The sequence below is a fragment of the Antechinus flavipes genome, chromosome 3, assembly GCF_016432865.1.
Source record: "Antechinus flavipes isolate AdamAnt ecotype Samford, QLD, Australia chromosome 3, AdamAnt_v2, whole genome shotgun sequence".
In the NCBI taxonomy this organism is placed as follows: domain Eukaryota; kingdom Metazoa; phylum Chordata; class Mammalia; order Dasyuromorphia; family Dasyuridae; genus Antechinus; species Antechinus flavipes.
This window is the reverse complement of record NC_067400.1, coordinates 163,266,294-164,419,726: the sequence shown is the minus strand read 5'-3', so window position 1 is coordinate 164,419,726 and position 1,153,433 is coordinate 163,266,294. Positions and strand designations below refer to the sequence as shown.

Here is a 1,153,433-nt window from a genome sequence, read left to right as displayed (position 1 = left end):
AAGTGACATGATTAATCTTTACATGACACAATGATAAGGTGAATGAATACCTGTTTTTATAATATTCTTCAACTTAAGAAGTATGCTTATAGTAACTTAAAGATAACACTGGCTACTATTTGTAATGCACTTTGCACTTTACAAAGTTTTTCCTCTCACATTTTATTCACTTCTCCACTTTAATGATCAATGGTGCATTGGTGGCAAAGGGATTAGAAAACATTTAGTATGGGAGGTAGTGTGGTATCATGGAAAATATCTTGGTGCTGAAATAAGAGAACATGGATTCAGTTTTTGCCTTTGACACGTTCTGTGTCTGAAAATATGAACAAGTCACTTACAATCCTCAGTTTCCTCATTTAGAAAATGACCAGGTTACACAGGTTTGAGAGATTCCTTCCAGCTTTAGATCTATGGTTCTATTTTCTTCTAAGAATTCCATAAGTAAATTCTATATATATTATTTTCACTCTTGTTTTTGTGATTACATATTGTGAATATTCACTCTATCCAAGAAGAAAGTCTAATGAATATGAAACTAGGAAATACTAAATATAGAAAAAAAGAACTCAGACATATCTATTTATTTACATATATATATATAATATACATAAATTCTTAAGAGAGAAGCAATCTAGTGAGTACAGAGTTAGACTTGAAGATAGAAAGACCTAAATTTAAGTTCTGTTTTATACATATTTGGGGAACAGTAACTATAGAATGAATGCTAAAGATTGCATATGGCCCAATTATCATTGGCACATGGGCTGGTTGCCACCATCATCCTTTGCTCCCAACTGTTAAATGATGTTAAAACAAGGTTTCATCTTTATAGCAGATGGTTTCTATGGGAAGCCAGTTTAAGTTTTCAGTTCACATGAATGTGAAGATGTGACTTTCCATCTGCCACTACTCATAAGAACATACAAATAATCGCCCCTCTGAAACTGGTTTCCCTTCATCTCATTCTTTTCACCCATATAAAAGTTGGTTGGCTTGATAAAGTTTAGCATACCTCCTTTAAGTTCCTTTACCTTCAATTCCCTCATATGTAAAAAACTAAAACAGAAGTGTCAACTAGCTGAAATAAAGTCTGAACCAGATTAAAATATAAATAGGAAATATTTAACAAAATAAATAAAACCTTAACAGAACTCAGATAATGTTAATATATGGTTTTATAAGTCAATATATGGCCTGCAGTGTAATTTATTTTTTGGTGCCATATCATGCAAACTACCAAACTTTTCAGAGCTAGAAAAAGTAACAACATGGTTCATCTGGAAGAACAAAATACTAAGAATTTTAAGGGAATTTTAAAAATGCAAATAAAGATGGCTTAAAACTATATTATAAAGCAGCCATCATCAATATCATTTGATACTAAGAAATAGAGTAGTTGATCAGTGGAGTAGATTAGTCTGAAAAGGCATAATGGTTAATGACATAGTAATCTAAATTTTGATAAACCCAAAGACTCTAGCTTCTGGGATAAGAATCCACTGATAAAAGTTGCTGAGAAAAATGGAAAATAGTATGGCAGAAATTAGGCATTAACCAACACTTAACAGCCTATACCAAGTTAAGGACAAAATGGGTTCATGATTTAGACAGAAAGGGTGATACATAAGCAAATTAGAAGAACAAAGGATAATCTACCTCTCAGATCTGTAAAGAAGAGAGGAATTTGTGGTCAAAGAAGAACTAGAGGAGATTATGAAATGCAAAATGGATAATTTTAATTACATTAATTTTAAATTGGGGTACAAACCCAATGTAGTGACAAGGAACTAGAAATTGAATGAATGTCCATCAGTTGGGGAATGACTGAATAAATTATAGTATATGAATATAATGGGTCTATAAGAATGATCAGTAGAATGATTTCAGAAAGGAAGCGGAAAACTGGGCGGGGGGGGAATTACATCCAAGAATTCTGGTAAAGGCCTCATTTCTGACTCAAATTTATAAGAATAAAAGCCATTTCTTCAACTGATAAATTGTCAAAGGATATGAACAATTTTAAGGTGAAGAAATCAAAACCATTTCTCGTTATATGAAAAGAAGCTATAAATCACAAATGATCAGAAAAATGCAAATTAAGATAGTTTTGAGATACTACTACATACCTCTCATAAGGGGTACCAAGGTGACAGGAAAAGGTAATGGTTGGAGGGAGTGCAGGAAAATTGGAACACTGATATACCAACAGGTGGGGCTGTAAACTGATACAACTATTTTGGAGAGTATTTTGGAACTATGCCCAAAGGGCTATCAAACTGTTGCATACTTTTTTATCCAACAGTATCTCTACTGGGTCTACATCCCAAAGAGATCATAAAAAGGGAAAAAGGATGCACATAGATAAAATGTTTGTGGCAGCCCTTTTTGTAGTGGCAAGGAACTGGAAAATGAGTGGATGCCCATCAGTTGGGGCATAATTGAATTAGTTATAGTATATGAATATAATGGGATATTAATTTTCTATAAGAAATGATTAGCAGAATGATTTTAGAAGACCTGGGACATGAATTAAAGTTAAGTGAAGTGAGTAGAACTAAGAGGATGTACACACTAATAACAAGATTATGTTGGACATAATCTGATGGACATGGCTCTTTTCAGCAATGAAGGCATTCAGGCCAGTTCTAATAGATTTGTGATGGAGAGAGCCATCTGCATCCAGAAAGAGGATTATGGGGACTGAATGTGGATCACAACATAGTATTTTCACCTTTTTTTGTTGTTTGCTTGCTTTTTTAATCATATTTTTCCTTATACATATGACTTTTCTTGTTCAGCATGACAAGTATAGAAATATATATGGAAGAATTGCACATTTTATTATATATTGGATTACTTGCTGGGTAAGGGAGGTGGTGCAGGGAAGGGAGGGAGAAAAATTTTTATCATAAGGTTTTGCAAAGATGAATATTGAAAACTATCTTTGCATATATTTTGAAAATATAATAAAAGAAAAGAAAAATAAAAAAAAAAATAAAAAGAATTCCTAGAGAATAAGGACCACATTTCTTTTATATTTTATTCACACTAAAAATAGTATTTTGTATATATTAAATACTAAATAACCTACATATATTTGTTCATTTATCTCTTCACAATATTAACACAATTTAGAGCTCATCTCTTGCTAATGAAACTTTAGTTCCACTTACAAAGGATCATCATTATTGTTTTGTCTATAAGATAATCTGAGTATTCAAAGATGACTCCAGGACTTCCAGCCAAGATGGCAGAGAGGAGGCACACAGCTGTGTAAGCTCCATGTCTTCTCTCAGAATCCATTTCATTACAAGCCTCTGAATTAATGCTTGACTGAAAAAAACTCCACAAATAATTACCAAGAGAAGACATCCTTGAAATTCACCAGGAAAGGTCTGTTTTTGCTCGAGGGCGGGGAAGGTTTTAGATCGGGTGCAGGCTGAGGGCAGGCAGTGGCAGTGAGAGCCCGGCAGGCAGCTCACAGCAGAGCAGACCGGAGGAGGGTGGGGTGTGATCTCACCCGTCTCTGCGGGGAGAGCTTTGCTACAGGATTGGATACTTTGAACTGGCAGCGATTCAGCAGACAAGCAGAGAAGCTAAAAACACAAGGGGTGAAGAATACAACCCGGAACAGTTAGAGTTTCTTGGGATCTGGCCACCTCTCCCCCACAGTGTCTCAGCACACTCTCAGAGTCTCAGAGTGCAGGTGCAGCACAGCCATCGCTGCCCTGCTAGTGTCTCACTGCTGCCCCCTCCCCCTTCCCCGCAGTCTGTAGAGGAAGCTCGATAACACCACCCAACCCTCAAAAGAAAGCAGATTCTTTTTTTTTTTTCTTTTTTTCTTTGCTAATTTGTCTTCAGTTCTTCTCTGACAAAATGAGCAAAAAAATGAAGCAGATCTTAACCATTAACAGTTTCTATACAGATAGAGAACAGACTTTAAACCAGGGTTCCTCAAACTACAGCCCACAGGTCTGATGCAGCAGCTGAGGATTATTATCCCCCTCACCCAGGGCTATGAAGTTTCTTTATTTAAGGCCCACAAAACAAAGTTTTTGTTTTTATTATAGTCCAGCCCTCCAACAGTCTGAGGGACAGTGAACTCGCCCCCTATTTAAAAAGTTTGAGAACCCTTGCGTCTAAACCCTGAGGAGACTAAAAACAGACTGTCTCCAGGTGAATCCCCAAAGGAGAAGATCGTCTGTTCCTCAGCACAGATGAATCTTATAGAAGAAATTAAAAAGGCTCTCACAAGAGAGCTGGAAGAAAAATGGGGAAAGGAGAGGGAAGGTTGGCAAGAGAGTCTAGAGAAGTCATCTCATACATTTAAAGACAGAATGGATGAAGAAATCAAATCGAAGAAAACTAGAATTAGTGAACTGGAAACAGAAAATAGCTCTCTAAAAAATAAAATTGGCGAAATGGAAAAAAAATTCCATAGAACAAAACAACTCACTTAAAAACTCAATTGGACAATTAGAAAAAGATATAAAAAAACTGAGTAAAGAAAATACTTCATTGAAAATCAGAATTGAACAAATGGAATTGAATGACACAAGGAGACAACAAGAATCAGTCAAACAAAACCAAAAATATCAAACGATGGAAAAAAATGTGAAATACCTTCTTGGGAAAACAACAGACTTGGAAAATAGATCTAGATAATCTGAGAATTATTGGACTCCCAGAAAAATATAATGAAAAAAAAAAGAGCCTGGGCACTATTTTCCAGGAAATTATCAAAGAGAACTGCCCAGAAATCATAAAAATAGAGGGCAAAATAGACATTGAAAGAATTCATCGATCACCTACTGAAAGGGATCCTAAAATCAAAACACCAAGAAATATAGTGGCCAAATGCCAGAACCCTCAGATGAAGGAGCAGCTAGAAAGAGGAGCCACAATAAGAATTACTCAGGATCTAGCAATGTCCACATTAAAAGATCAAAGGGCCTGGAATATGATATTCCAAAAGGCTAAGGAACTCAGTATGCAACCAAAAATAACTTACCCAGCCAGAATGAGCATCTTTTTTCCAGGGAAGAAAATGGACATTCAACAAAATAAGCGAATTTCAGCTATTTTTGATGTAAAAAACAGAACTTAACAAAAAGTTTGATCTACAAATATAGAACTCAAGAGAACCTAAAAAAGTAAAAATAAATCTTGGGAACTATATTTCTTCTATAAAGATGTATAAAGAATACATGTATACCTTGTTCTAGAAACTAGAGGTGGAAAAGACATTGTACCAGAAAAAGAGTAAAGTGGGGGTACTAAATGTCACGAAGAGGCAAAGGAAACCTATTATATCTGAGAGAAAGAATGGAGGGGGGTGAATATAGTGGGTATCTTACTGCCATCAGAATTGGCTTTAAGAGAAAAATTTTAGATATATTCAATTTATGGTGAAACTTCTCCCACCTCATTGAAAAGTGAGAAGGGAAAAGTGAAAAGGGAAGAAATAAGCTAAGCGGAAGGAAATACAGAAACTGTGAGGAAAAGGAGTAAGATAGGGGGAGGAACTCTAAGGCAGGGGAGGGATATTAAAAAGGGAGGGCTATGAGAAGCAAGTGATGTTCACAAGTTAATACTGGGGAGGGGGGTAAGAGGGAAAGAAGGGCGAAAAGCATAAACAGGGGTTAACAAGAAGGCAAGTAATATAGAATTGGTAATTTTGAGCATAAATGTGAATGGGGTAAACTCCCCCATAAAGAGGAAGCGGTGAGCAGAATAGATTAAAAGCCAGAATCCTATAATATGTTGTTTACAGGAAACACCTGAAGCAGGGAGATACATACAGAGTAAAGATAAAAGGTTAGAGAAGAATCTACTATGCTTCAGGTGAAGTCAAAAAAGCAGGGGATAGCCATCCTGATCTCAAATCAAGCAAAAAAAATTGATCTAATTAAAAGAGATAAGGAAGGGCACTATATCTTCCTAAAAGGTAGCATAGATAATGAAACAATATCAATATTAAACATATATGCACAAAGTGGTGTAGCATCTAAATTCTTAAAAGAGAAATTAAGAGAGCTACAAGAAGAAATAGACAGTAAAACTATAATTGTGGGAGATCTCAACCGTGCACTCTCAGAATTAGATAAATCAAACCACAAAATAAATAAGAAAGAAGTCAAAGAGGTAAATGGAATACTGGAAAAGTTAGATATGATAGATCTCTGGAGAAAATGAAATGAAGGCACAAAGGAGTACACTTTCTTTTCAGCAGTTCATGGAACCTATACAAAAATTGACCATATATTAGCACATAAAAACCTCCAACTCAAATGCAGTAAGGCAGAAATAGTAAATGCATCTTTCTCATACCAAAAAGCTAGGGGAAAATAGACCAAAAATTGGAAACTAAACAATCTCATGCTAAAGAATGAAACAGCAAATCATAGACATAATTAATAACCACCCAAGAAAATGACAATAATGAAATATCATACCAAAATGTGTGGGATGCAGCCAAAGCAGTAATAAGGGGAAATTTCATATCTCTAGAGGCCTACTTGCATAAAATAGAGAAAGAGAAGGTCAATGAATTGGGCTTGCAACTAAAAATGCTAGAAAGGGAACAAATTAAAACCCCCCAGTCAAACACTAAATATGAAATTCTAAAAATAAAAGGTGAGATCAATAAAATTGAAAGTAAAAAAAAAAAAAACTATTGAATTGATTAATAAAACTAAGAGTTGGTTCTATGAAAAAACCAACAAAATAGACAAACCCTTAGTAAATTTGATTAAAAAAAGGAAAGAGGAAAATCAAATTGTTAGTCTTAAAAATGAAAAGGGAGAACTCACCACTAATGAAGAGGAAATTAGAGCAATAATTAGGAGTTACTTTGCCCAACTTTATGCCAATAAATTCGACAACTTAAATGAAATGGAAGAATACCTCCAAAAATATAGCTGGCCCAAACTAACAAAGGAAGAAGTAAATATCCTAAACAGTTCCATCTCAGAAAAAGAAATAGAACAAACTATCAACCAACTCCCTAAGAAAAAATCCCCAGGACCAGATGGATTTACATGTGAATTCTACCAAACATTTAAAGAACAATTAACTCCAATGCTAAACAAACTATTTGAAAAAATAGGGATTGAAGGAGTCCTACCAAACTCCTTTTATGACACAGATGTGATACTGATACCTAAACCAGTTAGGCTGAAAATGGAGAAAGAAAATTATAGCCCAATCTCCCTAATGAATATTGATGCTAAAATCTTAAATAAAATATTAGCGAAAAGATTACAGAAAATCATCCTCACAATAATACACCAGGATCAAGTAGGATTTATACCAGGAATGCAGGGCTGGTTCTATATTAGGAAAACTATTAGCATAATTGACTATATCAATAGCCAAACTAACAAAAACCATATGATCATCTCAATAGATGCAGAAAAAGCATTTGATAAAATTCAACATCCCTTGCTAATAAAAACACTTGAGAGTATAGGAATAAATGGACTTTTTCTTAAAATAGTCAGGAGCATATATTTAAAACCATCAGTAAGCATCATATGCAATGGGGAAAAACTGGAACCTTTCCCAGTAAGATCTGGAGAGTGAAGCAAGGTTGCCCACTATCACCATTATTATTCAATATTGTATTAGAAACTCTACCCTCGGCTATAAGAGTCAAGAAAGAAATTAAAGGAATTAGAGTAGGCAGTGAGGAAACCAAATTATCACTCTTTGCAGATGATATGATAGTAGACTTAGAGAACCCCAGAGATTCTACTAAAAAGCTATTAGAAATAATTCATAACTTTAGCAAAGTTGCAGGATACAAAATAAATCCCCATAAATTCTCAGCATTTTTATACATCATCAACATAGTCCAACAGCAAGAGATACAAAGAGAAATTCCATTCAAAATAACTGTCGACTGCATAAAATATTTGGGAATCTATCTACCAAAGGAAAGTCAGGAATTATATGAGCAAAATTACAAAAAAAACTTTCCACACAAATAAAGTCAGACTTAAATAATTTGAAAATATTAAGTGGTCTTGGATAGGCCAAGTGAATATAATAAAGATGACAATATTCCCTAAACTTATCTATTTATTTAGTGCTATACCAATCAAACTTTCAAGAAAGTATTTTAATGATCTAGAAAAAATAACAACAAAATTCATGTGGAAGAACAAAAGATTGAGAAAAAATTAAATGAAGGTGGCCTAGCTGTACCTGATCTAAAACTATATTATAAAGCAGCAGTCACAAAACCATTTGGTATTGGCTACGAAATAAATTAGTTGATTAGTGGAATAGGTTAGGTTCACAAGACAAAATAGTCAAGTATAACAATCTAGTGCTTGACAAACCCAAAGATCCTAAGATTTTATTATTTGACAAAAACTGCTGGGATAACTGGAAATTAGTATGGCAGAAATTAGGCATAGACCCACACTTAAACCATACACCAAGATAAGATCAAAATGGGTCCATGATTTAGTCATAAAGAATGGGATTATAAATAATTTAGAGGAACATAGGATAGTTTATCTCGCAGACTTTTGGAGGAGGAAGAAATTTGTGACCAAAGATGCACTAGAGACCATTATTGATCACAAAATAGAAAATTTTGATTACACCAAATTAAAAAGCCTTTGTACAAACAAAACGAATGCAAACAAGATTAGAAGGGAAGTAATAAACTTGGCAAACATTGTTACAGTTAAAAGTTCTGATAAAGGCTTCATTTCCAAAATATATAGAGAATTGACTCTAATTTATAAGAAATCAAGCCATTCTTCAATTGATAAATGGTCAAAGGTTATGAACAGACAATTTTCAGATGATGAAATTGAAATTATTTCCACTCATGTGAAAGAGTGTTCCAAATCAGTACTGATCAGAGAAATGCAAATTAAGACAACTCTGAGATACCACTATACACCTGTCAGATTGGCTAAGATGACAGGAAAAAATAATGATGAATATTGGTGGGGATGCAGGAAAACTGGGACACAGATGCATTGTTGATGGAGTTGTGAATGAATCCAGCCATTCTGGAGAGCAATCTGAAATTATGCCCAAAAAGTTATCAAACTGTGCATACCCTTTGATCCAGCAGTGCTACTACTAGGCTTATATCCCAAAGAGATACTAAAGAAGGGAAAGGGACCTGTATGTGCCAAAATGTTTGTGGCAGCCCTGTTTGTAGTGGCTAGAAACTGGAAAATGAATGGATGTCCATCATTTGGAGAATGATTGGGTAAATTGTGGTATATGAATGTTATGGAATATTATCGTTCTGTAAGAAATGACCAGGAGGATGAATACAGAGAGGCTTGGAAAGACTTACATGAACTGATGCTAAGTGAAATGAGCAGAACCAAGAGATCATTATATATTTCAACAACGATACTGTATGAGGATGTATTCTGATGGAAGTGGATTTCTTTAAGAAAGAGATCTAACTCAGTTTCAATTGATCAATGATAGACAGAAGCAGCTACACCCAAAGAAAGAACACTGGGAAGTGAATGTAAACTGTTTGCATTTTTGTTTTTCTTCCCAAGTTATTTCTATCTTCTGTATCTAGGATATATTATGAAATATTTAACATGTAGAGGACTGCTTGCCATCTGGGGGAGAGGATGGAGGGAGGGGAAAATTCGGAACAAAGTGAGTGCAAGGGATAATGTTGTAAAAAGTTACCCTGGCATGGGTTCTGTCAATAAAAAGTTATTAAAAAAAATAAACAATCACAGAGAAAAAAAAAAAAAAAACAAAGATGACTCCACAGATAATTTACTCTAGATACTTGACTTGAAAGATTTTTATCAGTGACTTGTCTTGACTTCATAGGACTAATAGTGAAGTATCCCTACCACATCTCAGGAGAAAGGTAGTGTATCATAGATGTGAATGAAGCATATATTTTCAGACATATTCAATATGTTTATGGTTCAGTGCATTTCCTTAAATCTTTTCCCCGCTTCTCTTTTCTTCTTTTCTAAATCATTACCTAGTTTCAAGTTAAGTATGTAAAGGAAATTAAAGTAATTTGAGAGGGAGAGGAGAGAGAGAGAGAAACAAATAGACAAATATATGGAGATAGAGAAATTAATATTCTATGATCAAATTTTCTCCTTCTTGGAATAAGGTTCTTAGTGAAATTTTATTCTATAGATAAGAAATTGATTATTAAAGTATAGTTCTGGGATGCCATTTTTGTAACAATTGTGATGTATTCCAATAAGGTTACCATCAACAGATATTGGGAAATCTTAAATTTTTTTAAGAGTATAAAGGGGTCTTAAACCAATGTGTTTGAGAACTATTCCTTTACATAATTATTCTTTTCTAGAACTCCACAATAAGTAGCCACCCTACTCTTGACATTGATGTGCAAGCTTAGTGTATTTGTTATTAAAATCAACATATATGTAAAACAGAAACTGTGTTAGGAACATATAAAAATATTATTTTACTTTCAAAGATTACAAGACACTAGGTCCTCTTTTTATCAACAAAACATCAAAATTTGAATCCTGGATCATTTTAGTCTTTGTATGGTAACTTCATTGACATCCTTTTCAGAAATGCAATAACAATTTTATAAGTTTGTTTTGTTTTGAATATCTGGCCTTTTTATTAGTCACTGTTTGCAGTTTGGGGTGATAAATGAAGAGTAGCTTTCTCAGTACTTGGCAGAACCTGCTCAGCACATCTTGATTTTGGCATTTGGAGAAGCTCATACTTAGAAAATGGTTGGATGTAATTAATTGTGCACAGATTTTGGTTCCCTGTGTCTCAGGAGCATAGTGGTTTCTTTGGCTTTGAAATAGGATCAAAAAAACTTGGAGATAAACACAATCCTGATCATTTTTAAAGAAATAACATCATATGTTCAAATAATTTTCTCTGCTCTGACACAATAAATTCAGGTATAAAAATGTCATTTCTTTATTATGAAGATTTGCAGGGAACTTTTTATCCCAAACTTCTAAATCTCAACCTCTTCACACTTTTCCAAATCAAGTCCTTTTGATTAATGATTTAATTTCAGACTATGGTATTATCATTGCTCTTTTTCCAAGTTGGTTTGAGATCAAGAAGTTCTAAGTGTCCATCACATAATTCATTAGATTGAACTAAACATCTCTAAGAAAATAATGCAGCAAACTTTCTAATCTTAATACACACACACACACACACACACACACAGTCTGTGAATTATATTTTATTTCCAAATGACTATTTCTTCTGCCCAATAAATTCTCTAAGTTTATTAATTAGGCTTTTGATAAAGTATTTGTATAGTTTGGGAATTTGATTTTCATGAAATATAGGTGAGACAGATATATTTACCTGCTCATAAATATATCCTTAATTTCCTTTTGAGCTTTTAGTTCAGATAAAGTAAGCATATTTTTCTCAAATCTCAAAGCTCATTGAAATGGTACTCAAACTAGGAGTGTGCTTAGTCCCATTCTTTCCAATTTTCTCCACTCTTGCTTCAGCAGTCATTCCCTCTTCATATAATGCATCTTCCATATTATTTCCTATAGGCTCTTTTTCTTTGCCTATAGACATGCTCAAGTGTTCCCAGTTTCTCCTCCCTCCCAAATAAGCTTTTCCTTGACTTTTCTACTCCATTCGTGGTTCCCTTTCTCTTTTTCCCTTCACTGAAAATTGAAAAAAAAAAACTACCTTTACCTATTTTTTACTTGAAGTCCTTGAAATTTTACTTCTACCCAGGTCATTCCACTGAAACTACTCTCTGAAAAGTTACTGATAATCTCATAATTGCTCAATTCAATGATCTTTTTAAAAAAATCTTTATTCTCCTTGATCTTTTATTGCCTTTGCTCTTTATTCTCCATCTTTCTTTAATTATTATCAGTGTCTGACATTTCTATAGAGTTTTAATGTTGGCATAAGGCTGTACATACAAAATAAAATCCTTACAATAGCCCCATGAGGTGAGTTCTACATATTATTTCTTCTATACTATAAATAAATAAATAAATAAGACCAGAGGTTTGCATAGGATGCTGATAAATATTTGAAGCAGAATTCCAATGGAGTTATTTTATGGTGGTTTTAAAAGTTCAAATCCAAGAATTATTTTTTTGTGATCCCAAATTACTCCCTTTGCTTCGGCTATGCTTTATTTTATTTCATTCTCTACCTATCTATTCCATCTTATGTTGGATCCCTGTCCACTTCTTGCTATCTTAATTTGGGGGTCCCAAAAGCATTTCTCCTATCCTTTTTTTCTCTTTACAATTGCTCTTTTGGTAACCTCATTAAATTCTACTCATCAGTCACTCAATTCCATGTGGATGACATACCCTAACTTCTATTTTGAGCTCTACATAAGGAAAATTGATTTCATACATTCATAGTACCTACTATGCCCAAAGCATCAAGCTAGGACCAGAGATATAAAAAGCAAAAAGAAAATAGGTCTTGCTCTCAAATATTTGAAATCTTTATTGGGGTGGGATTGAAGAGGAAGTAGGGGGATAGAATACGTACATAAATGACCATAAAATAAAGTAAAATGTTGGCGAGAGAGTGGAGTGAGAATTGGGAATGTGGAGGTGGGGAAGAGAATCAGTATCTTTCACAAGGAAAGTGGTACCTGAATTGAGTTTTATTTATTTATTTTTTTAAATTTTTATTTAATAATTATTTTATATTGACAGAATCCATGCCAGGGTAATTTTTTTTTAACAACATTATCCTTTGCACTCGTTTCTGTTCCAATTTTTTCCCCCTCCCTCCCTCCACTTCCTCCCCTAGATGGCAAGCAGTCCTTTATATGTTGGATATGTTGCAGTATATCCTAGATACAATATATGTTTGCAGAACCGAACAGTTCTCTTGTTGCATAGGGAGAATTGGATTCAGAAGGTATAAATAACCCAGGAAGAAAAACAAAAATGCAGATAGTTCACATTCGTTTCCCAGTGTTCTTTCTTTGGGTGTAGCTGCTTTTCTCCGTCATTTATCAATTGAAACTCAGTTAGGTCTCTTTGTCAAAGAAATCCACTTCCATCAAAATATGTCCTCATACAATATCGTTGTCGAAGTGTATAATGATCTCCTGGTTCTGCTCATTTCACTTAGCATCAGTTCATGTAAGTCTCGCCAGTCCTCTCTGTATTCATCCTGCTGGTCATTTCTTACAGAACAATAATATTCCATAACATTCATATACCACAATTCACCCAGCCATTCTCCAATTGTTGGGCATCCACTGAATTGAGTTTTAAAGGAAAATTTGAATTCTCTGAGTTTGAACTGAAGACTGATTTCATTCTAGGCATGTGGGACAGCTTGAATGAATGCAGAGAAGTAAAAGACACAGAAATAAGGTCATGAAATAGCTAATAATCCAGTTTGACTGAGATCATGGAATTCATGAAAGAGTAAGATGAAGGCTAGAAAAATTGGTAGAAGCCCACTGCGGATCACTTTAAATGCAAGACTAAGTACTTTGTATATTACCTTGTAGGCCTAGGGCATTTAAACTTTCTTTTTTAACTCAAGCTCAAAAAAATAAATTAATGAAAAAATAACAACAATAATACACTTTAAAATTTGCAAAATGTATATATGTATGTATATATATATGTATATATACATATATATTTCTCATTTGATCATCTAAAAATTTGTGACACAGGTACTGTTATTATTATGATCTGTTTTCACAGATGAAAAAATTGAGACTGAAAAATGTTAATGAGTTGACCAAGATCATCCATCAATTAAACAACTCATGTAGAATTTGAACTTATCTGCCTGACACAAAATCTACCATCTTGTTTACTACCCTATCTTCACATATACACATGTATGAGTTTACACATATATGTATATCCGTTTGCCCATGTACATATGCCTATATTCCTCTATATATTGATGAATCTATTTTATGCATATATATGCATGTCATTATTATGTTTATCTGTATCTTACTAACCAACCTCTTGAGGGATTCAGAGATGGGGAAGTTAATGATATGAAAAAGATAGGGATTACTTTTTGTTAAAGACTTCATTACAATGCTCAATTCATTTTTTTTAAGAAGAGTCTTTTTTGTTCTCAATTTGTTACCGGTTTAGTCAACTTTGAATCAGGAAACTTTAAATTCAAATTGTGCCACTGATACTTCATAGCTGACTCAGCTTAAGCCAGTTGTTTATTCTTTCTGAGCTGCAGTTTTCTCTGTAATATTATATTATATTACTATTATTATATGTAATTATATAATACATATAATTTTAATGCTATTATAAAACATAGCACCCACCTCCCAGATTTGTCATAAGCATTGTAAAATTCTATGTAAATGCTAGTTATTGTTATCGCTGTTCATTTTAATAATACATATAATTTTAATGCTATTATAAAACATAGCACCCACCTCCCAGATTTGTCATAAGCATTGTAAAATTCTATGTAAATGCTAGTTATTGTTATCGCTGTTCATTTTAATATCCAAAAGGCTTTCCTCAAGTGACTGAAAAGGACTTTAGAAAAAAAAATATATTTTTTTTACTATACTATATAAGATATTTGCTATAAACTTTAGCAGAAAAGGGAAGGGAAGAGATAAGACTGAAGACTGAGTTATAGTGTCAAGGGAAAGGTCATTCTTTTTTCTTTCACTTTTTTCCTTTTCTTTTTTCATTCCTTCTTTATTTTTAGGATATGGACACAAGTGAATTTGTAATCAAAGGAGAATTAACCAGTATGGTGGAAGAGTTTAGAGATAGAGAAAGTGATTGATAAAAGTGGATTTTCAAGGAAAAGTAAGGACATGGGATCAAGGGGTGTTAATTTTGGCATGAAAGAAAGTCATAGCATCTTCTAAAATTCAAGGCAGGGGAAAATTGTATAAAAGTGTTCTAAGGTATGAAGTAGAGGACAGGAGGGAATTTATTGTTGATGACATAAATCTCAGCTACAGAGAAATTGTTGTCTGAGAGAGAAGTTAGAGATAAAGCTGGAGCTTGAGAGAGGAAAAATTTGGAACAATCACTGTGGGGAACATGATAGGGAGTACAGAGAGATGATTGATTTACTTCTTTTTTGAAAGGATAATTTGACTATACAATTGGAGAAAAACTATAGCTATATTATTTGTTATTTCAGCAAGGCATTTGACAAAGTTTCTCATGATATCCTTGTAAACAAGATGAAAAAGTGCAGGCTGGCTATTTATCTGGATATGTTGCAAGCCTAACAATTGGGCTCAAATCATGTTGATTAATCAATCAATGCCAATCTAGACAGATACATCTTTTGAAATTTTGTATTGCTCTGTCCTTGGTTCTTTCTGTTTTAAATGTTTTTCAATGACCTGAATGAAGAAAAACATAATTAAGTTTTAAATTAATAATAAAAATGGGAGGAGTAACTCATGGGATGATGAAACCAATATGAAAATGATGTTTGTATTTACTTTGTATCTTTTTAATATTTAATATTTACATTATACCCTTCTCCATTGTCCCTTCAAACATCCATACTCTATAGATTATAAATTTCTGAAGACTAAAGAATTTTTCAATTTGTTGTGCTATATCAAACTAGCACAATTCCTTCTACATAGCAAACAAATACCTACCTAATAAATACATATTTGATGGAATTGAATCTTGGTAGGTGGGAAAGATACACCCAAGATAATAACATTAGAATCAGTAGGAATAAGCATAAAATACAGGTTCAAAATACAAGTATACAGAGAATGGAATAGTCCTGTCTAGATAGTTCATAAGTGGAAAAAAAATCCTAGTGTTTTTAGTTAAAAACAAGTTCCATATTAGTTAGTTGTATAATATAAATTCACTCCCTCTCCTCCTACCACAAAAAATGCAGACTTTGACTGACTCAATAGAACCAATATGTCCAGATCAAGAGAGGGAATACTCCTATGTTCTGTTCTGTTGAGAACATATTTGGATTAATTTGTAAATTCAGAGGATTACAAAGACATTTGCAGAAAAGAAATACAGACTAGGTAGACCAAGAATCAAAGGGACTAAAATTCTTGTTCTAGGGAATGGTTGAAGGAATTAGAGATGTTTGGTTGGAAAAATGAAAACACATAGAGCATGAGGAATGAGAGTTACTTTAAAGTATTTAAGGGCATATCATACACAAGGAATTCTTTTTCTAGACTTCCAGTTAAGATGGCGGAGAGGAGGCACATAGCTGTGTAGCTCTGCACTTTCTCTCACTATCCATTTCATTACAAGTCTCTGAATTAATGCTTGACTGAAAAAAAAACCACAAATAGTTACCAAGAGAAGCCATCCTTGAGATTCGCCAAGAGAGGTCTGTCTTTACTGGAGGGCTGGGACGGTTGTAGATCGGGCACAGGCTGAGGGTAGCGGCAGTGAGAGCACGGGAGCAGACTGGAGAGGGGGTGGGGAGTGATTGCAGCCGTCTCTGCGGGGAGAGCTTCGCTACAGGTTTGGATACTTTGCTCTGGCAGCAAGTCAGCAGCCCAGCAGAGAAGCTAAAAACACCGGGGGTGAAGAATACACCCCCAAACAGCTGGAGTCTCTCAGGATCAGGCCACCCCTCCTCCACAGTGACTCAGCATGCTCTGGGATCTCAGAGCGCAGGTGCAGCACAGTCAGGCTAGTGCCTCACTGCTGCCCCCTGCAGTTTGTAGAGGAAGCTCGGTAACACCACCCAGACACTCCCCCAAAGAGAGACTCCAGTTTTTTCTTCTTTTCTTTGCTAGTTTGTCTTTGATTATTAGACAGAATGAGCAAGAAACTGAAGAGGACTTTAACCCTTGACAGCTTCTATACAAATAGAGAGCAGACTCTAAATCCTGAAGAGACTAAAAACAGACAGTCTCCAGGTGAATCCCCAAAGGAGGAGATCATCTGTTCCTCAGCACAGATGAATCTCATGGAGGAAATTAAAAAGGCTCTCACAAGAGAGCTAGAAGAAAAATGGGAAAAGGAGAGGGAGGCTTGGCAAAAGGAGAGGGAAGCTTGGCAAAAGGAGAGGGAGGCTTGGCAAAAGAGCCTGGAGAAGTCATCCCACTCAGTTAAAGAGAGAGTGGATAAAGAAATAAAATCCTTGAAAAATAGGATTGGTGAACTGGAAACAGAAAACAGCTCTCTAAAAAACAAAATTGGTGAAATGGAAAAAAATTCCACAGAACAAAAGAACTAAATGGGACAATTAGAAAAAGATTTTAAAAGTGAGTGAAGAAAATACTTCACTGAAAATCAGAATCGAACAATTTGAATTGAATGACTCGAGGAGACAAGAAGAATCAGTCAAGCAAATCCAAAAAAATCAAACAATAGAAAAAAGAATGTGAAATACCTTCTGGGGAAGACAACAGACCTGGAAAACAGATCCAGGAGAGATAATCTGAGAATCATTGGACTCCCAGAAAAGCATGATGAAAAAAAGAGCCTGGGCACTATTTTCCAGGAAATTATCAAAGAGAACTGCCCAGAAGTCATAGGAACAGAGGAAAAAATAAACATTGAAAGAATTCATCGATCACCCACTGAAAGGGATCCTAAAATCAAAACACCAAGGAATATAGTGGCCAAATGCCAGAACCCTCAGACGAAGGAAAAAATATTGCAAGCAGCTAGAAAAACCCAATTCAAGTATCAAGGAGCCACAATAAGGATCACCCAGGATCTGGCAGCATCCATACTAAAAGATTGAAGGGCCTGGAATATGATATTCCAAAAGGCTAAGGAACTTGGTATGCAACCAAAAATAACTTACCCAGCTAGAATGAGCATCTTTTTCCAGGGAAGAAGATGGACATTCAACAAAGTAAGCAAATTTCACCTATTTTTGATGAAAAAGCCAGAACTCAACAAAAAATTTGATCTACAAATATAGAACTCAAGAGAAATCTAAAAAGGTAAAGATTAATCTTGGGAACTATATTTCGGCTATAAAGATGTATAAAAATACATGTATACCTTGTTCTAGAAACTGACGTGGAAAAGACATTGTACCAGAAAAAGGGTAAAGTGGGGGTAGTACATCTCATGAAGAGGCATAGGAAACCTATTATATCTGAGAGAAAGAATGGAGGGGGATGAATATAGTGGGTATCTTACTGCCTTCAGAATTGGCTTTAAGAGAAAAATTTTAGACATATTCAATTTATGGTGAAACTTCTCCCACCTCATTGAAAAGTGAGAAGGGAAAAGTGAAAAGGGAAGGAATAAGCTAAGTGGAAGGGAATACGGAAACTGGGAGGGAAAGGGGTAAGATGGGGGAAGGAACTCTAAGGCGGGGGGAGGGATACTAAAAAAGGAGGGTTGTGAGAAGCAAGTGGTGCTCACAAGCTTAATACTGGGAAGGGGGGTAAAGGGGAAAGAAGGGAGAAAAGCATAAACCGGGGTTAACAAGATGGCAAGTAATACAGAATTGGTCATTCTAACCATAAATGTGAACGGGGTAAACTCCCCCATAAAGAGGAAGCGGTTAGCAGAATGGATTAAAAGCCAGAATCCTACAATATGTTGTTTACAGGAAACACACCTGAAGCGGGGAGATACATGCAGGTTAAAGGTAAAAGGTTGGAGCAAAATCTATTATGCTTCAGGTGAAGTCAAAAAAGCAGGGGTAGCCATCCTGATCTCAGATCAAGCTAAAGCAAAAATTGATCTAATTAAAAGAGATAAGGAAGGGCACTATATCTTGCTAAAGGGTAGCATGGATAATGAAGCACTATCTATATTAAACATATATGCACCAAGTGGGGTAGCATCTAAATTCTTAAAAGAGAAATTAAGAGAGCTGCAAGAAGAAATAGACAGTAAAACTATAATAGTGGGAGATCTCAACCTTGCACTCTCAGAATTAGATAAATCAAACCACAAAATAAATAAGAAAGAAGTCAAAGAGGTAAATAGAATACTAGAAAAGTTAGATATGATAGATCTCTGGAGAAAATGTAATGGAGACAGAAAGGAATACACTTTCTTTTCAGCAGTTCATGGAACCTATACAAAAATTGACCATATATTAGGACATAAAAACCTCAAACTCAAATGCAGTAAGTCAGAAATAGTAAATGCATCCTTTTCAGACCACGATGCAATGAAAATTACATTCAACAAAAAACCAGGGGGAAGTAGACCAAAAAATAATTGGAAACTAAATAATCTCATACTAAAGAATGATTGGGTGAAACATAATTAATAACTTCACCCAAGAAAATGATAATAATGAGACATCATACCAAAATGTATGGGATGCTGCCAAAGCGGTAATAAGGGGAAATTTCATATCTCTAGAGGCCTATTTGTATAAAATAGAGAAAGAGAAGGTCAATGAATTGGGCTTGCAACTAAAAATGCTAGAAAAGGAACAAATTAAAAACCCCCAGTCAAACACTAAACTTGAAATTCTAAAAGTAAAAGGAGAGATCAATAAAATTGAAAGTAAAAAAAAAAAAAAAAACTATTGAATTAATTAATAAAACTAAGAGTTGGTTCTATGAAAAAACCAACAAAATAGACAAACCGTTAGTAAATCTGATTAAAAAAAGGAAAGAGGAAAATCAAATTGTTAGTCTTAAAAATGAAAAGGGAGAACTCACCACTAACGAAGAGGAAATTAGAGCAATAATTAGGAGTTACTTTGCCCAACTTTATGCCAATAAATTCGACAACTTAAATGAAATAGAAAAATACCTCCAAAAATATAGCTTGCCCAAACTAACAGAGGAAGAAGTAAATATCCTAAACAGTCCCATCTCAGAAAAAGAAATAGAACAAACTATCAATCAACTCCCTAAGAAAAATCCCCAGGACCAGATGGATTTACATGTGAATTCTACCAAACATTTAAAGAACAATTAACTCCAATGCTAAATAAACTATTTGAAAAAATAGGGATTGAAGGAGTCCTACCAAACTCCTTTTATGACACAGACATGGTACTGATACCTAAACCAGGTAGGCTGAAAACAGAGAAAGAAATTTATAGACCAATCTCCCTAATGAATATTGATGCTAAAATCTTAAATAAAATATTAGCAAAAAGATTACAGAAAATCATCCCCAGGATAATACACTATGACCAAGTAGGATTTATACCAGATATGCAGGGCTGGTTCAATATTAGGAAAACTATTAGCATAATTGACTATATCAATAACCAACCAAACAAAAACCATATGATCATCTCAATAGATGCAGAAAAAGCATTTGATAAAATCCAACATCCATTCCTAATAAAAACACTTGAGAGCATAGGAATAAATGGACTTTTTCTTAAAATAGTCAGGAGTATATATTTAAAACCATCAGTAAGCATCATATGCAATGGGGAAAAACTGGAACCTTTCCCAGTAAGATCTGGAGAGTGAAGCAAGGTTGCCCACTATCACCATTATTATTCAATATTGTATTAGAAACACTAGCCTCTGCAATAAGAGTCGAGAAAGATATTAAAGGAATTAGAGTGGGCAATGAGGAAACCAAACTATCACTCTTTGCAGATGATATGATGGTATACCTAGAGAACCCCAGAGATTCTACTAAAAAGCTATTGGAAATAATTCATAATTTTAGCAAAGTAGCTGGCTACAAAATAAATCCCCATAAATCCTCAGCATTTTTATACATCACCAACAAAACCCAACAGCAAGAGATACAAAGAGAAATTCCATTCAGAATAACTGTTGATACCATAAAATATTTGGGAATCTATCTACCAAAGGAAAGTCAAGAATTATATGAGCAAAACTATAAAAAAGTCTCCACACAAATAAAGTCAGATTTAAATAATTGGAAAAATATTAAGTGCTCTTGGATTGGCCGAGTGAACATAATAAAGATGACAATACTCCCTAAACTAATCTATTTATTTAGCGCTATACCAATCAGACTTCCAAGAAAATATTTTAATGATCTAGAAAAAATAACAACAAAATTCATATGGAACAATAAAAAGTCAAGAATCTCAAGGGAATTAATGAAAAAAAAATCAAATGAAGGTGGCCTAGCTGTACCTGATCTAAAATTATATTATAAAGCAGCAGTCATCAAAACCATTTGGTATTGGCTAAGAAATAGATTAGTGGATCAGTGGAAAAGTTCACAAGACAGAATAGTGAACTATAGCAATCTAGTGTTTGACAAACCCAAAGCCCCTAACTTCTGGGATAAGAATTCATTATTTGATAAAAACTGCTGGGATAATTGGAAATTAGTATGGCAGAAATTAGGTGTGGACCCACACTTAACACCAAGATAAGATCAAAATGGGTCCATGACCTAGGCATAAAGAACGAGATTATAAATAAATTAGAGGAACATAGAATAGTTTATCTCTCAGACTTGTGGAGGAGAAAGAAATTTGTGACCAAAGATGAACTAGAGACCATTACTGATCACAAAATAGAAAATTTTGATTACATCAAATTAAAAAGCCTTTGTACAAATAAAACTAATGCAAACAAGATTAGAAGGGAAGCAACAAACTGGGAAAACATCTTCACAGTTAAAGGTTCTGATAAAGACCTCATTTCCAAAATATATAGAGAACTGACTCAAATTTATAAGAAATCAAGCCATTCTCCAATTGATAAATGGTCAAAGGATATGAACAGACAATTTTCAGAGGATGAAATTGAAACTATTACCACTCATATGAAAGAGTGTTCCAAATCATTATTGATCAGAGAAATGCAAATTAAGACAACTCTGAGATACCACTACACACCTGTCAGATTGGCTAAGATGACAGGAAAAAATAATGATGAATGTTGGAGGGGATGCGGGAAAACTGGGACACTAATGCATTGTTGGTGGAGTTGTGAACAAATCCAACCATTCTGGAGAGCAATCTGGAATTATGCCCCAAAAGTTATCAAACTGTGCATACCCTTTGATCCAGCAGTGTTTCTACTGGGCTTATATCCCAAAGAAATACTAAAGAAGGGAAAGGGACCTGTATGTACTAAAATGTTTGTAGCAGCCCTGTTTGTAGTGGCTAGAAACTGGAAAATGAATGGATGCCCATCAACTGGAGAATGGCTGGGTAAATTGTGGTATATGAATGTTATGGAATATTATTGTTCTGTAAGAAATGACCAGCAGGATGAATACAGAGAGGACTGGTGAGACTTACATGAACTGATGCTAAGTGAAATGAGCAGAACCTGGAGATCATTATACACTTCGACAACGATATTGTATGAGGACATATTTTGATGGAAGTGGATTTCTTTGACAAAGAGACCTGAGTTTCAATTGATAAATGACGGACAGAAGCAGCTACACCCAAAGAAAGAACACTGGGAAACGAATGTGAACTATCTGCATTTTTGTTTTTCTTCCCGGGTTATTTATACCTTCTGAATCCAATTCTCCCTATGCAACAAGAGAACTGTTCGGTTCTGCAAACATATATTGTATCTAGGATATACTGCAACATATCCAACATATATAGGACTGCTTGCCATCTAGGAGTGAGGGTGGAGGGAGGGAGGGGAAAAATTGGAACAGAAATGAGTGCAAAAATTAAAATTTTTAATGTTGTAAAAAAATTACCCTGGCATGGATTCTGTCAATATAATTATTATTAAATAAAAATTTAAAAAATAAATTAAAAAATTAAAAAATAAATAAATGAAAAGGAATTCTTTTTCTTACTGTTTAACTATAGAGGAAAGAATAAGACTAATGAGCAGAAGTTAAGACTCTTACTAAATAAATTTCTCACCACAGGAGATTAGAAGAAATCATTCAGGGATCTGGATAAAATAAATTCTAAGGTCTCTACTATATATAATGATACGTGATTTAAATTTATGGAGGAACAAAATATTTTTTAAAATGTTTCTTTGCATCTGTGATCTTATTTACATGGGTATTTCCTTCAACAATGTAAATCTCAACCTATCCTTATTTACTCATTCTTGAACAATTCTTTTTCATTTCTTCTCATAAATTTACCCTAGGGGCTTAATGAGAATTCTGGGCACTTTCCATATCTCTTCTTTAAATTGTTTGGGTAGTAATAGTACATGTATATTGATTATTGGCTGTCCCTATCTCTATTTATGCTGTCAACCCATGGTTGTTTTTGTTGCATTTTTCCCCCAGTCCTATATTATAGACTTGGCACCATTAAAAAAAATTATTATTTTTAAAATATTCTTACCTGCTCACATCTACCATGCTTTTCTGTCACTCTTTGGTAATGCTCAACTTTAATTTTTAGGAAGATGTTATTTCATAATTTGTAATTTTCAATGTAGTGTTATAATCTTTGAGGGAGAAATTGAATAATTATAAGATGTTTGGAATTTCCCTAAGGCAATTGTAATCTTCTCTAGTCTTACTGCTCAATTTAGGTCAAACTCAATGGTCTGAAGTCAAGAGAAATATTTAAATATGAAAAACCAAAATATACATATATAGTTTTTCCCAAACAATATGGTGTATGAATTAATATATTAACACTACAGTATAACGTGTCAATCCAAGTACATGATATGTACTTGGTCTATCTACTCTATTGGTTCTTGGACTAGCTCAGCTCTCTCCATCTTTGTTTTCTTTGTCACCATTTCTATTTTTGGAAGCACATATTAAATTTTATGTCTAAATATAATACTTCCATGATAAAACAATTGCTATGAAAAATTTAAAGATATATTTCATCTCTTTGGATTTATCTTTAGCATTATTGATTTCAAACTGCAAAGGACCTTAATGATTATCTAGTACAATCTCTTCATTATACTAAAGAGGAAATTAAGGTACATAGAGACATGCTTATACTCAGACAGGTAATAAGTGACAGAGTTGGGTTTTAAACTCAGATCTTCTGATTCCAAATTTATAGCTATTTCAATTATACCATCTTTATTTTTCAATTTATTCTTCAACAATTCTTCAACTTATGTTAGTTACAACATTTTCAATCTTTCTTTAAATTTACTTTTTAAAGTTTTTTGTATTTATGCTAATCATAATATTCAACCATCCTTCTATGTAATATTTTACAAATTTATATTATAAAACAGTGTTTTAAATATGACTACTATATCTATCTATCAAAAGTTTTCTGACTGAGGTTTCTAAGCTTTTTTTGTTTGTTTGTTTCTTCATTATGGAAATGGATTTATATTACTTATACTCTTTAGGTTGTTGTAGTTGGTGTCTATCTGCTTCTAGCTCCACCTATCATTTTTTTTTTTTTTTTGGTGGAAACAACTTACATAAATAGGTCAGGTTGGAGTGAATTTAATTGAATATGTGACTATAATAGTTTCTTTCTTATTTTTCTACTAGCTTTGTACTGAAATTTATCTCAGTTTGTAGTCTGAATACAGCAGCTAATTCATTGATGCCTAGTATATTGGTAACATCTTTCTTGTCTGTTAGAATATAACTACTTTCATCTTTTCTTGTTTTATTATTTAAAGCTTGTCATATGTAAGGCCTCCCAATTTTTTGATTGATGAAAATGTTCTTGTTTAAGTGTGCTGATTAAGTGTGAAGTTTTTGGGGTAGTATACAATATTTGAATTCTCTTATTCTTTACCCTGGAATTATATTTTCCAACCCATTTTTTTAAACCTATCTTTCCCTGTAAAATCACTTTTTTGTATCTTGTGAGACAGAATAAACCCAACCTTATCAGCTCTTTTATTTACCTCTCCAAGAAGAGCCTATGAATCATCCTTCAACTTCATAATATATATTTTTTAATTTTCTCTAATGACAATGTCAGGATTTATATGATTTAGTTCCTCTCATAGGATGTCTACTTATTGGTCAGTAAATAAAGATTTCAGTTTCAATATTAATAGCTAAGTAACTGTTTATTGACAATATAGTTACTGAAATTCTAAGCAAACTTATGTCCTTTTCCTACTACTCTGCTTTTGTCACTGAAGATTCACAAAGGGACTCCATAGTAATGATGGACATTTTATATTTTTCATTGTTTTATTGTTTCTTAGAATTCCATGGCCAAAGAATTACCTCCAACTATTCAACTTTCTGGTGATTTGCCTTTTTGTCCTTATAGAGACTAATCTTTAGAAAATAGACATAACCTGTGGCAGGGATCCAAGCCCTTGAAGCATGGTAGAACTTAACAGAATTAGCATCCCACAAGCATAACCTTCAAGATTCAGAGTTATTTGCATTCCATAATGACTTTATAATGAAAAAAATTTGTGAAGGAAGATTGTCACAATGTTAATATTGGGAAGTTGATATTTGATAGTTGAGATTTCAAAATTCTATGCTTTTGAGAAAGGTGAAGTTATATCCTGGTCTTTAAAGAGATAATTATGGGAAGAATAAATATTAGGAATTCAGAAGTAGAGAAGAGAAAAAAGCACAAATATCTGTATTCATCTATCAAGTCAACTTCTGAGAGCTCTCATTGATTAGACACAATTAGACACAAAAGATAAATATAAACAAGGTGAGGAAAAAACACTAGAACAGCAACGTGTGTGTGTGTGTGTGTGTGTGTGTATGAGAGAGAGAGAGAGACAGACAGACAGACAGACAGAAACAGTGAGATAGAGATTAAAAAGAGATTACAAGTCTATAATATGCAATGTTATAATCTTTTGTAAGGTTGTTCCAAAGGAGAAGATGTCACTACCTCAGCAATCTAGATTAACAAAGGATCTGAGGAAGAAGAAATAATCAAGAGTATCAGTGACTAATATGGATATATGTTTTGTATGATTATTCATGTATAATTTCAAGAGAAAGAAGGGAAGGGAGGAGATTAGAGCTCAAACAATCTAAAAATGTTAAAAATTTTTTTACATGTAATTGAGAAAAATACAATAAAACATTCTTTTAAAAGGTGTATCATGATTAAAATGGACAAAATAAGAAAAACATACATAATCCCCATGTTTATAGTGATGTGGTCATTAGTGATTTTTCAGGGCATGAAAAGTAACTGGATGAAGAACAACAAAGGCTGACAACTAAATATATATAAGTGCATGAACTGACTTGTCAGAATTATTAAAAGTCAGAATTATAAAGACTTTTTCTTCCTAAATTAATAATTAGAACTTTCCTTTTGGAAATGTGGACTCTATTGATGAGCTACTTTTAACTCATCAGTCAAAAGAGATGGTACTCAGAATATCTTTCATTTATATTGTTTTTACCTTCAAAACACTTCTGAATATATTATTTTTCTTGAATTTTTATATATCACTTCTTCAGTATAGTTCAATTTCATTTATCATCAATGTATGAATAGTGTAGCAGTCATGTAAGTTTTATATAAAATTTTATTTTATTATCTAATAAAAATCAAGAGACTTTCATAATATTTTTATTATTGATTTCAGTAAAGTTTTTATTGTACTTAAAGAGAGTATTCAGAGAATAATCTTTCCTCTCTGAGATTCATTTGACAGCTATGACTAGCAAACCTTTTGGTTCTGTTTGAAATTTCAGTATGCATTGCTTTGGCAATCATTTTTGTAAATCATGGTCCAATACTTTTTATATTCAGACTATATGTTATAAATCCAATAACAAATATAAGTAAAACATGAGGATAGTGTAACAAAAAAGTAGATCAAATAATGAAATTGTTTTCTGCTCTTCCATACTAGTGAGTACTACCCTTTTATAGACTCTAACAAATTCCCAGGAATCCCTCAAGCTTAGTTAAAGGGGAAATTCAATTGCTTCAAAAATCATTGTTGTTGTTGTTCATCCTTCATTCTCAAAGTGGACTAAAGACATCAGAAAGGTAATGTCTTCATTTGCAAGTAAATTATATTTAGGTGAGGCAGGATTATGCAAAGTCATCAGCCTTAGTCTCTCCTCCAAAGTCATCAGAGTCAAGTGGAAAGACATAGGTCAGGACACTTTGTCTTGGGCAACACTTGTAAGTGTTTATTTATTTAGTGATTAAGGGCTAGGTAAGAGTTGAGGCAAAAGATGACCTAATTTGACTTCCCAAAAGAATCAATCAGGGTAGACAACACTCTCAGACTTTCTGACCAGGACAGAAACAATTGCTATTTTCACTCACTCTGAGCCATCAAAACCTAAAGAATGAGCTTTGAGAGGCTTAAGAAGGACCCTAGTTAACAATCAGTGAGAGCCAGAGTGATTTGGGTTTAAAATCATGGACAAATAATAAAAGAAACTTAGCTTTTATTGCCCAATAGTGATCTATAGAAGCCTCTTGGGGACAGCATGGAATGTATTGAATTTCATCAGTTGAGTTCTTGTGCCATCAAAATTCTCATGGATTAAGGACATGTATTTATTTCCCTATGTAATCCACTTCCACTTGCCCTATAACTGCTACTCATAGCTACCTCTGGAAACTCATCTTTTGAAAATTTCTGCTCACTTACTATTTCTTACCACTTGATTACTCTACTACTCTCCCGACAGATATGCAGCCTTCATTTCTTCATTCAACTTCCATCCAAAAATATTTATTAAATCCCCTCAGGTAATACACTTGTGCTCATGCCAGGGAGAGATGAAGCACATAGATGAAACATGGTCCTTGCTTTTATGAAGCAAGAATTTGACAACAGTTAACACTATTAGTAATGATAACAATGACAATAATAACTGGCCCTTCCATCTATTATTTATATGAGCATAAGCAAGTCACTTTACTTCCATGAATTTCTATTTTCCAAATGTAATATGATTATCAATATTTATAGTAGCTATCCCTTGGGATTATTGTGAGGCAAGGACGTTCTGAATTGTAGGGTTCTAAGATTAATAAGTAAAAATAATTTTCTACCTACAATCATATAACAGATGAAGTAACTGAGACCCACACAGTTTAAATAACTAGTATTGATTACTAATTAGTAGTCAATCAATTGATTACTAATGCTATCATACATAGTAAGTAGTGACATTGGTATTTGAATCATGTCCACAGACTCCAAATACAATGTCCCTTTTTCTATTTTATACTGTCTTAAAAGTCCACAGAAATATGAGCTATTATTATAGCACACAAAAAATTTAGAATACAGAATTATAGATTGCCTAAATTCATTGTGATAAAACAATTAGTTTAGTAAAATTAGTAATAATAATCATAATAATGTCTTGGATGAAGAACACATAATTTGTCTTTTCTTTCTGTTCTGCCATCAGTTATCTGTGGGACTTGGATAAGCCATTTAATCTCTCATTCTCCTCATACGTAAAATGAGAATTTAAAAAAATAGTTTCAAAAAGCTAATTCTTTAGTCTGATGATTAGGGCTCTGCAAAATATTTCTGGTTCTAGCTTATATTTTTTGCTCCATCTCATGTTCTAGTTTTAGCTAGAATATAGCCATCTTCTAAACTTAATATTGCAGCTGCTATGAAGGACTGAATTTCAGACCTGGGATGAGGAAAATATATTCAAATACTGTCCCTGATTTTGAATGTTTGTCTGACAGCTAGGCAAATCACTTAACCTCATTGAGTCTCAGTTTCTTCATTTGCTAAATGAGTATGTTCAACTTGATGACTCCTAAGATTGTTTTCAATTCCAAATCTTTGATGCACTGATCTTCCATTTATACATTTACACAGGCTGTAACAATTCATGTCTGAAATGTATTAATCCTAAACTTCAGAATGCTCAACTCAGGTGCTACTTCATGAAGCCTTCTTCCTCCTCAAATCTCATTTAATTTACTTATCTGCATACAAGCTTTATTCCCCTAGTGAAATTTAAGTTTCACACGGACAAAGATTAATTAATTTTTTGTCATTGAATCCAGGACATAGCATAGTACTTTTTTTTTCTGTATACTCCTAATAAATGAATTGTTTTGTATTTTGCAAGAAAAGTCACTAAAATATTCATGCCCCTTGATTCAGGAATCACATTATTGAGCATATATCTGAAAGAGATGAAAATTAAAAAAGAAAGATCACATATACCAAAATATTCATAGTAGCACATTTTGTGCTAGAAATCTAAAGAAAGTGAGTATGTATTGATTATGAAATGACAGTACAACTTGTATTATATGGATTTAATAAAAATGGTGAAAATTAATTTAGAGGAAGACAGGAAAACTAATGAAAACCTGCGAAAGCAGTCAGTACTATGAGATAGTTGAACTTGGATTAATTTCAATGATCTTCTTCTTATAGAACAGATAATAAAATATTCTTCCTTCTTTTTGGTAAAGAGAGGAGATTGAAGGTACGGAATGTGGGATGTGTTATTGAATAGTGTTGCCTTTATAATCAGTTTTGCTTAAATTTATCTTTTTTACAAACAAGTTTCAGTGTATATGAGATATCTAGAATGAATTTTTTTTAAGGAAGGCACCAATAAAATTTTAAAAAAGCTTATTCATATTTCTCCTACCTTTCAAATACCATGACCATAGTTCTTTCTTAGTGGAGTACAGGAGGAGGAGAATGTTTCACACACATTCAGATCTTCTGAATTTATATTCTACTGGTTTATAAAGAACCAGAAAGAAGAAAGTCTTTTTTGTAAGTGCATTTGAGAGTTGCTTTTGCCCCTGGGTAAATCAAGTGTCTCCAAGTCTCAGTAAACTCATTTGTAAAATGCAGATAATAATATGCATATTGACTACCTCACATAAGGTTGAGCTTTATAAATTTTAAATTTAAATTTAAATTTAATATAAATTTATAAAATTTAAATTTTAAATATTGTGTAAATGTGAATTTGTATTATTCCCTTCAAAATGGTTCAACAATATTTAATGACAGTCAAGAGATTTGATATCTTCCTCCACTAAAGTCCTTTTTTGATGGCTCACTGCTGTGAATAGGTGAACCCTGGGGAACTCAAAAGCAGTGCTGGGAAATGTAGTCATACTGGAAGGACTTCTGGAAAGATAAGTTATGGTAACAGATTTTGAAAAGATTTGTTATCAAAAAAGTTGACTGACAAGGCAATGGTTTTTATAGCTGTTGAAAACTATCAAACTATCTACAAAATTTCAGAGGTATTATAATCTATATTGATGGACATATAACAAAGCTGATGAAATCACCTATCTTTAGAAGCATACAAATATTTAAAATTTAGGCATTTGTCAACCAATTCTTTGTAGGGATTAGTTGAAGGCTACAGAAGAATAAAACCATTTGGTAAGCAGATGGAACCAGTGGGTAGGGTTGGAGGTCACAAGCACCAAGGAAAGTGGAAAAGGGGAAGACAGATCTCTACTCTACATTTTTTCCCTTGGCTTGATTTTCACAGTCTTATCATTTAAGTCACATCCCACTTTGGAAGGGTTGTTATAAAGTACTTGATTAATTTTTTGTAATTTCTTTTCAATTTAATTTGGATACTATTTCAAAATGGAATTTCTTAAAAATTCAAATGTTTGGTTAGTTTGGAAATGTCTTTGGGTACAGATATTTTCTTGAAAAAAATCTATCATTTTCAGATTTTCAAAACAAATACATATATATATTTTTCCAAAATAGTCACTATAACTTTATAACTTTAATTAATTCAAATAATCATTCAAAAATGGATTGTTTCTGCAGAAACAGGAACAGATGATGAATAAGCTAATGATTCCACCCCAAATAAGGATGGAATTGCTACCTGGAGAAACAGGAAGGAACAAAGTTGCCTTTTTTGTTATAATAACCTTTTTCTTAAGTTCGCTTAATTGGTTAAGACAAAGAAAGAAAGAAAGAAAGAAAGAAAGAAAGAAAGAAAGAAAGAAAGAAAGAAAGAAAGAAAGAAAGAAAGAAAGAAGAATAGAAAGTATATCATTTCACAAATGGTGGCCTAGCTGTGCCAGACTTAAAACTACATTATAATGCAGCAGTCATCAAAACTAAGAAATAGAGGAGTTGATCAGTGGAATAGATTAGATTCACAGGACAAAATAGTCAATGATTATACTAATCTAGTGTTTGACAAAATCAAAGACCCCAACTTTTGGGATAAGAACTCACTATTTGATAAAAACTGCTGAGAAAATTGGAAACTAGCATGACAGAAATTAGGCATTGACCCACATCTAACACCATATGCCAAGATAAGGCATTCAGAATTTAGACATAGTGATATTATAAGCAAATTAGAAGACTACAGGATAGTTTACCTCTCAGATCTGAGAAGGAAGGAATTTATGACCAAAGAAGAACTGGATTGATAATTGTGATTATATTGAGTTTAAAAGTTTTTGTACAAACAGAGCTAATGCAAACAAGATTAGAAGAGAAGCAATAAACTGGAAAAACTTTTTTTACATTCAAAGGTTCTAATAAAGGCCTCATTGCTAAAATATATAGAGAATTGACCCAAATTTATAAGAATTCAAGACATTCTTCAATTGATAAACAGTCAAATGATATGAACAGACAATTTTCAGATGAAGAAATTGAAACTATCTCTATTCATATGAAAAGGTTTTAAATCATTATTGATCACAGAAGTGCAAATTCAGATGATGATAATGAGTTTCTGGATAACTAGAAGAGAATGTACATTTTGGAAATTATCTCAGCCTGCCTAAATATACACCTTATAGATAAATTTCAGGAGGATAAGTGAATATCAATGAAAAGCATGTTATCTTTATTTTAATAAAATTAGCCTACCTTGTTCTTTAAAATTTTTAATGATATATTTTAAAATATTATTATGAAAAGGGATCAATAGATTTCATCAACTGTGAAAGGAGTCTATGACACAAAAGTGTTAAGAATCCTTAGTCCAAATGACTCCTAAGTACCTTATCTAATACTGTATGATCCTACCCATTTATTGATTTTGCATCTTTCCTATCTGTATTATCTTATTTAAATTACGTAACAAATATACATTAAAATTTTAACCAAGATTGTCTTTTAATGAGAGGGGGTGTTAATGAATAAGCAATATGTGATTACTAACAAATATTAAATAGGATGCAAATATGTGAGAAAGCCTAAATCAAGTGAGAGTAGTAGGATATGGGAGAAATCTTATTTGGTAAGTGATAGATATGTAGAAACAAGACACAGACACTAAAGACACATATCATATAAACCCAAAAGAAACATCTTTATCTACAATTATGTAATTCTTTTATCTCTCAATCTGATAGCACTTTGGACACTTCCTAGTGTTTAGAGATGATCTTTACTTAGGCAGGCTGAGATAATTTCCAAAATGTACATTCTCTTCTAGTTATCCAGAAACTCTTTATCATCATCTGAAATCCTGCAGCTATTTACAGTGCTGCTCTTCTGACTTTGTTTTCTATGTAGGATCTGTCTCCATAGTTGTCTTTAAGCATCCTTGAAAGGCATAGATAGGAATCCTGACTCCTCAGAAAACCATGCTCAGTGAGCTGCAAATGCTCTGTTTTCCATAGGGATGGATCAAAATTAAATTGGAAAAATTATGTTTGAATCATAAGTCAGATTTAAATCCAAAATTCCTCTCTTGCATTAGTACTATTAGAATGATGCAAAATAATTTATCCTTCATTTGGGAGGGCAAAAAGCAGGAAGAAGGAGGGTTGTGGAGGGAGAAAGGATGGGGCTTGTCACTGAAGGGATCCAGCTACTGTCAACTCCCTAATCTATTCACCCCAACCCCCAAAACCTATTCTTTGATACATGGCAGTGAGTTTGTCTTTGGGTGTTACTGCTCAGAAAGTAAAATACTGAATGTTTTACTTGTCTGAGATGTTCCAATTGCTTGCTGAGATAATTTTTAATATAGGTGACAGGCTTTCCTTTAGTGAGAGTACACTATGTTGTGGGAGTTGGAATTTGAATTTTCTTTTCAATGCATAACTCTGCTGTCAACACTGAGCAGGAAACGCAGCAAGATGAGCTCTCAGGGGCCTCTGGTAGTCTAGAGGGCTGTTAGAAAAGCTTCTGGGCAGTGAAGGGGAGAAAATTATAGGCTTCATTCTGGGCTGCAGCAAAATACTCAAAATACTGCATGGTGGATCTGAGAGAGAAATAGTCTGGCGCTAATTTTTAAATGTCTAAATGTAAGTTGTTGTTTTTTAAAATCTCAGATGTAATTCTTTGTAAAATGGGCCATAGGAATTTAGGAGGGACCTGAAAAAATATGCATAGATTCAGAAGTAAAAAAAAAATATTTTCTATTGGCATTTTTAATTTCAACAATGAAAATTCTATTCTCGTTCAGTGAAAAGAAGTGGAATAAGTTTGCTTAAAATTACAGTAAAGTACCTTCTAGATGAGTTAGGGAGACAACACAAATTATTCATGTTCTGTCTAGACCAGTAGTTCTTTAATGTATGAGCTCCTTTTCAGAATTTACAAAACTAATAAATTATATTGAAATATAATTATGTATTTATGTATGTATGTATCTATCCATCTCTCATCTATCAACACACTGCTAAAGGCAGCCAGAAAGGTAAAGTAGCCAGCCTAGAATCAGGAAAATCTGAGTCCAAATCTAGCCTCAGATGTTTACTAGTTATGAGACACTACACAAGTCACTCAACTTTCTGTTGGCTATTTTCTCATCTGTAAAATGGGGACAACAATAACATCTTCCTTCCAGGGTTATTGTGCAGATCAAATGAAAATTATACAGGCCTGAGCATAGCAACTTTTTGTTAAAGCTTTTTATTTACAAAGCATATGGACCCTTGCAAAATCCTTTGTTCCAAATTTTCCCCTCATTCCCCCTACCCCCTCATCTACCTGGCAGGTAGTCCAATACATGTTAAATATGTTGAAATACATGTTAAATGCAATATATGTATACATATTTATACAATTATCTTGCTGTGCAAGAAAAATCAAATCAAGAAGAAAGAAAAAGAAAAACTGAGAAAGAAAACAAAATGCAAGCAAATAACAACATCTTCAGTGAGAATGCTATGTTGTGTTTCACACTCTGTTCCCATGATTTTCTCTCTGGGTGTATATAACTTTCTTCATCACTGAACAAGTGGAACTGGTTTGAATCATCTCAATGTTGAAGAGAGCCATGTCCATCAGAACTGATCATCTTATAGTTTTGTTGTTGCCTTGTATAATGATCTCCTGGTTCTGCTCATTTCACTTAGGATCAGTTCATGTAGGTCTCTTCAGGCCTCTCTAAAATCATTCTGCTAATTGTTTCTTACACAACAATAATATTCCATAGCATTCATATACCATAATTTATTCAGCCATTTTCTATTTGATGGGCATCCACTGAGCTTCCATTTCCTTGCCACTATGAAGAAAGTTGCAACAAACACTTTTTTGCACATTTGTCCCTTTCCCTCCTTTAAGATTTTTTTAGGATATAATTCCAGTAGAAACACTGTTGGATCAAAGGATATGCACAGTTTGATAACTTTTTAAGCAGTTCCAAACTGCTCTCCAGAATGGTTGGATTTGTTCACAATTCTACCAACAATGTATCAGTATCCCAGTTTTCCCCACATCCCCTTCACCATTGGTCATTATCATTTCCTGTCATCTTAGTCAATCTGAATGGTGTGTAATGGTATCTCAGATTTGTCTTAATTTGAATTTCTCTGATGAATAGTGATTTGGAGCATCTTTTCATATGACCAAAAATAGTTTCAATTTCTTCATCTGAAAATTGTCTGTTCATATCCTTTGACTATTTATCAATTGGAAAATGGCTTGAATTCTTATAAATTTGAGTTAATTCTCTATATGTTTTAGAAATGAGGCTTTTATCAGAACCTTTGAATGTAAAAATGTTTTCCCAGTTTATTGTTTCCTTCTAATCTTATCTGCATTAGTTTTGTTTATACAAAACAATTTTTACTATGCTACGTGTTGAATATATAAAGATAAAAAACTAGGAATCTCTGTTTTCAAAAAATAAATAAAAATATGAATTATCACATATGCAGAATTGAGATTAAACTGTGAGTTTCTATAGGGCAGAGATAGTTTTTGCCTTCCTTTGTGTTCCCCCACACCTAGCACCCTAGACTGGCCAGTTGCCACCTCTTCTTCTCTTTCAATCATTGATCATCCCACTGCAATCTGATATCAGCTCAACTGAATGTGCTCATTCCAAGATTATCAATTATAATCTCACTTGCTAAATCCAATAGTCTTTAGTTGTTGTTCATATTTCTTAATCTCTTTATGATTTTTGACATCACTGATAACCTGCTCTGGTAGTAGAGTAACTGCTTAATGAATATTTACTGATTGATTGACCTAACAGGAGGATCCTTGAGTGTAATCTATTCTAGTTCATTTCAGATGAGGAAATTGAAGTCTCAGTAAGCATCAGAATATTCAGTACTCTTCCCACTGTGCCACAATGTTTACATCATCCTTTATGGCTATGACATTTTATTGATTTTATTGACAGTTTATTAATTAGTTTTTCTTTTCATATTGGGGTGACAATTTTAAAAGCTTTCACCAAATGGATTGGTGCTGTTAGATCTCTTAGACAGCCTTCTTTTCCACATGTGTGACATAGAATCACAGATCTGATGTAAAAGCTGTATCTTCATCTTCCACCTCAAGCACATGTCTCTACATCGTCTCTAAAAACAGGAGGGTTTGTCTTAGTATTAAGAAACCTAGTCTTCCCTCTCCATTTTGCCAGTGCCCCTAAAGGACTTCATAACCATGGACAGGTTATGAATGCCTAAAAACATTTCTAAAAGAGAAAATTCTATAATCACCCCCTCCAAAAAATTCTTCCAAAGAATAACAATTATTATTGACACCATTTCTTTCCCTAAAATTTATAATACAAATACTTACCTTTCTTTAAAGTGGTAGCTAAACTACTCTTCATATACTTGAATAACATCCGATCATCTCTCATTCATTCTTTATCACAGAATAAGATTCGATCATATGAATCCTATTTTTCTAATTATTCACTTTGGACATATTAGACAATTAATGAATGTAAATGAAACTGAACTCTAATAACTCTACTAATTATCCTTTTAATTTTCTCTAAGTTTTCTACTTCTTATTATGCATCCCAAATCTCCAAATCATAAATCTAGAGCATTCCTATAAAACCATTCTAAGAATTTATGTCTTAGGATACCCTCAGAATAAGTTTCCTTTTTGTCTTCCAATAAATGTCTCCTGCATGGACTCAAAGATGGATTGGTCTCAAAATACCAAATGTTCTATAGCCAAGAGAGTTATTTTGAATTCTAATGTCCTTAAGAATTTATTTAGTGCACTCCACATGACCTTATTCTTCATGATCTCCAGGAATCTCCAAAGAGTCTTTTTTCCATATATTTCCATCTAATTTTCCCTAATAATCAGCTAACTTAAAAAATAAAAACAAATAAACAAACCTTCCACTGATATAATCTGTAGTATTTCATAGATCCAAAGTCTGAGACTCATATAGACGTGATTAAGACTTGGGGGCTTCTCAGATTTTCTCCGACTCATACCCTTTTCCAGTTTTTTCTTGGAAATAAAATTATATGACTTATATATAGGCCTCAAAGTTTTCCCTGGGAACACTGAAATATATAACTTCTTTCTGGGTCCCTAGAGTTGTGGATTACTGTCCTCAGCTCCCATGCAAACATTTTTTAACACTCTTTAAACAAAGTACCATTTTCCTTTTCATTACATATGCTGTTAAACATCAACTAAGCTCTGTTCTAAGTACAAGAGAAGATGCAAGTTTTAGCTAAACACAAAAGGGGACATTTATAACAGAAATGATTTTTGATCTGATTCTACTTGAGATGATCGCTTTATTTGTAAAAGGACTCAAAAGCCTTTCTACACCAAAAATAAATAGATTTTTTTGGGTTGGTGACTATAGTCATTATTTGCAATGAATTAAGAATATACTTTGGCCTTGTAGTAGACCAAACATGTTTTCCCCAAAGAACTCTCTATCTTTGTATTGCTGCATAAAAACAATTGCTAGTACAAGATCCAAATCATCCACAGATCTGTCAATTTAACATATCTTCAAAATTTTTCTTACTTTTTTCTTGCTCACCATCCCTTCATTTCAGCTCATTATACCAGAATGCTCATCATTCAAGCTATTCACCTTTCTAAACTGTCATATAACCTAATGAACATCATTTCAGTGCTTGCAGATTACATAAAATGTCTTAGGCACACATTGTTGAAGATCTTGTCTTGCTTTTGTTTAATAGACTTATGACATTCTTATTTAGCTGTAGAGATGAAGAAGACTCTTGGGAATGATAGGTTTTTCCATAAATACCTAATATAATAAGCAGGTAGTGATTTGAACAAATGTTTCTGATAGTATGTTTATTATATGCACAATTTAAATGTGAATAACATTTTATAAATCACCTGGAACTTTAGTTGATTTTGCCAGAACAAACTCAAAATCAAGTATTTCAAATCAAAAAGAATAAATAAAATAGAATTCTCAGAACTCTGCAAATTTAAATTTGAGACAAAAATTAGAAAGTAAATAGCTATGTCAACTAAGAGAAAATCATGTCATATTTGTTAAGAACAAATAAACATTTCCTATTTATCAAGTTCTGTTACAAAATCTGTTTTCACTCAGGGTGGCAAATTATCCCTGAATCATTTTAGTATATTTTAAAGAAGTGAAATGTCAGGTTCTTAGAAGGGATGGGCACAAACATTTGATAAGATAAAACTGTAACTTCAACACTAATCTTCACTCAATCCCCTTCAAAAAGACTATTGAGACCAGAAAAAGTTCATCTCCTATCACCTCAAACACATATACTATGTTGTAATTTCTTCCTTTTCTTTTTATTCTTAATCATGATGCTAATTATAATCAATATTTAAATACTTCTTTGAGGTTAATAAAGAGCTTGCAAAATATCCTCTCATTTGATGCATCCAAAAATCCTGTGAGATGGAAATTACAGATAATGAAACTGAGGCAAAGAAGTTGTTACATTCTCATGTTTATACACACAGCTAGTATATCTGAACAGAGAATTGAAGCTATACCTTCCTGGTTTCTAATTCCATTACTACCTCTAGGTTATTTTCTGTCACTAAAATATATGTGTCATATACATAAGTCATTCAATTTATCAATACTACCACCAATCAGAGATTCATTTCTCTTTTGCTCTCCTAGTTTCTTCTCTAATAAATCCTAAGCTCCTCTTTGAGACACACTGATCTAGCATTGACAGAATAGGCAAATAATCATTTCTTTTAACAAGAAAACTCATTATATTATAATTATCAATATTATACTGCAAGTGACAAGATTGTAAGCTCATTGTGTTCTCAGTTTGATGTTCATTAAACAATTTTATTGGGCATCCCACAATCATGTCGGGAGCAAATCTAGCACATTTGTTTTAAATTTTCTGCACTTCATTTTAGAAAGAAAATTGACAGAGGTAATGTAGTTTAGTGGTTAGAAAGTATTACTTAAGAGAGAAAGGTAAGAGTTCAAATTCCGAATGACACAGATATGACTGGCAGTCATTTATCTTCTTAGTTCTTTAGTGATATGGTATTGATTTTCACTGGTAGATTGAATTTGCTTCTCCATTATTTCCCCATATTAATTAAATCTAGATGCAGATCTTGTCTCTACCTCTACTAATACAATAGAACATATCCAAAGAAAGGAAAATAGAATGAGAAAGGGTTTAAGAAACCATTGATCTTTACCCAAGAAAATATACACATATAATGATGTTGGGAATGTTGATACAAGCTAATTGAAGTATTAAGAGGAAGGATACTAGGGGCACTTGAAGATAGCTTTTTTTTTTTTTTTAAGATTTGAAAGATTCTTATGCATCCAAGAGATTAGGTTTATTTTGTGTAGCTCTAAAAGAAAACAATGGGCAGAGGTTGCAAGGAAATAAATTTCACTTGAATAGAAAGAGAATTTCCTTATGATTGAAACATTGCTCTAACAGCTAATGGCAAGAATTTAGATTATATGTATCTTTGTAGCCCTGGCATCTAGTACCATTTCTTATAGAACCTTAATAAATATTATTGCTATAGATCTCTAATTTCACTGGTGTGGAAAATTCCTCTACCTAATGGGCTCTTTTTTTCCATAGTTGTCTGAGATTCAGTAAGTTAAATGATTTAGCCTAGATATTGATCTAGGAAGTATCAGAGGCAGGATTTTAAGCTAGGTTTTCCTGAGTCTAAAATAAGGATACTGATGAATAAAGAGCTGGATTTAGAATAATTAAGACCTAAACTCTACTCCCACTTTAGAAAATTATTAGATGTTGAACCATGGACAAAGCATGTAACTTCTTTCATGCTCAGTTTCCTTACCTATAAAAATTTTTTGGGGGATATTTATAGTACCTACTTATTAGGATCAAATTACATATATAAAGACCATTGCTAATTTTATAGTACTATATAAATGCTAACTATCAATCATCATCATTGTTATTGATATTATTTGTATAATGCTGCCTTTTGATTTGTATTCACAAAGTCCTTACCTAATGAACTACTTTATTATGGAATGAGTTCCCTCTCATTGAAAGTATGAAGCAAAATGATCATTCTTTAGAATGCATAGTATGAAAGGAAAACATGCATTAAATAGAGATAATAAAATCCCTTTAAATTTCAAGAGTGTGAAATTTAATAACTTTATAATAGGTGTATTTTAATTATAAGCATATTAGAACTCCATTAGTATTTTTAAAAATATTTGGTACCATATATGGAATTTGACTGTTTCAAGTAACAAAAGTGATTGACTGAGGTCTTTTCCAACTAAAAAAATTAATGAGAGGAGTGGATCCAAGATAATGGATCCAAGATAGTGGAGAGAACACACACTTCTTTCTGAACTTCTCCCACAATCCTCAGCTATCTACCAAATTCAGCCTCTGAATTAGTTCTGCATTGGTAGAATCCATGAATATTGGGAATGCAACAAATTACCAGCAGAAGATAGTTTCAAAGATCACCAAAAAAGGTCTATTTTGATTGGGTATGGAGGGAGGTGGCCAGACACAAACAGGCCAAGCACAGATGCCAGCACACACTGTGCAGAATCAGAATGGGGTGTAGACTCCGTGGGGTAGTGCATACTCCACATGGTAAAGAATATAAGGGGAGGATTTCTACAGTAGTGCTGGCTACAAGCCAGTAGATCAGCAGAGAAGTTATAAAACATCCAAAACAAACACAAAAGGTAAATAGTGAACCACCAAAGGCTGGAGTCTTCTGGAATCTGGCCATGCCCATCAAGCATCAGAAATGAGTCAGCACAGGCTTAACACAGTCACTACTGTTTTGCTGCTGCTTATAGAGAAAGCTTGGAAAACCTCCTTTGCCCTAAAAGCAGATCCCAACTTTTTTTTTTTTTAATGAGTAAAATGGCAAAGAGAACTCTAACTATAGATAGCATTTATGGTGAAAGGGAAAAACAGATTTCAAACCCAGAGGAGACTAAAAGCAAATTGTCTCCAGATGAAGCCCCAAAGGATGATATAAATTGGTGTCCACACAAATCTCTCCTAGAAGAAATTAAAAAGAGAGCTAGAAGAAAAATGGGGAAAGGAAATGAAAATTTTGCAAGAGGGTGGGGAAAGTCATATAACTAATTAAAAGATAGATTTGGAAAACTGGAAAAAGAAAACAACTCCCTGCAAAACAGAATTTGTGAAATGGAAAAGGTAAATACCTCCCAGAAAACCAGAATTTGTGAAGTGGAAAAACATTCCATTGAACAAAACAACTCATTTAAAAACTCAATTGGACAAATACAAAAAGAAGTTTAAAAAGTAAATGAATAAAATCATTCACTAAAAATCAGAACTTAACAAATGGAAATGAATGACTCAATGAAACATCAAGAATCAGTCAAGCAAAACCAAAAAGAAAAAAGAAAAAAATAGAAAAAAATGTAAAGTACCTACATGGGAAAAAACTGACATGGAAAATAGATTGAGGAGAGAAAATCTAAGGATGATTGGACTGCCTGAAAACCATGACAAAAAAAAAAAAAAGAGCCTAGACACTACTTTCAGGAAATCATCAAAGAGAAGTGCCCTGATGTCATAGAATCAGAAGGTAAAATAATCATTGACAGAATTTACTGAACACCTTCAGAAAGAGATCCAAAAATTAAAACTCCAATTTCAAAACTATCAGACTAAGGAAAAAATATTACAAATTAAAACAATTCAAATACTGAGGAGACGCAATAATGATCACCCAGGATGTAGCAGCTTCTACCTTAAAGGGTCAAAGGATCTGGAATCTGCTATTCCAAAAAGCAAAGGAACTTGAAATGCAGCCAAGAATAAATTACTCTACTAATCTGAGCATGTTCTCCCAGGGAAGAAGATGGGAATTCAATGAAACAGGTGAATTCCATTTATTTCTGATGAAAAGTCCAGAGCTAAACAAAAAATTTGACCTCCAAATATAGGAGAAAAGCATAAAAGGTAAAAAGAACTCTTGAGAACTGTATTTCTCTTATAGGTATACATAGAGAGTACATGTATAATTCAATTTTATTGTTATAATATAAAAAAAGCAACTAGAGATGGAAAGGTGATTATAACAGAAAAAGGGAAAAGTGGAGGTAAAATGAGGGAAATTACATCTCAGGAAGAGGAAAGAAAGGAGGGGAATGAATGCTGTGTGAATCTTATTTTCATCAGATTTGACTCAAAGAGAAAATATTAGACACATTTGGTTTAGAGAAAAACTTCTCTCACCTTATTGAAAAGTGGGAGGAGAAAGGCCAAAAGGAAAGGTGTAGGCTAGATAGAAGGGAATACAGAAATAGTAGGGGAAAGTTATAAGAAAGGGAGAGGGACTTTAAAGGGGGAGGAATTCTAAAGAAGGAGGGCTGCTGGAGGCAAATATAAAAAATATAAAAGATAAAAGTATAATCTGGGGATAAGATAGCAAGAAATACAGAATTAGTAATTTTAACCATAAATGTGAATGGTTTGAACTCTCCCATAAAGTGGAAACAGATATCAGACTGGATGAAAAGCCAGAATGCAACAATATGTTGTTTACAAGAAACACATTTAAAGCAGAGTGATAAATACCAAGTAAAAATAAAAGGCTAGAGAAGAATCTATTATGCTTTAGGTGAAGTAAAAAAAGCAGGGATTGCCATCCTATCTCAGATCAAGCAAAAGCAAAAATTGATCTAATTAAAAAAGATAAGGAAGGACACTATATCTTGCTAAAGGGTGCCATAGATAATGAAGCAACATCAATGCTAAATATAAAAATACTAAATATAAATAAATATACTATCTAAATAGTATAACATAGAAATTCCTAAAAGAGGAGTTAAGAGAGTTACAAGAAGAAATAGATAGCAAAACTATGATAGTGGAAGATCCTAATCTTGCTCTCTCAGAACTAGATAAATCAAACCACAAAATAATAAGATGGCAGGAAATATAGAATTAGTAGTTCTAACCATAAGTGTGAATGGGGGAATGGGGTAAACTCTCCCATAAGGTGGAAGTGGATAGCAGAATGGATTTAAAGCCAGAATCCTATAATATGTTGTTTACAAGAAACACATTTAAAGCAAAGTGATACATACAAAGTAAAGGTAAAAGGCCATTCTCCAATTGATAAATGTTCAAAGGATATGGACAGACAATTTTCAGATGAAGAAATTGAAACTATTTGTAGCCATATGAAAAGGTGCTCCAAATCACTATTGATCAGAGAAATGCAAATTAAGACAATTCTGAGATACCACGACACCCCTATCAGATTGGCTAAGATGACAGGAAAAGATAATGATGAATGTTGCAGGGGAAGAGGGAAAACTGAGACACTAATACATTGTTGGTGGAACTGTGAATGGATCCAGCCATTCTGGAGAGCAATTTGGAACTATGTCAAAAAAAAAGTTATCAAACTGTTCATACCCATTAATCCAGTAGTTTTTCTATTGAGCCTATATCTCAAAGATATCTTAAAGAAGGGAAAATGTGCAAAAATTTTTGTAGCAACCCTTTTTATAGTAGCTAGAAAATGGAAGCTGAATGGATGCCCATCAATTGGAGAATGGCTGAATAAATTATGGTATATGAATGTTATCATTCTGTAATAAATGACCAGCAGGATGATTTCAGAGAAGTTTGGAGAGACTTACATGAATTGATGGTATATGAAATGAGCAGAACCAGGAGATCACCATACATGGCAACAAGAAGACTATACAATGATCAATTTTGAAGGATTGTCTCTCTTCAACAATGAGATGATTCAAACCAATTTCAACTGTTCAGTAATGAGAGAGCCATCTATATCCAGAGAGAGGACTATAGGAACTGAGTGTGGACCACAACACAGCATTTTCACTCTTTGTTATTGTATTCAATTTTTCTTGTGCAGCAAGATAACTGTATAAATATGTATACATATATTGGATTTATCATATATTTTAACATATTTTTTAAATTTTTATTTAATAATTACTTTATATTGACACTCGTTTCTGTTCCGATTTTTTTTTCCCTCCCTCCCTCCACCCCCTCCCCTAGATGGCAAGCAGTCCTTTATATGTTGGATATGTTGCAGTATATCCTAGATACAATATATGTTTGCAGAACCGAACAGTTCTCTTGTTGCATAGGGAGAATTGGATTCAGAAGGTATAAATAACCTGGGAAGAAAAACAAAAATGCAGATAGTTCTCATTCGTTTCCCAGTGTTCTTTCTTTGGGTGTAGCTGCTTCTGTCCGTCATTTATCAATTGAAACTCAGGTCTCTTTGTCAAAGAAATCCACTTCCATCAAAATATGTCCTCATACAATATCGTTGTTGAAGTGTATAATGATCTCCTGGTTCTGCTCATTTCACTTAGCATCAGTTCATGTAAGTCTCACCAGTCCTCTCTGTATTCATCCTGCTGGTCATTTCTTACAGAACAATAATATTCCATAACATTCATATACCACAATTTACCCAACCATTCTCCAATTGGTGGGCATCCATTCATTTTCCAGTTTCTAGCCACTACAAACAGGGCTGCTACAAACATTTTGGCACATACAGGTCCCTTTCCCTTCTTTAGTATTTCTTTGGGATATAAGCCCAGTAGAAACACTGCTGGATCAAAGTATTTTAACATATTTAAAATATATTGGACTACATGCCATCTAGGGGAGTGGGGGAGGAGGAAGGGAAAATTTGGAATAAAAGGTTTTGCAAAGGTTAATGTTGAAAGATTACTCATGCATATGCTGTGTAAATTTTAAAAAAGCTTTAATAAAATATTTTTTAAAAAGAACCTACATGTATAAAAACAAAAATAATGAGAAAATTTTCCAATTTTTTAGATTTGATAACCTCTACATAGATACTGTCATTTTTCACTTACACACATACACATACACACAATTAACATATAAGTATACATACACACATATGTGCATGTAAAATTATTCTATATATACTTCTATTAATCAGTTCTTTCTCTAGATGCAAATAGTTTTTCCTTCAAGTTTTCCTTGTAGTTAATTTTGGTATTTATCATAGTCAAGATGACTTATTCGTTCAAAATTGTTCTTAAAGCTACATTGTTAGTGTATACAAAGCTCTCTTGGTTCTGCTTACTTCACTCTTCAGCATTTTGTGCAAATCTTCCCATGTCTTTCTACAATCATTGAATTCATGATTTTCCCTAGCATAGTAGAATTCCAGCACAACCATACACCACAATTTTTTCAATCATTCCCTAATTGATGGGCATGCTTGGAATTTTCAGGATTTTTGTCAACAAAAAGAAAGTTACTGCAAACATTCCATTCTCATTCAAAGGTAAAATGACTACTTTTGAATTTCCCTCCTTATTTTTACTCACTATTTTCTTTCTCAGTCTTTTATTTTATCCTTCCTTTCCTTACTTTTTCCCTCCACTATCCAACTCCTCATCTCACTTACCCCTTCAAGAGTCTCCCTCACCTCTCCCACTCTACCAAATCTCAATCCATATATGGTCCTCTATCAGTGTAATTCTGTTGTATGCATCTTTACATCTCACAGTCTCTAGCTCAAAAATCATTAAATGTTTATGAAACATTTTTTTATTTTTATTTTTATATTTCATATATTTCTCACCTCAAAACAATACAATTTTCACTATTTCTTCATATTAATTTTGTATGAACAAAATATACTTGTTTTCATTGCTTTCTCTTTTCCTATTTCATTTTTCTCTTTGCATTTTGTTCCTATGTATCTTTCTGCCTTCATTTATCACAATATGCTACATAGCTACTTCAACTCAACTAAATATATATATATACATACACAGTCTTTCCTATACCCTTGTCCTCATATAGTCATATCTAAAGTTGTTTTTTTCCCTGAGAATATATTATACACTGATGACTTATTGAACGGAATTTATAGCATGACTTTGGCTGTTACACACAAATCAATTATAAACTAACTTAAGTATGAATAGATGGATATCTTAAATTACATAGAAACTCTATTAAAGACAATGAAGGCTACTGAATGTTTTTAAGTAGCAGAGTGGCAAGATCAGATAGTTGTATTAGAATGATTCTTTTGGCAGCTTAGTGGAAGATTTTTTTAAATTAAATTTTTCTTGATGATAAAAGAGAATTGCTAGAGGGAGAGACAGTTTGGAGACTATTACAATAATGTACACAAGCAATGATAAAAGCATAAAATTGGATGGTGGCCATTGGGAGAAAAAGTGAAGAAAGATGGAAATAAGAAGTTATATATGTGTATGTGTGTGTGTGTGTGTGTTTTATGAGCCATTGCATTGTTTTTATTCCATATTATTTACAGCAGAATGTGCAAACAGATTATAACTGCCAAATGCTGTTTAAAATAATGTTATTAATGAATACCTACAAATGAGAATGTGATTTTAAAGGCAACTACTTAAATATAAATTCGTTTCGAATTAAACTTGACGGTCTAAGTTGATATGTCTGCTTGGATTCACATTAATTTTATCATAATCAGTCAAATCAACATAATAATTCATTATTTCCATTTTTCTGAATGATGAATACAATAAGTGAGACTCTTTTTCAAAGCACTTTTTCTGGTCTTTTACAACATTATTTTTCCTGGATTAAAAACATCAAGAACACCAGCAGAAATTCTTGAAGATCAGTGATTCAAGATACAAATGTGGTAAAATATTCTACCTGGTCTATATCTAATGTTTGCATTTTTAATTAGATATACTTTTATTATTTTCTTACATTTTTGATAAAATGCAAACATGAAAATTCTACTCATGCCTCTTAGAACATTGATCCTGGAACTTTTTTAAAAATCATTTTAAATATTTTTATTTCCCCCCAGTCACATTTAAGACATTTTTTACATTTGTTTTTTAAAATTTTGAGTTTCCGATTCTCTTCCTTATACCTACCAATTGGGGGTGGATTTGACAGAACTTGACAATTCATTGCATATGAGTTTTAGAGAAGAGGAAATAAAGATGATGCCAAGATTTGAGTCCTGAAAAGAATAAGATTTGTTTGCCTTAGGAACTGTCACACTTCCCTCTTCCCCCCTCCAATTTCCACATCTGTTCCCCACCCCCACAATTGTTCTTCATTGTTTTTCATCTTACTAAGATAAATAAGTTACTTTGCTGCTCTGAAGTTCAGCAAGTCTCTTTCATGGATTTACATTACTATAAAGAGATTGTTTGGGTTAACCTAAATGAATTGCTTACCAAGGGTGAAGTTATTCTAACATGCAGTTTCTAGCTAGACAAAAATCTTTACTCTTCATGAAGCAAATTATTTCATTAAAGATTCCCTTTAAAAGTTCCTTCCACTGAAGATCTTAGATCTCAGAAGATGCATATATCCTTTTCTCTTGTTTTCTTTCCCCCTTCTCATTTTTCACTAAGGGAAACAAGGAAATAAGCATTAATTAAGTCTCTATTGTGTGCCAGACATTATGTTTATCATTTTACCAATTTATCAGTTGATCTTCACAACATCAATTGAAGGTAAGTGCTAATATGATCCCCATTATACAGCTGAGAAAACTGAGAGAAACAAGTTAATTGACTCATCCAGCTGTTAAGTATCTGGGATAGAATTTGAACTCAGGTCTTCCTGACTAAAGATTCTATATTCTCCACTGGGCCATCTATCAAATTCTAGAAGAAAAATAAACAGTGCTGCAGTATTTACTTTTATTTTTTTTCCTTTCTTCTTATTCTTTTCTACCAACTTCTTTTCTCCACATTCTCCAACTCAATAGTTGAATTTATATTTGTAGTTGGTGATAATTAATATGCTCTTAATCAGAGTCATAATTAAATAAATCAGTGCTTTATAAATCTCCATTTGTTTGGGGTCGTGAGATCATAGATATCTGGAAAAATGATAAAAACCTATTAGTGTAACTCTGTCTTTTAATAATAGATAAGGAAGTAGAGTCCCAAACAGGAGAATGACTTGCCCGATTGTGGAGGTCATAATTATCATATATCAGATAGGAACTGAGGCCATGAGATTCTGGATTCTTACTTATGTATATGACCTCCCATTCTTCCATATCATTCTAATATGCATTCTGGATAACTACAAATTATTCTATAAGTTCTCCATACCCCCCAAACCCCATGTAAATAACAATTAAAAAATAATTAAAATAAGCAATTAAATAACAAATTTGAAATACTGAAAATAAAAGGAAAGATTAATGAAATTAAAGGTAAGAAAATTATTAAACTAATAAATATAACTAAGAGTTTCTTTTATGAAAAATCTAACCAAATAGATAAACCTTTAAGTAATTTGATTAGAAAATGGAAAGAAGAAAATCAAATTGCTAGTATCTAAAATGAAAAAGGTGAACTTTCCATGAATAAAGAAGAATTTGAAGCAATAATGAGCAGCAATTTTGTTCAACTGTAAGCCAATAAATCTGATAATCTAAGTGAAATGGATGAACACTTAAAGAAATATTGATTACTCTGATTAATAGAAGAGGAAATAAATTACTTGAATAGTCCCATTTCAGAAAATAAATTGAACAAGCTATTAATGAGCTCCCTAAGAAAATATCTCTAAAGCCACATGGATTTACAAGTGAATTCTACCAAACATTTGAAAAGCAATGAATTCCAATACTATACAAAATATTTGGAAAAGTAGGGATAGGCATCCCACCAAATTCCTTTTATGACAGAGATATGGTCCTGATACCTAAATTAGGGAGGGCCAGCATAAAGAAAACATTGAGACCAATTTCCTAATGAATATTGATGCAAAAATCTTAAATAAAATATTAACAAAGCAACTACACAAGTTATCACCAAGATAATATACTATGACCAAGTAGGATTTATACCAGGAATGTTTAATGTTTATACCAGGCTAGTTTAATATTAGAAAAACTACTAGCATAATTGACAATATCAATAATCAAACTAGCAGAAATCATTATTATCTCAATAGATGCAGAAAAAAACATTTGACAAAATCCAACACCCAACACTAGAGATTATAGGAATAAATGGAGTTTTCCATAAAATGATCAGTAACATCTATTAAACCATCAACAAGCATCAGATGTAATGGGGATAAACTAAAATCATTCCCAATAAGATCAGGGGTGAAAAAAGGTTTCCCACTATCGTTATTACTATTCAATATTGTATTAGTAATGTTAGCTTTGACAATAAGAGAAGAAAAAGAGATGAAATGAATTAAAATAGATAATTATGAAACCAAATTATCATTCTTTGCAGATGATATGATGGTATACTTAGATAACTCTAGAGAATCAGCTAAAAGACTTCTAGAAACAATTCACATCTTTAGCAAAGTTGCAGGATACAAAATAAATCCACAGAAACCATCAGTATTTTCACATATCACCCATGAAGTCCAATGGTAAGAGATACAAAGAGAAATCCCATTTAAAATAACTGTTGATTATATATATATATATATATATATATATATATATATATATATATAATATATATATATATATATATATATTTGGGTGTCTATCTGCCAAGGCAAAGTCAGGAACTATATGAACATAACTACAAACCACTTTTTACACAAATAATCAAATCTAATCAATTGGAAAAATATCAAGTGCTCATAGGTAAACTGAATGAATATAATAAAAATGACAATACTATCTAAATTAATCTATTTATTCAGTGCCATACCAATCAAACTCACAAGAAATTATTTGACAGATCTAGAGAAAATAAAAACAAAGTTCATCTGCAAAAATAAAACGTCAAGAATTTCAAGCCAATCAATGAAAAAATGCTAATGAAGGTGGCATAGCTGTGCCAGACCTAAAATTATTATAAAGCAGTGGTCATCAAAACCATTTGCTACTGGCTAAGAAATAGAATAATTGATCAGTGGAATAGATAATGATCACAGGACAAAATAGTCAATAATTATAGCAATCTAGTGTTTGACAAAGCCAAAGTCCCCAGCTTTTGGGATAAGAACTCACAATTTGACAAAAACTGCTGGGAAAAATGAAAATTAGTAAGGCAGAAACTAGGCATTGACTCACATCTAACATCACATACCACGATAAGATCTAAATGGGTTTATGATTTAGACATAAAGAGTGAAATTAGCAAATTAGAAGAGCACCGAATAGTTTATCTCTCAGATCTGTGGAGAAGGAAGGGATTTGTTTCCAGAGAAGAACTGGAACTCATAATTGAACATCAGATAGATAATTTTGATAATATTAAGTTAAAAAGGTTTTGTACAAACAATACTAATGCAGACAAGATCAGAAGGGAAGAGATAAACTGGAAAATATTTTTACATTCAAAGGTTCTGATAAAGGCCTCATATCTAAAATATATATAGAAATTTATAAGCATTCAAGCCATCCTCCAATTGATAAATGGTCAAATGATGTGAATAGATAATTTTTAGATGAAGAAATTAAAACCATTTGTAATCATATGAGAAGGTGCTCTAAATCACTATTGATCAGAGAAATGCAGATTAAGATAACTCTGAGATACTATTACACACCACTCAGATTGGCTAAGATGACAGGAAAAGATAATGATGAAAGCTGGAGGGGATGTGGGAAAACTGAAACACAGTTGGTAGAACTGAACGGATCCAGCCATTCTGGAGAGTAATTTGGAACTATATTCAAAAAGTTATCAAACTGTGCATTTCCTTTGATCCAGCAGTGTTTCTATTGAGTCTATATCTCAAAGAGATCTTAAAGAAGGGAAAGAGACCCACATGTACAAAAATGTTTGTAGCAGCATTTTTTGTATTGGCAAGAAACTGGAAACTGAGTGAATGCCCATCCATTGAATGGGCTGAATAAGTTATGGTATGTGAATGTTATGAAATATTATTGTTCTATAAGAAATGATCAGAGGATGATTTTAGAGAGACCTGGAGAGACTTATATGAACTGATGCTAATTGAAATGAGCAGAAGAGGAGATCACTGTACATATAAACAACAATATTTTATGATGATCAATTCTGATGAACATGACTCTTTCCAACAATGAGATGACTTATGCCAATTCCAATGATCTTGTGATGAAAAGAACTATCTACCCCCAGAGAGAGGACTATGGGAATTGAATGTGGAGTACAACCTATCATTCTCACTCTTTTTTGTTGTTCTTCACTTGCATTGTTTTCTTACTCATTTAGTTTCTTTTTTTGATTTGATTTTTCTTGTGCAGCAAGAGAATTGTATAAATATGTTTATACATATTGGATTTAACATATATTTTAACATGTTTAACATATATTGGATTGCTTGCCATATAGAGAAGAGGGTGGGGGGAAAGAAGAGAAAAGCTGAAACATAAGACTATGAAAGGGTCAATGTTGTCAATTATCTGTGCATATGTTTTGAAAATAAAAAGCTTTAAAAATAAAAAAAAACAGAAATATTAGCTTTAGCAATAAGAGAAGGAAAAAAAACTAAAGGAATTAAAGTAGGCAATTGTCACGCTTTGCAGATGATATGATGGTATACTTAGGGAATCCTAGAGAATCAACTGAAAACCTATTAGAAATAAGTAGCAACTTTAGCAAAGTTGCAGGGTACAAAATAAATTCACATAAATCATCAACATTTCTATTTATTACCAACAAAATTCAGCAGCAAGAGATACAAAAAGAAATCCCATTTTGAATAACAATAGATAATATTAAATATTTGACAATCTACCTGCCACAAAAAGTCAGTTACTATATGAACACACTTACAAAACACTTTCCTCACAAATAAAATCAAATCTAAACAATTGGAAGAATATCAAGTGCTCATGGGTAGGCTGAGCTAATACAACAATTCTATCTAAATTAATCAATTTATTCAGTGCCAAACCAATGAAACTGCCAAGAAATTACTAGAAAAAAATAATAACAAAGATCATGTGAAAGAAGAAATGTTTAAGAATTTCAAGGGAATTAATGAAAAAATTTCAAATGAAGCTGGCTTAGCTGAACAAGACCTAAAACTATATCATAAAGCAGTAGTCATCAAAACCATTTGGTATTGGATAAGAAATAGAGTAGTTGATCAGTGGAATAGGTTAGATTCACAAGATACAATAATCAATGACTATAGTAATCTAATATTTGATAAACTCAAAGACCTCAGTTTCTGGGATAAGAACTCGCCATTTGACAAAAATTGCTAGGAAAATTAAAAAAAATATTATGTCAGAAACTAGGCCTTGACTCACACCTAACACCCTATATGAAGCTAAGGTCAGAATGGGTTCGTGATTTATACATAATTAGAGGAACAAAGGATTGTCTCCCTGTCAGATCTATGGAGAAGGAAGGCATTTGTGGCAAAAGAAGAACTAGAGTACATTATGAAGTGAAAAATGCATAATTGTAATTATGTTAAAAAGTTTTTCTACAAACAAAACCAATGTAGACAAGATTAGAAGGAAAGCAGAAAACTGGGGGAAATTTTTTTACATTCAAGGGTACTGACAACAGCTTCATTTCTAGAATATATAGAGAAATAGCTAAAATTTATAAGAGTATAACCCATTCTCCAATTGATAAGTGGTCAAAGGATATGAACAGACAATTTTCACATGAAGAAATTAAAACCATTTTTAATAATATTGAAAAAATGTTCTAAATCATTATTGATCAGAGAAATGCAAATTAAGACAACTCTGAGGTACCATTACACACCTCTCAGATTGGCTAAGATGACAAAAAAAAAAAAAAAGATAATGATAAATGTTGAAGAGGATATGGGAAAATTGTAACACTAAAACATTGTTAGTGGAGTTGTGAACTGATTCAACCTGCAAAGCATTTTAGAACTATTCCTGGAGTAGCTAGATGGCTCAATGGATAGAGCACTGGTCCTGAAGTCAGGAGAAACTGAGTTCAAATCTGGTCTCAGACAATTAATATTTCCTAGCTGTGTGATCCTGGGCAAGTCACTTAACCCCAATTGCCTCAGCTCCCCTCCCCCCCCCCCAAAAAAAAAAAAACAGTTTCCAAAGGGCTATCAAACTATGCATACTCTTTCAGCCAGCAGTGTCTCTACATGGTCTGTAACATCATATAACCAAAAAAAGGAAAAGTACTCCCATTGGAAAAATATTTATAGCAGCTTTTTTTTTTTTTTATAGTGGCAAGGAGATGGAAACTGAGTGGACACGCATTTATTGCAAAATGACTGAATAAGTTATGATCTACAAATATAGAACTCAAGAGAAATCTAAAAAGGTAAAGATTAATCTTGGGAACTATATTTTGACTATATAGATGTATAAAGAATACATGTATACCTTGTTCTAGAAATTGATGTGGAAAGGACATTGTACCAGAAAAAGGGTAAAGTGGGGGTAGTACATCTCATGAAGAGGCATAGGAAACCTATTATATCTGAGAGAAAGAATGGAGGGGGATGAATATAGTGGGTATCTTACTGCCTTCAGAATTGGCTTTAAGTGAAAAATCTTAAGACATATTCAATCTATGGTGAAACTTCTCCCATCTCATTGAAAAGTGAGAAGGGAAAAGTGGAAAGGGAAGGAATAAGCTAAGCGGAAGGGAATACGGGAACTGGGAGGGAAAGGGGTAAGATAGGGGGAGGAACTCTAAGGCGGGGGGAGGGACACTAAAAAGGGAGGGCTGTGAGAAGCAAGGGGTGCTCACAAGCTTAATACTTGGAAGGGGGGAAAGGGGAAAGAAGGGAGGAAAGCATAAACCGGGGTTAACAAGATGGCAAGTAATACAGAATTGGTCATTCTAACCATAAACGTGAACGGGGTAAACTCCCCCATAAAGAGGAAGCGGTTAGCAGAATGGATTAAAAGCCAGAATCCTACAATATGTTGTTTACAGGAAACACACCTGAAGCGGGGAGATACATGCAGGTTAAAGGTAAAAGGTTGGAGCAAAATCTACTATGCTTCAGGTGAAGTCAAAAAAGCAGGGGTAGCCATCCTGATCTCAGATCAAGCTAAAGCAAAAATTGACCTAATTAAAAGAGATAAGGAAGGACACTATATCTTGCTAAAGGGTAGCATGGATAATGAAGCACTATCTATATTAAACATATATGCACCAAGTGGGGTAGCATCTAAATTCTTAAAAGAGAAACTAAGAGAGCTGCAAGAAGAAATAGACAGTAAAACTATAATAGTGGGAGATCTTAACCTTGCACTCTCAGAATTAGATAAATCAAACCACAAAATAAATAAGAAAGAAGTCAAAGAGGTAAATAGAATACTAGAAAAGTTAGATATGATAGATCTCTGGAGAAAATGTAATGGAGACAGAAAGGAATACACTTTCTTTTCAGCAGTTCATGGAACCTATACAAAAATTGACCATATATTAGGACATAAAAACCTCAAACTCAAATGTAGTAAGGCAGAAATAGTAAATGCATCCTTTTCAGACCACGATGCAATGAAAATTACATTCAACAAAAAAGCAGGGGGAAGTAGACCAAAAAATAATTGGAAACTAAATAATCTCATACTAAAGAATGATTGGGTGAAACAGCAAATCATAGACATAATTAATAACTTCACCCAAGAAAACGATAATAATGAGACATCATACCAAAATGTATGGGATGCAGCCAAAGCGGTAATAAGGGGAAATTTCATATCTCTAGAGGCCTATTTGTATAAAATAGAGAAAGAGAAGGTCAATGAATTGGGTTTGCAATTAAAAATGCTAGAAAAGGAACAAATTAAAAACCCCCAGTCAAACACTAAACTTGAAATTCTAAAAGTAAAAGGTGAGATCAATAAAATTGAAAGTAAAAAAACTATTGAATTGATTAATAAAACTAAGAGTTGGTTCTATGAAAAAACCAACAAAATAGACAAACCCTTAGTAAATCTGATTAAAAAAAGGAAAGAGGAAAATCAAATTGTTAGTCTTAAAAATGAAAAGGGAGAACTCACCACTAACGAAGAGGAAATTAGAGCAATAATTAGGAGTTACTTTGCCCAACTTTATGCCAATAAATTCGACAACTTAAATGAAATAGAAAAATACCTCCAAAAATACAGCTTGCCCAAACTAACAGAGGAAGAAGTAAATATCCTAAACAGTCCCATCTCAGAAAAAGAAATAGAACAAACTATCAATCAACTCCCTAAGAAAAAATCCCCAGGACCAGATGGATTTACATGTGAATTCTACCAAACATTTAAAGAACAATTAACTCCAATGTTATATAAACTATTTGAAAAAATAGGGATTGAAGGAGTCCTACCAAACTCCTTTTATGACACAGATATGGTACTGATACCTAAACCAGGTAGGCTGAAAACAGAGAAAGAAAATTATAGACCAATCTCCCTAATGAATATTGATGCTAAAATCTTAAATAAAATATTAGCAAAAAGATTACAGAAAATTGTCACCAGGATAATACACTATGACCAAGTAGGATTTATACCAGGAATGCAGGGCTGGTTCAATATTAGGAAAACTATTAGCATAATTGACTATATCAATAACCAAACAAACAAAAACCACATGATCATCTCAATAGATGCAGAAAAAGCATTTGATAAAATCCAACATCCATTCCTAATAAAAACACTTGAGAGCATAGGAATAAATGGACTTTTCCTTAAAATAGTCAGGAGCATATATTTAAAACCATCAGTAAGCATCATATGCAATGGGGAAAAACTGGAACCTTTCCCAGTAAGATCTGGAGTGAAGCAAGGTTGCCCACTATCACCATTATTATTTAATATCGTATTAGAAACACTAGCCTCGGCAATAAGAGTCGAGAAAGATATAAAAGGAATTAGAGTAGGCAATGAGGAAACCAAACTATCACTCTTTGCAGATGATATGATGGTATACCTAGAGAACCCCAGAGATTCTACCAAAAAGCTATTGGAAATAATTCATAATTTTAGCAAAGTAGCTGGCTACAAAATAAATCCCCATAAATCCTCAGCATTTTTATACATCACCAACAAAACCCAACAGCAAGAGATACAAAGAGAAATTCCATTCAGAATAACTGTTGATACCATAAAATATTTGGGAATCTATCTACCAAAGGAAAGTCAGGAATTATATGAGCAAAATTATAAAAAAGTCTCCACACAAATAAAGTCAGACTTAAATAATTGGAAAAATATTAAGTGCTCTTGGATCGGCCGAGCGAACATAATAAAGATGACAATACTCCCTAAACTAATCTATTTATTTAGTGCTATACCAATCAGACTTCCAAGAAAATATTTTATTGATCTAGAAAAAATAACAACAAAATTCATATGGAACAATAAAAAGTCGAGAATCTCAAGGGAATTAATGAAAAAAAAAATCAAATGAAGGTGGCCTAGCTGTACCTGATCTAAAATTATATTATAAAGCAGTGGTCATCAAAACCATTTGCTACTGGCTAAGAAATAGAATAATTGATCAGTGGAATAGATAATGATCACAGGACAAAATAGTCAATAATTATAGCAATCTAGTGTTTGACAAACCCAAAGCCCCTAACTTCTGGGAAAAGAATTCATTATTTGATAAAATCTGCTGGGATAATTGGAAATTAGTATGGCAGAAATTAGGCATCGACCCACACTTAACACCATATACCAAGATAAGATCAAAATGGGTCTATGACCTAGGCATAAAGAACGAGACTATAAATAAATTAGAGGAACATAGAATAGTTTATCTCTCAGATCTGTGGAGAAGGAAGGGATTTGTTTCCAGAGAAGAACTGGAACTCATAATTGAACATCAGATAGATAATTTTGATAATATTAAGTTAAAAAGGTTTTGTACAAACAATACTAATGCAGACAAGATCAGAAGGGAAGAGATAAACTGGAAAATATTTTTACATTCAAAGGTTCTGATAAAGGCCTCATTTCCAAAATATATAGAGAACTGACTCAAATTTATAAGAAATCAAGCCATTCTCCAATTGATAAATGGTCAAAGGATATGAACAGACAATTTTCAGAGGATGAGATTGAAACTATTACCACTCACATGAAAGAGTGTTCCAAATCATTATTGATCAGAGAAATGCAAATTAAGACAACTCTGAGATACCACTACACACCTGTCAGATTGGCTAAGATGACAGGAAAAAATAATGATGAATGTTGGAGGGGATGCGGGAAAACTGGGACACTAATGCATTGTTGGTGGAGTTGTGAACGAATCCAACCATTCTGGAGAGTAATTTGGAACTATATTCAAAAAGTTATCAAACTGTGCATTTCCTTTGATCCAGCAGTGTTTCTATTGGGCTTATATCCCAAAGAAATACTAAAGAAGGGAAAGGGACCTGTATGTGCCAAAATGTTTGTAGCAGCCCTGTTTGTAGTGGCTAGAAACTGGAAAATGAATGGATGCCCATCAATTGGAGAATGGCTGGGTAAATTGTGGTATATGAATGTTATGAAATATTATTGTTCTGTAAGAAATGACCAGCAGGATGAATACAGAGAGGACTGGCGAGACTTACATGAACTGATGCTAAGTGAAATGAGCAGAACCAGGAGATCATTATACACTTCGACAACGATATTGTATGAGGACATATTTTGATGGAAGTGGATTTCTTTGACAAAGAGACCTGAGTTTCAATTGATAAATGACGGACAAAAGCAGCTACACCCAAAGAAAGAACACTGGGAAACGAATGTAAACTATCTGCATTTTTGTTTTTCTTCCCGGATTATTTATACCTTCTGAATCCAATTTTCCCTACGCAACAAGAGAACTGTTCGGTTCTGCAAACATATATTGTATCTAGGATATACTGCAACATATCTAACATATAAAGGACTGCTTGCCATCTAGGGGAGGGGGTGGAGGGAGGGAGGGGGAAAAAAATCGGAACAGAAACGAGTGTCAATATAATGTAATTATTAAATAAAAAAAATTAAAAAAAAAAGAAAATAAAAAGCTTTAAAAATAAAAAAAAAACAGAAATATTAGCTTTAGCAATAAGAGAAGGAAAAAAACTAAAGGAATTAAAGTAGGCAATTGTCACGCTTTGCAGATGATATGATGGTATACTTAGGGAATCCTAGAGAATCAACTGAAAACCTATTAGAAATAAGTAGCAACTTTAGCAAAGTTGCAGGGTACAAAATAAATTCACATAAATCATCAACATTTCTATTTATTACCAACAAAATTCAGCAGCAAGAGATACAAAAAGAAATCCCATTTTGAATAACAATAGATAATATTAAATATTTGACAATCTACCTGCCACAAAAAGTCAGTTACTATATGAACACACTTACAAAACACTTTCCTCACAAATAAAATCAAATCTAAACAATTGGAAGAATATCAAGTGCTCATGGGTAGGCTGAGCTAATACAACAATTCTATCTAAATTAATCAATTTATTCAGTGCCAAACCAATGAAACTGCCAAGAAATTACTAGAAAAAAATAATAACAAAGATCATGTGAAAGAAGAAATGTTTAAGAATTTCAAGGGAATTAATGAAAAAATTTCAAATGAAGCTGGCTTAGCTGAACAAGACCTAAAACTATATCATAAAGCAGTAGTCATCAAAACCATTTGGTATTGGATAAGAAATAGAGTAGTTGATCAGTGGAATAGGTTAGATTCACAAGATACAATAATCAATGACTATAGTAATCTAATATTTGATAAACTCAAAGACCTCAGTTTCTGGGATAAGAACTCGCCATTTGACAAAAATTGCTAGGAAAATTAAAAAAATATTATGTCAGAAACTAGGCCTTGACTCACACCTAACACCCTATATGAAGCTAAGGTCAGAATGGGTTCGTGATTTATACATAATTAGAGGAACAAAGGATTGTCTCCCTGTCAGATCTATGGAGAAGGAAGGAATTTGTGGCAAAAGAAGAACTAGAGTACATTATGAAGTGAAAAATGCATAATTGTAATTATGTTAAAAAGTTTTTCTACAAACAAAACCAATGTAGAAAGATTAGAAGGAAAGCAGAAAACTGGGGGAAATTTTTTACATTCAAGGGTACTGACAACAGCTTCATTTCTAGAATATATAGAGAAATAGCTAAAATTTATAAGAGTATAACCCATTCTCCAATTGATAAGTGGTCAAAGGATATGAACAGACAATTTTCACATGAAGAAATTAAAACCATTTTTAATAATATTGAAAAAATGTTCTAAATCATTATTGATCAGAGAAATGCAAATTAAGACAACTCTGAGGTACCATTACACACCTCTCAGATTGGCTAAGATGACAAAAAAAAAAAAAAGATAATGATAAATGTTGAAGAGGATATGGGAAAATTGTAACACTAAAACATTGTTAGTGGAGTTGTGAACTGATTCAACCTGCAAAGCATTTTAGAACTATTCCTGGAGTAGCTAGATGGCTCAATGGATAGAGCACTGGTCCTGAAGTCAGGAGAAACTGAGTTCAAATCTGGTCTCAGACAATTAATATTTCCTAGCTGTGTGATCCTGGGCAAGTCACTTAACCCCAATTGCCTCAGCTCCCCCCCCCCCAAAAAAAAAAAAAAAAACAGTTTCCAAAGGGCTATCAAACTATGCATACTCTTTCAGCCAGCAGTGTCTCTACATGGTCTGTAACATCATATAACCAAAAAAAGGAAAAGTACTCCCATTGGAAAAATATTTATAGCAGCTTTTTTTTTTTTTTTTTTATAGTGGCAAGGAGATGGAAACTGAGTGGACACGCATTTATTGCAAAATGACTGAATAAGTTATGATATATGAATATTATGGAATATTATTAAGCAGGAGAATCTCAAATAATTTTGCTTTCTCATCAGGTTACTAGATTTGTATATCTAGGGAATGCTATAGACTTAATGTAATTCCTGGAATTCAGTGAGACACTTAACAAAGCTGTCACAATGTGAAAGTAAATTGAACAATGCTTCAGTCTTATCAGCTAAAGTGTAGTCATTCAAAGAGAAGGGAGAGATTAAAACTCTCTTAAACATCTTGTTTTTATATCAAGAACAAAAGATATTTACTTAGAAATTTCAGCAGTTAAGACCTGCACAAAGTCCTTTAGTTGTTTGTGTTCCATAAATATCCCTAAAGTCTTTGAAAAAAAATTTGTTTTATTTTATTTTCTCATTCTATATACATGTTAACTCAAATCAATAGTTAAAGGAATTTTAGTGTTTAATATGATTGATTCTGCCCATTTCTCAGAGTTTTTGAGATGTCATGGCTCAAGAAATTTTCTTTGTAGATTGTAAATAAATAAAAAATGTGATTCTAACACTGGATACTATTTTTTTTTAAAAAGTGTGAATCTTCAATAACTAATTCAGCAATGTTGATTTTCTACTATGTTCCCAGCAGTATGCTAAATGCTAGGGAAATAATAAGTGACAAAATATAATCCCTGCCTTCAAGTCTCTTAAGGTCTTTTTGGTAGAGATGTAATGCCGGAGAAATTGAGGCAGGAGAGAGATTAAAGAGTTTTTAATATTTTATTAATTGGAGAGCATCATTGACTGGACAGGACTCTCACCTCAAAATTATCCAGTCAGACAGAGATAGAGATATACTGGGACCAAGGAATCCATATTGGTCCCAGGGCTGGAGGAGACTATTATCTCAAAGAATCCAGCATCCAGCATCCAGTATCCAAACTCCAGCTATGAATGGGAGAACCCCAACTTGTTAAATACCTTTTCTCTAAACAAAGGAAGGGGTAAGAAGCACTGGAAAGCTTCTGTCAGGATAGGGGAGGCCATAAATCCTAAAAACCCAGAGACAGGATGTCTGAATACACAGAAATAAAGATACCAGTGAGATATCTTGGAATATTTTAGAGGGATATTGTAAATTCTTGAGGACAGAAAAGAATAAAGAGGTCTACTCTCTTGTTTATCTTGCTAACAATTTATAACCTTAGAGCAAATAGTCCTCAGTCTTAATGGACCAGAGGGGGAGTTTTACAGTTTAGGTGATTGAAACAGAACAGTTAAGGAAACTGAGACAAGGGAAACTCGTACAGGGAAACTGAGTCAAGACAGTTAAAGATAACTGTGGCATAACAGAGACAAGCATACAAATATTTACAAACAAGCTATTTACACAATAAATAGGAAATTATTAAGAAAGGAATTATTTAGCTTGTTTAATCTCTTACTTCCTGTAGTCTTTTTTAAGGAAATACTTTTTAAAATTTATTATTAATATTTTTTATATTAGTCTCTGCTTGAAATTTTTATAAAGTTACTCTCTCCTTTTGGTTGATCTTTAGGTTTGCAGTAATTTTGAGTGGACTTCCTTTCATTTTGGCCTTTGGTTTTTGACTGAATTCTTGGGCAGTTTTTGAATGAAGAAATGATGTATGCCCTGACATGCAAATAAATTGGATTTAAGTGTGGGAAGGGCCATGACAATCACAGAGGAATAAAAATTAAGCATATTATCTGCTTCCAGAGGTGGGGGGAACTGATATTTATTGAATACAGACTGAAACATGATATTTTTCACTTTCTTAATTTTTTTCTCTTTTTTTCCTTCCTTCCTTTCTTTCTTCTTTCCTTTGTTCATTTGTTCCTTCCTTCCTTTTTATTCTTTCTTTCTTTTTGTCTGTCTGTCTTTTCTTGTTTCTTCCTCTTTCTCTCATCTTCTTGTACAAAATAACAAATATAGAAATGTTTTATATAATTGCATATGCAAAACCTATATCCAATAGCCAACAGTATCAAGGAAGGATGGGGAAAGGTAGAAAAAGGGATATAATTTGGAATTCATAATATTAAATTAAATTGTTAAATTTAATTCTGCTGGTCGCAGAGGAGAGTTCAGCTGGACTGGAGAGGAGCAACTCTGGTGCAGATAGAGAGCACTTTAACAGATTTCTGCGGAATTACGCCAGAAGCCCTCTCTCCGAGGCAAGGCAGAATATTTTCCACTTGGCTGGCTGGTGGCAGAAGAAGAGTTTTCAGAGGAAGAAGCTACGAGTCGAGAGTTCAGTGGACAACCAGATTCATCTTCATCTCACACCACTGTGGTAGGTGGCTGGGCTCCTGAACACCCTCCACTGAGACCAAGCTGGTCTGAAAGACTCACCAGAAAGCTAGCCGAGCCCCAAGTGAAGGAAACAAGAGATTTTTATCTCTTGATTAGAGATTATTCCCAAAGTTTGTGAAGCTGGCATACTTGTGAACTCCAATGAGTACACAAGCATTGTACTAATTAGTTCTACTTAGTACCTTGTTTCAGGTTCTGCCCAAAACATCTTCTTGTAAGATTAGATCAATTCTAATTAGTTAGCAGTTTGTAAGGATTCCAACATCTCCCCCTTTCTTTTGTTTTGGAACATAGGATGGTCATGACCTCCCTGATTTCTCAAGGAGGTGAGAACCCCACCTAAAAGGTGATCACGCCTTCCCTGACATCTCAGGAAGGGAGATGAAAACACCAAAGGAAATAGGAAATCAAATCAGATTAGTGGGTTTCTGAAGGGGTACACATAAATCCATCAATATGGGCCAGAATTTTAATAAAATTTTAATTTTAATAAAAATTAAGTATATTATCTGCTTCCAGAGGTGGGGGGAACTGATATTTATTGAATACAGACTGAAACATGCTATTTTTCACTTTCTTAATTTTTTTCTCTTTTTTTTCCTTCCTTCCTTTCTTCCTTCTTTCTTTGTTCATTTGTTCCTTCCTTCCTTTTTATTCTTTCTTTCTTTTTGCCTGTCTGTCTTTTCTTGTTTCTTCCTCTTTCTCTCATCTTCTTGTACAAAATAACAAATATAGAAATGTTTTATATAATTGCATATGCAAAACCTATATCCAATAGCCAACAGTATCAAGGAAGGATGGGGAAAGGTAGAAAAAGGGATATAATTTGGAATTCAAAATATTAAATTAAATTGTTAAATTTGGGGGGGGGTAAATGATATGTAAATATTTAAAACATCAAATAAACCATGGTTTCCTCACATGGTTTCCTATTACTGATGATCTTTTCAGGGAAAATCATTTGCTGAGGTTACCATAGTGCAATCTATCTATCAGTGTGCAGATTGTTCTTGATTAAATTGCCTTTTCTCTAAAGTTTTTTTTTTCCTATCTTTGATTCTATGATTATGAAGAAATTACAAGGGCAAATAATCTGTAGGCAATGGAAGTCAATGAATATTTTTGAGCAATCAGGACATTCTTTTTCTGTTATTATTGAAAAAATAGGTTTTGAATTTTTAACTAATTTAAAGATTTTGCAAGTAATTTAATTTAATAATTACATTTTTCAAAAGGCTTTAAATTCTAAATTTATTTACATCTAGTAAGAAATAAATGACTACATAATATACTATAATTGAACCAGTATTAATTAGTTTCACATGGTTTCTAGAGTCTAATATACTTTAGAATTTTTGAAACATTACTTATAATATCTATATGATATATATGATGCCTGATTCTCCATATTTTGCCTTTGTGATGACATTTTTCATAGTTTTGTCACTGTTAAAATTAGTGGTTGTCATCAGTGATAAATTAGCTATCTCTAATCCTTATTCCTATTCATTAGTTTTTCCAAGATTTTGAATGACATTACTGGGGGAAAAAACCCAACAACAACCATATTAAATAGTTTTATCTAATACTATTTTATTCTATTCTTCACATTGCAGAAGTGAAAAAGCATAAGAAAGCAAATTCACAATAGGAAAGAAGTATATTCTGCTATCTGATCTCAGTAGTGAGAATTTTGGGGGCTCTTATTTCATCACACTAGCTATCTAAGTATCATGATAGAAATAGTTACTATGGTAACCACTGTAAGCCATCAGATAAAGACACAGGAGGATGCAAAACAAGCAGAGCACTCTTTTTGTTTCTGATTCTTACCGTGTTCATTCTGCTACTGCACACAGACCATTTGGTATTGCTTTACATTTTTTAGAAATGTTTAGCATTTCATTGTATTGATAATTATTTCAAGAAACATATTTCATTTAATTAGAAATATTCAATGTGTTAGTAATGTATATACCACTGTAGTAGGCATGGTGATAACTTACAAAATAGGAAAATTTGGTCCCCTTTCTTATGACATTTCTAAGCTAATGGAATAGACTGGTAAAAATCAGATGGAAAAATAATATTCTATATTATGTAATAAAAATGAAATTCTATGAGAAAAGAATTATACATCTATTAACTATTTTAGCCATAAGGCTAAGAAAAGTTTTGGAAATGGATTGGAATCATGAAATCTTTGGCAATAATTTGGCAATAATTTCAGATTATGATATATGTTCATATTTTATGACATTTATCTCTTTTAATGTTCCTTTATTAGTACCTCTTAGAGTTGTCTTAAATTAATTTTAATAGTATTATCTTCTAACCTATTACCTATAAATCAAAAATATAGCAACATATACTTTTGTGAAGACTTTTTTTATATGTTATAATATTAATTTTCAACAAGGAAGACCCTCCACTAATTGGCTAATAAGGGTCAGAGACTGAATTTTAACTCAGGGAACTTGTCTGCAAGTACCCAGATTTTTTTTTTTTTCATTATCACTTTTCCACATAATTTTTCTTGAAATTTAATAGCCCCAAAGGACCTAAGAAAAAGTAAATAGTGTGGTGTCCTTTAAAAGTCCAGTGAAATCTATATATTCTCAGAATAATTTTTAAAAAATAATAGTTTTAAATGCATAAGGTAAAATACATAGGATTACAAAAAGGGAATTAATAACATTGAAATATTTTTTAGAAAGTTCCCAGTTCCCAGATTAAGAACTCTTATATAACGACTGTAAGCTTCAGTGAAACTACCAATCTATATCAATAGAGAATATTCTTTGTTAGGACTTTCTCAAATATAAAAACCAAGATGTGATCAATGTATAAAATACATTCATATTTAAATTCATATATATACATAATTATTACATGAAAAAATTTTATCACAAGTTATTGAAAGACCAGAAACATCCTTATGCATTATTACATTATTTTGATTTTATTTTAATTCTTTCAGCTACTTTGAAATATGACATTTTTAGACAGTGTGGAGCAAACAGTTTCAAGTGAAACAATATCGGTCTTTGCCCATCGTCTGTTAAGAACACTTCACTGTTTTCTTTAGAAATCTCTGGCTGCCTAGTTTTCTCTGCCAATTCTGGTAAAGGCCAATTTTTTCTTTACAGAAGGATCTTTTCAGTAATGTACAATAGGATGCTTGGCAGGGTAAAATGCTTTGAATAAACAAACACACACACATATGCATATATACATATGCACATGATATATGTATACACATGTTATGTATGCATATATACCATGTACATATATACATGCACACATTTGATTTAATGAGAATTAGCAAGTACATGCATTTTGTGGGAAATTTCTGGTTCCTCAAAAAAACACAAAAAATGACCAAAAAACAACATGAATTTCTCCCTAAAATAAACCAAAGATACAAGAAATATAGATCTTTCTATAAATTGAATGGAATTATATTATGTATACTGGACCTGATATGAATGCACATAGTGTCTAGCAGAGAGACCGAAAGACAGACAGATATATGTCAGAGAAAGAAACATACACACAGAATAATACTTGCTACTTTGTCAGAAGTGACACATATGATGTATAGGAAATGAAATAAAAAAATTGAAGTACTGTCCCATCTTTGAATCATCAGAGAAGGTGATTCAAAGAGAAGATGTAGAGATGTATCTCTATCTCTGTATAATTCAGGAGGTGAAGAGAAAAAAGGAAGGAGACCTGTAAGAAGAAAAGAATAATTTTCTACTGATCATGATCCCTTCCTAATCAAGTTTCTTAATGTTAGCATGTATACCTTGAAAAAAAAAGGATACATTTATATCTTCTACTGTCTGAGTTCTAGGTAAGACAGCTAGTAAAGTCACCTCATCTCTCCTAAATACCTTTTTTAATCCAAAGCAATGTTACTCCTTCAGTTTCTTCTTTCCTCCTTTCCACCCTTCCTCCCTCTCCATTTCTTTTTTTCCTTTTTTCCCTCTGATTCAGGCCTCCCCCTGGAAAACTCAGGATAAGAAGAGGAAAAGGATTTTGTTTCATACGCTAAGACAGCAAGCAGTTGTGGCTCCAAATACCAATGTAGTGTTGTTTTTTTATAGATAGGAATACACAACTTCCATACAAAGGCAAGACAATCCTGATTGGTATAGTTTTCAATGAAGAGATGTAGTTAGTGACACCTCATATCTTTTTACTATAGTATCATGGGGGGATGGTGGTATTTCCAGATCATCATCTCCTGCAGGCTGGTTTTGCAGTCCCTCATGTATAAGTAGGATTTTAAACATGAAGTCACTCTAACTCTATATAAGTGGTTGACTTTGCCAAAAGTAGGGCTTATTAGTTAATGAGAAATGGCTGCTCTCTCAACCTAGATGGGTGACTCAAGACTTATCACATAATTCTAAAGATGAATGGGGGAAATGAATTATTATACTCTCTATTTTAAATGGCTAGACAGCAGCAAAATCTGAGGATAAACATTCAGCCTTTTAGCAAGAGGTTAAGTCTAAATGCATGATATTTAAAATAATATATAGCTTTTGATTATACTCTTAAAAAAGTTTAGAATAATATCTCTCAATGTATTATTAAGTAGTCACTTTTGATTTTGGGGAATAGGGTAAGGTGAGAATGTGAACTTAAAAGAGACAATTCAGTAAATCCTTGGGAAATGTATGAACTTTTGACCTAATTATATGATTTTGTCCTTTTATAGGACATTTAACCTGGAGAAAATGTAAAAAAGATCAAAAAGGGTTTAGGTTATAGAATTTAATAGCAGTTTAATCTACACTATTAAATTATCCATATACCTCTAGCACTATCTTTAAATTCTATGTTACCTTTCCCCCACTTTGCCAACCTCCACTATCACTGCCACCACCATACTTTCTTTAATAAAAAAAAAATAACACTATTCTTTATAGAAATATAAAATTGGACTTTGTGATTTATTTTCATTCATACTTTGGACTGTATGACTTCAGAGAAATTTTCTCAATTGGATTCTGAAATCTATTTATTTTTCTTTTCCCTTCTCTTCCTCTACCTCCTCTTCGTCTTCCTTTACCTCCTCTCCCTCCTTCTCTTCCTCTTCTTCTTCCTCCTTTTCCTCTTTTTCTTCTCCTTCTCCTTCTCCTTTTCCTTCTCCTTCTTCTTCCTCTTCTTTTCCTTCTTCTTCCTCTCCTCCTGCTCCACCTCCTCCTCTTCCTCCTCCTCCTCCTCCTCCTCCTCCTCTTCCTCCTCTTCCTTCTTCTTCTTCTTTTTCTCCTCGTTCTCCTTTTGTTCTCCTCATTTTTCTTCTTCTCCTTGTTCTTCTTGTTCTTGTTCTTGTTCTTTCTTTCTTTTTTATAGGCAGAGGGACAACATATTTGACTATCTCTCCAAGCATCACTTTGTTTTGAATATGCTTATAGAAATGATAAAGAGCAAAGTTAATTTTTCTATGTTACATAATTCTTCCATGTATGAGTTGAACAATAAAGTTTTTCATATGCTTCATATGTTTTTTAATGAAGCAATGTTATGGCATTACAGACTCTATTCTCTATTTCTGACCAGCCATGCCTCTTTTCTTGTCTAATAAATTACTACAACTATTACCTTGAATATTTTTCATATTAAGTATTAGTTTGGATTTCTATTTACATTTTTAGGTTTTATAAATTCTTATCAATTAATATTAAGAAATATAATTTTCAGCCTGAAATTTTAAAATGATTTTCGAAGATCAGAGATACAAAAAGGCTGTGTAGTATAGGGTGGTGGTATCAAAATCAAATAGAAAGAGGGCCACTAGATCATATATAAGGATTCCAGTGGGCCACATGTTAGCCTGTTTATTTCTACTTGTTTCCTTTTGTTTAGTACAAAGAGGCATTCCTCTTGCAATTTTTGGCTTAATGTTAACCTCACTTGACCAAAAACTGTGTCTTGAGCTGTGAAAATTTACTCGAGAGCTTTAACCATTCCTTAGATTAAAAAAAAAAAAAAAAAAAAAAAACAGAAAGAATCTCAGCTGTACCTGTTCTGTTGCTGACATGGAAATTCTCTTTCAATCTATTTGTGAATCCTTTAAATATAATTTAATCTGTAGCTTGACTTAATTTATCTATAGAGTTTGTTTCATAAGGTTTGTTTCCTTAGGGAATGTATGAAATTATGAATCTCAGTAAATTTGTTTAACTTCAATGACATTGATGGAAGTATGGGAAGTATGTTTCTGTCTTGTCTTTATGTATAATAGTAATGTACATGATTGTAATATGTAAAATAATTATTTCTCTGTCAGTCTGATATAACTTTGCCTTAAATAAGTTTTATTGGAATCTTCATAATTGTTTGTTTTCTCTGAGGCCTCAACCTCTTCTTAAGCAAAATAATACAATCTAGCATTTTATCTTCAAAATTTCTGGGTTCTGGTAAATAAATTTCTGGCAGTAGTTATCTACCACTATTAAGCAGGAAGTAAAATTTTCTCCCATAACAAAAATCACACATTAACATAGCCTGTGTTCTGTTGGACTTTTTGTTAACTATTTCAGAATTATCTTAATCTGGTTCCAATTGTACTGGGTAGTGTTTGCAGCTGCATTCAGCCTGGGGTATATTTTTGATACTACTTATGTAGAGAACAGAAAGATGGAATCAAGAAACAGGCAAATGGGGATTCAAGTTCTGACTCAGAAATACTGAGTTTGTGACCTGTGGGCAAGTCATTTAATCTCTCAGGACCCTTGGCAACTACTTAAGAATTTGCATTGCTAAAATAAATTTCCTACTAGGGACATCTTATGCCAATGAAATAAAAAATTTGGTTAAAAATAGTTTTTAATATTTTTATAGAAATGCATATTTTACATAGTAAGAAAAACCAAATATCTATAATATTCTTACTATGGGTGTGTTATAGTCCATTCTTTCAATGGATCTTCACAGACCCTATGAAGGGAAAAGCAATATTAAAAGATTTTGGTGAATATGATCTTTTTTATCTCTGAATTTATTTAGCACATTTACAAAAATAAGATCACATGGAAACATTAGGAGTAAATTTCACAAGTTTGCAAAGAATGGGGGGAAAAGGTAGGTTTTTTTTTGTTGTTTGTTTTGTTTTATTAAAAAAAAGGTTTGGTGGGAAGAGAAGCCCCTCACTTCCCATTTTTCTATTTCCAGGGCTAAACATTTTCAGATAAATCTTTGTGAGTAGTTTGAGATAGTATGAAATAGTAATTATAATAGCACAGTGTCTGGTACATAGTAGGTGCTAAATAAATGCTTATTCCTTTTCTCTCTCCTCAGAATATGGCTTTGATGTGCTTGTTTAGCAACCTCATTCATAAACTTACTGAAATAGAACCTTAACTTCTAGGAAATTTAAACATTTGTGGCTTTAATTCTTAGAAAGGCGAGTAAATTCCCATTATTATTTACAAATATGTTTTCTTTATCTATCTATATCTATATCTATTTATCTATATCTATCTATCTATATCTATATCTATATCTATATATTAGTCATATGAAGCAATGAAAAGGATCCTATCTGGCTTTTACTTTCTGACCCTTTTGGCCAGTGTGGCACAATATCTCAGTAGTACTAAATAGTTGAATGAAAAAATATACAGATAATTCAAGCAAATTATTCCTACTTGTCATGAAATTACTTGAGTGTTAAGTAGAAAATATTTTTGTGTGTGAAGTGGCTTTAACTCTTTGTTTTCTAGATGATTGGCATTCTTCTTGTGAGGCAAATATTCTTCTTATACAACTTATTTGGGTCACAATATGTGTTTCTTCTTTTGAATTTTTATTTCAGGTAGAGTTAGAAATGAAAAAAGGGGGTTCATGTAGAAGAATTTTCATCTCATCCAGGAAAAAGAGAAATGAAATGTGACTAATAGTCTTCCTCAAGTGAATGCAAATTATGAAGATATTATGGAAAAATACTTCCTTTCTGAGTTCACATTGTTGGTAAGTGCTGCTGAACTAAATAACTACAATGCAAAAATTTTAGAGGCTAAGAAAAACCAGTTTTCTTACACTTAAGCAAAAGTTCAAATCTCAGACAGCAACAAAAATCAAAGAAATCTGAATTTCAATTAGGATTCCAATAAGCCCTCATATAAAAAATTACATCAAAGTAATAGAGAAATAATTCTTTTACATATTATAATCTTGTACATTCATCTTAGGCAATAAAAAATTTGAAAAAGATAAGTTCTTCATCCCATCATTTCCCCAATGTCATAAAAGTTGAACAAACTTAGTCATAATCTAACAAAGCTCCTTTTAAAAACACATTAAATAGACTCTTGAGGTAAACTAAGTTAGTTAGAGTTAGAGGATTTACAAGTAAGCTAAAAGAGGAAGAAAGGATTGGTATGTCACCAAAGATCTGGGAAAAAAGCTAAGAATCTTCCTCTAGCTTCCTCTAGCTTCTTGGAATGCTTAAGATCCAAGTACATTTTCACAATATATAGGACAACTTTCAGTCAGCTCAACAACTTCTTGATAGGAAGAAATAGCCCATATTTTCTCATAATGTTATTACATGAGTCAGGTTTTGGTCAGATGAGATTATTTCTAACAGAAAACAGACTTAGGCAAAAGTTATAGGAAAAGTGGCTGTAATAATAAAAATTAATGAAAGTTAATTTTTTAAGTTATTAAATTTTAGAAAATAACAAAGGGATTTGCTGGGCAATTGTCAATTTCCACAGAGAATAGCATATGAAGTAATAGTACTAAATTAAAATAATTGATCGAATATGTTTTAAAATTTTAAAATAAAAAAGGATTAAATACTAAAAGCACATCTTAGACAACAGCATCTCTGGGTTTAGTAATGTTTTACATAGGTAACAAAACAGGACAATTATCTTAATAAAGTAATAAAAAATGTGGCATGAAAGAAAAAAAAACGTTTTAAATGAACAAAAATCACTTATGACAATTTTTAAACTCAAATCAAGAAAGAAAATATTACTGGAAAAAAGATTTATAACAATGAATATTTTTGTATACTTTCTGGGAGTTTTTTTTTCCCCCATGGGACATTTTTCAATTTAGATTGGATATGGAAATTTTTGTTTATTTGTTTCTCATAACATCATTAAACTGAAAAACAAGCAAAATATGGAATTGTTACTGTGGTTGAATTCTAATAGATTCTAGAATTTTTTTTTTGATCTTTTAGGTTTTTTTTGTATTAAACCTAAATTTTAAGATGTTTGGACTTTTTAAAATGTCTCTTACTTCTTTTAATCATTAGGGTGCTTTTTAGTCTCTTCTTTTTTTTGAATCTTTTATTTTTGAATTTAAAACAACTTATATTTCTTCTCATCTGAAATTTAGAGGGTGTGATTTGAGTCCTTAAAATGGGATTGATTTTTTTTCTGTAGTAATTCTTTTGAAAGTGTGATATTTAAAATGTTTTACATGTAGGATAGTAGATTGATTCATTTGGAAAATGATCTGTTGTATGCCAGTCTCTGATATAAAATATTCATTGATATGAATATATTTAATATCATAAATTGACCTATATATCTGTATATATACATACATATATAGTTTTAAGTACAATTTCATTTTTTAAGTAATCATTTCTTTTGTGGCTATTCATCACAATGACAGAAAAGTAAACTAAATGTTTAATCTTTAAATGCTATATAATATCATTTCAACTAATTTTGCTTGCTTTGCAAATAAGATGTGTAGACACTCTAGAAACTTAGATCTAGATAACATTGATGCAGCTAGGCATATAAAGAATGCTACAGACAATTTGAATGAATATTATAAGGGACAGTACAATTGTCAAGGGTAAATAATTCATTAAAAAATCCTTCCAGATCTTTAAATGCTCAATTCAAAAAGTTTTTATTTAAAGTAAAATCTGGAGTTGTACACAAATAATTGGAGTTAGAAGATATTTATGACTGGAAGAGGAAGTTCATTCCTGACATAGGATATCAGATATGGCTCTGAGGTAGGTCAAGAGGGATTTTGAGCATAGATGCCTGAAATTATTGGAAAGGAATTAAGGTATGGGCCCACCACAAATAAAGTTACTCCAAAAAATAGCATTCTGTCATCATATTGCTAATATATTATAACCAAGCTTCACCCTAAAGTTGCTATTACTCTACTAAGGTACTCTTTGGCCAATCCTTAAATATTAGCTGAAATTTATGTTGTTTAGGTTATAGTATTGACACACCCTTAATCACATTCAACTCATAATCCTTGACACATTTTCTAAGTATTTCTACTTTATTGCTTTTTTAATTTTGGAAAGTAATGATTTGAAAAATATAACAATTCAATAAAAAATTTTCATAATTTTGAAATAAACATTGAATTTAATTTCATTATGGAGTATTGATAGCCAATTTGAGCCCTCTTTCTTCACTTAGGTTGCCATTTATCACACAAAAGTATTTAATACAAATAGCAACTGACAGAAAATGAGGGTACTTTTATTAGGAGGAATCCCATTCAAATAAGAATTTAAACTAGCTGCTCCTAGGACATTTTTTTTTTCTTTTAAAGTCTTTGAGACCCATTTCTTCAAGTTCAAAGTCTTCTGTATCATTTGTTTCTCTGCTTCTTTAGTCTCTTGGGTACTACACACTAGACAGATTTGGCACTGATATGACTCTAAATTCCAGATCTAATTGAATTGACCACTTTCACATCTCGCATTGGGGCTCAATACTTTTTTATTGCTGTCACCCTATTGAAGAGAAGGAGTAAATTTCTCCTAGTCTTGGACACTAGATTTTTTAAATTTTTTTCTTAATCTAATCTAATTAAATATAACATCTATGCAATATTTTGAATTATGCTGAGCACTGGGGGAAATGTAAAGTTCACCTTGAAATAGTACTTATACTGAAAGAGTTTACTATTGAATATAGTACTTGCTTTGTTTGACATTTTAGAGTGAGAAATAGACACTTTGGGTATATACTGAAGATTATGGACCCCTTCTCAGCATGATGTTTTAAAAATATTCATGATTGAAAGAAATTCTAAATTTCAGTTAGAGGTTAGTAAAATTAAAAAGTGAGTTTTTCCCCCTCAGATAAGTGCATACTTAAAATTGTTCATATGTACAAAATTAAAAATTATGCAGTTTATTAAAAGTATATAAATTTCAAAAAAAGTATGTTGCCTATTGGGAGGGTCAGATAAAGAAACATTTGCAGTAGAAATTCAGTGAATGAAAGAAAAAAGAGAAAATTGGGACAAGCATTCTGTGCATAGAGTATTCCACATAAATAAAAGTGAGAAGTTTGGAAACTGAAGAGAATGTGCAGCTTGGTCCAGTTTGTCTAGAACATATGTCATTTGAAAAGAAGTAATATAAATTTATGGGAAAAGTAATATGTTGCCAGATTCTAAATGAGACTGAACAATTAGCAAAGGAATTTGAGCTTCAATCTATAGGCAATGAGGTGCACTTAATGGATTTTGAATAGAGAAATGATATATTCAAAACAAAACATTAAAAAAGACCACCACAAGTCTATCATCATTGTGAAAGTTATTTTGTAATGGGAACAGTATAAGAGTGAACACTAGAAGATCTCTTAAGAAGCTTAATGGAAATAAAATAGGTCAGGGGTAGAAATGATTTTGTATTAAACTAGTGGTTCTATGAATGGGGGGTGGGGGCAAGAAACTAGAGATTTTTCTGAAGGAGAGTCAATAAGATTTGATAAATTATTATATATCAGATGAAAATGCAACAGTTAATGATGATTTATTTCCAATACAAAAGACTAGCGGAAAATGATACTGCACAAACATAAGCAACTACAAGATAAAATACTATCTAATGATAGAAGTACTTAATTCATAAAGATGAAATAGTCTTTGAGAGAAGGATAATAAGATCACTTTTTAAAATGTTGAGTTTGGTAGGATATTCAAGAATAAATAAATTTATTTAAGAATAAATAAAGCTCTGTGAATTCTTGGTCAGAAAATTAAGAAAGATTTTGACTTTGGTCATTTTTCACTATAAGTTGTAGTTAAAATTGTCAAGGTGAATTGACAAGAAAGAAAATTCAGAGTTTACTTGCTATTTATGTATTTACGGGCCTACAGGGACAAATCATTTTTAACTCTCTGAATCAAGTTTTCTCAACATAGAACCTCATTTTGTATTTAGTACCTAGTACAATGCCTAATGTAGATTAGATACTTAATAAGAGCTTGTTCAATTGAATTGAAATGAAGCTACAATTAAGGGTTTGGGCAAAATGATGACTAAAATCTCCTTTAAAAAGTCATAATATAATTAGTAAAACAAAACAAAACAAAAAACTTAACTTCCATTTAACCAGTACTTTCTGGGATGAGATCCATGTAAAAGGAATTCTTAATTAAGAAGTTCCTTTTACAAATGGAGATAATGATTTGTTCTTAAATTTATAGTTTGAATAATGGAGAGTTACTTGGGCACTGAAAGCTTAAGTGACTTGCCAATTAATACAATTACTACATTACATGTCAGAAGACTTGAACCAGGGCCTTCCTGACAAAGAAGCCAGAAGTATATTTATTATACCATATTTTAACTCCTAAACAATGCTTATCATTTTAAATTATTGTTCTTGTCTTATTACAATTAGGTAGGGTTTTGTTTTGTTTTGTTTCTTGTTTCTTGGGTTATTTTTTTTTTTTGACTATGATGACTATTTAATGATAACAATGAAATTAAACAGATTTGTTTTTTCACTGTTCTTAGTTAAAAGGTAAACACATAATACTGGCTCTTGAATTCAAGTATATTTATTTTCCATTAAGCTTCCAAGTACTATAAATTTACTAGTTTTAATATAAATTAATACTCTGTTATATCAAAGGCTTTTCTATTTTTCTGAATATAATATTATATTTTAATTATTTTATTAGTATTGATATATATTCTTACTACAAATTCAATTTAATAATATAAAATATTTTAAAATATAAAATGAAATACAATTCTGAAATATATTTGTTGGTATTTAATTATTTTGTTTCAATATTTTATTTTATTTGCTGAGGCAATTGTGATTAAGTGACTTGTCCAGGGTCACACAGCCAGAAAGTGTTAAGTGTCTGAGGCCAGATTTGAAATGAAGGGCTGTTCTATCCACTACATAACTACTTGCCCCATTTTAAAAGCATTGTCTATAAAGATTATATATTGACATAAAAACACCAAAGTTTGCAAATTACTTTGTATACATTATTTCATTTGGGCATCATAATTCGATAAAGTAGGTACTACATATATTATTATTGTCATTTCAGAGAAAAGGAAGCTAAAGTTTGATAGCTTGCCTATACTAATAGAACTAGCAAAAAAGACTTGGCAAATGTCTGAATCAAACTCAGTTCTTCCACATTTCAAATTCTGGACTCTTTTCCATCTAGCCTCAATATATTTCACTTCTTTGAGATCTTTCATATATCAGTGTGTGTGGGGAAACTTGTTGTTATTTAAGTAATTTATCAATTGGATTAAGTTAAGAAAATTCTCTTAACCATTTTGATTTTTAATTTCCTCACTTGTATAAAACAGAATTTCCAGGTCAAGATTGAAGAGATCGCATTCTATATTGTACATAAAGTGCTTTGTAAACATAAACAGCATAAAAAGCCAAGATGGAGGAGAATAGAGAGGACATTCTCTGAGCTTTCCCCGGCTTCCCTTGGAATCAACACCAGATCAAGCTTCTAAACTGATTTTTGGAGTGGCAAAACCCATAAATATTTGGAGTGTAACAAATTTCAAGCAAAAATATCTTTGAAGGACTTAAGGAAAGTCTTTCTCAATAAGGCAAGGGGGGAGGGGGAGCCACAGCCCAGAGCAGGTGCAGTGTGGTACAGAAGAGAAACAGAGCATAGGACCCATAAAGGAGAATCTAGTGAGTGACTCAGCCAAAATATAGCAGCATTGATGACTCTGTCCTAATTCAGAAGTCAGTGGATTAATATTCTACCTGTGAGTCCTCCAAATGTAACTAGAGAAGACAAACAGTGAGCCCCTGAACACTTACATAATAGGTTGTTGAGCACACTTACCCATCTTGGGAAGGAAGCCAGGAGTACTGGCCCCAGAGCACCACAAAACCTTGTTGCCTTGTAAAGAAAGCTTGAGACAATCTCCCCATTGCCCTAGGAGCAGATCTCAATTAAAAAAAAAAAAAAAAAAAGCAAAAAGAGATCTGACCATGGATAGCTATTATGGAGACAGGGAAGAATAGACCTCAAACCCTGAGGACACTAAAGGCAAAACACTTCTAGATGAAGCCTGAAAGCGGGATATGATTTGGTCTCCAACTCAAAAGACTCTATTGGAAGAATTCAATAGGGATCTTAAAAGAGAGTCAGAAGAAAAATGGGGAAAGGAAATGAGAGCTTTGCAAAAGGAAACACAGAAATTGTCTAAAGAAAATGACTTCTTAAAAAGTTGATTTGATAAAATAGAAAAAGAATAACTCCCTAAAAATAGAATTGGTGAAATGGGGGAAAAATCCAATGAATAAAACAATTCATTTAAAAGTCCAATTGGTCAAATGCAAAGGTTAAAAAAGCTAACTGAAGAAAATAATTCACTAAAAATTAGAATTAAACAAATGGAAGTGAATGACTCAATGAGACATCAAGAATCAGTTCAAACAAAATCAAAATATGAAAAAATAGAAGAAAATCTAAAATACCTTTTTGGAAAAACTATAAAGGAAGAACCAGAGCACCAAGAAGAAAGGACCAATACATGCATATGGATTGACTTCTTTCCTAGACCAGGAGAGGGACTGGGGCTATAAAATTGTTAAACAAAAGAAAGCTAGAAATGGGAGCACTAGAAGAGCTAATAGCTTTGTTTTGTTTACCCAGAACAATGTACAAGAAGAAGCAGGCAGCCTGTTGGGGACAAGAAAAATAGATTTTATGAAACTATTGGATATCTATCTGCTTGCACATCTCCCTTCTAGCCAACTAATCATAACCTACCTTCCTCCAGAGGGCTATCTCGGGTTATCCTGATCTATATTTGGCCACTGGACCCAGATAGCTGTGGAGGGGAAAATGAGACAGGTGATATAGCAAGCCCTCTTTCACTTAAATTTAACTCACTTGTATGTTATGGCATCACTTCCTGTTGTCATGAACCTCTTTGAGAATGAAGGACAAACCACCACAACAAATAACAATTAATTTAATAATAATGAAAAAAATAGTTGAAACTGAACTTAAATTATTCCTTTTTTAATCCTTACTTTAAATAATACATTTAAGAAGTCTCCTAAGAAATTCTTTGCTGAAGTATCTCTTCAATTCCTCGCTCTGGTGTAGAGGTGATAACAGCAAAGGGAGAGAAACTTTTGGCAGATCCTATAAATCTGATTTTAAAAAAGCTTTTGCATGGGCCCAATGATGAACAATATGTATGTGATTCAGGGATTAACCAAAATATATTGGGAAAACCTTTTCATCAGAGGCAATTAAATGATGAATTTTTTGCCTACATCTATTTATGAAGAGAGATAGTATGGCCTGGTGTCTAAAGAGTCAGAAAGTATGGCTTTGAGAAGGCAAAACCTGGCTTCAAGTCAACATTCCTTTTTCATATGTGTCTGGTGTGATCCTAAACAAGTCACTTCACCAACAAAATCCAAGAGCAAGAGATACAAAGAGAAATTCTATTCAAAATAACTGTTGATAGCATAAAATATTTGGGAATCTACCTACCAAAGGAAAGTCAGGAATTATATAAGCAAAATTACAAAAAAGTTTCCACACAAATAAAGTCAGACTTAAATAATTGGAAAAATATTAAGTGCTCTTGGATAGGCTGAGCAAATATAATAAAGATGACAATACTCCTTAAACTAATCTATTTATTTAGTGCTATACCAATCAGACTTCCAAGAAAATATTTTAATGATCTAGAAAAAATAACAACAAAATTCATATGGAATAATAAAAAGTCGAGAATCTCAAGGTAATTAATGAAAAAAAAATCAAATGAAGGTGGTCTAGCTGTACCTGAACTAAAATTATAAAGCAGCAGACACCAAAACCATTTGGTATTGGCTAAGAAATAGATTAGTTGATCAGTGGAAAAGGTTAGGTTCACAAGACAGAATAGTCAACTATAGCAATCTAGTGTTTGACAAACCCCAAAATCCTAACTTTTGGGATAAGAATTCATTATTTGATAAAAACTGCTGGGATAACTGGAAATTAGTATGGCAGAAATTAGGCAAGGACCCACACTTAATACCATATACCAAGATAAGATCAAAATAGGTCCATGACCTAGGCATAAAGAACGATATTATAAATAAATTAGAGGAACATAGGATAGTTTATCTCTCAGACTTGTGGAGGAGAAAGAAATTTGTGACCAAAGATGAACTAGAGACCATTACTGATCACAAAATAGAAAATTTTGATTATATCAAATTAAAAAGCCTTTGTACAAACAGAACTAATGCAAACAAGATTAGAAGGGAAGCAACAAACTGGGAAAACATCTTCACAGTTAAAGGTTCTGATAAAGGCCTCATTTCCATATAGAGAACTGACCCTAATTTATAAGAAATCAAGCCATTCTAAAATTGATAAATGGTCAAAGGATATGCACAGACAATTTTCAGATGATGAAATTGAAACTACTACCACTCATATGAAAGAGTGTTCCAAATCACTATTGATCAGAGAAATGCAAATTAAGACAACTCTGAGATACCACTACACACCTGTCAGATTGGCTAAGATGACAGGAAAAAATAATGATGAATGTTGGAGGGGATGCGGGAAAACTGGGACACTAATGCATTGTTGGTGGAGTTGTGAACAAATACAACCATTCTGGAGAGCAATCTGGAATTATGCCCAAAAAGTTATCAAAAAAGGCATACCCTTTGATCCAGCAGTGCTACTACTGGGCTTATCCCCCAAAGAGATACTAAAGAAGGGAAAGGGACCTGTATGTGCCAAAATGTTTGTGGCAGCCCTGTTTGTAGTGGCTACAAACTGGAAAATGAATGGATGCCCATCAATTGGAGAATGGCTGGGTAAATTGTGGTATATGAATGTTATGGAATATTATTGTTCTGTAAGAAATGACCAGCAGGATGAATACAGAGAGGCTTGGAGAGACCTACATGAACTGATGCTAAGTGAAATGAGCAGAACCAGGAGATCATTATACACTTCGACAATGATATTGTATGAGGATGTATTCTGATGGAAGTGGATTTCTTTGACAAAGAGACCTAACTGAGTTTCAATGGATAAATGATAGACAGAAGCAGCTACACCCAAAGAAAGAACACTGGGAAACAAATATGAACTATTTGCATTTTTGATTTTCTTCCCAAGTTATTTTTACTTTCTGAATCCAATTCTCCCTGTGCAATAAGAGAACTGTTCGGTTCTGCAAACATATATTGTATCTAGGATATACTGCAACATATCTAACATATATAGGACTGCTTGCCATCTAGGGGAGGGGGTGGAGGGAGGGAGGGGAAAAATCGAAACAGAGGCGAGTGCAAGGGATAATGTTGTAAAAAATTACCCTGGCATGGATTCTGTCAATATAAAGTTATTATTAAATAAAATAAAATTAAAAACAAACAAACAAACAAACAACAACAAAAAAAAAAAACAAACAAACAAAAAAAACAAGTCACTTAAGTTTTCAGTGCTACAGGCCGTATTATTATCCTAACATCCATTCAGTTTCCAATTTCTTGCCACTACAAAAAGGTCTGCCACAAACATCTTTGCACATCCCCCCAAGAAACTTTCATAATTTTTTTTTGTTTAGTTTCCATTTCTTCTCCCCATTCTTTCTTCTATCTCTCTTTTAAAATTCTTTTTTGAGCTCTTTGAAGAGAGCCTTTGAGCTTCAGATCAGTTCATATCCCCCTTTGAGGTTGTAGGGACTTTGCCATTGCAATCCTCTTCTGAGTTTGTGTTCTGATTTTTTTTTTTTTTGTGGTCACCATAGTAGCTATCTTTAATTACGGTTCTTTTTGCTTTTTTTCCCTCATTTTTAAAAGCTCACCTGCTCCTAAGACACAGAGAAAAGCATCCCACCCCTTTTTTTTTTTTCTATCAGGAGAACAGGGGTCTTTCCCTGACTTTCCACCCCATTGATTCTTTCGCAATGCTGGGTTTTATTGAACCTACCAGGTAAGGCAGGATTCAGGGCCTCATAATTTGTCTTCTGTGGTTGTGTTAGAGGTCTCACAGCAGACCTCCTGATCCACTAAACTTCTGAACCAGTACTAGATTCCACATGTTGCGTCTCCTCACTCTGAACTACCACATGCACTGGGCCACGTTTCTCCCCCTGCCCAGGTAAAACAGATCTCTCCTCAAGTTCTTCCAAGATGTCTTAAGCTGGAAAATTATTATGTTACAAATGTTTGCAGATTCAGCAATTTCAAAATTCATTAAGAGGTTTGATTTAGCATTGATTCTGAAGGAATTCTGGGAAAGAGCTCAGGCAATGTCCTGGCTTCTCTCCACTATTCTGGCTCCAGCCCAAACTTCTTTTTAATCTTTCTTTTTATGTGTCATCTTTCCCAATTAGAATGTAAGCTTCTTGAGGGCAAGGATCCTTTTTCTTATTGTTTGTCTTTGTATTTCCATTTCTTAGTACAATGCCTGGAAATTAATGAGTGCTAATAAAATGTTTGTTGACTGAATGAGGTCTCATTGAATTTGTAATTTTGACCATAAATCTTTGACTTGTGAAACCCTTATAAAGTGTTGCATTATTGAGAATGTGTCAAAAACAAATTAGTATCAATGCCTACTCAAAGTACTTATCACAATGTAATCTTGGACTTTCAAAAATTTTGCCAGTGATCAGTATTTATTAAGTTTAGCATAGGCTGAATGTTAGGTTGTAGCATCATCATAATTACAGTTGCATAGCAGTACTAAACAATTCCTAGAATGTAGCTTAATTTGTCATACTTTTAAGGCCACACATTCATCTTTTGGTAAGTCAAACTTTACTAGTCAACTTGATTTTGTTGTGGTCAAGTCAAATGACAAAAATCTCAAATCTCTTATTTATCAAATATAATTCTACATTGGAAAAATTGGACTGACTGGCCAGATTTTTTACTCCTGTTTTTTTATACCACAAGTCACATAGATGACCAAGAATCATAACTTTAGAAATTTAGTTTGTCCTACTGAATCATTGTTTTGGTGTCCCCACTTATGATCATATTTTCATAGGTTTAATTTACTAAAACTAAGTTGTTTTCATCAATCTCCCTTTTTAAGTTTTATTAATGGTTAGGAATAACATTGATGTGAGATAGATACATTAGATTTTTTGATAATAGAGCATTGGAAATAACATTGGATTGAAAGACAAATGACCTGAATGCTTGTTCTACTATTTGCAATCTGGTGATCCTTAAACAGATCACCTTATTTCTCTGGGTGTCAATTTCTTCATGTGTACAAAAATTCCTTCTAGCTTTTTCTAGGGCCTCCTTAAGTTCAAAGAGTAACATGATTAGAAATTTGAATAACATAAACTGGTCTAGGACCAAAAAAAACCTCACAAAAGTAATTCCTATTTAAGAAGACATAAACTGAATGTGTGGAAGGGATACTTATTTTTTTGAAGTAAGAGATCTTTACAAATATTAAAATATTGAATCATTCTACTTTTATAGCCATTTACAATTTACAAGTGATTTAAAATCCTATTGTTTTTATTCCTTATAATAGTCATGTAGTGTAAATAACATTAGAATTAGTTTTCTCATTTTCTAAACAGGGAAATAAAAAATCAGAGATATTAAGTATTTTGCTCAAAATATACAAGGGATAATTTTCAGTCAGAGTCTTCTGTATGTATGGTCTTCTGATTCCAGTTCACTTTCTTTTCAATTCTCCATGCTGATATAAAACAACAAATGCAAAAATTAATATCTAAGTTCCAAGAACATTAAGTTTAGATCCTTCAGATGTTCTCCCTTTAGAAATTAACAAGGCAAAGAATTGTTTTCAATAAATAGATTTATAGGAAGACTAGTTGGTTACTAACAAACATTTGAAATTGTTTCCTAATTGCACTTTTCCTAAAACCCATAAAATTGCATGTATCTCTTCAGACTGAGAACTGTTCATTCTTTTTTTTTTTAATGGAATATTGCCAGCATGTGGTCTTCAAGCATTTCTAATATATTTAAGAAAACCATGTAGAGACATGTAAGAGAAACTACTGAGTTACATGTTTCTTATGCTGATTACTATGGGGAAAAATATAAAGCAAGTTAATTATGTTGGACACTAGATAGGGAAAACCTAAAAGCAATTAAAAATTTGGGATTCTTAAGTAAAATCAATTTTAACTAGACTTTTTTTTCTTTGCATGAAGGACAATGTATTATAGGAGACTTGAAATGTTATTTGACACCATCTATTATTAAAATTCCATGAGAAGAAAAATGACAATTTTCATGTTGTAGCACTGAAGAAGGTAAATAGGCTTATCCAGCAAGCATATATTCAATACCTACTATATGCCAGATTTGATTGTTCAGCACCAAGAAGAGCTTGAAATTTTTGGACCTACTCTACCATTTCTTACTAATTTTCCCCGGAGGCAATTGTGGTTGACTTGCTCAGGGTCACACAGCTAGGAAGTGTTAAGTGTCTGAGACCAGGTTTGAACTTAGGTCTTCCTGATTTCAAGGCTGGTGCAGTATCCACTGTGCCACCTAGCTGCCTTACTCTCCTTATTTTCTTTGTTATATAGATGAAGAGCCTCCATTTCATACAGGTAAAGTGATTTGCTCATTGTCATATGTCTAGTAAATGGTAGATTCAGGATGTAAAGCCAAATTCTGTAATTCAAAATACAATACTTTTTCAATCATGACATGACACTTCAGTTTTCTTAATTAAAAAAGAAGAAAAAAGTATTTCATCTATCTTACATGTATGTCAAGAAAACAAATAATATCAGAGTTGAAAACACTTTGAAATTTTTAAAGTATTATAGATTGAGTCAGTGTTATTGTTCTATTCTATATTAAAAATAACAAAAAACAGGACCAGAAAAATAAACATAATTCTGTATCTTTCATTTCCATTTCTTCTGAGGCAGTATTAGCTATGTCTTTCTATCTTAAATTTATTATGTTGAATGGTATCCATTTATGCATTTATTCCCCTTAAATGAAACTCCTACAGACAATGCACTGTGCTAAATACAATTATTATCTCCATTCAATAGTTTAGTAAATGTAGGCAAATAGTCACTTAGTCTCCCAACTATATTGGAATCATAATGAGAGAAGGTCTGAAACAACTTCTGTGAGAAATTATATAGGGAATCAATAGAAGATGGGGGATGGTAGTGGAAGAAAAGTATTCCTGAGGTAAGGATCTAGTTAGAATTAGATAACATGAATGTAAGCCCTTTCCCAAATCCCACTTGTGTGAGGCTCTCTTTGCTGGAAAAGATAAAGGCCATGTTCTATAAAAGAAGTCAGGAAGAGTTAGTAAGAGATCAGAGCTGCAGTTCTCATCCACTCCTACTTTAGGATTCTCTCAAGGGTAGCATTGAGCTGGCTTCCAGTTTTAAGAATAAGATGGAAGAGGGCAACACCATTTTATGTTGTTGAAGGAAAATATTCTGGGAAATCATAAGAGCATTTGGAAGCCTCCATCATATCGTTATAGCCATCTGGTTATTCCAAGGACCTTCTTTCCTGATTGGCTTATCTTGATATAAATGGTAGTTTCTTCACTCTATTGTATGATATATATATATATATATACATATATATATATATATACTTCTATGCATACCTTCTATGATTTTCTGTTATGTTATTAATTTAAACTTTATTTTTCTATATTATATGTATTTTTATGGAATTAATAATAATATAGTTCCTTTACCCCAAATGACAAAGCAATCCAAGTTAGATGGGACCTAATCATAAACCTAATCATACCCCTTAGCTGTATGTATGTATGTATGTATGTATGTAGCTTAGTTACATAGAACAATATGTAAGCAGATAGATATACTTCTAGTCTAACATTCCCTCTCTCTCTGAAGAGAACAGAATAATAGCTTCCAATCTCTTAGCAGAAATCAATGTCTCATTTGGAGAAGACTGGAGAAAGAGGCTAAATATGTTTATTATGCTTCCCTTAAAGCACATATTAGGATTGCTGTTCTCATCACAAATAAGCCTTACAAATATAGTCTCTATACAAATAGGTTCTAATTCTACATAAAATTATAGTTAATCTAGTCATGTTAGTTATGTTTTTCTCTAACTTCATTCATTAGTATGTGATTAGGAGAAGAGTAGGCCCCTGGTGGTAATAAATTTAGATTGGTGTGAGTCTTAAGCCATGATGAGAAAGGCGAGTTAGGAATTCTAAAAGAGAAGGAAGAGCAGAGTTGAATTTGTCAAGTGTAGGATTGAAATTCAGAAGCAAGTTTTGGTTATCAGTTCTGATAACCTGAGAGAGTACTGAGGGATGGAAAGATTTATTCTGAGGACAAGGACTTTTAGGAAGGGTAAGGCATTGAGACATATAGAATGATAGGAAGTTTTGATCTGATGAAAAGTGTTTGCACAGGTACTAGTACTGGTGCAGGAAACTGATATAGAATTTCTTGAGAAAGGAGAGAGTGCCATAATGAGGGGCAAAGGAGAAATGCTACTGGGATCTTGAGTGGATAGTAAGTTTGAATGAAATAAACCTCAAAGGAGTAGAGTTGCAGAAAAAAAAAAAGAGAGAGATTTTCAAGGAAGCTGTGAGAAGAAAGATGTATTCTGATATCCACCCTGGGATAAATATGTTGGGAAATGGAGTTGGAGAGAATTGTATAAAGAACATAAGAAAAAATATAGCAATGATGAAATATAGAGCTCTTAACTTGGGTGTCTGTTAACTTTATGTGTGTATTTACCTATTTTGATAAATGAATTTCAACATAAATTGTTTTCTTTATAATTCTATCTACTTTTAAAAATGAATTTAAAAACAATATTCTGAGAAGGGGTCTTTGGGCTTCAACAGACTGCCACAGGATTCCATGAGACAAAAACATTAGGACTTCTGCCTTACAAGGTATCAAAATAGTAAATTCTATCACCTCTTTGCCAGGACTATGAGTGTCAAATGCAATATTTCTTCCCAAATTTTCCTCCTTTTGTGAAAGTGCACAACTTTAAGATTTTAATAAAAATATCCTATATATCTTTTGATTATATTTTTAATATTTCTATACTTCAGAAGAAGTTGGTTTGTTGGTTTACCACTCCATTCATCAACAAAAGTCACAACATCTTCATGGTTGGTAGTCTTCATGAGATAGTAGAACAAAAAACAAACACATAGATAGATAGATAAATAATTATACCTCACTTGATTATCAACCTTCTTGTTTTAGGTTTCTTTGAATACACATTGGCCAGAAGATGATGATGATAAGTGTAAGACCACTGCTTCTTCCCTGATATCCCATTAGCTCTTGACAGAGGTTTGTCTGGCTCTCTCTCTCTCTCTCTCTCTCTCTCTCTCTTGTCTCTCTTTCTCTCTCTCTCTCTCTCTTGTCTCTGTCATTGAGTATATGCATTTTAGCTTCAGAGAGCTAACTTGACATTTAACTTTTTTAAAATGACATGATTGCAGTAAAGTTTTGTTTTTTCTTTCTGCTTACACAATTTTGAAAAATCATCCTCTATACCTTGATTTCCTCATTTGTAAAACAGGATGTTAGATTATATGTTTCCTAGGGTTCTTTCCACCAGTTGATATTATGATACTAAAAAATACTACATACATACATATATACATATATATACATACATATATATATATATATATATATATATATATGTTTCAAAACTAAAAAAAAAATTACCATAGGGAAGAGACATTCAGTTAGAATAAACAACAATTAAATTGTTCATTTTTGAAGATTAAAATTGATGTAACATTTACAAAAATAGACATATTTAAAAGACTGGAATTTGATGTATTCTTCTGTAGCTATATAATGAGAGATATAGCTACATTGAATGAATTGCTAAAAAATGATTTTAAAATGTTCTTTTTCAAATACAGCCTCTTTGTGAGATCATGCCCACTCTCTGTGACTTTCCATGGAGCATGTTTTCTATTTCTTGTGCATGTCTCTACAATAACTAATGTAGTATTATGTAGATTAAATATTACAGGATGAAATATCATTCAATAAATTTACATGTTGGAACATAATAGACAGAAAATCTTTTTTCCTTAGTTTGCTTCTGTAATTTGGAGTAGGAGCTAGAGCCACACGTAGAATTTTGACTGTGATAAATATCGCTTGGGACAAATGAAAGGAAGCATACACTCAGTTGTGGAAGAACAGAGCAAGAAAAGGGAGATATTCAACCTAGGGTGATATCTGTACCCTTACTATTTTAAATAATTATTCCTGCCTAAGTGGGGTTAAGTTGAGTTACTTTGATGCTAGCAAATAACTGGAAGCACTGTTATACTTCTTTAAATTTGAGTGCTTGTGTCACAGCTTAAATAGCCCTACTCTAGTTATATTTCTGACAGGAGGGGAAGGGTTTGATTTAGTTAATGAAATTCCAACTGTGAGCAAAAGGATTTAGTAAAGTCTCTGATTAAAATTTTCCATAATGGTATTATAAATGATTGCAAGTAAATAATGGAAATTAGATTTGGATAAACTTTGGTTTCAATTATAATTTCCAAAATAGTTGCTGACATAAATTTCTACCAAAAATTAGTTTTAAAAAAGGGAGGTAGTACACTTTATCCATAGACATTTTAACCCAATAATATATTGGGTTGCAAATGAAAGATTTATGGTAGACATAGTATACCTTTTGTTGGACATCTCTATACACTGTTTTGGTGTAAACAAAAAGTATAATTTGCAATAGAAAAAAAAAGTTGTATATCATGTTTCTTATAAATTTTCAAATGAAACCACATACCCCATACATAGGGTGACCTTTCCAGTCATGACTAGATACACATCATTTAACCTTTCTCAGAATCACCTGCAAAATAAACAAGTTTATACCTGTATCTCACAGGACTATTGTGGGTTGTTGTTGGTCAGGCATTTGGGATTGTCTTGGCAAAGATACTGTAGTATTTTGCCATTTTCTTCTCCAGCTCATTTTATAGGTGAGACAAATAGGGTTAAGTGATTTGGTACATCTAAATAAATGAATATAAGTCAAAGAACTGAAAGGTTCTGTGATTTTCTGGTGATATATTCACTTTCATTTGGGGTGGGAGTACAATGTTCCTCCAAGGTTTTTGAATTTTGAAAATGGAAAATTTGCTTACATTCAAAATATGAGCTCTAGTTTTCAAAGGGCAAGAGAGCAGAGCATACATTATCTCACATCCCTTACATTATTTTGAAATCAGTAACAAATGAACCCAAAGTCAGAGAACAACCAACTAACGCACTAAGTTGCTGGTGTTGTTCAATCATTTTCAGTCATGTCTGACTCTTCATGATCCATTTGAGGTTTTCTGGGCAAAGATACTGGATTTACCATTTCCTTCTCCAGCTCATTTTACAGATGAAGAAACTGAGGTAAACAAGGTTAAGTGATTTTCCCAGGGTTGTCATCATTGTTGTTCATCCATCATTCTCAAAGAGGAACAATGACATCATGAAGATATTGTGAATGGATTGGATGCAAGTGGGACAGAGCTTTGCAGAGTTGTTAGCTTCACGCTTTCCTTCAGTCATCCAAGTTTAGTGGTTAGATAAAGATTGAAGTGACTGGTGATATCCCAGAAGTCTTAAAGTCTTTCTAAGATCTCATTTTATAAGCCATAGTCATCCAATGACTGAGAGAGGAGAGAGAGTTGAGACAAAAGATAGTTCAACTACAATCAAAAAAATATCAATCTGTGTTGGAATCTTTACAAAGCTTACAGGAATTATTGGACTCCTGGCACATGAATTAATGGACCAAGGATACCTTTTGGACTATTTCTAGGACTTATGGACATGTATAAATTCTCATGTTGATTCATGTTATTTGTTACATTACTCCTAGCCTGTATTATATTGCTATGTGCTTATGTATTTTATGTAATTATGTGTAATGCCTCCCATATTGATGGATTTATGTACACCTTGTTTCATACCTGTTTCAAGTGAGCTTCTTTAGAAACCTACTAATCTGATTTGATTTTCTATTTCCTTTGGTGTTTTCATCTCCCTTCCTGAGATGTCAGGGAGGACGTGACCACCTTCTTTTTATGGTGTTTTCATTCCTTTTTTGAGCAGTCAGCGAAGGCGTGATCACCTTTTTTGGGAGGGTTGTCACCTCCTTGAGAAGTCAGGGAGGTCATGACCACCTTATGTTCTAAAACAAAAGAAAGTGGGAGATGTTGGAATCTTTACAAAGTGTAAAGTCAATAGAGTTGATAAAGACAATAATTATCTAACTTAGCATGATTGATCTGATCCTACAAGGAGATGTTATGGGCCAGAAGAAACAAGGTACTAAGTAGAACTGATAGACAATAATGGTTGTGTTCACACCTTTAAAGAGCTCATATAAGCAAGAAGTATTTAAGTACTCATTGGAATTCACAAGTGTGAGAGCCTCACAAAGTTAACTATGTAACTTTGTGAATTCATACCTCCCTTGAAGCTCTTAGGGCCATAGAGCACTCTGGAAGGAAACCCATAATCCCACTCTCTCGTATCCCACAATCCCTCTCTTGGAGAAGGAGCATAAATAGAGCTTCAGTGAGCCAGTCAAGAGAGTTCAGCTGAAAAGATTCAGAGTGGAGGAGCGTCAGTTCAGAAGAAGCCATGAGTCGCAGTTGAGCTAGAGCCAGGAGTTACTTCAGAACATTGACTGGGGTCAGAGAGGAGCACTCTGAGAGGAAGTCCACAAGCCCTCTCTCCGAGGCAAGACAGATTCATTGCATCTTCCACCTTGGTGCTAGCTTGAGGCTGAAGGACAAATCTTTGGATTTGGAGACATTCAGAGGGAGCTCTTGGAACCAAGCAGAGAGATAGGCCTCTAAGCTAACTGGGCTATTTTGGAGGCAATAAAAGATCTGAACTTTTATCAGCTGGCTTTATTTGGATGATTATTACTTTTAACTGAAACTAAGGCTGCCTCCAGAAAACCTCCCCAAGAAACCTGCTCCCAGAGAGAACTATTATTTTAAAGAAGAAAAACACCACAAATCTGGAAAGGGAAGACCCTCAGTTTCTGGTCAGAACAAAATCATCTAGCTACTAAGTGTTCAAGACCAATTTGAACTCAAAATGAGTTCTTCCAATACTGTATACACTGCACCTTCTAGATGCCCAAAGGAATAAATAATACAATAACATTTTTTAAAATCTCCAACAGTGTGCAGATATTATTAAGTAAAAAACAAAACTAAGAGAATAGATGAAAAACAATAGAATAGCTAGCATTAATAAAGCTTTGTAAGGTTTGCAAAGTGCTTTAGAAATAGAGGTCCAACATTCTTTCCATCATTGCTTAGTTACTACCTCTTGAGAGAGTCATGCACACAATCTATTGCTTAATTTTTGCTCTGTCAAACAATACTACTAACATTTCCTGCCATATAATAAAATTTTAATAGCCTATCTTATTGCAGATTTACAGTTGTTGTCAGCAAGAAAATAGAAAAGATGTTTACATATTAATGGACATATGATAATACATATTTAGAGTTCCTGGGGGGGAAAAAAAAAAACCCTCTGTCATTGAATTCTGATAACACTTCTGGCGCCCTATCCCGGGGAAAACCAGCAGCTTTTCTGGGAGTAATAACCTTGCCCTGTTTGTTTTACATGGTGTCAAAACAGGTCTGTTAAATCACTGAGAAAGAGCACACTGGCTGATGAAGTGGCAGCAGGGTGCTTGTGGTTTCATAACAACATTGAAATTCTATCTTTTCTCTAAATTTCCATGACAGACCCTGGCAGGGTTGATGTGGGAAGGTACATTTGCCTACAGCTGGTGGCAAAGAGATGGACTTAGAGGGAGAGCAAGAAGAGGGAGTGGAGGAGGACCAAACAAACAGCTGATCAGAAGCCTGGGAGGAGACAGAGAGCCAGACTACAGCACAACATCTGCTCAGACCTGGAGGCAATCAGGGACAAACCTGCCTTCCAAGGGAGACTCATGTCAGCCTAAAAAACAACAGCAGTAGGGAACAAGATAGAACACAAGGATGTTGGGGGAATAAGCTGTCCTCCTTGCCACTCACAGACACTGATTTAAGCCATATATTGGCTTAAGACAGCCCGATGCTTTCCCAATGACATTTAATTTGTTTAAGTTGCAGCAGAAGTGGAAAGCTATCAGATTACCTCTGAAAGATGGCAAATAGTCAGTATGGATTTATAAAATACCTACTCTTCTGGTGAATCCTTAAAACTCTGGAGAGTGAAGTGAGTGATGAGAAAAATAGGGTTGTAGTCTGAAAAATATCTTCTTTCCAATTAAAAAAAATCATGATAATATACTATTTTACATTTGACAAAGCATATCTCACAGCAGGCAAATAAGTAGCACAGGTGATAGAATACCAGGGTCTGGTATTAGGAAGACTCATCTTCATGAGTTCAAATATGATATCAGGCACTTACAAGCTGTGCAAGCCTGGGAAGACACTTAATACTATTTGCCTTAGTTTCCACATCTGTGAAATTAGTTGGAAAAAGAAATGGCAAACCATTCCAAAGTCTTTGACAAGAAAATCCCAAGTGGGGTCACAAAGAGTTGGATGTAACTGAACAACAATATCTAATATCCCTGTGAGGCACAGGTGTCAACACACTCATTTTGCAGATGATACTCAGAAAGATTAAATGATGTGTACATAGTTACACCTGGGAAGGTCTTCTGCCTTCAAATTCTGTGTTTCTTGGAACCATATCTTGGAGCCTCTTACTCTTTTCCCTTTTAAATAGTCCCTATTAAAACTAAATATAATTCCAAGATCCTGATATATAATGAAGTAAGATATAATGACAGAGAAGTAAACATGATGTAGTATTGTGTCAGCAAATAGAAGCAGATCCCTGCTAGCTACATATTGATTTAGAAAACCACAAATTAACATTCTCTATCTTTTGCTATGTTTTTCTTTTTTTCTCTCAAATATTATCTAATTACATTTTAATGAGGTTCAAGAATTATGTGAGATCTCTGTAGGATAATGGTCATTGACTCTGGAGAAAGAAAGTTGGAGTTTAAAACTCAGCTGACCTACCTTCTGCCAATATCACTAAGGTTTAGTGGACTTCACTTTTCCTGGGTCTCAATTTTTTTAATTCTAAAATTAGAGCATTGGATTATAAAATGATATGCATTTTTCTAGTTCTAAAGTTCTATGAGATGATATTAATATGTAGAAAACTCTAATAATAATGGTAATCTTATGGTAGTGACACATTTTATGGAGACAACATTTACCATAGTCTCTTCTAATATTGAACCTAGTAGGCTACAATGAAAGAGGCCATTGTATATCTTAAGGGTTTGTAAGAGAACATGGGTCTATATGGGGTCTTCAGAGAAGACTAGCACCTCTGGCTTAAGGGTTTGTTGATCCCTTTTCTGGGACTGCTCATTCACCTTTGGGATCTCCCTGATTCATCTAACTCCTACCTGTGACCACAAGAGGCTGTAACATGAGCAGTGAACACATTCCTGTAAAATGTGTTGGCAGATGAGCTAAACCAGCTTAAGGGTAAGCCATCAATAAATCAGGAATTGTCTATTCCAATCATGTGATGACTTTCCTCAGTGTAATGAATGAATAAAAACAATTTGTTCCAAAGGTTTTGAAGGTAACTGAAGCAAACACTATGGAGTGCTTAGAGTTTAGTCAGATATCAAAAATGCTAAGGTCATAGACTGCATTCTAGACTAGGGCTTAACTTTTTCCATTTGTAATCCTTTTTGGCTGAGAAATTTTTACATAATCCTAGGTATATAGATGTATACATCAAATATTTACTGATAAAATCATAATTTCTTTAACCCCATATTTAGTTATACAAACCCCATATGGGGTCATGACCCACAGTTTAAGAAGCTTTATTCTAAATTATTGCCACTTATCCTGACTTGTGTCCTGCCACTGAACTTCAGTGACTCTTGAAGAGAGAATGAGGCTGATAACTTTGTGCAGCTCTGCATCACTTAAAACCAGTTCATACTCAAAGCAAGACATCACCTTCATCCACTTTTTCAGCTTACATCTTAATAATTTTTTTTCTTCCATTTCATCTTTGTCCATATAGGTAATCAAAAGAGGTGCACCATAAGAGCTATTTTAAACTTTTCAATGTTAAAAGAAAGTAAATATATTCATACATATATATATAATATATATATATATATATATATATATATATATATATATATATATATATAATGTATATATTCATGTGCTGATCGGATAGACTAAGTGGGTGATTTTGTGTTCTATATTTGTATTCTCTGCATAAGAGAACTACATTTAGTTCTTGGGAAATCAGAAGCCTGTGTTTTGTCATTGTGGATTATTATGTGTTCATTTCCACTCTATAAAACCAATGGTGCTTTCTTTGGTCAGTATTTGCAGATGAGAAATAGTAAATTAAAAGAAATACATTATATCACAAATATTAGTTTCTTGGGTTTTCAGAAATTTCAAAACAATATTAAGGAATGTTGTCCATATTCACAAATTTTAGGTTAATAATAGAATGAGGTCATATTTAATGCTGTATGGAATAAGAAATTTATGCATCACTGTGAAAAAAAAATAATTAAATAAGTTTCAGTCACTCAAAGGCCAAAACCAATTACCAATCTTTCCTATTTTGATTTTAACTCAAATATGAGAAAAAAACATTAAAATAGATAAAATTAACTATTGTAATCAAGTAGGGCACTATTTTCAGATATGGAGTTAGGGTGTTAATTGTAGCTCAACCTTGTATATCTGGGAATTTTCCTGGTGTTTCTTCTGAACAGCACATTCCCTTAGGCTGTAGAGTAATTTGGTCTTTAATTCATTATTCTCTCCTTTATTTTGTTGTGGCTGGAAGCATAGGAAATGTTGTGTTAAAAAAATGGGAGTGGAAAAGTAGGATAAGAACTGAGGTTTAGGAATGAATGTATCTTCTCATTCAAACCCACTTGCCCTTTTTTATCAAAAACAAACAAACAAAAAAACACCCCACAAAACACACACAGATAATACAATTTCTCTCTTCCTTAAAAGATATCTTAATAATGTTTTGTTATTTTAAAAAATCATCTGGTATACAACTTTCTAGTGATTATTCCCTGGACCATACATATTAACAGTCCATTACCAAACTTTCTTTCCTCTATTATAGCCTTTGAGAAATCAGGGTTACCTATATGGAACAATGATAAGTCAGAGTAGGATGTAAATTAATTAAAACATTCCAAAAAAAGAGAAAAAAGCTATGTATTTCACACTTAAACCAGCAACTTATTCACCATGTTGTCAATAAAAAGCAATAATAATGATAATAATCCCCCACTATATTTTTCCATAATGCCTTTGTCTCACTACTGTAGCGATGACCTCATTGCTAGTACAATTGTGAGCAATTATCTTTATTTTGTCTACATTTTATGTAAACTTATATAAATACAAGTTGTTGTGACATAGACTTACTGAAGCACCCAGACTGTTTTGCTCTGCATCTGAATAAATCTAACACCTTCACTTTTCCTAATTATAGGCACTATTTCTTTAATCTACTCAGTAATCTGATATAGAATGCTTTGATGTTTATAAAGCATATTCCTCACAACATCCGTGTGAATTTTACTATCTCTGCCTTTGCAAATGAAGAAACTGAGTGGGGTTAAGTGAGTATTTTATGGAGTAAAACAACTTATAAACATAGAACCAAGGTTGAAAATCTCATTTGCTCTGTCTCTAAAGCAGTGCTTTCCCCACCTTCCCATAATTCTACAGCATTTTTGGTGAGAATATATCAAAAAATGAGGCAGCATTTAGTATTGGTCTTGCAGTCAAGAACTAGATTCAAATGCCAAATCTGAAATTTACCAGCTATATAATCATGGGAAGATCAGTTAATTTCTCTAATGTTCAGGTAATTCTCTATTTATATTAGACAGGTGGGATCTGAGTAAATGAAAGGTATTCACTTATAAGATATTTCCAATTATCACAGATCCTGGATATATATGACTGCATCTGATGACAAAAATAAATAAATGTAGAAGACTGACATAATCTTTATCCATTTTGGGGAAAGGAAGATAATTTTCAATGTATCTTTTTATTCCAGAGAATAACTGGTTTAGAGATTCTACTTCGATTTCTCAAAATGATCAAAAAATCCATAAAGAAGGGGAATAACATGACTCATGTTTGATCTCATGTCTGTTGTCACTCTCAGTAATGCAATAATGCAGATTCAAAAGGATATTTTTATTTGTATGGTTTTAAAATAAAGCTTCGAGGAGCAAGTTTGCTAATTCACAAAATTGTGTTTGACTAAGCTTCTTTTCTGTCGACATTGTAAAAAGCCTTGTAAGATCTCTTACTAGGTATCCCTTATTTCATTGATATTATTAGTACTCCCTCCACTTAGACATGCCACAATCTCTCTATTTTTTTTTTCAGTAGGAACTGTCATGAAAGACTGTTGTCATAAAAATTAATCACCTGGTAGCCCATTTTCTAGTGATAAGCCAGTCTAAACTTAGACTGCTTCCTGATTGTCACAAACATTCATCACAGAAATGCCATAATCAAAATCTTGGCAGATTTTTCTCTCCACTATAGAGTCTTCAAGAAAGCAGGGCTACTTTCATACCATATAAGGAGATATAAGAATAGAAATTAAATGGAATAAGACATTCTAGATAGTGGCACCTTATCTGGTTATTCCCCTCCCCCTAGAACCTGGATTCTGATATGGCATTTTAGGCTTCCATGTGTAAGGTTTTTCTTTATCTTGCCCAGGACCAGTTCCCTTCTTCACATTTATAAGCCATACTGCAGAGATTATTTTTCCCTCATAACTTTTATGTTAACTTAGTTCTTCAGAATATAAGCTTCTTGAAGGCAGGGACTGTCCTGTTTGCTTAGTACTGACCAAGCTTATCATAATTCTTGATACATAGTGAGTGTTTGATAAGTGCTTCTAGTATTTAAACTCTTGAGCTTTCCAAGTCAATGAACCAGACACATATCTTAAAATAATATATAGACAAATTGTTTCATTATGTTTTGTGGCTATCCAAAACCAGGTAACTATTCTTATACTTTCGAATAGACTATATAGAGAAATTAAAAAGGGGGGAGTATATATCATTGAAACTGACATAAAAGATTGCATATGCCATCACTGAAATAGAATCACTTATCAATTACATTACTATTATATTAATAAAATCAGCAATAATGCTAATCTCCCAACAGAGTTGTATTATAATGCCTCACTGTGTTGTTACTAGTTCCTTCCTTCAAATTTGCTTTTCAGATTTTGTGCATATTTTGTATACTCTGTTATAGATGTATACTGTCATTTCTAACATGATGTAAGTTCCTCGAGGCAAGATTGGTTCCTTTTTAACTTTTTATTTCCAACAACTAGCACAATGTCTGGCATTAAGTGTGTATTTAATAAATGTTTGTAATTGATTATTTTGAATAATTGTTACATCATCATTAATTATCACTTAATAATAATAATAATTATATCAACAAACATTTCTTTAGATTTATAAAATGTTTTGCATATATTATATAATTTAATTCTTACAACAATCATATGAGATAGGTACTAATATTATTCCCCTTTACAAACAATTAAAACCAGGTACAAAGAGATTAAGTCACTTACTAATTGTGTGACCTTAGGAAAGTCAAATAGCTAGTAAGCATCTGTATCAGGATTCAAACTTAGATTTTACTGATATCAAATCCAACACATTATACACTGTACCAAGCCAACAATTGTAGGCTATGTCAGAGGAAGAGCAAGCAAGTCAGAGAGCCTTCTGAGTCATACAGGCTTTTAGTATAGACTGAACAGTAGACAGTCTGAGAATCACCCTACTTATTATAAGTGTATATAGGCTTATCACTAGAAGCTTTGCTACAATTAAAAAAAAAAAACGATTATGGACATAGTAACTCACTTAGACAACTACGAGGCTTAGGGAATAAAATAATGAATTTATAGTCAGAAAAATCTATCAAATTCTCTTCAGGGACTTACTTGCTGTGTGTCCCTAAACAAATTAGCTTTCAAACATTTCAACTTCAGTTTCTTTATCTATAAAATGGGGATAATATCATCTACCTCACAGAATTGTAAGGATCAAATGAGAAAACATACATAAAGTGCTTTCTCAACCCAAAAGTGTCATATAAATGTTAAATCCATTATTATGATGATGAACACAAGTTAGTGAAAAATAAGAGATTTATGACCAACATATATACTGAGTACCCACAGCACAGAAAAGGTAGATATTTGGAAATAAGAAACTATTATAATAATATTAACAATAACTCAAATTTAAGCAACTATTTGGTCTTACAAGTCTCTATATACACATGATCTCATTTGTTCTTCATGCTGACCCTTGAAGTAGATACCTAAATGCCTTCTACATATATCAAATTTAAAAAAAAAAAAAAACTATTTTCTTTAACCTAAAGCTAAGATTTATTCAAAGTGACACAGAATCAGTCCAGGATACAAAATTCAGTTGCCCAACTTCAAGTCCAGTGCCCCACTATTATGTCTAACTAAACTTTTCATTTTCTAAGTGATTATTTTAAAGCTTCTCATAACACAGCATTATTAAATTATTTTCAATATTTCTAACTTCATCATTACTGTATATATTCCCTGTATATAGCTTAACTCCTTCATACCTTATTAGGTGCTTTTTATGATTTGTTGTGACCAAAGAAATTCGTTTTTTTACACACAAGGTTTCTTGAAAATTAACTGGTCTGGTTCTTGAAAAAGAGAAATAGAGTATGTCATCTAGCATAAGATTGATGCCAAGATATTCTTTGTAAGCACTTCTAAAATTATTTATGCTATGAATTTGGGTATTTTCAACTGAAGTTAATTACCTTCACTCCATTTTGTTATCATAAAATATATTAATTTTGTATTTTCTTAAGTTGGTCATTAAAATAGGCCAGAAAATAATGAATTCTTTGACTGGCAATTCATGATCCAAAGAAAAAAAGAAAATTTTACTCAGCAATATGTGGTACCTATTCCCTTGTTCCCTTGGATATGAAACAAGCTTGTCGACTACACAAAATTCTCAAGTCTATATATCATCAATTAATTCTTTAAGAATAGTCAAGAGACTCTGATCATGTGCATCATTAAATGCAATCAGAAAAAATATTATATCATAACAAATATTTAAAAAACAATTTTCCAGTGTAGACATTCTTGCCAAAACAACTGTTTGTGGATTGTCAGATTTTTGACTTAGAGCAAAGGTAGGAATCAATGCCAAATTAGGAGAAAGCATAAAAATGAAAAGAATATTATGCACAATTAATGACAACCTATCCTAGTTAAACAAGATATTGAAGTTGGAAAAAAAATGAATTTAGGAACAGGCATCAATATGGACTATTTTCATTTTTAAACATGAATGAGGAGAGAGCTAGGAAAATAATAAATGCTATCACTGGGGAGTTACAAAAGAGATCTATGATTTCACCAGTATATTTCAACCAATATAAATCAATTGGCATAATGAATATAGCAAATGAGCCTAGAAACTTCCTTGCCTCACAAACAATTTATCTCTTTAACAAGTCAAGAAATATGGCAGTCAAGAGCAATGCAAATTCAGAATATGACTCATTTATAAAATCTTACATAGAAAATGGCAGAAAATAATGAAAGTATCACATAATAAAATAATGAAGTAGAAGGTAAGACAAGTTAAAAAAATAAAGCTTGTAGAGTGACCCAATTAAAATAAACCATCTAGATAACACAACAGTTGAATTCAAAGGAGAACAATGAGTGGGTGAAAAATGGAAATGATCTGTCAATATTATTATAACAAAACCTCTCCAATCAATGATAATGGAACTATCATATTCAAACCAGTCTCTGCTGTCATCAGGAGGTAAAAATGACATTTAAGAAAACAAAGATAGGAAGAACAGTTGAATGAAATAAAGTATTCATAGAAAAAGTCTATATTAGAGGAAGCAATATTTTTAAAGCATAAATGGATCAATTTTCAAGCTTTGTGAAAAAAAGAGCATGGACATTTTTAGTAGGAAAAAACAGTGACCAATAAAGTCTAAATGTTTATACATTTTTTGAATCTAATCTACACATCTATTAAGAACATTGATACTGAAAGTGTATGAAGAGACAGGCAGAGCTTCCTCAAAAATATTCTCTACAAGACACTTAACTCGAACTGCCTCTCAACCCCCCAAAAAACAAAACAAAATACTATTTTGAAACTCTCTTGCAAAAATTACAACCTTTGCTTTAAAAAAAATGCAGAATTCCTTTGAAATATATCCATAGCCATATCTCAATTCAAAAATTCTCTTAGGATTTCTGGCCAAGATGGCAGAGAGGACACACACAGCTATTTAAGCTCCTTCTTATCTTCAGAATACTTTTTTTTTTTCATGACAAGTCCTTGGAAGTAGTGCTTGACTGAAAAAAACCCACAAATACATTACCAACAGAAGATATCCTTGAAATTTGCCAAAAAAGGTCTGGTTTTGCTTGCAGGTGGGGATGGTTAGCTTAGGCACAGACTGCAGGCAGGCAGGGAGAGCATGGCAGGTGGCAAGAGCAGGGAAGGCAACTCACACTGAGCAGACCATAGTGGGGTAGGATGTGGTCTCAGTTGTTTCTGCGAGGAGAAGTTTACCACAGTGTGGCTACTTTGCCCTGGCAGTAAGCCAATAGAACAGCAGAGAAGCTGTAAACACAGGGGGTAAAGACTATAACCCCAAAACAAAACAAAACAAAAAAAAAAAAAAAACAGGGTCTCTTGGGACTTGGCCACATACACCCAGTACCCAGAGTGTCTCAGCATGCTCTCAGAGTCTCAGAGTACAGATGCAGCACATTCATTGCTCCCCTGCTAGTGCCTCACTGCTGCTCCCTGCAGTCTGTAGAAAAAGCTTGGTAATACCACCCAGCACCTCCCTCCCCACCAAAAAAAAAAAAAAAAAAAAAAAAAAAAAAAAAAAAAGCAGACCACATTTTTTTGTTAGTTTGTTTTCTTTGATTCTTTTTTGACAAAATGAGCAAAAAATTAAAGCTCTAAACATAGATAGCTTCTATACAGATAGAGAGCAGACTTCAAACCCCAAGGAGACTAAAAACAGAGTGTCTCCAAATGAATTCCCAAAGGGGATATGATCTAGTTCCCAACACACAAGACTATCATAGAATAAATTGAAAAGGCTCTTACAAGAGAGCTAGAAGAAAAATGGGGAAAGGAAAGGGAAGCTTGGCAAGAGGGTCTAGATAATCATCCCATTCATTTAAAAATAGAGTAGATAAAGAAATCAAATCTTTGAAAAACAGAATTAGTAAATTGGAAAAGGTAAACAATTCCAAGGAAAAGAAAATTACTGAATTGGAAAAAGAAAATAGCTCTCTAAAAATAAAATTGGCAAAATGGAAAAAAAATCATAGAACTAAACAACTCACTTAAAAACTCAATTGGACAATTACAAAAAGAAATTTAAAAAGTAAATGAAGAAAATAATTCATTAAAAATCAGAATTGAACAAATGGAAATGAATAACTCAAGCAGATACCAAGAATCAGTCAAACAAAACCAGAAAAAATGAAACAATGGGAAAAAAAAGTCAACTACCTTCTTGGGAAAGCAACAGACCTGGAAAATAGAGCTAGGAGAGATAATCTGAGAATTATTGGACTCCCTGAAAAATATGATGAAAAAGAGAGCCTAGATACTATCTTCCGGAAAATTGTCAAAGAGAACTGCCCAGATCTTATAGAAACAGAAGGTAAAATAGACATTGACAGAATTAATTGATCATCTACTAAAAGGGACCCTAAAATCAAAACTCCAATAAATATTGTGGCTAAATTCTGGACCTATCAGACCAAAGAAAAAAGACTAAAAGCAGCTAGGAAAAAAAAAATTCAAATATAGAAGAGCCACAATAAGGATTATTCAGGATCTAGCAGCCTCCACTTTAAAGGATTGAAGGGCCTGGAATCTGATATTCCCAAAGGCTAAGGAACTTGGTATGCAGCCAAGAACAACTTACCCAGACAAAATTAGCATTTTTTTTTCCCCAGGGAAGAAGATGGTCAATCAATGAAATAGGTGAATTTCATCTATTTCTGATGAACAAACCAGAAATAAATGAAAAGTTTGATCTCCAAATATAGGACTCAAGAGAAACATTAAAAGGTAAAAAGAAATCGTAGGAAATATATTTCTGTTATAAATATACATAAAGAACACATGTATAATTTGTTCTAGAAACTAGAAGTTGAAGGTCAATGAATTGGGCTTGCAACTAAAAATGCTAGAAAAGGAACAAATTAAAAACCCCCAATTAAACACTAAACTTGAAATTCTAGAAATAAAAGGAGAGATCAATAAAATTGAAAATAAAAAAAAAAACTATTGAATTAATTAATAAAATTAAGAGTTGGTTCTATGAAAAAACCAACAAAATAGACAAATGCTTAGTAAATCTGATTAAAAAAAGGAAAGAAGAAAATCAAATTGTTAGTCTTAAAAATGAAAAGGGAGAACTCGCCACTAATGAAGAGGAAATTAGAGCAATAATTAGGAGTTACTTTGCCCAACTTTATGTCAATAAATTCGACAACTTAAATGGAATAGAATAATACCTCCAAAAATATAGCTTGCCCAAACTAACAGAGGAAGAAGTAAATATCCTAAACAGTCCCATCTCAGAAAAAGAAATACAACAAGCTATTAACCAACTCCCTAAGAAAAAATCCACCGGACCAGATGGTTTTACATGTGAATTCTACCAAACATTTAAAGAACAATTAACTCCAATGCTAAACAAACTATTTGAAAAAATAGGGATTGAAGGAGTCCTACCAAACTCCTTTTATGACACAGACATGGTACTGATACCTAAACCAGGTAGGTTGAAAACAGAGAAAGAAAATTATAGACCAATCTCCCTAATGAATATTGATGCTAAAATTTTAATAAAATATTAGCAAAAAGATTACAGAAAATCATCCCCAGGATAATATACTATGACCAAGTAGGATTTATACCAGGAATGCAGGGCTGATTCAATATTAGGAAAATTATTAGCATAATTGACTATATCAATAACCAACCAAACAAAAACCATTTGATCATCTCAATTGATGCAGAAAAAGCATTTGATAAAATTCAGCATCCATTCCTAATAAAAACACTTGAGAGCATAGGAATAAATGTACTTTTCCTTAAAATAGTCAGGAGCATATATTTAAAACCATCAGTAAGCATCATATGCAATGGAGAAAAACTGGAACCTTTCCCAGTGAGACCTGGAGTGAAGCAAGGTTGCCCACTATCACCATTATTATTCAATATTGGATTAGAAACACCAACCTCAGCAAAAAGAGTCAAGAAAGAGATGGAAGGAATTAGAGTAGGCAATGAGGAAACTAAACTATCACTCTTTGCAGATGATATGATGGTATACCTAGAGAACCCCAGAGATTCTACTAAAAAGCTATTAGAAATAATTCATAACTTTAGCAAAGTAGCAGGATACAAAATAAATCCCCATAAATGCTCAGCATTATTATACATCACCAACAAAATCCAAGAGCAAGAGATACAAAGAGAAATTCCATTCAGAATAACTGTTGATACCATAAAATATTTGGGAATCTATCTACCAAAGGAAAGTCAGGAATTATATGAGCAAAATTACAAAAAAGTTTCCACACAAATAAAGTCAGATTTAAATAATTGGAAAAATATTAAGTGTTCTTGGATAGGCCGAGCGAATATAATACAGATGACAATACTCTATTATTACCACTAATAACTAATCTATCTATTTAGTGCTATACCAATCAGACTTCCAAGAAAATAATTTAATGATCTAGAAAAAATAACAACAAAATTCATATGGAACAATAAAAAATCGAGAATCTCAAGGGAATTAATGAAAAAAAATCAAATGAAGGTGGCCTAGCTGTACCTGATCTAAAATTATATTATAAAGAAGCAGTCACCAAAACCATTTGGTATTGGCTAAGAAATAGATTAGTTGATCAGTGGAAAAGATTAGGTTCACAAGACAGAATAGTCAACTATAGCAATCTAGTGTTTGACAAACCTTTCGAGTGTTTGATCCTAACTTTTGGGATAAGAATTCATTATTTGATATAAACTGCTGGGATAATTGGAAATTAGTATGGCAGAAATTAGGCATGGACCCACACTTAACACCATATACCAAGATAAGATCAAAATGGGTCCATGATCTAGGCATAAAGAACGAGGTTATAAATAAATTAGAGGAACATAGGATAGTTTAGCTCTCAGACTTGTGGAGGAGAAAGAAATTTGTGACCAAAGATGAACTAGAGACCATTACTGATCACAAAATAGAAAATTTTGATTATATCAAATTTAAAAGTCTTTGTACAAACAAAACTAATGCAAACAAGATTAGAAGGGAAGCAACAAACTGGGAAAACATCTTCACAGTTAAAAGGCCTCATTTCCAAAATATATAGAGAATTGACTCAAATTTATAAGAAATCAAGCCATTCTCCAATTGATAAATGGTCAAAGGATATGAACAGACAATTTTCAGATGATGAAATTGAAATTATTACCACTCATATGAAAGAGTGTTCCAAATCACTTTTGATCAGAGAAATGCAAATTAAGACAACTCTGAGATACCACTACATACCTGTCAGATTGGCTAAGATGACAGGAAAAAATAATGATGAATGTTGGAAGGGATGCGGGAAAACTGGGACACTGATGCATTGTTGGTGGAGTTGTGAACGAATTCAACCATTCTGGAGAGCAATCTGGAATTATGCCCAAAAAGTTATCAAACTGTGTATATCCTTTGATCCAGCAGTGTTTCTATTGGGCTTATATTCCAAAGAAATACTAAAGAAGGGAAAGTGACCTGTATGTGCCAAAATGTTTGTGGCAGCCCTGTTTGTAGTGGCTAGAAACTGGAAATTGAATGGATGCCCATCAATTGGAGAATGGGTAAATTGTGGTATATGAACATTATGGAATATTATTGTTCTGTAAGAAATGACCAGCAGGATGAATACAGAGAGGCTTGGAGAGACTTACATGAATTGATACTAAGTGAAATGAGCAGAATCAGGAGATCATTATACACTTCAACAACGATACTGTATGAGGATGTATTCTGATGGAAGTGGATTTCTTTGACAAAGAGACCTAACTCCGTTTCAATTGATAAATGATGGACAGAAGCAACTACACCCAAAGAAAGAACACTGGGAAATGAATGTAAACTATTTGCATTTTTGTTTTTCTTCCCGGGTTATTTTTACCTTCTGAATCCAATTCTCCCTGTGCAACAAGAGAACTGTTTGGTTCTGCAAACATATATTTTATCTAGTATATACTGTAACATATTTAACATATATAGGATTGCTTGCCATCTGGGGGAGGGGGTGGAGGGAGGGAGAGGAAAAATCGGAACAAAAGCAAGTGCAAGGGATAATGTTGTTAAAAATTACCCTGGCATGGATTCTGCCAATAAAAAGTTATATATATATATATATATATAACTTCCTTACTTTTAATTAGATCAATTTTTGCTTTTGCTTGATCTGAGATAAGGATTGCTACCCCTGCTTTTTTGACTTTACCTGAAGCATAATATATATATATATATATATAATAGGAATGGATGTTGGATTTTATCAAATGCTTTTTCTGCATCTATTGAGATGATCATATTGTTTTTGTTAATTTGGTTATTAATATGGCCAATTATATTGATAGTTTTCCTAATATTGAACCAGCCCTGCATTCCTGATATAAATCTGACATGATCGTGGTGTATTATCCTGGGGGTGAATTTCTGTAGTCTTTTTGCTAATTTCTTATTTAAGATTTTAGTATCAAAATTCATTAGGGAGATTGGTCTATAATTTTCTTTCTCTGTTTTCAACCTACCATGTCTGTGTCATAAAAGGAATTTGATAAGACTCCTTCATTACCTATTTTTAAAAATAATTTTTTAAGCATTGGGGCTAATTGTTCCTTGAATGTTTGATAGAATTCACATGTAAATCCATCTGGTCCTGGGGATTTTTTTTTTAGAGAGTTGATTAATAGCTTGTTCTATTTCTTTTTCTGAAATGGGATTATTTAAGCAATTTACTTCCTCCTCTGATAATCTAGGAAGCCTATATTTTTGGAGGTAGTCATCCATTTTGCTTAGGTTATCAAATTTATTGGCATAAAGTTGTGCAAAGGAACCTGTTATTATTTCTTTAATTTCCTCTTCATTAATAGAAAGTTCTCCCTTTTCATTTTTAAGACTACTAATTTGATTTTCCTCTCTCCTTTTTCTAATCAGATTTACCAAAGGTTTATCAATTTTATTGTTTTTTTTTATAAAACCAACTCTTAGTTTTATTTATTAGTTCAATAGTTGTTTTTTTTTTTTTACTTTCTATATTATTAATTTTTCATTTTAATTTTAGAATTTCAAGTTAAGTAATTGATTGGGGATTTTTAATTTGGTCTTTTTCTAGCTTTTTAAGTTGCAGGCCCAATCCATTGATCTTCTCTTTCTCTATTTTATTCAAGTAAGCCTCTAAGGATATAAAATTTCCCCTTATTACCGCTTTGGCTACATCTCACAAATTTTGGTATGATGTCTCATCGTTGTCATTATCTTGAGTGAAATTATTAATTGTGTCTATAATTTGCTGTTTCACCCAATCATTCTTTAAGATGAGATTATTTAGTTTCCAATTACTTTTTGGTCTATTTACACTTAACTTTTTGTTGAATGTAGTTTTTATTGCATTGTGATCTGAAAAGAAAGCATTTACTATTTCTACCTTTCTGCATTTAATTTTGAGGTCTTTATATCTTAATATATGGCCAATTTTTGTGTAGGTTCCATGAACTGCTAAGAAGAAAGTATACTCCTTTCTGTCACCATTCAGTTTTCTCCAAAGATCTATTATACCTAATTTTTCTAATATTCTATTTACCTCTTTAATTTCTTTCTTATTTGTTTTGTGATTTGATTTATCTAATTCTGAGAGTGCAAGATTGCAGCCTCTCATTATTATAGTTTTGCAGTCTATTTCTTCTCGCAACTCTCTTCAACTTTAACAACAACTCGCAGCTTCAATTTAACTTCTCCTTTAGGATGTTAGATGTTATACCACTTGGTGAATATATGTTTAATACTGATATTGCTTCATTTTGTATAGTACCCTTTAGCAAGATATAGTTTCCTTCCTTATCTCTTTTAATTAGATCAATTTTTGCTTTTGCTTGATCTGAGATAAGGATGGCTACTCCTGCTTTTTTGACTTTACCTGAAGCATAATAGATTCTGCTCCAGCCTTTTACCTTTACTCTGTATGTATCTCCCTGTTTTAATTGTGTTTCCTGTAAACAACAGATTGTAGGGTTCTGACTTTTGATCCAGTCTGCTATCTGCCTCCTCTTTATGGAAGAGTTCATCCCATTCACATTTACGGTTAAAATGACTAATTCTGTATTTCCTGCCATCCTAACATCTCCACATTATGCTTTTCTTTTTCTTGCCCTCCTTCCCTCCTTCCCTAGTATTAAACTTATTGGTCCCACTTGCGTCACGCAGCTCTCCCTCTTTAGGATCCCTCCCTCTTCCCTTTGAATTCCTTCCCCTTTCTTATACCCTTCCCTTATTACTCTTTTTCCTTATCCCTTTTCCTCTCCCACTTTTTAATGAAGTAAGAGAAGAATCTCTGTAAAACAAATATGTCAATTATTTCCTCTTTGAGCCAACTCTGATGAGAGTAGGATTCACACAATGTTCCTCCACCTCTCTAAGTTCCCTCAGATATGATAGGTTTCCTTTGCCTCATCGTTGCATGTAGTTTCCCTCTTTTTATCTCCACTTTTCCCTTTTTCTAACACTACCCCCTTTCCATTTCTACTTCCCTTTTTTATGTTATATCAGTAAAATCAAATTATACATATTTTTTTTTTTTTTTTTTTTGTATATCCACAACAGAAATACAGTTCTCAAGAGTTCCTTTTACCTTTTTCTACTTCTCTTGAGTCCTGTTGTTGGAGATCAAATTTTTTGTTTAAGTCTGTTTTTTTTTTCCTTAGAAACAAATAGAATTCCTCTGTTTCATTAAATGTCCATCTTCTTCCATGGAAAAAAAAATACTCAGCTTAGCTGGGTAGTTTATTCTTGGCTGCATTCCCAAGTTCTTTTGCCTTTTGTAATATCTGATTTCAGGCCCTTTGATCCTTTAATGTTGAGGCATCCAGATCTTGTGTGACCCTTATTGTGGCACCTCGGTATTTGAACTGTTTTTTCCTAGCTGATTGTAAAATTTTTTCTTTAGTCTGAAAATTCTGAAGTTTGGCCACAATATTCCTCGGAGTCTTTATTTTAGGGTCTTTTTCAGAAGGTGTTCGATGAATTCTTTCAACACCTATTTTACCTTCTGGTTCTTTTACTTTTGGGCAGTTCTCTTTGATGATTTCCTGTAAAATAGTATGTAGGCTCTTTTTTTCATCATAATTTTCGGGTAGTCCAATGATCCTCAGCTTATCTCTCCTAGATTTATTTTCCATGTCTGTTGTTTTTCCAAGTAAATATTTGATATTTTTTCCAATTTTTCATTTTTTTGGTTTTGCTTGCCTGGTTCTTGATGTCTTAGTGAATCAGTCATTTCTATTTGTTCAGTTCTGATTTTTAGTGAGTTATTTTCTTCGTTAGCTTTTTTTACTTCTTTTTGTATATGTCCAATTCAGTTGTTTTGCTCTGTGGAATTTTTTTTTTTTCCATTTCACTAATTTTTTTTTTTTTTTTTTAGTGAGTTATTTTCTTTTTCCAATTCACAAATTCTGTTTCCCTGAACTTCTTGGGAGTTTTTTACCTTTTCCAATTCAAATTTTAGGAAGTTGTTTTCTTTTTCCACTTTATCAAATTTTTCTTTTAGTGAGTTATATGCCTTTTCTGTACTCTCTTGCATAGCTTCTCTTTCCTTTCCCCATTTTTCTTCTAATTCTCTTTTAAGGTTTTTTAATAATCTCTTCTTTTTAATAATCATTGGGGACCAATGATTGTCTGGAGACTGTATGCTATTAGTTTCTTCAGGGTTGAAAAGCCGTTCTCTTTCTGTATAGAAACTATCAATTGTTCTTTTGATTTTTTTACTCATTTTGTTAAAGCCTGTAGGGTCTGCCTTCAGAGCCAGGAAGTTACCACCTTCCTCTGCAGAGCAGTGAAAGGTGTATGGAAGGATAGCTGTGCTCCCAGCGGGCTACAAAAAGCAGAAAGGTACTGGAGTGCTCTGGGAAAGAGTTCCCCACCTGGGAATAACTCAGGCCTGCAGGGCCAAGCTGGGAAAGTGCCGTTGTGTGACATAACAACTGCCCTGGGGCTTGACTCTGAGCAGTGAGAGTTTCACTACCCCAAGCCAAAGCCTGCCCTGGGGCTGTGGGTATTAACAGTTGATCAGTGAATGGATTTGAAGGGACTGGAAGTATCTGCCCAAAAAGCACAGTATGCTGGGGAAGTTCTATTGCCCCAGGCCAAGCCCCCCACGATGCCGGTGCCCATTAGAGGCTGCCCAGGCTATGCTCCCCTGCCATGCAGATTTATAACTGCCCCCTGCAAAAGCCCCAAACTGCAGGATGTGGCTGCAGGGCTCCCTTACAGTCTGCCTGAGTTACTTCTGGATTTGAGTGGTTACAGGCAGATCTCATTAGGTTCTGGTGTTTTTTAGAGTACCCTCTGTTTTAGGCTTTAATTTCTCTGCCAGTTTACTGCTTTGTAGTCAAGGCAGAGCAATTAGCCTATAGCAGAGTTGTCTCTATAATTTCTCTAGTCACCCCTGCTGCTGGTCTGCTCAGGATGCTAGTCTCTAGCTGCCTGTGCTAGTCTGTTCCTGGTCCCTCAGCACAAACCTTTCCTGGCAATCTTCCATATTGACTTCGGCTGGTAAATTGTAGTGCTTCTAATCTTCATGAATTTAAGCAGTGAAGAGCTATTTTTGAGGCTGAATTAAATAGTTGGTTATGAGGGGAATGAGAGGAGCTTAGAAAGTCGAGTGTGCACCATCTTAGCTCCACCCCAAAAAACCTCCTTAAATGAGAGCCACAACCTCTCAATAATCAAAAGTGTTTAACTTAACTTTATACAGGAAATACCATATAAATATAAGACTGTAGTCCAGAATAAAAGTTTCAGTAGATGGACAGAGAACACATGTATAAATCTATTAGAGCATACATCTTGGAATGATACCACTGAAAGACATTGGATTGAGCCAAAATTGAAAAATGAAGCACACAGAATTTTTTTGTGACATTTTCCAGTGCTTGTGAGGACCTTACGTCAAAACAAAGGCTCAACTTTCTAAAATATTTTTTTTTCCTATGAAGTAGTCATGTGGGACAATGTACAGGGTGCCAAATTTTGAGTGAAAACTTGAGTTCAAAACCAGTTTCAAACACATATTAGCTGTGAGATCCTAGGCAAGTCATTTAACTTTTGCCTGCCTCAATTTCCTCAACTGTTCAGCTGGAATAATAATAATAATATAACAGTACCTATTTCCTAACATGGTTGTGAAGATTAAATGAGATATTTGTAAAACATACAGCACAGTACTTGCCACATAGTAGGCATAGTAAGCACTTAATAAATGCTTGCTTCCTTCTGTATCCACAGTGCTATTATTTACCAGGAGGACTGTATTATCTTAAAAAGTAAATCTCTCTGTTAACCAATAAATATTTTTAAGCATTTACTATGATGAACCAGATACAAAATTAAAGTTGCAGACCCAAAAGGCAAGAGAGAGGTCCATGATGAAGCAAGTCTCCACTAAAAATTCTGGAGTTGAGATATATAATATATCAATCATCAAAGAAGTGTATAATTGGAAGAGATGGATGTGTCATAGAGTGATAGCAAGAGATAATGAATAGACAGTTGAAGAATGCCCCATGGTATATACAGTACTAAGAATCTTAAAGGGATACATATTGGAGCTTTGCATCCTTTTGAAAGATTAATGAGAAACATTAAGAGGAATATATGGGGTTAGGCTGAAGTATGAATATTTGGAGAGTATCCACAATGATAGTAAGATATATCTTACAAGACATTGAGAATAGACTCAGCTGCTAAATCTGCAGTTTTCCAACTCAAATATTGTATAATTTTCCTTTACCCTGCTACCAATAGTCCTTTGGAATACTGAGCTCTACTATTAATCTGTAGTCTAGGCATTGACCAAAAACTTTCTTTAAATCTATTATTTTTTCACTTGAAGAGGAGAATTCACCCCCTTATACAGCTGTGAAAGACAAAGACAAATAGTCTGACATGTACCCTAAATTTTAGAAGACAGATTTTTAAAAATCCTTTTAGAGGAAAGATAGATAAAAATCCCATGGATTAAAACTGTATAGAGAGAGTTAAACCAGGAGATATAGGAAATTCATAAAAATGGAACTCTAAATACAAAAAAATAAACAATCCATATAAGAGAGAAAAACAAGAATTGTCGTGAGAAACTTAGAGTTAAAGAAAAATCAGCAACCAACTTACTTTAAAAAAAAAAAAAAAGATATGCAGGAAAGAAGACACAAAGGCAGGATAAATTCAGCATGACATAATAGTCTAGAAATCAACGAAGAATGCTAACGCCAGTAATTAGGTTAGGCTGCTAAGGAATGCTAAAAAGAATAAAGAAGCATTTTGTGTGTGTGTGTGTGTGTGTGTGTGTGTGTGTGTGTGTGTGTGTATTAGTTACTGTAGGGAAAAGAGGAAAATTAAAAAAGGATAGGACGAGTTTCCTGTTTTGCATTGAGATCAGAATAACTGACAATAGGTTTTTTGTTTGTTTGTTTTGTTTTGTTTTTGGTTCCCTTCTATTTTCTTTACTAAGGGGAATAATCAATTAGAAATAATAGAACAAAAAGACTAATGGAGTTTTAATATATGCAACATAAAAGCACTTTGTTTTCCATACTGAATTCAAGTCACCTAAACTAGGTGAACTAAACCCTTGATTTTTCAGTAAAAAAAAAAAAAAAAAAAAAAAAAAAAAAAAAAAAAAAAAGATTGGAATTTGCAAACTTTAGACCAAAGAGCTTGATATGATTCCTAGAGGGAGAGGGGGGGGAGAGGAGGGAGGGGGAGATCTAGAATATATTATTAAAGAGATGATTGGTCATTATGCAGAAAAGGAATCAGAGATCACAAAAATAATGTGGAATAATCAAAAATGAGTCATGACAAAATAACCATATTTTTTGACAAGGTAACTAAGCTTGTAGATCAGAGAAATGCTATAGGAATTGTTTGCCTATATTTAGAGCATATATTGAATAAAAAACCACATAATTTTTTTGAAAATATGATACATAGTTATGAGTTAAATGACTATACAATTCCAAAGATAAGCATCCATGCTGTATTCTCTAAAAAATTAATCTCTCACTCAACTAGTTAATATATTAAAGTATTTATCATGCTGTATCAGACATATAATTAAAATTGTAAGGCACCCCAAAACAAGAGAGAAGTAGTTTTGGGGAGAAAAAGAATTCTGGCGATTTTAGTGGATTATAAACTCAAATAATCTACAGAAGCTTGCATTTGACGATTTTACCAAGGAATCCATATCTTGATTTGGTATTGAAAGTTCTTGTTTCATGCCAATTATTTCTATTTCTATTTCTGGGTAGTAGATTAAAATACTTTACAGATATAAAATTAACTCTTCTTTTGACTGAGGCTCAATTACTGAATATCTAGTTATCTTAGTTATCTAGACTAAGTCCCACAGAGTTTCAATCCATATATTTCCTAATGGACAAATAATTTAAAGCCATGGATATCTCATGGATGATTCTCATTTGAACTCTTTAAACTAACTGCCTTGTTTCCTAGTTTTAAATATTGTGCACCATATCACACTACCCACAAAATTTTGGCTCCCAGTCTGAAAAACATTCTAGGGAACATGGGAACTCTCAGAATACTTGCAGAGCTAAAATGACTGACACCCACTGGGTCCAATTTACATTTCACACTTTTTCTGGCCTGGCTGATGGCTCTACTTCCCTCCATGTTCACAGATTGATGACTCATTCCCAGTTGGTTCTCATTCCCAAGGAATTAATTTTTTTTACTCTTAAATTCCTTCTAACAATATTAGAATATTGTTATATTATAGAATAAAATAGAATCTTTAATAGTTTTTTTAAAATCTATTCTAATACTTTATAAAAATATAATAAATTTTCATCCAAATTGTTGAAATAACTTCTTACTAAACATATCTACCAGCAAAAAATCTTACAAACTTGAGATATTTTTTGATCTTCTCAGAGTGAGACCAATAAAACATATTCATGAGAATACAAACATGTTCACACACCCTTTCTTAAAAGCAAGGTTGTATGTCAATTGAATAGAATTGAAATATATTTCAACATATAATAAATATATTATATATGATTATAATTAGTATGTTATTGTTTAATAACATGATTATTATAAATATTTATTATAATAAATAAATATATAATATGTAATAAAATAGGATATTTCAGACACATTTTACCTCAACCATTAATACAAACTATATATGATATTTTACTAGAAAAATCTTAACAACCATTCACACAAAGAAATCATACATATGTAAAAGGTATAGGAAATGATTTTATTGTACTAGGAGTTCCACTGATACAGTCAATAGGTACACAACAAATATTGCATCAACTCTTCAGCATCATGAAAACTTTCAACCTCAAGATCTTAGTTCTACAAATGATAAAATTCCACCAGTTCTATTTACCATTTCTTGATCCTCTCATTCCTTCCACAAAATTCTCATTTGGGAGTCTTTAAAATCAAATATATGTCTAACATAAAACAGTAAAAATGGGAGAGGAAGTCACATTACTTTACTTTTTTTATGATCATTTTGTCTTTATGATAGTTTTGAGGTTCTATCTGTATAATGTCTCTTTTTTTCTTATTTAATTTCTTGGAGCTCCCCAATATTTTTTCAGATATCCATGGAAAATGAATCAGTGACCTTAGTTCGTATAACTTATACTTTTCCACATTTTTTTCAATAAATATTAGTTATGCTACCATATTCCTTGATCAAGTCAATAAACCCCACATTCATGGCATAAACTTCTCTGATATAATCAAATTCTGATATAATTAAATTCAACAACATTTATTTAGTACATAGGTGAATAAGCGATTTTGCAAAATAGTAGCTGGGATGTAAAGATGTTTTTTAATGTGAAAATTGTCCTCAAAGAGCCTGCAATGTAATAGCCAATATAAATATAAATAAGCTTCATAGAAAACAGAACACATTTAGAATATGAGAAATAAAAACAAAGAGAAGCTTAATATGACTGGACAGTATAAACAGTAACCACCAATCTGGTGAATAAATGATTAGTGAGAAAAGCAATAATCAGTGAGGCTTGAAAGATAGGTTAGAGACAAATTATGAAGGACTTTAAAAACTACAGAACAGAATTAATATTTTATCTTAGAGGCAAGAAGGACCTACTGCAGATCTTTGTCTAGAGAAGAATTCCTTTATCAATAGAGTGTAGGGATGTGTCAGAATAAGGAGAGACTTTAGTTAAGAGAATAATTAGGTAGCATTGCAATAATCTAGTGATGAGATGATGAAGGCTTCAATTAAGGTAGTAGATGTGTGAGAAAAAAAGAAGGGCTGGTATATGACATGTTGTGAATATAAAACAAGATCTGACAATAAATGGAAGTTTAACGGAACATCAATGAATATGTTTTATTCACTAAATAAAAAGTTAGGAGTTAGGAGAAAGGAACAAGGTGACCTGAAAAGAAGAAAAGGATAGGGATTTTGGCAAAAAGATAGCTCCTATCTTTGGGATTAGTCAAACAATTCTGAATGACTGAAATCTGAAGAATGATGGATTGTTGATTTATGGTAGGGAATCTAAAAGTGACAGAGGAGAGCAAGAAATATTCCAACATCCATTTCACAAGTGTGTGTGTGTATGTGTGTGTGTGTGTGTGTGTGTGTGTGTGTGTGTGTGTGTAGTGATATGTTGCTAAGGAGGAGAGAGAAGCTAAGTCATGTACAGTTCCTAGTATCTGTGAAATTATGTTTGAAAATTATCATGTTCCCCTCCAGTTTTTTAATATATAATTGGGGGAAAATTTTACTCAAGGGAGATGTTAGAATCCTAGTGTTAACTGAATGGAATTAATACAATGCTTATTGGTTCACACCTTAGAGCAAATCCTTACAAAGTGATAAGTCAGTTGCCTGATTTAGCATGGTACTTACCAAATCCTCTAGCTCACTAATGTATTTAAATACTCATTGGAGTTCACACTTTTGGGAGCTTCACAAGTCAGTATTCAGTATGAGATTCACAAGCCAGAAACCCATAATCCCACTCTCAGATCCCATAATCCCACTCTCTCTCAGAGGAGTCAACCTTTTACACCGAACATAAAAAGAGCTTCAGTGAGCCAGTCAGTCAGTTCAGAAGAAGCCCACTCTTGGAGACGCAACCAGATTCATTCATCCCATCTCACACCACCATGGTAGCAGGCTCTCCTTTGCTTCTCCACTGAAGATTCATAATGGAGGAGAGTCAGTTAGGAACATTGCCAGGAATCAGAGAGGAGCACTCTGGGAGGAAGCCCACAAGCTCACTCTTGGAGGTGGAGTCAAATTCATTCCATTTTCCACCTTTGTGCTGAATTGCCTCTTCAGAAATTATTTCTCTCTTTTGACAATTTTCAACAAGTACAATTGTCTTGTATTTCTTTCTTTTTACTGATCTAATGATCTTTCACTTTCAGTATCAGAGATTCTCTCCAAAATCCCTGTGTTTTTTTCATTTTACATGATAGGCATTTGAGTTAAACATTAAGTCTTTAGCAATGGTGGGGATTGCTTTCTTTTAGAACTGAAATGTTCATGCCTCTACATTGGTGACATTCCAATTGGATTTCTCCTGGTGTCATACACTTCTCATAGTAAATATGAGGAATAAATATACAGATTCTGGTGACAGATGACTTAAATTCACATTTACATTTTTTCTCTGACATTTGCTACCTATTTAATTTTGGTTGATCCACCTAAAATCTATGGGCCTCAATTTCCTCAACTATTACATGAAGGAGTTGGGCTACATGATCTCTCCTGAAGTGTCTCTTGTTTCAAGATTCAGGATTTTAATATCTTTCATTTACACCCAAATGTAAAAACTTGAATATATTTTACCATTTCTGCAGCTGTTCCTTCCTCTTATAAGTTCTATTTGAAGACACTTGACTCCTGTAGCTGCTACAAGGAGAATCTCTCATAAAGTAATAGTTGTGATAATAACATCAATACATTGTCCAACTCCGTTTTCTATTCAAAGCTTCTGGGAGCATTGTGTTAATAATGATGTTACTATTCATAATTCTGTTTCAATCCCCAATCAAGATCAATATTTTAGGGAAGGATTCTGGAAAGATAGCAGATTAAGTTAGTAAGTTTCAGGCTCTTCAAATAGAACATATATAACACAAATAGAAAAACTTTGAACCTCAAGGCGAACATAGATTAATGAAAAATCTAGAAGACTGGGGTCCTCTAGGTACAATCCAAGATTTGAAGACCCTGGACTGGGGATTAATTTGTGTGAAGTGCAACCACCTTCAGGCTAGCTCTTCAGAAATATCAACTGAGGAGCCCTAGGGCTAGTTGAGTATGGCAGGAACGACAGAAATTTTCATCTCTCCACCAGTGTGAGTAGTCTGGGGTATGAATTCAGGAAGACTGAGTAAACCTTGGCTTATTAGGAATGCCAGATACAACTCTGCTGCAAAGATTTGGCTCTGAGCAAAAAGAAACCATCACACCTGTGAGGACAAAGGCTGTGGGACAGGAATGCTGCTGGCTGTTGGGACTTGGATGAGAGTGGAGCTTTGATTTGGGGTTCCAAGTCAAAGGGGAGAGCTGAAGTGAAGCTTGAAGTACTACCCCCCATCTCATAATTAAAGTTGTTTATACTAATATCTTTTTTTTAAAGAATGAATCGACAAAGAAGAAAGAACCCCACTATAGAAATTTAATATGGGAACAGGGAAGGTTGGAGTTCATTTTCAGAGGACACTGAAGTAAAAAAAGCTTGAACTCCAAAGAGTAATGGTTCTCTGTCTTGAGTGAATTTATAGAAGAACTCAAAAAAGAATTTAGAAATCAAATGAAAGACATTAAGGAAAAACAAAAAGTTGAAAATAAAAACAATTCAAGAAAAACTAGAAGGTTATGAAAAAAGTTAACCAACTAGAAAAGGAGATACAGAATCTCAAAAATGAAAATAACTCTGAAAATTAGCACCATACAAGGGGAAGCTAGTGACCAAAAATAGAAAAATAGATACTAAAGAATGAAAAAAAAAAGAATGTGAAACATAAGAAAACCAACACATCTGTAGAACAGATCAAGAAGAGAAAATATAAGAATAATTGGGCTGCCTGAAAGTTGTCACCAAAAAAGAGTATTTTGGCACAATAATGCAAGAAACAAACCAAGAAAATTGTCCTGGAGTTATAAGGTGAAAGTAGAAATAGAAAAAAATGCATTGATCACCACCTCAATGAGATCCTTTTTGGAAAGCACATTAAGAATATTATTGCCAAATTTTGAAATCCCCAGATCAAAGAGAAAATTTTGTAAGAAACAAACAAACAAAAAACAATTCAAATATGCTAGAGCTAAAATTAGCATTGTACAGAACTTAATCAGCAACTACAATGAAATGCAAGTTTTAGAATCATATTTGCTGACAATCAAAAGCTCTAGGCCTGCATCCAAATATCATACCTAGAAAAATTATTTATAATATTGAATGAATGAGAAAATGGACATTCAATGAACTTGAAGATTTTCTGTACTTTTCAATCAAACCCAAACTTAATAGCATATTTGACTTATAAGAGCCAATATCAAAGATCAATTTCAAGAACCTCAATGTGAACAAATTGTTTATGTTTTTTAACATGAAAAACCTATACCTATAGTTCAGATTGACATCAACAATAGCATAGTTCAAAAGAGAGATTGGGACAGAGTTAAGATAAAAACAATAATCATAATATAAATGAGGTGCAGAGAAAGAACAGGCACAGAGGCATTAGAAAGGGGAAGAGGACTTGTAGTTCTGAAAATCTATTTACATTGGGAATGGGTTAAATAGATAATATCACATATATATAGCATGGAAGGTGTTAAGTCTGGGCTAGCTCTCTGGAGGCCTTAGAATCAGCCAGAGTCTGGACAAATAAAAATCCTTGGTCTTTAGGGGAAGGAGTGAAAGAAGCAGGCAAACTGCCAGGAGTTTAGCCAAAGGTCTTTTCTCATTTCTGGAGTCCAGAATCTCCACCCTTCTCCTCCTTATCCTGATGCCAAGTGAGCTCTGGCTTGTCTCACTCCATCCTCTAATCTTTGCCAATGATTATCTGTATAAACCAAACATTGAACCAGCACCCAACAGTGAGATGGCCCATTTTCCCAAACATATGCTAATAGTCATTGTCCAATATATAATTAGCCTTAAGTTCTCGGTTGTCTGATTCAACTGCATCTTTTCATAGTTTCAGCTCTTTGCAAAAGGTACTCTGCAAAATTTATTTTTAAAAAAATGTGGGGAAGAATGGGTAGATGGGGAAGCAAAGGGTGAGGGAAAAAGATAAGAGAGGGACCCATGGATGTGTGGAGGTTAATTAATGGTTATTAAATAATAAAATAAAATAGTTATTAAAAAGTTATCATTTTGGCTTATGCATCAGAAATTTTTTTTCACCTATAGCAAAACATAGTTTCAAGCAATTGTTTCACCACACTATCATAAAACAAGCATATTCACTGTTTTCATTTAAATAAAAAAAAAAAACTAAATATATTATATTTGGCCATGGAAAATATTTTCCTGAAGCATTCACATTTAGTAACATCTAGATTTTTAAAATGTGGGAATGATTTCTGGTCAATTAATCAGCTGACTATGTAGTAAGTCTTTATTTTCTTTTATTTTATTTGCAGGATAAATCTTTTTAAAATTAAAAAATGAAAATAGTTTACAAATTATACATAGTTCTTTATTTTATTGAATATAATATCAGAACTTTGCAATGATTTATTTAAAATAGTCAGGTTTTCAGAAATGTTCACTAAAGTGTAAATTTCATATTTTTTTTAAAATATAAATTTAATTTGCTTCACTTTTCCTATTGTCATACACACACTGACCATTTCATGTTTTGGTTAAAATATACTTCAAGACACTTTATTGTAAGAAAGTTTGAATTTTTTTTCATGATAATAAAAAATTATCCTATATGTTCCTTTCACAGAGTAGCTCATAATTATAGTTTGCTGAATTGAATCAAATCAATAATATGGACTATTTAAGTCAAACACAAAGATTGTTTTTTTGTTTGTTTGTTTTGTTTTTGCTGAAGCATTTAGGGTTAAGTGACTTGTCCAGGGTCACACAGCTAAAAAGTGTTAAGTGTCTGAAGCCAGATTTGAACTCAGGTCCTTCTGACTTCAGGGCTGGTGCTCTATCTACCACACCATCTAGCTATCCCACAAAGATTGTTTTGCCTCAAATTTACATAGTTTATGTTTTAATGGAGCATGCAGTGTGACTTAGTTTGAAATGGTAAATGATGCTGGTGTTAAGTTCTGGCATACATAAATCAAACTATTAAATAGTGATTGTTCTGTATTAATATTTAAGGTACTACTATTTGCAATTTTAATTTCAATGTTGTTGACTTTGATTTGAATTTAGTTTTCATTTTGTAAAAATAATTTTATGTTAAACAAGTTAACTTCTAAAATAGAAAAAAAAATGTGTTCTATGAGGTAAACATGATCCTCATTCCCAAATCAAGAAGAAATAAAGCAGATATCACTAATATGAATATTAGATAAAATACAACAGTTTCAAAATTTTATCCCTAAAATTATTCATTGTAATGGTGCAAGGAATTGAAAAATGGAATATTGAAAAAATCAATATTCAGAAAGTAGCATGTAAAATAATAGTCAACCCACAAAAAACTAAGTGATTATATGACTAGATATAACAACATATTCAGTAAAAATATAGTTTAGATTTATATTAAAAACTAAATATCATAGGAATAAAAAACATCTTTAACACTTAAAAGACTGAAGTTTTAAATACCTCAAACAACCAAATTGAGTCACATGATACATTTGATTCATATAGATATAATAACATATTTATTTCTTTTGTTAATTGAAAAGTCTTGGGTGACTAATGAATATTAATAACAAATAACAAAGTAATAACAAATATTAATAAAAATAACAAATAAAAATAATGAGGCATGAAGTAGAAATACCTATACTTTTTCTAGTTTCAAGTAATGAAAATACATATTTTTGAGATAATTGATATCCCTGGGACCTAAAATTAATCATAATGCAAATCTCTGAAAGCTAAGATTAAAGTATTAAAAGTGACATAAAGATTTAGAGCTGGTATCTAGATGGTACCATCACTAATGTCATTTGTACTGTATGGTAAAGTACTATATACAGAATATGTATTCTGTAATATACTATATATAGTATTATAAATACTCAGGATAAGAAAAAAGTAAATTAAATGAATATTATATCAAAAAGGGGACACAAGTATCTCTATTGGTATGATAATTCATCTAGAAAATGCTATAAAATCAATAAAAATTAAGTGGGAAAAATTATGACTTTAGCAAAATGACATGTTACAGAATAAATTCACTAAATCTTTAACAGTTCTATATATTATTGTAAAAACCAGGAACAAGAAATAGAGGAATGCTTCTTATTTTAACAAGAAAGATGAATTAAATATTATGAAGTAACATACTAAGACATGCATAAGGCTTACATAAATACACATTCAGAATATTTTTCACAAAAATAAAATAAACAGGTTGATGGAAGAATATTTGATTTAATTTTTGATTTAGTATTTTATTTAGTATGCCCTATGGATATCCAAAGAAAGTTTTTCAAAGCAAAATGTCATTAAATATTTAACTTGTAGTCAAAGTAGATACTTAGTAAGTAGGCAGCTGATACTTTCATCAAAGATTTGTGTCTTGGGTTAATCAAGATTAAAATGTTTCTATATGTCCTCACGTCAATCTTCTGGCTTTAGCTAATCTTGCTCTCTCTCTTTTTTCCCCCCACTGTTGTATACTTTTGATATACATTAGAAATATCATTGGCTTTGGAATCAAGATACTCAACCCAGAGCTAAATCTTACCTATATCATTTAGTCTCTTTTAGAATTTGGGTGATCCCCTTTGCTTCTCAGAGTCTTTATCTCTTCCTTGCCCATTACTAGATAGTCAATAGTACCTGGTTTTTAGAAAAAGCAGGAAATCCATCAATCTTCCCCTGTTCAGACAAACCCATACTATTTGTTAGATGAAAGTTTGTGAGGTGAAAGTTATTGAGAACTAGTTTGTTTCTCACAAGGGCTGCTGTTTATTGATTCAGCAGCATTAGCCCAGAGATGTTTTATTCCACTGAAGACCAACCTCCACCTCTAGAAGTCTTCATTTTGAGACAATATTCTGTTTGTGGAAGAAATTTGGAGAGCCTGCAAATTTCTGACCCACTCTGCCATCTTCCCAGAATCCTATAGCGCCTCTGATTCTTCATCTGTAAATCCAAAGGGATAGAAAAGGCTCCCCTAATATTCATTCCAACTCTAAACCTGATCTTATAACCCTATGATTTATGACTGAATCACTTAAAATTAGTGGCTTAATTGATCATTATTAGGGAACAAATGAAGTATATACCTATATGAAACCTACTATTTATGACTCTTAACTCCTCCAGTTTGGATATAGCTTGAAGAGATATATCAGCAGTTAACTATGCTTGTAAAAGTACAATAGCTAGAGACAACTAGCTGATGCTGTGGACAGAGCACTGACTCTGGGGTCAGGAAGATCTGAATTCAAATATGACTTCATACATCTGATACTGGCTATGTGACCCTAGGCAAGGCATTTAACCTTGACTGACTCTCCTTCAATATTTTTAAAATAATAATCATTTTCAAAGTACAGTGACTAACATAACAGCAAGAGTATTACAAAGTTTTAATCCTCACCCATAATTATAGAGATACACAAATGCAAATTTACTATATTTCTGTATACTTTGGCAGCAAAATTGCCTAATATCTGTCTCTTTTTTGGTTGTGCTTCCCAGGAGTAACTGTGGTTCTCTGCTTTAGAAAACATTTGGCATGTATTATCAGTAAAGCAGCAAAATACTCTCAGCTATGTCTTAATGTTGTGTACAAGTATTTGGGTTGATTCTTCTATTTTATCCTTCCCCAGAATTTAAGCATTAAGAAATGGTGATGATTTGACTGTTAATGAGAAAGCATGAAGTTTCATTTTGTAATGATGTTAAAAAAAAATAACAACTAAATTTTCAATATGACTTAAGAATTGAGATTATTGGTTTTATAGAAAAAAATTAATGAGTTGCAGATACCTTAAGAAAAAATCTCTTCAATAGTTATCATTGACAATGTTATGAATCATCTATAAAATATTATAAACATTTTGAATATTAATTATAATAATAAAGGTAACAAAAATAATAAAGGTAACAAAAAGATAAAGGGATGGCCTTGGAATCAGGAAGACAAGTTCAAATATTGCTTCAGACACATAATAACTCTATTATCCTATGCAAGCCATTGAATTTTTTTTTTCCTGAGGCAATTGGGGTTAAATGACTTGCCTAGTGTCATACAGCTAGGAAGTGTTTAGTTCCTGAGACCAGATTTGAATTCATTCCTCCTGACTTCAGGGCTATGCTCTAGCTACTGAACCACCTAGTTGCCCCTAGCCATTGAATCTTACATTGCTTTTCTGGGGAGAAAGTTTCTACATCAGAGTTTTTAGGTCAATTGACCTGGAAAAAAATACTTATATCTATGTGAATAATTAAAATCTAGTTAATGTGTGTTTTTTTTTTTTCAAAAAGATGAGGAATCTATACATTCTTTTGAAACCCAATGGAATGAATTAACAAATTGTTGTTTGTAATTCATTTTCAAAAACAACCAGTAAAATCATGGGGTGATATCTTGACTTGGACCTAAATTGGATTTAAGTGAGGCAAAGTTACTCAAAATTGTCAGCCTCACTCTTTTTCCAAAAGTCCAATGGCAAGACTAAAGTTAGGATGGATGACAATGGCCCTTGATATAGTGAATGATCCTAGTGTTTTCAATGTCTGACCAAGTTCTAAGTATTTTCTATTTAAGCCCCTGTTTCAACTGCCTTCATGATCACTGAAATACAACGTTCTGATCTGCTCATATTGCAAGGAAGGTTTTCACATACTTGGAATAGATGTGCCTCTAATTCACCCAGGGACTGAGGCCAATCAGCTACCCTTACTCTGATTTAGCTTGTCTCCTGTAGAGGGCTGAAACTCCAAAAAAGGTATGCTTGAATTAGACAACCAAGCACTTAAGGCTAATTACTTATTCGATGTGAGATAATGACTCTATTAGCATATATTTGGATAAATAGCTCTTGTCACCTTTGGTGCTTGCTGAATGTCTGATGTTAAAATAATCATAGACAAGGATTGGAGGGCAAAAGAAGAGAGGTCAGAGTGACTTGGTGGCAGGACAAGGAGGAAAGAAGTTGGTAACTCAACTCCAGAATTCAGGATTTTGCTTGTTTGACTCCTTCACTTCTCCCCCTAAAGACCAAGGACTTTAATTCATCCTGACTCTGGCTGACCCTGAGGCCCCCCAGGAAACTAAGCTGTACTTTCAATTTACCAAGAGGGTTTTCTGGTGATATGGCTGCTGTATATGTTTCTTGGAGTCATGAGTGAGGACACCAAAGGTAAATGAGAAGTCCTGAAAAGGCCTCTCAATAGAAGTGCTAACCTTCCCTGTATGCACTGAGAGACTATGCCTAGCATTAGATATAGTCTAATACAATAAACTTAAGTTTATATATGGTGATTTTTGTAAAAAAAAAAAAAAATTCCATTATCTATTATGTGCATGCTTAAATTCATTCAAATGCATCCCTATTACATACTATTTTTAAAAAATCATTATTCAATTTTATTTTAAATTTATGGAATAAAGCAAGCATTTCTATAATAGTAAAGTTAAAAATAAAGGTAATTGTACATGAAAATGCAAATATACTATGAAAGACTTGTTATTCCTTTCAAATATACAACTAAATTATGATATAATTTTCTTTTTTCTCTACTCCCATCCCAAGATGACTGCCATTAGACACAAATAGATATATATGCATAAAATTTTTCAATATGTATTTATATTTATCGATTCTTCTGGATGCAGATAGCTTCTTTCTTCAAATATCTTTTATAGTTAATTTGGGAATTTGTAGTACTCAAATAATATATTCATTCAAAGCCATTCTTAAAACAATATTCTGTATTGTTGTATATAATGTTCTCTTGCTTCTGCTCATTATACTCGTCATTATTTCATGGAAGTCTATCCATGCTTTTCTAAAACCATTGAGCTCATCATTTTTTTTTAAATAGCACAGTAGTATTCCATCATAAACACATACCACAACTTGTTTAGCCATTGCCCAATAATCCTCTTTTAGTAATGTCTCTATTATACTATTATGCTGGAGTCTTTAAATATCTTTCACAGAAGGTTTGTAAAGTTTTCAGAACTGTCTTGGATCATTGCAATACTCAGAAGAATTGACATTCACAGTTGATATTTCTACAGATTTGCTGTTACTATGAAGGTTTTACTGATTTTGCTACTTTACTCTGCATCAGTTCATGTAAGTCTTCCTAGGTTTTCCTGAAACCATTCTGTTTGTCATTTCTAAGTGCAAAAAAGTATGCCATCACAATCATATGCTACAACTTATTCAAGCATTATTCAATTAATAGGCACCCCTGTAATTTTTAGTTCTTTGCTACCACAAAGATAGCTGTTATAAACATTTTAGAACATGTAGATTCTTTTCCTTTTCCCCTAATTACTTTCAAAAATATACCACATTTTTCATAATTTCATTTCCTACTTCTATAGCAGATGACCATTAATGCAATTAAGGTTTAAAACGTTTTGAGGGTCAACTATTTCTAGGTCCATTGTCTATTTTTTCATGCTTTTAAAAAAAATTAACTTTGAAAATACTCATTGACTTGCTATTTTCTACTAAAGCAGCAAAGTGATGAATGACAAGTATCATTAACTTGAGCAGATACTAAATGAATGGAACTGCTGAAGAATAAAAACAAATAATTATTTAGAATACATAATTATTGATATAGGAGCAACTAGATGGCATAGTGGATAAAATGTTGAGTCTGAAGTCAAGAAGATATCTTCCCAAGTTCAAATCAGTCCTAATTTTCTAATGAAAGAGCAGAATTGTTATACCAAGTTATGCCAGGAAATTAAACTGGGTTGATTTTTATTGTTGTGATTGAAAAGAGGTTTTCAGGATAACTAAGGCCAAAATAAAAGAGTCACTTTGAGTTAATTGGTAGAGCTGAAATAGAACAGTAATGTAATATTTTCAATATAACAAAGCAAACTGTAAGTTCTATATGCATTAAAGCTTCTCTATTGTTTTTGGAATTAATTTTAAATTGCAGGAAGCACCATTATTGAGACTGAAAATAATTTTAAAATTAAATTAAAATAAGATGTATGTTTCAAAATCATCTTTTATAAGAAAAAAATAAAGAGGGATGATGAAGATCTCCTGGGTGAAAATAGATCTAATTTTACAAAACAGCAAAGGTATAGATGTATTTTAACATTTCAACAATTTCATTATCTTCATCAATTTGACTATGTGCTCATTCTCAGTTATGACTAGGTCATCATAGCATAGGCAATTATCCTATTTTCTTCTCTATATTTTTCCCAGAGAACCACTCAATGTGAAACTGCCTTTCTCTGGGGCTTTTTACATTTTTGTAGTTATTAATGGAATAATTGGGTTATCACTCTGTGTCCTTGTTATTTTCTCCAAGCCAACATATATTTCCAGTATTACATGTGATATGATAATATCTCTTATATTACATATTGAGCATGTAGGTCATCATTGGAAATGCACTCTAACATCCTTCATGGGCCTCTCCACTGATGTTCTGTTTATCCACAACTTTGATTTATCATGGATCATATAACATTCTGCAAATAACCACAATATATTGAAAATCTATGTTTTTTAAATGGCATCACTGAATTTTTTTTCAAAAGATTTCTATTCTCCTTTATAACTCCTATTCAATTCTGTGCCCAACTCATTTTTACAATCCACAGTACTTGAATTATAAACTAATATACCAGTTCAATGATTGGTCATGTAATTGCACGTTTGGTTTTTTTCTGTGTTTTCAGTATGGATTTTTTAGGTTAATAAATCTCACAGAGATAGTAAATCTCACTTATGAAAACCTATAAATCTGGAGCTTGATGAAATCTTTCATTTATTGAAAGAAAAATCTATAAGGAATTTTTTTTTTTATTTGTCTCATACATAAGATATCCCTCGGGATGATAATCAAAACCTTTGATTATGAGATGATTCAAATCAGTTCCAATTGTTCAGTGATGATGAGAGCTATCTATACTCAGAGAGAGGACTGTGGGAACTGAGTGTGGACCACAACATAGCATTTTCACTCTTTCTGTTATTGTTACATTACATTTTGTTTTCTTTGTCAAGTTTTTTTTTTTTTTTTCTTCTTGATTCAATTTTTCTGGTGCAGCAAGATAATTGTATAAATATGTATACATATATTGGATTTAACATATATTTTAACATATTTAACCTGTATTGGACTACTTGTAATCTAGAGTGGAGGTTGGGGGAAGGGGAAAATCTGGAACAGAAGGTTTTGCAAGGGTCAGTGTTGAAAAATTACGCATGCATATATTTTGTAAATAAAAAGCTTCAATAAAATAAAAGACCTTTGATTAATATATATCACTCAATTATATATCTTATTTGCCATTACTAATCAAGTAGTCATTGAACAGAATCATCTTTTTGTTGTAATTTATAGAAATTCTTGCATATTCCTTATGCATACATTGTTGGAGATGAATTTTTTGGTTTGCATTCTGTTCTAAAAGGCCAAATGATTTTTATTTGTATCTAGCAAACAAGAAGCATAGTGAAATTTTATATTCTCTAATTTTGCAAAAATTTTTGACACTGAAGAATTGGCCTGTTTGAAAGGATCTTTTTTTTTTTTTTATTTTCATCTAGCATACCCTGGAAATACATATAACTCATTTAATCATTCAATTTTTTCATAATGATGAAAAAGAATATGAATGAAAAATTATTGATGTAGTCTCAATCGTTTTAATATCCTCTCTTTGTTTTTTTTTTTTTTTTTTTCTATTCTTCTTGGCAACTCTTTTTCTGAGACATCTTGTGAAGTGATATTTCAATACTTTCAAGAGGGAATCTCATTAAGCAAGGATTTCTATGGTGGATACTTGGTCTATTGCATGTACATTTTTTTAATCCATATTCTTAAGAAGTATTTTTATTCAGATATTAGGGTATTGATATCTTGATTCCTTTTCATTGATAATGAAAAATAAGTCATTATTAAAATACTGACATGTTATTTCATTGTTAAATCTTTTTGTTTTGCTCTTGCCAATTTCATCTCTGAGAGTTCATGATATTTAATGAAACAAAAAATATTGGGAATTACTATTAGAAAAGGTAAAGGAATAAAGCTTCATTATATAGTGCTTACTACATTCTGGTAAAGTATTAAATGTCTTATAAATATCTCATTTCATCCTCACAATAGCTGTACCAGGTAGATGCTAATTATCACCATTTGACAGGTAAGGAAATGGAGGTCTGCAGAGGTTGTGACTTGCCCAGAATTACATAGCTTAGTAATTATTGCAAACTAGATTCAAATTTAAGTCTTCCTGACTCCAGACCTAGCATTCTATCAACTGTGTTATCTAGCTTCCTCAAAAAATATAGTAGTAGATAAGAGGCAGATTTTGAAGTCAGTCTTGCCTATGACACATATTGACAGTGTTCTGGAATAAGTGACCTAGCCGAGATAACTCCTTCAGATTACATTGTAGAAAATATGCTTTATGTAAATGTAGAGGGAGCTTTCACATTGGGTGTTCCCATTGCTAATTAAATTACCAGCATATACTAACAATAGTAACAAGCCTTGTGATTGAACTGATATAGTGAACTTCTAAATAGCTTCCAATGCAGTTCAACTTCTTCTGTATAAGTTCCAGTCTTAGAGAGTTGCTTAGAGTTCTTTCTTAAACTGTGCCCTGTGACCCCATATGGGGTCTCATAACTGAATATGTGGGGTCACTAAATTATGATTTATTATCAATAAACCTTTGATTTATATGCCTGTTTTGTATACATATATACCTGGTATCATAAAAATTTCTCAGGCAAAAAGGGATTGTTAGTGGAAAAACATTAAGAAGCCTTCATCTAATCCAATCTTTCTCAGTTTAAAGATGTGGAAATTAGTAAAGTTAAATGACTTGTTCAAGGTCACTCAAATAGTAGTAAGTAATAAATTTATTGACCATGGCAATACATGAAACAAAGAAATCATTGTGGGTGACCTTTAGTCCTAGATAGCCCTATTTCAATGAAAGTGAGTAAGGTGGAAAAGACAAAAGAATATGCTAAGAATCACATAATTGTGGGGGGAGGAGTTTAATCCTATAACTATTAACTTAACTTTTGATACTTTAAATGAGATTCTTATCCTATAACAAGCTGCCATTCTTCTAGAGAAGCTGAATTATATTAATATTAACACTCACTTTAAATCCCAAATTCTTGAATTGTAGTTTGTGACTCCAAATGGGTCTCATAACTGAATGTGGGGGTTATGAAATCATAATTTATTATCAGTAAATGTTTAGTTTATATACCTACTTTTTATATCTACCTAGGGTTACATAAAATTTCTAGAGAGAAAAGGGGTTGTGAGTAGAAAATAGTTTAAGAAGCCCTGGCTGAAATACTGAAATGGTTTGCCATTTTTTCTCACTTCATTTTACACACGAGGAACCTGAGTCAAATATAGTTAAGTGAATTTCCAAGCATAACATAGCTACTTGTAACTGCTTGAGGCCAGATTTGAATCTGGAAGATGAGTCTTCCTGACTCCAGATCCTATCCTCATTCACCTAATTTTCCATAAATATTATTTATAAGATTACATAAAAGTTCATTTACTCTTTACACAAAAGTATTATTTATATTATATATATGTAAAATGTATTACTTAAGTATTATATTTTATATTACATATAAATATATAATTATATATATATGTAATATACATTATGTAAGTATTTTTATTTCTTTCCTTCCTTCACATTTTCTACTACTTCCCCCAGCTTTTTTTCTTAGTCTTCATCATGCCAGAATAACCAATTTGGTCACAAATAAAAACAATTCATATTACAAAGAAAGTCAATCAGATTGTTTTAGAATTCTAGAACTGACTAACTTAACTAAAACACTTAGATAGCTATCCCATGAAACCATGCAGAGATTCAGAAAAAATGATAGAAAAAATAATAGCTGAAGATGAAATTTTACCTGAGTGCAGTCTTCACAAATTCTCTTGTAGTTCTATAAAATAGATAAATAATGCACTCTTAGAGATTGCTTTCTGTGTTTCCATAAATATGATTATCTTAGACAATCATTTTTAGTGGGGCTTAGACAGAATTCAGATTAATTAAAACTCTAAGTAACATTTATTTTAGCCTTCTTCATCTAGTTAAAACAATGTACATTTTCAGCAGCTGTAAAAAGAGAGTGTCAAAACAGAAGGAAATTTCAAAGATCTTAACACCATATTTTTGGAATAAACATTAAAAAATAGAATGGCAACAGAAATGAAAATAGATACAAAGGCAAATAAAAGAATATCTTTCCCTGTGGCTGAAGTATGATATTCATAGGAATTAGATTTTGAGGACCACAATTTTCAAGGAATTTTTTTTGCTTTTATAACTGACATTTTATTTTTACTATATTCCATTTACTTTTTACTATATTTCAAAATGTGTTCTCCCTCTTGCCCAGCAAAAAATCTTGGAGGTATATCCCTTTCACCTCAATCATAATTCTCTACATATGTGATCTATGTTTTCTACCAACAATTTCTACTATTCATCTTCAAAAACTAGAGTCTAAGTTCTATGTGTTCCCCCCTCCCCCATTTTATTCTTCCAATACTTTTATATCACAATCAGCCATACCTGTAGGACAAAAAAGTGGAGCCATCTGTATAGATGCAATTTTGATTTATTACTTAGTTGAAAAAAAGACTAAGTCATGACATGATAACAGTTTTCAACATTATTAAAGTTTCAAGCAATAGGAAATGGATTTAGATTGCATTGGCAGAGACAGGCATGATGGAAGGAAGAATTTCCTGACAATGATGGCAACTGTATATTAGAATGGGTGACTGAGGACAGCTATGGAGTCTACTTTTACTGGTGTTTAAATAAGGATGGATTCTCATCTGTGTCAGTCTAGGTGATAACCTGAAGGTAGATGGATTAAACAATCTGTGAAAGGCTTTTCTATGTGAGTTTATGTTTTGCTTGTTATATTAATTTCCTCCAAGTAAGATATTTTCTTAACATGGATTTTTCAGTGGGAAGCACAGGATGATAAGAATTCAGAGTTTTTGATTAATCCTGTTCATTAGTTTTGGTCTTTTATACAAGTTAGTTTTCTTTGTACAAGTAATTCATTTTGAATGATTGATTTTTAAATTCAAAATCCTAACAACATATTACTGTGCAGTATTTTTGTTTAAGCTATTGATCTCATAAGATCAATAGCTTATAATTAATCAGCATATAACAGTTTACAAGACAATTCTGCATCATGATTTAAAAAAATAATTCTCACATTAACCACATGGTGTAAGAAGAATAGATAGGTTTTATTATACTTATTTTACAAATGAGAAGGTTGAAGTTTAAGTGCTAAGTGATTTGTGATAGGAAATAAGTTGCAAAAGTAGGAGTTCATGAAAGGAGAGGATTCAAAGTTTGGGTCTTCTGACTGCAAATCCAGGACTATTAGTATTACAGTAGGTAAACAGCACAGTGTATTGGTATGAGCATTAGACTAGCAATAAAGTCTTTTGATTTGATTTGAATTTATCTCTTGAGTATTAGTTGTATAATCATGGATATGCCATTTAATCTCTCTGAATCCCTATTTCTTCATCTGTAAAATGCATCTAATACCTGTGGTATTCACAAAGTTGTTCTCAGACTCAAATGAAATAATGTAAATAATAATAACAATTAGGATAAAATTTATAATAAATAAATAATGATGGAAATAAAATAATGTAAAACATTTAAATGTTGATGTAAAGTCTACTATGTGCCAGATACTGACAGGAAAGGAAAAAAAAGAGCCTATGCTCTAATGGAGAAATAATTGATTATCTTCAGTCATCACAATTTGTTTACTATTGGGTACCTATTTTATTTCTAGATCTTTTCTACAATAGCATGTGCTTCTCTAAATATTTTATACCTGTTCTTTCTCTCTGACTTTGTCCTCTGTGTATACCTTTATTAGTAATATTGCTGGGTCAATAAATCAAGACTGTTCAGTAGGCCTGACTAAAGTTTTCAAATATCTCTGCTGTTGCCTTCTGAATATAAAGGAAATTATATGCATTCCCAGCTACCTTTATTTGTTTTTTTTTTTTTTCCTGGCAAACAGCTGCATAGCTCCCAGACCTCCCTCTATCATCACTTCACATTTTCATTTCATTTAGATTGGTAATTCTGTTTGTTCTTACTAATTCCAAACAACCCTTGGTTCTGTCATCAAACTGTACACAACAAAAACATTCTATCACTTCTCCACAACAGTCTCTATCAGGAAACTAAAACCAAAACAAGCATTTATAACATTAATCTGCTTTGCTGCATCAATAAGAAAATGGTAGAAGTATATTTTTGAAGGAAGGTAGATTTGTATAGTTTTACAATCCCTTAGAAAATTGAAAAGGAAAGTAATTTCATTAATTAGTTATTTTATTAGCAAGATAAATTATAAAATCTTCAGCTCAATGATTTTTAAGATCCAACTGTATACCCACTTGCTTGGAATATGTTAGATATATTGAAATATAATAATAAGGATAGTTACCAAAAAAGTATGGTTTTATTGATACAAAGAAGTCCCTGATGAGCAACCTCTCTCTAACAATGCCATTTGGCAACTTCTTTTGCAATGTATAGTCTTAGAGAGGTGCCTAGAGCAAAGTTTCTTAAACTATGGGTTGTGACTCCATAGGGGTCCTGTAACTGAATGGAGATGTTGCAAAAAATAGCAGTAAAAGGTTTCTGAACACAATGACCAAAAATCAATCCAAAATTAAATACATAATGAATCCAAGGTGTTTCTGGCAGTGCTTGCTGTGTTGTATAATGAGACTTCATTGCAGCCTTGGTTTTGAATATACAACTTGCCTACTTTGCACTGTACATGCATAAACATGCCAGAAATACCTTAGTTCAGATTCTGGAAGAGGTCAAATAAAAATTTCTCAGGCAAAAAGGTGTGGTCAATAGAAAAAATTTAAGGAGCCTTGGCCTTACAGCAGAAGTGTCAAACACATCTAAGGACCACAAAGTCTTCATGTGGCCCAGAGCACTACCAAATGAAGCCCTGGTAAAATTAAAATATAATTCGGAAATATTTTATAATATAAAGTGTTATGCCACAGTTCTCTTTTATTGTCTTGGCTCAGTTTCCCTAATTATCCTGGCTCAGTTTCCCTAATTGTTCTGTCTCAGTTTATAATTGTTCTGCTCAATCCTGTAAAACCACTCCTCCCTCTTAGTCAGAATATTTGATAAAGATAAAAGATCTTATATTTTAAAATATCAGAATGCCTCTCCCCTTCCAAGCTATCAGAATATCAGATATTTTTATCAAGATGTCTCTCCCCATCTCTGGGTGCCTCCCCTTATTATTTCATCCTATCTCCAGTGGCTCATCCCAGTCTACCCCCTGAGTTTGAGGCATGTGTATATATGTCATTGAGAACTCACATTGTTTGCTGGATTCTTGGAGACAATAGTCTCATTCAGCCTTGGAAACAAACCATGGATCCATTTGGTCCCAGTAAATCTCCCCCTTTTAAATAAATTTTTAAATACTCTCTAATCTCTATCTTGCCTCAGTTTCTCCAGCATTATATTTTGGAGGTTCCACTGAGTTATTAGAAAGTAAGAGCAGAATTAGAGAATAGAGTCATTCAGGTCTCTGCCTTGGGCCTCAGGGCAGCTGGGGTTCTGGGTTCTTTGCTTGAAGAGGCCGGTCCTCTGGATTTTTTTTCCAGAGCTTCCAGGAAAGAGAAGTTTCCAGCCACAACTGTGCCTGATGCCTGATGTTGGACATCTCCATTTGGCCAAGGGAGAATCTGGTCTGAAATCCCTGCAGGATAAGTTTTTTGTCTGGTCTGATTGCTAGTAAATCTGGTCCCCAGAAAAAGTTGGGCTGACGAGCCATACAACTCTGGGAAATGCCAGTAGGATGCTATGTGGCATTATCTAGTTCTGAAGTACCCTTTGGGTACCTGAGTGCTTTTTGGTAGTATCTGCTTCTGAGTACCCTTTGGTCCTACCTGGTTTTAATCTTTTAATCTGGGCATTTTCTGTTAAGGCAGAGAAATGCACCAAACTGATTCTTAAAAAAAAAAAAAAAAAAAAAAAAAGCTCTGTTTGGATCTTGGATTCTGGAAGGGAAGACTCTTTATCTGACAACTTCCCTCAGGGCTATTCTAAGGTTTCCAGATAGCCCCTGGTCTGTGTGTTACATGTTTTGACTGTGCAATCTGTGTGGTCTGTGTGACTTGTTTGTCTGTTCTGTTGGTTAAGAGCTTTTGTTTTTCTTTCTTTTTTTTTTTATTATAGCTTTTTATTTACAAGATATATGCATAGGTAATTTTACAGCATTGACAATTGCAAAACCTTTTGTTCCAACTTTTCCCCTCCTTACCCCCACTCCCTCCCCCATATGGCATGTTGACAATACATATTAAATATGTTAAAGTATAAATTAAATACAATATAAATATAGATGTCCATACAGTTATTTTGCTGTACAAAAAGAATTGGACTTTGAAATAGTTCAATTAGCCTGTGAAGGAAATCAAAAATGCAGGTGGACAAAAATAGAGGGATTGGGAATTCTATGTAGTTGTTCTTGGTCATCTTCAAGCATTCTTTCACTGGGTATAGCTGATTCAATTCATTACAGCTCTATTGGAACTGATTTGGTTTATCTCATTGTTGAAGATGGCCACAGCCATCAGAATTGATCATTATATATTATTGTTGTTGAAGTATATAATGATCTCCTGGTCCTGCTCATTTCATTCAACATTAGTTCATGTAAGTCTCTAAGAGCTTTTCTAAAGGTTTAAGAACAATGATCAAGAAATTTGGAAATTGGTTATTTCAAAGTTGCTAACCGTATTTAGTATAAAATTTGCTTGTGATTTTAAACTTTTAAATCTGTTGTACTAATTTGTGAGTAAAAAGAACAAAAAGACAGATGGGTTTTCCTTGAAGCAGGTTTTCAGAGCCTGCTAGAGTAAAGGGCAATAAAACCTTATGTGATTGAAATTCAGGCTGGAGAAAAAATTTGATTAGGAATTTTAGGATGATTCTGGAGTTGGGAGAAATAATTTTACTGTTTTGGTTTTTTTTTGTTTTGTTTTGTTTTGTTTTGTTTTGTTTTGTTTTTGGCATGCCAGCTTTGTTCTGAGTATTCTTTGGGCAGTTTTAAAATTGTGGAAAATAATTTTACTGTTGCCTAGGCAGGCTAGATTTGGTTATCTTTGAATATAAGATCTTAAGAACTTGTTGGAGTTAAGTTCTGTTAACTTACCTGAAAGGGATCACGTGCCTCTAATTAAGTAAAGAAGGGTTTGACTTTTTAAAGGCTCCAACTCTGGCCAAAGCTGGAGCTTAGGAAAAGTCCATTGGGAATAATGGCCATATGCAATCTTTCCCCTTCCGCCTCCACCCTCTCTTCACCTCCCCCCTTCCCCGCCACTGCCTTCTGCTACTTTAAAGGTTGGGTGGGGTAGGGAGCTTTTGTCTTTAAAGGTCAATATTAAACTCACCCCCACTGCTCTGTGCTAGTTAGCCTGGGGTGCAGTTTAGCTCACCTTCCCTCCCCCCGTGCCTCTTTGGAGGTGATGTGGTGGGTAAGAGCAGCCACATGGAATATCACTTTTCACTAAGTGTGTTCCAGCCTCTTTCTGCAGAGACGTGGCTTTGGCAAAAGATTTCAAGAGATAGACCTGATTTTAAGTTAATTAACTGATCTATAATTTGGTAAGGCTATTTCTAAAAGTTTAAAGGATATTTTTAAGAATTTCTTTATAAGTTTAATTGATTTTATCCTGAGGTTATGCCCATCATTTAAAGGGCTTCTAAAAATAATAGTTTTTCCTTGTCTTTTTGAAAATCTTTCTGTTAATATGAAAGATAACTTGTGAATTTACTGAAACAAATTTATTATTGTTATCAATATGAGGTTATGGTATTTCTAAAAGTTTAATAGTTTTAAGAACCTCTTGGATTCTTTTATGTGCTATTAGGATATTCAGTATAGGATATTCTAAGTTTTAATTGATTGTATTGGATCATCCTGAAGTCATTTAAAGATCCTCTGAAAATAACATTTTTTGTCCTTTTGAAAATGTTTCTGTTATGGACAATATGTAATTTGGAATATTTGTCTATGTATTGGGTATTTTAAAAGCAAACTGATTTGTGTATATAATGTTCACTTATGAAAAGATCTATGTAGATATGAAAGAAGTTAATTTATTGAGACAAATTCTTATTGTTATAAATATAAGGTTATGGTAAATGTCTGATTAGGATTTATCTGAAATTTTGGTTAATGGAATTTGTTGTTGGAGTTAAAATTCTTGGGCTTGTAGTTAATATTATTTGGGAGTTTTAAACTGGGTTAGTTTTTAGACTGGGTTAAAGTGGCTTATCAGTTTTAATTGCTTATGTTATGTTATAGTTATTTACCTGCATTTTTCCTCCTGTAACTAATTTCAATAATCAGAACAATGGCCAATAAGAAACAGTTAATGCAATTCAATTATGTCATACCTTGCTATTTCCAATCTGGTTATATGTCATACCTTGCTGTTTCCAACCTGGTGATATGTAATCATTATATCCTAAATACTTGGGCAAATAAGTATTTAGTCTGATCATCTATCTGTTACTAGATATTGTGTCTAGATATTCAAGTCTTTTTTTTTTTTTTTTAAGGTTTTAAGATTTCTAACTAATGAAAGGACAAAAGCCTAACTGCTTTTTTATCTATTGGGACTATAGCTGACAGCTCTTTGCCTGCCTGTGAAGAAAACCTATTAAACTGCTGGCCCATTCATACTGGCCTCTTCACATTTTGCATCAGTATGTTCTAATCTTTATTTGTTAGATTTTTTTTTTTTATTGTTCTAGATTTTGGTCAAATTACAGGTATTGACTTGCTTTTGGGACCTAGATAAACTTTGATTGTCAGCATACTAGGCCACACCACATGTATCCTCTGTATGGACTGAGAGTTTCCTGCCAGTGCCCAGCCAGAAGCAGTTTTGGATAAATCTTCATCCCTTATCTCTGACTGATATAGGGAATTTAGGAACCCTGATTGAGTCATCTATTACTGTGTGTTTAAAATTTGGGGTGGATTTGTTAAAACTGTGTAGCTATTACTGTATGTTTGAGGGATTTTTAGGAAACTTACTGTACTAGTCTGTTATATATAGGAATTTTGATTCACTCTTGGGATTTATATGTGGAATGGTTATTTGATAATTCCTTTCCATGAGAAAAAAGGGAGGAAGAAGTTGGTTAGGAAATTGGGAAAACTGATGTATTTTTCTTAAACACTTCTGCCCCACCCTCTATCTCAGTAGTTCAGATTGAGTTGGAAATTATTTAAACACTCCTTGCTTAAAATATACTGGACTATGATTTGCTGGTTATGTTTTAACTTTGAAATCCCTTATTCTGCTGGAATTGCCCTGGCAGACTCAGTTTTGGGGATTATTTTTTAGAAACAACCAGAAATCAGACACCTGTCTGGGGACTGGCAGTCTCTCTGATCTGTTTCTTCACTCCTGTTACTCCTGAAATATTTAACTAGTATTTCAACATTTTAGTATCAGGCCTCTAATAGTTTGGGGTTGCCTGCCTTGGTCTAACTGCATAATCTGCTCAGAAATCTGTTTCCTAGTATCAGCTCCTGTTCTATCTAGAGGGGACAGATGGAGCTACTCCAGGCCCCACTTTTTTCCCCTTTGGAGTCCCTGACAGAGTTGGGATACTCCTGTTAGGATGGGCAACAGGACTGTCTTGAGCACAGCTACTCAGCAGAGGCTGAGTTAAATGCACAAATGATCACAAACCTAACTCACAGTGAATTGTCCATCTCAAATTGGATTCTCTAACTGAGATGTTCCCCAACTGCAGAGGACCTGCTATTTCTGCAACAGGGAAGCCTATGTGCCACCCTAAAAAACAGGAATGCTGTTTTTATGCTAATAACTCTGGGGTTATCAGGGAGAGATTTGCCCTTGCCATAAGTCCTTGCATTTTTCTAGTTTTATTCTGGTTTATTTGCTTTACATAGAGTTGGTGATTCAATGATTTGAATATTCAGAAGAGAGAAAATGTGGAATGTTATGCCACAGTTCTCTTTTAATGTCCTGACTCAGTTTCCCTAATTGTTTTGTCCAATCCTGCAAAACCTCCCCTCCCTCTTAATCAGAATATTTGATAAGGATAAAAGATCTTATGTTTTAGAATATCAAAATACCTCTCCCCATCCCAAGCTAGAATATCAGATACTGTCTTATCAAGATGCCTTTCCTTGTTGGAATCCTTACAAAGTGTTAAGTCATTAGAATTGATAGAGACAATAATTATCTAATTTAGCATAGTTCAGTATGATTGATCGGATCTTACAAGGAGATGTTATGGGCCAGAACTTGAAACAAAGTACTAAGTAGAACTGATAGAAACAATGCTTGGGATCACACCTTTAGAGAGCTCATATAAGCAAGAAGCTCTCAGGGCTAGAGAGCACTCTGGGACAGACACAGAGCACTCTGGGAGAGCTAGAAGCCCTCTCTTGGAGGCAAGACAGATTCATTCCAACTTTCATCTTGATGCTGGCTGGAGACATTTGGAGTTGAGCTAGAGGAGTCAGATCCATTCCATTTTCCACGTTTGTGCTGGCTGGAGGCTGAAGGACAAACCTTTGGATTTGGAGACATTTGGAGGGAGCTCTTGGAACCAAGCAGAGAGATAAGCCAGCAAGAAAACTAACCGGGCTATTTTGGAGGAAGCAATACAAGATCTGAACTTTTAACACCTAGCTGAAGTGATTATTACTTTTAACTGAAACTAAGGCTGTCTCCAGAAAACCTCCCCAAGAAACCTGCTCCCAGAGAGAACTATTATATTTTAAAGAAGAAAAACACCATATCTCCCCATCTCTGGGTGCCTCCCCCCATTATGTCATCCCATCTCTGGTGGCTCACCCCATCCTATCAGAGTCCCATTCCTGCTCTCAGCACCCTGACTCTGCTCCTGCCTTAGTCTACCCCCTGAGTTTGAGCCACATGTAAATATGTAATTGAGAACTTACATTGTTTGCTGGATTCTTGGAGACTATAGTCTCATTCAGCCCTGGGGCCAAACCATGGATCCATTTGGTCCCAGTAAATCTCTCCCTGTCAAATAAATTATTAAATATTCTCTAATCTCTATCTTGCCTCACTTCTCTGGCATTACACGACAACATTCCACAACTTCTTCCTATTACAATCTCTTATATAACATACATTTCTATTTTAAAATGTGAAAGCTTTAGTCTGAAACTTTATCACAAACTACATATAAATGGATATATGTAATTTAAAGCTATTATACTGTTAAGACAACTTGGTGAACACGAATAACAGTTGAATATTTTGGGATGAAAAGGAAATCTTTTATATTCAAAGTGCCCTATTTCAAGTTGTTCCCTCACATGTTTTTTGTAGGGGTGAATTTTTCCAATTTTTTTTTACTTTCCTTTCTATTTTTTAAAAATTCTGACCTTAAGAAATAGATCATTTTCCAACTACAAAAGATGATTGCACATGAAACTGCAAATCTATTATGTACAATTTGCTATTCCTTTTAAAAGTAGAATAAATGCTTTTTTTCCTTCTCCTCTTCCACTTGGAGATGGCTACCATTATGCAGATAGATTTAGATAGATAGATAGATAGATAAAGCCATTCTCTATATATTTATATTTATTAATTATTTTTTTTCTGAATGTGGATAGCATTTTCCTACATAAGTTCCTTTATACTTTAATTTGTTATTAATAATGGGCAAAGTGACAATTATGCAAAGTTTTCTTAAAACAATATTGTTGTTACTATAAAATACTCTTTTCTTTCTGTTCATTCCACTCTTAATTACTTCATTCAAATCTATCCATATTTTTTAAGACCACTGAGCTCATTATTTCAGTAGTTGTATAGTAGTATCCTATGCCAGTTATATACTACAAGTTATTTAGCCATCCCATTTGATATTTTTAATAGATAAAAATATTTAGATGATATACATGTGTATATGCATATATATACATGTATTCATGTACATATGCATATATACATATATATCTATATCTAATTTCATCCTATTAAAATAAGCAAATATTTAATAAGTGCTCAATATGTACTTCACTTCATTCTGATAGGCTTCAGTTACTGATCCTGAAAGTAGAAATCTTTAAAATGTAGTAGTGAGGGAGGGGAAGTTATACCATATGATTTTTTTTTATTTTATTAAAGCTTTTTATTTATAAAACATATGCATGAGTAAATTTTTCAACACTGATCCTTGCAAAACTTTCTGTTCCAAATTTTTCCCTCCTTCCCTCCACCTCCTCCCCTAAATGGGAGGTAATCTAATACATGTTAAATATGTTAAAATATATGTTAAATGCAATATATGTATACATATTTATACAGTTATCTTGCTGCACAAGAAAAATCAGATCAAGAAGGAAAAAAAAAACCGAGAAAGAAAACAAAATGCAAGCAAACATCAACAGAAAATGTGAAAATGCTAAATTGTGATCCACACTCAGTTTTCATTGCCCTCTCTCTGGATATATATGACTCTCTTCATCACTGAATAAATGGAAGTGATTTGAATCATCTCATTATTGAAGAGACCTATGTCTATCAGAATTGATCATCTTCTTGTTGCCGTGTACAATGATCTCCTTCCTGGTTCTGCTCATTTCACTTAGCATCAGTTCATGCAAGTCTCTCCAGGCCTCTCTGAAATCATCCTGTTAGTCATTTCTTACAGAACATTCAATTACATTCTTACATAACATTCAAATACCATAATATTCAGCCATTCATCAGTTGATGGGCAAGCATTCAGTTTCCAGTTTTTAGCCACTACAAAAAGGGCTGCCACAAACATTGTTGCACATGTGGGTCCCTTTCCCTCTTTTAAGATCTCTTTTGGATATAAGCCCAGTAGAAACACCACAGGGTCAAAGGATAATGCCATATGATTTAGTTGAAGGAACTATGAATATTTAGCCAGGAAAAAAAAAGATCACAGGAAGCCATTTTAACTATATTCACGTATTTGAGGGAATATCATGTGAAAAATGAATTAAACTTGTTTTGATTGGTCCCACAGGCCAGAATTAAGAGAAAAGAATAGAAATATAGACAAGCTGTCTCAATATATGGAGAAAAATAATTTTTCCACTTAATAGAATTTTATGTTTTCCAATTAGAGGCAAAGATATATTTCAATATACATTTTTACACCTGGAGTTTCAACTTTTTCTCTCCCCTACCTCCCCTCAAACCTTCCTAAGTCAGTAAGCAATATAATATAGGTTACACATGTATAAGTGTATTTCCACATTAGTTATGTTATGAAAGGGAAATCTGAAGTAGTTGTATTGCTGGAACAATGTTTTATAGCTGTTTAGACATTGTTCTGTTAGCTGGCTTCCTGTCACAGCTGCCCATATTGCTATTGCAATCTTTCTTGCCCATATTGCTATCCCAATCCTTATTCACCTCTTCACTTCAATAAAGATTGAAGATTTTTCCCTTAACCTGAATTCCTGACTCTGGCTGATTTTAAATACGCGGTCATTACATTTGGCACCCAAGCGTGGGAACCAAGGACCCTACTTTCACGGAAGAAGTCTCCAGTGATCAGGAACTTAGGTGAGTATAAGACAAACAGGGAACTTATTTTCTTAAAGACTAAACTAGTAACTTTTTGGCTGAAATGGGAAATTCTCCATCCACCACCCAACTCCCCACCCCCAGCCCCACCCAGGAGTGGCGCTATAGAAAGCCTGCTTAAGCTGATAGAAGATCAAGGGCTACTTATAACTTGGGAACAGGCAGCTAGACTTCTGGGTACATTAAAACGCACCTCCTCTTGGTTCTTAGAGGAAGAGCAAATCTCTCTAGATAACTGGGCATTGGTTGGTCAACAGCTCTGAAAAAGGTCCTCATTCAATTTCCATCGAGGCATTCTATTTATACAATATGATACAGTTGGCCTTAAAATACCGTATAAGTTCTAGGAGAAAAGGAAAAAAACTCTAGGAATAGCCAAATGGGGAAGCCTGAGATAAAGGAGGAAGACAAAGAACAGATTAATGGCCATATCCCCACAGGGCATGGAGACTCAAGTGAGGCTCAAGGGTGGGGTGAATCTGAGGCAGCTTCAGCCCCACCTAAGGAGCAGGTAATTGACTCTCCTCCATCAACTCCACTCTCTTGAATGGAGGGAGGAAGGGTAGTGAGGGGGGCAGTGACAGCACCAGCACCTCCCCCCAGCATCCAGCACCTCCCCCCCTGCATCCAGCTGCTCCTTTGAGTAGATTTCAAAAGGGACTAATTAAGGCCAAAGAGGAAGGGAGAAATGTATTGGAATTTCAACACTACATTTTTCCCATTATTCAACACTTTAATTCTTCAGGTCAAGAAAGTAGAAGATACTCTCCTTTTGATATAGATATCCTCAAAGACCTGAAAAAAGCTTGCACTCTTTATGGGGCTACATCAGCTTATGTTAAGATGTTATTACAGAATTTGGCTTTTGAAATCTTGACCCCTAATGACTGGAAATCTATAGCAAAGATATGCCTAGAACCTGGACAAAACTACTTGTGGCTTTCTGAATATAGTGAGCTCTGTAGGATACAAGCCCAACAAAATAGTCAAAGTGGAGTTCATGCTGCAATCACCTGTGACCTACTAGCAGGTGTAGGTCCTTATGCAGATGTTGCAGTACAGATTAATTATTCTATAGCAGCATATGAGCAAATTTCTGCTAATGCTATCAAAGCGTGGGCTTCTCTCCACAATAAAGACCACAAGGGTGGGGCCTTCACAAAAATAACACAAGGGCCAAATGAATCCTTTGCTGACTTTGTGGGACGTTTGCAGACAGCTATCACAAGAACAAATGGAGAAAATCCAATAACAGACATTTTGATAAGGCAACTTGCTAAGGAAAATGCTAATGAGGTTTGCAGAAGAATTATACTAGGACTGTGCAAAGATGCTCCTTTAGAGGAGATCATAAGATGCTGTGCCACAGTGAGCACAGATGCCTTTTATAGCCAGGCTATGATGCAGACTTCCCAAAATCCAAACATGGGAAGACAGAGTCCCTCTTGGCAAGGGACTTCCAGAGAGACTCGTAGATGCTTTCAGTGTGGAAAAGTAGGGCATCTGAAAGCTCAATGTTGGTATAGCGATAGAATGGGAAAACAAGATGGGAGAACAAGACCCAATACCCCATGTCCAAAATGCAACAGAGGCTTCCATTGGGCCTCAGAATGTAGACAGATTCAGGGAAATGGGATGAGGGGCCCAGCCCCAGGGCCCAAAGCAAAAACACGTGGGACATGATGGCAGCCAATGGTGCACCCAGAGAGTGCCTAGAAGTCCAATACCCAGATATGACCAATCAGCCAGAAAGCCATATGATGGGAGAAGGGGATTACACAGTCAACCAGCCAGGAAGCAACCTGATGGCAGAAAGGAATTACAATTGGGGAGAATAGAGCTGTATGCAGCTGGGACAACTGAGATATCCCCTGGAGAGGTGAAATCTGTTCCTCTCCAGCCTATGGATCCCTTACCTCCAGGCACAGTAGACTTGACCATTTCACCTCCTTTTTGTACGTACAAAACAGTGTCCATCCACACACTGATGTGGGAAACTGGGGAATGTGTAGATAATGTCCCAGTCACTAATACAGGTAGACAATGTGTGACTTATCATCCAGGAGAAGTAGTAGCATCAGGTTTACTCATACAGAATCCTAATAAGCAGCCTGGTGATAGTCACCCAGGTTCTGACTCCAGACCACAAAATCCAGGAATATACTGGATAGCAGCTGTAACAGCTGACTGACCTATGCTCACGATCTATATAAATGGCCTACCGTTGGAAGGATTGGTAGACACAGGTGCAGATCGTACAGTTATTAGAGGTGCCAATTGGCCCAGTCACTGGCCAAAGATTAAAGCAGATACCTATATGTCTGGAGTAGGAGGATCAATAGCAGCTGAAGTTAGTGCTGCCCCTATGAGATGGACTTTTGAAGGCAAAACAGGAGTTTTTACTCCTTTTATAGTTGAAAAAATCCCCATCAATCTGTGGGGAAGAGACATTTTACAACAATTAGGGTTAAAAATGAGTACTTCGGTTTTTTAAGCAGGGCTGCTGTTAAAGGCCTGCCAACACTTTCACCTGTTCCTATCCAATGGAAAACTGACATACCAGTGTGGATAGAACAGTGGCCCTTAGGTAGCGATAAAATTCAGGCCTTATTAGATATAGAACAGGAGCAGCTTGAACAAGGGCATTTACAACCTTCTCTAAGTCCTTGGAATTCCCCAGTGTTCGTTGTAAAAAAGAAATCGGGAAAATGGAGGATGCTCACTGATTTAAGAAAAGTGAATGAACAGATGAAAACTATGGGAACTCTTCAGCCTGGACTTCCATCTCCTACTTAATTGCCTAGAGAGTGGCCTCTTTGGGTCATCAATATTAAGGATTGTTTCTATTCTATCCCTTTGGATAAGGAGGATATGAAAAGATATGCCTTTTCAGTGCCCAGCATTAACTTAGCTGAGCCTTATAAAAGATATGAATGGACAGTTTTGCCACAGGGAATGAAAAACAGTCCCACTATGTGTCAAATGTATGTTGCTGCTGCTCTTGCTCCAATAAGAAAAGCATTTCCAAAAGTTATGCTATTACATTATATGGATGATATATTGGGATGTGCACCTGAGGAACAAATGCTAGAAGCATGTCTACTAAAGACCACAGAAACACTAAGATACTACAAATTATACATAGCTGAAGAGAAAATTCAAAGACATGCTCCTTTTCAGTATTTAGGATATGAAATATACCCTAAGGTGCTTACAGTACAAAAACTGTCTTTAAGAACAGAGAAGCTAAACACCTTAAATGATTTTCAGAAATTGATAGGAGATATCCAGTGGCTGCGACTAGTGTTAGGCTTGACTACCTATCAGTTACAACCATTATATGATATTTTAAGGGGAGATAGTGCTTTAAATTCACCATGCCAGTTTACAAAAGAAGCTCAAGAGGTTTTGAGAAAAGTTGAACTGGCTTTATCCAATGTGGTTGAGTCACTCAAAAACCCTTGGAAATATCAGTTTTTGCCACACAAGAGGCACCCACAGTAGTCCTTCATCAAGGAGACAGTGCGATAGAGTGGGTGAACCTCCCAGCACAACCAGAACAAAGCCTTACTCCTTACCCAGTGCTTGTGGCTAGAATTTTGTTAAAGGCCATTAAGCGAGCAGTACAATTATCTGGGGCAAGACCTGATAAGATATATATCTTTTACACCAATACACAATTAATGTGTGTTATGAGACCATCCCAGAGTGGCAAATTTTATTAGCCATGGCTCCAAATTTTACACATGGGTCTCCATTAAAGATACCCAGATTTTTACATAATTGGCGATGGATTCTTGAAGAAAAAGCTTCTAAAATTCCTCTTAAAGGACCAACTATCTTTACAGATGCATCCAAACACAATATTTGTGCTGTATACTCTCATGACTTAACTATAAAGAGAGTAGTCAGAACTCCTTTTCAGTCCACTCAGCAGAACGAATTATATGCAATCATGTTGGCTCTCACTTATTACCCAGGAGACATAAATATAATATCTGATTCAGCCTATTCAGTAGGTGTAGTACAAAGAATTGCCACAGCCCAAATAAAATTTGCAGCTTCTAATATATATCAACTCTTTAAGGAACTTCAGGAGCAAGTGAGAAAACATCCAGGTAAGATTTATATTTTGCATGTCCACTCACATAGTGGACTTACAGGTCCTATTTTTGATGGGAATGTAAAGGCAGATAGCCTTTTAACTATTTTGCCAGTACGCCTTTATTTCAGGAGGCCCAGAATCCCATTCTAAATATCATCAGGCTGCTCGAGCTTTACGTTTACGATTTGGAATAACAAAAGAGGAAGCTAGGAGCATAGTAAAAAGCTGTATAGCTTGCCTTCCTTTCCACGCTCCTACACTGCCTCCAGGGAAGAACCCTCGTGGTTTGAGACCCAATGAAATCTGGCAAATGGATGTGACCCATTATAAATCTTTTGGTCGTCTGTCTTTTATCCATGTTGTGGTAGACACCTTTTCAGGATTCACTTTTGCCATACCAGCAACAAGAGACAGCCCGAGTGGTCACTGAATTCCTCACGCAAACATTTGCCATTATAGATGTGCCACAAGCAATAAAAATAGACAATGGTCCTGCATACACCTCCAAACACTTAGCACACTTTTGTGCACAGTAAAAGATTTTACACACCACTGGCATACCCTTTAATCCTCAAGGACAGGCAATAGTAGAGAGGAGAAACAGAGACATTAAGATGCTGCTCCAAAAACAAAAGGGGGAGCCACAGGTAACCCTAGAGAACTACTAATTCTAGAACTTTATACTATTAACTTCTTGATTTTTGACAAAGATGCACTGGCTCTGGCAGACAGGTTTTATAACCCACTGGAAGGGCAGTGTCCAGTGCGAGCAGCTCCACTATCTTTAGATAATCGCCAGGTTATGTGGAGAGACCCAGAAACTGGTGAATGGAAGGGACCAGATAGGCTAACTGCTTGGGGGAGAGGGTTTGCTTGTATCTCTACAGGTGGAGAAGGAATCAGATGGGTGCCAACAAGCCGTATTCGCCTTGTCCATCACAGAGAGATGGAGCAGACCCTTGAAACGAAGGAGAAGACCCAAGAAACATCGGGTGGTTCTGTTGCTGATTGAGCTCACCATTGAAAAAGTGTGGCAATTATGGCATTTGACTCATGGACATAGAAAATCATTGGACTTCAAAACCCTCAGAAATCATTGGATTCTCTGAGACATTAGATTGTTGTAGGACTTTAAATCCCTCAGGAATCATCGGATTCTTTGAGACATAAGACTTGAAAGCCCTCAGGAATCATTGGATTTTCTGAGAAATGATAAGACTGTTACAGGACTTCAAAATCTGCTGGAATCATTGGATTCCCTAAGACATAAAAAGACTTTTGCTGGACTTCAAAAACTTGGGAAGATCATTGGATTCCCTGATATGTGAAGCAATGGACAATAGATTGGTTTTGGACTATCTCTTGGCTGCTGAAGAAGGTATAGGTGTGACTGCTATTTACATACTCATACTTCTAGGACTTCTGGCAATCTTTTACAGCACCATGTTGATTTATATTGTTTGTTATACCATTACTTGTGTGTACAATTCATGTTTGTTATACCACATCAAGCCTGCACTGACTGTGGGGAGAGTCATCACTAATAGCCTCTGCATTGTTGCTATGTGCTTGTGTAATACTTCCCATGCTGATAGGTTTGTGCATAATAAGACCCTTCAGCCCAGAAACCTGCTAGCAACCCCCACTTCCCTTTGGTGCTTTTCATCTCCCTTCCTGAGATGTTAGGGAGGGCGTGGTTATCTCCTTTTTAGTTCTTTTACTTCCCTTCCTGAGAAGTCAGGAGGGTTGTGATCACCTCCTTTTTGGTGCTTTCACCTCCTTTCCTGAGAAGTCAGGGAGGGTGTGATCACCTCCCCTTGGGGGCTCTGACCTCCCTTAGGAGTCAGGGATGGCATGATCACCTGTGTTCTAAAACAAAAGAAAGTAAGAGATATAATGGGCCGAGGCTTGAGTTGATGCACTGAGGTCCCAAGCACATGAGGCTAAATAGTAATTGGACCATACTCTATTAATATATAAGCTTGGAGAAAGAATGGCCCCTGCCCACTCTTTGTGCAAGTCCTGATGTGTTGTACAGGAAATGACGATTTTGGTGGGTGGAGGCAGGGGAGTGAAAAAGGAAGGGGAAGGAGATACTGCTTGCATTTGCCATTGTGACGACCTTTTCAGCTCAGATCCCCCTCTGTTAGCTGGCTTCCTGTCGCAGCTGCCCATATTGCTATCGCAATCTTTCTTGCCCATATTGCTATCGCAATCCTTATTCACCTCTTCACTTCAATAAAGATTGAAGATTTTTTCCCTTAACCTGAATTCCTGACTCCGGCTGATTTTAAATACGCGGTCATTACATTGTTCTAAATTATTTTTCAGCATCATTGGATCAGTCCACAATTCTACCAACAATGCATTAATTCCAATTTTTCCACATCTTCTCCAATATTTTTCATTTTTCTTTTCTGTTTTGTTTGTGCAAACCCCTTTTAATAAAAGGTAATCAAAATTATCCATTTTGCATTTCATAATATTCTCTTTTACTTGGTCATAAACTCTTTCCATCACCCTCGATCTGACAGGTAAAGTGGAGCCAAAATGGCAGAGTAAAAGGCAAGAACTCACCCAACCTCTCCCCAAACCATTTCAAAATCCTTTATAAAATTACTATAAACAAATTTCAGTGTGAGAACATCCAAAAAGATAAAGTAGAATATTGTCTAACTGAAATTTGGCTTTAGCAGAAAAGGTCTGTGACACCAGGGTGGGAGTCCAGCATGTAGTCTTGATGGAAGCAATGCCAGTGCAACCACCCCATCCCAAGCCTGGTCCCAGAGTCAGCAAAACAAGATTCTGTTGCTTTAGCATACTAGATCTTAAAGCTACAATACTTAAAGCTGAAAAGCTTCCAATGAGGTAGAGGGAGTGCTTGTAGTCAGATCCCTGGGAGGATCTCAGGGGAAAAAAAGCTACATAAAATCCCTAAAGCTTGGGATAGTTCACTCTCCATTCTAGAAACAGAGCCCTACATTAACAGAGTTAAAAGTCAAGTAACAAGCTAAGAAAATGAGCAGACAACAACAACAACAAAATGTTTCTGACCATATAAAGTTACTATGGTGATGAGAAAGATCAAAACACATACTCCGAAGAAGATAACAAAGTCAAAGTTCCTACATTCAAAGCCTCTAAGAAAAGTAAAAATTGGGCTCATCCCCAATTAGAATAGAATTTAATAGAAGCCCAATAGAAGTAGTCAAAAGGTATTTTGAAAATCAAGTAACAGAGAGAAAAAAAATTAGGAAAAGAATTGAGAATGATGCAAAAGGGAATACAGAAAGCTAATGAGGAAAAGAATCTTAAAAAACAAAATTGGCCAATTAGGAAAGGAGATATATAAGCTCCCTGAGGAAAACAATTCCTTAAAAATATAATTGAGCAAATGGAAGGTAATGAATTTATAAGAAATCAAGATACAATAAAGCAAAGACAAAAAAGAAAAGAAAAAGTGGGGGTAATGTGAAATATCTCATTGAAAAAAAAACTGACCTGCAAAATAGATCCAGAAGAGATAATTTGAAAATTGATTGATTTTTCTGAAAGCCATGACTAAAGAAGAGTCTGGACATAGATTTTACAGGGAAACTATTCCTCATTCTCCTAATTTGCTTATGGTATCAACCTTTATGTCTAAATCAAGTACTCTTTTTACCTTATCTTGCAAGGTAAATGGTATAAGATGTTGAGTTGTGCCTAGTTTCTGTGATACTGTTTTCCAATTCTCTCAGCAGTGCTTATCATGACTTCTTATCACAGAAGCTAAAGTCTTTGGGCTTATCAAACAGTAGATTACTATGGTCAATTACTATGGTTTCTTGTGTACCTAACACATTCCACTGGTCTACCACTATATTTCTTAGCCAAATCCATACTTGTGATTATTTCTTCATTATAATAAATTTTCAGGTCTGACATGTTTAGACCACATTCCTTTTAAAAAAAAAAATAATTCATTTAATATTCTTGACTTTTTGTTCTTCCAAATGGATTTTATTGTTATTTTCTCTAGTTCAATAAAACAATTTTTGGTAGTTTGATTAATATGGCACTGAATAACTTCATTAATTTAGTTAGAATTTTTTAAATTTTTATTAATTCAGTCTATCCATGAGAAATTGATATGTTTCCAATTGTTTCTATACTATTTTGTTTTGTGAAATGTTTTGTAAATGTGTTCATATAGGTCCTAAGTGTGCCTTGACAGGTAGCCTCCCAATGTATGTATTTCATCTAGATTGTCAGATTTATTGGTATGCAAGTCTGCAAAACAGTTCCTATTGTTTTATTTTTTTTTTCATTGATGGTGAATTAACCCTCTTCTTTTTAATAATAGTAATTTGACTTTTTTCTTTTTATTACTCAAATTAACCAAGGCTTTGTTTATTTTATTGCCTTTTTTTTTTTTTGTAAAACCAACTCTTCGTTTTATTTATTAGTCCATTAAAAAAAATTATTTGATTGATGAATTCTTTAATTTTCAGAATTTCTAATTTGGTATTTAGTTGGGGATTTTTACGATGTACTATTTTACGATGTACTATTTCTAGCTTTTTAAAATTGCATACCCAAATTCATTTATCTCTTCTTTCTCTATTTTATTCATATAAGCATTTAGAGATATAAAATTTCTCCTAATAATAAATAATAATAATACTAATGCTTTGGCTGCATCCCATAAATTTTGACATCTTTCATTATTGGGTTTCTCTTTGATGAATTCATGATTTGTTGTTGGACCCATTCATTATTTTGTCTATAGTTAATGTTTAATCTATCTTTCCAACATCCATTCCTATTAAAAACTCTTGAGAGTATAGGAATAAATGAACTTTTCCTTAAAATAATCAGTAGCATCTATTTAAAACCAGCAGTAAGCTTCATATGTAACAGGGACAAACTACAACCATTCCCAATAAGATCAGGAGTGAAACAAGGATGCCCACTATCACCGTTACTATTTAATATTGTATTAGAAATACTAGCTTTGGCAATAAGAGTTGAGAAAGAGATTAAAGGAATAAGAATAGGCAATGAGGAAACCAAATTATCACACTTTGCTGATGATGTGATGGTATACTTAGAGAACCCCAGAGACTCTACTAAAAAGTTACTAGAAACAATCCACACCTTCAGCAAAGTTGCAGGATACAAAATAAATCCTATAAATCATCAGTATTTTTATATATTGCCAACAAAGTCTAGCAGCAAGAGATATAAAAAGAAATTCCATTTAACATAACTGTAGATAATATAAAATATTTGGGAGTCTACCTGCCTAGGCAAAGTCAAGAACTATATGAACAAATTATAAAACACTTTCCACACAAATAAAGTCAGATCTAATCTCTTGAGAAAATAACTGCTCACAGGTAGGCCAAACACTATAATACAAATGACAACACTATTTAAATTAGTCTACTTATTTAGTACCATATCAATCAAACTCCCAATAAATTATTTCACAGAGCTAAAAAAATTAATAACAAAATTCATCTGAAAGAAAAACAGGTCAAGAATTTTAAGGGAATTAATGAAACAAAATGAGAATGAAGGTAGCCTTGCTGTACCAGAACTAAAGCTATATTATAAAGCTGCAGTCATCAAAACCATTTGATATTCACTGGGATATAGAGTAGTTGATCAGTGGAATAGGTTAGCTTCACAGGACAAAATAATCAATGACTATAATAATCTAGTGTTTGACAAACCTAAAGTCCCCAGCTTTTAGGATAAGAACTCACTATTTGAAAAAAACCTGCTGGGAAAATTGGAAATTAGTATAGCAAAAACTAAGCATTAAACCACACCTAACACCAATACCAAGACAAAGAGTCATATTATAAGCAAATTAGAAGAACAGGATAGTTTACCTCTCGGATCTGTGGAGAAGGAAGTAATTTGTGGCCAAAGAAGAATGTGAGTACTCTATTGAATGCAAAATGGATAATTCTGATTATATTAAGTTAAAAAGTTTTTGTACAAACAAAACTAATGCAGACAAAATTAGAAGGGAAGCAATAAAGTGGGGAAAAAATTATAGCCAATGTTCTGATAAAAACCTCATTTCTAAAATATAGAGAGAATTGATTCAAATTTATAAGAATTTAAGCCATTCTCCAATTAATAAATGGTCAAAGGATCTTGACAATTTTCAGATGAAGAAATTAAAACCATTCCTAGTCATTTGAAAAAGTGCTTTAGGTCATTATTGATCAGAAAATGCAAATTAAGACAATTCTGAGGTACCCTTATAAATTGGCTAAAGTGACAGAAAAAGATAATGATGAATGTTGGAGGGTATGTGGGAAAACTAGGACACTAATACATTGTTGATGAAGTTGTGAACTGATCCAACCATTCTGGAGACCAATTTGGAATTATGCCTAAAGGGCTATCAAAATGTTCATACCCTTTGATCCAACAGTGTTTCTACTGGGCTTATACCTTAAAGAGATCATAAAGGAAGGAAAGGGACCCACATGTGCAAAAATGTTTGTGCCAACCCTTTTTGTGGTGGCAAAGAAACTGAAAACTGAGTGGATGCTCATCAAGTGGAGTATGGCTAAACAACTGGTGGCATATGAATGTTATGGAAATTATTGTTCTATAAGAAATGATCAGCAGAATGATTTCAGGGAGGCTTGGAGAGACCTTACATAAACTGATGCTGAGTGAAATGATCAGAACCAGAAGATCATTATACACACCAATAGCAAGATTTTATAATGATCAATTCTGATGGATATGGCTTTCATCAACAGTGAAGTGATTCAGACCAGGTCATGTGATGAAGAAAGCCATCTGCACCCAGAGGGAGGACAGTGGGAACTAGGTGGACTACAACATAGTATTTTCACTCTTTTTATTGTTGTTTGATTGCATTTTGTTTTCTTTCTCTTTTTTTTTTTTCTTTTTGATCTGATTTTTCTTGTGCAGCATGATATTTGTGGAAATATATATAGAGAAATTGCAACTATTTAACATATATTAGATTACTTACTGAATGAGGGAGGAGTGAGAGGAAGAGAAGAAAAAATAGAATATAGGGTTTTTAGGGATAAATGTCAAAAATTATTCATGAATATATTTTTAAAATAAAAAGCTATAATTAAAAAAAAAAAGCTTATTCCCCTACTAGATGTGTGACTATGAGTAAGTTTCCTTGCTTCTGAGAATATGTTTTCTCTAAAATTGAGGTAATAATCCTTTTATCACCTACCAGGAGGAAAGCTCTTGGTAAAACTGTATAAGAAGTATATAAATGTGAGTTTTTATTGTTAGTCACTGACATTATAGAGTAGCATCAAACTAAAAAGTGGAGATATAATCTCATTTGGTTCAGTCATATTCTATAATATTAAGAAATAATTTCTTCAAATAGCCTTAAATATCTATCTTGAGAGAGAAAATAAAAAGACTATTCTTTTAGTCATTATGAAGTAGTTAAAAGTATTTAAGCACTTTATGCATAGATATTTGCAGTGTAAAGTAGGCTTAGTTCTAGCCTTGAAGTTGAGCTTGAGCCAAATTTAGACTATTAGATCATGTCATTTAACCTGTCTTAGGCATGCCTCTCTAAGATAACCTGTAGAAACCTTGTTGAACTGCAATGATAGTGAGTTTCTTCATTGTGAGTTTCCAATATCCATAAAACCATAGTTTATTAACAACCAAAGGAAGAAAAAAATAAAGAAAGAAAAGAAAGAATGAGAGAAAATAAAATAAAATAAAGTCTACATGCATTGGTATCTAGTTATAGTATGAAGGTAACAAAGTCTCTGCCAAAAGAAAAGACACTAATAGGTTCTACTCAGCTGGAAAGTTTTTGAGTACAAGTCGAAAGCCTTTGTTATCCAAGGAATAGCCTAATTAGGATGAGGGCCATCACAGTTTGGCACAGTGTTGAATTTATTGATAGTTGTATATATCAAGTTCTATAGGGATTTAATTGCATTATAACAATTAATTAATTAATTAATGCATTCTTACAATGAGAAGATGCTAGCCTTATTTAAAGGATGTTGATATGGAGGATCATTTTAGGATGATTCAGTCTTTCTTGTAGGTAATTGTTGAATAGTAATTTCATCTATTCTGTCCACTCCATTCTTTCCCAACCAAGTTATGCTTCAAACACAAAGTGATTCAATAGGATCTTTATTAGTGGCAAGTTTTTGCTTCCCAATGTGATCTATACAGATCACATTTTGTTTATCTTATTTATTTGTTTTATGATACCTTTCATTGTGATGCATAGCCACAGGAGTATTTAAGGAGCATTTAATTTTATCTTGCAACCACTTTTAGAAATTAACATGTTCTGATTGCTAATGCAATCATTTGTTCTGTTTAAACAACAGCTGTGCTCCAGTGTTCCATACTCCCTTCTGTCCTTTCAGTGGCTTGGACTAGATTCCAGGAAAGTAGCAGTGCCTTTCATTGTTAATGCATATTTATGAAAAGCATGAAAATGCAGTGTGAAGGCTTCAAATAAAGTCAAAATAGTCCTAAAGTTTTTTTTTTTTTTTTTTTTTTAATATTTATACACTGGAGATACATATTAAGAGATGGACCTACAGTTGAGAACCAGTCTTCAATTAATTTGAGAGAGGAAAAAAAAGAAGCTCTCTGAAGGTTTACCGAGTCAGAGAATATTTGCATCACACTCCCCTATAATTGATCTGCCTGTGGTACTATCAAAGGCAGACAAAAAGCATAACTTGGAGATTGTCTAGATGACCTCAAAAGTATGGATGCATTTTTCCTCTCATGCACCTGCATGGTGGGTTTAGGGGCTTTATTATTACTTTTCTTTCAGAGTAATGCAATAAAGCTACCAACTAGAGATCAGTCAAAGATTTGTCATTTAACAAGAAAAATTCTCCCCTGGAGTAAAACACAAGAGCAGTGAGAAAAAAGAAATAGAAGCATATGTGAACCATTAACAGAGGAGAAAAAAACAAATACAGAATATACATAAAATTTATCATTCTCCTGGAATTTCAACTTGGGAAAGTAGACTTTGTTATTAGAGTTTTGTATTTTAAGGGCTGTTAGATGGTACAGTGGCTAAAACTCCAGCCCTAGAATCAGAAGGACTTGAGTTCAAATACAGCTTTAGTTACTTAATATCTTCCTAGCTATATGACCCTGGGTAAATCACTTAACCCCAGTTGTCTCACAAAGAACCTTTATTTTTTTTTCCACCTCATGTAATGGTTAGTTTGATGAACTTGGAGTCAGGAAGACATGGCTTCAAAGCTCTGCCTCCCTCTCTATATTCAATATCTTTGCGTCCCTAGGCAAGTCACCAACTCTGTAAATTTATTTTCTAAGGCAAAAAGGGTCTGCTAGCTTTGTTACTGGAAATATTTCTCTCATTGATGAAATTTCTCTTGATTATAATATATAAAAATAGGCTATTCTTTCTGAGAATCTATGAGATTCTCATTTTGTTAATGTGAGTAGACATGCCAATATTTTCCTAGGACCACACTTGAAAGTCAAACTTCGCATGGTATTTAGTTCCCAAGAAAGAAACTTTTTATTTCTATTTTTATGCATATTAGGTGAAATTTAATTCATTATTAATTAACAGAAAAAACAAATTGTGCTGACATTTGATTTGGAGGCCTTTAAGTGAAATTATAATTATAATTCTTATGATTAATTCCTCTTTACACGGCAGCCTAATGCAGTGAAGGAGAGAGAGAAGATTATCCAGCTATGGGGATTCCCTGATCCATTCCTGCTATAAAGCAAGGTTCATTTCTACCCTGTGTGTTTTAGAAACCATTAAAGTATACCTCATTCACAGCCCTGGTCAAAGATCTTTGATTTGGTTGGAAAACGTCATTAGAATATCCCTTTTTCCTTTGCTGTGACACAGTAGATAAAGCATAAGACCTAGAGTCAAGATGACTCATGTCCCAAGTTTAAATCTCATCTTAGACATTTAATAGCTGTGTGATCCCAAGCAAGTCACTTAACCCTATTTGCCTCAGTTTCCTTATCTGTAAAATGAGATGGAGAAATGGATGACAAACTACTATAGTACCTTTGCCATGACCTTGTCATTACTGATCTAGAACCAGACATTCTGGAGAATGAATTTAAGTAGGCTTTAAGAAGGATTGCTAATAATAAGAGATGTGAAGATGTGGAATTCTGGCTGAACTATTTAAAAATCTAAAAAGATGATGCTGTTAAACTGCCTACTCAGGCTGGCAAATTTGAAAATTTTAATAGAGGCCAGTGGATTGGTTTAAAAAAAAAAATTAGTTTATGTCCCAGTCCTCAAGAAAGGCAGTGTCAAGAAATGTTCAAATTATCAAACAATTGTGCTTGTTTCCCATGCTAGCAAAGTTGTGTTTAAAATTATGCAAAGTAGGCTTCAGCAATATGTGACTTCCTAAGAATTACCAGAAGAGCAGGCTGCTTTTAGAAGTGGCAGAGGTTGTGAAAGGTAAATTGGCAACATTCACTGAATTATAGAGAAAGCAAGGGAGTTCCAGAACTTGTTTCACTGACTACATTAAAGCCTTTGACTGTGTAGATCACAACAAATTGTGATAAGTTTTCAAAGAGAAGGGAATACCAGAACATTTTGTTTGTCTCCTGAGGAAACTGTATGCAGGTCAAGAAACAAGTTAGATATAAGCATGGAAGAACTGATTGGTTTAAGATTGGACAAGGAGCAGGAAAAGGTGTATGTTGTCACCATATTTATTTAACTTATATAGAGAGTATATAATATACAAAATGAATCATGGACAAATCAAAAGTGAGAATTAAGATTGCCAAAAGATGTGCACACTAATCGCAAAAATGTGAAAAGGAATTAGGAAGCTCTTGATGAAGTAAAAGAAAAGGTTGTGAAAGGTAATTTGAAGCATAACATCAAAACTAAACCAAAATATAAAAACAAAAACTAAGATCTTGGCAACTGGTCCTATCTCTTCCTATCAAACAGAAGGAGAAGAAATGGAAGCATTATTAGATTTATATTCTTGGACTCAAAGATTACTTCATTCTATGACTGCAGTCATGGAATTAAAAGCTGATTCTTTAGAAGGAAAGCTATGGCAAATCTGGACAGCATTCTAACAAGCAGAGACATCTTACTGACAAAAGTAGGTATAGTAAAGATTATCTTTTTTCCTCCAATAACAATGTATGCCTATGAGAGATAGATTATAAGAAAATCTGAGCACCACAGAATCAATACTAGAAAAAGCTTCCAAGGCTTCTGAGAATCTCTTAGATATAGTGAAGATCAAATCCATCAATACTAAAGAAATTAACTCAAACTATTCACTGAACTAAAATACTGAAGCTGAAACTTAAATAACATGAGACTTATTGGAAAATATCTTAATGTTGGGAAAAATTAAAGACAAAAAGAAAAGGGCTCTGCAGAAGATTAGATGGTTAGATAGTGTCATGGAAATGATGTACAGGTGCTTAGGCAGATTTTGGCAGATAGTGGAAAATAGAAGGGTCTGACCTGCTATAGTCTAAGGGGCTATAAAGACTGAACGACGAACATCAATAAAATTTCTTCCAAGAACTAAATGTTCTTTTAAAGAGTAAGCTATCACTGAAACAACTGAATGACAACAAAATCACTGACTCTGAGAGTCAGACCTTAGATTACCACCATAGTTAGGCTATCAGAGAATTGAAGAGAATTTTTGAAGGATCTATAAAATAAAAAGGTTTCCTTACCTTCCAGTCAAGCATGAAGCAAAGTTGGGTATAGGCATATATTCATTAGTATGGTGTTGGCTCTAGGACCAGCCCAATACCTAGCAATATCATAGTGATTATAGGGGGGCAAGTCACCTTCTGGCTAACAATAATACTCTAAAGATTAACCAGCTTGTAATCAGATCTGAAGGTGTAGCTATTACTACCATTTTCTTTGCATTATGCCCAGATTTCAAAATGAAGAAAAATATTGGTTTCAGGTAATAAATCTCCTTGATGCCCATGTTAAGACTGAAATGGAAAATCTTTGGAGCCTCTGTTCTATATAAAAAAAGGCCAAGATTCACAATAAAATCTGCCTTCATGTATACATATACATATGTATGTGTATTCAAAAATACATATGTTCATTTGTACTTATACAAGTATGTTCATATGCTATGTGATCTTTAGCACTTTTCACTGAACTGCAAAAAATTGTCATTAAAGGATTGGAATTCATTTTTTAATTGTTTCATGGGTTGTTATAGCCAAGGAATGTATCACTTTGTGATGAGATTCCTGATGTGAGAATTGCTATACTTACCTAGACTGGCACTCAAAACACATCTGTCACTGGAGCTATTCTCAAACACTCTCCAACTTGGGAAAATTAGGCAGAGATTTTCGCTATACTGCCCTAACTTTGGAAAAACCCAAACTGTTTCCACATCATAAAGACATATTCTGCTTTGATTGTAATTCAGATTTAGATAGCACTTTAAAATTTCTAAAGTACTTTCCTTGAAGTAATCCTATAAGATAGGTAGTACAAATATTACTATTCCAGTTTTACAGATATTACTCAGAAAACCTCAGTGATATAATTTTTCCAAGATCTATTAACTTCTTCCTTTCAGCCTATGAGTTATCCTTTAATCAGGTTACTCCAACCTAAGTAAAAAGAAATCATTCTTTTGACAAGAAAGCTTTCTTCCTTCTAAATAATATACTATATCTTCTCTCTCCTTTATGTCTTTATCTTTGAAAAAATAACATATATCAGTAATCGCCAAAAATGGATAATGACTTAACCCCAAAGAGTTGTGATCAAATATGGTGGTAAGATGAGTCACGTTCCCTTCTTCCTATAATAGTCCGTCATGAGGTTGATCTTCAACGTAAAGCAGTGAATTAACAAGCATTGATTATTACATATAATCTTTATCCATTATAATCCAATTCTTCTCCAACTTCATCCTTCCTACTGCTGTACAGCTACTAACTTTCCCTCTCTTTTAAGGTGGACACAAGCAGATAAATTAGCAAGAAAGATCTTAATAACAGAGAAGATTCTCTAGAAAAAAAAAACTTTCCAAATATGACTGAATATATATTGTTAGACAAATGAAACTAAACTAATCTTTGATGAGACAGAGACCCTAGTGGATTCCCCAAAGGACATAAAATCCCAGTAGGGTGTTTCCAAATGGCTTCAGAAAGGGAGGAAAAAAAATGAAAACAGAATTTATGGCCTAGGCAGCAGAAATAATTAACAAAGAAACAAAAAAGATGATAAATAATTAGAAAGATAAAAATACAGAAACAAAAAAAATTTAGAAGAAAAAAATGCATTTTGAAATGTGATTTTAAAACAAGCAAAGTATACTGATCTTCAAAGCAGATAGATAAAAGATTCATAGATCTTCCAGACAAATAAGTCATGTCAAAAAATCCAAGTCTTGTAATGCAAGAAACAAGAAAGTAAAATTGTCCAAAATTTCTAAAAACAAAAAGAAATTAAAGTAACAATTTATAAAAATACAAAAGATAAAATATAGCTGATTATGTGAAACAGAAAAAAAGTTGTAAGAAAAAATTAATGGATTGAGGATAATAAGAGAAGCAGTCAAAAATAAATATTTATAAATTAATAAATATTAAATTTCAGCAGATGTATTTGATATACAACACACTAATTTGTACATGTGCAAATTTGGAACCAAATACTATTCCACTCTAGATAAGGGTTCAATGAATGTGCAGTAAAGTTTCTCAAACTATTAACAACCATATGAAAGAAGTGCAAATTAAAACAATCATTGCCAATTAATTGACAAAGATGAAAAAAAAAAAACATAAGATTCAATATTAGCAGGTTTGGAGAAAGATAAACACAATAGCATATTATTGGCAGAACTTTGAATCAGTCCAGCTATTTCAGAAAGTTATTTGTTATTATTCAAATAAATAAACTGCTTTTCTTTTAAGTAACATCTTTCTTGACTAGAGAGGAACCTTGGAGATAATCTAATAAAATCTCTTTCTTTTTACAAATGAAGAAACTTATTTCCAGAAAGATTTAACTTGCCCAAAGTCACCTAAGTATTAAGTGGTAGAACTGGGATTCAAATTCAGTCTTTGAAGATCAGTGCTTTTTCATTGCATCATTCCTGATTAGGGAATGACTTAAACTAAATGATCTTTTGGGTCCCATCTAACTATAATTCTCATGAGTCTATGACAGTATTTATATTGTGAGTGAAAACATTTTTATATATGCATAATATGTATTTCAATTAGCAAGCATTTTTTCTCTCCTTTCCACTTCTGCTACCCATCCCCCCAGCATGTTATTTAAAAACTCATGTCCCTCACATTGAGATGCACTTTGTGTTCCAAAATATACTCAACAGAGTTGCAAGTTGAGTAAAAATCTTTATTGCAAGATGCTGTGGCTTCTGCTAGGATAAACACAGAAACAAGAATGTGTAGATAACAAAATACAGAAAGAGATATAATTACAGGAAGACAAGTGTGAGGGTGTCTTGTCCCTCTGTTACTCAGCAAAATGTGCAGAGGGAGCAGCAGTAATTTTACAAGAGATTTTTACAGACAGACTTTATATTGTTTGCTATTTAGCAACAATCCCTTTAGCCTAAAATTTCAAAGCTTCTTCTTATAGCTAGATAGGATATAATATCCTCTACAGAATATTCAAATAATTCACTATTAACTCTTTGTTACTTGTCTGCTATAACTCCACTCCCAAACATATTCTTCCCAAAAGAAGTTAAAGAAAGGTATGCTACTTATGGGGATAAAAATGGCTTCGCCTTCAAATAGCTGCTTTCTTAGTGACAATATCTCTAACAGTTCTTCCACAAGGAAAGAAGTTTAAATACAAAATACCTCCATTACCCTTCAACTTTCTTTGTAGAAATAGAAGTCTATGGCTGCCTGATGTCAGACTTCTTTTGAAATGTTGGTTGCTTTGCTGCACTTTTCCTCCCCTTTATTTTCACGTTTTGTTATATATTGCATGAAATAATTCATTGGAATGAGAAAACAGAAATGTATTTATAAATGAAAGTAATGTAAAAACAAAAAAAAATCAGTAAAATATAAAAAAGACAAAAGAAAATATCACAAAACCTTGTCTTTCAGAATAATATACCTTTAATAATAAAATTAATTTCCATTCTCCAACTTAATTCTTGTATATATTTTTAAACTTAAATTGTTGCTACATTTTAAATTTTAAACTGTTTCCCTCCCCACTCCAATTAGAAGTCACCATTTAACGGTGTGTGTGTGTGTGTGTGTGTGTGTGTGTGTGTGTATGTGTGTGTGTGTATAAATATACTTATATACTGTTAAACTTTTCTGGGCTTTACAAGATTATTTACAAAATCATTCACTATTAACACAAGTCTTGGTAACAAAAAACAAAAACAGACACAAATAAACTAAGAGTATTAAACGTAAAAATCCATAATAAATTGTGTTTTTGTTCTTATCTGAAGTGACTTTTAGGGACTGCCTACTCCATCATTATCATTTATAGATGAGGGCCAACCAAGTTACTTAATGTATCAATGTAACATAGTTAAATTGCTGACTATGTTGGGATGAAAATCTAGGTATGCTGCATTCAAAATGAATATGAACAAAATCTCATTGTTTGAAATCATTGCTTTCATCTGGAATGACAAATGTTCTGATTTTATTTTTTCATCATAAGGGTTAAATCTTCACTAGATCAGCAGAATTATACAAACAGAATAGAACAGATGAATCGGGGGTGGGGCCCTGCACATCAGATATTGGCTCCAGACACTATTACAAAAATAGTTCTCCCGAAGACTTTGCAACCATACTATTGTTTCCTTTTGCTTTAATTTAAGCCTTTCTGTTATGAAAGGAATTTAATTTAGAGAAAAAGAAATTCAGCTTTTGAGCTATTTGCCTCCCACCAGCCTCTAAAATAAGGCCCTCAGGAGGAGTCTTAAATTTCTAATGACCTTACTGATGAACACTTCTGCCACAGAACTATAACAACCTCCCTCTAATGAACTGAATAAATAAATGAGTTTATTACACACCCTTTGAAGAAATATAATATTAGAAATTAGAGTTGCCTTCACTAATTCTGGAGTTACTAATTATTTCTCATTATGGTCAATATATAGTGAAAACAATGCTATGCACACAATTGAGATGGAAAATGCAGGTTATTGTAGATGCATGGTGGGGAAAGATAATGTTTTTATAAGGAAAGGGAGCATTTGATATATATATTCAAAAATATTGATGGTAATATTATTTATGATAGGAAAAGGCTAGAAACAAAATGTTTGCTCACCAAGTGGGGAACAGCCAAACAAATTATAGTATATAATTATAATGGATGATTACTGTAGTGTAAAGAATAGTTATAAAAAAAATTAAAGGCTCATAAAGGGATGGAAATAAAGGACACTGAAGGGATTCTTGAAGGAGGAAAATAGAGTCAAAAGAATGGCATACACAAGAACAACAATAATGGGAATAACCTTAACTTAAGTGGAAAGAAAGCTTAGATTTTAAAAAAAAGACAGTGGAAAATATTAATATCATGTCATCAAAATTAAAATGCATATCTTTTTGTTGGAATAGTGGAGAAAGAGATAGACCCAAAGCCTGGAAGACCTGAGTTCTACTTCAGAATATTATTGGAAATATGACACTGGACAAGTCATTTTAGTAGTAGTTGCAATAGCAATAGCAGCAGCAGCAGCAGCAGCAATAGTGGTAGTGGTGGCAGTAATAGTAGACTATAAAAGGGCACACGCATACACATACATATACATACATACTATACAAACAGAGCAGAACAGATGAATCGAGGATGGGGCCCTGTGCATATTTGTATAATATGTGTTTGTGTGCCCTTTTACATTGCAGACAATGAACTTTCTTACAACTCTATTTTCTGTTGAACAGCAAGAGACATCTTTTCATTTAAAGCAATAGCACTCACAGCACATTGTTAAGATGGTATTTTTCTACTCAAATACAGAACACTGACTATGACAGACATTAAATATGGACTATGATCTGAGCCCAGATTGGGAAAAAAAGGAGGAGACTAGGAAATGGTAGAGTGCTTTCAATGACCCCACACTGCTCCCAATCTCCAAAACATCCCCCATCCCAATACTCATATTCTCCTGCAGTGTAATGAATTATGGAACAATATGATATGAGGAAATTAAAATTTTAAAATTTTAGCTGATATTATAATGGAGAAGCATATGGTGGATCTAAGTAGCTAGCAATGTATCATCATTGACTTGAAAAGTGATATAAAGAAGCTATCAAGGGAATGAATGACTGGAAAAGGGAGTGGGCTGGTCAAAGCAAAACAAACGGATATCAAAACATAGCTCAAATGTTGCAAATATATTCACATAAAAACACTTTAAAAGTATGTTGAGTAAATGTTCTATGGGGGATCAGAAGGAAGGATGTGGGAAAGAGATGAATAATTTAAGAAGGAATGTAAAGATTGAGATTTGCCCCTATAGAGGGAGATCAGAGATTCATTTAAATATTCCAATAGGACCAGCATAAAAAATTGAAGTGTCACCATTTTTAGCCAACAGTGTGTTCTGATTTCATTATTAGATGTTTGCATTCCCAGATCATTATTCTTCACATGAAAAAGGTAAAGAGAAAAATAGACTATAGACAAAGAGAAATGATAGGAAAAATTAACAAATATACAAATGACATAATAGAAGTGTTTTTTCACACTTTAAAATATTTCATAAATATGTTAAAATTAACATTATTGCTATGTCATTCTCATCTTTATTTTATTTGAGTTTAATTGGACAAGTCCTTATTATGCTTTTTCTTTTTTATATTTAGTGATTTACAGTTTATTTGCAGGAGAAGAAAATAACAGATTTTTGTAGTTGAAGGAAAATATTAGGATGTAGAATCTATAAGATTTTTGAAAATATTATCTTTAAATTCCAGAAGCACAAGGGAAATCCTTTCATCATAATGTTTTTGTTTTTTTTTTCCTCTTTATCTAGGTTTTATTTTACTTAAATTGCTGCTTCTGCTGCTACTAATGTTCTCACAATTCAGAAACAAAAGAATTTGTAAATATCACGAAAGGGGTTGTTAGCAATGATATTTTTTTAAATGATGATGATATCATTTACTATATTTTCAATTGATTATGGCCAAGAATCAGATTCAGTCATGACTGACTCTTTGTGACCCAAATGGGATTTTCTTGTCAAAGACAAAGAATGGGTTTGCCAAATCCTTCTTTACTGGGTTAAGCAAACATTGGTCATTGGGACTTATTCAAATGCAACACTACCAACTTAGAGATAAGTTGTCTCAATTCCAGCTATTTGACTATATCTTTTATAGAATATGCAACTATCTTTTTATTATATGATTTCTAATTGTTAATTGTAATATTCTCTTTAAAATGAAATATTCTCTGCTGAGGGTTCTTTGGGGGTCTCTGGAGGCAGCCTTCCTTTCAGTTCAGTAATCACCACAAGTGCCGCCAGGGATTAAGGTCCAAAACCTTTATTGTCTCTTTCAAAGTCTTGTCTCCTTTCCTGGGACCTGGTTAGCTTTCTTAGCGGCTTATAACTCTCCTTGGTTTTGAGAGCTTAAGCTCCTGCCTCCAATCTTTTGTCTTCTCTGCTTCTGCCAACTTCCTGAGGTCCTCCTGAATGTGTCTTGGTTTCTGTGGGGGAGGCAGGAGGATTGCCACCATGGTCTCTGTCTTCCAGTTTTGATCCTAGCTGAGTTTGTCCAAGCTTATATGGTCTCTTTTCAAAGGTGTGAATCTTGTAGAACTATAGTAAATACTAAGTACGTGTATTGAACTAGAGAACTGTTAAGCACCATGCTAAATAACCATTGTCTCTATCAATTCCACTGACTTAGCACCTTGTTTCAAGTTCTGGCCTATAATAGTTAATGAATTATTTGATATGTCCTCTATTGTAATTTCTGAGTGGATCAAATATATATATTAGGCAATTTTAGACTGTTGTTCTCTATATTTTTCAAATACTTTTTTTCTGTACAAATGTTTGTGATCAATAATTTTAGCATACCCAAAATATAAATATAATCCAAAGCTTTTTCCTGGATCCTCTTCTCATTGTTTATTCCCTTTATTGATAACAATATTAATTTCCATGGGTGCAATAATAATCTCAATACAGAATTTTTCCTCACTGTTCTCCCCTTTGTCTGAATACTCATTTTCCTGTCTTAGACCATCATCTCTCTATCAGTTTCTCTCAAAGTTCTGCCCTGACTCTGGTCTTGACCTTGGCTCTTGCTATTATCCTTGCCCTTATTATCCTTATTCATAAGATCCTCAAATCTATATATGTAGCCCTAACCTGCCTCCTAAGCTTCAGTCCCACATCTCCAATTACTTGTTGTATATTTCTATCTCAATATTCCTCAAGATTCTCATACTCAACTTGTTCAAAAGTTATCTTTCCCATTATCTCAATCCAAACAAGTATTTCTCTTAAGGAAATCAATATCCTGCCATTCAATCAGGTTTGTTAACCTCAGTGTTATCCTTCTGCAAAGGTCATTCCCCTTTCTATTTCCTCATTCTTTGCTAAGTCAAATCAAACTCTTAAGGATAGAATTGATAATGAAACTGGATTTAACATTCCCTTCAGTCTTGTTCAGACACTTCTGAGCTTATTCTTCAATCTTGTTCCCAACTAAGGAAAGCTAAGATCTAATCAAAAGGTAAAGAGATTCTAATCTAGGTGAATTCCAACCCAGTGTGTTGTAGTCATTTAGATCTTAGTGGAGTTGGACCCTCTTTTGTCTAGATTGCTTTGAGTAGTAGTAGTCTGGGAAAATATAAATCTTTTTGTCCAAGACTGAGTGATCAGAATCCTGTCTTGCAAACCCTTCTTAGAATAAACCAGTCTCTTATTATAATATTCATGATCCTTTCTAGAACTCAGTTGCCAAGCATTCCAACTCTACTGCAGAAAGCACAATTCTGTTGGGCTGTCCACATTGTTCAAATACCAAATGTATGCATTCATATATATACATATATATGTGTGTGTGTGTGTGTATGAGAATTCACATAGGACAAATGTCCACAAGGTGGTCAGAAAAAGCTATACAAAGATACTATCAAAATATCTCTTAAGAACTTTAGAATCGATTATATGACATGACAATGACCCGGGACTGCCTAACATGGTGTGCTCCCATCAGTAAAGGACCTGTGCTCTATGAGCAAAGTATAATTGAATTAAACCAGAAGAAACTAGAAATATGCAAATTAGAGAAACTACCCCCAATTGTTCATCTGGACTATTTGTGTCCATCCTATGGCAGAACACTCTGTGCTCATATTGGTCTGATCAGCCACAATAAGATACCCTGTAACTCAACTCTAATATAGTGATATCATTTTGCTCCTCTTTGAGAATGAAGGATAATAAATGAGATGATTAACCAAGCAGAGTAGATTACCACCTGTGTCATCCTGGACAAGTTACTTAACTCTAAGTTTCCTCATAAAATGAGGTGGAGAAAGAAATGGCAAATCACAAGTACTTTTTCACTCCTAAGAAAACTGCAAATGGGGTCACAAAGAGTCTAACATAACTGAAAAATGACTCAGTAAAAATAACTAAATAATAAAAGTAATATATATTTATATATATGCATGCATATATGTACATATATCAAGAATTTTATGAATACTAATGACTACATAACTGTGAGATTATGTAACCTTGACACCTAAAGCATTCATCCTTTCTGTCCTGCTTTCCTAACATTGATGAATTGGATTTTTTTTATCATCATGATTTTGATACAACCAGCTCTCTCAAATTTACTAAGTCTTGCCTTCTAACTTCTTTGATTCATTTTTAATCATTAAAATATGGGAAAATGAATCAATAGCTATAAATCCAATGCATGACAAAGACAGATTACTGCATACATTTGTGTGTACACATTTATGCTTTACATCACAAGCAGCTAAGTGATACAATGAATAGAATGATTAGCCCAAATCAAAAATTCAAATCTAGCCTCAGACACTAGTGTGACCTCAGGCAAGTCATTTAATCTTATTTGTTTGGTTTTCTTAACTGTAAAATAAGTAATAATTGTGATAAGTTATATATAATACAGACATACATATAATGAATATATAATATGTATATCATATGTATTATAGAAAGAAAAGAAAAGAAAAGAAAGAAGAAAAGAAAAGAAAAGAAAAGAAAAGAAAAGAAAGAAGAAAAGAAAGAAAAGAAAGAAAAGAAAAGAAAGAAAAGAAAGAAGGAAGGAAGGAAGGAAGGAAGAAGGAAGGAAGAAAAGAAAGAGAGAGAGAAAGAGAGAAAGAAAAAGAAAGGAAGGAAGGAAGGAAGGAAAGAAGGAAGGGAGGGAAGTAGTGAGGAAGGGATGGAGGAAGGAAGGAAGAAAGAAAGAAAAATAGAAAGATAGAAAGATAAATAGAAAGCTAGGTGGTAATCATCATCATCATCATCATCATCATCATTATATAATTATTCATTAATAATAATAATGTCATATATCTCAGGAGCTAAAGAATTAAGTTCACTGAAAAAACTGCAAGAATTTTGTAGTTAGCTTTGAAGACAAGTCTGACTAATAAATTTTTTTGTTTTGTTTGTTATGTTTGCAAATCATCAGGTGTTTTTTTATAATTTCCTTAAGTATGCCTTTCTAACTAATACTTGTTTTATGACTAGATAAATTATACAATACATTTATAAGTGTGCTCCATCTACAATACTTGAAAGACAAAATGAAAGACTGATGTAACTAAAAACTATGTTACATTTGGAATCTTTCATCCAACAATTATAAAGCATCAGAACCAAATAAATACTCTTTTATTTATGTATTTTTATGATAGAAGTGAGGACTCTTTGTCCTTGTGAAGCAATTTTCACTTAAGTTTTAAAAGTACTTTAAATCAGGAAACATAATTAAACTGTTCAAGAGAAATCACTAGAAACTTACCTTGTTTTTCAACCAATGGAGAATGTATAGGATGCACTGGTTCAATCCTTTCTGTACATTTACTTAGAAAGGGATGATGCCCATCATTTTTTTTTTTTCATGCTAAAGTAGACATAAAGTAGAAATGAAATATTTATTTTGTTTAATATTTCCCAATTACATTTAAAATAATTTTAATAGTCATTTTTAAATTTTGTGTTTCCTAGTTCTCTTCCTCCCTTCTCCTTCTCCTCTAACCATTGAAAAGGTAAACAACATGATGTTGACTATATATGTAAAGTCATGCAAAACATATTTTCATCTTTCCTGTGTTGCAAAAGAAACACATATATACACACACACACAGAAAGAAAATATAAGAGAGTGAAGAAAGTATGATTCAAAATGTTGTCAGTTTACCAATTGATTTTGTTGACATAGATGGCATTTTACATCATGGATCCTTTGGAATGCCCTTGATCAGAATAACTAGGTCTCTCAGTTTTTAATTCATTTCATCATTACAACATTACTGTTACTAAGGACATTGTTCTCTTTTATTGTGGACAGAGTGTTCACTCTGCATCAGTATGTATAAAACTTGCTAAGTTTTTTTTTTTTTTTCATCTGAAGTCATTCTGCTTGTCATTTCTTATAGTGCAATAGTATTATATTGCAATCATATTCCATAACTTGTCCAGCAATTCCCCAACTGATGAACATTTCAGTTTCCAATTCTTTGTCACCAGAAAAATATCTGCTGTAATTATTTTTTATAAATTATTTTTTAATTTTGGGGGGGATATAGACCTAGTAGTGCTATGGTTGGGTCAAAAGTATATAGTTTTATAGATTTTTTATTATGTTTCTAAATTGTTCTATACAATGTTTGGATTAGTTCACAATTCCAACTGCAATCAATTAATGTTTCTATTTTTCTATATCCTTCCTCTCAAGTATTTGACATTTTTCTTAAAAGCTATTTTTTTTTTTTAGTATTTATTCCCAAATGATGCTGGGGAACCATAAATTATGCAACATTATGACCTCTCATAAGTTAATATTGGGGAACCTAGCCAATGTACCAGATGATGCACTTGCATTCTCCTGACAATACAAGGATCCTAATTGCAAATACTTTATCTCACCTTTCACAAATTATGCCAAAAGCTAAATATTGACTGAATATATGGGGGAAATTATGTTTTAGTTTAATCTATTTAATTTAACATTAAAATGTGTTGAAATCTATTTAATCAGAATTAGAGGAGGTTAAAATTAACTACCTGATTCAAGCTGATTCAACTAAGGATAGCAACACTTTTGTAGTGGAAATCTGGAAACAAAATGAATACTCATTGATTGGGAAAGAGCCAAATTGGTATAACAATTCCATGGAATATCATTCTATTGTAAAAAATGGAGAATATGTGAAATTCAAAGAAAACAGAACTATTTGTAAGATTTAATAAAGTGTAAAATAAATTAAATAATAATAACATTAACTGCATAATGTGAATAAAAGCAAAAGGAAGATTAGCCCCCAACAATAAAGAAATCTGCTTCTCTTTTCTTGGTAGAGAGATAGGGAACTACAAAATCAGAATGCTTTATACATTTGTATGTGTATCTTGTCTATTGTTTGTAATTGATTTTCTTTGTTGCAAGGGAAGATTCAGTTCAGATATTAGCAAGATGAAACAAAAGCTTTGGATGTGGAGTTAGGAATATGGGAGATTATATCTTCCTTCAGACACTTACTAGCTGTATGACTCTGGAAATAGTGCTCAACCTTCTCTCAGTTTTAGTTTCCTCATCTATAAAATGGGTTAAAGATCATTTACTCAACAGGGTTATTGTAAATATCAATAGATGTTAAGTGGTGTGCAGATCTTAAAGTTTTGTGTATTTCTTAATAGTTATAATATAATTGTGATGTAAAAACAAGCAAAAAGAATTAAAGCTGCTGATTATTTACTCCCATTGTCTGGCACAGAAATGAGCATAAGGCTCACTGCTACTAGGCCATTCGTGGATTTTTTTTTTTTAAAGGTCTGTGTCTTAGAATGGACTTATCAGAGTATTAGTATGATTGGCTTATAATAGCAAGCACTTTTGTAGTACTTTAAGATTTGCAAAGTACCTCACATTTTTTATCTTCTCTGGTCCTCATGGCAACCCTGTAAAGTACATACTATTATTATCCTAGTTTTATAGATAAGAAACTGTGATAATTTAGCTTCCCTTGTATTTTCACCCTTTTATTTGTTTTCTTTTCTTTCTCATGCTTTTCCTTTTTGGTCTTATTTTTCTTGCACAAAATCACAAATATGGAAATATTTTTAAAAGAATTGTACATATTTAATAATAAAAAAAAGAATTTAGCTGCATGAACATATGAAAGTTATCTAATCTCTCATTGTCCTCAGATGATTGTTGAAAACTGTCAGTAATAGAAGAGATGATAATGGGCATCTATTGAAGGAATTTCTACACTGTGAACTTAAGAGGATCTAGTTGGTAGCATTGTCAATATCATAGGAGTCAACTAAGAGACTCAGCTAATGCTCTTGCTACCCATTCTTTTTTTTTAACACTTTTATAGTTTAGGTACTAAATGAGGGCTTTTCCTTCACTTACCAGTGACATTATGTATTTTGTGCAGATATAGGGGATCATTAAACTATACCCTAAATGAAGAGGGAATATAAAGAGAGTATCCTACATGAAAAATGACTGAAAAACAAATGGACTTATCTCCAACTTCATTATTTAATACACAAGCTCCTTATATGCTTTCTTTTACTATATAGTAGTTGTTATTATAAGGGAGTACTAAAATAAAATTAATGATGATGATCTATCAAAAACACACATGCTATTAAAAGATCAGTTCAGTAGAGAAAATGCCTCAATTGCAATACAGCAATTAATCTCTTTGGTATGAAAGACCAGTTACTGATAGCAATGAAAGCTTTTACCCCAGAAACTTCTATTTAGAATATAACCATGTTATTTGCTGACAGTTTTAGATCAAACTATAGACTATCTCCTAACATAAATACCTGAAATATGTACTACTTATACATATACACTGCCAGAGGAAATATTTTCTCCCAAAGCCCCAAACCAGTCTCAACATAAAATATGCCATATTAGTCATAATTTTCTCAAGGATGTTCTCTAAAACCATTATAGAAGAGGTGCTGATGGTTGGTTATCTGTAGATTTTTCTACAACTTTTATTTGCTTGGGATCAAACAGCAAGTATGGGTCAGAGACAAAATTTAAATCTAGTCTTTCTGATTCCAGAATCAGTTTAATATCCATTATCTGACCTTGTCTCCTTTATATTTAGTTTAGGATCCAGTTACTTTAGATTAATTTTGTATTTAATTGAGATTTCTATTCTGAACATATTCATATATTTACATGTTATTCTCTCCATTGAATTTAAGCTACAGGAGAGTAAGGACTATTGTGTTGTGTAGTATGCAGCACAATGTCTAGCATTTAGTAGGTGCTCAATAAGTGTTTATGATTGATTAAACAATACAAATCAAGCAACTGCCACTTTCTTCAAGCTTTAAGCATTGCATAAATGTTTCTCATTTAAAATGATATTTCTCATTGAAAAAGTTAACAACATTGCAATGTGGCACCCAGAACTATATCTGTACAGTCAGAAATGGTGCAGTAGTGACACATTTCCAGTTCTTTCTCAGCTACAAGAGCTAGAACAGCTGTCCCAAAGTTCCATGGCTGGAGGCTATTCTACTCACAAATTGCTAAGAAGAATTAAAAAAAGAAAAAGAAAAAGAGGAAGAGAAAAAAGTGCCAGACAAGATAAATGATATTTATTTTGAAACCAAATTCCATAAATTAGTCTATATTAAATATACTTGTGAAAGCAAGCTAGTGTCATCTGTTAATGATGGTTTAGTGACTATATAACTCAAGTAAATTAGCAAATCCTATTGGAAATTGCTGCCAGCATCATTTTAAGAACTGCTTATATTTTTTAAAAAGACAATTATTTCCCCCCTGGATATCATTTAGAGAAATAATTATCAACTTTTTGTATATATACTTTAAAGACTTCTTCTCAAATACTCTTGAAATCCCTATTGTCTGTCACACATTTCTAATAAACTTTAAAAAACAAACAGACATACATACATGCCTATATATGTATATTATATGTACCAACTTCTAGGGCTATCTCTCTCTTCAGAAGGAATAACAAAATCTTAAAAGGATGTCAGATTAATATCCTGAAAAGTCAAGGATACTGAAAAGATAATCTTATCTAAATGATATAGCCTGTAGTTTAGCAGAGAAGTTATAAAACATCCAACACAAACACAAAAGGTCAATAGTGAACCCCCAAATGACAGAATCTTACAGGACCCTGCCCACACCCACTCAGGACCAGGATATGAATCAGCACTGACCCAGGGCAGTCACAGCCACTTATAAAAAAAGTCATTGCTTGTAGAGAAAACTTGGAAAACCTCCCTTGCCCTAAAAGCAAACCTTATTTTTAAAAAATGAGTAAAAAAGTAGAGGATTCTGATGATAGACAACTTTTATGGAGAAAGAGAACAGATTCAAACCCTGAGGAGACTAAAGGCAGATTGTCTCCAGATGAAGCCCCAAAAGGTCATATAACCTGATCCCCTTTACACAAGGCTGTCCTAGAAGAAATTAAAAAGGATTTTAAAAGAGAGCTAAAAGAAAAATGGGGAAAGGAAATGAAAACTTTGCAAGAGAGTTTGGAAAAAGGCATATAACTCATTAAAAGATAGATTTGATAAAATGGAAAAGGAAAGCAACTCACAGAAAAACAGAATTTGCGAAACACAGAGAGAAAATAACTCCTTAAAAACCAGAATTTATGAAATGGAAAAAATTCCATAAAACAAAACCACTCATTTAAAAATTCAATTGGACAAATACAAAAAGAAGTAAAAAAAAAAAAAAGTAAATGAAGACAATAATTCACTAAAATTCAGAACTGAACAAATGAAAATGAATAACTCAATGAGACAACAAGAATCAGTCAAGCAAAACCAAAAAAAATGAAAAAAATAGAAAAAAATGTAAAATACCTACTTGGGAAAACAACCAATCTGGAAAATAGATCTAGGAAAGACAGTATAAGGATTATTGAACTCCCTGAAAAATATGATAGGAAAAAGAGCCTAGACACTATCTTTTAGGAAATAATCAAAGAGAACTGCCAAGATTTTTTTTTTTTTTTTTACAGAATCAGAAAGTAAAATGACCATTGAAAGAATTCATCAAACATCTGAACGAGACCCCAAAATTAAAACCCCAAAGAATATCATGGTTAAATTTCAAAACTATCAGACCAAGGAAAATATGTTACAAGCAGCCAGAAAGAAACAATTTAAATACCAAGAAGCCACAATAAAGATTACTCAGGACCTAGCAGCTTTCACATTAAAGGATCAAAGGGCCTGGAATCTGATATTCTGAAAGATGAAGGAAATTGGAATGCAGCCAAAAATAAATTAACCTGCTAACCTGAGCATTTCCTTTAAGGGAAAAAGATGTACATTCATTGAAACTGGTGAATTCCATTTATTTACTTATTTATTTATTATTTTGCTGAGGCAATTGGGGTTAAGTGACTTGTCCAGGGTCACAAAGCCAGGAAATGTTAAGTGTCTGAGACCAGATTTGAACTCAGATGGTCCTGACTTCAGAGCTGATGCTCTAACCACTGTGCAACCTAGCTGCCCCAAATTCTATTTATTTTTGATGAAAAGACCAGAACTAAACAAAAAATTTGACCTCCAAATATAGAACTCAAGAGAAGCATAAAAAGTTAAAAAGGAAAAAAAAAACTCTTGAGAACTGCATTTCTGTTATTGGTATAGATAGAGAGGGCATGTTTAATCTGATTGTACTGTTATAATATAATAAAAATATAATATAATATAAAATACAAAATTAGAGATGGAAAGGGGATTGTAACAAAAAAAAAAGGGATAAAGTGGAGATAAAATGAGGGAAATTACATCTCAGGAAGAGGCAAAAAAATCCTATTATATTGAGAGAAGGAAGGGATGGTGAGGAATATTGTGTGAATCTTACTCTCATCAGATTAGCTTCAAAGAAAGAATATTAGGTATTTTTGGTTTCACCAAGAAACATCTCTCACCTTATAGAAAAGGGAGAGGGCAAAGGGGAAAAAGGAAGGGGTAGGCTTAATAGAAGGGAAGACAGAAATTGTAGGGAAAAGGTATAAGAAAAGGGGAGGGACTCTAAAAGGCAAGGACTGCTTTTGGCAAGTAGTGCTCATAAGTAAAATAATGGTGAGGAGAGAAAGGGGGAAAGAAAAGAGAAAAGTATAATTTGGGGTTAATAACATGACAGGAAATATAGAATTAGTAGTTTTAAGTATAAATATGAATAGGGTGAACTCTTCCATAAAACATAAGCAGATAGATTAAAAGCTAGATGCCTACAATATGTTGTTTACAAGAAATACATTTAACATAGAGCAATACATAGAGAGTAAAGATAAAAGATTGGAGCAGAATCTATTATGCTTCAGGTGAAGTAAAAAAAAAAAAAAAAAAACAGGGGTAGCCATCCTGATCTCAGAGCAAACAAAAGCAAAAATTGATCTAATTAAAAGAAATGAGGAAGGAATCTAAATCTTGTTAAAGAATCCCTTAGATAATGAAGCAATATCAATATTAAAATATATATGCACCAAATGGTGAAGCATTTAAATTCCTAAAGGATAAGTTAAGAGAGCTACAAAAAGAAATAGGCAGCAAAACTATAATAGTGGGAGATCTCAACCTTTGTTCTCTGAGAATTAGATAAACCAAAATACAAAATAAATGAGAAAGAAGTTAAAGATGTAAATGGAATACTAGAAGAACTAGAAGTGAAAGATCTTTGGAGAAAATTGAATGGAGACAGAAAGAAGTACACTTTCTTCTCAGCAGTTCATGCAACCTACACAAATATTGACCATATAAAGACCTCAAAATCAAATGCAGAAAAGCAGAAATAGTAAATGCATTTTTTTAGATCATGAGGCAATGAAAATTACAATCATTTAAAGGTCAGGAGAAAATAGACTAAAAAGAAATTGGAAATAAAATAATCTCATCCTAAAGAATGAAAGGGTGAAACAGCAAATCATAGACACAATTAATAATTTCACCCAAGAGAATGACAATAATGAGACAACATAACAAAATTTGTGGGATGCAGCCAAAGTGGTAATAAGGGGAAATTTTATATCTCTAGACAGTTGCTTGCATAAAATAGAGAAAGAGAAGATCAATAAATTGGGCTTATAACTAAAAAAGCTAAAAAAGGAGCAAATTAAAAACCACCAATCAAATGCCAGACTTGAAATTATAAAAAATAAAAGGAGAGATCAATAAAATTGAAACTAAAAAAAATACTTTTGAATTAATAAATAAAACTAAGAGTTGGTTTGATGAAAAAAAAACTCAACAAAATGGATAAACTATTAGTAATTTGATTAAGGAAAGAGGAAAATCAAATTGTTAGTCTTAAAAATGAAAAAGGAACTATCCACCAATGAAGAGGAAATTAGAGCAATTATTAGGAGTTACATTGCCCAACTTTATGCCAATAAATCTGATGACTTAAGTGAAATGGAGGAATACCTATAAAAATATAAATTGGCCAGATTAACAGAAGAGGAAATGTTACTTAGTCTCATTTTACAAAAAAAGAAATAGAAAAAGCTATTAATCAACTCCCTAAAAAAAATCCCCAGGACCAGATGGACTTACATGTGAATTCTACCAAACATTTAAAAAACAATTAACTCCAATAGTATATAAATTATTTGAAAAAATAAGGAATTAAGGACTCCTACCAAATTCCTTTTATCACACAGACATGAATTGTTACCAAATCAGGTAAGGATAAAAACAGAGAAATAAAATTATATGCCAATCTTCCTAATGAATATTGATGCAAAAATCTTAAGTAAAATATTAGCAAAGAGGTTATAGAAAATCATCCCCAGAATAATAAATCACAATTAAGAAAGGTTTATACCAAAAATGCAGGGCTGGTTCAATATTAGGCAAACTATTAGCATAATTGACTGTATCAACAACCAAATTAACAAAAACCATAAATCATCTCAATAGATGCAGAAAAACATTTGATAAAATCCAACACCCATTCCTAATAAAAAAAAAACACTAGAGACTATAGGAATAAATAGTCTTTTCTTTAAAACAGTGAGTAGTATCTATTTAAACCATCAGCAAGCATCATATGTAATGGAGAAAAACTAGAACCATTCCCAATAAGATCAGGGGTGAAACAAGGTTGCCTACTATCACCATTACTATTCAATATTGTAATTAGAAATGCTAGCTCTGCCAATAAAAGAAGAAAAAGAGATTAAAAGAATTAGTGTTAGTAATGAAAAAACCAAATTATCACTCTTTGCTGATAATATGATGGTATACTTAGAGAACCCCAGATAATCAACTAAAAAGCTATTAGAAATAATCCAGAACTTAAAATCCAACAGCAAGAGATACAAGGAGAAATTCCATTTAAATGAACTGTTTGATAGTATAAAGTATTTGGGAATTTATCTGCCAAGAGAAAGTCAGGAACTATATGAGCATATGAAGATGAACCATATATAAACTATATTTTGCTCATATAGTAAAACTACAAAACACTTTCCACACAAATAAAGTCAGATCTAAGCCACTGGAAAAATATTAAGGGCTCTTGGATAGGTTGAGCAAATATAATAAAGATGACGTTATTAGCTAAACTAATCTATTTATTTAGTGCTATACCATTCAAATTCCCAAGAAACTATTTTACTGACCTTGAAAAAATAATAACAAAATGCATCTGGAAGAACAAAATGTCAAGAATTTCAAAGGAATTAATGAAGAGAAAAGCAAATGAAGGTGGTCTAGCTGTAGCAGATCTAAAGCTATATTATAAAGCAGCCGTCATCAAATCAATTTGGTACTGGCTAAGAAATAGAGATGTTAATCAGTGGAATATGTTAGGTTCACAGAACAAAATAGTCAATGACTGTAACAATCTAATGGTTGTCAAACCCAAAGGCCCCAGCTTTTGGACTAAGAATTCATTATTTGACAAAAACTTCTTGGAAAATTGGAGACTCATATGGCAGAAAGTAGGCATTGACCCACACCTAACACTGTATACTAAGGAAAGGTCAAAATGGGTTCATGATGTAGACATAAAGAATAATATTATAAACAAATTAAAAGAACATAGCTTAGTTTACCTCTCAGATTTGTGGAGGAGGAAGGAATTTGTGACCAAAGAATAACTAGAGATCATTATTGATCACAAAATAGATAATTTTGATTCTATTAATTTAAAAAGTTTTTTGTACAAATAAAACTAATGCAGACAAGATTAGAAGGGAAGCAATAAACTGGGAAAACATGTTTACATCCAAAGGATCTGAGAAAGGCCTCATTTCTAAAATATATAGAAAATTGACTCAAATTTGTAAGAGTTCAAGCCATTATTCAATTGGTAAATGGTCAAAGGATATGAAAAGACAACTTTCAGATGAAGAAATTGAAACTATTTTTAGCCACATAAAAAGGTGCTCAAAATCACTATTGATCAGAGAAATGCAATTTGAGACAACTGAGATACCACTGCACACCTGTCAGATTGGCTAAGATGACAGAAAAGGATAATGATGAATGTTGGAGGGGATGTGGGAAAATTGGGACACTGATGAACTGTTGGTGGAGTTGAGAATGGATGCAGCCATTTGTGAGAGCAATTTGGAAATATACTCAAAAGGTTATCAAATTGTGCATACCCTTTAATCCAGCAGTGTTTCCACTGGGTTTATATCCCAAAGAGATCTTAAAGAAGGGCAAGGGATCCACATGTGCAAAAATGTTTGTGGCAGCCCTCTTTGTAGTGGCAAGAAACTGGAAATTTAGTGGATGCTCATCAATTGGAGAATGGCTGAGTACATTATAGTATATGAATACTATGGAATACTATTGTTCTGTAAGAAATGACCAGCAGAATGATTTCAGAGAGGCTTGGAGAGACCTACATGAACTGATGCTAAGTGAAATGAGCAGAATCAGGAGATCATTATACATGGCAGCAATAAGACTATAAGACAATCTATTCTGATGGACATGTCTCTTTTCAATATTGAAATGATTCAAACCAATTCCACTTGTGCAGTGATGAAGAGAGCCATATACATCCAGAGAGAGAACCATGGGAACAGAGTGTGGAACACAACATAGCATTCTCACTGACTCTGTTATTATTTGCTTGCATTTTGTTTTATTTCTCAGTTTTTCTCTTTCTTACTTCTTGATCTGATTTTTCTTGTGCAACAACTTAACTGTCTAAATATATATACATATATTGGATTTACCATGTATTTCAACATATTTAACATGTATTGGACTACCTGCCAGCTAAAGGAGAGGATAGAGGGAAGGAGGGGAAAATTTGGAACAAAAGGTTTTGCAAGGGTCAATGTTGGAAAAATTACTTTGTAAATATGATTATAAATAAAAAGCTTTAATTAAAAATAAATATAAATAAAACAAATAAATAAAACTCTTACCAAAAATGGCTTTAATTATGTTAACAAATTAATTATTGCTTTAAATTTGCAGTCTAATTGTCCACAACACTCCACTCTTTCATGATTATTTGTATTAATGATTTCACTGTGTTGACATAACCCATCTAGATTTTGCCATCCTTTACTCTTGTCTATATTCTCCCACAAGAATACCCAATATACCTGTGACCTGCTTTGCTGCTTCTTGATATCACTGTATAACAGTGAAGTATTCAGCTTGATTGTGTCATCCACTGTTCTTAACATGTGGTGAATTAATTTTCTTTTCCAATAATTCATTTCCCTGATGATTCTTTATTCCTGTTCTACTCAAAGCTCATCATTGCTTGTATTTTACAGCCTGTTTACACTCATTATATGCTCCTCCATTAGCCTTAAGAAATTAGCCAGAGAGAAATAAGAGGGGAGAAGGGATAGAAGTTATAAAATACCTTAAAGAATACTCACAATTAGGAACTGTAATATCAATAACGTCCCAGAGAAGGGCACTGGGAAAGGAAAAATCAAATAAGAAAAAAAACTGATTGATTGATAATTATGTTATAAGATATACAAGAGGTAAGTATGGTCAAATAGTATCAAATGCAGCAGATATATTAATAGCAACGACTGAGAAAAAAGCTTCAGATGGAACAATTAAGAAATCATTGACTTGGGAGGGATTTGATTGAATGATAAAGTTATAAGGTGGCTTGCCAAGGATTAATGACTGAATTTTGCTTGATTCAATAAGCATGATACCATTGTCAGAAAGGAACTTCTAAACAGCCTTACCATGTACAAGGAAATTTTATTTTACCTGGCGTCTGCAATGGATTTCCTACAATACTGTGGTCAATGTTTATGATGAGCATGTGTGCCTGTTTTATGTGTGGCCTAATACACACTATTATTGGGAAATTAAACAAGGTTATCTTTATTGTTGCATCTTTTATAGAGTGTCAAATGATTGTGACATAAGAGTGGGAATCACTTTGTTGGAAGATAACCATTAAGCATAATAAATGAATAAATGCTTTTGTTAAAAAAAATCAACAAAAATAAGCACAGTGTGAACTTATATTGTCTAAACATTTCAATTAATTATAAAATAATAAAAATAATATTCTTTGTAAAGTATTATCTTTAAAGACCCATCTGTTTCTTACTAAGATATCCTGATTACATGTATAAATTCATATCTTAATAATTTTGTATAGAGAAGAGAATAGGCATATAAGTCAGACATGATGTTTTCTTTGTCACTTTTTCATTATTAATAAGGTCCAAGGTATTTTCTATCCTCTTGTTATCTTCTCTATCTATACAAGCTTTAGAAATCAATTCTTTTTTATTATATCTTTCTATTTACAAAACATATGCCTGGGTAATTTTTTCAACATTGACCGTTGCCAAACCTTCTGTTTAAAATTTCCTCCTTCTTCCTGCCACCCTCTCCCCTAGATTGCAGGTAGTCCAATACATATTAAATATGTTAAATCCAATATAAATATGTATATATTTATACAGTTATCTTACTGTCCAAGAAAAATCAAATCTAGAAGGAAAAAAAAAACCTGAGAAAGAAAAAAAATGCAAGTAAACAATAACAGAAAGAGTGAAAATGCTATGTTGTGGTTCACACTCAATTTCCATAGTCCTCTCTATGTATTTGGCTCTCTTCATTACTGGACAATTAGAACTGCTTTGACTTAACTCATTGTTGAAGAGAGCCATGTCCATCAGAATTGATCATTGTATAGTCTTCTTGTTGCAGTGTATAATAATCTCCCGGTTCTGCTCATTTCACTTAACATCAGTTACTTAAGTCTTTCTAGGCCTCTCTGAAATCATCCTGTTGGTCATTTCTTACAGAACAATAGTATTCTATAACATTTGTATACCATCATTTATTCAGCATTCTCCAACTGATGGGCATCCATTCAGTTTTTCACTTTCTAGCTATTAGGGGCAATGAAGCGCTGCTCTCTCTTTGAGATGTGCAGTGGACCCTGTATGCCATACTAGCTAGTAGGGAAGGCCCAGAAGGTAAAAAGGGGCTTGGTCTTGGAGGCAGGAGGTTGTGTCTGGCAGGAGTTAAAGAAACTGCTAATAGGTTTTTTGAGATGGTGAGGGGTGTGTCCTTTTGCTAGGTCTCCTCCTGGGTCACAGCATTAACTACAGAAGCTTTCCTTCTGAGGGCTCTGCCTACACAGTTCTAAGTGGGCTGGACATGGGCATCCATTATTTGCCAGGTTTTGAAAATACAAAAGTACAACTGTCCTTACTCTGAAGGAGTATAGAATCTAATTGGAGGAGATCATGCAGAATATGTACAAACTGGATATAAACAGATATCTGAAGATATCTGAAGGTAAGCACTAATGTTAATGACAACCATGGAGGGTTTCCTGCAGAAGCAGAATTTTAGTTGAAACTTGAAGGAACCCAAGATGTGAAGAAGAATCTTCTAATAGAGGGATTAGCCAAAGAAAGAAAAGAAAGAAAGAAAAAGAAACAGAGAGAGAGAGAGAGAGAGAGAGAGAGAGAGAGAGAGAGAGAGAGAGAAGGAGAGAAGGAGGGAAGGAAGGAAGGAAGGAAGGAAGGAAGGAAGGAAGGAAGGAAGGAAGAAAGGAAGAAAGGAAGGAAAGAAGGAAGGAAGGAAGGAAAGAAGGAAAAAAAGAAGGAAGGAAAAAAGGAAAGAAGGAAGGAAGGAAAGAAGGAAAGAAAGAAGGAAGGAAAAAAGGAAAGAAGGAAGGAAGGAAAGGAAGGAAGGGAAACAAGGAGAGAGGGAAGAAGAGAAAATTTTGCCATCAAGGAGATTAAATTCAGGTAATTCATAAACTGGAGTTTTTGTACACATTTGTCACAAAATTATCCTCTCCTTTTTTAGGAGAATCTTTGGATTAAGATTATTTTTTTTTTCATAAAAACTTCTGTGTTCTTACACTGAACTATACTTTCTGGGTTGATCCCAATGGCTCTTTGAGGTTGAGTGATGGATCTTCAGAGTCTTCTTTGTTGTCTTAGGACTGAATGTATAGGACAATGAAGCCTCTGGACTTCATCTGTCCAGGTCCAAACATTGTGACATTTCACTGGTCTCTGGTCACTACCACATCTCCTGACTTCCAAAGTCCCTATCATAAATCTGTAAGAAGTCTATGGAAATGTATAACTATTTTATGACTTTCTTAGAAGGGCCATCTAGACTCTTATTGTCACTTGATAGAGATTCCTGCAGAGGAGATGCCTATTCCTATCTCTTGTTCTACAGGAAGACTACTATGTGTGATCACATGTTTTACTGCAGAGATCCCCTTTCTTATTAAAAATGGGATTCTTGGTGATATTTTGTGCATTTTTGAAATGAAAGAAATCACTACTCTAGATTCTTATTGGATTTCATGATAATTATTTTTTTTATGCGAACTTCATTTTTTTTTTTCTGGAACAGATTTTTGGGAACTAAGCAGTCTACTTCCATTCAGATAGGCATATTTGTTGGAGTCCATTTTTGATTCTGCCATTTATTCCAGCAAGCATAAATTCTAGTGAGTTATTATATTTCAAAAAAGCTTTTAGTATGATCTAAATAAACACACTAAATTTGCTTTCAAAAGACTAACTTAATTAAGTATAGAAAATTTTATTGTCAGTAGGCTAGATACTCCACAATGAATTCGTTTAGCCATAGTAATTTGTGAAACACTGTAAAACACAAAATGTCCTTTAGTCATTTTGCCCTGCTCCTTCTTATTGTTCCAAATTGGAGGGGAGGGGAAAGAGATCATGGTAGAGAATGCTAAAAATGACATAGTTTTTGGACTTCCTATGAACTTTAACTTGGCAATTAATATACTAAATGTGAGGTCCTTGAACATTGAGATCAATGAAAGGATATACAACTGAAGGAACTGAGTTATATCATCTTGTCTTTTGCGTTATAAAGAAAAACAGAAGTGTGGAGGAAGTAGCATCAAAGTGGAAGGATGTCTCAAAGTCCTACATGGGAAGGCAAATAACAAATTTGTCAGACTTTATCTTACATCCAAAGTCAATAAGAAATATTATTTAAAAGAACACTTCGAAAGTTGTTCAGTCAACAAGCATTTACTAAGTTCTTTCTAAGTGACAAATACCATACTAAGTGCATGGGTATAAATGTAGACAAAATTACTGCCTACAAACAAAGAATTCATATTTTGATTGTTAAGAGGATAGATAGATAGATGCATACCATTCACATAAGATATATAAAGTAAAATTGTATCTCAGGAAAAGCACTAGCAGTGGAAAGGGGATGAAAAAAAAAGAGGCTGTGGCCCCCCAAAGTTGTGTTATTTCACTTTATATGAATATGTATTTTAAAAAAGACTATTAAAATCATAGTTTATTTTTACAAATTTCAGAGGATGAAAAGAAGAAAAAATTAGTTGCAGATATCAAGAACTCTGCAAATTCAGTCAACAAACCCTTTAATACTTAGTGATTACAGAGTAAATGAGCAAATAAGCAAGGATGAAGAGAAATATATTGCAAAGAATAATTCAAGAATAAGTAATGAGAAAGGCCAGACTCAACAACTATTGAGAGGCTTATTCCTTGATAATTATAAATCTTTTCTTTGAGAAATCAAACACTATGAATAAACTGTGGTATATGAATGTTATGGAATATTATTGTTCTGTAAGGAATGACCAGCAGGATGAATACAGAGAGGACTGGTGAGACTTACATGAACTGATGCTAAGTGAAACGAGCAGAACCAGGAGATCATTATATACCTCAACAATGATACTGTTTGAGGATGTATTCTGATGAAAGTGGATCTCTTCGATAAAGAGAGCTTTAATTGATCAAAGATGGACAGAAGCAGCTACACCCAAAGAAAAAACACTGGGAAATGCATATAAACTGCTTGCATTTTTGTTTTTCTTCCTAGGTTATTTATGCCATTTGAATTCAATTCTCCCTGTGCAACAAGAAAACTGTTCGGTTCTGCACACATATGTTGTATCTAGGATATACTGTAACCTATTCAACATGTAAAGGACTGCTTGCCACCTGGGGGAGGGGGTGGAGGGAGGGAGGGGAAAAATCGGAACAGAAGTGAATGCAAGGGATAATGCTGTAAAAAATTACCCTGTCATGGCTTCTATCAATAAAAAGTTATTAAAAAAAAAAAAAGAGAGAGAGAAATCAAACACTAAACACGATGAGGATCAAATAACATTTCTAAAATGAAATAAATTTAAACAGAAATGATGTTGATATGAAAACCATCCTTTAATCAACTATGTAGAGTTAGACTGATTGTTATGGCAAAGATTAAAATTAATGAAAAAGATAGAAGAAAGAAAAAGTTAATTAGAAAAGAACACTGTGTGCAACTAAAAAACATTGAGATCAATGAAAGGATCTACAACTGAAGGAACTGAGTCATATCATCTTGTCTTTTTCATTTTCTTTTCATTGTCTTTTGAACTAAGTCCTGAATTCATTATCAAAATGAAAGTGTTAGTAATGGATAATAGAAATGACATAAACATTGATTGTAGTAATCTTAGATGGAAAGCTAATTGTTTAAATAGAAGGCATCCCAAGAAAGAAAACAAAATGTCATATTTAGCAAACATTTGAATTATTTGCCAAATGAAGAAAGAAGAGAAAAGAAATAAAAGTTATAATTTAAATTCTTGCAAAAATCCTGTGAAGAATCATGTTGAAAGATTATAGGCATGATCACTTCATAAATTAGAGAGTGAAAGGTCAAAAACAGTCTAAAGAAAGATTTATGAATAAAAATGAAACATGATGAACAAATACGAGAAAAAAGAGGAAATCTCTACATAGCTATTCTTTTGTATTTTCCTCATTCTTCTTGATCTCTTTGCAGCTTTTGATACTATTGATAACTCCTTGATTGTTCTCTTCTCTAATTATAATCTAGTTATCTGACCATTCCTTCTTAGCCTCGTTTATGATTCCTTCTCCAGATCATTCCCTTTAACAATTGGTATCTTTTCTCTTTTCCTTCTAGACTATTTCACTTGATCTTTTAAGTTCCCATGAATTTCATTATTTTGTCTATGCTGATGATTCTCAAATATACTATCCTGCCCCAACCTTTCTGCTGATCTCTAATCTCACATCTACAATTGTCTTTCAGATATCTCAAATTAGATATTTCATAGGCATAAACTAAACATGTTCAAAACAGAACTCGTTTTTGATCCTTCTAAATACTCTCTCTCCTACTTTCGATATTACTGTGGAGGGAAACAGCATCTTCCCAGTCACTTAGGCCTCCAACACAGAAGTCATCCTTGACTCCTCTGTCTCTCTATCTTTATCTTTGTCTCTGTCTCTTTCTATCTCTCTGTCTCTTTGTTTCTGTCTCTGTTTGTCTCTCTCTCTCATAAACACACACACACACACACACACACACACACACCAGAATTTAATCTATTGTCAATGTCTATAGATTTCTCCTTTTTACATTTCCCATAAATGTCTAATTTTTTTATCTAACATTTCCAATACTATATGCAGATGCTCATGCCTTCATGTCTGGAGTACTACTATAGCCTATTCGACAGTCTGCTTATCTCAAGTCTCTCTTTATCCTAATCCCTTCTCTTCATCAAAGTGATTTTCCTAAAACATTTCTTCAATAATATCAAGGTTGCTCACTATTACTTACCAAATCAAATGCAAAATGTTCTTTATAATATTCAAACCCCTTTATAACCTAATCTCCTCTTAGTTTTCTCATCTTTTTATACCTTATTTATTGCCACATACTTTTCAATCTATATATTCCATATATATATATATTTATTTATTTCTGGGAATTTTCACTAACCTGTAATGCTTTACTCCTTGCTTCAACTAATTACCTCTCCAATATCCTTTAAGTCCAAATAAAATCTCATCCTTAACAGAAAGCCTTTCCTAAAGCTGGTTAAATTTAGTACTTTTTTCTTGTATCATTTCTTTTTATCTGTATATAGTTTGTTTATATTTATTTGCAAGTTTTTTTCTCCCATTAGATTGTGAGCTTCCTAAGAGTAGGCAATATTTTTTATTTTTTTGTTTTGCCCGCAATACTTACCACTGTGTCTGGTATATACAAAGTGCTTTATAAATTATTATTGGTTAATATAGGACCATTATAGTGGATTACACTAATATTAAAGTTGCAGATGCGTTTATAAAGGGGATTACAAAAATGACAATAAAGTAAATTAAAATGGAATAAGCAGGCAAATGGGACCAGAAAGATCTACATTGGAAGGGGTACTATTATCAAGAAATTCAGAAGCTGATTTATAAGTTATCTAAAATATAAAATTCCACAAAAGATGGTCTGAAAACAGATAACTAAGAAAATCTTAGCACCTACAAAGTTATATATCTAATTTTGTCTTACTATACTTTTTATGAGAAACATATTCAATGAATATCTAATACATCTTAAAGTAAGATATTAATATGAAACAAGAAGGTAGACTTCCACAAATAATTTATAGCATACACTTGCCACTTCATAATTGACCAAAAGATGTAGAAAATATAAGATTTCACTTGCTGTTCATTTTTGAAACATATTTCATTCAGTAAAATAAAGTATTGCCTTAAAGGTTCACTTCAAATAATCAATTTTGCATTCATGTATTAAAATTATTCACAAATCTTTGAAATCTATTACAGAGTAATTTTTAAATGGCCTTCTTAATATATATATTGTGTGAGAAATAAAATAAAAAGATCAAAGCACACAAAATAAGTATGCCATTGTGGTAGAGAGTCTTCACAGAGTTCAAGTTGAAAAGGATTTCCATGTGGATGATAAAGTCCTACCCAAATAAATATTCACAGATGGCCTCATAATGCCTCCATCAAGTTTCTAGGATTTTGCAGAATCCTCAGAAGAGTTCCATGATAACTCAAAAGACAGTCAATCATTAAACATTTACAAAGTGAAGCCATACTCTGCTTTCAATAAGTTCATAACTTGAACTGCTCAAATAAGAAAAAAAGTGAATAAATAATATCATTGCCTAAATCATGATATGCATTTGAATGCACAACCTATAGAGTAATCAGTACATATATCTGGACTTTTATTGTCATTCAGTTGTTTTTCAGTCATGACCAACTCTATGTGATCACATTTGGGTTTTTCTTGACAGAAATATTGGAGTGGTTTCCCATTTTCTTTTTCAGCTTATTTTCCAAATGAAGAAACTAAGGAAAACATTATTAAATGAATGAAAACAGATTTGAACTAAGAAAGATGAGTCTTCCTTACTCCAGGCTCTGTCTCTAACCATTGCACCATCTAATTGGCCACTATCTGGAATAGTCAATACAAATGGACAATTAAACTGTTCGTCTAGATTGCCTTCAGGAAGATGCATAGATTCTTTAGTGTCTACAAACTCCTCCCAGAAATGAAGACATATTTAAATACCTATTTTATTGGTGTTAAACAACAAAGAAAAGTTAAGCAGAAGTATTTAAAGCACTGAAAAAGATTGTCATATAATAGAAAGGTGCATATGTGGCTATGGACATGTTGTCATAAAAAATCAATAGGGTACTTCAAAGAACAAGAGTAGAATGATACAGAAAATGTATGGCTAAAATTAATATGACAAGGCATGAAATGTACATGGCTTAAGTGTTCTACTAGAATTTTCACTATCTAGAAAAGGAGGGTAGAGATGCTGATTTGGGGTTTCAGGTCAGAGGGGAAAGCTGAAGTGAAGCTAGAGGCACCATCACTCATTCCACAATTAGAAGTGCTTACACAATTACTTCTCATGGGAAAAAAAAAATGAATTGGCAAAGAAGAAAGAACCCAACCACAGAAACTTACTATAGGAATAGGGAAACTGGGATTAATCTTCAGATGAAAATGCTGAAGTAATAAAAAAAAAAAAAAAAGCTTATTTTACTGTCCCAAAGAATAGTGTTAAATGTTTCCTTGGTTCCTTGCTCAGAGAGAATTTATAGAAGAACACAAAAAATAATTTAAAAATCAAATGAGTGACATTGAAGAAAAACTAAAAACTAGAAATAGATAAATAAAAACCATTCAAGAAAAACAAGATGATTAGAGGGCAGGAAGAATTATCCAACTAGAAAAGGAGATACAGAGTCTTAAAGATGAAAACAACATTTTGAAAATTAGAACTGGATAAGTGGAAGTCAGTGAAGATATGAGACCAAGAAATAACAAAACAGAATATAAAAAATGAAAAAAATAGAACAGAATATGAAACATCTTATAAGAAAAACAACAGATTTAGAGAAAAGATCAATAGGAGAAAACATAAAAATGATTGAATTACCTGAAAGCTGTGACTAAAAAAAGGACTTTGACACAATAATGCAAGAAATAATCCAAGAAAATAATGTTGGAGTGATAGAACAATGAGCAGTAAAGTAGAAATAGAAAGAAATTTACTAATCACCACCTTAAAGAGATCCTTTGCAAAAACCACATAAGAACATTATTGCCAAATTTCGATATTCTCAGATCAAAGAGAAAATTTTGCAAGAAATAAGGAAAAAATTAAAATATGCTGAAGCTACAATAATACACACACACACACACACACACACACACACACACACCTGCAATCAAAAGAATTGGGCTGATGGCCAAAAATATCATATCCAGCAAAATAATTCATAAAGTTGAATGAAGAAAAAGGACATTCAATGAACTTTTCAGGACTTGCATTCCACCAAATCCAAAGACAATAGAAAATTTAGCATATAAAGCCAACATCCATGATTAATTTCAAAGAACTTAGCATTGACAAATTGTTTATGTTTCTTTACAATGAAATATATACTATATGTTTAAGATTGACATCACTAATTATATAGCCTAAAAAAAAAGATTTATACAAATGAGGAGTGGAGGAAGAATAAACTTTAAATATTTATTTTTCTTCTGAAATTATACTCAGTTTTGCTGCATAGATTATTCTTGGTTTCAATTCTAGCTCCTTTGCCTTCTGGAATAGAATATTTCAAGTCCTCCAGTCTAAGGAAAGTTGTTCATGTATTTCAGGAATTTCCTCTATATTACCTGTACTACCTTTGACTATTTTCAATGGTGAGGTACTCTATAAAGTAGTCTATTACATGGTTGAAAATTTTCGATTGTAAACAAAAGAAGAAAAAGTTTACATTGAGTTGAGATCTACTTTTATTTAAATCTTGCCCTTTTGTTCCTTGAGCAGTCTTCTGAAATTTTAAAGAAAAATCCAATCTTCCTTATATAACCTTTTAAGTATGTAAAACTGTTTATCATATCTCTCTTTAGTATTCTCTTCATGAAACAAACCATTCTAATTTCCTTCAGATATTCCTCATATAATATGGTTTGAAGACCCTCATCATCCTTGTCTCAATTTGGGGAGGCATATTTCTATTTGTTAACGTTGCTATTAAAAATAATCAATCTAGAGCTACTTAAAATGCTCTCGATATGTTCTGCATGGCATGAAGGTAGTGGAACTTTTGCTTTTTTATTCTGGGTAGAATGTTTCTATTAACACAACCTAATAATAGAAGAGTTCATAAGATCATAGATCTATATCTGGAAGAGAAATTACATGTCAGTTTCAAACAAAAACTAGAATTCAAACTCAGGTCCTATGGCTACATGCATTTTTTGTTTGTTTATCTTCATGTTGTTTTGGGTTGTTTTTGCTCTGTATGTGGTACATAAAGCATTTGACTTGGAATTAGGCATAATTAAAATATAATCCTTTTTAAGACACTTATCAGTTTATGAATTTATGTAAATCATTTAATCTCTTATAGATTCAGTTTATTCATCTTCAAAATAGAGTTAATATTACAGCACTTCTCCAATAGAACTGGCAAAAGGATTAAATGAAATAAAACTTGGAAATTAGTCTTCCCAATTCACATTCTATAAAATGATTATTACTATTACTGTTATTATTACCATATCCAATGTGTATAAATAATTATTTACATCTAAATGTTAGACTCTCTCTGTCTCTCTGTCTCTCTCTCTCTCTCCCTTTTCCCTTTTCCTCTTCTTCTTCTTCCTTCTCATTTTCATCTTCTTCCTTCATAAATAGCACATACCACAGGTGTTAACAGCGTCTTGCACAGTGTTGGAGCATTCAATAAATATTTGTTTGTGGATGGCTCACATTGTAGTAATTATCCATCTGTAATTCCTTTATTCAACACAGGCCTGTGCACGACAGGATTAAAATACAAACTAATTGCAACTTAGAGCATGGTTTAATGCCAAAAATGGAGTTTCCCCCCTTTAATTAGAGCCTCTAAAATGAATTATATAATTCAGTTATGAAAGGAATTGCCTTGCTTGATTTTAGCCAGTTTTATAACAATTGCTAGAGTGTACTAAGAATCAAGTCATTTACTGAATACATGAATGTAGTCATCATTTTATATACTTTTTTAATTGATTAACTGTTCTTAAGTGCATATTCTCCTATAAAACAAGCATCTTTCACTGAAACCATATCACAAAGTCTCAATAGTAATGACATGATGATACTCAGTTCCCAAAGTTGTTTTGTGACTGGCCTGCAAGTATAGGAATCCTCATTCCAGAAAGTTCATAGGATTATTGATTTAGAGATGAAAAAGAACTTATAGGGAATCTAGAACCAACACCTTTACTTTAGGAAATTGAGACTCTATGATAAAATAAATCAGTTGAGGTCATATATTTGGTTAGTCAACAAGTGGTGATAGTTTTACTATCTAATTTTACAATCAGAAGATGTGGTACCAATATAATTTACATAGGCAAAAATTCATGAAATTATCTGTTAAGTCAAGTGTGAAAAACAAGGGTTGGATGTAATACCAGAGATTGTGAGAAATGTGTTAAAAAGGTTTGAGGAATACTTAAATAATTGTATGCTTTTATTTATGAATTTTCTTATTTTTTTTCCTTACCCATATACATACATATATATAGAAAGAGAGAAAAAGAAAATGACAGAGATAGAGAAAGAGGGAGAAAGAGACAAAAACAGAGAGAGTAAATGCTAGAATTTATTGTCTATTAAATTGAATAAGAGATATGGAAATAGTTACTAAAGTTTAAGGGATTACCAAGATACCCAGTAATTTTTAATATGAAGATGAACACAAAATACAGCAACAAAAACTGTTGAAAAATTATTCAGGATAAAGAAAGTGACTAAAGATTTAAAGATGATTCAAAAATATATCTATATATCATGAACACTTTATGTAATGTTATACATGCTATTGGATAATATTGTTGTATTGGTTTTACTTTGCTTTTTCTTTGTTTTAAGGGAAGATTATATAGAGTATAATGTCATAAAATGACAATTATATTTTTAAAAGTATCAGTATCATAAAATTTCTTTTGAGAAATGCCTCAGAAAATACTGAATATTATGAGTAACAAACATCAAAATAGTACAAATGACTATATATTACTGGAGTTAATAACAGATGTGACCATTGGGAATCCTTCGTTCAATAATTTATAAGCGATACACACATGGGTGGAGTCAAGATGGCAGAGAAGGCACATGCAACTTTCTAAGCCCCTCTCATCCCCTCAACCAACTATTTAATTCAGCGTCAAAAATAGCTCTTCACTGCTTAAATTCATGAAGGTTAGAAGCACACAATTTACCAGCAGAAGATAATCTGGAAGATCGCCAGGAAAGGTTTGTTCTGAGGGGCCAGAAACAGACTAGCTCAGGCAGTGAAAGGCTAGTGTCCTAAGCAGACCAGGGGCAGGGGTGATCTCTGTGGCTAGAGAAGTTATAGACACGACTCTGCTTTAAGCTAACTACTCTGCCTTGATTACAAAGCAGTAAACTGGCAGAGAAATTAAAGCCTAAAACAGAGAGTACTCTAAAAAATGCCAGAACCTAACGAGCTCTGGCTGTAACCACTAAAACCCGGAAGGGACTCAGGCAGACCATAACACAGCCCTGCAGCCACATCCCGCAGTTCAGAGCTTTTGCCAGGGCAGGTACAAATCTGCATGGCAGGGGGGCACAGCCTGGGCAGCCTCTAATCTGCTCAGTGTAGGGCTTGGCCTAGGGCAATAGAACTTCCCCAGCAGACTCTGCTTCCCAGGGCAGAGACCCTTCCAGTCCCTGCAGGATCATTCACTGCTCAGCTGCTAATACCTATAGCCCCAGGGCAGGATTTGAATTGGGGTAGTGAAACTTTCACTCCTCAGCGTCTAGCCCTAGCCCCAGGGCAGTCGTTATCCCACACAGCAGGGGGGAGGGGGTTCTTTGCAGGCACTTTCCAATCTCTGTCCTGTAGTCCTGAGTTACTTCTGAGTGGGGAACTCTTTCCCAGAGCACTCCAGTATTTCGCTGCTTTTTGTAGCCCTGGCAGGACAACTACCCATCCATATACTTTTCACTGCTCTGCAGAGGAAGCTGGTAACCTCCTGGCCCTAAAGGTAGACCCTACAGGCTTTTAAAAAAAATGAGTAAAAAAATCAAAAGGACAATTGATAGTTTCTATATAGAAACAGAACAGCTTTTCAACCCTGAAGAGACTAATAACAGTCTCTAGACAATTGTTGGTCCCCAATACAAAAGGCTCTCCTAGAAGAGACTATTAAAAACCTTAAAAGAGAACTAGAAGAAAAATGGGGAAAGGAAAGAGAAGCTATGCCAGAGAGCAACAACTTCCTGAAATGTGAATTGGAAAAGGTAAAAAACTTCCAAGAAGTATAGACACATAGAATTTGTGAAGTGGGAAAAGAAAATAATTCACTAAAAAAAAAAAAAAAAATATAGTGAAATGGAAAAAAAACTCCATAGAGCAAAACAACTCACTTAAAAACTCAATTGAACATATACAAAAAGAAGTTAAAAAAGCTAATGAAGAAAATAACTCACTAAAAATCAGAACTGAACAAATAGAAATGACTGATTCATTGAAACATCAAGAATCAGTCAAGCAAAATCAAAAAAAAAAAATGAAAGATTGTAAAAAAATGTAAAATACTTACTTGGAAAAACAACAGACCTGGAAAATAGATCTAGGAGAGATAACCTGAGGATCATTGGACTACCCGAAAATTATGATGAAAAAAAGAGCCTAGATACTATTTTACAGGAAATCATCAAAGAGAACTGTCCAGAAGTAAGAGAAACAGAAGGTAAAATAGGCATTGAAAGAATTCATCAAACAACTTCTGAAAAAGACACTAAAATAAAGACTCCAAGGAATATTGTGGCCAAACTTCAGAATTTTCAGACTAAAGAAAAAATATGACAAGCAGTCAGGAAAAAAAAAATTCAATATCGAGGTGCCACAATAAGTGTCACTCAAGATCTGGCTGCTTCAACATTAAAGGATCGAAGGGCCTAGAATCTGATATTCTAAAAGGCAAAAGAACTTGGAATGTAGCCAAGAATAAACTACCCAGCTAAGCTCAGCATTTTTTCCCATGGAAGAAGATGGACATTTAATGAAACAGAGGAATTCCATTTGTTTCTAAGGAAAAAAAAAACAGACTTAAACAAAAAATTTCATCTACAACCACAGGACTCAAGAGAAGTAGAAAAAGATAAAAGGAACTCTTGAAAACTGTATTTCTGTTGTGGATATACATAAAAACCACGTGTATAATTTGATTTTACTGATATAACATAAAAAAGGAAGTAAAAATGGAAAGGGGATAGTGTTAGAAAAAGGGAAAAGTGGAGATAAAAAGAGGGAAACTACATGCGATGATGAGGCAAAGGAAACCTATCATATCTGAGGGAACTTAGAGGGGGGAGGAACATTGTGTGAATACTACTCTCATCAGAGTTGGCTCAAAGAGGAAATAATTAACATATCTGTTTTACAGAGAATCTTCTCTCACCTCATTAAAAAATGGGAGAGGAAAAGGGAAAAGGAAAAAGAGTAATAAGGGAAGGGTACAAGAAAGGGGAAGGGATTCAAAGGGAGGAGGAAGGGATCCTAAAGAGGAAGAACTGCATGACACAAGGGGGACCAATAAGTTTAATACTAGGGAAGAGGGAAAAGAGGGCAAGGGGAAAAAAGCATAATCTGGGGATATTAAGATGGCAGAAAATACAGAATTAGTAATTTTAACTATAAATGTGAACAGGATGAACTCTCCCAAAAAGCAAAGGTGAATAGCAGGCTGGATCAAAAGTCAGAGCCCTACAATATGTTGTTTACAGGAAACACATTTAAAACAGGGAGATACATACAGAACAAAATCTATTATGCTTCAGGTGAAGTCAAAAAAGCAAGGGTAGCCATTCTTATCTTAGATCAGCAAATGCAAAAATTGATCTAATCAAAAGAGATAAAGAAGGAAACTATATCTTGCTAAAGGATAGCTAAAGGGTAAAGCAATATCAGTATTAAACATGTATGCACCAAGTGGTATAGCATCTAACTTCCTAAAGGAGAAGTTAAGAGAGTTGCAAGAAGAAATAGACAGCAAAACTATAATAGTGGGAGATCTCAATCTTGCACTCTCAGAATTAGATAAATCAAACTACAAAACAAAGAAGAAAGAAATTTAAGAGGTAAATAGAATATTAGAAAAATTAGGTATGATAGATCTTTGGAGAAAACTGAATGGTGACAGAAAGGAGTATACTTTCTTCTCAGCAGTTCATGGAACCCACACAAAAATTGGCCATATATTAAGATATAAAGACCTCAAAATTAAATGCAGGAAGGTAGAAATAGTAAATGCTTTCTTTTCAGATCACAATGCAATAAAAACTACATTCAACAAAAAGTTAGGTGTAAATAGACCAAAAAGTAATTGGAAACTAAATAATCTCATCTTAAAGAATGATTGGGTGAAACAGCAAATTATAGACACAATTAATAATTTCACTCAAGATAATGACAACGATGAGACATCATACCAAAATTTGTGAGATGTAGCCAAAGCAGTAATAAGAGTAAATTTTATATCCTTAGAGGCTTACTTGAATAAAATAGAGAAAGAGAAGATTAATGAATTGGGCTTGCAACTTAAAAAGCTAGAAAAAGACCAAATTAAAAAAACCCAATCAATTACTAAATTTGAAATTTTAAAATTAAAAGGAGAAATTAATAATATTGAAAGTAAAAAACTATTGAACTAATAAATAAAACTGAGTTGGTTTTATAAAAAAAACCAATAAAATTGATAAATCTTTGATAAATTTGATTAGAAAAAGGAGAGAGGAAAATCAAATTAGTAGTCTTACAAATGAAAAGGGAGAACTTTCCATCAATGAAGAGGAAATTAAAGAAATAATAAGGGGTTACTTTGCCCAACTTTATGCCAATAAATTTGATAACCGAAGCAAAATGGATGACTACCTCCAAAAAATAGGCTTGCCAGATTAACAGAGGAGGAAGTAAATTGCTTAAATAGTCCCATTTCCGAAAAAAGAAATAGAACAAGCTACTAATCAACTCCCTAAAAAAAAAAAAAATCCCCAGGACCAGATGGATTTACATGTGAATTCTACCAAACATTCAAAGAGCAATTAGCCCCAATGTTTTATAAACTATTTGAAAAAAAATATGGAATGAAGGAGTCCTACCAAATTCCTTTTATGACACAGACATGGTACTGATACCTAAACCAGATAGGTTGAAAACAGAGAAAGAAAATTATAGACCAATCTCCCTAATGAATATTGATGCTAAAATCTTCAATAAGATATTAGCAAAAAGACTACAGAAAATCATACCCAGGATAATACACCATGATCAAGTAGGATTTATATTAGGAATGCAGGGCTGGTTCAATATTAGGAAAACTATCAGTATAATTGGCCATATTAATAACCAAATTAACAAAAACCATATGATCATCTCAATAGATGCAGAAAAAGCATTTGATAAAATCCAATATCCATTCCTATTAAAAATACCCGAGAGTATAGGAATAAATGGACTTTTCCTTAAAATAATCAGTAGCATCTATGTAAAACCATCAGTAAACATCATATGTAATGGGGACAAATTGCAACCATTCCCAATAAGATCAGGAGTGAAACAAGGTTGCCCACTATCACCGTTACTATTTAATATTGTATTAGAAATGCTAGCTTTGGCAATAAGATTGAGAAAGAGATTAAAGGAATAAGAATAGGTAAGGAGGAAACCAAATTATCACTCTTTGCTGATGATATGATGGTATACTATAGTGGATTTGTGAACACATCCAGCCATTCTGGAGAGCAATATGGAACTATGCTCAAAAAGTTATCACATTGTCCATACCCTTTGATCCAGCAGTGTTTCTATTGGGCTTATATCCCAAAGAAATACTAATGAAGGGAAAGGGACCTGTATGTGCCAAAATGTTTGTGGCAGCCCTGTTTGTAGTGGCTAGAAGCTGGAAAATGAATGGATGCCCATAAATTGGAGAATGGTTAAGTAAATTGTGGTACATGAATATTATGAATATTATTGTTCTGTAAGAAATGACCAACAAGATGAATACAGACAAGATTGGTGAGACATACATGAACTGATGCTAAGTGAATGAGCAGAACCAGGAGATCATTATATACCTCAACAACGATACTGTATGAGGATGTATTCTGATGGAAGTAGATTTCTTTGACAAAGAGATCTAACTCAGTTTCAATTGATCAAGGATGGATAGAAGCAGCTATACCCTAAGAAAGAACACTGGGAAATGAATGTAAACTGCTTTCATTTTTGTTTTTCTTTCTGGGTTATTTATACCTCTGAATCCAATTTTCCCTGTGCAATAAGAGAACTGTTCAGTTCTGCACACATATATTGTATCTAGGATATACTGTAACCTATTTAACATGTATAGGACTGCTTGCCATGTGGGGGAAAGGGTGAAGGAAGGGAGGGAGGGGGAAATCGCAATAGAAGTGAGTGCAAGGGATAATGTTGTAAAAAATTACCTGGCATGGGTTCTCTCAATAAAAAGTTATTTAAAAATAATAATTTACAAGCACCCCAAAAATTGGGTAATAAAGGAGATATATATTGACTAAAAGTCACCAATGTCAAGGAGGATTTTCTGAATGGAATTCAAAGGAAAGAGGGATTCCATATTTATGATAAGACTCTATAGATGTCTCAGGTGATAATATTGTGTTTATTGCAATTATTCCCATAAATTATTTGCTGAAAGCCATGACATTCAAAATGAAATGTTTTTTTTTTTTTTTTTTTTTTTTCAGCTACACTGAACAAAGTGGGAGAACTATACTGCCTGGTTTATAACATACATTTTTTTGTTTTTGTTTTTGTTGATGTTTTGGATATTTTTGTTGTTTTTATTTTTTGTCATCCTATTGAGTTTGTTCATTATATATATATATATGTCTTGAACTAGCATTCGAGTTTGGCAATGAACTGGGCTCCAAATTTAATGGAAGAAATAGATCAAGTTGAAATATTGTGAAGTACACACTAACTGCACTTCCTGTGTTGAGAACAAAAATACCACATGCTGTAGGACTTGAAAACCCTCAGGAATCATTGGATTTTCTGCGACATAAGATTGTTATAGGACTTGAAAGCCCTTGGGAATCATTGAATTTTCTGAGAAGTGATAAGACTATTATAGGACTTCAAAACCTGCTGGAATCATTGGATTCCCTAACACATAAAAAGACTTTTGCAGGACTTCAAAAACTTGGGGGGGGGGGAATCATTGGATTCCCTGATATGTGAAGCAATTGACCATAGATTGGTTTTGGATGATCTCTTGGCTACTGAAGAGGTGTATGTGTGACTGCTGTTTACATACTCTCCTTCTAGGACTTCTGGCAATCTTTTACAATACCATGTTGATTTATATTGTTTGTTATACCATTACTTGTGTGTACAATTCATGTTTGTTACACCACATCAAGCCTGCACTGACTGTGGGGAGAGTCATCACTAATTGCCTCTGTGTTATTGCTATGTGCTTGTGTAATACCTCCCATGCTGATAGCTTTGTGCATAATAAGACCCTTCAGCTCAGAAACCCACTAGCAACCCCCACTTCCCTTTGGTGCTTTTTATCTCCCTTCCTGAGATGTCAGGGAGGGCGTGATTATCTCCTTTTTAGTGCTTTCACCTCCCTTCCTGAGAAATCAGGGAGGGTGTGATCACCTCCCCTTGGGGGCTCTGACCTCCCTGAGGAATCAGTTATGGCATGACCACCTGTGTTCTAAAACAAAAGAAAGCGGGAGATGTAATGGGCTGAGGCTTGAGTTGATGCACTGAGGTCCCAAGCACGTGAAGCTAAATAGTAATTGGACCATACTCTATTAATATATATGCTTGGAGAAAGAATGGCCCCTGCCCACTCTTTGTGTAAGTCCTGATGTGTTGTATAGGAAATGACATTTTTAGTGGGTGGAGGCAGGGGAATGGAAAGGGAAGCAGAAGGAGAGACTGCTGGCTGGCGTCTTGACACAGCTGCTCACATTGCCATTATGACGGCTCTTCATCTCTGATCTCCCTCTGCTAGCTGGCTTCCTGTCGCAGCTGCCCATATTGCTATCGCAATCCCCCCTCACCTCTACTGAGAATAAAGATTGAAGATTTTCCCCTTAACCTGAATTCCTGACTCCAGCTGATTTTAAATACGCGGTAATCACAGAATATGTTCATGAAACTGCCCAGTATCTTCAAGTAACATAAGTTTCACTAATTCAAAGTGAATTATTAAATTCAATTCAATAAAAGGCTTAAATCAAAAGCCTTTTAATTATAAAAATTCTTCCAGGTATTCTATATGGCTATGAATCACAGAAAATTATGGTAACAAAGGAATGAGAATTTCAGGTGACCCACAGTGCAATGGAAATATATTTAATAGGTACAAGTAGATTGCAGAATATTTCTAATATTGACTTGAATTCAAGAAGTGACATAAAATGTATCATCAACAACATATATAATTGTAAAGATGTATGAGCCATATAGTAAAAAGTGAGAAGTAATAGATGGGCAATCTGAAGATTGCATTAAAAGAAGAATTTTCAATTGATGTGTCTTCCTCCATTAGGAATTTATAAAAGACATAGGCAAGAATAAACCGATATGGCATGGGGTGGCTTGCAAACTGAACTAAAGAAAGGAAAAGACCTTCTTCCAATTTATTCTCTAAGTTATTTTTCAATGATAAATGGCTTGGCTTAGATGGGTTTCTTCGCAAGTATTTTACACTCATTTCCTCTTCCAATATTATGGATTGTGAGCTCACAATCTTCTCACAAACTCACAAACTTCTACTGTACTCTTCTGTAATATTTTGAAAAATGAGTTATTCTTATGCTAAGTGAAATGAGCAGTAGCAAGAAAACATTGTATGCAAAAACAAGTTTATGTGATGATCAGCTGTGATGAAGTGGCTCTTTTCAACAATACACAATTCTACTTGACTTGTGTTAGAAAGTGAATCCAGATAGAGAACTAAGAAGATTGCAAGTAAATCAAAGCATAGTATTTTCATCTTTTTGTTGCTCTTATTGTTTGTTTGCTTGTATTTTTTTCTTTCTCATGTTTTTTCCTCTTTTAATCTGATTTTTCTTGCACAGCATGATGTATATGGAAATATGTTTCAAAGAATTGCACAAGTTTAAACTTTATCAGATTGCTTGTTGTGTAGGGAAGGAGGGAAAGAAAGAAAAATTTGGAACCAAGGCTTTACTAAGGTGACTGTTAAAAATTTTCTTTTTATGTATTTAGAAAAATAAAACACTATTTTTAAAAAAGATGAGTTATTATTTTAAACTGGTGATATTCTTGTTTATCCCATGATCCCCTCCTCCTTTTTTTCTCTTTTAATAAGCAGAATTAAGATGGTTTCTGGACAAGTTTTTTCTTGCTTTGATTAAACTACTGTGGGAAGTGTTGGTACTCAAAATGGATACCATTTTCTTTGACAATTTACTTGTTGAAAACAATTTTGATGTCAAAGTTTATTATTTGTACATTTGGTCTTACTGTACTTTCATGCTGTGTTTTTGTTTCTTGCTTTCTTTTGTTTGGTTTTAATTTGGATCTTGGCTGTAACTAGTCAATGGTTTGATTACACAGAAATGGCTGATTCTTTTATGATTTCTGTGATAGTAATGTTTTATTCTCTCTGTTAATATATAATTGATTTCATGTTTTTATGATGCTGCTTAATTTCATATCCTTCTGACTCTTTTCTTGAAGAAATCATCAGTGACTGTTAGCTATAATATTTTTGAGTAATCAAAAAGATTTTGATTCTTTCAAATTTTTCATTCTGAAATATATTATTCAAAAAATTTTAAACTATTCTTACCTGTGCCTACTTTCAGAGCAAAGTTACTGCATCTATCTATAGATACATACATATATATGTGTGTATGTGGATATACACATGTACACATATTACATATAACATATATTTTTTACTTGATAAAGTCAATTTCTTCAAATAATTTATCTATCTATGTATCTCTTGCAGAAGATGTTGTTATATAATGTACATTATCCTCTGAATAATCTTTTTTTTTTTTGTTCTCATCATAGGCATTAAGAGGAAAATTGACCAAATGTCCCATGAAATGATTGTTATTGTCTTTAGCTGAAAAAAGAAATAAATCCCCCTAATTCATTTTTTATATCAAAGAGACCCTATAAAATATCTCAAGGTTTATGTCTGCATTAGCCTCAACTTCCTTATGTCTTTTGACCTTATTTATGTAGGGGGAGAAATTTATTAGTCTACTTTTGTTCCTCCTATATTTTGAGACCTAAATATTATAATGAAGAATTTATGTTGATAGCACCTAGCCTGAAATTAATCACAGAATCATTAAATCAAAGGATCTCAGAGTTGGAAAGGATGTCAGATGTAATCTAGTCAATTGAATCATGCTAGATCAAGAAACCATATAAGTGGAAGATGTGGAAATTGAGCCATTAATTCCAGATTTCTACTGAGGAAAAAAAAAAAAACTACTGCCTCTAAGCAATGGGACATTCCACATTTGTAATGTTTTTTTTTGTTTGTTTGTTTTTGTTTTTGTTTTTTTTTTTTTTTTTTTTTTTTTTTTTTTGTTGTTGTTGTTGTTTTGTTGCACTGAGCCTGAATCTTCCTTTCTACAACTTGGCCCTGTAAACCATAATTCTGGTCTCTGTTGCCAAGCAGAAGAAGTTGTATTCCTTCTTCTATATGAAAATATTTCCCCAAACTGAACAGCTGTCATGTCTTCCTTAAGTCTACTCTTATGCATTTCCTTTAACTAATCCTGATATAGAATGATCTTGAGATGCCATCATCCTGATTACCTATTGCTGAATGTTCTTCACACTGTTTATAGATGGTCTAAAACTTTTGGTTCTTGCCATTCTCTAACCCTCTCCCAATATTCATAAAAAAAGAGTAAGGGGATTGCAACATGTTCAATATTAAAGGAAAAACAATTGGTCTAAATAACCCAGTTTGATATCTCCATTATCCACTAATCTTGTATGTATTCAGCATATATGCTCCTTTAAAATTCTGTTATTTCTCTCAATGGTCCTGTATGTTACATATACAAATAATATTTAACATCATATGTTACCATTTTTCAAGGTTGAAGAAAACTAGAAAATAGCAAAAATTTTTAAAATCAGGAAAAATAACTTTGACTTAGAACTATGGATGATTTCATGATGAGCACCGGTGTAAACAATTACTAATACTTAACTACTTAGCTAAATGGTTGGTGGAATCATCATACTCATTCTCTGGTGATGGCAGAAATTACTACAATTATAACTGAATCACCATTTGTATTATGACATCTATAAAATTGTAGAATTTCATACAAGAAATGTGTGAGTTGTAATTTAAGCCTAACAAATTTGACTACTGCAATGTAAATAGCTATGTCTATCTTGTGGTGCCTTTAGTATGAGATATAGTTTTATCTTTTTTTATTCCCCATTATGTTCATTAGTAAATAAATAAAATGAAGAATGTAATTCTGCCTAATTGTAATGATAACTCAAATAAGCACAACTGTTTATCCTCAGGTTGCACTATAATCAAAATATGAAGTTTACTTAAAGAGTCATTATGATTTCACTTTCCTTATAGAATTTTATCCTTTAAAGGCAGGAAGGTGATAAATTGAATAGAGCTCTGGGCCTATAGTCAGGAAAAATCTGACTTCAAAGCTAGATTCAGATACTGGATAAATCACTTTTGTGTCCCTCAGCTTCCTCAACTACAAAATGGACATAATCTTGCAACTCTCAGGGTTGTTATAAGGATCAAATAATTTACTATTTTTAAACTGCTTACCTTAAAAGGGTCCTCAAACTTTTTAAATAGGGGGCCATTCACTGTGCCTCAGACTGTTGGAGGGATGGTCTATAATAAAAATCAAAACTTTGTTTTGTGGGCCTTTAAATAAAGACACTTCATAGCCCTGGGGGAGGGGGATAAACATCCTCAGCTTCTGCACTGGCCTGTGGGCCATAGTTTGAGGAAATGCCTAATTTATAGGTGCTTAATAAATGTTTGTTTATTTCTTCCTTCAGTTAGATAACTCTATACTTTCTTTTTAAGTCTTTAGGAATATTGGTAGGAAATTTAATTTCAACTTTTGTCTGTTTTCTTATCAACGTCTTTATAAGTCTAGATAACAATGAACAAATTAGAAAAAAATAAACCCAGTAATATTAGCTAACATTTATATAGCACATTAAGATTGATGAATGCTTTAGATATATTATCTTATTTCATTTGATTTTCATAACAATCCTGGAAGTTAGGAGGATATCATTATGCCAGATTTACAGATGGATGAATTAATGAAAAAATTGTTATTAAGTTCATTTTCTGTGTCAAGTATTGTTCTAATTCTGGAGATACAAATAGAATAAACAAAGTAACACTCAAGGAGCTCAAGTTCTAATTGGAGGAGATGATATATAAATGAAAATGCAGTTGTAAGGCAGATGAAGATAATAATAATAGGAAATCATTGCTTAAATTTATATTGCATAAAATGTGGTAGCCCTTTTTGCAGTGGCTAGAAACTGGAAATTGAATGGATGCCCATCAATTGGAGAATGGTTGGGTAAACTGTGCTATATGAATGTTATGGAATATTATTGTTCTGTAAGAAATGACCAACAGGATGAATACAAAGAGGGTTGTAGAGAGTTACATGAACTGATGCTAAGTGAAATGAGCTGAAGCAGGAGATCATTACATACTTCAACACAATATTATATGAGGATATATTCTGATGGAAGTGGATATCTTCAACAATGAGAAGATCCAATTCAGTTTCAATTGATCAATGATGGACAGAACCAGTTAAACCCAGAGAAAGAACACTGGGAAATGAATGTGGACTACTCTTGCATTTTTTGTTTTTCTTTCAAGGTTATTTTTACCTTTCTGAATCTGATTTTTCTTGTGCAACAAAAGAACTGTATGGATATGTACACATATATTGTATCTAAGATATACTTTAACATGTTTAATATGTATGAGACTGCCTGCCATCTAGGAGGGGGGTGGGGTGAAGGGAGGAAAAGCATAAGTTTGAACAGAAGTAAGTACAAGGGACAATGTCGAAAAATTACCCTTGCATATATTCAATCAATAAAAAAAGAAAGAAAAAAGAAAAAAAAATACATGGCACTTACTATGTACCAGACACTATGCTAAACACTAAATACTTGTTGTCTCATTTGATCCTCATAACAATTCTGGGAAGGAAGTGCAATTATCCCCATTTTACAGATGAAGAAACCTGAGGCAAACAAAGATTAAATGAGCTCAAAATCATCCTGTCAATATGTTTCAGAAGCCATATTTGAACTCAATCCAGACTCAGTTTTCTATCCATTATGTCACCTAGTAGCAGTGGGTGAAGATGACAAAAATCAGACATCCTTAGGTTATAGAAGTGATTAAGATGACTGTTTCTGGATTTTGTAGGACATGAGACAAGAAATATAATATAACTTAAAGGATTTAGGAAATGATAGCAAGGCAGGTGGTAAGAGCCATTATTCCAAAATAAATATAACTGTTGATAAGTATTTCATCTAAAGACTTTGGAACAGTTAAGGATCTGGGGCAAGTTGGGATGGGAAAGGGCTCAGGGGAGGGGTAGTTGTGGTAGTTTTTCCCATAGCTAAGTCCTCATGAATTAAGAAATTTAGGTTCATAGAGATAAAATGACCTGCCCATGGACATACAATAATAACAGTCAGTCATAGATGGGATTCATACTCTCCCAAAACTGAATCTAACTATGTAATTTGACAGCTAACTCTTATAAAAGTTAAATTTTGTAAAGAGGAAAAAAATCAAATTATTATCTACTAAAGAATATCTTAAGAGGAGGAAAAAACCTATATTATTTGTAAACAAACTTCTACCAAACTGTGATGTTTATTTGGTCCCAGCTATAGGTAAAGTCAAGAGTAAGTCTAGTCAGAGCCAGAGGTTAATGGTTCTATGATAACTTGATGAAGAAGTCCCAAAATTCATAACATAACTTAAGTTAGTGAAGAATCAAATGCAAGACGTGGTTCATCTTACTAATAAGTTCACTTATTAAAGGGTAATATACTTAGGTGCCAGAAGTAAATTGTTTTTCCTAAATCAAAAAGTATAGGTTTCAGTGTGGAAGCACCAAATGGAATAGTACATGCATTGGTTGTCAGTTGACTGCTGTCTATTTTTGAAAAGCACCAAAATGACATCATTATATTAGAGTCAATTTACAATGTGTGTGACTGTGATTGATTAGACCAGTATGAGCTCAGAATCCATTACCCTAACTTAGACACAAATAGTCCATATGAATTTTTGGAGTAAATTCTCTCACTTTATGCATTTTGATTTAAGTTTTTATACATTTTGTGTATGTATATATGTGTGTGGCATTTTCTAAATAGGAAATAGCTATGCTGTCATGATAGCAGATACAAAAACCCTCCATTAAAGTAAAAATCATAGTTCTCTGAGGTTAACATATCTCTGGAAAGCTAGATCTTAGTGAAATATATTGCCATTTAAAAATTCCAATTGGATGTGAGTTCATTTGTTACAATAAATACTGAGCAAGATATTGGCTCCAAAAATTGCCCTATTTTTGACAAAATATTTTTCTCCCTATACTGTTCTCAGATATAATGACAATAGAAGTTTAATTTCCAAGTTTACTTTACAATTTTAAATTTTAGTTATTGCTTCACAAATTTTGTATTTTCAACCAGCCAAAACAAATTTAATAAACGTACCATGTCAAACACATATTTAGCAGACTTTTGGATTTATCTCAAAATATCACAAACGTTTGTCATTTTCCTGATTTTCTCCAAAGATATATAACACAAGATAATCAGTGCACACTTTTGTGCCACTTCCAATTTCTTTCTTATTAATTTGACTGCCAGTACTTTCCTACTCATTGTCTTGGTCTCTATATTCAGTAGTGACTGACTTCCAAAGAAAGATTATGGTGCACATATGAACAGAATGATTGGCATTTTAACCATACTTTCAGTTTAAAGAAAACCAGCTTTAAGGAATCATCTTCAAGAAATACGTTTCATCTAAAATCAAGACACTTCAATAATCTGCTCTAAACTTAGTTGCTAACCAGAATTGATTCATCTTGAGTCTGGCTATCCTCAAGCAGTGAACCAACTGTTTAAATAATTGATAGAAAGAACCTGGAATGGGTAGCATGAGATTTAGACCTGAACCATCTATTTGTTGCAAAATAGTAAGGAATGTGCTTGTTTATTCTTCTCAAAGACAATCATGACATCAGGGAAGTGAAGCCATGATATGCAAGTGAATCAGATTTGAGTTAGTGAGGGCTGTGCAAAATTATCAGCCTCATTTTCTCCTCCAGAACTAATGGGTCCAATGACCATATATAGATCAGGATGACAAGAAAGCTCTGAATGGAATGGGACACCTCTGCTTTTTTTCAGCTAAGTTTCTTTTGGTCAGAATCATTAGACCAATGGGTATTATTAATCAAATACCAATATTAGATTTTCTATTGTTTTGTTATTATTAGTATATTAATACTAATGATGATAATTTTACTGTTCAGTCATTGCTATCATATCCAACTTTTTGTGACCCTCTCTGAGGTTTTTCTTGGCAAAGATGCTGGAATACTTTGTCATTTCCTTCTCCAGTGGATCAAAGTAACGGAAGTGAAATGGCTTTCCCAGGGTCATATAGCTAATAAGTATCTAAGACCAGTTTTGAACTCAGGTCTTTCTGATTCCAGACCAAGTGCCCTATCCATTCAGTCATCTAGATGGTTCCTCAACAATAATGACAACTAGTATTGATATGTGGCTTTAAGGTTTAGAAATGTTTAAGGTTTACTAATATTATTTCATTTAACTTAATAGCAACCTTGTAAAAGAAGGTTCTATTATTATTATCCCCATTTTATAGATGAAGAAATTAAGGCATACAGAGTTTAAATGACTGACCCAGAGTCATATCACAACTTTAATATGTTAAGGAAAATTTGGATTTAGGTCTTCTTGATTACATGTCTATCTCTACCCACTATACTATCTTGATGCCAAGTAACAAAAATTAATTTATTGATAATAAAGTAGTCCTTCTGAAAAGCACTTTGTTCCTGAAAGATTTTGTATTAGGATTGTGTGGGACAAGACTATTGGCTCAAATAAATTAAGGAGATTTCTCAAGGCAAAGGCAGAAAGAAATTTTTTATTACAACCTTGCAAGAAGGGCATCTCCCATCCCTCAAGCAGTTAGGCAAGGAGAGGCAAGCCCAGTTAACAGACAAGAATTATATTATATAGGGACCCAGACTAACACTCCCTATAGGCTAGATCTTTGCCTTGATTAGCCATTAGTCAAAATGAGGAAAAAACTTTCAACCCAACCACATCTTTAGGATTACTAAATTACCTCATATGGGAGTTTCAGTGTCAATGTGGCCCTAACTTAGTCTTACAAAGAAAAGGTCCTTGTAAACACTCCTTGTAAACCACATGATTTCTGACAGAAGAAACATGACTCTGGGACACAGGTGACCTTCACTCAGTCTTTAGAATACTGTCTCCATCTTGTGAGACAGCTTTCACAGTTCACTTCATTAAGGACCAAGGTCCCTCAAAAGCCCCTTTCCATGACCATGATTCTTCACATGACTAGACCCCAACATTTGGTCACTACATTACAGTGACACTGGATTCCTTACTGTTCTTCAAACAAGAAATTCCATCTATCAATTCTGGATATTTTTATTGGTTATACCCAGAGCCTGGAATGTTCTCCCTTCTCATCACTGCCTTTGGCCTTCCCTAGTTTGTTCCAAGCACCCACTAAGATTCTACTGTCTTCAGAAAGCCTTTTCCAATTTTTCATAATTTTACTGCTGTCCCTTTATTGATCATATTCAAATTATGGTGTATATATTGGGTTTTTATAATTGTTACAGTTGTATGCATATTTTCTCCTCAATTTGACTCTGAATTCCTTGAAGAGAGAGACTGTCTTTTATCTTTCTTCACATTCTTAGTGTTTAGCAGTGTCTAAAACAGAGTAGGCATTTAATACATACTTATTGACTGACAAAATAGAGTTTCTGCTTCTTCAAGTCCTCATTCAAACTCTTCCTAGTACTTAAAGGCAAATTGCATAGCTTTCCCCAAATTAGCCTACAGTATCAGTGAAAGCCATTGACTTTTCTCACACTGAATTTTCTCAAAGTTATTCTCTGTAACATGAAAGTAGATATTTTTTAGTTAGAGTTTTGCCACATCTATTAAATATTTTCCCAATGTACTATAATGAAATTCAAAGAGAAGTATACACCTCAGAGGTGTTAATTAAAAGGATATTCTAGAATAAATAAACACATATGTTGTTGATTAGCCACCCTTTAGGGGTCAACAGTTGGGATATCCTGCTGCTTGTCTGTTAATTGTTGTCCAGAATTTTAACAGGAACTGTTTAATGATCTCTTGTGGTTTGGTCCATATGGTGGCTCTCTCATTTCATTTACCCATAAGTATGTTTTTTTTTTTTTTTTGGGGGGGGGATGTGCTGCTATATGATATGAACACATGCATGCACATCTATTATCTATCTATATCTGAATCAGTGGACCTTACTAATTCAATTCAACTAATTATGTTAAATAAAATTGAATCATAGAGTTAGTAAAGATAAAGAATTTAGAATTTAGAGACCCAAAACTTGTGAGATAGAATCATTTCCTCAGTCTACACTTATGATCCATTGTCATCAATATTCTCTTGATACTACCAAGCAAATATTTGTGTCTTTCTTGTATGATAACTAATTGGTACTTGTTTGGAATGCTTAGATGCATAGTAATAAGCACTTAGAAATGTTATAATAATTAATATTTATGAAACTCACCTAATTGTAGTAACATATTACACATCTGGTTCTTCTAGTGATGATTAGTTTGCATATAACAATAAGAGCTGATGCTTAAAGATTTATAAAGCATTTTCAATTCAATTCAATTCAATAACAAGCTGGTATTAAGCATCCATTATTTGCAAGAAGAAAGGCAAGTTAGTCCAGTGTAGTGAAAGTAAACTAAAATAGAAATGGGCCATTAAATTGTACCTAACAATTTACATAGCTGAATGTTGACTTAGTTTTAAAATGTAATTGTGACTATGTTTAATTGTTTTCATTTTGTTCAATAGTTCTCAATTACATTTACATCTAGTTCAGGATACCCTCAGATATGTTGACCTCTATGCCTTCTAAAGGCAACATGCTTAATATCCTTCATCTAACAGATAGAAAATCTACTTCAGAGCCAGGAAAACTTCAAATTTCCCACCAACTCATTCTTGCTATATGAGCCTGGGTAAGTTGCTCAACCTCTCAGGGCCCCCAGCAACTCTCAGACTATAAATTTCAGAGATGATGGAGATGTATTTTATAGAAGAAGTTTCTCATGAAGAGAAACCTATATGGATTAAAGTAGAAGTTCAGGTTTATTTGGTTTTGTTTTAAAACTTAAGAAACTAAGGATATGAAGACATAATCTTCATGTTATATATGAGGAAACCTAGGATAAAATTCATTGATTTATACATGGTCACACAAGAAAGGATACAAAGGCTTTAAGTCTTTTGGCTTTAAGTCTAGTACTATGATAACTAAGCAATACTGTCACTCATTCTACAATTTAGGCTATATTTTTAGTTCTGAAAAATGTTAGAGAACTTAACCACCTGATGCCAATGAAGCCTTAAAATATTTTTATTACAGCCAAACCAGCTTTCCCCATTCCTTCATTCATGTCACTCCATAATTTATAATTTTTTCACTCCTCCTTTTCTGCCTGTTGAAATTTAATACATTCTTCAGAAATAAGTCTGTAAAGGGTTGAAACTCAAAAAAAGGTATACTTGAATCAGACAACAGAGCACTTAAGGCTAATTACCTATTTGATATGAAACGACTCTATTAGCATATGTTTTGGATAAATGGCTCTTCTCACTGTTTGGTGCTTACTCAATGTTTGGTCTTAAGATAAGCATAGGCAAGGATTAGAGGGTGGGGTGAAAGAAGCCAGATTCGGTTTGCCTCAGAACCAGAGGAGAAAAGTTGGTGACTTTGGACAGGAGAATGCGGGAGCCTTATGGCAGTTTGTCTGTCTCCTTCACTTCTCCCCTTAAAGACCAAGTTCTTTAATTCATCCTGACTCTGGCTGACCCCAAGGCCCTCCAAGGAACTAGCCCGGATTCCATATAAGTCTTCATCTTCTCCCAAAATGTAATGATTCCCTCAGCTAGGAATACTTCTTTTCTAGAATTCTTATGGTCTTTGATATTTTTCTACTCTACTTTTCAAGTATCTAATTAGTAATGTAATACTGACATATGGAGAGTCATTTTCTGCCAACTTTCCAAAACTCAATTTGTCTGAGGCAATGCCCATTCAATGATTAAGGCTAGGAAAAAAAAGGCAGAGAATAATCTTTTTTACCTCAGCCAAAAAAAAAAAAAAAAATCTAGGAGAGCATTTCTCTGGGTTTCTAGCCAAAACAGAAACAATTGCTATTACACTTACTCTGAGCTATCAGGGACCAAACAGTGACCAAATGAAGCTTGTACTGGGATCTGTGGTTGGACAATCAATGAGAGCTAGAGTGATTTGGGTTTATGTCAAAAGAATTCTAGTTCAATCCCAAGCCTACCTTTAAAAGTTGTTGAAGAAATATGATGTGGTTTTGATTACATCATTTTAATCTTCATTTTGAAAAGTAATATATACATATATATTCCAGAGGCATAATTGTTGCTAGCAATTAAAATAACAGCAACAAAATATTTCACATAAGGAAATATTTCACTTCAATCATTTCTCATTTTCTTTGATTTCTATTCTTGCCAACTCCTGCCAACCAGAGCTATTAGTAAATTGGAAAATGGAGAATTCCTATAAATCTGACACCAAATTTTATTATCACTTCTGCACTCAATGTATTTATTTTTCAAAGCATCTTTAAAGGCCAAAATTAAATCCATGATACTATGTCAGAATATACCTTGACCTGGAACCTCTGAACCTCTTATCCACAGGCAAAGCATAACAAGTTCTGTAAGTTCTCCACCTCCCCAATTCCCCAAAGTGGTATCATATCTGGTTCAATTGCTCTGACCTTATTGATTGCCTTTTTACCACTCAGCCCTTTCCCTTATTCCAACAATCCTCTTACAAGTTATAAAAACCTCAGTTGAGGAATTCATGAGGACAATTTGTAATAACGAGAACTATTAATGGCAGACACATAATGACCAGAGTACAAATGTGATAAGAAAATGTGGTCAAGTTACATATGATCTAGCCAACTAGTTGCCAGAGGATTGCCAGTATCCTTAGGTGATATTCTCATGCTTTTCCCGCTGGGTAATGTTTCCTTTCTCTACTGGTAGTGTTGTCTCTGACATCTCTTCCTAGGCCAAACATTAATAGAAACATTATTTGTTGTGGGGAACAAACAAACAAACAAAATATCTGCTGGCCAATTGGGAAATGGCTGAACAAACTATGTTATAAGAATGTTTAATTAAATCATACCATATCACAAGGAATATCTAATTTAAAGATATCAGATTCACATGGGAAGACTTATATAAAGAAGGAAAGTATACTCCAAAGGACAATATACACAATGACTTCAACAATAAAAAGTCAATATTGAAAGCAAATCAAACTTTATATAAATATAACTGTCAATAGTTGTTAGTATAGAATGAACATTAAAGTTTACATCCTCTATGAACAGACAATTTTCAGATGAAGAAATTGAAACTATTACCACTCACATGAAAGAGTGTTCCAAATCACTATTGATCAGAGAAATGCAAATTAAGACAACTCTGAGATATCACTACACACCTGTCAGATTGGCTAAGATGACAGGAAAAAATAATGATGAATGTTGGAGGGGATGTGGGAAAACGGGGACACTGATGCATTGTTGGTGGAGTTGTGAACGAATCCAGCCATTCTGGAGAGCAATCTGGAATTATGCCCAAAAAGTTATCAAACTGTGCATACCCTTTGATCCAGCAGTGTTTCTATTGGGCTTATACCCCAAAGAGATACTAAAAAAGGGAAGGGGACCTGTATGTGCCAAAATGTTTGTAGCAGCCCTGTTTGTAGTGGCTAGAAACTGGAAAATGAATGGATGCCCATCAATTGGAGAATGGCTGGGTAAATTGTGGTATATGAATGTTATGGAATATTATTGCTCTGTAAGGAACGACCAGCAGGATGAATACAGAGAGGCTTGGAGAGACCTACATGGACTGATGCTAAGTGAGATGAGCAGAACCAGGAGATCATTATACACTTCGACAACGATATTGTATGAGGATGTATTCTGATGGAAGTGGATTTCTCTGACAAAGAGACTTAACTGAGTTTCATTGGAGAAATGATGGACAGAAACAGCTACATCCAAAGAAGGAATACTGGGAAATGAATGTGAACTATTTGCATTTTTGATTTTCTTCCCGAGTTATTTTTACCTTCTGAATCCAATTCTCCCTGTGCAACAAGAGAACTGTTCGGTTCTGCAAATATGTATTGTATCTAGGATATACTGCAACATATTTAACATATATAGGACTGCTTGCCATCCTGGGGGGGGGGGGGAGAAGGGAGGGAGGGGAAAAAACGAAACATAAGTGATTGCAAGGGATAATGTCGTGTAAAAATTATCCTGGCATGGATTCTGTCAATACAAAGTTATTATTAAATAAAATAAAATTAAAAAAAAAAGTTTACATCCTCTATTTCTATTCATAATCTATAAACCAATTTTGCAGAAAATGTATTGTATGATTTGAAGGGCAGTGATGTTTATTTGGGGGTTTGTTGGGAAGTGTCGGTTTAAACCAATTATATCATGAATTCTTAAAAACAGACTAAAACAAATAAATTAAATAAGGTCTGCTATTTCCCACCACCTATACTTTTTTGATTGGATTCTAGTATGCTCATGCTCTCAGGAAAAACTAATCATAAGGAAATACATCACCCCAGAGATTGTATCTATTTGTAGACTCAAGTCTTTTTACTTAGTACCTTTAGTAGTTCCCCCTAATCTGCTTTATTTGGAGGGATAGAGAATAGAGCAATTTTTTTTCTCCTAAATCTTCCATTTAAAGAAGACATAAACGGCTCACAAATGAAGCATTTCTTATCAGTTGTTCTCCTTTGATTAGACTCCCCATCACAATATCCCTAAACTGAGTACTGCCTTCCCTTTCTAAACTATTAAACTTCCTTTTGTGCATTTTCTTCCACATTATATTTTAAATTTCTTAAAGTCAGAAACTGACTTTCTTTTTCTATTTGGTATCCCCAATGCATAATTCAGTAGCTGGCACATAAAAGATGCTTAATAAATGCTTATTGGATTGAATTAAGTTCTATTATCTTTCCTTGATATTAACTTATAGCATGTATTTAGATCATTTGATAGATGAATGATATATTGAAATATTCTGCTTTTCATATATATATTTTTCCTAAAAGATGTGATTTTTCTTCTACTCGAGTTCCTTATCAAAATCTTCCATTAGAAATTTCAAATCTGAGTCAATATAATAAAGACTTAATTTGCTTATTTACTTCCACACAAAACTACCAAAAATAATTTTGTAGAGCTACAAAATCATAACAAATTCATCTGGAAAAACAAAAAAACAAAAAAGGCTCAAAGAAATGAATGAAAACAAATGTGAAGAAAAGTGGCCTGGTCATATCAAATCTCAAACTGTATTATAAAATGGTAAGCACCAAAACTATCTTATATTGCATTTTAAAAGGCTGGAACCATTTATGTGCCAACCACTGGATTATGCATTGGGAATACCAAACAGAAAATGAAAGTTAGTCTCTGACTTTAAGGAATTAACAATATAATAGTGGAAATAGAGTGGTATATCAGTAAAATAAATTAAGTACACTAGACTCAGTAGGAAATAAGCATAGTGATACAGTGTTTGAGACACCCAAAGACCCTAGCTTTTAGGACAAGAACTCACTATTGACAAAATCTGCTGGGGAAATTGGAAAATAATATAGTAAAAACTAGTTATGTTGTGCCCAGTTCTCTTTTATTATCCTGACGCAGTTTCCCTCAATTGTCCTGCCTTGGTTTCTAATTGTTCTGCTCAATCCTGCAAAACCACTCCTCCCTCTTAATTCTCAGAATATTTGATAAGTATAAAAGATCTTATATTTTAGAATATCAGGTGCTGCTCCCCATTCTAATCTATTAGAATATCAGATACTTTACCCCATTAGAATATCAGATAACTTTCCCATCTCTAGTGCCTCCTCATCATGTCATCCACATCTCCAGCGCTGCTCCCCATTATGTCATTGTTTCTGTCACCCTATAAAGAATATCTACACCCTACATTGTTTGCTGGATTCTTGGAGACGATAGTCTCATTCAGCCCTGGAACCAAACCATGGATCCATTTGGTCCCAGTAAATCTCTCCCTTTCAAATAAAATATTAAATGCTCTCTAATCTCTATCTTGCCTCAGTTTCTCCAGCATTACAGTTATGGACCAAGATCTCACATCATAAACCTAATGGGTACATGATTTAAACATAAAGGCAATATCATAAACAATATAGGAAAGAAAAAAAATTGTTTAACTGTCAGATTTATTGTGAAAGGAAGAATTTATGATCAAACAAGACAGAGCATTATTAGATATAAAGTGAATAATTTTGATTATATGAAATGTTTTTTAAAATTGCACAAACAAAATGAATGCAACCAAGATTAGAATGAAAGCCGAAAGCTGGGAAACAACGTTTTTACAGCAAGTATTTCTGATAATGGGCTAATTTCTTAAATATAGAGAGAACAGATTCAACTATATAAGAATACAAATCATTCCTTTACTGATATATGGTCAAAGGAGCAGGCAGTTATATTATGAAGAATAAGACTATCTATAGTGATATGAATAAAATGCTCTAAATCATTATTGATTGGAGAAATGTAAATTAAAACAACTAGAGATGCTTATCATTTGGAAAATAGCTAAAAAAAATAGTTGTGGCATATCATTGTAATGAAATATTGCTGAGGTATAAGAAATGATGAGCAGATGATTTCAGAAAATTCTGGAAAGCCATGCAAATTGAAATGAACAGAACCAAGAGAGCAATATACATAGTAGCCTTTATACTGTGTGATGATTCTTTGTTAATGACTTAGCTATTCTCAGCAAATACAATGATTCAAGACAATTCCAAAGGACTCATGATGAAAAACGCTATCCATTTCCAAAGAAAGAACTGAAGAAGTCTGAATACAAATCAAAGCATATTATTTTTCGTTTTTGTATTTTTTCTTTTTTTTTTTTCCGATTTTTCTTCTTTCACAACATGACTAATATGGTAAATATGCTTTTCATGATTGAGCTAGTGTAACCCATATCAAATTATTTACCATTTTAGCAGGATGGTAGTAGTCATGATGAAGGTAAGAGAAAATTTGGAATCCATTTTTTAAGTAAATGTTAAAAATTGTCTTTGCATGTAACTGGGGGAAATAAAATATTATTTTAAAATGTGGGGAAAAAAATTGGCACACTGAAGAACCTTTCATTTTACAAATAGAGAAAAATAAAGCTAGAAAGGTAAAATGATATGCCCTATGGGCATTGAATGTCAGTGCCTAGATAACACTCTAGGTTTCCTATTCAGTTTTATTTGAACTGATTCTTGTTACCTCCCATAGCTGACAATTGACAATTCCCCATACATTATAAGACAGATTAAAATGGAAGCCAAAAAACAAAAACAAAAACAAAAACAAAAACAAGCAAACAAAATAAAAAACAAACAAAATGAAGCCCGAGTAGACTTAGGCATCAACCATTAAGGGGTAGTGTCTAACCCCATTTTTCCTACTCATAAAACTAAGTTTTGACCATTTTAAATTAGTATGTCTTGGCTACATAAATTACAGACATTTATAGAGAGAGAAAAGAGAAGATTTTAGAAATCATATAGTTCTACAACTTTATTTTACAGAAGAAAAAACTGAGTTCTTTCCAAGGTCAAAAGGCAATTAAGAATGGACCCAAGACTAAAATACAGCCATCTGTATTCCAAGAATAATGCTCTTTTCAGTAACATGCTGTTTACAACTTCTTTATAAAATATCTGTGGTATGTCAAGGCCTCCTTAATGTGCTATAAATTATTCCAGACTCTGAAACTATTTTGTTTAGTCAGACAATCTCACAATCTAATTTTGAACAAAAATATAAATAAATTTATCCTGTTCAAATGTAACAAAATTGGCTCTCTAAATATTTCATAAATTTTATAATCTCACTGATGTAGGTATTCACATCCATTTTTGCCTATTCAGGGCAATTTTTATCCACAAATCTACAATATTCAATCACCAGGATCTACCAAAAGTTCTTGGTATCTTTGTCAAATTTTATCAATGTCATATGAATACAAATAGAGCATACAGGCAATGATTCAAATACTCCTTGCTCTAACCATTGTTCTGTCCATTGTCTGTCTATTTTGATCAAACATTCATGAGAAATTTATTAACTTTTTTTCTTTAATCAAAGCTTCATAACCTTTTTATATCATGGTCTTCTTAGGCAGTCTGATATAGCCTATGGACCTCTTAGGGGGAAAAAAAGTGTTTTTTTTGTTTGTTTGTTTAAGTCAGAATTAAAAGTTAAATTTCAGTTAAAAATTACTGAAAATGTGTTGGAGTCCATCTCCTGTAGAGAGATGAAGGATGTAACATACCAAGGCCAGGAGGAGAAGTCCTATTTATGAACTCTTCGAAGTTTATTGACCAGGGACACACACACACACACACACACACACACACACACACACACACACACACATATATATATATATATGCATGTATACTTCAAATGCTCATAGGTTTGATACAAAGTACACTTTTTAAAAATTCCCATAGGCTAATAAAATTCTGCTATGATGTAAATGATTAAACCTCTTAAGCCCTGGATCTTGGTTACTTAGACAGAGATGTAAGTAATTGAGATTCAGCATCAGAGTAAAGTTTATTATACCATTATTTCAGGTACCTTTCTCCTGAATACCATTAGTCTCCTTGTGGATATTCTTTCCTGTGCTAAATTCCAAGGTTTAGCTTTTATTCCAAAGAGTAGTGTTTGCAGTTTACTTCAGTTGCTAGATTATTAATTTATTATATTGAGAAGCAGTCTCTGCTATTTCAATAAGGGAGTTTTGGTGAGCCAAGTTATTGTAAGACTCAAAACCTGGAATGCAGTCTTATCTCCTGGCTCTCTACAAAAATGAAAATGTAGTGTGTGTGAGAGGGTTTCCATCTAAATTTATGGACCCCTCTGAAATCTATTCACAGTTGTGAACTCCAAATTAAGAACTCTGATTAAAAAAAAAAGATTTTTTTGATATGTTTTCTTTCTAGGTTACAAATACATATTATTTCCACTACAAAAGAAGTCCCTTATAACAAAGTTAATAATACAGAGATACAGAGACCTTATCTAAAAGTTCATGCAACATTTCACAATTTAGGATCCCACTAACACTTATATGTTTTAAAAAGGTTTAAATATTTATTCCCTCCTCTCTCACTCAAATGGAAAGGGAAAACAAATTTCTTATAGCAAATATATATAATTGAGTAAAAAAATGCTCTCAATGGATGCATACAATATATATACGTGTGTATGTGTGTATGTGTAGATATGTATGTATATGTATGTATTCATACAATAAAATCAATATTACAAAATGAATAATTTTTAAGAATTTTATAAATGGATGGATAATGAAATGACTAGGACCAGTAGATTTTTTTTTAAATATAAAAACACTATAAAAACAAAACAACATTGAAGTTGTAAGAATTATGATCAATACAATGACCATCCAAGCTTCTGATGAATCTATGGCAAAACTAGCTATTGATTACAAAGAGGTGATAGAATTCATTCATACATACATACATGTGGGTATATACACATTCCTATATACATATATACATACTTGCATGCATAATTTGTTTATTTTTCTTGTTTTCTTAGTAAGAGAAATCAGTGGAGGAAGAGAATGCAGAGAATCGCAAAGTAAAATAATATTTGATTTAAAAAGTACAGAATCATTTTCCATAAATACTATACTCTATAATAATACTTTATTCTTTTCCATAAAATTTTATAGAATAGCTTATATTTTAAGTTGATGTTTCTCTTAGCTATTACATTCCCTCATTTTTCAAGGAGATCAAGTGATGGCTAAAATTGTTTCTCAATTCTTTTCATAGCATCATAAATTTAGATCATGAAGACATTTTAGAGGACATCTAGTTTTCATTTTACAACTGAAGAAACTGAGAACTAGAGAGATTACATAACTTGCAATAACTGTAACATTAAGTATCCAATATTAAATTTAATCTAGATCTGTGTAAATCAGAGTTCAGTCAATTACACCATTCCACATCATTTTTTGTTGTGAATGATTTATTTTGTCTAAATTTCTATAAGATTTTGTTATTATCATTACAATGTTCCTTTTTCTATCTATTTCCCATTTTGTTAGCTCAAAAACTTACTCAAACGTGTGAGAAATGGATTTATTAAGTTTCCATAATATAAAAATTAAATCAGAGAAATGGAAACTTAAATTAAATTGAAACCCAAAGGATGGTTGAGAGTGGAGGTTGGTTGAGGGTGGAGGCTATTCCAAAAGAATGTAAGCTCCTTAGGGGCAGGGACTGGGTTTTATAATCAGTTGTGGTGGCTTGAGATTTGAAAATAGTTTTTTGTTCTTTGTCCCTAGCTTTCCAGGGTATATTATTATGTACCAACTTTGATGAACTTAAGGACTCTGATCCATAACATGATCAATATCTATAATGGGACTAGTTTTCTACCTTCTAACAGAGGAGGTGAACTTAGAATGCAGATTGAAAAATATATTTTTGGCCACTACTAACATAAGAAGTTTTTTTATTATTTGTATTTGTTATAAAGTGATGCTTTCCTTCCTTTTTTTTTTTTAACAAGAGAAGAGATAGAAGAAGAAAATACTTTTTTTTCCCTTCATCAAAAATAGATATATTTGTTATTTCTCCATTTAAGATGTAAATTTCCTAAGGATGGAGACTTTCACTTTTATAAGTGCTAATTTATAATTGAAATTATTTAACTGGTTTGAATCATCTCACTGTTGAAGAGAACCATGCCATCAGAATTGATCATTGTATAATCTTGTTGCCATATATAATGATCTCTTGGTTCTGTTGATTTCATTCAGAATCAGTTTATGTAGGTCTCTCCAAATCTCTCTGAAATCATCCTATTGGCCATTTTTTACAGAATAATAGTATTATATAACATTCATATACCATAATTTATTCAACCATTCTCCTAATTTCCATTTTAGAAGATGAAGATAACAGTGGAAAGCTGCCGGGCAAAGAATAAAAGATTCTTTTCATATCTCAGGCCACCAGCTCTGACTACAAAACCTAGTCACTGCTCCTAAAGAGCTTACATTGTTACATTCTTTTGGAGATAATCTCCACTATCATCACCCCACCACCACCCTGATCATTCTTTGATGTTACTGTGGGTTTCAATAGTTTAATTTAAGTTTAATTTCTCCAATTTAATTAGCATACTGTAGTAACTAAATAAACCCATTTCTCCCATTGCCCAATTTGGAAGTGCAGAAGCCACTTCTGGATCTGATCCTAATGCTGATCAGCACAGAACTTTTATATTGCTCAGTATTTCTGACCTGGGTTATTTTTCTCCTTCTTACCCAGCCTAGTAGCTTTCTGCTCCTAAGAACTCACTATATTAGTGCCAGGGAGGATAAACATCTTATTGGGTTTAGCCATCTTCCACCACCAGTAAGGACTAAAGCCAAATGATACTAAATGGGTTAAATGAAGTGATGATCTTTCATGGGAATGTGACCTTGAATTATGACTTGAGATTTTACAATAACAAGTTGAGCTATAGTTAAAAAACTACAAATGTTCAATAGTCTTGGATGAACATTTCTCCTCCTGTTTCTCCTCCACCACCAGTACCTATTAATTAGCATTTAAGAACTTTCAAAAATGATGGTGGCTTTCAGAATTCAGGTTACAGAATTCTCTTATCCAAGAATATTTGCTTCTAAAGCAGCTCTCTAGGGAAATTTAAATTGAGTTTGTTATTCACTGATATTATTTTGTTTCTGGGATAGATTTCCATGTTTAAAATGTAAGTCTGGACTACCCCAAACAATGAGAGAAAAGGTCAGGTGGGTGGGGATTTCTTCATTTAGGGTCTATTTAATCTTATGTTTTGTAGGTTTTGTTTTGCACTCCTTTTCTAGTGCCACCATGTCTGTTAGGAGTTGCCCTTTTTTGTGAAATCATAATAAATCTTTTTTCTTTTTTTTACCTTGAGAGTTTCTGATTATAATTTGGGTAAGGGTCACTATCCCACACAGTCTTATTGGGGTTCAGAAAGGTGACCCCAAATGGTTGGGGTTGCAGACCAGTATTGCAAGGTATCTCAAAAGAACTTGCAAGCTTGAACCCAACTCCAAATCAGGGGGCAAAGTATATTGTTACTGTAACTCTAATTTAAGCAGGCTAAGTTTCAAAAGGATTTAGCAAAGAAGCAGGAGTAAAAAGACAAATATATCTGTTCTTCATGTTATCATAAACTAATTTTATGGTCCAGAGGTAGAACTGAGGAGTGGTCTCAGATATTTGGTTATCACTGACCAGCAGATTATGTATCTGACAGTCAGCAATATTTGTAGGACTATAATAATGCCAGAAGACTTTTGAGCCATTGACAGACAATTATTAGAACAATAGCACTATAAAATTAGGAGACCTTAGAATTATTGATATATTTTCCCTAGAAGCTGTATTCTATCATTTCCCTCTGAATAGTTTGAATCCCAAATTCATTTAGGACAAAAGGATGAAGTTCACATATTCTGGAACTGCTTCAGACTGGTAAGGGATGTAGAGCTGACCTTGCCTAGTGAAGTTCAAACTGAGGAAGGGAGACAGGTGACTTGAAGGTAGTGGCAGCAGCATTCAGGGAGTATCAGAATCAGGTTTAAGGTGACATTCAGTTTGTTCAAGTAGTTGGAATTTCATGGCTTAAAGTCTGGAAGAAACAATTCTAACAAGTAGATTAGAAATGCAGGGGCCAAATATGAGCCAAAAAAAAAAAAGAATAATTAAAAGTAGAGTTAGTATAAGGGTTACTAGGGACAGTTACCAGGAACCCCACTCAGAGGAAGATTGGGGGAGAGGGGAGGTAGATGAGGCTATCATGAATGTCTCACATCTAAACAGCTTTTCTTAGAATAAATACCAAAGAACATTTCCCCAAAATCCCTTCTTTTGTCTTCTCAAAGGAATAGGGGCAGTGGGTGAAACAGTAGCATTATATCCAGTGAAAAGAGTGCTCAGGTGGCCTAGGGTGCAAGCATCATAATATTTAAAAGGCATTAAGCATTGGGTAGAGAGGATAACATGCAGAGTGTAGATAATAATTAATCTTAATTAGGTTTGATCTCCTTTAGCAAAAACCTCTGAGCCTTTTCTGAAGACTTTTACCTAACTAATAAAAATGTCAACAAAAACCAAAAGCAGTTTGAAGCCCCTGCAAGAGGGCATACGTGTAAAATACATCGGCCAGTCCTTTCTTGACTATGTACCCCTCCTCTGGATGGATCAGGATGGAAAGTTTAACAACTCTATCAGAATTTACTTGGGTTCAAACTGGGCAGGCCTGGCAGACATAGATAATTGCTTCCCCTACCTTGTGAACAGTGAAAATAGGTTTCACAAGGGATTGGAGAGCTTTTTTTTTTTTTTTTTTTTTTAAGTGAGCAGTTTGGTGTATACCAAAGCGAAGCTTCCACTGACTGGCCTCTGGGATTGGAAATTGGATTGAAGATGTTTGAGATTAGTCAGAAAAAGAAAGGGTATTCCCCCTTTCTTTAATAAGGGCTTTTTCCTGGGAACTATGAAGGAGTGCAGGAATTAGGAAACTGGGGAATTAAAGATGTCATGGTCAGAGGCAAACGGGGAGCATCACAGGCAGCTGAATCTGCAAGGCTATTTCCCTTGGCCTGAAGTGAATTTCCCTTCTGGCATCTTTTATAAACATAATAGAAACCTCTCTAGGTCCTTGGACAGCTTACAGTAATTGTAGAATTTCCTCTGCATATTTAGTGGATGTTTTATTAATTTATTGTTGCTATTTGAAATCCCCTTTCTTTCCATATAGCCCTATGACATGCAAAACATGAAAGACATATTTGGAGTCAATATAGATGTTCACTCTAATTCCTTTCACTAACTCTAAAGTTCTGGTAAGGGCAAAAATACTCTGAACTGGTGGGGAGTTAGACGTTCCAATGGCTGGCCTAGGGTGAGTTTAGAGGCCTCCCCAATTAGAAGGGCTGTGATAGCCACTGTTCTAAGGAAAGAGGGTCATCCCCAAAACATCAAGCTTCTTTGAGAAGTAGGCAAGGGGTCTGGGATAGGGTCCCAGAGACTGAGTGTCCTCTGGGATACTTGTATTAGGCTCATGGCTTTTATTGACCATTTGCTCTGATTATAGAAACTTGTTATAAGAGGAAAAAGCAGGTACATGAGTATAAACAGATCCTTCAGGCTTTAGCCTGAGAGCACCTACATGATAGGAAAAGTTATAGTTCTGACAACCAATCATGCAGTAACAATTGCACCTCATAGCCATACAGGAATAGTCAGGTGGAAACCAAAGAAACAGAACTGGGAAACTGAGTTGGAAGAATCCCATCTTGAGCAGAGGCTGTTTGTCCTCCCAGCTCTTGCTCAGATTAAACGTCCACCTATATCGGTTCATGAAGGCATCCCTCTGAGTAACTTTTGGCATTTCTCTTAAATGGTGGGTTACTGACTTAATGATCAGGCAATAAGATTCAAAACTCAAAAAAAAAAAAAAAACAGTTATAGTCCCAAGAGATTTTATCTCTAATAGCAAATTCCACTAATCACAGCTTAGGAATAGAAAACATTATTTTTAAAAGTTTACCAAGATCTACACATATAGGAGATTTTGGAGATTTTGTTTAATATGTAGATTCTTAGTAAATACACTCCTTGTTTAGAAACTATATAGTCTAAACAGGCTCATTTCTCTGAGCTGATGGCCTTTCTTACTCTGATGTTTTCAAGAAAACTGGTAAGTATATTTTTTAAGGGAAGTTGACAGAGACCCCAGAGAAGAGACTGAACTTGCTGTTGCCTACCTCAACTATTCTTAGTCTTTTCATGGGCTGTTCTGTCTGATACCTCTCTCCACTTTGAAGGGGGAAAGAGGTGCTGCACACTCTCATATTTGGAGGTAAACTGATAAGGTTTTTATACCATTACTCTTGTTGCACACACAGTAATTACCAATTTTAGGTTTAACATGATGACAATAACTCCAAATAACTTCTAGCAAAGGTGAAAAAACCTAATTCCCTAGTTATTTTTACAGAACATTATAAAATGATTATAAATATATAATATAATAATAAATGAATAATTATTTATGATTTATAATAATTATTAATAATAAATATGTAAAATGATTATAAATTATAAAAGCAAGGTAAATAAACTTTCTCCCTTCTTTTAGTTATTCAGTTTAATCTGTCCCCAAGCTGTTGCAGCTTTGGAAGTTTTCTGGGAGGATTTCTATTTCCTTAAATAAATTTCCCTTTTTGTTTTAGGGAGAAAACAAGAACAATTCTTAAAATTAATACAAAATAGGTTTTTAAATTGACAACTTTAGTTCATGAGATTCCCTAAATCTATTTAAATGTTCTAGATAAACAGAATTGCCATTTGGTTATTTTTTCAATTTATACAAACCATTTCCCTTTTGTGAGCCAGGTTAAGATGCCAGTTTTTATTGACAGTGAAATTTTCCTTGGACTCTGCCTCAGTGAGGGACCCGGCCCAAAGGAAACAAGATAAACACCTTCATTCTGTTATCTAGATGGGGATGGCTCAGTCCTGAGCAAAAGAATTCCAATCCTATTCAATGAAATAAATTCATTTAATTTTATTTGAATTCAGCTCAAGCTGAAACCCAGCTTGTAGCCAAAACTCCTATTATAAAAGAGCCAATCTAAAATCCTCTCTTTGCAGAGGGTTCTAAACATGCCATGCTATGCCATGCTTGCTATGGCAAGGAGGTCTCTGACCACTCGATAATATTCTTTTTCAGTGCTACCCTCTCTTTATCTCACATATTTCTTTAATGAGACTTTATACCTCTCTGTCAGGATTTCTAACCTTACTTCCCAATCCCTATAATAACTTCTTTTATCAATCTAGGTTTTCAGGTTTTAAATTTCTTTATAGGGAATACCTGTGGTGCCAGGAAGGGGTTTCCCAAAACTCCCTACCCTTGCATTGAATTCCAAGGGGTGCAGGGGAGCCAGACCTCTCCATTTGGTTCCCTGAACCCCAAACCTGCCACTAGACCTTATCATTTAACTCCCTGACTACCAGAAAACCTAATCTCATTTTGGTTCCCTAAATCTAGACCTTATCATTTGATTCCCTATGAAAGGGAACCCCAAAACCTAAACCTCATCATAATTTTGGTTCTCTGACCAGGAACCCCCAAAATTAGACTTCACCTCATCAACAGAACCCTCAGAAGTCTGATTTTTGATAACCTCAAAGTAGGTTGTTTGTAGTGGGCTTTGATTAGAGCTCCTTTAAAATTGCTTTTATTATGTCTCAAATAACAAATTTCACTGAACTAAATGCATTTTCTTTCTTTCCTTCTTACCTCTTTATCCATATATCCTTGCTGCAGTCAGGAAAGAAGGTAAGGGGGAAGAAAGAGAAAGGGATTTTTTTCCCCCTCTATACACTATCCTTCTAAAACCTCTAAAAATCACATAAAGTTATCAAATATGAAGCAGTTATATACAATAAAGGTTACATATGGCATTTATTTTACGCTAAGCACTTTTGCAATCATATGATCTTCACAACAATTGTTATTATTTCTTTTTACAAATCAGAAAATTGGGCAGAGATAAGATAACTTGCCATAAATTATACAGCTAATATATATCCACAACTAAAACAGAGAATGGTGGGCTTACCAAATATAGAGACTGACTGGCTTTCTTACCTCACATTGCCATGCTGGGTGGTACTAGGAGCACCCAGATTCTTACCAGGAAGTTGCTGGATAGAACCTTCTGAATGATGGGGTGACTGGTGCCAGAGTCTCCCTTTGGTAGTTTCAGGTGCCAGGAATTAGGAAATGCTGACCATGGGACCTGACCCCCACTCCAATCCCAATCACCCAAATTAGCCTGTGGAGATGTTTGGGCAAGGTTGTATAGGGTCCCCAAAACTGTTGCTGCTTTCCCTATTTCCATAAGTGAGGCAAAATTTGAATTTCCCTACAATTCTTTAGCATTCTCTTTTCTTAATCTGATCTGGGATGAGAGGAGTTAGCAAATAAAGGCATTTGGGCTACATTGATGTTGTTAGTAATTCCCACAACTAAGATATGCTCAGGGCTCCGGGGAGTATAACATGCTGAGTGGAGAGGGTCCCTTAATACCTTCTGCTGTGCTTTCCCAAAAAAGACAAGGATAAGAAAGGGTTAGCAGAAAGTTGCTATTTACCTAGTTTATTTTTTCTTTTACTTTTTTTTCTTTCAGAATGGGGTAAATTCTTGGAATTATCCCCAATCTTTCAGGGATTTGTCTTCCAATCTTAAAATGACTAATTGCCAAACTTCTTAATCATTAGTCTCAAAACTTTGAGAATTTGTTAAGATGTTAATTTAGCAGTTCTATAATTTGAATTAATTTATTTTATTTCTGTAATTCCCAACTTATCCAGAGCTGAGGTCCACAGAAAAAAGTTAGGCTTTTTCTCCTTTTTAAGGTGGAAGTCAAAAATGCTAAGAAATCTTTCTCAGCATTCTAATTACAGATAGAAGTTTTTTCTTGCTGTTTGCATTTTAAATCTTTCCAGGTAACAAAAATCTAGCTCACAGAACAAACGTGACAGAGATTCTACACAGAGATGCAGACACAAATAAAAATGATATGAAAGATTGTCCTATCTTTTCCAAAAGCCATAAAATTTCTTTGCTAAAACCATCCTATAGTCCATCTCCTCTGGTGTAGATGTTCTTTTCTCAAATATAATCATTCTCCGAGAGCAGATTTCTTGGGGAGAGGGGGGTTCTGGAGGCAGCCTTCATTTCAGTTCAAATCAGTAATTACCTTAAATGCAGCCAGCTGTTAAAGTACAATCCTTTATTGTCTCTTCCAAAATAGCCAGTTAGTTTTCTTAGAGGCCTATCTCCCTCCTTGGTTCCAAGAGTTCTTGTAGCTTGTCCTTTAGCTCTTCCAGCTTCTGTCTCTAGCTCAATTCCGACTTCTGGCTTCTCAATCTCCTCTCTTGAATTCTGGCTCTCAATCCCTCCACTGACTCCTGTTTTCTCAGTCTCCTCCAAGTCTCTAGTGCTTGGCCCTTTATATCTTCTTTTAGAGGTGTGAACTCAAAGGTTGAGTTCTCCAAGAGTGGGATTGTGAGTTCCTGACTTGTGAATCTCCTGGAATTGTGAACTCTAATGTGTGGGCTAATATGTGAACTCTCCCAAAAGTATTCCAATAAGTACTTAAATGCATTAGTGAGCTAGAGAACTTGCTAAGTACCATGCTAAATTACACAACCAATTTATCACTTTGTAAGAATCCTAACACTCTGGAATCCCAGATGTGGAAAGATGGTAAATGTTCTCCAGGAACTTTGCTGAAAATTGCAAGAATTTCCAAGTTGGGGTGTCCCCAGTAAAATAAAATTTTCTGAGCATGGAGTCCAGCTCCAAACCATTCATAGTTTGGCAAACCTTTTCATAGATATCCTCTCCTGTAGTTGTTCCTTTGTTGCTTTGATGCAGCAAGCTCTTCTATGATTTCAAAATAATCATTTGTCCCACGAATAAAAATTAGAAGTTATGCAAAATCACGAACATCATTGCTTTCTTTGAGTGCTAAGGAAAAATATGAAAATTTTTTTTGTGGAGTTTTGCAAATGCTGATGCAGATTATCTCCCATTTCTTCAGTCTTCCGTGTAATTTTAGGTCCTGAAAGACTCACTGTACTAAATAAATCAGCCTTCTCTGGACACATCTCTTTGGCAACAGAAAGAAGGCATTCTTTAACAAATTCTCCCTCCATGAATGGTCTGCCAGCACGTGCTATTAGCTTAGCAACTTGAAAACTTGCTCCCAGTGATGAAATATTTAGCTGCTTCTGCTTCACAAAAATATTTTGCTAAGTTGTCAATGTATTTTTCAGTTTTAATATTTTATTTTTTCTCACTTCTCCAACCAAACAATCATATTTATCTTTATATTGAGTTTCATACTGTCGATGTAAATTATATTCTTTGAACACAGAATATAGTGTCTGGCATATCAGACATACAGCTCTTTCCTTGTACTGCATGAAAAAGTAATCATAAGTCCACTGTTCTTTGAATATCCTACACCCCAAGTCAATTTTTCTTTTTCTTGACATCATTATTTCCTAGGGATTCCAAATTGCTATTAGTAAAATACCTATATCTATATATAGCGCTACAAAAACAATATATCAGCAATAACTTTGCCCACACAGAGACATTACAGACTGCAATGCCCAACTTCCTCCAAGCTGCGTCTGAGCTGTGATGCCTCTGTTTCCCACACTCTCTTTCCCACTCTTCGCACTCCCGCTTCTGACCTTCACTGCTGCAGTGAATTCCCCCTGTAGCGGCCGTGACATGTGCAGCATGCATTGTATATTCCCCACGCCTGTCTGTTGTGATGGCTGCCATTACTGTACAAGGCCGCAGGCCATCAATTCTCCATCTTCTGCATCTGTCTCCCTTCTCCCCACCACACACCCCAGCCTGGAAACTCACCTCACCTCGGTATTGCCTCACACTCTGTCTCCACTGCCTCAGCCCAGTGCCGGAAGTGTGCATTGCTAATGTGAGTTTATATCGAATGTCACTTCCAGTCTGATTTTGCCATAACCCGGTGGGCTGCATAAACATCCTCAGTGGACGGCATTTGACCCACGGGCTACAGTTTGAGGACCCCTACTCTAGGGCATGGCAAAAATAATTATTAATCAGATGGCAAAGCCACTGGATTTGTTAGCAAACCAGACCACTCAGATTAGAGAAGTAGTACTCCATCATAGAATATTAGACTACATGTTGATTGAAGAAGATAGTTTATAGGAATTTTTTTTTTCTGTGTAAAATGATGATAATGGATAGGAAGTGAAAGAAATTGCCAAATATCAGAAAATTGACCTTGTCCTTAGTGATGTTGTCTGGTGTGGGGTTTGTCACCAAATGATGGAAAGCACAAAAAGTTGGGGATTGGTCATGTGAAAAATTCACAATAGCTATTCTTTTTTGTAAAAGGTATATTTATTTTGGGGAATAGGTTATGGACAAAATAAAAGTATATAGTAGACACTGGGAATTGTAAATATGAAATGGAATTGGGAGAGCATATGAAAGACAAGTTCTTCAGTAGAACTCACAATTTCCTAATAGAAAGAGAGTAACCCATGAGAATGGGGCATGCCCTTAGCTGACAGGCTAAATCCTGAAAGGAATTTTGCACCCTAAAAGAATTAGCTAATTGTAAAGAGGAGAAATAGAGTTGGGAAGCATAGTGGAGTTGGGGGAATGGCCACCACAAGGCAGAATGCTGGGCAGGCTGATCCAAAGGAAAGTAGCAGCCATACTTCCAGCCAAGATGGCGAAGAGGAGGCACACAGCTATGTAAGCTCTGCATTTTCTCTCAGAATCCATTTCATTGCAAGCCTCTAAATTAATGCTTGACTGAAAAAACCCCTACAAATAGTTACCAAGAGAAGACTTCCTTGAAATTCGCCAGGAAAGGTCTGTTTTTGCTAGAGGGCGGGGATGGTTTTAGATCAGGCGCAGGCTGAGGGCAGGCAGCGGCAGCGAGAGCACAGGAGGCAGCTCACAGCCTAGAAGACCGAGGGGGGTGGAGTGTGATCTCAACCATCTCTGTGGGGAGAGCTTTGCTACAGGATTGGATACTTTGCTCTGGCAGCAAGTCAGTAGTGCAGCAGAGAAGCTAAAAACACCGGGGGTGAAGAATACAACCCCAAACAGCTGGAGTCTCTCGGGACCTGGCCACCCCTCCTCCACAGTGTCTCAGCACGCTCTCAGAGTCTCAGAGCGCAGGTGCAGTACAGTCCTGCTAGTGCCTTGCTGCTACCCCCGCAGTCTGTAGAGGAATCTCGGTAACACACCCAGCCCTCCCCCCAAAAAAGCAGATTCCATTTAGGGTTTTTTCTTTTTTCTTTGCTTGTTTGTCTTTGATTCTTCTCTGACAAAATGAGCACAAAATTGAAAAGGACCTTAACCCCTGACAACTTCTATATGGATAGAGAGCAGACTCTAAACCCTGAGGAGACTAAAAACAGACTGTCTCCAGATGAATCCCCAAAGGAGGAGATCATCTGTTCCTCAGCACTGATGAATCTCATAGAAGAAGTTCACAAGAGAGCTAGAAGAAAAGTGGGAAAAGGAGAGGGAGGCTTGGCAAGAGAATCTGGAGAAGTTATCCCACTCATTTAAAGACAGAGTGGATAAAGAAATAAAATCCTTGAAAAATAGGATTAGTGAACTGGAAACAGAAAATAGCTCACTAAAAAATAAAACTGGTGAAATGGAAAAAAATTCCATAGAACAAAAGAACTCATTTGGACAATTAGAAAAAGATCTTTAAAAAGTGAGTGAAGAAAATACTTCATTGGAAATCAGAATCGAACAAATAGAATTGAATGACTTGAGGAGAAAAGATGAATCAGTCAAGCAAAACCAAAAAAATCAAACAATGGAAAAGAATGTGAAATATGTGATTGGGAAAACAACAGACCTGGAAAACAGATCCAGGAGAGACAATCTGAGAATCATTGGACTCCCAGAAAAGTATGATGAAAAAAAGAGCCTGGACACTATTTTCCAGGAAATTATCAAAGAGAACTGCCCAGGGTAAAATAGATATTGAAAGAATTCATTGATCCCTACTGAAAGGGATCCTAAAATCAAAACACCAAGAAATATAGTGGCAAAATGCCAGAACCCTCAGATGAAGGAAAAAATACTGCAGCAGCTAGAAAAACCAATTCAAATATAGAGGAGCCACAATAAGGATCACCCAGGATCTAGCAGCATGCATATTAAAAGATTGAAGGGCCTGGAATATGGTATTCTGAAAGGCTAAGGAACTTGGTATTGAAAAAAAAATAACTTACCCAGCCAGAATGAGCATCTTTTTCCAGGGAAGAAGATGGACATTCAATGAAATAAGCGAATTTCACCTATTTTTGATGAAAAAACCAGAACTTAACAAAAAGTTTGATCTACAAATATAGAACTCAAGAGAAACCTAAAAAGGTAAAGATTAATCTTGGGAACTATATTTCTGCTATAAAGATATATAAAGAATACATGTATACCTTGTTCTAGAAACTAGATGTGGAAAGGACATTGTACCAGAAAAGGGGAAAAGTAGGGGTACTACATCTCATGAAGAGGCAAAGGAAACTTATTATATCTGAGAGAAAGAATGGAGGGGGATAAATATAGTGGGTATCTTACTGCCTTCAGAATTGGCTTTAAGAGAAAAAATTTAGACATATTCAATTTATGGTGAAACTTTTCCCATCTCATTGAAAAGTGAGAAGGGAAAAGTGAAAAGGGAAGGAATAAGCTAAGTGGAAGGGAATATGGAAACTGTGAGGGAATGGGGTAAGATAGGGGGAGAAACTCTAAGGTCGGGGAGGGATACTAAAAAGGGAGGGCTGTGAGAAGCAAGTGGTGCTCACAAGCTTAATACTGGGAAGGGGGGAAGGGGAAAAGAAGGGAGAAAAGCATAAACCGGGGTTAACAAGATGGCAAGTAATATAGAATTGGTCATTTTAACCATAAATGTGAACGGGGTAAACTCCCCCATAAAGAGGAAGCAATTAGCAGAATGGATTAAAAGCCAGAATCCTACAATATGTTGTTTACAGGAAACACACCTGAAGCAGGGAGATACATGCAGGTTAAAGGTAAAAGGTTGGAGCAAAATCTACTATGCTTCAGGTGAAGTAAAAAAAGCAGGGGTAGCCATCCTGATCTCAGATAAAGCTAAAGCAAAAATTGATCTAATTAAAAGAGATAAAGAAGGGCACTATATCTTGCTAAAGGGTAGCATAGATAATGAAGCAATATCAATATTAAACATATATGCACCAAGTGGTGTAGCATCTAAATTCTTAAAAGAGAAATTAAGAGAGCTGCAAGAAGAAATAGACAGTAAAACTATAATACTGGGAGATCTCAACCGTGCACTCTCAGAATTAGATAAATCAAACCACAAAATAAATAAGAAAGAAGTCAAAGAGGTAAATAGAATATTAGAAAAATTACATATGATAGATCTTTGGAGAAAATGTAATGGAGACAGAAACGAGTATACTTTCTTTTCAGCAGTTCATGGAACCTATACAAAAATTGACCATACAAAAAAAATTCCTCAAACTCAAATGCAGTAAGGCAGAAATATTAAATGCATCCTTTTCAGACCACGATGCAATGAAAATTACATTCAACAAAAAACCAGGGGAAAGTAGACCAAAAAATAATTCGAAACTAAATAATCTCATACTAAAGAATGATTGGGTGAAACAGCAAATCATAGACATAATTAATAACTTCACCCAAGAAAATGATAATGATGAGACATCATATGAAAATGTATGGGAGGCACCAAAGTGGTAATAAGGTGAAATTTCATATCTCTAGAGGCCTATTTGCATAAAATAGAGAAAGAGAAGGTCAATGAATTGGGCTTGCAACTAAAAATGCTAGAAAAGGAAAAAATTAACCCTCCCCAGTCAAACACTAAACTTGAAATTCTATTTTTTTTTAATAATTTTTTATTGATAGAACGCATGCCAGGGTAATTTTTTACAGCATTATCCCTTGCATTCATTTCTGTTCCGATTTTTCCCCTCCCTCCCTCCACCCCTTCCCCCAAATGGCAAGAGTCCTTTACATGTTGAATGGGTTGCAGTATATCCTAGATACAATATATGTGTGCAGAACCAAACAGTTTTCTTGTTGCACAGGAAGAATTGAATTCAGAAGGTATAAATAACCCGGGAGGAAAAACATAAATGCAAGCAGTTTATATTCATTTCCAGTGTTCTTTCTCTGGGTGTAGCTGCTTCTGTCCATCTTTGATCAATTAAGGCTCTCTTTATCAAAGAGGTCCACTTCCATCAGAATACATCCTCAAACAGTATCGTTGTTGAGGTATATAATGATCTCCTGGTTCTGCTCATTTCACTCAGCATCAGTTCATGTAAGTCTCGCCAGTCCCTTCTGTATTCATCCTGCTGGTCGTTCCTTACAGAACAATAATATTCCATAACGTTCATATACCATAATTTACTCAACCATTCTCCAATTGATGGACATCCTTTCATTTTCCAGCTTCTAGCCACTACAAACAGGGCTGCCACAAACATATGTGCACATACAGGTCCCTTTCCCTTCTTTAGTGTCTCTTTGGGGTATAAGCCCAGTAGAAACACTGCTGGATCAAAGGGTATGCACAGCTTGATAACTTTTTGAGCATAGTTCCAAACTGCTCTCCAGAATGGCTGGATGTGTTCACAATTCCACCAACAATGTATCAGTGTCCCTGTTTTCCCACATTCCCTCCAACATTTTCCATTATCTTTCCCTGTCATTCTAGCCAATCTGACAGGTGTGTAGTGATATCTCAGAGTTGTCTTAATTTGCATTTCTCTGATTAATAATGATTTGGAGCATATTTTCATATGTCTATAAATAGTTTCAATTTCTTCATCTGAGAATTGTCTGTTCATATCCTTTGACCATTTATCAATTGGAGAATGGTTTGATTTCTTATAGATTAGGGTCAGTTCTCTATATATTTTGGAAATGAGGCCTTTATCAGAACCTTTGATTGTAAAAATGTTTTCCCAGTTTATTGTTTCCCTTCTAATCTTGTTTTGCATTTGTTTTGTTTGTACAAAAACTTTTCAATTTGATATAATCAAAATTTTCTATGTTGTGGTCAATAGTGATCTCTAGTTCTTCTTTGGTCATAAATTCCTCCCGCTTCCACAGGTCTGACAGGTAAACTATCCTATGCTCTTCCAATTTATTTATAATCTCATTCTTTATGCCTAGGTCATGAACCCATTTTGACCTTATCTTGGTGTACGGTGTTAAGTGTGGGTCAATGCCTAGTTTCTGCCATACTGATTTCCAATTTTCCCAGCAATTTTTGTCAAATAATGCATTCTTATCCCAGAAACTGGTGTCTTTGGGTTTGTCAAACACTATATTATTAAAGTTATTGGCTGTTTTGTCCTTTGAACCTAACTTATTCCATTGATCAACTAGTCTATTTCTTAGCCAATACCAAATGGTTTAGTAACTGCTGCTTTATAATATAATTTTAGATCTGGTACAGCTAGGCCACCTTCATTTGATTTTTTTTTCATTAATTCCCTTGAAATTCTTGACCTTTTGTTTTTCCATATGAACTTTGTTGTTATTTTTTCTAATTCATCAAAGTAGTTTTTTGGGAGTCTGATTGGTACAGCACTAAATAAATAGATTAATTTAGGTAGTATTGTCATCTTTATTATATTTGCTCGCCCAATCCAAGAACATTTAATATTTTTCCAGTTGGTTAGATCAGACTTAATTTGTGTGGAAAGTGTTTTGTGTTTTGCTCATAAAGTTTCTGATTTTCCCTTGGCAGATAGATTCCTAAATATTTTATACAATCAGTAGTTACTTTAAATGGAATTTCTTTTTGTATCTCTAACTGTTGGGTTTTGTTAGTGATATATAAGAATGCTGATGACTTATGTGGGTTTATTTTATATCCTGCAACTTTGCTGAAGGTGTAGATTGTTTCTAATAACTTTTTGGTAGAATCTCTGGGTTTTCTAAGTATACCATCATATCATCAGCAAAGAGTGATAATTTGGTTTCCTCATTGCCTATTCTTATTCCTTTAATCTCTTTCTCAACTCTTATTGCCAAAGCTAGCATTTCTAATACAATATTAAATAGTAACGGTGATGGTGGGCAACCTTGTTTTACTCCAGATCTTATTGGGAATGGTTGCAGTTTGTCCCCGTTACATATAATGCTTACTGCTGGTTTTAAATAGATGCTACTGATTATTTTAAGGAAAAGTCCATTTATTCCTATATTCTCAAGAGTTTTTAATAAGAATGGATGTTGGATTTTATCAAATGCTTTTTCTGCATCTATTGAGATGATCATATGGTTTTTGTTAATTTCATTATTAATATGGCCAATTATATTGACAGTTTTCCTAATATTGAACCAGCCCTGCATTCCTGGTATAAATCCTACTTGATCATGATGTATTATCCTGGGGATGATTTTCTGTAGTCTTTTTGCTAATATCTTATTTAAGATTTTAGCATCAATATTCATTAGGGAGATTGGTCTATAATTTTCTTTCTCTGTTTTCAACCTACTGGTTTAGGTATCAGTACCATGTCTGTGTCATAAAAGGAGTTTGGTAGGACTCCTTCATTCCCTATTTTTTCAAATAGTTTATAAAGCATTGGGGCTAATTGTTCTTTGAATGTTTGGTAGAATTCACATGTAAATCCATCTGGTCCCGGGGATTTTTTTTTTTTAGGGAGTTGATTAATAGCTTGTTCTATTTCTTTTTCTGAAATGGGACTATTTAAGCAATTTACTTCCTTCTCTGATAATCTGGGAAGCCTATACTTTTGGAAGTAGTCATCCATTTCACTTAGGTTATCAAATTTATTGGCATAAAGTTGGGCAAAGTTACCCCTTATTATTTCTTTAATTTCCTCTTCATCAGTGGTAAGTTCTCCTTTTTCATTTTTAAGACTGCCAATTTGATTTCCCTCTCTCCTTTTTCTAATCAGCTTTACCAAAGGTTTATCAATTTTATTGGTTTTTTCATAAAACCAACTCTTAGTTTTATTTATTAGGTTCAATAGTTTTTTTACTTTCTATATTATTAATTTCTCCTTTTAATTTTAGAATTTCAAGTTTAGTAATTGATTGGGGGTTTTTAATTTGGTCTTTTTCTAACTTTTTAAGTTCCAGGACCAATTCATTGATCTTCTCTTTTTCTATTTTATTCAAGTAAGCCTCTAAGGATATAAAATCTCCCCTTATTACTGCTTTGGCTGCATCCCATAAATTTTGATATGATGTCTCATTGTTGTCATTATCTTGAGTGAAATTATTAATTGTGTCTATAATTTGCTGTTTCACCCAATCATTCTTTAAGATGAGATTATTTAGTTTCCAATTACTTTTTGGTCTATTTACACCTAACTTTTTGTTAAATGTAGTTTTTATTGCGTTGTGATCTGAAAAAAAAGCATTTACTATTTCTGCCTTCCTGCATTTAATTTTGAGGTCTTTATGACCTAATATATGGTCAATTTTTGTGTAGGTTCCATGAACTGCTGAGAAGAAAGTATACTCCTTTCTGTCACCATTCAGTTTTCTCCAGAGATCTATCATACCTAATTTTTCTAATATTCTATTTACCTCTTTAATTTCTTTCTTATTTGTTTTGTGATTTGATTTATCTAAATCTGAGAGTGCAAGATTAAGATCTCCCACTATTATAGTTTTGCTGTCTATTTCTTCTCGCAACTCTCTTAGCTTCTCTTTAAGGAAGTTAGATGCAATAACACTTGGTGCATATATGTTTAATACTGATATTGCTTCATTCTCTATAGTACCCTTAAGCAAGATATAGTTTCCTTCCTTATCTCTTTTAATTAGATCAATCTTTGCTTTTGCTTGATCTGAGATAAGGATGGCTACCCCTGCTTTTTTTACTTCACCTGAAGCATAATAGATTCTGCTCCAGCCTTTTACCTTTAGTCTATATGTATCTCCCTGTTTTAAATGTGTTTCCTGTAAACAACAGATTGTAGGGTTCTGACTTTTGATCCAGTCTGCTATCCGCCTCCTCTTTATGGGAGAGTTCATCCCATTCACATTTGCGGTTAAAATAACCAATTCTACATTTCCTGCCATCCTAATATCCCCAGATTATACTTTTCTTTTTCTTGCCCTCCTTCCCTTCTTCCCTATTGATCCCACTAACGTCGCACAGCTCTCCCTCTTTAGTATCCCTCCCTCCTTTCCCCTTTCTTGTACCCTTCCCTTATTACTCTTTTTCCTTCTCCCTTTTCCTCTCCCACTTTTTAACGAAGTGAGAGAAGAATCCGTGTAAAACAAATATGTCAATTGTTTCCTCTTTGAGCCAACTCTAATGACAGTAGGATTCACACAATGTTCCTCCCCCTCTCTAAGTTCCCTCATATATGATAGGTTTCCTCTGCCTCATTTTCGCATGTAGTTTCCCTCTTTTTATCTCCCTTCTTCCCTTTTTCTGGCACTATCCCCTTTCCATTTCTACTTCCCTTTTTTATGTTATATCGGTAAAATCAAATTATACATATGATTTTTATGTATATTCACAACAGAAATACAGTTCTCCAGAGTTCCTTTTACCTTTTTCTACTTTTCTTGATTTCTGTTGTTGAAGATCAAATTTTTTGTTTAAGTCTGGTTTTTTCCTTAGAAACAGATGGAATTCCTCTATTTCATTAAATATCAATCTCCTTCCGTGGAAAAAAATACTCAGCTTAGCTGGATAGTTTATTCTTGGCTGCATTCCAAGTTCTTTTGCCTTTTGGAATATCTGATTCCAGGCCCTTTGATCCTTTAATGTTGAGGCAGCCAGATCTTGCGTGACCCTTATTGTGGCATCTCGGTATTTGAACTGTTTTTTCCTGGCTGCTTGTAAAATTTTTTCTTTAGTCTGGAAATTCTGAAGTTTGGCCACACTATTCCTTGGTGTCTTTATTTTAGGATCTTTTTCAGAAGGTGTTCGATGAATTCTTTCAACGCCTATTTTCCCTTCTGGTTCTATTACTTCTGGGCAGTTCTCTTTGATGATTTCCTGTAAAATAGTATCTAGGCTCTTTTTTTCATCATAATTTTCGGGTAGTCCGATGATCCTCAGGTTATCTCTCCTAGATCTATTTTCCAGATCTGTTTGTTTTTCCCAGTAAATATTTGACATTTTTTTCCAATCTTTCATTTTTTTGGTTTTGCTTGACTGATTCTTGATGTCTCAATGAATCAGTCATTTCTATTTGTTCAATTCTAATTTTTAGTGAGTTATTTTCTTCATTAGCTTTTTTTTACTTCTTTTTGTATATGTCCAATTGAGTTGTTTTGCTCTATGGAATTTTTTTCCATTTCACTAATTTTTTTTTTTTTTTTAGTGAGTCATTTTCTTTTTCCAATTCGCAAACTCTGTTTTTTACCTTTTCCAATTCACATTTCAGGAAGTTGTTTTCTTTTTCCACTTTATCAAATTTTTCTTTTAATGAGTTATGTGCATTTTCTGTACTCTTTTGCATAGCTTCTCTTTCCTTTCCCCATTTTTCTTCTAGCTCTCTTTTAAGGTTTTGAATAGTCTCTTCTAGGAGAGCCTTTTGTATTGGAGACCAACAATCATCTGGAGACTGTCTGCTATTAGTCTCTTCAGGGTTGAAAAGCTGTTCTCTTTCTGGGTAGAAACTATCAATCGTTCTTTTGATTTTTTTACTCATTTTGTTAAAGTCTGTAAGGTCTGCCTTCAGAGCCAGGAGGTTACCAGCTTCCTCTGCAGAGCAGTGAAAGGTATATGGACCGGGTAGCTGTCCTGTCCACCGGCTACAAAAAGCAGCGAGGTACTGGAGTGCTCTGGGAAAGTAACTCAGGCCTGCAGGGCTGGGCTGGGAAAGTGCCTTTCAAAGAACCTCAGCTGTGTGAGATAATGACTGCCCTGGGGCTAGACACTTAGCAGTGAGAGTTTCACTTCCCAAGCCAAACCCTGCCCTGGGGCTGTGGGTATTAGCAGCTGAGCAGTGAATGGATTTGCAGGGACAGGAAGTGTTTGCCGGGGGAAGCACAGTCTGCTGGGGAAGTTCTATTGCCCCAGGCTGAGCCCCCCACACTGCTGATTAGAGGCTGCCCAGGCTGTGCCCCACTGTCGTGCAGATTAGTAACTGCCCCCGCAAAAGCCCCGAACTGCCCCATGTGGCCACAGGCCTAGGGTAAAGTCTGCCTGAGTTACTTTCGGGTTTGAGGGGTTACAGCCAGATCTCCTTAGGTTCTGGCGTTTTTTAAGAGGACCCTCTGTTTTAGGCTTTGATTTCTCTGCCAGTTTACTGCTTTGTAATCAAGGCAGAGCAGTTAGCCTATAGCAGAGTGGTCCCTATAACTTCTCTAGCCTCAGAGATCACTCTTGCCCCTGGTCTGCTCAGGATGCTAGCCTCTCGCTACCTGTGCTAGTCTGTTCCTGGCCCCTCAGGACAAACCTTTCCTGGCGAGCTTCCGGATCGGCTGGTAAGTTGTAGTGCTTCTTATCTTCATGAATTTAAGCAGTGAAGAGTTATTTTTGAGGCTGGATTAAATTTGGTTATGAGGGTAATGAGAGGAGCTTAGAGAGTCGTGTGTGCCTGCTCCGCCATCTTGGCTCCGCCCCCACTAAACTTGAAATTCTAAAAACAAAAAGAGAGATCAATAAAATTGAAAGTAAAAAAACTATTGAATTAATTAATAAAACTAAGAGTTGGTTCTATGAAAAAAACAACAAAATAGACAAACCCTTAGTAAATCTGATTAAAAAAAGGAAAGAGGAAAATCAAATTGTTAGTCTTAAAAATGAAAAGGGAGAACTCGCCATTAACAAAGAGGAAATAATTAGGAGTTACTTTGCCCAACTTTATGTCAATAAATTCGATAACTTAAATGAAATAGAAGAATACCTCCAAAAATATAGCTTACCCATACTAACAGAGGAGGAAGTAAATATCCTAAACAGTCCCATCTCAGAAAAAGAAATAGAACAAGCTATTAACCAACTCCCTAAGAAAAAATCCCCAGGACCAGATGGGATTTACATGTGAATTCTACCAAACATTTAAAGAACAATTAACTCCAATGCTAAACAAACTATTTGAAAAAATAGGGATTGAAGGAGTCCTACCAAACTCCTTTTATGACACAGACATGTACTGATACCTAAACCAGGTAGGTTGAAAACAGAGAAAGAAAATTATAGACCAATCTCCCTAATGAATATTGATTCTAAAATCTTAAATAAAATATTAGCAAAAAGATTACAGAAAATCATCTCCAGGATAATACACTATGACCAAGTAGGATTTATACCAGGAATGCAGGGCTGGTTCAATATAAGGAAAACTATTAGCATAATCGACTATATCAATAACCAACCAAACAAAAACCATATGATCATCTCAATAGATGCAGAAAAAGCATTTGATAAAATCCAACATCCATTCCTAATAAAAACACTTGAGAGCATAGGAAAAATGGACTTTTCCTTAAAATAGTTAGGAGCATATATTTAATACTGTCAGTAAGCATCATATGCAATGGGAAAAAATTGGAACCTTTCCCAGTAAGATCTGGAATGAAGCAAGATTGCCCACTATCACCATTATTATTCAATATTGTATTAGAAACACCAACCTCAGCAATAAGAGTCAAGAAAGAGATGGAAGGAATTAGAGTAGGCAATGAGGAAACCAAACTATCACTCTTTGCAGATGATATGATGGTATACCTAGAGAACCCCAGAGATTCTACTAAAAAGCTATTAGAAATAATTCATAACTTTAGCAGAGTTGCAGGATACAAAATAAGTCCCCATAAATCCTCAGTATTTTTATACATCACCAACAAAATCCAAAAGCAAGAGATACAAAGAGAAATTCCATTCAAAATAACTGTTGACAGCATAAAATATTTGGGAATCTATCTACCAAAGGAAAGTCAAGAATTATATGAGCAAAATTACAAAAAACTTTCCACACAAATAAAGTCAGATTTAAATAATTGGAAAAATATTAAGTGCTCTTGGATAGGCTGAGCGAATATAATAAAGATGACAATACTCCCTAAACTAATCTATTTATTTAGTTCTATACCAATCAAACTTCCAAGAAAATATTTTAATGATCTAGAAAAAATAACAACAAAATTCTTATGGAACAATAAAAAGTCGAAAATTTCAAGGGAATTAATGAAAAAAAATCAAATGAAGGTGGCCTAGCTGTACCTGATCTAAAATTATATTATAAAGCAGCAGTCACCAAAACCATTTGGTATTGGCTAAGAAATAGATTAGTTATCAGTGGAATAGGTTAGGTTCACAAGACAGAATAGTCAACTATAGCAATCTAGTGTTTGACAAACCCAAAGATCCTAACTTCTGGGATAAGAATTCATTATTTGATAAAAACTGCTGGGATAATTGGAAATTAGTGTGGCAGAAATTAGGCATGGACCCACACTTAACACTGTACACCGAGATAAGATCAAAATGGGTCCATGATCTAGGCATAAAGAACGAGATAAATTAATTAGAGGAACATAGGATAGTTTATCTCTCAGACTTGTGGAGGAGAAAGAAATTTGTGACCAGAGATGAACTAAAGTCCATTACTGATCACAAAATAGAAAATTTTGATTATATCAAATTAAAAAGCCTTTGTACAAACAAAACTAATGCAAACAAGATTAGAAGGGAAGCAACAAACTGGGAAAACATCTTCACAGTTAATGGTTCTGATAAAGGCCTCATCTCCAAAATATATAGAGAATTGACTCAAATTTATAAGAAATCAAGCCATTCTCCAATTGATAAATGGTCAAAGGATATGAACAGACAATTTTCAGATGATGAAATTGAAACTGTTACCACTCCTATGAAAGAGTATTCCAAATCACTATTGATCAGAGAAAAAAAGAAGAAGAAAGTAGCAGCATGAGATGGCCCACAAATAGGTTTTTTTAGGAATTCAAAAAAAATTTTTTTCTGAGGCAATTGGGGTTGTGACTTGCCCAAGATCACACAGCTAGAAAATGTTAAGTGTCTGAGACCAGATTTGAACTCAGGTTCTCCTGACTTCAGGACTGGTGCTCTATCCACCGGGTCCCCTACTTGCCCCTTTATAGGAAAAGTTAACCTCAGTGATATGACAGGGATTTCCACAGAGGAAAAATTGAACAACCTGGAGAGTAGACTTGAAGTATTAAAAGGACAAGGATAGACCCCTGTAGAGAAAAAAAAAAAAGGACAAAGCAGATCCAGCAGAAGTGGAGCCTGAGAACAAGATGGTTGAGGAAATATATCAAGAATGATGTGAGAGGGGGACTTCCGGTTAAGATGGCGGAGAGGAGGCTCACAGTTGCATAAGCTCCGCGCTTTCTCTCACTATCCACTTCATTACAAGCCTCTGAATCAATGCTTGACTGAAAAAAACCCACAAATAGTTACCAAGAGAAGCCATCCTTGAGATCCGCCAAGAAAGGTCTGTCTTTACTGGAGGGCTGGGGCGGTTTTAGATCGGGCGCAGGCGGCGGGCAGCGGCAGTGAGAGCACGGGAGCAGACTGGAGAGGGGGTGGGGAGTGATCGCAGCTGTCTCTGCGGGGAGAGCTTCGCTACAGGTTTGGAACCTGCAGCAAGTCAACAGCCCAGCAGAGAAGCTAAAAACACCGGGGCTGAAGAACACAACCGCAAACAGCTGGAGTCTCTCAGGACCTGGCCGCCCCCCCCTTCCCCCCCTCAGTGACTCAGCACGCTCTGGGATCTCAGAGCGCAGGCGCAGCACAGTCCTGCTAGTGCCTCACTGCTGCCACCTGCAGTCTGTAGAGGAAGCTCGATAACACACCCAGCCCCCCCCAAAGAAAGACTCCAGTTTTTTCTGTTTTTCTTTGGTAGTTTGTCTCTGATTAATAGACAGAATGAGCAAGAAGCTGAAGAGGACTTTAACCCTAGACAGCTTCTACACAGATAGAGAGCAGACTCTAAATCCTGAGGAGACTAAAAACAGGCAGTCCCCAGGTGAATCCCCAAAAGAGGAGATCATCTGTTCCTCAGCACAGATGAACCTCATAGAAGTGATTAAAAAGGCTCTCACAAGGGAGCTAGAAGAAAAATGGGGAAAGCAGAGTGAGGCTTGGCAAAAGGAGAGAGAAGCTTGGGAAAAGGAGAGGGAGGCTTGGCAAAAGAGCCTGGAGAAGTCAGTTAAAGAGAGAGTGGATAAAGAAGTAAAATCCTTGAAAAATACGATTAGTGAACTGGAAAACAAAATTGGCGAAATGGAAAAAAATTCCACAGAACAAAAGAACTCAATTGGACAATTAGAAAAAGATTTTAAAAAAGTGAGTGAAGAGAATACTTCACTGAAAATCAGAATTGAACAAGTGGAATTGAATGACTCGAGGAGACAAGAAGAATCAGTCAAGCAAATCCAAAAAAATCAAACAATGGAGAAAAATGTGAAATACCTTCTGGGGAAGACAACAGACCTGGAAAACAGATCCAGGAGAGACAATCTGAGAATCATTGGACTCCCAGAAAAACATGATGAAAAAAAGAGCCTGGACACTGTCTTCCAGGAAATTATCAAAGAGAACTGCCCAGAAGTCATAGGAACAGAGGAAAAAATAAACATTGAAAGGATTCATCGATCACCCACTGAAAGGGATCCTAAAATCAAAACACCAAGGAATATAGTGGCCAAATGCCAGAACCCTCAGATGAAAGAAAAAAATATTGCAAGCGGCTAGAAAAACCCAATTCAAGTATCAAGGAGCCACAATAAGGATCACCCAGGATCTGGCAGCATCCACATTAAAAGATCGAAGGGCTGGAATATGATATTCCGAAAGGCTAAGGAACTTGGTATGCAACCAAAAATAACTTACCCAGCGAGAATGAGCATCTTTTTCCAGGGAAGAAGATGGACATTCAACGAAGTAAGCGAATTTCATCTATTTCTGATGAAAAAACCAGAACTTAACAAAAAGTTTGATCTACAAATATAGAACTCAAGAGAAATCTAAAAAGGTAAAGATTAATCTTGGGAACTATATTTTGACTATATAGATGCATAAAGAATACATGTATACCTTGTTCTAGAAATTGATGTGGAAAGGACATTGTACCAGAAAAAGGGTAAAGTGGGGGTAGTACATCTCATGAAGAGGCATAGGAAACCTATTATATCTGAGAGAAAGAATGGAGGGGGATGAATATAGTGGGTATCTTACTGCCTTCAGATTGGCTTTAAGTGAAAAATCTTAAGACATATTCAATCTATGGTGAAACTTCTCCCATCTCATTGAAAAGTGAGAAGGGAAAAGTGAAAGGGAAGGAATAAGCTAAGCGGAAGGGAATACGGGAACTGGGAGGGAAAGGGGTAAGATAGGGGGAGGAACTCTAAGGCGGGGGGAGGGACACTAAAAAGGGAGGGCTGTGAGAAACAAGGGGTGCTCACAAGCTTAATACTTGGAAGGGGGGGAAAGGGGAAAGAAAGAAGGAGGAAAGCATAAACCGGGGTTAACAAGATGGCAAGTAATACAGAATTGGTCATTCTAACCATAAATGTGAACGGGGTAAACTCCCCCATAAAGAGGAAGCGGTTAGCAGAATGGATTAAAAGCCAGAATCCTACAATATGTTGTTTACAGGAAACACACCTGAAGCGGGGAGATACATGCAGGTTAAAGGTAAAAGGTTGGAGCAAAATCTACTATGCTTCAGGTGAAGTCAAAAAAGCAGGGGTAGCCATCCTGATCTCAGATCAAGCTAAAGCAAAAATTGACCTAATTAAAAGAGATAAGGAAGGACACTATATCTTGCTAAAGGGTAGCATGGATAATGAAGCACTATCTATATTAAACATATATGCACCAAGTGGGGTAGCATCTAAATTCTTAAAAGAGAAACTAAGAGAGCTGCAAGAAGAAATAGACAGTAAAACTATAATAGTGGGAGATCTTAACCTTGCACTCTCAGAATTAGATAAATCAAACCAGAAAATAAATAAGAAAGAAGTTAAAGAGGTAAACAGAATACTAGAAAAGCTAGATATGATAGATCTCTGGAGAAAATGTAATGGAGACAGAAAGGAATACACTTTCTTTTCAGCAGTTCATGGAACCTATACAAAAATTGACCATATATTAGGACATAAAAACCTCAAACTCAAATGTAGTAAGGCAGAAATAGTAAATGCATCCTTTTCAGACCACGATGCAATGAAAATTACATTCAACAAAAAAGCAGGGGGAAGTAGACCAAAAAATAATTGGAAACTAAATAATCTCATACTAAAGAATGATTGGGTAAAACAGCAAATCATAGACATAATTAATAACTTCACCCAAGAAAACGATAATAATGAGACATCATACCAAAATGTATGGGATGCAGCCAAAGCGGTAATAAGGGGAAATTTCATATCTCTAGAGGCCTATTTGTATAAAATAGAGAAAGAGAAGGTCAATGAATTGGGTTTGCAATTAAAAATGCTAGAAAAGGAACAAATTAAAAACCCCCAGTCAAACACTAAACTTGAAATTCTAAAAGTAAAAGGTGAGATCAATAAAATTGAAAGTAAAAAAACTATTGAATTGATTAATAAAACTAAGAGTTGGTTCTATGAAAAAACCAACAAAATAGACAAACCCTTAGTAAATCTGATTAAAAAAAGGAAAGAGGAAAATCAAATTGTTAGTCTTAAAAATGAAAAGGGAGAACTCACCACTAACGAAGAGGAAATTAGAGCAATAATTAGGAGTTACTTTGCCCAACTTTATGCCAATAAATTCGACAACTTAAATGAAATAGAAAAATACCTCAAAAATACAGCTTGCCCAAACTAACAGAGGAAGAAGTAAATATCCTAAACAGTCCCATCTCAGAAAAAGAAATAGAACAAACTATCAATCAACTCCCTAAGAAAAAATCCCCAGGACCAGATGGATTTACATGTGAATTCTACCAAACATTTAAAGAACAATTAACTCCAATGTTATATAAACTATTTGAAAAAATAGGGATTGAAGGAGTCCTACCAAACTCCTTTTATGACACAGATATGGTACTGATACCTAAACCAGGTAGGCTGAAAACAGAGAAAGAAAATTATAGACCAATCTCCCTAATGAATATTGATGCTAAAATCTTAAATAAAATATTAGCAAAAAGATTACAGAAAATTGTCACCAGGATAATACACTATGACCAAGTAGGATTTATACCAGGAATGCAGGGCTGGTTCAATATTAGGAAAACTATTAGCATAATTGACTATATCAATAACCAAACAAACAAAAACCACATGATCATCTCAATAGATGCAGAAAAAGCATTTGATAAAATCCAACATCCATTCCTAATAAAAACACTTGAGAGCATAGGAATAAATGGACTTTTCCTTAAAATAGTCAGGAGCATATATTTAAAACCATCAGTAAGCATCATATGCAATGGGAAAAACTGGAACCTTTCCCAGTAAGATCTGGAGTGAAGCAAGGTTGCCCACTATCACCATTATTATTTAATATCGTATTAGAAACACTAGCCTCGGCAATAAGAGTCGAGAAAGATATAAAAGGAATTAGAGTAGGCAATGAGGAAACCAAACTATCACTCTTTGCAGATGATATGATGGTATACCTAGAGAACCCCAGAAATTCTACCAAAAAGCTATTGGAAATAATTCATAATTTTAGCAAAGTAGCTGGCTACAAAATAAATCCCCATAAATCCTCAGCATTTTTATACATCACCAACAAAACCCAACAGCAAGAGATACAAAGAGAAATTCCATTCAGAATAACTGTTGATACCATAAAATATTTGGGAATCTATCTACCAAAGGAAAGTCAGGAATTATATGAGCAAAATTATAAAAAAGTCTCCACACAAATAAAGTCAGACTTAAATAATTGGAAAAATATTAAGTGCTCTTGGATTGGCCGAGCGAACATAATAAAGATGACAATACTCCCTAAACTAATCTATTTATTTAGTGCTATACCAATCAGACTTCCAAAAAAATATTTTATTGATCTAGAAAAAATAACAACAAAATTCATATGGAACAATAAAAAGTCGAGAATCTCAAGGGAACTAATGAAAAAAAATCAAATGAAGGTGGCCTAGCTGTACCTGATCTAAAATTATATTATAAAGCAGCAGTCACCAAAACCATTTGGTATTGGCTAAGAAATAGATTAGTGGATCAGTGGAAAAGGCTAGGCTCACAAGACAGAATAGTCAATTATAGCAATCTAGTGTTTGACAAACCCAAAGCCCCTAACTTCTGGGAAAAGAATTCAATATTTGATAAAAACTGCTGGGATAATTGGAAATTAGTATGGCAGAAATTAGGCATGGACCCACACTTAACACCATATACCAAGATAAGATCAAAATGGGTCTATGACCTAGGCATAAAGAACGAGACTATAAATAAATTAGAGGAACATAGAATAGTTTATCTCTCAGACTTGTGGAGGAGAAAGAAATTTGTGACCAAAGATGAACTAGAGACCATTACTGATCACAGAATAGAAAATTTCGATTACATCAAATTAAAAAGCCTTTGTACAAATAAAACTAATGCAAACAAGATTAGAAGGGAAGCAACAAACTGGGAAAACATTTTCACAGTTAAAGGTTCTGATAAAGGCCTCATTTCCAAAATATATAGAGAACTGACTCAAATTTATAAGAAATCAAGCCATTCTCCAATTGATAAATGGTCAAAGGATATGAACAGACAATTTTCAGAGGATGAGATTGAAACTATTACCACTCATATGAAAGAGTGTTCCAAATCATTATTGATCAGAGAAATGCAAATTAAGACAACTCTGAGATACCACTACACACCTGTCAGATTGGCTAAGATGACAGGAAAAAATAATGATGAATGTTGGAGGGGATGCGGGAAAACTGGGACACTAATGCATTGTTGGTGGAGTTGTGAACGAATCCAACCATTCTGGAGAGCAATCTGGAATTATGCCCAAAAAATTATCAAAATGTGCATATCCTTTGATCCAGCAGTGTTTCTATTGGGCTTATATCCCAAAGAAATACTAAAGAAGGGAAAGGGACCTGTATGTGCCAAAATGTTTGTAGCAGCCCTGTTTGTAGTGGCTAGAAACTGGAAAATGAATGGATGCCCATCAATTGGAGAATGGCTGGGTAAATTGTGGTATATGATTGTTATGGAATATTATTGTTCTGTAAGAAATGACCAGCAGGATGAATACAGAGAGGCTTGGAGAGACCTTCATGAACTGATGCTAAGTGAAATGAGCAGAACCAGGAGATCATTATACACTTCGACAACGATATTATATGAGGACATATTTTGATGGAAGTGGATTTCTTTGACAAAGAGACCTGAGTTTCAATTGATAAATGACGGACAAAAGCAGCTACACCCAAAGAAAGAACACTGGGAAACGAATGTGAACTATCTGCATTTTTGTTTTTCTTCCCGGATTATTTATACCTTCTGAATCCAATTCTCCCTACGCAACAAGAGAACTGTTCGGTTCTGCAAACATATATTGTATCTAGGATATACTGCAACATATCCAACATATAAAGGACTGCTTGCCATCTAGGGGAGGGGGTGGAGGGAGGGAGGGGAAAAAAATCGGAACAGAAATGAGTGTCAATATAATGTAATTATTAAATAAAAAAACTTAAAAAAAAAAAAAAAAAAAGAATGATGTGAGAGGTCTTTAAAGGTAAATAAAGGACTGAATGGAATAAACTGAGTGAAAACCTTTCATGGGAATGTGGCTTTAAACTATGATTTGAGACTTTGCAATAATAAGTTGACCTATACCTAAAAATCTACAGATGTTCAATTGTCTTGGATGAACATTTATCCTTCTGTTTCCTCCCAATTCTTAATTAGCATTTAAGTACTTCTTTTAAAGGCAATGATGACTTTGTGAATTCAGAACAGAATTCTCTCATCCAAGAATATCTGCTTATATAGCAGTTCTCTAGGGAAATTTAAATTGAGTTTGTTATTTACTAATATTCTTTTGTTTCTGGCATAGAATTCCATGTTTAGAATGTAGGTCTGGATTCCCCCAGACAATAGGAGAAAAGGTCAGAGGTGAGTGAGATCTCCAAGGTTTCTGGCCAAAGTACTAAATAAATTCTAGAGATATCAAGAAATGGGAGAAAGGGAAAGCACAACTATTGGAGACACTATGGAAAATAGCCTGATGAATATCCTATTGGTAGAGCTTTATATCTTTCTCTGATCTTTTTGGGGTACAAGCCTCATACTGAGTTTAACTGTTCAACGTATCTATAGATATATACATGCATAATATATATATACACACACCTACATAAATATAAACATGAATGTATGCATAAGAGTATATGCATATATATGTCTGTCTATCTATCTATCTATCCATCTATTCCCCCCACCCCACCTTGAGCATGGTTCCTTAGTGCTTTCCAGAATGTTAAAGCCAATTTATAACTCTACCAATAGAATATTCACCAGGCTATTTTCCATAGTGTCTCCAATAGTTGTCATTTATTTATTTATTTATTTATTTGTTACCAACTTCATTAATCTGATTGATAGAAGGTAAAACCTGAAATTTCCTTTAATTTATATTTTTTCCTAACTATTAATCTGTTTTTTAATTTAACTATTAATAATCTAGAATATTTTTCATATTACTATTGATAGTTTGGACTTCTTTCCTTAAAGTTTCCTGATTCTTTATGCTTTGATCATTTATCAATTGTAGAATGCTTCTTTTTCTTCTGAATTTCAATCAGGTCATTATATATTTTAGAAATGATGCCAGGATCAGAGAAATCTGCTGCCAAGATTTTCCCAATTAGCTATTTTCCTTTTAATCTTAGTTGCATTTGTTTTGTTTGTGCCAAAACATTTTAATTTTATGCAATCAAAATTGTTTATTTTATCATTTGTGATCCTCTATACCCCTTATTTGGCCATGATCTCTTTCATTATTCAAAGATCCATTTATCTCCTTTACTTTCTTCTTCCCTCCTTTTTCTCTCTTCCCCTCTTTTCTCTTTTTTGTTTTATTTTTAAATTTTTAATAACATCTTTGTGTTCAAAATACATGCAAAAATAGCTTTCATCATTCACCCTTGAAAAACCTTGTGTTACAAATGTTTATTTCTCCCTTCCCCCATCTCCTTGCTGTAGACAGCAAGTAATCTAATATAGGTTAGACATGTTCAATGCATCTAAACATATTTCCACATTTATCATGCTGCACAAAAAGTTCAAAAAAAGAAAAAAAAAGAGAAATAAAAAAAGCAAACAACCACAAAAAAGGTGAAAATACTATGTTGTGATCTACATGAAGTCTCATAGTCTTCTTTCTGGATGTAGATGGCTCTTCTCCATCACAAATCCATTGGAATTTCCTTGAATTACCTCATTGTTGAATAGAGCCAAATCCATTACAGTTGATCATCACATAATCTTGTGGTTGCTGCGTACAATATTCTCTTGAGTCTACTTACTTCACTTAACATTACTTTATGTGTATCTCTCCAGGTCTTTCTGAAATTATTCTGCTATTTCTTATAAAGCAATAGCATTTTATTACATTCACATACCATAACTTATTCAGTCATTCCCCAACTGATGATGGGCATCCACTCAGTTTCCAGTTCCCTGTCACCACACAAAAGGGCTGCTACAAAAATTTCTTCCTTTACAATTTCCTTGGGATATAGATCCAGTAATGGCATGACTAGATCAACGATTATGAATAGATTATGCCTTTGGGCATAGTTCCAAATTGTTCTCCAGAATGGTTGGATCATTTCATTAACTCTACCAATAATGCCTTAATGTATCAGTTTTCTCCTACCCCTTCCAACATTTATCATCATCTTTTCTTGTCATCTTAGTTTTGAGGTGGTAACCTCAGAATTGTTTTAATTTGTATTTTTCTAATCAATAGTGATTTAAAACATTTAATTATATATCTAGAAGTGATTTTAATTTCTTCATTTGAAAATTGTTCATATCCTTTGATCATTTATCAAATGAAGAATTACTTGTTCTTATAAATTTGAGTCAATTCTCTATGTATTTTAGAAATGGACACCCTTATCAGAACCCTTGGATATAAAAACTTTTTCCTCAGTTTTCTGCTTCTGTTCTAATCTTGGCTGCATTGGTTTTGTACAGACTTGTACAAAATGTTTTTGATTTAATATGATCAAAATTATCCACTTTGCATTTCATAATGTTCTTTAATTCTTCTTTGGCCATAAATTATTTCCTTCTCCATAGATCTGAGAGATAGACTATCCCTAATTCTCTTAAATTGCTTATAGAATCACCCTTTATATCTAAATCATGAACCCATTTCAATCTTATCTTGGTACAGGATGTTAGATGTTGATCAATGTTCCTCTTTTTACATTTTTTCATTAATTCCCTTGAAATTCTTGACTTTTTGTTCTTCCAAATTTCTCCTCCTCTCTTATTCCCCCTTTTCTCTCTTCTCTCTTTCTCTCCTCACTTATTCTCTTCTCTTTGTATGTCCCTCTCTTTCTCTGTGTGTGTGTGTCTGTATATTATATATGTGTTTGTGTCTGTTTACATATAGATATTTGCATATATGTGTACATTTCTCTGCCTCTCTGTGTGTGCATAGTATATATATACATACATATATATATATAATATATATATTTGTGTCTGTATACATATTTCTGCATTAAGTTCAAATTGTTACTTAATTTACACATTCATTTTCTATGTAGATATTATTTCCATACTTCCACTCTAAAAGTCCTACTCCAATGCATTATCACAATGCAGAGATGGCCCTTATTCATTTCTTAAAAGCTATGCCAGTAGATCTATCATAGACAAGATCTGTCAGGTCCTATCAAGCTACAAAGGACTTGGTTAAAGCCCAGTGAAAACACACACTATCCACTTGTTGCCCAAGGATAAGACTCTTTATGCTCAGAAAGGACCATCACTAGGTAGATTAACCCTTTAGATATACCTAGCCTTTAAGATCATATGTAAGTTCTCAAAAGACTAAAATCTGCCTCAGTGGAGGCATTGCCCATAGCCAGGAAATTAGAAAGCATTAAATGCATTTTCAGAAATGTTTTCCAAAAGTGCAAAATAATATGCCCTTTTAAACTGGAGCAAAAACAAAAGTAAAACTATCCCTGATAGTTATGAATATTCATAAGAATTGAACATGTGTTAATATGGAAAAGTATTTATTAAAATTTAATTTCTTCATAATTCATTTTACTTCAGCATCTATTAAATGCTAGCCCAAAGTATTGTGTACTGCTGCTTTACATAATGAAAGGTTACCCACACTCATCCAGACCCTCACAAATATTTGTGTTTATTTTAGTTCAGTAATCTCATGTGGCTTTTGTTCAAACAAAATAAAATCACACCAACTCAGACATCTTTCAGCAGTCTGTAAATATGAAGACCAGCCATTGCTCTGTAAACAGAAAGACTGGCATAGCTGTACTATTAATTTATGTCAAGGGACCTTGGTTGAGTATTTACTTTCCTGCCACATGTTGTATTGGGTCACTTCTCCAGTTGGTATTTGCATAGAGTTAAGCAGGCAGATAAGAGAGTGTTTCTATTTACATTTTTTATATTGGGCATCTCAGTCTTCAGGATATCAAGAAAGCTCCTCAAATATTCTGCCTTCCTTTCCCACAACGCACATTGCTTGTCATGAAAAAAAAATTCTCTCCTTAGGGAATATAAAAAGCAGTTCACAAAGGGTCTCTGCTTAGTATGATAATATGGAAAGGTTTATTATTGAGATGACAGAGTCTGAAATGTAATTGAAATCAAAGGTGAAAGAAATGGACAATATTTCTTCACCCTCTCTTCCCTTCACCCCCAAAATCTCCTCTCCATTTAGTAATCATATAAATGACTAATAACCTTGGGGAATACAGCACTTGAATACTAAAAACAAATTAGATATGGGTAGATTCATTTTGAGTAAACATGTCTGGTAGTCTACAAAGCAACAAGTTAAAAGAGACAATGATGAGCTATGAAAATACCAACCACAACTAGGAACCAAAATATAATCAAGATATATGTTTACTATAGGAAGGACTACTGTCATATATTATTCTCTGTTGTTACACTGATATTCATTTTTGATTTAAAGAGGCTATGACATACATCTATATTAAATATCACTATGTTCATAACAGCTTTTAACATTTAAAAAGTTTAAATTTCATTAAATTTATATTTCATATATAAAGAAACTATTAAGATGAAATGAGGTATAAGTGAAAAGGTATAAACTCTCCTAGTCTTCTTATAGAATCTGATACATAGTTTAAAAAAAATTACTCCTTCATTCATCCTTTTTTTCTTGTCCCCATCCTCCATACATCAAAACATTTTTGATTTCATTATTTTTCTCTTTTCTGCAGGGAATGAGGAGTCTTGTTGCCAAAGCTAATCATTCTACATTTGTCCTTGATTATATTTTATCTGATCTTCCCTGGGATCTTGCTGCATTGATTGACCTAGTCTTTGTTTCTTTATCAATTTCTCCTTCATTTCCTTTTAGAAGTTTAAAAGATCAGAAGGTAAAAATAACTCGGGAAGAAAATCAAAAATGCAAATAGTTCACATTCATTTCCCAGTATTCCTTCTTTGGGTGTAGCTGTTTCTGTCCATCATTTCTCCAGTGAAACTCAGTTAAGTCTCTTTGTCAGAGAAATCCACTTCCATCAGAATACATCCTCATACAATATCGTTGTCGAAGTGTATAATGATCTCCTGGTTCTGTTCATGTCACTTAGCATCAGTCCATGTAGGTCTCTCCAAGCCTCTCTGTATTCATCCTGCTGGTCATTCTTTACAGAGCAATAATATTCCATAACATTCATATACCACAATTTATCCAGCCATTCTCCAATTGATGGGCATCCATTCATTTTCCAGTTTCTAGCCACTACAAACAGGGCTACTACAAACATTTTGGCACATACAGGTCCCCTTCCCTTTTTTAGTATCTCTTTGGGGTATAAGCCCAATAGAAACACTGCTGGATCAAAGGGTATGCACAGTTTGATAACTTTTTGGGCATAATTCCAGATCGCTCTCCAGAATGGCTGGATTCGTTCACAACTCCACCAACAATGCATCAGTGTCCCCGTTTTCCCGCATCCCCTCCAACATTCATCATTATTTTTTCCTGTCATCTTAGCCAATCTGACAGGTGTGTAGTGATATCTCAGAGTTGTCTTAATTTGCATTTCTCTGATCAATAGTGATTTGGAACACTCTTTCATGTGAGTGGTAATAGTTTCAATTTCTTCATCTGAAAATTGTCTGTTCATATCCTTTGACCATTTATCAATTGGAGAATGGCTTGATTTTTTATAAATTTGAGTCAGTTCTCTATATATTTTGGAAATGAGGCCTTTATCAGAACCTTTAATTGTAAAGATGTTTTACCTTCTGAATCCAATTCTCCCTGTGCAGCGGGAGAACTGTTCGGTTCTGCAAATATGTATTGTATCTAGGATATACTGCAACATATTTAACATATATAGGACTGCTTGCCATCTTGGGGGGGGGAGGAGGGAGGGAGGGGAAAAAACGAAACATAAGTGATTGCAAGGGATAATGTCGTGTAAAAATTATCCTGGCATGGATTCTGTCAATACAAAGTTATTATTAAATAAAATAAAATTAAAAAAAAAAAGAAGTTTAAAAGATCTACAAACTTCCTTAAGATAACCCTGCCCTGAAAATATTTCCCTTAATTAGGCTCGCTTTCAGAACATCATCCTATCTTTTTCCTCACATTCATTGCCAAAATACTAAGAAGGGTCATGTATATATGCTTCTCTGACTCTCTTACTAACCAATGATATTTTACTTGACTTCCATTCTCATTCTTCTCAGTCAATCAATAGGTATATATTAAGTCTCTGCTGAATAGTAAGCACTGTGCTAACTACTAGAAATACAAAAAGAGTCAGAAGACAATTCTTTCCTTTAAACAATTTATACTTCTCCCTTCAAGATCACCAGTGAGTTCCATTCAGTGGCCTTTTTAATATCTGTATTCCCTTTGAATTCAGTTTTCACTGGGTTCTTTCAAATTTCTCCTTACTTTTAACATACACTTCTTACTTGGATTCTGTCACAATGAAGTCTCCTGATTCTTTTTGTATCTTTATGAAACCTTCTCTCTCATCTTTACAAGTGTTTTTCTTTTCTTTTGCTCAGTAAATATGGGTATCCTTGAAGGCTTTGTCTTGGATGCTCTTCTCTTTTTCTTCTACACTTTTCCCTTTGTGAATCTGATTCACAATCATGACATTTTGTAGTGTGGAACAGTTGTAGGAATATTTGGGTCTGTGGAAATCTATGTTTGACTCCCACTTTTAACATTTGCTTTCTGTGTTGCAAATCATTTATCTGAACCTCAATGTACTCATCTCATTGATAATGTTAATACATACAGAGGTAGCATTAACTACTTCCCCAGCTTGCTATGAAATCAATTTGATGGTTACATAGCTTTTTATGTCTTAATGTGATATATGTATTAGTGTATACACACACACACACGGCATATTATAATGTGGATATATGTAGAATGTATGTATAAGCTCTGTGTGTGTGTGTATGTGTGTGCACACACGCACATTTGTGTGATGGATAGATAGATAACTAACCTTTAAATAATGCTTACTATATGATACCAGGCACTGTATTAAGCACTTTTAATCAAAAAATTAATATTATCTTATTTGATCATCACAACAATCTTGGATGGTAATTGCTATTATTATCCCTATCTTATAGCTGAGAAAACTGAAGCAAACAGAGCACAGGTGACATACTAGTGTGTGTCTGAGGCTAGATTTGAACATAGATTTTCTGATTTCAATTCTGGTGTTCTATCCACTGTAACACCTCACTGCCTCTATATAAATAGCAATTATATTCTTGTTGCTTTAACAATTCTATCTATTGAAAGAGCTACCAAATTTGTATCAGTAGCCTTACCTTAGTTTCAGTCCTATCTTTCTAATCTCAATCTGGAGCTTCATTCCCATATTTATAATATGCCTCTAAATGTTGAACAATTTAAAATCAACATATTGACAAGTGGAAAAGTTGATGATCTTTTTTCTTTCTAATTTCTTTATTGATCTGGAATAGGCCTCTACTCTCTCAGATGCCATGCCAGACTTAAAAACTTTCTTCCTCCCCCCCCCCCAATTTCTCTCCTTCAGTTACTTAGACTGTACACTCTATACCTATAACATCTCTGACATCCAGTCCTTCCTTTCCATTATCACTATCTTCATTTCCAATCTATTGTATAACTTTTTGTTGTTGTTATTATTGTTTGCCTTATATCTAACCTTATCTAATTCTTTCTACATAAGGATATCCATGTAAACTTATTAATGTGTACATTTGATCCCATTATTTTCATATTCAAATACTTTTAGTAGCCCTCCATTATCTAAAAAAAAAAAAAAAAACTCCTTTCCTTGTCAGTGAAACCTTGCACAATTTGATTGCAACTTATCTTTTTAGTCTTATTTTCACCTTCCTCTTCTCTAGAATTGCAATAATGGCATAATCTAATGAGGAAAGCATTTGGTACAAGAAGAATGTGGGTAAAATTCCAAATCTTTTGAGACAGATTATAATCATGCAGAGAAAGCTGGCCTCAGAATCAGAGAAACTCAGGTTCAAGTCTTGCTTTTGACAAACTGATGTTCTAATCCTTGGCAAGTCACTTCAATTTTCACTGTTCCAGATCACTCTAGAGCTATGGAGACAAGGAGGTACCCTTTGGATTTGATGCTGGCTTTGGATTTAACTCACTCTTCTGACATTACCAATGTGACCCCAGATAAATTACTTTAATTCTTTGGGTTTCAATTTCCTTGTTTGTAAAATGAGGATCTTGTATTAAATGTTATCTTAGCTTTCATTCATCTCTAGACTTATAATCCTAAACTTCAGAGAAAGTATAGTTCTGCTTTGGCATATGCAGTAGTTTGTCAAATTCCACTAATGTATTGGTTTGATTTGCTGACCTGTCCTTCCCCAACTCTTTCACCCTCCTCACTTATTTTTTTTTCTCTTTTCTTTTCTTTTTTCCCCTATCTTTTATTTCTTTTTTCCCTCTTCATTCAATGTGTGAACTTCATTCAGTAATTCATGTGTACATGAGGAGGAGCCTCCTCATACATTTGGGAATATGAAAGTTAAGCAAAAAATGTATTAATAAAGGGTTTTTTTTTCATAATTTAATGAAAAAATGTAATTTTCCCATTTTTAAATACATCTCAACTACCAGCTTTTTCTTGAAATCTTCACCTAATTTTCCAAAGTGGATACTTTTTTTCCCCCTTAATAACAACTATCTTTTTCCTTTCCTAAATATTAATTACATTTTAACTTGCCTTTTCATATGTGTCTTATTGACCTACTAAAGTGTTAGATCCCAGAAGAGAAAGATTCTATCATATTCCTTATCATAACACAAATACATAGTACATATTTTGTATATAGTATGTGCTTTTAACAAATTTTTTTGAATTAATTTGTGTCACTCTGTACTATCCTGACATTAAAAAAAGTATACATTCCAATTTGTATGGCTGGCTTCAGTGTTATCATAATAGAAACTGAAGCCATTCCTAATGATTTCTATAGATCCAGGTTGTACCTATCATTCTTTGATCTTATTCTTAGGAACCAGTTTAAAAGGGGGGGGGAGATTTCTGGTAAAACTCTTTTTTTTTTTTTGTTTATTTCTGTTTTGTGCATCACTGCAAGTCAAAGCACAGATGATAGCATTATGAATTTTAAAATACATGTCTTTCTGTGACCTTTTGGAAGAGCTATGGGAGTATACCACCTGTTTATCATATTATTGCACTAAGGACAATTCTTAGTAGCTATTGTTGATTTCCCATGAAATTATTCTTGAAAATCTCATGTTTTTCTTTCCACTAGATGTTGGCATTTTAAGAACTAAAACAGAGCAGAAACAACACATGCATTTTTTTAAGGACATGGAGAAAAATCTGGAGCAATGCTTAATTTCCTTTATTTATCTATCTTTCAAATCTCTATTTCAATTTTTAAAAATGGAAAAGTGTCTTGAGTGTAGGTTTCTAAGGAGAATTAGGGCCAGAGATTTAATGGCATATGTTTGATAAAAGTCCCCTATTCTCAACCACATTAGGCTTATTAACATGAGTCCTTTTTCCCTTAATATCTGTTCTTAGAAAAAAAATGCAAGCACCAATGTGTGATTCTGTGAGGTCTTGCATGATTTAGCCCTTGATGAGCATAAGAATATAAATTCCCATGTGGCCAGCTTCTTAGTTTTCCTGTGAGCTCTGAAACTAGCCTGCTATGGATTTTGCTGAATTTGTTTATTTATTTATTTTTTGCTAGTGATGAATTGTTGGAATACATGGAAGAGCTGTTGGAATACATGGGAGCCACCTGACAATGCCTGCTACAGATCCAATCCAGAATGAATCTCCTCTTGTGAGAGGATGATACAAGGAGACTGAGAGGCCGTTGTGTTGTCTGACCTCTCTCCTCTCCCCTTTGCCTCCAATTTATTTCATTCTCAGTCCATGATACCTGTGTCAGCAAAGACTGCTTTGCAATTCCTTCAGATGTTATGATTCACAGCTGTGGAATCTCTCGGAGAATTGACCTGTCCTTTAACAATGAATACAACAACCCATGAGTTTAAGAAAGCAGATTATCTTTCTAGTGTGAATATGAGTTTACAATAAACTCCAAGAGAGAACTGAGCTCCACACTAAATTTGCCACAAACAAATAGAAACATGCCAATAAGTAGTATGTGGTCAGTTCTTTTGTCCATTATTTAACAAAACTCTCATTGATTTGTTTTAGTAACCATTATCACAACCATAAAGGTTTATCTGATTTCCTTGTAGTTTGGATAACACTTTATATCATCTAGGATATTTTCAGGTAGTGAAAGAATATTAGGGACAATTCTTCTAAGCATTTTAAGTTATGGATCAAATTGAGTATGAGAACTGATTTAGGCATATGGTTTATAACTATGTTTAAAAAAACTAATAAATTAATTCTACATATATTTAATAAAGGGCAGCTGGGTGGCACAGTGTTTAAGAGTGCTAGGACTGAAGTTGGAAAAATTCATATTCCTGAGTTCAAATCTGGCCATAGACACTTAGTGGCTATATGACCCTAAAGAAGCCACTTAGCCTGTTTGTTTAATTTTCTCTTCTACAAAATGAGCTAGTGAAGGAAATGGCAAATTGCTTCCATATCTTAGCCAAGAAAACTCACAGTGGAGTCACAGAGTCAGATGTGACTGAAACAACTGAGCAGCAACAAAATATTTAATGATATCCATAATCATTATTATGATACTTGGTAATTAGGCATAAATAATGAACAGATCATAAATGCACAGAGCAAGATAAACACATACCACACAAATTAGTTAGACATATTATTAATCAAATAAATATTTTTAAAAAATTCTCTCTCCTCATTTAGCCAGGCCTGTGGTATCATAGGTCTTATTATCACATAGTATAATAGGAACATTCATTTTAGATTTCAAGTTAGAAAGGACCCCACATGTTATTTATTACTACCTTTCCATTTTGCAAATGGGAGGCCCAAAAAAGTGTATTCAGCTAATATCAAAAGTAAATGGGAAAGATACAATTCAATATCAGGACTCCAAATTTCTATTTCATCAACATTATAGTTTCTATCATTTTTAAATTTTAAAAAATACCGTGAACTTTAGGAATCATTAACACACTTAAACATTTTAAATACAAAGAAGAAAAAGAGAATTATAGAAAATAACTTTATTACATTTTAAAAAATATATAAATTAAAAAATAGCAAGAAAATATACTATTTGTTTATATCTAATCAGTCATCAAAATCACTATCATGATTGTCTCTATCATTACCATCACCATTATATAATATACACATTTATTAAAGGATAAAGATTCTGCTCCATAGCTGGAGATCCATGATCCCAAATATTCTGTAACCCACAGATTGTGCCTTTGTCTAGCCCACCTGTTACCCTTTAGCCTGTCTATTCCCACCCATTATACTTCAATGTGGAAAAGTAATTAGGCAAAGCCAAGGCACCCAACAGACTGATACCCACACTACCTTAGATTTTTTCCCCCTATTGTAACATCACTGCCCTGTTCCCAGGCTGGGGAAGCAGATAAGAAGTAAAAGACTACTGCTCCAGAACTCAATCTTTCCCAGAATACCACTGCCCTGACTTGTAGACAAAGCCTCTGAAACTCTTCAGGTCCATAAGCATTTCAATTCAGCTGCCATATCCATTCAATGCCTAGCAAAGTCCTATCACCCAGTCTTCTTCCTATCCTTGAGTTACTCAATCATAAAGTCCTCATAGTAAACTACTATCTAACCTTGTCTCTCATTCTCTCCTCCTTATCCTCCTCATGCTACCTTCCCTATGTTCAACCCCTCTTCCAACCCCTTCCAATGTTCACCAAGGAATTCCATTTCAATAATAAATACATTTCTCTTCATTCTGGATCTATTTCTTTAATGTTTCTTCCTTCTACTTGTGCTATTGAGGACTCTCTTCTCAGATGACACTATATCTCAGGTCATCCAACCAAAAACTGATTGTACTCTCTCTCATATTCTAGGTTCACTAGAGAAAATATTCTTTATTCCACACTGATACTTCCCCACTCTTTCTTTGCTACCATTATAAGCAACCTTTCCTCTTTGAAACCCAGGCTATTAAAAATTTCCTACTTTAGATGCTATTTAGCAGATTTCTGATAATTTTTTCTCATTGCTCAGGGGTTCAGTATCTGACCCACTGTATTCTTCTCTTCTCTGGTTCCTGCCCTTAAAGATTTCAATATTCACATTAAAGTTCCTTAATCTCCACATAATTCAGCCTCCTCAAATTCTACAACCTATTCCTCTACTACAACTCAGCTACTGACAGGAAAGATTACATTCTTCATCTTATCATTATACACATTTGTTGATATTCTATGACTTAAAACTCTGACATTCCTCATCTGATTATAGCTTCATGTCATTCCACTTCTCCCTATGGCTTACTCTTCCTAAATTTCTTTTTCAACCTCATTGAACCATCAAAATTTCCATATTTAACTGCTTCTTGACCTATTATATTACTTTCTGGCCTTCTTAATCTGCACCATAAAGTTAAAAAAATCTGCTTTGCACAGTCCATTATTCTGGAATCACTTACCCACTTATCCCTTATTTATCTTTTGTAACATTCTAATTTTGAATTATTCTTACTACCTGTTTTCTCTATTTCTACTTGGATGCTGGTGAAGAAATCTAGATAAATTTATTGGGTATTCTGCAAGTTTAATGTATTTCATCTCAAGGGCCTTAATTATCCCATAGCAATCTTTTTTAATCTTTACTAATTGACTACATATTCCATTCATTCCTCATTGAAGTTATTCAAAACTTTTTGAGTCTCTCCTCAAGCTCAGGACCTTTTTACATTAATAAGAAGATTGTAGACATTCATCTCCCATTATTTTCATCTTAAAATCCCTTGTTATCATCCCTGCTATCCTCCAACCCAACTCCCCCCCCCACACACAAAAGCAACAGACAAAATCATACACATCCTGTGACTGTATTTTCTCCAACAATTTAATTGGTTTATTGTCCATCTCCTCACCAAGCATGAATAACTTCAAAGCTCTGTCCTATGGCCTCTTCTCTACTTTCTCTCTATTCTTTCCTTTAGTGATGTTACTTTTCTAAAAATAGCTTCAGTTGTTATTTCTATTTTTTTTGACTTCCAGATCTATTTATACAAGGCCACATTTTCAACTGTCTGCTGTATTTGTCCACTGGATGCCTCATTAGTATCACCAAATCAAACTGTCCAAAATGTAACTCATTGTCTTTCCATCCTTCCTCTAATCCTACCTATTTCTATTAAATATCACACCATCTTTCTTGTCATCTACATTAAAAAATTCAGTCACCATATTTTCTCCAGTTCATAGGTACTACCAATTGTTGGTGGTACACCAATTGTAAGACATGAGAATCATTAGAGAAGTGGAGAATTTCTTAGGATATGATAGGTTCCTTTAAGTATCTGAAGAGTTGACATGTGGAAAAGGGATTAAATTTGTTCTGTTTGGTCATAATCAGAACAATGAATAGAAGTTGCAAAAAGAGAGAGATTTGAAGAAAAAAACCTTTTCAAATAAATAGTGCTATACAAAAGTAGAATAGGCTTCTCAGGAAGCAGTGGGGTATCCTTACTATAGATGTTGTTGTTTATCCCTTATTGCACAAACTCATGAGCCTCACTTTTCCAGAATCATCAAACTCCAGCAGAAAGACAAAAGTCCAGAGTACTGCCAATAGCTCATAATGTAGTGTATATCCCTTGGTGTCACCTTTGTTTGACCAAGTTCTAAGGACTCCACTACTCTTGTTTCAGTCACCTTCATGGCCATTGAAGCATATCGTTCTTATTTATGCATTCCACAGGAGAAAGTCTTCACATCCTTGGGGTAGACACTTCCCCTAATTCACTGACAGTTGTTTACCCTCAAACCGTGTCTCCAGAAACTGCTACACCCCAGGAAAACATTTTGGCAGATGAGCCACTGCAGGTAGAACTTTAAGCAAAGGTAAAATGAAGGGTCAAATACGAATATTGTTAGCATATCACTCTTTCGCCATTCAGTAAGTTCCACTGACTCCCTATTGCTTCCAGTATAAAATGTAAAATTATCTGATATTTAAAAGTCTTCATAATCCTGCCAGTTCCTTTCTTTCAAGTCTTTTCCTTACCCTTATTATCAATGACACTGCCCTCCTTATTGTTCTTCCCACAATACATTCCATCTCCTTACTCCACGCTTTTTCACTACCTCTTTTCTAGGCCTTCTGGTCCCTGGAGTCTCAGGTCTCTTTTTAACTCTCAGCTAAAATCCTAACTTCAGCAAGGAGAATCTACTAATCCCCTTTAATGCTAGAGTCCTCCCTCTGCTGATTATCTCCAATTTGTCCCATATCTAGCATCTTTGTGCATAGTTATTTGCATGTTTTCTGCCCCTGGACATAGTTGTTTGTATTATCTGCCCCATTAGGATATGAGCTCCTCCAGGGAATGTATTGCTTTTTCCTTCCTTTATAATCAGAACGAAGCACAGTGCTTGCTACATAGTAAGCATTTAATAATTCTTCCTGACTCATTGAAGAGGTTCTTCTTGTAGGAGGAGATTCTTCTTCAGGTAGGAGTTACACTAGATGACTTTTAACATTTCTTCCACCTCTTAGATTCTGTAGGAGCAATTTTTTATTGAATACATATTCTGTGTCAAAGCATTTTCTCTGATACAGTTGAGGAAATAGAAAAGCATAAGATATAAGACTTACTCTCAGGAAACATATTTACCTGGTTACTTTGAGTATTATTCAATAGAAAAGAGTAAATATTTATTCCCAAAATCTAGATGTGGTAACCTGGCAATATACAATAAATAGTTGGATAATAAATTGATTTTGCAAAGAAAACTTGCCTAGGATTTAAGAAAGTCAGATCAGAGAGATCCAGTCCTTTGGTTTGTTTTTTGAGTCAGGCAATTTCATACCAAGCCAAAACATTCACGAGAAAGGAAATTATTTCTAACTGTTTGACTCCACTGATAAGATTTTTTTCATTCAATAGAAGAAAATTTCTAACATGTCTTCCTTGAAATCCTCTCAAAAGCCAGAGAATGGAAAAGGAAGAGCACACAGAGGAAAAACAAAATAATTCAAGGAGGACATGATAGGATTATATAAGAAAATGAACTAATCTATTTCTACAATTGAGATTTCAGCATAAAAAAATTTATATCAACTAAAACTCACAAAACCAAAGATGTAATGGGCTGAGTCTCTAGTTGATGCACTGAAGTCCCAAGCACGGAAGGCTAAATAATAATTGGACCATACTCTATTAATATATATGCTTGGAGAAAGAATGACCCCTGCCCACTCTTTGTGCAAGTCCTGATGTGTTGTATAGGAAATGACGATTTTGGTGGGTGGAGGCAGGGGGATCAAGAAGGAAGCGGAAAGAGAGATTGCTGGCTGGTCTCTTGTCACAGCTGCAGCACATTGCTATTGTGACCCCCCTTCACCTCTGATCCCCATTTACTTCCGATTCCCCTTCACCTTTGGTCCTTCTTTACCTCCACTAAGAATAAAAATTGACAATTTTCCCCTAACCTGAATTCCTGACTCCAGCTGATTTTAAATACGCGGTCATTACATAAAGAGATTTAATTTGTTTAAAAATGTTTAAAAAAAAATGTAAAAAAAATGTTTAAAAAAAAACATCCTAATCAGTTAGGATACTACTTCAAGTTTCCATGGCACAGCTTTGAATTTTTATACATTTATAGTAGGAATGGATTAATCAAAGAATTTTTTAAAAGTAGGAAAATATCAAGGATTTTATAACATTTTGCAGTTTCTACATTTACTTTTTCAAATTGTGATATCTATATTTTATACCTTAAAACATTTTGCTTCACATTTGTCTTTTTCATTTTGTAAGAATACGCTTGTTGTATTAGTTCTAATTGTCAAAGTTGTTCCAAGATGGAATTGGATTTTACTCTTTTACTTCACATATTAATAAAAACATTTTAATTCATTCAAAAACCTTTATTAAAGAACCTGCAATGAACCAAGACTCTGTGGAGGCTAAGGTAGGTAAAAGTAACATTTCCTACCCTCAAGAAGCTTACATTCAATGGGAGAGAAAGATGAAAACATCTGATGACATGACTTTCCAATCTATCATGCCATAGATTTTGAGCTAGAAAGGACCTTAGAGATCATCTAGCCGAAAACTCATTTTACAAATAAAAAGATAGAGTTCCAAGGATGTTCAGGGAACAAAATTAAACCTAGCCTTCTGACTTTCCATTATATCAACTACAAAGTCAGATATATCACATTATTGGGAATTATGCTTATATACAGCACAGATCACTAGTTTTCAAAGAGTTTTTATGGAGGGAATAGATGGGACATGCAAGACCTGAAGGATATACTCAAAGTTGTGAAATAAGGAATGCTGAGTTTTGTGAGATGATAGTCAACTTCCAAGTGGTAGAATGTGTTTGCCAATTATTCTTGCACTTACTTTTGAGTAGGAATTCATGACAATAGTCATTGGCTCATATGTCAAGCATTAATTAATTAAGGTACTACATTTTGTAGTCATACATACCAAGAGTTGACAATTTCTGGTTTATACTATAAGAAAGGAGTGACATTTACTTTGAAAGACTGAGGTGACTATCTACTAAATTCTTTTAAATTCAAGCACAGTGTGATCACTGGATAGAGAATTGGCTTTAGAAAGTCAATGATGTAGAATTGGCTATATGACCTGTTTTATTTATCTTTGTATCCCCCACAATATCTAACATTATGCTTAATACGTAGTAGATGCTCAATAAATAATATTTGATAAATTCCACAATGTTACAACACACCAGCTATATTCAGAGGAAATCAGTTAAGTGTTAGAGAGGATAAGATATTTAAATAAGGCTCTGAATGGAGTTTCCAATCTAGGAAAGTAGGAAGGGGAGGAAGAGAGGGACAAAAAGGAGGAAGGAAAAGAGGAAGAAAGGAAAGAATGAAGGAGGAAAGGAAAAAAATTAATTATGAGCCTCTCTCAATCTACTTAGCTGGGCTAGGTCCATGCTTGAGGTTTCCTTTGTGCTGGGATATGCCAGAGCTTGCCCTCCATAAGCAGCCTTTGAGAATTAGTAATTGGAGGAAGAGTAACTATAATTTCTAATGTCAGATAGTTATTCAATTTAGATTTACAATGACAATCCAAAGTTCCCAAAATTCAAAAAAATTCTTTGGGTTTTGATTGCGTGCTTCTCCTTCTTTGCATCTTTATATGGGAGGGAATACTTTCTAACATTCTGCAAGAAATAAGAGTCTCAGCATTTTCCAATGATTATTTGCATTGTTTTCAGATTTGAAATTTTAATGGAAAATTCATATGCTATTAGTTCCATCTCTGTTGTTAGTATTTTCACCATTGCTTTGATTTTTAATTACTGGGAAAATATTTCTACAGATTGCTTTTTAAGTATTCTAATAGCATCATGGCAATATGGTATGGGGAACACATGAGAGAATAAGAAAAGAAGGAAAAAGGGACCCTAGATTTTCAAATATGACTTTCTAATACATATCAGATCAATATTATAAAGACTGTTGGGGAAGAAAAGGGAAAAATCTAGGAGAGAGAATCAGAAATTGGAAAAGGAGATCCCTGAGGTAGTAAAGAAAAGGGCTATAGGTAAAGTAGCATGTTAATCCCATTGTAAATTAATTTAATTCAGACCTACTGAGCTGAATGCTAGTAAAGTTCAATGAAACACTCAGTGGCTGCCAACATTTTCAATGCAATTCATCTTGTCAGCTTGAGAGTTGGCAACAAAAAGACAAACTATAATCCCAAGGTCCAAAACAGGCCTTTAATGAATTGGCTAGGTCTGCCAATAAATTGTATAAAATATCAAGATAAATAATTAGGTAAAGCATTTATTAAATGCTTACTATGTTTCAGGAATTTCCTAAATTGTGAAGATAGAAATGCAAACAAACAAGATAGTCCCTATTCTCAGAGAATATACATTCTAATGGGACACACAACATAAAGAATACAAAAGAAAAATGGCAGGTGAGAAGGAGTAGACATTTAGATAGAATGTTCATGCATGAAACTGAGTAGATGCCCATCAATTGGAGAATGGCTGAATCAATTATGGTATATGAATATTATGGAATATTATTATTCGGTAAGAAATGACCAACAGGATGATTTCAGAAAGGCCTGGAGAGACTTATATGAACTAATGCTGAGTGAAATGAACAGGATCAGGAAATCATTATATACTTCAACAATACTAAATGATGATCAATTCTGATGGACCTGGCCATCTTCAGCAATGAGATGAACCAAATCAGTTCCAATGGAGCAGTAATGAACTGAACCAGCTACACACAGCAAAGAACTCTGGGAGATGTCTAAGAACTATTACATAGAATTCCCAATCCCTATATTTTTGTCCTCCTGCATTTTTTATTTCTTTCACAGGCTAATTGTACAATATTTCAGAGTCTGATTCTTTTTGTACAGCAAAATAACTGTTTGGACATGTATACTTATTTTGTATTTAATTTATACTTTAACATATATAACATATATTGGTCATCCTGTCATCTAGAGGAAGGGGTGGGAGGAAGGTGGGGAAATTTTTGAACAAAAGATTCGGCAATTGTCAGTGCTATAAAATTACCCATGCATATAACTTGTAAATAAAGAGCTATTTAAAAAATAAATAAATAAATAAAAAGATGTGGCAGTGAGAGAGGAAAAAGAAATACCTCTTCAAAGTCATGGGAAAAAAAAAGAAAGTTCATGCATAAATGAAGTAAAGTAGGACTATAATCCTTTCTAAAATGGTGGGACCAAGGAGGGATTCACCATTCAGAAGAAGAGAGCTTTAGGGTTTCCAGCATGACATGAGTTCAAAGTATAGCCCTAAAAGATTCAGTATATAGGTAGAATTATTTCATTTACCTAAATTGTTGCCTCCATTCTCTATACCACTTCAGTTCCTTACATAAACTCTAGTATATAATAGGTTCTTGATAAATATTTGTTGATTGATTGATTAAAATACCTATTTTAAAAATTATACTTAATCTCTAATTCTTTGTCATTGATATAGCTTTATATAACACATTCATTAATTTAATTGAATTCAACAACTATTTCTTGAGCACTTTCTATGGGCTAAACATTGGAGAAATAAAAATGAAAAAAAGTACCTTTTAGCTAGGAGTCTAAAGTCTAGCAGAGATGAGATGTATACACAGATCATTTCAGTATAACTATATGTAAGTAAGTCAATATAGGAAAGATCAAAATAAGTCAGCTAATTCTTATCAGGTTAAAGAGTGGTGAGTTATAGCCAACAGGGAGTATCAGAAGAGAAATGACACCTACATTGAACTTTAAAGGAATATAAGATATGAGGTAATCTGTTGAAGGAAAAAGGAGGTAGGGATCATGGAGAGTAACTTCTTATACAAATGCTTGGAGGAAGTAAAGGAAAGAATTACAACAAATCATGAAAGGGATATTTTTGGTAGTATATTTTTCTAAACCTATGTGCCAGACAAGCTTTGGTTCAATATGTATTTAGCACCAAAAATCAAAGCTCATAGCTACCTTTAGAGCAAATAAGATGATAAATGCATTTAAAAGGGAAAATTATTCAATTAAATATAAGGAATATGTCCCTTCCCCACTCACCCACCCACCCAAATACTTGCATGAACACATTCTCCTACAGGTTCACTTAAACAATTAAGAAAGGAAAGATTTGTAGATATGATAGGAGTGATTTTTTTTTTTTTTTGTGGGTTGGCCTGATTTCTCTTTAAAGGGAAAAGAGACCATTCTCAGAACTTGATTTGTCCAGGGAAATTTTGGGTTAGCTTTTTGATCATTAGAGGTATAAAAAGCCTCAACTGAGAATAGTCAAGGTTCCTCATTGCTTGATGGGATTGTCACTGCTGAGCATCAATATAATGTTCTGATATGGATATATGCATACTTATATGTAGCTATTATAATAGGTAAATCCTTTTTTAGGATCTTTGTTTTTTGGAAGTTCTTCACCCCTTCCCTGTGGAATTCTAGTTAGCATTTGACATGTAGAATTACAAGGAGAGGGAGCTCATAGGGAAACAGTAGTCTCTCTAGAAAATTTTTATTTTCTCACTTGAGGTAATAAAGTAAGATATCTCTTCTAGTACTTGCCAGATAATTTGTAAGACAGAACACATTTGGAACATTCATGTGCATATCAGTGGGCATGTATTGAATGAATTGAATTCATTGTCATCAGCCACAATATTTTTTTTGTTTTTACTTCTAAAAACAGCCAATAAGTTTTTTTTTTCCTAGTAACATTATGGATATTTCCATTTGTATTTAAACAGTGCCATAGCACTTTACATCATTAATAAGGTCCTGTAAAAACTTCCTGATAACTCACCTTAAACAAAGCAGAAAAAAAAAAAAACAGCTTCATTCCTCCTCAGTATTTTTCTCAAATATCCCAACGTAGAACTAAAAACAAAAGTAGCAGATAATACATTGCTTCCCATCATTCATGATCTTTAAATTTCTGAAAAGGAAGAAAAATTTCTCTGATAGATGTTAGAGATCAGTCTTTGCCAATAGAAACAGATGGACAATTGTCAGCTATCTTTGGAACCACCATAACACCATCTCAATTTACCTGATTTGGAGAGTCACAACTACCTCCAGCCCTCCTGAGATCATGGCAGGCTATACAGAATAATGTATTACAAATTCTCTTGAACACATAAGTATTAATAGTTTGTAGGATTTTAAATTTTCTTTCATCATTTGGACATCAAGTTATAATCACTCATGTGCCAAATGTAAAAACTCAATTCAGAGAATTTCTGGCTATAGTGAAGCTAAAATTTAAATGTCAACTTCAGGGAACAGCTAATAATCTAGACTGATTTAGTCTCAGTGAATAATGATAAATAATGTAAGATAAAGCTGTAAAGGTAGGTAGGAGCAAGATGATGAAAAGTATTTAACTCTTTGTACTTTCTCTCACTCTAGTTCACCAATTTCTAAACTGAATCCAGCCTTACATCTCTATGTCAGGAAGTTTTAATGCTTCTTCCTCACTGTAACCTACCATTTTCAAGCAGCAAGATAGAGTACTGGCATCTATTATTGCCACTAGGGGGAGCCATAGATTTATCCCTCATCCAAACAACATTATTCTACTACCCATTAGGAACAGAATAGCCAATGTCAGGGATATGTTGACTCCAAAATTCTTACATCTACTGAAAATACCCAAAAACCCTGTTTCATTTTATCCCTTAAATCTATTATGCTGGTAGAGGTCCATCTATCCTGCCATTATTCCCCAAGATTCTCTTGGCCTTGTCCCCAACATGTCTAGTTTCTTTGACTAAGGTCTAAGGTATTTCCATTTGCCATGAATTGAAAATAATTATGGATCCTCCTTTATGTGTTTTTCCCTCAATTAAAATATGAACTCTTTGAGAACAGGGAAAGTTTTTGCTTGTTATTCATGCTTAGCACAGTCCCTGGCATATAGTAGATGCTTAAATTTTTTTCCAGTATATTTCATTCCCATTTCACAGTGAGAATTTCCATTAGCTTATGAGATATTGTCTTTTTAAAAATTCTTCAAGGAAAATTATATATCTCTTTGTAAATTATTCTTATCTTTCATAGACTTGTCTGAAATACCAATTGTGCTTACTCTGATGTTATTTCACATTTAGCCCATTTCATCTGCTATACAAAGAATATACTAAGTGAGACAATGATCTCATTAAATTTGTGGTATATCACTTTCCCTATCAATAAAGTCCAATTACTTTGCCAAAGAGAGAAATTATATTCATTGAGCATGACAAAAAACAAAAATAAAAGCTTTCCATTGTGAAAACTAAAATTCTATATGATAAAAAATGTTTCTCTTATTTTCATTATCCTGTAAAAGAAAGGAAATAAAAATGTCTTTATATAAGTTTCTACCATTCCTTTTATTGTGGCATTACAAGTAATTCCATAACATTGGATGAATAATGTTTTCTATACAAATGTGGGAAGGAATACTTTGTCTCATTTATGGTTTTCTGTAGCTTACGGATCTCTGCAGAGAAGCAAAATAACCCTCTATTTCCCATTCCCTTGGCTGACCTTATCTACCCCTCCTCCAAAGTTTCAGATTCTCATGCTGCAGAATGTTTGACTGCATCTAACTTGGGAACTGAATTTACTTAAGACAAGGATCAATGAAATTGTTGGCATATACTGCCTTTCCCATAAATCTACTCTCTATACTGTTTTAAGTGAATTTTTTGAAATTCCAAAATTTCTAGTTATAGCTCTGAAGACTCATCAAGTTTTGCCAAAGTGAAATTCTGGACGACCAGCATGTTGGCTGTTCTTTGTACTAGAGGCATGATGAAATTTAAAAGTAATTTTCTTATCCCAACCTACATAGCATACAGGTTGGAGGTTAGGGATGGAAGATGAGGAGAAAAGGTGATTATTCAAAAAAAAAAAACAGAATTTCATAAAAGACTTTATCTATAAGCTATATACTGACTGGGAGCAATTATGAGCAAAATTCACAAAAGAGCTAAAAATTGCCTTGGGTTATGGATTATCTACTGAAGTATAGTGGTATTGTATATATAGTAGCATTGTATAAAGAGTAGTATAGAATGGAGTGTTAACTAGTATAGTAATATAGAAATTATGGCTCTCCTATAGAAAAAAAGCAAAATTTAAATCAACTTGGTCCCTAAACATGGAAACACATCATAGAGGGAAGTAGATGACATCAACATTGGGACATTTAATAGAGTAAGCAGCAGGTTGCTGTCCAAAACACATCAATACCTCTGTATGGAAACATCAAATTTTGGCTTCAGAGATAGAGAAATGTGCAGAAATGAACTTAGCTTGAGTACTTGAATGCTAAAATTCTATATAATATGATATATAACATAATGTAATTTAAAACTGTCCTTTTAGGCACTGTTCTACTGTTTGAAACAAAAAAGTAGCCTTGTTCTCTTCATATTTTTTCCACAAATTATAAACTCCCATGTCCTGAAAAATATAATTCAGTTGCTAAAGCTGCACTAAACTAAGTCATCCTTAGGAAATCCTTAACTTCATGCTCCTGCAGTTACAGCCTATGCTTAGGAACCCAACTTCAGATGATGTGAACAAGTCTAGATATAGAAGACAGATGCCTTACCCCTTCTAATATGCATTTTCTTTCATTTCCAAAGGTAGTTTAAGAGTTGGGATCTTTTTAAAAACAATGTTCCCTCCAAATTGACCATCTTTATGATTAAGTAAACTTCTCTTTGATAAATATTCTATGTTTCTTTTCCCATAATTAATCTTTGTAATTGATATACACCAACCCTAACTCAGACTAATCCACTGCTTAAGCTTTGGGACTGCAATATGATGACATACTAATGGATCATAAAATGTTTAACAAAGGGAAATTTACTTAATCATAAAAATGATCAATAAAATGTAAGGCTACAGTATTGATTCAGGTAGATGAAGCTCCCTTGTGCCTTCATAATTATCATAATGATAACTCTAATAAAATCACAAATCTTTAAGGATAATGAAAATGATGAAATATGAATATACCTCTTCTCTTATCTATATACTTAAATGGTCCCCTATTACTTTCAAAATAAAATAATTTTTTTTTTCCAAAAGTCTTTCTAACTTGGCCCAACCTATCTCTCTAGTCCTATTGAACATTATTCCTTATCTCCTGCTCTGTGGCCCAATCAAATTGACTTTTCTTGTGTGCACATATAGCATACAATCTTCTGTAAAGAGCTAAAACTCTTAAAAGGTATCCTTGAATCAGAGAGCATTTAGAAGTTCAGTACTCAGACATGACCAATCAGCCAAGAAGCAATATGATGGGAGAAAGGGATTATACAAGCAATCAGCCAGGAAACAACCTAGGAAAAAGGGAACAATTGGGGAGAAAAGAGTTGAATGCAGTGGGGACTACTAAGATATCTCTTGGACAGATGAAATTTGTTCCTCTCCAGCCTAAGGATCCCTTGCCTCCAGGCACAGTAAGCTTGACTATTTCACGACCTGAGAGTACTTACAAAACAGTGTTCATCAATACACTGATGTGAGAAACTGGGGAATGTGTAGATAATATCCCAGTCACTAATACAGCTAGACAATGTGTGACATCAACCAGGAGAAGTAGTAGCATCAGATTTACTGATATAGACTCCTAATAAGCAATCTGGTGATAGTTGCCCATATTCTGACTCCAATCAATAGAATCCAGGAATATTCTGGACTGCAGCAGTTACAGCTGACCTTCCTATGCTCATATATAAATGGCATACCATTAGAAAGATTGGTAGACACAGGTACAGATCATACAGTCATTAGAGATACCAACTGGCCCAGTCACTGGCCAAAGATTAAGGCACACACCTACCTGTCTGGTGTAGGAGGATCAATAGCAGCTGAAGTTAGTCCTACCCCTTTGAGATGTACATTTAAAACCAAAACAGGAGTTTTTACTCCTTTTATAGTTAAAAAGTCCCCATCAATCTGTGGGGAAGAGATATTTTACAACAATTAGGATTACAAATGAGTACTTCAGTTTTTTAGGCTGTTGAAGGCCTGCCAACACTCTCACCTGTTCCTATTCAATGGAAAAGTGATACATCAATGTGGATAGAACAGTGGCCCTTAACCAAAGATGAAATTCAGACCTTATTAGTTATAGTACAGGAGGAACTTGACCAAGGACATACAACCTTCTCTAAGTCCTTGGAATTCCCCTGTATTTGTTGTAAGAAAGAAATCTGGAAAATTGAAGATGTTGACTGATTTAAGAAAAATAAATGAACAGATGTAAACTATTGGAATTCTTCAGCTTGGACTTCCATCTCCTACTCAACTGCCTAGAAGCAGGGGTCCTCAAACTACAATCCGCAGGCCAATGCAGCAGCTGAGGACGATTATCCCTCTCACCCAGGGCTATGAAGTTTCTTTATTTAAAGGTCCACAAAACAAAGTTTTTGTTTTTACTATAGTCCGGCCTTCCAACAGTCTGAGGGACAGTAAACTGGCCTCCATTTAAAAAGTTTGAGGACCCCTGGTAGAGAATGGCCTCTTTGGGTTATAGACATTAAGGATTGTTTCTATTCTATCCCTCTAAGTAAGGAGGATATTAAAAGATTTGCCTTTTCAGTGCCCAGCGTTAACTTATCTGAGCCTTATAAAACATATGAATGGACAGTTTTGCCACAGGGAATGAAAAACCACCCTACGATGTGTCAAATGTATGTTGCTGCTGCTCTTACTCCAGTAAGAAAAGCATTTCCAAAAGTAATGTTATCATATTACATGGATGATATATTGGGATGTGCACCTGAGGAACAAATGTTAGAAGCATGTCTACAAAAGACTATAGAAACACTAAGATACTACAAATGGCACATAGCTCCAGGAAAAATTCAAAGACATGCTCCTTTTCAATATTTAGGATATGAAGTATATCCTAAGGTACTTACAGTACAAAAACTGTCCTTAAGAACAGAGAGGTTGAACACCTTAAATGATTTTCAGAAATTGATAGGAGATATCCAATGGATGCGTCCAGTATTAGGCTTGACTACTTATCAATTGCCATCATTATATGACATTTTAAGGGGAGACAGTACTTTAAACTCACCATGCCAGCTTACAAAAGAAGCTCAACAGAACCAGGAGATCATTATATACCTCAACAATGATACTGTTTGAGGATATATTCTGATGGAAGTGGATTTCTTCGATAAAGAGAGCTAATTCAGTTTCAATTGATCAAAGATGGACAGAAGCAGCTACACCCAAAGAAAGAAGACTGGGAGATGAATATAAACTGCTTGCATTTTTGTTTTTCTTCCCGGGTTATTTATACCTTCTGAATTCAATTCTCCCTGTGCAACAAGAAAACTGTTCAGTTCTGCACACATATATTGTATCTAGGATATACTGTAACCTATTCAACATGTAAAGGACTGCTTGCCATCTGGGGGAGGGGGTGGAGGGAGGAAGGGAAAAAATCGGAACAGAAGTGAATGCAAGGGATAATGCTGTAAAAAATTACCCTGGCATGGGTTCTATCAATAAAAAGTTATTTAAAAAAATAAAAAAAAGAAGAAGCTCAAGAGTCTTTGAGAGAAATTGAACTGGCTTTATCCAATTTAATTGAAAGAGTCACTCAAATGGACCCATACTTAACACCATATACCAAGATAAGATCAAAATGGGTCCATGATTTAGGCATAAAGAATGAGGTTATAAATTAATTAGAGGAACATAGGATAGCTTATCTCTCATTCTTGTGGAGGAGGAAGAAATTTATGACCAAAGATGAACTAGAGATCATTATTGATCACAAAATAGAAAATTTTGATTACATCAAATTAAAAAGCCTTTGTACAAACAAAACTAATGCAAACAAGATTAGAAGGGAAGCAACAAACTGGGAAAACATTTTCACAGTTAAATGTTCTGATAAAGGCCTCATTTCCAAAATATATAAAGAATTGGCTCTAATTTATAAGCAATCAAGCCATTCTCCAATTGAAAAATGGTCAAAGGATATGAACAGACAATTTTCAGATGATGAAATTGAAACTATTTCCACTCATATGAAAGCTTATCCAATGCTTTTTAATGACAGCATGGTAAAGGAACTGGTAACATGTTATATAACTTATTTGACTACAGATTTATTTTTCTAATTGCTATTTTTCCATCTTATATTAAAATAAATTTGAATTCTTTGACTCTATAATGTTTGACAGTAGGAAGAGATATTACTTGAATGCATGCTAGAGCACAGTAATTATGTATTTCCATGGATAATCTACCATTTGTGTAACAATTTGTAATTTGTGTAACTTTGAATTTTCTTTTTTAATAGGTCCTGAGTGTTTGGAAAGGTCTTTGGGGGGGGCATGCTTATGTGTATATGGATATGAGAGAAAACCCCAGAGTTCAAGTTAGAACTAGACTAACAGAGTGTTTCTTTACAACCTATCATTATAATGCAAACTTATTCCTTGCACTCCCATATGAATATGGAATTCAAACAATACAAGAAAAGTATATTTAGACTAATACATGGAGTTTTTATAACAAATACTTGTTTTAACACTTAGCATTTCTTTGCTTTGGTCTTTGGCAAGTCACTTCTCTGTAGACTTCAGTTTCCGCATTTATAAAATGCAGAAAGATTAGATGAACTCTAAATTCCTATTCTCTAAAATTTTGCAGTGCTATGATGCTAGTGAAAATTTTTTCAAAGCTGAAAGGGCATGTTCTGGAGACAGTGAGTTCTGCAACCCCAGTGGTTTTTAGGTTGTGTGATTCCTTGGTAGGTAACTTCAGAGGGGAGTATGGTTCAGCTATGGGTTGGAATAGATTATTATTACAGAAGTTGCTTCTGTGAAATAAAGATTTTCTGTCCCCTCCTCTTTCTCCTCCCCAGAAGAGGATGTGCGAATAAGAATGACTCTTTTCCCCACTAGATCACCTGTGGAACATTCCCTATTTCTTCACCTCATCAAGTATTTGGTAACATAAATCAGTTGAATGAACTAGTAAGGGCACCACTAGTAAAGGCACATAAGCATTATAGGAAAATGCATGCAACATTTAACTCTGCTTCCCAAATCACAGTCTCTCCTCTCTTTCCCTCTCACCCCACCTCAATTCCCTGGCTGGTGATTCCATCTAAAATATATGGTGATATCCCTCCTCCCTCAATTGCTCAGTGTGCTGCTGTGAAAACAAAACCAATTTTAGCATCAAGGGATATTTTCAAGTATTTTTCCATCCTGGGTCTGCTGCTAGAATCTTCAGTTGTTCTGTTGCCATGGTGAATAGGGTGGAGGCAATACTTGGGGGAAAATCATGAAATGAGCGCTAATGTACAGTAAACTGATAGCAGTTTGTTTTTAACCCCACACAGCATAAAAAAAGCAACTTTTCTGCATGGCATACATACAACAAGAGTGACATGTGACAGTTCACGAGGCCCTTAAATTAAAATTGCCTATTTTTCCTTTGATTTAAAAAAAATCATTGCTGAATATATCCACAGCTCCAAGGCTGTTCCTTATTTCCAGATTATATTTAAAAGTTATTGTGGAACTATGCAGTGACATCTTGCAAAGGAAAATCTATATTACTCTGAGTTGTTCCATTAAAATGATTAATGGTATGTATTTTGATGAAACTCTGTTGCTATAAAATATTTGAGCAATCAAAGCAATACACACTGTCAACAGTCTCAGGAGCAGAGTCGGTGCCTTTGCTCACAGGGTTTGTGGATTAGGGTGATGATTCCTTAGAAAGCACAGCCACAGTTGTCTGTTTCTGCCACAGCTTAGGACTTTGTACAGTTACTTCAAAAATCATTCTGCCACAACTCTAATGCAACACTGAGAAATGAAAATATTTAGCAATTTGAAGAAATGACGACTGAAAAAATGTTGCAACCATAGTTGAACTTACACAGAAGCCGAGTAGGCGAAAGTGTGATCTGAGGGGTGCAAGGAAGGTCATTATATCCAAAAATATCTCTAGTACCCATCTGCCATAGTACTTGAAACCCCACTCTGGGATATTGGTGTATTAGGTAAAAAGCTCTAGGGTCTCTGGGCATCTTTTCTCTAAAGGGAAAAGGTAACTAATCTGAGTGCTCCTAGCTCTTTAAATGGTGATAAGAATTGGTGTTAGAATTGTAAACTCATTCAGTGGGAATATACTTCTTTTCACTGAGCCTATTAGACGTGTTTCTTTTGGAGCACAGTTCTTGCCTTCTGGCTAGACTTTGACCTCTAATACTTATGGGGTCCACAATGTAGACCGCCATTTGAAGCTACTCCATTCATTTAGCCTAATCACTTGGAAAAGGCAAAGTACAAAGCCAAGATGAGGCCTTTGTATGCCATAGGCAAGGTTTGAAAGATGAGCCCCCTGAATTTGAAAATGTCAACTTCTGTGTTAATTGCTATCCCCAAAGGCACTGGAGTCTCTCTAAAACACATTAGGTCTAACTTACTCCAAAACAAATTTCTAACTCCCAAGAAGAGTAGAATTCTCTGCGATTTTTTTAAAAAATTTGTTTCCTTGAACTTTTTTAGGGGGAGGTGTAAGAAAGATTCTGATCTATTCTTTCATGGGAATGAAGAACTTCCAGCATATAAACTCCCTCCATCCATCAACTTCTCTTCTGTATTAATCTTAAAAAGTAGACTGGACCACTGAGAGGGCTAAATGATTTGCTGAGGGTCATAAAACCCAATGTGTGTTAAAGGCAGAATTTGAATCCAGATCTTCCTGACTCCAAAGTCAGCCCTTTATCTACTATTCTGCACCTACGTGTGTGTGTGTGTGTGTGTGTGTGTGTATAAATTTCACGGAAAAATAGTCTTTAATCCTTTGTGCTGCATCTTAGAAAGCTGTCTAGTTTGCCTACTCCGAGTCCCAGCTCCGATCTCACGTTTGGTTTTTGAACTCCAAACTCCTACTGTCAATATAATCACTGTGCTTTTCTCATTCCAGACAAACATGACAACACTTATTTTCACCTTCCAATTCAATGCAGCACAAGTAATCACAAACCCTTTGCAAAGTCCTTTTCCAATGGAATGGTTAGGATTAAGGAAGCAATCTCATCATATTTTTAAACTTGTTTTGCAGCAATATATGACATTCCTACAACAATTCCACTCAGGGCATAGCACAGCAATTCAGGGAAACCGAGGCACAACATAAGTACTGTTTTCCCCTAAATGAATGCAAGTTCCTCAAGGGCCTTGCTTTTTGTATTTGGTTCTTTATGTTTAGTATAGTATCTGTTACATGGGAAGCTTTTAACATTTTTTTTTCTTTCCTTCATTCACACCTTGTCTTATCATATAGCCTGTCTTTTCTACCATGTCTCTTCCTCAGTCTGTGCCCCACAAAACAGCTCAATACAAAACAAATTGGAGTTTGATTAGGAGTGGGATGATGGTAAAGAGATAAGGGGGATAGGAAAGTCAAGAACTTTTTTTTTTTTTTAAGGAGATGCTATCTCAAGAAAGCTGGCTCCAGTGGGTGCCATGGTAGAGTCTTTGGCAGCTGAGAAGTAAATGAGCTCTTTGGGTCATAACATCAGAAAGACAGGGAGGAGTTCAGGAAAAAAAAAAAGTAAAGAAAGTAGGAAAGAGAAATAGTAAAATTATAGAACTCAAACTGGAAGTGACCTTTAAGGACATCTAGTCCAACCCCTTTATTTTAGATTTAAACAATAGATAGTAGCATTATTGGCAACTAAACTGATCTTAAGCAATAGAATAGATCAAGAGCAAAACCTTTCTATGTTCAGGTTAATGAACTGATGGAGAGGTGCCAAGATCTCTATGGTTCTTAGAGTAGAAGATCTATTTCTCTTTGGATGGCCAAGATAACTTGTAACTCTGAGTAATGTGGCTAAGTGCCAATTTACATAGTCAATCAACTTTAAGTCTCACATTTTAGCAAAATTGTGATACTATCCTGAATTTGTTATATATCCAGATCCCTAATCAAGTGGCTTGAATAACTATGAAAATACTGACAAGAACAGTCATAATAACATGATATTCTTGTATATTGTAGACCCTGTAGACAATATATAAGTATTGAATTTTAACATCTCTGGTCAGTACACCTAAAAGCTAGCTCATCATCTGGCAGATTAACAAGGTAGAAATCCTCTATTTCATGGTTCCAGTTGGGCTTCTTGGAGTAACACTGATTTTCAAAGAATCCCAAGTTTTGAGCTGAAAGGGACCTAGATATTTAGTCCAATCTTTTCAGTTCATAAATGAGGAAATAAAGGCCTAGAGAGAATAGTTTTCCTAAGATCAGGCAGGTAATACTAATAATCATTATAATAGTTAATATTTATATAGTTATTACTATATGTGAGGCACTGTAATAAATGCTTTACAATTGTTCTCTCATTTGATGCTCATAACAACCATGGGATGTAAGTGCTATCATTATCTTTATTTTATAAATAAGAAAACTAAGGAAAATAGTGGTTAAGTGACTTGGCAGGGTCACACAGCTAGTAAGGTCAAATTTGAACTCAGATCTTCTTGATTCTAGGTCTGGTGCCCTATACACTCTGCCATCTAAATGGCAACTACATATTTAGGTGCCCCTAAAGCCAAATGAGACTTTTATAAGCTTTTATGCCATAGTTTTTCTAAGATCAAAAACTAAGATAAATTTTAAAATCTAGTTAAAGTAAGTTTTTGAATCTACAAAGCATAGAAAACATAAATAACTTTGCACACTTGGAGAAAGATTGGCTAATAAAATAACAATAACAATAATGAATAGGCATTTATTAATAAAATAAACCATCCTAGTAACCTTATTGTATTTTGTGTTAAAACCAGATACTACTACCAAGCACAAGTGGCTCTGAATTCAAACATTCTAAGAAAGAAATTGTTTTTTTTTATCTATCATGGCTGCTCCTCTTGAGGATACTCAAAAAGGTTATTAAGTTATTTCACATTAATAGTTCAACTAAACCATACAATAAGTTGATGAAATCTCAAGAATTTGGGAAATTGGACTCAAAGAATGAACCAATGGATCCAATGAATATTAGACCTCCTAGAGAAGAGTACTTTTTGTTGTTGTTGTTGTTGTTATTGTTGTAGTTGTCTTTCATTTAGAAACTATATTTTGTCACAACTAAATTCTTTTCATCACAGAGTAAGAGGAATGAGTTCGTAAACTTGCTCCATTAGGAAACAACTTGTTGTCACCATGGTGCATTGAATTCCTGACCTTAAGATCTGCAGTTGCCATTTCTGGTAACAGAAAGTTAGGTTCTCTCTTCTGTCCCTCTAGGTCCAATAATCTTGTTCATATATAGTATCTTTGCCATGCTGCCATGTCTCATCATTTCTACTTGTCATTTCTCTCTCCCTTAGAAATTACTCAGTGCTTTTAAACTCATATTCTCATCTATTAAAGAACAGGATTGGTTTGGATAGTCTTTAAGGTATTTTTTTACCTTTAAATCCAATTTCTAGACTTTCTTTTAATACTTCTAATGATTTTTTAGTATAGATCATTCTTGAATATTTCCTCTTCCCTTTTTCCCCATTTCTATTAATAGATAATGAGGCTTTGAAGAAGTCCCATTACTTCTCCAAAGTTCATTTCTAAAAGCATAGCATATAATACATATTACTATCTATCTACTTTATATTTACCATCATACTTGAATGTTTCCTCTTCCCTTTCTCCCATTTTTATTAATAGATACATGTGGCTTTGAGGAAGTTACTTGACTTCTCTGAAATTCATCTGTAAAGTCATAATATGTAATATATATTATTAACTATCTACTTTATATTTAATTATCTATGATCCTGATATTTACTTTTGAGAAGAAGTAAGCTGCTTATGGGCAGGGACTGTTTTGACCTAGTGTCAAGCACAATGTCTAGTCTACATAGGTATATAACAGATGCTTATTGAATGATTCATGTTCCTAGTCTTTTCCCTTCTATTGACTGTGCCTTGTATTAGATCCTAAAGGCCTTTTTTAAGATGTTGAAAAGTTTGGTCAGTTTGTTCAGGACATTTTCCACCATTTAATAGCATATGTCCTATACATAGATATCTGTATGAGACAGCTATGCCAGCTCAATTGAGAAATAAAAGACAGCTATCAGAGGCTTTAATTTCTTATTAAGGATCAAAGGCCTAAAAGAGGCACTGTTAATATTTTTTGAGTCTCTCAATAATCATCTCTGAATGGCAGCATTCCCAAATCAGTTCATAACACAAAGCAATACAAAAATTGTCTTCCTAAAACTTACCTTTACATGTGTAAATTATACTTCTGATGTCTATCAATGATACTTATTAGTTTTCTCACTTCCCATGGATTTAGGATGATAATTCTTAAGGAAATATTTTTATCTTTTGCCTCCACTCCTAAAATCTAAGATTTACTATTATTAAGTATTTAATTAGTTGAGAGTAAGATAAAGTAAAGAAGAAAGGAAGAAAACAAAGTAAGCATGACTATTACTTAAAGATGGTAGGTTTGTCCTGTATTTTCTGAAGGCTATGTCTGAAAGTCAACAAGCATTATTAAGCACTTCTTGTGTGCCATATACTGTACTAAGATATTGGGGATTCTTGAAATTCCAGATTACCAAACATAGAGGAGATATCTTTCATCCTCCTACCACATGGGTAAAAAGCAGCTTCCTGTGTCACCAGAACAGTCTGCATCTTTAAAACTCAGATTAGGATAGTCTTGCTCTTTTTCCTAAGATTCTTTCCTATTGAGTCCAGAGGGTGAAGATCATACACAAGTTGTCTCATAGGGTGGGCACCATAACCTGAACCAATAAATAGGGATAACGTCTCCCCTTCTTACCTTCTAGGACTGTGGTATGGAGTGTTTTTGTTTCTTATTTTGTTTATTTTCTGTTTTATTTGTAATTCTCAGTTTTAGGTAGAGACAGAAATAATATACTCCCATCAGATCAAGAAATTAGACTCATGATGATCTTAAAGCCAGAATTGTAGGCATCCAGTCCAGCAAGGAAACCCTAAGAAGCCAGGGAGTCTGAGACTTGATTCCAAGGATTGGAATCAGACTATGTTTATGCCTCCCATGTGTTGCAGAGTATGTTTGAATATGTTTTATTATAACTTCAAAGTAAATATTCCTTTATGAAAACTAATCTGACTGTGAGTGTTAAATGGAATTAAAATGTGGATGAACCCATCTCTACATTTCAAAGAACACCATTGTTGGGGACTAGAGTGATTTGCAGAGAGACTAGACATCTCCCAGTGCTCTTAATATTACGAGAGAACCCTGGAGGAAGGGTGGAATGTAACATATCTGGCTTTCAGGCATATGGAGCCAGGATAGTGTTTTCCTAAGAGCTAGGGAACACAAAAAGAAACAAAACAAACATACAACTTGCTTTCAAAGAGCTCATAGTCTAGAGGGAAACAATATACAAAAAATTATGAACAAGCTCCACAAAGAATAAATAGATAGATATAGTGCTATCTTTCATCAGCAAAGAGATAGCACTAGTAGTAAGGTGTATCAGGAAAGCCTTCTTGTAGAAAGAGGAATTTTAGTTAGGAATTAGAGAAAGCAAAGGAAGCTAGGAGGTAGGTGAAGTGTCTAGAGTGAGGAGATGGAATTTCATGTGTGAAGAATAGCAAGGAGGCAAGTATTACTAGATCATATATACAGGTGTTAATCCATTCATTAAGACTGGAAAGGTAGGAAGGGGCCAGGTTTTGAAGGATTTTGAGTGCCATTTCTAATCTGTATATTTTAGGATCTGAGGACAACATTTAGCAACAAGGAAAAGCACAAAAAAGCTGTTATTACCAGTGACCCAAATTTCTAATGAAGTTTTAATTCAACACAGACAGTATCTCCACAGTGTGACAGAGGTTCAGCAAAAGAGTAATATTGCATCAAAGTTTTTGTTCATTATTTCATATATTTGCAATGTTTTGCATCCATGAGATGAATCCATAGGCAAATACAAGGATGCTACAAAACACGATTCTAGTGGTCTCTGTTCCATCCTTTCAAGGACACACACTCTGGGCTTTCAAGATATCAACTAGATCAAGGATTCTTAAATTGTTCTGCTTGTGATCTCTTTTTGCTTAAGAAATTTTTACCCAGCCTCATCTTGAATCTGAGTTGAGGTGTTTCTGGCAGCATTCGTTTATGTACAGTGCAAAGCGTACATGTTATATGTTCAGAACCAAAGCTGCATTGAAGTTGTGCATGAAGTAACATGGGTAAGCACTGCCAGAAATACCTTGGATTCATTATGTGTTTGATTTTGAATTAATTTGTGTTCAGAAATCTTTTACTGTTGCCAATTTTTTTGTGATCCCCACATTCAATTATGCATCCCCACCAGTTTTAGAAGTTTTGAGCTAGATAATATGACAGATTGATTCATGTTAAAGTTTCAAGTTGAAATGTTTAACCTCGATCTTAAAAACATGTATAATATATGTATATATGTATGTTACATATATGTGCAATATGTGTACACACACACACACACACACACACACACACATATATATATATGTTATGTACTTTTAACATCTAGGAGAATCCCTGAGGTAATAAAAGAATTTTAACACTCAACAATTTTGCAATATGAGTGGTCCTATGAATAATAGGAGAATTGGAAGGAAATTAGGAAGGAAGAGAAAGGAAGGAAAAGAGGAAACAAGCATTTATTAAGCATATGCTATGTGCCAGGAGCACATACTTTTAATGTATGTGCATCTGCTGCTTACTTGGGACTATAGAACTTGTTATCTACTAGACAGAGTTTTCCCCTGACATAAGTATCAAAGTCTTCATGGAAAGATTCAATAGACATGTTGGACTTCAAGTATCACTAGTTCTTTTCCTCTAACTAGTGTGAAAGCTATCACATTTCAATATACTTTTGGCTAATCTCTGCCACACCCTTGGCAATAGAATGCCAGTAGGAAGTTAAGTTTGAATATCTAAAAGTCATGATTCTTTCATTTGGCCTCTGTTACTCCTCAGAGATAATTTCATCTACATTGGGCTTGCCACTAGCTGTACATTCTCAATTGATGAATTCTGTAACCCTCATATTTATAAAAAAGCAAAGTAAATTCCAAATAGATTGAGTCACATAAGTAGCGAGTTGCAGAACTGAAATGAATGACGAGATTTATGAGTTCTCCTCCCTAAATCTACAGTCTTAGGGATTCATATTTGGCCAGCACTGTTCTCCATATTCCCTTCCCCCACACAGATGACAAAATTATTTTCTTTAAGCACATCTGACAGTGTTATTCCCATAATCAATAAACTCTTCTGGCTCCCTACTGCCCCTGGAATAAAGCATCATCAGTTCTGTCTAACTTTCATAATCTGTTCCCACTCTATCTTTCCAGATTCACTGCACATCATTCACACTCCCATACTTTATGATTAAGCTAAACTAGCTTCTTCTTTGTTTCTCACATTGGCCATTAACTCCTGTCTCCATGAATAGAAATAGTCCCCATTTCATATTAGGATAACATACTTCTAGTATGTAATAGGATTACAACTTCTAGTACCCTTCCTATCTAATTTCAAATTATTTAACAATTTTTATTATCTTTATTTTTATTTTGTGTGTGCATATATGCATATATGTGAGTATTATACATGTACATAATATAGAGGTTAGACCTCACATTATGTAGGTAAACAAAGTGAGATCCAAATAGGTTGAAACTTATCCAGGATCACAAAGTTAATAAATATAATTATTTATACTGGTCATCCTGGTTAGAATAAAACTCCTAGAAAAGATCTTTTTATTCTTTATATTTACCTCCCGGTGCCTGGTAACTACTAAGTGCTTAATGAATGCTTATAGAGTGAATGAATAAATTATCATCCATTAGTAACTGAAACTAAGCTCCCTATGAAAACATGTAGTTTTCAAATGCATTAGTGATTCTCCACTGCAAAATCCAAAACTCCAAATTATGCTTCAAATGATAAATAATGCTATCAGTGGGCATTCTTCTAGCAGATGCAATAAATCTCTCTGATGGGCATCACTCTTTGGATACAAAACTACCCCTGAGCCATCCAGTTTTATATCAATGTATAATACAAAGCGTTGGCTTATATCAAGAAAATTCAATGTTGTGTGTGAAAATCTTTTAACTAAAATTTTAAAGATTCAAATTGGATTTTCACACTCAATGATATCCAACTAGTATTGTCACTTTTATTGCCTTTACATTAGCAATTCTTCTGAACCATCTGATAATGATTGAAATTGTTAAGAGATTTTGTGCTGGTAGCCTGTTACTTCATGAATTTCCCATTGTAGCTTTGGAACCTCATTGAGGCATTCAATGACAGCCATGGAGGAAACATTTCTATATTCTCAAGGCTACTATGACAAGCACTTGCCACATAATAGTTTTAGATCATACCTAAGGACTTCAGTGATCTCTTCTCCTGGATGTTATTGTCTTTCCAAATACCTTAAAGTTTATAGGGGCCAGCAGGGATACAGAGCTTGAAAGGTAGCAGCCTGAGTAGACCTGGGCTGTGATTATTGCTTTAATTTTAGAGGGAACACTGAGGAGGAAGCTATTTTAGTCTTGAAAGGTAAACAAAGAACTGTCATAGAGATAACAATACCCTGTGTCAGAAACAAGAAAAAAATTAATGGTGGTACTGAATCCTGGAAAGCTGTGGGATTAAGAGATAAGAAACAAGGTTACTATAGGAGGAAACCAACAAAAAGGTGGAAGGGGAGGGAGTACACCAATGGGTTTCAATGGGTAGAAATTGTTTGTGGAAGGAATTCCTGTGTTAGAGACACTGTTCCCTTTGGGACCCAAAATGGCCAATACCCACAATGTGTTCAGAACCTGGCAGATATAACCAAGAAAGTTTATTATTATCGTTATTTGCCATTCATTTTATTTTTTTTAATTAAAGCTTTATTTTCAAAACATATGTTTGGATAATTTTTCAACATTGACCCTTGAAAAACCCTGTGTTCCAAATATCCCCCTCCTTCTCTTCATCCCCTCCCCTAGATGACAAGTAATCCAATATATGTTAAATACATGCAATTCTTCTGTACATATTTCTACAATTATCATACTGTACAATAAAAATCAGACCAAAAAGGGAAAAAATGAAAAAAAAACAAAACAAAATGCAAGCAAACCACAACAAAAAGAGTGAAAATGCTATACTACGATTCATACTCAATTCCTACAGTCTTCTCTCTGACTGTCTTCATCACAAGACCATTGGAGCTTCATTATTGAAAAGAGCTGTGTCCATCAAAATTGATCCATCAAGAATAAATCTTGTTGCCATGTACCATCATCTTCTGGTTCTGCTCACTTCACTTAGCATCAGTTCATGTAAATTGCTCCAGGCCTTTCTGAAATCATCCTGCTGATCATTTCTTATAGAACAATAATATTCCATAGCATTCATATGCCATAATTTATTCAACCATTCTCTAACTGATGGACATCCACTCAGTTTCCAGTTTCTTACTATTACAAAAAGGGCTGCCTGTTTGTCACTCATTTTCAAAACAAATGACATCATGGGGTGATGTCACATGAATTGGGTTTAAGTGCAGCAGAGCTGCACAAAGTCATCAGCTTCAGTTTCTCTTCCAGAATAACCAAGGTCTAGTGAGAAGACAAAAGTCAAGAGAACTGATGATAGCCCAGGATGCAAACAATGAACTCTCATACAGATAACAATACTTGTGCCAGAAACACAGTGGATGACCTTGTTGTCTTTGATGTCTGACCAAATGCTTAGTGCTCCACAGTTCCTGCATCAGTTGCCTTCATAACCATTAGAGCAAATTTATCTCATCTGACTATTTTGTCAGGGGACGTCTTTACATGCTTGGGGTAGACATCTTCCTAACCCACCAAAAGGTTTGAAGCTTGTGAGTTACATTTAACCTGATGTAGTCCATCTACTGAGATGGTTTACTCTGGTGTAACCACTGTGCATGCCATAGCTTTTGGAGCCACGGATGAGAGTTGAGTACCAGGTAGACATTAAAGGTAGATGAGTACCCCTGAAAAGGGATAGTAAAGCCCTCACACTTGAGCTGCCAATCCTCTTTGAGCACTTTATATACCTCAAGTATGTACTGTAATATGTATGGAGTTCAAAATAAGTATTTGGAGTTAGAGGACCCGAGCCACGTCCAGGTTTGGCAACTAATTTGCTGTGTGCATGACATTGGCTGAATCACTGTTACTCTGAAAGGAAAGGTTGAAAAGATCGCTAAGATTCCTTCTGACTCAAAATACTATAAATAAAAAATTCAATAAGGCAACGAGTTTTGGAGTATTTTTTGTTTTTTTGTTTTTTTGTAGTTGTCTCCTTTTGCCAGCCTCATTGCTTACCAACCAACCAATCAACATTTAAGTGCCTACTGTGTGATACTAGTGACTATTTTACAGTTATTCAATCCTGTGAAATGAAAATTCTGAATTTTTTCCTGAAATGAAAACAGGGAATTCCCTCAGCAGAGGCTCTTAGGATTAAATTGTTTTGAGTGATAATTCAGATTCAGTCATCAAAATTTCATTTAGTACTAGTAACATGTAGGCATACAGATCTACATGTTTTTCTGAAATCATTCCAAATTACAAAGAGCTTGGCGCAACACTAATTTACATAACTCCTTCCATAAGGAATTGGACAGATTGCATGTGATGGTACATTTCATATTTCAAAGTGTTTTTTAAGTCTTAATGTGCTGAGAAGTATAAATTATAGTCGTTGTTCACAAGATTATGGAGACCTGTAAGGGTCCTCAGAGATCATGAAGTCCAATCTTCCCTTGTTCTCTACATTTTATGCATTAAGAGGCTGAGGCCCAATGAACTCAATGAATTTGCTCATATAGGAAATAATTATCAGAAATAGAATTATTATTACATTATTATTATCATTTTAAGCATATTATTATTATCAACAGTGGTAGCCTTTTAAAGGAACAAAGGAGATCAATTAATTCACTTAGAAAAGTCGCTAATGATGAAAGTGAATATCAGTCAGTAAGAAATAGAAAATAGGTCAAAATCCCATTGATGCAGATTTATTTCATTTTCACTTTTATACAAAGCCCTTCTTCTTCAGTTACTTCAGTTACTGCTTTCCGATTCATCCATCTTCACCATGGTATTTCAGTGCAGAAACCCAAAGACTCAGGTGTCAAAATAGTGAAGCCTTTGAAGGTAGGAAAGAAGTGTTGACCTCCCTCCTCAACATACACTTGGTACATAGCTACAGAGCTAAGGGTCATTTGCAAAATGACCCCTACTACAAAAGTTTTCATATTATGCATTTTTAGAAGCAGACTGTTTTTCCCTCATTGACTTTCACTGTTCATGAAAGGGAGGAAAAACCCTGCTTCTGCCTTGTATCAGTCTCTCTCAAACTGAAATTTATTCCTAGTTAAGCAGGCAATTTCTAAACTATAGCTAACAGACAAGTTCATGCTGCAGGCTATGACACTTCTTATGTTCTTCTAAGACATCCATGAAGAAATGTCAGAGTAAATTTTTAGGGAGTCTTTGACAAAATATAGAAAATATCAGAAATAATTCACCTGAGTTGAGAATCCAATTAACATTATAATAAAGGTATTTGATATTTTCATGATATACATATAATATATAATTATATAATGTAAACACCTATCATTTAGTTAACTTTTATAAAGTCTGTTAAGAGCTTTACAATTATCATCTCATTTGTTTTTCACAACAATCCTGAGACATAGGTGCAATTATTATCCCCATTTTATAGGTGAGGAAATCAAAACAGATAGACACAAAGTGACTTGACCAGGATCACAAAGCTAGTAAGTGTCTCAGTCTGGATTTGTATTCAGATCCTCCTGCCTTCAGGTTCAGTACTCTTTCTACTTTGTGATCCTGAAGTCTAAAACCAGATTATTGATTAGTATTGGAGGCATTCTTTTTTTCCTAAGAAAATTTATTTTATATTCCTTTTTTTTAAAATTCCTTAGGAACTAAGAAAGGATATATGTCATTAAAATAAAGAAACTGATAACTTATTATTTACAGGATTCATGATATTTTTGGAGGTAAGGTTGTATACTATAAAGCCCACTGGACATAGAATCAGGAGACTTGGATTTGAGTCCTAAAAAGTCATGTGATCAAGAACAAGTCATTTGATCTCCTTAATTATTCTCACCTGTGAAATAGGAATGATTAAAAACCCAGGTACTGTCTAAGATGTAGGACAGTATTCTGGAAAGAGTATGAAAAATAGAGTGAGAGATCACCAGTAACAATCTAAACTTTGTTCCTTACTCCCATTTAACCTTGAGAAAATTATATTTCACTGGCTTTCCTTAATTTTATTACATATAAAATAAGAGGCTTAGATAAAAAAACTCAGAGGTTCTTGCCATCTCTGTATCTGATGCCATTTTGTAGGACTATTTCAAGCAAAATAATTTTGTAAATCTTAAGTATCAATAGAAATAAAGATCTTTGCATAATCAGATTTTAGATTTGGAAATGATCATGGATAGCTATTTGTTCTAAAACTCTGATTAGCCCAAGACCATGATGCTGGTGTCAAGGATATACATCAGATCTAAGTTTTTTGACTTCTAATACAATATTATGTTTGCTCTTGGATGTTATTTCTTCTATAAATGAGAAGCATATCTCACATGAATATGGAATATTACAAATATGAATTGTTGTTTACCACCACTCTTTCCCTTTTGTCCCTTGATCTCTTACCCCCAAGGTCTCATCAGTAAGGTCTTGATGACTCAAGGCCGAGCACTCAAGAAATGGATGCTTACTTAATTTACTTATTTGTTAGATTGGTGCATAGGTTTCCTTTTGCTTCCTTTTACTTTTTACATATAAAACTTGCTTTTATTTTTTACATATAAAATATCTGGTTTGTAAATCCATATTCTTCAGAAGACCTAATATCTAATAGTATTGCAGCAATTACTAATTATGTAACACTGGGCGTGTTCCTTAACTTCTATAGACCATAGTTGCCTTGACTATAAAATGAAGAGGTTGAATCAGGGCCCTTCAGCTTTAGGGTCCTAAGAGGAAAAGGAGAGCTCATGGGTATCCTATGCCTCATAGCATTATTATAAGGAAGGAAGTGCTTAGTAAAATTGCAAGCACTATAATCATGCACATCCTTATTATTATTATGAAAGGGATATATCATTGAGATAATGTTTGAAGAAACTGGGAATCTATAGTTGAAAAGGGAAAATCTCAGGAAAAATCTTTGGGCAAGTGAAAGTGCATTTTAACTTTCATAACAAAGAGGGATTAAAATTATTCTACACAAAACTCCAGTGTACAGAGTTTGGAATGAGTAGCCATTTCAATTCAAAGTAAGGAAGAATTTTCTAGCAATTAGAGCTGTTCAAAAACTGATTTGGCTGTCTCATGAAATAACCAATTCCCTATTATACTAAAATGTTCAAGCAAGGAATGGATGACTATTTATCAGGAATGACATGGTAAGATTTCTCTGTTTGAGAAGTTAGATAACTAAGTTATCTTTCAATTCTACTTAACACATTAGAATTATATATAAATGTCAAGTATTATTATGATGATTCTATATCTTGAAAATGTTCTCTGTTCTTTTGTTTCCAAAATTGATATTCAAAATAAAACAAAATAACACAAAACTTTGGAATGCAATAGGTTAAATTGTCTTTCTGTCTTTCCTTGTTTTCACTGAATAAGCAACATATAACAGACTATACATCTGTCTTTGCCCTCTACTTTCTCCCATTTACAGGTTATCTTCAATCACAGCCAAATAGAAACCTCCAGAGAGGACTCTACTTGTCACTGCCTTGCTCAAAAATCTTCAATGTCTCCTCTGGGTAAAAATAAAAACAAAAACTTCTTAGCCTGGTATTTATAGTATAATACAGTTTGGCTTCAACACGACTTTCCAATATTATTTCACCCAACACCTCTTTATGCCTTCCAGGTATCAGACAAACTGGATATCTTAAGTGTTCCTGAAATCGGCTTCTTGCCTTCTGCCTCTGTGCATTCAGATAGCTCAACCTAGTTTCTCAAAATCTATTCTCTCTTCATGTATGCCATTTAAAATTATCTTTCTTCAAAGCTCGTCTCAGCATTACCTCCTTCATGAAAACTTTTTTGATAGCTACTAGTATCATCCACATCTTGTACCTTCTGCTGAGAATATCTGTTCAATCACCATCAAATTTCATGTGAGAGCAGCAGCTTGATAATTATTCCTTTAGCCCCAACTATAACTTGGAGTGGAGTCTCTTGCTTTACATTATCTAACTAGTTTGCACAGTGGGGAAAGGAATGCCTGGGTTCCAATTGGACCTCAGATACTTAATAGCCATGTGAGCCTGGGCAAGTCACTACCCATATCTTAGCCTGATTTTTATTATATCTAAAATGAGATTATATCTCACTCACAGTGTTGTTGTAAGGATCAAATAAGATAACTTGCAAAGTGTAATAGCATTACATAAAACCTAGATATTATTTAATTATCTACCTTTAAAACTCTCTTCTTCTCTCTTTAATTGCCTTGCCACCAGTTTTTACTTTGTAACATATAATGTGTTTTTATTCGATTTGAGGAAACTTTGAAGCATATCCTGCCTATAGTTTATCTACTATCTGTATTTGCATTTGCAGCTTCCTGATTCTTTCTGTTACCCACACCCCAGATGACTGATGTGAATAGTGGTGGCATTTTGAGGGCTTTTCCATGGGATTTCAAAATATAAAATCTTTCTCCCTCCAATCTCTCAATCCTCAGCTAGTTGGGATATATGAATTCAGGGAAAACCCAGAGTTTTCCAACAAAACAATCTTTTCTTGACTATGAAGTCATGGCCTGTGATTTATTAATGAATTAGAGTATCTTAGTAATAAGCTACTTGGTGTGACTCAGTCTGGCAATCAATCTTAGTCATAATATCGACATAGGACTGAAACTCTTTCCAAACTGAATTCAATCAAGCCTACTATTCAAAGTCACAAAGATCCAAGTTCTTTTTTTTTTTTTTTTTAATGGATCTAGTCAGACCAGGTTTTGTATGTGCATATACAGATAAAGGATTAATTATTCACATATAGATCATTTACATCTAATCATGAATTGTTTTGATTAGAAATTTTCCAACATCATAGCAAAGTATACAGGTTATTAAGTAAATATTTGTTTGAAATGCTGTGCAAAATATTTTGGGTCTCAGGTATTATCAGGCTCCCCTAACTCCTATTCCTTTCTTTCTAATAAGCAATAGTCTACCAGGAAAAGGAAAAGGCCATTTTTCTGAACCTGTTTGAAAGAAGAATGGATTGCTTAAATAGAAATCAAGGGAATCTTGGGGATATGATCATTTTATCTAAGAATTCATAAAAGAGAAAAAGGGAGAGATTATCCATATTATAAAATAAGCCCTAGATTTTGAGAATGCTGATTTCAAATAATTCTAAGAAAGAAGTCGTAGGGAATTGGTAAAGTCTGTGATTCTCACCTCCCACCAATTCTTTCTCACTTTTTACAAAAGGAAAAGACTTTCATCTCTATTAATAAGGAGAGAGTCCCATACCAACAGGTTTGGGGCAAGTGATAAATGATAGATAAAGGAGTGATAAATAGATAAAGGAGTTTTTTTTAAAGAGGTATGTGGCCAACTTAGATTTTTTAAGTCACATACAAAAATATGTGAAGATAGGAAATAGGGAGAAAAATCATATCCCTTCCCATTTGTCAAACTCCTGTCTCTACGTCCCTCAAACCTTCCTATTGCCTTCCTACCAAGTTACACAATTGATTCTGAAGCTACAACAGAGTAATGATCTATGCAAGTGGGGGAAACATTTACACCAACAAAATTACTGACCTTGAAATATGTTTAAACCTATAGTCAGAATTATTTATATACTGCATTAAAGTAGCTGTTTCTCAAGACTTATGGCTCATTTCCTCCTAGAACAGTTTATATTCTTGACTTCTATCATAAGAATATTTTAATAAAAATTAATCCCCAAGGTTCACTGGTAGGGTGGCAGCTAATCTTCATCCTAGCATGAACTAAGGAGCAATACCTAGTTTCCCTAGTTTGAAGAACAGGGAAAGGAAAATATTATGGAAGCATTGGCCAAATATGTTTCTATCAGAAAAGAATGATCAGGCTCTCTTGGCTGCTTAGCTCAGGTAGTTAGAACATATTGATAATGATATCAAGATTTTGGTTTCCTTCCATATATACTTACTAACAATACATATGCTTGTTTTTCTTTGTGCAGTTACAATATTAATCACTTTAAATACTGATTCTTTTTTTTCAAAATTTACTTAGCATTTTATTGGTTTCTTTTTTAGTCACAATGGAAAAATAGCCACCATAATAAAAGCAAATAACTAAAATTAAATTCTTTAAAATTAAATTTAAAAGATACAAGTTCACTAGAATCAGAGGTATAGCTTGCCAATAAGCATAAGTAGATTGCTTTTTTTTTAATTGGAGATGTGTTCATGAGATAAGGTGGAGCTTATTACTTCTCTCTACAGAGTTCTGATTTTCTGAAGGGGGAAAAAAAAAACTGTTCCTATTTCTGTTCAGCAAACTGTAAGGAAAATAGTAAAATGACTAGGAATGAGAACACAATAAATCACCAAAAGCAGATGGTATTTAATGTATTTTGATTTGGGAAGAGCTAAAGACAGAAGTATATGAGTTACTAACAAATATGAAATTCATCATTAAAAAGAGCTATTACTTCAGAGTTTTGGAAGATGTCCAGAATAGTATTAATCTTTGCAAAAGAGATAAAGAAGACCTTGCAGAATAAGATTCAACCTTACTTCAGTATCCAGAAAACAATTTTTATATAAAGCCTGGAGTTTGAGAGGATATGAGAGGGGAAGAATAAAATCCATAAAGCTCAGATCTAAAGCACAAATCTTCCAGACATGTCTAATGGTTTCTCTAAGGGTACATTATGAGCCTCTCAATTTTTTTTGTAATTCTTTAACAGCCTAAAATGGCAAGGGGAAAAAGGACTTCTTTAGACCCTGAAATGGATTTTGAAAGTCCCTCAGGAGAGGAGAGGTTACTTATGAAGCCTACACCAGCACAGGAGAATTGGATATGAACAAATGATCTGGTCAGACCAATTCATCATAGCTTATCTACACAGTCTCACTAATAGTAAGGACTCAAAATCACTGTGCCTACACTTTGGTATTTTCTTTAAAAGCTGAGGCTTAACAGAGCCACCAAACTTTCTGATCATCTCTGATTGTTTATAAATCACATCTTTCCCACTCTGCCCCACCACAAAAAGAAAAGCTTATCTAAAATTGCTATTTATTTTTGTCGACATTATTGTCTTACCTTCCCCATTAGAATGTAAATTTCTTTAAATCAGGGACCATTTTCTTTTTTACCTTTGTAACTCCAGAATTTTGTGAATGGTGCAGAAGACAATAGGATCTTAATAAATGTATGTTGAATTTGAAGTCAACATGTCATATACAAGTGACCTAATTTTTCAGGAGACCTAAATATTTGTTAATCCTAGAAGGTTAAAAGACACCAATAAAGGTGAATTTCTCCTTTAACTATCCCAACTCAGCAATATTTATTTTTTCCTATGTGAAGAACTATTATCACTAACAATTGTTCTTTTACCACAACAATAAATGAATCAACATTTATTAAGGGCCTAAAATGTAAAATGGAGTAAACTAGCGGTGAAGATGTAAATACCAAAAGGGAAATAAGCCTCTCATAAGCCTCTCACCTACAAAAACCTTACAAAGAGTTATATCAGTGATTGAAATTCACATCATTAGGGTGGTGCAATGGGTAGAGTACTAGTCCTAGATTCAAGATGGACCTGATTTCAAATCTGACTTCAAACACTTATTAACTGTATGATCTTGGTCATTTGCTACCCCTCCCCCTAAAAAAGAAATTTTCATTATTACTTAAATAGCATTAGGAAGTCTCCAGGTGTTCCTATCCTTTGGAACTTGTAAAAAGGTTGTAGAATAGATCCAGGACAAAAATACCAACTTTACTAGAAGGCTGGATATATCTGACCAGCTGGACCCATTCTTCCCAATATAAAGGTCTGTGCTGCAACAGAAATTCTTTTCACAACCTACTCCTCTGTTTTCAGAAAACATGAATGAGTGATTTCTAAGGTCTCTTTCAGACTGAAAATTATCTGATTTAAAGGGAAGAAAAAGATAACATTATTATTCCTACCATACTGATTCAGAAGTCCCTATGCCCATTCCTGTTTGCTGGCATTGGGGCCAAGTCTGAGGTCTGGCATGACCTGTACTAGAACCGTCAAAGCCACATGAAATTGCTGTCTTACTGATAAGAAATTTTAATTTCAAGTAGTTTAAAGGATTTGTCTAGGATCGTGTTGTTAAGTAAATGTTTCTCATCACTAAAGGGATCTAGAATACTTTCTACTATATCCTCATATCTTTTCCATTATTGTCAAAGCCATATGAAATAAAATTTGTAATGTGGTTCACAGAATGACAATCTGTATTTTTTTTTTTTTTTTTTAGGATGAGACAATAATTGAATTGAACTGAGGCATATCTCTTTATAAGCGGCTAAATAGTAAAGTAGATAGAGGGTTGGAATTGATGTTAAAACAAAACAAAATAAAAACAAAAACCTGAGTTTAGATGTGACTTCAGATACTTCTAGAAGCAAAATGTTGAGCAAGTCACTTTACCTTTGATAATCTCAGTTTCCTGATTTGTAAAGTAGGCATAATAATAGCATTTATTAGACAAGTTTGTTGTGAGGATCATGTGAGATATTTGTCAAAGGGCTCAGAATAGTTCCAAGTACATACTAAGTTTAGTAAATGGGCATTTATTTTCCTCTCCCATTCCCTATATATGAGAAATTCATGAAGAGAAGACTAGAATGCATGCTGAGATTGCATATTGTGCAATTTGCATTTTTGTTTGAGGCTTTGCATATAGCTGTGCTCATGTTGTTTTCTAAGTTTGTGTACTGATTTTTCCTGCCCTCCTAGTAGATTCTTACAGTCAAGTTGTTTTTGTTCCTATTGTTTTCATATTTTCCCATTCTATATCTTGACTTTTAACTATATGTTGAAGTTGCTTATGTTCCTAGGCTGTGGGTGTGATCCACTGTCCCAGCTTTTAGGCATTTTTACTCTGATGTTTTAAGGGATAGTTATGGAGTATGTAAGTTTTTGGTATTTTCAAGGTGGTATGTTCTGGAGAGAGGTGTCATCATTACTGTACTAATTTGTGTTGTAGTCTTTATTCAGGAAGAACTCTTGTTCCTTTCATAGTTGCAAGTGTTAATACTTCCATGTGCTTTGCAACAGTAACCTGGAACTGTGCATAAGCATTACAACTGGATCCTATTCCCAGTGCCAGCTTACAGTTCTCTGTAATTTCTTTCTAACAAGTTATCTGACCTCTTTACCTTCTCTAGACTGAGAATTCCTGAATCTACTGATACTGCTTTTGCAGCTATCTCCAAGACCCATTGTTAATGCTGCTGCCACTGTGTTTTGGGCTGGCCCTCATTTGAGTGTCACAGAATTTTCTCCTTCTGAGCTTTTAAATTGTCTTGTGTTGAAAAAAAAAAAAAAAAACTTACCATGAGGTTTTGTTGTGCCTGACACTCCAGAATTAGAGATTTGACTTGTTATTTTAAAATTATTTGGAGGATGGTGTTGGGAGAGTTTGAATAGATTACTGCCTATACTCTATCATCTTTGTTCCCAGATGTTAATACAATTCATCTATTTCCCCAACAACTATTATTCTATACTTTTTCTGCCTGCAATAGCTTAACTTCTAGAAACATCCAATAGATGCCTCCATATTCTCTTCTGTCACTCTCTTCTTATCTACCTAATTGGAATATATACTTATACTTTCATTGGAATAGAAATGGGAAGATTGAATTCTATTACAGACACTGTTGTTAATTATCCATATAAACTTGGATAAATCATTTTACTTCTGAGCTGTTGTTTCCTTATCTGGGAAATGAGAGGTCTAGCCTAGATGATCTCTAAATTCCTTCCAGCTGTAACAGTCTATGATTTTAAAACCATATTTTTGTGAGTCATTTCTGTTCATGTTTTGGAGGCATATGACTCTAGAAAGTCAATTTTTTATATGCATTTCAGTGATATCACAATGGGTTTTCTGTTTAATTTGAGTCAGCCAAATTTTATTTTACAATTTTATTTCCTTCAGATAAGAAAAGACTTCTAACATGAAAATTCTAGGTTTGAAATAATAGTTAAGTTGTATATACTATCTATTGATGGCATAAAATAAAATAAAATATTAAGAACTCAGAAATTATCTTAATATTTTAAATTTATTCAATGAATTAAAATGTGTCAGTAATGAATTCAGCAGTAATTTTGTGCTGTTCTTTATGTTTTGGAAAAGGAAATGACAAACTACTCTAGTAACTTAGTCAAAAAAATCCTAAAAAGGGATCATGAGGAATAAACTAAAATGACTAAACAACAACAATGCACACATATCTGTACGCGTATGTGTGTATTTGGTCTATATTACTAGGTACATTCCTACATTTATCTATATGCATGTATGTATAAATGATATAGTGTTATGTATTGCATATCTATACACATATACATATGTATGGATAGACATATTGAAATGTAATTAGGCAGAGGAGATATATATGAGTGTTTGTGTGTATGTGTGATTAGTCTCCATACCAAAGCCTTTGGTTAGTAGTTTACCATAACTGCTCATTTGAGAGGCATAAAGTTTACACTAGAGTTTATGATAACATGAAAAAACAGAACCCTAGGATCCCAATATAGAGAGGGGTACAAGGGACCTTAAATGGATAGAGGAAATGAATTATGACCTCTTTGGATTATACCATGGGAGAGAGAATTACTGAGATATGCCATTTGGATATGCTTCCTATATGATCTGTGAATATATCCTTAATTCAGCATAGCACTCCTGTCTCCTTCCCAACTGTTGTTTTTTTTTTTTTTTATAGTGATTTCCTTCTACAGCTTTCTTTTTTTGTTTTATTTTAATTTTTGTTGTCCCCTTTACATGTAAAAACATTTTAATTATACATGTTTAATATATTTCCATATGAATCACGTTGAAAGGGAAAAAAAAACACTACAAAAGGGAAAACCATAAGAGCAAAAAATGAAAACAGTACATTTTGATCTACATTCAGTCTTCATAGTTCTCTCTTTGAATGCGGATGTTGTTTTCCATCCAAAATTTATTGGGATTTCCTTGTATCATTGAATCTCTGAAAAGAAATAACTCTGTCATATCTTTGCACAATTTTGCTGTTGCTGTGTACAATGTTTTCATTTAAAAAAATTTATTATAGCTTTTTATTTATAAGATATATGCATTGGTAATTTTTCAGCATTGCAAAACCTTCTGTTTCAACTTTTCCCCTCCTTTCCCCCCTCCCCTAGATGGCAGGTCAATATATGTTAAATATGTTAAATTATATGTTAAATATCATATATGTATACATATTCATAGTTGTTTTGCTGCACAAGAAAAAATTGGACCTAGAAATAAAGTAAAAATAACCTGAGAAGGAAATAAAAAATGAACAAAAACAGAGGGAGTGGAAATGTTATATTGTGGTTCACACTCATTTTCCATAGTTCTTTCACTGGGTGTAGCTGATTCTTTTCATTATTGAACAAATGGAACTGATTTGGTTTATCTCCTTGTTGAAGAGAGTCATGTCCATCAGAATTGATCATCTTATAGTATTGTTGTTGAAGTATATAATGATCTCCTGGTCCTGTTCATTTTACTCTGTACAATGTTTTCTTAGTTCTGCTTGCTTCACTTACCATCAGTTCATGTAAATTTCCCCATGCCTTTCTAAAATCAGCCTGTTCATCATTTTAAAAAAGAATTATAATATTCTATTACTCTATGTATCATAACTTCTTCAGCCACCTTTGAATTGATGGACATCTACTTATTTTCTAATTCCTTGCCATCACAAAAGAGGTGATACAAACATTTTTGCACATGTGGATCCTTTTCCATCTTTTATGATTTCTTTGGGATACAGATTCAGTAGTGGCACTACTTTGCATATAATTTTAAATTTCTCTCCATATTGATTCACAACTCTACCAACAAGGCACTAGTGTGGGGGATTTTCCCAAATCCCTTCCAACATTTATTATTATTTTTTCCTGTCATCTTAGCCAATTTGAGAGGAGTGAGATGATTGTGTTAATTTGTATTTCTCTAAACAATAGTGATTTGGAGCATTTTTCATATGACTAAAAATAATTTTAATTTCTTTATTTGAAAATTGTCTGTTAATATCCTTTGATGATTTATCAATCAGGGAATGGCTTGCATTCTTATAAATTTAAGTCAGTTCTCTATATGTTTTAGAAATAAGCCTTTTATTAGAAATTCTGGCCATAAAATTTCTTCCTAGCTTTCTGCTTCCCTTCTAATCTTGACTGCATTGGATTTGTTTGTGTGAAACCTTTTTTTTTTTTTAATTTGATGTAATCAAAATTGTCCATTTTACATTTCATAATGTTCTCTAGTTCCTCTTTGGTCTAAATTCCCCAAAGATCTGATAGGCAAACTATCCTTTACTTTCTTAACTTGCTTATAATATCCTCCTTTATGCCTAAATCATGTGCTTATTTGGATTTTATTTTGGTATGGGTTGTGAGATGTAGGTTTATGCCAAGTTTTTGCTATATTATTTTCCAGTGTTCCCAGCAATTTTTTGTCAAATAGTAAGTTCTTATCCCAGAAGCTGGAGTCTTTGAGTTTATCAAACAATACATTATTATAGTCATTGATTATTGTGTCTTGTGTATCTAAGCTATTCCAATGATCTAGCACTCCATTTCTTAGCCAGTATCAGATACTTTTGGTGATTTTTGCTTTGTAATAGGATTTTAGGTCTGATCATGCTAAAATATTATCTTTTACAGTTTTTCATTAATCCCCTTGGTATTCTTGACCCCTTCTGTAGCTTTCAATCTCATTCCTATACATAGCCCTTCCTTCTCGGCTCTAGTGGCTTATTTCATCTTCTGCAATTTTGGGGTCTCCATTCCCCAGGTTTTTGGGCGGAGTTTGGTTGTTTTCTTTTGCTGAGGCAATTGGGGTTAAGTGACTTGCCCAAGGTCACACAGCTAGGAAATGTTAAGTGTCTGAAGCCATATTTGAACTCAGATCTTCCTGACTTCAGGGCTGGTACTCTATCCACTTTACCACCTAGCTGCCTCCTCACAGTTCTTTAATATGATAAAACAACTTGTCAGTCACATTCAGCTATTGACTTAGAATATAAACTTCATTTTTAGATTATAAACTCATTTGAAAATTAATCAGTGGAAAGCGAGGAAGATGCTAAATGATGTATCCTATGCAATGAACAAGAAGACTAATATCACTCTGTCAAGTGTAAGGAAAATAAAGTGGAATAATGTTGAAATAATAGAAAGATGTCATGTTGTGATGAAATTTAATTGCCAAAAAGAGAATTTTATATTTGTTTGAAGAAATAGAAAAGAATTGGAATTTATTGAATTTACACATTAGGAAAATCATTTTGGCAACTGAGTAAAGGGTGAATAAGACTGGGGATAGATGAGGCAACCAAAAGATTACTGCAATGGTCCTACTATGATGGGATGAAAACCTAACCTTAATTAATGGCTGTACAACAAAAGAGCAGGGAACATAAATGAGAGAAATTGTAAAGTTAGAAACAATTTGACAGAGGATTGAATATATGAGATGAGTGCAAGTGAGAATCCAAGCATGACACCATGGTTGTGATCTCAATAAGAAGAAGAATACCAGTGACTTCTATAATAATAAGAAAGTTGAGAATAGGAAAAGATTTTAGGGGAAGGGGAAACAAGTTCTGTTTTGGATATGTCGACTTAGAGATGATTATGCAACATTCAGTTCAAAATATCTAAAAGATAATTGATGATGAAGGTCAAAAGAGATATATAGATTATATAGTGTTGGATATATACATCTGTAATCATTTGAGTAACATCGCTAGTTAAATCTGTGTAGCTGATAAGGCAAACAAATAAGATCATATAGACCCAAGAGAGAGAAGAGAAGAATCCAAATGGAGGCAATCATATTCAAGTGTGTCTTATATGTCACAATTACTAGCATGTTCACAATCCACAAAGTATCTTAAGGATACAAAAATGGCAAAACTGTGGAAAAACCTTAATATCCTTATTATTTTTTAAATTACAGACAGGTCATCTTCTACTGATCTATATGCCCACTCTGATCAATATAAAATTTAAAAATCATAATCATTTATATACTCGTTAAAATATAGTCACTGAGATCCTTAGGGAACAGAAAGGCTTTCATAAGCAATATTCCATAGTAAACAACCTTACTGCCATTATACAATTGATTAAAAATATGGAAAATACAATACCATACTGAACTTATTAAGTGCTGATTATCAAAAAGCATTTAATTCAATAGAGTAATGCATCATCTCAGAGGCTCTCTTCCAACACTATCTCTTATTCATATATAGAAATCATCTAAGTTTCTTGAAATATAAAATAACAAAGATAACATAGTTCAACAATCCTTTGTTAACAAACCATAGATGAAGCATAGGATAGGCAGGTACATGCTAACTAAAAATATTTGTTTCTATGAAGGACAAAATTAAGCACAATGGTCAAATTCAAGAGGAATTTCCTATAAATGGAGTGTTTTTTTTTTTCCTTATGGTCCATTAAATGAATTAATCCTTGCTGCTAAAGCTGGGAAACCTATAAAGTCCTAAAAGGAATATCCTGTGGATATCCTACAACCATTTAAAAGACTCTGGCCTTATTCTTCATATGAGGAAAATCAAACAGATGAAGAATGTGTATTTCCCAAATTATGGCATGGACATTGGATTGACATTTGATGGACAATCTATTGTCAGTGAACATGCCTATGAGAGATTGTAAGAGTGAACAATGAATTGGTTTAAGGAAAAAACTTCCAGTCATTATCACCTTGTACATAAGGCTTCCTGCCTTGGCTTACTGAAGAATACACCAATGGAAGCAGGGGATTTACATTGATTAAAACCCAAGATTTCCCTTGGGCAATTTAGCAAATAGATTTTCCTGTGAAAATAACTGTGGAGACTTCATATTCTTCAGAAACAGAAGCATCAGAAAACTATCTTACAATTTCTTCATAAAGAAAACTTGTTTAACACTATGCAAAATAAGTGAAATACAGAAGTTGGAAGAGGGCACAGAACAATTAAAAGCAAAAAGAATTATGAGAATCAAGGCTGACAAATGACACTAAGCTGGAACTTGAAAATTGCCAGTTGTGAAATACAAATTTCTCTATTTTAGGCTCTTCATGCACAGTCACTGGCAAGCATAATTTTGGAAGATGCTGGTGCTTTGGGCAGTATTGAGACATCTTCCAAAAGTTCCATACTTTTTTGGATCTCCTTAAAGATGTTTGACTTAGGGAACATTCATAGTAGCTGGTATAAATCAGGCAAATTTTGATTTCTTAGATCATTGCAGATATATTCTACAATATACTATAGAAGAAAAGAAGAGATCAAAGAAATCAAAGATCTAATTGGAACCTAATTGGAATAACCTAGGATAAATGCTGAGTATCCAAAAAGTTAGCAGCAATGTTAGAACTTTGGCTCTTGACACCTTACAGTTTTTACTCAGGAAATTTTGTCTTCTTCCAAAGAAATTCAGAAAACTGAGGCCACTGATAATCAATAGGTTTTTTCCTAAAAAAAATTGTCCCCAAACTATCATTATCATTTTTAGCAAATGTGATTGTTGAAATTCAAGATCAAAGAAATCTTCCAGAAATAGAAGTTCCTCAGAGAAAAGCTCCAGAATGAGTGAACATACCTCAAAACACTCTTCAAAGAAACAGCATGAAAGTTTTTCTCATTCATTTTTCAAGAGCCTGATGAGTGAAAGAGGCAAGGATATGGAGAGCATATTCTTTTGACTCATGAAAAATCAAAACATCTAAGTTGGAAAAAACACAATCTTGGTAGGAAAGGGACAAAAGATAATGACAATAATATCTAAGACATTAAAATAAACATAAAATATCAGAATATTCTAATAGAGAAATAGTCCTTTTCTGTTCATGACATGACTCAAGTCTAGATAAAAAATTCAATACTTAAAAGCATGGACCTGGAGAAACTTTACTATACTTTATAATGATGAAATGTTTGGCATTTGTATAAATATTTGAACAGAGTTTGTTTGTTTGTTTGTTTGTTGGTTTGTTTTTTAATTTAAACTGTATTTGTTTTCCAGAGCAGGGTTCCATGAAACTTGCTGGGGACAACTGCATCTTTTCCCAGTAATCTCTGACTATATATTTTTTAATTTTTAAAATTCATTTTATTTATTTATTTTAATTAAAGCTTCTTATTTACAAAACAGATGCATGTGTAATTTTTAATACAGACTTTTGTAAAACCTTTTGTTCCAAGTTTTCCCTTCTTTCTCCCCACCCCCTCGCCTAGTTAGCAAGTAGTTTAATACATGTTAGATATGTTAAAATATATGTTAAATACAATATATGTATACATACTTATACAGTTATCTTGCTGCACAAGAACAACCAGATCAAGAAAAAAGAAAAAAAAAACTGAGAAAGAAAAAAATGCAAAGAAGCAAGAGCAAAGAGAGTGAGAATGCTATGTTGTGGTCTATACTCAGCTCCCATAGTCCTCTCTCTGGATGTAGATGGCTCTCTTCATCACTGAACAAGTGGCACTGGTTTGAATAATCTCATTATTGAAGAGAGCCACATCCATCAGAATTGATCATCATAAAGTCTAGTTGTTGCTGTGTATAATGATCTCCTGGTTCTGCTTATTTCATATAGCATCAGTTCATCTAAGTCTCCCCAGGCTTCTCTGAAATAGTCCTGGTGGTCATTTCTTACAGAACAATAATATTCCATAACATTCATTTATCATAATTTATTCATCCATCTGCCAATTGATGGGCATCCACACAATTTCCAGTTTCTTGCCACTACAAATGCCACAAACATTTTTGCACATGTGGGTCCCTTTCCCTCCTTTAAGATCTCTTTGGGATATAAGCCGAATAGAAACACTGCTGAATCAAATGTATGCACAGTTTGAAAACTTTTTGAGCATAGTTCCAAAATGTTCTCTAAAATGGTTGGATCCATTCAGTTTCACCAACAATGTATCAGTGTCCCAGTTTTCCCATACCCCCTCCAACATTAGTCATTATCATTTCCTATCATCTTAACCAATCTGACAGGTGTGTAATGGTATCTTGGAGTTGTCTTCATTTGCATTTCTCTGATCAATTGTGATTTGGGTCATCTTTTCTTATGACTCCAAATAGTTTCAATTTTGTCATCTGAAAATTGTCTGCTCATATCCTTTGATCATTTATCAACTGTTTTGTAGTTTTGCTCATATACTTCCTGACTTTCCCTTGGCAGAGAGATTCCAAGATATTTTATGTGTTTGACAGTTATGTAAATGGAATTTCTCTTTGTATCTCCTCCTGTTGGATTTTGTTAGTGATATATAAAAATGCTTATGATTTATGTGGATTTATTTTGTATCCTGCAACTTTGCTAAAGTAGTGGATTATTTTTAATAGCTTTTTAGTAGAATCTATGGAGTTCTCTAGGTATACCATCATATCATCTGCTAAGAGTGATAATTTTGTTTCCTCATCACCTACTCTAATTCCTTTAATCTCTTTTTCATTTCTTATTGCCAAAGCTAGCATTTCTAATGCAACATTGAATAGTAATGGTGATAGTGGGCAACCTTGTTTCACTTCTAATCTTATTGGGAATTGTTCTAGTTTATCACCATTACATATGATGCTTATTGATGGTTTTAAATAGATGCTACTGACTATTTTAAGGAAAAGTCCATTTATTTCTATACTCTCTAATGTTTTTAATAGGAATGGATGTTGGACTTTATGAAATGCTTTTTCTGCATCTATTGACATGATCTTTTGGTTTTTGTTAATTTGGTTATTGCTATAGTCCATTATTTTAATAGTTTTCCTAATATTGAACCAGCCCTGCATTTCTGGTATAAATCTTACTTGGTCATGGTGCATTATCCTGGGGATGATTTTCTGTAATCTTTTTGCTAATATTTTATTTAAGATTTTTGCATCAATATTCTTTAGGGAGCTTGGTCTATAATTTTCTTTCTTTGTTTTCAACCTGCCTAATTTAGGTATCAGTACCATGTCTGTGTCATAAAAGGAATTTGGTAGGAGTCCTTCATTCCCTATTTTTTTCAAATAGTTTGTATAACATTGGAGTTAATTGTTCTTTAAATTTTTGGTAGAATTCATATGTACATCCATGTGGTCCTAGGGATTTTTCTTAGGGAGTTGATTAATAGCTTGTTCTATTTCTTTTTCTAAGATGGGCCTATTTAACCAATTTACTTCTTCCTCTGTTATTTTGGGCAAGCAATATTTTTGAAGGTATTCATCCATTTCATTTAAATTATCAAATTTATTGGCATAAAATTGGGCAAAGTAACTCCTAATTATTGCTCTAATTCTTCTTCATTAGTAGCAAATTCTCCCTTTTCATTTTAAGACTAACAATTTGATTTTCCTCTTTTCTTTTTCTAATCAAATTTACTAAGGGTTTATCTATTTAGTTGGGTTTTTCATAGAACCAACTCTTAGTTTTATTAAGTAATTCAATAGTTTTTTAACATTCAATTTTATTTATCTCTCTTTTTATTTTTAGAATTGCAAGTTTAGTGTTTTATTGGGACTTTTTAATTTCCTCTTTTTGTAGGTTGTTTCATTGCAAGCCTAATTCATTGATTCTGTCCTTCTCTATTTTATACAACTAGGGCTCTAGAGGTATAAAATTTCCCCTTAGTACTGCTTTGGCTGCATCCCACACATTTTGGTAGTTCTTCTTGCAGCTCTCTTAACTTCTTTAGGAATTTAGATGCTATATCACTTGGTGCATTTTTGTTTAGTATTGATATTGCTTCATTATCTATGCTACCCTTTAGCAATATATAGTATTCTTTCTTATCTCTTTTAATTAGATCAATTTTTGCTTTTGCTTGATCTGTGATTAGGTTGACTACCCCTGCTTTTTTAACCTCATTTGATGCATAGTAGATTCTGCTCCAGCCTTTTACCTTTACTCTATATGTATCTCCCTGCTTGAAGTGTGTTTCCTGTAAACAACATATTGTAGGATTCTGGTTTTTAATTCAGTCTGCTAACCACTTCTTCTTTATGGGGGAGTTTATCCCATTCACATTTCTGGTTAAAATTACTAATTCTGTATTTCCTGCCATATTATTAATCCCAGATTGTGTTTTTCTCTTTCCTTTTCCCCTTCTCTCCCTTCCCAGTATTAAACTTATGAGCACCATTTGCCTCATGCAGCCCTCCGTCTTTAGGCTCCCTCCCTCCCCATTAGATTCCCTCCCCTTATCTTAAGCCTTTCCCTTACAATTTCTGTATTCCCTTCTATTTATCCTACCTCTTCCTTTTTCACTTTTCCCCTTCCACTTTTCAATGTAAGCCAAATATGTCTAATATTTTCTCTTTGAACCAATTCTGATAAGAGTAAGATTCACACTATGTTCATCCCTCTCCCTTCTTTTCTCAGATATAATAGGTTTCCTTTGCCTCTTTGTGAGATGTAGTACTTCTACTTTTCCCTTTTTCTAGTACAATTTCCTTTCTACCTCTAGATCCATTTTTATGTTATAACAGTAAAACGAAATCATGCATGTACTCTTTATGTAAACCCATAACAGAAATACAGTTCTCGAGTTCTTTTTACCTTTTTATGCTTCTCTTGATTCCTATATTTGGAGGTCAAACTTTTTGTTTAGCTCTGCTTTTTTTTTTTTTTTTTTTTGGTCAGAAATAAATGGAATTCACCTATTTCATTGAATGTCCATCTTCTTTCCTTGAAGAAAATGCTCAGTTTGGCTAGGTAAGTTATTCTTGGCTGCATACCAAGTTCCTTTGCCTTTTGGAATATCAGATTCCAAGCTCTTTGATTCTTTAATGTGGATGCTGCTAGATCCTAAGTAATCCTCATTGTGACTCCTTGGTATTTGAATTGTTTTTTTTTTTGTTTGTTTGTTTGTTTGTGTTTTTTTTTTTTTTTCTGGTTGCTTGTAGTACTTTTTCCTTGGTCTGATAGTTCTGGAATTTAGCCACAATATTTCTTGGAGTTGTAATTTTGAGATCTCTTTCAGTAAATGATTAATGAATTCTTTCAATGTCTATTTTTACCTTCTGATTTTATGACATCTGGACAATTCTCTTTGATGAGTTCCTGAAAATTAGTATCTAGGCCCTTTTTTCCATCATGGTTCAAGGAGTCCAATTAGCCTTAGGTTTTCTGTCCTGGATCTATTTTCCAGGTCTGTTGTTTTCCCAAGTAGATATTTAAATTTTTTTTCTTTCTTTCTTTTTTTTTTTTTTGGGGTTTTGCTTGACTGATTCTTGGTGTCTCCTTGAGTCCTTCATTTCCATTTATGCAATTCTGATTTTTAATGAATTATTTTCTTCATTTACTTTTTTACTTCTTTTTGTACTTGTCCAATTGAGTTTTTAAATGAGTTGTTTTGTTCTACAGAATTTTTTTCATTTTGCCAATTTTATTTTTTAAGGAGTTGTTTTCTTTTTCCAGTTCACAAATTCTGTTTTTCAGAGAGTTGTGTTCTTTTTCCACGCTATCTTATGTTACGCCTTATGACGACCATCTTGAAAAGCTTCTCTTTCCTTTCCCCATTTTTCTTCTACCTTTATTTTAATAGCCTTTTAAATTTCTTCTTTGAGAGCCTTATGTAGTGGGGACCAGATCATATCCACCTTTGGATCCAGAGACAAACTGTTTTTAGTCTCCTCAGGGTTTGAAATCTGCTCTCTTTCAGTATAGAAGCTATCTATATTTAGAGCCCATTTTGCCTTTTTATTTATTTTAACAAACAAACAAAAAAGCTGCAGTCTGTTTGTGGGGCAATGAATGGTTATTGAGCTTCCTCAACAGACAACAGGAAGTGGCAGTGAAATAGCAGCAGAAAGCCGCAACTGGGCTGGGATCAGTGTCTCCCCTGGAATTAGCAGTTTCATGCTGAGATTGTGCTGAGTTCCTCCTGGTCCTGGGTGGATGTAGCCTGGTCCTGAGAGACTTTAGCATTTTGGAGTTATACTCATTACTCTCTGAGTTTTTAGCTTCTCTGCTGATCTACTGACTTGCTGCCAGGGCAAAACAGCCAACATTGTGGTGGAGTTCTCTTCTCAGATTTTCATGTGGTGAAGACCACACCAGTCCCCATTCTGGTCTGCTCAGCATGAGCTGTTTTCCATGCTCTCACTGCCTATCTGTCTGAGTGTGTGTCTGACTTAGCCCCATTCCATTTCTGTGCACAAGCAAAAACAGACCTTTTCTAGCAAATTTCAAGATTATCTTCTGTATGTGTCGTACTTCCAATATTCATGGGTTCTGACAGCCAAGCACTAATTCAGAGGCTGAGTTTTGTAAAAATAGTTTGATGGTAGAGGAGACCTCAGAAAAATGTGTGTGTCCTCTCTACCAACAGTTATTTTAAATGGAATTTCTCTTTGTATCTCTTGCTGTTGGGTTTTGTTAGTGGTGTATAAGAATGCTGAGGATTTATGGGGATTTATTTTGTATCCTGCTACTTTGCTAAAATTATGAATTATTTCTAATAGCTTTTTAGTAGAATCTCTGGGGTTTTCTAGGTATACCATCATATCATCTGCAAAGAGTGATAGTTTGGTTTCCTCATTGCCTACTCTAATTCCTTTAATATCTTTCTCGACTCTTATTGCAAGGCTAGTGTTTCTAATACGATATTAAATAATAATGGTGATAGTGGGCAACCTTGCTTCACTCCAGATCTTACTGGGAAAGGTTCCAGTTTTTTCCCCATTGCATATGATGCTTACTGATGGTTTTAAATATATGCTCCTGACTATTTTAAGGAAAAGTCCATTTATTCCTATGCTCTCAAGTGTTTTTATTAGGAATGGCTGTTGGATTTTATCAAATGCTTTTTCTGCATCTATTGAGATGATCATATGGTTTTTGTTTGGTTGGTTGTTGATATAGTCAATTATGTTAATAGTTTTCCTAATATTGAACCAGCCCTACATTCCTGGTATAAATCCTACTTGGTCATAGTGTATTATCCTGGGGATGATTTTATGTAATCTTTTTGCTAATATTTTATTTAAGATTTTAGCATCAATATTCATTAGGGAGATTGGTCTATAATTTTCTTTCTCTGTTTTCAGCCTACCTGGTTTAGGTATCAGTACCATATCTGTGTCATAAAAGGAGTTTGGTAGGACTCCTTCAATCCCTACTTCTTCAAATAGTTTATTTAGCATTGGAGTTAATTGATCTTTAAATGTTTGATAGAATTCAGATGTAAATCCATCTGGTCCTGGGGTTTTTTTTCTTAGGGAGTTGATTGATAGTTTGTTCTATTTCTTTTTCTGAGATAGGAGTGTTTAGGATATTTACTTCTTCCTCTGTTAGTTTAGGCAAGTTATATTTTTGGAGGTATTCTTCTATTTCATTTAAGTTGTCGAATTTATTGGCATAAAGTTGGGCAAAGTAACTCCTAATTATTGCTCTAATTTCCTCTTCGTTAGTGGTGAGTTCTCCCTTTTCATTTTTAAGACTAACAATTTGATTTTCCTCTTTCCTTTTTTTAATCAGATTTACTAAGGGTTTGTCTATTTTGTTGGTTTTTTCATAGAACCAACTCTTAGTTTTATTAATTAATTCAATAGTTTTTTTACTTTCAATTTTATTGATCTCTCCTTTTATTTTTTGAATTTCAAGTTTAGTGTTTGATTGGGGGTTTTTAATTTGTTCCTTTTCTAGCATTTTTAGTTGCAAGCTCAATTCATTGACCTTCTCTTTCTCTATTTTATACAAATAGGCCTCTAGGGATATGAGATTTCCCCTTATTACCGCTTTGGCTGCATCCCATACATTTTGGTATGATGTCTCATTATTATCGTTTTCTTGGATGAAGTTATTAATTATGTCTATAATTTGCTGTTTCACCCAATCATTCTTTAGTATGAGATTATTTAGTTTCCAATTATTTTTTGGTTTACTTTCCTGTGGCTTTTTATTGAATGTAATTTTCAATGCATCATAGTCTGAAAAGGATGCATTCACTATTTCTGCCTTACTGCATTTGAGTTTGAGGTTTTTATGTCCTAATATATGGTCAATTTTTGTATAAGTTCCATGAACTGCTGAAAAGAAGGTGTACTCCTTTCTGTCCCCATTGCATTTTCTCCAGAGATCTATCATATCTAATTTTTCTAGTATTCTATTTATCTCTTTGACTTCTTTCTTATTTATTTTGTGGTTTGATTTATCTAATTCTGAGAGTGCAGGTTGAGATCTCCCACTATTATAGTTTTACTGTCTATTTCTTTTTGCAGCTCTCTTAATTTCTCTTTTAAGAATTTAGTTGCTACACTATTTAGAGCCCATTTTGCCTTTTTATTTATTTTAACAAACAAACAAAAAAGCTGCAGTCTGTTTGTGGGGCAATGAATGGTTATTGAGCTTCCTCAACAGACAACAGGAAGTGGCAGTGAAATAGCAGCAGAAAGCCGCAACTGGGCTGGGATCAGTGTCTCCCCTGGAATTAGCAGTTTCATGCTGAGATTGTGCTGAGTTCCTCCTGGTCCTGGGTGGATGTAGCCTGGTCCTGAGAGACTTTAGCATTTTGGAGTTATACTCATTACTCTCTGAGTTTTTAGCTTCTCTGCTGATCTACTGACTTGCTGCCAGGGCAAAACAGCCAACATTGTGGTGGAGTTCTCTTCTCAGATTTTCATGTGGTGAAGACCACACCAGTCCCCATTCTGGTCTGCTCAGCATGAGCTGTTTTCCATGCTCTCACTGCCTATCTGTCTGAGTGTGTGTCTGACTTAGCCCCATTCCATTTCTGTGCACAAGCAAAAACAGACCTTTTCTAGCAAATTTCAAGATTATCTTCTGTATGTGTCGTACTTCCAATATTCATGGGTTCTGACAGCCAAGCACTAATTCAGAGGCTGAGTTTTGTAAAAATAGTTTGATGGTAGAGGAGACCTCAGAAAAATGTGTGTGTCCTCTCTACCAACAGTTATTTTAAATGGAATTTCTCTTTGTATCTCTTGATGTTGGATTTTGTTAGTGATGTATAAAAATGCTGATGATTTATGTGGATTTATTTTGTATCCTACAACTTTGCTAAAGTTGTGGATTACTTCTTATAGTTATTTTTAGCTGATTCTCTAGGGTTCTCTAAGTATACCATCATATCACCTCCAAAGAATGATCATTTGGTTTCCTCATTACCTACTCTAATTCCTTTAATCTCTTTTTCTTCTCTTATTGCTAAAGCTAGCATTTGTAATACAATATCGAATAGTAATGGTGATAGTGGACAACTTTGTTTCATCCCTGATCTTTGAACAGAGATTTGATACAGATTTTCTCAGCTTTTGCTAATCTTTTTTTAAAAAATTATTTTCCACTTCTATGTAAAAAATAAACATTAACTTTTTAAATTTTGAGTTCCATATTTTCTCTCCTGACCTCTCCCTGAGGAGGCAGTAAATTGTACATGTGCAGTGATATAAAACATATTTCCATTATCAGTCATGCTGTGAAACAAACCCATAGATAACCACCCCCCAGTCAAAGTTAAAAAAAAAAAAAAGAAAGAAAGAAACTGGCAAAGCTAATGTTCTACTTGGGAAAGGATAGTAGGAGATTAGGAAGGCAATAAAAGTTTAGAATGGGAAATGGGAGAATGAACTGAACTGTTTTCAGGAAATTGCAAAGCTCCTTAGTGAACCAAAACTTCTCCCAGAAAAGACTCATTTTTCTATTAACAATACTGTTAAATGACATGAAATTTTAAAGATAATATCCAAAGAACTGAATTTTTTCAGGAAAAAATACAAGAAAAGCAAAAGGTGAGTGTGAGGAGGATGCAGCATAAGACCAAGAAGGAACTTTGATGAACAGAAGTAAAAAGTGTCAGCAAGGAAGCATTTGATTCACTAGTCATGTGGGGAGAATAGAAGCATCCATCACGAATGCCCCCTTCCAATTATCAAACAAAACCTCCCCTTTTCATTGCCTTATTTTCGTTGCCACTTCTTCACCTACTACCTTGAAAACTGTTCTCTTTATGGAAGACCATAGAAGTCACTTCTCTCTTATTTACTCACCACCCCACTTCATTCCCACACATTCTCATTCTGTGTCCTTGACTTCATCAGGACATGTCATGGATGTTCCCCTGTGCCCTTTACCTTCCCTTTTGTTGCACCTTCTGAATTTTGTAATTTAGTTCCTCAGAAAATATTTATTGACCTGTAGGAGAAGTATTGTTTCTAACTCGTCTTTATTGTTGAACTTTTTATTTGTATTTTTTTTATTCCTATTTGACTTCAGATTTGCAAGGTAGGTTACTCTGGGCTGCAACCTGAGCTCCACTGTTCTTTGGAATACATTATGCCATTTACTTTTGAATTCCCTGGTGGTTTCAGAATAGTCTTGTGTTACTTGGATTTCTTTGTTTGGCATTTACATCTCTTCAGTGCTTGCCAAAATTGTTGTTTCTGAAATTAATTGTTAAATTTAACCATTACATAGTTTAGAGTTTGCAATATTTTTCCCCTGAAGATTTATAGATTCTTTGTATTTATGTTTCCTTTTCTGTGTTCAGAAGTTCTGGACAAGTTTCTTGCATTATTTCTTTCATTATGGCATTCAGGTTTTTCAACTCTTTCTGTTCTGGATATGTATAATCATTAGATTGTCTCTATGAATTCTGTCTTTGAGATCAATATGTTTTGAATAAAATTTAATTTTTTCCCAATTACATTTTCACCCAATTACATTGGCATTCATTTTTATAAGATTTTAAGTCCCAATTTTTTTTTCCTTTTCTTCCTTTCCTTCCCTCTGCCAAAAATGAGAGGCAATTTTATATATAGGTTATTCATATGTTAACAAATAAATATATTTCCACATTAGTCACAATTGTGAAAAAAGAAACAAATCAAAAGAAAAAAGAAAAAAGTAAGTGAAAAAAGTATACCCTTAGTTTTCTTGTTGTTGTTGTTATTGATTGTTTTGTTTTGTTTTTTATATGAATGGAGGCAGCATCTTCCTTTGTGAGTCCTTTGTATTTCGATCATTATGTTGCTGGGAAGAGCTGACTATCAATAATCCTCGCACAATGCTGTTGCTTCTGTATACAATGTTTTTCTGGTTCTCATTTCACTTTGCCTCAGCTTGTATATCTTTCTAAGTTTTTTTGAAATCTGCCTATTCATCATTTCTTATTGTACAATAGTATTACATTACATTCATACACCACAGTTTCTCAATCATTCCTTAATTAATGGGCATCCCTTCAATTTCCAATATTTCGCTACCACAAAATTTATTAATTAAAGAATGACTTATATTCTTACAAATTTGACTCAGTTCAATTTGAGAAATGAGACCTTTGCATTAATTTTGTTTATGCAAAAGCTGTTTTAATTTAATATAATCAAACATCTTTTCTTCTATTTTTTAACTTTTTCTACTTCTTGTTTAGGAATGAATTCTTCCTTTCCCTATAGATCTGAAAAATAGACTATTCCTTGCTGTTATAGTTTGTACTTTCACACTCATTATAACTAACTACATTAACCACCATCTTATTTTTCCATCTGTTTTTCTTCTCCCTTCTTTCATCCTTTCCCTCCTCACCAGTATTTTGTTTCTGTCTATTACTTCCCCTGATTTTCCTTCCCTTCTATAAGTCCCCCTTTACTTAATCTCCATCTCTCCTGCTTCCTGGTCAGATAGGATAGATTCCTATATTCAATCAATTGTATGTATTAGTTTGAGTCAATAATGTTAAGAAATTTTTTTCAGTGACACAATGATTCAAAAACATAAAAAGGACTCAAGAAGGAAAATGCTATCCACATCCAAATAAAGAACCAATAGACTCTGAATGGAGAAAAATATGAGACTCAAAATCTTGTAAAAATTTTATCGATATGCAACTGGGGAGAAATAAAATTAAAACAATTCATCTGGGAAACAATTATTTATTAGGGAAATTGGTCTATAGCTTTCTTTGTTTTTGCTTTTCCTGGTTTATGTATCATCACATCAAAGTCAACCTGTATTCACATCATCTGTACTCCTTCTAATCTCTCTAATAGTGATACAATTCTTAAGAATCACAAGTACAAGTCATGCAGAGCCAAGATGGAGGGGAACAGACATGTCTTTATCTGAGCCCTTTTTGGTATCCCTCAGATCAATGACAGATCAAGCTTCTGAACTGGTTTTGGAGTGATAGAACTCACAAATATTTAGAGTGTAACAAATTTCCAGGAGAAGATATTTTAGAAGAACTTCAGAAAAGATGTGCAAGTACAGGGCAAGGATCTAGGGTAGTGTGGCATCCACACGTCAATTTACTGGGAGGCTCTTAGCTGTACCAGATCTAAAATTATATTATAAAGCAGCAGTTACTAAAACCATCTGGTAATGGCTAAGAAATAGACTAGTTGATCAATGGAATAGGTTAGGTTCAAAGGACAAAACAGCCAATAACTTTAATAACCTAGTGTTTGACAAACCCACAAGAATGCATTATTTGACAAAAATTGCTGGGAAAATTAGAAATTAGTATGGCAGAAACTAGGCATTGACCCACACTTAACACCATACACCAAGATAAGGTCAAAATGGGTTTGTTACCTAGGCATAAAGAATGAGATTATAAATAAATTGGAAGAGCTTAGGATAGTTTACCTCTCAGTCCTGTGGAAGAGGATGGAATTTATGACTAAAGAAGAACTAGAGGTCACAATTGACTACAAAATAGAAAATTTTGATTTTATCAAATTGAAAAGTTTTTGTTCAAACAAAACTAATGCAGACAAGATTAGAAGGGAAACAATAAACTGGAAAAAACATTTTTACAGTCAAAGGTTCTGATAAAGGCCTCATTTCCAAAATATATAGAGAATTGACTCTAATTTATAAGAAATCAAGCCATTCTCCAATTGATAAATGGTCAAAGGATATGAACAGACAATTTTCAGATGATGAAATTGAAACTATTACCACTCATATGAAAGAGTGTTCCAAATCATTATTGATCAGAGAAATGCAAATTAAGACAACTCTGAGATACCACTACACACCTGTCAGATTGGCTAGAATGCCAGGGAAAGATAATGTGAAATGTTGGAGGGGATGTGGGAAAACAGGGACACTGATACATTGTTGGTGGGATTATGAACACATCCAGCATTCTGGAGAGCAATTTGGAACTATGCTCAAAAAGTTATCAAACTGTGCATACCCTTTGATCCAGAAGTGTTTCTAATGGGCTTATATCTCAAAGAGATAGTAAAGAAAGGAAAGGGACCTGTATGTGCCAAAATGTTTGTGACAGCCCTGTTTGTAGTGGCTAGAAGCTGGAAAATGTATGGATGCCCATCAATTGGAGAATGGTTGAGTAAATTGTGGTATATGAATGTTACGGAATATTATTGTTCTGTAAGAAATGATCAGCTAGATGAATACAGAGAAGACTGGTGAGACTTAAATGAACTGATACTAAGTGAAATGAGCAGAACCAGGAGATCATTATATACCTCAACAACGATACTCTATGAGGATGTATTCTGATGGAAGTGGATCTCTTCGATAAAGAGATATAGTTCAGTTTCAATTGATCAAGGAAAAGCAGAAGCAGCTACACCCAAAGAAAGAACACTGAGAAATGGATATAAACTGCGTGCATTTTTGTTTTTCTTCCAGGGTTATTTATACCTTCTGAATCCAATTCGCCCTATGCAACAAGAGAACTGTTTGGTTCTGCATACATATTGTATCTAGGATATACTGTAACCTATTTAACATGTAAAAGACTGCTTGCCATCTGCGGGAGGGGATGGAGGGAGCTAGGGGAAAATCAGAACAGAAGTGAGTGCAAGGGATAATGTTGTAAAAAATTACACTGGCATGGGTTCTGTCAATAAAAAGTTATTTAAAAATTAAAAAAAAATTGCTGGGAAGCTCTGAGCCAAAATACAGAAGTGTTGGCTGCTCTGTTTTAGCTGTAAGCCAGTGGATCAGCAGATAAGCTATGAGACATCCAACACAAATATGAAAGGCAAATAGTGAGCCTTTGAAACCTAGAACAACATAGGACTTAGCCACACTCACCTAGCAACAAAAGAAAGTCAGCAGCCCTGGCCCAGGGCAGCATAAAGCTGTTGTCACCTGCAGAGGAAGCATGGGATAATCTCCCCTTTGCCCTAAGAGCAGACCTAAAAGTAAAAAAATATTTTTAAAAAATGAGCAAAAAAGTAAAAAGAACTCCAACAATAGATAGCTTTTATAAAGACAGCAGACCTCAAACCCTGAGGATCCTAAAAGCAAATTGTCTCCAGATGAAGCCCCAATGGGTGATATGAATTGTTCTTCATTTCATAAGGTTCTTTTGGAAGAATTCGTAAAGGATCTTAAAAGAGAGTTAGAAGAAAAATGGGGAAAGGAAATCTTTGCAGGAGAGTTTGGGAAAAGATACAGAAGTTATCTGAAGAAAACTCCTCAAATAAATTTAGTGAAATGAAAAAAAATCATATAACTCCTTATAATAAAGATTTGAGGACATGGAAAAAGCATATAACTCCTTGCAAGGCTTTCATTTACTTTCCCCATTTTTCTTCTAACTCTCTTTTAAGATTCTTTTAAAGTTTTTTCTAGGAGAAACTTGTGTAATGGGGACCAAGTTATTTCACCTTTTGGAGCTTCATCTGGAGACAATCTGCCTTTAGTCTCCTCAAGGTTTGAAATCTATTCTTCTCTTTTACCATAAAAGCTGTCAATTGTTAGAGTCCTCTTTATTTTTTTTATTCATTTTTTTAAGTTAAGGTCTGCCATTAGGGTGGGAGAGGTTTTCCAAGTTACTGCAGCTGTACTGGATCAGTGCTGATTCACTCCTGGTGCTAGGTCTGCCATATGGAGTTGTCAGCAATGTTCTGGGACTCTATGCTGTCTGTCCTGGTGTTTGTGGTCAGTTGCCTGGGCCTTGTTGTTTCTCTTCTGCTTCTCATTGAAACAGACCTTCTCTGTTTCACTTCTTTCACAGCAAACTCTCTGCCCCATGGAGGTCGCACTGCCATGCTGAAACTGTTCTACCCAGGGATTCTGCTCTGTCTGCACTAGTATTTGTGGTCAGCTGTTTGTGCCTCACTGCTTCTCTCCTGTTTCTGATTGAAACAAATCTTTTCTGGTCTGTTTCCTCGTGAAAATTTTCTGCCCCATGACTGTGAGCTATCTGCACTGGTGTTTGTACTGGTTGCCCTGGATGCCTCCCTCCCATTTCCAATTGAAACAGACCTTTTTTGGAGATCTTTGAAATTATCTTCTGCTCATAATTTGTTGCACTCCCAATATTTGTGGGTTCTGCTCATCCAGAGCTTATTCAGAGGCTGGATTTCATAATTATTGTGAGGGTTGTAAAGAAGGTCAGAGAGAAAAGTGTCTTAGCTCCACCATCTTGGCTCTACCAAAAAGCATATAACTCCTTACAAAATAGGTTTGAAAAAGAAACTAATTCATTGAAAAACAGAATTTGTGAAAACCACAGATGAACAAAACACCTGACTTAAAAGTTCAATTGGCCAAATGCAAAAGGAAATAAAAAAGCTAACTGAAGAAAATAATTCACAAAAAATTATAATAGAACAAATGGAATTGAATGACTCAATGAGACTTTAAGAATCAAACAAAACCAAAAAAAATGAAAAAGAAATAGAAGAAAATGTAAAATGCCTCATTGGAAAAACAACTAACTTGGAAAATAGATCCAGGCAAGAAAATATAAGAATTATTGGACTCTCATGATGAAAAAAAGAGTCTAGGAATCATTTTTTAGGAACTCATAAAGAAAAACTGCCCTGATGTTCTAAACCAGAGGGTAAAATAGCCATTGAAAGAATTCACTAATCACCTCCTGAAAGAGACCCCAAAATGAAAACTTGAAGGAATATCATAGCCAAATTTCAGAATTATCAGAACAAGGGGAAAATATTGCAAGTAGCCAGAAAGAAACAATTCAAATATTCAGGAGCCACAATCAGGATTACTCAGGATTTAGCAGCTTTTACTTTAAAGGATTAAAGGACCTGAAATTTGATATCCTGGAAATCAAAGAAACTTAAATTGCAGTCAAGAATCAACAATCAGCAAAATTAAGCATTATCTTTCAAGGGAAAAGATGGATATAAAATGAAAAAAAGGTGAATTTCATTTATTTATGATCAAAAGACCAGATCAGAATAGAAAATATGATCTTCAAATACAGAACCCAAGAGAAGGATAAAAAAGTAAAAAGAAAAAAAAGTTTTCTTTTAAAGTTAAAAAGCTTACATCCCTACATAGGAAGATGATATGTTTAACTCTGTTATGGGTATACTTAAAGGGTATAAGTATAATTTGATCTTGTTGTGATAATATAAAAATAAACTAGAGGCAGAAAGGAGATTCTACTGGAAGAAGAGTGAAATGGAATTCAAATGGGGTAAATTACATCCCACGAAGAGGCAAAAACTGAGGGAAAGAAGGGAGTGGGATAAGGATTGTGTGAATTTTACTTTCATTATATTTGGCTCAAAGAGTGAATATCAGACATATTTAGTTTCACGGATAAACTTGTCTCACCCTATAGGGAAATAGGAGGAAAAAGAGGAAAAGAAAATAGAGAACAGAAGTAGAAGGGGAAAGGTATAAGAAATGGGGAAGGATTATAAAAGAGATAACTGTTTGGGGATGGTGGTAGTCAGAAGCAAAATGGTGGGAGAAAAGGGAAAAAGAAAAGAGAAAAGTATAACTTGGGGAAAACAAGACAGCAGGAACAGAGTTAGCCATTTTAATCATGAATGTGAATGGGATGAAGTCACCCATAAAACAGAAGTGGATAGCAGACTGGATTAAAAGTCAGAATCCTATAATATGGTGTTTACAAGAAACACATTTAAACCAGAATGATACATTCAGAATAAAGGTAAAAGGCTGAAGCAGAATCTATTATGCTTCAGCTAAATCAATTAATTTAATTTCTGAAGTAGCACTTTGTGGAAGAGCAAGAATCTGTTTCACAGTTTTTGTTGTTGGTTTTTTATTTTTGTTTTTGCTTTGTTTTACTGTTTCTTACTTAGTTCTTTCTATTTTATATATCAATTGAAACTAATAATTAGAGAATCATCAAATAAAATTAGGTCTGTTATTGGATTTATCAAGGAATCTTTTGTGACACTGACATTTGTTAGTGAGACTCTCTGGACATCTGCTTCTTTAACACACATTTCCTGAGTTTAATGAGTTGGCCTCTTTTAGTTTTGTCAATGGTGTATGTTACCACATTTTAATACTGAGACAATTTATTTTTCCCTTGGGAAAAAAAGTAGGGCAAATTTATTAAGCTTGAAGAATTAAGATATACATTGATAATAGTGGTGCAGTTTTAGCTCACAAATATTTAAATCATTTATCAAAAAGAATTAGTTCAATCAAGTAACTATTGCACAAAGAATATTGCTTTAATGACTTTTACTAATAAATCATACACACACACACACACACACACACACACACACCTACATACACCCTACTCATGAAGAAAAGATATATGCAGAAAAGGAAGATAAACAGGTCTAAGGATAAAGAGAGGGAAAACCTCATAGATAAAGCAATAAAATATTATAATATTATAGCCTAATGTGGAGTTCCTACTTTCAAGAAATACTGTCCATCTCCTACTCTTACCCAACCCTTAATAATTTGGTTATCTTTTCTTATTTGATTTGTTTTCAGTGGGGCCTTTAGCACATGAATGATTGAGATGATATAGCCAAATGGGTTTGTTTCCCTGTCACTAATGAAAAAAATAGTTTGTTGTAATAATTTGGATGCCTATTCCAAAAAAGTGTTATGATATCTCTCAGACACTTCTACTCTTTTGCGATACTGGAGAGAGAGGCCTATAGTGTAGGACATTGCATGTAATGTAAGATTTTTTAAAATATATTAATTGACTTAGAAAATCAGTTGAATAGAAAGGCTACATAAGGAAATTTAGTTTGTAAAAAACCAAAGTATATCGCTGAAAATATTTTTTATTAATTTTTGTCACATTTTAAGTTCTAACTATCTCCCTTCCCATTCCACACTAGAGAAGGCATCATTCATTTGACACAGACACATAATATGTAAAAGTGTAAAATGCATACTTCTATATATTATTTCTCTGGAGGTGCATAGTATCTCCCTTCAAATGGGCTTTGTAATTGATTAGAATATTTATAAAACTCAGAATATTGTAGTCATTCATAATTAATTCTTCAAAGTATTGCTGTTACTGATATCTAGTGTTTTTTTTATTTTTTTAATATTTTATTTTATTTTATTTAATAATAACTTTATATTGACAGAATCCATGCCAGGGTAATTTTTTTTTTTTTTACAACATTATCCCTTGCACGCGTTTCTGTTCTGATTTTTCCCCTCCCTCCCTCCACCCCCTCCCCTAGATGGCAAGCAGTCCTATATATGTTAGATATGTTGCAGTATATCCTAGATACAATATATGTTTGCAGAACCGAACAGTTCTCTTGTTGCACAGGGAGAATTGGATTCAGAAGATAAAAATAACCAGGGAAGAAAAACAAAAATGCAAATAGTTTACATTCACTTCCCAGTGTTCTTTCTTTGGGTGTAGCTGCTTCTGTCCATCATTTATCAACTGAAACTGAGTTAGGTCTCTTTGTCAAAGAAATCCACTCCCATCAGAATACATCCTCATACAATATCATTGTCGAAGTGTATAATGATCTCCTGGTTCTGCTCATTTCCCTTAGCATCAGTTCATGTAAGTCTCTGCAAGCCTCTCTGCATCCTCCTGGTCATTTCTTACAGAACAATAATATTCCATAACATTCATATACCACAATTTACCCAGCCATTCTCCAATTGATGGGCATCCATTCAATTTCCAGTTTCTAGCCACAAACATTTTGGCACATACAGGTCCCTTTCCCTTCTTTAATATTTCTTTGGGGTATAAGCCCAGTAGTAGCACTGCTGGATCAAAGGGTATGCACAGTTTGATAATTTTGGGGGCATAATTCCAGATTGCTCTCCAGAATGGTTGGATTCATTCATAATTCCAACAATGCATCAGTGTCCCAGTTTTCCCGCATCCCCTCCAACATTCATCATTATTTTTTCCTGTCATCTTAGCCAATCTGACAGGTGTGTAGTGGTATCTCAGAGTTGTCTTAATTTGCATTTCTCTGATCAATAATGATTTGGAACACTCTTTCATATGAGTGGTAATAGTTTCAATTTCATCATCTGAAAATTGTCTGGTCATATCCTTTGACCATTGATCAATTGGAGAATGGCTTGATTTCTTATAAATTAGAGTCAGTTCTCTATATATTTTGGAAATGAGGCCTTTATCAGAACCTTTAACTGTGAAGATGTTTTCCCAGTTTGTTGCTTCCCTTCTAATCTTATTTACATTAGTTTTGTTTGTACAAAGGCTTTTTAATTTGATATAATCAAAATTTTCTATTTTGTGATCAGTAATGGTCTCTAGTTCATCTTTGGTCACAAATTTCTTTCTCCTCCACAAGTCTGAGAGATAAACTATTCTATGTTCCTCTAATTTATTTATAATCTCGTTCTTTATGCCTAGGGTCATGGACTCATTTTGATCTTATCCTGGTATATGGTGGTAAGTGTGGGTCCATGCCTAATTGATATATAGTGTTCTCTTGGTTCTGCTCATTTCACTCTTCATTATTTCATTCAAGTCTTTCCATGTTTTTCAGTTTTCTTAAAAATTTATTTTTTACCAAATAGGAATTCTTATCCCCAAAACTCAAATCTTCACTTTTGTCAAATACATGGTTACTATAATCCTTTACTACCACACATTGTATGTCTCCTCTATTCCACTGACCCACCTTTCTATTTCTTAGCTAGCACCCAATAATTTTGATAATTATAACTTCTTAATACACTTGAGACCTGGTATTGTTACATTTTATTCTTTTATTTAAAAAAAATTCTTTTGATATACTTGATATTTGTTCTTCTAAATAAATTTTGTTTTTTTTCTAGCTCAATAAAATAATTTTTTATAATTTAATTGGGATGGTATTGAAAGAGTAGATTAGTTTAAGAATTGTCATTTTTATTACATTGGTCCTGTCCATGCATGAACAATTGCTACTTCTCCAGCTACTTAAATCTGACTTTATTTCTATAAAAGATATCTTATAATTACATTTAATTAATTCCTGGATATGTTTTGGCAGATAGATTTTCCAGCAATATATATTGATTTGCATTCAGACTCCATAGTTCTTTCTCTGGATGTGATAATATTTTTCATCATGGGCCTTTTGGAATTTTCAGAACAGCAAAGTCTATCAGAGTTAATCACCACACAGTATTGCTGTTTCTATGTACAATTATCTCTTGCTTTTAGTCACTTCACTCAGCATCAACTCATGTAAGCCCAGGTTTTTCTGAAATCTGTTAAGCAATCTATTTCTTGCTGTTAATTTTATGTTAGAGTCAAACTTTCATTTTAAGGTATGAAGAATAATGTCAGGCTTCAGGCTTTCTGCACTACTGTTGTCTGAGCTCTCTTTGGGGCTCTTTGACTTCTCAGTTCTTCTAATGTTCTATAATTTAAGGCCCAGGTATGGCCACTGCTTCTCAGGCTTAAGCCACTATCATGGTCACCAGCAATGCTGTCACCACAATTTCTTTCACTCCTTGCTGTACCTCTAGTAACTATAAGATTTGCCTTACTCTCTGCCCTGGAACTGAAACCAGGGATTGTAATTCTTCTGTAAGTAACCCCAACCAGCAAGGACCCTGCCTCTCTCTCATTGAACTCAACAATGTGTACTCATTTTTCCTTATCTATATCTATAACCTGGGACTGTATCTAGTCAGTCCACCTGGGTCTTTATGTTTACTCATGAGTCATTGGTCAAGGGTTTTATATTTAGCATATGAAAAGCTGAGTAAATATTATACATACTCTTAAAACTTTTTATTCTTAGCATTCTTTTCTCTCACTTCATCATTATCATTATAGAAATGGAAGAAGGATGAAAAGAGTGTCTTTTAAAATCTTTGTTCCATTGATGAATTAATCACCTGGTACAGTATACCTAGCAACTTGTCATTACTTGATTGTAGAAATCATGAGAAGTGGTGAAAATAAGGAGTACTAACCAAATTTTTCCCATAAAGAATAGAACTTCAGTCTTCTGCCTAACCATCTCTCTCCCACCCTATTCCACAAAGGGCCAAGTAAGACTGAGCTGTGGAGAAACAAGGAAGCCCAGCCCAACTGACTCCTTCTTTCTTGAATCAACCCACTTTAAAAAAAAAGAAGAAGAAGAAGAATCAAGACCTTTATACTCACTCCACTCTGAATTGTCCAAACTTCCTTTGGGGGGGTGTCTCTATGTGAAGGCAGAAGGTATAATCCTGAACCCTCTGTTATCAAGGACTCTGGATGCTGTCTGGGTCTTGGGGTTGTCAGAAATCCTGCATCCTCCAATGATGCTGCTGATGGAGCCATCATCATTGCTCCTACTCCTACTGAACATGATGGTTAATCTATGCCCCTTCTAGTACTGCCAAATGATGAATCATACAGCCTCATCATTTCTGGCTCCAACCTGACAGTCTTGCACACAATTGCCTTTGCTGGGGAGAAGATGCTCATGAAAGCAATAGCAGCAATGGTGGGACCTGGGTGGTAAGCCTAGCCAACTTCATATCCCTACTGCTCAACCAATACAACACCTAAGTGCTATGAGTACCAAGCAAGTGTCAAACAATGAAACATTTTTTTCTCATCACAATAGGTCAAATACTGTATTCTACCAGTTTCAAAACAGAAAAGTTCTGAGGTATCACTTTATCATGTTGAAAATGGCTTTGATTATGGGTGCAATTGACTATGTTTCTTTCTACCCCCCCAGCTTCCACAAAAGACCAAACTAACTTGATAGAGATTTTTCATAGTGCTTTGCAAATAATACTGTAAATGATTTTCAAATACTTTGCTGTTCATTTGAATTAGCAAGAATTTGGTCATCAGTTCATGTAACATTTGAATTTGTCATTTTATCTATATTGCCTAATAGGAATCTGAAGGGTTGAAATCCAAATAATTGAAGGAAGTATACATAGAGATGAAATCACAGATCTTTTGAAACATAGAAGTATGAAGTGAGAATAGTCAGGCTTTGAAAATGTGTACAGATGTGAAACAGAGGACAAAATTTTAAAACTGTGTGACAGGGGAAATGTGAATGCCAATCATAAAAAAATGTTCTCATTAAAGATTTGAGAGATGAGTAAATGATGAGCCTCAACAGCATAAATATTAAGTATTAGCTAACCAAGAACACACAAAGGACAACCTAACCTTGAGCAATCAGATTTGAGTGGTACATTTTGATCTTTGAGATATTGTCAAGCTTATGAGGGAACAAAGTTGCAAAAAAGTAATTGTGTAAAGCTTACAAATATAACTTATCTTTCTATTTAAAGTTATTTTATTCTAATTGCATGCAAAAACAATTTTTAACATTCATTTTTTAAAATTTGAGTTCTTCACCCTTCATTGAGAAAGCAAATAATTTGATACAAGGTATACAGGTGCAACCATGAAAAAAACATATTCCATATTAGTCTTATTATAAAAGAAAATAAAAAGCAAAAGGAAGAAAGAAAATTGAGGAAAGCTTGAAAAATATGTTTTGACTTGCATTCAGTCTTCATCAGTTATTTTTCTGGATGTAAATAGCTTTTTTTTTTTTTTTTGCATCATGGGTCTTTTAGAATTGTCTTGGATCATTGGATTGCTGAAAATAGCTAAGTCATTCTACAATGTTATTGGTACTGTGCACAGAGTTCTGGTTATGCTCATTTTAATTTTACACAAATTCAGATAAATCTTTACAGGCTTTTCTGTAAAAACTTTTCCCTGTTTATCATTTATTATAGAACGATAGTATTTCATAACAATCACATACCATAACTTGTTCAACCATTACCCAATTCATGGGCATTCCCTTGATTTCCAATTCTTTGCTACAATAAAAACAGCTGATCTATCTCATCTCTCTGTCTGCCTGTCTCTATCTACCTCTATCTAGCTATCCAACTTTCTATCATATAGGCCCTTTTCCTTTAAAAAAAAATCGCTGCAGGATACAGACCTAAAAGCTCTATTGCTTGGTCAAATAATATGCATGGTTTTATAGCTCTTTGGGTATAATCCCAAATTACTCTCCAGAATGATTAAATCAATTTACAACTCCACTTACTGTATTAGTTTCTCAGTTTTCCCACATTTGTCATTTCCCCTTTCTGTCATGTTAGACAATCTAATAAATATGGGATAGTACCTCAAAGTTGTTTTGATTTTCATTTCTCTAATCTATATTGATTTAGAATACTTTTTCATATGATTATAGGTAGCTTTGAGTACTTCAGCTGAAAATTCCCTGCCTAAACTCTTTTAATCATTTAGCATTTAGAAAATGACTTTTATTCTTAAAAATTTGACTCACTTTTATGTATTTGAAAACTGAGGCCTTTATCAGAGAAACAATATGATCATTCTTATAGTTATGATTACTTTATATTTCTCTCCATATTTCCCCCTCCTATACTTTCCTTTCATCCTGTCTATCCTTAACAGTGTTTTGCTTCTGACTACCATTTCTTTGCAATTGATCTTTCATTATATCAGTTTTCTCATTCTCTTTTTTCACTCCTATTTTCCTGTAGGATGACAAATTTCTATGCATGTTATTCCTTCTAAACAAATTCTGATGAGAGTAAGGTTCAAACATTTCTACACAGTTTCCTGCTTTCTTCCCTTCCAATGTAAGAGCTCTTTTAAGCTTCCTTTATATGGGAAAATTTATCCCATTCTCTTCTCCCTTTCTCCTTCTTCCAATACATCATTCTTTCTCACCCCCTATTTTTAGATATCATATCTGGATTCAGATATTTACCGGCTGTGTGATCCTGGGCAAGTAGGTTAACTCTCTTTGTTTCAGTTTCCTCATCTATAAAATGAGCTGGAAAAGGAAAAAGGCAAATCATTTTAGTATCTTTACCAAAAAAAACCTCAAATGGAGTCCCAAAAAGTCACTGAAAATGACTAAATAACATTTTTATAAGATGTCATCCATTATATTCAAGTCAAACTTCTTCCCTCTATGTATCCTCATTCTAACTGCCCTAAGTTATTTTCAGTAATTTTTTATATAGCTTTTCCATTTGGCCAGTTCAGGTTTTCAAGGCATTCTTTTATTTATGGGACTTTTGTGCCTCTTTTGTATTTGGCCTATTCTATTTTAAAAGTTTTGTTTTGGTTTGGTTTGTTTTGTTTTGGTTTTTTTTGGTGTTTTTTTTTTTTGGCACCTCTTTCACCAAACTGTTGATTCCTTTTTCACTATTTTCTCCCATCACTCTCACTCTTTTCCAATTTCTCCCCTATCTCTCTTATTTGTTTTTTAACAATCTTTTTTGAACAGTTACAGATGTTTTTTTCTGGGAGGCTGACACTAACTCACATTTTTCTTTGAAGCTTTGGATGTCTTTGTTGTCTTCTCTGGAATTTGTATTCTGATCTTTTTTTGTCATAATGTTAACTTTTCATGATCATGTCCTTTTTGTTGATGTTTTTGTTTACTCATCTTTCCATACTATTTTTGCCTTTTAACTTGACATTGAAGTTGAGTTCTGCTCCTAGGGAGGAGGAGGCACTGTTCCAAGCTTCAGTTTTTTTTTTTTTTTATTCAGCTTTATTCAGAGCTAATTCTGGAGTCTGTGAGTTTTCAGTTTCCCCAAGATGGTATGATCTAAGGAATGGTGTGTTTACTGTTCTCCTGGCATATGCTCCTATATATGAGCAACCACATATATTTTTCCATGCCCTGTTACCAGTTCAGGTATCCTAATGTTTCTCCTTAGCAAAGAAGTGGGCTTTTTATCCAACTCTCAAATATCCAGGATATTGGTGGGAAGGGCTTTCTAGAAGGGGTAAAGTTGTTAGAGATCATGCATAGATTACCAAAATTGAAAGAATTATAATATAATTAAATTCACCTAGATTGGAGGCATGGTTGAAACATTAGCATCCTTTTAGTTCAAGTTCAATATAGAAATGACAAAAGGTACTCATAAGTTTCTAACCTTTAACAAAGATTTACTATCCCTTAATTCTGTAAAAATGTGCACTTTGGACATAAAACAATTAATTTTTCTGAGCCACCCTTCTCCCCATCTCAATCTGAAAATGTATCTAGTCAGTATGTCATCAAGTTGTGTTGTCCAGCACATTCTCAGGCACCATTACTATAGGCACTAAAACCTTTTAGAAATCTAGACTAAGAAGCTGCAGCCAATCAAGTTGTATGGGGTGGAGAAAGGAAGTTGCATCCTTAAAGCTAGAACTATCAAAAAAAAAAAAAAAAAGCTGGGACCAGTAGGGTTGCATCAGGTCCTATCATAATTTAGGATTGCATCTTTGCCTTCCATCTTTTTCTGTGGTATATCTTTTCTGATATTTTTGTCTTTTTCAGCTTTTTCTTGGAAATTTTTCCTATTTCAGTAGTGAGATTTAATATTTTGAAAGAACCTTTGGCTTTTCTTATTCTCTTCTGCTTTCACTTAGCTTGGTTGCTGCTTTTCATTAATGACTAGAACAGTGTTGATGCTTGGTTGTGCTGATGAGCAGAGGGCTCTGGTTATATAAACTCCAGACAGAGGAGAGTTTTTTTATAAATTGACTCACTGTTCTGTACTTTGCTCTTTCATCTAATTTCTAATCAGATGGAGGTAGGAAAGTTGGAGGCTCAATTTTAGCTTGTTATTATTTGCTAATTGTAGACTGAATTTAAATATTTTTTATATTCCTTCAATGTTTCCTCATTTATCTCCCATTCTAACAATGCTCCCAATTTCTTTTCTTCCTCTTTATTTTTCAGCAGGTTATTTTATACTGAATAAATTAATGAATGGGGGGAAAAACATTTATTAGACATTAGACATTTGCTATATGCAAAACATGGTGCTAAGACCTGAGTATGCAAATAGAAAAGGCAATCCTTGCTCTCAAAGAAATCTAATGAGGAAGGCATTCTAGTAGGGGTAATAACATTCACAGAAAGGTTTAGCTGCAAATGTGAATGATGAAGTCCCGTGGTCCTTAAGGTGAAACAGCAAAGATTTTATGACCAGTATCATTTCCAATTATAAAACTGTTGCTTTTCTGAGCTGAATTGGAAGATGAACTAGTGGCCTTCTGGGGGAGACATGTTATTCTAATACTTTGTTATTTATTTAATATATTAAGTTAATTGTATAAAATAGTAACCATGATTTCCTCTTTTCTTTCTTATTTTAAATTACATTTTATTGACACATTTCTATTTTTATATCACCTGAATGTCTCCCTCTTCCATTCCTGAAGAGCCATCCAATATTGAAACTTCTTTCTTTTTTAATCTGTCTCTGACAGGCAGCTAGATGACCTAGTGGATAGAAGGCTGAGCCTAGAGTAAGAAAGACCTAAATTCAAATCTTATCTGAAACACTGAGTAGCTGTGTGACCATGGACCGATTATTTATTTTGCTTTAATCTACGGGAGAAGGAAATGACAAACCATTCCAGAATCCTTGCCAAGAAAAATCTATGGTCAGCATTGGCATGCTATGGTAATGAAATTATGAAGACTTAGATATGAGTAAATAACATCCCTTACACTCCAATTGATCATTTCTGAAGTGAAAAATAAAGACTTCAATACAGAAATGCACGAGCTAGCAAAACAAATTCCCACATTGACAATGTCTGAAAATGTGTGCTTCTAATTGCATTTTAAATCCATAACTTCTCTGACAATAGATGAATGTCATATTTTATTCTCTTTCTTTGGACTTATGGATTATCTTTGTACTGTTCTGAATTCTAATAATTTTCATAATTGCTTCTTCTTCATTTTGTATTATCATTTTATAAATTGTTCCTCTAGTTCTACTCATCTCATTATGTATCAGTTCACAAATCAGTTTGTGATTTGGGGCTATCATGAAAAGTAGTGCCACAAATATTTTTGAACTTGTCTCTTGGATATGAACTAGGAGTGGTATATTTGGGTCAAAAGCCTATTTAAGAGGCAGATAGATGACACAGTGGAGAGAATACCAACCCCAAAATCAGGAGAATCTGAGTTTAAATCTGGTCTCAGACACTTAACACTTCCTAGCTGTGTGACACTGGACAAGTCACTTAACCCTAATTGTCTCAGAAAAAAAAAAAAAAAAAAAAGCTTATTTAAGCATTTTTTAGGGAATGATTCCAAATTGCTTCAGAATGGCTATTCTACTAAGAATGCCCTAGTGTGCCAGTTTTCCCAAATCCCTTTCAATTTTTTTTTCATTTTTTGACACCATTTTCAATCTCAGTAATGCTTTAATTTTCATTTCTCTATTAGTGAATTAAAGCATTTTTCTTACATAGTTGTCAGTAGCTTGTATTTCTTCTTTTGAAAACTTCCTGTTAAAATGCTTTGGGCACTTATCTACTGGAGAATAGCCCTTAGGCTTATACAGGGGAGCTATTGGAATTCACAGGAGCCACCTGACAGTAGCTGCTGGAGATCCAACCCAGATCTGCAGAATGGATCTCCTCTTGTGAGAGGATGATACAAAGAAACTGGGAGGCAGTTGCTGTTCTCTGACCTCACTGAGAGGCCATTGCATTGTTTGACCTCTCTCCTCTTCTCTCTGCCTCCAATTTATCTCACTCCCAGTCCACAAAAATTTTGTCAGCAAAGGTTCCCTTGCAACTCCTTCAAATGTTATGATTTACAACTGTGAAGGGTCTTGGAGAATTGACCTGTCCTTAACATAAATGGAAATCATCTATAGTATAAGAACCTTTATCACATACATTTTCTATAAAGTTTTTGTTTTTTTTTGAGTACTCAATTTTCTAATTTTACATTAGATTTGTTTGTGCAAAACAACTATGGAAAAATCTTTATAATTTGAACCAATCAGATAGTACTAAAAAATTCTACTTTGTGTTATTTACTTCAGGTAATCTTAATAACAACAAAATTATGAAACAAGAACTTGCTAGATCCTTGCCATAATTATCATCTTACTTTGTTGTGACCATACATATGAAGAGAGTGTGAGTGGGATGTTCAGACACATTAGGCCTTTTCTCTATTCATGCCTATAGATATGACCTATTTGTATTACAGGCAGATAAAGTAAACTGGAAAGAACACTTGATTTGGAATCTAAACATAAATTTCAAATCCCCAGCTCTGATAACTTTCTGGATAAGAAAACATAGACAGATGTCTTGACCTTTCTTAGTTTCAATAGCTTCATCTGAAAATTATGTTATTAATATCATCTGCCTTGTTTACCTCTCAGATTGGTTCTGAGTATCAAATCATATGATATATGAAATATTTTAACATTATTTTCAGTTATCAAGAATTTATTTTTATTCCCTCTCTATTAAAAAAAAGAAGGAAAAATTGAAACAAACATGATGGATGAAAAAGCAAACGAGGTTCAAAAATATGTGTTAGTCTATAGATGGAGTTATTCATCTCTGCCAGGTACTATATAATATGTTTCATTGTCTTAAAGGATAATGTGTTAAGAAGCTACCTACTTACTTAATTACTGGCAATGTCATAATTATCAGATAGCATCTGATTACCTCCTAGTTGTTAGGAATTGGGAGTATAATATCTCAAATTCCCCTATTCAATCCTAGATAGAATAATAGGTCTCTATGTAGCAAGGAAAAGTAGTATTCAAATTACAGCCCTACTCCTATGCCATTATCTTTCTCATACCAACTCTTAATACATTGCTGAAATATTCAAGCTTAATCCTTGACCTATATGTACTAACTCACTTTCTTAAAACCCCCCAAAAAAGCCAGTAGAAAGACCTCAGCAAATCAGTTCCAAAAACACACTATTTTCCCTCTCTAATCTCATTCAGGATAGTATACAACCAAAAACTACTCTCGGCATAATCATTAGCTCTCCATCCACTAGATCTAAATTATTGTTCTTAGGTTAGTCATTCAACCATCAAATAAGAAAAAAACAAATAAACAAACAAAAAAACTCCAGTGCTACTTTCTGACACTCCTAAATACCCTAAGGAAATTGTAAGTACCAAAATTCTTTTAAAACTCTTGGGCACATCCTTTTCTTCCTTGTCTCTTCTCAGTCCACATAGATCCAAATTTCTGATTTATTTATAGAAATTCAAAGACAGAAAAACATCAACAAGAGGTCAACAAGTTGTGGTCTGTGTAGAGACTCTATTGAAATGATGATTCATTTGAAAAACTAAACTAAAGTTATATCACTTTTTTTTCTTGTACTTGACTTGCCACATTGTTGATTTCTATTGAATTTTTATTAGAACTCCAGACTCCTGGTCAAGATGGCAGAGAGAACCCACACATCTACTTGAACTCTGCGTTTTCTCTCAGAATTTATTTCATGACAAGCCTCGGAATTAGCGCTTGGCTGAAAAACAAAATAATTACCAACAGAAGACCCCCTTGAAATTCGCCAGAAAAGGTCTGTTTTTGCTCGACGGCAGGGTTGATTAGATTGGGCACAGGCTGAGGGCAAGCAGTAGCAGTGAGAGCACAGTAGGCAACTCACACTGAGCAGACTGAAGGTGGGTGGGGTGTAATCTCAGCCATCTCTGTGGGAAGAGCTTTAACACTTTGACCTGGCAGCAAGTCAGTAGATAAGCAGAGAAGCTAAAAACACAGGAGGTGACAACTATAACCTTGAAAAGCTAAGCTCTCTCAGGACCTGGCCACACCTACGTGTAGTGTCTCAGCAGGCTCTCAGAGTCTCAGAGCACAGACACAGTGCAGCCATTGCTGTCCTGCTAGTGCCTCACTGCTGGCCTCCAAAATTTGTAGAAGAAGTTTAGTAACAACATCCACCCCTCTTCTCCCCCCCCCAAAAAAAAAAGCAGACTGCATTTGTTTTTTATTCTTTTTTTTTGCTAGTTTGTCTTCTTTGATTCTTCTCTGACAAAATGAGCAAAAAATTTAAACGGATCTTAACCATTGATAACTTCTATATGGATAGAGAGTAGACTTTAAACCCTGAGGAGACTAAAAACAGATTGTCTCCAGATGAATCTCCAAAGGGGGATATGATCTGGTCCTCAACACACAAGACTCTCAGAGAAGAAAATAAAAAGGCTCTTGCAAGAGAGCTAGAAGAGAAATGGAAGAAGGAAAGGGAAACTTGGCAAGAGAGTCTGGATAAGTCATCCCACTCTTTATTATTATTATTATTATTATCACTTTTTATTTACAAAATATATGCATAGGTAATTTTTCAGTATTGACGGTTGCAAATCCTTTTGTTCCAACTTTTTCCCTCCTTCCCCTCATCCCTTTTCCCAGATGGCAGTTTGACCAATACATGTTAAATATGTTAAAGTATAAGTTAAATACTACATATATATATATATATATATATATATATATATATATATATATATATATACACACACACACATGTCCAAACAGTTATTTTGCTATATAAAAAGAGTCATACTTTGAATAGTGTACAATCAGCCTGTGAAGGAAATCAAAAATGCAGGTGGACAAAAAAAAAATGCAGGGGATTCTATGTAGTAGTTCATAGTCATCTCCCAGAGTTCTTTCCCTGGGTGTAGCTGGTTCAGTTCATTACTGCTCTATTGGAACTGATTTGGTTCATCTCATTGTTGAAGATGGCCACATCCATTAGAATTGATCATTATATAGTATTGTTGTTGAAGTATATAATGATCTTCTGGTCCTGCTCATTTCACTCAGCATCAGTTCATGCAAGTCTCTCCAGGCTTTTCTGAAATAATCCTGCTAGTCATGTCTTACAGAACAGTAATATTCCATAATATTCATATACCACAATTTATTCATCCGTTCTCCAATTGATGGGCATCCACTCAGTTTCCAATTTCTGGTCACTACAAAGAGGGCTGCCACAAACATTTTTGTATTTACAGATCCCTTTCCCTTCTTCACAATCTCTTTGGGATATAAGCCCAGTAGTAACACTGGTGGGTCAAAGGGTAATGCACAGTTTAGTAGCTTTTTGAGCACAGTTCCAAATTGCTCTCCAGAATGGCTGGATGTATTCACAATTCCACCAACAATGTATCAGTGTCCCAGTTTTTCCACATCCCCTTAGTATTGTGCATTATCTTTCCCTGTCATTCTAGCCAATCTGACAGGTATGTAGTGGTATCTCAGAGTTGTCTTAATTTGCATTTCTCTGATTAATAATGATTCGGAGCATCCTTTCATATGTCTAGAAATAGTTTCAGTTTCTTTGAGAATTGTCTGTTCATATCCTTTGACCAAAAGGATGTACAAAAAACTAATGAGAAGAATGCCTTAAAAAGCAAAATTGGCCAATTGGAAAAGAAGATACAAAAGCTCAGTGAGGAAAATAGTTCCTTAAATAATAAAACTGACCAAATTCAAAACCAAAAAACGATGTAAAAAAATAGGAAAAAAATGTGAAATATCTCATTGAAAAAAAGAACTGACCTGGAAAATAAATCCAGGAGAAAAATGTAAAAATTTTTGTTCCATCTGAAGGTCAAGATCAAAAAAGAATCTGGATGTCATCTTTCAAGAAATTGTTATGTATTCTCTAGAACTAAAGGGTAAAATAGAAATTGAAAAAATCCACCAACTATCTCCTAAAAGAGATCCCAAAATGAAAACTACTAGAAATATTATAGCCACATTCGTGAACACCCAGTTCAAGGAGAAAATAATGCAAGCATCCAGAAAGCAACAATTCAAGTATAGTGAAGTCACAGTCAGAATAAAACAAGATTTAGCAGCTTCTACCTTAAAGAACTGGAGGGCTTGGAATATAATCTTCTGGAGAGCAATGGAGCTAAGATTACAACCAAGAATCACCAATACACCAAAAGTATAATCCAACAGAAGAAAAGCTGATCATTCAATGAAATAGAGGATTTTCAATCATTTATGATGAAAAGGTTAAAGATGAATGGAAAATTTTATTTTCATATACAGGACTCTGGAGAAGAAAAAGAAGGTAATCAAGAAAGTGATATCACAAAGGACTTTTCTGTTTACATTCCAACATAGGAGGATGATACTTATAACTAATTGGAATGTTTTTATTATTATGTCACTTAGAAGGAATATATATAGACAGAGGGCATGAATGTGAATTGAATATAAAGGGATAACATTTTTTTTTTAAATCATGAAATTAAGGGGTTACAGAAGAAAGCATGGGAGAAAAGGAAAGGGAGATGTGAAATGGTGCAAATTATCTGGCATAAAGAAGAAGTAAGAGGGGCAGCTAGGTGGTACAGTGGTTAGAACACCAGCCCTGAAGCCAGGAGGACCTGAGTTATAATCTGGCCTCATTCACTTAACACTTCTTTGCTGTCACTTAACTCCAATTGCCTCAGAGACAAAAAAAAAAAAAAAAAAAAAAAAGACATAAAAAAGTTTTTCAAGTAGAGGGGCAGAAGGGAGGAAAGGATGAGTGAGTGGATGTGATGACCACATTAGCACCCTAGTTACTTTAGAATCAGCCAGTCAGTATCAGCAAAAGTCCTTGATCTTTATTCTTTGTGGAGGCAAATGGAATGGCGATACTAGGCAAAAGGAATTGCTACACAAATCAGGTCAGGAGTGACTGGCTTTCTCACTCCACCCCCTAAATCCTGCCTCAATCTCTCTATACTCCAACAGATCAAAACCTGCACAGAGTAGTGGGCAGGGCCATTCCTTCTCCAAGCATTTGCCAATAGAGTATTGTTCAATTGGTAATTAGCCTTAAGTGCTTGGACCTCAGTGCATCAACTCAGTTTTAGCCCATTACAAGTGAATCTTACTCTTATCAGAATTGTCTCAAATAGAAAAACACACATACTTAATAAGGAGAAATCTATCTTATCCTGTAGGAAAATAGGAGGGAAATGGGAAATGGGAAGGGGGAGAGGGTGATAAAAAAGAAGGCATATTGGGGGAGGGAGTGGTCAGGAGTAAAATACTTTTGAGGAGGGACAGAGAGAAAATAAACAATGGAAATAAAGTTAGCAATAGTAATTGTGAAAAGAATTTCAAAGCAAGTTTCTCTGATAAGGCCTCATTTCTCAAACACAGAAGCAACTGAGTCAAATTTATATTAAAAACATAAGAGCCATGCTCCAATTGGTAAGCGATCAAACAATACAATTTTGCCCAAAGGGTATAAATTCATGTATATTCTTTGACCTAAAAACACTAATATTTGGCATGAATATCAAAAGAGATTTTTTAAAAGGAAAATGACCTATATGTACAAGAAATATTATTAGCAGTTCTCTTCACAGGACAAAAAAAAAATGGAAATTGAGGGGATGCCTATCAACTGGGGAATGACTCAATAAGCTGGTATGTATTTGTGATGGAATTGTCCATTATTTTATTGGAAATGATGAGCAGGATGCTCTCAGGGAAAAAAAAATCTGAAAAATCTTCTATGAACTCAAGCAAAGCAGAATGTACTGTACACAAAGTAATAGCAATGTTCTGGTATGACCAGTAGTAAATAATTTTGCTATTCTCAGTAGTACAATCATCCATGACAGTAGTACAATCATCCATGACTACTCTGAAGGACTTCTGAAAAATCCTATCTATATCTAGAGAAGGAACTGATTTTGTCTGCATACAGAATGAAACTCTCTCTCTCTCTCTCTCTCTCTCTCTCTCTCTCTCTCTCTCTCTCTTACCTGAAGAGTTTCTTAAGAGTTTTTATTTTCATTAGGGTGGGAGAGCTATGTTTTCTTTCACAACTTGACTTTATGTGAATGTTTTGAACAACTTCACATGTGACTTCTTAATTGTAGGTGAAGTTAAGGGATAGAACCTAGAACTCAAAAAATTTAAAAACAAATATAAAAAATTGTTTTGAATGTAATTGGGGAAAATATTAAATAACTAAAAATATGCACATACAAACATTGATATATATACACACATGCAGTCATGTGTGTATATATATTTATGTACATACACATGCAAATCTATTTAGCTATATCTATCTATACCTAGATATTTATCTGGATATATAATTTTATCTTGAAAATACAAACTCCTTGCAAGCAGGGAATTTGTATTTCTTATTCTTAGCACATAGCCTGTCACACAGTAATGATCAAATAATAAAGGCAAATGTGAAAGTTCAGTGGAAAGAATACTAGTTTTGAAGGGAAAGACCCTTGATGAGTACTGAAGTTCTTCCATTTACCACTTGCATATTCATATCTCTAGGACGTAGTTTCTTTATCGATAAAAGGAAGGAATTGGGTTGAATGATGTCAGAGCTTCCTTCCAATCCTAAATCAACAATTTTGAATCTATTGAAAGTACACTAATTGTGTATCCATTGAAGTCATTGAAAAATGTTGAACAGAAGATTTTACAAAATGTTTACTTAGAGAATTGTACTAGAGAATTCCAACTCACAAATGACAATAGCTAACATATCTCTAGATTTACCTAACTGTACTACACATCTTTCCATCTAATTTTGTTTTATTTTCCTTTTCTTTCTTTAATTTCTGGGTTTTTTTTTTAAATCTGAGGAAGCAAAAACGCTGGATTCAAATCACAGATAATATAAAGTATTAAAGGTGACAACTAAGGCAGCCTTTTCCCTCAACCAAATTAAACCTATTGTGTACCATAAAGTATTAAGCTGGAATAACTAATTTAAATCCTTTTCTTTTTGAGGATAAGTATTGAGGCAGAAGATTAAGCATGGCTCTTTGGTGATAATTGCAAGTAGGTTGCTCAACTCATCACCATTCACCACTAGCAGATAGTTGGACTGAGACTTGATCTTCACATTTTTCCATTTAATCACAATAGCTGCACATCCTTCCACAAAGACACTGTGGATTATTTTGTCACATACTATACTGAAATCCAAACATATTATATCTACAGCATTTCTCTGATCTATCAGTTTAGTGAATGTGTTAAAGAAGGAAAAAAAGTTAAATTCACATAACTTGTACTTAATGAACTCATGCTGGCTTATATTGATCATAGTTTCCCTTTTATAGACTCACAAACTATCCCTTTAAGACTATATTCTAGGAGACTTCCGATTAAGATGGCGGAGAGGAGGCTCACAGTTGCATAAGCTCCATGCTTTCTCTCACTATCCACTTCATTACAAGCCTCTGAATCAATGCTTGACTGAAAAAAACCCACAAATAGTTACCAAAAGAAGCCATCCTTGAGATCTGTCAAGAAAGGTCTGTCTTTACTGGAGGGCTGGGGTGGTTTTAGATCGGGCGCAGGCGGCGGGCAGCAGCAGTGAGAGCACGGGAGCAGACTGGAGAGGGGGTGGAGAGTGATCGTAGCCGTTTCTGCGGGGAGAGCTTCGCTACAGGTTTGGATACTTTCCTCCGGCAGCAAGTCAGCAGCCCAGCAGAGAAGCTAAAAAACACGGGGCTGAAGAATACAACCCCAAACAGCTGGAGTCTCTCAGGACCTGGCCGCCCCCCTTCCCCCCCCCTCAGTGACTCAGCACGCTCTGGGATCTCAGAGCGCAGGCGCAGCACAGTCCTGCTAGTGCCTCACTGCTGCCCCCTGCAGTCTGTAGAGGAAGCTCGATAACACACCCCCCCCCCCCCCCCCCCCCCAAAGAAAGACTCCAGTTTTTTCTGTTTTTCTTTGGTAGTTTGTCTCTGATTAATAGACAGAATGAGCAAGAAGCTGAAGAGGACTTTAACCCTTGACAGCTTCTACACAGATAGAGAGCAGACTCTAAATCCTGAGGAGACTAAAAACAGGCAGTCCCCAGGTGATTCCCCAAAGGAGGAGATTGTCTGTTCCTCAGCACAGATGAACCTCATAGAAGTGATTAAAAAGGCTCTCACAAGGGAGCTGGAAGAAAAATGGGGAAAGCAGAGTGAGGCTTGGGAAAAGGAGAGGGAGGCTTGGCAAAAGAGCCTGGAGAAGTCAGTTAAAGAGAGAGTGGATAAAGAAGTAAAATCCTTGAAAAATAGGATTAGTGAACTGGAAACAGAAAACAGCTCTCTAAAAAACAAAATGGCGAAATGGAAAAAAATTCCACAGAACAAAAGAACTCAATTGGACAATTAGAGAAAGATTTTAAAAAAGTGAGTGAAGAGAATACTTCACTGAAAATCAGAATTGAACAAGTGGAATTGAATGACTCGAGGAGACAAGAAGAATCAGTCAAGCAAATCCAAAAAAATCAAACAATGGAGAAAAATGTGAAATACCTTCTGGGGAAGACAACAGACCTGGAAAACAGATCCAGGAGAGACAATCTGAGAATCATTGGACTCCCAGAAAAACATGATGAAAAAAAGAGCCTGGACACTGTCTTCCAGGAAATCATCAAAGAGAACTGCCCAGAAGTCATAGGAACAGAGGAAAAAATAAACATTGAAAGGATTCATCGATCACCCACTGAAAGGGATCCTAAAATCAAAACACCAAGGAATATAGTGGCCAAATGCCAGAACCCTCAGGTGAAAGAAAAAATATTGCAAGCGGCTAGAAAAACCCAATTCAAGTATCAAGGAGCCACAATAAGGATCACCCAGGATCTGGCAGCATCCACATTAAAAGATCGAAGGGCCTGGAATATGATATTCCGAAAGGCTAAGGAACTTGGTATGCAACCAAAAATAACTTACCCAGCAAGAATGAGCATCTTTTTCCAGGGAAGAAGATGGACATTCAACGAAGTAAGCGAATTTCATCTATTTCTGATGAAAAAACCAGAACTTAACAAAAAGTTTGATCTACAAATATAGAACTCAAGAGAAATCTAAAAAGGTAAAGATTAATCTTGGGAACTATATTTTGACTATATAGATGTATAAAGAATACATGTATACCTTGTTCTAGAAATTGATGTGGAAAGGACATTGTACCAGAAAAAGGGTAAAGTGGGGGTAGTACATCTCATGAAGAGGCATAGGAAACCTATTATATCTGAGAGAAAGAATGGAGGGGGATGAATATAGTGGGTATCTTACTGCCTTCAGAATTGGCTTTAAGTGAAAAATCTTAAGACATATTCAATCTATGGTGAAACTTCTCCCATCTCATTGAAAAGTGAGAAGGGAAAAGTGGAAAGGGAAGGAATAAGCTAAGCGGAAGGGAATACGGGAACTGGGAGGGAAAGGGGTAAGATAGGGGGAGGAACTCTAAGGCGGGGGGAGGGACACTAAAAAGGGAGGGCTGTGAGAAGCAAGGGGTGCTCACAAGCTTATTACTTGGAAGGGGGGGAAAGGGGAAAGAAGGGAGGAAAGCATAAACCGGGGTTAACAAGATGGCAAGTAATACAGAATTGGTCATTCTAACCATAAACGTGAACGGGGTAAACTCCCCCATAAAGAGGAAGCGGTTAGCAGAATGGATTAAAAGCCAGAATCCTACAATATGTTGTTTACAGGAAACACACCTGAAGCGGGGAGATACATGCAGGTTAAAGGTAAAAGGTTGGAGCAAAATCTACTATGCTTCAGGTGAAGTCAAAAAAGCAGGGGTAGCCATCCTGATCTCAGATCAAGCTAAAGCAAAAATTGACCTAATTAAAAGAGATAAGGAAGGACACTATATCTTGCTAAAGGGTAGCATGGATAATGAAGCATTATCTATATTAAACATATATGCACCAAGTGGGGTAGCATCTAAATTCTTAAAAGAGAAACTAAGAGAGCTGCAAGAAGAAATAGACAGTAAAACTATAATAGTGGGAGATCTTAACCTTGCACTCTCAGAATTAGATAAATCAAACCAGAAAATAAATAAGAAAGAAGTCAAAGAGGTAAACAGAATACTAGAAAAGCTAGATATGATAGATCTCTGGAGAAAATGTAATGGAGACAGAAGGAATACACTTTCTTTTCAGCAGTTCATGGAACCTATACAAAAATTGACCATATATTAGGACATAAAAACCTCAAACTCAAATGTAGTAAGGCAGAAATAGTAAATGCATCCTTTTCAGACCACGATGCAATGAAAATTACATTCAACAAAAAAGCAGGGGGAAGTAGACCAAAAAATAATTGGAAACTAAATAATCTCATACTAAAGAATGATTGGGTAAAACAGCAAATCATAGACATAATTAATAACTTCACCCAAGAAAACGATAATAATGAGACATCATACCAAAATGTATGGGATGCAGCCAAAGCGGTAATAAGGGGAAATTTCATATCTCTAGAGGCCTATTTGTATAAAATAGAGAAAGAGAAGGTCAATGAATTGGGTTTGCAATTAAAAATGCTAGAAAAGGAACAAATTAAAAACCCCCAGTCAAACACTAAACTTGAAATTCTAAAAGTAAAAGGTGAGATCAATAAAATTGAAAGTAAAAAAACTATTGAATTGATTAATAAAACTAAGAGTTGGTTCTATGAAAAAACCAACAAAATAGACAAACCCTTAGTAAATCTGATTAAAAAAAGGAAAGAGGAAAATCAAATTGTTAGTCTTAAAAATGAAAAGGGAGAACTCACCACTAACGAAGAGGAAATTAGAGCAATAATTAGGAGTTACTTTGCCCAACTTTATGCCAATAAATTCGACAACTTAAATGAAATAGAAAAATACCTCCAAAAATACAGCTTGCCCAAACTAACAGAGGAAGAAGTAAATATCCTAAACAGTCCCATCTCAGAAAAAGAAATAGAACAAACTATCAATCAACTCCCTAAGAAAAAATCCCCAGGACCAGATGGATTTACATGTGAATTCTACCAAACATTTAAAGAACAATTAACTCCAATGTTATATAAACTATTTGAAAAAATAGGGATTGAAGGAGTCCTACCAAACTCCTTTTATGACACAGATATGGTACTGATACCTAAACCAGGTAGGCTGAAAACAGAGAAAGAAAATTATAGACCAATCTCCCTAATGAATATTGATGCTAAAATCTTAAATAAAATATTAGCAAAAAGATTACAGAAAATTGTCACCAGGATAATACACTATGACCAAGTAGGATTTATACCAGGAATGCAGGGCTGGTTCAATATTAGGAAAACTATTAACATAATTGACTATATCAATAACCAAACAAACAAAAACCACATGATCATCTCAATAGATGCAGAAAAAGCATTTGATAAAATCCAACATCCATTCCTAATAAAAACACTTGAGAGCATAGGAATAAATGGACTTTTCCTTAAAATAGTCAGGAGCATATATTTAAAACCATCAGTAAGCATCATATGCAATGGGGAAAAACTGGAACCTTTCCCAGTAAGATCTGGAGTGAAGCAAGGTTGCCCACTATCACCATTATTATTTAATATCGTATTAGAAACACTAGCCTCGGCAATAAGAGTCGAGAAAGATATAAAAGGAATTAGAGTAGGCAATGAGGAAACCAAACTATCACTCTTTGCAGATGATATGATGGTATACCTAGAGAACCCCAGAGATTCTACCAAAAAGCTATTGGAAATAATTCATAATTTTAGCAAAGTAGCTGGCTACAAAATAAATCCCCATAAATCCTCAGCATTTTTATACATCACCAACAAAACCCAACAGCAAGAGATACAAAGAGAAATTCCATTCAGAATAACTGTTGATACCATAAAATATTTGGAATCTATCTACCAAAGGAAAGTCAGGAATTATATGAGCAAAATTATAAAAAAGTCTCCACACAAATAAAGTCAGACTTAAATAATTGGAAAAATATTAAGTGCTCTTGGATCGGCCGAGCGAACATAATAAAGATGACAATACTCCCTAAACTAATCTATTTATTTAGTGCTATACCAATCAGACTTCCAAGAAAATATTTTATTGATCTAGAAAAAATAACAACAAAATTCATATGGAACAATAAAAAGTCGAGAATCTCAAGGGAATTAATGAAAAAAAAATCAAATGAAGGTGGCCTAGCTGTACCTGATCTAAAATTATATTATAAAGCAGCAGTCACCAAAACCATTTGGTATTGGCTAAGAAATAGATTAGTGGATCAGTGGAAAAGGCTAGGCTCACAAGACAGAATAGTCAACTATAGCAATCTAGTGTTTGACAAACCCAAAGCCCCTAACTTCTGGGAAAAGAATTCATTATTTGATAAAAACTGCTGGGATAATTGGAAATTAGTATGGCAGAAATTAGGCATGGACCCACACTTAACACCATATACCAAGATAAGATCAAAATGGGTCTATGACCTAGGCATAAAGAACGAGACTATAAATAAATTAGAGGAACATAGAATAGTTTATCTCTCAGACTTGTGGAGGAGAAAGAAATTTGTGACCAAAGATGAACTAGAGACCATTACTGATCACAGAATAGAAAATTTCGATTACATCAAATTAAAAAGCCTTTGTACAAATAAAACTAATGCAAACAAGATTAGAAGGGAAGCAACAAACTGGGAAAACATTTTCACAGTTAAAGGTTCTGATAAAGGCCTCATTTCCAAAATATATAGAGAACTGACTCAAATTTATAAGAAATCAAGCCATTCTCCAATTGATAAATGGTCAAAGGATATGAACAGACAATTTTCAGAGGATGAGATTGAAACTATTACCACTCATATGAAAGAGTGTTCCAAATCATTATTGATCAGAGAAATGCAAATTAAGACAACTCTGAGATACCACTATACACCTGTCAGATTGGCTAAGATGACAGGAAAAAATAATGATGAATGTTGGAGGGGATGCGGGAAAACTGGGACACTAATGCATTGTTGGTGGAGTTGTGAACGAATCCAACCATTCTGGAGAGCAATCTGGAATTATGCCCAAAAAATTATCAAAATGTGCATATCCTTTGATCCAGCAGTGTTTCTATTGGGCTTATATCCCAAAGAAATACTAAAGAAGGGAAAGGGACCTGTATGTGCCCAAATGTTTGTAGCAGCCCTGTTTGTAGTGGCTAGAAACTGGAAAATGAATGGATGCCCATCAATTGGAGAATGGCTGGGTAAATTGTGGTATATGAATGTTATGGAATATTATTGTTCTGTAAGAAATGACCAGCAGGATGAATACAGAGAGGCTTGGAGAGACCTACATGAACTGATGCTAAGTGAAATGAGCAGAACCAGGAGATCATTATACACTTCGACAACGATATTGTATGAGGACATATTTTGATGGAAGTGGATTTCTTTGACAAAGAGACCTGAGTTTCAATTGATAAATGACGGACAAAAGCAGCTACACCCAAAGAAAGAACACTGGGAAACGAATGTGAACTATCTGCATTTTTGTTTCTCTTCCGGATTATTTATACCTTCTGAATCCAATTCTCCCTACGCAACAAGAGAACTGTTCGGTTCTGCAAACATATATTGTATCTAGGATATACTGCAACATATCCAACATATAAAGGACTGCTTGCCATCTAGGGGAGGGGGTGGAGGGAGGGAGGGGAAAAAAAAAAATCGGAACAGAAATGAGTGTAAATATAATGTAATTATTAAATAAAAAATTTATAAAAAGAAAAAAAAAAAAAAAAAAAACAAAGAGAACTGCCCAGAAGTCATAGGAACAGAGGAAAAAATAAACATTGAAAGGATTCATCGATCACCCACTGAAAGGGATCCTAAAATCAAAACACCAAGGAATATAGTGGCCAAATGCCAGAACCCTCAGATGAAAGAAAAAATATTGCAAGCAGCTAGAAAAACCCAATTCAAGTATCAAGGAGCCACAATAAGGATCACCCAGGATCTGGCAGCATCCACATTAAAAGATCGAAGGGCCTGGAATATGATATTCCGAAAGGCTAAGGAACTTGGTATGCAACCAAAAATAACTTACCCAGCGAGAATGAGCATCTTTTTCCAGGGAAGAAGATGGACATTCAACGAAGTAAGCGAATTTCATCTATTTCTGATGAAAAAACCAGAACTTAACAAAAAGTTTGATCTACAAATATAGAACTCAAGAGAAATCTAAAAAGGTAAAGATTAATCTTGGGAACTATATTTTGACTATATAGATGTATAAAGAATACATGTATACCTTGTTCTAGAAATTGATGTGGAAAGGACATTGTACCAGAAAAAGGGTAAAGTGGGGGTAGTACATCTCATGAAGAGGCATAGGAAACCTATTATATCTGAGAGAAAGAATGGAGGGGGATGAATATAGTGGGTATCTTACTGCCTTCAGAATTGGCTTTAAGTGAAAAATCTTAAGACATATTCAATCTATGGTGAAACTTCTCCATCTCATTGAAAAGTGAGAAGGGAAAAGTGGAAAGGGAAGGAACAAGCTAAGCGGAAGGGAATACGGGAACTGGGAGGGAAAGGGGTAAGATAGGGGGAGGAACTCTAAGGCGGGGGGAGGGACACTAAAAAGGGAGGGCTGTGAGAAGCAAGGGGTGCTCACAAGCTTAATACTTGGAAGGGGGGGGAAGGGGAAAGAAGGGAGGAAAGCATAAACCGGGGTTAACAAGATGGCAAGTAATACAGAATTGGTCATTCTAACCATAAACGTGAATGGGGTAAACTCCCCCATAAAGAGGAAGCGGTTAGCAGAATGGATTAAAAGCCAGAATCCTACAATATGTTGTTTACAGGAAACACACCTGAAGCGGGGAGATACATGCAGGTTAAAGGTAAAAGGTTGGAGCAAAATCTACTATGCTTCAGGTGAAGTCAAAAAAGCAGGGGTAGCCATCCTGATCTCAGATCAAGCTAAAGCAAAAATTGACCTAATTAAAAGAGATAAGGAAGGACACTATATCTTGCTAAAGGGTAGCATGGATAATGAAGCACTATCTATATTAAACATATATGCACCAAGTGGGGTAGCATCTAAATTCTTAAAAGAGAAACTAAGAGAGCTGCAAGAAGAAATAGACAGTAAAACTATAATAGTGGGAGATCTTAACCTTGCACTCTCAGAATTAGATAAATCAAACCACAAAATAAATAAGAAAGAAGTCAAAGAGGTAAATAGAATACTAGAAAAGTTAGATATGATAGATCTCTGGAGAAAATGTAATGGAGACAGAAAGGAATACACTTTCTTTTCAGCAGTTCATGGAACCTATACAAAAATTGACCATATATTAGGACATAAAAACCTCAAACTCAAATGTAGTAAGGCAGAAATAGTAAATGCATCCTTTTCAGACCACGATGCAATGAAAATTACATTCAACAAAAAAGCAGGGGGAAGTAGACCAAAAAATAATTGGAAACTAAATAATCTCATACTAAAGAATGATTGGGTGAAACAGCAAATCATAGACATAATTAATAACTTCACCCAAGAAAACGATAATAATGAGACATCATACCAAAATGTATGGGATGCAGCCAAAGTGGTAATAAGGGGAAATTTCATATCTCTAGAGGCCTATTTGTATAAAATAGAGAAAGAGAAGGTCAATGAATTGGGTTTGCAATTAAAAATGCTAGAAAAGGAACAAATTAAAAACCCCCAGTCAAACACTAAACTTGAAATTCTAAAAGTAAAAGGTGAGATCAATAAAATTGAAAGTAAAAAAACTATTGAATTGATTAATAAAACTAAGAGTTGGTTCTATGAAAAAACCAACAAAATAGACAAACCCTTAGTAAATCTGATTAAAAAAAGGAAAGAGGAAAATCAAATTGTTAGTCTTAAAAATGAAAAGGGAGAACTCACCACTAACGAAGAGGAAATTAGAGCAATAATTAGGAGTTACTTTGCCCAACTTTATGCCAATAAATTCGACAACTTAAATGAAATAGAAAAATACCTCCAAAAATACAGCTTGCCCAAACTAACAGAGGAAGAAGTAAATATCCTAAACAGTCCCATCTCAGAAAAAGAAATAGAACAAACTATCAATCAACTCCCTAAGAAAAATCCCCAGGACCAGATGGATTTACATGTGAATTCTACCAAACATTTAAAGAACAATTAACTCCAATGTTATATAAACTATTTGAAAAAATAGGGATTGAAGGAGTCCTACCAAACTCCTTTTATGACACAGATATGGTACTGATACCTAAACCAGGTAGGCTGAAAACAGAGAAAGAAAATTATAGACCAATCTCCCTAATGAATATTGATGCTAAAATCTTAAATAAAATATTAGCAAAAAGATTACAGAAAATTGTCACCAGGAAATACACTATGACCAAGTAGGATTTATACCAGGAATGCAGGGCTGGTTCAATATTAGGAAAACTATTAGCATAATTGACTATATCAATAACCAAACAAACAAAAACCACATGATCATCTCAATAGATGCAGAAAAGGCATTTGATAAAATCCAACATCCATTCCTAATAAAAACACTTGAGAGCATAGGAATAAATGGACTTTTCCTTAAAATAGTCAGGAGCATATATTTAAAACCATCAGTAAGCATCATATGCAATGGGGAAAAACTGGAACCTTTCCCAGTAAGATCTGGAGTGAAGCAAGGCTGCCCACTATCACCATTATTATTTAATATCGTATTAGAAACACTAGCCTCGGCAATAAGAGTCGAGAAAGATATAAAAGGAATTAGAGTAGGCAATGAGGAAACCAAACTATCACTCTTTGCAGATGATATGATGGTATACCTAGAGAACCCCAGAGATTCTACCAAAAAGCTATTGGAAATAATTCATAATTTTAGCAAAGTAGCTGGCTACAAAATAAATCCCCATAAATCCTCAGCATTTTTATACATCACCAACAAAACCCAACAGCAAGAGATACAAAGAGAAATTCCATTCAGAATAACTGTTGATACCATAAAATATTTGGGAATCTATCTACCAAAGGAAAGTCAGGAATTATATGAGCAAAATTATAAAAAAGTCTCCACACAAATAAAGTCAGACTTAAATAATTGGAAAAATATTAAGTGCTCCTGGATCGGCCGAGCGAACATAATAAAGATGACAATACTCCCTAAACTAATCTATTTATTTAGTGCTATACCAATCAGACTTCCAAGAAAATATTTTATTGATCTAGAAAAAATAACAACAAAATTCATATGGAACAATAAAAAGTCGAGAATCTCAAGGGAATTAATGAAAAAAAAAATCAAATGAAGGTGGCCTAGCTGTACCTGATCTAAAATTATATTATAAAGCAGCAGTCACCAAAACCATTTGGTATTGGCTAAGAAATAGATTAGGGGATCAGTGGAAAAGGCTAGGCTCACAAGACAGAATAGTCAATTATAGCAACCTAGTGTTTGACAAACCCAAAGCCCATAACTTCTGGGAAAAGAATTCCTTATTTGATAAAAACTGCTGGGATAATTGGAAATTAGTATGGCAGAAATTAGACATGGACCCACACTTAACACCATATACCAAGATAAGATCAAAATGGGTCTGTGACCTAGGCATAAAGAACGAGACTATAAATAAATTAGAGGAACATAGAATAGTTTATCTCTCAGACTTGTGGAGGAGAAAGAAATTTGTGACCAAAGATGAACTAGAGACCATTACTGATCACAGAATAGAAAATTTCGATTACATCAAATTAAAAAGCTTTTGTACAAATAAAACTAATGCAAACAAGATTAGAAGGGAAGCAACAAACTGGGAAAACATTTTCACAGTTAAAGGTTCTGATAAAGGCCTCATTTCCAAAATATATAGAGAACTGACTCAAATTTATAAGAAATCAAGCCATTCTCCAATTGATAAATGGTCAAAGGATATGAACAGACAATTTTCAGAGGATGAGATTGAAACTATTACCACTCATATGAAAGAGTGTTCCAAATCATTATTGATCAGAGAAATGCAAATTAAGACAACTCTGAGATACCACTACACACCTGTCAGAGTGGCTAAGATGACAGGAAAAAATAATGATGAATGTTGGAGGGGATGCGGGAAAACTGGGACACTAATGCATTGTTGGTGGAGTTGTGAACGAATCCAACCATTCTGGAGAGCAATCTGGAATTATGCCCAAAAAATTATCAAATTGTGCATACCCTTTGATCCAGCAGTGTTTCTATTGGGCTTATATCCCAAAGAAATACTAAAGAAGGGAAAGGGACCTGTATGTGCCAAAATGTTTGTAGCAGCCCTGTTTGTAGTGGCTAGAAACTGGAAAATGAATGGATGCCCATCAATTGGAGAATGGCTGGGTAAATTGTGGTATATGAATGTTATGGAATATTATTGTTCTGTAAGAAATGACCAGCAGGATGAATACAGAGAGGACTGGCGAGACTTACATGAACTGATGCTAAGTGAAATGAGCAGAACCAGGAGATCATTATACACTTCGACAACGATATTGTATGAGGACATATTTTGATGGAAGTGGATTTCTTTGACAAAGAGACCTGAGTTTCAATTGATAAATGACGGACAAAAGCAGCTACACCCAAAGAAAGAACACTGGGAAACGAATGTAAACTATCTGCATTTTTGTTTTTCTTCCGGATTATTTATACCTTCTGAATCCAATTCTCCCTACGCAACAAGAGAACTGTTCGGTTCTGCAAACATATATTGTATCTAGGATATACTGCAACATATCCAACATATAAAGGACTGCTTGCCATCTAGGGGAGGGGGTGGAGGGAGGGAGGGGGAAAAAAATCGGAACAGAAACGAGTGTCAATATAATGTAATTATTAAATAAAAAATTTAAAAAAAAATAAAATTAAAAAAAAGACTATATTCTAAAATTTTGCTAGCAGTCAATATCACATTCAACTTGCCAGTGGTTGCAGAATCTGCTTTCATACCTCCTTTCTGAAAGTTGAAATATTATTTGCCAGCAATCCTGCATAACCTCGCTAATTTTCCATAATTTCTCAGACTCAAAGACTCCACTAATTCTTCTATTTTATCCATGTTTGATGACATCAACTCATTGAATTGTCAAGATTTGTCTTTGAATTTACCATCTATTACTCTGAAAAGAAGTTGTAGTTGTAGTTGTTGTTGTTAATTGCAAGGCAACAGTGAAAGGAACACTGGCTTCAAAGTCAGAGGAGTCAAAGGATCTGAATTCATATTTTGATCTTGGTCACTTACTACTTTGAAAAAATGCATATTTCTTTCATATTTAATAATGAATTATTGTACTAAAATCAAGGTTTCCCACACTTCTATTTCTTCTTCCAGAAACCAACCAGTGGGTCATCTTTATTAAAGATTTACTCAGGCCAAGATCTAATCAGACAATAAAAGAAATTCTAGTTTGGGGCTAATAGATGGTATACTTGCTCACTGTGTTTGATCGAACAGGTCTGGGAAGTATTAATTCTCCCTTTTTTCAGACAGCTGCTGTGACCAAAGACTTGAGTGAAACAAGTCATGTATCCAAAGACCTTCACTCTAATACAGCCCAGCCTCTTATTATAATACTTATTTTCATATTACTTGTTGACCATTCAAAGTTGATTGCTGCACTAAGGAAATCTATTCTTCAAAGGGTATATAAACTGTGAATCCACAATATGAAGTGGATCTTTGGTCTAGGAAACAAGGCCAGGTCACTGTTCTTTTGTTAGTAAATGGGCTGGCTTTATTAATAAAAGGATTAAATTATCCAGAAACTGTATCTCTTAATTTTTCATGCTGTTACTTCTAGGAAAACACATAATCACTCTGGTCTTCAATTTCTTACTGTAAAAAAATGGAGTGGAGGAGGATATACTAAATTACCCTCAAAGCTCTCTTCTAATTCTAAATCTATGACCCTTATTAGAAACTCAGACTATGACTCCAAAACCACATTAGTCTAAATTTTAGATTGTAGTGAAAATTCATCTCTCTATATAGATCAATTCTGAGATGAGAGTTACTTTTCAAGTTCTTTCAAGATTCCCTTCAAGTTTACTTATCTTATCAATTTGGAAAAGCACCAGCTCTATATTTTAGTTCAAATGCTGCCTCTGATCCTTGCTAGTTATGTGAAAATGGATGTCATGACCTTTCTGGGCCTCAGTTTTTTTCATCAGAAAATAAAGTGGTTAGACTAGATAACTTCCAAAGTTCTTATAATTATAAATCATCATAGTTGGTCAAAACTGGATCAGAAGAAAGCACAACTGGATATAAAGGCAAAAGGAAAGTCAGTCTTTGAGTTGACCCTTGGAGAACCTTCCCCTTTGAACCTCACACTGGACATTGATTTGTGCCTTTCAAATATGATCTTTTAGTTTAGATTGAAGTAATCTGCTCATGTGCCATATTTCACCTTTATTCCCACCTACATTAAAATACAAACTACATTAGGGCAAGAATTCTTTTCTATCTGATCTGTATTTCCACTGGTGCTTAGCATAGCTTTCTGCTCTCAGTAGATAATAAATATTTATTTTTGATTCATTTAAATTGATTTAAAGAATAGGTAGATGTGTGGGTTGATTATACCAGCACTTAATCCTGGGCTTGTAGTTAGCTTGAATGTTTATGGAAAGCAGACAGAGGAAATGAAGCTGATTTCTTAAATACAACTTTTCTATACACAGATGACAAAAGAAAATATTTAAGTGGAGATTGACATTAGAAATTACCTGTGATATTCTGTAGAGGGTTACAGACAGTGGGGGAACTCTAGGTGAGGTATAAGATGCTTCAGCCCAGAGGGAATCTGTGTCTGGTTCCACTTCCCATCTCCCTTAAGGGCTCTCAGCCTTCCTGAGAAGTCAGGGGCAGTGACAACTTGGATTGTGATTGAAGCAGAGTGATACTCAGTGGAAGAGTGATAAAAAGGTGGCAAACTACATACAATTGCAAGTTGTTTATATGGTCATTCATATACCACAATTTATTCAGCCATTCTCCAATCGAAGGGCATCCATTCAATTTCCAGTTTCTAGCCACTATAAAAAGGGCTGCCACAAACATTTTTGCACATGTGGGTCTCTTTCCCTTCTTTAAGATCTCTTTGGGATATAAGCCCAGTAGTAACACTGATGGATCAAAGGGTATGCACAGTTTGATAACTTTTTGAGCATATTTCCAAATTGCTCTCCAGAATGGTTGGATTTGTTCACAATTCTACCAACAATGTATCAGTGTCCCAGTTTTCCCACATCCTCTCCAACATTGGTCATTATCATTTTCTGTCTTCTTAGCCAGTCTGAATGGTGTGTAGTAGTATCTCAGAGTTATCTTAATTTGCATTTCTCTGATCAATAAGGATTTGGAGAACTTTTTCATATGATTAGATAGTTTCTGTTTCTTCATCCAAATATTGTCTGTTTATATCCTTTGACCATATATCAATTGGAGAATGGCTTGATTTCTTATAAATTAGAGTCAATTCTCTATATATTTTGGAAATGAGGACTTTATCAGAATCTTTAAATGTAAAAATATTTTCCCAGTTTATTGCTTCCCTTCTATTCTTCTCTGCATTAGTTTTGTTTGTACAAAAACTTTTAACTTAATATAATCAAAATTTTCTATTTTGTGATCAATAATTATCTCTAGTTATTTTTTGGTCACAAATTCCTTCCTCCTGCACAGGTCTGAGAAGTAAACTATGTTATGCTCTTCCAATTTATTTATAATCTCATTCTTTATGTCTAGATCATGAACCCATTTTGACCTTATCTTGGTGTATGGTGTTAAGTGTGGGTCAATGCCTAGTTTCTGCCATACTAGTTTCCAATTTTCCCAGAAGTTTCTGTCAAATAGTGAATTCTTATGCCAAAAGTTGGGATCTTTGGGTTTGCCAAACACTAACTGCTATAGTTATTGACTCTTTTGTCCTGTGAAGCTAACCTGTTCCACTCATCAACTAGTCTATTTCTTAGCCAATACCAAATGGTCTTGATGACCACTGCTTTGTAATATGGTCTTAGATCTGGTATAGCTAGGCTATCTTCATTTGATATTTTTTATCAGTTCCCTTGAAATTCTTGACCTTGTATTCTTCCAGATGAATTCTGTTGTTATTTTTTCTGGGTAAGTAAGATCATTTCTTGGGAGTTTGATTAGTATAGGACTAAATAAATACATTAGTTTAGGTAATATTGTCATCTTTAATATATTTGCTTGATCTATTCAAATTCACTTAATATTTTTCCAATTGTTTAGATCTGAATTTATTTGTGTGGAAAATGTTTTGTAGTTTTGCTCAGATAATTCCTGATTTTCCCTTGGCAGATATATTCCAAAATATTTTATAACATTGACAGTTATTTTAAATGGATTTTCTCTTTGTATCTCTTGCTGTTGGATTTTCTTAGTGATGTATAAAAATGCTGATGATTTATGTGGATTTAGTTTGTATCCTGCAACTTTGCTAAAGTTGTAGATTATTTGTAATAGCTTTTTAGTAGATTCTCTGGGGTTCTCGAAGTATACCATCATATCATCTGCAAAAAGTAATAATTTGGTTTCCTCAGTCCACTTACTCTAATTCCTTTAATCTTTTTCATCTCTTATCGATGAAGCTAGCATTTCTAACACAATATTGAATAGTAATGGTGATAGTGGGCAATCTTGTTTCACTCCCAATCTTACTGGGAATGGTTCCAGTTTATCGCCATTACATATGATGCTTATGATGGTTTTAAATATATGCTGCTGACTATTTTAAGGAAAAGTCATTTTATTCCTATACTCTCCAGTGTTTTTTTTTTTTTAATATGAATGGGTGTTGGATTTTATCAAATGCTTTTTCTGCATCTATTGAGATGATCATATGGTTTTTATTAATTTGGTTACTGATGTAGTCAACTATGCTAGTAGTTTTCCTAATATTCCTTGCCCCCAGTCTGCTCAGTGTGCATTGGTCTCTGTGCTCTGTGTCCCTGCCTGTGCTGGCCTCTTCCCATGCCTGATCAAGACAGACCTTTTCTGGCTATCTCTGAAATTATCTTCTGCTGGTAATTTACTGCACTTTTAATATTCATGGATTCTACCAGTGAAGCACTATTTCAGAGGCTGAATTTCATAATTAATAGTGAAGTTAATAGAAGAGCTCAGAGTGTATTCTCTCTTCCATCTAGCCCCCCCCCAATTATCTTATGATATCTTTGTAATAGATATGTTACCATATTTTTTCTGCATTATGCTCTTACATAATCTTTATTTGTTTTTCATACTCTGCACATTAGCAAATAAATACTAGGTTATCATTTTAAATACTGGGAAATTAGGAGCTACAGTTAGATAGAAAGCTAGCCTTGGAATATGGAGCACTGAGTTATAATCCTGTCTCAGACATTTACTCTCTTTGTAACCATGGGTAAGTAATTTATTTTTTGTTTGCCTCAATTTTTTCATCTATAAAAAGGAGGTATCAGCAATTACCTCCCAGGGTTGTTGTGAGAATCACATAAGATAATAATTGCAAAGCACTTAACACAGTGCCCTTTATATAGTATGATAAATGAAAAACCCAAGAGATAGAATTTTGGAGTAATTAATAATCAATTTAATTAGACTAGCTAATAATCAATAAGTTGATGGTCAATGATTTTTCTTAGCAACCAAAGACAAAGACATGGAGAGTCTAAAATCTTTAGGATCCTTCCTGAAAGGAAAGTTAAAAATTAATCCTAATTGATGGACATTTAATGAGGAGGAGGACTAGAAATTTTTTGATCCTACTATCAAGGACATGGCTTGACTGGGAGACAGTCATCTACAGCAATCTGGACAGGGAATCCATCTCCATTCAAATCATTTTGGTTGTTTTTTTTTTCCTTCAGTAACTGGGTTACCCTAAATTCTAATGGAAGTATACAAAGATAAGGGCTCTTTTCCTCAGTATAAGAAGTAAGATAGACTGAATTTTGTTTATACTCTAAACAGAAGTTTAGTTTTTAGTAGATCTCTTAGTAGAATGGGATCCTACCCAAGACTGAAAAACATATACCTAAGAGTTAAGAGTTAATCTCAGTGAGTTATATCCTTCTGGATACTAATTAAATAATTAATTATCAATATAATAGACAAATAATTTCTTCTAATGTGGGAGTTCAAATGTGGGGCCCCACATTGGGTGCCAAAATGTTGTGATCTAGTTCAGATGGATCTGAATCAGTCCTCTAATTTCAAGAAGACTTGGTCCCTATTTGGGTGCCAAAATGTGGTGATCTTTTTCTTCTCAAAACACAGCCAGGTGATAAAAGTTCAGATCTTTTATTATCTCCAATATAGCCCGGTTAGCTTAGAGGTCTATCTCTCTGCTTGGTTCCAAGAGTTCCCTCCGAATGTCGCCAAATCCAAAGGTCTGGTCCTTCAGCCTCTGCCTCTGCTTTCTTCTGCCTCCAACCAGCACAGAGATGGAATGAATCTCTTGTTTCCTTCACTTGGGGCTCGGCTAGCTTTCTGGTGAGTCTTTCAGACCAACTTGGTCTCAGTGGGGGGCGTGCAGGAGCCCAGCCACCTACCACAGTGGTGTGAGATGAAGATGAATCTGGTTGTCCACTGAACTCTCGACTCGTAGCTTCTTCCTCTGAAAACTCTTCTTTTGCCACCAGCCAGCCAAGTGGAAAATATTCTGCCTTGCCTCGGAGAGAGGGCTTCTGGCGTAATTCCGCTGAAATCTCGACTTGTAGCTTCTTCACTCTGAAAAAACTTCTTTGACTGGCCCATTGAAGCTCTATTTATGCTCCTTCAAGAGAGGGAGTGTGGGTTTTCTCCCATAGTGCTCTCTGGCCCAAAGAGCTTCAAGGGAGGTGTGAACTCATAAAGTTACAAAGTTTACTTTGTGAAACTCCCATACTTGTGAACTCCAATGAGTAAAGGTGTGAACACAAGCCTTGTATTAATTAGTTCTACTTAGTATCTTGTTTCAGGTTCTGGCCCAAAACATCTTCTTGTAAGATTAGATCAACTCTAATTAGTTAGCAGTTTGTAAAGATTCCAACATTCTAATAGTAAGAGCTATTAATTATTATTAATGGTAAATGCTATTTAATGTTAGCTGTTGTTAATACCATTATCATTGTATCCCTTCTAAGTTAACTCAATTAATTCCTTAATAAAATAGGAAAATAACTGGTTCTTCTTTCAGAGGAGCTGGATTCAAATCTCACCTCTATTGGAATGTAATCTTTAGCAAATCACACAAATACCAGATCTCAACTATTTAATCTATAAAATGAGAGGATAAAAATGAGAGGATAGAACTAAATGACTCATGAGATTCTTTTAAATTATAAATGACTTATCAATAAAGTTCTTAAAATACATATAAGAATATTTACCTGTACTTTAAGATCTTAAGTTTAATTTGATTATTGTTCATATTTTGCATATTAGCCAAAAAACTCTTTATGTTATGAGTGTTACATATTGTATTTTTCACTTTGCAATTATTCTCCCCATGTATAAAAAGCATTATCTCTAAAGTTAAAGGATTTAATTCAAATATTCCCTATGTTCCTGACTCCATGTGACCTTGAAGTTTGGATTAGATATACAACAAAGTATCTTCAAACTCTGTATTTTACTGAAAATATCTATGATATTATTATTTATTCTTGTCAGAGTAAAATTATCAGCTGTAATCATAGTGAACAAGGGAAAAATTGGAAGATTTGCGAAGAAAGACTTAAGTTTGCTAAGAATGAAGTGAATGTAGAATAAGAGTACAGTGAAACAATTTTGAGTATCTGAAGAAATTAGCTGGGGTTATGCAAAAGAAATTTAAAGTAAGTAAAATTACTTTGAACTTTGTGGCTTGGTTGAATAATATTCAGTGTCATGGGAACAGAATTATAGAAATATGATGGTGTAAGTTATTCAAAGTTGAGGATTAGACACACAAAAAAGAGGGGGGGGGGGAGAGAAGAATCAATGACTAAGATAAAAATACATTTGGTCCATTCCTCCAATTTACAGATGGCACAAAGTAGGGAAGTGTTAAAGAAATCTAGGTTGCTTCTACATCTTAGTCAATAAGGCAAACAGAAAAAAAGACAATAGTAATTTTTAGTGCATTAAGGCAGTAGGGCAATTGGGTATGATAGGCCCCCATTCAAACTGCTTATTACTTTTTATAAAAAGGACTAAACAACTCCAATATAAGGTCAAAGTATTTTGAATGGTATGCATTTCGGAGGATATTATCCCAATTAGAGTCCATGTACACACCAACTTCTGCAGGTCAGATGTATGTGTCCTCATTGTTTAAACAAAGAGTAACTCAGACTGACTATACACATAGCTGACTCTGCACTGAGGAATGGCAGATAGATAGAAAGATAGATATATGGATGGATAGGATGTGGAAGGTCTTGACAACTGAGATTATTGGTAAGAATATAATACCCCATAGGTAATTATGTAAAATCTTACTCATAGGTTTAATTTCACAAGGGCAGGGAGGAGAAGAATGGTTAGATAACAATTTGAAAAAGGCCTAAGAATTTCAAGAGACTGCAAATTCAATAAGTCAGTAGTGTGGTATGTAAATTGGGGTTTCAAAGACTGACGTTATTGCCAATAATAAGGTAGTGATAGTCCTTCTACTCTGGTCTGACTACAGCTAGAAGACTATATTCACTACTGGTAAGTTGGAGAGTATCCAGAAAAGGGCAACTATGAAAATAAGTTGAAAGAATTAAGGATATTTTTATCTGAGAAATGTAAAACTGAGATATCTTCAGGTTAGAAGGACTGTCATGTGGAAGAAAGATCAGATTCATTCTGTTTGGCCTGAAGAAGGAGAAATAGGAGCATTATATGGCAGTTGCAAAGAGGCAAATTTAGGCTTTGTGTCAGGAGGAACTTCCTAATAATTAGATTTTTCCAAAAAGCAATAGATATTATTAGTAGGGATACATTACAGCACATTGCCAACAAATACATATATTTATGTGTGATAAAATGTGACAAAAAGATGTTATCCAGGAAGAACACAATTAGAAAATGTGGCTGATTATGTAGAGATAGTAAAATTTAACACATGGAAAACTCAAGCACAATACTGGTATTCATGAAAAGTTAAAAGGCCCAGGAAAAAAAATTCCAACATGTTGAATAGGTCGTCTTTGGATGACTCATGGAAGGGCATAGACAAAAATCATTCCAGATGAGAGTTGCAATCTGTAATTTTTCACTTGATAAGTTGAAAGATCCTCTGAATACTGAAGATCTATATAATAAGATAACTAATATTTATATAGTACTTTAAAGTTTTCAAAGTATTTTAGATGCATCATCTTAATTTTCCTCACAAAAATCTATGAAGTAAGTTACTATTATCCCCATTTTATGTAGAAATCTGATCTTAGAGAGGTAAGATTATGTTTCCAGGGGCAAGTAGCTTAGAAGTTTCTGAAGTAGAATTTGAACTTAGGTCTTTCTGACTCTGCTTTTTATCATATGCACATATGCAATTATATATCAAATTTCTTATTTTCTCTATGGATGTGGTAGGACTGGCGAGAAGAACAGTATTTGTAACTTTAAAATTTAAAAATAATGCTAAAAATTAATTTTAAAATAGGAACATATATATGCTATTGCAAAAACACAATTAGTTTTTCATTTAAATTCATTTTTTCCTGTTCTCACATAGACTTAACTTACCTTATTGTAGCTCATGGTATTATTGTAAATTCACTTGAAGTTGCTGTTTATGGTATCAAATATGTTGTGATTTCTAAGTGAAATATGTACATATACACAAATTTATAAGTGTATATATCATATCATAACCTTATAATATAACTACATCTTATTACATATTATTAGTTTGTATATTATATGACATCATATTGTTGTGATATGCTATATTCTATTTTACATTGTCTTATTTTATGTTTTTTTATTCTACATCATATGTTAAAGATTATAACTATACACAAGGATAAAAGAAAATGTGACTTCCATTTATGTTTGTCAGTGTTCTCATTAAGATCAGAGATCTTTTTGTAACCCACATAATTGCTTTTGCATCTTCCACCCTATGCTTGTAGTTACATTGCTAGCCAACAGATGGCAGCATAACAACAGTCATGCATACCATCTGCCAAATTGAGCTCAAAAAAACTAGGAAGAAGTGTTACCTCCTTTTTATTGACAGATCTTTCCTGGAACTTTTATTAAGTTTGTTCTTCTTGTACCTCTCAGTGAGTAAAAGAATAACAAAGTCTATATATTCTTGTTTTGATTGCTTAAGGTTTTATGTTGTAATGAAAATAACAATATCACAAAACTAAAAATCAAGGTCATAGTCAAAAGACTTGAGTTCTAATTTTGATGCTTACTAGCCATGTTATTTTTGGAAAATTTCACAATCTCTTGGAGACTTAGCAATCTGTCTGAAAATAAAAAATGATAAATTTTATACTATTTTGCTCACAGGGTTAGTGTGAGGATAATTCTTTTAATGCACTACATGCGAGTTATTGTTATTACTATTATAAAATTTGTCTACAGAAGAGAAGTTTGAAGCCAATTGTTTTCTGTTAGATTTTTGTTTTTGCTGAGATGATTGGGATTAAATGACTTGCCCAAGGTCACACAGCTAGGAAATGTTAAGTGTCTGAGATCAGATTAGAACTCAGATCCTCCTGATTTCAGGGCTGGTGCTCTAACCATTGCACCACCTAGCTGCCTCCTGTTAGTTTTTTTTTTTTTTTTTTTTTTTTTTGGGGGGGGAGAGGGAGAAGACAACAAAGAACAAGAGGATGATAAGGAAATAAAAAAGAGAGTTAAAAGAGAAGAAGAAAGAAGGGAATGAAAAAAAAAAGTCAGGCCTATAAGTATTTAATGTGTTTCTACTGTGCTAGGAACTGTGCTAAATGGTGAGAATTTAAGAAAAAGAAAAGAAAAGAAAAAACAGGTCTTGTTAAGAAGGGGTTCACAATCTAATGGAGTAGATATCATACACACATCTATAAATAACATATGCAGGGTAAATGAGATATATTTTTAGAAGGAGAACACTAGCATTAAGGGGAGACTGGGAAAGCGTTTTTGCAGGAGAGATTTTATCTTTGACTTGAAGGAGTCTAGGGAAGACAAGAATCATTGATGAATAGAAAATCCCAGGCACAAGCCAGTGAAAAAGTGGAAAGTGAAGAGATAAAGTGTCTTGTTCAAAGAATATGTAGGAGGTCAGTGCATTGCATCATTAAAAATGTGAAAAGGAAGAAGCAGCAGCAGTAAAATTTCACATCAGATATGTGTGTGTGTGTGTGTGTGTGTGTGTTTGTATGTGTGAGAGAGAGAGAGAGAGAGAGAGAGAGAGAGAGATCAAAGAATCATATAAATATAGATGAAAAAGACAATAAAGGTACATCAATTTTGTCATTTTTTTTTTATTTTATAGCTAAGTAAACTAAGGTCCATGGCATTTAAATATTAAAGGGCACACAAGTTGTGTCCGAAGTTCAATTTGAACTCAGATCTTATTGTTCAAGTCATTGTTCTTCCTATTATATCATACAATAAAAGTATTTTCCTAGCATTACGTGTGCTAATAATTTGCTCAGATTTCCATTTCATTTCATATATGTAGATTCAACCCCTAGTTTTGACAATTCTTCACAAAACATTTTTAGGACCTACTTGAGGAAGGAGATAAAGAAGAGAGATATGGAGATAAATTAAAAATGTTTCCTTATTTAAAGAGCTTTTGCCTCTCAGGAACATTTATGTTTTCAAGCCATATCTCCAATTTTAAAATGTAAAGTTTTTAATCTTACTTTTAGTAAACTTCTGATATCTGTAAATAAATGGGAAGGTTTGGGGGAAAGGTAGGGAGTTGATAAGGGAAAATATTTAAAGCTAAATTTGAATTAAAAAGAGATTTTGAGGAAAGTATGTGCCTTTGATCCCAGAAAAATATCTGATTTTGGAGTAGATCAATGAGAAGTAACATCACTTAACTCCTCCCTAATCTTCCATAGCATGGAGGAAAAATCATTGGAAGGGAAGCAAGAATAGATGGTGAAACATATTTTATGATTCAGATCAAACAATATCTGTCTATTCTATTTTTCAGTCTATTCATCTAATCCATCTCTATGTGGAGAAGAGGAAGAGAAGGAAGAGGAGGAGGAGGAAGAGGAGGAGGAGGAAGAGGAGAAAGAGGAGGAAAAGAAGAAGAAGAAGAAGAAGAAGAAGAAGAAGAAGAAGAAGAAGAAGAAGAAGAAGAAGAAGAAGAAGAAGAAGAAGAAGAAGAAGAAGAAAGAAGAGGAGGAGGTGGAGGAGGAGGAGGAGGAGGAGGAGAAGAAGAAGACTGCTTTATAATGCCTTTAATTCCTTATTTGGTAAAACTTCAAGTATGGTAGGTGAAAGAGATGAAATGACTGAGGAAAACAAATTCATTGGGCAATGCCTGCTAATTGCTCAACAAATTAGGACCAGAATTTTTCAGAATCTACAGTCTAGATCCTGAATATGGGGGGAGACATACTTTTATACATTAAAACTATTAATCAAGTAAGACTAATTATTTAAAAGAAAACAATATGATATTAGGTAATCTGATTTCTAATTGGAGGAAAGATTATTGAAATATTATTGGGAGGGGGAGAATGAACAGGTTATTCTCTGAATTTAGAAAAAGAAGTGTTCCCACTTCTCCCAAAGGTCTATAATCAATCTTAAAAACATAGAAATAATTACTACTTGATTAGTACAGCTCCAGTTTTCAGAAAAGATATGTAGGTTGCTTGAGATGATCAATTGTGAGAAAATTCTGTGCGTTTCTTGATCGTTATAATCCAGATACCTTAGTTAAGGGTCTCTAAACAAGAGAGAGAGGTCGGCTAATCTTTCAACCAAGCAAGTTACCTTCAAATAATGCAATAAGGTTTTCTCCCAATTTCCACAATTTAATAAAATTTTCTCACAAAAAGAAGTTGGAATTAGTCCCATAATTGAATAGAGAACTGAGCTAGCTCCAGAATTGTGTCACAAGATGGAGTTGGTGTGATTCACCAGATTCCCACTACTATTTTCTGTCCTAATCTCCTCAATTTCCTCAAAAGCCATTCATATGCAACCTGCTAAGTAATGAGTATATATCCCATAGTATTAATTAAAACCATCCTAAATTCCACCAATGGTTACCCAATTATATATTTGGGGAAAAAATGTAGAGACTGAATTGGGATCAAAGCATGCTCTTTTCACTTTTTTTGTTTGTTTGCTTTTTCTTTCTTGAGGTTGTTCCCATTTCTTCTGATTTATCTTCCACAACATGACAAAAATGGAAATATGGCTAAAATTCTTGCCCATGTGTAACCCATATCACATTGTTGACTGTCTTGGAAAAGGGGGAGGTAAGTGAAACAGGGAGAAAAAATTTTGAAACTGGAGGGAGAAAAACTCTTGAAATTAAATATCATACAGAAATAAATGTTGAAAATTATCTTTACATGAAATTGGAAAAATAAACTATTAGGAAAAAACTAAATAGCAATTCAGTAAAAATAGTTGAAGGCTTATAAAAACATAAAATCAAATTAACAAAACAATTTTAAGGGTAATAATGAGAAAAGTGGGAAGGAAGAAAATCTCAGATCTCAAATTATACTACAAAGCATAATCAACAATTTTATACTGGTTTTAAAAAAGTCATTCAGTGAAATATTTTAAGTACACATCATTTAAAAGCTAAAAACATAGTTTCATAGTGTTTTATAAATGTACAACTGGACAACAGTCTGGCAGAAATTAGGTTAAAATTAATACCTCATACCATATATCATGATGAACTCCAAAAGAATGCATGATTTAAGATGTTAAAAGTTATGTTATAAACAAAATAGAAGAACAAAGAATAAATTGCTTTTCACTTCTATGAATACACACAGGGTTTATGATTAAGAAGATAGAGAATTATACTGTATAAAATGAACAATTTTTATTATATAAAATTAAAATAGCTTCATATAACATATTTAATGTAGTAAAAAAAAATAGAGTGAATGATTGGAAGGAAAAGTCTTTCCAACAATTTATTCCCTAATGAGAAGTAATATGGGACCAAATTAGCCTGGTAATGGAAGTGAGAAGAAAGAACAGAATGGAAGAGATATGTCACAAGTAGAACAAAACATTTATTAGTTTGGTTTGGAATAGTAGGCAACATATTAACAGATAATAATAGCAACACAACTATCATAATACAACCAATATTTATATAGTGTTTCCTATTCCAGGAATCTTATTTGATCCTCACAACATCCATAAGAGATATTATCCCCATTTTAAAAGGAGGAACTTGAGGCAAACAAAGATTAAATACTTGGCTCAGTGTCTGAGCCCATATTTAAACTCCTCTACTGACACCAAACCCAGCACTCTATCTGCTGTTCCATCTTGCTATTCCCATTTAGAATTCACAGTAAGAATAGTGTACATATATGTTGGGGCAGAAAGGTTTAAATGTATGTGTGCACACATAGACACAGACACAGATACACACATTTGGATGTTGTCTTCCATTGTTGGAGTATGATATGGAGGATAGAGATCTGAAATCTATGCCATTTAAGGCATCTAAAATTTGTGTTGTTTTAGATATAGCTTGGTTATATGACACAATTTCTCAATGCTGCAGGGAACTCTCTAAGATTGTAAGTAGTAGAGAAGGTAACAAGTTGAATGATATAAGGGGTTTTCTTACCAGAGTTCCCATATCAATGAATAGCAAATTCAGTTCATTCCTGTATTAATCCATCTGAATAAAGGTAAAGATTAAGACCAGAGGAATGAATAAGTTTGTCAAGGGAGATAACATTGTATATAGAGAGAAAAGAAACAAGATCAGAGTTTTTATGGGAAGGGTTGAGGGGGGAAAGGGCTGATTAATATAGTCACATATAGAGGCAAAAAGTAGGAAGATGAATTTTAAAAAGGCACTGAAAAAGAGAGGTAAAGATATTGGAAAAGAATCAGGATAGAATAGTGTCAAGGAAGCCAATGGAAGGAGATTAACTGTGAAATACAGCAGGAACATCAGGATTGTTGAGTTTATTGTAATAAGAATAACTGTGAGACCAAAAAAATATAGAGTACCTTCTAAACCATTAAAGATAGATTTTTATTTTAATTATGTCACAGAAATCTAGAATTGGAAGGTGCTTTAGCACCCACCTAATACAGCTTTTCTCTTTTTTTTTTTAATTTTTTATTTAATAATTACATTATATTGACACTCGTTTCTGTTCCGATTTTTTTCCCCCTCCCTCCCTCCACCCCCTCCCCTAGATGGCAAGCAGTCCTTTATATGTTGGATATGTTGCAGTATATCCTAGATACAATATATGTTTGCAGAACCGAACAGTTCTCTTGTTGCGTAGGGAGAATTGGATTCAGAAGGTATAAATAATCCGGGAAGAAAAACAAAAATGCAGATAGTTTACATTCGTTTCCCAGTGTTCTTTCTTTGGGTGTAGCTGCTTTTGTCCGTCATTTATCAATTGAAACTCAGGTCTCTTTGTCAAAGAAATCCACTTCCATCAAAATATGTCCTCATACAATATTGTTGTCGAAGTGTATAATGATCTCCTGGTTCTGCTCATTTCACTTAGCATCAGTTCATGTAAGTCTCGCCAGTCCTCTCTGTATTCATCCTGCTGGTCATTTCTTACAGAACAATAATATTCCATAACATTCATATACCACAATTTACCCAGCCATTCTCCAATTGATGGGCATCCATTCATTTTCCAGTTTCTAGCCACTACAAACAGGGCTGCTACAAACATTTTGGCACATACAGGTCCCTTTCCCTTCTTTAGTATTTCTTTGGGATATAAGCCCAATAGAAACACTGCTGGATCAAAGGGTATGCACAATTTGATAATTTTTTGGGCATAATTCCAGATTGCTCTCCAGAATGGTTGGATTCGTTCACAACTCCACCAACAATGCATTAGTGTCCCAGTTTTCCCGCATCCCCTCCAACATTCATCATTATTTTTTCCTGTCATCTTAGCCAATCTGACAGGTGTGTAGTGGTATCTCAGAGTTGTCTTAATTTGCATTTCTCTGATCAATAATGATTTGGAACACTCTTTCATATGAGTGGTAATAGTTTCAATCTCATCCTCTGAAAATTGTCTGTTCATATCCTTTGACCATTTATCAATTGGAGAATGGCTTGATTTCTTATAAATTTGAGTCAGTTCTCTATATATTTTGGAAATGAGGCCTTTATCAGAACCTTTAACTGTGAAAATGTTTTCCCAGTTTGTTGCTTCCCTTCTAATCTTGTTTGCATTAGTTTTATTTGTACAAAAGCTTTTTAATTTGATGTAATCGAAATTTTCTATTCTGTGATCAGTAATGGTCTCTAGTTCATCTTTGGTCACAAATTTCTTTCTCCTCCACAAGTCTGAGAGATAAACTATTCTATGTTCCTCTAATTTATTTATAGTCTCGTTCTTTATGCCCAGGTCATAGACCCATTTTGATCTTATCTTGGTATATGGTGTTAAGTGTGGGTCCATGCCTAATTTCTGCCATACTAATTTCCAATTATCCCAGCAGTTTTTATCAAATAATGAATTCTTTTCCCAGAAGTTAGGGGCTTTGGGTTTGTCAAACACTAGATTGCTATAATTGACTATTCTGTCTTGTGAGCCTAGCCTTTTCCACTGATCCACTAATCTATTTCTTAGCCAATACCAAATGGTTTTGGTGACTGCTGCTTTATAATATAATTTTAGATCAGGTACAGCTAGGCCACCTTCATTGGATTTTTTTTTCATTAATTCCCTTGAGATTCTCGACTTTTTATTGTTCCATATGAATTTTGTTGTTATTTTTTCTAGATCAATAAAATATTTTCTTGGAAGTCTGATTGGTATAGCACTAAATAAATAGATTAGTTTAGGGAGTATTGTCATCTTTATTATGTTCGCTCGGCCGATCCAGGAGCACTTAATATTTTTCCAATTATTTAAGTCTGACTTTATTTGTGTGGAGACTTTTTTATAATTTTGCTCATATAATTCCTGACTTTCCTTTGGTAGATAGATTCCCAAATATTTTATGGTATCAACAGTTATTCTGAATGGAATTTCTCTTTGTATCTCTTGTTGTTGGGTTTTGTTGGTGATGTATAAAAATGCTGAGGATTTATGGGGATTTATTTTGTAGCTAGCTACTTTGCTAAAATTATGAATTATTTCCAATAGCTTTTTGGTAGAATCTCTGGGGTTCTCTAGGTATACCATCATATCATCTGCAAAGAGTGATAGTTTGGTTTCCTCATTGCCTACTCTAATTCCTTTTATATCTTTCTCGACTCTTATTGCCGAGGCTAGTGTTTCTAATACGATATTAAATAATAATGGTGATAGTGGGCAGCCTTGCTTCACTCCAGATCTTACTGGGAAAGGTTCCAGTTTTTCCCCATTGTATATGATGCTTACTGATGGTTTTAAATATATGCTCCTGACTATTTTAAGGAAAAGTCCATTTATTCCTATGCTCTCAAGTGTTTTTATTAGGAATGGATGTTGGATTTTATCAAATGCTTTTTCTGCATCTATTGAGATGATCATGTGGTTTTTGTTTGTTTGGTTATTGATATAGTCAATTATGCTAATAGTTTTCCTAATATTGAACCAGCCCTGCATTCCTGGTATAAATCCTACTTGGTCATAGTGTATTATCCTGGTGACAATTTTCTGTAATCTTTTTGCTAATATTTTATTTAAGATTTTAGCATCAATATTCATTAGGGAGATTGGTCTATAATTTTCTTTCTCTGTTTTCAGCCTACCTGGTTTAGGTATCAGTACCATATCTGTGTCATAAAAGGAGTTTGGTAGGACTCCTTCAATCCCTATTTTTTCAAATAGTTTATATAACATTGGAGTTAATTGTTCTTTAAATGTTTGGTAGAATTCACATGTAAATCCATCTGGTCCTGGGGATTTTTTCTTAGGGAGTTGATTGATAGTTTGTTCTATTTCTTTTTCTGAGATGGGACTGTTTAGGATATTTACTTCTTCCTCTGTTAGTTTGGGCAAGCTGTATTTTTGGAGATATTTTTCTATTTCATTTAAGTTGTCGAATTTATTGGCATAAAGTTGGGCAAAGTAACTCCTAATTATTGCTCTAATTTCCTCTTCGTTAGTGGTGAGTTCTCCCTTTTCATTTTTAAGACTAACAATTTGATTTTCCTCTTTCCTTTTTTTAATCAGATTTACTAAGGGTTTGTCTATTTTGTTGGTTTTTTCATAGAACCAACTCTTAGTTTTATTAATCAATTCAATAGTTTTTTTACTTTCAATTTTATTGATCTCACCTTTTACTTTTAGAATTTCAAGTTTAGTGTTTGACTGGGGGTTTTTAATTTGTTCCTTTTCTAGCATTTTTAATTGCAAACCCAATTCATTGACCTTCTCTTTCTCTATTTTATACAAATAGGCCTCTAGAGATATGAAATTTCCCCTTATTACCGCTTTGGCTGCATCCCATACATTTTGGTATGATGTCTCATTATTATCGTTTTCTTGGGTGAAGTTATTAATTATGTCTATGATTTGCTGTTTCACCCAATCATTCTTTAGTATGAGATTATTTAGTTTCCAATTATTTTTTGGTCTACTTCCCCCTGCTTTTTTGTTGAATGTAATTTTCATTGCATCGTGGTCTGAAAAGGATGCATTTACTATTTCTGCCTTACTACATTTGAGTTTGAGGTTTTTATGTCCTAATATATGGTCAATTTTTGTATAGGTTCCATGAACTGCTGAAAAGAAAGTGTATTCCTTTCTGTCTCCATTACATTTTCTCCAGAGATCTATCATATCTAACTTTTCTAGTATTCTATTTACCTCTTTGACTTCTTTCTTATTTATTTTGTGGTTTGATTTATCTAATTCTGAGAGTGCAAGGTTAAGATCTCCCACTATTATAGTTTTACTGTCTATTTCTTCTTGCAGCTCTCTTAGTTTCTCTTTTAAGAATTTAGATGCTACCCCACTTGGTGCATATATGTTTAATATAGATAGTGCTTCATTATCCATGCTACCCTTTAGCAAGATATAGTGTCCTTCCTTATCTCTTTTAATTAGGTCAATTTTTGCTTTAGCTTGATCTGAGATCAGGATGGCTACCCCTGCTTTTTTGACTTCACCTGAAGCATAGTAGATTTTGCTCCAACCTTTTACCTTTAACCTGCATGTATCTCCCCGCTTCAGGTGTGTTTCCTGTAAACAACATATTGTAGGATTCTGGCTTTTAATCCATTCTGCTAACCGCTTCCTCTTTATGGGGGAGTTTACCCCATTCACGTTTATGGTTAGAATGACCAATTCTGTATTACTTGCCATCTTGTTAACCCCGGTTTATGCTTTCCTCCCTTCTTTCCCCTTTCCCCCCCTTCCAAGTATTAAGCTTGTGAGCACCCCTTGCTTCTCACAGCCCTCCCTTTTTAGTGTCCCTCCCCCCGCCTTAGAGTTCCTCCCCCTATCTTACCCCTTTCCCTCCCAGTTCCCGTATTCCCTTCCACTTAGCTTATTCCTTCCCTTTCCACTTTTCCCTTCTCACTTTTCAATGAGATGGGAGAAGTTTCACCATAGATTGAATATGTCTTAAGATTTTTCACTTAAAGCCAATTCTGAAGGCAGTAAGATACCCACTATATTCATCCCCCTCCATTCTTTCTCTCAGATATAATAGGTTTCCTATGCCTCTTCATGAGATGTACTACCCCCACTTTACCCTTTTTCTGGTACAATGTCCTTTCCACATCAATTTCTAGAACAAGGTATACATGTATTCTTTATACATCTATATAGTCAAAATATAGTTCCCAAGATTAATCTTTACCTTTTTAGATTTCTCTTGAGTTCTATATTTGTAGATCAAACTTTTTGTTAAGTTCTGGTTTTTTCATCAGAAATAGATGAAATTCGCTTACTTCGTTGAATGTCCATCTTCTTCCCTGGAAAAAGATGCTCATTCTCGCTGGGTAAGTTATTTTTGGTTGCATACCAAGTTCCTTAGCCTTTCGGAATATCATATTCCAGGCCCTTCGATCTTTTAATGTGGATGCTGCCAGATCCTGGGTGATCCTTATTGTGGCTCCTTGATACTTGAATTGGGTTTTTCTAGCTGCTTGCAATATTTTTTCTTTCATCTGAGGGTTCTGGCATTTGGCCACTATATTCCTTGGTGTTTTGATTTTAGGATCCCTTTCAGTGGGTGATCGATGAATCCTTTCAATGTTTATTTTTTCCTCTGTTCCTATGACTTCTGGGCAGTTCTCTTTGATAATTTCCTGGAAGACAGTGTCCAGGCTCTTTTTTTCATCATGTTTTTCTGGGAGTCCAATGATTCTCAGATTGTCTCTCCTGGATCTGTTTTCCAGGTCTGTTGTCTTCCCCAGAAGGTATTTCACATTTTTCTCCATTGTTTGATTTTTTTGGATTTGCTTGACTGATTCTTCTTGTCTCCTCGAGTCATTCAATTCCACTTGTTCAATTCTGATTTTCAGTGAAGTATTCTCTTCACTCACTTTTTTAAAATCTTTCTCTAATTGTCCCATTGAGTTCTTTTGTTCTGTGGAATTTTTTTCCATTTCGCCAATTTTGTTTTTTAGAGAGCTGTTTTCTGTTTCCAGTTCACTAATCCTATTTTTCAAGGATTTTACTTCTTTATCCACTCTCTCTTTAACTGACTTCTCCAGGCTCTTTTGCCAAGCCTCCCTCTCCTTTTCCCAAGCCTCACTCTGCTTTCCCCATTTTTCTTCCAGCTCCCTTGTGAGAGCCTTTTTAATCACTTCTATGAGGTTCATCTGTGCTGAGGAACAGACAATCTCCTCCTTTGGGGAATCACCTGGGGACTGCCTGTTTTTAGTCTCCTCAGGATTTAGAGTCTGCTCTCTATCTGTGTAGAAGCTGTCAAGGGTTAAAGTCCTCTTCAGCTTCTTGCTCATTCTGTCTATTAATCAGAGACAAACTACCAAAGAAAAACAGAAAAAACTGGAGTCTTTCTTTGGGGGGGGGGGGGGCTGGGTGTGTTATCGAGCTTCCTCTACAGACTGCAGGGGGCAGCAGTGAGGCACTAGCAGGACTGTGCTGCGCCTGCGCTCTGAGATCCCAGAGCGTGCTGAGTCACTGAGGGGGGGGAAGGGGGGGCGGCCAGGTCCTGAGAGACTCCAGCTGTTTGGGGTTGTATTCTTCAGCCCCGGTGTTTTTAGCTTCTCTGCTGGGCTGCTGACTTGCTGCCGGAGGAAAGTATCCAAACCTGTAGCGAAGCTCTCCCCGCAGAAACGGCTACGATCACTCTCCACCCCCTCTCCAGTCTGCTCCCGTGCTCTCACTGCTGCTGCCCGCCGCCTGCGCCCGATCTAAAACCGTCCCAGCCCTCCAGTAAAGACAGACCTTTCTTGGCGGATCTCAAGGATGGCTTCTCTTGGTAACTATTTGTGGGTTTTTTTCAGTCAAGCATTGATTCAGAGGCTTGTAATGAAGTGGATAGTGAGAGAAAGCGCGGAGCTTATGCAACTGTGAGCCTCCTCTCCGCCATCTTAACCGGAAGTCCGCCATCTTAACCGGAAGTCCAGCTTTTCTCTAAACATAAATGCCTCTACAACATTTCTAATCAGTGGTCATCTGTTTGTTTGTTTGTTTTTAAAGATCAGCAGTGAATGAGGAATAGCCCATTATCTCCAAAGGAAAAGTATTCTACCTTTATATAGCACTGAATTTTAAGAAGATTTTGCTTATGCAAAACATAAATCTTCTACTCTATAACTTCTACCCTTTGGTCTTAGTTGCTTTTTAGATCCAAATAGAATAAGACTTTTTTTTTCTTTTTTCCATATGCCAGCCATTCAATTACTAGAAGAAGCTTGAAATCCTCTTTTTCAGGCTAACTGAATGTTTTTCTTTCAACAGATCTTCCTACATGATGGTTTCAAGACCCTTCACAATGCTCATCATCAATCACTATGAGTCCATATTTGATATGTTTTATTAATTTAAAATGATATTTAAATTGTTATATTTTTAATTATGATTCAATATGAATTAATATTATATTAATCATTAAATACATAAGTTATATTTTAAAATTATTTTTCAATCCTTTGAAAGCTAGTACTAAATCATAGAATAATTGAAAGAGTACTTGCATTGAAGAAAGAGGTTCTAAGTTCAAATCCAGGTTCTAGCACTTCATATGGCAAATTACTTCACCTTTCTAGGCCCCAGTTTCTTCATCTATAAAAAAGAAAAATATTAGAGTAGATGATGTATTGATGATGTATAGATCTGATATCTAAATTGACAGTTTTATATTCAGTCTACAAGCTAATTCTTATTTAACTATAATATATAACTAACCAGGACATTCCATGCCCCATATCTCCTGGAACTTGTTTATTAATTTTTGCTTGTTTTGTTTTTATTTTTTTGTTTTTTCATACTAGGTTTCCCTATCTTGCCTAGGCTGAAAGTACAGAGGATACTCAAACTCCAGTCCCACTCTAATCAGTATAGAACCTGTTCTGGGAACTTTGATTTGCTCCATTTCTGATATGGGAAGATTAGTACAGCATTGGGCAACTGGGTGGTCATTATTCCTAGGGGCTCACCATATTGTTGCTGAACTTTGGGCAGACACTTAGTTGACTTATTCCACTTTAACTCAAATTCTGAAGATTAGGGATCCATCCTTCCTAGCCTCATCCTTCCTGATAGCTGCAATTAAACATATTCTCCACCAAGCCCCATTTTTTTTTTTAAAGAGGGAGCAGATAGTGCCACTAAAAATAATGAAAATGAAGTTTCAAGACAGTATGGTTTAGATTTTTAAATGAAATGATATTATTTCTTAGTTATTCAATTCTTTTAAAAATGATTTTTTAAAATTACTATTTCCTAAAAGTCTTTTATAGAAGTACTCACCAGGAGTGTATGCATGATCTGTGAATAATGAAGACACCATTAGGACTTCAGCATATTAGTACATCTTCAAGCATGGAAGACAGTTATTTCTTATGTCTGAAGAAGAAACAAAATGATAATAACAAAAAACAATCCCTTCTGAGTGCAACCAAAAGAAATTTGAAGTATTCATCCTTCCAATTTCTTTCCTCCTTTATAATTTTTGAGTAAAACTTAAATATTATAGAAGTGATCAGATTTTTCAGAGGAATAACATAACATTGTCCTATTAGCCCTCCAAATGGCTGATTGAATTTAGTCATTTAGGTTAGAAACAAAATGTAAATCATCATGAAAAGAAATATAATTAAATATTTTGGACTTTGAATTTTTTACAGGATGAAATAAATAAAAATGACACATTGAAAAGTGACAGTAAGAACAATGCATTGAAGTATATGTAAATGATTACTTCAATGTTCTCTTGTAAAGCTTACATAATACTGTTTAGATCACTCAGTATAATATATTTGATATAATATAGTTTTCACTGAACTCTCTTAGCATGCCCATGCTCTTAAATTACTACACATTAGTCATATTTTCCAGCAGATCTGAGGTAGGAGTTTTTAAACTATACAACCAGTTCTCTGCAGAGAAGTGAAATGCATATGTTCACCAATTATTTTAGTTTTTTATTATGCTGGTTAGCCTTCTACTAGAGTTTCAACAGTACCAACACAAATTTTACCAATTTGTGAAATATCCTCTTTTCTTCATTTTTCTCATTCTGGTTTTAATACTAATGACAATAAAAGATGAAAGGAAGCCACAGACAAGAATGGTTCACAAAGTTGGTAAGTCATTCAGAACCGTGATATAAAAGGAAACTGCTTAATATTTAGAGCTACCTAAAAGATGATAGATTATGTTGGCAGGCACTGAATTTTTACCTTTTTTGGAGGTCTTGAAACAAAAAGTTGGATGGATACTTTTCAGATATGTTGTGGGAGGATTTTTGGTCAAGTGAGATTGTCTTGGAGGTTCCATCTAGCTCTGAGGGTCTGTGAATAAAAATGAAGAATTAATCCTACTTTACAAAACTATGGCTTTAAGATAGAGATGTGACAGTAGCTTTATAAATTAATGATGTATTATATAAGATTTTCTATCTGTGGCCTTATTTTTGCAAGGCATATCTTGATTTGTGCTACCCATATGTATGGCTGAATCTTACTAAACTATACATTCCCTGGGGATGGATATTGTAGGAGAAAACTTAAATCATTGCAAATAATAAATATCTAATAAATGATACCTAGATTTGAATTTTGAATGCTACAACTTGGTTCTCCCTTACTTCCTTTCCCCTGATTATTGATAACTTACTCCTTATTTTATAATTATGATTTCCTCATTTTTGTTAACTTGTAATAGTCATTCTCTATCTCTTCGACTTGTCACCCATTAGTTTACATATTAGGTTTCTAGAAGAGTACTTACTCCAGGGATTAAAGTGTTCCTTGAGTCACCAAAACTGCCAATTTCCCATTGGTGAGATTAGCTTTAATAATAAGCCAGTAGATATAATTAGCTCAAAGTAAATATATTTACTAAATTGGTGTAGTAAATACAATAGCTACAATGGACCACCTCCCAGAAAATTGTGTTACACTTTCCCACAAATACACACAATTTTGGAAGAGTAGTCATAATCTTAAAGTTCACTGGTATTGAGGTACACAAATGGGAAAGAAGCATTGCAAAGGAACTCATGCCAGTCTCAGCTTCTTTCTTGAGTTTAGTTCCTTGAAGCAACTTTACTCCACTGCTCAATTATGATTGCCACAGTATTTCTCTAGTAGCCTAATTTGGCTCTCCTCTCAGCTGCCAGAAAACTTGTTTCATGTCCTGGACTCTATGTGTGTCACTCTCTGCTTCCTGTTGGCTACAATGTCTTTTTTACTGGGTGAGTAAATCAGGTGTGAAGTGTCAAATTCAGTTAAAAAGAAAGGAAGAGAATTCTCTCTCCTTTCCCTATTCCCTCTGCTCTCTGGTAAAAGTCTAGAAAGTCACACTCAGTCAAACTAATTACTTTCTGAATGTCTCTTATTTACTATTAATGGCTGGTGAATTTACCTTTTAAGTGGACCCCAAAGATGTTTCAAATCTTTGGCTAGCCAAAGGAAAGATACTCCATCTCCATTAGAAAAAAAAAGGGAGAAAAAAAACCCTTCACACTTTATGAGGGTGGCTCATCTTTGTACTTGTTTTTAGCACATTAACACCTCATCTCTCTGTTACCTATCCCCTTCTGTGATTTCATCAATTAGACTGGGTCAAAGGGAGTCCATCTCCTACCCTCCATCCCTATTTCAGATTCCATTGTTCACAATTGTGAATTTACATCTTTTCTTGTGGAAAGAATTTTAGATTTGTGAATTGGTGAATCTTGTTTTTACTCCTTATTACTATTTACTATGTTACAATATGTGAGTCATTTAATCTCTCCCTCTCGTTTATAAAACTAAATTGCTTGGATGAAATGAATTCTAAGCTCTAAATCCTATGTTTAAAATACCTAGAGTAATTGAGTATTCTGGGAATAATTGCATATCCTAATGACTATGGTTAGTTTACAGTAGAAATATGTTACTAAATCAATGGAGTTTCTCATAACATCACATAATGCACTGAAAAAAATCAAACCTGATCTTTTCTGAATAGTTTGTACACTGAAAACCATGGAATCTTAGCTTATGAGTCATTGAAGTTATATTTTAATCATTGAAACAGAATGTTAATTTAGTAAATAAAAAATATCTGATTAATAGACTCAATATAGACCTGTATCTAGATTCAGTCAGGTTAACAAGTAATCATTTCAAACTTAAATCTTGGGTTAAATTGCTAATATAAATTACCTTAAGAAAATGCTTTTAAAAACACCTTCTTAACTTGTTATGTAAATATCCTGAGTCTCAAAACTGAAATGAGCATGATAATGATTTTCTTCATATCACACAAAATCTGCCCAATACAAAGGACTTTTGTCTTTGCAAATAATATCTTTTTTTGTAATCTTTTTGAACATTAGATTTAAATATTAGATACTTGCTGGATAGGCATTATACTGGTCCTAATGCCATGAATTATCCCATGCAAATATGATTTAACTATTTGTTACTTTAAAAAAAAAGTCTTTAAAATTGTGTTATCTTCATCATTCCTTTGACCATGAGCATTATAAAGTCATCTTCTAGAATTGTATGGGGTCTTATCAATCAACAGCAGAGGTATTAAGCATACAGCAGAACTTAAGTGCCAGTATCAACAAAACAGAACTAAAAATAATATAATCAAAACCAAAGAGGGAAGAGGAATAGAGAGAATACAATAAATTATATTATGCAGGAGAAAAGACAGTCAAATATAAATTTCATATTAGCTACATGTTTTCAGTACAATTAATTTAAAATATTTTCTTATTACCTTTCTTTTCCATATTAGCAGTGTTTCCATTGTGTTTTTTGGTAAAGAAATATGGGAAGGAAATAACTGGGAAAAAAGTTTCTAGCACTTAAGACTTCACTGTTGTGACTATTCTTTATAATGAAGAATTAGATTTAAACTGCAAGTAATTCCAAGCTTGGGACAAAGTTTCTAACTTATTATATTCCTGAGAGATTAGAAATATAAAATATTATATATAAAATAAAAAAAATTAATGTAAAATATTTTTTAAAAGTTAGTTGATAGAATAGTAGATTTTTAGAGCAGGTTGGGAAATGACAGGGCTTTGTCAAACTTCCTCATTTTATTAAAGAGGAAACTAAGATGCAGAGAATGTAAATGATTTTTCCAAGATCACAAGGTAATGATTATTAATCAATTAGCTTCAAATCTTCTGACTCCTCATACAGTGTTCTCACAAAGCTAAAACTATTGAGGGGCTTTGTGGTTGTTGTTGTTTATTTAATATTTTCCCCCAGTTGCATTAAAAAATATATACATTTGTTTCTAAAAATTTTGAGTTCTAGGTTCTCTCCCTTATCCCCACCTACAATTAATAAATCATTTGTGAAGTTATGTAAAACATTTCCATAAAAGTCAAGTGTCAGGAAAAAATATATAGATGCTAAAACTGTTGGAAGTGTTACTATATATTTCTGACTAAATGACAATAATCATATTGAGAGAATACATGGTTTAATCTTTTTTGACTTTTTCTTTCAAATAGCATTTTCAAGAGAAGTTGCTGGAAGACCTATGCAGAGCCATTTATTTCTCTACAAGGAGATGTGTGGGGTGGAACTTTCTCAGTACACAATAATGACTTTTTCAAAGGAATTTCCCTCACCTTCCATAATGTCCTGGTGTGGGGGGATAAGGGTAAGAGAAAGTGGAAAGAATAAAGGAGAAACAGAGCCTGGGGGTAGGGAAGGGAGAGAGATAAAGATAGGAGAGAGTGATGATTAACCAGAATAGTGATTTGAAGACATTAAGTACAATTGTCAAAGGGGAAACTCACTGATTTAATAGAAACGATATTGGGGGAGGGGGGGGGAGGAGAAGAGGGGAGAGGAGAGAATGCATTTACTGAATTTTCCAGAGAAAGACAAATTAGATATTTGGAATATATGACACTGAGATAAAAAGGAATTTTTTTCTACTTTTTTAGTGTTCAAGCTTCATATGATGATGCCACAGATTCTTATCGTGTGTGTGTGTGTGTGTGTGTGTGTGTGTGTGTGTACTTGTGATTTCTTTCTTCTAACAAGAAATGTGTTCCTTTAACTCAAGTGAGTTTAAGCAATGAAGCTTATGGAAAGAATAAATGGAATTTTGACTTGATTTATATGGGCAAAGTTTTTTAATTCATAATAAGAAAAACAAATCTTCAGTGATCAGATTGAACAAGGAATAAAGCAGAGAGTTGTTGGTTTGTTTCTGAAATATTTTTGCTCTAAAGAAAGACAGAAAGTAAAGAAAAGAAAAGAAAAGCCCACTTAATGCCAGAAATGCATAAGAAAATGATTGGATAGTATGGATAATCTTGGCTTATGACCAAACTGATGAAGGCAGATTTTAAAATGATAAAGTGGAAAATACAAGTCATACCCTTACCAAGTTTTCTACTTCACTTATCTTTCAGTTAAGATACTAGCAAGAAGTGTTTTTCTATTATTCCACAAAAATTATATTTTAGCAATAAGCTCATGAAAATTAAATGTGGGGTATGGGGCTTCATTCAAAAACATGAAACTCAAATAATACTGCTTTAATTTAGTAGCACATCAAATTATACCCCGAAGTTCAATGTTAACTCATTGAATATACAAAAGTCGCCTAACTATTGCTACCAATAAGTGGACACCCAATTTTACGAACTACTAGAAAGATGGAAAAGAAGTTAATAATTTAACATTAACTCTCCAGCCTACGTTGTAAACACCAACGAGTTCCCTCTAGAAAGGGTAGCCCTCAGAGGATGCCCTTTGGTGTGAAGGAAAGATTCAGTTAGTGGTAGGTTTGGGTTCGTTGCCTAGACTTGCATATGGTTTTGGTCAGTGCCAGAATATATCGATTTTTTCTAGATAATTCCGGGAAATGTTGGGAGAAGAGATAGTTTTGAGAAACCCTTTTATTGGGGGAAAAAAAAAGCAAGTTATGAATGATCTGTCATTTATTTACTGTTATAATTCTGAGTTCAAAACAAACATGCCTAGAAATGCATGTATCGCAGGTGTACGGAGTAAGACAGTTATAGAACGTGGTCCTATCAACCAAAACGCAGTTATTCAGATGGACGTAACCTCCTGTGCTTCGTTCACAAACAGGGGGAAATGATTGCTGACTTTCCAAGTACAGTTCTGTTTTGTTTATTTCATTTTCTGCCCAGGAGCGAACACTAAGGGGCACCAGAGAATCGAACTGCAGCAATTGCTATCCAGGAGAAATTGACTGCTGCAGAAGTCTTTTCAAACAAACAAACAAACAAAATAAATAAATATATAACTTATTGGAAGCTGGGGGCTAAGGCTGTGAGCAGGTTGACTGGGAATTAAAGGGATAAACCGAGAGGTGGGTACAGCTGATTTGCAGGAGCATTACCTCTGGCAATTGAATTCACTAGAGAAAGGGAAAACGCAGCAGGCACAGTGACATTCTCCTCCCGTCCCCCTCCCCAAACACACACACACACACACACACACACACACATACACCTTTTATAATGAAATATTTTATATTCCATTTTCAGGGCAAGTTTGTTTTCGTATATGAAAAAAAATAGTAGCACATGCATAAAGTCTCGTCCCTCAAGATATATTCAATATACCAAATACGATCCATGCGCAAAGCATCTCTAATAATTTGATTTTCTTAAATACATACCCAGAGACCTCAGGCATTATCTCTGCCACTTATCTAGTGGATTCACTTTTATTCCCTTCCCTTCCTTGCCCACTCTTAAAATTCATTGTCATTTCACAAGGGCTATTAGTAAATAAAATATTTTAAGCAAGTTATACTTGTGCATCCCCCTCACCCCCTGCCCTCACACACCTTCATAACATCTTCTTATTTGGGACTAGGAGTTGTTTCAGGTGCAGAAAGGAGAGAGGGAATGGGGGAGGGAGGTGCAGCAGAATACAGTGTTACAAGATGCATGGATCCTGCATTTTGACTTTCTTCTGAGAAGGAGGAGCGGAAGGATAAGATAAGGGAACCCCAGGTTGGGAGAGGGGGGGCTGAGGGTAAGCACTATTCCCCCAGTGCTTTTCCCCACCTCTTCCTCCCCCTCCTCCTTTCCTCTCCTCCTTGGGCAGGAGCTGATGCCAATGCGCCAGGATAGAGAGATCTCGGCGCTGGAGGAGATGACGCAAAAGATTGAGCTCCCCCCAAAAAAGTGTTTCTTCAGGACGAAGATGGCGGCAACTTAGCCCAGGGACCAAAGATGACTGTGGCCATCAGCAGGCAAAATCCAGGCAATTCCGCCCAGTGTGCCGGGGGAAAACACGCCGGGCGGCAGCTACCGCAGCAACTAAGTGTTGTCAGCAGCGGCGGCAGCAGCAGTAACAGAAGCAGCAGCGTCAGGAACTGGAGTAAGAGCAGGATTAGGGGCAGCGGCGGCGGCGGCGGCGGCGGCGGCGGCGGCGGCGGCGGCGGCGGCGGCAGCAGCAGCAGCAGAGGCGGCGGCGGCAGCGGCGGCGGCGGCAGTAGCAGCAGCAGTAGCAGGCGCCACCAGGAAGACCTGCAGCAGCAGCTCACCAGTTAGAGCGCCGGGTGGGGGGTGGGGGGGGAGGGAGAGAGGTTCAGTCGACTTCTGCCAAGGCTCTGGACTAAGGGAGAGAGAAAGAAGAGGAGGAGGAGGAAAAGGAGGAGGAGGAAAAGAAGGAAAAGGAAAAGAAGAAGGAGGAAGAGAAGGAGGAGGAGGAAGAAGAAAAGGAAGAGAGGAGGAGGAGGGGAGAAGCTCTCTTTGCCTTCAATCGGCTGCAGGAAAGCGGCATGCAGCTGTCAGGGGATAGCGGGATTTTCTCAAGAGAGCGATGGGGAACCGCGGTCTGACAATGCCTGGGTGAGAGGAGAAACGAGCTAACCAACCCCACACCTCCACCACCACCACCACACACTATCTCCTCCTCCACCTTCACCACCACCAACTACTACCACCACCACCACTACCACCACCACCACCATCCCTCCTTCCTTCCTCCTCTTTTCTCTCTCTCTCTCTCTCTCTCTCTCTCTCTCTCTCTCTCTCTCTCTCTCTCTCTCCTCTGCTCTCTCTGCATCATTGTTCCCCACTGTACAGTGGATGGAGTCTGACTGATGATTAGCTTTAATGCAAGTCAGATCTACCTACAGAACCTGACATTTCTGTAGGAAAAAGAAAAAAGAAGAAAAAAAGGAGAGAGAGAGAGAGAGAGAGAGAGAGAGAGAGAGAGAGAGAGAGAGAGAGAGAGAGAGAGAGAGAGAGAGAGAGAGAGACGGGAGGAGGGGATAAGAAAATTAAACCCTTTAAGTCAATGCATATTGTGGTGACTCTGGCACAGGAGCCCTCACGGTGGAGTCGGCCAGGGCTGTGCGTTCCCAAAATATGACCAGGGGTGCTTGGATGTGTCGGCAGTATGATGACGGCTTAAAAATCTGGTTTGCAGCACCCCGAGAGAACGAGAAACCGTTCACTGATTCAGAGAGGGCTCAGAAATGGCGACTGTCTCTGGCATCTCTCTTGTTTTTCACAGTCCTGCTCTCTGATCACTTGTGGTTCTGCGCCGAGGCGAAACTGACCAGAACCCGAGACAAGGAGCATCATCATCAGCAACAGCATCAACAGCAACAGCAGCGGCAGCAGGAGCAGCAACAGCAGCGGCAGCAGCAGCAGCAACAGCAGCAGCAGCAGCAGCGGCAGCAGGAGCCCTCCTGGCCAGCGCTATATACTAGCATGGGGGAGTCCTCGCCTACCGTACAGGCACACAGACTCCTCTCCTCCTCCTCATCACCCACCCTCCCCCCCTCTCCCAGCAGCAGCGGGAGCAGCAGCGGCGGCGGCAACGGCGGCGGTAGCAGCAGTAGCGGCCACAGCAGCAGAGGACAAAATAATCAGAACAAGGCTATTTTTCTAGGAAACTCTACCAAACCTCTGTGGCGCCTGGAGACGTGTTACCCTGAGGCCGCTTCCTCAGGCCAGTGTTTCATAGTTGAGGATGCGGACTCCGTGTGCCAGAGAAACTGGAGTCAGGTAGTAGAAGAGGAACCCCAGCAGCAGGTGACAGGGAAGCATAAAACTCCTCACTTGAAGGATTTCTACCTTCCCTTTTGTAATTCCTATACATTTTGGGAGTTGTTCTCTGGGTTGTCCAATCCGGACTCTTTGAACTGTAGTCTGGACGTGGTGCTCCAGGGGGACAAGAAGAGGACGAGCTGCAGGCAGTGCGTTGAGGCTTACCAACGCTACGACCACCATGCTCAGGAGAAATATGATGAGTTTGAGCTTGTGCTCAAGAAATATTTACAATCGGATGAGTACTCGGTGAAATCATGTCCTAAGGATTGTAAGGTAGGATCGATGGTTTTTTCTTCTACTCTATTCTATTACTTTAGAATTTTTATATTTATTTCCTTTCTGGTTTATATTACTTCTGATTATGGTAATTCGAAAGGCTGCCAAACATAGGAATCGTCTGACAGTCTAATGCAACAGGATTCTTTTAAAGAACTCAGCAATCTTCGCTTTCTAGAATAATAGAATTCTACATTCATACAATTTGTTTAAACTCTCTTGCTTTCTCTGATCGTTTCAGTGAGGAAGCAATGGTAGGGACTAGATGCCATGCCACTGAGTAAAACTAGTTACAAGAAAAAAGTAAAGTGATGTGTGTGTGTGTGTGTGTGTGTGTGTGTGTGTGTGTGTGTGAATTCAGGCATGAGTTTCCACAAGAACTGTCTTGCTGTGGTATTCTAAAGTTAGTCATCTTTGAGATGAATGGTGGTTGTTGATATTCGGTTAAAGACAAATTTAGTTCGGTACTTACGGATATATTTCTGGTTGTATGAAATGTTGGACTTGTCTGCTAGAGGCTAATTAGCCTTTCTTAACTCCCCAAGTTTCTCTGAGAATTCTTTGATAATAGTAGTTTTGATATATCAGGATGCTCTCTACAATTCTTATAAGAAAACTACTTTATATTATAAATTAGTATTTACTGCTCCCCATTTAAAGATCCCCTCCCGACGGTTGAATAGATATCTGGAAACATTTGTTGATTGTCAGGCCTCATCAATCTTCAGTTTAAGTGCAAGCAGTAGAGTCTATCAAAGTGAAAAAAAAAAAAAAAAAAAAAAACAATCTTGTATGTGTGTCCTATCTGGGAAGAATATCGCTATCCGAGGTGCTGAAGCTGAAACTAGCTCAAGGACTCCAGTGGATATAAACAGATACTGCAGTGACCTTTGGTAGGGATATAATGATGACCGAATCTCAATAAGCTTCATTGTTATGTACTGAAATTAACCCTTCTTACCTGGAAAGATTAATAATATAAAGATTTTTTAAAATTCTATTTTCATTAGAAAACAGAAAGTATCCCACTTTAATTTAAATTTTAGATAGGTACTCTTTTTTCTTCTTTAACTGTGGCTGACCCACCACAGAACCTGAGAGAGTATAGACAGAGGTAGTATCATATCAAATTCTGTATTCGTTTTTTTAAAACATACCAGGATTGAGAGTTTCTTTTCTAGATATAATTGCAGGACCACATTTTATTTTGTATGAATTGTCTACTGTTTTAGTAAATAGACTAAACCAAAACAAATCTTGTTCTGGCTATGTTCAGCATCCCGGGCTGAACTTCTCTTAAAGTGGGAGGCCTGTGGTGATCAAAATAAACTAGAGGTAGGGCTTCCCCAGAAGTTACCTTTTTAAGGTCAATACAAGGACCTGTGTTTTTCAGACTCAGAGAATTATAGTGAAACCTTGGGGATGGGGTGGGGGAGGGAAGACACTGTTACTGGATGATTTCTTCTACAATATCCTATTTACTGGGGCAAAGAAAAATGAATGGACAGAGGAGGAGTGTCCAAAATAAGGTCTTGGAGTTTTGAAAATATTTTTAAGCATTTCAAGCATGAATGATGCTTTCAGGAGAATTTTAACCATGACTCTCTTATTTACATGAACCACTCTTTGTAGGTTGAATTAATACATATTTCATTATGTTCGCTGATTATTACACTGGAACTCTTTAAACACATTTAACACATAGGTTGTGTTAATTCATGGACTGAGAAGGCTGTTTGGATAAAAGTACATTTCTTTTGTGTTAAATAAATTCTCCACTTCACTTTTTACATGTCTGTACAGTTATAGGGCAAGTTCTTAGATGCTTTTCATTCTTATCACCACTACAGCACATGAAATGTTTTACACATGTGGCTTTATGGGAAAGGGGTTATTATAAGTAAAAAAAAAAGTCATCTTGTGATGGTATACTTTATTTCAGAACTTTTTTTTAATGATTGACTTATGGTATAACAGGGGGTCAAGGAACTCAGAACCTGAAAATATATACATAGGAAAGTTGCAACTACATCAATTCACCTGCATATTTGTAATCTCCTTCAAACTGAACATGGAAAAGGCAATGGAAAGTTTCTTTTCATCACCATCACCATCACTACACACACATATAAACATTCACAGCATACTACATAACAAATCACTTTGGCCATATTGACTTGATATTTCTACAGAGTACTTTTAATGATAAGATATTTTTATTGTAGTTAAATTTAATGAATACCAATTATTGATGAAAAAGGAATTTGGGATGTTTTCAAAATAAATACATGGACATAAAAATTGTCCTAACTATTTTGCTATAGTAGACCAATAGTTTCTATGAGGTATTTAAAATAGACCCATATATGATATACATGTGTATATACATATGTATATATATACACACACAATCATAAATATATATGTACAGAAATATGTATCACATATGACTTACAAAATAAACCTTAACTATAAAAATTATTTAAAAGTTTAAAATATTTTTCTAAACATTCCATTAAAACTTGACTACAATTGTGTGGAAATTATTATTAAATTTAACATACAGGCCATGCATTATTATATGTAAGCATAATAGATTATATGAATATTTCCCTTTCTTTTTATATAACTAAGCAGCCATGTTATGTTAAACTTAAATATATCATACTTCTGTAAATCACATCATATAAATTCATTTAAAAATCAATGTTCATTATTTTATTCATTTTTACCAAAACCAATACCATTTTTACCAACTACCAATAATACAAGCTCCAAACAGTAGCATATTCAATTTTTAAAAGCAACTAAAACCTAGATTTGAAGAAAAATAAATTTCATATAATTATTTATTCTATTTTTCCTGAAGTTGTGGTATGCTATCACTATGTAATTTTTATGACTTTGAACTATATATTTTGTGTTGATAGCACCAAAATTGGGAATCACAGATGACCAGGATTCCTGTTAGAAGAAATACAAAAATACATTCTTTTTACTATAGTAAACATTTATCTACAAGATGCTTTGCTATCAAAATAAATTGTTTACACATGTGAAAGTTTTTGATATTTGAAGAAAGTAGCTGCCTTCATAAAACAAATAAAAAGAACATTTTTTTACATGGAGCAATATATTGATAAATATGGAACTGACAGAAACAGTTATCTATGTTATTGTTGTTACTGTTTTCAATATGCTGTATATAAGAATTCAATTGAGGAACAAAATATAACTGTTATTATCCTATGAAATTCTGTACCATTCAAAAATCATACTAGACAGGAGAATTAATTAGAGGGGAGAATACCTCAAACTAGTGATACATACAGAATTTACAGGTACATATTACCTTAATATATTTTAAATTTTGTTTGACAATACTATATTTTTCTTTAATGTTATAGCCTAAAACCTTTTTTTTAACATGCCTGCAATTATACACCAGGTATAAAAATGAGTATTTTTTTAAAGGAATTATTGATGTTAAAATTAAAATGAAGCTTTTATAGCCAGTTATTCTGTCTTCATTTCATGATAGTCAATGAGCTTGAGTTATGTATTTACAATTGAACCAGAGAATGGCATAGTGTCATATCTGGGTTAGTTCTTGCAAAGTCATATTCTTTACCAGTGGTCAGTCTATGTAGGTTTTATAGGATTTTCTTTTGGCATTTCAAGCAGAAGCAGATTGTGATGCCTCTTTAGATTTCTCAGAAACTGTCTCAGATTATAGTTTTGATTTATTACATGAATATTATGTATATGAGTCATGACACTTCAGATGTCATCATATTTCAGTAGTATGATTTACCTTGATTATTTCAATAAACTGGAAAAAATACTGGTCAGGGCTGGATTTAGAATACAAAAATCTCATTTTGTATCGAAGTTTTGCCTTGCCTTTTAAGAATGTGGGGTTGTATGATTAAGGTCTCTGAATCTAAAATTCTATGTTCTACATGAAAATAGTATGCATATAGACTTTCAGCTTGTTAACAAATATTTTGACCTCTGATAAGGACACAGTGGCATATATCATTCATTCCTCTTGATATGCTGGCTGTTTTTAAAATTTATATCACAGCTTCAATCAATCTTTGAATTAATGAATTGATGTTCTTTTAAAATTTAATTAGCCCTTTGGAGTTTTTTTGGAACTTTTTTTACAGAATAAATCAGCTTAGTTTTAAAATATTCTATTTTAATGCTATCAAATTAACTATTTTGGTCCAGTTTCTTTTCCTTGTTATCCTATGGATTTAAAGTTATAATTGTGTTTATGATTAACAAAATCTTTACTGGTTGGTTTTTAAAAAATATAGTGTATGGTTTTTTATATAGGGGGAAATCTAGGTTTTACTTTTGAGCTAGAAATCTTTTAAGAATAAAGAGAAAGTATAAATAGTTAAATGCTTGAAACTTGATCATAATAGTATTTTTCTAGGACATAAAAAGAATATATTTAAATTTTTTATTTTATTGCATGTTTTTGTTTTCCTTTGAAAATTACTTTTATTAAATTATGATACTAGTTCACATATTCAAGGTGATTTGAAGACTGAAGTAAAGTAATTTAATAACTCTTACTCATTTTCTTCTTCTTTACCTACTCATTTTTGTGTGTTTCTTGCCATGATGAAATGGCTAGGTGACTGCCTCAATTTTCTACTTTATTTTATCTCTTTAAACACAATACATATACATTTTATGTATGTATTTTATTTACATTAGATGCATATGTTTATATAAAATAATTGTCTGATTCATATCTTAATTTTAAAATATTATAATATTTCAATTGATCCATGGTCTCATCAATATTAGATCCCTCTACAGTCACATAGACGATAACCAATTCATTCTATGTGTTCATTAAAATGGATTAAATAGATGGACTTTGTAAAGATATTTCTCTAAATCTTTGTACAACAGATGTTGATCATACCCAGAATGGGAGATCCTTCTGTTTCCCATCTTTCAATGGAGTAGATTAGTCCTATGTCATCATTTAACAAGTGAGAAGCATAAGCAAACAATAAAAGTGATAGAGATAAGAAGTCACTGAGGAGTTGGAAGTAAAGCTGTAGAAGAAAGTGAAAACAATGGTTGGAAGCAGGTAGGAGAGGCCATGCTAAATAATATGTGGACTTTGACAAAAAGCATGACTGTGTGTCACAATTATGTACATACATTATTGTCTAGTAGCAGCAGAACTTTGGATAATGATATGAAAGAATACATAGAAATTGGGAGCTAGATGAATTGTAGGTGATAACATAGCAAGGGAATAGGGCAAGTAAAGTTTTTATTTTGCAGGATTGTGTTATTCAGATGATACATATCTAATAGATTGACATAATAAAAATGGATTCATTGCCAGTAAGCACTGATCAACATGGGTGATGGACAGGAAAGAAATTTCATTTTAGTTACATGGCCAAATAAAAGGATATATCCATCTTGATTATAAAGTAGCGCTAAAACAGACCCCAAGCAGTGTACTTCCAATTGCTTTTTCTTCCTTGCTTGCATCTATTGTAAACAGTTCAATGCATTTTAATTTTTTGAATATTTTTAAGTTTGAAGAGAAATCCTTATGTGTTTCTGTGAATGAATGACTACATGCTCTACAACATAATTATATTTCACATTCCTTAGTTCCAATCACTCACAAAATCATTGGAAAAACAGCATTAGTAAGTCATTAATATTTTCCACTGATGGTTATTCTGTAGAGATTGGTAAGATATCAACCCACTCTATAAAATCTAAGGTCAACTGACTAATATTGATAAATTTCTGTGGATTTAAACTGCTAAGTGATCACAGATTGATAACCAATTTTACTTGAGAATTAATTTCTAAATGGCCTACCATTTTGTGCTGTATATACAAGTGACTTTTACTTAACTATTGTTAGCTATTAATTCTATCAATCATAAATCTTTTTCAGAATTAGAAATTTTAGTTTTCTTTATCAAAAAGCAAATTAAATCATAGTGCCAAAAACAAAGTATTTTTCTGGAGTTTTTTTCAGTTTTAATTTATTCTATTACTTTATTTTTATAGTTTCAAAATGCAGAAACCACTACACAATGTTTACAATATACTCTTGGTAAGAAAGAGTCTCAAATCCATGCATTTAATTTCCTTTGCAAAAGGAAGAAAATATCTGGTTAAGATGACTTAACTGTAACATTACCTAATTCTTTTGGAGAAAAATTCCTTTAGATTCATGAAATTATGATGAAAGTGCCCTTAAACTTTTGTCTGTAGTAAAAAAAAATCCTACAAAGGATACTATTAAATCTTCAAATATCACTATGTGAAACCTATAAGACATGACAGATGGCGGTACCATAGTTTCAGATGTGGGTGTGAAGGCTGTGATATACACTGAGCTGAAAAGAGTCAAGAATGCATGGCATATTATATATTACTAAAAATGATGCGGTGAATTTGTAGTTTGGAATTTGGAGTTTTATGGTTTCAAATGACAGTTCTGCTACTTATCATGTGTGTCATTGCCAAATTATTTCATCTTTGTGGATCTCAGTTTCCTCATCCATGAAATGAAGGAACTTAACTAAATGATTGTTAAGATTGCTTTCATTTCTAATTCCTAGGATCCTTGATGTGGACTAAAGGAAGTAACCAATTCTCCATATCCCAAAGGTTTCCTCCATCTTATATTGGACAGATATAAGATTTAAAGAAAGAAGGGGAGATTTCTTTCATTTCACACATTGGTGAAACTATCATCTATTCGTTTTATCTTTATGTAAGTCAGAGGACCAATCCTAAACACACTTGTTAAGTGTTAATAGAATTAGATTTCAGGGACCTTTTGCTTTGTTTTCTGTGCTCCCACTCCTCCTTTGTAGTTTCTATTTCCTTAAACTCTCAATGTTCCCATTCTTTCTCCAAGCTCCTTTATTTGCTCTTCCTGCACTATCACAACTCACCTGTTATTTCCTTAAACAACCTCCCTTTCTCAGTACCTTATCCTAGGAATTATAACATAAAGAAAAGGGTTATAGCATATGTGGATATGACTTCTGATAAGGATAGATAGGATTTAGGAGCTATGTTCTAAGAGATTAGATTATATATAATAATGAATGGCTTAAAGATAGTGTACAATAATGTAGGCATCTGAAGACAGTGAATTGGTAGGGGAAGAGTTTATATATATATATATGTGTGTGTGTGTGTGTGTGTGTGTGTGTGTGTGTAAAACATGGGGGAGGGGAGTAGAAGAAATTTTTGGGATTCTACTTTGGTGTTAGAGGAGTTCTCCTATAGGTCAAATTAAAAAAAAACAGAGTAACAATCTATGGAAATAATGATTTTAAGTAGGGATTGTCTGCTTCATTTTTTTTCAGTGATCTTGTATAATTTGAGCTAAAACTGTGTACATACTTGGCCATTTGATAGTCTTTTTTTTGTCTATTTTTTTTTCTATGTCTAAGTATTTAAGTAAGATTTTTATGTCTAAGTATGGATATTGGTTATTCTAATTTTAGTGTAAGGATGTTTTTTTTCTACTTTTTAAAGTGCATAATTATATTGTAGCACTCTTTCTGGGCACTCTCTTTTAGACTCCATTCACATAGATAGTTTGGGGACCCAGAAACAGTTAATTAGATTCTAAGGATGAGCTTAAGAAGTTTGGGCTTCTAATATTATCATTTATGAATGCCTTTCTATGTAGCTCCTGGCCAAATATCAATTTACCAGTTGATACAAATAACTTTTATCAAGAAATACTGAACAAAGAGGTATATTAAGAACAGAAATTCCAAAACATATTCCAATTTAAAGAATGGAATATGAATATTCTCCTTTTTGCATTCTCTCAGTTTCTAGAAAGAATGAGCTCTAGTGGTTGGAGATGTACTCTCCCTCTCCTGTCCACACAAACTCTCTCTCACATACACAAGATCCCTGGGAGAACTGGATTTAATTTGGAATACTAAAAGACTGATAAAAACTGAGGCATTCATATTAACAAAACACATATAGCCAAAAAGATCCTAACTCTGATAGACCCTTTTTCTCTATACCCACCAACTTCATTTCTGAGTGTGATGTATGTGATAGATAAAACATTCACTTCCTTAGTGGAGTTAACTCCCTGAAGAACCTATTACCTGGTTGGTTCACTGTTGGTCTGTATTAACTAATTTATTCATCAGGGATAATTCTTCATTGTATTCTATTAATTCTGCTTCTGGCTCTGGTGGTTTTTGCTATTAGCTCCAGTTGTTGAGGGAACTTCAGATAACTCTTGTGGACTTTTGAAAGTCCACAAAATCATTCTATTCATATTCTTCTTCATACTTATTCACATACTTATTCAACTAATATCAGAAAATCAAAACACACATACACAAATACAGAGGGGTGGGAGGAGAGAGGGAGAACAGGACAGAGAGAGGGGGAGAGAGAAAAAGAGAGGGAGGGGGGAGAGGAAGAGAGAGAGAGGAAGAGAGAGAAAGAAAAAGAGAGGGAGAGAGAGAGAGAAAAAGAAAGAGAGGGAAAGAGGGAGAGAGGGAGAAGAGAGAGACAGAGAGACAGAGAGAGAGAGAGGCAGATAGAGAGAGAGAGAGAGACAGACAGAAAGACAGAGAGAGACAGACAGAGACAGAGGCAGACAGACAGACACACACACACATACACACACACAGATAGACAGACAGAGACAGAGAGGCAGAGACAGACAGAGACAGACAGAGACAGAGACAGAGAGACAGAGAGACAGAGAGAGAGAGAGAGAGAGAGAGAGAGAGAGAGAGAGAGAGAGAGAGAGAGAGAAATAGATAAACAGAGAGCTTGAGGATAAAAAGTGGAAATTAGACAATCAGTCACCAGTACTGTCGTCCTCTAACCCAGAGATTTGGAGCAGTTCTTCCTTACTCAAAAGTAGCCAGAGAAGAGGGAACTCAAGGAAGGAGGTGGGGGGGGGGGGCAATCCAATCTTTTTGGTTATAATTAAATATTTAAAAATAGGATGATCTTTACTGGACTTCACTTTTTAATTTTCATACGTTTGTTTCATCTTCTTTGTTCCAGTAGAAAGGAATTAAACTTAGGTTTCTAGCAGACTAATAAGCCTAAATCAAAGTCCCTTTAGGCTGTTATATTCCCAACTATGAGCAATAGTTTGCTTATAGAATTGCAGAGACTAATATCAATATTTGGGAGATTAAGGATACTAAAAAATTAAGATTTATTATGCTACCTCTCAAATGAATGTGAAATAGTAAATTGACTTCTTAATATGAAATCATAAACAACAGCATATATAAATATGTTGCTTTAAGTTATCTTCATTACAGGAAGTTTTTCTTGGGGGAATTGATATATTCATAGAAATCAACTTTATTGAAAAAAGTTTATTTTTGTCATAAAGAAATCTAAAAACAAATTCTAATTTCAATTCAAGATTTTCTATCATCCTTTTATTTCTGTATCTTACAGTGTGTACAAATATTCAAAATAATTTTTTGTAAGTCTAAGTGTGAAATCCCCTTGTAAAATTTCCTACTTATCATTTTAATAATAAGCAACATTCATTTACCATGAACTTAAAAATAGACTGAATTTTCAATAGTAATAGCCTCTAATTTTGATGCATTTTGTAATATAAAAATGTGTATAACATTTTTGGGTCTCTACAATGAAATGGAAATCTAATAAAAGTTAAGGCTAAGATTAACTTTGATAAGTTGATAGATAAGTGGTTTCAGGGATATGGGTATTTTTTTCCCCTAATGATCATCAAATTCCTCCTTTACTTTTCATCTTGTGTAATTTTTATTCATCTTTTCTCATAATATTTGAGTGAGAATTTACGCAGTCCTACAAATGTCTCATTCTCACATCAATAGACCTCTAAGCTCATCAGCAAGAACACATGATTTAAAGTATCCATGCTCTCTAATGCTGTAATTCCTGCCTATGCTTTTCCATAAAACATTTAAGGAAGACTTCTCCAATATCAAAAGCCTTCTTCCAGCCTTTCAGTATTTCACAGGTAGCAACAAAACACTCTGGCTTTCCATCTGTTATCTTTCACTCTCAATAAATGAAGACCACTTCCTGTTTTCATTATCCATGTTTTTGATGGTATCTTTTACATCATGTTTCTATCACAAGCAACCATTGATAATAAACCACAGCCTACTTAAATTCCTCTTGCTTCTTTCCATTGTATTACAGGTCACCTGCAATTTTGATTATGCAGAGTCCATAGCGTTCCATGAATTGTAGTCTTAGAGCATCACTGTGAGAATGAATAATGATGTTTAAAAAGACAGGCTTTGACAGCAGGGAGTAGCCTTTGATCATTGAAAGTATTATGAAATTTCCCAAACGCAAGTCTGCTTATCCTTTTATGAATATTCAAACATAGGTACAATTCACTATCCATCTTTTGTGTTTGCCCTAGATGTATGTACTGATGTATGAGTTGCATAACTCTGACTCAGTGGTTTAATCTTGAATTTCTTCTAACTTCATGTCATACATAGCCCTACCTGCAATATTATCCTCCCCTACTGGTTTTATATTATAATTGATCTCCCCATTTTCTAGATAAGAGATGTGAATCCTGGCAATATAATTAATTAATCACTCAACAGAATTTCATTCAGCAGTACAATTGGGTGTTTGTCATATGGGAATTGTCATGTTTTGAGATATAGTTGGGGGGGGAAGTAAGGAGTAAAAGCTAGTTCCAATGCTTGTCATATAAGGTGATGCTCTCCCTCGTCCTTTAAAAAATAATCCTTTTTGTGGTTTTGTTACTTTAGATTCCTGAGAAATAAATAGGAGAGGTTATTGGTTCTTTTTATAAACACTAATTGAGCTATAGCTAAAGAAAAAAAAAAGTTTGATTTCATCCTCCTACTGTCTGTAATTGGTTCACAATCAGAGCCACACTTGAAGATCAACTGACAGGGATAATAAGCTTGGATATCATATAGGCATTTAAAAGGAACCATAAGATATATTTAGGAACTATAAGTGTTATGAAAGAGCCGTTAAAGTCTATCTGAGAAGGAACTGATGCTTATAAAAGGGACAATTTGAAACTGAAATCTGTTTAAAGCAGTATTTCCATAACACACTATAAATACTAGAGTAGTTGCTATGGGCCATTAGGCAAGGAAAGAAGCAGCAAGGTAGGAATGGTTTGTATGACAATGGCTTCAAGCCAGAACTAAAGTGAAATATTTAAAAAATAGTATCAGGCAAGAGTTATTGAGCTCTAAATCTATTTGTAATTCTATAATTCAGAGAATTATTGAGATATAGTGACAAATGATATTATCATCAAAGACAGGAATACCTGGATTCAAATTTCAGCTCTGATACACTGGCTAAATTACATACCTAGGTGAGTCCTTTGATTTCATATGCTCTTGAAAACTGTAAAACTATAAATTGCATTGAAGACGCCAACTTTCATTGGTAAAGGTAGTTTCATCTGATTGTCCCCTTACTAATGAAATTATAGGACCACTATTCATCCCTATAAATAAAATACAATTGAATGTATGTTGGGCAACTCAATAAATTTTGTATTTATGACATTATTACCTATATTTTTCCAAGAATATAAATTTAAGAAGATTATTTGAAGATATGAATTACTTAATATTACTTCAATCAATTCATTTTACATGTTTTATATATCCTTTTCCCATATAATATGTATATATTTAGTTATCCTAAAAGTAATACCCTTAAGGGGAAAATCCTTATAAAATATCATCAAACAAAATAAATCCTCACATTGTCTATATTTGAAAACATATACTTTATTCTGCATTGAATCTGTGACCTTTCTGACAGGAGATAGATAGCATAATTCATTATTGATCCCCTATAATGGCTGGTCATCATACTGTTTAGAGTGTTCAAGTCCTTTAAAATTATTTTTCTTTTTCAACCTTGTTTTTTATTGCAAAGGGCAATATCATGATTGTATTAAGTCCAAAAACATTTTAGGAATACTTAAATGAAATCCATGATTACTCAAAAGGGTTTGGCCTATCCATATAGGAAAAAGTAAGTGAATGAAGAATGTCATTTTAGGTAAATGTGATTAGATGAACAGCTAATAGAGGTGGTGTTCCAGCATAAATGGTGCAAATATATTAATGTGGACAGATAGCACTGTTAAACAATAAACGGTGCCCCAAAATGAAAAGGAATAACATTATGTCTCAAGAATTGAACTTTGGTTCATCTACCAGGCCATGTAGAAGTTTATGGTGGACATGAATATAACATGAATAAATGTATTATCACAAGGAAAACTTCCCCAGGAGAAATATTATGAAAGATGTTAGAGAGATGTATGACTAGAAAAGAAGGTGGGCTGGGCAAGTAAAACTGAGGGAAAACTGATAGACAACTAAAACAAATATGCTCTAGTGTTCAATATATAAAATCAATAGATCTAGAAAAAAGATTCCAGAATATTGGCTGTATTACCTGTGGTAGATTTATGTAATAATCTGACAAAGAGTGAGGGAGCATGTATAAACTGTAATTTGCACCATGACCATTACAGAATAGGTTTTTAATAAATGCATGTTGATTAATTGATTGACCACCATTGGAAAACATGATCATAATGATGAGTTACAGAATCATCGAAGTATTCAATTAATGAATGAACAAAGAGTATGAAACTAACCATTTAATTTCATGGCAACTGAACTGTAAGTATTGTACTTGGCTAGATATTTGATAGTAAGTGAATAAAATAAGAATGAAAATTTCCATTTACTTTTATAAAGACTGCCAAAAAAGATTGTTTACTTCCAAGAAATTTTATAGTGGCAATAAGACTGTAACTGAAACTGAAAAAAGTAGAAAATTAATTTATATTTCAAAATCACAGTCCCCAATTTCCATTTCATGAAAAAAATTCGGTAAAGAAGGTATAATAATAATATCTTACATTCATATAATACTTTTTATGTGCCAGGCACTGTGCTAAATACCTTACAGATATTATCTCATTTGTTTCTTGCAATCATCTTGGGTGGTTGGTGTTATAATTATCCCCATTTACAGATGAGTTAAATTAGGTAAACAGGTTATGTGACTTACAGATAGTAAGTTTCTGAAGCCAGATTTAAATTAAAATTTTCCTGAGTCCATGTCCAACACTATATTATCTGATCTACTTGTTAAAAAAATATTTTAAAGATACTATGCCTCACTTCTCAGGGATCAAGTAAGAAAATTATTATATTGTTATGGAGATAGACCTATTTTATCAGTCTTTTCATTTTCCCAAGGGGAAACAATAGCAAGCCAGACTCTAGAAATACTCCTTATAGGGAGAATTAACCCATGCAATGTCCAGTTGCAAACTGTAACTGAAAAGAGTTAACATAAATGTATTGGGGTAAGAGGTCACTTTTGCTTGTCTTTACTGACCCATTAATTGGATACACATGTCAGTCAAATTTTTGTGTCCCCTGGTTTAACTGCCTCTATGAAAATAGAATAAAGTTGAATATTGAAGAAAATAACAAAATAAGACAATTTGATACTTTACTGTAGAACAATCTCTAGAAGTTGTTCTAGTGTAAAGGAGTTAGTAATAATTAGCAGTGTATGACTGACAATAATATTCCAGTTTAGGAAATGATGCACTGCTCTTTGATGTTGAAATTGAGTTAGAAAGATATTATATTTTTCATTGTTTTCACTTTAAGATGATAAATGCCAAAGTTAAATCTATACATTTGCATTTATTTCATAATTTAATTCTGTCACCAATATAACATCAGTATGATAAAAGGATATAAGCAAAAATCAACCATTCACCTTCATTTGCATGACAAAATGAAAGAAGATACATTGTGAGAGATGTGACCTTTGACAGACAGAACTTTGATAAAACTTTTGTTATCACACAAATATATTAATATAGCATAATACCCTAACATTTAAAAATATATTGATTCAATTTAAGAGACAGAAATGAAGCTGTAATCTTTAATACAACAGAGGAAAAACACAAAATGTTGTTTTAAAGGGCCCATTTCCTATCCTTAACTGATTACAATAATTTACTACTGTCATACTAATGCTATTTCAATCCTTTGCTATAACCTAGGTTGGCTTGGTCTCATTTTCTTATTCTATTGATTTTTCTTCTGCCTTACCATGCAAAATATGATGCCCCTAATTTGCTAAGTTATCAAAAGAAAATTCCCAAAGGGCTAGTCAACAATATTCATCTAGCTCTTCCAAATAATTGTTTGGGACTATTCTGTAGTGCTAGCAGTGTGAGAACAAACAGGTGAAGACACAGGGTTCAAAGAACTGTCAGCATTTCAGAGAATGAATGTATTTTTTCAGTCAAACAGATCACAGTGAATTACTTGGAAACGATATGCTAATTGCCATCCAGATGCATAAAAAGAGGCTGTACAAAGAACATTTTAATAGCTTAAACTGGTACCATTGACACTGAAAACATACTTTATCATAAAGTTAGGTGTGTTGAAATGATCACTGGCATTTATATGGTACTTCAAAATATTCAAATTTGAATACACACACATATATATGTACATATATATATTATATGTATCTACATAGTTGATCTTCAAAATGTTATAGTTGCTATTGTAGACATTATCATACCCATTTTAGTTTTGAGGAATCTAAGATTGAGGTACATTAAGTTATTTGTCTATGGTCAAATACCAAGTGTTAGAAGTGTGATTTAAACTCATATTTTCTTGACTTCAGTTTTTTTTTTATTTAAAAAACAAAAGATTATCATAGTTGATTTGACTTTTAAACTGTGGGGAACAAAGTCAAGAGGCTTTCTGTTTACTTTTCAGAAAATGTTATTTTTTTTAAATGCAAGACTTTTTTTGGGGAAAGTTCCCTCAAATAAATATATTTTAATCTTCTTTTGAATCCAAAAGGAGATGTGATGAGGAAAAAAATTGCCTAGATATGTGCTATTATTTTTATTACTGTGGAATATACTTCTTGTAGAATCTCTTAGTAGTGAGACTGGTCAACCAACCTAAAATTTCCAGTGTGATTAGGTGGCCTGAGTGACTGAGAAATTAAACAACTTGCTTATGATCACACAAATGTCAGAGACTGACCTTGAATCTAGATCTTTCTGACTCCAGTGATATCCCTTTATCTACTATGTTATGCTTCCTTTTATATGTTAATTAATTAGAAAATTAGTAATGTTTTCTTCATAATTAATTAGAAAATACATAATATTTATCTTCATAATAAACTCCTTAAAATTATTTGCATCCATCATGCTCCATAATATTTAATAAATATTTAGGGGTATATTTACATATCTAACTTTTAATAGTGAGTTATTAGAGGGGGAATTCTGACTTTAGTTTTTAATATATATAACCAAAAGTGATAGAAACTCATTATGCTTGATTATTGCATAGATCAAATACATTCAAGAAATTATTTCATTCAAATTTTTCTTTCAAAGTACCTTTAGTGCAAAAATAAGCTTCAAAGAATTTAAAAGACTTTAAAAGAAATCATTATGTAGCAGCATAGATTTATCATTATCATTATGATAAAACATAGCTGATTTTCTTAGAATGTATTTTTTTTGTTGTAAATCGATGAGTCCATAAAACCTTTTTTTTTTTTTTTTGGGGGGGGGTTAGTTATCCATCTGAATGTAGTGACTTTTTGTAACATCTCTTAATAGGATTGGATCATTTAGACCAATATGATAATTACATATGCCTACTTAGTCATCCTTAGTAATTTCGTTTGTCTGGAATATTGTCCATTATATCAAATTGGATTAAAGGTTTCAGTAGTGGGATTTAAATCATCTTTATTTTTTATATAAATATTTTATTTTATTTTATAATAACTTTATATTGACAGAATCCATGCCAGAGTAATTTTTTTACAACATCCCTTGCACTTGCTTCTGTTCTGATTTTTCCCCTCCCTCCCTCCACCCCCTCCCCTAGATGGCAAGCAGTCCTATATATGTTAGATATGTTGCAGTATATCCTAGATACAATATATGTTAAATCATCTTTAAACTCGAATTCAACCACATATGTTACTGCAGTCCTAGACATCCCTCATGCTAATTCTACCCCTGGCCATATAGTAGTATTTCTCACCAGGTATAAGATGTTAAAATATATCTTTACCCTCCTCTTCATAACTATATAATACCTTGTCAGTTGGTCAACAAGCATTTATTAAGTGCTTACTTTGCATCAGATTTAGTACTGATATTAGAAAGAAGAATTAAAACAGCCCCTGTATTTAAGTGTATTGTTTAATAGGTAAGTTGAATATGCATGTATGTAGTTAAATAATGAGATATATTATATTACACATAAATATAGCAGAACATAATCTAAGTAAATGGTGGGGAGACTCGGAATGATTTCTTACATTTTAAAGTGAGATGAATTTATTCTTGAATAAATCCAGGGATGATGTCATCATCATCATCATCAATAGCATTACAATACTATATAATAGTATTACAGTGATAATAGTTATAATTTACATAGTGTGTTAAAGATTACAAACTACTTTATAAATATTGCCTCATGATATCCTTACAACAGTTCTGGGAGAGAGGTACCATTACTAAATTATTGAATTATTATTATTGTTGTTGTTGTTGAGCTATTTTAACTGTGTTAAACTCTTCATCATCACATTTGAGGATTTCTTAGCAAAAATACTAGAGTTGTTTGTCATTTCCTTCTCCAGCTCCTTTTATAGAGCAAAAAACTGAATCAGCAGGCTTAAATAAATTGTCTAAGATTACATAACTACTAAGTATCTGAAATCAAATTCCCTGACCCTAAATCCAGCAATTTACTTCAACATGTATGAGGGAATTCAAGGTGGAGCAGAGGGGAAAAAAGTATTCTATTTAAACTTTTTAAAATAATAGCTTTTTGTTTTTCAAAATACATGCAAAGATAGTTTTCAACATTTACCCTTGCAAAACCTTGTGTTACAAATTTTTTCTCCTCTCTCCCCACTTTCCCTCTCCTCTAAAACCTCAAGTAATCCAATATAGATTAAACACATGCAATTCTTCTTAACATATTTTCACATTTATTATGCTACACAAGAAAAATCAGATGAAAAGGGGGAAAAGTGAGAAAGCAAAAACAAGCAAGCAAGTAAGCAAGCAGCAACAACAACTATTGTGTGGTGATCCACTTTCCATCCTCATAGACTTCTCTCTGGATGCAGAGGGCTCTATTCACCACAAGTCTTTTGGAAATGGTCTGAATCATCGCATTGAAAAGAGCCAAATCCATCACAGTTGATCACACAATCTTGTTGTGGCTGGGTACAATGATTTCTAGTACTTCACTTCATGTCACTTAGCATTAGTTCATGTAAGTCTCTCCAGGTCTTTCTGAAATCATTCTATTGATCACTTCTTATAGAACAATAATATTCCATAACATTCATGTACCATAATTTATTCAACCATTCCCCAACTAATGGGCATTCACTTAGTTCCTTGTCAAAAAGACTGCTAGAAACATATTTTCATATCTTGATCCTTTTCCTTTTTTATGATTTCTTTATAGAATTTATAGAAAATTGAATATAGACCCAGTAAAGCTACTGGTGGATTAAAGGGTATATACAGTTTGATAACCCTTTGGGCAGAGTTGGAAATTTCTCTCCAGACTGGTTGTATCAGTTCACAATTCCATCAACAATGCATTAGTGTTTCAATTTCCCATATCTTATTCAACATTTATCATTTCCCTTTTCTGTTGTATCAGTCAATCTGATAGTTTAAGATGATACCTCAGAGTTGTTTTCTCAATAATCTAATCAATAGTGATTTGGATCACTTTTATATGACTAGAGATGGATTTAATTTCTTCATCTGAAAACTGATGATACATCTTCTGATCATTTATCAAGTGGGGAATGACTTGGACTCTTATAAATTTAATTCAGTTCTCTAAATATTTGAAAATGAACCTTTTACCAAAAACACTGGCTATAAAATTTGTTTCCCAGCTTTTTGTTTTCCTTCTAATCTTGGTTACACTGGTTTTACATCCATTTTATGTTTCATAATGTTCTCTATGTCTTCTTTTTTAATCACAAATCATTTACTCTGTTAGATTTAGCAGATACCTTTTTTGTTGTTCTAATTTGCTTGTAATTCATACAGGATCTATGTTGACCTTTTTTTTTAATACCTTGTGAGATATTGGACTATGCAGTTTCTGCTATATTATTTATCAGTTTTCTCATCAGTTTTTGTTTAATAATGAGTTTTTATCTCAAAAGTTATAGTCTTAGAATATATCAAACAGGAGATTATCAGTCTACCACTCTATTTCTTAGACAGTGCCAAATATTTTTGATGAATGTTGCTTTATAATATAGTTTTATAACGTATGCCTATGCCACCTATCTTTTCATTTTTGTCATTAATCCCTTTAATATTCTTGACTTCTTGTTCTAGTTGAATGCTGCTGTTATTTTTTCAAGTTTTATAAAATAATTTTTGATAGTTTGGTTGGGATTACACTGAATAATTAAATTGATTTAGGTAGAGTTGTCTAATTTATTATATTTGCTTGACCTACCTATGGAAAATTGACATTTTCCCCAATTGTTTAGATCTGACTTTATTTGTGTGAAAAGTGTTTTGTAATTGTGTTCATATAGCTTCTGGGTTTCACTTGGCAAATAGACTCCCAAATATTTTGCATTTTTCTAGTTATTTTAAATGGAATTTCTCTCTTATCTCTTGCTGCTGGGCTGTATTTGTAATATATAAAAATGCTGATGATTTGTATAAGTTTATTTTATATCCTGCAATTTTGCTAATGCTTTTAATTATCTCAAATAGTTGTTTTCATTGGTTCTCTAGGATTCTCTAATTATACCATCATATCATCTGCAAAGGTTTTTGTTTTTATTTCCTCATTACTTATACTAATTTCTTCAATTTCTTTTTCTTCTCTTATTGTTAAAATTAACATTTCCAGTACAATACTGAATGATAGTGTTGACAGTGGGCATTCTTGTCTCACCCCTGATCTATTTGGAAAGTCTTCTAAGTTAACTCCATTACAGATAATGCTTGCTAATGGATTTAGATAGATAGCATTTATTATCTTAAAGAAAATTTCATTTATTTGTGTGTAGGAATTGTAATGTGTTTTAGCAAATGTTTTTATGCATTTATTGAGATAATCTTATGATTTGTTAATTTGTATTGATATAGTCAATTATGTTAATAATTTTCTTAATATTGAACCAGTCTTGTATTCCTGGTATAAATCACACTAGTCATAGTGCATTATCCTGGCAATAAATTGCTTTGTTTATATTCTATTTTTTTGTTAATATTTTAATTTTTTATCAATGTTTGAAGCTGTTCTTTTTTGCAGTGGGAAGGAATTAGAAAATGAGTGGACTGCCATCAATTGGGGAATGGCTGAATAAGTTACGGCATATGAATGTAATGGAATATTATTGTTCTATAAAAATTGATAAGCTGACTAATTTCAGAAAAAAATATGAAAAGACTAAACATGAACTGATGCTAAGTGAAGTGAGCAGAACCATGAGAATATTGTACAAAGTAACACCAAGATTAAGTCATGTTAAATTATGATTAACTTAGCTCTTCTTGGCAATACAGCAAGCCAAGACAATGTCAATGGACTTCAGATGGAAAATGCCATCTGCATGCAGGGAGATGTATGGAAAATGAATGTAGTTTGAATCATAGTATTTTCATTTTTAAAAAAATGTTTTCTCTTTAATGGCTTTCCCCCCTTTTTGTTTTGATTTTCCTTATACATCATGACAAATATGGAAATATGTTTAAAAAGATTGTACATATATAACCTATATCAGAATTCTTTTTAATGTTGGGAAGAGGAAAAGTAAAGGAGAGTGGGAGGGAAAAATACAAAAAATATTGTAAAAATCAGTGTTGAAAACTGTCTTTACATGTATTTAGAAAAATAAAATATTGAGAAAAAATTGCATCAATATTCATTAGGGAAATTTTTTGGTAATTTTCTTTTTCTGTTTTTGATTTTTCATGTTTTAAGTCAGCATCATATGCATATCATAAAAGAAATTTCATAGGGACTCCATCTATTTTTCCAGATAACTTATATGGGATTGGAATCAATTATTGTTTAAAGCTTTAGTAGAATTACTTGAAAATTCATCTGGCCTTGGAAATATTTTTAGGAACTTCACTGATGACTTGTTCAAATTATTTTTCTAAAATGATGTAATTTAAATATTTTATTTACTCTGTTAATCTGGGCAATTTATATTTCTGTAAATATTTATTGATTTCACTTTGATCGACTGATTTATTGGCATAGAGTTGCACAAATTAGTTCCAAATTATTATTTTTATTTCTTCTTCATTTTTATCCTGGTAATTCAGCTCTTTTTTGTTTTAATCACATTAATCCAAATATTTATCTTTTTTCATAAACCAGCTTTTAGTTTTATTTATTACTTAATTTTTCTTTAAATTTTACTAATCTCCCCTTTGATTTTTCAGAAGTTCTAATTTGATGTTTAATTGTTTGATTTTTTTTTAAAATTGCATGTCCAATTCATTGATTGCTCTTTCTCTATTTTATTTATGTAATAATTTAGAGATATACAATTTCCCCTAAGAGCTGCTTTGGCTGCAACCCATAAATGTTGGTATGTCATCGGTCATTTCCTTTTATTAAATTATTGATTGTTTCTATGATTTCTATGATTGACTTACTCATTTTTTAGGTTACATCAGTTTCTAATTACATTTTCCCCTATCTTTTCATTGTTTTTTATTACATGTAATTTTTATTGTAAAATGATCTCAAATTTAAGCATTTAATATTTTTGCTATTTTGCATTTGATTGTGAGGTTTTTATGCCACATTATAGGGTCAGAAAAAGGTGGCAAAATATATATATTCCTTTCAATTTTCTCCAAAGGTCCACTGTATTTAACTTTTCTATAATTCTATTGATTTCCTTAACTTCTTTCTTTTTTTATTTTGTCATTAGAATTATCTAGTTTTGAAAGGGAGACATTGAGGTTTTGAGGTTCATCATTAGTTTTGATGTTTATTTCTTCTTATTTTTTCCCTTAAGAATTTGAATGTTATTCTTGATATATACATGTTTAGTATTGACATTGCTTCCTTGTGTGTAGTTCTTTTTAGCAATGTGAACTTTCCTTATCTTTTTCAATTAGAACTATTTTTTGATTTTGCTTTATTTGAGAAGAATTGCTACCCCTACTTTTTTCTTCAGCTGAAGTACATATTTATTCTGTATCTCTCTCTACTTCAAATATATTTTTTTGTAAACTACATATTGTAACATGCTGGCTTTTAATCCAGTTAGCTTTCTGTTTCCATTTTATGGGAAAATTCATCCCATTCACATCCACAGTGTATTTCCCTGCAGTTTTCTCCCTGGCTATACTTTTTTCTCCTTTCCTATATGGAGCAAAATGGAATTTCTTTATACATTTGAGTATGTATGTTATTTCTTTTTTGATCCAATTCTGATGAGAGTAAGGTTCAGACAATTTTCACTCCCTTCTTTTTTTCCTCTATATATGTCTTTCATGAATCTTCATGTGATATAATTTCCCACATTTTGCCTCCCTTTTTCCCTTCTTTCAGTACAATCATTTTTACCCCTTAATTTAAAAAATTATCACATAAGTCAACTTATACACACTTCCTCTGTCAACGTATACTTCTAATTGTCCTAATAGAGATACAAGTACTTTTCCCATCATAGGGATCTAAATAGTTTAACCTTGTTGAATATAATATTTTCTTTCTTTTTTCTCTCGAGCTTTTTTATTTGTCTCTTGAATCTTATATTTGAATATCAAATTTTCTGCTCAGCTCTGGATGATTTTTTATTGATTTTACAACTTTTCCTGTAAAAGATTATGATCAATTGCTAGACAGTTGATTCTTGGTTATATTCTAAATTACTTTATCTTTTAGATGTAATGTGGAACCTGATAAGTCCTGCATAATCGTGACTATGGCTTTTGAATTGTTTCTTTCTGGCATGGTATTTTCTACTTGACCTGATAGTTCAGGAATTTGGTTACAATATTCCTAGGCATTTTCATGTTGGAATCTTTTTCAGACAGGGATTGGTGGATTCTTTTAATGAATATTTCCCCCTTTGGTTCTAGATTTTACTTGACAGTTTCTTGAAGGAGCTGTCCAGATCTTCCTTTTATTTATGGCTATCAGCTTGTCTAATAGTGCTGATGTTTTCTTTCCTGGATCTATTTTGGTCACTTCTTTTTCCAATGTGATATTTCACATATTATTCTATTATTTTTTCATTCTTTTAATCTTATTTCACTTGTTCTTGGTTCCACTTGCCAATTTTTAATTTTAAGGAATTGTTTTCTTTAATTAGCCTTTGTATATTTTTTTTCTATGTGACAAATTTTACTTTTAAAGGAAATGTTTTCTTCAATGGATTTCCCTCATTTGTCTATTTTTCCAAGAAGTTGTTTACTTCAGTCATTTTTTGTGCTTCCTTTTTCATACTTGTTGATTTTTTAAAATGATTTTGCTGCATAACTCTCATTTCTTTTATCCAATTTCTCTTCTCCCTCTCTTGATTTTTAAAGTCCACTTTGAGCTCTTCCAAGAGGATTTTTTGAGCTTGTGACTAATTCATATTCCCTTTGAGGCTACACATATAGCAATTTTGACATTGTCCTTTCCCGAGTTTTGGTTTGAAATTCCCTGTTACCATAACAGCTTTCCATGCAGAGAAAGCTTCAAAACTTGGTACTTTACTCTTCTACATGAAATTTAAAATACAGCTACAGTGGCCTACCTGCAGTTACTTTTTTTGTCTCTCACTCATTTTTTAAAGTTGAGCTTTGCTTCTGGGGTATGGAGGCCATTGTCCCAAGTTTCTTGAGCAGTGGGTCATGAACGTGCTCAGTGGTGAGGCCTCTGATTCTGGCAACTTGTCACTGGGATTGCTCAGCCTAGTTACACATGTTGGGCCCTGGGTTTCCAGATAGTTTGCCTGCTGAGCTCAAACTGAAGGCTTCACAATTGGCCCTGCTATAACATTGGTGTGCTACTAGTGGTGAGCTAGAACTATGGAGCCATGATTATTGATCTGTGCTGTGGCTAAAAAGCTCTTGTTACCTTGGCTGACTTGTGCAAGCACTGGGTTCCACTCCCCTATTAATCAAATGAGATACTGCTTTCCTGAAGTCTTTTTAAGTTACTTGGAAGGGAGAATTGTTTCACTCCATCATTTTGTAGATTCTGTTGTTCCAGAATTCTTTTAGAGGCTTAATTTAACATTGTTTCTAATAAAAACCAGGGAGAATTCAGATAACTTCCCTCTGCCATTTTGGCTTACCCTCTTCTTTTTCAACAAAAAGTATTTAGACATGAAAGATAATCAGCATAAAGGTATGGGCATAATAGATAACGTATTTTTTGACGAAATGCATTGTAGCTGGATTTAAAAGTTCATGGAGTGGAACAAAGTACCAAGTTGTGAAGAACTTCAATTGTTTTTCATATACATTTTGGAAATCAGATTTTTTGTTTTACTTTAGGGAGGAAGATCATCAGATTACTGAAGATTGAGGACAGAGGAGAAGATAAGGGGAGAAAGGGAGAAATGTACCATAGAGAAAAATAGTATATAGCTAGGAAGATGAAAACAAAAGTTGGCAGACTTTATCTACTTCAAAGTCAGGTATGCAGGGCCCGGGAAAAATATAATGATTTGATATTCAGACTGACCTGAATTTTCAAGGTGAATTCAACATACCTTCAGGAAAAAAAAACATTTTTTCATAACAATCATATAACTATTTGGAACAGTTTTAATTTATCTTTATAGGCAATGATATGGCTACTGCTTCTGTGAATAAAGAGAGAAATAAGGTATCAGGCTGACCACCCATCTTATATAACAAATGTTAATTGCCTATAAGTATATATATATCCCTTGCAGTAGGTAAGTGAAAACTGACATAATGAAATCTAAAATTCTGCAGATAAAATGAAATGCACAATCACATGTAGTTTGTTATTATAAAATTAAAAGACTAAGGGGTTCTAGTTAGTGTATTGTCAAATTACATCATGATTGGAGGTGTCAAAAAGGTAATATAAACTATATTAATGGATGCATAGTATCTAAAACAAGGTCAGGAACAGTCTGGTTGTTTTTTTTTTTTTTGTTTGTTTGTTTGTTTGTTTTTGGTTAAAGTGGAACATTGTGTTTAATTCTCAGCACTCTATTTTATTCTTTTTTTTTTATTGTGACTTTTTATTGACAGAACATATGCCTGGGTAATTTTTTACAACATTATCCCTTGCACTCACTTCTGTTCTGACTTTTCTCTTCCCTCCCTCCACCCCCTCCCCTAGATGCCAAGCAGTCTCATACATGTTAAACATGTTATAGTATATCCTAGATATAATATATGTGTACAGAACTGAACAGTTCTCTTGTTGCACAGGGAGAATTGGATTCAGAAGGTAAAAATAACCTGGAAAGAAAAACAAAAATGCAAACAGTTTATACTCATTTCCCAGTGTTCCTTTTCTGGGTGTACCTGCTTCTGCCCATCATTGATCAATTGGAACTGAGTTAGATCTTCTCTTTGTCGAAGAAATCCACTTCCATCAGAATACATCCTCATACAGTATCGTTGTTGAAGTATATAATGATTTCCTGGTTCTGCTCTTTTCACTTAGCATCAGTTCATGTAAGTCTCCCCAAGCCTCTCTGTATTCATCCTGCTGGTCATTTCTTACAGAACGATAATATTCCATAACATTCATATACCACAATTTACTCAATCATTCTCCAATTGATGGGCATTCATTCATTTTCCACTTTCTAGCCACTACAAAAAGGGCTGCCACAAACATTTTGGCACATACAGGTCCCTTTTCTTTCTTTAGTATTTCTTTGGTATATACTGCTGGATCAAAGGGTATGCACAGTTTGATAACTTTTTGGGTATAATTCCAAATTGCTCTCCAGAATGACTGGATCTGTTCACAACTCCACCAACAGTGCATTGATGTTCCAGTTTTCCTGCATCCCCTCCAACAAATTATCAATATTTTTTCCTGTTATCTTAGCCAATCTGACAGGTATGTAGTGGTATCTCAGAGTTGTTAATTTGCATTTCTCTGATCAATAGTGATTTGGAACACTCATATGAGTGGAAATAGTTTCAATTTCATCATCTGAAAATTGTCTGTTCATATCCTTTGACCATTTATCAATTGGAGAATGGCTTGATTTCTTATAAATTAAAGTCAATTCTCTATATATTTTGGAAATGAGGCCTTTATCAGAATCTTTAACTGTAAAAATGTTTTCCCAGTTTGTCTCAGCACTCTATTTTAAGAGGAACAGTGACAAACATAACTATCTCTGTAGAAAGTTGATCCAAATTCTGAGAGTTCTTGAAACCATGGGATATAAAGAAGAAGGTGGGAATTGTTTAGCCTGAAAAAAATGTGGGGTACTTGATAGATCTTCAGATGCTTCAAGAATTAAAATGAGATTTTAAATTTAGTTCTGAAAGGGAATTTGGAAGACATCTAGTGAAATTCTGTTATTGTAAAGGTGAGGAAACTGACACCTACACTGATTGCCAATATCATCTAGGTAGCAAGTATGAGAGTCTCGATTCAAATTCAGATGCTCTAATTTCAAATTTAGAAAAATTTCCACTGCATCACATATACCAAAGATGGATTAGACTTATCTTGTGCTACTCCATAAGGTAGAATTAGTGCCAGTTGAGGAAAGTCAGGAAGCAGATTTCAGCTCAGTTTAAGAATATAAGTTGTAAAAATGAAAATTATCAAAAGATGGATTTGATTGCTTTTTATGACAGTGAGTTCCCCATTAATGAAAATGTCATAGATCATCTAGATGCTGAATTTTGGAACACTAAATATTTAATTAAATAAACATTTATGAAGAATTGTGTCAGATGCCAGATCTTACAAAAAAAAAAAAAAGAGCAACCCCATTCTCAAGAAGCTTAGATCCTACTAAAGGATAGAAGAATGAATAAGTAAACAAAGATGATTTAAGTAGTAATAGTGGTAGAAGTAGCAGCAGTAGCAGCAATAATGCTTATTATTATTGTTTTGGCAGTTAGGTAAAGGATGGATTAGAAAAAGGGAAAGATCAGAATTAGGGAGAACAATTAAGAAGCTATTACAATAGTCTCGAGTGGATGAGGGCCAAAAGTAAAACTAGAGGGAATTCTTGTATTGGACTAATGAATGAACTGTAGTGATTCTATCACTGATTCAAACATTGAGAAGGGAAAAAAGTACCCCAGAATGAAGAAATGATGAAGATGTCATTGCTTTATTTTAAACAACTGCCGCTGTATTGTATACAGTTATTTGCCTTCAAATATGTTATTCAATTGAAGTGATTTTAAAAAAAATACTCAACTCATCCGATTAAAAAATTCATGTACTTAGATTTGAAAATAGTCTTTAATTCTGGGCATGGAAGCAAATTATAAGAGACAAAGGGTCAAATTCTAGGATTTCTTCCTTCAAAACTTTCATGTGAAGACCTTAAAATAGAGGGAGGGGTGTAACAGGGAATAGAAAAACTCTGTAGTTTAATTAAATCAATTAGAGCATAGTAAATACTAGATTATGTCCTCTCTTTAGTCTATATAGCTTCACTCTGTTCCCTAGAATGCACCTCTCTGACTACAGCCAGATGTCTCCTAGATATGTATTATTGGTTACAACAGCAGGATCAGTTAAAGGAGTACAGATGGATCACTGAACATCTCTTTCCACTTCTGGGAAAACAATTCAAAGCACACTGCCCTACTAATAGTGGGTCAGTAGCATTATATTGGTTTAGAAAAGAGAGCATGTTAGTAGTCATATATCATCTGGACTTGGAGTCAGCCCAAGGTGATAATAGATAGTTTAGCAAACATTTCCTAGCTCTCTAGAAATTACACTTTCAGAACAACCTCTGCCAAGAATAGAGGCAGTGTTTTCATGAACACAAAGTTGCTTTGATAAGTTATACACCATTTTCCATATACTTTTGTTACCTTAAAATAAAGCTTACTTTGAGGAATTTCTCTTCTCTGATTCAAGCTTACTCAGAGTTCTATCTCTAGTGTTAAATTACACACACACACACACACACACACACACACACGCATGCACACACACACACATATATGTATGTATGAATGTATATATGTTTGAAAAAACAAAACAAAACAAAACAGCTCAGCTCCACTACTCCCCCAAAGCAAACATTACATGGTAGACTTACAAGCAAGCCAGTCTAACACATGTATAGTTCTTTCTAAATGGTCTTTATTAAAAAGTGATCTGTATTACCATGTCAAGGTCTGGTTTAAATGAGACTAATAGAAAGTAAGAATACAGTCAAATCATCTTACCTTTCATTTGAAAGTATATTCATTCCATTGTCAAACTATCAGCAGTTGTTGGATTTCTTCAAATCAAAGCATGATTCATATAATTACTGTATTATGATTAGCTTTATTAAAGGACTAAAGACATTCTAAAGGTTTGTGACAAATGAGAGGAAAATGAAGTGTGAAGAAATAGTTTTCAGCGAAAACTGCTAAATCTGAATTTAAATTGTAATCATTGTCCGCCCTTCTCTGAGCAAGGTTAGCCCCAAAGGCAAGGCTGCACTGTTCTGCTACTGGTAATTCCTTTGTAGCATAGTTGGAAAACACCTGATTAGGAATGCTTGTGTTTCTTCTAAAGAGTCCTAAAAAAAATTGACAAATGGTGAAATGACTTGGCAAGTTCATTTTTAATAAAATGCTTTTTGGGTTTTCATCTGTTGGGATTCTAATATTTAATTGAATGTTTGAGATTTATCTAAATTTCTTTTCATTTTCTGCTGGATTTCAAGACCTTCTACTTCTTAAGTTGTCTTCATTCTCCTATAGACATACTAGTGAAATTTTAGGCTTAAACATTATCTAAATTTCTAATTTAAATCATCATTAGACACAAATAATACTGAATTGCTTTCATACACACACCCCATGTCAGTAAAAAAAAGAAATGTATAATTTGGGCAGTATATTATTAAGTGTCCATTTTCCCATAAATAGTCAATATTTGGAACAGAGAATTTAAGAAACAAGAAAATTCTAGCATTTCAGGATGTTAGTGAAAAGAAATACAATGAAAAAAACTATATATTCCTTTTTTCTTTGTAAGGAAAAAAAAGCATCTGTTAGGAATTTGTGAGATCTTATACCAAAAAATAATAAAATAAAATAAAAACTCCAAAACAAAACAAAAATAATATTTTGAAAACAACATCAAGCTCTTGCTTCAATTTTATTTTAATTGTGTTTAGTTTAGTTTAGTTAATTATCTAAAAGAATAAAAACATCACATCTACCTTTAATCTAGCTAAAGCTTTTATTGGCAGTATATAAACAACCACTGTGTAAAATTAATCCCTCCTCCCTCCCTCTTCCTCTCCCTCTCCCTCTCTCTCTCCCTCCCTCCCTCTCTCTCTCTCCCTTTCTCCTTCCCTTTCTCTCTCTCTCTTTCCCCTCCCTCACTCCTTCTCTCTCTCTCTCTCTCTCTCTCTCTCTCTCTTACTCTCTCTCTTTCTCTCTTTCTCTCTCTCTCTCTCTCTTACTCTCTCTCTCTCTCTCTCTCTCTCTCTCTCTCTCTCTCTCTCTCTCTCTCTCTCTCTTTCACACACACACACAGACACACACACAGACACACACATACACATAGATTGATGCAAGGACATTTGTACTTCTGTTACAAGAAGAAAATCTTCCCATGTAACTGCAACTCAGGGAACTGTTTCTAGTCAAATTATATAACAATGTAGACTAGTTCATGGGAGTTAAGATTATGCAGTTTTATAATGAGATAGATAATAGGAAATGAAACTTTTTACAAATGTATCAAATAAAGACAAGCAGGTTCCAAGTACCTTTGAATTAACCAACCATGGGTAGGTCAGATTAGGATAATCATAGGAGTTGAAAAAATTTGTTTGGTGTTGCTCATGGATTAGTCAGTCATTTTAACTATATTAGTCACATATTCTATTCCTACCCACACTTTCTGGAGGGAAGGGTCCAGTAGAATCAGCTGTCATTAGTAATTCTTAGAAAACTATTGACCCATGCTATTCTCAATCTTTATACTTGATGTACTCCCCATTCCAATCAAATGCACAACCCAAATCCTGTCTTTCTTCATTTCTCCTGGCTACTTGCCTTTTGGTCATTAGAATTTAACTCACAAGAAAGAAGTCAGCAAAAGGGATATACATTGTAAGGTAATTTAAGTGTTGTAAGAAGCTTTAAGATAGGAAGTTTTAAGATGGGAAAAGTTTTAGAGATCCTCAATTCTCAACTTTACCTTTTTCATCTTGATTAAGTTGAATAGGTCAGTTGTTCTTGTGTCATATATTTACATATTATTTATATACACAGATATATGTATTGATGTTGTCCTTTGTTTTCAAAGAGGACCAAAATGACATCATTGTGTTAGAATCAAGTTACAGTGTATCTGACTATGGCTGATTAGAACAATACAAGTTCTGAATGCTTTGCCACCAGTCAGATACAAATAGTCCTTATGAACTTTTGGGATAGTTTCTCTGATTTTGCGTATTTCATGTTTCTTTTGGGCTAACTCAATTCTGCTTTGCTCATAGAGCACAGACTCTTTTCTGAGGTGGGCATGCCATGCTGGATGGTCCTGTGCCAGTGTTTCACATGTCATATAATTGATTCTAAAGTTCTTAAGAGATATCTTGAGAGTGTTCTTGTACCACTTATTCTGACCACCTTGTGAGTACTTGTATGCATAGATGTATCCTCAGTAACATAGTCATCTTCTTCTAAAGCTAAGGTTGTTGAACTAACATGGAAATACCTACTTTAAGCAACAATGGTAAAAGGAACTAGAGAACTCTTAAGGTTCCAGCAGTTAGATGAGAAGTAGAAAGAGCTAAAGAAGCTTGGGATTTTTAAAATACCTTAACAGATTCCCTAGAAATCTAGGGAGTTTGGGAACAGGAAATAAATAAGCAAGTTTACTAATCAGTCATTTAAATATTTATTAAATGGCTACTATGTGCCAGGCTCTGATATACCTGTGTACTTCTTGCTGATGATCTAAGTATTAGAGGTAATTCAATTGCAATTGGTCAGTAGCTGCTATCAGTAATGTTGAGGAGGCTTGGGACAACAGAGGCAAAAGGGAGCTTCAAATGCTCCCTTTGAACAGTAGAAAGATGATTTTGACCTATAGTTTAGGAAGATTCTTTTGGCAGCTATGAAACACATGAATTCAAGAGGCTGAGAAATCACAGGTAAAGTGACTAGTTAGAAAGCTATTAAAATAGTTTAAGCAAAAAGGATGAGGGTCTAGGCTAGAAGTTACCCTGTGAGTAATCAGAACAGGATGGATACAAGAAGAATTGTATAGGTACAAGTGACAGACTTAATAACTGACTGGTGTGAATGTCAGGAAAAGGAAAGCTTCAAGGATTACTATTATTACAAAACCTAGAAGAATGGAAATGTCAGTAACAACAAAAGAGTATGCAGAGTGGGCAGTTTTAGGGGATAAGATGAAAAGTTCAATTTTGAAATGTCCAAATTAAGACATCCTGCACAAGATACAGAACTGGAGTACAGAAGTAAAGATTAGAAATTAATTTAGAAATATGAAAACATTCTGTGTAGAAATGTTAATTGAACCTGTGGGAATAGATATAATCACCATGGGTGACAGTGTATAAAGAGAATAAACAATGGCCAAGACATACACTAGGAGGACTCCCAGGGAAGAGTTGATGACTAAGTGAAAAAGACTGTGAAAGACTGACTATATTTTCAATTAGGGTTGAGCATTAGAAAGTGTTCCTACTAGGGTAAAAAATTTAAATTTCTATATTGAATGATTCATTTCACAATTTATTTGACCTTAGTATTTGTGCTAAATACCATTTACTTCTAGAAGACATAGTCTCTGCTCACATTCTAAAGTGATAAAGCACTCAGGTGAGGATATATGTCTACATATCTGTTCTGGAGAAATTGTGGTATACAAAATATTGGAAAATAAAGATATTTTAAAATAGAAACTCCTTAGATGTTGATTTTTTTTATACAGAATCTACTATGTACAAAAAATACTGCATTGTTCAGCATTTATTTTTAAAATTGCTTTCTCTGTGACAATGTAAAAATAGTATTCGATAAATGTAGGCTAATAAAAAACAGCTTAAAAACATCTGTTTAATGATGCCATCATCTTGTTTTTGTTCTTTCTGATTTTCTATCAATCTTACTTTATAAACACTTGCAGTCTTTTTCTGCTTTTTTTTTTTTTTGGTAATCTACAGAGGAAAATGGTTATTTTAATTGAGAAACTGAGGAATCAATAGACTTCAGAATATCAGTAATTTCAATTATTGTATCAAATGATCCATTTCATCCTTTATCTACAGTAATACATTTTAGGATAATATCAAGCAAAGAATATTTATTAAAATGATATTTTGTGTCAGGCACTGCTAGACTTTAAAAATATAAAGACAAAGCAAGATAGTTATATCCCCAGTTTCTTTATTTAACCTATATCCTTATATGTCATGAACTAGAGACTGTTCATCAGCTGGCTGGTTTCTCTCTTCAGAGCACTTTCCAGTTTCATCAATCTCTTTCCTAAAATGTGGTACCTGAGATTTAATTTATTGATCTATGTGGGGTCTGGCCAGGGCACACTATGGATTGGAAGTCTATCACCTCCTTATTTCTTGATGTGTTTCTCTTAATAAAACCTAATATGGCATCAACTCTCTTAATTGTTATATCACACTATTTCACTTACAATTGGAGAAAGAAGATATACACAGAAAATAACTGAAAGTAGCTTATGGAATGACATGAAAAGAAATAATTCCTTTCCATATCACAGATGGCTAAATCACAATTGGTTTTGTGATCTAGAGAAGAGAGACCTGGAGCTGGAACAAGAATAATGGGTAGAATTTAGATTGGAGGGGATGTGGGAAAACACTCTTAAGATATTGGCAAGATAGAATTTTCAGTGTGAACAGGGAATTTCTCAGAAACCTAAATTTTTTTTAATAACTTTTTATTGACAGAATCCTTGCCAGGGTAATTTTTTACAGCATTATCCCTTGCACTCACCTCTGTTCTGATTTTTCCCCTCCTTCCCTCCACCCCCTCCCCCAGATGCAAGCAGTCCTTTACATGTTAAATAGGTTACAGTATATCCTAGATACAATATATGTGTGCAGAACCGAACAGTTCTCTTGCTGCACAGGGAGAATTGGATTCAGAAGGTAAAAATAACCCAGGAAGAAAAACAAAAATGGAAGCAGTTCACATTCATTTCCCAGTGTTCTTTCTTTGGGTGTAGCTGCTTCTGTCCATCCTTGATCAATTGAAACTGAATTAGCTCTCTTTATCGAAGAGATCCACTTCCATCAGAATACATCCTCAAACAGTATTGTTGTTGAGGTATATAACGATCTCCTGGTTCTGCTCATTTCACTTAGCATCAGTCTCAGAAACCTAAACTGAAAGATTCTGAATATTTAATTTAGTCCAATTTGTTCTTCATTCTCAAAGAGGACCATGACCTCAGGAAGGTGATATCATGAATGCAAGTGAATTGGATTTAAATGAGGGAGGGCTGTGCAAGGCCACTTGTCTTACTTTCCCCTCTAGAGTCATCTGAGTCCAGTGACAAGATACAAATCAAGATGGCTAGAGATGGCTCTGGATGCAATGGGAGACCTTGGTCTTTTAAAGCTAAGGTCTTCAATAGGTCTCAGTATGACAGAAGCTGCACCCATTCGGAGATTAAGATGAGGCAGCAATTGAGATGAAGAATCTTCTTTTTCCCCTAGTCTCCTTCTCCCTGCTCCCTCCCCCAAAATAAATAAATCTGGGAAGGGAAGACCATGTGTTTCCGTCTCTAAAAGAAAGGGAAGAGTGGTTAGAATGCTGGATCTGGAGTCAGAAAAATATGAGTTCAAATCCAAGCTCAGGCAATTCCAACTATATAATACTGGGCAAAACACCTAACCTTGTTTACCTCAGCTTCTGCATCAGAAGCTGATGAAGCTGGAGAAGGAAATGGCAAACCACTCCAGTATTTTGCCAAGAAGACCTCAAATGGTGTCACAAAGGGCCAGATTAGACAGAAAAGACAATGACAAAATGCCAGAAATAGTTTTTGAATGAAAGATCTGAATCTATCTTCACCTGGCAGAAAATCTGAAAGTAGGAGAGAAAAGAATAAGAAAAAAAAAAGACTTTAGTGGGACTTACTTCCAATATCTGAAACAGGGTTGATTAATAAAGTTGACTAAAAGCTGCCCATTTGTATTTCAACAAAGAACAGGATAAACTATACTACAAACTACAGAGATAGTATAATGTACATGAATGTGTGGGTCACACAACCTGGCTTCAACTCCTGAAACTTGCACTTATTTACTGTGTGATTTTAGGAAAGTCATACTCTTTTGGCCTCAGTTTCATCATATGCAAATTTACTGAGTTGAGCTAAATGTCTTCAAAGGTTCTTTATTCTTCTGATTTCTTATTATTTTTATCCCTTTTTCGTTGGTTGTGATTTTAAATACTTTGGGTACAAATATTTTGTTTTCAGTATTTTCTAGCAGCCTTAAAAAAGGCTCCAAGACATTATTTTCTATAATAAGAGATAACTGGATAAGTGAGAACATAGCACTGGCCCTCATCTTTAGTCTACCTCGGAAGTTCAGTAATTAAAGTGAGAGAACTGCATGGGAGCAGAGGATAAATATGCAGGCAGAATCTAAGGCAGAAGGACAGAAGAAATGAGCTAGCCAAGACTTCTAGGATTTTCATGAGATTTAATAACACCAGAAAGTTTCATATGTCCTCATTGCCACAATTAGAAGGTTAGAGTTGGAAATGTGCTCTATATAATCATGAAACAATGACATAGGTTCATTCCAGGAAGTACCATAAAATTAGACATATAAATTTGAATGCAGATATAGATCCATATATGATGTGTATGATATGTGATATGAATTAAAACTCATCAAAAAGCAATGATGAACCCTGAAGATTTTTGAATATTCTGGTGTAATAAAATGGACATTTTAAGAAGATTAATCAGGGAGGGTTAGTGAGAGTTAGTTTCTTAATGAGATTGACATTCTTCCACAATCTAGTTTTAAAAAAGGATGTATTGTGACTCTCTTTCTCCTTGATCTTCCATATTCAATTATTCCTAGGCCCTATTGATTTTTACCCTCATAATATATCTTTTATCTATTTCATCCTTTACATCCTCACTGTTACCAAACTATTTCAGGTTTATAAACAAATCTCCCTTCTAATTAATCTTCCTGTCTTCAGTCTATCCCAAATTTAAACTGTTTAAGACACTGCTACTAAGTAATATTTATATTATAAGATATTTCTCTTCTCAAAATACATTGTCTTTATAATTAAATCTAAATTTCTCAAGGTACTCCAATAGATAAGAAATCACCTTCACCAAAATGTCTCATGGCACTCTGTAGCTCTTCTTATATTCTTTGTATAATAAATATTTACAAACATGTTTCATCTCCACTACTAAATGGCAAGTTCTCTGCAGGCAAGGACCATGATTAATTTGTCTTGTATGTCTTAATAACAATTATAATTGCAGTAAAAATTAATATGGTAAAATTATAGTAATGATAATAAATATCTATGTAATGCTTTGAGATTTTTAGAGCATTATATATTCATATGTTTGATGCATATTACCTATTTTACAAATGTTAAACATGATCATATAATTGAACTGGATATTAAAGAAAAACTAGGATCATAGATCTTTATCAAAATTTAGAAGAGACATCTAATATTGTGTAATTTGATGCTATTACCTTATAAATGTGGGGAAATTGAGATTAAAAAAAAGATAAAATGCATTGTCTTCAATCACATTAATCGTAAGAAAACAAGCTGGTATTTGAAGCCACAATCTCTAATTCTAAATTCAGTATTTTTTTTCATTGTGCTATGTTGCCTCTTTATTAAGTGCTTATTCGTATGTACTAATTTATCAGGCATTAACTAATGCGAGTTTCATTTCTCACCTCTTAGATATATAAAGAGCTAAATGTCTTTCTTACAAGTAGCATTTATACCTTATTTAGAGAACTACAGTTAATTTTGTGTCTGTACTTAACAGGCCAAAGACATAAGCATGACCTTAAGGGCTTTAAGAGCTAGCATTAAAATACTACAAAGTAAAGTATGGAGGCACTGTAGGCTGGGTACATGTGGGGTGGGAGTGGAAATAAGAGAAGTATCTGTCTGTATTCTCTCTTCCTCCAAAACAGTGCTATTAATCATTCACTTTTCAGACAGCAATAATTACTCACCAATAAAATGGGAGAGAATAGAATTTGTTTTCATCTAATGTCTTTCATACTCAAAACATTCCAAAACTCTTTGCAGATCAGTGATTGAAGAGCTCTTCATATCATTCTCCCACCTGTGCAGGAATAACTGGAACCTCTAACAATGTTTATTTTTCTAGCCAAGTGAGATCACAATAGGGAGGGATAGAATCAAGATGTGCTTGGCATGAATTTAAATGGCTTCTGCAATAGAACTACTCTTTCAAGCACTGTCTAACAGAGTTCCATCATTGTTTCTCCTTACACCTATTTGGATAAATATACACCCTGTATTTGTGTACACACAAGAGCAGCTATTTATTCAATTAACTGTTGCATGAAGACAATTTGAGAGACCTTTGGGAATTTTAGACTAAATCCTCCTTTGAATAGAAAACTCATCACCATAAAGTAACATCCAAGTTATCTTTGAATGTAGGATATTCATTATATTATACTATAATATAACAGAAGTTGTAACTTCAAAAGTGTCCTTTGTGAAGAGGACACTCAACTTTACATGATTTATTGCTAAAAAAAAATTTAGCCTTCACTAAACTGCATGATTTAGTTGAGTTGACAAGGAGAATTCATAATTAATATTTTCATTAGATTGCAAAAGGCAGTTTTACCTTTTGCCCTATTTCTTGTACTAGTTATTGTTGTTGTCATCAATATCATTATATTATTATTTATTTACAGCTGGAAGAAACCTTAGAGAACATCTTGTCCAACCCCCTCATTTTATAGTTGAAGAAAATGAGAATATGAGAAGTTATCGCACTTTTCCAACATTTCCCAACTTTAACAATGTAGTTAATATATGGGAAACAAAACTGGAATTTTTTAAGCCTGTACTCATTCCACTGCATCATAGTCTTCCTGTAAAAGATTGAACTATAGAATAAACATTCCCAAAATTTTGTGTAGCTATTATACTTTTTTTTTAACCATTTAATAAATCTACTTTACTAAGCCTAATTAGGACTTCATTTTAATTCAGTAGTGAAAAATTATCTTCACATAGAAAATAGGTCCAAAAGTTAATGCAACTTATTTTAAGTTTTCCCTGGATGACCTTAGATTCTGAGGTTATTTTGCTAAATTGGAAATTACTGCTAAAACATCATCATTATCTTCATCAATCATCCTCATCAAATATCTTTTATTAATCAGCCACATGTGGATGGCACTGTGTGAAGTGCTGTATAAAGCAAATTAAAACAGATGCTATCCCTGCTCCTAGGGTAATCTCACCAGCAGGCTGGGGCATTTTATGTCCCCAACCCCCAATTAGACTATGTCAGGTTACTTTTATATCTACAGTCTGAGTGACTAGATTGTTCCTTCCACCTCTGTCAGACCCATTCTCTATAGTTGAAATGATTCCATGTTCACTCTCTGAAGTATAAATATATCTGAGAAAGCATATTTGTGTGTGTGTGTGTGTGTGTGTGTGTGTGTGTGTAGGTGTATATATGTATGTATGCTTGTGCATGAACACACTAGCATGCCTGAGCTGTTAGCAATTGGAGATGTCCATGAGGTAGAGGAAGAGAAAGAATTAGAGGAAGGGAATAACAAGACAGAAAAAGTGCTCTATAATTATTATACCCTTGCTTTGAAGTCTACCTCTTAGTAAGTTAGTAAGAATGATATGCATACCCACAAACATAAGTAGAAATCTGTTGTGTATTGTACGAGATAAAATAATTGGAATGAATTCAAAGTCATCATTCTTTTCACAATCAAAATTTAGCAAACCTATTTATTTCAAAAAGATATTTATTTAGTGACTACTATGTTTGACGATCTGAGGATACATGGACAGAAAACAAACTATTCTCTGCCCTTAATAAGCTTTTTGTTTTGTGTAACAACAAGACAGATACAAAAATGCTTAACACAAATTTAAATATGATAAATGAACAAAGCAGGTCGTATATTAAGAGATCAGACATCAGAGAAGGTAAAGATTAGCTTGGCTTTGAGAATATCCATTTTTTTCAAGTTGGATTTAATTCTTTGAGGTTTTTTTTTTTTTTTTTAATGGAGCATAAGGGGCAGCTAGATGGCATAGTAGATAGAGCATCATCCCTGGAGTCAGGAGGACCTGAGTTCAAATCTGAACTCAGACACAATGCTTATTAGCTATATTTCACTGGGCAAGTCACTTAATTCCAGTTATTTTAAGGAGAAGAAGCATATTCTTAAATAAGAGAAGAAAATTCTATAAAAAGAAGAGCTCATCATTGATGGTTGAGTTTATATATGGATTAGAAGCACTGAATTCCTTATAAAGAGATAGACTTGAGATTTCTAGCCCAGAATAGAGGGTTAATTTTCAAAATCATGACTATCTAGATGACCTTTATAGTGTATCATATCTAAGTGCCCATAGATTAAAAGGTCTCATCTATCTTTCTTTACTTTCCTATTTCTTTCTCGTGTGTTAATATAACTATGCACATCTTTACCTAGAAAAAAAAATTAAGAGGAATTGTGCAAAAACAGACATGTTCATCTAGCAATTATATTTGAAATGTAGATAACTTATAGTTTTTTGAGTATTTGTTATAATTATTATGTATTGACTTAGGATAAAATTTTGAGATTTTTTCACTTAAACCAAAAATTTAAAAATATATTTCATGTATCACATCTTCTGATCAAATTTATACTTGTACTTTTTCAGTTCTGTATTGTAAACTAATGTTTATATATTAGAAACAATTCTTCATGGTGTATGTATGTGTGTGCATGTGTGTATGTATACATACTTCATTGGAAAGGTGGGTTTGGGGGATAAGATTTATTGTGTCTAGCCAAAAATCAAGACATATAAGGTAAATATATATAAGGTAAAATAAACAGTTTGCTTTTTATGTTTCAAGTAATTGTAAGCTTAATTTCAGTCTTAACCAAATTTAAAAGCTAAATTATTCTTACTACCTAGCATATATTTTTCCTTGATTTTATTTTAATTTATTTGATTGTAAATATTACCAGTTGTTATAAATACATCTGATCCCTCACTGCTCATTGTTTCAACAAAATTTGCTAAAGTCTCATCTCATGTAATGATCCCTTTTTTCTTGTTTGAGAAGGGAAATAATATACAGAAAAGGGATGTTCAAGCATTCAAAATTTCTAAAGCCAGATTTTAAATGGTCTTATTTACAGCACCTGTCTCCTTCAAATTCTCTTCTTTCTCGTCCTGTGTGGCATTTGCTGTCAACTAAAACCTGGTATTAATTTGGTTTGATTACCTTGTTTCCTTAGGAACCTTTCTGAGTGATTCGCTATAGAGGAAATTATCATCCCACATTTAGGATGGTACAGTTACAAATGAATAATGTTTTGACAGAATTTTCAAAATAAAATTGCATACCATAGCTTATATCACAGTTGAATTAATCTAACATATATGTTCTTGAAGTTAACTCTATAGAATAAAAGAGACATAACCAAAATTCAGTGCTTTCTGTGAATGAAGGCTGATGATAATGACGTCCATAAGAAAATGTCAGAACCTATTTTAAAATTTTTTAAAATAATTTTAAACTATTAAGGTATTTTAGTTTAGTTAAACTATTAAAACTATTTTTAAAAATGGTGGAAGAGTAGAATTTGCAGTTTCTCTGTAGAAGAAGAATCCAGCTGCCTAGGGTACAAAGATCAAAAATATTTCAAATTATATTCCAATTGTGTATTCAGTTCTTACTTCATTAGTTGCCAACCTTATGCATTCAGGCCTTGATAACTATTCTCTCTCTTTTTTTTAATTTAATTTTATTTAATAATAACTTTGTATTGACAGATTCCATGCCAGGATAATTTTTACACAGCATTATCCCTTGCAATCATTTATGTTTCGTTTTTTCCCCTCCCTCCCTCTTCCCCCCCCCAAGATGGCAAGCAGTCCCATATATGGTAAATATGTTGCAGTATATCCTAGATACAATACACATTTGCAGAACCGAACAGTTCTCCCACTGCACAGGGAGAATTGGATTCAGAAGGTAAAAATAACTCAGGAAGAAAATCAAAAATCAAATAGTTCACATTCATTTCCCAGTATTCCTTCTTTGGGTGTAGCTGTTTCTGTCCATCATTTATCCAATGAAACTCAGTTAAGTCTCTTTGTCAGAGAAATCCATTTCCACTTGATAACTATTCTCTCCCAGTTGGTTGATATGTAAGAGCATGATTTACTCTATTTGTTGTAAAACTTTGAATTGTTCTAATTTGAGATATCATACATCATCTAGTTCTACTTATTTTTCTTCAATAGAAGGACTGGGGCATGTTTCTAATGTTCACCAGGACCAATAATCTCCTATCAGGATCTGTTGATTTTTTTTAAATTTCCTGTGACTAATACAAAATGCCAAACCTACTGTGCCTATATGAAGGTAATCAGGATGGTAAAGGTCTCAAAACTGTGATGTGAGAGGATGAATTAAAGGTACAGAACTATTTAATTTATTAGATTAAGATTAAACTTTTCAGGGCATAACAATGTAGAATAGGGAATAATATTGAATTTGGAGTCAAAAGTTCTAGGTTCAAATCCTGACTTTGCAACATACTTCCTAGATAGTATTAAGGAAATTATTTCACCTTTCAAGGTCCCCATTTCCCAGTATGGAAAGTGATGTCTTGAAAGATTCCTGATAGGTCCAACAGTTATGATTCAATGATATCTATCATCTATCTATCTATCTTCACCTATTGGAAGAGTTATCACCCAGAAAAAGAAAAAAGAAAAAACAAGATTTATTCTTTTAGGTCTCAGAGGACAGAATTGAGATTTATGGGTTGAAATTATAAGAAGACAAATTTCAAACCGGTAAATAAGGAATAACTTTATAAAAGTTGAAGCTATCCAAAAATGATGTAGTCTGTCTTGATAGGTTAAAAATATTCCTTATCATTATTGGTGTTTAAAAGAATCTAATTGATTCTTTATTATTGATATTGTAGAATTGATTTTTGCTCTTGAATCAAATTATGAGAACTGCCTTGGGCACTGAGAGTTTAAATATATTGCCCAAAGTCCTACACCCACTAAAGATGGAGGTGGGCAGTACTATTAGAATTCAGGTCTTCCTGCACACATGAACTAGTGGGTGATTCTGCTCTGTCTGAGAGGAAGCTTTCATAGAAGCTGCCAAGATGCCAGAGGAGCAGTCTTGAGTTTGAAATCATGCCTAAGGCTATTTAGAGAGAACTCTCATATTCCTGCAGAAACCTTAGCATTCTAGCTACCCTGTCCCAGCTACTAAAATATTGAGAGGCCTGACTTAAAACCCTCTAGACAATTTCATCCCTTCCAGTGCACACAAATCCTGTCAAACTCTCCTGGAAACTTTGACTTTTTTCATTTCTCTCAGTCATCCCTGCCTTGGCAGCAGAAATTCAATATTCTGAGAGCTCCTGAGGTGAGGACATGGGTTAGTATTGCAGAAGAATGGCAGTGTTTTAGTTTTAAAAGCAGTTTTAGTAGAAAAAATTAGGAAGCAAAGAATCAAGAGATCTGGCTTTGAATACTGACACTACCACTTACCAGCTTTGTGATCTTAGCCAAGCCATAACAAGTACTCTGTCTCTCAGTTTCTTCATTTGTAAAATCAAGGAGTTGAACTAGATCAGTGTTTGGTAAACTATGGCCTACATTCTAAAACTTGCTCCTTGCCTGTATGGCCTACAAGCTAAAAATGGTTAATTCTCAGGCTGAACAAAAACAGGTGATGGGCTACCATGCACTAGATCAATGATTGCTACTGTCCAGCTAGCTCTGACATTCTATGATGCTTTGATTACAGAGGCCATGCTTCTAGTCATTTTCTAACCATCACATATCAGCACTATCCAGCTCACCCAATCCCTCAGTAAAAAAAATATACATATCTATTACTGAGTGAGCCACACATCAGGTTGGCTTTACTTAGGGGAGAAGTATGTGAAGGTATTCAAGGATATGTTAAAATTAAAATTAGCTTTAACTATAGCTATAGATTGCATATTGCCCCCTCAGAAGTAAATCAGTGTGACCAACTCATTCAGGCAAGTGTACTGGAAGACTTAAAGCTTTCCCCATTCTCCCCTAAGTTGTTTTTGTTTGATTTTGCTTTGGACAATATTTGAATAAGATAACCATCAATAAGCAGAAAATAAGCAGAAGTTAGTTTTTCACTGAACAGTATAAGACAATAGCTCATTTCAGTATGTCATAGTAGGTATATAGTCTGTAGAAAAAAATGAAAAGAATATGTCCTTTGTTGATAGAAAAGAAATTAAACAGTACTATGAAAAAGCATTTTTTTTTTTTTAGAGGATATGTTTAGCTTTTTTTTTTTTTTTTTTTTTTTTTCCTGAGGCAATTATGGGTGAGTGACTTGCCCCAGCTAGGAAGTGTTAACTATCTGAGGTCATATTTGAACTCAGGTCCTCCTGATTTCAGGGGTGGTGCTCTATTCACTGGGCCACTAGCTTCCCCTGTATTTATCATTCTTTTAAAAAATGTATTCTCTTTCCTTTCAAAAACTATCAATGGATGGCTAGATTCTCACACTTAAAATTTCCTGAGTACTTGGTTTAGGAAGTAGAATGTGGTACAGTTGAAAATATGTTGGATCTTATTTTTCCTATAGTACTTCTTGTGTGATCTTGAGCAAATTAATTAGTTCTTTATCTTCACTTCCTCATCTGTAAAATGAGTGGTGTGGACTACATTGCTTATGAGATTTTCTACCAACTCTAGATTTATGATACCATAAATCCTTTGATTTATTGATCAGTCCATGATTTCATCTATGTGGGTAATTCCCCTAAAGGCAAAACTATAATGCATCCATTTCTTTTTATTCCATAGAATTATTGCCAATTTTATCCCATAAATCATCCATGGGAAGATCTACTCAATATTCTTCTTTCTCTAGAAGTGACTTTGTATGGCTACTAATGGAGGCTATGAGCCAGTCCTTGATTATCTCTACCTGTAAATTTTATGCTGCTTCCTTCACCAAAAACCTGTTGATACCCCCTTGTACCTATCATCTGTATCTTCAGTGCCATTTGGTGACCTTTTATTTTTAAGACATTATATTATTCCATGACCCATAGTCATTTGACATCACTTGAGGAATAATGATATTAAAATAAAGGCCTTTGTATAAGGAAGAAGTTTGGAGCCATTAAAATTATCACTAGACAATTTCCTCATAGCAATGAAGTTTAGTCCTTGTGTTTAATTTGGTGTCCAACCAATTTTTTATTGAGTATCTTCAAAGACATATTATGTATATATTGATGGACCAGCTCTACTGGTTGTCCATCCAAATTCATATCACAGTTTGGTTCCAGTTCCAAACTACCTTTTCCAGATGTATTTTACATTACTCTAGTCTTAACAAGCTGCCCTTATTGCTGTTCCTCACATACAATATACCATCTACTGTCTTTATGACTTTACATAAGTCTGTCTCCATGCCAAGATTAAATTCTCTTCTGACCTTTGATTCTTTACATCCCTAGTTTCCGGTAAAGGTCAGTTCACATGTCATGTATTCCATGAGGTCTTTTCTGATTCCCTTAACTGTTAATGCCTCCTGTTTTAATTTGCATATGCTTATATATAATTATTTCCATGTATGTTGTCTCTAATAAAATATAAACTCTGAGGTAAGAGATGATTTAATTTTTGTCTTTATGTTTTAGTACCTGGAAGATATTAGGCTCCTAATAAACACTTACTGACTTATTGGACAAAATAGGCCCATTCCTCGTTTAGTTACTCTTGTTTGGATAACTTTGTCAATTTTTTTTTAAGCGATTAAAAGTTCTTATTCAGAAGGCTCGGGGATGTTCCAAGACTTGACACAGTATTAGGACATCTGGAAACAGGAGCACATTATCATGCTAGAAACTCTGGAAACCACATGGCATTAAAATGTTCTTTGGAAAATTTTGCACATGTATCAGTGGATTTAGATAGATTTTCTCTAAAATGTAGGGCAAATTTTTTTTTTAGAATGAGTATGATTTGAACATGACAAATACAAGTAAAAGTCAATGAGATTGATTTAGCCAATGAAATAGTAGCTACAGTTTAGAATACAAATGATATGAAGACAATTCTAGTTACTCATAAGGAATATTATTCAAAAGACCTGATAAGAGCATGTGTTTTATTAAAAGTGCTATCAGCTTTCTAAGACTAAGCTGAAATTTGCCCAAATGAGAAATAATATGAAATTGCAATTCAAATGTCCCTTTTGTTTGCTGGGACACTTTAAGATCTTTATCACCTGCTGAGTGCCTAGCAAAATGAATAAACATTGGAATGGCAGGCTAAATAGCATTAAGTAGGTTCTGACTGGGGGACAAAATACTTCCTGTTGCCATCTGCTGTTGTTTTGTTCACATAAAAATATTAAGGTTTGAATGTTTCCCAAAAAGTTCAGCTCTTTTGTTTTCAGTGCTTAGAGAAAAGGTGTGCATAAACTCCTCCTCCCCATTTTTTTTTCTCTTTTCCCCAGATTGGAAGATTTCTTCAAATTGTAGCCATTAAAATAGTACTATTTCCATCCAGAACAAAACTGTGATGAAAAAAGATGACCTAGCTTTCTTTTTTTGTATGTGTCTGTGGAAAACACAACAAAGTGTTTGCAATCAGAACATTTGTTGAATATGTTCTTTGAATAAAAAAAGATATTATTGGTGTGGAGGAACAAGTCGCAAGCAACAACTAAATATCATCAAAAAAAAAAAAAAAAAAAAGGCTGTGGGTGCCAAGGCAGTAAAAACAAATTAAATGATTAGGCCCTGAAGCAGCATAATGCTTGACAGGCTTAAAAATTCATTTGTGTGCATTTTGGGGGAAGTGGGTAGAATTTTACTGATACCTTCTGGGTAGGGCAATATCAGGAACTCTGTGGGAAGGATGTGGGCTCAGCTTCTAGGAATAGGGAGGGCCTTGTTATTCCACAGCAAGCCTTCTGTCTCTTCTGAAAGGCATTCTTGGGTGCTGAGGGTGGAATAATCCCAGAGAAAAGAGGGCGTGACTTAACAAGGGAACTTGAAGATTAGACAGATGGAAAAAGTCTTAAAAAAAAAAACAGGAAAAAAGATGATTTAAGTAACTAGATTAGGGATGGACACCACAAATAAAACAGGTGATTAAATTCAGTGTTAAGAATATAACTGAAGGGCCAGGAGATCATTATATACTTGAACAACAATGCTATATGATGATCAATTCTGATGGACCTGGCCATCTTCAGCAATGAGATGAACCAAATCAGTTCCAATGGAGCAGTAATGAACTGAACCAGCTACACCTAGCTAAAGAACTCTGGGAGATAACTAAGAACCATTACATTGAATTCCCAATCCCTATATTTTTGCCTGCCTGCATTTTGGATTTCCTTCACAGGCTAATTGTACAATATTTCAGAGTCCGATTCTTTTTGTACAGCAAAATAATGATTTGGTCATGTATACTTATTTTGTATCTAATTTATACTTTAATATATTTAACATCTACTGGTAATGCTGCCATCTAGGGGAGGGGGGAGGGGGAAAGAGGGGAAAAATTGGAACAAAAGGTTTGGCAATTGTCAATGCTGTAAAATTACCCATGCATATAAAAAGCTATTTAAAAAAAAGAATATAGTTTAAAAGGTTTGTAAGAAAACAAAAAAAAATTGGAAAGATCATTAAGTGCTAGAAGAAATCATAAACTTCCAATAAATAGAATAAAAATAAACAAAATCTAATAATAATAATAACAATCAGCCTTTATATATTACCTGTACTGTCTTCTGACAACTCTTACAGGTAGGTGTTATTGTTATTCTCATTTTACAGATGAGCAAAATAAACTTCAGTGATATTTAACACAAGAGAGAAGCCTTAAGAATATATTGGTAGAGAATATTATATATGAAAAGGGTATTAGACTTTTTTTTAGTTCTCAGCTCAGAACTAGAAGCAATAGATCAAAGCTATAGAGAGCCAGACATGCTAATATAAAGACAAAATGTCAAAAGATTTAAGCATTACTAAAAGTAGAACTAATTACTAAGGGAAGAAGTTTTCCCTTCACTAGAGGTATTCAAATAGAGGCTGAATGGCCATCAATCAAACTATATTAATATAGGTTACTATAGGGTATTTCTACTTAGATCCAAGTTACACAAGAGGAATTAATTCTAAGATATTTTCCAGCCTGTTATCTATAGATTAAGTCATAGAATGAGTTATGTGGAAGATATAGGCGCAAACCTGCATTCTCTGCCATGCTACCAAATAAAAATAGCAAGACAATAGAATTCAATATTTCTGTTTCTTTTTGCATTTAATGAATACTCCATTTCTACTACTCTTTTTCAATTTGTTCTTTAATGAGAATTTTGTGAAGAAAATCATGATTGAATGAAATTTTGGTGACCCTATCAAATTTGATTCAATTCTATGTGAGTTATTAAACTCATGAGTTTCAGTACCCAGATTTAAAAATATTAAGGCAGATTTTATGTGGATAAGTATACTAAGATAGCTCAATATTAAAGACTTCCAAGATGTTTTGTTTCTGTTTTTCATTTTCTACCAGATCCTTTTCATTTTAGCTATCAGGTGAAAATCAAATCTGAAGACACTCTAACTTTTGCCTAGTGAGTATTCACCTATCCCTGAATACTTTCTGATTCCTCTTAACTCTACTTTTGTTGCAGGTTGTAGGTCCATAAATAATAGTGGCTATATTGTAACTCAGTAGTAGAGAAAGGACAATGGCAATAACATTATTCTATTCTCTTGATCTATCCTTTTCCCTTTGTAAAATCACAGAGCGATATTGCTATTCTACTTCCTGAAGGCCAACTATGTACTTCAATACATAGTTCTTCAAAACTGCGTTCTTCAAAAGTAGCAGGGAGAACTTAATTGATTAACAGTATAATCAAATTTAGAGCTGAAGGAGATCTTAAAAATAATATAATCTGTGCAGATTATCTAATCTGGTTTATGATTTATAGAGAAAGGACCTAAGATCCAGGAAAGTGAAGTGACTTTTTTCATATCACATAATTAATGAGTAACAGTTTAGTTTTGGACCCAATTCCTCTACTTCTAAACATTTTGCTCTTTCTATTATGTCATTTGGACATAGTTGAATATGAATATTGTCTCCCAAGAAATTTGTTTTAAAATCAAATGACAGTAGATTAAATTTGCCTATATATTATCTTTGCTTTTCTATTCCATTTAATTATTATTTTTACAGTTAAGGGAAAAGAAAATAGGTAAACCTGAATAATCCTAATTTTTCAGCACATTTATGGTTTCTAATAAGCCTTACTATCCACCTATTGTGAAACATGTCTAGATTGGGGACATTTCATTTTATAATGGTCTTTTATTTGTGTGTTAACAATGGCTCTCTGTTAATTGGACTTTATTTCCTCATAGAATGATTCACTCATTGTCCATTTGGTAACTAATGTTTTATCTTAGGAAATGTACATGGTTTTTATGTTAGCATGCCATGCATTGTATTTCTTACATTACCCATTGAAAGTTTGGAAAAAGAATCTCCAGTATATATACTGCATGTAGCTACCAAAGATAATTTTTTTCTCCTAAATCAAGGTTTGACTCTTTAGATCACTTGCCTATTCAGTACTTTCTAATCATTCCCTTTTACTTTATAAAGTGATCTGCTCAGCATTTAAAGCATTTTAAAATTTTACCCTTAAACCAACTTTTCAAGTCTTATTATTTTGCTTTCTGACACACTTGATAGTTTAGTCAACTTGGTCTTCTTACCATTCCTTAAGTGTGAGGCTAAAAAATGTGCCTTTACTTCAGAGGCTCACTAAAAATAGTAAATAATTTTCTATTCATTCATTTTCAATTTGGGGCCCAGCTAATTCTTTATTCAGAAAGTATGTCTTTAAATGGGTTGCCCATCCAGGTACATAAAATTTAATTTCAGTTTACTTTTCTAGACCTATTATATACAATTCCCTTTTGTATGTTTGAAAGTCTTGCCAAAAGGGCCTTCTTCCTTATTCATTAACAATATTCCATCTCTCCTGGAGTCATACCTTCTTTGTACTGGCTATCACTATCCCTTCATTTCTAGAATATGCTCCTTCATCAGCTTTGTTTCATAGAATCCCCAATATCTTTAGTTCCTAGTGCTTCTGCTTTGAAATTATATTGTCTGGCATCTGTCCTTCTAGTTTATCTTCAGAATCAACTTCTTAAGTACTTAAGTATTATCCTAAGAGAAGTTTTCCTGATGCTTTTAAGTTCCTAGCTGTCCTCCACACAAATATTTTTGCAGTTGTTTTGTACTTATTTTGTATGTACACACATCCAAACACTATCTATATTCCCAAAAGAATGTAACTTTTTTTAGGGCAAAAACTATTTTTTGTTTATTTTCTCAGATCTACTATAGTATACAACAAATAATGGGTGCTTAATATATGCTGGTTGCTTAGTGGATTGAATTTGTAGTCAATAGTCCTAGTTTCAAACTCCATCCCTGCCAATTAGCTTCTATACAATCTATACAATCAAGTGAAAATATAATTAAGGATTTAGTTCTCTTATCTATAAAATTATAGAATTATATTAGATGTCCTTTAAAGTCATTCCTAACTCCAAATGTACTGGCTATCACTATCCCTTCATTTCTAGAATATGCTCCTTCATCAGCTTTGTTTCATAGAATCCCCAATATCTTTAGTTCCTAGTGCTTCTGCTTTGAAATTATATTGTCTGGCATCTGTCCTTCTAGTTTATCTTCAGAATCAACTTCTTAAGTACTTAAGTATTATCCTAAGAGAAGTTTTCCTGATGCTTTTAAGTTCCTAGCTGTCCTCCACACAAATATTTTTGCAGTTGTTTTGTACTTATTTTGTATGTACACACATCCAAACACTATCTATATTCCCAAAAAAAGTAACTTTTTTTAGGGCAAAAACTATTTTTTGTTTATTTCCTCAGATCTACTATAGTATACAACAGATAATGGGTGCTTAATATATGCTGGTTGCTTAGTGGATTGAATTTGTAGTCAATAGTCCTAGTTTCAAACTCCATCCCTGCCAATTAGCTTCTATACAATCTATACAATCAAGTGAAAATATAATTAAGGATTTAGTTCTCTTATCTATAAAATTATAGAATTATATTAGATGTCCTTTAAAGTCATTCCTAACTCCAAATATATGATCTTAAGGGTCAAGGATTGATAAATAATAGAATTTGTTTGTTTTAATGGATGGGGAAAAAGTAAGTATAAATTCCTCAATTCCATATATATTTATCTAGTTTGGCTGAATATTAAGATTGAAGGGAGATGGGAAAATAGAAATACCAAAAAATACTTTTTATATGGGTTTGTAGCATTAAATTTTAAGATGTGTCTACAAATCCATTGTAGTCCTTTTCTGTATCATCCCCTCATAAAGATGAAGGACCCTGGAAAGGACATTTGACTTGTGATTCCAGATTTTATACTAATAACTGGAAGAATTAGATATGGATTTCCTTTTTAACTTAATCATAGACTAAGTCATAAACAAAAGGGATATAATAAATCATCTCACTAACTCATACTGCAATGCACAAAAACAAGTGAATTAGCTAGCTAGCAAGCAAATAGAGATCTCCAAAATGGGGGAACCAACTCACTCCATGGTAGTTCACCCTACTACTTGATAGTCTAATTATTGGAAAGTTGTTTTATTCCCCTGACATCAAGTCTAAATTCATCTCTTTATACCTTCTACCCATTGCATCCATTTCTGTTCTCTGATACCAAACAGAACAGGTTTAATCTCCTTTTCCATAAGACAGCTATTTCTTCAAATACTTGAACACAGCCGTCATGTTCCTCCTCAATTTTCTCTTCTGAAAGTGATTTGACTGTTCCTTCTGCTTATGATGATTTGACATACATACACTGAAAACATTTTGCCATTCTTGTTATCATCTTTATAACAGAATCTTGAGATCCTTGAATTTGTTTCCTTTAAAACTACTTTGATTACTGTTATTTCCATATACCTGGTTTCCTTTGCAATCTCATATGTTTTATTTGATGTATTTAAAAACATTATTCTAAGAAGGGGTTTATAGGCTCACCAGACTGCCAAAGATGACCACAACACAAAAGGACTAAGAATCCTGACCTAGATACTCTCTAGCTAAACAATGTCCTTCTTAAACTACAGTACACAGAACTAAACTCAATACTCCAGGTGTTTTTTCTCAGCACAATAGAATTCAATGGAACCTATTTCTAATTCAGAAAGTTCTTTCTGAATATAGTTCACAGTAGCATTAGTTGTTTTGGTTAATTGGTTGTTGTTTTGTTTTGACTGCCGTGCTATATCATACTATTTAAACATATTTATCTTTCAGTTCATTAAAATTTCCCTATTATTTTCTGCCATTTCCTTTCCAGTATTGCCTTCTACCTTATGCTTGTGAAATTGATTTTTTTAAAGCCATGTTTTAAGACTTCTTTTTATCCTTGATAAATTTCATTTTATTGCATTCCATCGATCAAAATTGATTCAGTACCTACCAAGATACTGTTCTCAAGTATGAGGGATTCAAAGTGAGGCAAAAGCTAATTCTGGCCCTTAACGAGATTAAGACCTAATGTTGGGGAGAGAGCATGCAAATAAAAATAGTTAGAGCAAACTATACACGTGATAAGCAGGTAATGACTGACACAAGGAAGGAATTTAGAGGGATTGGGAAAGGCTTCTTGTAAAAGTCAGGATTTTAGTTGAGGCACAAGGAAGTCAGTAAGCAAAGATGAGGAAGGAAAACATTCCAGACCTGGGAGATAGCCAGAGAAAATTCTCTGGAGCTGAGAGATGGAATGCCTTGTTCATGGAACAGTTAGAAGACCAGTGTCAGTGCACTGAAGAGTACATGGCAGGAAAAAATGTGTAAGAAGACTGGAAAGCTTCCAATGAATGATCTAGCTTGTTAAAATCTTGTTAGCTCCTAATTCTGTCATGCAGCAGGCTAGCAATCTCTCCCACTTTTGTTATGTGAAAATTAGGTAAGCAGATGTGTTATTTTTTTCCAAGTCATTGGCCAGAATAAAACAATAAAATATAGGAAAGATCTTGTGGGTACATTTTTGAAAAACTTCTCTGGAAACTCTTTTCCAAGATCACCTTATATCATTATGGACTTTTCTTAGTTTGGCCAGTCAACCAATTCAGCAACTCTTTCATTGTATTAATATCTAGCCCACATTTTCCCAAGTTTCCATATGAATAAAGGGAGCTACTTTTTAAAACACTCTGCTAAAATGCAGATCATTCTGATCTACTAATTTCTTTTTTGTCTCAATAGTATTTTATTTTTCCAAATATATAAAAGAAAATTTTTAACATTTATTTTGTAAGATTTTGTGTCCAGATTTTTTCCTTCCTCCCCTCTTTCCCCAAGACATCAAACAATTTGTTAGAGGTTACACATGTACAATACTCTTAAACACATTTCGATATTTGTCATGTTGTGTAAGAAAAATCAGACCAAAATGGGACAAAGATACCACTATAAAGAAAAAAAGAAAAAGAAAGTAAAAGTAATATGTCTTGATCCATATTCAGTCTCCACAACCCAAAAAGTACAATGAGTTAGTCTGGTCCTATTTGTTCTTGAGGTAGCTCTTCTGGCTCTTAGTAGTCATTGCTCCCTAGATGTACACTGCATCTTTAATGCATCTTTAATCTTCACTACATCTAATCTTTACATCCATTCTAGTATCTAAGTCAGACTCATTGGCCTATGGTTTCTAGACTCTCTTTCTTCCTCTAGCTCCCCTTCCCTCTCTGTCTCTTTCTCTGTCACTTTTTCTGTGTGTGTGTGTGTGTTTGTGTCTTTCTGAGTCTCTCCATCTCTCTCTCTTTCTCTTATCTTTCTCTGTATTAACATATTTGCCCTTCCAATTCTATGGTACCTCTTCCCTTTCTCCGTCTTTCAAATGTTACTGACATGCATCTTTGAGCAGTCATACTCCCAAGTTTTTTCATTTCCCAAGGATGTAGTTTATCTGTCCCAGATGACTTGAAATCATCTGTGTTACCTAAGTATACTTTTTTGTCTCTTTACTTATTTTGGATGTCTACTTCCTACAATTCTTTGTTGTTGTTCAATTGTTTCCAATGAAGGGATCATTCTTGGCAGAGGAAAAAAAAGTGAATTCAAAAGTGAGGAAGTATTACTGTCTTCTCTCTATTGTCAGTTAACATTATCCTATTTACCCCTTAGCAATGATCATAGCTTTCCTTTGATATTCCTTTATTTCATTTTGTTGGGTTTTTAAAGCTTTTTTTTTTGTTTGTTTGTTTTTTTTCCTCAGCTTTTCTGGGTAGTTTAAGCTATTCTGAGCTTTACTGTTCAACTTTGTTTTTACTTTCAGTGGTCACTAGGACAACAAACTGGGATTCACAAGGGCATCCATGGTACAAATTAAGTGTAAGCCATACCTGCATCATGATGGAAAGTCTATAAAGGGCGACTTAAAACCAATTTTTTGTGGTTCGGTCATTTTCCAGTGATGTGTCATTACCCATATAGGATTTTCTTGGCAAAGATAATAGAATGATTTGTCATCCTCTTTTCCAGGTAATTTTACAGAGGAGGAAACTAGGGCTACACAATTAGTATGATTCTGAGGTCAGATTTGAACTTAAGAATATGGGTCTTCCTGACTCTAGGCCTGGTATTCTATCCACTGAGCCACCTAGCTGTCCACATTCTCTCTTTAAAAATCTCTTTAGCAACATGATTGCAGTGGTTTCTGGAACCTAATTTGATAACGGATTGTGCTATTGCACAGATGGCTTTTTATAATCATTGGGAAGTTAGCCATTCCACAATGCTGGTTAACTAGGAATTATATGCCCAAACAAATGCACTTGAAGATTGAGCAGTTATGTCATATTTGATCATTTTGAATAGCCAACATAGAGAATTCAGGCTTAAATCTTCCACTTTCACCTAAAGTGTATGGGTATTTTGATTCCATTTTTGACTATTCATTTGTATACATACAGTTCTTAAAAGTTTCCCATTATTAAATTAATAAGAAATAAATTATTTTTGAGCAGTTATGAAACAGATGAACTTTTCAAAATATGTATATGTTTATTTCACGATAAAATGCAACTGAATCTAGCCATAGTTTATGTTGACTCAAGAACTTTGAATTATTCATTTTTAATACATGCACCTAAAAAAAAAAAAAACAAGATTTATAGGTCAATTGAATTACTCAAAGTAAATCATTTAGAATTCAAAGTAGGATTTGAATCTAGGTCCTCTGCTGAATCAGTCCTCTTTTCTCTTTACCATTTGCATTTTTTGGGAAGAATTTTAATTCATGATGAACCATTTTTGCTCTTGGATGTAATTTTTATAAACTAGGATTTTTGTCAATCTCACTCATAGCAATTTTGCAAGATGCTCCATTCTTTTTCCAGAATGTTAAACTAATAAACCCATGCAACTGTATTGCCAGAGCTTGGAATAAATTGAATCATTTTAATGGTAAGATAGAAAGGAAAAAATGAAATGGGCACAAAAAGGGAGGAACTCAGTGCTTTAGTATTCTTTATATTTATAATAAGTATTGATAAGATTGTACATCACTCACTCCTCTTAGATTATAAAAGCATTTTTCAATTTGAATTGGTTTAATGGTCTGAATGGAAGGTGCTCTCTAAACCACTTCCTGATGGCAGAGGACAAATGATTGTGTTGGAGGGACAGCAGAGCTCTGGCATACACATGAATGAAATGAAAATAATGAAGGACAAGCCAGGTTTGCTGCTACAGAAGGCACTTATTACAACCCCACCTCCTTAGTGTTCAATAGGGCTTCTCAACCTGAAAACATTAATTAATAGTAAAATTATTTAGTCTTTTGGGAAATCTCATTTGTAAAAATATGTTTCAAATATATTTTAAAAAGGAAATGAATGAAAATAAATGTTATGACTTCAAGGCAGTATATGAAATATGACTATTAAAATGGAACAATATGTGTATCACACACATACACTTACCTTGTGTCATGACATGTACAAATATATGCATGTGTATATACAATACATACATATACACTTCCATGTCTACATAATACATATGCACACATATATAATTCCCCAATTGGTTTATTGTATATAGATAATCATGGCAAAATTATATTAGCTTAAGGACATATGATTATTTATATTAAAAATCCTTATTTAAAATTAAAATTAAATAATGAAATTTATATATATATATATATATGTGTGTGTGTATATATGTGTGTGTGTGTGTGTGTGTGTGTGTGTGTGTGTGTGTGTATAAAACACTATAGGACTTAAAGGACAAGGGATGAGTAGTAGAAATAGCATAACAATTTTGAAACAATATGATAATTCATCTAATGCATTTTTCTTCTCTCTTGTTATGAAAATCTTAGTCCTTTTATTCTTTTTTATGATTGATTATACATTGATTGTGGAAGTCCATTGATTCTTCATTTTAACTAGACAGAATTTATTGGTTTATATCAAAGTATATTTATCAACTATAATGGTACCATTTGCCTCTATTCTATATATCTAAATAACCACTTCTATTTTTAAAATAATACAAATGCCATCTTTTCACTCATTCATTCAGTGATATATTTATTGGGTCCACTTCTTTGATGCAGATCAACAACTCAGGACTCAGAGATTTTCTTTGGGCATTGAGATGCTGAGAAGTTATCTAATTTGCCATTAATTACACAACTAGTAATACTTCTCCAATATTGCAGTAAATTGACTGGAAAATTCCCACCTCAATAACCCTTTGAAGTTTGAACAATTTTTAAGAAACGTATGTATGTGCAAAATGAGGTGATTGAACTAGGTGATCTTTTAAGTTTCCCTTAGCTCAAAACTACATGATACTATTAATTAAGGCCAGGTATATTAAATTCTAAATAATGCATCATTACATTATTTAGGGAGGGGAGAAAGCAGAGTTAGGCCACATCAAAACTGGAATGCCATGAGTAAATGTGGACATATTGCCTTTGCATTTCCTAAAGAAGAAATAAAAGTGCAAGAAAAACATCATTGTTGAGTATATGAATATGATGTTGCAAATAATTTGGGATTGCTTTCAACAACTGGTGAATATGTGACAGCAGAATTTGATGTCCAGGTTTCTGATTTTGATTATGGAATAGATTATAGGCTGGTATGGTATTTTAATGAAACCAGTGGCTTGATCCCTGCTGATACCAAGCTCTAGGCTACAACTGGAAATTGGCTGTAAGCTGCTAATGCTGTGACAGAAATATCAATGTAGTGCATGCAACCAAACAAATTTTTTTTCGGTTATAGAGCATAGCTCCTGAAGAACTGACAGAAGAGTATCTGAGGCAGATAAAAACAAAATAAATTTATGACTATCATGTTCATTAGGAGAATATCACCCAGGTTTGAAGCACTATATTACAAATATGCTTCTGCTTATTACAGCAAAAAGAAATTGAGTTGACATGTAAGTATCTTGCTGTGGTCAGTAAGAAAATACTTTTAAAAATTAATCATATTATAATAGAAATAATAATTTTTTCCAAGAACAACTGGGCTGGGGGGGGAGGAGAAAGCAATTTCAGTAAATTTGCTAATGTGCTTGTGTGACACAAATAAAGAGCTCTTAGTAATGTATGCAAGTTAAGTATCAGTATTGCATCAGTACATAATGAGACTAAAAATTATATATGAGCATATTTCAGGAGATGATTACAACCAGAGTCATACAAATGCCATGAGTTTATTCTGTTGTGAAATTTTATTGTAAAATAATGACAAAAACATACTTTAATACACATTGTAAATAGGCTGGGCAGCATATTTGGTTTCATGTCCTGCCTCTAACATTTACAAGCTTTTTGACTATAGGTAAATCATCTGGTCTCTCATTGCCATAGGTAACAGTTGTTAAAAAGGTAGAATAACATAGAGTGCTTCTCTTAAAATCAGCAATATCTGAGCTCAGATTGTGCCTCTCACTCTTTATTATCAGTATAAACCTGGACAAGCAATTTTATTTTAGGCAAATGTTTAGGACTTATCTATTCAGCCATAGACTTAATTGCAATCTGCTTTGGAAGCAGAAAGTTCCTATACCAGAGGCTCTCCTTGCTGACAAAATCATAGATTTTTTTTTTTTTATGTTTTGGCATACTATAAATCTTTACACTACCTCTGATAACTGTCATATGACAAATACGAACATTTCAGAAATTATTATTTGGGTTCTCAACTTCTGACAATAGAACCCCTTTAAGAAATAAACCCAGAGAAATGAATATAAACTGCTTGCATTTTTGTTTTTCTTCCCGGGTTATTTATACCTTCTGAATCCAATTCTCCCTACAAGAGGACTGTTCGGTTCTGCACACATATATTGTATCTAGGATATACTCTAACCTATTTAACATGTAAAGGACTGCTTGCCATCTCGGGGAGGGGATGGAGGGAGGGAGGGGAAAAATTGGAACAGAAGTGAGTGCAAGAGATAATGCTGTAAAAAATTATCCTGGTGAGGGTTCTGTCAATAAAAAGTTATTTTAAAAAAAGAAAGAAATATACCCAGAGCACTGAAAAGTTTCCTTAGGTTATTCATTTAGAATCCCAGATTGTTCCTATTTTTCTAAACCCATTAAAGATCTTTTGGATGCTGGGTTCTGGCTCTTTCTTTTACTACAATCTCCATTTTATTTGTACATTGATCCAAGTGTTCCAGGTTAAATGTTTATTATCTTTTTAGCAATATAGCTTTTTTTCTCAAATCTCTAATTTGATCTCTGATTCTGATTCTAAATATGTCATTGCTTCTCCATGATTCTGATTTATGTGCCAGCATTCCTACTCTCCCTCTTTTCTAACAAGAGACTACCTTTTTGCTAGTTCCTCCAAAGTTTGCTTAATAGATGTTGATTGTGAAATGAAAAGTATCACAGAAGCTTTTTAGTCTCACCATCTCTTTTCTCAAGAAGATATACATTGGAGAAGGCATCTTGACCCAAAGTCACAAAGTTAGTAGATAAAATTGGGACTATAATCTGGGATGTTTCAGTACTCTCTTCACTAGAACATACCAGAGTACATTTTAATGCCCATCTCTTAGATGTTCTTGGCCCCTGATTAACCTTTCCCTACCTTTAAATTTTGTGTGTGTGTGTACTTTTAAGTTTATATACCTTAGGGAAAATTCCACCTAAGATTTTTTTTTTATTGAAATATCCTTCCAGACAGATGTAACAAATGTTTAACACAGGTGTTGAAAGCAATTGTCATTTTCATTCTTCTATTATGAGTCTTTGCCCACAAATCATAATTTCATAGTCTTTTCTATAAAGTAATAAATAATGTCTCTCTTTAGTCTCAGTTATTCTGTAGATATTGTTTCATGTTCTCTGAGTCAAGGGGTTCTTTTTTTTTTTAAGTAGTAACAATTAGCCTAATGAAAACTAACATGTTGGCAACAGAGACTAAATTTTAAATGATTTTGTACAGAAATTTCAAAATATTTTGTTTTTATTGATTGATTGGAAAAACAATTGGAATACTTTCATTCATTAACTCTGGGAGAAACAAGCTGTTCAAGAAAGATTAAGATAAATAAATCTAGATAAGCTAAATAAGCAGCACTGTATAGGAAATTGAAAATAATGATGACTTTCCCTCCTTGATAATCCAGTAATATCAAAATGCTAAGAGACAAAGAGTAATAATGTGAAATTGGTAATGCTAGGTAGAAACTGATATTCTTGATCAATAGACCAATAGTTATTTCATGCCTTTTGTTTTTATTACAATAGCTATTTTTCCTGCTCTAAGTACATAAAGGAAGAACTAACACTATCGATGATACATTTGGATGAATTCTTCATAAAACAAACATAAGTACAATTCTGGGCAGATTGTATTTTCAAATTATTTACTTGGATCATCAAATGAAAGAGGTCAACAATCCTTCTCACACATGCTACCCCGTGACATTCAAAGAGATTTTATTTTCCATAACAATTCTAAGCAGTCTAAAAAAGTTTATAAATTGATGATAGTCAATCCAACTAACTAAGCAAATACTTCTTAATTTCTGTTGCTGTTCCACTAGCACTGTGGGAGTCAACTGAAACATGACAACATCCCTTCCTTCAGGGAGCTTATAATATTGTTTGCATAAACATATGAAAGTATTAAGAAATTATAAAAAGTAATATCTAATAAGTTAAGATCAAAATCAAATATAGTTAAGAGCCAAAACATATGTTGCATACATGTCATGCTATTTTTTAGTCAGGATAGGACTGGGATTTTCACAAAATGTTGGAAAAGTTGGACTTATTAGGACAGGAAAAAGCAGGGGATATTAGTTCTTATGAATTTGGATGAATTCTAGTACAAGTAATCAAGAGATGACTGGAGTAGGGAAAAGAGGTGGGAAATGGGGCACAAGGGCACAATAACAGATCGTGAAATAGGTGCCTACAAGGCAGAGAAATAGACAGTGGTTAGTGTCCAATGGTGCAAGCATGGCCTTTCCTTTAGGTTATTGAGTTTTTTTATTCTTGATTTCTTCTTAGCAATAATCACTCTCTGGACCACAATCCATTGTTGACCATGCAATTCATTTCCTCAAAGGTTTGTTCATCTTTTATTTTCCTGGCAGAAACAAGGAGGCTTACTTAGCTCAATCATCCTTTTTCCTCTTAATTTCTGTAGCTATATATTGGCAAAACTTAGAGGTCAAATACTCCTATAAAAATTATTCTCTGTCCCCAAAGCCATAATTAAACTTTTTCTTGCATATATGCATATTTTCCCCATTTATTGCTTGAATAATATAGCAACAACAATATTTTTGGTATTTTCATTACCTCTACTTTTTCTATTTTTTTTTCTTGAGGAATAATTATGTTCCTAAACTTGCTTCATCTAAGACCCCAAATAAAAATATTCCTGATGTAGATTATAATGGGAAAATAATATGGGTTCATATTTTAGATGTATTATGATAATTGGTTGCATTTACAGTACAATATTCCGTATGTGACATATACTGAAATAACTTACTGGAAATTTTTGTAAAGGCTTTCCAGAGGAAGAAGCACTTGAACAGATCATTGTGGGGAAAAAAAGGTTAGTACTTTGGCAGATACCTAAAATCCCTGCTACAGAGGAATCTGAAGGTGACTGATTGTTTAAGCTTGGTAGTTCTGAACAAAAGTAGGCTAAACTGATCAGTTGTTCACTGGTTCACCAGTTAATTCTGGTACAACTGCAAAAAACCCATGGGAGCATGTGGCCAGCATTCTGCCTAAGGATGGGCTAACTGACCCAGGTAAAGAAAAATAGAGCAGATTAAAAGCTTCATTCTTATTAATAGCAAAATTGGATCTGCAAAGGCCTACTGTATTTTTAGGCTGGGTAAAACTGGGGGAGGAAGAAGAAAAAACTAGAAAAAAGGTAAGAAGGACATAAGGGAGGAGGGGAACAACAAAGGGGAAATGGAGAAAAAAGAGATAAAGGTTACAATAGAGAGAGAAGGAAATACTTCCAGTCATAGGATACTGCTTGTTATAAAAAACAAAACAAAACAACTACAGCTATCATTATTACTAAAAAACAAAACACAGAGATCAGAGATGGAATATAGAATTGAAAGAAGAGTTAGTAGCCCAGTTTGAATGGATAATTGAGTTTCTGTAGTGCTTATAATGTGCTAGGCACTTTACAACAATTATCTCAGTTGATTCATACAACAAGTTATTATCTTCCATTTTACAGATCAGGAGACTGAGGTGAACAAAGATTAAGTAACTTGCCCAACCTCACATAACTAGTAAGTGTAAAAGCAAAGTTGAATTCATGTCTTTATTACTGCAAAGCTGATATACTTTGTACAGTGCAAACTATCTATATTTATAAAATGTTACTGGAAAAGTAGATTGGAGTGATTATAAAAATTCTTGAATGTCAATTTGAAAAGAGATGGCAAAGATTTTGAACTTGAAAGTGATATTTTTTTTCTTTTTTTTTTCTTGCTGAAGCAATTGGGGTTAAGTGACTTGTCCAGGGTCACACTGCTAGACAATATTAAGTATAAAGTATGGGCTAGCTCCCTTGAGGGCCTCAAGGTCAGCCAGAGTCAGGATAAATCAAAGTCCTTGATTTTTAGGGAGAGAAGTGACAGAGGTAGGTAAGCTGGCACATGGCTAGCCAAAGATGTATCCTGGATTCTGGAGTGTGGGGTCTCCATCCTCTCTCCTCCCCGTCCAGTCATCAAGTGTCTCTGGCTTCTCTCCCCCATCCTCCAATCTTTGCCTACGATTATCTTAACACCAAACATTCAGCAAGCACCAATGGTGAGGAGAGTCATCATATCACCATCTCATCTAAATATATAGAGAGAGCCATTATGTCACATCAAATAGGTAATTAGCCTTAAGTGCTCCATTGTCTGATTCAAGCACACCTTTTCGGAGTTTTAACCCTCTACAATTAAGTGTCTGAGGTCACATTTGAACTCAGATCCTCCTGACTTAAAGGCTGGTGCTCTGTACACTGCACTACCTACCTGCCCCCTTTTTTTTCTTAATAAATTTATTAACTGTATGAAGTTGTTTGTTCTTTGTTCTCCATGAGGACCATGACATTAGGGAAGTTATCACATGACATACAAGTGAATTGAATTTAAGTGAGGGAGGGCTGGGCAAGGTCACCTGCCTCACTTTCCCCTCCAGATCCCTCTGGGTCCAGTGGCCAGATATGGATCAAGAGACTGGTGATGGTCCTAGATGCAATGAGAGACTTTGGCCTTTTTAAGCTAAAGTTTTTAATAGGTGTGAATTTGAGTGAGACTGTAGCCATTCAGTGATTAAGGCCAGATAGCAATTGAGGCAAAATATTTCCTTATTTATTTTTTTTGGGGGGGGCTAGGTGAAAGAGAAGATTTTTTGTCTCAGTTGCTCCTTAACCTTAATCACTGAAGGTGTACAGCCTCAGAAAAATTCTTAGCTTAAAAAAACCAAGGTATCCTATTTTAACTACATGAAGGAAGACTTGGAGAGGGGAGAAATGGGAAGCCAGGACATCAGTTAGTTTCTGGGGTGAAAATTTATCATCTGTCAAAAATAGCTGAGAAAACTAGAAAATAATAGGGCAAAAACTAGTCATAGAAAAACATCTCATACTGTGTATTAGAAGGAGATCAAAATAGGTATATTATTGAAATATAAAAGGTAACACCAAAAGCAAATTAAGAGAGCAAGGAATAGTTTACTAGTGTATGAAGAAGGGAAGAATTTATGACCAGCAAGAGATAGAGAACATTATGAAATATGCAAAATGAATAATTTTGATTGTTAAATTAAAAATATACAAACAAAACCAATGCAACCAAGATTATAGGTGAACAGAAAGCTAGGAAACAATTTTTGAAGCCAGTGTTTCTGATAAAGGCCTCATTTTTCAAGTATATGGACAACTGAGTCAAATTCAGAAGAATGTAAGTCATTCCTCATTGATAAATGGTCAAAGGATATGAAGAGGCAGTGTCCAGATGAAGAAATTAAATCTATCTACAATCATATAATAAAAATGCCCCAAATCACTTTTGATTAGAGAAATGCAAGTTAAAACAACTCTGAAGTACCACTTCATACCTAATAGATTGGTTATTAAGACAGGAAAAGAAAATGATTAATTTTGGAGAAGATGTGGGAAAATTGGAACACAAATGAATTCTTGGTAGAGTTATGAAATGATCTAACCATTCTGGAAAGCAATTTGGAAATATGCCTAAAGGGCTATAAAATTGTCCATATTCTTTGATCCAGCATTGGTATTCAATGCCTGATCTGTATCCTAAAGAACCTAAATGTACAAAAATATTTATAGCCGCTCCTTTTATGGTGGCAAATAAGTGGAAATTGAGGGGGATATCCATTAATTGGGAAATGGATGAACAAGTTGTGATATATGCATATAGAATACTATTGTGCTATAAGAAATGATGACCAGGATGATTTCAGAGAAATCTGAAAAGACTGACATGAACTGATGCTGAGTAAACTGCATAAAACCAGAAGAACATTGTATACAATAACAGCAACATTGTATGATGATCAATGATAGACTTAGCACTTCTCAGCAATATAATGATCCAAGACAATTCCAAAAGCTTTGTTATGGAAAATGCTATTTACAAAGAGAAAGAACTATGGAATGTGAATGCAGGTCAAAGCAAACTATTTTCACTTATGTTTTTGTTTTGCTTTATTTTTATTTCTCATGGTTTTTCCTTTTTGTTCTGATTATTCTTTCAAAACATGACTAATGTGAAAACATGTTTAACATGACATGTATATGTATAACATATGCAGGCATAACTTTTATCAAGTTGTTTGCTATCTTGACAAGGGGGAGGAGGAAAGTGAAAATTTGGAACTCAAAATGAATGTTGTAAACTATCCTTACATGCAATTGGAAAAAATGAAATACTATTAGATGAAAAAAATAAAAAAAAATGTGGTTTTGAGACATGGAATAAGAGAGATGAGGAGCTACTAAAATATGACCTTGATTTTTGTTAACAGAAATAAAATAAAGGTGAAATCATTTTTTGAGAGATGTTGTATTGAAATTGCTTAGAGGATTTAAGGGTGGAGCATCACAGGTTTAGAACTGAAAGGCATTTGGTGTATTATTTAATTCAGATATGTATTTTACATCTGAGAATTTTGAGACACAGAAAGGTTAAATAACCAAACCATGATCACACATCTAGCACAGGCTAAGCTGTGCAACTTGGAAAATATTTGAATAAGCATGTGCTTAAAATGTGACTCTGCGAGTCAATTAGAAAAATAGAAAATGATTTGTATTTGTTAGTAAGAGTCCAGTTACGCAGCATGAATTTGCAAGGTGGTAGACAAGTAAAGAAGGAACAGAAAAAATAAATAATGATTGTGATTCAGTGTGGAATTTATGACCTAGAGAAGGATAATTTATTGTCCAATTTTTTTTTATGAGGTCAAGTAAACTCAGATGAGGGCTGAAGGACTAGGAGAACAGAACAGGATAGAGGGATGGAAGCTGAAAAAAAAAAAAACTAGAATAAGTGAAATTAAAAAAAAATATGAAAGAGAAAAGAACAAAGTAAAATTCTTCAAGTTCACCAAGGTGGAACAATTGTAGGTGATTGTGAGATATAATGTGAAACCACCTTGTGCATAAATGATGCAAAGTAGAGATACAAGTCATGTGTTTATTGTCAGTAAACATATTGGCAGGGCACCGTTTAAAAAAAAAATCTCTTCATTGTAAGTATTAAAGGAATAGTAACAGGTGTTGGTACGGAAGGAAAAAAAAATTAATCAGAGTCTGAAATTCTTAAGAAAACAGAGAGAATGATAGAGGACAGGCAAATGAAAGTAAGAGATATATAGTTCTATGGATTGAATTTCATGGGAGAGGATGCTGAACAATAATTGCTAGTAAACCAGTTATTATTGAGCTTGAAGGAAACTAGGGATAGAGGAATTTTAACAAGACAGTCCCTTGAAAATCTCTAAAGAAATTTAAAAGTAACCAAATAAGGAAATTCACAATCTCTAGGAGAAAAAATAATTACATAGAGTTTTTTAATGTGGACTGCAGCTTCAGTGAGTATCTTCTCTTGAAATTAATCATGAATATTATCCTTTTTGTGGCCTTTAAAGAATCACTATAATGTATTCTTATGGTGGATATTTCAAGGTTCTTAAAGCACTTAGTCCCCACAACACCCTTGCAAATTAGGCAGTCATTATAGTACCCTTTGATAAGTAAGCTAAATGAGGCCTGAAGTAATTTTTCTAAATCAGACAGCCTGTTAATAAGAGACCCCTAGAATGAGCTATATTTTCCTATACATTATTGCTTATGGAAGCTAACTCATTGAAACCTTGCAAGTTAATTTATGACAACTATATTTATAATTTTATCCTAGTGTGTTGGCATGATAATTGGAAAGAGCAATGAAAAGTCTCTGAATGTTCTTTGTCAATAAGCTCATGTATCTGCTTTAGTGTGTGATTTTTTTTCATTCTTTATCAACACTGAAGACTTATCTGTGTATTCTGGAATGTCATTGGAATTTTGGATGTTTGTGCATACTATATTTGAAGTAATGCATCTTTTGTTTTTATTCAAATGATTTTATTTTCCTGCAAAAATGGAAGCATTTCTTTTTAGGATACATATTTTTTAAAATATTTTAATTAATTTTCTTAAATATTTCCCAATAACACATATGACTTTTAAAAGCTTTATATATGTAAGAACTAATGGCCTTTCCTACTGGCCTGGGAAAAGATTTAAAACTGGTGGTGAATGAGCAATTCTGAAAAAAGGAGAATGTCATCCTTGGATCTGCTCTCTCTCCAACTCTTTTCTTTTTGTCTAGGTCTTTTATAAATTCTAGCAGAAATGATGTTTGAATAATAACCAGAAGGAAGAAGGAAAAGCTAGATTTTTGCTAATCTTTTCAATTTTTACTTAATGGTATACATATAATATACATATCTGTATATTAGACATGCTCATATATAAATATATGATTATATCTTTGTTGACTTTAATATAATTAGAGAGTGTTTTTATCATTCTGCCTTTGAATGCCTCCTTTTGTCAGTAATGTATATTTGTATATGCTTCCTTTAAACAAACAAGAAAACATTTTCTTTCACATTTCAAATCTCAAAAAAAAAAAAAAAAAATAAAACCTAGAAAAGCATCTAAATTTGGTGATAAAATCAATTTGGGGGGACCATATGCTTTAACCTTTTGTAAAGGTAAGAAGGAAAATTAGGTCATCTCTCTGGCAAATACACCTTTCTATTACCCTAGAGTCTCTGCCAAATGTTTAATGAAAACTAAAACAATTAGGAAGTGGGATTGGGTTCTTAACAAGCTTCCATTGCCTTTCTTTGCACCATCACCTGATATTAATTAGAATAACAGCAAACTTCCATTTTAGGACAGTCATATTTTGTCTATTATAGTACTTATAATTTTTGAAGTAGATCTTCAATTTGTAATTATATAGTTGAAGACATTTTTGAGGCATATATAAATTTGGCATCGAAATAATCCAGAAGATTTGAGACTCTAAGGCCAGAACAAGATATCAACCTAGATATAATAGTATATCTATGACAGCACACTAAGCATAAGTTCTATTATTTAGTTCGTTTTCAATTGTGTCCAATTTTTCTTGACCCCATTGAGTTTTTCTTGACAAAGAGACCAGAGTAGTTTGTCATTTCCTTCTTTGGCTCATTTTAAAATTAGGACCTGAGGCAAATAGGTTTAAGTGCCTTTTCAAGCATCACACAGCTAATATCTGAGGTTAAATTTGAGCTCAGGAATGTCTTCCTAACTCCAGTCAGAGCACTCTATATCCTGTGCCTAACTAATGTTCTTAATTGTGGGTTCTAGAAAATAAATAAAAACTACTTAGAAAATGTAATTAAATGCTTCCTAGACTCTATTAAAAGAGTATAAAATATACTACATACAGTTTAGCTAAACCCTCTACCTCTGTGCCATGGTCACAAATCTGATAAAGGATGACTATCTTTTAGATGAGATTTATATAGTTAGACTTTGAAATACTATTTTTACAGGGCTCATTTTTTTTTTTTTTGCAAAGGGGAATGCAAAAAAAACAATAGAGAGCAAGTAGTAGTGAGAGGAAAAGAAACAGATTATGGTAGCTACCATTCTTCTAACCATTCATAGATATTAATGTCATCCAAATATTTTTTTTGCATTGATGGAAAATAGAGGTTTTCATTTTTTTCAAAAGCCATTCTGTGAATTTTTTTATGATCCCTGTTTACTTTTAAATGATTTTCATGGTACAAATGTGGGAAATGGTAGAATTTGTTTGGGTAGAAATCAGCAAATAAATTATATTAAGAAACTTAAATGGAATATACGTATAGTAAGAGTCAAATATTTCAAAGGTTAATTATTTAATCATGATCTAATTTAGTTTGATATGAAAAAAGAGTTTGTGATCTGGCTAAAAGATGAAAACAAGTTTTCATTGCTGAAAAATAGTGCCCTTAAACATATTTAAAGCATTGCTGTGTATGTTTGCATGGATATAAACTCATAAAAGTGGCTTTACTTGTGAATTGACACATAATATTTAAAAATTAAATTGTCTTAACTGAGGCAGCCAAATCACTCATGTATTCTAATATTTAAGACCGATTTAAATACTATAATGTACTATTTTCTGACTTTGAAATTGATCTTTTATGTTATCATAATAAGTTATGGTACATAAAGAATTAAGATTATTCCATCTAGTTAATTTTGTAGGTTAAAATCCTATAGCAAAACAAATGTTCCATTAACATAAAATGTTAAATTATTTTACACACATAAAGTGATAGATCTTATACTTGAACTATTTTTAGTGCACAAACCTATAATAAATATCAATGTTCAAAATGTTTTCTTTTTTCATTGTAAATGAAAAAAAGATGAACTCATGCAATAGGAATGAGATATTGTATTTTGAAAAGAAATGATTTATTCCAAAGTCTCCACACTATGGAAAATAAAGAAATAATACACATAGGCTTATATCCATCTACACTGGAATAAGAGGTAAGAAGGAGAAACAACCAATTGGGTAATGTTTGTTGCAATTTCCTTATCCGTAAGAGATCAGTTGGAGAAAGAAATGCCATGACAAATTACTCTGGTATATTTTCTAAGGAAATTCCAAAAGTTGTCACTAAAAGTCAGATGTGAATGAAAAAATGACCAAACAAACAAAAAACACCTAACTAGAATAGAGAACATTCAATACCTGCTCACTGTTTCTTGCCTTTGCAAGAAAAGGAGAGAAATTCTTTACCCTGTAGTTGCTGTCATTTTTTTAGACTCTAGTTCCCAAATTAATACCAGTTTGTAAATCATGCTTCTTTTCTTCCAGGATAATATAGGATGGCCATATTTGACTGGTCAATATAAAGAAGTTAAATGCTTTCCCACAAGTTAGATAGCTGATAAACCTTCAGTGCTATCTTTGAACATCATTAAAAACCATTATGCCTGTCTAGAAAAACCCAGCTTGACCTGGATAATGTTTGTTGACCCTATTGTCGTTTACTATTTATCTCTCAGGGATACAGATCTAGAAGTGGCATTATTATACACCTCTTTAGGTATAGTTCCAAATTTGCTGTCCAAAGTAGTTAGATTAGCTCCCTGCTACACCAAAAGTATGTTAGTATTTCCCCATAACCTTCAACATTTGTCATTTTCCTCTTCTATCATATTAGCCAGTTTGATAGGTGTGAATTGGTATATCAAAGTTATTTTAATTTTCATTTGTTTAATCAATATTGACTTAGAACTTTTTTGTATGAATATAGATAGGTTTGAATTTTTCTGAAAAAAATATTTCTTCACATCCCTTGACAATTTTTCAATTGGGGAATAGCTTTGTATTCTTGTAAATTTGAATCAGTGCTTTATAAATTTGGAAAATGAGACATTTATCATAAAACTTTTTATATTTTTCCAATGTTCTATTTACTTTCAATTTGTCATATTGCTTTTGTTTGTGGAAAAATTTTTAATTTAATGTGATCAGAATTATCCATTTGATATTCTTTAGTGCTCTCTGTCTCTTGTTTGGACATACATTCTTCCCTTATCCATAAGATCTTATGGATAAAAAGATCCCACACCCTTAATTTGCTCATAATATCACACTTTATGATTAAATCATCTACCTATTTTGATCTTATTTTGGTATATAATGTGAGATTATTTTTTGCAAAATTGTTTTACAGTTTTCTCAGCAATTTTTTTTGTCAAATTTTGTCAAATAATGAGGTATTGTCCTAAAAGTTTGAATCTTTGTGTTAATCAAACATGAGATCACTATGGTTAACTATTTTCTATTGTGTACCTAATCTATTCCACTGATCCATTACTCTATTTCTTTATTATCTTTTTCAATGGAATTCAGAGAAAAAAATTATACAATTACTGTTCTGAGATTCTTTTGTTTTTAATGCCCTTTAGTCTATTATTCAGACAGATAAAGGGATTGATTTTTGTAGCTGAATAAATATATCATCATGTAAACTAATTTTCTTTTTTTTTAATACTTTTTATTGACAGAACCCATGTCAGGGTAATTTTTTAACAACATTATCCCTTGCACTCACTTCTGTTCCAATTTTTCCCCTCCCTCCCTCCACCCCCTCCCCTAGATGGCAAGCAGTCCTATACATGTTAAATAGGTTACAATATATCCTAGATACAATATATGTGTGCAGAACTGAACAGTTCTCTTGTTGCACAGGGAGAATTGAATTCAGAAGGTATAAATAACCCGAGAAGAAAAATAAAAATGCAAGCAGTTTATATTCATTTCCTAGTATTCTTTCTTTGGGTGTAGCTGCTTCTGTCCATCCTTGATCAATTGAAACTGAGTTAGATCTCTTTGTCGAAGAAATTCACTTCCATCAGAATACATCCTCATACAGTATCATTGTTGAAGTATATAATGATCTCCTGGTTCTGCTCATTTCACTTAGCATCAGTTCATGTAAGTCTCACCAAGCCTCTCTGTATTCATCCTGCTGGTCATTCCTTACAGAACAATAATATTCCATAACATTCATATACCACAATTTACTCAACCATTCTCCAATTGATGGGCATCCATTCATTTTCCAGCTTCTAGCCACTACAAACAGGGCTGCCACAAACATTTTGGCACATACAGGTCTCTTTCCCTTCTTTAGTATCTCTTTGAGGTATAAGCCAAGTAGAAACATTGCTGGATCAAAGGATATGCACAGTTTGATAACTTTTTGAGCATAGTTCCAAATTGCTCTCTAGAATGGCTGAACGTGTTCACAATTCCACCAACAATGTATCAGTGTCCCTGTTTTCCCACATCTCCAATATTCCTCATTATCTTTCTCTGTCATTCTAGCCCATCTGACAGGTGTGTAGTAGTATCTCAGAATTGTCTTAATTTGCATTTCTCTGATTAATAATGATTTGGAGCATATTTTCATATGGCTATAAATAGTTTTAATTTCTTCATCTGAGAATTGTCTGTTCATATCCTTTGACCATTTATCAATTGGAGAATGGCTTGATTTCTTTTAAATTAGGGTTGATTCTCTATATATTTTGGAAATGAGGCCTTTATCAGAACCTTTGACTATAAAAATGTAAACTCATTTTCTATGGACAAACTGAAAGAATGTATGGGACAATTTCAATAACAAACAGGAAGAGAAAGATTCAGTTTTATAGCTAAAAAAAAAAAGTTAGGCTGTGTGTTTTGTCTTCTAACTGAAAGAATTTATTGCTATAATTCCAGTAGTAGACAGTAGTAGGTCTCTAAGTGATTTCTGCTCCTCTTAGTAACAAAGCATCCAAAATGTTGAACAAAGTAATGGATCTAATAAAGTAGCCTGGAACTGGGAAATAGATGCCTGCTCTCTCTCCATCCCTCCCTCCCTCCTTTCTCTCTCTGTTTCTCTCTGTTTCTGTCTGTCTGTCTCTCTCTCTCTGTCTGTCTCTCTCTCTCTGTGTTTCTCTTTCTCTCATCTCTCTGTGTATTTGTGTGTAAATATTATATTGGATCTTACTTGAAAGGAAAATATGTATCTACTATTTTTATCAATTTAAATCTGGTTTTCATATTCTCTGTTAAATGAAAAATGGAAATTGAATATAGATGGGGTGAAGAGGGAAGGGGAGAAAGTAAAGGAAAGAGTTAGTGGAAATTTACTTGGCAATTTGTAAGCATAATCACAAAGTTGTGACCATAAAATTTATATGCAAAGAGTTTCATTATCTGTTTTAGAAAATAGGAGCATTTAAGATATTTTAACATAGATTTTTTTTTCAAATTGGAATATAAACAGATAAACTGAAATGTAAAGTATAAAACAAACAAATGAAAATACCCTCAGGAAAAATTTTAGGAAAGCCACAACTTTGATTTCTATTTGTAGCAGTTAAATATCTTCCTGGGAATCAATAATAAAATATATTATTTTAAAGTTCATGCTATAAACAATAAACATACCTGAGGAGAAATATAAAAGAATATTAAGAATCAAAGCATAAAGGCAAGCTTATAAAGTAAAATGGAGTTTCACAAAAATACAGAGAACTAATGACCTACTTATTAAACTTGTTTTTAAATTCTTTGTTCTTTATCTCTAAGGTGTGTAGAGGGATACCCTCCACTTTTAATTTTTAGAACTAAAACTAGGATAATATGCCAAAAATTGATTCTACCCAAATGATATTCATGTTTATATGTTTGCATGAGACAGTGGTAGTTTCATATAAAACGTCATTTTCTTGAAACATTTCTTCCAAAATAAATTTTCCACCTAAAAATAAAAGCAGCTGGCTCTAGAAAATGCTGATCTAAATGTAGTTATAAAATTTAGCCAATGAAATCTGACAAATGACAAGGAGTAGTTCATGAACACTTCATTCAACCAGATCTGTGAGAGATGTGTGGTAGAAAAAGGAGGGATAGAGCAAGTGATTAAGTTTATGCATATATTCATAGCCAATTTTAGATAGCAGACTGCACAGAGTTTCCTAGAGAAATGTTTTGGAAATTGCTGTCTTTCAATGTTAATTAGGATATGAAATTAAAATCCATTCTGATTCAGTTGAATATTGTGTCAGCAGCTTAGGGCACACATTTTGTTGGCCTCTGACAAGCTTTCAATTGTCAGTTTTCAGTTTCTAGGAAAATCTCTTAAGGAATGGAATGCACTAACCTATATTTCCTATTGACAACTGCCAAGGTGCTGCCAAACCCATCTGTCTTATTATTATTTCCTTTCACTGCATTTCCTTGTTATTCCTTGTACATAAGAGAAGAGCCATATCAAAGCTTTCCCTGTTCCTCCATTATAATTGTACCCTCTGTTAGTAATTGCTCATCCATTCAAAAGCTTTGCTGCAATATTTTGAAACAAATTGACATCACTCTGGTACTGCAGTTAATCTACTATTCAAGTAAGCAGAGTATGGGGGATGTCTTATTTCTGGGCTTTCTATGCATGGGTACCTTGCGAAATAAATTAGCTTTGGTGGCAGTTTGAAGAATTTGAGATTCTTAGACCTAGCCAACTAGAAAGTTTAGATTTTCATGTGACTGTGAGTCACCTTATGATGGAACAGAAGTTGCAAATGTTCGAATTACCAATGTCTTACATGTTATATTCACATACATTTGGGTTTGGAATCATTTTATTGAAATATCTCCAGTACTATCAAAAGGAAAAGACAGCACTGTCATTTAAGGATATTTAAGTAGGTTAACTGATGAGTTGTAATGTCCAGGCTAGCTTTCTGGAGGTCCTCTGGACTGGCCTTGTTCTCAGTAGAGTAGTCACCAAGAGGATGGTCAGGAATAGAGTCTGAAGTCTTTATTATCTCCTTCATAGTCTGTCCCAGTCTGACTCCTTCAGTCTGTTCACTCTGACTGTCCCCAGTTCTCTCAGCCCTTAAATACCTTATTACAATTACATCATTACAGCATACTGAGTATGTGGCAACTAGAATGATTGTATCATTATATCATACTAGATATATGTGAATTAGAGAACCACTATTCCACAATTCCACTGAGTTAACACCTTGTTGTAAGTATCCTTGTTTCAAGTATACTTCTCCAGAGTTCCGGTGCTCTACAACAAGTTGTATAGAATCTTTTATAGATTAATTATATGAACCACTTTCTTTGAAATATGATTGGATTTGGGGATAACATGGTTCTATTGATATGGAATAGTAATTCTGTATTATGGCATTTATAAAATTTTGGTAGAAATATAAGGGAAGAAGCACAGAAGGGAGCATGTGTGTGCTCTATGTAGCTATAATTTTAAAAAAATTGAAATGTTTTCTAAAAACCCAAATAAAAGATTATGAGAAAAAGAAATAAAATGTAGATTTCTCTTTATGTGAATTAATTTGTCAGTCATCAAATATTTTCAGAGGAGTGAGTGTCTGCCAAGTATTATGCTAAGTATTGGACATAGAAATGCAAAAACAGTCACTTCCCTCAAGAAGCTCATATTGTAAAAAAAAAAAGGGGGGGGGGGAAGGGGCAGGGTAGATAATAACAGAGGAAGTTTGAGAGGATATGAGAATGTTTGAAACAATTTCTCAGGAGATAGGGATAGCAAATCAATTAGGAAGAAGGTTTGCTTGCTGTAGTGAGGGCCAAGTTGAGATTAGATAACCTAAATTTTTAATGGAACCAATCAACATGACTTCATCATTTTTCCCTGGTTGATTCAGTAGCAAGTGAATGGAACTGAAGGAGGCTGATTTGTGTAGTAAGCTGTGTTTAGTATTTGGCAAGATGAGATCCATTATAGCAGGGCTTCTCAAACTTTTTCTGCTCATGACTTCCTTACACCAGAGATATTTTTAAAAGGCTCTGTGTATATAGTTATATAAAATAGGCATACAAATCAAACAGTTATTGATGACAAATAATCATTTCATGGCCATTAAATTCTATTACAATCTAAATTTTTCAGATTGCACTCCACAATTTAAGAAGTTTTGCATGATAGCACCAGTTAGCCCTAGAGCACCTTTAGCATTTTTCTGGAAACAGTTACTGTACCTAAAGTTGGGAAAGTGGTAAAATTTTAGTATAATATCTTGCATTTCTTCTATTTTTTTGGTGGGGGTATGTGACTGGAAAAACCAAGATGATAATTCTATTTCAACTGGTAATGCAAAGAACAACATATTTTTTTCTTTACTATAACCATAAGATTCTTCTTTAGAGTATCCAGTCTCTTGTGGCTCTAGATTTTTCTAGTATTTAAGTGTCACTTGCTGAAAAAAATCAGAGATTTGTTAATAATAATGAACTTCCATGGCTGTTAGGATGTATAAGTAATGGTATTGTTGTTGTTCACTTGTTTCAGTGATGTCTTACTCTTTTTGACTCCATTTGGGATTTTCTTGGCAAAGATACTGGAGTGATTTGCTATATCTTTTTCCAGTTTATTTTACAGGTGAGGAAACTGAGGCAAACAGAATTAATTGATGTTTAAGACCAAATTTGAACTTGTGAAAGTGAATCTTCTTGACTCTAGGCTTGAAACATCTATTAAATACTTTGCAACTATAATTTCTTAGAAAGGATTTTTTTTAACTCCAAGGGAACTAAATAATGCTTCAATTCTTCATAACACATTCCTTAAAACTCTATAGATAAGATGCTAGTGCACTCATCTATTCCACCAAAATTAGTAAGAGTCTTAATAACTATGGTTTATAATATAGAATTAAAGATGAAAAGGGATCCTCCAACAATGGTATAAATAGATTCAGAAAGTTAAATTAAGTTGCTAACAAGATGGCTCCAACTAATAGCATGTGAATGGACATTTACGTCAGATCTGCCCACACTTACAATCATGCCAGCTGAGAATATGAATCATGAGACAAATTGTACAGTCCAACCTGAATTAATCAGGTAAGTCTCCATAATCAAAAATAACAGTAATTTCAAGACACAAAATAATGGTGGACCCCCAAAATTCTAGAATTGAGATCAGTAATGGTGATGGAATGGGTGTCAAGTAGTTTGTAATGTAATATATTTGTTATATTTTGGTGTACACTATAGAATTCAGGGATCCTCAAACTTTTTAAATAGGGGGGCAGTTCACTGTTTCTTTAACAGAAACTTCATAGCCCTGGGTGAGGGGGATAAACGTCCTCAGCTGCTGCATCTGGTCCACAGATTGTAGTTTGAGTACCCCTGCATACCATGTTTCCCCGATAATAAGATACTGTCTTATTAATTTTTTTGGACAGAAAAACACCAGAGGGCTTATTTTCAGGGAAGGGCTTATTTTAATGAACATTGACAGCAATTTTAATAAACAGGTAAATGTGAACAAAAAAAAAGTACCTTTATTCAATAATGATCATGTCATCTTCTTCAACAACATCATCATAAGTGTCCATACCCTGAATTCCGTTCTGGATGTCTTGTGCCTCTATTTCCTTCAGAAGAAGTGGACCCAATCTGTCATGTCCAGCAATATAGTTCTCTTTAAATGAACATGTCTTGTCCAGGTAACCTGCTCGTAGTGCCTTGGTGACACAGCTGTCAGTAATTTTATCCCATGATTTCTTCACCCAAGTCACGATTTCTTGCAGACAGGGCTTCAAAAAGTTTCCATGCTGATTTCTTTCCATTCTATTTTCAATGTCTTGACTTCCATGCGCGAATGGTCCTTGAATGGCTTGTTTATTGCAATATCAAGGATCTGGAGATAGGCAGTCATTCCTGCAGGAATCATTACTTGATCTATTCTTCTCTCTGCAAGGAAGTTTTTCATTTCTTTAGCGCGGTGAGTGCTGACTGAATCCCAGATTATCAGATCTCTTTGGTTACCTCGCATAACAAGTGGCAGCATTAAATCAACCCACTTTCTTTCAACGGCTTGTGTACACCAGGCTTTTTTGGTTTCAAGAACGTAAATGCCTGATACACGTTCAATCTTATCTTTCTTGCCCTTACTGATGATTAGAGGTGTGGCTTTCTTTCCATCCAAATGAATTGCCAAAACACAGGTGACCCGTGCAGACAGAATAATAAAATTATGACCATCAGTCCTTCTTTTCACTCCATCATGCCTCTCAATAATGTTTTAACCCCATCATGCTCCCTGAGTGCTCCTTCTATCCTCCATGATGCCCCCTGAGTTCTTCTTTTATCCTCCATCATGCCCCTTTTATTCTCCATCATGCCCCCTCACTCCCACTTACATACCTGGTTTTATGTTGTCCTGCCTCAGCTCTCCTCCGTGGCACTGCTCTCAATGGTGCCAGCAAGCAAATCACTGGGGAAGAACAGGATGACACGCTCACTGCTGCAGCTCTGATTGGATGTAGCTCAGAGTGTGGCGTGCGTTTCACCCAGGGTGGGGGGGAGAGAAGAGGGAGGACGGTGCATACAGATGGTACCGTAATGTAGCGTGTAGCGCAGGGGATCACCTTCACTACAATAGCAATCTCAATAGGGCTTATTTTTGGGGGAGGGCTTATTTTAGAGGAATCTTACACAGTAAGGGGAGGTCTTATTTTCGAGATAGGTCTTATTATCAGGGAAACACGGTAGATGCTCACAGACCATAGACCAGGCATGATAGCTTATCCTAGAAACAGCATTATCATTAGACTTTCCCATCAGGGAATACCCATAATCCTAATGTTTGCATGTACATAATTTCCCAATAAATCAATCTTTGTCAAGGAAAACTCCTAGGAGAACTTACACTTTCGCTTTTGATTTATAGTAGTTATCCCTGCATGGAAGGAGGAAACTCATCTTTTGGAAATCTGGAGATTTTAATTATAAATGTCAAGGGAGTATTGTCTTACAATGATTGCTCATTAGAATATATACCTATATATTATATATGTTGTGTAATAAATATATATATATATACATATATATATATATATATATAAAATCCTGCATGATATAGTACAATTTTTATATAACATATATGTACATACACAAATACACACACACATATCTGTGTGTGTGTGTGTGTGTGTGTGTGTGTGTGTACTGATATTACTCATTTTAAGGGTGACTGAGAAATAATGCAGAAAGGATGTAGGGAAATTTGGAGTTGGAGGATCTGGGTTCAAATTTGGACTCTCATCTATGGCTTTTGAAATCTTGGATAAGCTACTTTTTGTCCCTAGTGCTCTGTTGCTTCAGCTATAAATTGAAGAGTGAGACTTTATGATCTTATCTCTAAGGATCTCAGATCTAGCTTACCAGATGATCCTCCTTCCATCTTTAGTATTTTACAATTTAATTTCTACTTTTATGGATTTTGGGTTTAGGGGAAAACACCTGAAGAAATATAGAGATCCCAATATTTAACAAACATTGGAGGAAGTTTGGTGAGATGTTGCATCTAGAGAGAGGATTATGGAGATTGAATGTGGACCACAACATAGTATTTTCATGTTTTTTTGTTGTTGTTTGTTGCTTTTTGTTTTCTTTCTCATTTTTTTCTTTTTGATTTGCTTTTTTTCTTGTGTAGCATGATAATTATGGAAATATGTAGAGAAGAATTGCACATATTTAATATATATTGGATTACTTGCTATCTAAAGGAGGGGGTGGGAGAACGGAGGGAGAAAAATTTTGTAACACAAGGTTTTGAAAGGGTGAATGTTGAAAACTATTTATTCATATCTTTTGAAATTAAAAAGCTAAAAAAATGAAAGGAGTTTGAGAACTAAATATTTAAAAGTCGAGGGGGAAATATAATCTTATAAAGAGAGATCATTATCATCTCTGAGCTAACTTTATATGAGCATACAAGCAATCTTATCTTTTGGATAGGTGTTGTAGTCCTTCTCAGAAAGTACTAGAATCCAAAGGAAGAAATTGATCTGGAAGTCCAGAACAGACCATTAACAACATCAATATTTTCCTTTTTTATAGTAGGGGAATAATGGTTGCACTAAAAGTCTCAAAAGAAAACAAGCTGTGTAGTTTTGTTGAGATGTGTGTTCATAGTATCAATGTGGTGCATGCATATCAGTATAGAATTGCATTGCTATAACAATCCCAAACTGGGGAAGAATATTAGTTTCCCTATGGAAGAAATTAACTTGGTAGAAAAAGTGGGTATGAAGAGACACTTTAACAGCAAAATGAAAGGACTTGAAACATAAATTACTGGAGATACAGATTTATTCTTTTGTCATTTGTGCTTTCCTTCATTCATTTATAGAGCATCTATATGTGGTGCAGTCCACTAGACAGTTGGAGGTGAGAGGGATAATAGAGGGCTGAGTCAGAATTGGTCTCTGCCTTCTGGGAGTTTAAGTTTATGTCAGAAACTGAACAGACACATGTGAAGAAGTTAAATAACAGTGAAGGGCCCTTCTTTCAGATATTTCAAATGGAAGTAGCTAAATCCCTGGAAAATGTACAGCCCTACAGAGACCAATCTCACATTGGCTGAAGTCTGGACTGGCTTGCTTAATAGGCACTTTACCTTCCCTGTATCTATTGCTTCTAGGAAAGAAAGGTGAACTCAATAAATTCTGAGTGAGTGATGAACCTTTCTCCTCCTTACCAGCTCAATACCTTCCCTTAAACCCCTTTTCATAAGTTATACTCTGATTTTAAACCTGAGACTGAGCAAATTAGATTGACCTAATTATTTCCTGGTTATATTTTAATTCATCTGGAAATGCAGACAGGCATTTGTAATTCCCCTTATGTCTTGAATAGAAATTTTCAAGGTGTGGCTAAATTTATATCTATATCTAGGTAGATATATGTGGACATCTTTATCTGTATCTATATGCATATATATACATATCTTCCCACAATCTTTACCTATTTTTCCAAATAACATTTCTCTCACAATTATTTGCACAGGCCTTGTAAAACTGATATAAATACCATTTTTGGTCTTCCCTATCAATTTTTTGGTCTTATTTTAATTTCCTATTTTAGGTCATCTCTCTATTATACCAAAATAGCTATTTAGGGGGAATGACTGAATGAATTGCTTCTATTATCTATGCATTGCCAAACACCTGGTCTGACAGATATTTTTCACTGTATTAAGAGAATAGAGCCATTGTTTTGTGACACGTAAATCTGGAATATCATGTTCATTTCTGGACACAATATTTTGGGAAGGATATTGACAAGCTATACTAAGTGTCCATAGTAGGGTGATTGAGGCAGAAATAGGGATCCTGTCATTTAAGGGATTGGATAATAATATTCAAAGTTATCATTTGCATAGAATTTTTTAAGTTTGTGAGGCAAAGATAATATTTTTATTTTTACAATAATCCTGTGAGATAAGTGATTGTAACCCCTATTTTTTGCCCAGAGCCACACAAGTAGTCCAATGTTTTATGAAAGTGAGCTCAAGAACCCTAAGAACATTGTATACAGTAACAGTAAGATTGAGTGATGAGCAACTATGATGGACTTGTCTCTTTTCAACAATATGGTGATTCAATAGATTTGAGATGGAAAGTGCCTGCTATTTGCATCCAAAGAGAGAACTATAGATTGAACGTGAAGCAAAGAATAGTATTTTCAACTTTGTGGTTTATTTGTTTGTTTTTCTTTCTCCTGTTTTTTTCCCCTTTGATCTGATTTTTCTTTCTCAGCATAACAAATATGAAAATATATTTAGAAGAATTGCACATGTTTAACCTATATCAGATTACATGCTATCTTGGAGAAAAGAAAAGTGATAGAAGGGAGAAAAATTTGGAACACAATGTTTTGCAAAGGTGAAGGTGGAAAACTATCTTTGCATGTATTTGGAAAAATAAAATACTATTGAAGTGAGCTCAAATCCAGGATTTCCTGAATTCAAGTCTGGTGTTCTAAAACACTATCTTGGAAAACTAGTTAGAGGAGATAGAGCTGAAGACAATGGAATAGGATAGATATCTTCATGTATTGAAGAGTTAGCCCATAAGAGTATATTGTACTTGTTTTACTTAGCCAAAAATGAAACAATAGATAGGAAGTTACAAAGGGAGATTTTTTTTTTTTAACTTTATGCGAAGACTATATAAATGCATGTTTGTGTAGTTATAGTCTAGTTGTGTGACGGTGAACAAGTGGATTAAAATCTCTGGGCCTCAACTTTCTCATATATGAATTGAGGATAATAACCCCTATAAAATCACAGTAATTTGACAAAGCTATGATAAGACTCAAATGAAATAATTTATGCAGAATTTTAGCAACTTTTAAAAAATTTTATTAAAGCTTTTTGTTTACATAACATATGCATGGGTAATTTTTCAATATTGATTCTTCTGTTCCAAATTTTTGCCTCCTTCCCCCACCCTTTCCCCTGTATGGCAGGTAATCTATACATGTTAAATATGTCAAAATATATGTTAATCCAACATATGTATACATATTTATACAATTATCTTGCTGCACAAGAAAAATCGGATCAAGTAGGAAAAAATTGAAAACGAAAACAAAATACAAACAAACAACAATAGAAAGAGTGAAATGCTATGTTGTGGTTGTCCACACTCAGTTCCCACAGTCCTCTTTCTGGGTGTAGACGGCTCTTTTCATTACTGAACAATTGGAACTGGTTTGAATCATCTCATTGTTGAAGAAAGCCATGTCCATCAGAATTGATCATTGTATAGTCTTCTTGAATTTGTATGTACTGATCTCGTGGTTCTGCTCATTTCACTAAGCATCAGTTCATATAAGTCTCTCCAGGCTTCTCTGAAATCATCCTGTCTCAACAACTTTTAAAGCAATATTTAAGGGTTGTTGGTGAGGAGGAGGAGGAAGAGGATGATAATGATACATATTAGATAGAAATAACAACCATAATCAAATATGCTACCCCAAAACTACTGAGTTTCAAGAGAATTCATGAAAAAAGGAAACTTAGAAATTTCTAAATTTTATTCTTAAAATATTTAAATAGGCTTTTTTTCTGGAAATGTTTGCATAAAGGAGCAGAATTTACACTAATATTTCTGACTAGTAATTGAAGTAAATAGATAGTTTCCATTGATTATATTATTTTTGAATTACAATTTAGTATTTGATTAACAAAATCACAATTTGAATGTGTTTACTGACATGATTTTATTATATATGAGTAATTAAATAAGAGATGATATGTGTGTTTTGAGAATGTCTTTAGAAATAGCACATGTTTTATAATAATCAGTATTAGCGAAATTGTGGTTTTTCATTGGTTCTAGAAGGGACAGGGACCAAACAATTGCCAAATAATATTTAATGAGCTTCCCTCTGTTTGTGCAAACTCATCTGGCTCAAGTTTGTGAGTGTACCAGAAGAGCTTTCATTACTGTATCGAAAACATACATTGGATATCTACTTCATGTTGGTTATCAAGTTGTCTAAAGGGGATAAAATTTAGAGTTGAAAGGGTCTATTGAGATTATGTTGTCCAACTATTTCATTTTACATATAATAGAAAATGTGCCCAGAGAAAGGGTTATATTTTTATTACAATTCATGAGTGGGAGAAAATGCTGTTTCCTCATTTGAATTGGACAAGGTTATTTCTAATGTCTAATGTCTCTTTCATCTCTAATTCTTCTTATATAGTAAGACAAAAGCCATATATAAAATATTGACCAATTGTTCTTTCTTTCCATGAAAAAAATAGTTTTTGAGTAAGATTTTACTGAATTTTGTGAAATTTAATTTCTTAGGATTTATTTTTATTATTTTTGTTTGTTTGTTTGTTTAATTGAGATACCACTACTTTAAGTGGATTCATGCTTCATTGTGCTAGGTTTAAGTTAGCCTTAGGCAGCTTCCTAGTTGGGTGAACCATAATGAAATTGACACAGCTTTTGCTTTTATAAAGAATGTGTCAGTAGGGTACTGTATTTTTCCACTTACCATCCCTTGGACTTCCCAAATCAATTCATTTTTCCCTGGCCACAACTTCATTATATGTGTTGTCTCTAGCCATTAAAATTCTGGTTTCTTAAGGACAGAGGGTTTCCCCCCTGTCCTTTTATAGTTTTATCTCTAGTTCTTAGCATAGTGCCTGGTGCAAAGCAAGTGTTTAAAATACTTTTTTATTTGATAAAGATTATTTACCCAAGGAACACAAAGAATACTTTTCAACATCTTTAAAAACAGGACAGATATTGATCTTTCAGGGACGGTATACATTATTTTCCTCTTCAAGTATAAGAAAATAGAGTAAATGACTCCTGAAGTACCCATCAACCCAGTTAGCCAGCAATAGTAGCATTTCCTAATTACTGAAGGTAAAGGACTCTGTAAGATGAGTCATTGCTAACATAATAATGTAGTAAAGTTGTAGTGAGTTTATTTATGTCTGGATACCAGAATTTATAATATGCTATGTAGGTGTGAGAGACTTAGTAATCTGAAATCTTAGTAGAAATGGATTCAGAGTAACTCTGACTCAAATTTATTACTTTCTAATGATAGATTAAAATTGATAATATGATGACTTTTTTTTACAAAAAGAGAATTGATGACTAAAATATTAAAGCAGAAATTATTTTGCATTTGGTATCAGCTAAGATATTCACTTATAGTTCAGTTGCTTAATCCAGACCAAAATGCTTAAAATAACATTTTTCTTAAAATAACAATAAAAATAACATTTTTATAGATTTTTTTTGTTTGAGAAACAAGTACTTAGCTACAAGTTCATAATCTATCTTAAAGCTTTTAATAGTAACTATATCATGATTAAGATTATTTCAATTATCACAACAGAAAACCATTTCACTGGCTCTAATCAGTGCTTTCTATAGTTTCTCATTCTTGTCAATGTCTTCCTATAGAAATTTTATAGAAAATATACCAAATGCATTAAAAGATTTATCTTTCTTTTAATGTCTTGGAAGCAGCAAGGTTGCACAAAGAATACAAAGTACTGGAACTGCCGTCAGGAAGACTCACCTTCTTAAGTTTAAATCTGGTCTCAAATACTTACTACTCGTGTCACCCTGGGCAAGTCACTTAACCCTATTTGCCTCAATTTCCTTATGTGTAATATAACCTGGAGAAATAAATGACAAATCATTCCAGTATTTTTGTCCAAAAAAACCCTCAAATGAGATCATGAAGAGTCACACATCACTGAAACAACTGAACTGTATGTTTTTGATAACAGTAATGAAAGCTCTTCTGGTACACTCACAAACTTGAGCCAGATGAGTTTGCACAAACAGAGGGAAGCTAGTAAGCACTATGGCATCTACCTGTTTGTTAGTGTTAGTTTCTGTAATGATTACAGTTAACTTAATACCGATTATATAGTATATTAGCAATGCATTTTAATGGTTAACATTGAGTTATTAAGCTGTAAATAATATGTATCATAGAAGTTGAGAGATATGATGGCATAGTGTATAGAGTGCTAGTCTTAGAATCAGAAAGCCCTGGATTGATGCCTTACTTTTGCCATACTTTAATCGTGTGACTATGATTGAGTTGCTTAACCCTTAACCTTTCGTTGATCCCAGAAAACCTGTTCATACTGTAAGATGCAAACCAGCAATTGATTATCATGGATACAGGAAATGTTCAACCAAGTAGTTCTCATTATGCATAGAATTATGGATCTGAATTGTCCCATTTCAGTCCCTCAAAAAATAGAGAAATTAAAAAAATAACCTCTCCATAGAGTTGAATAAATGGCTAAAATGGAAATCACTAGTTTTAATCTGTTTGCCTTTGCATACCATAAAAACCTATGACTCTGTGATACAGAGCACTTCCTGTTCATAGTATTAATTTATGTAATGACTGAGGAATAAATACCTAATAGAAATAAAACATATACAATATTGAAATTATTTTAATTCTTTTTTTTAAACTTGTGTTGTATTTACAAACATCCTTGGATCTGTTCCTCATCATGATTTTATCTTGATTTTACCATTAGGCTAGCTGGGGTTGCCCTCTATCCTTTTGGCCATCCTAAGAAAGAAATTATCTCTGTGGTTGAATACTCCCTGTCACTTTCAAATAGGTTTCTGACAGTAATCAGCATCATTTATGCCAAGACACTCAGATTTCCCTTCAATTTAATTAAGGTTCCATTAATGTAAGCATGCTAAATTACATTTCATTTCCTTCAGAATCAACCTCTAGTCCCTAGTTTTCCATCCACTATCTGCTGCTACTTTTCTTTTGGGCTCTTTCCAACTACCCTACCCTTGATATTAAGGCTCTGTAAAATTGTTCTGGAGTTCTATTTTCTGCTGATATCTCCTTAACTGTGTCACTCACATATTTCTATGACACTTTTAACAGGGAGCATAAGTTGTACAATAAAATGACATATGCCAACTGGTCTATCACCTTATTTAGGGCCTCCACCCTATCCACTAGGCCATCTAGCTTCTTCTGTAATTGTTACAGTCAATTTAATACCTATTATATATTACAGTATACTTATAATATATTTTAATAGTTAAAATTGAACTATTAAACTATTTATAAATATATATGTATATATACCATATATAATGTATATATGCTATGCTATAATAAAATATATACTGTTTAAAATATATACTATATGTGAATGATATATAATATGAAAAATATAATAGCTTGGTATCTAGAGTAATATATATTCTTCCATCAGTGCAAACAGAAATTTGGCCAATGCTTTCTTATTTTATCCTTGTCCAGGTTTTTATCTATTCAACTGCTAGGGACTTTCAAGAATTATTTACATTTCATTGGTAGCCTTGCATCATTTATTTTTGTTCTGTAGTCTCACCACATGACTAGAAAACATTCTTTTCTGATTTTGTTTCCTCAATAATATCCTTTAAGTCACCATTGTATGTACTTATTAAAAAAAAAACATACAAAATTTAAAAGTCTTGTGACTTCATGAGTATGGGAACTACTGTCATGGGTGCAGATCACAGTCTCTCTTTGACTTAATAGATATATTCTAAAGTTTCTACAGTCCCATCCCATACCTATTTCATCATCTAGTAGCCAAAATTTTGGTGATTATCCAAACTTAGCTAAACTTGTCATCTGAATATGAATATATAGTCCATTGCTAACACTACACAAAGATTTCCCAGCTTGATGAGACCTGCCAAAATCTGTGACCTACTGACAAAACTTTCAAGAAATCTAAAATCAATTGTAATCGAGATTTGGCTTTGAACTAAGATTTTGGTGGAAGAACTTCAGTAAATAAAAGTTTTTAGAAATTGTGATTTCATAAGATAAACCCAGTCAGAGGCTATATAATTTGGTGACATCTTCTGAATAGTTTCACAATATTTTTTTTTCAGAAGAAAAACCTAATGAAGAAAATATATTTTATTTGTCAGTGGGACTGTCATCCAAATCTTCTAGAATTCAGCAAGTCACCTCTTACTAAGCTTTTCCCTTATATCAGATAAAAAGGAAGACACAGAAGCTATGGCATAGCCACTGAATTGTATTTCAAGCAAAGACACAATAATAATGCATCTTTTTATTTGCACTTAGGAAGTTTATTAACAATAGTCACATAAAATAAAATAAGATCCAGCATTATGTGGAGAATAGAGTACATAACTGGATATCAAAAGGCATTCCCCATGCCACCACTGACACAGTTGATGCCTTTGAATAAGTAATTTAGAGAATACCAGTCTCATATGTGAAATAGTGAATGATACTTTTTGCAATATTACTTATTTTGATCATAGGATTTAGAGCAAACATGTATCTTAAAGAACATCTAGTCCAACTCCCTCATTTTGCAAATGTGGAAACCAAGTGCCTGGGAGGGAAATAATATTAGATGGTCTTACAATAGCACTTGAGCATTGAAACAATTGGTTAAAATTGTTTGTAGAGATTCCAAAGCCCTCATGTAGATGGATCAATATCAGTTCTCTTTCTATTTGAAGATTGTTTAAGGAAAACTTCAGGCCCCCATTAAGGGTGCTTGATAGTATTTTCAATATATCTAAAGAACTAATAAGTATTTCTGTTTATATGAATGAGTAGCATAAACTGTAAGCTTAGTTCTTTAGATGTATTGAAAATACTGTCAATTCATTTACTATTTTAATTAGGACTGTGGTTAAGGGAATGATAGCTTCTCTTTCCTACCCATCTGTAATTTTATCCATTTTGTCAATAATTTCCTTCCTCCATGTGGCCAATGCATTCCTATAATTCAAAGTCCTCCATTGTGGTTTCCTAAGCATGTTTATTTAAACTGTTCAGGAGAGAAAAGGCTAGGCTTTGTGAAGGACATCAATAAAATAGACACATAGAAATGGGATTCTCTGTTGAAAATCATCTCATCTAACACCTTTATTTCATAGTTGAGGAAACTGAATTTCAAAGAGGTGTAATTCTTAACCCAAGTTCCCACAGGTAAATCTATTGTATTGTAATACAAATTTATATTCATCACATAAAAAGTACTTACCAAAGCCCAGAAATGAATTGTGTGAAATAGATGATGTATTTGCTGAAATCCAGGTCTGCTATCAGATACTCAAGTATTATGTGATCTGCATGCAAAAGGAAGAATCTAATTGAGACTGAACAACTGAAGGTATAAGTAAGAAAAGGAACAAAAAAAGGAAAAAATAATTTTGTTACTTCTGACAACCAACAATTTTTGAGATAACAAATGTTTAGATATGTAAATAAAATTGAATTTTCTGTAGAGGTTGGATTATGTAGTTTTAGAGAAAGGAAAAATATTGGCATTGTTTCATATCACTAAATCTATGAGATAAATGGAACATGTACAAGTATATTACAAAGCAAATTATTCCTTAATAAAGTTACTCAGAGTTGAAAGGTAGTTTTTAATTATAGGTAAAATTAAAAAAAATCGAAGAGAAAATCCTACAGTAAGAACATCTTTTTTTTTCTCATTTATTGTTTTTTATTTACAAAAACATATGCATGGGTAACTTTTTCAACATTGACCCTTGCAAAAAGGTTTTCTGTTCCAAATTTTCCCCTCCTTCCTCTCACTCCCTCCCCTAGATGGTGGGTAGTCCAATACATGTTAAAAATGTTAAAATATATGTTAAATCCAATATATGTATACATATTTATACAGTTATCTTGCTGCACAAGAAAAATCTGATGTAGAAAGAAAAAAAAAACCCAAGAAGGAAAACAAAAATGCAAGCAAACAGAAAGAGTGAAAATGCTATGATGTGGTCCATACTCAGTTCCCATAGTCCTCTCTCTGTATGTAGATGGCTCTCTTCATTACTGAACAATTGGAACTGGAGCCACGGTAAGGATATATCTTAATATTGGATGATAATAGATTAGTTTCAGAGCATATACTTTGGCAGCACAATTGTATTAAAACAAAACATATAGGGGACTGGGTCCAGTTTCCTAATATTATATCTGCATTCAGATATAGTATTAATTTAATAATCATCAGACTATAGGTTATGGGGCAGTTAGGTGGTACAGTGGTAGAAACACTGAGCCTGGAGTTGGAAATTTTCATCTTCCAGAGTTTAAATTGGGCCTTGAACACTTCCTATAAGACTTTGGGCAAGTAACTAAACCTTGTTTGCCTATAAAATAAACTGGAGAAGTTTCAAATAATTCCAGTATCCTTGTCAAAAAAATCCCAAGTAAAATCATTAAGACTCAGTCATGACTTTAATAACTGATACATTTGGATAAAACTTAAAGGGATCATCATTAAGTCTGACTTGTAGAAAATTTGATTCCGAGATACTGTGACTTGTATGAAATCACATCATCAATAAGTTACTGGGCCAGCTTAAATGAAAGATTTCTTTAATTAAATTAAAATTCAGATTTTCTTCTCTAATTCATTTTTACAAAATAATAAAGATTATTATTTAAAATGATATTTGTATTTAAATTAGTGATATAGTGAAGAGCAAATGAACTTTAGCCCTAAGTAAATGGCATCAACTAGGACAGAGCCAGCATGATCCCTTGGTATAAAAAGATGGGGATTATTTGACACTTCAATAGAAGAAGTCTAATGGTGACAGAAATATTGGTAGTAACAAGACAAGTTAAGAAAACAAGGGCAACTAAAACAGCAACAAAGCTATAGGAATTTGCATGGATAGAATCCAAGTCAGTTTTTCCCCCTATTGACTTGAACCAGAGCCATGGTGACTATTGTAGATAAATAAGAACTATAAAGAAGAGATGAGCCAGAAAAAAAGAGAAAAAAATGAATAAGATGAAAGTCAGCAAGAAAAAAGAAGAGAGCAAGTATGTAAAAGACCTATGATAATCAATGATATTTGTAATACCTAGATGCTCTACATAAATTCCAAATAGGGGAAAATGTTTCTTTCCAAATGACAGGGTCCTCTTATTTTAAAATGTTATTGTTTGGATTTCATCCAAGTAGAAGGTATTTAGGGCTTACTCAAAAAGATCAGATCAGCCTAAAAATAAACAGAGAAAGTTCTGACACTATGGTTATATGAGTAGTCAGTTAATATAGAAATTGAATCTGATTTCCTTAGTATATCGAACTTCTGGGTAAGAAAATGTTTATATCAGTATTAGTATCTCTTCAATTTGTAACTTTAGAGAATTTCCTGGAATATTAAGAAGTTAAGTTACTTTGAAAGGGTCACACAATCAGTTTATACCAGAGGTTGTACTAAAATCCAGGTTTTATTAACTTTAAAGCTATCTTTTCATCTCCTAAATCCTTATAGTTTTGAATGACTATCTCAGACTAAAGATGCAAACATACCAGTCATCATTGTGAAAGAGATTTCCCTCATCCAGGAGTTCTTTAGATAAATGAAATAACAGACCTGTTTCTTCTACATATACATACACACATATATACACATGCCCTTCTACATGTACATAATGTACAGCTACACACATACACAAACATGTACATGTATTCACATATTGTGTCATACAAACCATATACAACATATTTAAAGATGTGATACAACAATTTATATATGTATGTATGTATAGACAGATGAAAGCATATAGATTGATAGGTAGGTAGGTAGGTAGAAAGATATTTCTATATATTTGTAGATATAGATATGGATTGCAGAGAACTATAGATGAACAATGAGTTAGGTCATTAATCAAATAAAAGGAAGCAAGTGGGCTGAATTGCATCTGGATTATTGTGCAACACTTTTAATAATTCCAGGCTGCTCCCCAGGAAAAAAAAACCATCTGTTCAATGAAAATGTTCTCTTGGTGATATTTCATGGTTGTGAATTTTGGAACATCACAACATCCAAAGAATGAAAGTTGTGTATGATATTTCCTCTAAGCTACAGAGATTTATCTATTGCAAACAAGTAGGCTGCAGCATATATCTGTTAAATTCCTGATCTTTCTCATCTCTATGATCTTGGAATCATAGCAAATAATGTAAACTAAACCCACCTTTATATAAGTACTTTTATGGAACCAATATAGCTTCAAAAAAGATAAGAATCTATTGTGCATACATAATTTGAAACATCTAGTATTTCATCAGAGAATATTTTTATGCTTTAAGCTAGACATTCTAAGTACTCTCTCTCTCTCTCTCTCTCTCTCTCTCTCTGTGTGTGTGTGTGTGTGTGTGTGTGTGTGTGTGTGTGTGTATGTTTGCATCTTTGTTCTGTGCTGTAGACCTCTTTGGCAGTCTGGTGAAACTTATCCTCTTCTTAGAATAATGTTTTTGGTTTCATAAAATAAAATATTAAGTCTTCAAAAGAAATCAATTGCATTGAAATGCAATTATGAAAATCTTTTTAAAATAAACTCTTGGTTAAAAAGTCCTGTATTGTCATGTTTTATTCTTCCATCCCCATGAACTTGCATTGTTTCAGCTAAAACTATGAGAGAACCTAATCTGAGGACATCCCAAGAGTTTAAATTATTTATATTGGGTGTACCAGATGTCTTTTAACCTATTATACCTTAGAGCAGCCTTAAGATTTTGGGATACCATCCATTTAGCTCTTCCTTCTTCCCTATATTGTGTGTGATGCTTACTTCTCTATCCATTACCACATATAATTAGTTCCTACCATAATTATTGTCAAAAGTGCAAGGGATAACAGAGGAGCACACAAAATTTTTTAAAGATCTAGATAAAAGGATTTAGCACAATCTATATGTGAGAACCTGGGCAAGGTTCATTTTGGGTAAGGAGAAATGGGTAAGTTGTGTCTGTCTTTTTGGAGGTAATACCCATATCATTGGAAGTCATAGAATCAATAAAGAAAGCAGGAAGTAGGAGAAGTGTAAGATAAAGCTTTTCCCTCTACCTAAAAAACTTATTTTAATTGAGATATCTTGATTTTATTGTTCTGTATTGAAGTTATGTCCCCAAATACATTTTTGGAGTAGGGGAAATAGGGAAGAAAATTATCAGTGTTAGCCACTTTCTGGTCTAAAATTGCAGGTATATGCTAGACTAATTTTGTGGAGGCAATTCAATATTATATTGATTTAGTTCCATAAAGGAGGTTTGTTCTTTGATTTCACATTTTCTATTTCTAGCCTTCTATTGTTAAGTACTCTAGTCTTCTTATCAGGAAAGCAATAACAGAACAACAAATCAAACCTCAAAACTGTATTGATGCAACTCATTGTTTTGATTGTACTAGTTTTAAATTTTATTTCCATGTATAACCATTGGCTTTTTAAACTCCATTTTAAGATGCTAAAATTCTTTAATGAGAACATATAATAAGAATCAATTATTAGTTGAAGAAAAGATAGACCAATGTAGGAATTATATGCTAAATTTTTGAATTTTGATGGATATTGCTCAGTTTAAGATTATATATACTCTAAGCATGTATACATATGCATGCTTACATATACGTGTGCGCGCGTGCGCACACACACACACACACACACACACACCTAGCAGGTACAGTGACAAGCCTGGAATCAGGAAGACCACAGTCCAAATACAATCTTAGATACTTGCTAGCTCTGTGACTGTGGGCAAATAACTTACTCTGTTTGCCTCAGTTCTTCATCAGGAAAATGAGGATACTAATAGCATCTACCTCATATAGTTGTGAGGAGAAAGTGAGGTAGTAATTGTTAAGCTCTTAGTATAGTGCTTAGTAGATAATAAATGCTACCTAAATGTTTATTATTATTAATACACATAAATGTATATATAATCCATTTAGTCATGTATGCATACATATATGATGTATTTGTGAATATATGTCCATATGCAATAAACATATTTAGACATATATAAATAATAATATCATAGTGTCCCAAAAGTCTTGTTATGCAGACATTTCTGATTGCTTGTGATTCCATTTTCTTGGCAAAGACATTAGAATGATTTGCCATTTCCTTTTCCAACTCATTTTATAGATGAGGAAACAAAGGTAATTGGGGTTAAATGACTTGCTCAAGGTCATACAAATAGTAAGTGTCTGGGGCAAGTGTCTGAGGAAGATGAGTCTTCTAATTTCAGATCTGGTGAGCTATCCACTGAACCATTTAATTGCCCTCCCAAAAATGTTAATGCATCTTTATATAAATCAAAAATCTGCTTTAAAAACACTTACAGAATTACCCTGGCATGGATTCTGTCAATAAAAAGTTATTAAAAGTTATTTTTTAAAAAGGGAGTTCTCTATACCAATTAAAGGATTACTTAAAAGAATCTGTGGTACCATCAGAATACCATCCCTCAATTGTTGTAATTTGGGACTTCTCCATCTGTGCTTTAAAGGATTCTTTTAATTGCTCAACAACTTATCTCCTAGAGCTGAGCCTAGTGCTGAAAACATATTAATCTTAGTAATATAGTTTTTAGATAACAAAACAAATAAATTAAAAAAGTTCATCACAAAACCCACACTCAAATTCCAGCATGGTAGATTATATATGGCACTTAACAAAATGTCTGGCACATAAAAAGCAAACAAAAATTGATGGTTCTAAAAAATTGTGTGTGTGTGTATATAATTATGATTAGTAACTTATAACTTATTCAATTATTTAAAAATAAAATGCAGACTTAGTTGTGACAATAACAATGAATAGGTAAAATAAACTAATTGACTAAAATTATTATTTCCTTAGTGAGTTCAATTGGATATACACATATGAAATAGTATTGAATTTGAAGAATCATGATTCCAATCAAAATTCCTAATGGCCTTCATATTCTCATATCTTACACAAGTTAGTGTGAACTCCTATGGAATCAGGACCAATATATTTGTTTTCTATGATTATGAATTCTATACTTCCTAATTTTAAAAATAGAGCAAAAAGTTTTGATATGATGTTTTTAAACTTGAAAGAATTCCCATTTAAAACATTTGGTTGTCCATATGAACAAATTCATTTCTGCCCCAAATTGCTTTTGCCTAGTTTTCTTGAATTTTGAAGGATGCCCATTTAAATTATGAAACATTTATTTATTCAACAACCCTTTGCAAATGTATGTTAACATTGTTAGTAATTACTGTGCTAAATATTGAAAGATATACATAAAAGTGAAGTAAAAAAATCCATTACCTGAATGAGTTTGCATTCTTTGAGGAGGAATCTATAACAAGCTAATATCAATGCCATATTGGACCAGAAATAGTCCATTTATTTCAATATTCTGTGGCTGACATTAAAACAACTGGGTTTTATGAGACATGGTGATTCCTTTAATCAATCAGTATAGACCATTATTCATATAAAGCTTTCTTGAATTAATCTGTACATTGTTATGAGGGAAGGAGTGTCCATTTATTATTATTATTATTATTATTATTATTATTTATCATAGACCTTATTTCAAATCTACATTCAATTGTTTTTAAAGGTTAACTTTTTAAAAATCTGGGAAGTAAAATTTCAGTGGGAATATATAATCACAGGAATTACATATGTGATTTCTAACATAATTCAAATTCATGTTGTAAGAAAAAAGATAGCAAATGGGCATTTGGGACATATAGTCAGATGGCAGCAATTTATACATCAGTATTGTTTTTTAAAGAATGGGGAATAAGTAAGAAATTTTATTCTAAAATCTGAAGTAAAGCACCCAGTGTCCTAGAGACTATAAATGCCAGTGATTCATAAGGTTTGCTAAAGGTCAAAGACATTTAGAGAAAAAAAAAAAACAAAATCCACAAAAGAAATGTCAGAAGCCACAAAGAAATTATGAAAACAAAGAAAGTCAACATGTTCTATAAAAGGAAAAGAAAAATGGAAGTTGAAGTCATTAAATATTTAATTGAATAGTAGTCACAGTCAGAGAGAACAAAACCATAAGATGGAGTTTAAAAATGGTTACATGATCATTAGCATGTCTTCTTAATAACACATGGGCATGCATGACAATTTTTTGGTACATTCTAAGACCTTCATGAAATTTAACTGGTTAATGGTTTGAAAGTGATAAGAGAAAAAAACTATACAAAATAAATAACATTATATATCAAATCAAATTCCTTTGGATGTGATTTCAAAAATTAAAATAAAACTGAACTCACAGTTCATAAATTAATAACTTGTCTCAGTTTTTTATATATTGTGAATAGGCAAACAAAATTTCTCATCAATACATGTATAAATAACATACTAATTATTCATTCTTATAACTAGTGATCATTAAAAATCCAAGTTACATGGTCATATAGGAATTGCTCTCATTAATGTTTCTAACAATTAATTATACCACATATTGGCTGTTATTTTTAAGTGTACACAATTTATTTTTTTTGCTTGGAATTGTATTGTATTCTATTCATGAAAACTGTGATTGGAAATGAATCTGAAATATTATCTCTTGTCCATGCCTGCATTTTACTCACCTTGAAAATAGAATGACCAACGTTTCTTCATTAAGTATGTTGATAGTTATATTTGCTTCATTATAAAGATTACTAGAGCAATTCAAACTCCAAAATAAACTTGGGAAACATTTTTAGAAATTGTCTGATTGTATTAAAAAATAATTATATTTCATAAGTATTACTATCCCCAGAGAACTGAAGGATCTTATCCATAGTCACATAGCTAATAATGTCAGACATAGAATTTGAAACAAGGTCTTCCTTACCCCAAGTTTATTCTTTATCCATAATGCTATACTGTACATTAGCTCAATTATTATCAAGTATTCATTTCAGTTTGAACTATTCTAACATGGAAAAAGCCTATTACTACATGTAAACATATGGTTTGTTTGTTTGTTTTTAATATTTAATGGTTCTCCATACAAATCCATTTTCTAACGTCTCATTATGGCATAAAAAAAAAAACCTAGGTTATTGAAATATATACTAAGAGAAGACAAATAATGGCAGGTTCTTTCAATCACCTGAAGAATAGAGAAAAGAGACATCATTCCAAGATTATACGAGGCTAGTCTTCTGACTCCAGATAGAGCACCACATCGCCTCTCCTAAAAATAGCTGGCTTATCTGGAGACAAGGGAAGAAAAAATTGTCTTTTGAGATTCTCAGCAGTTCTAAATAAGGGCAGCTTAGGTGACACAATGTATCTAGCCTGAAGTTAGGAAGATTCAAGTCCAAATGTGATCTCAGACACTTACCAGCTCTGACCCTGGGCAAGGGAATTGACTTTGCCTCAGTTTCCCTATCTTTAAAATGAGCTAAAGAAGAAAATGGCAAACAATTCCAGTATCTTTTGACCCAAATAGGGTCACAAAGCATTAGACATAACTAAATAATAAAACCAATCAAAAAAGGCTTAGAGTCAAGGACTTGTGATGACTTGTTTGTTTTGTGCTGTAGGGCCAGATATCATGGCTCTTAAATTATACAAAGATAATTTATGATAGCATATAATATATTTGAGGGTTCAAATCAGTGCTCTTTCCTTATTATTATAAGGTGGGAGTGAGGTGAAGCTGATGTTTATAAATGAATGGGCTTTAAATTTATATAACTTATTTATATGACTATCAGTTTTCTGTGAAACCTGCTAGACTGTAATGAATCTGTCAAACAATTCCAGTTACCAGCCTTTCATACACCAATCTGGGCAGCTTAAATTAATAAACAAAATTCAAAATATCAATATAATTATATCTTAAGCTCTGAATACAAACCTTTGAATAATATTAATGACTACTAAATTGTTAACTAATTTTGGTCACTTTTAGAATATTTAGAGGCTGTCATCTTCTAAAGCTGTAAGAATGTGACAATGTGACAACAAATATTTCTTTTCTTTTCTTTTCTTTTTTAACAAACTAGTCCAATATTTTCCTGTAGAACCCTGAACATTACTGGACTATCAAAGGTATCTGGCTACCCTTTCCAGTCTGTATAATCTTTTTTAGTAGTGTGCCTTCTAAAGATGAAGGACCAATGGGTATCCTCCCTCAGAGCGTGCCAACATGTTTTGTCCAAATTCTATGCAGATCTATTACCTCCTATTATATGCAGTCTAAGGAGAGAGATGGAGCAAAGTGTGAAGGAAATAGTGATCCAATTGACTTGTCCAAAGTCACAAAACTAGTAAATCTTAGAAATAAGATTTGAATCCATGTCCAAATAGCTCAGGACAAATGTTCTTTTCTCTGCCCCATGCTAATTCTTAATTTGTATTTTTTATTTGTTTCATGAGTTACTATAGTCAAAAGCATTCTCTGGTGATAAGCTTCTCCACACTTATCTAGACATCTTTCAAAGTTTGTAGCACCTACCAGATATTATGCTCTACAATGAAATAATTTATAGGGTCCAGGGTTATTTATATCCAAGCTATAATCATAATTAGAATAAGATATAAATTGAAGTTTATCATTATTATTTAACTTCATTGCTTTCTGTTGTTACATTCATTCTTTTCTTTAACTGGATGATGATTTAGAATTAAAGGGAAAAAACACATTTTTATCTTTTTCTGGCTGTGCTTCCTTCAAAAATGATCAGAGTTGTATATTTTCTTTAAACATATTTTTCATATTGTTTTCTGTTTTAACAAAAATAAATTTAATGACTTTCTCCTAAAATAGCCTTTGGTTGCCTTTTCCCCCTTCTGTAGGCAATAGGTCTTGATAGAAAAAAAAATGGTTCCTCAATCCTATTGCTACCTGAACTAGTTTGAACAAGAAGTCATTATAAGAGTGATCCAGTAGTAATTTTTCTGCTAAGGGAACAGAAATAACTTCTGTGCCCTAAAGGAATTAATGTGCCTGCCTCTAAAACTTATTCTACAAAGCACTTTATGTACTAGACTTAGGTGATCTTGGGAGAAACTGATGTTTTTATTACCATCTAACATCAAATATCTTCAGGTCAGATGCTATTAGAAGACTACTGCATTGTTTACTGTAATTTTCTTATGTCTAATATTTCTTGAAATAAATGGTTAAAGGCTATACATTAGAAATAGTATACATTCAGAAATTTTTGATATAATTGTTGCAATGGAGTTTGACCTTTGTTATTGTATTATTTATTGTATTTCAAAAGAAGTTCTTTTTCCTTGGTATCAGTATCAGTATAAGTAACAGTAAGAATTGTTTTACAGTGAAATATTATATTTTAGAAATTAACTAAATTCCAGAAAATATCCTAAAATTGGAAAAGATCTCAAATATCTAGTTTAAATTTCTTCCCAGAGTATTCCCTACACTTTAATTTATAAAAAAATTGTACAAATATATCTGCTAAAGAGATATTTAATTCAGTTTTGCTCATGTGAAGAATATAGTTAATTTCTCTTAAGCTACTAAGTAAAGTTTCTTATAAAGCTGATTCCTAATTCCAGTCTACTTTTTTGATAAGTTACTGGTATAGCAGTACATATGCTAATTGTTGAGTACTGACTGAGTCAATTTGTTTTACTGAGCCTTAGTTCTTACCTCTGAGAAAAAAAAAAAAAAAGGATAATAACAACTACTGCCTGAAAAGACTATTGGGAGGAAAGCATTTTCTAAACTTTATAGTACTATGTAAATATGAATTATTGTATAAAATTAGTGATTCAAATACAAAAAGGCAAGAAAAGGGCTTCTGGTATCTTTTCTAACTAGAGCAAGTCCATAAATTGGAGTTAGTTGTTTTATAAACCAGGCCTTCAAACCCTCATTTTACGTGTGAAGGAATTAAAAAAGAGACATCATTCCGTGTTACACAGGGACTTTGAAGCTAGATCCTATGGCTCTGATGGGGCAGCTAGCTAGAATGATGAATAGAGTGTCAGGCCTAGAGTCAACAGGACCTGAGTTCAAACTTAACCTCAGATACTTACCCTTTGTGTGACTTCGGGCAAGTCACTTAACCTTCAATTCCTTATCTTTTAAAATGAGCTTGAGAAGAAAATAACAAACCACTCCCATATATTTGGCAACAAAATCCCACAAATAGTTAGACACAAGTTGTACTTTAGTTTTTTTTCCTAAATAATTGTTTATTTTTAGAAATTCGTATAGTTTTCCTGTATTTCATTAACTCCAAGATGATGATACCCATTTAATTTGTATCCACAGGTGCCTGGAACAGAATAGGTGCTTAATACACACTTGTTAATTGATTGATTGAAGCTAATGCGATTTAATAAACTGATCATGTGAAATCACTTTGCAAAAGTTATAAAATTAAGTGTAATTAAGCATAAATTATTATTATATGATAATTACTTTTAATAAGAGCTATCCTATAAAACTTTCTCTACCTGGCAAACAGTTCTAGTCATTGACCATTTGTATAATTCCACTCCATGTTGACTAATGTAATAGTAAAATTGCAGTGTATTTAGTAAATAAGAGGCACTTATTTATTTGTTTTTGTTCATTTTTTTCAATTCTTCAATAGTATTTTGTTTTTTTCAATTACATTTAAAGATAATTCTCTTTTTATTTTTATTTACTTATTTTAGTGAGGCAGTTGGGGTTATGCCATTTACCTCTATTCATACAGCTAATAAAATAAAAATAAATCCAAAAGGTTGGATTTGAACTCAGGCCTTGACTACAGGACTGATGCTCTATTTACTGCACCATCTAGTTGCCTCCTAAAGATAGTTTTCAACATACATTTCTGTAAAACTTTGTGTTCCAAATTTTTCTCCCTTCCTTTCTTTCCCTCTCCCCAAGCCAGCAAGCTGTATAAGAAGCATTTAATAGCCACCTACTATGGGCCAGGAATTGTGCAAAGTAATGGAAATACTGTTCAGAAAAGCTAAACTATGTAAACATTGTACTGCATTTATTGTGCTGAAGAATTAATTCAGGACTATTCTGCACTGAAAAATCACTGCAGGGATATTCTCTTCATAGTATTCCTTCATAGCAAGAGTAATGTGACCTAGATAAAAGGAAATTTAAAGCAGAGGGTTGATTAAGTGTTAAAGGAAGTGATTTGTCATATACTTAATGCATCTCTAGAATATTTATGTAGCTTTAATTCTAAGCACTGTCTAATATTTCATTCCTTTTCAAATACCCTCAATCTGGGAATTATTTATTCGTTAGGAGACTTAACTAAACTGAGGCAATATTTCAGCACCAATTCAGTGAGACTAAGGATTGTAAGTAAGGCAAGTGGGATACATTTCCTCATATATTTATGTGGATTAAAAAAAGCAGTGAGGATCATGTTTATTAAGAGGCTTTTCTAAAACAGGTGACAGTTCCATTTCATACTTAACTATCTTACCCTTAGAACCCAGCTTTTCTTGCAGTTCTGGAACAAAATAAGCACAACTTCTGCTATAATGGGCACATTCTGTTCCAGTGCTCAGCTGAAATAACAGGTGACTTCAGGACTCCACAAAAATCAAGAGAGTTTGCCAATTTGGGTATGTTGCAATGTAATTATTGATGTGATAAAATGCAGGCCTCACATACATTAATATGATACTGGGCATTTGGAGGTTTTAGTGTTGACTAAATATTTTAAAGAGAAAATTAGAAGCCCTTTGGATTAGATTCATTCAGATTACACTCCGACGATCCCCAGTTCTCTGGAGATGGGTATTTATGGATTGTCTAACATTTGTGGTGCTGTGAAAATCTGTAAATTGCAATTAACACAACAAAGATGAAAAATGAAGAAAGTTGTGAGGTTCGAGAAGACTTTCATTTCAGTTCTCAGCTAGTGAGGAGTCTGTGAGAAATCTCTGGGATATTCTAATCTTAACAACATATTTTCTCTCCATTCAGTTCAAGTTCGTATTGGGAGGCATGAGTCATTTCCTCAGCAAATGCCTCCTTCCAACAGGAGGGGGAAGGGAAAGGAGTGAGTTGTTCCCACTGTAGTGTCTAATCAAGCAAACAGTGATTTGAATTGATTTGAATAACATTCAACTAGATGCTGCCACCCTATTTAAGCTATTCCCAATTGTGACTTGGAATACCTAAGAAAGCATGTCGTCATTTGAGGTCACTAGTAAGACGAACTAGTAAAGCTCATTCCATAATATCTGACTAAAGGTCATAGAATATTTTATTGGCTTCTTAGAAATGGAAAGGATAGTATGATATCCTCAGTCATTTACATGATTAACTCTAGCAAGCCTGCATCTTGTTATATCTATGTTTATAGATGAAGGGAATTTCTTTGTATTGGTCAATTTGTCTTAAATCCACTTGATGAACTTTGTGAAATCATTGCTTCTTATAAAATACAGCTTATCTACTACATATTTCATAGACCTAAGGTTAATTTGGATTTCTGGATCCTCATTGCTCTTATATCAGCATCATCTCTCAGAGAATAGCACAGTAGCTTATAAGGAAGTAGCATGGTATAACAGAAATGAATTCTGGCTCTGGAATCAGACAATGTGGGTTCGTATACTATCTGTAGGATAGTATCTATAGTGTAGGATAGTGCTATCTGTAGGACTATGGGCAAGTTTCTAAAATGCTTTCAGCCTTAGTTTAGTCAACTTTGAAATGGGGGCATTGGACTATAATAAAAAATTTAAAAGGACTAGAAACCTTAGAATGAAAAAAAAAAGACAATATTATAAAAGATAGTTGTGAGAAAAGCCTATCCAGCAAATCTTGATAGATCCCCAAACTATCTTTATGATGAACTATGACGGTATGTTCTGGTCATTATTAGAGAGCAACTTGATTAAAACCAGTAGAGTGACAGGCTATTCTTAAACTGTATTTTTCTTATTGCCATTTCATGATGTCTCATAGTGATTCACTCTTTGGTAAGCAAGAGTGTAAGTGAACTGAATATCCTTTTTTATTAGTTCTCCATCACAGATTATAAAACTCTAATAATGGCAAGGCATCTTAGTTCAACTCCTCCCTGAAATATGGTTATTTTTGTAGTGTCCATAACCTGTGCTTATCTATTTTACCCATTTGATTAGAGAACAGTTTGGTAGATTGTCATAATATTAAGATGATCTAATCTCACCTCTAACACTTACTATGTGACAATGAGCAAGTCATTTAGTCTGTCTGCCACTCAGTTTTTTCATTTATTAATAGGGATATATCTAAAATAATCCTTAGAGTTGATGAATTTCCAAAAATTCTATGAGGGCAGGTCCTGTGGTTCTTTCATTTCTTTGTACCTTGCCCCACTTAAATCAATGTCTAGAATTTAGTACCTACTTAATACATTTTTGTTGACTTTAAATATCATATTGTGGGCTTGTTATAAAGGTCTCAAATGGATAATGTAACCATGGTTTTACTGACAGTATTTATTGTTTTGAACATGTCAGATATATACATATATACACTCACACAGACACACACATATACATATATATGTATACACACATATTTATATCTATACATATTATATGTTATAGATATCCAAAGTTTACTATCATTAAGAGGTCAGTCAGTAATCTTAGTAAAATCCTAGCAGAACATTGTATGTAACAAAAATTTCCATTAATATTCTAAAGTGCACAGAACATGAAAGCAAATGAAGAAAGGAAAAGGCAGATCTGAGATTTTAAAGGCTTTTGGTAGAAAGAAATTAGTGGCACTGCATAAAGTCAAGCACAAATAAGAATAAATGCACACCCAGGCAGATTTTTTTTCTTCAGCTTTATCCATATACAAATGACACAGTTATCTGTGGCACTGTGGGCAGAAATAGTGGGGGTAGCTCAAACCCAGAGCTAATTCAAGAGTCTTATTAGCTTGTTATTTCACTCTTTCCTACCATTAAACATTTTTTGAGAGTACCTAGCAAGTAACCAAGTAAGATATGGATACAAAGTTAGATTTGAGTCATATCATGCAAGTCCTAAATGCCAAGGTTAGAAACTGGCACTTTATTTAGTAGGCAAGGGAGTGGCATTAAAGGTTCTTAGCCACGAGGCTGATTTAATAAGATTTGTCCATTAGGAAGATTAATCTGATAATAATGTGCATATACATAAGATGAATTCAAAGTCTAAAGAAAAGGAAATATTTAGGATGCTCTTGTCACCATCCAGGTGATAGGCAAGGAAGACCTGAACAGGATAAGGAACAGCTGGAGTGAAAAGAGAGACATTATGGAGACAAACTTGATGAGTAACTTGTTGATGTGGATGAGAGAGGAATGGTAGTATTAAAAGATAATATCTAATTATTGGAGCATAGATGACTCAGAGGATTGTAGGGCAAGTCAGGAACTGACTCCATAGAATGGAGTTCCTTACCAATCCTATTCTTTCTAAAGTAGCTATTTCAGTGAAAACAATTGACTCAGTTGAATTTATTATCCATTCCAGTACTGTTGAGCTCAAATAAAAAGATAACTATTAAACCATGCATAAGGATCCTTACGGACTGCATATTAATTTAAAAGAGTACATGGTACCATTATCTATATTCTATTGTAATTTTATTTTGTTATATATTTCTTAGTGGAAATGGCCTTATTTTCGATGTCTCTCCTCTATACCACACAATTCATTATTTATTTACCATCTTATATGATTCTTTGATTATTTTATACATGAAAGTTTGGACTTACCAGTGGAAATAGTTGCTACTTGGGAAGAGGGATCATTTCTCACAAGTCTTTTTCCCCCCCTTCAGCTTATACATTGTAAAAGAAAAATAGGTGTCCAGTTAATATTTTATAACTTGGTTTTTGGAAGCTAAAATCATCCTAAAAGATTTGTATAATGTTTACATGGTCCCTTTTTTTGCCTGGTTCTAATGGGGTAAAAGTAAACTAAATAAACATGTTTATCAATTACATCCTTTAATAAAAACTTGTAAAATTATCAATAGCAATACATCAAATTATGCACAAAGGAAAAGGAAAGAGGACATTTATTAAGCATCTGAGTACATGATAAATATTATCATATTTGATACTCAAATAATTTCTACTTTATAGTTGAGGATACTGAACTGGACAGAGATTGAATGACTATCTCAAGTTCATACAGCTAGTAAGTTTCTGAGGATGAATTTGAACCCCATGCTTCCTGACTTCAAGTTCAACTCTTTGTTAATTAATTTATCCATTGAACCACTTAAATGGATTACAACAATGGAGTCACAGAGTTGGAAGAGAAATTAGGTATTGCTTCAAGCCTAAATTCTCCAAATTAAGAAATCACAAGTCCTCCCCAAACAGTAGAAACCACAATAGTTGCTTTTTCAGCTTCTGCATTATTTTTAGTCATCACCTTTATTGATGAGGAGCTCAGTACCTCATGAATAGGTCATTCCATTTTTGGCCTGAAAAAAGTGAGAAAAGTTGTGCCAAAAGGTTTCTCATATCTTTGAAATCTAATTCTAATTCTTGAAACCTTAAATTTGATTGAATAATTGATTTTTCATAGAGACAAGATCTTTCCTGCCCCAGCTTAATAAGTGAAACAGAAAGTTGATTCTCATTCTAATGGTTAATTGTTTCTTCCACTGATGACACACATCTTCCTTGTCCTTCTTTAGGACTGCCACTGACCCATGACGTACTTGTGAAAATTGATTCACAGTTTACAGGCCACAAGGAGTAATTTGAACAGTGATAAATCCCTAGAGATGGCAAATATAGTTGAGTCATGCATATTTAAAAGAGAAAAGGGATGATAGGATTATGAATACAGGAGTTGCCTCAAGCATAAATCTATAAGTATAAAGTAGATGTATATTAAAAATGTATAACCCATGCCAATAGAGTGATTTTTCCTCCTATATAATAGGAACTCATCTTCACATTAACAGGCATTCAACACTATGTTTTTGTTTGTAAATTTTTGGGGATGGGGTTGTTGCTCTTTTCTGAAAAAGTTTGCTCATGGCACCTTGACATATAAAACATGATACGCTATTGATAGGATCTTAGACTGAGCAGAATGGAATGAAAAGCAACCTAATGGAGGGGAAAAAAAAGGAAAAAAAATCCTCTAGGATTTTCATCAAAATGTATTAATTTACTTTTCCAAAGCAAATCATTCTCAAATAGGTGGCCATTTCTTGAATTCTACAAAGAGTAGGGAGAATCTTTCAAGAAGAAGAAGGATTCCATGCCTTGGACAATAAATAATAAAATCTTAGTTATCCTTACTCATAAACATCAGTGTAGATTCAAAATTACTAGGTAACTTGCAGGACATTTATTCCACACGATACATTTTACAGTTGAAGAAACTGAAGCACAGAGAGATTGTGACTTGTTATACAGCTAATAAGAGTTGGAGGCAAAATTTAGACCAGATTTTCCTGATTCACAGTCCAGTGTCCTTTCCACATAATAGCAAAAAAAGAAAAAAAGAAAAGAAAAAGAAAACAAGACCAAAAAACTCCCATACATAGGTGTATACATACATATGAATATATGAATATATATATATATATAATCCTCTTTTTATTTGAAAAAATACTTTATTAACCATTTTGAGTATTTATAATGCAGTGCAATATGGTGCTTTTAACACCATATATCCTATTTTAGATGCAATTGCTTCTCTAATTTGTCCAGAGTATTATGCTCTGCAAATTAGTTTTAATTTAATAAGACACCTTGTACTGTACAGCAAAAGAGCAGCTAGGTGGCGCAGTAGATAAAGTTTGGGGCCTGGAGTCAGAAAGACTCTTGTTCCTGAGTTCAAATCTAATCTCAAAAATTTACTAACTATATAACCTTGAGGCAAATTTCTTCAGGCTATTTACTTTAGTTTCCTCATCTGTAAAATCAGCTAAAGAAGGAAATAGTAAAACACTTCAGTATCTTTGCCAAGAAAATTCTAAATTGGCTCACAGTCCTATGAGAGTAGGACTAATAAGAAGAACTGATAAGCACCAAAACTTACAGTAAGGTGTAACTATATATATATATATATATATATTTGTGGAGTTGAATTTTTTGTTTGTTTTTATTTTTTTCAGTTTTTGTTTATTTTTTTAAAATCTTTTATGTGGTGGAGGAAGGGAGGCCTGTTATCTCTTAGCAAAATTCCTTAAACATAGTAAATGCCAATGGATTGTTTTGGAAATAATTCAAATTGACAAAGTGGTTTTTTCCCCCGGCCTTGGCAATTTATATAACATAGTGTTATATAGAATATAAATGTAAAAATCTATTGAATTGTAGTATTAGAAAACATTTCCAAGGTCATCTAATGCAAATCCTAATCAAACACAGAAATTCCATCTACAAAAATATCCATTAAGTTCACAATTCAGTCTCCTTTTGGATATCTCCATAAATGAAGAGTTTACTACAGTAAATGAGAGGCAGTCCATTTCACTTTAGGATAGCACTTGCCATTGTGTCTTTTTTATTTAAATAAAATAAAATCTGGACCCCAAATTTACAAAAGCAAAAAGGAACAATATGAAATGAGACTGGAAAAGTAGATTAGAATCATAATGTGAAAGGCTTTAAATGCTGAAATCGGGAACTGACAATACAGAAGGTTTGGGAATATAAAAATAACTATTCAAAACAGACTAGAATTTGTGTAGTTAGTCCATTCCTCTAGGTAAACAAAAAAAAAAATCTTTTGTAGACATGGAAGTCCCTTAAGTAACAACCTTGCTTAATATATTGAAATGATTTGAATAATTTTATAAGCAAAAACATCTTTGGTCCATGGATTGTCATAGCCAGAGTTCATTTAATCCATTCTTCATCATACAGTATTGACTTGACGCCTAAATCAATATATAACTGCCACAAATGCAATCCCTAGCTTCTACTCCATATATGTTCTTAAATTAGCTATTAAGGAATACTTTCAGACTACAGACTTTGCTTAAGAATAAAAAAGAATCCTAATTCTTATCAGTTGCAATCACATTTGTAATATATTCCTTTTTATTTCTTATAGAGAAAATAAATATGTATATAAAAGTAAATAAATGCATTCCAAATAGTTTTCACTTTTATAATAATGAAAGAACACAAATAATTTTCTGCAAATTCAGACAATAAACCTGATTCTGAGCTGGCAGATGGTGGGTTTGTTTTCCCCTTAGGCATTTTTTCCCTGTTTTCATAAAATACAATACTGCTTTTGCTGGGCAAGCTACAGTTCAAAAGGAATGACATTTATCTTTTTGTAAATAAACTTGTCATTTTTTGTCAGAGGAAATTCAATGTGAAAATGAAAAATTATTCCTTTTTCTATATTTCATAAATGTTTTTCCTTGTATCTCAAGGCTGAGTACATACATAATAGATGCTTAATGCAACCCTGTTAATTGAGGATTTTGTTTTTCTATCATGATTAAGAAACTTTATCTAATATGTTTGGTAATAAATTATTCCCCAGGTATAAATTGTGTGACATTACAGTTTTTGTTGTTGTTTTATCACTAGCCCTAACAAAGAATGAAGAGGCTAATTGATGTCCTTTCAGAGAAACCTTTTCTTTAGCTATTAATCATTGTCCTGTCACTGTGGAAAGCTTTCCTGATATGCTAATTAGACTATACCACATCACATTTGGCATCACTCAACCTTACCCACTAAAGTGGTGAGGAAAGTGAGCATTCATTAACCTATCAGTCAATCAATAAACACGTATTTACTGTGTGTCTACTCTGAGCCAGGAAAGGCTGAGTGTCATACTGGATAGAGGATTGGCCCTGGAGTCAGAAAGACCTTGATTGCAAGTTCTACTTATATAAGCCACTGAGCAAACCTGGTCAAGTTACTTAACCTCTCAATGTTCTGTGCAACCCTCTATGACTATTAATTGCAGAAAAGGGAGAAACCTGCATTGATGTAGAGCAAAGCTTCTTAAACTGGGTTGCATAACTGAATGTAGAGTTGATAAAATTCTAACTTATCAGTGTTTGATTTATAAACCTATTTTATATATCTATATACCTGGAGTCACATAAAAATTTCTTGGATGAAAAGAGGTCCTAAGTGGAAAAAAGTATAAGAAACTCTATAGAAAATTTCTTCACCAATGGATTTTCTATCTCAGTGAAAACACACATCCACTCCCTGTCCCTATTCTCTATGTCTCTCTCACTTAAATCAAATTCACTTGCATGTCATGACATCACTTCCCTAATGTCATGAGCCTCGATGAGAATGCAACAAACAACAACAGAAACTGCTTCAACCTGCAGTTCTTTTTTTTTTAATAACTTTTTATTGACAGAACCCATGCCAAGGTAATTTTTTACAACATTATCCCTTGCACTCACTTCTGTTCCGATTTTTCCCCTCCCTCCCTTCACCCCTCCCCCAGATGGCAAGCAGTCCTATATATGTTAAATAGGTTACAGTATATCCTAGATACAATATATGTGTGCAGAACTGAACAGTTCTCTTGTTGCACAGGAAGAATTGGATTCAGAAGGTATAAATAACCCAGAAAGAAAAACAAAAATGCAAGCAGTTTATATTCATTTTCCAGTGCTCTTTCTTTGGGTGTAGCTGCTTCTGTCCATCCTTGATCAATTGAAACTGAATTAGTTCTCTTTATCGAAGAGATCCACTTCCATCAGAATACATCCTCAAACAGTGTCAATGTTGACAACCCGCAGTTCTTAACACAAAAGTGAAAAGAGTTTTTGCTGTGAAGAAACTTTTAACCTACTGGGAGAGGCAGTGCGCACATAAAAAAAATAAATAAATAAAAAGAAAGATTTACTGATTTTACTGAAGTTTTGAGCTTAAAGTTGCCTTTTGGGACACCATTAGATTGAAAGTATTGAAAATGAAGTGCAACAAAAGAAGGGTAGAGTTGAGTGGAGACTACTATTAGTTGGATGAATTCAGGAAAAGATTCAAGTAGAAGAAAGTATGTTAGCTGAGCCTTGAAAGAAACGTGGGTGTCAGAAATGGAGTTAGAGAGGGAATGGAATTCCAAACATAAATGGACAGGGAATTGACAGTCAATTCAAAGTATTTGAGGCAAGAAGTGGGAAAACTTCTGTATAAGAAATAGCAAGAAAGCCAGCTTAACTAGACTGAAATGAATGTGTATGTGTATATATGTGTGTGTGAGTGTGTGTGTGTGTGTTTATATTTATTTGTGAGTGAGAGAGACAGAGAGAAACAGAAAGGGAGAGAGAGAGACAGAAGAACAAAGAAGAAATAGACAGAGACAGACAGAGAAGGGGGGGCGGGGTGGATTATGTTCACTCTTGTTGTTTCTGCACACAAAAGGGACTAATATCTAAAAATACAAACCTAAAAAGGTAGGTGAGTTGGAGCCAGTTTATGATGTACTTTAAGTGTCAAATAGAGAAGTTTAAGTTTGATTCTCAAGGTAACAAGGTGGAACACAAGTTTATTAGGGATGAGAGGGGTTTGGTTAAATTTACAATTTTGGAAAATCAGCTTTGAAGCTTTGTGAAAGATGGAATGGACAAGGACAGACTGGAGACCAGGAGATTAATTAGAAACTATTGCAATAGTTCATGGTCAAGTGATGAAGACCAGGATCTGAATGTGTATTTGTGCAGAGATAGAATAAGTTCTTTTGTAAAAGTAGAATAATGAAATTTGACAACTAAGTGATATTGGTGGATTGGAGATAGGGAGTTAATGAAAATAAGTAGGTGAAAATGATTATAAGGCAATAAACCTGATTGATTAAAAGGATTGATGTGTATTTGACAGAAATAGGGCTATTCAGAAGACAGTTAAGCTTTTTTTTTCAAATTTATAAACATATTCATGCGGTAAATGTTAAGTTACTTAACAAAGAAATTAGAACTGGAAAAGACTTCAAAGATCATCTATTCCCATGGAAAGTTCAAATACAAATTGATCTCTTTAACTGTATATTAACTTAGAAGACCACAAATTAAAATTATCTAGATTATGTTTTATGTCTTTTTTAATATTGTTAAACATTTCCCAATTATATTTTAATCTAGTTTTAGTAGCACTGAAGAGTTTTGCCCAAAGCTCATGAGGTTGATTCCCCTAATTTAGTTTACCATATTCTTCTTAAAAGAAGAAAATTGGAGCTCAATGAATTAAATTACTTACACAAGGTTCACACAGATGATCATTGAATATTTGTTAACAGCTGTTGAATCCTGAGCTGGCAGCAATCTTAGCAAATATCTTGTTTGTCCAGTTCTTTTATTTCATAGATGAGGAAACTGAGGCCTACACACACACACACACACACGCACACACACATACACACACACACACACACACACACACACACACACACACAAAGAGGGAGAGAGACACAGAGAGAAAGAGAGAGACACAGAAAGACAAAGAGAGACAGACAGAGAAAGAGAGAGAGAGAGAGAGAGAGAGAGAGAGAGAGAGAGAGAGAGAGAGAGAGAGAGAGCCTGAGACTTACTCTTCCATGCTTCTCAGAGAATATTACATCTAATTTCTCCTACCTTAGTCTATATTTGAGTGATTCTTCTAGGTTCAAAAATTATGCACCCAACTAAAGGACATTTTAAGCATTGTAAATGTGGGCTGCACTTTGGACATTCTATTGTAGCCATGTAATGACAAACAAGAGCCATATCTTTGATCTAGGATAAAACAAGTTTTATGTGAATAATATATATACTTATAGATTTGTCAAAGATAATAGAGTAGTTTGCTATTTTCTTCTCCAGTCATTTTACAGGTGAGGAACTAAGGCAAATGTTTAAGTGATTTGGCCAGTGTCACCCAGTAGCTCAGTGTCTGATGTCAGATTTTGAACTCAGGAAGATGAGTCTTCCTGATTCAAGTTCAGTACTCTATCCACTGTATTATCTAGCTGCCCGTTACACCAATTTTTATCATGGGGAAAACCAAATTACTTAATGTGAAATATTGCTTTAAAATATTCATTTCTGATAATTGGGTTTTACTATATTTTTTCTTCCCCAGGAATATTAAAACATATTGTATATTTAGTACTTTCTAAGACCAGGAAATGGATTATTTTCATGGTAAAACTGCCTTCCTCTTCTGAATAGCCATTATACTGGAAAACATTGTTTTTGATTAGAGATAAAAGTTTCTGTTGGACATAGGGCACATAGTTTATAAAGATTCATCAGTTTCTGGTATTTTTATTACATAGGAAATTTGCTTCCAAATTAAGGTTATAACCTGAAATTTTTTAGAACCATTTTAGTTCTTCCTTGCATTGTTCTTTTAATTTTACTTATTTTCTAAAGCAAACTTTTTTCTTAAATATCTTCATTTTCCATTATTTCAATTTTAAAAATCACAATTAAAAATTAATTAATTAATTAAATCTATTCTACTTCCCTACAAGGAAATCATTAATTTTTTTTTTCAGATATTCTCTTTCAGTTCATTCAAATATCAGGGGCTTCCATTTTAAAAAAAAATGAAGGACAAAACTTTACAAAACTTAGGATTTCCTACTGTGAAATAGGAAATTAACACATTTAAAAGTAGACTGGAGGTAAGATGGAACTCTGAGTAAAGAACTTTGATTTCAAATACAATATACAATACTCAAGAAAAGCACAAAAAGGTAAGCATGAAAGAAAAATCATACGGGATTCAAAAAGATTAAACTGTTTGCCTTTTTGTAAAGGGAGATGATTCATGGGACTTTAAAGAACTTTATTATTATTAAGGCAGTTTGAAGAATTGTATATAGAATTGCACTGAGTTGGTCCCATTGAAATAATGCAAAATAAAATAGCTGTGTAAGAAAGAACAATACTCTGGAAAAAAGAGGGAGTGAGAGGAAGAATAGGAGGAATAATCTCAGGTATAGGAAGCATGTGAAAAATAGCTTTTACACTGGAGGGGCAATACTTGACTCACATTAGAATTGTTTCAAATAAGGAACTATCTACATGCTAATATATATATATATATATATATATATATGTGTGTGTGTAATCTCAATTTAAAAGGTGATTAGAAACAAAATTACATTTTAGAGGATAGGATAAAAAGACAGAGAAAAGGATAGATCTAAAAAATAGGATGAAGGCAAATGGACAGTTAGTAATCCAAACAGTGAATGTGAATCAGATGTACTCACCCATATGATGGAAATCGTTAGCAAAAAATGTGTTAGAAATGAGAATCTAACAGTATATTAGAAAAAAAACATACTTTAAATAAAGAGGCATATACATAGTAAAAAAAAAAAGCAAAACAAAATGAAACAAAACAAACTGGAACATAATCTTTTATGCTTCAGCTCAAGTTTAAAAAAAAAAAGGCAGGGGTAGCAATACTGATCTCAGACAAGGCAAAAAGTAAAAATAATTATAATTTTTAAAATGGCTCCTACACAAAAACTGACCATGTATTAACACATAAAACCTCAGAACCAAATGTAGGAAAGAATAAATATTGAATGCATCTTTTTCAGACCATAATGCAATAAAAAACTACATTTAAAAGGGCCGTGGAATTAGAGATCAAAAATTATTTGGAAACTAAATAATCAAATCCTAATGAATAAATGAATGAAAAAAGAAACCATAGGGAAAAAAAAAGCAATAATGTCATTAAGGATAATTATGACAACAAGGCAACATTCCAAAATTTATGGGATGCAACCAAAGCAGTACAGTGGGGAAAAGTTGTCTCTTAATATGTGCATCAATAAAAGAGAAAAAAGAATAGATCTATTGATTGGGAATGCAACTAAAACAAATAGAGAAAATAAGAACTTTATGAGCCTCTAATTAAACATCAAAATAAATATTCTGAAAATAAAAGGAGAGATTAATAAAATTGAAAGTTAAAAAATAAACTAGTAAAAGTAGGAACTGATTTTATGGGAAAAAAAGATAAACCATTTGTTAATTTGACTAACAAAACTGAAAGAAAGAAAAAACCCAAATTACTAGTATCAAAAATGAAAAGGTTTAATGCACCACCAATGGAAATTTAATTAAATCACTTATTAAGATTTATTTTTCCCCAATTATATGCCAATATATCTGACAATCTAAGTGAAATTCTTGAATATCTACAAAATTGTGAAGTTTTCAGAGGAACCAAAGATGAAAGAGAATATTTAAACAACTGTATCTTTAAAAAATAACTTAAACAGGCCATCAATGAGCTCCCTTAAAAAAATCCCCAAGATCAGATGGATTCAGAAGTGATTTTTTTTTACCAGAAATACAGACCTGTTTCAATAACAAGAAAACTATCAGCATAATTTATCATACCAATAACAAAAATAATAAAAATTAGATGCAAAAAATCCCTTGACAACATATCAGCCATTCCTTTTAAGAATAGTAGAAAGCATAGCAATAAATGATGTCTTTCTTAAAATAAATAGCTTGTTTTAGATAAATCCAAGAGTAAGCATTATCTGTAATGCAGATAAAATTAAAATTTTCCCAGTAAGAGCAGAGGGGAAGCAAAGATGTCCATTTTTGCCACTATTACTCACTAGTAGTAGTGAAGTACATAGAATTAGTGCTTTCCAGAGTCACTCAGTCAACATGCATTTATTATACACTGAAAATATGCTAGGTCTTGCACTAAGCATTGATGACATAAAACCAAAAAGGGGAATAAGAAATAAAAACAATTCTTTTCTTTGAGGAGATCATATTTTAATGGAAAAGGTAACATAGAGATAAATAAGTACATATAAAATAATTACAGAGTAGATGGAAGGTAATCTCAGAAAATAAGACAATAGCAGCTAGGGAGACTGGAAAAATGCCTCCTGGAAAATGAGATAGGATTTAAATGGAAATTTGAAGGCACTTAGGAAAATCAGAGCTGGGAATAAGCTGAGCACTTCTCAGGCACAGGGGAGAACCAGTATAAAGTCATAGTTATTGGAATATGAAGAGTAGGCTAGTAGATAGGCTATTGCTCATAGTGTCAAGTAAAGAATACAATACTAATCTCTATTTTTAAAATACACCTTTCATATTTGCTAAATATGCTACCTATTATGGATTATTTGCCTTGATAATTAATTTCTCAAGAAGTGTTAACTCTCTTTAAATGTTTGTTATTATTTTCATTCATTCAGGATTGGTTAAATAGCTTGTTCTTCTCATAGCTGACATAAATAGGAGAGAATTTACATTCTGTTTTTGAGAGTGAATATGTAAAGAGAGGAGGAATAATTTTAGAACATGGATATTTGAAGGCTAGATGGAATTTCCTTTTTATATCTTCCTGGCTGTTGCATATGTGGTTACAAATATGAGAAACTGGCCCTTATCCTAAAGAAAATATGTTTTTTTTCAACCTACTATTTCCCTTGAGATACTATTTTTCTTTCTCTATTCTTTTAATATAAAACTTTTCAAGACAGTTATGTTCCCTTGCTGCCTTTATCCTTTTACCATCCATTCATTTCTTATACCCTTTTAAATTGACTTCAATGCCCTCCAGTCTAGTCCCCAAACCTTTTGATCCTCTGTAGCATATCACACTCGACCATTACCACCATACTACTATATGTATGTATGTGTGTGTATACACACACACACACACACACACATATATATATGTAGAGAGAGAGAGAGAGATTGTGTGTATGTATTTGTATATATATGAAATTTTTTTATCTCTATATGTACATGTCTCTATCCATATATTTCTTTCTATCTGTCTGTCACTGTGTTCTACTGAAATAACATAGAATATTCAAAAAAAGCACTCAAACATTTAGAGTGAAAATACTGAAATATCAGTCCAGACCATACAAGGACCTTGACAAGTCATGTTACCTCTCTAAGCCTAATTAATTATCTATAAAGTAGAAATAAAAAAAAATCCTCACAGAGAAATTGTGATTAAAATGTCTTGTACAATATAATATTCTATAAAGATGAGTGGTTATTATCACTTACATCAGTAGTGTTCAGTAATATCTGAGCTTCATGAACCTATCGACCAAATTCATGAAATTTACTTGGCAAAGATACTGGAATAGTTTGCCATTTCCTTCCCCAGTTTTATGTAAGCAGGGGTTATATGATTTATCTAGGGTTACACAGCTGGTATCCATTGTGTTACGTAGTTTCCTCAAGATAAGTAGTGCCTAAATCAAATAGAAACAGGGATACATAAGAATCCCTATGGGAAGCTTAATGACTTAGAAAACCACATGTTAACATCTATTATGTTTTATTAAACATTTCTTTGTCTGTTAAATAACTGTATTTTAATGTGGTTTTGGCAAAGTCAGAAGTTAGACACCTTTGAACTAGACAATTTTAATAGCATCATTTCTGTTTGTTAAATATTTCTCATGCATCAATTGAACTATATCATTATCCTATTAACAAAATTATAAAATTTTAATCCCAGTATTGAAGGTGTTCCATCTCTTGTGGATTTATACTGAAATCAAAGCAAACTAATCTCTGTTCCCCCTGCTCATCTCATTTGTTCTCATTTCTATTTCTCTTCTCATCCCACCTTTCACTGTGGCTAAAATGGAATTCATTCATATTCCCAATGAAGCTTAATGAAGTCTTTTCTTTCATTAAGGTCCTAATTCAGATACTGTCTCCTAGAAAAAGTATACCCTGATTTCCCCAACTGAAAGTGATCACTCTTCAAATATCCTGATACTCTGCAAAACTTTGTTCTTTGTGCTTATCATGTATTCCCATTTTTAATATCTTTGAGTATTTCTCTTATCTCTAATAAATTGTAAGCTTTCTGAGTTTGTACCTTAGCTTTAGTGTCTTCAGCAGGGGGTAAAATTACATAAGTTGTGTATTTTAATGTCAACTAGGGCGTATTACAGCACAATTGAGCTCTAACTTTATTTAGTGAATTGAATGCTTAAACACACTTTACACCATTCTTCTGTTAATTTGGGGTAATCTTGACTGTGGTGGCTAGCACGAGATTTACCAACCCTTTTTATTATGATTTAGTCAAACTTTCGTTTATTGCTCAATGTTAGTCACTGCTGTAACCCGTGGGGGTGTGGTTAAACTAGGTGTCATGAGCTACTTTGGGAAGTGTGCCTGATACCTGCTCTTTTAAACTTGATATAAGCTAAAAGGGCATACTCACCGGGCTGTGGAAACTTGCATGTGTAGGTCTAATAAAAATTAACAGTAAGGCCAGGACCAAACCTTCGTGCTTGTGGGACTGATTAAAGTCCATCTAAGCATTTTCAGTGCTTTGCTTTGGGTTAAACTACACAAACAATAAATAAAAATGTCTAACCTATTTTTGTATCCCTACTATAATCTACATCATCCTGAATATGGAAGTCACTTAATAAATATTTCTTGAATTGGATTGACTCTTCATTCATTCTCATTGTGATCAGTTATATGAATGCATTCTGTGACAACATACTCATATAATGAACTAAATAAATGTTTGCCCCTTTCTTGTGAAAAAGATTAAATTATATAATGAATTTCCTTTTTCATTTTTCAACTGCAAAACAAATGAATGATATAATAATATTAAATGTTATAACATTTAAACATCTATTTTCTTCCACAAAAGTATTAGAAAAGTAATTTGGTTTCTGGAATGTCATTAAAGTTAATGCCCCACAGTACAGTGTCTATGTGTAATTTTCCATCTGAAAATGGACTTGATTTACGTAACATCTTCTTAAAAGGCTTTGGATGTAGCCAAAGTAAATGGTTAGAAAATATCAAATATATCCAGTCAGTAATTCTCTATGATACTGATATCATCAATATGATTATCCTCCTGAATTGATAGAATATTTTCATTTCATTTAGACACAGATTCAGACATGTTTATGGAATACCTATGAGGTATGTAAGTCCAGTGTCCCAGTTTTCCCATATCCCCTCCAACATTCATCATTGTCTTTTCCTGTCATGTTAGCCAATCTGACAGGTGTGTAGTGGTATCTGAGAGTCATCTTACTTTGCATTTCTGTGATCAATAGAGATTTGCAACACCTTTTTATGTGACTACAAATAATTTCAATTTCTTCATCTAAAAATTGCCTGTTCATATCCTTTGACTATCTGTTGGAGAATAGCTTGAAATGCTATAAATTTGAGTCAATTTTCTGTATATATTTTGGAAATGAGGCCTTTATCAGAAACTTTGGATGTAAAAATGTTTTCCCATTTTATTACTTCCCTTCTAATCTTGTCTGCATTCGTTTTGTTTGTGCAATTTTTTTTAACTTAATGTTATCAAAATTATCTATTTTATGATCAATAATGATCTCTAGTTCTTCTTTGGTCACAAATTAATTCCTCCTCCACAAATCTGAGAAGTAAACTATCGTACATTTTTGTAGTGTGTTTATGGTATCATTCTTTATGAGTAGATCATGGACTCATTTCTACCTTATCTTGATATATGGTGTTAGGTATGGCTCTATGCCTACTTTCTACCATACTAGTTTCCAATTTTCCCAGGAGTTTTTGTCAAATAGTGAATTCTTATCCCAAAAGGTGGGACCTTTGGGTTTGTCAAATACTAGATTGTTATAGTCATTGGCTATTTTGTTCTGTGATCCTAATCTATTCCAAAGATCAACTTCTCTATTTGTTAGTACCAAATGATTTTGATGGCCACTGCTTATAATATAGTTTTAGATCTAGTACAGCTAGGCCACCTTCATTTGCTTTTCTCTTCATTAATTACTTTGAAATTCTTGACCTTTTGTTCTTCCAGATAAATTTTGTTTTTTTTTTCTAGTTCAGAAAAATAGTTTCTTGGGAGTTTGATTGGTACAGCTCTAATAAGTAGATTAGTTTAGGGAGTATTGTCATCTTTATGATATTGACTTGACCTGTCCATGAGCATTTGATATTTTTCCAATTGCTTAGATTTAGCTTTATTTGTGTGGAAAGTGTTTTGTAGTTTTGCTTATATAGTTCCTGACTTTCCCTTGGCAGATAAATTCCCAAATATTTTATATTATCAACAGTTATTTTTAAGTGGAATTTCACTTTGTATCTCTTGCTATTGTATTTTTTTAATGATGTATAAGAATGCTGATGATATGTTGATATATTTTGGATCTTGCAACTGCTAAAGTTGTGGATTATTTCTAATAACTTTTTAGTTGATTCTCTGGGATTCTCTAAGTATACCATCATATCATCTGCAAAGAGTGATAATTTGGTTTCCTCATTACCTACTCTAATTCCTTTAATCTCTTTTTCTTCTCTTATTGCCAAGACTAGCATTTCTAATACAATATTGAATAGCAATGGGGATAGTGGGCAACCTTGTTTCACTCCTGATTTTACTGAGAATGGTTCCAGTTTATTCCCATTACATATGAAGTTTTCTGATGGTTTTAAATAGATGCTACTGACTATTTTAAGGAAAAGTCCATTTATTCCTATACTCTGTACTGTTTTTAATATGAATGGGTGTTGGATTTTATCAGATGCTTTTGCTGAATATATTGACATGAATGGCTTTTGTTAATTTGATTATTGATATAATCACTTATGCTAATAGTTTTTTTCTAATATTGAATGAGTCCTGCATTCCTGATATAAATCCTACTTGGTAGTGCTGTATTATACTCTCTTTGCTAATATTTTATTTAAGATTTTTGCATCAATATTCATCAGGGAGACTGGCCTATAATTTTCTTTTTCTGTTTTTGTCCTACCTGGTTTAGGTTTCAGTACCATGTCTATGTCATAAAAGGAATTTGATAGGAGTCCTTCATTCCCTATTTTTTTCAAATAGTTTACATAGTATTGGAGTTAATTGTTCTTTAAATGTTTCATAGAATTCACATGTAAATCCATCTAGTCCTGGGTATTTTTTGTTATGGAATTGATTAATAGCTTATTCTGTTTCTTTGTCTAAAATGGGACTATTTAAGTAATTTATTTCTGCTTCTGTTAATCTGGACAATCTATATTTTTGTAGGTATTCCTCCATTTCACTTAGGTTGTCAAATTTATTGGCATAAAGTTGGGCAAAGTAGCTCCTGATAATTGTTGTAGTTTCCTCTTCATTGGTGAATAGTTCTCCCTTTTCATTTTTGAGAATAATAATTTGATTTTCCTTTTTTCTTTTTCTAATCAAATTAACTAAAGATTTATCTATTTTGTTGTTTTTTTCATAAAACCAACTCTTAGTTTTATTTATTAATTCAATACTTTTTTAGTTTCAATTTTATTTATCTCTCCTTTTACTTTTACAATTTCAAGTTTCATATTTGATTGGGAGATTTTAATTTGTTCTTTTTCTAGCTTTTTTAGTTGCAAGCCCAATTTATTGATCTTCTCTTTCTGTATTTTATGCAAGTACGAATCAAGAGACATAAAATTCCCCCTTATTACTGCTTTGGCTGCATCCTACAAATTTTGGTATGTTGTCTCATTATTGTCATTCTCTTGGATGAAATTATTGCTTGTGGCTATGATTTGCTGCTTCATCCATTCATTCTTTAGGATGAGATTTTTTTGCAATAATCTTTCCAATTTCTTTTTTGGTCTATTTTCCCCTGGCCCTTTATTGAATGTAATTTCTATTGCATCATAATCTGAAAAAAAAGTACATTTACTATGTCTGCCTTTCTGAATTTGATTTTGAGGTCTTTATATCCTAAAATCTCCTCAATTTTTGTATAGGTTCCATGAACTGCTGAGAAGAAAGTGTACTCTTTTCTGTCTCAATTCAATTTTCTCCAAAGATCTATCATATCTAATTTTTCTAGTATCCTTTTTTACCTCTTTAATTTCTTTTATTTATTTATTTATTTTGTGGTTTGATTTACCTAGTTCTGAGAGTGCAAGGTTGACATCTCTCACTATTATAGTTTTGCTCTCTATTTCTTCTTGCAATTCTCTTAAATTCTCCTTTAGGAATTCAGATTCTATACCATTTGGTGCATATATGTTTAATGTTGATATTGCTCTTAGCAAGATATAGTTTTCTTCCTTATCACTTTTAATTAGATCAATTTTTGTTTTTGCTTGATTTGAGATCAAGATGTCTAATGTTTCTTTTTGTAGTTCTCCTGAAGCATAATAGATTCTGCTCTAGACTTTTGCTTTTACTCTGTATATATCACTCTGCTATAAATGTGTTTCTTGTAAACAACTTTTTATAGGATTCTGGCTTTTAATTTAATCTGCTACCTGCTTACATTTTATGGGAGAGTTCACCCCATTCATATTGACAGTTAAAACTACTAATTCTGTATTTCCTGCCATCTCATTAACCCCAAATTATACTTTTCTCTTCTCTCCTCAAGCAATTGTCCCCTTTACATACCCTCCCCCCTTTTAAACTTTTACCCTACTATTTCTCTTTTCCTTTCTATAGCCTCCCCTTCCCTTTTTACATTTACCCTCCTGCTTTTCTAAAAGATAAGATATATTTCTAATATATTTAATATTATTTCTTTGGGCCAAATCTGATGAGAGTAAGATTTACACAATATTTGTCACCTTCCCTTCTTTCCCTCAGTCATAATGTGTTTTCTTTGCCTCTTCCTGAGATTTCCCTCATTTTATCTCCTTTCCCCTTTTTTTTCTGTTACAATCCCCTTTCCAACTCTAATTTCTTTTTTTTTAATATTATAACAGTAAAATCAGATTATACATGTACTCTCAATATATATTCATAACAGAAATAAGGTTCTCATGTTTTTTTGTTTGTTTGTTTGTTTTTGTTTTTGTTTTTTTTTTTTTTTTACCTTTTTATACTTCCTTTGAGTTTTATATTAGGAGGTCAAAATTTTTGTTTAGCTCTGGTCTTTTCATCAAAAACAAATGGAATTCACTAGTTTCATTGAATGTTGATCTTCTGCCCTGAAAAAAAATGCTTAGTTTAGCAGGTTAATTTATTTTTGGCTGCATTCCAAGTTCCTTCGCCTTTCAAAATATCAGATTCTAGGTCCTTTGCTCCTTTAAAGTAAAAGCTGCTAGGTCCTGAGAAATCCTTATTGTAACTCCTCGATATTTGAATTTTTTTTTCTGTCTGCTTATAATATTTTTTCTTGGTCTGATAATTCTCAAATTTAGCCACAGTATTCCTTGAGGTTTTAATTGTGGGATCTCTTTCAGGAGGTATTCAGTGAATTCTTTCAATGGTTTACCTTCTATTTCTATGATATCTGGGCAGTTCTCTTTGATGATTTTCTGAAAGAGAGTGTCTATGCTGTTTTTTTCATCATGTATTTTAGGGAGTCCAATAATCCTTAGAATGTCTCTCCTAGATCTATTTTCCATGTTGGTTATTTTCCCAATTAGATATTTTACATTTTTTCTATTCTTAATTTTTTTTTTAGTTTTGCTTGACTGATTTTTGTTGTCTCATTGAGTCATTCATTTTCAATTGTTCAATTCTGAATTTTAGTGAAATATTTTCCTCAATTACTTTTTTTTTTACTTCTTTTTGTATTTGTCCAATTAAATTTTTAAATGAGTTGTTTTGTTCTATGGAATTTTTTCCATTTCACAAATTCTGTTTTTTAAAGCTTTATTTTCTTTTTCACAAATTCTGTTTTTCTGGGAGTTGCTTTCTTTTTCCATTTTATCAAATCTGTCTCTTTTGAGTTCTTTGTCTTTTCCATTTCACTAAGTCCATTTTTTAGTGAATTTTCTTCAGATAGTTTTTGTGTTGCCTTTTTCAAATCCTCTTGCAAATATTTTTTTTTTCATTTTCTTTCTTTATTTTTCTTCTAGCTCTCTTTTAAGATCCTTTTTAATTTCTTCTAGGAAAGTCTCATATGATGAGGACCAGATTATATCACCTTTGGGGGTTTCATTTGGAAACAATCTGCCGTTAGTCTCCTCAGGGTTTGAAATCTGTTCTTCTCTTTCACCATAAAAGCTGTCAATTATTAGAGTCCTCTTTACTTTTTAACTCATTTTTTAAGTTAAAGTCTGCTATTAGGGAAGGGGTGGTTTTCCAGACTGTGGCAGCTGTGTTGGGTCAATGCTGATTCAGTCCTGGTGCTGGGTGGGTGTGGCCAGCTCCTGTGGCATTTGGGAATTCACTATTGACCTTTTGTGTTTGTGTTGGATGTTTGATAATTTCTCTGCTGATCTACTGGCTTGCAATCAGGTCAGAGTGGTCAACTCTGTAGATTCATCCCCATGAATTTTCTGCCATCTGGAGTCAGCAATGCTGCCAGAGTCAGGAACACCCTGAGACACTGTGCTATTCTGCAATGATGTTTATGGTCAGCTATTTGTGTTAGGCTGCCTCCCTCCTGTTTCCTCCCCATAAATTTTCTGTCACATGGAGACTGCACCACCCTGGGACTTTGAGCTGTCTATCCTAGTATTTGTACTCAGCTGCTTGCACTGGCTGCCTCCCTCCCTTTTCCATTTGAAACAGACCTCTTCGAAATTATCTTCTGCTGATAATTTGTTGCAATCTCAATATCTGTGGGTTCTGCCAGTCTAGAGCTAATTCAGAGGCTGAATTTAGTAATTAGTGTGAGGGTTATAGAGAAGGTCAGAGAGAAACGTGTATCATCTTTACCATCTTTGCTCTGCCCCTGTAAGTCCATTATTTTTTCATATTGAATGTTTTATAGAATTTCACAAGTTGCATGTAATTACTTTTTCTCATTTGGATAAAAGTAATATGATGTAGGCTAATCTTCTATAGGTTCATAAGGATCTTTGTTATAAGTCAAGAAAGATGAAAGGGTTAGATGATTTTGATTTTTTTAAAAATATGTCTTGAAAGTATTTTGTTTCATGAAAGTAATAAAAGATAATTTGATATTGATAACAAAGTCATAACAAAATCAATCTTATGTCCAGGAAATGGTGGGCAACAAGTCTGTCAGTAAGTCAACTCATCAATCAATCAAGAAGTTCTTTAAAAGTTTCTGTTAGGTATTAGACACTATTTTAGTTCTAGATCTGGGTAATATGATAAAAACAATCTCTTACATTAGGGAACTTATATTCTGTCTTTGATAATGGCTGACTTCCAGTAGAACTTATTCTTTGAATCTCAAGTATATTTTAAAAATCTATGATTGAAATAGAGTGGTTTTTTTCATTTGTTGCTTTGGAAAAAAAAATAATGAGCTCCTGATGTTAGCTATTGGGTCATATTTTGGTAAATACATAAGTGCTAGATTTTTTGCAACTGAAACTATGCAATACTATTTTGTTACTTAATCTTCATTGCTCAACAAGTATATTCTCCTCAGAGATCACCCATTTGTAACTTCTGAGGACATCAATATGTTCCTGACTCATAAACCCCTTTTGTCTCTAAAAATTGTTGACAGGTCATTAATTGGTTTATTTGTAATAATAAAGATTGTTATTGTATCCCTTTATATAATAGTAAATTTTTATAAGGATTTGAAATCAATGTTTAACACTATTATATCAATCTGTATTGGATCTCATTTATCTAATCACATAATCCCCTATTGAGAGATGGAAGGGACCTTAGGAAACATGAAATTTAAACCATCATTTCACAAATGAGGAAATTGAATTTCAGAGATTGTAAAGGACTTGTTCAGGGCTATTCAATGAACAAATGTTGGAAGCAGGTGTTGAAGTCAAATGCTCCTGATTTTTAAATACATTATCTTATTTACTATGCTATCCTTATCTCAGCATCACAGAGAGAATTGCATTTAAATTATAAAATAAGTTAAAATCTTCAGAAAAAACTTGGGAAATTAATAGATGGAGATAAAAGAAACACTAATCATGATACTAAACTATAACAATTCTGCTGAAGTCCACATTCATTTATTAAAGATGTATAATGTTGAAGACATTTTGTTGCCCCCAGAGTTATAAAGACACAATAAAATGTCACTTTTCTATTTTGTCTTGTTTCATTTTTCCCCTCTAGAAGCTTACATTCTATTGGAAGAATAGATCAATTACATAGACAGGTAAATATATAACTTGACGGTGAGAGCACTAACAATGAAGGAGAATAATGGCATCCTATAGGAAATAGCACCTGAGTTAAGCATTAAAGGAAGACAGATTTAAGAGGCTCAGGAAGGAAGGATTTGCAGATATAGAAAACTTGTACCAAGGCCCAGCAGCGGCTATTGAAATATCAAGTTCAAGGCACAGCAAGTATGCCAATTTGGCTGGAACATATGGTGCATAAAGAGCAGTTATGTGAAGAGTTTGCAGTAGACATAAATGAGGGCCTCTTTCATTATTACTATGAAAAGCCACAAATGACACCATAATAAAAATAACATTAAAATAATTAGGTAAGGGAATTTCATTATGGAAACAAGATTTGAAGGAAAGATAAATTGGAAGAGAGAGAGGATATGTTTTAAGAAACAGGGGATAACATAAATGTATTTGTGAAGAAGAGATAGTTGGTATATCCCTATGCAGAGCAGGAACACATGAGTTGGAGTATCTTAGATTTATAAAGTTAAGACAATAAACTCGTGCTCAATTCAATTTGGTCTATCATCCATCCTCTCAGGACTGCTATTGAGTGACAATATTAGCAAGTCATATTAGCTTCCAATTTGTATTTGTTTATTTTTATAGGCATAAAGCTGATTTCCCCAACTATATTGAAAGTTCATACTATGTCTGTATCTCATTATATTCAAATAAATGACATCACAAAGTGAATTTCTTGAAAACATTTAACTAAATTGTCTAATATAGTCTGATGGTGAATGATAGATAAAACATATTGCTTTTTAGTTTTGTCACTTATTTTACTTGACATAAAGGGAAGATAGACTTTCAACTTTAAGAATATACTACCACAAATATCATTTCAATAAAATAATTTAATCCTCAAATTTCTTTTTGATAATGCCTGGATTTTGTTTGTTTTCCACATTTTTGATTTTGTATAACTATCTTTTTAGAGGATTCAGTTTATTTTTCATGTAACATAAAATTATTTTTAATTTTATTGTCATTACAGAAACAATCTATGATTAAACTTGATGTTTTTAGACTAAGGATTTAAAAATGTTAAGACATCATTGTTATTGCTGTCCTGTTGTTTTAGTCCAGGTATTTTCTAAAAGGGAAGAGGATTTTTGCATAAATATGTTTTATATGATGACATCACGTTGTAACATATAGATGGAGGATGTAAATTTATAATTTTTTTATGTCCAGATATAAAAATATGTGAGAATAAACCATCAAAATGGTTATAGAAAAAAAGAAAAAGAAAAATCATTAAAATACCAAAGAATTACCTCGAAATTTGGACTTTTAGAGAAATTAAGTTGCTGCCACTAGAAATAACTTTTGGGATGTCCTGAAGCCAATTACCAGCAGAGTTAAGGTAAAGACTAGGAATTTTAATGGTATCTCCATCATAAAACTGAAAACACATTGCTTATAATTTCATTTGACACCGCTGATTTAATTTCTCTCTATATTATCAAGTATTGGTAACTTTACACTTAGCATATGGCCAAAGACACAGTTTTGATTATAAGAAATGCCATCCCACCTGATAAATTTCACAGAAAACTGAGTTTTTCTTATATAGTTTATTTCACCTTTCCAATCCAATAGCCCTTTTACCCTTTACATTTGCCCCTTTTCATCTCTCTCTCTCCCTCTCTCTCTCTCTCTCTTTCTCTCTCTCTCTCTCTCTCTCTCTTCCCTCTCTGTCTCTGTCTCTGTGTCTGTCTCTGTCTTTCTGTCTGTCTATCTCTTTCTCCCTTCCTCACTCTCTTTCTCTCCCCCCCTTGACCCAATCTGTCTTTGTGGGTTACTTTATCTCTGTCTCCTTTGATTTCTCTCTCTCTTTGTCTCTCTCTGTTTTCTCTCTGTCTTGTCATACACACAGAGAGAAACACACTTACACAATTTATACTGGTGACAAATGGGAGTTGAGAGCTATTGTTTATTGATATTATTTATTATTGTTTGTCAATATCCAACAGAGTCAGCAGAAAAGGGCAGAAGATTTTACCTGTCTTGTATGTCATTCCTAAGACAAATATTGTTAGAAATTGATGCCTACTGTATTTATGAAAGCTAGTATCATCAAAGTAGCATATTTATTATTAGAAGGGCAGATATGTTCTACCAGTGATTTTACATAAGGAGAACATGTATATGTATAAAATATAAATTTTTACTGAAATGTATTTTATATTAACATCAAACTTTGAGTTGGAAATGTTGACAGTAGTTAATTCAGTGATGAATGAAGAATAATCCTAGAGAGTTAAATCCAAATAAATTTTACCTGATTTTAAGCACTTGTACTGAAACTTCTAACCTGGAAATCAATTTAATAAATATGTCTTATAAAACAATTCCCAGGGTAAGGAGTACAACTGTTGTATTATCAACAGATGTTTAAGTATTTTCATTACATTTTTGTTAGCAAATTTTATACACAACAGTGATAGAATATTACTATACTGAGTCCATTAATTCCAATGGGAAATGCAGAATCATTAGGTAATGCTTTTTACTTTCTGCCACTTTCTAATATGTTTTTCCCTTTATATTTAGAAAAAAAAAAGGTTTTTCACAAAATGTATCTTATATATATGGCTCTAGGTTTTGTTAAGTATGTCTTTGTGTATATATATTGCCACTGTAGATTTTCTATAGTGTTCAATAAACAACACTTATCAAGAAAAACCTGAATGACATTAGTACAATGATTTACTTAGTGGTTCTCATGTCACCATATGTTCCTGATTTTCCACTGAGGTCAATATCAGCAGGCATGTCATTTTGCCTGAAGTATGATCTGAAGCCCCCCTGGAGCCAGACATTTGGGCCATTGTGTTCCTCATTCATAACATTTAAATTTCTATTTGCAATTAAATAATGGCTTATTTTTATACTATATTATAAACATTCTGGTTTACCTTTTAATTGAACATTGGTAGAGCCTTTCTTGTGTACCTCAGTTTTAAAGGATAAGGAGATAAAATGGAGGGGAGACTAATTGAATTCAGCATGGTTACTGACTAATTTCAACCACTGATTGCTTCTCCTCCAGCATTCTTTTCATTTTCTTATTGCTAAGTGCTTGTTTCCAAATAATTGTTTGGCTAAATTCAACTTCTGACTGAACCCAACCTTTGGGAAGTAGTCAGGAGAGGCAGTATTAAGTATATAAGCAGAGTCAGTGTCTAGGTTTATATGTAGTAGAGATTTTCACATTGTATTTAATGTACAACACGTATGGTGAAAATCATCACCTCAACCCAACTTCTGATAGTTTGGGGAGGCAAAGGTTCTCAAACTTTTTATATGTATTATGGACCTTTTCGGCCATATGATGAAGCAAAAAGCATGTTCCTTTTAAGAATAATGTGTTTAAATGTATAAAATAAAATTGATAGGATTATAAAGGAAATCAATTATATTCAAATGCAATTGTCCTTTTTAAAGGCATATAGAACTTAGGGTAATGATTCTCTAGGTCTAAGTGGACTTAAAGAATATGTTAAAGACATATAGAAAACAATTCATTGCCACTGAATTTAAATAATTCTTGTTTAGAAAATGTGTCAACTTTGTTAAATAAAAAATGACCAAACCTCAGGCAAAAACATAGAACTACTCATCTTCAGACTAGCTGCAGAGGATGTCAAGGCATTGAAAATAAACAAAAATGATATTGTAGGAACTAAAAAAAGAAATTAGTCTTTTGATTCACTTAGAATATACTAGAAAATATAATGAAAAATAAGTTTATTTTCTGCCAATACAGACTTTAGTTTTAGAATTTAAGACCTAGAAGAAGCATGGAAAATCAACTAGTTCTCCTAAGGTTAGGAAGTTCAGAATTTAAGGGGAACTGTGTGACTTGTGAGTCCATATGCCAGAGATTTTGATAAGTATGAGGACCATTCTGGGTTCCTTAATATTTTTTCTTTTATGTCTTCCTTTATTTATTCTTCCTTCTTTCTTATCTATTTCATTATTTCTCTTTTATTTCTTTAATTCTAGTTTCCTCCTTTTCTCATGTGTCTTTGATCTTCATCTTCATAAACTATTTGAGATCACTCAAAAATATACAATATAGTACATCTAAGAATAACAGCAAAATGGAAACATCTATGTGGAAAAGGAAGCATAACCATCATCAGATATAAGAGTAGCCCTAATGCTAAGTATTTAGGTATTTAATAATTAATTTAATGTTTTCTGAATGAAGGAATTTTCAAGTTACATAGTATTCATTACCTGACAAAAAGAAGCACACATTCATTTGAAGAGGCAATAGTTTTCCTAGAATTGAGTTCAGAAAGTAATTTACCATTTGAATCCTAGTATAAGGGACTTAGATATTATTGTGGATGATAGAATTAACAAAAAAAAAAAAAAACAGGAATCCTATTAAATGAATTGTTCTTCTATCAACCTTATGTGGAAGCTGAAGGGATGCAGTTAAATCCTAATTAAGTGAAGGTGTGTATTTTGGGGTTATATATCATTTTAGTGTTTTGCTATTTCTTGTGATATAATTTAATTTATGAATAAATTTTATAGAAAAAAGGACGGTTTATGCATTAATTAGATTGCTACTCTCAAGTAACAGCTGCCTTTGGCATTAGTGATTCACTAAATTGTCTAGAATTATTATCTAGAATATATATATATATATATATATATATATATGTGTGTGTGTGTGTGTGTTTGTGTTGTTGCTTTTTATATAAAAATATGTTACTACATATTAAGCATAAGCATATATATATATATGTATGTATGTATCACATAGCTCTCAGATAAGTGACATGTATTTACACGTACTTTTATTCTTGACATAACAGAAGATGTACCTGCTTCAGCATGAATGCAAGATACAAAGAAATCTACAAGTAGAGTTAATACTTTTTCCCAGAAAACAAGAATTTGGATTTTCTCACATGCGGTTTATCATAAAACATGAAGTTAGAGGTGAAAATGATCTTAGATATTATCTATTCTAAGTTTTCAATTTTACATATTAGGGAACTGAGGCTGAGATAAATTAAGTGATTTATCTAAGGTCACACAGATTGTCAAGTTATTGCCAGAATGCAAACCAGGTTTTTGATTTCACAATCCATCACTCTTTCTAGTATGACTCCTATTAAAAATGGCAAAACAGCTTAGGTCTAGGATTACCAACTGACTGATTCAACCATAGAAAAACTTCAGTGTGGCTCCCATAGATTATTTGATTTGAAGTAGACTTGAATCCTGATTGGTCTATCAGGATAATTTGGCTTCAAAATTAATCTTCTAAGTATCTGAATGAAATGATCTGGGTGGAGTTGTTTAGCACTTACCACCTACTTGTTTGCTAAATATAGCAATCTTCTTTTTAATGAAATGGGTGCTGAGCAACTCCTTCTGACCATAAGTATCCAAATGATTCAGTTACTTTTTAAAGGTGTTCTACCATAGAACCAATAAACAATACCAACAGTTAAGAAATTAGACTTTCTTTATTATTTCAGAGCACCTGAATTTAATTAGTTTGATGACTAGTCAAGTTATAAAACAAACAGTGATGTTTGACATTATTTAAGATCAATTTGTTATTCAATTATTCCTGACACCCAAAATTTTGTTTAGTAAGTCCTAAGAGAAGCTCTGAAGAACAGAAAAGGTTATAACCCATATTTTTATTGTGTAATTGAAATAATTTTTTTGGCCACCATGTTCTAAGACAAAAAGTGGCTGCTTTTAAGAAATTTAATTCTAAAGTTATATTTTTGTGTACTTAGCTCTTTTACTTAATTATCTTTCAAGATGATAGATAGATAAGACTTTAATAACATTCTTTTCTGACCTTTACTAATAATCACTAGATTCAGACTAGGTAAATATACTGGTAATGACATTTAAAATGTTTATTTTTATTATAAATTAAAATTATTGTCATATTCATAGTTAACATTCTGTAATATCATAATATGATGTTAAGTAGGACAATTAAATTTATCATGTATTTGTTATGATTAATGTTTTAAACAATTATGGCACCTCAGAATTTCAAATCCTTCCTGACTTCAGATATTTCCAAATTCAATATATGATTAATGGTCTCTGAGAAGTTTTTGAATGTCAAAAGACAGAAATAATGTTAATATACACATACACATATCCATACACATACCTCTGTGTCTTCAGATATAAATACATGTATGTATGTGTGTGGAAAATATGTGTATACATCTCTGTAAACAATATTAGAGAGAATTTTAAAAATATATTAATATATAATCTTATTTCCTGAGAAAACAATTGTTTATTCAGAAAACCTAGAGAACTGGCAAACTAAAAAAAAAAAAAAAAAAGACATTAATTGAGGTGATAAATGACCAATGCTGATTAGTATTTCTATATAGTAATAATAAAATCTAAAGAACACAATAGAAAGAGCAATATAATTAAAAATTAAAAATATCTAATTAAAAAAAAAACAAAAATCAATTTACCAACAAATATTTAATACTAAATTGAATACAATTGAAAAACATTCATTGAACAAAAAAAATTCAATATGGTGAATAGGTTTATGTATCTTTAATATTTTAATAATTTGGTTTCTTGCAAATTCTGTGTATTTCCTTTTCTGCATTTAAATACATTATTCTGAGAAGGTATCTACAGGTTTTACCAAACTGTCAAAGTGGTGCATTAAAAAAAAATTTAGAAATTTCTATCTTAAATGAATAAATTAACAAAAATGCCTGACCCTAAATGCCTGAAATGATTGGAGGGAAATCCAGTACTTGTAAGTGGGTCATACAAATATAATAAAAATTATTATGCTGCAGATAGTAATTTATATATTTAGTATTTTGCTGATTAATCTACCAAAGGGGTCCTTTAAAGTGCAGATACACAACAATGACAATTAAGAAAAACATCATTTGGATAGAATAAAAAGGCTAAAAATATCTATGCAAATAATATAAAAAATAGATAATTAAAATAAAATAGAAAATAAAAGTTTTTGTTATATAAAATCAATTGAATTAAGATAAGGTAAACAATCAATAGGAGAAATTACAATCTTAATTATATCTGAGAGGAGTTTAATATCTAAGATGTACATGGAACTCATATAAATAAATAAGAACAAGAATTAATCCCAAATAAATGTGATTATTAAATATAAACAAAAATTTTCTAAATAAATTTGCAAATTGTTAAAAATATAAAAGATTGCTCCAAATTACTGACAAGATAAATTTAAGGCAAAATGATTCTAAAATTTTTCCTCATACCCGAAAAATTAGCAAAGGTGAAAAAAAATAGTAGTCAATATTGGAGGTTCCAGAAAATTGTATACACATACATTTTTAATGGAGCTGTAAATTGATCCAAGCATTTTGGACCACAATTTACATTTATTCTACAGAAAAGAGTAATGAGGGCTGAACTTTGTGAATTCATTGGTGTAATAAACTATGGTGGCTATCATCCTCAACATTGAAAGTAGGAATTAAAAGCAACAGCAAGAGCATTTGAAAGCAGATATAACACCTAAATTGGGTGGATGGTAAAAATACTTGAGTGTATAATCTTTAACATTCTGTAGACAGCCATCAGTGTATCTACATTATCAAAATACCCTCCGATTTAAAATATAAAGGAATGAGTGTTTTTTTTTTTAATACTTATTTGTGCTGTGTTAGTTCCACATTCTGAATCACAAGCATCTCATTTTCAAGGAAATCTACTGACAGCAATAGCAACAGGGATATAATCAACTGACACTAATGGTTCAACAAGCAAACTTTTTAAAGCAAACATTTTTTAAAATGTGAACTTGGCAAATGCACTTTGTTGGTGCATATTTTCCTGTTCCATGAAGAGGTACATGACAGAATGTTAAATCTCATGATACAAATGTTAGAGAATTATGTTCTTGGGCATTTAGTTCTATCATCCTATAATGCATACAATGATGACAAAAGGGGAAAAAAGAATCAAGCATCCAGGAATGAACAATTCTTTTTCTTCCACAGGATAATATTTTTTCCTTTTTTTTCTTTCTTACCCGAATTAATTTTTGGCTCCTCTAAAAACATGTTGATGTGATGGTGCTATTTTTTAATTCAATTTTCCCTAAGACTAGCCATGTTCCTGAACACTTTTTTTAAAGATACTTTTGCTTTTTTTTAATTAAACAAATTAATTTTTTTTAAAGTACTAATCTGAATCTAGGTCCAGAGAAAGAATTATAGAGGCTTCATTTGGGATTATAGATCCACCCTTTTCTCTAAACTATCATTCAACTCCCTTAGAAAGCTGATTAGAAAAACTATATCATTAAAATAACTTGTCTGCTAACAAATTGGTTGCTTTAGCATTATGTCTCCATATTTTTTTTCTTTTTGTGCTTTTCCTCTTGCACCTCTATCTAAATATATTCATGAGAAATTTGGATATATGTAGACTAGTGAGGTAAATGTAAAAAGTTAGAAAATAAATTTCCCTGATTTCAATAATTTTCATGGGTGACATTAGAATTTTGGCAACCAACAATGATAAGTGTAACTCATTATCTGAATACAAGAAAATAATAACAAGCTGCCAAAATAAAATTCTAGCTGAAAATATTTGGCTACATTCAGAGAATTAATTATTTGATATACTCTATCCTTTTATATGCCTCATTATTTGATATTTTAAAACATCCATTACTTTGTCAGCCATAAGACATGTTGCTTGCTTTTATCTTAATTGAATGGGTCTGGCTTATATAGTTGAAGCTATAATAGTCAAAACAAATAGACTTTATAATATTAAGGGTTTTTTTTTTTTTTATTCTAAACCCTCACAGTTAGGAAACTCATAGATAAATCTGTATCATTGGCTCAAATCCCAAACCCTGAAATTCTGGGTCTCTAGTTCTATATTTCCTGGTGGAAAGTTTCTCTGTCTTAATTGATTGGTACTCTGCAAGACCAAAACTAACATTCTGGATGGGCAATTTCTAGAATTCTTAAGGTAATTCTTTCTCCTCACATTCCCTTGTAAATCTCAGGATTTACCTCTATACATTAAGGAAAATTTGAAAGGAAGATCATTTAGACAGAGAAACACATATAGTAATATTAAAAGATGAAATCTACTTACTTGAAATCAATAGCTGTTTGTTTTTAGTGCGCGCGCGCGCGTGTGTGCGTGTGTGTGTGTGTGTGTGTGTGCGTGTGTGTGTGTGTGTGTGTGTGTCCCCTACCTACAACAATGCCTGGCATACAATTGGTGCTGAATAAATGCTGACTGACTGTATCCATCCTACCATCCCCCGAAAGGAATAGAGTTAAGTTTAGTTCTCCATGATCACACAAGAAATAAGTATCAAGTGTATGAGACTGGATCTAAACTCAGAGCCAGTACTCTATCCAGTCTACCACCTAATGTCTCCTTGACTGTTTTGAGATAGAAAGTGCTATACAGACAGATATCAATCATTTGAATCTGGATTCTATTAACAGATCTATATATAGATTTAGAGATTAGAGGTAATTTAGGAGTCATCAAGTCTAACCTCATTTTCCAAAGGAAGAAACAAAGTGATTTGTTTAAGATTTAAGATAAAATCTCTAAGATTTGTCTAAGTAAATGTCAGCTCTGAGATTTGAATTCTCTGACTCCATTGTCAGTGGTCTATCCATTATATTACTCTGATTTTTCTCTTCCAGCCTCTCATTATCTGGGGGTTAAACCAGTTTGAATGATTCCTTCTTCTTTTTAGAAAATGTATATACTAAAATTGGTTTATTGACCTAATCTACTTTTTTTTTAATTTAATAGTATTTTTTCAATTACATATATAGTTTTCAACATTCACTTTTATAAAATTTTCGGTTCCAAATTTTTATCCCTTTTCCCCTCTTTTCTTCCTTCTCTAAAACAACAATCTGATCTAGCTTACACGTGTACAATCATATTAATCATATTTCCAAATTTCCACATTGGTCATATTGTAAAAGAAGAACCAAAAGAACAAAAAGGAAAAAACACAGGAAAAAAAGTGAAAATAGTATATTTCCATCTGCATTTAGACACTATTGTTCATTTTTTGGATGAGAACACCATTTTTCCATCCTGAGTCTTTTGGAATTGTCTTTGTATTAAAGTCGGTCATATTTGATCATCACACAGTGTTGCTGTTATTGTATACAATATTCTCCTGGTTCTGCTTATATCACTTAGCATCAGTTTACATAAGACTTTCTAGGCTTTTTGCTGAAATCTGCCTGCTCATCATTTCTTATAGTACACTATTATTCTATTGCAATTATATACCACAACTTGTTCAGCCATTCCCCAAATGATGGAAATTTCTTCAATTTCCAATTCTTTATCACTAGAAAAAAGCTTTCATAAATATTTTTGTATGTTAGAATCTTTTCCTCATTTTTATGTTCTCTTGGGATACAGAGATACAATACTAGTGTTATTGGTTGATCAAAGGGTAGAAATAGTTTTAATATCCCTTTTGGTATCATTCGCAATTGCTCTCAAGAATTGTGAGATCAGATTACAACTCCACCAACAATGTGTTAATATTCTAATTTTCCCATATCGTCTCTAATAATTATCATTTTCCTTTTACTATTAGATTAGACAATCCAATAGGTATGAGATAGTGCCTCAGATTTGTTTTAATTCATATTTCTTTATTTAATAATGATTTAATAATCATTAAAATGATTAATTAGATCATTATTAATTATCTAGAAAAATAGATGTTTTAATATGATTATAGATAGTTTTAATTTCTTCATCTGAAAATTGCCTGTTCATATCCTTTGACCACTTATCAATGAAGAATGACTTGTATTCTTATAAATTCAATTCCGTTTTCCATATAGTTGAGATATTAGGCTTTTATCAGAAACACTGGCTTCTCCAGCTTTATGCTTTCCTTTAATCTTGGTTATATTGTTTCCTTTTGTCTAAAATCTTTTAAAAATTTAATCTATTTAAAATTATTCATTCTGCATTTTATAATATTCTGTAGCCCTTGTCTGCTTATAAATCCTTCCCTTCACCATAGATCTTATAGGTAAACTCTCCATTGCTTCCCTAATTTGTTTATGGTATAACCTTTTATAACTCATAGTTATTTTGACCACATCTTGAGGTAGGATATGAGTTGTTGGGCCATGTCTAGCTTCTCTGCTATAGAATTTTCCAATTTTCTCAGCATTTTTTTTTTTATTAATAGTGAGTTCTTATCCAAGAAGCTAGAGTCTTTATAAGCCAACATTCTTTTTTTATTGAAAGTTTTTATTTTCAAAACACGTTCAGGGATAATTTTTCACCATTGACTCTTGCAAATCCTTGCACCCTTCCCCCTACTCTCTCCTCTAGATGGCTAGTAATCCAATATATGTTAAACAATTTTTAAAAAATGTATATCCAATATAGACATCATATTTATGCAATTATCTTGCTGCACAAGAAAAATCAGATCAAGAAGGGAAAAAAAAATTAGCAAGAAAATAAAACTGAAGCAAACAACAGCAAAAAAGGGAAAATGCTATATTGTGATTCATACTCAGTTCCCACAGCCTTCTTTTTGGATGTAGATGACTCTCATCATCACAAGATCATTGGAATTGACTTGAATCATCTTATTGTTGAGAAGAATCAATTCCATCCAAATTGATCATCATATAATCTTGCTGTTGCCATGCATAATGATCTGGTTCTGCTCTTTCACTTAGCATCAGTTCATGTTAGTTTCTCCAGGCCTTTCTGAAATCATCCTCCTGATTGTTTCTTATAGAACAACAATATTCCATAACATTGATATACCATAACTTATTCAGTCATTCTCCAACTAATGGGAATCCACTCAGTTTCCAGTTTCTTGCCACTACAAAGAGGGCTGCCACAAACAGTGTTGCAAATCTGAGAGATATGTAGTGGTATCTCAGAGTTGTCTTAATTTGCATTTCTCTGATCAATAGTGATTTAGAACACCTTTTCATGTGACTAGAGATGGTTTCAATTTCTTCATCTGGAAATTATCTGTTCATATCCTTTGACATTTATCAATTGGAGAATGGCTTGAATTCTTATAATTCTCTACATAGTTTAGAAATTAGACCTTTATCAGATCCCTTGAATCTAAAAATGTTTTCCCAATGTATTGCTTCCCTTCTAATCTTGTATGCATTAATTTTATCTGACCAAGAAATTAGGCATGGACCCACACTTAACGCCATATACCAAGATAAGATCAAAATGGGTCCATGACCTAGGCATAAAGAATGAGATTATAAATAAATTAGAGGAACATAGGATAGTTTATCTCTCAGACTTGTGGAGGAGAAAGAAATTTGTGACCAAAGATGAACTAGAGACCATTACTGATCACAAAATAGAAAATTTTGATTATATTAAATTAAAAAGCCTTTGTACAAACAAAACTAATGCAAAGAAGATTAGAAGGGAAGCAACAAACTGGGAAAACATCTTCACAGTTAAAGGTTCTGATAAAGGCCTCATTTCTAAAATATATAGAGAACTGACTCAAATTTAAAAGAAATCAAGCCATTCTCCAATTGATAAATGGTGAAAGGATATGTTTCTACCCATATGAAAAGGAGTTCCAAATCACTATTGATCAGAGAAATGCAAATTAAGACAACTCTGAGATACCACTACACACCTGTCAAATTGGCTAAGATGACAGGAAAAAATAATGATGAATGTTGGAGGTGATGCGGGAAAACCAGGACACTGATGCATTGTTGGTGGAGTTGTGAATGAATCCAACCATTCTGAAGAGCAATCTGGAAGTATTCCCAAAAAGTTATCAAACTGTGCATACCCTTTGATCCAGCAGTGTTACTTCTGGGCTTATATCCCAAAGAAATACTAAAGAAGGGAAAGGGACCTGTATGTGCCAAAATGTTTGTGGCAGTCCTGTTTGTAGTGGCTAGAAACTGGAAATTGAATGGATGCCCATCAATTGGAGAATGGCTGGGTAAATTGTGGTATATGAATGTTATGGAATATTATTGTTCTGTTAGAAATGACCAGCAGGATGAATACAGAAAGGCTTGGAGACACTTACATGAACTGATGCTAAGTGAAATGAGCAGAACCAGGAGATCATTATACACTTCAACAACAATACTATGTGAGGATGTATTCTGATGGAAGTGGATTTCTTTGACTCAGTTTCAATTGATAAATGATGGACAGAAGCAGCTACATCCAAAGAAAGAACACTGGAAAATGAATGTGAACTATTTGCATTTTTGTTTTTCTTCCCGGGTTATTTTTACCTTCTGAATCCAATTCTCCCTGTGCAACAAGAGAACTGTTCGGTTCTGCAAACATATATTGTATCTAGGATATACTGTAACATATCTAATATATAGAGGAATGCTTGCTATCTAAGGGAGGGGGTAGAGGGAGGGAAGGGAAAAATCGGAACAGAAGCTTGTGCAAGGGATAATGTTGTAAAAAAATTATCCTGGCATGGATTCTATCCATATAAAGTTATTATAAAATAAAATAAAATATATAAAAAAATTTTGTCTGACCAAAAACTTTTTAATTTAATATAATCAAAATTATCTATTCGGTGTTCTATAATGAGCTCCAGTTCTTCTTTGGTCACAAATTCTTTCCTTCTCCACAGATCTGAGAGGTAAACTATTCTTTGTATTCTAATTTGCTCATAATATCACTCTTTTGTCTAAAGCATGAACTCATTTCAATATAAGCCAACTTTCAATAAAAAAAAAGCTAAAGAAGAAAAATATTTTAGCCAAGGCCCTCTTGATAATCTCTTTCTACTTCAGTATATATGCTGTCCTATATCTTGACTAGGTCAGATTGTCCCCCAAAGTAATTTGTTATATTATAAAGTGTAGACAGTCATACTACATATCAAGCAACTGTATCCTCACTCTTATTTTTCTGTATTACTTTGCATACTCTCCTCCATGCAAAAAGAAACCATTTCTGGATGAGAAAATATGGTTATTGTTTTGTTTTGTTTTTTGTATGTGTGTGGTTGCTTTTTTCTTACTGTAAACATTGAGAAAAAGGAAATTGAGGAGATGTCTAATATACATGGTAATGCAACAGTGAAATTTCTCTAATCAATAGTGAATATCTGTGTGACAGGTATACATATAAATATAGATGCCATGTCTATTGTGTATGATTATATTGTTTATTATAACATGTTGCATATATCTACATATGTGTATCTGTATATATAGAGATGGACTGAGAGATAGTGAGATAGACAGATGGGTAGGTAGATAGATGATAGGTAAATAGTAAATATAATAATACATTTCTATTTTCTATCCCTTGTGATTTTTTTTTTTTTTTGGTAAAGAAAAAGTATGGTTAAGGAACTCCCCTCTGCTAATGCATATTATCAACTTTTGTTCAGTTTAGTGTCTTAGAATGGTAGTAGGGGAAATTAGAGTTTGAGTGACTCACTCAGGATCACACAACTGATATGTACTAGAAATGGCCCATGAAGCTGTACCTTCTAATCTCTGAACTTAGTCTTTTATTCAAAACTCCATTGTAGAGGGCTAGAGCTATGCACGGAGGTCGGGACTGCTGAGCACTTGAGGCTAACTTCTGATTGGACAATACTCTATGGACATATGCTTGGAAAATGGTCCTTTCCACTATCCATACTGGCTCAATGATTGGTGTATAGAGGATTGTAGGAGGGATGAGGGGGTAGAGTAAAGCTAGCCAGAGACACACTCTCAGCGGTAGATGGGGGAAGGTGGTCCCGGAGATTCTGTTTCCACCCTGTTCAATCCTGAATCTAGAGACCAATAATAAAAATAAAGATTGAGGCCTTTTGCTTATCCTGACTCCAGCTGATTCTGGGGTGTCCTGGGTGCGAGCGCGGTCGTTACATTCCATGGTTACTTACTTATTCATAGGTAAAGATAGACTTTATTTATTTTTACACATTCACTTTCCTTTATATATGAAGAGAGATATAAAATATGAGAACTGTAAAGAAACTGAGAATTTATGTGATGAAACAAAAAAAAAAAAAAAAAAAAAGAAAGTAAAAATTTGCCAGAGGACTCAGACTTTCCAAATAGGATTCGATATAGACTCATTTTACTTGGTTATAGATGGAATGCAATTCAACTTTAGATACGAGTTCGAAAAATCTTAATTTGAAAATTTTGTATGTATTATAAGTAATCAGAGATAGAAGCTAAAACCAGTGGCAACTTGCCTGACCCAAGCTTCCTTGGGGTGGCTGAGTGACCTCTGCCTTTAAGTCTCTATTCTTTCCCAGATTCACAGTAGTTTAAGGAGGAGTAACTATAGAGGATGTGGAGAATTAGACATTTAAAGATATTTTTTGATTGCCCAATGTGTTCAGAATGCCATACCAAATGCTCTAAACAGATGTGAAAATACATTTAAAATATTCTCTACAAAGATACACATACTTGAAAATAAGTTTATTATAGACTTGATATATAAGTTTCACAGGTTCAAAGAGTAATAAAATATGGTAAGAAGTAATCAAAAGAGCATTGAAGAGCAAGATTTTATAGGGAGGAAAAGACATGATTGCTTGAAAAGTAAGATGTAGATATGACCAATAACATGTTGGGGTGGGGGGGTGAAGTTCTGTTAACAGTATCAGGAATCTTTTTAAATTGTTTGGTTTTCATCCCTTTACTTTCCTTTTCTTTCTCCTGGTACTACAAACTGCTAGTAGCCCAAATTTTAATGTTATCAAAAATGGTCGAGAGAGACAAGGGAAGTTAATGGAAAAAAAGAATTGTGTATGGGCTTCCATCCCTCATGATTTTAATTAAAATAAATTATATGATTTCTTTTCATGATCCTATAAGGCTAGTGATCATTTTTCTATTGTTCTTAAATAGCAATTTAAAAATAAATTTGATGTGTAATATAAATACTAATGAATTCTTAATATTGATAAAGATTGCAGTGCTATTTGGTATTTACTTTTATGTATTCAAATAAGATACATTAAAACTCTCTTGGGATTCTTAGTAATATAATTCTAGCCACCATCCCCTAATAGGGATGCCAGAGGCTTTCCATTTCTGTTTACAAATATTATGCTTAGATTTTGTTTTCCAGAAAGCTGGCCAGCCCATTACCTTCCAAAAAAGTATAAAAGTAATGTCAGATTTTATATTGTTTTTGATTCTCTTAATTAATTAGTCTGGGTTGAATAACACACATCCAACCAAGATTCTCTCCAGTGAATAAGACTGCATGCATAGAGAAATCGCCAAGACTGACATTCCATTAACATGCAGGTGGTGTGTGATGCTAAGGACCTCATCACTGATTCTGAGGCTGAGTACCCAGAAGCAATTTACAGCTTTTACATTCTAAGGTTTTCCTAATTGTCTTCAGAATTTGTAGCCGAGAAGCACAGCGGATGTTTGCTCTTGAGGAGATACAATGTTCAGTTACTGTTGCATTACCAGCACGTAGCTTAGGTCTCTCTTGATAGGTTATACAAGCTACCTACTGGCTAACGACTAATGATTACAGTTAAATATTCCCAGATTTATTCTCATAGATTAATATACTTTACACAAACATGTTTCATATGCCTTATAATTTTAGAATAATAACAAAATATTATGGAGAAGGCACATTTCTAATCTTTCTCCTCCCCTATTTCCCTGACTTTTTGAAATATTGTAGCAGTCTAATTTCACATGAAGTACATTAAAAGATAGGCCCAATGCAAATGGTAGGGGGTAATTCCAAACATTAGTTTCCCAAATAATCTTCAAAAATAGTGAAAAAAAAGATCAACTTTCGAAGTTTATTATATATTTTGTGGGCCTTTACCATCAAGGTCAGTGCTTCCTTTAGAGGAAAAAAAATAAACAATTGAATAAGAGAAGGGTTTTGATTATTAGATACTCTCATGGGCCCCAAATTCCACTGGTGAGGTCCCATCCTTTCACAATCTTTTAATGCCTTCATAAAATGTGTGATGTGTTTTTACTTAAAACCCATATATAGATGGAGGAAGGAACCCCTAAACTCAAAACCTCTTTTCATTCTTTTAATATTTTATATGTATCAATGTACCACTCTGAATGTCTATGTTTTCTTTCATTCTTGCTATATGGTCCATTTCCTTTTCCTATCACAATACCCTTAATCCTTCTTATGCCAAGTGTTAGATACACATCATCTTTTGTAATAATATAGCCTACTTATGTCCAGTATGTATTTTCTATTTCTATTTTCCTCTTTTTACTTATATTTTACTAATAATTTTTATTCTTCAAAGTAATAATGTTTATGATTCATACCCAAATAATTTCACTGGAAGAATTTTAATGTTAGAGATGGCTTTAATAAGCATTTGCGGATCATTGACAGCATAATTCAGTTTTCCAATTGTTCCCTAACCAAAAATTGTCCAATTATGTAATTCTGGGTCAATTTAATTATACATATATTATAATAACACACATACACAGAAGGTATTTTCAGTTCATAAATTTCTAGTATCTAACTTATCAAATCCTGTATTGCATTTGCTAATTTCCCCCATCTTTTCCTTGTATCAAATTTTAATTTGAAATCTTTTAAATTAAAGTCATATATTAACTTAGTTGAGAGAATATTCTAAAGTTCTTCTTATAATTTTGCTACTTCACCCTTTGAGAGATCTTGACATATAATGCAATCATTTTCAAGGTGATATGTTTGCTTATGCACATTATGAATGCTACAAGGCAGGGTTCAATTAAATGCAACCAGTATTTAATAGACATCTGCTATGTTCAGAATACTGAGCTATGCTCTGTGTATACCAAGAAAGAATAAAAAAAAAAAAAAAAAAACAATAGTTCTTGCCCTTAAAGAATTATATCCTATGGGCAACTTCTTGGGGTTATACAATGTTTAAGTGAATACCTTGTAATTTTAAAAGAAATAAATCATCAGTATCCAGATACATCAAAATATATTTCCCAGACAATGTAGCATATGAGATGAATGTTGAATGAAGCTAAAGATTGTAAAAGGTGGAACTGATATTGATAGCATTCCAGGAATGTTGGATCATTTATGCAAAGTAATAATAAATTGTTCTATGAATGATGTTCCTTGTTGTTCTTAAAACAAACAAACAAAAAACCCAGCTAATTCTGTATATTTGCTAGTAGGAAGACAGCCTACTAAGCCTTTCCCTACATTTTCAATTATTCCAGCTAATTGTATAACCTGATTAGTTAATTATTGGACAAATTCACATATTTATTTTTTGTATTTGTTTGTACATGAGATTTTAAAAAATACTATGATTATTACCACTCTTTTCTAATACTTCTTTAATGCTATTGAGAATTACTAAGAGGCCATAGAGAATTAAAGACTTTTTTATTATTTTTATCCACATGCTGAGCTACTGTACTCAAAAATGCTGGTTACTTTGGTTTCCCACCTCCAGGAGATTTTTTTTTTGTACTTACTTTGGCTGATCCTGAGCTAGCAGACTCACAATCATTTCTAGGTCCATATTCAAAGTCCCTATTAAAATTGTTCTTGGGAAAAGATCATGTGATGAGTACCAAATTAATAATAGAGTAGTTTGCAGATGACATAAAATTATGTGATTCTTAGCACCATCCCATTCTTTTTTATTTGTCAATTTGTAACAAACCTCTTTATAAATGCATTCATTCATATCAGTGATAATTAAAAAAAAAAAACCTCATATGAGCCAAAGAGGAAGAGAGTCCATTATTTTTTTCAACATTACATAAATACATTAGATAATATTTTCAGATTTAAATAATGCTTTTTGATACCATAATATATTACATTTATATAATTGCCTTAATGTACTAATTCACTACTTTTGTGTCTTAATCTATGATTTGATCAGTGTAGGGACTCTCCTTGAACATTGAAGATCAATGACTTTTTTTTTTAATTTAGAGTGTTGGAGAATTGCTTTTGGGTATTGAGACTAAGGCTAGTATTTAGTTAGTTAGCCTCTTGGGCTATTTTATTTTATTTTTTCAAAGAAGCAAGAGAGCTTTGTTTGCCATAACTTAAAGAATCTATGCTGGCTCTTACTAATGATGCCTTCCTTTTGTAAGGATTCAAAAAAATTCCTTTAACAATTGTTTTAGAATATTTAACAATAATTGATAATCAAAGTACTGTTGGATTTGGTTTTTTGTTTTAACAAAGTCATATAAGATTCTCCTTATACAATGCTGTCACTTATCATGATTTCTCAGTTATTGATAGAAGTTCAGAAATTACATTGGCAGGATCTTTTAGTATCTTGGCAAATAATATCTCTTAGTTCATATAATTTGAACTAATTAATAACCGCTAGTTGGATTTTATTGTGCTATTGTTTATCTTGGATTACAATTTTTCTTAACTGTTTCTGTTCTACTGGTTTGATCCTGAAATTATCCTCATTAAAGTGAATGAATGATATATGAATAGTTCCTCTTTTTTTCTTCATTGCCTTTGACTGTGTTCTTATCTGTACCCAAAAAGTGTCTTATCCTTTTCCTGAGCTTCCTCTTGCTTTCAAGCTTGAATTTTCTATAAGGTTGAAACCTTTCTAATACAATCCTTATAGGACTGTGCTCTGAGTTGACATTTTTCTCAGTTATCTGATACTGTTTGCATTTTTATTGAGTCAATTCAAAACTAAACATCAATTAATTCTTGGTTTGCAACCATATTGGCTTATTTAGAGAGATTTTATACATCTCTTCTTCATCAGTATCAATTAAGACAGATTGTTAGAATTACTTTCATGAGAGATTCTGCTGTCATTTAGTGTATCAGATCATAGAAATTGTACCCACATTACTTCCTGTCTATTCATTACCCATCCTTCTACACTGTGTAATTATTAGATTTTATCCATCTAAGCAATAACTCAAAGATTTGCTTTTGGCATTTGTAACTTTTTATTTATGTCTGGATTATTGCTGTAATAAATATATGATGTTATTCCAAATTTTAAAAAAATATTAATCATAGCAATACTTTTACATTTATTTTCTCATTAACTTAATTCAATTCCATAAATAGATATTAACACTTCTTTGTATAAGGTATAATGCTAGATACTTTATCCTTCCAATATACCATTACTGGAAATACCAAAAAAATGAGATATTTTTGTTTTTCCCCCAGTTTCCCAAAACTGAAAATCTGGTATAGTAGGAGCATACTACATTATTAGTCAAATGGTCTGAGTTTCAGATCCAATTCTCATGCTAGTGAAGATATCATTCCTGTGATGTCATGTCATTATGAGAGTGAAGGATGAACAAACTCTGCCACTAAATTATAATATTGTAAATATCACGTCACCTTGCCAAAACTCAGGAGTATATTTTTATAAATTTCATTAAATCCCTTAATTATAAGAATGCTATAATAAAATATTCAAAAATGTTTTAAGTCTTGTGTTTTTTTCCTCCAACCATAAGCTGACAAATGAATCTCTCTCTGACTGATAATTTTCCTTTCTCTTTGTGATTATAGTCTCTGTTATGCTTACACCAAAAATTAGTTTTGGCTTATTTCTTAGTAAAACTAAAACTTAGACATAGATGAATGAATGAAAGAAGGAAGAAAATAATAAATGAAAGTACACACTATCCAGGTATGTCAAACATGTAACCTTCAGGTAATGTGCTTCCAATAATACTTCCTGAGTACTGTCTGAGCCAGATTAAAATTCAATTCTTATGTTATTTAAATATGTTTATTTATTAACAAAAACCAAAGTATCTGAATGTGTGAGTTTCCTAGTTAATATTTTCTAGTCAATGGCTTGTAGACATCCTTAAGTATGACTTAATGGACTTCATTGCTATTTGAATTTGTCATTACAATACTATACCTGTGATATTCCTGAGAAGCATTCTCAGCATTTTTTGTGGTGAATAATTGAGATAATTTTTTTTGAATTTATGAAATTAGGAAGATCATTTTTTGAGTGAATTTGTTCTGACCTTTCTTCCTTGACATGTATACCTAAATATTAGAAGGATTACTATATTGCCATTATTTCTATGTTTAGCATTTGGTATTTTAAAATAATCTGAATCCTTGGACCCTAAGCTATTTGCTCTTCTTGGAGGTACCATAGAAAATTAATAATTATAATAATAATGTTTTCACAAGTATTTCCAGGTATAAAGCATAGAAAATAAAGGGATTTTTAAATGACTTTGAAAATATTTACAATAAATATTTGTATACTTACATTTAAGGCAGCTAGATGGTATAATGTATAGAGTGCTGGGCCTGTATTCAGGAAGACTCATCTTCCTGAGTTCAAATCTGACTTCAGACACTTTCTAGCTGTGTGACTTTGGGAAAAGTAATCTTGTTTATCTTGAGTTTCATCATCTGTAAAATGAGCTGGAAAAGAAATGTCAAACCACTACGAGGGTTTGTCAAGTAACTTTGCCAATAAAATCTAAAATGGGGGTCACAAAGAATTGTACGTTATTGGAAAATGACTGAACTTAGATATGTTTTCATAAAAAATGGATAAAATTATGTATATCTTAATGTTTCCTTGGAATGTGAGGTTCTATTTGGTCTGTTTAACACTCAAATACTTTGGATCCACTATGAAGACGGTAGAAATATTTCCCCCTATTTTATTATAGATTTTTAAAAAAATACAAAAAGTTCTATATTATTAAATAATTTAAAAAATTTTTGCAATTGAAGTCATGGGCTATGTTAAATCATCTAGTTTATTGTATTAATACTTATTAAATAGCTGCTATCTCATTCTATTCATGATCATGGAATTTATTACAAAATGATAACCTAGGGACTTTAGAGTCTAAATATAAATTATAGAAGTGCTATAGTAGATGACAACTGTTAATATTCCCTGGATTTGTTTATAAACCAGAAAAGTCAAGTTGTATGAAAACAATCATTCCACCCCAATATCAGTTAGTCAACATTATTTTTGGTATATACTATACCTGTCAATTGACTAGCAAATTGTAAATAAACATTTCTTAAGAACTTACTATGTGACCATCAATATGTTAAACCTCAAGATTGTAAAGATTAAAAAACAGTCCAGGATAAATTGGAGTTATTCTCAGGAGAAAGGTATTCAGAATAAGGAGGATTGAGAAAGACTTATTGTAGAAAATGGAATTTTACTTGAGAGTTCAAGGAAGTGAAGGAAGCTAGAATTGATGACAAGGAAAAAGAGCATTCCAATCATTAAAGAAAACCAGTGAAAATATTTGGAGTCTGTAGATAAGAGTATTTTATGCAAAGAACAATGACAAGGGCAATGTCACTGGATCTGGGTCCTCTAGGCAATAAAAAACCTAATGACTTTCATTGAATGGGGAAGGCTAGTAATATAGTGGTGATGTGGACAGATGTGTGTTTTGGGAAAGTCAATTTGACTGATGAATAAAGGATGCATTTGACTGGGAAGAAAATTGAGGGAGTGAGACCAGTTAGAAAGTTATTGCAGTAGTCCAGGCATGAGAGAGTCTACATCAGGATAGCGGCAATATCAGAGGAGAGAAGGTGACATATAAAGGAGATGTTACAATAGAACTGGACCACTGAACATGGAGGGCAGAGGTGAAAGAGTGAGATGTTGAAGATGACACTTATATTGTAAGCCTGAGTGACTATAAAGATAGTGATTCCCTTGACAGTAATAGGGAAATTTGGAAGAAAGAGGACTTCAAAATAGCTTCAAGGAAGCTTTGTTGAGGTGTGAGTGAACAGAGGCAGGGGGAGGGGTAACATCTTTTTGTATATTTCCCAGTATGCTTTATACATACCAGAGAAGGCAACATTTTGACACTCACAATTTCTGCCTTATTGTTTAGAGTAAACTATTTTTCAGTCAGAAATTATTACATTTTAATTTGGTTTTGACTGGACTCAAAGTTGTTTTGGACTCTTTTTAAATCTCTGTATTGGATTAAGCAGATTTTCTTACATTTTTCTCCTTTGCAACTCTTTTTCTCATGAATATTTTATATACCCAGGATATATATGATATGGGTATATGAAATAATTATGAAAATCAAACATTTACTGTTAATAAATCATAAAGGAATTTATTTTAAAACAATCTTTCAGTTTTTATCAAGAATTAAATCTTGCCAGAAAACTTAATTGCTTTTACTATTGCAAAAAATTTTAAGCCCCACATCCAGTTATGTGACCCTATATAGAGTGCAACCTATAAAAGTTTAAGAAACTTTGTCCTTGAAGTAGGACAGATATGTTTTCAAATCCTATTTCAGACATTCACTAGCAATGTGATTCTGGTAAAGTTGTTTAACCTTTCTATTTTCTATTTCCTCAATAAAATTAGTGGGTTGTCTTTGATAACCTTTAAAATACCTTATTGCTCTCAATTCATGTGTTTATAACTTGCATTCAAAACCTGCTCTATCACTTGGTTAAGTTATAACTTAGTTAAGTTAGATAAGCCTGTGTGCTTGGGGACATCATTCTACTTCTACACACCTCAGTTTCCTTCACCTACAAAATGAGAGACTTGACTTAGAGGTACCATAAGATCCCTTCAACTTTGCTTCCATTACCCTATGATCCTAAAAGAAGTAAGACAGGGAGCAAGTGTGATTAGTACAAAGAAAGGAATGGATGCTTAAGTGAACAATGAAACAGCAGAAGAGGAAATCTTAGTTTCCTTAGCCTGGCAATGTGACAAGAAGGTACCATCGATTTTCCTGATGCTGTAATTTTGTGGTTTCTACAGAATTAGATGGTTTTAAAAAGGTTTATATCTAGTAATGAATTATGAAAGAAGGACATGAGGAAGAAGGTAAATGATAACTTAAGAAGAAGCAGCACTAGAGGATCTTAACTGACTCTGGGCATTTATAAAGAGATGGATTATACTCAGATTTTATTAATTACTTGTCAGAATGGAAAATATACAAAATAAATCTATAATTTTTATTTTTGATGTAACTGGAAAACATGTATGTGGTAGAATTTTTCTTCTTTGGTTTGTTGTAAAGAAGTTACATCATCTCTATAGTATCTTGGCAAAAAAGGCTTTGTGGACATAGTTATGATACTAATGGGAATATTTGATGGAAATATGATTTCTGAATGAGAAAAACAATTTTTCAATTGGTTATTACCTGCACAGTTTGACTTAGAATTGTATATATTTGATGTATAACAATTGCCTTTAATATGCTAGATAAGATGCATATCTAATTTTAACTAACAATATTTTTGAGCTAGGTATGACCAAAACTTTAAAAACTACTCAAGTAGATAAGAGTATTATTTTTATTGTTGAAAATTATAGGTTTCAGTTTTATGAGAGAGAGAGCTAGGCATCAAATCTTTAACCAGAACTATTTTAATAGTTTTTTTTTCATTTTTCTATCTTCATACTATATTTATTTAGTCTCCAATTCTGCAAAAATTAATCTTTATGCTATCTGGCAAAATGTTCATTCCCATTGTTCTGTCCATGGTCCCTTCCGTAAAACTAATTCTTTTTCTTCTATTTCTCCTAATCTTATCTATTTATCCATTTCATTGTCAAATGTGGTTCTATACAACTTTTTCTCCATTATTTCCCCAAATTTCCTTTAATGTTCTTTATTCATTTGTGTAGGTTTTTTCCTCTTTCTTGTCTGATATTTTCATTAAATAAAGACAGTTGCTAAGGTAATTACATTATTGAAAAAGTGGCTTTATTGATTAGTTACACTTTTTAACCTACCCTGTACTGTGCTATTCTGGTTAAAAATGCATTCCATTTGAATTTAAACATTATATCACATATTCTAATGCCTCTAATTCAACCATGATAATTCATATCAATAGAAGTCTTTGCTATCATCATCATAGCTAAAGTATCGGCTTAACTTAGTCCTTTCCTTACTTATATGTCCATCACTATACTCTAAGAGCCAAAATAATTATTTGCAGCCAAAATTGAACAAAATAATTATAAATTTTAAACATACATTGGTATATTCCCTGTTCCCTAGCTAAGTATAAAACACATAAATGTGTTTATGTGTTTTATCTTAGGATTCAAAATGTCAATAATGAGGGGAAACCACTGGAAAACAACAGGAAGAGATTACAAATTAGTTTATTAAATAAAATAAATATTATTCAAAATAAATTAAACAGCTTGTTACAATACTGAGAAAACATTCATTTAGCTGACTCAAAATAAATGAAATAATAGATTTTAGATCTTTTTATGGCTGATCCAGATGCATGAGGTCATGAAAGAGTTCTCCAAAAGTTACCTAAGAACTGCCCAATTCAGCCCTTGAAGCCTAGAATGACAGGTCCCTCCCCCCAAAAAATACTTTGGAGACATTGTAATCCATTGAACTTGTCATTTTTGAACTTCCTTTTTATTAAAGCTGGAAAAACCCTTGTCTAATTTTTAAAATAATTTCACTTTATTTGTCTTTTTTAAAATCAAAATCCTGAAGTACTATGAGCCAAAAAGAGTTCTAACAGTGCTCTATCAATGAAAAATTATATCAGCTTTATATAGGTATATAGCAATATTTTTTTAAAAAGCAGAATTTTGAGGTCAGGTATTTTCTATTTCATTTCAAGTCAATTTCATTTTAATGTGATTTTTTGCAGTTAACAGTTGTACATACTAATGCTTTTTGAATTCTAAAATAGCCCAAGATTGCTAATAAAATCCATAAAACATTAAACCTGGAAAATATTAGAACTCAATGAAATATGATAGACTGAGAACTGGGTAATAGATTGCTGAATTCTACCTGATTTCTCATTTTATAAATACATACCAAAGCAGAAGCTCCATTTTTTGCCTTGGTTATTCTTTGATTTTTTTTTTCTTCTTAAGCAGCAGTAGATTTCTCTTCAAATTCATGCTCAACCATCTGTTCCCTTCCTATGAAAAATGAATCCCTTATTTTTCAACATAAATTCTTAGCCTAAAATTTAATTTTGAGAGAACATTTATCAAAATAACCTCATGTAAAATTGGAAAGATCAAGATTGCTAATGAATATGACAAAACAGAATAGAAATTCTCTCTTTGTAGAGTTGAATATACCCCAAAATAATGAAAGTATGAGGCTGAAAACAGCATCAGATAGAAGAAAGGGAAAAGATTGTTTCTTACCTCACTATACAAGAAGCAGAAGGGTATAGAAGTAATAAAATAGCCTTTCTTTCGAATCTTGTTGTTCTCCTGCTAGTTTTGTGTTTTTGGACAATTAATTTAACTTATATTAATTCCATATTTGCAAGATTATGGTTTTGTTCAGGAGAAGCATATATATTTCAAATACTGTCTATTCTTCAGAATACATACTTTCTCCTACAACTTCAATTTCCTTATCTTTAAAATAGGGCAAGTAACACTTGGATTTTGAGGGTTATTGTGAAGATGAAAAGAGAAAATATATGTGAAAGAATTTTAGCATTGTATAAATGTGAACTTTTGTTAAAGAAATAAGTAAAATTCTTAGCATTTAGAGATTTAAGAGAATATCTAGTTCAAACCCTCTTTTTAAAGATGACCAAATAGAGAACCAGAGAGATTAGTGTGTAATAATGGAGACAGCACTCACTGATCTTAGAGCCAGAAAAGCTGATTTTGGGTTCTAGTTGATTATACAACTGTAGGTAGGGTATTTAAATTCTGTGATTCCCAGAATCCTAAAGTACATATTAGTTACATAGGTTTAGGCAAATGAATTGACCTCTCAGTTTTAATTTCCTTAAATATAAAATGGAGATAATAATAGGACCTACTTTGCAGAGTTGTCATTAAAATAAAATAAATGGTAAAATGCTTTGCCAAACTTGAACTGCTATGCAAAAATTATCCACCCATTATTATTATAGTTTTTTTTTTTTACAAAATGAAGATACATTACCTAACAGAGAACTGCAAAAAAAAAAAAAGCTTTGCACATATTATGAAGTCCTATGAATGTGAGAACTATTATGATCATTCTTATTAATAGTTGTTTAATTGAAATAATTGTTGATTAAAAGACACAATCAAATTGTTGAATTTTTCAAAAATGGACAGTATTTTGTGACACCAAAGCATAGGATTGGAGCAAATTCCAGATATTTTAGTAATTCAGGGCTCCTCTATCACAATAACCTGGCTCAAATTAACTGCACATTTCAGCTAAAATTTCCACTTCATTTTGTTCATGTAAATACAACAATGATTTTACTTAAAGGTAAACTTAAAAAATAAAAACAATGTATAATGCAATTCATGCATGTGCTTTTTCAAACCAATTTTGTTTCTTTTTTTTTAAATCAGATTCTATGTTGGTAAAGCCATTTTAATGACATTTTAAAGTTATCTTAATGTCAATTCTTCCCTCTCTGTATAGAATAGCATTTAGAGATCTCTGCAAATAAGGAAATCTAAAAATATAACATATTGGTTGTAGATAGAAAAGAAATCTGATTTATGAAACAGACTACAAAATTTATGCAGGACATATAATTATACAAATCTGCTTTTGAAGGTTTGCTGTATTTGTCTCAAATAAATTTGTAAAGTAAGTAGTTTTAGCATTCTTCTTGCTTCCTCAAACAATGCTTTTCTTCTTGCAGAGATCTTTGATCCACATAGAGCATTTACTTTAGCAGTAAGGAAGTTATAGTCACATTTCATTTCTCACCCTGTTCAAATCATAAGTGAAATACTGTGATCAGTTTTGGCCAACATAGTTTAGAAAAAAAATTATCATCTGGCAACTGTACAGAAGAGAACAATTGGGATGGAGGATCTTAAATCTATGTTATATAAGCATCTGTTGAATGAATTGTCAATGTGTAACCTAAAGAAAAAAGACTCAGAGGCAACATAAATATCTGCATTCAAATATTTAAAGAGGTATCATGTGAAAGAGGAATTATACTTCTGGCCCCAGAGCAGGTAGAAGTTGAAATTGAAAAAATAAAACTGTAGACTTGATATTTGCTTTGAAAAGAAATAATTAGAATTATCTCAAGAGGAATGGTCTGTGCAATAATGGTTTTCCAGTCTTTAGAGGTCTCCATTTTACTTGGAGTGACTATTCAATAGGCGTATTATGTCTATAGAGGTATATTCCAGGCTAATTTTCTATTATTTGTGATCCTGGAGGGGAAAATTCCCAAAAGAATGAAACTATTATCCTGTAAAAATAGAAGAAAGACTTTATATTTTCAGGAAGTGTTCAAATTATGCCAGTTTACCATAACTTCTTATTAAAGAAGCTTTTCAGGAAATTGTGCTTACTAGTCAAAGTCTTGTAAGATGGGAAGTATGACTTAGGAGGGAAGTGAATAAAAATAAGTTAAGTTCTGTCTTATTATAATTGACTAGGAGAATGGTGGTGTCATTACCAAATGTAATATAGGAAAATGATGATGTCATTAATAAATATAAGTCATAAAGAAGAACAGGTAAGATGCTTTAATCCTATGATCTTCTTGAAGTACTTTGGGGAAAACTAGATGGAAATATGGGGATCTCCAGTATGGATTGAATATATAGGTCTCACTGAGAAGCAAGGTTGGAACTAAAGAAACAGATTTTTTCAAGTCTTTCATATACAGCTGATATGCAAAACTAAGAATAATAAGAATGATAAAAGAAAAACATGGAGAAAAAACCAAGTCAAAAGGAGCCAAGAAAAGAAGAGCAATCAGAAACATAATAGGATCATTCATTTTCTCTCTCTCTCTCTCTCTCTCTCTCTCTTCTCTCTCTCTCTCTCTTTCTCTCTCTCTCTCTCTTTTTTTTCTCTCTCTGTCTCCCTCTCTTACTCTCTTCCTTCTCTTTCTGTCTGCCCTGCTCTGTGTCTCTTCTGTCTCTCACTCTGTCTCTCTGGCTCAATTTCTCTTTCTTGTTCTCTTCTTTCTCCATCCCACCCTCTCTCTGTCTGTCTCTGTTTCTATCTCCTGTCTGTCTCTCTATGTCTGTCTGTCTTTCTGTCTCTCTCTTTTTCTTTCTCTGTCTCTGTCTCTCTCTGTCATTATCTTTGTTTCTCTTATCTCTCTGTCTCTGCATGTCTATGTCATTGTCTGCCTCTATCACATACACACACATGCAAATAAAACTGTCACAACTTTAGACTTCCTCTAAGACAAGTAGACCAGCTGATGTTTTTTGTTGGTGTGAAGGAGGACAGGAGGGAGTTTTCACAGGCAAAGCATCTACTGTGGTCAAAGCAATCTGGAGCATGCCAAAGTATTCTTCCATTTTTTTTCTCACTTCTCTTCATATGGTTCACACTTACAAACACCCCCTTATCCTGTTTTTCCCAATCTCCTCAGTCTCCTTCTGGACAAAGACTTCTTATCATCTATTATAATCCACTAGGAAACCTCAACTTGGTCTCCACCCTAGAACCATAAAAAATGAGCAGAGTTGGACTACCATGAATGAGTGAACTTTAGACCTCTTGATGTATGTCACAATCCTCACTGGAAAGCAAATACAGCAAAAGATTAATTAATCTAAACCCACCATAAACTTTTATATTCCACACTAATTTTTAGGTTGGTATTGTATATGAAAAATACATTTCATATATATCTACAGTTAGAATCCTCTTTCTCAAACATGTTAGGAAACCATTAGGAATTTTATCTATTAACTTATATAAACTACTTTGTCATTAAGTGACTATATGCTATGCTATGAATATCTGTTACCAATCTATAAATGTACATACTTTTATAATGCCTAATTTTTAGGACAGGTAAGGATGATCCAATTTCTGACATAATTCAAACATTCACTTTAAGCAAAATTTATTTGATAGTGATACCATGGGGAATTGTGTTAAGTAAATGAATCCCGAGTTTACAAACATTCATTCTAGCCTTCAATAGTAATCTTGAATAATTATAAGTGACATCATCAGTAAAAATGAAAAATTTAAAAAGATGAGAAAAAAGGAAAAGTTGTTATTGTGAGAAATAATGCATGAGGACATAGAAATCTTCAGTTCAATAATAACAATATATCTTCTTTTGTTGAAAAATCAAATTGTTGTATATTGTACCATATCACATCATGAATGGGGATAGTCTAAATAATTGGATGAAACTTTAGGCATTCTGTGGCAGAAATGTATGGGACTAGAGAGAGTCTTAGATGTAAGTATGGAAAGAAATTCAGAGTTGTTCTTCAGTTGTGAATTATCAGATGGCAGCTTGAATTCTCTCTTCTTGTGGGAGCAAGAAAGTTGATCTGCTTTGCAGGATTATAAATGGCAGCTGACACCATTCTAAAAGCAGCAATAAAGTAATTTTAACAAATCTCAAGCCCTCACATATGATTATCTTCTGTGTATTTATTGGTGCCATTTCACTTTTAACTCATAGTCTCATTTATAATGCTAACAGTCTAATGCAATGCCTAAAGAAATCTAGGATTGGTTTTTTCCTCCTTTCTAGAAGCATTGAAGCCTTTGAATTTTATTTTAAGTTATTCAGCTGAATATATGCTAATCAAATTTAAAATGGATTTCTTCATCCTAAATGATTAATAAGAAGTGTCTTAAAGTTTTGAAATTTTTGTAAATTTCTTCCCTGAATTTTTTTCCCTTAAAGCTGCATCTAACAAAAATTTTCTTTTTATGGGAAAGTTATGTGATGTTAAATAACTAGTTTGACAGAAATTTGTACTTTTTACAGTGTTTTGGTGTTATATGTATACTTCTTTATGTGGACTATCTTTTTGTTTCACAAAAATACTCCATGGTTTAAAGAGAAAGAAAATTATGATTAAGCTACATATTACCACATATCCCTTATTTCACCTCTTTTCTTGAGCAAAATGTGAGAACTAGTTTATAAATAGTAATATAGTTCAAAGTGCATTTAAAAAATAAATACTGTTTTGTGATATGAAGCTCTTCTATCTTATGAAGTATGGCTAATTCACTATTCAAATCTACAAATATTCATTAAGCACCATTTAGAGCATGGAAATCCTGGTTCAAGAAGTGAGGTTCCTGTAAAGGATCATAGATGAGTTGTGTCATCAGAAGTGACACAAACTCAGCAGTTCTGGTCCAAAAATAATCGACTCTTGGGTCCATACACTTAGAGTCAATGTACATAAGATATCAAAAAATCCAATGGATTTGATGTCAAAAGACATAAAAATCATTGCTGGATAAATGCTCGAATTTATTAATGGTATAAGAAAGGTGATTGGCTAGGATCATGGGATTTAAAGCTACATAAGAACTCAAAGTTTATTTAACTCCTTACTCTCATTTTTTCCAACAAGAAAGATGAAGAGGCTTGCAAAGTTCATATACACAATATGATGAATGGCAGTCAAGATTTAAACTCAGATTTTTTTTTTATCCCAAATTCAGCACTTTTTTCACTTATTTCATAATGTCTGAGAATTTGTCAACAATTAATGAGGGAGGAGAGTATAAGTCACAGAACCATAAAATCACAGAAGAAACTTTAGTAGTCATTATTTTCAATCCATATAGAGAATGAATTTTACTTTAATCTGGCCAATATTTAATTGATCTTGTGTCCTTGGAAAGAAAGAAGTAATCATTCATTAAAAATCTCCCCTGGGCAAAGCACTTTGCAAATATTATTTTATTTTATTTTCACAACAATCCTGAGAGGTAAATCTCATTATTATTCCCATTTTAGAGTGGAAGAAATTAAGGCGGGCAGAGGTTCAGGAACCTTCTCAGGATCACACAGGAAGTAAGTTGTGAACTCAGTCTTCTTGACCATAGGCCTCAAACTCTATCCACTGGGCCATCTCTGCTTCTGCCAAGGGTGTGAGTAGTAAGATAATTAGAAAATATTCTGGATTGGGAATCAGAGGAAATGGATTCAAATTATGACTCTGCTTCTTACTACTTAAGTAACCATAAGCAGGTCACTCATCACCCCATGCCTCAGTTTTTGCATCTAAATAATGAGAGGGGAAGGCATAATGACATTTCCAACTCTAAGTCTATGATACAGTGAAAAGAGTTCACCTTGAATGTACATGTAGTTCTAAAAACTCTCAAAATATTCATGAAATTATAAGAGGGATGTATTTGAAGTGTCTTGATTACTCAGGAATCAGCAGCAGCCCCATCACATCCTCCTACTGCAGTTCCCTCTTAACAGGGAGGAGATCAAGTTGTTTCATGTACTCCTCTCCCCTTCGGATCTTTTACAAAAGTATTATTTCTCCTTCCACTCATTTCCAGAGTAGCCCTTCCACTACCTAGCAGTTAAGAGGGACAGCTACTTGTCTTCTTTTGAGGAAGTAGTGTACAGTAGAGCAAGCTCCAAGAAAGGAAATTCCCTCAAAGAGGATTTATCAGATTCTGCCTGCAATTTCCTGCAGTGCAGGACCAACCTCAGAGGGAATCTGTAACGGTGGCTGCCATATGGGGTGATTGAAAGCCAAGTTTGCACCACACGGTGGATAGAGCTTCACTGTGCACATTCCTCATGAAAATACAGTGCTACCAATCATTATTGGATTTCCCTGCTAAAGCACAGTCTTGCATAAAAATGCAAGAGACCACATATTTATATATATATTCTATGTGTGCTGATTCAGCACATATGTGCCTATCAAAATGAAAGGCAGTAGGATGCTCCCATGGGATTGCTGGGGTGGCAGCTTTCTGACAGGGATCTGTTCTTCCTGCTAGCTGGGGAAAAGGACAATAATGACAGGGCAAGCTCAATTATTTGTTGAATTTAGAAAAAAAATTAATTATTCATACTTGGAATTAATATGGCGCTTCCTAACTTCAAAATTGCCTGTAAAAGGTAACAAATTTTGGATGAGATTTAAAACAGGTTGTCCTGTTATGCATTCTACTTGATTTTAGATGTTATTCTGAATTTAAATAATTACCATATGGAAACAGTTTCCATATGGTAAAATGGATATTAGAAACACAAAAAAAATACTAAGAAAAATAAACTTTAAAAATTAAATATACTGGCATCATTTGATGGTCAATAAAAACCATGCACATAAAATATTATCTTGATTTATATCTATTATATAACAATATAATGAATTCTATTCTTCCTCTAGACTTCCATTGTTGATAAATCTGTGATTTCACCTATATAATTATTGCTTTCAATAGTACATATCGTAATCCATCCATATCTTCTTCTCTCATATAACTTTTGCTGCTGTCCTCCTGCAAATTTTCCACTGGAGTTCTACCCAAAGCACTGGAAGCCTTCCTAACAAATTCATCATATTGCAAGGGTGGATGTCTATCAGTTATCTCTAATTGGTACTTCATGATAGAACTACTTTGTTTTCTTTTTATAATTTCTTTTATTTTTAATTTAGGGAATAAAACAAGCATTTATATGTACTATAATAAAAAAGATTAATACACACGAAACTGCAAATCTATTATGTATGACTTATTATTTCTTTTAAATATATAATAAAATTATCATGTAATTTTTTCTTCTTCCCTCAGTTTCCTTACTGGTAAAATGGAAATAATAACAAAACTTAGCTCTTTAGGGTTTTTTGATGATCAAATGAGATAATAATTGTAAAGAGCTTAACATGGTGCCTAGGACTAAGCTATAGGCTATTTGTCTCTCTTCTTTATCACCTGAAAAAGAAGAATCCCTTTCTCTCTAGATTTTTTATATCAAAATTATTTTCTTCCTCAACCTCCATCTAACCTATGATATGAATCAGGATCCCGTAATTCCTGCTTTAAGGAATTATCTAGCTCAGGAGTTCTTTAATCTGGAATCTATGGTTCTCTAGGGAATACATGTTTAGATTTAAGAGGATCCATCAATTTAAGTAAAAAAAAAATGAATCTTAATTATCACTACTTTCCAGTTAAAATTTATCATTTCTTTCATTACAAATTTAACCAAAAATAATGGTTCTGTAACAGTGTCCATAGACTTCATGTACTTCCATGATATAGAAAAGATATTTTGATCTAACTAGTCTTTTCTGTGATTCTGGGTTTCATTAAGAAGTGCCTACAATAGTTATAATTATATATTTTTTCTATTTCTATCAGCTGTTTTTTCCTCTTTCTTCTCTTCTCTCTTCATTTTCTAGTTATCCTAGGTTTCACATTCTTATTCTAGATGGCATAGTAAATAGAGCAGAAAACTTGGACTCCAGGAGACCTGTGTCTGAATTTTCCTTAGATAGTTAGATATTCTGGAAAAGTCAATTAATCTCAGTCTTTTCCCTCACATCATGGGAATAATAATAGGATCGATTTCACAGATTTATTATGAGGATTATATTATTATCTAGTTAAATAAATTATCTTTTAAAAGCATTTTTAAAATAATAAAAGCAATATAGAAATATCATCATCATCATCATCATCATCACCACCCTTCCTGATTCAGCCTATTTAAGTGGTTCAGGGCACAAACTATACTCTCTTCAAATTAAGCAATAACATCCATTGTTCCCTGTTTACTTCCATAATCTTATATATGATATTAACAGAATCTTTAACTCAGCTATTTTGATCTTCAATTTATCAGTCTTCATTCACACTACAATACCTATCATGCCTTATGGAGGTACATTGATATTAGAATAATGATCTATGTAAATTTTCTATGTTGACCTAGACTGTGCGGTGTGGTTTGTATAGCTAATAGAGGCAATGCAACATAGTAGGCAGAGTACTAGACTGAATCAGGAAAAGCTGGTTTTAAATCACTTTACTACTTACTCTCTGACCTGCAGCACATGGAAAAAACAGTCAATATGGAGTCAGAGGTCTAATGTTAAATCCTTTGTCTTACACCAATACTTGTGAGACCTTGAGAAATCATATAACCTTTTGGGGCTTTACAAATCTCTTCTGTAAAAGGAGGGGTAAAGGAAGGCAGATGGCATCAAAGGGTTCTTTCAGTTCTGAATTGATATTACTCAATTTCTTTATCTGTAAAATTGGAATAATGTTTCCAATAAATCCAACATCATAGTGGTTGTGAAGATCATTGTATATAAAATGCCATTCAAAGCTTAAAACACCAATATAAATGTCATTTTTTTTTTGTTTTTTTTTTTTTTTTCATGTAGATAGAAGCACATTGTTCTTAAACATACAAAGCACAATCTTGGCAGTACCATAGACTGAGGATGAAAGAAAAATCGGAAGGGACCAGGTTTTTGGAGAATTTCTGCTCTCATCATGATCAAAATGGTTTATCACTAGAGGATATTTGGTGCAAAGGGCTCAAAGAAATAGACTGAAATTTCTGAGATTTTTTTTTCCTTCGTGAACTATTTCTTGGTTGGAATCAGGTAACACTGTGCTTGAGTGATTTGGAGACATCTTTTTTTCCAAATGTAAAGGATAAAAATTTTGAACCTTATAATGCTCTCTTCTTTCATAATATCCCCAGCTAATAAGTATAAATGAATCTGTGCATTTCAAAACTTTTGAATGGTTCTGCTAGAGGCATCGTGAAAGAGAGTCTGGCTATTAGTGGGATTGCCTGAGAGCATGACAAGAATGGATTTGAAATTCTTCTTGATACACATATTCTCATTCTGGCAGACCATATTAGTCCTTTAGCTTTCTTCACAAAGCAGAGTTACATGAATTGGACTAGTCTAGATCTACAAAGCAATGTCAGAGAAAATGTGTAGTAAGTCACTCAGTATGAGTATGGGAACTTACTACTACCCATTCAACACTCCCCTCCCAACACTTCTGTGCTAGCGGTGGATATTACCTTAAACTTAGCACAGTGCTTGACACATAGTAGGTGCTTAATAAGTGAAATGATAGCTGACTGACTGACTCCAGCAAGTACTTCTTTTGGCACCAAACCCTGTGAGATTATTGTTCTTCACAAGATACTGAATTCTTCACAAGATACAGCTACATATGGTCACCCAATGTAATTACTTAGCACTTTTTTGGGCTCAAAGACAACTGAGGCATTTCTTCCTGAATGAGTTCCAGACTCCACAATTTCTAGCAGAGATAGGATTTAACTGATAGTAAAGTGACCTTGACAGAGACAGAATATCTATAAAATGAAGAAATTAAAGAAACATACAAGAATTGATAAATGTAAATGAGTGGTACCCACCTAAAAAGGTGGAATTAATGCTTCTTTCCAATGTTGTTTGTTGGTGCTGGTTTTCATTTATTTATTTCCTCACTCCTTTATTTTTTCATTAATTTCTTCATTTATCTATTTAACTTTTGTCCATTTTTAGTTTGTTTTTAGTAGCTTTTCCTTTGGAATTGCTTTCAGAGGGAGTTTATGAGATATGCTTTATAGTGACACCCATTATTTATAAATAGTCAAGCTTCTATATAGGTCCCAGGGGAACTGAAAACTAAAGAAAAGTTTGTTTTGTTGTTGTTGCTTATTTTTGTTTTTACAAAGAACAACTTCAATTTCTTGCTTCATCAATTTAATTTTTAAATTATCATTAGGACTCAGAACCATCTTAACAATGATTTTCTGAATGCTATTGATTACTCTTCCTTCTTTGCTTTCTGTCTTTCAGTTGAATTCTATTGAAAGTCAGTCAAACAGTGCATAAACAAAATTTTTTTAAGTGTCTGGTATATACTCTATAGGAATTGTGCTACTAGGAACTAGGTATGCAGTTCCTTACTTGATATTGATTGTTTAAAAAAAATTATGGATTATCCATGGTAGACACATTATTTACTAGATATTTAAACTAAGTGCTTTGTAAAAAGATGTTGATTAATAAGGATGTGTTGAATTGAATTTACTATTTTAATGTAATAGTCAAAGAATAGTTGTATTGCTTCTTTTTTTGGAATTGACATATTGGACAAAATTATAGAAATAAAACAGAACTGCTGGTGTTATTTTATAGCATTATTACAAAAAACTAAAGAAAGATTTTTAAATGATTGTTATGTACTAGACATTGTACTAAGTACAAATTCGAGAATGAAATAATACCTGCCTTCAAAAATCTTATATTCTCCTGGAGTGGGGAGAATACAGTATGTTCACAAGTAGGTAAATGCTTGGCTATACCAAGCAAATACAATGGTTTTGGAAGGATGGCAATAAGTGGGAAAACCTGGAAAGACTTATTGAAGGAAATGACACTTGACATGAGTCCTTGTGGTGGTAGTTAGCTTTTACAGGAAGTAGAGGTGAGGAAAAAAAAGTGTGCAGAAACACAAAGACAGAAGATTGAGAAGGAAAAGCAAGCAGATATGGAATGTAGCATGAGGGAGGAGGATTTGTTAACATAGAAAAATAGGAAGAAACCAGATTGTGAAGACCTTTAAATGCTAAAAAAGAAAATTTTGTGTTTTCTCCTAAAATCAATAGGGAGCAGGAAGAAGACATGGTCAGATCTGTGTTTTCATAATATTATTTTGGCAAATATGTGGAAGTTAGATTATGTGAAAGAAATATTGGATGTAGAGAGACCAACTAGGACACTTTTATGATAGTCTGGTTTAGAGATGATGACTCTTTACCCTAAATTGGTGGCTATTTGAGTAGAGATAAAGGGACAGATATGAGGAATGTGAAAAATTTGGAATAGATTTAATAGAGTTTAATGGATTTTGCAGAGGTAGGTGAGAGTGAAGAGTTCAAGAGGACACTTAAATTGGGATCTTGCATGACTAGAAGAACAGTGGTGACTTTGAGAGGAATAAAGGTCAGGAGGAAAGACAAGTTTAAGAGTGAAGATGATGAATTGTATTTTCAACACATTTACACATTAGTTGAGTACATGTCTATTAAAGTGAATTAGTGAGAGGGTAAACAGAAATTCCAGGGACAATGACATGAGGTTACCATATACATGTGAGGTGACAGAATAGTTTTAGGTAGAGGAAGAGCTCACCCATACTTAGCCATCTGGCAGCTTTTTATCTTAACTAGTTATTCTAGTAAGTGGATGCTAAATTCTGCAGTTTTGTATTATTTCAATTACTCTAGGTTCCTTCTAAACTAAGAGCCCACTAAATTCAGTGCCCTAGGATGAAGCTCTGGTTATCACACTATGGCTATATCTCTGATAACATTATTAGGTTTTGCAAAAGTAAAAGCTAATTGTAAACAGTACAGTTGTTTTCTATATGAAAAGATTGATATTCAAAATGTCCTATGTTGTAAAATTGTTTTAATAGATATCAAGAAAAATGGGTAGTTTTTTAGGGCTAGTACTTTTGTACAGTGAACAAGAATAGAAACTTTGCTGTGATGATTATAGTTAACTATGTGGGATATAACAAATTTAGGTCAAGAAGGCATTCTTTTTGTGGTGCATCAGCAGGAAAAAATATACTAGGTTTTATTTGCCATACCCTGAAGCAATGAAAAAGGATCATTTATCAGCACCAGGTTAACATTCTTGACATAGTCAATTTCCCACACGTGATGGAAATGGAACAGGAGCAGACTTTAAGACTCCATGTCTATTCCGTTACTGGGTTAACAAAGTCAGCTTCGATCTTTGATACCATACAAGAAAATGTCCTTTGAATTTACAGAAACTACTGCAGCTGGATGAAGCAACAATTTCAAAAGCTTTTGTAGATAGTCTACTGAAAGACGGCTCTGTACCTTTTCATATGAGCCTTTCACACTGTGTGACATTCTCAGAGCTTGCTTTCTTTGTTTCTTTCTTTTCTTTCTTTTCTTTCTTTCTTTCTTTCTTTCTTTCTTTCTTTCTTTCTTTCTTTCTTTCTTTCTTTCTTTTTCTTTCTTTCTTTCTTTCTCTTCCTTCTTTCTTTCTTTCTTTCCTTCCTTCCTTCCCTCCTTTCCTTCCTTCCTTCTTTCCTTCCTTCCTTCTTTCCTTCCTTCCTTCTTTCCTTCCTTCCTTCTTTCCCCCCTTCCTTCCTTCCTTCCTTCCTTCCTTCCTTCCCCCCTTCCATCCTTCCCCCCTTCCTTCCTTCCTTCTTCCTTCCTTCCCCCCTTCCTTCCTTCCTTCCCTCCTTCCTTCCTTCCTTCCTTCCTTCCTTCCTTCCTTCCTTCCTTCCTCCCTTCCTTCCTTCCTTCCTCCCTTCCTTCTTTCCTTCTTTCCTTCCTTCCTTCCTTCCTTCCTTCCTTCCTTCCTTCCTTCCTTCCTCCCTTCCTTCCTTCCTTTCTTCCTTCCTTCCTTCCTTCCTTCCTTCCTTCCTCCTTCCTTCCTTCCTTCCTTCCTTCCTTCCTTCCTTCCTTCCTTCCTTCCTTCCTTCCTTCCCCCCTTCCTTCCTTCCTTCCTTCCTTCCTTCCTTCCTTCCTTCCTTCCTTCCTTCCTTCCTTCCTTCCTTCCTTCCTTCCTTCCTTCCCCCCTTCCTTCCTTCCTTCCTTTCTTCCTTCCTTCCTTCCTTCCTTCCTTCCTTCCTTCCTTCCTTCCTTCCTTCCTTCCTTCCTTCCTTCCTTCCTTCCTTCCTTCCTTCCTTCCTCCTCTTCTCTCTCTCTCTCTCTCTCTCTTTTCTTTCTTTCTTTCTTTCTTTCTTTCTTTCTTTCTTTCTTTCTTTCTTTCTTTCTTTCTTTCTTTCTTTCTTTCTTTCTTTCTTTCTTTCTTTCTTTCTTTCTTTCTCTTTTCTTTCTTTCTTTCTTTTCTTTCTTTCTTTCTTTCTTTCTTTCTTTCTCCCTTAGCACATGCCACAGTAAAATTACAAGTATAGCAGTCCACCATCTGGCAAGACTCATTCCCCCACAAAAGTACGATGGGACAACTTATAATTCTTTCTATTTTTCCTTATGCTCTAGGTTGGGACTACTCAGTAGATAGTGCCTTAATTACATTTTAATCTAATCACATAAACACACACACACAAAACCAAAAAAAGGCTCTATGAAATTTAATTTTTTTTATTCTTTTAAGGTTTTAGTGAGTCATCTTGATCTCAGATTAAGTAAGAGTGGGTGAATTTTATGGATAATTATGTGACTGAAAAATTGAAGTGACTTTTAGTATAGATTGTTAATTTTCCAGCTTCCATCTTTCTCTGAAAAACTTTTTTGAATCTTTCCTGGCTTACTAGTTTATTTTTTTTGGACTTAGGAAGGGGAAATGAGAACATATGAAAATGACACATATCTGTTTCAGGCAATGATTCCTAAAATTCAGGCAAAGTCATATGTACAAAAATATTTGAACATTTTCACAGGCTAATTGCAACTACATCAGGAGACAAATTTCTACAATATCTGTATGATAAAGGCAGATTTAAAAATTAAGTAATCAAAGTCTTTAAAAGGAACTTTTATTCAATATTCTAATATTAATGTCAGATTTATATATTTTTCTCTTAATTTCTACCTCAAATTAGATTTTGAATTTTAGAAAATGCATATAAAGACATAAGCATTATGCTGAAAAATCTAAAATCAACCCTGCAGGAAGCAATATGATTTCAGATCATCTCAATTAAAAATGTATAATTTTTATAGGGGATGCCATACTGTTAAAATCATTTATTTGCTATTAGCTGAGAAAAGAAAAGATAGCTATACTAAAATATAATTATCATTCAATTTCCCTTTGTATACATATGTGCATATATGTATAATGTGTTTCTTTATATAAAGCACATATGTGTGAGAATGGCATATGCTTGTATAAATATGCACACATATTTATATTCACATTATGTATTCATAAATCATATCTTCTAAAGGAAATAATATACAGATACTTTGCTGGAATATCTGAGAAATTGTGTCAACTCAAAAATCTATTTCACAAGATAAAGATTATATTTTTGTTCTTTTTAAAAAGCAATGTTGTAAACCCAAGGATAAGATGAAGAGGGGGAAAAAAAAGCACAGTAATCATTATATGAGTAATAATAATGGTTCAATTATAAATGGCACTTTCTTTATAGCATCCCTCTACTTAAGGCACTTTTAAAGGCAATATCATTCACATTTTATATTTGAGGAAAGTGAGGTTTAATGTCTTAATAGTAATATGTCTGCCCTAGATTCCAAGGTAGACATGGCATTTGCATCCAAGTGTTTTGACACTATCTCCTGCTCCATTAACTTGACCAACTTGACCAAATAAAACATTAATTTCCTTTGAATGAGCAGGTACTGTGCTAGACAGTGGGGAGAGAGGAAAGACAGGGGGAAAACAGTTCCTGATCTCAAGCAATTTTTTTTTTATTTCATTGAATGCAGTAACATGTTTTTAACTTGCTAAAATTCCAAGTTTCTGAATACCACAATTTCTTGTACATGAACATTGATTGATTTGGCCAAAATATGGGGTCTAAATTTACTAGCTTATAAAGAAAAGCAGAAAAAAGACCAAAAATTCTAAAATCACTTATGAATATATTTATTCTCTCACTGTCTATGGAGTAAATAGGATGATTTATGATATGAAGCTGTGAGTCTGATGTTTTTCTGACATAGATTGGATGGTGCTGTCAGCTTAAGGCAAGGACTTTTCAAAAGCATCTGATTTTTTATATCCTATTAAAGACATAATTGAAAATATTTTACATTGAATAAAACAGTTCCCCTTTTAGGTCATCCACTTCACTCTTCATCTGTGTAATGCAAGTACTGATGAAGGAAAAAAGAAAGTTTGGTTATTGAAGTGGATTGTAAGGTTCCAAAATACGATTTTAAAAATTCCCATTTCTATTAAAGTTTTTTATTTTCAAAACATGCATAGATAATTTTCAACATTTACCCTTGCAAAACATTGTGTTTTAATTTTTTTCTCAAACATGTCTAATTCTTCTATACATATTTCCACAATTATCATGCTGTACAAAAAACAGCAGATCAAAAAGAATAAAAATGAAAAAGAAAATAAAATGCAAATAAACAAAAAGGTGAAATACTATGTTGTGATCCATACTCAGTCCCCACAGTCCTCTCTGTGGATGCAGATGGCTCTCTTCAACACAAGACCAGTGGAATTGGCCTGAATCACCTCACTGTTGAAAAGAGCCAAGTACATCAGAATTGATCATAGTATAATCTTGCTGTTGCTGTGTACAATGGTCTCCTGCTTCTTCTCACTTCACTTAGCATCAGTTCATGTAAGTCTCTCTTTGAAATAATTCTGCTTATCATTTCTTATAAAACAATAATATTCCATAACATTCATATACCATAACATTCAACTATTTTCCAACTGATTCACTCGGTTTCTAGTTTCTTGCCACCACAAAAGGGCTGCTACAAATGCTAAAATATAATTTTTAGGTATTCCCAAATCAGCTCAAGAATTCCCCCTTGGTTAATACAGAAAATATCTCTGGTTATCATGGAATGCTAATGCAATATATACATTCTTATTAGAAAATCCTATATCCTAATCATGTTATCACAGTGGTGATAATGGTAGTGACAGTGTTTAGCTTAAAGATGAACCCAAATAAGCGAGTTAATGCAAAGGTCAGTATGCTTGATATTGGAGTTACTAGGCATTAGTTAAAATTTAAGATTAACTATGTATGTGCCCCTCTGCAAAATATTTTACAGGTCTTTCTCTCTGTTTCTAATCTGTACAATGAGGCAGATATATTTCTGATATGTCTTCCAGCTCTAAGGCTACAATCCTATACTTTAAGATGTTTTTAAAAATTGTTTTCTGGATAAAAAAGAAATACTTGGAACAACAACAATAACAACAACCACAACAACAATAGTACATATTTAGTACCAAATAATGAAATACATTATACTCTTCTCAGAAAAGCAGAAAATAATGAAGGTAAATTATTGCCCAAATTGTCAGATAGGGTCTCCATATCAGTTTTGTCTATTTCTTTGTTTTTCTTTGCCACAAGTGAAAGTTCATTTGTGGCATGATCGATGCAATATATCTAGGTTTGGTACTGAAAAAGAAACAATGATCATCAATATATTTTAAGTACTTGGTCTGGAAACTGTCACTCACTACACTGGGGGAGGGCATTATAGAGAAATGTTTTAAAGAAATGCTTAAGTGTAATGATTTTGTGAGTAGTTAGGGCATTTATTCCTTGCCTTAAGATTCTAATTTAATCCTTACCAAAATATTGGTAGATTTGGGGAAATAATATAATATTCCTCTAATTACTATGCATTATTTTTTGAATCTTCTGAGGCTTTATTGAGAATGCTAACAGCTAATAACTACAGAGAATAATTAGGATCTGGGCCTTAAACTCAAAGGCATATTTTACATAATATATTCTGGTCACTATCAAAGTCAGAAATCCAGGTCAAATCTTAGAAAAACCCAGGATATATATTTAACAAAAGTAAAAATATCATAGGATTTGGGACTGGAAATGGCTTCAGAAAACATCCACCTAGACCTCTTTACAAATAAAGTAGCAATGCTAGCAAGTTGCAGAATTAGCATTCAAAATTTAAATCTACTGTTTTACTGACTACAGGATTAACTAATTAGCACTTGCCTAATTCAAACATCACCCTCTCAGAGGATCAGAAGAGAGAGGATCATATATATTTTTAAGATGCTATTTTTTCTTAAATTGATTCCTAAATATTTTTTGAAAGACAGAAAGAGAGAGACAGATACAGAGAGAAGGGTAGTGGATTGGGGGAAGAGTTAGGTTGTACAGAGCCAGGTAGTGAAAGAAGATTAAGTATACATCTGTCCTCAGCTGGGACCCCTGGAACAAAACAGCTGAGTGATCAACTACTCTTCAGAGTGAAGAGAGAGGGGGAGGGAGAGAGAGAGAGGATGAGAGGAAAAGAAGGAAAGAGGGGAAAGGAGAAGGAGAGGAAAGGGAAGTTGGAAAGAGGAAGGATTATAGACAAAAGGAGAGAAATACCTGCTTAGCCAACTTTTACTGAATGTAGAGAGAGGTTAAAAAATATGGTTAATTTTATGAGCTGGCTTGATCTTGTTATTGTTGTTTTAGGGGCTTGAATTTTATAACTAAAATAAGTGCTTCAGAAAACACAGCAGCAGTAGGGAATGGATTCCAAATAAGGCAAAGCAGTACTAGGCAAACAAAATATTCAACATAATGAATCCTGAGATAGGACTCAAGAATTTATGTGAGGTTAATTTAGGTAGCATGTATAAACTCCAGCTGCATTATTTTTCAGAATATATAATATTATTTACTAGTTTACATGGTAACAAAAAGTGATTGGCCTTCCTGAATTGTTTGTGAAGAATTCTAGCAACTCCAGTAATTGTTTCACACACAAGTTTCATTAACCAAGTTGTAGCAATCAAAAGACAACTGAAGAGCTATTTGTCAATAATCATGATTGCTGGTGTTTATATAGCATGGTTTCCAGAGTGTTTTTATATTTGAAAAGTTCGTTATATATAATGTCTCATATGAACCTCACAGCAATTCAATGAAGTGTAACAGTTATTTTATTCAGATTTGTGATGTAATTTGTTCCACCAATGTAGACTGGAGTGTGTTCTGTAAAGTATGGTCTTAACTTACCAGAGGCATTAAGACTTTAAATGGCTTGCTCAGGATCAAATAACTAGTATTTAAGACAGGATTTGCAACCAGATCTTTTTGGACTCCACAAGTAGAACTTTTTTCAGTATTCTGCACTATCTCTCCTAAACATCTACATTCCATATGCATAACTCTATTCAATATTCTATATGATCTCTCCTGAAAACACACAGGTACATACATACACATACACACACACATGTTTGTGCATACAAACATATTCCTTTTCACTGATTTTATCAACAGAATCATTACTAGTTATGACATTTACATGAAAATGAGTTTTTATTAGTTTACATATGCTTTAGCCTGTACAAAACATTTTTCATACATTAATTTCTTAATTAATTTTAACTGTGATACATGTGCTGATATTATCTCCCTTCAACAGATAAAGAAAATGAGGCACAAAGAATTTAAGTGACTTTTCCACAGTTATAGCTAGTAAAGTGCGTGAGGCAGGATTTGAATTCCATTTTTCCAGGTTCCTAGTCCAGCCCTCCAACCTCTACAGAATATTACCTCTATATTTTGTTACAAGGAGAGATTCATTTTAGCCTAGAGAATAGGTCAATATTTGTGCTTTCAACTCAACCTACTTAAAATGCAAATGAAAAATGAGATGTTTTCCATAACAGAGAAATTCTACATCTTAAGTGCAAAAGGATTAAACAATGATATTATTGAGCACAATTCCTAATGGAACTAAAATTCCAGGTTGCAGACTTTTGTTTTATTTTGTTTTAAATATATAAAAAGCTTGTTCTTGTCCTAGTATTCCAATTTTTCTATTTCAAGTTGGATGAGAGGGTAATTTAAATTAAAAGAGTTAAAAAGAATCTGTTTCTCCAATCAAGGTAGCAAATGGATGAGACTTAAATTTTCTAATAATCATAATAGTGTTTAGTCATTTCAATTGAGTCCAATTCTTTATTATCCCTTTTGGGAGTTTTCTTTGGAGAGATACTGAAGTGAATTGTTATCTCCCTTTTCAACTCATTTTACAGATGAGAAAACTGAGACAAATTAGATCAAGTGCCTTATACTGGGTCATACAACTATTGTCAAAAGCCAGATTTGAACTCAGGTACTCTTTTCTCCAGGCCCTGTGCTCTATCCAGAGAACTACTTAACTGCTCTTCTAATAACATAGATCCTTCCATGTGAGTGGTATCTGAAACAAGATTCTCCCTAATTTTTTGTGCCCTTTTCATTATTTACTGGAGCACTAAGGACAGTTAGAGTAATCCAATCATAATATATCTCAGCACAACCTCCCTTCCCCAAGGCTACTTCTATTCTCAAAGGTTTAAATGACATAGTTTAACTTTGATCTTCATTTGAAAATTTTAATATGAAGAAGTTGTGAGGGAGAGCTACAGATAAAGTGTCATGAGGAAGAAACATTTTGTCAGAATCAAACTCACTTGAGCAAACTGTGCAGAGTAGAGAAGGGCCTGTGTGATATGGCTTCCAATTAAGTTTCTTGGGAACCATCTCTATTAGCCTGTCACATTGAGTTAATAGCTTGGAAGTCCTTATATTTATAATATCTTACTTGGGAGAAAGAGAAAATCTGGGAGAGGAGAAAAAGGTGTCATGGGGCTTTGGAAAGACCCAAGTTCAAGTTCAAGATTCTTTTTTTTTAAACAGTAATCTATGCTCCCCTTCTGGGACAACAAAGCATTCAGTAGTTGAGTAGTCTCAGACTATTTTAAGAGTCCTGAAAGATCAAACTCAATCACCCTACACCATTACAGTCTTCTTGCTGCCTCTTTGTCAAGCCTGTGTCCCTCCCTTTCCTACACTCTCATTTCTTTAGCTATGTGCTGTGCTTTCAGTGGTATTCTAGGAGTTAAGATGCCTTGCATCCTATTGAATTAAGCTCTGACTGCTCTTTCTGTGCGTTGGGCCACTGCACCATAAAGCATTTTCCCCTTTTCACTTGCAAACATCCGCAGTATGTATCAGCTGGAACAATCACTAGCCAACTCTTCTCCCACTGCTGCAAATCTATTACCTAAATATAACCTCCCAAAGGGGGACTGGAGTGGAAACATGAAGGAGTGGGGGGCAACAACTTTTCCAAAACAATTTGCATTGAAGGCATTTGTTTATGTTTTCTGTATTTGGCCTGTTCATAGTCAACATCTTGCAGAGATCTACAGCTAATTCACTTTTTTTTTCCTTTCACATAACAAACCTGGCTTATAAAAAGCTTTAACATGCAGACAAATGATTCCCTCAATATCTTTCTCTCTGATGCAATAGGGAAATATATTCTTCTATTTGCCTACCATGGGTGATTATATTATGATCAATGAGACAAATTATCAATCTTTACCTTCTTATTCATTGTCTTTCAATTATAGCCCAATTTAGGCTGCTGTTGGGACAGCAAGTACTATGTTAATACAGTCTAATGTTAATAGGCAAGATTAACTTTATATAACTAGCAACATTAGGAATAAAATTTCATTATGAACTCAAAAGTGCAAAGGCATAGTCCCATGAGTACTGTGAGCATTCTTGTAAGTACTGTTTACAGGTTACCTATAGACAATTCCCTGGCACAGGTATGTGTGAAAATGTTTTTCTATTTTGGAGGGAAATATTAGATTTAAAGAAAAATGTTTTAATTCTTTTATATTAAATGATATGACAATGATATATCTGTCTCCATATACATTGTTCATTTATAATATTCAACTATTTCTTAGAACAAAAAGAATGATACACGACTATAGTTATGGTTATAAGTATTGCAAGAAATAGTATAAGATAGACACCTAGCCTCAAAATCAGGAAAACCTGGGTTTACCATGGGCAGTATTAGCTCTGTGCCTTTGGACAAGAAATAAGCTTTTTGTATGTTGAGGACTGACTTTAAGCTGTAGAGATGGTATTCATATCAACAGAGAAAGATCCTCACTTAGAATTTACTTAGGAACTCTTGACTTGAATGAAGGCAGCTAGCTATGGATGGAATAGTGAGCATGGAATCAGAAAAAAACATCTTTCTGAGTTCAAATGTGGTGTTAGATAGCTATATTATCCCAGGCAATTCACCTGACCCTGTTTGCCTCAGTTTGATCATCTGAAAAATGAGCTGGAGAAGAAAATGGCAAACCATTCTAATATCTTTGCCAAGAAAACTCCAATTGGATTTATGCAGAACTGAAACATGACTGAACAACATGGATGAAATCACATGTACATTTTTTTTAAATCTTGTAGCATGTAATGAGTGTTTTGCTATCTTTTGCTGTTCATACATGGGCATAAGAATTTTAAAAATGTTTACTTTTAAAATGATACTTACTCAAGTCTAGGACTTAAAGATAGACACCATCTAATCCAAGCTTTTCATTCTATAGATAAGACTAAGACTCAGAAAAGTAAAATGTTTTCTTTTTTTTTGAATGAATGACTTTTTAAAAAAATTTATAAGTAAATGGGAACAAATTTATTTTTTTTAATTTTTTAATAACTTTTTATTGACAGAACCCATGTCAGGGTAATTTTTTACAACATTATCCCTTGCACTCACTTCTGTTCTGATTTTTCCCCTTCCTCCCTCTCCCCCTCCCCCAGATGGCAACCAGTCCTATACATGTTGAATAGGGTTACAGTATATCCTAGATACAATATATGTGTGCAGAACCAAACAGTTTTCTTGTTGCACAGGAAGAATTGGATTCAAAAGGTATAAATAACTTGGGAAGAAAAACAAAAATGCAAGCAGTTTACATTCATTTCTCAGTGCTCTTTCTTTGGGTGTAGCTGCTTCTGTTCATCCCTGATCAATTGAAACTGAGTTAGATCTCTTTGACGAAGAAATCCACTTCCATCAGAATATATCCTCATACAGTATCATTGTTGAGGTATATAATGATCTCCTGGTTCTGCTCATTTCACTTAGCATCAGTTCATGTAAGTCTCGCCAGTCCTCTCTGTATTCATCCTGCTGGTCATTTCTTACAGAACAATAATATTCCATAACATTCATATACCACAATTTACTCAACCATTCTCCAATTGATGGGCATCCATTCATTTTCCAGCTTCTAGCCACTACAAACAGGGCTGCCAAAAACATTTTGGCACATACAGGTCCCTTTCCCTTCTTTAGTATCTCTGGGGTATAAGCCCAGTAGAAAAACTGCTGGATCAAAGGGTATGCACAGTTTGATAACTTTTTGAGCATAGTTCCAAATTGTTCTCCAGAATGGCTGGATGTGTAATGGGAACAAATTTAGATAGTTACTAGCTTCTGTTGACAAGTCTTTTAACTTCCCTGAATCCTAAGGTAGCAAGTCATATAGTGATACAGTAGTACAGTACTACTGTACAGTGGTACAGTGAACAGAGTACTGGGTCTGGACTTAGAAAAATCTGACTTCAAATCTAGCCTTACACACTTACTACCTGTGTTACCATGGACAACTCACAGAATTCCTATTGGCCTCAATTTCCTCAGTTGTAAAATGGTAACAATTATAAGCCCTAATTCTCATGGTCATTAAGAAATTTGAATGAGATGATATTTCTAAAATACTTTTGGACAATACCTGGAAAATAGTGGGATTATAATAAGTAATTGTTTGTAACCTTCCTTTTATTGTTTCTTCATCTGTAAAGTTAGTTGAAAGATTAAAACTCAAGTCTTTTTTCATAATTCCATATTATTTCAAAGCAAGAAATTGTGGAGTATGGGTTTGGTCCCTGGAGGGCCTCAGGGTCAGCCAGAGCCAGGATAAATTAAAGTCCTTGGTCTTTAGGGGGAGAAGTGAAGGAGATAGACAAACTGCCACAGGCTCACCAAAGATGTATCCTCGATTCTCAAGTCCAAAGTCGCCAGCTTCTCTCCTCCTTGTCCAGCTGCAAAGTGACTCTGACCTGTCTCACCCCACCCTCTAATCCTTGCCTACAATTATCTTAACACCAAACATTGAGCCAGCATCAACTGTGAGAAGAGCCATTTATCCAAACATATGTTAATAGAGTCATTGTCTCATATTGAATAGGTAATTAATTTTAAGCACTCGGTTGTCTGATTGAAGTACATCTATTCAAATTTGCAGCCCTCTACAAGAAATTATATATATATATATATATATATATATATATATATATATATATATATATATATATATATATTTGCTTTAAAGCAAATTATTTTAAAAGGGAGAAAGGGTCACTCACAATTTTGTCAATTAAATGTAAATTAGAACTATGAAATATAACTCAATGATGCCTTTATCATAATGCTTAGCTTCACAGTTAGATCTGTGCCTCATGAACTATGAGGCATGTATTATTCCATTCTACTCCTACATTTTAATATGAACTTCGGCAATGAATCAAATAATTAGAACATTATTGAAAGTTGCCAATCATTTCAAGTTTACATTACTTCACTACAGAAATCTGGGTAATGGTATGCCAGATTAATGAGGGAATGCTGGCATAGTTAAGTTCTGTGAGGAACAAAGGCTTTGATAGAACAGAAACTATGAAACAAAAGATACATTGCAAGAAGGTTATTACATAAAGAATATGAAAGTATACTTGGCTGAGGTCCCACATTAAGTGAGCAGTAAATGAATGCTATTGTTCTGATGAAAGTGAATGATATAACTAGAAATATAAACAGAAAAGTGGATAGTTTGATTCTTTTATAACATTTGTTCAAAGGCTGAAATAATATGATATAGGAAATTATTGAAGGTAGAAAATAGGACATGTTTAGAATAGCCAGTGAAATGCAACTGAAACTTGTAAAAGTGACAAGTGTTATCATGCATAATCATTTACTTCCCATCCGAAATTCTTCATCTTAACAAAGAACACAAGATTACAGGATCAAAAAAAAAAAAAGATAGCAGGTGCTTGGTGAAAGATTTGAGTCATACTTCTTTAAATGTGCTCATCCACTGAACTGCTGTATATATATATTTACTAAACCAATTAATGTGATTTGCTTTGAAAAACATAGGTTCTTTTGACTCTATAAACCAACTATTTCATAAATGTAATCTTGTTTTTGTTATCAGTTAATATGAATCAGAAACATATGGTGAATATTTGTTGTAGAGCAAGAAGAAAGTTCCAAAAGTTGGTGGAAAGTTAAAAACTTGCCTATATTAGTAGTTTTTACAGCTTTAGTATATGGTTTTTCCCGTAGTTGCTTAACATTTATCTTTTTTCCTAATTATATTTATTGTTTGACACCCAAATCATACTGAATTTTTCCAAATACAGGATAATCTTTCAAATACATACAGTATTTGCAAGATACACATCATCCCCACCCCAGCTTTATAGAAAAGAATAACAAAACAAGAGAAGAAAAGGAGGAAAAGAGAACAATGAAGTAGCAAAATTAGAAAGGACAATAATCCCAGCAACAAAATTCCCTTGTTCAATCTGTGATCTACTCACACTAGTGTGAACTTCTAGATTTTTTATAAGGTACTTTTTTTGTTAACAACCCATATCAAAGGAGTCTCTCTGCCAATTAGCATTTCTAAAGAGTATCAACATTCTAAAATGGAAGCATTACAAAAAAACATCATCTTGTGATTAGTATCCACTGTTGTCCTCTACATATAGCTTACCTATATATATTTTAAGAAGACTTAATGGGTAGACCTGCCTCATTTTTTGGAGCCTTCCAAATTAATTTTTTTTTTTGTACTTTTGACAGGTAAATATTTAATTTAGTAGACTTTCAGAAAGCACTGGAATTTTAGTGGAGTTTTTTGTAAATAGGTGCTAAAATGATAGGATTAAATGGAAAGGACATCAGATAAAGAGCCAAGAAGCCACTATTACTAAGAGCATTAACTCACAGGATGATGTGTTATTCATTTATCTCATCAATAAAATGAGAAGGCATCTGCCTTTTACCAATGGGAGTTCCTATGCCAATGAAATCTATGCAATCTAAAAAGTTATATAAAAATAAAAGGTTGTATTAGATGATCTCAAAAGAATAATTAATCTCTAAAACTTTGTGGTTCTACATGGATATATGAAAATGTATTCTATATTTGGGAAACCTTATGGAAAAGTAAAATAACTGAAGGTAAGAGACAGGGGATTAACTTCACAGTAGTGGAAGAGTGGTAAATTTGGAAGAAATTAGTTGTTATATAAGTACAGGTAGGTACTATTGCAGGAAACAGAAACCCAATGTGACTGAATTGAATTTGTTGTAAAAGTTAAAACAGTACTTTTGGAGTCCCAGCATATAAGTTGATTTACTTTATATGTTCATATTAATTTATCTTCTTTCCCCAATGTCTCTGTATAAAGCTCTATTGTTAACCCATATTTGAACCCAGGGCATCTTCTACAACATTAAATATAATCTACTCTATCTAGTACCATAATCTGACTTCACATTCCTTTCCAATATACTTCTATTATTCTTTAATAGGAATCCTCAATTATATTTTAAGCTCTTTATCACCTGCAGACTTCATAGTCACTTCTATGTAAGTATTTATGTAGTGATAACTATTTATCTTACAATATCACTGGAGAAATAAGTATTATAATAATTATTTTAAAATAATAGTAATGATTATTAACTTCAATATGTTAAACTAATGGAGTTATTTATCATAATTTTATTATTGTGTTGTAATATTTTTGTAATTGTAATTCTTATATAACATAATTGTATTGTATTTCTTATATATTGTGTTGTAATTCTTAGATAGCATACAATATTATTATTATAATTCAGCATCATGATTATTAAATAAGTGATCTTTATTACAATCAATAATTAATTAATTATTATTAATAATAAAATAATAATTATTTCCCTAGTGGTGATGTAAGCTTTTCATAAGCAATAATCATTATCTTATTCTTATCATGGATCTGGAACTTGCAGATACTTTTGAAGTAATCTGTCTTACAAAATCATTCATTTTACAGAGAATAAAATGATCTAGCCAGATTCTTGTATATCTCTCTCTTCATTGTATCAGAGTACTATCAGAGTACTACACAATGTTATAAGCATTAGATTACTATTTGTTGATTGTTCAGTTGATTTTTATTAAAGAAACCAAAAGACCCACATAAAGAATCCCCTTTGGTATCAAAACTTGATGATAATATTAGGTTCAATTATTTCAGCAAGTTATTAAGTCCCAAGGAATTCACTAGACGTGGGGAATAGATTCCTACAGTCTGGCTCCAGTCAAGTATGATCTCACTATGATGATATCTGTATAGGAAACAAACAATGAGTTGAAGTGTCCCCTTCCTTTTCTTTCCCCTTTTCTTTCATCGTCTTCCTTTCCCCTCTTTGCTGCTAGTTCTAGTTAAACTATAATACTATAGTACGTTATATGGTCTTTATATATATATATATATATATATTAAAGCACATAAAGCTATGAAATACACACATTCTATCTATATATCTATCTATCTAACTACCTACCAAGCTACTATCCCATAACTGGATTGGATTGTCTATACTTCCTCTTTCTCTACAAATGGAAATTCTTCCAATTCTTTAAGACTCAGTTAAAAGATTCTTCATGAATTCTTCTCTCACCTTACCTCATTAAAAGCAACTACACAACTCCTCAATTTTTCAGATCACTGTGGATCTCCCTTTCTTATACATGTATAACATTAAAATTTGGATGATAATTATTTCTATATATGTTTTTCCTCCTTCAGAATAAGTCCCTTGAGAATAGATAGACTAGAGACTAGAGAGATTGGAGACTAGAGACTAAAGAGAATAGATTCTATGTCATTTAAAACATTTTCGGTCAGGAACTTAGCACATAGCCCTTATCTACATATTGCATAGATATTTATTGTTAAATTGAATGAAATGATCTTAAATGCAATAAATTAAAGATAAATGTGTGCATAGAAGTAGAATGTATAAAAATGAAAAATAAATTTCTTAATGCTTGATCTATAATGTGACTAAATGGTAGTAAACATTTATTTCTGCAGTTAAGAAAATCTTTGAGATAATTATGGCAATTTATGTATATATACATATTTATCATTAATGAGGAAAACAAAATGATTTAAAAAACAAACTTTATAAAATATAAAAATTTTTCTATCTAATGGAAATTCTGAAATACTTTGTGTATATATTGATATATATGTATATATATATATATATATACATACATACCTACATTAAAACATACACACATAGCTGTTTAGTCATTTTTCAGGCTTCATTTGGAGTTTTCTTGGCAAAGATACCTTATTGCTTTGTTGTTTCCTTCTTCAGATCATTTTACAAATGAGAAACTGAAGCAAACAGGATTGCATGATTTGTCCATGGTCATACAGCTAGTAAGTGTCAGAGGATGGATCTGAATTCAAGTCTTCCTGACTTCAAGTCCAGCACACTATTCACTATGCCACCTTGAACTCTGTGTGTATGTATCTATGCATACATAGACATGCACATATACATTTTTAAATTCATTTTGAGAATGTCTTCATAGGCTTTCTTTCTAATGTGTTGCTATTTTAAACCTTGTATTCTCAGAAGTAAAAGACAAAAAGCATGAGTTTGGGGGGAAAAGACAAGATAGAGATGGCACAGATAAACACCACTTTGTTTGGAATGAAAAAAAACAAACAAACAAACAGGTTTTAGTGAGCTGCAAGTGGCAGATGAGTTAATGATGAGACATGATAACAAACATGGGCCCCATTCAGAAATGCTGGATCCACACTGAGGAAAGTATTTATCCTACTGTATTCTGTCCTAGTGAGACCACATCTAGAGTACTGGTTTACGTCAGGTAGCCACATAATAGGAATCACTCTGAAAAACTACAGTGCCCAAAGTGGGATGGATGATTAGAATAGTAAGAAGAATGAAGAGCATGCCACATGAAGATCAATTGAAAGACCAGAGCATGTTGAATCTATAGAAGAAAAGGCTTCCAGGGGACGTGATTGCTTTTTTATAGTATTTGAAACACTCTCATATGGAAAAGAGATTAAGCTTGTTCTGCTTAGCCCCGGGGAGTAGAACTAGAAGTGATGGATTGATGTTTTAGAGAGGTGGATTTTAGCTAAATAGAAGAACAATTTTCCTCACAATTGGAGCTATTTAGAAGTGAGATGGGCTGTGCTGCCTTAGAAAGCAGTGGCTTCCACTTTACTGAACATCTTCTGAGCAGAGTTTGGATAATCATTTGTTAGTGATGTTGCAGAGGACATTCCTACTTAGGTATGTGTTGAAATATATAAATTCTGAGATCCCTTCCTAATTGAAGACTATAATTATAGGTGAAACTCATTAGCTGAAATGCATTAGTAGGTTTATTAGTTATTTGTCAAGAAACTTGAACTTCTTTTCTATAATTAAATTTTCTCTGTTTTTGGTCAAACATAAAGGAAAATACAGAAATAAAAAGTTGAAATAATTCTAGTGGAAATGATTCCTTGTTTTGTATCATGAATAGGGTCTGTTCTGATAACAACAGGTAGTGACACTGAAATGAGTAAGTAAAAATTCATTATGTAATATATCAAAGGAAGAACATATTATTTGTTAGGTTTAATTTTCAAAAGCTTTAGGGTGGAATATAATTTTTCATTTGGTCACTCTCCTCAAGCATACCTTATTGTAATATTGATTAATTTTCCAAACTTCACCACACAATATTGACTCTGTGTTTTGTTTTTATTGTCTACAAACACAGAGAATTTTTGCAAAGGGATATAAAATTAATTGCAGCAGTTATTCTGCACAAGCTCCCTATGATATTTGTGATTAGTATTGTCACATAGATGTTCTGAGTGACAGATTTCTTTTCTTTTCTTTCTTTTCTTTTTCTTTTCCTTTACCAAGATAACATGGAAAGTCAGTGACAAATTTAGCAGTTGAGAATTTATACATTTATTTATTTTTCCATTTACCAAACCTTATTTCTTTTACTCAGGGTTAATGTTATGTTTAGAGGGAGAAAATGTTTGCTCATGGAATTGACCCACATTTAAAAATATAACTATTTCAATGTAATTGGTTTCCTTTGCACTATTATATATTTTATTTTGCCCTTTAAAAATACTGAGATGAGGTCTATAGGTTTTGTCAGGCTGCCAGAGATCCATAACACACAGATTCAGATACACACACACACACACACGCGCGCACACACACACACACACACACACACACACACACATACACACTGTTAGGAACTCCTGTACCTTGGGGGTGGCAGCTTAAGTGTTTGGAAGACTAAGAAAAGGGTAAAGTGCATAGGATAGTGAAAATGAATATCAGCTGTTTAACAACCAAGTACTTGTAGTTGGTCATGCTTCCCTTTTTGTAATCTTAGAAGTATTATTTTCATCATCTTCATTGTCTATTTTTGGTAGTATATGTATTTGGTGTTTTATAGTACACATACTTCACAAGCTAAATCATCTGAATACTGAAATGTGATTAGGAAATTTAGTAAATTATATTACATTCTATTCAAATCTCAATTACTAGAAGAGGTTGGTTTTGGCAGAAAGTAGACCCTCCCCCAACTATCAATTCACAGGAGGCTTGATGGACTTAATAAGCAGATACAACCATGCTTCAGAAAGTCAGAAAAATAAAGATATATAATATGGACTAAGATGTACATAAGAGAGAATATGGTATAATGAATAGAAAGTAAATCTCACAGCCAAGATTCAAGTCCTATGTCTCATACAAAATATGTGAACTCAGTGATCTGAGCAACTTTCTAAGACTATAGCTTGTAGTGAAAGAGCTGACCCTTGTGGGTAGATGGACTTCATCTAGGGAAATCCTTCAACAAATGAAAAAAAAAAAAAAAAAACAGAACATCAATTCTTATCAAAAATACATGGATCTTTCAAGAGATTTTTAGCTCAGTAAAATCATGCAGATCCATTAAAAACGATTTCTGTGTATTAAAGTTGCAACTCTTAAAATATCCTTAAGATACTAATATGGAAGCATTACTATAAATAGCATATAAAAGTAGATAACAATTTGAACACATCTTAGGTCAAGGAGGATGTAACTTTATATACTTCCAGAAGACTAGTAGAATAGTTATAATTCAGCAGTTATCATATGAATCATTACCTATCTATATATAGTTCTGTTTAGGCTAGATGAGAGAACATCAGCAAACATATGGCCTTTGGGTGAGGGGAACAGGAACAAATCTCTCATCCTTATTGCATAAAGAAAAATTCAATTCAAGTAGCACTTTTGCTTCATATATAAGTCATTACAAGATATCCCAATAATGTAGATAAAAAATATTCCATCCATTACCTTTTCCCTTAAAATGAAACTCTGGATAGTAGGAATATGTTGAAATTAATATATTTGTATATTCACAGAACACATACACATATAATAAAATCATGTATGTATGAATTATAGTATAATATATTCACTTAGATACAATTATTCCTATCATTGTCATTGTGGCAAAAAAACATGCAAACAAGTATTTTTCTAACCATATACAATGTTAATCAGATGCTGTTAGTTCAAGATACAGTCTAGATACACACACATTTATAATATGTGTTTACTACATATGTATATATTCATATACACATATACATAATGTGTGTATATAATGAAAAGATTTATATAAGCAAATGAATGTTAAACTGTGGCATAGTTTTATTTTATGCTTTATGAGAGCTTTTCTTCTCAGTTCATAAATTGATAGACTTTAGAGCCGTAAAGAAACCACATTTAGTAAAGCCTCTTCCTTTTATAAATGTGATAACTGAGATCTAGAAAGATTTGATGACATATGTCCTAAATGATGAAATCCAGGATTTGAATTAAAATCATATGCCAAATTCAGCACCTTTTCTACTGTATGACACTGGGCTTAATGTCATTAGTTTCAACTCTGATTTGGCATTAAATCCAAGGGAAATCTAATTAATACCACTGAGCTTGAAATTCTTAGAAAGATAAATTTTGTCACCTGAATTTGCACAATGCCTAGATTTAAAATATTCCCAGCATTACTTCAAAACTGGGTCCAGATTTTCATGAATACTACAAGAGATTTGTGATCTTCAATGAAACCATTTATGCTCTTGGCTCAAATTCTATATTTAATTGAAACTTGACAGGTTTTGTTTATTCTCATATAAAGACAGTATTTTGCACACTTTATACATTAATCTTAGAGAAATCTATGCTTGTGTTATAGATAGGAAGGGGGAGGTGAGATAGAACATCAAGAGTAAATATACACACAATTTATATGATGTCTATATTAAGAAAGTTAACTATAGAATTGAAATACTTATCTAGATAATTTAATAATAATTTGGTTACAATTAAATACTCCAATAAATGTTGTTGATCATAATTCTCCCTGAATTTTATATAAGAAGATACATATAATCTGCCCTTTTTCTACATAATAATACTTTGTCTAGGGAATTTTAATTTATATTGACTTTTATTTAATTTTGGTGGAAGTCTAGTTCATCCTAAAGTTATTTAAAATCTTTTACTTTATAATGTGGGGGAGGGAAAGATTATAATGTTTCAAATGATCATTTTAGGATAATCTGCTACTTGTACAAAAAAATAAAAAAACTGACCAAAAAGAATGTATTTCATTAATATACTTCAACTTTAGGAAACTATTTTGGAATTTACAACAAATGTTCTAAATGATGACTACATTTGAGGCAGAAGTAGGATATTAAAATAGCTAAAAGACTTGTCTTAGAGTTGGAAAAACTTTGTTTTAAATATTAAATCACAAACAATAATGTAACTGTAGAGAAGTTCCTTAACCTTTCCATGTCATAGGCAGGTTTCAAAGATAAATAGTGGCTGATCATAATTGGTGGAGGGAATTATTACACATGGATGTCCCTACACAGATTAAATTACAGTTTTGGGGGAAAAACAAACTGCAAGACACACTCTTAGATATTTGGAATTTTATGATAAAATAAAAATAGTATTGTCTCTCAAGAAGACTATTATCTATAGTAATTGGGGGAGGGCAAGAATGTAAAACTTAAGGTTCTAGAATAAGAGAAATGGTATGATTTCTCTAAATTTTATATTTCATTTTTCTATTTAGATCTTTTGCTGTTGAGTATTGTCTCTTTAAAAAATATATAATAATAAAGTATTTTTTCAATGATTCTTCACATACATTTTCTTGTTTTGGTTTGTCAGAAAAGAAAGGAAACTCATTTCACAAATGAAGAAACAGAATCAAAGATTTGAAATAACTTATCCAAGTTCACACTATTAGGTAATGATAGAATCAGGACTCAAATCAATTAAATTCCCTCTAGATTTAGCCAACGGGAGACTATTTAGTCAATTAGTATTCTGTCTGGCACATATTAGTAATTTAATGAATATTTATTGACTGACATACTAATAATATAGAATTATACAATAAACAAAATATTTTCACAAGTTTTATATGATATTATAAATAAACTTTCTTCTTCATTATTGAAGCTGGGAATGTATCTTATCTTTGTTAGAAAATCTTTACAAGAATGTCTAACATGAAGAAAGACCCGTAAGTCTCTATTTGGCTCCACCAATTCTTCATCCTTCATCATGTTAATGGCATTTATTTTTTATTATATTTCAAATATACCTTTATGATATATTTTGATTCTCACACACTTGCAGAAAAGATTCTTTCATCTATATTGCTAAACTATTTTATATATCTATTTAGAAGCAATCCTGTTATTTCCCATTCAATTTTTATTCCCTAATTTTAAAGTTGATAGCTATCAATGCAAACAGTTCCTATCCATTTATCTATTCCATTTAATCAAAATACTTTTTAATTTTGAAAATTTCAAATAAATCTTCTGTTTTACTATGAGATTAAAAACCTCTTTAGCTTCTCAGAAAAATTGTTCTTAAAGCCTACTATTCCTGATGTTCTACACTAAATTCTCCCTAGGGCAATAAAATCTTTGTCTTAGATGCAACTGAAGCTGTGAATTGCATAACAACATTATAATATCCCAGCATTTGCTTCCTACTCTCTTTGCAGCAAAGAATCCTATTTCTTTTTTTTTTTTATTGAAGGCAGATTATCTTGAAAAGTTTTTTTTTTAATTTTTTTACATCTATACCAGTATCTTATTTCTAATACTTCATTTTTTTCTTGCAATACCAATTATTTACTTTTACTTACATGGAAGGGAAAGAAAATTGAAGTTTTACCAAAATTTGGAGATAGCTATAATATTTAATCCCTTAGCAACACATTATACTATTGTTATTTTTTGTATTATTCCACTTCCAATACCTTTTGTGAAAAGATTGTGGGGAAATATAGCAGGTATATGTTTACATATGTATGTGGGGGGGAGGGTATGTCATAGAAATGGTGTTTGGAATTGCAACTATTTATTCACCCAGAAATTTGAAGAACATGAGGATTACCGCTTTTCAAAATTCTTCCACTTTTTTCCCATATTTGAGAAACATGAATGTTCCAAAGAATAATAATATTTGTTAAATTTATGTAGTAAACATTTACTTCTGAATATCAAATAAGTCTCCTTTTGACTAAGTACATCAATTATGTTAGCTCCCAATTGAGCCATTTAAGCAAAATACCAATAAAATTTTAAAATAGACTACAATGAAGAGAATGGCTCAAAGGAGCATATCTTACTGGTGGTAAAGTTTCCCATATATTTTTGTTGGTTATCTGTAATTCAATGTTGATATAATTTTAAGTAATAAGATATTATGAACTCAGAAGAATTAAAATTTTATTTTTTAAGGCTCTTTATTTTCAAAACATATGGGCGCATAATTTTTCAACATTGACCCTTGCATAGCCTTGTGTTTCAGATTTTCTCCTCCTCCCCTACTTCCTCCCCTAGATAGATGGCAGTAATCCAATATGTGTTATACATATTAAAATATATGTTAAATCCAATATGTGTAAACATATTTATACAATTCTCTTGCTGCACAAGAAAAATCAGATTAAAAAGGAAAGTAAATGAGTAAGAAAACAAAATGCAAGCCAACAACAAAAAGAGTGAGAATGTTATGTTGTGATCCATATTCAGTTTCCACAGTCCTCTCTCTGGGTGTAGATGGCTCTCTTCTTCATGAGATCCTTGGAACTGGCATCAATCATCTCATGTTTAGAGTCACATTCATCAGAATTGATTGTTGTATAATATTGATGTTGCTGTGTACAATGGTTTCCTGGTTCTGCTCATTTCATTTAGTATCAATTTATGTAACCCTCTCCAGACCTCTCTAAAAATCATAAGAATCAAAATTTTAGTGATTCAAATATTTAAATATCCTATAGGACATTGTCAATAATGATTTGTTCTTTAACCACTGTACCACCTAAATGCCCAAGTTGGATAAAGAACAAATATAACTAGAAATGTACTTGGACTATAGTAAAATTAGGGAATAGCAGATGGACAGCCAAACTTCTATATAAAAAAAAAAAAAAACAACTGTTATGGCACCTTTCTGGAAAGGTTGCAGAAAAACATATTTGAGAATCACATCTGATAGAAAGGCATGGATAGCTTTTGATCTCTACTAGTGGAAGTTAATAATTTTACTGACAATTCAGACAAACTCTTTTAAACTTATTCACTTGATGCTATGACTAGATCTGAACTCAAAATGATACTTTAAAAAATTAACCGTGTCAAAGGAATATAATATTGATTTTAGAACAGTACATTCTTTCTCATCATTAACTTCTCTCCAAGGTAATTCTACATTTACATTTCAGGCAAATGAAAAATTGAGTAAGAATGTGACATACTTAATGTGGTCTAAAACATTTTGATGGAGCCAAGAGGATGTATAGTAATATGTCATCTAATAAAATATGGAAATAGACAGAACATGTTATGGCCTTTCACAAGAGGAAAGAAAAATTGGAGGGGACATAGAAGGGCATGAAGATTCATGAAAAACAAATAAGGTGTAATACTGGAGGACAAAGAACAAAAGGTTAGTCTAACTGCTAACCAGAATGGTGAACTTAACCTTGGAATTCTTGTGAATGGATGCCACTATCTTTTGTTATTTTGAATATGAACAGGCAGGTTCACTCGATTCTGACTATTTTGATGGGGAGCAATACAGAAATTATCCCCAGGGAAGCAAGCTATCTAAACCACCTTTCTGCCCATGTGGATGATGAAGCACAATTCCAGACAGGGGAGACTATGTTCAATCTATGTAGTTCTCTTCTTTGTCATCCTACCCTTCTCTCTAGGCCTAAAATATACCTTCCTGTTCCTCCTCATTATTATCACCCTTGTTGACACTCTCCATTTCTGTGCTTTTTGTCTGCTTTGTTTTGTGTGTGTGTGATATTTTCATTAGGTAATGTAATATCACCAGAACTGGATTCACATCATCTCTGTCAACTATCACATCTGACCTTTTATTCCCTGGTGACAGAATCACTTGAATGCATTTAAATTTGTTACCAAATTTCCTGACAGCAAGTCTGTGGCCTGAAGTGATGGAATTTCTTCAGCAGGAGGGTTTTAATGACAACCTTTGCCTCTGACCAGAGCTTAACCCAAGTCCCTTTAAAATGTATTCTTTCATTGAGGAAAGTCCCCTGTTTTCACTTTAGTATTCATTTAAGAATGCTACTTTATTCAGGTCTTTTAGTTTCTAAAAACAAGATATAATAAAACTATGCATTACATTTTTACAATGCTTTCTACTTTCCAAAGTGCACTTACATTATTTACCTTATGGGATATTTCTACCTTCTACTTTCTAAGTGTCCTTGGGCCATAAAATGACAGATGCAGATGAATTAATATTCCATTAATGGCTTTATTAGTAATTCATATTTATTGTTGTTCAGATTTCAATGCTAATTTATGCCAACATAAGTCTTTTAAAATTGTACGTCAGTTATAGAAAGGATAATAGTAATAATAATAACAGCTAGCATCATTATAGTGCTTATGGTTTCCTAGGCACTGTGCTAATTGCTTTACAATTATTCTTTCATTTGATCTTCATAGCATCTGAGATACTAGTGCTAAATGTTACAAATGAGGAAAGATAAACAAGGTAAAATGACTGCCACAGTCACACAGCTAGAAACTATATGTGACCAGATTTGAATTCAAGTTTTTCTGAATCCAGCCCTGGTCCTCTATCCACTGTGCCAGCTCTTCCTGAAAGTCTAAAGCAAATGTATTTTACTTGCTGTCCCATACTGCAACCAAGGGATTGGACAGAAATAGGGCAGAAGCATGAATATCATAATTATTTTTAATGGTTTAACTTTCATTTTGGGTTTTGCTCTTATGATTGATAATAATGGAAACAGAGCAAAAATTATTTCTCTGTGTATAAACATTTTGTCAATCAATAACCAAAAAGACATGCCACTATAATTGTTTTCCTTTCTGCTTTGTAAGCCATTTCTCAGAATGAAAATATCTTGCTAACAATGTCATCAAAGATTTAATGTTTTTAGTTTATTGGAGTTGGAAACCTAAAGAGGAAAACAATTTCTGTATTCAGAAAATCCCATCTATCTGCTTAAATATAAGTAATCTCATATCACATTTCTTAAGTAGATCGCAAGCAATCCAAAGTAAAGGGAGCAAGAGTGTTAAACAATTTCAAAGTGAAAAGATATTTCATTCAGATAACAAAATGTTAACTAAACATCATTTGATATAAACACATATATTTTAATTACAAACATAAGAAACTTGAAGACCAACAAAGTATCAACTATTAGCTTAAAAAATACAACAATCTAAATTAAAGAATAAATTGAAATTAAAATTGAGGGTAGAAATTATGTGGGTATGAATTGCTTTTCTTCCAAACCCCAATGTCATTGAATGCTCTAAGGCATTTTTAATGATGTTCATGACCTATTTTCTTCCACTGAAAGCTGAGTCTACAACATTAGTTAAAAATGTGCTTTTAAAAAAAAGAATTAAATATTTTTTCATGAAGTAGATTGATGTCTAAAGTAACTATTTTTTTAAATTGCTAAAGTAATGACTTCCAGAAATTTGGAAACTAGATGTAATAGACTAAAGAACAGAATGTAAACTTCATTATGTTTTTTTTTTAATGGCTTTTTTCTGATACCTTACATTTATGGTTTTTCTGGCTCATTTTACTTTTTGTGCTATGAGTTATAACATTTAAATGATCTCATTAATTTGTTAAGTTGTAGTAATCTTATTGAAGAGAATGATCTTCTCTGAAAAGAAAATATATTATATTTTTTTTTAAAAATCTAGGTATGCTGAAAGATTAAAGAAGCAAACCAACGAATAAACAAGCAGCTTAACACATTGCTAAAATTACTCAAACATGGAATTGTATAGCATTTTTTCTCTTACCCTCCCCAAATTCTTCATAGCTAACAACTCTAATCCAGAGTTGAAAGTATTGTAATTTTTTTTCTAAGTCATTATTTTAAACTATCAGATTGCTGATGTTCACACAAGAAAGTTGTAGCAATTATTTCTAATTCTGGGCTACACAGTTTAAGAAGGACATTCAAAAGCTACAGAGTACTCATGGAGAGGCAACTGTCAGTAAAAGAACTTGAATTCATGCCCTGTGAGGATTACTTAAAGGAAGGGGTCAAATTTAATCTGCATAATAGAAAAATCGAGGGAATCAAATCTGTCTTTATGTGACGAAGAGACTAGGCTTGACTACTTGGCCTGAGAGTTCATTCTATAGATGCTTTCTAGGTATAGATTATATATCTATGCAGATTTATCAATATAGTATATATATAGACATAATATATAGCCCATCTCTGAAAGATATACATTCATCTCCTATGTATATGTGCATATTTATTTTAAATCAATTTTATATAATTTTAACACTATGTAGAGATATGCGTGTGTGTGTGTAATTGCATATTTCTGAGAGAAACATAGCTACAATAGACTCTAAGCAGGAGGAAATAATGCATTCAATCTTCCATTTCACTCTTTTGCTCTTATTTTTCTCTTCTAGTATTTACAAAGAGCTTAGATTTTATATATATGTATATATATGTACTTTTTATTATTTTCTTTTTTCTAGTCATATATGTACATTAACATTGAAATACATTTCTTTATGATTCATGTTGGGAGAGAAAAATCAGAACAAAAGGGAAAAAAACATGAAAGAGAAAAAACAGAAGAAAAAAGGAAAAAAGTGAATGGGTACATATTGATGACATGTGTTGATTTACATTCATTTTCCATAGTTATTTCTCTTAATGCAGATGGTGTTTGCTATCCAACGTTTCTTTCATAGTTGATCCTCACACAATCTTGTTACTGTGTATACTTACTTGTGGTTCTACTTTTTTCACTCAGCATCTGTAATGTAATCTTACCAAGCCTTTCTAAAATAAACTTGTTCATCATTTTTATAAAACAATAATGTAAGAGCTGAGATTCTTAAGCCAAACAAGATATGAGGACTGACCCTAGAAAAAGCAGATTAGGCGATTCTAGCATTTTAGGGCTTTGCTGAGTAGGCGTCCAATGAAAAAATAGTCAAAATAGCTAGTGAAGATGATTATCATGATAGCAACATAAGAAAGCAAATTAGAGATTTATTTACATCTACTAAATTTGTCCTTCTATCCTTCTCCTTGAAGAATATATTCTTTGTAACCAAAAATATGGGGATACTTAAAATAAGATGAATATAAACAATTGGTTTTTAAAGTGAATTTTGTTTTGCATAGTACCAGTACTTTCATTCTTCTTTGTGGTATTGAATTTCTTTGCCAAGGTTTTGTTTGGGATCATCTGAATTTGAAGCATATTTTTGATATTTATTGCAGTATCCTTTGCAGTCTATTGTAGCCTTTTAAAATAGTTTAATGACTCAACATCTAACACATCTTTATTCCATCTCCTTTCAATTTTACTTCACCAAGTTAGTTGAGTATTTTTGGAATGAGATCTGAACAGACATCTGTTATAAAGTGCGCATTCCAAAGGTTGAGGAATGGGGATGAGAAACAATTGATGGACTTATTTGATAGTGAGTGTTTAAAACTCACACACCATTAAATATTTATACATGTATCACCAGCTCCAAAATGTGCAGTTCTTTAAAAAAAAAAAAAAAGCCTGATGTTCTAAAGTCATTTATGTTGGCATGTTTTCAAAAATCTGATTCACTGATACACAAAGCAGATCAAATCTGTAATGCAATAACCAGCCTGTTTGATCCTCCCCAGTCTGCAATGCAGACTTTTCCTTCAGAATCAACCTTATTAGTTGCTTGTCATCACAGTCACCATAGGCATATGTATAGAGAAGAGCATTTCCTCTCAGTAAAAATAAGACAGAAAATTTTAAAAAGAGGTTGGCTTGGTAACAGCCTTTCCTTCTCTAAAACTGTTGCCCCTGAGGAGGAAGAACAGGCTGTGTACCTTTAAAAAGTGATATAAGAAAATTCTCACAAAGCTTCTCAGAGCACTCATTATTATCCTAAAAAAGCAAAACAAAACAAAACAATACCAAACGTGTTTTGTTTGATACATTTAAGTATATTTATGCTCAATAAAGGAATTATGGTTTTCTGTTTTCACAAAATAGCAAAAGACACAGAGTGTAAGGGTCAGAGATGAGAGGTATAGTGTATCTTAGTGAACAGAGAAAAACTCAGCATCAGAAAGATTAGATCACCTAATCAAGGTCCCTAGACCTTGAAACCTAATGATTTACATATTTTCTCCTCCTTGGAAGGTATATTTTTTGAGGATGGGGAAGCTATTGTTTTCTTTCTATTCCTAGCACTTAGCACAGTGCCTGGCATTTAGTAAACGCTTAATAAATGTTTATGAACTTACTATCTAAAGTCATGTCTCTTACAACTACACATGACTTTTTCTTTGAAATCCATCTTTCTCACATAATTGTAGATTTTTTCCTCCCAATTTTATGTAAAAACAGTACCAATTTCATCCTGGATAAGGTATACAAAACACATGTAGATTTTGGGGTATGATTGCTCCTGTCCCATGCTGCTTTCATTCACCAAGGTCTCTGATTATTGGAGAGATATCAAATTGGAGAGAAAGAACTATAAAATAAAAATGTATATATAATGCATATACATGTATGCACATTTATATATTACATAAATATATGTGTGTATGTATTTATGTATATGTGTTTGTATATATATATATAAACATGCATGTAATGTATGTATATGCAGATATCTACATCTATATTTATCTGTATATCTATATCTATCTATATCATAATATCTAGCTATATATCTACTTGCCTATGTATCTATCTATATTAACTCTCAAAATGTAAACTCTGCTCTGGGGTATCTATGTGAAAACAAATAGCAACCTGTACTGGTAGCCTGGCCCTCTTAACATTACTCACAATCAATCCTCAGACTTTTTAGGAGAAGACTTTTGGTGATACTCCTCTTTTTTAATACTATAGTCTTTCTTTTGATGTTAACTCTTTAAGTTGCATAATAACAATAGTGCTCACTTACGATATAATAAACCTAGGTGATAACTCTCATTTAAATATAAGATTTGCCTTGCTTAGGTATAAAATGCACCCTATATTTTCAAGTTTTACATGAATACTAAAAGATACTTCAGTTACCCAAGCTATCTTTAAAAAAATCTAAACTAATGGTCAGTAGCTAGAACTAATGGCTATCTCAGAGGCTTTAGAATCAGTCAGATCCTCAAAAATGCACTTATGAATTTGGAAAATACTTTTGCAGCCTTTTCTGCTTTTGAACTAATCAATTCCTCATTCACCTAAATAGTCAGGGCATTGGTAAATCCCTAAAACCTTAGCAGGAAGCTATTCATCTTTAGGGTGCATCAAGACCGGGGAACAGAATGAAATGCTAATTTAATGGGCAGATGGAAATTTAAAGCAATAATTAGTGACAGACACATTATGGCCCAGGTCTAATTAGAAAGAACAACACCAAATGAAAAAAATGGTCAATTGCTTGTTATTGCAACAAACAAATCAAATTTCCCTCCCCCCACCTAGTTATCTATCAATGAAGTAATGATTTAGATGCCTGAAAATGTTTGTTTGACTGAGGAGGGGAGGGCAATGAGGGAAAAGAAGGAGGTCAATTCAGTTGCTGCATGCACAAACTTGTGAAAAATTATATCTTATGTATTATTTGTAATTTTCCAGCATAGATAAAATATAGCTGGTGTAGGATGATAAAGAAAATAAAAAAGATTCCAAATCTAATTACACATTGGTTCTGCTGACAATGCTTCTTCTAGAGCTTCATAGTCAACATATCATGAGCCATCTGGATTTAGACTTTCTTCTGCTTTTGTGTTCCTGTGATCATCATTTCAGTTTGTCACTATATAATCATGAGTCATTAATATGTTGCCAGAGCACCATGATTAAAAAGCAGGAGGTGAATGTTTACAATTCTCTAATGACATATTTGTGTCCCTTCAAAAGCATGCAGAAACAGAAGTGTGTGTGTGTGTGTGTGTGTGTGTGTGTGTGTGTGTGTGTGTGTAGTTCTGTGTGCATAGTTGTTTGGAGAGCATACCTTTTATGACTAAAGATGAGCTATGAGAAATCATCATGAACAAAGTAAAAAGAGAAATAATTGTAGCATGCTTTCATCTTATATACTCCTAAGGAATAAAAAATGATGGAAAATAAATAGATTTTAAAAGGGAATGGAAGGAAATCTAAAACAAAACAAAACAAAACAAACAAACAAACAAACAAAAGATGACCTTTAATTCTTAGGTCTTGAAATACCCATGTCTCATTCTGGACTTTTACTTTTGGCTCTAATGTTTTGGTTTTCCCTAGTTTGTATATTTTCCCAATAACTAAATCTCTCAATGAGACATTCAGACATCTGAACTTCATAAAAGCCAGAAGGAATCTTATAAGTTATCTAATCCCCTGGCCTTTTTTTTTTTTTAACAGAAAATGAAATTGAGTCTGAAATATGTTAAGTGATTTAAGTGACAAGGTCTCATAATGGGATTTGAACCCAAGCTCTCTAACTCCAGATTTAGAATCATTTTTACTTTAGCATATTTCTCACATTTGCTCTATCATAAATATCATATTTAGTCTATCATATCCTATATATTAAGATGTTGGCATATATCCTTTCTTTCTCCCCAAATCCTGCTACTATATACTTCAAATAACTTAATCTGATAGTTAACTGAGTTCATCTATTTGTGGACACATAATAGGTGTTTAATAAGTTTTTTGTTGATTGATCCATGTGATATTTTCAACAGGGACATTATCCTGCATCTCTCCACTCTTTAGGATTTTTGTCCATATATTTCCTTAAAACTTCCATAGAGATTCTATCCAATTGAATACAATTGGATTAATTAACAGGTGTTACAGAATCAACTATACAAAGTATTGCAAGGATGGTCTCTTTGTTCATGTACATTAGAGAGACTGTAATTTGGAATGACTACGATGGATATGATCGACTAATATCCATTGACTTTAGATTCATGACAAAGCCAGTTCTAATGATACAATATGTAGAAAGAAAACTGGATTTGAAATTAGAATAATGGATTCTGATCCCAACTTTGCCACTTACTATGGCTGTGATCTTGGTTAAATCTCAGTTTCCTCAAAATGAGGAAGTTTCATTAGACACTATCTAAGATGAATTTCTTTCTAAATATATGAACTCTTCCTATATTGTGTTGTTTTTTGAGATATATTCATTTGTTGAGAAAAGGAAAAATATGATCATCTTTGAGTTATATCTACATGAATCCCTAACAGATAGGTGGAAAGAGGAATTTTTAGTCAAAATGATTATTTCCCCCCTTATATAGGTCCACAAATATGAACTACAACACTGAAACAGGTTGTTCGAAAAAAATCAATCATTTTGTTTTATTTTATTGATTTAAGCAGTTAATGCAAAATGATCAGCCCAGGTTTACAAATTGATTATTATGTTCAAAACTCAAACCATTCTAGGAATTGCCTTTATAATATAGACTTATTTATTAATACATTACTGACATATTGTATTTCAGATATGGGATAGACATTCCCACCTACCTGGGATTTTTAACAAGGTTCGTCTCAAGGCAATCATAAATGATTCTTTGACCAGTGAATTAGAGGATTAAATATCATTTCAAATACAAAAGGAAGTTAAACTTTTGTGAAGCAGAATAATGTAGAAAAAAGCACATTAGATTTGGAGTAGAGACCTGAGTTTAAATCATGATTCCAAGTCTTTTAACTTGTGTGATTTTAAGCAAGTCATTGAACCTATCTTTGTGCTTCAAATGCTTGATGTACTAAAAGTAAGAGCTGGATTAGCCGATCTCTAAGGTGATCTCTTCCAACTTTAAATTCTATACCAAAAACAAAGGAAAATTCAACTCTTGTTGCAATAGCTTGACAAATGGAAGATTTTATTGTACACTATAGAAACAGAAAAAGGAGAATTTGGACAATTGTTACTGAAAATGATAATGCATTCTATACCTATAGGACTTTGCTTTCTCATATTGACTTTGTAATCCCTTGTATGTCCATATCAACTGAAAGGCAGATAGGATAAATGTTAATGCTGCCCTCTCCATAAATGTCATTATGAGTTTGGTCATTTGCTACAAGATATAAATGTAGACCTATATGTTCTTAATATTTGTTCTGCTGATTTACGGATACCTTCCCAATGGATAAACAGTTCATCAGTTCTTGAAACAGTGAATTCAGAGAGTAAGTTGATTTGATATGTTGACACAATCAATACGCTTTTTAAAAGTGTATTATGTATTTATGGTTTTGCTTTTTAACTGTTTTGACATTGTATGAACATGTTTAAAGATACATTATGCCTCTCTAGTTTTTTTGTAAATATACATAAATTGATAAAAAAATTTTTAGAAAATTTAAAACAAATACTAATAAAACCATGTAATAATATGTAATCAAACCATGTACTATCAGCAATCCTTCTACTGAGCAGTTTACCATGATAAGGAATGGACTGTCTTGCAACATGATGAATATGACTGAAAACTAAGCATTTGAGAACTGAATTTCTAGATAATAAGGATCCACCTATGTTGCTAATCCAGTAATTTAGATCACACTCTCCTCAGCTCCAAAGAGATAAACTCTTAAAATTAGATATAGTATTGTGTTATCTAAGCTTCAATACAAATTACTAAACTTAGTAACTATATGAATGAATATTGGTGCTTAAAATTATAATGAATGAATTTCAATACATAAAACATCAAAACATCTTTTCAATCACTCCAAGTGCCCTGAAGCATTTTCTATCCATTCACATTCATTTTCCCTTTTTTCTCTAGTATTAGCATACATATTCTACTATGGCTATATAATCTCTAGGTGCTGCAAATAGAGCACCAAATATTTTGTGTTTCTTCTGTTATTTTAAATGAAATGTCTTTATCTCTTCCTGCTGTGTTTTGTTAGAGCCATGTAAAGATGCTGATGATTTGGGTGGTTCTGTTATATTCTACAATTTTGCTGATGTTGTTCATTGTTTCAACTCATTTTAAAATTATTTTCTAAGCATACCATCATCTTTTCTGCAAAGAGCAACAGTTTTGCTTCATCATTGCGTAATTCTATTCCTTCAATTTTTTCTTGTCTTATTGTTATCGGTAGCATTTCTTGTACAATATTCAACAATGTTAGTGTAAATGGGCATTCTTGCTTTGCTCCTGATCTTTTTGGGAAGGCTTCAAGTTGATCCTCATTGCAGATAATGCTTGCTCCTGGTTTTATTTTTAAAGAAAGATTCGCTTGATTCTTCTGCCTTGTGGCATTTTAAATAGAAGAAGGTATTATATTTTGCAGAAAAATGGTCAGCATTTATTAAGATAATGACATGATTTTAGTGGTTATTGTTCATAGGGTCAATTACACTGATAATTTTTCTAATATTGAACCAGTCCTGCACTACTGGTATAAGTTCCACCTAGTCATAGTGTAGGATTTTAAAAATATATTATCATAATCTCCATCCTAATATTTTATTTAAATTTGTTTGCATTGATATTCATTAAGCAAATCAGTATATAGTTTTCTTTCTCTGATTTTGTTCATTCTGGTTTAGATATCAAAAATGGAACTTAGCAATTCACCTTCTTTACCTAATTTTTATGTAGTTGATTGGGATTAATTATTTTTAAATATTTGGTAGAATTCACCTGTTAATACCCTGTTCTGAGATTCCCTCCACCTCCTGCAGTTGATAGCTTCTCTATTTTTTTTTCTATCATAGGGTTATTTTTTTTTCTGAATGGTTTTTATTTTTATAAATATTTGTCATTTTTAGATCACTATAATTTCATCTTTATTCATAGTTCATTCAATCCTTTCATTTTTGCTATGATAAATGAGTTTACTTCTTTTTTTTTAATTAATGAATGATTTTTTTATAAAGCTAATTCTCATTCACTAGGTCATTTTTTTTTCTTTTGCTTTCAATGTTATTAATCTTTCCTTTGATTTTCAAGATTTCCATCTTTGTGTCATTGGGAGATATTTAAGTTCATTTATTTATTTGTTTATTTGCAGTTTTTTAATTGTGTGCCCAATTCATTGATCTGCCCTTGTGCTTCCCATAATTTTTGTTACATTGTCTCATTGTTGCCATGCTCTTTAATGAAATTATTGATTGTTTCTGTGATTTGTTCTTTTCCTCCCTAGATTTAAGTTATTTAGTTTCCAATTAATTTTTAATTATATTTCTGAAGCTCTTTATTGAATGTGATTTTTATTCCATTGTGATCTAAAAATAGCACATTTACTATCTCTACTTTTCTCTTTTTGATTGTAAGGTGTTTTTTTTTTAACCTTTTTATTTACAAAGCATTTTTTTTTCCAACACTGACCCTTGTGAAACCTTTTGTTGCAAATTTTCACCTCCTTCCTCCCACCCCCTCCCCTTATTGGCATGTAGTCCAATACATGTTAAATATGTTGAAATACATTATAGATCCAATATATGTATACATATTTATATAATTACCTTGTTGTGCAAGAAAAATCAGATCAAGAAGGAAGAAAAATAAAAACTGAGAAAGAAAACACAATGCAAGCAAATAACAACAGAAAGAATGAGAATGCTATGTTGTGTCCCACATTCTGTTCCCATGGTTCTCTCTCTAGGTGTAGATGGCTCTCTTTGTCACTGCACAAGTGGAACTGGTTTGAATCATCTCACTATTGAAGAGAGCCACATCAATCAGAATTGATCATTGTATAGTCTTCTTGTTGCCATGTATAATGATCTCCTGGTTCTGCGCATTTCACTTAGTATCAGTTCATGCAAGTCTCTCCAAGCCTCTTTAAAATCATCCTGCTGATCATTTCTTAAAGAGAAATAAAATTTCATAACATTCATATACCATAATTTATTCAGCCATTCTCCAATTGATGGGCAACCACTCAGTTTCCAGTTTCTTGGCACTACAAAGAGGGTTGCCACAAACATTTTTATACATGTTGGTTCCTTTCCCTCCTTTAGGATCTCTTTGAGATATAATCCCAGTAGAAACACTGGATCAAAGGGTATGCACAGTTTGATAATTTTTTGAGCATAGTTCCAAATTGATCTCCAGAATGGTTGGATCCATTCACAGTGTATCAGTGTCCCAGTTTTCCCTCTTCCCCTCCATGCATCATTATCTTTTCCTGTCATCTTAGCCAATCTGAGAGGTGTGTAATAGTATCTCAGAGTTGTCTTAATTTGCATTTCTTTGATTAATAGTGATTTGGAGCACCTTTTCATGTGGCTACAAATAGGTTCAATTTCTTCATCTGAAAATTGTCTTATATTAATATCCTTTGACCACTTACCAATTGTAGAATGCTTGAATTATTATAAATTTGAGTCAGTTCTCTATATGTTTTAGAAATGAGACCTTTCTCAGATCCTTTGGATGTAAAAAATGTTTTCCTAATTTATTGCTTCCCTTCTAATCTTGTCTGCATTAGTTTTGTTTGTATAAAAAAATTTTAACTTAATATAATCACAATTTTCTACTTTGTGATCAATAATGATCTCTAGTTCTTCTTTGGTCACAAAGTTCTTCCTCCTCCACAAATCTGAGAGATAAACTATTCTATGTTCTTCTAGTTTGTTTATAGTATCATTCTTTATGTCTAGATCATGAACTCATTCTGACCTTATCTTGGCATATGGTTTTTGATGTGGGGCTATGCCTACTTTCTGCCATACTAGTTTCCAATTTTCCCAGGAGTTTTTATCAATTAGTAAATTCTTATCCCAAAAGGTAGGGACTTTGGGTTTGTCAAATGGTAGATTGTTATAGTCATTGGCTGTTTTGTTCTGTGAATCTAACCTATTCCAGTTATCAACTTCTTTATTTCTTAAGCAGTACCAAATGGTTTTGATGAGCATTGCTTTATAATATAGTTTTAGATCTGGTATAGCTAGGCCACCTTCATTTGCTTTTCTCTTATTTAATTCCTTTGAAATTCTTGACCTTTTGTTCTAGATGACTTTTGTTATTTTTCTGGTTCAGTAAAATAGTTTCTTGGGAATTTTTTGGTACAGCACTACATAAATAGATTAGTTTAGGGAGCATTGTCATCTTTATTATATTTGCTCGACCTATTCACAAGCACTTGATATTTTTTTCCAATTGTTTAGATCTGAATTTATTTGTATGGAAAGTGTTTTGTAGTTTTGCTCATATAGTTCCTGACTTTCCCTTGGCAGATAAATTCCCAAATATTTTACATTATCAACAGTTATTTTAAATGGAATTTCCCTTTGTTTCTCTTGCTGTTGTATTTTGTTAGTGATGTATAAAAATGCTAATCATTTATGTGGATTTATTTTATACCCTGAAACTTTGCTAAAGTTGTGCATTATTTCTGAAAAATTTTTAGTTGATTCTCTGAGGTTCTCTAAGTATATCATCTTATCATCTGCAAAGTGATAATTTTCCTAATATTGAACCAATCCTGCCTATTCTATTTCCTTTATTACTTACTCTAATTCCTTTAATCTCTTTTTCTTCTACTATTGCCAAGGCTAGCATTTCTAATGCAAAATTGAATAGCAATGGTTATAGCGGGCAAACTTGTTTTGACCTTGATCTTATTGGGAATGGTTCTAGTTTATTCTTACTACATATGATGCTTGCTGATGGTTTTAAATAGATGCTACTGACTCTTTTAAGGAAAACTCCATTTATTCTTATACTCTCTAGTGTTTTAATGGGAATGGGTGTTGGATTCTATCAAATGTTTTTTCTGCATTTATTGAGATAATCATATGGTTTTTGTAAATTTGGTTATTGATATAGCCAATTATTTTAATAGTTTTCCTAATATTGAACTAGTCCTGCATTCCTGGTATAAATCCTACTTGCTGGTGGTGCATTATCCTTGGGGATTATTATCTGTAATCTCTTTGCTAATATTTTATTTAAGATTTTTGCATCAGTATTCATTAGGGAGATTGGTCTATAATTTTCTTTCTCTGTTTTTGTCCTACCTGGTTTAGGTATCAGTACCATGTCTGTGTCATAAAAGGAATTCATTAGGAGTCCTTCATTCTCAATTTTTTCAAATAGTTTACATAGTATTGGAGTTAATTGTGCTTTAAATGTTTGGTAGAATTCACATGTACATCCATCTAGTCCTGGGGATTTTTTTTTAGGAAATTGATTAATAGTTTGTTCTATTCCTTTTTCTAAAATGGGTCTGTTTAAGTAATTTATATCCTCTTCTGTTAATCTGGGAAATTTATATTTTTGTAGGTATTCCTCCATTTCACTTAGGTTGTCAAATTTATTGGCAGAAAGTTGGGCAAAATAACTCCTGATAATTGCTCTAGTTTCCTCTTCATTGGTTGATAGTTCTCCCTTTTCACTTTTTGAAACTAGCAATGTGATTTTCCTTTTTCCTTTTTCTAATCAAATTAACTAAAGGTTTATCTACTTTGTTGGTTTTTTCATAAAACCAAGTCTTAGTTTTATTTATTAATTCAATACTTTTTTTTAGTTTCAATTTTATTGATCTCTCATTTTATTTTTAGAATTTCAAGTTTGGTATTTGATTTGGGGTTTTAAATTTGTTCTTTTTCTAGGTTTTTTTTAATTGCAAGCCCAATTTATTGATCTTCTCTTTCTCTATTTTATGCAAGTAAGCATCTAGAAATGTAAAATTTCCTCTTATTACCAATTTGGCTACATGCCACAAATTATGGTATATTGTCTCATTTTTGTCATTCTCTTGGATGAAATTATTGATTCTGCTTACATTTTATGGGAGAGTTCACCCCATTCACATTTACAGTTAAAACTACTAATTCTGTATTTTCTGACATCTTATTAACCCCAAATTATACTTTTCTCTTTCCTTTTCCCCTTTCCCTCCTCCCCAGTATTTTACTTATGAGCTTTACTTGCCTAAAGCAGTCCTTCCTCTTTAGAGAACTCCCCTTTTCTTATATATTTTCCCCTACTATTTTTCTTTCCCCTTCTATTTAGCCTACCCCTTGCTTTTCTCCCTTTCCCTCTCACTTTTCTATAAGATGAGAGATGTGTCTTGGAGAAACGAAATGTCTCTAATATTCTTTCTTTGGGCCAAATCTGATGAGAGTAAGATTCACACAAAATGCATCATCCTCTCTTCTTTCCCTCAATTATAATATGTTTTCTTTGCCTCTTCCTGAGATGTAATTTTCTTCATTTTACCTCTACTTTCCCCCTTTTTCTGTTATAATCCCCTTTCCATCTCTAGTTTCTTTTTTATATTATAACAGTAAAATCAGATTATGCATGTACTCTCAATATATACCCATAACAGAAATACAGTTCTCAAGAGTTTTTTTTAACCTTTTTATGCTTCCCTTGAGTTCTATATTTGGAGGTCAATTTTTTTGTTTGCTCTGGTTTTTTCATCAAAAAACAAAAGGAATTCACCAGTTTCATTGAATGTCCATCTTCTTCCCTGAAAGAAAATACTCAGTTTAGCAGGAAAATCTATTCTTGACAGTATCCTAAGTTCCTTTGTCTTTCAGAATATCATATTCCAGGCCCTTCATTCCTTTAATGTAAAAGGTGCAAGATCCTGAGTATTGTGGTTCCTTGGTAATTGAATTTTTTTTCTGGCTGTTTATAATATTTTCCCTTTGGTTTGATAATTCTGAAATTTAGCCACAATATTCCTTGGATTTTTAATGTTAGGGTCTCTTTTAGTAGATGATCAATGAATTCTTTCAATGGCTATTTTACCTTCTGATTCTATGATATCTTGGCAGTTCTCTTTGATGATTTCCTGAAAAAATGGTGTCTAGGATTTTTTTTCATCATGATTTTCAGGGAGTCCAATAATCTTTAGATTATCTCTTCCAGATCTACTTTCTAGGCCTGTTGTTTTCCCAAGTAGGTATTTAACATTTTTTTTCTATTCATTCATTTATTTATTTATTTATTTATTTATTATTTTTTTGGTTTTGCTTGACTGATTTCTTGTTGTCCCAATGAGTCAATCATTTCCATTTGTTCATTTCTGAATTTTAGTGAGTTATTTTCTTCATTTACTTTTTTTACTTCTTTTTGGATTTGTCCAATCAAATTTTTAAATGAGTTGTTTTTACTATGGATTTTTTTTCCCCATTTCACAAATTCTGTTTTTAAAAAGTTATTTTCTTTTTCTGTTTCACAAATTCTGTTTTTCTTGGGGTTTCTTTCTTTTTCCATTTTATCAAATTTATCTTTTAATGAGTTATATGCTTTTTTTCCATTTCACTAAGTCTATTTTGTAGTGAATTTTCTTTAAATAGTTTCTGTGTTGCCTTTTCCAGACCCTCTTTCAAATTTTTCATTTCCTTTCCCCATTTTTTTCTTCTAGCTCTCTTTTAAGATACTTTTAAATTTCTTCTAGGGGAGCCTTGTGTAATGGGGACCCGGTGATATCACCTTTTGGGGCTTCATCTGAAGATAATCTACCTTTAGTTTCCTTAGGGTGTGAAATCTGTTCTTTCCCCATAAAAGCTGTCAATCATTAGGGACCTCTTTACTTTTTTTACTCATTTTTTAAAAAGTTAAGGTCTGCTTTTAGGGTGGTGGGGGTTTTCTAAGTGGCAGCAACTATATTGGGTCAGTGCTGATTCACTCCTGGTGCTGGGTGGGCATGGCCAGGTCCTGTGAGATTCTGGCATTTGAGGGTTTACTATTGATCTTTTGTGTTTATGTTTTCTGCTGATCTACTGGCTTGCAACCAAGGGAGAGTGACCAACATTCCTGTGGGTTCCTCTGGATTCTTCCCCAAAGGTTCTCTGCCATGTGGAGTCAGCAATGCTCTGTGACTCTGTTCTGTCTCTGCTGGTGTTTGTGGCCAGCTATTTGTGTTAGGCTGCTTCCCTCCCATTTCTGATTGAAACAGACCTTTTCTGGTCTGTTTCCTTCCCATAGATTCTCTGCCACACAAGATTCTGCTTCAGGACTCTGCATTTTCTTCACTGGCAGTTGTACTCAGCTGGTTGTGCTGGCTGCTTCCCTACCATTTGCAACTGAAACACCTCTTTTCTGGAGATCTTCAAAATTATCTTCTGGTGATAATTTGTTGCACTCCCAATATTTGTGATTCTGCCAGTCCAGAGCTAATTCAGAGGCTAGATTTTGTAATTAGTGTGAAGTTTGTAGAGAAGGTCAGAGAGAAATGTGTGTGTCTTCTCTGCCATCTTGGCTTCCCATTGTAAGATTTTTAATGCTTTAACCCATGATAAATTTTTATGAAAAAGATCACTCCTTTCTAGTTCCATTCATTTTCTTCTTCAATTTTCATGTCTTACTTTGCCAATACTCTGTTTATCTTCTTGGATAGCAAATTTTGCACAGTTGCTGTTTCATGCCCAAATTATCTTTTTTATTGTATTATGTCATGAAAATCCTAGCTTTATTCCATAACTTAAAATTACACATATGAAGGCATGCAAAACATTTCCATATTAGCCATAAAAAGTAAAAAAATAAAGAAAATATTAAAGAAATATTCTATTCATCTTTTTAATGTTGTTCTTATCCCTCCTATTTATTCATTATTACTTTTTTAAAGGTGCCTCACTAGTATAATTTTATTATCTATTTACACCTGTAATTCATCTAAATTTTTCTTTAAAGAATTTAAGTGCTATGTTATTTGATATGTTTATATTTTGTATTGATATTACTTCCTTGTCTATGATTCATTTTAGAAAGATGTCATTTTCTGCCCTATCCCTATTTTTCTGAGATTATGATAGGTCTTTGCTGTTTTTATTTTTTTTTCCAGTTTTTTTTTTAAATTTTTCAGTCATGTATGACTATGAACCTGCTTGGTATTTTTTGACTAAGATACTGAAGTTGTTTGTAATTTCCTTCTCAAGTTCATTTTACAGCTGAGGAAACTGAAACAGAGTTAAGTTATTAGTAGAGGGCTAAACAGCTAATGTGTCTAAGGCAAGATTTGAAACTAGAAAGATGATTTAACATATAAAAAGAGGATCCTGAGCTCCCTTTCTGAATGAGATCTAGTCTTAGGATTTTGTTTGTCATCAATGGGCTGGTAGAGGAAATTTTTAATCAGGAATTTAGGAGGCAGTATGGACCATATAGAAAAGAACAAAGCATCCTGGATTCAAAGGTTCCTTGTAATACTACCTGTACAAACTGTTGCAAGTCATTTAGTATCCTGAGCCTAAGTTTTCTTCAATTTTTAAATTGAGAGTTTTGAATTGTGATAATGGACCAAAAATGAGTCAACTTAACAAAATAAAATTATTGGTCGGTTATCTGGCACCCTACAGTCAAAATAATCAGCTCATTATTTTAATTTTCTCCCCTTTTCATATAGCTACTTTGACATTTTATAAGCATGAATTATAAATGGATTATGTCTCTACAATATGAAAACATTGATATATGTTTCCCGTTCCATCTAACTATCCTATTAATTAGAGAAAAAAAAAGAAGTTCTGGTCTCTCCCAATAATATATCTTTAGTTTTCCTGGTCCAATTCTTAAAGGATTTTGCTCTACTTCCTTTTAGTCCACTGAGTTTCTTTTGTTAAATATATTTTATGTGACTCCTATATAAATTTTTAGCATATCCTTTGTGGATTCTAATATATCCTGAGCGTGTGAATTTTACTCTGAGGCTTGTAGTGAATTTATGACTTTGCCTAACAAAGTGAATTTTTCAGATTTTGGATAGAGAGTAGCTGTTTAAGCTCTGGTAATTAATGTAATCTTCTCATCTATAGCAGACTTCATAAGGTGCAACTATTTGGCTTTGAGAGCTTTTATTGTCATGCTTATTAACCTGTGTGTTCTGGGACAAGCTTCTGAAAGTAGAGATTTGATGATAGCTTCTTTTCTGTCAATTTATCAAAGTTGTTGGATGGGTTATATGTGTTTTGTTTTGGTCATGGGGCTTCCGCTCTTATCTTTTTAATGCCTCTGTTATTGAACTTATAGCCATGTAAATTTCTTGCTAGTTAGTAGCTATTTTGTTTGTATACTTGGCAATGTGAATCTACATCTAGTCCTAGTCCAAAAGTTAGTAATATGAGCAAATCAGTCACGCAGGTTCATGATATATTATAAAATCTTGATAAATTGTTTAAGCAGAATTTTTTTTTCTGTTCAGTTGGTCACTGTAGGTAATCTGGGATTTCTATAGTGGGTATACCTAATTTTTAAAAGTAAAATGATATTTTAAATAAAGTATCATAGGAAACTGCTTAAAATTTTAAAATTTAGTTTACTTGATATTATATTTATGTCAGATTTTTAAGCCCTTTTGTCTTGATTAAGAATGATTCGAAATGTATATTTTAGACTTCTATAGGATATTAATACAATTAATATCTTATCTTAGGTCTGTATACCCAAAGAACTCTGAGAAGGAAACTAGAACAAATTAACTACAAATTATTAATCAGTCTTATACCTATGCTCTTTTGAATGTTAATGTTCTTAGAGGTGGTTACTTTCACAGAAGAACCAAAGTTGTAATTTTTTTTTCTTTTTAATCACTTAAAATTTAAAAATTCAATATAATAGAGACATACATTTAAGAAATGGAATTATAAAGGACTCAGGAAATCTAAAAATAACCATGTCTTCTTGTTTTATAAAATTAATTTTTCTAAACAAGGCAGAATAGGCAGGAAGATTACATCCAGTTTTTTCAATGGATCCACATTAGGCATGAAGTCATAGAGAAATGACTGCTTTGTTTTATGAGGTTTGAATATGATATGTCCAACCTCAGAAAGACATGGGGTTTACATTTTTCTATGTGTTATTTTGCAGATTTTCCTGCAAGTTCTTCTGTAATCAGTTAAAAAGGACATAGATTTCATTCTTATCCTGGCATGATAAGGACATAAGAGAGAATGCATAAAACTGATTGGACAAATGAGCTTGAAATTATCACTCCTTTATGAAAATCTCTCAAAGTGTGTACCCTTTAGTTCTGGCCCATAACTTTTAACTTGAAACAAGGATTCTTACAAGGTGCTAAGTCCCTGTTCAGGCACCAAAATGTAGTGTTCTTATTTGGTTTTTCTGGAGGTCTTTGGGGCAGCCTTTATTTCAGCAGATTAATCACCACAAGAGTAGCCAGGGGTTAAAGTCCACATCCTTTATTATCTCTTTCAAAGTCTTTCTTTTCTGGGGCCCAGTTAGCTTTCTTAAAGGCCTTCTGGAGATGTGGTTTCAGTGGAGAAAATGCAGGAGAACAGGACTGCCACCACAGGGTGTGAGATGGGATATATGAATCTGAGTCCAAGGGCTTATGCTTCAGACCCCTTGTGTTCCCTAGCTCTCAATGAATCTGGCTGGGGCTCCCAGCTTATATGCGCTACACTGAATATAAACCAATCATTATATCACTAAGAAACCATTATTTGTTGTAAGATTAAATCAATCACACTGAACTTAGAGAACTATTAAGCACCATGCTAAACTAGATAACTATTGTCTTTATCAATTCCACTGATTTAGTACCTTATAAGAATCCTTGTTCTCAAGTTCAGAGTTCTGGCCCATAACACCCTTTTGATAAAGAGTTGGATATATACTAATATTTTATAGGACTTGCAAGGTCAATGTTGAAAATAACATTTTCTCTTAAATACATGTTTGCAATTAGAGTCAACTTTAGCTTTGTGAGTGGTGCTGATCCAGTTTCTACTTCTATGCTTTACACATAGAAACTGCTTCATAAACGTTTGTATAAATTGAATTTATGAGATTAGCATGACTTTAAAATTGCAAATTATGTGGCAAGGTTCAGTAGGATTATCATAATCATTGCTATACACATTATATGATTCATGTAGCTAGAAGTTACCCATATCTAGAATATACTCACATTTTATATCTTTTATCTCAGAATCCTCCCTTTCCCTTCAAGGCTCAATTCAAGTATAACCTCTTCTGTGAAATTTCCCTGACTTCCATACTTGTTAGTGTTTTTTATTTCCTCAATTTTTTCAATATTATACTATTAAAATAGCAAACATAAATGAAGTAAAGACAGAGCCCTGGGAAAGCCATAGGAGATGTCTCTCTTAAGACAAAATCAATCAATCAATCAATATTCTTTAGATCTAGTCAGGCAATTGATTCTGAACTAGCTTAATTATTCTGTTTTAGTCAATCCATGTTATTCATCTCTCCCACAAGGATATTATACAAGATTCTGCTGATTATTTTTGATCAAATGATATAATGGATATAAAACACTTTACAATTATGAAACATTATGCATTACATAAATGTGAGTGAGGAGCCACAGAAAGAATATTCTGCAGGTAGGATTAAGAATGGGGGTAAAAAAAGAAAACTATTAATCATTTCCTTGAAAAACCTTTTTAAATAGCTATTATATCCCTGGACTAGGCACTCTTTTCTACTCAATTATTTTTGTTTTATACCCATATTTGAGAAATGATTTTTTTCTAATTCATTGTTAATAATTTCTGAAGCCCCATTTCGCTGTCCAGTTTGGCACCAAAAGCACTTCCATATTATAAATAATTAATGAGTAGCCTGTGTTTATTTTATAAACCACTTTATACTGTTTCTTGGTGAGTATTAAAAAAAGATACTATAGTTACTAAGTTAAAGAAATTTAGTGTCTTATTGGTCTTGAAACCCTGATTTTTTTTTTTTTTGCTTTTCCATTCACTGAGCTGCCAAAAAGAGGCCAAATGAAGCAACTATGTAGCACTAGCATTAAAATTCTTTGATTGTCTTTTCCACAGTTACAAATCTTTCATTAGTCATTCCCTAATTTTATAATTGTTTGGCTTTCAATTTCTGTATTTTTTAAATGGTGGCATTTGTCAATGTAGCCTATAAATTATCTTTTATTTTTAATATTTTATAGTTATGTAATTATCATGTATTTACATGGACATGAGTGTAAAAGAAAGATGGTCTGACTGAAGAATAATCCATCTTGTTGAGGGATATTTTAAAATTTATTACACACTAACTTGAACACTCTTTCCTAATATATCCTATTTCATGTGAGCAAGTAATTAGTTATCTTGAGATAGTTTTAGGGGCAGCAAGGTGGTGCAGTAGATAGAGCACAAGCCCTGAAGTCGGGAGGACTTGAGTTCAAATCTGGTCTCAGACACTTAAAACTTTCTAGTTGTGTGACCCTGGGCAAGTCAGTTAACCCCAATTGTCTCAGAAAAAAAAGAGAGAGGGATAGTTTTAGATATATATACTATAATTTCATGAGTCTTTTCAATATGCATTTATTTTTTATTTTATTTTATTTATTTAATATTTCCTGTTACATTCAAAACTTTTTTTTTACATTTGTTTTTAAAATTTTTGAGTTTCAGGTTCTCTCACTTATTCTCACCCCAAATTAAGAAACCACATGTGAAGTTACACAAAACATTTCCATGAAAGTCAAGTTGTAAAAAACATAAAGAAAGAAAGAGAAAGAGAGAGAAAAAGAAAGAGAAAGAGAGAGAGAGAGAGAGAAGAGAGAGAGAGAGAGAGAGAGAGAGAGAGAGAGAGAGAGAGAGAGAGAGAGAGAGAGAGAGAGAATGCTTCAAATTGGGTATTCAGACCCAATCAGTTCCTTCTCTGGATACGGATAGTTTTTTTTTTTTCATCATAAATCCTTCATAGTAGTTATACATGATTGTACTACCGAAAAGAGCAAAGTCATTTACAACTAGTTATCCCAGAATATTGCTTTTAGTTTGTATATAGTACATTTTATTTTGCTTGAGTCCATGGAAGAGTTTCCAGGTTTTTCTATTATTCTTTTTTTCTGAGAGCATCCTGCTCATCATTTTCTATAGAACAATAATATTCTATCACAAACACATACCACAGTTTATTGAGCCATTACCCAGTTGATGAGCATGCTCTTAATTTTCTTTTTTTTTTTGTCCTGAGAAGAGAGTTATGAATATTTTTCTACATATAGGTGATTTTCTTTTTTTTAATGAATCTCTTTTGGTATTTATGCCTAGTAGTATAGTTAGATCAAAATATATGCATGAATTTATAGCCCTTTGGGCAAAGAGCATATCTTTTGATAATTTGTAAATTGGGTTATAGCTCTTCTTTTTTTTTTTTTTTTATAAATTTGTTTCAGTTCCCTCTATGTTTGAGAAATGAGACCTTATTAGAAAAAACTTTCATTTTTTTTTACATTTATTATTGCTATCTCTATTTCCCCTCATTTATTGTCTCTCCCTCCTTTTATCCTGTCCCTCTTCTAAAGTGTTTTGGTACTGACCACTCCATCCCCAAATATGCTTTCTCTTTTTAGCAACTCCTTCCTCCCATATCCCACTTCCCTTCTGTTTCCTGCAGAATATGATACATTTCTATATCCTTATTGAGTATGTATGTTATTTCCTGCTTGAGCCAATTCTGGTGAGAATAAGGCTCACTCACTCACCCTTTCTTCCCCTTCTTCCTTTCTACTGTAAAAGCTTTTTTTGCATTTTTTTATGTCAGATAATTTTCATTCCACTTTTCCTTTTCCCTTTGTACAAGCACATTTCTCTCTCACTTCCTTTTTTTATAATTTTAAAAAGATATTATCCCTTCATGTTCAACTTACATCTGTGCCCTCTGTCTATAAATACTCCTAACCACCATAATAATGAGAAAGTTCTTTTTTTAATTAAAAAATTTTATTATAGCTTTTTATTTACAAATAATATGCTTAAGTAATTTTTCAGCATTGATAGTTGCAAATCCTTTTGTTCCAATTTTTTCCTTCCTTCCCCCCTACCCTTCCCCCAGATGGCAGGTTGACCAATACATCTTAAGTATGTTAAAGTATAAGTTAAATAAAATATATGTATACATGTCCAAACACTTATTTTGCTGTATAAAAAAAAAGTTGGACTTTGAAATAGTGTACAATTAGCCTGTGAAGGAAATCAAAAATGCAGGTGGACCAAAATAGAAGGATTGGGAATTCTATGTAGTGGTTCATAGTATAATGAGAAAGTTCTAATGACTTACTAGTATCATCCTCTCATGTAGGAATGTAAATAGATAAACCTTATTAAGTCCCTTATGCTATCACTTTCCTGATTACCTGCTTATGCTTCTCCAGAGTCCTATATTTGAAAAGCAAAGTTTCCATTTAGCTCTTTTTTTTATCACGAATATATGAAAATGTTCTATTTCACTGGATGACCACTTTTTCCTCTGAAGGATTATACTCAGTTTTGCTGGGTAGGTGATTTTTGGTTGTAATCCTAGCTCCATTGCTCTCTGGAGTATCATATTCCAAGCCTTCCAGTCATTTAATGTAGAAGCTGCTAAATCTTGTATTATCCTGACTGTGGCTCCACTATACTTGAATTATTTCTTTCTGGGTGTTTGCAATATTTGCTCCTTGGCCTGAGAGTTCTGTAATTTGGCTACACTATTCCTGAGAGTTTTCATTTGGGATTTGTTTCAGGAGGGGATCAGTGGATTCTCTCAATTTCTATTTTACCCTTTGTTTCTAGACTATCAGGACAGTTTTCCTTGATAATTTCTTGAAAGATGATATCCTGAGGGGCAGCTAAGTGACATGGTACAGCTGTCAGGAAGAAGTCAGGAGGAACTGAGTTCAAATCTAGCTTTAGACATTTAACACTTCCTAGCTGTGTGACCCTGGGCAAGACCCCAATTGCCTTAGCAGAAAGCAAACATATATATATCCAGGTTATTTTTTTGATCATGGCTTTGAGTTAGACCCATAATTTTTAAATGTTCTGTCCTCCTGACCTATTTTCTAGTTCATTTTTTTTTCAATGAGATAGTTCACATTTTTCCTATATTTTTTTTTCATTATTTGTTTTGATTTATTGTATTTTGATTTCTCATAAAGTCATTAGCTTCCATTTGCTCAAGTATAATTTTTAAGGAATTATTTTTCCCAGTGAACTTTTGTACTCCTTTCCCAATTGATCAATTTTGCTTTTTAAGGCATTCTTCTCCACATTAGCTTTTTGTATTTCTTTTTGTACCATCTTCAGTTCTTTTCCTAATTTTTCCTTTATCTCTCTTACCTGATTTTCAAAATCCCTTTTGAGCTCTTCCATGGCCTGGGCCCAATTCTTATTTTTCTAGGAGACTTTGGATGTAGGAACTTTGATTGTTATCATCTTCTGAATATTTGTTTTGATCTTCCTTGTCACCATAGTAACTTTCAATGATCAGCAACTATTTTTGTTGTCTGTTCATTTTCCCAGGCTATTACTCAGCTTTGTTAAAGTAGGGCTCTGTTTCCAAGGTGAAGGATGCAGTGTCTCAGTCTTCAGGGGTTTATGCAACTATTTCAAAGATCCTTTTAGAGACCTGACCACAAGTACTCTTTTCTACCCTGGAGCTGTTAGAAGTCTACCCTGCCCCATTATAACTGTAAGATCTAGTGTGCTATAGCAAAAGGTCTGCTTTCCTGAAGCTGGGGCCATGTGGGGTTGGAGCTGGGGCTTCTCTGTCATGACCTGCCCTGAGACTGCACACCAGACTACCACCTTGCTGTTACAGACCCTCTCTGCTGACATTCAAAGTCCTCCATGATGTCCCCTATCTGAGAGGTCCAGAAGCCTCCAGTATTGCCATTAATTCAGAGGTCTTACCTTGCTGATGCTGAGATCGGGGCAGGAGCTGGGACCAGGACTGGACCTGCACTGGGATTGTGCACTGGACCCCATCTCTGGTTCCACAGACTTTTTCTGCTCACCTTCCTGGTCCTCTTTGGTGTTTCTGGGCTGAGAGGTCTGGAAGCCAATAGCACTTCCAATGATTCAGAAGTTGGGATGAGGCTAGAGCTGGCACCAGCGATGGTCTGGTACTGCATGCTGGGCTCCCACCCAAATGGGTTACATCTTTCTGCTGAGCTTCTAAGTTGTCCTTATCTTTTCTTCCTAAATTATTATCATGAGTATTAATCCATGAAAGATCTGCCACAGTATGCTATAATAGGAAAACTGGGAAATTTGATGTTAAAACTACATTCATTTAGTTAGTAAATATGTGTATATATATATATATATATATATATATGTGTGTGTGTGTGTGTGTGTGTGTGTGTGTGTGTGTGTGTGTATTTGTTTTGTAATTTAGGAGCTTAAACCATTTTCCCAACTTTCTCTTGGGACTTCCCTTTTTTTCTCAATTCTCTATGATAACATTTTGGGATAACTGATGAACATGAATACCAAGAAAAACCATGATTAATATAACTAAAATTATATGTAGTTGTTCTGTTCATTTTTGAAAAATAGAATTGTGTTGGTAAAACTTTTGTTGTTAAGCTCATGAAAATCTTGATTTGCTAAACCTGTTGTAAATAACAGATGTCGATTGTTCTGGCAACAGCTTTGTATTTCTGCAAAGAATCTACTTCTTTTAGGAGGACCCTCTTATTCGGTATTCACTTGGTTTGTTTACTGAATGTTATGTGATTATGGTCACATGAAACTGTTCTATATTGAATTTGAGTTAATGATTATGCTTTTGCAAATATGTGTGTGACTAAGATGAGGATATCTTTCACATTTTCACCTAGGTTACAATTTTCTTTATTAGTTGCCCTTCTGAATAGTAAAAACCACTTTAAAGTATCTTATGAGATTGATTGCCCATAAGTTATTTTCTAATAAGTATGTTTTTAGTATGAATAATATTCAAGAAAGGTAGAATTTTATCACATACATTTATGTGTATGCAAGAATAAGGAAAAAGAACTGGTGACCATAGAGTAAGCAATTTTTAAAAAAATATGTCTAAGTAGAATTTTTTTTAACTAACCATATAGATTTCAGAGATTCCCATTTCAAATGCTCTTTAATACTCTTCATATTTTAATATGTAATCAAAAAGAACTGCACAAAAATTCTAGCACAAATAAACCATTTAATAAAACATTTATTGACTGTCTTTCTTCCAGGGTGTTCAAAGCATCTCCCAGACCAGATCATATTAAGTTTCACACTATTTCTCTTGTGTAGGTAATGAGCCATGTCTAAATTATAAATGAAAAAGCCTTTAGATTTATAATAGCATATTTCATGCTTAGCAACTCCTGGGACATGTAGACATTACAGAAGTACAGTATCAGCCTGCAGATATCACAGGGCAGTATTGCTATAGTTGTGGTCTCTTTTGTGAAGAAGCAAAAAAATGCTTCTCAATCATTAACTCAGGATCAGTCGAAAACATTTTGTCATCCATGGTAAGTAATAGAGCTATAATTTACCAGAGTTAAAATTAAAGTAGAGTACATAGACTGGCCACCAAATGGCCACCAAATGATAGAATATATATATATATATATATATATATATATATATATATATATTTATGTGTGTGTGTGTGTGTGTGTGTGTATAGAGAAAGAGATAAAAGACAGACACAGAGAGAGAGAGAGAGAGACAGAGACAGAGACAGAGACAGAGACAGAGAGACAGAGAGAGACAGACTCCAGGTGTTCTAGAATCACAAAACCGTGCAAGAAATCATGATATATGACCATAATGCTATTATTTTCTCTATTCAGTTTCTCAGTTTGCTTCCTCTACCAGTCCTCTTCAGCTGAAAAACAGCAAAAATATTCTTGAAGCCTGTTTTTGTCAGAATGCTTAATTGTCAATAGGTTAGTTAATTCAGTCAAAAGATCCAGCTGGCTCATTGGATAAACCCAGACTAAAATACTAACATTTTGACTACATAGTACTACATCAGAAAAAGAGAAATTATATAATATTATAGCCTGGAATAGCCAGGATGCAATTCTGCTATGATTTTCAACATTTGGCTAATCTTAATTGAATATTCTGCCTAATTCTGAGATCAATAATGGAAGAAGAATGTGAACATTTTGAAGAGGATTCAAAGAATCATAAATACCATTAAATGGTTGGAAAATAAGGCTTCAAATGAAAGTTGAAGTGCATTTTTCAGCATGGGGGAAAGGAGACCAACTGAAGGATAATTTAATTAGATCTTTCAATGTATAATGCTCTTTCCTACAAGAAAATACTGACCACTGTACCAGATCTAAAATTATATTATAAAGCAGCAGTTACTAAAACCATCTGGTATTGGCTAAGAAATAGACTAGTTGATCAATGGAATAGGTTAGGTTCAAAGGACAAAACAGCCAATAACTTTAATAATATAGTGTTTGACAAACCCAAAGACACCAGTTTCTGGGATAAGAATGCATTATTTGACAAAAATTGCTGGGAAAATTGGAAATCAGTATGGCAGAAACTAGGCATTGATCCACACTTAACACCGTACACCAAAATAAGGTCAAAATGGGTTCATGACCTAGGCATAAAGAATGAGATGATAAATAAATTGGAAGAGTATAGGATAGTTTACCTCGCAGACCTGTGGAAGAGGGAGGAATTTATGACCAAAGAAGAACTAGAGATCGCTATTGACCACAACATAGAAAATTTTGATTATATCAAATTGAAAAGTTTTTGTACAAACAAAACAAATGCAAACAAGATTAGAAGGGAAACAATAAATTGGGAAAATATTTTTACAATCAAAGGTTCTGATAAAGGCCTCATTTCCAAAATATATAGAGAATTGACTCTAATCTATAAGAAATCAAACCATTCTCCAATTGATAAATGGTCAAAGGATATGAACAGACAATTCTCAGACGAAGAAATTGAAACTATTTATAGACATATGAAAATATGCTCCAAATCATTATTAATCAGAGAAATGCAAATTAAGACAACTCTGAGATACCACTACACACCTGTCAGATTGGCTAGAATGACAGGGAAAGATAATGGGAAATGTTGGAGGGATGTGGGAAAACAGGGACACTGATACATTGTTGGTGGAATTGTGAACACATCCAGCCATTCTGGAGAGCAATTTGGAACTACGCTCAAAAACTTATCAAACTGTGCATACCCTTTGATCCAGCAGTGTTTCTACTGTGCTTATACCCCAAAGAGATACTAAAGAAAGGAAAAGGACCTGTATGTGCCAAAATGTTTGTAGCAGCCCTGTTTGTAGTGGCTAGAAGCTGGAAAATGAAAGGATGTCCATCAATTGGAGAATGGTTGAGTAAATTGTGGTATATGAATGTTATAGAATATTATTGTTCTGTAAGGAATGACCAGCAGGATGAATACAGAGAGGACTGGCGAGACTTACATGAACTGATGCTGAGTGAAATGAGCAGAACCAGGAGATCATTATATACCTCAACAACGATACTGTTTGAGGATGTATTCTGATGGAAGTGGATCTCTTCGATAAAGAGAGCCTTAATTGTCAAAGATGGACAGAAGCAGCTACACCCAGAGAAAGAACACTGGGAAATGAATATAAACTGCTTGCATTTTTGTTTTTCTTCCCGGGTTATTTATACCTTCTGAATTCAATTCTCCCTGTACAACAAGAAAGCTGTCCGGTTCTGCACAAATATATTGTATCCAGGATATACTGTAACCTATTCAACATGTAAAGGACTGCTTGCCATCTGGGGGAGAGGGTGGAGGGAGGGAGGGGAAAAATCAGAACAGAAGTGAGTGCAAGGGATAATGCTGTAAAAAATTACCCTGGCATGCGTTCTATCAATAAAAAGATATTAAAATTAAAAAAAATACTGACCAGATATTCTTCATGTGTAGTACTTATGGAATAAGTAAACTACTAAAAACATAAGTATGTGGAAAGTGAATCCCTTATAAAGAAAAAATATCTTAACTGTGAACATTTTAAAACAACAAAATGAGGAATAGAAAATATTTTTCTTTTGTTCCCTCTAAAAAAAATATGACAAATTTCACCTCTCTGAGTATGGGTTAAGCATGATTATGTTTGAAGTTATGGAAATGAAAAACAGAAATCCTCTAAAACCTAAATCCTGAACTAGACATTAACTTACTGTGACCTTGGGCTAGACTTCCTGATATTACAGTTTTATTAGCTGTGAAATGAGAGAGACTAGGTGCTCACTGACGTCTTTGCTAGCTTTATAATCTATAATTCTAATTTTTCAAGGCACTTTTAGTCCTGGAAGTGGTTGATTAAATTTAATCATGTTTCTTCTCTATTTGTTCTGTTCTTTTTCATAGAAAGAACATATTTGTCCTTTGAAAGACTGGTGGACTTAAATACTGCATTTCTGAAAGAACAACTAGAATGTATCAATAACACACACATACATACACATACACACACACACACACACACACACACAAACTTTTTACTGAATGCGTAATACATACCTGTCACTTATCTTAAGTGACTGATAATTAGGTATAACAGTACTTTACTATACCAATTAATCTGTGATCTCATCCATGTAGGTAGATCTTCTGCAATCTACCTTCATTTGGTAGATGTACAAAACATGGGATACACCTCCAGCGATAAAGCTCATAGCTCATTTATGCCTTCCCAGACAATCCAACTCTGTGCATGTCCTTCCAGAAATTCAGCACAAGGGATTAACATGCTGAGTCTCTTTGAATTCTTTTTATATTGCAAGGATACTGTAAAGCACACATATCCATGTGTGAAGGAATTTCTTCACTGTTGCTACATGACAAAGCAATCTTCTCTTTTAATCATGTGTCATTATACATGCATTTGTGCTAGTTTGCACTACTTTTCCTTTATAATTGTTTGCAGTGTTCTATGGCCTACTTTCATCCACTATTATGTTTCTGTATTGCCTTTGAGCAATCTTTAACTGTAATTCATCAGAGACTGTAGTGTTCCATGACTCATATAGAATATAGCATAACCAGAAAAATATAGAGAAAAGTGAAAGCATGGATTTGGTGATTTTAGTCATTTGTATGAATGAATGAAGTCTGGTTTTATATATGTGTGTGTGTGTGTGTGTGTATGTGTGTGTGTAAATATGTGTGTGTATATATTATATACACACACACACACACACACACACACACACACACATATACATTGAGAGTTTAAGTGTTAAGAAATCTTGAAAGTCATAGGGTCCAACCCTTTATTTCACAGAAGAAACTGTGATCCAGTGAGATTAAATTACATGTCCAAGGTTATGCAGGCATCATATGGTAGAGCTGGGATTCAAATTCAATACTTCTGATTCTAAAGACATCAGTCTTTCTGATGCACAAGCTAATGCTAAAAATTCGTGGTTAGTTTATTTAAAATCTTAGAAGGTTTTTCAAGTCTCCTTTCTCATAAAATAATTATGGCTCAAATTAGCAGCTGTATCTCTTGTGAGAGATTTGAACTGATGGTTAGAGGTCCAATTTTGATTTAAATAATTTGAATTAGGAGTGCAAGCCGTTATGAAATTACTGCCATTTGAGATATCCCTGAAATGCATGTTGGAGTGCTGAGAGAGTTTAGCAAGGCCTTTGCAATAGAGTGGCATATTTTAAAAATGAAAATATTTAAGTTGCAATACATATTAATGAATGCAAACACAAGTTACTCCTTCAGCATACTTTGGTCTATATCATTTACTGAATTAAACATGTGCAATCTCCCAAATAATAGCTTATAGCAGAAAAGAGAATTTAGATTGTACATGTGCCTGAACTTTCAAATTCGGTATGACATCTACTTATTTCGATGGAAGTACTACTTAAACTATTTTAGTCAACTTGAAAAAACACCAGAGTTAGAAGGGATGAATCTTATAATGGCAAAAATGGAGGGGGAAGAATCTATTTCTTTCTGTCACATTCAGATTGCTATCATATCTAGACAAATTTCTATCTATTTTGAAGGGGAAAAGAAAAAATAAAAACTTGCTATCCTGTATAATAACTCTGGGTAAATCAAAGATAAGAGTGTTTGATGGTTCCTAATGTGAAAAAGGTGAATAAATGTCTCAGCATCCCCTAGGAGGATAGACTGGGGAATATATATTTGTAGAGCATGTGAATCATACGTTTCCATAAAAAAAAAAAGGTATATTCTCTTCTTGAAGATGCCGAGATTTTTGGACCTCCCTAGATGCAAAGTCGATTCCTTTTATCTCTGGCAGCTGACTTGCATTGCCTGAAATGTGAATCTAAGCAAAGGTCTCTCAACAGAACAGGTTAGGCTGTCCAAAAGGAGAGATATACAGGCTTGTAAATTGGGAAATAGAAGTTTCATTTCTCGTTCTTACTTTTTAAATTCTTTACACACATACCTCTTCCCTCTGCTATGGTAATTGAGTACTTCACAGTATAGAAGTAACGTGTTAATAGGTTCTTCATGCAATTTCTCTTCAAAATACTTGTAGTCATAGAAATATGCCATGGGGATCCAGCAAATTAAAGAAGTCATTGACAGATTTAGAAGATCAGGAAACATACCTATATTATTCAAACATTCCATTTTACACAATTGTTGATGTATCCTGGCTTAAGCATATTTTCTTTTATATGAAGCTGTAGCTGATTTAGGCATAAAGTTTAGAATATGCTCCGAATTAGTACTGAAGAATATATTTATTCCTTGACATTTCTTATTAACTCAGTATAATTACCTAAATGTGAATTGGGTTGTGGAACCCATGATTTTCCCAGCGATGATGGATGACAGGATGTTATCTCAAACTGTGAGATGGGAGGTAATTCAGTTTTCACAGAACATTTATATAATGCTAATTGAATTAATCTTTGGAATGTGTGGCATGTCTTGTTTAAGATATTATATGCCCACTGATTTTATTTATTAAGAAGCTACTTCTTCATGCATTATATTTTCAGTTGTTTCATTTTTATGCCTATATTTCACTGTTGTAAGTGGCTACTTGTAGAATTCAATGCCTATTGAATATGTTTCTTAGTACCATTTATTGTAATAATCATCTTTATTTTAAAAAATGTATTATGGACAGCATATATCATAGTAAAAAAAAGTGCTATTAAAATCACTTTGCAAACCTACTAAAAAGTACCTACTTCATGAAACAAATTAAAAGCATCTGACCAGACCTGATTTTAATTCATTTAATAGTATACATTATTCAAAATAAAAACACCTTTAGAGTATACTATAAGAAAATTAAAAAGGAAATTAAATCAGATAAGTGCTCATGTGCCCCAAAACTTACTAGTGATAAATGATAACATAAATGAAAAAATATATGTGGGATTAGAATTTTAAGAGAAATTTACCTTAGCCTCAGGCACTGATAAGGCAGAATGGATCTTTTGCTCAAGGACAGTCATTTAGTCCATTCTTTTGCCTTGAAGAAGTATTCAGTAGCTATATAATTTGATTCCAATTTGTACCTGTTCCTTAGTAAATGTGTGAAATAAAAAAAAGAGGAATCCTTCTAATATCTTTTCACTTCCCTTTTGCCTAAAAATTCAATGAAGTTCCTGGTATACATGCATAAAGGACCTAGGTAACTACTCATAAATCATTTAGTGAAATATCTTACAAAGTCATCCATTTATTGGCATGTCATTATTTGACAGAAATGTAATATCTGAAGATACATTCTTTTAAAAATCTAAATAGAATATATTTTTATTTTTAAATTTAATGTATATAAACATATTTACACAATTCTCTTGCTGCACAAGAAAAAAATCAGATAAAAGCAAGAAAGTAAATGAGTAAGAAAACAAAATGCAAGCAAAAAACAACAAAAAGAGTGAGAATGTTATGTTGTGATCCACATTCAGTTCCCATAGTCCTCTCTCTGGGTGTAGATGGCTCTCTTCATCACAAGATCATTGGAAATGGCATCAATCATCTCATTGTTGTAAAGAGTCATGTTCATCAGAATTGAAAGTCACATGTTGATGTTGCTGTGTACAATGCTCTCTTGGTTCTGTTCATTAGAAAATATTTTAAAAGACCAAGGATCTATGTAAAGCAAAAAATGGAGCCATGTGGTCCCTTTTTAATAAAGAAATACCTGCTGCATTTTAAACAATTTAATTTTTAAAAATTTGAACAAAGCCCTAAGTAATTTTAAAGTGTTTAAACTTTTTGATTCACAGACATCAGCAGCAGTCATTTTAATTTATGTATCTGTTTGTGTATATGCCGCTCAACTCAAAAAACAACAACAACAACAACAACAACAACAACAACAACAACAACAACAACCCTAATGTCCTTTATAGAATATATAATTCACCATGAAGAACAGATTTACAAATGTTCTAAATTCAGGACTAATACAATAGTCACACACACAAAAAGAAAAAAAATTTATAAAAATGCTGTTTTGATGTTAAGGATTCCTCTTGTTTGTTAGTAATAGGCCTTGCGTTGTTTATTCTTTTTCCTATTTGAAAACAATTAGGATTCCAATCAGTATTCCTTTATTGAGGATAAAACTTTTTAAATACTGATGGAGTAATACAGTTGTCATGTGTGAAAAAGCTGAAGGTATATTAAAATGTTACATGTCAAAAAATTAGTAGAGAAATAAGATCTATTCTTCTCCTTTAGTTATAACATAGCTTACATTTGCTTGTCGGTTCAAACTGATTCCAGAATTATTCCAAAGACTCAAATAGATGACCTTGAGGGGTTAAGCTGCCCTCCTTTGCTAGGACAGACTTTTTACCTTGACCTCACACCTCCATTAGAAAGCACCCCGATTAGGTTTAACAATGCCCTCTTCTGGATTTTTGATACCATTACTTCTCTTTCCAGACTAGATTTTCACCACAAGTTGGTGAAATAGGATGTAGTTCCTTTTCTTCCTTCCCTCCTTCTTCTGCCCTGTTTCTTTCTTCCTCCCTCCGTCCCTCCGTCCCTCCCTCCCTCCCTTCCTTCCTTCCTCCCTTCCTTCCTTCTTCCCTTCCTCCCTCCCTTCCTTTCTTCCTCCCTTCCTTCCTTCTTTCCTCCCTCTGTCTCTTTCTTTTCTTTCTTTCTTTCTCTCTCTCCCTCCTTCCCTTTCTTTCTTTTCCCTCCCTCCCTCCCTCTCTCCTTCCCTCCCTACCTCCCTCCCTCCCTTCCTTCCTACCTTCCTTCCTTCCTTCCTTCCTACCTTCCTTTTCTTTCTTGTTTGTTAAAACTTTGTTGCCATGATCCAAGGAGAAAAAAAAATACATCAGAAGATAATTTCACAAGCTATTAGGAGTCTTTATAGTAATTTTTGGTGGTTTCACCTGGAAGTTATCCTTTTCTAGTTTTTCTCCCTCATCCATACTAATCCTTTCTTCAGATGCTTCTGCAGTCTAAGTATTGTTTTGGCTTTTTATCATTTTCCCTGAAAGCAGAATCCCCGGTTTTCTGTTTGCATTGGCCACATTGTAGAGTCTAGATCCGGGGGGGAGGGAGGGAAGGGGGAAGTAATAAATGATTGGACATATCCAGGTTCAGATATAGTGCATATTAAATTCAGAGAAATTGACAAATTGACAAAGTTGTGTATTTTTCCTTTTCTTGCTTTAGACATAAGTATCTTAAGTCATTCATCCATATTCTTATTTAGGAAGAAGCCTGACCAGGTAATGATTTTCACTTCATAGAAGGGCTCAATCTTTAACACTGTAGTACCATGTTGATCTAAGGCTGGAATCAAATATTCAGATGGCTCACTGACAACTAATTCAACTATTTTCTCCTTGATTCTTGATGTACACGCACATGCACACACACACACACACACACACACACATATATACTTGGCTAATATTAAATTCAGTTTTGATTTCCAAATGTTTAATAACAATAACTGCAGAAAATAAGTGATATATTTAAATATCTTAATAAGAAAATGAATAAAAAACTGAATCAAAACCAAATAAATGGTTTTTAAAAATCACTTTAAATTGGAAAGTATTTCACAAAATTTTAAAATTTTATTTTTTATAAGACACAAATACCATTGGTACATGGAACAAATGTAGAGAACACTTGGAACTTTGCCATAGTTAAATAATATTTTACATTTTAAAATAAATCTTTAGAAATTGCCTATGCAGCACTAAGATAAATGAGTTTATTTCATAGGGATATAAAAGCTCAGATTTGGAAAGCTTTTCAGGTTGATTCTAGTCCAAACCCACTACTACCATATATCTCCTTTGGAAAAAATTGCCTGCAAGTAGCCTCTGATTTAAGACTTCTAGTTACAGGTAGTAAACTATTCAGTTCTTGAATAGTTCTAATCATAAGGTTCTCTTTTCCAGGGTTAAATTTTTAAAATTTATTTTAATTGCCATTATAAAGCATTGTTTCAAGTCCCCAATCACCTTGCTTGCCCTTCTTTGCATACTTTGGACATATTCTGCCTTGTCAATATCCTTCTTCAAATGTTCCATTCAAGAGTTGTTGATCACTTCCTGGCCAGAGTACAGTAGAGTAGAATAATCTTTACTTTCATTCATTGGGCCCATTCATTTAAAAATGCCCAATTTTGCATTGCATTTTGTATTTCTTTGTTCTTCTCTTTTCCTTTTTTATTATTTTGGCTACCTTATTATATAGTTGATTCATATTGTATTTGCAGTCTATGGACATCCCAAATCTTTATCACATGAGCTACTTTCCATCTATATCTTCCTAAGCCTGTACTTGAGATTATTTTTTTTAATCCAAATAGGACCTTTTATATGTGTTCTAATTAAAATTTTTATTAATTTTAATTCATTATTTTAACCTGTTGAGATATTTTCTGATCATTGTTTTGTCGATTCCCATAACTATCCTTTCACAAATCCACTAAATTTGACTCTAATTCTGAATCTAAACCCTCTTAATTCAATAATTATACATTATATATTTCATCTTGTCTATAATTATATCATATAAAACTTTCCCCAAATATCTTGCTGAAATCTAGATATTGATTTGTGTTATCTAAAGTTTAATAATCTTGTAAACAACTGAAATAATGCTAATCCCACATGTCATATACAGGTGAAACAGATAATTGATTGCATTCTTTTTTTTTCATTTTTAAGCCAGTGTTTTGCAACTGTGCTTAGAAAACTGAGATCTAAAGAGTATGTTTCAACAATGAAAAATGGAAAAGGAGATTTTAACCAGAATTTGTTTTGTTTGATGGCCATAACACGAGTGATTCTAAGAAAATCTTTAATTGGATGTTGAGAAAAGAAGTCTATTGTCTAAGAAAATAGATGCATATGCCACAGAGGAGCAGACAAAATAATATGGACTAAAACAATATGGTTTGACAGTAGTGATAACAGATTTTTTAAAACTTGATTCCTTTGTGTATTTAAATTAATTTTCAATTTTGCATCTAGTCAACTCTCTTTATCTCTTCCTTTACTCAAACTATTATTTATCAGGGATTTCCTACCTACATATAAACACACACACACGCATGCACGCACACACATATCTCAGACTGCAACAGAGAGATTTCACAGTGTAGCACTGCAACATCTGTCTTTCCCTTAATGGCAATTGTTCCTAATTGAAAATCCAATAGTTATAAACTGAACTAAGTTAAAAGCCTTCTACATTCACAGAGGGACTATGGCACCTGACTCAATGAACTATTGTCACATGGGGAGAAATGTGAACAAAAGTCCAATCTTCACAGAATACTCAATGTTCCATTATTGGTGCCTGGAAAATTGTCATGAACACCCTTATTATTGCTAATGGAAGCTCTGTGTATAAATTCTCAACATGCTGATAGGGAAATTGAATATTCTAATATTCATCTGTTCTGAAGTTCATACTACAAGCTAGTATGCCATTAAGTACCAGGATGAGAGGATTAACAGTAATTAGCAAAAGAAATCTTTACCCAGAAAAAAAAAATAGAATCTTTTGAACTTCATCATAAAAACTGTCTGCAGCTTTCTAGACAAATATATATTTACATTGATAATACATCACTCCTCTAATAAAAAATCTTCAGTGGTTATTTCCCCAATGATTATAAGATAAACTCCTTGACCTGGTATTCAATGTCCTTACAAATCTGGTTCCAGCTCTTCTTTTCATATGCATACCATCATCTAGCCACCAACCTTTTTGTAGACAAGGGCTATATTATCTCAATCCCTGCATGAATCCATATAAGATCAAAATGCTGCATTATTCTCCAAATTAACTTACTAAAAATATAAATTTGTAGTTATAGTATCACTTTATTCTGCTCTATTAAAACAATCCTGCATTTTACTGAATTAACCATTGTTCGCTTCCTCTTCCCTCCAATTTTCAAATCATTTTACTTTCACAATCCATTCTCTTTTACTTTGCTCTAGTATCAAAAAAAAAAAAAAAAAAAAAAGGTGTTTTTTTCTTCTTTCAAGTTCAAATACTCTACATATGCCCCTACTCCCCTTTTTGTCTGGAAGCCTGACCCCTCTTACTATACTCATCTTTCTAACCTTCAATATGTTTATCTATTGAACAATTGAACTAACACTCTGATCTACACACACATACACACACAAACACTACATGGTACAGATTGCACATATTACATATGATCCTACAGCTTTCTAATACTATCCTTTTATATTCTTCATCCTTTCACAAATGTCTCAAGTATCTACATTCATTGCAGCCAATCCCCCCAAAAATATGCCTATGTTGCTACTTCTTGATATCCCATGTATTTCTCAAACTCATGATTCAGCTTTTGATCTCATAATTTGACTTAATGTGCTCTTTCCAAAGGCATCAATGATAATTTGTGTTAAATTTGATGGTTTTTTCTCTCTTGACTTCATTCTTGACTATACTGAAATGATAGTGGTTTACACTCTTCATCTGGATATTATCTCCTTGTTTGGTTTTCACAATGCAGCTCTCTTCTGTATCTTTCTCTTCATAATTTCTAAAACACATATAAGTAAAATAAAAAATATATACATAGGTGTTTAATTTGTTCACTCTTTAGAAATCATAAATTACATATAATATATTTTGATACATATTATATATTATGTTTTGTTGTATATTGCTATTATATATAAACATATATGCATATATACATCCATATATATGTTGATGCATGTATACATACATATATGTGTATACATATACACACACACATTGCTATCAGATGGCAGTGATTTCTTAGTTTTTCTTGTTGAGGTAATTGGGAAGCAATTTACCCAGGGTCAGTCAGCTAGTTAGTGTCTGAGGTTGGATTTGAACTCAAGTTCTCCTGACTCCAGGGCTAGTGCTCTATTCACTGTACCACCTAGCTTTTTTGATCCTATAATTGGATCTATAAGATACCCAATTTACTTAAGGTTCAAGAAGTTCTTATTTACCAAAAACTCCCAGGTATCAATTGATAAACATGGTTGTGCTCTATGAAAAATATAAATTGTTGTCAAAGCTTTTGTGTTTGGTACTAGCCAAATATTATTTTAAAGCTTATGTTTTTAATACCTATAGTCCATTCAATCAATAAACATTTATTAAATGTGCAAGACAATGTGATAAGTGTTGATGATATGGAGAAAAATAAAAAATAGCCCATGCTTTCAAAGAACTCTTAGACTAAGCTCTTAGATGCAAATGTGAACCCCCCCAAAAAAGGTATATTTAGGATGAATGAAAAATAAACAACAAAAGGAAGACGCATTCAGCATTTTTCTCATTAATTCTTAACTTTTCATTTATAATTTGTTTGTTGTCAGAATTCAGAAACCTTTCAGATTATTTCTCTTCATATATTTTGTGTTTCATTTAGCTTGGTCTATTTGCTTTGCCTAAAATATAATAGTCCATCTCTGTTTATGTGCCTTTGCATGTCTAAAATAATCTCTCTTCACATTTACACTAAGAATTTCTTTCTTTTAATGCTCAGCTTAATTACCTCCCATATCATAGCTGTGAGATCTCTCTTTCCTCAAATGATCATGTATTTATCTGATTACATTTGTAACTTAACACATCTAGTAGAATGTAAGTTTCTTGAGGGTGAAGGGCTGTATTTCATTTTAACTTGAATCCCTACCATCTAACACTTTACCTTTTATATCATAAGATCATAATAAATATTTGTTGCATGCTGTTGACTAAATTAGCAGCTTATTGTACCTGAAGTTTAAAAAGCCATCTTTTTGTTTTTCACTAATCAGAAGGAGGTATTTCCTTTCTGTGTATATATTGCAAAGAAATTAACCAAGACTAAGATGCTACTTTAGCAAAGTTGAAACTGCAGAACAGGAGTCAGTAAAATAAAGTCAGACTCTACAATGCCAGGGAAACATGTTTAGAGTTGAGAACAAAGAGATAGGTTGCAACAAGACATGAAAACAGAATCTGAATAATTCAGTTATTGGGAGTGGGAGCAATATTGAGATGGTTGGTCAAAGATGAGATGAGCTAGGTTAGCACTCTGGTACTAAGATATCTATAGAAATTAGAATATAGAGGGGTGGAGGTAGGGATTGTAAATTCTTCAAGGAGTAATGTGTCAAGAATCCAGACAAAAACTCCTAATAGAAAGGATCAGAATTTACATAAAGTAATGAATGGATCAGCAGAATACAAAAGGTAACAGAAGCAACCTGAAACCTTTTTGCTCTTCCAGAAATCTTTTCCCCTGTACATCCTGAGGAAATTGAGATAGTAGGCTATCAGGAAGGAACAGGTACTGTTATTTAAAATTTTTGAGGGATTCTGACATAAAATCAGTTTCATCTACCCCAAGATAGCAAGTTCTCATAATGCTGAGTAGTATATTTCTCTTTCCTTATTGGTCCAAAGACCTTTTTGTTAAATACAGTAGAAAATGTCCAGGTTCATATACATTGCCTCTGGGGTGTCCAAACAATGGTATGGTTTAGGGTCTCAGAGAAGTTGCCTCAATTAAAATGTGATGTCTCATACATGATAAAGAACATTTTAAGGGAAAATAAAATCTTAATCAATTCTAAGAGTAGATATTTAGCATGGTTTCATTACATCCTCTTTAATCAACACTTTAAACACAAAAATACCAATGAAAACAACTTTCTAATTAGCTGTTGTTGGGTTAAGTAAAATAGTTTTGTATATAATAAATTAGGAAAGGTTTTTAGTTTTGTTTTTTGTTTGTTGTTTTCCTGTAATGAATATTGGCTGTGTTTACATCAAATATATCACCAGGGTTAATTACAATTACACAAAACATCTGATAGACTTTTACATGTTCCTCTTGTAGACACAATGAAGTTAACTGGTTAGTGAAACTGCTGTGTCCCTTAAGTAACATTCCACAGTGTAATGCAGCCTTTCTCCCTGGGATATTTTAAAAATAGAGTTCTATTTATTTGTTTTGTTTTGGTTCAGTTTGAGATTTTTTTGTTTTGTTTTGTTCCATCTCTTAGATTTCCCCCTATGTCCCTAATTTTCTCTTCCTTTTTCCCTCCTTTCCAGAGATACAGCCTTCTGAACAAAGTTGTTTTTTTATTAAGAAAATAATCAATACATCCTCCCCCCTAACAAAACCACAGACAAAACATATTTTGGGACATCAATTTATATCTGTTTATATATACACACATATACATACACACATTCATTTGTGTATATATGTATATGTATATATGTGCATGTGTGTATATCGATAGATAACTAGATAGATAGGATAGATGTGTGTGTGTGTGTGTGTGTGTGTGTGTGTGAGAGTGAGAGAGAGAGAGAGAGAGGGAGAAAGAGAGAGAGAGAGAGAGAGAGAGAGAGAGAGAGAGAGATTGATTTAATTTTCCTGGCTCTGTTTACTTCAGTTTGGATCAGTTTGGATAACTCCATGACTCTTAATTCATTATCCTTTCTTATGGCACATTGATATTCCATTAATTATCATTGGTACATATTGGTACATTATCATGTACCATAATTTGCATAGCTATTCTCCAATCAATAAGGACCTACTTTATTTCTAATTCTTTGCTCTCTTCCCCTTCCCTCACACACACACACAAAAGTATTGCTGTAAATATTTTGAATTATTTGCGATATTTCTTTTCTTAATGATATCCTTGGGAAATGTACCTACAAATAGATTTCCTGAGGGGTGAGGGTGGAAACTGTAATATTCTTCTCTAAAATGTAATGTTCTCTGGGAGCAGGTTTCTTGAGGGGTTTCTGGAGGCAGCCTTTGTTTCAGTTCAGTTTAATCACCTCAAATGCAGCCAGAAGTTAAAATCCAAATCCTTTATTGTCTCCTACAGTCTTGTTTCTTTTCCTGGGGCCCAGTTAGCTTTCTTAGAGGCCTATCTCTCTCCTTGATTATGAGAACTCCTGCCACTAGTCCTTTGCCTCTGACAGCTTCTATCTCTAGCTTCCTCCAAATGTCTCCAAATCCAAAGGTTTGTGTTTGAGCCTCCAGCTACAACAAAGGTGGATGATGGAATGAATCTGTCTCAGCCTCAGAAAGCTTCTAGTGCTTCTAGTGTGTCTGGCCCTGAGAACTTCCTGCTTATATGCTGTACACTGAGTACACACCAATCATTATATCACTAGGAAACCATTATTTGTTGTAAGTTTAAATTAGTGCTAAACTAGATTTAACCACTATCTCAATTCTACTTATTTAGCACTTTGTAAGAATCTTAACAGGAAAAAATGTATTAAAATGTCTTGCAGTCATCATTGGAAAAGCAATGTTAATGTATTAATTTTCAAATGCTAACTCCATCAGTTTTATGTATTTGTATATTTTTGTTTTCCTTATAGTTTCATATTTGTCAGTTAAGGAAGACTGTGGTCTTCCCCTTTGTCACCCTCTGTAGAAAAACACTTAGCATTCTTTATTTAGAATCAAGGGATCACCTTATCATTACATGTGTTATCTTCTTAGAATATGAGTGTTGCAGGTTAAATGATTCTTCCTTAAAGCAATTTAATGGAGAAGTGTCAAACAAGATTAAATAAAAAAAGTTTATTCAGGAAGCCTATCAAATGTTTCCCCCAAATATTTCCAGCCTAAGAACATGGCAACCATATTTTCCTCCTATTTTTCTTCAGTCTTAATTCTTGAGTTCTATAAGGCTAAAGTTTCATCTAACCTGTTTCTAGTTTTACTTATGTAAAACATCTTCCTCTCCCACATATCCTACAAAATTATTGGAGGAAGCAGGAGAATTAAAATCAAATGATCTAATATAATTGGATAAAACTCTGCCACTATATCTGCTTCACTTTATGAAAAAAAAAAAAAAAAAACCTGAGGTCTAGAAGATGGCAAAGTCAAAGTCACTTAAATTCTTCACTGTTTTGCCTCCAAATCCAGCTATATTACACTACTCTCTGCCCTTAGTATGTTAAAATGGAAATTTGGGAATTGTTGGTATTTTTTGTCTTTGGTATTTAAGAATAAAAAAACCCCAGAATTAATTACATAGTTACTTGAATGTTATAAAAATAAAACACTACTCTCCTCCTTGCATTTTAGTAAGATATTCTGAGAGAGAGAAAAAGAGAGAGAGAGAGAGAGAGAGAGAGAGAGAGAGAGAGAGAGAGAGAGAGAGAGAGAGAGAGTTATGTAATGCATAAGGTTTTGCTTGCAAATATCTCCAGGACTCTTTGTAGTAGCTGGTAGAATTTTAGGAAGGAAATGTGGCACCATGGAAAGAAAATTATATCTGGAATGGAAAACCTCAGTTTTTATGGTGGTTCTTTAACCTCTGGATCTCAGTTTCCACATTTTAAAATTAAATATGTGGACTAAAAAATCTCTAGAATGCCTTGCTATTTTAAGTTCTATTCTTGTACTACTAAAAGACTTCCAAATTCTCTTCCTTTTCACTGAGATTGTAATAATAAATGAGAAATAAGCCCTGTATCAGGCTGCTGGTCTACATGTCAAACAAAAAAAAATGTTTTAAAAGGGAAATCATATGCTTGTTAATTTTCTAAGAATCATTAAATCATTCACATTCTAATAATCTCAAAAACATTTTCCACTTAAAAATATTGGAACTAGTTTAAATATATGAAAAACTGTAGTTTGATTTTCTTCTTATTATTTTCCAGAATTTACATTTAAACTTGAGCCAAAATATTTTTTAATACAATGCTTGAGTCTAAATGAGATCTGATTACTGAAGATTGGGAAAATGTTAAAGATTTACATGACAAAAGTATGATATTTAAAATCAATTTATGAAACTTGCCCATTTTATTAAGTTCACATTTGACAAGATAAAATACAGCATTATATTATTATATGTAATTCAATTAAAATCTTGGTTTTTACTTTTAATGGTCCCAAACCTCACTAAGGCCTAGAACTGTGCACAGAATAGAAGTATTCCAAGAAATATTTGTATACATGGGGCAAATTTGGAATTTTTAATGTAATAATTATTTGTTAATATTCTAAGTTAACTATTCACAGTTATACTGACAATGAATAGAGTTACAGGCATATAGAATGTTGAAGATAGATGGAACCAGGAGTCCTTTTGCATAGATATTCAAACTAAAGCAGACATTGAAAACTTAGGTACAGACAAAATTTATACTCAACTATTAAAAAATGCCTATAATTTAGCTTTAATGAAAATCCAACTAGCAGAGTCAATAATCCTATCCAATGTTGTACCAACATAGCTGTATTTGTGCCAAATATATTTTCTAGTAGTTTCTTGTAAACTAACATTTATGTATTTTTATTAAAGCCTTTTATTTTTCAAAACATGCATGGACAATTCTTCAACATTAGCCCTTGTAAAACTTTGTGTTCCAATCCACCGTCCTGCCCCAATACCCTCTCTTAGATGGCAAGCAGTCCAATATACGTTAAACATGATAGAAATATGTTAAACTAACATTTAAAAATAAAACTCTTTTTAAAATGGACCAGAGTATCTCACTATTTAAAAAAAATATGGTAGATCCTTTTGAATTATTTTGGTAATTAATAAGAGTTCCACATTTTATCCCTTAAAAAATCAGTCTCACCCCACAGGTACCTATAGCAGGTAACAGAAGAGCTGGTTTTAGAAGAGGTTTTTGTTCTGGTCCTATTTATGACTCTTAGCACTAGCTATGTATCTATTATTAACTTATTCAATCTCCCCAAGGCCTTAATTCCTTATCTGTTAGGGGAAAAAAAAGAAGAAAAATCAATAATGGTACCTTTATCTCACATGACTATTGTCATCAAAGTGCCTTGTAAACCTTACAATTCTTTATATGGTATGTATGATATGTGTACAAAAGCATGTACTAAATTAAAATTTGGAAAACCAGGGTTTTCTGCCACTTGCTACTTATGGTATCCTGGCAAATTGCTTCATCTCAGAGTCTCGGATTTCTTATCTAAAGGAATTGGAATCTTTGGCCTCTTATGTCCTTTATAGCTTTTCGTCATCCCACACCTTTGTGGTAGTATACAAAAGAAGAAGATGAATAATTACCATTTATATAGCTCTTACTATATGATAGGAACAATAAAAAGAACTTTACATATCATTTGATCCTTATAGAAAGCCTGAGAAGTAGATGTTATTATTTTCTGTATTTTACAGATGAGGAAGATGAAGCAAACAGGTTAATTGAATTATCCTGAGTATAAAAGGTAGTAAATGTCTGAGGCTGGATTCAAACTCAGGTTTTCCTGATTTTGGACCCAGTACTCTATCTACTGTGCCATCCAGCTGCCTGTATTCTAAGATTGTGTGTGTGTGTGTGTGTGTGTGTGTGTGTGTGTGTGTGTGTGTGTCTTTGAGAGAATTACAGTCTTGAGAGAGAAAGTCCCCTGAAAATATGTAGAGCTTAAGACAGTGTAAAACAAAGTCCTAAAATGTTTATGGTTCAGACAATAAATACAGTGAAAGTCTGGAGAAAGAAATTACTTCAGAAATACATTTCAAGCAACAGTAATTCGTTGGGTATCCATGATCCTTGGAAACTTTGCAATAGTTGTTAGCATATCATCGCCCCATTTAGATTGTGAAATTCTTTAGAGCACGGACTAACTTGTGCATCTTTCTGTATCTCTAGCACTTTGACACATAGTAGATGTTTAATAAATTCCTATTAACTTATTTGTGAGCATATGTGCTTAAAAACTAATGTATGTATTATTATTCTCAATTAAGCAACATAGAATTTTTGGGTAAAGGTCAACAGTACAGTCTACTGATTTCAGCATTCTTTCTATCCAAATATTGAATTTCAAGAAGGATTTCTAGCATTTTTGTCAAAAGCTGGAGAAAGGCAGCTTCTATAGCTCTTCTTCTGGAATACTGCACTATTGCAAGGTACAGGACAATTTTGCTGCTTAATAATTTAATAATTTTAATATATTTGATTTAAATATATTCTAAGATATATTAGCAAGTCAGACATATTCCACTTTATACTGTGACAATATATTATATTATATATATTGACATTATATATATATAATATTATAATTTTGACACTTTATACTTGTGACAATTATGCTTTATTTATTGAAAATAACTGAGCAAGTTGACCAGATCATTTTTGAAATTATGGTTTCTTAACAGATTATCATTATTCATGTTTCAAAAAAATCAGACATCAAACTGAAGGCTTTTTACGAATGTATTTACTTGGATACTTGGGACTGAAGGAAGCTGTACTTGATGTTATACTTAGACATTGCCAAGTGTGCTTATATACTTAATCATGTTATAATCATTTGCAAATTACACATTGGAAATGGCAGTCAAAACCATATTTTAACATTACTGTACACAAAATTATGCCTGACCAAGACAGATAATTTTAATCCCACTAAAAGGAACTAAGAAGCCTTGTATGGTCCCTGTTAGTCACTTAACTTGCCAATATACTAAGAAAGATTACAGATTATTGCAAAAGTGTCAGTCTGCATTAATGAATGCACTTGTCTTTTATAAAATAGTATTCTGGGCATAGCAAGGATTCAACAAATGCTTGTGTATAGTCGAATTCATGAGATTTGAATATTTACAAGGTTTCAGGAATTAATTTTACATTTAATTTGAATATCTCATCTTTCTTCTTTTAGGGGCCATTTCAATTCCTCAGCTTCCTTAATTTTTACTCTATTGCAGGCTATTCCACAAGTTTATAGCAATTAGAGATATTAGTTATTGCCAATGATGATCTGATATGCATGCAAGATTTTCAATATTCCTTGAAGAGGTTGTGTTGTACAATGGTCTGATTCTCAAAAAGGCAGCAACATAAAATTATGTTTATCAAGGGTTACCAAAATGATGCATTGGCAATATATATCTTTCTGGAACACCAAGCCTATTTTTTAAATGTTCAAACATTTTCCATCTAGAATAGCCAGGAGTATGGAGTCATTTTATGTTGTAGCATTTATTTTGTAAAAATAAGTAAGAGAATGAAACTAATGGAATTTTCCCACAAGAACCAGAATGTTTCATTTGAAAATAATGAGAACAGATTTCTTCAAAATAACGACAGAATATTCTGGTTTTCCTAAGTTGGATAATCTTGCTGATTGATGCTCCATTAAACTTTTCAGACTAAAACAATATCATCCTTGTTTGATAATGATGATGATGATGATGATGATGATGATGATGATGGCAATGCAGGCATTGAGAAGATATAATTTGAATTTGACCTATGACTGATCCTAACTTGTTTTTATGGGAATGTGATTATCTCTAGATAATAAAATGATTTGTAATGTCATTGAAGATTGAATAAATTTGCTGTCAGTCAAGGACAGCAAAGAGAATAGTTTTGATTAGAGTAAAACTTTGGAGGCTGTCCAAAAAGGTTTTCATATGAATTTACAAAAAAAAATCATGAAAAGAGTAGAGAAATTGTTTTCTTTGATTCTCTAAATGTAAAAGAATGGTATCTCTATTATTTATTTTGAGATACATTGAAATTTAAGGGGCTTCTCAAAGGACTAGGGCAATTTCTTTTATTCAGTGGAGAATTATTCAGTGGAAATTTCTTGTTTCTTTTGAAAAGGGACAGGACAACCTGAAAAAACAGAGTAGATTAAAGTTAACAAACAAGACTATCACTAGAAAAATATCATACTTTTAATGTTGGAAAAGTAAAATTAAGGTCCAAGTATTGGTTAGGAGAACCTGAGTTAAAAGAAGTTATGAAATAATACTGTGCTTATACATCCATTGCCTATGATTGTCCATATCTTCTACTCCAAAACTACTCTGGAGGTCAATGTAGGGTAATAAATAGAATGTTCTGAATCAATCTTGATCATCATGTGAGTTTGGCCTTCTTTGTTAACAAACTTAGTAGATACTTAGTTCCACTTTCCCCATTCCACCCCTTCAACTTTTGGGTGTGTGTAGTAGGAATGTTTTCCAGAATACGTATATGGAGAAGTCAGTCCATAAAATATAGCTGAACAATTCAGGATGTCTCAATTTCAGGAATCGCTCTGCTCAATGGGCTCTAGTTAAGTAATTCAACATGATAGTTCATCAGTACCATCAGTACCATTTAATAATCTCCTTTAGTTGTGCTTTAGAATGAAACTTGAATCCTGAAGCTTAATTTTCAAGAAACATTTGCTTGAATGAAACAAAATTAATTTTTAAAAATGCACTCAATTGGGGAGGGGGGGGCAGAGTCAAGATGGCAGAGAGGACACACATGTCTATCTAAGCTCTTCCATCTATCTCAGTTCTTCCTTACCCTCAGACTACTTCTTTTATGAAAGGCATAGGAATTAGTGCTTGACTGTCAAAACTCACAAATATTAGAAGTACAACACATTATCAACAGAAGATATTCTCAAAATTTGCCAGAAAAATTTGTTTTTGCTCACTGGTGGGGATGGTTAGGCTAGGCGCAGCATCAGGCAAGTAGGTAGTGAGAGCACAGAAGGCAGTTAAGCAGAGCAGACCTGAGTAGGGCGGGATGTGGTTTCAGCAGGGGGAAAATTTGTTTACCACAGTGTTGGCTGCTCTGCTCTGACAGCAAGCCAGTAGATCAGCAGAGAAGCTATAAACACAGAGGCTAAAGACTATAACCCCCAAATGCTAGAATCTTTTGGGACCTGGCCACACCCACGCAACACCCAGAGTGACTCAGGACAATCTCAGTGCACAACCACTGTGCAGATGCAGCGCAGCTATTGCTGCCCCAGTGCTGCTTCACTACTACTTACTGTTGTCTGTTGAGGAAACTTGGTAACACCACACTGCCCTACAAGCAGACTGCAGTTGTTGGGTTTTTTTTTTGTTTGTTTGTTTGTTTGTTTTTTGTTTTTTGTTAAAAATGAATTAAAAGTTAAAGCAGGCTCTAACTATAGAGAGCTTTTGTACTGGTAGAGAGAAGACTTCAAACCATGAGAAGACTAAAAGCAGATTGTCTCTAGATGAAACCCCAAAGGAGGATATGATCTGATCCCCACTAAACAATGCTCTCATAGAAGAAATTAAAAAAGCTCTTACAAGAAAACTAAAAGAAAAATGAGGAAAGGAAAGGGAAGCTTTGCAAGAGAGTCTGGATAAATTATTCTACTTATTAAAAGATAAAGTGGATAAAGAAATCAACTTTCTGAAAAACAGAATTAGTGAACAGGAAAAAGAAAATAGCTCTCTAAAAAATAAAATTGGTGAAATGGAAAAAAATTCCATAGAACAAAATAACTCATTTAAAAACTAGATTGGACAACTACAAAAATAAATAAAAAAGAAAATGAAGAAAATGATATATTAAAAATCAGAATTGAACAAATGGAAATGAATGACTCAAGGAGACACCAAGAATCAGTCAAACAGAACAAAACAAAACAAAACAAAACAAAAAAAAAAAAGAAAGAAAGAAAGAAAAAATGTTAAATACCTTTTTGGGAAAACAACAAACCTGGAAAATAGATCTAGGAGAGATAACCTAAAGATTATTGGACTTCCTGAAAATCATGATAAAAAAAAAAAAGAACCTAGACAGTATTTTTCAGGAAATCATCAAAGACAACTGCCCAGATGTTATAGAAACAGAGGGTAAAATAGACATTGAAAGAATTCATTGATCACCTACTGAAAGAGATCCCAAAATCAAAACTCCAAGAAATATAGTGGCCAAATTCCAGAACTATTAGATGAAAGAAAAAATACTACAAGTAGCTAGGAAAAAAAAAAAAGAAAACAATTCAAATACAGAGGAGCCACAATAAGGATTACTCAGAGTCTAGCAGAATCCACAAATCCACATTAAAGGATCAAAGGGCCTGGAATCTGATATTCTGAAAGGCTAAGGAACTTGGTATGCAGCCAAGAATAACTTATCCAGTCAAAATGAGCATTTTTTTCCAGGGAAGAAGATGGACATTCAATGAAATAGATGAATTCCATTTATTTCTGATGAAAAAAACTGAAACTAAACAAAAAGGTTGACCTCCCAATATAGGACTCAAAAGAAATATAAAAAGGTAAAAATATATATATTGTTTACTATTATTTTGCTGTAAGACTCTTGAAATTGCAATATTAGGCACCAGACAAGTTTAGGGTTTTTTTTTTTTTTTTTTTTTTTTTTTTTTTGGTTTGTTTTCTTTTTAACTAAACAGTTAAGGAAATGCCATAATTGTTGATAAGAAGGTAGTTATAAAACTGTCTCCATTTTTCCTTCTCTATCCTAATTGAAAATAGTGAATTATCCTTATGCTTTTCTAGAAAAAAATGTCCAGTGAAGATCCCAATGGATGTGCGTATGTGTGTGTGTTGGGGGGTGATGAGAGCTTGTATTTTTTTTTCAGAGTGTTAACATTATTTTATTCTACTCATATGGAAAGGTGAGAAAATAGAGAAGACTCTTTCATAGAAGATGTGGTCCAGGTAAATGAATCTGAAGAGATAGCTAATAGCAGGAAAAGAAATGGTAGGGGAATGAAGGAAGAGGGAAGAATTGAAGAAATATAATATTCATGGTTAAAAGTTTGGCAGATGCTCTAAGAAAAAGGCTTTTAAAGGATCTGAGTTAAAAAGAAAGATATAATGCTACAAGCAGGTATGGTGGCCTTTAACGCTCCCATTCTCCCATACAGGAATCATTTCTTTGTGATGGTGGCAAATGAAAAATATACCAATCAGTTTAGTACTATCAGGAAAAAAGTTAAATTGCCTTGTTTTGTTTTGAATGTACCAATCAGTTTAATAATTGGGGGGAAATGAGGCTGCCTTGTTTTGTTTTGATACAATTTGTTTTGATTTCTCACACTTTTAATTTTACTTCTTCTGATTATATGTTATGCCTTAATTTGTCATTAAAAGTAGAAGCTTGAGAATAATAAAAAGTAAAGAATGAAATAAAACAATTTACTTGTAATAATGTATGAGAAGGGTGCCTAAGGGAGACATGAGCTTGGTTAGCTATAATCATATAAAGGTAATAATATTTTAACAAGTCAGCATGGGGTGAGGTCTTGATAATATCTCTGCCACAGGGTGAAGGGCAAACTCTCACATCTATGTCTGTCCAAAATTATAGCTTCAAGCCCAGATCTAAATATTGAAATTGTGAAAGAATCTTTGTTTATTCCTGAGAAAGTATAAATGTTTTCTAATAAATACTTTTAATAAGATTAATCTTAGAAATATAGGTATAAAGAAAATATATTTATTTGATTTAAACACACACACACACCTCTACCACAAATTATGTAATTGATACATTTATAGAGATTTCCATCTAAATGTCCTTAGTCTAAGCACAGATTTTGGTCAGCAAAGATAACTGGGTAAATATATTTGTTTTTCTGGGTGGTATTTCTTTACCGTAGTTCATATGTGATGTGGTTCAGGATAAGAACCGAGCCAGGAAATTGTTTGGTTTTTATTTACTTTTCACAAGAAAAGTTAGCTTCCAACTAACTGTTGGAAGCTTCTATATATATAAATAAGGAAATTGGATTAAATATATTTCTGAGGTTCCTTCCAACACTAAAATACTGTGATACTATGAAAAAAGTTCCCTTTCTAGCTTATGTGCAACGATAGAGTCTAGAGGAAATGTCCTGTACAAAGTCAACACATGTAGCTACTTATATGTATATTTATTGTCATTTTATGACACTTACTCTGGGTTCCATACACCTGCTCTGAATCACCACATCCTTCTATAGTCTTATGAAACTACTGGTGAATTCCCAGAGTTTTTAAAAGTTTCAGGGGATAAGTGAAATAAGGGACAAAAGTTATATTTCCCTACTGAAACTGGAATTTGAGACAAACAAAAATCTTACCAATTTGTCAGTTTACTAATTTACCAAATTACCAATAAAGAACTTGATCTTAAGGAGTAGATAATAGAAAGTAATGTTTTAAGTTGAGTAATTTTCACAAGTAGACTATTTCTTAGGTTTTATACCTAAATGTCATTTATATCCTATTAAAATGGTACTAGAGTGGTAGCTAAATGGCATAGTGGATACAGTGCTGGTTATGGAGTCAGAAAAATCTGAGTTCAAATCCAGTCTTAGACATTTAACACTTCTTAGCTGTGTGACACATAGGCATATCACTTAACTCCAAAAGTCTCACTACAAAAACAAAACAAAACAAAAAGAATCATCACTGTGATCTATAGTATCATCTAGTATCATTATATTGGAAATAATTTCCACCTGTCCTTAAAAAAATTATCTTGATGTCTTCATAATGCCAAAATAACTGATTGGTAGCAGATTGAGCATTCAAAAGGTTTTTTGGCTAAATTGACTGCTTCTTCTGAGTTCGATACTTGACACAATACAATTAAAGCATTTGATCTGGTTCTGACAATTACATGTAAACAGCTCTGTAAGATAGATGTACTTGATTATTTTTACATAAATAATTAAATTTTGGAGGAATACTTGATACCTTTAATTGCTGTCAAACTTTTTGTGACCCTCATATTCAGCTACCCAGTTTAAGAAGTTTTGCTGTAACCACTTACCTAAAATACGGTTTCTTTATTTCCTTCTCTCTTTCTCTTTCTCTCTCTTTCTTTCCTTTTCTTTCTCTCTCTTTCCTTTTCTTTCTTTCTTTCTTCCTCCCTTCCCTCTTCCATCCTTCCTTCCTTCTTTCCATTAGAATTTTTTCAATTGTTTATTTTCAATCTTGAATTCTCTCCCTCCTTTTCAGCTCTCTCCCACTCACTGATAAGGCAAGAAATACAATATTCATAATACATATAAATTTATTTATAACATTTAAAAATGCCCACTATAAAATATACAGGATTACAAAGAAAACAATTATTCTGAAATAGTTATCAAACAAAACAAAGAAAACCACAGGCTTATGCAGTCCAGGATAAAAAATGATAACAGAGCAGATTGCCAACTTGCTATGGTAGAGAATTTTCTCACCACTTAAACTGGTGAAATTACAAACTTAACATTTGTCTTTTTCTAGCAATGAACATTTTTATTGTACCATTTTAATATGTGTATATATATGCAATAAATTCCCGATGAATGTATACAAATCTACAAATAATTCAAATTTAAATAAATCTCTTAACCATTCTAAAATTACAATTATTATATATTTTACTCATGTTTAAGTTACAAAGCTTAGTATCATAAGAAGTTGGGAAATTTTCATTTAAAGTTTTTTTTTTCTCTCTATGAAAGCCCTAATTATTCCCTTTAAAGTCCTCCAAGTTCCTAGGCCTCTATTTTGCAATTTAAAAACACAAGTTTAAATTCTAGTGCACTAGACAAAAAATTGTCAAATGAAACTCTAGCTTTTCATAACTAAAAATCTCCTTATTATACACATTTTAATTTGCTATCTTTTTTACAATAGCTATTTGGACAGTAACCTAGTATTTTAAAATGCTTAATCTCCTTACCATTAAGTCACATTGAATCTTCATTCAAAGTATCATTTTTAACCATCCTATCCTTTCAGTTTTCACAATTACCACTTTAGTTCATTGTGATCCCATTTGGGGTTTTCTTGGCAAAGATACCAGCTCATTTTACAAATGAGAAAATGGTTGCAGACTTAAGTGACTTGCCCAGAGTCACACAGCTACTAAGTGTCTGAGGCCACAGTTGAATTCAGGAAGATGTGTCTTCCTGACTTAAAGCATGGCATTATCTACTGTGTCATCTAACTGCCCATCCTCTAACAATGCTGAAATTAAACAATAACAACAAAACAAAAACAAAAAACGAGCAGGCCTCTTCACTTTCTAAAAGTTAATGGATCAGCTTTGCTCTACACAATACTTCCTTGGTGTATTTAAATATTTTATACATTATAGATCACTTAAAGAGAGGTTGTATTAATTTAAGTATTAAGATTAGTTGAGGATCAATTAAAAGTGAAGCTAATTTTGCCATTTTGAAGTAATTCTTAATAATAACCCTAATAGCTTAAGAGAAATTTATTTACAAAAATAAGACATGCTTGTAGCAGCCATGATGATTTTGTTGAATCTGTCTAGCATAAGTTTGTATTCTTCAATTCATTAAAATTGAAATATTTTCACCTTCCAAATATCTTTGGTACATTCATAGCTGTGCTTCATTTTTTACACACACACACACACACACACACACACACACACACACACACACACATCTCTATATTTGGTGGATAGTAGAAGCAGAATATAAGCCTTCCTTTTCTTTATACATGCTTCCCATTCTCCTAAAATCATTCCTGATTAGGTTAGTTCTCACAGAAATTAATCATGAATTGTATTGTATTGGGAAACATACAAGTTATGAAACTTATGAAGTCAGTTGATTCTTCTGCTCTATGTAGAAAGATTTGGGGAGGGCTGGGGGCTTGAAAATGTGGGTGATACAACTGTTTATCATCTAAAAATAATATGAGCAAGCTTAAATATATATTCCTCATTTGCAAGAGTGATTAATACACTTTTATGCCAGCCATATGCATAGTATCATGTGAATTTAGTCATGATATTATAGTTTGCTATTACAATGAATGTGTGCTAAACTTTAATGCTTTGGTATGAAGATTTTAAGTGCTTTTTTTCAGGGGGAGGAAAAATAGGTTGATCATATAGAGTACCATCAATAATAATCTTTGTACACATTGTTTTTCTCTCAGGTAATTGGATAGGCTCCCTGGATTTGGGTTTCTGCAGGGCTAGGACAAAGAGTTACATAAAATGGATGATGATCTCCCTCTATCAGTGGAGGAAGTTTTCCTACTGAGTACACTGAAGATTGATTGCGGGTAATAAATTATATTCTATAAGAAATGAATCAAATTACTATAAATCTAAATATCATTCAATCAGTCAGAGTTTCAGACCCATCAAGTTGTTTTGATGTGTAATCCAAACAACTGATAAAAATTTGAATAAAACATATTTTGATTTCATGAGTAGCTGAACTTCTGAAAGAATATCTGGATATTTGCATAGATCCTGAAATAGTGGGAAATAGTTATTTAAATTTCATAAAGAAAATGTTTCATCACCTCTGCATCAGTGACTAAAAACAGAAAATAGTGATGCTGTATTTGTAATCAATTAAACCCTCAGTTCCCTCAGGCCATTTTCTAGCACTTTTTAGAACAGTTGATGATCCTGCCAAAAAATTAGCTAGATTGCAATTAAGAGAGGATAGTCCAAATGGGAAGAGGAGAATTGAAGAATTTGGAAATTTGGGGATTGGAGAAGAACAGACAAAAAGAACCCATCCTAGCCATTTCCAGATATTTGAAGGGTGATTATGTGGATTTGAGAGCAAATTTATTTATGCTTGATTTTCAGAAGAAGCAAATAGGGCCAAAGGCTGGATGTGGTAGAGTAACAGATTTCACTCAACATAAAACAAAGCTTCAAGAAAATTAGAAATTGCTCCTACAAAGAATAGTGCTCTTTTGGGAAACAGTGAATTCAATTTCATCAGAAATCTTCAATTAATCAAGCTTACTGTGGATACTCTAGATAATATTGGTAATTTAAAGAAAGAATAAAGAAAACGATCTCTGAATCTCCTTCAAATATTGGGTTTCTATGATATTGCCCTAATTTGATTGTTAATAGCTAGAAAGGATGGGTTCTTTTTGTCTGTTCTTCTCCAATCCCCAAATTTCCAAATTCTTCAATTCTCCTCTTTCCATTTGGACTATCCTCTCTTAATTGCAATCTAGCTAATTTTTTTGGCAGGATCATCAACTGTTCTAAAAAGTGCTAGAAAATGGCCTGAGGGAACTGAGAGTTTAATTGATTTGCCCAACATCATTATCATGAGAAAATATCCTCAAAAATACAAAGTATATCTTCCTAAATTTATAGTCTTCCAAATTGCTTGGGTTCTCATAGATTACAATGAGAATCACATGGAATCACATGGTTACATGTGGACATAAGACCAGTTGTCTTAGTGTGAATAAAATTTGTCAGATTAATTTTTTTTTCTCCTCTTTATCATAATGCAACAGTTGTTTCTTATAAATGCTTCTTTTTAAATGAATAAATGAATTTGAAATATTGGACTTAGAATATTCCTTTTTCTCTTATATCTTCCCTCCATTCCACCAGATTTAGTATATACTTACCACTTAAAGAAAGATTCCAACAGACTCCTGGACTCTTTATCAACTTTATTACTTAGTTGTGCATGCGCACACACATGCACACATATGTACGTATGTGAATTTCCTCTCATGATTCCTATTAGACTTCTTTCTGTCTATATTCCTGGCCTCTAACAAACAAAAGAGAAAGGGAGAAAAAAATTGAGAGAAAAAGAACGAAATAGAAAAAAAGAAACAAAGAAAGAAAAATCTTTGGGCTAGTGGCAAAATTACAGATATTGACTAATCAAATTGGAAAGAGGCAAAAAAAAAATTGTAGAACATATCCTCTAGTCAAGGAATCACAATTTGAATCCAGGTCATATTATCTACTAACTGAATGATGCTGGGCAAGTCATTTACTGACTCAAGACCTCAGTTTCCTCATCTGTGAGTTTATTTTATCCTACTGAAAATCATTATGTCCTTTCTCCTTCTCTTTCTTCCCTTTTTCTCCCCTCCCCTTCCTTCTTTCTTCTTCTTTCTTCTCTTTCCCATCTTTTTCTTTACTTCCTTTTTCTCTTTCCCCTGCTTTCCTTCTCTTCTTTTCTTTTCCTCTTTCTCCTTCTTTGTCTTCCCCTCTTCTTTCTGCTCTTCTTTCCCTTCTTCTTTCATATTCATGCCTTCCGCCTCTCTTCTTCCTCTTTCTTCTCTCTATCTCCTTCCTCCTCCTTTTACTTCTCATCAGACTAGTTTCTAAAAATTTGCCTACTGAACAAAACAGTACACATTGAGTGTATTAAGAATCAAATTAATTTAGTTTTTTTTTTCTAATTAGATTTAAATCATTTCCATTTATCTTCATGTGAACCCAAATTCTAAATTTAACTGTTTTTCTTGTTCCTTATATAGCAGTCTCTAATGAGTCCAAACAACCCATTGTGTGCATTTATCAACATAAGCAGTTCTTTGCCCCCCAACTAAATTATTTTTTCTTTCCAGACTTCATTCGTTTAAAAACATGTTTATTGAATATTATTAAGAGTATGATACTAGTTAGATTCAAAGAAATACAGGAGAATATTTTGCCCTCCAAGACTTTTACAATTTTATCTCTATATTAATACCATCATGATATGGTAGAAAAAACTCAGAATATGGAGCCAGAAGATGCAGTTTATATCTGGAATTTACAAGCTGAGTAAATGAGTAAGTCTTACCACTCTGAACTTCATATTTTCATCTGTAAATTGATAATAATGATACTCATACTACTTCACAGAATTATGAAGAAAACACTGTATAAATGTTTATTTCATAATTACTGTTAAGCAAATTTTGGGAAGGTAAGATTTCCCTTAGCCATTTCCTCTTACAACCATTTTTAGTTCTTCAGTGTGGCTGCCATATATAAAAGCTATTTTGCCTGGTCTTTTTAAATGTGATATTCCATGGGTTAGAAAAACCCAATTGTCTAAAATTTTAATATGGGTGAATTTTCCTAAGGAGTAAAGGTTAGACTTGCTGTAATACTTTTCTTTCATTTTTAAAAAACCTATAAAATGTAGATTATTTCTATATAATATCAAACAATTGTCTTGAAGTCCAGATATAAGTGTCTTTAAAACACTTACAAATTATGGATTTCCACTGTGGAGAAAATCACAGTTATAAATATTGGTAGAATTTGCTATTTGATTAATTGCATTACTTTATCCTTTTATGCCTCACATATGATAAATCCAGTTTGTTCAGTATGACATGCTGGAGGAAAATAAACAAATAGTGTATTTCTAGGTAGAAAACTTCAGTGTCAAGTCTCTATTTCTCATTAGCTAGATGACAATGGGTAAGCTTTTCTTTAATTTCAAAACAAAACTTTTTAGTAAAAATATCATAATAGGTAAAGTAGCAATATGAGATTTTCACATAAGATTTGGGCATATTCCACTACAAAAGTATATAGCATCAATGGGGAGAGTAGACAAACAGAAATACGCAAGACAGGCAAAGATATAAAAAACATTAATGACTCTGGAACATTCATTAAGGCAACATATATTTTCAGTGCTGCACCGCTGCAGCTGTTTTGTAGCAATGCCATCACATTGCTTTCAATGAGCCTACTACTTTCTAATCTCAGATGGCAGGGTAGAGAAGGGTTACTGGTAGTCATGGTGGAAAAACAAGTTTAATGTCTCTTCCCCTCAATATTTTCATTTTTAAGATAGGGATTAAATATATTTTACCAGGGCTGTTGGTGAGAATCAAATAAGATAATATGAAATGTATTCTGTAACTGTATAAATAAACTCTTTGTATTGTTATAGTTACAAAAGTTACTTTAGAATTTAAACCCTCTCTTTATTCACAAAACCTGAATAATTCATAAATAGTCATCTCCTAAGCTAGTGGTTGGACATGAACTTAGGAAAACTCATCTTCATGATTTCTAATCTAGCCTCAGACACTTATTAGCTATGTGTCCCTGAGCATGTCACTTAGCCTTGTTTATTCTATTTCTTATCTGTAAAGTGAGCTGGAGGAGGAAAAGACAAACCCCTCCAATATCTTTGCCAAGAAAACCCCAAATGGAGCCACAGAGAGTCAAACATAAAGTGACTCAGTAGTAGCCATAGCACCATGTATCTGATATAGTTCCTGACATCAAGAAGCCTGATGTCCTTCTTGGGCCAATAACAATTTTTTTACAAATAAATATGGGTAAAATTTATTTCGAATAGTGTTGTAAAATATATATCATTTTATTTCCTGTTGCTATAAAAGGCCATATTAGCTAATGCAAGGACCTCAGCCAAGGGTAAATTTCAAAGACAGATTATAAAGATAAAACTAAGGAGATGGTTAATACAAATTTGGAATAGTTAGAAGAAAAAAAATAAAACAAAACAGAATTTCCAGATAGGGTATTCTATTCTACAGAGGCATATTTATTATTTCATCATCACTTTCAACAAAGCTATGATAAAAGCTCCTTAGAAATTTTATAGGGATTCTCCCTGGAATACACTTCTGGGTTATTGTAAGCTTCAGGAAAAGCAGTTTATGTAAAGAATAGTATCCAACAGTTCTGTCAGAAAAGCTACTTTCTATAATGCTTCTCATAAAGAATGAAACTGCTGATTTATGAGACTTGTGTGTATTTAGAACAGTTTACTGCCAATCACAATAATAAAATGTCTCCATGAAACACTTTTTTAATAATTGGGAAAACATGCATAATTCTCTCTCATACTTCATATGATTTCATTTTCTTAGAAAAACTCCATTCTATTAATGCTGTGAGCAAATGTTTAAATGTTTAAAGTCAAGAAACTTTTCAGAATTATAGGGAAAGAATTTTACATATTTATTTTTGCTCCAGATATTTTCTTTCAAAAAAAAGAAGTCAATTTATATTTGAGCCAAAAATACTCTACACCATGCCTGTTTTCACTACAACAGTAAAATTTAGATTTATAGATTTTTGAGTTGTGAGTGACATTAGAAGTCAACTAGTTTAAGATTTCATAATCTGATGAGATTGGGATGAGAAAACTAAGCAAGAGTGTGGGGAAGTAAGTCACTCACTGTTATAAAGAAAGTTAGTGGCAGGGCAAAATTAGAAACAACCATGTTCTAAGATCATAAAATTCATAATTCAAAGGGACTTTATAAATCAATCAGTCCAATTGCCTGATTTTACAGATGAAGAAATTGAGGTCAAGAAAAACAATTGGCCTGCTCCCTCACACCACCTGCTTTTCAATATCTCCAGAGATTGCAGATATTTAAATTTTCTCGTTTAAAATTTTTCTAGATTTTAAAAAATATAACCTGGAAACTTTATTTTTTAATTTGACATTTTTCTTCCTATTCCCCCCGTTCTCCTAAGAGTTGAGAAACAAAGAAGGATAGTGTGAGAAAATAGCAGAAAGGAAGAGATAATTAGAAACATAATTCCTACAATACAAAGCTAGAGAAAGACTTACAAAAACAAGTGATAGCCCTGAAGATGTGATGAAGCAAAGTATTATGTGGTGAGATATGTTACCCTCTTATCTCTTTCCTTGGCTTTTGATGAGATTAGTCCTCCAAGATGGATTCATTGAAAAAGTCTCTACTGTGTACTTTCTATAGCTTCTTTCTTTTTACTTTATTCACTGCAGTTACAATGATAGAGATGTGGCAGGACACTCTTTTGTTTCCCTCAGTTACTTTGCTTAATAATATCTGTTCTTCCGAATTCTTTGATTTTTTATTTTACAAGAATATCTAAATAATAACTTATTTATTATTTATTGTATTGTTATATGTTGTAATATTGCATAATAATATTATATTATTGTATATTACTATACAGTAAATAATACTGTATTGATCTTAGTTTTTCAAAATAACATGCCCATTTTAAAATTTAAAATAAACAATACTGAGAAGTTAATTGTTTTAGTTTGGCTTTGAAACTTAGTAATTAAATATACATGACAGTCATAGTATCTATCTATCTATCCATAGTCTCTATTACTTTCTAAGGGAGTACTTAATATTTAACATAAGACATTTTCTATAAAATCTTTAGTAATTTTTCCAGCAGCTGGTACAGTCTTCTATGCAAATAACCTTTTTTTTTTGTATTTTCTTATATTATATTGTTCATCTACTGTATTTGAAGAGGACAAGAATAATGTCTTAACTTGCCTGTGAAATGAGACAGAGCTTCCCAAAATCAGCCTTGTAGATTTCTAACAGAATCGCCAAATTTCCACTGACAAAACAAAAGTTAATATAACTGGTGATAGCCCAGGTTGCAATGGGTGCCCTCGGCCTTTCTAAATTAAGGTCTTTTCCAAGACTTAATTTGTCTCAGGCAAAAAAATAATTTGTTTTTATAACATGTATATCTCTCTACCTTTAAGCTCAATGAAGATGAAAGTATTTCATGAACAAAGTGTCATCCATTGACAGATTGTGAGCTTCTTGAGAATTGTTACATTTCTTTGTAAACTTGACACTGCCCTTAGCACCTATCTGGCACATACTAAGCCCTAAACAAAACTTTACTGACTGACTGATTGATTATAATAAGCAAATGAAAACCTGTATTTGTGTAGCTCATTTTTGGAACTCAGGTGCAAAATTGTATGTTAACATTTAGTAACTGATATTTTGGCTTATCTTTCTAGTCTACTGATATCTTTCTGGATGATGATTTCTCTCATCCATTGTATTAGCTAACCTTACAGCTTTGGGTTAACTATGAATTTGATAAACATCATGATTTCTTCCAAGTTTCTGATTAAAACATACAGCATACATATCTAATTCAGGCCACAGACAACTGTTTTCTACCAAAGTAAAGTACTTTTGAAGAGATGTAATGTTTAACACATTTAATACAAATGTAATACCATATAGATGATGGTAATTTGTGATGTTCTAAAGTCAATATTTTGCCTTGTAGTTCTGTTTTCATTTAAGATGGACACCAATGTTGTATATCATAAGATGTAAAATGGATGTTATATAACAGAATTGTAAAACAGAGTCCTGGGACATTCCACTAAAGTATCATCAATTTGGAGTTCAAACATTCCTGGAAAACTTGAGAAAGAACATGGTGATATGGAAATGCCACAGAAATAGGGAATAAAGTCCTAGTTCTAGAAGTGAGTTACCTAGGTGTTTCAGAACAACTTATTTAAACTTTGTGGGCCACAATTGCCTTTTCTATAAAATAAAGAGGTTGGATTAAAGTAGAGGTACAGGGCAAGAATGCCAAATCATGTTACAATATCATCTAAAAGTACTTCACAATAAAACTAAAAAATGCAATAAAGTATAGATAATGATATAGCATCATCTGTCAATATGTCAAAAACACAGATTCTTATTATTTCATGGCCCATTTGACATCACTGAAATAGAGTATTTCTGAATTTACTTTCATTAAATATAAGTAAATCAGAAACTGAATACAACAATATCTATGTGCCTTTGATTCTTTGATTCTTTGACTATGTGCCTTGATTCTTTGATTCCATAACAATTTTGTGAGGTAAGTGCTATTTCTATCACTATATTACAGGAGAGAAAACTGAATAAAACAGAGGTTAAGTGATTTGCTCAGGATAACATAGCTACTAAGAGATTGCATTTGAATTCAGATTTTCTTGACTCCCCAGGGCTGGTACCTTTTCCATTATACCATCTTATTGTTCCATATATTGTTCCATCTAAGCACTAATTTCACCAATATATAGATATAGCTTTAGTAACTTATCTACAATTGATAAGATATTGGAAAAAAATCTAAGAAATCACTAGATAAATCCCAAACTAATGAGAATAATAGTGAAAATAGTGAAACTTGAATTTCACAGTAAAAATTAATGATAGCAAAACATTGTTATACTAAGTTTGCTTCCTCTTTCAATTTATCAGAAGAAAAAAAAAGAGGTAAAAAAGTGGGAATTCAGTTTTCTAAATTTTTCCCAAGAGAATAACATAGTGAGTAAAAAGTAGATAGAGTAAAGGAAGACATGGGATGAAATTTTGTGTCTGATACTTACTGGCTATGTAGTTATTAATCTGAGGCTCTGTTTTCTCAGCTGTAAGATGGGGATAATAACAAAGCTTATAATTCATAGGATTATTGTGAAAATCAAATGAGAGTGTATGTAAAATATTTTAGAACTTAATGTGATTTTGAAAGTATTATTATTATTATTTATATTATTACTTTTTAATCTGAAATTCTCATCTTTGACTATAACTTTAAAAATAAACATATAGATGAAAACTGAGGCTAAATTACTTTCTAGAATTATATTTGCTTGGGGATCATTTCTGTCAGTTAATTTCTTTCATATTCAATCACATTGCTAAAAACCAACTAGTTGGAACTCAGCTAATATTGCAGAATGAGTTAAACATGAAATATAAATAACATTCATTTTCCATTAAATATCAAATGTAAAACTCTAATAAGTAGGTCTTTCTCACTAAATTATTTAACTTTTTTTTAAAAAAAGATAGAATTCAAGGACATATATATATCTTTATAAGTATATAAATTTATATTTTCTAAACATATAAATATACATTTAAGTATATAAATATAGATGTATAATTATGCATGGATATGAGTGCAACTGACATTTACATTTTGAGATTTGTAAAGTGTTTTATATACTCTATTTCATTTTAGCTTGAAAACAAACTTGGTAAATATCCTTTTCCTGTTTTAGAGTTGAAGAAATTGAAGCTCACTGTAATTAAATAATTTATCATTGGCTACACGGAAACTGTCAGGTTTTGAACCCAAGTTTTCATAGCTACAGGCACAACATTCTAAACATAATGCCGATAATATCTATTAGTCTCCAAGAAAATTTAATATGAATTTAAGAAATATGTAATATGTCAGATCATGTTCTAAAATAATGTAAATAAAACCAAAGGATTTACAAACAAGGTAGAAATGGAGTGAAATAAAATAGGGAATGAGGTGTCGAGGAGGTTAACTATAATATTATGTTTCAGCAATTGATTGTGTAACTTCTTTGTAATTGGAAGCATTATGTTTTTTACTGAAAATTCTGATATTCAGGAATACTGATTTTAAAATTACAGTTTAAAGTTTCCACATGATCTCTTTAACCCTAAAAGCATCTGCGTTACCAAATAAACAAGCCCTATTCTTGTCAGCTAAGTAGTTCTCTTTGTCATCTGGTTACAGGTTATAATTTTATTTTGTTCCTCTGAATAATACAATGGTTCTGTCCCAAAAATAGAATTAGTGTCTACCCTTCAACATTGTTTACATAAACTTGTTTTGTTCTCTCATGACTGAAATTTTATTTTAAATGATTACTATTGCCTCTATTAAGACAAAGAGCAAAATAACAAAGTACCTGAGTAAACAATAGAAGAGCTGTATTTTTAACATTTAGCTCTGCTGCTCCTTCTAGAAAATAGAATTGTCAACTTATTTTCTCTTCTCTCTTATGTTTATGCCCAGTGAGGCAGCTCCTACTCCTACTCACAGAGGCATTTCTTTTCTTTTTTTCTTTCTTTCCTTTTCCCTCTATCTACATATGTTATTATACCCTTTCTTGTGGCTGTTCTGGCTTATATCTGCCACTGGACATATATGGTTCCAGAGGAAAATGCTAGGCTGGTAATTTTGTACATACTTCCCTCACATCAATCTAATTTGCTTGTATGTCATGGTATCATCTCCTTGAAGTCATGATCTTTTTTGAGAATGAAGGACAGATAACAGCATCTGTGAGTAGGAGTAGGAGTTATCTGTTGTGATCTAGTTCAGATGGATCTGAATCGGTCCCTGTTCGGGCGCCAAAATGTGGTGAGCTTTTTCTTCTCAAAATGCAGCCAGGTGATAAAAGTTCAGATCTTTTATTATCTCCAATATAGCCCGGTTAGCTTAGAGGCCTATCTCTCTGCTTGGTTCCAAGAGCTCTCTCCGAATGTCGCCAAATCCAAAGGTCTGGTCCTTCAGCCTCTGCCTCTGCTTTCTTCAGCCTCCAGCCAGCTCCACTCTTCATGTCATTCTGGCGAAATCTGACAGAGAGCCTCTGTCTGTTTCTTTTATCCAAGAGGGAGGAATTGTGGGATACGAGAGAGAGGGATTATGGGTTTTCTCCCATAGTGCTCTCTGGCCCAAAGAGCTTCAAGGGAGGTGTGAACTCATAAAGGTACAAAGTTTACTTTGTGAAGCTGGCATATTTGTGAACTCCAATGAGTAAAGGTGTAAACACAAGCCTTGTATTAATTAGTCCTACTTAGTACCTTGTTTCAGGTTCTGCCCAAAACATCTTGTAAGATTAGATCAACTCTAATTAGTTAGCAGTTTGTAAGGATTCCAACAGTTATCCACTAGGGTCTCATAATGAACTGGCCTATTGGACAACACAGCTTTTCTTTTCTTTTCTTTTCTTTTCTTTTCTTTTTTTGTTCTCTTCTTTTCTTTCTTTTTTTTTTCTCCTTTCATTTCCTTCCCTTTGTCCACATAGGATAACACACCCTTATCTGTTGGTGTTCTGCCCAAAGGAATGTACATTTTGATCCTAAAACCTCACAAATATTTTGGGGTTAATGAGCTAGGACAATGCCTTGGAAGCAAATCATTCTGACTTTCATGCACTGACCAAAAACAGGTTTCAGTTCAAATCCCACTTGATTATTGTTTGGATCCAGCTTGGCTCAGAGTGAATGAATGTAAATAATAATTCTTTTTGTTGGGCCAGAAACCCTGAGAATCTTCTCCTTCCAGATTGTTTCTCTGCCTCATTCCTTATCTAGCCTTAATCACTGATTGGACCTTACCTCAATCAAACTGAGACCTATTAAATATCTTTGCTTTAAAAGGCCAAGGTCTTCCATTAAGTTTAGGGCCATCTTCAGTCATCCAGATCTATAACTTGCCAATGGACCCAGATTTCTCTGGAGAAGAAAATAAATCCAATTGACATGTATCACCTCCCTGATGTTATGGTTCTCTTCAGGAAAAAAAAAAGGACAAAACAACAACAACAATCACTAGTATGTACATAAAATAATTTTCTTATCACATTTCATCCACCTCTTTTGTAATTATTGTAATAAATAATATATATCATTTAGTAGCAGGTTCCGTCATAAAGAAGGACAGCTAATGAAAGAAAAGATAGATCAGATCCAGGAAGAGATATACAAGTCAGAAGTCAGAAGACAGAGTAGATGACTCAAAGAGTATATGGTCTTTTATAAAATATGAAATATATCTCAATACTCTCTCACCTTATTGATGCATTATGTCATCCCACCTGACAATATGATTGCTGGGAAGACAATCATAATCAGCTTGAATGACAAACAGTAAATGGGTCCCTAAAAAGAAAAACAAAATAAAACAAACAAATAGAAAAAAATACATGTTATAAACAGCAGTTTGGCATGTGCAGAAATGCTCACTGTCATTTTTCATTCTCCTTCTCAGGCCTTTTATGTTCACAGCTGGCTGGCTGTCATTTAAAGCTATGGCAGTGAATGGGAAAGAGAGAGTTCACAAACAGGACTCTTTAAGATTATCAAGGGAAATGAAGTCACCACATCTGACCTTTTTTTTTGCAATAAAGATTGCTTACTACCTATGTGACTTAGGATAGGCCATGTCTTCTTCCTCCCCACATTCTCCTGGGCTCACTTTCTCTCACCATATAAGTTTTGTTACATACCTATCTCTCTTTTACACAATTTGTATATCCTTAGAGTTAGTGGAATAAAATGAAATCTGAAGGATCATGACTAGTGTCTAGAACAGCCACTTGAGATCCAATCACCTGAGGTAGTGACCTCAACTCAGTAACAAACCTTTTTTTAAGTGCTTAACTCTGTAAGTATATGGAGACAGTTATACTTAAGTTCTTTGTTCTGATATAAGATATTCTCAATCAGTAAATTTTTATTAAACATTTTTCATGTGCTAGGCACTAGACATATGGTAGACACTAGAGATAGAAAGAAAAAGGGGGTAAACACATTGGTTAATGTAAAAGAGCTTAGTGAGGGAAATAACATAAAAATATCTATATAAACAATAAGACTCCTATAAAAAAGTAGGTTTGAAATGAGTCTTAAAGGAAGCCAGGGAAACTAGTAGGTAGAGATAATAAGAAAAAGGATGCTAAGCATGGGAAAAAGCTAGTGCAGAACATGAGAGATAGAGTGCCATTTTTGAGGCAAATAGGCCAGTATGGCAGGATTATTGAGTAGGCATGTCATGGTATCTCTCATGTAGAAGAGATAAAGACTTGAAAGATAGAAAGTGGCCAAGTTGTGAAGAGGACTTTATATCTTTTTGTTGTTGTGGCTTGGTCATTTTAATTGTGTACCACTTTTTGTGACACTATTTGGGGCTTTCTTGGCAAAGATACTGATGTAATTTTTCATTTCCTTTTTTTTTAACAAATGAGAAAACTGATTATTTTACATTTTACAGATGAGAAAACTGAAGCAAACTAGCTTGTACAGGGTCATACAGCTAGTAAATATTTGAGGCTAGGTTCGAACTCATGAAAATGAGATTTTCTGATTTCAGGTCAGATGCTCTATTACTTGGCCACCTTGCTGTCCTTTGTATCTGATCCTGGTTGTAAATGGAAAATGTTTTCTAATTGTGTGGCCCTAGACAAATTAATCCTATTTCCTCAGGTTCTTCATCTGTAAAATGATCTGGAGAAAGAAATAGCAAAGCATTCTAGTATTTTTGCTGAGATAACCACAAATGGGGTCAAAAGAGCAAACATGACTTAAACAAATGAATACCATAATGTAGCGAATAGAGTAAATTCTATGGAGTCAGAAAGTTTAAATTTTGCCTCATATTTTCAAGTTGTATGATCATGGACAAGTCATTTGACTTTGACTGAATTGGTGTCTTAATTTTTAACAGTGAATTTACTTATTTTGTAATTATACTTAAAAATATTCACCATTTAGATCATTGCTTTGTACACTTTCATTCCAAGAAGGACTCAATCAATCCTCTCTATTATCACCACCACTACTCCAGGCTCGTGATTATACTTGAATTTAGAAAACTCTGCTTTATTCTACAAAAAGAAAGCCCATGATATCATATTGTATTTGTACTTATAAAAAAAGACACTACAAATAAGTAAACAAAATGTGACTGTCAGTTGTAACTAGTAAATATTTGAATAATCCCTCTAACATATTATATCTTATCTCTAGCAGAGAATTAGAATATTCTATATAACTTGTAAGATTTCCAAAGTATTTGTATATTGATTGTTTGATAGAATTTAAATTCCTATTTGTGGGATCACCTGGAGGCTTATATATGCTTTAAATGTTAATTACTTATAATAATTTGGGTTAGTCACTTTATTTTCATCATAAATATTGCCAGAGACAGGGACATGGTGATTTGAGGCCATCTTTGAACTTCTATTCTCCAATAGTCTGTGTTCTCTGAGTATAGTAGCAGGTTCTGTCGTAAAGAAGGACAGGACTGGGGAGAATGGGCCCTAATATAGAGTGGCAATGGTATTAGAAGTTTTAAAAAGAGTAATTATAACAGAAAATCAAATTTTACTATTAACAATTTTGTCTATAACTGGGTGTTATTTTAGAAGGCAATGTTGTAATTGGAGTATTTAGAAAAAAACTCCCTAAAAACAGATTGGAGATTTCTCTAGCTTGCTGTATTTGTGGCAGAATAATGACTGCAAATATCTGTTGAATTGAATTCAATGAACCTCTTGTGCCCTTTTGCAGAAGGACCAGAATTTATCATTCTAACCTAAGTTACATTTGAAACAGTTCTGTAATGGATTCTACCATCACATACATTAGAGATAGTCTTGGATTAAAGTGACCTGAACAGAAATGGGATTTTTAACTGTGATTCCATTTTTGAAAATAAATATCTATCATTTCTTCAGAGATATCTAATTTTCAAGCTAGGTAAGTAAGGATATTTTGCTATAAATATTCTCTTTTGCTATTAAAACTCATCACTTTTTCTCTATAAATTCTAAAAGTTTAGAGCCAAACTGTAGTTTTATAAGCAATAACCTTGATTCCAACCTTCTAATACCAGAAAAATAGGAATAATAACTGTTTTAGTATTAATATAATAATTAATAATGATAACAGAAAGCCACCTAACAGAGACTATCAAAATAATGTGAGAATAGGATAATGAAATGCATATCATTTCCACAATTCTGCTACTGAAGTTGTAACAAGGACAACTTTAATGAGCTTGAAAAAGATAAGCCTCTATCCTAAAATGTTTATTCAACTATTAAAAAAAAAATTCCAGCCACCTGAGTAATAATTAATATATAACATTAAATTTAAAAGAATAATAAAGAAACTGAAGCTTGTCCCAAGACCATTTCTATCTAGACTATATGAAAAAATACAAAGAATTCCTTGATGGTAATGATGATGATGATGATGATGATGATGATGGTAACTACTTTGCTCTTAGTAGTAATGGACCTGTGATTCTGTTAGTATAAGGAATAACTATTGATGCGTACCAACTAGTTTGTTACTTATATATACTTATCAAGGTTTGCTTTGATGCAAAGAGATTAATAGTTTTTCTCATAATCATAGACGTATGTATGTGCCAGAAGAAAAACTTGAATTATTTTCTTCTGGAATCCAAATCTACTATTTACTAAGACTTAACTATCTGCTAATATGGATGATATTTATGCTTCTAGGGAACTTTATTCTTACAAAGTTATTCATATGCTTCCTACAATTTGACTTACACAATAATACTTCGAAATAATTAAGATGGGGTGTGTTATTCCCATTTCATGGATGAGAAGATTAAGTTTCAAAGAAACCCATTTTTGTTTTGTTATTGTCATTGTCATTGTTATTGTTTTGGCAGAGAGAATTCTCCAGCACAATTTGACCTGAGTTATTTTTTTTTTATTTTTATTTAATAATTACTATATATTGACAGAATCCATGCCAGGGTAATTTTTTTTTACAACATTATCCCTTGTACTCGTTTCTGTTCCGATTTTTCCCCTCCCTCCCTCCACCCCCTCCCCTAGATGGCAAGCAGTTTTATATATGTTAGATATGTTGCAGTATATCCTAGATACAATATATGTTTGCAGAACCAAACAGTTCTCTTGTTGCACAGGGAGAATTGGATTCAGAAGGTAAGAATAACCCGGGAAGAAAAACAAAAATGCAGATAGTTCACATTCGTTTCCCAGTGTTCTTTCTTTGGGTGTAGCTGCTTCTGTCCGTCATTTATCAATTGAAACTCAGGTCTCTTTGTCAAAGAAATCCACTTCCATCAAAATATGTCCTCATACAATATCGTTGTCGAAGTGTATAATGATCTCCTGGTTCTGCTCATTTCACTTAGCATCAGTTCATGTAAGTCTCACCAGTCCTCTCTGTATTCATCCTGCTGATCATTTCTTACAGAACAATAATATTCCATAATATTCATATACCACAATTTACCCAGCCATTCTCCAATTGATGGGCATCCATTCACTTTCCAGTTTCTAGCCACTACAAACAGGGCTGCTACAAACATTTTGGCACATACAGGTTCCTTTCCCTTCTTTAGTATTTCTTTGGGATATAAGCCCAATAGAAATACTGCTGGATCAAAGGGTATGCACAATTTGATAATTTTTGGGGCATAATTCCAGATTGCTCTCAAGAATGGTTGGATTCGTTCACAACTCCACCAACAATGCATTAGTGTCCCCGTTTTCCCGCATCCCCTCCAACAAATTATCAATATTTTTTCCTGTCATCTTAGCCAATCTGACAGGTGTGTAGTGGTATCTCAGAGTTGTCTTAATTTACATTTCTCTGATCAATAATGATTTGGAACACTCTTTCATATGAGCGGTAATAGTTTCAATTTCATCCTTTGAAAATTGTCTGTTCATATCCTTTGACCATTTATCAGTTGGAGAATGGCTTGATTTCTTATAAATTTGAGTCAGTTCTCTATATATTTTGGAAATGAGGCCTTTATCAGAACCTTTAACTGTGAAGATGTTTTCCCAGTTTGTTGCTTCCCTTCTAATCTTGTTTGCATTAGTTTTATTTGTACAAAGGCTTTTTAATTTGATGTAATCAAAATTTTCTATTTTGTGATCAGTAATGGTCTCTAGTTCATCTTTGGTCACAAATTTTTTTCTCCTCCACAAGTCTGAGAGATAAACTATCCTATGTTCCTCTAATTTATTTATAATCTCATTCTTTATGCCTAGGTCATGGACCCATTTTGATCTTATCTTGGTATATGGTGTTAGGTGTGGGTCCATGCCTAATTTCTGCCATACTAATTTCCAATTATCCCAGCAGTTTTTATCAAATAATGAATTCTTATCCCAGAAGTTAGGGGCTTTGGGTTTCTCAAACACTAGATTGCTATAGTTGACTATTCTGTCTTGTCAACCTAACCTTTTCCACCGATCCACTAATCTATTTCTTAGCCAATACCAAATGGTTTTGGTGTCTGCTGCTTTATAATATAATTTTAGATCAGGTACAGCTAGGCCACCTTCATTTGATTTTTTTTTCATTAATTCCCTTGAGATTCTCGACTTTTTATTGTTCCATATGAATTTTGTTGTTATTTTTTCTAAATCATTAAAATATTTTCTTGGAAGTCTGATTGGTATAGCACTAAATAAATAGATTAGTTTAGGGAGTATTGTCATCTTTATTATGTTCGCTCGGCCGATCCAAGAGCACTTAATATTTTTCCAATTATTTAAGTCTGACTTTATTTGTGTGGAGACTTTATTTGTGTGGAGACTTTTTTATAATTTTGCTCATATAATTCCTGACTTTCCTTTGGTAGATAGATTCCCAAATATTTTATGGTATCAACAGTTATTCTGAATGGAATTTCTCTTTGTATCTCTTGCTGTTGGTTTTTGTTGGTGATGTATAAAAATGCTGAGGATTTATGGGGATTTATTTTGTAGCCAGCTACTTTGCTAAAATTATGAATTATTTCTAATAGCTTTTTAGTAAAATCTCTGGGGTTCTCTAGGTATACCATCATATCATCTGCAAAGAGTGATAGTTTGGTTTCCTCATTGCCTACTCTAATTCCTTTAATATCTTTCTCGACTCTTATTGCCGAGGCTAGTGTTTCTAATATGATATTAAATAATAGTGGTGATAGTGGGCAACCTTGCTTCACTCCAAATCTTACTGGGAAAGGTTCCAGTTTTTCCCCATTGCATATGATGTTTACTGGTGGTTTTAAATATATGCTCCTGACTATTTTAAGGAAAAGTCCATTTATTCCTATGCTCTCAAGTGTTTTTATTAGGAATGGATGTTGGATTTTATCAAATGCTTTTTCTGCATCTATTGAGATGATCATATGGTTTTTGTTTGGTTGGTTATTGATATAGTCAGTTATTCTAATAGTTTTCCTAATATTGAACCAGCCCTGCATTCCTGGTATAAATCCTACTTGGTCATAGTGTATTATCCTGGGGATGATTTTCTGTAATCTTTTTGCTAATATTTTATTTAAGATTTTAGCATCAATATTCATTAGGGAGATTGGTCTATCATTTTCTTTCTCTGTTTTCAGCCTACCTGGTTTAGGTATCAGTACCATGTCTGTGTCATAAAAGTAGTTTGGTAGGACTCCTTCAATCCCTATTTTTTTTCAAATAGTTTATTTAGCATTGGAGTTAATTGTTCGTTAAATGTTTGGTAGAATTCACATGTAAATCCATCTGGTCCTGGGGATTTTTTCTTAGGGAGTTGATTGATAGTTTGTTCTATTTCTTTTTCTGAGATGGGACTGTTTAGGATATTTACTTCTTCCTCTGTTAGTTTGGACAAGCTATATTTTTGGAGGTTTTCTTCTATTTCATTTAAGTTATCGAATTTATTGACATAAAGTTGGGTAAAGTAGCTCCTAATTATTTCTCTAATTTCCTCTTTGTTAGTGGCGAGTTCTCCCTTTTCATTTTTAAGACTAACAATTTGATTTTCCTCTTTCCTTTTTTTAATCAAATTTACTAAGGGTTTGTCTATTTTGTTGGTTTTTTCATAGAACCAACTCTTAGTTTTATTAATTAATTCAATAGTTTTTTTACTTTCAATTTTATTGATCTCTCCTTTTATTTGTAGAATTTCAAGTTTAGTGTTTGACTGGGGGTTTTTAATTTGTTCCTTTTCTAGCATTTTTAGTTGCAAGCCCAATTCATTGACCTTCTCTTTCTCTATTTTATATAAATAGGCCTCTAGAGATATGAAATTTCCCCTTATTACCGCTTTGGCTGCATCCCATACATTTTGGTATGATGTCTCATTATTATCATTTTCTTGGGTGAAGTTATTAATTATGTCTATGATTTGCTGTTTCACCCAATCATTCTTTAGTATGAGATTATTTAGTTTCCAATTATTTTTTGGTCTACTTCCCCCTGGCTTTTTGTTGAATGTAATTTTCATTGCATTGTGGTCTGAAAAGGATGCATTAATATTTCTGCCTTACTGCATTTGAGTTTGAGGTTTTTATGTCCTAATATATGGTCAATTTTTGTATAGGTTCCATGAACTGCTGAAAAGAAAGTATATTCCTTTCTGTCTCCATTACATTTTCTCCAGAGATCTATCATATCTAACTTTTCTAGTGTTCTATTTACCTCTTTGACTTCTTTCTTATTTATTTTGTGGTTTGATTTATCTAATTCTGAGAGTGCAAGGTTAAGATCTCCCACTATTATAGTTTTACTGTCTATTTCTTCTTGCAGCTCTCTTAATTTCTCTTTTAAGAATTTAGATGCTACATCACTTGGTGCATATATGTTTAATATAGATAGTGCTTCATTATCCATGCTACCCTTTAGCAATATATAGTGCCCTTCCTTATCTCTTTTAATTAGGTCAATTTTTGCTTTAGCTTGACCTGAGATCAGGATGGCTACCCCTGCTTTTTTGACTTCACCTGAAGCATAGTAGATTTTGCTCCAACCTTTTACCTTTACTCTGCATATATCTCCCCGCTTCAGGTGTTTCCTGTAAACAACGTATTGTAGGATTCTGGCTTTTAATCCATTCTGCTAACCGCTTCCTCTTTATGGGGGAGTTTACCCCGTTCACATTTATGGTTAGAATGACCAATTCTGTATTACTTGCCATCTTGTTAACCCCAGTTTATGCTTTTCTCCCTTCTTTCCCCTTTACCCCCCTTCCCAGTATTAAGCTTGTGAGCATCACTTGCTTCTCACAGCTCTCCCTTTTTAGTATCCCTCCCCCTGCCTTAGAGTTCCTCCCCCTATCTTACCCCTTTCCCTTCCAGTTCCCGTATTCCCTTCCGCTTAGCTTATTCCTTCCCTTTTCACTTTTCCCTTCTCACTTTTCAATGAGGTGGGAGAAGTTTCACCATAGATTGAATATGTCTTAAGATTTTTCACTTAAAGCCAATTCTGAAGGCAGTAAGATACCCACTATATTCATCCCCCTCCATTCTTTCTCTCAGATATAATAGGTTTCCTATCCTCTTCATGAGATGTACTACCCCCACTTTACCCTTTTTCTGGTACAATGTCCTTTCCACATCAGTTTCTAGAACAAGGTATACATGTATTCTTTATACATCTATATAGCCGAAATATAGTTCCCAAGATTAATCTTTACCTTTTTAGATTTCTTTTGAGTTCTATATTTGTACATCAAACTTTTTGTTAAGTTCTGGCTTTTTCATCAAAAATAGGTGAAATTCGCTTACTTCGTTGAATGTCCATCTTCTTCCCTGAAAAAAAGATGCTCATTCTAGCTGGGTAAGTTATTTTTGGTTGCATACCAAGTTCCTTAGCCTTTTGGAATATCATATTCCAGGCCCTTCGATCTTTTAATGTGGATGCTGCCAGATCCTGGGTGATCCTTATTGTGGCTCCTTGATACTTGAATTGGGTTTTTCTATCTGCTTGTAATATTTTTTCCTTCGTCTGAGGGTTCTGGCATTTGGCCACTATATTCCTTGGTGTTTTGATTTTAGGATCCCTTTCAGTGGGTGATCGATGAATTCTTTCAATGTTTATTTTTTCCTCTGTTCCTATGACTTCTGGGCAGTTCTCTTTGATAATTTCCTGAAAAATAGTGTCCAGGCTCTTTTTTTTCATCATGCTTTTCTGGGAGTCCAATGATTCTCAGATTGTCTCTCCTGGATCTGTTTTCCAGGTCTGTTGTCTTCCCCAGACAGACAACAGACTTCCCCAGAAGGTATTTCACATTCTTTTCCATTGTTTGATTTTTTTGGATTTGCTTGACTGATTCTTCTTGTCTCCTCGAGTCATTCAATTCCAATTGTTCAATTCTGATTTTCAGTGAAGTATTTTCTTCACTCACTTGTTAAAAATCTTTTTCTAATTGTCCCATTGAGTTCTTTTGTTCTGTGGAATTTTTTTCCATTTCACCAATTTTTGTTTTTTAGAGAGCTATTTTCTGTTTCCAGTTCACTAATCCTATTTTTCAAGGATTTTATTTCTTTATCCAGTCTCTCTTTAACTGAGTGGGATGACTTCTCCAGGCTCTTTTGCCAAGCCTCCCTCTCCTTTTCCCATTTTTCTTCTAGCTCTCTTGTGAGAGCCTTTTTAATTACTTCTATGAGGTTCATCTGTGCTGAAGAACAGAGTATCTCCTCCTTTGGGGATTCACCTGGAGACTGTCTGTTTTTAGTCTCCTCAGGATTTAGAGTCTGCTCTTTATCTGTATAGAAGCTGTCAAGGGTTAAAGTCCTCTTCAGTTTCTTGCTCATTCTGTCTAATAATCAAAGACAAACTAGCAAAAAAAAAAAAAAAAAAAAGAAAAATAAAAAACTGGAGTCTTTCTTTGGGGGAGGGGCTGGGTGGTGTTACCGAGCTTCCTCTACAGACTGTGGGGCAGCAGTGAGGCACTAGCCCTACTGTGCTGCGCCTGCGCTCTGAGATCCCAGAGCGTGCTGAGTCACTGTGGGGGGGCAGGGGGAGTGGCCAGGTCCCGAGAGACTCCAGCTGTTTGGGGTTGTATTCTTCGCCCTGGTGTTTTTAGCTTCTCTGCTGGGCTGCTGACTTGCTGCCAGGGCAAAGTATCCAGTCCTGTAGCGAAGCTCTCCCCGCAGATACGGCTGCGATCATTCCCCACCCCCTCTCCACTCTGCTCCCGTGCTCTCACTGCCACTGCCTGCGCCCAATCTAAAACTGTCCCAGCCCTCCAGTAAAAACAGACCTTTCTTGGCGAATCTCAAGGATGGCTTCTATTTATAACTATTTGTGGGTTTTTTTTTTCAGTCAAGCATTAATTCAGAGGCTTGTAATGAAATGGATAGTGAGAGAAAACGTGGAGCTACACAGCTATGTGCCTCCTCTCCACCATCTTGGCCAGAAGTCCCCAAGGTTGAACGACCTGAGTTATTTATAATATCAAGTTGTTAGAAACAAAAAAGAAGGAGAAAGAGGAGAAGAAGAAGAAGAGGAAGAAGAAGAGGAAGAAGAAGAGGAAGAAGAGGAGGAAGAAAAGGAAGAAGAGGAAGAAGAAGAAGAAGAGGAAGAAGAAGAAGAAGAAGAAAAAGAAGAAAAGGAAGAGGAAGAAGAGGAAGAAGAAGAAGAAGAAGAAGTAGAAGAAGAAGAAGAAGAAGAAGAAGTAGAAGAAGAAGAAGAAGAAGAAGTAGAAGAAGAAGAAGAAGAAGAGGAAGAAGAGGAAGAAGAAGAAGAGAGGAAGAAGAAGAAGAAGAAGAAGAAGAAGAAGAAGAAGAAGAAGAAGAAGAAGAAGAAGAAGAAGAAGAAGAAGAAATGGGATGTTTGCCTTCTGGTGACAAAAAATTTCCAATGCTAATTAGAATTTAACCTTATTTCCTTTTCTTACTTATTAACTTAAAAGACTATGATAAATATCAACATTACTAAAAATTTTGTGAATTTAGTCAATGAGCAGACCTATTATTTGCAATGAATATTTGAAAAACAGATCACACAAAACATGGAGATACTGTTCCTCTTCTCTGTTCCAAGGTATTTCCACAAAAGTTTACCTTTCAAAATATCTGGCATTTTATTTTTGCTCTCCTTATCACTATTCAATACAGATTTAAAATCTTAAAATGCTATTAGGAATTGAGAGGCACTAGAATTCCCAGCAGATTTAACATGTCTAGATTACAGCCTGCCTGTCCTATTGAATCTACAAACTCCAAATTAACAATCTGCATCTAAGTTTAATTAATGACTTTTATCCTCAATTCTCAGGATCTATGGGAAGGGGACACAGTTGACAAGGGTTCAGTCATCTAGAGAGAATGAGACATAATAAATTGTGTATCCAATTTTGCCTTCCCATATGAGACTTCTTTGAATATCATAGATGAGAGTCATATTGGATAGTCAGGAATGGATGTATTTTTATCTGCATCATTGGAGGGAATACTCACTCTGACAAGAACACAGATTTTTTGGAGGGCTAAGGTACCCATCCTTAATTGTTTTTAACAATTATTTAATCTACAGAGCAATCAAATGGTCTCATGGCTGAATATCTGTCAACAAAATGTAGAACAAACTAGGTATTTCACAAACAGGATAATCAGTTCATCAGTTTCAGTGCTTGAATTGTTTACTTTATTGACAATGAATAACTAGATACATATTTACATTTCATTGGTCATAATGTTTCCTCAGAGAGGTCATATATTATTATATTATAAACCCTAAAAGTGTCATAATGTTAAACTTAAATTGGCACATATGAGAAGTAGAAAATAGATATCCAATGTAACTCTCTTCCCACCAATTCAGATTGGATTATTGAACATATTACTAAACTGGTAGAGTGTATCTGTGGTATAATTTATAATTCAATAAGAACAAGATGACATGTAATAAAGAAGTAATATTGGAGTTGTTTCATAATAATTATAGGAGAGAATAGAAAGGGTTAGTGGAATCATTAGAAAATATCGACATAAATTTGATTTAGCTATGATATTTTCAGTTTTGGAGTTTCATGTATGAGTAAATGCACTTTTAAAAAAAATATATTTCAATTTGAAAACTTGACTACAAATACAACTGAAATAAGTTAGTCACTAACTCAGTCATTCAGAAAAAAAAAATTTAACTGAATGACTTCTATATCGAAGGTACTGTATTACATGCTATGTGGGATGTCAGAAAGGGAACAGCTACAGAATGTTGCAAAATTAAGATTTTGATATAATTTTAACCAACATGATAAATATGTTATGAAAGATACTTCCCAGTTCCTTAGTTAACTGAATCTACAATAGTAATTGGGTCCATGTTGTTAAAGGGAAAAAAATCGTTGTAAAAACTATTTAGAAGTTATGAAAGACAGAGGAAGGGAAGAATGACAAAAATCAATTAATTTTTTTTTAAAAAAGCATCAAAAACTTCTGCAAAATTACATTGAACTTTTGGTCAAGAGGGAGTTAAAACCCTGAGGAGTAGGAACTACCTGGCAGCTCAATTGTATTTACCTACTATACCCACTTCTGTTTAGTGAAACATCAAGAAAAACAACTGATCTGGAAAATAGATTGAGGAGAGATCATTTAAAAAATATTAGATTACCTGGATTTCATGATCAAAGAAATTGTCAAAGAATACTGTTTCAGTAAACAAAAAAGCTAAAATAAAAATTTGAAGAATTCACTGATCATTTCTTAAAAGAGATCCCAAAATTTATACTTCCAATTTACAGACAAATTCCAGAGTATCCAGGTCAAGGAGAAAATATTTCAGGTTGCACGAAAGAAACCAATTCAGATGATATTATGGTACACAGATAATTCAACACCTAAAATGAGTTGAAACAATTAACAACCTTAACAAAGTTGCAGAATATTAACCCATATAAATCATCAAAATTTGTATATACTATCAAAAATCGTTATAGAAAGAGAAAATCCATTTAAAATAATGGCAGGCAATATAAAATATCTGGGAGTTCAACTGTTAAGACAAACTGAGAAATTATATGAACACAACTAAACATTTTTCACACCAATAAAAATAAACCCATAAAATTAGAGAAATATTAATTGCTCATGGATGGTCTAAACAAATATAATAAAATTATGCTTCTACCCAAGTTAATTTATTTATTTAGTAGACCAAACTACCAAAAATTATTTTATAGAGGTAAAAAATTAGTAATAAAATGTATCTGAAAAAAATTTAAAAATCTAATTATCAAAGGAATCGGTGAACAAAAATCTGAAAGACAATAAACGTTTTCAGAAAAAGAAATCTAACTTATCAATAGTCATATAAAAATTCATTATTACTGATTATAGAAGTGCATATTAAAACAACTCTGAGGTAACATATCTTACCTATCACCTTGGCTAATGGAAATTTTGGAGGGAATATGGAAAAATCGGGACAGTGATGCACTGTTGGTAAAATTGTGAACTAGGCCAACTATTCTGGAGAACAATTTGGAACTACACTCGAAAAACTATAAAACAGGGCATATCCTTTGACTCAGCAGTATCACTATGAGGTCTATATCCCAAAGAGATCAAAGAAAATGGAAAAGGATTTACTGGTACATTTTTATATAGCATCTCTCTTTTGGTGTCAAAGAATTGGAAACTGAGGTGATACCCACCACGTGGGACAAGATTGAACACATTGTACTATGAGATTGTGAGGTAATGTTGTTGTATTATTTTTTTTTAAAGATGGTTTTAGACTTAGGATCTCATGTAAAATAAAATGAGCAGAACCAGGAGAATATTATACTCTGTACAGTAATAGCAATATATTAAGGATGATTAGCTAAAATCTTAGCTATTTTGTTCAAGATAATGATCCACTATTGTTCCCAAAGGACTCATGATGAAAAATACTATTCACTTTCAGAGGGAGAGCTGATGTATTCTGAATGCATATTGAAGTATGTTTTTCTTTTTTCTTTCTTACTTTTTATTGTTTTGGTTTTTTCCACATGGATTATATGGAAATAACATGTTACATGATTTCACATATAAAATCAGTATCACATTTCTTGCCTTCTCAAAAAGGGAGAGTGAACAGAAGAAAGAAAAAGAAATTGAAACTCAAAATTTTCTAAAATAAGTGTTTAAAATTTTTATATGTAACTGGGAAATATTTAAAGAAATAACTAAAAATTGCAAAATAAAATGAAAATGAATTAGGAGCTTTGCAAAAGAACTGTTTAAAGTTTGCATTTTGGTTAATAATTAGCAGATTTATAATTTGTGTTAATAAAGCAAAGTTTTTTTTATCTTCCAAATTTGAAAATTTTGCATCAAACAATTGCAAATAATTGTCTAAATCTTTCAATGAATGGGTCAGTAGGAACACATATTCATAATTCATTCTAGTTTTTATCTTATTTGATAAATATTTTGGGGATTGCATCATGCTTTTGGATAATGGATTCAATAATTCAGCTGTTTGGTTTCGTGACAGTTTATGCTTTTCATCCATGAACATGGAGTTCAATTTCCCTTCTGTTTTATGTGACAATTTGTGTAAAGTGCATGCTCTTTGAGCTCATATAATCTGTTGCCTACCTTAACTTCTGGAACCCAAAACACAATTAACTTCTGTATGGAGTATACATGCAAATTTATGCTTGATCAATGCAAGTAATAATTGAAGAAACTGAAGGAAGCATATTGAGATTGGATCTTACCCACCATAAAGATTTAGTAAAATAAATTCATGAATTGTCCTTAGGTGTCAGGTGGGAAGGATGAGAAGCACAGTTTTGATTTTATTAATTACTGGAACTTCTGTCACAAAGCCATCATTGCTCTATATGAATAAGACTGGAACCGCTGTCTTTCTGAACTCTGTGTCATATTATTCTATCTTTCACTGTCATGCTAATCTTTCTAAAATATATTTCTAAATAAATCTTTTTTTAAAGTTTTTTCTCTTAAGTGTTTATTAAGTATCTATCATATGCATAATGCTATATTAGAAACTGAGAGAGTATTTAGATGAGGCAATTTGGGGTTTCAACTCTCATGTACCTTAAATACTAACCAGGGAATAAGAGACATGGACCTCTAAAACTTCAAGAAAACCACTATAAATTAACATCCCATAATAATTACATCTCCTTCTAATCTACATGGAATAAAAAGCTTGCAAAACACAGAAGAATCCAAAATAATGTGGTAACAAGATAAAGTAAATCTCATCCTCTAAAACCAGTCTAGCCCTAGAGTTGCCCCCAAAGTTGTCTGCTTTAAATAGGACTAAGTCACATTGCATTTATTCAACAATAAAAATAATTTTACATTCCTATACCATCTTCCACTGATCATTAAACACTTCTGAACAATTTTGTACTGTTTCTAGTCCACAAAGTACTTTGTATATGTACTTAATAAGCGTTTATTGTTTGATACAAATAATATATGTTTAAATATTATTTAATGAAAATTAACAGATATGTAAGCCCTGGTTACCTTTACTATGTTAAGGCATAATTAAGAACTCAAGATATCCCAGACCTAAAATGATCAAGATCACACTAATATGACTTGTTTCTTTAAAAGACCAGTATTAGAAAGAAAACTCTTATTTTGATATGCTCAGTAATGAGTTTTTCCATTCAGACACACAGAATAAATCAAAACATTAAAACAAAATGTTTGCATGTTGGCAAAATGCTCAATAAGCATTTACTCAGTGCCTACTATGTACCAAACACTGTTAGGGATATAGAAGAAGGCAAAAGACAAACTCTATCTTCACAATCTAATGGGGGAGAAAAGATACAAACACATACACACATGCATGTACACACACACACACACACACACACATTTAGATAGTTTATAACTTTAGAAATTCCCTACAGCTTTCAGAGCAAATACAAAATGTTCAGTTTGAAACTCAAAATTCTTTATAATCTATGCTCCTAAATACCTTTACAGGCTTATTAAACCTTCCCCTTCAACACATAAACTATATACTACATCCAGATTAAACAGAAAATAATTAACAGAAAGAAAGCGCAAGAATGAAGAGGTTTAGAAAAGTCATCCTGAAGAAGTAAGATTCAAATTAGGACTTAGATTCTTCCAAAGTAAAAATGACAGGTCTTTGCAACAGATTAGTTTTGGGGCTGGGTCAATAAGAGATAATGAAGAGGTAAGGATGGCATTTAGGTTGGAAAAATCTAGGATTGGAAAGATCGTACTTTCTTCCACAGTAATAGTCAAGATAGTCATTAGTTGCTGGCATTGAAGGGTTATTAAGAGAAATGATACTTAGTTCTATTTTCAATTCATTTTAAAATATATCCTGGACCTCCAGCATGAAATGTCTGGAAAATAGGTGGAGGTATAAAATTGGAAGTCAGAAAAGAGACTGAAGCAGGATAGACACATTTATGAATTACTAGATTAGAATTGGTAATTAAGTTCATGTATAGTGATGAGAACCCTCATTGATAACTATAGTTAGAGTTATATATAATATAAAACATATTTAAAATAACAAGTACATAGTTGTAGTTTCTTTCCTCCAGGCAGCTTAAGGCTTTGCATGCGTCAGTGCTATGTAAACTTGTTTCAGGAGTAAAACTTTGTTAAAACAGAGTCACAACCTATCTGACTTAGATTTATTTAGTTTCAGTATTTTAAGTTATATTCTTTTTCAGTGGCTTTATAATAAAATAATATTGGTGAGAGTGAAAGAGAACAAAACAAAAAATCATTTTAACAGAAAAACAATTAGGGGTTTTGTTGTTTTTCTTGTCTTGTCTTCTAAGAAGGGAGAGAGGTAAAAAGAAAGGAAAGAAGGAAGGAAGGGATGAAGGAGGGAGGGAAGGAAAGAGGGAGGGGAGGGAAGGAAGGAAGTAGAGAGGGAGGGAAGGAGGGAAGAAGAGAAGAAAGGAAGGAGGGAGAAGGGAGGGAAGTAGAGAGAGAGGAAGGGAGGGAGGGAAGGAAGTAGAGAGGGAAGGAGGGAAGGAAGGAAGGAGAGAGGGAAGGAAGGAAGTAGAAAGGGAGGGGCGGAGGGAGGAAGAAAGGAAGGAGGGAGGGAAGGAAGAACAGAAGGAGGGACAGAGGAAGGAAGGGAAGTAGAGAGGGAGAGAGAGAAAGAAGGAAGGAAAGAGAGAGGGAGGGAGAAAGGGAGGGAGAAAAGGAGGAAGGAAGGAGGGAAGGAATGAGGGAAGGAAGGTAAAGAAGGAAGGAGGGAAGGAAGGGAAGGAAGGAAGGAGGGAAGGAAGGAAGGAAGGAAGGAAGGAAGGAAGGAAGGGAAGAGAGAGGAAGGAGGTAGGGAAGGAAGGAGGGAAAAAAGGAAGAGAGGGAAGAAGGGAAGGAAGGAGGGGAGGAAGGGAGGGAGGGAAGGAAGAGAGGGAAAGAGGGAAGGAAGGAGGGAGAGAAGAGAAGGAGGGAAGAAGGGAAGGAGGGAGTGAAGGGAGGGAAGGAAGGAAGGAAGAAAGAAAAGAAGGAAGGCGGGAAGGAGGGAAGGAAGAGAAGGAGAAAAGGTGGGAAGGAAGGAAGGAAGGAAGGAAGGAAGGAAGGAGAAAAGGAAGGAAGGAAGGAGGGAAGGCATATTAAATTATATGTATGATCACATTTGATCATAAAGTTGTATAATACAGAAAACAAAAAAATTTATTCCTTAAGTTTTTGGCAATCCCACACAACACCGAAGTCAGGGCTTCTAGTCAGCCAACTACTTCTCAAGAGCAATTCCTGCTGTGAGTTCCAGTTATTCACTGCCTTCCTTCTGGAATAGAAAAGAATAGAAATTCTCTGAAGAGGAACTTTCCATCTGGATGGTAGATATTACATATTACAAGAATAGCTGTTGGCTTTCGTGTTTATAGTAAGAATTAATGGACAAAATGATTTCTTATTACCAACAGATCAAGTTTCAATATGGTAATTATTTAATTAACCAAAAAGATAGTGTTTAGAAAACCCTTATTTGTAAGCAAAATACAAAGTCTTCTGATAAAAATGATATGGAACATGGAAGAAAACCTCTTATGGTGAAACAGAAGGATTTACCTAACTTGTAAAGATGATTATTTCAGTATTCCTAGAAACAAATGGTATATTTTTATTTCACTTTTATATACCCAGAACCTACCACTGTGCTTGGCTCACAAAAGGTACTTAACAAATATTTGTTGAATTCATTTTTGCTCTCCACTAACCACTTTTAGCTCCTGTCCAATTAGCCATTTGTCACATTAAAGTCAATATGAATGTTTTAATATAAAAACTCTTGCTTCCTCCACATCTTCAGAAACCATATAAAATAAGAGTAAGTTATTTGAAAAATACTTGCATCCTATAGACAGCTCTTTGGCTCATCTGTGTGTAAAAATAATGTAGAAGCAATTATAGTTTATTCTGATCTCCAAATCTCAATTTTCTGAATATCCAGCAAAAATGTATTTTGTTATGATTGATGCAAATACACATGTCATTTTACTTTTAAGCATGTGTAACTGATTTAGTGCCTTACCACAATGTCTTCATTAATTTATAGATTCAAAAATTTTGAGATATTTTTTACATAAAACAGAGAGAAATATAAACAAACAAACAAATAAATAAAATCCATTTTTTTGTCACTGTCATTTTAGATTGATCCTTATCCTACTATCTGAACTCCTCCCCAAAATTGAAACCTTCATTTTAGAGGAGGGAAAAAGTAGTTAAACAAAATTAAAATTGCAGGGCTTTCTTTTGACAATGCATATGATGTTTTGATCTAAATAATGTTCCACTTCTCTTTCTGAAAGAATGAGATGTATTTCATTTAAGGTTTTCAGAAATTAATGCTAGCTTTTTAATTATTGTATTTGTTATAATCATGCACATTTGTTATCTAGTTAAAGAAATGGAACATTTGTAATAAAAATAACTAAATATGTGAGATATATATGTATATATGTGTATGTATAATGTATCTTAGTTAAGAGTGTTAAAAATGAGCCAAATAATGTGATAGTAGCTTGATAACAACAATAATAAATGATTTCCAAAGCTATTAGAAAGAACTGGATAAAGAGATCAATTGAAGCAATTAGGTAAAATGAAATCAACATAGATAGGATATAATATTGAGATGGATCTTTGTTTATAAATTTAAATTATTTTCAAAACAATACTTTATAGTTGTGATATTATCAAATATATATTCTTCATCAATCCATATTAATTTAAGTTATGAACATGAAGCTTCTGAATTTCAAAAACGTACTTATTAGTGAACCCCTTTAATATCTTCTTACATTTCTTATGTTAAAAACCCCTATATTTTAGAGAATTCATCTTTAAAAATAAAATTTTGATGAAAATTATGTCTATAATTTAGGGATTTCATTTTAAAATATTCTCCTGTAATATTGCAAGCCAGTGACATAGATTTATGGCAATACTTATTTTCCTAAATGAGATCTGAAAAATTAAGGAGTTGAAAGGATGTTCTGAATGTTATTAAAAGTTGGGGCTAGAACATGAGGTTCTCTTGTATGAAGGCACATGAATGTAGCATAAAAATATTCCATTTGAAAGGCAAGCTGTAAATTATGTTGAGCAACATTAAAATCATATTATCTGTTGCTATCCAGAAAAACTGCCAAACTTATTTTAGTTAATTATTTTTCCTATTTGCTATTATTGTGAACATATTGTATTGATATCTATTTGAGTGACCTTCCTTTTTTCCCCTTAATGTGAGAATGGTAAAGCGTCCCCCCTCCCAGATATTTTCTGTGATAGAAAAGAAGGTATAAGGGCCACAGGGTCTGGAATGAAAACCTATTAACTGTAATAAATGACTAGTGGCCTAAGTTTCTAATTGAGACTAACAAAGCAGCAAGAGATCAATTAGTATATTCACTTGACATTCTGCTGGGGAAGGAAAAAATACATAAAAGGGACTGGCCTAATGAGCAAGAAAGCAGAAGAAAAAGCTATGGTCAAATGCACCTGCTAGGATAGGGCTCAGTCCCTTTGCCTTAAATCGAGTATGATGAGCTACCAAAGAAGCAGTTAGAAGTGTCAGATGATAGATGATGCAGTGACCAAAGGATTCATCCTGGCTGTCCTTAAATGAAATGTCTTACTCTGGGAAGGTGTCAGATTTCTAATACATGATAGTAGATTTTCATGGATTGTAGAATAGAAGATCAATAGTCTAATAGGGACAGAGAACATGTTCATTTTCCACAGAAAGCATACCTTATTATGTGTATGTTATTTGCATGGCCTTAAATTTCCTGGTTAAGAAAGATTTCCTTAGAATGGTTCTCCCTAAAGGCATGATAAATGGGAAGGCAGAGCAAAGAGATTCATTGGTCATTTAATGGAAAGTCTGGTTTCCTGTCAAAAGAAGTATCTAAAATCAAGCTCTTGTTGTCTAAGTGATTTTAGAGGTAGTGAAGTCCAGAGGAAACAAAAGACTTTAAGTGTATGACAGATTAGACAGACATGCTACATATTTTTTTTTAATATGGTCATGGTTCAAACTATTCTCTCTAAAAAAAGCAAGATGCTTTTAAAACTAAACTAATGGCTGGTAATAACAAAGGATGAAAGCATACTTTTCTCTGTCAATAAGGCCCTTGTCTGTAATGCTATTTTAATTCTTTTGTTCCAGCCTACTTTCAGAATTGCTTTTTTTTCCTTTAAGCTTTATGTGTAGGTTTAAAAAATATAAAGCTTTATGGGAAATGGGCCTCTTAGGTTTATAAGGAAGGGCTTATCCCATCTTCTGACATTCAAACAGCTTTCCTGTAGAGAAAATATATGTTCAAAGGGACTGCTTCATTAAGTTCTCACTGGCATCATAAAAGAGAAACTTTTTTATAAATGGTAAATAATTCTAAAAAGAACAAGAGTTTCCATTAAATTATGACTTCCATTATAAGCTTTTCTAATAATAATCACAAGGAAAAATCAGAAATCCATTTCATTTTAATGATATAGGGGGTGATAAATTACCATGATGGAATCAAGCTGGTATAATGCTTAATCTCTCAAGGTGCTCATTTCCTTTCATATCTTTTTCAAAATCACCGCTAACTCCCATATTCCAGGGGAAATAATAATATATTTTCCATGTAATTAAAATTTTCCCTTTGGTTTTTTAGGGCATGCTTTCTAGTCCATTGCTTAGAAAATACTTCAACCTGTTATGAAAAATCATATTTTCATTGTTTCTGTTGTTTTGGGAAGGTAATCTATCATTTTTGAAATGTCCTTTGCCTTAAAATGTTTACAAATTGATGAGCTATCGAAGGAAAAAAAAAAAAAACTAACGTCCTGAGTATTTAACTTGAGCCTCAATTCATGTCACATATGTGAAAAGGAGTGAATTCAATTCTGAAATACTCCCTTTAATTTCATGTAATACTGGTATTGTGGGGTAAAGTACTGGATTTTTAACAAAATGACCTCAGTTCAAATCCAAACTTTCACACATATAACCTGTGTAATTTGGGGCAAGTCAGCTAACCTTTAAGATAAGGCCTCAGTTTTCTCATCTGTAAAATAGAGGGTTAAACCACCTCATCTCTAAGATTTTTTCAAGGTATAAATTTATAATGTCATGGCAAATGGACAATATATCCACACAGGAGCCTCATTATAGTGACTTGCTAAACTCAGAATTCAGGATATCATAAATTCCTTTTGAATCCTATCCAGCAGGATTTAATTACAGGAAAACAGTATCACAGATTGCTGAGGATGACATTATAAGAAAGCTCCAGTGGATTAGTTTGATTTTAACAATTAGCAAAGAGTTATTTTTTTTGGGGGGGTGATACATTAACTCATTTTAATCCAAAATAATTAAATAACATAAGTCATTTATTATGGAAATTTTGCTTTATTTGTGAGTCAGTTTCCAATACAATTAATTAAGCAGATTCTGTATTCATAGTTAATATTCAATTTCTTTCAATGTCAAATATAAAGTAAATAATAATATGTTAATATTCTAAATAAATCAAAATGTCAAGGATGGGAAAATCCTTAATCAACTCAGATATAACTCCTCTATGAATGAGGAGAAAAGAAATTGTCCAAGGCTTATAGACATGAGGGATTTGTCCAAGGAAACACAACTGGTAAATGTGAATGAGAAGATTTGAAGTCAAATTTTCTTTTGATTCAGAGTCTGATAACGCAGTCTCCTTTATCTAGTAAATCTCCTATGATCCTTTGCAAACAGTATTTTAGAATAAGTATTTGAATATTCAGGTAATTCGGAGAATAACTATAAGGAAAAAATAGTTCCCAGAATAAGATGATACCTCCACATGCTAACATGATCAGACCACATTAGGATTATTGCATTCAGTTCCAGATGACATAGTTAATTAAATAGAAAGCATCCGGAGGACAACAATAAAGTTGTTAGAACTTAGGATCAAATAAGTAACTATGGATGTGTAGAGAGGAGAAGATGCAGAGGAGAAATTATCGTTGGGATAAGATATGTGAAAGGTCATTATGTAGAAAAGGGATTCAATTTGTTCTGTATAGCCCACAGGATAGAAGGACCAGAGGCAATGGATGAAATTTGTAAATAAATAAATTTAAGTTTGATGTCAGATAAGAAAAATATAAAACCTTATTAACAATAAAAACTGTCTGAAGGTGTAGTGGAGTGCTTGTGGAGGTAGTAGACTCATCCTAATTGGAGATTTTCAAGGGATGGCTGCCTTATCAGTTGTGAAGTATGTTATAGAGGAAAATTTCTTTCAGATATGGGTTGAACTACATGACTGATAAGGTCTCTTCTAACCATGAAAATCTGTGATTCTAAGCTTGGTACATGCAACATTCAATTCTCTGCATGCATCATTCATGTACTAAATTGACTATATTATGCCAAGACAAGCTGTCACTTCCCCAGAAAATAATCAGTCAAAACAATTATTTGGTGTCAGGTTGCAAAAAAAAAAAAAAAAAAAAAAAAAAAAGGCTGTTTGATTTTTTTTCAATAGGTTTTGCTGGTGACAATGTAGCTACAGCCTTAGAAAGTACTCCAACCAACAACATGCATTTTGGAAAATTAAAATATCCCACTTGACTGATAGAGAAAAAAAACATGCATGTGAGGGAATTATGAGGGAATAGAAAGGAAATGAGCTTTTGAATAAGGAATCAATAGTTTTATTTTCTTCTTTCCAAACCTTCATGAATAATCTTTTTAAAAAGTTTACATTCAGTATGCATATAACTATCACTCATGTAACTTACATCTTTCATGCCTGATTTGACTATTTCACAGATTATTATAGATGAAAAAAAAAACCATCAAATCATAGCCAATACTCTCCTCTAGTGTTGAACTTCAATACAGTCACCTAGATTGAACCTTAGATGAAAGAACTTTCATTATTCATTGAGCCAAATTGAATATGGACTCAGTCCAGTTCAATGTGGCAACCATTTATTAAATGACTATTATGTATAAAGGAGAACAATAGAGTGAAATTGTGAGAGGAGTGCCAATCTTGGAGACAGAAACATCTCAATTCAAATACTTTATCTGATGCTTAAATAGTTATGTCAGCATGGTAAAGTTGCTTAACTTCTTGGAGCCTCAGGAAGTTTTCTTATTATAAATATTAGATATATTATAGTCTACACCTATAAAGAGAATGCCTACATGGAAAAATGAGTGCAGATCCTTAATGCAGTGCTCTATTTTTATGAGCCTATGCTAAGAAAATGTAATTAAAACCCAAATACATACAAAGTCTTTGCTTCTATTAAATGAGAAAGTTAGGAGTATGATTAAGATGAATGAAGTATTCTTTTTTTTTGAATGAAGTATTCTAAAAGAAAGATAGAGAAGCAGAAACAGAGACAGAGAGAGACAGAGATCTAGGAAGCTTTCATGGAAGGTGTCACACCTAAGCTGAACCTTGAAAAAAGAACAGAATTTCAAGTCAGAGATGGTGAAGCAATGATAGACCAACAGCACAGGTTTGACTATATGACTCCCCTCCTAAAGGAACAACTAGAGCTTTTTACTACATATAGAATAGAATGTTTACTCTTTTATTTGGCATTTAAAATCCTTTATTATATGAACCAATACATATTTATTTTTAATTATTGAAACTATTTAATGTTTCTTGTAAATAACATACATCTCTCTCTCTCTCTCCCTCCCTCTCTCTCTCTCTCTTTCTCTGTGTGTGTGTGTGTAATCCATTTCCTGCTTCATATTTTAAAAAATCAGTTTTCCATGATTATCATACCTTTCCTTCTCATCTAAACCCTTTGTAATCGCAAGATTTCTTCAAGACTCAATTCAATTGCCATATATATTTAAAGAATATTTTTTCTGAATCCTCTTGGGAAAAAAAAGTACAGTTTGTCACCTCCCAGTGAGCTCCTTGTGAACAGGGATTGGAATAATTTTGTTTTGTTTTGTTTTGTTTGATGGGGGTTGTCTTTATATTCCCAGGACAACTAATGCAGAGATACTTAATATATATATTTTTGGGTAATTGAATACATTACAGGAATTGAAAATGTACTGTTGGAAGCTCTTTCTAATTAACAATTAAAAACATGCAATGGCTTATGTTCAGCTATAATAGTCTCCAGGAATGCATTCCTGAATCCCATTCAATTTCAAGTCATGGAAGGACCCAGATGGAGATTTCATTGCTATATCACATATAAAACACAAGTTGCTTTAGTTTTTTTTTTTAATCTGGAAAGCAAAGGCAAAAAAATGCTAATTTATAGTATTTTATTTTACTAAATATTTCTTAATTATATGTAATTTTTAAATCATTTTAAAAAGAGCTCGAAATCCTCTCTCCCCTCCCTCCTTAAGAAGGTAAGCATTTTGATTTCAATTATACATGTGAGGTCATAGAAAACATATTTCTACATTAGCCATGTTATAAAAGAAAATGCAAACAAAATAAAACAAAAGAAATGATGTTTAAAACTATGCTTTAAAGCATGCTTAAATCTGGACTTCAGAGTTCATCAGTGAACTCTCTGGAGGTGGACTTCATTTCTTATCATGAGTCTTCTGAAATTGCCTTTGATATTATCTTGTCCAAGATAAGTAATTTTTATAGTTTATCTTCCATACAATAGTATTCTTATTGTTTACAATGTTTTCCTGGTTATGCTCATTTCACTTTGCATAACTTCATATAATTTTTCCCAATATGGCTGAAGTCATCCTGCTCATCATTTCTTTTTTTTTTAATTTTAATTTAATAATTACTTTATATTGACACTCGTTTCTGTTCCGATTTTTTTTTCCCTCCCTCCCTCCACTCCCTCCCCTAGATGGCAAGCAGTCCTTTATATGTTGGATATGTTGCAGTATATCCTAGATACAATATATGTTTGCAGAACCGAACAGTTCTCTTGTTGCATAGGGAGAATTGGATTCAGAAGGTATAAATAACCCGGGAAGAAAAACAAAAATGCAGATAGTTCACATTCGTTTCCCAGTGTTCTTTCTTTGGGTGTAGCTGCTTCTGTCCATCATTTATCAATTGAAACTCAGGTCTCTTTGTCAAAGAAATCCACTTCCATCAAAATATGTCCTCATACAATATCGTTGTCGAAGTGTATAATGATCTCCTAGTTCTGCTCATTTCACTTAGCATCAGTTCATGTAAGTCTCGCCAGTCCTCTCTGTATTCATCCTGCTGGTCATTTCTTACAGAACAATAATATTCCATAACATTCATATACCACAATTTACCCAGCCATTCTCCAATTGATGGGCATCCATTCATTTTCCAGTTTCTAACCACTACAAACAGGGCTGCTACAAACATTTTGGCACATACAGGTCCCTTTCCCTTCTTTAGTATTTCTTTGGGATATAAGCCCAATAGAAACACTGCTGGATCAAAGGGTATGCACAATTTGATAATTTTTGGGGCATAATTCCAGATTGCTCTCAAGAATGGTTGGATTCGTTCACAACTCCACCAAAAATGCATTAGTGTCCCAGTTTTCCCGCATCCCCTCCAACATTCATCATTATTTTTTCCTGTCATCTTAGCCAATCTGACAGGTGTGTAGTGGTATCTCAGAGTTGTCTTAATTTGCATTTCTCTGATCAATAATGATTTGGAACACTCTTTCATATGAGTGGTAATAGTTTCAATTTCATCCTCTGAAAATTGTCTGTTCATTTCCTTTGACCATTTATCAATTGGAGAATGGCTTGATTTCTTATAAATTTGAGTCAGTTCTCTATATATTTTGGAAATGAGGCCTTTATCAGAACCTTTAACTGTGAAGATGTTTTCCCAGTTAGTTGCTTCCCTTCTAATCTTGTTTGCATTAGTTTTATTTGTACAAAGGCTTTTTAATTTGATGTAATCAAAAATTTCCATTTTGTGATCAGTAATGGTCTCTAGTTCATCTTTGGTCACAAATTTCTTTCTCCTCCACAAGTCTGAGAGATAAACTATTCTATGTTCCTCTAATTTATTTATAATCTCATTCTTTATGCCTAGGTCATGGACCCATTTTGATCTTATCTTGGTATATGGTGTTAGGTGTGGGTCCATGCCTAATTTCTGCCATACTAATTTCCAATTATCCCAGCAATTTTTAATCAAATAATGAATTCTTTTCCCAGAAGTTAGGGGCTTTGGGTTTGTCAAACACTAGATTGCTATAGTTGACTATTCTGTCTTGTGAATCTAGCCTTTTCCACTGATCCACTAATCTATTTCTTAGCCAATACCAGATGGTTTTAGTGACTGCTGCTTTATAATATAATTTTAGATCAGGTACAGCTAGGCCACCTTCATTTGATTTTTTTTTCATTAATTCCCTTGAGATTCTCGACTTTTTATTGTTCCATATGAATTTTGTTGTTATTTTTTCTAAATCATTAAAATATTTTCTTGGAAGTCTGATTGGTATAGCACTAAATAAATAGATTAGTTTAGGGAGTATTGTCATCTTTATTATGTTCGCTCGGCCGATCCAAGAGCACTTAATATTTTTCCAATTATTTAAGTCTGACTTTATTTGTGTGGAGACTTTTTTATAATTTTGCTCATATAATTCCTGACTTTCCTTTGGTAGATAGATTCCCAAATATTTTATGGTATCAACAGTTATTCTGAATGGAATTTCTCTTTGTATCTCTTGCTGTTGGTTTTTGTTGGTGATGTATAAAAATGCTGAGGATTTATGGGGATTTATTTTGTAGCCAGCTACTTTGCTAAAATTATGAATTATTTCCAATAGCTTTTTAGTAAAATCTCTGGGGTTCTCTAGGTATACCATCATATCATCTGCAAAGAGTGATAGTTTGGTTTCCTCATTGCCTACTCTAATTCCTTTAATCTCTTTCTCGACTCTTATTGCTGAGGTTGGTGTTTCTAATACGATATTAAATAATAATGGTGATAGTGGGCAACCTTGCTTCACTCCAGATCTTACTGGGAAAGGTTCCAGTTTTTCCCCATTGCATATGATGCTTACTGATGGTTTTAAATATATGCTCCTGACTATTTTAAGGAAAAGTCCATTTATTCCTATGCTCTCAAGTGTTTTTATTAGGAATGGATGTTGGATTTTATCAAATGCTTTTTCTGCATCTATTGAGATGATCATATGGTTTTTGTTTGTTTGGTTATTGATATAGTCAATTATGCTAATAGTTTTCCTAATATTGAACCAGCCCTGCATTCCTGGTATAAATCCTACTTGGTCATAGTGTATTTTCCTGGTGACTATTTTCTGTAATCTTTTTGCTAATATTTTATTTAAGATTTTAGCATCAATATTCATTAGGGAGATTGGTCTATCATTTTCTTTCTCTGTTTTCAGCCTACCTGGTTTAGGTATCAGTACCATGTCTGTGTCATAAAAGGAGTTTGGTAGGACTCCTTCAATCCCTATTTTTTCAAATACTTTATATAACATTGGAGTTAATTGTTCTTTAAATGTTTGGTAGAATTCACATGTAAATCCATCTGGTCCTGGGGATTTTTTCTTAGGGAGTTGATTGATAGTTTGTTCTATTTCTTTTTCTGAGATGGGACTGTTTAGGATATTTACTTCTTCCTCTGTTAGTTTGGGCAAGCTATATTTTTGGAGGTATTTTTCTATTTCTTTTAAGTTGTCGAATTTATTGGCATAAAGTTGGGCAAAGTAACTCCTAATTATTGCTCTAATTTCCTCTTCGTTAGTGGCGAGTTCTCCCTTTTCATTTTTAAGACTAACAATTTGATTTTCCTCTTTCCTTTTTTTAATCAGATTTACTAAGGGTTTGTCTATTTTGTTGGTTTTTTCATAGAACCAACTCTTAGTTTTATTAATTAATTCAATAGTTTTTTTACTTTCAATTTTATTGATCTCTCCTTTTATTTTTAGAATTTCAAGTTTAGTGTTTGACTGGGGGTTTTTAATTTGTTCCTTTTCTAGCATTTTTAGTTGCAAACCCAATTCATTGACCTTCTCTTTCTCTATTTTATACAAATAGGCCTCTAGAGATATGAAATTTCCCCTTATTACCGCTTTGGCTGCATCCCATACATTTTGGTATGATGTCTCATTATTATCGTTTTCTTGGGTGAAGTTATTAATTATGTCTATGATTTGCTGTTTCACCCAATCATTCTTTAGTATGAGATTATTTAGTTTCCAATTATTTTTTGGTCTACTTCCCCCTGGTTTTTTGTTGAATGTAATTTTCATTGCATCGTGGTCTGAAAAGGATGCATTTACTATTTCTGCCTTACTGCATTTGAGTTTGAGGTTTTTATGTCCTAATATATGGTCAATTTTTGTATAGGTTCTATGAACTGCTGAAAAGAAAGTGTATTCCTTTCTGTCTCCATTACATTTTCTCCAGAGATCTATCATATCTAACTTTTCTAATATTCTATTTACCTCTTTGACTTCTTTCTTATTTATTTTGTGGTTTGATTTATCTAATTCTGAGAGTCTGCTCATCATTTCTTACAGCACAATTATGATTCCATCACAATCATATATCACAATTTATTTAGCTATTGATCAATTGATGGACATTTTCTCAATTTCCAATTCTTTTCTACCACTAAAGAACTGTTATAAAATCACCTTTTCTTTGCTCTCTTTGGGATAGGGAACAAGTAATAATATTGTTGGATCAAAGTTTTACACCCAGTTTACTCTTTGGGACTAGTCGAAACTGTTCTCTAGAATCCAACAATGCATTAGCATCCAAAATTTTTTCACATTTCGTCCAGCATCTATCATTTTCTTTTGCTATCATATTATCCAGTATGATAGGCATGAGGTAATATCTCACAACTGCTTTGTGTTTAATTGGTGTTATTTGGAATATTTTTATATGAGTATTGGTAGTTCAGATTTCTGTTTTCAGAAACAGAACTTGTTCATATGTTCTTTGATATGTAAACATTTATCTAGTAGGCAATAAGTTATTTTTATATAAATTTGGCTCAGTTCCCTATATATTTGAAAAATGGGGCCTTATCAGACAAATTTGTTGCAAAAATACATTCTAACTTTTTTTTTCCTTCTAATTTTGGCTGCATTAGTTTTGTTCATCCAAAAGCTTTTTAATTTCATATAATTACAATTTTCATTTTACTTCTTATTTGGTCATAAATTCTTCCCTCATCCATAGATCTGACAGGCACTTTTTTCCATGGTCCTTTAATTTACTAATGATATCAATCTTTATGTCTAAATCATTTAGTCATTTTGATCTTATCTTGTAATAAGTGTGAGATGCTGGTCTGTGCCTAGTTTCAGCCAAACTGCTTTCTTGTTTTCCCAGCAATTTTCATCAGATAATGAGTTCTTGCCCCAAAGACTTGGATCTTTGGGTTTATGAAACAATTACTATAAAAATCTACTACTGTGTATAGTGCATTTAATATTTTTCACTAATCCACCATTTTATTTCTTTTTTTTAATATTCACATATCTTTTATAATATCCTTTTAAAAATCCAATACGTCTAACAGCATCCACATTAAAAAGGTTTTGTCTAACAATGTTTCTGTTATAGTACCACTCTATTACTTATCCAGTTTCAGGTTGTTTTGTTGATTACTGTTCTGTAATACGGTTTAAAATCTGGAACTGTTAGGCTGCCTGCCATCACTTTTTTGTTCTTTGATCTCTTTGATATGATATTCTTGATCTTTAGTTCATCCAGATGGGTTTTTTTTTTTTTACTATTTTTCTAGTTCTATAAAATAAATTTTTTGGCTCAGGTAACCTATGAGAAATTAATATTTCCCTAATGGTTTAAATATGGCTCTCTCAGCAAACTAACTATGTTCATATTATCTGTGGGTTTGCCTTGACTGATAGACTAGTTATTTATGTTGCCTGACATTAACCTATTCAGAGTGTAGGATATTTGTGACATTACTGTAATATTCTTGATGACATTTTTGATCCAGCAGTGTTTCTATTGGGCTTATATCCCAAAGAAATACTAAAGAAGGGAAAGGGACCTGTATGTGCCAAAATGTTTGTAGCAGCCCTGTTTGTAGTGGCTAGAAACTGGAAAATGAATGGATGCCCATCAATTGGAGAATGGCTGGGTAAATTATGGTATATGAATGTTATGGAATATTATTGTTCTGTAAGAAATGACCAGCAGGATGAATACAGAGAGGACTGGCGAGACTTACATGAACTGATGCTAAGTGAAATGAGCAGAACCAGGAGATCATTATACACTTCGACAACGATATTGTATGAGGACATATTTTGATGGAAGGGGATTTCTTTGACAAAGAGATCTGAGTTTCAATTGATAAATGATGGACAAAAGCAGCTACAGCCAAAGAAAGAACACTGGGAAACGAATGTGAACTATCTGCATTTTTGTTTTTCTTCCCGGGTTATTTATACCTTCTGAATCCAACTCTCCCTATGCAACAAGAGAACTGTTTGGTTCTGCAAACATATATTGTATCTAGGATATACTGCAACATATCCAACATATAAAGGACTGCTTGCCATCTAGGGGAGGGGGTGGAGGGAGGGAGGGAAAAAAAATTGGAACAGAAACGAGTGTCAATATAAAGTAATTATTAAATAAAAATTAAAAAAAAAAAGAAAATTCATTTACAGTTTTCTTTTTTTGATTTTATTCCCCCAGGTTTAGGTATCAAAACCTTATTTGTGTCATAAAAGAAATGTGTTAGGACTCCATCTTTATTCATTTTTTTTCAAATACTTTATATAGTATTGGGAATAAGAGTTGTTTAAATGTTCGGTAGAACTCACTTGTCAATGCATTTCCTGAGGATTTTTTCTAAGATTGATTGCTTACATTGATGGCTTATTCACTTTTTCTTTTTCTTTTGTTTTCTAAAAAATAGCTTTTTTTCCATTTTTTCTAAGAGTTTTTGAAGTATTTTATTTCACATTCTGTTAATTTGAGATCTCATTTTTTAAAAATATTTGTACATTTCACTTAGATTGTTAGTTTTATTGGTATATAATTGGTCAAAATAACTACTAATGATTTCTTTCATTTCATCCTCACTGGTGGTATATTTAATCTTTTGCTAGAAATGTTCTTTTCTTTTTTAAAATCAAAATAACCAGTGATTTATCAATTTTCTTTTATTCCCTCATCAAACCAACTTCTAGTTTCATTTATTAGTTCATCTGTTTTATTTATTTTTATATTCAATTTTATTAGTCTCTCCTTTGATTTTTAGGATTACTATTTTGGTTTTTAATTGAGGAGGTTTAATTTGTTCTTTTTCTAGGTTTTTTTTTTAAATCAGATTAAGAGAATGTGAAATAAAATAAAACAATAATTCTAGAGATCAAAGGCTCTGATGTTAAATCCTATCTAAATATTTACTGATTTTGTGAGTTTAGGCAACTCAATTTTTATCCCTTGGCTACATCTATAAGATGAGGAAGTTGCATTAAGACTTCTGATCTTTTCCAGCTCTATAGTCCTATGCTTTTAGAGATAAAGAAGGAACTAACTGAACCAATGATAGGTGTTTTTAAAAAAAGACACCTAGAATACTATTAATCACCATGCTAAACTAGATAACCATTGTATTATCAATTCCACTGAGTTAACTCCTTGTTGTAAGAATCCTTGCCTAAGTATATTTCTCCAGAGTTCTGGCCCATTACACCTAGCCTTTAAAGATCTGATCATGACAAATATCAGATAATTTGATCCTAACTTATCTTCACTAGCAGTTGTATGTAGACACAGCATTAGATGCATTCCTTTCAGAGGCAATGTAACCTGAAATAACTAAATACAGTATAAACTAATTGATAAAATGACTATTCTCTTTCTCTCTAACTCCTTTTAAAAACAAAAAAGAAAGCTACCTGGTGATTCATAACTTTCAGAGACCAAGTACACAGAATGTAGTAATATGTTATTAGAGGTGTTGTACTCCACAATACAGTAATAGTGAACTCATATCAAATAATATTCATTGAATTCACCACTTAATAAGTTATTCTTTTCTTTTTTTTTCTGAGGCACTCTATCCACTGCACCATATAGCTGTCCCCAAAGTTATTCTTAAATTAAATTTGTTACTAAATATATGACATTCTTCTGGTTCTGATCCATTCACTGCAACTCAATTGCCTATATCAATTTCTAGCTCATAATCAATCATAGTGATCAGTCCTTTTAGGCAAGAAGGGTTGCATATACTCACTTGTGGGTCACATATCAAAGGCAGAGAGGAAAAAATAAATAAGAAAGAATTCAAGGAGATGAATAAAATCTTAGAAAAGTTAAATATAGTAGAAGTCTGGAGAAAATTGAATGGCAATAAAAAGATATATTACTTTTACTTAGCTATACCTAGCATCTTCATAAAAATTGACAATATATTAGGAATGAAAACCTCACAGCTAGATGGTGCAGTAGATAGAGTGCTGGCCCTGAAGTCAGAAGGACTTGAGTTCAAATCTAGCCTTAGACACTCAACACTTCCTAGTGATGTGACCCTGGGCAAGTCACTTAACCCCAATTGCCTCAGGGGAAAAAAAACTATTACATATTTAATAAACAGACATAATATATTTGCAATTTCGGGTGCAAAAGTATCTTTTATTATCATATGTGATGCAAATGTTTCTTTTAATCCATAAATAAAATAAAACATATATTTTTTAAAAATTACTGTTCTGGTTCTGTATTCAGTGTTATTACAGTGATTCCCTGTAATTTTCTTTCTCATACTTGAGAGCTCCTATAACTACTGTTCTTCTGCCACCACCACCTAGTCCTACTACTGCCACTTCCTTCAAATGGTTTCTGGACCAATATGCTCCCCTGTGTGACCATTCTGTTTCCCTGAGCTCCTGTATTGTCTTGGGATGAAAATATTTCACACTCTGACCTTTTGTTGGCTCTGCCACTTCAGGATTCAGTTTGAGGCATTATTCTAAAGTGGTTTTAAATGGAATATTGGAAGAGCCTGATTCAGTGCTTTTCTATTCCACCATCTTGACTCCCCCATGAAAGTACAAGATATGCTATTTAAATAACATTACTTAGTTATCTACATGCACAACCCTGTTCTACAAAGGCTTAATGTTTTCTTTAAAAAAAAAACACTTATGATTGGTTCAGTTAGTTCTTTCTTTACCTCTAAAAGCATATGATTATAGAGCTGGAAAAGATCAGAAGTCATAATGCAACTTCCTTATTTTATAGATGTAGCCAAGGGATGAAAATTGAGGTGCCTAAACTCACAAAATCAATAAGCATTTAGATAGGATTTAATATCAGAGCCTTTGATCTCTAGAATTGTTGTTTTTTTTGTTTTGTTTTTTTCTATTATACCACACTCCTTCCCAGATGCTTAAATGGTAAATTCAGTGAATATTATTTGATATGAGTTCACTGTGACTGTATTATGGAGTACAACATCTCTAATAACATAGTACTACATTCTGTGTACTTGGTGAAAGTTTGGCATCCCTTATAAATCACCAGGTAGCTTTCTTTTTAGTTTTTAAAGGGAATTAGAGAGAAGGAGAATAGTCATTTTATCAATTAGTTTATATTGTATTTAGTTATTTCAGTTTACATTGCTTCTGAGAGGAATACATCTAATGCTGTGTCTACATACAACTGCTAGTGAAGATAAATTAGGATCAAATTTGTCAGATCTTTAAAGGCTAGGTGTAATGGGCCAGAACTCTGGAGAAATATACTTAGGCAAGGATTCTTACAACAAGGTGTTAACTCAGTGGAATTCATAATACAATGGTTATCTAGTTTAGCATGGTGATTAATAGTTCTCTAGGTGTCTTTTTTTTAAACACTTATCATTGGTTCAGTTGGTTCCTTCTTTACCTCTAAAAGCATAGGACTATAGAGCTGGAAGAGATCAGAAGTCTTAATGCAACTTCCTCATCTTATAGATGTAGCCAAGGGATAAAAATTGAGTTGCCTAAACTCACAAAATCAGTAAATATTTAGATAGGATTAATATCAGAGCTTTTGATCTCTAGAATTATTGTTTTTTTGTTTTGTTTTGTTTTTTCCCAACTGTACCACACTACCTCCCAGATGCTTCTGGAGGGCCAGAAAACTAGCCAAGCCCCAAGTAAAGGAGACAGACTGTGAAGGAGATAATAAAGAATTTGGACTTTATCCCTGGCTATTCTCATGATGATTACTCTGCTGAGACCAAGACTGGTCCAAAGACCTCCAGAAAACCAACCAGGATATTACAACTAGGAAAAATGATACTCTGAGTATTCCATATTTACACCCACTTTGGCAATTTTTCAATGTAAATGACTCAATGGTTATGAAAGGCTTTAGGAATTAGATTAAGAAGACACACATGGAACAACCAAGGACAAGAATAACAAAGGCGAAAATAGGTATAATTATATGCTTCAATGGGTGTATGATATCATTCCTGTAGATTTTCCTTCAATGATGCAAATTATAATCCATGTGTTCCTGTGCATTCTGTTGAATTCTTGTACCTATCTCCCCATAAACTCTCCTCAGCTATAATGGTCTCTCTTCCTTTCTCATTCTTGCTTATTTTCTTTCCTACTTAGCTGATATTTTGCTTAAGCCAAGCAATGTCATTTTGCTGACTAAACATCTTCTACATCTTTCATTTTTACCTTCCAAGGTTTATTTCAACAATTTTCCACACTTAGAGATCATACTTTCATCTTTGTCAAACAATGAGACCTTCCTTGCATACTCTATAATATCAGCTGTTCTTTGAAGACTTTCCAGAGTAGACCAATTTGGACACAGGCAATCTGTTCAAACAAGTAGTCAACAAATAATTCTTGAACATCTTTTGCGTATATGTTTAGGCAAATGCACATATAAAAATGTATATTTTTGAACAAGTTTTTGATAAGACTTGTGGTTTCATTAATATAGAGGCCTGTATGTAATAGCCTCTCTCAACACATATTGGAATATTTTCTGGGGCATTCTTGAAGAGTTGCTTAAAAACTGAATGGTTAATTGAGTTGCCCAGGTTTTGTCAAACAGTAGTAATGAAGAAGAAGGAGGAGGAGGAAGAGAAGTATATACTTTAAAGCTTGCAAAGCATTTTGTAAAGATTATGCCCTTTTATTTTCACAACAATCCTGGAAGTTGATATTGTTATTATCTCCATTTTTAATAAGGAAAATGAGGCCAGTAGAAATTGAATGATTTGCTTAGGGTCACACAATAAGTAAATATTTGAGGCTACACTGGAACTGAGATCTTCCTGTCTCCAGGTCCATAGCTCCTGAAATATACATCAGAGGTTAGATTGGTTTGGAAGGAAAATAAAGAAAATTTACTTAGCACCATTTAGGAGCTCGGAGGCTCTTTAGCTCACAGCATCTTTTCATTGCTCTAATTTGTTATATGTCACACACTAATGGAGAGAAGCAATGGCACAGATAATCCACTTATATATTTTACTTTGGGATTTATTAGCTACTCATGCTTGAATTTTGGTGTACTTGATATGGTAAGCATTCATCACTTTAATTCAATTCAACAAACATTGATTAAGCACTGTTATGTGGCAGACACTTGTAAAGGAAATGATTTAAGGTTACAGTAAGAACTTTATTCTTGACAAACTTGAAATCCATTGTTCCTTTTCACCACTCCTCTGACTAAAACAGTTTTCTGATTCTCATTTGTTGTTGTACCATGGAGTTGGTTTATGGGTCTCTGGCTAATATAAAAACACCTACTCAATCTGAGCTGCTCACTCTAATTTTTATGAAGGAAAAAAAATAAACGAAATGTTCACATTTTTCTTTCTTACCACACTTCCTTAGATCAATGACAGAATAAAAGAAATAAAAACAAGTATGATATCATGAACACAGATGGTAATAGTTATTTATTTTATTCAGTCTTCAAACTTAGGAACATACATAAAAATGGACATCTAAACTACTATAATAAGAGATAGGGAATAATATTAGATTAAAATTTATTACTTTTTCAATTTATTCATTTTAAGTTAGAACTTATATTTGTAAATGTCAATCTTGGAATTAAAAAAGCACTTCCTTTGTGTAGCAACTTTGTAACCATAGGCAAGTATCTAAGATCTCCTCCTTGCCAGGCAAGACCTTGAAACACAATTTCAGACAAATTATGGATCTGTGTTAGATGGTAGAAACTTCAACCATGGGAGATTTCTAGACCATGAAATCACACATTTGAACCAAAAAATAAAAACCACAAGATTCATATTGTTAATATATTTGTAAATATATTTATAAACTTCTTAAGCACATTGCTTTACTATTCTAATAATTCTGATGATATAATAGATTAAATTTGTCTATGTTGAGTTAAATAATGTCACCTCAAAACACAGTGTATTTCACTTCAGGGGAAAAGACCTATTCTTCTCCAATACCAGCATTATAATGAGATGTTATGGAATGTCGCAATAATATTTTCTCTATAAAGCTTCCCATAGTGTTAAACCCCAAACAAATACTGAACAAAAATCAAGGACTGCTAGTGAATAAAATTACTTCATATCTGTAGGAAATTATTAGCACCAGGAACTTAGCATGTTCTGAATTTTAGATATGAAAGCTGATTTTTTAAATTCAACATGCATTTATTAATTGCTTGTTATGAAGGAGTTAATGTGTCAAACACTAACTCCAAAGTAGACATACCAATAAAGAAAAAATCATAATAATAATCAATCTATTGTGTTTCACAGAATCACAAACTTTTGACATTTGGAATAAAGTAGCAACATTTGGAATAAAGTGTATACACACATACACATTTACACACACACACACACACTTGACACTTGACAAGCTATAGTGATCCTATGTTAGGACATCAAAGGAAGTTGATAAATAACAACAACAATAGCTTATATGGCACTTTAAGGTTTGTCAAGCATTTTAGAATTATTTTCATTTTATCCTCACAACAATCATCAATGAAAATACTATTACTAAAAAACCCATTTTTTAAATGAGAAAACTAAGACAAAGAGAGTTTAATTAAGTCAAATCAATTCAATAAACATTTATTTTTTTTCAATAAATATTTATTAAGGATCTACTATGTGTCAGCCTTAAAGTTAATATGTCAGAATAGCTTTTAATCACTCTTCATAATTTCAAATCTTGTACTCTCTATTCTTCACCCTTTAACAAACTATTTTTCAAGGAAGTTTATTCCATTTTTGACACCTCTAATTCTTATGATGTTTTGTTTTCTATTGTTTTCTTTTCCTAATATCAATTCTATATTCGCAACTTTGCTAATTCCTCCTGTCTCTTCTGATTTTGTCCTCTTCAGCCCACCTGAACAAATCTAATCTCACTTCTACTTTACAACCTTTCAAATACCTGAACAAAAAATATCATGACCCACCTGCATCTTCTCTTTTCCATGATAAACATCCCCAATTGTTTCAACCAATCCTGATTTACATGAAGTCAAGGTCCTTCATCATCATAGTCAACTGCCTCTAAATGATTTCCAGATTATCGATGTCCTTCCTAAATTTCTTTAGAGTCCCCCAAGGCTCTGGGATATATCCTATCACATTTGTTCTTCACAATCATCCTAGAAGTTAGTGAGCAAAGATACTGTCACCACAATTATTTAGATAGAAAGGCTTAAGTAACTTGCATTTTTATTTTATTCAGTCTTCAAACTTAGGAATATATATAAAAATGGACATCTAAACTACTATAGTAAGAGATAGGGAATAATAGTAGATTAAAATTTATTACCTCTTCAGTTTATTTATTTTAAGTTAGAACTTATATTTGTAAATGGCAATCTTGGGATTAAAAGAGCCTTCCTTGGTCACACAACTAATAAATGGCAGAGGAAGAATTTTAATTTGCTTTTTCACTACAAATACAAATACAATTCCTACCATACAGTGTTGCCCTTGAAAGAAAGTATAAAATTCACAGATATGTGTGTGGGAGAATAAAAGTGTGAAAAGGAGTAGACTGTTCAAGGGGCCAATTAGAGCAAAATGTTAGACACAGGGAGTGTGGTAGGTGCCAGGAGATGAGCAAGGCATGGGTACAAAAATATAAGATGTATGGGATTGGTGTTCAATACAATGTTTTTGTTAATGTTGATGGGGAATTAGCTACCCAAAGTGCATCTGACTATTGCCTTAAGAAAATAAAATCAATTATGGGTTTTACTGTTTTCTGTTTAAAATATGCTTTAGTTATATTTTTTAATGATCTGTTCTTATTCTTCACCAATTACCTAATATTTAAAATATATTTAAAATGAAGTTCAAAATTGATAGAAACTAATGAGACAATTTGCTTTTGAGTTATTCTCAAAGTTAGATTTTTGTCTTTTAGATATGACTTTGCCTCCAGTGGCCAGAAAAATTCCCCAAAGACTTTTACTTCCACATGTAATACTCATCACAGCTATTTAGTTTTCCATTTACCGATAACCCTAAAGTAGCAGATCCAGAATACAAACATTCTGTTGCAGAAATGTGAAAACAAGTTTAATTATTTGAGGGGAATTTAATTCTCCCTCACAAATTTTTTAAAGATTTTGTATAGCAATATTAAATTCCTCTCCCTCTAATATGAGTGTGAATTTATCAGAGTTAGGCATATAGCAATAATTCATAAAGAAACATTCTCATGGAAACATTATGTATATTAACTCATGAGTCACACTGCAACATCTCCCTAATGGTAGAGGGGAAATGTCATCTCCATTTGCACAAGAAGACAGTGCAGTTGGAGAGCAACAGGGCAAGGTGACTCAGGCCATAAGAGATACAGCTTGGACCAGAACCCAGCGAGATTTGAATCCCAAGGTGTTCTTTCCTCAGAACTTGGCTGCCTTGCTTTCCTCCCTCATATGTCCCACGATGCTCCATAGGGAGACTTGCCACAATTTTTCATGCTGTTCCATGTTTCACGTAAGTAATGATGAAGATTCGAGTCACCACTCATTATTTCTTGCTAATTCAGGGACAAGTGAACACTGGCTCAGGTTTTTTTTTTTTTTTTTTTTTTTTTTTTAACCTGAGACAGGAAGTGATGTACTGGAAAATTTAACACAAGCATCACATTACCATTTGAAAGATTGGGTACTGGACTTGTCTGCTTGCAAGTAGATTAAATGAATGGGTAAAATTGGGCACTAGTTATTTCCTTGTTGTCATTTATGATCTTCTGAATCTTTGGTCTTTTTCCTATGATTTTAGTATCTAATTTGGGTAAAAAGTGCATTATCCATGAATTTGCTTTGCTCTTATTCATTACAGTTCCCAGAATAATGAGTAGGATATTTTTATTACTATAATTATTAAAATACATGATCTATACTCATTTTTCCTAGATACCTTTCATTATCAAGGGTCCCAAAGTACTGAAAAACATCACTGAATCAAATCATGTATATCAACAGCAAAATATGCTTGTTGACCCTGAAATGTACAAACTACTTAAGAGTGCAGAGCAATGCTACACTCTAATTTGGGACAGGAAGAATTTGATGAAATTGCAGGGAGAGTAGGCAGAATGCAATTACTAACTTGAAGAGTAGCCAGAACACCAAGATTAACATATCCCTGCTATTACAGAAAAAGATCAGCAGAACTTCCATGATGCCAAGCGGGTCTGACCTTAATTATATGCTCTACTTAGAGCATAGTAGAGTGGTGACCCCAAGTTTTATAATAGAAACAATAACCTATTTTTATGAAATAGTTTATATCTTGCATATCATTTTTCTCAAAACAATCATAATGATGATACCATCATTAGGCAAGTAGTAAAACTGAGACCCAGAGAGGTAAAGTAACTTGACTACATATAGAAGAATTGGAAGAGCATGAATGCTCATCTTCTAAATGGCAGGTCAACAATCTTTCAAATTTTTAACTTTACATACTAATTAATCAACAAATATGTTTATGTATTTAGTAGAGTTGTATTGTAGGTGCTATGGAATTTACCTAAGAATGAGATTACAATAAACTGCAATTCTCCTCTCTCTATCTCTGTCTCTGTCTCTCTGACTCTATCTCTCTATCTCTGTCTCTGTCCCTGTGACTCTCTCTCTGTCTCTGTGTGTGTGTATGTGTGTGTGTCTTCTCTATCTCTTTGTCTCTCTGTGTGTCTCTCTCTTTGTCTCTGTGTGTATGTCTCTATTTTCTATCTCTCTCTGTGTGCTGCTGTCTCTGTCTAGGTCTGTTACACTCTCACTCTGTCCTTTTTGTCTCTAACTCTGTCTCTGTCTCTGTTTCTGTCTCTTTGTTTCTCTTCTCTCTTTTCCTGTCTCTGTCTCTCTTTCTCTTTTTGTGTGTCTCCCTCTGTCTCTGTTGTCTCTCCTCCCCATCCTCTTTTGACTCAACATGTGATTTCATTGCATAAGGAACTAACTCCCTATGAAAGAACTTTCTCTGCCAATGTAGAGCTGCTATTTAGAATCCTTTAGAATTGCCTTAGGCTCTTAAGAGGATGTGAGTCAGTCAAAGTCACACTATCTAGGTGTCAAAGATAGCATTGGAACTCAGGTTTTTCTGAATCTGATGCAATTTCTCTATCCAATACCTATGTTTTTGATAGCTCGTTTTGATAGCATAGTACTTAAATATATGCATATCTAGTTGATCACTGTTCTGAAAATGGATGACTTTTCTTTTAAAAAAAAGTATTTATAGAAGAGGAGTATAGTAGTTAGGAAATGGCAAAAAGGAAGATATACCATTGAAAAACTATCACATTGAGAGAGAGGGATATACACAAAGAATCAGGGTAGAACAATGTGCAGAAATGAAGAATGGGAGAGTTATGCAATATATGAGGTGATTGACATAGCAAAATATGAAAGAGGGGTTAAGATCAAAAATAAAAGAAGAAAGGAGAGACAGAGACAAACAAAGAAAGGAAGAGAGGAAGGGAGGGAAGGAGGGATGGGGAAGGAGGGGAAAAGGAAGGAATAGAAGGAATGGAAGAAGAGAGAAAGAAAGAGAAAAAAGAAAGAAGGAAGGAAAGAGAGAGAAAGAAAGAGAAAAAAGAAAGAAGGAAGGAAAGAGAGAGAAAGAAATAAAGAAAGAGAGAAAAAAGAAAGATAGAAAGAAAGAAAGAAAGAAAGAAAGAAAGAAAGAAAGAAAGAAAGAAAGAAAGAAAGAAAGAAGAAAGAAAGAAAAAAGAGAAGAAGAGAAGAGAAAGAGAAGGGAAGAAGGAAAGGAAGAAAGAAGGAAGAAAAAGGAAGTAAGGCAGAACCAAGAAAAGAGAAAAAGAGGTTTTTGGATTAGAGTAAAAGGACATTAGTGATCTTCAAGAAAACTAGTTTAGAAGTGGTATGGATTGAAGCCAAACTGCTAGAAATTAAGAAGAACATGGGAAGAGAGGAAATTAAGGTAATAAGAATAGAAGGTAATAGAATACTACCCCCTTGTTGTCGTCCAATGCTTCTTAAAATCCATTAACTGGGTATTATGCTTGATACATGACATCTTTCTTTGGCAGTTTCTATTCTGTTAGATGACTCAAATCTCTTACATTTTACACAGAAATATTTGTATAGTTGATATCTACCTTTGTCTTTTTAATATATTTCTTTCTTTCTTCTTAAATGACTTTGATATAAATATATAGGAAATGTAATTCTTGGAAGCAAACGTTTGAGATAGATGCAAGTCCTAACTTGATAAAAAGGGCAGCATATGGTCAGGAGAAAATTGGCTAAGTTGAAAGGAAATAGGTGAAGAAGTATGCCAAAGAAAAATTTAATAAACTTCATTTTTTTCCTTTTTATTAGGTTCTCAAAAGAAGTGTGGAAGACATATGTTTGTACTTTCTAATTCTAACAAAACAATGGAAAATGAGGAGGAGTTGATAATGAACATTAAGAAGATGTGATTAAATTGTTTTCAATCATAGTTTGGTGATAAAGTATGTGCCAAATGATTGGATGAAAAAATTGAAACAGAAAATTATAAGACTGGTAAATTCAGACATGTTTTAGCCACCATAAAAGATGACTTACTCAGAAAATTGACACATTATAAATTAAGAGATTCAGTAATAGAGACATTTCTTAGCCTAGATGTTACTTGTTAGAACTGTTGACTGTGAATTGACATCTGTTTTCTGATGTCCAGAGTATTTAAAACATAACATTGTAATAATCATGATATAAAAGTTATTATCTAGGTTCCTTTAAGCTCTAATATTTGATCAATCATTTCTCTTTCTTTTTTTTGGAAGGCAATTGGGGTTAAGTGACTTGACTAGGATCACATAGCTATTTGAATTCAGATCATCCTGACTTGAGAGTCACTACTCTATCCATTGTACCATCTTTCTGTACAAGATCGGTCTCTGCTTATTTCTTGGTTTTTCTTGCCTTCTCACAGCCACCTACTAAACCCCAATTTGTCCATACTGCATTGCTCTAGCCTTCAGATTTGTACCCCAATGTAGATCTAAGCAAAATAATTTACCTTTAGTGCTTAAAAAAAGCAAATATGTATGTGTGTATATACATACATTTTCCTCATTCCCTCTAGCTCTCAGGGATTAATTTTCATCACCCTGCCTTTCATATTAGGGTATTCAAAGCAATTGGTCTAGGTTTCCTTCTCACACTGAAAGCTACTATTTAGGTTATCAGAATTCAATGTGTTATTTATGCCTACTAACCAATGTAGATGGAAATTATTCCTATTTGTTGTGTTAGGATTCAGAGAATCTAGATTCAAATCCAATGTTTTTTATCTTGGTCAAATCATTTAATCCTTCTTGATCCTCAGTTTCCTTAACATATACATATAGATTAGATTTAAAAAGCTGTAAGGTCATTTTACAGCTATAATATTATGATTTTTAGATACAGGAATATTTTTGAACATCACTCCAGTTTCAAATAAGATGTAACCTTGAATAAGTGTTAGTTCTGTTTTGGAGATAATATATAAAACCTTTTTTAGAGGTAATTAGGAAGTTTTCTGTCTTCTGAGTAATTAGCACAAAGATAGTTCTGTACATTGGAAAACATTAGAATAGATATTTAGTTAAGGCCCAAAATCAATAATCAGTGACATGACATAACTGAATTGGCTAGTTAGTTCTTGTTGTTTTTAATTAACAATTCAATATTATTTTATTTTATTTTTAATTCAAGAATCTTTTATTCCCTTCTCTTAAAACTTCCCCATCCACTGAAAAGTTGAGAAGAACAGTATCTAAAAAAGAATAGTGATAGTTCAAGTGTGGTTAAGCATGAAGAATCTCAATAAATGAGTGGAATAACAATGATATGTAGGTAATCCTCAGAAATATGACAGAGATTTTTTATATTTCTTATATTTGTTATTTTGATATCTTCAAATATTTAAGGCTTGTTCTTTATATGAGATATTGGATAGATTCTATATGAATCCAGAGAACAAAACAATGATCAATGAGGTAAAAGTTACAATGAAAACAAATACACATAATTCTCATATAAAAATGACAGAAATCTTCATAATTATTTCTATTTAGAAATTTTTAATTGGAGATATCTTCATAATGAAACAATTGTCTTGTATGGTTGAATTCTCCCATTATGTGAGGTGACCAAGCTCTGGCTGGATGACCATGTATTGAGGTGCTCTAAAGGATTACAGATTTAGTTAAAAAATGTAACATACCCATTAGCAAAGGATAGAAAAAAAATCCATTGAAAAATTACTGTAGAGAAAATAAAATACTTGGATGTTTACCTGCCAAGATAAACCCAAGATCTATATAAACACAATTATAAAACACTTCTCACACAAATAAAATCAGATCTAAACAATTGGGAAAATATAAATTGTTAGGCCAAACCTAAATTGGGTCTACTTGTTTAGTGCCATATCAATCAATCTGCCAAAACAATATTTTATAGAATTAGAAAAAAATAATAAAATTTATCTGGAAGAATAAAAGGTCAAGAATTTCTCTTTTTTTATTATTTTTTTTTATTTTTTAAAATAACTTTTTATTGATAGAACCCATGCCAGGGTAATTTTTTTACAGCATTATCCCTTGCATTCACTTCTGTTCCAATTTTTCCCCTCCCTCCCTCCACCCCCTCCCCCAGAGGGCAAGCAGTTCTTTATATGTTGAATAGGTTACAATAGATCCTAGATACAATATATGTGTACAGAACTGAACAGTTTTCTTGTTGCACAGGGAGAATTGAATTCAGAGGGTATAACAAACCCGGGAAGAAAAACAAAAATGCAAGCAGTTTATATTCATTTCCCAGTGTTCTTTCTTTGGGTGTAGCTGCTTCTGTCCATCTTTGATCTATTGAAACTGAATTAGCTCTCTTTATCAAAGAGAACCACTTCCATCAGAATACATCCTCAAACAATATCATTGTTGAGGTATATAATGATCTCCTGGTTCTGCTCATTTCACTTACCATTAGTTCATGTAAGTCTCACCAGTCCTCTCTGTATTCATCCAGCTGGTCATTCCTTACAGAACAATAATATTCCATAACATTCGTATACCACAATTTACCCAACCATTCTCCAACTGATGGGCATCCATTCATTTTCCAGCTTCTAGCCACTACAAACAGGGCTGCCACAAACATTTTGGTACATATAGGTCCCTTTCCCTTCTTTAGTATCTCTTTGGGGTATAAGCCCAGTAGAAACACTGCTGGATCAAAGGGTATGCACAATTTGATAGCTTTTTGAGCATAGTTCCAAATTGCTCTCCAGAATGGCTGGATGTGTTCACAATTCCACCAACAATGTATCAGTGTCCCTGTTTTCCCACATCCCCTCCAACATTCCACATTATCTTTCCCTGTCACTCTAGCCAATCTGACAGGTGTGTAGTGGTATCTCAGAGTTGCCTTAATTTGCATTTCTCTGATTAATAATGATTTGGAGCATATTTTCATATGTCTATAAATAGTTTCAATTTCTTCATCTGAGAATTGTCTGTTCATATCCTTTGACCATTTATCAATTGGAGAATGGTTTGATTTCTTATAAATTAGAGTCAATTCTCTATATATTTTGGAAATGAGGCCTTTATCAGAAAAAGGTCAAGAATTTCAAGGGAATTAATGGCAAAAAAAAAAAATGCAAAGGATGGTGGCTTAGCAGTAACAAACCTAGAACTATACTATAAAGCAGCAGTAATCAAAACCATTTGGACTAGCTCAAAAATAGAGTGGTGGATTAGTGGAATAGATTAGATATATATGACATAATAAACAAGACTTATAACAATCTAGTATTTGGTAAATCCCCAAAGTTCAGCTTCTGGAATAAGAACTCACTATTTAACAAAAAATGTCTAAGGAAAAAGCAATATAATATGTTAGAAAATCAGCATATAATTACATCTCACACACCATTCCTAAATAAGATGAAAATGGATACATGAGTTGGGCAAAAAGGATGATACTATAAACAAATTAGGAGAACAAAAGATAATTTACTTATGAGATCTTTAGAGAAGGGAGGAACTTATGACTAAAGAAGAACTGAAGAACATTATGAAAGGCAAAATGGACAACTTTGATTTCATCGAATTAAAAAGGTTTTACACAAATAAAACCATCAGAAACAAAATTAAAAGGCAAGTACAAAGCTGGAAAAGAATCTTTACAATTAAAAGGAGAAATTAACAATTAAAAGGAGAAATTAATAATATAGAAAGTAAAAAAAAAACTATTGAACTAATAAATAAAACTAAGAGTTGGTTTTATGAAAAAACCAACAAAATTGATAAACCTTTGGTAAATCTGATTAGAAAAAGGAGAGAGGGAAATCAAATTAGCAGTCTTAAAAATGAAAAAGGAGAACTTTCCACTGAATAGGGGAAATTAAAGAAATAATAAGGGGTTACTTTGCCCAACTTTATGCCAATAAATTTGATAACCTAAGCGAAATAGATGACTACCTCCAAAAATATAGGCTTCCCAGATTATCAGAGGAGGAAATAAATTGTTTAAATAGTCCCATTTCAGAAAAAGAAATAGAACAATCTATTAATCAACTCCCTAAAAAAAAATCCCCGGGACCAGATGGATTTACATGTGAATTATATCAACCATTCAAAGAACAATTAGCCCCAATAAACTATTTGAAAAAATAGGGAATGAAGGAGTCCTACCAAATTCCTTTTATGACACAGACATGGTACTGATACCTAAACCAGGTAGGTTGAAAACAGAGAAAGAAAATTATAGACCAATCTCCCTAATGAATATTGATGCTAACATCTTAAATAAGATATTAGCAAAAAGACTACAGAAAATCATCCCCAGGATAATACACAACGATCAAGTAGGATTTATACCAGGAATGCAGGGCTGGTTCAATATTAGGAAAACTATCAGTGTAATTGGCCATATTAATAATCAAATTAACAAAAACCATATGATCATCTCAATAGATGCAGAAAAAGCATTTGATAAAATCCAACATCCATTCCTATTAAAAACTCTTGAGAGTATAGGAATAAATGGACTTTTCCTTAAAATAATCAGTAGCATCTATTTAAAACCAGCAGTAAGCATCATATGTAACGGGGACAAACTGCAACCATTCCCAATAAGATCAGGAGTGAAAGAAGGTTGCCCACTATCACCATTACTATTTAATATTGTATTAAAAATGCTAGCTTTGGCAATAAGAGTTGAGAAAGAGATTAAAGGAATAAGAAAAGGCAATGAGGAAACCAAATTATCACTCTTTGCTGATGATATGATGGTATATTTAGAGAACCCTAGAGACTCTACTAAAAAGTTATTAGAAACAATCCACACCTTCAGCAAAGTTGCAGGACACAAAATAAACCCATATAAGTCATCAGCATTGTTATATATCACTAACAAAAGCCAACAGTTAGAGTTACAAAAAGAAATTCCATTTAAAGTAACTACTGATTGTATAAAATATTTAGGAATCTATCTGCCAAGGGAAAATCAGAAACTTTATGAGCAAAACTACAAAACACTTTCCACACAAATTAAGTCTGATCTAACCAACTGGAAAAATATTAAATGCTCTTGGATTGGGTGAGCAAATATAATAAAGATGACAATACTACCTAAATTAATCTATTTATTTAGCGCTATACCAATCAGACTCCCAAAAAACTACTTTGATGAACTAGAAAAAAATAACAACAAAATTCATATGGAAAAACAAAAGGTCAAGAATTTCAAGGGAATTAATGAAAAAAAAATCAAATGAAGGTGGCCTAGCTGCACCAGATCTAAAACTATATTATAAAGCAGCAGTTACTAAAACCATCTGGTATTGGCTAAGAAATAAGACTAGTTGATCAATGGAATAGTTCAAAGGACAAAACAGCCAGTAACTTTAATAATATAGTGTTTGACAAACCCAAAGACCCCAGTTTCTGGGATAAGAATGCATTATTTGACAAAAATTGCTGTTAAAATTGGAAATTAGTATGGCAGAAACTAGGCATTGACCCACACTTAACACCATACACCAAGAGAAGGTCAAAATGGGTTCATGACCTAGGCATAAAGAATGAGATTATAAATAAATTGGAAGAGCATAGGATAGTTTACCTCTCAGACCTGTGGAAGAGGAAAGAATTTATGACCAAAGAAGAACTAGAGATCACTATTGACCACAAAATAGAAAATTTTGATTATATCAAATTGAAAAGTTTTTGTACAAACAAAACAAATGCAGACAAGATTAGAAGGGAAACAATAAACTGGGAAAACATTTTTACAATCAAGGGTTCTGATAAAGGCCTCATTTCCAAAATATAAAGATAATTGACTCTAATTTATAAGAAATCAAACCATTCTCCAATTGATAAATGGTCAAAGGATATGAACAGACAATTTTCAGCTGAAGAAATTGAAACTATTTATAGATATATGAAAATATGCTCCAAATCATTATTAATCAGAGAAATGCAAATTAAGGCAACTCTGAGATACCACTACACACCTGTCAGATTGGCTAGAGTGACAGGGAAAGATAATGTGGAATGTTGGAGGGGATGTGGGAAAACAGGGACACTGATACATTGTTGGTGGAATTGTGAACACATCCAGCCATTCTGGAGAGCAATTTGGAACTATGCTCAAAAAGCTATCAAATTGTGCATACCCTTTGATCCAGCAGTGTTTCTACTGGGCTTATACCCCAAAGAGATACTAAAGAAGGGAAAGGGACCTATATGTACCAAAATGTTTGTGGCAGCCCTGTTTGTAGTGGCTAGAAGCTGGAAAATGAATGGATGCCCATCAGTTGGAGAATGGTTGAGTATATTGTGGTATACGAATGTTATGGAATATTATTGTTCTGTAAGGAATGACCAGCTGGATGAATACAGAGAGGACTGGTGAGACTTACATGAACTAATGGTAAGTGAAATGAGCAGAACCAGGAGATCATTATATACCTCAACAATGATATTGTTTGAGGATGTATTCTGATGGAAGTGGTTCTCTTCGATAAAGAGAGCTAATTCAGTTTCAATAGATCAAAGATGGACAGAAGCAGCTACACCCAAAGAAAGAACACTGGGAAATGAATATAAACTGCTTACAATTTTGTTTTTCTTCCCGGGTTATTTATACCTTCTGAATTCAATTCTCCCTGTGCAACAAGAAAACTGTTCGGTTCTGCACACATATATTGTATCTAGGATATACTGTAACCTATTCAACATGTAAAGGACTGCTTGCCATCTGGGGGAGGGGGTGGAGGGAGGGAGGGGAAAAATTGGAACAGAAGTGAATGCAAGGGATAATGCTGTAAAAAATTACCCTGGCATGGGTTCTATCAATAAAAAGTTATTTTAAAAAAAGAATCTTTACAGGCAGTATTTCTGATAAAATTCTCATTTTTAAAACATATAAAGAACTGTGTCAAATTTATAAGAATACATATAATTCCCCAATTTTGATAAATAATCAAAAGATATGAACAGATAATTTTCAGATGATTAAATTAAAACCATTTATAGAAATATGAAAAAAGTTCTAAATCACTATTGATTAGAGAAATGCAAATGAAAACAACTTGAGGTACCACCATACTCTTTTCACATTGGCTAAGATGACAGGAAAAGGTAATGACGAATGTTGGAGGGGATGTGGGAAAACTGGTACACTAATTCACTGTTAGTGGAGTTGTGAAAAGATCCAACAATTCTGTAGAGCAATATGGAACTATGCCCAAATGACTATAAAACTGTGCATACCCTTTGACCTAGCAGTGCCATTACTGGTCTTTATCCTAAGGAAATCATAAATGAAAGGACCCACATATGCAAAAATGTTTGTAACAGTTCTTTTTGTGGTAGCAAAGAACTGGAAAAAGAGTGAATGCCCATCAATTAGGGAATTGCTGATCAAGCTGTGATAATGAAGACAATGAAATATTGTTGATGAACAAGATGATTATAGAAAGGCCTGGAAAATTTTACATGAACTGATGCTGAACGAAACAAGCAGAACCAGTAATACATTATACTGTTGTGCAAGAATGTGCAATAATCAACTATGAAAGGTTTGCTTTTTTCTCAGGTGTTCAGTGATCTGAAACAATCCCAGTAGTCTTTGGACAGAAAATGCCATCTGTAACCAGAAAAAGACCTAAGGAGACTGAATATAAATCATCATGTGTTATATTCACTTCTTTTTTCTGTTTTTTTTTCTCTCTCCCTTTTGCTCTGATTTTTCTCTCCCAACATTATTCATAAGGCAATGACTATTAAAAACAAATAAACTTACTATAAAGGGAAAGAAAGAATGTAACAGATCACACTTGATATGCCTTCCATATTTAGGACTTTTTAAAGTTATGAAATAAATTTACCTGAAGGGACCTTTCAGGTCAAGAGCCAAGAAGTCATTCTAGAGACGTCATAGAAGCATCTCTTGGTAAGGAAAGAATTTAGAATAAGATACAAAGTATTAAAACTTAGTAAATATCTCTTCCAAACAAGTGACATTCCTTTTGGTCCTCTGACAACTGCAAAGGTTTTCAACATTTTCTTTGTTAGCTTGGAAGTGACTCAGCAGTTTCTAGAATTGGCTTGAATTTGTACTATGGTAGATCATTCTTTACTCTCAAGAGGAAAGTAGAATGCAAAGTGAAGAGGAACAATTGATAAATGTTAAATGTCTGCTATGTGCCAGACATTAAAAACAAGAAAGAAAGAAAAGAAAAAATAGTTTTCATCTTCAAACAACTCACAATTATGAGGGATTATGACACAATGATGAGTTGTGAATGTATATCAATATATTGATAAAGAGGACAAGGTGATAATTCCCCTTTGTGTGCTCCCTCATTAAAAATGTTTGGCACTAAAACACATTTTCTTTCATTAAAAATGTAAATATAAATATCGTTGTGTTAGAGTTCAAATGTTGGAGTTTGTTCTTCTCAAAGCACAGCTGGTTTAGAGGCTTGGAGCCCTTCGGATGTCTCCAAATCCAAAGGTTCTGTCCTTCAGCCTCTGCCTCTGCTTTCTTCTGCCTCCAACCAAGACAGAGATGGAAGGTCTCTCTTATCTCCTTCTGGGGAGCCCAGCCACCAACTTGCCGCGGAGAGAGGGCTTCTGGCGTAGCTCCACTGAAATCCGTCAAAGTGTTCTCTGCACCAGAGTCGTTCCTCTCGAGTCCAGTGCGATCAGCCAGCCAAGAGGGAAAAATGTATTCTGCCATAGATCCCTCATCGCTGGCCTTTTATCTGCCTCTTCTGAGAGAATGGGATTATGGGTTTTCTCCCATAGTGCTCTCTGGCCCAATGAGCTTTAAGGGAGGTGTAGAAAGTGTACTTTGTGAAGCTAGCATACTTGTGGACTCCAGTGAGTAAAGGTGTGAACACAAGCCTTGTCTTAATTAGTTCTACTTAGTACTTTGTTTCAGGTTCTGGCCAAAACAACTTCTTGTAAGATTAGATCAACTCTAATTACTTAGCAGTTAGTAAGGATTCCAACATCATTGTCTACATAATAAAATGTAATGTGTATGGGGGGGAGATACTTTTTTTATTTTAATTTTAGTAATGGCTTACTATAAGTTGTTATATTGCACATGTAAAATATTTAAACATTAATCTTATCAAAGACATATAGATGTTCCTTGCTAAATATAGTTTTGGATTTGTCTTTATTACTTAAGCTTTCTATATTATAGTTTAGTTCAAGTACCAAGGTTACCTTCTACTTAAGACTATTTAGAGGTCATCCTGATTCTCCTTATAAGTACTTTTATCCCCTGTAACTCTCACAACAAATTATCTGATATTTACTATTTTTCTGTGTATCTCTATGTGTATGTATTTATTAATGCACATATTGATAGAATGCTTGGTTTAGAATTAGAAACATTCATTTTCCCGAATTGTACTTTGTGACTTCTTTAAGGCAAATCACTTAACCCTATTTGCTTCAGTTACTGCATCTATGGAGAAGGAAATAAATGACAAACCGGTATCTTTGCCAAGAAAACTCAAAGTGAGTCACAAAGAGTCTGATACAACTGAACAACAACATTAAAAAAAAGTGTAAGTTAAGTTCCTAAAGGGCAGGGTCTATTTCTTCTGGTGCCTCACATGGTATTGTCATAGACAAAACATTTAAATACTTTCTGATTGTTAATATCTTAGAAACATCACTGTTTTTGGAATCAGAAGATCTTAGTTTAACGATTAGATCTTAACTATTTCCTTGAATTTGAGTAACCTGCCATGTCTCTAAGTCTCAGGTTTTCTAACCTGCAGGTGATGATAATGATTATATGATCTGTCCAGTTCTAAATCCTATGTTAATGGAGACTTTCCTTTCCCTATTAGGCCATGGAGCAGGGGAAAGGGACAGAGAAAATCACATTCTGAGAACCCTAAACATTGAACATTTTCATTAAAATAGTGTTCAGCCATTTCAATCATATCTGTCTCTTTATGACCTTATTTGGAGTGTTCTTGGCAAAGATACTGGAGAGGTTGTCATTTCCTTCTCCAGCTCATTTTATAGATAAAGAAACTGAAGTGAACAGGACTAAATGATTTGCCTAGGGTAACACAGTTAATAAATGTCTGGAATCAGATTTGAACTCAGGAGAATATATGTCTTCCTGACTCCAGGTTGGGCATTCTATACACTATACTACTTAGCTGCCACAATAATAAAATAGCTCATATGTTTTACATAATTATATAGTTTGCAAAGAGCTTTGTATATACTATATAATGTGGATGTTACATAACACAAACACTGAGACTTGAAATATTTTGTTCATTGAACCGATGAGGACTGAGGCTCAGAGAAATTTAAGTAACTTACTTGAGGTCACATAGCTAGGCAAGTGCACTCTATACAGTACAGTAATGCTATAACACATTTACAATATGAATTATATATGCCATGCTATGTATTTTAGATTGGGATCTCTGTGAGGACAAAAATGTCTCAATTCACCTTTCTGTCTCTTACAACACCTAAGATTACAATAATTCATACAGTTCATGTACAGAGTTGTAAGAAGAGAGTTCATGTATTGATTCTGAAATATGAGAGCCTGAATAAGTTATTTAATTGCCCTGAGTCTTGGTTTTGTCATCTATAAAATTGATGCATGTCATATCAAGAAGACTCAGATTCAAACTGTGCCTCTGGTACATGTTGGTCATGGGATCCTGGGCATGTCACTTAATCTTACACTATTTCAAGATCTCTAAGAACTTGAGGCTCAGAATGGCACATCTATCTATATTTAAAGAGAGAATTTCCTCATATGTTCCTTCTGTGAATAAAATCACAGCCTTTATCAGACAAAAGGGGAATAGATGGTGGGTAATATGGTTTGTTCTTCCTAGCTAGGGTTGTAAGGAAAATTCTTTGTAAACAAAGATGTATCATATAAATATTAGCTCGTAGTAGTAGTAGTAACAGCAGTTACATTTCCATATAATATTTACATACTAAATAATTGATAAATAAATGAATAATGGGTTAATCTATCTCTCTTCATATTGTGTCAATATTAACATGTAATCACATCCTTAGGGTTAGATGCTGCTCAAATGCCCACTCTCCAATAAATCTGATCAATTTGAGATATGCACATGTCAATCCATAAGGATTTAAAGCAGTGAATTTTACATATAAAAGCCCCATTGTTTCTTATTTCTCATAATGTAAAGAAGTTCTGTTTGCTTTTTCCCCAGAAATAGAGCTCAACCTCTCAGTTCCCCTTACATGAGAATGAATTCCTGAAATATGAAGAACTTCAGAAAGTTAGTCAGTGATAGAAAGATTTCAGAGTTCCAAGATGGTTAGTTGAAGGACCTTGAAATTCAAAGTGTTGAGAGATCATGATGTAGAAAGACTGCGAAAACTTCTGAAGATTTTTCAGAAGAGCTAGGATGTTGATAAAGTAGCTACTTTTAAGGAAAATGTAAAAAAGGATGACTTTGGTAGTTTTTTCAGAAATATAACAACAAAGTCTTTCCTGTTTCTGATATCAGTGCCTTTCCCTCTGCTGATTGTGCCCAATGTGTTCTCCCTATATTCTTATTTATATATTGTCTCCTTGATAAGGACTATCTCTTGCCTTTCTTTGTACCTCTAATGATTACTACAGTGTCTATCAAATAATAGATACTTTTTGAGAGACTTAAAGAAGAGGTAGTTGGTGAGCAAAATTGTAATGGTGATAATTTAAAAGAATGATGACAGTTAACATTTAAGGCTAGCTTCTTATACTATAGGTCATGACCCCATGTGGAGTCTTATAACTCAATGTGCAGGTGATTAAATTATGACTTAACATCAGTAAATGTTTGATTTGTATTACTGTTTTATATACTTATATACCTGGGATTGCATAAAGATTACTCAGGCAAAAAGGGGTTGTGAGTTGAAAAAGTTTTAAGAAGCCCTGTAGCTTAAAGTATGTAAAGTTTGCTTTATATATGTTATCTAATTTGATCTTGTAGAATATATATATATATTACTGGCATTATTAGTTCCATTTTACAGATGATGATGATGATGATGATGATGATATTGAGTAAGGACCCAAAAAAGTTAAATAAAGACCTACAAACTTACCAAATCAGATCCCATATTCAAACCTAAATTCAATATTCTTTCAGTATCCAACACTGAGTGACTCAAAGAATATAAGAATAAGGAATGAAGGAAAGGGATATTATAATTTGTATAGCTGGTATTTAAATTCTATTCAACAAATATAATTATGAACTTACTACATTAAAGGAATCATGTTAGGTATTAAGGATATAAAACAAAAACTAAATGCATCTGAAGCCTCTCCAGGAGTGCTACCATGTGCACACACACAAGTAAAGACAAAGTATTTTGTCTCAATGGAAAAGGGGATGTATTTGGAGTATAAAAACCTGTGTTTAAATCCCTGCTCTGATATCTAGAGTAAATTATCTTACTTCTAAGTAATGGATCCAAGTTTCTACATCTCTGAAATGAAGGAATTGCACCAAATGGACTTAGAATTTGCTTCTAAAGATGCATCTTTGATTCTATGAGAAAAGAATAGGACACTAAAAACTGAGGAGATTAAGGAAATTAGACAGTCAGGGGCAAGGTTATACCAAAGAGGCTTTAAACACCTAACAGAAGGATTTATATTTGAACCTGAAGGTAATAAAGAAACATTGGAATTTATTGACTGGGAACCGATATTGTTGGTCAGATTTTTAGGAAGATCAATTTGACAGGTGAGTAGTAAATAGACTGGAAAGTAGAAAACCTTGAGGCAGGGAGGTATAATAGAAGCAATCACAGTAGTTCAAACATGATATCATGAGGCCCTTTATCAGGTGACAATGTTAGAGAAAATAAGAGGGAAAAGATTAAAATACAATGGAGGAACGTCAGGCTTTGGCAATCGATTGCATACAATGGCAGGGGGTGAGTGTAGAGAGGGCTAGTGTGGAATGAGAGTTTCACTTTGGTTGTGAACCTGAGTGAGAAGCAGTATGACTGGTACCCTTGACATTAATAGGGTAGCTAGAAAGTGAGAGAATCTGGGGAAAATAATCATGAATTCAACTTTGGACTTGTGTTTAAGATGTTTATGAGATTTGGTTTGAGATATCTAACAGGTAAAATTAATACAGAATTATTATGAAATAATATCACCTTACAGCATCATTATGAGGATCAAATGAAATAATATTCAAAGACCTTAATAAACCTTAAATTACTATATTAATGTTAGTCATAAAGAAGCAGGAGGAAAAAAGGAGGAAGAGGAAGAAGAAAAGGAGAAAGAGGAGGAAAAAAGGAGGAAGAGGAAGAAGAAAAGGAGAAAGAGGAGGAAAAAAGAAAGAAGAAGAAGAAGAAAAATTTTCATGAAAGAAATTACATTTGAGTTGAGACTTGATTGAAGTAATAATTCTAAGAAATGGAAGTGAGGAGGGAGTGTAATCCTAGATGTATGAAGCCAGCCTGTGGAGATGGCTTGGAGAAAGGATATAGAACATCAGATTCAGAGAACAGTGAGTCATGCAGGTTAACTTCAATGAGGAATGTAAAGATAACCAATTTGAAGTATCTGGGGAAAAGAAAGTGGAAGTCAGATGGTAGAAGGGATGAGTTATATTATATCCTAGAAGCAAGAGAGAACCACTGAAAAATTGGAAACAGAATAATATGTGATCAGATAGATACATTTTGGAAAGAGATAATCTGTGTTATAAGAGTAGAACAATGTTTCTCCCCACTGAGATCAGAAAATGGATTTGTAAATTTGTAAATTCCACATTTGTCCCAAGTGACTAAATTATTTGGGACAACAACTGTTGCAACTTTGGTTTACCAGGTGTTAAATTTACTTGCCAACAGAAACCATAGCTGATAATAGAGAAATGTGGATAATAAATTATCCAGTATTCAGAGAAATCTGAGATTTAATTTTGATGATGATTTCACACACACACACACACACACACACACACAAATAAGATTAGCCATTCTTCTTCTAAGCAGTGGGGAGAGTGTTCCAACTTGACTAGATTTTAGTATCCCTTTCTAGTTCCCTATCAATCTCTTTCCATATGTAATTTTGGACTTCTTATGTAAGATTTCTCACTAGGTATTGGTACCTACTTTTTTGTCTTCCTAGGATCTTCCTGGATAGATTTCAATCATCACAATTAGAAATTATTCGATTTTAAAGTTCTGCATAAGTCAGTTGGCAAGCTTCCCCCCAAAATTTTCAGTTGATGAGTACCAGATTATTAAACAATGCACACATGCAAAAAGGGACACTTGTGTTTTCTTCAATCCCACAGGGAGACAAAAATATTCAGTAAGTTGAACACTCTCAAATTTCTATAAAGTATTCCACTCCAACAAGATTGCTTTGGCATCATTTGCTTCCCGTAGGTCTTATAACAGAATAATTGTGTTTCATTCCCAGCATTTTTGCTAACTAGCATGGAGACTTTGGGCAAGTCACTGAATTATATTCACAATTAGTCAATGCATATTTGGGAATTGCTTACTACATGCTAGAAATAATATTTAAATATTGATATATACAAAAAGATTGTAACATGGTCTTTGTTCTCAAAAAGCTTTATTCTAATAGAAAATACAGTATTCAGTAACTATGTGCATACAAAATATATACAATGTAAATGGATGTTAATCTTAGAACAGAAGTTATTAATCTCTTGTGTCATCGACCATTTGATAGTTTAGTGAAGTTTATGGACCTTTTCTCAGAATAATGTTTTAAATTTATAAATTAAAATAAATAAAATTATAAAGGAAATTAATTATAAGGCATTTGTCAAGTTTTTGTCAATCTTGAAATAAATTCATCAAAATTATATATATATATATGTATATATATATAATTAATCTATGTGTATATGTAAATATACACTATCATATTTATTTATATTATGTATAGTTTATGAATACATATATATGCTATACAAATATGTGTATAAACACATAAAATATATATAGATATTGTATATGAACACATGTGTATATGATTCACAAATCCCTCTGCTTAAAAAATAGGGAGCAAAATCAGGAGTAGAGGCAGGAGGAGAGAGAGCATTCTAGGCATAGGGAACAGACATGACAAGTATATTAGTTAGGATTAGTTAGGATATAGCTAGATCATAGAGATCATGGAGAGAAATCAAGTGTAAGAAACATAGTAAGAAGAGCCAGGCTATGAAAGACTTTAACTGCTAAGCAGAAGGTTTTATATTTAGTCCTGAAAGTAATAGAAAACACTGGCATTTAGTGAGCAAGAGGGATGATACAATTAAATCTACTCTTTAATAAAATTATTTTGTCAGCAAAATAGAGGATGATCTAGAAAGGGAAGAGACTTGAAGCAGAGAAGACTATTTTAGTAGTTTAAAATAGGTGATAGTTTATAGTTTTGAAAACCTACTCACATAGGGAATGAGTTCAATAGGCAACTATAAATTTCTCAGAAAGGGTATAATGGGGGAGGGATGGGGAAGCAAAGGATAAGGGAAGAACACAAGGGAGGAATCCTTGGGTGGGCAAGGTTAAGAAATAGCAAGGCAAGTTATGGAGCAGAATTTAATTAAAGAGACAGTGGGGATAGAAAATATATGTGTATGTATATGGGATGTGTATGAGTATGAATGTGTGTATTATGTAAATTTCTACATATGTGCATATATATATATATTTATTTATTTATTTATTTTTCTTCACTGTAGCTTGCTTGGAGGGGTGGGGAATGAAAGAGAGAAAAAAATAAATAAGGGATATAGCACATTACCAAAGAACAATTTACAAGAAAATAAGGAAAAAATGGACATTCATTAATAAAATTTATTCTACTAAGATATATATATACACATGCACACATGCACACACGTGCACACACACAATACACATATTGATCTGCTAATTTGTTGTTATATAGTTTGAATTCTCCCTGATATTCTTCTGGGCACATAACGATGTTTTCTTTTGTTTTGTACTTCTTTTCTGTTTTTCTTTTTTTCTGATTTTGTTTTTTTTTTCAAATAAAATGTGTGTATATATATATTGTCTGGAAGAATTTACTGGCTTCCTCATCTATATAATTTAAAGGGTTAGATCAAATGCCTTTTAAAGTCTTTTCCATTCTAAAATCTACAGCTCTTATTTGGGACTCCTCAGGGAGTTATTTGGTTGATAAACATCTCTCTCTTATTTTCATAAATTATACTCTGGTAGCTAATTAGTAGATAATTGTTTTTAAAAAAAGAAGAAGAAGAAAATGATGTCTGATTCTGAGGTAACTAAGCCAATTTTCCATCATCAAACTATCTTCTTGGTAAAATTGCCATTTATCCTCAATACTCACTGAGGATGTGCATAAGTTGTCAGGAAATACATTTAGTAAATTGTGGGAACATCAGTGTTTACAAACAGAGACAAATCTTGATTTATCAAAAGCTCATTATGTTGATTGTCTTGACCTTTGATTCTTTTCTCTCTTACTTCACTTGCCAGCCTCTTGGTCATTTGAGTCCTTGAACTAAAATCAGAAGAAAAGATGGAATATTAATCCATCTATGTGCCTAGTTGGAGAACTTTGCCCTCCAGCAATTTCTAGGTCACAGTAGTTGGGATCAGAGGAGCTTTGTCTCCAAAAGAGTATCACAAAAGGCAGTACCTGTGTGAAGTCAGGAATCACTTGTTCTATATGGATAGAGGTTAATCTGGTGTGAGCAGATGGGGCTGATACAGTAGCAGCACAGATATTAGTACCACCCATGAAATAAATTTTAATACTAATATATTACAGCATCAGCAAGCAGTTTTTGTTATTGTTGTCATTAAATTTCCAGCAATTAGAAAATAAATCTACTCACTAGAATGGAACCTAGAGGAAGATAGGGGCTACATCTCACTTGGACTTTGCTTTTCCATAAGCATCTAGCAGCTTTCTGACAGAGTAAGTGCCTAACAAATATTTATTATAGAAGTGAATTAAATGAAAATTGTCCCATGTGGAGACATGATCAAAAAGTGATTTGTGGATTCCATAAAGTCTTAGTGTCAAGCAATTAAAAAATTTCTTAACCGTGTTACCCTTTAAACTTTTAGGAAAAGTAAGTACTCACAATTTTGTAACCCTTAGCACTTTACAGAGCATTCTCCTCCCAATAATCCTATTAAAGGGTTTTTTGAAAGCATCATTTTCACCTATTTTTTTTTCAAATGAAGAGAACTGAACTCAGAAAAGTAAACTGATTCCTTGTAATTACAAAATAATAGTCAATGCCTACACTGAGATTTACATGCAAATCTTTTTTTTTTTTCTTTCTGGGGCACTACCCACTACTGCCAGAATATATAAACATAGTGCTAACTAGCCGCAGTGCTTGAAATCTTCCCATAGTAGTTACTGCTAAAGTATATTTCTTTTGATTAGGTAATCCATTTAGTCATTATATGAGAAGCAACACAGTGGGGCAGAATGATTATTTGACTTAGAGTTAGGAATCCCTGGGTTTGAATATTTTCTTTGGCATATACCCCAAGATGAAGAAAGGACAGCGGAGAAAAAAAGGAGAAAAAAGTAAGCATAAAGAACAATTTTCAGCCAAAATCTTTTACATTATGATTTTTTTATGTTCACTCATTATATAGTGTTTGTGACCTATCATCATCACTCTTTCCATGACTCACTTCAATTTGTCCTTTATTAGTGTCTTCTCTATTATTAGATTCTTTCATTCACTTATTTGTTCTCTCAACTTTCTCTCTGTGCTTCACCTCAACTTGATCTCTTCTTGACTGGCCATCTACCAGCTGTTAAACTGACTGCAGATTATTTTTAGCTTGGAATTCTTTTCCCCTATAGCCCTAAATACAAGTAAATAAAATCTTTGTGATAGATCTGTTATATGATCAATTTATTATGTTAGGTGTTTAGCTATTCATAGTGAGTATACAATAATTACAAATAGAATGATTTTAATGAAGAAAATAAAACATATAAGATTAAAGGATAAACCAATTATGTTGAAATAATTAGAAACATTAAAACACATATATACATGTTCACAGTTTAAGAATCCCTGATCAATAGAATATGGTTTAAGTGAATTTTATGTTGACATTAGGGAATTCAGCTTTAAAATATAAAAAGCCACCTTTCCCTTTTTTCCATATTTACACATTTTTGTTTTACAATACCACTTCATTACTTAATGTATCCTGAATTTATTTACTAAAAAGATCCATGATTTCAATCCAAACTGTAGATCTTCTAATTCATTTTAGACAGCTTCATGAGTTGCCATGATCAAAATTAAAGTACATATTTACATGTTGCTGAGAGTTTAAATATATACATATATACATATATGTGGAGATAGATATAGATAGATAGGTAGATAGATAGATAGATAGATAGATAGATAGATAGATAGATAATAGTTGGATATGCGATGATTAGGGAATAGAAAAAGAGAAGACTTGGTATTTTTATATGTTTGGCCTTGGATAAATTACTCTTTAACTGCTTTCCTTTTAGAGTGTTGTAGGAATTAAATGAGCTAATATGTACAAATTCAGTTTAAGTAATACTTATTATGCCTACTTTTGTGCCAAGTCCTGATCAAAATTAAATAGTCTCTGCCCACCAGCAGCATCTGTTTTATTGGAAATAAATAGCACATACACAGAAAACTCAAAATATCAACTACTACTACTATTATGAAAATAGAATTCACATATATTTTCCTTCCTATCATTAATATTATAAGTCATGGAAATTCCAGCATGAGTTGCTTCACAAATTGCTTTTTTTTTTAACCACTCACATCTGCAATTGAGTTTCCATGCATAGATAGTATGTAGCAGCAAATGAGACAGGGCCTTATTATTATATTGTGGGGTCAGGACGCCTAAAAGGGGAAAATAGTAGAATTGCTTGTAATGCTAATATTCAATGTATTCTAGCTAGAGAGAGTCCATGGGCAACTCAGTAGCTGCCTTGTCTTTATGTTTTGATAACTATTCCTAAGGACCCAGAGACTTTCAATGCCTACTGGTGTGTCAGCTAATCTGGCATTTGTTCTACAAAGGGTGAATGGAACAGTATGTAGTGATATTTGCTTTAGACTGAAAAAAGGCAATGTTAGAAACATATTATCAGAGGTTCCGTAGCTGAACAGTTCTGTTTTTCAGGACACTCCTGTAAAGTCCTTTTCAGGTCATTTAAGGTTTTTTTTTTTTGTCTCCCCCCCCTTGAATTCAGTTTCATTTTCTTATGTATATTTGTAGACAAAAGAAGAAGAAAATCAGTCATTGAAGAAGAAATACAGACCTCCTAAAATCTGAATAGAAATGTAGAAAAATAAAATGTTCATCCATCCAGTAGAAGCTTCTGTTCCTGAAAAGCCTGTCAAATGTTCCCAGAGGAACAAGTATAATGACATGAATTTACCTTGTATAATCATTCCAATAGTCAAGAAGATTCCAAGTCCAAGAAGTCAAGAAGAAAACATACACACAATATTCATCTAAACACACATATATGTTTGTTTGCCTTTTTATCTCTATGTAGGTAGAAATATGCACAGTGGTCAAAAAGTATGAGTATCCCTTTCAATTGTTAAAAAGTACATCCAGAAAAATATTAGGGGAGATCAGATGACAAATTTTATGTAATTCCTAAAAACTGAAGTCTATTTATCTCTAAAAATTTCATTACCATACTGATAGAAATTTTCTTTATCTTCTTTATATTCTACTACTCTTTTTTTTCCTTAGGAGAAATAGTTCAACTGATTATTAGCCTCCATCTAGCCCTTCTCTCTTCACATCAATCAGTCTGGCACTATTCTCACCATCATTCAATTCAATGAAATTCAATTCAATTTAACAAGTATTTATCAAATGGCCACTCTATGCCAGACACTATTTCCGGGAATACAAAGAAAAAAAAAACAATAATGCTTTCAATCATTGTTTTCTTCCATTGCTGAGAAACAATATGCACACAGATAAATAAACACAAATTATATACCAAATAAACACGAAGTAATTAGAGGAGAGGGGCATTAAAAACTGGAAGAATCAGGAAAGATTTCTTGAAGGTAATACTTGACCTTAGGGACAAGGAGTATTGGAATAGAGGAATAAAGACAAGGACAGAATGAATTCTAGGCACAGGGGACAGACCATGCAAAGATATGGTGCTGGGAGATAAAATGGCATGTATGGGGAATAGCAAGTAGGGCAGTATGACTGGATTTTAGAGGGAATTATGAGGAGTCATATTTATTTAGCCTTCAATGAGATTGAAATCAATTTGTGAAGGACATGAAAAGTTCCTCATAATACACTGTATTTTGTCCTAGAAGTAACATGGAGATAGTGGAACCATGTAAACTGAGGAGTAATCCTCCTCATCCATGGTAATCAAACTATTACTGAGCACCATCCATGTATGAAGAACCGGGCTAAGGTTCAGGACACTGAGGATTCATTCAATTCAAATTTATTGAATTCAATAAATATTTACTACATAACTACTATATCTAAGACCCTGAGCTATAGTAGAGAATACAGAACTGTCACCAGGGAGTAAACAGTCTAATAGATGAAATAATATACACAAATAAATAACTATAATACAGTGTACAAAGAGAAATTCTATAACAGAGCTATGGAAATTCAGAAAACAAAAGAATTATTTCTAGGTGGGAATATGAATTGTATTTAGAATTTAAGAATTTGGTTAAATAAACGTGGCCATGTCTGTCTCCTGAGTTGATGATAGTACTTCTAAAATGTCATCACTTAGAAACTAAGAACTGAAGATGGGCAGCTAAGTTATTCCTCATGCCTAGAATCTGCCACCTTTACCTTTGTCTCTTAGAATCCCTACTTCTTTTCACAACTCAGGTTGAAGGCCACCTTGTATTAGAACCCTTTCTTTATCTCTGTAGCTAGTACCATATTAGTGCTCCCTATAACTTATTTTGCATTTGCTGTGTTCATATTTTGTATTTATTGATCAGTATATATGTCATTTCCAATTCATAGAATATAATTTTCTTAAAAATAAGGCCCATTTTTTCTTTTTTTTTTTTTAAATTTGATCTCATTCATGCCTAAAGTGTAATTTATGTGCTTGAATAAGTGTTGACTTTCATTCAACTTACAATCTTTTGTACAGTAATTTTTAAAGGAATTCAGAGGGGACAATCACTCAATTATAAAGAAAGTGCTGGAAGGATTCATAGAAGATGTGAGGTATTAGTGGCTAGTGTAGTTGTACCAGATGGTACATGAGGAATAAAACTTGGAAAAGCAAATAAAGGAGAGGCTAGAATTTTGTAGGTCCTTTAAAATCCATGCAATGAATTCATTTGAATTCAATGAAAATCAGCTAAATTGAATATTTATTATAAATTAAACATTGTAAATATTATTGATCCTATGTTTCCTATGTACAAAGCCTCGTTCAGATTTGTAAAGGGATGCTTTTCATAAAGTAGTAATATCAAAATTAAGCTATCAACGATGTGCTGATAAACAAGTGATGACTGAAGGCAAAGAAATCAGGTCTGTTGTGCAAATTAGGATAAATAGTTGTCAGTCCTTGGAACTCTAATATTCTTCAGATTAGATCTTTTGTGTATGTTGTTCCCTATGTTTTTGTTAATCTTCTATAAATAAGGATATTTTGATTAGTAACAGAGGAAATCAAATTCCAACCATTTTTGGTAAATCACATTGTTTATCATTGCCTTTTATAATCTTCCATAGCATATTTACAATGAAACCTGCTACAAGTACCAATTAGAATCTGTGATGAGAGTACAATGGATATAGCACTGTGAAATTAGGAAGTCCTTCAAACCTGACCTCAGACTAAATCTTGCTCTCTGTGTGGCTCTGCTCTAGTCACTAAACCTCTTTCCACCTCAGTTTCCTTTTTTATAAAATGAGGATAATAATAGAATCTACCTCACAGGATTTTTGTGAGGATAAAATGAGATGGTGTTTGTAAAGCATTTTGTAAACCCTGAAGTACTGTTTAAATACTGGTTAATTTTATTATCATTATGCTTATGACTAATTGTGAAGCAGTGAATTTAGGTATCACTACTTGGAATATGCTAAACTAATATTTGACCTGGCAAAAACCTGCACAGAAGGATGGAAGTGTGATGAAAAAGGAGGGCAAGGCTAAATAAATTATTGTACTTTAGAATGTAGCAGGGTGACTAATTATGACTAGGCTTGAATAATAGACTTAACAGATCCTAAACAAGTCCAACAGTTCTAAGGTGCAGTTGTAAATGGATCACCTTTCTATTCAATAAACTCCATTGACTTTCTTTGGTCTCTAGGATCAAATTCAAAATTTTCTGTATTCCATTCAAAGCCCTTCATAACCTAGCAATCTTATCACCACTGCCAGTTTCTACTCTTCTTACCCCATACTGTTTAATCTAGGGACACTGTCCTCCTTGTTCTTCTTCAAACAAGATACTTATCTCTTGTCTGTGAACGGTTTCTCTGGCTAGCTTTCATGCCTGAAATGCCCTTCCTCCTCCTCTCTGACTACTGACTTACCTGCCTTCCTTTAAATTCTAATTAAAATCCCATTTTTACTGAAAGCATTTTCTAATCCCTCTTAATACTAATGCTTTCCTTTTTTTTAGTAACTATTTCCCCTCCAGAACACAGCTTGTTTATATACATTTCTTTGGTTTTTTTTTTTTTTTTTTTGTTGGAAGGTAAACTCCTTGAAGACAAAGATTATCTTTTCCTTCTTTTTGTTTCCCCAGCACTTACCAAGCTACATCACATATATTTGCTTAAAAGATGTTTATTCACTAACAATATGAATCAGGAATCCTTCTTTTTCTATATCATGGATTCCTTTGGCAGTCCAGTGACATTTAGTGACTTCTTCTCAAATTAATGTATTTAAATACATAAAATGAAATATAGATGATTATAAAGGACATTAATTATATTTCAAACATAGCTATAAAAACAATAAAATTAAGTTCAAGTACTTAAGGCTAAAATTTTCGTATCTTATTATAGAGTGTCAGCTGCTCTCAGAGACTGGATAAAGATAAAAAAGATATATATCAATGAAACTTCTCTTTATTCAAGACAAAATTGTTTCCAAAGTTTTTATAGAACTAAAATTTAGCCAGTGCTACACCCTCATTAGTACTTAGTTTGTGAAAGAGATTACATGATCAAAGATTTAAAGCTAAGGTGAAACTTTGATGTCATCCATATCATCTGCTCTAACTCATCCATTTTGCAAATAAACTATGACCCAGAAAGGTTTTTCCAAGGATTTTGTAATAATCAGACTTAACTAGTCATTTTAGAAGTGAGAATAAACAAAACTAAAAATATCATATATGTTCAGTTTGTCACTAATTTATATATATAATATGTTTATTTATATATACATATATATTTATATAGTGTCTTATTGATGCTGTTGTTATTTCATTTTGATTTTTTTTCCTGAACAGAGATTAAATCAGATTAAGACTGGAAATTTGTAGAACTGTTTTTCAAAGAAATACAAGGACACATCTGCATTACCTCATTTGGGCTTCATAAACACTTTTGTGAAGTTTCAAAAGCTATTATTGGAGCTATGTTTATAAAAGTCTCATTTTGGAGCTTTTCAATGTAGATTTAAGTTTAACTGGTGGGAAACAGATTTTCCCAAATTGCACGTTTTGCCTCTAACATCAATAGTGAACTAAGCAAGTATGTTCCCTGGATATCTTAGAGAATGTAATGAAGATTTAACTATTAAAAAATAAAATTCAAGCCTGTTCATCTTCTTGTCTCATGAAGGAATATGACATAACTTTTATATATCCCAGCTATGTCTACATGATGGATAACAAATGTTTTGGGAATGAATTAACTAGCACAAACCAGTCTGAGCATTATCTTCTCAGAGTGGGAACAGGTTGTGCTCTGTAAAATGTTTTATCAAAATGTTTACTTCATACTGCTGTGTTCCATGGTACAGACGGGATGTTTCCTAAGAAAAGCCTATGACAGGTCTCAGCCCTGAATAATCTCTCTTACCTTTTCAATTTCTGTTGAAAGAGGCCATATGGAAGGGTAAATGACATCTGGACCCGAACAATACAGTATGACATGACAAATATGTTAGCCTTGGATTACCAGAGTGAAGTCAGGTAATTTATGTTTCCTAGGATTAAAGTCCTGTTTTCTCTAAAGAATGATTGTTTAGTTAAAATCCCAAATATCATATAAGGGTTTAGTTTGCTATTTTGAAGACTAGATCTATGAGTTTGCTGGTATACAGAATTTCCAGAAAAGTAAATTCCCCTTACTAATAATGCAGGTCACTCATTCCTTGAAACATAAAGTCTTAGTGAATTGCCTGGACCAACTGAAAATGTAATTGTGTTACAATTTGGTGATACAACAAATATATAACATGCTGTTGCAGCACATACAATTGCTATTATAGGCATCAGGAAAGGCTTTATGTAGAAATCATGAATTGAATTTTAAGGGAAATTAATAATTTTAAAAAATTGAAATAGAGAACATCTTCCAGACATGAGGAAACTTGTGTAACTGCAGAAATATAAGAGATAAAGTTTAGTATTTGAGAAACAGGAAGACTATTTTGCCTGAACATAGAATATAAGAAGGTAAGTCATGCATAAAAAGGATGAAATTGGAACAATGAATTTCAATATTTGGGGGAAATAATCTATGGAGCTTTGATTAGCCTAATTCTCTCCTCTCCTCTCCTTTTCTCCTCTCTTCTCTCTCTCTCTTTTCCTCTCCTCTTTATCTGTGTCTGTCTCTCCTTTCCCCTCCCCTTTTCCTTCTTTTCTTCCTTCCTTCCTTACTTCTTTTCTTCCTTTCTTCCTTCCTGCCTTCCTTCCTTCCTTCCTCCCTTCATTCTTCCTTCCTTCCTTCCTTTCTTTCTTCTTTACTTCCTTCCTTCCTTTCCCATTCATTCATTCATTCATTCATACTAAATGTTTTAATAAATAGTAGTGCTCAATATGAATAGAAATAATATAAACTATGACTAGGGCCAAAAATTCAAAACACTGATCAGAGAAAAACCAGAACTTCAATATAGGGAATTCTATGCTAATCCATTCCACATATATACATATATGTATGTATGTATATATGTGTATAACCAAGTTAAGAACCACAGTAGTCCCTTCCCTCAGAAAGCTTTTTTTCACTTGATTTTCACTGGGTACAAATTATGAAAGATATAATCAAGGTCACTGATACAATAAAATAAAGGATCAAGATTATGACTTGAATATCCTGGGGTGTATTGTCTTTCTTTAGATATGTTTTCTGGCATGACTCATTTTTGGACATATTTAGGGGACAAATTATATCTAGAAGATTTCAAATTTAGGCTGACATTCCTTCATTAAAAATAAATATTTTGTGTTAAAATCATATTCTAGTGAACATGACTTGCTATGTGTCACCTCTTGCTACATGGCTTCCCACTGGATATAACAATCTACTGGAACAATGTATATGAAATATAAGTCATCAAAGTATGGAAGCATTTGCAAGAAAGCATGGCATTTTCAAAATAGATACCTGTATCCACTAACATCCTGTTGGCATTTGGTATAACAGATGGAACGACACAAAATGGAGCAACAAATTACAGATACCATGGTTAGCTGGTCACCCACATAATATTCAGGAGCATTTTTATATTTTTTGTTTTCTTTCTTCCTAGTTTAGTTTTTTGGGGGGCAGAATATGAGCTTTGGTGTTTATTAATGAGTCAGCCAGTTCATTACTGATTTGTTTAAGAAAGAAAGAAAGAAAGAAAGAAAGAAAGAAAGAAAGAAAGAAAGAAAGAAAGAAAGAAAGAGAAAGAAAGGAAATTATGATTTATTTGGTTCTAAATCCCTCAAGTGTCTACTAACATATTACTGAATGAAGATGTGGGTATTTAGGTCCCATTAATGTTGACTTGTTTTTCTCATCTTTTCCAAAACCTGAGATTCATTAGAGAATAATCTTACTTCACTGATTTCAGATGGGGGATTTTGCTGTATTTTATGGATTCCTAACTGAAGATATGAAGAGTATTGCTTCCAAATGAATAATAAATTCACTCATTTTTGGCATAATTATTTAATTTTTTAAGCTGAAATTAATTGCTGAAATATGAGTCCATTCGTGCTGGATCTTCTTTATTTCTCTTTCTTGAGAACTGATTTGAAATGTATTTCAATCAGGCATGATAGATGTCAGAAAAAGCCTGTGCATTTTGAGTGACAATGCTTTGGCAATAAAATTTTTCCATTTCAACAAAATTCATATTCACCATACAAAAAGAAATCAAAAGCTTCCTCTTTTTCATAAATTGATATAATGTTCCATATCATAATGAATAAATTTTTATTTGTAAAAATTAAAATGCAATAAACTCTTAAATAGTTTTACATATAGGCACCATAAGAAATTTAAAACTATCTCATGTGAATAGAAAAACCTATATTATGGTAATGAAAAATTCTTACAAGTTATCTATTCTTGGGTTCCTATCTCACTAAAAATGTCCCTATCTCTACATTAAGAAAGAGAACCCGAGATAGTAGGAAAACAATGCAATTAAACAAAACTATGAATCATTCATAAAAATATTTCAAATATAAATTTATAAAAACTTATCTTTGTTACCTTGCTAGAGTTAAATTGCTATAGCTAGCTAAATTCTAAAGAACAATAATTGTAATATTTGCTATCATTTATATAGTGCTTTAAGGTTTGCAAAACACTTTACAAATACTTCATTTTATTTTCAGAACAAGTCTAGGAGATAGGTATTATTATTATTCCCTACTTCATAGATAAGGTGGACAAAAAATATATATCTTGTCTTGAGTCACATATCTATTATTTGAGTCCAGATTTAAACTCAAGACTTCTTTCCTTAAAGTCCAGAGCATTCTCCATTGTGCCACTTCACTTCAACAATTCTTAGCATATATAGAACAATGCTAAATGTCACTTCATAGAAAGATAACACTGAAAAGCAAAAGTTAACAAAGTTGAGAACATGTTTTGATCTAAGATTAGAATATTGCACCTGGAATTAGGAATATGAGTTCAAATCTTGCTTCAAACATTTACTAATGTTGTGATTTTGAACAAATTAACTTTCATTCACTCGGACCTGTGGTCTTGATCTATAAAACAATGAAACTGAGACTGATGATTTATAAGATCTCTGCCATTTGTTGGTCTAATGACCCAGTAGAATATAAGCCTTTTGATAGTAAATGTTATTTTGCTCCATTCTCCTCCCCCTCCCCTTCCCCCTCCTCCTCCCCCTCCCCCTCCCCTTCCCCCTCCCCCTCCTCCTCCCCCCCTCCTCCTCCTCCTCCTCCTCCTCCTCCCCCTCCTCCTCCTCCTCCTCTCCTCCTCCTCCTCCTCCTCCTCCCCCTCCTCCTCCTCCTCTCCTCCTCCTCCTCCTCCTCCTCCTCCTCCTCCTCTCCTCCTCCTCCTCTTCTTCTTCTTCTTCTTCTTCTTCTTCCTCTTCTTCCTCTTCCTTTTCATCTTCTTTCTTCTTCCTCTTCTTCCTTTTCCTCTTCTTCCTCTTCCTTTTCTTCTTTTTCCTCAAACACTAACTGTGTAACCTAGGCAAGTGGCTTAACCCATATTACCTCAAAAACAAACAACCACAACCAAAAATCACACAGAAAAAAGATCTGTAACATTCAGATACTGTTTTTAAAAGGCCAATTACTAGTCAGAATTTTTAATCTTTGTATTTTTATAAAGATGTACTTTGTATTTGTATAATATATTCAATAGGAGAAATTGATCTACATTTTACAAAACATCCATTTACATTATGATTTTGGGAAGTCTGTTTCAATCATCTTATTGCCATTGACAAAGAAAAAAATATATAACTAAATATTTAGGAGAGGGGTCTTTTGAAAATAGTAACTTCATGAGAGAGATTGGCCAAATATTAACATCTCTCTGTCTTTCTCTTGCTTCCATCTTAACAAACTAAGGCATAGGGATGATATCCATGGAATTCTCTAATAATCTGAATAACTTTAATTAAACTGGTTGAGCTGTGGCTAACCTATGATTGTCATTATATGAAACTGTCTTCCCTTACTGTCAAAATGTTGCTTTTATTTGCTTTTTTGCTATCAGACTTTCTCCCCCATTGAGCTTCTAAACCAGAAGGGAATCATGCCTTCAGTTTTACAGGTTCATCAGGTACATTGAAATCTTGTAGCATAAATCTTTGTTTGACTAGCAGAACCAACACACATGCTAAGAATAATCATAACCACATTATGTTATTTGTCTATCGAAGTAACACTATGATTCAGGAGAAGCAAACCTTCAAAATTTAGATAATTAATCTATAGTGACACATTATTTTACTGGGGAAGAAAAAACAAAAACTTTTGCAGTCCTTTATCTCTGGAGTAGTACTGAACACTTTTGAGAAGTTTGCTGCAATATGGTAAGCTCTTAAAATCATCTCTTTACGGGGCAGAAAGGGGATTATTTCTTTTGCACTTAAGGAAGAAACTTAGTAACAACTCCTCCATCACTATACCTTTTTTTATATGATGAGAAATCTCTGAAAAGATTTCTTCTGTCTCTATCTATCTTCCTATAATCACACACACACACACACACACACACACACACACACACACACACACACAACTTGTTTTGCATAAATAGTTTTGTCCTTAATTTCCCCACTCTCTTTTTCAGTTAAACTCTTTTCCTGCTATGCTTAATTATTTTGGTTGTAAAGCTCTCATCTGCTATTCATATCCCTAGTCACTCTTGCCTCAACTCAGGTTTGTATTATACAAGACCAAGGCTCAAAAGTAAAATCTATACATCATAAGTAAAACAGGAAGAATGGAAGGAAGGAAGGAAGGAAAAAAGGAAGGAAGGAAAAAAGGAAGGAAGGAGAGGTAGAGATAGAGATAGAGAGAAAAGGAGAGGAAGATTTCCTGAGCTAAAGTTATATGCCTGATAAAATTTCTAAGACTGCTTGTCCCTTTATGTTTGCTTCTTAATTTGTACTATAAATTTAAAACAAATAAACAAACAATAAATCTTTAACCTGAAGTACAAAGCTTTGGATAATACCCTTGTACAATAGTTAGAATCTTTCTGATCATTCCTTGAGGTAAAACTAATTCAGGCCGTTTTGACAAAATGGCAAATTAGCTGACCAATTCAGGAGGGAAAAAATAAAACTTCTTAGTGAAATGTGGTCAATACAGCTGAATATTTGACCTTTCAAAGTTGTAGTTTCAGAATAATTTACAGCTCCATTATATCATCTAAAGATTTAAAGCTTTGCATTTTCCCTGACCTCTCACCATATCTGTGCTTACATGTATGAAGAGAGAGCAGTTTAGAGTAGTTTATCCTGTGCAACAGATGTTGAAATTATCTTTAGGGGGATATGTTTTTTACATTTATCTTGAACATTGTTTGGCAAGGTGATCATGATTCTATTTTTTGTTGTTGTTGTTGTTTTGTTTTGTTTTTCTATTTATATTGGATTTATAAGGAAAGCAATTCACCAGAGAACCAGTTTTTATAGTTCTGCTGAATTTGATAATTGCAGAATCTAAGTTAAAGTCCCAAATTTCCCAGTTATTTCATCTAGACCTCAGTTTCTTCACATGTAAAATAAAGTACTTTGAGCACTTTAATCTCTAAATTTGAGTACTTAATCTCTAAGATACTAGATCTATGATTCTATGGATTTCTTTTATTTGCCTCTCTTAGGAGAAGGTATAGGTTGTTTTTCCATCTAGCTGACACAGTTAACAGGAAAGTAGAAAACATTCTTGAGTACTGAATTGTTTATAATAAAGCAAATCAATGTGATGCTTCTTTAATGAAAAGGGGCAACCAATCCAGGAAAAGTCAACCTCTGAGTATGTTATAAGAATAAGTAGGGACTATCTTCTCTCTCTTTTAAGCATGTAGCCAGGGACTTCACCATTTCTCATATGGAATCCCAGAAGGAAAGGGATAGTGCATAGATCCAGCTCAATGGCAGTTCCAGTTAAATACCTGTTGATCCTTCTTAGAGAAATAACTGAAATATTTTTATAAATTCTCATCTTTAGAAGAAATTCATAATTAATTTTAACTTTTAGGATCAGCAACTAAAAAATATAGTCTTTTAAAAGTACATTTTAAATATCCTAAAATTTGGCTGCATTTTATGAAATTTAAACAAGTTTTAACATTTTATAGCATACTCTGTTTAGATTTTTTAAAGATCTATTTTATTGCCTTATCATATATGTTGAAAGTCCATCAACAATTATTTAATAAACATCTACTATGTACTAGACACTGTGCTCATTAAGTGGGATACAAGTACAACAAATAAAATAATCCCTATAAACTTACATTGTAGTAGGAGAGATGATAAGATCATATATATGTGAATGATGGGGTTCTGATTATTGCCCCTGGATCAAACTTGCATGCAACCTCAAGGTCCATAGAAATAATTAATCATGGGTCACATTGGAACAAGAAGCAGACCAGATCTGGAACCACATCACCAAGTTATATTAACCTAAACATAACACAGAAATCAGCTAATAAGATGCAAAATAGGGCATTGGAACATACTTCTAAATAAATCTTTCCCCCAAAAGGGCCCCTATACAGTTCCCCTTTTTTTGCTGTCATTGTGTAAATCTATGCTAGTTATATCATAACCATACATTAATACTGCCCTTTTTTTTCCTGTACATTTTTCTGTACATTCTGGGTAATCATATGTGCTATGCCACCAAAACTTTAGAATCTTCCTGTGTTTGCAAACTCCTTCTATAACTTCAAAATTTACATATCTTGTCATGTAATCAGTATCATTTACTCCATTAAAATCCCTATCTTGCTTTGCTGGGCAGCTCACTCCTTTAGGGAGCTTAGCTTGCCCACTGAACGATAGTTTCCTATTAAGCAAGATAGATTTCGATAAACTGCTAAATTTGTGTATTACCTCTTTGAACTAATTCTAATAACAATGTGATTCACTCATTGCTTACACTCCTGCCATTTTCTCCTCCACTATGAAAGATCTTCCTTGATTGCTTCTTTTATATGAGGAAATTTTTCTCATTCTACTACCTCTGTTCTTTTTTCTCTTCTTTCTCAACTATCCTTTTTTTTTTAAGATCATTTCTGACTTACACTCATGCCTTCAGTTGATACAGACTCCTTCTTGCTGCCCTAATAATGATAAAATTCTTAAGAGTTACATATATTATCTCTCCATATACAAATATAAATTTAACTTTATCAAGCTCCTTATGATTCCTCTCTCAGTTTACCTTTTTATTCTTCTCTTGAGTCTTACATTTTAATGTCATTTAAAAAAAATTAATCTTTTTTTTTTTTTAATCAGGAATGCTTAAAAATCCTTTCATCAAATATCCATTTCCCCCTTAAGTAGTTTGTTCATTTTCACTAATTAGGTTATATTTTAGTATAATCACACCTTTTTGCCTTGCAAAAAAAATATTCTGAGCCCTACTTTTTGGTCTGTTTTTTAACATGGAGCCTGCTAAATTTTTTGTGCCTCAATGTTGCTCCACAGTACTAGAATGATTTCTCTATGGCTACTTGTAATATTTTCTCCTTGACATGGGAGCTCTGGGATTTGATTATAATGTTCCAAAAGTTTTCATTTTAGGATCTCTTTTAGGAAATGCTAGATGATTCTTTTACTTTCTATTTTATACTTTGGATCTAAGATATCAGGGCAATCCGCCCTGAAGTCAGGAGGACCTGAGTTCAAATGTGACCTCAGATACTTAACAGTTCTTAGTTGTGTGAGCCTGGGCAAGTCACTTAATTCCACTTGCCTCAGCAAGAAAAGAAAAGAAAAGAAAAAAGGAGAGAGAGAGAGAGAGAGAGAGAGAGAGAGAGGAGAGAGAGAGAGAGAGGGAGGGAGGGAGGGAGGGAGGGAGAGAGGAAGGAAGAAAGAAAGAAAGGAAAAAAGAAAGGAAGGAAGAAAGAAAGAAAGGAAGGAAGGAAGGAAGGAAGGAAGGAAGGAAGAAAGAAAGAAAGAAAGAAGAAAGAAAGAAAGAAAGAAAGAAAGAAAGAAAGAAAAGAAAGAAAGAAAGAAAGAAAGAAAGAAAGAAAGAAAGAGAAAGAGAGAGAGAGAAAGGGAGGGAGGGAAGGAGAGAGGAAGGGAGGGAGGAAGAGAGGGAGGGAGGAAGAGAGGAAGGAAGGAAGGCAGGCAGGCAGAAAGGAAGGAAGGAAGGAAGGAAGGAAGGAAGGAAGGAAGGAAGGAAGGAAGGAAGGAAGGAAGCTACCTTTGCATGTATTTGGAAAATTAAAATATTATTAAAATAAAAAAGAAAGTGAATAGACTTTAGAGGTCTTCATGTTCAATCTCTCATTGCATGAAGCAAAGGACTATACTATATTCCTGTCAGGTGATCATGTAGTCTCAGTTCCCAGTGACTAATAGCTCTTTTGCAAAGCAGAATACATTGGTCATTTTTGTAAGAAAGCACAACTTTGTTGAGCCAAAAATAGGTTTACCAAAAAATTCTATCTAGTTAATCCTTGGTTTTATTCATCTCAATCTATGCTAAAATATTTTTAAAGTCTCTTTAATGATATCTCTTAAAATACACAAGGGCAGCAATCATGGTTTTGCTTCTAATCTTCTGTCTTCCATGCTAAATATTCCCCTGATCCTTAATAATTTTGCATATGGCTCATGTTTCCCAGATCCCTTATAATTCTTCTTGTGCTCTCACCTTGATATTTTGTAATTTGTTACTGCCTCTTTCCTTTAAATTAAACACAGAATTTCAAACCTGTTCTGACCAGTACATAGAGGAGTAAGATAATTATTTACCTTGGAATGACAAAGAAATATACAATATCATTGAAATAGCAAAGGAACAAATATATGAGAATGCATACATTATAGTGTAATGGAAAGAACACTAAACAAAAGATCTGAGTTCTAATAAACTTGAAGTAGCAAGATGGTACAATAGAATCTTAGGCCTGGGGTAGACTCAAATACTTATTAGCTATGTTACAATGGGCACTTAACCACTAGACAATTTCAGCTGTAACTGGGGAATAATAGTTGCACCTGCCTCTAGCATAATGCCTCTTACTTATGTAACATAATGTTACAATGTGCTTAATAATAAAATTATTATTAATTGTGTTTAATAAAGGTGCTTAATAAATGGCTGTTTTTCTTCCTTCCTTTTTTTCCTTCCTTTCTTCTTTGCTTCCTTCCTTTTTTCTACCCTTTCCCTCCTTCCATCTTCCCCCTCTTTCTCTCATTCCTTCCATCCTTCCCTCCTTCTTTCCCTCTTCCTTATTTCCCTCCTTCCTGCCTCAGTTCCTTACTTCTTTTCTCCTTTTCTCCTTTCCTTCCTCCTTCCAGAACTCTCCTCCCTCGATGGTACAGAGAAAACATTAAGCAAAAGACCTATCATCTTATTCTAGTTCTGTGATCTTGGACTAGTCATTTAATAATTTTTAATAATTTAATTAAGCAGATGTTTAAAGACACCTTGACTTTCACGGGACTGTCTGCACTCAACTTCTCATAAAAACCTCATAAGGTAGGGACAAATATATTGTTCCCATTTTTCAGATAAAATGAAGATTATTTGATTATTGATTATAAGATTATTTGACTAATAAGTAAACAGTACACAAAGAAATATAATTTGCACTTCCCTGATTGCAAGTTTATACTATGTATGACTTTTTAGATTTCTTAGCATCAATATGGATTAACAGCATCTTCCCTCCATCCTACTCCCACCTTCTCACAAAGTTGTAAAAAGAATATTAAGAGTAATCATTTATTTAGCAATTTTAACATTTTCATAAATTATCTCAATTGATCCTTATAATAAACCTATGAAATAGGTTTTATTATTATTATTTCTATTTTATAAGTAGGAAACAGTTTTAAACAGGTAAAGTAAAGTCCTCTGGTCATGTGACTAACAGCAGGGCTTGTATTTCAGACGCATTCTACCCATTGCCACTGAGTCATGGAGCTCACACCGATATTCTAATTAGAATCTAAGGAGCCTTTCCTGGTCTACAAATGTTTCCCTATGTACAATTTTCTATCTCCTGGGCTTCTAACAATTACTGTGATACAGAGTTACCACTGGCTGGTTCTAAGTTTCCTTTGTAACTTAATTCCACAATTTCTCCCTCACCATTGCTACTAGTTCTTCAAACTCTAGACATACTATATTCTTTTGTACGTCCATTCAGGTCTTTCTCCTGTATCTGAACTGTATTTTGTAGTCACGCAAACTTTCAAAATATTTTTTTTTCCCTCCAGGCTCATCAGGGGCCACTTTCATGGCGAAATCTTCAGCATTAATCTCTACCCCCTCAAATTTCTCTAGGAATTTTTCTCTGTCTTTTATTTGTTAATCTCACACTCTACTTTATAAATATGTACATCTGTGTGAATGTCTGTTCTGCACACATAAGGAGAAATTTAATTCTTTGGGGGCAAGGGCTGAAGCATTTTTGTTTTTGTTTATTAAGTTGATGGCTCAGTACTTTATCCATAGGATCCAGTTATTAATGTTTGTTGAGCTGCATTACATTGAATGAAAGCTCTTTCTAAATTGTCAATGGTTACACAAATGTATAGAAATTCAGAGAATGATAAGCTATTCCTCTTATTAGGGACTACTTGCATGTATGCAGGTATAGAAACCTCCGTAGGTTTGTTTGTTTCTTTGTAATTTTATAGACATAGCAGGACCCAGTGAGGAACTTTTCAATGCAGATATGCTCCTTTTCTGCAAATTATAAACAGAGAAAATTACCTGGGACCCTGAAGGGTTTAAGAAATTTGCTCAAGGTCACACAGTCAGCAATCTGAATGAAAAAGGAATTTCTGTTTTTGTGGCCAGCCTTCTATCCCTTCTCCCAGCCTGCCTTTCAAAAAATATGTGCACATAAACATTTACATACAAGTAATTTCAATAAAATAGGCACACTATAGTAACCAATGTTTCTTTGTCATGGAAATTGTTGCATTAGTGTAATAGACAGACAGGAATCTTTTCTCCTTTTGTGGTTGGAGGGCCATTTCCCTTTTATGAGAGGAACATTTTTCCAACCTCTTATGAGGCCAAAGAGTGAGGAAAGCAGGAGATATAAGCAGAATATACTACAGCTAACATAGTAGAGAAGAAAAAACTAACTTTCCCAGAATTCTGTTAGCCAAAGGTGCATGGCAGAAAGCATTTTGCAAGGATGTCTGGGAGGGGGGAAAAAGGATTGCTGGGAGAAGAACCACAAAGCCAGAAAAGACAGAAGAGCTTCCATGTTATTTGGCCAGCTTGGGGGCAAATAGGCCCCGCTGAGGGCTTTGCCATGCAGCTGTTCCATTTCAGGTGGCAACATCAGCATCAATGGCAAAGAGCAGCAGTAGTAGCAGCAGCAGCAGCAGCAGCAGCAGCAGCAGCAGCAACAGCTGAAACAGATAGCAGTTCCTGGAATAACAGCAGCAGCAGCAACAACAGCAGGAGTGAAGAGGAGGTAGGCCAGCAAATAGAGCTGCAGGACTTGTACTTGTCATAGCAGTAGTCACAGTGCACTCAGGTGGATGACAATTCTCCATTGATAATGCAAACTTGCTCCTGACTATTGGGTTGGGGCTCAAGTCCCATTTATTCCCGCAATAGTTTAAAAAACAAATACATTTATTTTCAAAATATTTATTGGTAGCTAGCAGTTCTACTGACTTAAGTGCCCATGGAACAAACTAAATTCAGATTCTTAAAAGGATGGAGTAGGAATTTGAGCCTTGTGAGACAATTAATAACTTACATTTCTTAAATCCAATTCAAGTCAATTCAACAAGTATTTTTAAGCACTCATTATATACCAGGCAGTATAGCTAGATATTGGAAGCAGAATAACAAAAACTAAATAGCACCTATGCTCAAGGATCTTACATTCTACTTGAGGGGGCTAGGTAGGGATGCATACTTTCATTCCTTGGTCCAGGACCATGCCATCAGGAAGATGATGTCATGACTTACAAGTGAATTGGATTTAAGTGAGGGAGAGTCAGCAAACTCATCAGCCTCATTCTCTACTCTAGAGCTCTCTGGGTCTATTAGCAAGATCAGGACAACTGACACAGTGGGAGATTTTGGCCTTTTTAAGCTCAAGTCTTTCCCAGTTTTCAGTTTGACTGAGTCAATGCCCATTAAATAATTGAAACTAGGTGAGAGAAAGAATGGCCTCTTTTACCTAATCAAAAAACAAAATGAAACACAACAAAATGAAAATCAATCTGGGATTTTTCCAAGCTATGCAATTCATTTCAATCTAGGGGAGTCTCTTCATTAATTTGCATATCATAGAATTCAAGTGTTCTCTATGAGATCAAAGACCTCCAAATTCCTCATAAGAACAAGTACAAAATAAATAAGGACTGGAGAAATAACAGAAGGCCTGTTGGAGGATGCAGTATTTGAGATAAATTTTCAATAAAGTGTTCTAGGAGCCAAAGAGAAGCAGAGAGGGAATGCATTCCGGACATGTAAATAGCAAAGGCATATAGGCAAGACATGCTTTATATATATGCAATTATAAGAAAAACGAGTGGGATAATATGTAAACAGTCTAGAAAAATAGCCAAGAGCAGATTGTAGAGGATTTTAAATACCAAATAGAGAAGTTCAGTGACAACAGATAACAATTGAAGCTTCTTAGATGTCACTGTAGATTTGTCAGATGGTGACTTGGTTACCATGAATTTCAGACATGGTCTGACTTGCTGAGAAGAGCTAAGTCTATCATAGTTGATCATTATATAATCTTGCTGTTGTTGGGTACTATGTATTCCTGGTTCTGCTCATTTCACTCTGCATCAGTTAACATGTCTTTCCAGCTTTTCTTATCATCATCATGCTTATCATTTCTTATAAAACAATAATATTGCATTATTTTCACATATCACAATTTATTTAGTCATTCCCTAATTAATATTCTTTGAGAATATCACTTTATTTGTGTAATTGGCAATGGAAAAAAGGGAGAACAATTTGGAGCTTCATGCAAATGTCCAAGTAAGCAATAGAGATTGTGTGAGGAGAAAGTAGAGCTTCAATGTTAAATTACCAGATTAGAGATTAAAAAAAAGTCACACTAATGACAGCTTCATGGATTAATGGTGACAAACAGCAATGATAGTCGATAAAAAGTTTCATGTGGAAGGTGATGCTTGAGCTGAATTTTGAATAAAACAAGAGATTCTAATGGTTACACAAACGTTGTGAATATTGTGAGAAGTCCCTAGGTATTGATGACCATCAATGGAACTATATAAAAATGAGAAATGAAAATCCCTCTTTGAGACATAACAAGATCAATTTAGCTGGACCACAGATTACAGAAATGAGGATAATGTATAAAAAGGTTGGAAAGGAAATTTGAGGAATGATTGTGAAGGAATTTATGAACCAGAAAGGAGATGACATTGGGTTCTCGAGGCATCATAGAAATAATGTAGTTTATTGAATGGGAGAATGAGGTAGGAAATCAGAGCAGATCACTCATAGATTAGTAGTATCAGAATCAAGCCTTAAGAACACTGGGAATTCTAAAAGCAGAGATATGGAGAAAGATATTCTTCCTCTTACTCATTTCTCTTTAAATGGAAATAGTTTTACAAAATGAGAAAAGGAGTTGAAATATTTTCTAGAAGGACCAGCAAATACCCGAGTTTGGCTGGAATCACTGTTCATGAAGAGAAGTAATGGTCATTATTTCTCAAAAAGTATTACAAGCTAATAGAAGCAAGCATTATAAATTATGACATTTTGTATTTATCATAATATTCTAGCTGTTTATGTTTTAGTGAAATACATATATATGGACACTTTTTTGTTTGTATTTATTATTTCATCAGTACATGGAATGTTCCAAATAGAAATTCCTTACACTGATAACAGATGGAACACCTGAACTGTATCTTAAATCATTTAAGAGCTGTTTGGGGTACTAAAAGACTAAATAATTTGACCAGGATTACAACAGCTAGTTTATGTTGGGATCAGTGCACTGTTGGAATCTGATGATTCTATCCACTACTCCTGTTGCCTAGGTACCTGTGACATATATATACAAAAAAAAATCTATTCTTAGCAATTTTTAAAATGTCTATTCATTATCAGTTTCTCACACAAAATTTTTGTCTTCTGAATTATTCTTTAGAGCTCTCATTAACCTGTGTTGTCATTTTGCTTTTGTTTAGCTAATTAGAAATGATACTCATATTATGAAGCTATTTGATTAAAAATTAAAGTCAAGTTATTGAGAATGAGTGTTTTAGTTTATTACCTCTCAAAGGCCATATAATGAAATGAGCTCTCTAATTTTATGTTCCAGCTAAGTTAAATCTTTGTTATAGAGGTACATAAAATCTTTTCAGTACAAAAGCTAATTCAGGTTATATTTATCCTTAAAAGCCGGTTGCATTTCAGAGTTCTTTCATTGGTATTATTTCATTTCAGCCTTACAATCATCCTGTGAAATATGTAGGGCAAATATTAATTTACCTGTTTCATAAATGAGGAAACTAAGACACAGTAGTAATACAGCTAGCAGAATCTAGAACTTTAAGGGTTTTTTAGCCAATAAATAAGAAGCCTAATAAGATCTTAGGTTGAATTTTAAAATGTAAAATCTTCTAGACCAAGAATGTGATAATAAAAACAAGTTGGTAAGCATGGTAGATTGAGCTCTTGGCCTAGAGTTGGGGTTCAAATCTGGCTTCAGACACTTATAGTTACCTGTTTGATCCTGACCAAGTCACTTTCTGTCCCAGTTTCCTTAACTGTAAATTGGGATTATAATAGCACTTGTCTCAGGGTTATTGTAAGGATAAAATGAGATAGAATTTGTAAAATGCTTGGTATTCATTTGGCACCTAATAAATGTTTATTTCCTTTCTTCCTGATCTGTTTATACTTGGATTTTGTTAGAACACATCTATAATATATGGTGCAATTCTGAGTACTGTATTTTAGGAATAACATTGATAAATTGGAGAGAAAGTAGGGGAAAGTTCATGTCAGAGTAGCATCATTTGAAAGACTCCAAGTTGTTTAATTTGGAGAAGGGAAAATGTGCGGAGTCCTGATAGCTGACTGTCTTCAGGTATTTGGATGGTTGTCATAAAAAAAAAAAAAAAGGAGGGTTTAGATTTTGTTTACTTAATCCCTGAGAACAGAATTTGAGATAATGAAATATGGTTACAGAAAATCAGATTTGGGATACACATAAGGAAAATTTTTTGAAGAATTCCATTTCAACCATACAGTAGAATATTCTTGAAGCAGTTGGTTCTCTTTAAAAGGAAGTTTTTTTGTTAAGGTTGAATAATTACTTTTTGAGAAGAGTAGGGTGGAGAAAAGTAATAATCTTATAATGTTTAGTACCAGAAGACACTTTGTAAGATATCTAATTTACTGCTCTAATATTAAACAGATGAGGAAAATGAGGGCCAAGGTAGCTATGTGACTTGTCCAAATCATACAGGTAGCAATAGATAATAGCAGAATTTGAACACAGATCCTCTGATTTCAGATGCAGTATTCTTTTCATTATACCATCCTGTATTTGCAGTGAAGTGCATGTTAAAATAGATGGTCTCTAGGGTTTCTTCCAGCCCTATGATTTTGGTTCTCATCCCTTTTGCTTTTTCTACATGTGTTTTGATGCAATATAGTTTCAAAATGCTTATAGGTTTCTTAGTGGCCAAAGATTTATATATTCTCTGAGATATTGTCTGCCTTTTTCATATGAAAAAATAATATTAAACTTCAACCCAAAACTTCAGTAATATTATTAAATGTTGTATAAAAAATAAATAACATGTTTTAATCAAATATTAAATTTACTTATATATGTAATGGATTATGTCTATGTTTAAATTAAAGATGTCATATAATTGGCCAAGAAACTAAGGAAGGAAGAGAACTTGTCTTTTCTTTACTATGATAATTACGGCCATATCTACAGTGAGTCAAGTGGAGTTATGCCACAGGATGCTGACCTGGGAAAAAAAATTCTATCTTCTTTTTTTTTCTTTCTGAAGTCTGAGAATAAACTTATTACAAATATTGGATGTTTGTTTAAATTGATATAAACACTCTTAACTGAAATCAAAGGAAGTTATATTCCAGGAACATGGTTTTTGCTTTATGTGTGCACAATGACCTGTTGTGGAAATCTTCACTCACTTTTGTATAAAATCTACCCCTGTATTAGACCACCATTTTTAGTATACAACTAGTATCACATATCAGAATCAATGAGGGCAGGTTTAATTATGTGGAGTGTGCTGTTAAACGTAAACCCAGGATACTTTCCACATTAACAGACTATTTCTCAAGAGGGACAAATTTTCAGACTACTCCAATAAATCATATGGCATATGCACATTTTGATTGTGAATATTCTGATAGACAATGCAATGAAAATTAAATAGTATTATTTTACTTGAGCTTGGCTGAATTATAACTGTCTTGATTGCTTTGTGAGGGGAGAAGTATTTTTAATATAATATATTCAATAATTTCAGCATCTATTGTCAATTATTAGCCAATGGTCCTAACACCATCCCTCAGAAAGAATAATAAAAATGAAACTGAAAATAATAGATTTAATCATTCTAGCTACCTTATTATTTTATTTTCAATGTCAGTTTCATTTTTATTATTCTTTCTGAGGGATGGTGTTAGTCATACTCAAGAATTTGGTTTGGTCTCAGCCCTACAAATATTATCTTCTCATACCCTTATTGTTGTTGTTTGTCCTTCATTCTCCCCAAGAGAATCAATATCATGGGGGTGATGTCTTGATTTATATTTGAATTTAATTTAAGGGAGGCAGAGCTATGCAAAGTTTTCAGTGTAGAACTCAGCTCTGGAAACATCATAGTCCGGTGGCAAAGCAAAGGTCAAGACCACTGTGATGACCCAAAATGTGATGATCTTGACTTTCTAAATTAAGGTTTTTCTCAAGTCTTAGTTTATCTGAGGCCATGTCCATTAAATAATCAAAGCCTAAGTAAGAATTGAAATTTTTGCAAGCCATTTCTTGCTTTTCTTGAAAAGCTATAATTGAGCCATTTAAAGGAATATATAAATGAGATATAAGAATCACAAAATAAAACATTGATACCAAGGTTTATTCCTATTTTAATCATAAAGTATTGATATAAATTGATATAACCCAGGTGTCCTAGAACAGTTAAAATTACATTAATATATAACTAAAAGATTCTTTGAAAATATGAAAAGCTAAAACTACTGATGTTAATATTAATATTAGTAGCATGTAAGTAATTCAGACCATAGAAATTGGTTTAATTTTTTTTCAAAAGAATTTTACATTAATAGCCATGGGGAAGATTAGATCATTGATTCATTTGTTAAGAACTTTGTCAGATGGAAAGTAGATCAGAAATAATAAACTATAACCCTCTCATTTGATAGATAGAGAAACTAAAATGATGTGTCTCCTAAATTATCTATTCTAGTTAATCAACCAGCATTTGTCGAGTGCTTATCATGTGTCAGATACTCTGCTATATGTACAAAAATCAAAAAATGAAATAACATCCTCTTTTAAGGAAGTTATATATGACTAAACAGAATTTATACATTGAAATAATGATAAAGTAAATGCAAGCTAGTGGACCTAAGTAGTGATGATAATAAGCAGCTAGGTAGATTAGTGTTGATTGTTTTTAGAAGACCAAATACAGAAAATTCATAACCTTGAAGGCTCTTCTCTGCACATATTAAAATTTCCAGAAGTTTGTGGTGGCTATAACTATAGAAATAATTGTTGAACAATCTTTTTAGTGCTGTATATAACATCAAATCACTTTTAGGTATTTGACAGTTATCTAGAAGGTGTTCTGTGCAGACTCTGTGAACAGAAGAATTTTCCATTAGTGTTCAAGTTCTCCAAATTCTCTTGTTTATAATATGGCAAAGTACTAATTGCATCAGGCTTTCACAAAGGAATACAAACCATCAGAAGTAATTAGAGCCACACAAAAGAAATTAGTCTATGAATTTACACTAGAAAAAGAACATAGATGAAAAATAAAAATTACCAAGTATGGAATGCAAATGATTGAGCAGATTATTGAGTTAGTCCATTAGTATACAGCCATCTTGACCAGGTTTTGTAGATGAATAATGAATCAGACTAGAGATAAGTATTAGGAAATCAGATTAGATTGTATTCATGAAGTTGCATACTATCAATGTCAATACTATTCACTGCTGCCAAAGCCCCTCTTGTTTTCTCCTGCTGATAGTTGATAGCCATGGAATCATTGATTAATAAATGCATACTATTGTGCTAAGTGATGAGAATTTAAAAAAACAGTCAAAAGAGATTCTTTGCCATCAGGGAGTTTACAATATAATGGAACACTGAAATTTTGGGGAAAAGATAGTAGCAATTCTCAAATCAAGGGAAATGTATATGGTAATTATAAGCAGGTAGGTATTTCATGTCACCAGTGATGATTTGTCCATTAGAAATTGTATTAGAGACAATATTAAAAACATACATGACTAAGGAAAAAGGTATCCAATGAGCATCTCAAATGTTGCATTGTTATTTTTGATGAAGTCCAGATATGTGATTGTATTGGAGTAGAGTCCTTCCTGTGAGGAACTCTCATTTAATAAAGCATATTGACAACTGGATTGTGCAACTGAGAGTTTTAGATTCATGAGGGATACTGGAACTTTAAATAACTTTATCAAAGTCACAAGTTTTGGGTATGTCAGAGTTATGACTTCATCCTAGGGCTTCTTCACATTAAGGCCAGATCTCCATTATGCCAATGCCTGACACACAGAATATGCTAAATAAATGTTTACTGGGTGATTTTTTTCCCCCAAGTTTTTACTATAATATTTATTCTTTATTAAGTTAACATTAAATTAAAAATTAATATTATATTAAAAGAACCAGAAGAGAATCTTTAGTAAATTAGGTGGAAGATTTGTGGAAAGAAGTGAACTATATTGGATAAAAAATTATGAAGGTTTATCTTCAGTAGAAATCACAGATCCATTAATGTAGAAAATTCTCTATAATAAAAACTGATTTATCCAAATTTTTATTATTTTAGAAACTTAGTCACCACTGAAGAAAAGCATTTTAAAAATTACTATAGATAGTAATCATTTAGTGGTTTTTTTTCAAATCAGATCAAATAAACAATCCTGGAATTCATTGTTATTATTTTATGAATCATCTTTATAAACAGTTAAAATTTTCTGAGTCATCTTTACTCCAACTTTTATTTAGGATAAAGTTACATACTATTATTTTTGTGCATAAAAGTTGTGTATGAAATTTTGTTGTATGAAAATAATGAAATAACAAAATAGCACAGTTTGGTGGGACTTTGAGAAGAGAAATATAGGATATCACTGACCCAAATTATGGAGCCAAAAGAAATTATTGCTATTAGTTCTATGAAAATTAGCACAAACAGATACTTCTACAATTCTTCTTGTTATTTGCTGTCTTTATATAGATGGTTGGGAAAAGGAAAAAAATTAGTTCTTAGTAATTGTTTTGACCAAAATTTAGGCATTTGAAATTATACATATATATATATATATAGTCACAGATGTTGACAGAACATTTGAGTTTTCTTTTGTTATTCATGGAACTTATCACTTAAAATGGCACAAATCTGTGATATAGGAGAGATTCTTGAAATAAAGCAATAGTTAAAAAGAAATATGGTTTCCCCTCTTTCCATGAAATCTATGTAAGAGATCTTTTTTTTTATGTTCTAAAAATCCAGTTATACTTCAACAGATTGAAAATAGATGAAAAGTCACCCCCACAATAAAAATTAAATTAAAATGAATATGAATAACTTCTTTTGTTCCTTCTGACATTTAATTGACATGTATAATAAAATAGATAATAATGCTATAATAAATTCTTTCATTTGCATAATGTCATTCATCCTAAAGTTAGGTTCTAAAGTAGCTAGATCCTTCAGTATGCTCTCCAAGCACCTTAAAGAAATAATTGCTTGAGACAGAATTATAATAGAGAAACAGTTTGGGGAGAGGAATATTGATTGGAGTACTGGATAATCCATCTGCCACATGCTGATAAAGCCATAACTGGTTATAATACCAAAATGGGAAGAGACTCTGGATCAACAGCAACCTCACTTCTCTATCTGCTATACTTCATATTTTATATTCCTGTTTTGGATTTAATATATAATTCATAATATAGTCTTATTCATTACAACTGAATTCTAGATTTGTGCCAAATCTCTGAGCCATTTTGATATGTTCCAACAATCCCCTTCAAGCACTGACCTGTTTATTCATGCTTTTCTCTTTCCAGGTTCTTCCTTCAGTCACTTTCCTTTTTTTTTTTTTTTTAACTTTTTGGGGAAAATATTCACACATGCCCTATGCCATGCTAATTCACCAGTAAAATATAACTATTGTGATTTCTTTCTAACTATACATTGACTAGAGATAAAAATCATTAAAATTAACAAGGAAATGAAGGAAAAAAGCTAACTGCTCTCTGTTAGCTCCAAATATTTTTATACAAAAGAAATATAAGTCTGATAAATCCACAATGGATAATAACAATCATATTTAGCATATAGTCTTAACTTTTGAGAATAAGATCATAGGGGAAAATTATCATATTCTAGAGCAAAAGCTCATAGTACCACTATCAGACATAATGTCTGCCTAGATCAAACATTAATGCAGAAAGACTTTTCTTACGTTATTTTTGAATTCTATGAAAAACTGGAGTCATCACAGCTATATTCATAATTCTGTTCTAAAAATCACCTAATCTTCATATTTTACCATAAATTCTTGGAGAGTAAGGACAATGTCTTATCTGAATTTTGTTTTTCAGTTCTCTATGCCCAGAAACTCAATTAATATTTATTGGAATAATGACCAGTACTTTTGTTGTATTAATGGCCCAGTGGATAATAAAAAAAAATATTAATTTGATTTTATGAAATGCAACTCATTTTTAAAGTAAAGAAGATCAAAGTTGTCCATGACCCAAGCTAGCTGTGGGATTTTTGATAAACCAGTTAACCTCTTAGTGCCTCAGACTAGTCTCTGAACTTTTAAATTGTAAGAAATTCGCATTTGTGGAGAGAGTTGTGAGGTTCCTCACACCAAAGAAATATAAAATCCTAAGAAAAACAATGTCTTTAATAATATTTATCTAACTTGAACTTCTTGTCTTCCTTTCTAATCTATTTTCTGGTAAGATTCTTTTTGTATCTACAGGTATAATGAATTAGCATTGTACTTGGTACATAGTAGGAACATAACAAATGTTTATTAGTTGATTGAAATGCTTATTGATTGTCTCTTCTTTCTGAATTGTCAACTTTTATTGCTTAAATATAGCAATGTGTTCTCTGTTATTCAGGAAGTCTCAGCATGCAACATTTTACTCAAAGCTAAAAATAATTGTTAACCCATTAATTTAAATATGGAACTGATGTAATATATGAATAGATGTCTACATAAATATTTGCATAAATTATTTTTGAACAGTTCAGCATTCTAGGAAACCTTATGATAATTGTTCAATAGGAAATAACAGAAACAAGACTATTGGAATTCTTATGATGCTTCTAATGTGATTCAGAAAAGTGTCCAAATAAGCTCTTATAGAATTTAAGGCTGGAAAGCCTAGAAATGGTAGAATTTGCTTTCTTCTACTCTTAATTTTCTTTATCATCATCCCCAGGGCACTAGAAATCCTTAAACCAATCATCAAGAGGGAAAGGAAGTCACTAGAAAATGTACAACTTAGATAATCAACAAATTGGTCAGGCTATAGAATACTGAAAATTGGTAGTGTCTTAACACCATAGAAATAAATAAATGCATGGATCAAACTGAGGTCCAAAATATCTTGGCAATGACCTATTTGTTATTTTCTACCCTTAATAATCTTGCCAAAATTTGAATTAAAATGAATCACAATAAAATCAGACTGATCAAAAAAAAAAATCTTTTAATGTTTGCTTAAGCTGATAAGTTACAGTTTGTTCAAATACCTTATCTATTAAAAAAGAAAATATTATTTAAAATTGTCATATTTGAAGTTTTAGGGATTTGATGAATAAGATCACCTATGATATCTGTTAGTGCCACAATGATGGAATGTTAATTTTGTTGACCTATATGTTCTATAATGCTAGCACTTAACTTATTTAAAGACACAGTATTTCTCCTTTTTAATTATTGCTTCAAAATATGCTTGATTCAATTTGTTACAAAAGCATAATGCTAAATGGTATCAGTTGTATCCAACTGGAGAAAAAAAGAATTAAAAGGAATTTTTTTTTGTTGTAGTCAAAATTGTACATACAGAAAGATTTTTAATCTTAAGTGTATATGCCAGAAATTACTCAGAAAAGATTTGCCTCTGTTCTTTTTCCATTGCTGACATTTCCATAAAGTATATATATATATATATATATATATATATATACACACACACATAGATATAGATGCCCATATGTATCCAGAAACAATCCTAGACAAAACAATGGAATAAAAGTTTTTCTTTGCTACCTAACCTAGCCTCCAATCCCTGTCAGTTTCTTCCACAATTCACCAAATATCCCATTTCCTTGAACTTAATTTTCCATTGCTCGGCATTTATGTGTAGCCCCAAGCTACTACTCAAGAATCTGCCCTTTCTGATGGACATAACTACACAGTTCTTCTTCTATGTTTCCTAAACCTACTCTCCCTCAGCACCAAAGCTATTAAAAAGAATTCTTATTGGCCAAAGAGACAGCAGACTTTTAGCCTCTTTTCACCCCTTATGACTGAATTTACTAAGATCCCCTCCCCGCCCCTGTCATGACCTACCATTTGTATCATCACTTGACTCCAAAAATGATTAATAATGCTGGCATCACTTGCAGTGTGACCTCTGATTGATTTTAATGATATACCAATGTTGTGCTTATCACATTTTCAAATGAAACAAGATAGGATGGGTGAGAGAATCGGGATTGAAAAACATATTGAAAGGCTAGAAAGATGGGCTTGAGAAACACATTTAGAATTGTACAACTTGGTTTTTAAAAAATGTGCTGTCTAATTACAAGGAGAAACGTCTAGACAACAGTTCCTGTGAAAAATTTTCAAGTGTTACAGCAGCCTATACAATCTCTGCATGGGCCAATAGTGTGATATAGCAGCCAATCAAGATAATGGGATATTAAGAAATATAGTTTCCTGCTAGCCTCGGCAATAAGAGTTTAGAAAGAGATTAAAGGAATTAGAGTAGGCAATGAGGAAACTAAAGTATCATTCTTTGCAGATGATATGATGGTATACCTAGAGAACCCCAGAGATTATACTAAAAAGCTATTAGAAATAATTTATAACTTTAGCAAAGTTGCAGGATACAAAATAAATTCCCGTAAATCCTCAGCATTTATATACATCATCAACAAAATCCAACAGCAAGAGATACAAAGAGAAATTCCATTCAAAATAACTGTTGACAGCATAAAATATTTGGGAATCTACCAAAGGAAAGTCAGGAATTATATGAACAAAATTACAAAAAACTTTCCACACAAATAAAATCAGACTTAAATAATTAGAAAAATATTAAATTCTCTTGGATAGGCTGAGCAAATATAATAAAGATGACAATACTCCCTAAACTAATCTGTTTATTTAGTACCAATCAGACTTCCAAGAAAATATTTTAATGATCTAGAAAAATAACAACAAAATTCATATGGAAGAATAAAAGGTCGAGAATCTCAAGGTATTTAATGAAAAAAAAAAATCAAATGAAGGTGGCCTAGCTGTACCTGATCTAAAACTATATTATAAAGCAGCAGTCACCAAAACCATTTGATATTGGCTAAGAAATAGATTAGTTGATCAGTGGAATAGGTTAGGTTCACAAGATAGAATAGTCAACTATAGCAATCTAGTGTTTGACAAATCCAAAGATCCTAACTTTTGGGATAGGAATTCATTATTTGACAAAAACTGCTGGGATAACTGGAAATTAGTATGGCAGAAATTAGGCATGGACCCACACTTAACTCCATACACCAAGGTAAGATCAAAATGGGTCCATGGTTTAGGCATAAAGAATGAGATTATAAATAAATTAGAGGAACATAGGATAGGTTATCTCTCAGACTTGTGGAGGAGGAAGAAATTTGTGACCAAAGATGAACTAGAGACCATTACTGATCACAAAATAGAAAATTTTGATTACATCAAATTAAAAAACATTTGTACAAACAAAACTAATGCAAACAAGATTAGAAGGGAAGCAATAAACTGGGAAAATGTCTTCACAGTTAAAGGTTCTGATAAAGGCCTCATCTCCAAAATATATAGAGAATTGACTCTAATTTATAAGAAATCAAGCCATTCTCCAATTGATAAATGGTCAAAGGATATGAACAGACAATTTTCAGATTATTAAATTGAAACTATTTCCACTCATATGAAAGAGTGTTCCAAATGACCAAAAAGAGTTTTGATCAGAGAAATGCAAATTAAGACAACTCTGGATACCACTATATACCTGTCAGATTGGCTAAGATGGCAGGAAAAAATAATGATGAATGTTGGAGTGGATGTGGGAAAACTGGGACATTGATGCATTGTTGGTGGAATTGTGGATACATCCAGCCATTCTGGAGAGCAATCTGGAACTATACTCAAAAAGTTATCAAACTGTGCATACCCTTTGATCCAGTAGTGCTATTATTGGGGTTATACCCCAAAGAGATACTAAAGAAGGGAAAGGGATCTGTATGTGCCAAAATGTTTGTGGCAGCCCTGTTTGTAGTGATTAGAAACTGGAAAATGAATGGATGCCCACCAATTGGAGCATGGTTGGGTAAATTGTGGTATATGAATGTTATGGAATATTATTGTTCTGTAAGGAATGACCAGCAGGATGAATACAAAGAGGCTTGGAGACACTTACATGAACTTATGCTAAGTGAAATGAGAACCAGGAGATCATTATACACTTCAACAACGATACTGTATGAGGATGTATTCTGATGGAAGTGGATTTCTTTGACAAAGAGATCTAACTCAGTTCCAATTGATCAAGGATGGACAGAAGCAGCTACACCCAAAGAAAGAACACTGGGAAATGAATGGAAACTGTTTGCATTTTAGTTTTTCTTCCCGGGTTATTTCTACCTTCTGAATCCAATTTTCCCTGTGCAACAAGAGAACTGTTTGGTTCTGCACACATATATTGTATCTAGGATATATTGCAACAGATTTAACATATATAGGACTGCTTGCCATCTGGGGGAGGGGGTGGAGGGAGGGAGGGGAAAAATCGGAACAGAAGTGAGTACAAGGGATAATGTTATAAAAAATTACCTTGCATGGATTCTGTCAATAAAAAGTTATTATAATTTAAAAAAAAAAAGATAGCGAGAAGTATAGTTTCCAGAGTGAGAGCTCTCTAAATTATGGTCTATGAATGATTTGGGAAAATAAATTCTGAAATCATTTAAATAGCATACATGATGTTTAGTGAAGTTGAATAAGATATATGGTTTTATAATCAAAAAGAAACTTGAAAAGTAACACTGATTTTAAGGTATTTATTGTCCTTGACTATTATCTAAGAATTGATGACAGGGCCTATCAAGAAGGTTATTAGAGCCTTGTGAGCTATAAATGCATGATAAATGATTGGTAATTTCCCATAGTGTAACATTTATCCAGAAAGCTCTGTTGAAATGAATAAGTTCTGAGTTAAAGCATCTTTTGAGAAATTTTGTACAACATTCTATTTTTCTCTATAAAGCAAGAAAGAGTTGTAGAATTGTCTTTTTATCTGTTAATTCTTCTTTGAAGATAAAATCATACTTTCTCTTGCTCTATAAAATATTAGTCATACAATGAAATGAAGTAACAATGTCAATTTGATATAGTTCGTTACACTGCCAATAGGTTTATGTACATCTATCTATCCATCTGTCTATCTATCATCTATCTATTTATCTATCTATTTACCTATCTATCTACTTAATGCACACATATGTGTGTGTGTATGTGTGTGTGTGTGTGTAATTATTTAGTCATTTTTTAGTCATTCACAACTTTTTGGGATCCCATCTGTGGTTTTCCTGGGAAATATACTGCAGTGTTTTGCCATTCCTTCTCTAACACTTTTTCTGGATGAGGAAACTGAGGCAAATATGATTAAGTGACTTTCACAGAGTCACATAGCTAGTAAGTATGAGGCTGGATTTGAATTCAAGTGCTCCTGACTCCAGACTCATTACTCAATCTTGTGTGCCACCTAGTTACCTTCTGTGTATATATGTGTGTAATACATACATACATATACATACATATGTATCTGTTGAAGAACTGAAGTAGAATTTATTTTACTCAGTATCTGATGGAGGACAATAAGAAATACATATGTAGAGAAAGATACATATATAGATCGAGAGAGATTGATATGTGTATATGCATATGTATTTTTGCATGTATATACATATAATCACATATACATTATATATTTGCCTAGCTTCATAGCAGTAATACTTTTCTGGATATTTCTTGAATTTAATTTTTTCTGCTTAAATTTTGTATCTATTGATATCTTAATTGTTTTCTGTACATAGGAGTTGTTTCATGTCTACAGTTATCATATAATAAAAAAAATTTTCTACATATCTGTTAACTATAGCAAATTATCCTATTCCTCATATGAAAAAACAAATAAGTTTAATTTTACTAATTCCTGTTTATATTTCATTTTTATTTAACAATATTTAAATGTTGCTAAACAATAAATTTCATTTTTGTACTTGACTTTCTCACAGAAGGCAATAATTCAAAAACTATTCATTTTGAACAACTTTCAAAATGTCATCTTCATTTGACATATCGACCACTGCTTCTTAGTACTTTCTACTACCATGCGTGTATGAATTGATTAACTCTGACAGATGAATATGATTTCTTCAGCTACATGATTTAGAAGTAAATAACTCATTTTCTTTAAGCTGCCATACATTGAATCACTTTCAGAGGTTTTATAACATATCTGTCTTATAAATGGAATTTCTGTGAACATTTCATATTAGAAATCATAGTTCTTATTTAATCACTAATGCAGTTCTGACATATGCCTGATTTTGTAATTCATAATAATCTTGAATCTGCTTTTCTCATCATTCAGGTACACACAATAGCTTTTTTTTAGTGTTAGGAAGAGTAGTATATGTGTGTATATATATGTAGGATAAAGTTGTTTAGTTAGTTTTAGTTTAGGCTTCCTTTTCCTTTGAGATTTGTTAATATCGCAACATTTAAGAAACAGTATAAATTTGTTTCTTTTATAAAATTATAGACAGTGTATCATAATTATGATAATTCTCTGATTGTTCCTTCATCCTGCTCCTTTGAATTATGCCTACACTCAATCATGCTTTCAAATTGGGATTCTCCAAGGGTCCCAATTATTGAAAAATTCATAGCAGTAAAACAAACAACTTCTGATTGAAAATCACTTCTGTTATGGATATAAAAATGGAATTATTCAATATCAGAATTAGAATCAACTTCTCAAGCCAATTTGACCTCTGTCTGAGCCACATAATCCCATAATAATATGCTGAATAAGTAGTTGTCCAGGAAATCTCTAGTCAGTAACAAGGAACTTATTACTTCCCAAGGCAACCCATTCCACTTTTGACAACTCTAATCTCTTGAAAATCTTTCTTATATTGAATAGATATCCATTGCTATGTAGTTTCCTCCAATTGAATTGAATTCTGGTCCTATTCTAATCTTTCTTACGTATGAAAAACCTTCAATTATTTGAAGATAGTTATCAATTGGTTTTTGTTGTTGTTTTTTTCCTTCTGGGGAAAGATAAGATGAGTTTTGGATTAGTGATTATAGTGCACTCAGGTTATTTATACTTCCAAAGTGGTACTATAAGCTTTATTCTAGTCATTTTTATAAATAAATATGTAAACAGATGGAAAAAGACAGAGGAAAAAAGAGACAGAGAAAGAGAGAGATCACATCTCTCCATTTTATTCATAAAATATTGGGATATTCAAATGCTTTGTTAAATTTCTGGCTAAAACATTAATTCATATAAGATAGGCAGATAATTTTATACTTCAAACACCTTCTAAAATTATGCAATAATAGTTAATATTTGCATAGTCCTTTCTGGCTTAAAAAGTGCTTTACAGAAAAAATAATTGTTTTTAAAAAGAATCAAAGTTCTTAGTTATGTCAGATTTCTCTGCTAGTAGGACATGAACACGCATACCCTTAAAATAAAAAGTTTAGCATCTTCATGTACCAGAGACAAATCTACATTTAATCCAAACACTAATATGTTTCAGGTTTCACATTTGTGTATCTCTATTTTTAGATGTTGGAACAATGAGAAAAAAAATCCAAATTGATTAGCCTTGTAGAAAGTGAAGAAGGAGAAGAAAAAAAAAATGAAATAAACTTATCTAAGTTTCATTGAGGGCCAACTCAATGCTACCAAAATAACCAACTAAATGGTGAAGGAAGGAAAGAAGTGTTAGAGAAAAAAAAACAGCTACACACTATTTAAAATATAAAAATTAAGTTCATGATTCTCTGAAAATTTTATTTCACTTCCTTTTAATGCTGAATACACACATTTGCTTGTGTTAATAAACATTGTGTAGAGATAGAAGGATACAACAAAAAGGACTGAGTTGAGAATTGGTAAACCTGTATTCCAGTTCTAACCATTTTGGACAAGTGACTTTATTTCCCTAGGTCCTGGTTTTCTCATAATTAAAATTAAGAAATTGGGCTGACTGGTCCTTTTTAGGTTTGAAATTCTAAGACTATAACTGTACATTTTTGAAATTGGTAAAAAGAATTGTTCTATCTACTCTCCAGGAATCAGTGGAACACATGATAAACTAATCCACAACTTGTTTTAATGTCTCACTGTCATACTGATCACTGATCTGTCATTTCATGCACATAAGTTACAGGCAGAATACATGCATCATGTAATGAACAGAAGTTCTAAATTCTGCCTTTAAGGAATTTGATTCCATGAAAATCATGTTGATTGCTCAGTATTTATCTGTTTTTTTTTTTTTAACATAGATGTTTGTATGTATTCGTTTTCTTTTCCTTTTGACTGTGAGGTTTTTTTGTTTGTTTGTTTTGGGGAGAAGTTTTTGTGGGTTTGAGCTTTTTTTGCATTTCTTCTGTATACTCAGTACTTAATACTGTATCCCCAGTGCTTGGAATGTAGCAGGTGCTAAATAGATACTTGTTGACTGACTATTCATCTTGCTAATTGACATTTAAAGTGAAAGATAGATAAAGTAAATTTGTTACTCATTTGTTAACATATGTAATTCTAACAAAATTTCTGTCTCCTAATTCTCTTAGGCTGTCTTCATTTCTTGCAAACATTTTTCTTCTTTCCTGGTCTTTACCCAGCTCAGGATTCTGGATTTTCTTTTCAGGTTTTCTTTCTTTGATGTTTGTTTGAGTGTAACCCTCTGACCACTTGCTCTGCCATAGGAAATTTCCAATTATCACCAACTCTTACTACAGAACAGGAAATTGGACTCTAATTTAGAGCTCGAAACTCAAATCTTTTGACCTATTAAGATTTGAACTAAGGAACTTCACTTTATTCTTTCAAGGAAAAAAATTCATTATATCGGGTCTTTTTGCCTAAAAAATACATTTTGTAGAGATTGTTTAAATGATGTGAGGCCAAGACTTTAGTTATCTAAATTAGGAATTAATTTTTTTTATTATTTAAGCTCAAACCCACAAAAACTTCTCCCCAAAACAAACAAACAAAAAAAAAACCTCACAGTCAAAAGGAAAAGAAAACGAATACATACAAACATCTATGTTAAAAAAAAAAAAAAAACAGATAAATACTGAGCAATCAACATGATTTTCATGGAATCAAATTCCTTAAAGGCAGAATTTAGAACTTCTGTTCATTACATGATGCATGTGTTCTGCCTGTAACTTATGTGGATGAAATGACAGATCAGTGATCAGTATGACAGTGAGACATTAAAACAAGTTGTGGATTAGTTTATCATGTGTTCCACTGATTCCTGGAGAGTAGATAGAACAATTCTTTTTACCAATTTCAAAAATATACCGTTATAGTCTTAGAATTTCAAACCTAGAAAGGATCAGTCAGCCCAATTTCTTAATTTTAATTATGAGAAATTTATTATTTATTATAAATTATTTATTATTATTATTCATTTATTATATTATGCATTATTTTTATTATTAAATTCATTATTTATTATTAAAATAATTATTTTATTATTTAATAATTTATTATTAGTAAATTTTTATTATTTATTATTTTATTTATTATTTAATTAAAAATATGATTTTTATTATTTATTATGTGTAGCTCAATTATCACCCATAAGAATGCAAATCATCTAGATTTCTGATGCAATTTCAGATTGCATTTTCTTTTAAGTAAAAGCCACACATATAGGTTTTTATTTCAAAATTATTTTGATTTTTCCTCAGATAAGCTAACTTTTAAAGAATATATGCATTTCTTTGCTGACTACTGTTACTAAGTTAACTTCCCTTCTCCAAAGAATAAATATTTTCATCATTTTTTTCTTTGTAAATATAGTGGTTACTTCCATCCATAACAAAACATTTTTAGCTTTGTTTCTGTTTAGAACACTGTGCAAGGCAGTGTGGGGGTTACAGAATAAAATAACATAAGGCAACAATTCAAGAAATGTCACAAGGCAGTATATAATTAAGTACTACATGAATTAAGTACAGACAATGAGGGTTATAGGAATTCAGAAGAAGGAATGATCACTATAGACTGGTGTTGTCAAGGAAACCTTCATAAAGAAGGTAAGATTTGGGTAGGAGTTATAGAGGAAGGAAAAATAGGGTAAGAACATTCAAAACTGGCATAATTGGAATGGTGAAAATGAATTCTGTCTTTTTATGAGGACAATGAGTAGATGATAGGGTATTTACATTGGGCCGAAGAAGATCAGGGGAGGGTTGGAATGGTAAATTAAAACCAGATTGTAGTCTCAAATGACAAATTAAGTTAAGATTTTATTCTATCATCACTGGGAGTCACTGATGATCTTTGAGCAGAAATGTGACATAAAAAGTATCCTTTGGAAAAATGAGTCAAGTAGCAGTTTGAAGTGGAGCTTGGGATTTCAATTAGGAGGGTTTTTTTTTTTTAATGATAAATATAATGAGAGTTTAAGGATGTATAGAAGGAATGGAAAGAAAGAGTCCAATATAAAATATTATGAATACTCAATTATATCTAGTCATTTCTAAGGAAACATATTCCCTTAATATTTCTATTTTATTTATAATATTTATATAATTAATATTTCTAAAACCATAAGTAATTAATATTTATTTATATGATAAATAATAATCTATTTATTAATTCATTTATTTTATTTATATTTTATTTCCCAGATATTTGTTTCCAAATGAATGAGATTAAGTTTTAAAGGGGAATTATAGACTATAATTGTGTCCCTGCTAACTTGCTGTGATATTCAGTAGCAAGCAACATCTTACACAGTTTTCTGTAGACATTAGGTGCTTATTAAATGTTTGTTTTATTTTTTTTTCATCATCATATGTGGTGTTCTCTTTTTTTCTCAAATATATGATTGTTCTCTCTGGGAGCAGGTTTCTTGGGGAGGTTTTCTGGAGGCAGCCTTAGTTTCATTTCAGAGTAATAATTACCTCAAATACAGCCAGGAGCTAAAATTCAATCTTTTATTGTCTCTTCCAAAACAGCCCAGTTAGCTTTCCTTGGTTTCGAGAGTTCTTGTTGCTAGTCCTTTGCTTCTGCCTCTGCCAGCTTCAGCCTCTCCTCTTCCGAATCCCCAATTCTGAATCTCCCAATGAATTCTGGCTCTCAGTCTCTTCAACTGACTTCTCACTCTGTCAATCTCCTGAACTGACTGACACCACTGACTCAGCTCCTTTTTATGTTCTTTTAGAGGTGTAAACTCAAAGGTTGACTCCTCTTCCAAGAATGGGATTATGGGGAACTTTGTGAATCTCCCGATTTGTGAACTCTAATGTGTGAGCTAATGTGTGTAAACTCTCTTAAAGGTGTGAGCTCTAATGTGTGAACCAATTAACTAAGCATTGTTTCTATCAACTCTAGTGAGTTAACATTTTGTTGTAAATTCTGGTTCCTAACAATCATAACTTCTCACAACAACCCATTAATTAAAGGTGGAATGTGGTATGCATTGTGTAAAGTCCATTGGACTTAAGAATCACCAAATATCCATTTGAATTCTATTTCTACTCCCTACTAATTGTATAGCTATGGACAAATCATTTAACCTCTCTCAACCTCAGTTTCCCAAAGCACAAATAAGGAAAATAATGCCTGTGGTACCATACTCAAAGTATTGTGGTGAAAATCAAATAAGATCATGATAATTAAAATTTTCAAGCACCATATAAATGTTAGTTATTATTAAGCAAACAGTTAATTATTGTACCTATTTTAATCTATCGATAATGATTTATTAAGAGACTGTGAGGTATTTTGAGGTTACAAAAATTAAAAAAAAAAAAAACAATCTGTACCCTCAGGAAACTAATATTCTATCAGAGCATAAAAATGTATACATGTAAATATATACAAAGTAAATCTAAGTGAATTGACTTTAACATCGGCATCAAGGGGAAGCAGGTATTCTGAGAAAGAGGAATGAGAAAGGAGTTTATTCTAGGCATGGAGGGCAGTCTGTTTAAAAGAACATAGCTGAGAGATGGATATTTTTGCACAGAATTAACAAAAGCCATTTGGTTAGATTATAGAGTGTACAAACGTAGACTTTATAGTAATACATAAAAAATAATGTATAAAATAATTTTACCAAGAAGGACACTGAAACTTATAGAGGTCAATAGATTTCTACCACTAAGGACTGGGAAAATAAGATAAAGAATGAGATTCTGAGTCCATTTAAATTCTAATCAGTTAAAGTAGAAGTAGGGTTAATACACAACACTGCTATGGTCTCTCGCTTTCTCCATATGCTGTTTTTATTTTTTTTTTTTACTTCTTTAATTTGCTGGCATTTTTTTTGATATAAAAAAGTTAATTTTTGAAAAGTTTATTATATATTTACTTTGTATAAGCATATTGTTTAAAAAAATTTATTTCCTTATGAATTATCTTAAACAAAAGGGAAAAATCATGACAAAAAAAAAAAAAAACCAGAAGAAATAAAAGGGAACATAGCATGTATTGATTTATATTCTAACTGTGATTGTCTTAGATCACTGAACCACTGAGAAGAACTAAATCTTTCATAGTTTTTGATCACATAATCTTCTTGTTATTGTACATAATGTATTCCTGGTTCCACTTGTTTTGCTCAGCATCAGTTCATATAAATCTTTACAGGCCTTGCTAAAATCTGATTATTCATCATTTTTATAGGACAAAAATGTTCCATTACTTTCATATACTATAACTTATTCAACCATTCCAAAGTTGAAGGGCATCTACTCAAAAAAAGTTAATTCTTGCAACAGTATTGATGTGAGATAATAATAGTGAAATTATCTGATCTTCAAAAAATAAAGCTGAAGAAAAATAGTGTCTACTATTGCCTCACTTAACAAAACTTCTTCAAAAGAAGAGATACACATTACAGATTAAACATAAAAAGTAACACCATTTATCTTTCTTTTGAAAATTAATTTACTTTTCTCAGTTTCCACAAAGACCTGGGTTCAGATGTTGTCTTTGACACATAATGACTTTGTGGTCCTGGACAGGTCACTTAACCTACCAGCAATTATCTGAGAATTGCTGTCCGAGGAGATACTAATTTTAGTTTTATTTTGACATCCTCATCTATGTGTCTTCGACCATTCAAATGTATTTTGTATCAAATTCATTCATGTTTACTCCTCGGCATATTTTGCTCTCTTCTCTTTGTTTCCTCCAGAGATTTTTTTTCTCTTTTTCTTTTACTTTGATATCAGTTTTAAGATTCTGGTCTTCAGTTCTAAGGTCTCATGCTACTTTTTTATTTAAAAAAATGCAATCAGCTATAATTCACTGACTAGAGAATGAAATTCAATTTAAGAAACTTTTACCATCATCAAATATTTGTATTAAAAATTACAAATCTACTTTGCTGTGGAAATTAGTATGAATGTATGTTTCCTATGGAACCATATGATTCAGTGCATAAATCAAGATATCTTTTTTAAATCAAACAAATACCAACACATATCCAGTGTGGGATGGTGGAAGAATTTTGGACGTCTCTGTTCTGCTACTTGCTAATCTATGTGATGAGCAGTTTACCTACTTAATCTTTCTGGGCTTCAGATTTCTCACCTGTAAGACAGGAAAGTGGAACTTGAACAACCAGTAAAGTCTTTTATAAACTCCAGAGATTATGAGTCATTGGTAGTTATATTCCTAGAAGAAAAATAAGTTATTACAAATGTTTTAGTAATTATATTAGAATGTTTTTGTATAACTGAGGATTTCTAGTTTGCACTGAATATGTGAACCAATGCTCCTATTATATAACTCATTTTCAAATGGCAGTATCCAAATCTTTCCTAATAGAATCATATTTGTCTTATCTACCTCTATAGTGTTATTCTAAGATTATAATGTACATGAAATTACTTTATAAGTTAGAGAAGAATAGGCATAGACCCTGGGACCTGAGATTTCATTGCTATTAGGAGTTCCTAGGTATATAGGTGCCCTATACCAACACAGGTCAATATCTTCTTTCCAAGTAATAGTCTGATAATTACTGGTATACTAAGAGGTTAAGCCACTTGTCCAGGATCACACAATCTTTATGTGTCAAAGGCAAAATTTGAACCCAGGTCTTTGTTGTTTCAAGGTCAGTTCTTTACTGTATAACATATCTCTATCTACTATGAAACATAAAGTGTCATATAAATATGAGCTATTATCATTATTAGTCCAAGTATAATTCATCACTTTTGTTATTTTCTAATTTCTTAAATTTGTGATCTGTTTCCAGAACAAATTCTCTAATCTTTTCTTCTCTTATGATAATTTGTTAAGGACCATGCCTAGGTGAAGAGGCAGGTCAATTCTCATAGAGCCTACATAGCTGTGAATCATAACATCTAAAGGAGTTGCAAAGCAGCCTTTACTGTCAGAGGTGTTGCTTGTGGACTGGAATGAAATAAATTGGAAGTAGAGGGAAGAGGAGAGAGGTCAGACAATGCAACTGCCTCTCATCTCCTTGTATCATCATCATCATCCTCTCACATGAAGAGATCCATTCTATAGATCTGAGTTAGACTTCTGGGGGCCACTGGCAGCTGGCTCCCATATCACAGCAATAATTTTTATAGCTTTTTATTGACAAAATACATACATGTGTAATTTTTCAACATTGACCCTTGCAAAAACTTCTGTTTCAACTTTTCCCCTCCTTCCCTGAATCCCCTCCCCTAGATGGCAGGTAGTCTCATACATGTTAAATATGTTAAATGCAATATATGTATACATATTTATACAGTTATCTTGCTACACAAGAAAAATCAGATTTAGAAAGAAGATAAAAATAACCTGGGGGAAAAAACAAAAATGCAAGCAAACAATAACAGAAAGAGTGTAAATGCTATGTTGTGGTACATACTCATTTCCCAGTATTCTTTCACTGGAGATAGCTGGTTCTGTTCATTACTGATCAATTGGAGCTGATTTAGATCCTCTCATTCATAATAATAATTATGGTATTTAATCAGCATCTTCTTATTAAATCCCTTACTAAAGTAAACACTACTCTGGATGGTGGCAGGTATGAGGGTATCTTTCTTTGCATATGCTTTCTTACTGGCAAACTCATTAATTCCACAACCTGAAGTTAATTCATAAATCTATATTTTTATTTTAGCTAAAACACTTTCTGGTGTTAAGCAGTATCTAGGCAACATTTAGAGTTGTCATTAAACATAGTCAAGGTAATCAGATACATAAATACAAAATGCAGAATGCTTTGAAGGTTCTAATCCATCTCTTCCACTACCACCACCAAAACCACCATCCCACTATAGTTTTTTTTTTCTTTCAGTAGATGTTGGAATCCTTACAAAAGTGTTAAGTCATTAGAATTGATAGAGACAATAATTATCTAATTTAGGATGGTTCGGTATGGTTGATCTGATCCTACAAGGAGATGTTATGGGCCAGAACTTGAAACAAGGTACTAAGTGGAGTTGAGGAGACAATGTTTAAATCTAGTTTAGAATTGATTTAAGCCTACAACAAATAATGGTTTCCCAGAAATATAATGATTGATGTGTACTCAGTGTACAGCATATAAGTAAGAAGGGACAGAAGCCTACTCTCGGAGGCGGAGACAGATTCATTCCATATTCCACCTTTGTGCTGCCTGGAGACATTCCGAGAGAGATAGGGGCTGAAGCTCAAGACTTTGAAGGCCACAATAAAGGACTGGATTTTAACTCCTGGCTGCATTTGAAGTGATTATTACTTTGAACTGAAACTAAGGCTACCTCCAGAAACCTCCCCAAGAAACCTAGTCCCACAGAGAATCATTACATTTTAAAGAAGAGAACACCACAAGTAGACTTGATATATCACATTTCATTGTTAACATTTCAACTCAAACTTCAAGCTTAAGACTTTTATCCTTGTTAAAATGTCAAAGTCCATTAGCAGGAATGAGAGAAGAAACTGATCACCCAAAACAAGGAGTCAGTAAGAGAGGAGAACGCATAAGAGACTAAGAATTCCAAAGCAAAACTTCCCCAGCCATTGACATTTATTTTGGATGTGGATTCAGAATGCTATTAGCTACATCTTTGGAATGACAATGTATTTGACACTAGATGTATTAAACATGGCCTGAAAAAACTCCAGAGGGTGGCTAGAACCAGATTAAAGTATAATTGGGAAATATTTAAGAAAATAAATCAAAATGCAATATATTATAGAGAATGTTTATTTGTGATTTTCTAAGTCATTCTACATTCAAGATAGTATAAAAGAAAAGAGTAGAAAAGTCACATGATGAATTAATTGACTTGGCGCGTTCACAATAATAATGAAAACAAAAAAACAAAAACCCTTCATGTTTCTATTTTCCAGAGAAAAGAACATTGTTGTATTATTCAGCAGTCTCTAGTATGCAAATTTGCCCCCAAATCACAATATTTAAAAGATCTAGATAAAAATTTGGGTTAGACTATTACTTTAAGACATTACAGTGGAGGAGAAGAGAAAATGATATTCATAAAATGAAAGGATCAGAAGCCCTTGAAACAGTCAATCAAAAATGTTGGTAAACTGTGGATTCTTCTTGGCAAGTATTTGGGCAGGGAAGCACAAGGATACTCCTGGACTATTTTGTAGTAGCAACATTGCTAGAGCAGGACCTGGGTAAGACATGCAGATGACTGGCCTGGAGAACATCCAAATTCTGTACTAGGTTATATCAAGGAAACCCTATATTCAGCCAAGGATTTTAATTGGAAATTCAGAATGAAAATCTGTAACTGAATTTGGCTGAGCAAGCATCATTCTATATATTGATGTCCTGAATGACAGCATTAGAGTGTTCTTTCAGAGCCAGATCAGTCAAGTTAATATTTGTCTAGCTTTATGTTAGAGACCAAAATAAAGGGCTATAGAGTGAGAGGACTACTCACCCTAATCAGGTGGCATTTTCAACAAAGTCATTCAAAAAGAAATTGTAAAATAAAACTGTTTTATTAGCCAACCTAAGGTAGGCATTTTTATTAGTACTGAAATTATAGTATTGGCCAAAAATAGTAAAACTTCCATGCTTAGTCATGTCAAGGATATACCATAAATAAAGTTGTCAAAGTAGAATTCATACAAGAATACTATGAGATGGGTATGCCAGGTATTTTTGTCTTGCCAAATGCCATATAACAAACAGAATACATAGAAGAACTGTGACTACTGGTTTCATGTTCCTTTTACTGTCACTTATTTCTTGAGAAGGGAAATAATTAGCAATTAGTAGTGGAGAGAAAGGAGAATTTCAGCTGAAATGTTATATGAAGAGCAAATTCCATCTTCATGAAATAAAAATAAATCAGAGAGAAGTGAGAGAAGTTGCCACTGTGAGAAGTCTGGTAGTTTATTTTCTCATAGACAAAGATGATGAAGAGTTCTGGCTCAGTGGAAACTTGCTTCAATAATATTCCTAATTCTTCCTTGGCTGACCATGAAGAGGAGAATAATATAGTTGATTAGTGTGAGGAGGTGAAATAGAAAATGAAAAAGAAATATCATAGCCACATTAAAAAACTAAAACAGTAGTTTTAGTTGCCAGAGTTTTTCAATAATACATTCAAAATTTGTCAGCATGGAAATTCTCTGTGAGACTTAAACTATTCACTTAAAAGAGATAAATTGAAATCAAAGTGAATATAGCCTCTGCTTCTGGAACACAGGGGTGCCAATTTCCTTTCACAGTGCACTAAGTGCTCCTTAGGAGACTTTATTTGTTGCATATAAATGAGCTGGATTTTTGATATTGTTGTTGTGGCTGGGTCATACTTTACCTCAGGTATGTCCAATGACATCATTTACCAGGAATAATACTGCTTTTTTGTGTTTTTTTTTAATCTCAGCTAGAATTTTACTGTCCCAAACTTGCTCATATCCTAGAAATCTTTGTGATTTCATCTACTTAGGGAATTTTTTATATCTAAGTGCTATGTTAGCCATAGGAATGTGCCTGAAGCACTGTAGATAGATACATAGATGAATAAATATTATACAGGAAAAGTATTATTATAATAGATGATATGTTATATTACATATATGATACATTTAAATATTATGTATCATTGCATGGTATATGTCACACATGGTTATATTATATATGTCTATATCATGTCATAAATATGCTTATATTATATGTGATATTTATGAATATCATGTGTTACATATATGATTATAGTGTGCATATTATATGTTATGTGTATTGTATGTTTTATATGTAATTTTATATATAAGATTCTCCTAGGGTCAGACAGTTACTAAAAGTCAGAGCTGAATTTGAATCTGAGACTTTAATAATTTTATGACTGAGATGCAATTTGCTGACCTATAAATTCATTTGCCATTTAAATGAAACTTCTGAAATGTGTTAACTGTGTGCTGAATTCATGGATGCTTTGAAAAAAATTCCAGTATACATATACACCTGTATGTATATGTTTGTGTGTGTGCATATATATGTATATATATTCACACACATATATACACATATTAAATAATTTGAGATCCTATATATTAGATAATTCATCAAAAATTATCATTCTCTAGTTCTTGCTGACAAAATCTATAAGGCTCCAATTCTACCTTAGATTTTTTTGGATTTCAATTCAGCAATCATTTAGTAAGTACCCACTGTGACTGAGCTTACAAAAAATAAAACAAATAAATGAAAGGTCTGCTCTCAAAAAATATTTGACCTAGAAATCGCCCTCCTCCTACCATTACCCTAAGCTTTCCAACTATCAACTACCAACACAATACTTGCCCTGGCCTACTCCCTTATCATCCTGCTCATGGGGGGCCTAGCATACAAATGATTCCAAAAAGGCCTTGAATGAACTGAATAGGTTTTTAATCTGATTAAGATAATTGATTTCAACTCAATAAATCATGGTTCTACCCCATGAATACCTTATGCATGCCAGTGGGGGAGAGGGAATAAAATATGTGCCCAAGTAAGTAGATATAAATACAAAGTAATTTAAAGAGGAAGTGAATGTTAATAACAAATACAGGAAGAAAGATCAAGAAAAATCTTTGTAGAAGGAGCCAGCATCTGAACTGAGCATTTAGAAAATTCATTTTAGATATGGTGGATCAACAATGCAAAGGTATATAAGGAGGAGATAGAATGTCACATACAAATAATCACTAATAGTAATATGACTAGAATAGTAGAAGTAGTAATAATAATAGAAAAGTAATAATAATAATAATAATTTTATAATACCTACTATGTGCCATGCATTGTGCAATGAAGAATGCATGAAGGAGATTCCTGATCTGACTTAAACATAATAGATGGGAGTCAGATGGTAAAGCATTTTAAAAGCTAGAGAAATGCTTTTGAAGCAATCAAGTTAGAAGATGAGAGTGAATCATTATATTTGCATTTTAGAAATATCAATTGGGTAGAGGTGTGAAGGATGGATTGAATTGGGAAGAGGTTGGAATCAAGGAGAACAGTTTATAAAGCTATTCTTATAGCCCTGAGATATTAAGAACCAAAAAAAGGGTAATTTTAGATCATGTACATAATTGATTTATTGGAGAAATCTATCAAAAATTACAGAATACTAGAGCTAGAACTGAATTTATACATTATCTAATCTAACTTACTTATTTTCAGATGAAGTAACTGAGTTATAAAGAGAGTAGATGACTTACTCAAGTTCAAAGGAAATAGGTAATAATATGCCTCCATGTCTCTCAGACCAGTGGCTTTCTTTTTTTATCACCACACCTCCTTCTTGGGGTCCTTCTTGGTGAACTTTAGTTGGCTAGTGCTACCATTTTCAAGACCTCACAGCAGAGAATATGCTTCTGGTTGGTATATGTGTGAATTATCTCTACTACATTGAAGCACAGCCTATTTTTTAACATATAACATTTACCACTTTCCTGGAGAACCTCTTTTTTAAGTCCCTAATATTTTTCACTTGAATCATTCCTTCATTTTCCCCTCAGAAGTTTGCTTTTGTTTTTGTAGCTTTTTGTTTCTCTGTACTTGGTTTTCATATTGTGTGAAGTACTCACTTCATTAAATTGTTTTTACTATTTTTCTCCCATATCTTTTTCTCTTCCTTCTACTTATAATTTTCTGGTTTTGTTTTCCCTAGCATTCTACTTTATTTTCTTGCTCCTTTATATTTTTTAGTTGTTACCCTACCTTCTATACTCTGTCTTCCCTCCTGCTGGTTTCCTTTCCTTGTGTTCTGCTACAGCCTCTTCACTTTTAAGTAACCCCTCCCTCACCCCCGCCACTGTATCCTGCTTCCTTTTTCATTTGCCTTTTTGATTTTTACAGGGTACATTTATCTTCACTATTTCACTCTCAATAGATCCTGTTCATTTTTTTTTCATCTTCTTTCCACTCCCCACCCCTCAAGTTTAAACATGGTTCTGTATAAAATGAAGACACTGGAGAATGTCTTCATTGTTATCCCCTTGCTTTTATGCTAAAGAATAATAAGAAACACAAGATAATGATAATAATAAAAGGACTACAATATATGGCATAGATCAGAAGATTTCAAGCCTGAATTTTATGTAAGATAACTTATTTTTTATTTAATCTTCAGACAACAGTGACATACTGGGCATGTATATCTGGAAGATAGCTAACAATAAACTATTTGTTACAACTGAGAGAATAGATTTCCTCTAAAATGGCCTTCCTATAGTCTTTTACTGCTTCAGGTTTACATCTAATTAAACAGAATAATATCAGAATTTCCTACATATGCATTTTTATGACAAAAAGTAAAAAGCAATGCTTTGAGGTACTAAATAAATGACCCAAGGTCAACTTCTGATTCACTGCCAAGGGTGTATGAAATGCAACAAAGATCTATAGTATTAAAGATATATCTTTCCAAAAAATCTAGGATAGAGCTTCTGACCTGTGGTCATGTGATAACAGCTCTCATAGCCACCCACTCACACCCACACACATTTGCTGTTATTTTCTCTTAACATCGTTTGCAATATTAGTGTTGGAAAAGATAGAAGTAGGCATTGGGACTTTCTCAATACCTGCCTAAAAATACCATTTAGTCTTGGAGATCAAGGTTGACTCCTGGGGGATCTGGCAATTAGGTGGATTGTGTGTAATTTGTGATCATATTAATCCTGAGGATTTCCATGGGTGCTAAAGATAGTCAATTCCTTATAAGTTATACCTCCTAAGACAGAGATCACCAGTGTGGTTTGTAGATTGCTGGAGGTTGCCAAGATCCTTTCAGGGGATCTATAAAATCAAAACTATTTTCATAGCAACATTGAGACATTTTAATTTCTAACATAGTAAATATTGATAGATATAGTTCATATAAAAGCCCTTTGGGAATCCTTAATACTTTTTACAGATAATAATAATTATAATAGTTAACATTTATATAGTGCTTGACTACATTCAAGGTACTGTGATCTCCATTTTACACATGAGGAAATAATTGTATAGAGGGAATCATGGGTCCATAAAGTGTAAACTATTGCCCTAAGAAATTTGTTTGCTAGCCATTTTAGAAATAGACTTTTTAAAAATCATCCTAAAGTTATTGTCTACAAATATGTCAGGCATATTCGCCTTTAGTGTTTGAAATGATACTTGTACTGAGAGTAAAAAATGTGTTTAGTTTTTAAATTTATTTATCTTTGATACACATTGCTTATGAATCATGTTGGGAGAGAAAAATCAGAGCAAAGGGGAAAAGTCATGGGAGAGATTAAAAAAAAATAGAAAGAATAAGTGAACATTGCATGTGTTAATTTACATTCAATCTCCATAGTTCTTTTTCAGGATGCAAGATGGCATTTTCTGTCCAAAATCTATAAGGATTGCTTTGGATCACTGAATCACTGAGAAGAACCAAGTCTTTCATAGTTGATCATCACACATTCTTGTGTTATTGTGCACAATGTATTCCTGGTTTTGCTTGTTTTGCTCAGCATCAGTTTGTGTAAATCTTTCCAGGCCTTTCTAAGATCAGCTTGTTTATCATTTTTTATAAATAACATAATAATATTCCATTATCTTCATAAAGCACAACTTGTTCAGACATTACCCAACTGATGGGCAATTATTCATTTTCCAATTCTTTGCTACCACAAAAAGAACTGCTATAAACACTTTTGCACATGTGGGTCTTTTCCTTCCTTTATGATTTCCTTAGGATACAGACCCAGTAATGGCATTGCTGGATCAAAAGGTATGCACAATTTTGAGCCTTTTGGGGATAGTTCCATATTGCTCTCCAGAATGGTTGGATCATTTCACAACTCCACCAACAGTACTTTAGTGTACCAATTTTCCCACAGCCCCTCCAACATTTGTCATTATCTTTTCCTGTTATTTTAGCCAATCTGAAAAGTGTGAGGTGGTACCTCAGAGTTGTTTTAATTTGCATTTCTCTAATCAATAGTGATTTAGAGAATTTTTTCATATTATTACAAATGACTTTAATTTTATCATCTGAAAATTGACTTTGACTATTTGTCAATTGGGAAATGACATGTATTCTTATAAATTTGACACAGTTCTTCATACATTTTAGAAATGAGACTTTTATCAGAAACATTGCTTGTAAAGATTTTTCCCAGCTTTATACTTCCCTTTTAATCTTGTTTCTTGGTTTTCTTTGGGTAATTTTTTTTTAATTTAATGTAATCAAAGTTTTCCATTTTGCCTTTTGTAATGTTCTCTAGTTCTATGGTCACAAATTTCTTCCTCCTCCAAAAATTTGATAGGTAAATCATCCCGTGCTCTCCTAATTTGTTTATCGTATCATTCTTTATATCCAAGTCATGTACCCATTTTGATCTTATTTTGTTATAGGATATGAGATATAAGTGGGATGCTGAGTTTCTGACATATTATTTTCCAGTTTTCCCAAAATTTTTGTCAAATAGTGAGTTCTTATTCCAGAAGCTGAGGTTTGGGGGGTTATCAAATACTAGATTACTATAAGCCTTGATTATTGTGTCATATATATTTAATCTATACCACCTACCCACTACTCTATTTCTTAGCCAATAACATATGGTTTTGATGACTGCTACTTTATAATCCAATTTTTGATTTGGTACTGCTAAACTACCTCATTTGTATTTTTTTCCATTAATTCGCTTGATAATCTCAACCTTTTGTTCATCCAGATGAATTTTGTTATTGTTTTTTTCCAGCAAAGTTTTATTGGAACTTTGATTGGTATGGCACTTAACAAGTAGACCAATTTAGGCAGAATTGACATTTTTATTATATTAGCTCAACCTACCTTTAAGCAATTGATATTTTTTCAGTAATTTAGAGACAGAGCCCATGCCTGGGTAATTTTTTTTTTTTACAACATTATTCCTTACACTCACTTCTGTCCCGACTTTTCCCCTTTCTCTCTTCATCTTCTCCCCCAGATGGCAAGCAGTCCTATACAAGTTAAATATGTCGCAGTGTATCCTAAATACAATACATGTGTGCAGAACTGAACAGTTCACTGGATTCAGAAGGTAAAAATAACCTGGGAAGAAAGGCAAAAATGCAAGCAGTTTACATTCATTTCCCAGTGTTTTTTCTTTGGGTGTAGCTGCTTCTGTCCATCCTTGATCACTTGAAACTGAGTTAGATCTTCTCTTTGTCAAAGAAATCCACTTCCATCAGAATACATCCTCATACAGGATCGTTGTTGAGGTATATAATGATCTCCTGGTTCTTCTCATTTCACTTAGCATCAGTTCATGTAAGTCTCACCAATCCTCTCTGTATTCATCCTGCTGGTCATTTCTTACAGAAGAATAATATTCCATAACATTCATATACTACAATTTACTCAACCATTCTCCAATTGTCATTTTCCAGTTTCTAGCCACTACAAATAGGACTGTCACAAACATTTTGGCACATACAGGTCCCTTTCCCTTGTTTAGTATTTCTTTGGGGTATAAGCCCAGTAGAAACACTGCTGTATCAAAGGGTATGCACAGTTTGATAACTTTTTGAGCATAGTTCCAAATTGCTCTCCAGAATGGCTGGATGTATTCACAATTCCACCAACAATGTATCAGTGTCCCTGTTTTCCCACATTACCTCCAACATTCCGCATTATCTTTCCCTGTCATTCTGGCCAATCTGACAGGTATGTAGTGGTATCTCAGAGTTGTCTTAATTTGCATTTCTCTGATTAATAATGATTTGGAGCATATTTTCATATGGCTAGAAATAGTTTCAATTTCTTCGTCTGAGAATTCTCTCTTCATATCCTTTGACCATTTATCAATTGGAGAATGGCTTGGTTTCTTGTAAATTAGAGTCAATTCTCTATATATTTTGGAAATGAAGCCTTTATCAGAACCTTTGACTGTAAAAATGTTTTCCAAGTTTATTGTTTCCCTTCTAATCTTATCTGCATTAGTTTTGTTTGTACAAAAACTTTGAAATTTGACATAATCAAAATGTTCTATTTTGTAGTCAATAGTGATCTCTAGTTCTTTTTTGGTCATAAATTCCTTCCCCTTCCACAGGGATCAGACTTTATTTGTGTGAGAAATGTTTTGTAATTATGTTCATACAGTTCTTGGGTTTGTTTCGGCAGTTAGACCCCCAAATATTTTATTTTGTCTACAATTATCTTAAAAGAAATTTCTCTGTATATCTCTTGCTGCTGGACTTTCTCAGGTATATCTAGATATGCTGATGCTTTGTATAGGTTTATTTTGTATTCTGCAACTTTAGTAAAATTGTAAATTGTTTCAAGTAAGTTTTTGGATGATTTTTTAGGATTCTCTAAGTATATCATCATATCATCTGCAAAGAGTGTTAGTTTTAATTCCTTGTTGTCTATTCTAATTCCTTTAATTTCTTTTTCTTTTCTTATTGCTAAAGTCAACATTTCTAGTACAATGTTGAATAATAGTGGTAATAATGGGCATCCTTGTTTCACCCCTAAACTTATTGGGAATGTGTCCACCTTCTCTCCATTACAAATAATGTTTGCTCTTGGTTTTAGATAAATACTGCTTATTGTTTTAAGGAAAATTCCCTTTATCCCTATGCTCTCTAGTGTTTTTAATAGAAATTGATGTGGTATTTTATCAAAAGATTTTTCTTGATCTATTGAGATCATATTATTTCTGTTGGTTGTGTTATTAATATGACTGATGATGGTAATAGCTTTCTTGAAATTGAATTAGCCCTGTACTCCTGATATAAATTTCACTTGGTCTTAATAAATTATCCTATTTATAAGTTGCTGTAATCACTTTGCTAATATTTTATTTAAAAATTTTGTCTCAATATTCATTAGAGAGATTGGTCTATAATTTTCTTTCTCTGCTTTGGCTCTTCCTTGTTTAAATATCAGTAACATATTTGTGTCATAGAAGGAATTTGGAAGTACTCCTTCTTTGCCTATTTTTTCCAAATAATTTACATAGTATTGGAATTAATTATTATTTAAATGTTTGGTAGAATTCATTTGTGAATCCATCTAGCCCTGGAGATTTTTTCATAGGGAGTTCAGTAATGCCTTGTTCAATTTCTTTTTCTAAAATGAGACTAGTTAAGTAATTTATTTCCTCTTCTGTTAATCTGAGCAATCTACATTTTTGTAAATATTCATCCATTTCCATTATAGTAACAGACTTTCTGCCATATGGTTGGGCAAAATAACTCCTAATTATTGCTTTAATTTCTTTTTCATTGGTGGTAAGTTCACTCTTTTCATTTTTGATGATGGTGATTTGGTTTTTTTCTTTGTTTTTTCTAATCAAATTAACCAAATGTTAATCAGTTACAGAATGGATGAGTAAATTATGGTATATGAATGTTATGGAATATTATGGTTCTATAAAAAATGATCAGCAGGATAATTTTAGAGAGGCCTGGAGAGACTTACATGAACTAATGCTAAATGAAATGAGCAGAAGAGATCATTGTACATGGCAACAAGAAAATTATACGATGATCAATTCTTAATGATGTGGCTCTTTTCAACAATGAGATGATTCAGACCAGTTCCTTTGTGATGAAGAGAGCCATCTAAACTCAGAGAGAGGACTGTGGGAACTGAATGTGGATCACAACATAACATTTTCACTCTTTTTGTTGTTATTTGCTTGCATTTTGTTTTTTTTCTCACTTTTTTCCTTTTTGATCTGATTTTTTGTGCAGCAAGATAATTGTAGAAATATGTATATGTATGTATATATATATATATATATATATTGGATTTAACATATATTTTAGCATGTTTGACACATATTGGATTACTTGCCATCTAGGGGAAAGGATGGAGGGAAAGAGGGGGAATTTGGAATGCAAGGTTTTGCAAGGGTCAATGTTGAAAAATTATCCATGCATATATTTTGAAAATAAAAACATTAATAAGAATTTTTAAAAAACAGTTAAGAACTGAAAAAAAAAAAATGATCAGCAGGGTGATTTCAGAAAGGCCTAAAAAGACTTACATGAACTGATGCTGAGTGAAGTGAGTAGAACCAAGAAAATATTGTACACAGCAACAACAAAATTATGCGATGATTAATTCTGGTTGACATGTCTCTTCAACAATGAGGTGATTCACGCAAATTCCAAAAGACTTATGATAGAGTGAGCCATCTGCATCCAGAAAGAGGACTGTGGAGTCTAAATGTGGATCACAACATAGTATTTTCACCTGTTTGTTGTTGTTTGCTTGCTTTTTGTTTTCTTTTTCATTTTTTTTTTCTTTTTGATCTGATTCTTCTTGTTCAGCATGTTAATTATGAGAATATGTATAGAAGAACTACACATATTTAAGATATATTGGATTATTCTTTGTCTAAGGGAGTAAAAGGAAGGAAGAAAAAAAATTGGAACACAAGGTTTTGCAAGGATGAACATTGAAAGTTATCTGTACATGTATTTTGAAAATAACAAGCTAAGGAGACATGTACATACATGATATATATAAATATACATAATGAATATAAAGCAGTTTGGGAATTGTCAGTTAAGGAGATCAAAACCAGTTTCATATATAAAATAATAATTAAACTGAGTCTTGAAGAAGACTTGGGATTTCAAGAGGTACAAAGAGAGTTAGTGATTTCTGGAATGAGGATAGCCAATGAAAAGATACAGAAAGGAAATGATACCTTATATGTTGAGAAAAGCAAGTTGATCAGTGTGATTAGATGACAAAATGCATAGGAAGGACTGTGTAATCATGATGGAAAGGTTGGAAGGGACTAAATTATGAACAAATTTAAGTACCAAATGGTTGATTTTATAGTTGCTTCTAGAGGTAATAGACAGATACTCAAGTGAATTGACTAGGTAATGACATAGTCAGATCCCTATTTCAGGAATATTATCATGGCAGTTGTATGCAGGATTGATTGGAGTGGTGTTGAGAAGCTTTGAGATAGGAAGTCAAAGCAGGAGGTGATTATAATTGTCCAAGAAAGAAGCGATGTAACTCTGAACTAGTGTAAGAGGTGTGAGTAGAAAGGAGAAGAAATATCTGAGAGATATTATGGAGACTAAAATAACAAGATTTACTGATTTTTTAGATATATAAATGAGGAGTTGAAGATGAAATCATAGTTGAAAACCTGAGTAGGGACTGAACAGATATTAGCACTCTTAACAGTAATTGGGAAGTTCTGAAGAAGAAGGTATATGACCTTGAAGAAATAACAACCTAACTGAACCTAAGTTCCTTAGGTATAAAGTGAGAATAATAAATAGCACTGTTGTGAATATTAAATGAGATGATATATTAAATAGTATGTGTATATATATGCATATATATGTGTGTGTATATATATATATATATTTAAACTATTTGGGAAATTAAGAATATGATAAGGTGATACCTATCTCACTGGCAACTCAAATTCAAAATACCCTAAGTGAAATTTCTTTAGTCTTTCAATTATCCAGGTTTAAAATCCTAGAAGTCATCTCTGACCTCTCTCTTCCTCATCTACATTCAATCAACTACCAAGTCTTTTGAGCTAACCTTGAAATCTCTTATAGTTGTTCCCAATATTCCCTCCTTATTGCCACTTCCCTATGGCTCTCAGTATGTCTGCCAAGGACTACAGTAGTCTATATGAAACTTATTTTTCTCTCAGTAGTTATAAATATAAATATATATATGTATATATATATGCACATAGGAAAATATTTATTTTGCAAATCCTAAAGTCATGTGTCAGCTATGATGATGAAAATATAGTCCTTTAAAGACTATGAAGCACTTTCTTTACTACAGTCTTGTAAAATAGGAAATACACACATATGAAATGAAAATACTGTACTTATGAGAAAACTGAGATTCATAGACTTGACCCAAATCACAAAGGCTCATGACATGATTTGAATTCTGATTTCTTGCCTCCAAATCTAGTGTTCTTTTACAATGCAAAATTGCATTGTTTCTTTTACAAAGACCTGTTTTACCTATATACAGCAAAGTTATTCATAAATATAATAAATGGATAATTAGCAGATTCATCCATCTAATGATGTAATAAAGCTAACTGAAGCCATCGAAGTCATCCTATGAACATGTGTTGTATTATACAGGATGAAGTATGATATGAATTATGATATTGTGTCATAAATAAATTTAAAATTATAGATTGAGCAAGAATGTATTCTGCTCTTGAATTTCTTTGAATCTCTAGTTTCCATAGAGTATAGCTCACAGGCTTCTTCTTATATAAGGTCCTTCTTGAACCCTCCAGTTATTAGCATTCATGACCTACTGAAGTTATTATCTATTATCTCACATCTATTTGATATATGTTTTTCTGTGTATGTATTGTGACCTTCTCATAGAAAGCAAACTCTATCATGGCAGATTGCTTTTTCCTTCTTTCCTCCTTTCTTCTTCTTCTTCTTCTTCTTCTTCTTCTTCTTCTTCTTCTTCTTCTTCTTCTTCTTCTTCTTCTTCTCCTCCTCCTCCTCCTCCTCCTCTTCCTCCTCCTCCTCCTCTTCCTCTCTCTCTCTTTCTTTCTCTCTTTCTCTCTCTCTCTCTGTCTCTCTCTGTCTCTCTTTCTGTCTGTCTCTCTCTCTCTCTGTCTCTCTCTTCTTTTTTTCTTTCCTTTTCTTTTTTGTCTTTATATGTCATTTAATTAATGTGGTTCTTGCATATAATAGGTTAATAATGTGTTTATTATATTGTTGTATATGTAATGTGCTAAACTAAATTAAACTAAACTAAAATTGTACTAAATTAAAATTGTGCTTAGAAGATGAAACAGAGGGAGAAGACAAGGTGAAACTATGATTTCTATTTTAAAGTACTAGATAAATGTAGTTCATGTAAGTCAAAGAAGGAGCTTTTTTTTTTTAAACTGGGTAAGCACAGGTCATCATTATCATCTTTCAAAAAAGCAACTTCAGTAGATAAAAATAAAAATTAGATAGGGGATTGAGATGATATGAAAGCTTAGCCAAATATTTTAAATATACTGGGATAATATGATTTTTATTTTGGCTAATTCTACAGATCTGCTCCACCTCGTGGACATTCTGATAAGAATTTCAGTGTCAGAATTTTATATTAAAGTTAGACATTATCTCAGAACTGATTTACATATGGTTTTCACTAAGCTTTAACCTGAAAATGTGATCCATTTTTTTGTATCTGGTCCTCAAGTAACCTTACCAAAAGGAAAAATAATAAGCTCTTCAATGAGATTTTACAGACACGGTCTAGGTCAAAACATTGTTTCCTTTCTATTTGGACACGTTACCAGTGTCTTTTGAATATGCTCTGAATTGCAGTTCCCTGATTCTCCTTGTACCCATGAATCTGACACATTATCAGCTTCTGCCACCCAGCCACTAATCTGTTACTTTAAGTTCACAGCTGAGAAATCCCTTTAAAAAATCAATTGTTTTAAGGCAAATTGATATTATTAAGATGGTAAATTTATCTGGAAAAATAAAATAAAAAATCAATATGTTTTGCTATTAAGGATTTTCAAAACTAAAAACAATTTTGATTTTTTTGTTGTTGTTTCATTGATTCTCTTTATAATTCTTTTTATATTTAGTCTTTTAAAGGAACCTTAAAATCCAATTCTCTGTTTTATAGATGAGATGTTTGAGGACCTGAGAGTTTAAAAGTTGAATCTTAGAATTAGAGAAGAGTGGGACCTTTGAGATAAATTGTGTATTTCAATGTATTTTTTTTTCTTCCTTGTCAGAAGTTAGGAGTACCTGAGTTCAAGTCCTGATCGTGGTATATTGCAGTATTTGATCTTGGGCAAGTCACTTACTTTTTTTGACATACTGGATAATTCTTTTAAGACTCAGAACTTTTTATTTCCATTAGTGGAAAGAGTGTGCACCTCAAGAATCTACCACACTGATGAAAGTATAGATTTTTGAGAAAAAGAAAGCTAAAAGAAGAAAGGGAGGGAGGCAGGAAGGAAGGAAAAAAGGAAAGAAGGAAGGAAGGAAGAAGGGAGGGAAGGAGGAAGGGAGGGAGAAAAGAAGGGAAGAGGAGAGGAAGGGAGGGAAGGAGCGAGGGAGAAAAGGAGAGAGGAAGGGAGGAAAGGAGGGAGAGAGGGAGAAAGAGAGAGAGAAAGAGACAGAGAGAGAGAGAGAGAGGGAGAGAGAGAGAGAGAGAGAGAGAGAGAGAGAGAGAGAGAGAGAGAGAGAGGAGAGGAGAAAGCACATAAACTAATTTTAAATTCTCAAGGCACAATTACCAGAAGTGATTTATAAATCATTGTTGGTCTCATTCTACTTTAAAGCTCCCTTTTCCTGTAATTTCACTTAACCCGTTTTTCCCTAAATGTTTATGAGAAGCTCTGGTAAATCTATTGATTTGTAAACAACTTTAAAAATTGAAAAACTTGATCTAAAATAACAAGGGTATGTTAAATTCAGATCCATGGTATGTTTTATAATTCTTAGAAAAAGGTATTTTATTTTAAAATTTTAATGCTTCTAAACATTTAATTCCTGTTTTTTCTAAAGCAGTTATCTGTCTGACATATTCAGAAAGGATTAATTTGTGCTTTTTATTTAGGCCCGGATGGATAAAATAAATGAAATTAGAATTATATGAGTAAATAATATTTCAAACCCTCTAGTAGCAGGAAATAGCTTTATAACAAAATTATATAGCAGCTGTTTCTTCTGCCAGGGACCAGAACGGTAGCATTTTTCCTCTGGCTCCCTCTTCAAGTATTTATTTGGCAAAAAGCTAAGGATACTGAGGAGCATTAGGGTTCATGGTATCATAGATTTAGAACAAGAAGGAACCTTGAGGTCATCCAATCCAGATCCCTCATTTTATAGATAGGTGACTGTGGTCTTCACAGCCTTCACAGATAATTTAATGCCTTGTGGATTAACAGCGATAAAACTGGGATTCAAACCCAGGTCCTTTGACTCTTTTGATAGATTGTTGAATGTTGAAAATCATCTGTACATATGTTTTGAAAATAAAAGTCTCTTTAAAAAAATGATTTCATTTTAATTCAGATGAAGGAGGCATGGAATGAGGGAGAAAAGGGAGAGGTGGAGGGGGGAAGGGAGGGAGGGAGAGAGGGAGGAAGGAAGGAAGGAAGAAAAGAAAGAAAGGAAGGGAGGGAGGGAGGGAAAATATGCTTCATCAATAGTCTTTTGAGATTTTCTTGGATTATTACATTGCTGAGAATAGCTAAGTAACTCACAGTTCTTTTATGAGCAATATTATTGCATGTAATGCTTTGCTGATTCTGCTCACTTCACTATGTATCAGTTCATGTAAATCTTTGAATGTTTTTTTCTGAAATCATCTGGCTTATCATTTCTTATTGCACAATAATAGTCCATTATGATGATGAACTACAGCCTTTTTAGCCATTCCCCAACTGATGGGCATCTCACAGATTTCCAATTCTTTATCCAGTATAAAAAGAGTTGTTATAATTATTTTTGAACAAACATGTCCATTTCACTCTTTTTTGGATACTAGACTATTGCAATAGCTTCTTAATTGTTTTCCTTCCCACAATCTTCACAAAGCCCAGATCTGATTATTGTAGTTATCCAGTCTGGAGCTGATGACATACATATATTAGAGGGAATTAATATGCATAGCTGATTGCACTAACCAGAGACCAATAATAAAAATTTATAAACACATATACTCTTACATTTATATGCAAAGTGTTTTGTAAACCTTAAAAATACAATATAAACTTAATCTATAATTATTATTTTTTAAGTAATGATTTTTTGCTTAGGGGCTTTTTTTTTCCCCTGCTAAGGCAAAGGGGATTGAGTGTCTTGCCTAAGGTAAGCTAGGAAGTATTAAGTGTCTGAGGCCATATTTGAACTCAGGTCCTCCTAACTTCAGGGCTAGTGCTCTATCCACTCGCCTCCTAGCTGCCCCTAGTTCTTTTATAATATTTCAAGATGAATTATAATATTATAGGATGTCATACTTAGAATTAACAGGCCTAGGTTTTATTTTATTTTCCTCTGCTATTTGGATAGAGTTATTTCTTCTTTTGAGGGCCCATTCTGTATGTAAATTAATGTTACTTTCTTTTTGAGAATGATCTGAAATTTTTTAAACTGGGAGTTTCCCTAGTTATTAAGTGAGAAAGTTGTTAGGTGGGACGTAAAGCTTTTCCACTTCATATTAATGAATCTATGATCGAATGATTTAAGCTGAAAAATGAGAAATGACTGTTGGCCCATTCTTATTTTTTCATAGATGATTATTGTTCCACAACAGAATTTGAAATGCAGCAATATTATTGGCATTAAAAAAATTTCATAATGATTTTCAAGCCATATTCCAATTTTTAAAAAATGATGATATTATGTAAATTCTATCACCAGCAAACTCTTTCTTTTTTGTTTTCTTCATTTCCAACCATAGGAAGTCCAAATATATTGCTTATGTATTGCTTTCTATTATTTTACTTCCAATTTCTTTAAAATAGAGGGGTTATATTTATTTTAAACTTTGTACCTACCACTTAACTGGACACCTTGTCTTTCTGCTATGAAACCCAATCCTCCTTTATGTGTTGTCTCCCCAAAAGGAAGCACATGCCATGAGGGCAAGGTCTTTCTTTCTTTTCTAGTTGTATCCCCAATACTTTGTGCAATGTTTGATACGTTGTAAGTTTTAATAAGTGCTTTCCACTCTGACCACATAAAAAATAGTTAATGATCATGATATTAATATCAAATTTCATTCTATTTATGCTACAATTATTTTGGGGGGAAGACTTTAAATCTAGTGTTCTTTCCACAATACAGTGCTAACTCTTAAAGCTGTCTATGGTCCAGAAATTCTGATTGCCTGAATTCTTCTCTATCAAAGTTAACTCAAAAAAGATTTTCTGCAATCAATCCCATTTGTTTGGAATTATATCTTTATTTCCCTTTCATGCTGTATTGTACTCATTAGAATTTTGCAAGACATATTTTTGTTTATCAGTTCTATAAGTCATTTAGACAAAAATGAATCAGAAAAGATCCATTTTGATTGCCTTTAAAGAAAATGTTTTCTAAAGATTTTTAGGGAATCTGAAAAGATCAATAGATTCTTAGTTGAAAGTGACTTGAGAAGAAATAGGAATAAAGTATGTTTGTTCAGTTTTTATAAAGCAAAATGGGTAACACCATACTCCTTTTAAGAATATAGCCTGTAGTTATGAAGCTACATTCAAAGAATAAATGTTCCATTCCTAAAACATTTTTTAATTGTAATTATATAGTTTCACTTCTTTGAGGGAAGATAAACTTTTATAAAATAAATTGTAAAACTGAACATATATCTCAGACTATTCCTGAGAATGAAAATTTAACTTATATAGTATCCATTGTGAATATTTTATTCTATTCCATATTTTAGTTGATTTTTCTTTTTAATCAACTGCTGACAAGCAGGCAGATTCTAATCTGAAGGAAATATTAAACAATAATCAGAGATGAATGGATTCTCTTATAAAATATCTTAAATCTATATGGTAAAAACAAAATGAGCAAGAAAAAAACTTTCTATGCCAAATGAATACCATATTTTGCAATCCTATTCTTTCTTTTACAATTGCAAATGATTGACTAGATATCTTTTTAAAAACAATTATTTGAGCTCATATAACACCAAAGATAGACACTATGCTGTACTATCTTTTTTAATGAAAGAAAGGAAAGTTTTATTTAAAAGTCAAATCAGTTTATCCTTATTAATTTTGCTGCTATTTTCAGGTCCATTGAAAAGGAAAATCATTTTGAAAAGTTTTATATATATATATAGATAGATAGATAGATAAACTTTGAATAACCATTCTATTGCTTAAAAGGTGTGACTTACTAAATAAGTAAGCAATCTGTTAAAAAAAATTGATTGATTTCTTTGGTGACTGCCAAATGAGATAATTGGAGCATAGCAACAATCACTCAAACTAAAGAATGTTTTTATTTTTTTTTTATTTTTTTCACCCATTCCTTTCTTTTGTACCTGTGTTATTAGACCAAATCCTTTTAATTATACTCTCACTGGTTAGTGTCAGCTCAAAACCTTTTCCTAAATAACCATGTGTGTTTAAACATTTTCCAATGTCCAGTTTTTCAGGGGAGCTGCTTGGCATTCTTCCTGTCTCACTTTTTAGTTACTTTCCTACTTAGGTATTCCACACATTGCTTCACCAGTATACAGCATTCTCGCCTGCCAGACCTGCCTGATTGTATATTCTGTTCAAGCAAAGACCTTCACTCCACTTCACCAACGGCAATATTTTTCATTATGCTTTAACTCAGTATGCAGCCAAAGGCATTGAGAGTGAAGGAATGAGTGAAGTTCACCACACATCTACTCACAAAAGAGTGGACAGCAGTTACAAATAAGGAGCTATGCCTGTGGACCATAAGAATACAAAAATCCATTTTAAACTATGAAATCAAATACTGGAAAAATGATATGAAACATTCAATAAGAATCATGTTAATACTTTGGTGGCACATTACCAGTCACAGATATCTTCACTTATATTGATATACACAAGTTAAATAGGAAAGAGGTGCACAGATTCATTGATTGCCTAACTAGAAAGTACTTTAGAGATCATTTAGCCCCAGTATCTTTCTCTCTCCTATTCCCATTTGTCCAACAATGAAACTAAAGCTCAGAAGAATGAGATGACTCATTCAAGTTATTTATTGACAAAGCTGGGATTCAAACCCATGCCACATTTTTGTGGTTGTTGATGTGATGTTGAAGATTTGTCTTAAGGTGTGGAAGTTAGAGAGTATTGCTGATAGCAATTCTTTCTATAGGAGAATATAATAAATCATAGCACCATTTTGGTAATAATAGTTTGGCTTTTTCTCCCCTACTCTCTCTACAGGGAAAGGAAGGAAATAAATAATTATCAAACATGTATACTATATGCCAACTAACCACAATTATTTTCTTTGATCCTCACAACAACCCTAGGAGGAGGAGCTATAATTTTCCCAAGTTTTATAGTTGAGGAGTTTGAGGAAACTCAGGCAGACAAATGTTAAGTGTCTTGCCCATAGGGTCATATTAGTAATCAATATCAACTAGTAGGTTTTCCTTACTCAAGGCCTATTGTGCTACCTAGTGACTGGCTATATGCCTTATCACTGTGAGCGTTGTATGTTTCTTGTTCTATGGATAAATACCTTCAATTAAGGAACTGCTCAAAAGCCAAATATTCTGTCTTCCTAGTCCAATGATTTTGACTGTGTCCTATTGGGTGATTTGTGATTTTTTTTTGCCTTATTAAATCTCTTATTAAATGCCATGGCTTAATTTAGATCCATACAGGAAATTTAACAAACAAGTAAATGTTAATGTTATTACCTTTCAAAAAATGGAGATTCCTGGAATAGCCCTCTCAAAAGATTTTAATATTCCCCAAATGAAAGTTTTAAAATACCAATTCAGAAATTGTAGCTTGTTTATCACTTTTCTGATATACACATCTCCTAAATCTCTAAAGACCTTTTATAGACTGATATCCACTCATAACATTGCTCATGATATAACTCATAACACTCATTTCTATAAAGCAATATTCTCAATTATCAGAAAAGCGCTATTTGCTGAAGATGGTATATCTATGTGTGTGTGCGTGTGTGTGTGTGTGTGTGTGTGTGTGTGTGTGTGTGTGTACATATAAAGAGTTAATTATTCATGCTTTTCAGGGGTAAAATGGAATGGAGATGAAATTTGTTGTTGCTCAGTTTTGTCCTACTCTTTGTGACCCTATTTGGGCTTTTCTTAGCAAAGATGCTAGAATGGCTTGCCATTTTCTTCCAAAGTTTATTATACAGATGAGAAAACTGAGGCTGACAGAATTAAGTAACTTGCCCAGAGTCACAGAGCTAGAAATTTCTGAAGTCAAATTTGAACTCAGGTCTTCACATCTCCAGGCTATATCCACTACACCACCTAGTAGGAAATAAAGGAGTAGTTAAGCAAAGGAAGACAAGCTCTTTGAGCTCTGTGTGTATATGTGTTTTAATTTGTTTTTAATAGATGTGAATGCTGTTCAACTAGACACAGTTTTGGTAGGGGGAAAAGATGTCAGTAGAGAAATTGGCTATTTCCTTATAACCCAAGAATGTATGTGTAACAGGTCTCCTGGGAGATATATACTTGTGTGGAGATTATTGGAATAGCCCTTTCAAAAAGCTTTAATATTCTCCAAATGAAAGTTTTAAAATACCAATTCAGAGGGCAGCTAGGTGACAAGTGGATAGAGCACTAGCCCTAACATCAGGAAGACCTGAGTTCAAATCTGCTCTCAGACACTTACACTTCCTAGGTGGATAACTTTGGGCAAATCACTTAATCCCAATTGTTAAATTGGAGCAAAAAAAAAAGTACTCAAAATACCAATTCAGTTTTAATTTCCAATTCAAAAAAGCAATTCAGTTTGTTTATCATTTTTGTAGCCTTTTGGCATTTAACATGATTCTATGGTTCACATATTTAAAATGGGAAGGAACTCCAATAGTCATTTATTCTAACCTCCCTATGTTGGAGATAAGATAGCTGGAGCCTAAAAAGATTAAGTAGCTGGCCAAGATGGTAAGTGGGATAGCCAGGATTTGAATTCAGTCATTTTTGAATCCAAAGTTGTTTCCATTTTATTACTATTTGAAGCCATTATGACAGATATTGGATAAAGTTGATTAAAGGCATAAGTCAAAGGAGGAGAATCATATTCTAGTAGAATGGGCCCTTTGAAATCAGAACAATCTTTTCACCTCTGAAGCTTACAACTTTTATGACCATGGGCAATCTCCCTAGGCCTCATTTTCCTCATCTTTAAAATGAATCGTTGTTCTAGGTTACCTTTGTAGTTTCTTCCAATTTTAGATCTATGGTCCTATAAAAGTGCTACTTATTAGAGTCAAATTAGTGTTTTTAATTTGAGAGAGTTTAAAAAATAAAGAATGAAAAAGGAAAAGAGATCATTAGTATTTCACCCAGATAGAAGTACAGGGAAATGGCATAAATGAAAGCATAGAGATAGTAGGTGCCCTGTAGGAGCTTGTTATGCATATTATCTTTCATTAGTTTCTAATTTAAAAATAATCATTACAAAAATAAAGTTTCCTTTTGCATACATTTTCAGGTTTTTATATCCTCTGGCTTTGTGAGTTAGAACAAACACAAGTCTCAAAGTGTCATAAATGCTCATTAAGAAGGAACAAGTCCATGCAAACTACTTTTTATTTGACTTGAGAATCTTAGTTTTTGCTTTTGTTTTGTTTTGCTTTCCTTGAAAAATTAAGGATAATTCCAGTTTTTCTCCCTTTACTTTTAATAACCATATCAATTTATATGCTTTTTTAAATTAAAAGACGGTTTTCAGAGAATGCTAAGAAAGCAAATACTTCAGATACTGATAAATATTGAGCTGTACAAAGGTAAATTTTCCTGTGGGTCACATCTGAATTTAAAACAAACAAACAAACAAAGATTCCTGGGCACTGGTAAAAGCACAGACATATTTTTGTGTGACTACAGATCTATATTGGGTAGAAATAAAAGTACCATTTTCTTAGACACAGAAATTCACTAGAGAAATGAAAGATAAGCTGGGGAGATGAGTGTCTATTTAAGGGAATTTAATTTTAAACAATGTCTATTGATTGGGCGTCATTCTACTGCATCTAAATATATAAATATAAATGTGTCCTGTGTAAGGATGGCAATTCTTTGATTAGCTATAAAATTATTTGCCCAAATACATTACATGGTGAGAACAAATCTCAGTCAAACAATCAAAGCCTTTACATGGAGTGTGAAAAATACTTGCATGAATTGAAGTGAAGCTGATAAGAAGAATGTTTGGATTGGCTAGGGAAATTTGGTTATGCCGTCTAAGTCATCTATAAGGTAAAAGACTACTTCAAAAGTCAATTTATTTGAGCTTTTGGTACAGGAGCTTGTTTCAAGGATCTGGCAGTGAAGAAGAAGGACTGAGGACATCCAAAACCAATCCAAAGGGAAAAAAAAAAAAAACCCTCCAATCCAGGGGCAAACAACAAAAGTAGAAAGAGAAAGTAGTACTGACCTGTGGTAGAGTAGGGAAAAACAAAGAGCATCATTGGTCCTATAAGGATCTTAGAGTAGAATATTTGAGTTAATGTCAATAGTTGTACTCATGTCCTCAATTACTGATGAAAAGTTCCAAGAAAAACCAGTCAGTCAACAAGTATTTTAAAGCAAATAACTATGTATATGAAAGATTCATGCAGTATAAATTGGAGGTAGTTAACAAAAGGAATACATTAGCATGCAGGAGGTAGGAGAGGTGAAAGGAAAGGGTTGTCTTACAAAAGGTGAAAATTTAGCTAAAACTTGTCAAAAATACTAGAGTTTTTTTTATCATTTCTTTCTTCATTGCATTTTTACAGATAAGGGAACTGAGGCAGAGTGACTTGCCCAAAGTCACACAACTATTAAGTGTCTGATGTGGTGAGCTTTTTCTTCTCAAAACGCAGCCAGGTGATAAAAGTTCAGATCTTTTATTATCCCAATATAGCCCGGTTAGCTTAGAGGCCTATCTCTCTGCTTGGTTCCAAGAGCTCTCTCCGAATGTCACCAAATCCAAAGGTCTGGTCCTTCAGCCTCTGCCTCTGCTTTCTTCAGCCTCCAGCCAGCTCCAACTCTTCATGTCATTCCGCTGAAATCTCGACTTGTAGCGTCTTCACTCTCTCCCGCCCTCTCCGACTGGCCCATTGGCCTATTTATGCTCCTTCCAGAGAGAGGGATTATGGGTAGTTCTACTTAGTACCTTGTTTCAGGTTCTGCCCAAAACATCTTCTTGTAAGATTAGATCAACTCTAATTACTTAGCAGTTAGTAAGGATTCCAACATCTCCCCCTTTCTTTTGTTAGATGAAAACACCAAAGGGAATAGGAAATCTAATCAGATTAGTGGGTTTCTGAAGGGGTACACATAAATCCATCAATATGGGCCAGAACTTTGTAACAGATATACATGGTATACATAAATCCATCAATATGGGAGGCATTATACATAATTTACAAAAGCACACAGCAATATAACACAGGCTAGTGGTAATGTAACAAATAACATGAATCAACATGAAAATTTAACTACTGCAAAAAGTCTCATCAACAATCTTTCATCTCAAGAAATCCAATGATTCTTGCAATTGCTAAAAATACATAAGCACATAGTAATATAACACAGGCTAGTAGTAATGTAACAACATAAATCGACCTGAAAATTTACAAATGTCCATAAGTCCTAGAAATAGTCCATAAGGAATCCATTGTCCATTAGTTCATGTGCCAGGAATCTAATAATTCCTGTAAGCTCTGAAGTACTGCAAAAAGTCTCATCAACAATTTTTCATCTCAGGGAACCCAATGATCCTTTTGACAGTCAGCCATCTGATTCTTTCTTCATCTGTGGAAATATAAGCAGATCCTCTTCCCCAAGCATTTAACCTATCTAATTCTCTTCTATTTACCACTTTTGGGATTTCTCCTCATCATCTGGTAATTACATTGGAGCTGTTTGCATTGGATATTGTCTTGTTGTCTTAAAAGGCCTGTATTCTTCCCAACTGTAATCCTGATTGCTTTTCTGTTGGTTGATGACATCAGAGTTCTGAATTTCTAAAGTCTCTCTGGGTGTAACCTCAGCTGCTATCATGCCCCACCTGTCCTTTGATTGATACTTTGGAGCTGGGCCCTGCCTCTCATTCCTCTGGGTCAATATACATTTAGAGGCCCAGTGAAAGCCTCGGTTACATTTTGGACATGGGGTTTTGGGTTTTCTCTCACCCTGTCTTCTCACTCTATCTCCATATCTACAATGAGCTCTCAAATGTCCAATTTTTCCGCACTGAAAACATCGACGAGTTTCTCTAGAATTCCTCTGCCAAGAAGGACCTTGTCTTTCCAAGTTCACCATAGTCTGGGCATAATAAGCATTTGTGCCCACTGTGGCACAGCGTCTTATGATTTCCTCTAAAGAAGCATTTTTGTCTAGCCCCCATATAATTCTCTTGCAAACCTCATTGGCATTTTCCTTAGCCAAATGTCTAGTCATCACTTCTGTGGCAGCATTATCTCCAATGGTTCTTATTACAGCTGTTTGCAGACGTCCCACAAAATCTGCAAAAGGTTCATTGGGACCTTGCTCTATTTTTGTGAAAGCATTATTTCCATCTTTCTGTCCAGGGAGAGAATTCCAAGCTTTTATTGCAGCCTTAGAAATTTGCACATACACTGTTATGGGATAATAAATCTGTTCTGAACTCTCTGCATACTGACCTTCACCAGTTAGTTGGTCAAAAGTGATTTGTACAACAGCTCCTGTTTGCCTATTGCATCCCAAATTAAAAGGAGTGTATTTTCTCTCTTTTTGACCTGAGGAGTTGAGCTCTTCAATCACAGGATATGCATTTATAAAATCAGATATATCTTCTCCTTCATTTTTTGCTTTAATTAATGCTTTTTCTAATCTTGTCAAATTCTGCTTTACAGGAGAAGCTGACTGTGTTTCTGTCTCTCTCCCTCCCCCTTGTTCTACCCATGAAGGGTTAATTGCGGGGGGAGGGTCATGAGATGTGGAATCACCTAATTCCTCCTTCTGTGAAGTATCATACTCAGAATTGTAATTAACTCCATTCTCATCTGATTTGTCCTCCTTTTCACCTAGTAAAGTTGGCAATTCTTCCTCCTGTACTTTCCTTTTCATCATTCTATCACTTAAATAACTTCTTATAGCCAATTGTATTACATTATATGTATTAATTATTGAGTTAGGCCCATTTTTATCATAGAATTGACAAAGATCCTCTCCAACCAATTTCCATTCATTTAGATCTAATTCCTTATCAAGAGAGAAACAAGGACATATGTCCTTTACAGTTTGTAAAAGTTCAGTGATTTGCTGTAAACTTATAATTAAACCTTGGCTTTCCATAATTTTTACAATGCTCTCTAAACATTTTCCTTGAACAGAAACAGGCTGTTTTCTAAATATCTGTCCCATCTTAGCTGAAATTCTACTTTAACTCTTTTAACAAAATTTCTTTGTTGTACTCACTCTAATTTCTGGGTTGAAGAGTCTTTTCCACTGGATCAGGATCAGAGGCTTTTCCACTTGAATCAGGATCGTAGCTTTTCCACTGAAATCCACTGAAGGGTCTGTCAGTCCCACGTTCAGGGCGCCAAAATGTTGTGAGCTTCAAATGTGGGGTTCTTGTTCTTCTATAAAATATTATAAAAGTTCTCTCTGGGTGCCTTCCCTGGAATCAGGATTTTGTCGGTCCCTGTTTGGGCGCCAATATGTGGTGAGCTTTTTCTTCTCAAAACGCAGCCAGGTGATAAAAGTTCAGATCTTTTATTATCCCAATATAGCCCGGTTAGCTTAGAGGCCTATCTCTCTGCTTGGTTCCAAGAGCTCTCTCCGAATGTCACCAAATCCAAAGGTCTGGTCCTTCAGCCTCTGCCTCTGCTTTCTTCAGCCTCCAGCCAGCTCCAACTCTTCATGTCATTCCGCTGAAATCTCGACTTGTAGCGTCTTCACTCTCTCCCGCCCTCTCCGACTGGCCCATTGGCCTATTTATGCTCCTTCCAGAGAGAGGGATTATGGGTAGTTCTACTTAGTACCTTGTTTCAGGTTCTGCCCAAAACATCTTCTTGTAAGATTAGATCAACTCTAATTACTTAGCAGTTAGTAAGGATTCCAACAGTCTGAGGCCATATTTGAACTCAGGAAGATTAGTCTTCCTAGATCCAGGTCTGGTCCTCTATCTATTACAGCACTTAGAAGCCTCTTTTATCTGTCAAGAAACCCTATTATGTACTATATTTCTTCTTTACTCAAACATTTCCAGTAAACTGAGTCTCATCTCCACCACAAACAGGCTATAGGTTAATTAGAGAGATATAAAGGTCAATTAGTATAGAAAGCTAATGTTCTATATAAATATTCAGAATTTTCCTGAGGGATCTCAGTGATTGAGATTGTTCTCCCGACTTTTCACAAACTTCTTAAAGCAGCTGAGGTAAAGAACTACAGTGGTAGATCTAAGATTACTATATTACTTATAGGCAATTAATGAGCTATTCTAAGTAAATGTTTAAAAGTTCCCAATCTGGGGCAGCTAGATGACTCGGTGGATAGAATATTGACCCTGAAGTCAGGAAGATCTGAGTTTTCTTGGTTGTGTGACCCTGGTCAAGGCCCTTGACCCCAACTGCATTATATATACATACATATACACAAATTATTAAAAAAGTATTATAAGAAAGTTCCCTGTCAGCTAATCCCAAAGAGATTTTGATAATTTAGCCTAACCAAACCCCAAACCAAGTTCTTTGGTTTTCAGTCATGGCTGTTAATTTTCTTCTGTTATGGTCTTCCTTCAAAGGAATTTGTGTCCATTTAGTCATTAATCATAAATTTTTATTGAGAATAAATATCTCCCAGCGTCTGCCTTCCTATAAGACCCAATGTATGCTAAACAAACAAACAAACAAAAAACACAAACAAGAAAGACATCATCAACAAGATCAAAAAATGTTTTCATTCATTCCCTTTGGTGGGTTGGTTGCTGATCCTTATTCTCAAAGAGGACCAAATTGACATCACTATGTTACAATCAAGTTACAGTATGTCTGATCAGATCAATAAGAGTTCAGAATGCTCTGCTACATGTTGGTCACAAACAATCTTTATGAATATTTGGGGTGGATTTTCTAACTTGGCATGTTTTATTTTTCTTCTAAGCTTCTTCAATTCTGCTTTGCTCATAGACCACAGTACCTTCTCTGATGAGGGCACGTCATGCTGGGCAGTTCTGTACCAGTATCTCCCATGTCATACAATCAGTTCCAAAGTTCTTAAGAGAGACCTTGAGAATATCCTTCAATTGCTATATACAATAGTGAGGACATTTTTTAACACATAAAGGCATAACATTCAAAAGATTTCATTTGCTCAGATTCAGCTATTTTGAAATTTTTATCAGAAATTTGTGATTATTCAGGTGGACATTTGGATTATCCATGAAGAAAATATTAGGCTAAAAAAATAACAATGTGAAAATAACTGCAGGAAAAAGGTAGAAATTATTTTAAAGATCTTGCATGGCAGAGACACAGATATTGGAGGCAATATTTTTTCAGAAGAAGTAGTAAATTCTAATTACTAGAACTATTAACTTTAAAATACTAAAACTATTTTTTCATATATTAGGCTCTTTACAAATTCACAAGCTCTACTATAACTCCACTATCTTGTGAATATCATTATGATAAGCTATAAAAGGAAAGCTCAAATAAGTACATATTGTACAACTGGTTTCATCTACAAATGTCTTTATTAGAAAAGGCAGGTAACTTGGAAACAGATATACTCAAAAATCCCACTCGACAACTACCAAGCTATCAAGACTGATAGGTTAACATGTCACTAAGCTACCAAGCTGTGAGTGTATATAATGGGACATGATTATTGAACATAGATACTATGAAACATTATGACAACTGTTCTTTTCTGGGAAAAAATGAGGGACTAAATCATAGAATGAGTCATAAAGGGAGTTTCTGTGTTTCAAAACAGTTTGATGAAGAGATTCTATAATGTCTTTACTTTGAAATGCCAGTGTCTTTCCCAGAGACTACCTTTCATTTTTAAAAGTGGAAGAATTTTTTTCTAACTGCTACTTTTGTTCTCACTCACCCTGAAATGTTCTTATTCAGTTATTGTGTCTTGGCATTGTATCTTTTATAAAATAACCACCAGCAATTTGCGTTATATGGAATCTGAGCTTACAATATTTTTTCAAAATTAAAGTTTAGTTAGTTCTTAAATATTTTCTGTGTTTAGATTTCAGATGGTGTAAAAAAATAACATATTTTGCTAAAATGAACTATCTTTTTTAGGGCTTCATGAAATCTTCAAATATCAGTGTGATTTTTTAGAATAAAATCAGTAATAAAACCATTATGCTTTCAATATTACAAGTAAAATGTAGTAAATTTTTATTGCTCCAGAAGCTACAAATCAAGTTAATTTTTAGTATCCAAACTTTATCCAAGTTTTTTTTTATTTAAGTTCAGACCCATTATCCTATCCAGCAAGAGCAACACAAAAACTTCATTTTTCTATTAGACTTCTATATTTTAAAGTATCTCTGCTTCCTTTTCCTTTCTCAGTACACCCAAAATGCTTATTCTCTCATGGTGTAATTTCCTCATTCTAAACCTTAAGTTGATAAGATTTGGACATGAAAGGAGTTGGACTCAATGAGATCTCAGTTCAAATACTACTTCAGACAATACTTATAACTGAGAAAGTCACTAAGTTTATTAATTCATTTTTGAACAAGGTCATATATTGAGGAACAAATGACTGAGTCCTGTTGTTTTCTCACATCCACTTATTTTAGACCTGGAAAAGATGATGATGTCACTTTGATTTTCCAAAGGAAATAAATATCTGTCCTGGGCCATTTGCATGAAAATATCAACTATGGAGAAAAGATAGATGCGATGAGTGGTCAGTTGGGAAAGGTTGAAGGAGGAAGTAGTAAAAAATCTGAAATGAGAAGAGGGACACAGAAAGAAATAGCTGACCAATCACTACTGGGGGTAATATTACTATTGCTGTTGTCTGGGTAATTTCAACAACCTTCTTGTTTTGGAGTGAAAAACTAGCATTTAAAAGAAAGACACTCATCTGATATATATGGTCATATAAATGGCAGCAATGAAATCGAACTGAGTGGGAAAATTTAGGGTGACTGCGGGACATGGAAGGAATTCTATTATATTTCCCTTTGCCATGTAGGGAAACAATTCAAACTAGTAAATTATTTTGCCTAGTGAATGATGCTATATTAGATGAACAGATGACTTAATAAATCTTTTTTCTATACCTTATTACTTTGATGAATTACTAGAATGAAAGAATTATTGTCCAGTTCATTAATTCAATTCTACTAATTTATTTGAATCTCTTTTGGTAGGTTTAATAACAAGATATACAGCATATTCATTTCCTACATATTACAACCTAAATCCTTATGTTCTTATTTAAAACATAGTATTTGTCAACCTGAAAGGAAATACATAAATGCAAAATCAGGATTTCAGCACTGACTATAATTCAATGAAAATAGAAAGAATAAGGACTTTTAAAACCATAATTTAAAATGCATTCACTTTTAGTACATTTCTGGAGGTGATGTATTCCTTTCAGGAAATTCCTATTTATAGTTAAGATAATTTTCCTCCTTAATATTTTGAATAGGATCTATATTAACCTTTAACAACGTAATTTAATACCATTCTTTTACCTTTTTCTTACCTTATAATTAACAAAAAAAAAAAAAAAGACTAACTACTTTTTTATTATTTTACTATTAGTTATTTGTGTGTGTGTATGTATATATATATATATATTTCATAATTGAGGTGAAAAGTCTAAAGCTCAGGTTTAATAGACTTGGAGCAATATCATTCAGTAGGTGGATATATAGCAGAATAGAGTAATCTGAGTTCAAATTGAGCCTCACACGGTTATTAGCTTTGTAACTCTAGTCAATTCACTTAACCCTGTTTGCCTTAGTTTCCTTAGCTGTAAAATGAATTGAAGAAAGAAATGGCAAACTATTCCAGTACCTTTGCCAAAAAGGAATCACAGAGTCAGATCTGACTTAAGTGATTCATCAACAATAAAAATTCACTGAAAGTCTAATAGTAGGAATTTAGTGCCCTTACAGGTCAATAATAATAACAATTAGCAATTACATAGCACTTTAAGGTTTAAAGAACATTTTTGAAATATTTTCTCATTTTATTCTCATAAAAACCTTAGAAATAGTTGATGTTATTAGTCCCATTTTCCAGATACAGAAACTGAGACAGAGATTAAGTGAATGGTCTAGGTTACACATCTAGCAATTTTATAAGACCAGATTTGAAATAAATCTGACCTCAGATTCAACACTTTTTTCCATTGTACCACCCATGTGAATCACTTATTCAGAAGATAATGGAACTGTGAAAATCTACCTCAATTTTCCTGTAGAGAAAAAATGGTAAAAATCTAAGCATGGGAGCAGTTAAGTGACATAATACATAGAGTATTGGTCTTGCAGTCAGGAGGACTTGAGTAGAAATTCATCCCAGACTTTTAATAGATATGAGACTCTTGAGAAGTCATTAAATTATCCCTCCCCCCGCACAAAAAAAAAAACTAAGAATTAAGCGACTAAGATAACATAAAATGTCAAATTTTGGTTGGTCTCCGTATTTTTAGTGATTACAAAACAAAAGGCAAGGCATTGACATGTAATAGAGAGCTTTTTTGGGAATCAGAAAGATTCAGGTTTAATTAAGTCCTCTTTGTCATACACACTCCCTTTGTGGCCCTAGGTAAGAAAATTCACCTCAGTGTTACTCAGACAATTCTCAGAAACTCTCAAAGTGGAAGGACCAAAAGGAATTTAAGCATGTCTCTGAGTACCAAGTTGGTGCATTTTTTCCCAAACATGAGACAAAACCAATAAAACTAGAATGATGATTTTTGTTTCAGAGTAAATTTATAATAATATTTTAGAGTCTTACTTGTCTTAAGTGGGGAATTACAGTGATTTCCTTTCTGGGAGTTTTCTATAATAAAGAAATCACAAGTCTAAACTATGGAAAAACATGATTTGATCCAAGAATACTTAGGTCATTTCAATTTCATGCCTGCTCTCTCCCCTGATGCAGATTGAAGCCCCTATATAAATTTGGTTCATGGTCTCAAAGACTTTCTATGGACAAAAACACCATGATACTATGACCAAACCAGTGATTGTTGTGTGTGTATATATATTAAGGAAACCAAACCAGGGACAACAGATGTACTGTCCAGCCTATCTCCAATTGTGGATTTGGAATTTTTTCCCAGCTCTGTGGGAGATAACCAAATCTCATACTTCACTAGCAAAGCTTCTGAAGACTTAGCATAACATTTTTTTAATAGCAGGATAGAGTTTTGAAGTAGAATTTAACAAAAGAGATTCAGAAATGAAACAGAAATACTGGGTAAAGAGTACTGTGGGAGATTTTTTTTAAATGCCAATGGCTTTACTTGACCTGCTGCAATTTGTAAGATAAACTGCATCAAATTCATCTAACATTTCTGATCTTTGTGAGAGTCTTTCATTTATCATTTAGTCAGGAAAGAAAAGTGAAACTGTTAACCACAGTACATGCATTTTTTCCAAGGCTAACATTTCTACAATTTAATTTAGTGGATAAAGGGCTGGTTCCCAATTACAAAAACTTGGGTTCAAATTTTACCTCTGAAATCTACCTCTGAAATCTGAAAATAGTTTGTGTGATTCAGTGCAAATCACTTGACTTCTGGGTTGTCCCCCTGGCAACTTTATAAGAGATTGTTACAAATGAGTTGGTACTCTTTATACATGGAAAAAGTTTTCAGTAGTTGCTTATGAAATCACAGTTTTGGTCAAAAATAAAAACAAAAGACCCAATATCTACCATTCATAAAATGTATATACTATAATATTTCTATAATTATGACCAGATTTCATGGTTTTCAATAAAGGATTAGGCTATCAATCAATCAACAAGTATTTATATCTTAGCACTTGGTGTTAGGTGCAAAATTAACACTCCATACTTATAAACAACACATACATAATAAATTCATACAACATAAATATCAAATGAAAAGTAGATTGTCATTTTTGTTATATTGGCTCAGTAGACCCATGAGCAATTAATATATTTCTATTTTTTTAGACTCATTTGTGTGGTATTTTGTAATTATGTTCATATTCATATAGTCCCTGGATTTGTCTTTATATATACACACACACACACATACACACACACACACACATACACACACACACAGAGTTATATACAGAATAGTTTGGGAAGGAGGACTCTTCTACTTAGAGAGTAAATCATGAAGAAAATTGTTCTTGTTTCTAGTTTTAATAGAAAAAGAGATATCTATGGGGTAGAAGGAATTGCTTTCCAAGCATGTAAGAAAAGCAGTGACAAGTTATATAGGAAACAGAGAGAAGGTCAGTATATTAAAATAACAGAGTATGGCAGAGAGAACATCTCATGAGGTTCTAAAAAGAGGACAAATTGAGTAAGGCTTTGAAGGTAACTAGAGGTACTTGTATTTTTATCCTAGAGGTAAAATGAAGTTTCTGAAGTTGTTTGAGTAGAAGAGTCCTATGCTCAGATCTGTGCTTATAGAATATTCCATTGGCACAAAATGAATGGGAATGGGGAGAGACTTGAGGCAGAAAGATTAAGATGTTGTTAAAATAGTCTAGGCAAGAGGTGATGAGAGCCTGAATTAATGGGGTAGTTACAGTTGGGGAGAAAAGGGCCTAAAGGCAAGATATATTGTGAAAAAAAAAAAACAAAACAGAAAAATATAGCGATTGGATATGTTGGGTGAGGGAAAATTAAGATCCCTAAATAACATGTTATGAACCCTACCAGACTGAAAAGATAGTGATGCTTTGACAGAAAGAGGGAGATTTGAAAGAAGAGAGATTTTGAGGGGGGAAAAAATAATGAGTTCTGTTTCGTAGATAATTGTTTTTCTTTTGAGTTTAATTGCTTCCAGGGCATATAATTTGAAATGTCAAATAGACAGTTGGTTATATGGGTCTGAGATTCAGGTAAAAGATGTATGTATGTATGTATTCATGTATGTATGTACATTACATGTGTGTACACATATATATGATTATATGCATGGATAAATTTTATTTTTATAAAAATAATAGTAAAACTATGAAAGTTGTTGAATTTATCAAGAAAGAATTTGTGAGGAATAAGAAATGAGAACAGAGGATCTAAATCAGAACTTTGGAACCACCATCAGAGGACATTATGTACATATTAAACCTGCAAAGGAGACTAAGTGGAAGCAATCAGACATATGGGATCAGAACTAAGAGATAGTAGCATTACAAAACCCCAGAGAGGAAAGTTTTCAGGATAGTTTTCAATAGTATTAAGTATATCATATAAATCAAAGATAAATACAGAAAAGACTATCAGGTGTTGAAATTAAGAGAAAATTGGTAACATCATAAAGAATAATTTTTGTTGTGATAGGGTCAGAAAACATACTGCAAAAGTTGAGGTGCAAATGAGGGGAGGTAAAATAGAAAAAGGAAGTTCAAGAATTTTGGCTAAGAAAGGAAAAAGGTATGTAGAAGTACCATAGCTTGGAAGGATGATGGTGTCTAGAAAAAGAGTTGGGTTTTTTTGTTTGGTTGTTTTAGAATATGGGTGACTTTGGTATATGTGAGGGCATTAAGATAACATTGTTTAGAAGAAATCATAAAGAAATCACGTAAGTTCACATTGAGGAAGGTAGGTAGTAAAACAAATCAACTAACAAAATTACTATTCTTGCCACTGAATGGAGTATTGTGAATATTATGGAATCAGAAAGTATTCTGATCATTGAATTCTCTATGAAAAACCAAAAAAAGGCCATACTTGTAGGAAACTAAAGTAGCATGCAAAAATTCTATAGTTTAAAAATAAAACAAATCCAGAATCAATGTACTAGGCTTTTTCACATATATGGTAAATTAAGATGCAAAGTCTTCTCAATAAATCTCTTTCTAGAAAGCCTTAACATAATTCTTTTATATTGTCAATTGATTCTTTTTTTTTTTACTTTAAATAGAAATAATTAGGTATTTAATAAGAGTATCAAGGTGAACTAAAGACTCCACTCCTTCAAAATTACCTGCCCCTAAAGAAGATACCAAGCTCCTTGCTGAACTTTCAGCATAGGAAAGGACACTTAAGAGCATAAAAATATTAGTGAGCCACTGATAATGACTTGCTGGGAAGGCTGAAGCCAATGCTATCCACTGTTTTAAAACTTGCACCAGCATTTTAATGATCTCATGAGAAAATTCAAAAAGGAAGTGATATTCATGTATTCTTAACCAAGGGGATTCTGACAATTACCAAAGTAAAGATTTTTTTATTCTTATTTTTAAAATTGGTGAGGGAAAATCTATAAAGACCCATGATTAGGCTTTCTTTTAGAGCTCTAGAGTAATAAAAATTATACTTAAGGCTTTCAGCAGTCAGCCCTACCACAGAGACAGAATAATACTGGAGTCACTGACATTTCCCACAAAGAATCATTCCACTGACTAAACAAACTGGAATGATAATATTTGGAAATGCCTTGACACAATCAGTGACCTTTAGAAATGACCTTCTGGTAGCTTTCTCTCTTTTTAAATTTTTCTGTTTTTTTTTTTTTTTTTTTTTTTTAATCCACAATGGTATGCCCAACAAGGACATTATTTTTCATTGTAATCTCAGCATTTAGAACAATCGTTACCTACAAATGCTAAATAAGTCTAATTCTTTAAAATTAATTAAATGAATGAATTGGATATATTATTATTGTTATTAGCATGAAGCCTTATACTTTTAATATATAGTCTCATTGAAATAAATGCTCCACCCAATAATACAAACCAAAACTCATCTATACGAGTCGATTAATCAATAAATATTTTTAAGCATCTAAGATGTAGCAGGCACTCTGTTAAGCATAGAGCATACAAAAAAGAGGCAAAAGGCCATCCATGAGCAAGAAGCTGATAATGTAATAAAGGAAACAAATGCATACTAAGCAAACTACATATAGGGGGAAAAAATAGCAGAGAAAAGGCACTAGAATTAAGAGGAGTTAGAGAGGCTTTCTAATCCTCTGTGTAGGACTTATGTTCATGTTCTCCCATAAATTCACCACAAGGGGTCTCTCAGTATGCTGAGGGGCTTTCTTTATTTTTCTTGATGTGACACAGAAGTCAATGATACCACTGACATTTTTGGGTTGTCCATCAAGTGACCATCATCACTTTCACTATGTGAAGGAATCATCATCCCATCATCATTTCATCTGTTTCATCATTTCATCAATTTCTCTGATGACCTCTCCTACATTGTTTCTTATTTGTATGGATTGTAGCCTTCTCATACCTATCATTAGTCTTTTGGAAACTGTGACGTTTTATAATTATCAACCATAGATGAAGAACATTGGCACTAATTTGTTTTTTCAGAATTAAATCTGTGATCATTAAAAGAACTGTGCAGTTTCACAAAGGTAATCTCTCCTTTCTGTTGAACTCTGGGCCAAGTTCATTTCCCACATTAAGGAACTGTCCAAGATAGTAGTGCTTAATGGATGACCTCTATGAATTATGTGTTTATATTGTCTAAACTATAATATGATTATAAATATATACCAAGAAATAGAAATCGAGAATAAAACTGTGTGTGTGTCTGTGTGTATGAGACAGAGACCAATAGAAACACAGATATAAACAGAGAGAGATTTGGATAAAGAGATATACATAAATGTGTGTATAACTATCTTACTGTATTTACCTATTGATCTATCTGTCTATTTGGTCTGAGCCTATGATTTCTTCTTGATAAAGAACTTGTAGTGAGGAAACTCCATTCACCAATTCAGATCATCAACTGTTCTGTAATTAAAATGCTTCAAGATTTTCCTGAGTCATTCAGAGGTTAAGTGACTTGCTTCATTTGCCAGTATCATGGATGTCAAAAGTCACAATTTAAAAAGTGTCACATTGATTTGAAGATTATCTATTATATCATCCAATGGGAAAGGAATTGCAAATTAAATTCAAAAAAATTTCCTGTCTAATTCACATCTTGGGAGGATGATAAAAGTCCACGTTCATTACTAATGATGATACCTAGAGAAAACTAGAATTCTACTTTTAGAAATATAATGCTTTTATCAAATTTGCTTTGGAAACAAAAGAATGATTGTTTTTTTAAGAGAAATGTTTTTTTGTTTTTTTATGAATCAGGTTCTGTTTAATTTTAGACTACTGACACATATGTCCTCATTTATGCATCAAGAATAATTGGAAATAGTTATCTTACCATTGGGAATCCAAAGCCAACAAGAATAATACCCTAATGCTACATATTTTTTCTCAACCATAAAATATCTTAGTAAAACAAAAGTTCCATCATAAGCAATGCCAAAGAAAAGATTTCTGAATATCCAAAATCTGTCCAACTAAAAGATTATGAAGGATCCTAAATCTTGATAGTATCATCACCTTTTTAAAAAATTGCTTTCACATGTTTTCCATAATTTTTAAATTTCTTTAAACATACCATGTCACTGCCAGGTAAAACATTGAATTATCTAAGAAACTTTTGAAAAAAATATGTTTTTATTGAATTTGGTTATCATATTTCAATGTTTAGATAAATACACATACAAATGTCTCTGGACTCATGATTTTATTTGTATAAGCAATTGCTAGTAAGGAAATGCTTTCTACCAATGCATAATAAACACATTGTCGGTGATTAAAAAGATTAAAAAGACATAATTTCTGTATAATTTAATCATTTTATTGGGCCATCTCTCTTAAACCAAAGACCGGCCATGGTAATGGGCTCACAGTTTATATTTCCTTTGAAGAGGAGGTGCTCCATCAGATAGCAATCTACTTTAATTGGTTAGCAGTTTAATGGGAGGCAGATTTCATCAAAGAGAAGTAAATTTACTCTAATGAGGAGCTCAGGATGACATTCACTCTTGGATCAACAGATTTTCTTTATATCCAGGCCACCCCCAAACTTGGGCAATCTAGACAAAAGGATCTATCTCCACCCAATCTTGATTGAATTGGGTGGAGGTGAATGGATAGAGAACTTTCAGCTTAACCTTCAGAGATAAAGGTCTTGAAATGAGTTTAAAAGAAAAGAGGAAAATATGAATCTCCCCTAATCATTGGTTATTAATCATTTCGCTAAGCATATAGTATATGTTAAGTGTGACAGCTGGACACTGAAAGGTTAGGTATCTTGTCCAGTAACCCATATTCAATATACGTTAGAGACATGACCTGAACATAAATCTGTACTTTAAGGACAGCTCTTTATCTGCTGTGCCATACTTATCTCTCTTGAGCTCTCTCAATAGTTATCTATTGAGGAAATTTATTTTACCAATCTCATATATTTTATAACATTTCTAAATCCTAATATCTTTCAACAATTCACTTTCTCATTTATTTGAAAATCCTAAATTGATGTTCCTATGGGGAACTTCAAATATGGACAGGATAAAAGGTTTTTAAAAAGTGAATGTGAATCAGGTTTATAGAATATAACAGTAGAAGATAACATTTGGTGTAAAAGAGCCTTGACGTTTGATATTTATTTATCTAGTGCAAAGAAATAGGTTTCTTCTTTGGAAAGGCATGTTAAACAATAAGTAAAGGTCTTTTACAGTCTCTGATGATTTAGTGAATTTTGACTACCTTTTCAAGTGAAAGATACAAGTGTCTTTTGTTCCTTTTTCCAGAGGGATGTATTGAATAATAAAAAAAAAGTGCATAATTTGTCTTTCAGATAACTTCAATTGAATTGTGAATTTAAAAAGAAATAAAATAAAGCAAGCCAATAAATTGAATTTGGTCTGTGTGCTGTGTAACCAATTTTATGTTTTAAAATCTAAAATACTTTGATTTATGTTTATTGAAGTTTTCATTCCTGATGAGGGGGTTATTTTCTTCAGTGTTAAAGAACAGGGGCTATCTTGAGAGGAACAAATGAGTGCTTCTTCCTTGTTAAATCTAACAGGTAACACAGTGAAGTGCAAATAGCAGCAAAGAACTGAATCCAAAGAGTTGTTTTCATCACTACCTTTTCTCAGATAATTAACAAGTATGGCTCTTTATGTAAGGTTTGGAAAGCTTGCTTCAAAACATCTTTTGGTTTTAATGGTATTTTTTGAGATTCAGAGTAGGTGCTAGAGAAAATGTGACTTGTGAATAGCTTAAGATTTCAATTAATTTGATGGATGATTATTATGCATGTTCTCATTCATTTTTTAGTTGAGCAAATTTGTTCACCATCATCTATGATCCCACACTGTGGGAGAATATGAGGACAAAAAACTAAAAGGTGCCATACCTTCAAAGAACTTGCATTCATAGAAAAGAGAAATAGCAGGATTGAAATTTAAAGAAGTATATTGAATTGCACACTTCCAACATACATGCAAATATATCTCTTTTGAAGGAGAACTATCAGGGGAAATGAGCTGTGTGTATGTGTGTGTGTGTGTGTGTGTGTGTGTGTGTGTGTGTGTGCATGTGTCCTGTTTGTGTATACATTTGTTCATGTATATCAGCTTTCTATATAGTTGGAATCATGCTTAGTAAGGCAATGTAGGAAAGTAGGAAGATTACACAAAGAAATATTAGGTGTGAGGTTTATTGCAATGATGAACAGTTAGTGGTGTAAGGGATAGAAAGCCAGGCCAAAAGTCAGGAAGACTCATCTTCTTGAGTTCAAATCCAGCCTCAGACACTTATTAGCTATGTGACTTGGAATGTCACTTAACCCTGTTCCTCATCTTTAAAATGAGCTAGAGAAGAAAATAGCAAACTACCCCAGTATGTTTGCCCAGAAAACTCCAAAAGGGGTTCTTTCTGACCACAAAGAATTGGACAGAACTGAAAACAATTGAATACACACACTCTTCTTTATGTGTTTCTCTTGGTCTCTCTCTCCCCCAAATGCACCTTCTGCTAGCATTCTCTGTTATTATATATTGAAAAGTCAATATTAAAAGTACATTTTCTAAAATGTGCTCCAAATATGAAATTTCAAAAATGATTATTTATCTGTGCTTCTCATTTCTAAAGCTATTTCTATCTGTAAAAATCTATAAAATTTCTACCTGGAAATTTCAGAAAAAATTTTTGTGAAGAAAGCTATAAAATCCTATATGAAAGTTAGTATTTAATTATTATTTGTAATTATATATGTAATTATGATATTTCATTTCAATTAATACTATGTGTCATTAAATAATTTACCCCTTTATATTTTTCTTTTTTAATTTTATTTTTAATTTATGGAATAAAACAAGCATTTACATATTTCCATAGAATAATAAAAAAGATGATTGTACATGAAACAACAAATCTTCTATGCACATTTCCTATAACTTTCAAATGTGCAACAAAATAATCATGTAAATTTCTTTTTTCCTCACTTTTTCCCTTCTCTGCCTCAGAGAAGACTATCATTAGACAGAACTAGATATACACACACATATGCACACATGCATAAAATTATTCTATACATGCTTCTATTTCTCAGCTCTTTCTTGATGCAGAAAGTATATTTCTTCATATGTCCTTTATAGTTAACTTTGGTATTTATAATAGAAATTTACATTTTATATTTTCTTTCTAAACAATGAAAGGAAAGGAGGCAAATATCTGAATCTGGGTCTGATGCCCCCCTTGGCTTCTTAGTTTGCAACCATAGTTACACAGCAGCGAGTGGCAAAGTTAATTGGAATGTAGCTCTCTTAATATTTGTTCCTTTTCTTCAACAATCTTTCTGTTCAGAACAAGAGACTACTGGCACTGTTGTTGATCAACAAAGCACAATTTCTCTGGACAGTTTCTGAAAATTGTTCATTTGAATGGCATTCATGCTAATAATATAGTCCCTGTACTTTGATTCGCTGATCTTTTCCTTTTTTTAATAACTACTATGCACATGAATGTATAATGAGATTAAATATCAATAAGCCATAGGAGCTATAGATTGGCATTGGATACTGAAAGAGTAATAATTCACTTTAGTTTTCAATCCATCAGGTCCTCCCAAAATAATGGGATCATTTTGACTTTTGTCTGGAACAAAATATGTTTGTGTTTTTTTTTCCTTTTGAAGATTTGGATTTTTGCCTTTCTCCTTCATATGAATGGTAAGTTTGAGTCTTATACAAGGAAAGACAAAGGAAGGAAGAGGTGGGTAGCATAAGATACCAAAAATAAATGATACCATATACAAAAAAAAATTGTGGAGAAACGTATGATTATGCAGTCTTGGAACTGCAGTAGCCTCTGCAGAACAGAAAGAAATAGATGCAAGGCCAGAAGCCAGCATTTTTTTTCAGAATAAACAGAAAGTCCTCCTCAAGCAGACACTATGATTGTTCCCTATTTAGTCTTTGACAGGTGAATAATTAATTGCAGTAAACTTGTAATGTTATTAAAAAGCTTAGGGTTGGGTGGGAGGAAGCAAGAAGCATAAATCTTGCCCTTCATCTTTATTACATGTAGATGTCAGACATGCTGAAATCATTTAATATTCCTGTTAATAACAGTCTAATTAAGAAATCCATTAGGTGTCTGTAAAGTTAATTTAACGTGGGGAGGGGGCAGATTTTGTAAAGAATGCTACAGGCTTTATGGATTTATTAATCAGATAATCCTAAGCTATAAAATGATTTATATATTTAATGAGACTTGTGCTATTTGAAATGTATTTTGTTTGAGTGTATTTCAAAGCTTTTTTTTTTTTTTTTTTAAATCAGTGGTTGTCTGTAGATGGGACATTAGATTGTGTGCTTCCAGAAGGCAGGGACTGTATTTTTTAACTTTTCTTTGTATCCTTAACAGAATGCTTAACATGGTGCCTAAACAAAGCAAGACTTGATAAAAGCTTATTGGCTGACCAACTTACAGGGGCTCACTTTCTGCTGATATAAATGATTGCCTCAATTATTAAGGGGATTGAAAATTAGACATCTTTAGGCTACATAAAATGTTCTGAGTCTAGGATAAGGTTGATTTTTTTAAAAAATTAACAATATATTCAGAAGCTTCATATTCAGGAAACTTATTAGATATCATAATATATTAGCATTATATACAATAGCCATTTTTAGAAATTGAAACTAGAAGTTATTTCAGGTTATTTACTATAAAGTCACTTAGCCTCTTCCTCTTTTAAAAGAAGTGCCATATTTTCTACAGCCTGGCATACAATTTCAAGATATGAGAAACTCTCTTAATCTATAATATAGAAATTAGAATGCCAAATTGCATTTCTGATGTTATAAATATAACTGAAGAAGAATTTTCAGATTGGAGATATCCCTTTGGTGCTGGTAACATTTGGTCAATATGTTCAAAGTAATATTCAGGACATCTCTCACCACAACAAAGGAACTATTGTTACAATATAAGTGTATATATGTGTATGTGTATGTGTGTGTGTGATCTCTTTTCCTTAAAATAATATCATACTGTTATTCTACTGTATATGGACTTCAAATTCAAAATTATAGTTAATTTATCTTTTTTCCCCTCAATTTAGCAGCTACATCACTTTTTTTTCCCCCACTATAACATAGTGGAAAGAACTTTGAACTGAGCAAATTGAGTAGGTATTCTAATCCTGTTTTTGGTATGAATTCGATTTGATAAGCCATTAAAGTTTTTTCACCTTCATTCTCTTCAGACATAAAAATCAAGTTCAGTGATTCTTCAAGTCCCTTTCTACACTAAATCCCAGCATTTCTATATTCCAATTGTTAGGCCTGAATGAGCATCTTGCTGAAAACATATATTCTGAAGCTCTACCTTGAAAAAAAATTTTAGTTTTACAACCCTTTTATGGAAGGGGACATAGCATCAAAATTAGCACTTCATGTAACTTTTTGGATATTTATCAATTGTTTATTCATAATGGTTGATAAAGTGTATTTGATTATACTAGAGATAAAGAAAATGAAGAAACAGTATGGGAATTAATGATCAGTGGATTTTACTTGGACAGAATTGGGCTCTAATACCAATTTCTAGAATTATCTTGCTTGTTGAATATCATCACTTTTATGAACTATTTTTTCTCTGTAAAATGAAAAATACTGAGCTAGACATTCTCTAAAGTTTTTTTCTAGGTCACCTGAGAAGCCTTTCAACTTGATGCTTTGATATTTTATCTTTATATGCAGGAAATTTGGCAGGATACTATAAAAAGTCAAGATAAATTCACTGATTTTCTTTGCTGAACAAATACATGTCAAGCACTATGTTTTATCTTTCTTAAAAATTTTATTGACATGTTTTGTTTCTTTATTGTAAATATTTCCAGATTATACCTATCTGGTAAGAGCTATTATGAACAAAGTAAAGTAATTAAGAAAAACAAATGTTACATTGAGTCATCTGAAAGTACATTCAACATTCTACGTTTATTGCCCTCAAGTTCTACTTCTAAAGTGTTCTGTTTGATTAATAGAAATCTATTTTGTTTCCTTCCTATGTCCATCCCAATGGGAAAAAATGAGAGGGAAAAAAAACAAATTATTTTTAACACTCATGTAGTCAAGCAAAACAATTTCCCTCAATGACTGGGCTCACTATATATCTGTATTTGCATACATATATATATTTGTGTGTTTGTATGTATGTCTATGCATATATGTGTATATGTGTGCATGTATCTATAATATTTCATTCTGTACTCTAAATCTATAACTTCTCTATTTGGAACTGATTAGCATATTTCATCATCAATTCTCTAGAATCATGGCTGATCACTGCATTATTCATAGTACTTATAGCTTTCAAAGTTATTATTGTCGTAATTGTTTCCTGATTCTGTTTGCTTTTTTTCTCCATCAGTTTAAAAAATTCTTTAAAATTTTTCATTTTATAATATTGATGTTAGCATGTAAGTTGCTCCTCTAGTTCAGCTCACTTTGGCTTCAATTCATATAAACCTTTCAATGCCTTGGTAAAAACCATCTAGTCCCCCTTTCCTTATTGGATAATGATATGCCATCAAATTCAAGGGCCACAGTTTCTTCAATAATTCTTTAATTAATAGACATATCTTTGTTTCAGAATTTTTTGCCATTTCAAAAAGGGCTGTGAGGCAGCAGTGAGGCAGTGCATAGAGTACCAGCCCTGCAGTCATGAGGACCTGAGTTAAAATTTGACACTACTTGTGACCTTGGGCAAGTCACCTGATTGCCTCCAAAACAAAAGAAAAACCTGCCATAAATATTTTGGTATATACAAGACTTTTCCTTATTTTAAAAAATCTCTTTGGCTGTACAGCTAACAGAGATATAGTTATATCTTATGAACTTTTCCTTTTAATTTTCTCTGGGATATATGGTTCCCTAAGAAAATATATATGTGTGTATTTTATAAATATGTAAAATATTAAATAAATAAATATATGAATATACACACATATGCACATGAAAATGTGTGTTATTAGTATATTTTTCTTTCATTTTCAGTCAACAGCACAACAGAACAACAGAACCTGATTTCTAGTTAGCTTATTTCTGAAATGTAAATGCTCACACTGAAAATTTAACAATTGACTTTCATTAGCTATGAACTTGTTTTAGCACACCCAGTTCCACTCCTACTTTCCTTCCTTATATCTTCCAAAAGTATTATCATTGTCCGAGACTATCATTTCTGTCCAAGATTTGGATTCATCTTTAAGTCTCCCCTTTCCCCTTATCTTATATTAATTCTGTCAAGGTCTGTTAATTTTTATATGATTACATCATCTATAACTACATTCAAAGATCATATATCAGATTTTTCTTTCAATTTATACTACACATCTCCTTGGCTAAGAACTCATCACCTCCTGTATTGAATACTGTCATACTTATAAAATATTCCTCTTGTATCTAATATCACTCCTTCCAATGCAAAAAATTAATTTGTTCCTTCCAGAGGTCCTCAAACTACAGCAGCAGCTGAGGACGTTTATCCCCCTCACCCAGCGCTTTGAAGTTTCTTTATTTAAAGGCCCACAAAGCAAAGTTTTTGTTTTTACTATAGTCCAGCCCTTCAACAGTTTGAGGTATAGTGAACTGGCCCCCTATTTAAAAAGTTTGAGGACCTTTGCCAGAAACTTATTAATCTTCAACTCAAAATCTGCCATTGGCTATCAATGAATTAAGGATAAAATCAATACTCTTAGACTGTATGATGTTCTACATACAATCTGGTGCTTACTTATTTCTCTAAATAAAATTTTATAACTCCTCTAAATCAAATCTTCAATGTACCTATATCAAATTTATCATGTCTTCCCATTTTTGCACATTTCTATACACTTCACTGAACCAGAAAGGTTTACCTTCTTTTCTCCCTATTTAAGTCATTTATTATTCAAGTCTCTGCTCAAGGTAGAAGATTTGGAAAGGCTTCTTTGACTACCTCCATCTCTCAAAGATACTGCATATATCTCTCATTTAACTGTTGTCTATGTGCTGTTATAGATAAAGAGATAAATACTACATAGACTAGCCTATGATTAGTGAACTCCTTGAAGGCAAAAACCTTTTTTATCTCTCTTTTTATTCGGGCATCTATCTCCAGATAGGTACTCAATGGTCTTATGCTGATTTGTTATGTAAATTTAATTTTTAGTTCTGCATTTCAGCTTAGAACCAAATGATATGTTGTTTCTGTTGTTTTTGTTGTTGCATTTAGAAGAATTTTAAATTCATTAAGGCTATGGAATTTTCAGTATAGCTGAGGCAATATAGCTTTCCAAGCTTTTGATTTTCTCCAAAGCTTCCTCCTTTACAGTTTTTTTACTTTACAAAAATCTTAATAAATGGAACTAAAATCTTTCTTTTCATTCATCTTTTTTTGTAATTATGTTCAAATCTAATTATTTTGCCAGCACTGAATCAAATGAGTTGGAAAGAGCATTAAAACTAAACTTTTCAAAGAATAATACTCTTCAAGTAGTGTAACCTAGAAGTCCTAATATTTTTATATCTTTTTTTCTTTTTTTAGGATTTTTCTGGTTTAATACTATTGTCTCTTATTCTTGCCAAGTACTCCATCTCTTAGAAAGTGGAATATTTTGTAGAGATATTTAATATATTGGATCTGGGTTAAACTTTTAATACAATCAAATATTTGTTCCAGAGTGATGCTTCTTCATTGAGGAATCAAAAAGATTTGTAAAGGAACTTATAAATTCATAGACTGTTAAAGTTCAGAAGGGACCATAATATTAGGACCTTAAATTTTTCATTTCATAATGAAAAAACAGAGGCCTACAGAAAGGAAGTGCACTACTCAAATTCAAATAACTAGTAGCAGAATCGAAATTCAACCTCAAGTTTCCTACCTCCTGAATCAATGTTCTATCCCCTGAATTCTACTAATTCCCTCCTTCATTTATAAAGGTAAGGTAAATTCATATGCAAAATATAAGGAAATTGAATTCCAGAGGAGGAAATCACTTGTTAAAAGCTGTATATGTAGTAAGTAGCAAGCTTAATATTTGACCCCAGGTTCTCAGACTTGCAATCAAACATGCTTTCCAATTTCTCATTCTATCTCTAATTTTGTATCAAAGATCAGTGGGTTGTGTTTTAGATAATTAAGTCATTTGCGATGTGTTTATCTTAACCATAGGGGACATAAATTTTAATTTATTTGAAATTTTAGGCTCAAATAAAAATTGAAATTAATTAATAGCTAATATTTATCCAACACTTTAAGTTTTTAATGGCTAATTTGTATTAATATCCCCAGAGTTTACAAAGCCATGCCTCGAGGAGGAGGCACAATCACATAAACACACACACACACACACACACACACACAATAACCAAATCAAGTGATCTTTTTGCTATCCTCATTTTCATGACCTCTCTGCTGCATTTGACTGTTGCACATCTTTTTCTCATAGATGGTCTTTCCTCTCTGGGTCTTTTTGAATTTTCACTTTCTTGGTGTCCCATCTATCTTATCCCTCTCTTGACTGCCTTAGTCTCTTTTGCTGGATCTTCATCCTTATCATTCACACCTTTGAGGGTTTTCCAAGGCTACATTCCAGGAATCCTCAAACTTTTTAAATAGGGGGCGAGTTCACTGTCCCTCAGACTGTTGGAGGGCCGGACTATAGTAAAAACAAAAACTTTGTTCTGTGGGCCTTTAAATAAAGAAACTTCATAGCCCTGGGTGAAGGGGATAAATGTCCTCAGCTATTGCATCTGGCCCACGGGCTGTAGTTTGAGGACCCCTGTATCTAGACCAATAATCCTCAAACTTTTGTCCTCACTGGGTTTATGCTATTAAAAAATATTGAAGATCTGTCCAAAGATATTTGTTTATGTCGATTACATTTACAGACATTTATTATATTAAAAACATATTGTAAACTCTCTGAAAGTATTTCAGAGATCCTTGGGATTCTCAGGCCACATATTAAGAATCACTATTCTAGAGCAGATTATTCTAGTATTGGCAATATGACGAAATCTATAAACCCTTCTCAAAATAATCTTTAACTACATACAATAAAACACATAGGATTACAAAAGAAATCAATTATATTGATATATGTATGCATGCATGTGTGTTTGAGTTCTTATCGACTCAGAAATTTAAATAGAAGTCATTTTTGCTTTGGCCAGAAACCCTGAGAGTCTTCCCTTCCAAGATTCATTCATTCATTCATTTGGGGTTTTTGGTGGTGGTGGTGGTGGTATTTTGTTTTGACTAGGTGAAAGAGGAGATTATTTGCTTTACTACCTACCCTTAATCACAGAATGGGTATGGCTTCAGGCAAACTGAGGTCTGTTGATGATCTTAATTTATAAAAGTGAAAATTTCCTTTTCATCCAGGGTCATCTCCAGTGTTCTGGAATTATATCTTGCCACTGGCTCTGGAGGAGAAAGTGAGGCAGGTGACCTCGCACAGCCCTCCCTCACTTAATTCCAATTTATTTGCACATCATGGCATCATCTTCCTAATGTCATGGTGCTCTTTGAGAATGAAGGACAAACAACAACCTCACAGATCCCAGGTTAAGAACCTTTGCAAATTTTGGTCTTCTTTTTTTTTTTTTTTTTTGGTTTCTATTCTCTTGTTGATCTCATTAATTACCACAGATTTGATTATCCTCTTTATCCACTTGATTGTCACATCTATTCATCTAGCCTTAGTTTCTTTGCTGAACTTCAACCCCTTATCACCAACTGTCTATTAAATATTTTGATCTGGATATCCCATAAAATATCTTAAACTCATCATTGATAAAGTAGAATTCATTATCTCCTTTCCTCCCCCAAACCTTACATTTTCATAGACTTTATATTTCTATCTAGGGTACCACCAGTCTTCCAATCACTGATATTGACAAAGTTGGTGAAATCGATATTGTAATTTCTTTCTCTATATCATCTTTCATATACAGCCCCTGCTCTCAGCTCACTCCATCCTATATCAGGTCCTCATTGATGCTAGTACTACAATAACCTGCTAATTGATCTTCCTACCATATCTCTCCTCATAGGAAACCTCATAGTAAACACAGATGCCAAAGTGATTTTCCTAAAATAAATGTCTGACCCTGTCAGCCCTCTGCTTAATAAAGTCAAATCATTCCAAATTACCTCTAGGATCAAATATAAAGTCCTTTGTTTCAAATAAAACTTTTGCAACCTTTTTTTTTTTTTAACCCTAGCCTTCAAATCTTCTTACCTTACTGCTCTCCATGCTTTCTATAATTTAACTATACGTTCCTGCTTTCTTTTCTCCACACTCTCATAGCTTTTGTACTGCTTCTCCCTCTTATTTTTCACCTGAACACCTTTCCCCATCAATACTCCGCTACTAGTGCCAATTCTTTAAGGTTAATTCTACATCTACTCTTTATTTATTAAGAAATATGTCAGTTGTAAAGTTCTAGGCCTAGTGTCAGCAAAACCTTTGCTAAGTTGTATGATCCTGCATCTTTTTTCAGTTTCTTTTTCTGTAAAATGGGATAAAAATGATGCAAATACTATATTTGCTAGTTCATGTCATTTTTGTTTTCACTATATTTTGTTATTATATTGCACAAGTATAATGTTATTAGGCTTATTATATTCTTATTCTAATGTTCTGCTTTAGATATACTATTTTCCAAAATGGAATAAGAACTCCTTGAGGACAAGGGCTTTTTTGCCATTTCTTTGGATTTTCAGTACTTAGTTCAATGCCTTCTACATTTTAGGTACTTAAAAATGTTTGTTGATTGATTCATTATAAGAGATGGATTGATTAATTTTTTTAAAGTTTTTTTTTTCCCCCAGTGGTACCAAGTTATCCAATAGTAAACATTTACCAGGCATATACAAAATGAAATGTTCTGGGTGAAATAAAGAAAATACAGAAAATATTAATTTAAAATATTAGAAAAAAATATTAAATTGTTAGGGTACACATGAAAAATCTTAAAAACTATAAAATAATAAAATTCTAGCATTATTATTTCAGATATCAATAAAATGTAACATCATGTAAATGCATTTATTTTCAAAATTTTTCATTAAGATGGAATATTATTTTTTTGTGGGAAATGATGAATAGGATGCTATCAGGAAGAAAAAAGTCTTCCATGAATAAAGTAAAATGTATTGTATACAAAGTATATACAAAGTAATAGCAATATTCTAAGATGACCAGCTGTGAATGACTTCACAATTCTCACTAGTACAATCAACCAGGACTATAACGAAGGACTTATTCAGAGAAGGAACTGATTTTGTCTGAATAGACACTAAAGCATTTTCTCTCTTTCCCATTTTGTCTGTCTGTCTGTCTGTCTGTCTCTCTCTCTCTCTCTCTCTCTCTCTCTCTTTCTCTGACACTTAATTTTTCTTGGGGGTTTTCATTTTCATTTAGGTGGGAGAGCTATGGGTTTTTTTTTTTCACCATTTGACTTCTGTGGAAATATTTTGTATAACTTCACAAGTGATTTCTTAATTGTGGGTAGGGATAAATGAGAGAACTTGTACCTCAAAAACTTTAGAAACAAATATAAAAAAAGAAAATTTTGTTTTGAATGTAACTAGTGAAAATATTAAATTAAAAATGAAGCATTTTTTTTTTCATTAAAGGCCTGGATTGAACATATAACATACACACACACATATGTATATACATAGAGATACATGTAGAATAGGAACAAATGCACATCTCTGAGAGTTATGCATATTATTCCATTTGACCCCTATAAAATCTGTAAATTAGGTAGAACAGTTATTATACTTCAATTTTTTCTATTTAATTCAATAAACACTTCATATTATGAGCCTTCTCCATATTGGCTACCTGGGATACAAAGATGTGGAATTCATTGAACTTGTAGTCCACTAAGGATGTTACAACATGTGAACAAATGTGTATAGTGCAAGATAAATTATAGCAGGGGTAAAAAAAAAAAAAAAAGAATCATATTAAGGGCTGTAATAGTATTTGAGTCAGAGAGAATAGTTCCAGGTAGTTTAGCAAAACAAAGTTCTAAAGAACATGTGGTGACACACTGAGACTTGAAAGAAAGGATGAAGGAAGAACTTTTTTTTTTCCCATCACTGAAGATGTCTGACATGATTTCAAAGAGGCACATGAGGATACATTAAGTTCAGGAAATAGTAAAAGTCCAGTTTTGCTATAGTGCAGTAAGAGTAAAGAGGATATGTAAAAAATATGACTGATCCACTAAAATTGTTTGATCATGGGACTGTTAAGTTTGGCCTATGTTTTAATGAAATAATTGGGGTATATATGGAAAGGGTGGGCAGGTGGGGGAGACTGGAGGGTAGTAGCATTGTGGGCTGAAAATATGAGGCCAATTCAAGTAATGTTCTGGGATTAGAATTCAAAGGATTTATAAGTTTGAGGACAAATTGGTAGTGAGGGAGAAAGCATGAACCAATAATTTTGAGGATTCAAGTCAGGGTGTCAGGGGAAATGTCACTCTCAACAAACAAGAATGAGGAAGTTGTTTGTTTGTTTGTTTGAAGGAGGAAGATTATTTTGTTGTTACAAGAATCATAGATTCTTTAAAGTTACCATGCCTGATTTTAATTAAACAAATAGGAAATAATATTCTATGCTTTAGAGATGGTCTTTGTGATTTTCAGGGAGGGGGAATAGAGGGGAGATAGATATACTACATATATACTATATATACTACATATCAACTTTCTGCATTTTACATAGGAAAAAAAAAAAAGGAGACATGATGAGATTAAATAAATTTCCTAAGATCACACAGCTGGTAAATGCCAGAAATAAAACTAGAAACAAACAAGTAGATAGACCACAAAAGATTGACAGAGACAGATAGAGCTACTTATCTGTTTATCCATCAATTTGTCTTTATATCTATTTATCTATCTAATCTATCTAATTTTTAGGGGCAGCTATGTGGCACAGTGGGTAGAGTGCCAGGCCTGGAGTCAAGAATACTCATCTTTGTGAATTCAAACTTGTCCTCAGACACTAACTAGCTGTGCAATTCTGGACAAGTCATTCAGTTTGTCTGTTTCCTCATCTATAAAATGAGCTGGAGAAGAAAACTTTAAAATATTTCTTTTTGGGACATAATGTTCCTGGGGATTTCTTTATTCTATTGAGGTGGGGAATATATTTCTTTTTTTCCCATAGGTTTATTAAGTTGTTTTTTTTTTTTTAATTTAATTTTTAAGGATATTGTCTTAAAAAGAAAAAAAGTAAGGAATACTGAATCCATTGCATACTGCAGAGTTTGGCAAGCTGTTAAGTAGACAGAGAACCACTGTCATTTTATTAGGGAGAATTCTGGACTATAAGAGTGAAAATCTTGAAAGCTTTAATGGGAGAGACAAACTGTCAATTTGGATCAGTCTGGTCCTCTGCATTTACAAGCCTAATAATCAGGTTTATACTACAGCTTCTCTGAATTACAATAGTCCTTTTCAAAGGAGGAAATGAACATCCCTAACATGCAGAATTCTTTTCTTGTTCTGACTGGAAGAATTGAATATTTCATGCCAAGTAGTAAATATTCAATAGGAGGCCTTACTTTTTGGATTCCATTTATCAATAGATCATTAATGAGGGGGGAAAAGGAGCACTAACTAGCTTCCTCACCTGCATATTTCAATTTATATCATTCAAAGGTGTAATTTCTTCCACCTGTACTGTAGGTAATGTCAGAAGCCTCTCAAAGACTTCTTTTCTTTCCTTTCTAAGGCCTCCCTGAAATGTAGTTCTTTGTCATTTGAAAAAGGAACAGGCAGGATTAAATACTACAATTACAAAGTAAGTTGTTAAGTTTTTTTTTTCTTTTTATAGAAAACTCACACAGCAAAGAATTAAACAATATGAGACACAGAAAGAGAAACCATTAAATAACAATAAATGGAGGTCAATGTAGTTTGGAGTTTGGCTTCATTTTTTAGAAGCAAAGCAATCTTTATTAGACTTTTGTAATATCATTCAACATTCTCAATATACTAGTGTGATGACTAAACAACAATTCTTCTTTTGTGAATGAGCACTCTGAAATTCAGAGTGTTTAAGTTATCTGTACAGGAAGACAAACTATTAATTATTGAAGACTGGATGTAAATTCAAGTCACGTAGTGGAGAATTAGCTGTTTTTTGTCTCGTTTTGTTTTGTTTTTATTTCCTCCTATACCCACATAATGTCAATGAAGTAAAATATGTATTATTTAGACATAAAGTCTAAGGAATGAAATATTTCTTCAAGTCTAGGGTCCTTTTGACTAGCTAGCCATTAAATAGCAGGCTAGCAGGCTATTTCTTGGAAACTTCCAAAATTTTATTTGTGATTGTTCATTATGTCAATGTTGTCCAGGTCATGATGACTTAGTTGATTTATTCTATCATGAACATTTTTTTCTAATACAAGAGTATTATTTAAGAACGAGGAAAAACAACAACAATAACAAAGTACTAGTCCTTGAGAAAATATACAAGAGTACTGTTTAAGAATGAGGCCAAATAACAATGACAACAAAGTACTCGTCCTTGAGCAAATACATCCAAAAGTTAAGAGAAATTAAGATTCTCATATATGCAGCATCCTTCAGGATGCAAAGATAACTCTGGCATATACTCTTAAGTTCCTAGAGAGTAGGGTCTAATGTGGTTGAAAGAGAGGAATAGAAATAATTGTATGAGGAGGCATATCAACATTTCCAATGAAATTTCCAGACAAATTAAAATGAAACATTTGAAACAAAATATCTTGAGGAGTGAAGTAAGTCCTAAGATGGGTCTTGCGTAACTTTATTTAATTAGCAGACATTTCAAAGAGGGGAAATCCCAAGAAGTTTAGGTAGAACACCATAGTGAGGAATCCTGATGGTCAGTGGACAGGCAGTACAAGGATATTATATTCAGGGCACTAAAAGAGGAGTTAGAAAAATACCTTAGGAAAACTTTGTCCACCCCACAGTCTGACCTATGGTTGATCCTGCATCTGCTTATCAAGTTATGAAAAAGAAAAAAAATAATAATTTTCATATTTATTTTTTTCAGTAAGTACAGATTTTCATAGTGAATAAAATAATGTTCTTAGATGAAATATGTTTGGAACATTATAATTATAATTTACATCCAAAGTGATTAAAAAAAGAAACCCAAACAAAATGTATTCTAATATGCCAACATTCTAGTGACTAGTACCAGAGATAATTTTTTTGGATGCAAAAAGAATTAAAAATGTTATTAACCAAAATTATGAAATCCCCCTCCTTTACTTCAAGAACCTACTCAGATGCCTCCTCCTCAAGGAAGTCATCCTGAGTAAGATTTTTAAAAGAATTGTTTATTAAAAGAAATTATCTCTGCCTATGGAAACATATTCCTATTTTAATATTAGAATTCAACATGAAAAAATGCTATTTTAATACTTTCAGATTTCTAACTTTTAAATATGCAACTATCCCATACAGTGAATTATATATGAATTCATTAGTGTCTCAATTGCCCCAATAACAACTCTACAAGTAACAATGGATAAAAATAAAATTGAATTTGAGGTCAATGGAGAACAATAAAATGTATCACGAAGCTTATATCATGTAAATAAAATTTAATTAAATACAGAGATTTTTTTTAAAAGTAGAAAATAAAAGAATCAAGGCATTTTTGATAACTTCTAATTTCTACAGTTAATAGGATACCTGCTAAGATGCTAAATGAAGGCACATACGTGAAGATGATAAAAGCATTTCAAAAAACATTGCAGATGTAAAACAATTTGTATGTACCACTGCTAATCCAAAGCAGGAACAAAGATAATCCAATATCACACATTAAAAGCAAAGTTATTTCAATTTGATGTTATATTTCTTAGTTTTAAAGCTAGATGGGACCTTTGAAATATTTAGCCTAACCTCTTCATTTTCCAAGGAGAAAACATTAAATAATGTGCCTAAAATCATATAACTAATTGTAGAGTTGGGTCTAGAATTCCAGTTTTCTTATTTCAAATTCAGTGGTCATTCCATCACACAAGCAATCTTATTGCTGAGTATTCCTTTCAGATAGCCATTTAGCCTAAATGTGAATATTTTAAGTAATAGGAAGCATCTATCTTCATATGGAAGAAAATTCTATTTGTGATGAGCTCTAATGATAGGATATAATAGATCTGAATAATCTATGATTTCATATTTGGGTATTCCTCCAAAAACTTAGCTCAAATTCACTAATGATGGTTCGAATTGTTGGGTCCCAAACAAGTTACCACCTGATATAAATATTTGGCTATGAGCCCCTGGAACTAAAACTAGACTAGGTTTATCTAGGCATTTGCTGGGCCTATATTCAAAACTTTTCCAGTTTGGTAGTAACTTTGTAGTGGATATATCATTAGAATGACCTTTGAAATCACTCTTGCATTAGAATAAAGCATCAGGATGAGTATTTAGTTAAACAATAACAGTATGCAATTTTGAAAGTTAAGGTCACATTTATCTTTTTATTATCAACTATTGGTATTTGTTTTAAAATTGATAGATCATTAGAGGTAGTTTTTACTTCATCTTGTATATTATTATTCCTTCAATAGCTCTTGTCCTCCTCTTTCAAATCCCTGGTTAGTTCAGTCATTACTAGCCATAAATACCTGCAGACCTCAATCATACCTCCAGAGAAAGGCATATACAACATATTCTAATATTTCCAAACATAAGTATTTTACATCTCAATCTTAAGGTTTGCATTTTAAAATCAAGTTAAGATGCTAATTAATGGAGCTATTTTGATTTTAGTTTGAAGAATAAAGATATCAGTCTTTATATCTGAATCATTAAAAAAAATTCTTCTCAACTTTGCTTCCCTCTGAGTGCACATGAAAATGGGCATTCATTGCCATCTCTGTGTCCAATTCATTTAACTATGACTTGTCTAAGGCAAATTTTGTCTATCTTACAATCTGGCCCAAGGATGCCCTTGCAAGTGCTTATTCTGTCAAAGAAAAAAATATATATTTATTTAAATAAATCTTTTTATACCAGTTTTCTCATTTGTAAAATAAGAGCCTGGATTAGGTAACTTCATGATCCCACTCAGCTCTATAACTATGATCTTCTGATCCTATCCACATGACTTCCCATATAATGAATGTAGACTGTGTTGATGACATAAATAGGTTTCCCAACAAATGAATTATATTATAGTACATATGTCTTTATTTAATCACATTTAGATAGAATAAACTTGTTCATGCTGTTCATCTCTGTTCATCAACATTACCTATTATTGATTGATTGATTATGAAAACAATTTTATCAGTCTCTGCTTAATTTTTTTTTATGTTTTTTTCAGTTGCCTGCACTATATATAACTGGAAGCCTTTATGCTTTTTAATCTGGGTATTCTATATTCTACAATTGCTCTTGATTTCAATATTCCATAAGATCTTAGAGTCAGAAACCCTTGTGGAGAATGCAGTTTCCCATCCTTGATCAATTTATTTTTTTAGTTAATTCTCACCATATCCTATTCTAATTAATTTCCTCATTGTATATCACTTACAGTTTATAATCTGGTAGATAAATCCTAGGGAAAGACAACATGGAGTAGAGGAATAGAGAGGATCCTGACCTTTGCCATCAGGGATACCTGGGTTGACATTTTGTTTTCACGATGGCCAGATGCAAATCATATTTGTTTCATCAACTCTCAAAACTTGAAATTACCTCTATCAGTGCAGGAGGTCCTCTACACAAAGAAAAAATTTCACATGTACCCCAAATATTCCCTGTATATTGGACAAGTCCTTTTTTTATACCACAGGACCTAGCTAATGTTAGAAGAAAAAAGAAAAAAATGTCTCATAGAATACTTAGTACAGAGGGTTTCAGTTCTAATCCTAGGTATATTACTTATTGGTTGTATAACCTTGGTTAATTCATTAAGACTCACTGAGATTTAGCTTATTCATCTGGCAGATGAAAATGATAATATGGGAAACGATGGATGTCATAGGATTGTAAGGAAAGTACTTTGTAAATTGTACTCTGTTCTACAAACAGAGTTATTATCATCAATATTACATGACTCAATCACTGAAATTGTCTTTTTTTTCCAATAGAGAGTTTTTTTCACCAACAGATTTCTGTCAATGCTCCCACAAATGCTCATGATTTGTCCCTCCCAGCCACACTGCTGGGAAATGAGTCAAACCAACTGCTCTGCCTCAACCAATAATAAAACAAAACAAAACAAAAACAAGAAGACCATAAGGACTGGAGTGGGGAGGAAAAGGAGGAGAAAAGTAGTAACGAAGACTTGACCTTTCTGGACTGGGCAGACTTCTTTTTCTTTGTTAAAGACAAAGCCTTTTTTCTTATATCTCTATAGAAGGGTTCTTGTCCAAAGGGAAACAAAGAGAGATTGTTTTCAGGGAGCCTTAGATGATCCTGAAGTTAGAACATATGCACCCTTTTCTGGGTAGTACTGTCCCCAATTAAGGGCCTGCTGGTTAAGGAGAAATTCCATTTAGGGATAGATTTTAAAAGACTCTGTTCTCCAGCTATCTTTGAGGCTACAAAGCCTAAACAAAGAGACTTGAGAGTCTGTGAGTTCTCATCTCAGTTTTCCTATCAACCTGCTGTGTGACCTTGAGTAAATCAGTACCTTAATTCTCTCTAAATCCAATGTGCATCTGAAAAATCATATCTGAAGGCTTCATAGGCTTCATCTCTTTGGCTGCTTTAAAAAAAATTTAGGCAGTAGAAACTTTCAATTATGTGAGTCAAGGAAAGTTGATTTGTGTTGCATAATTCTCATTCATTTCTACTTTATTTAAAGAGAATTCTTGGGGGTTTTTTTTCTATTTTGATGAATAGTCCATAGTTCCTTTCTGGATTATTTTTTCATTATATTCTTAGTTAATTAAATATATATGCCCTGAGCATACAACTGATAATGTAAGTTTAGGAAAAAAAACATGGCTCAAAAAATTTTTAAATACTGCAAATAATTTTCACACATGGGGTATATATGTGTGTATACATACATATGTATACATATACATATATAAAATATAGTTAAAAGTTATCTGTAAAATTATCTGTATGTATCTATATCTATACATGTCCAATTCAAGAGAGAGAGGGAGAGAATTTGAAACTATTTGTAATATAAAATAAACAGCCTGACCTAGTAAAAGGACCAACCTTTAATCTAGGATCTCTAGATTTAAATGCTACTTGGAAAAAGACACTGTTTCTGTGACCCTATGCAAATAACTTGATTTGATGTCATAGACAACGCTCAAAGACCATAATTCATATATGATTTGCCAGCCTGCCTAATTAAACAGTTTCCATACTAAAAATTTTCCATACTAATGAAATTACAGTATCAGATAAGAAAAAAATAAAAATGAAAAAAGCTAAACAGGAAAAAAAAAAACATTTAAACATATTTACTTTCGCCTTTTACCTCTTAAAATCAATTATAAATAAAGGCTCCCTGATTTGCAAGTTTATAAATGAAAACTGTCTCATTTTAACATTTTTAATGTCCTTCATTAAAAGATATAAGGAATTCAAGAAGATAAAGGACTATTTTCAAGTGATGTCTTCAAAATCTAGGTGGGTTGTTGAAAAAAGGCAAGCAAAATGAAGAGATCAGACTGAAATGATCACTATGACATTCAAATATGGTCAGTATTAGTATACTGGGCCTCAGTAGAACTCTTAGCTCAATCTATTTTTGATTCAGGTAATTTCTACAAAATCTCTGAGAAATTTTCTAACATATTTTATTCCACCAAATTTTACTACAACAAAATCATCTATTCATTTGCTTCAGCTACTCTCATCTACCTGTCTTTGACACCTTTTAGCAAATAATCTCAATATCTTGGATTAGTTCTTTTCATTCCTAGCAGGTCAGTGTCGATTGTATCATCACTATTAGAGTAAATTCCTGTTTTGAGAATCCAACTTTTAAGGAATTGTTTTCTTGATTTGAAATGGCAAACGGGGTAATTACAAAATTACTGATATTCGCCAACAAGAAAGATTTTGCTTTTATCATTCTGCTTACTTACAAACTTGTTATCAGTTTACCAGGAGCTACTATATGTTTTTGTCTAGCTCAAAGGTCAAAGTTGGATTAGGATAAGAGTTCTGGGGCATTGTTCAAGTACAAAAGATTGTAATATGTCTTGATCACTAGATGGTAGCAAACATAAACAGAATTTTCTTTTTCATCATCTAAGACCTTTTGAAAGGAAAGTTTAGATAAAACCTTCAATGATTCCCTATTACCTACTCTTTTATCATCCCAGTCTTCATCACAATCTGATTCCATTCTTTATTTCCAACTTTATCCTATGTTATGCTCTTCTATTCAGTCTACATTCTAATCAAACTATCTATATAAACTATATGTGTATATATATATATATATATATATACATATATATATATAATATTTTTCTACATCTTACCTTAGATTATGCTGTTTGCTATGTCTAGAACCTCATTGGATTCTTATCCATCTTTTAAAGTCAAACTCATGCCACAATTTCCATGAGACTTTTCCTCCTCTTCCTATTGATAATATAACTATTAACATTAATTTCAATTATTTCAATAACAGCTTCAACAAGAAGATCATGCTTATTCCACTGTCTGCTACTAGATGTGATACTTTTCAGGGTATCCTGATATTTTTTTTATTAAGCAAATCAACATCAAATAGTAAAAGAGCAATAGTTGAATAATTTTTAGAGCTATCTAAGCTTAATTATCAAGTATATGATTAGAAGAATGGGAATAATAAGAATAGTATATTTATGTATAATTTTCAAGTTTCTACCGTGTTTTGTATTCAATATCTTATTTGATCCTCACAACAACCTTGTACAAAAGCTTCATTATGCAGAAAACAAAACTGAAGGCCAGATAGGCTAATGTGACTTTCCAAGTGATTTAGAAAAGTATAGAAATCAGTCTTCTCAACTCCAAGTCCACATATGCAAGAGCCTCTCCTAAATTGCCTCTTTGTACATAATAGTCTCTTTTGTAATTTTAAAAATCCATTTATCACTTATTTTGTTCTTAAAATCATTTATGCTTATGTTTAGTGTGTATGTATGTGTGTGTGTGTGTGTGTGTGTGTGTGTGTGTGTGTGTGTATGTTTATTGTGGAGTTTGGTTTTTTTGGCAAGGCAGTTGGTGTTAAGTGACTTGCCAAGGGTCACTCACTAGTAAGTGTTAACTACACTTTTTTTAAATTTCCTCCAATTCTTGCTCTTTACATAAGCCCCTACTAAATTATTGTTGAACTAAATTTTTCTAAATTCAATACTGTACAAACAAATCATGCATTCCCAAGATTGTGGAAAATTATGTGACTTATAAGCCTGCTTTGTTTTCAATAATTTTCAAATTTAAGAGGATCTCCTTTTCTTCACTAATCTGGAATCATATTTTGGCCAAAGTTTCTTACAAGAAAAGGACTGGTTATGGTAGCTATTATTTCCAGGAATTATAATTTGTACGTTAGTCATATTATTGACTGACAGGAAAATAGTAGTCTAGTTATCTCTCCTATTTAAATGACATATTCAATCCCAGCCATGGTCAGATTTTTCAAAATTTATAACTTAATTGAAAATCTTTTATTAATGAATATTCAGTGGCAGTATGTTCTCTCCCTCATATATAATTCAATTCATATCCAGATTTCAGACTTTAAAAGTATAGCCTATTATTTATGTCTAAGACCTGAATAAGAAATTTGGCTTAATCCAAAGAAACTCAACTAAATTTCACTTTTTACCCCTACAAATATATATGATCCTTTCTTTTGCCCCTCTCAAAGGGGTCAGAAGCAGGCAAAGAAAAGCAGGGAATAATGCTTGAAATATTAAGCAAGTTCTTAAAGGAAAAAGCTATCACCTAGAACATGCAAACTGCCAATGAATCTAAATTACATGTAACATTTCTTGAGGTGGACTAAGTAAGCATGGTCAGAGTGCATGAACCTACCATGCTCTTGAGTTGAACATAATAATATATGCCAAAATGGAAGAAATATATATCTGGACAAGGCTTTTGCAGCCAAACTTTTCTTATGGACAACGGAATTTTAAGCCTTTAATAACGTATCTCTCATTTCTTTATGGAGCTACAGTGCTCAAAAGTTATTTCCATGTGGTCCTGTGAACTACATAATCTAAGTATTGATATCCACATTATACTAATGAAACCAATTCCTCGAGAAGTTAAAGAATTTGCCCAATGCCCCATAGCTTGTAATGGTCAGATCTAGGAATCAGAATCAGATTTCTTAGACTAAGATCAGTGTTCTAACCGAAAAATCATTTGGCTTTGAAAGCAACAAGCTCCATAATCTTTCATGTATGTTGATGAATGTTTCTTTTCTTTGTGAATAGTGGATTCAGGAAATTTTATATGTGTTTGCAAATGTCAAGTAAATGGTCACACCTGCTCCCTCCTTCTCTCTCCTTTAGCTATATTTCTTCCAATTGGATTAACATAACTTCAATTTAGGTCAATTCAGTGAACACTTGCTTCTAAATGTCATGCACATGAGAATACAAAAAAGAGGCAAAAGACAGCCCCTCCCCTCAAGGAAGTCTGTCCTTTTCTTTCTCATTTTTTAAACATTTGGATGCTCAATACTTAACTTTGTGTTCTATACACAGTGAGTATTTGACACATTGAATTATGAATTATAAGATCTTCTAAGAGAGTTCTTATTTCACCTCCAGTACTTATATACTTCTTACTACACTATTTCTCATTTTATTTTATTTCCCTTCCCAACATGAAACTCCACAAAAGATTTTGTTGATTAACCATACTTTTATAAGACTACTGGTCATCCTAGTTCCTGACTTCCTTGAGTACTGCCTAGAATAATTTTATTGAGGATAGAGTTGTTTATTGACAAATAGTTCACAAATAGACTTTACTTGAACCTATAGTTGCCTACAGGGCATATTCAACATTATCTTCCTATTCATGTCTGCTATTCCTTCTGATGTTAGTATTTTCCCCCTATGATACCACCATTTACCTATTTTTCAATATTTGAAATCTTGGCCGTTTTCCTCACCTTTTTCTCTCATGTCTCTTTCATTTCCAAGCAGGATACGAAGTCTAAGAATAAGTGCTTGACTAAAAGTGGAGATGCAGAGACTAGACACCCATTTATATAGAATGTCATAGCTAAGATTCTTGATTTGGGTATAGGTTGCACATCAAATGGCTTCTTTGGTTCCTTTGAGCATGAAGAATTTTTTTCATTCCACATGCAAACCATTTGGCTTTATTGTGAAATATAACCTTATTTAATGAGATATATATGTGTGTGTGTGTAAATATATTATATATGTATCTATATATAAATTTTTCTATATGTATATATATATATATTTAATTTATTTTCACTAAAATATAAATGATCATATTATTGCTTCCATATTGTTCCAGAGAACAATTTTGAGCTGAATAAAGAAGAATTTATCACTTTTCAAATAGTTTTGAATACTTATATTTTCATATCATGAAGTTTTAGTATAAGTTAGTATGTCTCTTCAATTCCATCAATTATCAGGTGTTTTCTTTCTTTTAACTTTCCCATTTTTATATCCAGTTATCCTCTATAAGTAGAACACTTTATAGAAAAGAGAGATAAATTTAATAGCAGTTTGTGTCTAAAGTAACAATGAAATAATTTGAGATTAGAACTTCAAAAATCAATAGTCTCGCTAAAGAAAATCAATTCATAGCATTTTTCTTTTTAATTTCAAGATATCTACATTTACTTGATAAAAAAAAAATGAGGCTAATAAAGCCAATTTGGTTAACAGATCCCTAGACGTAGGCTTCATTGTATATAACCAGACACTGCACTCAATCCTGACCAGTCATTTTATGAATACATACAGATTTTCAAAACAGATGAATGAGCAATGGGATCGGCTCAGGCTAAATGTCTCTATAGTTATCTATCCTGGGGGCAAAAGGGAGTGATATTATGTCATCCTGACAGTGGGTCAATATTGCCTTTTCTTGCAGCAAAATGGAGCCATTTTATGTCCCCCCTATCTTTTTTCCATGTTTTTCCTTAGATTGTCACTTATATTCTCCCTTAAATACACACACACACACACACACACACACACACACACACACACACCTAAAAATGACTTTGTATTTATCTTTGCATATGTTGTATATTTCCTTACATTTATACATGATGTTTTGTTTCCATATAGTGTATGCCCTGTTTGAAAGCAGGTTCAATTTTGTTTTTGACACTCTATCCCTGAGGGCTAACACAATGTCTGGCACACAATGAGGATTTAATACATGCTTGTTGAATTAAATTGGATGTTTCATTTGAACATTTCACCTTTTCTTTTCTATACAGGATAACAGAATAACAATAAATAAAGCCATAACGAGGTTAATTAGAAAACTTCAAAAGATACCTCAGCAATTTTGTGATTTATACAAGTCATCCTTGTCCTAGTTTTCTGAGGTTCTTGTTCAAGAGTCTCTGAGGATCTCTAACTTAGGATCAATTGGGTCATAACTAGGTTAGGTTACATTTGTTCCCAATTTAATTTCACCCTGTCCTATAGTAGGCAAACATTTTCCAATTTGCCACATGTCTGAAAAGTGTTTTCCTGATTCATTTTCTGAACCACAGATGCTGTTTCTTAATCCCATGAGGTCTTTAAAAATAGGACTGGATACACATCAATTTTAGATAGTTTGGGTCTGGCTTTGTCTGAACACAAGGACATGAGCTCCATGACCAATTGACTTCAGGGCCAATTCCAGGCCCACCAATTCAGGTTCCTTCTTTTTTTTCCTTATCATTAGATCATGCCATTCATGTTGATTGCACAGCAGTCTATTAAGATTCCTGTGCTGGTTCAGCAATAATTTTTCATTATATCCCCTGTTACAGAAGGTAATGTTAATTGTGGACTGAATACTACTCAGCTCTTGTAAATTGACAATCATTTTTTGCCCCAGAAAATAATGCATGCATTGAATAATAAATATTAAATCCTCCAAACAAACAGTGCATTAACCAAACAGGATTCAGCAGTTTTTTTTTTTCCTTGTACAAGATACACAGACAAGATGAGACAATTAATTGAGACAAAGTTAAGAGACAAAAGTACAAAAAGGGAGAAATCAATCAATAATGGGAGATTATATAATATTCATAAAGGAGCTGTGTCTAGGTAGAGTGATTTAGCTAGAGAATAAAGAAGGCAGATGGCTGTAAGTAGCCTAGGCTAAGTACAACATTATTTATATATAAGTATGAAGGAAAACAAGCAGCAGAAAAAAATTGGGAAAAGAGAAGAGAACATAAAAAGAAATGAAGGGAAGAAGAAACTGACTTGTTTCAAATTCATTTATTCATCTATTAGTTACTCTGATGTCCCACATGGGTTAAAAAAAAAAAAAGGTAGTAAGTAGTTGAGTAAACTTGTAAAGTCTAGAAGAGTTTCCCATTTCCTGAGACTGTTTCTCAGAACAAGGTCTTCAGTTGTTATACTCAAATCTTTAAATTCATAGTTTTAAAGTGGTAGCTGCCCTATGGCAATGGAAATCTGAAGTTGAGAATGTGTAAATATTATATACAGTCATTTACAAGAAAGTCAATATTTCCATTCTCAGTCCCAGTTCCTGAGTTCCTGAAATTGCCAAGACTGTGTGACCTTTTAGACCATCTATCTCACCTCTCTTTTCTCAAGCTCTCCTATTAAATTCATATTATCTGACTCTCTAGGGTATTCTGAGGCTTGACAGACTAACATTTGGAAGTACTTTGAGAATATGGTGTACAAAATCATATTGGTCCAAATTATTATTTTGGGGAATTATAATTCTACCATTTAAACACCAAGGAAATAGATTAGGGGAGATTAAAAACTGAATAATTTTAGTGTGGATTACACAGGAATTTATTATTGAAATTTCAGTCTTATTTGCATTGTCTGACTACTAAAAAGTTTATTGTCTTCAAAAAAACCTTCCATAATATAAGTGGGTTTGTTACTCTCTCCTTACTGAGCCATTGTAAGGAAAGAACTATCTAGATATCAGCTCTTATTGTTATTATTTCTTGGTTTCTGTTACATAAGGTAGCAATGAAAATGAAAAGGTTCTTTCAGTCCAGTCATAAATAGTTAAATGCTTGTAGAAACATTTCAGACTTACAGAATCATCCTCACTTCAAGAAAAGGTTACTTGACTATTAAAAATCTTATTTAATTGATTTTTTTTTGTTTTTTGTATACTTCCATTTCTGAATATATTCTTTTCCCTCACTCCCCACAAATCATACTTTGTAATAAATTTTTAAAGGAGTACATGAATCCTAATGAGTCTTTATAAAATGAATATGCTTTGTGAAACATATATCCTGATTTTAGTCCAGAAAACATGGTCACTTCTTATATTTCTGAGTGTATGTCAAGGATGTGTAGGTTATTCATGGATGATTAAGATCTCTGATATAAGAGTTTACCATATCTTTTTCAGGGTTACTCATTCGTCATTGGTTCATTTCTCTCTCAACTCTTAATCTGTAGCTCAAGGAAGGAAAGAAGGAAAGGAGGGAGGAATTTAATAAGTTTTTACATTTATTCAGCTTATTTATTAATTATTTACATTTATTAACCTTTTATTTTGTATAAAGCACTGTGCTAAGATCTGTAGATATAGAGAAATTAATCCTTACTTTCAACTAGTTCATTCTAATAATAAATAGAAACAACACATATAGGAAATTTCAATTTTAAGTCAGATGGAAGTTTGAGTGGTCTTCAGAGTACAACAGTAAGACAAAGGATAATGAGAATACTTTGGATCATTATCATAGTTTTGGTGGTGAAAACTTTCTTTTCTGTTTCATCTGAGGAGACAAGAGCTAGAGTAAACTGAGAGGATTGCTAGGTTGTATCTGCTGAAGGCAGGCATCAGAGAGTATTGGAAGAAGGGTCTGTAGTCCAATTAACTGTCAATTTGAATAATTAACAAAAACAATCTGTTCTTTAATTATTCTGGATAAGTGAAAATTTCCATTAATTGAATAATTATTGAATAGAATAACTTTAACTCATACATTTTTACCAGATCTATAAATCTTTAGAAAGGACTAGTGAATTTGAAGTATTATGATCAGGAGACATCAAGGCTGATAGGACTGAAAGTAATATTTTCATTCAATTCAGAAAAATATCTTAGTCTAAACATTTTCTTCCCCTCAGGATTTATCCTTTTACTTTTTCCCCTCCATATTGCAATATATTGTTAGACATTATCTGGCTACTACCAAAAACAAAACAAAAATGAAAACAAAAATTGAGAAGGCAGTGGGGCAGGGAAAGAAGGTGGGGAAAGATGCCCTTACCTATTTATTGTCAAGCTTTAACCAACTTTTCTCACTCCCCATTTTGCCTTCTATGTGATTGGGTTTTCCAGTCATGTGTCAATCGGCCTTGCTTTTAGTTTTATCCTCTGGCCTACCTTTTATTTATATCTACTGGACATTTATCTTTCTACTTAGAGTATTTTATTTTTATGTTCATATTATGTTATTAGGGAATCCTCCCTACAATTTTATTGTCTTTGGTTTCGTTTCTGGGTTGTAAACTCTCTCTTAACTTGACTATATTGATTTCAGAATGATTCATTATAAGATGTTGCATATTAATGAAAGATACATTTATATTTCTTTGCTTTTTAGAAATTGTTACCCATCATTTTGAGTCTTAAAAGTGAGTACCAATAATCATTCTATTGAGTACCAAGATTTTTATAGGAAACATGATTAAGTATTTCAGCAAACATGTTTTAAAGGACCAAAGTTCATATACAGCAATAGAATTTTAAGTTTAATGTTTCAAAAAAAATCAGTGAATTTCCCAATATTTAGTAGAAAATTCATCAGCTGGTAGGAAGTCAAAGTTGGAAGATGCTGAGGGAAAGTTCCCTGTGGTGTTCAATTAAAAAATGGAAATAGAATTTTATTTATAGTTTTTCTCCATTCCAAATTCAATCTGCCTGTTCATAAATGAGAGTTTGCTGCTGCATAAAAGTTTTCCTTCCAAATATAATGACTAAATAAGTACATATTTAATTAAATATTTTGTTTATTATTTGACATGAGATCAAAGATCTAGCATTGAGAATTTTTTGTGATGCTGAAGATTGGCCCTAATTGTGAAATTAAATAAGCATGTCTTACACAATAACATGTATAATAAATACTTATTTAAAAAATTTGTTATCTACTATATTTAGGAATATTAGGGAAGGAGAACAGAATAGGTGCAAATAGAGAAATAGTAGTTCCTTTTCGTATGACAAAAAAAATCTCTACTGGACCACTTTTTATGCAGAAATTTTCATATATCATTTAATGATTTTGTGCTTCATTTTCTTCATTTCTAATACGGATGTTTTCTAAAGTTTCTTCTAGCACTAGATCAATAGTCTTATGATCCTATGTATATTTAATATTATGAAATATTTCCACAGTTTTGCATATGTTGAACTTTGATTCTTATTCTATCTTTGGCACGTGCCATGACATTATATATGAGACAGACTTATGTTATTTCATATGACATCATCTAAGTTAAAGACAGGCTAAAAGCTATATTAACGCAAAGAATTTCTATACATATGAAGGTATAGATTCTTTATGTGGATATGTTTTATTTTAAAATCCTGTCTTCTGTCAAAATCTTTCCATTATGGTAAATAAAACTGTCACTTCATGATTTCACTAAGAAAGGGATGTCTAAGAAATCTGAGTTCTGCTTTTCCTGTTCATTATATTTCCAGTGCTAAATTTGGCTGCTTGTTTCTTTCATAATATCTTCCATATGAATTTTTCCCTTTCTACTCTTACATTTAGATCCATAGGACTAGAGATAGTCATTTCCTAATAGGACTATTGTTACCAGCTTGTTTTCCATCGTTACAAAATTCTCATTAAGCTATTTATTATGTGTTGAATTATTCCTATTATCACCTTAGATTTTTGCAATAGATGTCTCAAGGCTTTGGGCTTAAAATTAGCTGCCTTCCAACAAGTACCCTAGGATATTTTATCTTTCCCATCTAATTAGTTATAAATACTAGTACATTTTTTTCTTGAATTGGAGGTATCATGAGAGTTTTTTAACTTATGTACCTAGTTTCTACAAAACAGGCAAATGGATTTATAGTGAAAGAAATTTCATAGAAGATTGACAATGAATGCAAACAAGACAGGTTAGGGGAAAATCTGGCCTTAATCACCACAGGGATTGTAGGAAACATTTTTCAAAAGAGGCAAAATGGTCATAGGACCTAATGGAGTAGAGGAGTCATTGAGAAGGATAGTGGTTCAGTAAGGCAGATCCTCTCAAACTGGAGAAAGTCAATAGCCATTGCCCCCAGGATAATCCCTTAAACACAATGGATTCAATATTTGTCTGCTGAATAAATGAAAGTCATTCTATGCTACCAGAATATCTAGCAGACCTAGGGAGGGGAAAACACGATTTATAATATGATTTTTTTCTGATATTGGCTTTAATTTTTCCAGCTTTCCAAAATAGATAGGTTTTTCAATCTTATAGTGTTATTGCAACTGTGCGTCTGGTCAGAGTGTTTGAGAAAAGTCATTTTCTTCCTGAAGTTTTACTTAAACATTGTCATATAGTGACTGGAAGAGAGGAGATAAGAGGTGATCAAGTGTTAGAGACTCTTAATACTATCATTTAGAGAACAAAGCATCAAAAATTTTCTTTTTGTTTTTTTGTGACCTTCCCCAGTTACTGTAAAATTCAAGATGGTTCAATTTTAACTAAAATAATGTCTGCTTTATGTAAATTCAAAATAAAGGAAGAAAAATGTAAAGGCTTTCTAGCCCTAATCACAGGAAATAAATTGTTTAATTTAAATTAAACTTTTCCTGATGCTCCTAATCCACAATGTTTTTCCCCTTTGGACCTCATACAGATTATGCACCTTTCTATTGTGCATAGTTATCTTAACTTAGTTAACATTATAACATATTACAGTTAATTTATAACATAGTTATTGTTATGCCACAGTTCTCTTTAACTGTCCTGACTCAGTTTCCCTGTACGAGTTTCCCTTGTCTCAGTTTCCTTAACTGTTCTGTCTCAATCTCTTTAGTTGTAAATCCCCCTCTGACCCAGTAAAACTGAGGATTATTTGCTCTAAGGTTATAAATTAGCAAGATAAACAAGAGAGTAGACCTCCTGACTCTTTTGTGTCCTCAAGAATTTACAATGTCCCTCTAAAATATTCCAAGATACCTCACTGATATCTTTACTTCTTTGTATTCAGACATCCTTTCTCTGGGTTTTCTAGGATTTATGGCCTCCCTATCTTGACAGAAGTTTCCCCCGCTTCTTACCCCTTCCTTTGTTTAAAGAAAAGGTATTTAAGAAGTTGAGATTCCTCCATTCATTGCTGGAGGATGGTGGCTGGTGGCTGTATGGTAGACGCTGGATTCTTTGAGATGACAATCTCCTCCAGCCCTGGGACCTACATGGATTTCTTGGTCTCTGTCTGACTGGATAATTTGAGACAAGAGTCCTGTCCAGTCAATTTTACTCTTCCATTAATAAAATATTAAAAACTCTCTAATCTCTCTCCTGCCTCAGTCTCTCTGGCATTACATTATAATAACAGTTATCTGTTAATCTGATGTCGTATAATCCAGAGCTTCTTAAACTGTTTCCACTCAGACACCTTTTCATCCAAGAAATTTTTACATGACCCCAGGTATATAAATAGATTGGGTATGTAAAATAAATATACAAAATATATTTACTAATAATAAAAAATCATAATTTCATTACCCTTGCATCGTTATAAGACCTCTATGGGGTCATGACCCTCAGTTTAAGAAGTTTTGAATTATATTCTATATCCTCTATAGGAACTCTGGTTCTTATTTAACTGTGACTTCCTCAACCTATAACACAGTGTTTTGCAAATAGAAGATACTTAAGAAACATTTAAAAATTAATTTGAATTGGTAGGTTTTCTGGGTCATATGGTAAACAAGATGGCAGACTAGAAATTTTCTCAGATCCCTTTGATTGCTCAAACTTCTTCAAAACAATTATGTGACAAACATAAATAAACTTGAGCTGTTTCCATGATTTCGTATAATGGGATCCAAAAGAATATAAAAACAAACATATCCACATGCTACTAACCAACCCATACAAGGTCCTTGCAAGAAAACCCAACCTCACATGTCATTTCCCCCTTCCTCTTTCCAATGCTGTGGAGATTCCTGCTTCAGGCTGTGGAAGTCTGCTTTGATTGGACAGGCAATAATAATTTGCAGTATTCTTGAGAAGTTGCTTGGGACCCACACAATCAGCTCAAAGCCTGAAAAAGCTTCGGTGCTGCAGAAGTCAGTAAGAAAGCCAGTTACAGAGGGGAAAAGGGCAGGGCATGTGTCTGGGTGAGGTATAGAACATATTCTATCCCTTCCCTGCAAACCCCTAAACTCTTCCCCCAACCCCTCAAAGCCTCAGAGACCCCAAACTAACCCACTGTACTAGTTCTTAAAACTGCAGGTACTAGATCAGAGAACTGGAGAATGAAGGGAGCACAATGTGTGTGTGTGTGTGTGTGTGTGTGTGTGTGTGTGTGTGTGAGAGAGAGAGAGAGAGAGAGAGAGAGAGAGAGAGAGAGAGAGACAGAGACAGAGACAGAGATAGAGACAGAGATAGAGAAAGAAGATTCAGATACAGAGACAGAAAGACAGGCAGACTGACTGAAATTATTGAAATTGTCAAAGATTTCAAGAAGAAAATGCAAACACCTTGAACAAATAAATCAACAAGGAAAACATTTATTAATAACAAAAAGAAATATGACTTCCAGATGAACTGACAAGTCCAAGAATAAATACTGCAGAACAAATCCCACCACTTGATGAGAAAGAGAACCTAGTGGAATTTGAAGAGAATGTAGAACCCTAACCACATATTCCAGAGTAATTTAAAAGAGAAATGAGAATTATAATAGCAGAATTCACGGCCTGAATATAAAAAATAATAAACAGAATAGAAAAACTGGAATCCAAAATGGTGAATTTCACCCAAAAAAAAAAAAAACCCCAAAATGGAAGACAAAACAATAGAATGGAAATGCAATTACTCAAAAATTTGGGACAATCTAGAAGAGAAATGAAATGCCATAACATTAAAATAAAATATATTCACTATGGTGACAGAATACAATTTAAATTGAATTGTCAATTGTAACCAATTTACTCCTTTGGTGTATTATTTGGAGAGTTTGTTCAGAAGAGCCAACAATTATCATGAATTGTCTTTAATAAAAATGTGGCAAATTTTGAAGACCAAGAGTTTTATTATGAGGAGTTCTTTCCTCCAAACCTGGCAAAAACATAGAATTTGCATGTCTTTATCTTTAAAGCCTAAATAGCTGAAGAAGAGGACAAATTCATAGGATTATGTTTCTAACTAGAAGGGACCTTGGATGTATCTAATACAATGGGATCATTTTATAGATGGGGAAAAATTATAAATTGGAAAAATAACACATCCAAGGAATTCTTTCCAGTTTCAACATATTTTGACTGTCTGTTTTTTGACTAATTAAAAAGTTGTACAACTAGTTAAGGTCAGAGCTAGGTAAAACTTGATGGTTAATTTTCATGTTCCAAAATATTTCCTTTTTTCTTTTTGCCTTATATTCCTGTTACAGAGTCCTTTATTAGGAAAAGATAGTTGTTTGTATGGCAAATAATTGTTCTTTCTTTAATAATTAATCATTTTCCTAATCTCTACCAGTATTTTCCCAATTTGCTTTTTAACACACAATAATGTCATTAAGGCCTAATTATTTTAGTATTGTAATAGATATGCAGCAGTTCCATACAAGGAGTCAGATTTTTTAGCAACCACATGGAGAGGGAAAATTAAGTATCCTGTATAAAGAAGAGTGAGAAGGCAAGTTTGACTGGAATGTAGGGTATGGTAATATGAGTGATGTTTAATGAGAATTCAAAGATTGGGACTAGGTTTTGGTAGATTTTAAAAGGCAAAGCAGTTTCCTAAGAGCAAAGCTTTATGGTTCAGTGGAAAGTACACTAGATTCAGATTTGACTTTCACTCTTGGTTCTGAAATATTCTGGTGGGAATCAAGAAACTAATTATTAATTTACTTTCTCTAAGCTTCAGTTTTCTTTTCTGCAAAATGTGGCATTTTTCTAGGGAGGAAAATACTTTGTCAACCATAAAGCACTAGGTAAATGTAAGCTATTATTATTAATTTCTCTTGAAAAATTAGTCAATAGAAGAAAATTAAAATATCTAATGATTCAAAAGTAGTATTCAAATATATGTTGTAATAAGTATGCTATGTATATAAATATAATTCATTATGTTTTAAGAAATATGTTTTTGTTCATCCTCAGTGCCAAATAAATCTAGAGCCAATGTTGTCATAAAATCAACGTTAATGCATTTATTGAATAAATTCTATGTTGATATAAATAACATATAAAAAACATAAATATTTTCACATCTCTAAATGCAATTTCTAGAGTCTTTGAGGCCTTAAAAATATTTTATTGCTCTAAAATATCAAGATTTTGCTTAAGCTAGAAGTTATCTTGATCCTAGGCTATCAAGTGAAAAAAGAAACATAGAACAGAGGATGGTAAGAATATTTACTATTTCCCTATCAATGTTACGTAGACTTTGTAACTTCATGAGAAGCAAGGGATTTTTGAAAGGTACATACATAAAGCAACAAAATGTTCTCATAAACTCAGGGGAAGATCATCTAAGCATATGTGATTTGCATATGTGATTAGGCAAAAGGAAAATTGGATTAATTGTTTAATATTTGTTAAGCCACAATAAATTTAGATCATAGTTCACATTTGTATTATCTCTTATGTTAACAAAGTACTTACTATAACCCTGTAAGGTGAAACAATCATCATCATTGTAATCATTTACATTGTCATCTTCATTTCCCTCACTTGAGTATGGGGAAATGGAAACTTGGAAAATATTCAGTAACTTGTCCAAAGTTCCACAACTACATCAAGGCTGGAAATTGAACTCAGGTCCAGCATGTTCTTCCCATGTTATCACTCTGCCCACACCATTCTCACTTTTCTTCCAGTTATTTTATTGTGGTGTAGATATTGCAAAGTGTAAAGTTTCATGAAGTTTTTCTTTTAGAATCTAAGATAAGGAGAGATGAAAAAGAATATACCCAGTAAATTCACAGTAATAAAATACTATATAATAGATTACATTAAATATTATTCTTTCTAATTTTTTTTTTTACTTTCATTTTGGAAGAGCACAAATTGGAGATAAAATTTGATGGCTACCCTTTCATACCTCTCCTCCTTAAGATACCCCATCCACTCCCCAAATATATCAAAAACTAGACCCTGGAATAAATCTCAGTAGTTTAAGCATTTAAGCATCTCCAAATGGGTTCCTGTGTTACTTTGCAGCCTCGGTTTTTTTCCTTTATCTTTATTCTTTTTTGTGGTCCTTTACATTCTATTCTCAATCTGAAAGAAACATCATTTCCATTATAAAATGTGTAGTAGTTGATTTCATCTTGTTCTGAGACCTCTTGAAGGCAGAACCCCCTAGACCCAGAAAAGATAGTCCTTGGGATATAGTCAAACAAATAAACAAAAATAAATAAATAAAAGTAATTCTGTTCTGCTTCTCAGATTTGCTGCCTTTTCACACAAAAAATCTGCAATTACCCTCGACAAACTCCTCATGAAAAGACCAAACTAGGTCAGCTTAACCAGAAGCTGTACCTCAGACACCTCATTCCAATCTAAGTAATGATTTTCTCACAAGAAATCAGCTTACTTTTTTATGATCTTGTGTGGCTTGTTGAATTAAATAGCATTTTTATAACAAACCTTATGAAAGAGTAACTATTCCTTAAGAAATCTATACCTTTAAGTTCTGTATTGTTCCTCTTTAACCATTCAGAAATGAAAGGAAATAATTTTTCTTGAACTGAAAAAATGTGTAAATTGTCATTCACATAAAAAAAGAATCATTTGCTTTTTTTGTTTGTTTTAAGATATTATTTTGTTTTCCATTCAAGTATGCTGCTTTCTAACTGTTTTTGTGGAAAGAATAAAGCAGAGGAAGAGAAGAAAGTTTTCATCATTTGAAATGGAAAATAAACTTCTAAAGTGTCTAAAATTGGTATTGCCTAAAGGCATGTAATTACTATAACTATAATTAAGTGATTCAGTTCAATCTCATATTCTTATACCTTAAATTAGAATTATGAAGTAATCTGAGAGCTTCTTGACTCTGTACAAATAAACAAATAAATCTCTTTTAAAGTTTGCTCAAAAAGACACTGTTATATCCCAAACCCTATTCAATATATGATTTCCATCTGTTTTCTAATAAAAACAATTACTAAAAGACTATTCATCCATTCATATATCAATTCAATGTAAGAAAAAGAGTATCAGAACAAATTAGATTATCCACAAGGTCATATTTTTGGCATTTTTTCATTGCATTATACAATTAGTGGAAAATTAATGTTTAATTAAAGAACTTTGATTTTAGGGAAACAACCTTAATGAAGTGGAGAAAAACACTTCCCTTGGATTCAGATAACCTGGGTTCTAGTCTCAGCTCCAACTTTTACTGGCTATGAGATTATATGACAGTCGCTTCATTGATCTGAGTTTGTTTTCCAGTTTGTACAAAGAGGTTAATAGTTATTCTTCCCCCCCTAGAATTGTTGTGAATAAAATATTTTATAAACCTTAAAGTTTGGAAGTATGTTACATTGGATAGTTGGTATTAATAAAATATTATATAATTACATTTTGGTGTAGCCAACACTTTATAGAATAATGATTTCTTAGGTATTATTTACCAATAACTGAGGTTGTATGATGGGAGTAGAGAGAGAATTTTTAAAGGTACAGAATTCAAACAGCATTCTGAAGAAAGTTTTAAGATAGGGGTTTTTTAAAGTAAGAATTAAAACAAACTTCTAGGCTTAACTAAGAGGTTATTTTTCTCTCTCTAATCAAATTCAAAGTCAACTGTTTTTTTTTTATTTTCTTCCAAGATACAAAGCAATAAACCAGTGAGGGCTTCATAAAGGACTTGATTTTAGAGTTCAGTCTTAAAGAATTTCAAAAGATTGAAATGGTAGGAGTGTGGGGAGCAAAGATATTTTAGCATAGGTAATAGGATAATCAAAAAGTTGGATATAACTGAAATGACTGAACAATAAATTATATCTGAAGAGATAGAGTGGCATGAGAGAGTGAAAGGCCTCAAATGGGAATCTAAACATTTGAAATTGTATTCGGTAGTATTTGGAAGGAATTGAAGATGTTTGAGCCAGAAGGCCACATGATTCAGTCTGTACATAAGCAATATTAATCTTTTGTCATTATGAAGGATGACTTGGAGGAGGGGGAGAGAGAGATAGGTAGACTAATTTAATTTGAAGGGTATTTTGTTAGACTGGGCAAGTTTAAGGAGGATTTGTACTTTCTAGGGTGATAGAAGTGAGAAGAAAGAGGAGTTACAGGACTGGAGGTAGAATTCAAAATTCTTGCCAATGAATATGTATGCTTCTGGCCTATAGGAGATTACTTAGCTGAACTATTGTATTTAACTTTGTCTATAAACATACTGAAGTACAATTAAGTTTCCCTGATTCTGCTTCCTACCGAATGCAAAACAATTATGAAAAGAAATATGGCTTTAGGCTTTCCCTTTTCTAGAACAAAACCCTATTTATGTTTCCTGTATTTGGCATAGAGGAAGTATAAAGAGGAAAATGGTGTATCTCCATTGCATTTCTTTGTTTTCCTATTATCTTCTAGTCTCTGGCTCCTTATTCTATAGTTCAAATCTAATTACAAAAGGCCAAGGCAGTTTCAGCTCTCAATAGCTTTATTTATTTATTTTTTTTACATTAGGCAGTGTTCTTAAGTGATTCTTGCTTTTTAAAAAGAAAACAGTGAGATAGATATACATACTGTCATCGTATTTCTTTAGTGATTTGTACACATTTTGGGGGACTTCTATTTGGGGGACTCAATTCATATGATGAATACAGAACATATTTATTGGAGGAACTGAACAAACTACTCTGTATCCTAATTTTCAGAAGACTTAGGCCTTAAGTTTTGAGTCCTCCTAAAACTGGAGTACTTTTGAGCTCCAGTGAAGTGTTGGGGGCAGGGAAGTAGTGGGTAGAGAGCCTGGAAGCTAAACTTCCTCAAAAAACATAGGAAAAAGGCTCTAGTATCTCAGGTAGGAGGACTACATGATGGGAGGGAGGAAGTTTCTGAAGCAAATAGGGTTCATATCACCCTGACCTGTTTTTCATGAGTCAATTGTTCATTAAGCTTAGTAATGCTTGTTTCATTTAGCATGAAATCTCACTATATTATATATAGTTTCTTTGTCATTTGGGAGATAAAGGAAGAATCAGTTTATTCTTAAAAGTGAGCTAATTTTTCTAAGTAGCAGTGACCATGAAAAAAAGAATAATATCTTTATTTAATCCTCAAAAAGAATACTTATGGATTTTTACAGGGAAGAAATGCTTTTGTCTAAATGTTTAAAAAAAAATTCTCACCAACTTAATTGGAAAAAAAGTTTCTAGTGGCCTCAATAGTGTTCAGAAAACTAGAGAAGTAGGTGTGGAGTGAAGAAGATAAGCCTAAATAGGTCTTTTAAGTAACTTTCCAAACAGAGTAGAGATTAACTGTACTTTGAACATGTTTCACATTAGCCAATATAAATCAGTATTTAGAAAATCTTTTCTCAGTGATGTATTTTCTCAGATCTAAAAAAGGTTGGAAAAGACGAATATAGCACTAAATTTTGTCTTTTTTGCATATAATCAATATTTTATAGTTCCATAGCTGATTGTTTAAAGCTCTATAAGATTTTTTGTATAAATTAGATGTAGTGGTTCTCAAAATCTGGTCCAGAGCATCCTGGGAATCTCTGAAATCCTTTCAGAAAGTCTACAAATTCATAATTAGTTTTTATTTTTAATATGATCAATATCTATAACTATAAACCACATAAACAAAAATTCTTTGGACAGATCCTCAATCATTTTTAATAATATTAATAATATTGAGAACAAAAGTTTGAGGACCACTGAATTAGAGCATCACAGCAAAGGGTAATGGTGGTATAAAGCCTAGGGCAGCTAGGTGATGTAGTAGATGGAACACTGGGCTTAGAATCAGGAAAACTCATTTTCATGAGTTCAAATTAAACCTCAGACATTTACCAGCCTTTAACCTTGGGCATGCCATTTAATCCTGTTTGCCTCTGTTTCCTCATCTGAAAAATGAGCTGGAAGAAAGAGCTAACCCCTTCAGTATTCTTGCCAAGAAAACCCCAAATACAGGGATGTGACTGAAAAACACATCATCAAGTAGTAACACAACAAAAGTAATAGGATGTGATCGAAAATATTTAATAAGAGCAAAATTCTTAGGATTATAGATTTGAAACTAGAAATGATTTTAAAATCAAATGAGGGAGGTAATATGCGAAAAAATATATAGACAAAGGATTTTTATACTAGTTAAGTGGAGATGATGAACAAAGGGAAAGTAGTAAACTGAAGGGGATCAGAAAAGGCTTCCTGTAGATTGTGGAATTTTAGCTGGGAGAAAAAGGGAAGCGGTAATTCTAGTAGGCAGAGATGAATTCTTGCCTAAAATATAGTCACAGAAAATGCCTGGAGTTGGGAGATGCACTGTTTTTGCTTAAGGAATAGTAAGAATGCCAATGTCACAGGCTTAAAGAATATGGGGGCGGGGAGAAGGAGGGAAGCAGATTATGAAGGGTTTTTATAATGCCCAAGAGGATTTCTATTTAATCCTAGAGGTGATAAGGATTAACTGAGTTCATTGAATATGGCAGCAGTGGGGTCAAAATTCTGCTTATAGATCATTTTTTAATTGTCTGAGAGTACATATTTTTGAAAGTCCAGAAATTGGTGGTGCCAACCTTTAATTTTACAAATGAAGAGACAAATCCAAATTTTTAATTTTATGGATGGAGTGATAAATCCAAAGTATTTAAGTGACTTGTTCAAGATTAAATAATTAGTAAAAGAGACAGAACTTGAACCCTTATCCCTGACTCCAAAGTCAATACTTTGTTTCTTTATCTTAAGTACTTTGTTTCTTTATCTTAAGTATCTCTTCTGCTTCTATGGGCAACACAAGTTCTTAAAAGAATTCTAATTTAAGAATTCAAAGAAAATTAAGACAATATCAGTAAACTAGCCTTCACAAAGTTCACATGGTAGGTACTGTATTATACTATATAATATGTAAAGTCAAATTCCTCTGCAGTTGTACAAAGTTGTTGCTTTGTTGAAATTTATGTTAAAAGTAGTGTGAGACAATTTATTTCTGGATATAATTTGCACATTGTCTTAAACATGGTTTTTCTTAACACCTACTAACTAGGCTGGAAAAATCTACTCCTCATCATTGAAAATGTGTTAGTTACTTTCTGTTTTATCTGTTAAAAAAGAAAAAGAAAAACTCTTAGTGGACCAAATAATTTTTGATAATGGGGAATTCTATAGAAAGGCTCACTTATTGGAAATATGCATAGAAAACAAGATGAGCTGCTAGATGGCAAGGTAGATAGAGCACTGAGCCTGGAATCAGAAAGACAAATCATGAGTTCAAATCTGGCCTCAGATACTTACTAACTGTATGAACCTGGGCAGGTCACTTAAACCCTATTTGTCTCTCTGTTTCCTCCTTGGGAAAAGAAATGATAAATTGTTCCAGTATGTTTGCCAAGAAAACCGCAGATGGGATCAGAAACAGTTGGACATGAATGAAATGATACAACAATAAAAATGAGTGGATGACATAACTTCATTAACTTAGAGCTGAGAGGAGACCAGCAAGAAGTGGGATTTTTAAATGAAAGGTTAGAATTTTGAAATATGACAGATTCACATTCTGATCAGCTTTTTTTGTTTTTCTTTTAAAAAAATAATAATGAAGTGCTTGGGGAAAAAATCCCACTATTTTTCACATAACTTGGTCAAAACAATCGATCATCTGGAAATGGCCTATTCTTTTTCTTCCTTTTTTGATTAACCTCATCAGTTGATCCTTTTACTCAAAGTCACAGCCTTAATGCTAAGGAGAGCTCCTGCTGTTCTCAGAGAATCACAAGAAAGGGCTATTAATCTGAGTACATCTAGCTTTTATGCAGAAGTTAGCTAGGTTGATCTAGAGGTTCTTAATATTTTCAAAATCACAAATAGGTTTCACTGGCAGTATGATGAAACCTGCCCACCCCTTTTTAGAATAATGATTTTTAAGAGCAGAAAAAGAAATACTATAAATCAATTATATTGAAATATAATTATCAAAATGTACTTTTAAAAATTCATAGACCCTACATTCAGAATATCTGCTGAGGCAGATTGTTCTGCTTATGAATCTTGAAACACAAACTTTGCCTTATTTTTGGTCAAAAGGCTGAGGAGATTCTCATTGCCTTTCTAGACATAGAAGAACATACCAAATGTTCTTTAGTAAGTAGGTCTCTTTAGCAGAAAGTCATTTATTTTTTTAAAAATGTTGTCATGAGCCAAAACTAACCAATTTATAGTAGTGGCAATGAATAATGGTTGAGAAATGTCATGGCTAAAGATGAATTTTAATGTATTTTTTCTTGTTATTATTCTTATCTATAAGACTGCCTTTCAGTAAATCTTGGTTGCATCAAAGAGTAATTGCATCATAAAATTTTTGCCTTTTCATGAGCAATTTAAATTAGGTATCTACCAGGACCATAAAGTAAATGAGAAATCTAGCAATGTATAGTGAGAGAGAGAATCCTGCCTACTTGGAATTTGTCACATTCTGAATGTAGAGCCTCTTTTTTCACATTTACCCTATAAGCCTCTTTGCTGCTTCAGAACCTTAGATTTGAGCATCTGTCTTCATGAAAAAAATGAGGTGATATACTTTAGCGATAAGACAAATATTTAACAAAAGATGAAAGAAAAATGTTCACAGATTTGCAACATTAAGACAAAAAGAGGGGGGAAAACAAAGGTCGAGTGAAATGTACCAGCCCCTTTTTAGAAACTATAATTTAGACTTCAAGATGAGTGGTAAGCCAAATATTTGTTACTAACATTATAAATAGCGTATTATTTAAAATAAAATAAAAAATAAAATTGCAAATTATTTAGGTGGTTGGTAAATTTAACTCAATTCAACCAATATACGTTAAATTTCTCCTATCTTCAAGGTGCACTATGTGGCTTGCTTCATCATATGCAATTTTAGACTCTACACTATTTTTTAAAATATAATCAATTTACCAGAAATGACAGAATGTGTAAAAGAAACAAGTGAATTATGGTTTGCAGAGTGGCTTTTCACATCTGAGTCACTGGACCCCGTCCCATCAGATCACTATTATTCTTAATTAACAAGAGATTGATTATTGAGTACTTACTCTATATAGATTACTAGCAAAGAGTTTACAAATGTGACAGTGAAAAATCAGTATCTCCCCACAAAGAGCTTACATTTTAGTTGGAATAAAGAAAATAAAGCAATCAAAGGACTTAATAACAATTAGATGTTAATGTGTAAAGTACAAAATAATATACCATAAATCAGAAGATTTAAAGCACCTAATGCTTCTTGCTTCTGCTTTCCAAACTTCTTTAGAAACAGTGTGTCCTCAGTTCTCAGAATAATACTGTCAAAATCGCAGATCAGGAAGATAGTAAGTGTGAAAATGGTTTAATCAAGGTCGTGCAAGTGGCAAAAACTTAGTCTTTCCAACTCAAAACTTAGGATTCCCACTGGCTTCTATGAACAAGAATTTTCTCTCAATCCTCCTTTCTTTTGACTTTTTAAAAATAAAATCTGAGAAACAAATTCATTTTTTTAATTCCCATTACTTTGGGATAGATTGCCAAGTCTCAAAATGAAATCTGAGAACTTAGTAAATCAGTTACTCAATTGATCCAAGGTCTGGTCTCTCATTGTATTAATATTGATGAAATGTTAATCTCTAGATTCTTTATTTCTGATAATAAATAATGTTTTAATTATATTATTTAATTTAAAATTGAAGATAGGCTTTTCAAAAGTAGAGCCATAATGATCATTACTTCAGTTGAGCTTATTCATTCTCCTAAATGTAGATATCCACAGTTATCAATAGATCTGTTAGTTTTGAACACTGCTCAAATTTTTTAAACCAGTTCAAAACTTGCCACACTACATCATAATGTTGCAAAGTCTGCAAATTACATATATGTGTGTGAGAATAAATATTATAGAAAAATGATTTCAAAAAGGGCTATTTTCACTGCTAGTTCTAATCATGGTCTCTGCCTATTTTTAAGTTATCCTCACTAGAATTAATAGATTAAAATTATAATAACATTTCTGTCCAAAGTGTTGACAGAATTTCACATAAAACCAAAAAACTTTGATTCATTCATGCTATTAAGATAGTTTACAATTTCATGTCATACAAGAATTGTCAGATATGATAGAATACATTTCTATTTCCTTGATGTCAATAATTCAGCGTTCTTTTCTATCCAGTTTCTAGGATGTTCAAACAAAAAATACTATTCTCTTGAATTCCTCTCCTCTTTCTTTGTCATTTTTCCCATAACAAAAGGAAACTTTTCAGAACTTGCAGTGATCATCCAATTTTTATCTAACTTAGTTTAATTTTTTTTTCTTTCAACTAATTTCCATCTAGAAATTTCTAGTATCAGATTTTCAAAACTTCATTCCATCTAAAAGTATCTCTATTGCTAAGATAGGCATCCTAAATTCTGCAGCTTTATTTATTCCCAGAGATAGTCCCTTGATAAATATATATTACATCTAATCTACTGTCTTCGTGTGTATTCATACCACAGCCCTGTGAATAATTAAGCACAGGGTTAATGTTTGTCAATAATGTCCTCTAAATTATTTCTACTTTTAAGTTCAATATCATTCAATAATTTGGAAATTTTCCACCAAAGGTTTTCTGAGAACTTTTAAAGAACCATCAGGATTGATGTTCTTCCTCCCTGAGTCAAATGAAATAGATTATTATGATAATTAGCTTCTTTTAAGTCTAGAGGACAATATGAATGACCCCAAAAGTCCTCACATTTAGTACTAGTTGATTCAATTGGAATTAAAACATTTTCTTAGCTAACAATGACTACTACTTTTAATTTGATAGGATAATAATTGGAATCCCCCTCACACCAATATTCTCATAGTTTAATTCCCTCCTTGATAAAGTCTAGAAATTAAAGGAGTGCTACTTTTTACTTTGCTAATATTTTATTTTATTTTTTTGCTTTTTTTTCTTCTTCCCTTAAGTCTCTAATATCATTATTCTTGAATAGTATTTCTTTATTTCAAATTTTTTTTCTGTATTTTTCCTCACAATTTCTTTACTGAAATTATAACAATATATCTTGTTCCTTGGTCATCAATCAATGTCTTCTATATTTCTCTCTACACAAAACTTGCTTACTCTCACAATTCCCTACTCAAATTCAATTGACTTTTCTAAATTCGAAGCCATTTTAAACAGTGGTCAGGAAAGTAGACATCACTATTTCCTATGACTTTTTTCTTTATGAAAACATAAAATTGTTTCTATTCCAAAATCTATACTTACTCCCAGATGTGATCAAATTATCAGTGTTCTTTCTGGGTATATTATTCGTCTAGCAGACTTTTCTTGCCATCCTATTAAAAATGTTTTCTTCTATATAAGAGTCAAGTTAAACTCTTCAAATAAGTTTCTCTTGGCATTGAATTTCCCCATTGGTTTTGTGAAGTTGATATATGTATTCTACATAAAATCTCCATGGAGAGAATTTCAATACCATATCACTGTAACATCAAATTAATTTAATAAAAAACTAAACAATCATTTCATAATTTTCTTGTGAAAAAGATAGTTATCCCAGTTCACATCAGTTGGATAAATATTTACAAGTGCACAATTATGATGAAGTCACTCTAATAGATGTTAAGGATACCAAGGGAAAGAAGATATCAGCTCTGCTCTAAAAGAAAAAAAAATTTAGTTGCATGGGAAAGAGAAATGTATACCTGTACAATTCAAGCGCTGATACAAGGGTAAGTGTGATAAGCTTATGATACAATGTAAATCAAGTCAAATATCTCACCTTTCCTTCTCTAGCTCATTTTATAAATCAGAAAACTGAGGCAAATAGGGTTAAATGACTTTCCAAGGGTCACATAACTGTTGAGTGTTGAACTCTTAACTAAGATCTCTTTGATTCCAAGCCTGGTATTCTATGTACTGCAACATCTAGTGACTCTGTGTTTCTATTAGACCAACATATAAAAAAACCACAGACTCTTTCTAGAACTAGACAGAATCTTAAGATCTTCTAGTTCACATTCTCTCTATATATTTTAAAGATGAAAACACTGAGACCATTCTACTGGGTTGAATGACCCATCCAAACAAACTTAGCAACTGACAGATCCCAGCTTCAAAATATGTCTTTTTACTCTGTATATTTATGAGAAGTTTAAGTTTATGATGCAATTTTATCTTGTGAAACATTACTTTATCTCTTTCAGATTTTTGTTATCCACAAATTTAATGAATGTTACTTATCATCCAAGTTATTTGTAAAAATGCTGTACCTTTACAAGAACAACTCTGTTATGTTATAAAAGATTTCCTCTAGGCTGACATCTATCTCTTTATCAACATTTTCTGGCTCAAACATTCAGCCAGCTTTTGAATTACTTATTCCCCGTCACACAGTTCACATCTCTCTCATTTATCCACAGAAATGAGAAGGAACATGGAAGAGTTAATAGAAGATTAGCCTTGAGGTAAGGAAAACCAGGGTTCTAATGCTTCCTCTGACACATTTTCACTATATGGCCATGTGCAAGTACCTTACCCCTTTAGAAACCCGAACTATTTTTTGCAACTGTGCTATATATCAAAAAAAAAAAAAAAAAAAAAAAAAAAAAAAAAAAAAAAAAAAAAAGGAGTTTTAGCTGATAGTACCAAAAGAATATAGAGGACAGCTGGATAGCACAGGATAAAACATCAGCCCTGTAACATGGAAAATTCCTCTTCTGGGTTCAAATTCAGCCTCAGACACTTAGTAGCTGGATGGCATAGAAAAATTACTTAATTCCTTTGTCTCATAGTCCTCTATAAAATTTGTAAAATAAGCTGGAGAAGAAAATGGCTAATCATCCCAGTATCAATGTCAAGAAAATGCCAAATTGGGAAACAAAGAGTCAGACACAATTGAAAAGGACTGAACACCAATACCAACAAGAGAATAAATGATTCCTTGATGAACTCTACATTTTAGTATCTTTTAAAGTTTTCTGTGGTGAAGCTGTTTTCTTTTGTCATTTCACTGACAGGTCTTTCCTTTCTAGAAGTGAAAAAATGATCCTGTGAGACAAACCTTTATAAATTATTCATACAGTTCTTCCTTTTTATATCACAACTTCCAAATGATTGACCCTTCCACATGATTAATTATCAAGATAATACATGGTAAAGGAGTAGTTATCTAACTTCTGGACTTCTTATATGAAGTATGAAGCATTATATGAAGTCCAGTATTTTTAAGTAAGTTTAAGTATATCAAAACAATTAATGGTCCTCTTTACCAATGATTCAACAAATTAAAACTGGAGAATCTAATCAGTTCTACAGATAGTAAAAGCCTATTATACATTTTTTTTTGTTTTTATGTTACCCAATTGTCCATTTTTCTTCTTTTATATTACCTCTTATTGTTTTCATTATGATAAAAATCTGAATATCCAAAATAACTTTAGAACTTTAATATGGTATTCTAGCACCTTATAAAATCTGGCTTTTATTCTATATATTAACACCCATTTGCAGGATACCACAATATAGAAAGTCAACATGCCTTAACTATTCATGGCTGCTCTAAATGTTCACAGATTTAAGTCAAGCAGAAAACATTGCTATGTTCTTTCCCTTTAGGCTTCCTTTTCTACAAACTTCCTTGTCTGTGGTATATATACATCGTATGCTTGATTGGCCTGTGATTGTGAGATAAAATGCTAGTAATATTAAAATGTCTTTAACGGTACTATTTCATTTAAGAAGAGAATGTATATTGGGTTGTCTTCACTAATCCTTTTATTCATTATACTACAAAGTTCCTACAGCTAATTTTTTGACTTTTCCTGCAGCCCCTCCCCCCAAACAAAATAATATACTTTTATTTTCTTTCTAGACCATGAATTCCACCACCTCAGAAATTTAAATCACTACCAAAACCTATATTAGTGTCTTCCAAAGTGATTCAATTAGCACTGTTCCCAAAAGACCATTTTATGTGAAGGTTCATTGGTCTCTCCTTTCCATAGGTCTTTATTTCATTCAGCCATGGTTTGACCCATTATCAGATGATCCGATTTGTGGAAAACAGACATTGAATTCAAATGGAAAGTAAGATCCATACCTGGTACCTTGAAGCTTCTTTATATTCAATGCCATTATAGAATATAAAAGGGCATTCAAAAATTGTAATGGGATTAACATTATATGAAAACCCATTAAATCCCTTAAAGTTTTGACCTACGATGCTCCAACATTTTTTATTCTTTTCTACATTATACTTCATATTTTGAAGTTAGTTCACCTTTCTTATAATAATAACCTTTATAAGAATCAGTTGATAAAATTAAATCCTACAAACTATACTCATCCTATTGCAAAATCCTTTATTATATAATTCTTGCCTTTTCCAAAGAGAAAGCATTTTTCCCCGGGAGAGGGAGTTGGATAATAGTGGGGGAATGGTGGTATGGTGGTAGTTGTAGAAAGGAGTAAATAATAGATTTCAAGGCAACAAATGTATATGGAAGAAATTTTCTTGCCAATAAATAAATTTTGTCAGTACTTACTGCTGTGACCTTCTCTTTGATTGTACTGCAAAACCCAGGTAATTTGCTTTTCTAGATCTCAGTTATACCATTGATCAGAATCCAGTGAGGGAAAGATAGGAAAATATTCTGGTGTTCAGATAATTCTTGGCATTCAAGAGGGAAGGAAATAACTCTGATTCTGACCTATAGAGAATTTACTGATGATTTTTCTTTTTCTTTCCCTCCTGTTCATATACTAAGTTAATCATCTGGAATATTGCTTTGTACCTTTAGTCCTATTTTATTCCAGAACCTCACCCTCCCCCTGAAAAAAAATTGATTGATCCTAGATCATGTAGCTTAACTGGGACTCCATTAATAGGTTTCAGGGGACTCATGACTTTGAAAGGGAGAAGGTACATATTTATTTTCACTAACCTCTGACTGAAATTTAGTATCACCTTTAATAATTTAGAAAACATTATTCTGAAAAGGAGTCCATAGGCTTCATCATACTGCCAAAGGAATCTGGGACACCAAGAAAGATTAAGAGTCCCTGCCATAGAGGAAGATTTTCAGAGAATTGGTTTTTGTTTGTTTGTTTGTTTGCTATCTGTAATTAAACTGAGGTATTTCCTGTTGTTGTTTTATAATTGTCCTAAAAGTCTTTTTCTTTTAATTGGCTTTATCTCCTATAATGTGTACTAATATATAAATGCCCCATTTATACAATGTTCTCTCTCATTGCTTCTCCCTATCTAATTCTTCTAAAAACCCTTCTCTTTTCCAGTAGTCATCTTACCTTTGTAGCAGAGATTTGAATAATCAGCTTTTTGAAGGAAGACTTACTTCCATTAGTATTTTTCATGCATTCTATAATTCAACATCAGTTGTTGATTTACCATTCAATAACTTACCTCCAAGTATTTGCAGGAGGCAGTGCAATTTTCCATTGATTCCAGCATTGATTCTTGACTTGTCGTCCATAATCTGTCCTCACTACAGTCACACCTGTACCAGATATGCGTTAAGTGATTTTACCTGGAAACTTCACGTACCTCTGCCTCTGTGAATATATAACTTCCTTCTAGACTCAATATAAGTGCTACTTTTTTCCCCTCTTTCCCACAGAAGGCCTTTTCTGATTCATTCATCTCAATTGTTAGTTGTTTTCTGCCACAACTGAAATTTCTTTGCATTTACTTTTGTATAGATTGTGTTAGTTTAACTGCATACATGTTGTAGCCTAAAGCAGGCAGTAGTAGAATGGAAAGACAGCTGGATTTGAAATTAAAGATTGCATTCTTACAATTTATGTTATTCTGAATAAATTTTTTTAACTTATTTGGGACTCAGAATCTGTCTGTAAACCAGTTGGATAGACAGCCTGAAGGCCAATTATAATTTAATCTGGTTACTGCCACATTTGAGAGCTCTGTATATGTTATCTCTGCTCTATGCAAATGAGATTAGAAGAAACAAAGAAATATCTGTTCTACAATAGTAAATCAGCATTGATAGAGGTCTTCCTCACCAGAGAATTTTCATTTAAAAGAAATTATAGATTCAATTTCTGGCTAAAGGCTCAATTGGACAGCTCATTTCCAGCTGTGGTCTATCAAATCAGTTTTGAGGCAGCTGTGGAACTTAAGTTGGCCTTTGAAGAAAGTTAATGTAAGATTTAATGAGATGGAAATAAATTTTATGTAGAGAAATAGGACTAAATGGCTTTTTTGTTAAAATGATTAATATAAGTCTAAAATCACGAGCTACTATTGTTTATAATGAAGATAAACTAGACTCTTTTTCAGTAAATTCAGAGATAAAACAAAGATGTCCATTATCATCTCTTCTAATTGACATTTGAGATGAGATTGGTATGCAGAGACTATTTCCAAGGATTGGGGACAACAGAAACAAAGGGAAAAGTGTGGGACATATTGCAAAATGTGTCATACAATCATAATAGTTAATGCTGGAATAAAACCTTACAATCAGTTATCCAAATCCCTTGATTTAATAAATAAGGGAACTGAGGTCCAACACAGTGAAGTCACTTGTCCCAGGTCATCAAGATAATAATTAATAGTCAAGATATGTTCAGAGGACAATCAATAGTCCAGTTTGGCAGAATCAATTGTATTCAAAGGACAATAGAAGCAGAAAATGTTGGAAAGGTAGCTTAGATTCTATATACCTTGAATCATAATCAATGGAGTTTGAATGTCATTCAGAAGGCAATGGGGGACTACTGAAGTTTAATGAATGCTAGAGTGACATGGTCAGAGATATGTGTTTGGAAGATGACACTGTCATTAGTATGTATTGCATTAAATTGGGGAGAAACTAGATTCAGACAGACCCATTATTACACTGTTGGGGTAGTTTATTCAAGGGGTCTGAAATGAGTCTGAAATGAAACTAAAGAGGACACAGCAAGGTAAGATACTTTAGGAAGTAGAATGATGTTAGTATTGCATTCTTTTGAAATCCAATACTGTTTAGAATCAAGTTTTGCATACATTTTAAGCATCACTATTATTCTGGGAATATTTGAACACCATTATAGTCTATTTACATTTATGCCTATTAACTCTATTGATCTACTGAAATGATAAACTAGTCTTTGACTATCAGGAGGTGAGTGGAATATGGGAAATGACCTACAATTAATATGAAATCCTTATTTGCAACATAATTAAATCCAATTCAAGACTTTATTTCTACTCTACAATGAATTATTTTGCATTGATGGATCAACCTAGCAAAACAAGAGAACCAATGTCATTGCAGATGTTTGCAGTTTTAGTGTGCTGAGAAAAGTGAAATGATCTAATAGGGGCCAATTATTGAGCTTACTGCTGCTCTAGCAGAAGTGCTATTAAAGTGTCTAATTAATTAGTAAAAACTAATTGGCAATCATTGAGAGATGCTGTGGAATCTCCTGCCTTCATCACCAATAGCAAGGTAGCCAGCCACACAGCACAATTGGGACAACTTTCATTTTCAAAGGCTAGCATGTGAGAATGTTTAATAACATTAGTGCACAACCCTCTCCTCTTCTACCCCCATGCACTATTGACAATCCATATTTGAAGCAGCATGCATTTGTGAGTTGGGGAAACATTAGGAATATGAAAATAAAAGTAGAATTTTATATTCCATCAGTTTTTTTAAATCAAATTCTTTGATAGACTAGAAATACCCTAAAGATAAACATTCTGCAAAAAATGATTTTCCAATGTACCATCCAAAGTAAAGGTACATTGTTATGGCTTTGGAACTCAGTGTCTCTATAAAGCATCTCTGTTTATTTGTTAGTTGAGCTATGATTCAGGAAATAAATATTGGCTTCCAAAATCCCTAAGGGATTCATTCTTAGGACTTCATTAGCACTTTCTCTATCTCTTAAAAAGTCTGCAAGGACCAGAATTTATTTGAATCCCCTTCATCCCATTCTCCCACACATGAAAGTAATACAAGTCAACCTCCTTAAAATTTTTCAGAAAATTCTAATTAATAGAATTCTTACAAAGTCAACATTTAATTCTCAAAGACTAGAGACAAAACAGTCTGCAGTGCTAACAAGTTGAAAGCATCCTTAGTAAATTTTGCCTTTTGTTTCAGCTGCTATGAAACTTTTTTAGGAACTTCCAAGGTTTATAATTCCCAAGTATTCTGTGCACTATTATGAAATATTACTTTGAAGACTGGCTTATCCCCAAAAGATATCTTAAGGAAATGTTAATAAGCCAAATGTTATTGAGAATAAAACTAATATAAACATATTCTAAAGAGAACACAGAAAACTGGCATTTCTTAAACAATTCACTCAATTCTATGAATTTTATTAGGTACTTATTTTGTGTAAGTAACTATGATAGGCACTGGAAATCAAAATACAAAAATCAAATAAAGTTTGCCCTCAAAAAACTTAAAAATATTTCTATTTCTAATAAGAGGAATCCAATGTGAAAATAGATCAGTATAGATCAAAAGAGAGAGAGAGAAAGGAGGGAATAGACAACTATGTAGTACCAATTATGTGCCAAGCAATTCAAGCAATCATTCATAAACATGTATTAAACACCTACAATGTGCTAGACACTGTATTAAGCTTTTTAAAAAATGTTATCTTGTTTGATCTTGAAGGGGAGAGATCCAGACAAAGTGCTCTAAAAATGTTTGTGAGAATATAAGCTATAAAAAAGAGAAATCAAATATAGCTTTAGAAAATAGACTATGATTATAAAAAGCAGGTTTGAAGATGGCTTCTAGAAAAGCATGGAGGTGAGAGGTGCTCTTTTGATTTCCAGCACCCCTAATTGTCCAGTTGTATAGGTCATTTCAGTTTCATGAAACTGAAAGAGCCATATGAAAACAAACATGCACATAAAACTTTTTGCTCTGTGGTTTAAATAAGCCTCTATCTGTCAAGGTAATTGCATATATAGCAGTATTTAGAGCAGTGGTTTTCAAAGTATGGTGCAGTGAATCCTGGAGGGTCTCTAAAATCCTTTCTACAAATTCAAAATTAGTTTTTTTTTCTATTTATGATAAATATCTATTATGTAATCCATATAAACAAAAACACTTTGGACATATTCTCAATAGTTGTTAATATCATAAAGATACTGAGAAAAAGAGTTTGAGAACCACTGATTTAGAGGATACATATATTGAGGTAATGGGATCCAAGATCCTAAGCCCAACCTTGTGGTCAGATTGCTACCAAGAATAGCAAATGGATAATATAATTGAATCAATTCAAGTGAGCCTAGTTGAGTGTATATCCATTAACGTTGACATCAGTGACACACTAGTACTATGTTCTATTCTTGCCCCAGCATTCTTTTTTGACTATGCAAATAAAATGAGAAAATGGTGATTATCAATGGAAAGTAATAGATTATTAAGATTTTGACACATCTATCTTAGGAAATACATATATGCATATACTTACATATATACACATATATGTATTTCTATATATATATATATAATATATTTCTTTACATATATATGTGTGTGCATATTTCTTTATTTCATTTAATTCCACTGTCAATAACTTATTTTGAGAAGTGACATTACATGCTTTTTTTAAACTTTTCTATTTTTTGACTTTGAAACCCATTCTGCTTATTTGTGTTGATTTTAGGGTGACTATAAAAGTATGGCAATCCTATGAAGCAAATTTTGGCTTACAAATTAGGTTCCTATTTTCATCATTCTTATGATAGCCTAATATAATAAATTATGTCTGATTAAAATCACTCCACATTTAAAAACAAATGTAGATTTGGGTAAAATTAACCAGTCTAGATTCAAAACACTCTGTGGTCATTTTGTGGTATTCATTGTGGTTTCTTTGTATCAACATATGTAAACTCTAGTGATTTTTTCATTATTCTTACTCTGTTCTAGATATGCTAAGGCTAAATGCTAGGGTTACAGATATAAAAGGAAGACAAATAAAATGACAAATAGAATCTGCTACTCTTGATAGCACAGGTAGACAGGTAACATCAATTATATTTTATTTTTACATAAATACATTGAACATTAATATTAAAATATAAAATATAATGTATATATTGTATTTATTAAAATATAGTTAAAGAATGGAAATGCTTATTTTAATATTAATGTTCAATGTATTTATGTAAAAATAAAATATAATTGGTGTTACCTTTTTATTAGATTTGAAGAAATAGAAAGACTTTAAAACTATTAAATTATTTTAAGTAGTCAATTTCAAAAGATTTTTATTTATTGCAAATCTAATTAGGATTTTATTCAATAGGAATTTTATAGAGAGTTTTATAATTTTACAGAAAGAATTATGTCATGAAATTCATTTATCCACAAGCTCAACAGTCTTTCTCTTGATCACTCTGACATAAAAATTTGATTGTTGTTTTATTGTGCTTTTAAGATTAAGAAATAATCAAGTAACTATATGGTTGATACCGGTTTAAAAGTAAATAATTAACAAGATAATCTTCAGCCTTGAATGTCAGAGGTTGTTCCAAAAACCCTTGAGTGATTATAAGGACTGGATTATCCTTAAATTGAATGTGAGTATAGATATTTTTTTTAAATGGTGTACGCAAACACTACATCTGGCACTTGGTGCTTAATATATGCTTGCTAGTTGATTGGTAGGTTGTTAGATTATGAATCAAATATTCTAGACTGAGTTTTATTAGTGTATTTTTTAATGATTACAGGTATCAAAAATAAATCATTTTATCTCATTTAATTTCAATTAGATTCAATTTCAATTCAAAAACCACTCATTGGGCATTTACTCTGTGCCAAATACTCTGCTCAGTTTCTGACCAAAGTTCAACAATCAAAAGGCTCATGATTTGAAGTTCTCACTCTTTTTCCTCCCCTTCTCACCCTTAACCCTTAACACATTAAGTGATTCTATGAATTTGTTTTCTAGTTTGGGTTTTTTGTTTTTGTTTGTTTGTTTGTTTGTTTTTTTAATCAAAAGTAAGAGGCATTTAATTGAAGCAGAAAAGAAAGAAAAATGACCAGATGCTGAATCAAATAGTAAATATTTCCTGCCCTCCATATGCACAATCTGGATGATCTTCTATGCTTCTAATGTAATGATAATAAAGTTTCTTTTAAAATCTTTTTTTTTTCCTCTCTTTCCTTCTGATCCACATATAATAGAAAGGAATACAGGCAGTTCAAGCCCATAGGGTATTTCCAAATCTTCCTTGATATAGTCATGGTTTACATTGTAATTTTTTGTAAATAAGCATAATCAATATTGAAAGCAAATTAGAATACTGCAAATATACAGATAAAATTATGAAAATGCCAATAGTATCTGACCATGAGAGTCCCTTACTAGATTTGAACTCTAAGGAAGCAATTGATAAGAAAAAAAAAATCCCCAAAATGTTTATAGTAGCACTATTTTGATAGAAAAGAATTGGAGAGGAAATAATTAGATGCTCATTCTTAAGGGAATGATTAAATAAGTTGAGGTACAATTTAAATTTACATTTTACAATTACAACTTAAGTAGATTGTAATGGAATATTACTGTACCCTAAGAAATGATGAATATGATGAATACAGTGAAGCATGGAAAGAGTTACATTAACTGATACAGAGTGAAGTAAGTAGAAATTAAAATATATATATATATATACACAGAATAAACATACACACACAAAAAAACCACAAAACAAAATTAATATTACAAAATCATGTATTTGAAGCTTCTTAAGCTCAACTATCATACCTCATTTATGTTTACATTCCCCTCAGTAACTAGAATTAATGTAGTATCTACACATATTATGTGATAAACTTAACAAATGTTTGCAAAAATGATTAACATCTATAGTGGGTTTCTAGTTTGCCCTTGATATTTTAAAGATAATTTCCATACCCATGATATTTTCCCTCCTTTTAAAACAATTTAATTTTTAAAATTAATTAAATTGCTAGAACATAACTCAGACGTGTGTATATATATATCTTTGGAAATTAACAACTGGAACTCTTCTTATGAGTGAGCAAAAAGTTGTATTCTTTTCTTGATGATGCTCCAACTATCTTTTTGGTTTCCATTAAGTTTGGAACCCCAATGAATAAGGGCAAGGATAGGAGAGAAATCTACTTCTAGGGCATGCTCGGATATAAGGGGTACTTGACTGTAACATGCATGAATAGCATCCCATTAGATTAGATTACTCACACTCATGGCCTAACTTCTCCAAAGACTATTCCCAAATGACAAAGTAGTTAAAGTCATCATAGAAAGGTTTCCAATAAAGACCCAAGAAGGCAAAGATTGAGTCTAGGCTGCTAATTAACAAATTATCACCTAATTTAAATAGCAAAAGACATCAGTTATTTGCCAAATATGAAAAATCTTCAGGCAGCTTTATTCTAATGGAAAACTATGAAGTGCTATGTTTACTTTTGCCAGCTCCTCCCCTCTCCTACTTTTGGCAGGCTGACAGATGGTCTCCAAGAGCTCAGTGCCTCCTGTCACTGAGAAAGAAGGACAAACTAATTCATACTAAGAGGTTTAATATTGCACCCCTTCTGGCGGTACAGTAAAACTCATTACAAACTTTTGAACTTCTAATGGTCTAATATGGGCTTATCAGGTGCAGACAGGATTTTAAGAATGTTACATAATGTTATCTCAGCCTGCATTATAACAATCCTTGCTTTATCATACTGCTCTCACCAGAACATAAAAAAACAAAAAAACAAAAAACTGATTACTTTTTGTTTTTTATTCACAATCATTTCTAGTGAGAAAATGAAAACTGATCCTGTATCATTTTCTTATTGATGCTATTTACAAGTAATTGATTTTGCTTAGAAATTGCTTTTTTCTTATAACTACTTAAGTCATGGTTCTTTGTCTCTGATTTTAGTTGAAAGTTTAACTGATTGGTAATGCGTTATTTCAAAATCCACCTCTCCTGCCACAAGGAATTTTGGAGAATGTGTGAAAAAAGCAAAGGAGATTGACCTGAAATCTTTATTCTACCAAGCTATCCCTCAAGAACATCTAGTTTGCTGTCCAAATGTCTAGACTACTATCTCACACCTGAACTTTACTTTACTCCAATTTTTGTTGGTGTTGAAACTGGGTGTTCCTATCACCCAGGTTGGAAGTTCACTGGCTTGGACCTACACCACTGCTTATTGTCACAAAATATGACTTGGGTCAGTTCACCGTTCCTTCAATAGCCTAGTAGTTTACTCCCCAGGGCTTACGATTTAGTGTGAATACCAAGTAGTTTTAAGCCAGCACTTCTGAACTAAAGATCGACAAGCCTGAATTTCTTTAGTAGCATAGATTAATTATCTTGTAATATGAGTTACCTGGTCTACTGTATTCTTGTCAAGTATCCTGAAGATTTACAAAGGTCTGCATGGCTATCACATTTTAGTTGTCCTTAGGCCTATGTTCAGCCTCATTTCTTTAGTTTATGAGGGTATAGTAAGGTGGGGTGTGGAGTGGAGTGTGTGTGTGTGTGGGAGGGTGTGGGGGGTGTGGGGAAGGGTGTGTTTGTGTGTGATGGGAAGGTATGGAGGAAGATAGGAATGAGAAGGGATTTCTTTTTTTACAAGCTTTAGCATATTGTTTGAATTCTATCTTTTAAGATAGAATAAAACTTACAATTGTGATCAATTCCTTTGACCCACATAGCTGATATGAATTTAAAAGAATACAAAACAAACAAAAAAAAAATAGGATTTTGAAGCTGAGAATTTTGATTTCACCAGTTTCCCAGGATTTGTCCATGGTTAGACTCTAGAGAAACCTGAGAACCTGATTTTTCTTGGGAAGACAGAGACTCTTTTTCTCAGGGTCTGAAGAAACTATATTTACTACTGTAAAGTATGAGCTAGCTCCTTGGAGGGCCTCAGGGTCAGCCAGAGTCAGGATAAATCAAAGTCCTTAGTCTTTAGGGGGAGAAGTGAAGGAGGCAGGCAAGCTGCCACTCAGCTTGCCCAAGATATATCCTGGATTCTGGAGTTCAGAGTCTCCAGCCTCTCTCCTCCTCCCTGCCACCAAGTGATTCTCACTTCTCTCCCTCCAACCTCCAATCCTTGTCTACTATTATCTTACTATCAAACATTCAGCAAGCACCAATGGTGAGGAGAGCCATCATCCAAATACATGTTAATAGACCCATTGTCTCACATGGAATAGGTAACCTTAAGTGCTCTCTTGTCTGATTCAGAGTTTCAGCCTTCTACATACTACTACAAAACAAATATTTTTTCTCATATAAATGTTCACTTAATTACATAGCTGATTTTTGTTTCCTCAGATAGACTCGAAGTAAGGCAAAAACAACTAAACAGCAACAAAGCTAATAACAAAAACAATCAGCTTAAGAAAGTTCTGGAAATGTAGAAGGGCAATTTTAAAAATAATTCCATTTTTTAAGCATTGCAAGTGGGAAAATACCTGTTTCTCCTAAAAGATAAAGGTAGAATGGGAACAGTTAAGGTTCTTCTCAGTGACTAGTAGATATAAGCTCAACTTTTTTTCATTAATCAGCAATAGATAAAAATTACTATCTCAAAAAAAGCTCAATACATATTGAATTAATTTCCTCAATTAAACAAAATGAGTATTTTTCAGGAACCACTATAATAGAAAGAACATGGGTCCTTGAATCAGAAGTCATGGATTTAAAGTGACCCAGAATAATTCATTTAAATTCCCTAAGCCTTATTTTCTTCATTTAAAAAATTGCTTTATCTATAATGATACTTTGCTCTACCTCAAGAGAATACTTGTAGGCAATGAACTTTGTCATTTCTTTTTTGGACAAATGATTTTTGTACTGTAATTTCATTTATAAAGGACTATAAGGAAAATCCCTTTAATGCCATATCAGCATCTGGTCTGCAAGTAATAATCTTAGAAAGGTTCCTTGAGTATTAACAAGGTTAAATGGCTTTTCAGAGGCCAACCCTGAATTCATGTCTTTCTGATTCCGAGATCAGCTCTCTTCTCTCTATAAATTGCTCTCTCTCATCACTGCTAAAGTGCTATATAAATATGATTTATTATCATCTCTTAAAAAATAATTTACCCATCACATTGCTTAATTATTCTACAAAATATACCTTCATAAAGAAAATAAAGTGCGATCAATCAAAAACAGTTTACATTAAAAAATTAAAAGATTTATTTCAAGGACAATTGTTCCTTATTGGACATGGAATGCATTTGCTTCTCTCATACAAATTCTGAAAGAAATAAATAAAATTTTGCACAATCTCTTCATAGTTTATAAGACAAAAATATTAAGGCAAACAATATAGGCTGCATTATAGAGTGACACACACACTCCCTAATACTTATTAATTTGTGGTACAGGTAGACAGTAGCATATTAGAAAAGTGAGTTTCACAATACAAAAGTTTTTAGTACTTGAAATCCTTCTCCTGTTTCTCAAACTTGCTGTTTTAGGAGGGCACAAAAGTCCATTTTGTCAGCAGACTTATCTCTCAAGAGATGTCTTTTGGTATCTACAAAAATAGATTCTCCTCTTAATGTCTTCATTCTTGATGTGTTTGTCCTGAGAGAAATCATATTCCAAGGGATTTGTGGGGCATTAGGTTGTTTTCTTGCTCCTCTCTCCTACCAGTTTTCCATCACTTTTACCTGTTCAAACAGTGCTGAGGCTTAACAGAAGGAAAATCCAGATTTGAGCAGTGGTTCAGGGCTTTAGACATAAGCTTTCTTCTTGTGCCGGTATAACTACCGGTTGAACTGCTCTCAATAAATAGCTTCTCCAGGGATAAAGTCTTTCCCTCAAGCTCTATTACTTTATGGTTTACTTGTGTCCATTTCACTGAATTGTAAGGTACTCTAATCCCCTGGACCATTGCTTTTGTAGCTTCTGAAATCAAATTAGGTTAAAATCATGTTTGTTTTTCGAAGTATCTCTTTTGGTATTTTAAGAGAATATATTTTTAAACCACTCACCTTTAAGCTCCCCAGTGCCCAAAAATCCTATAGTCAAGTTGAGTCAAGTTCTTCAGAATAGGAAACACCTGTGCCATCATAATAATAATGGCTAACATTTGTGTATGTTTTTATAAGAATTCTTTTCAAAATTCTTTCATAAGCATTATTTTATTTGATCTCCATTACAATCATTTATTAGTAATTAGTAAGATAGATAGCATCATCATTAGTAAGGTAAGGTCACTGAGATACAAAAACATTAACTAACTTTTCACAAAAATCACACAATGACTTATCATAGACAAATGAATTTTAAAATTTTAAAAATGCTTTAGAGAGTTATCCAAGAAGCTGAAATCTAGGTTAGTGGGTCAGAGTCAAATGTATAGTGCAATAGATAAAGGTTACCGGATATAGATCAGTCAGAAATGATTGAAACCAATGTTGCCATTGTTAATCTGTCCTCCTTTGGAAAGTCCCACAGAAGCCTGTCACTATTGCAAGAATGAATCATATTGTTCTGGTTCTCTTACAGTGAAATCTGCTTCTTAAGAGTGAGCTCTCAGAAGGAAAGGGGAAATTTGGAGTATTTTCTTTGAATCTCCAACCTCTTCCAGAGTACTTTGCATATAATAGGCACTTAAAAAATATTAGCCAACTAATTTTCAAGCATTTATTAAGCACCTACTATGTGACAAGCACTATGATAAGAAATGAGAATATAAAGACTAAAAAGAAAATATCCCTGGCCTTTAAAGTGTTTATATTCTAGTCAATGCCTATAAATTTAGGTATAAACAAGATAAATTTAGATTATAAGGTTATTTGGAAGAGAGGCACTGGGATGGAAATAGAAGAAATAGATATCAGGAAAAGTTTTCTATGGGACTTCACTTGAATACAGAAAGAAGTTAGAGATTCTGAAAGATGGAGGGCTAAATGAATAGGAAGAATGCCAGTTTGATTGAACCAATGAATGAAGAAGAGCATTATGTAACAAGATAAATGGGATGGGATTTCAAGGGATTTCAGTAGTCAAAGAGGAAAGCATTTGGTTGAAACTTTAGTCAATCAATAGTCACTGGAATTTATGAAATATAGGAATGACATAATCAGACATGTGCTTTAGGAAAATTACTTCGGCAGCTTGGTGGGGATTTATTGGAAGGGGGAGACATTTCTGATGAAGAGACCAATTAGAAGCTCTACTCTTTGGGTCTGAACATTCTTCCAAAACTACCTAATTTTACTAAATATATTTCTCTATCCAAAAGAGACCATGAAAGACTCTGTCCAAGAACTTTGATAACATCTGGGTAAAATATATCTTTAGTAGACTTACTAAGTAGGCTGTACTACCACCTCGTAGCATCATAAAAATAAAAAAGGCGATGCCATTGGTTTGACATGACCTGTTCTTGAAGAATCATTTCTCTTTACAAAATGTTTTAGAATTTTGACAAGAATCAAAGCAAAGCTCACTAGACTGTATTTAAAACTACACTTTATTCTTTTTTGTGAAATTAGGACATTTGTCCTTTTCTGGTTCTAAATACCTCCCTTGTTCTCTGTGACTTTTCTTTGACAGTAGGTCAAGGATGTCTGCCAGTTCTTTTATTGTACTGAGATATAGGTTGCCTGAGCCTGATAACTTGAATTCATCAAGGACAACTAAGCATCCTGTCTTCCTGTTAATTCTTGGTTTCAGTACCCCCTTAGCCACTTTTGTTCACTCATTACTGAGTGAACAAAGGCCATTCTCTTTGGCAGAAAAAAAAATCAGAAGCAATGTTATCAGCAGTTCAAGCTACTTTCTGCTTCCCATTTTCATTGTTCCATCTACCCAGAACTACTTTTCTATCTCTTTGTCAACTCTTCTCTCTTAACCAGTGTTGCTAAAATATATACTTACTACACTGTAAATTGTTTGATTCAGTAAATACTGTCTATAGAAATTTTTTGCTGAAAGCTAAAATAAATTGGGATCATAATTATTACATACATATATGTGTATATGTACATAAACACACATATATATGTGTGTGTGTGTTTTATTCTATTTGGACTACTTCCCAGGTCCATCAATATCAAATATTATGATTGTGTGCTTGAAGAACAGTTGATTACTGTTCCTTGTATTTATTTTTTAATTTTATATTAGATCAATTATGTTGCTGTCTCAGCAATTGTGTTGCTGTCCTTTCACTATTAAACAAAATCTTATTTTTGAATCTCTGGTATGTCTGATAAATTCATATACTGGCCATTTTATGCTTTCTTTCATTGGGTTTTGAGGAAGAGATTCTAGCAGAAAGAATAGTAGACTAATTAAGCAATTAGAGCCAAACCTTAATCATTACTAACCTTACTATACTGAGAGAAAATACTTATAAAAACTAGAAAATGAAAAGTTCATAAGATCAGAGATATAAATAATAAAATTATAGAGGTACCTTTTAAAAATACATTTGTAACCCTTTTCTTCCTTTTATCCAAAAAAAAAAAGAAACTTTCTCTGAAAATAAAATAGAATAAAACATGAGAATGTTACTGTAAGGTAACATTAACATTACATTGAAATTTTGAAGGCACAATAACAGCTATATTTTATCTGCATAATTTTGTAAGAAAAAAGTCAAAGGTTAAATAATTCAACACTTTTAGGCATAAAAGTAGTTTAGATAGGAACACCTTTGTGTATAAATAGGAACTATTTGACAAAAACAAAACAAAGTTTTAAAAAAAAACAACATTTTATGTAACATTGCTTATAGAAAGATGATGCTCTCTTAGCTAGATGCCTACTTCTCATGATGCCATTCTGTCTAATGTCTTATTATTCTTAGAAGATGGGGAAAGAAAAAAGATAAATATTCTCTTCTCAGTTTCTTTAGCAATAAAATGAAAAAAAAAACTGGACTAGATGACCACTAAAGGTGTCTTCCCAATCCAGATCTAACTCTTTATCATATATATATATATATATCCTCCAACTCTGAGACAGATCAAATATAGTTTAGGATAAAATTTGAGATATCTGATTGGAGTCAGAATTGGAGAGCCAGAAAAAAAAAAGTTTCAATGAACCTTTCAAAATTAGTCTGATCCACATGTGCTTTTTGCCAGAACGAATTGCCTTTTGTAATCCAAAACAGACTTTGTGGTCCACTTTTCAGCTCCTGCCCCAGTGACTGTGAATAAACCCATTGCTCATCCCTGGCTGATCTTCTTGCCCCTTGGCTCTTAGCCTTGGCATCCTTCTCCCTCTTCCTTCCAGCTACCCAACATCCTGGCTCCCTATAAACTGCCTATCAATCTGAATCTAACCCCTCTGGACTTGGTAATGAGCTTTCTCCCTCAAAGAAGGGTAATTCCTAACTAGATGCTGATCTTTTTTTTTTTTTTTTTAAATAAAGCTTCCAAAACAGAATTGCTTGACTATGCTCATACTTAGTAGGTAACTCTCTACTTCCCTCTGCTGGACCATGGTTGCCCTATCCCTTTCAAACCTGCATTACCTCAAATATGTTTTAATCTGCTCTGGTCCCAGGTTGCTTTCAGATTACAATTGCTTGGAAAGACTGAGACTTGTTTCACACGTATAATCTGTGAATGGTCGAATATTTCATAAGCCCAGACAAATTTAATATTTAAAAACCAATATTAATTAACTAATAAAAAACATAACCCCCCCCCAAAAAAATTATCATTTAAACTCATTTTTTATGACAACCTGTATACTAAGCAATGCAGCCTTGTGGACAGAAGCTTTGAAAAATTTAATAAAAATCCCTCTCTTTAGCTTTATACTATGCAGCTGCTCAGAACAATTCTTTTTTATGTGCCTTTTAAAAGTTACTTTTTCTAGTGTTTTTATCCTTTTAGGAGTAGAAAGGAGAAAAAAAGCATTCTCCTCCCCTCTACCCCAACACACAGATCCTCCTTCCCAAACAATTTGGGAACTTATTCTATGTCTCTATAGTCATGTAGAGATCAATGTACTGAAGCCATGGCTTAGCTATTTGTCTGGCAACTAGAAATGAATACAATCACTTATTTCCCAAGGCTTTTGAAATATGATGCAAATGACATTGACTTTGAATCGTCTTTCATGCAATGCTGCTGTGAACTAAAATGCTGGTAACCTTTAGTAATAGAATGTTGTTAAAGACCATGCTTGGGTGAAGGAATAGGTCAATTTTCCAACAGCCTTCACAGCTGTGAATCATAGCACTTGAAGGAGTTGCAAAGCAGCCTTTACTAATGCAAATGTTCCTTGTGGATTGGGAATGAAATAAATTGGAGGCAGAGGGAAGAGGAGAGAGAGGTCAGAGAACAGCAACTGCCTCTCAGTCTCCTTGTATCATCATTATCCATTCAAATGAAGAGATCCATTCTACTTCTGAATTAGACCTCCAGCAGCCACTGGCAGGTGACTCCCATATGACAACAGAATATCTTATATTTTATGAGATATACTCCCTGCAGATATGTAGAATCATATCAAATACTCAACTAGGGATAACTTCTAAATTCTTGCATACCTTTATACATTTATTATTACATGGCTTGGGAAATGATAATCGCCCCATTTTGGTTATATGTTCTCAGAAAAAAAGCCTGTAAATCTATAGGATTAGAAGGGGATAAGGGGGATATTTCATCATGAATAGTCAAATCTTATTAGTCAACATATAATTTAAATGGTCTATCAACCAATATTTACCTATGAGATACTCATTTATAGGTACTCATCTTTTCAGAATGTCTATGAGCAAGATTTCATTTAGCTTTTCTGCATTTTACCTAAATTGAGGAGGGGAAATTAGAACTTTGCCAGTGCTGTAATTACTTTACCTTTTAGTTCCTAATTGTTCTTCTAGTTATTAATCTTGAGCTGATTCCAAAATTGTTATGACCTTAATGGAATAGTGTAGTCTTTAGTTAAGCTAAGATGGCTTTGTGGAAAAGGATGAAGCTAGTGGTTCACTAGTTAGGACCTAATATTCAATTAAAAATGAGTGAATTTTATCTCAATATTTGTTTCATGATGATTCTGAAATGGGATGAACTTTCTATCATAATTCTACTTTAATTGTCATAAGAGTCATGGCATTAACTGCTCAAAGGAATACTGATATATTGTGAAACAAAGAAGTCTTTTTAGAATACTTTTCAATTATGTCTATTCTAACTATCATTTTGTTATACTTATTTATGCTATATCTCTCACAGGGAGAGAATGACTTGTGCATTTGATAGATATTTGTTGAATTGAATCTAGTAGACTATTCACAAAAATAAATAGATAGAGTGGAACCTGGTCTCAAAGGTTAAGATTATCCTTGAGGTCTCTACCCCGTCAACTAAATTTGAGATTCAGTTTTGGGGGAATGTAAAAAAAAAAAAAAGCAAATACTTATTATTTTCTTGTTTTTCTTTATTTTCAAATTGTTAGCACAAAGAATTTATTTTTTAAAGAAGAGATTATATTTAATCTTTTTGCTTTCTCAAATGCATGTAAAATAAGTCTACCATAGAGGTCAATGAAACATTTGACATTTGGTAAGTTGGAGGTTGATAGACAGGTTAAGAAACAATAGCTCTGACATCATGGGAATTTGGCAGTTCAGCTTTCAAAGGAAACATGTTTTGGACTGCAAAATGTTCTTTGTGCGAACAGCATACAAAGGTCAAAAATTTCTGCCATTTTTGGCCTACTATTTTTTAAAGTAATTAACAATACATCATAATTGGTAGGAAAACACTAAAAAATAAAATAGAATAAAATAAAATTACAGCTCATTAGGAGTGTTTCGCACTTTTAGGGAATCAAAAAATATATTAGTAATTTGATTTCTTATTTGCATTATTGGAGTGCAAATCTGTAGTAATAAACAAAGATGAGGAGGAGTGATGTGAATATTCTTAGCTAAACCACTAGAATTAGTTAGCAATCTTTAGAGTTCTAAAACATTTATTACTTAGTAACACACCAAATTTACTGTGGATATGGCAGTTTATTTTTTGTTAACATGATCATATTGTATTTAATTTACAACACCTTTATTTCTGCTATTAAAGAAAACAAAAAAAATTAAAAATAACCTTCCTAATTTTCTTTTCTACTAAGGATAGTGTTGTATGGGTTAAGATGGAGAATGCTAATGCATTTTCCTTGTCAACTAAAGTTGTGTGGATTCCAAATAACTGTGTTACAGCAGCCATCGAAGACAATAGGAAGATAGCTCTGAAACCCAAGTTGAAGAATAGGTTGTGAAGAATTTAATATATTTGACATTCAAAGTAGGGATAAAACTATAAAATGTAGATCCAAAGGTACAGAAAAATACTAAAATCTACTCTCTTATCAATAAGAATATGTTGTTATGTCAGATGCCAAAATGGCACAGTTGTCTTTCCTAATATTTATTCTTTATACATACATACATACATACATATATATATATATATATGTTTTTAAGTTGACTCAATCAGTTTGTGGGTTATATAAGTGAGAATATAATAGAATTTAAACAGCTTTTTGAAAAAGGTTAGATAAGTGTGTTGTTATATTGGTGGTGCAGTGGATAGAGTACCAGATGGAGTCAGGAAGACTCATGAATTCATCTGGCCTCTGATACTTACAATCTGTATGACCCTGGGCAAGTCACTTAAACCTATTAGCATCAGTTTCCTCAAATGGAGGAAATGAGCTGGAGAAGGAAATAGCAAGCTGCTTCAGAATCTATGGAAAGAAAACACCAAATGGGGTCACAAAGATTTAGACGTAGCTTAAAAAATGTCTTTAAAAACCACAAAACAAATTGATAACAGATTTACATATGGATTCATCAGATTTAGATATGGGATAAATTTGGTCTTTTAGTCACAGAGAGATTAGCTGTTCTTTTGTCTTCTCCCTCAACCAAACTTCTATTCTTTTCACTATGGGTATGGGTATGGGTATGACTTGCACTAATTATTGAGAGGAAGGAAATATAATTTACTGGAATGTAAACTCATCAATGCCCTAGAAATAGAATTTAACAACTTCTTTTAAAATATAAATTAAAGTAATCTATGAATATATGTGTGTGTGTGTGTAAATACACACACACACACACACACACACATAACATCCTTGAAAATAACTAAATATATCGAAAGTTTGATCAGAGATTTTGTTGAAAAGGTACATGTGTGCTACTTAAAAGTCTGCTCCATTCAGAACCTCCCAGGATATTAACTCTAATCTTAACCCAACCCACATCTTTTAGCTTTCCTAAATGATAGTTAAGCTTTTCACATCATCCTTGAAGTACTCTTAGTGACATTTATTCCTGATTCATCCCATTAATACCTCGACTTCAGAATTTTAATCTTGAATGTTATAAACATAAGGAAGAAGTCAAAGGGAAGGTCCTTGATAATAAACACTTCTTTTGTGTGAAAATATCCTGGATAGGATTTAGCCTAAACTATTCCTTTTGAAGTTATAGATGTATATTTTTAACTGGAAATATGAGTAAGCTATTAATTGGCAAAAGCAAAGAGGAGGACATTCAAGCTGAAGGCAACTGAATAAAAATAGTTATATAGAGGGCATGCTAACATACCCTCTTTAACTACCCATTTCATTGTGGATTAGATTCAGGATGTGTTGTTCTTTGCCGAGGTTAAGAAGCCCTGAGTCTTCATTGTTGTCCACAAAACCTATTCCAGATTACTCCTGAGAACGATATCCCTGATACCATTTCTGTGGCCACGAGGGGAGTTTGGGTATCTGCCCAGGATCTAAAAACCAGACGTTCTACAGTGGCCATATAAACAGATCATTGTGACATGGAGTTCTAAGTTTTATTCCTGATTTAGATAGGGCAAAGGAGAGTCTGAATGACAGGAAACATGGTAGTTCCATTATGAAATAATAAACGTTTACAAATCATAAAGAAGAAACAAGGTCTTTAGGGAAGAATTCAATGAAAGTCCAGAAGTTTTATTTCTCAAGTAAAATCTCACATAGTAATTAAGTATAATAAACTAATTGGTACTAGTTATTAATTGAGTATAAGAACTAGGAAATTTTTTAAAAATCAAAGATCCTGTGTTCATACTTAACTTTCTTACTCTGCCCTCCAGAATAAAAAGAACCAAAGTCAGAGTCTGTGTGACTTTGCCTGAAGGGCTATGAAGGCCTAATGTTGGAAGATCTTAATTACAGTTATAAATCAAAAGTTATGTCAGAAGCCCTAATTTTCAAAACTATAAATCAAAATGGAGGGGGCCAATCTTTCAAAAGTTTAATGAAGAATAGTTTTTAAAAAAAGAGAAAAATAGCCATCCACCCTTAGAAAACATATAAAATGCTTATGCCTTTCTGCTAATGCATTAGCAAGTCCACATTTAAAGTGCAAGAGACAGAAGCAATTTAATTTTCTTGTTTCTCTTCATTCATATAGTATTTTAGAAAGCCTACAGTTAGGGATCCTTTTTCTCTCACTCTCATATACTTGTTTTTCTACCCTTATTCTTCCGTTCTGAACAAAATAATTCACCCTTCCCTTACCCAAAATGCTATGCATATTCACATTGCCTTATTTTTCCTTATGATGCTCCCACTCGAATGACTTTTTTTTTCCATGCTATTGCCAAAATGCATGATTTTTAAGATTATATTGTAAATACATAAATTTTTCCTCTTTTTCCTTATCAGAGTTTGGCCCACAAAGAGGGCTGTTTCAGGTCTTTTCTTGTTCTTTATTCTGCTGATTTTAACCATCACTTTTATGTAATGTATTGACAAACAAAAAAAAATTGTCTTCTGAATTTTGGTACTGACTTTTCTCCTCAATAAGAAAATCAGAATATTTTGATTTTAAGTAGTTGATAATTAAGCAGCTCATTAAGAAATTAAGAGTGGTAGCACCATCTCCAATTGATTCTTTTTCCAAAAGTGTTTTATATTCTATTAACCTAACTTAACTGTTAACTGTGTTCCACTCTAATTTTGTGATCACAACAAAATGGATTATGTATTTATATTAATATAACCAATTGGTAAACATTTATTAAGTGCCTACTATGTGCCAGACACTGCTAAGCAATGAAGATTCAAAGAAAGTCAAAAGGCAGTCCATGTCTTAAGTTAAAGGGAGTTGGGGAAGTTGGGGAAGGAACAGCAGGACTAATCAAGAAAAGCTTTTTGTAGAAAGCTTGAATTAAGAGTGGGGTTTCTATGAGTGAATGAATATGAGGTGATGGTGAGGAGTAAACAAAATCCAGGCATGGGGAATAGACCAATGCAGACTCATGGAGACAAGAAACAAGAATATATAAGGAATGATGGTCAATTTGGCTGACCACACAGTATGGGAGAGAGAATGAAGAATAATGAGGCTTGAAAAAGCAGCATAGGACAAAATTTTAAAGCATATCAAACATCAAATAGTTTATATTTTAATATAGAAGCAATATAAAGCCACTGAAATTATTGAATAATGGAGTGACATATTCAGCCCTGTACTTACAGAAAAAAACTTTAACTCAAAATCTAACATGAGAATTCTTTTTTTTTAATAATTTTTTATTGATAGAATGCATGCCAGGGTAATTTTTACAGCATTATCCCTTGCATTCATTTCTGTTCCGATTTTACCCCTCCCTCCCTCCACCCCTTCCCTGAGATGGCAAGAGTCCTTTACATGTTGAATGGGTTGCAGTATATCCTAGATACAATATATGTGTGCAGAACCAAACAGTTTTCTTGTTGCACAGGGAGAATTGGATTCAGAAGGTATAAATAACCCGGGAGGAAAAACATAAATGCAAGCAGTTTATATTCATTTCCAGTGTTCTTTCTCTGGGTGTAGCTGCTTCTGTCCATCTTTGATCAATTAAGGCTCTCTTTATCGAAGAGGTCCACTTCCATCAGAATACATCCTCAAACAGTATCATTGTTGAGGTATATAATGATCTCCTGGTTCTGCTCATTTCACTCAGCATCAGTTAACATGAGAATTCTTAATGAGGGGTGGGGGAAGGAAGGAAGGGAGGAAGAAGGGAATTTAAAAATAAAAGAAAAAAATAGATTTATTCTTTAATCAATTGCAGAATTCCATTTAATTTCCCCAGGAAGTCAAAGGAAGATTACATATCCTGGCACATAACACAAGTCTTCATGTCCACTGTCACATTCTAACATCCAGGGTAGATGTCAATACCTTGGTATTTGTGAGAAATGTGTTAAATTGAAGGTGGGGAGGGAATTGAATGTTATACAAAGAGTTGACAAACAGGATAACCCTTGATGCTTGGTTTCCATCTCTAAAGCACTAAGAGTGCACAGCAGTGCTTGAGGGATGCATTGCTCTGTGATTTGGGAATGACTGCAAAGGACAGAGATCCCAAGAGGTGTCCAGGCCGTCTGCTTTTTAATTTATCATCTTGTCACCTTCCCACTCCTTTTTCTTTAGGGTTTAGATGAAAGAGGTGAGATATGAAGGAATATTCATTTCACTTTTAATTAAGCATTTGGTTAGGTTCCAAAAAGCCAGACTCCATTGCCAAGAAACAAAACAAAAACAGTGAAATCCTCTTTTCAGTGAATGTCAGGGAATTGGAACAAAAATCATGGTAGTGAAGAATTTTCTTACACATGAAAGGAGAAGGACTTACCTTAGCTTCAATAGTCAAAAATCTTTGCCTGTGGGTAGAAAATGACTTTCCTATATTAGAGTCATAGGACTTGAATATTTATTGAACTCCTGCAGTGGATGGATGGTGAGGAAGAAGAAGAAAGCTTAAAAAATAATTCAGCAATGCAATAAATTTAGTTAGTAGAGCCTAAGAGGATTACACATATTGCATTGTTTAGCATTTCCATCATGATAGTGAGAATAAAATTATTCATGCAATGACAGTTTTTATAATTAACATATTTTAACATGTAGGATCACCATCACCAACACTACCATCATCATCATCATCATCAATTATCTATTTCCTCCAAACATAAACACTTATTCTTTATATGTATTATAGTTAATTATGGCAAGTAAAATACAATAAAAATAAACTGAAGTATATTCTCCAAAAATATTCATTTTATTAACAATGATTCATCTAACTCTTAACAAAAGAGATCATACTGACCATTCAGTAAGACCAGAAAACACCAAGCAGAAAAGGAGGTCTAGGAAGCTGGGAAATATTACAATTGGCTATAGACAAGGAAAGTAGTGTGGGTGATCATACCTTCCTCTGAAAATTCAGAAAGACATTTATCTCCACCAAGGGTAGCTTAAACCTTTCCTAATCATACATGGAAAGATAAGGACACAAGAATTGTCTTAAGTTGGTTGGGGCTTTCAGACAGTAAACAAATGTCCCAAGGCCAAGTGTATGTATGTATGGTAACAACATTTCATTCCAACTTTTAAACAGCTTTACATTATTCAGACAAGGAAGGGCATTCTATGTTTTTTTTTTTTTTTTTTTTTTTTTTTTGTTGAGGCGATTGAGGTTAAGTAACTTGTCCAGGGTCACACATTTAGGAAGTGTTAAATGTCTGAGATCAAATTTGAACTCAGATCCTCCTGACTTCAGGACTGGTGCTCTATCTACTGTGCCACCTAGCTGCCTCGACATTCTACATTTTTGAGTGAAGTGAGTTCAAGCAGATACTAATAATTATGAAACATAAATCAATTACATTGCAAAATCAATACAGTTGAAATCAGAGGTGAAAATAATATTTATATTTTATATTGTATAATATTTATATTGTCCCACTTCTAATTAATCTATAATTCTGCCTAAATTATTTTTAAGTAGCTGGAAATAATTTTATCTTCCAGTACTTCCAACTTTCTATGACCCCATTTTAGGCTTTTCTTGGCAGTGATATTGAAGTAGCTTGCCATTTCGTTCTCTAGTTCATTTTACAGATTTGAGGCAAACAGAATCTTATTCTTGTGACTTACCCAGGGTTACAAGTTAGGAAGTTTGAGACTGGATTTGAACTCATGGAGATAAATCTTCCTGACTCCAAGCACAGTGCTCTAAACACCACTCCATCAAGGTAATCAGTTGAAATCATAGGTATGATTTATTAAATGTCATTCTTAGTAGTATTTTATTTTTCTAAACACTGTAATAGTTGAAATTTCAATATACTAGCATTTACTATGAAAATGTTTAAATATAGATATATCATTTTTATTTTATTTTTATATTATTAAATCTTTTTGAAGGTCAGTAAGAAATTTCTAGCATTCCTTACTAAAGTCGTTATATTTTGTGTTTCCTTTTCATCCTTTCTTGTAATAAACAATAGCTATTCAGCTAAAAATTAGCTTAATTTTATCCAGGTCTTGTTATTCTTATTCACTCTCCATAATTTCTAGTCAGTACTTTTTTTCCTAGATAGTAAACTTTTTTTCCTCTCTTGAGTACTTTTATCTCTATGTGTCATGGGAATTAAACACATAGAAGCTGGTAAAATAAAATAATATAATTTTGATTAGATTGAAATAGTAAGGGAAAACATTAATAATTTAAATAATGATATACCTCCATCCTCAGAAATATAACAAAACAGAAATAAAGTGCAGGAGAAATAACTAATAACGATAGTAAAAATAATAATAACAGATGACATTTGTGCTTTGTTTTTTTTTTAATAAATCACTTTACACATATTATGTCATTATATATGTGTTCTTTTAATCCATTTTACAAATGAGAAAACTGAGATTGACTTAGGATGAGCAACTTGCTCAGTTGATATAACCAATTAGTGTCTGAAGTACAATTATCTTGTCTTTCTTGTCCCTTGTCTTTCTGAATCCAGACATCATCCACGCTGTCTCTTAAAAAAACAAACAAATAAAAACAATATTTTTAAAGATTGAAAATCACATATTTCATTTGATCCTAAGGACAATGTTATAGGGAACACACTGTAGATATTGATAATCCCATTTTACAAATGAGAAAGTTTAGGCTAATTTGTAAAAATGCATTAAAATAGATAAATTAAAAATGTATAAATGAAGAAACAGTCTAACAACATTGAAAAATTAAATGTAATCATGATCTCATACTTATGAAAATGTATTAATCTATTCATTCAACACATTTATTAAGCATGTTTTTAGTGCCAAACATTGTAGCACAGTATTTGAAAATGGAATAGACCAATAGAATGAATGAAAGTAAATGCAAAGGAGTTAGATACAAGCAGATTTGGGGATCAAGATTTGTATAGAGATGTGTTTAAGCTGCATGTTAAGGAAGAAAGGGATCCTGTGAGGCAAAAGTATAGAGGGACTATCTTCCAGGCTTCGTACCTTTACTGATGTATGTCAAGTGGTAAATGCAAGGGAATATAGGTGAAACCACCACCACCATGCTTTTGATGGTACTTAAATCTAACAAAGGAAATGAAGCATGAATACAACTTTAATACGAAGATTTAAAATGTCATTTGAAAGGAAGTTATAAAAATGTTATGGGATGTCAAAGAAAGATCATTTCTGGTTGAAGCTAGCAAGAGAGATGAAGGGGGAAAAGAAAAAGGAGAGAGAAAAAAAGAGGGGTAAGGAAGTCAAAGATAACTGAATTTGAGATGCCATAATTTTGAAGATAAAACATCCTTACCATATGTGTTTGACCCTTTCATTTACAAGACTACTTTGTATTTTTAATTCTCCATCTTATGATTAAAATCATGTGATTATTTAGTCTGAAGAAAAAATATTAATTCAGCTTGAATTCAACATATATTCATTGGCTCCAGAACCTATTTGTTTAGGTATTTATTATAGCATACAAATTTCACAAATAAAATAATCAAAATCCACAAGGAAGTCCAAACAATAAGGTCACACTCACTAAATGTTCTCAGTCAATTGAGAGATTTTTTTGCCTTGTCCTTTTTCTGTGAAGAAAATGCAGGTCATAAAAGTCCCTATGTTCAATGCATTTTCACAGGCCAAGTAAATTGAGCAATTATCCAGTGAATTAAATCAATACAGAAAGCTGATCTGAATAATTCAAAACCAACAAAACAGCTTTCTCAATTTTTTTTTTTAGAATATTCCTTACAAGAATTCTTTGGGTCGACTTTGTTTATATTTTTGACGTTGTTGATAGTGATTTTTGCCCATAGTCTCTATATTAGAAATACAGATGTTATTTATGATGCTTTATGTATTGTATCAGTGCTTCATGGTTCCATGATTTCAGTCATGTGGCCTTTCCTTAACTTATGTAGATTTCAACCCATGTATGCATTCAGAGTTTCTATGGCCACAAGATGTATAATCATCCTTTGGCCAACCTGGTAGTAAGCCCCTCCAAATTTGCCTTAGATGCTCCATTCCAGCATGATAGTCAAAACTTTTACATCTCAGTAGGATCTGCTAAAGTTATTGCTCCTATAGCCTAACTTTTGAGAATCCAGTATTATCTTTACTTTTGTGAGATATTAAAGGAAAACTTTGGTTGAGAATATGTTATATCATTGATTTTGAAAATCAGAAATTTATATTCACAAATAGTTATGTTCAACTGAAATAACTGTTTAATGGATGCTAACTTCCAAATCTTTTTTGTAATTTGTGAACATTGTCTAATTGAGTCTTCTTACTGTTTTATGAGTGATGCAATGGATCAAGTGCTAGGCCAAGAGTCAGAAAAACTATCTTCCTGAGTTTGAATCTGGTCTTAGACATTTATTAATTGTGTGACACTGTGCAAATCCCTTAACTTGACTTGCCTCGGTTCTTCATCTGTAAAATGAGCTGGAGAATACAAACGCCATACCACTGTAGTATTTTTACCAAGAAATCCCCAAATAGGGTCACAAAGAATCAAATATGACTAAAAAGTGACTTGAACAACATTGTTTTATGATTTTTCATTCTACAGAATTGCTTTTTAAATTTCATGTGATAGGCTTGTCATATAAAATAAGTGGATTTGCAAGAAAGTCAGTATAATTATTTGTTTTTACTTTTTTTCATAAACTTGAATTAATTCAAATAATATTCAGACTTGTGAAAATGCTACTGCATTCTAACTTTAGAATTCCTCTACAATATTGATGTGTTTGAAGTTTAATACAAAATGATGAAATTGATGTTGAGGTTTTCTTTAGGAGAAGTTACAGACAAAATGAAGAGATAAAATGGTACATATAGATTTGGAAGAGCATATAATTAACAATGGAAAAGACAAATATCCTAGTTAACAATGGAAAAGACAAGTTCTCTAGTGGAACTCACAATTAACCAGGAGAAAGGGAATACACTATAAGGTGGAAGTAATCCATTAATTGGCAGGCTAAATCCATACTGAAATTTAGCACTCTAAAAGACTTAATTAACTATAAGAAAGAGAAAGATATAAGGCAGAGTGCTGTGGCAGGGTTAAGCCAAAAGGAGTTCAATAAAAATGGCTTGAGACATGGACAGATTTATAGGGGAAATTTAATCTCGGGGATTTAACATAACTTGGATTTCTGACTGCACATACTGAGTCCACAGTGGGACTACACAATTAAACTGATTCCCATCAGTGCCCTTCCCTACTTGCCTCAGGGAGTAATCTTATAAGTACTTCAGTCTTTTCCCTACCTAGTTCCTCTAGACTCTTCATTACTGCTATATACCATTCAATTTTGTTAGGGCAAAAGGACAGGAAAAATTACTTCAGATGATTCAGATTTGACTTCAAAAATTTATTCACTCAAATTATCGTCATTTTGACAGTGTCCTTAAGTTGTCAAATTAATGACCACAACATCAGTATTCCCATTTTAAAACTTCCATGATAAGTGGAGGCAGAACAATTTACATATCTCTTAAAAGGTGACAAAGTAACACTTCTAATAACTTTTTTAATCCCTGTAAAAGAGATCAATAGCAAGATTCACATCAACAAGTCACATTAATATAAAAAGCTTTCCCTTTCCAGATGCCTCTAGTATGTTTTAAAATATCATGATTAAAGGTAGAGTTCCCATGATGCCCATTTAAAATTCTCTTAGAATTTAGCTATTTCTAAGGAAAGATAAAGGTCTATCTCATTTTTCAAATTAGATAATTCATAATTTTAAAGCCATCAATGGATTTCAAAGAACTGACAAGATATTTCAAACACTTACTGAAAATGAGAATATGTAAAAGCTTTTGCAATAAGAGTACTGAACCATGTAATAACAAAGTAAAGGCCACACAGGATAATGAATAAAGATCTGCATTTGGAGTCAGAGGATTTAGATTTGAATATTTTTGAATATGAATACTATTTGCTAGTTGTATGATTTCATATGACCAAGTCACTTAACATTTCTGGATTTATTAAAAAATCAAGAGCTTGGTCAAGATGACCTTGAGAATTCCTCCCATATTTCTCAGTTTAAATGCACTTTCTAAGAGGGAATAACTGACAAACTACCCTACAGAGTCAGTATACCCTTCATCGATGGTAAAATTAAGAAAGCTGGATAATTTGAGCAATTAATCCAGGGACTTATAATAAATAGTAGAAGTTTAAAGTAGAATCTCTAAGCTGTTATTTTCACAAGATTGGATTGTTTGGAATATAAAAACATTTGATTAGTCTGAATTTGAGGCAAAGAAAGAGTTCTGCTTAGGTAGTAATTTATTTAGTTGATGTCTACTTTGTCTCAATACAGTTCTTGTGTTCTTTTCTTCATAATAATGACTTGCCTAATTAGCTAGCTTATTCCATTTAAAGAGTTGCAAATTTGTCCTATTTTTAGTCAAGTGAAGTACTTACCTCAGTAAAAGACCAATTTAATGGATGTCCAAAAAAAAAAAAAAATTAGGACGGTAATAAACTAAACATTTGTATATTGTCTTTTATTTGTTCAGCTGTGATAAGTACTCTTACAAATTTTTTTTTCATTTGATCACCACAGAAACACCAGAAGAGTAGGTGGTATTATTATCCCCATTTTATAGGTAGAGAAATTGAGGCAAACAGGAATTAAATTATTTGCCTAAGGTCACATAGCTAGTGTCTGAGATCAGATTTGAATTCAGATTTTCCTACAGGATGGAATCAAAGGAAAGAAGGAAGGAAGGAAGGAAGGAAGGAAGGAAGGAAGGAAGGAAGGAAGGAAGGAAGGAAGGAAGGAAGGAAAGAAGGAAGGAAGGAAGGAAGGAAAGGAGGGAGAGAGGGAGAGGGAAGAAAGGAGGGAGAAAGAGTTGAAGGGGCATGCAGGAGGCAAATTTCCAAATATAAAATTTATATCATTAATCTCACTCTTGGTAAATCCTTGGTAAAGCCTTAATTCAGGCAGCAAAGAAGTTAGCATTGAATCTAATTCCTTAGTTATCTTATTAAAGTTAAAAAGAGACCTCAAAATATTGGAGTATCAGACCAGTGTGGGGAAGTGTCTCAAAAGAATTTGCAGGCTCAAGCCCATCTCCAAGTAAAGGGGCAAAGTATATTATAACTGTAATACCAATTGAAACAGGTTACGTTCCAAAAGAACTTAGCAAAGAACCAGAAGCAAGGAGATAAATTTATAGAAAAAAATTAGAGCGACCAGGAGCTTCGTGTTATTTGTTTGCTAATTTTATAGTTTAAAGGTAGATTTGAGAGAATATTCACTATTGTTTCAGGAACTTTGTTATCACTGATCAACAGATTGTTTATCTAATAGTCAGCAATGTTTGTAATATTATACTATAGCATTCCTAAAACCAAGACACTTTAGGATTATTGACAAACAAATCATTAGAATGATTGTACTCAGGATTATTCAGGATTACTTCTATATCTTCCCTAAAAGTTAGGGTAAGAAATATTACTATAGTATTCCTAAAGCTAGAGGACCCCAGAGTTATTGCATGTACCTTATTATTCCTCTCTCAAGCAGCTGAAACCCAAATTCATTTGAGACAAAGGGACATAGATCTCATCTTCTGGAGCTGCTTCAGGCTGATAAGTGGTGTGGAGCTGACTGCCTAGTGGAGTCCAGAGTGAGGAAGAGAGACAAATAACTTGAAGATGGCAGCAGCAGCATCCAGCTGGTGCTGTCAGAATCACGTAGCAGGTGATACGTTCAGGGCTTGGAGTTTGGAAGAAACAAACATCAAAAGTAGATTTAAAATGCAGGGGCCAAATATGAGCAAAAAATAACAATTAAAAAGTGGAGTTATTATAGGGGCTAGTAGGGATAGTAACCAGGAACCCCATCCAGAGGAAGACTTACAGGGATAGATGAGGCCATCATGAATGTCTCACATCCAGCTAGTTTAGTGCTCAGATGGCCTAGGTACAAGCACTATAATATTTAAAAGTGTCAAGCATTTGATAGAAAGGAAGACAGGCAGAGTGAAGATGTTAATTAATCTTAAGTGCCTCAGCCACAGCTTGGCTAATTTGAGAAGTGATGGCTGGGTCATTGTCACTCTGTAAAGAGCTGGGCAGGCCAAAAAGAGGTATGATCTCCTTTAGCAAAAATTCTGAGTCTTTCCAGTCTTGCTAGGGAAGGCTTTTAACCAATTTGTAAAGGTGTCAACAAAAACCAAAAGCACTTTGAAAATCCTGCAAGAGGGCATATGTGTTTTGCTTATAACCAGTGAAAATAGGTTTCACAAGGGTTTGGAGGACCTTTTCCCAATTCTAAAGTCTGATGTGGGCAATGATGTTGGCCTTCTGAACACAGGTTTCAAGGGGGAGTGATTTAGTCTCCAAGGTGTTGAGGAACTTAAGGCTCTGCAAAGGTGGGTTACTGACTTAATGATCCATCAGAAAATCATACCCAAATTCAAAACTCAAAAGAATATCAGTTACAGTTCCAAGAGATTTTATCTCTTTATCTCTAACAGCAAATCTCTAATATCTCTAATTATCTCTAATAGCAAATAATCTGAGCTTTGGTTTAGATAAAAGGTTTACCAGAATTCACACATATAGGAGATTCTGTTTAATATGTTTTTCTTTTCTTCTTCTTGAGTTTAAACTTATCCTGGTGCAAGAACCAATCGTTAGAATTTATTTCTATATGATAAAAAAAACTTATTATATTCTTAGTTAACACATCTCTTGATCTGTGAACTCTATATCCCAAACAAGCTCATTTCTCAAGGCTGATGACCTTGCTTACCTTGTTGGTTTCAAAAAAAAACAAAACAAAAAAATGGCAAGCTTGCAAATTAAGGGGAGTTGGCAAAGACCCCAGGGAAAGGATTTGCTGTTTCTATTTGCCCATCCCAACTATTTTTAGTGTTTTCATGAGCTGTGCTGTTTGATACCTCCCCCCCTCCACTCTGTGAAGGAGGAAAAGGGTGCTATACATCCTCATACTTGAAGGGGAACTGATAAGGCTTTCGCCTCATCCCTACTTCTACACACAGTAATTACCAATTTCAGGTTTAACATGGTGACAATAACTCCAAATAACTTAGTTAACAATCTTAGAATTTTTATAAGTATTAGCCAAATATTCTTAACCTTAATTTCCTCTTAATTTTCTAATAAATATAAAAATACCTAATTACCTAAATTATATATGCAAAACATTACAAAACAGCATTAGCAAGGTTAAATAAAATTTCTACATTCTCTTAGTTGTTCAAGGGAATACATTTCCCTTTTGTTTTAGGGAGAAAACAAGATAATTCTTAAAGTTGAGATAGAACAGATTTTAAAACTGACTTAACTTTAGTTTATGAGATTCCTTAAATTCTAATCAAATGTTTCAGACAAACTGAATTGCCATTTGGTTATTTTGCAATTCACACAAAGCATTTCTCTTTTGTTAGCCAGAAAAGGGTTAAGTGCCAGTTTTTACTGCCAGGACCCCCAGAAGTCTGACTCCAGATAGTGCAAAAGCAGTCTGTTGGTTGCCAGAGTTTTTGAAGTAACAGGGAATTGTTTTTCTGTTTTCCTAAAGTTCTAAAACCCTTAAATCTTCTGAAAACACTATCAATAAAAATAAATTACAACATATATATATATATATATATATATATCACTTCAGTGGGCTTTGATTAAAACTCCTTTAAAATTGTTTTTACTGTCATGTCTCAAAAAAAAAAAATTCACTGAACTTAATGTATTTTCTTTCTCTCTCTCACCTTTCCATCTATGTATACCTTCTGCAGTCAAGGAAGGAGGGAATGGGGAACAAAGAGAAAGAGATTTTCTTTCTATTGTACACTATCCTCCTAGGGAACCAAGATGTGGTAACCTTAATTTAGTTGAATTTGTTTCTAAATTACTTTGTCCAATAAAAGTTAACATTCATATAACATTTGCTTCATGCTAAGCACTTTTGCAGTCATGTGATCTTCACAATTATTATTATTTTTCTTTACAAATCAGAAAACTAAGCAGAAATAAAATAATTTCTCATAACTTACATAGCTAATACATTTCTGCATTTAAAACAAAGAATCATGGGCTTACCTAATGCAGAAGCTGACTGGCTTTCTCACCTCACACTGCTATGCTTGGTACTACCGGGAGTACCTGGATTCTTTTAGGAAATTACTGGATAGAACCTGCAGAAGGTTGGGGTGACTGGTGCCAGGATCTCTCTTTGATGGTAATTTCAGGTAGGAGAGCTAAGGGAATGCTGACCATGGGACCTAATCCCCACTCCACCTCTGCTCCCTCCAAGCTGGCTTGGGGAGGTGCTTGGGCAAGGTGTATGGAGTCCCCACTGATGTTGCTGCTTCCCCCATTTCTACAGGTAGAGCAGAATTTGAGTTTCACTCCAATTCTTTAACACTCCCTTTTCTTAATCTGATCTGAGATGAGAAGGGTTAATAAAGGAACATGAGCTATATCACTCTTGTTATCAATCCCCACAATTGAGATAAACTCAGGTTTCAGAGAGTGGAGCACACTGAAAAAAGATCTACAGATCCTACAAGAAAAAAGATCCACAGGGAAAAAAGTCAGGCTCTTTTTCCCTTTTTAAAGGTGGGAGTCAAAGGTGTTAAGAAATCTTGCCCAGCATTCTAACTACAGCATAGAAATTTTGTTTTGTTTTGTTTTCTTGCTGGCTGCATTTTAAATCTTTCGAGGTAACAAAATCTAGCCATAGAATAATCATGATACAGATATTCTGCACAGAGACCCAGACAAAATGACATGGAAGAGGACTATCCCATCTTTGACAAGAGCCATAAAATTTCTATTTTACCCCCTCCAGCATGAAAAAGGTGGCAAAGTTTAGTTCTTTGCCAAAAGCCATCATATAGCACTTTGTCTCCTCTAATGTCCCAGGAAGGATAAAAAGATGGCAAAAGTGCCCTAGGATGGAGCTTCACTGAAAATTGTAAGAATTTCCAAGTCCTGGCATCCCCAGTCAAGGAAAGTTTGCTGAGCATGGAACTAAAGAGGACCCAGACAAGCCTTTCTTAGTTGCTTGAGGTGTCCCAACTATCGGATTGAGGGAGAAAAGAATGAGGGGCTTACCTTGACAAGGAGAGGATGAAGCCAGAGGAGACCAGGCTGTCCCCGTACAAGGCCACCAAATATTGAGGTTCAAAAGAGACCTCAAAATATTGGAGTATCAGACAAGTGTCGTTTCAAAAAAAAAATTTGCAGGCTGAAACCCATCTCCAGGTCAAGGGGCAAAATATAATATAATTATAACACCAATTAAAGCAGGTTAAGTTCCAAAAGAATTTAGCAAAGAACCAGAAACAAGGAAATAAATGTATAGGAAAAATTACTAGAGAGACCAGGAGCTTCATGTTACCTATTAGTTAATTTTATGATTTACATTTATTTAAAATATTACTTTAGTATTCCTAAGGCCAAAGTACCCTAGAGTTATTGCAACATTTCCCCTAGAAGCTACTCCCCATCAATCTCACTTGAGATTTTCTTCACTGCCTAAGAAGCCCAAGAATATTAGTATCTTTTGAATGTGGGAAAAGGAAGGCTAAGTAAAGACTTTTTTTAATTGAAAAAATGATTTAAATAGTAAAGGGATCTCTCAGTGAGGAAATTCTCTCTACTAAATATGAGCAATACTTCCTCTGAAATTTATTGTCATATAAATAGTTTTCTAGAAGACTTTGAAGTTATGTGCCTTGCTTGGGATCATGTAAGCATTTATGTCAGATATGGGACTTGGATACAAATTTTGTTCTGAATCTCTAGTCATATAGGCTCCCTCAGAGTGAAAAACATGAAAAAGGGGAGGGGACACAGAGATGGGGAAAAAACATGGAATGCCCATATAATTTGGTAGAGGAAAAAAAAAATGGAACAACATACATTAAGTTTTAGGAAGCAGTCAAGGTAAAAATGATAAGATTTGATATGGCAAGTTAAAAGTTATTTAGAATATTGAAAGTTATTTAGAATAGAAATTCTAAAACATGGACATTTAAGATTTTTGAGAAAGTGGTTAAGTTGTTGAAAGTGTAGTCTAAGAAAGGTTAGATTGCAGTCGGGAAGGCTAGAAAACTATATATGTACATTAGATAGTAGTGTTGATAGAATGTAGGAAAGATTAACTGGATATATGGGATATCTCAAAGGTGATAACTCAAAGATGATGCCAGTTTTGAGTTTGGAATCCCTATACTGGTATCATTTATAAATACAAGATATTGGGAAAGGCAGTGTGTTTAAGGACCAAATGATAAATTCATTTGTGGACATAAGATGTCTAAACTTATTTATTTATTACAAATAAATAGGTATACCTTAGTCAGCATCCATACTAGTTCACCAATGTTACAAATGAGAAAAAACAAGTCAAGTTAAGAGTATAGGAATAGAAATGTAGATGTGGAAGTCATTATGAGAGCTAGAGCTCTGGAAAGGAATGACCTTCCATTTGAAGAAAAAAAAACAAATATATGGGGCCAAGGACTAACCTTGAAAAATGACCATGATGAAAATAGAGGAGGAAGAGGAAATGAGCCAGGAATAATACAGGAAGTGTTTGAGACCAAGAAGAGAATCTGTATAGAACAGTGTCATTGAGATAGTGAGAGGAGAATATATCAAGAGATAAAGGCAAGTATGAAATATTGTAGAGCATCAAGAGGAAGAAAAAAGAAAAATCCATAAGATTTGGCAATAAAAAAGTCATTGATGACCTTTGAGAAAAAACTGTTTAATGTAATGGTAAGAAAGAAACTGGATTTGAGTCAATCATTAAGTTTTTATAAAGAGCCTACATTGTGCTAGGCACTGTACTGAGTTCTGGGAATTATAAGAAACATTAACTATAGTGCTGAGAGAAATGATTATTTCTCTCTCATATTAATTATCAATTAATTGAATTAGGACCAGAATTTTTTTTTCAGAAGTCTGTGTCTCTAAAGGACATTGCTGATAATAAGATTGAATCATCTTTCTCCTTAATCTAGTTTAGACCCTACCCAGATGGGAAAGCCCATTGTGCTCCACACAGATTTGTTTAGGGATGAATTTTTTTGATAAGATTGTCCAAGGCTGGACAATTTAGAAGGAAGTGACATAATCAAAGTCACCCCCATAGCCTTTCACTAGAAGAGATCCACCTCTCATAATATTGATTCTCTTTCTTTAATCACTAACCAATCAGAACTTATTGCACCCTTAGGAACATTTACTCTTACTAGAGCATATTAACGGTAAACCTACCACCATGATTAGTCTTTGCCATTCAAGAGTGATCCCTGGCCCGTTTTATTAATATGCTAGAGATGTGAAAATAAAGGTATCAGAAATGGTAATACCAAATAGAAATGTGAAGTAGATTTGGGAGAGTAATAATTGTAAAAGAATATTATAAAACAGCATTGGTTCAATTAGTGGCATAAAGAAATTATACTAGAGTTATCTGTAATAGGTTACAAAGGTTTGCAATTTATTACCTGAAATAGCCCTCAGGCTTAATCAACACAACAAACCAAGTTTAAGTCATGGGTGATTGAGCAACTTGCTTTTGGGGGACAAGACTTTTATATCTCAGAGGGAGGGGGGGATAAAGGTGGGATTTAGGGAGTGAAAAAGATGTGTATTGAGATGTTATTATTGTCTTAAAGACAAACTGGGAAAACTGTGTTTCTATCAAGGCTCTTAAATATGCTAATCAGGACAGTCTCAGAGGTTGAAGACAGGATGGATGGATTAACAATGGACTCTGGCTTTACATCATTTTAGGCAAACAGAACTGTCTGGGAGAACTGACCTGATTACATGATTAATAAAAGGAACAAGAGGGACTCATCCCAGAAATTCCTGAGAATAAGCTAGGTTAGGGTACACATCACTAGGATTATTCATAAAATAATTAATTACCCAAAATCTCTGTCTCTTAGAGTTTCAAAACATCACAATTCTTACTTTTCAAGAAGTTCATGGTCTAATGGAAGAGATAACATGTAGCAAACTATACAAACAAGCTATATACAGGTGAAATGTAAATAATCAACAGAGGAAAGACTGGATTAGGTGGTGAAAAACTGAAAGTGACAATATAGATCATAATGCTGGAGAAACTGAGACAAGATAGAGATTAGAGAGTATTTTATTTGAAAGGGAAAGATTTACTGGGACCAAATGGATCCAAGGTTTGATCTCAGGACTGAATGAGACTATCATCTCCAAGAATCCAGCAATCTGAGTTCTCAATGACATATATACACGTGGCTCAGACCCAGAGAGGTAGGCTGAGGCAGGGGCGTAGTCAGGGTGCTGAGATCAGAATAGGATTCTGACAGGGTGGGGTGAGCCACCGGAGTTGGTGATGACATAATGGGGGGAAGTACCCCAGACATGGGGAGAGTCATCTTGATAAGACAGTATCTGATATTCTGATAGTGGGATGGGGAGAGAGGCATTCTGACATTCTAAAATATAAGATCTTTTATCCTTATCAAATATTCTGATTAAGAAGGAGGGGTGGTTTTGCAGGATTGGGTAGAACAATTATAAACTGAGGCAGAACAATTAGGGAAACCGAAGCAGGACAATTTAGGGAGACTGAGTCAGGATAATAAAAGAGAACTGTGGAACAACATAGACCACTCATTTAAGAAATTTAAAAGGGAAATAAAGACAAGAAGTGAAATGGTAGTTGGAAAAGTTAGTAGGATGAAGGAAAGAATTTTCAACTCCACATCTTTGAAAACAGAGGGCAAAAGGGAAGTTAGAAAGACAAAATGATGACAATACAGAGGGCACAGTGCCAATAGAAAAAGGTTGAGTTGAAGAGCTCAAGGGATGCCTTAGTGATTTATCTGTTTTTACCTCTGCAAACTAGAAAGATGGGTGAGGGAGAGATGTAGAAAAAAGAGATAGGTTGGCAGGATGGGAATGCAATATGATAATACTAACTACTTTCCAATTAGACCATTATCATATCTGTTTCTCTACTTTTTACACCTTCCTGATTTTATGACACAGATTCACTTCATTAATGTTATGCTCTATAGTATCAGAAGGTAGGATGGCTTGGTAGACCAAAAACTAGAAGAACAACATGGGTTCAAGTCTCCTTTCCTGATTCTATTGATTAAATGATGTTGGACAACAAGGTTCTTAATTTCTCAGTGCCCTCAAGCAATGCTGAGTACAAATTTCAGAATAATATTTTGGCTATATAATGATAGAAGATTCATTAGAAGGATATTAGGAAAGATTGAAAACAAAAGGAAGACTTTGGGAGCTAATGGAAGATAGAAGGGCCTGATGTGATGTGGTCCATGAAGCCAGAAAGACTCAGACATGACTGAACAACAACAACAATAAAAATAGCTGCAGAGGTCTCCTAAGAAGTATGCTACAACCATGAATTCACAAATCCAGCCCAGAAAATTTTAATCAGAACTGAAATTCTGCTAGAAGTAGTATAGCATTTGTATAGTAGGAGCATTTATATAATGCTTTAAGTTTTACAAATCATTTTACAAATATTATCTTATTTGATCCTCACAACAATCCTGGATGGTATTATCCCCATTTTACATGAGGAAACCAAAATTAGGTGATTAAGTAAGGTCACAAAATAAGGCTAATTTTGAACTCAGGTTGTCCTGATTGAGAAGGAGGGAGTCCTGTGCTGAACCACTGACTTCGTTTTTAATAGAAAGATAGCTTCTGACTTAGGAAGGCATAGTTCACATCCTTCCTATTGACAACTACTGTAGGTACTAGATCTGGAAAGTTCTATAAGATTTAAAATTTCAGATCAGTTGTTAGTTTTCACTGGGTAAAGAAATTACCTAAACAAGCATTCTTTACAATAGTAAAATTAAAGCTCTATCCATTCCCTCTACCGCCCCCCCCCAAAAAAAATCACATAATTTATAATGTCTATACTTCAATGGAAGATATTTCTTCTGATTACCTAAGAAAGAAGAGGAAGTCAGAAAAAAGGGCTATTTGATTTATGAAAATGGTAAATTTAAATGGCCACAAATTTAAATAATAAGTAAAATAATCAAGAATTATTTACTAAGTACCTACTAAGTCTCAGTCACTATCTATCTTAATATTTTATATCTGGCATTTGTATTACATTGTGAGAAGAAAGAAGTCTTTATCTTTTTCTAACTTACACTCTTGTTTTTGGACAAAGCTTTCATTCAACAAAGAGATATATTATTTTAATTGCCTCCTTTTAGGTTTCCATTTCATCTATGAGGAAGGGCTTTAAAGTAAACTATATCCTCTCAGCAGAATTGGAATTCTAGTGTACATTCCTCTAACTGTGATTCATGATCCATCTCACAAAATCAAGAATTAAATGTTGTCTCTATGACAGTGTTTTTTGAATCCTACCTAAGATTGTTTGTTTAATATAATTAATACCTATGCTTTTCATTAGTTCATGCTAAATATCTTTAAAACATTTGGGCGATATTTATTTTTTTGCAAAATTATTCATCTGTAACTATCAGTGATGACTAAGTTAAACATTATTTGGATCCTAGCTAATTTCCCTTTCTTATCCAACTAAAGACTGAATGAATCACAACTTTACCTATATGGTTTCCAATGGACTTTCCACAGGAATGCCCATTTTATTCTCCTAGCACCCTCTCTCACTAAGCATACATGACTCATGTTTTCCTATTCACCTTATATCCATTCAATATTTGATTATATATATATATATATACACATATATGTGAACTATACCATACATTATATGTGTGCTGTAAGCATATGTTATATTTACTCCTTCAATAATTTATGAAGTATCTTCAATATACACACGCATATAATTATACATATGTGCACATGTTTGTATGTATGTTCATGTCTCTGTATATACATATAGACACGTGTGTGTCCATAGCCAAGAATATGTGCCCTTTCTTTACTAGAGTGCTTTTTTCTTCCCTAAAATTCATTGTGAGGATTCATGTAAACTTGGTCCAAATGAAAAATGACAAGGTTAAGATACTCCAGTAATATAATGAATTCAGTCTTTTCCTTTTCCTTAGTAAAATAATTTTATAAATTGAAATATTTTCAGCAAAATTGTTCAGAGAGTATGTTGTGAATGATGTAAATCTCACTTATTCTAATCAATTTTCACCTTACTCAAAGATTTCAAATGTATGCAAGAAGAAAAGGAAGAAATTATAATTATAGTTTATTGTCTGAAACAGCAAAGGTTAAAAAAAATTTCAGTGTGTTTAAAATCAGACTGAAAATCAATTCATCTAGCTAAGACAAATGGAAGATGAAGATTTAAATATATTACTAGAAAGACTGCCAGGATTATGTTGATCACATTAAAAACAAACAAATTTGCAAACAAATTAACTGGCACTAGTCAAATATTTCCAGAAAATACCTTTTCATGAATATATGTATATAAGTGTGTATATATATATATATATATATACATATATAGATATATATCTATATAATTACTTTTTACACAGATAGAGATGCGCTCATTTGCAAACAGGTGCATATATTTGTAATACTAAAATAATGTATTTGTACTTAAATTTAAAAATCTTTGTAGATTTTATAAAAGCAAATAATACCTTATTTAAGTGATCCAACTTTAATACCATTATGACAAGATTGATAGGGAAAAAAAATGGAAACTAGTTTTTATCTGAGTTCTTCTGAAAATAAGCAAACCCCAAAATAAAGATGTTTTGCCTGCATTTAAAGTACATTTGAAAATGGACATTTGTTTTAAAATAGGTTATGAATTTCTGGTGACAATATTTATTAATCTGGTATAATGTATCACGTTTGTCAGTAAAAATGAGGATATTTGTTGGGGGTAGGGTGTTCTATATGATTTGATCTGAGATTTCATTATTTTACCATCTTACGTGTTATTTTATTTACCTTATTTTTTATCAGAATCTTAATCTAAATTATGGATTTTTAAAGTCCTGTTTTATAGAATATCAAAGCAAATTTTTTAAATTGAGCTTTTAGATTTAAAAGTCATATCAGTAGGGCAGCTAGAATAGAGCACCAGCCCTGAAGCCCTGAACTCAGGTTCAAATCTGGCCTCAGACACTTAATACTTCCTGGCTGTGTGACCCTGGGCAAGTCACTTAACTCCAGTTGCCTCAAGGGAGGGAAAAGTCATATCAGCCAGTTTGCTTCATCAATTTTTCAATCGTCCATAGAAATGAACATTTTTAAAATTTTTGTTGCTTTTTGTGAACCTATAGGTTTGTAGCGAATTATTTTTATGCTGTCATTTAAAGAGGAAGTTTTTTTTTTATATATTATCATTTCACATTCCTAACTATTGCTGAAAGAGACAATTGTAATTTTACATGGTTTTCAGCATTAATCTTACTCTTAATGTTGTTTTGTTGTGGTTTTGCTTGTTCAATCATTTTCAAGTTGTGTCTTAACTCTTCATTATCCCATTTGGATATCTTTCTTCAAAGATACTTCACTAGTTCATTTTACAGATGAGGAAACTGAGGCTAACAGACTTATGTGACTCATTTTGATCATGCTGCTTCTAAATGAGGCTAAATGTGAATTTGGGAAAATGAGTGTCTCTGGCTCCAGATCTGGCACTCTGTCCACTGAGCCAACTAGAAGCCCTACCTTCAATATTACACATCCAAAACAACAATAATAAAAAGAAGAAAACAGAATAGAATAGAGTTTAAGTTTCTTAAGTCAGAGACTATGTTATTTCATCTTTCCCCCTCATATTGTAGTTCAGTTCTACACAAAGAAGTCAAATAAATTGCAATTAGATTGAACTGAATTGTGACTTCTATAATCATTAACCATTTTTAAAACAGCTACTTTTTTGAGCATTGATAAATAAAGGCTTAAGGAGATGCAAAATCACTTAGGATTTGGTCTCTGCTTTGAGGATCTGGTAAAGAGGGAAAGAGCATCTATGCAAATATGCAATTCTCTATAATAAACATAGAAAAAAGTTTGAAATTAGGATGACTCCTATTTCCGACAGGTCATAAGAACGTGAAGATGATTTCTATTTGAAGTAATCATTGGCTTTTGCTAACATGGAAAGGAAATGCCTTGTAAAATTAAGAATCCAAGTTATATTAACAGAGATAAAGTCATATAAGAACATGGTAATATTAGGACACATATAATCATTTTTCTTGATTATTAATGGGGATTATAGAATGTAAAACTTGAAAGGATTTTCATGATCAATTGATTTCAGCCCTTCATTATTGTCAAGCGAGGAAATCAAATTAAAATTCCTGAGATTACAATTATAATAGTTAATTTTTGGGGGGGTTTGTGAATTGTCCAGTTTGTCAGAAAGATGGAGTTATATAGAGAAAGCAGTATGGTATAAAGTTAATAGGGAATGTGAGTGTCAAATTATGGAAGGCTTTAACTGCCAAATTGGAATATGATTTACATCCATGATATCATTGGAAGATTTGTTTGGAACAGGATTGTAGGATGAGTGATTTAAAACTTGAAGAGGCCTTAGAGGACATCTAGGGGAAACACCGCATTTTGTGGATGGGTAAACTGACAGAGGCCCAAAAAGACTAAATGATTTGTTCTAAGTCACATAGGTAGTAAATTAGAGTCAAAATTTGAACCCAGATCTTTCGTCTCTCAATTCAGACAATATCTGTCCCAAAAGAAGATCAGTTCAGCAATGATGTGAAGGATTCATTAGAGGACAGAAAGGATAGTGATTGGAAGATTTATTTAGAATTTAGTATGAGGGTCTGTGCTCTAACACTGGCCATGGTAACTTAAAGAAGGACTTCCATAATAGAAATATTACAGAAGTAACTAATTTCTTGTGAAGGAAATGCTTGTTTTATTCCATAAATTAAAAATAAATAAAATTTTAAACATGCAAGATAAAATGAAAGATTTGTATAGGAAACATTGACAGAATAGTGGTTTTATAAACTTTATTTTAAAAAGTCAAGAGGTTGGGGAATTTTTTTTTTAAAAGCACGATTTTGGACGTGTTGAACTTAAGTAGCTTACTGTTTAGACATTCAAGTTGAGATGTGTATTGTTGAGGTTTTCTAAAAAATAAGCTTCCTGGTGCATGAAGAAGTAGATTAAGATCTAAAGCTTGGGAGAGAAGTTGGGAATGGAAGGGTTGGACTTGTATATACAAGTCATGTGTATAAAAATAATTCTTGAGGGCGTGGATCTGAATGTCATTGCCTAGGGAAAGAGGTTAAAGAGAGAAATTAAGAGTTATAGGGATAGAACCATATGGAACACAATACCAAGAGATCACAAAAAGAAATTTTAAAAAAGAGGCAATTAGGGTAGGACAAGAAAAAGTATTCAGTGTCAACACAGGGGAGAAGAAAGTAGGCCAGAGGAGGCTTTGGTCAACAAAAATCCAATTTTGCACAACTCAAGGAGGATGAGGACTGAGAAAGAGTCATTGGATTGTCTGCTAAGGAATGACTTTACTTTCCATACAATTAAGTCAATTTTCTCATGTAGTAAACTAAAAAGATTGCACTAGATGGTTTCCAGGATTCTTTTTCCAACTTTAGGTTTATAAGCCTATGAATCTATGGATTAAATAAAATGAGTATTATCTGCTGTGTGTATATGTCAATGAAGACAATCAATAAACATTTATTAAGTGCCTGTAATGTTCTAGGCACTGTGCTAGATGCTAGGAAAAAATATGAAAATAAAAGGAAAACAATTCCTAGCCTCAAGAAGATTAAAATCTAATGGAAAAGACAACAGAAAAAGAAACTGAACAGGGCGCTAAAAAGAGGAACGGGCTCAGGGAAGGTGCCCAGTTGGGGGAGGGGGGAATTATAGTGGAGAAATCAGAAGAGTTCCAGAATAGTACAGGTGAGGAATGAAGAAAGATTCTGAGCTATCCTCACTCCCTAAATATAGGTTTGGGAGTTCATGGCTCCACTCTTCAATCACAGGAGCACAATGAAGTGATTAGTTAGAGTAACAAGGCAGATGAGATCTTACAAGATGATGAGCTTCCTGGCGTCTGGTTGAAAAGTCAGAGATGTCCCAGAGTAATGGAGTCAAGTAAAAAATGAGAGGGAATGTGGTCTCTCTCTCTCTGTGTCTCTCTCTCTCTGTCTCTCTCTCTCTCTTTCTCTCTCTCTCTCTCTCTCTCTCTCTCTCTCTCTCTCTCTCTCTCTCTCTCTCTGTGTGTGTGTGTGTGTGTGTGTGTGTGTGTGTGTGTGTCTAAGAGAGAGAGAGAGACAGAAAGAGACAGAGATGGAGACAGAAACAGGGAGAGAGATGGAGGCAAGGAGAAAAGAAGGAAGGAGACAATGAAGACTTTGAGTATAAACTACTTTTTTTTAAATGTGAGTGAAAATGTAGAGGGAACAATATGTTTGTTCAATGCGCTTTATAAAATAATATCTCTTAAAACTCACTGAAAGGTTATAAATATCTATGATGATCACTGTTTTGGTGTTACTCCTCCCAGACAAAAAATTCACTCACTTTTTTTAACCAGGGACTTTTAATGTGGGAATCTGAGAAAGACAACAAGCATAGAAACTCCTTCCTCTGAGGTCAAGATCCACTCATTACTTATTACATCATGATTCCATGGGAAAAGTTACTTGGTTTCTCCCCCTTCCCCCCCCCCCCACAGAATTTAATTTAAACTAGTCAGTTGAAAACAATTTTTGCTTTGGATGATTTTTAGTACTTTAGAACTTATAAAAGAGGTGTTTTATCAGAAGACATATATTAAGATCATATTTGATCATTAGCTAATTATAGTATAAAGTTTGTTTAAAATATTTATTGGCTATAGAATAAATTATTTTTTTTACTGCATTCAGGAAAAGAATTGAGACTATGTAGCTTAGATTTTTTTTAATTTTTTGTGGGGAGAGAAGGATATTGAGGAATTGTGCTCTTGTATTTACTTTAAAATAATAGAGATATTTAACTTGGACTAAAGAATAATCTATTAATAATTAAAGAATAGCTTGTTCTGAGAAACACTTGCTAGCTGGGGAAGAAAAAAATGAAAACAAAAACATTACAAAAATGAATGCAGAGTTAGAAAACCACTTAACCCTGGAGTTGCTTTTGCTCAGAACTATTCAGAACAATAATTGGAACTTAGAGAAACTTAATGAATTTTAAGTTAAATTGGAAACTCTGGCTCTTATATTGAAACACTCAATGAAATTAATAAAGTTGACTATTCTATTATTTGCCATGACTAGCCATTCTGCAGGAGAATAGAGTCATTTTACAGCAGTATAATTGAACAGTTGAGGGTTTTAATAGTTAAATCTATGATAAATTTTCTTGTGAGATTACATTATAGTTTCTAAATTATAGTGAAAAAATGAAAAGAATTATTCCAACTTAAATTTTTAAAATTTCCTTTTTTATAAAAGAATAGTAGCCCTCCTAAATTAAAAGCAATCTCTGATATAATTTAATCTAACTTTTAAGTAATATGTGCATCTTTTTTATCATGTCCCTTTATAAATGGACACCCTTTATAAATGGACATAAGAGGCTGCCTTCTGAGACTCTCCTTTCTACCTTTGAGCCGCTATACTTGTTAGGCAATGTCTTGTTTCATGAAGGCAAAATCTACTTTTCCTTTGTCTTCCATTCATTTATCCAAGCAAATTAAGTCTTACTATTTTTCTACATAGCTATCTTTAAAAGTATCTGGAGACATTAATTATTTCTTAACCCCCTTTATCTTTTCAGCATGCGTTCTTTGCCCATTGGTTCTTAATCTGGATTCCACAGACTCAAAAGGTATCTCTGTATAGATTTCATAGTAGCCATGAACTTGAATGGGAAAGGGGGGAAATCTCATCTTTATTTCAATATAATTGCTTTCCTTTGCCATCCCATGTATTTTATTTTATGTAATAAAAATTCTCAAATAGGTTCCACAAACTTCCCCAGAATACTAAAAACATCCATGACATAAAAATGGTTAATCATTTCCAGTTCTTCTGACTAGGAATCCTGGCATGATTTCAGATCCCTAGGCCATTCTGTTTATTCTCCTTTGGGCAGGTTCCAGCTTCTTAATGTTTTACCTAAAATGTTGTACCCTCAAAACTGTACATATTAGTTAAGATGCCAACCTGCTCAAGGCAGAGTATAACAGAACTTTAAGATCTCTTCTTATGAATGATATATTTTTATTAATATCAATAACATTAATATTAATTGATATTTTATTAATATTAATTTTTATTAATGTTTTAAATTAATTTATTAATAAATTAAGTTTACATTGATTTTTTTTTTACCAATAGTGCCATACGAGTCAATTTATGTTGACTCTGAAGTCTTGAAACCCTCAAGTTCCTTTTCACATAATATTTAGTCTTATCTCCCTAATTCTTTAACCATACAATTAAGTTTTTTATCTTATTTGCAGGAGCCCATATATATCCCTATTAAGTATTCTTACTATAATAATCCTAATTTTTACTATTTGGAGTTCTTCTTGAATGCTGATTTTACTATTCAATATTTTAGTTATCCCTTTGAGAACTATGTCATCCAGATATTCAAAAAATACACAAAAAGACCTTCCATATTTGCAAAATATTGACAAGAATAAAGACATTCAGTCAACATTTATATAGAATATAAAGGTATCTCTAATAGAATATAAAGGTATCTCTAAAGAGAATTATAAACATTTAAGTTTTTTTTAAAATATTCATGGGGGAAAAAAAAGATTCAAAGTTTTCAGTGAATTGAAAAAAAATGGTCAGGAATCACAAATTTCCATATCTCCAGATCTCTTTGTTCCCTCACTTCCTTTTCCATAAAACACCAAAACCTGGATCATCTAAACATGCATTTGTACTGAAAAATTTATGAGAGAAAGTGAACAAGATACACAGCTATAGATATCAATGAGTATACTGTTATGGGCCAGAAAGAACATTATACATACCCATAGAACTACATTGAAGTATAAATTTCTTCAATTTCCCACCCCACAGAAAAGATGTTACTGTCTTCTTAGAAGTGAATCACTTGCAAATATTTGTTAGATCCATAAGGTGCAAAGCATTCTACTAGGTAGAAATCTAGGGGCACACAACTATTAAACAATATTTTACCCCTCCCCCCATTAAAAAAACCTTTTTCTCCAAAAAGAGACAAAATTGACAAATATACAGTGCTAGATAATGATTGGATAGGTTTAATAGGAAGAAAGCTTTTCTATTTCCACTTTTTTCTTTGACTTTTGACTTAGTTGAACTGTATTTATTGCAGTCCTCTTACTACAGATAAAACCTTATTCTTTGAGACAAAACTCTTAGAGCCAAAGGGTTTAGGAATATGCCATTTATACACTCAGATAGTTATTTATACCCTTTATTGGGCTTCTAGTGTCCAACCATAGAAGTATCATAGTTATATTTGGTGAACACGTTCAAGAAGGTTTTATTAAATTATTCCATTTTCAAAAAAAGGTTTACTTTTCCTTTTCTAGAACCTTATTATCTAGCATATTTTCAGTTCTTGTTGCTTACTTCAGACTCCTTTTTCTTTTTGAGTTCTCATTTCATCCACAAATTCTTCCTTGATGTCTCTAATTTTATCCATGTGGGAATTCCTTAACTGGTACTGACAATAACTCATCTAAAACATTTTTTTAACCTGTGTAGCTCTTTTTACTTCTTCCTATTGTGCTTCCTCTAGAACTAGTGACATCATGTGGATTTCAAAAGTATACGCACTATGTATGACTTACTTATTCCTTATTCTTACTATATTGCTGATTCACTTTTTTCAGTTATTTATCATATCTCAAAATGCATGACCATATTGCATATTGAATTTCATATTGAAAACATGCTGCATCCTATTAGTAATGTCAATAGTGTCCCAACACAGGACCCTCCAGTGGCCCTCAGCTTAAATTCTTCAGAGACCATGATTTTCTATTGCTTTTCTATTAAATAAAATAAACCAAATCTCAAATGTGAATACATAAGCTCCCTTAAGGCAAAGACTGTTCCTTTTGGCTTTGTATCTCCAGTACCTAGCAAAATACCTGGCACATAGTGGACACTTAAAAAATGTTTGGTGATTGAATGTTAATAATAGCATTAATTTCTTATGTATAAAGGTGGAAATATGGATTAAATTAATATAGTTTTCCCATGAAAAAATTGATCCCAGAAAAGAAATAACAAAAAAGGGAATTTGAGAAGTGTTTGGAAGAAGGAAGAGATAGCTAAGCTTTGGGGAGGATATATGGGAATGATGGCCTGATTCTATCAAGATAACCTATCCTATTTTTCTGAATCTCTGCCCATTAATCCTTAATGTCAATTGATAAGCCCAAAAGCATGCTGCTGTATGGTATATATGACTGTAGTTCATTAATTTAGTTTATATGTTTTCTATACTTTTTTTAGTTTTCTCTATTATTTTTGAGTTGAGAAATCTTTTTAATTATTTGTCAATGTAGTTGGATTTTACCATTAACCATATATTTAAATTCTATATAGCATGTTGGGATACCTAATAAGACATGAGCAGCTATCTACTTAAGCACACTATTTTCCTGAACATTAATCTCATTTAGAAATGGTTCAAGTAATGAGGAAATATTTAATAACAATTTAAAATTCATATAAAAATTAATATTTTCAGTCTGTACAATTTCTTTCAAAACTTAATTTGATTTTGCTTTCAAAAATACAAGGCAATTTGTAAACAAACATCAGAATTTTATTTCAAATGACTGTTGAGACAAATACAAATAAAAATTAGAAAGAAAGTGGATGGTTTTTAAAATGTGTAAGAGGAATATGCTTTTAAAATATAAATGCATTTGATTCAAGTTATGTCTATTAATTGTAAATAGACAGTTGTCTTTGTATTTTGGACAAAAATGTACTAAATTGCATGACTATGGTAGATAAAATGTTTAGTATTTCTTTTAGCCCTAAATTAGAAGAGAAGTAAGACATGAATAATTATAATAACTAATAATAAGTGTTGGGAAAGTGAGAAAAAACTTTGATTTGGAACTTAGGGGCCTAATTTAATTTTGTTTTTAATAAAACTCAAATATAGAATATTTAAAAGATTTGCCAAAGGTCAAATGAATAGTACATATTATTCTCTGAACACTAATTCTTTGAGTAAAATCATCTGAGCAATAATACCAGACCACCATAATAAAAATGATGACAATTGCTCAGAAGAGATTTCTAAGTAATTGAGGAAAAACAGTCATTCTACTGATTGAATTATATTTAAATTGTGTCAACATCTGCAAAGTGTAGCTGAGCTAATTGTTTAGGAAATTTTAGTCAAAACTATATTTGCCTGAGTTTTTGTATATATCAAGGGGGAAGTCATTTTTAGATTTTTGTTAGATTTTGTTATTGTTGTTGTTTGCGGAATTATTTAAGTAATTTCCCTCTTTCTATAACTACCATTTCCAATCACTCTGTGCATGAGAACTCCAAGGATTGCTCTTTTCCATTAATATTCTATGCTATGCCTAATTTATAAATCATAGAATTGTAGGAAGTTAGAGCTGAAAGAAACTACAGGAATTATCTAGTCTTATTCCATTATACATATGAGGTCACTGAGGTCCAAGTAGATTAATAGAGAATATTAATTACTTTCATGGGGGAAAGGGAAGTATTTTAAATCTATTTCTGTACAAATTCTCCCTCTTTTTTTTTCTTCAAAATATGCACTAATTGTTGAATTGGAAAAAATTTTGCTTTGAGCTTTTAAAATTAGATCTCTAGAAGATAAAAATAAAGGTATTTCTCCTTACATTATGAAATCTTAGGCAAAACAACATATATATATATATATTATATGTATATATTTTAAGAAATTTGTTTCCTTTCTCTAGCAATGCTAAATATTGTCAGAGATTACTTCTGGGAAGTACACATCTGTCATTAAACTGATGACATCTTCTACTATGTTAAGGCATATGACTTTCTTAAATTTTAGAAATCGTATGGCATGAAAAATATCACATTTGAGTTATTGATTCTATAACTCACAAATTATTCATTTTACTAAAGAGAATCATAACACATAAGTTTATACTTTTACTTAACCTACTTCATTTAGTACTGATGATTCAAAAAAGAAAAACACAAGCAAAATTCATGAGGGATTCCCAACATCAATTGCAGGTATAACTTCTCCTTGACATAATTAAATCATAAGCACTAAGATATATTAAGTTACTTGCCCACACAGAGATTCAGATATGTGATTTAAAACTAAACCTTTCCAAATTCCAAATCCAAAACTCCATCTATTTATGCTTTTTTAAATATTGTTTTTATAAATGCATATATTTTTGAAATCTTGAAAACCATTCTTCCATTTGCATAATATTTTTTGTGATACATCTAATTTTATTTGCTGACTGTGACATGGGTTAATATCCCTGGTGGCTAGCAACACACAAGGGATAACATTTTCCGATGCAGGAGAGTTCAATCTTCAAGCCTTTCAAAAAGCAAATATAATTATTAGAGTCTGATTATATACTATATTAAAAATACATTCATTTCATTCCTTTGAACTTCAATTTTTTCACTTGTAAAATGGGTATAATAATATTTTCTATTCCTACTTTTTAGGTATGTTGTAATGAGAACAACTGTAAACCCTGTGATTGTGAGTTATTATTGCCAGAGTATACCAAGGAGAGAACCCAAAATCTTTGAATCCAAATCTGTTAGAATTTCAGTTGTACTCACAAAGTGCTATGCCTTCTTTGTCTTTAACTTTAACCCTAGAAGTTTAGGCTTAAATAGGTTAAGGTTTCTAAAGCTAAAATAAAATAAAAAATCCTGAGCCCTGTGGTCACAGCATTTAGCACAAGTCCATCCTTTTTTAATGTGCTCATATTTCCACATCAGTAATTCAATTCTCATTTTTCTTCATCTTTCCATGTGTGTCTGTCTCTGTTTACCTAATTTTTCTCTTTCTTTCTCTCCCTCACCACAGAAATATTTCTGTCTCTGTTTCTCTCTTTCCATATCTATCTATATCTATATATGAATATATATATAGATACACACACACACATTCACATATATATGCATCTTTTTTCTCTCTCTGCTTCTCTGTGTGCCTGTGTCTTTCTTCTCTTTGCCTTTTTCTGTTTCTGTCTCTCTTCTATCTTCCTCTCCATATATTTACATATGTGTGTGTGTACATATACATTTCTCTTCCTTTTCCCCCTTCTCTACACACACACACACACACACACACACACACACACACACACACAGAGTTGCATATTTATATATTCATCTCTGTCTCTCTTCTCTGGATAGGTAATTAACTTAGATGTTTATAAATATCAAAAATTTCCAGATTCTGGGATTAGAGATTAGAATTTTATTCATGTAAATACCTCTTTCTCCAAGCTCCTGGATTTTCTAACAATGAAGGATTCTCTTTCCTAAAAAACATAGAGTGAAAGTCTTGTTGTGGTTTGTTTCCTGCAGCAAATAGCTAGGTTAATCACTATATTGAAGGTGTGGAGAGTGAAAACAAAAATTAATCATTTCATGAATAGATAATCAGACTTCACTTCCTAATATAATCATGAAGAAGATATTTTAAAGGAGGAAAGATGGCAGCTCTCACAAAAATAAGCAAGGAAAACCCTAGCTTAAGAATTATTAATTTAAGAAAGTTGAACACTAAAAAATCCAGGCCAGCTTACTTTTCTTTTAGAGCTAAATTTGCCCCTCTGGTTTTCTTTTTAATCATCCTTTTAAAGTGATAGCTGCTTTCTATTTTCTCTTCATTCTCCCAGTGGGTTCCCTTGTGTCTCTTTAATAAAATACACAACAACTTGAATTGGTGTTTAAAGGCCTTTATAATTGGGCTCTAACCTATCTTGCCCACTCATCTCTTATAGCTCCTTTGCCACTCTCCTGAGTGGCAATATACACTAGTCCATGCCCTGAGCATTGGCTCTCTGTCCCTCATGCCTGAAGTATTTTATGTCCTCATTCCAATTCTGGAAATCTCAGAATCTGGATTTTCTTTCAGAGGACTTTCTTTGATTTCTCCAGGATTATTAGTGACTCTTATTAAAGCACTCTTGCTCTTTATTATTCCCTCATCCTTTCTCTGTCACTCTCTGTGTGTTTCTCTGTGTCTCTCTATCTCTGAACCTGTCTCTGTCTCTCTGTCTCTGTCTTCTGTCCCCTCACTCTGTCTCTCTTTCTGTCTCTCTCTCTGTCTCTCTCTCTCTCTGTCTCTCCCTTTCTCCCTCCTTTTCTCCCCCAAAAAAGCAAATTACAAACACCTCAAACCTGAAGAGTTTGATGTGATCTTGCTTTAGAATCTGTAGCAGATGACTCTGTCTTAATTTTGGTCACTTGCCTCAGTAACTCAGATATTGGGTTGCCCCATCTATTTACTCTTCAATACCCTATTCTGCATCACCCTATTTCCCTCCAAGGAAAATTAAAACAAACAGTTAATGATTCTAGAATCAGCTGGCAGAAACATTAAGTTATTTGTGTTTGCTATATAGACAGAGCCAATGAAATCTGAATAGGGAATACATGGCCTCCCTATTTCTATAATTGTAGTGTATGCAAATTGAAAATTGTTATTAATGAATGAAGAAACAACCCATTTTTATTTCCCTACCAGGGAAAATAGAAAGCTGTAAATATTCAGATTATGAGTCACTCATTTATTAAATGCATGTCACAATAGCTCTATAGGATAGGTTAATAATATTATCATTATAACCCCCATTTTGCAAATATAGACATTGACTCCATGGAGTTCAGCAACATTTTGTTGTTGTTGTTGTTGTTGTTTTATTTTAAGAATGTTTTCAATGTTTCCTATGTTGGCAAATAGGCTTCAATCAGAACTGGGCCAGGAATGTATAATTCCTAAAACCTAGATCTCTCAAATCTAGTAGCTTCTCTGGAAATATATAAATTCATGTTCAGTTTCATTTCCTTATCTCAGTAGAACAGCTCTGGATCCTTCATAACCAAGACCCTTAGTTCTTTTTTGGTCATTCCTTGTTATATTGTCAAATGTCCTGATTTCAGTGATCTAATGAAAATCTGTTTATGCTCTCTAAATGCAATAGATTTCACTATGGTCTCAGCTTTTATGGTTAAATATTGCTTATTTTCACATGGGGTATTCTCTATGAGAATTGAGCTTTTGTGTGAGGTGAGATCACTTATTCTCATAATATTATTTAGAGCCCTGCTAGCTTCCCAGCATTTATCGAAACATCAGCTGGCAAATTGTCTACTTGTGTGTTTCTTGAAATGACTTTTTTTTTCTCAGCACAGCATCTGGGTTTCTATTTAACCTTCCATATGGTTAATGGAAAAAATGGAAAAATGGAAATTTTTCCTGCCTGGAAATGGAAAAAAAAAATGATTTTCAGGAAATTTTTTTCCTTTTTTTAAAATCCCTATATTTTTGATAATATGTTTGTCTATCTATTTTGATATAACTATAAATAAATAATCACAATGTTTTTAACATGATACAAATCAACTGTCTTCAAGAAGATAAATCCAGGAAAAATCTTTTCTGAAGAAGAAACCTTATTATTTCTTTAATCAATATGTTCATATAGCCCTGACACCTAGTAGTGAGCAAAGGTGTAATAGGAAGTGAGAACTATAACTGGAAATCAGAGTTAGGAACAAATGACTCAGGTTTGTTTGTTGAAGAGTATCTGAATAAAGATTCTTGTAATAAACAAGTCATTTTCTACATAGAGATGAATTTGTTTTCCCACATAAAGCTATTAGAATGATGAAATGTTAGAACTGGGAGTAATATGCTACAAGTAAAAAGTGCTACAATCTCTTATTGCAGAACTAAGTTTATCTTCAATCTTTGACATTACTTGTGTGTGATTATTCATATTTCTCCCCTGTAATTAATTTTTTTAAAGAAATAAAGTATAGTAACAAGTGTATTTTGCCCTATGGAGTATATAGTACCTTTGTATTTAGGTATATTATATGTATATATAATATGCATATTATATATGTATATTGGTTTATATTGCTAGAAAGTGTTATCAATGAATAAATTCCCTTTACCAGTGAAGAATATCACATTTTCTATAGCCAACTGTCTTAAAGATATTAAATGATATGCCCAGAGTTACATAGCTAGTATGTATGTGGAGATGGAGGTGGTATGGTGTGGTATGCCAGATATAACATATGGTTCTGATGTAATCCTTATAATTGAGAATTTATTTGTTTTTGTCTAAAAATAATTTTTATAAGAAATATGATAAGAGTAGTGTCTAATAAGAGATCCTACAAAGAAGAACTTCAATTATAGGGTTGTTCTTTTTTCTTAAAAAATGGACATAAACAAGGAAGAATGTTATGTATATATTCAGCCTTATGAAATGAATTGAAGGTCAAAATACAAAGTAAATCTGAATCATGATAATTCTGGGAATTTATTGGTATCCAAATTGCCAGATTTCATAGAACAACTTATTCTATTAAATCAAATCCTTCCTTAGATTTGTGATAGGCGACAACAATTTTTTTAATTAAATAAATTGATGAAGTCGTGTCTCTAAAATGGTGCTTGTTTAATTTAATAAATGCAAACATAGAAGCAGTGATGACCTTAATTGGCAAAGAATCTGGGTTAGAGAAGGAGACAAATACTTTTAAATCTCCTATATATCCATCTAGATAGTTGATAAAAGTAGGTTAATCAGAAAAGACATTAGCAGCTGGGTCTTGCAGAAAAGATAATATTTCATCTGAGGATTGAAGGAAACCAGTATACTAAGAGGCAGAGATAGGGTGGCAAGACATTTCAGGAATTTTGTGTTCCATCAACTGCAAATACTCAAGTTGGCTGAGTTATAATGTGGATGTATTGGTCATGATGTACAAAGGAAAATCTAGTCTAAGAAATACAGAAAGATAGGCATTAACATTTTTTTTTTCCTGAGGCAATTGGGGTTAAGTGACTTGCTAGGAAGTGTTAAGTTCCTGAGGCCAAATTTGAACTCAGGTCCTCCTGACTTCTGGGCTGGTGCTCTCTCCACTGCGCCACCTAGCTGCCCCACACATTTTTAAATGCCAAAAATAAAGGACTTTATAATTGATCCTGGTAATAATATAGAGCCACTGAAATTCATTAAGCAAAAGAATGATATAGTACCACATACTTTAGAAAAATTCTCTTGCTACTAAGTGGAAAATTGATTGGAGTTGGGAGAGACCCCAAAACCTGCCACAATCTTGACACATAGAAGATGCAAAATGTATTATTATTAGCATTTTAATTGAATTGAACTAAGTACTCACTTTTAATTGGAGGTCTGGGTTCTGGGTCCGGGTTATTAGATCTTATTTTGATTAAGTCTATTCAACTGGAACATAACTAAGAATTTAAGGGACCACATGAAACACACACACACACACATACATCTTAACATACAGATAGAAAGGTATACACATATGAAGAGATAAGAGTAGAAATGATTTCTCCTCTCAACCATCTTTCAGTTTAGTGAAATGAAATTAATAGATATACATGGCATATATCTATATGTGAATTTCTCATGAAAAACTTTAATATTCTTATTGTTTCATCAAATAGTACCATTCATAAAGAATGACCAAAGATAATTTAGAAACTCAGAAGTTCATAGTATTTGAAAGAATAGTACATAATAAGAACATAATCTTCTTAAGGTTGAAAAAATCAATCAAAGTAGGCTGCTTTTCAGTTTCTTAGTCTAGAAGAAATGAAAGTATGTTATGTTTATAATTGTTTAAGAAGAGTACAATCTTTTTCCCAGCTCACATTGAATGATGTGGCTTTATCTTGTAGAAATTATCTAAAAATTAGGGAGTAACCCTCATTCTGCTAGTATTCCATTGCTATGCCATACTTTTATATTTATGAGTAGTAGGACCAATATGTTGTTGGATATTTGGTTGCAAGAGGATCTTTAAAACAAACTATTATCACATTACCATCCATTTTCTCATTCTAAAATGTGAAATTTAGCTTTGACTTAGGATTTCATTCATATGAAGAGTTCCTGGTATGGAAATTTTCTTCATCAATGCAGATTAGCAAAGTTTCAATAAATTACACTTTTAAATTAGAATTTCCTGGGACACCAAAAGGATAAATGACTTGCACTATCACATACCCAAGATATGTCAAAGTGAAAATTCCAACTTAGGTTTTTCAAACTTAAAGACCACAATGTCCTGATACTTAATATTTTTATACAAAAGGAAAATGAAATTAAAATAAACTTAAGACTTTGAAGAAAAGGGTAAGGAAGGATTCAAGGACTGATGGAAGGAAAGAAGAAAGGGAAAGAAAGGAGAAAGGGAAGAAAATAGAAAGAAAGATGGAGAGAAGGAGGAAACAAGGAAAGAATAAAAAGATGAAAGAAAGGAGAAAAAAAAGGAATAAAGTGGGAGAAAAATTTTTAAAAGGAAAGAAGGAAGGGAGGAAGAAAAAAGGTAGATAGAAAGAAGTGAGAAAGAAAGGAAAGATAGAAGGAAGAAGAAAAGATGGAAGAAGGAAGGAAAGAAGGAGAGGAAGAAAGAAAGGAAGGAAGGAGGGAGGGAAGGAGGGAAGAAAGGAGAGAAAGAGGGAAGGAAGGAAGATGCTGTAAAATTAAACCTTTTCTATTTGTTGTTGCTGTTTGGTCGTTAAAATCATGTCTGTGACTCTCATTTGGAGATTTCTTAGCAAAGATACTGGAGTGGCTTGCCATTTTGTTCTCTAGTTCATTTTTCAGTTAAGGAAACTGAGGCAAACAGATTTAAGTGACTTGTCCAGAGTCATACAGCTAGTACGTGTCTGAGTTCAGATTTGAACTCAGAAAGATGAATATTTATGACTATAACACAGCATTTTATGCTTATAATACTTTTCCCTCAATGTAGGCATATGCTTATATATTATCCATCATCTTCAGTATCTTTAAACTTTATTGATTTGGCAGAAAAATGTAGGATTTTAAAGACTGAAATTTGGCTGCCAGATTTAGTCATCATGTTTTTTGTTTACTCTGCTGTCAAAACAATACACATCAATGTACAGCTTTCCCATCAAAAGAGGGTAGAGTATCCTATTACGACTAACAACTGAGAGGAACAGCTTCTTGTTTAATAGTAGAGGAAAAGAAGAGTCATAGGACTGATTTTTTGAAGTATGCAATGTTTTGTGTAAATCATTTACAATAGGAATGTCAATGCATTTGTCTATAAGCATTTCTGCAATCAGTTAATGAAATATTCTTTGGGAAATCTTAATGTTCTCTGCAAGGTTTTAAAAATCAAATGGCCTTTCATAAACATCTGCTCTGAGATATCAGAGAATGAACCAAAAGATTAATGTTTCTGGTAGAGTATGTCTAAGTAAAAGCCTAAATGTTATATGTCTATTCAACAAATGGATTAATTGCGCTGACTTTATAAATAGAAATCTGTTAATTTACATGATCCACTCTTTTTCTATGTAAGGGAAGGATAAATCAACTCTAATGGGATCATAAATAATAATTTAAATTCTCTCTTCATATGCATAGGATGCCTGTTCAGATAGTAGAACAGAGAAGGAGATTCCAGGAAGAGGATGAAAACTGTTCCAAAAACAGTATAACCTCCATGCAAAATAACAATGGGAGACACTGAAAGATGTCCACTTCAATTCACTAGAAAGTTATTACCTAGCTTCCTGTATGCAGAGTACAATATTAGGTAATAGGGTCAACTAGGTAGTAGTGGGTAGAGTTCTGGACCTGGAATTAAGAAAAGCCCAAATTCAAATTCTACTTTATGCACGTTTTATCTGTGTGACCCTGACATACATATAACTCACACTCTGTCTAGCTAACTTTCTTTAGGATCATTGTAAGCATAAAATGAAACAATATTTATTAAGTACTTTGTAAACCTTAAAGCACTGTATTAATGCTAACTCTTATAGGGAGACATGAAGTTAGATATGACAACATCCCTGTCTTCATGGAGTTTATAATATCCCTGTCTTCATGGAGTTTATAATCTAAATAAAAAAATAACATGTACATTTTATGATTGAAATATTTTGTTATAGATGCATTAGGGAAAGAAGGAAAAAAAGATTCTTATTGAGGGGTTAGGAAAGTCTTTATGAAAGAAATGGTATTTGAGTTTAAATGTAAAGATGAGGGAAAGAATGATTCATTTATCAGGACTAATATGAACAAAGTTATAGAAATAGGAAAATACAGGGATATAGAATAATCCAATTTGCCTGGAATGAATAGTATATGAAAAGGAATAGATGATTAAATTAAAATGGTGGGCTAGTACAAAGGCTGAATTACCTTGAATGCTGACAAAATAATTTAACAGTTATTTAGAATGTAGTAGAAAGCTACTGAAGACATTTGAGCAAATAAGTGTCATTACATGTAAGCCGATTCCCACTTCCTTTTGTGTCGTGATACTTTTTTGAAGTTTTAACAAAGGTAGAGGTAAGAATTCAGAGAATGGCAACTCTCATCCTTTCCCCAGTGATCTTAACAAACATAATTTGTTATGTAAGAATCACTATGCCCACTTGTAATACATCTTATGACTTAGTTGAGATTAGTTGAGATTATAATTTTTATTCTAAATCACAAACAATATCAAAATTTATATTTCTTTATTAAAATGAATAATTAAGGCAAAGAACACCAGTGCCTATAAAATTAGAAAATACTGTTTCTTGAGATTAAGAAGAATGATGATAGATGTAAAGGACTCTATTAGATTAATAATAAAATATGTTTCAGAAAGAATTTGAAAAATTACAGTATATGATCTAATTCATACAAGATTTGATCCTGGGAAATTGACTGACTCAAATATTAATAATGAATTTTTAAGGAAGCAAATTTTTAGATGCTGAGATATTCTTTGAGTTTCCAGGTTGCAAATTCAGTCCAATCTTTGTCCTGGTGCTAATGAAAACCAAATGCTCAATTATCTAGTTTATTAAAACTTTCCATTAAGTCGGCAATGGACATCATAAATCTCTTTAGTAACTAAACCAAAGGTTTAGAGCTATAAAAACTCTAGTCAGCAAGCATTAATTGCATATCCTTTGACTCAGTAGTGCCATTACTGGGTCTGTATCCCAGGGAAATCATAAAGGAAGGGAAAGGGCCCACTGTACAAAAATGTTTGTAGCAGCTCTTTTTTGTGGTAGCAAAGAATTGGAAAATGAGTAGATACCCATCACTTGGGGAATGGCTGAATAAGCTGTGATATATGAAGGTAATACAATTTTATTATTTATAAAAATGAAGAACAATCTGATTTTAGAAAGGCCTAGAAAGATGCTAAGCAAAACAAGCAGAAAAGGGAATACATTGTACATAATAAGAGCAAGATTATGTGATGATCAACTATGAAAGACTTGGTTTTCTCAGTGGTTCCCAATAGACTCTAGACTAGAAAATGCCATCTGTTTCCATAAAAAGAACTATGGAGATTGAATGTTAATCAACACTTGCTGTGTTCACTTCTTTTTTCTGTTTTTTTTTCCTCTTGCATGGTTTTCCCCTTTTGTTCTGATTTTTCTCTCCCAACATGATTCATGAAGCAATGTATACTAAAATAAGTAAATAAATTTAAACCAGGGCAGGTGGGGGGGGGGTGGAGGAGGGAAGGAGGTATTATAGGATTTAAAGTTGGAAGAGGATTTAAAAATTACCTAGTCTAATCATTTCCAATTATAGGTAAGAAAGCTAAGGTCCAAGGAAGTTGTGACTTACCTAATACCCTACTAAAAGATAGGAAGTATCAGCATTAATATTTATATTGGGATCTTCTGACTCTGAATCCAATACTCTGTAATTCATAATCAGTGATAATAAAGGTAAGGTCATATTACAGTATAATTTAGATTATCAACCCTGCAGTGAATGTCTGGAAAGGGGAAAGTGTGAAATTTGTTATTATTGATGAAGCTAATAATGATATGTAATATTTTCAGCAAGAATTGTGAACTATGTAGTAGTAACAGTGCCAATGGCAGAGATATTCTGCCTATTGAGTGGGTGTATAATTTGAATACTATTAACCCAGCAACATAAGCAGAAGGAGGAAATAGACAGCTCAATCAGGTAGAACGATGTGGGGAATTAATTTTAGGTTCCTTCTATTCCCTCATCAAAGAAAGATTTTCCTTTTATTTTTTTTAAAAGCAGCAACCTTAGAGAATTCATTCTGTGATAATATTTTGAATGTGTTGCCTCAAGAAAAGACTTGAATTGTTTCAAGAGGGAGGTTAGAAAGTGGGTTTGTTGAACAGAAACGAAGATTCTGAAGAAGCTCGTTCCCTCATGTCATATACTAGGCTTTAAATGTTTAGAGGGCTGTAACTCAACAATTAATATGTATGTAGTTCCCATCTATGGCATTTGCTGCTGGATCTCAAAGCCCATACCAAGCATTTAGATGGCGATTTCCATTAAGACATGACCCTATAGAGACTTGTCAGCATTCTTATCTACTTCCCACTTTTGATCTCAGATTTCTGGGAAATGAAAAAAAGTTCTCTTTACAAAGAGCCTAAGAATAATTAAATGTCTTCAAAAGGAAAGAATACTAGACATTACAGTATTTTTATTTTTATTTTAAAATTTGAATATCCAGGAGTGGGGAACTCATTGAGTTGGAGTGACTTGCTAAGAAATTTTTTCTGGTGAATTGCCAGTAAAAATAATGAATCATTTTTTAAAGGTAAGAGATAAATAGACATAAAGATAAAGATAGATTTAGGGGAAAATGTGGCTTAGTATGTGACACATATATCTATTTTTTATGTCAGTACTTGAGTTTAATTCCATAAGCACTTAATTAAAGTGTAACTTCTATATACCAAACACTGCTAGGTGCTGAGATTACAAAGTTAGTCCCTGTCCCAGGGGAGTTTATATCCTTTTTGGTGAACAATATGTACACAAGTAATTTAATATACAGTAAGTAATGGTAATGCATATGAAAAACTTGGGGATGTGGAGGAAATCAAGATGGGCTTCTTGTAGGAGGTGATATTCTAATGTCACCTAGAAGAAAGCTAGGGTTTCTAAAATATGGAAAAAAGGAAATGTATTATAGAAATGAGAGTGACAGTATAGAGGCAAAAGATGGGATATCATGTAAATAAAACAGAAAGATGTTTATTTTCTCTTCTATCTATTACTCTAAACTAGCCCTCGCCCCAGTGATACAGAAATAAATTAGATATCTCTGTTCTTCTCAGACAGTCTCCTCTGTACTGAGCCTTTACGTATTAATGATATTTATTGGGTGATATATTCTTCCAAAGTTCTTTTCCAAATTAATGATATCTTGGATGGACTTATACTCATGATGATCTGTGTCTGGCCATCTTTCTTTGGCCAAGATTAGAAAACAGAATCTCTCTAATACCAAGAGACACTGGACACCTATGTCTATTCTCAGGTATCCATTTATAACACATGCATACTGCTCTCCTCCAGATTTAAAATGAAGGCAAAGAACAAACCAAAAAACAGATTGTGTATTTAGGTTTCTAGAACTTGTTTGGGTTGAACACCTATTAAAACATTACTAACAGTTCCTTTCCCCCTCTCTGGACCGCTACCAACAATCCAGAATTAAACATTAGCAAAAGGACATTTTCTTTAAATAGAATGTAAGATAATAACAAGAGATGAGAGTGGAACAACAAGCACTTCACCACCTGTTTCCCAATTTCCAGGGAATGTAGCTTGTGAATCCTCCCAGCTCCACTTTCAAAGACAAGAATATCCCACTGATAGTGGAGACAAATAAAACAGGCAAAATAATTTTATGAGTTCAGACTTATTGCTTTCTATGAGCTATTGCATACCATAGCAATACAGAGGAGGGTAAAGGGGTATTATCAGTTTATACAATGATTGAATTCAGGAGAACACGGACGCAGAGACAGAGACAGAGACAGACAGAAACAGAGAGAAACAAAGAGACACCTTTGGCAATTTGGTAAAAATTTATAGACTTCTCAGGATAAAGTTTTATGTTAACAAAACTGAATACATAGAATTGTCAAGGGAATCAATTATATTAAAATGTAGAATTTTTGTCATTTAAATCCACAGACCCCCTGAAATCTGTTCATGTCCATAGATTTTTAGGTTAAGAGTCCTTCTAAAGTTATTACATCTCAAGAGTTGGATCTGCAAAACGTTGAAGTCTTCTGCCCATTGCCTCTTAGCTTAGGAACTGCTACTAGATAGGAAATCTGTGCCCATTGCTTTAATCAATAAAGCAAGCATATATTAAGCACTGGCTATATGTCAAATACAATGGTTGGTGGTGCCTATACAAAGAAAAAAAACGAAGTAGTTCCAGACTTCAAGTTTAGATGCTAAACCAGCATAGGAATAGGGGGTGGGAAATAGGGAATGGGGAGGAGGGTGGGGAAGCTTCTTGTTGGTAATGATAAAAGTTTATCTCAGGTGGCTCTTCATCCATTTTATCTTTTTTTTTTCCTTTGGGGTCATTCTATTTCAATTCCCCCTTTCCCCTTCTCTTATGAGAATATTCCCCCCCCCATCAATTCTTATAGAATATACAACAAGTTCTTTTCTCTAGGGTAGAATCATCACCTACTTTTTTCTCCATCATAGGAAAAAAATAATTGTTGTCCATTGTACTAATCACAGCATTCAAAAAAAAATCTTGTATCATTTTGAAATGGTTGACAAAGACCTGGTCTAAAGAGTTGAGTAGCAGAGACATAGTCTCTTAGATTTCCTTTACATTTCTCATATAAAAAGTTGGTCTGCCAGGATAACAGAACAATTATTTAAAGCATCTATTCAACAAAAACTGAACAAGTATCGCTTAAACATCTACTATATGCAAATTACCATTTTATTTGTTGAGGTGGGAGCAGCATTTTTACAAAGATTCCATTAAAAGTGAATTCTTATCATTTGACTTTGCAAGGCTAGTTTTAAAAGAAACTCATTGAAAACTTATGCTTGGCTAATAGAATCCTTTAAAACCTACTTGGCAAATACATAGCTTTTGCTATGTATGTATGTCATATCACAAATTCATAATAGCACTAAATGCTCAGACAAGTGATTACTATAACTGTTAGGTTGTTCTGGGCTATTTGCTATGTAACTTATTGCCCTTGAAAGAATATTAGAATTGGAAATTTCCCAAAGGCTTAAAAGCACAATGCTATATTTTTAGATGGAAAGACATATAATGAGTCTTTAGGCAACTGTAAAATTATTTGGCACTTGAAAAGAACAATAGAGTTCTGAGGCCAATAAGTTGTCTTGTACAAAATGATAATTCAAAATTTAAACCTAACTGCTCCCAATTCACTCCCACCACCAAAAAACTCTTTTCTTTATCTTTAACTTCAAAGTCTAACATAATTTCTGCTAACTGCTATGCACTAATTAGTTGAATTGATTCAAATTGACTCCTATTCCTATGTTCCCAGAAATGATGAGATGGGCAAAGGCAAAGAGAGAAAAAAAATGCCTCAGTCCCTAAAACTGGAGGTCATACATTCCTTCTTCTCCCAGAATTCATTCAAACTACTCTTAGTTACTTATTTTAATACTGTAGACAAGAACTTTTTTGCTCATTTTCTGATGTAAGCCTACCCCATTTTTGCCACAGCTGACTTCATTGAACTTAGCTTAAAAATTGTGGCAAACATGACTAAAATTCTCATGCTACCATTAACACGTTGAATTTCTGTAAATAAATAAACAATGAGTGAGAGCAGCTATGAGTTATATCTTTACAAGCTATGAATTTATATGCGAAGTCTAGGATATGGTAATAAAAGCACTCCTTTGGTCATACTCATTGCCATAGGCATTGAGTGCTAATAAAACTTTCTATAATTCCCTAATATTCTTCTTTTTCTTCTTCTTTCAAGGTCATGATACTACTCCACGTTTCTGAGGCAATATCCCTTCACTTAAGTTTCTTTAGCAACAAACCAACCTCTCACCAGATGCTAGGCTGTTCTGACAATGTCTAAATGAATGGTACTCCTGAATTGTCAATTTGGATAGAATCTACTAAGAATATTTGGTAGTAGTCTAAGAATTGTCATAAAACAAAAAGTCTTAATCCTGAAGTGTCAGAATGAAATTACTTTCATTGTAGTGATGGGTGTTAGCATAAAGTTGTTGATAGCTCCTAAAAAAAATCATGATCCAGATTTATCATTTTATGCTTTTAGAATCAAAGGCAGAAAGTTATCATACTATTTGTATTTTTAAGGAGACATTATTTGTATAAATAGTACTATAGAAATAATCAGTAAACCAATATGAAGTCATGCATATCTGGCAGCTAACATCTATCAGAACAGCTAAAATCTGTTTTTTTCATTGAGAATTGGAGTCTTACTAGAAGGGAAGCATCAAGAAAAATTCAAAGCATATTATTTTTGGAAGGTTGTATTATTCCTAGGGTTGCAGGTGATTCAGTATTTTATGATGCTTTCAAACTTAGAATGATTTTCTTCAGTGGGGAGTAGGTATTATTAATCTGTCTATATGGTAGGAGACAGATAGACAGGGGTACCTTTCTTATTACACAGACTTAACAGCACATATTGTGATATCTGTGAGCATCATTCCTATCTAAAAACTATCAAAACCATAGGTGAGATGGCAAGGAATGAGAGATCCATCAATAAAGATTCTTGAAGGTTTGCTCTTCACTTCCCTGTATGTAATAGTATGGTGTTGGTGAGAAAACAAGGGATAAAACAATTAGAAAGATTTTAAGTAGTCCATAACTAAATATTTATTGAAAACACAGAATATGTTGTGGCACTTCCAGGCATTTTATGTGAGTCAAGTGAAGGGAAAAAGTCAAGAGGATGATAAAAAAAAAAAAACTTTTTTGAATGAAATCCTGAAAAACCAAATAAATTGAGACTAATGTCTATTTTTGAAGAATATGATAATTAAGATCCTTGTTTATATTTTGGTAAGAGGAATATTTCTATTTGTCACTCATAGTATGTTTAAATATATGTATATATGTATACATTTATACATTTCATATATGTATTTTATATCTATGGGTATACATACATAATACATATATATATATATATATGTGTATGTATTCTCTATATGTTCTATTTTATAACTCCCACTTGAAAAAAATAAAGTTGGTCTCACATAGTCAGAATCCTGAAAAACCCTTCTTGATATATGGATCTCTTAGCTACTTCAGTGTGTGCTACCAAACATGTATGACTTTACATTTATTTAATAGCAGTTAATATACTATTATTTATGAAATTAAAATGCCTCCTTAACTTTGTCTCTGAATCAGAGTACTCATTTAATTCTGGCAGCAATCTGACTAGTCATAATTCATTGGGTTTAATCTGATTTTTTGCCCTTTTTGAGTATTTTAATTGTTACTGTTTGATGTGGATTACTTCTCCATTATGAAAGTTTTAGAGCTATTCAAAGGCCTAGTTTGGATTATAAGAATGATCATGCATTCTGTCAGGAGACAAGTTGGGAATATAAAGAATATAAACTTAATTTTGAAGATGTTGAATCTGAGTTATTTGTAATATATCCAAACAGAAATCTATAGCATCTAGTTAAAACTAAGGGTTGGTAGAGATAAGTGATGTACATAAGGATTTGGAAGATATCTACCTAGAGAGGATAACTAAAAGCATAGGAATGGATAAGAATACTGAGGGAGGGAGTATAAATGCTGAAGAGAATTAGATCAAAAACAAATCCTGGGGTACAAGCAGGAGTCAAAGAAGAAACAATAGATACAGTATAAGAACAGTTACAAAGGTAGGAAGAGAACTATGAGAGAACATAAGGTGATGAGAATGTAAGAAGGATCCAAATATAACAGAGAATGAAAATTATAAAAAAGACCATTGGCTTGGGTAATTTTTTAAAAGGTCATTATAATCTTTTTTTTTCTTTTTTTAATTTTTATTTAATAATTACTTTATATTGACACTCGTTTCTGTTCCGATTTTTTTTTCCCTCCCTCCCTCCACCCCCTCCCCTAGATGGCAAGCAGTCCTTTATATGTTGGATATGTTGCAGTATATCCTAGATACAATATATGTTTGCAGAACCGAACAGTTCTCTTGTTGCATAGGGAGAATTGGATTCAGAAGGTATAAATAACCCGGGAAGAAAAACAAAAATGCAGATAGTTCACATTCATTTCCCAGTGTTCTTTCTTTGGGTGTAGCTGCTTTTGTCCGTCATTTATCAATTGAAACTCAGGTCTCTTTGTCAAAGAAATCCACTTCCATCAAAATATGTCCTCATACAATATCGTTGTCGAAGTGTATAATGATCTCCCGGTTCTGCTCATTTCACTTAGCATCAGTTCATGTAAGTCTCGCCAGTCCTCTCTGTATTCATCCTGCTGGTCATTTCTTACAGAACAATAATATTCCATAACATTCATATACCACAATTTACCCAGCCATTCTCCAATTGATGGGCATCCATTCATTTTCCAGTTTCTAGCCACTACAAACAGGGCTGCTACAAACATTTTGGCACATACAGGTCCCTTTCCCTTCTTTAGTATTTCTTTGGGATATAAGCCCAATAGAAACACTGGTCATTATAATCTTAAAGAAAGCAATTTTAGTTGAATGATTGAAATGTTCTGGACAAATGCTACTGTGATTTAATTTCTTAAATTTTAGGAATAAAAACAGGTTACTTATAGGCTTCAAGACTGACTTCTTCCCTTCTTCAAATCCCTTCAGTAATAAAGGGTGGCTAATTAGAAGAGGAAAATAGAATATAGTATCTAGGAAATAAGGCCCTTAAAACTATATTAATTTTTTATTCTCCAGAGTCAGGAAGAAGTAATGTTTTATAAATTCAAGTAAGGGATATATAAGAATATTAGATATATAAGATGTATAATAATATATACTTCTCTAAAAATAAGGACACTGTTTCTACTGATTAGAATGACATTACTATTAACTAATTTTTAAAAATCTATGCTCCTTTAAAACCATTTGACTGTACAACAAAAATTGGATTCTATAACCAATGATTATTAAATAGAAAATGCAAATGTTAAGATTCTGAATTGGAGCTGTCTGTGCCTTTCTAGAGATCTAACTGTAGAATCACGCTGATCTCCTCCACCTCTATAGTCAATTTTAGAAACATCAAATATTTTGTATACTATATATGTTTTATGTAATATATTTGAACATATAAAATAATATATATACATGTATCAATATATATTTATGTATACAGACATCTAGGTAATTATAATTCACAACTTCTATGGATCTGTTACTTTAAGAAGAAAGCAATGAAGGACTTTTGCACCTAATATTCATTTTCAATCAAAACAAATTCATACATTGCTCATCTTCACAAATATATATCTCGATCTGTATTTCTTTCAGGATATTGGTAACATGCTTCATCATCAGTCCTCTGGAGTTGTTGCATTAAACAAAATTCTGGAATCCTTCAGTTTTCTTTCTTCACAGTATTGTTTTATATAAACTGTTCTCTAGGTTCTGCTCATATTTGTTCTGTCTTTAGTTCATATAGATCTTCCAAAGTTTCCTTGAAACACAGTATTTCATTATTTTTTCTGCTATAATATTTTATTGTAGTCATGCTACAATTTATTCAACTATTTTCCAATTAATAGGGACCTATTTTATTTCCAATTCTTGGATATAGAAAAATTATAGATATTTTGTACATTAGGAAACTTTTAATTTTTCTTTCATCAATCATTTCACATATACCATATATATCATATTTACCATTCTTTGGTGTATGTCAAATGACTAATAGAGCTATGAGGATTAAATGGATAATATGTCAAGTTCTTTGTAAACCTTAAAGAGTTATATAAATGCTAACTATTTTTAAATGTGTGTCTAACTAGATCAAAGAGCATGTGTAGTTTAGTAACTTTGGGAGAATAATATCATGTTGATTATATGAATCATTAAGCCAATTCAAAATTCCACCAACATATTATTAGGCTGCTTCTTTAACAATTGTAATTTTCCTTTTTCTGTCATTAGTGCCAATTTGATAGACTTTTCTATGTAATGTGAAAATGTGCTGAATTAGAGTTGTGTATGAACAAGATTTTTACAGAATTGATGTTATGTGTTGGACCAGACTTTTAATATTAACTCACAATTATATAGCTCTAATATATACAAAATACTTCCCACACAATAATCTTTGAACAGATAAAACACCACCACTTCTTTTGTGGGTGATGAATTTGTGTTTCACTGAAGTTAAATGATTCATCCACTAGCCAAAAATCTAATGATCTTCTTGACATGTATAGATCTTTTCTTCAGTTAGTTCAAGTGAGCACAGTGGGGGATTTTTTTGCTGTTATTTTCCGAATCTACAGATTAGTAAAACTGGACACAAAATAAAGTTATCTAAGAGAGAAGTAAAGAAATTGGCATTTACAGAATGATGACATTGACATTATATTAGCTACAGGAAGAATTTGAATTTTCATGATGAGCATAAAATTTCTTCACAGTACTTATAATTTTTTTTAAACTTTGTCTTTTTTTTTTAATTAAAGCATATATATTTACTTAATGGGAAACAGAATTGGAACTTCATGGACATTGTTCTGATCTGAGAAGAAACAAAATAAGATTGAGACTAAGAAGAATTGTGCATATAATTATATTGAATTTAAACCACCTTAATCTATGGTGTTATCTCATTCACATATGTTTTCCCATTCTATGTACCTTTTGGTTTATATGTCTACATCATATCTGCATAGAATGAATATATGCGTATTCATAAATACACATATAAAAAGGAGATAGGGAAAGGAGAAGAGGGGTGCTGGAGAGAGGAGAGAAGAGGAATTAAGCTTGAAAGAAAGAAAAATGATAGCTATCAGGAAGGAGGAAGGAAAGAATGAGATGATTATGTAAAGACAGAAATATCTTGAAGTGGAATGAAGGGTCAGTGAAGGAACTCAGATCAGATGACCTCAATCATTTCCACAATTGATCTAGCCTCATCCAGAGTGAAAGAAGGTAGAAAGTTAGATTGAGTTGTTAAGGAGAGTGGAGAAGCTCAAAGGAGACACTATGGGGGATACCATTTGTCAAAGTGGCAGAAAGAGAGCATTTGGCAGTTGTATTAAATGAATCCTCTGGCAAGATTAAATAGAGTCTTCCCAAGATTCAGGAATGGGGATGCCTATAACAGTAGATTTCCCACATGGATTTGCTTGCTTCTTTCTACTTTCAGGAAATAAATGAGAACAATTCAAAAATATTTTCAGTGGTGTTGCTTCTTGCAACAGATGTGAGATCCTTTGTGGAAATTAAGAAATTTAGAATGAAGAGGATTTATTATCAAATGAAAGGGCAGGTATTTTCTATCTGAGAGAAGAAATTAGTCAACATTATAAGACAGCAGAATTTAACAAAGATATTTAAGAAATGTTTTTCATTCACAGTCTCAGACTGAATTGGAAAGGGTGAAATTGGAAAGGGTAAAATCATAATAATGAGGAAAGGATAGGTGAATTACATAGTATTCAGAATTGTGAGGGAACTTGGTGGCCAAATATTTATATTAATTTCTGATAAAGAATTCCCTTTGCAACAAAAACCTGACAGTGATCATGTAACTTTTACTGAAAGCCCTCAGTTGAAGGGACACTTAGTTCCTTCCATGGTACAATTAAAAAAAAATTTAAAGCAATAGATTTGGAGTCAAACAACCTGAGTTCAAATATAGATTCTATCTATTGTTATCACTATGATTTTGGACAAGTCGTTTAAACTTTCTCTCCCTCAGTTGCTTTACCTATAAAATTTATGATCCTAAAATGACTAATGACCTGTTTAGAAGTATGACAATTACATGATTTGAGGATTAAATGATTAAATAGGATTCTAGAATTTCATTTTCTATCATACTTAGTCTGAAGCAATTTTTATGACTAGTACTTAGACCAGAAATGCCATAAATTCATTGTTTTTCCTATTGTTTTAGAAAGTTTTATTTTGTTAAAATTTGTTTTGTTTCATTTTTTTTCCTTTTTTTCTTTTTTGGCATGACTAACATGCTGCTGTGGTTTGTAATCAATATTCATGTGAAAGAAAACTTGGCAGTTTCGCCCACCACTAATCCTAAATCTGTTTCAATCTAGGTAGTACAGTATGTACTCTTGTTATCAAGCACACTAGCCTTTGTTTTGCATGAAATAAAGTTCTAATTCTGACCAGTGTCCATTCTATACAAAGTTTTAAATAATGGAAATTAAAGCATGCACATACCTCTAACTACCTCTAAGATGCCCTAATTAATAATTCCTTTGCTTCTTTTGTTCTTTGAAGTCAAGAACTATGTGATCGTGATCATTAAAAGGCATTTTTAAAAGCTTCCTGTGTTTGAACTGAGTAGGTGCTAGGAACTAAAAACTATATCATAGAAGTCATCCTAACTTTTTAGAAGCTTCTTCAGCATTATGTATTTATAGAGTTGTCCCCTAAGTTGAAATATTCTCCTTTCCTATCTAAGTTTCCTTCAAAACTCAACTCTAAGACTACTTCCCATACTAGGTTTTTTCCCCCCAACTCCTTCTCTCTGAAATTATTTTCCATTTATATGATATATCTCTTTTAGGCATGTAGTTATTGAATGTTGATTTCCTCTTTAGAATATGAAATCCTCAAAAGCAAAGATGCTGGGTTTTTTCATTACATTCCCAACACTCAGCAAATTATCTGACATATAACAAGTGCTTTATAAATGCCTGTTCAATGACTAACTGGAAAGAACTAAGCCACATTAAAAAATATAATATTTTAACCATATATAACATGAAAAAATATTACAAAGGCCAAGTTATTCTCAGTAAGGTGGCTCATAAATTCTAGCTTAAATATGCTCATATTAATATTAGATAAATTATTTTTCCTGTGAGGATTTAATTTAAAATCAAATTATCAGAAGTTATTAGCACTTAATATTTGATTTCTTAAGAGCAGACATTTTAAAATGTCTTCTAAACTGACAGAGTATCTCTATGTTCAGTTTAGCAACTAAAATTTCATACAAAGAAGGAAGCAAATCCAACTGTGAATTAAGATGAAGAAGATTTAACTATACTCAAAACACTTTAAAAGAAAATGCTTCTTTTATTTGCACTGATTCGAGACATATTTTAAAGCATTTATATGCAATGCAAATAGAAGCATTCATTATGCAAAATTTAGAGTTCGATCTGGGGACTATTGTTTACAAGAATAGTTAGGGTAAATTAGAAGACCAATTTAGTGAATTGAATAATTGAATTTAACTGGATTAAAACTAGATCATGACTAATTCCTATTCATATAAAATGTGTTAGAAAATATCAATCTAGTCTCTTGTTAATAAGTATCAGATTGTATAAAGTTTCTACAGTTTTTTTAGATGTTTGCATTATGTGGTAGCTTCATCATAAAAGTATATAACTTTACAATTAATAATGTTGTACTACATATTAGGCAATCAATTTATAGATGTTTTTTAAATGTAATTGTATTCACTTGCTTCCAAACAGATCCAGAAAACTTATAACATGTTTCAAATTAGTCTTTTTAATAGAATATTTTGGGGAAAATATATGCAACATATATATACATATGTATCTACATTGCATATATGCATGCAAATATCATGTAGGCATATACAAAAATGAATATATATATATATGTATATATCATCATAATAGTATTATAACCCCAGCTCACTTTGGGCATATCCTGGATAGGCTACAAAAAAGAATTGAGAATCATAATTGCTGGAGGGAAAAAAAATAAAGAATATCTTTTGAATAATGATTGTCTTTGAGTCATGTAAATAAATATTGAGCAACAATTTTTTTTTGTACTTCTTTTCCCAGTGTGAAGCATAGTGGCTAAAAATATCGTTGTTGCTTAGCATAGTTATGCTTGTTGGTTGATTTGAATTCAGTGAAAGAACTACATTGTATATTATATTTTCATAACTATTTTTTTTTCTATTCAGTTTTGATACACTGAATTACATTTATCACCTAATTATTTCATTATACAATTTGGTCTATTGAAACTATGTTATTCCAGATTCAGCATAGGATAAGCACAGTCTTGTTGGCCTTTGTATATTTGTGCCGTAGATGCACTGTTTTGTTCTTAGTAATAACTCTCAATAAGAATATACTGACAATGAAGGGAGTAATGCCCATTATATAGAACAAGCTATATTGTTCAAGAGAATCAGTGCCAGAGATCAATAGCTTCATTGACAGAAATATGCCAGTTTCTTAACATATATAATCATAAAATACATTTGGGCAATATTATTCAAGTCCAACATAATTCACTTTAGTTTGGCTTCTTTATGCTTATTTGCTTCACTTTCATTGTGTGTAGAATATTTGGATAAATGGAATAAAAAACAAATTAGTAGGAGTCTCTCTCTCTCTTTCTCTCTCTCTCTCTCTCTCTCTCTCTCTCTCTCTCTCTCTGTGTGTGTGTGTGTGTGTGTGTGTGTGTGTGTGTGTGTGTGTGTGATTGGGATTAAGTGACTTGGCCAGGGTCACATAATCAGGAAGTGTAAAGTATCTGAGGCCGGATTTGAACTCAGATCCTCCTGACTTTAGGGCTACTACTGTATCCATCCACTGCACCATCTGGCTGCCCTCATTTTTCAAATTTTATATATACATATATAAATATATATGTATATATATTTATATATGTATATGTGCAAAAAACCATGAGAGGGAGATTGATCTCTCCATTTTACAGATGAGGAAATTGAGGCTAAAAGAAAGTTTCAGTTATTTAAAGTTACAGAGTTAGTTATTGGTTGAGCAGGATTTTTTTTGTCAATTAGTCCAACCCATATACAAAAGGAATCCCCTCTATAGCCTATCTAATAGATGATTGTCCTTCTCTGCCTAAAAATCTCAAAGGAGAAAGCATCTTATTTGTTTATTATCTTTTTTTAAATCATAAGCTCATGTTCCTTTTCCCTAATTATTAATTTCAAATCAGGCATTTCCTTCAGTTTGGATTTATCAGATTAATTCCATCATTATTTTTCCAAATCAATTCATTCTTTTAACATTCATTGAAATGAAATAATGACATAGCTGATAGAATTCCAGGTGTAGTATCAGGAAAAACAGGTTTTCAATCCAACCAGCCATGTGAGTCTAGCAAATTACTTCTCTTTCTAGACTTTATTAGAATTAAACAAAGAAACAAGCAAGCATCTGGAGGTATTGAAAATCTTTAACCTTTTCCCAATATAGTTGATACAATCTCTGTATGATAAAAATGATATTTCCCATTCTTCTCTTGATTGGATATCTAGTGGCAGAACTTATTTAGTCTTGTTTTTCAGTTTGTATTTTTGAGTGCTAATAGCAGTCAAAATAGGGAAGGGTTTAAGTGGAACTGAGTACTAATAATTAGCTAAAAGCAGGTTAAAACAAAGTGAAAGAATTTGGGGGGGGGGGTTATTTGTATTAGTTGTTCATTAGAAATAGTAATAATTAAATTCATAACATATCTCTTACTAAGAATGCCTTCCATAAGGATCTCTGCTACTCAAACTCATATTGCTCTCTACCTATTTGAACTTTTCTTTCCTATACTCTACATTTTAGCAATAATTACATACTGTCTTACCATATTTAACTCTTTCCTGTTTAAATGACATATATCAAGCATATGCCCTTTTAGGTTAAGGACTTGTATCATCCTACTTTTGAATCCCACAAAACGCCATCACATAATGCCAGGCATTAAAAAAAATTCATGGATTCAGATATGGCCCAGGAGTTTCCTTGTTATGTCTATGTCTATCTATTTCCCACCTTTTTTAGAAAAGAACAGCATAAAGCTAGAGCCAAGACCAGTTCCTGATTCATTATTTGGATAGGTCAATTCTTCCACCAATTTCCTTTTGTCATGAGTTTGTTTCACATGAATTTTATGTTTGTATTTGATTTCTAAACTGTCACTAGTGTGACTATTTGATTTAATTCATTAAGAAACCCAGGCTATAACTAGTTGTGTATTGGCCAAAAAAAAAAAAAAACATGAAATAAATGAACAATTAGAGATTCTTCTGGCTTTCGTTAATATAGGGAGACATTGGTATTATCATGCAGTCCATAGTTTTGTCATCAATTCTTCTGCCAACCTCAGTGTCACTCATTGTAATCAACCAACAACAAATTTAGCCAGCAAATTGCTACAGTAATGCTTAAAATACAGAATTAAAAGAATTATCTTTTTCTTTCTAGAAAGCTATATCAGCATCAGCAGAGTATAACTGTTTTGAGGAATTAGTCCAGCCATAAATTTTAGTGAAGCTGACTTTCAGAGTTTGTAAACCTGGAAGCATAATCACCAGCACCTGGAAGTCTGAGTGTGCTGATTATGCTGTTCAAGGCAACCATCGTGATTGGGTTGATCTAAAGTTACCATAGGAACCAGTATTCAGAACCACATACCATTCTGTATGTTGTCTGTATGATGATCAGTAATACACATGAAGTCAATACTAGAAACACTCTTTGCAATAACTAATACATAATGGTAAAACACTTTCTACATATAATTGCTAAAGCAGTGGGCTCACAATGGTATACATAGAATACATTTAATGTGAACAAGAACTTTAAAGCAAAAGATTGCATGTCTTTAAACATGCATGTCTCTAAATATCGATTAAAGCAGAAAACTAAGACCATTTCTAACTATGCTTATGGTCTTTGGTGTTACCTCATGTTAACGGGCCTTAGTTTTCCAACTGACAATGGAGAAGGTTGGACTTGATATTCTCTAAAGTTTTTTTTTTTTTTTTTTGGCTCCAAGCTTCAATGAATTTATGAAGATAACTTTAAGAACTGAAAGAAATCTTTAAGGTCATCTTGTTTGAACTACCTCTCCATTTCTAAGTCGATTTCTTCCTCCTTTTTGCAGAACTTATTTTTTCACAAGTACAAGAGAATAATCAATAGCAAAAAATTTAATAGCTTGCTGCTGGATCTACCTGCCTCAAATCTATCTCAAATCCAATGTATTTTCAATTCATCTACTAAGTGATTTTCCTAAAGTACAAGTCTGATTATATCACTTCTCTACTCAATAAACTCCAAGGGTTTCTTAATGTCCCTGGGATCAAATGAAAAAAAAAAAAATGTTGTATTTGACATTCCAATTCATTCAAAATATAGCCTCCTTCTACTTTTCCAAGTTTATCACACCTTACTTCCCAATTCTTATTCTTTGATTCAATGACACAACCCTTCTAGTTATCCCTCGAATTGTATGGTGAATCTCTTGAGTGAGAGTATTTATCCTGGCTGTACTTCATGCTTGAAATGCTCTCCCTTCTCTGCTCCACCATGTTTCCAAGCATGCTTACCTGCTTCCTTTAAGCTTCAAAATGGCATATTAGCTTGCTTTGCATATATTTGTTCATATATTGTTTGTGTTCTCTTCCCCATTAACTTGTAAACTTTTTGAAGATTGGGCTGTCTTTTAGCTTTTTTTATATCCCCAGAGCTTAGCACAGTGTCTGAAATATAGTAAACACTTAATAATTGTTTGTTCATTGATTAATTAATTGATTCCTTTGACTGGAATAGGATATAGAATTGTTCAAGAGAAAGAATTACTTCTGCTGGACCAGGAATAGTCTTACTCATGAGCCAAATCTAGCATTATTAATGTGGTATAATTTAAGGAAGGTAAATCTCTCTTACAACACATCACAAATCTCCATTTAATACCATTAGAAATTAATTTCTTTAGTTTATTAAGTTCTTTTTTAAGTGAAAATGCTAGTAGGAGAGGTAATAAATCAGCTTGCCAGTCATTTATATCTTAGCTTTATCATTTAATCGGATTCCTTATCTTAGCAGAGGGCTATAATTTTTTTAATTAAATCTTTTTTTATTTTCAAAAATATACATAGGTAATTTTCGACATTCACCCCTACAAAACCCTGTGTCCTAATTTTTTTCCCTCCCTGCCCTCTGCCCTCTCCCCAAGTCAGCAAATTGATCCAATATATGTTAAACATGTGCAATTCCTCTATACATATTTCCACAAATATCATGCTGCATAAGACAAATTAGATCAAAAAGGAAAAAAATGAGAAAGAAAACAAAATGCAAGCAAACCAACAAAAAGAGTGAAAATACTATGTTGTGGTCCACATTGAGTTCCCACTATCCTCTCTGTGGGTGCAGATAACTTTCTTCATCACAAGAGCACTGGAATGGTCTGATCACCTCATTGTTGACAAGCGCCATATCCATCAGAATTGATGATCTCCTGATTCTGCTCCTTTGACTTAGCATCAGTTCATGTAGTCTTTCCAGGACTCTCTGAAATCATCCTGCTGATCATTTCTTATAGAATAATGATATGCCATAACATTTGTATACCATAACTTGTTCAGCCATTCTTCAACTGATGGGCATTCACTCAATTTCCAGGTTTTTTTTTTTTTTGCCACTACAAAAAGGGCTGGAGGGCTATAATTGTTAATCCCTAAGAACAATATGACAGTGGCTACAGTTGTGCCAATAGAGAGGATGACTCATCTATCCACTAATGAATTATAATTTCCTCACAGGGTTTAGAATACCATAATTATGCTACTTTGAGAACATATCAAGTTGAGCAGATATTCAGGAGATGAGAGGTATGATAAAATTAAACTTCAGGGTGTCAAAACAGGAATACATGCTATCAAAGTTTGGTGCCCTGACTCTAAGTCCAAATCACTCTATCCTGTCACCAGACCAATTAGTATGTAACTTTAGTCCAGACAAGAAATGATAATGATGACTGGTCCTAGATTGATGACATGACCTAGAGGTCCCGTGACTGGAGAGATTGAATAACAGAAATTTTGTTGAAATAGAACTTTAGTTTAGACTTAGCAGTTGGTTGGCTACATATGGTAAAAGAAAGGAAATAGTCTACAATGACCCTAGGCTAAAATTTTGTTTCACTGGAAGAACAGAGCTGCATTCAACATTATAGGAAAGTTTGAATGAAGAAAGAGTTTAGAGAGGAAAATAATGAGTTTGATATATTGAGTATTAGTTAACTATAGACAGCCAGTGATATTTAGCTAGGGTTTGAAACAAAACTAACTTATCAAGTCTAAATACTGAATAAGACCAGGACCAGGGCCAAGTTTATAGACTTCTGTTCATTTAACTTTTAGTAAAGGGTGAGGATCTCTTGAAACTATTATCATGAGGAAATCATAATGAAGTTGTAAGTACCTAACTTATGCCTCTTGCTTATCTTCTCCTACTGGTTAGGCTGAGCAAGTCATTAGATTGTTTAGGAAAATGTAAATTAAAAGTGTTTCAATATTGAAAAAAAAAAGAAATATTAGAGCAAATACTTCTGTGTTTGAAGTTTACTTCAGCTTGAATCTGAAGATTTGGGGATTTCCTCCATTTAATTTCCTACCTGTGCAAATAGCAAACCCTCTTCAATCAATCAATTAAACAACAAATATTTTTTGAGCAACTACTATATATCATGATTGTTCAATCAATCAGTTAAACAACAAATATTTTTTGAGCAACTACTATATATCCTGATTGTTAGGTGCCATGATTGCAAAAAAAGAAATCAACTATCTTTACCCTCAAGGAATTTATATTATCTTAGCCAAGATAACATATATAAGCATAAGCAAAATATAGACAAAATAAACAGTAATTTAGGAGAGAAAGTACTAGCAGTTGGGTGTATTAGGAAATATTCAATCAATAATGTGGCAATTGAACTGAACTTTGAAGAAAACTATGAGTTTTTAAGAAGTAGATTTGTGAAAAACTGCCTTCCAAGAGTCAATGGAAAGAGTCAACGAAAAGGTAGATACATAACAGGTGAAATATCATATGTGAAAACTGCATGAAGTATAGTTTAACTGAACCATAGAGTATATAAGCTGACCAACAGTTGATTGTCCTGTGGCTATCTTTCTTCATGATTAACTAGTTAGGTTCTCAGATGACAGACATATACTCTTTTACTTGTATAGGGTTTAAATCATCTCCGTTTAGGAAGAGAACTAAAAATCACCTTCATGCAGAGATGAATTATCAAAGTTGGTCTTTAGTAGAGATGTGTTTGAAAAGAGGGATAAAATTGGAAGGTCCTTTCAGAGATTATTAGTGTATATGATCCAATGCAGAATCTATTTGAAATAGTTCCCTTGAAACTTCTACTCTAGGCTTTCTTTGCATGTTAAGTTTAGAGAAAATATGCTACACTGTGATAACTATATCTGTGTAACTACTACTGTGGCAAGTAGGTGGTGCAATAGATATCAGACCTGGAATCAGGGACTCATCCTTTGAAATTCAGATCTGACCTCAGAAACTTACTGGCTGTTTGTACAAATAAAATTAATGAAAACAAGATTAGAAGGGAAGCAACAAACTGGGAAAACATTTTCACAGTTAAAGGTTATGATAAAGGCCTCATTTCCAAAATATAGAGAGAACTGACTCTAATTTATAAGAAATCAAGCCATTCTCCAACTGACAAATGGTCAAAGGATATGAACAGACAATTTTCAGGTGATGTCACATTGGCTAAGATAACAGGAAAAAAATAATGATGAATGTTAGAGGGGATGCGGAAAAACTGGGACACTGATGCATTGTTGGTGGAATTGTGAACAAATCCAACCATTCTGGAGAGCAATTTGGAACTATGCTCAAAAAGTTATCAAACTGTGCATCCCCTTTGATCCATCAGTGTTACTACTGGGCTTATACACCAAAGAAATACTAAAGAAGGGAAAGGGATCTGTATGTGCCAAAATGTTTGTGGCAGCTCTTTTTATGGTGGCTAGAAATTGCAAAATGAATGGATGCCCATCAGTTGGGGAATGGTTGGGTAAATTGTGGCATATGAATGATATGGAATATTATTGTTGTGTAAAAAATGACCAGCAGGATGAATACAAAGAGGCTTGGAGAGACTTACATGAACTGATGCTAAGTGAAATGAGCAGAACCAGGAGATCATTATATACTTCAAAAATGATACTGTATGAGGATGTATTCTGATGGAAGTGGATATTTTTGACAAAGAGAAGATCTAACTCAGTTCCAATTGATCAATGATGGACAGAAGCAGCTACACCCAGAGAAGGAACACAGGGAAATGAGTGTAAACTGTTTGCATTGTTGTTTTTCTTCCCAGGTTACTTTCACCTTGCGAATCCAATTCTCCCTGTGCAACAAGAGAACTGTTCGGTTTGGCACACATACATCGTATCTAGGATATATTATGACATATTTAACATATATAAGACTGACTGCCATCTAGGGGAGGGGGTGGAGGGAAGGAAGGGAAAAGTCAGAACAGAAGTGAGTGCAAGGGATAATGTTGTAAAAAAAAAAATTACCCAGGCATATATTCTGTCAACAAAAAGTTATAATAAAAAAAAAGAAGCTTACTGGCTATTTGACTCTATCATAGGGTGACAAGAAAATACTTTTTTGATCTTGTGGCTGTCTTTGAGCTCCCTGTTTAAATATACAATCATTCAATTTGCTTATTAATCCTTTCTTTAATCAAAGATACTTTATATTTTTATGTTGCCTTTCTTTCTCAATAAAGAAAGCAAAGTCATTCCTTATAGCAAAATAAAATAAAGGGGGAAAGCAGTTCAACAGAACCAGCTAACACATCAGTCAAATATCACAGTTGTAGTCGTCCATGTTCATAGTTTCGATCTCTGCAAAGAGATGGAGATAAAGTCTTCTCTTCTTTAGGGACAGACTTGATATTTTCATTTATGTTGTTGTAGTCATTATATCTATTGTTTTTATGCTTCTGCTAATTTGTCTTTCCAGCAGTTTATATGTCTTCCCATCATTTTTTGTATTCTTTATTGTCCTTTCTTACAACTTAACAAGATTCTATCAAAGGACTGTATTCCTAAACTTGTAATAGGAGCTAATATGATATACTCTCCATGAGTATGTCAATGAACATGTGTGTATTTCACTTAATTCTTAATAGTGACTTTGTGTAGGAATAATTTCATACCCTAGTTATTGTGAACCATAATATTTTTTTCTATAAATGTAATTTGTAAAAAAAAATTGATTTTTAAACATAAAGATGTAGATTTACATTTAAAGTCTGCATTATACCAATGAATATATTAAAGGATTAATTTTCCACAGATAACCCCAGCTTGAAATTATCAATGAATCTTTCAAAAGCCTTGTGCAGACCACAGAATGTAACTTACTTGTTGGGAAAATCCAGGTCAAGTAAGTTTAAAGGTATTAGCCATCACTCAACAATGAAAAGTGCCATGACAGAAACCACAACTATTTTAATCTGTTTCTTTGTCATAAAGTCAGATTTCAGTATGAAGAAATTATAGTCGACCTTTAGATTAAACTTTATTATTATTTATTAAGATTTAAGCTTCACATTGTTGCATATTACAGGAAGATGGGTAAATAAACCTTCAAATTTTGTATTAGTTACTAATAGACTTCATCTTATTGAAAGAAGCATAATGATATTAGTGTCAGATCACACTTATTTTACACTAGTGAACTGTTTTTCTGATTCAAATATTGTTTCATGCAAAAGGCTAAAATTTAGAGGCATACATGCCAACTTTATTGCCTATCAATAAGAATAGGTTTAGAAAGAAGTATTGTTTAATTTAAGGAAAGCATACAAATGATTTATTATTCTTATAAAGGCAGTACCTATGAAAATTCTATACCTATAGAAAAGTGATATATATGTGTCTGTGTATAGATACATTAATATTTGTACACAGACATATATTTCTGGGCATATATCTTTTGAAAGAAGGAATACCATCACCATTTTTTCTATTTTATGCCAGGGAAAAGAGAAAAATATTTTTGATTTGTAAGTAGGATTTGTCTCCAGTGAAATCAATATTTATTTAAAATGTCAACTATATTCCTTCTAATTTATCAGGATTGAATTGGAAACTTGCTAAGAGTTACCTTTGTAATGTATTATAAACTATGAAAAACATCCTTTTCATCTTCAAAGTACTTTGCAAATGTTGAATTATGCATTTTAAATGCCAAATAAGGAGGATAATAAAGTAGACTGGAACACTAATCACTTCAGACATTGCCATTTTTTTCTTTCAAACTGGTCTGCAAAGCAGTTGCTAATCAGTGCAATTTCCAGTGAATACATATGTATTCTTCCTGCTGTGCTCATTAGACACAAGTGTTAGAAAATAATAGTGACAAAATGTACATTTTCCTAATATATTGAGAGTTTTAAAAATATGCTATAGATTTTATTGTTATTCCTATTGTGCTGGATCTTTATGCTCACTGTTTCCTTTTCAATATGTTCATCCTTTAATAATACACTGAAGATTTTAGCCAGGAATCAAAGTCAAATGCATTCTCTGTAATTTCCTTTAACATTCTTTTCTCTTTTTTTGGAAAATTAGGACATTTGTCCTTTCTAGTCCTGGATAATTTTCTCATATCTCATGATCTTTCAGAGATAATAATCTTGATTCAGCAATCAAATCTATATGTTCTACCATAGGAAGTATTTTTATCTAGACTTGGTGACCTGAATTCATCAATGAAAATTAGAAACTCTTATATTTTACTAACCTCTAAGATAATCGCTGGGGAAGCAAAGAAAAAGAATAGTCCCTACATTCTACTAACAAAAAGAAAGAAAGGATATGTACCACACACATACACACACACACACATCATTCATGTAACCTTTTTCCTTATTTTTAGCTTTCCTTATCAGTCTTAATTTTAAGCTTTACCATTCCTGACTCTTTACTTATATAACTCTGACATTTTTATATTTGTTCTTTCCTTCTTGTTTTTATTTCCATCTTCTAGAAATGCTTTTTGAAATTCTGAATTAGTGGTGAATTTCCTATACATCCATATCACTTTTCTTCTCAGGAATGATTCCCTTTTGTGTCTTTAGGATTTCTTTCTTGATATTTTCCATACCAATTTTGCTGACTTTTCTTAGAGAATGTTAGCTCTTTTCCTCCTATCTATTCTTTCTCCTAATTCTTTGAAATATGTTGTCCAATGTGGCTCTTCTCAATAGCGAGGTGTTTCAAACCAATGCCAATGGTCTTGTGATAAAAAGAGTTATCTGCAACTAGAGAGAGGACTATGAAGACTGAGTTTGGATCACAACATAGTATTTTCACTTTTTTGTTGTTTGATTGCATTTTGTTTTCTTTTTCATTTTTTCCCTTTATTGATCTGATTTTTCTTGTGCAACATGATAATTGTGGAAATATACTCACAGAAAATTTGCTCATGCTTAATATATATTGGATTACTTGCCATGGGAATGGGAGGAAGGGAGAGAGGAAAAAAAATAGAACACAAGATTTTGCAAGAGTGAATGCTGAAAACTACCTATCCATGTGTTTTGAAATTTTTTTAAAAAACCATATAAAAATAAATTTAAAAGAAAATAAAAGAAAAAGAAAAAGAATATTTTAAAAAGAGAGATATGCTGTCCAAATATATGACTTGCATATAAGACAATGCTTCCCTTTCTTCTCTGCCCCTCCCTTTCTTCTCTGCCCCTCCCTTTCTTCTCTGCCCCTCCCTTTTTAAAACAAATTCTAGAATAAAGTGAACACTTCTCTCATCATTTATAGTCAAAAAGAATTAGGTGAGAATGAGATGCAGGAATAAAATGTTCCCTACTTTATTCTTTCACTTTTTGAATATAAAACTTTTGGCAGAGAGTGATCTTTTGCAGATGTTTTGATAATTGAAGTTAACTGTCCTTATTTTGCCATGCTTCAGTAAAAAGAGATGTTATCTGCTTCTTGAACTCATTTACATTTTCCTTCTGTCAAGTGAATAGGAGAACATTGTACACAGAAACAACAATTTTTAAATAATGATCAATTGTGAAGGATTTAGCTACTCTGATCAATACAGTGATTCATGATAATTCCAAAGAACTCATAATAAAATGTTATCCCCTCCAGAGGGAGAACTGGTGAATACCAAGTGTACTTGGAAGTATTATGTTTTATACTTTATATTTCATTTTTTTAAAAAATAACATGACTAATATAGGAATTTTTTTTTACTTCCCAAGAACAATGACTATCATCTTGTTTGCCTTTTTAATGGATGGAGAAGTGGCTGGAAATAGTGAGAGAATTTAGAACTCTATTTTTTTTTAAAGGGTGCTTTTTTTCAGCCTTTATTTAACTTCCCCAATCTAGTTTATTATATTTCTCCCCACTTTAGTTCCTGGATTTTTTAACATGAACAAATCTTTTAATATGCAATAATAATCTATCTATCTATCTACCTCTTTCCCTCTGTCATTAACTGTGTTATTCCTTTTAGTTAATTCAAATTCTTTCAAAAACTAAATCTAGTCTAGATTCTCATCCCACAGATATCTTGGGCTTCCTATAAAATCAAGTAATTATCTTTGTGTTAAGTTTTCTCCTTTCTCCCAATTTGTCATTCATGCTTTGTTCATTTATGTATAGACACAACTTGATGGAAAAATACTCCCTATCCTTAATTATCTGGATTTATTATTCATACTATTCCAAACTGACTATCTAGTATTATTACTCTCCTTTTTGCCTACATTTCAGTAGAGTGATGGGTAGTGGTAGATTGGACAGATTGAATAGAAAGCCTTTTAGGAGTCTAAGGAAAGGCTGAAATGCAAAAAAAAAAAAAAAAAAAAAAAAAAAAAGTTACAATAGTAGAAGCCTGGCAGAGACTGACAACTAGTGTTCAAGACAAAACCAAGTCAGAAACAAGGGATATATTCAGGAGTAAGTATTTTCAAAAGTAATACATTAAGAAAATGAGTGAGCAACTAGGCAACATAGATTTGGAGATCTCAGTCAGATAACTGTTTGTTAACTAGACAAATAGTTAGAATTATATAAACACATGGGTTCTCCAGGAGTCAAGAGAAAAAAGTAGGCTAGAAATTAGGAAATCTATTCAGGGGATAATAGATATTTATGCTCCAATGACAAGAATACTTTCAAAATTACTCTGCTTTCACTTGATTTAGGAAATGTTCTATATTGTTCCACGGTATGGTCAACTAAGGGCTTATATATGGAAGGAAGTAATATTAGTAAGATGGTGACTATATTGCATTGATATTTCATTTTTTCTCATTCATTGTTCTTATTATGGGGCTGAAGATATAACCACATGCAAAAAAGGAGATAGAATATATACAATAATTTGGGAACTTTAAAACTATATAAATGCCAAATATTATATGTGATCACATTTACTGAGGATAATCACTGTATCATTCCTTATCTCTGTATTCCATATGCCTAGCAAAGGAGTTGGTAGTTACTTATAACTAATTGTTGAATTAAATTATTTTATTTATGCACAGGTAAAGCATTAAGCTAAAGATAATTCAAAGGGCAATGGGAGTAGGGAGAGTAGTGAGCATGGGTCAGGTTCTATATATTACCTTTGAAGATCTATTCAGGAAAAGGGAATTAAAAGATGAAATGACAAATACATTAAAAAAAAGAGTAAATATCTGGCAAAGGAGTCAAGAAAATTTGAACTGGGGATATCAGATGGAATAATAACATCCTCTTATTAGCAAATAGCATTGTGAGAATTGCATAAAGTATCAATACACTATAGAAATTCCTATGATCCATAGTCACTCAATGTAAAAAGTTGACTCCACTATTCACATAAGACCATATGAATAAAGAATATTTGTTGTCTGAACTGTGATATACAGTTAGATGGAGAAGCCATCCTTGTTCATTAATAGAGATACCTTGCATAGACACTGTAGAATTAAATTCTATGAAGAATTAAAATTGAAGATTATACAATGGGCAATGGATAAATATATGGCAAAGAAGGTAGGCCATAGCACATTATCAGTGAGTAATTTCAGATGAGAAATGACATAAAGGACATCAGATAGGTTTATGACTGCAGAAAAAGACAGACCAGGAAATAAGGAAGATTAGTTGATGATAGGTATACAGACTAAATACTATCTAGTAGTATCAATTTAATGCTGAGACTTAGAGGAAAACACACTCCCTCCTCAAAGTGAAGGTAAATCTCCTTATAGCTTTATAGGAGGACATAGACAAAAACTACATAGGATGTTAAAAGGTATGGATAGATTGTGCTATATGCATTTTCCATTCTGAATAAGTTTACAAGATGACCATTTTTCAACATTATTCTAGGAAAAACATTATAAAGCCATATCTTAGACTTGTGGAACTATTATTATACTTGCTCAATACAGGTTTGAATATGTCCAAGTAAATCATTGTGGCTGCAGTAAATGGTTAGTGTACATCTGTAACTCTAGCCACAATTTTATTACAGTTGCCTAGCAACAACTCTTATAGAAGAGGCAGTTCACCATGCATAGGAAAGGTAATGTCATCTATTTTAGTCAGTTGAGAGGAACATATTCGTTTTACAAATGATTTGTTTTTATCAAAAGTTCACAGAATTTTCCTTTTTCCTTGCCATTATATTAAGTAAGTCTATCTAGAGGGAAAAAAACAATCTGTCTTACCAGCATTTGTTGATTTTGTTTCCTCTCCATGTTTTATATTTTATGGAATTTGAACTTCATTTTATTGTTGAAATTTATTTTTGGCATAGTTACTGAATATGTGTGGGGAGAGGTAAAAATCTAGAAACCTAACAAGTATCCCTAGTTTTTCTTTATTAAGATTTTAATAAAATATTTTCTTATTGGCCAAATAACAATAAAAACACTTAACATTTGTTGTTGTTCATTAATATAGGTTAAAATTCAGCATAAGGAAGAGCCATCTTGAACCACATACTAGGGAGGATTTAGTTCCTAAAGAAACAATGACTAATTGACTAGTCCCTGTGCATAAATAGTATATTAATTAATATATGATGACATTTATAAGGAATTGATTATCATTTTTAAAAATCTACCTTGGAAGCTGCCAAGCTCACTTAGAATGCCTCTAAGCTTTTCTTGTGTATGTTTTGTTTTATTATTTTCCCCCAAATTATAAGAACACAAGATCTATTATTCTATCCAAATACTTCAGTAGAACAAGGATCAATCCACTTGTTCTAAAGTTACCATTGCTGATATACTACCGTCAGTTTACACAATAACTTCTTGGCTTGAGGTTTACCAAAAAACTATTTCTGAATGATTAATTAGCATGAAGTTGCATCTGTTTGGTGAATAGTTGATAATGCTATAAATTAATTTTATTAAAAACACATGTATATGTATACATATGCATATGTGTCTATATGTGTGTGTACATACAAACACACACATAATTTGTAATCCTCAATTGAAGAAACTCCTTTTAGTCTATCCATATACAACCTTCTCTAAAACTCATTAACGATTTGCTCAGGTTGTAAGTATATGTCAGAAGAACTTGAATCTAAAACTTCCTGGCTTTTAGACTGGCTCTCTATCCACTATACTATGCTGCATTTGTTATTATAAATAATTTTTAAAATAATGAAACAAATCTAAAATAAAGTATTTATTGTACACATCCAATATAGTTTTATTTTATTTTAGAATCAAAGCATCCAGTAAAATAAATCTTCAGATAAGTAATACTAGTGGGAAAGATAAGATGCAGGATATTACAGTTCCTTTCACAGGTATTTTGGAGGGAATCTATTTTCAATCTATAAAGTTAAGTATAGGTGTACTTTGCTTATATGATTGAAGTGTCCCTAAAGCGTTACACTCTGAGAATAGGATTTATCATATTTTTGCATCCCAAATAAATGCTGAAATTTAAGGTAATTCTATGGTGAATTATTTTGTAAAGAAGAGGTTTTTTAGTAAATATCATTTGACATATTCTCATTTGCTTTCTAAATTTGGTTTGGAAGAAAATTTAATGTATCTACATTAAATACTTTTAGTCACTAGCTCTGTTAAATATATTTTTCTATGCCTTCATATTTGTTTAATACAAAGCTTAAAATTAAGTGTGTTTCAGGAAGACAAAGTAATGTGTTGCCAGCTCTAGGCAAAATTAGATAACTCATGTTTTTCTGTATCTTTCCTCCTTTTCCATATGTTTAGCCATTCACTGATCCACTTGACCTTCCTCCCCCTTTTTTTCTTTCTGAAATTATACCCTCCCAGTTTTTCTTTCCAAGTAATATGTTTCAATGGGTTTTTGCCCTGACCTTGTTCATCAAAACTTTTCCATCTGAATTTCTTTCTTTAAATTTGTTTTGTCTACTGGGTGACAGACAACTTATATGCACAAAAAGGGAACTGTGGGAACAGTGATATCCTGGTAACTATTTAACAACCTGCCTAACAAAATATATATATATAAAACACCCCTTTCAATTTATTTTTCATTGTTGTACATTTTCTCTAACATTTTCTTCCAGCTAGACATCAAAAAAAGCATTAAATTCAGCCCTAATTTACTGTAGCATTTGCTAGCTTTTAAGTAAACACTCACCCTTCAAATATAACAACCAGCTCCTAAGAGCTGGTATGAGCTTGGTCTAATATACCTTGATGTAATATGAAATGTTGCATATTCCTTCATAGGAAGGTACTATATAATTGATTTTATTCAGTTGTTCTGCATTATTACAAGAGAACTCTCATAAAGTAATCATAATCTATAAATGTATATAATATATAAACAAAACAATAAAGCAAAACAAAAAAGGCATTATGACTGAAAAAGGGAAGTGAGATGGTTTAGAGGAAGTAATATAGAGAGAGCTTCTATTCATATATATATAATATATATATGCTGCTATTTATATGTGTGTATCTGTATATATGTAAATATATATATACATATATATACATATATATATATATATATATACACACACACACACATATATATGTGTGTGTGTTTTTTTTAAGAAGCATCTATTCCTTTTGGAGGACTTAACAGAAAATCAAAAAGTCATAGAATGAAATGTGGGCATCTTGTGACCTATACCAGTAAAGGGGAAGCTACATCTATGAGTCCACAGATCCAAGGTTTTTTAGTGCCTATCAAGTATCATTCAACTGGCTTTATACACAACAAGTCTGAGAGAAGAGAATATGAAGAGTTAATAGTGAAGTTAGCTAATCATCCCATCTAAATACTGTTCAGATTTACTCTACTCATTTTTAAATGCTTAATATTCGAATGCATGGGTGATTTCACTGATGTGAATTTTTTTTCCACTGATACAGATTGCAGCTATCCATGGCTGTTCATTCTGTCACATGAGCACATTCCTGTCCTTTGCATAGATAACCAGGGAGAAACAGTGAATAGAGTGTTAAAGCTGAATTCAGGAAGATAATTCACATTTAACTTTAGCCATATATTAAGTATCTGACCCTTGGCAAGTCACTTAATCTCTAAGTCAGTTTCTTCATCTTTAGAGGGTGATAATGGCACTAACTTCCCAGGATTGCTGTTAGGATAAAATGACCAATATTTATAAAGTGCTTTACAAATCTTCAAATACAGTATCAGTGCTTTTCTTATTGTTGTTGAATACCAGTCATGTCTGACTCTTCATGGCCCCATTTTGGAATTTTTTCAGCAAAGATACTGGAGTGGTATAGTCATTTCCTTCTCTAGTCTATTTTATTGAGGCAAATAGTGGAAAGTGATTTGTCCAGGATCACACAGCAAATAAGTATCTGAGTCCAGATTTGAACCCATGAAGAGAGTCTTCCTGAATCTAAGCCCTGTGCTCTATCTGCAGTGCCACCTAACTTTCCAATATTAATATTAATTCTAGCTATTATTATTAACAAAACAATAATTATTATTAGTTCACCAAATGTACAAAAGTTCTTCCTTGCATTCTTTTGATTTGAAGAGGATACTAGTGGAGCATGTGTATTAGTTCAATATTGCAGCTGATCCAGATCCATCTATTTTATATGACAAGCTTCAGAGAAGAGACTATATTCATTTTATTTGTTTGTTTTATGCAGCACAGATCAAAGCACTAGGTGAATCACAAATTTGGAAGAAATCTCAGAGGATATTTTCCCTAAATCATAACTGAATTAAAATCTTCCCTATAATTTCCCTGAGAAGTGACCACCCAGCTATTTGAAGAGCTACTGAAAGGGGCAGTCTCTCCCTCCTGAGGCATGTTGTTCATTCCATTTGGGTTTGGCTGTAACTGTTAGGAAATGTTTGATTATCAAGAGCCTAAAGCTGCCTTTCTACAATTTCCACCCATTTCTTCTGCTTATTTCTTTTCCCACTGTTCAGTTTCTGTTTCATCCCTTTAAATACTCGAAATCTATCTGAATTTCTTTTTCTTTCCTTCTCTCTTTTCCTATAACATTTTAAAAAATAGTATTATTTTATTTTTCCAAAAAACATGCAAAGATAATTTTCATCATTCAATTTTGCAAAACCTTATGTTCCAAATTTCCCCCCCCCCTTCTTGTTTCCCTTCCCAGCAAATAATTCTATACAATAACAACAAAGGACAAATAGAGATCATAAAGGATATACCAATGGTAAAGGATTTGGGACTATCATACATAGGGATCAAATGATAAAAATGGAGATGCTGAGCTTGGAAATAAGAAAATATTATAGGGGATGGAAAGTACCATCAGCATCTAGAGAGAGAATTGTAGAGTGAATATGGATCTATTTGTCCTTTGTTATTTTTAATCATGTCTTTAATCATGTCATTTAATCAATGACTTTTTGAGTCATTTTTGAGGTTTTCATGGCAAAGATGCTGGAGTTTTTCCCATTTCCTTCCCTAGATCATTTAACAAATGAGGAAATTGAGGCAAATAGGATTAAATGACTTGCTGAGGATCACACAGTTAATAAGGTTCTGAAGATGGATTTGAATTCAAGTCTTCCTGGCTCGAGTTCTATAACTCTATACACTGCACCACCTAGCAGTTGTTATCCTTACTCACCTTTATCTTTACTAAAATGTCATGCCTAGAAGTGAAGATGGGGCTCCTAATATGATGTAAGCAGGGCAGGATACAGTGGATTTGCCATTCCCTATATACAGATTTCTATTTCTTTCCTAATGCTGTTTTAGATATAATTAAAGTTTTCATAAATATCTCTGATAACAAAAATTGTACTTGTTCAGACATAAGATATACACCTCCCTATTTTTAAGTTCTGATAAATGATATGTTATGGGAATAAACTTGTTATAAATTTGAAAATAGGTGCTAAACACACAAAAATTATCATTTTATCCCCTCTGGCTGGTTCTATGTAGCCTTACACACCTTTCAAAATATTGGAGAAGAACACATTTAAAATAGAGTTATTGAAAAATAGAGATGTCTAAGCTTTTAGCTTACAGTATAGTACTTTGTTCAATAGGTATAAAGCATGTTGGCTGATAAAATATGTATGATGGTTATTTCTCGGGTGTGAGATCAGAGTTGAACTACCTAGGTATTTCAAATGTTCTACCTTATAAATGATTAAATATATATAAGAAAATCTGAACCACATTTCATTATGCTGCCCAGACTTCTAAAGATGGGCAACATATTAGGTCTTGAGTGCCATAGCAATGTCTATGGCACCACTGATAATCCTTGGGCATTGGTAGGAGAAGAGAAGAAATAAGAGCTTGTGAAAATAGTTAATGATTTTATGAGGTGTTTTCTCTTCCATGATTTTTCTCTTTTGTTCTTCTTTTTCTCTTCCAACATGACTCATAAAACAATGTATATTAAAAATAAATATTTTTAAAAGAAGAATCATGTTTAAGAGGAGAGATAATATACTTGAGTTTTAATTTATTTTAACTCATGGAGGAGATGTCCTCAGGTAAGCAGTTAGAAACACAAGTCCAAAGCTTAGAACTGAGATCAGGGCTGAGATTTCTTGGATCTGCAACAGATTTTAGGAATCATCTAGCCCAGATTATTTAGAAGAAGTAGTCATTTTATTTCAATTGAAAAAAATTCAGTGATGGAAAAGTTACTACTTCTAAAGGATCCTATTCTATTTCTGGATAATTCTAATAGTTAATGAATACTGTCCTGACAGATCTCGTCAAACCCTGCCTGTCTTTCTGTAATTTCTTCTCATTTTCCCTTTTTTTGAGCTAAGTACCAAGACTAATCTCTCTTCAATATGATATTCTCAAATTTGTAACATGTTTTTAGGGCCCAGGATCATGATTATGTCAGGTGATTGGGAGCTTTGTATCAATACACTGACTTTTTAGGGTTTATTCCTCTCCCAATACTCTGGGCCACCACCATCAGAGTCTTATCACAAATTATCCCCTTTCATGACCCCCTAAGGATATATCCTGTTCCTGTCACTTCACATTTCCCTCCGAACAAGTATGTTCCCTCCCCACAAAAAAGTCTAAATTTTCTAGAATTACAAATTGTAACTTTACTGAGTGATTATAATTCAGCTGCTGGTTTCTGAAGAAAAGTTAGCCTTCTATACCATTATCATCCTAGAAATCTCTTTTCAGTTCTGAATTGATCTTTGAAATTATATCATTGTCAGTTGTCTGACACTGTACAGATTCTGTGTGCTATTCTAGAGAACTTCCTTTTAATCTTGTAGCATTTTTTTCAATTGAACAAGACAGCAGTAGAGAGGCAAGCAGCAAAACCCAATCAGATGGGGTTGACAGTGGCCCATTAAAGGTGTTAAAGATAAATCATGTCCCATTCTGAAGCCTGGAGCTTTGTTAAATAACAAAAGAACCTGGGATGCAGTTTGCTTGATAGGGATGAACATATAACAGAAACTTCCTGTCAAATATCCCTATCCCTCAGGTCTTGAGTATTAGCATAGGAATGGAGATTATCTATGTATCTGTCTATCTGCCTGTGTGTGTCTTTCTGTCTATCTGTCTTTCTCTGTCTATTCTCTAAAACACATGAAGGGATGCCTATTTAAAAAAAAAAGTTCTGGAGAGGGTTTTATTTGTGCCAAATCTGCCTTGATCACCAAGGAGAGACTTCTTTAAGTAATTAAAAATTTAGTATTTTTTTCCTGTATCTCCTCCCAGCCCCCAGGATGTTTCCATTTATAATTGTCCTTTGCATTTGAAATTATTCTTGTTAGATTTATTTAATTAAATGGCTGATCCATGAATGGTGGTCTTTTCCAGACAGAGTCAATGGATTGCTATCTGTTTCGTGATGCTGACAATTATTTGAAATGGCTGTTTAGATTTTTGCCTCTTTCATTGTATGCCATGTTTATTCCAAACCTAAGCCTCTCCTTACCTTTTCTACTAATTCCAGAAATAGCCACCCCTTTCTACTCTAAACTGTAATGTAGTGCAAATATGATGAAATATTAAAATAGCTCGGCCTATTGCAGGAAGTAGACAATGGAATAACTTTCTGTACACTTCTATTTATATAAGTATATCATTATAATGCAATCATTAAGGATAAGTTGCTTCATAGTGTAGTAGAGCAGAAAGAATATTTAATTTAGAATTGTAAGTTGACAAAAAAGATAGATGAAGACATTTAACATTATAGGATTGTAGAATCGGAGCCAGCCAACAAACCCACCTTGTTCATCTTCCAAAAGAGAAAATTAATGCCAGAGAATTAAATAACTTGCCCAAGATCACATAGGTCATAAGTATCCTGTGGGGACTTTGAACCTAAATTTTTGATTCTAAAGAATGTGCTCTTTTCTCTGTACCATCCTAAATCTTGGCTTTATAGTCTGAATAAAGAAGGGTTTGAACTAAATGGCCCCTAAAGTTGCATCATTAAATCTATGTTTCTGTGTTAACAGTGGCTTTAGAAATAATCTAATGTATTCTCATCCTCTATAGATAAAGATCATAGGACCAGAGATTTCAGATATTATCCAACCAACAACCCAATTTTGCAGTTATGGAAACTGAGGCAGACAAAGGTTAAATGATTTGACTAGGGTCACATAACTAGTAAGTATCTGAGGTTAGAGAAATCTATGACTTGCTTAAAGTCATAGAAATAATAACTGGTAGAATTGGGATTTGAAATATATCCTTTGGCTCTAAATCTGGCATTCTTTCTAACTGATGGCATTTCTTCTTACTATGCCACACTATCTTGGGAAAATTCAGATTTACAAGGTTTGAGAACTTCTTGTATAATTAGTTATTGTTATAACTGGAAGACAGTTGTACTCACATAATATTTTTTGTTTTCCAGTATATATTTAACCAATATTTGAGTACCTACTGTGTACAATGAACTGTATTGAGGGTTTTTGTACAGGGATGCAAAAAAATTAGAAACCCACTCTTATAAATTAATAAAAATATTTTTCCATTTCTATTGAAATACTCTGGAGAAGAATTTAATGATGAGTATTTTATTTGGAATGCTATTTGAAAGAGGTGAGTTTGGTCCAAGACTATACACAATTTTATATTACTAATACTCCAGAAATAGTTATGAAGTACACCCAATTTTGGGAGAAGAAAGATGACAATTTTCCTATTTCTCCATTAATATGTAAGTGATATGTGTGTATAAAATGTAGATAAAATAATATGTATATATATTAAATGTATGTATATTTTTTGGTTTTATGTCACATTCATTTAAAAATATATCCCTCTCCATAATATATACTCAGCAAGCCTTGCCTTTTAACATTTTTTAATTGAACAGTAAAACATATTTCCATTTTGTAACAGCATTTTCATTAATCTAATTTAGATTAGTCCTCAATCTCTGCAATGAAGGAAAAGGAGTACACTTTGTTAACTCTTCTCTGTAATCAATGTAAAAATTATTATAATTACAAAGCATTCAGATACTTATGTGCATTTATATATACTGTTGGAGTCAAGGCATATATAATTTTATTGATTCTGTTTACCTCACCCTGCTTATTAGTTCATACAAGTTTTTTTTTTAACATTTATTTGCATTCTCTATATTCATAATTTTTACAATATAATAATATTTGATCACATTAATGCACTATTTGGCTGTTATCCAGTTCTTAGCTACCTATCTTATCTTTCTATCACAAAATGTTTCAACACACATATTACTATATATATATATATATTCATACACACACATATTTTGACCATTCTGTTTTTAATTTCAAGGTATATTATGTTGAATGAATGAACTATTTGAACATTTTTATCACTTCTTTTAAAATCATAATTCCAAATTACTTTTCACAATTAGAGCACATCTATCTTTACTATACCTGTTTTCCAACAGCCCATTTAGCATTGACTACTTTCATTTTTTATCTTATTTTTTGCAGCTATATGAGGTGAAATATTAAAGTTTTGATGTATAAAGCTTTTTATTAGTTATTTGCAGCTGACTTTCATGTGGTTATTAAGAGTTTTGACAATCCTTTGTTTATATCCTATAATGACATTATTTAAATTGTTCTTGGCCTTACACATTTATATTATTTTCCAAAATATTTAACCATCATGCCCTTCTCAATGATATTGGATACATATTGTTTTCCTAGTCAAATTTCTCTTCTTATATTGGCAACAATATTTTTTCATGTAATTGAAATTGTTTGTTTTTATGATCGATCACATCATTTGAAATTTATTATTGTATATGTCATAGGATACTCATCCAAACCCCCTTTTTTAAAAAATCATAATGATGTCCAGTTTTCTAAGCAGTTGTTTAAAAGAGAATTCTGACCTATTATTCACATTATTGAGTTTCATAAATCCTGAGTTATTGAGTATGATTGTTTCTGATTCTTGCTTGTCAAGATTATTCTACTGATCTTTTTATTTTTTTTATATCAAAGAGTTTTGATGATTTTTGTTTTATATTTTGACATTTAAAAAGTCTAGCTTGTCTAAATTCATACTCCCCCACATTTCTGTTAATACTTCCTTTGAATTCTTAGTATTATTTTCTCTAATTTTATGAAAACATTTCCTTTTAGTTTCTTTGATAAAAGATGAAATATATAAATTAATGGCTATTATCATCATTTTGTTATATTCACATGCCCAACCATGAGCAATAAATCTCTGTCCATTTATTTCAATCAATCTTTGCTATTAAAGAGTATTTTCTAATGGCATTTTAGTCCAAATGTTTAAAATATCTTCAATAATTGACTCCTTGACTTTTATGATTTTAGTTATATTGAATAGGATTTTTCTTTCCATTATTCTCTCCTGGCTTTTATTATTGCTATATAGAAATGTGGACAATTTTTGTATCTTTTTTTAAAAAATTATTGAAGCTATTGTTTAAATAGTTTGCCAATTATCAGAAATTATCAAAGTTCTTGTATCTAGTGAAATGATAATTTGGGTTGGAATATTTTTGTTTTTAATAAATCAACTTAATTAGCTAATTATTTTCTTATACCCCATTCTTCCACCCCATATAAAAATAGTGAACATGTTTGAATACATCCTGAAAGGGTTTTTTTTCCCAAAATTTTTATTGAAAATGTTATTTTAATATTTGTTAGTGATATTCTTTTGTTGCTTTTCCATTTCTGGTTTAACTATTAAAAATAAACTTTAAACAAAATAAGTTCAAATAAGTATTTTCCCCCTCAGTTTCTAATAGATTTATATAGCAATTATTAGTTGCTCTTTAAATACTTGATAAAATTTTCCATCTGAAACAGTTCTCACTTCATTCATGGTAGATCATTTATGGTTTTTTTTTCCTATTTCAATTATATGTTTTGTTAATTTAAATAATTTACATTTTTGAAGGTAATCATCTAAGTATTTCCTTTAATTTCTCAGTTTTGGTAGTACATAATGTTGTCTAAAAGGTTTAGATAATTTTGTTTCCTTCTCTGTTATAAACTCAGCTTGTTCATATTTTTTTTATTTTTGTAATTTCATTTTTTCTGACTCTTTTCTTTTTCTCTTCCTCCTCCTCCTCCTCCTCCTCCTCTTTTTTCCATTGTCATCATTATCATCATCATCTGTCCTCCCCATTAGAATAACCAAATTTTGATTACTATTTTTAAGATTGTTTTTAATTTTAGTTTTAATATTTCTAATATCTTCTTAGTTTTAATCTATCTCTAACATTTTGCCATTTATTCTACCACTGTTCTCCTTGTTCTACTCCTAACCTATTCAACAGTTTTTTTTTTCCTTTTCCTTTTTATTTATCCTTAAATTAGATTTCCCAATTTGAAATATTAAAGAAAACTAAACTATTGTGTTGCTACATGTATCTTCTTGCAGTTCAGTTGATTTTTTTCCTTTATTAAGTGCTTTGTTATTTAGTGTAATAACTTTAAGTATTAATATAGTTTCACTGTTTATGTAACTTTTAAGCATAAAGTGTTTTATCCAGTTATGTGTATTGACATTTAATCATTGGTTTGTTTGATTAAATGATTGTAATTTCTACTTTTTTTTTGTAATAACTTGATTGCTACTAAGTTTTATTCTAAATTCTAGTTTTGATTTTGCATATATTTTTGGAGGTTTTCCATATTGAAGATCATTGTGTTTTATTTTCATATCCATTCTGTAGCTCTTTCTTATTGATTGTGTTTTTAATCCATTTACAATTAAGGTTATAATCTTAGGCTTATTGATTGTTGTCTTAATTTCTTTCATATTTTTACTCCTTACTATTTATATGTCAATAATTTTTTTTAGTGATTATTAGTTTAGTTTACATTGCTTTGATGTTAACCTATTCATTCTTAACTCTATACCTATTCTGATTTACAAATTTAATAATTCTTTGAATTTAATGTCTGGTCCTACATCTGCCCCTCCCCCCAAAAAATTTTTTATGATTCCTTTTTTGCAGTTTTCCTATGCTTTTTCTTCCTCCTTATATCTTTTTTCCTTCTATTATACTTCCAAATCTGTTCTTGTCTTCATTCCTAATCCTATACTTGTTCCTTTTTAAATCTTTCTTTCATTATTATCTCTTTTATTCTTTTTAGTATTGAACTTCTAGAGTACCAAATTTGAATTCTTTCTACTATTGCATTTCTGTTATTGCCTCTGTAGATTTTATCACATCTTCCCCCTTTTTTCCTGCTATGCAATGCTCTTTATATTTTAAAAACATTAACAGAGCAGTATTGTGTGATCAGAATCAGTCTGGGGTCTGAGTCATAAGAGTCAGTTATATATATATATATATATACTATAATTCATCTTCTTAATATAGTGGTATTTTATTTCATCCTCTCTCATTGGATGGAATATAGTCCTTAGAGGTACTGGTACCTTTTCTTAGAAAAAAAAAAGTGATCCTCTAATATACAAATCCCCCCCAAAATTGAACTCACTATAATTCTCCTACATCTTCCTACAGACATATATCTCCCCTTCAAAATTTAGGAAGGCTCTTTTCTTTCCTTTCAGAACAAAATTTCCCTTCTCTATCCCCTTCTTTATTCTATTATCCCATAGACCACATTCTTGAGAATGTGTCTCTTTTCTTCACTCTCTCCATTCTCTACTATATAACTTCACCCATAAAATATATTAATTTAAAGAAAACAATGGAATTCCATCCATAAGATATTGATTAATTTCTTTCCTCTATGAAGAATCAAGTTCCCTTAAATCTGTAGTACCTTAAGTTCTCTTTTGACAACCCTTTTATGTTCCTTCATTTACCTCTATTTTTTCCTTTCCTCCCTTCCTTGCTCCTTTCCTCCCTCCCTCCCTCCCTTCCTTCGTTTCTCTTTCCTTCCCTCTTTTCCTTTCTTCCTTCTTTCCTTCCTTCCTCTTTTCCTTTCCTCCCTCCTTCTCTCCATCCCTCCCTCCATCTTTCCTTCACTCCTTCGTTCCCTCCTTCCTTCTTTCCTTTCTTCCTTCCTTCCCTCCTTCCTTCCTATACTGTGGGCAGTATAATATTTGAAATTTAACTACCTTAAGTTTTGGGGTTTCAATCTTGAGACTTATTGTTGTAATCATATGAGCTTGTTGTTGTAGTCACAAGAGCTATCTATATTTATTTGATGAATACTTTATTGTATTAAAAAAGTATTCTTGTATTATTTCCTCTGGTTTGTTGTTGCTTTTGTTGTTTTAATTATTTATCATGTTCTTCTGAGAAACATATGATTATTAAGCTATAGCAAGGTCTTTGAAGTGAATTATCCCAGCTTATATAGAATTCTTTTAAAGTTGTTGCTTTTTTGCCTCTATTCTGCCAAATTTTCTTCCACTTCTGCTTTATATATATCTGATTCTTTCTTAAAACCTCTACTTTTTTAGGATAGAATTTTCATTTTGTCTTAGTTCTGTATAGGGCTTCTTAAACTTTTTCCATTTGTGACTCCTTTTTACCTGAGAAGTTTTTACACAACCCCAGGTATACAGTTATATAAAATGGGTCTACAAATCAAACATTTACTGTCCAAAAAAGTCATAATTTCATGAACTTCAAATTCAGTTACATGATTTTATATGGGGCTGTGACCCATAGTTTAAGAAGCTTTGATGTATCACACTGTTCTTCTTTATTTTGTATTAACAATGTTCATTTGTAACCTAAAATAATTCCTAAAATGTTTTTGTACATTTATTTCTCCCTAGAAATGTTGTGGAGATTTGAGATTTTATTTTTTAGTTAATCAACAGAATTTTATTTTTGATCCAACATGTTTGGTTTATTCTCTTTCAAAAATAAAAGTTGCATACAATGTCATAGCATTTTTTATTTTTTTTTCCTTATGTTTCATTTTTTTATTATGAGCCTCTCTATTCATTTTTATTGTAGGCTAGTTTTATTATTCAGGATGTCTTATTTTGATTTTATATCATCTGGCATTTGTCTTGAAGTTTCAGTAGCTTGTGTATGGTGTAATTCTTTCTTCAATTTCTCCCCCTTTTGCTACTGGACAGATTCTTTTGAGTTGGATATGATCCTTGCCAAGCACAGACTCTAATGGAAAAGAACTGTCTTCAGTTATAGATCCAAAATCTTTCCTTTAGGCATGCAAACTTTTGTCCTTTATACATCTACATTGCCCATATCTTTTGCCTTACCTTTTCCATCATTTCTAGTTGCTTTTCCCTTTTCCTTCAATGTCTGCCTCTTATAGTGAGACATGGGGGTAGTAATTGTCATGGTGAGAAGCCAAGTAGGATCCATATATCTAGTCTCTAAAAGATTGTGTTAGTGTCCAAGGCATGTTACTGGTTGGAGGCTGGGCTTGTCCAATAGGAACTTTAAGGTTTAAAGTTCTCCATTGTTTCAGTGCTATTATCTTGACTCAAGTTTCTAGTTACTCTATATCTGGAGAATGATTCTCTTTTCTGCAATATTTGGATTATAGCAGTTTGTGGAAAACAGTTACTCTGTCACCTTAATCATCATAGAAATTCTAGTACATATTTTTCTCAAAATATCACTGGCTAGATGAGCTGTCAATCGGCATCAGAACAGCTAGAGATGGTCTAAATTGGTTATTATATTGGGCCTGCTGGTCTAATGCCAATTGACAGCTCAGCCAGTCAGAGGTAGGGGATACAGGAATGCTAAAGGATGCCGGACAAGTTTCCTCTGCCATTTCAACACCATAAGAAAATCCTGAGCAGCAGTCTGTGGATGCAAAGTGTGCGATGCTGCTATATGAAACGCCGCACACTACTGAATCCTCAGACTGCTACTCAGTGTCTCCTTCAGTATCTCACAAGTAAATTCAGGGCACGGGGAAGAAAACAGGATAACTTCCTGCTGTTGCCCAGGAATCCCAAAGGGAACAGTGTCCTCAACTGTCCCTACATGGTTATGGTCTTAATTTGATTAAACTTTTGAAGGAGATAAAATATATATAAATGAGTTATCTTTCTTATACCTTTTATGATCATCATCCTATACCATACTATACTAGTGTTCTCAGGAGCAAATTTAAGGTCGCAGATTTGAAAGCAGATTACTGTCTGTTTATATTCGCTTGCCTTCACAGAGCTGAGGAAGACAGTGAAAATGAAATCCATGTATTGGCAATCAGGAGAATTTTGAATCTTTAAGTATTGACTTATTTGTGGATTCTTTCATTGTGAATGAAGAGAATGACAGAGACAGACACACACAGAGAAAAATGAAGACAGAAAAAGAAGAGGGAAAGAGAAAGAGAGAAGAAAAGGAAAAAGAGAGAGAAAGAGAGGCCAGGGTATTAGAAGGTAGGAAAGAAAAGAGGTTCACGTATATATTTCTATTTACCTATAGTGTAGTCTGCTCCTTTTCATCAAATATTCACTCAGAATGCAATAAAAATCAGCTTATGTTTGTCTGGAGACAAAACTCATTATAAAATTATAGACAATGAATAAAAAAAATTCAAGATTAATACAAGATGTCAATTTGCCAAGCAGAGGAAGGAGAGGAAGTAAAGAAGGGATTAAATTCACCTAACTCAGTATGTGGCAGCAAATTTTATGCAGGCAGGTCATTACTTAATCAGATTAATGAACCAGATAGGTCTCTAACTGACCATCATTATATTCATTTTAGTATATCAATTCCTTTTCCTTGGAATAAAATGTCACTAGTCTGAAATATAACCAAATGCCCTATGTATCCCTTTCTCTCCATGTCACCTTTTGTCATTACATGAAATTTTCATCTAATTTTCCTTCAAGTCCTCCTTCTACCTGAGCAAAGCTACACTTACCTTATCATTAAGGGGCTACACCCTTGTAAATAAACTAAAAATTGTGTTAAAATTAAAATTTACAAAGAAAACATTTTAAGTGTAGAAACATTAATTAGTTCTTAATTTTGACAATTGTAGTTTCCCAAAAAATTTTGCACAATGAAAAAAGAATCCATAAAAGAATACAAATCTGAGGTTTGATAAATAGATCTGTTTTGTGTGGCCTAATGGTGGAATGTATTCTTATTTTCATGATTGAATTGTGCAAGTGTCTTTCTGTTGATGTTGACATAAAGAGCTTTATGTGTAATAGCTAATAGTTCTCTGGTAAGTGCTAGAGGTAATTCTTTTTTTTTTCCTTTTTCCTTTTCTCCCAGAAGTGTTTTTCTAATGAACTTCTTAGATTTCAGGAAGAGTTCCTTCTCTTGATTTTTTGTTTATTTGCTTTGGGTTTTTTTTCCCCACTTGGCTTTGATTAAGAGTGAACCCTTTGATTCATATTAAATGTCATCACTGAATGATAAAAATGAGAAGATATATTATGAAACTACCTTTTTTATGAATGAAATAAGAATAAATAAAACTTGCTCTGTCCTTTAGAGGAATACTTTCCAGGAACTACTTGAATCAGAATCACCAACATAACAAGATCTGGCTTAGCATATGACCATGTAAACTAGGAAGCTGAAGAAACCAATTAAATTTCTTTATTGTTCTAGTCACAATTCATTCTAAAAAAAAAGTTATTTGTTCCTATAATATCATTTTCCCTTCATAATTTTACAAGTTTAAATTTATGAGAATGTCTTATTTTAAAATCATAATCTAAGTGAATGTTAATTTCCAAATATAGCTATTCCTTTCTTCTTTTTGAGAATAACAACAATAATAATGGCAATTAATGTTTATACAGTTCTTTATCATTTACAAAGCATTTTATAAATATTATTTCATTTATCCTCACAACAATGCTGAGGGAAATGTTATTATTATTATCCCCATTTGACAAATGAGAAACAGAGGAAGATAGAGATCAAATTACTTTGAGTCATATAATAAATATGTGTCTGAGGCAGAATTTGAACTTTCAGGTCTTCCTAACTTTAGATCCAAGTATCCACTGCATCTTTGAACTGCCTTTAAAACAAAAAGAAAGAAAGAAACACAGATATTCAATATTTGGCTATTTTAAAAGTGAAAATAGCTTCTCTTTTTTTTTTCAGAACAGTACCTAGAACATAAATGTTTTTTGTATTATATGGTTAAAAATAAATTTCCTCTAACTCTTCTTTCCCTTAAATTAGTCTTTTTGCTAAATAATTTATTCTCAAAGAAGGAGGCACTATTCATTTAAAATAATGACTAACATATAAAGATTTAAATCTTTATATCCAACTTAGATTGGAATCCAAATTCAGGATAAAGCAAACTTTAATACATTAAAAACAATTAGACAAAGTCAATGAACTCAAAGGAAACAATACATTAGACAATCTGATTTCTAATTGGATGAAAGATTAGGGATTTTCTAATTTGGGAAGGCAAATGGAAGCAATAATTGATTGATCAGTATGAGGCCAATTTTCAGATGAGATATATGGGATGCTTGAGATGGACTTTTGTGAATAAAACTCTTTGCATCATCTTTGGATCTGACTAGGTTTCTAGTTACATAACCTATATACCTGGTTAAGGGTTTCTAAACATCTGGCAGAGATGATACAATTCCCCAGCCATACTGGGCTAGGTTCAAGTAATGCAATAAAGTTATCTCCCAATTCTCACTATTGAATACAATTTCCCCCAAGGTAGAAATTAAACTAGACCCATAATTGAATAGAAAGGAAACTAAACTAACTCCTGAATTGACTCAGAAAATGGAGTCAATGTGATTCACTCAATTCCCACAATTAATCACTCACTATTCCTAATCTCCTTAATTCCCTTATCTGCATCTGAGCAAGTCATTGAGACTTGATCCACTGCAAAATAATCATCAATAATCATATAATCAATAATAATAATAATCAAAATAAGAAAACACTCACAAGAGGACAATTAACCTGAATCTCTCTGAATCAGCCAAAAATAATTTATTATTATCATTGAGGGAAAATAAAAAAGTTGCTAAGAGAAAGTATACAGTCTTTAGTAATATACCTTCAAATTTAATTTGAAATAAAGTCCTAGAAGAGAATGGTAATGTATTAAGATGTAAGAACAAGTACTGCATTCCTTCAATTTAAAATCAAAATACTTTTTGATTATATATAAATTATTTTAGATCATGAATGGTGGTACCATTTTCTACCAATTCAGCTACTTTCCATTGTTTGCCAGAATGTTTTCCAGTTATTATTTTTATAGGATCCCATCAATTTTCTATGTTCATCCCATCTATTTTTCTCCTTAGATAGACCCTCTTTGACTTTTAATTTTCATCATTTATGTCTATGTCATCAGAATTTCATCCTGGAGAATATCCCATCCCTTAATACTGTTTCTCTTTGTTGAATTCTTAACTACTATTCTATACCTGTTTTTAAAGAATTCTAAAATCAATTTTTTCCAATGTTAAGGTGGAGGCCAGTTTTTTGTAATAGATAATAATCTCTATTTATTTACGATGACTTTTATATAGTCCACATTTTACATAGAAGATATTAATGCTATAGGATTTAAACATTTTATATTATTAATGTAATTTATTTCATATTCATGCTGCTTTTCTTTTATTCCATGAAAATTTGGTCCATTTTTTCCCCAAGTCATTAGTAAATTAATGAGGAAAATAACTATGAGTATGCTGTTCAACTCCTCTCGAGTATTTTTGTCCTTCTGGAAATCACTAACTTATCTCCATAAGTGTCCAAGTTGGCACTAAAATAATTCAAAATTAGAGGCAATAGAAGGGTTGATGGCATGTTGAAAGCAAATCTTTAATCTATAGTCTCTTCAGAAAAATATGACAAATTAGTCATTATCATATTTATGGTTTGAAATTGTCAGGATTTTTATCCCCAAATTCTGATATACAAGTAGAAAAATTCCATTATTAACTTTAAACATATTATTTCATTTGTTGAAGGGTTGCAGACCTCTTTTTTTTTTGTATTAAAGCTTTTTATTTACAAAGCATGTGCATGGGTAATTTTTCCAACATTGATCCTTGCAAAACCTTTTGTTCCAAATTTTCCCCTACTTCTCCCCACCCCCTTCCCTAGCTGGCAAGTATGGAGACTTTTATGCTTTCTTTTCCATTCTAATTTTGTCATTTACTTAGCTTAAAAGAAAGTTCTGGAAATTCAGCCTTACCAAAATCTCACCAAAGATTAAAAAAAAACCATACATTAGCACACAATTGGAGAGAGGGATGAGTTTGAGCTGAAAAGGTAAGGTTATTTATCTGTTTAGTGTACATTACAAAATGTCTGCTATGTATTAATACTAAGGAAGCTACATGGTACAGTTGATAGCATGCTAAATCAAGTGTCTGGTATTATTTCAAAATCAGTCTGAGATACAGAATAATTTGGGCAACTCACTTAATTGTTATTTGCCTCAGTTTCCTCATTTGTAAAATGTGATAATATTAACAAAGTGCCTAGTACAGTTACAGGGCAGCTAGGTGGCTCTATCAGTAGATAGAGTACTGGGCCTGAAGTCAGGAAGACTCATCTTCCTAAGTTCAAATCTGGTCTCAGACATGTATTAACTGTGTGGCTGTGGACAAGTCACTTGGCCCTACTTGACTCAATTTTTCATCTGTAAAATGAATTAGAGAAGAAAATGGCTTGCCAAGAAAACCTCAAAATGTAGTCACAAAAAGGCAGACATGTCTGAATACCAGTAGCACAGTTCTTGGCATATAATAGGTTCAACATAAATATTATCTATTACTATTTTTATTTCTGTTTGAAAATACCTTTACAACCCTTTGCAATACCTCATTATTTCTATGGTTTTGGAGAGTGAATCAAAGACCTTTTTCTTGAGATATTCTAAACAACTGTCTCTCCTAGAAAGGTCTGTAGTTCTTATTTGTATAACTAGAGCTGCTGTAACTAATGTCTAGAGTTATGTTATCTACTCCCAAGTATACTGTGTCCCAAGTAGATAATATACTCCCAAGTAAACTGTGAAGTAATAAATAATTTCAATTACATGAGGTCTTGGAAGTTTGAGAGATTTTTGTACTATATTGTTATAATATGAAGATTTTGAGCATTTAAGTGCTGTATTGCCTTTTTATTTCAGAAGTGATCTTCAGTTAATGACCTAACAAAAGCACAAATAATTATATAGCAAATTGGTAATGAAAGATTTGTTGTTATGATCATAAAGAATGTAATTATATTTCTAGCATTAGAAAGTCTATAGGGGCAAGCAATATTTATTGTTTAGGTTTTTTTTCCATATCTTTTTTAATCTTTGAACTCAAAGGCATAGCCTTAATACATAAGTAAATAAAGGTCTCGATTATCTATTCAGGAAACTGTTTTTCTTCACCTTAGTGTAAAAAATCATACAGGGTACAATCAAGCTGAATTAAGGTCCTTTATACTAGTACTCTCTAAAATGGGGAAATATTCTGTAATAAACTGCCTTTTATCTAGGAGGTATCTTAATAAGTCATTTATCCGAGACTTACTTTAGGGCCGGGTCACCTTGGCTAAAGAATTTATCACCTAAGATGCTCATCTAAAGTTTGCCTTTGTCTACTGGATAGTCTATTGTCCTGACTCTTTTGGAATAATTCCCAGCATGGATATAGGACCATGGTCCAATACAGAGACTTGGGTTTGGAGTCAAAAGAGTTGCTTTGACGTCTTTGTTTTGTCTATGTACTGTCTTTGATCTTCCTCATCTGTAAAATCAGAATGTTAAGCTAAATGACAGCCCAGGTTCTCTCTAGAAATAAATCTATAATTCTAAATATAATCTACTAGATCTCATATCATCTAAGGCTTATGCTTCAGAAAACAAGGTTACTGAATTTATACCACAATATAGAGGATATCTTTCCTATTGACAGAAATGGAATGAGAGCCATCAGACTAATATGCAGTTCATAAAAGAAGGCTTCTTGGAAGACTGACAATAGAAAAGCAAAGATAGGTCAGTACCATGCTGGCATATGTTTAACAACTGGCTCTCTGGCCTTAAAGACTTTTTAATTTAATCTGCATTATTAACATTACTTTCTTAGTTCTAGACAATGAACAAAACAGTACATCATGCCCTGATTTCTAGCATTTTCCTATTTCTGAAATGTAAGTGCTCTTCCTGAAAATCTCAGTATCTGATATCAACCAGCTCTAGAACTTCCCTGTTGTAGGTGGACAAAATCTTGAGAGCTGGTCTTTGTAAATCAATAGTGAGGAATATCATACCAATGCCAAAGTTCTAAGTGGTTAACAAAACTCCTTAGATAAAGCTTGAACTGTTTCTTTACCAAACTCTATGACTACATTGAGTTCAATTTTACATATTTGATTTAATTTCAGTTCTTTCCCCTCATGCACTTCCTGACCACTTATGCCCTCTAATCCAAGAGTATGGTGTGTATTAGAGATCAGTGGGGAGTGGGGAGGAAAAAACAATAAATTCCTATTTAAGTATTGTGGGAACCTAGACATTCAAGATGATTTTCAGAAACTAATGGGGAGTTACTATAGCAATAACAAAATAGAAACTTGGTTTGGGAATAAGAGATTTTAAAGCATTGTTATTTGTTTTAGGCTGTCTCCCTGGTGATAAGAGAAGCTATAATTAATTAACAGCCTACAACTATGGCTATTTCTGGTTTGTCAATCATGAAGTGGGTTTTGAGGTACAAGGAAAAGGTCCTGTTTGTAAGGACCAAGGTGGCCTGTTAAGATAAACTAATTCCCTTCTCACAATAGTTCCTTAAACTACATAAAAAAGCAATAACTAATTTGTTTAAATATGGGCAAAGGGGGACTTTTAACCAAGCTTTATTCACTTACAATAATGCTCAATGCCTTGTTTATAGTGTTATCCTAAGAATGATGGTTATTCACAAATAATAGTATTTGACTTTTTCTTCAAAACATTCTTTTGAGTTAACATTGTACACAGACAATCATGGGATTACAGAACTATAGATTTAGAGGTGGAAGGATTTTAAAAATCATTAAATTCAACTCCTTTATGTTACAGATTGGGAAACTGAGTCCTAGAGAAACATGGCATCTGAATTCTCTAATAATAATTATAATAATAATAATAGAATAGGAAACTAGAACAGAGTATAGAGAGCTGACTTGTAAGGTAAGAAAATCCGGATTCATTTTGTACTTCTGACATATAGTGGCTGCTTTGTGACTGTGAGTCACTTATTTCTTAGTACCTTAGACAGCTCTAATTGCAGAGCTGTTAATGATCTGCACAGATACATGAATATATTCCAAACAAAATTCTTTCCCCCCATACTCTCTTCCTTATCTAAAATGTAACAATATTTAGAAACAATGTATTAAAGGCCTTGTGATTCATGGGTACAACTTTAAAAAGCCATCTCTTTTTTTCCTGGGTTCTTATTTTCCTAATTTTAAAAGTAACAGGAAAACTAACTTACCTTCAAAAATGTTACAAATACACTGGACTTAGAGGTGCTTATTATTAACACTTGTTAAGGGTTTAAAAAAACTTGTTCAGTTGTGTCTGACTCTTTGTGACCCCATTTGCAGTTTTCTTGGCAAAGATACCAGAATACTTTGCTGTTTTCTTCTCCAACTCATTTTACAGGTGAGGAAATGGAGATAAAGAGGACTAAGTGACTTGCCCAAGTCACACATCAGTTAATTATCTGAGATTCAGATCTCAACTCAGCTCTTACTGATTCCAGACCCAACATTCTCTCCACTATATCACCTAGCTGGAAATAAAAATATCCCCATGTATAGAGAGGTACATATGTATAATGCAATCATCCAGAAAAAAATCTTAGAAACAATTTCAGGTCCCACCAAAGTATTGTGCCATGGATTCATTCTGTAGTGAGGGATTGGATTAGAGGCCTCAGGATCCCAACATTCTATGACAACTGTATTCACAATGAACTCTCCATTGAGGAACTCTCCATTGAACTCCAATGAGTGTTTTCTTCAGAACTGCATTTCAGGGAAATACTTCAGTTATCTTCTAGACAATGTCTTAAGAGATTATCTTGTCCAATCACCTCATTTCACAGAGGAAGAAGGAAATCTACTCTTGAAATGAACTCAAACTAGTTCATTCTCTTTCACTGAGGGAATCCTTTGACTGTTTCTGTGAAAAGAACCTAAAGGAATACTGATATCACCAAACTATTCCTCGTAGAACTTATTTAGATGAGGTATGTAATAAAGATTTCCAAAGAGCTGTAGAAATATCATAGTAGATTTCCTAGGTCAAATGAATATGATTAAGTAGGAAAGAATGCAGTCAAGAGTTCATTTATGAAAGTGAAATTAAAAACGAAATTATTAATAGTAGTGCAATCTTTGGGGAATAGACCACGATTGTCCTAAAATTGACATATTCTGAATAAGCTTTAGATAATTTTATTATTTTTGAAGAGTAATTGTTTAAATATTAATAGTGCTAAAATTCTTATAAAGATATTGACACACATGTATGTGTGTATATAAATATATACACATGCCTACATACATATATGTATTTGTACGTGTGTGTAGTGACAAAACAGGTGACACAGATACATCTGTTGGTACCATTAACCATCACTCATACTAAAATTATATTGAGTACTGGATTTGAAATTTTTGTTTCCATGTGGTTTCTATTGTTTTCTATTTGGTTAAAATAAATCTTGCCTTTTATGCAGGCTCATGTTGCCCTCTTGTGGCCATTTGTAACACAAGACTACATAAATGCCATAATTGTTGGCTACTATTTTATAAATGACCAAGGTAAAGCCCACAGAATTGGGACCCAAGTTTTAGATTCTTAATTTCATAGCTCTTTTCTTAACACCATGCCACTTTTGTTTTACTCTAGGCCAGACCAAATCACAGGCACACCAAAGCAAGTTGCTAAATCCCCTGAATTATACCCAAATGTGCAGATTTTTTTTAAAATAATAATAATAAATTTTAAAAGCTAAAGTCTCAACTGTTCTTTGAACAGTTGTTTAAAGCAAAAATTAACTGGCTAATTCATATCACAGTAATCCAACTTTTATGCAAAGTATCAAAGTAATTTTTTAAAATATTTCTTGAGTTGAACTGTGAGTTCCCTAGAGAAAAAAAGTAACATGAAGAGAGATTTCACATACCTCTTTAGAGTTTGGTTTCCTCATCTGTAAAAATAAGGGAGTTGGGAAAAGATGATCTTTAAGATTGCTTCCAGGTCTAAATCTTTGATCTAATAGTATATCTATAAGAGTGTTCTCAAGAATGCATTTACATTTCTTCCTTGGAGACTCAGGAAATCCATTTTTTTTTCCTAAGCAAGAAAGCAGCACCTCCCACACCACCCCTCCCCTATTGCAAATTTCTGAATGTCTTAATAGAAAAGCCTGAACTAATTTGCTGTATAGATTTATGATGTACTAAATTTTGAATGTCTGATGATCAGTCTTTCAGACTTGTATTTGCAGTTCTCTCTGGCCCACAACAGCCTTTTGGAAGGGAAGAAAACAAAAAAAACAGGTTTTTATCTGCTTGTCAAGCTCACAGACTTGCATTTTCTTTCTTTATTTAATTTTTTTTTCCTTGAGCTGAGAAGCATTTAGGTTTCAAAAGTAAGAGCCTGGTGCTCAAAAGATAATGATATTCTTTCCAACTTGATCAACATGATCATTCCCTCCTCCTGTCTGATAGTTTGTTTTAATTTGCACTCATAAAACTTAGCAAGTATTTTGTTTGTTTGTTTTCAAAGCACGTGTTTGCTTTTAAATCCTCTTTCAATGTATTACTACACAATGCATGAGATATACTGGGGCTTCAATGGACATCCCTTAATTGTTATTTCCCAAATTACATTTTCTTATGATGAAAATTTTTTTGTATTTTTGATTTCCTTCTATTATCTGGGAGTCAGGACCATTCCTTCTGCAATTTTTGGTTAACTGGAAATCTGTCTTCTGTTAATATTAAAATCACCTGATCAAAACTTGACTTGTGGAATAATGCTGTTAAGGGAAGACTGACATTTTTCAGAGAAATAACTAAAGGGGAATTCAACCTTTCTAAAAAGAATCCCAATCATCCTCTATTCCTTCTTAATTTTGACAACATATAAATTCACCCTAAATAAGCCCCTTATGAACTTTCTAAATGTACTTTTATGTTTTTAAAAATCTGTATTTAGGTTATAGAAACTTAACAGAATTTAGGTTACAATAACTTGTAGAAATTTTTTTCTATTTATGATCCCTTTTTGTCCGAGAAATTTTTAGATTACCCCAGAATATATAGGTATATAAAATTACTGATATTTACCAATAATAAACATTTATGGATAATAAATCGTGATTTAGCAAACCCCACATTTAGACCCATAGTTTAAGAAGCTTTAACTTCAATAGGCTTATTTCCATGAGTAAAGTATAGGATCATAACTTAGTATAACTAATGACATTGAAAAATAGCACAGGATTATTAATGTCTCTTTAAATTTTTTGTAAACCAAGAGGATGTGCAAGACTGCAACATATAAAAGGTTTGGTTCTCTGTCTTCTTTGTGTTATTTTGTCTATAAGGAATCTTGTTAGAAGCCTAATCTTGGTTCAGATTTATTTATTTTCATTTTCTCCTAAAGCAGGAACCCATAGCATAAGAAAACCTAGGGTTTTTTTTTTTAATTTCTATAATTTTTGCATTGCAGTAGATTAATTTTGACTATAGTTATCTATTACTTGAACTCAAAGAGGAGATATTTCTCCCAAAGAAATTTTAAAACATATACTAGAGAACTTAACTTTTTATGTTTTATGCTGTCACAAAAGGAATCTTCTGGGGATAATAAATATTTGTGTGTTATGCCCATCATTTGAATATATTTTCATAGATGGTTTTTTTTGTTTGTTTTTTGGGGGTTTTTGCTGAGGCAATTGGGGTTAAGTGACTTGCCCAGAATCACACAATTTGGAAGCATTAAGTGTGTGAGGTCAGATTTGAATTCAGGTCTTCCTGATTTCAGGGATGCTCTAACCACTGCACCACCTAGCAGCTCCGTTTTCATAGTTTTTTTAATCTGATTTTTATTTCTGCTTTAAAACACTTTTGAGTTGATAATAAGTAGGATATGTAGGGATCAGGGGAGGTGCCTAAGTTTGAATGGAAAGATCATCATGAGAACAAATGATTTTGGAGGAAGAAGGAAAAAAAATTTTTTTGAATTCTTTGCCTATATGACCTTAAGTAGATCACTTACTTCTTTGGGACTTAATTTCCTTAATTGAAAAAGAAAGGGACTGGGAAAGATGATTTCTAAGGACCCTTTGATCTCTAAATCTGTGAACTTATTAGATATTTGCTAGAAAGTAAGCTATCCAATGCTATTGCAATAGCAGAAACCCTGGCTCCTACAGATAAAGGTAGAGAATGGAATACTTGAAAAATGGCATGTTAACTTCAGGAGGAATTTAAATTAAGAAGCCTGGGACTATTATTCCACTACAGAATTCCTCCAAAGCAGAAATCCAATGTTAAAAACAAAACAAAACAAAACAAACAAAAAATCATACAAATCTGTTCACCTGATGACTGCTCCTTGAATGAGAAGCTGTTGCTCCTAAGTGGGAGGGGAGTTGTGGACCCATAGTATAAGATTCTTATGTGTACTCACTACCCCAACGTCTCAGAATAAGACTCTATAAGAGGACAGTCAAGTCACTTCATTTATTTTATTTTTGTAAAAAAATTTATAAAGAAATAGTTTTCTGCAGAAATGTGCCTGCTCAGTGGATATGTGAAGAAAGCCCCATATAGTCCAGAAATCTCATCAAAATGGTTAATGATATGTATGTTCATTTATAATTTTATATATAACTCTACTTCTCAACAAAGGATTCCACTGGAGGAGGATAATAGTTACGTTTATTTTATTTTATTTTATTTTATTCTTCAATATCTATTCTATTTCTAATGTCTTGTTGTAGGCTAGGAAAAACAATAGTCATATGGGAAATTCATGATCGACAGAGTCATCCAAGAAATTAAAGGCAGTCTTTTTTTCCTTTTATTCTGTTACCTCAGTAAGAATGTCAGGGAAGCCTAAAGCCTGAAACAGCGTTCCTGAAAAGCTAATACAGGATTGTACAGCCTATATCCTCTGAATAAGAGCTAAATGTGATGTTTCTCTTTAGCCTTTCATTATATTAGAAGTTGCACAGTAGCAAAGCCTTAGGAGGCAGCCCGTGCAACCTTAGTTTTTCAGTCAATTTTTGAAGTCAGACTAATGGCAGACTAAGGGCACTAAGGCAGCTTTAATTTTGCCTTTCTCCTCCCCCACCCACAATTCCTTTCAGACTCCCTTAGTGTCCTGTTTGCTTCTCCTGTTTTTTACTCTCCTTTTTCTTCTGCATTTATCATTTCTGCATTTATTATCCCTTCTTTGCCCCAGCACAATTCAAAACATCTGTGTTGTCAAAGTTAGGATGCATGAACCAAATTGATTTGGGTGAGAGGCAATGGAACATAGAGGAAAGAGTTTGGGGATCATAAATACATTCATGGTCTAATGGGCACTGACACTAGTAGGTAACAAATGAATTGGGGGGGGGGGGGAGAGGAATTGAGGCTAGAAACCAGGAATAAAAAAGATGGTTATCCTTATTCCTATTCCCCATCATTCAGATTGATGCATGTTAAGATTGTAGCCATGCTAGGGAAGTGAAAGAATAATACTACATATAAATCATAGAATCCAATGACAGAATATTAGTAAGTTTCTAGAAACTAAGACCAATTTTGTTTGCCTTTATATACCTGCACGTAACCCAATATCTAGCACATGGTACGCATTGCAAGTCACTTGACCTCTTTAAGCTTCAGTTTCCTCATTTTTAAAATGGAAATAATAATGCTTGTATTATCTGTTATAACACAATGCTTTTCATCTCATGTTAATGCTAAATGTAGACATTCACTCATTGTGCAAGGCATCTCAATAACCCAGACACAATGTAGCTGGAATGAACCTACTTCATGGCCATTAAGTATCTATGTTCCATATTTTGAACTTACAAACATTTTTAAAAATCAATCTGTCAAGGAAAAGGACTTTCTAAATTTTACAGGATGTTCTTTTACTGATCTATCAATTTTGGTTCTTTTCATCTTCTCCATTTTACACATACACACACACAGACATGCACACGCACACATACATACACACATTAGGAGTACTGATAATAATTTAGTGATATTAGAGAACTTGGATCCACTGATATAGGCATATAGTTCACCAATACAGTTGAGGAAATTTCCTTTGTGTGCATAAGAATGACATTTTTTCTGTAATTTATAATCTCAGATAATTTCATGGAGCACTGAGAGATTTAGTTACTTTTCTAGGGTCACTAAACTAGTATGTTTCAGAATTCAGGTTTGTATCCAACTGTTTTTGGCTTTAGGACCTGCTCTATATCTACTAGAACATGTCAATAGTAAAAGTATGAACTGATTCTTTTTTTTTAAAAAAGGTTTAAAGTGATAACTAAAGATATTAATCATTTATATTGTCTTATAAATTAGTATCCACTGGTATAGTCTATAATGTATATTTGATTTTTATTCCTCACAACAGGTAATACTATTTTTTTAATACTTTTGTATGGGGCACAGGGTTTATGCTAGGGGACTACAATTTGGAACAGAAAGCAATAAGAAATGGTAAAAATAAATAAATAAATAAATAAATTCCATTCATTTAATTTTATGAAATCATTATTCATAATGGAATTCTATGACTGTAGTCTGATAAAGATATAAATGCTTATGACTTAACAGCAGAAGTATAGTAAACAGTTTGGACTTCCTATTTACAAATCTCTATTTTGAAGAGATGCATTTCATGAATTGAAGTTGATTCTATTATACTAATCCTACCTCCTATTTGAAACTCAAATTATAAGAAAGTACTAACAATTATTTGATTGTTTCCATCAATAGAATCCTTGAATTATCACCATTCTATGTGTCATTGGGACCATTAATTCTGTTTTCTATGTTTATGGATTAGCTCTTTTTGTTGCTTTCAATATGCAAGAAGAAAAGCAAAACTAGCTCCTACAGTAATTTTGTGTGATACCCATTGTTGCTTCCTAATTGAACTTTCAATCCCATCTTACTGCTGTAAAACTATAAGGTACCCAGCATGTAGGGAAGACTGTCTGTTAGCCTAAATGATGAAAGAATGAATAAGATGAGAAAAATTTATATTTTAACTACATTGTTTTTATAGTTACATGATATGCAATTGGATCAAGAGATCCAGTAAGGGGATTAAATTATATTATAATATTTTTCTTTCATATCTTTAAAGAAGCCTGCTTACTATCTGATCCTGGAGGTAAAGAGTAAAATTAAATAAATATTAACAAATCCCACATCGTCCAAAATTCCTCATCTTGAACATGTTAACCTTTCTTCCATATTCCTAGGTAGAGGCATTGTCACTACTGAGATGTGGGACCTGTCACAGGCAGTAAGGAAAAGAGTGATTCTCTTCTTTCTCCAAGTTAAAAAAAAAAAAAATCAGAAATTAATTCAGAGAGAGAATAAGAGGTTGGAATTGGAGATGTACAATTAGTACAATTAGAAGTGATTCACTTGTAAAAGGTAATTAAAATCATATAAGTGATTTACTTACTAGGTGAGTGACCTTAGAGAACAGAAGAGGGTTCAGCAGTGCACTTTGATTGGTCCCAGGAGTTGATAAACTAATTTTATCTTTGAGTGACCATTGACTATTTTTTTTAAAAAAGGTCAACTGCCATGTAAAAATGTTTATAATTCCCTAACATCTACTATTACATTCATTTTATTATAAAACACCCATCTGTCTTTATAAGGTTTTTTAAATAATTTTGGTAGGGATTTAATAAATACTTTCTTCTTTTATAAAAAATGCAAAGGAAAAATTGTCTTTCACATAATTCAAAACTATTCTAAATGTTATCCCTATTTCTTTGCGGCTGGCCACCTAGGCCTAAATCAAAAGGTAAAACACACACACGTACACATATATAAAATTCATTAGTATTTGTTTTGCCCATTTTCATGTTAAGACTTTGCAAGGTCCCATTGCCAACAGGGAGATTTCTAAGCTAATGCTTAACCATTGTTGAACTGATTTCCTGCTGAGAGCAGTATCTAGTAAATTTTAGAAAGAAGGAATAGTGGAAAGGCGAAATTAGAGGGGTAAGTAACAGAACTCTGAGTGTGTATGGATGGGTGTTGTGTGTGTGAACTTCTGTTTTGTTTTTGTTGCCGTTAACTAAATTTCTATTGAACTTTACAAATTTTTCAAACGTTATATAACTAAAATAGCTAAATGATTTTAATATATTATAAATTGGATTTTATTTCCATTAGAATGTTATTCCTATGTGTGGTTATTGGAATTGTGACAATGAATGCATTTGGCTTCTTCACAAGCCAAGATATGCAAATTCAATGTTTATTTCTATGATTTTAAATTTTAATTTTTAATTAATTTATTAAATAATAAAATATATTTAAAATTTTGAGAAAACAAAAAGAAAAAGTGAAAGGGAACTCAAGATACTTTTCTGAAATGCCAACTGTTTAATAAAGGAAAACATATATCAAAACAAAGCAAAGATATATTTATATTATAATGAATAAATTATAATTTTTCCTCAAAAAAGATACATTTAAAGTTCCACATTCCAAATGGTATGTCAAGAATTTGGGAACAAAACTGGGACATTTTTTTTAATTGGCAAACATTTTTATAAAATAAAATTCTTCAAGCAGTCTTTTAATTCACACATAGAGAATTTCTATTCTTTCCCTATGTTAGCTTTATAAACAGTTGCCCATCAGTCAGATCTAACTAATTGATTACATTCTATTGAAAAGAATATGGAGATGTAATTGCCCCACCAATAGTAGTAGAATCTCAATTTGAATGAAACAGAATATGTTTTGAGGTTTAGTTTACTAAGAGCATTTAAAAATTAGCACTTAGCCTTTATTTACAAGATTATGGTCACATTAGATCAGAAGAAAATATCTGATCAGTCTTGTTTAGTCAAACTAAACTTGCATTTGTTTGCAATTTTGTTTGCAATTTGTTGCAATGTTTGACTTGCATTTGTTGTCTTCAAACATTGAAAGATGGAACTAGATTGATTCTCAGAAAATCAGGAAAATTGATTAAATTTTAAATTCCTACATTCGGATAAACTATGTATTGAGGAAAGGATTGCAATCTGTATTTGTGATAGTTTGGAAAATTCTAATATTATTTCTAAAATTCTAATATAATTGGCATAATGAATAGAGGGCCCCTTTAGAGTCAGGAAGGCCTCAATTCAAGTGCTATCTTTGATGCATATTACCTCTGTAACCTTGGGCAAGTGGTAACTTTGCAAGGTCTCAGGCAATAATCTAAAGGAGTAAATTTTTTTAAAAAGTTATTTTACACTGGCATATTTTAAATGGCAAAAATATCACAGAACTAAACACTTCTCTTTGGCCAAATGTTATTGCAATTACAAATACGTTACTTATCTTTGAGGTTATGGTCTCAACAGAAATGAATTACTTAATTTGTGGTCCACTTGAATCCCTAAACTATCATAATTTAAAGAAACTTAGCATATTAAGCATTATTTCTAATGAACAACCCTCTCTATTTCCATTCTCTTCCATCCCACATCCTCTCCCTTCCATTCTCCATGCCTCATTAGTACTATAATTAGATCAGGCCTCATTAATTTCAGCTAGTGTAGGTTTGGTACCAATTTATTAACTGATTTGTAGAACTATATATCCAAAGTATAGATCTAAAGAACTATAGAAGCACATATATAACTCTACTCTTAAGAATGAATGTTTTGCATTGTATATAGTTATAAATCTGTCGAATTGTCCACATACTTTCATACTATTATATTTTTTTAAATTTGCTATTGAAATATCATAGAATTAGCAAAGGCTAATTTTTAGGCATGTTTGCTTCATGATCAATGACAAGGGAAGAGCATGTAGAACTTTGAATTCATTTTTTATTTAGTTTTGCAATTTGTGATATAATTTTGTAGCAGTGTCTTCCCCTTTTTACTTTGTATTTAAGCTAATAATTGTATTGGTTTACATCGCCACTGGAAGATAGCACACCTCTAAGAGAAAAAATAATCTTTGACTAATTCAAGAATCTGTATGTAGCTAATCAAGAAATGGCTGGAACCAGTGGGTATTATTAAAGTCTTCATTAATTTTAATGATTTAAAGGGATTGTATTATCACAATATAACAGAATTTGATTTTTCCAAGTAGATTTAGATAAAAATCAGACAAATTTGAATTATTTTTAAATGTTAATCTCAGGCATCTTTGTTTATTTGTATGTGATATGTCATACATGAATCCAGTTGAGACTCAAGCCTAATGAGGCAAATATCATTAGCAGACTTAAATAGTTTCTTTGAACCCAATTCATTTCATTTCAAGTACAATATTAAATATATGAATGTGTAGACTTTCAAATTCTCTGCATTTGTGCCGTGTTAGCCATCATCAAAGCTCTTATTTCTGTTGTCATGCATTTAATTGTAATAGGGTTTTTTTTGGCATGTTTCTACAAATCATTTATAAGTTCTCAAATCTGTGCAATATTTAACAATATTTGTGGTTGTCAAGTTGAAATCAATTTCTCCCTCGTACCTATGGTAAAACTGATTGCAGGTTATATAAATGCAAGTTTTATCATGATAGTAGAGCAGAACTGATGTAGAATTCCCATTTATTCATTAAAGGGCAAATAAGTAAATTATAATCCAAGGTGGATGCTTAGTTTCTTGTGGATATTGTTGCCATAGAAAATACAACTTTATATTTAATATTGAAAACAACAAAATCAGAATATCCTAAACTCAAAAGGTGAAGTAACCTTGTAATTCCAGAGAAACTGAGGCAAGATAGATAATAAAAGATTAAAAACTCTCTAATCTTTTATTTGGATTTCTGAGAGGGAGAGATTGTTCTAGGGGCTGATGACCAAAGCATCCAGCAGTGAATTTGACTTCTCAAGGAAATGTATATGATTATAAGCTTGGGTAGACAAAGGGGGATGGAGTCCAAACTCTGGTAAGCAGGAATCTCCAGATAGGGACCATAGATCCACTTCTGACAGGTTGGAGGTAAGACATAAATTCTTACAAACTGGGAGTTAAGGAGGTGTTCTGCTAGAGACAGGAAGTCTAAAACTTAGAGATACCAATTAGGTATCTGAGATAGGACATCTGGAGTTTTAGCTTCTGGAATGTGAGATCTCCACAGCCCTAATTATCTCAGTTCTAATGAGCAGAAAAGAGAGTTGCAACCAGGGAACTGAGGCAGAACAATTCAGGAAAACTGAGGCAGGACAAATGGGAAACTGAGGCAGAACAATTCAGGGAAATTGAGGCAGGACGATAAAAGGGAACTGTGACACAACAACCTGTATCTCATTTTAAAAGTTATTAGACTCTGAAGGTATCAACAATTCTTTTTGATTTATAATTAGGCAAATAGATACCATTGAGAACATTGGCAGAAAAGAAACTATCAGAGAAAAAAAAAACTGACATGTTATTCCTGTAGATTTCCATTAGTTAATGTCGCATTAACAGGAAAATGCTTCAGTAATAGCTACTTTCAAAAGGTGAGAAGTGTTGAGCCTCTGATTTAGTATTTCCTTTAGGGCTATCTGACTAAAAATCATTTTATCAAATTGAAAAGGTACATTTCACTCTTGTCATTTTAGAGCAGGAGACCAACTATTTATTTAGAAGCTACCACATATATTATAATGAGCTAGGTGATCGATGGGAGAAAGATATATAGATGCCTAAGATATTTTTCTTGTCTCCTCAACTAAATCATGGGATTTGAGGGCAAGGCATAATAAACATTTAAAATTAACCAACAATGCAAGACATTCATAAATGCCAAAATTTAAAGGCAAGAAAAATCCCTGAGTTGAAATGAACAAAGACTTCACAGCAGAAAAGAGAAATGAGATAGCCCTTGAATGTTGAGAAAGATTTCTACAGACTGGACTGGAAGAGTATTCCTAAGCTGGAAAGAGGACAGGCATGACATTTGAGTAAACAATAGTCAGAAGAAAATAAATAGACAAACTATGTACAGTGGAGGGTTGAAGCTGGAGAAAAGTGGGAGATGAGATCAGAGAAGTAGTTTGGGATGCTTAAATGCCTGGATTAAAAAGAAAAGTTTTTCATTTGCTTATTTAGGTCATGAGAAACAATGTAATGCTTCTGTAAGAGAAAGGAAAGGTATTTTATATGAATGAATGAATGAATGAATGAATGAATGAATGAATGAAATGGTGTTTTAGGAACATGATGTTATTTTCAAAAATGTTGATTTTAAAAATCAACCATCTAAAGAACAATTACAGATGCTATCTATTTTTTTCTTCCCTACTCCTCCCTAATGGAACTTATATGTAAATCAAAATTATATTTATATGTTATTTATGGAAAATAAGTATTTCAAGCTGTACTTATGGTCATGGTTTTCATCATACATTGGTGCAGACTATCATTTGAGAATACAGACCTGAATTCACATGCATAATATATTGAACACAAACTCAGTGATGCAGAGCAACACATATAACTGTGTTCACCTCATGATGACAGAAGACATTGAATTTCTACAATATTGCACTTGGAATATTTATGAATGGCTTGCAATATTTTCTGCTGCAGATTTCTTTATGAAATTTGGGGGGGTGCTTCTAAGCAATATGAATAGATTTTCTTTACTTGTGTTATATCTGTCAATATTTATTTAGTTAGCTACAATACAGATGCATTCCTATCCAATGTATCCCTATTTTTACCCTCAATTTCTCTCCCAGGCTTACATTTCTAAATGTTGGATATCACTATCTCTACCTAAAATAAGACATCTCCAAAACAATTTTTGTCCTTTTCCCCTCCAAACTGTATTCCTCCTGACTTTCTTCTTTCTGAGAAAGTTGCCACCATTCTCTTTGCCACATGGGCTATAAATTGTGCTAACCTTTTGGACTCTTCTTCCTCCTCTTTTGGTACCCAAATTAGTTTATTGTTAAACTTTTCACCTTCGTTATACATTATTTCTTCTTTCTATCACATTCATTTCATTTCCACTGTCATCTGTCTAATTTAGGACCTCATCACCTGGTTTGGTAACAATTGGATTACTTTTCTTCCTGCGTTAGCTTATCTTTTCTCATTCAGTAGTTCCAGCTTGTTCAAAATGCCTTTCTCATCCTTTCAGTTGGAAGTTATCTATCTCTCTCCTGAACTCTCCTACCACATGATATTTGACTTTTGCCCTTTCACAAACCACTGAGTATGAGGGTTTGGTTCTGCTGTGGAGTTATAGAATTTGATTGTTGGAAGGAACTATGAAAAACTGATATTTCACATTTGAGAATATTCTTAACATTTTAAAATCTTGTTTTCTGAATTTTTACCATCATTTTTATGCTAACACATCCCTTGAAGCTTTTTAGTTAGACCCTTTTTTAGAGTTTCTTATCAGTGCTCCAAATGTCATAGAATAGCAGAATCTCAGTATATGGTTTGGTAAATAGATACACTTACTTTTCTCTCATCTCCTTTCTTTTCATATTTCAGCCCTTTTGACTAGATTTGCAAATCTCTATATTAATACATTTTTAACAAGACTCATTAGATACATTTCATCTTTTGACCAAGAATACACTATTGCTATATTTGAAACCATGGTCCAGAAATACAATAATTGTTCACAGAATCTGTCTTAATTTATCTTCTTTCTCATATCTTTTCTTCTTTTATGAGTTTCGTAGATTTCTAAGGGTACCTATTCCCATATATCATCAGATTTTTTCTCAGCACTTTGAACCCTTACTGATTGTTTTTAGATTCCTTCTAGCAGTTCCAATATTGCCAAACATGAATTGCAAGAAGTAAGGTATTGTTATCAGGTTTGGTAAGTGTTGGGAGACTCTCCCTCATATCCTGCACATGTGTCCTGAAAAGACAGCAGATGTTTCTGTTCTTAAGGCAGTAAATCTTATATATTTACATATATGTATGTATGTATATGTATATACCATTATATATATGTATGTATATACCATATATATGTATGTGTATATATGTGTGTGTATATGCATATATATATATATATATATATATATATACACATACATATATATATATGGTTTACAAGACAGTAGAAAGAAATTGGAATTTTAATCATAAACTGGGTTCAGATTTAGACTTTGCTATGTAATCTATGGATGACCTTACTCTAATAACTTTTAACCCCCCTTTTCTTATCTATAAAATGAGAGTATTGTATGAGATGATTTCTACAGTCTCTTCTAGCACTCAACCTTTTGATTATTTTGCTTAGTTTCTCTTCCCCACTACATAAATGTTTCATTACTATTTGATGCACAGTAATCCCTTCCATAGCACAAGGATTAGGAATATGACACCCTGACAATCTGGAAAATCTGTGTAAAATTTTTGGACTTGCCTTCATACCAGAGAAGTTTGTATTTTTTTTCTTTCTCATTTATGGGGTGTTAGTACCTTAGTAAAATTTGGATTAAGTATTTGCTCATAAACCCTGTGTTGTCTGCTGGCCTTCATGGTATCTGCAACTTCTACAAAACTTTCACTAAATTTCCTTTTAATTTCTTATGCTGACCTGTGATATATCAAAATCATGACAAGAAAAGTTGTGATATGGAAGGAATAAGTGTAACAGGATCTGGTAAATACCTTTTACTTTCATTCTCAGTATACTAATAGATATTTATAATTCATTGTACCAGTCATTTTTCATTGATTTGCAAGAGGGATGAACTGGCTTTTTTCTCTACTATTTGCCTCCCATCTCTTTGAAGCTTCTTTTCCACTTTGCTTGTTTATTCAATTGGCTTAGTTCAGATTGTAAGATAAAGATAATTGTAAGATATAGCTGTGTTGTGTTGAGACCTTTGGAATTCCCTTGATTACCCTTTTCTAACCAGTACTTTTCTCTTTCCTATAATAAAAGTATATTATGTTTTAATCAAATAGTTAACATTAATTTATATTTTTCTGTACTATTATTTTATAGATTTTTACTTTCTGTTAAACCTCTTTCTAATTTTTTAAAGTACCATACTGTTTTCTTCCTCAATATTTTGAACACATTTAAGTAAAACATAACTTTTGCATTTGAAAATAAATATGCATTCTCTACAGTCATATAGGTAAACAAACAGATGGTGGGTACATGAAACTTCCTTAATATTCCCAATCAGACTATTGAATAGATAACATTAAGAGTCAACAGTTTTGTTAATGGACCTTTGCCACTTTTTGTGTTTTGTGATGTTCTTTCAAAGAGTTGCATTTACAGCTAGAACTAATGATAAACTATAAGTGTGAGTTATTATCTCATATAATGATATTTTTGAGTCCTCAGAAATAATTCTGTCCTCCAAGATTCCCCCGATTAATAATTTTGTCACAGGTATGTCTCCAAAATGCTCTGAATCTAAATATTAATTTAAAATTACAACATAAATTACCAGTATATTGTGCTTCAGTGACTTCAGGCACAATTGCTTTTTCTATTACTGCTGCCTTATTGCATTTCTTGATAGTTTTTCAAAACAAGTAAGGATATGAGAAAGTTACAGTAGCTGTGAAGCATCTATAACTACAGAGAAGCTTGGGAGGCTCCTGATATATATGACTATAAAACCCCCTTTTCCTACAGAGAAACTAGAAAGCTGGCAGATAGATAAGCTGATGATTATAATTTCCTTAGAGCTTGCTACATTTGTATAATTCTTTTTTGAAGTATAGCTTTTGTTAAGGAAAAAGCAGGGAAAATACAAAATAATATTGTTAAGTGGTTCATGTATCTTGTTTAAAAAATACATATGGAGTTCCATATTTACAAAACAAATGCATAGATAAATTAGAAAATAAGTCTTTGATTTATAAAAATTATTAATCATAGAATATCATCAAAAACTGCTCTTATAATGAACTTATTTACATAAATTGATTGTCATTTAGAATCATTTAATATAAAAAATACTAAGCCTCAATGCGATCAATTAAAAATGTTTTAAAATTGTTTCTACTTGAGTAAAATTTAACATAAAATATCATTGTTGGGTTCTTATTTTGCTTCTAAGATTTTGTAATTATAAATAATGCAATTATGAAAATCATTGAACAGATATTCCTTTTTTTTTTTTTTTTTTTTTTTTACTATTAATTACACAGATGGATTATTCTGTAGCTTTGTCTTAGTTGTCTAGAGCACAGGAGGAATAAATGACTTGCCTTGGGTCATTCAGTCTGCTTTTATTTTAGATAAGGATTTACTCCAGGGAATCTCTTCCTTGACATTTCCCCCATTACATTGACAACCCCCCACAAAGATTATGTCCTTCCTTGTATGTATTGAAGTGAATTGAAATGATTTGAAAGAGATCTTACAAGGCATATATGGTTCTATGCCACGCACAGTATTTATATTTGACTTTGCTAGTTTCCCAAAGCATTTTATTTGACCAATATTTAAACTATTTAATAGAGTTATAAAAGCTTTAGTCAAAACTAAACAAGTTTTTTTTTTAACAAAGAGGATAATTTGCTCAATTGCAAAGAAATAGCAAAATTATTTCTATATAAAAAATGAGTGGTTTCTATTTGTTTTATCATTTACTCATTAAGAAATAGAAAATATGACCTTGAGAAAGAAGATAATATGAAAGAATTTTTGTTACTAATAATTTATTTCTCCTTGCATGTTAAAAACATATAATATCACAAAAACCATAGAACTTCAGATTTTGAACAGACTTTTTTACTTACATTTCAATAAAAATGTACTTATTCATCCTTTGTTTTAAGAGCTCCAGTGAGGCACAGACAACTCACTCCCAAGGTAATTCACCTTTCTTTCTAACTCTGATTGTGAGGAATTTATTTTCTTTATTTTACATTTAAAATATCAACTTTGTAATTTCTACTTATTATTCCCTACTTTTGGTCCTAGGTACCTGTTTTAATTAATGCTAAGACTACAATTACTATTGTAGCTTTTTTCCCAACTTCCTCTTAAAGTTACTACCTATAAACAAAAATTATAACTTATTATTTTACTTTCTTCTTGGGCCAAATAATTCCAGCAACCTGAATTTTGCCTTAACCACAAAGAGGCCAGGAATTAGCTAGAGATAAATATTAAATATGATTTAGGATTTAGGAAAATTATGAATTTTCCTAATTGAGAATTCTGAGTGACAGTGACTATATCCCTAAATTTTCATTTATAATTATCTAAAACAGTATAGGTTGGAAATTTATGATCTTTTGTAGTCATTGTATCATTTTTAACTCTTAAAATAAGTTAATTATTATACTAATTCTAAGGACAAAGGGAATATGGAAGAAAGGATGGTTTAATACTATCAGACTATCTTGGGTCAACTTCCTTTCAAAGAACAAGTGATTCCATTGGTATTACACAAGAAATATTGGAGGAAATGTGTATAAAGCAATAAAGTAACAAAATAGATATCAAAAGAATAATATACGGATTAATGAAGACTTTGTAAATGATAACCTTAAACTATCCCCAAAAAATATAGCCAAATTTTGTGGACAATGTGGGTATTAATTTATTGCAGCTAAAGTACATTTCCTTTTTTTGATAATATTATTAAAGTAATGAAATTCTGAAAGTTTAAAGTTATGTGTAATATTAATGGTAACAATTCTGTGTTATGTGGCTTAACTACTTAAAGATAATGTACTTGGTAATTTGTCTAATTATTCAAATCACATTTTATTAATAAGAGCATAATCAGAAGCCACCTTGATAATTTGAGTGATCAGAATATGCATATGAAAATTTTTGAAAATGCTAGCAGCTTCTAAACAATATATCTCATTCTTGAAGAGAAATACAATAAGACATTTTCAAAATTAACTAACATAATCAATTATCAAGTTTTGTGATAACATGATACATTTGTTATCAAGGTAAGCTTCTGTAAATGTTTGTTGGACATAATTGTGATATCAGAGTTGTATGTGAAATAATATAGAGATTTAATTTCATATAAATATCTGAATTAAAATTATCATTTTATCATCTTCCAAATTAGCATGGCATAGTAGAAAGAAGGAAGGAAACAAACACTTTTTTTAAGTAGCTACCACTTGCCAGGTACTATGTTAAGTACTTTACAAATATTATCTCATTTGATCTTCATAATAACCCTGAAAAATAAGTGCTTTTATTATCTTCATTTTACAGTTGAGGAAACTGAAACAGATAGGCTAAATGACTTATTATAGGTCATACAATGAATAGCTGAAACCAGAATCGAACTCTGGACTTCCTGATTCAAGAGCCAGGCTCTCTCCACTGTATCACCTAGCTGCCTCATGAAAGAACACCATTCCTGGATGTAGAGAACTACCCCAGATGTTCCCTACCTCTATGAGACTGGACAAATGATATGATCTGGCTGGATCTTAAGAGAGAATTGGACTAGATAGGCCACTGACAAGCCTAGACTTATTCTGATGATCATATGAAGTCTAAATTTTATGATGATTTATTGTGTATAAGTAGGTGACACAGTGAATAGTATGCTGTACTTAGTATCAGGAAGGACTGTCTTCAAATCTGGTTTCAGACACTTTGTAGCTGTGTGACCACAAGCAAGACATTTTGCCTCCCTTTCCTCTTCTATAAAATGAACTGGAGAAGAAAATGACAAACTACTTCAGTATCTTTGACAAGAAAACCTCCCATGGGTTCATGAAGAGTTAGACATGATTGGAAAATAACTGAAAGAATTGTTGGTGTTCTCTGAGAATATTGTAAACAAGTCCATCAATCAGTCAATTGTATTTGTACCATGTACTTGCTATTCTAGATGTTACTGAATTTCATAGGTAGAAGGAACATCTGAGGGCATCCAGTCCAATTCATAACTAAATATGTGACTGTCTTCAACATAGCTGACAAGTAGATCTTTCGCTTGAAAACTTCTAGAATAGGAACCAACTACCTTTTAAGATATTCTCTTTCATTTTTGGAGATATCTAAAAAATAGAATTTTTTTCTGACTTCAAACTTAAATCTATCTCTTTGTAACTTTTTTTTCTCCTCTTCAGGACACAGCAAACAAATATAAACACTTTACCTCATGACAATTTTCAAGTACTTAAGAATAGCTGTCTTGATCACAGACCTCCTAAAATCTATTCTTCTCTAAACTATATACCCCTAGGTCATTTAACCTGTTCTCATATGGTGGAATCTTAAGGACTTTCTTTTGTTGAACACTTTCCAGCTTATCATTGTTCTTTCTAAAATATAGAAATGAAATAAATGAAACAAAAACATTCTGATTTTAGTATTTTAAAATAAATCAAATTATATAACATGTATAATGATTTTTCAAAATAAATAATAGAGACTAGACTATAAAAAGAGATATTTAAGGAATAACATGTTTTTTGACAATTTCTTTGGACAAAGACCCATGGAGGATGGTTACATTTTCTCTTTCTACTTCTTCTTTGATGAAAAACAAAGCCTAAATTCAGCTTGAAAATATAATAGTTGCTGGTTTAAGGATTATACACATTGCAACATTTGCGTCATCATGACAGTATCCACTTAGAACCTGGAACATTTCTTGGACAACCAACAATTAACTCTTATCAGAGTACAGGTTCAGCAGACACTGTTGAAATTTAGTTTGTACACTGTTATCAGCGTAACTACAATATTTGTGCCCACTTATAGAAGGATGATTACCATTAGAAAATCTCTTCCTTCTCATTTGGCAAAGGCAATGGTATCTTTAGTTGAACCCTATATTATAAATGAGAGCGTGGAAATAACGACAGACCCATCAGCACATACTTAGTTGTTCACTAATTACCATTTGCCTTGGAAGGGTATTTATCTTGCCTCTGAATAACATATGGCAAAAGAGTAAACTACAACTATTAAGAGTTCATGTTTATGTAGACAGTATTCTTTAGTTTATAAACTGCTTTCTTCTCAAGGTCCCTGTAAGATACTCTCCTCTGTCCCCATTATACAGGTCCAGAATGGTTATTTTTTTAATAATAGACTTGTGTTTTTCAAAATACATGCAAAAATAGTTTTCAACATTCATGCTTGCAAAACTTTATGTTCTATATTTTTCTCCCTCCCTTCCTTCTCCCTTCTTCCCTAGATAGCAAGTAATCCAATATAAGTTAAACATATATATTTTGTCTAAACTTATTTCCCCATTTATCATATTGCACAAGAAAAAAAAAAACAGATCAAAAAGGAAAAAAAATGAGGAAAAAACATTGGCAAGTAAATAACAACAACAAAATGTGAAAATACTATGTTGTGACCCACATTCAATCCTCATAGTCCTTTCTCTGGGTGCAGATGGCTTTTTCCATCACAAGTCTATTGGAAATGCCTTGAATCAGTTCATTATTGAAAAGAGCCAAGTCCATCGCAGTTGATCATCACATAATCTTTTTGTTACTGTATGCAATGTTCTTTTGGTCCAAAATGGTTATTAAGATATTTTTTCATTCCAAGTGAAGTCAAATCTGTGAATCTGTGGTCTATAGGCTTTACATTATGCTTTATTCTAATGTAGCTGTTTAGACAATAAGTCCCAGAACATACCTCAGATCTAGAATAGCCACAAAGCTTATGACTGTGATGATATTTGTCATTATCTTTCCATTGGCCAACTTTGGCTAATCTCTTGTTGATATTTTCCACCTTTATCCCAGATGCTTGATGATTTTGTATCATCCTCTTGGCTGCTAAGTACTCCCCATTATAACATCTCACCTAGGACATCCTTAAAGGCAGTACTTTGGACAATGAAACTTTTGTGACACTTCATCTACCCTTCAACTTCTCTGCCTTGGGGACCAGTCCCTTAGAAATCAATTGTGTTATTAAGAGTAATAACAATGTTGTTGTTCAGATCTTTTAGTTATGTCCCACTCTTTATGACCCCACTTGTGGTTTTCTTGGCAAATATACTGGAGAGGACGGGGTTGTCATTTCCTTCTCCAGCTCATTTTATAAATGAGGAAACTGAGGCAAACAGGATTAAATGATTTGTCCAGGATCACACAGCTAGTAAGTATCTAAGATTGGATTAGCTCAGGAAGATGAACCTGTTTATTATGCCACCTAACTACTTGATAATAACACTAACTAGCACTCACATAGCACTTAATGGAGCATGAAGCACTTGACACATGTTCTTATTAGAGCTTCACATCAACCCTGCAAAGTAAGTGTTATTATCCCCATTTTACAGATAAAAAAACTAAAGTTGAAAGAAATTAAATAACTTACCCATATTCACACAGCTAGTATTTTTTTTTTTTTTAGCAAGGCAATTGGGTCACAGAGTATTAAGTATCTGGGGCCAGATAACTTGATTCCTAAATATCCTTCTATAGAGTTTACCTTGCTTGTTTGTTAAAATTCCCACATTTTCCTGCATCAATGTTGTTTCCATTATTGTATAAAAATTGGTTTATTTTTTAATATTAATATCTTTGAGAAGAGTAAAGGAGTGTTGGGTAGTGATTTTACTGTATGGATAAACTTCCTTCCTATTGGTAGGTCAATAAATCATGTAAGTAGAATGTAAACCCAGGTTGGTTTGCCCTGGTTGCTGCTTGCTTGTCTTATGCTTCATCCTGTCTGCTGTCATAAATCAATACCACCACAGTGGATTAAGGATAAGATGTATTCACTTAGAAATCAGAACACTCCTGACCTAGACACAGTCTACTGTGAAAATTATCAATCAACAATTTGAAATGTCAATAGGAAAATTTTATTAATGAGAATTGTCTGTAGGATAAACATCAAGATTATGTGTATGTCTTCATTTGTAATATATAGACATTTGAATATATTTGTTATCCTAAAGATAGAATTTATGATAAATAGACCAAAAATGATTTGTTGACCAATCAGTGTTCAATAGAGTACAGACCAGTTTTGGCCACCATCTTTTCTTCTATCTACCACTTATCTCTGCTGAGAACGTCGGATACTGGGTACTCTCCAGTATCTCTTTTTTCTCTTCTCCTCTGCCTTCTAATGTCATCTCTTTTATCTTTAGGAACTTGTGCAAGGCCTCCATAGTGACACCCTCTCTTTCATCTAGTCTATTCTTTTCCAAAATGCCTAGTCCTTCAAATTTTTAATTATCTTTCTTCCTTGTCTTTAACCCAAATGTTCCATCTTTTCCTTAATTAAGTTGATCAGAGGAAGGAGATCAAATTGTGTTAGGATTAAATAAGTATAATTAGAATTGTATGTGAAAACTGAGAAATCCTGTTGTTCAACCTCTCATTTACACAGTGAAAATAATTAGCTTCCCTAGGGTCATAAAGCAGTTACTTATAGTACCAGGATTTGACCTGAGATCCCTTGATGACTATATTATATTTAATGCTTATAATATTATGTTAAACTATCTTGTTAATTCACACTATAGAATGAATGGCTAATAAATTTTATTTGGAAATATTTTCAGAATTGTGTCAGTATGGGAAGAAAAATCAGTCAATGTGAGAAAGGAAATTTGATGTCACTAGTATTTATCCCTCTTCTTTCGAGAGTGTTGCATCTGTCTGCTTCCCCTCCCCCTATTTCCAGGGTATATGTATGATTATAATTCCAGGGTATATGTATGAGTATAGGCACACATACGCAGACTTGTCCATCCCATAGATATGCCAGGGAGACAAGAGTCATCAGCTTACGTTTCATTTTTTTTAAAAGATTTTTTCCCCCATCCAATCAATACCAAAACATATTTTCACAAATCCACACCAGTCCAAGAATAATGACAGTAAGACTCAATTACAGATGCACACTAACATGAGATTTGTATTGAGAACTAGGAGAAAAGGAAAATATTTATCTTCCTCTTCCCAGCTGCAAAATTTGATACATTTTATGACTTTCTCCTTTATAATTATTTCTGTTTTGAATCCCCTTAAGAATGTCAGAGGCCCCTGAAATAATCTTTTATATCCTAGTATCTATCAGGCAGGGAGTAAATGTTTTCTTGTCCATTAGCACTTTCAATATACTTAGCAGATATTCTAAAAGAACAGAATTCCTTCTTGAAGCAATGAACAAACTACTAAACTAAATTTGTGAACTCTGACAGAGTCATCTGTCAGGGTATTTCCTTCTCTTCACTTTTCCTTCTTCCCTTCTGAGTTGGACATGACTAAAAAAAAAATTTATGACTCTCAGTCATTTAACAGTTCTCTAAGAGACTGGTCTCCAAGAGAGAAAAGTTTGAGAGGTAGATGGAATATCAGAGCCTAGACTGCCTGCTTTCCAGGGTTGTTGAGAGCATAAAATTAGATAAATTTATAAAATGCTATGAAAACATCAAAATACTATATAAAAACACCAACATTATTTTGTAGACTCATGTGGTAAATGGCTATAGTCTTCATTAGAGACTGAATGAAAAGAAGCAAATGTAAATGATTGGAGAACAGTATTGTGTTAAATACAAGGAAGAATTTCTTGATTCCCACTTTAGAAAAATTAAATATGAAAAATCAATCTTCTTCCCCTAAGCCTCTGAATTTAAGACTGTTGATTCTGGGCTTCTAGTCCTTTTGAGGAGAGGTGACAGAATGAACTGCCAAAATATTTCCTACTTTATGAATCTCCAAATGCCTTGAGCACCAAGGGAAAAAAATTGAAACATAAATTCAATGATTTCTTATGATTATTCTGGAAACAGGCTAAGGAATAATTTTTAAATTGGAGAGTGAGGCTCTCCCCCTACACTTCTCTAAAAAAAAATACTGGGTAATTTTACAATGGACTATTAAGTGCCTTACTTATAGTAAGCATCTCTAGTAAGAATCTTATACATAATCAATATATTAATTGGCTGACTTTATTGAATTTTTTTGAATGGGAGAGCTCAGGATGTAATGTCATTGGCTCTTATAGTCATTTTAATGAAGGAATAAATCATACATAGTCACTGAATATACTCTTTTATGGTTTTTACTCACAATGGAAAGTTCTAGTATATTAATTTATCAATTTTGTTAAAAATCTCTGGTAGTCATTAATATAGCTGGAATGACTACTGACAATGTTACTATCTTGGTCATTGTAATAGAACTAGCTAAAGTTTGGATTGTGAAGGGGGTGTAAGCACCAGGAGAAATGTTTCCTATAATTTTGACTTAAAGAAATAGTCAATCAGCCAATAAACATTTATTAAAAGCCTATTATCCTAAGTACAAGAGATACACAGAAAGGCAAATGTCCTTGTTTTCATCATGTTCACAGTCTAATTGAAGAGACAATATGTAAACAACTGTGTACAGACAAGATGAATACTGGATAAAATGAAAATAATCAACAGAGGGAAGGTACTAGAATTAAGAGGGGGATGGTTTGAGGGAAAGTTTCCTAACCAAGATAGGATTTTGTCTGGAATTTGTAGAAATCCAGTAGAGCCATGAGGCAGAGATCAAGAAGAAAATTATTCCATTCATGGGAAAAATAAGTGAAAATGCCCAGTCAGGAGATGGAGTCTCTTATTTAAAGAATAGCAAGGAAGCAGTGTCACAAAGTCTTAGGGTAGGTGAGATGAAGTATAAAGTATAAGAAGACCATTAAGATGCAGGAGAGAATGTTTGAAAGGACTGAAATACCAAACAGAAAATTTTATATTTGATCCTAGAAGGTATAATTTATTGAAGTATTTATTGAGAAAAAGGGGACTTGATCAGATCAACATTTTAAGAAGATCACCTTTGTTTAAGAATGATTAACAATTAAATTATCAGAGAATATTTAAATTACTTTCACTTCATGCAAGGGAGACACCAGAATTAATAATAAAACTTTTCAGTCCAATTCAATTAAATCTTTTTGTTATTTTAATTGTCCTACCTGCTGGCAAATCACTTTGAAATCTTTAGATTTTTAAATAAAATTTAAGGAAATATATATTATAGGACTGCTTTTACTCCTGAAGTCTTTATACATCTAGCCTACAAATAAATGTGCTAGTGTTTCAAAATAAATCATTCCATTTTGTTCCAAATCAACCAATTATTCAATGTGACAAAATGTTTTCCTCCCAGCATTGCCAATATCGCAAGTATTGGTATCACTGCTTTACAGAGGAAGAAACTGATGAGTCTCATAAAGATTGTTATCTGCCAACAGTTACAAAACTTTTTCATTTGATAAATGCTTTTTGTATGCCCACTATGCTTAAGGTATGATGATATATGACTAAACCTTAGAGTTAGTAAATAGTGTTGATGTCTGATCATATTGTAGAGATAAGGGAATGACTAGCTTAGTTTATGTACTGGAAGCATCTTACAAACTCATACGAATGTCAGTGTTTTAGTGTGAATGTTTTATCTTGTTATCATACTAGCCAGTACCATAACTTAGTAATAATAATTATAAAAGCAACTGAGTTTTATTTATCCCCTTAAAGCTTAAAATATGTTTCACATATATTATCTCATTCAATCCTTACAATAATATTGTGACATTGCAGTTATTAGGGGTAGCTAGATAGTGATGGTGCATTGTGATAGAGTATTGGCCCTGGAGTTAAGAAGATCTGAATTCAGTCCTACCTTAGACACTTAGTAACAAGGGTTATCCTGGACAAATCACTTAACTGCTATCAGTCTCAGTTTCCCCATCTGTAAAATGGGGAAATAATAGCACCTGCTCCCAGGATCATGAGAATAAAATGAGACATTATTTGTAAAATGATCTGAAAACACCTTAAAGTGAAATAGATAGATAGGAGTGGGGTATGTGTATGTATTCTGTATGTAGTGTGTGAAGTGTGTATGTATACATACCACACATATGTATATGATATATATATGTTCAACACAAACAGAAAGATATAAATATAGTATAGCTATAACTATTGTTAGTAATAGTTATTTTATAAATGAGGAAACTGAAGCTGAACAAAGTTATAAGACTTGACCTTTGTCACATGGCTATTAAGTAATGAAGAAAGATGATTTTGTGAAAGTTGAAATGCAAGGTTAGAGAAAATAAGAATTATACAGTTCTGAAATTCTTCTTGCATATTCCTAGTAAATTTTGTCCAAAATCAGTCACCTTCACAATAAAATAATTGTCAGACATTTAGAAGAATTAGTCATTAGACATATTATTGTTCACTTTAGTGGACAAATTTGAAAAAAATTACGCAAGGGATAGGATAGGAACATCTTAGCTGTCCAAGTTGTGAAGGAGAAACTCTAAAGGGAATAGATTTTGTTTTTTTTTTTTAAAGTGTTTTCAGAAAACAAAAAACATAGTAGAAAGATAATATAGAAACATAGGAACTTCAAACAAGAAAAAAAGACAGAATGAAAAGAAAAATATTGAAGCACAGAAACTAAAACCAGAAAAAAAATAGAATGAAGAGAAATTACAAATACACAAAATGGGGGGCTTCTGATATAAGCTATGGAAGTGAAAAAAGTTTATACAACAGTACATTCATTTTAGCTGGCAAAATAGTCCTTGACACTGTTTTAAACATAATGATCCTTATTTGCATTAAACTTCATTGAAATCCATAATTATTCTCTTCATAGTAAATGTTTCCCTTTCTCAATCTCATTCTTCTGTTTTTAACCTAAGAATTCTTTTTTAATGAAGAAAAATATGAATGAAATATTTAACAATACATATATATATAAAGGACATATAAAAGAGATTAATAGATGGGGGGAGGAGAAAATATTCCATGTAGGCACAGAGATTTCTAATGAGGACCTGTCAGTGATAACATAGTGTGTCTGTGATGCTCTTTCAGAGAGTCCTTAATGTTTCACTGTGATTGGGGAACTGATGTTGCCTGGTTTCAAAAGACTAGAAGAATTATCTGAATGGGAGAGCCATGAGGATAGAGTTGAAGGGAGAGTTGTTTTCCATGAAAAGAATAATTATCATAAACATCAATTAGAGAAGTAGAACAGAGTACTTTGTACTCCAGATTCTTAGGATGAAGTTTCCATGGTACTAGCTATACTATGCAACGTTGTCCAGGGCCAAATGCATATTTATGAACTATAGTCTTATAAGCTCATATACATTTTTAAACCTATAAAGGCCCTTAATAATTATGTTTCTTGTTGTTGCTATTTGTGTTTTCTTAAGATCAAAAGATCTGAACTGAAAGGCACCTCAGAAACCATATAGTTCAGTCCCTTCTTTTTACAGATGAAAAAAAAATCCCAATCAATTATGTGACTTCTCCAAATCTCTTTGGGCACTAACCTCTTTGCACTGATAAATTGGTACCTGAATTTTAAATAGCCAGGCTAGGATTTTCTTTCTCCTCACTCCAGCTCAAAATCTGGCCCTCATATATTCACAATATTCAAACTGAGGTTAAAATTATGACCTTCACTTAAATGGGGATTATATATAACATTGTTTCTTCTTTTACATAATTCTGTTTCTCATCAAATTCATGATAAAATCTTGTGATTATGGGTAAAGAGATAGGGGAAGAAAGAAAGAATAAATGAATGAATGAATGAATGAAGTGATACAATGGATAGAGCAACCATAATAAAGTCCCCAACATGAAAGTTCAAAATCCTTCTTCAGATACTTCCTAGTTTTGTGAACCTGAGAAAATCACTTACCTAATTTACCTTAGTTTTCTCATCTATATAATGAGAAGATCAAATGCTAAGGTCCCTTTCTTTTCTAAAGCACTGATTCTATAATGAAAAATGGAAGGTGTGGGGGTAGAGAAGGTCCAAGAATTTTTCCCTTACTTCATTTCTCGATTTTCTTCCCATTTAGTGATGATTATGCATAAATAGATTTATATTGATTAGAAACAATGACTTAAATGGACATTTTGTGATATAATTTTTTTTCCTTATCAGATTCTCTTGTGATTATAAAACAGATTGGGACAGCAGTGATTTAGAGACACTTAAGATCCAGCTCAATTATAAATCAAAATTTATTTCTCACTCATGAAAACCTGACCTGAATCAAAAGTAGAAAAATAGAATTCTTTTCAGCAACAAAACATTATCTGAATGATAAACAATACATGGGCATTTTGCTTCATGAAGCTAATATTTTAGTTTGTCAAGGAAAACTGTTTAGCTGAATATTATGTTCTTCTTTAAATTTGGCATCTTGATAATGGATTTGGAGAATATAATATTAGATATGTTCTAACAGCAAATATCTGTGAGTCTATGAACCACCTTATAAGTTAAATCCAAGTTCATCCCTTTTTAAAGTTGCTAGGTGAAACCTTTGGTACTTAGTCATACTTTTTCCAAAGTTGTTATTAAACATAAATAACATACCGATACTGTTGTGGAATAATAAGGAATGGATAAAAATAAAGTTCTTCTTTCTCAGAATATTGCAATATGAAAAACATCTTTTATTATGATTGTGGTTTTTTTTTTCATTAAAATGACCAACTTATAAAAATTTGTATTTTATATCTGGTTAGTAAATACCTCCTTTAAGAAAGAGATTGCTGGAGCAGCTAGATGGCACAGAGGAGTCAGGTGAAAAGATAATGTTTTCCAAAAATATACTTTATTTTCAGAAACTTCAGAGGTAGAAATAACTTGAGGCCTAGGGATATGTTCCAATATGTTTGAAAAAGAAGGCAATGCATATGAAAAGATGCTCCAAATCATTATTAATCAGAGAAATGCAAATTAAGGCAACTCTGAGATACCACGATATGCCTCTCAGATTAGCTAGGATGACAGGAAAAGATAATGCTGAATGTTGGAGGGGATGTGGGAAAACTGGAGCATTGATATATTGTTGGTGGAATTGTGAATGCATCCAGCCATTCTGGAGAGCAATTTGGAACTATGCCCAAAAAGTTATCAAACTGTGCATACCCTTTGATCCAGCAGTGTTACTGCTGGGCTTTTATCCCAAAGAAATCTTAAAAGAAGGAAAAGGGACCTATATGTGCAAAAATGTTTGAGGTAGACTTTTTTGTAGTGGTTAGAGCCAGGGGTCCTCAAACCCCGGCCCGCGGACCAGATGTGGCAACTGAGGATGTTTATCCCCCTCACCCAGGGCTATGAAGTTTCTTTATTTAAAAGCCCACAAAACAAAGTTTTTGTTTTTACTACATCCAGCCATCCAACAGTCTGACGGACAGTGAACTGGCCTCCTATTTTAAAAGTTTGAGGATCCCCTGGTAGACACTGGAAATTGAATGGATGCCCATCAATTGAAGAATGACTGAATAAATTGTGGTATATCAATGTTATGGAATATTATTGTTCTGTAAGAAATGACCAGCAGGATGATTTCAAAAAGGCCTGGAGAGACTTATGTGAACTGATGCTAAGTGAAATGAGCAGAACCAAGAGATCATTATACACTTCAACAACAATACTTTATCATGATCAATTTTGATGAATGTGGCTCTCTTCAACAATAAGATGAACCAAATCAATTCCATTTATTCAATAATGAAGAGAACCAGTTACACCCAGCAAAAGAACTCTGGGAAATGAGTCATGTGAAAGGCAATATACTTAGGGAGAGTATGTGATTAGAAAAATTAGCTATAGATGTCTCTAAAACCACTCATTGATGAAGGGACATGACTATTCTTGGAGAGCTGCTTTGCATCGTACAGTCAGGAAGAGGTCTATGAAAGGAATGTGAAGATGGAAATTCTAGAAAGAAGTCAATGAATCTGAAACTAAATTTCTCTCTTTTTTCCATCTCCTATAGTTATTACAGAAATTTGATAAAGTTTAGGAAATGGGAAATTCTGAAATTTGAAAATGACTTCATTCTTTTTTTAACTTTTATGGTATTTTGACTTTGTAGCATTTTTCCCCAGTTACATGTCAAGAAAATTTTTAGCATTTATTTTTATAAGATTTTGAGTTTCAAAATTGTCTCCTTCCCATTTTCCAAAGATATTTGGCAATTTGACACAGTTTGTACATGTACTATCATGTAAAACATATCACCATATTAGTCATAGTTGTGAAAGAAGAAATGTCAAAACACACACACACACACAAGAATGAAGTGAAGGAAGTGAAAAAAAAATCTCAATCTGTATCCAGCCAGAGTTCATCAGTTATCTAAATTTCAATAGCATTTTCTGTTGTACTTGTCCTTTTTTTGACTTTGTACTTGTCTTAGATTATTGTGTTTCTAAAAATAGCTGAGTCAGTCATGTCTAATCATCACACAATGCTACTGATACTGTGTACACTGTTTTCCTGGTTCCACTGTACTTTGCATTAGTTCATACATGTATTTCCAGGTTTTCCCAAAATTTATCTGTTCATCATTTTTTATTGCACAATAGTTTTCCATTACATTCATATATCACATTTGTTTTCAGTCATTCCCTAAATGACTGGAATCCTGTCAATTTCCAATATTTTGCCACAATAAAAATATTTTTTCTTTTTTATGATCCCTTTGGGACATAGACTTAATAGTGGTCTTACTGGATCAAAGCATATTCATAGTTTAGTTGCCTTTGGACATTGTTACAAATGGCTCTCCAAAATATTGGATCAGCTCACAACTCCACCAATATTGCCTTAATGTCCCAATTTTCCAACATCTCCAATGTTTATCACTTTCCTTTTTTTGAGTCATATTAGCCAATCTGATAGACATGAAGTAGGATCTCAGAGTTATTTTAATTTATATTTCTCTAATCAAAAGTGATATAAAATGCTTCTTTTATACCTATAGATAGTTTTGATTCCTTCACTCAAAAACTTCCTGTTCATATCCTTTGATCATTTATCGGTTGGAATATGGTTTATATTCTTATAAATTTGACTCTGTTTTCTATGTATTTGAAAATTGAAACCTTTATCAGAGACACTTGTATAGATTGTTTCTCAGCTTTCTGCTTTCCTTCTAATTTTGGTTATATTAGTTTTGTTTGTTCAAACACTTTTTTGATTTAATATAATCAAACTTATCTATTTTTCATTTCACAATGCTCTTTATCTCGTGTATGATCATGAATTCTTCCTCTCCTTATAGATCTGACTACTCGATTATTTCTTGCTCTTCTTATTTGCACATTTGCAATTATGATTACCTGTGTATTTCCCTCCATCCTATTCTTCCTTCTGTTTGTCCTCTCTCTATTTTTCTCCCTTTCCCTTCAAACCCACTGTTTTTTCTTCTGCTTACCATCTTCCTAGATCTGCCCTTCTTTTAACCTCTATCCCACCCTTCCCTTAATTTCCTCCTCTCTTCCTATTTCTCTGACTTTTATTTTCTCTAAAAATTCGCCTATTTCAGAAATCATAAAATTAAGGAGAAAAAAATGACATAAGAACAATGCTTTGTTATTCATAAATTAATTACAAAGTTCTTTTTTAAGACTTTCAGAATTATATATTGATTCTGGGATTTTAAAGAATTTAGTCATTGAATTTGCTGCACAAAGGACCTGGATAAACTAAATGAAAAAGGTAACTGAGGGTATTCTTCATCTTTTTCATAATTACAGCTATATTGAGAGATACTGCCTTATTATCTACTTAGGCAGGTGAACCTAGAATCAACTTCCTAAATTCATGTCTCATCGGGGACAGTAGATATACTAATTGTGTGGAAAGTCATTTAATCTCAGTTTATACTTCTATAAAATGGGGAAAATAATAGTACCTATCTCCCAGGGTTATTGTGAGAATACAATAAGATAATTGTAAAATATTTTGAAAGACCTACTATATTTGATAAATGATGATGTTGTTATTAACATTCCCTATTATGAATTTTAACCTTTTTTTTTTTTTAGGGCATTTTTCTTTCCCTGAAGCCATGTCCCAATACATAGTACTGACCTTCGGTTCTTGGTATCCTGAAAGAGGCACTATAATGTTGTAGAAAGAGCTCTCTACATACAATCAGACTCGCCTTCAAATTCAACCACTTTCTCTGGCCCAGTATTTCCTTGCCTATATCTTGAGAGGTTTGGACTAAAGGATATTAAAAGTACTGTCTAACTATTACTTAGTAAGTTTCCTCAGTTGACAATTAGGGGGAAATATTTTGTTCATAGTTAGAGGAGTCAGATGACTCCTCCAAGTTAAGCTATGCCTATACTGTAATTATTTCAGAAATGGATATTGTGTTTTATACATTTTCCAAATCTATACTTTGTGTTACTTTTTAAATTAGCTTTTTTAAAATTAGCTTTTTTTTTTCTTTCCCTATCTAATGAATTACTCTGGGGGAAGGCACTAAAGCTAGGGGATAATCTCAAATTTATCTTCATTGAATTAAGAGAAGATATATATATATATATATATATTCATACTTATTCCCATGTATTCCTGAAGCAAAGTGCAGCAGATTGGTATTAGTGAAAATTGTAGATATATTTGCCCTAGATATATAGATATAGATGATATGGCTATAGTTACAAATATAAAGGTATTGATCTGTTAGATAGAGGAAAATGTGTGATAGAGTGATTCAATGTTCAGCTATTAGAATGATAGCATTATATTTGCACCAAGTATAGTAGTAAGTATAATACCATCTGAAATGAATGTAGCCATATATGAATATAGTTGTTGACATCTGCACTGACTGATATAGTATAAAGAGCATCTCTGGAAGGAAAATATGTATATGATCTTGCACTACTCTCCCCAGGTTCATTTTCTTAGTTTATATCTAATTAATAATATGTCTATTTTCTGGGTTAATAGGGATCCTTAGAATTCTATTTGCCTAGTCTGACAATAAACAGTGAGGACAAATTACAATGGTGGCTTAGTTTTGTTAGCTCACAGTGGGAAGCAGCCTATGATGAAATGTGGCCTCAGGCTCTGTTGACCCAGTACATGCCTGAATAGCCCAGCTCTGAGGCTTTCCTTCTTAATATTATAGAATGAGATCATTTTTGTACAGCATGGTGCCTGGCATGTACTAGGTGCTTAATAAATGCATATTCCCTTTCCTATCAAGCAAGAATCTTGGAAAGAGAATTTAGACTGGAGTTCATTATTAGGTGAAAATGTCATAGGGAGAGGAAAAGAAAGTTAACAAGAAAAAGGGTCTCCAATCTTCAGGATATCAAAGATGCTATTAAAAGTTTACAAAAGCTATAATGGAAGAGAGAACATTATAAGAAAGAAGTAGACAAGGAAAGCAGCCAAAGTCAGAGATCAAGCTATAGAAACAGATGGAGTAGCCCATTTGTGGAATAGCAGTTTTTCCTTTGTTCACAGAACTAGCATCACAGCACCTGTTTTACATGTATGCTAGCCAAACTCCCTTTTGTTGTTGTTTTTTTAAGATGACAAACAATGACCCAACTAGAAATAGAAGCCATGAGGGTACAGTGACAGAAACTGGAAGGGTCAGTAGTGCTAGGTATTGCAGACAGAGCAAGAAGAATGAGTCTTAGGGGAAGAAAATGTTTACTTTAGCAATTTGGAGAGCACTAGTTCTTTAGTAGTTTCTTTCAGTGAAGTGGAGGAAAAGAAAGCTAAAAGGCTGACATGGTGCATAACTGGGAACTAAGATAGGATTTACTGGCAGTAAATGGGTTGAGAAAGATAGACCCAAAGATGTGTATAGGGTAAGAATAAAGAAAAGCTTTTAAGGGTAAAAAATCTTGAAAGATGAAGAGTAAATGAGATGATTGATGGAGGGAAATAATGGATGAGATAGGAGGAAATGAAATCAAATATTCAAGTAGAAGATTTAGTGTTGGCAAAAATAGAAATGGCCTCTTGTTATGATCCAAAAGGGGTGAGGACACAAGAAAATTTAAGTATGAGAGAAAAAAAGAATATTAAATTCATTGGCATTGATGTGTGTGTGTGTGTGTGTGTGTGTGTGTGTGTGTGAAAGAGAGAGAGAGAATGTTTTTTTTTTCCTTTTTTCCAGTAAGAAGTCATACACTAAGAATGGGCATCTAGGTGGTACATTGTGCAGAGTGCTGGGTTTGGATGGAGTCTGGAAAACTCATCTTCCTGAGTTCAAATCTGGCCTCACAGACTTACTAGTTAGGTGATCCTAAGCAAGTCACTTATCCCTATGCCCAAATGATGCCACAAAGAATCAGCCAGAACTGAAATAACTAAACAACATTACATGCTAAGAAAAAGTGTGTTGAGGTTGGGTTGAGTCCTTGTTGAGTATATAAATATTTCCAATAGCCACTATAGTGACTGAGAGAGAATCAACAGGTGTTAAACTAAAGGATTTCCAAATAATATGAACAACTAATATAGACTAAAATTTTAAATGAACAAATTAGTTCAGTTTTGTGATTATTTCCAGCAATATGGATGAATCTGGGAGTAGGATTAAAGAAAGAATATGATTGAGGTTATAGAGTTGGAGATCATGGAAACAATTCATATAGTTTCAGGATTTGGGGAATGTAGATAGGAACAATGAAATAGTAACTAAGAGATGAAAAATAAATTTCATTTAATTCACAATGTTGAGCACTTACTTTGAGAAATATCTACTTCTCTTCTAAACAAATACATTTTAGAGAAAATGTTAATATGATCTATTCTTGAGGAGGATCTGGAATAAGGAAAAATGAATTTAATTACCATCTTTATTTCTTTTTTATTTTTATTATTTATTTTGCTGAAATTGGGGTTAAGTGACTTGCCCAGGGTCACACATCTAGAAAGTGTTAAGTGTCTGAGGTCAGATTTGAACTCAGATCCTCCTGACTTCAAGGCTGGTGTATTATTGACAGCACCACCCAGTTGCCCCCCATCTTTAACTCTCACTGACAATGACATTAAGCAAATAATTTATCTGGGACTCAGTTTATCTGGAAAAATACCAATAATAATACATTGCCATCTGCTTCCTATTATGAGAAAAGCACCTTACAAACCAGCAAGTTCTATATAACTATGAGCTGTTATTAATTTATTATCATTTTAAGAATCTAATTAATTTTTGATAGCTTCTATTATTATATTATATTTTTATTAATTTCATGAAATATATTCATGGCTTTAAATCAAACAGCAAATAGAAAAACTCATATTTTTTCCTTATTGAAGGGTGATAATTAAAAAATTAAGGCCAACCCTCTCTTCCTTTTCTTTCATATGAGCATGTGAAATCACAAAATTTGCAAATCAGAATAAGCTCCTTAAAATATTAGTAAAATAGACAACAGATATCTACAGAAGCATTCCATTTACAAATTATATTCTTCACAGCTTACTGCATTATTGATCACATTCCATTCAGTAAAAAGGATTTTACTACATTTGAGTGATACATCTCTAAGCTTTTTTGTGTAACATCACTTTCAGGGCATTTACAAATATCTGTAATTTTGGTACAATTAAAATAATAAAGGAGAACTACTTTATTTCCTACTTTCCCTTAATCAGGATGTTCAGCATGTTTTATGTGTAAGGTACAGATATTCAACTGCTTTTTTTTTTCTCCCCAAAAGAACTTTAAGGAAAAAATTTAAGACAGGAGAACCTAGAATCATATATACTGGAAATCAAAAAAACTAGGCCTGCAGCCAGAAATATCATATGCAAGAAATTTATCCATTATATTGAATGAGAAAAAAAAATGGACACTCAATGAGCTTACAAATTTTCATTACTTTCAACTAAATTGGAACTTAATCGAAAATTTAACATGTAAGTGCCAATAGCAAATGTTAATTTCAAAGAACCTAATATGAAGAAATTATTTAGTTTTTTACATGGAAATGTATATCATATGTTTAAAAAAAATTACATAACTCAAAAGAAATACTGGGGCAGAACGGGTATGATTTGACTAAAAAAGCAAAACTGTCTAGAAAAAGGTAAAAGTAATAATTATGTTATACAAATGAGGTGCAGAGGAAGAATAGACACAAAGATATTAGAAGTAAAAGGAGCACTTATAGTTCTGAAAACCTATTTACATCGGAAATGAGTGAGATAAGCAATGCTATGTATGTACCATGAAGGGAATAGAACTTTCCAAAATGTATAAAGAAATAAGAGGAGAGTGATGGGGAAAAGGGATACGATAAAGTAGGGTATAAAAGGATGTGTAGATTTATAGTAGTACAACAAAGTGTGTAGATTAATGGGCAAGGGACAAAGCATAAATTAGGGTACAAAAACGTGTGTAGAGTAATGGTAGTGGCACAAGGTATGCAGATAAATGGGCAAGAGATAAAGAGGAGGGGAAAGGGTAGCATAAAATAAGATGAGGTACAGAAAGCTGTTTAGATTAAAAAGAGTGGGGTAAGGTATGTAGATTAATGAGAATGGGATAAAGAGGTAAGGAAAAAATGGAGGGGGGATAAGATAGAGAGGGCTCCATGTGTGGAAGGAGATTAAATAATAGCAAGGAAAGTTAAGGAGCAGAATTAAAGTAGAAGAGTTATCAGGGATAGTAAATAAGAGATGTACAGTAACACTACAACAAAGATCAAGAGTAGAATTTATTAGGGAAAAAAGTAGGGCTAGTAATCATTGATCTTAAACAAAGTTAAACTTAAAGATTCAATCAAGAGAGTCTTCATTATATGTCAGCTATCTTATTGTTTTACATGCATGTTTATATAAGGGTAAATGCATCTGCATATATATGTGTGTGTGTGTGTATTTGTATGCATTTTAAGTCTGTGTATGTGGGTACATAGACATATGTGTATGTATGGGTATGAATGTATATATAGACATATTAATATGTGTGTGGGTCTGTGTGTATGTGTGTAAAGGTGTAAGTCTGGGTATGAGAGTGTGGGTGGGTAGGTGCGTGGGTGTGGGTCTATGTGTGTGTGCTTAACTGTAGCATGCTTGGGGGAAGTGAGGTGATGAAAGAGGAAAAAAATAAAGTAAAAAATGCTCAGCAGAAAACAAAAAAATAACCTACAAGGAAGCAAGAAAAGATGGACACTTATGAATATCCTGTCTTCTATTGTTATATTTTATTTCTTGAAATGGAAATTTATTGTTTTATATTTTGAATCCTCCCTGATGTTCTGCTGGGCACATAACAGTTTCTTTTTTGTTTTGTTTTTTTTTAATTTTTCTTTTTTCTATTTTTTTAATTTTGTATATAGTTCAAGAAATTTTAAGAAAAGAAAAAATAATTAATGGCTTGTGATCCTGCATTTTAAAGAAAAAAAGAAAAGAAACTTAAGAATTTATATCTCACCTCATAATGTCCTTAATAACTTTAGCCACAGGAATAAGCCACATTTTAATATTCTGTATTGTGATAAGCTATGAACCAACTTTTGGAATGGCTCAATAATATAATAATTATGAAATGCAGCACCAATATCTGTATTCTGGCAAAACAATTGTATCACTAATAATGGAAAGCAGTTTTCAGTTTAGTTTATAGCTCTGGGAAATGCCATCAGTAACAGCAAGTGAAAGGGATGCCCTCTAGTCATGTTTTTCTTCCCCTACTGATTCTTGGCAGAATTTGTCCTTGTTTGAACAACTTTGATTTATGTCCCCTTGGTCGTTAAATTACCAAGGCATTTCTTTCAAACCTTGGTTTCTGATGGGGATAGGTGATAATATCCATTTATTCTTAAGTATGATTAATTTATCTACTGAAAAAGCTACTATGGAAGGGTCCTACATAAGTAACTAAAGATTAAATGCATGTGCTCCCACAAATGGCTTAGAAAGCTCAGTTAGCAAATTTCTTTTTATAGCAAATACTTTTTAAAAAAAAACAATAATTACTGATGTCTCCTTTTTATAGTAGACAAAGATGATGGTTAACTAGTTTTATTCTTACTTTCTAAATGACATGTGCATTAATTCTTTTCTTATTTTCCTTCTGCCAGTATCTTCCTTCCCAAACTTTTTTATGTTATATTACTTCATATATATATTTGTTTTTATTAACTTTGCATTTATGGTATACATAAAGACAGACAGAGCTTGTTTTATTGTGCTTCACTTTATTGCACTTTGCAGATACTGGGGGAGGAGGGGGGAGAGGAGATTGTTTTGTTTGTTTGTTTTGTGTTTGTTCTTACAAATGAAATGTTTGTGGCAACCCTGGCTTGAGCAAATCTATTAGCAACATTTTTCTAATATCATATGTTCACATCATGTCTTTGTTTCAAACTTTTTCATGATTATTATGTCTATTAGAATTTAAGATTGTAATTGTTTTGAAGCTTGCTCTTATTTAAGATCGCAAACTTAACTGATAAATTAGCTAGTAAATCATAAAGAGCTGTGATTTGCATTGATTGAATTCATTACCTGTTGAAGTCACTAATTCCTCCATTTATTCAATAATGCCAAAAAAATATAGTTTTCATATAGGGAATCAATTTCATTTCATTTTTATTCAGAAAAGTAATGCTACTTACTGTTTATCTGAAGTCCACAAAACTATTGCATCATTGAGAAGGGTCTCCAAGAAAGCTAACTTTTTACTGAAGCTACTTAAAATTCAGTGCACACATTCCATGCTTTTATAGAATTCTGATTCACCACTGTACCCAAATTATACATTGTTGGTATGTGCTTAGACCCAAGAACTTCCAAGCAAAAAACTGGATCCTCTAGCATTGAAGAAAATTTCCTCAGCCTTTTTTCCTGATATTATTGTCTTTATTATCACTAAAATAATCCATTCATCCATATAAGGAATTTCATATATGTTAGTGATTCCAAATGGCATTCTCCTTCCCTATATTTTATGACCTCAGAGTTTATCTAGCCATTTAAAAGATTCACTTGCAGTCTCATTCCATGGAATTGTAGAAGAACAGATGGCAAAAGGGAGTAAGATGATGGTAGAAATGCTTTCATGTATTTGAAAGAATTCTGTTAGCATAAATCTTCATTTTTTCCTCTTGTTTCAGGGCATTGTATGGTGTTCTTCATGACAAGTTTTGAATTTAGAGTGATCACATATTAAAACTGAAAGATGCAGTTCAGCTGTTTGTACACAAATATGCAGCAATTATGCTGGAACCATATTCATTCTAGAATCTCATTGTAACTATGGTGATGCAGAATTATGTTTTTGAAGAGAAATGTAAAAAATAAAACTACAAAATTGAAAAAATAGAATACAATGTGATGTTTAGGAATACCTTTTAAATTGTTCATGTTGGGAGGTTATGATAAAAGTCATAGTAGGCTTAAACTCCAGGTTTTTTTTGTTTGTTTTTTTAGTTTTAATCAGATTTTTTCTGATTATCTTCCTAGAACAATAGAGTTAAAAGATGTCTTTGAAATTATATCAGCAATACCTTTCATTTTAGAGATTTTTTTAAAATGTGATTGAGAGGTAGAATGTATTCTTAAAATCATATGATGCTTTTCTCAAGTTAGACAATTTCTTATTTATTTTTCCTGAGACAAATAAAATCTTCCTAATTGGAATCCTCCTATTGACTCACAATTTAAGTGCTTATTGGCACTTGAATATTATCTATATAGTTCAAAGACCTACATGAAAAGATTTTTAATTATTTGTATCTTCCCAAATATCTAAATTTGGGACATGATGTATATAATACATCTAATTGCATAATTCAGTATTTCCGTTTTTATCTCAAGTATTAGATATATACAAGCCTAGTTAAAGCTAACCATGAACTTAAGGAGATGACATTTCTTCAAGATCCTTGAAATCTTTACTGTTGAATTTTCTTCTTTTGAGTCCATACCCATGACCATGGTAATACCACTGATATAACTGTAACCAATTTTATTAATGTTGAATATGTGTGTACATAATATATGTATAAGCATATGGAGATTTATACAAAGAGAGAAAGAGAGAGAGAGACTGAACCTCATTGGAAACCTTTGGTGTATAATCAAAGCTAAAATTGGAAAGTGTACTGTTCTTGAAAAATACTCTTAATAGCCAAAGTAATAAAATACTGCTTCATGATATAAAAGAAAAGAATATGGGTAAAATTTTATGAACTCTTTTCCTAATCATGTAAAACAAGTAAAGCAAAAAAGTATATTGCATATTAAATATTTCTTAAGGATACAAAAAGCTATAAAATTTGTTGAAAAAAAACAATATAATTTATTATTTTATTTTGTCTCAAGTCATTTGCATAGCAATGTATCATATATATACTGGCACATGTTTCCAAATCAGATAAAGGATGCCCTAGTTTTGAATCAGGTAATAAAGTATATGGAAATAATTGTTTTCTCAGGAAGAATAAATTAAAACTTAAAATAAATTTTCCAGCTCCAAATTATTTCCTATTTACAAGTTAGATATATTTAGAAATTATATTGACTCCTTAAGAATATTGCTTTCCCCAGCTATTTAAGAGCAAGTATTACTAAGCTTCTGAATATTATAGCTCTCACTGTGATAAAGTATTTTCATCTATCGAGAAGACCTAATTTATTTAGCACAAGCAAACATATAAAAGTGTTGAAACAACTTCATCTCTCTATGAACAGGTGGATCAGGGATGTCCCTGATCAAACTGGTTGGTTTTCCTAAATATCCTTGACAAACGATATAATTGAGATCACGGCCTGCCTTAACTCACCTTCAAATCCTATTTAATTGGACCCATGCTTTTTGAGGAATTTCCAATGTGTAAATTCCCTTCATTAATGAAGATGTTAGACTTAGAGAAATATCTGAGAGACCCAGATGTTATGTAATTTGCCCACAATCACAGAGTTCAGTATGCCTATTTGCATATTATTTTAATAGATTTTTTGTGTGTGTGTGTGTAAAACCTGAGATTTATGTATTTTCAAATCTGCATGAGAGACAAATTGCTGCGTGTTAGGGCAAATAAACTGCTAGCAAATTTCAAAATTCTGATTACTAATAATTCCTATTCTGTTGTGTGGGAGTGGAGGTGGTGAAAAGGAGCAAAGTTTTGTCTTTTATTGAAGAGATAATTAAAAATGATTTTTATGATTTAGAAAAATATATAATAAGGGTTCATTAACATAGAAGGATATTTCTATCACTGCAAATATTGTGTACTGCTACTTAAAAAAAAGAGAGAGAAATGAGAACAGAGAAATGAAAGGATGACATGGCCATTCTTTTAATTAGCCTTAAAAAGTCAGACATATGACACTATTTATGATTGGGACAGAGAGAAACCATAAGCAATTGAGAAAAGCAATCTGTTAGCAATGTTAATGTTGCCATGTGGATAACATCATAGAAATTGTGAAGAGCTTTTGACTTTAACTTTAAAAGAGTGGATTATAAAGAACTATTGAAATGAATTTTGTCCTTAAGCTTGGACTAGGAATTAAAAAAAAAAAATCTAAGTAAATAAATCTCCTTCCCTTCCTTCTATCTATCAATATAACTTTTTTTTTTTCTTTTGGGTCTCTGAACCCTCACCAGTTACCTTGGGGTTTACTGGATAGATTTCTTTTTTAAGAACCATGTCTTAAACCAAAACCATTCTGATTGGCCACCAGTAGATCCCAGTCCAAGAGTTATTTGGTCATAAGTTATTTTTTGCTCTGACCAGAAACTCTGAGAGTCTTTCCCTCCCAAATTTATGTATTTAGATTTTGGGGGGGAATAGGGGGAAGGGAAGAACTAGGTGAAAGAGATTTTTGCCTCAATGGTTACCTAGCCTTAATCACTTAATGGAATACCACTTCAGTCAAATTGAAAACTTTTGAAAGCCTTAGGTGTCTCATTGCATCCAGGACATCTTTAGTCGTCTGAATCTATATCTGGCCACTGGATTGAGATGACTGGAAGGAAAGTGAGGCAGGTGATCTTGCACAGCTCTCCCTCACTTAAATCCAATTCATTTGCATGTTATGGCATCCCCTCCCTGATGTCATGGTCCTTTTTAAGAAAGAAGGACAAACAACAACCTTCTCTACTGAATTATGGTAAACAGAGGCTAAGTGACTTATTCAGGCTCACATAGCTAGTAAATATCAGAGACCAGATTTGAGCTCTTATCTTCCTGCCTTTTCTCCACTGTGATACCTATTGTTTCATTTTATTCAGTAGAGTCTAAATCTTCATAACGCTATTTGGAGTTTTTGGCAAAGACACTGAAATGGTTTGTCATCACCTTTTCTAACTCATTTTACAGATAAGAAAACAGGCAAAGAGGGTTAAGTGATTTGCTTGGGCTCACATAGCTAGTAAGTATCTGAGGTCAAATTTGAACTCACATCTTCTTTTTTCCAGGTCTGGCCTTCTATCTACTGTGCCACCTAGCTACCCCTATCATCCCTGTGGCACAGGGTAAGTGTAGACTAGAAATAAGAACACAAAATAGAATGAGGTTTTCATTCATACAGAATGAAATCAAGAGATAAGAAAATTCACATGAGGATCATTATCATTTGCCAGCTACTTTTGATTCGACTCAATATTGTAAAGTCACGAGACTATTTGCCATTTTTAACATTTCCTTAGCATGTAAATATTTTCCCAATATAAAAGTCAAGTTGAAATCAATAGAAAATAAATTTCATTTGCATCATTTTCCATTTTCCAAAAAGGATTATTATTTATCATCTTATCATCTCATTCTTGTATATTCCAATCTCATGACACTATCTTACTAGAAAATACTAGAATTATCAATGATGATTCTCTATAGTAATGAGAGCGAATTATTTCATTTGAGTTTAAGTGCTTTCTAATTACTTTTATTCTCTTAGTTACTTGATTAGTATGTTAACAATATTCCCTTTTAAATACAGACCATTTAGATTTGTTTTAGTTTATAAAATTCCTTGTTTCATTCTTATTTTTACTTTAGAAATTATTAATAGATTTTGACCACAACTTTAAAAATGACTCTATTGTGGAACTGTGAATTATACATTATGTATTTTTATTGTATTATCATGCTTCTTATATGTGCTTTGTTTTTCTCTATTTACATTTTTAATGGTATAACTTAATATACTTGGACACAATATCAATATAATGCTAACTTGCAGTACAGATGAGGTTATCCTTTAATTACTTAAAAATAATATTGTACATCAATGTAGTCTAGTAAATTTTTAGTAACAATTGGAATTTTTATTAAAGTCAGCAAATATAATATCACAACAAATTTGTCAGTTGTTCCTTCTAGATGTCGAATAGCTATATTTGTTATTTAACTTAAATCTTATTCTATTCCATTATATTTATATGTCAGAGATGTAGGGATTTCCCCTCTATTATGTGTTTAGAATTAATATTTTCCCATTTATTATTCTATATTTCCCTAATTGACTATACTGTATTTATTATGTCCATGCTCTTTTTTTCTTTTTTCCAAATTAATATTGAAGTTCATGTTTCATATATATTTTTCTTAGAACTGAATCTAGGGAATACTCTGACAATTTTTATGTTTTTACTATTGGAAAATTGATTACTAAGATAAATAATTATTTAAAAATCCATCAAATCTTCAGTATAACTGGAAAACTATTATACTCTATGGACTTAAGTCCAATGAATAAAAAGTTTGGTAAAAATTGCAGTTTTGTTACTTTACTGTGGAAAAAATAAATCAGGTACCACAGAATTTTAAACATATATACTTTCAAAAAAAACCCAATAATTATGATTGGTCTTAGTTTTGCTTCTTTCTTTGTTTATCAGAACTCTGAGATAATGTCCATGATAAATGGAGGTTTCAGATGCCTCCCTATATGAGATCTGTCAGCATGAGTCTGAAACTAATAGGAAGGCTCCCTCTCAGTCCTCTGGGAAAAAAAAGAGAGAGAGAGAGAGAGAGAGAAAGAGAGAGAGAGAGAGAGAGAGAGAGAGAGAGAGAGAGAGAGAGAGAGAGAGAAATAAAATCTTGTGAGAAATGAAAGATCTCTAGGAGTCTGGGTCAAGGGATATCAAAGCCTTTTTTTGCCAGTGGACATGATCTTGGCACTCTGTTACATATGACCCTGAAATCCCCACACTATACAGCAGGGGTTCTCAGTGTATGATCCAGAGAATCTTGGGGATCTCTGACAACCTTTCAGAGGGTTTAAAATTCAAAATTAGTCTTTATTTCTAATATGGTAAACATCTATAAATATAATTCACATAAACAGAATATCATTGGGCAGATCCTCCATAATTTTTAAGACTATAGAAAAAAAAGTCTTAAAACCACTGCCATAGAATATTTCATAGTAAGAGTATCAAATCCATGGGCTCACACATTCTGCCATCTTGGGTTCCCCTCCTCAAGGTTTATGGCAACAAATGAAGCTTATCAATTCCTCATCCCCTCTTTTCTTTCTTCAAGATCCCTTTCTTCTTTATTGAATCCTTTAATTTTATTTGTCATGTATATAAAGAAAAAGAATGTTTTAAGAGATAAATAATATAAAATACACATTGATGGATAAAAAAACTGATTTTTAAAATGGCTATTTTCAAAAGAAATCTGAATGGTAAGATGCCTATAATAGCTAGAGATAAAAAAAAAATTAAAATGAGTATTTTGAAGTTGTTGTAAGCAAGGATGGAACTGTGCTATAAATGGGCAAAGAGTAAATGAACTTCGATACAAAGGAAAGTTCAGTATGGTGAGAACTTGCCAACCAAGAGCCATTTTCAGGAGACATCCAAGCAGTGATGTTGATTATTTGGTATTAATGAAGTCTGAATGATGGAGTCTTTTGTTTTTACTGCTTTCAAGTGCACACAAAAACAGCTAAGAGTATTAGCAAGGATGAATAATGAATAGATGAGGATTTTTGAAATGAACATATTTCCTGAATATAATTAAATATTAGTCTGCTTACAATGAGTTTGTTGGTATTACTAAGTTGATAAGTAATATAAATAGTACTTACCCATTCACGTCCAGAGAATCTATTTTACAGTATTAATTTCTAGGCCCCTTTTTAAATAATCACAAATTTAGAAATAATTGTATTTGTACTATACAGGTCTTACTGTAACAGAAGTCACAGTCAGCCTATAAAGCCATAATCATCACTTGCTTTCCTTAGAAAATATTATTATTATATTATATATGTATATATACATATTATAAAAAGTAAGTTTTTAATGGCTCAATGCTTCTTATCAATTGTGCTATTGTTACTATATCTTAATTACAGATTAAAATACTAGTCTCTAAAAAGCAGCATAAATAGGTAGTCAGTTGGAGACAAATTAGCAAGAAGCAAGGGAAATGAAATTTTGAAGTCATGACTGCTATTATAAGGCATATGAGTTTGACAAATTGATGGAATAGTATTGGTTTGTGTTTCAAATAATTCTCTTATTTCCTATCAGAAAGTGGGGGGAGGGAGTAAGTGCTCAACACTAATATAGGAAGACTAAGAAAGAACAAAACCGTGGTCTGATAAAGAGAAGCCTTTTGAGGCTGGTCACCAAAAACAAAACAATTTTTTAAAAAAGAAATCCTCTTATAATTATAGAGCTAATTCAAAGAATTTTATAAGTAGAATATTTAAAGTCTTAAAAGTCTGAATGAACTAGGAATGCTAAGCTTGCCTTCTAGTGTGGAAAATAATGGTTCCAAAAAGTAAACCAAGAAAAAATATATAGTTGTTCTCATTTGTTGAATACTTCTATGAAACTATCTATAATTTTCCAAGTCATAGTTCTAAGGAAATAAGATTACAGAAATCTTGAAAAATCACTGTGAAGTTTTGGACTCAATTTCATAAGCTGCTGTGGTTTCTTGAACAAAAGATGGATATGATATCAGAAAGAAATGTTTTAGTAAAATTAATCAGGCAATAGTATAAAACATCAATAGGAATTAAGAAGGAACAATCATTTGTTAGGTGCATTCTTTGTTCTTAACACTGTGTTAAATGCTGGGTATAGAAATACAAGAAAAAAGAAAATACTATTCCGAAATGAAATTATGTTTTATGGGGTAAGACAACATACAAAAAGAGAACTGAAAAGAAGCATTAGGAGAGTGAAATGAATCTACTATTGGAGCATGTTTTAAAATCCAGATGAAGTCAGGAATAATACCAAGAGAAGAATATAAATAGAGCTACTTGAGACTCCCACAAAATGGAGGCCCCAGGAAAGGCTTGCAAATAGGAAGAAGAAGGAGACAGGTTTTGTGGAGAGGTATCCCACTATGAGTGGGCCTATGTTAGATTTTTTTTTTTCTAGGATACTCCAGGTGCTGAGAGAAGACAGTAGGCAAGTCAGGACCTGAATGGGGAGGGAAAATTAGACAGAAAAACCAGAATTGCAGCCCCACCCTTCCAACAAAATAGAATTTTTTGCAGTATTCCCAAATTAAAGCAATGAAAGTCTTGACCAAAGTTCTATTATTTGGAATGGAGAGAAAAGGGGAATTTGGAGAGATTTTTCTAAGGAAGTTTAATTTTAGTGACTTGAATAAAGAGGGAAACCAAGATGACTTCAAATGTTCAATTCTGGAATCTCAAAGATACAGGAATTATACATTTTTAAATTTTTACTACTTTCAGATTAAAGGCATAGCATCAATCTTAAAAAAAAATTCATATGATGCCTTTTAAAGTGGCACAGGTTTTTGATTGTTGTGTAAACTTGGATGGTATACATGCTTATCTTATAAAGGAAGCTTACTGGAATGGATGTTGACTAACCTATCTCTTTGTTATGAGCTTTCTTGTTTCTTGGAGACTGCAGATATCATTATTCTTATCAAATCATTCAGTTCAGTTGTATCTGAATCTTTGTGATTCTGTGGATCATATCAGGCCAGGTAATTCTGTCCTCCATATATCTAGAAATCTGTCAAATCTATGCAATATTGACCTTATACAGTATTGAACTTTCCTTTTGTGGCCAGACACTTTCACATTCTTTTAGTTTGGCCCAGTTGATTCATTTTTCCTAAAGCTAGTTTTAGTGATCCTCCACTCTTTTCCAGTAGTATGTTGGATACCTTCCAACCTAAGAGGCTCATCTTTTAATGTCATATCTTTTAACATTTTAATACTCTTCATGGGGTTTTCTTGACAAAGATATTGGAAGAGTTTGCTATTTCTTTCTCCAATGAATCTTCTTTTGTCAGAACTCTCCACTATGACCTGTCCATTTTGGATAACCTTGCACAGCTCTTAGTTTCATGGTGCTAGGCAAGCCCCAAGGCAGCCATCTATGTAAGTATATTACTTTCTAATAAAATAATCCAAGTAGTACTAATAGTTGTAAGATCACAACTAGAAAATCATGTCTTTTTCTAAGATAGGAAATTATAATATCATACAAGAGATTGTTCCAATTTCTTGTTGTTTTCTGATAATTTCAGTTTTGCATTTATTTTTCTTAGATTGATTTTTCTGTTGCCTAGTTTTGCATTGTTATCATGTCTCTATGTTGATATTAGCCATCCTTCATAATTATGAAAACGTTAGTTAATTTTAAAATGCACAGATATAAGTATTCTATATGTATTTTCTTTCCCCAAAAATTCCTTCTGTTACTTTATTGTACTCAAGGATAACATTGTCATTCTTCCAGATTGCCAATTTTGAATTTTGGAATTTTTCTTAACTTGACTCAAACTCAGCTTACCCCTTCATGCCCAAATCTTGTCAATTCAATCCCCTCAAAATTTATTCTATGTCCCCTTTCCTTCTTATACCATTCTAAGAGAAGTCCTTATAACCTATTACCTGAACTATTATAATAGCTTCCTAATCAGTCTCCCTGCATCTAGTTTGTCCCCATCCCATATTATCCTTCACCAAACTGAAAATGATGCTAAATCACAGATATCCACATCACTCTTCTACTCAAGAACCTCCATTTCTCCTCATTTGAATAGATGAAATGTTAACATTTTAACATATAACATTTAAAATCCTTCACTGTATAACTCCAGCTTATTTTCCTGAGATAATTACACATTTCCTTCCTTCACAAGTCCCTATGTTCTGTTTAACCTATATTGAATTGCTTCTAAGGAAAGAGAAGGGAGAGAGGGAAAAACTGGAATACAAGGTTTTGTAAAAGTGAATATTGAAAATTATCTTTGCATGTATTTGGAAATATAAAAGGTTACAAATTGAGCTGAAGAAGGGGAAAAAAGACTTTACTTCTTGATTAAAAGAACCCTAAAATATTAAAAGAAAAAAAAAAGCAAGTTTCTAAGTTCCAGACATTCTGTCCCTCTTGGTGCTTCATGTGTTATACTCCATTTCCCATCTTTGTGTCTTTGAAAAGTCTTTCTTTGCTCCATGGCTAGAATGCTTCTCTTTGAAATGCTTAGGTCCCTTTGAAGCTCAGCTCACTGCTTTTAAGGTCTTATTCTCATATTGTTCCAGTAAGATTTCATTGCCCCTCATTCCCCTCACCACATTGTCATCATTAGGATACAAGTTCTTATAGGGGCAGTATTTTCTCTCTTTAGTATTCCTATGCACAGATATTGACACGTTATGCATTAGGCCCTCAAAACATACTTTCTGATTGGCTGACAAAGTAACATGAAGAATTTTGGCTGGGGGGGGGGGGGGAGGGGATTAGTTATTTCCACAGTATACACAATCATAACAGTCATCCTGTTCTATGTAATTACTGTTATTACATATTCTAATCATCTGATTGTTGATCAAGAAACTAATAACAATTCACACTTAAATATTATTAAGTATGTATGATTTTCAACAGGATTTTAATGCAATATTCCTGAGATAGTGCTAGCATATTTTCATTTTGAAGATAAACTGATAATGATGATAGTTAACATTTATTATAATGCTTATGTGCCAGGCACTATTCTTAGTACTTTACAATTATTATCTCATTTGATCTTCACAAACAACCTTGGGAAGTAGGTGCTATTATTATTTCCATCTTACATATAGAAAAACTGAGGCAAGAAAAGTTAAGTGACTTGTCCAGTGTCATACAATAAATGGCAGAGGCCAGATTTGAACTCAGGCCTTCCTTTCTCTGGGTCCAGAGCTCTATCCATTGTATCTAGCTGCCCCTTGGGATTCTGATATTATGCAAATTATTTATAGTCACAGAGAAGAGAAAAAGTAGTTGATCTGAATCCTAGTTTAAAAGTTATAGTCTTTTAAACTAGGATTCAGATCAACTACTTTTTCTCTTCTCTGTAAAATCCTTTTACAAGTTTATAATGTGATCTCGATTTTTATACTGATACTTTTAGAGGGAGAAAAAGGACTGTGTCTATGCTTTCTCCTTAAAAATGAATTGATAAAGTAGTTGAAATAAAATTATCGTGACTACTGGAGAATGTGATAGCTCTGGGAGAAGAAAAACATTCTGCTCTTCTTTTCAATATTTAGAAGAAAACACTCCTTGATATCTGGTATTCTGTGACCTAAAAATTAATGTAATATCCCATTACTATCTTTGGTATAAATCACAAGTTAAAGTGACAGACTGTAAAAGTTTGGTATAATCTTACAGGGATCCTCAAACTTTTTAAGTAGGGGGCCAGTTCACTGTCTCTCAGACTGTTGGAGGGCCAGACTATAGTAAAAAGAAAAACTTTGTTTTGTGGGCCTTTAAATAAAGAAACTTCATAGCCTTGGGTGAGGGGAATAAACGTCCTCAGCTGCTGCATCTGGCCCCCAGCCATAGTTTGAGGACCGCTGAATCAGAATTAATAATTTCAATTGATACCTTCTTATTGATTGATCTCTCTGAATGTAACATTCATGATGGCTTTCTCTTTCTCTATATTATCTTCTTCCTTATATTTATGATAGTGCTTTCTACTAAATCTCTTCTGATTAGTTCTATTTAGAATTCTTCACTGCCCCTAAATTGAGCTTTTTCTCCATGTTGCTTTTTTAGTTTCTTTCTACATATAATTTCTTTTAGTCCATTCTATGTTTTCATTTATCACAGAAATGCAATTTTTCCCCTATATTCCCTTATATTCAGGGAAGTTCAGTAAAAAGGATTTTGAATTTAGTTTTCAAATACCACTTCAGCCAGCTTCACTACTTTCCCTAAAATAGCTCTGACCTAGTGCAAATGACGAGAAGTCTTTAGACCTCAGTTTCCTCAGTAAAATGAAGAGGTTGAAATAGGTAACTACTAAGATTCCTTTCATCTCTAGATTTGTATTCCTATGAATTCCAGTTATCTGTTGGTCATTTACACATACATGATTAATTACTTTTCTTTATGCTTCTGAATGAAAGGAAAAATCTTATATTATGGACAAAATGGCTTCTGAAAGCCCTTTCAACTCTGTGATTTTGTGATTTTGCCAGCATCTTTATCTCCATAAGTCTGAAGATGAACTCATTATCCTTTTACACCCTTTAACCTAGATATAATTTCCTATCTGTGACAATTGTGCCCATACTCTACCTCAGAATCATTCTTAACTCCCCCCCCCCTTTTCACCACTAATCCAGTTACTTGGCAAATATTATTTTACCTTCACAATACTTTTTGGCTCAGAGAACCACCAAGGATCTTAGATAACATAATATACAATTTGTAAGGGAATACAAAAATTGTCTTTGTAAAATTCTAAATAAGTCTTTATCCAACCTTTGTTTGAAGACCTCAGGTGAAGGAGAAACCCATTACCTTCCAAAACAACCCACTCAAGTTTTGGGCAGCTCTGATTGTTAGGAAATTTTCATTAACATCCAATATAAATCTGTATCTTTATAATTTCCATTCATTTCTCCTGGTTTTGTTCTCTGGAGCCAAAAAAGAAAGTCTAATTCATTTTCTCTGGGCAATTCTTCAGATACTAGAAGGTAAAAATCAGTATCTACTCTTCAAATAAAATACGCAGTTGTTTTAACCAGGTTTTGAGCTCCTTCGTCATATTGGTCATCTTCTTTTGGATGTTTTCCAGGTTATCAATATCTTAACTAAACTGTCATGGCTAGGACTAGAAACAATGGATTTACAGAGGCTGACTATAATCCCTCAACCAATATCCCTCCTCATATTCACCGACTGAAATTCTTTTTTCAGCCTCTGTGCCAACTCTAATACCTCTACCTTCTCAAAGTTCCTGGAACACTTTACCTGATCTTTCCTGTGTCCTCATTACATAAAAACATATAATTTATGTATCTTCCTTATGTCTCCTATTGGATAACAAACTCTTTTCTGGGTGGGAACTGTCATTTTCTACATTGTGTCCCCCTTCTAGTACAATAGCATAAATGTAGCTGACACTAAATAAATTGAATTGAACTCAATTGTCTCATTTCTCTAGATCTCAATCTTTCTTGACATACATTGGCTTTAACATAAGACAAATGTAAACATCTCCAATTTCTAGATATCAATCTTACTTGTTATATATTGGCTCTAACACAAGTCAAATGTAAGCATCTCCATTTTCTATATCTCAATATTACTTGTATTGGCTTTCACACAAGTTAAATGAAAGCATCTCCATTCTTTGGCTTTTTTTTTTAAGGAACACTTCCTGGCATATTACCATTGTTGATAAATTCATGAAGAGACCACATCTTTTTATAATAATCTTATGACATTATTTAAGAAGAATCACCTTAGTCAAGACCTTTGTCTCTAGTCCTCCCTGGGGATAAGAGCACATTTCAATTCAAAAGAGACAATTTTCACTATACATTAGGAAGGAATTGGAATTAACTTTGAGGGAGTGTATGTGCGTGCGTGTGTGTGTGTATGTGTGTGTGTGTGTGTGTGTGTGTGTGTGTGTGTTTGTGTAGCCCAAACAAAGCCTGTATTACACCAGGGATAGTCCACTAAAGAAGGCCATTCCCCCAATTTGTTTTGGACAGAGTGATATTTCACATTAGATTTTGGAAAAATGTCATTAAATAGTAGGTAGGTGTTGATCATAATATTATTTCTTATTAAAGTGTAAGATATTTTAAAAGTCCTTTGAATAAAATATTTAATCTTTTTTTCTTAAATATAATAATTGCCATAGTTAGCTTAGTTTTGTAGTAAAGCCATTTTTCCAGACTCTATTACGGGTGGCAGTTAAAATACATATTATTTTTCTTGCAATGTAAAACAAACTATTTAGCCTGAGGAAATTTGAGCTGAAGCAAAATTCAGCAATAGGAATTACTTTTCCTATTCACAGTTATTATTTGGTATTTAAAAATAGATTCATTTGTTTAAAAAAAAAAACATTAGTTTTGCCATTATAAAACACACACTGCCTAGACTATATAAAGATGAAGCTACAGGCTACATAACTGCACAGGGTTAGAGATGCATTCAGTAAAAATAGACTTGAGTTTTTCTCTGGTCCAATAAGGCAATTAAACTTTTGACCTTAGTCTGATTAGCATCATATTCCATCTAAAAGAGAAACCTGGTTCCAGTATTAAGATAGTGTCTCAAAGATTATAATTTGTGACTTGTCCATAGTCACATAGAACAAAAATAACAAGGGAGATTCTTCAACTGCCAATCCATCCCACATATCAAAAACTACTTGGCACATTGGTCCATAGAATAAACAAAACAAAACAAAAAAATGCACAAAAAACCATTCCAGTAGAATTAAGAATTTTAGGAGTTTTAGTAAGAATTTCAAAGTAATAAAACTGAATAAAAATAAAATATAAATTCAACACAAAGAATGATTAAGAACAATTTCCCAATTCCCTTTTATGAGGAATGGCTACTCATTCCTTTTATTTCTCTCATCTCTTCTGTTGTTAACTGGTTTAGGCAATGAAATGTTAGCACTTCTTTTCAAGAGACTAATAATCTTGAGAGCAATTATAAATTGCCTTCAAATTAGGGTCTGATGTCACTTCTGAACAATATGTCCATAATTATCAATCATAAGAGTTTCATACTTGTTTATAATGCTTATTTTAGTAAAAAGTAAATTCCTTATTTTAGTGTGTCACAGGTAACCCTGAGTACCTATTCATATAAAAAGTCCACTTTTTTATAACAAGCATCTTTTTTCTCTCCATTGTTCAAAGATGAATAAACTCTCTATAATATTTTACAGACCTTTAAAGAATAGAAGAAAATCTAGCACCTCTTTTATCTCCATATATCAGTCTCTTGACAATCAAACTATAACTTTTCTACCTAAAATGAAATTGATATTACCACAGAGCTATTTTCCCATTCTCCACTTCTCTTCTACCCAATGAATAGAAAGGATATTTGGGAGTGCCTTGGGTTACCAAGCAAATGAGCCAGGAAATAGGATTCTGCTTTTCTAATGTATGTTCTCTGCTTAATTCGGAGAGCCAGTTTGTTGTTAGTTTCCAGGCAGAACCAATTAAACTACAGCCCCCTTCCCTACCCTCTTCTTTCTCTCATTCAACAATTATAATATGTATCTCTACAGTTCAGGTAATATTTTCATAGGAGCAACCAATAGAGCAGAAGAGGAAATCTTCTCTTTGTTAGTAACAGAAAAGGCAATGACAATACACAGCCTAGGATAGGTGTCTTAGCATATCATCCATGTGGATGCACAAACTCAATAGCAATGATTAGAGGTGCCAGCAACAAAGATGCATTTGGTTAAACCTGAGCATTGTGTGAGAGCAATTAGGGATCTCACAAAAAAATGATATGTGTTGCAAGGGAAAAATAAAAGAGAACAATACCATTAAGGAAGAAAAATGTAAAATCAGAGACTTAGTTTAAAAGTAGGTGAGTAGATCTAGTTTAATATTCAAAATATTTCTTACAAAAATGAACATCGTGGATAAGTTCTTTTGCAAGGAGGTCATGTAAATTAATTTTTCCAGTTATTTTGATTGAAAATAACTATTTTCAAATGAGCTAATATGTATAAAATGCTCAATATTGTCTCTGACATGTAAGTACGAAAATAGTTATTCCCTTCCAGTTTCCCGCTTTTCTTTTTCTATTCAAACAGTAGGATGAGAATTTTTTCTCTCTCTTCCTTTCTTTTTCTCACCCCAAGAAAATATCCATATAATCCTAGTTTCAAATTATCTTCAGAATATGACCAAATGTCTCATATCCAAAGTCATTGTGGATACAAAAGATGTTCATATTATTTTCATGATAAATATAGCCACTTTTGAATTTGATCTCTTTTTTGAAAATATCACACTATCTAGGCAATGAACTTTCAGTTTCTGATGAAGAGATGTGCTTTACAAATCAGGCCTATAACCAAAGTCATACACCAAGAATCATAAGGTTCTGCCCAGACAGAATGACTTGCAATACTTAATTTTTCAAATTTGAACTAACAAAATGAAATACCTCTTCTACTTGCACAAAGAATGATTTTTTTATTTCACATTTACTGAAAACAACCACTACTACAGAAGAATGAATAAATGAACTTATATGGTTAGAAAATTCAATGTGGCCTCTTCATTTCCTTTGTAATACTATTTACTCACTCTTGCCTAAATCCCATTATCATCAAATTAAAAGATGTTTCCAGTGTTGTTCTTTGAATATGGAAATGATAAGCAACATAATCTTAAAGAGACTGTACTTTTGTCCATAACACAAACAACTTGAAGATAAATATTGGATTATATGCTCATTCACTATCAGAAGATTAGAAGATAGTTATCGTAGTAGTATTTGCTCAATAATGAATTGTCCATTTGCAGTGAATTTGTCATACTTCAATGTGATGGTATGAATTTGCACAATTAATAGCTGTTATCTATTTCAACATATATGTAGTCAAATGATCTTATTTTAAAAGTTAAAAATGTTGAGATATACAGAACTTAAGTGAATTGTCCAAATTCACACAGGTAATAAAATAAAAATCTAATTCATTCCACAAAAAGAAAATCACTTTGACTTTAAATACATATTCCATACTATTGCTGGTACATTCAGCAGAAAAATTTAAAAAGGAAGTTAGGGAGTAAAAAGATTTTTTTAAGGGAGAAAAGATAATAAGCCTGTTTGGATTTGATAAAGCTTTCTCCCTAAAGAATTGTTCAGTGAAACTGAAACTCAAGAAAGAGATGAGGTCTGATTATATATACTTGGAAGTTTTCCACATAGGAAAGATAAATGAATTGGTAAAAAATGAGATCATTAAGAGTTAGTGAAGGTTAGAGGAGAAGGGTTACTACAGACCCTTAGAGTATATCAACTCAAAGACATAAATGATTCTGTAAAAAGCACTAGAATTAGTAAGATAGGAGGAAAACTAAAAAAGAGCAATGTAATTGAAATCTAAAATATGCAATAGAGAGATTGCTTTGGCATTGGTACTAAATATTTTGGGGAGCTCAGGAAGGATAAGAATGGAGAAAATGCTATCAGATTTAGCCATCAATAAATCATTATTGACCCTGGAGAGAGCACATGCAGGGCAGAATAGCAGTTTCCCTTTTTGATTTTTCCATATTTTAAAGAATTAACTTAGCATTAAGGCAGGACAAGAATTTCTCTACTTTTAGCAGTTCAGATAATAGAACTCCTCTATTATTAATATATCTTGCTTCTGTTCCAGTTTTGAAAACTACTTCCAGAATTCATCAAACATTTTCTCCTTCTAGCCAGGTGTTCTTCTGTTTCTTCCTCCATTGAGCTTCATCTAAATATTCTTCAACATGCTTCTCCATTGCAGTTGGTGAACTTAATTGAAGTAATATATTTTTCAACATAAACAACGTCATGCCTTTTGAACAAGATGTACCCACTGCGTTGCTGAATTTCTATCATGAGTCACACCCCACAAGCCTCACTGATACCTATCTGGTTTACTATACTTCATAGTTATCACGGAGACTTGGTGAGGTATGGCGTATTTCCGTCGCTTTAAAAAAGAAGACTTTTTTTTTTTAAACAGAAGAGAAAATATGAGTATCCTGCAGACAACAACTTTTTAAAGAAAAATGACTCGTAAGTGAACAGAAGACTCTTATGGAACATTCACAAAAGATCTCAATGATAAAAAAAAAAAAAATGGAAATCCACTTAAAGAAACTAAGATGTCTCCACAAAGGGCTTTGTGATACTTTCAGATTTAATGTGTATATAAGATGGAGAGACACAAAATATTTTTAAATGAATATCAAATAGGCATCAGTCTGTTGGTGAACTGTTATAAAAGCAAAAATCCAGAACTAAATATTATGAAGAAAAACAAGGAAAACAAAAAGAGACTTTAAAATTAAAAGAAACTGTGTTTGGAATCTGAAGATAAAAAAGAAAACCAGAAATTATTATTTAACCTTCTGAGGCATTGTAGTGTAGTGAAAAGAACACTAAATGAGAAGTCAGGAAATTATAATATAGAATATAGAAGCTCTCCAAAGAAGTGGAAGCTCAGGGGGGGGGGGGGGGGAAGAAAATATTTGGAAATTTAAAAAATAGAAGTGGATGAAAATTTGGCAGAAGATAATAAAAACATAATTTTAAAAGAACAAGAAAATTTTCTATAAACCTAAATGATTGACCTTGAAGAAAGGATGTATGCACAGACAACCTAAGCATCATAGGTCTCCCAGAAAAACATGATATATGACAACCAAACTTTAATGCCATGTTACATGAAATGCAAGAAAATGATCAAGGATTTATAAATTTAGATTACAGAATAATGATTCCTTAAATCCATTGACTAAGGTGGGAAGGAAGAAAGAAAAGGGAAATAGTGAAAGTCCATGCTTACAACTTGAGAAAAGTCATTGTAAAATTGATAGAGCACTGGACTAGAGATTCAGGGGTACCTGAATTCAAATCCTATCTCAGAAACATATTAGTTGTGTAACTCTCAGCAAGTCTCTTAACCTTTCTGTGCTTCAATGTCTGTTAAAGGGGAATAATTTAATTCAGACTGCTATAGTCATTTATAGCTCCAGATCTACAAGCCAAAGAAACTATGAACTCAAAGACATTTATGTCCCTATCTATCTAAGTAGTGAGGCAATATGGAGTTCTAGTTTTAATATCAAAGGATTTGTATTTAAAGCTCTGTCTAAATAATCTTGGCTCTTCCTTATGTGCTCTTGATTAAGTTATTTCTCTTAAATTTAGTTCTGCAAGTATAAAATTAGGAATTTGGATTAAATGCTCTCAAAGGGTTATTCTAATTGTAAATTAATTGCCCAGTTATTAATAATCGATGAAGTTTGGGTTTTGAATGGAAGAACAAAATTCAAAACAAATAGGACAAAGTAAATAAGAGGTTCTTAATAAATGACTCTTTGAAAGAACATTTTTAAACTTTAAATGTTGCAAAGGTAGAGAGGAATGATTTTGAACCATCTAGGCAAAGAAATAAAGATCAAAGGATTGTAAAGGATGCAAGCAAATAATACAAAAGGAAATTAAAAAAAAAAAAACAATTTTAATCATGAGATAGACGAGTGAACAGGACTTGAGTGGTGGAATGGGGCATAGCCTCTCAGAATAGACAACCATTAAAATGTAATCAGAACTAATTTTGGGAAGAAAGTATTGATTTAGGAAAAAGAAGGATCAAAATAAATATAAAAAATATATCATTTAAATATATAGCATAAAGAAAGACATCTTAAAGAAAACAACAGAATACAAATAAGACTGAAATAAAATTTATTGTTCATTATTTAATTTTCAAAAACTAGGGAAGTGCAATTATTATATCAGACAAAGAAATGATAAAAATACATTGTAAAAAAATAAAGAGAGAAACCTATATTAATCATATTTAAAAGTATTATAGGCATTGAAATAATGTTAACATTAAACCTATATGCATTAAATAACAAAGTATCTAAATTCACAAAGAAAAAACTGATCAAATTAATATTGATAGTAACAAAATAATTATAAGGAACTTTAAAATTCCTCTCAGAAATGTATGTCTAATAAAAAAAAATTAAAGAAACAAGCTATTCAAGTTAGATATCAAGTTTGAAATTTTCTCAGTGAAAATATTAAAGAAAATAAATTTATATTAATTTCGCAAATTCATGTGGTAATTTTATAAAAATAGACAATATATTAACATACAAAGGCAATATACATTTATTCAAAAAGGCAAAAATACTAGAGAAAATCTATAGATCATAATACAAAAAATAATAATACTGAGAAAACAAGCAAAAAATACAAAATAAAATGGTAATAATAATTATCTCAAATCATGTTCTTTGTATAAAAGTCAAATCATGGAAAAAATAACTATTTGAAGAGAATGGGGACATTAAGACAGTATACAAAAATTTTCAGATTCATATACTCAACATAATTAAAATAGAGGAAAGTAAAATTTGAAAAATAAAAATTGTTAAGATCGGTTTTACAAATTCAGGAAACAAAGGAATTGTTAAAATTTGGTATTGAAAGTATATGCTAGCAAAATTGAGAATTTAAAGGAAAGATTTTTTTTTTCAAATACAAAATGCTCAAATTAAAGATCATAAAATAGAAATCTAAAACAAGCCAATCAGAGAGAATTAAACTGAGCAAATCATAAAACTACAAAAAAAATAATAATAATATAATTATTTTAATACCATTAATATACTTAAAAGTAAATCCTATAAAAATGTAAAGAATGATTAATACCTTTTACATACTTTATTCCTGATAATTGAGAAAGAAAAAACTCCATTAAATTTCTTTTATGAGGTAAAAATGGTCTTTATAACTAAACCAGTTAGTAATAAAGCAAAGAAAAATATTCATTAGTCATTATAGTATGAATATTGATTTAAAAAATTAAACAAAATTTTAACAAAACAACTCTAGCAATATATCTAAAAAAAAGTATTCACCCTGACTACTTTGCATTTATTCCAGAAACACAGTGACTCAACATTAGTAAAAAGGCTAAAATAGAATCAACATCATAGAGCTAGAACGAGAAGAGACCTCAGAAGGCATTTTGTCCAGTTCTCTCGTTTTACAGATGAAGAGAATGAAGCGAGAGTAAGTTATTTGTGCAAAGTCATTAATGTAGTAAATAGGAGATAAGACTTACAATCTTTTACTATATCATGGTACCAACATAAGGTTAAGGTTGTCAGATGAAATATAAAGATGAAGGTTGAATAATGAAGATCTGTATTCAAATGCTAATAAGTTAGATAGCTATTACTTTTGTGACTGTGGGCAAATCACTTAGCAAGACTTAAAGAGCTTTACAAATGCAGCTGTTGTTGTTATACTATATGAATAAAATGTATAAAAAGGAAATACTACTAAAATGCAGAAAATGGAATGGAGGTCATTTTCACAGTTATGCTTGGGGGAATGAGAAATCCAAATAAGAAATGGAATTGACACAACAGAAGCTTACATAGAAAATTTTGTTTAAATTAAATTGACAAATTTTTTTGCATGAATAAAATCAATGGGATACAAAGAAAAATTGTTGTTTCATAGAAAAACAAAAAGGTTTTCTATCATATATATGTATATATATATATACATATATATGATATATGTCTAGTAAGCAGTTTTATAAGCAAGTAAGACAGACAATTTCCCAATGTCTAGCTGATCAATGAAAAAAAATAGTTCTCAAAAGATTATAAACTCTTAATGTTTTATGAAAAACTGTACCATCTGACCAATTATAAGTTAAATGCAAATTAAAACCACTTTCAATTTTTTTTTCATATTCAGCAAAATATCAAAAAACAAAAAGTGGGAATAATTAATCCTGGAGGAGGTATAGGAAATCAAGTACATTAGAATACTAATAGAGCTTTGATCTAACCCTAGTTAACCGTTCAAGAAAACAATTTAGGATTATTATAAAAATTAATTTCCTTTTCTTTTGACTCAGAGACCCTATTTCTAGATAAATATCCAAAGGATGCCAAAGGTAAAACAATAAATATGATATACATCAAAATATTTGTTGCAGTTAATCTTTTAGACAGTAGCAAAAATTAAGAAGTTACATGTCTTTGAATTGGGAAATGGGTAAATCAATTGTGGCAGATAGATATAATGTATTATAACTAGGACATAACAAAAGAAAAAAGTGAAGAACTCAGAGAAAAATGGTTTTTAATGATATGATATAGAAAAAAGAAAGTAAAACAGGAAAAGTACAAACAATGACTCCAACAATATTAACAGAAAGGATAAAAAAGTAGAAACAAGTGCTTTGTAATTGTAGTGAGTGAGCTTGATCCTGGAAGTAAGATGAAAACATACGTGTCTGATCTTTATTTGTAAAGGTGGAGGGGTCATTAGTAGTATGTGCTGTCAGATACAATTAATCTATTTATGTGTTTTGCGGAGCTTAGTTTTTAGTGTTGTTTCTTATAAAAGATGGACCACAGAAAAGGGAAGAAAGAAGGATTATGTTCACAAATTAATGTGATATGAAAACAAAAATTTGTACAACTGAAAAAAATTGAAAACTAATAGCAAGTTTAAAACATAAAATGAAGCAATGATTTACAAAGTCAGCCAACAAACATTTAATTTTAATAACGTTTACAAAGGAGAACATTAAAAAAACTACTTTGCTCTTATTTTTTTTGTCTTTTCCACTAAGGAAAAAGATTTTCAATCTAGCATGAATAGGGTATAAAATAATTGAATTTTACTCCTGACCATTTCCTTAGCTATCTGTCTGATTTGGGGCACTTCTTGAATTTTAGTCTCCTCATCTGTAAAATCATGGTAGGATGGTATAAGGAATATATGATCTCTAAAAGCCTCTTTCAAAGGTAAAATATTATGAGTCTATGAGCTTTCCCCAAACTTTTCCCTTCTTACTTTTAGTACTGATATCTATGATTTCATTGTTTTTCAATCATAAACAACTCTTTGTAACACTATTTGGAGGTTTGTTGACAAAGGTACTGGAGTAATTTGCCATTTTCTTTTCTAGCTTATTTTACAGATGGGGAACTGAGACAAACAGGGCAAAGTGATTTGCCCAAGGTCACATAACTATGTATGAAGCCAGATTTAAACTCATGAAACTGATTCCAAGCCCAGTGCTCTATGCACTATGACATTTAACTCCTTTTGATTCATATTTAGGACATTCCAAAACTTAGAAGCTCCCCTCCTTATCACATATAAAAATAACAGAATTTCAGATCAGTCAGAGGTCTTTAGGAAGGTCTATTCATTTGAAGCTGCAACTTTGAGTTTCAGAGCTATTCAAAAATGGACTTTAGATAATCAACATTTGAATTCTCTTGGACTTGGCAGTTTTCACATTCGGCTAAATGCTCTGAAAAAAATGAAAAGTAGAATAAAAATGGAAGATAGTTGAATCTGCTCACATTGAAATAAGTTATATCATTTTACTTTAGGATTACATAAGATCACCAATCTAAAGTTTAAAGGGATTTTAGAGTTATAAGATCCTAAATCTAGAACTAGAAGAGACCTGATCACCTATGTGATCCTCACTGGGGAGGATAAGAAATGTTAAATAGCTGCCCAAGATCACATAGAAAGTATCAAAGTGAGATTTAAACCAAGGATTGTGATTCCCAATTCAGAACTTTTATACTGTACTCCATTATTCTACTTTAAGTTAGTTTGCTCATTTGGCTCATTTTCAGAATAATTCAAAAGGCATTTTATTTATTTTATAGTTGAGACAGATAGTGGGGTGGACAAGAAGGAAGGAAATTCGGTTTTAAAATGGAAAAATGTTTCTTGAATTTGAAGGGTACTGAATTCCTCTAGCTTCCTAAGTAATGATTTAGAGCAATATTTCAGTGACCCTGTTCATCATCAAAGATCTAGGGAGAACAAAATCAAGTGAATTTAGAAACTTTAATAAATGAGTTCTGTAGGGATATATTCACCCATCTGCAAGACCCACATCAGGTGTTCTACTGAGTATGCAGTGATGAGAAGGTAAAGGGATAGCAGGCAATTATCCTGTCAGGGGAAAAGAAAAGTGAATAGGTTGTAGTTATCTTTAATCTTAGTACCTCTGAACATAGTTCCCTAGAGGGGCTAGATGTTAACACTTTTGCACATTGGAACTGACTCATTATTGTTAGTGCTAATCAAAAAGGATGACTTGTCTTTAAACATTAGTTATCTTTCAATAACTATTCCATTCTACTTTATATGAATGAATATATTTCTTGGATTTTCTTAGTTGTAAGTTTAAAATGCCTAGTTGATAGCTCTTCTGATGGGGTATTTGTCAGTGACAAATTTATCAAGAAAATCAATTATTTTGTGCTCATGTTGACTGTCATTCTTTTGACCACAGATGCATTTCCATTTTTCAAATACTATATTTGATAGCTGCCTTTTCATTTGTTAGCCTTTATAACATAAGGGTTTTTGATTAAAAACTCAATTGAGGAGCCAGTTAGCATGGTTTGTAACCTCTCTTTCCCTGATTTATAAAATGAGATAAATGGTACTTATTTTTATTTAATAAAGAACATGTCAGCAAGAATGATATTCAAGTAATAAATATCGTTATGTGGCTTGAAGGTAATTTGTATTCTTCTATTTGGATTGTGTCAATGGAAAAGCTATGTTTATTGTTCTCATTGTTCAGTTGTGTCTGATTGTCCATGACCACTTTTGGAGATTTCTTGGAAAATATGATAAAATGATTCACCATTTCCTTCCCCAAGTTCATATTATACATGAGCAATTTGAGGCAAACAGGGTCAAGTGACTTGATCAGGGTCACAGAGCTAGTAAGTATCTAAGGCTAGATTTGAACTCAAATATTTTTGCACTCTATGCCAAGCACTACAGTCACTGAGCCACCTAGCTGCCCTGGAAAAGACATGAGATAATAATTATGTTATTAGCTTAGATTTACATAGATCTTTACTATTTATAAAATGTTTTCCTTACCAAAATTCTGTGAAGTAGGTAAAAGAACACAGGATTTCAAAGGATTAGTGCTCTTAGCAATATTCCATCTGACTGTGAAGATTGCAACTCCTGCATATTTTTTTCATTCTATTCAGTTATTTTCTGTGTCCTCCCACATGTATATCTCCATAGAAACTTCCCTATCTCTTTTGATCTAGGATCACATTTTTTAAACATTACTTGAGGGACAAGGTTCTCAGGCTATCCATGTTTTTTTTTTTCTTGTTCTCATGGCATTATGAGACCAGCTCCTTTTCCAATCACCTATTTCCAGAGGATATCTTTTAACACGCTTGTGCTAAAATCATCATTGACAAATGCTGTGGTTATATCCACCTTTAGTCTTTCCATTGTCCTTTGGATCATGACAATATTTAACCATTAGAAATTGTAATGTTCTCTGTTTAACAGCCCAATTGTGTCACTGGAGTCCAGCACTCTCTTCCTGTAATTCCAGGCCCAGATTATTGATCATTTGCAGTGCAATTTCTAGAAATAGATATATTGATGAACAGTGCATTATCTTGTTTACTAGAATGCAACAGACTTCATTTGGCTTTTCCTTCATAAGCTATTAAGCCGATATCTTTTAAACATTGTATATTTGACTAAGGTTGTCTTGTAGTCTTGTGGACATGATGAAATTAGCACAATATTGCTGACAAATAGGAAAGAACACAAGATTTACAATCATACTTCCATTTCAGCTCTGTTTTGAACATCCTTTATGCTAGAGCAAATAATGTTGGTGAGCATACATATCCCTATTTCATGCCTCTTTTGATATTTCACTGACTTCAAATGTCTATGCAGTTAAATGTTGTAATGAAATAAAAATCCTCTAAAAAAGTGATTGAAAGATGGGAAATCATAAAGATAATTTATGTATTATATCATTAGTATATATCATTATAACTGGGAATCAGTCTTCATTCAAAAGTCTGTAAAACTTCTACTCATTTTTTTTTATTTTGAAAAACATTTCTTTATGACATATCCCTTGCACTCACTTCTGTTCCGACTTTATCCCTCCCTCCTTCTACCCCCTCCCCCATATGGCAAGCAATCCTATAGATGTTAAATATGTCACAGTATATCCTAGATACAATATTTGTGTGCAGACCCAAACAGTTCTCTTGTTGCAGAGGAAGAATTAGATTCAGAAGTCTATTCATATTTTTAAAGGCCTTTTTATATTTTTAAAGGCCCTTAGTTCTTATGTATTAGTGAATGTGGCTATCAGTAAAAACCATAAAATATATGCCTATTTGTTCCAGTTTTCTGTTTTTCAGAAATTAAATATTAGTGGGATTCCTAATTTGATTTTTTTGACCATTGACAACTATAACAAGTCATTTCTGATATTTACAATGTTTAGCTTTGGGGAAATGACTTTATGTTTATTTTCAAATTTTAATGAGCCTTATATCTTTATTATATTTGAGAATTTACACTTTTAATCTATTGTGCCTTCATATTTTGAGATTTATCTGTCTATATTCCATATGCAAATAAATATATGTAAAGCTACATACCTATAATTATATGTATATCTATAGGACTTTAGTGAGACGTGCTGAATTCATTAGAGAAAAGGTTAGTATTTAGGCTAAGTCCCCCTGACTCTCAAATTCTCAAATAGATCTAAACACATTGCATTAGATATTCTTTCCAGTTAAACTTTTCAAAATCCAAAAAATGTCCACCTCTCCTATATGATTCCTGTTCTTTTCTTTCCATGAGTTCATCATATGGGAACCACCTAATGTTCAAGAGATCTTCTTTAATATTTTCCTATATTGCAAGGGTGCCAGTGATTTCAGCTATCCATCTTCTATGCCTTGAAGGTGCTTGCATGGCTAACTCATCTTTTTCTTCCTAACGTGTTTCCTCAAGAACATATTTCATTCCTATTTTTCTTACTTTCTCAATCAGTTTGCACTCTTTTCCTTTAAGAATATTTGTGAGTCTATATAGTTGTCTTAAATCTCAGAAATTTTCAAGGGAAATCCACTTGTTCCTATAATTTTCCAAAGATGAATAATAGAGGAGATATATTATTTTGTTCTTTTTACTTACCATTTAATTTGATTCAAGTGTCATTTTAAAGTGACTCTGAGGGTCTGTATTTTTTTTTTAAAGAAAGAGTTGTTCTTCTATAGCCAGACACAGATAAAAGTATACATCTCACTCTCAGACATGAACCTCTTGACTAAAGATAGGTCAACTCTCACTAGTAGTTTTTAAACTCTGAGAAATTGATAAGCTTAGGAATGAATTTGTCAAGCCCCATACAGATCCAAAACATGGAGAAACTGCAAAAGAAGCTTTCTACCTTAAATCAGTATTTAGGGAGCTGACCCAGAAGGAAACAATAGATTTATCACACAGAAAAAGGGGCCCAACCATCAGATGAGCAAAGATGTTTCCTTCAATAAAATAAGTATAATTGCTTGTGATTAAATTATGTCATACGGTTCACAAAAGCACTTTACAAATATTATTATACTTGATTCCTACAACACCATTCTAAAGTAAGCAATATAAGAAAAATATTTTATTGCTATGGAAATAGACTCAGAAAAATGTAACTTGCCTTTGGCCACATACATAATGTCAGAGGCAGGATTAAAATTCACATTTCTCTTAACTTCCAGTCCAATAGGCTTTTCTGATATCATAGGATCAAAGGGACTTTGATTTGTTTTAAAAGCTTCTGACCCACAAAAAAGATGAATTAAAAGTCACATAAAATATTTTTTTAAAACAATGTAGAGATTTTTATAGAAAAAAGAAGAAAGATGTTTTATTCATTCAGTGTTGGTGTTAGCAATATAAGATACAAACTTCTATTTGCTACAATAGTAGCAAGAAACAAGAAAAAAAATTTAAATGATGGCAAGTTAAAGGAGAGAGACATAGCACAGGAGAAAGTGCAAAGAAGAAGTATATGATGATGTACTTTTCTAGCTCTGAAATTCTATAAACTTATTTATGAGTCTCAAGCCTCTTTCCTGAATAACTGAGACAATAATGATGCCACTGGTAGAAATAGGAAATTCAGGAAAAGAAGTAAATTGAATGTCCAGTTTTATGTGCATTAAGCTTGCTTTGTAAGTAAAACACTTATTTGTGATATCTAGCAGATAGTGTGAAATGAGTCTGAAATTTATATAAGTGGTGAATTCTAAGTCTTGGAGATAATAGATTTACAAATTATCTTGAATGCAGGTGTTAATTGAAGTCTATGAGATCCATGAAAATGGATGAGATCATCTGTGGAAAGAGTAGAAAATGGAGAGATAACAGTGAAGAACAAGAACTCTAAGGGATTTCTATATTTAACAAGTGAAAAGAGGAAGAGAAGCCAGAAAAGTAAAGATCAGCAAGCAGTAAGAGAAATGGGATGTTAAACCAGTCAATCAAAAGTTATTTATTAAATGCCTACTATGTGCTAAGAAAGGCAGTGTGGCACAGAGTCAGAGAAAGAGATAGAAATAGAAGCAGTTTCAAGAAAAAATTGATAAGCAATGCAAAATACTGGTTTTTTTAATTCAAGAAAAAAAGACTAAAACAAGATACATTGGATTACAATAATTCATATTTCTATAGTGCTTTAGATTTAAACATACTTTTCTCTTAAAAGCCCTTTAAAGTTTCATGGTAGAAGATATAATAATAAAGATGGAATATATCCTGCTATCAACAAGCTTACATTACATTGGGAGAGTAAGTACACAAGCATAATTTTAAAATATATGAAAAATAACACAAACAACCTACAACTCACTCCTCTCATTGGAATAGAAGAGTGAAAAGTATCATACATTCCTATCTCTCTTTCCAATGAAATGTCCTCTCATTGAAGTATCTTCTAAATTGATTACTTCCTAGCCCAGAGTCTAGTATTAACCTATGTTTTTCTTCAAGATTAGTTGTTTAGTTCTTTATATAGAATCAGTTTAATAGCTTCAAGGTCAGAGACTGCATTTACTGTGCTTCTTAGCACTTGACATCTACTAAAATAGTATTTTTTTTCCTTTATAGTGTTGTTATGAAGAAAGTATTCTATAGAACTTGGAGTAACCATTTTAAAGATATCTTATTTGAAGGAGGATGTCTTAGTTAACTGTTTTAATAAAAAAAATCACAGATCCATATCATCCAAATAAGGGTTTACAAAAAAAAAAAATAGACAAGGATAACAGAGGAAGAAAGGAAAGAAACAAGCATTTTACAAATATTGTCTCATGCTATTATCCTCTTTTTACAGTAGAGGAAGCTGAGCCAGACAGAAGTCAAGTGACTTACTCAGGATAGCACAGGTAATCAAAGGCTGGATTTGAACTCAGTTTTTCATGACTTTACATATGTCATTTTATCTTCTATATCACCAAGCTATGAGAGGGCACAGATAGGTTGCAATCTGCATTGATAGGATAGTACCTACCCTAAGGAAATCTATGATCTATGGGTTCTTTTAAGTTTTTTTGTCTTCCTCTTTCCCCCTCCCCTCCTCCCGCTTTTGTGAAAAATAAGAAAGGGAAAAGGAAATTATTGGCCATTTTCTCTTCTGGTCAAAAATCCTATTTGATTTGGGTATCTTCCCATTGCCTCTAAACCAGGGCCCAAATGCATGAAGTATTATAAAGAACAAAATTTGGTAATATTGTATTTCCCAGAAGTTGTATTTGCCATCTCTGAAAAGGTCAGTACTTTGGTAAGTACATGGTTTTTTGACATTGAGAAGGACCATGTTGACTCTTCAATTTACAGCTGAGAAAATAAAGGGCCAGAAAATTTAAATAATCTGTCCTAGGTCATAGCTTGAATACTAAAGATAGGCCTAGATTATAGTCTCTTGACTTCCCATTCAATTATCCAATTGCACCATGATGTCTCATATTCACACACAATTCTTTGGAAAGTGGAGTGACACAGCAACCCTACTTCCATAATATAATATTGGCTGTTTCCCATGATGCATCTTTTCCTTCAGATGAGTAGGGTTCACTGCAATTTGAAAAAGAAAATGTATGAATCATTAATGCTTGAAAAGGAAACAAAACAAAACAAAAAGCCAGTTATTACTGGGTATGTATAAAGGCACAGGTGAAAAAAAGGGGGGTGGGCCTCTGGAGGGGATAGAAGAGGTCTAGAAATAAACTACTTTAAGTGAATTTTTCTAGGCACAGGCTTTATGAGACAATTTCATTAGTAGGATGAGTGACTCTGAGTAGCCATTTCCCATGCAATGCTAATGAGAACCTGACAGCAGAGATCCAAATTTAGATACTGATAATGACTTTTCCTGACCTGTAGATATCTGAAATCAGCTGAATCTTGACTGAGTGAAGGAGGAGAAAACTTTCTATATAGACAGTTGAGTTTCTAGGGGCAAATTGCATGTTTTAGACATTTATATGTCATGCTCCCTTTTCTGTTACACAAAGAAGTTTAATTTTGAGGCTAAGGACCACAGTCACTTACCACTTGTTGTTTTGCAATAAGGCCCTAGGAAAAAATACCATCGCTGATTAATTATGAAAGATCACAGAAACTTACAAAATTAATTTTAAAAATTTTTATCCTAAACTTACTTAGCAAAGGAGGAAAAAAAAAGTGGCTTTGTGGGTGTTAGTTTATACATAGCAAGGTTTCTCGGAAATGGCAATTGTTATGTTGTTCTCAAATCACAGTAGAAGAAAAAAATTATCTTAGATTACCGGAAAGGTTACACCATTTCCCAGAACTAAAATGGAAATAATAGAATGCCAATGAAGTACTGGAAGATATTTTGTCTTTCTGTATAACTTACTTAGGCATAACCTAATTAAGTTTGTTGGAAATGTAGTTTATGATAATTTTGGTTTGGTTTTTTTTTCCCCTTTTCTTTTTTATCCTTTCTGTTTGTACTCAGATGACACAACATGGGATAATAGAAAGACCAGCAGCTAGCTGGGACTTAGAAAATGTCATCTCTCTCGTCCCAGTCCTGTCATCAACTAGCTATTTAATGTTGAACAAGACACAGTGAATGTCTGTGACCCTTACTTTCAAAATCTATAAAATGAAGGCTGGGGGAAATGTCAGCAGGCCCATTCAGAGTTGTCAGGCTTATTGCCTGAAGCATGGGGATTGCCTAGAATTCCCTGAGTCCTTTCATCTGGCCAACTTTACTTTATTTCCAGTCTGGTTCAAGATTACTAGGAGCTAGAACTCCAATGTCAGGAGCTGCATAAAAACATGATAGGATCTCTACTTAGCTACATTATCAATATAAAACAATTGACCAGTTTTCTTTAAAACTAAGCAAAACCATAATATATATTTTTGAGCGATCTGAACCTGTGATATTCTTTATATGGTAAATTTCTGCAAGTCCAAATGGAGAGGGAAGTAAATGTGTTGGGGGGTGGGGGAGTGTTCCCCTTTCTTTTAAGATTATGGGACAGAGATAGATTTGGCAAAAATTTTAGAATGGAATTTGAAATACAAATTTATTGATGCCAACTTCTAATATCTTGAAATACCTATATCTTAGTGTCTCTATAAGCATTTGTGGTGATAAATATCAAAGAGTAGTTTTAACAAAGTTCATTTCTTATCTTGGTCTGCATCCTAAAAAACTGAAAAGCATTCCCTTAATATCTTCAAAGCATCAGACAATAGCAATACAATGATCCAAAGCAATTCCGAAGGACTTATGATGAAAAGTGTTAAACATATCTAGAATAATTACTGATGATGACTGACAGCAGATTGAAACTCTTTTATACTTCATTTTTCTTGAAGATTGTTCATTTTTTTTTGTTTGTTTGACTTGTTTTTTTGGGGGTGTTTTGGTCTGTTTTCTTTTACAACATAACTATTGTGAAAATGGTTCACATGACTATCCGTGTATGATTTATATTGAATTGCTTTTATTCTCAATGAAGGAGGTGGGAAGGGAGAAGGAAGAGAATCTGGAACTCAAAGTTTTAAAAATGAATGGTAAAATTGTTTTTACATGCAAATAGAGAAAAATGAAATTCTAAATAAAAATTAAAAAAAATTCAAAGCACCAAGTAAATACCATATTTTAAGTCATTTATTTATTTTGACACTAAAAAAAAATTGGGTTCAAATTCTCTCCATCCCTTCTGCCCCCCAACACAGAAATGTCAAGAAATATATCATTTATACATGTAAAATTATACAAAATATTTTTCTATATTTGCTATGCTGCAAATGAAAAATATGTAATAAAAAGCAAGAAATATTAAAAAATTGGGGAAAAATATGCTTCCATCTACCTTCAGAGTTTATCAACTGTCTCTCTGGAATTAGATAACATTTTTCATTCTAACTCCTTTGGAGTAGTCATGGATTATTGTCTTGATCAAAGTAGCTAAGTCTTTCACATTTGCTTTCTATGTGAGTTTATATAAGATTTCTCAGATTTTCCTGAAACCATCCTACTCATCATTTCTCATAGCTCAAGTCACTCATATACCACAGTTTGTTCAGTCATTTCCTAATTAATATGCATTCCCTTTATTTTCAATTCTTCTTTTCACCACAGGAATAACTGCTATTGATATTTTTATTCACAAAATTTCCCTTTCCCTGCCTTTAATTTTTTTTCTGGTCTCTTTGGGATACAGACATAGTAGTGGCATTACTGGATCAATTGAGTATGTACAGTTTTATAGTTCTTTGGGCATTGTTCCAAATTGTTCTCAAGAATTATTGGACCAATTCACATTGTTAACAGTACATTAGTATATTTCTTCTTTTCCCATATACTCTCTGGTGCTTGTTGTTTTCCTTTTTGATCATGTTAGCCAATCTGATTAATGTAAGGTAGTACTTCAGAGTTATTTTAATTTTCATTTCTTTAATCAATAGTGATTTAGAGAATTTTAATGTGACTAATAAAAACTGATTTTTTTTTACTACCTGTTCATTTCATTTCATTCCACTAGAGAATGGCTTTTATTTTATAAATTTGGCTCAGTTCCCTTTATATTTGAAAAATGAGGTTTTTATCAGAGAAACTTGCTATATTTCTCCCTGATTTCCTGCTTTCTTTCTAATTTTGTCTGACAGGTAAATACAGTATTGCCAGTAGAATGTAGCACATCAATATCAAAAGGTAGGGATCTGAACCATCTTTTGTAGGAAGGTAGAACTGATGTATATATTTTGTTATGGAATCTGTTTTTCCTTGATAATCATAGATAGCATGAGATAATGGCAGAAACACTGAATTCTCGGTTAGAAATCCTGGATTCTGATTCTGATTCAGCCATTTGCTAGTTAGTAGTATAATCACATGGGAGAATATTTATAAAAAGAATTTTGCACAATGCCTGACACATCATAAAGGCTATACAAATATTTTATTTTTACTTTGCCCACCCCACTTCCCATTGATGTTCTGTGAAGTCTTGGCCAAATCATTTAATCCCTTATCTTAATTTTCTTACTTCTAAAGTGTAATACTTTTCCTGTGTACTTCATAGTGATGATAAGATTCAAAAAAATGCAATTTAAATGAAAGCACATTGAAGACTATAAAATAATGTACAAATGTTATGTTATTTTATAGTTTTCTTCATGATTAATTCCTGCCAAATTGTAAATGCCCATTAATCCAAGTTGGTGTTAAGAAATCCAAAAACATTATGTCTACTTCTCATTTTGGTAAATTTTATCCTAGAGATCAGGCCAAGGGAAGAAAAAAGATGAAAATAGTGTCAAAAGCTACATTGATTATATTCCCTGGAAGTCTTGACTAACTTATAGGGAATAATTAGTGAAGTCCCACAAAAGCATGCAAGATTAAGTTGATTATCCTATTTGTTATTGGTCTCCCAAGTATAGAGGTAACAACTATGCTTTAACTTAGTATGCTTCAACTTTGTGTGCTTCTGTGTGTTAGAACATGATCCAATTACCTTGGAGGTATGAATGATATATAATTTTCATTGTGCCTATTATGTCCCTCAAAAATTTATACTGGTTTTCATACTTACAGATATACAGATAATCATCATTTCAACTTTTAAGTTAGCTCTTGATTGTACCCCTTTCTTTCTATTTCCAGAGTGACATTATATAGATTTCTAGATTTGTATTCAAGGAGATATGGGTTCATATCCTGTCTGGGACTCTACTAATCATGTGACCTATGAGCAATCATTTAACCAGTATAAGTCTGTTTCCTTATCTACAAAATAGAAGTAAAACTAGCTCAAACTAGCAAAATTGTAGTGAGGGTCAAATTTTCAAAAAAAAAAAAAAAAATACATACAAGCTCTTTTTTAAACCTTAATGTCATTTACATATGTGACTTATAATAGTTATCATAGATTTGAATCATTTTTATCTCTGCTATTCTCTGCTCCACTGCCATTTCCATCTTCTTTTTTGGTTCTTTATATATATATATATATATATATATAATAGCTTTTTATTTTCAAAATGTATGCAAAGATTTTTAACATTCATCCTTACAAAACTTTTGTGTTCCAAATTTTTCTTCCCTTCTTCCCCCAACTCTTCCCCTCAACATCAAGTAATCCCATATATGTTAAATCTAATACATGTTCTTCTATACATATTTCCACATTTATCATGATGCACAAGAAAACTAAGATCAAAAGAGGGTAAATGGGAAAAGAAAAAAAAAAGCAAGCAAAAAGCAACAAAAAAGTGAAAATATTATGTTGTGATCCACATTCAATTCCCAATTCCCACAGTCCTCTCTCTGGATGTAGATGGCCCTCTCTATTACAAGTCGACTGGAATCACTTCATTGTTGAAAAGAGCCATGTCTATCAGAGTTGATGATTACATTATTTTTTTAAAATAGTCTTTTATTTTCAAAATATCTACAAGGCTAGTTTTTTCAACATTTCACTCTTGTAAAATATTTTGTTCCAAATTTTTCTGTCTGCCTGCCTTCCACCTAGATAGCAAATAATCCAATATATATTAAACATGTACAATTCATCTACATCACATTTCCATAATTATCATGCTGCACAAGAAAAATCATATCAAAGAAGGAAAAAAATAAGAAAGAAAAAAAAAAAAAACAAGTAAGGAAAAAAAAGAAAATATTACGATCCACATTCATTCCCCATACTCTTCTTTCTGGATGCAGATAGACAAGTCTATTGGAATTGGCCTGAATTGTTAATGATCAATTGTCTATATTGTTAAATACAGCCACATCCATCAGAATTGATCATTGCATATTCTTGTTGTTTCTGTGTACAATGTTTTCTTGGTTCTATTCACTTAACTTAGCATCAGTTCATGCAAATCTCTCCAAGCCTTTCTGAAATCATCCTGTTGATCATTTCTTCTAGAACAATAATATTCCATAACATTCATATATTATAACTTATTCAGCCTTTGTCTAACTGAGGGGCAGCCATTCAGTTTCCAGTTTCTTGCCACTACAAAAGGGCTGTGACAAACATTTTTACACATGTGGATCCTTTTTCCTTTCTTATAATCTCTTATGGATATAGACTCAGTAGAAACACTACTGATTCACAGTTTGATAGCCCTTTGGGTATAGTTCCAAATTATTCTCCAGAATAGTCGGATCATTTTGCAACTTCACCAACAATGTATGTGTCCCAGTTTTTCCATATCCTCTCCAACATTTATCATTATCTTTTCCTGTTATCACTTCAATCTTCTGAAAATACTAGGATCTCAAAGATCTACAGTATAAAATCCAAAATCCTTAGTATGACATTCAAGATAATATACAATCTGACACCATCCTGCCTTTCCATTCTTTGTCTCTATTCTTTCAAAATTTCATTTATCTTTGAAATCCCAAAAAAATTTCATTTGCCTTTTAAAACCCACTAATGTATTAAGAAGCAATCTCTGCTTACCTCCATTCATTCCACTTTTATCATATGTTGTCCTTTATTGTTTTATCTTTCCAGTCAGATTGGAAGTGATTTGAGTGTAGTAGAATATCTTAAACTTTATATTTTGCACAGTGCTTAACATTCATCATTCTACTCAGAAGTTATTCTAATATATTTTTGATTTAATAGTTACCTGACCAGTTCTTTAAAATAATTTTAGTTTTCTAATTGATTATTATAGAAATCATTGCTCTTGCAATTCATGATTTAAAAATTTTAATAATTGTGTTAAATTACAAGTAATGAACAATAATATTTCTGTACTTAAGCAAATTTGATCATTTATATCAAATAAAGATGATTTTATGGGTATATTAAATTGTTACCACATGACTGAACTATATCAAAGAAAAAATATTGTTAGTTTCATTATTTTAATTGTTATAAAGACTTCTTGATGAACAATCATTCAATAATTGCTCAATATAATCAATCCCATTAAGTCATTAAGATAGTCCAGATTACTGGATTCATGACCTTTTTTGTTTGTGATTAAGTACAAATTTTATTCCAAGAAATACATTTTCCTTTAGAAACTATATATATTTCAAAGTTGTGTAAAAATTTTATAAAAAATATAAGACTAGAAGTACTAGGTAATCTTTATGATATCTTAAAAAGTATTTAAGTAAAAAAAAAAAGACTGAAACATTTTTCCCATTTTAAAAATCATTCCATTTTCCTTATATTAGAGAAAACCATCTAAAAAGTATATTAAATAATAGGCAGTCTTCAACTTACAAACAAATTGAGCTTTTAAAAAATGTTCTTAAAATTGGGTCATTAAGAGCTTTTCTCCTATGTTATTTTTTTTAACATATTGCTAGGTTATGGGGTTTGTTAAAAAAAAAATCCCATTTAATCCATAATTTGATATAATAACCTTCAATTCTACTCCCTGAGCAGACTGTTCATACATCAAGGACTATAAGATTAAAAGAATTGGGAGTGTCTGGTAATTGTGTGCTCTCATATTCATGCTTCTCATCAGCATCCACTTATGCAAGTTCTACTTTATGATGCTCCTGAGTTCCCTATTATCTCTTCATCTGTTTAAAAAAAAAGTATTTTCATCTCCATATTTAATTATATATTACTTTTATTTCATTTTTATTTTGCCCTTTTATTACCCATTCCTTAGAAATGGGAGAGAATATTAAAATTACTTTTTGTGCTCTCTGTGTGTTCTCTTATTTTCAGGAACTGCCATCTGTCTTAACTGGTAGATCATAATGCAATAATTTCTTTGGGGACTTTCTTTGACAGTTGAATTACTTCAACAAAAGCTTCATTGCCCTTTCTATTTTTTCATCTCTCTTAACATGTTCTTTGTACATCTTTGCTTTTACGTTGGAACCTAAAGAAAAGTAATAGTGAAATTTTAGTTATAATAAAGTTTGATCAACAATAGAACCAATATTTTAACCTAAATTAAGTGAATTGTGTTCATATAAGAAATATGTTGTCTTGCATGAGCTAATCTGCCAGAAGAAATTCTGTTTCCAAAAACATAGCCGCTCTGGAGATGAGAATGTGATTAATTATAATATTAAAAATATTTCCAAAATGGTAGACAGTGAATCAGGGACTTTTTTTTTCTCTTGAGTGTTAGAGGAAGAAATATATTCAAAAATGACAATATTCAACTTAGTTTCTTATTTCTGTGTTAGTATGTGTAAGACTATGATTAATCTTCCCAGTGTTTAAAAACTTAAGAAGAATTAAACTAATGGTATGACACTTCTCAGAAGACTTTTGCATCAATTAAAAAGCTATTTAATGTTAAAGAAAATTTCATAGTAACATATTTATTCATAAATTAATTCACCTTTTATTAATGTTCATGTTTCCTTGTGTTCATTAGTGTACTGGTGTGTGTGGTGAATGAATTAGCAGGTTCTTCAGGGTTGCAGTGCCATTGTGTTTTATTAGGAGAAAACAGAACTACTAAGTCAGATCTTAGATAAAGATGATGCTCACTAATAGCACCATTGTATAACTCTCCTAGGATTTTCTTGCAAAATCAATATTGCCAAGTCAAATAGTAAAAATTACTCCACTTCATTGACCTCTAGTTTGTGGCACAATTCAAGTGGCAATGTTTACACTGAAGGTTATTGAGGTATCATTTAAAAATACAAAGAAAAGAACAGAGGGTTAGGGTTCAGAAAGGAATACAATAAAATATGACAGCTTTGAAAGTTACAGATTGAATTTAGATACTTAATTTTAAACTACTTGAAAGATTGAAGCATATTCCCCTTCAATAGGAGCATATTTATATCTGAGTTTTTCATACATATATGTGCTGATAAAATAACCATCCAGGAAACTATAACATTAAAATATTTAATAATTATGTGCACATTTTGAAAAGAATTCAGCTTTATTTGAACACAGTGAACTGATGACAAAAGAAATAGATTTGCATTGTGTATATTGTATTTTCTGTGCAGAAGTATGGTTATAGTTCTATCACAACCTTAGGAACATTTTGCTTTTGAGGAAGTGAATGACAAAGATTACAATTATTATTAAACAATTTAGTGAGGTAGCAAAATTCCAGATTTTTATTTTATTTATTTTGTTTATATTTTATATTTATTTTATTCACTGAAAGGGGTCTATCAAAGAGAAATGAATAGAAATACAGATCCTGAGGGAACAACTGGAAGGATGTTGCTGTTTATTGTTTTAGTCGTGTTCAACTCTTTGTGATTCTGGTGGGGATTTTCTTTGCAAAGATTCAGTATTGGTTTGCCCTTTCGTTCTCCAACTCATTTTACATATGAGAAAAACTGAAGAAAATAAGATTAAGTGATTTGCCCAGGGTCACACAGCAGCTAGTAAGTGTCTTAGGTCAGATTTGAACTCAGGGCTTCCCGACTTCAGGCTCAGTGCTTTATCTATTATACAGCTAGCTTGAAATCATATTCTCATAGATTTAAATATTTGCTTTCAAGGAGTATATTTTTCAACTTGGTTTTTAGTGATATTCCCAAAGCCACAAAGCTTCTTTCAAGTCACAGTGGTTCCATTAATGGTTTGATGATTTAAATGCCATTGTGATTTGTCCTCAGTTTTCAAAGACACATGTCTGGTGATATAGCTATTCTGAGCATAGCTATAGTTAAAAAAAAAAAAAATACTGCTGTTGTTTGCTTTGGTTTTTCCATGGAACCATCTGTGAAAGAAACCATCACTACTTTTTGTTCTACATGTCTGTGTCATAGTCCATCCAGCCCCTTACTCCAACAGAACAATCCCATCTTTTATTATTGCACTCTAGATTGACCTTGACCTGCTGTTAATTCCTTCAAGTTAATGCTGCCTTATTTCAAGTAATGCTTCTGTATACTCACAAAGCATGTTATTTCCCCCATGATATCACTGCATTTTCTCTGACACGGCAACATCAGCTTCTTGGATATTCAGACACTTATATGATTTTAATATTTGCCATTCAGTCATGTCTGACTATTATTCCAATTGGGATTTTTTCGGAAAAGATACTGGAGTTATTTGTCATTTCCTTCTCTAGTTAAATGTTGCAGATAAGGAGTTGAAGTAAACAGGGTCAAGTGACTTGTCCAAATTAACTACTCAGTATCTGAAGCCATATTTCAACTCAGGAAAATGAATCATCTTGACCTTAGACACTGTAGCACCTAACTGTCCTACTTAGGTAGCAACTTATATATTCACTACCTAATTGTCTTGTTTAGAGCTGGATTTAACCAGGGATTCTGCAACTAAAAGGAAAACAAATTGTTAAGGTCCTTAGATGCCAGAATTAATGAGTCTGTGTTTCATCCTAGAGGGGGTCATTATATGATTTTGGGTTATTATCGCTTTTATATTGTATTGTCAATGGCATAAAACTGATGATTTTATGAAATCCAGATCATAAATTTTACCATGAAGATTCTTTTAATAACCATTTGATTATAGTTTTCATATAACATGTTGCATTAGCCTGTTTATTTTTGGAGACAGTTTTTTTATGTCTCTAAATGTAGCTTTCTTGTAAGTGTAGTTGACACCTGTCAGTTCTATTGTGGAAGAACTCAAAATTTAATGAGTTCAGCATTACATCTCTCTATCCATACTGTTTCTCTAGAATGACATTTGTTTTCATTAGCAAACATCCAATATTTTAATAAAAAATGAAATTCTCCTCTTTGAGTGCCTTCTTTTTTAAGTTTAGAAGTCTCATTCTTTTTTTAGACTTTTGACATACGGGAATTACTTTATTTTCTGGAGGTTTTTTACCTAAAATTGATAGTTATTGAAAATGAAATATTCAAGTATGCTTATAGTCATCATTCACATTAGAATTCTATAGGAAAATAGTGTTATTTGTCATTTCTTTCCCCTAGCTATCAGAAAAATTAAGATATCAACATATATTTTTGTATCATAGTAACAATATTTTAACAATAATATCAAGTAAAGGAGGTTAGAAATAGTGCTCCTTTGGGTATTCCAATACATAAATTAACTTGATTTACAGCATATTCGTGCCATATCTCAGGAATTTGCTTGCAATACATTTAACCTTTGGGAAATCCTTCCTGAAAAACCATAATAATTGGTCAAAGGACTGACTGAAAGTTTGATTCAGAAAGAAACTAAATTTTCTGATAGGAATACTCTTCAATATTCTGCTAGAATATTCCAAAAGATAGATATGCTCGAACTATGTAGCACAGCATATGGGTCACACAGTCAACTAGCATTCATTAAGTGTCATTATATATCAGGCAGTATAATCAATAGACAAACAATAGATCAATAGAAACAAAGAATAACCAAAAAAGTAAATAAAATTTTAAAAAATTCTGTTCTGAAGGAAATCATGGTCTAATTGAGGAAAAAAGAAGCAAACATCTATGTACAAATGAGAAATACATAAGATAAACACCATTCTCAAAGGGAAGGCACAAATATTTAGTGAAAGACTTCTTGAAAAATAGAGGAAGGTAGCCCAGATTTTTAAGGAAACCAGAGAAGCAAGGGAAAAAATATGAGGAAATAGAGTATATCAGGAAAAGAAACAATTAAGAGTCAAGAAATGAAGTGTCATGGGAGAGGAACAGCATGAAAGCTGGTCGCTGGATCATAGAGTATTATGAGGGGAGCAAGACAAAAAAAGAAAACTACAAAGGGAGAAAAGGACCTAGTCATGAAGAACTTTGAAAGACAAATAGGATTTTTGTATTTTATTCTCAAAGTAATAGGGTGTCACTACAATTTATTGAATGGAGTTGGAGTGACAATGTGGTCAAATCTGCATTTCAGACAACTGAGTTCAAAATGAATTGGAGTGATGAGAAATTTGCAGAATGGAGACCAACTACTGAAGGTGATTGACTGATTAAAACAATGTAGCACATAATTCAAGAAACATGTAGAAAAGAGAAGTAGGGAAAAAATATATCCCTTTCTCATATAGAAAATACCATGTATTACATATAACCTATAATATTATATGTGATACTATAATGTCTATGATAATATATAACATAATGTATATGTGTTATATGATATATATATTATAATGTATAATATAATACAATATAATATTCTTGGCTTTGAAATTTGTTTAATATTAACTAATATACTTTTCTTTACCATTATAAACACTTTTATGAACTAATTTTGTAATAGTCCATTATTTAGTGATAAATAGTAGCAACCATTTCCTAAAAGAAAATTTTGCTTCTGCACATAAGATAAAAAAATAATTTTGAGTGTATCTGCTTACTATAGGAATTGCTGGTTAAAGCAATGAATTCCATCTATTCATCCCCGAACAGATATTCAGTCAAAACTTGGAACATTCAATTGATATCCTACTCTTTGAAAAGTTCTTCTAAAATCCTTTTTAAATTGCTATTAATTATTTAAATAATGTTTATGGTCATTAGGACTTTAAGGAGATGGAAATTATAGTGTAGTAGAGTTGTGAGTTATTTATTGAATGTTTTATTGAGGATTTCCCAAAAATATTAGTGAAATGTTAAGCTGTAAAAGCTTAAAATCAAAGTTAACAAGTAAAAACATCATCAAAATACTTGGGACAACCTCTATATAAAAAGGCCCTTGAATAATCAATGTAAAAATAGATTTATGTATATTTTCTTGGTCTTGGAGGACAGTTTACCATGTACATGTGCTTCACCCTCTATAGGTAGAATGTAAGTTCTATTTGCCACTACAGACAATTTTTTTGTTTGTTTTTTGGTCTTTTTATCTCCACCACTCAGTACAGTGACTGGCACGTTGTGAGTTGTAAATAATTTCTTGTTCCATGCTTTACTTTTATTTTATTATAAAGGTTTGATAGTGTATATTTATTTTATGATACAGGGTTAAAAAATATACATGATTTATTTCATGCCATATGCCAGGTGAGGAAATGTGACTACCAGATTTAATGTTCTTTGGAATAGAAAATATTGACTTTGCAACAACCTGTTTTATAATATTGTTGCCAGGAAGATATCAAAGTGAAAGGGAAAATATTTATCTGTACCATACAATACTCTGAGAATCCTATGAGATGTTTATTGAGGGAATTTGAGGTCAAGCTACTTTGAGTCCAAGATTACTGATGGATTGGGGAGGATCAAGTTTATAACTGAAGAGTTATTGTGAAATTGATGTTAGCAAAATAGTTTGAAAAAAGTCAAAATCCAGAGAGAATGTCCATACAATATAGGCAGGTATGACAAAAATGGATTGGGAGGTAACCATGAACATTTGAGTCATGACCAAAACAGTAAGTTAACATGGTGAAAGTAAATCAAAAAGAGAGAGCTGTTGCATTTACAAATAACCTACAACAAATTTTGCATCCAGTAATATAACAATGACAGCATATGTTTAAGCCAGGATCTGTAACTGCCACCATCTTTAGCTTTATATCTTAAGGTGCTTGATCTCTTCAGTGAGTGACCAAAATACAAAGTACAATTTCATCTCTTGAGTCTCCTAAAAAAGGAGTACATTAGCACTAATCATAAAAATATTGGAATATTGCATTTATGGTATATGTCTAAATGTAAAATCATTATTGGGAAAAAAAACACTGCTTTTTTGTAAAAGAAAAACTTTCCAAATTGTTTCCAATATTAGCCAAACAAGAGTTTTTATTATTTGCTATTATGTCCATTTTATTTGAGTGACCAAAAAGAAATGTGCAATGATCTAAAAAAGTTGTTAGTTATAAATTTCAGTTTTCTTCATACAAAAAAGATTCTGAGTTAGATTATTTTTGAAGTCCATTCCAATTCTAATATTCTAAGTTCCTATGATTTTATGAGCTTTCTCTTTTTGCATAGTTTTTCTCTGTATAAAAGCAAAAAATATAATATAGGTTTGAAGAGAAGGATAAACTAAAGCAAGGTGTCTCAATGAAATGTGTTAGAAAGAGAGTATATGGAATTGCATTCTAGGAAGTTATTAAAAGCAAGTTGACTATATACCTGAAATGCATTAGGTATAGATTTTTCTTGAGTTGAGGCATGGGAGTAGATTATCTGCCAAATATCCTTGTAGCCTTTTTAAAAAAAAAACATAATGACTTTATTGCAAGCAAGAAAAATAAAAGCAGAATAAGGATAGAGATTCATTTTGGGGGAAAAAAAGATCATTGATTAATGTGAATATCTATTTTATTTTAATAATATTTTATTTTCCCCCAATTAGATAAAAAATAATTTTTAACATTGGGAGCTTTTTAAGTTCTAAATTACATCCTTTTAGTTTTCCTCTCCCCTTTTTGGAGATAGTTAACAATCTTATATAACTTATACATGTAAAATAGTTCTATATTCATCTTTTTGTGCAAGAAGAAAAGGAATGAGGAAGGAAGGAAGGAAGGAAGGAATGAAGGAAGGAAGGAAGGAAGGAAGGAAGGAAGGAAGGAAGGAAGGAAGGAAGGAAGGAAGGAAGGAGGGAAGGAAGGAAAGAAAAAAGAGGGAAAGAAGGTGTCGTGATCTTCTTCCCAAATGCAGCCAGGTGATGAAAGTTCAGATCTTTTATTATCCCAATATAGCCCGGTTAGCTTAGAGGCCTATCTCTCTGCTTGGTTCCAAGAGCTCTCTCCAAATGTCTTTAAATCCAAAGGTCTGGTCCTTCAGCTTCTGCCTCTGCTTTCTTCAGCCTTCAACCAGCTCCAGTCTTCATGTCATTCCGGTGAAATCTCGACTTGTAGCGTCTTCCTCTCTCTAGCGCCTCTTCGACTGGCCCATTGGCCTATTTATGCTCCTTCCAGAGAGAGGGATTATGGGTAGTTCTACTTAGTACCTTGTTTCAGGTTCTGCCCAAAACATCTTCTTGTAAGATTAGATCAACTCTAATTACTTAGCAGTTAGTAAGGATTCCAACAAGAAGGAAGGAAGGAAAAAAGAGGGAAGGAAGGAAGGAAGGAAGGAAGGAAGGAAGGAAGGAAGGAAGGAAGGAAGGAAGGAGGGAGGGAAGGAAAAAAGGAAGGAAGGAAGGAGGGAAGAAGGAAGGAAGGAGAGAAGGAGGGAAGGGTAGGAGGGAAGGAAAGAAGGGAGAAAGGGAAGTAAAGAGGGAAAGAGGGAGCAAGACAGAAAGGGAGGAAAGAAATAAGGAGAGAAGAAAGGAGAGAGGAAGGGAGATAGGGAGAAGGGAGGAAGGAGAGAAAGGGGAAAGAAAGGGAAAAGGGAAGGAGGGAGGAACAACAACAACAACAAAAAGAATGTTTCATTCAGTACTTATTCAGACATCAATTCTTTCTTAGAGAAAGCATTTTTCATCACAAGTCCATGGGATTATCTTAGATCAATGTATTATTGAGAATAGCTAAGTAATTCAGTTGATCATGATATGTATTGTTGCTTCTGTGTACAATGATCTCCTGGTTCAGCTCATTTCGTTTTGTATCAGTTTAAGTTAATCTTTCCAGGTTTTTCAGAAATTATCCTATTTGTCATTTCTTATAGAACAATAATATTTGATTACAATTATATATCACAACTTGTTTAACCATTTCCCAATTGATGCTCATTTCCTCAATTTCTAATTCCTGTTCACCACAGAAAGAGCTGCTGAACATATTTTTGTACAAATAGGTCATTTCCTTTTCTTCTTATTCTTTTTAATGTCTTTAGGATAAATACTTACCAGTAGTTTACTGTGAATATTTAATTCATAACCAAAGTAAACTTAGAAATACTGCAAGATACTCTTTCAATTGTCTGTATTTTAGATGAGAGCATGTAAATATAAAAGAAGGCAAAAACCAGGAAGGTTTAAATTCTGCTCTTGTCTCTGCTACTGAATTATGTTACTTTCCATAAGTTACTTAACCTTTCTCTTTTGCTAGATTATTTTGCATAAATAACTTAACCTTTCTCTGTCTCAATTCCTCATCTATAAAATAATGATCATAAAACACAAACCTGAGTCACAAGAATGTGGAAAAGATTAATGAGACAATGTATCCAAAGTGATGTTTGAAGAAAAATGAATATGATCTGTATATGTTTTTATAATTGCTTACATTTAATCTGTATTACTGATGCCTTTTAGTATTCATATTTTATAGGCATATAATCTATCTTATCTGTCTCGTTGGAAAAGAAACTCAAAGGTTAAGTAAAAAAACTGCAAATTATTCATCTCTTTTACATAAATAATATAAATATTGTGATAATTTTTTCCTTTATTTGTATTACAGCTTTTTATTTTCAAAGTGTTTGCATGGATAATTTTTTAACATTGATCCTTACAAAATCTTTTGTTCCAAATTTTTCCCTTCTTCCCCCCCACCCCCTCCTCTACTTGGAAAGTAATCCAATATGTACTAAACATGTTAAAAATATATGATTAAATCTAATATATATATTTATAAATTTATACGATTATCATGCTACACAAGAAAAATCAGATCAAAAGGCGGGGGGGGAATGAGAAAGAAACATAATGCAAGTAAACAAGGAAGAGTGAAAATGTTATGTTATGATCCACATTCAGTTCCTGCAATCCTCTCTCTGGGCTCTCTTTATCACAAGATCATTGGAACTGACCTCAATGATTTCATTATTGAAAAGAGCCATGTCCATCAGAATTGATCTTCATATAATCTTGTTGCAATGTGCAATGATCTAAAAAGTTGTTAGTTATAAATTTCAGTTTTCTTCATACAAAAAAGATTCTGAGTTAGATTATTTTTGAAGTCCATTCCAATTCTAATATTCTAAGTTCCTATGATTTTATGAGCTTTCTCTTTTTGCATAGTTTTTCTCTGTATAAAAGCAAAAAATATAATATAGGTTTGAAGAGAAGGATAAACTAAAGCAAGGTGTCTCAATGAAATGTGTTAGAAAGAGAGTATATGGAATTGCATTCTAGGAAGTTATTAAAAGCAAGTTGACTATATACCTGAAATGCATTAGGTATAGATTTTTCTTGAGTTGAGGCATGGGAGTAGATTATCTGCCAAATATCCTTGTAGCCTTTTTAAAAAAAAAACATAATGACTTTATTGCAAGCAAGAAAAATAAAAGCAGAATAAGGATAGAGATTCATTTTGGGGGAAAAAAAGATCATTGATTAATGTGAATATCTATTTTATTTTAATAATATTTTATTTTCCCCCAATTAGATAAAAAATAATTTTTAACATTGGGAGCTTTTTAAGTTCTAAATTACATCCTTTTAGTTTTCCTCTCCCCTTTTTGGAGATAGTTAACAATCTTATATAACTTATACATGTAAAATATTTCTATATTCATCTTTTTGTGCAAGAAGGAAAGGAATGAGGAAGGAAGGAAGGAAGGAAGGAAGGAAGGAAGGAAGGAAGGAAGGAAGGAAGGAAGGAAGGAAGGAAGGAAGGAAGGAAGGAAGGAGGGAAAGAAGGAAGGAAGGAAAAAAGAGGGAAGGAAGGAAGGAAGGAAGGAAGGAAGGAAGGAAGGAGGGAAAGAAGGAAGGAAGGAAGGAGGAAGGAAAAAAGGAAGGAAGGAAGGAGGGAAGAAGGAAGGAAGGAGAGAAGGAGGGAAGGGTAGGAGGGAAGGAAAGAAGGGAGAAAGGGAAGTAAAGAGGGAAAGAGGGAGCAAGACAGAAAGGGAGGAAAGAAATAAGGAGAGAAGAAAGGAGAGAGGAAGGGAGATAGGGAGAAGGGAGGAAGGAGAGAAAGGGGAAAGAAAGGGAAAAGGGAAGGAGGGAGGAACAACAACAACAACAAAAAGAATGTTTCATTCAGTACTTATTCAGACATCAATTCTTTCTTAGAGAAAGCATTTTTCATCACAAGTCCATGGGATTATCTTAGATCAATGTATTATTGAGAATAGCTAAGTAATTCAGTTGATCATGATATGTATTGTTGCTTCTGTGTACAATGATCTCCTGGTTCAGCTCATTTCGTTTTGTATCAGTTTAAGTTAATCTTTCCAGGTTTTTCAGAAATTATCCTATTTGTCATTTCTTATAGAACAATAATATTTGATTACAATTATATATCACAACTTGTTTAACCATTTCCCAATTGATGCTCATTTCCTCAATTTCTAATTCCTGTTCACCACAGAAAGAGCTGCTGAACATATTTTTGTACAAATAGGTCATTTCCTTTTCTTCTTATTCTTTTTAATGTCTTTAGGATAAATACTTACCAGTAGTTTACTGTGAATATTTAATTCATAACCAAAGTAAACTTAGAAATACTGCAAGATACTCTTTCAATTGTCTGTATTTTAGATGAGAGCATGTAAATATAAAAGAAGGCAAAAACCAGGAAGGTTTAAATTCTGCTCTTGTCTCTGCTACTGAATTATGTTACTTTCCATAAGTTACTTAACCTTTCTCTTTTGCTAGATTATTTTGCATAAATAACTTAACCTTTCTCTGTCTCAATTCCTCATCTATAAAATAATGATCATAAAACACAAACCTGAGTCACAAGAATGTGGAAAAGATTAATGAGACAATGTATCCAAAGTGATGTTTGAAGAAAAATGAATATGATCTGTATATGTTTTTATAATTGCTTACATTTAATCTGTATTACTGATGCCTTTTAGTATTCATATTTTATAGGCATATAATCTATCTTATCTGTCTCGTTGGAAAAGAAACTCAAAGGTTAAGTAAAAAAACTGCAAATTATTCATCTCTTTTACATAAATAATATAAATATTGTGATAATTTTTTCCTTTATTTGTATTACAGCTTTTTATTTTCAAAGTGTTTGCATGGATAATTTTTTAACATTGATCCTTACAAAATCTTTTGTTCCAAATTTTTCCCTTCTTCCCCCCTACCCCCTCCCCTACTTGGAAAGTAATCCAATATGTACTAAACATGTTAAAAATATATGATTAAATCTAATATATATATTTATAAATTTATACGATTATCATGCTACACAAGAAAAATCAGATCAAAAGGCGGGGGGGGGGGGGAATGAGAAAGAAACATAATGCAAGTAAACAAGGAAGAGTGAAAATGTTATGTTATGATCCACATTCAGTTCCTGCAATCCTCTCTCTGGGCTCTCTTTATCACAAGATCATTGGAACTGACCTCAATGATTTCATTGTTGAAAAGAGCCATGTCCATCAGAATTGATCTTCATATAATCTTGTTGCAATGTGCAATGATCTTCTGGTTCTGTTCATTTCACTTAACAACAGTTCATATAAGTCTCTCCAAGCCTCTCTGAAATCATCCTGCTGATTATTTCTTATAGAGCAATAAATTCCATAACATTCATATGACATTACTTATTCAGCAATTTCTCCAATTGATGGGCATCCACTCAATTTTCAGTTTCTTATCACTACAAAAAGGGCAGCCACAAACTTTTTCGTACATGTGGAACCCTTTCTCTCCTTTATGATCTCTTTGGAATATAAGACCAATAGAGACACCGCTAGATCAAAGGGTATGCACATTTTGATAGCCCTTTGGACATAGTTCCAAATTGCTCTCTAGAATGGTTGGATAAGTTCACAACTCCACCAACAATGTATTAGTGTTCCATTTTTCCCACATCCCCTCCAACACTCATCATTATTTTTTCCCTATCATTTTAGGCAATCTGAGAGATGTGTAATGGTATCTCAAAGTTGTCTTAATTTGCATTTCTTTGATCAATAGTGATTTAGAACACCTTTTTAAATGACTAGAAATGGTTTCAAATTTCTTCGTCTGAATATTATCCGTTCATATTCATGATAATTTTTAAAGGAAGTTATTATATAATAAATTCAGTTAGATGAGCCATAGTACATCTGATAATTTATCTGTCATTGAAGGATAGAAATAGAGTCTGGATCTGTAATTTAAGTGTTGGGAGTTAGATGCGAAAATTTGGTCTACCTATCTATACAATTCAGTACCTTTTTTTTTGTAATTTCCAACCTTAGAAATTATGCAAATTACTTTATATTTATTTTTATTTGTTTGCATTTTACAATGTTATGTTAATTAATTGGGGCAAAATAAAATAAATCTTGAAAATTTTGTTTTCTGATAGAATTATCAAATCAATCAATAAAAGTAATATCTTATTTCAGTTAGGTAAATTTATATTTAAAATGCCTTCTTCTAATAATTCAATTTTAGTATTTCACTATTTGTTTAACATCATTCCTTTCTGGGCTTTCTGATATTTAAATTATCAGGAAAATTGTATTTTTATTTTTCTCATTTACATAAAATTTATTTTCTGTGTTTTATGATTTCTTTTGAGATATTATTTTTGTCTTTTATTTCTTGTTTTTATTTTTCATTCTGTGATATACAGTCAATTCTATTGTTTTGCTACTCTTCTACTTGAACAGTTATATGGTATCATCAGGAATCCTAGACCTTCAAATGTTAAGGGAAATTCAAAACCTATATAATCCAATCCATATGTGAATATTTTTGGTAGTTGAAATCTAAGAATAATGACAATAGCATTCTTTGGATGGATTTTTATTTTAAATTATTTGTTGATAACAGTTTTAAAATATATTCCACACAATCTTGCCTTAGTGAACAGAGTGCAGTCAACATAAATTAACCTTTCCTTGATAACTCAGGTCAACATTAAAAACATAGTTATTCTGTTATGCTATATCACAGTAATATCTTTAGGGAATAGATTCAGTGATACTGGCTTCCTGACAATTCCACAAACAGAAGACTCCACTTCTCAGCCCTGAGTATTTTTTCTGGATGCCCTCCATGCTTGGATCCTCTCCCTTCTTTACTGTGACTAATGATTTCTTTCTTACAGAAAGTCTTTCCTAAGCTCTCTTAATTCCAGAGTTTCCCCTCTATTTTTTTCCTATTTGTCCTATAGTTTGTTGCATTATTTATTTGTTTTCATGTTTTCTCCTACATTAGACTGAAAACTTCTTAAAGTCAGGGGCTCTAAGTATTTAGTGAATGTTTATCAATTGATTTCAGCACTGAGAGGCTGATCTTTTCTTGTTAGTATTTCCTCTATCTTCTCCCTTTGTCAACTATTTTTCTTCTGCTGTCAGTATGTCATCTTCTACTAAGGAATGCCTTATTCCTCATTGCTTTTGATCTACTGTCTACTAGGAACTCAGAACTTTTAGTTGCTAGGGGAAACCAAATCACCGATCTTGTAAAAGTCAAAAAAGAAAGTAACGTTATTTTTATGGAAGATACTTATTCAGTGGATTCTGACCTGCAGTTACATGTACTTCACTCTCCCCTGCAACAAAATGCCTTCTTTTAGAGTGACTTTCTTGCATATTCCTAAAAGGCTTTCCTCTTTATTTCTTACTTTAGACTCTATTCAACCTGGTAGATGATTGCTGAATAAATGGGATGTTGCTATCACATTCAATTCAACAAATTTTGAGTTCCCAAATAATCAATCAATAAATATTTATTAAGCTCTTATTAAATATCAGGTATTAGGCCAATTAACTGGGGATACAAAAGACAGCTCCTGACTTCAATGAACTTACACCTAATGGGATATTGATAAAGGATACCCAAAGTAGATATATAAAAGTGCTTCCTTGGCAGATAAATTTTTGCACCAAATCAACTTCATTTACTGGTAATAATCGTTAATGTTACATAGTATTTTAAACTTTTCACGGTATGTTATTTACAGGACTTCAAATCTTGGCTCTGCCATTGAGCAGCTATATAACCATGGGTAAAACCTCAGTTTCTCTGTGCCTCAGTTTCTACATCTATTAAAACTATGAGAGGGTTGGACAAGATGTAATCTATGGGCCTTTCCACTTCCAAATTGAGTATGAGCCCACTAAAATAATGTAATTTTGAATTTTTAAAAATTAATTTCATGATTAGAGCACAGAATTAACTAGTTTAGCACCATTTTAAGGTAATTTTCAAAATTGTATTGATATTTTAAACAAAATCAGATTCAGGAAAGAAACTGTTCTAAGTGACTATATTAACCTTTTCAGGCTACGAAACATCACAGAATGACTTTTATCTAATCAATGATTTGGTATGGCTTGAAAATATTCCTATAGTCTCTTGAATTGTCTGAATGATTTCCAAAAGGTAACTTACCCTCAAAGATATTGAGTTTTGTGGTATCTTTCTTAATTGGTTTCTAAATGATAATAATTAGACAATCTGGCTCTATGTATTTCTACTATACAAATTTTCTAGCTTTGTAGGCAGAAGTTGCTAGCATTTTCTTAAGTGCTCCTTATCTTCCTGAGGATTTTTGAAGCTTCAAGACAATTTGCCTAACCAGAACTAATTAACAGATAGTATGACAATAACACATATATCACTTCAGTGGTTGTTTAATGTTTTCCTTACAACAACCTTTTGACTAATACAAGCACTATTTACCCCCTTTTACAAGTGAAGAAATTCAGGGTATTTGTGGTGAATTCATTTGCCAATGGGGTTAATAGTATTAAGTATCTGTAGCAGGATACAAACTTAGCTCTTTTGTCTCCAGATTGGTTCACTCAGCACTCTATTAATGCTGTCACTTTATAGTAACAATATAGGGAAAAAATAGAAGAACACTTAAAGATTTTGTTATTGATCATTTGATGACTACTTTAAAATAATTGAATACTATTCATATGGTTCATTTGAAAAAGGCATTATAAAACAGAGTGCGATACTCTGGTACAGTAAGCACAAAATGAGTCAGGTTCAATGTAATGTTGAAATCTAAGTATTCCAAATCTGAGTTTCAAAAGTTACTGAATTGACTTTATAGAGAAATGATCCCAGAAGTGTTTAGGAAGATACCTGATGACCTAGATTTTGTTCTATACTCAGGAGACTTTGATGGGAAAAAAAAACAAACCCGGGGTAATTTTTTTAGGTTCACAGATCCATGCCATGAAATTTCCACTTGAAAATGATAATCACTAAAATTTTATTTATCTATTTATTTGTAATAAATTGACTTGCCCTTTTCTTTAATGTTCTTCCCAATCTCTTCTATCTACTACTCCCTACCTTCCGATAGCACTTATGAACAAGATCTTGCAAAACAAGCTTCTCCTGGGCCAGTTGAGTTTGCAGATTTCATTTAAATAAGAGAAAAAATCATATAGGCAAATTGAAATATAAGAAGGTGATCATGACCTCTTTATAGGGCACTGAAATATGATGTGTCAGATTAGTCCAGCAGCATGGCCCATATTTCTCAAAAGAAGAAAAAAAAAGTTATTTGCAGATCTAAAAAGAAAATAAAAAAGTGAGGCAACTTAATGAAATGAAAACTTAATTATAATACCTACTCACTAGAGTAGTCACTAATAGCCAAATTTAGAACAGCAATGTACTGAATTTGAAAATACTCATGATTGAACAGACTGCCCCTATTTTATTCTCTGCAGCCAATAATTTTGGTGAATTAAAGAATTCCTGATATTCATGACTAACAAAATTTTCATTTGTTACATGTTACAGTCTTTAGTGAATGTTTTCAATAACATATTTTTTTCCAATATAGTGCACTATATAGGAGATATTTTGAGAATGTTCAAAACACAGGAGAATATAGGTACATAGGGAAAGCCACCTAAATAGCCACATATCCATCCTACAGACTGTATATGTATTATTACTATGCACTATGGATCTTCTTCAGTACAAATCAGTTGTAGCAATATGAAAATCAGTTTAAAGATATTCAAAAGAACAGTCTGATTTATGTTATTCAGTTGTTTTTCAGTCATGTCCGTCTGTTTATGACCCCATTTCTGGAAGACATCCTAGAGTGTCATTTCCTGCTCCAGCTCTTTTGAGGACTTAAGGCAAAAAAGCAAAATGTATTAAGGGACTTGCCCAAAGTCACATAGCTAGTAAGTAAGTGTCTGAGATGGGATTTGAAATCAGGAAGAAGAGTCTTCCTAAATTGAGGATTGATGATCTATCTACTGGTCTGATTAATTAAACATTGACAATACTTGATTTCACTACAGATACAGTTATAAAGAATGACACACTGAATGGGTCAGTGGGAAAGAGAAAGGGAAGGGAGAAGGGGAGAGAGGAGAGAGAGAGAGAGAGAGAGAGAGAGAGAGAGAGAGAGAGAGAGAGAGAGAGAGAAAGAGAGAGAGAGAGAGAGAGAGAGAGAGAGAGAGAGAGAGAGAGAGAGAGAGAGAGAGAGATCTTTGTTGTCTACAGGCTACCTGCTTTCTTGGAGTTTAGAGTCAATAACTAGAAACTAGTCATTCAACCCCATGCTATGAAATAGGAGATAGAAACAAACCTCAAAAGCTATTCATGCAAAGGGAAGATGTTATCTGATTCACTATTGGGGGAAAGGTGATATCTGATGGTGCAGGGCAAGTTGGGTAAAAAAGCAAGGCAAGCCTTTCACTATGACAAATTCCTTTTCCCACAAATTGTCATATTCAGCTCTTAGAGAACCTTTCAAATCCTGGAAGGGAGGTACCATAAAAATCTTTCAGTATATGACTTAAATGGAGACAAGGGGCAGGGATGATTAAATAATATAAAAAAAGAGCTTTCTACCTTTTTTGTGGTTTGAATGTTTAAAACCTTGATTTCACTATATTAGGAAGTTTGCAAAAAATAAGGAAGTAATTTGGATTGATGGAAAATCCATACAAAGTTTATCCCATGATTACCAAAACCATTTGGTATGGGCTAAGAAATAGACTAGTTGATCAGTGGAATAGGTTAGGTTTAAAGAACAAAACAGTCAATTACTTTAATAATCTAGTGTTTGACAAACCCAGAGACAACTTTTGGGATAAAAACTTACTGTTTGACAAAAATTGCTGGGAAAATTGGAAATTAGTATGGCAAACCTAGGCATTGACCCACACTTAACACCGTACACCAAAAGAAGGTCAAAATGGATTCATGACCTAGGCATAAAGAATGAGATTATAAATAAATTGGAAGAACATAGGATAGTTTCTGTCTCAGACCTGTGGAAGAGGAAGGAATTTATGACCAAAGAAGAACTAGAGATCATTATTGATTACAAAATAGAAAATTTTGATTATATAAAATTGAAACGTTTTTGTTCAAAGAAAACTAATGCAGACAAGATTAGAAGGGAAGTAATAAACTGGGAAAACAATTTTACAGTCAAAGGCCTCATTTCCAAAATATATAGAGAATTGACTCTAATTTATAAGAAATCAAGCCATTCTCCAATTGATAAATGGTCAAAGGATATGAACAGACAATTTCAGACAGCAAGTTGTGGAATATAATTGTTGTTTTGTTTTTTATTATAGCTTTTTATTTACAAGTTATATGCATGGATAATTTTACAGCATTGACAATTGCCAAATCTTTTGTTCTAATTTTTCCCCTCCTTCCCCTACCCCTCCCCTGGATGGCAGAATGACCAGTACATGTTAAATATATTAGAGTATAAATTAAATATAAAATAAGTTTACATATCCAAACCATTATTTTGCTGTACAAAAAGAATTGGACTCTGAAACATTGTACAATTAGCCTGTGAAGGAAATTTAAAAAATATATATGCAGGCAGGCAAAAATAGAGGGATTGGGAATTCAATGTAATGGTTCTTAAGCATTTCCCAGAGTTCTTTCTCTGGGTGTAGCTGGTTCAGTTCATTACTGCTCCCCTGGAACTGATTTGGTTCATCTCATTGCTGAAGAGAGCTAGTTCCATCAGAATTGATCATCATATAGTATTGTTGTTGAGGTATATAATGATCTCCTGGTCCTGCTCATTTCACTCAGCCTGAGTTCGTATAAGTCTCTCCAGGCCTTTCTGAAATCATCCTGTTGGTCATTTCTTACAGAACAATAATATTCCATAATATTCATAAACTACATTTTATTCAGCCATTCTCCTATTGATGGGCATCTACTCAGTTTCCAGTTTCTGACCACTACAAAGAAGGCTGCCACAAACATTTTGGCATATACAGGTCCCTTTCCCTTCTTTAATATCTCTTTGGGATATAAGCCTAGTAGTAACACTGCTGGATCAAAGGGTATGCACAGTTTGATGATTTTTTGAGCATAGTTCCAAATCGCTCTCCAAAATGGCTGGATGTATTCACAATTTGTGGAATATAATTGTAATGGAACATTATTGCTATAGGGAATGATGTGCAGGAAAAAAAAGAAGAACTAGAGATCATTATTGATTACAAAATAGAAAATTTTGATTATATAAAATTGAAACGTTTTTGTTCAAAGAAAACTAATGCAGACAAGATTAGAAGGGAAGTAATAAACTGGGAAAACAATTTTACAGTCAAAGGCCTCATTTCCAAAATATATAGAGAATTGACTCTAATTTATAAGAAATCAAGCCATTCTCCAATTGATAAATGGTCAAAGGATATGAACAGACAATTTCAGACAGCAAGTTGTGGAATATAATTGTTGTTTTGTTTTTTATTATAGCTTTTTATTTACAAGTTATATGCATGGATAATTTTACAGCATTGACAATTGCCAAATCTTTTGTTCTAATTTTTCCCCTCCTTCCCCTACCCCTCCCCTGGATGGCAGAATGACCAGTACATGTTAAATATATTAGAGTATAAATTAAATATAAAATAAGTTTACATATCCAAACCATTATTTTGCTGTACAAAAAGAATTGGACTCTGAAACATTGTACAATTAGCCTGTGAAGGAAATTTAAAAAATATATATGCAGGCAGGCAAAAATAGAGGGATTGGGAATTCAATGTAATGGTTCTTAAGCATTTCCCAGAGTTCTTTCTCTGGGTGTAGCTGGTTCAGTTCATTACTGCTCCCCTGGAACTGATTTGGTTCATCTCATTGCTGAAGAGAGCTAGTTCCATCAGAATTGATCATCATATAGTATTGTTGTTGAGGTATATAATGATCTCCTGGTCCTGCTCATTTCACTCAGCCTGAGTTCGTATAAGTCTCTCCAGGCCTTTCTGAAATCATCCTGTTGGTCATTTCTTACAGAACAATAATATTCCATAATATTCATAAACTACATTTTATTCAGCCATTCTCCTATTGATGGCATCTACTCAGTTTCCAGTTTCTGACCACTACAAAGAAGGCTGCCACAAACATTTTGGCATATACAGGTCCCTTTCCCTTCTTTAATATCTCTTTGGGATATAAGCCTAGTAGTAACACTGCTGGATCAAAGGGTATGCACAGTTTGATGATTTTTTGAGCATAGTTCCAAATCGCTCTCCAAAATGGCTGGATGTATTCACAATTTGTGGAATATAATTGTAATGGAACATTATTGCTATAGGGAATGATGTGCAGGAAAAAAAAAAAAACTAGAAAGACTTACTAGACCTGATGATGAGGGAAGCAAGCAGAACCAGGAAAACATTGTACAAAGTAAGAGCAACATTGTGTGATGATCTATTTTAATAGACTTGGCTCTTCTCAGGAATACAATGATTTACGATAATTCCAAAAGATTCTTGATAGAAAATGCCATTGCAGACAGAGAAAGAGCAATGGAATCTGAATGCATAGCAAAGCAAACTATTTTCACTTTTTTTCCAGTTTCTTAAGGCTTTTCCCTTTCTTTCTGATTTTTCTTTCACAAGATGACTAATGTAGAAATAAATATATATGATTGTACATGTATAACCTATGTCATATTAATTGCTGTCTTGGGGATATTGTATAAGACATTATATAATGCATCAGAGATATGAAGTTTAATAGTTCTTGCCCTAGTGGGCCTTATAGTCTATCGCTGTGACCTATAACCATATATTTTTGTTGCTGATCAGTCATTTCAGTTTTGATCTCCAAGACCTCTTTGTGCTTTTCTTGAAGAATATATTAGAATTGTTTGTCATTTTCTTCTTTAGTTCATTTTACATATGAAGAAACTGAGGCAAAGACAGTTATGGGACTTGCCCAGGATCACATGGCTGTGTCCAAGGCTGGATTTGAACTCAGGAAGATGAATTTTCATGACTCCAGGCTTGAAATTTTACCTTCTGCCCTGTAACTATATATAAATAAATAAATACATGGAGACAAGATATGCTAAATTCTTAGTTAGTTAGTTAGTTTCAGAAAGTTTTCATGTTGGTGATGACACAAGCTAGGTTTAGAAGGAATCTAGCTATTCTCAGAAAATGTAGAAAATAGCAAGGCTTATTCTCCAATTGATAAATGGTCAAAGGATATGAACAATTGTCAGACGAAAACATTGAAACGATTTCTAGTCATATGAAAAGATTCTTCAATTCATTATTAATCAAAGAAATGCAAATTAAAACAACTCTGAGATACCACTACACACCTGTCAGATTACAGGGAAAGATAATGCGCAATGTTGGAGGGGATGTGGGAAAACTGGGACACTAATCCATTGTTGGTGGAATTGTGAATATATCCAGCCAATCTGGAGAGCGATTTGGAACTATACACAAAAAGTTATTAAACTGTGCATACCCTTTGATCCAGCAATGTTTCTATTGGGATTATATCCCAAAGAGATTTTAAAGAAGGGAAAGGGGCCTGTATGTGCCAAAATGTTTGTGGCAGCCCTCTTTATAGTGGCTAGAAACTGGAAAGTAAGTGGATGCCCATCAATTGGAGAATGGCTGAATAAATTGTGGTATATGAATGTAATGGAACATTATTGCTATAGGGAATGATGTGCAGGAAAAAAAAAAAAACTAGAAAGACTTACTAGACCTGATGATGAGGGAAGCAAGCAGAACCAGGAAAACATTGTACAATTAGCCTGTGAAGGAAATTTAAAAAATATATATGCAGGCAGGCAAAAATAGAGGGATTGGGAATTCAATGTAATGGTTCTTAAGCATTTCCCAGAGTTCTTTCTCTGGGTGTAGCTGGTTCAGTTCATTACTGCTCCCCTGGAACTGATTTGGTTCATCTCATTGCTGAAGAGAGCTAGTTCCATCAGAATTGATCATCATATAGTATTGTTGTTGAGGTATATAATGATCTCCTGGTCCTGCTCATTTCACTCAGCCTGAGTTCGTATAAGTCTCTCCAGGCCTTTCTGAAATCATCCTGTTGGTCATTTCTTACAGAACAATAATATTCCATAATATTCATAAACTACATTTTATTCAGCCATTCTCCTATTGATGGCATCTACTCAGTTTCCAGTTTCTGACCACTACAAAGAAGGCTGCCACAAACATTTTGGCATATACAGGTCCCTTTCCCTTCTTTAATATCTCTTTGGGATATAAGCCTAGTAGTAACACTGCTGGATCAAAGGGTATGCACAGTTTGATGATTTTTTGAGCATAGTTCCAAATCGCTCTCCAAAATGGCTGGATGTATTCACAATTTGTGGAATATAATTGTAATGGAACATTATTGCTATAGGGAATGATGTGCAGGAAAAAAAAAAAACTAGAAAGACTTACTAGACCTGATGATGAGGGAAGCAAGCAGAACCAGGAAAACATTGTACAAAGTAAGAGCAACATTGTGTGATGATCTATTTTAATAGACTTGGCTCTTCTCAGGAATACAATGATTTACGATAATTCCAAAAGATTCTTGATAGAAAATGCCATTGCAGACAGAGAAAGAGCAATGGAATCTGAATGCATAGCAAAGCAAACTATTTTCACTTTTTTTCCAGTTTCTTAAGGCTTTTCCCTTTCTTTCTGATTTTTCTTTCACAAGATGACTAATGTAGAAATAAATATATATGATTGTACATGTATAACCTATGTCATATTAATTGCTGTCTTGGGGATATTGTATAAGACATTATATAATGCATCAGAGATATGAAGTTTAATAGTTCTTGCCCTAGTGGGCCTTATAGTCTATCGCTGTGACCTATAACCATATATTTTTGTTGCTGATCAGTCATTTCAGTTTTGATCTCCAAGACCTCTTTGTGCTTTTCTTGAAGAATATATTAGAATTGTTTGTCATTTTCTTCTTTAGTTCATTTTACATATGAAGAAACTGAGGCAAAGACAGTTATGGGACTTGCCCAGGATCACATGGCTGTGTCCAAGGCTGGATTTGAACTCAGGAAGATGAATTTTCATGACTCCAGGCTTGAAATTTTACCTTCTGCCCTGTAACTATATATAAATAAATAAATACATGGAGACAAGATATGCTAAATTCTTAGTTAGTTAGTTAGTTAGTTAGTTAGTTAGTTTCAGAAAGTTTTCATGTTGGTGATGACACAAGCTAGGTTTAGAAGGAATCTAGCTATTCTCAGAAAATGTAGAAAATAGCAAGGCTTATTCTCCAATTGATAAATGGTCAAAGGATATGAACAATTGTCAGACGAAAACATTGAAACGATTTCTAGTCATATGAAAAGATTCTTCAATTCATTATTAATCAAAGAAATGCAAATTAAAACAACTCTGAGATACCACTACACACCTGTCAGATTACAGGGAAAGATAATGCGCAATGTTGGAGGGGATGTGGGAAAACTGGGACACTAATCCATTGTTGGTGGAATTGTGAATATATCCAGCCAATCTGGAGAGCGATTTGGAACTATACACAAAAAGTTATTAAACTGTGCATACCCTTTGATCCAGCAATGTTTCTATTGGGATTATATCCCAAAGAGATTTTAAAGAAGGGAAAGGGGCCTGTATGTGCCAAAATGTTTGTGGCAGCCCTCTTTATAGTGGCTAGAAATTGGAAAGTAAGTGGATGCCCATCAATTGGAGAATGGCTGAATAAATTGTGGTATATGAATGTTATGGAATATTATTGTTCTCTAAGAAATGACCAGCAGGATGATTTCAGAAAGAACTGGAGATACTTATATGAATCGATGCTGAGCAGGACCAGAAGATCATTATACATAGCAACAGCAAGATTATGTGATGATCAATTCTGATGGACATGGCCATCTTCAACAATGAGATGAATCAAATCAGTTCCAATAGAGCAGTAAAGAATTGAACCAGCTACACCCAGCGAAAGAACTCTGGAAGATGAATATGAACCACTACATAAAATTCCCAATCCCTCTATTTTTGTCCACCTGCATATTTTATTTTCTTCACAGGCTAATCGTACACTATTTCAAAGTCTGTTTCTTCTTGTGCAGCAAAATAACTATGGACATGTGTACACATATTGTATTTAACATATACTTTAACATATTTAACATGTATTGGTCTACCTGCCATCTGGGGGAGGGGATTGGGGGAAGGAGGGGAAAAATTGGAACAAAAGGTTTTGCAATTGTCAGTGATGAAAAATTACCCATGCATATATCTTGTAAATGAAAAGCTATAATAATTTTTAAAAGAAAAAAGAAAAAAAAATCAAGGCTTGCAACTTTCACCTGAGTGACAAGTTGAAGGAGACCTACTATTTATCTATGGTCTCAGCACAAGAAAACTCTGATAGCAGATCTGAGTTCACATTGTCATTTGTTTCTATCAATGTCTTCTGCAAGTTATGAGTGTTCTATCCAGGAATCTTGCAGCAAAGGAACACAGAAGATTTGACAGTCACCTTCCCCAACTGTAATTCCCACTCTTCTTACTGGGCAGGGTGCAGGGTAGGCAGATAGAAAATGAAAGGACATGACATTGGGAATATCAACTTTCCAGCTATGCAGAGAATGGTTTATGACTACACTTTATTATCATAATTCAGTCATATAATTTACACAAGTGTAATACAACTCTATGAGATATAAAAACAAAGGACAAATACAGTCAAACATATAGATACAACCCTACATGTCTTCAGTACAATGTAATTTTCATTATTTCTGCATCCTTTTTTTTTTTTTTACTAACTGAATATTACTAACTGAATAAGGCTATATTATTAGTCTAGTAGTAGGAACAAAACCTTCTTTGTCTTCACACAATATATCTTTAAAAAAAAAAAATAACAACCTGAATCATGGAGAATAAAAGATAATTCCCTATCCCAACTGACCCTTTTCACAATCAATTGATATGCTTGTAAAGTAGTTAGTAAAATGCCTGATAGTAGAAGGTACTTAGTAAATGTTTTTTCCTTTCCCCTTCTTTCATGTTAGAAAAAGGCCTGCTGAGTTTGCTTTACATTTCTGCTCCACAGTTTTCACCTACCTTTCCTGTGATAGTGCTTTAATCATATTGAAATATAAAAAGGAGGGGAGGGGAATTTTGAGTACTGATTGTTACTTTCTGCTGACACTTAGGAATTTTTTTTAACTTGTTTCTTTTGCCCAATCTCTTGATAAGCAAGCAAATAGTCTTTTTTTTTTTTTTAATTAACAATGCACTTATCTACTTGTACTATACAGCAGCTATACAGTGACACAAGAATTTTTTTTCAAATGCACTTAATAGATATTCAGGGCTCTGATCATCTCTGAAAACTTTGAAAAAATAACTCACTAGAAAAAAAAAATTTAGGACACTAATCCTTGATCACTTGATCTTTCTAAACTAATCTTATTAATGCTTCAATTGCCATTTGAAAACCTACATTACTTTTAACAAACTTTCATCTTCCTCTTCTCGACCCTTTATATAGAAAATATATTTATTCTTATTTCTATTAGCAGGAATAATGTTTGGTCTTCTTCTTGAACTCTGGTATACTAAACATGATGTCAGCTGCTTAATCAGATTGAATATATTCTAAATTTTTTAGCTAATGTTGGTTGCCTCATAATTTTATTTAATCTTGTATTGAATTTTTCTGAATGATCATATCTCTTTTGTGTGTGAATATGATGTTATTATTCCATTATCAGTAAGACATAGAAATGAAATCGGTTTTTCAAGAGAGGAGATGAATTTTAACTTTATTTTCTATATTTTCATCTATGTAATCAAGTTAGTCCCATTATTCCCATGGAATAGAGTTGTGCTTGATATGACACAATCTGACCTTTATAGGAGTCAAACCAGAAGACTATCAAATCCTTAGCATTCTATAACCATCTGAGTTTATATGTATACTTCAAAAAAAATACAGACAGAGCATGTGAACAAAAGACAAGTCATGACTACCTAGTACAATGCTATGCAAATAGTAGATACTGAAAAAAATAAAATATTAATGAATAGTATCATGTAGAGAACTACTGATATAGCAAAGACTGAATAGAAAGATATGTAGATCAGAAAATCAAAAATAGACTTCTTGAACATTTATATAAGGAAGAAAGTACAATAAGTACAAAACTTAAAATCATGCTTATGCCACCCTTCAAAATTAGCACATTTTGTCCTTCAGCAGGTCTTTGAAAATAATAACAAGCTGTTATAAGATTTTTCTCTTTTCTCTATGTTCCTGAGGCATAAAGATTTCATTGTTACAATTTTCTGTACTCCATAAGCACTCAATAAGTACTTATTGACTAACAATGAAATTAGGCATTAGGGAAAAAAAAAAAAAACATTTCTTGGAATATTCACATTCCCCAGCACAAACTAATCTTTACAGAAACAGTTTTGTTTTCCTGCATTTAAGAGGGTATTCTGGAATTATTTAGTGATGATTATTATTATGCATTTTGCATTTTTTGGCTCTTTTCCTCAAAACAAAACTAAGAAAGTTCTGAGAGTTCTATTTAATCCATCTCAAAATTGCAAGCTAAATATAGTTATGACTGATAATAATACAATTTTCTCATCAGACCTCTACCGCAATAGTGCTCCTAGATTGACATTCTATTTTAGACAGTAATTTAGATGTGTTATGTTCTATGTATGAAACACAAAAGAAAATAGAAATATTGTTTTTACGGTCCCATATGCTGGCTTTTTGTTAGTGATAATTATGACTAGTAAGTTCACTAATGTTGGGAACTACTGGTATAGCAGCAGCCTGAAGTTTTCTTCAATTATTTGTTAGAAAGTTAGCTGTGGCACTGAGGTTAAATAACTGACACAGGGTTGGCATGTATAATAAGATTTGAACGGAGACTTCTTGTCTCTAAGACCACACCTGGAGTATTGTGTTCAGTTTTAGCACATTACAGTAGCATCCTAAAGACACAAAAAGAAAAGACAAAAACACTAACAATGTTCATGGTTCAGAAAACACCTAGGAATCAGTAGCAAAGGCTTTTGCATTTTTAATAAAAAGTTCTCAAACTCTCCTGAATAAGTAGTTTTCTTCTCTTTAAACCTTGCCTCTATGTTTTCTGACAGCCACCTTTTCCAGACATTTCTCCTGAAAGAACACACACTATATCATCACACTCAAATCTTTTTTTTTAAGTCTTCACTTTGTTAAATAATTTCCCTAACCCATTATCCTTTTTTTTTTGCTACAATAATAGCAATAATAATTATTATTATGATACACTGTGTTTATGGAGTGCCTTTCTTTCTGAGCTGTTCAGCACCATACTGTCATTGTTAATATCCCCCATACCCCTCCCCTGTCCCAGAACGCTGATAATTGTTAGTGTTCTTTGCCTTTTCTTTCTGTGTCTTCAGGACACTACTGTAATTGTGCTAAAACTGAACACAATGCTCCAGGTGTGGCCATGCATAATCACATGTGCTGATTTGTATTCAGTTCCTTTTTTCAAGTTATAGAAGCTGAGCCAATAGAGTTGTCTCTACCTCTGTGAACTCCAGATCAAAATCCATGTCCTCATTTCTTCTGAATTAATCCCTATTCATCATCACTGACTTTGTCTTCTACATAATTATTTAAACTACTGGGGGAGGAGGGGAAATGTTTCAGAAAGGAGGCTGGAAGACTGCTCACTGATTTTTATCAGGTCCTATTGGAATTCTTGTCCTCCTTTTTCCTCTTCATATAAAAAACTGGCAACCTCTCTAGTGTATGTAATTTGTCTCCATTATAACCTGAATTTTACATTCTCTCTAGTTATTTATTTCTTCTCTTTGACCTCTGTTTCAAGGCAGCTGTTTTATCTTTATACCACACATATCTTTTCACACGGGGTTTTTGTTCATGTTTCTTTGTAACAGAATCTTCAAAAGTCAAGTAAAAGATGTTTCTATCCTTATATTTTTTGATCAGATCAATAAATAAAACTTCTATGTCATCATCACCATTCATTATATCCTATCAGAATCTTTCCTTTGAAAATGAATTTTTACAGCTTCTTAGTCAATCCACACCTTTCATCTCATTCAATTCTGAACAATGACTGGAAATTGCATTTTTTCAATGAAAATTAGAATTTACATTTAAACAGTTATCTTTATTTTTTCTGTGATCCCTCATTAAATAGAAAATGTTTATAGAGGGGAGGCTGGAAAGCAGCTAACTGATTTTATCAGGTTTATAACTCTAAAAAAGGTGAGATTGTCCTAACTCATACAGTAAACAGTATTAGTGGGTTAAGTCTGTTTGATATTAAAGGGAAAGAAGAAGTGATCTCCAGAGTTGACCAAAATTTTTATTTTGCCATTCTCTATTTCTAACCAATTGGTCATTACCTTTCTAGTAGTTGATTTCTCCCTGAAGGCGAGTCAGTGATATAAAAAGCCAAACTAATTTCAAATTAAATTGAGTTCTGAGAATATAGTCCCAGGCTGAGAAGTGATACATTCAACTATATCTAAAGAGTGAATTTTGACAGTTGAGAAATAAATCCTTACAAATAGGGCTTATTGTGAAACACTTAAATCTCTTAACTGAAAATTCTCTAATGCAAATTGTAATAAAACTATAAAACAACTAGAATGGAATTTTTTAATTTTAATTTTTATTTTTAAATGCTAAAGGTATCATTTTATGTATTTACAAGACTTTGTTAGAAGAAAAAGAGGGTACTTTTATAAAATGAAACTATTCTGAAAGCAGCAAAGATGCTATTTTCTCTCCCCCCTTCTAAATAGTGCATTTATTAAAATGCATCTCTTGCTCTATTAGCCTACCTCTTATGAAATAAACTATATGTTTCTTAATATTGATCAATCAAACTATTTTCACATGAATGGGAGTATCTTTATAGAGCCATCAGCAAATGACTGTAGCTAATCAATTACTTAGAAAATTGTGGTTTTTAAAGAGAATATACATTTTTTTTCTCTACACCTTCTAAAAACTCAAGAATGGTTTGTTGGAAATTCTTCGTGTGCTTGTTATCTTGTGCTCAAATTGTTGTTCTGCATATATATATATATAATATATTATATATATATTATATGTAAATCCAATTATGGCTTATTGACTAGTCAAGGTCATTAAAAATGATTAACATTTGATATATAGAATATATGAAAGGTGGTTTTATCTTTTTTGAAAAAAAAAAGGTAGAGAGAAAGAGAACTAGATCTTGGAGAGGAAAGCCAAATGACTGGTAAATTGCACCAGAAGCAGCAGGATGTTTCTAGGTACTAAGAATCCAAACTGTTCGTGATATAGCAGCTTCCAAGAAAAGAAAGTGATGATTTTGAAGGTGTAAGCTTTGTTCATGTCTTGGTAGCATATAAACTAAAAGCTAGATTATGAATAGGTTAGGAAAAAGCCAAGCATAGAGAATTGTGTTTGTCATGAAGGATAGTGTGCATATAGCTAAAGATTCACAGTCAGATCTCTATTAACAGGTAGGGAATTCTTATTTTTGTTAATTAGCCAAGTTGTTTATTATTAAATATGTCTATTTCAGGGTATGTTGTTATACAACAATCTTTTCTTCCGGCAGCATACATGCTAGAAAGTCAAACAGAAAAAATCAACAAAATGAAAAGCAGAATAAAAACAAAATAGGACAAATCAATAAAAATATTTTATTTTATATTCTGCAATGTAGAAGAAAAATATAGCACATTAAGTATTGTCTCTTTTTCCTCAAACCTTTCTCTAAAAGTTCTCATATTATTTTCTTTCCCTCTAAGTTTAACAAATATTTCCAAATAAATTTCTATAAAATAGAACTTGAAAAATCATGGAATATACATTCAACATTGGACTTGCAAGTAAGACATTTTCTTCAAGTTTTGATAGTTTTTATTCACTTTCTTTTAGACCAGAAGCTAATTTTAATTTACTTATCATGTTATTTTTTCAGGATAGCCGTTCAAGTATGACATAACAATGTAATTCCAGAGAAACTGAGGCAAGATAGAGATTAGAGAGCTATAATATTTTATTTGAGAGAGATTTACTGGGACCAAATGGATCCATGGTTTGGTCCCAGGGCTGAATGAGACTATCATCTCCAAGAATCCAGCAAACAATGTGAATTCTGATATATATACATCTGATTATATATATATATATATATATATATATATATATATATATGTAGATCCATAGACTGAGGCAGGGGTGGAGTCAGAGTACTGAGAGCGGGAACAGGACTATGGATCTGGTTCTGACAGGGTGGGAGGAGGGAGGCATTACAGATTACAGAATGGGGAGAGGCACCCAACATTTTGATGATGTCTAAGATAGAAGGTCTTTCTCCTTATCTGAATCATCATGATTAGGAGGTGGTGTTGCAGTATTGACCAGAACTATTAGGAACTGATGCAGAACAATTCAGGGAAACTGAGGCAGGACAAATTAGAGAAACTGAGTCAGGACAATTAGGGAAACTAAGTCAGGATAATAAAAGAGAACTGTGGCCCAACAATAACAGATACTACATGTAAAATTCATATGATCTCTTGCTAAGTTCCTTGTCTTTCACAAGATGCAGTTCAAGGGAAAGATCAGGTGCTATCAATGAAGTAGTTTTTGTTAACTTTTTGAATAAAGTTTCATTACAATGAAATAATTTTGCTGCTCTCTATGACCAAAACTTCAGGCAACTTAGCAGTAGGATCCAACATATAATATCTCCAAAAAAAATCACCTGTTAGGAAAAAACAACTCCAGAAACATAAAGGGAAGGATTCCCAATAAGAGGATAAGGATTCACATAACTAAGAGGATAGATCATTCAAAAGCCATTTAGTGCAATCCCATTAAGCAACTAAGGCCTACATAGTTAAATGTTTGTAATTCAGTCATACAGCTAATGAGACTTAGAAGTAGAATTTGGGCCCAGGATTCATGATTCCAGAGTCAATGCTCCTTCTAGTGCACTAAGAAAAACATATATATATCTTGAATGTTGAAAAATGTAATTCCTATCAGGTAATGAAGAATGGGGTAATCTTAGTAAAGAAAAATACTCTTCCTGATGAGTGGCTTTACTGCCTTTGACAGAATAACTTGAAATTAAAAATTATTTAATTTTTCAAAATTATAGTTTTTTTATATCTTGTATTTATGAATTCTTCATAGGAAAAATGAATTTCATGAAAATTATCAGATGTGACCAGTTCTATTTGTGTAAGCTGGTAGAATTTAAGTCTGCTTATTTTCTACTTTTCCTTTTCTCAGTTGTCTGAACAGGGACATACCATTATGCTTACCCATATATGGAATCCATTATTTGGAAAATTCCTTCTGCCATACATAAAGTACAGTATGTACTTTAATAAAATTAATTAATAAATTAATAAACTCTAAAGTATTAATTGGGTACTATTGATAGACGTCCAGACCCTGACCTTGTTTATTTTGTTTTGTTTGTAGCTGGCAAAACTGTTAGCATTTAATTTAATCTCACATTCAAAATTGGGGGGGCAGGGGGGAAAGGGGGGAATCTTCTGATCTTCTTCAATCTCCTTAGGAATTTGACTTATGAAATAAGGAATTTTCTTTGAAAAATAGTCCATCGATAAAAGCAACTCATATTTTTTTGTAACCAGATTCAGTTTTCCTTGGTACATCACAGCTTTACCTTGTTCATCTTTGCGCATAACAAACGACTATAGGTTACTCCAGGAATACATCTTAAAAGTATTTTCTTCAAGCTTTTTAAAAATGTTCCCAGGTATATTAGGGATTTTCATACATATGTCCTACATGTGTGCTGATATATAAATAAATGAATATGTATATAGTACATCTATATAGACATATATTTTTCTCTTAATTCTTCCCCTTATATCTGGGAACATTTATATCCATATGTGTATGTATATGTATGTATCTATATGCTTGAGTGTATTACATATTCCTAGCTATAAGGCAGGAGGAAGTATAATAGATAAATTGATAGATATCTACATATATATACATATATATATAAAATGGGGAAGACTGACATATATTTACATATATAAAGATATAAATATAGATTTAGATAGACTTATATCTTTGTCTTTACTCTTCCTATTATATCTGAGAATATTTGTATTGCTCAATACAAGGGATATACATATATATACATAATATACATATATGTATATATGTGTGAAATGCCAATGACAAACCAGCTCTATTGGCTATGTATTTATGTGTATATATATGTAAAGTTCATTATAGGTAGAACTTTTTCTTGCTTAAGAAGTCTCATTAAATTAGTCGAGTCAGGAATCTTGGGCTCAGATCCAACTCTATAAGAAATTAGCCATATTAACTATATAGGATGTGTTATGTCAGAGAGCTATTAAAATCAAATGGAATAATGTATACTAAAATTTGTTTAGGAACAGTACAAGTAGGAGTGTAAGTTATTCTTTTTTTAAATAAGAACTTGATTTATTGTTTTCCTGATTTTCTAGACTTAAGAAAGTAATAAAGAGAAATGTTAATAATGCAGATAAAACTTTAAAATGTGTCATGTGTACCTTGTACAGATAAACAAAACATTTAACAGTAATCCCCATGCCCTTACAAGTAATCTACTCATAGTCAGACAGCTATTAAATTAGAAGATCTGGGAGGTTTAAAGTGTCAGGACTTTTCATGTTCAGTCCAAATAATGTTTCCCAATTCATGCCTCTTTTCTATGTCCATCCCCATCATGGTTACCATCTGACTTTCTTCCGTTAATCCTATAATGCCAACACTCAATCACCCTATCATATACTTACTTGCTGCTTCTTTTTGTATTTATTTTTAAAACATTGCTTTAGGAATCATGTTGGGAGAGAAAAATCAGAGCAAAAGGAAAAAACCATGGGAGAGATTTAAAATGTTGTATTTTAGGATCTCCCTTAGTATTAGAACATAACATGTAAGGTTTAACAATTGTTCTTTTAAAAGAAATGTTAACAAGATTAATAGATACAAAAAAACAACAACAACAGAAAAACCAAGTGAACATAGCATGTGTTGATTTACATTCAGTCTCTGTAGTTCTTTTTTCTGGATGCAGCTTTCTGACTGAAGTCTACTAGGATTGCTTTGGATCACAGAATTACTGAGAACCAAGTTTTTCATCGTTGATCATTCTTGCTGTTATTGTATATAATGTATTCCTGGTTCTGTTTGTTTCATTCAGCATCAGTTCATGTAAATCTTTCCAGGTCTTTCTAAAACCAGTTTGTTCATCATTCTTTATAGAACAATAATATTCCATGATCTTCATATAACACAACTTGGTCAGTCATTCCCCAATTGATGGACATCTACTCATTTTCCAGTTCTCGGCTACCACAAAAAGAACTGCTACAAACATTTTTACACATATGTGTCCTTTTTCCTCCTTTATGATTTCCTTGGGATACAGACCAAGTAATGGTACTGCTGCATGAAAGGGTATGCACAGTTTCATAACCTTTTGAACTTTATGTTTTTCTTAAGATTTCATCTGCCTATGAGAATGTTTTGCGACCAAATGTTAACTTTTCAAAAGAATCGTAAGTTTCTTGGAAGGTAAATCATAACAACAAAAAAAAAAAAAAAAAAAAAAAACAAGAGTTAATTGTAACAACTATAACCTCTATATAAGGAAGAATTTCTATACAATTAGGATTGTCTAGAAAATGCACTGTCTCCAGCAAAGTGAGTTCCCCATAACTTAAGGTATCTGAGGATGAATACATAAAAAAAGCTACATCCAAGATATTTTTCTTTTTTACATATAGATAAAATATGATGATAACATTTCTTTTAAAAGAAAAATGTTAATTTTCTCTTATACAAAAGACATTATAGGTTTTGTTCTCATAATAAGACAGATCCTAAAATACAAAGCCAGAACCCTTTTTGTAGTGGTTAGAAACTGGAAATTAAATGGATGTCCATCAATTGGAGAATGGCTAAATAAGTTGTGATATATGAATGTTATGGAATATTATTGTTCTGTAAGAAATGCTCAACAGGATGATTTCAGAAAGGCCTGGAGAGACTTAGATGAACTGATGCTGAGTGAAATGCGCAGGACCAGGAGATCATTATATACTTCAACAACAATACTATATGATGATCAATTCTGATGGACATGGCTCTCTTCAACAATAAGATGAATCAAATCAGTTCCATTTGTTCAATAATGAAGAAAACCAGCTACACCCAGCAAAAGAACTATGGGAAATGAGTATGAACCACAACATAGCATTTCCATGCCCTCTGTTTTTGTCCACTTGCATTTTTTATTTCCTTATCAGGTTATTTTTACCTTACTTTTAAGTCCAATTTTTCTTGTGCCGCAAAATAACTGTATGGATATGTATACATATATTGAATTTAACATATACTTTAACATATTTAACATGTATTGGTCTACCTGCCATCTAGGGGACGGAGTAGAGGGAAGGAGGGGAAAAAGTGGAACAGAAGCTTTTGTAAGGGTCAATGCTGAAAAATTACCCATGCATATATTTTGTAAATAAAAAGGTATAATAATAAAAAAATACAAAGCCAATCTATTTTACAAAAAGATAGCAATCATCCCATCCCATCCCTTGTCCCTCATTTTAACTCCTTTTTTTTCCTTTTGTGAATGTCAATTTTTATATTAAAGCTGACTTTTTCATTGGATTTTAATTTTAATGTTAACTTATCTTCTATCTTTGAGGTCAAAGACAAATAATTTTTTGTTTGATGGCCCTGCCAATGAGGATAACCTAATATAGGATCATAGACCTTTAGAACTCAAGGGGACCTCAGAGCTCATCTAATTCAACACTCTCTCTCTCTCTCCTCTCTCTCTCTCTTTCTCTCTCTCTCTCTCTTTCTCTCTCTCTATCTATTTATCTGTCTGAGTTTTTCTGTCTCTTTCCTCCTCCTCTTCCTTCTCTCTATATTTGATAGATAGATAGATACAAATATGAATACATAGATATGTAAATTGAAAGGCAAATGAGTCACTACATAGATGTAAACTAAGGAAATTAAAGCCTGGAAAGATAATGTCACTTTCCCAAGGTCACACATAGTGAGTAACAGAGCCAGGACTGAAACTTAAGTCCTCTTCAATGTGTTAATGGGATTATAGTTTTAAACAGCCAAACTGTGATCACTTATGGGCTTTCCTAATTCTGTTTCATTCCTTGGGGTTGGGGCTTCCCACCCATTATTTGTGGAATTCCATTCACTCTACTAATTAAACATTCCCTAAGGTATATTTTAAATCAGTGTGTATTGTAAATCAGTGGATTTGGGAATCAATAATTTCCCTAATGGCTCAGCCATTAAAAGTAGAAATGATGGGCCATTTAAAAATAAATACATTTGTTTTGTCACATCTAGTAAATACTTTTCTGTTGCCACATATGAAATAGATAAAAGACTTTCTTCCTCAAAAGATGCTTTTTTAAAGCCGGAGCTTGCCTCACACAAAATCTAGAACAACTCCACCCCCTAAAAACAAAGAATACAAATAAGCTTTCTTGAGCTCTATATTGCAAAAAAGAGATCTGGGAAAATGAAATTCTGGTTTGAATAGAAACAAGCACACATCCATTCTTGTGAAAATGAAAGCAGTGTAGCAAAACATAGCTAATTTAATTAGTATAGCATGTGTTATGTAAACAACCTTAAATATTGAAATGCTTTTTTTTTTCTTTCATTGCTTGAACGTTCTGAGGGACATAAGATAAACTCACTTGGTGTAGTTTGAGCTTGAAGAGAATTTGGGAAACAACAGATTTCAGAGCTTTTTCGAATCTGTTCAGTGGTTACTGTGTAAAGCCCTTTATAATATGTTATTGAAAAAGTCAAACCCTTTCTCTAACAGAATGAGGGAAGAGACTATTAGAAAGATGAATAAAATGACCTGCTTACCCTTATCTTTCCAGTTCTGGATTATGAGGAAAAAGTTCCTCATGCATGAGCATTGCTAGGCTTCCTGCAAGGATGGGGATAGCTCAAGAGTTATACAAGGAGACAGGGAAGAAAGAGCATCCTAGCTGCATGTGTTGCTGCCGTCCGCATTGCAGCAGAAAGTTCAGCTAGCTATTGCAAATGCCCTAATATTCTCTCCACCTTAACCCCCGAATCTAGTGGATGGAGGAGAAGGAAAATACCTAATACCAAGGGGAGAAGAGAGCTGAATATCTTCACATATTTATTTTATGATGAGGGTAGAAAATGAAATTGAGGTTAAAGGCAAAGGTGTCACTTTTAAATATATTAAAACTACATTCACAGCTAAAGCACTGGGGCAAATTACCATTTTTATGAAGCTTGAAGAATGTTGTTTGAAGACTCATAAAGGAAAGTATTTCTTTATATAATGAGTAGTAAACATATGGAGTCTGTTACCCTAAGAACTAATACTGGCTGATAATATAAATAGGTTCAAGAAGAGGTTAGAAAATTTGAAGGCTATTAGTTTCTAAAAGAATCTATTATTAAGCAAAGTTAGAAATGTTTGGTTACAGTTCTAACCTTTTTGAAGATGATGTCATGGAAAATGGTTGTCATTTTCACATATAAATTGTTATGTGGTTCCACTCTCAGCTGCAGGATATTAGGAGGAATAGAACATTAGTCTGATTGAGGATGATCATTAAATCACGGACTATTCAACGGATGAATTTGTAGGTTCGAATCCCAAAACTACCTCTTACTACCTGGAATCCTGTGCAAATTCATTTTCCTTTGTTAGACCTCAGTTTACTCTCCTGCAAACTAAGGAGAGGAAAAATTATCTCTAAGCCTCTTTTCAGGTCTAAATCTGTGATGTAAATGCTGCAATTTAGCTGAACCCCTTCATTTTACAGATGAGACAATTAAATTCCAGAGAACTCAAATGATTTGCCCAATATCACACAACTAGTAAATTGTAGAGTTGGGATGAACTATTGACTAAATTTGATTTTCCTATATCATACTACATTTCAATTTGCAACTCCAGCTGCCTACAGTATTTTTCCAACTGTGTTCTATCAGCATCTCCAACTCATCTAAATTTTTGTCTTTTCCCATAAAACTGTCGTATAGTTTTGTACAGGATGCTTCCTACTTTAAATTTCTCCCTTTGACATAATTCCTATCCCAATCACCTGTCTTCATGACTTTAGATTCACTTTTTTTCATTTTTTGCTTGTCTCTTACATTTTCTTCATCTCTTATGTACAATCACTTACCAGATCAGATCAATTCTATCTCCTTAAATTTGGTTGGATTTATCTCATCTTCTCTTTTTCTACCACCACCACCCTAGCTTAGGATCAAATTACCCAGGATTTTGCAGTCTCTTTCCAGGTCTTCCTCCTCTTTCCTCTCTATTCTCTACTCTGATTTTTCAGTCCTTTACCATAATTATCTATTTGATTTAGAGCTTTTGTCATATCTCTTCTTTGCTCAGAAATGTTTGGTGGATAACATGTTATCTTATAGGGGAAAAAAACTTTTTATAACCCTGGCATCCTCCCAAATTTCTAGACTTATATGATTTAACTTCCCTTAAACATTATTTTAAAACTCAAATTAAATTAGATTACTCTCTGTCCCCAAATAGAGACTGCCTTCTCATGCCTCCATATCTTTGTTGAGGATATTCCTTGTGCCTGGAATGTCTGTCTTGCCTCTTAACCTGTTAAACTCAATCATTAATTCCCATCCTAAATGCTAGCCTTTCCTGGTTTCCCTTCTGTTCCAACTTGATAATAGTATCCTTCCTCAATCTTCACATAATATTGTGTTTAATAATTATTTAATAAACTTGACACACAGCAATGTCCATTATAACAATTAATAATGGTATGCCATATTTCTACTGAGCTACAGCTTCTTAATGTATAGCGACTGCATCTTATGCACTTTGCGAATCTCTTCCTACCCAGAATAAAGAATATATGTTTTGCTCACAATAAGCTTCATAAATATTTGCTGATTCATTTAAAATTAATCAGATTATCTGATTTAAGGTATTCTTACAAAAATACTCTTTTCTGTCCTTTTAGTTATTACATTTAACTGTTTCTTTTTTTTAATAGTAGAATTACTAAAATAGACCATATGTATTCAGTAAATATAGAACTACAATAAGAAGAAAAAATGTATTTACCATTGTTAAGGGATGTGAAGTATAGAAAATAGTATATAACATGGGGTCCTTGTCTTCAAGGGGCTTACAATCTAGTTGAGGAGAAAAAAAATAGTATGTAAATGAAGACAATTCCAATAAATACTGGTCCTAGATGGTAATACTAGATATCATGAATATTTGCTTTTTAAATGTACAATTCAGCCAGCTAGTATTTGAGTTTGGAATAATGAATGATCATTTAGGGATAAAATTGTGGAACAAGGGTTATTAGAGGAAGTCACACTTGAGATAGGCTTTAAAGGGTTCATAAAATTTAGACAGTGAAGAAGGAAGTTGTTATGAGTGGTTAGAGTAGCTTTAAAAAAAAGTTTAGAAGAAAAAGGGACCATTTTATCTGAAGAAAAGGCTTACCAGAAGAGTTATTTTTTAAGTTAGATTGGTAAAAAGGTCTAGATTATAGAGAGATTTTATTTCTTTTTTTAAAAAACTCTATTGCTTTATTTTTCTGGTTATACATGTACATTCTTTTTTTAAAATGTACATTTCTTTATGAATCATGTTGGGGGTGAAAAATCAGAACAAAAAGGGAAAACCACAAAAGAAAAAAAGAGAAGAAAAGAAAAAAAAGTGAACATAGCATAGGCTGATTTATATTCAGTCTCCAAAGTTCTCTCTCTGGATGCATATGGTATTCTCTATTGAAACTACTTTGGATGATCTAATACTGAAGTGCTGAGAAGAACCAAATCTTTCATAGTTGATCACTGCACAATCTTGCTATTTCTGTGTACTATATATTCCTGGTTCTGCTTTTTTTGCTCAGCCTGAGTTCATGTAAATCTTTCCAAGCCTTTTTAAAACCAGCTTGTTCATTATTTTTGTAAAACAATAATATTCCATTACTTTCATATACCATAACTTATTCAGCCATTCTCCAATTGATGGGCATCTATTCATTTTCCAATTCTTTGCCACTACAAAAAGAGCTGCTACAAACATTTTTATACATGTGGGTCCTTTTTTTAATAGAGAAATTTTGAATACCAACCTGAAGAATTAGATTATTTTTCTCTTTATTTTAATGTATTCTTGGGGCACCATAGTGATAACAATAAGTTTATTGACTTGATTTTTGTTATTTTTCATTCATTCATTTTTACTCTGTGACTCCGTATAAGGTTTTCTTGGCAAAGATACTGGAGTGGTTTCTCTTCTTCTTCTCTAGCTCATTTTACAGATGAGATCACTGAGACAGAGTTTTAAGTAACTTGCCCAGGGTCCCACAGATAGTAAATGTTTGGGGCCAAATTTAAACTCAGGTTTTTCTGATTTCAGGGCTCATACTCTATCCACAGAACTATCTAGCTGCTCTTCACATTTCTTTCTGAATCTTCCCAGCTAAAATTAGCCCTGGGGCATTAGGAAATTACAGAGGATTTGGCATGATAAGAATTTTCAATGGCTTTGTCTTAGCTCCTTCAATATTTCAGAAAGATACATGAATTCATCAGTGTGAGTATTCTATCTGCCAATACTGATTGCAATCTCTTTTGTGTCTAAGTGAATAATATTCCTAAGTTGCTGGGGTCAAAAAAAAAAAAAAGTTGCTGGCTATCTCACCTCACTTACTTAGGTTGATCCTTTTTTATAAAATACACCAAGCACATTAATGGACCATGCTTTCCATCAGAACTCATACCCAATTCATATTCCTTCAGAAGCCAAGATCCATCTCCATGCTATGATGAGACACCAGAGTGGGACTTTAATGTGCTAAGTCAAAGAAATATTTATATTGTAAAAGGTATGCAGGGTTCTGAGAAACATGCTCATCATCATTATCATCACCATCACCATCTGACATTTATATAGTACTTTTATGTTTCACAAAGAGTTTCAGATCTATCATTTCACTTGATCCTCACAACAATTCTGTGAGATAGGCAATATTATTGTCTCATTCTACAATGAAGAGATTAAGACTGAAAGATATTCAACAACTTGTTCAGGATCACACAGCTCAGTTCAGGATCACATTAAGTGCCTGGAGTTTGAAACAAAGAAAGATCTTCCAAACTCTAAACTGCCTCCTTTCATTGTTATATATTTTATCCATTTAAAAACTTCAAAGTTGGGAGGTATTTCAGAGACTATTTAGTACTTTCTCAACTGTAAAGAACTATATAAATCCCAGGTATTGTTATTTTTATTTCTAATCACCTGGGATTGAATGATAGGAAGGACAATCTTTAGACAATCCTTCATTGATAAATCAGGTATTTAAATGAAAAAAAAGAAGTATAGAATTGGAACTGGCAATTGCTTAAGATAAAAATTATGCTAGTAGTATTTCTTTTTCCATCTAATCCAAGCCAACAAGAGGAAATACCCAAGTCAAGTATATGAATTCCATGATTTAACTGCTCCAAAAACAGAATTTAGAAAAGAAAAGATTTAAATCTTAAATTCCTAAGTTGACTTAGAAATCAGAATACACAATGCTATGTGTTTCTTCTATCAAGGACAATGATTAAAGGATGACTTCATTGCACATTGGAAAACATTTGGTATCACTTAATTCAGTGGCCTCAAGGAATTTTTATAATGATAAGTGGTTCTTGAATTCTAAGCCTGTATTCATCCATTATGATGATCATCTTTTTATCACTGGCATTAACTTTGTGATGCTAGAGTCATATGGCACTGAGGTATTAATTATTACTTAAAAGAAATGCCTTTAAGGGATGAAAATACTAAAAGATTCACCAAGAATCTCTTTTTTGGCATCCTAAGAATCATGAAGATTCATAGTTTGTAGTTAGAATGTTCAAGCATTGTGCCAAAGAATAAAGGAGAAAATTAACCTCCTCTTCTTTTCAGGGATGGGTGAAACATTATATAGACTATTGGACTAATTTTTAGGATGTTTAATTTTGCTTTAGTTTCCTTCCTTTTCTTCCTTTTTTTCTTCTTTTTTCTTTCCTGCCTTTGATCCTTCTTTCCCTCCTTTCCTTCATGATTTCCTGCCTTCCTTTTCTTCCTTCTTTCCTTCTTTTCACATTCTTTCCTTCCTTCATTTCTTCCTTCTTTTTTTTCTTTCTTTTTCTACTTTCTTCCTCACTCTCTCTCATAATGAATAGTTTTTATGGACAAGTCACATTGCTATTCAATAAGATAGATGATTGCAACCAAGGTATCAGAAAACTTTGGGAAAGAATGGAGGGACAAATGATTTTCAGTCAGGTAGTAAGCAAGCATTTATTAAATATCTATATTTGACAAGTACTATATTGTGCTAAGTCCTAGAGATACAAAGAAATGGGAAAAAAATAGAGTCCTTGTTCTCAAGTAGTTCTAGTCTAATCAGGGAGACAAAATTCAAGACACTATATATAAAAAAGTTATACACACTATAAATAGGAGATAAATAACAGAGCTAAGACATTAGCATTAAGGAAGATTAGGAAAAACTTTTTGTAGGTGTGATATTTTTTAGCTGGGACAAAAAAGAAAGTTATCAAAGCCAGAAGACAAAGATAGTAAGAATTCTAAACATGAGGGACAATGAAAATGCATTGATCAGGAAATGGTGTATGTTATATGAAAGACATTTAAAAAAAAAAGCATAGTATCACCAGATTAATGGTGAGGAGGAGTATAGAGTAAGAATGATACGAAGGTAGGAGGGAACTATCCTATGAAGAACTTTACACATTGAGAGATAGACAGACAAGCAGAGACAGAGACAGAGAGAGAAGGAAGGAAGGAAGGAAGAGAAAGAGAAAGGGAAAGAGGAAGGGAGAGAAGGAGGAAGGAAGGAAGAGAGAGAGGAAGAGAGGAAGGAAGGAAGGAAGGAACGAAAGGAAGAAGGAAGAAAGGAAGAAAGATTTGATTCTAGAGGTAATAGGAAGTCACTGGCATTTACATGGTCAAACCTGTGTTTTAGGACAATCAAATTAGCACCCAAAGGAACTTTAAGGAATAGGACTAAACATAAGCTATTATATCATCATTACTTCATATATCTGATTATCTTTTTAATAAAAAATAAAATGTAGCTTTAGCATGCAAATTTATTCATATGTTCAAAGGAATTTTTTGTTGTAAAAAATGGAAGAATTGAGTGAGACTATCTCTAAGGCCCTAAGGATCTAAACTTTATAACATTACTTAGGCATTTATCTATTTGAATGAGTTTCTCACTATAGGAAAAAAACCTCACTCTCCTATAGCTCTTTATGGTAACTACAATTTTATATACACTTTCATTTGCCCCTTATTATAATCCTATGAGGTCGCTAGTAAAAATAGTACTAATATTTTTTACATATGTAGAAACTAAGGCTCAGGATGGTAGTTGGAATGTCCAAGATCATTGAGCCAAGATATAATAGATGTGGAATTCAAATTCATGTCTTCTGATTCCAAGTCTAATGTTCTTTTTTCTAAATTACATTGAATGCTAATGTTTTTATTTTATTATTAAAAATATTCTATGATATAAAATGATAGCAATATCATTTAATTTTTAGTCTCATTCCTTACAGTTCCCTTGGCTGCCAATTTGTCCTGAAGCACAGGTCTGACCTTGTCACCTCACAATTATTCTTTATTAAAAAATGAAACTAGAGAAGGGCCAAGGGAATATTTCTTATATCCATTTTCTCTTTGTCTTTAGAATCTATATTTTATAATTGAGTAAAGATGATAGAGAGATATAGATGAATAGATAGATTACACTTAGCTAGAGATAGATGGTAGATAGCATATGAATGGTAATAGGTGAGTGATAGATAGAGATATATGAGACATATACAGAAATAGTTAAATAGAAATAACAGTTAACCAAAATAGATAACAGTATAAGACAGAATAGATAGATGGATGGATGGATGGATGGTATATGCACACAGAGAGAAATATATCAGAGCTGAGATATATAGAAATAGATGGAGAGATAGATGGCTACTGATAGAGTTGGATATAGATAGATAGATGACAGATAGATATATAGATGATAGCTAGATAGCCAGAAATAGAAATGTGGATAGATGAGAGATGTACAAAGATAGAGAAAGAGAAAGAAATTGATAGAGATAGAACAACATAAGGAGATAGATAATAGAGAGCCATGTCATCTAACATTATATGATATAATAAAGAGAGATGACAGGAAGGGGTCAGTACACTGTCAAATAAGAGATATCTCTGCTGTTACTGCTGGAGACAGCAAGAAACGGAATTAAGCAGCTGCTCTTCTTACATTTGATTTCCATGCTGTGCTTCAGTGAATCACTCATATTTTCTAGAGAATCAATTGTGCTGCTGGGGAGGGGAACATATCATAGAGCAGGGAACACCCCCCCTTTTTCCTTTCTACTCCCCCTTCCCCCACTAATCCAGTTAGAGGACAAATTGTTAAGTTAAAAGCCTCAAAAACCATAAGAATTACTTTTAAGCTTGTGGATACACAAGAGGAGAAAAAAGGTCCTTTTGAACCTAACCCATCAATTAGAAGACATGCCAAGGACTTGGCAACAAGCTGTGCAGTTCTTTCTTGACAGAATTCTCTGTGTAATTTCCCCCCATCAGGAAGTCATCTTTGAGGGTTATACTGAGTAATTCCAATGTCCATATTGTCCCAATGCAATGACACTGCAGAACCCTGATACAGAACAAAATGTCAGTTGTTTAAAAATTAAGCATTATATAAGTACACAGATTTGTGCAGAGGAAATGAGGGGAAAAAACACCTGTTGCTATTTTGTTAAGATCTAATATTCAAAATATTCAAATTGTTAATACAATTTAAGGGACCATATTTAAATTTTCATGCAAATAAGTGTCAACCCAGGTATTTATTTGCTATTTAAAAATACATTAACAATAACTTTCTCATGCTGACAAAGCTTAGAATGGAGAGTGCTGATTCATGTTTTCCCCTAAAGGACAGGCAAAGGTGAGCATTCATTTCAATCATGTGATTATATTCTCTTTTAGAAGATTTGCTCATTCATTGGAAAATGTGAAACAGAAATTTCCTTCACTTAACTGAATACTTGCATTGAAGTAAAATTGAATTTCAATTTTTTTTTCTTTTTCTATTGCTGTACCAAGTCAATCCAATCAGCCCACTTTGTATGTGTCAGTAGGAAAAAGAATAAGCATTTAGATAGTACCTAGTAGATAAAGAACATAGATTTTTCTGGTCAGTGCCAGCTTTGGGATTGTCTTGTGGGAAACATTCTTTTCTCAAGTTTCTAAATTCCACAGATTGAGATCTAGAATTCAGAGTGAGAGAGAAATTCTTAGTGCCACATAATCCTTAAAGAAAGAAAAAGATCAGCCACATACTTTTAAAATTTTTTATTTGTTGTATTGTGTTTTATGTGTTTTATTTGGAGAGCCAAGAGCCAAGTCAAAGAGTTGCTTATACAATCTTAGTTCTATGAGAAAGGAGCTTATTTATTCAATTTGGTCTTGAGTATGTTTACCTTCCAAGGACAGTCAAAAGTATAGGGTGGTATTATGAGTCCTTAGGGAATTGCAAACTGTTGTCTGCAGGGAAGAAGGACTCCTGAGAATGACAGAGTATTATCTCAATAATAAATCCAAATTTATTTCTCTTTGATGGGGAGTTGGTGGACTATTTGAAGGCTTTATGTTTCTAATTTTTTAAAGATTCCTAAGGGTTCCTAACATCTTGTATAGTTTTTTGTTTGTTTGTTTGTTTTTTGGTATTGCATTAAACAAAGGTTATCCCATTATTCAAATCCATATTGTGCAATGAGTACTTGTTTGGAAGTTGGTGGTTATGATATCCACCTTTGCAGAAACCTAAATGCAAACTAAGTTACTTGGAACGTTTTTCTGGATTTCCTTCAGGTTGGAACAATGAACCAAAGGAAGATATAGACACCTCTGGGAATCAACCCTACGGCTTGGACATAGTCTAAATGCAGAATCTTTTGTAGTGGCCCATTCTCCATTGAGGTAGTTTAATTTTTTCCCCTTAAAGTTAGTAGATGACCTTATCAGCCCCTAGTAACAAAATCTTTGTAAGAAGCATCCCAAATTTCCTAGAAGCTCAGCTAGAATTAACATTTACTCTCTAAAAAAGGAAGCTTAGTGGGTTTCATTTTTTAATGTTTTGCTTTCTTACTGTTTTGAAAATGAGAAAAGTTTTTACAATCACCAAGGTTGACATGAGCTATAAAAATTTGCAAAATTTTATTTACTTGTTAAAGTTGGACAACTATATGTGAGGGTGAGTGTAAGTTATGGTCTTTACATATTAACCATATTAGGATTTGAGAGTAGTGAAGAACATTTTACAACACACTAAAAGAGTTGATCAAGAATTAACTACAGAAGACAAGATGTCACCTGTGGTCCTGAATCACTTCTCCTACTCACAGAACTCTAGGCTCACATGGATCAAGTTTGACCCTTGGGGAGATGATCAAAAGGTCAATTTTTGTCTTTGACTCTTTGCTATCACCTCTAGTTAATCAGGAAAAATCTCTAAAACAAAGTTTAGGCATAGCTTACATCTAGGTTTCACTAAATATGGCTAATTGTATCCCCCCTTTTTCCCACATAGGCACACAAAGAATAATAGGCATTGGCCATGGGACAGTCTTTATTTTACCTGATACATAAAATACATAAGTGACAAAAGACTCATATGACCTCTGAAATAAACATTTGTGACTTAGCCACATAGAAAGTAAATATCTGTATCAGCTTTGTATATATAAAGCAAATAGTTCTTTAAACTTGCCCTGGAAGCTAAAAACCTTGGGGCTCCTAAATTGTATTTCTATTCACTAGTGATTTGCCCAGCCCAAGCAATTTGTAAGATCCAGTTATTCTGTCCCCTTCCTTCTTTTCTCTACTTTCTCATTCTCATCTTCCACTCATTTCACAATCTCTTGATATCAAGTTTCTGTCCAAGACATTCAACTAAACCTGTTCTTTTCAAGTTCATCAATATGTCTAAATCCAATCACTCAATCCCTTTTCTCAGACACCATCCTTATTGTCCTCTCCATAATATTTTAAAGATTCCTAAGGGTTCCTAACATCTTGTATAGTTTTTTTGTTTGTTTGTTTGTTCGTCCCCAAGAAAACTATTAAGGAAATCTTGCATCTCAATTGGTCTATTGCCTAAACTCTCAAATTCATGTATCTTGATTGTAAAATTACTTACAATGCATGAGGTAACCTTGAAGGTTGAAGAGGTCCATTTTCAAGAATTATATACTCTAGCAGATGCTTAGGATAGCCAACCGGAAGGAAGGAAGGAAGGAAGGAAAAGAAAGAAAGAAGCAATGTGGGAGGGAGAGGGGGGATGTCATATATTCTCTCTTACAAGAGGGGGAAAAATATGATTTATAAGAATCCTAAATACACACTGTATTGCATTCCAGTTTTGTAGTACAAAGTAAAGAAAGTGCAGGAGACACCTAGATCTGATGGCTCAGCTTATTTTTATTTTCCTTTCTGACAAAAGTCCATTTGTAAACCCCCACCTCAAGTGAGTAGTAATCTTCCAGGTAACCTCACTCACTAGGGACCAACCATGAAATACCTGTATATTTTCAGTATTTCAATTTTATCTCATTCACTTTCTGACCATGTGAATGTGGAAAAGTTCTTCATCTTCTTTCACCTCAATTGCCTCTTCTATAGCATGGGAATAATAATATTTACTATTCATCTCATAGGGTTGCCATCAAGATCAAATGAAATGACATAGACTGTTTCATAAACCTTTAAATACTACATAAATGTAAGGCATTATTCCCATAGGAAATGAATCTAGACCTTCTAGAGAAATTGTATTCCATGACCCAAAAGAAAAAGAGGATGCTTCATAGACACAAATAATTTTAAAGAATTCTTTTGAAGAATTTATCAGCCCTATGTGGAAGGCAACAAATTCAGTTTTAAACATACTGAATTTGAATTGTCTATCAGATATCCAAGTGGAGAAATTCAGAAAGTAATTTGAGATGTGGGATTAGTACTCTAAAGAATAAGTACTGGCATATATAGACTTCCTAATTATCTGCAATAGAAACCATACAGGGGAACAGATAGAGAGAACTTGACATACTTTTGCATAGAGTGCAGGACTTGGAGGATGATCTTATAAAGGACCAAGAAGAATCAGAAGAAAAAGTATAAAGTAACATTATAGAACAATATCACAAAAAGCCAAGGAAAAAAAATCCAGGAGAGAATATTCCACAGTGTAAAATATTATGGAGAGGACAATAAGGATGGTATCTGAGAAAAGGGATTGAGTGATTGGATTTAGACATATTGATGGACTTGAAAAGAACAGTTTCAGTTGAATGTCATGGACAGAAACTTGATATCAAGGGATTGCGAAATGAGTGGAAGAGTAGAAAGTAGAGAAAAGTGATGTAGGTGATTTTTTCTAGAAGTTTGACTATGAAAGCAAATTTAGATCTAGGGCATTAACTTGAGGGAATGTGAGGCTCATGAAAAAGTTGTTTTGGATTTTTTGGGTTGGTGTTTATTTTGTATTTTTTTTAATTGTTTTAGAATCAAAAAGGAAGTGAGGTGTATTTGAAGGTTGTAGAATATTCAGTAGATAAAGAGAGATTATAAATCAGAGAAAGAAAAGAACTGAGGGAGTAAATAGGACCACATGGGATTAAAATCATTATAGAAGAGAACTTGGCCATGCATGGGATTAAAGTCATTATAGAAGAGAGCTTGGCCATGATCTGGAAAAGGGCCACTTCATCCTCCATGAGTGGTAAGGAGAGAAGGAAGGAGAAAATGTTGACATTTAGAACTGAAAAGAAAATAGAGGTCTGCCAATCATTTGACCTCAGATCTTCTTCTGAGAGAGGGCAAGAGATGGTGTGGGTGAAATGAGAAGAAAAAGATTTGGAACAGTTACTATGTATGTAGCTTTTATTTTAAATTCTATGATAATTAAATGTCTTTATTACTATATGCAGTTATGTTTAAAAATAAAAGCTACCTCACAAAACAGATTTCTACTATAAGAAAGATCTGAAAAGTCTCCATGGAGTATATGATAAAGAGATGCTCTGAAATTTCATTTTCTACATTTGAAAGGAGAATTAGGCATGTTCTGCTTCACCTGAGAAGACAGAGTAATAGATGAAGGTTGTGGAGAAAGACTTCAATTTACTGTAAGGGAAATGTTAACAATTGTCATGATCTAGCACAGAATGAGAGAGGTAGTTTTGGATATGGCCAATGTGAGAATTTGTTTTGACTCACAAGGCATGTTTGTTAAAACAGCATTTTTTTTCTTTTTTGTGTTAGGACATGGAAGGAAAGATAATTCTCTTCTCTCACTTCAAAAGAGAGACAAAGAGAGAGAGAATAAAGAGAGAGAGAAAGAAAGTAAAATGTTATTGAAAAATTTTTTGAGCACAGAAGGTTTAACAGAATGAAGGCCAGAACAAACATAGACCAATATGGCAGAATTGAAAGTTACATATTGAAACTTTTCATCTATATCTTTATTAATATATAATGAAAAGCAACTGATAATGAATTCACTTAAAATCTTTTTTGTTATATTTTCCCTAAAAAATACTCATTTGGGGTTAAGTTTAGAATAAAAAAAAAAGTTCAAACTTTTAGCTTTCTAAAAGAGGAATAAACTTGCTTTGGAAGTAATGAGTTTTCTATCACAATATGTATTCAAGCAACAGATGGAAGGCCACTTTTTGTGGTCATTAATGTAATGACTTTAATGTAAAGTTTCTTATTTTTGATATAGCTTACACTAAATTACCTTTGGGGTCCCTTTTAATTTTGAGGTTCTGTGATGTATAATATGTTAAAATAAAGGGTAGCAGAGGTCAATCTGTTAGAACATTGTACATTGGGGCAAAGAAGTCTTAAATTCAAATCCACTCTCAGACAAATGACAAATAGTCCCCTATTTTTCCCCTCTGACTCCCTATACCCCATACCCAGTTAAATCCTGTCAGTATTGATGTTAAAAGACTTGCATTGCTTTGTTGAATGTATGTTCAGAAACACTTAATCAGTCTACACTAAACAATTTTAAGAAACAAGTTCCAAACATAAATTTTAAGATGAAATGTGTTTCATTGATGTCCAAGAATTCTTGATCCTTTTTAAAAAAGCATTCTATTACACCTTGATGAATCTCATTGTCTGATAATGGAATGTCTAGCCAAGATTGGTATTTTCTTTTCCTTTTTGTGTCAGACTGCCCACCTTAGGGTGTGTATTTGCAGCAATTGCTTCTGAAGAGAATACTTTTACCTTACAGCCCCCACTCACCCACTTCCCAGTACCACCAAAGCCTCTTTGACTCAAAGAAACTAAAAGTTGTGAGTAAAAAACTAAAATCAGCTTTATGAACATAACAAAATTACTGCATTAGATTTTCCCTGAGCTGTCAAATGAGGACTTTGGATCTTTTTATATTGACTTTGGTGAAATTTTGTGGAATTAACAGGGTAAAATTCTACATTTGTCCTATAGTGCCAAAATGGAGAATGAACCTTGTGTCCTGGACATGCAATGTTTTGATCCTCTGAACCAGAAAAAAATAATTATTACAATGGCATTTTTATGTACCTTCTATACATATGAAATGGGAGCTCAGAACACTAAAGCCAAAACTCTCAATATCTTTATACTGGTAATTCCCTATGAAACACATAACTATAATCCTCAGTCTTGGATAGAATTTAATTTTAACAATCCAAACAAAGAAAACTTACATTAGCTGACATTTATCTATTATTTCAATAAGGCAAAAAATTCAGTGTTGACTTTGTCAGGACATCGTTCCAAACCTCACTATGTTGCTCTCTAGCTACATGATCATAAGTCATATTGCTTCTTTTGTGCCCACCACCCATACTTATAACATCATGGATACTTTATATAGTCTTTTAATGATCTTTAATTCATTACATTTAGCACAACACATGCTTGACATATAGTGGGAACCTAATAAATGTTAGTTGACTTTCTGATTTGTTTTAATATAACTTTTGAAAATTTAAGAAAATTTACTTTAATAGATAAAAAACTATAAAGAAAAAGGCAATTTCTAAATATTTTCACATATATAATATTTAGCAGCTTAACCTTTGAATTGATATAAAAGATTTAACCAAAATGAACTACATCTCTATCTTGCTTTTCTATCTCTTAAGTAATAAATGCTTCTGGTTGTGCAATGAATTTAAATAATTAAATCAAGAATCTAAATGGATCTGTGTAGAAGGCTGGAAAAGTTAACCCTATGTGTATGACAATTGACTCATGAACATCAAAAATTGTCAGATCTGTTTTCTATTTGTTTATCTTCCTTCCCTCTTTTCCCTATCCCTGTATAGCATGTGTTTTTAGAAACTATATGTAGGGTATAAGTGATAGGCAAGGATGCAATTAAGCTCTAGATGGGAATTCTTGTTTATTTTGTCTTGATGATTTATAACTTTGAGAAATTCATGACATTTCTGTAGCTAAATCCCTATTTTCAAAATAAAAATACTTTATTCTTTCCCTTCTAATCAAGGAGGAATCTCTTCTCAATCCTCTCTTTTATTTTTCCCTAAAAACAACTGGAAATAAGGATTTCTAAAATGCCGCTTAGTAAAAGAAACTTCAAAGAGAGTTTACCTTTGTCCAAGTGGTCTCCTCATTGGATTGAAAAAATGGGGCAACTAGGTGGCGCAATGAATAGTGGACCAGCCCTGAAGTCAATAGGACCTGAGTTCAAATTTGATCTCAGACACTTAACACTTCCTAGCTGTGTGACCCTGGGCAAGGTGCCCAATTGCCTCAAGGGGGAGGGGGGCGGGGAAGAAGAAGAAGGATGTGAGTGGGATGGACAATTAGGAAAAAATGATCTCTATTTAGGTACCTACTCACTCTAGAACCTCTGATTCTTTGTCTCTAATAAAAGGAAAGCAAATGTTGTCTTGTTTACTAAATTTGGATATGATCAAACATCTATATATTCTCTCTGTTTTTTTCTACACCATACCAAGATCTAAAAGGGGCCAGAGCTAGATTTAAGTGTAAATGATTTGCAAATGAAAGCCTTCTTTTTCTCCTTCACCTTCATTATGATGCATTGGAAATTTGAAGCTTTGTCAGTACTTTCCAACTTTCACTTTTAAGGAATATAGGGAGTGGCAAGGAAGGCAACCTGCCACAAACTACTATGGAAAATCCTAACTTGAATTTATATTTCTATATTTTTCTTCCATCCCGAATCAAGACTCCTTCTACACCAAACTTTTTTTCCTCTTTCACAGTCTTTTAGGAAGAAGTGAATTTTCTTATGAATACCAGCTTTTCCAGTTGTGCCCTGTTCTTACATCTTCCTGTCTCCTCTCTTTTAAACAGCCTCTATTTACTTTTCTACTGCCTACAAATACTTTTTAAAAATAGCTTATATTTATATATCTTTCCTGAACTAAAAAAAAATAAATAAACAAACAAACAAAAAACAGAAATACAGGCATTTTCTTTTGACTATGCATCAAGCTCCTCTTTGTGGACAAAATTGTAAAAACGAGCTACACTCATTACATTATTCTCCAATTGCTTCTTAGCCTTTTGCAACTTTGTTTCTGACTTCTGGATTTGACTAAAACTGCTATTTCTGAAGTGAATAATAGTCCCTTAATTTCTAAATTAATTATTTTTTCTCAGGCTTTTTCCCCCACATGCCTTTTGATATTTATCTATTATGCTGTTCCTTTTTTTTTTTTTTTAATAGTATTAACATGTACCATTCTGCTTGGATTTTTGTTTTTATAAGGTATTTCTTTGTATGCTAGCTCATAGCCTCTGGCTATGAATAGTTATCACCTTATTAGGGAGAAGATTTTTAGTCAGAGATATCCTCAAAGCAATGAAATCCAGAAGCTGGTTGTGGGGAACAGTGACACACTTCCAGCAAAGATCAGGTATTGGATGTCTATCAGAAAACAAGAAAGAGTAGTGTGATGCTATCGCCAAAAGAAGTCAGCCTCGGCCATACTCTGTTAGTTATGAGTGGTACTGGCTACATGTGACTCTCAGTCAAATGTGTGCTCTCTATATATTACATATATATTCATACACACAACATAACACACACACACACACACATATACTATAATATATATGTATGTAGATAGATAGATAGACAGACAGACAATCTTCTTCCTTGGCTTGTGACTCTGATCTCTCCTGGTTTTCCTGATACTCATGAAGTGCTTCTGTCTTATTTTCATTTGTTGGATTATCATCCATTTCCCATCCTCAAGCATGGATATTTTACAAGCCTCTATGCTGGACCTTCTTTACTTTTGCTACTATATTCAGACTCTTGGTTGTCTTCCTTCGCTCCTTTCACACCCTCTGAAATTCAATTATCATATTTATACAAATAATTTCTAAATCTATACATCTTAATGCTCTTCCTGAACTACATAACAAGATCACAAATTATCTCTTGAAAAATTCAGATGTCAGAAAAATAATTCCTTATTTTCTTCATCTCCTCTAAATTCAATTATTTCTATTGAATGTACTACAACCCTCCAGGTCTTTCAGTTTCACAAACTTGGATTCGTCCTTGACTTAGTCCTCTTTCTCAATTCCCTCTCCCTACACATCTTAACTACCAAGACTTCTACATTTTCCATAAAAGCTGTCTCTCATATATCCCCTTCTCTCTACTAATGCAAGCACTATCTTAATATATATCCTTTCTCATGGAATTTTGTGATGAACTACTAATTGGTCTCTCCCCTTCTAGTCTTCATCTATAGTATATCTTCTACCTAATGCTAAAATAAACTTTCTGTAACATGTCTGTCCACTTCACTTTAGCTGAAAAGTTTTTAGTTAATATCTTTTGCCTTTAGAATAAAAAGTACATTCATTAGCAAATGTGGTTTCCATCTACCTCAGACTTATTTCACATTAAACTCCAAGTTCCATTAATATTGGCCTATTAGTTGTTCCCTGAACTTGAGGTAAAATAGGCAGCAGTGTTTTTCACAGGGCAAAATAGAACTTTCTGGAGTCTTTGTTGCTGACAGCTAAAATTCAGATTAAGAGAAGATAAAGACCCTGTGTATTCTCTGAAGCTTTTGTGCTTATTTTGATTAATTTGTATGCCAAAATGTAGGTGATCTTGGTAATGAAGTGGGATTCTTACCTGTACTTCCACATTTCTTCTGTATTTTTTAGCGAAGTTTCTTAAAGGAGTTTGGGGCAAAAGGGACTCCATAAAGGATTAAATGGAAGTTTAAAGGAATTCCTATCTTAAATCAAATGTTTGGAGAAAGTCTTTGATTGAATCCCACACACTTGGATTTTTTTTTTAATTTTATTAACATGGACCACTCTGCCTGGATTTTTGTTTTTTAAAGGCATTTCTTAGTGTTTTAGTTCATAGCCTCTGACTATGAATAAAGGGTTAAGAGTTTATTAACAAGAGGATTTTTAGTCAGAGATTGTTGGGACCAGTGACCACAATACCAGCAAAGATAAGGAATTAGATTTCTATTAGAAAGCAACAAAAAATAGTGTGATGCTGTCACCAAAAGAAGTCATCCACAGCCCTTCTCTGATAGTTGTAAGTGGTACTGGCTACATGTGCCCCTCAATCAAATGTGCACTCTCTTTATATACTACATATATATGCATATGCACCATACATATGCATTAGCTACACCTATCTTCTATGTGTTTGTCCTCTCTGTGTATATCCTGGTCAGAGAGTATCTTGGCATATATTTCTTTACATACATTCCCTGGTCATGTTCTCGTTATATGTATACCCTCCATGCTTGTTCCCTTGTCATATATATTCTCCCTATTATAGTTTAATTACCTGTAGGAGAGTATGCTTCATGTATGCAAGAAATCATTTTTTCTTGGTACTTATTTGCTAATTCATTGGATTAAATTACTTTTCTTTCAACCAATATGTCTTCTGACTCATAAAAATAAATCTATCAATGGTGGCTCATGAGTTATTTTTAATAAATATTTATTCATGATATACATCAAATTTTAGGGACTCATATTCCAGAATGAGTATCCTAAGGCTTACATTGACATTCTTCCCATCTCCATGCTTCCCAATATGTATTTTCATGTTTAAAATGAACTCCTTTTTTCCTATTCTCTCTGCCGGCAGTCTTTAAATTCTTTCAAGGATTACATTAGTTTCTACCACCTGTGTAAAGCTTTTCCTCATTGGAATTACAGTTCTAATCCAAAAAAACCCCACAATACAATAACAACAAAATTCCTTGACCCAAGGTCTGGCAACCTCTTGGAGAATCTTGAGTGGTGTTTAATGAATGTTTGTTGAATGGAATTCAATTGAACAAGTCAGTGAGGGGGATAATACAGTATAAATTTTACATATGGAGAAACTGAAATAGTGAACGATTAAGTGATTTTTCCCCTGGTCACTTAGCTAGTAAATGTCAAAGATGCAATTTCAATCAAATTCTCTTGATGCTAAGTTTATCACCTTTCTACTACAACACATTGCCTATATGTTAAAGATTATATATCATTTTGAGCTTATCAGTTGGCAGGCATTCATATCTGGAAAATGAATCAATTGTCCATGGCTATATCAATAGTGAAAGGAAAACACTCCTCTAGATCTTCAAATGTCATTGCTCTACATAATTGCCAAATAAGATACCAATTCTGTTTCTTCTGCCCATAATTTGTCTTAATCATTCCATCACCCCATCATTATTATGAAATATTTGATTAGAGCAGTGGTTCCCAAACTTTATATAGTATCATTCACTATTTCTACCCAAAATTTCTGTATCCCCACACATAATTCATAAAATAATCTATGCAAATAATTCCTTTGCTTTCTCTTGTATTCAAATGAACTGAAGAATTTATTACATTTCCATAACAACACAAATCTTAAACTTACAGCTAGGTCCCAATTAGTGTAAATAATGAATCAATCCTGTGAAATAGCTGCATGTATTCAAATCTACACTATTCAAAGTTATAATTATGTAAAATACAGCAATTGGTTCCAGCACATGGAAATAGGCAGTTCAAATTTGAATAATAAAACTACTTCAATGGATTCATTATTCACACTAATCCAGACCTAACTACATGTTTACTAGTTTGACTGGTACAGCCTCATAGATTTACTAATAGAATGGACTTTTAAAAATATCTCATCCAGTACAATTAGTTTGCAGTTGAGAACCCTTTTGTCCAGAAAGTTTACAGATGCAATATTCAAATCTAGATTTTCTGACATCAAGTCAAGCACTTTTCACTACACCTGGCTACCTCCAAAAGATACAGGTGGGCATTCTGCTCTATCCCAATCTTTAAACTCCATAACTGGGAATGAATAAATACTGTAGGAACCCTCTATCAGGGGTGAGAGAAAGGCAAGGACATGTCTTATAGCCTTCCTCTTGTGAAGAGAAAACAGAAGCCTCAGTTATCCAACATCCTTACCAAGAAGCCCAGCACAGCCTCCTGTAGCTGAAGAAAACATATGTATGCCCTTACTCCAATATGTATGCAGATGTAATGTATCAGGAGGGCATAAGCTCCCAGACCCCTATTTGACAGAGAACTTTCAAAGTCATATTCACAGGGTTCTGGTTCTACGTACCATAGGATAGAGATCATCTATTTAGCCCAGATGTTCCATGCTTTCATTTTTATATCCTTTCATTCTATAGAAGGTAGATGAAAAAGAAAGAAATTAGATACTCACTGAATATTCTGTGTATCCACCAAGGCCAGAGAGGGAAGAAAAGATTTGAACTCCTACCATTTCCCTTGTTGTAGAGGGCCAGAACCTTGGAGAAATATACTTGAAAAAAGGTGTTAACTCAGTGGAATTGATGAAATGATAGTTCTCTAGTTCACATATATACTTAATACTTAGCAAGGTAATGCAATGGTTCTCTAGTTCACACATTGTTAGTATGCTGTAATGATGTAATTGTAATAAGGTATATAAGGGCTGAGAGTTTTTTTTTTTTTTTTGATGTTAACATTTAGGCTACAATAAAATTTTAATAGTAGTATTTAGTGTGTTATGGCTGATTACTCTCAGGGAACATTTACTTAATAGAAAGAGAATGAGTTATGACAATGAATATTGCCTGTTTTAGTTATTTCCAGAAAGACTTTCTATGATTAATGGAGTCACATTATATTGTAGCAATGGAAAGAGTTAAAGACAAAATTCCCACGAAAGGAGGTCATGAAGGTTACCAATCTTCTAAAGACAGAGAGAGGCTGAATGGAAATTAATTTAATATAAGGAAGTCATTAGGATGAGGGGAAATGAGGAGAACAGAAGGGAAGGAGGTGGCTGATCTTCTCTGTAACTGGTTAGCATTCATGAGAGAACATCATTAGGAATTATCATGTCACCAACTCCATCCACAGCCTCAGGACAGGATTCTGTGTGTCAATCAACTGCACTCTAATCACCAAAATAGAGATGTTACAGACCATTTCTTAAGATAAACCAAATTCGAAGGTGTCTAATGTCTTAAAAGCAAGTAGTATAGGAGCTTAATGTATTATTTCCCCCCCATTTAGCTTATGCCAAGTCACATGAGGTTGCTGCTATTAACAAGAGTGAAAGGACCTTTTCTGAAGGAGAACAGACGATTTCAGAGCAAAATCACTTGACATGCTCAGCTTCTCTTCCACTGTTATACAATATGCTGCTGTTCACAGAGCCGGTTGACAGGCAGTAGCTGTGCAGTATCTCAGTCCTGCCAGTACTAGCTTTTCAACCTGACTTTTATGTTCATAAAAGTGGCATCCTCATTAAACAAGGAAAGCAGTAACTTTCTCCCCCTCTTGAAAAAATCTGATCTACCTCAAGGACAACTACCTTTCTGTGAAAGAATAATTAGGTCACAGTTTAGCAAAGACTCATCTGCCGTGGTTGTATTAGCGTGTGTACGAATTAGAAGACCTGGCTTCTAAAGCAGCCAGACTCACTAGAACTTCCCTAGCAAAAAGGAGAGACTCATCAAAAGTACTGCCTACTTTAAAGTAACACATGCCCTGTAAACTAAATCTTTATCTGAAAATATTTTGAGAAATGGGCACACATAAGATAAAATTGAATTCAGATTAGATTTTAATAGAAAACACATAACCTACAATGTGGTGCTGAAAATCAGAGCAAATCTCACTATCAATGATTACAGAATTTAAAGGTTAGAACATGTATAGCATGTCTACACTGCTCACTCCTCTCACTTACGCAGGTGAAACTTCCCTTGCAGCTCATGCTGTTTTAGTTTTAGGTTGGTCAGTTGGTTGGTTTTTCTCCTATACACCCATTTTCCTTTCCTATGTGGAAGTGCGGCTTTCTTTTCAAGTTCAATGAGAACTGCTGCTCTTGTTTTTTAAAGAAAAGAAAATTATTTCTATCACATATTCTGAACCAATACTCCAGCCTCGCCCTACCAATAATATATGGAAATTTCAGGGATACTCATCAACTAGAGAATGACTGAACAAGTTGTGGTATATAATTGTGATGGCATATTACTGTGTTATAAGAAATAATGAGATGAACTTGCATGAAATAATGAAGAACGAAATGAGCAGAAGCAAGAGATCATTTTATACAGTAACAGCAATATTGTTTTAAGAATGACTTTAAATGAATAAGTCATTTCAACTATTATAAATTCCCAAACTGACTATAAAGTACATCTGAAGAAAGATGCTATGTGTAACCAGAGAAAGAACTGATAAATAGAAGTTTGGATAGAGTAATTTTGTATACTTGCCAATTTCTATTTAATGATAGCTATGAAGGAAAGAGAGGAAAACACAAATTTACATGATAAATTTATTATATATTTAAAAGGATTAGCAAGTTAAACATAAATAATTTACATTTTCATGTACAATCTTTTTTATTATACTATGTTATAGAAATGCTTATTTTATTCCTTAAAATTAAAAAAAAATAAAATTTATATTGATATAAAAATATAAGATCCTGTTAATCATTCTCTTATCTCTTTTAAATGTTTGGCTTGCAAATTACCAGCCAGTTTATAAGAATAGAATACAAATTGAATTTATAAACCCTCAATAAGTTAGATCTTTTCAATTCTAGTCTTCTTTTCTCCATTTTCACACTCCCTGCATACATACATATAAGTAGAAATGAAATTCATTCAGTGCCAATACAGTGTAATACAATTTCAGGCATGAAAAATCCAGTTACCACTTAAAGATATTAGTTTGAAAGGGACTAACTACTCTGAAAAGTTTTGAAGGAAGTAACCAAAAAATGGAAGTTTTTTTTTCCCTTCATCTTGATCTTTTATTTTGTTTTGTTTTTTGGAAGGTGAGCGAGCAAGGGCAAAAGCAAAAAGAAGATGAAAATGGATAAAAGGGAGGTAGAATCTACTTATCTCCAGATAATTTTCCCAAGCTAACTCCAAGCTAATTTCACTAATTATTCACTAATTTCACCACTTGTTGCTGCATCTAAGTTTGTGCTTCCAGTCTCTGGACTGTTATTTGTCATCATAACAATATTCCATCTGCTAGAATTTGTCTTCTTTCCCATTCACATAATAGAGGTCTTTTCTACCTGTTGCTTAACTCTTGCTGGAAACATTCAACATAAAAAATCCTGTTTGGAGTCCCTCATTCCTTCTGCCTTCAAGGTCAACATCTTTTCTTCTTCCTGGGGTAGTAGATTTTGTCAGTCTCTCAAAAGCAATGATAAATAAGAAATCCCTAGAAGAAAGTATTTTCTCTTCTAGATCTTCAATTCTTACTAGTTTTTCAGAGTAAAATGACACACAGTTTTATTTCATTTTAAAATAAGAGTTAGAAAGAAAAGAAAAACACAGACTTGAGGAAAACTATTTTTTGACAGCTTTGAATGAGATTTCTCCTTAATTTCTTATGATAATAAAATCAGTGCCTTTAGTTCTTCTTATGGCTTTACTTATATTTTTCATATGAATATTCACAGTCATACACACACACACACACACACACACACACGGTAAGAACCTAATATCTTTGGGGGCAAGGTCAGAAACTTTACAAGTAATTACAGTTACTTGTCTAGGGTCACATAGTTAATAGTTATCTGTTAAGGCCAGATTTAAAATCAGGAAGATGAGTCTTTCTGATGCTCAGTCCAGCACCACATTAGCTTATATATTGTATTCATAATATATAATTATATGTTGCAGTTGTTTCACATGATACTATTTGATTTATTATTGCATCATAAAGTATCTGGTTAAATTCATTTTTTCTTAGACTTAAAAATGTTTTCACATACCTTTAAATATTCAAAATACTTTAAAATAAACATTTTTGTTTTATTCTTTACATAATAAGGATCACATATATGAATGCTTAAATACTAATAAATGGAAAAGTCCAAATTGATGACTTTCTGAGGCAGAAGCTACATGATAATATTTCAAGCTATTGGAAAGATATTCCCATATAAGGAAGAAAGTGAGTCAAGAAAACTTCACTCTATGGTTTCTCCTGCTTCTAAGAGCTTGAGGAGTAGGAAGAGCATTGAATTTGGAGTCAACATGTATTTAAACCTTGGTATAACCACTTTGGAGCGTGTGACCTTGAAAAACCATTTAACTCAAATGAATAATCATTTACTAATGCCTATTCTGTGACAGATAAACAGCTAAGTGGTATAATGGATTGAGTGCCAGAACTAGAGTCAGAAATAGTCATGTTCCTGAATTCAAATGAGACCTCAGACACTTCCCAGACTGTGTGACCCTGAGCAAGTCACTTAACTATTTGCTTCAGTTTTCTCATATGTAAAATGAGCAGGAGAAAGAAATGGCAGACCATTTCCATATCTTTTACCTTGAGTCATGAAGGGTAGGAAAAATATGATATGATAATGATAATAACAAATTTGGCAGACACTGTGTTAAAATGTTTAATATGCAAAGAATGACCAAAAAAAAAAAAAAAAACTATCTGCCTCCTGGGAGTTCACATGCTAATCAGGAAAACAAAAGGAAAAAGCTTATGTACAAACAAAATATACAAGGTAAAATCTCAGAGGGAAGTTATTATCATTAAGTAGGACCAGGTAAGACCTTTTGCAGAAGGTGAGATTTAACTAAAATTTGAACGAAGCCCTTTTAAAAAATGTCTCTGCTTTGGTTTCTTCAACTTGGTAAGATGAAAAATGTACACTAGTTTTAAAACATGGTCCCTTCCAACTCTATTAAACTATCACTCAATTCAATAATAATGAATTGCAAAATGTTCAAACTAAAGGGAAGAAGGGAAAAGAATAAACATGTACACAGTACAAACTATGTGCCAGGCATGGGGGTACATGCCCATCTAAGATATCATTTGATATCTTAGAGATAATCTAATTCTTTCCACTCATTTTACATAGGTGGAACCTGAGATCCAGCCAGGTGAAGTGACTTCATTGTGACATTGTAACAATAGTTACATAGATAGTATCTAGCTAAGTGTTCTTGCCATGATAGTAGTGTTTGAAATATGCTACATAAATTTCTACAAGAATAGACTAAATGTATTACTTTTTGCAACTGTTGGATGTATAATGTAATGATTATTTGGAGACATGATATTGTTTGAAAGTGGGTTAGTCAATGGACTTCTTCATTATAATCATTCAACTCATTTCCATAGTATTTTGTGTGATTTGTTCTTACTAACTCTTTCCAAATTTTAATTTTTAGAAATTGTCTGAACTGTTTCCAGGCAAGGACTTTATGGTCTTCCTGAACACTGAAATCTCAATCCAAGGTAGCAGGCAGCAATTAATCTAAGAAGCTTGAATACCAGATCTCAAAAAAGATTGGAACAAGGAAGGACAGTGAGAAAAAGAACACTAGCTTCTAAATCTTCGCAGGATAATTTGCAGACTTATTAGATAAAAACGAGCTATTTGACAGCACTGGACGTATTGAAAAGCCTCACTAATTCAGATTAGTTAAGAAAAGATCAGTCTAAATTAATGAAATGTGAATTGGATCATAGGTTTTAAAGAAATGAGTTATTTTCAAGGATATTCCAAGTAACTTAAACTGATAGAAAAGCATTTCTAAGAAAAGATTTTGATTAGTTTGGTAATTATTAGAAGTGTTACTTACATACATACAGATATGTATATGTGTGTATATATGTATAATTTTAAAATATAGAAAACATAAAGGTATGCTTCAACTCATAACACTTCAAAACATTCAATGGAATTTATTTTGATTTAACTGACTTATTTTTAATTGAAAAAATCACAAAGACTCTCAATATTTCAGACTGCTTAAATCCAGTGGCCTTGTAGAGCGAATCGATTTTTGTGCAAGATGGTTTTTTAAATAATATATTGAATAAAATGTAATTACAAAGTTTTGTTTTCAACTACCCAAAAAACTGTCTAGTCAACTAGTCATAATTTTTAATTTAAGAAATTAAAAAATATATAAAATTATGGCTACAATCAATCTGGAAAATTTGCCCTAATTATCACCTCCTTTATATTTCTTTAATATCAACAGAAGCTAAGTATCAAAGAAAACTTAGAGCAATGTGAATAAAATTCATTGAGCATTAAGAATATATCTACTCTCTTGAATACATTGTTTCCCTAGTTATAAAAGAATGAAAGCAGTTGACTACAGGATATTATTATTACTATGATTAGGTAACATGTTGCAATTAAAAAAAAACACTATTGACTTTGATCTTAGAATCTTAGAACACAAGTTTGAATCCTGGCTTTACCACTTACTGCCTGTATGAATTTGAAGAAATAATTTCTTCTCTTGAGTCTCAGTTTCTTTCATTGTACATTGTGGAAGAGATGGGGATGAGTCTAGATGACCTCTGATAAAATTCAGATCTACATTTCAAGTACTATCATTAATTAAGATAAAGACTGGGACTTCTGTGTGACTTTGAGGGAGGGAACTCCATTTACCAATATAATAAATTTTCTATGTGATTTATACCTTAGAGAATTAACTAGAGCACTAAGAGGTTAATTCTTGGAGATATTCAGGGTCATGCAGCCAGTATATGTCAGAAGCAAAATTTAAATTCAGGTCTTTTTGCTTCAAAACCAACTCATGATCCACTATGCCATCCTATCTGTCTGTATGCTTGACAAAATTTTGACATTAACTTTTAACATTAACATTCAATTTTAAAGAACTACCTTATTATCTAATAATTAACTGGAAATTTGTTTGAAGGCCACTGAGTTGCTCATTAATTAGTATAAGATTTTTAAATTATATTTCCAGGTACAGATGTGAAACTCATTTGGAAACATAGATTGGATCAGAAGAAATAATAATATATAATTTTTCATGCATTCTCACTTAAGTACATAGATCAGTCTATAATTCTAGAATAATTTTATGACCATATATAATTGTCTTGTTTCTGCTTCTTAGGGCTCCTGAAAGTAGTGAATAAATGAGAAGAAGTGACTGTAATGAGAGGAGCATTGGAGCATTCATCCTCACATTCTTTTTCACACATTAATTGTAATTGTTCAAATTAAGATAAAAGTATCAGCTAGATTTTCTTATCTTGACAAATTTATCTCTCATATTAGTTTTAATATTTTCCTTGGACAGCCAAGCCATTTTAAACCTTCACTCTCTGAGAAAAAGAATTGGCAATCATGTCATTTAGATCTGGAAGGGACTCAAAAGATAATCTAGTCCAACTCTTTCATGTTATGGATGACAAATTGAGACAAACAGAGCCTGACATTAGTCCAAAGTAGTATTTCTGTTTAATGCAGAGCCTGAACAGTAAAGTAAGCCTCTTGGCTTCTAGATTATCAATTCAGAGTTCCTTGCATTAGACTAAGCTAAAATGTTTAATAACAATTCTCCAGTTATTTAATGTAAGTTGAAAGATCAAGACTTTCCTTCTGCCAAAGACATTTTGAAATCAACTAATGAATAGAAAACTTAGAAGACTTCTAAAGGAATTTTCTGGTTTGAAATACCCTCTATTTGTGCCCTCCCTTAATTCATTACTCCATGCATAGATATTGTCCTCTTTGTATTTGTGTAGAGGATAAAAGATAATATTTCCTAAATATGCAGCTATATTTAGCATTCTTGCTAAAACAAAAACAATAATAATCAAAAGCATTGTTTTAAGGAATTTTGTTTTATAATAAAATTTTTCTCTATTTTGCTAAAGTTGTTTTGAACTACTCAAATAACTGAAATGCATTATTTAGTAAAAATATGGAGAAAAGTATCAGATAGGAACTCACTTTGTTATACTGTAATATTCTTAGTAATGGAATTTTACATGTATCCTCAAGATACTATGGCTTAAATTTTGCTGAAATATCAATGAAAGTCAGAATTTCAGAAATGTAATTCATTATTTTGTAACAAATAGGACTTGTTACCAATGTGGGAGTCATTCTTTGATATGTGTATTGTCAAATTACTCACTTAATCAAAAACAAAAAATGAATACAAAGCTTGGAGAATTTTTTTTTTTAAAGACAAAGATATAGCTAGAAAATGAAATCATTCCATTGTAATCTTCTCAAATGAGTTATTAATGCCAAAAATGAGAAAAATGGGGGAAATTCTAACAATTGATTCTAATGTTTTCATGAAGAAGTTAACAGTTATAAATCAATTGTTATAACAAGGACATAACAGAACAACAACCAAAACAAAACAACAACAACAACAACTGCCTTAGCCACCATATGATATATTTGTAGATCTGCCTATGGGCAGAAAAGAAAGGAAATCACAACCCTGGAATTGCCAAAAAGTTCATCCATGGGTTTATTTATTTTATATATCTATTATTCCATATATCTATTATTCCATACCCTCTCCCATTCTGCTTGAATGTTCTCTTTTCTCTTCAAATTAACGCTGATCTTAAGGAGAAAATGTTGCATTGATTTCTGCCCCGGAAGCCTCAGTTTATAACCATCAGGCAAACATTCTTTCTATATTCATAGTGTAGTAAAAGCCACTGTACTTTTAGTTCCCTTTGCTAGCTTAGTGCTCCTCATTATCTCTCAGACTGTTTCTCTGATGTTATTACTAGCTCCATTTCACTTTCCTATGTCTTAACCTTGGTTGCTACTATTATTTCTTCTTTAACTAGCAGAATTGTAAAACATCAGTATATATTGCTTGCTTTGATTTCATTTTGCTAGCAATTTATCTACATGTGCCCTCCCTCTTTCCAATTTGAGTGTGTGGCAAAACAGCCACATACACACACACACACACACACACACACACACACACACGATGAGAAATTATGCTAGTGAATATAGTAGAATCCAATGAAGCTACAGAGAAGATATTTGAAAAATAATTTTTTTTCTGATCTGAAAAATAAGCAGCAAAGTTATCTTTGTTATATGTTATATCTTTGCTATATGTTACATCTCAGGATCATAAGATCTAGAAGCAACTTTGGAGGCCATCTATTTCAGCTCCATCAATTTCCAAATGAGGAAATGAGACTCTGAGTTGTATAGGGTTACACAGTTAATAAGCGTCTGAAGCAGTATTAGAACCCAGATCTTCCTAATATGATGTTTAACAGTCCCAACTATGCCTATATCCACTAAATCCACAGAGGAGTTTAGCCCTAAAAGAGTTAGTTAGGTATAACAAGGAGAAAGGGACCATGAGGCATGCAAGGATAAGATGAAACACTCCACAAGGCAGAACATCTTGAAGGACTAACCTTATTACAGATTCAGCAAAAAATGCCATATATAATGGGCAGATTTATAAGAAAAATTTCACCACAGTAGTTTGACATGATAACTTGGCTTTCTGTTTGGATAGTAAAGTAGGGTTTTCCAAAACCTCCATAGGAGTGGGATTCTAAGGCTAGCTAATCCCAATCAGAGCCCTCTCTTGCTTGTCTTGGGGAGTATTATAATCTTATCAATACTTTAGGTTTTCTCTGACAATTTCACCTAGTTACCCAGGATTTTATCACACACAAACACACACACACACACACACACACAAATGCAGAGTATAGGAGGGTAAATGGGGAGAGAGATGCAATAGGCTCTTCCCAGAAAAAGAAAATGCATTTTATATTCTTATGCAAAATCCAGAATTTCTAAATGTTTATAAGAAAGTCAAGTTTACATTTGAATTAAGTACTAGGAAAAATAATGAGTCAGGTTTCTCTTGATACATAATTATAGTTGTCTCCATTTTCAGTGAAAATTTGTCTAGAGGTAGTCAGCTGCAACTAACAAATTATTTCAATATAATAGCACTTATCTTGCTACTTTAACACAAAGTTTTATATGAAAATAAAAGTTTTTGTAATCTACCCATGCTTTAGTCATATAGTACCATAACTATAACTGGTTTTCCATCACCATTTCTTTCCATTCAGAAGCATAGATTCTTTTCCTTCCAAAGAATAATACTATTTCTGATGTCAAATCAGGAAGATATGAGAACACAGAAAAACCACCTGGCAAGTGAGCTTTTAAGAGTGCAGGGAGAATTTAATTAATGCTAATGGACAAATCTCCTTCAAAACCAAATGAAGCACTTAACTAGATTCTTAATGGCCTCTGCTTTCAGAGTCAGAGGGAGGGAGGAGGCACAGATTTCATTTTATTGCTTAAAAAAAAAAAAAAGATGAATACTGGCAGGTTCTAATGTACTGAGTTTATTGCCTTTATTGTTTTGTGTGTGGCGGGGTGTGGGGGTGTGGGGAGGTGTTGGGGGGGGAATGTATGGGTGTGGGGAGGTTTGTGGGGGTGTTTTAGAACCTGGCAAGCAACTCAACATCACTTCTGCATGTAGCCTTTTTTAACTTCACCCAATTGAGATGTCCTTCCCTCTTAAATTACCTTGTATCTGGTGTATATTTTGTATTTATTTCCCTTATATTGGGTATCTTTTTACTTGTACTTTTTTATTCATTGTTATTAGAAATTCAGCTTTTTGGAAATGGTTTGGATTGTTTCATTTCTTGTACTTGTATCCCCAGGATCTATCAGTTACTTGTTTGATTGATTTCTTTTGATATAAGTTCTTCTCAAAATGTAATGCCAAAGAAGCTGAGCAAGACAGAGATTAGAGTACAATTTAATAGTTTATTAAATGGAGAGATTTACTGGGACCAAATGGATCCATGGTTGGTCCTAGGGCTGAATGAGACTATTGTCTCAAAGAATCCAGCCGTAAATGTCAGATACAAGATTCTTTTATAGGATAACAAGAACAATGACATAATGGCGGAGGTACCTGGATGGGGATGATCTAATGGAGGGGGAGACACTTGGGATGACATAATGGGAGGTACTGGAAAGACTCCTGATATTCTAATGATGTCTAAAACGGATAAAGACCTTTATCCTATCAAACATTAAGAGGACTTGGTTATAACCTGAGGCAGAGTTAAACTATATAGGACAATTAGGGAAACTGGGTCAGGACATTAAAAGAGAACTGTGGCACAACAAAAATTCATTCTATACTTTCCATCTCCATGACCCTCTCTATTACACTATTAAAAGGTTAGCCACAGAGCAAAAGGCATTCCCAATGCATAACAGATAAAGAACTTCTAAAACACAAAAAGATCGTAAGTGCCTAATTACCCTGCAGGTATTGTATGTCCGCTAGCATGAAAAAACAAGCTGAAGCTACGCATCACTGGGATAATATAATGAGAATTTCTCAGTTTTCTGAATGAGACCAGATGGAAGATTCCATTCCTAAGGGTCCTGGAGACAGTTATAATGATTATTATTGGGTTTTGGTGTAATTCAGGATTAACTGAATATGTTATTTTTGCAAATGTATTTCTTCATTTAAAAATTGTGAAATGAACTATAAAATGAATATGACTTGGTGCTGTTATTAGCACATTATTTTCTAATTACTTGTTTAAGAAAATGTTACAAATTTAAGTATTATTAGTCAATTAACTAAGGACTCTCCTAAGTGCTAGGGATACAAAAAAAAAAAAAAGTCAAAAGATAGTCCTAGCTTTTATGAAGCTCATTCTTTAGAGTGATAGAAAACAACATGCAAATAAATAGCTATGTATAAACAACATATGTACAGATTAAATTGGAAATAAACTCAGACACTAAAATTAAGGAAGACTGGAAAAATTGGGAAACAATTGGGAGGTCGTTGTTTTTTTTCATAATATTTAACTCTTTCTGACCCCCATCTTGGGTTTGTCTTGGCAAAATGCTAAATTTGTTTGCCATTTCCTTCTGCAGCTCATTTTACAGATGAGGAAATGGAGGCAAACAGGAATAAATGACTTAGCTAGGATCATATAACTATTAAAGGTCAGAGGATTTGTTTCCAAGTATTACCAACTTTAAGACTATTACATCATAAGCCTTTTGAATGCTAAGAAATATAATAAAAAGAATATGAAAGATGTAATTTTAAACGAACTTTCTGTGAATTTGCTCACTGCATAAACCTTAGAATATACCATCTCCTCTAAGAAATCTTTCTCTATTTTTAGTGCTTTCTCCTCAAAACACATTTTTAAAATCTATATCCTATATTTATTTATTTAGAAATCTGTTGTGTCACCCAAGTAGTATGTAAATTCCTTTAGAACAGGAACTTATTCACTTTTGTAATCCCATAATGCTTGACAGATACCAAGTATGTACTCTTAACATATGCTTGCTGATTGAGTGAAAGTCAAATTACTAAATAGTACATGCTAATGGAGAAGCTTCCCTTAAAAAGACAATTGTTTTGCTAATAGATTTGAAAGGTCTTTAGTTAAGACCTTATGAAAAACCTTCATCTTATAAAGATAATTCTTTTTTCCCCTCTTTGCTCTGAAACCATAATAACTCTTTTTTTTTTTTTTTTTTTTTGACACAGAGCTGGGAGAAACCTACATGAATATTTAGCAGGTGTTGTCTAAATGAGTATATTTTTAATTTGTAGACCTCTTTGCCCAACCTCCTGGACCAACCCAGAACAGAACACCCTAATTTTCTTTAGTCAGCTTGCTCTGCATGTATGGCTCCGTTCAAAGGCAAATAAGATTGCTTAACCTTCTGAAAAGAGGGCAGAACAAACTTTATGGTTATCTGAAGTTTTAATTGATATTAAAAATTCACTATATGTCCTAGCAGTGACTAGATCAAATAAGAATTTTCTGTTCTACTTAAATCTGAAAGATTTGCAGAATCTTTGTTTTACAATAGAAAAGGACTAAATTTAGTTATTTTAATTTTAGAATTTTAAAAGATAATTTTCTTTTTAACTATGGTATCTTATTTCTTTATTAATATTTGAAAAGCTATATAAAAATGGCTTGTAAGTTGTTGCCTAGGTTTGCTCAGTGGCTCTGTCTTCCTACCACCAAATGACAGATTCTCAAATGTGTTGTTGCTGTTTTATACAGGTTATGGAGAATGGGGGTGGGAGGGAAGGAGGAAGGAAAGGAAGGAGAGGGAGAGAGAGAAGTAGAGAGGGAAAGAGAGGGAGAAGAAGAGCGGAAGAGGCAGAGGGGGAGGGAGAAGGAAACCCTAAGACAAAATTGCCAGAAAGATATTGAACATGATTAGTTGTCAAATGAATGGCTTAAGCAACAAATGTTGCTGGAACTCAGTACTCAATAGCACTTGAGCAAGGATCAATGTGAAAGGTAAGAATAGTTTTTTTTCTTGTATCTTTTTCTCCATCAGTTAAGATTCTATGTCAAAGTATAGATTTTCTATTTTTGCATCTTGTGTGAGGGATTTGAGTTGAAGCTCAGTCTTATCAAATTAGGGTTTGACAGCATTAGAGGATGAATTTCTGCACTGCAGGGCTTTGCTACTCTGTTCATGCATTCATATTGGCTTATTTAGTTTATATGTTGAATCCATTTGACCAAAAGGCAGTCTAGTTGGGTTACATTGAGTGAGAAAATGTGTGTATGACAGTAGGGCTAAATATCTAAATAGTATCATAAAACTGTAAAATTGGAGCTGGAGAGAATGTTAGAGGTCATAAAGTTTAAGTTTCTTATTTTTATAGATAAGAGACTCAGACCCATGACTTCTCCAAGGTCACAAAAGTAACAAATAAGCAAACTGGCCCCTGAAACATGGACATTTAGGAATTACCTTATATTCACTTTTCAAATGGAGAATATCTATATTACCCCAAAACAGAATGATTTTATATTTATTTGTTTTTTGTTTTTTTTTTTACATTTTATAATTAAAAAAACAAATTTTTGCTAGACTTTACTGTTGTCAAGATATTGTCAGGTATCAGGCATGAGTATCCCTGAATCAAAATTCTATAAATTGATCCCTAACTTTGCTAAATGGATTGTCAAAATTACATATCTAATTTAGCTGATGCCCCTTTTCTATCTGAGAAAGGGAGAGAGTTGATTATGAAGTAAATTGCAAATAGATACATTACAAATATAAATAGAATTCATGAAAATTCTTGATCTTTAGATGGATCACAGAGTTAGAAATTATTAAGTATGTAATTACATACCAGTGACAGAATTTTTGGAAGTATTTAATTTCTTATAATTATTTTTAAATCATTTTTGCTATCGATTGAACTACATGGGTTTTATGTATTTCTTTGTGGAAACACTGGGCTTGTGAACAGAAAGAAAATAAAACAAATTTCACATACAGCGCGTGCGTGCACGCACGCACACACACACATAACTTCTCCTGAAGAACAAGAAGGCATTTTTTAAAATCTTTGTTTACATAGACTTTCTCATAATTCTTTGCATACAGTATATTCCTAATAAATATGTTTTATATTGAATTAGAGGGGCAGTCAGGTGGCTCAATGGATAGAGTACCAGTCCTGGAGACAGGAACTCTTCTTTCTGAGTTCAAATCTGTCCTTTGACACTTATTAATCTGTATGACCCTGGGCAAGTCACTTAATCCTTTTTGCCTCTGTTTTCTCACTGTAAAATGAGTTGGAGAAGGAAATGGTAAACCATTCTAATATCTCAGGCAAATGGGATCACAAAGAGTCAGACACAATTGAAAAAGGACAGAACAACAAATTGAATTAGATATTTGTTGAATTAGAGAAATAGAATGAATCAGAGACAATTTAAGGGCTAGTATTTTCTGAATACTAGGGAGGAAAAGAAAGGAAGACAGAGAGAAGGAAGGAAGAAAGAAAGGAAGGAAGGAAGGAAAATGGAAAGAAGGAAAGAAGGAAGGAAGAGAGAGAAAAAAAGAAAGAAAAAGAAAGAGAGAAGGAAGGAAGAAAGAAAGGAAGGAAGGAAAATGGAAAGAAGGAAAGAAGGAAGGAAGAGAGAGAAAAAAAGAAAGAAAGAAAGAAAGAAAGAAAGAAAGAAAGAAAGAAAGAAAGAAAGAAAGAAAGAAAGAAAGAAAGAGAAAGAAAGAAAGAAAGAAAAAGAAAGAAAGAAAAGAAAGAAAGAAGGAAGGAAGAGAAAAAGAGGAAAAGGAGGAGGAGGAGGAAGAGGAGACAGAGAGAGAGAGAGAGAGAGAGAGAGAGAGAGAGAGAGAGAGGAGAGAGAGAGAGAGAGAGAGAGAAGAGAGAGAGAGAGAGAGAGAGAGAGAGAGAGAGAGAGAGAGAGAGAGAGAGAGAGAGAGAGAGAGAGGAAGAGAGAATGAAGGGAAAGATTGACCAAAACGCAATCTAGTTGGGTTATATTGAGTGAGAAAATATGGAGATGATAGTATATCTAAATATCTTAGTATCATAGAGAGCCATCCTGGAAGTTAAGATAGAACTGGGTTCAAATTCTATTTCCACATTATTCATGGACAAGTTCCCTAATCTTTCAGTGATTCCAAGAAGTCCTATGATACTAATTTTTCTATTAGTGGAGGACCTTCCCTTAGGACTGTAATTACATGTCTAGACCAACACCCTCAAAAGCAAAGCCAAAACACAATTTCCAGTATCAGGCTGCTTTATCCCACACTAAATAATAAACATTCATCAATGCTATTTCCTGTGACACTGAACAACAAATTTTATTAGCTAAGCATTAAGTATACAAAGAATGAAAGGAAACAGTTTAATATCTGTATCTAGAACATGTGCATATGTAACATTTTTTGTTCTTATTGAGTTATTTCAGTTGTCTCAGATTATGATCCTATTGGGGTTTTCTTGGCAAAGATATTGAAATGATTTGTCATTTCCTTCTCTAGCTTATTTTAAATATGAAGAAATGAAGACAAATAGGGTGACAAATTAGGTGACTTGCCCTGGATTATATAGCTACTAAGTTTCTGAGGTCAAATTTGAACTCAGGATGATATGTCTTCCTGACTCCAGGCCCAGTACTCTAGTTGCCCAATAAATATAAATACTTTGCCAATAAATACATGTTAATGGGGAAGGGGAGCTCAAGGGGAGGGCATTAACAGCTGCCTGGTAGGAATGAGGGATCAGGAAATGTTATGTAGATAGTAGTATGAGATGAGCTGTGAAGAAAATTAAAGATTCTAAGAAATGAAGGTAATGAGGGAGTACATGCACCATGATAGGAAAAATAAAGGGCATCCATCGGATTGATTTTATGTTGAAAAAAGAGCAATTTCCACTAATTTTTAATTAATCTTAACTTTTTGTTACAATGGAAAATTACAAAGGACATTTTTTGGCACATAATGAGTTTAGGTAATCAATGTAGTGTTCTCTTCCTGTCCCTCCTTCAAGTTCATTGACAGGAGAGAAGTTCTACTATATGTCTCAAGGGTATTTATTTTGTTATAGGTGACTAAGTACTACCAAAAGATATTTCTTGATTAAAGTCATAGAAGTGATTCAAGATGACTATATTTTGCTTACCCCAAATTCTATGCCTCCTGACACCCTCAGGTTTCTCTAAATGCTCTACTCTAGGAATATTGCATGTTGTGGGAGGAAAGAGAGGAAAATAAGACAATAGAGGCATTTAAAATAGAGATGTAGGTTAAATAAAACATATCTTGATTTAATGAAATTTTAGGCCATTTAATAGATTTTTTTTTTTAATGGGACAATATGAGCTATTTAGAAGCAAGGAAACTCATCCCACTATGCTACACTTATTCCTGCATAGAAATCTGTATCCAGAATTAGATACTTTAAATTGTTCCTACTTTTCACAACTTTTGCCCTTTTTCTTCTTACAAACCTTCAGGTTGTATATTAGATAGAAACTTTCTGTTTTAATTCCACCCCCTCCTCATCCTCCCACTGGCCCTATAACATCTGTGGAGGATTCTAGAAAGGGGAGAAGCAGCTTTCTGCTTTGTTTGTCAGTCAGGGACAAAGTGTCCTATATTTTAATTTCAAGATAATAAGGATATTTTTTCTTTAAATTTTTCTAATGAGCCACCATGGAGTCTAAAAGCTAAGCTCCTCTCTTATTCAGGAAAGTATGACTGACTTTATTTAAAAATATATATATATACCATCTAACTTATTTTAAAAATCCAGTCACTCTTTGGGGATTATGAATTATCAGGGCCATGTAACTTATCTTCATTACAATCAGTAATAAGCCAAGATTCTTCATTATTGCTGTTGATTAAGAAGGTACTCTACAAACCTTGTTACCATTTGAAATTGAATAAAAATAATTTGTTGACTAAAGGCAATATGACAGCCAGAGTTGAATCACCCATACTGTAAGGGAGAAAAATAGTTGTTTGCTACCAAGAGAAAAATAGTTATTTGAAAAACAAATTTATGTTCATGGATATAATATCAATAACTTTTCTCTTCACTCCTGAAATGTTTATACTCAAATTAACTCAGGAATCATTTATTTATATATTTTGCCCTGACCCTGCAATTCATTCATACAGTGAATTTCTTGTGAGGAAACTCCCACTACTAATGTAGGCCAGTGTTTCTCTTTGACTTGCAGTTTTAGAATTTCCTGGGAAAAGTAAGAAGCTGTGTGTGTGTGTGTGTGTTGTGTGTGTGTGTGTGTGTGAAACATTATAGTACATATATATACATTTATATGTGCGTGTATGTATATATGTATGTGTGTGTATAAATATATATATATATATATATATATATATATATATATATTTATACACACACACATATACACACATAGATATCACCTAATTGAAGGTGGGGAAGTATTTAGAAAAACGATCAATGTATCAATGAAAAGGTCACTAATGACCATGGAGATAACAAATTTTCATAGTGATAAAGTTAGAAGTCATGTTGCAAGTCATTAATATTCAGAGCATATAACAAGAATTTAGAAGCATCTTCTGATTTTTCACCAAAGTGTGGTCTTTTTTTAGATATTTAGGATATTCTGTTTTACAAAACTGATCAATTTCCTGAGATGGCTAACCATTTTGATATTAATTCATATCTTTGAGTTAGTATTTGTGTCAAAGTGCCTTACTTGGCATTTTTCTGTGTTGCTTTTCAGATGTTTCTATTTAGTAGGACAGCCATACTAAAAAAATCCTACAACTTTATTAACTTTTTAATCAAATAGTCAATTTTCTGATCTGTTTGCAAATATATGCTGGTTTATTGTAATGACTTTATTGCATTTCTCTGTTGTGGTTGTTTCCTTGGTTTCATAAACCAGAATAAATTCTCTTAAAATTCTTGCCTAATTCTTACTAAATCTTTATTAATCCTTAATTAATATGAAGCTGGTGAGGTACATTAAGACCTAGCTCTGGAATCTGAAATATATGAATTCAAAAGCACAACACAAACTGTGCTAGCTTTTTAAACTTGAATTACTTGAACTGGGATCATCTCAGGTATTTAAAACTATAAATTGTTGAGGAGTTAAGACTGCCTTGGTGGTAGAAATTCACTACACTAATGAAACCACCCCTGCATACCTGCTTACCCTTCAAATTCTTTTCATAAGCTTTACTTTACTCATAATCCTTAATGCCTTATAATTAGAAAATTCTTTCTAGTTCTAAACTAAATCCTTCTTGCTGTAGTTAAGACCTGTTACCATTTTTCAATCTTAAATGAAAAAAAGAAGTTATTCATCAGCTTCATACCCTTTAATTCCACTCTTAGCTTTCCCCCCTACAGGCTAAATTACTACAGTTCCATTAGTCTTTCCCTGGAAAGCTTATTTCATAACTTTAGTCATTTGGTCAAATTCATTTAGACCTCCCAAGGGGCTGCCTAAAGTGCTGTGTGTGTATATGTGTGTTTGCAAACTTCAATCTTTTTAGTTCTTCTTTGGAAATGGTATCTGCTTGAGAGAAAGGAGCCATGTTCTAGCTATGGCAGTGATGGAGCCAGCATACTCTGGGAAAGAATGGATTTCCTTATCTGAAGTCAGCCAACAAAAGCTTCCTTCAGCCTTGTCACTAACATGATAATTAGATGAAGGCAGCTCATTATAAGTGTCTGACAATAGGTTCTTTCACAGCAGAAGTAGTAAGTCTATTTTACTAGAAGTTTAAATAAAGCCCATATGATTATTTATTCCTTCTACCACTCATTTCTTATTGGTTGCATCTTGGAACTCCTTTAAAGAGATCTGAGCCTAGTTGTCTCAATATCTAGTCACAAACATAGCCAAAGCAACACTACAACAATAGATTTTAATAATTAAGAGTACTGAAAAGTTGTGACCATCCTCTGAACACCCAGGTGGTTTGAAAGAGTTAAGACTCAAACTGACATCTCTTTAAATCTAAAGCTAAAGTTTTAAAATAACTATTTCTGAATAAAATTTTTAAGTTTAAAACTCTGTGGACTTTCTCTAACCCCCTTCTTATCTAACTGGCTTAATCACAGCTGCTTTCTATTGGCAGAAATAGTAACTTTTAACTTTTATCCCTATTTTTGACCTTTTGCGTTGATCTTTGATTTCTGTTGAGGACTGGCACCACCCCAACAATAGACTATTTTGTTTTGTTTTTCTTCTATAGTAGTAGTTCTTAAACATTTGTTCTTATACATTATCTTTATGCTATTAAAATTATTGAGAATCTGTCCAAAGAGTTTTTATTTATGTGGGTTATATTTATATTTACCATATTAGGAAAAAAAACTATTTTAAAATTAAGACACCCATAGGATTTATAAACTTTGAGAATCACTGTTGTAGAACCACCGGGGGGGGGGGGGGGGGGGAGGGGAAATTGTTATCTTTCAACTGAGTCTGTGGTAGAAAATTATGGAGAATTAGGTCTAAATCATAATCCTGCCTCCAATAAGGATTCCTTCTGCACTCTTGATAAAATTGATTACTAGCTAATAGAACTCCTCTATGTGTAAAATTAGGATGATACTTCTGGACTGCCAGATTTGAACAAAGCCAGTCGATAGACTCCTACTAATTCTATTTTTTTCCAATACCACAAACCCAGTAATCCATACAGAAAAACAGGTGCCTTGACATCTTAATTTATTGACTAAGTAGAGAAATTCACTAAGGTTCTCTAGTCATTCAGGTGAATTACTGAGTTCTTACTATATTTATTTTTCTTTTATACCAATTCAAATAACAACATTGTCAAACCATGCTGAGAATGAAAATGAATGTTTCCTGAGGAGGGATAAGTGGGTAAGGAGTATGGTGCCTACAAGTTTCTCCAAGTAAATTGTGACACTCAACAGGGCTTATAAGAAAAGGATACAAACTATAGAAGATAATTTGGTTCATGAAATGCTCCCAACAGGGAAAGGAAGACTCTCCTACTGTTTTCAAAGGGCATCTCATAGCCACATATGTAAATATGCACCTGCCCTTTGGGACTTTTGTTGTTTTTGTTGTGTGTTTTCCTTTCAGGAAGTTGAATAAGGTCAGGACATATCACTGATAACATAAGGGTTTCCTTCTAAGCAGGATAGAAATTCAGCTTGTTTGTGTACATTTATGCATGTTTTTATGAAAGAGAAAGAAACCACAGCAAGAATATCACAATACAAACATCAAAAGATATTGTATCTAGAAGAAGAAAATCCATGAACATCAGACATATCTGTGTATATGCATATAAAATCTTGGTAGTTTTGGTCTACTACTTTATCAAATGCACATAAGAAGACTCAAAAAAAGTAAATGGAATTCAGAACATGTCAGCATTTATTCTGAAGAAAAAGCACATTGGGCTCTGAGATTGGTCCATGTTTACTTGTATTTCACACCTTCCTACAGCACTGTGGCAGCTTCATTACTTAGCAAAAGAAATGAGCATGAGGCAGTTGCTGCAGTCAAATGCTTATATAACCAATTATTTTATCCACAGACATTTAGAGCTCAGACCACTAAAGCATTCCAATTGAAATTTTCAACAGAAAAAAAAAAAAAGCCTCAGACTAAATGTTTTGGGAAAATATGACTAAAATATAAAAGAAAATCATTTCATTCCTGCTATACCATAAACAGGAAGGCAACATTTATAGTGAGCCTGACTTCTGAGTTTAATCACTGAAATTTCCCTAAATGTAGAGCTGTAATTAGCAATTCTGGAGACTGGGGCAAGCAGCATGAAAAGTAATTTCAAATCAACTTCTTAAGACAAATTCAATTGGTGATTGGGAGATACTGAACCTTAGGACCCAAGATCCCATTGGGGGAGATAGCTCAGGATGCCTATCCAATGAAGTGGAGAAAAGACCCCAGAGTATCATAAGGAAGCTAGAAAGTAGAAACAAGAAAGGGTTTGTGAAAGAATATTTTATTTAATTATTCTTCTTATTACTTGAGTACTAAGCTCACTTGTTTCTATCTGCTGAAGAAATATACTTCTGCCTCTAAATTCCAGCAACTTGTGGCAAATTCTTGCTTCCTCTGCTATAGTTATGACTCTTCTTAAATGAGATTTACAATGGAAAGCATGTAATATGCCAGCTCTCATTCCACAACATAAACAAACTCTTTCACATAGACTCTAATCTTCACCAATATCTATTTAAAAGATACTTAATATAAAGACCACGTGCATAGATTGTTTCAAAAATGTTCTTAGTTCTTTAAAAAAAAAAAAGAATAAAAATAAATTATCTCTGTGACTCAATTTCCTCATTGTAAAAATAGCAACAACTATTGTCATTTCTATTATGCTTCAGTATTTACAAAATATTTTTAGGTGTTGTTTTATTTGATTTGATAAAATTATTTGATAATGATTTTATAAGCTAAGCTTGTGGGACTTACTTAATCTCCATGGGTGTCACTTAACCTCCATAGGTTTCTTCATCTAATATGGGGTGGACTACTTGACTTCTGAAATCCCTTAAAGCTTTAAAAATATGTTCTAAAACTACTTCTAGGTAGGTGTAATGACACAGAGAAGATTAAGCAATTGCCTGTGTTCACACAGTTAATAAGAATCAGCAGTGAGATTTAAATACAAATTTTTGCTGAATCTTTTTAGTGTTGTTACCACCATACACGATCTCATCATTACCAGGGGAAAATACTTCTACCTATTCAGAGTGTCATTTAAGGATAAAATACATTTAAATTTGCTTGGAGTGAAAAATATTGTTGAACATCATTATACAAACTCAAACTTTTATTACTATTCAAAAGCACTCTTCCTTCTTCCCCCCTTTCTATCTCCAGTTAGATCAAGGAATTTAGAAGGATATTTTTAAGCTATCTCATTACTCTATTACTTATAATTGATGTAGCAAAGCTAACATTATTAGTCCTGACTTTTTGTAGCCAGTTGTCAAAGGCATCACAGATAGATACAGAAAGATAGGAGTGAGAGCACAGGTAGATTATTCAGCTATCTTTAAGACCTCCAGATCAACTACTAACTTTTGTTCTCTCCAGACAGTTTTCCTCTATCTTACTTCTCATTTTAGAGCTAAACTCCTAGAAAATGCTTCCTCCAATCTTTTTAACTCACTCTTCATACCTTAGCCAGTAGGTTTCTGTCTTCTAATCTGATCATTTAATTGAAATCATAATTTGCTAAGTCTTATGGCCTGTTTCAATTTTCATCTGTATTCTTCTCTGTAGTATTTAGATCACTCACTTTTCTGAAATACTCTCTTCTCCCTGGTTTTTTCTCCCTTTCTCTTTCTCTCGTTTTAAACACTGTTCTTTACATATTCTCTTCCTACTTGACTGATTGTGTCAGTCTCTTTGCTGGATCATCAGTCACATACCCCTGAGGAGGAGGGGAGGGGGAAGGGCATATATCAGGACTTTGAATCTAAGCCATCTTATCTTTTTCTTCAGTTTTCTTTTATTTGGTTATCTCATCAGTTTTCATCTCTAGAAAAATGTCTTATAGTGTCAGTCTTTCTCTTGAACTCCATTCCCATATCATCAGCATCATTCTGTAAGCCTAGCAAAATCAATTTGTTCCCAAATACTTTTGTTTTCTATTTTCCTGTGTCTCTTGAAGATACCACTATCCTTTTAATACCACATTTTAAATTTTGGAGTCATCTGTCTATTCTTTCCTTTCTCTTCTTTCTCATATCCAGTCATTTGCCAGTTCCTTTCAGTTCATATCAGTTTAATAACATTTGGGAAATGAAAAAAAAATACTATGTTTGTATTATTTTGTATCTGTATTTGTATTATTTTGTTAAGTTTGTAAAAAGCATCCTGTAGGCTCCCCCAAAATCACTTTATCTTTTCCATTTCCATATAACATGGGGTAAAAAAAAAAAGTTAGCATTAGAAGCAGCCATTTTAGAGAATATCTAACCCAACTTTCATCCAACGCAAAAATGTCTACAAATTCCCTCATGTATTATAATCAAGCATTAGTTTGAATATTTAAAGCGATGAGAATCTCATCACCTTTTAGAAAGTAGCCTGTTCATTGCATTTTAACAGTTCTAACTGACAAAAATTGCAGTCTACAAAGTGTAAAAATCTGCCTCCATTACAACTAGCACTAATTAACCTTTAGCTGTAACAGAATTAGACTAATCCTTCTCCCACAGGACAGCTCTTCAGATACAAAGACAACTATCATGTTTCTCTTCAGTCTTCTTTCTAGATTCAATAACTTAAATTTCAACAAGAGTCCCTCATAGGACATGGTTTCTAAAACCTTTACAATTTCTTGTGCTTAGTAAATGTTTAATAAATTTTTGATAAATTCAATTTGCTCTTTAGATATACTTCTCTTCACCTATCATTAGAAAACAAGGGAGACCTTTATTGATTTCTATGTCTATGACTAGATAGAGATAGATAGATGATAGATAGATAGATGAGTAGAGAGATTATTTTTTAGCTTTTTTAGTAGAAAATATTTTTAACATATCTTGTGCAAACTGATTCTTAATTCTGAAAAACATTTCACTCATACATATGCCCATGCCCAAGAGGGACAAACTCCCTTGATGTGTCAGAATTCCTCATGGGTTGCATTCCCTTAGCAAGCTATATGCTATTTTTCACACTTGCCAACTTGTTTAGCATGCCCACACAGGTTTTGCCAATTACTTTTTGACATGCCTTGTTCCTGAATGTCTACTTCTGAAAGCTTTTGAAATTTGATTTGCCTTTATTGAACATGCTACAATCTGATCATATTATGTATCAATAACTAAACACATTCAGGAAATACAAAGAAATCTAATGAATGGAAAATATTGGTTAGACCACAGTTTATTGAGAAATACCTGGAAATTCTAATAAATTGCAAGTTTACAATCAATCAATATGAACTTAGGGGGTCCCAAAGATAATGTGATCTTAGACTGTATTTTTAAAGTACATAATGAGTCCTATTGTATTTTATCCCATTCAGACCACATTGTGTTCACTTATGAGTGCTATATTCTAGGGAAGACACTGACAAATGAATAGGGCCAGAGAACAGCAACTATAATGAAAGGAGATTGAAAGCCATATTATAGTATACCCAAATTGATTAAAGGAACTGAGAATGCTTAGCATTGAAAAGAGAAATCTTAGGAGGGAAATGATAGCTGTCTTTAAGTTTGTTACATGATAAATAAAGTTGTCTTATTTGGATCTGGACAACAGAGTTAGAAGAAAGAGGCAAAAATGTCAGAAAGAGGTTTCATGTTAGAAAAAACTTCCTCATATTTAGGTCTGCCTCAAAGCAGGATGGGCTTCTTTAGAAGTTAATTGGTGCTTTCTTCATTACCAGAAGTCTTCAAATGGAGACTCCGTGATTACCAATAAGTGATGAAGAAGAGAAGGAATCTTTTTGAGGTTGAACTCAGTCTCTAGGGATCCATGTAACACTGAGATTCTGTGATTTTGTCAAGGAGAAGATATAACAATATACATGGCTTTTCTGATAGTAGATGATAGACATAAAGATGTTTCAATCATGTAGACTTTAATCTTATGAAAATCTGCAAGAAATATTATTTATGTATTCTATAATGAACACACAACAGATTATACATGGTATATGTTGAGAAAACTTAATGTAAGTAGTATTTTTCAAATTACAATGGGAAGAATTAACTTCAAACTGTAAAAATCCTCTAATGATATATAAGGACAGATTGTCACTGTTATTTCTCATTTGGGGGTTTGGTTTTTGGTTACAAAAGAGTGTAATTGGAAGAAACTGGGAATAGAAATAAAAAAGGAAAGGAAAGATTAGCCCATTAGGCAGATACAATTTCCCAAAATTATAACAGAATATTCTCTTAGAGAAGGAAACATTCTGTCACTGAAAAGTGAAATTGATATCTGATCAAAGAAATCTATCTTCAAATATTATGCTTACTTCTAAACTAGTCACTGAGTAGAAGCTTGTCTTTCTTAGAGAATCTCTTCAAAAAATATGTAGGTTTCCCATGAGAAAAATGAATTATTTGAACTAGCAATCTATATGGCAAAATGTGCATTGTATCTTCCATATTCAGATTCTATAATGTCAAGAGACATGGAACAGTGTAAATAAAACAGGGTTTTAAAATTGTTATCAAAAGTTCCCACCTATATGTGGGAACATATGTTTCCATACCAACATAGGTATAGGAAAACCTATATGTTTCCATATAATAACAGACAAAGAAAAGAGAAAGATTAAAAAAAAAAAAGAATACTTAACTCTTCCTATTATGTAGTAGATCTTTTTCCCCTGAGATAATATAATTAAGCTTACAATAAGCACCCTTGAGGTTTTGTTTTTTTTTCCAAATTCTTAAGGTATTTTCTAAGGCTAATTGGCTAATTTGTCTTTTTTGATCAAAATCTTTTTTTCCATGTCATCATCTGGTTATGGAGGTCTATGGAAGATAGCAATTACATATTTGTTTAATGTATTATTTAATTTCAGAAGATATAACAATTAAGTTGTCTTTCTTTGTACATATCTAAATTTCACAAGTCTGAAATTTCTCAACTGGTGAAAGGACACAAGACCAGCGCTGAATTGTAGCACTTCTAAAATAACTAAAAGCTAGAGTTTGCCAGATCTTATCCAGAAGCTAGGCAATTGAACCTTACTAATTTGGTACTCTACTGTCACATAGTTTAATTTGTTGGAACTCCTTTAAGATTTTAATGTGTACTTGCACATTTTCTGAACTTTCAAATCTTTTCTACCAGAATTTTTTCAGTTCAAATACCAACCCTTCTTCCTTATTCTACTCCTCACTCATTATTGAGACAGGTGCCATATAAAAATTTATTTACAAGTTTAGAATTTAATCCAAACTAAAAAGTATCTGAGTACTGGATAAAAGGACTTCACTATTGATGATTATATTTATCTTTATCTATCAAATTTCCTGGAGCTGTCTCAAATAACCTGCCTGAATTTCTCCCATATGAGGAACTGATAATCATGTCTTATCATTCATATCCTTTTGGAACTCTCACTAGAGTGGTGATCTTTTCTCCAAGTATATTATATGTGACTAAATAGATTCTAAGTTTTTTGAGGCTAGCTTCCCAGTGTTTGATTCATTTTTTATATGTCAAAATAGTCTTATAGTACCAGTTATTCAATGTTTTATAAATTGAATTAAGTCTAAATTTTTAAAAAAATCTATTAATTTATCAATTGTTAATTGATATTTAATTATAAAATTGTTAGTGATATAAATGTTTAGCACACCAAAATCATATAAATACCAAACAACAATTCTAACATTACGTCTCTCCTGTATATTAGAGTTTAGCAAAAGCCATATTTTTAATTGAATATGATTCTTCTCTCATATTTATAGATTCATCATTGGAACTTGAAGTGGCCAACAAATGCCATAAATCATGCTCATTTCAATTTTATGGTCCTTGAATATTGACATTGCAAATCTGAATTATTTTGAAAGAGAAAAAAAATTTAAAACTTTAAGTTTTATATATTCAATATATTCTCTTAGTGTAGAAGAAATGTTAGTATCACACTCTTTAGAAATGATATTTCCCATCTTCAGCATTTAACATTTTTTTATCTCAATACTTATTATAATCTTTCCAAATATTCATCATCAAACTCCAATAAAACAAGAATCATGGAATCACAAAATATTAGAGAGTGAATGGAGCTGAGAGGTAAATTAGGTAACTTCTGAAATCCTTTGCAACTCTAAAATTTTGTAAATCAGTGATTATGTAATCCAAAGTCAATTAAACCCTGACATTTTAAGTGACTTGCTATAGATCAATCACATAGCTTAATATTAGGGGGCAGCTCAAGTTGAAAATCTGAAAAAGTGAGGAAAAGAAGAAACAATTAAAAGAAAGGTCTTTTCTCTTTTTCTCATTTGGCAATTTTTGGTGCCCTCTAAGAATGGGGAAAAGAGTAATAAATAAAGTACTTCCAAATAGATAATTGAAAACTATAAGATATAGATCTGAATTTTAACAAGTTATACTGTGGTCATTTGTGTTGAATGGGAGGATGGATGGGCATTGTTTTGCCTTTTTTTTTTTTGTTTTAAAGAATGCATCACTTCCTTATTACTAGTACAATGTGCCCTTTCTAGAATTCTCTTAGTAACCACCAAAAATTAAGTGAAACAAATAAAATGAGAGTATAATTTCAATATTCTGAAATTCATTTGAATGAGTGTGGGTATTGTGTGATCGTCACAGTTTGATATCTAATTAAGTAAACATTTAGTGACTTTTTTTGTGAATCACCAAGTATTTAAGAAAGCCAAAGTTAGCATTATAATGTTTTTGAAAAAAAAAAGAAAAAGAAAAATATGTATATTAATTTACCTTCTCTTGGATCCACTTAAAATATCTTGATTTTTGTGCGTTTTACATTATCTTGGACTATGGGATTATTTTATGTGTTAGACATGAATCAGAAATGTAAACTTTTCTTGCTTTGTTTATAGATCTACACTTTGTTCTGTTTCTTAAAGTTCAAACAGCTTAATAATTATTATTTTCTCCAGCTATATTTGGTCTGCATTTTAGGAGAATCAGCACCATCTACTGTTCATTATGAGCATTGAAGCTAGAGCTTTAGATGGAAAGGAAATTGTAGCAGGCAAATAGCTCCATACATTGCACCAAATAATTACAATATTTTCAAATGCTGAATTTGGTTATTTGTTAACTATAATATTTATTCTTTTTTTAAAATTCAAACTAAAGTTTAATCAATCATACGTCACTTAAGCAGTTTTAAGCTATTCCAATGACAAACTATTGATTGGTAATTTATTGAGGATGTGATAGATTAATTTATTATTTTTAATTGCAGTAATTTTCAATTGTTGTGGTTTTATACACTCATAAACATGCATTCCACAAATGGTAATTTTTTTCCATGTTAAAGCAAGAATTTACCTTATTGCATGATATGTACTGTTAGTGGTAGCAATATTATCATCTCTTTATATTTTTGATTCTTCTCTTTTTTTCCAGACTGTCTACAAAGCCTGGCTCTGTTCCCAGTATTTTGAAGTCACACAGTTTCACTGCAGAAAGACAATTCCTTGCAAGCAATACTGTTTGGAGGTTCAGACAAGGTGTCCATTTATATTACCAGACAATGATGATGTCATCTATGGAGGACTATCGAGTTTCATCTGTACAGGTACAGTGCAGTGCAGTGTGTGCCAAAGGTTCTCTTTTGACAGATTTAACCTTGAAGTCAGAGCTCGTAGTTTTCCATGATTTTATTAATTGAAACATTCTGAAATTGGTTGAAGCATCCCTCAAACTGCTCCTTCAGCTTTTGAATCAGCAAATTCCCAACAACATTTTCTAGGGAATCGTGTTGACCGTAATAATTAACTCTGAATAAGTATATTTCTGAGAGCAAAATATTATAGATCATTAGATGTACTTAATTTGAGTTAGAATAGGCTATGTTCTGTCTGCAATGTCTTAGTATTACATAAGAGTGATTAGCATAATGAGGCTAGTAAAACAATCTCTTCCTATTCAAATTAAAATAATGTCTATATTCACATGTCTAATTCTGTCAGTTTCATGTTTCATTTTCTCATTTGCATAAACATCCAAATCATGAAAAATATTTATTTCTCAGTACTGTTAGATTATATGATAACAACTTATACAAACAATCCCATCTTAATTTTTCCATTAATAATAATATAACTTCTCTTAGCAAATGGCTCCAAATAGTCAATGCAGCAATTAGTATTTATTTGCATGACTATACATATTATTAAATTGATATACAAAACAAGTTTTGAAGGGTAAGTATTCTAATTTTGTAGTCAGGGATATAGGGGAGGGGGAGAAAGAGGAGGGAGGGGAAAAGGGAGACAAACAGACAGAAAGAAAGAGACAGACAGAAAGAGAGACAGAGACAAAGAGACAAAGACAGAGACAAAGAGAGAAATATTTTTCCTCCAAAACAGGTCAAGGACAAAAATTAGGACTCGAGATGTCTTACATTCAGACTTGCTTATGTACAGCTTTCTCTTGTAAACATAATGACTAAATCTCAACATGGAGTCAGAACGACCTGGATTTAAATCTTGCTTTTAACCTTGATGTAGTCATACAACTCTGGCTTTGATTTCTTCACTTATAAAATGAGGAGTTTGCATTCAATTAAATGTAAGGTCCCTTTTAGTTCCTTATATATGATCCTCTCACTCTTTACTGGAAGGAATTATATATATATATATTTTGGTCATGGTCTGTAATTTCATCCTGTATAATGAATTTCCAGGATGATAGTTACCTCCACTGATATAGATTGGCAATACTTTTGTAATTTGAAGTTTTAAAGAATTACTTGGGAACAATGAAGATTTGTCCATGATTATACAGCAAATATTTACCAGAAATAGAAGGGAAACAAGGCCTTCCTTATTCCCAGACGAGCCCTCTGTCTGTCATGTCACATGTTAGAACATTAACCATTGTTAGGAGCAGTCTTTAGTGTAACAATCAACCAGGTGAGAGATTACTTTGAGCCAGATACTAGACAGACATGACAGGCAGAAAATTAAGACAAATTTTCCAAAGCAATCAGCAATAAGTAAATCAAACAATTGTATTGACAATGTTATGTCTGGTAGATATTCCAGGGTAGAATAGTATAATATTAGTTCAGTCATTTTTCAGTTGTGTCCAGCTCTTTTGACCCTATTTGAATTCAGGGAGGTAAGTTTTCCTCACTCTTGGTCCAGCATTCTGTCTACTGAGCCAATAACAGCTTCAAACAAATTGTTCAGGCATGTTTGAGCCTTCATGACCCCATTTGACAAGAAAAGACAACGGATTGGTTTTCTATTTCCTTCACCAATGGATTAGGCAAACAGGTTAAGTGACTTACCCAGGATCATATAGCTAGTGTGGGTTTGAGGTCAGATTGTTAGTCTTCCTCCAGGTGCTCTACCCCCTAAATAGCTTATCTGCCTCCCAGGGGTGGGTCAGGGAGGAGATGATAACCACAAGAACTTGGTACTTCCATGTTTGTCCATCCATTTTGTGTCCAAGTGGTTGTCATTTCTTTCTCCAACTCATCTTTATTGTTTCATGGTTGAGTCATTCGGTCATGTCTGACTCTCTGTGACCCCATTTAGAGTTTTCCAGTTCAGTTTGCAGATGAGGAAACTGAGGCAGACAAGGTGAAATGACTTGGTCTAGACCATACAGCTAGAAAGTATCTGAATCAGATTGGAAGTCAGGTAAATAAGTCTTTCTGATTCCCAAACCCACACTCTATCCATTGTGCCATGCTACTGCCATAATAAGAGTGGATGACCAAGATATTAAGACATTCTGATAGGAGTCAATAGAATAGGAGGATTTCTGGGCATCTTCATGTTAGGTGATTTGGGGATCCCTGGATAAGCTTCAGATTACTATAAAAAATGACAACAACAACCTAGGATATCTATCCATTTAAAAACATTTTGAGGAATCTGTACATTTCACTAGATTGCTAATGAGATCCATGCCATGCAAAAAAGAAAAAGGAAAAGGAAATTATTTTTAAAAACCACAGTTAGTCTTAAGCTGAAAATATTAACTCTCATTTTCAATCATCACTTTGGGCTTAATTACTAAACAACAGCCCCTTAAGTGAAGCCTGAAATTATATTTCAATCATACTACTGAGTTTAAGCAACTTGACCATCCAGACAAGTGGACTTTAGGGATAGATTACTTCCATTGATGGCCATTCTGAGGGTATACAGTGCAATATAGTGAATTCCTGCTTAGAACTTAGAAATAGGAGAGTGAATCTTGATTCTGTAACTGACTTTCTCTTTAGTATTGAGGGCTAGATTTGTTATTTTTTCATTTACTTGAAATGTTTTGATATAGGAAAGAAAAAAAACTGTTTTTTCTTTTTGGTTTTCTTTTTCTTTTCTGTTATTATTTAGGCTCTGAATCCTAAGTAACATTAGGTATACCTAAGTCCTGAGTATTTTTACCTTCTAAGTCCATGTACTCCTTACACAATTGGGAATTTTATTCAACATGTCTATTTTATGTTTTGTTTCTGGCTTGATATCCTCTCCTTAACTGTGGTTCATTGCCTTTTTAGACATTATTGTTATTGTTAGCATCATCACCATCATCATCATCATCATCATCATCATCCTTGGAGGTATTATTAGACCCTGGAGGAATTCAACAATATTTAAAATGAAATCTGACTAGTATAGCAAGTCTACTGCTTTTCCTTTAATTGGCTTTAATTTCTGTGCAGCATAGCTTATTATTTTTTGTTGTTGTTGTTTTCTAGTGATTCCATTTCAGCAAGGAATAGTGCTAAGGAGGTGGGGAAAAGATGGAGTCTTACCCAGTCCTTATTAAAGAAATTTCTGGTTACCCAACAGCTCTTTGGATATACAGTCTGAACCCTGAGTTACAAGGGCTAGTCATAATAAAAAGAAAGACTTTTCATCCAGGAAGATGAATTTCAAACTCTTTCCTTTTTCTTCTGGTAATTGAAGTAATTTAATTAAGTACATAGGTGATATACATAAAAATTAATATATAGCAATATTAATTTTAATACTTATGGAAAACATTTTCTGTTTTCAGTTGAACAACAGAAATAATGTCAGAAAAGGAACAGCTAGGTGGCTCCAAAGATAGTGTACTGGATCTGAAGTCAGGAGAATCCATCTTTCTGTGTTCAAATTTGGCCGCAGACAACCAGCTGTGTGATCCTGATCAAGTTACTTAATGCAGTTTGCCTTAAAATGAACTGAAGAAGGAAGTGGCAAACCACTACAGTATCTTTACCAAAGAAAATTCCAAAAAGGGTCATGAAGAGTTGGGTACAATTGAAAATGATTAAACAATAAATGTCAGAAAATTTTTTAAATTTTTAAATTTAAAAAAAAATTATTTTTTAAAAATTCTGTTCAAAGTTACTCAGGATTTTTTCTTTCATATAGTTGGCCATCAGGAGGAATCATACTTTCCTAGGTACCTATGTGGTTATCCTGGTGGGAGGAGAGATTGACTTAAATAAAGAAGATACTTTCTACCCAATAGCCCACATTTATATAGAACAGTAATACTTTACAGGTTACAAAGTATTTTTCTCACAACTTAGGTGAGTTAAGTGAATATATAAAGCATTATTATCACAACTTTACATATGAGGAAACTACAATCTTAGAATTTAAGTGGCTTAATCAGGATCGTATAGCTAGAAAATAGTAAAAGTTTGAGGCAGCTAGGTAGCACAATGGGTAGAGTGCTAGGCCTAGAGTCAGGAAAGCTCACACTTACTGCATGTGACTGTGAGCAAGTCATTAACTATTTGCCTCTGTTTCCTCATCTGTAAAATGAGTTGGAAAAGGAAATGGCAATGTACTCTAGCATCTTTGTCAAGAAAAATGGGGTCACTGAAAGTTGGACATGAATGAAAAACTACTGAATACTAAATAGCATGAGGTATAGGAAATTTAGGGCCAATTATAGGAGCATACTTTCAGTGACTCCACAGACTCTTAGGGATTCCCAAACTCAGACTTTGTGATGAGAATGCCATGAGTATGAGGGTTAAAGGGATTAAGTGACTAGGTTTGGGTGGCATATTAACCTTAACAGACAAACCAATCAGATTCCAGACATCCAAGGTTCAATGAGTAGATGATTCAGTGAATAGAACACTGGAAATAGAATTAGGAAAACCTGAAATTAAATCCTGCCTCAATTACTGGCTCTGTGACCCTAAATAATTAATTTATCTTCTACCTCAACATATTAATCTATTAAATTGAGATAATACTAGCACTTTCCACAAGGGGTTGTTGTGAGATTAAAGGGACATATTTGCAAAGGGCTTGGTAAAATTTAAATTACTACATAGCTATCATCATCATTATCATCATCTTTGAGATGAATGAAAAAACCTGAAAGATCAGAGTAATTAATGATTATGAATTAGGCCAGCTGATAATAAATTGATTTTCAATGGTTTTTCATGGTAACCAAAGACAAAACCATGGAGATTATTGAATGTTTAAAAATCTTTGGAAAAGGAGGTGCTCCCTCACAGGTGAAATTAAAGCCTGATTGGTAAAAAAAAAAAAAAAAAAAAAATTATGAGGGGATGGACATATTAATGAGGATATAGGCTAAAAGTCTTAAACTCCTGCTGAGAATGTGGCTTTATCATGTCACTTACCTTCCCCTAGGAATCTGGACATAGGAATCCATCTCTACCAGTGCACTATGATTGGTTCTCTCTTTCATAAACTGAATTACTCTAAATTATGGGCAGGGGTGAGAGAGAAAGGGGGTAGCATCACAAAAGTCTACACTTACTTCCTAAAGGCAAGAATTCACCTAGATTAGATTTTATTTGTAAATTCTAGTTGGGTGGAGTCCTGCCCTAAATCACAGAGCCAGTAGGATTTAGACAATCTCATCTATCAGCAATATCCTTAAGATAATGACTGACAGGTATACAATCCATAGTCTCTGAATGAGGAAATTGAAAGGAAAAACCTCAATCCAAATTTGACAATTGATTATTAATATAATAGAAAAAATAATCACTTATCATCATAATTATATTATGAAGCAAGACGTTACAATACAGAAACTTTATTAGAGTAAATCAAGATTTATTACAAGGATGCATAAGAACAGGTATCTAATATTTCCATTAGCAATGAATGCAATTCATTTGCCAAGTTGAGAGCAGCACCCTAAGCCACTCTTAAGATTCAGATTCCTGATTACTAGGCACATGTCAGACTTGGTCAATATATCACCAAGAATGCATGGTGATAGTTAATATCTCTAAAAATTGAATGAGTTCTTCCTCAGGGTTTTTGTACCTCTTTGTGGCAAAATGGAAAAATACTGAGAGTTGGATTTTTGTTTTGTTTATATTTTTTTTTTCATCAAAACTAGGTTCCCACAGGATGGAGAATTACAACAGAGATTCTAACCCAGAGCTCAGGGCTTTATCACTATGTGAAGATAAAATCCTACCTACACTGATTATATACAGGACATCTTGGGGTGGGGGGGGGAAGGGAGAATGGGATATGGGGAGAGCTTGAACTAGAGGAAAACTGCCCTGTGCCTGATGGGAAAGCTAGGATTACTGGAAATAGAAATTTAAGCAGAAAAGCAAAACTCAGAAATAATAATGATAATATTAAAATAGCTAGAATTTATATAGCGCTTTACAGTTTGCAGAATATTTTACAAATATCACATTTTGTCCTCAGAACAATTCCAGAAGATACAATTACTATCTTTATTTTACAGTTGAGGAACCTGAAGCAGAAAGAAATTAAATGACTTGTCCTGAACTTACAGCTAGTAAGTATCTGAGGTCAAATTTGAACTCAGGCCTTCCTGACTCCAGGTACAGTGTTCGCTCTGTGCACTGTAGTGCCACCTAATCGCCTCTCATATCACACATAATAGGTGATTATCAGATAATGAATGGAGCTGGAATGGAGCCTCCAACACAGTTGGTATCTCATGGCCTTCTCCCAATTGCTATTGCGAACATACTCTCATTGTACCATCTTCATCCTGAATCGGAATATGCTCAGATCTGATTAAAAAAAAAAAAATCTAAGACAGGAAATCTAATGCAGGAAAGTTGAATCTTAACTTCCAACACTCTAGGTACCTTCAGAAGCAACACCTACTATTCAGAGGGTACCTAAAAGCTTCGAATGAAGTTTCCTCAAATATCCAATTCACTAAGCACCAAATTACACATGATTCTGTTGCTAGATTATACAAGAAAGTCCTAATAGATTGGGGCTTCTAAGTTAGAAAAAAGCTGGAGATGTAGTCCCCCAAGTATTGTTCTATCCATTGTGACCATGTGGCATGAGAGGCAGCTCCCAATTCTTTTCTCTCTCTCTTTTAGTTAGTGGTACATGCATACAGAGACTTCTGAACATCTCCTAAAACTTTAATGCTCTTCCTTAGGGTAGTGGCAGGCTCAAAACAAGCTGTCCTCAAATAATTAAGAGTGAGTTGTAAATGTTTGGTAGAGGTAATACATTTAATTAGTTTGTACCGGATTTGTATATGGGTATAATTTGCATACCGATTACCTACTTCGAATATTTTCAGTTTGTCCATGATTTTTATTATTGTTATCACAACCTGTCCCCTTATGATCCTAGAAATGGTTATAGACCAAAAACATCTGGAGTAACTCTTTTCAATGGAGGTTCCTGTGATCACAAGGGCTTAGGCACAAGCCTAGAAGAAAAGAGGGACATTCTTATCAAATGCTTAGTCTTGATTCTGCTGAAATTAAGATACTTTATTCAATCTCGATTTTGGCTTCTCTGTTCATAAAATAATACTGGAGTGGTGTTTTAAAAATTAATCAGGGAGTTTTTCTAAAATGCTACAAGGCATGAATGTGTCATTTTAGCATCAAGCTAATGTAAGCTAAAGGTCTTGAGGGTAGATGATAATTCACAAGGCAGTCGTGATATTTTAGAAACTTATGATCTTTTTCTGTAAAATAAAAAGGTTGGATTGGAATTTTGACTCTATGATCTCACTCTTCTCTGTGATATTCAAGTGATATTTCTCTATCTGTCTCTGTCTCTCTTTCTCTCTCTTTCTATTTCTATCTCCATGTATTTCTCTTCCTATCTGTCTCTCTGCCTCTGTCTCCTCTTTGTGGTTTTCTCTGTCTCTCTCTTTCTGATTCACTATGTTTCCTTTCTCCCTCTTCCTCCCTCTCTCCTTTTCCCTCTTTCCCCTCTCCTTTCCTTCATCTCTCTCTCTCTCTCTCTCTCTCTCTCTCTCTCTCTCTCTCTCTCTCTCTCTCTCTCTCTCTCACACACACACACACACACACACACACACACACACACACACAAAACCCTGAGAGAAAGCGATGTTGTTTTTCTTACAATAATGAACAAAAATCAAGGAAGCAAAATTATCGGTGTCTTATTCCATAGCCATGAAACTCTTGCATTGATTGATAGAGAGTGAAAACTGAGAATTCTTGGCTATTACATTTTACGTAGACAATTATTACAGCTAAAGGGTGAGGGGAGGCAGAGAGAAAAGGTGATTCTTTGGGGGTTACTGACAATGGAGATAAAGCATGTTTTTGAAATTATATGTAAATGTTGCATTCAATTTTTCAGCTATGACAAGAATAAGGTTATGTTTCTTTTTCTTGGGAAAATATTGTGGGCGGCTGTTGTTACCTTGACATGCCTATTTTATGATTTCTGATGGAGAATGGGAGACACCTGGTGGATACTGATTACTATTGCAAAATATGTAAAATGAAGCTGATGAAAATTTAATGCTAATGCTTAAGTAAAGAAGGAAGGAAAGAAGAAAAATGATACTGGGAAAAAATAGAGCAAAACATTCTGGTTAATTTATCAACTGAATTATGATTACCTAATTAATAATTCACCTGTAAAAGAAAAGAAATGTAGACATTCAATACTTAGCTTTAATCTTGAAGAAGACCATGACATCAGGGTGACTTGACATGCAATTGAATTGGATTTAAGTGACAAAATGCAAGGTCACCTGCTTCACTTTACCCTCCAGAACCATTTGGATTCAGTGGCAAGATAGAGATCAAGAAGACTGGAGATGGTCCTAGGTGCACTGGGAGACTTTGGCCTTTTTAAACTAAAGTTTTCAACAGTTCTCAGTTTGACTGAGGCCACACCCATTCAGTGATTAAAGTTAGGAAGCAATTGGGACAAAGAATCTCCTTTTTCACTTAATCTAAAAAATATCTAATTGCTACCTAGCCTTAATCACTGAATAAATGATTTGATTATGTGAATACAGGGTAGTTGAAAAAAAAAATTTTCTGAATTTCAGCTTATTCCATCTACTTTTAAAGTACTCATGGAATGACATGCAAAAAAAAAAAAAAGGCAGTAATAATAGTTGCTATTTACTTATAGCACTTTAAGTTTTACAAAGTGTTAACATTATATCATTTAATCCTTACAGGAACCCTATGAAGTAGTATTAGCCATTTTTAATGGATTAGAAAACTGGGGATCCGAAAGCTAAGTGATTTGATCATAATTAATAAAGACTTAAAAAGAATAAAGCTTTTTAAATAAAAATTTAAGTGGAATTTTGAAAAAATGTATTTTATCTTACTAAGAACATAAATTGTTTTGCAGGCAGTTATATCCTTACATATATTTTTCAAATATTGTAATATTTCCCCTTCTACAATACTCCCCCCTTCCCCCCAAAAAATCTGTTTATACACACACACACACACACACACACACACACATACACGTATATATAAATAAATGGGCATGTATATTGTGTTGTGTGTACATATGTGTATATATGTAAATATATACATAAACACATGCAAACATATATACATAAATGTATACATAGCTATATGCATTAATTTTATAAATTAGATATTCTCACTATATCTACATCTCATCCTATTATTTCATTGCATGATACAAAATCATAAAATTCTCTAAGAAGATTCCAAAGAAGAAAGAAGAAAAGATGAGCATTGTAATTTTAACATGCACAAGTTAAACAAAAGTGTATAATCCTATATTTTTTTCTAAATACATTTGTCTCTTTGCTATTATTCTTTTAAGATCTCAAGATAGACATTGCCTTAGGCTTTCTTCTCTGCAAAAATAAAATTCCCACATGAATATCTGACTAGTGACTTAGATAATCCAAAACAGCTGATGATAGGAATGCTGAACTTTTAGACAAACCAATTGTCAGGGTTATCTTCTCCCCATTCTTCCTATATTTTTCATTCACAGCAATTTTATTCTTGCCATCATCTCATTCTGATCAAAGTTCATTAGTTATGTGAAAGGGCCTTGGAAATTGTAAAGGGCTTACAAATGTAATGTGCTATTCTCCCTGTCATTGCTATTATGAAATCCAAGCTATTGTCCTCCTCCTAACTCTTCAACCACAGAAATGTAACCAGATTTGACTGGAGCATGGTCTGAATATGTGTAATATTTCTGGGCTCAGAGAAGAATGGATTCAAGTGAAGGGAAATGTCCATTTCAATATGGAAATGAAAGAAGAAAGAGGCATTTGGTTTGTATGATGTCTTCTGGCTAAAATTTTGACTGTGTCTGATATAGGGCATTTTTATATATAATAAATTTAAATCAGAAAAGAAGGCCTATTTCAGAATCATTCTGTCTGGCTTGCTCTAACTCACCTTTCTCCTGGAAATATTCACCTAAAATGAAATCTGTGCTTTAAGGTCCCACTTATATCTGCTATAAAGCTGAATAGTAATGAATGAACCTGATTAAATTCACTAATTTCCTCAGGGTCCCTTGTTGGCATCTCCAAAGAACCATAATTCTATTGAAATAGAAACTTGGTATTAATGCAGCTTAGTACAATGAGAACAAGATCTCATCCTCATTTTTAGGATGAATATATAAAAGACCTCTTTTTTGTCTGGATTTCAAACCATTCACTGCCTTTTTTTTTTTTTTTTTTTTGATGTACTTCTTGTGTAGCCATGAACCACAGAAAGGGTCATGTTAGCACTGAAAGAACTTATAATTTTACAGATGAGAAAACTGAAACCCAAAAACTTTTAAACTAGCTAATCACCCAACTAGCTAGTGACAATCAGGACTATGATTTGGACATTATAATTGTCATTCCTGATCTCTTCCCATTCATTTTTTAAATTTCATTTTTACTAAGGTAATAAAATTCTATTATAGTTCTAAACTCTTAGCTATTAGTAAAGGGTTTACCAAGAATAGCCATTCTTTCTTCTATCTGATTTTTTAAATGTTTTAGCCAATGGTCTTTTTATAATGTTTCATTTTTGACCATATCTCAGGACCAAGAATCAAACCATGTTCAGGTAACTGAAGATTTGATCCAAAGATTCTGGATAGTACTTTCCCAGTCATTGTTTCATTCTATTGGAAAGAATTGCTTCAGAAATGAAAAAAAGATCATTATACTTTTAATAATAGTTAGCATTTATACTTTGTTTTAAGGCCTTAACATGTCCCAACATTAATATTTTTGCTATTATAAAAAGAAATGTGACTAGCCTTTGAAAAGATATTTTTTACCTAATGTTTTTATATCATCAACAATTATTAAACACATTTTATGTACCAGGTGTTCTACTGAGTGCTTGGAATACAAAGAAAGGCATGAATAGTCCCTGACCACAGGAGTTCACAATCTAATGATGAACAACACAAATTAAGATTTGTACATCATCATTTGAAGATAATCTCAGAGGGAAGATACTTAATATTGTTAAGTGACACTAAGAAAGACTTTTTTACACAAGGTAGAATGTTAGTTGGGACTTGAAGGACCTAAGGAAATCGAAGGGCAGACATGAGGAGGGAGGGAGTTCTAGCAGTAAAGGGACATCCAGTGAAGATGAAGTGTTTTCTGTGAGGAACTACAAGGATGCCAGTGTTATTAATAGAATATCAAAGACTATATGGAAGGGAGCCCAAGTATAAGAAGACTTGGAAAGGTAGTATGGGCCAAGTTATGAATAATTTAAAAAGCTAAACAAAGGATTTTATTTTTGATTCTGGAGTTAATAGGAAGAAATGGGTGTTTATTTGTAATGACCATGCTAACACCCAGGATATCCCAGAATCAGCTGGAGTCAGGATAAGCAAAAGTCCTTAATCTTTATTCTCAGTCCCCAGACGCAGGATTGAACAGGATAGATGGAGAATCTCCGCAAACACCTTCTCCCTAGTCTACCACCAAGAGTCTCTCTGGCTAGTCTTATTCCACCCTTCAGTCCCTCCTACAATCCTCTATACATCAATCATTGAGCTAGTATGGATAGTGGAAAGGACCATTTTCCAAGCATATGCCCATAGAGTATTGTCCAATCAGTAGTTAGCCTCAAGTGCTCAGCAGTCCCCACCTCAGTGCATCAACCCAATACTTTCAGCCCTCTACATTTATTGAATTTGGGATAGGGTTGGGTGACATGGTCAGAAATGGGATTTAGGGAAAACACTTGACAGCTAAGTAGAGAATGAATTAAAGTGAATGCAGACTTGATTCAGGGAAGCCAAACAAAAGAAAGCCTACTCCAGAGTAGTAGCAGTGTCAAAGGAGAGATCCCACATTTAAAAGATAGTGACAGGCCTTCACTAAAACCAGGATCAGTGATAGCCCTTAGAATACATAATACTGTGGATAGAATTGAGCTCCTATAGCTTGAGATCCAGCTTGGTCTTCTTTAAATACCTATTATCAAGTGTATCTGTCTGGTTATCAAAAATCTATGGGTTTATGTTGTCAATTTCATGATTTTTCAGAGCTATATCCTTTGATTTGATATTCTTTCTAGATTTTACACTTTATTTTTGAATGATACTGTTAGTGTGTTCTTTTTTCTTCAATATAATAATATAAGAAGGTTCTCTCTGGGGAAGAAAGGAGTTTTCTCAGGGGAGGTTTTCTTGGAGGCAGCTTTAGTATCAGTTAAGATCAATAATTACCCCAAATGCAGCCAGCTGGTAAAAATACAAATGTTTATTTTCTCCTTCCAAAATAGCCTAGTTAGTTGAGATCTATCCCTCTGCTTGGTTCCAAGAGCTCTTGCAGATTGTCCTTTGCTTCTGCCTCTGCTTTCTTCAGCCACCAGCCAGCTCCACTCTTCATGTAATTATGCTGAAATCTCGACTCGTAGCTTCTTCCTCTCAAAACTCTTCTTCCACTACCAGCCAGCCACGTGGAAAATATTCTTCTGAATCACTCTTCACTGGCTTATATATGACTCTTCTGAGAGAATGGGATCATGGGTTTTCTCCCATAGTGCTCTCTGGCCCTAAGAGCTTCAAGGGAGATGTGAATTCACAGTTATACAGTTAACTTTGTGAATCTCTCATACTTGTGAAGTCCAATGAGTAAAGGTGCAAACACAAGCATTGTATCAATTAGTTCTACTTAGTACCTTGTTTCAGGTTCTGGCCCAAAACATCTTCTTGTAAGATCAGATCAATAATCTATCAACTCTAATGAGTTAGCAGTTTGTAAAGATTCCAACATCTCCCCCTTTCTTTTGTTTTAGAACATAGGGTGGCCATGATCTCCCTGATTTCTCAAGGATGTGAGAACCCCCCAAAAAAGGGATCATGCCTTCCCTGACACCTCAGGAAATCAAATCAGATTAGCGGGTTTCTGAAGGGGCTCACTTGAAACAGATACACATAAATCCATCAGTATGGGCCAGAACTTTGAAACAGATATACATGCTATACATAAATCCATCAGTATGGGAGGCATTACACATAATTTACATTAGCACATGGCAATATAACATAGGCCAGTAGTAATGTAACAAATAACATGAATCAACATGAAAATTTAAGTACTGCAATAGTCTCATCAACAATTTTTCATCTAAAGAAATCCAATGATTCTTGCAATTACATAAAATACATAAGCACATAGCAATATAACACAGGGTAGTAGTAATGTAACAAATAACATGAATCAGGAAGTGTTTGTGGATAGACTCAATTTATTTGATATCAACTTCCAGGCCTGCTGGTAAGTCCATTATCAAGATCCCAAACTCTTAATATCCATAGATCAAATGAATAAGCCTAAAGGAAAGTTTGACTTTAGAAAGCCTAATTCTGTGCATTCCCCCATTCTCCTTAGCATTAAACCTCAGGCAATTCCCATACTTATGTTCTATTTTTCATTACATTTTCTTTTATCAAAAACTACTTTCAAGAAAAATTCTGGATTCATCTATAAACTAAATGGTAAATAAAAAGGGTTTAATATTACCCTTTAAGCTGATGTTTCAATAGGCTTACAAAACATTCAATAAACAGCAAAAGGGAGTAATAGAAAACTATCTAGGGACAGTAGAGTATTTTCTATAGCCCTGAAATCAAACATAAAAAGGTATATTTTTCACTTCTAGTTGGCTAGGTGACTGGTTTTCCAGATCTTAATTGTGACTTCCCAATTGGTTTTAAAATATTTGGGTCATATTACTGCAGAGATCCTCCCATTGATTTCCATTTAGACCATTTAGACACTCCTATTTTTTCCCCAAGCTCCAAATAGATGTTTCTTTCTAAAAGTAAAATCAGTTCAAACCAATTAAATGTGGAAACTGATAGAAATTTAGCTCAATGGCTCAACTACCCTTCTTGTCTGTTTTGAAGTTAGTAACTCTGGGTAGAAGAAAATCAAAAGGCATCTTTATTGTTCCTATTGTTCATTTGAAGTTACTTGTCACAACCAAATGAATTGTATTTATAGTAAATTTATAAAATGTTATAATTTAAGTATATGCTTCAGTATTTCAGTACATCTGTGATTTTATAAGCAAGAATTCTCTTATCGCAAATACAGAAAATAAACCATTCAAACAATCCATGCAGATCTTATCAATTTCTTTCTTCCATAGAATATTTATATAACATAACATGTTAGTAGGATTGTTAATACATTGCACTTTCTAGATAACTATTTAAAGGCAAATAACCTAATGTTTTACAAGGAGTGCTGCAAGAGAATGGAGTATGAAACTATAGGTCAATAAGCTTGATTCTGCTTCCTGGAGATATTTTAAAACAGATCAATAAAGACATGTTTGGCAAATATCTAGATAGAACGTGGTCATGAAAAAGAACATCATGAATTCATCAAGAATAGGTCATGACAGAATAACTTCATTTCCTTTTTTGACATTGTCATTAGTGGGCACATAAGAATGATGCTATGAATATAATTTACCTAGATTTTAGCAAAACTTTAAAGTCTAATTTATATCAGTAATTACTAATGGTCTAAGGTCAACATGGCAAGATGTATCTAACAGTATACCAAGGGTTTCTGCAGAACTATATGTTGTGGATAGAAATTTCAATAAACTAATTTAGCCTTTATATCAGGGAAAAAAAAACGCAAAAAGATCTATCCAAAAATAGCATAGCCTTATTTAAGAGGTGGTGGGTTATCCCATGCCAGGAAGACTGAAGTCTATCATTTAAGTAGAGACTGAATGATCACACATGAGAGATTCCTTTCATAAAATGGGTTGGACTGTTAGATGACTTCCAAGCTTTTACAATTCTAAAATTATATAGTTTTATAAACTAGGTTATCTTATTTAATGTCCATAAAATATTTGATTATGTCTTTTACAACACTCTTTGTGTGCAAGTTATTCTTTGGGAATATAATATGCCTTACTTGTCCATAGCATGTGCTTTCACATAGTTCTTTTGGTCACCTAAATTGTAGTATATAAAATTCACAATGTGTAGCTAATTATTAAGCAAAGGTACTATTGTTATTGTTAAGTCAATTTTTTAGAAATGTTCCATTCTTTGTGACCCTCTTTGGCATTTTCTTGGCAAAGATATTGGAGTGGTCTACCAGTTCATTTTACTATAAGAAATTGAGGCAGTGTTAAGTTACTTGCCCAAGATCCCAGAGCTAATAAGTGTTTTAAGGCCAGATGTGAATTCAAGAAGATTAAGGTACTATAACATACACTAAAATATCACTTAAAATAGCTACCTTAGGGAACTATGGAATGATTCCAATAATATCAAATATAAATACAAATCCCTTATCACTTCAAAGTTACTGGCACATTCTTGCAAATATTTTTAATGCTGGAAATTTTTTTTTCTTTGAGAATAAACTTGCTTTTTGGAAAAAGTCAAAGGTTATTCAATGTTCAGTCTGAAAATCAAGGTAAATAACCAAATCAGGTAAAGCATTTAGATTTAAAAATAAGTTATAGCAGAAAAGTAATGAACCTGATTTTCTTGTGTGATTTATGGTTTATAACCCATTTCAATTAATAAGACACTTTTACAAGTGACTTTAGCAATTACAGTATCACTGAAATAATTTTCTTTCTTCCTTTGTTGATGGCTTTGAAAGACAAAGCAATTAGAATCTTAAGTTCTGAATATGTTTTAAACATATATTCTCATTATGTAGTCAGAAAGAGAGAGAGAGAGGGAGGAAGGGAAGGAAGGAGAGAGGAAGAAAGAAAGAAAGAAAGAGAGAGGAGGAAGGAGGAATGGAGGAAGGGAAGAAGGAAGGAAGGAAGGAAAAAAGATTAAAAATCTTTGTTCTCAGAAAATTAGTGCAGTTTTAGTAATGATCACACTTTAAATTTATCCCAAATTTTTGCAAATGATGACCTTTAGTATCAGAAATTAGATTTTCAACTTTATTTATATAGAGTTGGAGGTCCTCTAATTTTCACTTTTAAAGAATGTTGACATGAATTTTCATATTTTTCAGATCTTCTCAAACCAGAAAATCTTAGAAGTACTAGAATGCTTTTTCATTACAAGGTTAATATTAACCTTGGGGCTTATAAATGCAAATAAAATACAAATTATGACTCATTTCCTAATTGTGCTTGACTTTGCCTGACATCTTTTTAAAAAGTGTGCATATTTGATTAAACTACTTGTGGATGCTTAATCCTCATTTCCTTTCTGTTTTTCTTTCCATAGTTTTCTTAAATCTCTACTAAAATTCTGTTCACTTTCTATTCTGTTTCACATCCTATAACTCTCCTTCCAAATTCACCCCACATAATCTTGGCCAATCTATACCACAAATTTTTTTGTTGTTGTTAACGCTTCATCCTCTATGTTTATAAGAACTTAAAATTGGGCTGAGGGAGGAGAACAAGAATCATAGTCCTTACACATATAGCCACTCACTTACAACATTCATTTCTATCAGTAAATAACCAAGTTTACTATATCATACACATAAATGGTGAAAATGAGAAATTTTTAATCAAGTGGAGTATGTTTTTAACTAAGTAAAGTAATTCCAATTACTTGAGAAGAATGTTGTACAGAAAAAAAATGGTATTGGAAGGGTTAACTGCTTTGAAATATGACTGGATTTCTAATTGTGCAATAATTTTTTTTTCACATGGATGATTTTTAAATGCATTTTCTCATGCAAGACATTAGCAATGGTTAATATAAAATCTACTGCCTCTGAGCAAGGCCAAGGTGAAGAATAAGGACATCTGGGAAGAAGGAAGTACAGATTTTTCTGAAAAAAAGAAGAATTCAGAACTCTTACAAAAGAAATTGGACATGAGAAATCAGACACAAAATTTTAAAAATAAGATTGTTTTTGATATTTGATCTTTTTAGTTTTTTACTGTAATGAAATGAAGTTACAATCTACTAATATACATGGTAATTAGTATTTGCATTTTTAATGTGCAATAGATTCTTTTTAAAAATAAAAATTCTGCCCATTCCAATAAAACTTGGAATAAATGTTACTCTGGCCTGAAACTTTTCTAAGCACCAAGAAAACCCTTTTCATGTGACTCTTATTAAAAATCAATGGGAAGCATGCTACTAAAAGCCAGATAAGTCTTTTTTGGAGAATTTCCATCCCACTTATGAATGTCATTTTATTCTCTTAATTCTGACAGTTTCCATTCCTCTTGTCATAAGTAATTTAAAGACACAAAAGTAAGTTAATATTTGTTCATTTTCCTTTATTATTAAACTCTTGGAGTTCACTTATTGTCTTCAAGTATTTATTGAGCAGCTTTTGTATTCCTGGAACTCCTTTAGATACTTGAATCAGAAACCAAAGAAATTATCCAGGAACTCTCTGGAAGTTAAATTCTAAAACATGCACAGGTTTGACAAAATCCAAGGGACTAGCAAATAATAAATACATATGTAATATGGCATTGTTTCAATGCAATTCAACAAACATTTATTAATGGATGAAAAAGCATGTATTCAGTATTTACTATATATTAATTACTGACAATACAAAAAGAATATCAATGTAGTGTCTGCTCTCAAGGAGCTTATACTGTAATTGGGAGAAACAACAAGTAGGAGGATATAGATACAAAAGAGAAAGAAAAGCCTTAAGGTCTAAGGGTACAATAGCAAAAAATTGGTAAAGTTGGTAAAAATGACCATGTTTTTAGTTGTGGAAGGTTTAACTGCAAGGCAAGATCCAGAGGATCTTGGGCTGAATTTGTAGGACAGATGGTAAGGTCTGGTGGTCTTCTACTTCACCTGAAAGATCACCATTGGTGACTTATAGCCCATATCATTAAACATCTACTTTATACAAAAGCAATTTGACATGTCTTTGTTCATATGAATAGGAATGAATTCAGACGTATTCTCTCTAAGCTTATGTTGGTCTTAATTTTTCCTACTCATACACGCATTCAAAAATTTTCTAGAAGGAAAAAAATAATGTTCAAATTGGAGAAAACAAGTTCTCTTAGGATGTGAAGAATAATATTATTGAAGTAATTCTTGATTATCAGCATTCTAATTCTAATAAAATTCTAATATGGAATGAACATATTTTAATGTATTCTTGGGCATACCATAGAATGTTAAACAAATAGATACAAGCACATATCCATACATATAAACATGGATACATACAAACAAATACAAATGTAGAAAGATATTATATATATATATTATATATATATATATATATATATATATATATACATGTGTGAATGAGTACATATGTAATCAAATTCATATAAGCAAGACAATGTTTGCACTTTCTAATTGTCATTCCTCAATTTGGTTATAATTCCATCTTGTCTTTAGTAATTTGAATAAACTGAAAAAAATATAATTAATTATGCACTTATAGACTTTTACTGGAGAACACACAGATTCTTATATTGCATAGTTAAGGTCATCAGTACAAAAGTTATTTTAAAAAAAAGAATACATATAAATACAATCTCTTGATTTTCTGAAGTAAGGAAAATGGAAAATTATATTTAAGAGAATAAACTAAGATAAAACAAAGATCTATGTAAGAATAAACTTTTCTAAGTTTTGCAGATGAAGTTTGTTTTATAGCATAGACGAGAGGCTTTATATGTATATCTCTTTTTTAAAGTCCAGCACCAAATTGTAATTATTTTAATTGTTCTAAAGAAACATGCTGATATATTCTGAAAAATCTACTGGCTTACTTAAAGAATTTGCTTTATTATTCTTTCTTTTTTAGATTATAAACTCTAATAATAAATATATTTATTTATATTATATTATTATATTAAAAAATAAAAATAATAAATAAACTCAGAATAAAGAGCTTAGAATGTCATTTGTGCTTAAAATTAATATTTAGCAATTTATTAAGCATATATTGAAAGAAAAAAATGCATGTACCCAGTGTTTACTATGGGCTAGACACTCTGCTAAGTACTGAGAATATAAATAAAAAGTACAAGCTTCTACCCTCTAAAAGCTAACATTTTAATAAAGAAGAGAGAAAAAGAGAGAATTAAAGGAGAGAGAAAGAGACAGAGAGAGGCAGAAACAGAGACAGAAACAAAGACAGAGAGACAGTGCATAGAGAAAATTTAGAGGCACTGGTGTTATGCCACAGTCTCCTTGAACTGTTCTATCTCAGTTTCCCTGCATTAGTTTCCCTAAATTGTTCTGCCTCAATTTCCTTAATGTTCTGTCTCAATTCCCTTAGTTGCAAAACCCCACTCTGTTCATTAAGAGTGAGGGCCACTTGCTTTAAGGTTATAAATTGTTAATGTAAGACTCAAGATAAGGGGGAGTTGAGACTTCCTGGCTCCTAACCCCTTCTGTCCTCAAGAATTTATGGCACTACCCCCTCTAAATATTCCAAAGATAAGACTATCTGGGATACCTCATTGACATCTTTACTTCTGTTTATTCAGGCATCCTGACTCTGGCTTCCTAGTTTTTACCTCCCTGTCAGAACCAGATTGATAGTCCGTTCCCACTCTCAGTGTTCTGACTCTGCCCCTGACTTGGTCTACCTCTGTAGCTGAGCCATGGGCGTATAAATGTTATTGAGAACTCACATTCACCACTGGATACTTTGAGATGAGAGTCCGGACCAGTCAATTATATACTCTCCAATTAATAAAATATTAAAAACTCTCCAATCTTTTTCTTGCCTCAGTTTCTCCAGCATTACACTGGGAAGTCAAGTTGATCCTTTTGCCCTTTCCAGGAAAAAACAGCATCATCAGTTTGATTACTGAGCCTAAAAGAAAAGGAAGAAAGGTGGAAAATAGGAACTTTAGCAGAGATATCAGTTGTGCTAAAAGTGAAGTAGCTTCAGAGCATATGAGAATTTGGCTGGAGAGGATACCTGGATACATGTGAATCATGGCCTGTGCTAATGGTCTGCAAACATCTGGGTAGAGTGAGCCACTTGAATTTCTACTCCTCATCAATTAAGACTAGACACAAGTATTGGAGTTTCAAATTTGAGTGAAATTATACCCTCAGGGACAAGACGGGTATTTTTAGGATGTTGTTTGAAGTCCTTCCTTCCTCAGGAGGACCCTGACATCAGGGAAATGATGCCATGACATGCAAGGGAACTATAGGCAGTGCAAGGTCACCTGTCTCACTTTCCCCTCCAGACCATCTGAGTCCAGTGGCAAGATGGAGATCAAGACGACTGGAGATGGTTCTGGATGAAATAGGAGACCTTAGCCTTTTTAAACTAAAGTGTTCAACAGATCCCAGTTTGACTGAGGCCAGACCCATTCAGTGATTAAAGCTAGGTAGCCACTGAGGCAAGGAATCTCCTCTTTCACCTAGTCCATATGTATATTTTGGATATACATTCATTCATATGTATATGAATGAATGAATCTGAGAGGGGAAGAAGCTTAGGGTTTTGGACCAAAGCAGAAATGACTGCTATTTACATTTTATCTGAGTCAATAAGGACTCAAATAATGACCAAATGGGGCTTGGCCTAGGACCTATTCCAAAGAGTGGAAAGGAGTCAGCAAATATTGAGAGTTTTTTTTTTTTTTTTTAAACAGGGCATAGAGATCATGGAAGGGGTGTATGCTTAGTGGAGATATGAAAGCATATGATAAAGACAATAAATGTTTGTGTTGCCCTTGGCAAAGAAAAGAAGCATTCAGAGATTAGGACAAAGGAAAAGACTATTTAAGACATCATAAAGGAAATTTGAAATATGGAAGAGGAGACAAAAGGGTGCTTATTAAGAATGGTCTCTGATTTCTAAATAAAGTAAGAGACAAAGATCTATTGTTCAAAGAAAGATAGTAGGGTGTAAAGATTTGAAACCACCACTATGGAAAATGAGAGAAAAAAATGAAAAAATTGTTTTGGTAGTTGGACCCTGCTCAGATTAAATTAATAAATTAATAATGAACCAAGCATTGCCCCTTAAGCTTAAGCCTTTTAAGCATTTACCAGAATGTAAGTAGGAACAGAGAAGTCAAATTGAGAGGGGTAATGGGTTGGTGTTATGTAAAGCATGAATAACATTAGGACAAGAAATCAAGATATCCCAGAGTACAAGATTGTATGGTTGAAGTGGTGAACTAAAAATGAGACCAGAAGAGTAAATCATGGGCTGTGAGTATAGGGAATAGTAGAGAGATCAGGAGTCATGTTGAGAATAAAGAATAATTTTAGGAAGAGTGAATTAGAAAGAGAGAAGGTATATTAGACTGTCATAATCAGAGTTCGAGATAATAGAGATAGCCTATGTATTGTGAAACCCAAATGACCCTTCTTATGGGTATCTGTGGTGGGAAGAAGACATAGGTCATAGGAGTTGATGAAGTTGATTAACTAGAAAATGTGGAATTTTGAAGAGACATTAATGTGTATAATGAAATATCCAAGTCAAGAGACAAGATTTAGACTTGAGAGAAAGATTGTGATCTGTTTGAGAAAAGAAGGAGAGTGACTTGGAGGTTACTAGGAACTACCACAAGTGTACAGATTTAGCAGTTCAGATGCAATCATAGAATGAACCATAAGTAATTTGTCCAGTGATGGCAGCAAAAGGATAAGCTGAAAGTGGGAATTAGGAAAAAGGCATTTTTAAAAATTCCTCTTGGTTTAGTGTGTTTGGGAGAAAAACTCATTGTCTTTTTTTTATTATTATTATTTCACTGAGGCAATTGTGGTTAAGTGACTTGCCTAGGGTGACACAGCTGGTACCTGTTACATGTTGGAGGGAGATTTGAACTCAGATTTCCTGACTTCAGGGTTGGGACTCTATCCATTGCACCATCTAGTGGGTCCTCATTGACTTCTAAGAAAAGCAGATTTCATTGAATATAAGAAAATGGAAAGATTATGAGAAGAAAAGATGTGAAGGGAAGCTTATGATAGAAGAAGTGTTAGAAAGAACATGATGGAAGAGTAGGGCAGAAGAGGATGGATTTGTTATGCCTGAAGTAGATAGGGATTGGAAAGTGGTTGTAGGGAAAAAGAATGATACCCTTAATAGATGACAATACTCAATTACAGAGTTTAAAAGGAAAGGATATGTATGTGCAGCCAATTGGGGAAGGGAAGTTGGGTACGGGGCAGAAAGAATAAAGAAAGAGAAAGGGTTGACAGCTATATTACAGAAAAAATACCAGTTAAACAAGAGCTCCTCTAAGATCTTGTGATGACAGAGACAAGAGCCAAACAATACTATCTCAAACACAAAGGATGAAGAAATTGAGACAGCAAGGTGATCAGGTTGGGTACTTAAGCCAATAAATATTGGTAATCATTATTTAGTCAGAGGCCTGCCTAAATTCCTAAAATATACCAGTTCTTTTTACCTTATACTAAGATAATATGGGATGGGTGCATACCTAAAACATTTCCTGAATTAGGAGTATTTTGTTGTTTAATCATTTCAGTCATGCCTAACTCTTTGTGACCCTATTCAGGTTTTCTTGGCAAAGATACAGATTTGCCATTTCCTTCTCTAGCTCATTTTGCTGATGAGAAAATTGAAGCAAAGAATGTTAAGTGTCTTGGCTGGATCAAACAGCTTGTAAGCCAGATTAGAACTCAGGAAGATGAGTTTTACTGATTCCAGACCCAGCACTCTATCCATTATACTACTAAGCTGCTCAGATGTGGAGTGTGTATTTGGCTTAGAATCAGGTCATATGTCTAAAGTCCTTCTATTGTCCTAAGGTCTATGGGAAAGAGAGATAGTATCTAAGACTGGTCCAGATGAAATTGTGGTATGAATCTAGTTCCGGAAACCTGAGACCTTGTTTTCTCAGAGAATTCAATGAAGTAGAACAAAGTAGTTTTACCAAAAGTGGTAGTTGGATCTAGAAGAAAGTTGGATCGCCTCCTCAGGCGACCTTCTCCTAAGTACAGTGGTGGCAGAAGAAAAACTAGGAATGGGACAAAATTCCCATTTCTAATATAATTTCCTTCTTATCTGTGCCCCTGATGAAGGACTTCTGACTTTTCCTCAATGATACTCTATATTTTATATACAGGTATTTTCTCTGACAGAACCTCATGGCTGGAATGTTCTATGTCCTCCACCCTGATTACCATCACCCTAACTTCTTTTAAGTTCCCATTAAACTATCATTTTCTACAGAAAATTTTCAATTATTTTTTATTTTATTTTATTAATTATCTTTTAATTATTTATTATTTTTTCCTGTATGTAGTTTGCTTTGTATATATTTGTGAAGATAGTGCCTTAAAGACAGGTTTCAGAATAACAAAAGAAATTTGATTATCCTATTTAAAATAATAACTAGGATTTATGCAAACTAGTGAACTATTGCTTATTTTGTGTCAATTCAGTCTTCTTGAATTCTCTACAAGCATTATGCTGACTTAGGAAATCTTCAACAGGAGGTAAAGTTTATGAGGTGGATCAGGTGGTTTTAAAGGGCCAAATACTCTAAAATAATCCTATTCTCTGAGGTAAGAACATACTTTTGGATTTTGTATTTTGTTCCACAGACTGTGAGAAACATTTGGATACTTGTGTAGAGTGATCACAACAGAGATCAAAAAATATTATTAGGGCAACAGTAAATAAGGATATATTAGAGACAGAAGAGACTGTAGGCAAGAATATAGTCCAGGAAAAGAGGAGAGAGCCAGGGAAAACCACCTGAAGGATGGCTCCATTTAAGGAGAGGAATAAGAATTAAAGGCCAGCAGCAAGGGGGAGAAAGAAGGAGCAATTAAACCATAACAAGGAGGTGGAACCATAAGAGTACATTATCATAGAAATCAAAAGAAGAGAGAGAAGAATCAAGTAGGAGGAACTGGAAAGAATATTAGCTATGGAGTCAGAAGTTGTGGGTTCAAATTCCACTTTGGACACTACTTTTAGCACCTTATGCATGTTAATTAGTCTCTCTGAGCCAATTTTCTCCTCTATAAAATGAAGTTGGATGGCTATGGAAATTTCTTTTCCATATCTATGTTCTCAAGTATAACAGGCATTTGTATGTATGAGTTCTATTGTCTTTTGGAATGGTAACATAAATCAGAAATTTAATAGCTAGATGACCTTCAACAAGCTACTTAACATGTTAGATCTTCATTTTCTTCGTCTATAACATGGGGATAAAGATGTCAGTTCTATGTGTGTTGCAGCACCATTGGGAGGAAATGCTTTGCCAGAGTTAGTATGCTATGTAAACATAAGCTATTATTCTATTATTTATATTCACACTCCTTATAAGATTGCTTGTTTGGGGCACTAGTTTTCTGAAGGCTTGGTTGAAGAAAATTGCAGATGACTCTCTTTTGTGAAAGTGTTTTAAATTGTTCATGTTTAAAATATAATAAAGAATGTTGCCAACATTTAAAAATAACCACATTCTTTTTCTAAGGCAGACTATCTGGGAGGTATTTAAATGATTTTAAACTATTAGGCAATGCTTGTATGTACAAGATTACCCAAGTACCTGAGTATGTCTATATATGTTCTCTGATTACATAGGAAGTCTGGGTTTCTCTCTGACAAGAAAATCAGGAAATAGAACTGGTCCTGTAAATGCTTTGCAGTTGATCAAAGCATTAGCCATACTGAATGTCTCTTCAATTATGCTTCATAGCTTGAAGCACTGCAGCTACAGGGCTATTTACATAATTTCCTGTTTTCCAGGGTATTTCCTTTGCATAGGTACAGTTACCAAGCATTTAGAAATGGAAAAAGCATATGGGTGATACAATGGATATTCAAAAGCATTAGCAGGGAACAAAAAGGTCACTGATATACAGTGTAAAAATTTGTGGGCTCCAATGTGCCTTGCTTACCGAGCAGAACAAATAATACATAGAATAGGAGATATTCTTAAGTAAGAATACATTTTTTTAGGAGTGATTTCTGGGAATTATAAAAAAATATATTAAATTAGTAATATGGAATAAATCTAAGCACAAAACCACAGAGAGATGTGCAAGACCCCAAGATCCCTAAATTCCTATTATAGTCTAAAAACATATAAATAATTCTATACCAATCATTTGGGAATTTTGAGCCCTAATTGACTCAAAGTGAATGCAAATAGCAGTTATTTCTGGTTTTTTTCCAGAAAATCTGGGGGCCCTCTCCTCCCCAATTTATTTATTTATTTTTATTTTTTTTGGGGGGGGGGGAAGGCAGAGATAGGTAACTGAAGCCATTCTTTGCATCAGTTACTACCTAACCTTAATCACTAAATGGGTATGGCCTCAATCAAATTGAAACCTATTGAAGATCTTAATTTAGAAAGATCAAGGTCTCCCATTTCATCCAGAGCTATCTCCAGTTATCTTGATCTATATCTGGCCACTGGACTCAGATGGCTCTGGTGCAGAAAGTGAGGCAGGTGACTTTGCACATCCCTCCCTCTCTTAAATTCAATTTACTTGCATATCATGGTATCACTTCCCTGATGTTACAATCCTTTTTGAGAACAAAAGACAAACAATAATTATAACAATAAAGAGGGGAAATATAACTCATACTCTCAAGTAATTTATGTTATATCTTATAGATAATAAAGACAAAGGCTCTAGCAAAGACATAACCCAGTCTATTTGGGACAGCATCACCCAGATCCTTTGCATCCTGATCCTGGAATATGTTCTGCCATAACTGAAGTCTAACCAAGAGTAGGTTGGATCTTCCAGTAGTCTAAAATTACTTGAGTGATTCCTGGACATTGGGGATCCCCAAAGAGAGCAGTGATATTTGAAAATTCATCAGTCTAGGGCAAACAGATACCAAGTTTATATAAATATACCAATCATGAATAAGCTAGGCCAGGATAAACAGACTTCTTTAGTACTAAATGTTTATAAATATGGACCTATCAGTTACTCGGTTCTTTCTTATATTTGCCTGTCTCTAATGCTGTCATGGGATAGTTAGGTGTTACAGTGGACAGAGTGCCAAGTCTGATGTCAGGAAGATTTTTATCTTTGTGAGTTCAATCCTCTCTCAGAAGCTTACTAGTTGTGTGATTCTGAGCAAGTCATTTAATCCTGTTTGCCTCAGTTTCTTATCTATAAAATGAGCTGAAGAAGGAAATGAGCGAACTGCTCTAATAACTTGGCTGAGAAAACCTGAAATGGGATCACAAAGAGTCTGACTTTACTGAAAAAGTTGAACAACAATAGTCCTGTCACATTCTCAATAATTTTTCAGATTACTTACAGCACGGCTCTGATATTTCATCCACCAGTTTTTTCTATATCCTGGGAGTTAGTTCAGACTTCACCAGAGAACACCCTAGTATTCTCATCATCTCACTAATCTAGGACTCAAATTCCCTGCTAATCATTTTTGTTATATCCCTCCAAGTTTGATTGATTCTTGATCCTTTGGAGTAAAAATGGAAGGAAAATAATTTAAGATGCTCTTCCTTGTTCATTTATTTGCTCTCATTCTCTGATTCCCACTGAGCAGGGACCATGTCTCTTCCTTAAATTTCTTGTTGCCATGTTAATAACATGGCAACAAGATTCCTTTTATACTATGTATAGCATTTGTCACTGACTCTAGTTTCTGAGTATTAATATTTTGATAATATCCTTTCTAGACCAAGCCACTGCTTTCCAATTTTTTCTTTATTTTTTTGCCTTTTATCATCTACACAAATCCTTAAGCAATTCTAAATTGGTCATTATATTCCCTATATTATTCTACCACCTTTTAAAATAATTTATTCAGCTATTTAAAAGGAAGAATTTATTCAGCTATTTTTAAATTAAATATATGTTTATTGATACTTTTATATTGCTCTCTTTCTCAGTGACTACTCTTCCACATAGAACCCCAGCATTTCTTCTTTGTTAAGAAGAGTAGACTATATTTCACCCCAACCCTCTAAAATCATGATGTGGCACTGCCTTAATTAGAGTTTACTATCTTTCAGGTTTGTTTTCCTTTATTTTGTTTGTTACCATTGTGCAAATTGTTCTGTTTACTTCGAGATTCATCACAATTACTCTGAATTTTTATAATTTATCATTTCTTTGGAGTCTATAATTTTTCCTTATATTAGTTATATAACTAATTTGCTCAGTTGTTCACAAATCAATGGGCACTCACTTTGTTTCCAGTGTTTTTGCTATCAAAAAAAGTAATGGTATGAATATTTTTGTGTATGAGAGCTTTTTTTCTGACTTTGATGTAACTGAATCAAAGGATATTTTCAGTTTATGAACTGCTTTGTACAATTCCAAATTGTTTCCCAGAACTATTGGCCCAATTCACAGATCCACACTCAGTGTGCCTGGAAAGAAGCCATTTCTAGTGCTTTAGTGTGCCTGATATTCTATGATCCCTTTATTATTTACCATGTTCCTATAAATCAAAACTGAATAATTTTAATTTGTATTTCTATTATTGTTGTATTTAATGGTTTGGAAAATTCTTTCACATAATTATCAACTTTTTATATTTATTCTTGTTAAAACTCCTTACATTTTTATCACTCTGATGGGATTGTGAGCTCTATTGCTAGAGGGTATTCCTGAATTGATGAAATCACAATCAATTGTATTTAAATATCATTGTATTATTTTTAGTCCTATCAAGCCTTTGCAGTTTCCTTTCTTATCTCTCTTAAATCTGTATATGTTCACTGTTGACTTGCCTGAGATCATTATCATCATTTTTTTTCTTAAGATCATCTGAGGCATAGCATTTGAGAAACAACTAATTTTAACTCCATATGAATTTTTACATTTTAATGGTTATAGTGATTAGATTTATTTTTTTCCATCATGACAACATTATAATGTTACTTTTCAGAGATTCATGGTTTCATTTTCTGTCTCATCCTAGCAATATTTTCTTTTGTTTGGAATTTGGAAGATGTTTGACAATAATATTCATTGATATACTAATTTTAAGTTTTTTCAAGAATTATGCTATGAATTTTCTTTTCAAATTAGTTATTAATTAATTATTATTAATATTAATTAATTATTAGTTTGAGGAAGTTTTTTTTTTATTTCTGGAAATCCTCGTTGTCAAAAATATATCCTATAGCAAAGAGCAAACTCTCAAGAACAATAAGAAATTCCTGTAGTACTGGTAAGGTTGAAAACCCTGGTAAAAGCAATGTCAAAACCTTTCTAGCATAGTATTTCTTTCTTAGCTTTATTTTTCACATATCTATATACCAAGCCTAAAGTGAATCTAAAATTCTGGCAGCATTTTTGACCTCTTTGTCACAATACCCAGAAGCTACTGTTCATTATTTTTAAAAAAATTACATTACTCTATAGATACCCAATATACATATGCCTTGTTGCCTTTTCTACCACTAAGCAGTGCTTGTTCCCCAGACCAATGACAACTAGAAAGTAAGCCTTATTCTAATTCTCTCTTGCATATGTCCACTTCAGACATGAGTTAAATGTGAACAAAGTATGAACAAAGACATGGAGACAAGAGAGGACTGACTCAGGCCATAAAATTGGAGAGAATTCCATTTGGTGTAGAATCAGGAAGACATGAAAGGGAATCATATGATACAAGTATAGGTATGTTATCATTGAAAGCAAATTTTAAACTTTATTTGTTGAGACTTGGTAAGCCACTGAAAATCTTTGAATAGAATGTGAACATGATCATAGTGATTATATTGAGATTAATTATATAATAGTATTAATGGTAAATTAGAGAACACAAAATCTATTTTCTAAATAGCAAAAAAAATTACAAAAATTAATTTCTACTATCCAATTTTAGAAGACTGGTAGAATGAATTCATTGGAATTATAGTAAGAGTCAAAAGAGAGAATTTTATACCATATCCTTGTTTTATTTTCTTACAGGGAATTTCTATAATATTTATATGTATATATAGCATACACACATATAAACGAACACACACACACACACACACACACACACACACACACACACACACAAACACACATATATATCCTTACCAATATAAGGAAAATGGCCATGTGAAATGTGGGACTTAGTACTATAAGTATTGAGTTTCTGTTTAGATTGCATTCTTTTGACTGCAACCAATCTTTGTCATCCAGTAAAATGCTAGTTGACTTCAATTACCATTCATTAACTACAGGAATTCCCTGCTTAGTCTCAAAATTTTTCAAAAACTTAATTTTTACTTCTGCATGATGTACAAGGGAAAAGAAACTCAGCTTATTGATTAAGTGAGGAAGTTCTCTCCTGAGTCTTTTAAACATAGGGCTGTGTTTTAAATTTCATATAGGATCACTTACAGTTTTTTAATAGTGTTTCTCCTCCCCAATTACATGTCAAGACAATTTTTAGCATTCATTTGTATAAGACTTTGAGTTCCAAATTTTTCTCCCTCCCTTCCTCCACTTCCTTCCTTCAAAAATCCCTGACTATTTGATATGTTATACATGTGCTATCATATAAAACATTTCTTTATTAGTCACAGTTGTGAAAGAAAAAGGATATCAAAAGGGGGGGAGCATGATCAAGAATAAAGTAAGTGAAAAAAAATTATGCTTCTATCTGTATTCACAGTCCATCAGTTCTTTATCTGGATGTGGAAGAATTTTCCTTCATGAGAACTTTGTACTTGTTTTGGATCATTGTTTTGCTGAGAAGAGGTTCAGTCATTCATAGCTAATTATCACATAATATTGTTGATACTCTATACAATGTTTTCCTGGTTCTGCTCATTTCACTTTGTATCACTTCTTATGATTTCCAGGTTTTTCTGAAATCTGCCTGTTCATCATTTCTTATTGCATAACAGTATTCCATTGTATTCACATGCTACAGCTTATTTGTAGGGGGTTTTTAAGGCAATTTTTATTTTTCCCCATTGCAAGTGCATTGTGCCATTAGATGTATAGCCCCCTTGATTTTATAGAATAGTGATCCCCACCATGCATATTTCTCAGTACTTATGTTACTTTGTACTCAGAAATATTTATATTTTCATTGTCTTGTACTACAGAAGGAAACGCTTTTATGTACCTTAATTATAATTTGATCAAAAAGTGGTCTTACATGTTCAATAGGGTTCAAATATTCTATCAACTAGTTCATGGAATCATATTTTGAGAAAAAAGGAATATTAGCCCTCATATAATCCAATCCTAATCTTTTGCAGACAAGGAAGTTGAAGCTCTGAGAAATTATAGGTCACATAGGCAAGATCTAGGAAATGAACTCAAATGAAATGGATCTGATACCAACTCCAATATTCTTTCCATTGTACTACACTGCCTCTCTTGTTTATTGAAATACAGTTAGTAGCAAGTTACTTTAGAGTAATATTTTGCCCATTTCCAATTCTAATAATCATAATACAAGAGAATCAATTATTAGATAGATCTCTACAAAAGTGTGTGTATTATAAAAATGAAGCAATAAGGAAATGCATGTTTTATGTTTTATACAGATATTCAAAAGCATTCAGAAGTGTTTTTCTTTTTAAATAAAGTTCTCTAGACTATTCAGAAAAGAAAATTAGTTTCTTAATTTTCCTTCATTCTTACATACATCCTTCATTCTCAGACAGGACGAAAGACATCAAGAATGTGGTACCTTGACTTGCAAGTGAATTGTAGTATTTAAATCAGGCAGTACGCTGCAAAGTCCAGAGTCATCTGAGTACAGTGGCAGGAAAGAGACAGGATAACTGGTAATGGCTCTTAACCAGCATATATATGTTCATTCTTGAAAAACAATAAAGTATATAAAAGTCATTTATTTAATTTTATTTATATTACTTCAGAGGAAAGGCCCTATTAGTATAATTTGAGGGGTTTTTTGGAATGTATTTTTAATGCTTAATCTCTATCAACACTATTTTTTTTCCCTTTGGTGGGGGAGGGGGATGTAATTGAAGTTAAGTGCTTTGCCCAAGATCATACAGCTAGTAAATGTTAATTATCTGAGATCAGATTTGAACTTAGATCCTCCTGACTTCAGGGCTGGTGCTCTAACCACAGTGCCATCTAACTGCCCCAAAAACAATACTACTTCAAAGGAACCAAACATAGAAATCACATTCTGGAAGTTTAAGCATATATCTTAAAATTATTTTCTCTAATACTAAATACTAATACTATATTGTATTGCCGGAGAAACTGAGGCAAGAAAGAGATTAGAGAACAATTTAATATTTAATATTTTATTTTGAGAGATTTACTAGGACCAGATGGATCCATGGTATGGTCCCAGGGCTGAGTGAGACTATTATCTCCAAGAATCTGCCAGTGAATGTCAGATACAAGATTCTTTTATAGGGTAACAATTACAATGACATAATGGTGGAGGTACCTGAGATGGGGATGACCTAATAGGTGGAGGCACCTAGAATGACATAATGGAAAGAGGTACTAGAGAGGCTCCTGATATTCTGATGATGTCTAAAATGGTTAAAGCCCTTTATCTTATCAAACATTAAGAGGCAATGATTGTAGCCTGAGGTCTTGGGGCAGAGTAATTGAGGTAGGACAATTAGGGAAACTGGGTCAGGACATTAAAAAGGAACTGTAGCACAACTCTAACTCTCTCTCTCTCTCTCTCTCTCTCTCTCTCTCTCTCTCTCTCTCTATATATATATATATATATATATATATATATATATATATATATATAATCAATCAAAACACTGAAAAATATGTGTGATGGGGAAGACAACTTAGATCTATAGAAGATAGGAGGCAGTTGCATTGGAGGACTTTTTAAAATTATGTAATTCTATTATTATAACCCAACTTCAATCCAAATATGATTTGTTTGGAAAAAGATCTAGCAAGTATATATGAGATAAGATGATACGTGTTCAGTATATGTATGCTAAATTAAACAATCAGACACTGAACCACAAAAGGCTTCAATAAACTAGTTGTAGGAATTTATCAAGAAAAGATATCACAACAAAAACAAGACAAAACAAATACATTAGGAAAAATACATTAGACAAAAGCCAGTCCACAATAGATTAACTTTAAAGGATGAAAAATAGTTCTCCAGTTATCAAACATTTATTAAGCACTTATTATGTGCCAGGCACTGTGTTAAGCTATGAGAATGTGAAAAAGGGGAAAAGGAAATCCATGATCTCAAGGAACTGACAGTGTAATGTGAGACAGAATGAATAACATACAAATAACCACATAAAAAGAGGAAATATTCAGAAATTGAAAATAACTCTGAGTGATAGCTTTAGCATTAAAGGCAATTAGGAGAGTCTTCATGTAGAAAGTTAGATTTTAATTGAGATTTTAAAAGTCAAGGAAGCTAGGAGATGGAGATGAGAAGGAAAAGAGAATTACAGCCATGGGATATAGCCAGTGAAAATGCTTAGTCAGGAGATGGTATGTCTTGTTTAAGGAACAATAAAGAGACAAGTATCATTGAATTAAAGGGTACTTGATGGAAATGGGGAAGGACTAAAATGTAAAAACAATAGAAAAGGAAGGTTGTGACTATCAGAGGGGTTTATATTTTACCCTGAAGGTGAGAGGAAATCATTGAACTTGAATATTCAATTGGGTAGTATAAGGTGGAGAGAAGCTTATTTGTGTGGTCTGACCTGTGCTTTTAGAAAGATAAATTTGATAGCTGAATGGAGGATGGATTGGAGTAGGGAGAGATAAGAAATAAGAGGTAGAGAGACCATCCTATTGTAATAGTCCAGGCATGAAAGGAAGGGCATTTCCATCAGTATGGTAGCAGTGTCAAAAAATAGAAGGGAGTTTATAAAAGAAATATTATAAAGATAAAACTGACAACCTGGCAAAAGGTTGGATATGAAGGTGTACAGAAGAGATAGTGAGAAGTTAAAAATGATACTTAAATTTCAAGTCTGAATGCCTAAGAGGATAGTGGTGTCCTGGATAGTAATGGGGAAGTTTGAAAAGGGGAGAGTTTGGGAGGAAATATAATAAATTCAATGTCAGACACGAAGAGTACTGAAAGAAGAAGACTTAGCAACTAAGAGATCATTGTTAACTATGTTAACATTGTTAACTTCAAACACTGAATGTTTGAAGACAGATTGAATAGGATTTAGAAAAGAGTAAGAGAGGAAGTAGAAACATCAAGTATTGAACACTTTCTCAAGGATTTTAGAGATGAAAGGAAGGAGAACTATAGTATGTTAGCTAACAAAGATGACAGAATCAAGTAAAGGTTATTAATTGTTGTTGGTTTCAGGATTGGAAAGATAAGGACATTTTTTCAGAGAGTGGGAATGATAAAAGGTATGGTCTGATGGAAGAGATGGTAGAGGTACAGGGCCCCATATCCCAAAGATATTAAAAAAGAGGAAAAGAACCCATATGTACAAAAATATATATGGCAGTTTCTTTTATAATGGTAGAAGACCTAGAAAATTACTATTAATTGGGAATGACAATAAATTACAACATATGAATGTAATGGGATATTAATATTATAAGAAACTATAAAAGGAATTTCAGGGAACCTTAGAAAACTTATATGAAATGATGCAGAGTGAAGTGAGCCAGGAGGACAATATATATGATGACAATAACATAGTAAAGACAACTTTGAACATATTAAAAACAATGCAATTGAATAATTATAACTCCAAAGGATTCATGCTGGTGCTTTTTTCTGGTTTGGAGAAGGCCTAATTGTGAGAAAGAGTAATTAGTGAGAAAGGTAAGTAGTGAGGAGAGTAAGTAGGCTGGACTGGGCTATAGAATATCCAAGATGAAAAGTGGAAAGCAAATGGTATTGTCTTGGCTTGACACACATGCTAGATAGAGGTATGATCCAAAGGAAGCCAAGAGGTCTGTAGAAAAGTCTTGTTCCAGAGGGGTAGCTTCACATTAGGGATAGCTCTATTATATTAGATTGTACTGAATGATTAATGAAGCCCTTCAATTTGAAAATTATGTAATAGTGAAAAGTAAAGGGACTCTCTAATTCAAGATTATAAGGGAGAAGTGGAAGTAATACATATCAATAGCTAACTAATGTCTATTGGGCAGTTAAAAAATTATTAAAAATCTCCTCTGTGCAAAATACCAGGCACTGAAAGACAAAAATTAAACAGTGATTTACCTTAGTGCATTTTATGTAATGCAAATGTACACAAATTATTAAATATAAAGTGATTTCATATGAGCAAAGAGCATTAAGTATTGTGCAGGAGTGAGAAAAAACAGGAAGGTGTCACATGAAAATTGACACCTGAAGTGAGCCAAAGCTAAGGTATTTTAATGAGATCATAACTTCTTATTTGAAAGAACTATAATTTCAAAATTGCTGTACTGCTCTCAAGATCTTTCCAGAATTTTAAAAAAAAAAAAAAAAAAAAAAAAAAAAAGGATTGAGGAAAGAGGATATTCTCTAGTTAACTTTCCCTTATTGGCCAGCACAAAGAGATGGCTCTAGCCCACAATAGCCAACCTTTTCATCATAAATTAATGTAAAGCCATTTAGGCCCAGCATTTCATCTTAAATATGTAGGAAATAATCAAACTCTCCACAAGATTCACTTTTTCATCAGCTCAACATATTAATCAAGGGATTCCTCTGATCAACTTCTCGCATAAAACAAATTCTATAGTAGTTTAGACTAAAAGTTTGTATCCTCTGTGTTCATTTCGGAAGTGAGATTTAATTTGTGCCTTGAAAGATAATTATGATTTTGACAAATGAAGATAATTGAAAGTTTATTTCTAGTGAAATGGAATGGAAGAACAGAAGCATGAAGGCAGGTAGAGACTGTATATTTTCAGAAAAATGCCAGGTTGGTTGAGTTAATGAAAGGAAAAAGTGAGAGCTAATGCTGGAAAGGCTCATTTGAAATAGCTTGGGTAGTTTAAATACTAGATTCAAGATTTTGGAAATTATTCAGTAGTAAATGGAGAGTTTTTGAAGATTAGGTTTTTTTTTTGAAGAGGGTTAGTGAGCATTTTTCTAGGATAATCAACTTTCTATTACATTCTGTCATATGGAATGAATAAGAACAGGAAAAGACTGAAAACAAGGAGATATTTGTACATGGATGTTATATATATATATATATATACATACATATATATACATATATATATGTATGTATATATACATATATATATATGTATGTATATATACATATATATAATGTATAATATATGTAATATATATATAATAGGATTATATGATCACAAATATAAAGAGGAAGAGAAATTAGAGGCCCCTCATTTCAACCTCTTCATTTAGTAGATGGGTACTTGGAAGTAATAAAAACTTCATTTTAAAATATCCATACAAATTAAAGTGAATTTTAAAAAATATACATATATGTGTGTTGTGATTACATATTTATATGCTTACACACACACAGACACATATACTGTCCCAAGTGTCCCATCCCAAGGAAAGCATTTTATTCCCCAAATTCTTCCCTTTTGAAGCTCCTTTTCTTCCCCCTTAAACTTGTTTTTGTCTATGTAATCACAATGAATGGGCACATGCTATAGGTATGGCTGTCTCTATTGCACAAACTAGCTTACTGAGCAAACCCAAAGGGACCTGATGGGAGTTCCTTTTAGATAAACAAACAAAATGTGTGTGTGTGTGTGTGTGTGTGTGTGTTTGAAATTAACTATACCTCTGAAGTCACAAATCTAATCTTTAGACTACGAACAGTAAATTATTTTCACATTTCATTTTAGAATTTACATCAAACCTTTATATAATTATATTTTAAATCATTCAATCTTTTTTTTTCTTTTTTTTTGCTGAGGCAATTGAGTTTAAGTGACTTGCTTAGGGTCACACTGCTAGGAAGTATCAAGTGTCTGAGATCACATTTGAACTCAGGTCCTCTTGACTTCAGGTCTGGTGCTCTATCCACTGCTGCCCCTTCATCCAATATCTTTAGACATCTCACTGATTAGTTCTTTTGGTTACAATGTGTACATTTAACTGCCAATCATTCAACTAGTGTTCATTAAACAATCACTCCATGCAAAGCATCATGTTAGATGCTGTGGGAAGTAACATGAGTAAGATACTTTCTTCAGGAAATGTGTGAAGTGATTAAGCACATTACTTGTAGTAAAATACTATAAAGTACACCTTATTCGCTTTTTTTTTTCATCTGAGATACTTTGAGCAGTTATGATTGGGTACATATCATCTCTGGAAATAATTCAGAACTTGAAGATATATATTTTTTAAATTTAACCACACATGTCTATATGATCGATTGTCAGCAGAACTTTGAACTTTCATGATCTGTGAGTATAAAGCTCACCAAGAAAGTATTTGTTTGAGGTGTTTCAGATGATAAAAGCTAATTTCCAGGTTGAAATGAAGTGATAGTATTTAGTATCTTGTCACATGGCTACAACCAGAATATATAGTACCATAGGCAGATATTGGTGTTTTCCATCCCTGTTGAAGAAGCTATAGGTTACTAAGAAGGAAAAAGTAAAAGTAGCATCTCAGTGTGACATCATGAATAGAGTGTAGTACAAGGAGCCAGCTAGGTCTGAATTCAGATCCCCATTTATTAGCTGTGTCTCTTAGCAAGTAAGTATACATCTCTGAGTCTCCATTTTCTTCTCTGTGAAATGAGAATAATAATACCTCAAAGGGATGCGAGGTTTATTTGAGATGTTGATATAAAGTGTTATATTAGCTATTGTTTTGTCTTGAAAATTTGAATAAAATTATTTTAGGCCTAATAAGCATTTGAAAATGATATGTGATATATAGGACTGCTTGCCATCTAGGGGAGGGGAGGGAGGGAGGGAGGTAGGGGAAAAATTGGAACAGAAGTAAGTGCAATGGATAATGTTGTAAAAAATTACCCTGGCATGGGTTCTGTCAATAAAAAGTTATTATAAAATAAAATTTTAAAATTTAATTTAAAAGAAAGAAAGAAAAAAAGAAAATGATATGTGAGGTTGAAGAATGACCTCTCCACTTTTTATAGGATAGAAGCAGAGGAATCATGAAGTATCAATCCCATTTTAAAGTAGCTTAGCCATGTTACTACAACTTCCCTGCCCCAAACCTATTATTCATTCTATGTTCTCTTTTTTTATTCTGTAGGGTTGTATGAAAACTTTCCAACCAATGCAGAACCAGAATGCTGTGATGTCAGATGGGGACTATTATCAGATAATGAATCCAAAGGGACTACAAATATAAATGAATCGTGTCACAGAACATCGCTCACAGTTTCATCAGCATCAAGACTGTGCAATAGCAGACTCAAACTGTGTGTGCTTGTATTGATTCTCTTGCATACAGTACTAACAGTCTCAGCAGCACAGAACACAACAGGACTGGGTTTTGGCAGCATTACCACATTGGACGAAAATTCAACCAACGAGGAATAAAGGAAAGAAATGTCATGATAGACATTCAGCAGGCCCACATGAAATGAATGACTGTAGTAAAATGTAACAGAAACTGGGTGCTTTTACCCTTAAATTGCTTATAGCAAGGCCTTCGGGGTAAAACTTAAAAGATGGGCCAGAATCCAACCAACAAGGACACAAACACAGCTTTTTATTGACTAAAAGGCTGTATGGTGATTTAAATTTCTCACACCATTTTATACACTGTGTTTTAATGTTTGGAATTTGGTTTTTGTTTTGTTTTTTTTTTTTTTTGGTCTGTTTTTCCTTTTTGTTGGTTTGTTTGGTTTTTTTGCACTTGTTAATACAGGATCTTATTTTTTGGGATGGTTTCTCAAAGCTAAACTAAGTCTTTTCACTGTCTATATATTTCTAGTCATTGTGTGTGTTCATCTGATAGTTCTGTCTTTTATGTCCTGTCAGTTTCTATTAGAGGAATGGTTGCTATGACTTCATGGCATAGCAAAAACAAAACAACAAAACAAAAACAAAAAACAAAAACAAAAAAACAAAAAAAAAAACAAAAACAAAAACAAAAACAAAAACAAAAACAAAAACAAAACAACTCCCCTTCCCCAAAAAAACAAAAACAAAAACAAAAAAAAGAAGAAAAACAAGAAAAAAAAAAAAAAAAAGAAAAAACCTAACTGTCCCTTCTACCCATGGAAACCATCTCCTTCCTCAAGCCCTTCCCTTTCCAGTCTCCTTCCCTTTCCCCTTAAGCAAACAACATCCGCTTGCTTCTGTCTGTGTAATCACAATGAATGGGCACACTTTACTGGTGTGACTCTGCCACTGTTGCACAAACCAGCTGACTGAGCAAACCCAAAGGGGCATGATGGGGGTTCCTTTTAGCTGAACAAACAAGTGCTCTCCATATAAGGTGGAATCGGACAGTTAACAAATTTTTACATAAAATGAAACAAAACAAAGCAAAAAAAAGCAAAAACAAAAACACTATAACAAACTGTGTTGCTCCAGTTCCCATTTCAAAGAAGTCCAGTCCTTTCTCACTGGTCAGTTGAACAGGAGCAGCCTTTTTTAGAATACAGTATGTGAAAACAGATAAGCTCAGCAAGTGGAGTAGTTGGGAGGCCTTCCTTTTGGAGGTATAAGGTTGGCATTCATTGTGAATTACGTTTTCAGTTCTGCAACAGTTATGTAACCAGCAAATATTTGTTATGTTTGGAAGAAGATAAATTCAGAAAAAAATTATTGGCATCATTTTTTCCCCTTCTTGGCAAAGAAAATAGAAAACACAAGCACCTATTATGCAAAGGATAAGTATGATTTTGAATCCCTTGTTTTTCTGATATGGTGTTGAGCAATTCCAGTCATTAAGGGTGCACAGCAATGCATTAGCACAGATGAACAACCTGTTGTTGTTATTGTGGTTTTTTTTTTTTTTTATAAATAAGTCAGCTGTTTTCATTAGTGTGCAATAAACAGCTATCGTATCTAGCTATTAGTAGACTGGGGGAAAGATTATTCTGATTGCCATTTTCATTGCTTTTTTTTTTTTTTGTGGGAACATTTCACCCGCTGAGTGTGTAAAAATTTTCTTTTTAAAAAGGCTTTTTAGAGTTTACAGTAGAATCAATGGAAGGAAATGTTATTAAGGGCTGTTTTTAAAAATAACAATAAAAATTTAAAAACAACAAACAAACTTTACATTCCTTCCTATTCTCTAACTACACTTGGGAAAGTGCACTTCAGAGATGTTTTCTGTGTAGGTGGGAGATGAAGGAAAAATATTTAAAAGAAAAAAAATGTTCTCTTAACAAATAAAGCTTAGTTACCAACTTTCTAGTTATGAAATACTTCTTGGTAACCATTTTTGTTCTGACAGAGTGATAGAGTTTAATCCCTCCAACAGAGTAATTAGCCTGCCACATAGCTACATATAGTAATGCATATTTTGTTTCAGAAAAATAAAATAGATTTCTGTTCCAATCTGTTCAAAATTGACAAAAGAAAAAAATTTATTCCTTAATAAAGTGATAGAATTGTTCAGATGTCAAAGTGCAAATATTTTACAAGACTCTTTGTTTTGATATAGTTTTGCTGAAGGACAATGATCTGTGCAAATAGGAAAAAATGCACCTGAAAATGAAAAAAACAAAAACTCTTGCTTCATTTCCATTTTTATTCCAAGCAAACAAACAAAACTCTATTTTCATTCTAGGAAATGCGTTGCTTTTTTTCTCTGGGTTGCTGAGTTGGGGAAAGGGTGGATTGGGGATGCGACACCTTTATTAATTGCATTGAACTGTTGCAAGTGTGGAAAATTTGTAGAAATAAACATTTAAAAAGCCTTAACTAGTGGTAGAATGTAGATATCTACGAGGGCAGGGATAGCCATTGAAAAGCTGTGGAGCAATAACTAGGCAATGATACAAGAATGCAGGATAGCTTGAGTCACTACTGAGAAAGCGCTTACCAGGTACGCTCTTGTTCAACTGACCTCCTAATTATAGTAATTAACTTGTGTGTATGGTCAGTAAACAGTTTGTTATAACCTTTATCTACCTCTGCTGTGCAAAGACCATTCAACAGTCCATTTTTTGTTGTTGTTCACAATAGATCATTTCCATCTTTTTAGCAATCTACCAATACAATAATAGCAAGTCCTTTTCATCTCAATTTTACTGACATTATCCAGAAATTATTCTCTCTAAGCACTGAACAAAGTGACCAAAAACAAACAAAAACAAAAACAAAAGAGAGCTAGCAAGCGAGAGAGAGAATGAGGTATATTCACAGAATGATACTTTTTCCCCTTCCTTTGTATTTTTAAAAATTATTTGTTGATAAAGACTTTCTTTAAACAAAGAAATGAGACAGGTCTCTTCTACTGTCTGATGTGTTTGATGATATGGGAAAAAGACTGCTGATGAAAAAGAAAAAGTCATCACTGCATTGCATGAATAGAAGTATGATCCAAATACATAATTATAGAAATTGAGTGAAATAATTGAGGCAGTATGATACAGTGGAGAGCCCTGGTTTTGGAATCAAGAGATATGAGCTCAAATCTTGGCCCTGTACTTACTACCTGTGTGATGATGGGCAAGTCATTTGACCTCTTGGATCCTCAGTTTCCTCATATGTAAATGGACTGTATGATTTTTAAAATCTCTTCTAACTCTAAATCCTATGACCCAATGAACATAGTCTTAATTGCAAAGTACAAATTTGGGAGCAAAAATGAATCCCTTATCTCCACCAAGTCAGCCTGCATTGAAATGGTTTATAAGTCCTGTTGTTTTCTGTTTGTTTGTGTGTGTGTGTGTGTCAATTTACTCGATTATTCTTATGATTTGGAAATTATCCCATGCCTGGTATGATTATTGCTGTGATGCGTGTAACTGCTCCAACATGGTGTCTCTACTCCAGCTGTAGGTGATGCAGCTTCTCTTGGTGGCAGCTGGGGAATCCTGTGTAGGCAATGACTTCTTTCTGAAATTAAGTAACATGTAATCATGTATGATGCAAGTTTCATTTCATCCATTTCTCTCATCTGTAATAGATTTCCCAGCACAAACTTGAGCATGCTTGATGTTGTGCACCTATTACTTTAACAAGAATAAATTCACCCCCTGCCCTTGCTGTTCCTGTCATCTTGTTCCATTTCTCCTTGTACCGTATGTCTACTGCATACATGATAAAGTATTACAAAATTAAAACAAGTATTTCTGCAAGCAAGTTTAAAAAAGAAAAGAAAAACAAAGATTTACTTTATAATCATATGGATCAGATTTTCTCCCATGTCTATGATTGTCTCATTTTCTGCAATAGTGAAATTTCATATTTTGTGCAATATGTTGACACTGCTAAGCCAAATGTCAATTAGTATAACTAGAGTTATATATTATTTCTGATTGCATTTATCTTTGGTAATATATTATGTTGGGTTCTTCTTCTTTCACTAAAGAGAAAGGTTTTGTTTGTTTGGGTTTTTTGTTTGTTTATTTTTTGCAAATATAGTAAGTGAAGTCTGTTTTTAACCCAACATAATCAATAAGGGGGATTAGCGTAATATTTTTGATTCATATCAATGTCTCTACATAAAAAAGCATCACACAAAAAGTTTTACCTGAATACTGATATGAATGATTAAAAAGTTGTTTTCCCAAGAAAAATAGGGAGTATGGGGCTCAAAAACAAAACAACACAAAACAAAATGGTCACATACCAAATACCTGGGATGGTAGGTTACACATTTGGTATGTCATGGTTTCTGAATATTTGGTAAACATTAAATATAGATGAGTCTATGGTATTGTTTACTTTCATTACGGTATCTATTCTATTATCAATGTTCTTGTTAAAATAAACACTACATCTGCACATTGAAAAAAAAGACACTAATGCTGCAGACAGGTATTTGATTATATATACATATATATATATGTGTATATATAAAGAGAAGGGAAGATTTATATCTATAGCACATCTCTATGTAGATCTATAGATATATAATATATGTATATATATTTCATCAACAAAGTAACCCTTGAAAGTGATATTTTTCTTCATAGATTGCTTACACATAGTATTCCTGTGAATTCCATTTTGTTTGCTATTTAGTAGCATGTTATTTTGAAAACTAAACCTATTGTGACATGAAAAATAGATCAAGGGAAACTTCACCATTACTGAAGGCATAACAATCTGAAACTGGCAAAAGTCTTCTCAATCTGCCAAGTCATGGTATTTGGAAGAGGATGGAAAGATTTGGCATCTGTCACTTAGCGACTGAGTGATGGAACAACACAAAAGTTAAGGGGTAGAGAGCTAAAAAAGTTGAGTGCCGTTCAAGATCATATTTACATTAATTTTAAAATTATCTGGCAGCATTTGTCATAAAACCCCTGGGATATAGTTTATTTATTAGTTTGAACCATGCCAATATTTCAGAAATTTATAAATGAGCTTCTGGGCCCACTGAGAGAACTTAAGGTACAGAAGGGACCAAAGCAATTAAACAAACAAACAAACCAAAGCGTTATAAAGCATGATTTAAATTGTTTATCTGATGCTTAAACTTCATTATATCATATGGAAATATCTATCTGATACTGCTTATCCAGGTGAAGTGAGGGATTTTGACAGCTGGATAATTTTTTTCCTACACCACACCAAACAACTGCATATTTTGAAATATCTAGAATAATAATCCCATTTAATTAATAATGATGCTGTATTGTGTAGATATCTCTTCATTCTCTACAATCAAAAATATAAGTTTTTTGGAGGTAATAGACTTGTTATTATACTTTCAATTATCGAAAGATCAAAGGCAAGGAAGGAGTAATCCCTTTAGTTGTAAAAGTTCTATGTCTAGTTGACAATGCAAGTGCTTGTTTAAGTGCATTTCTCCATTCACCTTCTAACATATGGGATGCTTTTATAAAAAGCACTAAATTAAAAAATTTTTTTAATTACAAAAACAATCACATTTTAGGGCATTTCTCCCTAAATCTATGTTTCTCCAGTATTTCTTCTTTTTTCAAATTTTCTATGTCTGGGAGGAAAGAGAAAAATAAGTTGACTATGGTTAGAGAATGGACCATAATGGCCATTTGAATTTCCTTTCAAATCTTTTCAGGTTTCCATCTGTGAAATGGAACTACTTGCTTTAATGCAGGGAAAACACCCCATTGTGGGCTGTAGAGAGCTATGCCTATAACTTTTTTAAGATTGCATAATTGTCTTCATTGATCTTATAGTTATTATTGATCTTTACTTATCTGTTGTAGTCAAAGATGTTTTTTGGGTTGTTTTTTTTTGGTGGGACCACAAATCTCCAGTACCTGAAATGTCAAAATTCTTTGAAAGGTAAAATTGATGGGCATAATATCATAAGCTAGAGAAGCTCTGGCTAATGGATCACTTGAATTTGGGAGTTCTGAGTTGCAGTAGGGTTAAAGGTTCTGTCCATTCTAATTCTAGTTCCAATATACTTGAGCTGGGGGTGGGGGAGGGGGGAATGGGTTGAGGGGAATGGTGAACTAGGCCAGATTGGGGGGGGGGGGGGGGGCGGAAACAGACTAGGCTACAAGTGGCCACTAAACTTTTAGCCTGAGTGAAATGGAAAGACCTAAATTCAAAAAAAAAAAAGAAATATGGGGAGAAGCAGAGAAAGGAGGGAAGGAAGGAAGGAAGGAAGGAGGGAAAGAAAGAAGGAAGGAAGAAAAGAAAGAAAGAAGGAAAGAAGGAGAGAAAGAAAGAAGGAAGGAAGGAAGGAAGAATAGAAAGAAAAGAGAAGAGAGAATCATATGTAAAATTTTTTAAAAATCATTTACTTAAAAAAAAAACCTGCTTTCTTCTTTCCTAAGTATAATAAATCTGCAGAAGAAAGAGTGTAGTCCAAAATTTAGCAAAATTAAAAAGCAGAATTTCATTAGTATACAAGAAATGATACGAATGAGATTAGAACTAAAGGCATTCTGAAAAACAAGGAGAAAATTGGAAAAAATTTTAAGGTAATCAGTTTTAAAGAGAGTGAATTTTGAGTTGCCTCTGGATCTCTTAGTTATTAAAATGAAAATAAATTAAATCTAGGCTATTTAATGATGATCATTCTTCTACTGGATTAAGACTTCCATAGGTTAACTTAGAAGCAAAAGAGATTTGGAAGTTAATGAGAAATGATAACTAAATGAATTATCTGGTTAAACTAGCCAGTATTACTTGTCTGATCCCCAGATTACAAACATACTGTTTTTGCCTTAAGTTGCAAAAGGATCTGTTGCAAAAGTTATGCCAGCTGCTATTACTATAGTCAAGAATTCCAAACTGACCCTGTGAAATTGGTTCTTTCCTTTGTTGGAAGAGGTACTAGAACAGTTTTGAATGCATCTCTTTTAGTCTTGAGATTAGATTTGGTTTCCCTTGCCTTACAATAATGTCTGCTTTGGAGTCTTGCCTGCTCATTTGCAAATTAATTGCATTGTTATTATAGACCTGAAAAAACAATGTGCTCCAATGCTCTAATTTTTCACAATTTATAGGCACTTCAGTAGATCAAGAGAAAAAAAATATGAAATAGAAAAAAGTAAAACTTGACAGTGATATGTAGTTCGTTAAAATAAATGCAGACTGACTATTTTTCTCCACTTTTCCCCTTCCCTTTACCCTTATTCCTTCCTTCTTGAAGCTAAATTTTACTCTGGATCCTAAAAAGGCTTGTTGGTTTGTTTACTCAAATTTCTACATGTTCTACATTTGCACTTTTCCTTGAATAAACTAAGAAGGACATATGCTTTGCTAAATTTGGGGAATCAATCAATCAATCATCATTTAATAAACACCCATACCACAGCAGACTATAATCTAAATCTATGTCATCTTTTCCATCTCCCTGGAATTCCTTTATTACTTCATATAATTTGGTTGTCGAGTGTGGAAGATACATAAACAAGTGTGAAGCCAAAGAAGAGCTTGAAGACTGTTCCAGAAAAGAAATAACATTTTAATTCATTGAACAGCCTTCTAGAACATCATGCAACTTTGAAAGAAGAGGCTTACTTGTCTTATTAAGAGGTCTCAAGGACTGTTAGGTTCAAATAAGTTAAAAAGAAAATGATAGAAATCTTTTCCATGTTCTTTTTAATCTTTTAAATTTTTATTTGTTAAAATCAACCACTTGAAGAGGTCAATTTTATTTTTGTGGGAGGGGGTTCTTTAAGGGTGAGCACTGAATAATGTGTAATACTGAGAGATACAAACTACTCATTTCCAAGATAAAAATAAAGTTCAACAAGACAACCAGGTTGAATTAGATCAACTGCTTTACAAATAGTTGGTCCAATTAAGTATAAAGACTTAGATTTCAATCCTTTTCTCTTCAATTGGTATATTGGAGAAAGCACAGGATTTGGGTTTCCTCATCTATAAAATAAGAGCTTCCATAACATGATCTTTAAAAGTGACTCTAAATCTGTATATCAGTCTTCTTTTCTTTCTGTATTATTTTAATGTCTCCCTAGGCATGTCATTTTGTCTGAACAACAGTGAAAATTTTAGTATGTTTCAACTCTTTTCACGATTGAGCAATTAAGCCAAAAAGATCAGTATTTAGCATGCAGGTTACAGAAATGATTGTATCAATACATTTGCCCAATATATATGCACATTGGGCCTCAGAAGAAGAGGGAACCTAAAAATGAAACCGCATGATTAGTCAAATATACTACCACAGTTATTGTTTTAAGGTCTACAAAGGATTTCTTAAGTTTCATGCCCTGCCATAAGTCTAGAGATGAGTTATTGATTTCTTTTTCTTTTTACTTTCTTTCCCTTCCTCAAAACCTGTTGAGCACACACTGATTTATGAAAAATGATGAGACCTTGCAGAAGAGATGGGGGAAAAAACATCAAATTCAAAATGTTCAAAAGATCAGGGTTTGTTTTTTTTTTTTTTTTTTTGAGATTGCAAATCGATCAAATACAGCTCTATGCAAAAAAATCACATTGAGCCAAAGCTGAGGGCTTTGATTTGATAAGACCTGCTTTTTTTTTTTTTAATTCTGAAAATTAAAAAATGCAATTCAGGGTTTTAATATGCAAAAAATAATTACAGCCCAGATGAATCCAGGTGGAAGATATACTAAAATATTCACAATTTTCCTTTTTATCATTAAAAAAATTTGAATTTGGGATTTTTTTTTCCTTTTTATAATCTGTTTACCCTTAAAATATAGCTGTTTATTTATCTCATGCATTTTTTTCAGAAGCTGCCTTTTTGTAGTTTTTGAGTCCTTTCAAAAATTTACATGGAACTATGCAGCTATAAATTATATGTTTATGTTAATTAAAGGACTTGCAATTAAAATTATTTTATTTTTCTGTTATCCCCAATATGTATGAAATCAGAAACTCATGTTGTTAAAAACAGATTTATTTACCTTTACTATATGTTTTCTTTCATTTTTCCTTTCTCTCTCTCTCTCTCTCTCTCTCTCTCTCTCTCTCTCTCTCTCTCTCTCTCTCTCTCTCTCTCTCTTTGTTTCTCTCTCTCTCTCTCACATGTCATATTTCAGGACTGCATTTCATTTGAAATGGACTTAACTGGAATCAGTGGGGTTTTTTAGTCATGGGGAATATACTATTAATTCTTAGCATTTAAAATTTGAAGGCTAAATGGGCCTGTCAGAAAAAAAATGTTTTTAAAAAGAAGAAATGTAATATTATATTAAATATTATACTATTATAGCAAGTTTAGTTGAACAACTAATATTCTTTAATTTTTTTTTTTACTGAGAACTTTGATGAACTAATTTATTACAAGTCACAAAACATCTTGTATTCAAAATGACTTAAGGGAAACTGTTGAAGATTGTGAAAAAAATGACTAAAATAATGCTCTGAAAAGAATAAATTTAAAGATGCAACCAGTGAGTCTGACTTTTTCCGGGTTAGGGATCTGGGCTTGAATAACTTTCTTGTATTATGCATAGGAAAATTACTTTTGAAAATTTGATTTAAAAAACTATACTTTTTGACTGAACTAAAAATTGAATTCTCACAAAATTTAGTTTAATTTTTTGATGAAAAGTTATCCTCAAGCAATTTCCTCCTTTATATTTTTCTTTAATGTAAACCTATCTCTATTTGTTCCTTAGCCCTGAATATTTTCACAATTTCAAATGTTATACCTTTTATGAGGGAGGGGGAAAATGGAGATGTGTTTCATAAAGCTAAAAAAGATGTACTATCTTAGCTTTCATTTTTAAAATAAGCATACCTTTCCTTTGCTTTATGCAATTACAAAAAAAGGAAAGCATGACAATTGATTTTTATTTTCTATAATCTATATATCTGTTACAGTGCTATAATATTGTGAGAGCCAACACATACCTATATTTGCATTAAAAAAACCCAAAAACTTGATTATACTGTTTTCCTTTTTACTTTTTTGAATTCTGATTTTTTCTCATAAAAAGTGAGTATGAAATTAAATTAAATGAAAAAAAGTATGATGACACTCCGTGGGAAAAAGATGAGATTTCAGGATATTCTTTTGCTTTTGTGTTTATGGCAAGATGCCATACAGAGCCACATTCATCTATTATTCTATTGGATCATGATACTTCTGCCTGAAACTATGTGGATTTGAAGCCCCTCTCTTGGAAAATATGGAAAGAAGGTAGGAGAGATGAGGTCAAATATGCTATGGTCAAAACTATATTGGATGGAGACAGGAGCAGTTAGGTGGTATTTATTACTTGCTCAAAATAAATTACCTTTTTTTGAGCTAAAATAGGATTTCCTACTAAAATATAGATAAGAATATTATTCACATGAACATTTGCTTTCTTTTCAATAGGTAACACAGGGGATAGAATGTCAGGACTGGAGTCAGGAAAGATAACTTCTTGATTTCAAATTTGGCCTTTGACACTTACTGTTTAACCCTGGACATTTGCCTCAGTTTCCTTATCTGTAAAATGAGTATCTTTAGCAAGAAAAGGCCAAAAGGTATCATGAAGAGTCAGACACAAGTGAACGACAACCAAAATTAGATGAAATTCCAAGAAAAACAAGAAGACAAGAAGTTAATTATAATTTTCCTATTTGAGGAAAGATGAATTTTTGTTCAATTTATCCTGTCTTAAATTCACATAAGCATGTTTTAATTGTGTCTTTCATATGAGTATCAAGACTTTATTTCATATATTTATATATAAATAATTTGTATATTTACTTTTTTTTTTTTTGGACTGGACCTTGATTTCATTAGTATAGCAATATATGTTCATAATTCCTTTTCCTAGAGTCAATTTGAAACTGCTCTTCAAGTTTTATTCCTGGAAAGTTGTCTGGGGTCTCTGAATATTTGTGATCTGCCCATAGTCTATAATTAAGTGTATGAGATAGGATTAAAAATCAGAATACACCCACTAAAATTATGATCTTCCAGTATATTATTCAAATTACTTCACTGTGTGTGTGTGTGTGTGTGTGTGTGTGTGTGTGTGTGTGTGTGTATCTAGGTTTCTGTATCTTAATCTAAAAGTATAGTGGCTAGCCCAGTTCCAATACTGATTGGCATGGAAGCTTTGATCTGCTCTGTTTTCCTCTGGACTAGATTGCTCCCAGTCAGGCATTCCAATGGGCCCTCCATTCTACAGGGCTTACCACATTGGGGCCAGACTTTGTATAGATGTCTGATGGGCTTTAGCTTTACTTCTGCTTAGAGCTCCAAAACTTATTTGATCCACCAGCCTTAGCCTCAGTCTCCATGGAACTAAAGGTGGTCCATGCTATCATATCTCTTGTTCTCTGAACAGCCACCTCCTTTTGTAGCAAGCATATCCTTGATGCTATTTTGTATCTCTTTTTTCCAGTTCCTTCTTGTTCATGAGCTGCAGGCTATTTACCTCCACTGTACATTTTTTTCTGTTTTGTTTTGATTCACTAACATTTTCATTCTTTGAAGAATGTTATTTATGCTCAGTGATTGACAACCATGTTATTAAAAGGATGTTTATATGGAGGCATATGATATTACTGACATGGCTATTCCCTCTAAGGAAGGAATTTACAATTGCTCCTCCTTAAACTGTGTCCCATCCTCCTAAATCTTTCAAAGGAGGTCACTTGCTAACAGCCTTTCTCTAGCTCCTTCGACATTATGTGAATAACAATGATGCCTGCAGGTTATTTAGTATTATCTTTTGCTATTTTTGTCTTCTAGATAGTACTCCTTATGATCCTTCTTTTGCACAGTTCTTCACAGTGTAGGTCACTCATGCCCATTGTTTATATTAATAATTCTTATATTATTTTTCCTTGATCTACTTGCTAGGTCAATTTTTTTTTAATAAAAATTTTTTATATTTTTTCTATTTTCATAGTCTTTTGACTTTCTAAAAATATTTATTGATATTCTATAGAGTCATTAGTTTTAATTTGGCCACTTCTAATTTTTTAGAAGCTATTTTCTTTAAATTGATGTTTTACCTTCTTTGCAAAACTCTTCTTTTTTTCATAAGTTTCTTGCACAGCTCTTATTTCTTTTCCCATTTCCCCCCCTTTATCACTTTTATCTGGCTTTAAAAGCATTTAGCTCTTTTTAAAAATCCTTTTATCTGTTTTAAAAATTCTTTTTGAGCTTGTGTCCAATCTGCTTTTTTTTTTTTTTTTTAGGTTTTGCTTATAAATGCTTTCCTTTTGTCTTTTTTTTTTTCATTGTCTTCCTTTGTGTTTAGGTTTTCTTTTTCTTTTTCTTTTCTTGAGGCAATTGAGTTTAAGTGACTTGCCCAGGGTCACACAAATAGGAAATATTAAGTATCTGAGGCCTGATTTGAACTCAGGTCATCCTATTTCAGGACTGGTACTCTATCTACCTAGCTGCTACCTAGATACCCCTGTGTTTAGGTTTTAAGCTTCCCTGTCATTATAATAACTATGATTAGTTTTGGTTTTTCTGTGTTGTTTTTTGTTGTTGTTGTTGTTGTTGTTGTTCATTCTTTCAGCCTATTTCTTTTTCTTCTTTTTTTTTCAGCCTATTTCTTAACTTTGGACTTTATATTTTTGCATATCTTTGGGGAGGCATGTCTGACCTGACCAGCCATCCTTTTATCTCCTGCTGCTTTCATAATTCAGCCTGGACCTACAACTTTAAGTGCTTCCAAAGTGTTATGATCCAGGGAAATATCTGTTCTCTGTACTCCTGGTCACAGCATTGTAACATCCTAACCCAAGCTTCAATCTGCTGACTTAAGTGTGGTTGGGACAATTGACAAACTCAGCCACTTTTTTAGCCTGCTGGGAAGTTTTGCAGTTAGGACTGAATGAACTGCCAGTTCCCCTTTGGCCTTGGCCTTTTCAATTTAGAACTAAGTCACCATTTTGTTTCTGTCTCAAAACTACAGTTAAATTTCTGGAACTTGTTTCTTGATCAGTATTTAACTAGACCCTACACTCACTCTCAACTGCTTCTCTCCACTTTGGATGTGGGACTTGGAAGTAAGTAATGGACAACAGAGATGTCAATACAATACGCATTCCTACTCCCAGTACTTGTTCTGGGATTCCCTGTTACCTCTTTTTGCCCTGTGCTTCCTATCACTGGTATTCTGTGTACACCTTGCTGCTGCTCCCATTCCTGGTGATCTGGGATCTTGGCCAGTCTTCATCCCAGTGTCTGCAAACCTCTGTCTTCTTACACTGCTCCAGACTAGAAAAAATAACTTGCTCAAATTTTTTTCATGGGTTTCTCCATCAGAATTCAATCTGGCCCATTTTCTGTATTATGGTATAAATGTTCCTAGGGAACTAAGCAAAACTTCTCTCTCTTTACCATCTTGACTCTATCTCTTCTACCCTTTGTCTTTCCATTTCTTCTTGAATGACCTGTAGCTTTAATTTTTCAAGACTATTGCATTCCTTGATTCATAGTTATGCAGCATGACTAGAAAAAAATACGATTCTAAAAGATAAGTCTATTTCTGGGAGAAGGTTGGGATCATTAAAAGAATCTAACACTCTCCTTCCATTTCTTTATATATCTGTATTGCCTATCCATGTATGATGAAAGTAAGTAAGGAGAGAGTAAGAGAGCACTTATATGTTCTTGATTAATTCAAGCCACCTTGTCCAGATGAATTTGAGTCTTCAGGTCCTGAAAGAACAGGCAAGTATGATTGCTAAACAACTCTTGTGAAAAACTGTGAGAATTAAGAGTTACTATAAGACTGAAGAAGAGTAAATGCAGTACAATTTTCAAAAAAGGAAAGAAAGCAGAGAATGAAAACTCTAGGAATGAACTATAAAAAAAAATTGTTGACAAAGATGTAGAAAGAGAAGTAGAAAGAAAGAGTCAGTATAGCTGCATCAAGGGCAAGTCATGTCAGAATTACTTTGTTTCATTTTTAACAGTTAACTAATTAGTAGATAAGATTTATGTTACAAATATAGCAAACTAGATTTTAGAAGAATTTTTTGATATAATATTTCATGCTATTCTTATCGAGTAGGTGAAAAGATATGGATTAGATGATAATACAATCAAATACATCCAAAAATAGAATGTCAGACTCAAAGAGTTAATAACCTGGCAAGAGGTCTCCAGTAAAGTATGTGAGGAATCTGGGCTCTATGCTGTTTAATATTTTTTATCAATGACTTGGATAAAGACATAGATGGTGTGCTCACCAATCTTCAGATGACCCAAATCTGGAAAAGATAGCTAACACACTAGTTGATAGAATCAGGATTAAAAAGGATCTTAGAAGGCTAAAACAATGGACTGAATCTATATAATAAGATGAAATTCAATAAGGATAAATGTAAAGTCTTGCACCTGGGAACAAAACAATCAGCATGTCTAGTATAATATTGGGAAGGTATGGATAAAAATCAGGGATTTTAATTGACTATAAATTCAATTTCAATTAATCATGTGATGTGGTAGCCAAGAAAATCTGACACACTCTTGACTTAAGGGTGAGACAAAGCATGCAAGGAATAGGGAAGTCCCACTTCACTCTGACTTTATCTGTCCTCATCTGGAGTGTTAAGTTCTGGCCATCATAGTTTAAGGATATTGATAGGCTAAAGCGTATTTAGAGGAAGATAACCAAAATAATGTAGGACCTTGAGTTCATAACAATAAAGATCATTTGAAGAAAGTGGGCAAGTTATCAAGTAATCTTGATGAGTTATCATGTGAAAGGAGGAGTGGACTTGTTCTACTGGCCCTAAAAAAAAGAAACAGAAGCAGTAAGTAGAAGTTGCAATGAGATCCACTTAGATTTGCTGATCAAGAAAATATCTGAACTAAATAGTGGTGTCTAGAGATAGAATGGGAGTGGCTTCCCCCTTCTTGGAGATTTTCAAGAAGAATGTGGATGATAATTTATTGGCTATATGACAGTTCCTTTCATATATGAGTTGGACCAGTTGGTTGTTTAGTTTCCTTCCAACAGTGAAATTTGTGATTCAGTGAACCATAAGGAGTACTTCTTCCATTTGGACATTTTCTATGATGCTGTTGAGATTACTTTTGGAAATCATTCCCTTTTCTATTATATGCCTCAGATTTTGTTAATAATCATAATATAAGAGAACAAATTTATCACTATATTTGCTTCTAACAAGGAATCTTTTATGATACTTAATAAATGTTTTGATAAGTGGGCCTAAGTCAGGTCAGGTAATTCCAATATTAGAACAAAATGAAACACTTCTAAGTCATTCAAGTTAACAGAAGATTTACTTAGCCATACTGGAAAAGGATATTTAATAAAGGTAGATGTTGTGGATGCCTGGAGTTGATTTATCTGAGTAAAGCTCCCTTATCTGAGTTTACTATCATGGTCCACTAGCCAAATTTTATTTCATTAGTAGCTGTTGAAAAATCTATCCTTAACTCCTTGAGGGAATCAATCTAAATGGCTCAAAAAAGAGATTCCTGACGAGAAGATGACTTCAAATCCCATTTCACACATTTATTAGCTATGTAAAGCTGGGCAAGTCATTTATCAGCCTCAGTTTCCTCATCTCTAAAATGAAATTGTTTTGTGTTTGTTTTTATATCACCAGCACCTAGCACTGCCATATAGTAGATGCTTAATAAAAACTTGCTAATAGATTGATTGACATGAAAGTGTGCAGTTTCTGAATATCTACAGTTTGGGACTCTTTTAATTATTGTTTTTGAACGACAGTTCCCAGCAAATAATTCATTATCTTCCTCTGATTATTCAGATTTTTTGCTTTCAACTTGAAAGAATTGATATAGTGCAAAAATCATCTTCCCAAAATAAATCATGCTGTAAAGAACAAGTTTAAGAATCATTGGTTAAGTAGCCTCATAAGGACTATTATTAAGTGAATTGAATTATTAACAATCATAAGTAGTACTACATAAACGATTCTCTATTTCAATTAAAAAAGTAAATAGTAAATAATTATGATATGTTAAAATAAGTACATATATTGTGACAGGAGAGAAAATTCATGATGCAAAAGGTAAGCTAATTATCAATTCATTATATATTGAGACTAAATCAAGAGAGTATTTTTATTATTTCTGGTGAAAATTTATTGGTAGAAATACTAAATCATGTTTTGTCCTTTTCTGCCTTCAATCAACTAATCAACCAATCAAGCACTGATTAGTTATCTTTTAGGCTAAGCTCTATGCTAGGCACTAAGGATATAACAATAAAAGTGAAATTGACCCTGTCGTCTAGGAAATTATATTTTAATGAATACATATATTTATATTCATAATGTATAAAATTAATACAAGGTAATTGGGGGTGGGGAGAGGGTTTGAGTAGCTGGGAGAGGCAAGTCAGGAAAAGCTTCCTGTAGAAAGTATTGCTTGAACCAAATCTTGGATAAAACCATGGATGAAATTAGATGAAGAGCTGAATAAGAAAACCTTCTAAATATATGTAAAGGAATAGAAATATTTCACCTTTTTTTGACTGACTAACCACTTTTTCTTCTCATTCTTTTTGGAAAAAATCTTAGATCTCATCCTGACTGGGTCTATTACAAGTCTATTTTATCTAATCCAAACTGGGGACTCAATTTTGCACAGACATTCTTTTACTCTTTACTTATTGCATCTTCCTTCTTTCCCTTTCTTCTTCCTCCCCTTCCCCATAAGTCATAGCAGCTCTACAAAACCTTATTTTTTCCTCTCAAGTGTTAACTTCCTATTTCACTGGTATATATACTGACCTCCCTCAGCTCTCTTTCTTCACTCACCTGTGCTTCTCTAAAATGTAAGCTGTTTTTCACCTCATTCCTTCTAGTCCCAAGCTGTGAAATGCCCTTCCTCTTTGCCAAAGTTAACCCTCACCATGAGCTTTTGACCCAATAACTTGGTAAATTTCTCTGTTCCTTTAGCTTATAAATGCATACATTTCTCTTTTCAAAATGACCATCCGGATCCATAGAAAGATTAGAGGAATTGTGACAGGGCAACTAATTAGTGTCAGAAGCAGTATTTGGACCTAAGTCTTCTTGACCCCAAGTCAAGCAGGATATCTATTATATTTATCACTTCTATAGATCTCCACTATTTGCAAAATAATAATAGTCAGCACTTTAAATTTTACAGAATACGTTAAAAATGTTAACTCACTTTATCCCCACAACAACCCTGAGGAATAAGTGTTATTAAATGTATCTTCATTTTTCATTTGAGGAAGCTGAGGTAAGCAGATTAAGAAACTTGAGGAGAGTCATATGAATGTTAAATGTCTGAGCCTGAATTCGTACTTAACTTTTCCAGGTACAATGTTCTATTCACTAGGTCATTTATCTTCATCCTACTATCCTCTTAAATTATCATTCTATCTCTTCCCCATTACTTCCCACACTATATCTAGCACAGAGTAGGTGCTTAATAAATATTTATTTACTGACTAGCTATTGACTGCTGCCAAATTTTGAGAAATTGTCCTCAATTTTTTTTTTACCCAATTATTCTATAATCCCTCACAATCTGGCTTTTATCTGCAAAACCCTATTGAAATAGTTTTCAGCCAATTCAATAACACTATTTTTCAGTCATATTGTTTGATCTGGTCTACAAATTTAGCATTCCTTAACACTATTTTCTTCCTTGCCTTTTGATGTACTTCTTTATCCCATGAATCTCCTTGTACTTCTTTAACTATTCCTCTTAGAACTATCTTCCCAGCAACCCTGGTTTGAAAGTTCTAAAACATAGACTTCTTTTCTTTTATCCTTATAACTGATTGCCATATTCTAACATTTCTATATCTGCAATATCTCCAATAGACATCCCTTCTTTATCACTCCCATTGCAACCACCATAGAAAAGGTTCTCATGTTCCCTCAACCTATTTAAGTTTTCTAATTGGTCTTCCTGCCTCTGCCTTCTCTAATACATTCTTCATAATAGAGCTCACATAATTATCTCAATGTATTTCTCTGATTTTGTGAAACTTCAATGCAAAAATTTCCAGTGGCTATTACCTACAGAAGAAAGGATACACACTTTATTCCAAAATTCAAAACAATGTGGGTCAAAACTTCTTTCCCAAACTAATCCTACAGCAATTCTTCATTACTCTATATTATAGCCAAACTGAGCTACTTGCTGTATCTCTCCCCACTCACACTTTTTCATTCTGCCTTATATTCTTCCTCTTGTTCCTTTTGTTCATTTGATATCCTATATCATCACTTTGAGAATGCTTCCAATTATTTGTGAATGTACAGTTTATCTGTCTGTCTTTTAATACATATATAATTGTCTTTATTTTGTCTTACTCTATCCATGAAGACTATGAGCAACTGAGAGCAAGAACAGTTTCGTTTTTGTTGTTTCTATTTTGCCTTTCTCTGTATCTTGAATGCTTTACATAGTGCCTACTATATAGCAGATACTTAAATGCTGAGTGAGGATAAGCTGGAAATATTTAATAACTAGGTCTTGAAAAAGTTTTAACTGCATCATTAATATTTTCTCCATCACTTAAAAAAACCCAGAAGTCTAGACAATCAATCAAAAAACCAAGTTGTAAATGTTCAAATCAAAAATTTAATGATCTCACACACCTTTGCATAAATTGGACTCAGCGTCATTGCCATCTCTGTCAGTTGAAATTTCTCCCATACTCAGAAACTACTTTGTTCGTGATTCCTTCCCTATTTGACCTAATTGTAAATTATTTCCACCTCCTCATCCACCATCACTCACTCAAAGAGTGATTTCCCACTATATGCCTTTCATTAAACATTCCTTTGTAGTTAAAAAAAGAGCAAACCAATAAACAAAATCCTTGTGAGCGCCAGCATGAACTCCCATTGGTCCCCGTCTCTTTCTAAAAAGGAGCGGCTTATGGTTCATCCAGGATTAAAAGTGTATTATGATTAATATGATTTATTGATCACAATAGAAGAAAAATAAATATTTGAGTATTTGTTGACATCAAAGTAAATGCTGATTCAGAGAAAGAGAGAAGAGAGAAAGAGACACAGAGAGAGAGAGATATATAGAGAGAAAGACAGAGACAGAGACAGACAGAGAAAGAGAGAGAGAGACAGAGAGAGAAATCACATTAAAAAATCAAGTCTTTTATTTATCTTTGTACCTAGACTCATAGTAAAAAGAATATACCATTAACATGGACAGGAAAGATGTTCTAAAAAATATGAGTTAGAATTTAAAAAAAAAAAACCTTCAAATCTGCCTTAGTTTGTCCAGAATCATCTTGTAAAGGTCAAAGTCCCATTTCCTACATTAATATTGATTTATTTCCACTTAATTAAATTTCCCTAATTGAACATGCACTTAACTGATTAAGGATGACACTAATGACAATTTTATCATAATTTGAAGATTTTTATGATTAATGAAAACCCTGCTTAATCTAATTATTTAGTGATACAGAATCTAGTGATTGTAGCATATCTTTCAGCGTACATTGGTTCATTGTTCATTATTAATATACTTGAAACATTTATTGCTGACATGCCAGTTTGAAAGAAATGTCTTGATACCTTTTTTTAAATATCACCTTCATTTCTTCCTATCCCATTCCTACTAGTAAAGAAGTTTAAAAAAAGAAGGAAAAAAAGTTCAGCAACCAATATGTCAACTCATTTTGACATTGAACACACTGTTCTAGCCTCAAAAGTTTACCACCTTTACAAAAAAGGGAAAAAAGTACATTTTTACATTTTTGCTTTCTCTCCATTCTTTATAGGCAATTTTATCTTAAAAAATAAACATAATTCCATTTTTATTTTTGCCATTCTTTCCATTACATGGTTGATTTATTGACTGCTTATAAGGTTTTTTCTTGTTTTATTTATTTTTATGTTAGTTCATATATCATTATCTCCTCAGATTTTGAATGACATTTCATTATTTGCATCCCCAATGCAAAATAAAGATATAAACCCAGATATAAGCCAGAAAGTAACCTTAATCTAATTTCAAGATTAGTGACCATTTATTGTGACATGGATTCCTTTGGCAATTTGGTAAAGTCTATAAACCTCTTCGCAAAATAATTCTTAATTTAATTTTTAATTTTTTTGTCATTTTCTATCTTTTTTTTTTATTGAAGCTTTTTATTTACAAAACATATGCATGGGTAATTTTTTCAACATTGACCCTTGCAAAGCTTTTTGTTCCAAATTTCTCCCTCCTTCTCTCCACCCCCTCCCCTAGCTGGCAGGTAGTATAATACATGTTAAATATGTTAAAATTTGTGTTGAATCCAATATATGTATAAATATTAATACAGTTATCTTGCTGCACAAGAAAAATCAGATCAAGAAGGAAGAAAAACTGAGAAAGAAAACAAAATGCAAGCAAATAACAACAGAGAGAGTGAGAATGCTATTCTGTGGTTCACACTCAGTTCCCATTGGTTCTCTCTCTGGGAATAGATGGCTCTCTTCATCACTGAACAAGTGTAATCATCTCATCTCATCTCATTATTGAAGAGAGTCATGTCCATCAGAATTGATCATTGTATAGTCTTGCTGTTGCTGTGTATAATGATCTCCTGGTCCTGCTCGCTTCACTTAGCATCAGTTCATGTAGATCTCTCCAACCCTCTCTGAAATCATGCTGCTGGTTATTTCTTAAAGAACAATAATAATCCATAACATTCATATACTATAATTTATTCAGCCATTCTCCAATTGATGGGCATCCACTCAGTTTCCAGTTTCTTGCCACTACAAAAAGGGCTGCCACAAACATTTTTGCATATGTGGGTCTCTTTCTCTCCTTTAGGATCTCTTTGGAAAATAAGCCCAGGAGAAACACTGCTGGATCAAAGGGTATGCACAATTTGATAACCTTTTGAGCGTGGTTCCAAATAGCTCTCCAGAATGGTTGGACCCATTCACAGTTTCACCAACAGTGTATCAGTGTCTCAGTTTTTCCACATCCCCTCCAATATTGTTCATTATTGTCTTCTGTCATCTTGCATTTCTCTGATCAGTAATGATTTGGAGTACCTTTTCATGCGACTAGAAATAATTTCAATTTTTTCATCTGAAAATTATCTGTTCATATCCTTTGACCACTTATCAATTGGAGAATGGCTTGAACTATTATAATATAATATATTATATTCCCTATATATTTTAGACATGAGGCCTTTATCAGAACCTTTGGATGTAAAAATATTTTCCCAGTTTATTGCTACCCTTCTAATCTTGTTTGCATTAGTTTTGTTTATACAAAACCTTTTTAATTTAATATAATCAAAATTATCTACTTTGTGATCAATAATGATCTCTAGTTCTTCTTTGGTCACAAATTCCTTCCTCCTTCACAGATCTGAGAGGCAAACTATCCTATGTTCCTCTAATTTGTTTATAATATCATTTTTAATGTCTAAATCATGAGCCCATTTTGACCTTATCTTGGTATACTGTGTTAGGTATGGGCCTATGCCTAGTTTCTGCCATACTAGTTTCCAATTTTTCCAGCAGTTTTTGTCCAATAGTGAATTCTTATTCCAAAAGCCGGGGGTCTTTGGGTTTGTCAAATAATAGATTGCAATAGTCATTGACTATTTTGTTCTGTGAATCTAATCTATTCCACTGATCAACTTCTCTATTTCTTAGCCAATACCAAATGGTTTTGATGACCACTGCTTTATAATATAGTTTTAGATCTGGTATAGCTAAGCCACCTTCATTTGCTTTTCTCTTCGTTAATTCCCTTGAAATTCTTGACCTTTTTTTCTTCCAGATGAATTTTGTTATTTTTTTTAAGTCAGTAAAATAGTTTCTTGGGAGTTTGATTGGTACAGCACTAAATAAATAGATGAATTTAAATAATATTGTCATTTTTTATTATATTTGCTGGACCTATCCAAGAGCACTTGATATTTTTCTAGTTGCTTAGATCTGACTTTATTTGTGTGGAAAGTGTTTTGTAATTTTGCTAACATAGTTCCTGACCCTCTGTTGGCAGATAGATTCTCAAATATTTTATAGTAGCAACAGTTATTTTAAATGGAATTTCTCTTTGTATCTCTTGCTGTTGGATTTTGTTAGTGATGTATAAAAATGCTGATGATTTATGTGGATTTATTTTGTATCCTGCAATTTTGCTAAAGTTGTGGATTATTTCTAATAGCTTTTTAGTAGAATCTCTGGGGTTCTCTAAGTATACCATCATATCATCTGCAAAGAGTAATAATTTGATTTCCTCATTATCTACTCTAATTCCTTTAATCTCTTTTTCTTCTCTTATTGCCAAAGATAGCATTTCTAATACAATATTGAATAGTAATGGTGATAGTGGGCAACCTTGTTTCACCCCGATCTTATTGGGAATAGTTCCACTTTATCTCCCTTACATATGAAGCTTGCTGATGGTTTTAAATCAATGCTACTGACTATGTTAAGGAAAAGTCCATTTATTCTTATACTCTCTAATGGTTTTAGTAGGAATGGATGTTAGATTTTATCAAATGCTTTTTCTGCATTTATTGAGATAATCATATGTTTTTTTTATTAATTTGGTTATTGATACAGTCAATTATGCTAATGGTTTTCCTAATATTGAATCAGCCCTGCATTCCTGGTATAAATCCTACTTGGTCATGGTGTATTATCCTGGGGATGATTTTCTGTGATCTCTTTGTTAATATTTAATTTAATTAATTTTTTAATATAAATATTCATAGGAGGTCAAATCAAGTCAATAAGCACATATTAATATTATGCAATGTGCCAGGTATTGGATTAAGGGTGTTATAAATTGGAAATAATTTCAAGAAGGCACCAAGATTAAGCAGGGAGAGGGAAATTAGATGGTGGGATTTTAACCAAAACTTTAAGGAAACCAGGAAATTCTGGAGAGAGAGAGTCGACAAGAGAGAAAATTCTAGATGTAGGGGAGAGCCAATAAAAATTACTTGATACAGGAAATGGAGTGTTTTGCATACAAACATCAAGGAAACCAGGGTCACTGCACTGCAGAGTTTATGTGTATTTGTGTGGTGAGATGAAGAGGAAACACATTCAAGATGTAAGACGACTGGAAAGGTCGGAGGGGTCCATGTTATAAAGAGTTTTTATGCAAGTGGAGGGAGTGAGGTGACTTGGTCTGAACTGTGTTTTAGGATACCAATTATATTGAGATATCTGATATATTTCTTTTAAATAACCAAATTTGTGGACCCCAGATTTAAAGATGAGGAAGCTAACTGAAGCCAAGAGAAATGAAGGGATTTACTAGGGAATTAACTAGTATTCACAGGTAGTGAATTTACAGGGAATAAATATAGAGTCAATATTCAAGAATACATTGCCATATTATCCACTCATTCCTCAATTGTTGAATATTCAGGTTTTTTCTTTCTTTCTCCACAATAATTACAGTAAACAAAGAATGCTGCCACAAACATTTTCACTCAAATTGACATTTTTTTTTTATAACACATGAAAAGCTATGTTGAATCTCTGAAAGTTACTTGTTAGAATCACTAAAATTTGTGAAAATTTAACTCAATCCACATTAGGAAATTCCATGAACTAAAAGTTTCTCTTTTTATTGCCATTGCCCCACCCCCATTTCTATTTTGTGCAAAGCATCTAGTCAAGCTGCTATACATATCCATGCTTGGGAGTTTTACTGAAAATTGGAAATTTCTAAAGTTCTAAAAGTTATAATAAGATACTTCCACATAATCCTGTCAAAATCATTCATGAACCTTTTAGTTAATCAGGCCCCATCTGACATAAAGCAATGTCATTATTGTTCCAGATCTAGATTTGAAAGAGATGTCAGAGGACTTATAGTTTAACCCACTAATTTTACAAAAGGGAAAATTATAACCAGCCCAAAGAATTTAAATAATTTGTCCAAAGCACTCACAGATATTTAAGTATCAAAGGAGAGGTTCGAACTTGGGCTCTCTGATGCTTGATCTGGTGTATTAAGACTCTGTATTGTATTGTATCCTTTATTATGCCACCTTATATTAATTCTCTTGAGGGGAAATATTTTTATCAATTCTTATGAACAAGAAAATAAAGCCCATTTTTACTTTGCTATCTGCATCCTGCTGTTTGTATACATGAGAATAAGCATTTAGTCATGTATTGATTGAAGTATTCAAGAAGATACTCTGCCCACACCCTTCCTCAAAAGCAGTTTTTCTTCATATTTACCACAGAATATGAAAATTTTACTGTTATAGCTAATGCCTTTGAGTAAAAGCATTGAGTAAAGGTCCAGAAGACCTTTGTAAAAATATTCATAAAAAGTAATAATAGGTAGAATTTGTAGTGAAAAGCGCACTCTGTGCATGAATTTTTTAACTGTATGATTTCAGACAAATCATCACACTCCTCTGGGACCTCACTACCTTAATTTTATAAAGTAAGAAGGTGTATCAAGAGATCTCAAAGATTTCTCCCAGCTCTAATTATCTGTATGGGTAGAAATGGAAAAACAGATATAGCCCTTGACTATTAAAGTACTGAGACAAAATTTTGAAAAACCAGCTGAACTTGTGAATCTAAATAAGCTCTTTCAAGTCTTTATATAGTCATTGTGGGATCTTATGTATTTATTAGAGAGAAGCTATCCTCAGTTCTGTTTTGAATGAGATTAGATTTGATTTAGGGAAATGACCCTTTGGCTTTTTGGTGCCAAATCTCATAAATGAAGTGGGCAGTAATGGAAATGGACTTTAACCTAATTCAAAGGGATATAAAGCTAATTTTGAGTGGCGACTACTGGCAACCTTGGGACTCACTTCAGCCCTCAGGGATGTATGAACCCAAATGTTACCATAATTATGATTATCTCAAATGGCATGATGGGATGAGGAGTGTGTTAAATAGCAGATGGAGCATATGTAAACATTTTCTATATACCCATGAATTACTATCTGATGCTTTGCCAGCAAATTGTTAAAGGAACTAGAGGGAATGGGAGTGAAGTCATATCAGTTTTATAATATTTAGGGCCAGAAGAGATTGTAAGATCATAGCTCTCCCCCTGGAAGACATGTAAGGGACCCTATAGTCCAACTTTTTCTTTTTGTAGTTGAGGGAATAACCCTGGGAATATTAAATGGTTTGCCAAAAAATGCAAGCATTTCAAGTAGAAATTGAACCCAATTCCAGAGCTTTTATTTTTCTTCTGGGTCTCTGAATTCTTCCAAGATATCTTGGAGTTTACTGACTAGATTTCTTTCTTAAGAACTATGCCTTAAACCAAAACCACTCTGATTGGTCACCAATAGATCCCACGTCAAGCCTTATTTGGTCATTGTTTGAGTCCTGATTGACTCAGATTGAATATAAATAGCAATCATTTCTGCTTTGGCCAGAAATTCTGGCTTCCCTTCTCAGATTTATTAGATTTGGTTTTGTTTTTTGCATTTTGTGGGTGTGCGTGGAGTAGTTAGGTAAAAGAGATTTTTTGCCTAAATTTCTGCCTAGTCTTAATCACTGAATGGGTGCAGCCTCAGACAGAATGAGACCTGTTGAAGACCTTAGCTTAAAAAAGGCCAAATTTTTACCCTGTATCCAAGACCGTGTCTGGGCATCCTGATTTATATCTGGTCACTGAACTCAGATGGTTCTGGAGGGGAAGGTGAAACAGGTGACCTAACACAGCCCTCCTTCACTTAAATTCAATTCACTTATACATATGTCATGACATCCCCTCCCTAAGGTCATGGTCCTTTTCTAAAACCAAGGACAAACAACAACAATCTGCAGTATTTGCTATAAGTACCACCGTATCAATGAAGCTGAATCTGAGGGGTGCTTTGCTCCAAAAAGATCACAGTTAACATTTTGGTTGAACCTAGTGTGCATACAGAAATAGGAAGTAGTAGAACAAGAAAAAATTCCTGGTCTTGAATCTCATTGCTAGAGAGATATGCTGTTTAGAAAGGGCTGTATTATGTGGCAAGGCCCTTATATTCCCCTTACAAGGATCTATCAGGATCCTCAAACTTTTTAAATAGGGGGGCAGTTCACTGTCCCTCAGACTGCTGGAGGGCCGGACTATAGTAAATACAAAAACTTTGTTTTGTGGGCCTTTAAATAAAGAAACTTCATAGCCCTGGGTGAGGGGGATAAACGTCCTCAGCTGTAGTTTGAGGACCCCTGCGACTCTGCCATGGAAAATTATGGGTATGTAGAGAGAGAGAGGGGAAAATAGTGCAAAATGGCAGGAAATGAAGTAGAGAAGACCAGATCCTAGATTTTGTGATTGTCACTGACACAAGGAAATACTACCCCCTGTGTGGGACTGTACTAGACCCTCTTATTCAAATGAACTAATCAGAAACATCTTAAGGAACAAAGAGAAAGCATTTTAGTCCCCTGCAGGGAGAGGAAACAGCACATTGGGGAAGTATGTCAGCTCCCAAGAAATGCTGGACCTGGCAAGCAGGAAGTAGTAAAACTGGCTAAATAGCCAAAAAACCAAGTCTTTTCATTGGATGGACTAAAAAGGAAGTAACCATTACTGACCAATGATCACCAATGTTATCTGCTTCCTGTGGGTTAAGTCACTTCCTGTCACTTCCTGAAGCTGACCTAGAGTTGGACTTTTAGAGACCTCTAGGCCTAGAGATCATGTGATTTCCTGTAACCTGGGTCCAAGGCCTAGCTCTGTCTGTAGACCTCTGGGAATAGGGATTATGTGATTTAGGCCTAGTCTAACTCTTATTTTGTAGATTTTTTGAGAAAATTTCACCTGGTCTCACTCATCCCCAAGGTCTTTGGAGGTCTTCAAGTTGCTTGTACATTTTTATTTTACTCAATATACCCTACCCATCCCCCATCTCTCCAAAAACAACAACAATGTTGCGATTTTTTTTTTAATATAACTATGACTAGAAAATTGATTTCAACCTTCTTAAGTTATTAAACGGGGAGATTTTTTTTTCCCTCCCAAGTTTTCTAGGTAGGGCTTCAAGGACTGCATTTTATGTGGCTCAGATACAAGGGTTACAATTTTGTCCAATGGTTAAACATTATTTGGAATCCAAAATTATTCAGTTCAATTATTTAAAAAGCTTGATACAAAAAAAAAAGGGGGGTGGTGGAAATATTTGATAAGGTTTGGTGCAGGGCAGAGAGTTGTAGAAACCCCTTCTGATTGGTGCAGGTCCTTCATAAAATAATTTACGAACCGGAAAATTTGGACTGGCAAAAAGAAGCTTATTGGCACTGAGAAGTCAGCTTTTGCTAGGAGGCTAACTTCCTCAGTGGCAACGTCCTGACAGAAGCAGAGAAGTGAAGATCTAGTAGAGGAGTCCTGGCAGAAAGATAAACAAGGGGTATAGAGAAATCCTGTCAGAGAGAGAAACAGGGGTGTGTTAACACTGAGAAGAGGGGGTCTCTTCTCAGCTGGCAGGGTCCTGGTAGGTAGCTATGCCAAGAAGAGGGAGGAGTTCCTTGACAAGGTGTGGTCCTGCTTTGAGCCTCTGCCAAGTCCTGACAGAGAAGTAAGTGAGAAAGATAAAGAGGTGCTAATGCTGAAAAGAGAATTGTAATGCTGGAGAAACTGAGCAAGATAGAGATTTGAGAACAATAATTTATTTAAAGGAGAGATTTACTGGGACCAAATGGATCCATATAGGGCTGAATGAGACTATCGTCTCAAAGAATCCAGCATCAAATGTCAGATACAAGATTCTTTTATAGGGTAACAAGAACAATGACATAATGGGGCAGGTACCTGGATGGGGATGACCTAATGGGGGTAGGCACCTAAGGTGACATAATGGGAGGTACTGGAGAGGCTCCTGATATTCTAATGGCCTCTAAAATGAATAAAGTCCCATCAAACATTAAGAGGGAATGGTTATAGCCTGAAGTCTAAGATCTAAGACCTTTATTCTATCAAATATTAAGAGGGAATAGTTATAACCTGAGGCAGAGTAACTGAATAGGACAATTAGGGAAACTGGGTCAGGACATTAAAAGGGAACTGTGGTACAACAGAATGTCTTCTCAGCGGGCAGGGGGTCTTCGCAGGCAGCTATGCCAAGGAGATGTCCCTTGGCCTGGCATGGTCCTGCTTTTAGGTCCTCTACCAAGAAATGAGCCCAAGATCTGAATTGAATGAGATCCCCTCAATGTTGTCACTGCCCCCAGGCCTAGATGAAACCACTTACTGGGAGTGGTCCTGAGCCAATTTTCAGCTCAAAAGGGGTCCATAGAAATCTAGATCTCCAGCTAAATGAGACAACTCAAATTTAAGCTAAGTAGGGAGTGGTCCTGCACTCAACTAGAACACCAGATAACAGAATGAAACCACTTTATCTCGATTCCCTGGGGCTGGTTTCTCCCAGAGGAGAGTTTCTCAAGCATTCCCCCCAAAGTCAGAGGACAGCTTCAGGGTTTCCCCCATCATTTCCACTAGATTTTTTTTGATAATTTTAATGGAGATACTCCAAGTACAAAAATAACTGAAAAAAAAGGAAAAAAGAAAAAAACTGAATATAAATTTAATTTGGATCTCGAGAGATCATAGTAGTAACTAGCTAGTTAGCTGTTTTCTACTTCTAGTCTTTGGCACACACATGCACTCATACACAGAAATATATGTGTGTTATGTGTATGCATATAATTTTATTTGTACATATAAACATACATACACATGAAACATATATACACATATATGTATGGGAAATATTCTAAATAGCCATCCAAGGCATTTTTCACATCTCATTTTTACAGACACTATAGCAACCTAGTAAGCCATTACTTATAGAAGCAGAAGTTGTCTCCCTTGCGGTTTATGCTCCAATCTAATAATTTCCTTCATTACTATCCTAAGAGGGAGTGTGGCAGTAATAGCTAGAGGGATAACCTTAGCAGAAGGAAAATTTGGATGAAAGCTTTGTCTCTAACATATGCTTTTATAGAACCCTGAACAAGTTATGGAGCCTTATACTTTAAGCAGCTCTTTAAAAATAAGCTAAAGAGAGGATATAATTGGATCTTCATTGAGAAATGAATTCAATTCAATAAACATTTATCAAGGGCTTACTATATAGCAAACACTGGGTAATGAAATCTTGGTTCTGATCCATGTCCTTATTTTTATAGGATTATCAGTTTCACATAATCTGCTCAGGAGAAGCCCAAAGCAAAATAACATAAATGTTTATTAATTTAAAATTTCTATTATGTATTAAGATAAAATGCACCTGAAATGGTATCAGAGATTCTCCTTTTATTGTAATTTTGATAAATTGAGTATATGGAAAATATTTTGTCAAGATTAATATCAATGACATTAATAACTCACATACTCTGTTTTACAAAGCTTATCATCACTCCATTTAGTCCTTCTGAAATGTTAGTGAGGTGAGCCTTACAAATATCATTATAAACATTTTACAATGTGTGACATGTGTTTGTCTAGTCAGTCAACAAATTCTTTTTCAATTGCTATTCAGTTGTCCTTATTGTTGTTCAGTTGTGTCTGACGCTTCATGACCTAGTTTGGAGCTTTCCTAGCAAAGGTACCAGAGTAGTTTGCCATTACGATTTTTTCCCCCCTCTAACTCTATTTACAGATGAGGAAACTGAAGCAAATGGGGTTAAGTGACTTAATTATGGTCACATAGCTAGTAAGTGTCTGAGGTCAAATTTGAACTCAGGAAGATGAGTTTTTCTGATTCCAGTTTCAGCACTTTATTTACTCTTGTGCTTAATTCTAGGGATACAGAGAAAAGTACAAGAAGTACATCTGCTCTCAGGAAGCTTACATTGCAATGTGGGAGATGACATGCAAAAGATATATACAAAGTAAGTGGAAAGAATCTGAGAAACTCTAGAGGAACTAAAAAAGACTTTTTGTGGACATGTGTTTTAAGCTGAATCTTAAAAGTAATGCAGAGAAGACAGTAAGTTAAGAAAGAGAGCAGGGTCTTCCATAAATGAAGATTAGCCAAGGCAAAAAGAGAGAGGGGGGAGATGGACTCTAATAGTAGAGGAGTAGCAAGAAGAGCAGTATAGTTGAATTGTAGAGTGCATGAAAGGGAATAAAGTGCAAAAAGACTGGAAAGATAAAAAAGGGCCAAGTTATGAAAATGAAAACCTTTAAATGTCAAATAAAGAAATTTATATAAGAATCTTAGAGAGCCACCCGAGCTCATTGAGTAAGTCAAGGTGCTGGAAAAATGGAATGACATAATAAGGTCAACACTTCAGAAAAATCACTTTGACATGTAGTAGATGATGAAAGAAATAATAAGAAATGGTGAAGCAGAGAGATCAACTAGAGAAAGTAATTGCAACATTCAGGGTTAGAGATGAAAACATGACCTAAATTGGGATTGTATGAATGGAGAAAAAGGGATATTTGAGAGAAATGTTATGACAAGCAATGACAAGATTTGGCAACAGATTGGATTTGCAGAGTGAAAAGTCAAGGATGACCCTGAAGTTGCAAACCTCAGTTCCTGAGAAGATAGTGATCTTGCCAGTGAAAGAATTTTTTTAATTCAAAAAGCATATTCTTACACACAATTCTAAAATGTTTTCACAAACCAACAATGAGTAAAAGGGCTAACATTTAGATAGATTTTTTAAAAAAAATATTTGATCCTCACAATTCTTGTAAAGCAAGCATTATCATTTTTCTACATTTTATAGACAAAGCAATGATTAGCAAATGTCTGACATGGGATTTGAACTTGTGCATCCCTGATTTTATCCACAAGGAGCCTTAGTTTTCAGGATTTGATGTGACATAGGGTATAAAGAGTTAGCCTTGGCAATTACAATAGATTTGGGATGGAAAATGCCCTATATGCCCGGAGAGAGGATTATGGCTAGTGAATATGAAGCATAATATTTTCACTTTTTGTTTATTTTATTCTTTCTCATTTTTTTTCACTGTGAATCTCATTTTTCTTTCACAGCGTGGCAAATGTGGAAATACATTTAAAAGAATTGCACTTATTAAACCTATATCAGACTGCTTGTTGTCCTTGGGGAAGGGGGAGATAAGGGAAGGAGGGAAAAAAATTTGGAACACAAAGTCTTACAAAAAAGAACGTTGAAAAGTATCTTTATTTGGAAAACTAAAACACTACTGAAAATTTAAAAACAAGAAAGAGAGAGTTGCCCTTGGAGTCAGAAAGGCTGGGTTGCAATCTTGCCTCTGACATATACTGGTTTTGACACATTGGGCAAGCTACAATTTCTCAGTGTTCCAGGTTATATCTCTAGAGTTGTAAGCTGCAAAGTGAATATAGCCCTTCAATAACATAAGAAATTTTCAACAGCATTAAAATCATATATATGTGTATATATATATATATTTGTTGTATTTTCTTTTTTTGTATGGTCTTTAAATAAATTTCATTTTCTTTATGTAATCCAAATGACCCAGATTAATGAGAGTGGCATTCCAACTCTATGAAAATTTATTACCATATAAGATATACCAATATAGCACTTTACAATCACAGAAGGATGATACTTGCTCAGCTATATCCATTTATAATTTTAGATATAAAGTCATAAGTAAAGTCAAGCATAATCATAGAAATACTAATTAAATTCAAACCTGATTCTGGTGCGCATAAATGATTATTTTGACACAAAAAATAAGACAGTTATATGCTATTTCTGAAATATCTCTAAAACAAGAAGAATAGGAGGAGGAAGAAAAGGAGGAGATGAAAAGACAACAAGAACAAGAAGAAGAAGAAGAAGAAGAAAATAACATTAAACTCTGCTTTCCACAAAGTATCATTAGGTCTTTCTTGTCCCATCCTAAAAATTTGCTTCTAGATTTTTAACAGGCCACCTTCATCTATAGAATGTTTGTAAATTGAAAATGACAGGTTATTGAAGGAGAGAAGAGAATTATTCTTTTGATATCTTGGAATAAATGATGGACATGCCATAGTTCACCAGATCAAAGTAAACCAGAAGACAACAAAACTCAAAACATACTCAAAGCCTTTTTCAGTGGAATCATTTGAAGAAAACAGGCTTTAAACTTTTTTCCAGAAGCCCAGAATTTAAATGTTTGTCCCAAGATAACATATCTGTCAGTATGGGAATTAGCACCTGAAATTTTAACTTCCAACTCCAAGCCCAGGGCTCTTATACAATACTGCCACATTTAAATTCTTTCTTCAGTAATTTTTAGTGGTTCCCTATTGACCCAAGTCATGGAAAATTGAGAAAATTGGCCCTTAGAACATACATTATATTTTTTCAGCTCTGTCTTTTCTCATGCTGATGCAATGTCTTCATCCCCTCTCTTTGCCTATCTCTCAAAGTCTAACTCAAATAAACCTTTCCTGATCCACACAATCAAAAATATAAGAGATAGCATTCTTATAATACTTTAATGCATACAAAATACTTGACATACTCATTTGATTTTAACAACAACCTTGGGAGACTGGTGTTATTATTATCCATTTTTACAAATGAGAAAACACAGGTAGACAAAGGTTAAATGTCTTGTCCAGGGTCATACAGCTAATAATTGTTTGCAGATAGATTTGAATTCAGGTCTTCTTGGCTCCAAGACTAGCACTCTATTTACTGAGCTACCAAGTTGTTTCTTTTATGTCTCTTCTGAGTTCATAAAATTGTCATTCATGTAATTCTTCTTGTTCATCTTCAGTTGTGTTCTGCTCTTTATGACCTCATTTGGGGTTTTCTTGGCAAAGATACTGAAATGCTTTCATTTCCTTCTCCACCCTGAGGCAAACAGGGTGCCCAGGATCATACAGCCCCCAAGTATCCTAGGCCAGACAGACCTATCCCTCTATCCATTGCACTACTTGGCTGCCCAAAGTTCAATGCAATATTTCAGTTCTTTGATGAATCTGCAGAAGTTAATTCAACTCATATCTATCTTCTCATCCTATGTACCACAACAAATCCTCCATGAAGGTTCATCTAGGTTCTGGGGACTTCTTTAAAGTTTTTTGACTTTATCTAGATAGAGCTGGAAAATCCCCTTTTGCTTTAAGATAAACGACTGATTTTCTATTCATATATATCTCTGATAATAAGATCATACAACAATAGATTTAGAACCAGAAGAGATCTCACTAATCATCTAGTTCAGGCACATCATTGTACAGATAAGCAAACTGAGCTCCACTTAACCTATATCACAGAGTAGGAAATAGTAGAAGCAGTAACTGAATCCTAATCCTCCGACTCCAGAATCAGTGTTATTTCCAATGAACCATGAAGTTAAGAAACAGTGTTTTTCCAATGAACCGTGAAGTTATAGGGTTAGCATAGTACATAGTACAGTGAATAAAGCACTGCACTTAGAGGCAGGGAGACTCTCTTCTTCTGAGTTCAAATCCAACCTCAGGTACCCTGATCAACTCATCTAACTGTCACTTTCATCATCTGTAAAATGAACTGGCAAAGAAAATTGCAAACCATTCCAATATCTTTGCCAAGAAAACCCCAAATAGGGGCATGAAGATATGACAGGAATGATAGAACAATAAAATGTGGTTATTTACTATATCATCTTTGCACTGATTCGCTTGAATAATTTTTCATTTATATTTTGTAGTGCATATTGATGCCCATTTTTCTCCATTGTGCTTTGGGTGATTGATAACTTTAATTCTTCTGAGAGAAGTCTTCTGTATCTTATAGCTACACAATATCACAATTCATTCATTAATGGACAAATATTTATTAAGCACTTTTCATATGCATGGCACTGGCTAAGTTCTGAAAGTACAAATAATGATAAAAACAGCTTCTGCCCTCAAGTAGCTCATATTCTAATGTAGAAGACAATATGTCAACAAAGCAGATTTCAAAGATAAAAGACAAGAAAACTCATGAGAATTAAATTCTAAAGGTACAAAAGGAAATAATTCCAATAAGAAGAAAAAAATGGAAATTGCCTTGAGATGACTGTAAGTTCACATAGAACTCATCAAAATCAACTTAGAATTTGAAAAGATAAATATAAAAGATTAAAGCAGAGTCATGTGATAGAGGCTGAATATGAGCATGATATAATACTCAAAAAATGTCATTGCATAACATGAATCTTGCAAAGGAAGCATAGGACAAAATAAGGATTGTACTTTTTGTGTTGATCCATTTATCTGTTTTAAACATGGATGTTTAGAAAGCTTGGAATCATTAAGTAAGACTATATAATTTCAAAAAATCCATCTAACCTGACCATTTACTCCTATTCAATTCTAGGTCGATTTAGCCAAGATACATATAGGTTTTTCACCAAGTGAATATCATACTGTAGACAACATCTTTTGTTTGCTTGATTTTTCCCTTTGAGAAAAATTAATGAATTTTTTTCAAAAGATTAGCCCATAAGTCATCTGAAGACAGGTTCATTTGTCATGCATGACCACATAAGATTTCTATAACCCTATCTATTTGGACTCTATCATGGATATGACAATGACAACACTTTTGTCAAATGAATATGTAATTTTATGCTCATGTGATATAAAATATTTAACAATTAAATGGCTGTCTAATAAATGTAGCTATTTTATCTTTCTGGGAAATGTAGATGATTTTAGCAAATATCTTGGATACAGATTTCACGTTGGAGATAGATGGCATCTTGTTCCAGTGAATCAAATTCCTTTTTTATAGTCAGCAAACAGTAAATTCAATGATTGCTGAAAATATTCTTTCCATTGATAGAATTACTTCAAAAGTATACTCTGCTTCCAAAACATTCTTTGCAAGAGCCTGATTATTTTCTTCCTATACCTCCTTCAAAGATGCTTTCATGGTATGCATATGTATATATACGCATATATAAATACATATATAGATAGAGATATAAATAGTGCTTCTTTTATAGAGATGAAAAATGGGGGTAAGATTCATTAAGGGATAAGGAATAGATATTGGAATAGGGAATTCCCTGGTAAAGAAATGAACTGCAGGTGATGCCTTTTCTGCAATTTACTGAATTATAAAGATGCCTAGAAAATCAAATGGTTAAGTGTTTACCCAGAGTCATGGGGAGAGTCTGTCAGGGGCAGGACTTAAACATAGACCAGCCCTCTATTCACTACACATTTTACTTTGCAATGCTCTCTAGTTATTAATATTCTCTCTATGGTCTTAGCAATGATAAGGCCCATTATATTATCAAACAATTGTAATATACCCTCTTTCTCAAGCAATTGATAACTGATTTCTATAACTCTCAAAAAAATGACCCTCTACAGAATGAGTTTTCTATATATATTTGGTCTATACAAAATAGTCTTTCCATTTCCTTTTTCTTTGGTAACATTTCTACTTCTCTCTATGATAAATAGATAATTATAATCCTGTGTTATTGACAAAGAAGAATTTTCTAGAGAAATATCAAAGCTTTTTTAAAATCATCTATTATGATATTCATACTTGCAATTTCATCTTTAAATGCTCTCAAAATGATCTAACTTAATTGGGTTTCTTCTAAATTTTCTGTAAGCTGTTTTTCACCTCTGTTGGTCAACTGATTGTTGTAAGAAACTAAGCTAATTCTCAAAAGGCAAAAATGGACTTCTTTGGGACTGTATTCAAAATAATTTCAGTATGCCAGAGCCTAGGAGAATCTGTGTTCCTTATATATAGCCTTGAAAATCCAACTAATCTCCATTCCATTTTAAGGTATCCCAGCAGCCAGAGAACGATACTTGATGGACCTAGGTTTAAAATCCTAGCTCTGTCACTTCCGACTATGTGACTTTGATTATATCATTTTATTTTTATGTTATTTAGATTACCTATTTGTAAAAATGAATGGGTCAGACTAGATGACATCAAAATTTTCTTCCATCTATTCTCCCATTTTCCTAGATATATAGCACAATTCCTGGCACCTGATCACTGTTTAACAAATATTCATTGATTATAGTTCATCTATTAAACTGTTCCACGAGAGTGGAGATCAAATTTTATTTCAATTTTATATTTTGCCTTGTGTCTAGCTTGATTCTGTGCACACAGTAAGTACTTAATAAATATCTATTGATTCACCCATTTGGACAGGGAAGAACATATTTAAGAATTTTAGAAGTACTTTATTTCCATTTTCCATTCTTGTAGAGACAAAACAAGGGAATGAGAAAAAAAAAAGGAAAAAAAGAAAGAAAGTTGTAGGGAGTCTGCCCCTTTGCATGACTTTCTTCCAACAGGTTTTTAATGTCTGAAAATCTGACTGTGCAGTTTGAGTATTTGGCCACCAGGTGGAAGTAGTGTGTCATGACTAGGCAAAGTAGTAAGGTATAAGCAGAACAAAAAAAAAAAAAAAAAAACCCTGCTGGAATTGCTTTCTGCTCAACTTCAATAAATCCAACTCTGGGTCCTAGATTCTTTTTTGTTTGCTTGTTTTTGTTTTGTTTTGTTTGTTTAAATATGTCAAAAATATACCTATTCATTGAAATATTTACATTTGAGTGACTTTAACCAGAAGGCAAATAATTCCTTTAGAGCAACATTTGAGAAAATAAGGCTGGAGAGCCAGAAAAGCATAGAATTTTTACATGTAGCTGTGTTTTAATGTAATTCTCAGCAGTTTTTGTTTCCAGTAACTTTATCCATTTGCAAAGATCTCTGCCCCCAAACAATAGGATTCTGATCTTGTTTAACACTAAATCTCACCTTGAGAGGAAGGTACTATATATAATAGAGGATAAAATTAATTTTAGAATCACTAAGACTTGTCCTCCAGTCTTAAATTGCACAGTTCCTAAATTGTGTATTACTTGTGTGACTTGAAGGAAGCTAAATGGTGCAATGGATGTAGTTCCAGGCTTGGAGTCAGGGAGACTTATCTTCATGAGTTCAAGGTGGGGCCTCAAACACTTGGTAAATGTGTGATGCTGGGCAAGTCACTTAGCCCTTTTTGCCTTAGTCTCCTCCTCTGTAAAATGAGCTGCAGAAGGAAAGGATAAAGCACTTTATCAAGAAAATCTCAAATGAAGTCATGAAAGTTGAACATGATTGGGGAAAAAAACCACGACTGAATTATGAGACTGGAGATAACGCACTTGAACTCTAGGTGCTTCAGGCTATTTTCTAAGATTCTGAGTTGCTGAGCATGAACTAATGTATTTTGATAATCTGAATTTTTCCTCTGTGCAAAGCACTGTATAGGAATGGGGAGGAACCCTAAGAACAAAGGAAAACACAGTATCTGCCCTCATGCAATTCCCCCTTGAGAGGGGGATGCAATTGTGCAAAAATCCCCATAGTGCATATATTCCCAATGATAATTCAAAATTAGAAGTACAGACAGAATCCTGGGCAAAGACCGAAGAAGAAGATTTTTTTTTTTTTTTTTTTTTTTGGTGACTAGAAGAAAACTGAATAGAGAAGGTAACATTTGAACTTAAATGATGGGTAGAATTTCTAACAAGTAGGGATGAGGGTTTAAATGTCATGAGCAACAATGAGGACAAATTGAGACAAGAAATTTGGGACCTTTGTGGAGGACAGAGTGAAATCCACTTTGGCTAGACTTCTTTCACACATTTTTTTTTGCCTTTTTTTTTTTTTTTTTGTAACCCCATTCCTTAACACTGTGCTTGGAAAGATAATAAATGCTTTAAAAATGCTTATTGATTGACTGCAGGACTGCAGTACAGTGAATTTAAGGAGAATATGTTACAGAATAAGTCAGGGCTGGTATGGGGTAGTAATAGGCTTTGCAGTGCCTGGAATGCCCAGCAGAAGAGTTTGAATTTTATTCATCAGACAATAGGGTGCTATTGAAAGGTTTCACGCACAGCTCCAGGGTGTTAGGCTCATTTGAAGTCAGAGCTACAGAAGCTGTTCTCTCAAACACCAGCTGCCACTTAAGCCTGGGGAATTATTTCTGTGACTGCCCTCTTTCTCAGCTTACTTCTAGAGTGAGTCCCTTCTGATTTTAGCTTTATTCAGACAGCTTGGACTCTTAACCTTTCCTATTGTGTGGAAGAAAAAAACATATATGTAGGTGCCTTGTTTCTAAGACTTTCTCTGTTTCTCTCAATCCAATAGAGCTATTTTTCTATTATATTTTTCTTTTGTGAAAATTTCACTCTAATTCTCCCTTGGTCTATAGACAAAGAGTCTATTTTGATTTGAGCTACTTTATTAGTCAGGTATTAAAAATCAGGCCTCTAAGAAAACAAGGTGGTGTGTGGTTTTGAGAATGATGGATTGGTGGGTCAAAAGACTTGAGTTCAAATTCTGACATAAATTCAAATTTGTGTATCCTCAGGCATATTTTCCCATCTACAAAATAAAGTAAGATATAACTTCTAAGGAACCTATCAATTTTATTTATAATCCTTTGAAGTAGTAAGAAGTGAGTGGAAGCAAAGGGATAAAGGGAGAGTGGAGGAGGGGAAATAAATGAACAAAAATTTCCTCTAGGTGATTTTTCTTATCAAAACACTTCTATTTTGTCAATAAATATAAATCCTAAAAGAAGTCCCCAAGGATAGTGAATTTAAACTTATTTTTAAAAACAGAATTTTATATATATATATATATACACACATATATATACATATATATGTATATTTAATTTGTTATATATTAATTATTTTGTATTTGGGCCCAATTTTTCCTGATTCCAGGCCATCTTGCCTATTTATTATATCATGATGCCTCTCTCAAGGAAAGGAAGGGGAAGTCACTAAAGAACATGAATCACTTTTTTTTTTTTTCATGGAAAAATTAAATATTTAATAAAATTGAAAAATATTCCAGCAAAAAGCAAAAATGTGGCTACATTTTCAGACATTTGAAAGAAAAGCATGATAGGAAAATAGCTCCTCCTGATTGGTACTTAGAATTAGAATCAGAGTTGTCTATCTTTCTGATTCTTGGTAAATCTTTTTAGGTTTTGGTTTCCTTATCAATAAAATGAAG

The 1,153,433-nt window shown here is 33.0% G+C and overlaps 1 protein-coding gene and 1 pseudogene across 2 annotated transcripts; both read left to right on the top strand.

Annotated features, from left to right (window-relative positions):
- The first annotated feature begins 297,270 nt into the window (after positions 1 to 297,270).
- LOC127557087 (centrosomal protein of 78 kDa-like) lies at positions 297,271 to 299,890 on the top strand (annotated as a pseudogene).
- Positions 299,891 to 375,606: 75,716 nt separating this feature from the next.
- NALF1 (NALCN channel auxiliary factor 1) lies at positions 375,607 to 1,114,870 on the top strand. Of its 2 annotated transcripts, XM_051984171.1 has the most exons (4): positions 375,607 to 376,706; positions 1,076,866 to 1,077,037; positions 1,083,178 to 1,083,231; positions 1,114,249 to 1,114,343. In XM_051984171.1, the coding sequence occupies exons 1-3, from the start codon at positions 375,744 to 375,746 to the stop codon at positions 1,083,204 to 1,083,206; spliced, it is 1,164 nt and encodes a 387-aa protein (XP_051840131.1). In that variant the 5' UTR covers positions 375,607 to 375,743; the 3' UTR covers positions 1,083,207 to 1,083,231; positions 1,114,249 to 1,114,343. The 2 variants fall into 2 exon arrangements, with proteins under 2 accessions (XP_051840131.1, XP_051840130.1); XM_051984170.1 differs by lacking the exon at positions 1,083,178 to 1,083,231 and having other exon boundaries at positions 1,114,249 to 1,114,870.
- The last annotated feature ends 38,563 nt before the right edge of the window (positions 1,114,871 to 1,153,433 follow it).

Excerpts from the sequence above, each read along its gene's own strand:
- NALF1 (XM_051984170.1), top strand. The coding sequence starts at position 375,744 with ATGACCAGGGGTGCTTGGATGTGTCGGCAGTATGATGACGGCTTAAAA. Across the intron at positions 376,707-1,076,865 it reads CATGTCCTAAGGATTGTAAG|ACTGTCTACAAAGCCTGGCT; the intron begins GTAGGATCGATG and ends CTTTTTTTCCAG. Across the intron at positions 1,077,038-1,114,248 it reads ATCGAGTTTCATCTGTACAG|GGTTGTATGAAAACTTTCCA; the intron begins GTACAGTGCAGT and ends TTTATTCTGTAG.